This window comes from Gopherus flavomarginatus, chromosome 3 (assembly GCF_025201925.1).
Source record: "Gopherus flavomarginatus isolate rGopFla2 chromosome 3, rGopFla2.mat.asm, whole genome shotgun sequence".
NCBI classification, from domain to species: Eukaryota; Metazoa; Chordata; order Testudines; family Testudinidae; genus Gopherus; species Gopherus flavomarginatus.
In genome coordinates this window covers 172794570-173786431 of record NC_066619.1, presented here as the reverse complement: position 1 = coordinate 173786431, position 991862 = coordinate 172794570, and the positions used below count along the sequence as shown (strand labels likewise).

General features: G+C 41.1%; 6 protein-coding genes and 1 long non-coding RNA gene across 21 annotated transcripts; 2 read left to right on the top strand and 5 right to left on the bottom strand.

Annotated features, from left to right (window-relative positions):
- The first annotated feature begins 20544 nt into the window (after positions 1 to 20544).
- Positions 20545 to 685769, top strand: NPNT (nephronectin). 9 transcript variants are annotated; one of them, XR_007773242.1, is made up of 15 exons: positions 20597 to 20680; positions 23054 to 23154; positions 38589 to 38639; positions 52086 to 52178; positions 57734 to 57826; positions 68114 to 68233; positions 69075 to 69194; positions 70407 to 70541; positions 71496 to 71618; positions 77863 to 78321; positions 94118 to 94213; positions 94550 to 94648; positions 98459 to 98715; positions 100434 to 100846; positions 685759 to 685769. XR_007773242.1 is itself a non-coding variant. In XM_050944505.1 (14 exons), exons 1-14 carry the CDS (start codon positions 20607 to 20609, stop codon positions 100539 to 100541), a joined length of 1929 nt encoding a protein of 642 aa, XP_050800462.1. In that variant the 5' UTR covers positions 20545 to 20606; the 3' UTR covers positions 100542 to 101461. The 9 variants fall into 9 exon arrangements, 8 of the variants coding, with proteins under 8 accessions (XP_050800462.1, XP_050800455.1, XP_050800456.1 ...); XM_050944505.1 differs by lacking the exon at positions 685759 to 685769 and having other exon boundaries at positions 20545 to 20680; positions 100434 to 101461; XM_050944498.1 differs by lacking the exons at positions 38589 to 38639; positions 685759 to 685769 and having other exon boundaries at positions 100434 to 101461.
- LOC127046910 (uncharacterized) lies at positions 102554 to 130365 on the bottom strand. Its single transcript, XR_007773253.1, has 3 exons — positions 130300 to 130365; positions 129601 to 129716; positions 102554 to 102717 (listed from the first exon to the last, which is right to left on the bottom strand). It is a non-coding gene; the product is annotated as an uncharacterized LOC127046910 (long non-coding RNA).
- Positions 147454 to 327985, bottom strand: TBCK (TBC1 domain containing kinase). 2 transcript variants are annotated; one of them, XM_050944493.1, is made up of 26 exons: positions 327776 to 327985; positions 314821 to 315049; positions 310336 to 310408; positions 277797 to 277911; positions 275951 to 276024; positions 271121 to 271262; positions 270041 to 270101; positions 268066 to 268127; positions 267099 to 267160; positions 265540 to 265688; positions 264203 to 264341; positions 261789 to 261888; positions 259614 to 259663; positions 259072 to 259201; positions 257959 to 258057; positions 255019 to 255081; positions 253202 to 253328; positions 252452 to 252502; positions 246148 to 246231; positions 239797 to 239882; positions 229905 to 229941; positions 227478 to 227639; positions 207682 to 207857; positions 179217 to 179392; positions 169332 to 169491; positions 147454 to 149257 (listed from the first exon to the last, which is right to left on the bottom strand). In XM_050944493.1, exons 2-26 carry the CDS (start codon positions 315011 to 315013, stop codon positions 149147 to 149149), a joined length of 2682 nt encoding a protein of 893 aa, XP_050800450.1. In that variant the 5' UTR covers positions 315014 to 315049; positions 327776 to 327985; the 3' UTR covers positions 147454 to 149146. The 2 variants fall into 2 exon arrangements, with proteins under 2 accessions (XP_050800450.1, XP_050800451.1); XM_050944494.1 differs by lacking the exon at positions 246148 to 246231.
- AIMP1 (aminoacyl tRNA synthetase complex interacting multifunctional protein 1) lies at positions 328199 to 394662 on the top strand. 4 transcript variants are annotated; one of them, XM_050944535.1, is made up of 9 exons: positions 328224 to 328281; positions 356520 to 356643; positions 362991 to 363108; positions 365541 to 365674; positions 368657 to 368770; positions 373363 to 373524; positions 376282 to 376496; positions 380166 to 380334; positions 394411 to 394662. In XM_050944535.1, the coding sequence occupies exons 4-9, from the start codon at positions 365566 to 365568 to the stop codon at positions 394575 to 394577; spliced, it is 936 nt and encodes a 311-aa protein (XP_050800492.1). In that variant the 5' UTR covers positions 328224 to 328281; positions 356520 to 356643; positions 362991 to 363108; positions 365541 to 365565; the 3' UTR covers positions 394578 to 394662. The 4 variants fall into 4 exon arrangements, with proteins under 4 accessions (XP_050800491.1, XP_050800492.1, XP_050800493.1 ...); XM_050944536.1 differs by lacking the exon at positions 362991 to 363108; XM_050944537.1 differs by lacking the exon at positions 356520 to 356643 and having other exon boundaries at positions 328248 to 328281.
- On the bottom strand, positions 396503 to 408618 carry GIMD1 (GIMAP family P-loop NTPase domain containing 1). The gene is made up of 2 exons (XM_050944550.1): positions 408229 to 408618; positions 396503 to 396793 (listed from the first exon to the last, which is right to left on the bottom strand). The coding sequence occupies exons 1-2, from the start codon at positions 408616 to 408618 to the stop codon at positions 396533 to 396535; spliced, it is 651 nt and encodes a 216-aa protein (XP_050800507.1). The 3' UTR covers positions 396503 to 396532.
- Positions 603046 to 675925, bottom strand: DKK2 (dickkopf WNT signaling pathway inhibitor 2). Of its 2 annotated transcripts, XM_050944548.1 has the most exons (5): positions 675834 to 675925; positions 665468 to 665676; positions 607825 to 607975; positions 606626 to 606775; positions 603046 to 606053 (listed from the first exon to the last, which is right to left on the bottom strand). In XM_050944548.1, the coding sequence occupies exons 2-5, from the start codon at positions 665663 to 665665 to the stop codon at positions 605803 to 605805; spliced, it is 750 nt and encodes a 249-aa protein (XP_050800505.1). In that variant the 5' UTR covers positions 665666 to 665676; positions 675834 to 675925; the 3' UTR covers positions 603046 to 605802. The 2 variants fall into 2 exon arrangements, with proteins under 2 accessions (XP_050800505.1, XP_050800504.1); XM_050944547.1 differs by lacking the exon at positions 675834 to 675925 and having other exon boundaries at positions 665468 to 666573.
- Positions 685770 to 912341: 226572 nt separating the features above from the next.
- Positions 912342 to 985733, bottom strand: PAPSS1 (3'-phosphoadenosine 5'-phosphosulfate synthase 1). 2 transcript variants are annotated; one of them, XM_050944513.1, is made up of 12 exons: positions 985522 to 985733; positions 976309 to 976423; positions 967753 to 967988; positions 966053 to 966191; positions 964321 to 964439; positions 947545 to 947658; positions 945577 to 945688; positions 940852 to 941057; positions 938227 to 938362; positions 934656 to 934924; positions 922195 to 922424; positions 912342 to 913028 (listed from the first exon to the last, which is right to left on the bottom strand). In XM_050944513.1, the coding sequence occupies exons 1-12, from the start codon at positions 985579 to 985581 to the stop codon at positions 912890 to 912892; spliced, it is 1875 nt and encodes a 624-aa protein (XP_050800470.1). In that variant the 5' UTR covers positions 985582 to 985733; the 3' UTR covers positions 912342 to 912889. The 2 variants fall into 2 exon arrangements, with proteins under 2 accessions (XP_050800470.1, XP_050800471.1); XM_050944514.1 differs by lacking the exon at positions 985522 to 985733 and adding an exon at positions 985324 to 985432.
- Between the last annotated feature and the right edge of the window lie 6129 nt (positions 985734 to 991862).

The window sequence follows — 991862 nt, the reverse complement described above, 5'->3', positions numbered from 1 at the left end:
CACAGCTGGGCCACAGCCATGTGCTAATTGGGCTGCATGTGACCTATGGGCCGTGGGTTGAGAACTGCTGCTCTAGATTATCCCAAAATTGCTACTTTGAAAAGAGTGAAGGCTCCTAATAACATGTTTTACCTATTTACAAGGCTAGCTTTAAAGTGGTATTTATACAGTACATTAACAAAAAGGAGATATACAAAAACATTCCACATACAAAAACTTTCACTTAAATGATCAGTGGCTTTCATGGGTTAAATTCAGTAGCTTCTAGTAAAATCCGAAATTATACCAAAACATTAAATGAAGCTTTAGGTTTCCTAAATGAATAACTGATTAAAGTTATATGCAAAAGGTGAAGCTCAGAACTTTTTTCATTTGACTTTTAATTATGTCTCTCTAATTGAACAGATGCATGACTCCATAGTTAAAGGTGTAAAAAGCTGCCCTTTCCCACAATCTCTGGTTCCACTCAAAATAATTGAAAATGTTTGAAAATTCTCCTGGTTCAGCTCAGGCTTGAGGAAACATATTTTGGGTAAATTAAAAGTAAATCACTCAAACCATTTTTGAGTGGAAAAGTAACAGACTTCGGACTTTTGTAATATGCGTCAAATGGTTTATTTGCTAACTTGTAATTTAAAACAAACATGGGCTCAAGAATTTAAATATGTTACGTACTTTCTTACTTCCTTAGAACTAGTGGTTGAGATGAGATCATTTGGAGCAAAACTGAACAGTTTGAGGTTTTTCTGTTAACTGACTAATCAGTCAGTGATTCCAGAGATTAAATTCTTCATAGATTCTTTGGCCCTCACCCATTAGTCTGTTTCATCTACTTTTTGCACATTGTTACAAGCCCTGATTGTGAACCTCGCTAGGGCAAGGACGGTCTTTATTACTAGTTTGTACAGCCCCTACTTCAGTGTGGCCTGATGCTTGCTATGGGGTCCCTAGGTGCTACTAATACAAATACTGACTACCAGTAATATTAATTAGTGGCCATTCCAGTACTAACCTATTTAATAACTAACTTAATAAAAATAAGTTTCTAGCCATTATTCAATATTCTTTAGAAATGTAAGCCAGGCACCAGAGTTGAAAGTTTACCAAAACTCCGTCTTGTTTATCAGTCACAAGCCCTGAGTCATTAAACTCCAATACTCCTACCATACTTTCCCGCTTCCAATAGATGGCATCTTCTATCCTCCCCCCCCCCCAACCAGTACACTCCCCATATGGCTTTAGCGGCTTCCCTGCCAATATCACAGGGATAAACTGTCAGTGTCATTCCTCCCTCTGGTTTTAAGAGTTAGAACAGTACTATTCAGTATACACAATGGGTGAAATCCTGGCTGCATTGAAGTCAATGGCAAAACTCCCATTGACTTTAATGAGACCATAATTTAACCTTTTGACTTTAAACAAATGAGATGTTAAATTAACAAAGGGTTACAAAGAACACAGAATTTCCAATAAGGAGCTAAAAGGGTATGTAAATTGTTGCAAAGTGTCTTGACTAAACGGCATCACCCAGAAACCCTCTCCCCTTAAACAAATAGGTTACCAAGACTAACAGTAAAACAGCAGAAGAAAATGGCTCTGGAATGCAGCGAAACTGGGAAAAAAGGTATAAACCCAGAACAAGCTCTCAGCATTGTCACAGATGGGTGAATCTGGTAAAAAGTATGAGATACCAGAATGGAGCAGACACCGAAGCAACATGGGTCATAGCTCATACAAGCACCAAGGCTATTGTCTAACATAATGACAACATAGAGAACACAGCCAGCAATTGTGTACAGTGTGTGGCCAAAACAAATAAGACACAGGAACACAGTGGAAAGTCAATAATGTATTAACAATGGGAAAGCATTTCACAGATTGATCATAAAATAATCTAGGGGCATACATATATTAGAATGTATTGCAACTCTGTTTAACCAGATCTTCCATAGAAATCTCATAAAATAAGCATATCTACCAATTCAAGAACACAGATGCACAGTGTACAGAGCCCAACTTCAGCTCACTTTTTCTGTCGTGATGTGTGGGATTGTAAGATACTACAAGACAAGACAGTGTCATTTGCTTGTCATGTTGATCAGCTATGTATGTACACTTCCTCTGCCAGATCTGGTTCATCATGATTATCTGGCAACAAGTGATCTGAGAGCACAGAAATAATTTAATGCTGCCCCTGTCACTGCTGGTTATGCCTACTGTTGTATTTATCACATCTTCTTTTCTGTGCATTTGCCCTCTCAGAGCATGGTTAGCTCCTCATTACCACCTTGGTTGATGCACCAGGGTTACCAGTTTTGGTGCCAGTTATCCTCTTCTGATACTAAAAACGTCCACTTTGAGTTACACAGTGTGATTGGACAATCTAGCCCTATCAGGTTTTTTGTTTGGGCACTAAAACAATTTAGATAATCAGGCAGCAATACAAGTAGCTATGAAACTGAGATAAACTGATGACAAACTAAAGTCTCATAAACATAAAAGCCTTAGGATACAGTGAATAAAAAAGAAAAGATATTTCTACTTCCTAGCTATGTATATCACACTTGCTGTAACTTAAATCTAATTTCAGAAAAACTCTTTGATTGTCTTTGTTTACTGTAACATGTCAACATATATAGTTCATGTTAAAATTCCCACCAAACTACATAGGTTGTAATAAAGTGGTGGTGTCCTTTTGAATGGTGGTGATGGTGGGTTTTCTTTTCTTCTCACACTACTTGTTTTCTAATCCAAATCTCATGCCATGAATATTTTTTAAATTAACAGTTTTTAAAAGCCAGCTTTAGTTTAGGATTACATGTCAATGTACTTCTAGGGCACTGTATTTTATTTTAGAAAGTCATTGTTACTTAGCAATCAAAATCTGTAACACTTTTTAAAGTATTTGATAGTTGCTATTTGTGTATATTATTTTCAGATTATAATTAGGATTTTACTAGGAGGCTTATAGAAGACACATTTTAGAAAGAGAAGAGGATGTTATTCTCATCAGTATCTCATAACCTACCATGAACTGATACCAATCTTACACTGGGTCATATACAGGAAGTCACAATCCATAATGATTATATACTCCAAATTCCAAGTTATATCAGTAAAGCTGAAATGGAAACATCTCATAATAGACATCCTTAGGCAAATAAAAATTAACACAGAAACACTACATTATAGTATGTGAAAGACTCAAGAAACAACTAGGACAAAACATGTAAATATAAACATGTAAAATATATGTTGCAGAAAATTGCAAAAGCATTATATGTCACCCCTGGAGAGTTCTTGAGAGAAGTGATGGGACAGTAAATCCATCCCCAGTGGCAGTACTGTGACCCACTGTGTGGAAAACCCAATCCAGGCTTTCGTTCCCCACAGGGAGCACATTCAGTCCCTTGGAGGAAGGAATTAAAGAATGTGTCATACAATAGCAACTCTTCTGTACACTGAAAGAGAGGCATTGATGGGCTCTAAAGCTTCCCCAGGCCTTGGGTGAACATGTTATGGCTAAGAAATGAGGTCTTGATGTGAAATGTGTTTAAGCAAGGAGGAAATGGATGGATTTTCATGGTTAAGTAATAAATGTGGAGGAGTCTGGTATTAAAATGCCATATTTTATGGATTATGAAGAAAGTCAGAAAGCAACTGCTTTTCCATTGAAGACCATCTAACAAATGTACTGCTTACATCTTTCCATTGAAGAACATCTTACAAAGAGGTGAGGTGCTTCTTGTGTATGGATTGGAGGTGGGAGGGAGGGAAGTTGTTTGAGAGGAACACTCTTTAGCAAAGCTCAGCTATACTGATTTTCAGTGTGTGTTTAAAAACATAGCCTTCCGGCATTTGCTGGAGTATGGATCCAGTAGTGGGTTATTTATTGCTGCTGGAGTTGGAACAGTGAGAAGGGCTGCTTATGCAGTTTTATAACTAGATTTATTTAAGACCTGATTGTATTCAGCCTGTCATGCATGCAGATGCAATGGCACATTAAAGATTTTTACATAAAATGATGTATATGCATTTTAACAGCTTATATCGAATGGATCTTCTTATAGTTTTACAAAGAAAATATCCTCAAAAGATGTTCTGTGGTAACATCACCAAAATAGTGCATATCGTGGCATCATATGGAGTGAACTCAGGAGCCTGAGGTCCTAAAAAGAAGAAAAAGGTAAAGTATAAAAGAATTGTATATAGTAGTTTACATGTTTTTTAATAAAACACAGAATTAGTCTGTGGAACTCACTGCCACAAGATATCACTGGGGCTGAATTCTTGTCTCTCTCTGCCACTGACTTCCTCTGTTTCTGATAATTTTTTTAGCTTTTTTGTGCCTTAATTAATTCATACTTCATAAAGGTGTTATGAAACTTAAGGGCTTGCAAAATGCTTGTGATCCTCAACTGAAAGTGCTATGTAAATACTGCTATAAGTATTATTGTTGTTGTTATTATTGACAGTTAACCTATAGTGATCTCACTGAAAATAGTAGATATTGATTCTGATCTCTGTGAAATCATTAGTAGACTTCACTGAGTGTTGGGTTAGGCCCTAAAACCACAAGATTATGCTCTGCTCATGTAACAGTGTCCCAGGATCTCAATCATATCCCTAAATATTGACCATGAGATGGCTTATAGATTGAGCCATATTTTAGTGTCTGTTCCACTGGTCTGTATCTCTCGACAATGCTGCACTCTTGCCTTTGAGGCCTGCAGTGCAAACAGTGGTCTGAGTCCCAACATAACTCTTGAATATACAGTCATTTTGGTGCAGAGGAATCTTCAGGCTGCCATTAGAGCAACAGTGACATCAGATGAACAGACTTTATAATGGAATGGTCTACAGCTCTGTTGTTGCCCAGTAAGGGATTACAGAGTATGCAGTATCTATATCTGAATATAAAAAGTTAAGCAATATTTTTTTTAAAAGGCACATTTTCCCTGAATATGGCCCTCTGGTTGCTGACATTGAATATTGTCATTAAGTAATCTGAACAGAAGCTCCTCTTTACTTTGGGTAGGGGGAAGCTTGCAAGTAGATTTTCTGGCTGTTTTGATATACACAGCCTGTACATATAGGGATGATAGGATTTCAGGATAAATTACCTGGGGTATTGGATGCAAATGAAGACTTCCTATTTTTGCATTTGGGTATTGAGCTAATTCTTTGACTGTTACATGCAGAGATTTGGTTTAAATGTTCAGGCACAGAACACCACTACTATGGTTTTCATGAAATACGATATATCTGTTATAAAAAATGGGCTATGGAAGAGCCAGTGCAATGCAGAAAAGAGCAGTACCAAAGCTAAGAACATAAGAATGGCCATACGAGGTCAGGACAATGGTCCATCTAGCCCAGTATTCGGTCTTCCAACAGTGGCCAATGACAGGTGCTTCAGAGAAAATGAAGACAACCGGGCAATTATTGAGCGATCCATCCCTTATCATCCAGTCCTAGTTTCTGGCAGCCAGAGGTTTAGAGATGACCTTAACAAGGGGATGTGTCCCTGACCATCTTGGCTCATAGCCATTGGTGAACCTGCCCTCCATGAACTTATCTAATTCTTTTTTTTAAACCCATTTGTACTTTTGTCCTTCACAACATCCCTTGGCAAAGAGTTGACTGTGTGTTGTGTGAAGAAGTACTACTTTAGTTTTAAACCCGCTGCCTATTAATTTCATTGGGTGACCCAGAGGAAATAATACTTCCCTATTCACGTTCCTCACCCCATTCATGATTTTATAGACTTCTATCATATCCTCCCCTTAGTTGCCTCTTTTCTAAGCTGAACAGTCCCAGTCTTTTTTTTTCTCTCTCTCTCCCTCCATATGGAAGCTGTTCCCTACCCCTAATCATTTTTTGCTCTTCTCTTCCAATTCTAATACATCTTTTTTGAGATGAGGTGACCAGAACTGCCCACCATATGGGTGTACCATGGATTTATATAGTGGCATTATGATATTTTCTGTCTTATCTATCCCTTCCTACTGGTTCCCAGCATTCTGTGGCTTTTCTTTTTTTGCCTGCTGCTGCCCATTGAGTGGATGTTTTCAGAGAACTATCCAAGATGACTCCAAGATCTCTTTCTTGAGTGTAATGCTAATTTTAGACCTCATGATTTTGTATGTATAATTGGGATTATATTTTCCAATATGCATTACTTTGCATTTATCCATATTGAATTTCATCTACCATTTTGTTGCCCAGTCACCCAATTTTGTGACCAATGACCAGTTTTTGTGAGCTATTTAATAACTTCCTTTAAAGCTATTTTAAAATCTATTCAGTTGGCCTCATTGATACCTAAAACCCCTCCAAAATTCATAGCTTTTGTTAAGTAATGTAACTTTTCTGTAAACATTGTCTACTTTTCATGTGAGTGCAGGTAATTCCTTTCATTGTGGAAAATGCTCCTTTGTTTTAATGATCTTCCAGATTGTAAAGTTTATTCTCTATGCCCTCAGGCTCGACCCATCCAGAAAAGGGGCTTTTACTCTCCCTAAGGATGACTGACAAGCAAGATTAGGTAGCTGTTGTAACAAACGGATAAAACCAGGAAAATCAAAGATGAACTTGACCCCCATAAAGCTGAATGAAAGTAAACAGCAATAAGCAGCAAATAGATAAATTAGTGGCCTGAACCCTAAGGCCCCTGCCCCTCACCCCCACTTCTCCTGCCCCTGCTTTGTGCTGCTGTTATAGTGCAAAAGGGAGTGGAAAGAAGCTGGATCCCCTCAATAGGTGCTGCAAAATGTCTGAAAACTCACCTGCTTCCTGAAGCTTTTCAGCAATTCAATAGACCACTGTGGGTATGTCTACTCTGCAGTTAGACAGCTGTGGCTGGCCCATGCCTGCTGACTCAGCCTGAGCCCTGCAAGGCTAAGGGGCTGTTTAATTGTGATCTAGAGGTACAGGCTTGGGCTACAGCCTGAGCTCTGGTAACCTTCCACCTCGCAGGGTCCTAGAGCCTGGACTACAGCCCAAGCCTGAACATCTACACAATTAAACAGTATCACCCAAGTCCTGCAAGCCTGAGTCAGCTGGCACAGGCTAGCCATGGGATTGCTCATGTGAGTAAAGTTAGGTGCATGCTAAATGTTTGCAGTATTGGGGCCCAAGATCATACTTTTTTGGGGGGGGATCCAATTATTAGCATAGTTTTCCTCCTTTACAATACAAGATGCACCTCTGATGCTATATAAATAGTTTTTTGCTGATCTTTAGCTTTATTCCTACTTTTCTTATTTAAAAATCTATTTGTATTCTCCCTATAATTTCACTGCTGTTAGCCTTTTTAGAAGCAGAAACTGGAAATTTCACAAGTCTGTCATTCTAGCCTCCTGAGGAGCAGACAACATCCTCTAGCTAAACTCTAAGAGAACATAAGAACGGCCATACTGGGTCAGACCAAAGGTCCATCTAGCCCAGTATCCTGTCTTCCGACAGTGGCCAATACCAGGTGCCCTAGAGGGAATGAACAGAACAGGTAATCATCAAGTGATCCATCCTCTGTCACTCATTCCCAGATTCTGGCAAACAGAGGCTAGGGACACCACCCCTGCCCATCCTGGCTAATAGCCATTGATGGACCTATCTTCCATTAATTTATCTGGTTCTTTTTTGAACCCTGTTACAGTCTTGGCCTTCACAACATCCTCTGGCAAAGAGTTCCACAGGTTGATGTGCGTTGTGTGAAGAAATACTTCCTTTTGTTTGTTTTAAACCTGATGCCTATTAATTTCATGTGGTGCCCTCTAGTTCTTGCATTATGAGAAGGAGTAAATAACACTTCCTTCTTTACTTTCTCCACAGCAAAATGACACCTCATTGTTTGGACTCTTTCCCAGTGCCTTCAGGAGCTGACATCTTTGTTAAGTTAAAGGTTCTTTTTTCCAATTTGCACTATCTTCCCTATTCAGATTTCTGCAGTATATTTTGTGAGCTGCCTGGATAGTGGTTCTCAAACTTTTTCATATTACAGAACACTTTCTAAGGTAGAGGGAGATCTTTTCATGGGCACTTTCCCCCTTCCATCTTCCTAATCCTAAATCCACACCCTCTTTGCTATTGCTATCCTGTATGGTTACATTCAAAAGCATTAGTATTAAAGAGAAAAGAAACTCAATAAAATATGACAAGTGGCAGCGGCTTGGCTATTTCTCCCTATTATGTGTCAGTGCTCTCTATCTCCTCTCCCTTTGTGTAGTATTTTATATTAGTTAATTCCAAACCTCCTCATGCTATCTGGTATCTCTACTGCTCTATCCAGGACACTTTACAATCTGAACTTCTCTTTTATTTGCAGCTTTCCAATTTTGGTGCCATCTGCAAACTACCTTTTTTGATTTTTAAAATATTCCATGGACTTGTTCCATCTTTTCTCATAGCCCTTCCCTTTCTGCTCTTCTCACTCCCCACCTTACCACCAGCACCAACACTTGTTGTCTACTCCCAGGCATCTCCTTATCCCTCACCAGAATTCCACATTGTTGGTGAAAGACATTCTCTATTGCTCTACCTTAGAAGAGCCCCAATTCAGCCAAGGCATTTAATACGTGCCTAACTTTAAGCATGTTACTACTGAATCAGTCTCCAACTTTTCCATCTCCTCTCAAATCTCATTTTAAAGCAAATCTTTCACCCTAGCCTACACCTCTTACTTTTTTCTCTTTCAGTTTTCTAATTATGTGTGATATTTACAATAATTCTATAATTTTAAGGCAATTTTCATAAAAAAAACAGAATATAAAATAAACTTGTATCACACTATATTGTTTTAATAGAATAAAAGAGAATTGGCAGGGAGTGGTAGCTTCATATCCAAAGCTGCAGATAACCCTACAACTGCATCATTTCCATTTGTGCTGAGCACTTAAACCCACCTTAAATCTATGCCAGCTTACTGTCTCTCTTAATATATTCTAGAGACAGGAATTTTAAGAACATTTTAAAGTTCCTTAAATCCTTGCTAATGAAAACAGCAAACAAAATCTTGAGCTGCACAGTACTGTGTAAGACTCTCAAAAGGTTCTGCGATTACTGACATGATTTTCAACTTTAATCCAAACGCAAACTGATCAGATAGCATTATATGAAATTTATTGGAATATATGTGTCTAAAATCTCCATGCTTTCTGCCCTAAAATCATACATTCAGCTCCTTGGTGTAAATTTGATTTCAACAAAGCTATTCTAATTTATAACATCTGAGCATATGGCCCGTTACATTTACCCCAGGATCCTGCCAGACTGTCACAATTAAAGGAATTAGGATCAAAGTACTATTGGACAACAGCTAAAATACTTACTGGATTGCCTATCTCAAACATCTTTTTTCCCCCTAAATTAGGCATTTTATTGCACCCATCATGGTCATATATGGGTCCCTTACATACATTTTTAAAAAAACACGATAAATTCTATCTGAAAGAACTCTATGGCATGAATGCAAACAGAAGTTATCAGCTGCCCAAACTATATAATGGAAATCAGTATCCTTTAAAGAACTTCCAAAAATTAAAATAGATCTAAACAAAGGAATTGGTCATTAATCCCATAAATGGGAAACTCTCAAACAGGAAAATGAACGCCAACATTGCTCTTTCTTGCCTGCAAAGCATCTTTGACATCCCAGAGTTTAACTTGGGTTTTCTACACAATACCAAAGCTATATAGAAACAGGCAATTTAATATAATTAGACCAACTTTTTTGGAATGCTAGCCTAAATTTGCTTGACTTGGTAGCTCCAGAGGAAACTATCAAGAACGGGGGCCTGATCTTCTACTTTTGTGGCATTGACTTTACACTCGTGTATCTCCGCTGGGGCCAATGGAGTTCATCACTTTAAAGTGAATGAAAGAGAGTAGAAAATAAGGTTCCAAAGGTTTACAAATATCTTCAGGTGCAGCATTATCTCTTCGCCACAGCTCATAGCAGCTCATGTCCAGTCTGAAAACACCCCAAAAGAATCAGATTAAAGACTGGAACTAAGTGCTAGGTCACACAAAAATATGGTGTTCTGTAGGTGTCTTTCTAGGTATTTTAACCAAGTTTGTTGCTAGAAAGATACTAATGCAATTTCCATGACCAATTTAAACAAGGCATAAACATATTAGAAAATAATTTAAAAGGACAATACTATAGCTTATGCTATCATATAGCATGGTTCTGTAAATCATTTTACATTTGTCTATGCCTGCGATTAGTCAAGTATTTCTTGCTGCAAGGAATTTATATCTATTTAATGGATTATAAAGATTGGATTCATTGGGTGCTTTTGTCCAGAGAACAGATATAATGCCTCTTTGGCTGTTTTGGTCAGTTTTGCTTTCTAAGATTCTTGAGAAGCTCAAGGAGCTCTGACTTGTGAACTGGACTCATGCCCCAATGGCTTATTAAAGTCAAACTGTGCAGGATGGCTGGTATTAGGTCCATTGTTAGCTGAGTTAACATTTGGGCAGCCTGCCAGCTCCCTTCAAATGCGTTGCCATTAGGACCATGCTCAAGAACATGTCTTCATGTTGGAGATCTCACCAGTTATTGTCCCCTTGTTGTTTTAGTTAAGGAGAAGGAGTTGTGGTGCTGCAAGTTGTTTTAGTTAACTGAGAAGGAGTTGTGGTGCTGCAAGTTTGGCTTTTTCTGAGGTTCTCGTGGTTTCTTGATCCCTCACAGTCTGCCAGGTAGCTTGGATACGACAAAGAGACTTGCTATTGCTGTCGGACTTTTTATTTAAAAAAAAAAAAAATCTTCTAGTGATGGGTAGTCGACAGTGATTGGGTATCCATGAGGGGTTTTTTAAGGATCTGTCAGTAGCTTTTCGTATAGTTAAACATAAAGTTTTGGGGTTTTTCTTTACTCATCTATGGGCCCTTACTGGATTATAAATTACCAGGCAAGAGAGTGCAGTGTTGATGTTCAGGGATTTGGTATGTATGCCTCTGTTCTTCTTCGAGTGATTGCTCATATCCATTCCAGTTAGGTGTGTGCGCCGCGCGTGCACATTCGTCGGAAAACTTTTACCCTAGCAACTCAGTGGGCCGGCAGGTCACCCCCTAGAGTGGCGCCGTCATGGCGCTCGATATATACCCCTGCCAGCCCCCCCGCTCCTCAGTTCCTTCTTACCGCCCGTGTCGGTCGTTGGAACAGTGGAGCGCGGCTTAGCTGACCTCCACTTCCCTAGCTACTCGTAGTTCTCGTGTATATAGTTATGCAGTTATAATCCTTTGATATATATTTGTATAGTTATACGTTTTTCCTTTGCTAACATAGTTAGTTAGTAATAGTTAGTGGGGTTCAGGAAGTAGCCCCATCCCCGCACCCGGTGCCGGAGACCATGCCCGGCTCACCGGGTTTTAAAATGGGCTCGGCATGCCAGAAGCCGATGCTGACGGGAGATCCACACGACTCCTGTTTGAAGTGCCTCGGGGAATCACACTTGACAGCTAAGTGCCCCATTTGCAAGGCTTTTAAGCCGAGAACAAAAAGGAGCGGGACTTTCACTTACCCCTCCACCTTTGGCACCAAGCGATGATCAAGCGGCTGGCAGAAGCGCCTCCTCGGCACCGGACCCCGCCGGTACTGCCAAGGCCTTTCGGCACCGGCCATCGCCGGCATCGAAGTTGACTCGACACCGCTCCCTCCCTCCGAGGTCAAGAGAGCCTACAATTCCTTCTGGTGCCTGACGGCTCCCCGGCACGCGCCGTGGTTGAGCCCCCTGCTCCTGCTGCTTCCGTGCCACCTGCATCGCAGCCAGAGAGTCGTCTAAGTCGGATCGCCCGGCACCGGCACCTGCTGAGGCACCGACGACGTCGGCACCGTCGATCCCGGTCCCACAAGGGCCGTCGAGTCCGGTGCCTGACGGCTCCCCGGCACACGCCGTGGTTGAGCTTACTGCTCCTGCTGCTTCTGTGCCAACTGCACCGCAGCCAGAGAGCTCGTCTAAGTCGGATCGCCCGGCACCGGCACCTGCTGAGGCACCGACGACGTCGGCACCGTCGATCCCGGTCCCACAAGGGCCGTCGAGTCCGGTGCCTGACGGCTCCCCGGCACACGCCGTGGTTGAGCTTACTGCTCCTGCTGCTTCCGTGCCAACTGCACCGCAGCCAGAGAGCTCATCTAAGTCGGATCACCCGGCACCGACACCTACCGAGGCTCTGACGACCTCGGTACCGTCGATCCCGGTACCACGAGGGCCGTCGAATCCGGTGCCTGACAGCTCCCCAGTATGCACTGTGGTCGAGCCTGCTATTCCCTCCACGCCGGAGACATTACCAACGGCGAGGGATCTCATTGCCATGACAGAGTCGGTGCTGCCTGACCCCGGCACCGCTGGTGCGGGTAATACAGTCTCTTGTCAAGCCTCCCTTCATATGACCGTCCTCTGTCGGCACAGCAGAGCGGCACCGTTCTTGGTCACGGTCCCACAGACGCTCCAGGTTCCGTCGGCACACCCGACACCACTTGCAGTCCCGGTGCTGTTTTCCTCCTCGGTACTGGTCGCACTCGCCGCACCAGTCGGTATCCTGTTCGCCGACCCGCTACTATCGGCACCATTCCGCCTCCCGGCACCGCGACAGGTACCGTGACTCCCGTAGCCTCTCCCAACCTCGAGCCTCGAGATCTCGGTCGACCTCCCGGCACCGTTCTGGTTGCAGGTCTGGATCTCATTCCAGGTACCGGTACGCCTCCCGGTACCGGTCCCCGGTGCCGAGTTGGGCAAGGTCCGATAGAGTCAGAGACTCTGCCCATGCCTTTTTTTTTTAGTACCTCCATGGCCATCCAGACACGCATCCGTGTCATCCCACGTGCGCAGATCTTATGCTCAGGACCATGATTCTGATACGCCCTCCGACAACCTGAGGTGGAGGAGGGTCCGGAGGTAGAGGACCCGGTATGGTGCACTCTAAAGTGTTACGACTACTCGTCTGTCCGTCCTCCTCTCTGCTCACTAGTCGTTCAGTCCGTTAAGGAGAGGGAATGGCATGGCCAGCAGGCGCCAGCCCCGAAATCGAAGGAGGCTCGGCGAATGAACCTACTTGGCCGCCAGGTGTACTCTGCAGAGGCCCTGCAGCTCTGGGTGGCAAAGCAACAAGCCTTGCTTAGCTGCTATAATTATAGCACCTGGGTGACGGTAGTTTAGTTTATGGAGTTTCTCCCTCAAAACTCCCGCCAAGAGTTCGCTGCTGTCTTGGAGGACGGGGAAAAAGGTACCCAGAGCGTCCCTCCAGGCCTCGTTGGACGCAGCAGACTCAGCAGCCAGGACTCTGGCCTTGGGCGTTGCCATGAGGTGCATCTCATGGCTTCAGGTTTCAAACCTCCGGCCGGAGCTGCAGTATGCCATTCAGGACTTACCCTTTGTTAGTAAAGGCCTCTTCGCGGCAAAGACAGCCCCAGACTGTGAAGCCTGATGGACAACAGGGTCCTAATGCGCTCTCTCAGCATGCATATGCCAGTGACCAAACGCAGGCCTTTCTGTCCCCAGCTGCCATACTCTGTGCCTAGCCAGAGACAGGACTTTGGCAAACGGTGAGGCCAAAGTGGTCGCAGACAAACGTCAGGACCCCTAAAAAGCCAAGGTCAGGGTCCCTCGCAATTACCACTGGGACCAAAGACGAACCTTCCAAGGTGCGCCTGAGGGCGGTGTACCAGTCACAGGCCGGGATCCCAATTCCGCTTTCTCCTGGCGTGGCCCCAGTTAATTTCAGATCCCTGGGTCCTGCGCACGGTGGAGCATGGATACCACCTCTAATTTGTTCCAACCCTGTCTCCCTTCAGGGACCCCTCTCACGAGCATTTCCTCGTACAAGAGGTGCAGACGCCAACGGACGAAAGAGGCAAGGGGTTTTACTCCCGTTATGCCCTAGTCCCCCATTCGAACGGAGGTCTCAGACCTTCCTAGTCCTGCGCGGTCTCAACCAGTTTAGGATAAGGTTGGAGTTCCGCATGGTATCCCTGGGAACCATTATCCAATCCTTGCCTCCTGGGGACTGCTATGCCGCCCTCGATATGAAGGACGCGTACTTTCACATCGCCATCTTCCCTCCACACAGGAGATACCTCCGCTTTCTAGCCAACTGTCAGTACTTCTGGTTTACGGTCCTGCTGTTTGGCCTTTCTACAGCCCCACGGGTATTGTCCAAGTGTATGGCCATAGTCGCCACCTACCTTCGCTGATGTCGGATATGCGTTTTTCCATATCTGGACGATTCGCTTATCCAAGGAGACTCCGAGACACAAACCACTCAGCACGTGGTCATCATCACGGTCTTATTCACAGGTCTAGGCCTGATGATTACTATAGAGCAATCCACTCTGGTTCCCACGCAGAGGTTGGACTTCCTAGGGGCTATCCTGGTCTCCGATCTAGCTGGAGCCTGCTTACCACAGCCGCGGTTTTAGGCGATGGCAACAATCATCCGAGGTCTGCAGACTTTCCCAACGACCTCGGCTCGCACTTGTCTCAGTCTCCTGGGTCCATGGCTGCCCGCAAGTTTGTAACCAAACACGCCAAGCTCCGCCTCCGTCCTCTCCAAGTCCAGCTCACCTCGGCGTACCGCCCAGACAGGGAGCCAATGGTCATGGTAGTCACCGTTCCCTAGAGCACCTTAGGCTCCCTAGAGTGGTGGCTAACTCCCTCCCTGGTGTGGGCAGGGATCTGGTTCCATCCACCCCAGCCCTCACTGCCCCTGACGACGGACGCGTCATCTCTCTGCTCGAGTGCTCATGGTCACCTCCGAGCTTAAGGCCACATCAATGCCCCAAAAATGAGAGTAGTCCGTCTGGCGTGCCAGGGGTTCCAGCGGCAGCTGCAAGGCCATGGTATCTCAGTGTTTACAGCCAACACAACGGCCATGTGCTTCATAAATAACCAGGAAGGGACATGGTCCTCCCCCTTTTGTCAGGAGACCATCCATCTCTGGGACTTTTGCATGGCCCAATCGATGGAGCTGGTGGCGTCCTTTCTCCCAGGCGTTCGGAACGCCTTGGCGCTTTGACACAGCAGGTCTTTCCTGTCTTACGAATGGTCACTCTGCCCCATGTGAGGCATTCTGTTTTCCAGAAGTGGAGATTTTTCCTCACATAGACCTGTTCGCTCACCGCGAGAGCAGAAAATGCCAGATGTTCTGCTCCTTCCAAGGTCTCTCCTCGGGATCGATCTTGGACGCATTCCTGATGCTGTGGAAAGGCCAACTCCTTTATGCCTTCCCACTGTTCCCGCTGGTTCATTAGGTCCTGCTCAACTCCGTAGGGGCAGAGCGCGCATCATCATGATCACTCCAGCGTGGTCCAGGCAGCACTGATACAACATGTTGCTCGACCTGTCAATAACCAACCCAATTACCCTGCCACCCCACCCAGACATCATCACTCAGGGCCATGACAGGCTTCGTCACCATGCGTAACTGAGCCGGGGTGGCAGGAAGCCTTCCACCTGGTCAACGTACCTGGCCGAGTGGAAGCGTTTCTTCTACAGGTGCGATACGCTCGATCTTGCTCCTACTGAGGTCTCGATCCTCTCTATTTGGCCTGCCTCTGGCCTTCAGCGGCAGGACCTGGCGGTGTTATCACTGAGGGTACACTTGGCAGCCATCTCTACCTTCCAGCCAGGCTAAGGTGGACGTTCCGTGTTCTCACACTCTATGGGTTCGAGGTCCCTCAAGGGCTTGGAGCGCTTGCACCCTCGGGTACGCCGCCCAGCCCCAACCTGGGACCTCAACCTAATTTTAACCAGACTTATGTCTCCCCCATTCGAGCCGTTCGCGACCGGCCCTCTGCTATACCTGTCTTGGACAACAACTTTCCTCGTAGCTGTTACATCGGCCAGACGAGTCTCCGAGCTCAGAGCTCTTACGGTGGTTCCGCCGTACACTAGGTTTCACAAAGACAAGGTGCACTTACAACCACACCCGGCTTTCCTCCCTAAGGTGGTTTCGGCCTTTCGTGTTACCCACAGCTCAACGCAATGGGTGCAACAATTGCGCTCCCTGGACGTCTGTAGAGCGCTCGCATTTATATTGCGCTGACAGAACCATTTCGTAAGGTGCCCCAGCTCTGTCACGGTAGCGGACCAAAGGGAAGGCTTGCTTGTTTTCCTCTCAGAGGATCTCATCTTGGAAGATGGCGTACATCCGCACTTGTTATGATTTGGCTCATATTTCCCCAAGCCACATCACCATGCATTCTACAAGAGCTCAGGCTTCATCTGCCGCCTTCATCTGCTGGCTTGTGTACCTACCCACGAGATCTGTCGCGCAGCTCCATTGGTCCTCGGTCCATACCTTTGCTTTGCAGTATGCCCTGGTTCAACAGTCAAGAGATGCTGTAGACTCTGGCTCAGCAGTTTTCATTCTGCCACATTTCACTCCGACCCCACCGCCTACGTAAGGCTTGGGATTCACCTAACTGGAATGGATATGAGCAATCACTCGAAGAAGAAAAGACGGATACTCACCTTTGTAACTGTTGTTCTTCGAGATGTGTTGCTCATATCCATTCCACACCCGCCTTCCTTCCCCACTGTCGGAGTAGCCGGCAAGAAGGAACTGAGGAGCGGGGGGGCCGGCAGGGGTATATATCGAGCGCCATGACGGCGCCACTCTAGGGGGCGACCTGCCAGTCCACTGAGTTGCTAGGGTAAAAGTTTTCCGACGAATGTGCACGCGCGGCGCACACACCTAACTGGAATGGATATGAGCAACACATCTCGAAGAACAACAGTTACAAAGGTGAGTAACCGTCTTTTCTTACTTTACTGATAAATCACTTGGGGGCGGGGCGCGCAGTGTTGGATAATTACTCATCAGCCTTGATGGCTCCCTTGTACCAGGGTTTCAGTCTGTCACCCACTGGGGGGTGATAGTGACCTATATGAGGAATTACAATAACTTATAACCTGAAGGTTTATAAGAGCCATACAAGACTCATTACATTATGGGAACAACAGGACTCCACGATTATGCAGAAAACCTTGTTACAGAAGCATGACTAAACCATGCTCCTTAAGATACTTAGCACTACATTGATTTCATTGAACCCAGATGTTGTGGTGTGTCTGCTTTCTCAGTGCTTGGCTGAACTTGGGACTTGGATGAGAGCAAGCTGTCTGAAACTCAGTCTGGCGAAGACAGAGATGTTGGTGATGGCTTCTGGAAAGCAGTGTGTTCAGTGATGTCTATCCTCATTATTGAAAGGGTTTGCCTGTCCTTTGTTCAAAAGGTTCACAATGCAGAGGGTTCTCTGGATGCCGCCTTCTCAAATAGCATCAGTGGATGATCATGTTTTTCTAGACTTCAGTGATTGGCACCAGGAAGACCTCAGATAGATCCAATAGATCCTATTGTAGAGGACTTGCAAATCCCTTTTTGGGATTATCATTTTGGCCCCACATACAAAATACCTTTGGGACAAAGTTGGTGAGAATACAGTTAGAAAATTTTGTAAAAGAAACACACAATAAAGGTAGCTGTGGAATGAAACTGTGTGTCTTTCTGTGGGCCCCATTTCTTAATTGAAAGCTATAATTTATTTAAATAGGGAAAGAAAATGCTCAGTATTGTAATGGAATCCAGGAGACTGCTGCAGAATTATCTCTAATGACAGAGTAGTCTTTAAAGAAACTTTCATTAAATATAAAAGTCTGCTTTTAAAAAGTCTATTGCAAGTAGTTTCGGATGAAATAATTGTGGCACTGTCAACTTTTTGTACGTTTATTTCTTAGAGAAAATTTCTTAGTAGAGATGGTAACTTTTAATTTGTTGCTATCATGTCTGATAGTCATGTGGGTGGGGTAATAGTTATATTTATTAATTTTATATATAGTAACTATTAGTTTAGTTGTGAAGCAAAACTGTGGAACTCAAACTAACAGGCACATGGAAATAGCGGGGCAGTTATACAGACAGCTTGGATTTCGATTCTTTGTCTCTGCTCACCTTCATAGGGATCCATGTATGTCACAAGTATTATAGTAAGAACAATTCAGAAAATATTCACATCATTGCCTAGAAATGAAAATGAAATACATTCTACACATATGCCTGAGTGTGATTCAGTGTTTGGGGTACTCTGGCATCTGTGGTCATTTTGTGTCAACTGGATAGGGTTCAAGTGCATATGGGGAGGAAGGATGTATTTGTGATTAAAGTATGGAGTTAGAAGGCATGAGATGTAGGTTGTGTTCCCAGTTCTGTGGCAAATTTCTGATGTGATCTTGGGAGCAAGTAACTTAATCTCTCTCTGCCTCAATTTCTCTTTACGTACACTAGGGGGAGAAGACTAATAGCACCTTAAAAACAAGAAGGAGCCCAGTGGCACCTTAAGACTAAGACTAACAGATTTATTTGGGCATACGCTTTCGTGGGTAAAAAACCTCACTTCTTCCGCCCAAATAAATCTGTTAGTCTTTAAGGTGCCACCAGACTTCTTGTTATTTTTGTGGATACAGACTAACATGACTACCCCCTGATACTGTAGTACCATAATCACCTGGGTATTAGGCTTAATTCATTAATGTTTGTAAAACACTTTAAGGAAGCTGGATAGAAGTTAATGGAAGAGGCTGATTCAGCACATCCCACCAGCAGGATTTCTCTGGGTCCCAAAGCTAAATTCCTCCTGGTGTCCATGGGTGGTGGCTGTACGGTGTAATTTGCAGCTTCCAGTACCAGTGGAGGTAAATTTGACCCCCATTTTCAACTGTCACAGATAATTAATACTATTATGTATCCATCCAGCCACTTGAATTTTTACAGCTCTTCTTTGTTAATACTACAGTAAACACACCCAGCCTATTTACAGGGAATCTTCCATAAATTACTTTTTCCCTTGTGAATGGTTAGGTCCATAAAAGGATCTCTTAGAAAACAGTATTTGCGAGCTCATATTAACTTGAATTTAAGAAATAATTTTATCCAAGTACTTTAACTGTGCCCATCACAGTAATATTGAGGGATCATGGGTCCAATCCTGCTCCCACTGAAGTAAATGAGAGTTTTGCCATTAACTCTAATGGGAACAAGTCCCATATGCACAAATGAAAAATGGTACAAGTTCCATCTGAAAGGACCCATAGTCTCCATTGTTTACATAGGTCTCTTAATTGACCCAATGTCTAATAACAACTACATGCATTACTCATAGTAACATCAATTGTTTAACACTGCACTGTATTATTAATGTCAACTACTGTACTTAACTGTATACAGAATACATACTTGTGTAATCTGTATAACTATACTGGCCAAACATCAGTGTGTGCTTTCTACCAAAGTAAATAAAAAGGTGTCTGCAGGAGCCATTAAAAGAAATGGTTCATTAATATCTTTTTGCTCAGTATTCTGAAAGACTGAAATGTACCATAACCAGCACTTGGCACCTGGAATGTGTTTGATAATTAATATTTTAAAATTACAGTTTGCATTTTTAAAACTATTACTAGTGACCTCAGTTGTACACAGCTTTGCCATTTCTCTGGCCTGGATAAAAGGACTGCATTATACTGCATGCAAAGCCCTTAGAAAATTCCAGCTAGTACAGCAATACTGGCTTCCCTTAGACTATTGAGTCAAAATTCAAGATCATTCTTTATCTTCAAGGAACTCAGTGTTTTGAGCCCAGGATAGCAATACTAGCAACTAAAATTCTGGGCTGAGGCTTGTGATTGAAAACTGCAGCCTCTGGCACAATGGAACTTTCCGCCACCGGGCCGAAACATGAACAACCCTTTGGAAATCAATGTAACTTCTCCCAGGAGTAAACTAAACAAGGCTTGGGCTGTGGTACAATTTATTGATCCAGCAAGGTGCCCAGGGCACTCAGTACCTGCTGAGCACCTTGCAAAAATCAAGCCTCTTGCTCATTTTTAAAATTCTTTCATCCTGCTAAATTGCACGGGCTGAGATTCTGTGAGGCGCTTCTACCTGGTGCAGCACCGACGGGCAAAGCCTATGGAAAATGGAAGGAGTGGCGGCCGTGGCTTTAAGCCCATCCAGTTCTGGGCTGTCCCGGGGGCTGCTGCAGCCCCTGGCGGGAAGTTAAACGAAAACCTCTAGGCCTAGGTGTTTGGGTAGCGCCGTTTGGTAAGGAGGTATTTGTACAGCAGCTCTGTGTCGTGACGGCGTCGCTTTATTCGCTGCCAGGTGCAGCGTGCTAGGGAGGAGCCCTTTGCCCCGGGGCTGTTAGGGATGGCGCACGGACAGCGCGCTCAGCCCCGTGTGCACAGTGCTACCCCCGAGGCGGCAGGCGGGAAAGTGCCTCTCTCTCTCTCAGACACTCCCGGAGCAGGGCTGCGCGCAGGGGCTCGCTGGAGCTCGGGGTTTCGGCTACACGCCGCTTCGCTTCCCCGGCGCGCCCGCTCCTCTGCGCGCCGGGAGGGAGCGCGTGGGGCTCGCGGCTGCCAGAGACCTGCTGCCGCGGCCGGGCGGCTCCCACAGCAGCCGGGATTAGCAACAGCCGGGGGCCCCCGCAGTTCAGCTTTCAGCGCGGCGGGGCGGAGGGCGGCGCTGCGAGTGCCTGAGAGAGGAGCGGCGAGCAGCTGTGCTGCCCTGCATCCCGCCTCACGCCGCCGCTCGAGCAGCAGCCCCCAGACATGGATTTATTCTTCCTGAGGTTACTCGCGGTGGCCTGGCTTCACCTGGAGGCTGCGGCGGAGTTCGACGGAAGGTGAGGACGAGAGACCCCCTCGCCAGCGCTGCTCCGGCCGGGGCTCCCGGGGGAGGCAGGTCTGGGGGGAGATGGCCCTGGGGGTTTGGGTTATAACAAAATGTAACGAAAAGCACCTGCAGCCCCTGCTCTCGGGCTCGGGAGGGAGGGAGAAAGGTACAAAGCTGACAGCTTGCAGGCACTTGTACTGCGGGGATCTGAGTTGTGCAGTGGAGTTGATCGAGACACCTGTGAAGCCCAAGAGACTAGCCGTTTAGCTCTCCGACCCTTTCTGGCAGAGCCAGTCCTGAACCTTGGTATAGTCAGGAGTTTTCAGTGGAGAGATCCAAACCTATTTTCTCCCCTCTTGGTGGGACGCTAAGAAAAAGAACTAAGGCAAAGTCAACACCGATTGTCAGGTCATAAACAAGTTAGTCCCATTGTTTGTACCTGCAGTTTAGCAAATGACTGAACAGCTGCAGTTGATTGTCCTCTTTTGAAACCTTGACTTACCTAATGGCAGGATTTTATTTTTTCTAAAGAGAAGTCTATGATAGACAAAAGTGAAGAACTGAATAAACTCTTTTTACGTGTGTGGTGGAGGGATGAGATTTACATCTTTTTTTTTCTTTCCACCACTAAAAAATTGTGTGGCCACCCCAGATTTAACCTTTGTGAGTCTCTCCCGCCCTTTTGCACTCATATATATTAGTGCTAAAATAATACTGAAAAGCTATACATGTAATATTAGTGTCTTACATGAACATCTCAGCTGTAAAGAGATATGCATGCTATGACAGGTTTGAACAACTCCAGACTTCTTTTAACTTTATTATGCAGCTGATACTCCTACAGGCTATCAGTACAGCTGAAAATTCCAGCCTGTGTATTATCTATGTATAATTTATCACAACAAGTCCTGGATGATTTGATCCTTTAGAAGATCATTAAAAATGTATGTAGAAGGTCTGACTGATGCAAAGCATTCTCACTTTTGGAGAGTGGAGTTCAAACTAGGGTCAAAAACAAGTGAAGCCTTGAGGTTTTAGCCTCCAGTGGAACCCTCTCTACATTCTCTCTTCTCCACTCTTCTTCACCACTCTCCAAGCCAAAAAAAAAAAAAAAAAAGCACACCTGGCTGTCATAAACTTTATTGTGGTCTTGAAATGAATTAACTGGGAAGACTGAATTGATTTCTTGCTTCTCAAGACTTTGTTGACAGCTGTGAACTAGCTGAGGCTAGTGAGAAGTAATGCATCCTCGCACATCACTTGGCATAAAGCAATTTAAAGTGGTATGAGGCTTGGTAGCCTGTCTTTCATGGCATCTAAATTATACAAATTTTATTTATACAAAGTGTGTGTACATTTTGTATGTATATGTGCCTATAAATTAAGTGTTGTTCTTGTATATATTTTTTGGTACATCATCAAGTGCTTATGGACATATACTGCAAGATTTTTTTTAAAAAAATGCTTCCTATAACACACAAACCAAAAGTAGTGCCAAGAGGCATTTAAACAATGTACTGTACTGAAAAAAAATTGCAACTCAAGTTTAAACCTGAATCTAGATAAATGAAATGTGAAAATGAGTGTTGAGGTGAAGGAATGTGTGTAATCAGTATGGTTAAACTGTGTCAAATATGGTGAAATATTTAAACACAAATCAGGGAGTAGTTCATGTATAATGAAAGACTGAATAGGTTTCAAATGAAAACATTAACTATGCTTTACTATACATGGAAATCAATTAACATGCACATACCAAATATTTATTTTTATAATTAGTTCAAATAGTATTTTTTCTTGCTTTGTTTTACATTATTAAAATGTACTAATTTTATGACATTGCTTTCTGTATGTTTGACTCCAAATGTAATCTCTTTCATTTTATAGGGATGAGGGGAAAAAAAATGAACTCCTCACTTTCCATTATTGCCTGTTTACAAGACAGAAACTTGTCTTAATTTCTGATATCTAGGACAGGTTTCAAACTTAGCCATTAGTTCAGATTTGTGAAATCAAAGTTGAAACGCTGTTGATGACAGTTTGTTACTTATACATTTTGTAAAATTCAGATATCTAATATTGCTTATGACCATCCTGTGAGTGGCAGCAGTGAGCATGCTACAAAGTATATTAGATGCAGCTATTTCTGGTTTTAAAATGTCTCTTTGGTTAACACTCCTCCCTCCCCCCCCGCCACACACTGTCCGAGTTCTACACTAGGACAGAAATACTACATGCTAATATTAAAGCAGGTATGTTAACCAGAAAGATACTTATTTTAAAATAAGTAGCATGGATTTTCTTTAAAAAGGATTTATGAATTGTAGATAAGGGTGTTTTTTGTTTGTTTGTTCTTTGTTTTTTTTAAAACTATCTTGTGCAGGTGGCCCAGACAAATAGTCTCCTCTATGGGATTGTGTCGGTTTGGAAGTAGAGTTGATTGCTGCTGGGGCTGGGCCCGTCAGTCATGGGGGCAATGCCAACGTGAGTATCATCACTGCTGGGGCTTTTAGCCACTTAGAAGGGGTTTATACACACCTATTAATAGTTTTCACATATTCACGCACACACACACACCTCTACCTCAATATAACGCTGTCCTCGGGAGCCAAAAAATCTTACCGCGTTACAGGTGAAGCCACGTTATCTCAAACTTGCTTTGATCTGCCAGAGCGTGCAGCCCGCCCTCCTGGAGCACTGCTTTACCGCGTTATATTGAATTTATATTATATTGGGTTGCATTATATTGGGGTAGAGGTGTAATTGCAGGGTTTATGACATAAATGGGGCATATTTAAAGGACACGGTCAGGTTAAAAAAACATATTTTAGGAAGCAATTTGTGTTTTATTAATAGCAGCATAGATAATTAAAGCTGAAAGAAATATTGAACGTAATTTACTCTTTTGCTGTTAATACTGTTGGTATATTTTTTCATTAAATTTTGTTTAGGCAATGAAAATAGAGTTGTCAGTTTCTTTTTTGTTTCTCATCAATTTCAATTTCTGGCTCATGTCTTAACAGAGGGCTGCAGTATTTTGGCTTGCAAAAACTGCAGAGAGGAAATATTTACATCCCAGGGAAAACAAACAACCTATTGCTGGAATTTGAACAAAAACATCTTGGAAATGTTCCTTATTGGTGTTAGGTTAAAGCCTTCTTTTGTAACCCAATCTATGGGTTTAAATCAACCTGACGGTGTCCTTTTAATAGATCACATATTAATACAGACATATCTGAATTTTTTTGCAGTGTTATAATCCTTGTTATAACTATTGATGATAATATAAATAAGACTTCATTAAATCAATTTTAAAAATAGCATTACACTGGTAACCAGAGCAATACAAAAGTGCTGATTTTTTTTCCAGGGTGGGGGAAGGAGATCTCAATTACGTTTATAGGTTTTCATCCTGAAAACACTTAATATATACTTAACTTGTGAGTAGTTTTCCGTAGGTATTTTCAAGATCAGATCTTTGGCAACTTTTGCATTTTGATCCAGAGGCATAAGCTTGCAAAGTTAGATGAATTTCTGCTAAACAATATACAAGCAGAGCTAAGAGGTGAACATTGATTACTGCTCATTTTGCAGTGCTGTGAGAGTATAGCAGCAGGTGAAAGAAAGTGGCAGCGGAGATCCCAATCTAGTCTCTAAGCAAAGGTTTTGGTCAAATCTGTAAATAACAATAATAGTTACCCCTTATAAATGGAGAAGGTTAATATAATACAGCATTTAATGGATAATAAAAAGGTGACTAATTAAAAATAGATGTAAAGTGCTGTTGGAATATAACAAGCATGGAATTCTATTTAGCACCTCTGGGCCCACATCATCAGTCCTTTGGATTTTAGAACTGCAATTTGTAAGAGAAATAGTCATTTCCCTGATATAAATATTTTTATAGGGAAGGACTGCGCTCAGGGGTAATAGAATCTATGGCTATCTTTTTTATAACACAAATATACAAATGAAAATCAAACAGAGCATGTGTGTCATACTACAGATACTCTTAAGCAGCAAGGCATAAGTGAGTTTTACTATATTTAAATAGTATTTAGTTCTCTTGATTTCCCCTTCCCCAGCTAAGTTCTCACTTTTGTCGTGACAATGAGCTCAGCTCATCATGGTGGTAACATTCAGATTGAAACCAATCCGTATTTCATATTTGATCTTCAAGTCCCCACCACTGCCAATTCTGCTTTGATGTGCAGCCAGTATTATAGTTTCAGGAAGTGACTGGCTCATAGTGATAATGGCACAAAATACGTAACTAACAGTGGAAGGTGAACTTTTATTGCCCCATAGCAAAAAGTGATGAGCTTAATTCTTTCAGTTTTGTGTACTGTTGGCATGAAAATGTCCCTGCAGTTCTAAGAATAAAATGTGATACTGTCTTGAAAGTTAGTGTTGCTGTCATAAAGTAATTAGCAGCTATGAATTGGGAGGGTGAAAGAGTCCCTCATTCTGTCTCTTGGCAGCATGGAAGACATCACTATAAACTTCAAAGATTTCTCCCCCTTTTCCCTGTGGTCTGTATTCTCTTTAAGTATGTATGTTCCATGTTTCAGAATTATGGTAGTGTTCTGAATATGTTTCAAAGACACAATTAATAGTTTTCTAACAGAAAATAGAAGAGTATGCCATCTCTAAATCGTATTTTCATAATATTTCTTATTTAGTCACAGCAGCTGGTTTTAGTTAACCCATAAATTGTCCTTGAAAATCTGACATATATTTCAAAATCATACTGCTTAGATTTGTTTCAGGCACAGAGTCAAGTCTGAAATTATTCAAGGGCAGGGGTAGGCAACCTATGGCACGTTTGCTGAAGGTGGCACGCGAGCTGATTTTCAGTGGCACTCACGCTGCCTGGGTCCTAGCCACTGGTCCGGGGGGCTCTGCATTTTAATTTAATTTTAAATGAAGCTTCTTAAACATTTTAAAAACTGTATTTACTTTACATACAACAATAGTTTAGTTATATATTATAAACTTATAGAAAGAGACCTTCTAAAAAGGTTAAAATGTATTACTGGCACGCGAAACCTTAAATTAGAGTGAATAAATGAAGACTTGGTACACCACTTCTGAAAGGTTGCCGACCCCTGTTCTAGGGACTTCTTTTTTAAAAGGAAGTTAATAATTATCGATGAGCTTCCCTTTACTTATTTCTTAATTGATATGTCTAAGTGACTTTGTGGGCATGCTTTCAAGTCTATTTATGAAATTTTGAGAATAGCAAACAAAAGCCCATTTTTCACATATCTTCTGTTTCAAACTCTGTGGAATATTTGGTAATTTATTCCTGATATCACTGCTTTCAACAGGAATAATGAGAAAGTATGTTAAGGCTACAAAATTATTATTATTACTTATTTAACTGCAAGGAGGCATCTAATCAAAATGCTTTTAGAATTCAGTCATAGAAACAAAAGGAGTCAAATGCTTCCTACATGTGCATTTCATGAACTATGGGGAAAATGGTTATATGGTTACTGTTAGTTTTTTTTCATACACACAAGTAACCATATTATTTCAGTCTAAACTTCGTATTAGAATTTTATTTTAGATTAAGGGAAATAACAAAATGAGGAAGAACAAAAGCTAAGTGTTTATGAGATAGTACGTAGTTAGTATTGTCTCTGTAACATGCCACATCGACTATGCTTGACAAAATGGCAGCAGTTCCTACAGACCACTAGTATTCAATATTTACAGATGTAGTCCAAAGAAAACAGTTGCATAGCTAAACCCATCCTTTCTGATGTCATGGTCTCTCTTTGGTGTCTGTTCACATGATGCTACTTATTGCTTTCAGTACTGGATGGTACACCCTTCCCCTTTTGCTACTGATTCTGTTTTTGAATTATGTTAAAAGCTCAGGCCATGGCTACACTTACAGATGTAGAGCGCTTTAGGTTAAACCAGCCTTTGGAGAGCACACCAGGGAAAGGGCTCCAGTCTGTCCAAACTGACAGCTGCAAGCGCACTGCGTGGCCACGTTTACGGCACTGGAAGCAGCATTTGGAGCGGTGCATTATGGGCAGCTATCCCACAGAGCACCTCTTCCCATTCTGGCGCTGTGGCTTGTGGGAAGGGGGCATGGAGTGCGGGGCATTCTGGGTCCTGTCCCAACGTCCCGTGATGCATCGCTTCGCATCCCAGCAATCCCTGTGTTTCCATCCACATTTGGCACCATCTTTTAATGGTTTATGTGCAGAGCACACTTTGTCTTCCCTTTCTGTCTGTGGGAATGGAGCCCGAACTGCTGCGGAACATGCTGACGAGTCTCGCCAGCATGTCTCGTTTGGCAGTCGAGTTGCTGCGTAAGATCCAAAGTAACAGTGAGGAGTCCGATGATAACGAGTCGTCTGAGGCATACAACACAAAATTGCTTGTCTCATTCATGGACATGCTCTTCACCGTGGAACGCCGCTTTTGAACTTGAGAAACAAGTACTGAGTGGTGGGATCATATCGTCCTGCAAGTGTGAGATGACTATCAGTGGCTGCAGAACTTTTGGATGAGAAAAGCCACATTCATGGGACTGTGTGCTGAGCTCACCCGCACCCTGCGGCGCAAGGACACGAGACTGAGAGCTGTCCTGCCCATGGAGAAGCGGGTGGATAGTGCAGTCTGGAAACTGGCAACTCCAGACAGCTACTGATTGGTCGCTGACCAGTTTGGAGTGGGAAAATCAATGGCTGGAATTGTGTTGATGCAAGTTTTCGGGGCCATTAATTGCATCCTGCTCAGAAGAACTGTGACACCAGGTAACGTGCTTGACATTGTGGCTGGCTTTGAACAAATGGGTTTCCGTAACTGCAGAGAGGCAATAGATGGGACGCATATTCCAATTCTGGCACCAGATCACCTAGCTTCCAAGTACATTAACCGAAAGGGGTATTTCTCTATGGTTCTCCAAGCGCTTGTGGATCACCATGGTAATTTCCTTGACATTAATGCAGACTGGCCCAGAAGGGTGCATGACGCATGCATCTTTCGGAACACTAGCCTGTTCAAGAAGATGCAAGCCGGGGCTTTTTTCCCAGACCAGAGGATCACTGTAGGGGAAGTCAAAATGCCTGTTGTGATCCTTGGAGACCCCGCTTACCCTTTAATGCTGTGGCTCATGAACCCCCTACACAGGGAGCCTGGACAGCATCCAGGAATGGTTCAACTACAGGATGAGCCAGTGCCGAATGACTGTGGAGTGTGCTTTTGGCCGTTTGAAGAGCCGCTGGCGCTCTCTTTATGAGAAGATGGACATGGCCGAAGACAGCATCCCCGCCGTTATATCCGTGTGCTGTACCCTCCATAATATTTGTGAAGGGAAGGGTGAAAGCTTCACTCAGGCATGGGCCTTGGAGGTTCAGCAGGAGGCTGAATTTGCACAACCAGAGAGCAGGACTATTAGAGGGGCCCAGCGTGGGGCTGCAAGGATTAGGGATGCCTTGAGGGAGCAATTTGAGGCTGAAAACTAGCAGTAATATCTGGTTCTCTGCATGGGAGTTAAGTGCAGTGGCTGTTTGGTACACTGACTTGCAGTGCTTGTTGCTTTCCTGGGCTAAGGTATATTTTGCTTCATGCACTAATAAAGTAAGGGAAGGGTCTTCTCCTGCAATGCAGCTTCCACCTGGCCCATATGCAACTTACCTGTGTCCAGCAGTGGTTGCGCCGCCCCTCACGGCACAGTCGCACGGACACATTAGCCTGACTGGGACAAGAACCATGCTGGCTCTCCCAATAACCCTGCACAGGTGCATAGCCCACGTTCTGGCTGAGAGTTTTGAAGAGATCACCGATGCCGATTACCACGATGTGATAGACCACATCAATGCGCTATTCCATATCTAGGCATGCATGCAGCCCTTATCCTCCTCGCCCAAAGAGCCCATACCTAAAAACTTCCTTCCTGAAAAGAGAGCTGCTTACCAGGAACCTCCTCTGTTGTTTGTCCTTCCCCAAGCACCAGACACCGACTGACTGCCTTCCTCCTGGCTCAAGAAGAGCTCCTGGCTGCATGCATCCAGGGATTCCAGGGTGTCTCCCCCCACCTCAGCACCATCACTCATGCTTTCCTCCTCCTCCTCCTCCACTTGCTGTTCTGGGCTTGGACGTGTCCAGAGTGGTCGTTGCAGTGGAGGCAGGATCGCCCCCAAATATCCTGTCCAGCTCTTTGTAGAATTTGCAGGTTGTGGGGGCAGCACCAGAGCAGCCGTTTGCCTCACGGGCTTTGTGGTAGGCATTCCGCAGCTCCTTCACTTTAATTCGACACTGCACCTCATCCCAGTCATGACCGTTGTCCATCATGGCCCTTGATATGTGCCTGAAGGTATCATAATTCCTACGGCTGAAGCACAGCTGGGGCTGCACAGCTTCCTCCCCCCAAACACTGATGAGGTCCAGCACCTTGCCACTGCTCCATACTGGGGATCACCTGGTACATGGAGGCATGGCCACCTGGAAAGATGTGCTGAGAACACTCCACGCCTGGTTGAGAAAACGGGAAAGGGATTTTCAAAATTCCCAGGGAATTTAAAGGGCGGGTCTAATGCTTGGTCACTTGAGGACAGGGCAGTAGAATTCAAAAGTGATGACCAGAGTGGCTAGACCAGGCATTGTGGGACAGTTCCGGAGGTGAATCAGAGCACATTAGGTGTCCACACTGGCACTCTGGCTCCAGTGAGAACGCAACAAACGTTATTCCTCTCAGGGAGGTGGAGTACCAGGAGCGCTCCAGCCGCGGAGTCAGAGCGGTCTATGTGCCTTGCCAGTGTGGACGGGGAGTGAGGTAGAGCGCTCTTGGCGGCTTTATTGCACTATAACGCGCAAGTGTAGCCAAGGCCTCAGAAAAATTGAGTGCAGTTCTGATGCCATTATTTGGGTGGCATTATATTGTAAGGGGCGGTTCTGTTGCAGCAAGCGCATCTATACTAATCCCCACTACTTAAATCTTTCGTATTTTTTCTGTTTGGATTTTGGAATTGAATAGGGATGACATCATTCATAGTGACTGTAAGAATATATTTTTTTCAGATTCCCTTTAAAATATTTTGTAGACTAAAATGGGGGCAAAAATCCCTCCCCCTTCTCTCTGTTCTGCCATATTTCTTAAAACATAAAACTCCAAACCCATTATTTACATCTTCTTCACTCTCAAGTAACTTTTCCAAAGAGCTCAAAGATGAATTTTTCAGTGTTCCATGCCCACACTTGGGGCCACATTTTGAAAAGAGCTCAGCGCCTAGCAGCTCCCATTGAGATACTTACAGCCAAATGACTTCCAACATACTGAGCTCTTTTGAAAAACTGGCAATTCCTTTTGGTGCTTAAATGGGAGCCGAACTCTTGTGCGGGACGCGGATGACATCTGGCTGATTATGGAGTCCTTTTGAAAATTCTGTCTGTAGCTCATGATGAGAGGTTAAACTAAATGAAATTGAATCTTTCTGGTGCAGGAGGCTAAATTGCAAATCTACCCCCAGCTATCCATTTCAAGGTGGTGGTGGTTAATATGAGAGAGCAAGCTGGCATAGACACACGACCTGACCCTCCCCCTCCAGATGGGGAGGGGTGACAGATAGATCTGACCATCCCTGCCCGGCACTTTCTGTCCTCCATGCCTGGCTGGGCCCTTGGGACAGACCCTCCTCTCCCAGTACCTGGCACTGTGTCTTCCCAAGGCAACACTTGGGGGTGGGAAGGGCACGTGCAGGGTCTTCTCCCCTCTCCAGATTTCTGCCAGGGTTCACACCAGAATGTGGCCAGCAGCAGCATTTCAGCACTATGTGGGAGGGAAGGGATGGGAGCTGCTTCCAGCCATAGGGGAGGATGAAGGGGGAATGATGATCTGACCTGTGTCTTTGCAGAGCTTATCTCTTCTCCTTCAAGAGTTGTCCCTGTGGGTGCTCCACTCCAGGTCAAAGTGTGTCCCTGTGCCTTCAATCAGAGATTTTCGCAGCAGTTCTCATACAGGCCATGCACAGGTGGTGTCTGCCTCGCATGCTGTCAGTGCTTGAACAGCACGTGCATGGCCCAGACTCCTCAGTTCCTTCTCTACCATCCCTGTCCAGAGACAGAGTTTAGCAGTCTCACTAGTTTCACTCTTCATAGCCTTTGTTTAGATACAGTTCTAGTAGTTAATTAGTTTTTGTTACTTATTTAGATAAGTTTTAGTTATTACTTACCTCCTATTTTTTTGTTTTAAAAAAATTCTTTACGTCAGTGTTAGAGATTCCCAATATACCTGGTTCTCTAGGCCTCAAGAGATGCATAATATGCAGAGACGCCATCCCCATCTCTGATGGCCATTCTCAGTGTGTATGATGTTTAGGGGAATCCCATGTACCCCAAAAATGTGTGCACTATAGTAAATTTAAAGCCTGGACCTGCAAGGACACTGACCTCACACCTGCATCGGACCCAGGCCAGCAGTCTGCCTCCCAACAGAATTAAGTGCTGAAATCCTCAAAGATAAAAACCGCAACCACAAACAATGATGCCAAGCTACGAGACGAACCAACAGCTCAGCTAGCAGAGGACGTTGCACCTGACACCTCTCCAACTAATAAACACTCATCTATCTCGCCCAAGGAGGCTATTATGCCTCCGCCACCAACAACAGCTGACGATTTCACACAGTTCCAGGACTTATTTAAAAGAGTTGCCGATGAGCTCAAGATCTGAACACCAACACAAGCTTACCGAAATTTTACAACCCACCACCTCTTCCAAAATAGCATTGCCGATCAGTGGGGCCATCATGGAACCAGCTAAAACCGTATGGCAGACCCCGACCGTTATACCCCAGGAAAGCGGACCGCAAATATTACTTCCCCTCCAAAGTTTCCGTGTTTCTCTTTACACACCTGTTGCCCAATTTGTTGGTGATTGAGGAAGCCAACCAGAAAAATAAACAGCAATATTTCTGGTCTACCCCATCTGATAAGGATAGCAAGAGGATGGACTTATTTGGCTGCAAAGTGTATTCATCTTCCACCTTACAATTTAGGGTGGTGAGCTATGTGGCTCTATTAGCAAAGTATGACCACAGGAACTACACTAAATTCATGGAATTTATTAATGACATTCCTGAGGACAAGCAGCGATAATTTAAAGCTGTGATCTCTGAGGGACAGATGATATCCCATATGGCTCTTCAGGCTGCCCTTGATGCTGCCGACATGGCTGCCAGATCCACCACCACAGCCATTGTCATGTGGTGAGCCTCATGATTCGGTTCCTCTTCCATCCCACGGGAGATACAGAATGCTGTTGAATATCTTCCTTTCGATGGCGAGAAACTATTTGCAGCAAAAACGAAGAGCCCAACAATGACGCTCCTCCCACCATCCACAGCGTCTCAACCCCCTCCACTGAACAAGCAGATCTGAAGCTTTGGTCAAGGGTGTAGAAGACCTCCCACCCGCTCCAGCGCCTACTGCAACCATCCATCCTTTTGGACACCATCTGCTCCCATTCCTCACCAACTGGGAAGCTATCACTATGGCAAATGGGTCCTAGAAATCATTCCCATCAGGCTATATCATCCTCTTCCTCGCCATGCCCCCCCACTCCCTCTCCCCATCCATCTTCAGGGACCCCTCTCACGAACACTTGCTCTGTCAAGAGGTGCACCATCTTCTACGACTAGGAGCAGTGGAGTGAGTACCCACTCAATGCTGAGGGAATGGATTTTATTCCCGCTATTTCTTGACCAAAAAGAAGAGTGGAGGGATGGCGACCTAGTCTCGATCTTCAACAATTAAACAGGCTAGTCAAGAAACAAAAACTCAGGAGGGTTACAGTGTCAACAATCATTCCGACGTTGGAGCAGGGAGATTGGGGAATCGTTTTTTTTTTTCTTATATGGATGACTGTCTCAAGTCTCTCACATTGTTGGAAGCTATTCGAGTAACCTACACAACCGTAAATTGCTTCCACAGCCTTGGCCTGCAAATAAGCATAAACAAATCTACTTTACATCCTACCCAGCAATTAAACTTAATAGAAGCCCAACTCAGTTCCACCACAGGTCTCATGTCACTTCTAAAGGACAGATTTCATACACTGAGCAACCTCATTGTGAGGGTACAGAGCAGCCCGCAGGTCACTGCCCAACACTGCCTACAACTTTTAGGCCACATGGCCGCATGCACATGCGTTGTTGTGAACGCATGCCTGTGCATTCGATGCCTACAGGGCTGGCTAGCCAGTCTACAAACCCAACATGCACAGACGAAGCAGCCTTATGCCCTCAAAAGTCAAAGATTTGCTCATATGGTGGACCCTTCCTTTCTACTTGTGTTTTGGGGTCCCCTTCCATTGGGATCCTCCCTCCATTATCATCATGACAGATGCATCCCTCACTAACTGGGGAGCACACATGGACCATCTCATGACTCATGGCCTCTGGTCTTCTACAGAAACCACGCTGCATATAAACCTCCTAGAGCTCCGAGATGTCCGCAGTGCCTGCCCCCATTTTCTTCCTCTCATCAAGAACCACAAGACCAGAGTCATGACGGACAACATCTAATGTATGTTTTACATAAACAGACAAGGGGGAGCTCAATCCCACTCCCTGTGCATCCGAGGCTATAAAACTTTGGAACAAGTGCCTCCAACACAATATTCATATCTCAGTCTCGTGCCTCCCAGGTTCTCAGAACGCTTTGCTGAACATTCTCATGATACTCCCAAATCCTCCTTCCAAAACTGGCATGTTCTTTAAGGGTGCTACAACACCTGAAATAATTGAAAGAGCTCCCAAGAATTTTGGATTATGCCTCTGATGTTTTCCCAGAATCAGTTTGTGAACACAAGTGCAAATTTAAGTTAGCTATCTAAGTCCATATTGACGTTCCTGAATAAAAATAGCAAGATTTTCAAAGGCACTGAACACCTGCAGCTCCAGATGACTACAACGAGACTTGTACGTGCTCAGCACTCAGAAAATTGACCCAGTGGGATTTAGGAGCCTAATGTTAGAGACCTTTAAAAATACTGACCCTATATACCATAACAGCCAGTGAAGGATCAAACAGTGTTTCTGGGATTTATAGGTCTGATGTGAAGATTTGGCTTGTGGATTAAACCTGGCATACAAAGGCTAACTTTGAAGTGACCGAAACTTTTAAAACCAATATAATATTTTAACTGGTAGGTTTTTTTGTGTATTAATAAAAATGCAGATATTCATATATTGAGGCCCTGATCCTGCAAATTGCCCTGCACAGGCAGATCCTTGCAGTTGTTTGGAGCTCCCTTGATTTCAGTGGGCCTGTGAATGTACACAGTGATTGGTCCATGTGGAGTAATCTGTAGCATTTCAGCCTTAGTTTGCTTTTTGCATCTTTAAATTCCAAAACTGAAATTACTTCATAAATTTCCAGTTGTGCAACCCTTACTTGTGTAGTAGTATTGTGTCTGCAGCAAGTGCCAGATATGGATGCTTAAAAATATGAAGCTCGCTTGGATTTTTACATAATGCGTATTGCTGTGGTATCTAAGTGCTGCACAAAATTAAAGCCCCGTTCATGTGTTGTTTTTTTCCCCTCCTCACTTCCTGTCTTCCTCCAGAGTGTTTTGTTTACAGTATAGATAGCCATGGTACTCTTTTTTTTTTCTAATTAAATTGTATGCATTTTTACATATGTGCCTGCACGCAGTGAATGCACTTTAAAAGCATGTATGAATAACTGTAACAAGACAAGCCTGTCACTTGATTAGCTGAAGATAACTAACTGATAAATCAGCTAGGATTCAATGGTTCCCTCAGTTGTAGTAGTGCAAAGGGGACCTTCTGTGTGGAAAACTCCTGTTTTGTAACCAGCTTTGCGATGGACACGCTGTCCATTCCCAAGGCCACCTCCATGGGTCTGAAATGTGCAGCTGGGTATGGGATGAGCCAAGATAGGAAAGATTTGGGCATGCGTCATCCCACCCACTTCACTCTGTGTGTGTGTGTGTGTGTGTGTGTGTGTGTGTGTGTGTGTCTCTCTCTCTCACACACACACACACACACACACACACACACACACACACACACACACACACACACACACCTACCTACCTCCAGGCACCAGCAGAAAAGCTAGTGGAAAGTTAATGCAGCCTCAGACTGCTTGAATTGTTCAGCCTCCATATCTATGATGGGAAATTCCTGGGCAGAGGGAGATTCCTGAGGCAACAGCAGCTCAAGGGAATCCTGGCAGCCTATTTCCAATGGAGCTTCACTGCCAGTGGTCTGATGGGGCACTGAGAGTTCCAGAGCTGGTAATGAGCCTCTTTGTGACCAGCCCTGGCCTCTGTATATTCTACGATATCCACAGAGCTTGAGGGCAGTCCTTGGGTTCAGAGAATACCCTATGAAGGTACAGTAGTTGTCTTCTCACCAGGGTTGCCTCCCCTGAGTATTTCTATATGAGAGGGCAATCCAGGCCTAAACTTGCAAATGTCTCTGTTGGGCCAGATGTTGGTGTAAATCAGCAAAGCTTCACTGAAGTCCGTGAAGCTGTGCTGATTTACACTAGCTGAGGATCTGGCTCAACCATGCTGAGAAGTATGTTAACCAGCTAGATGACGCGTATAAACAATGCATCCAACGTTACTGTATACTGAAGAGGATTATTCTGGGGTTTAGCATAACAGATAGCTCAGGTACAGGATGAAAAAGATATTGTTTCAATGCAGTGCCTTATCAGTGAAATTATATGGCCCATTAAACTCTTTGATTTTTTTTCAGCATGAGTGTGGCACTTCTGTACCTACCAACAATTCAGTGTGGTTTGTTTCAGGGTACTCCCCACTCCCCATTACTTTATCTAAGCAATAATCTGAGTTCATCATGGGAACAGTGTTTCTTTGTTTGATTTATTGGTCCATTTGATTGAATTATTCACTTCTATGTTGCTAAACAAGAACCAAGATTCTCTACTTAGATTACAAATGTTTCTGTGGTTCTTTCAGTGGCCATACAAGATTGTTTCTACATGTCCATATATTTTTTATGTAAGATGCACCTGCTTTGGACTTGCCCGCATGCCTATTTGCAGCTCAGTTGTATGCCAGTTTTACAAGGTTAAGCTACACTAAACATTCATGCTGTGCATTGCCCAGAGAACATTTGTTTTCCATTTTAAAGTGTCTGAAATTGTAGCTGAAGTATAACAGCCAAGATATAAATGTATTTTAGTAAATAAAGTTTTGAGAATGAGAGACTTTATTAAGATAAAGTAGAAACTAAAATGTAAATCTTTTGAAAAAAATAGCTATAAAAATCAATTTGAAGTTTCATTTTGAATGCAGATTGGACAACTCCTTTGCCAGGGTCAGTGGTGAGAAGAAATCTTCTTCCTGCATTCAAATATGTACAAATATGAAGGCTAAATCCTCAGCTGAAATAAAATAGTAGCTATTCTGTCGGCTCCTCAGCTGGTATGAACTGGTACAGCTCCATTGCGGTCAATGGAGCTATACCAATTTATTCCACCTGAGGATTTGGCCATTTATCTTCAAATATATATTGCCATTGGACAGAAAGATAGAAGTGGCATATCAGTAGGAAGTGTTTAACTGAAATTCCTAGAGTAGATTTTATTTTTTTTAATAGTGATGTAATTTATGCCCATCAGCCATCCAACAATGGAACGCTCCTTAGCAATAACAAAGTCTCTGTGAGATGTCCTGAGAAGTCTTTAATTAAATGATAGGTGTACTTAAAATAACATCTATCTATCATCTTCCACCATTAAGGTAACTGAGCATCTTATAAAGAGATCTTAACAAAAATAGGCCAATGATCAAATTTCCTACCATCTTCCAGTGAAGTAATTGTGATTGTTTTAATGCCATAGGTGCAGGGCAGTCAAAGGAATTAAACAATTCAATATTCATCCCATTGGTAAAAGTACTGTATAAGACTACACAAACCAGCCTCAGTCATGCAGAAGTGGTTTGGTAGTTTTAGCTAAACATAGTAAAATGCAGAGCTTTTATATTACTGACACCAGGGAGTGGGGCTTTCACTAGTATACACAGAGGGTGCTAGAAATGCAGATGTAACCAAGTGCTTTGCTGGAAATTTTGCATGATGCTGCCGTCTCACAATAGCTGCGAAGAAACTATATGGTAGATGCTGCTGCTTCTGCTGCTCCTCTTCCTCCTGTCTTTATGAGATAAAATAAATATTTTTCTAAATGGTGTAATATACTGATAAACATTTTAAAGAGAACTGCAAATACAAGGGTTTATACTCTCATTGATGCCTGCATGGATGTTTTTTGTAGCTCTCATTGGCATTGATGGGAGTTACCCATATAAATCCCTTCATGCATTAATGGGAGAATAGGCCTCATTGTTTAGGATTCCTGTTTTCTGGGCATAACAATGCTTTAAATGGAAATGCAATTCTGTATGGTCTAAGATGCACTAATCTCAACTAAAAGCAAAACCATGCTTTGTGTCTCTAATAAGCCTTGGAAATACTGGGTTGAGACAAATTGGCTGTTTCCTAGAGGGCCCATTAAAATCAATAGGATTTTTGCCATTGACTTCAATGACTGCAGGGTTGAGGTCTAATTTAATCCACTATAATTCGCTAGATTTGCACATATGCAATATATTGATATATATCTATTTTATACATATCTATTTTATGTAAAGGAACAGAAGTTTTTTGTGCATCTTCACATATTCCAAAAAATAATACATTTGTATACAGAACTGCACTACTGCTTTAATATTGCTATGTAAAACAATACTGTGGTTTTGCTATTTTTATTCAGTTACATTTTTCAGTTCAAAGGCATATTGTTTTAAAATATCAGAAAATATTTTAAGTGGTGTTAAAGAAACAGTATCCTCCTCTCTCAGATTGCACCCATTCCATCCTTCAAATACAAGAATTTTGTAATCTAGCTTTTTTCAGTAGTGTGGTTTGGCTATTTAGATTTTTCTCTTGTAGCACTTAAATGTTACGCTTAGGGCCTGTTCCAAAGTTGATGGAAATCCTTCCACCGACTTCAGTGGGCTTTGGAACAGAACTTTAGGGACTTCTTCTTTTTCTCCCCTGTTCTACACTGATGTAACTAGTGTAAGTGAAATCAGAATCACATCCTGTGATGCTGGAAAATCAAGTACTGTAAGTTTCAGGCTCTTACAGTAAAATCACACAATGTCCCAATCAGTGCTACTTAATGTAACTGACAGTCCATGTTATTCGCAATTATTTGAACTGGGAAACACAAATCTGGTGTTTGCATTTTATTTTGTTTTTGGTTATATGATTACATATGTTAGTAAGAGTAGAAAAGGTTGCTAAGTATTAGCTTTAATTTAGATGACAATCAAATGACAATTTAGATGACAATTTGTATGCCAGCATCTTTATTGGTGACAACTGTTCTGGTACGTAAAGTGCACATTTTTTTTAATTACAGAAAAGTTAGTATCCGGATGCTAACTCTTTATGTTGGCTATATGGGAAAATCTATATGAGCTTGTATATTTAAATGACAGGATACTGTCTCTTTAAGAAAACCGTGTTTATGTTCTGTTATTGAAAACATTGAACTTGAACCCTGAAATAAGATGATTTTTACAGCTGGGTAAAGTGGCTATTATTCTTTGCCAAGCTCATTGACTGACTGAATAAGAATAGCATAACATCATTAACTGTAATCACTTTTATATCACATAATGTATTTTTGTTAAATCTCAGAACAAAATAGTAAGGTGTTTCCATTTTTAAATATGTTCCAGAATTTTTTTTATTTCAGAGAAGCTTTGACTGTTAAATGTGTGTAAGTCTCCAGGAACGTAGCAAGTTGATAAAAACCCAAGCCAAGTCCATCTTCCTTACAGGGGAAAAAAAAAGCTGGAATTTCTTTTTTTGGACATTTGTTTTGCAGCTTTCTACGTCTTAAGGCAGAGAATAGCCAGAATAAGGTGCCAGCTCAAAGGTTAGCTGAACATATTTCTTGAAATAATTTTGGCAAGCCTATGTCTTGGTGGCATGGTCTCAAAATCAGAAGTTTACATGAGAAGTATAAAGAAACTTTAATAGATATTAATTTTAAAATTTATTTATTTTTTATTTATTTTGATGGGGTGGGAGGAAATTTATAGAGAGATGACTGTTTTTAACTGCAAATCTAATGACTGATGTAAATTAATATTTAAATAATCATGGGCTTTTGTTCAAGGTCCAAGCAATGTTTTTCCTGTCTGGAAATCTAATGTACTTTCAATGCCACATTTACAACCAGATGAATTCAAGAGGCCTGATTCTGCTCTCACCTACATCACTGTGAATAAGGAATAACTTCACTGTTAAATTTGTGTAAATCAGATCCAAGTTCTCTAGTGCAAACATGATGGTACTCACACTAACCTGCCTTTATCAGGAATTTAAAATTCTGTGATTATTGAATCTGTGAAAAATTCAGGTAACAAATATTTCAAAACAAACATTTGTGTTGGTGAAGAGCACTTGTATAAAATATTGTTGTGAAGTGACTAAAGCCACTTAACATGTAAACTGCTAAATTTGCCCCAAAATTAAATAAATAGATGATTACTTTTACGGGGGGAAATTTTCACTTGGTTTCTAAGGAAAACACTTAAACACATACTTAACTTCAACCACATTCTTAAGTCCCATTGATTTCAGTGGGGACATTAGCATGTGCTTAAAGTTAAGTATGTGCCTAAGTGCTTTGCTGAACAGGGATTGGGGTCTGAATTTACATGTGCATTGTAGGACCCTGCAAATAGCTATAATCAAGCAAAGAGTTTATTACCACAGGTAGTCTCATTGTTCGCCATATATAATCTTGTGCAATTGCCACTTGTATGTGCAAACTGGATAGTCCTGAGTTACTTGTACAAATGTAGTAGTTGTGCATCTAACATTAGAGATTTTTAATGTTGACATTGTGCCTCCTGAATGCTATAGGTAAGTGTAAATGGTTTTTGAAAGATGTTTTGAATGAGTCTTTAGAAAAAGCATGCATATATATGTAATATTTTATATAATATGTATTAAGGAGCCAGTGGGTGGGGCCAGGGGTCGGAGAGGAGCCCTTGGCTGGCTAAGAGGAGCAAGTGGTGGGCAGGGGAGACCCAGTGGGCTGGTGGGGTCTCGGGGTGCAGTGCAAGTGGAGTCGGGGCCTCTTCTGAGCATGGGCCCAGCTCCATGGCGCCACTGGTGCCATTGTAATCCCAGTACTGCCTATAAAACGTACATTGTACGTCTAATTCTGTTGTTTAGAAAATAACATTATTCTGTAGTGAGTAATTCTGTACTGTATGTTATGGTTAGTGTATATTGGAAATGTATTCCTTGAGTAAGACATATTTTTATAATCCAGTCTATTGTATAGTAGGTTAGACATTATTTTATATACATTTGGGCAGTAAAAGTAAGAGCTGATCTGGTCCATTTTATAAAGTAGATTAACTAGGTCAAAACTGATGTGGATAAAGCAGATTGCTAAAGTTTTACTGAGTGTGTGTAAAAAAAAAAAAAAAAAAAAAAAAAAAAAAAAAGTACTGTTGTTTGTACCTGTAAATATGCTAGGAAGGTGATGGAGGCATAGTTTCCAGGCTTCAAGGAGAAGATATTGGTGGTTTTTAGAGAGAGATAAGGAGTCATTAACCAGAGGGAATAGTCAATTGGTCACAGCGTAACAGGGGTCCTGTTTCAAGGTTCTTGTATGTGAATACATTTGTTTCCTTCAGTGTAGAAGTCTGGCATTGAGGGAATGCCAGGAATGGGCAGGAGAAGGAGATTCAGGGGAAGCATTGGGAAGTATGTGGAGGATTTGAAGATTAGGAGAGAGATTTTGTTCTGTATTCTGAAGTGAACAGGCATCCAATAAAGGTATCTGAGACTGAGTGATGTATTACTATCTCCAGGCAGGTGCATATGTGAGCAGCTGCATTTGGACAAATTGAATTTAAAAAAATTGCGTTTTAGGGGGACCATAAAGGAGGAGTTTATATTACTTAAGAAGCACAGCTGAAAGCAGAGCAGTTTTGGCAGAAGAATGGTCAAGATGGTTTGTTTTTGATGTAGGTGATCTGGGAAAGGTAGAAAACAAGTTAGTTCAAGGTCAAGTTGAACATCTGATTTCTGAAGATTTGAGGTGAAGTTCAGATTTAAATGGAGGAGGCAGAGAGCAAGTGGCAGTATGGATAGAATATCTTGTGGATATAGTATATGAAGGAAGTTCTACAGAACAAGATGATGACAAGCCAAAGACACAAACCGGGAAAAGGGGGAAAACAGTGAAGAGTAATATAGATTTGAGTATATTCTGCATAAAGTGATATTCAAGGATGAATTAAAAAAGAAGTAGCTGGATACATTCAAAAAAGATCCCAAGATGCTTGGGGACACCTTAGTAGAAAAATCTGGAATTTCTATTGTCTGTCACAATATCCATCTCCTACTCCTGGGGGAATTCTGCATGTGCGCAGAATTCTTTGCTTCCTTATAGAAAAATGACTTTCTGATGGGAAACCAAAGGGAAGCCACGAGTGGTCACACTCACCTTCCCAGCAGTGTGGGTGTGCTGTTTCAGGCACTTGGAGGAGCTATTGGAGAGGTAAATCACCGTGGGTTGGGGAGGGCTGGGGACACCCTGACTGGTGCTTCCTACCCTGCAGTGGGCTCGACTGCTAGTCCTGGCTGGGCAGGGGAGGATGGATCTTCTTCCTCTGCAGGGAGTGGTTGGGACTGGGGCCAGATTAGACCCACACCTGGAAACCTCCCCTGGCTGCAGGAAGCTCCGCCTCCCCTCACTTCCTGCCCCTATCGCTCCTCAACAATGGGGGAAGGGCTCACTGTATGGGGAGCTGCTCTCCCATCTGCCCCACCACCGTGCAGCTGGATCCCCCACCATACAGAGAACCCCCGCCCCGAGCACTCTGCACCAGAACCCCCACCCTGCCAAGCCTCACCTCCTGCATCCGGAAACCCTCTGGACCCAGACCCATCATCAGCCACACACCCCCTGCATACGGACCCTGGTTGAGCCGCTCTTCCCTGCATGCAAAACCCCCTGCACCCAGGCCTCATTCCCCCTGCATCTGGACCCCCACCCTGCATCTGGATAGCTCCCCACTGAGCCCCCAAAACTTGAACCCTCACTCTGGTAAGCCCCATCTGCCCTGCACCTGGACCACCCTGATGATCCCTCCACACTTGGACTCCCACCCCTGTGAGCCCCAGCACCTGGACTCTCCCCAACCAAGCCTCCCTCTCTCAGCACTGGCCCCCCTGCTGAGCCCCCAAATCCCCTGCTGAACCCCATCGCTTCACACCCAGACACCCCTCCCGCCCTCGCTGAGCCCCAACCACCTTCACCTGGGCCTCACTGCAGAGTCTCATTCCCCTGCACCCAGAACCCCACAACAAGCCCAGATCCCTCCTGTACCTGGACCCCACACCAAGCCATCTGCACCCAGATTGCCCCACACAGAAGTCTCTTATCCCATACTGGGATTCCTCCACATTTGGATCCTGTTGGACTGAGCCTGCCTGTTCTACATTTGGGGCCAGGGCTTGGCATGCATGTGAGACTGTCACTCTCGCTATCTTGGTGAGCATGACATGGAGGTGCAGGGCCCTGGGGTGTTTCTGGAGCAGGCCTGGCCCTTGTACTGTGTCAGGTTCGGATGCAGCCTCACTTCTGAGTCCATGTTCCAAGGAGGTGGAGTGAGGAGGCTGCAGGGTGATCTCCCACCTCCATGCAGCCAGTGGCCTGTGCTCCCCACTGCCATGCTGGAGCTTCCACATTTATTTATTGACAAATAAAATATACAGATTTTAAAATGTGTGCAGAATTTTTAATTCTTTGATACAGAATTCTCTCAGGAGTAATCTCTCTTGGAGGCTAGTTTAGAATCTAATTCTGTGTGACTGCAACAATGGGTTTGCCTGAGCAGGGCCGGCTCCAGGCACCAACTTATCAAGCAGGTGCTTGGGGCAGCAACTCCGGAGCAGGACAGCACTTTGAGGTATTCAGTGGCAATTCGGCGGAGGGTCCCTCACTCCATCTGGGAGTGAAGGACCTCCTGCTGAATTGCCGCAGATCGTGATCGTGGCTTTTTTTCCCGCTGCTTGGGGCGGCAAAACCCCTGGAGCCGGCCCTGTGCCTGAGCCTATTCTACAATAGTCATGTGAATTCTTGTTCCACAAGCATTTTATGAAATCACTATGATAACCTGTTAACATTTTTAAACCAACATTTATACATAGATCTTTGGTCAAGTTAAAAGGGACAGTTAGTGCTATGCCTTTTTTCAACTGTAGTATCTGGCTAGTCAGTCACTGACGGGCTTATTTTCACTGCAAAATGGATTGATTCAGCTGTCCAAGATTTTTTCAGCCAAGTGCAAACAGGTTCAATGAATGAAGCTCAAAATAGAGAGGATAAAATTTCTTACGAAATGTGTGCAAATAATATATCCTTGCTTGTACTGTACTACCTGTTGGGATGTCAGTTTCAAAACCTGCAGAGAAGGAATTTTGGGGGAAGCAGTTGATATTGAAATTTATAGTAATAGCAACAGGTACAAAATAGAAATCCTATTAAGGAATCAGTCTACATTATAAAACTGTATTTTGTAGATGCTTTTGACTTTATGGAACAAAATTACTCTTTGGACTTAAATTTCTCATGCTGCTTTTCCACACAAAGGTGATTATAAAACATTGTTATGATTCTATATGGCAGCTTGTGAAGACTGTGGCCCTTTGGAATTCAGTTTCTCCATCTGTAACAGCCTGAATTTGTCAGCCTTCGGGTTGTGCTGCAAAGTCCACCTTTTCTCCTTGCCTTATGCAGAAATATGTGTTGAACAGTGGTGGAAATGCTATAAACTGTATGCATAGGATGGCTGAGTTACAGCTGCTGTGAGACTTCCTCTGAATTCTTTAAGAACGTGAACACACAAAAGTAATCAAAACATCATATTGAATTTCATCTACCAAGCACAACTGTATGTGGCTTAAAATACACAAAATATGTGCTAATAAACTGCGTTCTTCATGCATAGTGTTTAATGTCAAATATGGATTTCCAAACACTTGTTTCATATGTGAAATGTGCATCACATCATACTTAGTTTGTCTTGAGCATGAATGTATGTTTTGGTATTTTAGCAGTTAAAAGCAGATTTGATTTAATAACAGAACCTGCATTCCATATTTAATGTCTGACTTTCATCTTACAAATAATTTATTTGGCAGGTTTTTTTTGCATTTAAGTGTAATGACATAGTTTATGCCTTCTGTTTTCTGTGCTATGACCACATTCCAGTGCAATATCAGCTGATTGGTTGACTGACTAGCTCAATATACAGGGGCGGCTCCAGGCCCCAGCACGCCCAGTGCGTGCTTGGGGCGGCATGCCGCGGGGGGGGAGGTGTTCTGCCGGTCGCCAGGAGGTCCACTGTAGCCACGCGACCGGCAGAGCACCCCCTGCAGCATGACACCGTGCTTGGGGCGGCGAAATGTCTAGAACCGCCTCCGTCGATATCTTTCATTGTTATTGTTCGCAGTGTTGGTTCCAGGATATGAGAGACTCAAGGTGGGTGAGGTAATGTCTTTTATTCGACCAACTTCTGTGAAAGGTAATCACTCTGATTACCTTTCCAATCTGAAGAAGAGCTCTATGGAGCTTGAAAACTTGTCTCTTTCACCAACAGAAATTGTTCCAGTAAAAGATATTACCTCACCCTCCTTTCCTCTCAAGCAGGATCAAAGCAAACAACCACATGAAAACGGCAGCATTGGATGATAAAGTTACAGGACCTCTTCTCTAAGGTCTTGTCTACACAGGGATAATTAGTAAAGTTCATCCAAATAAACGTAGGGTGTGAATTTAAAGTAGATTAGTTAAACTGCATTAAGCCCCAGCGTTGGCTTTCTCATCCAGAATTAAAGTGGCCTTAATTCCATTTATCTTAATTCACTTCAGAATGCAGACTAACTAATCCAGTGGCTCCCAAACTTTCCAGGTTACTGTACTCTTTTGGGAGTCTTGCGAACCCTCAAATTTCACCTCACTTAAAAACTACTTGCTTACAGAATCAGACATAAAAATGCAAAAATGTCACACTGCACTATTTCTGAAATTGCTTACTTTCTCATTTTTACTATATAATAATAAAATTAATCAATTGGAATATATGGTAAATATTGTACTTACATTTCAGTGTATAGTACATAGATCAGTATGAAGAAGTCATTGTCCGTACGAAATTTTAGTTTATACCGACTTTGCTGGTGCTTTTTATATAGCCTGTTGTAAAACTAGGCAAATAGCTAGATGAGTTGATGTACCCCAGGTTGAGAACCACTGAACTAATCCACTTTAAAAATTCAGTCGAATTAACTTTCCTGAGTGTCCCCATGTAGACAAATACTAAGAATCAAATATTCCTTCACTAAAATATGTAAACATTTTCATGTTTGAGTTTTAACAAAGATAAAAGCCTGATTCATCTCACACTTAGAATAGTATAACTCTGCTGAATTCGTTTGTCATCCTGGTAGGCCATATCCTGAGCTAGTGTGAATTGTCAAGAGATACAGTAATGGAGGTCTGACAACTTACACCAGCTAAGGATATGGCCATAGCACTTAATATTTTTAAAAGATATGTTATCTAGAAATATCCTCCTTCAGTGCATGAATCTTCTTTCAAGATCCATTGAAATCTAATGTAAAACCTGTTTGCAGATTTTCTATTGATACTATATCAGTATATTATATCTTTCTTTTATTAAAATTTACATTAAAATGGGATCTTGGTTGCTTAGCAGTTGTCCACTCATTGCTCAACTAAAGGCACTGACCCAGTCCTGCTCCCATTAAAGTCACTTTTCCCATTGATTCTAATGGAAGGAAAATTGATCCCACAGGCCCTTTTGCTTCTTCATCACCATCACCCTTTGTTACTGGCACAAAATGATTGTGATGTCACAAACAGATGGATATGGTTAGCAACTAGAACGTAGAAGTATAAAGCAACAAAGATCCTGTTTTCATGCAAGTGTCCTTGTTAATTTAAAAAAAATAAAAAGGGAACCAAAATGCCAAAATAAATGTGATGCCAGCAGAATTGTTTCTCAGTAGAATATATTTTTATTTTTCCATGAGGTCTCAACTACTCTTTAATCAAAACATACTTTCTGCCAGTTCCCTTAGTAAGGCACTACTTTAAACAAAAATTGGCTAGGCAGATAATTGCCTTTGGGAATTTTAGAGAATTCACTTTAGGAATGTATCATGCTTCCAGGGCCGGTGCAAGGATGTTTTGCGCCCTAGGCGAAACTTCCACCTTGTGCTGCGCCCCCCTTCCCCCCCCCACGGCAGCTCCCCATCCCCCACCCTCAGCTCTGAGGCACCCTCCCACTCCAGCTCACCCCTGCTCCGCGCACGAGCATGAGCACCCCGTCGCTGCTTCACTTCTCCCTCCTCCCAGGCTTGCGGTGCCTAAGCTTACTGGCGCTGCAAGCCTGGGAGGCAGGAGAAGTGAAGCAGCCACAGCGTGCTCAGGGAGGAGGCGGGGCAGGGGTAAGCTGGGGCGCGGAGTTCCCCTGCGTGCAGCCCCCCCTTACTTGCTGCAGGTGGCCCTCCCCGCACTCCCTCTGCCTAAATGCCGCTGGCAACCGGGGTGGCCAAAGATCCGGCTGCCGCAGTCCCTGCCAAAGAAAATGGCGCCCCCCAAATCCTAGCGCCCTAGGTCGCCTAAATGGTTGCACCAGCCCTGCATGCTTCCTTTAAGGCTTGCTGGTTCGCGGATGGTATGATATTCTCTCTCTCATTTGGTGTACATTTTTCAACGCCATCACAACAATAAGCATTTTTAAACAGGAAAAAAGCTATTTAATTAAAAGATGTTGACCTAGACTAGCGTGACCAGACATCCCGATATTAGGGGCTTTGTCTTGTTACAGGCAACTATACCCCACCCAACCCCTCCAGCCGCTGGAAAAAAAAGTATCTGGATTTTTCACACTTCCTATCTGGTCACCCTGTCCTAGACTACAGAACAATCTAATTTCTGTAACTGTATTTTTTTGGATACTCTTTGGAGGAAAACATCTTGCATTTTACTAACAGCGACCCCTATGCCTTTCAAATAAAGTGGCAGCTAAAAAAAAACATTGCTACTCACATGCTCTTTGGGACAGATCTGGCAGCAAGTCAGTTACCAATCTGTCAGAGAAACCCATTAAGTGTAATGTTCTGTATCAGAAACAAATCTTAAATTGAAAGAATGTTGATCAAGGTCTTATTGCCCTCTCTGGAATGGAGAAGAAACGTCACAGGCCAGATAATGGTGGTGGTTTTTTTCTTTCTTCATTTTAAACCAAACCAGTTTCCAGGTGGTAGAGTACAAGCATTACTTGTGATTTATGGATGCAGGTAGAACAAACTCTTTCCACTCTAAATTGCTTTAGTGGGTGCAATTGTGTAAACTGCAAATTCTGTGATCTTTTAATCAGATGGCATGGGATCAGTGGCACAGGTGCAGCAAACAGCTGTAAACAGGGGAGATTGAGTGAGGGTTCTGTTGGAGGAGAACGGAGGAATAATTCGCTGGTCTTTAGGGGCAGTGAGCGAGGTTTTTGTGGGCGTGGTATGTTTTTTCTGATTTACGTGGTTTTTTTTTTCCCCTTTGTTCAGTTTGTAGATGCTGGTAGGAGGCAGTGTACTGTGAGAGAAGCAGAGTCCTGATTGAGGGCAGGTCTTCCCTGATGTAAGGTGGGCCTGTAAAGGCAACCAAACAGTCTGCTAGTGGTAAAGGTGCAGCAAACAGAGCTGTGAACAAGGGAGTTTGTAAGCAGAGTTTGGGGTGGGAATACAGTGGTTTTTTGTTTTGAGGTGTGTTTGCCCCCCCCAACACACTCCTCTTGACAGGAATTTAGGCGGGAAGGCTAATGACAGGTACAGAGGCAGCAGTGGTAGTGACCAAAGCCATGGAAGAGACAATGAAGATGACCAGATGTGGAAGCTGTGGGATGTACGTGATCCTAGGGCGGGTACCTAAAAAGAACTTTGTAAGAAGTGTAGCCTGATAGAGAAGATCTGAGGCTTGAAGATGCAGGTGGAAATTATGGTTGCTTGAACCCCCTTCGAAACTCAGATGATGGAGCAAAGGCAAGAGGAGACTGAAGGGAAAAGTCAAGACCTACAGATGCAAGCTGCACTGAAGAACTCAGCGGGGAGACTGCTGGGTGAGGAAAGTGGTCAGTGGTAGCATGTGACCAGGCAGAGGAAAAGATTGGCTGGTGAAGGAGAAATAGAGCTCAGGAACAGGTTTGCTAAGTTGGAGAATGAAGAAGGAGCACAGCAGGCTGTAACTGAAGGAGGGGAGAGCAAGGAAGAAGAGAAGATTGGTTAGTCCTATAAAAAGAGAAAAGCTGATGGAGATACCCAGAGTTCAGAGCCCCAGGAGGATACAGGATGACTTGCAGAAGATTACAAGGGAGAATAAAAAAGGATTGGCAGCCAGAAAAATCACATCACCTCCAGGAAAAAACAGGTCTGTGTGATTGGGGACTCCCTATTAAGAAGAACAGACAGAGCTGACCGCAGAACAGAAGAGTTGCTGTCTGCCAGGAGCTAAGATACAGGTATTGGACCTCAGGCTGAAGAGGATCCTAGTGGTTCAAGTGATCATGAGTAAGGCTGCGAGTTTGTCATGGAAGTCATGGATTCCATGACTTTTTGGGACCTCCGTGACTTCTGCAGCGGCTGGTGTGAGCAGCTTGGGCAGCCTCTGGGCCAGTCACACGAGCCACTGTTGGGCAGTCTTGGGCCACCGGGCCCCCCTCTCCCAGCAGGTGTGGGAGGGGACTCAGCTGGGGGTTGGGGCACAGGAGAGAACGAAGGCTCTGGGTGGCGCTTACCTCGGAGCAGGCGCTCCCTGGAAGTGGCAACATCCCTTGGCTCCTAGGTGGAGGCATGGCCAGGGGCCTCTGTGTGCACTGGCCCTGCCTCTGGGCCCTGCCCCCAGATGCTCCCATTGGCTGCAGTTCCTGGCCAATGGGAGCTGTGGAGCTGGTGCTTGGTGTGAAGCCAGAGCGCAGAGGTCACTGGCCACACCTTCACCTAGGAACAGAGGAAGGGGGATGTTGCTTCTGGGGAGGCGCAGAGCCAAGTGGGGAACATGTCAGTCCCTCTCGTTCCTCCCCAACACTAGCAGGGGTCCTGGGCCATGTGCCGCTGCTCCTGCCCAGCACCAGTGGGTGTCTCGGGCCATGCACACTTCCTACCCCCCCCCAGCACCCACGGTGCCCAAAGGCACCCCTGCCCCCGAAGATTTAGTTGGGGTAGATAGTATAAGTCATGGACAGGTCATAGGCTGTGAATTTTTATTCACTGCCCATGACCTGTCTATGACTTTTACTAAAATTACTCCTTGACTAAAAGGTAGCATTATTTATGAGTTAATTCAGTTTAAACTAAATGGAAGGATGAACAAAAATAGATCTGCTACAAGAGTTCTTGATTTCAAAAGAGCTAACTTTAATAAATTAAGAGAATTAATTAGGGAAGTGGACTGGACCGAAGAACTCAAGAATCTGAATGTGGTAGAGGCTTGAAATTACTTGAAGTCGAAGCTGCAGAAGCTGTCTGAAGCCTGCATCCCCAGCAAGGAAAAAAATGAGTAGAGAAGCTTCTATAGCCCTATAAATAAGAAAAAAAAAAGTAAAGAAGAAGTGGGACCACTAAGCATTGAGGATGGGGATAATCTGGGCATGGCCCAACACCTAAACAAATACTTTGCCTCAGTTTTTAAGGAGGCTAATGAAGACCTTAGGTATAGTGACTGATGTCCCAGACCTCCATGGTAGTGTTCTCTGAAATGCTGCCAGTTCCACGCGCCGGGCCAGTTAGACAGGCAGAACTATAGGGTCTCAATGTGTGGCTGAGACAAGGGTGTCGGGAGCAGGGGATTTAGATTTATTAGGGACTGTGGAAAAAAAGATCCGTTCAGTTACATCATGTTATGACAGGCAGCTGAAAAGTGACAAATTTTTTAAGTGCTTATATACAGATGCTAGAGGTCTAAATAAGGTGGGTGAACTAGAGTGCCTTGTATCAAATGATATTAATATAATAGGCACTACAGAAACTTGGTGGAATGAAGATAGTCAATGAGACACAGTAATACCAGGGTACAAAATATATCAAAAGGACAGAACAGGTTGTGCTGGTGGGGGAGTGGCACTATATGTGAAAGAGTAGAATCAAATGAAGTAAAAACCTTAAATAAACCAAATTGTACCATTGAATCTCTATGGATAGTAATTCCATGCTCTATTAGTAAGAATATAGCCATAGGGATTTATTACCAACCACCTGGCCAGGATGGTGATATTAACTGTGAAATGCTCAGGGAGACTAGAGAGGCTGGGTACATGTCATATCAGGATGGGATGAAGAGAGAAAGTTTCTTGACACCATAAATGACTGGTTCTTGGAGCAGCTAGTCCTGGAACCCACAAAAGGATTGGCAATTTTTGATTCAGTCCTAAGTGGAGCACAGGATCAGGTTCAAGAGGTGAATACAGCTGGACTGCTTGGTAATAGTGACCATAATATAATTAAATTTAACATGCCTGTGACAGGGAAAACACCACAGCGGTCCAACACTGTAGCATTTAATTTCAGAAGGGCAGAGCCGTAACTAGGTATTTTTGTGCCTGAGGCAAGAATATAAAATTGCGCCCTCCCCCAGGGCCGGCTCTTCGGTGGCGGGTCCCTCAGTCCCTCTCGGAGAGAAGGGCCTGCTGCCGAAGAATGAATGAAATGGCGGCAGTAGAGCCTGTGATTTTAGGGGGTCTAACTGCTTGGGCTGGTAAAGTTGCTTCCAAGATGATCTTTGGTTCCAGTCCAGTTCCAATCCAGAGAAGAACTCACAGGGGAGAAGAGGTGCTGGATATCAGCAGTGGCCACTAGGGATTAGCATGTGTCCTGAGAATGCTGGGAGTTCAGGTCTGCAGGGCAGGATCAGAGGTGTCAGGTTTGTAGAAATTTTGGTGGTGCCCAGAACTGACCCCTGCCCAAACTCCACCTGCCCAAGGCTCTGGGAGGGAGCTTGGGTGAGGGAGGTCTGGGGTGCAGGCCCTAGGCTGGGGCAGAGGGTTGAGGTGCAGGCTCTGGGAAAGAGTTTGGGGATGGGAGGTGCAGGTTCTGGGAGGGAGTTTGGGAATGGGGGGGTGCAGAAGGATGGGCTGCAGGGGTGAGTGCTGTGGGTTGTGGGTGAAGATGAGGGGTTTAGGGTGTGGGAGGGGCTCAGGGTGAGAGTACGGGTGAGGGCTCTGGGGCTGGGAGGTTTGGGGTGTGGGAGGGGCTCAGGGCCAGAGTAGGAGTGTGGAGGGTGAGGGCTCTGGTTGGGACTGGGGATAAGGTGTTTGGGGTGCTGGAGGGGCTCAGGGCAGAGGATTGAGGGTGCAGTGTGGGCGGTGAAAGCTCTGACTGGGGTGGTGGGCTCTGGGGTGGGGCAGGGCTGGGAGTGAGTTTGGGATGCAGGCAGGCTGCTCTGGGACAGGGGCCAGAGAGGAGGACTCCCCCCAGCCCTTTCCCTGCCAGCAGCAGCAAGCTCTGGGGGAGGAGCCCTCCCTTTCCTGCCCCCTCCCCAGCAGCACACTCACCCCCCCACCACTGTCACTGCATGTGCTCCTAGGGCCCCTCTCAGGTCCAGGAAGCTCCCTCCCCTCCTCCGTGGTGGGTGCCGGGGGGTGCTGCGTGCGCCTCCTCCCCTGCTGTTGCCCCTGACTGTAGCCTCACTAGGGATGAGGGATGGGGCTGCCTCCTTGCCCAGCATGGGGCAGAAGCAGTGACTGCGGGCGGGGGGATCCCCTGTGCTGGTGGAGGGTCTTATTGGAAATTGAAAGGGTCTGAGAGGGGAGGCTCAGAGTCAGTCTGCCCTGGCAGTTGAGATGGGGGGCACTAGGACCCTGCGGCAGCAGTTGCTGCAGGGAGGCAGCATGGAGCTGCAAGGGACAGACAGGGACTCTCTGCTCCCAGGCTAGGAAGGCGGCAGGGAGCAAGTCGGGGCCAAGGGAGGTGCGGGGTGGGGGGGCAAGTGGGGCCGTGCCAGTGGCTTCTCCCCCCCCCCCCCGCTGCTTTCTGGGCCCCTCGGCTTTGTGCGCCTGAGGCAAGTGACTCACTCGCCTCGCCCTGTTACGGTACTGGTCAGTCTCCTGATATTTATTTGTTTTTAGTGTTGAAAATACACTTTATGTGAGCAATGTGGTGTTAAAATACGAAGTGATGTACAGGGGCTAGGTATTAATAGTATTTGTGCTGCTTTCATTAAAGTAAAATATTATTGTTGATTAGATCAGAACAATAATATATGTTGTTCTATTTGCAGCTATATGTCAGCCTAGATGCAAACATGGTGAATGTATTGGACCAAACAAATGCAAATGTCTCCCAGGGTATACTGGAAAAACCTGCAACCAAGGTAAGAAAATAAAAGAAAATTTTTAATTAAATAATAATAAAAAAAGCCTGCACATGAGACTACAGAATAATTTTTATCCTAAAAAAGTTAAATAATGTTATGCATAACGGCTTAAATTTTCTTTTTATAAACAATTAACTGAGTATACCTGTATAGCATTCATAAAGGGAATGTACTGTATATCCTGCTCTTGCAGAATAATGGACTTCATCTTCTAGGTCTTTTACAGATGTAACGTGTAATGATAATAAGGGTTTTCTTTGCACTTGAGTCCAGTGGTCTGTGTGTATTTAATTAAAGTCCCTTTAATTTAGGCTGCCTTATACCTCATCACCAGTTGATCAGAGAAAACTGATTTTGTGTGTTAGTGCTAAGTTAGATAATTTCTTATACTTCTCTAAAGTTGTAAACAATATGATGAATATTGATATTATAAATAGTCAAATCAAGGAGTTAACAATAATACAGCGTTAAACTGATTAACTACTAAGAGAGCAATTTAAGAAGAAGAACTGGTCAAGTTATTGCATTGGCACAACAAGTAATCAAATCACAAAGCTGACACAACACAAATGATTAAATGATTTTTTAATCTCTGCTCCCCCGAGGTACAAAATGTTTCAGCCTCACACACACACACACCTCTACCTAAAAAGGCTAGGACAGTATTTTTTTTTTCCTGGCAGGCATCCTGCACAGATGTTCAAATGTCCTGTTAAGGAGACAGAAATAATAAAGTTACTTAGAAAACTAAGGGCTTGTCTACACGGGCACTTTACAGTGCTGCAACTTTCTCGCTCAGGGGTGTGAAAAAAAACACCTCTGAGCATTGCAAGTTTCAGCACTTCAAAGTGCCAGTGTACACAGTGCACCAGTGCTGGGAACCGCACTCCCAGCACTGGTAGCTATTCCCCTTGTGGAGGTCTCTCCCAGCACTGAGCCGTGACTACACAAGCCACGTTAAAGCGCTGTTGCCAGTGAAGATGTGCCCTAAGTGTGTGTTCTTTAGCTTATAGTCTTTGAAGCTTCAGAGTTAGTTAGAAACCGCAGTTTGCGGAACAGGCAGTGACTTCTGCCTCAGGTACCATCATGCTAGCGGACATGATTCTTGGGTTAGCTGGCTAGTCTGCAATGTCTTTGTCTCTGCTTTCCTTGGAAGGGAAAGTGTGAATATCAGACATAGTAGCGGTGTTGTGGTAATCTCAAGAATAGCACACTTTTTCCTTGTTTACCTGGTCTTTTGTGAGTGAAACTCAGGCTGGTATTGTCCCACTGGACTTCCTGTTGTGACCTTGTGTCTGAATCAGGGAATCTGCACTGTCCAATTCTGATTAGGTGATGTCAGTATGAATCTTGGTCCACTTTTGGGGTTCTCCTTTTAGGGTACTGTTTCTTAGTTACATCCACAAGTCTGTGCTTTTCCACAATGAGCAACATTGAGGGAATAAGAGGAGGTGAAAACTCTATTAAGATGATTTCACCCCTTTGTATTTAGGTGAACAGCCAATCTCTTGACTGTTGTCACCCATTGTCTTCCTGGTCATAACATTGTCCTTTGACTTACAAAAGTACAAAAATACAAAAGAGTTCCTTACCTGCCCATACATCCCATGCTTATGCTTCCTCAAAATGGACAAGGCCTCATAAACAAAATAAACATTTACTGAGCTGTTGCCACCTCAGGGATACTGTATCAGGGCTGAGTCAAGCTGCTTCAAAGCTACTTATTAAATATATAATCAATCAGAGTGTTTCCTTGATGTCTACAAGACTACGTCCACACTATTCTGATGCTGTTATCTGAATATGCAGAGTCACTGGCATCACTAGTGTTTTGAAGCAGGAGAAGCAATTTAGAGAACACCTATTAAAAGTAGAATATAACTTTTTTTCTCTCTCTCTCCCCCAACCTAATTTACCCTATTTTTAAGATGTTTTAGATTTCTATAATTTCCAAATTTTGAGGCCATCTCTCTAAAGTCCTGCAGTTATTGTGTGATTTCAGTTGACATTTTTCACAGGTAAAGTCCTCAGTTCAGGAAAGCATTTAAGTATGTGGGTACATTGAATTGAAGTTAATGGGATTTAGCACCTCTGTGACATACAGGGTACAATCCAGACTGATGAGTAGCTGTCTCACCCCTGCCCTGTAACCAGGGCTATCCTTTAAAATGTCTTGCTGCTCACAAACCGTCTCCAGCATGAACACACTCCCAGCTACATCTGTGTGTCTGCTTCAGCCAACCAGCCAGCCACACCTTGGTTCTCATCAGCCTTAAAAACTACCACAGGGTTACCCCAGTGCACTCCCAATCTCAGATTTCCCCCTAGAAATGTATGTCCTGTACTGCCCAACCCTCTCCTGGACAGTGCAATGTACTGAGTCCGTTATTCCTTTAAGGGAATAATATGCACACAACTTGTTGCCCCAAATGGAGTTACTCAGACACTTCATCTTGAACACAGTTGATTAGATAAAACAATAAAATGGGTTCATTAACTACAAAGAGAGATTTTAAGTGAGAAGAAGTAATAAGACATTAAAGTCAGAAATGGTTATAAGAAAAATAAAGATAACATGCTTACTGGTGCCGAACTTAATGAACTATATTAGATTCAAGCAAAGTGTGTCACCACACAGGTTATTGACCAGACTTTCAGATCAAGACCTTTTCCCCAGAGTCCAACCATTGCTTTGTCTCTTCAGGTGCTGTGAATGTGATGGACAGAGAGAAAGAGAGAGGAGTGCGTGGGTTTTTTGTCCCTTCTTTTTATAGTTTCAGTCCCTTGCTTGAAAAATATTTCTAGTTGAGAGCGAAGAGCCAAAGAATCTATGTGGAAGGATATTCCCTTCTGGGTTTTGCACTCGTTTGAACTTCCTTTGTGTTCTCTTCATGCTTGTTGGCTCTGTTTACTGCTTAAATGCAAAATAAGCAGAGCACACATTCCTTTGTTCAGGATACAGACCTGAGTAGCTGTCTCACATACCTGAGTAGCTGTCATACAGGGAAATCTTATAATTTCACATACAATGTTGCCACACATATTTTACCAGGACAGTACTGACCAGCAAATTATGAGTTTTCAAATGACATTTTACAAGGCATACTTTGAAGATTATTAGTGTACAGGGTATGAATACAGGAGTGTTTTTTGTCACAAACTTCTTAAAGTTAAGCACATACTTACGTGCTTTACTGAATCAGGTCCAAAAGATGTAGCACTTGGCCCTTTACAGAGGTAGTGAGGGAATTTAGGCACCAAGCTTAAGTTTTGATAATGGAATAGTTTTTATTTTACTGAAAAATTCTAATGCCGTGTTTTTAATTGAAATATTCTCTCCTGCAGTGTTGTTAATCCAAAACTGCCTAGAACACCCCACACAATTCATAATTAAAAGCTGAAAACAATGTTATTCCCTTCTTGCTAAATTACTGTAGCTGAAGTTTTAACTCTTCCATTGGTGTAACTGATCTCCAAAAATGCAGAGCGATTTATATAGCACAGAAAATTACACACAATTATAATACAGGACTTCTATTAACTTGTGAAGACTAAGGCGTGTATGTATGAAGTAATATGTCATACACAGTCTCAGTCATCCTCTGCAGTTGTCTAAAATGATAGAAAAATCTGTATAGCCTTTTTTCTGAAAAAGCAGATGGGGATGTTATAGGAAACACTGAGAATATCAGAGCCAGGCGGTTGTTCAGAATTATATCCCCTGATGTTTACTAATCCTTCTATGGCACACTGATTTCTAAATACATTTTTCTTTTAAAATATATTATTTTCAGATTTGCTAATCCTTTTCTGACAGACTTCTTTGGAAATAAATGCTGTGTGGCGTCCCCCCTCCCTTTCCTCTCCTGCCCTTATTTCTGCTCTTATTTTCCCTCTTTAGTGTCATCTTTACTTTTTACTCTGGTCCAACACTCATAAGGATGGCATGCTGTGATTTTACTATTCTGATGAGTATGCTGTCTTTGTCACTTTAGAGCTTTACCTAGAGTGTTCAGGACAGTTTTAGATGCACAGTAACATATATTAGCTTTACAGTATCTTATGTATGGTACACAGACCACCTCAGGTTCTGATGTCCTGAGCTAAAACAGCTTTGGACCAGAAAAACCTTCCAGAAACCCAGGGTGCTAGATGAAGTATGGCAGATGGTTTGGTGGGTGGCCATCTTAGTCAGTATTGAGCCAGTGTTCCAGCGACACATTGTTACTGGAAGTGAGGCGTAGGGTTTTCAAAAGTGCCTGCATAACTTAGGAGGACAATGGGATTTGTGCTTTTAAGTCCCTTAGGCGCTTAAGAAAATCCTACTCGATGTCTTTTGGTGGAATTGTAAACTGAAGCCCTGTTCGCAGCATTTTTCAAATAACAAGATTAGGATCATTAACACGGTGTCCTAATCAGATTGCAATTTGAGTGACTGCGTTATGCCTGAATAAAACAATTCCCCTTGTGTTTCCATTGACGGTGTGTCAATTCCCGTCCTACAATAAAAGCATTATTGTGTATTGTTGCTGGCATAGATGGTCTGATGCACTCATCTCCAGAGAAAATATATATATATATCCAGGGTATAAACCACTTTTGGATTTGTCTGGGTGAAAGTAACTATATGAATACAAGATGTTACTGCTGTTATTAGACATTATATTTAATCTATTCGGAACCCATTATATTTAATATATTTAATCTATATTAATCTACCTCTTGTGAACCAAGTAAAGGATCACCTGAAATGTCATAATGGGACGCTGAACTTCAACTGGCTGGTTACATCTGAAAGTCAATCACTCTTCCCAGGGGCACTGGAGTATAACCTTTAACTCCTGCTTTAGTTCATCAAAACTAAATTACAGTTGCCTGGCACCTTTGTATGAGTGTGTTATTAGGAGGTTAAATTGAGTTGGTAGCTAAATTGCAGTACCCTTGTACTAGCAGTAACAGAGTCCTTCCCATTGTGTAAAAATCTTATTTTGTGACCTTCAGTTTTTGTTTTTCAACCTCATTTTGCAGTTTGGGTCGGTGTTTGAGATAGATGGTAGCTGGAGACAGTTAAAGGAATGCTGAAAGTTTTAAAAAAGTTTTACCAGCTTTGTAAGCTAGTCGTAAAATGACCAGCATTTTTTGCAAAACATACTCTTCAAAAATTTGCAACTAGTTCTATAGAAGTAGCTGTTTCCCTGGCCTGTATGTGTTTGCTACTTAGTGAATTGATATGTAGCACAAGTAGTTAAAGACTCTCACAGATTTGTGTTAGCAATATAAAATGTTTGCAGTGTTTTCTGTGACAGGTGATGTATTACAGTAGACAAAGGATGACTTTCTATATCAGATTAAAGAAATATAGTAGCATGTGTTCCACAACTGGTTTTCTGAATGCTTTTGTTCCAGGACCAGCTTACAAACATAAGGTATGTCTCTCTTTCTTAACGCAGTTGGTAGGGTCTGCACTGATGGTTTTTGACATAATAAAGTAATACATCGTTACAGGGATTTGGCCTTTTGACTATTATTATGCCTTTTCCCCCTTCGTGAAGCTGAGCACCTGTATACAAGCCCAACTGATCGGCACAGTGAACCACCTCTATTTCGCCCCCTGGATCATCATGCAACAAATGTGCCTTCAAGGGGTGAGAGTCTTTTATTTCAGGTGGTGTGCTCGTTCCACCTGCATGGCTTCATATGATAATAAAAAGTTCTTGCAAATGTACTGAAGTACGATGAATTAATGGCTGCCATGTGAAAGCCAGGCCTGCAGTATCATTGGCATGCAAAGCAAATATGCAGTTACACTTCTTTGATGCTATTATTGCTGTATGCCTGTATTCTGAAAAGACTTTTGATGATCCTTTTAACTTCCTATTGTTGTTTCTTCTCTGCTTTGTTCTTTAGGATGTGCACTGCTTTTTCTAAATTCCTTTCTATACTGGCATAGCTAGGTCACTGTAGCTATGCTGCTATCGGGGCAGTCTAGCTTTTTTGCTGCCCCAAGCACGGCAGTCAGGCAGCCTTTGATGGTGCGCCTGCGGGAGGTCCCTGGTCCCGCAGATTTGGTGTACCCACCGCCGAATTGCCGCTGAATCCGCGGGACTGGTGGACCTCCCGCAGATAAGCTGCTGCCCTCGCAAGGACTGGCAGGGCGCCCCCCCGTAGCTTGCCGACCCAGGCACATGTTTGGAGCGCTGGTGCCTGGAGCCGCTGCTGGCTACTATAACACCTTAGTGTAGACACAACCTACACTTATGGAAAGAGTGTTTCTATCAATGTAGAATCCTACGTTCCCAAACATAAGCATTCTTTCGTCGACATAGCTTCATACACAGAGGGTTAGGCTGGCACAGCTATGGTGCTCGTGGTGAAAACTTTTAAGTGTAGATCAGGTGTAAACCAAGAGAAAGGAAATTGTTTATTGGGTTCAGGTGAAGATAACAGTGTGATTTATTTTCCAGCTTTGTTTCAGGGAAAGACTATTGTTAACTTCATAGTTTGACTATTATTGTGTTGTCTATTAGACAAATGGTGTGACTGCATAGACCATGTCTGAGGGTGTGCAAATCTGCTCTCTTTCTCAAGTGAAACTGATGATGTACTGAAAATGAAAACTGATCTATTTTTTATGTATAGGTGATGAAGGCTTGAATATTTTATTTGGTTTCTGGTCAGTGGCTTCCTTTTCTAGCCTAATCTAAGTAAATTCAATAGTGAATTTTTAACCTCTAACTGTGTTGCCTGGTCCAAGTTAAAAAGTAGAAAGAAAAGTTTGATTATACAAAAGTATGCTAGGCCTTTGTTGGGATTCATTGAAGGGGATAATTAAAGAAAACTAAGTAGAGTGTACAGCATAATCTTGGGGAAAGAAACATGCCTGCATACAGAAAATCAGTCTTTATCCAAGATGATGCCTCAAGAGCAATGTCTCTACACTAGTTAAACAAGTCACACCCAGATTTACCATACACCACCAGTTGTCCTTCCACTGTATTTACATTTTTCCTCTCTCCCCTTTTGAAATGTAATATTTATGCTCAGCAGCCTGCGCTTGTGTTCTGGACCTGCTTTCACAAGTTCCTCCAATACCCAACTCGCTTTTACATTTAGCACTTTTCAATATATTTCTTGCAGCTAAGAGTGCTATTTTTGTATTGACTGTATAATTACAGCATTTGAATTTAAGTGGTTTAATGGTAAAATTGTCTAGTTTGGAATAATGGATGAAGATCTTAGCAGCATAATGGGACTTGTTAAACGCCTCATTTGATGTTGATGCACTTGTATTTTTAATTCCATTATAAATTTCTTAATGAACAAAAGGAGGAGTGTTGTACATTATTTTTATTTTATATAACAAGTTTTATTTATGGAACATTCTGATTTTACCTTTCAATCTTTTAGAGGAAAATTCTGCTCTTTTCTCCCCCCTCCCCCCTTTTGATGGAGTATTTCTTCTAAGTGAGCTATCATTATAGATAGTTTGAAATGCCAAATTGATACCTCTAGATAAGTAACCTGACTTTTGTTAAAACCACCATATGTTTGCAGTATATTCAGTGTGTTGCTATACATGACCCTGTAAATGCTAACATTAGCCTGAACCTGTTTAAGAATAACATGACCATATGTAAACAACAAAAATATGAAGCATCTGAAGATGCTGGAGAACACTAATAGCAGAAGTGTTTCTGAGCGAAGAACAGGAATACAATACGTACGCATACTGGCTGATCCATTTTTTCCTGTTGCCCATATGCAAAATATCTATAAACTTTTGAGAATGACACACTTTTGAACATAGTCTGTGTGTGGTGCTATATGAAGAGAACCATCGCTATGTTAATAAAAGATTTTATGAAGAACCAAATGAACCTCCCAGTGACTGTTGACCTAAGAAATTGAATATTACATGCAGTGTAGATAGGTACAGAGTATATACCTCTCTACACTGAAATTGGGAAAGAAACTACAGTAGGGTTGGCAAAGAGGGGTTAAAATGCGACACCTGGAAAAATACAGTTGGACAGTAGATCTGTTAGTAAGCCCACAGAGCAGCACATTGTAACAAACATTTGAGCCTATTTTGAAAGCACCGGCTTTGCAGTTAGGTAATCAAGGTGATGACAAACACTTTCTTTTCCATGTAATAGTGGGAGATTTTGTAGCATGAGTTCAGACTAAAGGATTAACAACAAACTATCTCTCAATAGGAAAGCGCAAAGGCAGAGGAGAAAAACATTTTTAAATCTAATGGAGTTGTACGAAGGGTCTTATTTTGGCTCTCCCTTGATGTTGAACCATTAGGATGTCAGCCATGCTACCACTGACACAAATCTGCACCTTTGTTTAAAGACCAGGCCTCTTCCAAGTATTTGCTTCGATTTAGATCTTGATAAACATGCTGTATTCAAAAACCAATCCTGGGACTGCTTTCATTCACTTGTAGAAGTGGAATTAAGGCTTGGTCTACACTAGCAACTTATATTGGTATAACTGCCTTGCTCAGGGACGTAGAAAATCCACACCCCTGAGTGACACGGTTATACCAACGGTTGTAGCAACTTAAAGTGTAGACAGAGCTATGTCGATGGGATGGCTTCTCTCACAGCCATAGCTACTGCCTCAAGGGGAGGTGGGGTAACTACGCCAACAGGGGAAGTCCTCCCGTTGGCATAGGTAATGTCTTCACTGAAGTGCTACAGCAGTGCAGCTACATCTGTGCAGCCTTTTAAGTGCAGACAAGTCTTTAGTGAAGTTAATAGAAATAAGCAGGTTATGTTTTGGCTAAAACCAAACAAAAATAAAGGCACATGTGGAATTCAATCTTTGTATACTTTCCAGCATCTACTTTATATACTCTGGTTATTCTTAGAATGTGTTACTGATAACCATCCTTCACCATCATGGCCTTCAATTCTCTACTAAAAATATTTTATACCATGTGACAGTATATTCAAAGCCCTGTGAAGAAGTCCACTTATTTAAGAACCATAATGTAATCTACAATTTATGCAGAAAAAAATATTTTAAACTCAGATTATTAATCATTTGTTACATCATTAAAGTATGGATCCATTGTGGTGACTCCATAATTAAGATTTAAAGACACTTTTCATTATGGATAAAATTTTCATAAATGCTTAATTGACATAGGAGCTTAAGTCCAAGGACTCTCAGTAGGACTTACACTCCTAAATCGCATAGACACTTTTGAAAATTTTCCCATTATAAGTCTAGTGTTAACACTTCCCTCCCTTAACCTATATCCACTTTTATTGAAAACCCCCTGAACTTGTCATATTATTTTTATAATCATGTTAGTACTTAGTGTGTTTAGTGCAAACAACTCCTGAAGTAGGTCTGAGTTTACAATATAAATACACATACCCTCAGTACCTTTTGTTTGTATGTCTACACTGCACTAAAACACCCATAATTGGTCCATGTCAGCTCACTCAGGCTGCAGGGTTATAAAATTGCCACACAGATGTTTGGGCTCAGGCTGGAGCCCAGGCTCTGGAACCCTGTAACGGGGGAGGGTCCCAGAGCCCAGGCTGCAGCCCAAGCCTGAATGTCTCCATGGCAATGCAGCCGGAACCCCATGAGCCTGAATCAGCTGACATAGGCCAGCCATAGGTGTTTTAGTGCACTGTTTCACCTCAGACTTCACTGTGGTTTTATTTTTTAGGGAAAAAAAATCACAAAGTTCTCCTTCCACTCAATTATAACATAGGAACGGCCCTACTGGGTCAGACCAAAGGTCCATCTAGCCCAGTATCCTGTCTACTTACAGTGGCCAGTACCAGGTGCCCCAGAGGGAATGAACAGAACAGGTAATCATCAGGTAATCCATCCCTTGTCCCTCATTCCCAGCTTCTGGCAAACAGAGGCTAGAGATACCATTACTGCCCATCCTGGCTAATGGCTAATTCATTATCATTCCCTTTCACTATCCCATTTACTCAAATTACCAATAGCTAGAACTCTTACCTCAAGATCATGATTCCCCATAGCCAGAGACAAGAAGCAGTAAAATATGTACCCATCTCCTATGTAATCTACTCTATTTTTTGCTTTTGGCAGCAGTGTCAAAAAAACAATTACCACCCCCCTAGTAGCTAAGCTAAGGCAGATGCTTCACAATCCTTCCCAACCACCTTCCTATTTTGGAGCAAAGACTCAACATCTTGTCTCCTTCCCTTAACGTGCAGTCCACAGACAATATGCAACTATGGGTACGTCTACAGTACAGCATAATTTCGAATTAACTTAAACTGGTTTTATAAAACAGATATTATAAAGTCGATTTTATGCGTCCACACTAGGCACATTAATTCAGCGGTGTGCGTCCATGGTCCTAGGCTACCATCGATTTCCGGAGCGTTGCACTGTGGGTAGCTATCCCGTAGCTATCCCATAGTTCCTGCAGTCTTCCCTGACCCTTGGAATTCTGGGTTAATACCACAGTGCCTGATGGGGCAAAAATCATTGTCGCAGTTGGTTCTGGGTACACTCTCACCCCTCCCTTCCTGAAAGCAGCAGACAGCCATTTCGTGCCTTTTTTACTGGGTGAACTGAGCAAACGCCATAGCACAGCAAGCATGGACCCTGCTCAGCTCAGTAGCGCGATCGTGGACGTTGTAAACAGCTCACGCATTCTCGTGCTGTCTATGGTGAACCATGAACTGCAAACGCAGGAGAGGAGGCGGCAGCTACGGCAGCGCGTCGACGAGAGTGATGAGGACATGGACACTGATTTTTCCCTAACCGCGGGCCCCCGCGCTTTGGAGCTCCTGCTGGTAATGAGGGAGGTTCTACCCATTGCTCGCCAATTTTGGGCCCAGGAAACAAGCACAGACTGGTGGGACCGCATAGTTTTGCAGGTGTGGGACGATTCGCAGTGGCTGCAGAACTTTCGCATGCGTAAGAGCACTTTCTTTGAACTTTGTGACTTGCTTTCCCCTGCCCTGAAACGCCATAATACCAGGATGAGAGCAGCCCTCACAGTGGAGAAGCGAGTGGCAATAGCCCTCTGGAAGCTTGCAACGCCAGACAGCTACTGGTCAGTCAGGAATCAATTTGGAGTGGGAAAATCTACTATGGGGGCTGCTGTGTTGCAAGTAGCCAAAGCAATCATTAAGCTGCTGCTACGAAAGGTTGTGACTCTGGGAAACGTGCAGGTCATCGTGGATGGCTTTGCTGCAATGGGATTCCCTAACTGTGGGGGGCGATAGATGGAACCCATATTCCTATCTTGGCACCGGAGCACCAGGGCACCCAATACATAAACCGCAAGGGTTACTTTTCAATGGTGCTGCAAGCACTGGTGGATCACAAGGGATGTTTCACCAACATCCACGTGGGATGGCCAGGAAGGGTTCATGACGCTTGCGTCTTCAGAAGCACTGCTCTGTTTAAACGGCTGCAGCAAGGGACTTACTTCCCGGACCAGAAAATAACAGTTGGGGATGTTGAAATGCCTGTCGTTATCTTGGGGGACCCAGCCTACCCCTTGATGCCATGGCTCATGAAGCCATACACAGGCAGCCTGGACAGTGGTCAGGAGCTGTTCAACTACAGGCTAAGCAAGTGCAGAATGGTGTTAGAATGTGCATTTGGCTGTTTAAAAGCCCACTGGAGAATGTTACTCACTTGCTCAGACCTCAGCCAAACCAATGTCCCCTTTGCTATTGCTGCTTGCTGTGTGCTCCACAATCTCTGTGAAAGTAAGGGGGAGACCTTTATGGCGGGGTGGGAGGCTGAGGCAAATCACCTGGCCGCTGATTATGCGCAGCCAGACACCAGGGCGATTAGAAGAGCTCACCAGGAAGCAGTGCGCATCAGAGAAGCCTTGAAAACGAGTTTCATCACGGGCCAGGGTACGGTGTGACTGTTGTGTTTATTTCCTCTTCATGAACCTCCCCCCCCCTTTATTGAGTCCTCCTGTAAGCAACCCACCCTTCCCCTTCGATTACAGCTTGCTTATGGAAATAAAGTTACTATCATTTAAGAAGTATGTAATTATAAAAAGAGGCAGAGAATTAACAAGGTATCCCGGGTGTGGTTTGGGAGGAGGATAGGAGGGAAGAAAAAGGCCATTAAGGACATTTCAATGTAATGACAGCCTTTTGGTTGGACTGTCCATGAGGGTGGAGTGGGCGGGTGCAAAAAGCCTTCCCCCACGCATTCTTACATGTCTGGGTGTGGAAGATATGGAACATGGTGAGTACTGAGGGTGGTTAAACATGGGCTGGAGCGGCACTCTGTGACCCCGCTGCTCTTCCTGAAGATCCACCAGACATCGGAGGATGTCAGTTTGATCACGCAGCAGCTCCAGCGTTGCATCCCGCCACAGCTGATCTTCCTGCCTACACCTCTGATCTTCCTGCCGCCACCTCTCATCTCGAGCGTCTCTCCTATCCTCACGTTGGTCCCTCCTGTCCTCACGTTCACTGGCATCTTTCCTGTACTTTGCTACCACGTCCTTCCACTCCCCCAGATGAGCTCTTTCATTGTGGGTTACTGCCATGATTTCTGTGAACATTTCATCTCGTGTCCTCTTCTTCCTCCACCTTATCTGAGCTAGCCTTCGGGATGGAGTAGGGAGGCTTGAAAAATTTGCAGCTGCATGACTGGGGGAAAATAGTGATAGAAGGATTATAAAAGATACATTTCACAGAACAATGGTTATACTCTTTCACGGTGAACAACCCTATTCACCTTACATAGCACATGTGATTTCACTACAAGGTCGCATTTGGATTCTTTTAGTATTGAGTGCCTGCAGCTGTGGTGTAACAGATCAACACAGACGCAGGTCCGGGCATCACAATTCAGCTTGCATGCGGTCATGATAAGGCATACAAAGAGGCATACAGCTTCTCCCTGTGCTGCTTCTTTTACAAGGAGCAGCAAACGCCAAACCCTAACCCTAACACTGGAATTGCTTTACCCCTCCCTCCACCACATGGCTGGTATAATGGCAGATCACTGCTAATCACCCCCTCTTTCTCCTCCCCCCCCCCCCCACCGCGTGGCTGGTAGCTGGGAAGATTCCTGCTGGCCAAACGCTAAAAAACTCAGCGCCATTTATCCCCCTCCTCTCCCCCCGCTTGGCTACCTGCAAGGAAGGATTTCTTTTAAGCAACAGGCAAGCAGCCCAGTAGGATGGCCATCTCTGTCCCCTTAATAAAATTCCTTAATTTCAACCAGGTTACCATGAACGATATCACTTTGCTGAGGATAACAGAGCGAGATAAAGAATGGATGTTTCTTGAATGCTTGCAATCATCGGGACCATACGCAGCTAGGCTTTGTCATGCAATGATACCCGATTACTTGCTACATGTATAGCGTGGTAAAGTGTCCTACCATGGTGGACGGAACAAGGCTGCCTTGCCCAGAAACCTTCTGCAAAGGCTTTTGGAGTACCTCCAGGAGCGCTTCATGGAGATGTCCCTGGAGGATTTCCGCTCCATCCCCAGACATGTTAACAAACTGTTCCAGTAATTTTAATGCCTGCTAATGCATGCCAAACACTCATGGCAAATCAATCATTAAAAAACGCTTGCTTTTAAACTATGTTTTATATTTACAAAGGTACACTCACCAGAGGTCACTTCCATGGCTTCACTGCCTGGGCTAGTGGCTTGGGAGGGCAGGGACGGTAATTCCGTCTGGGTCACAAAAAGCTCCTGGCTGTTGGGGAGAATGGAGTGCTGTGTGCTCTCTGCAAGCTCTTCCTCCTCATCATCTTCCCCCTCCGCTGAATCCTCATCCATGGTTGAGATTACAATCCCCACCTCGGAATCCACGGACAAGGGCGGGGTAGTGGTGGCACAGGCCCCTAAAATTGCATGCAGCTCAGCGTAGAGGCGGCATGTTTTTGGCCCTGATCCGGATCTGCCGTTTGCTGCTTTGGTTTTCTGGTAGGCTTGTCTGAGCTCCTTAACTTTCACTCTGCACTGCACTGAATCCCTGGTGTGGCCTCTCTCCCTCATGGTATTGGAAATTTTTCAAAAGTTTTTTCATTTCGTCTTTTGGAACGCAGTTCTGTTAGCACTGAATCCTCTCCCCATACAGCAATAAGATCCAGTATCTCCTGTGTGGTCCATGCTGGAGCTCTTTTTCTATTCTCAGGAGACTGCATTGTTACCTGTGCTGATGAGCTCTGCATGGTCACCTGTGCTGATGAGAGCTCCACGCTGGCCAAACAGGAAATGCAATTCAAAAGTTCGCGAGGCTTTTCCTGTATACCTGGCCAGTGCATTAGAGTTCTATTACCTGTCCAGAGCGGCCACTGATGCACTGTGGGATACCGCCCGGAGGCCAATAACTTCGATTTGCGGCCACACTAACCCTAAATCGATATGCTAATATCAATTTTAGCATTACTTCTCTCGTTGGGGAGGAGTACAGAAATCGATTTTAAGAGCCCTTTAAATCGATTTAAAGTGCATTGTAGTGTGGACGGGTACAGCGTTAAATCGATTTAATGCTGTTAAAATCGATTTAACTGCGTAGTGTGGACCAGGCCTATTCCTCATCCACCATCTTATGAAGGTCCTGAAACTTCAATCTACCTCATCTACATCCCTTTTAAGCACGGGCCACCTAAGGTTTATTCTCCCAATACTGGTCAAAAATTGCAATTTCCAGATGTATTCCCGAGAGACACTTTTACCTTATCTATGTAGCCAACCCACTCTAAACAGAAACAAATATTGGTCTTAACCCTACAATACTTACTCAGATGAGTAAACCTTGTCTTCATGAGGACTTTGCTTCTGATAAATTAACAAGTTTTAAGTGGTTAAGTAAGACAATGAACCACCTGACTATTTTGAGTAACCAGGTGCTTAGCTGGTATAGAGCAGCATAGCTACATTGACTTCAACAGAACTATACCGTTTCACATCAACTGAGGATCTGGCACATAATGTACAGTACTTTAAATCAGAGAGATTTACAGGTCAGTAGCAAGCCACAATTTCAACCTGTAATTACATAATAATTTACCAACTAGATTTGTAAGTCGGTTTATGAATAACAAGGTTTTTTATTTTTATTCTTTTAAGATGTAAATTGTGGGCCATGCACTATTAGTTCTGTACTAAGTCAGTACTCCCTCCCATATCACCAGCATATCCGTGCTTTCTTACTGAATTTGAATTTTGTGGGCATTCATAGCTCAGTATTTATTTTCCATTACAAATTTTTTGTTTGCTAAAGCTACAATTGTAAGTTGAACATTTTCATAATGTGTAATTCATTAGTTCCTTGTGTAGTCCAGTTTAAACCTGAAATCCAGAATCACAGGTAATCTTTAACACATACATTAGCAATGCCAAATACCTTCTTCAATAGATAGGTAAAAACATACCTAGCTTCTTCCTCCCCACCCAGCCTTTTACATTTTACTTCTGCAGTACTCAGAAAACGTATTGGACTGACAGGTCTAGATAATCAAGTGCCAAATTTCTCCCCCAGACTGTTACAACAGTGGCAATGCCAGCTTTCCCATGCAGCCCCACTGATGTTCCTCAAGCAATATAAAGGGAATACCTCCAGAAGTGAGATGATAGGTCAGCTTCCATACACATTCAGTCAGTGTCGTTCTCTGGTGAAATTCCTGTTACTGCCAACTAATGCTAATAGTGCCAGTTAGTGCCATTTCTGAGAGTGGAATTTGTAATGTGGACATAAAGGGGAGTGGATTAACTTGTAAATGAACTGAACAACATTATTTACTTCACATGTGGTACCGAACAGTGCTCACATAGCCAAATGTGATCATAGTTGAGCTGGGCTGGATATGAAGGACTCCTCCCTTTCCCCCATCGTTTCCCAACTAGAACAATTTCAAATGCTCATCTTTTGTGTGCGTAATTTGTTTGCTTGTTCTCTCCTTTCTCTATTAATTTCAGATCTAAATGAGTGTGGATTAAAGCCTCGGCCATGCAAACATCGATGCATGAATACCTACGGTAGCTACAAATGCTATTGTCTGAATGGATACATGCTTATGCCAGATGGATCATGTTCTAGTATGTCAAGACTCCTTAGCTTTCTTTTTTTCAAACTCCAGTTAATGTGTTTTAATCCCTTGAGGTGCTCAGTAAATATCTACTGGACAAGGATGAGTGCCAAGGCAAAAGCCTCCTCATTCTGAAAATTGTGCACCAATCTGGTAAAATTAGACTCCGCCAAACAAGAATAAATAATTTGATTTTATTAGTTATTACCCATTTTTCCAATCTATTCTTCAGATGTGTAAATCACTGTTGTTCTGCCTGTGGGGATACGCACTTGCTGTGCTCTCAGCAGCAAGACGTGCAGTGCTGCTATATTATGGCCACATACATGTAAAATTGTTAAAGCAACAGATGCCTGTTGGCTCCACAGTATACCACTGTCCTGTGATCTTACTAGAGATCAGATTCCTCTCACTCCCATAAAAACAGATATTTTGAGTATATGAACAAAGAAGGAGAGAGAGACAATGACCTTTAATTAAAGATATTGAACTAGCGTCACTGCAGTCAGAAGTTGGCATTTTTAAATGAGTCCATCCATGAAGGGTTTTTAGTGCACGTTGGGGTTTATTTTCAGCATGGGAATTGTGTGCCACAACACAGCTAGCTAAAATCTGTACTCTGTGACGTAATGTCTCTTATAAATACAATCTGTGAAATGAAGAGCACAAATTTACAGCATATCTATTTGCTTTTGAAGGGCCTAACCGAACTCCTATTACAGTCAGCAGGAATCTTCCGCTGACTTTCACGGTCGCTGGACTGGACCTTAATGCTCCAAAGATTCCAGCAATTTACCTGTATGATGCTGAGTCCTTATATTTGGTCTAAATGTGCAACTGTTTCTCCCTAGATGCTCTTTCTTGTTCAATGGCAAACTGCCAGTACGGCTGTGATGTCATGAAAGGAGAAGTACGCTGCCACTGTCCTTCTCCAGGCTTGCAGCTAGGGCCTGACGGTAGAACCTGCATAGGTAAGTTATTAGTCACGGTTACTGATTTCACTGCTTTCCTCAGGATGTTTTCTTCTTCAGCCAAAACACAGTTTCCATGAATTTATCACACATATAGGGAATATGTGGTAGTGTGGTGTGTTTGGATAGCCACGCTACTCAGGTATTCTCAAACCAGTGTCAGTCATGTATTCTGTGTCTATCACATGTTACAGAAATAATACTTTTAGCAAACTTTAGAGAGTTAAAAAAATTATTGGGACTATATTTTCATATCCCTTTGCCTGTAAAATGAGATGCCGTAGCAAAACTGTGCAGGACTCAGAGGGAGCAATAAAACCTCTATAAATGACTTGAAGCAGCTTTTCTAGACATAAGAATGTCATGGATTTGAGGACCAATATTTTGAACCCTTCCCTGTTCAGTAGTATAAAGCTCTCATTTGTAGCCAGTAGGATATCAAGACATCAAGGAAGGACAGCTTCTCCACATATGTGGTGGTGTAGTTACGATGATAGCCATGTATCTCTTGAAGTTTACTGTACTTCTATAGTATAGAACAAAATATATACACACCTGTTCAAGGAGAACTGTTTCAAAACATTTTGTCTGAATGATTTTTCAAATATGTTTATTGATTCTACTTACCTGCAATTCAATGTATTATTTATAGTTTACAGCTCACTAATTAAAGGTTCCCAGTGCTTGAGAAATTAAGTACTTCTTTGGATGTTTGACTATCTGTTTGGGGCATGTCCCTAGTTTGTTTCTGCTTTACACCATCATCCTTTATGTCCAGTGTTTGAGTAACTATTTTTCTGTCCAAGGAAAACTGATTACTACACCCTTCAAAATCTGTCAGCATTTCTGGGATTCTCTCTACAACCTTGAGCCAGCTAATTTAAATCAATCAGAATAGTCAATGTAAAGTAAGGTTACTCTTGGTAATTTCTAAACTTAACTCCCACCAATCTAAGCACAATGTCTTTCTCTTTCTTGCTGTGCTTTCTGTATTGGCACAGGAGATATGGGGGATAGAGGGAGCACAACCAAAAACTGAGTTCAGGTCTTCCATATGGTAGTGCCCAAGCATTGCTATAAAGCTACCAGACTGGGGCAAAAAGAAAGTTTTTACAAGATTTTTGACCATTCAGTTTTTGAGAGTTGGAATCAATTTGAGGTAAATCATGTCTTAGCTATATTATTAAAAATACAATTAATTTGTGTTTTCAGACGTTGATGAATGTGCAACTGGGAGAGTTATCTGTCCCAGATTTAGGAAATGTGTTAATACTTTTGGAAGCTATATCTGCAAGTGTCATAAAGGCTTCGACCTGATGTACATTGGAGGCAAATACCAATGCCACGGTAATAAAATACACTTATTTCAGTGAGTCTTGCATGCATATAGCACACGTGTGTTTCCTGTAATACTAATCCAAGGTTTATTATATTGCTATATTAGCTGACTTATAGAGACTGTATTAATCACCTTTTTATGAGTTGAGAGGCTGAAAACAGATTGCTTTAGTTTATTCTATATTAATTTTGTGTGTGTTATGAAATAGAATTACATTGAATATGGAAATGAAAAAAATATACATTTAAGCCCTGATCCTGGAAGTGGCTCAGCATAGATTTTCACTGGGGCTTCTTGCAGGCAGTTGCTGGTCTGGGGCCTTAGTGAACTTCACTAATTTTTCTCAGTGCTTCAGCTGGTGATGATCATATTAAGGGAAAGTGATGTTGGAGATTAAGTTGTGTTGCTTCACATGTGGCCGTGCTCCCAGTTACTTCAATGGGAAGTCCCTGCACAGAGCACTTGCAGGTATGGGGACCTTGTTTGTGGCACTAGTAGAGTGAAATAATATAAGATATTGTAAACGGTTTCCATCCTGATGTAACAGTGGTTAAAACACAGATGTAGAGCAGGCTTAAGTGCTTTGTTGGCTCAGGGCCTTATAAATCACTAACTCAATTATTTCCCATCCTTACAGGTCACCTTTAAAAAGTGGTTACAGAGATTATAAAATTTACTTGTAGAAACTATCTGTTGCCACAGCAAAATATTAAACATGGTGATGCCAAGTTATATGCCTGTTTTATATAGGTGATCATTATAATCTCATCTTGCCTTAAAATCTATGAAAAATATTAATTTAGGATAAAATTCTCCTAGTTTCACTGGTGATACAATGGTATTGAATTTTAAAAATTAAGAATATTTTTATATGATATCTGTTTATTGTTGGGTTTTTTTGGCGGCGGGAGGCACGTTCCTTCTCCCATGTGAATGACTTTTATGTGATTTTTCTGTCACAGATATAGATGAATGCTCAATTGGCCAGTATCAGTGTGGCAGCTTTTCACGATGTTACAATACTCAGGGAACCTACAAGTGTAAATGTAAAGAAGGATACAGAGGCGATGGAATAAACTGCCTGCGTATGTAATGTGCTCCTTTTTTTTTTCTTTTGGGGCTGGAGGGATGTCATGAACTCAGAAGCCAAATGTCAAACACCAAGGCCATTTACAAGGAAAACTGAAAAACATGGTAAATTTTGAGATGCCATAGTATCAGGCTTAGTTTCACTCAGAAGTTTTTGAAAGATAATAAAGGATCAGATATTGTATTCAAAGTTTTATGAGTCTTAACATGCCTGGATAAAAATATTTTTCCTTGAGATCTTTTCGTTATTAGAAAGAAATCCAGCAAACTCTATTCACAGCTGCATTCTATAAATGACTCTGATTGTTGACAGATATAGATGATTGTTCTTGCTCTGAGCAAATGCTAGTGTGTAGTAACTGGGGTAAGGCCTGATCATATAGTAGATCTTACTCCTTCTCCGTCTGTTGTATGCACTCTGTGAGTTCCGTGCCAGTCTTGTAGCTCAGCCAGACCCCAGTGCTTAAGTGCTTAACTGAACTGGGGACTAAATTATCACTGTTTGTTGCGTGCTACTAGATGTTAAAAGATATTTAAGTAACTAGGGGAGATTTTAGCCTTTTAGTATTTGGGGGACTTTATTAATGGATAGAGCTATTTCTGGCCAATTTGCTATTTCTTTATGTGAAATCAGGCATGAAAATGGTGAATAACAAATGGACATACTCACTGTCAGATTGCAAAACCAGTGCTAAAGAAGGATAAGATTTGCAGTTTGTGTGATTTATACATACTCTTGTTGACTGTCAGGTGGCAAACATGTAAGACTTTGAAATATCTGCCAAAATAAATTAAGATTCACTGGAAACCTGGGTGCTTGGGGCAATCAATAGATGTCCTTGCTGATACTACTAAATCTTTCAACAGCTTACAGTACTGTAGATAATCAGATGGGGGTTGACTCTACTAAGGGACCAGACACTGGTGGATGGAATGCCTTTGAAATGGTTCTCTCAGACATCTCAGAGGGTTATGTTGGGCAAGAGACTGTCTCTTTTGGTGTTTCCACAGTTCCCAGCACAATGGGACCCCAACTTTCATTAGGGCCATTGAGTGATATGTAATAAAAATAAATAATGAAATAGTAAAGCATACATGACCATTATAATACTCATGGCTCTTTCTTCCCAGTCACATAAAAACTCCTCGCTTTTGGAGACCATCCAAGTTAAATTTTGTCACTCTTTCTGCATGAAGATTCTGGGGCAAACTGTGAGACAATATGGTACCATTATTAAGTACATGGCACGCTACATAATAGTGAGACTAGGTGGCTCTAGGTCTCCTCTTTGGGGGCCAAGATTAGGGTGACCATATTTCCCTATGCGGAATATGGGATACCTGGTAAAATTACTCATATTCAAGCGAGTTCAGCAGCAATCGATCAGAACTATGCAGTACAAACGTTCAAATTAATATCAAGCTGACTGAGGCCCCGTTAAGAAGAAATACTGCACAGTTGGATTCTATTTATTTACCTTCTAATCTTTAAGGCTTTAGGGTTCACACAGGGAGGGGTGACACACACATCCCTGCCTCCCCGCCCCCCTCCACACACACACAGAGGGAAAGGTGACACACAGACTCTGGACACCTTTCTCTCACGGGATGGAGGGGGGAGAGGTCACATGTCATCCCTTCCCCAGATTTCTGCCAGGGTTCACACCAAAATGTGGCCAGCAGCAGCCTTTCAGCACTGTGTGGGAGGAAGGGACAGGAGCTGCTTCCAGCCACAGGAGAGAATGAGGGGGGAAGGGGTGATGTGGCCAGTGTCTTTGCAGAACTTCTCTTCTCTTCCTTGCCCCTTCCCCACCATCGCCTGTGACTGGAAGCAGCTTGTCACTTCCTGCCTGCACAGTGTCGAAAGGCAGCCAACATCTCCAGGCTGCTGCTGGTCACTGACATAACCCAGCTGCCTCCAATCCCCTGGCTACAGCGCAGGCAGGAAGGGGTTAAGCCTTAAGAATGAATGTGCACCACGGTCTAGGGAACCTGATTGCAGGGGCTTCAGCGAACCCAGCCAGAGAGGTAGCTCCGCAGAGGAGGGTGCCTAGGGGATGGAGAAGCCCCACGCTCCCTTGGGGGCAGGACCCAGGGCGGAGGGGTAGAGAGTGAAGAGGGTGCTAAGCCCCTGCCCCACAGGCTGCTGTGGAGCCTGCAAGTTCGGGATGTGAACAGGCTTGGAATCGCTTCCCCTGCCACTCCAGGACTTAGCTGAGGGGCGTAGAGGCTTCCCTGTGCCAGCCCTGTGGGACTTTGGTACATACAGGGCTTGGCTTCTCCTGGCCAGCCTGGAAGGAGCTTGCAGGCCAGGCTGTTGGTGAGCTGAGCACTCTGACCAGGGGCTGGTTCCTGCACAGCGCTGGGAGTGGGATGCGCCCTGCTGGAGGGGATATGGAGGAACAGCTGCTCTGGGGGAGGGGCGAAAGGGCAAAGCAGGGAGAGGACATTGAGAGGTGGAGCATGTAAAGGGCTGATGGGTGGTCAGCAGAGGTGACATGTAACTGGCTGCTGCCTGGGGTGTGCCTGCACTCACCAGCCACTGCAGTGCGCAGCCAGTGCCGGCTGGAAACGGGACAGAGGGCAGGGTCTTACTGGCTGAGAGCTGGCACACAGCATGGGCTGCACTGACACAGCAGGGTGGGGGCGGCCAGCCTTGCGCATTGCATCTTCGCCCCACCACCAGCTTTGAACACCCACCCCCATCGTTGGCCACTGGATCCCCTTATTTCCTGCTGGTGGGAGGGCGGCTGGTGAATAGGGATCTGGCCAGCAGCAGGATTGGACTTGCCTGTACTGTTTTTGGAGGGGACAGAAAATATGAGATAATTTGCCCATTTTAAAGAAAAAATTAGAACACCTGCAGGAGGGCTTAAATACGGACTGTGCTTTTTAAAAATGGGACATCTAGTCATCATAGCTAAGATGACACCATCTTCTTGCTCCTCCCAGCATTTGGCAGATAGGGGATCTGGATGAAAGTGGCTTAGATTCAAGCTGTATAAAACAGAATTGATGCTGATTGGCAGGAAGAAGCGTTCTGAAGAACTGGCAAAGCCAGTAACTATTCCTCCCGTCTCTGTCCGCCCATGGTCAAATCTTGAGGAAGACTAGACTCCTCTCTTCTCCAAGGTAGCAAAATTGGCCAGAAACTCTTTTTGGGGGCTGGACAAGAGATTGAACCCTTTCTTCTTAGATGTGGACTTTTCTCTTTTGTTAACTCAAATCTAGACCTCTCCTACAGACAATAGCTGCACCAGTTTAACAAAAATCATTTTAAAAAACCCCAACAATTGTAGTTAATTCAGAGCAAACTCCTAGTATAGACACTCTTACGTTGGTTTAGCTTGCACCTCTGAATTTACTAATGCGAATTACACCAATATAAACTGGATGTAAATCAGTTAGATGTGTCTACCTAGGGTTTTTTACACCAGTTTTATTAAATCAGTTAAACATTGCAGTTTAGTATCAGAGGGGTAGCCGTGTTAGTCTGGATCTGTAAAAGCAGCAAAGAATCCTGTGGCACCTTATAGACTAACAGACGTTTTGGAGCATGAGCTTCCGTGGGTGAATACCCACTTCTTCAGATGCATGTGGTGGAAATATCCAGGGGCAGGTGTATATATGCTAGCAAGCAAGCTAGAGATAATGAGGTCAGTTCAATCAGGGAGGATGAGGCCCTGTTCTAGTAGTTGAGGTGTGAAAACCAAGAGAGGAGAAACTGGTTCTGTAGTTGGCAAGCCATTCACAGTCTTTGTTCAATCCTGAGCTGATGATGTCAAATTTGCAGATGAACTGAAGCTCAGCAGTTTCTCTTTGAAGTCTGGTCCTGAAGTTTTTTTGCTGCAGGATGGCCACCTTAAGGTCTGCTATAGTGTGGCCAGGGAGGTTGAAGTGCTCTCCTACAGGTTTTTGTATATTGCCATTCCTAATGTCTGATTTGTGTCCATTTATCCTTTTCCGTAGAGACTGTCCAGTTTGGCCGATGTACATAGCAGAGGGGCATTGCTGGCATATGATGGCATATATTACACTGGTGGATGTGCAGGTGAATGAACCAGTGATGGTGTGGCTGATCTGGTTAGGTCCACCCGCATGGCCCCACAATATGCCAATATCTTTATGGCCGACCTGGAACAACGCTTCCTCAGCTCTCGTCCACTCACGCCCCTTCTCTACCTACGCTACATTGATGACATCTTCATCATCTGGACCCATGGGAAGGAGACTCTGGAAAAATTCCACCATGATTTCAACAGCTTCCACCCCACCATCAACCTCAGCCTGGACCAATCTACACGGGAGGTCCACTTTCTGACACCACGGTGCAAATAAGTAATGGTCACATTAACACCACCCTATATCGAAAACCTACCGACCCCTATGCCTACCTTCATGCCTCCAGCTTCCATCCCGGACACATCACACGATCCATTGTCTACAGCCAAGCACTGAGGTACAACCGCATCTGCTCTAACCCCTCAGACAGAGACCAACACCTACAAAATCTCCACCAAGCATTCTCAAAACTACAATACCCGCACGAGGAAATAAGGAAACAGATCAACAGAGCCAGACGTGTACCCAGAAGCCTCCTACTGCAAGAGAAACCCAAGAAAGAAACCAACAGGACTCCACTGGCCATCACTTACAGCCCCCAGCTAAAACCCCTCCAACGCATCATCAAGGATCTACAACCCATCCTGGACAATGATCCCACACTTTCACAGGCCTTGGGTGGCAGGCCAGTCCTTGCCCACAGACAACCTGCCAACCTGAAACATATTCTCACCAGTAACTGCACACCGCACCATAATAACTCTAGCTCAGGAACCAATCCATGCAACAAACCTCGATGCCAACTCTGCCCACATATCTACACCAGCGACACCATCACAGGACCTAACCAGATCAGCCACACCATCACTGGTTCATTCACCTGCACATCCACCAATGTAATATACGCCATCATATGCCAGCAATGCCCCTCTGCTATGTACATCGGCCAAACTGGACAGTCTCTACGGAAAAGGATAAATGGACACAAATCAGACATTAGGAATGGCAATATACAAAAACCTGTAGGAGAGCACTTCAACCTCCCTGGCCACACTATAGCAGACCTTAAGGTGGCCATCCTGCAGCAAAAAAACTTCAGGACCAGACTTCAAAGAGAAACTGCTGAGCTTCAGTTCATCTGCAAATTTGACACCATCAGCTCAGGATTGAACAAAGACTGTGAATGGCTTGCCAATTACAGAACCAGTTTCTCCTCTCTTGGTTTTCACACCTCAACTACTAGAACAGGGCCTCATCCTCCCTGATTGAACTGACCTCGTTATCTCTAGCTTGCTTGCTAGCATATATATACCTGCCCCTGGATATTTCCACCACATGCATCTGAAGAAGTGGGTATTCACCCACGAAAGCTCATGCTCCAAAACGTCTGTTAGTCTATAAGGTGCCACAGGATTCTTTGCTGCTATTGCAGTTTAGTTACACCAATGCAACTTTCTGTGTAAACAAGTTCCTAGACTACTACAACATGTGGCACCTCAGACTACCTTTGAAAGCTTCTTGGAATCTAGTGTAGAATGTTTGCCCCACCTTTTTAATGGGGCAGAATGGTGTGAGTATGTTTTAGAGTCCCAGTTATCTTGAAAACTCTGTCAGTCATGACCCCCTACATTCAGCTGTAGAATACTTCAGCTATCATCCTGAGGGAGGTGTTTGCAGAGGCAGAACACTCAGTTGCCAATAACTAGCCTCTGGAATTCACTCCTGCTTGGCTGGACAGATTGCTTATGAGAGCATGCAAGTTTGGTCACTTTTAGAGCTCAACATAAGATGCATCTTTCTGACCGGGCTTTTCACTAACTGCCCCTCCTGGCTAGGTTTTGCCGTTTCTATCCCTTAAAGTTATCCATTTTGGGGTTGCAGGGGATTGAGTATAGGCTCCTATTTTGGTAATGAGTTGTCCTTAATCATTTTAACCACATAACTTGCTCTCAAGATACCATGATGATACCAAAATACCATGCCTTTATAAATGCATGTGATAATACAGCGGTATTAATACTAAAATCTTGGGGGGGGGGGGCTGTTGAGTGGAAAACTAAACAAAAGGAACTAATTTCAACAAATACTCTACATATTTTCCTGTGATGATATAACATTTTAGTTTGTGTGGAGAGATGCTCAAATACCAATTGTCTCCAATTTTCACTCTCTTTTCAGCTATTCCTAAAGTTATGATTGAACCATCTCGTCCAAATAATATATTCAAGGGCAATACTACACTACCGAAGGGCAGCAGCGGTATGACCAATAGAATTCCTGACATCGGAGGTACAAGACAGCCCCCGAGACCACCACATGTACCAGCTATTATTACAGTAAGGCCTGCACCCAAGCCAACAGTACAACCTACAACAAAACCAACAATATGGCGTACACCCAAGCCAACTACTAGGTTTGTACCAAAACCAATGACAACAAGACCACCACTGAAGCCAGCAACAAGGCCTCCAACACCTCCACAACCTACAACATCAAAACCTGCACCAACAGCAAGATCCCCAGAGTTAACAACTAAAGATTCTTCTCTTGTTCCCACTGAAACTATCTCTCCCCAAGGATTTACAGTTGACAACAGAATACAAATAGAACCTCAGAAACCACGAGGGGATGTGTTTAGTAAGTACACCTATATGTTCTTTCATGAACAGGATGTGTAAATTGCAGGTGAAAGGAAGTGTCACATTCTATTGTCTTCAGAAAATTATTTTCATAGATGGCATGTAGGATATGAAATTGCAAATAGTGACACTGTGATAGTCTTTACCACTTGAGTGCCCTATGGACCTTTGCCATTGGACATTGCATGTCACTGTGAATATAAAGCATGTTGTACCTCTTGTTATCCTATTGAAATATGGGCCATATTAAATCTACGTGGCAACAGAGATAACAGCTCACTTTAGCAATCGGGGTTAACAGGCTTTCAGTTCAGTCCCCTGGCTTAGCTTTGTTGAGGTCCATTGTTGTTCTGAATATTTTGGACAATAGGTTTAAAAGTTGAGGTGTTGAGTGACTGTAACATAGGGCATTCTTTCAGCTGCATGAATAGCACTTGACGTATGAACCAGTAAAGCTTTGTGTGTTATGTGGATTCATGTAGTAGTCTCTTTAATATTTACTGCTAACCCATAACAAAAACACATTAAATATAATACTGAGGCTTGTTTTATGGAATGTGCCTACAAAAATCAGTTCATGATACTGAAGATGCTCATAGTATGTAGAAGTGTCATTTTGAGAGCTTCCCTGAAAGAGATTGCAGTGTTTTTTGTGCAAGCTTTACTACATACCACAAATGACATTGCTGGTGCGTCTAGTTACACATGCCTGCCAAGAAATACTCAACACTCTAATTCATCTTTACCACTGTGGCTGCAGATAATTATAGAGATTGGGAGTGTGTGTTAGATCAGCCCTTTTCTTCAGCCAATAAAGCTGCTGAAGCAATATAGGAGGAAAACATTTGCTGTCTCAGAGCAGGTGACAGGCACTTGTTGGTTGTTTGTTTTGTTTGTGATTTTGGTTTCTACACGGTAGCTTCTAGGGGTGTGTTCTTTATGATTATGCAGTGAAATATTTCATCCTTTAAATAAAGGATTTGTTTTTCTGGTAATATTTTATCTGCTGCAGGCAGTTTGACTATTTTGTGGGGGAGAAAAAATGAACTAGAAAGAATAGGAAGATAAGTTGTTTCTGAATGATTCAAAGGATCTTTAAAAGTGTTTTTCAAGGATCATTTTTAAACAATCACTATAACTTGTTCAGTCTGAGAAACTGAATCTTAAATATAAATGCTTTTGTAAAAATATACTTATACATCCTATTTTAGACAGCAATAATTGTTTGTTATATTTTATTTATATTGAAGGAACTTATTTACTTTATAAGGGCCTGATCCTGCAAACATTTAAGCATGTGAGTAACTTTATTCAGATGAGTAGTCCCAAAGTGTTCAAAATAGGGCTTATGTGAGATGTAAGTGGTGCAAGAGCCTTATGCTGGCTTTTTGCACCATGATTTCACCCATTAGTATTTATCAGCATTCTTGAATTGTCACAGAATCACTGAATTTCTTAGTATGGTCTGGCATCTCTAATTTCCAATTATCTGTCTCAGGGCTTGAATCTCTTCCCACGTACACCAGTGTAAATCAGAAGTAACTACTTGGAGGTCAGCGGAATTGCACCAGCATAAACTGGTGAGAGTGAGAGGAGAATCAAGCCCTTAAGTAGTTTCTAAAACTGGAGAGTAATGCTTTTAAAATTAATATGCTACTGTAAGACTCAGCTGATACCAGCCTAAAGCTGTTGTCGTAAAATATTCTTTGCACGCTTTCTCAGTCTTTTTTCTAGGTAAAGGATAGTGTCAATTTAATATTCAGTAAGGTGATGGACCCACAAGTCAATGTTCTAATAGGTCCTTTCCATCTCTAATTGCTATGATCCTACATTACTAAAGTATTCTTTGTATTTCTGATGACTGATCCTGATCACCCACAAGAGCAAAGTCTATAGTTAGGGAACTTCTCAGCCTAGTTATGACTAGCAGAGACACACATTTAGGCTGCTACAAGCTGCAGGTAGCAAAGAGGAAACATCTTTAAAATGTTAAAAGTAATGTTATATAAAGCTGTATCTGTCACTCCTAATTTCCTCTGTGCTCTGTGTTCCTGGAGTGATAATATAGTCCTTTGTTCATGACATGTTTGCGGTTTTGTAAAGATAATGAGTATTCTGTAATAGGAAAAAGTCCCTTCAGGTAGCTTGCAGCCTTGAGAAACTAAATGACAATTCCTCTGATAGCTCCTACAAGGTTACAGTTTCTGTCAACCTTATTGAAAAGGCATATAGAATTTAATAGGGATGAAATCATTTGGTTTCTACAAAAATGGAATAGGATTCTGTAGAAATTACTCTAAAAATCTAAAGAATTCAGCAGTCAGTGATTTCCCATCTACAGGTTTTTTGAACAATCCTATAGAATTTTATAGCAGAAATACAATTTAGTAGAAAATTACCTAGGTTAGTTTAAAAAAAACTATAAAATATATCTTTTTCTACTAATTCTATAGGATTTTTCTATTTTGGGACTTGTGCTTTCATTTATATAGAGATCAGGATATAGGGATTTGAATTCTGGAAGCTGTTTAAGCTTGTTTGCTTTTTCAATGTGATCTTAAATTATTGTAGTTGCAAGGAACCAAGGAAAAGAGATTATCTGCAGAGTGTATATCATGTTTTTGTTTATGAGTGCTCAGGAGTAGCCATTAGTAGTTTGTGAAATGTATACATAGCCGGAGACAGTTATTTATCCTTCAATACGCTTCAGTACACATCAGCCTGAATCTGAGACATGCTGTGCACCTGCTACTGTCATTGACTTTAATAGGCCATATAGGTACTCAGCCACCCTCCGTATCAAATCCATAGATATGTGCTTTTTAATCTAATGTTATCCCTTCTCTTCATCCCATATTAAAGATTTATTTGATATACATAAAATCAAAGGTGTGAGCAAGATTCAAGATTCCTTTCATGCTCTAGATGTTGACAAGTTATAGGGCACTCCTGGGGTAACCTGCAGCAGGCCTGCTATGTTGTCACTTATTTTTTAAATTACTTGTATTTTGATAGCACCCAGAATGTGGTGGGCACTGTCCCCAAACTCTCACAGCAAACACACAGCCCCCGTCCCAAGGCACTTGTTAAGTGAGCATATTATAAAGTTCACTCTGGAAGTGAAACCTGGACTCACAGTTGCAAAACAGTTTCCATCACAGCTCTAGTTTTGTTGTTTGTTATTCAGTGAGCACTATCCGTGTACTCAGCACTGTGTAGCATAGAGAAAGCCACACCTGTTGGCCTCTTGTGCCCTACTGCCACACAGAGCTTTCAGGTGTGGATAAGGAACAATGTCCTTGTATTTAAGGAGAGGATAGTGTGTACATATAGGAAGGAAGCTGTTATATTCCCTCACTCAGCTCATTCAGAAAAGATGAAAATTCTTGTATTTTCTCTATACTGACTTGCTTTGTTTATGTTCCCCAATATTGTTCCAGATTGAAAACGTACATAATGGCTGCAATCATGGTTCCTATGTAGATGTTAGATTCCTACCGTAAAGAGATGTTTTTTGTCTATTTAGTGCAAAAATTACAGTTGGTGAAAACCATCCTCCCTGTCAGCCCTGAATTCTCTCCCTGTCCCTCCTAAAGTTGAAATCCCCCTCTATCCCTTTCCAGTGTTCTATTTGTATGAATAGGCTCTCCACCCTTTTCTGGGTTGCAGTGCATCACATCGCCCCATTGCACCAGCCTCATCATCCTTAGGATTAGTCAGGTCAGCACTGGAGCTCCCTTCCATAGGAGTAAAGTGCCTGTTGGACATCAGGATTTTTCCTAAGTGTGCAGTACCTGTATGTATGTATTGTTAGAATGTCAGAGAAACAGGAAGAGAAGCTATTTGTGAGGGATTACCAGAGGAAAGAGCTTCGCTGACGCATTATACATAGTACAAAGGAGCTGCCATCCTTCCTGACTTAACTAGCTCTACCCTGCTCTGCTCCTACCCCTGGCTGGTGCTGTAAATTACTGGGTAGCTTTAGAGCTTTGTTCCCACCTTCCTTTGTAATGCAAAGGCCAAGTTCAAAGGCGAGCTCAAGTTGTTCCTCCCCTACCTTTTCTGAACCTGTCTGCTCCTTATCCCCTGTATCTTGCTTCCGTCTCCCTTCCTGTGATTTTGTCATGGGTTCATTCGCCAAAGTGGAGCATATAGCAGATTGAGCACTGTAGTGGGGTCACCTAAAAGAAAGTGTTACAATCAGTTAACCACTGATTCTAAGTGTACTTCCCAAATAGGCAGCTGCCCCTGGGTTACACACCCAGGTGGAATCCTGTGTGTCACCAGATCAGATCAGACCATATTCAAATGCAACAGGCCCTGCCTGACCATATTCAAATGCAACAGGCCCTTCTTTGTTAAGTGGCCCACCCTGGTAGTGACACCTCTCCAAGGCTCACTCACAGCTGGACAAATGGGAGAGAGAGGGGGAAAGTAGATAAGGCAAGACAAGATGTGGAACAGTTGAACAAAAATCCATACAGCATACTGGGAGCAAGGAAGAGACTATGCAAATACTTCCCTTTAGCATATGCATTTTTTAATTGTTTCATGGAGCTTAGATATTATGATGACAGGTGTGTTAGAAATGCCATAGATTAGATAGAGGTTCAAAGCTGTCCAGAATTTTGAGACATGAGTGCATGAGACAGCTGTGGATATTGACATTTATTTCCTTCTTGTACAAAAGGAGAAGCAACATTCCAAAAGTGGATCAAAATCTGAATCTACTTCTAGACTGACAAATTAATCGATCAGTCAATCAAAACTCCAAGATCAGCTGAGAAGTTAACTAAAAAGTTATGGTCAGATAAGCTCTTTATAGTTTCTCTTGATTGCTAATACCATTTGAGATGGTTTATTGAACTTTCAGAGACTTATAAACATCCTAAAATGTTCTGCTAAGGCTGATTCTAACACTCCAGCAGATTTTCTGGTCAGCCACCCATGATTCACCTTGGCCAGCCCCCGTATGCTTAAGTCCTAGGGATGACAGTGATTGATACCCATGTCTGGCAACAGAAGCTGTTCCTTTTGTGGTTGGCTCGCTGCTATGTCAACAGGGAAGTGTGAATTGCACTGAGGTCCCTGTCATCCCCAGGTGGGACCTGAGGGTGCCCTGCTCCACTGACCCGACAGCAGCAATACACACATGTTGCAACCATCATTGTACACCTGGAAGGGGATGATTTGGTGGATGCTACTAAGGTCAGCCTCCTCGCTGACGGTGATGCAGGACTGAACTGAGCATAGTAAACTATTTCCAGGAACTGTGCTGGCTTTGCTAGACTAGAGTCCCCTCAGTGCATGGCTGAGGGCTCGCAATAATACAGCAGTGGGACAGTCAGAAAAAATGGGAAATGGTGAGATGTGGTACTTTGTGGCATAGACTAGGAGGCCAATCCTGTTCTGCCTTTGTCTAAAATTTAAAAGCTGCTATCAAATTTGGACCTTCAGGCTGGTTTACACCCTGGGTTGGGTAGCTATTGCTGATAGAGAGCGATTATGACTTGGCTTTCTAGTTGTGCATGCACTACATAAAGGCCTTGAGGGAGTAACTTCTTCAGTATAATGTCGTATTGTTTCCAACAGTTAGTGCTGCAGTGGAATGATAGCTTAGTGTTGCAAACATTGGGCCTTTCTGGGAGCTCAGTTGACCACCATCAATAGGTGGGTGACATTTTTGGTATATTATACTTGGATGGGAGGAATGGGCTTCAGTAGGTGGCAGGATATGGGGCACATAGTGAAGGGGAGTGATGCCTCAGCATCATTTGACTGTATCCAGCCATGAATTCACGGTGCCTCAGCATATTACTGATCAGATCAGCAAAGACAATATGCCTGATGATGGTATTCTTGTAGAAAACACACATCTCAGGGTTTATCTATTTATTTATTTTTCCTAAATATATTCTCGGCAACATCTCTGCTTCTCTGGCTTCCTGTCTCATACACTAGGTTAGGGATTCTCAAACTGGGGTTCAGGACCCCTCTGGGGGTCACGAGGTTATTAGATGGGGGGGTCCTGAGTTGTCAGCCTTCACCCCAAACCCCGCTTTGCCTCCATCATTTATAATGATGTTAAATATATAAAAATGTGTTTTTAATTTATAAGGAGGTGTCGCACCCAGAGGCTTGTTATGTGTAGGGTTACCAGTACAAAAGTTTGAGAACCACTACACTAGGTGAAATTCTCTGAAATGTCCACTGCAGAATGTCCCTGAATCTGCTGCTTAGCACTGTCATTCGGACCACAGTAATTTTCATTAGTCTGCTTAATGATTACACCGACTGGTGTAGGTTAGACCGACATTTAGATAACGTGGTCCTTTTTTGGAAAGGTTTTAGATTACTTTGGTATTTTACTCTTTTACCAGTATTTACTATAGGACTAAAAAGGACTTAAAACGGACCTTCTCACCGTCTGAAACAAAACAGACAATAGTTTGGGTTTTGTTCATGGACTTACTATTCTTGTCTTCTGAACCACTTAGGCAGATGAGGCAATGGAATCTAGCAGCAAGGATAATTTTCTCCTGATATTGACACAGCGTGAAGGAAAACTTGCTGGAACGTAATATGGGGTTAATATTCAACTATTCAGGATCTGATCCAGAGTCCATTGGAATGTGTAGGCATCTTTCCATTGACTAAAATGGACTTTGAATACGGCTCTTAATGAGCAGAATTTTAGTCTTTAAGGTTGAGATTTTCAAAACCACCTAAAAAATTTGCATGTTCAATTCCCATTTTTATAAAAAAGCTTGTTTTATGTTAATGGATTTTTGGGGTCGCTCTTAAGACTGAAAAGGCCTTAGAACAGGGGTGGGCAAACTATGGCCCAGGGGCCACATTTGGCCCTTTTAATCCGGCCCTCGAGCTCCTGCCAGGGAGCGGGGTCCAGGACTTGCCCCACTCCGCACTGCTCCCAGAACCAGCAGCATATTGCCTCTCTGGCTCCTACGGATAGGGGCAGCCAGGGCTCTCTGCACACTACCCCTGCCCCAAGCGCCATTCCTGCAGCTCCCCATTGGCTGGGAACCACGGCTGATGGGAGCTGCGGAGGCAGCACCTGCGGATGGAGGAGGGCACAGAGTCCCCTGATCACACCTCCCATGTAGGAGCCAGAGGGTGGGGACATGCCATTGCTTCCGGGAGCTGTTTGAGGTAAGCACCACCCAGAGCCTGTGCCCCTGACCCCCTCAGTGCCCCAAGTCCCTGCCCCATCCCTGATCCCCCTCCCATCTGCCAAACCCCTCGGTCCCACCCTCTTGCACCCCAGAGCCCGCACCACCAGCTGGAGTCCTCACCTCCCCAACCCGCACCGCAATCCCCCTGCCGCAGCCTGGAGCCCCCTCCTGCACCCTGAACTCATTTCTGGCCCCACACCAGAGCCTGCACCCCCTCCTGCACCTCAGACCCCAATTTTGTGAGTATTCATAGCTCACCATACAATTTCCATACCCAGATGTGGCCTTCAGGCTAAAAAGTTTGCTCACCTCTGCCTTAGAAGGTGCAGCAAGTATGGTTGTGTAATCCTTGAATCCATCAAAATGAGACAGTGCTAAAGACTATAGACCCTGAGTCACTGATGTCAGTGGAGTTACATTATTTTGGATTAGTTTGGACCAATATTCTGATACCTTTTAAAAATGAGTTTGGCTTAATGTTTTTATGAAAATAGGTGTTTCATTTGTTATGTGGCATCTGGAGCTGAGTCATAGAGCCTGAATCCTTTACGTAAAGGGTAAATCACATACTTCCAACATTCTTCCATGCAATGTTTGTACTCACACCTAATTCATTCAAGCTTGTGCTTGCTGTTTATGATGGTTTGTTTGTGTCTCATACTGATTGTATAACCATTGTTCATCTTCTAGATCTGTTTGCTGAAAGAAAAGCAGTTTCATTTTTAAAGAGATTTAATAGGACAGGTCTTGAACAATTCTACATTTATAAAAATGCACTTCAATATAAGTAACAAGGGTTAGGTTAAAGAAGTTAGTGGGCATTATACCTGCCTGAAGAATACAGAATTGGGCTCTATTGGATTAGGGCCATGTTGCCCTCTCCTATGTATAATGATACACAAGAATAGGAGAGACCGCAAGAGTTTTCCCAAAATCATCATGCTCCTCTCTCCACGCAAAAGCCTGCAGACCTTCCAGGCTCTCAAGAAATCTAACAGAAGCACAAATCTGTCCATGAAGAAACTTTGTGTCCCCCAGGTCCTTGCTAATATGCAATACAGCTGCTTTTCAGTTATGACCTATCAGTAGCTGCTACTGGAAACCCTCTGTAAAAGGGGGGGATGGGTTTCCTATGCAAAAGTTAATGGGGCCTCAGGTTGCAGAATTTTAGGCAACATACCATGGGCAGGTAGGGTGGCTTATGGTGGGGTAAGATGTACATTTTCCCCAGTCTAACCTCTCCCCTTCTCCCCCTCCACCTCAACTCCAGACACACTCCTTTCCTGCCTGGGGCAAAATAGGAAGGCACTCTCACGGTTGGTTCAGGAACCGAGGCGAGGGTCATGACCTAGTTAGCCCCTGACTGTTTAGTTTTCTAGTTTAGCTATTTCTAATATATGTGAGCACTGGAGACTTCATAACTATTCCTCTTTTTTTATTTTTTTATTTTTTGAGTAAGAGTTTAACCAAGTTTAATTTGCTTTAAGAATGGAACTTTCTTATCTATGTCTTAATTACATTTATTGATAAGAGGTAATTGCATGCATAATTGCTCCAGTATGGAATCAGCTACATTTAAACTGCATTATATTACTATTTTTGTTATTATTTTAGTATTATTAATAACAATATGAAGCTATGCTTCAGTTCTCAGTTTCTTTTTTGTTATTGGAATCGCCAAAAAACTGAGGGCCATAACCATGAATAACCCCAAAATATATTTACTATACCTCAGCTTCCCAAATTTAGCCATTGGCGAACAGGTGAAAGAAGTAACAAGACTTTTTCAAGATTAAAAGGCAGCGTGAGAATCGGTCTTAGGTAGCTGGTAAAAAAAAATAATCTCTCCCCTCTCCCATCTCTTTATGAAGAACTTTACTCAATCACTTGAGGAATGCTGTAGAATTAGTGTATTGGCTCACCCAACTATGTAGTTCTACTACACAGCCTCCTTGAGAAATACCATGCAGTGTATATAATTCATGGAATCTTCTAAGAAGAAGTCAAGTTTATATTTAACAGTCTTATCAAGCAGTTGAAATAAAGTGAAAACTATACTGATACGCTAAGTAAAGTACACACGAAAGGCTTGGAAAGCTCAGAAGAAATAATTGTGCCAAATTCTTTCTCCCACGGATCTCCACTCAGCATACTTAGCGGTCTTAGGAAAGAAGAGTACATAGGGACCATGTTAAGGCTCGTGTGTCTTATATGGTAGCTCCCTTGTTTGCTGGATATGAGTGCACATTCCTTTCATTAGAATCCAGCACTGAAAAGGGCATTTTTAAAGCATTCTCAGAGTTTGTGAAATTAACATTAGAAGGGGTCTTTTGGAAGATGTTTGGAGAAATCTTAGTGTGGGGCCCTAAATTATACATGGTTATATTAAACTTGCTATACGTGAATGTTCATGTCTATATGGTAAACAGGGACTGGAAGTGGAATTTCATCTAGTGACTTGGGGACCACTTTGTCCTGTAAAACTAGAAAGTTTCATGGCCCTTGCACAGGTTATCATCTCCCACGTGAGATTTCCTGCAATTCATTCTGCTAGTGGGGTAGGCAAAATGACAAGGGTCTCGTGTAGCAGGCAGCGAGCACAAACCTCTGGAGGCACAGAGATCTGCTAGAATGTCCTACAGCTCTCAGGGTACCTGCATAATTTAGGGACATCAGAATGGGGCCAAAATACTCCCCATTCCCTCCTATGGGAACATGGCTATTGCAGTCATACTGCCATGCACTGCTGGCCAGTCTCCCTAAACTCCTGCCGTGAGGTAAGGAAAGGAGGGGTTACGATGTATGGAAGAAAAGCTGCAAAAGATAATGCTAACAGGGTGAACTTTATGTTAAATGGTTATAGTAGATCAGAATAGGACAGGGAGTTCACCAATACTGGTCCTGGGTCCTGATAGCATGGGGTGAAGTGACACTGCATCATATTGGCTGATGGGGCAAGCTCAGGGAAGAGAATAGGAACAAGATAATAAATGTATCTGAAAGGAGACCGTTTCCCTGAACTGACCCATCGCAATTGTACCTGCTGATTGTTGGTTACATAAGATCTAGAAGTTTATAGGCAACGTACTTGTGTTCTCAAATCCCTCTTTATAGAGTGCTAGGAAAGGAGAGGGAAATTACAGGGCCATTCAGTTTCCCTTGGATTCTGGCTAGTGGAGGAAAGATGACAGGGTCATAAGAACATACTGGGTCAGACAAAATGGTCCATTTAGCCTAATATCCTGTCTTCCAAAAATGGCCAGTGCCAGATGCTTCAGAGCGAGTGAACACAGCAGGGCAATTTATCAAGTGATCCATCCTCTGTCGTTTTGGCAATTAGAGGCTGGGGTTGTGTCCCTGACCATCTTGGCTATTAGCCATAGATGGACCTACTCTGCGTGAATTTATCTAATTCTTTTTTGAACCCAGTTATACTTTGGCCTTCACAACATCCCCCTGGCAACAGTTCCACAAGTTTACTGTGCACTTCGTGAAGTACTTCCTTATAGTTGTTTTAAACCTGCTGCCTATTAATTTGTGTGACCCCTGGCTCACGTTTATGTAAGTGGATAAATACCACTTCTGTATTCACTTGCTCCACACCATTCATAATTTTATAGACCTCTACTATATTCCCCATTAGTCAGCTCTTTTTCAAGCTGAAAAGTCCCAGTCTTCTTTAATCTCTCCTCATATGGAAACTCTCATGGAAAATTTCTCTTATAAGGTGTCAGTGCTGCTCCATCCACTGGTGTGAAGCCCAATGAACTCCCAAGCCAGGCACCAGCTCCTGACTATGAATAGCACATAAAATGGGTCTCTGGTTGCCAAAGCAAATTTGCAGTTTTTATTCAATTGCATTTTCTTGAAAACTTATTTTTCACTATTCATCTAGCTCTAATTCTACAATACTTTGCCACTGGATTTTCAGAGTACTCCCTCTTTGATAGTTACTTATTCTGTTTTTTCATTTAAAAACATTGTTGTGGTATCTTTCAAACTGATTCACTTTTGTTTGTAATGCCCTGTGTAGCAATTAGAATTTTTAATCTCAATTGGCAGTCAGTTTCCCATTAAGGATTGTCAAGAATTTGTAAGCCCCTGGTTCAACAAAAATCCACCACACTAGTCACATGCTTCAAGTTAGGCATGTGCTTAAGCACCTAGCTGAAATGGATCTTAAATCTTTTTTGTGTAGGGATTACTGCTAACCTTGCCTATCTGAAAGACTGTCTCTTTCCCGGTGTCTTACTGCCACAGCTCCAGTAGGAAGAGGAGTTCAAGCTGGATCACCCTCATAAAAGAAGAGCAGGGCATTCTCAGTGAGGGCCCTAGGACTCTGAAACTTGCTCCCTTCCTTGGTCTGAAATAGCCTGTACTCAATAACACGGGCATGCTGCAAATGCCATTTGTTTGATAGGGTTTGGGGGGAAGGAGTAGGTTCTTGTGTACAACTGGGGCTCAGAGTCTTTTCTGGAGCTTTTCCATTTTGGTTTGTTGGCTTGCTCAGGTTCATAATTCTCCATTTGTATATAAGACTTACGCTAACCACGCAATAGTATACATATTAACTATTTTCAGGATATGCAGAGCTTTTATATGGGCTTTTTTGTAATGTTAACGCTAAAGAAAATTAATGTATAAGCAAAACAGATGTTGAAAATGAAATAGCAAAACTATTATTAAAAATGATGTATTGCGCTATAAATAAAAAGGCCAAATTCTAAAACTCTTACTTACACTAGACTTTGCTCTGCAAACGGGGTCACGCTGAAGTCATTGGGACTATTTGTGGAGAAGGTGCTATTCAACATGAGTGAGAGTATAAGAACATGACCTACAGTACTTTACAAATAGACAAAGACATTCCTAATGCTAAAGAGTTTACAATGGAAGAAAATAATAAGAAAAATAACTGTTCTTAAAGCTGACCAAAATATGAGGGGAAAATATCCAGTTTACTGCAGATTATTTAAATCTTTTGTTTGATTAATAGACAAGGTGGGTGAGGTATTATCTTTTATTGGACCAACTTCTGTTGGTGAGAGAGACAAGCTTTAGAGCTTACACAGAGCTCTTTTTCAGACTTGGGAAAGGTATTGGCACTGTCACAGCTAAATAGGAGGTGGAACAGATTGATTATCAGAAGGAGTTAACATGTTCCAAGTGACCATTCAAGGTGAAGAGGGCAGTTAACACTCCTGCAGTCATAGGAGAAACGTGGGTTAGTGGGTTCTAGGTATTTGTAATGAGCCATAAATCCAGTGTCTTTATTGAGTTGAAGATTTTTGGTGTCTAATAAAATTATGAATTTATGCTCCCAGGGTCATCTTTTGAAGGTGTTGTGCAGGTTTCCTTTGAAGATGAGGATTGAGAGGTCACAGATGGCATGCTCGTTTTGTGAAAAGTATTTGCCCACAAGCGATATGGTGTTTTTGTCTTATCATTTTTCTGTGTGAGTTCACTCGAGAGTGTGGTGATTGTCTCATTTCACCCACACAGTTCTTATTGGGCCATTCAGTGCACCAGATGAGGTGTTCAGTATGTGTAGAACGTATGGACCTTGAAAGGTGGGTTGGGATCAATCATCGTAATGGTGGAGATATGTCTGCAGGTTTTATGTCTGTTTTTATGGCAGGGTCTAGTGACCCTTTGAGTTGGTGGGTCTTGGTCTGTCGGGAGCTTGCTTGATTATTAACATACATGAATGTTGCATACAAAGATTAAAAATATCTTCATAACATGTAATTTGTTACCTTTAAAGCACATATTTGTGTTTGGTGAAGCTCTTATTACCTGTTTCTGTTAAAATTCCCAAAGTTGTATATATAAAATCTATTTGATCCTGATTTAAGATTCTGTTTATATTAAATCCCTGGATTTGACAAGTTAGAGTACACATTCAGCAGTGTTATTTACAAAAAAGACTCTCTGGCTAACAAGTGTGTTCTTCCTCAGTTTGGGTGTGATTTAATAGAAATAACCATATTCATTTCTGGTCAGAATCTTAAATCACTAAATTCATCTTTATTTTCAGTCATCTAAAAAAGCCTATTGGTACATTTTAGAATTTATTTTAAATGCTTCTAGTTCTTATTTTACGTTTTGATGGCGTGAATAATTAACTCAAACCATAAATATTCTAAGCACCACAGGGAGCTCTAATATATGAGGATAAATCTGAAATGCATTACTACTGTCATGAATGATGTGCTAGGTGTGTGGCTGGAAGAAGAATTTTCAAGACAGCTGTAACAGGTGCAATAATCTATTTAGCTGCAGCTTCCAGCTGTCCTTCAGACACACTATTTGTGTACTGTATCTGGAAAACTAAATTTGGCACACAGATATGGTTAGAAGAATGCTACAGAATAACTTGAGTCAAGGCAGCACTGAGAACCTTTAGTATAGTAAGGGTCCCTGGAACTGGCTGGAATTTCAAGGTCAGTGTATTTAAGTGGCAGTATAAGCAATCATTGCAGACATTCCATATTCTGCAAATATGAATCCCTCAAGGGGCTTTTTAATTTCAAGGAGTCCTGTCTTTTCCAAGTTTCATAGCCAAAGACTCGCTTATAGGCAAAGAGATTATTTCCTTTCTATGTAGTTGTTATACAGCTGAGTGCAGCAACTGGGGCACAGGGTATTATAGTGACAGCTATGATTATGGTTGAATTCCAGCTTCCATTCTAAACTCCCCTTTTAAATTGCTCATAACTTTCTCACACACATCTCTTTAGGGCTGAAATTATCAATGCTTGCTGCCCAGATATTTTTTGGAAAGTTTCAGAAAAATACTTCCAGCCATTTTTGAGTCCTTCAGACGGGGGGAAGAGGGGAAGTCAATGAGGCATTTGGCTCTAGAGCAGCGAAGAGTCAGGTAACTGGAGGAGATAGGAAAACAGTGTAGTGAAGGCAATGAGTATGGCAGGGGTTGAGATGTGCATAAAGTGAGAGAAGCAGTGGGAAATACAGGAACTGATATCCCTAGTTCCCACAATTCACACTGTAGAGACAGTTGTTACCTGACCATTGTATGTGTCTTGCCAGGTATGCAGGCTGGAGTTCCAGTCTCTCTCTTGTTCCAGCTATGCTGGAAGTTCTTAGGAAGGAAGCAGAGAGAAGCAGTGCATGTGCAGCAAAGGAGCTTCTTGCCTATCCCCTCTTCTCTCTCCCTTGTGCCTGAGGATGAGACCAGGAGACATTTTGGCTCATGCTGCCTTGCCGTGTGTGAGAAAACGGAGGCGAGTGTGACATTAAAGAGAAATGTGTGGCGCTTGGGAGGCCTGTGATTTGTATTACAGTAGAGCAGAAACTAGTGCCCCATGACAGGTACCGTACAAACACAGACTAGACTGTCCCTGCCCCCAAAGAACTTACAGTCTGGCACTTAATATTCTTTAGTGAGGCCTTGCAACATCCTTATGGGGTAGGCAAAATAAAGGGTGGAGAGGATAAGTGACTTGTCCAAGATCACACAGCAAGGCAGCAGCATTGGGGTCTGTGTTCAGAGGGGTTCTAGTGCTCCTAGGTGGAGCTTTATCCCTCTTCTCCCATGTGCACACAGTGCTTAGCTCTCAGGATTGGGAAGCACCAAATCAAGAGGCTGTGACATCAAATCCACAGTTCTTTGGAAATGCCATGTCTCCTGCATTGGAACTGAATGATGTGCAGTCTGGGGAAAAGGAGAGGAGGCTATGGGTGGGAGGAGGTGTAGGCAGCGGCACTGGGGGAGAGGGACTGGGAGCAAACTGCTATGTCACTTATTTGTCCAGTGTCCCTCAATGTCTCTTTCTTGAGCAGTACTCAGCACGTGTATTAAGTAAAGTTCTGGTAAATGGAAGACCTGGGTTCTATTATTTTGCTACATTAAGCTATATTTTTAGAATAAATTTAACCAACAGTGCCAAAGGAGGACAAAAAGCACAAAGGCAGAGGCCTGGATTTTTTGATAGACTATTACTCAACTGAAATAAGTTTAAAACAAACATCTGACCTTCCATTTTCTCCTTTGCATGCTCGATTATCTCTTCAGATTACTGTTTGACCCTCAGGCATCAGTACTGTAAACTGTATCACCTATTCCAAAATATAATCCTGATCTTCTTCATTTAGGGATTATTATCAAGTTTTATTCTAATCTGTTATACTGTGGTGTTTCTAAATGCTGGTCAGGTGCATGTGGTGGTATTGCAGATTCTGTCATGTGTGACCTCAGATTCCCATTACTGGCAGAGAAAGCTAGTAATCCAGATCCTTTGAGATGCTGACTTGGGGCAGCTCAGGCTTTAGCAGAGAGCACATTTGACTGTTTTATTTATTTGAAAATGTATTTGCGGAGAACTTTTTTTAAACGCCCTTCGTTTGCAGAGCCTTCAGAATTTTTTGAATCACCTTTTACAGAGACAAATGTTCCAGCATAAATCGCTGAGGCAGGAAGTTTATTAATCTTCATGTGAAATGTAATTAAATATATTGGATTAATCAAGAAGAGCATAAGCCTGAGGCTTTCTCTCTTTATTTCATTAAAGATAAGTAAGTAGGTCATTGACTATTTTTATCTACCTCAATCATTTCTTTAAAAATTACTTTCTCTTCCAGTACCACGACAGCCTGGAATGAGCAATAATCTGTTTGAAATATTTGAAATTGAAAGAGGGATTAGTGCAGATGAGGATGAAGCAAATGATGATCCAGGTACTTATAAAGTTTACTATTCAGGATACAGTTTTGCAGGATACCTGCATATCAGCTGTTTTTGTACATTCTTGGTTTTTAACTGTGTCCCTTCAACTAATGGGTCTCATTCTTCCTTTACAAATGTGGATTTTATTAAACACAGGTTTGTGCTCTAAATAGTATATTAAGTGATACTGTTGTTTGCCTAGTACTTGTTAATATTGCTGTAGCTTCTTTTTGTATAGCTCAATATATTGCACTTGTAAATTCTATCCAGTGAAAGGTGGTGAGTGGTTCACCAGCCTTAAGGATCAAGGACTGTTCTTATGTGTCTGTTTGGTCTGTTCTTTGCAGGTATTCTGGTGCAGAGCTGTAACTTCGATAGTGGTCTGTGTGGATGGATCAAAGATAAAGATGATGATTTGCACTGGGAACCACTTAGGGATCCATCAGGTACAATAACTTTGTCCAGTCACACCTGTTTTAGTTTAAGAACCCAAGCGTACTCCCCTTGAAGTTGGTGACAGAGCTCCCATTACATTTAATCTGAGCAGAAGGAGATTCTCAAAACTTTGCTAATTGACAGTAGGTTAAGAAACGGCCTACAACTCAATGGTTTTAGGACCTGCTCCCATTAAATGTAGTGAGGGGTTTGCTACTTCAGCGTTGATGATAACATTGAATGGAAGTACACCACTATACCTCAACTGGGGAACTGGCTCTTTGTTAGCCTGTACCTTCTAGATAGGAATGGCTATGAAGGAACAGTGAAGTGTTTTCCCTATTCAATTAAGGGAGGAAAGAATAGAACTTGAAATGTGGCCCAATTTATTTATTCCAATCTATAGTTCAAGGATATGAGGAGATATTTTTAAAATTGTGGGCAAAGCTGGAAATAATTCTGGCTCTACTGTTAAATACAAAGTTCTTTTTCTACTTTAACATTCCCAACTCAGAGCGTAGTTTACAGAAATCCAATATAAAATATTACAAAAGTATGTACACAGGAAAACTGTTTTAGTAAAAAGAGAAGGAGGGTAGATTTTTACTATATATGATTTTTCAAAATTTACAGTGTACATCTCAGGTAGCAAAAAGGGACCTTGGAATATTGAGTTAAATGGAACAAAGGCCACAAATAACAGGCTTTTTCTGGATCCCAGCTGGTATTCACTCAAGGCAGTGAACCACTCCATACTGATACACTTCAGAGAATCTGGTCTCTCCACAAAAAGAATACTCAGTTTACAAAAAAATCAAGGCTGGACACAAGTCAGTTTTTGCTGCCAAATCTGTCTCCACATAGTACTGAGAGCTCTATGGTGAAGTTCTGTTTTAAACATGCATTCCGCTTCAGCCCTCTTACCAAAGGGATGGAGATTAGACACACTCCTTTAGCTCTCTGTTAGACCCTATGGGATTACATCATAGAAAGAATGCCTCACATGACCGGATTGTAGACACTGAAAGGAAATGCATTCCCTGGTTGTAAAATACTATGACTTAAATCATATCCCCAGTGTGGGGGCGGGGAGGGTGGAGGAAGTCCTTTCCTCCAGCACAAGGACCAAGGTATTCAGCACTGATGGAGTCAGGTCAGGGCCATCCAGGACCGGCGCTAGGGTTTTGAGTGCCCTAGGCGGATGGCAATTTCGCTGCCCCGCGCGCTGGTCCCGTGGCTCTGGTGGAGCTGCTGCAGTGGTGTCTGCGGGAGGTCCACCAGAGCCGCTCGAGCAGCCGACCGTTCGCAGGCATGACTGGGGCAGCTCCACGGGAGCTGCCTGGCACCCCCTCCGGACACCCTGGGCTGCCGGCTGCTGCGGCGGCGCCCTGACCCCCCAGGGTCAGTGCGCCTCCGCGGCAGCCGGCAGCCTGGGGTTTTCCTGGGCCAGGGGACCCCCTGGGCTGCCGTGGCGGCGCCCTGACCCAGGAGACACCCTGGACTGCCGGCTGCTGCCGGCAGCTCTGACTCCCTCTCTGTCCCAGCAGCAGCGGCTGCTCAACCATTTAAAAAAAAATTGGGGGGCGCTTTTTGGCACCCTCAAATCTCGGCGCCCTAGGCAACCGCCTAGTCCGCCTAAATGGTTGCACCGGCCCTGGAGCCATCATCCTTGTACACCAAGGCTGCACTGGGGGCAGTACTGATTTAAACCTGTTCAACAGGTGTAATAAGGAGCATGATCTCCATCCTCCCTCCTCCCAGCTGTATTGGTATAGTGCCTCTAAGCACCATTGCTTTCTCGTGTGACTCAGGCTCAGAAAAGACATAAAAGTTCTGTATGTAATGCTAAATTAAGATGCTTGTGTCCTGGAACAAAGTGTGACCTACAATGAGTTTTTGATTAGGTGTACTCACTTTTATAAAGTGAATGAATTTTGTTTACTCCAGGGTTGTTTTGAAAAGCATCAGTTTCAAAAAGATCACTTGGCTAGCTGGCTGGAACTCTTTTGTACATTTTTTTCCAGTTATATTCTATGTTCCCAGCTTCTTATCCATACACTGCTGCTACTTACAAACCCCCAATCATTTCACAGATTTATTCTTTGCAGCTGGCCAATTGTTTCTTGGCTTTCAAAGCCCTGCTATTTAGGGTTTTGTTTTGTTTTTAAAGTGGTTTATCAGAAGCTACATTTTAAAGGTGCTGTGCTATTTCTTTAGGTTTACCTTGTATGTAGAAAACAGGTGAAGGTCTTTTCTTGTAGGGCTTGTCTACACACACACTATGAAGTTAATTAAATGTTTTCCTACTGATTTAGATAAATCTGTGCAGCTCTCTAGAGTGGATGCAGTTCTTCTAGTTTAAAGGTGTTTGTACTAGTATAACAAGCACCTTTATCCTGGTATAACTTTATCCATGCTAGAGAGTCATACTGAACTAAAAATTTTTTTTCTACCAATTTAGTTGTACTGTTCCAAAAACAATGTGTAGACAAAGCATAGCATATTTTTTTAAGCAGATTGCACTGCATGACACTGTTCCTGTCTGTGGAGCCAACTCAGCAATGCATTTAAGCATGTGATTGTCTCATGGAAGTCAATGGAATTCAGGCAGATGCTTTGCTGAATTGAAGACTGAGATTATGGACTTTTTTCTTTTAATTCAATTGTTTGCTTTGTCTTGGCACGTTATTTTGTTAAAATCATCATAGTTTTGCTTAGAACAAACATTTAGGCAACAATAACTATCAAATTGAACATGAAATTCAAACCTAGTTAGACTAAAACTGCGACTAACCTCAGAGTAAAAGATGAAACTATTATAATTAAGTAAATTCTGTATATCTCTGCAATATGGAAAAAGCATTTTCAGGCTCACTGACTTCAACAGCTCAGATTTCATGGAACCTTTATAACGTAATTAATACTAAGACCTTTAAAGTAAATTTTGATTTTTGACATTCTGCTGTGATATCAAGGCTTTGTTTTATGGTTAGAACATGGAGTTCTCAGTTGGATATTATTGTTTTTTAATTTTTTTTCCAGTCAGCTTAGATTTGCAAAAAATGAGTTGGGTGTCATTCCAACCTCGAAATGCTGCTCTAGCTTTAATGAGTTCCAAGTTTTTTTTAAAATCCTCTTGGTATGGTTATGGGATTTTTAGAAGACCTAAAGTCTCATTTATCATAATTTTAGCAGCCGACATAAAAAGGGTCACTAGAAGAATTTATTGAGCTTACATGTTTGATTTTGGCTTTTATAAATGTTGCCTTGCCATGAAGTCCTCTGGTTTTCACTTATATGCAGGTATCTCTCACCAAAGAGAGAGGGATATTAATGGGTTTTGAATGATGTTCACATGTACAGTAACATCTAACATAACAGAACACGCACTGGAGAGTACAACGAGACTTGGGCTACTAAATGCCTAAGTCACCTCTGAAAATGGGATTTGGGAATTTTCAAAAACTTTACTGTTTGTCCAGAATTCACATGTATTAGTGAGTGCCTAAATCTTGTCATTTCATAACTAGTATCTAGAATAATATTTAGGAGGCTTAGTTTATCATTAAGGCTTTTGAGTGAAGTTTCCTATGCAGCAGTGTTATTGAAGAGTCAGTGACTTGTAACGGAAATTTAAATCTTTGCTAATGCAGCGAAGCAACACATTTACAACAGGGATTTCAAACTCCAGGACAACTTAGAAATCACTAAGACACAGGAATTTGCAAGACTGATGGCACATTAAGTACATGTGTCTTTGTACTTGAAAGGTACTGATCATGCTTGGAAACATTTAAAAAGAGCTGCCTTTTCTTTTGCAGGTGGACAGTATATGACTATCTCTGAACCCAAAGGCAAAGAAGGAAAAGTGGCACGTCTGGTCTTGCCACTTGGCCAGTTAGCTCATTCAGGGGACTTGTGTCTGTCCTTTAGGCATAAGGTATCTGGACTACATTCTGGTCTGCTCCAAGTGTTTTTAAGAAAAAATGGTGCTCATGGACCAGCAGTTTGGGGAAGAAATGGCGGCCATGGTTGGAGACAAACTCAAATAACTTTGCAGGACTCAGGCATCAAAAGTGTAAGTATAGCTGTCTATACAGTTTTCAGTGTTTTAGTATAGGATGCTGATACTAGACCTAAGAGATGAATAGGTCATGTTTTTCCTCCGTCGTATGTAAAAACACTCTGCCTGACTGAAAACCAAACAAATATAGGAGATCACTAGAACTTGTGAACAAGATGACCGCATTTAGAGATGGATTTATAAACACCTGCTCCTTAGTCTTTTAAAAATACTCTATAGGCTCTTGGAATAAGGCCACATCATAGCTCAAAAAACAGCCCCTCTATCACAGAAAAACCAAATATAAAACACCAAGATGCATTTGCGAGAGAGCTGATATTTTAAAATATCAGCTATGATTTTCAGTACCCCAGTTTTTGGACGCCCATCTTGAGACACCTATAGGCTCTCCAACGCTTTCTGAAAAATCAGGTCTGTTTAAGGTACCTCCAGTGGGCATCAAAAACTATGTTGTTGTTTCTGAAAATTTAAGCCAATATATATGCTGTCTCTTTTCTCTAATTTCCCTCGTTAATCCGAAAAGCCTAAAGGGAATGTAAACATTATTTTACAGAATTGATGATAGATCTTTCCTTTGTATTGACTTATTTTTTACATCAGTAATAAAGTCTGATTGTAGTAAAGTACACCTCTACTTTGAGGTAACACTGTCTTCGGGAGCAAAAAAAATCTTACCGCGTTATACTGAAACTTGCTTTGATCCACTGGAGTGCACAGCCCACCCCACCCCCCCCCCCGGAGCACTGCTTTACTGTGTTATATCCAAGTTCGTGTATTGCAAAATCCTACATGAATTTATCTAAACTCTAGTATTGACAGGGTCACTGCATTCATATCCTGTTCGGGGTTGTTGTTTTTTTGGGTGGGGGGAGCATGCAGGTTCTCCTATCTAATGAGGGAATCTTGCTGGAATGTTTGATTTAATTTTCAGACCATGGACAAAACAACATTTGCTCATGTTAAAACAGTTTAGTCTTTGATTTAATCGCACCAGTGCAGGTGACTGATATGAGTGATTGTAGATGGATTAAAATAAATATAAAATGGGCTCAGCTAGAGTTTAGTACCTGTTTGGATTTAGGGAACAGTCTACAGCATATTATTCTGCCATGGTCCTCTCATCTTATATTCTCTTAGTAATCCTACTTTAAATCTGTTGAGCTCTCCCTCATTCAAACTAGGTGTATTTTAGTTATCTGTTTAAAATGCAGATACGCAGCATTTGCTACATCATGTTGTAGGAAGTCAAAGTTTAGATTAACACATTTCTCCAGAAGCTTGGAACATGTTATATAGGGGATACTATTTCTAGAGTCAGGTTACAATACATTCACTGTTGAAATTGATCAATTTTCAATGTGGATTTGGGGAGGGAAAATGTGTTCAAAATACTACAAAAAATAAAATGGCTCTTTAGAGCAATGGATAAAGTGACTACTGGGAGGAATGATTTAAATATATCTAAAGAGAGGGATCACCACCCCTGGAGACAGATTCCTCCCTCCAAGCTGAACTCTGCTTCCAGCAGCAGAGTAAGCACACTTCTAGAGATCCCTGGATGTTGGTATTTGTAATGGATAAGTCTCTAAGTTCCCTGAGGCTGGGACTGACCGTGCTCTTGCTGGAACCCTTCAGAACAGGTAGCCAGTCTTTTTTTTTTTTTTTTTTTTTTTTTCAATTTACATCTGACTGTGTCTTATTTCCTTCCCCAGGTTATTTTCAAAGGTGAAAAAGGGAAAGGCAGAACTGGGGATATTGGATTAGATGATGTGAGCTTGAGGAAAGGCCGCTGCTCTGAAGAACTTGAGCAACATCACTAGCCTGGCAAAGAATATATACAATTTCTCTTTCCTTTTAATCCTATTCCTATCAAGTTAAAAGAAACCTGTGGGCCAAAGTGGAAAATATGGACAGTGATCACCTCGTTAGCCCACTTTGTGCAAATCCCAGTGAAACTCTACTTAAAATAATGCAAATTGTCTGTAAGGATGCAAACTTCAAGCCAATATTGGGTGTTTTTACTATTATTCCTTGTCCACATACTTTGTGTGTGATAAAGGTATCTTGTACCATGCCTGAAAGATGCTCATATTAGAGGGGATGGGAGAGCCAAGTGTGGCTAAATGTCATCAGAAGAGATCTCCAGCTCACTGTGGTAGTATTAACTATTGTTCTGTGTTTTAGTGCTACCATTACGCTGATGATAATGATATGCTGTGTGATTTGTCTGACTTCATAATTTGAAGTTAACTGAGGCCTGGACCTGAACTTTGGCTATTTTACTGCTATTGACTTTTAAAGAAGGGCGTGTTACATATCAAATAGCATTTATTCTGATGTATCTATATTAACAAAAGGCAGTTATGTAGAGTAGGCGTTGCATCCCTTAATATTGCTAGTACTTTATTGTGTAAATGTGTTTGGTTACTAATGTATTTATGTTTCTTATATTTAGATTCCAGTTGCAAGGTAAATGGCAGCTGTGCTTTCAAGCTAAAATACAGTATATGAGCTCAGTGTGTTCTTTGACCCTGTGCTGGTGACCACTGATAGAAAATGTCAGGACACTGCTAATTTATCTTTTGGCCCTAAATACTAGTGTTTTTTTTTTCATGAGGTTTATGATTGAAAACAGAGGGCCAGATCCTCAGCTGATGTACAGTGGTGTGTAACTCAATGGGTTGTCAGAGTCCTAAATTAGTTTATACCAGCTGATTAGCAAGATGCTGCCTACTAACAACTCTCAGATGCTGAGCACTGCCAAGGAGGTGCTTTCGCATTCTGTAGCATTTGAGCTTGTTGAAGTCAGTGGCAGTTTTGCAACTAACAATAGGATAAGCCACTCTCTGTGCTGAAAGTAATGATTACAACCATCTAAGTGAGTCAGTTGCTCTAATGCATTGAAATATAACTGACCATTGAATCTTGCATCTGTACAAGGTCCTTGCCAGACTGCTCAGAAAACTACAACAACATTTAGAGCTAAAATGTTAGTTCTAGATGGAATTAGCATTTGTCAGACTATTGGGCTTTTTCTCTTAGTCATCCATTTTGGATGTGGTAAATGTACAACTTCACGGAGAAATGTTGAATTTCTCCACTTAGTTTGTCTAGCCTTTTTTAAATGAAAAAGTTTTAATATCAGCATTGAGGTTAGTTTTAAATTTGACAAATTTATATTTATATTAGAAGCAAATTAATAGATTGTTGTTCTAGGGAGGCAACCTTAAAATTTCAAAAAAGGTACAGCCAGATGACAAAAAGCCTTATGACCTTTTTAAAAGAATTAAATGTAAATTACTAATGTATCACTATGTATGATCTTATAAAAGTTATTTCTGGTTTCAACAAAAACCTGTGTCTAGTCCTGCACACCCTGTCCTTAAGGATGACATTGCAAGACATCAAATGCTGATTTCAAACTCTTATTGGGACATACCTTGGCTTAGCGAATCTACCATGTTTTTGGATTTAGTAGCTCATCCTAAAAGGATTAAAACATACTTTGCACTAAGATATGTTTTAACTGTCTTACCAAATCATGTTACAGCCCTTCGAGGTTCTGGTAAAATAGGGATCTAGTCCATCCACAGAAGAAAGGCCCACACAGGTTTTAATCATTCTGTAGTTAGGACTGGGCATATGGAAGTTTTGTTAGTGCAGATGGTATATTACAGCTTAGCGCATTATTTCTGCCCTTTCAACATGCATCAATAGGAGGAGTTGGGATCTCGATTAATTTCATAAGTAGTGAATGGACCACCTTTCATCAGTATTGCAGTATACAACAATATTATGCCACTGTCTATGCTTGAATGGGTTAAACAAAGAAATACTATAAACAGCTACATTTTTACTTTGTTGGTGTACAGCATGTAATGGCTCAGCTTCCAAACCACCCCTAGTCAAAGATTGCCCCTGGTAGTTCATCACTCACCTCTAAAGATTACTCTGCCTGATTTGATTGATGGAGTCTATTGAATTGTCAGCAGCCCACTGCAAAAGGTTAAAAAAAAAAAAGTATTTTAGGTGGAAGTGGGCTGAACAAGCTCAGTCATTTTGGTAGAGGAGACAACCTTTAACTTGTTGGATCATCTTTTCCCCTTTTTGCATGATTCTTAGTCCTCCTGCCAAAGTCCCTGATCTTGCAATGAGCTCTATGCAGGCTCACCCCCTGAATCCATGCAGAGAGTCACCAATGTGAGTGGGAGTTAGCAAGGACAGAGGGGTCTGCCCACATGGAATTCATTAATTGGGGATGTAACTAGTAGAGACTACCATTTCCCATACATTCCAGGCACAATTTTGGGTGTGCAGATGACTATGTAAGATCTGAATATAGCCTTAAGCCATTGTTTATAGCTACCCATTTCCTTTATTGTTCAATAACTGCATAGCTGGTTCTAAAGAAAATCCTCCTGAACAATCCAGATATTGCGCTAAACTCTAATGGAAACAGTTATCAAACGTACTGTATATCATCTTAACTGGCTTATAATTTAAGTTTTTCAAGAAATGTTAACTTTCCTCCCAAACTGACTGAAAATAAAAAGTATCTCTGTAAATTATAGGCACTGAGTATAACTGAAGTGATAGCTACCTGGTTTTGTTTTTAATTTCCACTCACATAAAAATGAAATAGGTGGGATTTTCAAAAAAAAAACCTTTGAGTTGGCCTAAGTCTGTTCCCAGTGCAGACTTTTTAGCTATTGGTAAAGCTTTAATAGGAGCAAAGGTGGGCCAATGCTGATTGCAACATTTCAAACAATTTGGATGGGATTTTTGAAAACAAAGCCTTTCTGGAGTTACCATAGTCGGGGATCCTTAAGAGATAAATCTAGACACAGGGACTGAAAATTGTGGTTAAATCATGGCATGCTGGACAGCTGATTGACTCATTTAGCTCTAACACAAAACCTTAAATCCACACACAGAAGAGAGATTTCATCAGCAGAATCTACCCCCAGACTCCATGTTCTCTCAAAGGGAGAAAACACAATAGTTTTTCCATCTACCTTTGCATCTTATCACACAAACCAAGTCCTCCAGTAGCTATGATGCTTTTGCATAGTAATGGTCTTGGCCCCATCTAAACCACACTGAAATCAATGAAAAGACTCCTATTGGCTTCAAGCCACTAGCTGATAGAGTAAACTGTTTCCGAATTGACACTATGTTTAAAGAGTTGCTAAGTACTTGCAACTTCCAGTCAATGCCTCTACAAATCAGGACAACAGGAATGCTATAATTCTTACAAATTAATTTTTAACATTAATTTTACATCAGGTACGAATCATAAGTTATATGGGGCAGCAGACTAAATACTTTAGGCTGCATGGTGCCAAGCTGATGAAGTTGACCTTGGAGCTTATAAAGTAACTAGGATGTAACAGACTTTCATTTTGGAAATGTTTGCGACTGATTAATTTCATCACTTAATGTCCCTACACTTGAACACAAACTGTTCCAAATCTTCCTTTTGTGTTTCTCAGCTATCTGAGGGGAATTTTAGTTAACAGAGGGCCAGCTGGCTTTCACCAAAACCATATGTAGCAGAAATCTCCATTTATTATTTCTGTAGTCAAGAAAACCGGACACTAGATCACTATAAAACTCCTGTGCTCATTAAATCACATTCGCCATTACACATTGTTGTTCAGCTGTGTATTGTAATCACAAGGCTTTTCACTGCAGTCTTTCCAGACCATAAACAGTCAAAATCCACTGAGCTTTGGGTTTGTTTAAATTTGCACAGGGGTAGACTGAAAAGTTGCAAGAGGAAAACAAACATGTTAGAAGTCTGCATGACAAACTAAAATGGCTATGGATCATGGAACTCGGTCCGGGTCAAGGTTTGGAATAAATTCTGGGCATATAAGTACAGCCCATACCCCAAAACAGCTGCTGTTACTGCAAGGAGGTGCAGCCTTACAAAGTGCGTAAGTACTTAAAGAACTCTCTCTCCCTGTTTGTAACACTGCTTCATGCTGTCATGGTCCTCTGAATATATATTTCATGGAGTCTAGGGGGAGATAGTGCAATAGCATTATCACAGTTAAAGGCCAGCTGCACCTCTACCCCCTTTTCAGGCCTCAGGTCAGCACCTGGGATGGAATCATGCTATTTTCCAACTGGGCTGTAGGTCCCTATATTGCAGCCATGAGTGCCTCGGTAAATCTAACTTGTGTTTGATACCTGCCATTCTCTTCTCTCAGGGAGCAACGACCGTCTGTATCCAGTAACCAAATAGCCCCAAAGAAGAGCTCTGTGTAGCTCAAAAGCTTGTGTCTTTCACCAAGTTGGTCTAATATATTACCTCACCCACCTTGTCTTAAAGCAAAGTATTTAGAACAAAAGCCTTTCACAAAAATAGATGTATGTATAGTCTGTTTTTAAGACCTGTCTTACCAGGTGTTAATCCATCTTCCACATGGAGATGTAGGTAGGTCTAAGCTTCCTATAGGCACTCCAAAATCCTCTAGGGCAGGGGTTGGCAACCTTTCAGAAGTGCTGTGCCGAGTCTTCATTTAGTCACTCTAACTTAAGGTTTCATGTGCCGGTAATACACTTTAACATTTTTAGAAGGTCTCTTTCCATAAGTCTATAATATAGAATTAAACTATTGTTGTATGTAAAGTAAACAAGATTTTTAAAATGTTTAAGAAGCTTCATTTAGAATTAAATTAAAATGCAGAGCCCCCCAGACTGGTGGCCAGGACCCGGGCAGTGTGAATGCCGCTGAAAATCCGCTCGCGTGCCACCTTTGGCACACGTGCCATAGGTTGCCTACCCCTGCTCTAGAGTCTTGGTGGCAAACTCACAACCCACTGCACTCCCCTCTGATTTATTGATAGGATCTCCCACTATCTAGATCCAGTGTGTTGCTTTCCTGCTTGTATTACCAACAGCTCCCTATTAAGCTAGATTAATGCATTGACTTGGGAAAGTCATTACCCAATATATAGTAACTTTACCTCACTGACCAGGTCCCATATAGTGTTCATAAGATTACTACAGAAGATCAATATTCTTACATTATTACATAGCAGCTCCACTCCCACAAAGAAAATATTAGTCGTGAAAAGTTATTTGCTTAATAATCTTACCCTTCACTTCTGTGGTCACTTAAGTGATCTGTAATGGACCACATACAATTTCCATTTCTGTAAGAGTTATCCTTTTTGATTTAAGTGGCTAGCCAAAGCTTAGAGCCCTGTGGCTTGTTTCAGTTATGAGGAGAAATTAATGATGGGACCATGCTCTCATTCATTGTTCCTTCTCCCTAATATCTTCTCAGATAGTCCTTATGTTAACACTGCCCTCCTCCCCCCATAAGCACTAGCACCTGTGTCCAGTATAAAAAGGGCTTCAAAATACAGGTAGGCTAAACCAGGAGCAGTCACAAGGGTCTTTTTGAACTCTGAAAATGCTAAGCCACATTCTGTTGAGGACTTACACAGATTTCTTTTTCCCCTTACAGTTTCCTTCTATAACAGCATTTACTAGTTCCACTGGTTCACTTTGTGCAACCATAGTTCCACTTTTTACTATTTGCTGCTTGTCAAACATTCAGCAAACATTCCCTGTTCTTGCTTCAGGTTCTTGCTGTCATTCTGACCTGAGGGAAAATTCCTTCTTGACTCCAACATATATAGGCTTGGAAGAATTCAAGTTATTTTTAATAATTTTGATACTATAGATGTTTATTTTAAGCATTTTTCAATTTTATCAATGTAAAATTTAATATGCAAAATTATGGGTTTAAGTTTTTTTTTCTAATCTATTTAAATTATCAAAGTTGTGGGATATTGGGGGGGGGTGTCAGATGACATGTCGAGATACAAAAGTTAAAACTTTAACCATTAACACACAGAATTGTCAACATCACATGTCAGAATATACAAAGTAAAAATCCTTAAATCAAACTCCAGTAACTTCTCAAGCAACATTCTTACTTTACCCATCTGTAAATTTCAATGAAATACTTTTTGTTGGGCTGTGTGCATATGGTAAAATTTGTTTACTGACATTTGTCAATAAATATTTAATTCTTCCAAGCCTATACATTTGGCAATCTGAGCACATGAGCAAAAACCAGTCAGCCAAGCACTTCAGAGACATAATTCTCAGTTTCATCTCCGAGTACTAGCCTACCCCATCCACTGTCTCTAGTACCTAGACCTTTTGCTTAAATTCCAGAACTCCTATTTTCAAACCCAGTTTTTGGAAAGGTGTGTATTCCCCCATCAATTTCTCCAATTAAGACCAATTATGTGGTTCATTTTGAGATCCCCTATGCCCTAATCTTGGTATAATAGCTATTATGTTTGAGCCAGTCTCTCTTATTCCTATTCATTTCACAGATCAGATTACACATTCAATATCCAGACTCTCATTAGTGTTGTTTAACTGCCACATCTAAACAAAAATTGTGGGGCTGAGCTTTGTAGTTCCAAGATTTGCCCTTTCAGCTTGGTGTTCCTTCGTTTCCTGTTAGGTTTTCATTAGACACTTGCAATGTTCTGTACTGGCCAGCCTTATATTTAAAACAGTCTTTTTTATAGCCAGCTGGGTGTACCTTGGCTTCTGTGACTCTGTCCTCTCCTAGTTCTCTCCATAGAATATTAGGGTTGGAAGAGACCTCAGGAGGTCATCTAGCCCAATCCCCTGCTCAAAGCAGGACCAACACCAACTAAATCATCCCAGCCATGGCTTTGTCAAGCCTGACCTTAAAAACCTCTAAGGATGGAGATTTCACCACCTCCCTAGGTAACCCATTCCAGTGCTTCACCACTCTCCGAGTGAAACAGTTTTTCCTAATATCCAACCTAGACCTCCCCCACTGAGACCATTGCTTCTTGTTCTGTCATCTGCCACCACTAAGAACAGCCTAGCTCCATCCTCTTAGGAACCCCCCTTCAGGTAGTTGAAGGCTGCTATCAAATCTCCCCTCACTCTTGATAGCAGCCTTCCTAACTGCTCCTTCAGGGTGTCCTTCGGAAGACTTTCCTCACCCCACTCCTTTATGGAGGCTTCTCAGGGCTCTTTCTGGTCCTCCTCTCTTCTCCCTCTACATCTTACCTCTGGGTATTCTCATCCACAAAACAGAAAATTCAACTACCATCTCCAGGAGGATGATTCACAGATGAACCTCTCTTCTCCAGACCAGTCTCCTTCTGTCCAAACTAAAATCTCAGCCTGTCTTTCTGAGATCTCCTCAACATGGCTAAAAGACAGCTCAAACTTGCTCCCAAACCCTCTCCATTACCTCCCTTCTTGATCACTGTGGACACCCCCATTATCCTGCCTGTCACTCTAGTTCATAACCTGGGCATCATCTTTGCACAGACCTTTCCTTAAGGCCTCACATCCAGGTTATGTCTGCAGATTCTTTCTGCACCACATTTCTAGAGTTACGGCCTTTTCTATCCATCCATATGGCTAAAACTCATTATCTCACATCCTGATATCATCTTTCTCTCTGGTCTTGACAAATGCAGTTTTGCCCTGCTCCTATCCATTCAGAATGCTGCTGCAAAGATCATTCTACTAGCCAGAGAGAGGGAATATGGCCATATCATCCCTTTCATTGCATCCTCCGCTGCTCCCCATTTTCTGTGACATAAACGAAGCTGCTTGTATTCACTTTCGAGGCCCTTTACAGAACCATGTGTACCATCTCTCATTCAATCTAATTGTCTACTCCCATAAATGATACCAGCCTCCATTGGCCACTTGTTAAATTTTCAAACAAATACTTTCAAGCTTTCTCTAATTCTGCCCCTCATGCTCGGGAGGAATGCCCCATAAACATCTGCAAAGCTATCTCATTATCCTTCTTCAAATCCCTCCTTAAACTCACCTTGGTGTGATGCCCACAAAAAGCTTGACAATGGTTTGACTGCCCTGGTGCTGATACCATTGCCTTGCTGACCAATATTGTTGGATTGTTTCTTTGCACTCCACCTGTGTGTATCCATCTGCTGTTGCTTGTTGTAGTTTGATTGTGGGGGCAGGACCTTGTTTTTGTTCTCTGTTTGTACAGCACCTAGCACAGTGGGATCCTAGTCCACAACTGGGGCTCCTAAGTGATACAATAATACAAATGTAACCCTTCTGCCCTTCTGAGTTGGCAGCAACAAGGGCCGGGTTCAGTATCCAGGGGTTTCGTTTCAATAACACAATGCATAACCGGCTCGAGCCCCTACCCAGTGACCTGGGACACTTACATACCACCCCTCCCCTGGTGCCTCTAGGAGGCAATACTTCCCCTCTCGCAAGCACGGAGTCTGAGTGTAGCAAAATCCTTTTAATAAAGGAGGGAAACAATACGGCATCACATTAGAGAAACACCACAAACAGGATTATAAGACAAACCATAAGCAAAAACCCACCTCCAAGTACGTTTGGCAATGTCCTTTCCCCCTTAGGGTCTTAAGTCCAATCACCCCAAAGTCCAACAACCCAAAAGTCTCTGGTCAGTGCCACCCCAGAGTTCAAAAGTTTATCTGCAGAGTTTTACCCCCTTTCAGCCTGGGTGGAAATGGAGGAGGGGCCCATACAGGGTGGTAAGGGGCACCTTATGTGGGCCAAGACCAACTGCTCCACCTCTCTGTGGAGTTCTGCTGCGGCCTTCACCATGACCAGCTACACTTCACCAGCTGTACCGCTCCTCCAGCTGACCCGTAAGCCACTCCAGCCGTCCCCGCAAACCTCTCCACCCCACTCATTGTTCCATGGGCTGCTCCAACATGCTGTAAACTGCTCGGCTCCGCCAGCCGCTTAGTGATAGGTCTTCAGGCTCCCCCGCTAGTTAGCTCAGTAATTCCAGCTCTTTAGTGATTTCAACTCTTAGCGATTTCAGCTCATAGTAGGGAAGCCCTGGTGCTGGTGCACCATTGGTCCAACATGAATTCAGCTCAGCAGCCTTTAGATGGACTCCTAATGGAATCAAAATTAGCTCTACTCTTTAACAGTGGAGAAAGGAGGATGTGCAATTGGTGTTCCAGGCCCTCAAAAGGGGCCCATACCATCAGGTACACAAATAATAATTCTCAAAGTGGTTAAAAGGACACCATGAATTTTAAAACCATGCCTCTGTTTGAAACTGTGTTACCTCCAATTATTACAAACTACACTGAAGATTACTTTAGCTGAGAGAGAGATTAGAAGTGGGAATATATTTTTTTCAGGTTACTTTATGTATTGCAATGTTTATTCTCTTCTCCTATGTCACTTTCCCGTTTGTGTGGGTCTTTCACATGGCAACAATGGAGAAGTTTTCTGTTAGATAGGAAAATCACAAAAGTTAGCAGGCAATTAGAGAACAGGTGTTATGTTTGAAAGTACTTGTAACTCATTAAAAAAAAAGATGTTAAAGTTGACAGTGTCCTTTTAATGTACAGTGAGCAGTTGGTGATGTTAATATAAAATTTCCTAACATGGAATATTTCAAAATGCCATGTTCTACAGCAGATGACTATTATTATAAATAATGTGACTATATAAAGTCTTGTCTGTGACTGGTCCCAGTGAAGCCAACTTAAGTTTTTCTATTGATTTCATCGGTACAGAATATCTTCTTCTTATTATTATTATTTCCTGAGCACCTATTGTCTTGAGTCCTGATTCTGAGATGCAACCAAGCTCAACTGGACGCAGCATATGGGGGAAAAGTGGAATTTATGCTGCATTCTAAATTATACGGCTGCTAGCATAAACTTCTGGCACAAACTAGCCTTGCCTTTAGTTTACAGTTGGCTGCAATGCTCCCAAAGTTGCCATCTGAAAGCCTGGAATAGCTGCAGTGCGGTGTATTCCACAGACCACCTTTCACTCATCGCTTGGGCACACCCCTGTCTGAGGGCTGTGTGGGAGGGCAGCTCAAGGTCATTCTTACAGGGGAAGGGGGCTTCCACAGTGGAGAGATCTAGCTGGTGTCCTGCCCTTTTTGCTGTTAGAGCAGTGTAAGGTGGGGCCAGAAGGCTACTCAGAATCAGGTCTTGGTATGCAGGCTGTTGCCTTCAGGTCAGATCCTTACAGCTTTGTACCTGCTGTTTGTTTTGAGCTTTTTGAAGTCTTAGAGATAAACTGCTCTGAAGGACTAATTAAATTCTTTCTCCTCAACTACATATTTTAAAGTTAAGGGCCCAATCTCCCACCTGGACTCAGTCCAAAAATAAGCACTGTGCCCGATATAGTTTTCAGGACCCTGCCCCAAGAATAACATTTCCCTGCCTCAGAACCCAGAGGATCCCATGAGTGTTTTTTCCGGCACTAGGGACCAATTTACCTCTGAGAAAGCTAGTAGGCAATCAGGAATTATCTGACACAAGGAACTGAGATGTCAGGATTTTTTTTCCTACTTCAGCAGTCACACCCTTCATGCATGGAATGTTAAGGGTTTGTTGTTGTTTTTAAATAATTCAAGGTATTTTTGCTAATAGCAGTGAAGGAGCAGGGCAGTCTATCAAACACACTCAGCTATTATTATGCCACCTATGCCCAAAGCAAGAAAATTAGCCAGCTGTCAAACACCAGCTCTTCTATCTGTACCTTTTATATGGTGTTTATTTTCTCTGGGCAGGGCTGGGGGACGCATGCAACAGCAGCTCAGATCTGGATCAGGGCCAACTTTCTGCTTCTACACAAAGAGATACATGTGTACAGGAACAAGTCTCACCTGACGGCACCGTTTGAATGTTGTCTGTTGCATTTTAGACCCTTAGTGTACTAAAACAATAAAAATAAAATCCATGTTTACACATGGGTGATAAAATATAGTTATGGCCCAATTATGTTAAAACAATGTTCTTGCCTGTGAGGACAGCATAAAAGCTTGTTACAACAGCCTTTTAAAGTTTTCAGGGTGAGTGAAATATCAGTAATTCTAAAAATGATCATCCCTCAACATAGTAAAGGACATGTGAGTAGACTCTGTGACTGTGCTGGCAAGTTTTAATGAAAAAAATTAAGTCCATGCATGTTAGAAAACTTATGTTTTACCAGTGTTAAAATACAGATCTCTATATGAGGATAACCAGTATTTTTCTGTGCTCACAGGCAAAACAAAATAGTTAAGTTAGTTAAGGCAGCTACAAAGAGTGGAAGAAAACAAGTATTATTATTCCCATTTTATAGATAGGGAACTGAGGCACAAGGAGATTAAGTGACTTGCCCAAGGTCGCACAGGAAGTTTTTGGCAGAGCTAGGAACAGAATGCAGATCTGCTCAGTTCCAGTCCAGTACATTAGCCATAATACCATCCCATCGTCTTGAACATATTTTAACACAGTTCAGCCACAATTATGTTTACATATTTTTGGGTACTTTTCTTTTCAGAAAAATAGTAAGTTTAATTTTCTGCAAGAAATTACAGGAAGAGTTGTAAGGAATGTCTCAAAAACAGTCTGTTTCTCCCCATGCCTTGAATATAAAGGTTATATAGAATAAGGTGACACCTCTTTTGGAATGAAATGAGTCCTATAATGCTGGTGTGTCCTCTGTTGTGACTTGTGTGTGAGGGGCTCAGTGTTTCATTATAAAAAATTAACGGATTCAATTAGTCTGGATATTTATAGGCCATGATTAATTGAAATTATTTTAAAACATGCAAATTAACTAATCTGCTCTAATTTATTCAGAAAAGATGGAATGATTAGGATCTTGACCGAGATGCCATTGCATGAGAGCCTGCACTGACGAAATATAAGTAGGTCTTTGCAAGTTATTGCTTAACAGATTTGGGATATTTCCATATATTTCACATTTTTTTCTTCTCTCTCTACACTTAGGCTCTCATTTAGAAGGTGTAACAATCTTTATGTAAATTGCTAATGACCATCAGATTAAACATATCCCAAGAATTAGTGCAAGAACCCACTTCCATTGATTTCACTGATCAAATTCTCATTAAAATTCGATGGGAGCAGGACTGGACCCTGCCTATCTTTTATTTGCAGTCAGTTTAATTCTATTGGCTCAGGCTGTATGTTTGGGCACAACACATCAGAGCAATTATTTCTCACTATTATGGCCTTGATCAACATTCTCAGGTCCAATCACGCTACACCTTTGCTCACTCTTTCTGTTCATACCTCCTCCCTTGGCTCCCAGCTTACCCTTCTTCTCTTTAAAGGAAAGAACAAAGCTGGGAATGGGACAGGGTTGTCATGTCAGTGAGGCACTGGGTGGGAGAAGGTGCCTCTCTCAGTTACCTGGCCCAAGCAATTAGACAGTTGTCTGCATCCACTCTCCGCTTAATCCCATAGTCCTCTGCCATTAGAGCTGTGCAAATAACTGATTTTTTCAGTGTGGTGATTAAAACAGTAATAAAAATTGTTTCAGGTCAACCTAAAAGGAAAATACTTCATGTTTTTCAGTGAAACTAAAAAGTTGAAAATTTCATTTGGAGTCAAACTATATATTTCTTTTGACCCAAAACATTATTTTTTCATTTGAGGGGTTTATTATTATTATTAGTTAAAAACAGAAATAAAATTCAAAGTGAAAAGTGAATAGTACTTTCAAATACAATAAATCAAAATACTGAATTTAGAAAATGTCAAATTGAAATGTTTAGACTTATTTGGATTTTTTTAAAAACCATCGAAACAAATCCATTAATTTGATAGCAACAGGGAGTGAGGACCAAACTGAACAAAGCATCTTGACCTTAACGAAATCCCGAAAGATTAAGATACAGATTTTTTTTCTTTAATTTCTGCTCAACGTTGCCTGTGGGAATTTCTGTGATGTATCTTACTTTTATTTCTCTGTCTGACCCCTCTGCTTGAACTTTGACTGCAGGAAAAATTGTGCACCATAGGCCAACAACCTTAACTGAGCTTTTATTAGCTGACGTAGCTGAGCCTGTGACCATGCTGAAACTCAACAGAGAACAAAAATTGCACAGATCTATGTAGGAAACCTACTTCCAATATCACACCCCCATCTAAAAAATGATGCAGTCATATGGGGAGCAGTAACTAAGTCAATTTACCTATTTATAAATTTAGCTAAATATGTAACTAAATAATCTTTGTGAAGTGCTGCATATGTGCAAAATATTATTAAGGCCATTCAGCAGTGACAGTGGAGTCAGAATGCAGGACCTCCAAAGTCCCAGCTCTGCGGTCTCCCATTAGCTCATATATTTTGGGGATTTTGTTTTGGTGTATGTGCAGGGAATAGGAATACCACTTTCTCCAGCAGCATGGTTTTCAAATTTCACATGTGCAAATTCTCAGCAGCTTGCCAAGTTTTCTCCCTGTTCACTATTAAAAAAAAAAGTGTTCAATCTCCTCAAATTTCTGGAGGTTTGAAACCATGTGAAATGAACCATAAACAAATTTAACATGACTGTCCATAAATGTTTTGCCCAGTTCTAACCCAGAATCATAGAAATTAGAGACTGCAAAAACCTACTAGATCATCTTGTCTATTCCTCTTTCAGTGAGTCTGCTCCAAACTATACATTCTATGCTGCTTTCTCTAATACACTTAAAAAGGACACAGACAACAGAGCTTCCACAACCTCCCTTCACAGACACTTCAAGGCCCTGCTCCTAATTGGGCTTCTGGCACTACTGAATACAAACATAATTACTCTAACAGATCTCTTTTTTAGGAAGTTTTTGCTGACATTAAGTCAAAATGTTTGTATTGGTTAACTTCAAATTACTCCTTTCCTTGAAACCATCCAAGATACCTTTATATGGTTCATATCACCCAGTAATCATCATGGGCTATGCATGAGCATTTAGTTCTTTTAATCTTTCCTCTTTAATTAATCCCTTCTGCCCCTTGACCATTTTTATTGCTTCCCTCCAATTTAGTGACAACTTCCTGGTTTTGAGGTGTCCAGAAACTGAACGTAGAATTCTAGACACCATTATAACCACAGATGGGAGCGAGTTGCTAAGGTTGTCACTGGAGAATAAAAGCAGATCTCAGACTATGATTTTTAATAGCAGAATTCAGTTAAAAACCTTCCCTGCATGACTTTGTGGCCACTAATAACTCTGCCTCCTGCAACTCACAAAGGAACGTTAGGTTTCTGACACTGTTATTTCCAGTATTGGTGCGCTATTGGTGCCATCACCAGCTGGGCACAAGTTATATATATATCTCCTCTAGTTTATGTTGGGGTCTGGGCCAGTGAACAGCTGGTCCAAAATCAGGAAAGTGCAGAGGTGTGGAACAGGAAGGAGCTGAGTCAACAGCTGCCTGTATTTTGGAAACCCACCTTTGGGATATGATGGGTTGACTACCAATCTGTAGTAGACAAAAAGACCCGGTACTGGAGCAGGCTTAATTCAGTTAGGGTCTCACTGTATGGTGACTGGAGTCTGTGTGTGCGCATCACCACAGTCAGGACCTGAACTAGAGCTCCTGCAGTTGGCAGGCACACAGTTCTAAAATGTCAATCAGCTCTCTGGTAACAGCAGCAGATACTGTGCTAAATTTGTCTGAGCTGGAAGCTGCCCGTTTATTTTGTTTATAATTCAATAGTCTGCGCATTCCTCAAGATGTCTCTATTACTCACCTAAGGGTTCACAATTCCACAGTGAGCCAAATCATACAGGCAAAATAATCTCTAACACAAAGCAGAAATTTCATATATTCAAGAAAAGCATGAATAGATTATGTGGATTTTATGCACATTGGACTCGATCCTCAGCTCATATAAACTGATGACATCTCTCTTGACTTAAACAGAGATATACTGATTTACACCAGCTGGGGATCTGGCCCATAGTGTCTTATTGAAGGCTTGCATAGGAATTACTGTGCTGGAGCAGACCAGTTAGTTCAACTAAATTCAATATCCTGTCTCCAACAATGGACCATACCAAGGAACCCCACACTGAACAATTATGGAGTAACTTGCCCAAAGGACAAATATTAGTCACTCTATCAAAAAATATAATATACTTTTTAGAACATTTTCCAAGAAAATTTATGTTTCGACTCTCATTACACCTCCTAAGTTCATGAAGCATGCAATGTTCTGCTAGATTCCACTTCCCAATCACACAGCAAGTCAATGTCAGAGCTGAACCCATGGATTTTGGTTCGATTTCTCCACTCTAACTACTAAATACCACCTCTGGAAGACAAGTAAAAAATGCTATGTACTGCAAGGGCAACATGTTGCAACTCTTACATCACAGAAATCGTTAAAGAGTCTATAGAAGTCACCAATCTTATAATTATGAGATTTTCTGGAAAGCAAATAATATATTTAGCCAACATTCAGAGAGCTCCTCAGTTAGGAGTCTACATTATCTCTCAGTTTTAAAAGAGCTTCAATACTTTTTGTTTTGCAGTAATTAAGTCTTCTTCTGAATACATTTAATAAGGAAGTTTGATCCTGCAGGGAAAAGATTTCATAAGAGTAGAAGAGTGGACCCCCTGGGCAGTTTGCTTCTCATGAGAAAGCAGACAAAACAGAAAACAATAAATGTTTAACAAAGTAGCAAGAAATATTCCAAAATCTTGACAAATCTGATGTTGTTTTGCTCTTGGGACTGACTGTCTCTCTTCTTTACAATGTACATCAAAAGATTAAAGGTGTTTCCTAATGTGGAGTAACCTCTCTCACATAGAAAGATTTTCTGCTTTTAGTAAGACTATTGCATCTCATCTCCCAACCAAATTAAACTCCATTAGATTTACTCTTATAACCTGGCTACATTATGCCTCCCGAAGTGCTTTTTTTACACAAATGCTCTTAACATCAGGGTGGTGTCTTTTTCCATCAGGAAGCACTGGCAGAACTACAATGGAAATCAACTTCTTATCACTTTCCCACCCTAACACCTCATTAAAGCAAAAGCTGAATACATCAGTCAGCCCCAAATTTGGGAAATCAGAAGGTCAGGGGTAATTCTTTTATATCCAAAGGGCTTTTAACATTCTCTCTACTTGCCAACAGAGTGCCAGGCCATTCATTGAAAGAGCATCCTTCAGTACTACACTGAGATAAAAAGAGAGAGAACATTGTTCTTGGTTGGTCAGTGCACGAATGTATATAGTAGCCTCTCTTTTTGAAAAATCGAATGTAATTAACATTATTTAAAAACAGGAAAGCTGGAAGAGGGAAATCTGGGAAAGTGGCCAGTTTGTACAGCATGATTCCTCTCATTTACTTTTGCCTCTGGTAGACTGTCAGAGGTTAAAGAGCTGTAACAGCGTGGTCCTGATTGTATCAGGGCCTGATTAACCTTTTGCGGGCCTGGGGCCAAACATTTTTGTAAACCCCCGTGGAGGCAATGGAGCATGGCGTGGGAAGGTCAGTCCCTGAAGTGAGGGGCCAGCCAGAGGCAATGGGGCATGGCATGGCAAGGGCTACAAACCAGCCGTTGCCAGATGCACAGTGGCCAGCCTGGCGCTGTGCTGCCAGTATGCCCCTTCCCCTCGGGAGCAGGCTCATGCCACACCACACAGGACCCCCCCCCCCACAGACACCCCGACGTCCTATGGCCAGAAACCCCCCCCAAACCCACCCACAAATCCACAGTGGCTTGCACACAACCACCCCTGCTCACAGCCCCACCATAACTCCCCAGCACCCCCTACAGACTCCCCCCTCTCTAGTGCCCCAACACACACAGATCTTGCCCTCCCCTTCACGGCCCAGCACCTCGTCAAGGTATTATTCCCACTTCGAACTTTAGCGTCCAGAAAGCGGGGACCTGCATATACCCTTTTAAACTTAATTCCTAGCTTAGATCTGATAGCGCTGCCATCAACCAAAAATATAGTGTTTTGGTACACTTCCTGTCCCCCAAACCCTTTCCTGGGGGACGCAAGACCCAAACCCCTTGGGTCTTAAAACAAAGAGAAATAAACCATTCCCCCTCCCAGACTTTCCCTGAGAGATCACTGTGATCCAAACTCCTTGAATCTTAAAACAGAGAGGAATTAACCTTTCCCCCTCCCTTCTTTCCCCCCACTACTCCCTGGTGAGTTCAGACCCAATCCCCTTGGGTCTTGAACAAGGAAAAAAATCAATCAGGTTCTTAAAAAAAGAGAGCTTTTAATTAAAGAAAGAAAGTAAAAATTATCTCTGTAAAACCAGGATGGAAAATGTTTACAAGGTCTTCAGCTATACATAGACTAGAGGGACTCCCTCCCCCCTAGCCTAAGTTACAAGTTACAGCAAACAGAGGTAAAATATCCATCCAGCAAAATACACATTTGCAAGGTAAGAAAACAAACATAAAACTTAATCCGCCTTTTCTAGCTAGTATTTACTATTTTGAACTTGAGACTGTTTTAGAAAGATTGAAGAAAGCTGGTTGCACATCTGGTCCCTCTTAGCCCCAAGAGCGAACAAAGAAAAAAAACACAGCACAAAGACTTCCCTCCACCAAGATTTGAAAGTATCTTGTCCCCCCATTGGTCCTCTGGTCAGGTGTCAGCCAGGTTCACTGAGCTTCTTAACTTTTACAGGTAAAAGAGACATTAACCCTTAACTATCTGTTTATGACAACCCCCCACAGACCCACTCTCCAAAGCCCTGACTCCTGGCTGCACTCACCAGCCCTTCTGGGAAGCAACTGTGCTTGCTGGGCTGAGCCGGCAGCACAGCCAGGGCTGGGAATCGCGCTGGCCCCTCGGGACTGGTGTAATCAGCCAAGCCAGGGCACATGCCTGGAGGGGCCCAACCAAGCCCTCCACACTGTCGCCCCCTCCACCCGGCTGAGATTGGCCAGGCTTCTGCACCAGTCCCAGGTAGCTCAGCTTCGGGGAGACTGGCGGGGCCCCTCAGGTGGTGGGAAGCAGAGACTGCCCGGAGCCGGAGATGCACTGGGGTCCGGCCAGGGGGCTGAGCGGAGCAGGGGGTGGGGCCAGGGAGCGGAGAGGAGCAAGTGGGGGGAGCAAGCAGGTTCTTGGGGCTCAGTGCAAGCAGAGCAGGCTAGGTCCCCTTCTAAGCATGGGCCCAGGTCCATGGAGCCACTGGAGCCATTGTAAACCCAGCACTGATACTGACCCCTTTTCAAACACATCTGCTGTGTATTATTGCTTAACTATACAGGGGATATTCTTTTTTAAATAAATTACTGGCCATTAGTCTTGGTCACAATAGGATACCTGTAACACACTATATAGATAAAATATGTATCTGATACTTTTGCTCTGTTCAGCATCTGGCTCTCCTCATTCTTCAGCTTCTCCTTTTCTACAGAAGTTATACAGTAGACTGACAGTTCATCAAGTGGGCAGGCATTGTGTCATTATGGACTGTATTATGCATATGTTACTGAGAACACTATCCATTATTACTTACTTAGAACTGGAGTATTTCATCTTGGCATATTCACGTTGTGGGACCAAGGCATCTACGCCACGAGCTTCTGGAACCTTCTAGAAATCAGTGTCCACTGGGCCCATTCTGGCGGGTTCTGAGGGTCTAAAAGGGGAAGTGGCCCCAACCAACTCTCTCTGCTCTGTTCCTTTCTAGCTGCTGACGGTGCAGCAAGTTCAGATCGCCATGTTCTTGATGCTTACCTTGTCAGTTTTTCTTTTTTCTCTCTCCCCTTTTGAGGCAAATTTTGTTGATAGTCAGGTTTTTCTTTTAAAAGATGAGAGGAGTTGCCCAGACAGCATCGGCTCTGTTTGGACCCACAGGAGGGCCACCTCATACACGGCTGCTGATGGGGGAAGCTCTTCAGGCTCAATTGATTAAGCTGGCACTGAATAAGGGCAGCACTGGCTTTGAAGGAAATCAGGAGGTGATGGTTAAAGTACATTACAAATACACACAGAACTCATCTTTTACACAAAGGCATGCAAAAACACTGGATCAGTTAGGGTTGCCAGCTTTCTAATCGCACAAAACCAAATAACCCATCCCCATCCCCAATGCCCCACCCCTGATTGCTCCATCCCTCCTCCTTTCATTGCTAGCTCTCCCCCACCCTCTCTCACTTTTACTGGGTTGGTGCAGGGGGTTGGGGTGTAGGGGGGGTGAGGGCTCCAGTTGGGGGTGCAGGCTCTGGGGTGGGGCTAGAGATGAGGGGTTTGGGGTACAGGAGGGGGCTCCAGGCTGGGGGGCTGAGTGGTTTGGAGGGTGGGAGGGAGCGCGGGCTCCAACTAGTGGTGTGGACTGTGGGTTGGGGCCAGGGAGGAGAGGGGTTTAGGGTGCAGGGGGGTGAAGACTCTGGCTGAGGGTGTGGGCTCTGGGGTGGGGCCAGGGTTGAGGGGTTTGGGTGCAAGAGGGGACTCCGGGCTGGGGCAGAAGGTAGGGGTGCGGGAGAGGGTTCAGGGTGCAGGGTCCTGGCGGCACTTACTGGAAGTGGCGGCCAGGTCCCTGCAGTGCAGCCCGTAGGTGCATGGGCAGCCAGTGCTACATGCACTGCCCTTGCATGTGCAGGCGCCACCCCCGAAGCTCCCATTGGTTGCAATTCCTGGCCAATGGGAGTTGCAGAGCCATCCCTCAAGGCAGGGGAGCGCTCAGAGCCTCCCCCTGACTGCCCATGTGCCTAGGGGTCACAAGGACCTGGCGGCTGCTTCCGGGAGCCGCATGGAGCTAGGGCAGGCAGGGAGGTTGCCTTAGCCCAGCCCCTCGCTGTGCTGCTGATCAGATTTTTAACCGCCATCTCAGTATCATCATCAATTATCTTCGAGAACTCCTTGAGGGTGGGCTAAGTCTCAGAGGACTGGAGAAGAGCAAACATAGCACCTATCTTTAAAAAGGAGAACAAAGAGAACCTGGGGAATTATAGACCAGCCAGCCTAACTTTCATACCTGCAAAAGATATTGGCACAAACTATTGATCAATCTGTAAGCACCTACAGGATAACAGGGTTATAAGGAATGGATTTGTCAAGAAGAAATCATGTCAAACCATCCTTTTTTTCTTTTTTTTAATTTGAAAGGATTACTGGCCTAATGGATGGAGGAAGCAATAGATGTGATGTATCCTGATTTTAGTAAAGCTTTTGAAACCGTTCCACATGCTAATCTCATAGGCAAACTTGGGAAATGTAATCTGGATGAAATTACTATAATAGGGGTGCACAATTGGTTGAAAGACCATACTCAAAGAATAGTTATCAATGATTCACTGTCAAACTGGGCCTCACAGGGGTCAGTCTTGGGATCAATACTAGTCAATATTTTCCTTAATGACTTGGACAATGGAGTGGACAGTATGCTTATAAAATTTGTGGATGACACCAGGCTAGGAGGGGTTGCAAGCACTCTGGATGATTAGAATTCAAAATGACCTTGACAAATAGGAGAACAGGTCTGAAATCAACAAGATGACATTCAATTAAGACAAGTGCATAAGTATTACACTTAGAAACTACCCGCTGGGGAATAACTGGCTAGGTGATAGTACTGCTGAAAAGGATCTGGAGATAACAGTGGATCACACATTGATCATGAGTCAGCACTATGATTCAGTTGAGAGACAGGCTAATATTCTGGACTGTATTAACAAGATTGTCATATGTAAGACACAGGAAGCAATTGTCCCTTTCTGCTCACCATTTGGTAAGCCTGAAATGAAGTACTGTGTCCAATTCTGACCACCAAACTTTAGGAAAGATGTGGAGAAATTGGAGCGAGCCCAGAGGAGAGCAACACAAATGATAAAAGGTTTAGAAAACCTGACTTTTGAGGAAAGATTAAAAAAACTGGGCATGCTCAGTCTTGAGAAAAAAAAATTTAAGGGGGACCTGATAACAGTCCTCAAATACGTTAAAGGCTGTTATAAAGGTGTCATAAACAGATAGCTAAGGGTTAATGTCTCTTTCACCTGAAGCACCTGACCAGAGGACCAATCAGGAAACCGGATTTTTTCAACTTTGGGTGGAGGGAATTGAGTGTCTGAGTCTTTTGTCTGTCTGCCTGCTTTCTCTGAGCTTTGGAGAAGTAGTTTCTACTTTCTAGTCTTCTGTTTCTAAGTGTAAGGACAAAGAGATCAGATAGTAAGTTATATGGTTTCTTTTCTTTGGTATTTGCATGAATATAAGTGCTGGAGTGCTTTGATTTGTATTCTTTTTGAATAAGGCTGTTTATTCAATTTTTTTTAAGCAATTGACCCTGTATTGTATCATCTTAATACAGAGAGAACATTTGTATGTATTTTTCTTTCTTTTTATATAAAGCTTTCTTTTAAGACCTGTTGGAATTCTCTCTTTACTTCAGGGAAATTGAGTCTGTACTCACCAGGGAATTGGTGGGAGGAAGAAGCGGGGAGATCTGTGTGTTGGATTTGCTAGCCTGATTTTGCATTCCCTCTGGGGGAATAGGAAAGTACTTTTTTTGTTTCCAGGACTGGAAACAGAGAGGGGGAGTCACTCTGTGTAGTTTCACAGAGCTTGTGTCTGTGTATCTCTCCAGGAGCACCTGGAGGGGGGAAGGGAAAAAGGATTATTTCCCTTTGTTGTGAGACTCAAGGGATTTGGGTCTTGGGGTCCCCAGGGAAGGTTTTTTCAGAGGGACCAGAGTGCCCCAAAACACTCTAATTTTTTGGGTGGTGGCAGCAAGTACCAGGTCCAAGCTGGTAACTAAGCTTGGAGGTTTTCATGCTAACCCCCATATTTTGGACGCTAAGGTCCAAATCTGGGACTAAGGTTATGACAAAAGGGGATGGAGATTGATTGCTCTCCATGTCCCCTAAAAGTAGAACAAAAGTAATTGGCTTAATCTGCAGGAAGGGAGATTTAGGTTAGATATTAGGGAAAACTTTCTAACTATAAGGGTAGTTAAACTCTGGAATAGGCTTCCACTAGGACCATCTATTACATTGGATTGGTGTTCCCCTAAACTATCTTTCAGGGCCTCTATAGCCATGATGAGTGTAACTATGGGGATTATATTCTGGATATACTGTATCTTATTGCTAAATGATCAACTTTTAGCTATAGACAGAGGAGCAAATAACCATCTTTAGCTAGCTTATCTGTCAGAGGGGTAGCCGTGTTAGTCTGGATATGTAAAAGCAGCAAAGAATCCTGTGGCACCTTATAGACTAACAGACGTTTTGGAGCATGAGCTTTCGTGGGTGAATACCCACTTCCTCAGATGTGTCCAGGATGGGTTGTAGATCCTTGATGATGCATTGGAGGGGTTTTAGCTGGGGGCTGTATGTTATGGCCAGTGGAGTCCTGTTGGTAATATGCCAATATCTTTATGGCCGACCTGGAACAACGCTTCCTCAGCTCTCGTCCACTCACGCCCCTTCTCTACCTATGCTACATTGATGACATCTTCATCATCTGGACCCATGGGAAGGAGACTCTGGAAAAATTCCACCACGATTTCAACAGCTTCCACCCCACCATCAACCTCAGCTTGGACCAATCTACACGGGAGGTCCACTTTCTTGACACCACGGTGCAAATAAGTGATGGTCACATTAACACCACCCTATATCGAAAACCTACTGACCGCTATGCCTACCTTCATGCCTCCGACTTCCATCCCGGACACATCACACGATCCATTGTCTACAGCCAAGCACTGAGGTACAACCGCATCTGCTCTAACCCCTCAGACAGAGACCAACACCTACAAAATCACCACCAAGCATTCTCAAAACTACAATACCCGCACGAGGAAATAAGGAAACAGATCAACAGAGCCAGACGTGTACTCAGAAGCCTGCTACTGCAAGACAAACCCAAGAAAGAAACCAACAGGACTTCACTGGCCATCACATACAACCCCCAGCTAAAACCGCTCCAACGCATCATCAAGGATCTACAACCCATCCTGGACAATGATCCCACACTTTCACAGGCCTTGGGTGGCAGGCCAGTCCTTGCCCACAGACAACCTGCCAACCTGAAACATATTCTCACCAGTAACTGCACAGCGCACCATAATAACTCTAGCTTAGGAACCAATCCATGCAACAAACCTCGATGCCAACTCTGCCCACATATCTACACCAGCGACACCATCACAGGACCTAACCAGATCAGCCATACCATCACTGGTTCATTCACCTGCACATCCACCAATGTAATATACGCCATCATATGCCAGCAATGCCCCTCTGCTATGTACATCGGCCAAACTGGACAGTCTCTACGGAAAAGGATAAATGGACACAAATCAGACATTAGGAATGGCAATATACAAAAACCTGTAGGAGAGCACTTCAACCTCCCTGGCCACACTATAGCAGACCTTAAGGTGGCCATCCTGCAGCAAAAAAACTTCAGGACCAGACTTCAAAGAGAAACTGCTGAGCTTCAGTTCATCTGCAAATTTGACACCATCAGCTCAGGATTGAACAAAGACTGTGAATGGCTTGCCAACTACAGAACCAGTTTCTCCTCTCTTGGTTTTCACACCTCAACTGCTAGAACAGGGCCTCATCCTCCCTGATTGAACTGACCTCGTTATCTCTAGCTTGCTTGCTAGCATATATATACCTGCCCCTGGAAATTTCCACTACATGCATCTGACGAAGTGGGTATTCACCCACGAAAGCTCATGCTTCAAAATGTCTGTTAGTCTATAAGGTGCCACAGGATTCTTTGCTGCCTTTACCTTATCTGCAGCATCCTACCAAATGGACTTTAAAGAGAAAGTGTGAATGTTGATAACCTGCTACTGATATTGGAACATGACATCAATCATCCCCATCCCCATCTGCAGGAGTCATTACAGTCCTACCATAAGAACGGCCGTACTGGATCAGACCAAAGGGTCCATCTAGCCCAGTATTTGTCACCGACAGCAGCCAATGCCAGGTGCCCCAGAGGGAGTGAACCTAACAGGCAATGATCAAGTGATCTCTCTCCTGCCATCCATCTCCATCCTCTGACAAACAGAGGCTAGGGACACCATTCCTTACCCCATCCTGGCTAATAGCTATTATGGACTTAACCACCATGAATTTATCCAGTTCTCTTTTAAACACTGTTATAGTCCTAGCCTTCACAACCTCCTCAGGTAAGGAGTTCCACAAGTTGACTGTGTACTGCGTGAAGAAGAACTTCCTTTTATTTGTTTTAAACCTGCTGCCTAGTAATTTCATTTGGTGACCCCTAGTTCTTGTATTATGGGAATAAGTAAATAACTTTTCCTTAGCCACTTTCTCCACATCACTCATGATTTTATATCTCTATCATACCCCCCCTTAGTCTCCTCTTTTTCATGCTGAAGAGTCCTAGCCTCTTTAATCTTTCCTCATATGGGACCCTCTCCAAATCCCTAATCATTTTAGTTGCCCTTTTCTGAACCTTTTCTAGTGCCAGTATATCTTTTTTGAGGTGAGGAGACCACATCTGTACACAGTATTTGAGATGTGGGCGTACCATGGATTTATATAAGGGCAATAATAAATTCTCAATTTTATTCTCTATCCCCTTTTTAATGATTCCTAACATCCTGTTGCTTTTTTGACCGCTTTTGCACACTGCGTGGACATCTTCAGAGAACTGTCCACGATGACTCCAAGATCTTTTTCCTGACTCGTGGTAGCTAAATTAGCCCCCATCATGTTGTATGTATAGTTGGGGTTATTTTTTCCAATGTGCATTACTTTACATTTATCCACATTAAATTTCATTTGCCATTTTGTTGCCCAGTCACTTAGTTTTGTGAGATCTTTTTGAAGAAGTTCTTCACAGTCTGCTTTGGTCTTAACTATCTTGAGCAGTTTAGTATCATCTGCAAACTTTGCCACCTCACTGTTTACCCCTTTCTCCAGATCATTAATGAATAAATTGAATAGGACTGGTCCCAAGACTGACTCTTGGGGAACACCACTAGTTACCCCTCTCCATTCTGAGAATTTACCATTAATTCCTACCCTTTGTTCCCTGTCTTTTAACCAGTTCTCAATCCATGAAAGGACCTTCCCTTTTATCCCATGACAGTTTATAGTTTACCACAAGACAGAATGCAACGGAATAACTCACTGGACAAGAGAGAGCAAATAAACTGGAGGTGGAAACTCAATAACTATTTTTAAAAAATGAATATTAAATAACTCAACATTTACTTTTGTTGTTTATTACAATAGTATCTAGAAATCCCAGTGGGTTCCATTGCATTAGGCTCTGTACAAACACACAGTAAGAGACAACCCCTGCCGCTGAGAGCTTACAGTCTAAATAGTGCATATTATCCAATGCATATAATGGAGATGGTGGGATGATTCTCATAGTTGAAATGTAAATAGAGATATAAGAAAAGAAGAAGAGGTGGAGGAATAGTGCTATTGGTCAGAAATAATTATATTTGAAAAGTTGAGGCCAATTAGGGAGGTATTGGAAGATAGAAGAAAAACAAAAAAAAATTTTTAAAAAGGAAAGACTATTATCAATGATCTATATAACAGTAAGCGTCTAACACAATATTGAAATCTGCAGATGAAATTAAGTTGGAAGAAGATTCAGATACCAATCAAGACTCGGGAATAATACTACAACAGTGCCTAAAGAGATTAAAAATCTGAGCAGGAAATAACAGAATTAGATGCAACTTCTAAAAATGAAAGGTAATTCATCTGGGTGAAAAATATTTAAAAAAAAAAACACAGTGGGGTGGGAGAAACCTGGGAAGCAACCATGCCGGAAGAGATATTTAGGCAATAGTGTACAGCACATTAGATATGAATCTACAATCCACCAAGCACTGAATGGCTGGTCCTGGGGATCTGGTCCATTAGCTCCGTCAGGTAGCTCGGATGTGCATCTCATTAATCTATTATTATGGCTGAGATTTAGGGGAAAAAAACCCTGTTCACCTGTTGTTCTGTATAAAACTCAGCTCATCATGGATGATGGGCACAAGTTAATATTTTCTGAAAAACATTAAACTAGTGTAGTACAGTTAGAATGGATACGTTTCAGGCTTACTTAAACTCGTCACTGGTTGCCGGACCAACAAAATTGCCTTGCATCACTTTTGACATTAATAGGTTACCTCTTGTTTTGTTCTTTGTGTACATGTTAAATTACTTCCATATGTTTTCCATATTTAAACAAATACACCATAGGACTCTTAATTGTCACTTTAAACTACTTGGCACATAGGAGAAAAAGTACAATTTCTATATTTTTTATTGTATGAAACATTTTGTATTGTATGGCTTGAATGCCGCCCAAACTCTCTATTTGGCTTTGCAGGACTCAACTTTTTCTTACAGGAGGAAAGGGAGTGGCCAGCATATGGGAGCTAGTACTGAGAACTGATGGAGCCTTTGCTGGAGTCACCATGGCATGGTGTGCTGCTTCTGGTGGGAATATCTAGAAAAGGTTCAGATTTGCCACCGAGAACGAACAACTGGAGCCACCTCCACTACATGGAGATATCACTACAGGGGAGAACCATTTCCACCAGATGAAGACAGTTGAAGGCACCACTGCTATTGGAGGGAGCCACCAGAGGAGTGAGAATAGGGGTAAGAGTTACATCAGGGGAAGCAGACTTACCCAATGACTCTGAGGGGATGGGCAGAAAGAGGATGAAGCTGAGACTGGGGACAAAGGAGGCTGCTCTGGAGCCACGAATGACATAGGAGATTGAGAGAGAAAGACCGAGCTGGGGACCAAATGGAGCTGCAGCCAGAAAAAGGTTGCTGAAGGAGGCAGAGGGAAGGAGTAGGCTGAGTCCTGTAAGATGCCTCAGGCAGCAGCCAAGCAGCCAAGAGGAGAAATGGAGTAAGGGAAGAGGTTGAGGAGAACTGATTTTGACTGTGGGCAAGAAAATGATCTTATTTATCTGGATGTGAGGCGATGTGAGTGAATTTGTTGGAAATAAGATCAGTGAGAAAAAGGGAAGGGGAATTAATTTTGTGTGGGTGGGAAACTGAGGACAAAGATGATGGGAGAAGGTGGGGGAAAAGAAGAAGCCAGTGTGAGTGGGAGGGCTGGCTGTCTTTGAGAAAGCCTTCCTCATAAGAGGTGGCCTGCCCTCTGAAGAGGTTTGAGAACCACTGCTCTATTTTAATCACCTGAACTTCAAAAAGAGAGGACTTGAGACTGAAAAGGAGAATTCAGCTAGCAGCAGAGTCTAGTTTTGTTTCTAAAAGCCAAATCTGGTTTTGTGGATACTGAAAATACTAATGGCCAAATTCTGTCAGCAGAAATGTATTTGATCGTAACTTTAAACTACACTTGCAGTTCTTATGGAGTGTAGAGAGGCCCAGATGGGATTCTGCAAGCCCAGGGATCTTTGGATTAAGCTGCAGTAAAGCATTCCTTCTAATTAAGTGTAATTCAGTATAATTAATCTGTCCAGAAACCATTTATTTACCATGCGATCTCAGGTTTCTCTGGAGAACAGTTTTACAGTGAACATGGCGCCTGCCTCTATCACATAAATCATCACACATTAATAAACCCAGTCTGCAAGTATAAAGGACTTCTCCCACGCTTGTTCTAATCAAAACAGATCTGCTGCCATATATACAATACATGCATGAATTCCAGCCTAAGAGAGAACCCACACACAAAATTCTGTGCACAGCCCATTTATCAGCATCACCAATATTTCTCCATTCATAACCATTCTTCCTTTCCATTAGTCAGAGGGTTGCTAGTCACATGTTCAAGCCAACTGCTCTCTAGATCTTGTGACCAGACATCCTGGTTTCCCAGGTTTGCTCCATTTGGAAGGACAGTCCTAGTGTCCTATGCTGTACTAATGAAAGTGAACTTGTGGGGGAAAAAACCTAAGACCCCATGAGGTTTGGTCCCTAGCTTAGGCTTATTTGCCCCAGCTGAAGACCTGACATCTGAATGCCCAACTAAAGCTAGAGCTGGGCAAATATATTAAAACAGTCAAAATATTTGCTGAAATAAAAAAAAATTGAATGAGCTCTGCCTATGTTCAGGCACAATGTGTGTTCACTATCCATGAATATTCATGCACATGGGTTTAGTAGCAGGAATTTCTGTGAAATAATGAATATGAAGGCATAATCTTAGACAGAAGATGATGCATTGAAAAACATGAGTATTTGCACCAGAACTGGATTCCAAAAGTCATGTCCATTCACATAGGGAAGACAAAAAGCAGTAAAAGCGGCAGGAACAGAAGCCCTGTGTTCACTCTTCACTTTGTTTGGTCTGTGTGTGCACACGTGCACCTGCATTATGAGGCACAGATGGGAAGAAAATGGAAGGAGTCAGGGGATGCAATTTGCTGTGGGAGTCTCCTCCTCCAAGCCAGTGTGGGAATTAATACTGACCTTATCAGATTTAATTCTTATGGGCCGCCCCTCCACACACATGAAGTCTCTGAGGGGGGTGAGTTACCGATAGCTGCTGCTCGGGAGACTAGGACATCATCACTCCATATGGAGCTATACTGCCATAGGTGGATGGGGAAGGTGGAGTCTGGGGAGTAGCACTGAAATACTGAGCCTCTGGCATAAATATCTGGGCTCTCAAAGGATGTTGCAACATGACAGATTAAGAGGTTTGCAATCCATTTGGAGGGGAAGCAAAACCTCAACTCCCAAGGCAGGGGAAAATGAGCGCAAGGAAACACCATGAGTTTGCAATTCAGTTTCCTGCTCTCTTCCTGCTCAGGCAGCAGTTGAGTTCAAAATGACAGCGTGAACTCAGAATATTTGTCACTTAAGGCCCACTCATATGTGACTGTGCTTGTACATGTCAATACATGGCTTTAATTAATTAATTTTTCTTTGTTTGCAGTGGCGTCCGAATGTACTAGGTGCTTTCCAAACATTCAAGAAGGGAACGCCCTGGCCCCAGGAGTTTACAATCTAAGGACAGACAGAAACATGACAGGGAAATTAAAAAACAAAGTGAGTGAGTGTGAGTGTGAATGTGTGTGAGAGTGTGTGTGAGAGAGATGGAGAGAGAGAGAAACCAAGAGTTATTGTGGTGAGATGGAAAGGCAGCTGAGGAAAGAGTCTGAGCACTCACTGCTCATAAATGATAATCTTTCTTCAAGTGATGATAGACTGACAGATCTGTATTACGCCCAATATTCCAATCTTCCGCCATACCGACTATTCTTCACTGACAGGGGCTTTCCAAGCCTAAAATAATAAATGATGAAAAGACAAATTATTTCACCTTGTCACACACACTTAAAAAAACAAGCTCAAAAAGCTATCTTTTGTACAGATATTGTTTTCTGCTTGACATTTCACAGTATAATAAGGATTATGGTTAGTTCTGGGGAGTAAACACAAAGTTACAACATATGCAGCTATAAATGAGAAATCCCATTGTTTCTGGAAATTCTGTGGTTTTCTGCAAAAAGGGCAACTTAAATTATAGGCATATTATTGTGTGTGAACTCCAGTAAGCTCGCTTATACACATAAAGTTACAGCTAACAGTTCCCATTACTTCCTCTCAAAATTCTACCAGAATCAAGCCAGTCAAAATTTAGATTTGGGGAGGGGTGACAAACACAACACTTCTGAAATGTTATTAGATTCTGACTTTTTCTGTGCTCTAACTACAGGATGATCAGTCAGGATTTAAATCTACGTTTCGTGAGAGCTCTAGATGACTCAAACCCACTGAGCCTCTCTACACTAGTAGCTTTGCTTGCACATACAAATAGCTTTTCTGCAGCTCTTGTGCTGAACTAGACTGGATAAAGATTACTTACTGTTTTACACTTTCGATTGTGATTGACAGCTTGGCAGGCTTTCAACATCAGCCTAGAAGCATTCAGCAATTACAAACTGTGTTGTATGATGGGGAACGTGCTGTGTGTACATAGAGTATTCTGGCTGCATACCGTCCCCTGGCCAAGAGCTAATGAGATTTTTTTCCCCTTGTGGTTTTCACCAAGAGTAGACACATCCTCAGCTCTGCCTCCCATTAACCTCGCTCCTGAAACAAAATATTACATAACTAAACAGCAGCTCAGCAAACAGTCATGAAGGACCCCTTCTCTCTCTGACACTAACTACACACAACTGCAATGGGCAATTTGATCATGAGAGTTGCCAGGAAATGTGTGCACATCCTCACATTGCTTGCAATGTTTTTGGCTGTTTTAATGTAAATGACATTGCTTCTGCTGACACACAGGGTTGGTGGGTGGGCTTTTGTTTTTGTTTTACTTTCCAAAAAGAGGTCAGTGCTGGCAACTGCTGCTTTTTAGCCTGATCAAAAGCTAGTGAAAATGATAAAAGTGAGAGATAGAAAGGAATAGCTCAGCTCCTTTAGCAGGCTCAAACACAAGTTGGGTTTTTGATCTTTTTCTTTAGTTCAGGGGTTCTCAAACTGGAGTTGGGACCCTTCAGGGGGTTACGAGCTGTTAACCTCCACCCCAAACCCCAATTTGCTTTCAGCATTTATAATGGTGTTAAATATATAAACAATGTTTTTAATTTATGGGGGTGGGGGGGTGGGGGGAGTCGCACTCAGAGGCTTGATATGTGAAAGAGGTCACCAGTAAAAAAAGTTGGAGAGCCACTGCTGTAGTTTGTCTCCAAGTCACTGCAGACAGAACAAGATAAAGGCCCTGATGCTGCAAGTTATTTAAACACACACCTACTTTTAGCATATGAATAGCTCCGTTGACTTCAACTTGCAATCATCCTTGGGATTACTCATGTGCTTAGCACATGCTCAAGTACTTGACTGAATCAGGGCCAAAATGTGTAAAGTTAATTTAAAGTCTCTAGTATTAGAATGTATTAAACTCCATTATTCTTAAAAGCATTACCTTGAGAGTGAAGTCTGAAGCAGATCTAAAGGGAGCAGAGCACATTTTTCAGATATCTTAAAAGGCTAATAGCAAGGTAGATGCATTAGGGCAGTGCTTCTCCAAGTGGTGGTCAGCGGACTGGTGCCGGTCCGCAAGCCGTTTGCTGCTGGTCCGCGGCGAGTTTCCTCATAAGAGTGTCGAATAGGATAATAATATGGCACCGGTCCCTGGCACATTGGAAAAAAAAATTGCTGGTTCCGCACATCAGATACCTTGAGAAGCACTGCATTAAGGGACCTCTTTTTACTTGCTCTGAGATTACGGCAAGGTCATCTTTCAGCACTGAATGGGTCATTCAGGGACCAGATTCACTCTGTTTTGCAGGCAGAACATGTAGACAACTAGAGCTGTAAAATACTAGGGAAGCAACAGGTTAGTAATGATTATTTATTGGAGTGACTGAACTGCTAGCATTTCCCATTGAAACCATTTAAAACTGGCACCCAAAAAATTCTAAGCCCTTTGAGGGCAGATTTTCATGTGCTCAGCAGTCACTATTGGGGCCAGATTTTCAAAAGACCTCAAGTCCCAGTTAGGCATTTAAATAAAAGTCAGATCTTCAAAAAGTGCTTTTTTCAAACTGGTGAGTTCATTTGAAAAATCTGGCACTTAGTGATGTCCTTTCTGCTGCAGTGTCAATTATTCTATCTTGTCAGGAAGAAATAATGAGAGAATAACTAACTCCTTGCTGCCTTCAACTGCCTCCCACCACCCCCACAGTTCTCCATCCATCATTGGGAGACTCCTCTTGTTGACTCATTATGAAAGTGATGCCTTTCAGAATGGAATTTTCCACCTCTCTCCATCCCACCCACCCCTTGTACAACAGCTGTCTCATCTCACTACTAAGCCTGATCCTAATATCACTGGTTCCAGGCATGTGCTAATAAGAAATGAATTACTCAGAGGAGGACACAGCTCAAAAGTCACACATAACCCCCCCCCCCCTCAAAACCACACATTTTCAGGGAAGGAGAGCACATAGGAAGGGGACTATAGACATGTGAAAGAGGAGAGAGAGAGGGGCCAGGAACTGCAGTAAAATCAGAGTGAAGAGGTAGGGGAGCACTAGGCAGACATTGGATTATTTAAGGGGTCAGTAGAGGAAATCTGTGGCAAGTTTTTAGTAGCACATGAACTTGCAGTGCAGACTGGCTGTGAGGAAGCAATGCAAGGTGGTCAGGAGAAATGAGAATGACCTGTGTAGGTGAAGGAGAGCATTTTAGAATAGTCAGAACTCAGGCTTATTTCAAGAGTTGGGCTCTACTCCCATCTCTGCCACTGACTCAGCTGTGTTACCAAGTCACTTCAGCTCTCTGTGGCTCAGTTTCCCCATATGTGTGAAATGTGGATAACACTTATTTGCCTCTGTAAAGCACTTTGAAATTCTTGGATGACAAAGCACTAGATAAGTGAAAAGCATTATGGGTAAATCTAAAACACTGCTGTGGAGGAATTTCTAGAGACACAACACCTTCAACTGGTACAAGGGTGCAACTCCTCACAATACTCTCCATTTGACTTGAAAGTTCTTAACCTCCTTTTCAAGAAAACTATTTGTTAGCTATATTACAGTAACGGCTACTAAAATCTCAATACTTCCTGCACCAAACACCTGCAGAAACTACGGTATCTTCCTACATTTGAACAGGATCCATAATAGTACCTTAATCAATGCAGAGTTATAACTGTAGAATTTTAACTGGTTCTGCTGTGAAAACCTGTAGCACTCAGAGTCAATAAGTTCCAACATGAACATCCAGCTCCCATTTTCATTCAATGAACTGGGGTTACAGAAACAACTTTGCTTGAAGTAGAATTCTAAAGTGCCAGAAACATAATGGGATCATTAAAGCTTCAGAGGATTAAGAGGGAGAGGTGTTCAGAGTGGGGAACAGGCCTGAGGGCAGATCAAATTATGCAATGTAATGACTGGAAAACTAAAACTTCTCAAATACCTCGCATACACTAATAGAATGTGTTCCTGAATCCCCAGACAGTTATACGTTTGTTGTTTAAAGTAATATCAACAATTACAGAGCATGATAAATCTTTTTTTCTGCTACTTTTGTGTTCAGTGATGCCAGAATTATGTATTTACCCCAGAAGCAAGATAACATTCCCCTTACAGAGATGCCTGAAAAGAGGTGTAACTATGACTCACTTTGGAGTCAGCTTGCTGTGATAATGCCAGGTGAATAAATATTAAGAACAAAAACTTGTCTTCAGACAGCTGATGGATGGAACATGTTGGGAATACCTGGAGAATTAACAGGGACCCCATCTCTGCTGCTCAAATGCATTCATTCTGTATAGCAACATAACAGTATGGAAACTAAGAAAACAGAATAGCATCTACAACTACAATAACTGCAACATATCACATACTATATTGTTTAAACAGTAAGTACCAGAGAAATAGATCCAAGTCTCAGAGTTTGGATCCAGTTCTTAACTTTCCCAAAGTTTACAAGGCATTTAGATCCTAAGTTTTGGTTCTGCTACAGCGCTGGTAAAATACAAGATTTGCTCTACACCGACTCCTGCTGTTGATACAGACATAAAGGTGAGGAGGGGAAAATAGAGATATGCACCAAAAATGTGTAGCTTCCCACTTATTAGTTATTGGTATCATAGTACCACCTACAGACCCCAGCTGAGACAAGGGCACCCTTGTGCTAGCTCCTGTACGTATACCTGGTATGCATCTCTTTCCCCCAAAATAAGATTGCAAAGGGAGAGAAAGGAACTACTATTATCCTCATTTTATAGATGGGAAACAGAGTCATTCTTTCATCAGAAAATGCCAGTTTGTCAAAATAATTCTCTGGTCCAGGATAGAATTTTTGGTCAAAACTAGAGAGCCAGAGAAACACCCACCCCAGAAGAGCCAATAGCCTGGTTAGGACACACACCTAGACTGTAGGAAACCCAGGTTCAAGTCCCTGCTCTGCCTGATTCAGAGCATAGACTTGAACTTAGGTCTCCGACATCTCAAGCAAGTGCGCTAACCACTGGGATACAAAGTCAGTTTCTCTTTCTTTCCTCTTGGAGCAGTTCCTCTTTATATAAATTATTAAATATTAACTGGGCTAGAAAAGTGAGTACCCTAACCATCAGGCTATTGAATATTCTGGAGGGTGCGTCTCCCTCTCTCTCTCGTTTTTTCATGAAAACTTTCAAAAGGTCTCATTTTCATTCCACTACAGAACAAAAACAAATTGTGAAGGCTTAAAATTTTTCATGAAACAGAATTCTTGTTTTCCAGCCAGCCTCACTAGCCACAGAACTGGAGTTAAACCATATTGGCTAGAAGCATATTTAAATGAGATTGTTGCTAGCAGGGCTCTAACACAATTTCTGAGGCCATGTTATTTATTTATTAAGGAAAACCATGATAGTAAAACAATGCTATAGGCTAGCCTCCTATATAGTATGTAGTGTGTTTTGAACATGGTTCCAAACACAATTCTCGGTGTGTACTCTGGGTTAGGGATGCCATGAGAGAACTCTGCTAGCCTTCTCCTGTGTTTCAACAAGCTCAGAGCTAGCACAGTTCTGATCCCAACGTGGACAAGCCATGACAAACCACAGTTGCTCTTTATACAGGAGCCATACAAACTTTAAAGACATTCAGATCTGCTTCTCATCTTCCACACATCACTTTCCTACAATGCAAACCACAAGGCTACTTTGAAGTCCTAAAAATGAGAGATTGGAAGGAAAATAGAACAAAAGGATAATGTTTTTTAAAAATGTACAAAGACAATTTCTGCCTTGTAGATGGTTATTGGCAAAGCTATGATCTGATTTTCTTACAGGAGAGCTAGAATGTAAAATTTTGTATTTATTTTTACAGCATGTGCTAATCTAAATTAATATTTGACACCACTGCTAATATTTTAATCAATGCAAACTGCATCATATTTCATTACTGCTTAACTGTAGCAGGAGCTATATTCACTTTTTCATATATGCACCATAAGGATGACTGAAGAATTTAGCAAGTAGACATCCACAACTCCAAACCTCACCATTGGAGAGGATTCAAAGAAAAACAATGAGAACGATTAAACGATTGGAAAACATGCCTTAAAAGTGATATACTGAAGGAGCTCAATCTGTTTAGATGAACAAAAAGAAGGTTACAGGTTGACTTGATCATGGTTTATTGGTACCTACTTGGGGAACAAAAATTTAATAGAGGGCTCTTCAATCTAGCAAACAAGGGCATAGCAATATTCAAAGGCTGGAAGCTGAAGTTAGTCTAATTCAGTCCAGAAATAAGGTTCACATTTTTAACAATGAGGGTAATTAACCTTTGGAACAATTTACTAAGTATTAGGGTAGGTTCTCCCCGACCAGAAATTTTTAAATCAAGATGGGAATTTTTCTAAAAGCTATGCTCTAGTTCAAGCACATCAGTTGGACTTGAGGCAGGAATTAATTCACAGAGTCTGATGGCCTGTGTTATGCAGGAGGTTAGACTAGATAATTACTATAATCACTTCTGGCCTTAAAAATCTATTAATCTAACCTCTCCACCACTCCAGTTTCTTCATCACAAATATGTTTTGGAATATGTTTGTGTGAATGAAAATTCAGGTCTTTTTTTCTAATTAACATCCTGTGATAAGGACTCAGTCGGGGCAGTGGAATCTACGGGGATGGGATGATCTATGTTTCTCTCGTGCATCTAGAAACACCCCTCGCTCAGCTCAGCTTCGCATCCCCTCCAACTCCACCCCATGCCACCTAGCTCCAGTTAGTGTCTCCCCATTGGCTGATTGGGAGCTGAGAGCCCAACAGATTCTGGTCTGGTCTCAATCCAGCAGCGAGAAGGGGCAAGGATCACCTTTGCTAACTGGCAGGCAGTAACTGTGGCAATTATGGAGGGTGGAGGTGAGAGCAAGAGCTGGAGAGACAGGAGCAGCTACCGTGGCACTTGGAGATCGGGTTGGAGCTGGGGTGATTGCTCCCTCATTCAAGGTACAGCTTTGCAGCCGCTGGATTCAGTAGGTGCCACTCTTCCCTCTGAGCTAGTGCTGGCCCTTGCTTAAGGTTTGCTGTTAAAGCACTGGACTACTGGAGGTGCTTTAACTTGTAGTCATCTACAATCCAATGGCACTTATGTTAAGAGCAGGGATGTAAACACTAGTGTCGACCAATTCCAGCCCTTGTAATTACAAATCTTCTCCCTATCTAAATGGTTTCCAAAGCTTGATTTAGATACAGTATTATTCACATTTGTTCCTAAACTTTTTACAGTGTTGCGTCCAGGTTTCTACCTTAGAGGTGGCTGTATTTCAACTGTGAAGTGAGACTTCTGTATATGAGTTTATGTACTCTTTTGAGCTGAAACCTAACATCAGCTCTTATAATCAATAAAGACTATGATAATCCTTCAGTACTGATGCCTTAATGTTTATTCCTTGCTGTCTGAGCAAACCTAGCTAGAGATTATGGGCATGTGAATACATAACTGACCTCTGGATGAATAATAAGGTTGACGCAAATGGTAACTTTTTCAGTACTGTGAACTTAGAGTCTCAAAAAAGTTTGTACCTCCTTGTAACCATGAACACTCAAGAAACACAAATCAACATTTACCAGATATTCCCCCTCTTGTCCCAGACTTCTGAAACCTGGAAGATTTTTTTATCGATAATCTGCTTTCTTCTACCAGTGTCTCCCACAATTCTGAGACAGCTAGGTTGCTTCTCTCCACACTGCAGCTCACAGAGGTGGTCCAAAGATGCAAAACTGTGTGCACTGGCCACCCTGGATCTTCCTTCTTGCTGCCAACTGAATCATTCCCAAACTGTGTAAAACTCACAGAAGAGTATCAGTAACTTCAGTAGGAACACTACAACTATGTATAATAATTGCCATATGGCCTGCATCTTTATGATCCAACACAAATAAAATATCTGACCCTTTGGCATAATGCCATCCAGCATGGGTAGAATCGAGGAAGTCACTGCTAGCGGAAAGGAGATTAGTGGAGAAATCTTCCATTCTGTATCCCAGCGTCTCCGCAACAGAGACATCTGAGAAGTAGTGAGCAGTGAACAGAGATTTGGAATATAAGATAGAAAAAAGGGACCCCCCCAACCTTTGTTATAAGAATTTCTCAAATGGCAACATCATTTTTGGGCAACCACCTATAGTACCTTCCTACCAAAGAAGGCCTCTGCTTTTGATAGAAAGCCAATCTAGCAGTGTTTGATGAAGATGCTGGCTGAAAACCAAGTGGCTGCTCTGCATGAGTCAGCTAGAGATATTCTGGAGTGTGCCTTGAAAACTTCCAGAGCAGGGGATTCTCATGCCTTGTAGGCCTCAACAATACAGAGCCCATTCCATCTGGTGATGGATGACTCAAACTCTGAATCCTTGGCATTTAGGCTGGAAGGACGTGAACAGGGCATCCTGACCTCCTGGTGGATTGTGTGTGCTTGATGTAGATTTTCAGTGTTCTCATGACACCTAAGGTTTGCCACTTCTTCTCCGTCAGATGTTGAAGCTTCGTACATAATGAATGGAGGATGATTTCTTAGTAAATATGGAAGGGTGAATTTACTTTAGAAAGAAGAGAGTTCTCAGTACCACCATCTTGTGGAACACACAATGAGTTCTTACATAGACAATGCCACCAGCTCTGATACCCATTTAGCAGATGTCATAGAGACCAGAAAACAAGTTTTTATGGACAGGTAAAAGACAGTCACTGAAGTGAGTGGCTAGAAGGGATGATCTATTAGATCCTTCAAAACTAGTGGCAGATCCCATTGAGCCAATCTGGCAGCTCATAGGAAGGTGGAGATTTGGGGATTCTATTGCACAAATTCCAGACACCATGGAAAGGATGCTGCTGGAAGTAGAAACTTGATGCTATGATCCTGGATTGAAGGTCCTTGTCTATGCCTTCCAGTAGAAAGTCCAAAAGGGCTGCAAACCCTGGATTCCTGGAGCCCATATCATACTCTTATCAGAGGGGTAGCCGTGTTAGTCTGGATCTGTAAAAGCAGCAAAGAATCCTGTGGCACCTTATAGACTAACAGACATTTTGGAGCATGAGCCTGGACCAGATGCAAGAGTATGTAAGGACCTGGAGACTAGAACCTCCATCTACAGAGCCTGGGGTGGCTAATACTCTAACGGTGCCCCCTGGAAGCCATGCAAAGGCACAGCCAGAGAGCCACATGGACAGTAGGCGCTGCAGGAAATACCACCATGTGACTCAGAATGACAGTATCCTATAGCCCTCTAACTGGCCAAATACCCCTACTTAACCCCAGAGGTTGCTCCAGGAAGTTGTCTGAGCAACTACACAGACTTTGGCCTGCTGCAACACCAGATTTCACCTCGTCTCCTGATCTCTAGTCCCTGACTCCAGCCTGACTATGACTCCAGTTCCTGCCTCTCAGTTCTAACCTGGTACTGCCTGTGATCTCTGATACTAGCCTGACTCTGACCCTGATTCTTCTTCATGAGACCTGGCCTTGCATTTCCTCCAACTCTGGTCCAGTGACTCCCGTCGCTGATGGGCAGACCTCAGCCCAACTGTGACCACTAGGCAAGAATGCCTATGCCTTGGTCCCTTACAGAATATGCCTTTAAAGTCACGTCTCTCCTGGAAGCTAGCAAATTCTTGATTATGTTGGAAGATAAACCCGGCTTTGATAAAGCTTTCCTTTCAATAACCAGGCTGTCAGCTGACACTGGTCTGGATCTGGATGGAGAAACTGCCTTTGCAAGATGATATCTGGTCTCCATGGTAACTGTAGTGGAGACTACTGTCAGATCTATCAGATTAGAAAACCAGGTCTCTTTGCCCAGTAGGGAGTTATTAATATGACCGTCTCCTGCTCCCATCTTATTTTCTGAATCACTTTCCCCAGGAAAGGAAACGTGGGAACACGAAGTAGGCCTGGGGGCCATCTGGGCCATGGAGTCAGAATCTGTCTTCCTGGAGAAAGTACTTTGGGTTTTTTGTATTCTTGCAGCTTGCAAACAAAATCAGCTGAAAGAATGAATGTCCTCAATAGCAGACTGAAGACCTCCTGATTCAGGCATTACTCCAGATTGCTGAGCTTGCACCTGCTGAGCCGGTCCACCTTCTGGCACAGTTCCCCTTTTATGCGCATCACTTTGAGAGATATGAGAGACTGCTCTGCCATTTCATTATTTTTATTGCTTCTACATGTAGCTTTGGGCTCCTTGTCCCTCCTTGGTGGTTTATGCACGTTACTGTAGTTGTGTTGGATGCCTGAACTGGGATGTGATTTCCCTTCAGAGAGATCCAGAACTTTCGTACAAAGGTGTACAAACTTATTTGAGAATCTTTTAAGTTCACAGTACTGAAAAAGTTACTAGCTTGACTGCTCTCAGTTATAAAAGATTTATGCTTCCTCTAAGTTCCAGGTTCCCTGGGTGGTTTGAAAACCCAGATGAGCACCCTAGCTCTCCAAGCTCGTATGAGTAGTGAGGACAAGAGGATCTGGAAGGCATAGGGGCAGGCCTTTGTGGATATTCTCATGCAACGGTTCTCTAGCAGGGGTATGCGTACCCTGGGGGTACATCAACTTATCTATATATTTGCCTAGTTTTACAACAGGCTATATAAAAAGCACTAGCGAAGTCAGTACAAACTAACATTTCATATAGACAAATGAGAAAAGAAGCAATTTTTCAGTAATAATGTGCTGTGACACTTCTGTATTTTTACGTCAGATTGTAAGCAAGTAGTCTTTAAGTGAGGTGAAACTTGGGGTACGCAAGACAAATCAGACTCCTGAAAGGGGTACAAGTCTGGAAAGGTTGAGGGAGCTGAGTGCCTGGATTGGGACTTGCATTTGGGTCTTTCATAAGTTCTGGGGAGTGATGCCAGGAGAAAGGATTGAAGGCACCTGTTGTGCAATCTTAACAATTGAGTTTGGCCTTCTGGTATCATGTATAGGAATCAAAGCTGAAGACACTGTGCTCTAGTATGACTTCCACAGATGACAAGATCCTAGATCTTCTAGAACCTTTCAAGTGACGGATAGATTTTTCTATCTATGTCCAATCCTAGGTGAGAGAGGATGGTTGAAGGAATCAGGGAGCTCTTTTTTATGTTGAAGACAAAGCCATATGCTTTCAGGAGGTCGAGAGTCTGAGCTGTGGCTTTGTGCACCTTGGCTTGGGATGGGGCTCTTATCAGCCTGTCGTTGAGACTGGGTGTACCCAGTGCCTGGCTATGATCACTACCTTACTTTTGTAAAGACCCTGGGGACCGAACAGTCCAAAAAGGTAGGTTTTGGTACTGGTAATGCTTCCTGCCATAAAGGAATCTCAGGAGTCTGCAGTGACATGACCTTACGATCCACTGATGTCAGGAAGTCTCCTTGAGATAACAAGGCACTGTCAAGGCCAAGGTTACCATTGGGAATTGTGTCCTTGTCAGCCAACTGCTGAGCCTCTTAGGTCGAGAATGGCTCTAACTCCCCCACCTCAAGCTTCTGGACCATAAAGAAGATGGAGTCAAATCATAAGAATGTTTCGTCTAAGGGCAGGCTTTCTAATACTCCTCTATCCAGAAGATGGGAAATCTTGTTCTGGATTGGCTCACATTTTTCGGGGCTGTTGGAAATGAGTGACTTGATGAAGAAAGGATAAGGTGGAGCCCTCAAGTTTGAGGGAGTACTCCTGGCTCACTGTGTCCTCCACCCATGTATCCATTGTCGATGCATACCTTCCCTCTGTGTTGTGCCTTCCTCTGAGCCTGCTCAGACACAAAGTCCAATAGCTCTTCTTTCTCTGCAGAGGAGGGGGAGGAGGAAGAGTCAGAGAGCACATTCTCCCCTTCACCCCCACCTTTTCTTTTCCTTTTTGCTCTTTGTTGGTCTCTTTGCCCTTGTAGCCTGCCTCACAGATGAAGGCGCCCTACAGTGACTCTGATGAGGTATTTTACAGATTGCCTTCCACAGAGCCTCTAGGTGCCTGAAGCCCTCTAGAGAATTCTCTGATTCCTCCCCTGCAGGGTCCCAATCCTCTAGAGCAAGGAGAAATGTTTGCTGCCCGCCTCCTCCTGCTCAGTTGGGAGCAGGAGGGCTGGTTATGGGCTCCTACCTCCAGGAAATTTAGGAGTCATTTTAAGATTTGGAGGTGAGGAGGGGAACCTGTAGCCCCACCAGACTCTCTTCTTTAGAGTCCAGGAGTACCCTGGGACATACCCCATGGCCCAGCTGGATGAGGTCCTCCCTGTCCTTCAAGCTTCTCTCTGCTCTGTTTCGTAGCTCCAGGTCCATTTTCCCTACATTGGGGTGGAGGAGTCAGGTTGTCACATGCTTCTGACTGCTTGATATGTTAGAAAAGCAAAGGACTCACTTGTTCCAAAAACGAAGTATTTACCTTATGTACCTATATGGTCCTCATCACTATAGTATCTGAGTGTACCACAATCTTTAATGTATTTCTCCTCACAGAACCCCTGAAAGATAGAGTAGTGCTATTAATCTAATTTTACAGATGGGGAACTGAGGCATAGAGAGACTAAGTGACTTGCCTAAGGTCACACAGGAAGTCTATAGAAGGGAATTGAGTACAGACCTCCTAACAGCCAAGCTAGCACCCTAAACATTGGACCTCCCAAAAAAACAAATTATGCCATATTCTTGTTCTGTAGACTTCTAAGACTTCTGTTCTAAGACTTTATTCCCCTGATTTATCAAACTGGCACCTTTCACCAGAACTAAAACCATGAAGACTTCTTTTTAAGAGTACGTTGTGCTAGATACCATATCTGGCAAAGATTTTTGGCCCCCTTCAGTTCAAGACTGTCGTAGTCAGTAATTCATAATGTAATCACTTTGAAGCTGACTCTCTAACGTCTGGCTATGCTCATCTCATTTAACATAATGATTACTGCATAAATCCATGTGTTTATGTACTTTATCTCTTCCCTCAGACAGGTTACTGTGTCCTGGGCATTGTTATGCATCAGTGCATCATGGAATATGGCTGCTAAAGTATACAATAAAATTTTAATCTAGAAATAAAATAGTTGAATTACAAGTGTGTACTATCTGAGGTCATCCTGTGGTAATAACACCAAGAGACCACAACAGTTTGATTTAGAACAAAACCATCATAATGATTTACAGTATGATTGAACAAGTTTTGGAAGGAGGCCAAAAGCTTTGCAAGCAATATATTACATTTAATCTAAACTCATCCAGTGAGTGACATCAAAAATACAGTGTAATCACTGTAAACAGATCCCTGCACTTTGCCAGTCATATTTTTTAAACTGTGCATAATAGATGTTGGATTATTTCACACTGACAGCTGGAACGGCCCCCTGCAATATTAACCTTTGTTCAGTAATGTGATTATGATGGTACTAAATGGGTTTGTTAAGATAATGAATAGACTACAGATTTAGTTGTCCTACTGATATTACAGTGATATCACTTAGGGCATTGTTCACCACAAAATTAATAGCCTAACACTTACCTGGGAGACTATCTAGACTTCTTCCAAAAACAGATAGTCATCTCTGACATCAATTTGCTTCGCAAGTTGCAAATCAAAAAGGATGATGATGCTGGCATTGGAAAGGTGGGATCAGTAAAGGAAAAAAATATGTTTTTCTAGCCAAACACACAAGCCTGATGTCAAATCTGTCTTCACAGATTAAAAGGATTGGTTCCTCCTAGATAGAAATAATCTTCTGGAAGAGACAATAGTTCATTAAGCTCTCTTAGTGGATCTGTGCAGGGTGTACCCAGGGAATAGTAGTATGGAAACACAGTATAGTGACTCAAAAGGTGTTGGGACAAGGTTTACAAGAGCAAATTAAGTTTCCAGCTTCATACAGGAGAGTGGTAGGCCTGTCTAATCCTTTTGATAGGAAAAGATATTTACAAATGTGGGGATAACAAGGGCACAGTGATTCTCACAGCTCCTGATACCAACATATGAACTCATGCCTTTGTGAAAACCAGGTAAAAGAAAATATAAACGTTCTCTGACTGAAGAAGCTTCATTAGGGCTTATACCCAGGTTGCAAATGTAGACCAAATATAATGGCATGCTTTTGTTGTACGTTATAGTCTGCATTTCTGGAGACTACACATATCATCTATTGTTTAGGCCAAGAACCCTGATCACCTCTGATCAAAGACAGGAGCTCAGTGTGTCTCACTCTATGACAATATAAGGCACAGCCTTTTGGTTGATGAAGTTGTTTTCCTGGGAAGGGATCAACTCCTTCAGTGTAAACTCCATGGCTTTAAACTCCAGCTAACAGATGCCCCGAAGAGCATCCTTCTTGTCTCACCAGTACTCATATGAGAGAGATTTGGGTGGTTGACCCTGCCATTCAAGCTCACATCCAGACACATATACAACCCATATACAACTATATAATCTGCAAAATCTAAATCTTGCATCTTTTCTCTTGCCCGAACAAAACATCACTATCCTCAGCAGCCACAGTCACTTTTCTCATTACATGGTAGAAGAAAAGTGGAGATCATACGCCTTATGCCAGTAACAACCTTAAACCATTGTGGGTCTCTGCTCTTTGTCCTGATGCAGCACACAGACTTGGCATACAAAGCTTTTACCAAATTAACAATCCTTGCTGGAATTCCTTAGTGTCTCAGGATCTTCCAGAGGACTTCTGTGAGGACACTATCAAATTATTTTGTGAAATCAAGGAAATTTAACTTCTGCTGGTATTTTAAGCCTCACTCAATGAGTATTCTCAAATGCGAAAATCTGGTCTGAACACAACTTTCTGGATTGAAATCCAGCCTATTCCTCTCTGAGTACTTTGTCAACAGAAATTTTCATCCTATTCAAAATAATACAAACCACTGTTTCTAGGCGAAGCATCATTTAATATCCATGTCAGTTTAAGTGGAAAAGTGTAAGCCCAATGCAAAGATTGCTTAGGACGCAGAGTTCAACAAAACATTCACCATTGTCATCTGTCTAGGGAATGCCACATCTGCCCGTAATGTATTCATATCGGTATTAACACCACCAACCTGTGCATTTTGATCTTCCATGAGACAATGACACATTAATGGATCTTGTAAAGGAGGCTCTGCAATCAATAGAAACTGTCTTTGAAGCATTCTTTTCTGTTGTTTGTTGGCACATACTACTGAAAAACTGACTTTTGCAAGGTTCGTCACAAAGTGAGTAGTCGTTATTCTTGAGTTTACAGGTTTCCATTCTTTCAGTGCTCTAGTAGCTTCCTTGCTCAATAATAAGCGTGCAGATTCCCAGTGTGCATCATCCTCTCTTTCAGTATATAAACAATTACACCTTCTGAGAATAATTTGTCTTATCCAGTTTACCTCCTCTTACTCCAAATATACTTAGGCCACATTTTCATTTCTCTGATAACTTGTATCAGCCTACCTGTGCTCCAAAGCGATCTAACATTCCAACACCCAATTTGTGTCTTAACCTTAATGCCATTTCAGATTAAGAACTTCCTTGCAACTTTGATTTTCCATCATGATCGTCATTTCAGCTGGATTGCTGGTTGGCCGGTATTATCTTGTCTTTTGTCCAACAGACTGTGGTTCTCCACTGTCCATGCCTGCACTGTCAAATCAGTTGCAGACTGGGCTTCTCTCTGCATTGTTTCCATACCAGAAAGTATTTCTGCATAGGTTGTTAGCCTGATTCACAACTCCTTACCAGGAGGACTGCCTTTAAACGGGCTCCTAACTCTTTGACCTGTCTGATTTGGATGGCCCTTCCAGGAATTCTGCTCCCTCCAGCACAGCTCTTAGGGTCATCAGAGCATGCAAGCCTCCCACCAACTCAAGGTGCAGTCCTGGGGAAAAAGGATTGATTGAAACCTGGCCTGCATCTGCCTTGAGCTGAGTGGCACACAATAGTCATTTGGGCAACTCCTTAGATGAGTGGGAACCACCCTGAATTGGCAACGTTTGACAGGATCATGGAGAACTTGCTCTGGAATCAGAAGAATGAGGTTGAGGAAGGGACAAAGTTATAGCCAGAAAGGAAGGGCCCTGCCAACCATAAAGGCAGGAGGGAGATCAAGGATGTGAGAACTAACTGCCTTTGCCCAAAAAACTCACTATACAAATACCTTTGGGTGCCAGAAGAACCTTTGGAAGAACATAATGAAAATATCAGAGGATAGTGCTAGGCTGGGTACTGGGGCTATAGAGAATGTACTGGCAGAACAGCAATTACATAAGGCCAAGGGGGAATGGGACTGCTAGAAGAAGGGCATAGCTGATGCCTTCTTTCTATGCTTTCATTGGACATCCTGGCAGTCTGGCATAACTCCATGCGAATAGCAGGACTTCCCAGCAGTGCCAGAACTGGTGGAATAGAGGTAGTGTGAGAATATCAGTGACCAAAACACAGGTCTACTTTTATCCTATAAACTAGATAGCATAAAAACAGAATTTTGTAGCGAGAACAAGTTACCAAACAATTGCAAGAATCTCACACTTCTAAGAGGAAAAGATAAAATCAAATTTTGTCACTGAGTGCTGCAACTGGCATAACAACAGAAACCAGACACACAGATTTTCATGCAGTGTTCTCAGACTGACAAGACCCATCGTGCGTGGTGGTACCTTTTAGTTGTAACAAAAACATATCAGAGATACACCAATAAAAATGGAGTCTAGAAATGAGGTGCAATTCCTTTCTTTAGAAGTCTGAAGTTTTCTATATCCTCATTCCCTCTATTCAGCCTTTTAAAATGTCAACAACAAAGTAATAAGTAGTGCTACACATTAGCAACTCAATCTGGTCCAGTTTAAATTATGCAAGTGTTAAGGTAAATGGCATAATACATTTCTTCACTGTAATTAGATGTTGTTCAATGCATTTCCTGGTCTTGCACATTTCTTTTTTTGTGACTCCTGTCCACGTAAAGATTTACCATAAATAAGAACTTGCAACGCAAACTATCACCCAACACCACCCCCTTAATTGATCCTCTTTTCAAAAACGTGCCCTGTCCAGAAGAGATTACAAAGGTTGTAATTATTAGTTAATTCAACTTGATCTCATTTTTAATGTAGAAAATTGTCAATAAATGTTTTACATTTCAAATACCGTAAACTAGTTGAATGAATCAACAGAAGAAAATACAGGGGCTGTGAGCTATTTCCTCAAAAAGTAATTTTCTTTCTTGTTCTAAAACTTAAGTTAACGTACCTGTAAAAACAAACAGGGAAAAATTCCTAGAGCTTAAGGTTCAGATGAGTCCTAGATGATACTAGTTGTGGAGCCCTACCTTCCAAAAGGTATTGTCTCCCCTCTGCCACCCGTCCTTCTGAGCACCTGTATAAATGGAGGGAGACACTGAGTTGCAGTAAACTCCTAGTTCACGTGGGACCAGAAAATGCACCACCACCTTGTCACATATATAAAGCACTGCCATTGTGTAGTCTCTACCATAAAATGAGAGCACTCCTCAAACAAAAGGTGTCAGAAGAATTTTTTTTCTTGACATATATTTCCAGTATGAAGAATAATGCATTCTGTAGGGCTACTAAGAACACAGTCACCTGGTGGTATCAAGAATTGCTAATGGTGTGCCATAAGTGAGCCTCTGAATCAAATTCAGAATAAAACCTGCTCATTGAGCAGTCCAGATCCAATGCTCTGGTGGAACAGCTCCCTCTAGAATGCTGATCTTCCACAGTTTTAGTGCAAGGAGTTATGAGATAATCTTGTCGGCGATCTACAGAAGAGCACATGGCCTGTGTTTAGCCTTTCTTCAAATGGCTTAATATTGGAAATTAATCTTTTATGACATAAAGAAAGAAAAATGTAAATATACTGAGCTGCTGCAATGCTCTATTTGTAAAGTTAAAACGAAATCATCACATGAATTCCCAAACTAGGGCAAGCACTAGTTTTAGTCACTTTTTCCAGAGTAAGTCCTTGTATACTAACACTGTACTTTTATTGTAAACCTTTATATTTCATGGACCACTCTAAAAAAAGGAACATTGTGTCAACTCAAATGACAAACTGCTCACACTAACAAATCTTTAATGCTTTTTATTTTACAAGCTACTTTAATATCTACAACCACATTTTAAAAGCAGATAATACCCAGAAGAATGTATAAGAGAGTTTTCTAATTTTAAAGTTAAAGGAATATTCTTAGTACCATCTCAAAGTTTTTTCCCTTTAAACATTAGCTCTCCCTCACTGGCTCTTGCTCTCAGAGCATTAGAGCACAAAACATTTATTTTAATGCCATTGATTTAGAGAGCATACAGCCTGCATCACATCTTTTTTGGATTACAAATATTATACTTTTATCAGTGATGCACAAGAAGATATAGATTATTGTATATTTTTAGAGATTTTTTTAAAAAAATTACTTAGAAAAATGAATTTTTGGAACCATAGCAAAGCTGGGGCTAAACTGGGGATAAGCTAGAACTGTGAGGTATAGAATTCAGGTATTTTTCACCATATCCAGATAGGTGAGTTTCACACAAATAAAGCCAAAACAACATAACAAAAAATAAAGTCACCCTCCCTGTTAGCTCCTTGGCAGCAGATAGACCTCATTTCCTGCTCTCTCTCTGTTTTTGACACTCTTGGCTTCTGATTGCAAGAAAAGTCATTTCCAAACTCTCTTTTCCCAAAGCCATCTCATCCCACTTGTGGTACTTGCTTTCACTCAACTGCAGCACTGGTATATATTATATTTTAGAGATATGATTGCTGTCTCAGTGTGTCAGTTTTAAAGTTCAGACTCAAGAAGTGGTCCTTCAAAAAGGGACTACACATTGGCAGGTGGAATAAAGCAGATCACCCAATACACCTTTTCCACCTTCAGTTAGAATGTACATTTCTATGAAAGGTTGGGGAGTCCTATGGTGTGAAAAAACAGAACAGCTTTTTTTCTTTATAAGTGTTTCAAATATGGACCACTATTATTATTTTTTGGCTAATTAATATTTTGTCACTTCCCAAAGTACAGTCAGAAGCCTATTTTTCTGCATATTTTAAAAATTCTCATGTTTTGGGAAATTATTTGCACAGGGTGAGGCCTACTCTGAAACAGCTACGGTAATAACAGAGTAAATTAAAGCTGAATGAACAATTCTCTAAAAGAAGGTATATGTTTGGATATATTCAGCAGTACTCTGAACAGTGATTTCCAGTTTGGGATTTATCTATTTTCATTTCCTGTCCAGATCAGAAAACAGCTGCCCAGAACAAAAGTGGACCATTAAATGTAGCATTTATTCTTTAAAGATTTGATAGGGAAAAAATGTTATTTGTAGAAAGATGTGTGTGACACAATTTCAGCCTATTACTTTCAATATTCACGCTCTAAAATATTTCTAAAAAATAATCTATTTAATGCAACTGTGATCTCTCTGGCAATGGTTTCTCCTGTTTTGCTGAAATATGTATAGACCCTAAATATAGCTACACTGCTTTTATACTGGAACTTGACAATGCTTGATGCAGATTTAATTGCTGCTGAAGGAAGTCCCTTGCAAGATTTAAAGCTTCACATTTTTCATCCAGTCCAACTGAAGTTCCATGTCAAATGATAAAATCAAAGCTCCTTCACTCCAGATCCACATGGAAAGACAGTGATCATTTGGATTTCTTGTATACCGTAGATGTCATAATGCCCTTAGGATTTATGATGCTCACAAACAGTCGACAGAACCCTCTAACTTTAAATTCTCTCAAAATTTGTAGTTGCTCATATCTGTGGAGAAGGAACTGTCAGAAGGCCAGTTGGCTTGATCTTGTTTATGCCTCCATCCAGAATGCAGACTCTTGGATATTTGATTTGCACTAGATGAGCTGCAAACTGAAACAGATACACATCGTTAGTATGCTGTGTATTGTACTCCTTTTTCTGAGCTAAGAAAGCAAAGTGAAACAGAGGATAACTTTAACAATATCCCCGTATAATATCTACATTCACCTGTGAACCCCACAAAAGAATTGCTTTCTACTAACTACTATGGCATAGCAGCCCATAATGATTTGTTTGTATGCACTGCATTGAATTTGGTGGTCGTGAAAAGTGTCACACTGGTAGCTCTGAATTCTCTTTACAGATGATGTATTGTACAGACATCTGCAGGTTCAGTTTCCTCACCCATCACTATTAGGATTCCTTAACATTTGATCCAGAGGGACCATCCTCTAGTGGTGTAAAAGAGGAGATAAAATTCTCCACAGCCATCCAATTCCCAGCATCTGTCATTACGATTAGTGTTATTTGGGAAACACACAGCCATCTCCCACCCACACACAATTTAAAAAGTCTGTACAACATTTGTTTCCTTCCTGATTTATCATCAATTACTATCCATCTGCACAACTCACAGGAAGTATAAAGTACTAAGAATTACTTCTGTGCAGCCAACTAAATTACCAACTCCAATAGGGCAATAACTTCTATTCAGGTGCTGGCACCTGAACTGAATTTGGCACACTAAACCATAGCTTGAAGAATTTTTTTGTCTACTTCCCATTTAAATGACCATGACACTACAAAAGCTACCAAGGCATAAGATGATGTGCTTCAGCGTTACCTGCTCAATCCTAAAACAGAAAGACAAAGGCATTTCCTTTAATGGTGACAAACAACAACAATTAATAGTAGCAAGGTATTAAACTTCTTCCCCAGCTGGAATTTTCACCTTGTAATGTGTTTTATGACATTTTAAATATGCACATAATTCATTTTTGTACATCTGCATGTCAAACAAAGTTATTGCATTCCTTCCCAAGTGATTCAGGTTAGACTTGAATAGGGAGTGAGAATTCAGCACATGATCTGTGATCACTGAAGACCTGTTCAGATAATATAAGAGGTCCCAGCTGATTACAGTCAGGGAATTCCTGTCTCATGGAGGTACTACCCTAGGAAAGACTTTCCTCATTAGCTTCTGTCAGCCAATGGAAGGTTCAAAGGATCAAAAAAACCCAAACAAACACATACACACACTCTACAGGCTATCGAGCAAGATGGGATATGTAACTGCCAAGTGATGCCAGCTTGCAACAGAGGAATTAAATACCATGTATCCATGGAAATCTGAACTAGAGCCGCTTCTGATATGCAGTGAACTATTACTGAGGCATATTCAGACTCCCGGGCTATCTTTACAGTCACTAACCACACACAAACACGTATATGGATGATATATGAATGTGTTTCTTTAAAAAAAAAAGAAAGAAGAAGTACTGTGCTATATTAATCAACAATATGCTGGAAAAATTACCATATGTTCTTAATGACATATATTTATTTCATGCCATATCTATACCTCATCATATACTTATCATGTTTTATGCATTCATAACTCTTCAAAAGCTACATGCAGTGTCTATTAATATTTTAAATTTTAACTATAAATAGGGATTTAGCACACATTGGTCTTAATATGACTGCCATTTCATTTGATCTAAAAAGTGAATCTGAATCACACATAATTGCTTCTCATTTAGGGTTTGTACATCATAAATCTTGTGCTACACAGTACTTTTGCCATGCCCCAGTAATCAGGGTATAGTTAGAAATGAGCTTTCGTTGCATATTTGACAAATGGCCCATGTAATTCCTGCTGGCGTGCTGAGGGAGCCTCATGGCAACCAGACTGGAGAGGCCTGTGACAACTGGGAAACAGCAGTTGGAGCGGTGAGACCATCAGAGAAACATAGAGGAAGAGAGTCTGATAGCTGGGTGTTCTGAGGAGAGGAGTGCTATTGTAGAGCGAGGAGAAGCAAGTATCCAAATAGTTAGGAGAGAGGCAGGACAGGAAAAGTAACTGTGAGATGGGGACAAAGTGGCAGAGTAAGAGCTCTTGCAAGTAAAGAGTGACAGGAATTTGAGGAGGAGGCACTGATTCTAATGAAAAATTAAGTAAGAGAGTATGTGCTTGTTCTGGGGGAGAGCCTAAAGGGTCACAGAAAGCATTTGGGAGAACTGTAGAGACCATTCATCAGGAAACACAAAGAAATCCATTGACAGGACTTATCAAAGACCACCAGGGACAAACACCTAGGATAATATCATCACAATCACAAACTGAAGCAGCTAGATCATGTCAACCACCTCACAGTCATGTGTATATTGTCAGCTGCAAGTAAGCCTGGCCAGAAAAAGGATACTCTGGTCAAAGCCTAAATCATAGCTCAGTCAGACAGGAGTAATACATGTATTAGCCTCCTACCTTCATGCAATCAAGCTCCTCATAAGTCAACCAACGGAGAACAGTTGTTCCCAGTGTAGAAAGGTGATAGTGAGGCTTTGCATTCCCTCTGCCAGAGCAAGGTACAGAATCTTTCAGGTTGGGGACTTAGACAGTGACATTCCCACACTCTGCTCTCTGCGTTTCCCTGTCCCCAATTTTCCATGTTTTGCTTGTGGAGGTTATTGCAACTCTAGGACAACAGTCATTCTTCCAGAACTGCCACAGGGGAGAGCAGAGATCATAATCCCTAAGTAGTATTTAAAGTAAAACACACACATACACAGAGTTCTGAATGACCGTGCATGTGTTTTTCAACTCCAGATATGCATAATGGGAAGTGTTTGCTCTGCTAGATTATACCATTATAGAATGGTCAACCAGGAGCTTGCTTCAGATGCTGTTCAAGCTATCTCATTTAATCTCCAACAGTCAGAGAGAACCCATCCTCTTCTTCTGGGAGACTGGAATGTATTGTCTTCCCTTGATGTAAACCCCAGCACCCGCAACGTTGTGGGTGAGAGTTGGAGGAGAGGGCACAGACATTACTATGAGGGAGCTACCTGGCTGCCATACAAGCTCCCTCTCTAATTCCTAATCCCAGCACACCAAGAGAACTCTGCAGCCCTGGGGAACATTTGTGCTGCACAGCATCAGATGGCTCCATGCTGCAGAGCTGGAGTGCGCCAGGATTTGACCCTAATTTAACAACTACCTGATCTGATTACTGGGGGGAGGGCGAGAGAGGGGAGAAAGGACACTGCCAATTTCATGTTCTGTTATTTGTATGTTGTGTCCTGAAAGGGGAAACAGCTGTAGGATTCAGCATTACATTATATTTAGGAGTGTTTTGTTGCATTATCTAAAACTTCCTTCAGTCTCCCTAATTAAAATATTAACTTTTTATATTCCTCTTGTATGCATTGGTTCCTGCTTCTTGCAGATAGGCAAGTCAGCCAGAGAGAAAAAACAGGAGCTTGCGCATCCCACATCACATGCATTATAAGACTGGAGATGGAATTGTACAGAAAAATGTTCTAATGTCACCTGGAATCTTATCCTGCTAAAGTACACTGTATGCATCGAAAAAGGTGAAAGGGTTATTTCTGGCATGTGCACTGCTTGAGGGAAAGGGAGGAAAGATTATTTCAAACATTCACATCAACTTCAAGTTTTTTTCACAACCTAACAGTTATGTACAAATATCACGTAGTAAAACTTTAAATACATGAGAAAATAAACAATACAGAGAAAATTAATGTTGCTCAAACACAGACTAAAAATGAACAGTCTAAAAAGAGTAAAATTCCAGACATACAAATACTATGAAGCAGTGTGACCTTCTGAGCCACCGAAAGATTTCTTGTATGGTGTCAGCAGCAGAAACTCTAATTTCAGAATACTAAAAATTAGTCTCCATCATGTCCTCAGACCACTGTGTCATTCTACCACATTAATCATTGTGTAGGGGCTCATGTTTTCTTTTCAAATACTTTGACAAACTATCAAACTACGGGCCTAAAGTTAGGCACCTAAACAGTTTATTTTGCAACTAAATAAAAGTGACCTGATTTACAGGGTACTGTGAGCCCAGAAGCCAAAAATTGGGTGTGGTTAGTTTGGAATAACCTGTAAAACTTTTTTTTAAAAGGCTTCTTGGAATATAAATAAATTGTGCAAGTATTATTCAGATCTCCATTCCAACCATCCTTGTAACTCGTAAAATTCTTGTGTCTCCCCTCCCCTTATAAATCTCAATCTTCACAAATGGATCGTGGTTTCCTCAAATGTATCAATTACTTAGATTTATATTTTTTATATATTATGGACAGATAAAACAGTTCTTTGCGAGAATGCACTAGTTAATATTCAAAATTAGAGTTGTGTTTATTTGTCACTGAACAACAAAAGTTGAATGGCATTGTTTTTAGTCCTTGATTGGAGAAGTGTAACTTCACGAAGAGGGCTTTAAGTCTCTCAAAGAGAGGCAGCAGATAAATAGGATTAGGGAATACTAAAATACCAGAAACTTTGAATCTCTCTCTTTTCTGGGTCACATAGGCTTTGCTCAAGACATTGTTCCAAAAATGTTGGGATGCTATGAAATTTGCTAGCTGCATGCAGAGTTCAATTTAATTTCCTCATGTCACGTTCATAGCAAATATTTGAGTGTGTGGAAGATGCACGGAGATCTTTCAATGGTTTGTTTAACCACTACTATCCCAGGTTTCTGGTGATGGACTTGGGAACTCTGCCCCTTTTCTGGGTTAAGCACCAATTAATTCCACATAAAATATGCCCTTTTCAGTGTGAACTACTGAGCCTGCAAATATTTAATATTTAAGCATTCTTGTGAATAAAACTCCTTTACTCGAATCCTCAAAAAAAGAGTCACAGGCATAGCTGAAGCAAATTCATTTTAACCTAGTGTTGGATGCCATATTTCAGCAGCTCTACATACAAATATACACAGTAGGTTTGACCCTTCTTTCCATCATTTAAGTACCATCATGTATCAGGAGCCATAATGATCTCCATGGTTTAACTGGGAACCTTAGATGCCCCTATGGATCATTTATCAAACTGTGTTTATATCAGACTACTCAAGGCAGTAAAACCACACGGCTTTCAAGGGTACCAGTTGTATTACACTAGACACATCATGATTTCAGAATGTATATAGTGAAGATTCCTGTGACAGAATGCAGTTTGAGCCATAATGTATTATAGCAGTTCCCAACTCTCTGCAGGCTGGCCATCAGGGTAATGACATTTAAATTTCTCGCTTTCACAGACATTCCTGTGGCAAGGGGAAATTAAAGGGTGCATGGGGAAGGAAGGAGGAATAGCATACTGTACCAGAATACTAAGTGAAAGAATGCTGGGACCAATCATCAGTACAAGGAAGCAAAGCCATACAAAGAATCAGAAGGCAACGAGATACTCACATTAGAGATCTCTCTCATCCAAACTTTGTACAACCCGTAGATTGTTACAAGATTCCTCAAATGTTCATTTCTTTCTATTGCTTTGTAAAAACATGTTGCAAAAGCTTCAGCTGGGGTACTGCAGGCTGTTTTACTGTAAAACAGAACCAGTAGGTTGCCCTCGATTCTAGTGAAGGACAGTAGACATGAACTAAGGAAAGAAATTATTCACTAGTATCCATGAACAAGCTTTCTCTGTTGCAGGAACTGACACTGAATCCCACTGCTTCAGAGAAGGTATTTTTAGTTCAACTACTTCTAATACTAAGGGCTTGTCTACCTGGAGACTTAGTGAGTTCAAGACAGGGTGCACATCAGCCAGTGATTTCCCTAAACACACCCCCCCAGTTTTGTGAACTAGTTACATGCCAATTTAATGACTGTTTGGAAATTTGAATTGAAATTGAAACATTAATACACACTTTAAAAACATATACAATATATGATAAAATATGTGCATCTGAAAAAGTATAATAGATTTGAAAAGTATGAACATAGACTAGCTTCCTTATACAGCTGTTTTTTATGACAATGTCAGTGCATTCATTTCGGTGATGTTGACCAACCTAATAATTTCAAATGATGATTTGTAAGCGAAGTCTAAATGAGCTCTCCCTGACAGCTAGTGATGAGCTGGGGCTCGGGGGACAGGCTTCCGGACCACATTGTATTTACATTCACACCTAATCTACCTAGGTATCTAGCAAACGGAGCTGTGCTGCCCAAGTGATAGATTTTGGCTGGGGTTCGGTTACATATCACTTGAATGTGTGCGTGTGTGTGGGGGGGGAAGGGATGAGGGGAAGGAAATGTTGTTGTTCTTATTGTATGAGTAAAGGGCAGTAGAACTGTACTTAGCCTGTGCTGATTGAGGGCATCAAGAGAGAGGGTAGGGACCTGTCCCTCTCTACTGTTTAAAGACAGAACTGACTAGGCTCCATAGATAGCCTTTTGTTCTGATAAGTGACCACTGCAGCTGAATTCACTGATAATTAGGTCTAAGTGCTTAGTCCTGCTGTGGGGACAGTGTTTCTGTGGAAGAGACAGCCCACATTGCATTAGCAGTGAGGCTCCCCCACTGACAGCTCAGCTGAAATCACTGAAAGCTGGTGGAACCTCAAGAGACCAACTCGCAGAGGTCACAGTGGCAGGTGGCAGCACGACGTGACTGAGCAGGGCCACTGGCAACAGAGCGGTGGACTGAACGGTGGCACAATGAACAGAATTGGCCAGAGTGAGCAAGGTGCCTTCTTGCCCCCGACCTGGGAGATGTGCTCATGTGAAAGCACCTCTGAAGTCTGAGTCTCCACTGACCAAGGACAACACTGCTGACTGGGGTGCAGTGGAGGGAAAAGTGAAGGACATGTTAAATAAACATTTGTTTGTTGGACTATATTTTAGTGACTTTGCTCCAGGATGCTAGATTTATGACTGGGAATGGAAACGTATATAAATATGTTTCCTAGTAGGCCAAGATTTTTAAAATGTATTATTTGCCAAGGTTGTTATCTCATATCATTGCTATCTTGAGAGGTCATTATGTTGGGGAGTTTCTGTACTAAACATTTTATTATTATAATTAATTTTCACATAAGAATGGTCATACTGGGTCAGACCAATGGTCCATATAGCCCAGTATCCTGTCTTCTGATAGTGGTTAAGGCTAGGTGCTTCAGAGGGAATGAAGAGAACACGTAATCATAAAGTGATCCATCCCGTTGCCCGTTCCCAGCTTCTGGCAAACAGGCGAGGGACACTCAGAGCATGGTGTTGCATCCCTCCTCATTCTGGCTAATAGCCACTGATGGACCTATTCTCCAGGAATTTATCTAGTTTTTTTTTTGATCCTGTTGTAGTTTTGGTCTTCATAGCATCCCCTGGCAAAGAGTCCCACAGGTTGACTTTGTGTGGTGTGAAGTAGTACTTCCTTTTGTTTTTTTAAAATCTGCTGCCTATTAATTTCATTGGATCACTGCTAGTCGGAGCCGGTGCAACCATTTATGCAAACTAGGCGGTCGCCTAGGGCGCCTAGTGGTTGGGGGCACCTAAAAGCCTGCTCAGGCGAGCAAGTGGAGTGGAGGTGAGCTGGGGAGGGGAGGGGCACGGGGATGGCCGCCCACAGTAATGGGGGAGGTGCACTGGGGAACCACTCCCCGCCCCAGATCACCTCCACTCTGCCTCCTCCGCTGAGCATGCAGCCCCCGCTCTAATTCTCCTCCAATCGGCACCACAAGCCTGGGATGGGAGGAGAATTAGAACGACGGCGGTGCTCGGCGGAGGAGGTGGAGCCGAGGTGAGCTGGGGCAGGCTCCCCAGGCAGGATTAGCTGCCGCTGGAGGGAGTCTCCCTAGGCAGGATTAGCTGCTGTAGCTGGGGGGCGGGGCGTGTCTCCCGAGGAGGGGTTAGCTGCCGCGGCAGGGGGGTAGATGCTGCAGGAGGGGGGCTCCCCAGGTGAGGGGGGGTGGCGGACTCCCCAGGTGGGGGGCTGGGTTAGCTGCTGCTGGGGGGAGGAGTGGAGCAAGGTGGAAGTTTCGCCTAGGGCGCGAAACTTCCTTGCACCAGCTCTGCTGCTAGTTTCTGTGTTATTTGAAGGATTAAATAACATGTCCTTATTCACTTTCTTCACACCAGTCAAGATTTTATAGACCTCTATCATGTCCCCCTTTAGTCGTCCCTTTTCTAAGCTGAAAATTCCCAGTCATTTTAATCTCTCCTCCTGTTTCATACCCCTAATCATTTTAGTTGCCCATCTCTGTACCCTTTCCAGTTCCAATATATCTTTTTTGGGATGGAGTGACCAGATCTGCACACAGTATTCAAGGTGTGCACGTACCATGGATTTATACAGAGGCAATATGGTATATTCTGTCTTATTATCTATCCCCTTCTTAATGATTCCAAACGTTTGCTTTTTTGACTGCCGCTGCATACTGAGTGGATGTTTTCCACAATGACTCCAAGATCTCTTTTTTGAGTGTTAACAGCTAATTCAGACTCCATCATTTTGTTTGTATAGTTGAGATTGTTTTCCAGTGTGCATTACTTTGCATTTATCAACATTGAATTTCATCTACCATTTTGTTGCCCAGCCACCCGGTTTTGTGAGATCCCTTTGTAACTCTTTGCAGTCTGCCTGGGACTCAACTATCTTGAATAGTTTTGTATCATCTGCAAATTTTGCTACCTCACTGTTTACCCATTTTTCCAGATCATTTATGAATATTTTGAACAGTAATGGTCCCAGTACTAACCCCTGAGGGATACCACTATTCATCTCTCTCCATTCTGAAAACTGGTAATTTATTCCTACCCTTTGTTTCCCATCTTTTAAGCAGTTACTGATCCATGAAAGGACTTCCCTCTTATCTCATGATGGCTTACTTTTCAAAAGTCAATTTAAATTAAATACATTTTTTTTAATTATATATTTTTTAGAAATGTAGACCTGTTATGTGTTTTGGTGTAACTTGCATTATCCTTATGTTAAATTTGCATTATCCCATCAAAATATTTACTTTATTCATATCTCCTTTATATGTTGCAGATCAAAGTGAAAATGAAAAGACAAAAAACAATACAACAATTTTTTCACTCAAAGGCCTCAAAAACTAACCAAGGTGAAGAACACATCAAGAACCAAGAATATATCAACATGTCATCTAAAGGTTCAACTGGTGTATCTACATCTGACCAGCCCGAAGCACAAATACAGCTACCTACTGAAGAAACAGTGTCTCCAAAACGTGAAGGCAGTTCCTGATCTTTGTCGGTCAAAGTGTTCCCATTTATTGAAGTTACAAAAGATGGCTACTGGTGCACCTTTTGCAAAAAAGCTTTCGAAGAAGGAAAGCTTCCCAGTGCTATAATTGGTAAAAAGTGGAGGAGATTGGTTTGCCCTGAGTGGAGGAGCTTCCCAGTTCCAAATCATAACCTGCAAGGTTACTCTTCGAGCATGGCATCTCCAGATCAAACTACTGCCCCAGCCATCTTTCATGCCTTCAAATAGGGCTCAGGGGAGCTGACGCACCAAGCTCTCTTCCCTCATGTCAGTGTTTCCTCCAGAATTCGTGGAAATTTCTGGACAGGTAAAGGTCAGGGCTCCACAACTCCCCATTAGTGCCTCCTAGAACCAGAAACACCTAAGTGTAATAAAACAGATAGACAGATCAAACTCCTCCTTAAACAACTCAAACTTTCTAATAACTGTCAGAGGCATTAACCTAATCAAGGATAAAAGAATAATACATATTTGGGGTTTCTGGGCTGGGCTGCTTTTGATTTATGAGCTGGCAAAGGAACAGCAGGAAACTTTTCCTGAATCTGTTTCTTTTTTAACTTTATTTTTTTAACCTATTTGCTAGGGGCAATGTAAGGCCTAACTAAATAATGTCTGTGTAGTACTGCAAACTGTAAGTACAAAGTAATTAAGGCCAGCTGTAGGGGTTAAATAACAACTCAGGATGACCTCCTGGCTTATAGCCCTGAATTACTCTCCTGTGATCCTGTAACCTTTGGAAGTGTAGACTGGTGATGACAGCAGCTCTCTTTCTCCACAACTTCATAAAATGTCCACTGGGAATCATATGGACTTTATTGTGTTTGCACTAGGACCATGCACATCTTATGTATTTGCCCCAGGGCCAGATTTACAAGTGTATTTAGGTGCCACAATATGCAGACAGGTGCCGATGGGTACATCTACACACTGAGCTGAAATTTACACCTCCAGCTCAAGGAGACAGCTAAAACCAGAGGAGGTGCAAGTGACATGAGGGGCCAGCCACCTTGAGTGTGTACCTAGTGCCCTGAATGGACATGTCCTCAGGGCAGCTAGTCCCTCCCTTGTCACTCACAGTGCCCGGCTACACTCTACATTTAGCATGCTAATAAGATTAGAGCTAGCGCAGATGTGTCTCTTCACGCTGGAACTGACATCTCTAGCTCAAAGTGTAGATGTATCCTAAGACAGTGGTTCTCAAACAGGGGTCGCCGCTTGTTCACGGAAAGCCCCTGGCGGGCCGGGCTGGTTTGTTTACCTGCCGCATCTGCAGGTTTGGCCCATTGCAGCTCCCAGTGGCTGCGGTTCGCTGCTCCAGGCCAATGGGAGCTGCGGGAAGCAGTGTAGGCCGAGGGATGTACTGGCCACCCTTCCCACAGCCCCCATTGGCCTGGAGCAGCGAAGCATGGCCAGTGGGAGCCGCGACTGGCCAAACCTGTGGATGAGGCAGATAAACAAACTGGCCCGGCCCGCCAGGGTCTTTCCCTGAACAAATGGTGGACTACCTTTGAGAACCACTGCCCTAAGATGCTTAGGCACTTTTGTAAATCCAGCTTGGTGCCTACCTGCATATTAAGGCACTTAAATACACGTGTCAATCAGGCTCTCAGTGTTAAAAAAAATGAAAATAAAAAAAATTGGACCCTTGGTTAATATTTCACCCATGTGAAAGTTCAGAGATTTCTGTTTGTTTTTTAATTAAGTTAGTAACGTGTGCATGTATCAAAATATGGGTTTATAAACAGGAAAGTAGCACCAACCTTTACCCTGCAGAGACTAGCCTCTTTGGCTGGGGTTTTCAAGAGAGCGTAAAGGAGTTAGGCATCAAAATCCCATTGCAATTCCTTGGAAGTTGGGAACTTAACATCCTGAGGTTCCTTTGAAAATCCTCAACCTCCATATAATCAAAACCATGAACCTTTTCAGTACAAAATTCAATACTTTAAACACGCAATGCAACATCTTTAGTGCAGTACTAAGATAATTAGGAACGAGAACATTCATTAACAACATTGGTAATTATACGCTGACTACCTTACCTGCTGACTTGAACATCGATTTAAATGTAATTTAATTATTTAAAAATAAGTATTTTAAAATTTAAATGCAACAGCTAGATGTTTATGTTTTAGACTTTGCTGATTTTCAGAAGTGTGGCAAGCAATCATCAAACAGTACTGTGCCACACTTAGTCTTCAGTCATATAAAGATGTAGCCAGCAAAAATGCACTCTGATAATTGTCTCTTAATGCCATAAAATAATCTGTTTTCAGTTGCTACCTATTACCTCCCGACCTCACTTTTTTTTTGTGTGTGTGTTTGTTTTAAGAGAAAGGAAAGGTTCCCATGTGAAAGCATCGCCATGCAAACTCAGACAATATGTCATTTTCATAAGGTAAAGGATATTTTCTTGGGCCAGGAATAGGTCATACTAAAGAGAGGTTGAACTTAAATCTTTTGTTGTGCTTTGTAAAGAGGCAAGACGACTTCATACAAAACGCAGATTGCTTGTCTTTGCTTTGGCAATAATTCATAGATCTTATCTCATAGCTACTCCTGACTGGTGAGAATTATTACTGTGGTACAACAATGTGCAATTATGGTACAACAGCGTGCAATTTAATAAATGATCTACATAACGGATTAATAATAAAGCAATGACTTTACCCGGTCAAAATAATCAATGTAACAATCAAAAGTTCAAACACCATGACGGAGGATTCACTGTACAACTATAAAAACACAGGACTGATGGTTCATTTAGTTCTGCCCCATGACTCACCAGCCATCTCTCCGCAGTGAGATCCTACACTATTCCCAGCATTCTATCAAACATTTTCCCACAGTAAGAAAAAGGCAGAGTCTAATTATTATCAACAACAGATTAAGAAAGTTACTATATGAAATCCGCCTTCTTGTTAAAGAGATTGCTTCACTGCTGAGAAATGATCGGCTGGTGATTGAAGATTACAGAGCTAGGCTAGTATAATCTGTGGATTTGTATTGCTACCAGGGGGAAAATGGTCTGAAAACATTTTTTCCAGTTAAACATTTAACTAAAAATAAGAAATGTATTAAATAATCTGGGAAAGTCAGGAAAATTTCTCCAAGAACACCAGCCCAGGTAGCAGTGTGTGTCACTATTAAGGCTAAGCCACTAATTCACTATCTGACATTGGTCAAGTCACTTGATCTCTTCTAACTTCAGTCATCCTGGCAGTAACACAGATAAAAGCAGCACTTCATTAAAAATAACACACACCTCCCTCAACAGGTAATGCATCAGAATTGATATTTTTGGATAAATGGTGCCGTCCTTCCCACAGAACTAGCCCCTCGCCACATTTCTGTGATTTACACCATTCATCCATCTTTAGCTCACTGACTTTCAAACTTGGATCAATGATTTAAATATGCATTGAAATTCCATCAGCCACAAATTAAGCAAGAGCTGCTGTTGTGCATATCCAAATATCAGCTTAACCATTATACGGTCCACTTTGGTTATCCAGTATCCATGCTGGAATTTAAGAGTCCACTTCCCATGTACAAATGTAGGGCGGGGATGTTTGGGGCATTAATTAGCATGAGAGTGTAAGGCATTGTCATTTCAGCCATTTAAAGGTTGTTTGCTCAGATTCAATTCAGACTGTTTAACTCTCTCCCATCACCCTTTTTTCCTAGTGGTTTCCTGCTGTTCCCAGATATAGACCATTATTTGGGCAGTAAGGAAGGCTCGGTATTCGCCTAGACGCTGCAAAACTCACATAAAATTACAGCCATCCTCAAGGCAACAAACATTCCAGGGGGCCAGAACCCAGTGCACTGCATTAACTACGCTCAGCTTCAACCTCAATTTCTCTCCATGCTAATAGCACATTCAGTCAGGCTCTCATATATCAGCCAACCTATTCGTTTAATCTTTAGGGCGAGTTAAATTAAGGGGTTATTGACAAGTAGGATTTAGCATGGCTTAATCCTGGCCTACGGAAGTATTTAAATAAAGCCAAAACAGAACTAGTTTCTTTACTATTGCTGTGTTCCTGCTTTTCCTGCTGAAAGCAATGTTTTTGTCTATACGGAAAGAAAGTACTTTCTGAAGCCAGTCTAAGTGTTTCATCATGGGTAAGCTACACCAAGAACAAAGGATGCAAGTAGAAAAGGAAGAATTTTCTATAAATCTATTCAGAGACAGTCAACTTTGGATGCATTGTACTTCTATAAAGCAAGATATTAATGCAAAATTAAAATGAGATCTTCCACTTTCTAATCACAGTTATTCAGACACATTGTTCAGCAGCATTTTTTCATATCCATTCCTTCTGTCCCGTATATATTTAATCAATACATCTAAACTATCTGATCATTTTAGAGCCCTTTTTGAATTAGGCACTAACAAAAACTGTAGGTGCTCACATCAAAGGATTAAACAATTAGTGGCTGATTCATTTTTACTTGGAATAGTTTGCCACTGGACACTTAAAAATTAAGAGCTTATTACAACTTTTCATTCATATTTTGTTTGGTTTTATACTTTGATTTGCTGTTTTCATATTAGTGACTTGAACATGGAACAATAAGCTAGTTAAACAACAAATTAATAGCTACTATTCTGGACAAGTCCAGTCTCATGCCCCCAATTTCAACTTGGTGAAATACATCTTCAAACATTTGTATAGAATGAAGTTGGTATTGCCATGTTTTTATAGAGAGATGCAGAAACACATGATATGGATTTATGAACCTTCTGAGCAGAGGCAATCTGATACATGTACCAGCCATAAAGAGCTAATAGGGATCTTTTTAATGAGTCTCTACAAGTGAGGTTCCAGTACTCAATTGGTTTGTGGGGAAAAAATATTGATCGGTGCAAGTATTTTATGAAAATCCTTTTCTTTGATCAGTTTCTCTGTTGCTATTAAGAACTCTTTGGGAAGCAGTAATGTTATCAAGAATCATAAAACAAAACCAATATGAACAAAGTTACATTTTTCAAAATATATGAAATAGATTATTGACAATGTTACAGATAACCACAAACACTGCGTTTCCTTAGATTGCAGAGAGCATGGCTTTGGGGATGGGGTAGCACAGATACCTTTCATGCTGGTTAGTGGGTTTAGTTCTCAGTCTACTAGGGGTGGGGTAAATTTTTCAAGCCCTGCCTAGGGCAGAGTGGACAATAAATAAAAACACGAGTTTGAAATCTGATATGGCAGCAAGAAGGCCAACGTGACTCTGGGTAGCATACAAAGTGGCATCACATCACGCAAAAAAGAAAGTACAGGATCCTTCACACAGATGACTGATGGAGAGGCAAAATCCTTAAGTCTTTACACAGTCTTTACTTAAGACAACTCCCACTGGTAGTTTGCTCAGTTTTTTTCTTTGATCTGTTTTTTAATTAGTACCTATGTTGCCTTTATATTTCAAATAAAGTGTTTCCAAAAATGATCCTTCAAGACAACTGATTTAGAAATGTGTGGGATGTCTTCAATAATGAGACTCATCATTGATACTACAGGGCATTTTTTCTCCCCTGTCCCCTTTTCCCAGGAAGTCGTTGAATGGTAAAGCTCTTATTAAGACAGATGATGATGTTTAGTGGTTTAAAATGTAATTGTTCAAAGCTGCTGCATAACCCACCATCAAATACTTAAAACGTCCATTAAATCATCTCCACTTGGCATTTAACATTTTATGCATTTTGCACTTGTTCCTCTGTGGAAGGATTTATGTATTCAGCCATTTAGTGAGCTATTGTAATTATTTAAATTGATTTTCACATTGAAATATTTATCACAGACTTACTCCATTCTAATGCACATAACTGCACATGCCAAGACACTTACTGATCTGAGACTATTCTAGATCTGCTGCATAGTCAGCCCACGTACTACCTACCTCTGTTTGGTACCATCCAAGCGAATAGATATTTATCACTGAATTTATTTTGTAAGTGACCAACACGGACATTTCTATTTATATTCCTCCTCCTTTAGGAATATAGTGAAGTGCTTCAAACAAAGCCAAAAAACTGATGCATTCTGTTGCTATTAGCCATATGAAGAGTCACTGGTAGTTCACAGCATTCTAATCTTCCCTATCAGGGCTTTAACTCACATCCTTTCTGAGGGCAGGGACTTAGAGATTTTGATGAAACTGAGTTATACTGTTTCCCAGAAAGGATTTTTGAGAGGTAAGATAATTTGTCAAAGACTAACAAAAGGAAAGTTTCCAATTTAATTTCCCTTCAGAAGAAAAATGTCCAGAGTAGCACTTCCACTCCTCACTGGCTTGTAAAGTCATTAATATCCAGCCACAGAAATAAAGAGGCAAGTCTGATCACGGCCTCCACAAGCTTAAAAACAAAAAGTTACTCACCTTTCTAACTGATGTTCTTCGAGATGTGTTGCTCATATCCGTTCCAATTAGGTGTGTGCACACTGCATGCACGGCTGTCAAAGAATTTTTATCCTAGCACCACCTGGTGGGTCGGCTGTGGAGCCCCCTGGAGTGGTGCCTTCATGGTGCTCAATATATACCCCAGCTGACCCAGCACCTCCTTCTTGCTGGCTACTCTGACAGAGAGGAAGGGGGGCGGGTTTGGAATGGATAAGAGCAACACATCTCGAAGACCAGCAGTTACAAAGGTGAGTAACCGTTTTTTCTTCTTAGAGTGTTTGCTCATATTGATTCCAATTAGGTGACTCCCAAGCCTTACCAAGGCAGTGGGGTTGGAGTGAAGCACCGTGGATTGTAGGACTGCTCTACCAAACGCTGCATCATCTCTGGCGTGCCAGACGATGACATAGTGCGAAGCAAAAGTGTATACTGAGGACCACATTGCAGCTCTGCAGATTCCGGGATCGGCACCTGGGCCAGAAAAACCACCAACGAAGCCTGGGCACTTGTGGAATGAGCAGAGAGGGGCAGGGTCAGTACACCAGCCAGATCATAGCAAGCGCAGATGCAGGATGTGATCCATGAACAGATCCACTGAGAGGAGACCGGGAGGCCTTTCATCTGGAGCACCACCACAACAAAGAGCTGGGTCATCTATCTGAACGGCTTCATACGCTCAGTTTAGAAGGCAAGGGCCCTATGGACATGGAGGGAGTGCAGCTGCTGTTCCTGGCAACTGGCGGTGCGGTTTTGGATTAAAAAACGGGAGAAAAATGTCCTGGCTGATATGAAGGCTGATACCATCTTGGGAAGAAAGGCCAGGTGAGGCCGAAGCTGTACATTATCTTTATGCAAGATCATGTAGGGTGGTTCCGAGGTAAGGGCTCTGAGCTCAGAGACACGCTGTGCCGACATGATAGCGACAAGGAGAGGTAGACGAGGGAGCAGATGGTCAGCAGCTTGAACGGGATCCCCATGAGTCTGGAGAGGACCAGGTGAAGGTCCCATGTGAGGACTGGTCCAGGCCCTTGAGGAACCTACCAACTATGGGATTGGTGAAGACAGAGCGGCCATTCACATCCGAGTGAAAAGCCAAGATGGCCACACGGTGAACTCTGACAGAGGATGCCGCCAGGCCCTGCTGTTTTAGGTCCAGGAGATATTCCAAAATGAGAGGCACAGATGCCTGGAGAGGGTGCGTGAGTGTGCTAAGTGCACCAGCATGAAAACCACTTCCACTTAGCCGTATATGTGCCCCGAGTGGAAGGCTTCCTGCTGCCCATCAGTACTTGCTGAGAAGTTCTGAAGGGTTTAGCTATGCAGCATCCATGCTGTGAGGTGGAGAGATCATAAGTCGGGATGGCAGAGGCGACCATGATCCCAAGTAATCAGGTCTAGAAGAAGAGGCAATGGGACTGGCGTGTCCACAGAGAGCTCCAATAGCGTGGTGTACCAATGCTGTCTGAGCCACGCCGGAGCTACCAGAATCAGTCGAGCCCTGTCCCTGCGCACTTTCCTCAGGACCTTGTACACAAGGGGGAATGGGGAAAAGGCGTAAAATAGTCAACCCATTCACACGAGCAGGAAGGCATCTGAGAGAGAGCCCGGAGAGCGGCCTTGGAGGGAGCAGAAAGCCAGGCATTTCCAATTGCTGTGGAAGGCAAACAGGTTGACCTGGGGAAACCCCCATCTTCGGAAGATGGGGTGGATGACATCTTGTCGAAGCAACCACTCATGGGAGTGGAAGGAGCTGCTCAGGTGGTTCGCCAGCATGTTCTGGACCCCGGGTAGAAAGGACGCCACCAGGTGAATGGAGTGGGCTATGCAGAATTCCCACAGTCGAATGGCCTCCTGACAGAGCAGAGAGGAACGGGTCCACCCTTGTTTGTTGATGTAGAACATGGCAATGGTGTTGTCTGTGAGGACCACCACACAATGACCCTGCAGCCACTCCTGGAAGGCTCGACAGGCAAGGCGCACTGCCATCAACTCCTGGACATTGATATGAAGGGAGAGCATGGACAGGGGCCATAGGCTCTGCGTCTGAATGTTTCTGAAGTGGCACCCTATCCCAGGGCTGACGCATCCATGACCAGGGACAAGGAGGGCTGTGGGCTGTGAAGAGACTCCTTCACATACCATCCAGGGATTTAGCCACCAGTAGAGGGAAGCCAGGACCTACTCCAGGATGGTGACCATCAAGTTCAGGCTAAATTAACCTGGGCAATACACTGATGCTAGCCAGGCTTGTAACGGGTGGAGTTGAAGTCTGGTGTGCCTGGTCACGAATGTGCAGAAAGCCACGTGGCTGAGAAGACTCATTGCCGATGAGGTTGGGAAGCTCTGAAGGCTCCGAATAAGGCCCACAATAGCCTGGAAACGAGCATCCAGCAGGAGGGCTTGTAGCAGCACGGAGTCCAGAACCGCCCCGATGAATTCCATTCTCTGGGTCGGTTCTAGTGTCGACTTTGCCATGTTGAGAAGGAGGCATAACCGACTAAACGCGTCCGTGACCAAGTGGAGGTGGGACTGCACCTGTTCTCCGGGGAGTCCCCAGATAAGCCAGTCATTGAGGTAAGGGTATACCTGCACCCGCCCTCGACAAAGGAAGGCCGCCACGACCGACATACATTTGGTGAACACTCCGGGGGCCGTGGAGAGACCAAAGGGAAGGGCCGTGATCTGATAATGTTTGCAGTTGACCACAAAGCAGAGGAAGCATCTGTGCGCCAGATGAATCGCTATGTGGAAATACGCATCCTTCATGTCAAGGATGGCGTACCAGTCTCCAGGATCCAGGTAAGGTATAATGGTACCCAAGGAGACCATGCAGAACTTTAACTTTACCATGAACTTGTTGAGTCTGCGCAGGTCCAGAATGGGCTGAAGCCCGCCCTTTGCCTTGGGGTTTAGGAAGTATTAGGAGTAAACCCCCCTGCCCCTTAGCTCCCTCGGAACCTCTTCGATCGCCCCCATGTAGAGGAGCATCTGAACCTCCTGAATAAGGAGTTGCTCAGGAGAAGGGTCCCTGAAGAGGGACAGGGAGAAGAAAATTGGAGAGAGTATCCCACTTCCACCATGCGGAGGACCCAGCGGTCCGTGATTATGTGAGACCAAGCATAGTGGAAACAGGATAAACGACTCAAGAAAGGTGGGGTAGGATCCTGAACGAAGTCCAATACACTGTCCTCGGGCGTCCTTTCAAAAGGCCTGTTTTGAGCCTGACGAAGACTTGGACGGGCCCTGGCTTTGACCAGACTGGGAGTTGGAGGGTTTCCTCCTGCTATTATGCCCCCACCTCCTATAGAAATCCTGCCTCAGCTGAGGAGGATAGGAGCGTTGTTGCAGCTGCTGGGGTCTGAAGGGTTTCTGCTGGGTAGCTGGTGTGTGCATGCCCAGGGACTTCATCATCAACCTTGAGTCCTTAAGGCTTTGTAGCCTTGAATCAGTCTATTTCGAAAACAGGCCCTCTCCATCAAAGGGGAGGTCCCTGCAGTGTTTGGTGAAGTTCTGGTGGCAGGACGGAGGCTTGCAGCCAGGACATACGCCTCATTGCGATCCTTGAGGACAAAGTACATGTGGCGGAGTCCACAGTGTCCAGCAAGGCCTGCAACAAGGTCTGTGCCACTGTTTTGCCATCTTCTGCCAAACCCCAAATTCTTCTCAGGACTCAGGAGATACTAATGCCTTAATCTTCAGCATGGAGTTCCAGGAGTTAAAATTGTAACAAATTAGGAGCGCCTGCTGACTAGCGATCCTGAGCTGAAGTCCCCTCGAGGAATAAACTTTGTCCCCAAACAAATCAAGGTGCTTGGCATCCTTTGATTTCGCAGCTGGGGCCTGCTGGTCATGCTGTTCTTTTTCATTCACTGACACCACCATGAGCCAACTGGGCTGTGGGTGGGTGAACAGATAATCATACCCCTTCGAGGAGACAAAGTATTTCCACTCCACTCCCTTAGCAGATGGGGGGGATGGACGCAGGTATCTGCCAGATAGTTCTGGTGATGGTTTGGATGGTCCGAATAAGGGGTAGGGTTAACCTTGATGGAGCTTCTGTGGACAGAATATTCACCACAGGGTCCTCCACCTCTATCACCTCCTCCGCCTGCAGGTTCATATTCCATGCCACCCTGTGCAGGAGGTCCTGGTGAGCATGGAGGTCTATTGGCATCAATTTGCTAAGTAACAGACAGGGATATTTATTTTTTGGTGCCTGAAACTTAACATTCAGGCCCTGGACATTATTTAAGGAAGACCATACTGGGTCAGACCAAAGGTCCATCTAACTCAGTGTCCTGTCTTCCAACAGTGGCCAATGTCAGGTGCCCTAGAGGGAATGAACAGAACAGGTTATCATCAAGTGATCTATCCCCTGCCACCCACTCCCAGACTCTGGCAAACAGAGGCTAGGGACACCATCCCTGCCCACCTTGGTTAGTAGCCACTGATGGATTTATCCTCCATAAGTGTATTTAGAGTTAATATATGTTATAGCTATAAACTTACACAAGCTGTGTTCTTCACCACATGTCCTACAATCACAACAACTCTTCCTTTGAAGCTCTGGAGTGTGGCAGTAGCAGGGCACTGGATGAGCTCTCCTTCCGCAGTGAATGCTGAGCCAAATGGAATGTTGATGCTGCCTGAAATGTGGCCACGATTAAAGCTGACGAGCAACACAGTTAAGGGAAACATGAAAAAAGAAACTGGATACATCCATACCTGCTGAACAGCAAGTAGCTCAGTGAGGCTGGGGTCTCTAAGTGCTACCACAATACAAACAAACCACCAGGAGCGAACCCAGCTCTCGGATATGTATTTACGCACCACTCCCATTCAAGTCAATGTGACTTTCAATTTTAGCACAAAATTTGGATGGTACAGTTTTAACTCATACCTGTAAATGATGAACTTTTGGGGGTATTTTTTTCCTCTCCATTGCTAATACCAATGATATATGTAAATGAAACAAACTGTCTAATGTGCAAGCAGCTGTCACAGTATAATTCCCAAATCTGGACCTTAGCGTCCAGGATACGGGTACTATCATAAAGTCCTCTAAGCTTAATTACCAGCTTAGATTCTGTAGCGCTGCCACCAATCAGGAATTTTTAGGGCCTGATACCCTCTGGTCCCCCCTAAAACCTTCCCAGGGGACCCCAAGACCCAGATTCCTTGAGTCTCACAACAAAGGGAAATAAACCATTCCCTCCCACCTCTTTACCTCCTCCCAGATCTTTCCTGCCTGGGTACACTAGGAGATACCGTGAATCAATTCCTTGAAACACAACATAGAGAGATCAAGTTTCTCTCTCCCCGTCACCCAGAGGCAATACAGATTCAAGCTGCGTGAATCTAACACAAAGAGGAAATTTACCTTTCCCTCCCTGCTTCCCCCTCACCCAGAGGCAATACAAATTCAAGCTGCGTGAATCTAACACAAAGAGGAAATTTATCCTTCCCTTCTCCCCGCCAATTCCCTGGTATATACAGACTCAATTTCTTTGAGCCTTAATTAGGAGAGAAAAATCAACAGGTCTTAAAAGCAAAACTTTTAATAAAAAAGAAAGAAAAAAAGTAAAAGGTTTATCTCTGCACTTTAGATGGTAAACAGTTACAGGGTCTTTCAACTTATAGAAAGAAACTTTCTCCAGCAGAAACACAGTTTAAGCTACTTCCAGCAAGTACATATATGCAAATGGAAAAAAACAAATTAAAAGACTATGACCGCCTTTTCTTACTTACAATTCTGAATAGATAAGAGACTGTAGCAGGGAGATTGGCAGAAACCTGGTTGCACCTCTAGCCCCATCCAGGACCCAGAGAGAACAAAGCCAAACCCCAAACCCACAAACAAAGGCTTCCCTCCACGAGATTTGAAAGTATCTTGTCTCCTGATTGGTCCTCTGGTCAGGTGTTTGCAGGTCACTGTTTGTTAACCCTTTATAGGTGAAAGAGACATTAACCCTTAGCTATCTGTTTATGACAGCAGCTCCCGCCTCCTCCCCCTTGGCTGATACGACACAGGCTACTTTGTTCTTATTGGATTAGTATATATCAAGAACCTCATTTATTGTTTACCCATATTGAAAACAACAGCTGCCACATCACAGGAAAACTAATAGCATGAAGATTTATTTGCTGTTTGAAAAGTGACAGATGGAATCATTTCAAATTTTGCAGTGGTCAATGAGTACTTAGTTTCACAGGAGAAAGCAGAGATTTATGCTCAGGGACACATCATTCTGTCTTTTTTATCAGCATGCAGCCCTTAAACAGCCATGGGGTGGGTGGGTGGGTGTGTGTGTGAGTCTTTGATACGGTGCTGTAGATGGTTTTTTCATAAAACCAATCCAGGAGTTCCATTTTGTTTTTTACTAATTCCTTTTAAAATAGGTTTTATCCATAGCTAAAGATATGAAGTATGAACAAAATCTCAGCTAACTAAAAATGGAAGAACATTTCCCAAACTGAAATTGAACTCAAAACTGAAGTTTGAAAGAGTTTGTTTTATTATTTGCTTATTCTTAAAATTTTCACAAGCATCTGCATCTCTTAGTTTCAACAGAAACTTAAGCACTGCAAGAAGTTCCAGTGACATGTAGGACTGTTCTGGGGTTAAATACACTGAACGGGAAATCAGATGACTGGGGTTCTATTCTTGGCTCCACTACTGACTCAATGAGAAGCATTTACTCTGTATACTTCAGTTTCCACATCTTTAAAATTGGGATATTACTTGCCTACTTCACAGAGGTTTTAAATTTCTTATAGGTTTTCAGACAAAGGGTGCTAGACAAATTCTTATTTACAGCCTTATGAAAATCAAGAAATTCTGTGTATCATATGGGACACCTATGAAAGGGTTAGTATGTAAAAGCCAACAACTCCTAGATGTTGTTAGGTAAAGTCTGGATGCAAAAAAGGAGCTAGGTCCCTAAGCCCCAGTTCTGGCACCACTTTGATGCACAGAACTTCTGCTGAAGCTTGCACGTGCCTACACTCAGTTGGCACCTAAGTTTTTGTAGTATAAGTTCCCTAGCCACAGACGTTCCTGTCTCTGCAGGACATGCGCACTGCTTCCTCTCTCTCAGTCTCCAGATACCTATTACCCACCTAAGCCCCAGAGTGATTCACAAACCATGGGAAGACAGGTGTTCAGCCACCTAAGTTGCCTGATATGGTAGGTACAATCTGAGCATTCCTGCCAGATCAGTCCTCTCAGGTGAGCTCATGAAAAACAGCTGGGGAGAAAAAGGAGAACCTCCCACATAAAACTTTTAGCTCATTGGTTAGGCAACTCATCTGGGATGTGGGAGAAACCTGGTTCAAGTCCCCACTTCATCTGAGAGGGAGAAGGGATTTCAATCGGGATCTTCTACCTCTCAGGTGAATGAATTCCTTAACTATTGGGCTATGGGAAATTCTAGCGCTAACAGTGAGTGGGCAACATTATGCAATATCATATATCAAGCCGCTCTCGTCACCTTGATGGGCAAAATGTCATCGAGATTGGCTTGATGAGAATGACGCAATAATTCAATAGCTACTCACTAAAAACACGAGATGTATAATCACATTTTTGTATCCTTGTAGGCAGTTTTAACACATAGGAATCTGTGTCGTAATATCCAATTTCAGCTCAGAAACATGCAAGATCAATGATGGAATGCCAAGGCAGATGAAATCCAGGGCTATGCTGACCCTCAGAAGCCCAAGGACTTCTATGCTGCTTTGATAGATGCACATAGTCCAATACAGCATTATTTTGAAGAGTGCAGATAGCCTAACATTGATGTCTGATAAAGGAGAAATCCTTCAGAGGTGGCACAAGCATTTCAGTGATCTTTTGAAAACACTGTCCAACATCACGGACGAGGCATCGATAAGAGCAATGGATCAGCCACCTTGTAATGACAACATGGATGCAGCCCCATCCCTTGACTAAGTCAGCACTGCAATCAGTACCATGAAGAACTAGAGCTCCCAGATCTGATGGCATTCCTACAGAAATATTCAAGTATGGAGGCAAAATCCAGCTGAGGTGACTACACGGACTATTTCTCAATATATGGAGCAATGAAGATTTACTGTAAGACTTCAAAGACTCTAAACTGTCACCATATACAGAAGAAAGGCGAAAAGTCTGACAATGGCAACTATCACGGTATCTCATTACTCTCTATCACTGGAAAGGTTCTGACTAGAACACTCTGATTGTCTGCTATGCAAAATAACTAAATGCATTACCAGAGTTGCAATGTGTGATGGTGTGGGACTCACCCCTGTGGCGCCTCCTGCTGGTCCTCTCAGGGAATTAGCTCTTTTCCAGCCTCGGAGAGCCCTCTACAGGCCAATGTCCCACTGCAGCTGGCCCCGTGTCCCTCCCAGACGCCGGTGCCCTTTTATCTGGGATGCTACACCCTGACAATACCCCCACACTCTCCCTCTGGGTCTCCCCTCTCTGGGAAACCCCCAACCCTCTAATCCCCACCAACCTGGCCTCAGTCTGGGCTACTGCCAGTCATCATCAAGCTCCCACTCCCTTGGGCAGACTACAGTGTAAAAGCCACTCATCATTGGCAAGGGGGTTCAGACCTGCTGCCTCCCTGGACTGCCCTCTGCAACCCCCAGTACCCGTTGGCCTTCTGCTAGGCCGCAGCCTGGGGCTTTCCAGGCTGGAGCCTCCCCAGCTCCTCTCCCTTTCCCCAGCCCTGCCCCACTCAGGTACTCTGCTCAGATCCCTACAGCCAGGTCCCTCCCTCTCAGAAGCTAGAGGGAGTCTGTGCCAGCTCCTGGTTCACTGGCCTTTTATACAGGCCAGCTGTGGCCTGAATGGAGCATGGCCCAGCTGTGGCCGCTTCCCCAATCAGTCCAGCTTAGCAACTCTCAGCTACAACCTTCTCCCAGGGCTGTTTTAAGCCCTTCAGGGCAGGAGCGGGTGACCACTCCACTACACAATGTGATTTTAGGCCAACAGATGGAATGAAAGACAAGATATTTGTAGCCCATGAGATGGAGGAGAAATGTAGAGAACAGCAACATGACCTTTACATTGTCTTTAGTGAACTGGTTAAAACATTTGACTCCGTCAATAGATGTGGCTTTGGGAATTATTACATAAGTTTGGTGAATTTTTCTGGACAAACAACATTCTGAGGCTCTTTCACGATGGAATGCTTGGAAAAGTCTGTGTAGATGGTGTTCTGTCTGACCCATTTCTTGTCACTATAGGTTTTACGCATGCTGCATAATTGGTCTACTCTTATTTAATATCTTCTACACAGCAATGCTTATTATGCTACAAGAGCCCTGAATGCTGGTATCAGGATATGTTTCCAATTCTCTGGAACAGGCTGCGATCTTCCACAAAGGTCTTCAGGCAGTTGTTCATGAGCTGCTGTGTCTCAATACCTGTGGTCTAGACAAGACACAATTGATTGTGACTGGAGCTGCAAAGTCTGCAAAAAGATATGGGCTGATATTCTGAAAAAGACAGAGGTGAGAGGCCATGTATCAACCTGCACCAGGGAAACTCTACATGAAATCAAAAATCACCATCAGAAACACACAGCTAAATGGTGTTACAGGCTTTCACTATCTTGGTAGTATACTGTAGATTTATGTTAGTATAGACAAGGAACTGACAAATCATATCAACAAAACCAGGTCATCATTCGGCTGACTATCAGGAAGAGTTTGGTGGCAACATGATATTAAACCAAGTCTGTAAATCAGTTGTGCTGTCCAACTTATTGTACGGGTGTGAGACCTGGACCCTCTACAGGCATCATATTAAGCTTCTAGATAAGATCCACTTACAACATCTGCACTCCAGACTCTGCATCAAATGGCGGGATAAAGTTACCAATAATGAAGTTCTAGAATGTAGTCACTCCACAGAGACTGAAGCCAGGCTTATCGCAACACAGTTATGCTGGGCTGGTCACGTACTGAGGATGGACAACACCAGAATGTCAAAGCAGTTGCTGTACAGCAATCACATAGGAGATGGCCAAAAGAAATGCTTCAAAAGACACACTGAAGCATAATTTGAAACAGTGCAACACTGAGACTAAGAGCTGTGAGTCATCAGCAACTGACAGACCACACTGGCAAACAGTAGTCAACGACGGGGTTACCCAGTTCAGGGTAAACTGTCGTATAGATCTTGAGGCACAGAGGCCGAGTTGTGAACAGTGGCAGATTCAGCAGGCACTGACTGTAATCCCTTCCTCGGCATCAAGCTACGTACTTCATGTGGAAAGGACTGCCACTTGCACATCCGTCTGTTTAGCTACAACTGTACAGTACTCAGAAGCCGTAATACTGTCATCAGCATCGTCTTCCATTATGAAGGACAATATGCTGTGTTCCAGTGTCTCTCTCTTTCAATCTCTTCTCTTGAAGCTATTCCACTTTGGATAAATAATCCAAGAATTATTTGAGCCAGAGAGCACAACCCAGCAATGACTTTATAGCCTGGTGGTTAGACCTTTCACCCAGGATGTAAGACACCCATTATCTAGTCCTCCTGCTCCAAAGTCACAACAACTAACTCCTTTTATACATCCAGACCTAAATGTCCTGCTCCCAAGGTATATAGTCTAGCAAGATTTTATGAACAAGTAATGAACATGAAAAAGTGTGTGAAATCTTTTGGGTACAAATTAAGAGAAAAAACACAACACTGGGCCATTCTTCCACTAGCTTGAATAAAATTATAACAGAAATGACTATTTGTGCAGGTAAGCATGGCAGACATCTTTTTTTTCCTAGTATACAGGAGGAGTAGGTTTGGGGGAGCAGAAAAGTAAAAGTAGAATTTGCTTCAAAAGCATACGAGTCACAAGTATGGAGATTAGTCACTATTTATGGCTGAACTTGTAGAAGGCTAGTAGACTGCAGGCTTTAATTATAAGAAGTTGAATTGGAAGGAGCTAAGAGTTAATCTTTTAAGATTAATACTAGCATGCCTTTCTTAAATGTGATTAGTGTGAACAGTTCAAGTTTGATGACTATCACCGTTGCATGATGGGAAAGCATTAAAAAAACCTTTTGAAAGATTAATAAGAGCGAGAACCCCAAACCACTAATTACTGTTGTTTATTCATGTCTAATTGGAAGGAAGACTCTCGCCTCCACCACAAACTGTACAAACAGTTCTTATTCACAGCTCCATTGTAAATAGTACTAAGTAAGATAAAAGTTTAAAAATAGGACCGTTCTTTTAGACAGAACATGTCTTTGCCCATATTGAGTATTCTAAGCTGCTCAATGCAACAACTGACCTAACCTTTAAATAGAATAAAATACATTTACTTAGAGTAATGACATTAGTATCTAACTATGCACACTGTGTTTTTTTTTTGTGGTTTGTATTCTTTCTAATCTTAAGTGACCATCTTAACCATTCGAGTCCTTAGCTGATTACAAAGGCAGAGATTTTGTGGAAGACTGAAAGACCATAAAGTACTTAGCTAGGACCTTCATAAAAGGAGTGGAATACTGCCAGTATTTCTGCTAACATGTTTAATGAAAAGAGGCTACAACAGAACTGCTGACTTTCTACTGCAATAGAAAATGCTCAGAGTACATTACCTTTTCATTACAAAGTTTTCTCTTGGTAAAATAATCTTGGAAGAAAAGGGTCACTAGATCTTACACTCGCAATATGTACTTCATTACAATACAGCAACTCCTTAGTATCCAAGGACAGCCTTACAATGAAGTTATGCTGGACACTGTTTAAAAAATGTCATGAACAAGAAACCTGTTGGAATTCCTCTGTTTCCCACCAAATCACATTAAAAGCTATTCTGCTCTTTCTTTCTTGTAGAACAATAAAGTTGTGCATGAAAAGGCATCATATTAGCGAAATATTAACATAAACTACAAAATGATTCTCTTATAGAGAGATTCTCTTATAACTGTGCATATTGAGATACTCTCTTATAACACTCCCAAAGCGATACAGCATTTTTCTGAAGATAGGTAATAGTAATATATAACAGGAAATACAGCAATACTATACAAACTTTTTGCATTAAGATGAAAATGTTTGAAGGCTGAGTACCTCCCATCCCTGAGTGAATATACAATAGCATAGGTGATGCATTCTTCTTAGGATTTCACCTACATGTTCAGAATACCTGACAGTCAGTCAAATTCTTATGTATAGTGTATATTCTCTGGGAGATATTGGGACATTCCCAGATAACAGGTCAACTAACTCAATGGATTATTTTATTACCAGTACAAGCTCACTTTTCAGCAAGGAGACTCCTCACTTCTTACAACCCTGGAGCCTGATGTCTGCTATTTATTCACAGAATAGGTACAGCATGAGTAACCGGCAGCTTCCCACACTAAACCGCCTATTAATATGCCTCAGACTGACCAGAAAGACAGAACAGGATCTTGGAACGGTGAGTCTGCTAACAAGAGAACTACTTAGTGAAATTCTGATGAGGATTTATTATGAGAATAATAGCTACATTCTTTATGATAAAGAGTCTATTTCCTGTATAATAGCTCAAGTTTCTGCTGGTCTTCTAAATAACATGGTAGATAGAAAAGAGGACCAAATTAAAAGTCTTTCCTACTTTGACCCTTACTATGAATATAGCTTAAAAATTAACCTTAATTCTGTGAGGGGAAAAAAGTCACTGAAGTCCAGACAATGATGAGTCAAATGATTCAGATACCTGAGCCTGTGACTAACATGAAACTCAACTGATGCATGAAATTAATAAATACAAGGAAAAAATTACACTTCCATGCTTTGATCCTCTGTTTTATCTAGACAGCAGATCATGCTGAGCATTCAAGTTCTGGCACCTTTCCAGTTATGATGTGGAATAGTCTCCCAATTCTACCATGCTCTGTTTTGCAGTAAACAGTGTCAAATATTAAATATGAGGAAAATATTTTAGTCACTGCCTCTTCCTAAGTTTACCATTCCCCTTAAAAGAAAGGATTTATCAAGCTGTAAACTCCTGAAAAAGCCAGTAACATTTTAAAAGATTAAGACATTTGATACCTATGTCAGCTCAGGGTAAAAATCATCCAAGTCACATATGAACCCTAAATAGTTAATATTGATCCGTTACTGAATGGAAACTTTGTTTAAAGAAAAATAAACATGGAACACTTTCTAGCAATCCTACTCTTCTTGAGCACCATACTGTCTTAAAAGAAAGCTTATATAGATATTCTATAGTTTAGAACAGCTCTTTTCTCAGATGCATACAGCATGGTACATTTTGCATAGTACCGAATATATGCTTGCACTATGTAATAATTCTGTGGATATCTAAACTGCAATCAAATTTGCGCTAACATTTTGTGACAACCCACGTTACTGTGATCTGGTGAACAGAAACAGGAATCTGGGACCTGACCCTTTAAGTGAGGCATCACAGCCTGTTACCCAGAAAAATTAGGTACATATCCTTCAAAAGCAATAATCTGTACCAGCTTTACTGTTATGAAAGGAAGTTTTTATAAATTGGTAAATAAGTAATTACAAATAAATAACTATACTTTAAAATGTTGCCTAGGGCATTAAGAGACTCACCTAACAATGTGTTGTGATCTATCCCACTTTTAGATGGAGACTGCTGACAGAGATATGCTCCTTGCTGAAAGAATCACATAATTGGGGGGAAAAAAAAAAAAGAAGCAAAATGAAAAAATCCTTGAAGTTGTATATGTTAAATTAAAAGCCATGTTTGAAGGATGTAATGAAAAATATACTGGGTACAATCGTCAGCTGCACTGAGAAAAAGGTGGCTGTCGGCTGCCTTTATGCCTTCTCTGATCGTGAGTCAGCAGGATATCTGAACAAGCCTCTCTGAGTAAGTTAGAGCAGCCACAGGGCTACTTTAATTCACACCAATACAATACTCTCCTTAGGAATTTTTTTTCTAGGTGGGGATTGGCAGAACACATCATATACCACCCTTTCCGCTTCCCCTCTAGCCCCCAAAAGCTCATCCCCTCTCCTGACACATCCATTGAACCAGTGGAGGAGAAGGAGTGGAGCAGAGAGCTACTGGCGGAAAACCTCCTATGTCAGCTTTACACCAGCCCAAAATTCCATCATGTCAGGAGAATCTTCAGGAGCTGCTGGCAACTTCAACGTCACTGTGTGATATCCAGTGGCACAAAATGATGTCATTGGGATCGCGGATCCAGCCCACAGCCTGAGGAGCAAGAGAGACTAACTTATAGGGCAACTTCTTTGCCCTTTTTTCCACAGAAAATGAGTTTCCACTATCAACCCTACCTTAAGACTGTCTGCTGCATATCTTAGCGCTATTTAAATTATTTATCATGTGCAATTAAAATAGACAGGAGCAGTGGTGAATGGGTCAATATGAAGGATACTCTTCGCTATTACGGATATCAACTACAAGCAGTTTTGGCTTGCTAGATTTGGTTTTCTTTGTTGGCGTTTTGAAGTGACTAGGTCCTGTCAGCTCACACAAGTCAATCAGATCTTCTGCTGAAATCCGTGGTGACACTTCCGCCTTCAGGTCATTCAACTGGATAGAGTCCCTAGACTTTAAAGAGAGAAAAATAAAATCTTTAAAATGATGTAACTATTTATTTGTGGTGTTATTGTAGCTGTTGGTTGCTGGCTGTTAGAGACACAGAGTGGGTGAGGTTAATATCTTTTATTGATCCAACTTCTGTTGGTGAAAGAGATGAGCTTTCGAGTTTACACAGACCTGAAGAAAATCTCTGTGCAAGCTCAAAAGCTTGTCTCTTTCATTAACAAAAGCTGCTCCAATAAAAGATATAAGCTCACCTAGTTTCTCACTTAACTGTTTAGGCATTATCCAGCATTCATTGCAACTTCTGCTTTATATGATCATCCTAAATATAAAAATGAAGTTTTGCATAGAAACATTCCTTTCTTATAACTACAGACAAGTTTGAGATAAGCCATATAGCACTGCATCTAGAACTTTTCAAATTATTCATTGTGGATCATTTATCTGAAAAACTTAGTTCTATTTTCTGTTTGAAAATTATCCATAAATAGATTTTTAAGAACATGTCATTTGCAATTGTTTGAGGAATAGCTTGTGAAAACAAATTTTAGCCTGTTCTTGGTTCATGAAGTGTTCACTACTGATAAGATCCTCCCCTTCACTCCAGCCACTTTATGCAAGGTAAAGGGGCCCTAAAAGCCTTGGATCTCTTCAGAGGAGGACTTCCCCAATTCAAGAACTGATGTAGACAGCCACACGAAGAGGACATGTGTCATAAACAGATAAGAAAAGTTAATAGAACAGAAGTGCTTCATATCTCTTTGCCTGGAAAGGGTTAACAAGAACAGTGAGCCTGGCTGTCACCTGACCAGAGAACCAATCAGGAGACAGGATACTTTCAAATCTTGAGGGAGGGAAGTTTTGTGCTGTGCTGTTAGTGTTTGGTGGTTGTTCACTCTGGGAGCTCAGAGGGACCAGACGTGCAACCAGGTTTCTCTCCAATCTCCCTGATACAGGCTCTTATAGATTCCAAATAGTGAGTACTAGGTAGATAAAGCGAGTTAGGCTTATGTTTGTTTTCTTTATTTGCAAATGTGTATTTGGTTGGAAGAAGTTCAAATGTGTATTTGGTTGGAAGGAGTTCAAATTGGTATTTTGCTGAAAAGATTTTAATTTGTACTTGTATACTTAGGCTGGGAGGGTGTTCCCAGTGTCTATAGCTGAAAGACCCTGTATCTATTCCATCTTAAATTTACAAAGATAATTAAAAGTTTCTTGTTTAAGAACCTGATTGTTTTTTTTTATTCTGGTGAGACCCCAGGGGACTGGGTCTGGATTCACCAGGGAATTGGTGGGGAGAAAGGAGGGAAGAGGGAGAGAGAGGCTAATTTCTCTCTGTGTTAGGATTACTGTCTCTCTCAGGGAGAATCTGGGAGGGGAAGAGAGAAGGAGGGAGGAAGGTGCATTTTCCTCTCTGTTTCAGGATTCAAGGGGTTTGAATCACACAGTGATCTTCCAGGGTAACCCAGGGAGGGGAAGGCTGGGAGAGGCAACAGTGAAGGAAAGGGTTTACTTTCCTTGTGTTAAGATCCAGAGGGTCTGGATCTTGGGGGCTCCCGGGTAAGGTTTTTGGGGGGACCAGAGTGTACCAGGCACTGGAATTCCTGGTTGGTGGCAGTGCTACAGGTTCTAAGTTGGTAATTAAGCTTAGAAGAATTCATGCTGGTACCCCATCTTTTGGACGCTAAGGTTCAGAGTGGGGAATTATACCATGACAACATGTCAGGAATCGGATGGATGAGAAGTGAGTGGGGAGGAAATTCTGGGCAGCAGCAGGGCCCATAGGTCACCTGGGAAACCCACCATAATTTAGACCGTTCCATGGAGCTGTCTAAATTATGCCAGAGGCTACACCAGTCCCCAGAGTAGCCCGGGATCAAGAGGATGCAAAGATGACCTTAACCTCCCCGATCTGTGGTTCTGGCCTTCATCTCTGAGGTGCAGCACAGAATCTCTCCCTATGCCCTTTCACTATTTATTCTTCTCCCATTGAACCACATTATTGGTCACCTAAGTCACTTGGTATAGTTTCTGGATGAGCTAAGCTGTATAAAAATTATTTGGGAACATTCAGCTAATTTATTGTGGTGCCACAGAAATACTCTATTATTTGCCCAACAGCCTTTCCACTATGAATGCTCTCACAAATATTCAGAAGCACTAGAATCTGTGATGCTTTTGCTTTTTGTTATTATTGTGAAAAAACACATGTAAATAAGCCACCCAAAAAACGAACAAAATAATGCATCCTGAAAACCAGCAAAGTGAATCAGTGCATCTTATTCCCAAATATATTTTGTGAACAATGTATATTGATAATTGCTCATGAATGCAAAACCACTAAATTACAGTAGAGTTTATGTACAGGGAATTTCAGTGAGATGATCACAAAATGCAGAAAGGTGGGCCACAAAGTGTGGTAGAGCTTTTCCAACCATAGTGTTTGTTTATAATTGCGAAATGGCTGAATTTTTAAGAAGCTAACTTTAAATCAGGTTCTCACTGTAGAAGAATCACCGCTACCCAATCCAATGAATTTCATTTAAAAAAAAAAAAAAGCCATGACAAACAAATATACTTTGCAGCATGCTCAAAAGGCCAGCAAACTCAACCTCAGTAAGAGTGATACAAGGAAATGAATTCCAGTCATGCAAACTCATTGAGAATGTCCAGTTACCAACACCATAGTGTTTAAATCTTGAGTTTGTTGAAAATCTCAGCTGATCTCATGAGGGATGGTAAAATACCCAAGGACTTAAAATAGTAGAATGCATTATGCCACCCATGTTATCTCTAAACAGGACTGAGTGGAAGTGAGTTAGATCATTTTCACCAGTAACCCCACAGCAATTTTGCATCCGCAGCTAACGGATCTCTATGGGGAAGTCTCAATACTTCAGCTTCAAATGTCACCAGCTTTAACTTTTCAAAGCATCCATACCAAAGCAAACATTATTTTTTTCTATATTTAGAAAATCCAGCACAGGACATGTGGTTCAGAGGCTTCAGTGCACCACTGCATTGCATTTTACTGTAGTCTGCAGAAGTAGCATGTACCAATCACCACTTTGTCCACTTGTCTCATTGCCTAATAATGGCATTTACAGGTATCTGATTTGCATAATATTTTAACCTATCAGTAAAGACTTAATGAAGTCAGTCACGTATGCACAAAAACTAAATTCAGCTCCATTGAGCCAAAATGTAGCCCTGCTGTATGTGACTCCAATGGAGCTTTTCTTGCTTACACCAGGGCTGAATTTGTCCCTATGCAACTGTTGTGCTCCTACTGTGTTTGAGGTCAAACATAGGTGAAATTTTATAACTTCTGAGTGTTCAGCTGTTTCCAGTGAATTATTCCAGCTTGTCTGGAGACAAATCTGTGCAGGATAGCTGGGAACTGCTAGAGTGAGCATCTTTTGGAAGCTGTTTAGACTACTGTTTTGGTGACTGTTACTGATGGAATACTTTTTTTGTGTTAATTAAAAGCTAGCTATTTTGTTTAGAAAATCCAAATGTGTGCTCTGCAATTCTCCCATACGCAACAAGGTTCTGGGGCCACTTCTCCCCAATACAGGTATTACTCCCATTAACATTACTGGACATTATATGCACATCATACAGTAAATACAGCCCAGATGTAAAATACAAAATAGAAAAATTAAAAATTTAAAAATTCCTACATTACTGGTCAACATTACTGCATTGATTTTAAGAGTTAAATATATAAAATATATAAAATACATAAATATATATGTATATAATATATATATAATATATAAATAATATATATAAAATATATATATAAAATTAAAAATCTAAAAATTGTTCCTACATTACTGGTCAACATTACTGCATTGATTTTAAGAGTTAAATATATAAAATATATAAAATATATATATATATTATATATATAAAATATATAAATATATAAAATGCTGTTTAAAAGCAGGATTATTCTAAGAGTATAGGGGGCTGAATTTTATGCTTAGAGGAAAACAGAACCATAATTCATAGAATTATCTTTGTCACCTAATCTCTTGTATATATGCATGGGTATGTTGATACCGATTCAGTACCTAGCTTGTCATTTGCTTTGCAATTTTTACTTATCAATGAGGAAACATATACATAAGGGAACAGGAGTGCTAGCAATCAGGAGACATTGACACACTTGTGATCAGAGTATTAAATAGAGCTGAGGAGAAGATGGTTTTCCCGTCCCATGAACATTTTCAAGATATCAAAACATTTTCCCATCTCAAATTGGGATGAAAAGTCAAAATCTTGACAATTTTTGCAAATCAAATCTGAAAAAAAATTTGCTCCGGGTCAATCAAAACAATTTCTAAACATTTCATTTTGGTTTTGATCTTCTCTCTTTTTTTAAGCTTTAAGTCTAAATTTAATAAACTTCAAAATAAAAAGTCATTTAAACTCAGAAAATTGAAACTTATTACCCTCCAAAATTTCAAGTCAGATTTGTCAAAACCAATCAACCAATTTGCAAACAGTTTCAGTTCCAATGAATCAACATTTTCCAGCCCTCACCCCACAAAAAAAACCACAAAAACAAAACAACAGTGCAATGAAAAATGAGTTATCAGGTCTGGTATTAATTAACTCAAGTAATTACTGCTAGTGCTAGCCCTTGCTTCAGCAGTGTGCTGCAAACATGTGCTAGGTTATATTGATACAGCAGAACCTCAAAGATACAATCACCAGAGTTACAGACTGACCTGTCAACCGGACACCATGTGAAACCGGAAGTAACTAATTAGGGAGTAGTGGGGACCAAAGAAAGAAAGAAAAAGAAATACTGTACTGTACTGCATCTTAAAAGTAGGCACATTTGGGCTGCATGTCCCAACGTATGGGGCAGCTACTTACAGCTAGGAGGTGATGACACTGGGGCTTCCAGCCCAAGGCAGCTGGAGTTGGAAGAGCAGGAGCCCACCCCACCAGCCGGGAGAAGGATGCACATTTTTTTTTCATCACTCCCCTCCTCCAGTAAGGAGGGAGACACACTGTTTTTATCCTCTCCCCCCGGCCGGGAAGAGGACAAGGTTACAAACTTAGTAAGAAAGAAGCTACCAGCGCCGAGGAGGGAGCAGAGCTGCTGCTGGAGCCTGGCCTGGAGTGTTAGCTGCTGGAGCCCAAAGCACACTGCCTAATTCAGTGCACAGTATGGATGCACACAGGGGAAGAATTAAGGTTGAACAGGCAACCTTAAATCTGGTATTTCCTATGCTTGTATAATAGAAGTCATAATCATCAACATTCTTCATTATCCCCAATGGGTAAATAGCAAACAAGTGAGCCCTAAGTAAGACTATGCCTACACTATGAGCTAGGGATGCAATATCCCTGCTCACATATACATTCTCGTGCTAGCACTCATTGAGCTACCAGGAGTATAAATACCATTGTAGCCACAGTGGCATGGGTAGCAGCAGTGGAAGCATGGCTGAGCTGTGTTCAGTACATATTCAGTGGTTTCAGGAGAGCTTGTATTCAGTCCGACTCAGCTGTGTCTCCACTGTTGCTACCTGGACTACCCTTCTATTTGTATTCATGCTAGCCTGATGAGAGCTACTCTACACAAGCAGGGAAATAATATTCCTAACTCATAGTGTAGACATAGCCTAAGAAACAATCTCCTGTTAATGGCTGAATAACCACTAACATAATTGCAACTCAATTAAAATAAATATCCTAAGTGGCATTAGCCCACCTGTAAAGTTCATTATCATCTTTCTTATGATTCCTTCTCTTCCTTTTCTGATCTAGGATACCCAATTTCCATCTGTACTGTATGATGTCCCAGAATATCAAGGTGTTTCCCATAACTTATGTGGAGTTTTGCAGGAAACAGAACTGCTGAATCAATTCCTTCATTAAAAACTGTTTTTATTAGAGTCACTTCTTCCTCCAAAGACTGTGTTAGTGAAAATACAGTTGGAAAAAGAAACAGCTCTACTCTCCATATATAAAACTGTTTTTTTTGGGGGGGGGGGGGTAGGGGGGGAGAGGGACCTACCTTTAAAAGTTTGTCTTTATCTGCTGTATCTGATAATGCCTGCATGCTTCCCATTCACAGAGGAAGATTCTTCATGGACATTCTCTAAAAAACTGTCAACATATAAAGCACTTTTCTCTACATTTATGTCTAGCATTTGATTTTAAAAAGTCACAAGGAGTCCATCGAGTCTGTTCAATTCTTCTCAGGTATTTCTGGTATATGTTTTGTATCTCTTCCACTTCTTGGGGCACTTTAGGTGTGAGAGAGCAATATGGGCACAGAGCCCTCACTCCAAAGACTTGCTCAGAGCTCAAAAATCTGTTTACTCTCAAGCTTGCTTTTCTGCTTGGGACAGTCCAATCAAAATTTTTATGCTCTTTTCTGTACATTAAATATAGTTTCACATCTTCCACAATCTGCTGTGACAGCAGTGATATTTGATATTAGCTAGAGCTCCACCTACTTATTATCATCATTTATTTGTATTACCCTAATGCCTACCTGCCTTACTCAGGGGCCAAGATCTATGTGCTCGGTTCTGTACAAACAGAACAAAAAGACAGTTCCTACTCCAAAGTGCTTATAGTTTAAGGGCATGCCTAAATGAAGCAGAAGTGTGAGTCAAGCTGTGGTGTAAATCTGCAGTGCACTTATATGCTGCACGCTATCTGTCCATGTCGATTCTGTTGCTGTGCCCTAAAGTTTGAAACAGCAGTACGCAAATCATACTGGGGAACTTTCAGGGCACAGCAGCAAGGTCCACATGGACAGTGAGTGCACAGCATGCTGGAGTACTGCAGATTTGTCACGCACTAATATGCTGTTTAGACAAATCTTAAATCTATATGAAAGAATCTTCAAGATTTAGACATAGCCTGGATATGAGGACTTGGATACCTGAGTCGAAGATGATGCCCATATTATGGGCCAGAGTGACAGGCAGAATGGTGGTGCCATCCACAGTGATTGAGAAAGAAGATGCAGAGGAGGCCTTGGAGGAAGATTAAGTGCTCGGCTATAGCCACGTTTAGCTTACGCTGACGAATAGACTTTTGGACAGAATTCTTAACTGTACCCAGTGATTGGCCTTATCACTTGTTTAGGCCTTTTGGTGGTGTCATATTTAGGCACCAGTTTCCAGCTGAGGGGGAGGGGGAGAGAGAGACGCCATTCGAAAATAGGCCTCCAAAAAGATTATTTGTCCTCTCAGCAGCACTTTGTGGCCATTTTAAATTCATTTAAAAAACCCACCAAGCTGAGAATATAAAACAGCTCCCAGTTAAGAGCCTGATTCAGCCAGGTACTTAAGCACTTGTCTAACGTTAAGCTGCAAATAGTCTCATGGAGGTCGCTGGATCTACTTACATACTTAAAGTTAAAACATACTTGCTGAATCAAAGCCTACTTAAAAAACCCTAAAACAATAGAAAGTGAGAGCTGAAAGAATCCACTAGGCTACAAACTGCAGCACTAAAGGCAATAAGGCTCATTGGCAGGCAGGTGTAAAAAAAGAAGGAGTCCAATTGACCAGGACATGTAGGAAAAAAAATTAACAAATACAGTCCAAATAGTATAGGAGAAGGCATTTATAACTTACTCTCTTCTGTTACCCTTCTGATATGACCTATTTAGGGTTTTCCATACTGCATATAGAGAAAAATTCTCTGAAAAATGATTTTTTTTAAAATAATGGAAAGTAAAATTAAGGATCCATAGCCTGAGAGCAATACCAGGGTATGCACTAAAAAGCCTCACATGCACACACACACAATAGTGGTTTATAGTTATTTAAAAAGATGGGTTTAAGGGTCAAAACTATCTGGCAGAAAACTGCAAACAAAATATATGGATGAATCAAACACTGTTGCTCAGAAAAATGAAAGACAGTAGTTAGGGAGAGAGCACTTACAGCAGCGTTCCACTCACTGTTCTTGGTAGTGACCTCACTGCCTGAGCTGGGAAACACTTGCAAGTCACTGTTTCTCCTGCCTTTTTCTTTAAAAGTCCTTTCAAATCTGCTCCTAGTTACACTGTAGTAAAATTCCTGAACTTTTATTTTCCCCTATCCTAACATCAGTGTGGAATCTCATTTTAGAAAATTCAGCTAAGAAGTTGTTCACCAGGAAAGGTTGCTTAACAGACAGCACGATTTAGAAAAAAGATTTATATGAGCTGGCATTAGAAGTCTACTCTCATCCCATGCGTTTCCTTGACTACCCCCTAAAGCCTTTAAATTAGAGCACTTGTTCTCACTCCATTAACTTTTAAACAGGACTGGGAATTACAAAGCTATATGCATTTACTGCTCTTAATACAAAGGAGGAATTAAGAATTTTAATGTTTTTAATATTAGGAATTAAAGCTACATAAATATTCTGAAATTAGAAGCTGAGCTTCAGAAAGATTAAAGAGCTCTAAGAACCGGTAGGCCACACAATCAGAGCTTCCATCTCATTTTCCATTAAGCTGTAATTTCTGATTGGCATTTCATCCTGGCTTTCACATGCAGATACACCTTTATGGAAAAGAAATTAAGTGTTTCTGATTCTGCTGGACCTGCACTTCACAGTTCCATCTGATAATAGCTCTTGCATTTAGCCGAGTTTTGGTCCAGGAGACAGAATGGTTTAAGGTGGGTTGCAGGTTTTTTTGCTTTTTGTTTTTAATGAACTTGGCATTCCTTATCACATTAAAATAAAAAAGCCTTTTTTAAACAGAGGTATTTCAGCATTGAATTAAATCAGCGGTTCTCAGCCTGCGGGTCGGGGCTTCAAAGTGGGTTGCCAGGGCTGGCATTAGACTTGCTGCAGTCCAGGGCCAAAGATGAAGCCCCACCCACCGCCCAGGGCCATAGCTGAAGCCTGATGGCTTCAGCTCTGGATGGCGAGGCTCAGGTTACAGGCTTTGGGGCAGGGCTCGGGTTTTGGTGTTGCCCCTCCCCCGCCAAGGCAGCGGGGCTCAGGCTTTGCTCCTCCCCTCTTGGGGTTGTGTAGTAATTTTTATTGTTAGAAGGCGGTCATGATGCAATGAAGTTTGAGAACCCCTGAATTAAATCAATTTCAATGTAAGCAAGCGACCAAGTATGATTTTTTTGCAAAATTTCAAATGCCTTAGGAACCATGTGTTCTGCTGAAGGTGGCATTCTACACGATCTACTTATCTGTGTCACACCTATGGTACGTGTCTAGGTTCAGAAAAGAGACACAATGACTTTTAAAGTTGAGATAAGCTTATACTATGTTTTTAGCCAAGCAGATTTCCTAGCACTTGATCTGATAATTGCTTATTATTTCACCCAGGAAACAAGAAAGCAGAAGACTACAAGGAACTACAAATATATTGTAAACTGGAAAAGACCGCTGCAGACCAATGATGACTCTTACTACAAAGATGTCACTGACTGTACCAGTTGGCTCCCTCTAATTTAACATATATAAAACCAAAGAAGGCTCTCTTACCATGCACAATGCTTTACACCTAAATGTAACAGGCTTCAAACAAGTTAGGGCCCCCACTGTACTAGGTGCTGTACAAACACATTGTATATGACATCCCCGTTTCTGGAGAGTTCAGTCTAAATAGACAAGACCTAACAGGTGGGTGAAATGATAATGAGACGGGGAGAGGGAGGATAGGGGAAAAACAAAAAAGCACAGACTAGTTATATGCACAGCAAAATGCCAATCAGCACCAGTCAGTCATCACAGTCACAATTCACCATTGTCACATAACAGAGTAGAAGTGGTGCGACCTAGTGGTCAGGAGTCTGGCCTAGCAAAACCAAATGGCAGAACCGAAGGCATGGTCAGGAGACAAGTCAAAGGCTGGAGTCAGGTGTTCTGAGGAAGGTAGGAACTAGGGCTGGAGCGCAAGCAGGCACGAGTTGGAACAAGGGCTGGTGCAGGAAGCTGGTCTGGCACAGCTGCAGGTGTGAATGCACTGAGCAGCTACCATATGGCCATTGCTGCAGTGCTTAAATGATCTGTTAGCCCTTTTCCCCCTGATTATGGTGCACAGCCATTTAGCAATGGCTTATTAGGACCAGCCAAATACACTGGGTTGCTAGGTGACTGGTCCCAAAGCCAGCTGAATTCCTGTCAACTTATCTAGATATTATCAGATAGCAGTTTTCTGTACATATCACAGATGAGGTCAGTCTTAAGGATGAAAAGGTGATAGCTTTATGGATTTTGCCTCTATCCCAAAAAGAGAGTTTTACACATTCTAAACTCTCTCCAACAACTAATTGGATGTTGCTACTCAATATTATTCAAACTGATTCAAAATTTGTAGTCTCTATAATTAGGCAGGTACAGTCTGCTAAGAACTTCTGCAAGAGGTAATGGGCCCTTATTAATATTGTCCTTTTTGTTTATAAACAAAAAACTATTAGTATTACATACTGATGGCCTCAAAAGTGTAAAGTGCTTTACCATCATGCCACCGCTGAAGACATTCATGCTTAAATCCACTATTAATGACATTAGGGAAGGGGCGGTAAGTTAAATCAGAAAAACAAGAAAAGGATGTCTGGCAGAAGGGACAAGGAGAAAGTAAATTGTTAAAGACAAGTCATAGAAAGACACTTTCATGTTATTCTTTCATATTCAATCAAGAATGCACAGATCTTATAATGTAAACACCACACACACTTTTTCACAATATACAAAGCATAAACAAACTCTTGTCATTTTGCCAGAACTGCTAGTTACTAAGCAAATCCACCTCTTCCTCCCTGGAATAACATAATTGGATGATTAAGCCGAATTTGCACAGCAGAAAGGAAAATTCTCCACTATATGCTGCTGAGTGGGCATGCCAAAGTCTCATTTACTGCTGGCTCAGTAAAAGATTAAATAACTCTCCCTACCATTGTGGGAAACCATTTTAAATTATAAAGCTTAGCTGCAGTCTAGCTGTGTCACATAAAGCACATGTTAATATAAATCAACTCAAAGGTAAACCGTGCAAGTGAAGAAACTGGAATGAAGTGACAACCTCCTCTTGCACTTTCAAACAGTGAATAATTTCTTACTTATTTGCTGGATACTGTTTCCTTTGGAAATTATAAGTAATTAGACTTATTAGCAAGTTATGTTACTTTTAGCTTTAGGAAAGAAATGTTCATGGAAGAATACTTGTTTTGTTAAGTAGTTTACAATTGTTGTTTTATACTCCCCTTACAAAAAACTGTATTAGCATGAACATAAAAATCCCCCCCTTCAGCTAGGACCAATTCCACTTGGCAGATATTGATTTTTTCTGGGGTTCTAGTAGAGTCTCTTCTATTTTATGGATAAGCATTAGCAACATCAGCAGAGCTTTGGAAAGTCTGTTAGCTGCTACTAGGGCCTGCTGAGAGACAACAATACATTGTTTGTGTCCTACATTATCACTGACAAATTTAAATACTTTTCAGTAAAGTATTTAGGATCCATATTTCATCTGTAGGATTCTCAAAGTTTAAAAACATGGTTATAATCAGCAAAGGTATTCAAAATGATATCTGTGCTCCACATTTATCCTCTTTGTGACTTAGATATATTTTCTCAATTTACAAATCAGGATCTCAATCCTATAAACTTTTACACACATGAATAGTTCCATTAATGTCAATGGGATTACAGGCATGTATAAAGTTAAGCATGTGCATAAGTATTTCCATGATTAGGACCCCAACCAAGGTTTTTCTGACTATGTTCACTGCAAGCTCAGCCTGGAATCTGAAAACCAAGCAGTGTTCTTTCTTCCACTTACACTGTCATCCAAAGTACAGAACTTTAGTTCATACTCTTGCCCAATGAGATAGAGATGAGAAAATACAGCTTCCTTTTTCACATCTTGACTTACTCTAGAATGTTCACAGCAGTAATAGCGTATTGCTAGTGTATTAAAAGGACATGAATGCAACAAGAGAGACCTCGTCTACACCACAGAAGTTTTGTAAAAACTGCCTACCGTTCTTAACACCAGCTTAACATCATTCAAAGTTAGGACCCTATAACAGACATGTTTTGGTTGCTACTGGTGTTTTAAGTCTCTTGTCATCTAGCTCTGCTTGTGGAAGTCTAATTGATAGGGTGCTTAAAAACACCAGTGGCTGCTGGTGGGAATATACTGGTATTACTATTGGCTAAAATAGGGAGAAGATTGATGCAGAAACAGTGTTACTTTCACAGCACTGCTTTTTTAATCATCACAAACGTTTAAGGCGTTGTAAATATGATGAAAATAATTTCAATCAAAACCAAAGCAGGTTAAATCATTGATACTTCAGCCACCTAAAGAGAAAGTATAAATTAAGGACAATGCAACGCTCTATTACCACATGTAATAATGTAACAATTGTAGCAATTCAAGAGTCACAATTCAATCATTAAAGAGTGCTCATTAGAGGTTTAAAGAGATAAAAGGGGTGATCCTAACATGAGAAGTATTGTTTCTCAAATTCAGAAAAAGATTTTTTTAGAACACGACAAATTAAAATTTCATGTTTGGGTAAGGGACTTTACTGTGTTGTCCCTGTCAGTTTCCTGTGGCTTGCTAGAGAAAAAAAATTATTGGCCCAATCATGGCATTACTTGTAACACAGTAACCTCCAAGCTATGGTAACAAGTGTATATCCCACAACCTCATGTTTGTATACGGCGCTAGTAAAGCCTCGAGAGTTAAGACTGTCCAACACTTTCCATTATAAGACGCTGTTTTCATTTACTTATAACAGGGGTTGGCAACCTTTCAGAATTGGTGCGCTGAGTCTTCATTTATTCCCTCTAATTTAAGGTTTTGCATGCCAGTAATACATTTTAACGTTCTTAGAAGGTCTCGCTCTATAAGCCTATAATATATAACTAAACTATTGTATGTAAATTAAATAAGGTTTTTAAAATGTTTAAGAAGTTTCATTTAAAATTAAATTAAAATGCAGAGCTCCCCAGACTGGTGGCCAGGACCCGGGCAGTGAGAGTGCCACTGAAAATCGGCATGCGTGCCACCTTTGGCATGCGTGCCATAGGTTGCCTACTCCTGATTTATAACTTAGTGAAACTTCGCCATTCAGAACAATGTTTTCCATGCTGGATGTCTACCTCAGGCTGATTTATTTTTCTTTAAATTTCAGAAAAACATGCTCAGGGGTTCCTTAGAATGAGGTTAGGAGGGAAATACATTGCTTTGCCCATGTTAAAAATTTTTTACAACCGTTTTGTTGAGAAGCTGTAATGCCTTCATGCATTTGATTACGGAGTTGAAATTTGGCAGGCGGGTTGCCCTGGTCTCGGGTGCTGGAACAATTTTCATAGCGGAGGGTGCTGCTGATGGAAACCATATATTTAGTGTTTGTTATTACTACTTCAAGCCAGGGTTGTGGCAGCCCTCACTACCCATAGTTCTAACACCACTGCCTGTTGTTGGGGATGTGCCTTTTATCCTTCCTGAGAAAATCTGCCTACATTTGGCCAAGTTGTAAGTCCCTGAAAATCTCAGTTGCCATGTGTTCAGTAGACACTGGTTAGAGATGGACAGTTACATTCTCTGAAGATTCCATCTGCACTGAGCATGCCCAATCCTGGGGATACAGTGGCTGAGCAGGACTTTCCTTGCAATTTCAGCTCTTGTCTGCGCAAGGCTAGCTGTGGCATCAAGCAAAGGAATTGAGAGCTGGTAGACTGTATCTTCCATGCTTTCAATGCTCCTCCTGCTGGCACTTACACACCAAGCAGGAGAAGGCAGAAAAAGCCTGACTCAAATGCAGATAGGCGTGAGGAGCCAGGTCCAGGACAAGGAGCCACAGGATTCTGGAAATGGGACCTGGAGTTGAGGTTGGAATGGGGGGAGGACTGGGATAAGAGGAGGGTAGAACTGAGACAAGGGGACAGGGAGGTTGCAGGGGGCACAGGAACTGAGACATGGAGCCTGGGGAAAGAGGAACGTCAAGTCAAACAGCCATCAGGGGGGTGGGGGAGGGATGAGAGAAATGAAACCTTATTGTTCTTTTAATGCAGGGTGGTTTAATTTATTTATTATATTATACATAATATCCCACATATTACACAACTTCAACTATTAGCTCCAACATACCTTTATTATGTCTTTACAACACTTGCTATATCTAGCACAGGGATCTAGGTCTTCACTAAATGATCCAAAAATCTATGATGATATGCTGCATACAAGAAAATTATTCCAGGATGATTTGGGGGTGTGAGGAAGTGGTGTGTGTGTTTGTTTTATATAGCTTTTAGGACTTCGAAAGCCATTTTCTCATGTCGCCTTACACAGAAAAAAATGTTTCTGTTAATCTCCAGTATTTTACTATGCTACACAACAGAAAGTAACAACAAATGAACCAGGTCTGTTTTTGGAATCAAACTTGGCTTACCAGAAGCAGAGCAAAGCTGAAGGCAAATTCTATAACCAATTCTAATCTTAGAGCATATTTTTAACATACCCAGTGGATTTACTCAGTGAATTATTTCTGAACTAAAACGAAACCTAATAGGCACCGTGGTGCTCTTTTCATTTTCCTTTTGTAGACACAGACTACTATTTTTATGATAAAAATATGGCCTCTTTAATCAAATATGAAACAAAACTGTCATACGCAGGAAACTGCGCCACACATACATATTAGCTGCCAAAAGATTTATTTCTAGTAGTGATGTCTCTCACAAAAATAGCCAGCATTAATGCTCAAATGTGAGAGACTTTAATTCCTTAAACAACTATGCATCCAGTTCTGAATCTGGCACTTACAACAGGTTTACACAAGTATGCTATCTGTTGGTTCCCATGGACTTATTTTCTTATGTGGTTTTCATGATACATTTCTAACTGTTCTTTTAAAACAAATGTCAGAGAAAAAAAATCACACTATTTTCAGTGCTTCATGGTTTGTTGTACAATACCTGTGGATGGAGGGTAACATGAAATAAGTTACAAACTGTAGTGCATAAAGCACTGAACAATTATTTAGTAAGTCACGACTATCAAAAGTAATGCACTTTAAAAAAATTCATTTTGTAATTAAACAATATGTCAGAATGGAGAACGTTCCCAACAGCTATTAGTGAAAGGATCACCCCGTTGAAACACCCTCCCTCCGAGCGCCACGCCGCACTGTCATGCCGAAACAGCTCCCTTGAGTGCCGCCCTGCCCCGCCGAAACACCCTCCCCTAAGTGCTGCCCTGCCGAAACACCCCCCTCCCCGAGTGCCGCTGAAACACCCCCTCGAGCGCTGTGCTGCCAAAACACTTCCCCGAGCACCGCACCGCCAAAACACTCTCCCTCGAGTGCCGCCCTTCCGAAATAACCTGTCATAAACAGACAGTTAAGGGTTAATGTCTCTTTTACCTGTAAAGGGTTACAAGCAGTGAACCTGGAACACTTGACCAGAGGACCAATCAGAAGACAAGATACTTTCAAATCTCGGTGGAGGGAAGTCTTTGTTTTGTGTTGTTCATTTGTCTGTTGTTCTCTCTGGGTTCTGAGAGTGACCAAATGTACCTACAGGCTCTCTAATTTTCTGTGTAAGTAGTAAGTAGAAGTAGAAAGGCGATTTAGTCTTTTTGATTGTTTTCTTTATTTGCAAATGTGTATTTTGCTGGAAGGATTTTAATTTGTATTTGTGCTGGGGGGAAGGCTTCTCTCTAGTGTCTATAAGCTAAAAGACCCTGTAACATTTACCATCTTAATTACAGAGACAACTTTTACTTTTTTCTTTCTTTTATTAAAAGCTTTTCTTTTTTAAGACCTGATTGAGTTTTTCCCCTTGTTGAGGCTCAAGGAAATTAAGTCTGTACTCACCAGGGAATTGGTGGGAGAAAGGGAGAGAAAAGGGAGGGAGGAAGGTGGAATTCCTCTGGTTTGAGATTCACGGAGCTTGAATCTGTATTACCTCTTGGGGAGGGGAAAAGAGGAGGGAGGAAGGTGCATTCCTCTCTGTTTTAAGATTCAAGGAGTTTAAATCACAGTAATCTTCCGGGGTAACCCAGGGAGGGAAAGCCTGGGAGAGGCAATGGAGGGGGAAAGGGTTTACTTTCCTTGTGTAAGATCCAGGGGGTCTGGGTCTTGGGGTCCTCTGGGAAGGTTTTGGGGGGATCAGAGTGTACCAGGCACTGCAAGCTTGTAATTAAGCTTAGGGGGATTCATGCTGGTACCCCATCTTTTGGACGCTAAGGTTCAGAGTGGCGGTTATACCGTGACACCCCCCTCCCCAAGCGCCGTGCCACTAAAGCACCCCCCCTCCCAGAGCGCCACTGAAACACCTCCTAAGCACCGTGCCGCCGAAACACTTCCCCGAGCACTGCACCGCCGAAACACACACCGTCGAGCGCCGCCGTGCTGAAACACGCCCTCCCGAGTGCCGCCCTGCCAAAACACCCCCCGCAAGCGTCGCAGCACGCTGCCGAAACTACAGAAAAAAACCTCGAGTCGCCCTGCCAAACCAAAAAAAAATTAAAATAAAAAGAATACCTGAGCGCCCCCTACGCTGTCCCAAGATTGGCCACCCCTTACAAGGAGCCACCTCAAGCACGTGCTTGGTTGGCTGGTGCCTGGAGCCGGCCCTGATTTCAGGACAAGAACCTTTAATTATTTTTCTTCTTAATGTGTCTCAGGTTTTAACTATGAACATTCTCAGTTCTAAGAGAAACAAGGAGAACTTATTGCTGCAAAAATAAGGGATCGATAAGAGGCATACAAAACTGTTTGGACCTTTTCAGAGAGTTATAGCATTAGAAGACGCCATCGAGAAACAATTCACTCTAACTGGCAGGTCCAGTCCAAGATATGCCACAGAATGACTTATTTAAGACAAACCTACTACTTGCTTGGTCAAGAACGCAGAAAGGAGACTCTCTTCCTTCTACCAACTCAGCTAAAACTTCTGCAGTGGTGTGCAATGAGATTCACACAGTGTCATATCACCAAGAGGGGAGCCAAGATAATTAGTCAAGCATTTGGGCACCATCTGGGAAACAGGTCATCCAGTAATTATCAGCTAGTCAAATGAGCATTAACCAAGATAGGTAGCAAAAGCCGACCCTGTCATTTAGCAAAGCTCACAAGCTAATCTATGCCTGTGACCATAATTAAAATTTAGTGTGGATGGGCATGCACTTTATTGGCCAGAGAGACTTTTCGGATTTTGGAAAGCTTTTCTAACATCCTGAAACTATATTTTATTGTACTGCATGTGGGTCAGAGACTTTCATCGCTGTGGTAACCAGCTATGACCAAATTACTCAGGAAGCTTGGAGAATGAAATAACCCATTCAGCTCAACCATGATGAATATTTTTATTTTAGCTCTTTCAATATTTGCGATCCACATTTCTTGGCTGTGCTGCATCTTGTTTAATGTATTATTACAGGCCTGATCCTTTATTTCTCCAGCATACAACTACTTCTTTCAATGAGTCCCCAGGCATGGGAAGAGAGAAAGATTAGGTCCCATATTTTTATTCTCTACTATACTAGTTACCATTTGCATTGTTTTTACTGTAAATACTCTCTACTTTTTAAAAGATCAAGTTTTTTTGATCTCTAGAGCTACAGGAGACCAAAATCCATTTTTAAACAAGTCTCCAAAACAGAAGAAAAAATTTAGCATTCCTAAAAAAGAAGGAAAGGCGAGTTTCTTCCTCTAGATCATCTGATTTTAACGCTACACACAGAAGTCTTAGAGAATTCTTAGCAGGATAAATGTTCATCAGAGGAAGTTGCATCTAACTATCTTCACTGGAACCATAGATATACTTGCTTTTTTGTTTTTATATTTGCAGATTCACGTCTATAAAACTTGTTTGTAAATCAGTCATGGAATTCTAACTGAGGGAGGTCAGAGGGGTTCAGTGTCTAGAATAGACACAGCTGTAAACTCAAATGTTGAAAAGTTGTGCAAAGAGGAACTGCTTGGACCATTAATGGATACAGAACCTGAGCCTAAGGCACAGACACTTAAGAGAATACTTTGACTGTGCAGTAATACACTGCATACTTTTGCAGGCCAATCATACTCTAAGGATTCTCACAAACTGCAAATCAGGACAAAATATGTTTTCAATTCTTAATCATCTAAATAGGAATCTGTCTGATCTAAATCTCCAGATTATTACAACATGCTCTTGTAATTCTACCTATGAAGGTGGAAACAAAGCAGATTGTTACAAATCAGTTTACATTTAATTAAAGTAAACTCAAGTTAGATTACAATTTGATAACCAACCATAACATTCTTTAGAGATTTTTAGATTACCAGTAGGGCTTTCAAGCGATTAAAAAGATTAATCGCACGGTTAAACAATGTGAGATTTCTAAAGGCAGCTACATCACTCGATCCAAGGTTTTAGAATCTGAAGTGCCTCCCAAAATCTGAGAGGGACGGAGGTGCAGAGCATACTTCCAGAAGTCTTAAAAGAGCAACACTCTGATTTGGGAAAATACAGAACCCGAACCACCAAGAAAAAAAAAATCAACCTTTCTGCTGGTGGCATCTGACTCAGATGATGAAAATAAATATGCGTCGGTCCGCACTGTTTTGGATGGTTATTGAGCAGAACCCATTATTATGAATGCATGTCCCCTGGAACAGTGGCCGAAGCATGGAGGGGCATACAAACATTTAGCATATCTGGCACATAAATACCTTGCAATGCTGGCTACAACAGTGCCATGTAAACATCTGTTCTCACTATTAAATGACCTTGTAAATAAGAAGCTGGCAGCATTATTTCCTGTAAATATAAACATACTTGTTTGCCTTAGCAATTGGCTGAACAAGAAGTAGGACTGAGTGGACTTGTGGGTTCTAAAGTTTTACACTGTTTTGGTTGTGAGTGCAGTTATGTAACAAAAAAAAATCTACATTTGTAAGTTTCATTTACACGATAAAGAGATTGCATTACAGTACTATGAGGTGAACTGAAAAATACTATTTCGTTTGCCATTTTTACAGAGCAAATATTTGTAATAAAAATAATATGAAGTGAGCACAGTCAACTTTGTATACTGTGTTGTAACTGAAATCAATATTTAAAAATGTAGAAAAACATCAAAAGCATGTAATACATTTCAATTGGTATTCTACTGTTTAACAGTGTGATTAAAACTGTGATTAATCGCAATTAATTTTTTTGAGTTAATCGCATGAGTTAATTGTGATTAATCGACAGCCTTAATCATCAGTTGTGGCTGTTATTTAATAATTTAGTATATTTCTTATTTTATTTTCTTTGGCTATTGATTTTAAAGCCTTATCTTCTGCAAGAAAAAAACCCTAAACCATAATCATTACATTCATATTTTTAAAAATTGGATAGAGTACACAAAGGACTGCAATGCTTCCTCTGGTTAATTTAAGCTTCAAATCTCCAGAGACTGCAATATCAATTTGAAACTCAACATCGTCTGCATTTCAACTATTATATATTCTGTTATGAATCAGATACAGACTTAGCAGCACTATATATCAGCATGTATGACTATAGTCCCACAGGCATGCATCCTAATAAGCCCATAACTGTCCTCACAAAAGCCACAAAAATTAGACTTAATAAAATGTCTTAAGAAAAATCACATAGCAGTTACACTGAAGGTTAGGCCAAGTTTCCAAGATTGTTTATAATGTGGACCACATCTTAAAAGATGCTGTTTCTAAATCACCTCCTCCTGTCCTATTTGTGGCCACATATCATCTTCTCTGTGCAAACAGCAACTGCTTACTTGGAAAACTGATACAAGGAAAGCATTTATGTATATTTAGCTTGTTTTAATTAAGTTTAGCAGCTAGAAACAAAGAAGAAGAGCCAGCACAGATCACAATCAAGTGCTCCACACACCACCACTGACTGGTGATTTTGGTGCCAAAAATCCTAGGTGCAATCTCCACTAGCAACCTGCAATGGAGATGACCCATACTGGGATTTGAATTTGTGCAGTCCTTAGCTGCTTGGGACAAGCTGTCATAGTTCAGGGCAACTGCACCTGTACTCCCCTCTGTGGTCCAGGAAGGGCATCATCCATTTTTAGGCTTCTGGCTTCCAGCCATTACCTTTCTTGGGTGGAGACCTGCATCTCTCTTCTTCCTGATTGGGGTTTTGCTAGGCTCACGGTGCCCTGCCTACACTGTGTTATTCCCAGCAAGCCAGACTGCTTGAACACGCCAGAGTCTGAACTTTGCTTTCCCCTTTCAGAGACTGTAAATAGCATAATTGCCCACAGGTATAAGTTGCCACACAGCAATTTCTAAGCAAGTACATTTATTCTTAAAATGAAAGCATTAAAGAGAAAACATTTAAAACAATAAAAGATCCCACATGCATGCTAAAAAGTGTAAGAGAGGTCACTCCAACCTCTGTCTCTAGCAGGCGTCAGTCTTTCCAAACCTTTCCTAAGGACTGGGACCCTACCTTGGACAGAAGATCCTGTCTGTTTACTGGATTAGAAAGAAGGGCCTGAGTAAGTTTATACTCCAGTTATTTATCCAAAAGGCCTTTAGAATCATAGAATCATAGACTATTAGGGTTGGAAGGGACCTCCGGAAGTCATCTAGTCCAACCCCCTGCTCCACGCAGGACCAATCCCCAGATTTTTACCCCAGTTCCCTTAATGGCCCCCTTTCTTTGGCTGTTGGCTCCATGAAGAGTTTAATTTGAACCACTATATGCAAGACTGCAGGTAGTGGTACTTTGCTGGAAGTGTTACAACTAAGCGAATTTTCCTAATCTCCTCCCAATGTTCTTAGTTCCTGAAGGACTGAAGTCACCTCCTCTCATAGAATTACATATAGTCTCTGGCCACCAATGATATATAAATGAAATACAGTAAGATATTAGGGGAAATTGCCATATCTGTCACATGAGTGTCCCAAGCTTTTCCCCTAACAGGAGTGTGTAACAAGGTGGCTAAATGTGCTGGACTCCATCTAGTGACTGAGCTACATACAGGATAAGAGCTTACTACTGCTATCACCCACTGGAATTATTAATGTAGCTGAAGTGGTAGATATCTGCACCTTTGTTACTGAAGATCCCTGGTTCATTTTGCAGTTTAGTAGATTGTTCTGAGTTTTTCCTACTTAAAACTCATGGCTATGACCAGACATCTTGGGTGAAATCCTGGCCCCAAAATACTCAATGGAAAAACTGCTACTGATTTCAAAGGGGCCAGGATTTCACCTCCATGTCTTGGGCCAGTAGTTTTAAAGTTTGCTTTGAGAGTGAAGGATTGGCTGCTTCAAACTAGGTTTGAGCTCATTTTTGCCTTGTAGCTCATGTGGTTATTATATTCCTTAATGGGTTTTTCCTCACAAACTTATACTAGAAGGTACTCTTTTTAAGCAGTTTTAGTATAATCAGTCAGCACAACACACCATTTAACAAGGCTGTCATAACTAACTTTCTTACTTGTGGCTAAAAGAGATCAGATTGTATAATTTTCAAAGCGCTCACTGTGTGTGTGTGTGTGTGTGTGTGTGTGTGTGTGCGCGCGTGTGCGTGTGCGCACGCGCGCATTTTAAGCCTTGCTAATGAGCAGCTGTAAAAAGCATTATGAGAGGCCCTATAATGCTCCATGTTCTCCTTCTTTTAAATGAGCACTTGTCTAGTGGGTACACCGGAGCATTGTACTGATCAGAGATTCTGAAAACTTTATAAAGCTTATCAGCACTCGCTGCAAATTTTGGAGCTCCCAATAAGTTTAAGTGTTTGCTGGCTTCTGATGTGTCATTATGACATGCCTAATTCGCCAGTTACAACACACTTTTCAACAGCTCAAATTTGTTTGCTCCCTCATGAGGAATCTAAATTTGATTTCCCTGTTTTTTTCCTAGATCTGCTTTTAAAAGATGTGCATCTGTTACACTATTAGGTATGTGAGTCTCTTTCAAACAGTGGAGGCACCTGGAATGTCCATCACTAACTGAAATGAACTCCTTGCAGGTTGCAGCTCTTCAAGCCTGGGAATCCTGACATACCATGGCAATGGCAATGACAACAGCCCCCAAGAAGAGAGGTGGGGAAGGAAGAGGTGTTTGAAGGGAAAAAAAGTCAAATAAAAGACTTATCAAACTAATAAAAAACTAAACTACACTAAAAGGCTAAGCTGTAGCTAAGCTGAAAGTCAGCATGGTAGATACTCCACCTGAGGTTCTATTGCATCCTATTGCATCTCTTTCCTTCTTGAGATTATATCTCAGTAGAGACATGTTTTATGGCTGAAAGAGTAAAAGATTAAGCTAAATATTTGGGAAGTCTAGGGAGGAGGTAGCCTTTTAATGCAGGTGCAATTAAATGTCAGTAAGAAGAAGAAGAAAGTTAAGTAATGCTAAGGGTACAAACAGGTTTAATTTTACCAAATGATAGTTTGGGGAGAAAAATACTTATCCAGGGGCAGACACTTCTAATTTTATTGGTAACCAAAGTACTGTAACATTCTGATATATACTATGCAAATATTTGGATAGTCAATAAAAAGCACTCAAGAGACAAAGTCAAGCAGCCTAAAGAAAAATACAAATACATGAGGAGACAGCCAGTGTTTAGAATTAAACACTGAAATTTTAAAAAGTCGTAAAAATACCCTCATCGTAAAGTCTATGTTTTTTCCATCAAGGCCGTCATTTTCCATTTGTTCCCACTCCTAAACATCCAACCTCAAAAGATAAATGTAACCCATCATTATGAAACTGGAGACCAGATCAGTGGAGAAAAAAAAAAAAACATACTGTAGAAGTAGTTCGCTTGTTTCAGGGAGTGGGAAAGCAGTTAGGAGGGTCTTGAGAAATGTGCCTGTAAGAGCTAGATTTGCAAGTAAGTACCTTGTATTTTCTGAAATCCACTACTGATTGTGCTGTACACTGAAGATTAGAATCTGGCCCCATTACAGACAATGGCAGCAAATTTTCCTTGGCGCAGATCTTATTATGAGAGGTAAGTGAGGAAGTCAAAGGAAAGATAGCCCTGGGATTAAGAGAACAACATTATTACTTTGTACTTACATATACCTTTCATCCAAAGAGCTCAAAGAACTTTTAGAAACTTTACTTGAAGACTAACATAATTCCTGATGGCCAGTGACATAGACTAAACTGGTTTTAGGAATCTAAACTCCGCAGGTGCCTCTTATGATCACTAGACACACTAACTTTCACATATGCATGACTGGAAGTCTGCCAGAAAACTACAGTGCATAAAAATGAACATGTTTATAGACTACACCTTCATATTGAAGAGCTCCCTCATGGTACAACTGTGCATATTATTCAGATCCTCATAATCCTTAAAACAACTGAGTATATTCATAAATCTTTACTTGTAAATTCTAACATGGTAAACTAGTATGCTGCCGTAGTACCTGGAAAGCCTGATTTTCCTTCAGTTTCAAGAAGGGATGCAGCCATCATACTGAAGCACTTCACATAAAATACAACATGTGTTAGGAGGGAGAAGGAAAAATAAAAACAACGAAAAGGAAAGCAGCTGAAACTACAATTTTTTTTTTCGTTTGTATTACGTCCCATTAACATTTGTTTAACTCCTTGGCACTGGTGGATTGGATGAGTCTATTGCTGGCTTCGGTCTACAGGGGAAATACAGCTTATGGCATAAAAAGACTTATATAAAAATAAGAGTTCCAATATAAATTTAGTATAATCCAGAGTCCTTTAGGGGTGTGAAAGGAATCGTGGAGCAACATCAAAGAGGCTTTTCTGATAAGGCCAGTACTTTGGCTCAGACAGTGAAACTTTTCTCAAGGTTAAGAAAAGTGTCTTACCCGACGATTTCATGCATGCATACTTATCTCTTACTTTTGGGTCTCCTTGGTTTTATAACCTCTTCACATCCCTCCACTGGCTTCCCTTCTCTTTTGCATCAAACACATGCAACTTGGCTTCAATTTCAAGGCTCTTCAGTGCTCATCTATCCCTATCTTACCTATCATCTCTCATTCACCACTGCTAGGCCAACTCCTGCCTTCAATTGGCCAATAATGCCAGCCTCCATCTCTCCCTTGTTACATTTTCAAACAAGCACCTTCTGGCTTTTCCCCACTACCCATCATGCTCGGGGGAACTCCTGTAACTATCCAGAAAGCTACCTCATCATTTCCTTAAAATTCCTCAACACACTGTTTTGTCATGATGCCTATAACAAGCTTGACAACAGCGAGGCTGCGAGCGTGCTTTGACCACTGCCTATCATGCTGACCAACAATGACTCATTGTTTTCTTGTACTTCCAGGTGTATCTGCATCCATCTGTTGTCTCTTATCATATATTTTGAGTGTAAGCTCTCTGGAGCTGGGACCCTTCTTGTTCCGTGTTTGTACAACATGTAGCAGAATAGAGTTCTGGTCCATGTCTGGGTAATACAAATAACGTATGCTAGATGCTACGATGATACAAATAATATTTCAATAACAAATGTGGTTCAGTGGTTTAAGCACTGGATGAGGAATCAAGTAGTCCCAATATCCGGTCGTGGCTTTAACAATGGTGTTCTCTGTGGCCTTGATCAAGTTACAAGATCTATGCCTCAGCTTCCCTTTCTGTAAAACAGAGAATGGAAAATCCCTTACACAATAATTTCCTTTCTGCTATCAGCATCTGCCACAATTCTGTTATTTCTGGGCTACTCCCCAACACAATGCAGTTTCCAGAAGCAAATCAAAGCTACAGCACAGAGTGTGCTGGCCATGTCTCCTTTGTTGCCAGGTAAGTCATTCCAAAGCTGGGTGAAACTTGTAGAAATATATTTATATCATCATCAAATGCCAACTTATTAACTATGTACAGCAGGCAATTGTCTGCATAGCAACTGTCCAAATAAAAAACTGACCCCTTGGCTACAGAGCCATCCAGGCTGGTTAGAATTGTGGGAGATGCTGCTAGCAGAAAGGAAATTATCTGGTAAGAAATATTTCATTCTGAAGCACAGCGTCTGCCACAGCTCTGTTATGTTTGGGAAGTAGCAAGCAGTGAAACAGAAGTAGGGAGGGATAAGGAAATAGTAAATAGAATGAGCTAAAAAAAGAATCTCATCCACTAAGGTTTGTCAAAAGGCAATACTGGGCCACCACTTGTAGCACCTTCCTGCCAAAAAAGATCTCTGAGAAAGACAGGAACTCCACTTTATAGTGTCTGATACAGGTGTTAGTCAATGCCCATGGGTGCTCTGCATATGTCAGTGATGGGAGCACTTGCTTGTTAATCCCATGAGGTTTCTACAGATCCCATGGAAAGTGCCTTGATTTCTTCTGGAACAGGGATGCACAGTCTGAGCCACACAGCAATGGATAGTTTGGAAGCTCCAAGTCCTTGACACTTTGGATGAAAGGAGACAAACAGTGTGCCTGACCTTCTCATGGATTCTGTATGTTTAGTGCAATTTATCAGTGCTCCTCTGATGCCCAAGTTTTGTGTCAGCTTCTTGGTCGGATGCTGTGGCCTGGGACAGAATGATGGAAGAATAATCTCCTGAGAGGCAATGAAAGAAGAGTTAACTTTGGGGAGAAGTGACTGTGGAGTTCTCAGCACCACTTCATCATTGTGGAACATGCATGGAGGACATTGCCACTCCTGACACTCACCTCACAAATGTAATGGTGACCAGAAAACAGGTTTTGTTGGAGGGATAGAATGCCGATATTGAAGTCAGAGGTCCAAAAGGGTAAGTTGTTAAGGCTTTCAACACCAATGATTAAGTGAGATATACCCAAGATCATCCTGGCAAGTGACATACACTCACACATACACTGCAGGGGAAGGCAAAAAACTCCCAAGCTCATTGCCATCTCAGAAAAAAGAAAAGGTCTGTTAGGACAACATTTCCTTTGGAGGTGCAAGTCTCTACATCCTTTATTCTTGGTAAGCAACCAGTAGTGGTTACTGAACAGAGAGCAAAAAAGAGATTGTGTCTAACAGAATAGGGAAAGGGGATCCAGGTTATTTGCACATTACTGCGTCCTGGACATTTGAGTATGTCGTGTTTTAAGACTGTTGGGCCTTAAACGTCTTTGAGATTATTCAGTCCAGTCCCTGTTTTTAAAACCCTGCTAGTTCAAGTGAGGACCACTAATATGGCCATCTTGATATTTCAGAAATAAAGAGTTACCATACTTAGGAGCTCATATATATTACAAGCAAGTGCCCAAAATACACTGATATGACTCCACAGCCAAATATTTCATGACCTGAGCAGGGGATGAATTCTTCAACTTGAAGCAGGTCTCACGACTATGATATGCTAAGCATTTGTCCATCTCAGAGCAGAGGACTGGACAAAATGCAGAAATGTGGACTTTTAAAGTAGTGCTGCCAGGCCTAGGGAAAAACCAGCTTGAAGAAACTGTAAGCCTACTGGTATTTGTACCCTAATCCCAACGGTAGCCTTAATAACTATTATGAAAAATAAGCAGCAGGAGCTTCTGTTTTTAAGTTAAGATATTACCGTGAAAGATTATAGTCCACAACAGCTAAGCCAGTGTGTAGCTCCTCTTTAGTTTTTTTTATATTTTGCTTTTCACTTTTGTAAAGAGATTATGTAAGTCTCATCCTTCATTTTTGTATTACAATGTAAAACAAAAATACTGAAATATTTGTGCTTGTCAGAGGATGATAAGGAGGTTGAAAAGCCTATTTGTCATAGTAAGGTACATTTAAGCCACCCATTTCATTGTCTTGATTTCTCAGTGTTTAAGAAGGAACAGATGGAAGCAACTCTAATGAGCTAACGTAACTTACTGAATAATAATGCACTTTGTGTAAGCATCTCTCTTGCAATTGCAATGCCAGCTCTGCAAACATTCTGATTCAAGATGGGACAGGTACAAATTATTTTAAAATCTTTTGCAAAACAAAACAGGAGATTGGAGCATTTGCTGAGGAAGGAAAGTTTAAAATAGCCCAATGTCCTTAATCTAAGGTAGCATATTTGACAATGAAATAATTATTAGGCTAGAGTAACAGAAGCTACAGGGGACATCTGGAAATTATTTTTGCCAAGCAAAATTGCTACAGAGTACAAATCTATTCTTTGTGAAAAAATTTCACTGGTAACAGAAAACACAAGGACTCATTCACATACTATTACCCAAGATCTGCTCACTTACAAGATTTGAACAACAACTGTAACACGACATGCCAGATGGAAAAAGCAATCAGAAGTGACCACAGCCTGTCTTGCATTAGTGCAAAGTTTCCTGACCCTCTCCAGCAAACTTTACTCTCTTCACTATTCTTCTTCAGTAGCAAGACCTTGCTCATAGTCCTGCAGCCAGGCCCTTGATAATCCTCTGTTACGGAAATAAAATGCTTTACAGAGCCAAAAGAGTGAAGATGGGTAGGAGGCGGTCCTGGCACAAGATAAAATAATTTTACTGGCACATTCCTTACAGCAACTTTAGGATCAAAATGGTACTGAAACAAAAATTAAAAGATCACACTGATATTAAAACCAGGGCAAAAATCAGAAGGTTCAACATGTACAGGTGGGGAGGAAGGCATTGCCTCCCTCAAGGAGCTGTTCTTTCATTCACTGCAATAAACTGTTCCTCAAAACAAAACACATCCCTCAACCTTCAACAGTTCCAGGTGTTTGGAGTAGTGGTTGCAGGCTGGACAGCCAGCCCCACAGATCTAGCACAAGAGCAGGCTGAGTGGAAGAGACTTAGGTCATATATATTGAAGACCTCAGGCTCTACTCCTAGCTCTTCTTGAAGTGAATTTGTGCAACTTCTGCATTACCATATTTGTAAAATGTGCTGGAATTACACTTGGTTGCCTTGTAGTGAAGGCCACGAGGTCTTACTCATTATGTAGGACATGAAGTACATAGAAATATAGGCAGCAGGTACGTGAGGACTTTGAAACTAAAAGCCATGATTGGGGTGAGAAAAATCACATACCAAAGGTATAAAAGCATTATTGTCAGTTGGTTAGGATAATCGGCGCAAATCATTTCTAGTTTCACTAACTCACAAGTTGTAACATTGCCAGTCTTGTATGATGAGCATAAGACCTTCATAACACACCTTTTCCAGAAAACCTATATTACAAAAATCTAAGGCATTTTAAAACATTACTGTAAATTTAAAGAGCTAACAATATACATGTTTAGTAATGAATAATAATAAAGTATTGCCCTAAAAGAAGCCAAACCTGAATTACAACATAACAACAGAGGTGTGATTTTATTAATAAAGTTTTTCTAGCATTACCCTTAACACTACACCCTTTTCTGGAGAAGACAGGAAAGCATAATCCTAAAACACTCACCAGGTCACTTTTAGGTGCATCCTGATAATCTGCTGTGAAGCAGGACATTGAATCTCTTGAGCCACTGCCGTCACTGGCTTGCTTTGGAGGCTGTGCATGTTGCCTGTATGTTGCACTCTTAGGGGTCCAGCAAAAAAGGTTGACTGATTCACGGACACAACGTTCAATGTCAATTTCTGACCAAGGATTGAAAAACAAGCAAAAACCCAGATGTGAAAGTTAGTAAAATCAGTTAAACTGGTGAAACGATTGCTGAAAAAATATCATCAATATTTAGTAACCATTTTGTTAATTCAAGAGACATCCAAGAGACTTTACAGACAAATTATGTGGAGATTCATTTTATCCACCACTGAAATGCAGCCACTTCGGGAATGTAAAGTGGCAGCAAAGTTATGTTATATAACTGTTTAAGACAGGAAGCGAAAAAATACCATAACCAACTGAAGCTATAGGGTTATTTTAGTAGATTAATTTAATTATTTATACAGTAAAGGTACTTCAGTAAAATTGTTGGCATACTGTAAACCAAAACACTCTTAAATGTAGATGTACAATGGAAAGCAAGTCAAGTAACAGCTATTTACATGATGCATGAACTTTTAGCTGGTCCAAAAATCAATGCCCTCTGTGTCATGGTTACAGTTGCTAAAAACTATTACTTCCCAGATTGAAAGAGTTCAGTGTAACAAAGTTACTGAATTTGAACTTTGTGTTGCCTGCTATTTTTGACAAAACTATATGCTGTCTGTCTACTGGAAAACAGGAAATCTCAACATTATTTTGTGCTTGACTGCACACAAAATGGATTTGTCTTAGTCTTACTTTGAATTCAATCCAAAAATGGCTGCAAGTCAGAGGACAGCATGCTGGCTGAAGTACATGACACGACATTACTGAACTTGGGAATGTTTTAAAATATAAAATAAACTATCACCAGTTGCAAATTATCAAAGAAGAATGAAGAAATGTGTAACCAAAAGTGATCCTATGACAAACATTATTTCAGAAGTGATAACATCAAGGCTATGTATATTTTGAAATCAAGGGTGTTGCAGTTCTGACCAAAGCAGTTAATAAGAATACATGGTTTCCTGAGCACAGCAAAAGGACCAGTTGATTTGTTTCATCTGACCTTCAGTTTCATAAATGGGACAAATACACAAGTGTGTAGAATTACCCTAACCTGCATCTTATGACAGTGCACAAGACATGACATAACCAGCACTGGAAGTATCAGTTCTAGATATCTCTCGGACGGATAGCAATTCATTATGACACTACCAAGTTTAGGGTGGAACGTAAGGTAGAATATTTCAGTTAGACAGGACTACTTACTTCAATTTCTTTGATGTTTAAAGAGAAAGACTTGGTCTACTCAGGAAGCCACTTAACATTTAAGCACACGCTTAAGTCCCCTTAAAGTCACTGTGCTTAAATGCTTTCTTGACAGAGGGGCTTAATGAGTACAGGCTGGGAGCTAAGAACTCCTGAGTTCTAATGACAGCTCTAGCAAGTCTCCTGCTGTGGCCATGGATAAAATCACAGCCTCCCTGCTTCCAATTCAAGGGTATTCATGCAGGATTATACTTCTCAGGCGTATTATATGTCAAGTTCTTTGACAACGAGATGAGCTCTTTTACATGATGTATTACTAGTCAATGTTATTACTAATTTTTCATTTTACAGGTGACTTGGTAAAAAGTTTCTGTTTACTAATATTTTCCAGGAAAATCTGAGACAGTGGCAAAACTAATGCAGGCTTTCTGATTTAAGCAAAGTTTGCTAAACTGCACCAATTCTATGGCTCAGAATATAGGTTCCAAGGCACTGATATTACACAGATTTGCTCACATTTTAAAAGGCTCAGTTTATTTGTACAGATATGAGAACTCCAACTAAATTCTCTGACATGTTTACAACTTCTTATTTTTCTGTAGGGAGACAGTTCCAGCCTGATACTATCATGATTTATATCCCCTACAACTGGGATTCTTGGCATATTTTACACAGCTGCTAGGAAAACTTCAGCAATACTTGTGTGTGAAGGGAGATAAAAGTAGGATGCCTTAGCAAGTTTAAAAAGGCATCTGAGCATCTCCACCTCTAACAGTGCCCAAGTAAAACTGAGAAAATTGTGGGAGGACATAACAGTCTACACATACCCCAAAGTTGTTAAAACAAGAAAGTCAAGGAAGGAGAGGAATTATCTAGGTAAGTACATGCAGACATGTGATAGGTAAAGGCAGTAATGAGGTGAAATTAAGAAAGTAAATATTTAGACAGAATATCAAGAAAGTTTTCCTGAAAATAAGATCTCACAGGCTAGCTAGTCGTTGCCATTTTTAACCCAACAGAAGGCTAACAGCAAGGTTCCCCGGTAAGACTGGTGTTTAATATTTTAACAATGTTCTAGAAAGAGTGAACAGTGAGGAGGGAAAATCAGTTGGTCAGTCAAGACTAGAGAAGACTATCAGTGGGCAGCCTGGTGGCAAATGACATTCAGTAGTGACAAACAGAAGGTAATGCACACTGGAAGGAATAATCTGAACTATACATATACCTGACGGAACTCCAGATCAATAGCAACCACTCAGGGAAAAGACATGGGTGCCCCTATAGATTGTTTGATCAAAATCTCTGCTCACTGTTTAGTGGCAATCAAAGACAATCCACAAAAATGTTTAGCTTGCTTACAGAATTGGAGATAAAATAGTATAATGCCATTATACAAATAAATGCTACACCCTCATCTGGAAAAATCTATTTAGATGTGGTCATTTTATCTTAAAAAAAGAGATAAAAAGAGAAGTGGGTCAGAAATGAGTAACAAGAATGATTAGATGCATGGAGAGACATTCATACGGAGACCAACAAAGGTGAGAAAACGGGCCATTATAACTATTTCTAAAAGAAAGTCAGGCACTTCTTTTTACCCTCTCATACAATACAAAGGGACATTCAGTGAAACTGGAAGACATCTGGTAAAAGGATGTATTTTGATAGAATACATAACTCACAAATGGAACTCAATGCCACTAGATACCCTGAGGCTGAAAAGCTTCAAAACCAGGCCTGAACATTTATATGGATACTACAAAAATTCACAGTTGTATTAGAAAAGCTAAAACAGTTCTAAGGAATATTATTTACTCTCATAGTTCAGGATATAAGCCAACTATTAGCTTACAGATGTTTTGCTTGAACCATAAACCATAACAGCGAATTTTAACTGGTTTGTAATATCAAAAATCTGAGAACAATTTACAGCCTTTCAGTCAATTCACTGGTATCCACTGGTATTTTCATGGAATAGAAAAAAAAGTGCTCTGTTCTTTTCAATTATGTGATATATAAATATTAAAATAAAGCATGCAAAAACTGATGGTAAGATGAATATTTACCACTGACATGAGACACAATAATACAGGTAGTATGAGTATTTATTTAGCTGCTTTTTAAAAAGCAATTAGGTATTTATTTCAGTACAGTAGAATTTTAAACTTTAATTTTAGGGAATTAAAAAAAGACATTAACAGTGAAATTCAGACACAGAATACTTGTTAACGATACAGTATTAATATTTATCATCTCTGAGAAACCTTCAAACCTTATTTATCCTCTGCTTTGCATTCTGTTGTTCTTAAAGGTTAACCACAGTTGTTTTCAGTCACTGTATGTATATGGCTTCACAACCTTTCCAGTTAAGTACAGTTTTGTTTGTTTGTACTGTTGTGTTCTGTTTTTTGTGCTTACACAGCAAGAGCTTGGAATTACACTGATACAGACCTGGATATTCCCTTTCCCACTCCTTTTCCAAGATTTGATGTTTTTGAAAGGCTTTTGATTTCTCTTTTAGATACTGGCCTCTCATTTTAATACTTTTACATTTTGCATAAATATACAGTTCATCACTATGGAAGTCAGAACATGTATAAAGATGCCAAATGTTTGGTGCTCCAGAGATAGTAAAATTGTTCCCACTTTTCAGTAATATTTTGTTTTAGAACTAAGAAATATTTACACCATTCTTCACATTCACACCACTTCATATGAAAAATATACTGCTAAAGCTGGCATGCCAAAAATGTGATGTACATTAGCAACTGAGTTCTGGATCATGAGCAGACACACAGAGCACTACCCAACTATGTCTGACTGCTTGGTGCTAGCAGACACACTGTGTATGTAATTTTAAAGAACCTATGCCCTTCTGAGAGCAGAACTGTTGTAAAATTGAAGGCAGAGTCACTTCCCAAGAAGTGATCAGAGATGCATAGGGAAGGCAGAGCTAGAGGGTCAGAAAAGAAGAGAGCTGTGTGCAGGTGCATGAATACTACTTGAAAATGCATGCTCACAGAAGTTTATTGGGGTTGTGTTTTATAGGATTAGTATAATTTCAAATGTGTGCTTTTTGTTTTTAAAAATGATTGCTAATGCAGTTAATGAAAACTGTTTGTAAACTTGACAACATTCCATTGTGAGGAATTTTAAACCTGCATGAAAATATTTGACATTTGGGCGGAGATTTTCAAAAGTGACAAGTGATTTTGGTTGCCTCCATATTTGGTGTACGTCTGGAGACATCTTAAAGGAGTCTGTTTATCAGAGAGTGCAAAACACCCACTCTCTTAAAACTGAGCCCCTAGAAGAAGTCTCAAAAGATGGGCATCCAAAAATTGAGGCACCCAAAAAATCACTAGTCACTTTTGGAAATCTTGGCCTAAGCAATGGCGTTCTCCTCCCTACATTTTAATTTTTTACCAAAATGCAGCAACCTTCTAGCAAAAAAACTCAACTGCACAGACTAGGTAAGCCAATACTCTACATTAAAAACTTTGTCTCCCATTACTAGAGTTTCACATTTATGAAAATAATTTGGTCATTAAAAGAGACGGAACTTTTTGTGTGCTGCTAACATTATATGACAAATGTCATTCCCACTTCCAAATATAAATGATTTAACACACACAAAAGGCTTTTTGCTATACATTAAAAAAATACTAAGCCCACAAAAATTTTACTTATTTTCCCAAACCTTATTTTACTATTTTGTTCCCCTTTTGAACCTTATATACTGAATTCTCCTCTCCAGGCATAACTACTGCCTCCTTCCTATCAACATAATCAGTCTGAAGTGAGAAGGATGCCTTGGTGTGACAAATGGGTGATATGGACACGACTAGTTTTTATGAATACGTTTTTAATGAATATTATCACAGAAAGAGCAGAGCACATTTAGGGCATTCTGTCAAAGAAAACGGATGGCTTTTTGCCTCTATCAAGATGTAAGAAAACAACGAGCAGTCTGGTGGTACCTTAAAGACTAACAGATTTAAGAATGTAAGGATGTAAGAACTTTCTTTCACAAATCAAAACATTAATCATCATATTTTTGGAGAAAAATTAAAATATAACCTCAAGCTTTCTCCCTTAGCCACTCCTCTTTAGGCTGGAAAGTTGCTAAAGGCTACTGTGTACCATTAAATATACCTAGTTAATACATTTATTTCCTGAAGGTTTAATGAGCTGGATAAACAAATCTTTTAAGTAAACACTGGCAAATTAGTTGCTATATTTTCTAACAAAGCCAATCATTAATCTCTCTAGGTTGATAAAGTCTGGAAGGCATGGATGACATGCATTGCTGCTCTAACTCAAAACCCTGTCATTAATGTAACTCTATTCAATAAGCCATATACTCTGTTCACAAACTGAAGTCTTAAATGTTTGTGAAAAATAACTGATATCAGTAATGCAACATGGACTTTATGGAATATCTGAGATTCAGTACAATACAGCAACCTTTCTAAATCCCCAACTGTCTGCATTTTGAGTGGATGTCAAAAAACACAAAGCACCAACTTAAGGTCCCAAGCATGTTCCAACTGCATTTGGAAGGTTTTTTGGTTTTAACTGTTCACAGAAAAAGTGTGCTGAATAAACGATTACTGAAGCAAATCCTGACATAAATGGTATTTATTTAGTGAAGAATTATACTGAATAGGTCTTTGTGCACAATTTAATCTCAGAAACTTTTTCCTTTGGGAAGAGAACACAGATGTCAAGAAGTAGTGTGGACAAGATCAATTGCATCTACTTATTTTGGAGAAAAGCTAAGGTTAAGATTGTGGTTTGACCTCTCTCTCGCAAGCATTCTATTACTGTCCTGCCCCCATTCCCCTCGCACACCCACAAACACCTAACACTTATGAGGCCAAGGACACCACTAGGCTGCAAGCAAAGGAGTTGAACAGGTCAGACAGCTTGATCTTGTGACCTTTCTGTAGAGATGACAGCATAGAGATAAAAGATTAAAAGCTACCTATATATGCCATACAAAAATACTAAGGTACCATGATGAAAGGGACACAATCAATTTAAAACAAAATCACATTTCTGTCTGATAATTCTTTACTCATTATTATTGCTAATAATGCTTGAGGGCTGTAACTGAAAGGCCAGAGAAAAACAAATGTCCTCTTTTTTAAAGTTTACTTTCTGCATTTAGGAACATATTGTGTAGTTGTCTGTCTCCACTGCTTTGTTAATCATCATTTGCTCTTCATCTCTCATGGCCTGGCATGATGACATAATTCTCATGCATCATAGATAAAAGTTGTCACCAGACTTACTCCTTTTTTTGTTTGTTTTCTAAATCTCTCACTCTGTAGGTGAGGATGGGATCTGAGCTTAAAGATATACTCAAATTCTTAGCTGCATATAGAATGCTCAGTTCTGGATTGTTGTGAGGGAAGAGTAATATTCTTTTTCCTTAAGGAGCCATCAGTCTTTCTGTCTATAACAACATCAGGAGAAGAGGAATTGCTTTTTTTTTTTTAAATGGGAATAGATGATTAGTTGAACTCAGAAACAACAAAGGAATTAACCATAGGATTGTGCCCCCAGCATATTATAAATTGCCCAGAAATGAACACAGTTCAAAGGCCAGTTGTGGCAAAAAAAATTATATCTGGATGTTTCTGGGTACAGACCCTTGGGAAGTGACGGCCTGATGGACTGGGAGTAGTTTCTCCGGGGGGGGGGGGGGGACCCTTTGGATTTAACTGGTGGGTGTTAGAAAAGAGTTAATAAGGATAGGCTATATCTTCATATTTAAATATTCTGACTTTTGGGAGTCTGCAGGCTCCACAGGTGCATCTCAGAAACTGCCCTCCTGCTTGGAAAGGAATGGAGAAAAAAATCCAGACTGACTGTTCTTGTGTGTGGAAATCTGTAAATTCTAAATATTAGATGAGGCTTACTTCAGCTATTAGCCATCAGGACATTCTACTTCCCCCAACTCTACCCTGCATAGAGGCCTACATCGGAATTGTGCTTGGTTTCAAAGCTCATCATGTCTATCACAAAGATCATGCCAGCCAGACATCAGGTCTCCAGCCAAAGACAAGTAGCGGCTGCAATACCACTGGTATTGGTCACCTGAGCTCTGGCATGGATCCTACATGGAGGGACAGTAGTCTTAGTGCATAATTGGGAAGAAGGCTCAGGAGAATCCAGCTGGTTGGAAGTCTTCCTAGATCAGTCCAAATCCTTGCAGGCCAAACCAATCATTGAGGCTCTGCATTTTACGGCTTATTTTTCTGGTGCGTTGTTCAGCCCGATTGCTGAATTAAAAGAAGTGAAGACGTTTAGAACCACTTCTCTCTCGGAGGCAGAAAAATAATTGAGCTAAAAAATTAGGATGCAGGGCCACCATGAGCACACCGAAATCTTCAACCTCTGATTTGTTTTGCTGCCAGATGCTATACTGAGAATAGAGATGGCAACTCAGGCATTAGGAATCAAGTTACAGATGAAAATAGTAGTCTAAAAAGTACACCATTAAAAAAGTATCTGTCACAACAGTAGCTGAAACAGATGATCATTTATTCTTTATCTATCACAATGTTATTTTAGGGTGGGTTACTAGCATATAAGTTTATGTTTATTCTTTTTCTTCCTAGCTTAACTGACTGCTGAAGTTGTTTACTAAAACTACTATAATCTTACTAGTTAGATATAATGGTTTTAGAAGGCAGTAGCTACAAAAATGTTGAGATTAGGTAGAAATCACCTTCATATTTTGAATTCTCAAAATGTTTTCCAACTAGGTACATCACATATAGCTGCAAGTTCTTATATACATGTGTGCACAATGGACAAACAAACCAAAAAAGAAGCAATCAGCACACATTTAATTGAATATAGTATAACATATGGCTATATGAACAATGTGTAAAACACTATTAATTTCAATTCAATTTTGCATGCTAACATTTTTATAACTTTTCCTTCATTACTGCCATCGTGTCAGCAGTTCCTTGAACTATTTGTATTAAGGATACAACATAAATTACTTAAACTGAAAAAAGTATGTCTAAGAGTACTAATATCACGATACAAAATACTATTTAAATGTTGGTTTTTGATCATTTAATGAATAGCATATCAAATCAGAGGGATCCATGGAGCCAACAATTATTTGATATGCTTTCAAAACATTTTAACGGCTGTGTATAATTCTTAAAATGAGAAATTAAATACCACCACCTGGCATGTTCATAGAAGAAGAAATGCAGGGCTGGAAGAGACCTTTAGAAGTTACTAACTCTAGCTTCCTGTGCTGTGGCAGCATCAAGTAAACTTAGCTCATCCTTGACAGGTGTTCGTCTAACTTGTTCTTAAAAACCTCCAATGATGGGGATTCCACAACCTCCCTTAGAAGCCTATTCCAGAGCTCAACTACCCTTATAGTTAGAAAGTTTTTCCAAATATCTAATCTAAATCTCCCTTGTTGCAGATTAAGCCCATTGCTTTTCGTTCTACCTTTGGTGCACCTGGAAAACACTTGATTACCTCCTCTTTATATTTGAATACTGTTTTCTGGTGTCCCCTAATTTTTTTTTTCTCAAGACTAAACATGCCCAGATTTTTTAACCTTTCCTCATACAGGTTTTCTTAACCTTTTATCAATTTTGTTGCTCTCCTCTCTCCAATTTGTCCACATCTTTCCTAAAGTGTGGCACCCAGAATTGGGCACAGTACTCCAGCTGAGGCCTGACCAGTGCTAAGTATGGTAGGATAATTAGCTCCTGTGTCCTATTAACATACCTCAAAATAATGGTTTGCCTTTTATGCAACTGCATTACAATGTTGACTTGTATTCAATTTGTGATCTACTATAGCCCTCAGATCTTTTTCAGCAGTATTATTGCCCAGCCAGTTATTCACCATTTTGTAATTGTTCATTTCCTTTTTAAGTGAAGTACTCTGCACTTGTCTTCACTGAATCTCTTTGTTGATTTCAGACCAATTCTCCAATTTGTCAAGGTTGTTTTGAATTCTAATCCTATGCTCCAAAGTGCTTGCAACTCCTCCAAGCTTGGTGTCATCTGCAGATTTTATAAGCACCCTCTCCAGTCTATTATCCGAATCATTAATTAAAATACTGGAATTAACTGAAATATTGGAACCAGGACTGACCCCCTGAAGGATCCCACTAAATACACCTTCCCAGTTTGATAATGAAACATTGATAACTACTCGGAGCACAGTCTTTCAACCATTTTATAGTAATTTAATCTAAACCAAATTTTCCTGGTTAGTTTATGAGACAGTCAAGTGGGATTGAATCAAAAGTCTTACTAAAAATCACAATATATCACATCTACTGGTCCCTCCCTATCCACTACACCAAGAACACTATCAAAGGAGGTAATTAGGCTGGTTTCACACAATTTGTTCTTGACTAATCCATGCTGGCTATTCCTTACAACCCTATTATCCTCCAGGTGCTTACAAATTGGTCGTTAACAATTTGTTCCAATGTCTCTCCAGGTTTCAAAAGTTAGGCTGACCGGTCTGTAATTCCCAGTGTCCTCTTTGTTCCCCTTTTTAAAGATAGGTACTATGTTTGCCCTTCTCCAGTCTCCTCACCTCTTCTCCACAAGTTCTCAAAGATAATCGCTAATGGTTCTGAGATTATTTCATCTAGTTCCTTATATACCCTGGGATGACTTTCAAAAGGCCTTGCCGACTTGAATACATCTAACTTATCTAAATATTTTTTAACCTGTTCTTCTCCTCTTTTGGCTTGCAATCCTTCTCCTTTATGGGTAATATTGTGTTGAGTATGTAAGCAACATTAACCTTTGTAGTGAAGCCTGAAGTGAAATACACATTAAAACACCTCAACTTTATTGATGTCTACATTTATTAGCTTCCTTCTCTGTTAAGTAGAGGGCTTACACCTTCCTTCATCTTTCTCTTGCTCCTGATGTATTTAAAAGGGCCTCTTTTTATTGCCTTTTATGTCCCTTGCTAGGTGTAACTCACTTTGTGCCTTAGCCTTTCTGATTTTCTCTCTACATGCTTCTGCAATTCTTTCATGCAGATCCTTCGCAATTTGTTCATGTTTCCACTTCTTGTCAGATTCCGTTTTGATTGTCAGGTAATTAAAGAGTTCCTGAAGGAGCCATATTGGCCTCTTACTACTGTTCCTTTCTTTCCTTTGCATCAGGATATTTTGTAGTTGTGCCTTTATTATTGTCTCCTTGAGAAACTGCCAACTTTCCTGAACTCCTTATTCCCTAAGGTTTTCTTCCCATGGGGATATGATAAAGGTATATACAATCATGAGTGATGTGGAGAAAGTAAATAAGGAAAAGTTATTTACTTGTTCCCATAATACAAGAACTAGGGGCCACCAAATGAAATTACTGGGCAGCAGATTTTAAACAAATAAAAGGAAGTTCTTCTTCACACAGCGCACAGTCAACTTGTGGAACTCCTTGCCTGAGGAGGTTGTGAAGGCTAGGACTATAATAATGTTTAAAAGAGAACTGGATAAATTCGTGGAGCTTAAGTCCATAAATGGCTATTAGCCAGGATGGGTAAGGAATGGTGTCCCTAGCCTCTGTCTGTCAGGGGGTGGAGATGGATGGCAGGAGAGTGATCACTTGAACATTACCTGTTAGCTTCACTCCCTTTGGGGCACCTGGCATTGGCCACTGTCAGTAGACAGGATACTGGCCTAGATGGACCTTTGGTTGTACTGGGTCAGACCATTCTTATGTACTGCTCTCTCTCTTTTTTCTTAGAATTATGAAATCTATTATTTCATGATCATTTTCAACCAAATTGCCTTCTGCTTTCTGAGTCACAACCAATTTTTCCCTGTTGCTCACAATCAAGTCTAAATTAGCTGCTCCCCTGTTTACTTCCTCCACTTTCTTAAACAAAAAGTTGCCCCAATACACTCCAAGCACTTTTTGGAAATTTTGTGTTTTGCCAGATTATTTTTCCAAAATATGTTTTGGTATTTAAAATCCCCCATTACTTCAAGGTCCTGTGTTTTGGATATTTCTGTTGTTTGTTCTAGAAATGCCTCCTCCACCTTCTCTTCCTGATTTGGCTGTCTATAGTAGACCCATACCCTGACGTCTCCCCCATTTTTACCCCTTTTATCTTTACCCAGAGACTCAATTGGTCTGCCTCTCACCCTCTGGGCCTCAGAATAAGTGTATGTTGTTGATGTATAATGCAACACTGCCTCCCTTTTTATCCTGCCTGTCCTTCCTGAACAAGCTACACCCCCACCCATTCCAATATTTAATTTGCAATAAAATGAATGAATGGCTGCCATAAACCCACAAAAGCAATGAACAGTGTCCATTTGTAAACATATTTAGTCAGAGACTTGCTATATATTTTGTTTACATCACTTTACAATTTAATCAAGGCCATCTTAGATAAGCTTGTAATCGTAAGGAAACCTCAGAATTAGTGCTGTTCATTGAGTGAAAGAGATCTAGAACAGGACTCAGATGCTGACAGAAGGCTCCAGGTTACTTGGATAAGAGTCTCAAATTCTCTAATTCCATTTATTACTTATGCCTGATATAGTGTTATGTACAAGAAAACCCATCATGTTAGAGAACTGACCTTTTTTCTTGCAGACAGAACAGGTTAAGGCTGCTGTTCTGCTTTAGTTCCTTCTATTGTGCCTAGCACTACAGCAGAATATAAATTAATACCAAATGATGTTCCAAGGCCCTTGCAATCACTAGCACAGCACTGTGCAAAAAAGGTTGAGCAGTGATGAAATAAGCAAAAATTGATTCTTTCCATCTCACAAAAATTACAGCAGACCCAGAAACATAAGAAGCAAACTCTGTTGGGTAAGTGTTCCATTACCTCTATTCCTAGGTTCCACCTGGCCCTCTGTAGGCACCTTAACATTTGGTGGAATGGTATCATATCTCCTGGAACCTTTTCACTAACGATCTGCCCACAAGCAGTTCCTCCACAAATTTATTTCAACAAAGTTGACTAAGCCCATAATGGCTGCTGGGATTTTTACACTTCTCCATCCCAGGGAATCCAATGTCTGCAAGGATACTGTTGGGGCTGGTTACTAGCAAGCATATCAATGATTTGGTGACCTGCAGAACAAGATATGAAAGGTATACAGTGGGGAGAGAGAAACTGAATAGTCTTCTCATGAGGTTTTAGGGAGGAGAGAGTTTGGTCATTTCTTTGAGTGCAGGCTTCAGTTTCACAGACTGGAAAAGTGAAGCAGAAAAGTTAAGTGACTTAGGAGGGAGTTGGTGTTAGAATTTAGAATAGAATGCAGAAGACCTTGTTTTTCAGTCCTTTGTTTAGCCTAGAGTCACAGGCTCCCTCTCACACTGCTGTGCTGCTCCCACTTTAATATTATTGTTAATTTTTTGTGACAATAGACACTCTCTCTTTATCCATGACACACAAAAAATTGCAGTGAAATACAGATATATAAATTCCAACAAGGAATATTAACATCTTAACACTACAGCTGCCAGAGCCCAAACATATATTTAGAAGGAAAAAAGACATATCTCACAATGTGAGTTAAATGTGCTTTCTATACAGTACTTTCTGGAAACACTCAACCTAGTTTCTTAGAGAAACCTCAAAGCATGTGCTTTTCAGGTTATACACAGCACCTTTCCCAAGTACTTAATCTCATTTCGTTACAGCTGTTGAGGTTAAAATCATGTCAGTAATTTCTGTTCTATTTGTGTACTAATACACAGAACTGGTGACACTGTCAATTTCATCTTCCTGACAGGATTCACTGTAGCTGTATGTTACTTTCACAGTGAGATCATTCTGACACACTTCTCAATATAGAAATATAGTACTAAAATGTCATTCAGGAGAAAAACATATGACTTCATATATTTATGTAATAAACCAACAAACATTCAGAGTAATGAAGATTTAAATAATGAACACATTATGGACCTGCTCTATTGGCACAACTCCCATGATTACAATGGAATAAGAATAGATTGCAAACACTTTAAAAAAATCACTCCAGTAAGAAACAGAACCAGGATCAATGTGCCTAAAAATTTAATGAAACAGAAAATAGAGAGAGAGGAGTAAGGGGAAGGAAGGCTTTTCTGAAATGTTTTTGTTGTCAAAATCACCTACTTTTCAGCAAAATTAACTGAAATATAAGTAATAAGAAATTTTCTTGTCTCTACCCATGCCCAGGGCTACCGATAGGTTTGACAGCTTTCACTTTCCATGTTTTGTTTGCTGTGTATATTTTGTTCCTTAGCCCTAATAAATTGATGTCACGTATCCCAGGGGTTTTCAACCTTTTTCTTTCTGACCCCCACCCTTTTCTCCCAACATGCTATAAAAATTCCATGGCCCACCTGTGCCATAACAACTGGTTTTCAGTAGTTTAAAAGCCTGGGCCGGTATTAGGGGGCAGCAAGCAGAGCAATTGCCCAGGGCCCCATGCAATAGGAGGCCCTGTGAAGCTAAGTGGCAGAGCAACTGCCTTGGCCCCAGCGAGTCTAATGCTGGCCCTGCTCTCTGGTTTATTTTGGCAGACCCCCTGAAACCTGCTGATTGCCTACCAAGGGATCCCCGGTTGAGAACCACTGATAAATTCCATTAACACATTCTTCCTTTTGCTATAAAGAAAATGCAGAGCTAGTATCAAAACAGGAGAGATGTAACCTGCTCAACAAGAGCTGCTTTTAAAAAGGCTCTAGCTATATAATGAGTTTTTCCTTGTTTACTGTCTAGCAACCTACTTTAAAATGAATACACCTTTTAGCTAGAGCTGTCTTTTAGAAAAGAGTATACATGTGATTTTTTTCTGCCAGTAATAACTACACAGTAAAAGCAGCACAAATAAAAATAAAAGAATGGATGTTTCTTTAGTGTTTTTCCTTTGCTTTTTAATCCCATCATAGTGAAAACTATAAATAGAGCTGCATGAACATCATGTAGCTACAAGTGGAAAATGTGAATAATTAAAGGAGTTGCAGCTTCAGGTAAATTTACATCAATCTTGCAGGCTTTGACACTACAGAACATCCTTGGTGAGCAGGTGTGCACTAACAAATCGCTCTGCTCCTGTACCAAAGCCAGCTCCCCACCCCATTTCTGCCAGCAAATCATAAAAAAAAATTATTGGCAGATATGCATGGTTTCTGTTTCACAAATACCATTATTTATCAGTGATGAATCTTCATAAATTGCTTTATAAACATGCCCACCACTTGCATCTCAACAAAGCCATCAAACACAAAAAAGGTACTGGGAACATGTGGGACCAAGATGTTTTCAAAAATATCAATCTGGACTGTTTCTTCTTCTTGAAATGGAAAAATAAAGAATGCAGCATTTTTTGTTGTCTTATGGTCTTATGGCTGTTGACTTTCAATCTAATTTTTTATATGAAACTACCAAAGTATAGTATTATACCATGGCTACTGCATGTGTATGTATTTGACAGAGTCCAAAACTGTTTTTTTTCTTCATAGGTAATACAGTCATTCGGTAGAGCAGGATAGCGCCACTAACTCTGAGACAATTACCTGGCAAAACGTTTTGCACAAGAGGCAAGTTTCTTGAGTTTGGGAACATTATTTCAGAGACGCCTGTCGTGACTGCATAGTTAAGGTGTGACAAGAGCGCCATTATTAAAAGACTTGTTCTAATCTTCTCTTCCCTTTGCCCCTGAATCTAAGGGAGGAATTTTTTGAAGATTTTTTAAAAATGTAGTATAAAAAGTTTAAATAAGCCCTTTTAAAAAAAAGTAAAAATACTGTCATGATTCTTCAACCCCTACTTTAAAATTAAATACTCTATAAACTTCAAACTTCTCACATATGCAGATTTCTGCACAATATACAGGCATTTATTAATATAAAACAATCTTCACTGTTATTGATTAGAGCTACACTAGCTGCTTAGAGTGTTGCATTTTAATTACCTCACAATTAAAATCTTAATTGTTATTGGGGAAATTTTCAAAAGGCAGAAAAGGAAGCTGGGCACTCATCTGCCACAAACTCAATGGGAGCTGGGCATTGGATAGCTGCAGTGATGAACTGCCAAAATCTTAACAACCGGTTCTCTATAAAAAGTTCTGATTAAGTCTGGGGGAGAGGGGGGGAGAGACATACTCGTGGGGCCAGGGGCCCCTGCAGGGCATGGGGCAAATTGGAAAAGGGGATGGCTAACAGTGAGCTTGGGATGCTGCTTGTTGGTTACAAGACAAGGAATTCTGGGAGGAAATGGATGTTCCAATGAAATGTGTTTTGATGACAAAGATGTACTGTCCTAATCAAGAATATGGCTAGCACCTACCCTTACAATAAGGCCAAATATCTGTGTGGGGACTATTTCCAACATTGTAATGTTTTCTTGTCTTGAGGTAAACATTGTAATGTTATGGGTTCCATTAGTAAGATCAGTGTTCAGATAGTTTAGCTTAGAGTATAATTGCTGTCAGATGCAGGATTCAAATCTTTAACAAACTGTGATATTACACAATACAGGCTCTCTCAGTGCTGTGGCGTCTTTATGGCTTACTATAGGTACTATTTGAGTAATGTGATATAAACTGCTTGACAGCTGCAAGAACTGAAAGCTTACAGACAAGCAAAAGAGCAATATTCATTTTTAGAATAAAATACAGAAGGATGAAACCAGACTTATTAAACCCTTTACGGGGGAACACTCCCTTCACAGTCAATTTCAAATGACTGTTAGAAAAAAACACTTCATGCATTTACAAAGATGGATTACCAAATAAAAAACTCAAACCCTAAAATGTGATTTACTGGTGGTATGTTTCCAAAATTGAAGTATTTTTAATTAGCCTGTTTCTCTCTCTGCTCAGAAAGGTTAACTTAACTTTGAAGCCATATGATCTAAATTGCATAAAATGATTAGATAACTTTGGATGAATATTCTGTCCCCTAAATTCAGTTATAAAGAGATCTCCCAAAAAAATACCAAGCACCGTCCATCACAGGAAGCAATACACAGCCAATACATCAAGAAAGTCATTGTCTTTGTAAAAAGTTTTCAGATAATTTTCAAGTATCATATATTGACGCGCTGTACCTCAAAGTATCACCCTGTAACGCCCACATCCATCATTTATACATAGGTATGATATTTCATACGAAACAAGCCATGTAAGACATCATATGAAAGGTCATGATCTGCTGAAATTAATATCCACTGGTCAGACTTCTGACCAGGGCAAGATGGTACAGTTCTGGGGTGCAAGGTTGGGAGCTTGGGAGATTTAGTTGGAGATTGGTCCTGCTTTGAGCAGGGGGTTGGACTAGATCTCCTGAGGTCCCTTCTAACCCTGATATTCCATGATTCTATGATTTGCTGGTGCCTTTTACTGCATGATTCATGAGTGGTTCAGGGAGCATTCAGGCAATTTAGCAGGGTGTGGGGCTCCACATGCTGTTGTACTGAGTGATAACAGCACCTGGAGAGGTTTGATGCTTGTCACTAGCAAAGCATGGTGAGAGACAGGTTGGAGAGTTAAGAGGGCACAGTGGAACCCCAGCTCCAGGTTGCAACCCAGGGATCCTGTCTCACACAGAGGACGGCATTACATATGCCCCTCCTTTTACTGGCATTGTTAACTTTCCCAAACAGCTATGGAAACTGCATTATTACTCACTGGCCTGGGGAAGGTGGCTTCTGCGGGGGTTAGACTAGATGGCCGTTGAGGTCCCTTCTAACCCTATGATTCTATAATTTAGATATAGAATACAACTTCAACTTCATTCATGTCTGCCCATATTTAATTTTGCCTCAAGCTGCCACGAACGCCCATGAGCCTAGTCATAGTTCACTGACTGCCAATATGGGTATGTTAATAAATCTTAATAATGACATAGCCTTGCTAAATGAAGTGTATCACATTATACCAAGCTACTTGTTAACAAAGTTTTATTATTAATTTTTCTGATGTTACTGGAGGAACCAAATTGCAGTAGCATGGTAACATGTCAGGGAACCTCTGAGAAGCATTTTAAAAGGAGGAATAGGTGATAACAAACGCAGGTTGAATTAGTTGGGGGTTTTTGTACCATAGAAAATATTGTAGGTAATAACACAGTATAGCTTAGAGTTCTGAACTGAATTCAAAACACAACCCAAATTGGCTTCTGAAAAAAAAAACCAAGATAATCATAAAGACAGACAATATCAGCATTATTTGGAAATAAAATACACCATTAGTGTAGCTAAAAACTTAAATAATCAGTATCTTCTCTTAACATGTAATGATTATAGTTATATGTCTGACTTTCCTACATAATTCTTATTTTTGGTTTTAAGAACTAGCCTCATTATGCTCTTAGTCACCTGTATGCCCCAAGCAGGGTATTCATTATTTTGATTGAAATAACCTTTATGCCATGGCTGAAATTTTTCTGAGACTTATTCATAAAACAACTTTCACCTAAAACTGGGTCACTCTGAGGAGAAAAAAATTACACTGTTTAACACATCTGAAATAATTTGAATCTAAAATCAGTTGTTACTCGGCAGCCTAAGATTCCTGAATGGCTTATCACGCTGCCAATGAAAATGACTTGCTTTCCAGTCTAAGTCTATTTTATTGCTCCTCAAAGTTGTAAGATTGTAGTGTTTTAACATTTTCTTGTTTATAATTTAAATAAAAGCTCACCGAGTTCTCAAAATCTGTATATTAATAACAAAGGGTCACATATTCTATCCAATGCACTCTTACAGGCACCTTTGAAGCACCAAGGGTTTTCAGCAACAGTTATTATTAATAGAGCTCTTCACATATTATGGTTCTAAATATGTATTTTCAATCTTCAAAAACAGGTTCAGATGTTTCATATAGTCTCTCTCTTTTTTTTTTCCAGTATATTTTATTATAAAATTAGTAAAGTTTTAAAAGTGCTTTGAACATAACATATTTATGGTTTCTGGAAATCTTGCACCACACAAAATAAATCACAATAATCCTAAATAATGTTAGGGTCATAAACCATAAAATTAGACAATATTACAGTATATAGTACTTTAAATCTTCACAAATCCTGACAATACTCCATAATTTGAAAATGGTTATCATAAAAAGAGTCATAAGCATATTTCAAGTCTACAGTACTATGAAAACTAATAACTTCTTATTCATACACAATGCTATTAGAATTACAGTACACCTATAAGAACATAAAAACAACTTATTTGGTTTAAGATTAATTGAAATATATACTTAAGATACACTCAGGGAAATAAATCAGGAGAAATGACCTGGGCAAGAAAGTAATTAAAATATTTTTGAATTGAGCTCTAGCCAAAGCATTTAGCCAAACAGCTACAGAATGGGAGAAGGAGATCCTTTGAACTGGCCCACACCTTCCCGAACTTCAAAGGATATTCTTAAAACTTTAAGAAAGGCATTTGAATTGACCAAGAATGCAGAAGGAAATTAAAATACAATATGGAACAGGATATCAAATTAAATTAAGGTTTACATAAAATCTGATTTTGTTCTTCTTTAAAAAAAAAAATTTTTATTTAACCTGCAGTTCGCTGTTTTGAGAAGTTTAGTATCTTAAAGCCCTGATCCTGTAAATACTTATGAATTTACTTAACCTTATTACTGTGAGTAGTCCCGCTGATTTCATTTACTCACAGTAGTGAAGTTTTAAGCATGTGTGTGTTTATAGGACTGGGGTATTCATGACAAAATTAATAGTTAATTAATAGTTAATAATAAAGTTTTTGCTCAGAAGTAAGGTTGAAGCCTCATGCTGGACTGTTATATTTTCAGGAGACACAAGTTGTTTGTACTGAGCTAAGTCACAGTATCCATTGAATAAGAGGGCAGAGCTGCTGACCAGTGGCTAAAGGAATCTGGAGTAGCCTGCACTTCTATGTAAACAGTCTCTTATAAGTTTTGAATTTCAAGTGCAGACTGCTTTAAACAGTGCTTCTTTATTGGCTTTTAAATTACTTTTTGTATTTCTGCTCTAGTGACTGCTTCTGTAGCAAGAAATGTACTCCTGAAGGAGGGGAGGATAGAGCTAACATCATATAATGAAATAACCACAGTAATACCATATGGAGCAAAGCTGAATGCGTAATTCATTAAGAATAAATTTGACTAATTGTACCACTTCCTGTTTGTGATATGTCAACCAGTGATTTAAATTTTTCAATTCATTAATTATTTTAAATTATTCTAAACTTGACTGAGTTCTCCATGCTTTACTGGAACCCTGATAATAGACCTTATCCAAGCACCACTGAAGACAATGGAGACTTTCTTGACTTCAGTGGGCTGTGGTCCAGGCCCCAAATACTCTATCATAGGTTCACAAAATCCTAATTTTCCAAACCTATAAAAGATTTGACATAAACATACATACATTCAACAGAATGCTTAAAAATAGGACACCAGAAAAGAAAAAAAACTGACATTTATATACCTGGTAAATCTGAAAAGAGCAAAATGCATTCATTGAATCCATTAGCCAGAAGCCGGTCCCGCAGTTGCTGCAGAATAGCCACTCCAATACAGAATGGGAAGGAAGAATTGCCAAGCAGTAATGTATCCCACAGATGAAAAATCTTGTGCAGTGGAAAGACGTCTGCAAGATGGCACAAGCAACAAAATATTGATTATAACAAACAATGTTCAGGTTTAAAAATATACATGGCTAACCTTCTATATGTTTTAATGTTGCCTCAAGGTTACTGCTTTTTAATTTGGGAACAAACAAGACTAAACTTGTTTAGCTATAGATTTGTTTTCATATGTAGATTTATTACTCCCTATGGCAATCAACACTTCATTTCAATATTAAATATCTACTTCTGTGGATTATTTTCTTTTCTGGTCCTAAGTACACACTGTAGTGATATTTTTCTCTCTTTTGGAACCATCTGTAATTATGCATGAGTACACTACTGGAGGTGGGGAGAAAGGAGAGTGAAAAACAAATGTATGCAATACTTCTTAGCTGACTGAGCTTTCAGAAGCAATTTTTCTCCTTTGAAGACATTCTGAACCCTTTCTTTCAGGAAAAAAGGACTAATGACAATCTGTGCATAAAATACTCTGGATACCTTTATCCTATCCAATATGCTTAAATAATTTTATTATTAACTATTTGTGATTAGACGAAAAATGGGTAGAATTGCTATGCTCACAAAAGGTTTAACTGAATGGACCAAAAGTAGTCAATAGACAACACGGCTTTATTTCACTGGCAATCTTTAACTCTTTGATATTTCATCAGTATATAAAACTCACATTCTTTTCCTAATAGGAAAACTGATCAATTATTTTTTTAAATAACTCCAATACCATCTGATATGAAATTGGAAAACATATCTGAGAGGGGGGGAGGAGGAAGTATATTGGATTATTCCTACTTTACAATTGAAAGAATGCATTATCTCCATACAGAATCATCTCCATCATTTAACCTTACCCAGGTACAATACTCCTTTTGTCCAATGAACAACATAAAATCATGGTAGAATAGTAACAGATCTGTGTAATAGTAAAGTACTGGTTTATACAATTAAGGTGTATTTGCATATGCTGGCCTTTAACACAACAAAGTCGCTATCATTTTCTCACTTCAAAAAACTGGCTCTTATTTTTTTTTAAATGTGTCAAATTATATATGAAAGGACTTCCTCTTTCTGTACTGATCCCTAGTTTCAGGAATAAGAAAAAGTTCTCATGGAATCTATTTAGAGCAGTGGTGAGCAAACTACGGCCCATTTTAATCCGGCCCTTGAGCTCCGGGCTGGGGAGCGGAGTCTGGGGCTTACTCCCCTCGGGTGCTCCAGTCGGATAGCGGGTATGGGGCTTCCCCACTCTGCGTGGTTCCCAGAAGCAGCGATATGTCCCTCCTCCTGCTCCTATGCATAGGAGCAGCCAGGGGGCTCCGCACACTGCCCTCACCCCAAGCACTGCCTCCACAGCTCCCATTGGCCACGCAGGCAGCACGCAGAGCCGCCTAGCCACGCCTCCGCATAGGAACCAGAAGGGAGACATGCTGCTGCTTCTGGGAGCTGCTTGAGGTAAGCACTGCCCGGAGCCTGCATCCTGACCCCTTCCCATGCCCCAAACTCCTGCCTCAGCCCTGATCCTCCTTCTGCATTCCAAACCTCTCGGTCCCAGCCTGGAGAACCCTCCTACACCCCAAACCCCTCATCTCCAGCCCCGCCCCACAGCCCATACCCCCAGCCGGAGCCCACACCACCCCCCTGCACCCTAACCCTCAATTTTGTGAGCATTAATGGCCCACCATACAATTTCCATACCCAGATGTGGCCTCAGGCCGAAAAGTTTGCCCACTCCTGATATGACACAACAGAGATCTATAAAATCAGGAATAGTATGGAGAAAGTGAATAGGGAAGTGTTACCTCTTCACATAACGCAAAACCTGATTAAATTAGTAGGCAGCAGCTTTAAAAACAAACATAAGGCAGTACTTCTTGACATACTGCAGTGGAATTCAATGCCACGGATACTGGGAAGTATAACTTGGTTCAAAAATAATTAAATAAGTTCATGGAGGATAGGTCTGTCAAATTACAACTAGGGGAAGCCTGAACATGTAACTGAGATCTCTGAAATGGGAGTTGTTTTTTCCCCTAAAGATGGAAGAGGCCGGTTTTCTCATACATGCATGGAACTGACAAGACTGGTTTTCAGTGTACAAAACCAAAGCCCCTATGGACTCCAGTTAACCTGGGGTGAAGTTGAACTAGCCATCTAGGAGTGAAGGCTCTATAGTCTTCCCTTTTAAACTGAAATGGATATTGTATGGAGAAATGGGAGAAGTTAAACATACAGTGTTTATATTTAACTGAAGGAAAAAAATATATACTCACGTGTAAACATTGTGAGAAACCAAGGAATAGCATACAGCTACGAGAGGAAGAGAAGGGATAAAAACACATTTTGTTATGAGCTGAAGGCCTTGTCAAGGTTGATTTTCTATTACATTTAAAGATATACAGCATATCAAGTTTCAGTGATAAGACCATTTTCACATAAATGTAACTTACAGATAACTTCACATTTGGGGCTGAATTTTCCTTTGCTTAAAGAGGTTTTTGTTTTTTTACAAAAGGCTGAGCAGAATCATTTCATCCACTTTTAAGTTTCATTGAAAATTAAAAAACCAAACCCTTGTTTAATTAAATGGTCAGAATTCCCATCCCACTTACACATACAGATAACTCAAAAATGACTGATCTTGCACATCTGAAAATTGGCATTCAACGAATCTTCATTGAAGAGTACATAGCCAACTATGAAAAACAAAATACTTTAGATAATGAAGTTATGAACAACAGGAAATTGTTCCATGCAGCAGAACGTTTAGCAAGATGTGGGTATTCACACTTATTGAGAAGAGCCCGGGGCATATCTGCTTTGCTTTTTTTTTTCCCTCCTCCTTCCTGTATGGACATCTATTAAATGTGATCCTAATGTACCAACTATTCATTTTTCAATGAACAGCAATAGGTACAATTCAGCCTTAAGGACTTAAAGCACTTATCAGTGTATTGTATGCTATTAGCAGTTTAGGTACTTATTCCTAAAGTTTATATCATGTGAAGGATTTGAGGTGGCGCAGGCACTTATTCTGCTATGAGGCAGCTTAAGCATTTATGCCGCCTTAAGGGCTTTCTGGGCTGTAAAAACTTTATGCTACTGTAAGGCTTTCAAACAGTTTACATTATGCATGTATGCACTGTAAATATGAAAGGCAGTTAAAAAGGTATGCCCTCTTCAGTAACTGGGAAAGTTTAGGTGCTTATGCCATTCAAGCATTTCTTAATTGTAAAGAAAATACTTACAAAATTAAAGGTAAAAATCTATGTGGATACTAAGTTGAAGTTGCTCAGAAAGTCACTGCAAGTCAGGAATGCGAAAGTTAAAATTCCAATATCAAATTTAACTCAATTGAACTGTACATATACAGTATTTTTCCATTTCTGGAGAGGTTCTTTTTAGTTAAATGTATAGCTTAGTATTTACGTCATGAAATGCAGAAGGTAGTGCTGCTAATGAACCTTCATTTTGCATTTCCTTATGTCTAGTGACTAAATGAACACACTTAATATTGTAGTAGTGTTTTTTTGTATTTAATACACTCAACTGGGTCAGTTAACTGGTGTCGTTGAACTGATGAATGTATGTACATTGCAGTACTCTTTGGATAGAGCTCTCCGAAATTTATTGTAATAGCTACTCTAGGTGCACCTTTCTTCTAATCAGCTATTCATAACAGTGGCAGAAAAGCTGAGATGACTAAACTTGCCAGTTTTTACAGGATTCGCACAGGTCTTTATGAATGGACCTTACTATATGGAAAGGTTCAGTTTCTGATGGTAAAAATTCGTTTACCATTGTTGATGTGATACACCAGCACAATCTACTTCCACACATGTATTTTTGTAAAGCATTCCATCAACAACTTCATGTTCCCCACTACCATCTGAAAAGCCTGCAACAGTGCTTGTGCCGTGCCACCACATTTGTAATAATTTGTTCACATGCAAGAATGTGCAGTATATCCACTAGAAAAGAAGCCTTCAGCTATGCTGAAGGCTCTCTCTTTAGGTATATCTACATGGAGATTAAAGCTCCGTGGCATGGACATGGCTGACCTTTGTCAGCTGACTCAGACTTGCGGGGCTTGGACTGTGGACTAAAAACAGTTGTGTAGACATTTATGCTTGGGCTGCAGCCTAAACTCTGGGACTCTCCACCCTCACGGAGTCCCGGAGCTTGGGCTCCAGCCTGATTCCGAATATCCACATAGCAATTATTCACTCCCGCAGCCCAAGCCATATGAGTCCAAGTCAACTAGCCCAGGCCAGCTGCAGATTTTTATCCCCAAGTAGACATACTTTTTGCTTTTGAGATAAAAAAAATGATCACAGCAAAATACCTGAGTCCCTCTTGTTCATAAATTATTTCATTAAGAACTGGAAGTAGATCAGTTCAGTCTCATGATTTGATTTTAAAAAAATGGTATTAGCCAAGCAGACTTGCATACATTCAAAATTACACACACAGAAATGTAAATACACACATCTACAGCTTAAGCTGTGTACACATTTTTTCAACATGCACAAGAAAATGAAATATACAAAACTATTGGGCATAACAGAAAACGCTAACATGCTGTAAATATGACAAAGAGTCAAAAACCTTATCCCTAAAACACAGACCTGGCTACAAACGTCATTCACCAATCCTGACAATTACCTAATATGTAAAAAAAAGTTAGACCAATCTTAAAGTAGCAGGTAGTTATTAGGGAAATTACAATAGGAGTTGAAGGGGAAATTATCCTTGTTATTTTCTAAAATATAATGCTACAACAAGAAGGGGTAGGGGTAAGTATAAAAATATTATGATCATTTATCTCCAGTGTTTTTATTGCAAACAAGAGAGAGGTACTGCACTGTTCAGCGTCCCTCCTTCATGTCTTCTTATTCCACTGTAGCAAGTCAAAAGTGGAAATGAAGATCCAAAAGAAGAACAACATGTATCTGGTTTAAAGTACTTGCCTCACAAACAGGAATTAAAAACAAATATGCTGCCATATTTACATAGTCAAACCAATATAGTCCACATAAAGATATTCTTAGTAAATACTGCCCCCTAGCAACAGCAGGGAAGAATAACTGCATGCTAGCACTGGCTAAAACTTTCACCGCAGTGATTTTCAACCTTTTTCCACTGGAGCTCAAACTGCAACGGATGTGGGTCTCCCTGCGTCTTCCCTTCAAATGAGTACTGCTCAGAACTTTTTAAAAAAATTATGCAGTACTCAATAAGAGCAATATTTGAACTTCATAGACACTAAGTCACATGAAAAAAAGATCAGCTGAACAACTTCCACATCAAAAGAGAATTAGTAAAAACAATGAAACAAAATATATACTTTCAATACAATGTAAAAGTAGATTTCTTTGAGAAACAGCCTGAGATCATGAGTTGCAGTCCCATAATTATCAATGTTTAATAGATAAGGTTGAGTTTAGTTGTACACATAAAAGCAGTAATACAACCACTTTTCAAAAAAAAAATCTATGAAGAATACAGCCTATCGTCCCCAAAATTAATGCAATTATCATTTGAATGCACAGTGAGTTTTCTGAGAATTTACAAAAAGTAGATTTACATGTTAGGTATCCATTTTGAGAAGGAAATTCCCAGAAAAAGCTTTGTTAAGGTAGAGTTAAGGTTGTGAGTATCTATCATAATTTAGAAGTAAAATATATTCACAGGATCATCATCCACAAAACAACTCAAGTCTGAAGACAATTTTTGTTCCGTATTTTTATTAATTGGCAAGGCAAGTCTTAAAAGAGAAAACTTAATTACTCTAACTGCCAACATGTGATATACATTTCTTTAAGTAAGTGCCAAATTCACAAACTGAACATATATACTACACATATTTAGTGTGACTTTCAAACACTCATAACTTTGGTAAATTTAAACATTTTTCCTCACAAATCAAATATTTACAGGAACTTATGAATTGACATACTAGATCAGACCCAAGATCCATTGACTCTCTGTACCCTGTCTCTTATAAAGGCTATTCCAGATGCTTCAGAAAGGACAGGAATCCTAAAGGGGACAAATGTGAGATAGTCTGCCTCCCACATTAGGTCTCCTCCTAAATGGTATAATTAGAGACTGGCTTAAATCCTGAAGCATTATGTTTAATGTCCCTTCCAAAGTTTTTATAATTGTGACAACCCTGCATATTCCTGATAGCCATATAAATGTTGAGTACTTTTCTGAATCTTAGTAAGTTTTGTCCTCACTGACTTCTTGTGACAAAGTGGAGCCAAGCACAGAGAATTAAAATTACTTGCCCCGGGTTTCCCAGCAATATTGTGGCAGAACGGCAGGACTAAAACTTTAATTTCATGCCTCCTATTTCAGTGCCCTACCCAGATACTGGTAATGAAACACTTATGCACATACTTCATTTTAATTTCTGAGGCACTGTGTAAGTGCTTAAATGAACTATTCATATGATTAAAGTTAAGCACATGCACAAGTGTTTGAAGGACAGAGTACCCATAAGCAGACAAGATAAATGTAAAGGATTAAACCTAATTCCATCCATCCCTATCTCTCATCCCAAATATGTAAATTAAAAAACAACTGCTTTCCTATTAAATGAAAATTAAAAACCAGCCATCAAACACTCATGACTGAAAAAGTGTGGAGAAAGTGAATAGGGAAGTGTTACCTCTTCACGTAACACAAAACTAGGGATATATTTCAGTAAGGACAGTTTAATTCAGGCTTCCAAGGGTAGTTATAAACAAACTGGAAAATAAAATGAACGAAAAATACGTTGGCAACAGTGTTCTTTTAATCTAATTAAATAAAGCCTTATTACAGACACCTCCTGCATATCAGTGAATCCAATTTCACGTCTGTCTATGACAGCAGCATTACCAAGATGATATTAAGTAACTACAGCCAGACCTTGTCATCTCTGTTAATGGCCAGCTGACAACTGTGTCTAGCTTCCATTATTTGCAGCTAAAAGCTATTCAGAATAATTTATGGATACAGTTTTCCTTCTAGTAATGTGGCTCATTTCCTTGTTTCTCTTCCCTTAAAAATGGATGGATTTTGATGTTAGAATTATAAGCAAAATACAGAACAGATGTTATAAAACATTATAAAAATTCATACTACAAAACAGTGAAAAATAAAAAAAAACCTGTGAAATTCACCTTACGGATATCTCTATTTACGTGTAAATCACATAGCCACTGCAATATATTTAATCCAGGCACCACATCAGCTAACAATATTCACAACTATTCAAGCTTCAGCAGCGTTCAATATTCTGAGAGCTACATGACCCAAAGTAAATGGAAGGGTGCCAGGAAACAATCCTTCCTGCAGCAGGAGCCTGCTTTTCAATGATGAAAGATTAATCAGGGTTTACTTTGATAGGATTAGTACTCAAGCACGAAACTCTGGTTCGGATCTCATTACTGAAGTGCATATCCTTCACCTTGATGGATCTGGGCTGTCCTGTTACAGGTGCAAAAACACCCCTCTCTCTTACTAATCTAAAAGGCAGAACAGGGAAAAAAATATTTTGATGTGACAGGTGATTTAGGAAGAATTGACTCCTCTTAGGAAGCGCAGTTAAGCTTTAGAAAAGTCAGGGATTGCCAATACATTTATTTGTATGATGCAAATACTTTCTTTTAACAAATGTATAGTTGTACATCATAATTGGTATATATTTTGGATTCTCTATTCTACGCCCTTCATTTGTCAATTTTCTTAGGCTTCTGGTCTCTGGGACAGGGCCTGAGTCTGCCTATGCATCTGTATAGCGACCAGCACAGTGGAGTCTTGATAGCGATTGGGATTCCTGGCTACTACCATAATACAAATAAATAAAAATATATACAAATAAATGTTGTTTAATTATTCATATCTCATCTAAAATTTGTCTGAGGGCCCGCAAGAGGCCCATGATTTGAGTCATTGTCTGAGGAGCTCTGCGGATGGGTTTCTGTACTGGATCCATGTAGGATGGTATGAATGGCAATGATAGGGATAGGCAAAAGAATGGGTCAGGGAACATACATATGTACATATTCTGTTTCTGTAGTGGATCCATGTAGGATGGTATGGATGGCAATGATAGGGATAGGCAAAAGAATGGGTCAGGGAACATACATATGTACATATTCTATGTTGCTATTCTAATTCACATGCTGAATTAATGGCCATAGTGTGTTTGCATGGCTATGCTACAGCCCTTCGCCCAGCCCCATGTTGGGAGCTTGCATTTTGTTTTTTCAAAGTCCTGTGCATTTCATCTACATAAAACCCTCATTTCTTCCCTCCTTAACACTAGCTTGAAGTGATGCATATGTAAGGTCTTTTCTACACCGGAGTAAGTTTTATCCATCTATGTGTAACCCACTACATTGGCCACTCTCTTCAGCTGACTGGGCATATTATGTTAGTCGCTATATCCTGTCTCAAGTTGGATCATTTATAAACAATCCTGTTTATCTCTCTGAAACACAGTTACCAAAAAGAAAAAAAAAACCTGTACAATAGACTTAATTTACGCTTTCCTGGTAAAACTTGATAATTACAGGCATAAGTATACTTTAAATATGAAACTCTTGATCACTTCATGAGTATACACTGTGACACACCCAGACCAGTGGGGTGCAGGAGTCTAGTAGAGGGCAAATATACTGGTCACTGGATGAGTAGTTTTCTGTTCCCTGAGTGACCAGAGCAGGGGCTGCACTAGAGTAATCAGGAACCTGCTAGAACCAATTAAGGCAGACAGGCTGATTAGAACACCTGCAGCCAATCAAGGCAGGCTAATCAGAGCACCTGGGTTTAAAAAGGAGCTCACTCCAGTCAGGGGAGGGGGAGCCAGAGGAGAGGAAGTGCGTGTGAGGAGCTGGGAGCAAGAGGCACAAGGAGCTGAGACTGAGAGGGTGTGCTGCTGGAGGACTAAGGAGTACAAGCATTATCAGATACCAGGAGGAAGGTCCTGTGGTGAGGATAAAGAAGGTGTTTGGAGGAGGCCATGGGGAAGTAGCCCAGGGAGTTGTAGCTGTCACACAGCTGCAATCCACAGCTATAGACAGCTGCAATCCACAGGGCCCTGGGCTGGAACCTGGAGGGTGGGCCTGGGTTCCCCCCAAACCTCCCAACTCCTGATCAGACACAGGAGGAGTTGATCCAGGCTGTGGGGAAGATCACTGAGGTGAGCAAATCTGCCAATAAGCACAGGACCCACCAAGGTAGAGGAGGAACTTTGTCACAACACACACTCATACAGAAGTTGTGAATGAAAAAATCAGTTTTGCAAATTTGGCCCTGTAACAGCAGGCAATTTCTGCAAAAGCATTGATTTAACTTTAACATTTTTGAAGGAACATAGTTTCTTGGTAAAATGATTATCATGACTGTTCAGAAAATACAGTCCTGAACCAAACACCCTATATTTCCCCTCTTCCGACTGAATCTGTATTCCCCAATTCCATGGTGATGATTCCCTCCTTTCTCCCCACCCACACTGATTATTAGAATGTATACTGTCATAAAGCTTGCCATCTATTTTTAATAACTGTTCTATTTATAACCTGACCAGACTTTTAAAAAGTGCTGTCCATATCAGTTAACAATGCTTCTTCTTTCAATACTTCTTACAATACTTCTTTCAATGTGTCACCTCAGTACAGGCTCAAGGTATGTCTACAACATAGAGACTGTCACCATAGCTACGCAGGCATAACCCTGTAATGTTGACATGGCCTGGTTTGATGGAAATGGTTTTTCCACTGGTGTAGGAAAACCACTTCCCTGGAATGGAAACATTTTTCCATCAACATAACTGTGTCTACAGTGGGCACCAGGTGAGCATTATTATGTCGATCAGGGGTGTGATTTTTTCCACACCTCTGACCAGTTTAGCTACATCAACCTAAGCGTAGACCCAGCATAGTGGAGTCTTGACAGTGATAGTCTGTGACAGAAGTTAGCTAAATCTATTACTGGAAACATTCAAATTATAAATCTGAATGAAATGTAACTAAATTTTCTGGACAGGCATTTTATTCAAATGACTTCAGCATTCTAGACTACTCAAAACTGCATGGTGCTCTGGACAAAGGGGAGAATATTTGAGAAGTATGGTGGCAGCTGTGACAAGGTACTATAATATCAAGAACACCTAGTTCTTCTTTTTTAATGAATACATTCCCCTATGTGTTTTTGCTATTGTGCAGTTAGAATTTTCCCATTTGAAGCGACTACTCTCCCTATGCAAATAAAATTTCTGGGTCAGACACTTTGATTTAATACATTTCCAGAAGGTTCACTGACATACATCTACTCACTAATTTGCAAGAGCTGACACCGTGCATTAAAAAGTAAGTAGTCCATGAAGTTTGTATTTAATTAACTTGCACAATTTTTTTTATTCTGTTTTCAGTTGTTTCATGGATTAAAAACATTAAATTGTCACTAAATATTCATGTTTTTTTCCAAGTCAATACTTTTTACATTTTGACCCTGACATTAAAAATAAAAATCAAAAATTTTGTTTATAATTTGCAGTGGACAGTGTATTTTATCACTTCTTCATACACTCATTCACTAACTGATTGTAAGTGCTGTCGTTACATCTTCCACGCTAAGAAAAACTGATATTTTTCTTTTAAGAAAGAAGTTGAACCAACAACAAAAAGTTTAACTCTCTCATCTTAAGTAAGGCTATGATTTTGTCTTGGAGGTCGCAGAAGTCGTGAGGTACCCCTGCTGCCTGAGGCAACGTCCCTCAAGCTGCCGGCCGCCGCAGGCAGAGGGGTACTCCAGCAGCTCCCCTGCCACTGCGGCAGGGGATACTGGCAACTCCTTTGCCACCATGGAAGGGGACAGGGGGATTTCCGCAGCCCCCTCCCCCACTAGGGAGTGGGCAGGGGGACCCTAAGGGCTCTGAGCCCCCCTGAGCTCCCAGCCACTCAGCATCTGCCCAGTCCCTTCCCATTGTATCATGGATAATTTTAGTAAAAGTCAGGGACTGGTCACGGGCTTCTGTGAATTTGTCTATATTACCCATGACCTGTCCGTGACCTTTACTAAAAATATCCATGACAAAATCTGAGTCTTAATCGTAAGCCCTTTGAGAAACGCCACCCACCAGAATCAATTGGTAGGAGCCAAGGGGCAAAAGGGGAGCAGTCCCAGTAGCAAGGGAGGGAGACACTCGCCAAGGGACAATAAATAGCTCTTACCCTGGGAGTCTCTAGCACCCATTGGCCAAGGGAAAAGGCATGTTGATTATCCAGCACTCCCTAGCTCCCAGGATTTAGCTCAAGGCAGGTACCATATGGAGCATCTTTTGGCTTAGTTCAAGCAGACCATTCTACCCACCCAAACTAGGAATGGGAACCTAGCCCGACAGATGCTGTGGGACTATCCTATTGCCTGTTCAGGAGGTTATGAAATAATTTTTTCTCCCACGGGACATCTGGAGGAGGACCATGAAGTTTTTTGCCTTCCTCGCTGCACCTGCAAGCCACAGTGGGTTAAGTAGGAACTCACTTAGTACCTAACTGAGGTACTGGGATGAAGTTGTTTATTTGCTGAAACTTGTGGCCAGTTTCCAGTGCAGTTAAGAGAATAAAATGAACAGTTCCCAGGAGGTGGAAGACCTGGGATTTTGGTGGTGGGACCTTGCGGTCTTCACTGGCTGATGTCCCCATCCTGCTGTACCCTCTGTCCCCCTCATGGTAGGGCTGAGTATTGGGGGGTAGGGTGAGGATAGCCTACCTTGTGTTATGGGTTGTATGGTAAGGAGTCCTGTAATCCTGGTGCCAGTTACAGGTTATATGGTAAGGAGTCCTGTAGCCCTCTCTCCCCCCTCCCTGACCCACTTGAGCTAAATAAATGCCTAGTATAAGAGACCATGAGTGATGGCAGGTAGTGCCCCTCCCTGGTGCTGAAATTTAATAAAAGTTACTGCCTGCCACTTAATGATATGCATGTCTCTGTCCTCATTTTGCCACTGTGTCCACATCAAACTTTCAGTGTTAGAAGTAAAGTTCTTCCGTATGCAACTTTCACTGTGTCAGCAACAATTTAGGAACACCCTATTAGAATTACCCTCTCTTCCTTTTTTCTCCTCTTTGGCTTCATTACACAGCATTTACAAGAACCCTTAACACTTACATCTGGAATAAAGCCAATTTCATTGAGATGGTTACTCAGCTCTGGGTCATGGAATGCAATCATCTGGGAGAACACTGTCAGGTATTCTGAAATGACAACGATGTTAAAGATTATTGCCAAAAAAAGAGAACAACACACAACTGCACACTTAACTCACACACAAGGAATACATGTACCTGGAACAGTATTAATTATGAAACTTGCACTTTTCTTTATACATGCAACACCATTTTAACTATTATATTATCCATTAGGATTAAATACATTTTTAAAAAGCCATTTTAAGTTTTTTCTCTGTTTATACCATGTGCATCTTCAACAGTACACAGCTTCTATCGCTTTTACTCTCAGGCTTGGTCTAACACTAGGAACTTATGCTGTTATAACTATGTCGATCGAGGTACGGAAAATCCATACCCCGAGTGATATAGTTATGCCGACCTAACCCCCAATGTAGACAGCGCTATGTTGACAGGACCACCTTCTCCTGTCAACATAGCTACCATCTCGTGAGTTCTACACATCAAGCTGAAAGGGACAGTTTAACCCAATTGCCTTAATCATCATTCACATTTAATTTTGGAGGAGCCAAAATGGAAGTTAATCCCCTTAAAGGCTTCTCTCCACTTACTCTCCCTTGCACACAATTTCATTTGCCTTCTATCTGCAAGTGGAGCCTCTCTTAGAATCAGAATCAAGAGACTTTATCCCCGCAATTTCATGACAGGTTGCATTTCTCTTTCCCTTCCACAAAGTTCTCAAATTTCCAAACAGTGCTGCTGCCTGGCACTGCATAACCCTGCCCCTATGGCAGAGATTGCCAGGTCCCTCCATCAAAGGCTCTGCTAAGGCAGCATCTTCATGCCAAGGAGTCATAGCCAGACACCTTTTAATAATAGCTTCTTAACTGAGTGGTCAGTAAGTGCTGCTATAGTGCCTCAGAAAGTCTCCAAACTGCTCCCTCCTTAATTTGCAAGCATTCCGTTCACAAATACTGGAATCAGGTCTTGTCTTTTGTCTTGAGTTATCTTCATTCAGTCAACACCCTGACTTAGCCTAGCCCCAGTGAGAGTTCTCACACTGCAAATCAACCCTTGATCTGCACAATGGATCAGCTGCACGGAATGATTGGAATAGCAATATATGGCTTGATTTCACTGATCAAAAAAAGGTGTGTTTTACTCGTGGATAATTAATGCACATCAGCTATCCCACTGTAAAACATAGTGAATACAAGGCACTTTGGTTTTTACTGTGAAGTAAACTAGATGAGGTTAATCACATGTCAGGGTGGGCACGGGAGGGGTGGAGACATAATGCTGACCTCACCGATCTACCTCATCATGAAAATTTTTATTAAAGCTAATGTTTAAAATCAAATTTACACAAATTAAGAGGGAAGGTACATCTGGGGTCAGGCTTGAGTTATGAGGGGTTACAAGTATCGGTTACAAGGTTCACAAGATGCATACATAGTACATAACCAGCACAGATCCAGATTGGGGTGTAGGAGATTTTTAAAACATCTGTGGACAAGTGGCCTGGGGTACACCACCCATAGAATGTATTTAGAATCCAAATCAGTATTGGTGTAGTGAATAAGTACACAGGTGGGGTGCATCCCTTGGTTTGTCAGGGAAGGAAGGAAGTGGTTATTGCCCACTCGATTACTCAACCTGGTACTGACGGTGTCCTGTGATGTGTTCCGTGTAGATGTCTCTGGACCACCTGATGGTGTCGGACACCATGAGCTGTCTCGCGAGCCAGGCGTAGCACCGACCAACTCTGCACACTCTCAGCACCGGCTTGTTGTGATGGTCCCATGTGCCCAGAGCTCCTACAATCAAGGTGTGAATTTGGACCTCAGAGCCCTGGGCACAAGTCCTCTGTCTCCACTTAGGATTTTGCAACAAGATAACAATCATGTGTTTGTTATCTGGCCATAAAAATCACACCTTTTTAAGCAGTGAAAACTAAGACAGCGTAGCTGCATCCTCACTGCTTTACTAGCTCCAGTGACAGATTCACTCAAGTTTGAACTCTCATTCTGACAGAACAGCTTGCTAAAGTTTAAAGTACCACTTAACTCAAGCTAGGGATTTTTATGCATGAACAGGAGTCATGTTAGGGGCAACACTCAAGTTACATCTTGAGCTAATACTGCAGTGAAGACAAGCCCCCAGTCTCATTGTATGCATGTATTATCCAAACAAGGTGGTTGGACAAGCCATGCTTAATTTAGTTTTCCCCACATTCAGTGCTCACACGAGTTAATAAAATACCCAGCAACCACGGGTAAGGTACAGGGCTTTTATACACTTCCAGTACTGCAGCAGCATAGCTGCACCCTCTGCGCTGCTGTATCGCTTAGTGAAGATACTACCGATGTCGAGGGGAGAGCTTCTCCCTGTTGACATAGCTCTGTCTACATCAGGGGTTAGGTTGGTATAATAATGTCACTCAGGGGTGTGGATAACGTAGTTATACTGACATAAGCTGGTAGTGCAGACCTAGCCATATAAGCCAGTAACCACATACATTCAGATATGTGCTGATGGAAACAGATTCACAATTAACTTCCCTAAAGCACATTTCCTTTTAAACAAAGAATTTGTGCCTACAGTGGTTCTGCACAGATACACTATAGTTTATTAAATATCATTTTTATTTGTATAGCCAGACTCAAAATAATTATTGTGTGGGATTACATGATTAATGAAGGATCTATTGAAGAGACACAATCCTTCATGAAACCATATAATTTAGGTCTTAACAAACACAGTTGCTGGAATTTTATGATATGAATTATTCTTTGTCATAATTTGATATTCTATAGCTATAAACCTTTAATTGCTCTTACATCTTACTTCATATGGGGAAATGCATCTGATAAATCTGACAAACTATGCTTTAACTGCTTAGGGCAGACACAGAAATGAGATATGCTGCACCTTTCTGCACTGGGAAAGATTTTTATTCCATTAAGGGGTGAAGTGCTAAAATTATAGTGATGTAATCAGACATGATCCATCCTGACATGTTCCTCACAGTGTTTCCAGGGAATAGGAAAAAGCTCACCAAACTAAACAAACCATCACAAAACCTTCCTTTAGAACTGAATTAATATGTTGACGTTGAACACCACCAGCTAGAAACTAACAAATCAGAACACACTCACAGTCCAGCTAGTCCAATATCCCCATACCAGATGCTGCAGTGCAAGATGTAAAGACCACAAATACATTTACTTATGCAATATCCTACCATGTTCCTATCCCCATCTGGTAATTTTTTCAGGCCTGGACACATGAAGATCAAGAACTCTCATTATATCCTAGTTAGCAACACTACAAATGATATTCTTCTACATATCACTGTCTCAACTTTTAAAAAAAATCTCACTAAGCTACTGGCCTTAAAATAGCCTAAAGCAGTTAATTCCACAGGCAAATTATTTATTGTATAAAATAACAGTTGATTTTATTCTTTAAAAATATGCTCCTTTAGTTTCATCAAGTGCCCCTTTGCCTTTATATTATGACAGAGTGCAAACAGAGTATCTCCTGACTGGCCTTCTCCATGCCATTCATTATTTCATGTGTCCCGGTCACCCCTCCCCTCTCACTTATCTCTATTCCAAACTATGCAGTCCTAATCTTTTAGCCGCTCCTCATATTACTGTCTACCCCAATCTTAATGTCTAATCATTTTTGTTGACCGTCTGAGAACTTTCCTATGTCTTTTTGGACATGAAGGGAGAAGACATACAGGGAAAGTATTGTAATAACGTTTATTTGTGGATTATAAGTGCATGTGGTGCATTTCAGCAAGATCTATTATTTGTTAAATAGGTACAAATCGTAGTAACCAATGAGAAAAAGTGAGAAGCTATCCATCATGTTTAACAACATCTACATTTTTAGCATTAATTTTCCATCTCTACTCCCCCCTGCTAGATAAATAAATAAATAAAAAAGCAAGAGAGATTTCAGAAGTATTTTCCTGTATGCTCAAACTAACGTTTCTGCGGAATAATGTTCTGTTCCTTTTCATACAGCTGCCAACTTGACTCCCAAGACAAAAAACATTGTTAGGTCAACAGAGACCATGCCCTAACCAAGCTATTAAGACACACTTCTGACTCATGAATCTATGGCTACACTTGCAGCTGTAGAGTGATTTAAGTTAAACCAGCCTTCGTGGAGTGCACTAGGGAAAGCGCTCCAGTCTGTCCACACTGAGAGCTGCAAGTGCACTGGCGTGGTTACATTTGTAGCACTTGCAGCTGCATTGGGAGCGGTGCATTATGGGCAGCTATCTGAGCATTCAAGAGGCTGCAATGTGCTTTTCAAAAGTGGGGTGTGTGGAGTGTGACAGGGAGTGTGGGGGGAGAGAGAGTGGGTTTTTGGGGTGCTGAGAGTGTGTCAGCACTCTATCTCGTAAGTTCAGATCCCCCACCCTGCTCCACCTCTCTCTCACTCACTCAGAGCAAACAGTAGCTGTTTGGTTCTTTTCCTCGAGCAGTCCGCACTCCAAATGGAGCCCCCTTGCCTCTATCTCACTCACTCAAAGGGAAACAGTAGCTGTCTGTTTTTTTCTCAGACCAGATAAGCAGCCCGTCTCAGAACCAGAGCTTTGAGAGGGCACTTCCACCTCCCAAGTTCACAACAAAGACAAGAGAGACCACTTCAGTTAAGCGGATCACGGGACGCTTCTGGAGGTCAATCAGTGCGTAATAACGTCACTCCTCATTTACACTGGAGCTGCAGCAATTCACCCAATACGCAACAGCTCTTAATCCTCTCGGGGAGGTGGAATACCAAGACCGCTCTAGCCAGGGAGTCAGAGCGCTCTCCATGCCTTGCCAGTGTGGAAGAGGAGTAAGGTAGAGCACTCTTGGAGGCTTTATTGCGCTATCAAGTGCAAGTGTAGCCAAGCCTTTACAAACAGCACAAGTTAAATCATTCAAATTAGAATAATGCTTGTCAGAATTGCTGTCAAGTGGGCATTTAAGGGCTAGTGATGGGGAAAAGGATGACAAGGAGGACATCAGAGTGGGGACTGAAGTAAAGACCCTCTATGCTTTAAATTTGTTATTCAAATAGGATGACTTCAGCAAATCTTCTCTGGGAGGCTTCCCAATCCTCCCAAATTTCTTCTCCACTTTGTCTCCATGTTAAAAGGAACTGAGAGCCCACCCCTCCACCTATTTACTTATAGGACTATTGAGCCCAAAAAATAACATCCAGGAGCTATGAAGCAGTTTCCTCAGGGCTCCGGAAGACTTGTCCTCAGCTCAGCAATACAACTGATCTACCAACTGGTCTATGTTGAAAAGTTACATCCACGTAGCTAGTTCTCTCAAGAGTATGAAAAAATCTACAGCCTTGACAGATATAGGCCATGGCTACACTACAGCTTAAGTCGAAATAAGAGATATCATTCAGTGGTGTGAATTAGCCATTTATTAACATATGCCAATTTAAGTGCCAGTGTGCATGACGCTATGCTGGCAGGACAGCTTCTCCTGCTGACAGCTACTACCGCTCATGGGCTCTGGAGTAATTAAGCTGACAGGAGAGCTCACTCCTGTCGGTGCACAGTGGCTATACTAGATTGACATTAGATGCAGCTGTGCTGCTGGAAGCTCTCTAGTGTAGCTACAGCCACAGTTAAGCCAACATAACTTCCAGAGGAGACAGGACTCGGTCAACAGAAGAATTCTTCCATACACCTGGGCCACTACCTTTCAGGAAGGTGGATTATCTACAGTGAGGGGATGATCCCTCCCGTCGTAGCAAGTGTCTTCCCTGAAACACTGCAGCTGTGCCACCACAGCACTTTAAGTGTAGGCATACGGCACTCCCCTCAGACTCCCGACCCTCTACTAAAGTAAATGTATTCTCTAAACACACTGGTATCTACTGCTCCTTTCGCCTTCTGCTCTGAAGCAGAATGGCATTCTGCAATAAAGTGGCTTTGGATTGCCTCAATGATAGAACACCATGACAGGAAGTGCAGAGGGATTCTAGGATTCTGATTTCATTATATTGATTGGTTCCTGCTTAAAACCGCTTCAGAGAGCAGCAAGCATTTTTTTTGCTGCTGCTGCTTCTGTTTGTTGGTTAGTTTTTCATCTTCACATGCTTCCCTACTTATTTTTGTTTGGTTTTGCCGTTGCTCCTTCACTTGAAGGTATAAGTAGGTATTTCTATAATGCTGAAAGGTTATGCTTCTACTTGTCAATTAAAAAGCCACTAAAGAAAAAACAAATTTACTGAAAACACAGCATTAATAACTACTCCATGAACTCTCTTATTAGAAGAAAAGGGAAAATGAACACCAACCTACCTTGAATGACATGAGAATTATCCTTCAAAAAGAAGTTATACAGGTACTTGGGAATAAAAGCAGACATGCAGGCATAGGCAAGAGCTAAAAGAGAATTAGCACAAGCAACATTAGCTAGGAAGGTAGAGCGTACAAGAAACATCTTTACACTAGAAAACATTCATTACTGAAGTAGTATTTATACCTGATTTGTTATCAGTCTGTACACATAGTAACTAACAGCGTAAAATGCATGAAAAACAACACTTTTTCTTTAAAAAAATATTTTAAAGCTACTCAAGAAATATCCTATTGCTATTGATTATGCAATGAACAATTGCAATACAACTGATCTGCTAACTGGTCTATGTCTACAGAAGCTGGTCTATGTTGAAAAGTTACACAATCCAAACAAATTCAGTTTTCCCATGTATTGGTTTTGAGGTTAAGTACAAAAATTTGGGACTTTCAGATCAGTAGTGTTCCCATATCAATTACTGTAATATAGGCATTAACCTTGTCCAAGTTCCAAAACCTGAGTGACCACATCTGCCTACCTAAAGTCTGCTTGTAGTTGCAATAGAGTTTTTTAAAAGAATTCTTTAGGAATGAAGGATAATCTTGTGGCTATGGCACTGAACTGAAACTCAAGAGATCAGAATTCAATTACAGTCTGCCACCGACTTCTTGACACTGGACAAAACACTTCATCTCAGATTTTTTCTACCTCTTCTAATTATAATTTTGATCGTTAGACTGTTTCTACTGTATAGAAATTCTTATTCCACCCTCACCACCCTAGTAGCTGAGTGCCTTCCAAAAGCACAATAAGTGATGTGACTAACATCTGCCCTGTGTGGTTTGGTCTCCCTCGCTCTCTCTAGTACATACAGGATCTAGCAAAATGGGATTCTGATCTAGATTGTGGTCTCAGGCCTTACCAGAACACAAACAACTGCCACAACAAATCTTTACTACCAGTCCTAAACTGTTTATTTTTACTATGCACTGATAAAAGTTGCTCTTGATTGGTTTCTTATGTCCTATCAACGGCAAAGAAATGACTAAGTATGTGTAATTGTACTGCTGTCTGCAAATGACAGGAAAGGTTACAACTTTTAAACTAGCAGGATATGAGAGACAGCTTTGGAATGCTGCAGTGAGTAAGAATCCAGGGGCTGGGATGGTCCACTAAGCCCCTCAAGATTGTGAACCACCAAGACAAAGGGTGTTTTGCCTGGACTGAGACTAAGCTATCTGGTTTTCATGTAGGATCTTACTTGAGCTAAGGACTTGGAAAACTAGAATCAAGAGAGTAGAAACCAGGCTCCACTACAGAACATTCACAGAAAAAGAGGCATGTATATATGTATATTACGGAAGTGCTACTGGCAGGTCTATGGGTAAAAACAAATTTTGTACCTAAAGTAGGGATTCAACCACTTTGTTACCTGAAGGATACAGTGTATTCTCCCCAAAATTTCAGCACTTTGTCTTTCAGTACAGAAATAACAGTTACTTACCGGTACAGAAACTATTGTTCAAGATATGGGTGCAGATATGTATTACCCTTAGGTGTATGCGCATGCAGTGCACCAAAGTCAGAGAACTTTGCCTAGAAGTACCATCGGAGTGGTGCTTACACCTTCTGGACACTTCTCCCCACCCTCTCCTGGCAAATTAACGGCTAAGCCCCAAACCCCCTCAGTTCCTTCACACAGAACATCAGAGTTGAGTTTTTGATTCAGAGGGGAGAGAAGGAGGGCCATGGAATACATGCCTGCACCTGCATTTCGAAGAACAGTTACTGGACAGGTAGGTCTTTTCTTCTTCGAGTTGTTGCAGACGTGTATTCCACTCAGATGACTCACAAGCAGTATCAGAAGGAGTACTTGTTATTCCCTCAGTCGTCTAGTCTGTCTATTAGTTCAGAGAGTCCATTTAATGGCAATTTTGGTTTTTCAGCCTCTGGTCCAAAGGAAATCTGTTATCTTGAACTCCATGGTAGTCAGATATTGAGAAGGATTATTTATCTCTTTCCACCAGTAAAGGAAATAATTCTCAGTGGGACCTTAACACTCAATTGACTGTCCTTATGGATCCACCATTGGAGCACTTGGTAACTCGTTTTCTCTCTCTCCTGTGCCAAAAGGCATCATTCCTGTGGCTACAACTTCTGTAAGAAGAGTTAGTGAGCTGCAGGCCCTAATGGTGAACCTTCTGAATACCCTTCAGGCCTCATCCTAAGTTTCTGTCTAAAGGTGTTTCACATTTTCATCTTAAGTAGGCAATTATTAACCTGTATATTTTCCCAAGCCTCATACAAATGTAGGCGCAGCATCTTCATTCCTTTGATATGAGGGGGTGCTTGGCATTTGACTTGGAAAGAATGAAGTCATTTATTTCATTTTCCCCACTGTGTCCCTAAGAGCATCTCTGTGCCACAATGTAAGAGGCTTATTTGTATCTAGCAGTGAGTTTCAGCTGGCCCGACCAGCTCAGTGTACCCCAACTCACTGTTATTCTAATCTGTGTCTAAAAGGTGTCATGTACAATGTCATTGGAAAATCAATAATCCACTGATCATTAATATGCTTGTGTGATGTTTGTACGTTCAACCTACAGAAGATTATACAGTAGTTAAAATATGTTTAAACCAAGCATTAAATAGGCTTTTTCAAGACAAAGGAATCCAGTAATTGAGCAAGTTGTGACCAAAAGACAAAGAAAAGCATATTTGCATGCCATGCGAACAAAGCTATCAGGAAAGCAAGTGGGGAAAAATTGATCACTTAACAGTCTTGACAGGGGATTGGAGAGTGCACCGCCAGGAACCCTTCCTGCCTCTTGAAGCAGGGCCAATGAATTCTGAGAGAGAAGATTTTCAATAGATTACAGGATGACAAAGAGAGGGGTAGAGAACCCCTAAGTTATCCTTCACTTGAAGAGACCAGGAAAGAGCTAGTCAGACATTGCTGGAAAAGGAAGATTGTTAAGGAAGCGACCTTGAACAAAGACTATACTTGTTAAGTTAGTTATTTTGTTTGTTTGTAACCTTTTCTATCTTTATCCCTTATATTTGAACTCACTTAAAATCTCTTTTTGATTGAATAAACCTGTTTTACTTTTTATTTAAAGCAAACCAGTGCTTTGATTGATTTGAAGTGTTGTTATCTCCAGTCAAGCAGCCGTTTGTCTCTTTAAAGGAGCAGTAAACTTAAAATCAGCTGTGTACGGACAGTGATAGGGCTGTGCATTGCAGCGACATCCCTGAGGAACTCTGGCGCTGGATCTGACTGTTACCTACTAGGCAAGGTTGGGGCTGGGAGAGCCCTGAGAAGTTTGCTAGCAAGGCGAAGAAGGTGGTGTGCCAGGGAGTTGGCACAGCTTAGCTACAGCAAAGCTCCTACCACTTCCTGAGGCTGAGAGGAGTAACTGTGTCTCATAGCTCTGCGTATCTCCAGCAGCTTGTCACGCTCATCGTTTTGTTTCCTTTGTGGATTAAATGAAGGGTAAAGTGGTCTCCTTGCAAACAATTTCCAGGTGGATAACATCCTATATTCCAGCGGCTTATGGGACAGTTAAGAATTGGCCACCACGGAGGTTAAGACAGGGGTGGGCAAACTTTTTGACCCGAGGGCCACATCTGATGGTGGAAATTGTATGGTGGGCCATGAATGTTCCTTCCTGCTGCCTAACAGTGAAGGATAAATGTCAGAAAAATAGATGTGAGCAATATTGCTGAAGTTGCTCTTGTCCTCCATAATGATGTCTCTTTGTGGCTAGGGTATAAAACCCAATGAATGTAAACTAAATCCTTTATGCTCGGACAGAATTCTGTAACCATGAAGCCCTTCTTACAGTCACAGCTGATGCCTTAATTCTGGAGAAAGTGTCTGACATGATCAGAGCCAGATGCAACAACATTTTGATCACCAGGTGGCCCCCTGCAATAAATGCATTAAAAACTCTTCCTTGCAGAATTTCATTAACTCGTGTGCAAATTTGGACACAGTATCCTAATGGACAAAGTCATATTTAGATAACAGCGCCTGCTGATTTGCAATACGCATCTGTAATGATGAAGTAGAGTAATTTTTTCTCCCCATCAAGTCCAGCCTATTAGACTCTTTGTCCTTAGGCGTGGACTTGCATCTCCTCAGCTGTAATCTGTTGTTCACTGCTGTTACAATGAGAGAGTTTGGGAATGAATGAGAATACAAACAATCACAGCCCTTCATTAGGAACATAATACAATTTCTCAGAATGCTTTGCGGTAGGTGGGATATTCCAAGCTTCATATAATCGGTAAAGCCATCTTCCCTGGAGTTAAGGACTCGAAAATATCTAGCAATTTATGCACATTCTCCTGCACAAACTCAGCTTGAATACACAAGGCAGAAGCCATAGGCTTCAAGAGGTCCTGGCATGGCATCTTCAGGGACAAGAGAAGAAGAGTCTAGTACCATGGAGTTAAGCGGTAAGGAAGAAGAAAGGATGAATGGAGGTTCCTGAGGGAGAACTTTGTTCCTGTATGATAGGATTGGGCTGGAGCAGCTCAGGAGGAATGACCTCAGAGCGTGTCTGAAATAGAAGTGGCTAAGGAAGACAGACTGCAGCCAGGATTGGTGACCTTGCCCCAGAAGGGGTCGAAGAACGGGATCTTGCAGACTGAGGAATGTCCCAAAAATTCAAAGAAGGCCAATGAGAATAAGGGTAAGACATTTGTAGTCACTAGGTAACTAGACCAGGAGAGTCTACCCCTGCTGCAGGAAAGGTGCAGCTTTAGTACAAATAGTGATCTGAGCATTGCTTGCAAGGTAGGGAGATGAGGAAGATGACTCTGAACTTGATCTCGATATGTGCTTGAAGTCAGACAATGCTAACAGATGAACCACCCCTAACGGAGCAAGAAAATGACCAGCCTTGTCCAAAAACTATTATAGAGATAGAATTGATATTGAGGATAGATGAGAAGTTGATGCCTTCAGTACTGAAAGAAGCATCGCACTTCCACTCAGTACCAGAGCAAACAATAATGACGGAGCAGAGGCTGGTACCAATCCCAAAACAGTGTTGGTGCCAAGATAGGGGTCCAGCAGTGCAGACACTGAGTACCAAAAAGGAGGCTGACCCCAAGTCTGCACTAAGATTTATGTGTTGTAGAAGATGTTGCTGATGAATGAGACACAATTCTGTGACCAAACCAGACAGCATCAAGGACACAGCAGAAAAAGCAGTGGCAGCCATGGCAGGTGAATGCTCCTGAATTATTGGAGAAACAGGAACAGAGAGACAGAGCAAGTCTGATGCCACCTGGTATGCCAATGGAGTGGTGAACCACGGTCAGTGGGAGCTGCGATCGGCCTAACCTGCAGACGCAGCAGGTAAACCGGCCCAGTCCACCAGGGGGCTTACCCTGGTGGACTGTATACCAAAGGTTGTCGATCCCTGTATTAGGGGAAAGGTGACCTCAAGCCTGGAGCAATGTCTCAGGTTGGTTCGAAGGGTTCTGTGGGACTGGATAAAGTGACCAGTGCTGAAGCAGGTCTATGGCCTGCTTCAGGAGGTGCTGCTTAACGAGCCCCTCACCACTTGCATTCTCTTATTTAAACGACTTGCAGACGGAGCACCTTTCATTAATGTGTCCCTCTCCTAGGCACAGTAAGCACACATAGTGGACAATGTTTAAAACCTGGTGAGGGCATCCCACCAGGCTAAAGACTGCTGCTAACTACTACTAATGAAAAACCTAAGGTGGTACTAAACCTAAGCTGCTAACTAACTATGTACAGAAAATTCCAGAAATGCTGGACAGAAAGAAAGGTGAGGTAAATACCACACAGAATGCTCTGACTCAAACGTGGAGCGTGAAAAGGAACAGAGGGAAGTCGGAGTGGCACCAATCTTAAACCGCCAGGGGAGGGACTAAGGGGCCAGAAGGCACAAGAGGCAGCCCTACGAGTACTGCTAGACAAAGTTCTCTGACTTTGGTCACTGGGAGTGCACACACTTGAGTGGAATACACATCTGCAACCACTTGAAGAAGAATAAAATGTTCTCAGTATCTGCAAGTGAATCTGGTAATTAGTTTGAGAGTTAAAATTAAAATATAAATCCTTCAAGAAAATGTAGCAGTGGGCGGCAGACCATTTGCTCCAAACAATTTTAGTAATAGAACTGAAGTTTCAAACTTCCTTTGTAGTTAAAACTCACTGAAATCTTGTTTATACCCTGTTTGTGATATATAAAGCACGTGTACATACTGTATGCGTAGGCACACGAGGCGGATGGAGATATGGTTTTATTCTAGAGAGGTACTCACCTTCATTGTTAAAATTCAAGTACAGAAATGGTGCACAAAGCGAATCAAGACCTGAGGGAAGAAAAAATGCAAATAAACTACGAAAAGCTGCTCTTTCACTATCATAACACAATATAAATGCATTCATTTAGCAGATAGACTTGCATATTTAAGGTGCATTAAGACACCTGTAATGTTACCCTTATTTTTTCTTTGTATAGTACATTATGAAATCTGCAGGCAAATAAAAATATTTTAAAATCTAGAAGTACAACACTAAGTAGATTATTTGGACTTTTTCCAGCCTTTTCACATTTTTCAGAAATGCTCCACCAAAAAATCTACCTTATTAACTATTCAGTGCACTTTTAACTTTGCACTCAGTAGCATTAGCCAACAGAACATTTTAAAAACAAAAGTGGATGAAGTTTAAGGAATGCTAAAATGCAAGATGAAAGATCAATTTTTATAAAACATAATTAGGGCAAATGTACATTACAAATAGAATGGAAAGTATAAGAACGCTAAATTTTCAGTAAGCCACAGATATATTCTCCAGACATTTCTACACTGACTGCTGTAAATGAACAATTGAATCCAAGTTTAAATTCTCCTGAACAAAAAAAAAAAAAAAAGAGAAACAGCAGAGAAAAGAAATGTGTGTGTTTGATTTTGATCTACTTAGGAAGTGTCTATATATTTTAAAGTAAATCTTCCCTTTTGTACAGATTTCCAACTGAATGGTTAAACTTACTAAGATGTTGAACGCACCTTGCCAGTACACAAGATCAGGATGAGAAACTACCCAGGCCTTCAATATCCGTCTAAACTTTGCATGACCCTCTGGCGATGACAGCAGCTCGTCATACTGATGACAACGAGGAATATCAACCTCAATCTGCAATACAGACAAGCATTAAAAAAAAAGAGAACATGGATATTAGAGGTGGCACCACAGAAATCCCATAACGTTGAAAGAACTGGAATGCAGCCAATGCATTTAGGTCAGACCACCAACATAATCCATTTTCTTCCTCATTTTCAAAAACAGAACTGGGGAAAAAGGGAGCATTCCATGAGCTGCACACACAGATTAAAAATACAAAATAATTCTTTTGAAATACAGCCCCTCCCCATAAAAATAAAAAAGAGCATTTTTTGTTGTACTGATTTCTAGCTCAACTCTCAAATTGCATCTCTCAGGATGCTCATAGACTCATAGACTCCAGGACTGGAAGAGACCTCGAGAGGTCATCGAGTCCAGTCCCCTGCCCTCATGGCAGGACCAAATATTGTCTAGACCATCCCTAATAGACATTTATCTAACCTACTCTTAAATATCTCCAGAGATGGAGATTCCACAACTTCCCTAGGCAATCTATTCCAGTGTTTAACTACCCTGACAGTTAGGAACTTTTTCCTAATGTCCAACCTAAATCTCCCTGGATGCAGTTTAAGCCCATTGCTTCTTGTTCTATCATTGGAGGCTAAGGTGAACAAGTTTTCTCCCTCCTCCTGATGACACCCTTTTAGATACCTGAAAGCTGCTATCACGTCCCCTCTCAGTCTTCTCTTTTCCAAACTAAACAAACCCAATTCCTTCAGCCTTCCTTCATAGGTCATGTTCTCAAGACCTTTAATCATTCTTGTTGCTCTTCTCTGGACCCTCTCCAATTTCTCCACATCTTTCTTGAAATGCGGTGCCCAGAACTGGACAGAATACTCCAGCTGAGGCCTGACCAGCGCAGAGTAAAGCGGAAGAATGACTTCTCGTGTCTTGTTTACAACACACCTGTTAATGCATCCCAGAATCACGTTTGCTTTTTTTGCAACAGTATCACACTGTTGACTCATATTAAGCTTGTGGTCTACTATGACCCCTAGATCTCTTTCTGCCATACTCCTTCCTAGACAGTCTCTTCCCATTCTGTATGTGTGAACTGATTGTTCCTTCCTAGGTGGAGCACTTTGCATTTATCTTTATTGAACTTCATCCTGTTTACCTCAGACCATGCTAATGTCACTTTGTTCTTTATTATAAGAAAAGGCCCAATTTGATGAAAAAAAATTCTTGGGCAAGTTGAAAAGCCATTTGGTAGGACTTTAGCCATTTACCATTTGACAGGACTTCTTGGAGAACCTAACTAAACAGGAACCCATTTCCGCCAAGTACTCCATGCCTTCAGCAACAGTTGAAGCTGATGGGATTTGGAGATGATGTGTGTCTTTCAGAATCTAATTCCAAGGTGCATAATAAGTATTGAGGGGAGAGGGACTTCTTTTTTTAAATGTTTGCTAGGTTGTTTATGACATCTTTACCTTTGGTTGTTTCAAAATACTGTTTTTGACTCAAATACAAGATTTCATTTTATGTATTTGTTAAATTTGTGTTACTATTGTTTGGTTTTGGTGGCCCTCCAATTTGCTTTCTGCTGAACAAGCATATTACAAAACTGGGAGAAAAAACTTTAACATTAAATAACAATCAGCAGCATCAGCTGCAGTAAAACAGTTGACTTACAGTTAACAGGAGGAAAACACCTTTGACATCTTAAGTGACAGTACTTGAAACTAAAAAGGAATCTTACTTGTCTATCTGTAGGAATTGGAGTGTCCTTATCAATGGCATCATATTTTGTTTGAATGGCACCCTAAAGTGTAAGAAGAACATGTTAAATAAACAAAAAGCCCTTAGAATATACAGAACTATAGAAATGTAGGACTAGAAGGGACCTCAAGAGGTCTTCTAGCCCAGACCCCTGCTTTAACAGCAGGTCTAAGTATTATCTAGATCATCCTGACAGGTGTTTGTAATCCAAAGATGGAGATTTCACAACTTCCTGAGGCAATTTATACCAGTGCTTAACCAGCCTGACAATTAGGAACATTTTGTTAATGTGCAACCTAAATCTCCCATGCTTCTTGTCCTATTCTCATAGGTTAAAGAGAACAAGTTTTCTCCCTCTTCCTTGTAACAACCTTTTATGTACTATGTATGTATATATTATGACCACCCATCAGTCTTTTCTTTTCCAGACCAAACAAACCTATTTTTTCCAATATTCCATCATACATCATGTTTTCTACACTTTTAATCATTTTTGTTGCTCTTCTCTGGACTTTCTCCAATTTGTCCATATGTTTCCTCAAATGTGACACCCAGAACTGGACACAATACTCCAGTTGAGGCCTAATCAGCGCGGAGTACAGCAGAATTACTGCTCGTGTCTTCTTTACAACACTTCCTTACAACACTCCAGAATGATGTTTGCTTTTTTTACACTGTTGTCTCATATTTAGCTTGTGACCCATTATGACCCCTAGATCACTCTCTGTAGTACTCCTTTCTAAGTAGTCATTTTCCCATTTTGTATGTGTGCAACTGATTGTTCCTTCCTAAGTGGAGTACTTCGCATTTGTTCTTACTGAATTTCATCCTATTTACTTCAGACCATTTCTTCAGTTTGCCCAGATCAGTTTAAATTTTAACCCTATCTGTCAAAGCATTTGCAACCCCTCCAAGCTTGGTATCATCCGCAAACTTTATAAAAGTACTCTCTATGCCATTCTCTAAATCACTGATGAAGATATTGAACAGAACTGGACTCAGAACTGGTCCATGCGGGACCCCATTCGATATGCCCTTCCAGCTTGATTGTTAGCCACTGATTACACTCTGGGAATGGTTTTCCATGTAGTTATGCACTCACCTTATAGTAGTTGATTCAAGATTGTATTTCCCTTGTTTATTCATGCGAGACAATATCAAAAGCATTACTAAAGTCACAATAAATCTCATCTACCACTTCCCCCCCCATCCACAAGGCTTGTTACCCTGTCAAAGAAAGCTACCAGGTTGGTTTGACACAACTTGTTCATGACAAATCCATGCTGACTGTTACTTATCACCTTATCATGTAGGTGTTTGCAAATTGATTGCTTAACTTTTTGCTCCATTATCTTTCGGGGTACTGAAGTTAAGAAGTTACAGATCTGTAATTCCTCAGGTTGTCCTCATTCCCCTTTTTATAGATTGGCACTATACTTCCCTTTTCGGAATCTATCTATGATTTTTCAAAGATAATTGCTAATGGTTCAGATATCTCCTCTCTCAGCTCCTTGAGTATTCTAGGATGTATTTCATCAGGCCCTGGTGACTTGAAGACATCTGACTTGTTTAGGTAATTTCTAACTTCTTCTTCTCCTATTTTAGCCTTTGATTCTACCTCATTTTCACTGTCATTCATTAAGTTAGATGTCCAAAGGCTACCAAATTTTTTGGTGAAAACTGAAACAAAAAGAGTCATTTAGCACTTCTGCCATTTCCACATTGTGTTATTGTTCCCCCCCCCCCCCAACCCTCAATGAATAACAGACCTACCCTACCCTTGGTCTTCCGCTTGCTTCTAATGTCTTTGTAGAAAGTTTTCTTGTTACCCTTTACATCTCTACTGGTTTAATCTCATTCTGTGCCTTTCTAATTTTGTCCCTACATACCTGTGTTATTATTTGTTTATATTCACTCTTTGTAATTTGACCTATTTTCCACTTTTTTGTAGGACTCTTTTTTCAGTTTCAGATCATTAAAGATCTCCTGGTTAAGCCAGCGTGGTCCCTTGCCATACTTCCTATCTTACACAGTGGGATAGTTTGCTTTTGTACACTTAATAACGTCTCTTTGAAAAACTGCCAACTCTCAAACTGTTTTTCTCCTTGAACTTGCTTCCCATGGGATCTTATCTTACCTTAAAAGAGCAACGGCCCTAATATATCTGGACTGTTCAGAAGAGGTTTGCACAGTGCAAAACGTGTTTTTTGGGGAAAATCCAGAACTGGGAGTACAGTGGGGTCACCCTGCAAGTAATAATCAAGACTGCTAGAAGCCAGACTGTGGCTGGTGTTTGCTGACAGGCTGCTGCGGTCAGAGCTGCTAGACCAGGACTGCAGATATACTTAGACACTCAGGATATGACCTGCATGCTGTCTGTGAATAGCCTAGGCTGGGAGCTACTGCACAGAAGCATTGAAGGCACCCCGGGTTGCACGGCAAATTGTGACAACCGTTCACTGGTCTGAACTGCACCCTGGAAGATCATAGTGGGATGGAAAGGAGATTTTTTTTCTTCCGAATCTTTATTTTTTTCTAGCCCTTGTTGATTGGACAGGGGATTGCTAAGTGTATTTGTTGGAGTTATTGTTATAATAATAATAATAATAATAATAATAATAATAATATATTGTTGTTAAATAGCAGTGGCATTTTTAAATATTGCTAACGATGCTTAGGCACTGATCTTCTTTGGAAAAGTCAAAAATGAACTGAAACCCAGGCAAGTTCAATATTCCTTGGCTTTATAGAACGGAAATCACGAAGCGAAGCAAAAATTGCCCCAACATTGTATTTATTCATATAGTTTCAAATATTATTCTCACTTCATTATTCCAAGTAGTACAAAATGTACCTATTCAATCTTCATCCCTCCCTAGTATCTGTAATTAGTGTGAATCATCCTTTCTCTTACTCTTACCTCAACCCCCAGCAGGGCAGCCCAGGTTAAACCTCTCATAAGTGGAGGAATGTCAACTCTGGCTTCCTTCCAGACTTGATTTTTTTTGTATGGATAAGCCTGCAATAAATAAATAAGTAATATACACTACTTTCTTGAAACTAACAAGATCCTTCCTTTAGGAAAAATTTCTCCACCACTGGATTCAAATACAGTAAATCTGCTTACACTGTTAATTAATGTATATAAATTTTACAATCTAAAAGAGGTGCATTCTTCTCTAAAAGACAAGGATTAAGCATTCACTTTTATTGCTTCAGATAATCCAGTCCAACACCCTTTTTACAGGAAAGAAAGTGCCTTTCATGTTTTGTTACATTTGAAAGGTTTAAATATAAGTAATGTCTGCAGTTTCTAATTTCTTCTGCATTAAGTATTTCTTTTCATAGTATATATACCTGACTTTTTAAAAAATGTCTCAGAGTTAGTGCAATACTTATTACAATGTGTAAAAAAAATCAGAATGAACCCATCACTTATCTCATGAGTACTTATGTTGTTTCTTACACACATGCCACACGAAAATGTGTACAATCATATTGCAGAGAAACTTCAAAATACCATGCCATAAAAATAAACCTCTCCCACCCCCACAGCGATATCACAGTACAGACTAGTACTGTTCGAATGTGCAAGTAGAGTGTTCAGTCAAGAATGTGCATTACAAAAGTGTTACTGACCTATCTGAGGCTACATCACTCACATTTAATTCGGTAGCTGTGTGCACTGCCTACTGCTGTTAGAAAATATATGAGATGCTTCAGTGTCCTCTCTCATATGCAACTGTCTTAATAGTAATGACTCAGATTTCATTTTTATTTATATTTTTAAGGCCTTTCTTATTGTAGGGATTTCTATAATTGCCTCTTCTTTTTGTAGTTTCTCCTAACTCCTATTTTCCCTCTTCTCTTGGATTCACTTGTGCATCTAGTTCTCTTCTATTTTCCTCTCTCCTTACTCTCTCACTTCTCTGCTTGCACTTGCAATTGCTTAGTTCTTCAGAAATCTCTAATTAATTAACTGAATCAATTAATGGATAATTGAGATTATTGCAGTACTGTTAAAAATCAATACCTTCAGTAGCCTGTCAAATAGAACAATTCTGTGTAGCTGGTACTCTGTGTCCCTCTCTCGGATGATCAGAGGAAGATTGGCTGCTGCAGATAGCTCATTATTACTGTTTGAATGGGGTAAATTTGACTGTCTGGAAGAGAGGGAGAAAAGCAGTGAAGCCTGGCTAAACAATAAATGCGATTAGATATAAAAAGAAGAATGTATACTGGAAAGTGTTTTTAAGTTAGAAAACGATTTTGAAAGGAGATCAAAATGTCAAAATCAGCATTTGTGCCCTCAGTGCTATATATTAAATACCAAAGTCCAGATTTGCAAGACCAGGTAACTAAAGCTTCTCAGTTCACATTTAGACACTTAAATAAGCAGACCTATTTTCTAAAGTGCTGAGCAGACAGCAGCTCCTGTTGACTTCAGGAGTCTAAATAGGATATAGGAGGTTAACACTGGATTTCTCTTTATGAAAACCTTGGTCCAGTTGCGTAATGTTCCACTATAATACAAACTACCACTCAAAAATAATTAATGCTATTATATATACTTACTCATCCTCAAGCAATGGATAAAATGCTTCCCCACCAACATCTTTCAGTCTCTGGAATTAAGATTAAAAAAAAAAAAAGTATTTAACATCAAAATGCTTCTCAGTACCTTAATGGGTACAGTTAGAGGAATATGAAAAGTGTTACTTATAACTAGTCACTTTTAACTGTTTGCACTAATATTTGCCTAAATATTAATTTAGTTCTGATTAAGAAGGAATGCCCACCCTTAAATGATAAGTAGCATGCAAAATGTAATATGACGACTCTTAAAAATCAATGGAAGCTACTGTGTTTACACTTTGAGCAACTATGAAAATTAATCCTGTTCACATAACCTATTAGTATGTGGGAATGTTTAATGACATCTGAGACGTTCTCGGGAGGGTTATAGGCAGGTGAGACTGGATTTAAAGTCTGAAGTTTATAGACATCTTCAGTGCGATGTGCTTAAAGTTTAATACTATCTTCCCTGCAGTGTTCTGTTATGCAGTTCAATCTCTAACTTGAGGGTATAGTGCCATCTCCCCTAGGGATTGACAGAGCAGTTCAGACTCTCAGTTCATTCATCACTGATCCTTTTTTGATTACAATCATTGTGCTCTTTTCCATGAGTTATGTTTGGAAGATTCCAAAAGATAAAGATAAAACTTTCAACTAACACTGCAAGTTTGGTTAAGAGATTAGCAAGATTCAGGCTAGTATCCTCTCAAAAATGAAAGCTCTGTATATTTATCCACTACTGCATTTGTATCTTTAGGCATGGATATTTGATTTTATGTGCCAAAAATTCACCCCACTATAGTTGCTGCATGTTGTAATAAAACATTTCTCTGGTCAGTTTTCACGTATTAATGTAAAATAGTGCAGTTTTGTTGCTTCATCAGCACATTTTTATGTAGAGTGCACAGACTTGATTACCTCATGCTTCATTTCCTGTAACACTCTAGAAATTAAAGGGATTCAAGCCAAAATGTACCAAAATTCTGAGCTATCCATTTGTAACATCCATTTAATTTTTGTATGACATCTTCCCCCAAACTAATACTTTATTATTTATTATTTATTGCTTTAAATACAAAATACCAATTGTGCAGCGTTAACATAGAACTCTACAATAAAAACCACATGTGAACGAACACGTACACTGACAATGAGAAAAAAATATATTTCAGTAAGAAATATGGTAAAACCTGGAAATAGCAGTCACTCAAAGCACCCTAACAATAATGTGATTAGTTATTGTTTAATCAGTGTGGTTTACTAATGGAGGTGAAACAGAACTATATTCAGTAATTTTGAGGGAGTCTTTGAGTGATATCTTAAAACCAGTTGCCTAATAGCTGCAGATTCATTTCAAGTTTCCAAAGACTGAGGTTAAACCATGGGAAACCCAGCAACCATAGTAAACATATTATTTTGTAAAGTTGGCTCATCTTAGATAGAAATGAAACTTCTGAAAGATGTATCTGAAGTAAAAATAGATTACACTCATTCTTTATTATTAACTTAAGCCACCACTGGATGTCACAATTACCCAGTAAAAATATGGCTAATGCAATATAATGAACTGAGTATCACAAACAAAACAAAACAAAAAAAAAAACCAAATTCAGTAATTTCTCCCAGACAAAATGGTTTCTTTTTTTATTTTATATGTAATTCAGAATCTAATTAACTTTGGCCAAGGAGTTTTCTATTGGATCCAGAGCCGGAAAGTGTCCAGTAGGGACTGCCTGAAACGGTATTTTGAAAGAACAGCAGCACTTGTTCTCTTACATTCCTTAAAATATTAATTGTTTCTGCAATTGAATTACAAGCAGCGAAGAATGTATAAAGTATTGTTTTAGCCACGTTGCTTTCAGGATATTAGAGAGAGAACACGGATGAGGTAATCTCTTTCACGGGACCAACTTCTGTTGGTGAAAGAGAGACGCTTTTGGCTCACACAGTGCACTTCTTCAGGTCTGGGAAATGTATGCAGAATGTCACAGCTAAATGTATTTAGTAAAACAGTAAAATGCATGAAGCTGTAACACTCTGAGTACGTTTCCCAGCCCTGCAGTAAAGCTCTGTAAGCTCGAAAGCTTCTCTCTCTCACCAACAGAAACTGGTCCAATAAAGGTATTACCTTTCCCACCTTGTCTCTATAGGCAGCTGGGAATACATTTTGCTTACATTTCTGAGCTGACACAGTGATAGTATCACAGTTGTGTCATCTAGGAGGGAACTTCTATCTCGTCCTCGCCCAAAGCTCTCACCATCTTCAAATAAAAAGCTTCAAAGAGAAAGACAGAACACCAATTCCTGGTTATTTTAAAGGACATAATATTGCATAGTCAAAAAAAACAGCAAAATTTTACATCAATCAGCTGTTTAACAACGAAAATAAAACACTAACTCCTAGAATTATACTGTACCGTACTCCTAACTACACTGACTGCATTCAAAAGCTAGTAATATTTAAATAATTCTGAATGAAAAAAAAATCTTACTTCTCATGTTTTCTAGATACTGAACACATATCAGAATACCATTTACAGCTCCTTCAAAGTGGAACGGAATGAGATTAACTTTCCCTTTTGTTCCTCATCTGGCACAGACCAGGATTAACAGGGGGCAATATCCCAGCTTCTTGTATTGTGAGGGAAGGGAAAAATAAACATCTCTGTCATTCAAATGGATCTCGTAAGGTGTTTATCTGTGTGGCTGTATCAGGGTAATTCTTCACTGCTATGGATACGTCCAAATGAGGATGATCCAACAGAATGAGTATTTTAGAACATACTGTACTTAGCTGATTTTCAAGAAACTAAGTTCACCTGGGTTTAGGCAGGCTATGGGCACAGGTGTAAAGCTCCCACCTTCGACACCAGAAGTCATGGGTTCAAATCCTGGGAGCACTTGGCCACGTAGTTTTTTTTCCCCCTCTGTGTTATACAGGACGTAGGTCAGACTAGATCACAATGGTCCCTTCTGGCCTTGGAAACTATGAATCTTTAAATACCAGGTTCTCTATTTGCTTCTCACTAATGAGATTAAATTAGGATCTGTCCATTGAATGAAGAAATATTTCATCTTCAGTATAGATATTAATGGGACTAATTAAACTCAGAAGCAGAAGTGTGATTGAGAATGAGAGTGTGTATGTAAGAGAGAGAGATTACAATCCAAATAATACAGAAAGTTATTTAAATAAGTGAAAAAAGTGACTAAAAAAAAAGAATGGAAGTGTGTTTTAATGGAGGCCACCTAACACACAAAATGATTTTCATCACAAAAATTCTACTGCTTAAACACACATTCCGCCCCTCCCACTCACCCCCCGAAACTCTGGAAATTAACAGATAAAGAGTTGAGTCAGTTATCTGCTGTCATATAATCACTCATAAGAACAGCCATATTGGGTCAGAACAATGGTCCATCTAGCCCAGTATCTTGTTTTCTGACAGTGGACAGTGCAAGATGCTTCAGAGGCAATGAACAGAATAGGGTGATCTTGAGTGATCCGTCTCATCATTCAGCCTCAGCTTCTGGCAAATGGAGGTTTAGGGACACCCAGAGCATGGGGTTATGTCCCTGACCATCTTGGTGGACCTATCTTCCAGGAACTTATCTAATTCATTTTTTAACCCAGTTATACTTTTGGCCTTCCCAACATTCACTTGCAACATGTACCACACACTGACTGTGCACTGTGTGAAGAAATACTTTGCATGTATAGTTGGGATTATTTTTTCTAATTTGTGTTATTTTGTACTTATTACTTTGCAATCACTAAAACTTCACCCATCTCATGCCACCAACCAACCTTAACTTTGTCATCTTCTTTTGCTCTGCAAAAATAAATATGCTGTTGGAGATACACAGTTGATTTTACATATTACTTAAATACCCAATCCTGTAATCTGATCTGCATGAACACAGGGATCCACCCACTTATATCACATTGTAGGACCAGAGCCTAAACATATAGCAAAGATTTCAACAAGGATATGGTTCCAGGGTACATTAAGTTATATCACAATTCCATAAATCCTCTACAGTAGAATATTATTTTATGAAAAGAAAAAAAAATGATTGATCTCTGGTGAAATGTGTTGACTGTATGGGATTGTAGGTCTATGTAAATGTAAACAGAACTGGCAAGTTTTTATTTTAATTTACTAAATTGCATGGCAACTAGATATGCAGCTTTTTGTACTGAGTAATGTAGCATCATTTAGTGCTATGGTATACTGGAAATGGATCATTTGATTAAGAAATGGAATCTTACAGCCTGTTGATAATTTGTACTTTGAACCTTCCATATACTATTGCAAACTTTTCAGAGGCAATAGTAAGTGTGGGTGAGTGGTATAAAATCAAGTGGGATAACAGTGAATGATAGTCGCTTATATGTGGAAGTATTGAGGCTTTTACTATTACTCAGGATGTTGTTTTCAAATTGCTCTCTGAAACTAAGTTGGAACTTCTAAAAACACCAAACTTTTTTTTTTGTGGGGGGGGGGAGGGGAAGAACGGGACATTACACTTCTCTGTCCACCCCTTTCCTCATGTTTCCATCCCCAAAAGTGTTTTCCTTTCCTTACTTGGGAAGCGTGCAGATGGGTGGTTTTGATCGAATGATTTCCTTGTTGACAAGTTCTTTCTCCAAGTCTCCTCCAGCCAAACACCAGAGATAATATACCTCTTCAATCGATCTTTCTGCTAGGTAATCACAGTCTTCATCTATTAACAGAAGCCAAATTAAAATGAATTACAGCTTTTTAAGCAGTTCACGTTTTTCACAATCATTCTAAACACATTTTAGTTAGAAAGAGATTATTAGATGTGAAAGGTCATATGGCCTACTGCAGAGTTAGAAGAAAAGCAATCTTCCCTTTGCAATATCTAATGCAAGGCTCATGGGAAGACAAAGGCAGCTGGACACACTATAGGGGTGTCGGGCATACAGAAAAAAAAGTGAAAGAATGTCTGCCATTTCATTTGGTGCCAGAAAACTGAGCAAATCAGATAAGTACACTAAGCGAAAGTGTTTTTTGCTTATTTTACCCATAATTCAAAATGTACTTCTCTTCCACAATACAAAGAGCTGAGAATAAACAGCAACGATAGAACCAGTAATCCATGTTTAAAAGCCTCAGTTTACCAAAATATTACATATGCAGCACACACATGCTGGTACTGGCTTCAGCTTTAATTTTAACAATTGTAACTTTAGCTTCACAATATTAACAAATAAGAATATCCAAAATAATAAGAAACTTCTGAGCTTATCAGGAAGGGTAATGGCAGCCCATTCACTGAAGTGGGGATTTCAAACAAGGGTAAAAGAAAATCCCATCTCTTTAGAACATACTGTAAGGTAAATGCAAATTTTTGGTATAGACTTTTATAAATGTACCCTCTCCCACACAGATTGTGCTTTACAACAACTGACAACAGCCTATGATTTCCAGTACTTCCAATACCCAGCTGCCTATGTAAATTTTAATAATGGAGCTACGGCCAATCCTCGCATGGTATATCCAAGGAGCCCTGTCTGCAAATGACCACATAGTAATATGAAAAAAAATAAATAAATCAGCACCTAAACCAGCTGAAAAACATCATAAAAACTGCAGATCAAGGACAATGAATGGGTGATTATTACAGAGGATGATGCATAAAGTGAACAAAGAACACAGATCAGAGATACCCTCCCTCCATCCTCTAGTGCCCCCACAGACACATAAGCACTTAATACTACTCTTCTCTAACCATTAGGAAACAATACGATCTTGCTACAAGAATGTAATATTAATACTTTAGCAATCTGTAAACAGAAAAAAAAAGTAAATTCCTTCATGTTCTGTACTCTACAGGCAGCATTTTATTTATTTCCCTTTTCTCTCTGCCTCACTCTATCCCTGCTACTCACTTTTACCTTTACACAGCTGAGTGATGTCCTCTGGAAGAGTTAAATTAGCACATCTCAGAGAGGAGGAGAACAGACTGGCAGGTTTGTGGAAGCATGGGTATATAGAGGCCACTTCACTGAACACATTGTCACACAGTAACTGGTCTGGAGTTGGCCTTGAGTAAAACATTTTAAAAGTGCAAAAAAGAAAAGTAAGAAAAAAAAATGTAAAGCCCTTTTTAAAAAAATCAAGCTAATATAAAAAAAATTAGAAGTGGTAAGATCGTGGACTCTCATATCACCAAAGAAATGTTCTTGTTAATCAAATCAAAATGCAAAGCTTCATATGGCAATCATTTCACTCTGAGCAATTTTATTTACAATAATTCTGTATATTCTACATCATACAGCCTATCTATGACCAACCATTCTTATTCTCAACCGAAGTTAGGCTCTTCTGTCTTTACTGAAGATATAAACTAATTAACAAAGGTAACACAATGAGACAATCCAGTGTCCTTTTGGTTATAAATAAACCTTTTTTCACCTTTAGTTAGTGAGTAGCTCTATGCTGTACTTAAAGTGTTTTTTTAAAAAAGAGAGGTCACTCATGCCAGTGCATTAGAAACTGTGAGATAGTATCATTTATTGGGCCAATTTTGGTTGGTGAGAGACACAAGCTTTCAAGTTTACACAGAGCTCTTTTTCAGGTCACCTGAAGAAGAGTTCTGTGTAAACTCGAAAGTTTGTCTCTCTCTCACCAACAGAAGTTGGCCCAGTAAAAGGTATTAACTCATCCACCTCTTCTCTCTAATATCCTGAGACCAAGAATTCTACAACACTTCAAGCAACGGCACGCAAGAATGTGTTTTGAAGTAACACCAATCATGTTGGTTATGGTACAGCTACAACAACACCTCAAATTTCCAGAGGAAATCAGTAAAACCTGTTAATTTAAGAGTGACTAAATAGTTTACTTCCAAACACCAAGATTCAATCTTGCTTGCAAAGCTGGTCTTTTATTTTTTATTAAAATAAAAATAATCCGGAGTCCTGATTCAAATAACTCATTTTTAGACATCAAGCAACATAAATGTGCATATTTCCCCAAACAGAGTTGATTAGTCTCAGTTCTGATTAATTACCCATAGTGCTTCATCTTACAACACAATTGTTCCAAATATTTTTTCTTGGAATTTAAAAAGAAACAATCATATACGGTAAACAGCTCTATTGGATGGTCATTTTTGGTACTGTTCTGTTTAGTCATGGGCTGGGAAAACACAAACCTGTTTGGGAAAAATTACAGCAACAGGTGCTATAATTCTGGTTTAATCTAACAGCATGTGTTCATTTTTTACTCACAAGATATTTTTGCAACACATATAAAAGAAATGTTAAATGATGATGGAAAGTAGTACAAAGGTAATAAATCGATGCATTACTATATAGCTGAGCATACATGGATGCACTTTTATGTAACTCGTGTCAATATTAATACAGAATGCAGTTCAGCTTCATCTAGTTAATTGCTTTAGGTCCAGCAGAATTATTCAATTTATTGTAAATCTGGATTGAATACTTACCTTTTGGAAGGTTGAAATGTAAGGAATTTCTTCAGTAGAGCAATGGCATTTTCAGGAAGTTCCTGGAACATAAAAGATAAAAATAAATTGTCAACAATTGATTACTACTACACTGATACAGCCAGCCACATAAGTATACATGAAACTTTATAAGTACATAAGTAGTTTTACTGAAGTCAACGGGACTATATATATACTTAAAGGTTTAGCTGGATCAGGGCATAAAATGTTACAGCTATTCTGGCATGAGTATAGTTTTCAGCTTGGACAAAATGTTCTAGAAGTCAGAATTAGTATATGAAAGCCAAGATTTTCAAAACTGACTAGTGGTTTTGGGTGCCCAATTTGAGAAACCTTAAAAACATGGGGCATTCTTGCCCCTGAAAAAATCATTCCACCCCTTTATAGTTTCTCACCCTGGACACCCCAAAATTGAGCCAACCACAATAATAGAATCATAGAATTCCAGAGTTGGAAGAGACCTCAGGAAATCATCTAGTCCAACCCCTTGCTCAAAGCAGGACCACTCCCCAATCACTAGCTGCTTTTGAAAATCTGGACTCAGCTGTATAATTATATACCAATAGAATTATTACAGCATCACAGATTAGCTCCCCAGTCATTACAACACCAAAAACAGATTTTAAAAATCTGCATCACTTGAAGACTGGGTCGTCTACTAGTGTATCATGAGAGTCTGAAAAGTATTGTCTACATTTTATTTGGATTGTAATTAATTTTGGGAAAGGATGGAGGTCTTCTGAATACTGATGGCCCTATGCATTTCAGCATCTAAAGTCTAAAATATCACTATAAAATATTATGAAAATCAAAGTAATCAAGTAAGTTACAAATCTTTTGGACTGACTTAACTTCAGCAAAGAAGAAAAAAGAATGAGTCCAATAAAACGTACAAAACAAGTCATTTCAGTTAAGAAAACACTGAGGAGTGGACTAATTCACCAACCTTAATAACATCGAGACAACCATGTTCTTCAGCTAATACGGTTACAATGTCATCCACACAGCCTACAAAATAGAACAGTAGGGAGAACAAAGGTATAATGAGAAAGTGTTACTGTTTAAAAAGACACAGAAAATTTTCTCCTTTCCCCCCCACCTCAATTTCTTAAAGTATTTATTTGACTGATTGGCTTTATGTCAAGTATCAGAGGGGTAGCCGTGTTAGTCTGTATCCAAAAAAATGAGGAGTCTGCTGGCAACTTAAAGACTAAAAGATTTATTTGGGCATAAGCATCTGAAGAAGCAGGTTTTTACCCACAAAAGCTTAAGCCCAAATAAATCTGTTCGTCTCTAAGGTGCCACCGGACTCCTCATTGGCTTTATGGTGACTCACCACAATAGCATCTGAGAACTTTACAATGTCTAGTTTTTTTTCCCTTTAAAAATAGGAATCCCATGAAATACCTTTGGGGACCATAACATATTAAGTTTATGGACCACTGTGGGAGATTTACCACAACTCTTCTGGGAACAATAGACAGTATGTGTATGGAAGGGTGGTTAAGGTGAATCATTTAAGCTGTAAACATCTCCAGAGAGAAACCACGTCCTGGGAAAGCTTGCATATACTGGTTCAGATTGGGTTTTCCAGAGACAAACAGGGTTTTGGCATAAAAAGGCTGTTTTTAAACTGACTCAGGGCCTTCTTTCTGATCCTACAAACCAAAAGGACCTGCTGCCCAATGCGGGCCTGGATCCTTGAGGAAGGATTGGACGGGCTTTGGCCTCCTAGAGCTCCACAAGACTGCCTGGTCCCTCCTGATATATTTAGTGTGTGTTTAAGTCTGTTTATTGTTTTTATTATGCTTTCTTTGTAATACTTTCACCTTAAGAATAAATGTGCTTATTTAGAAAGAGCTATGTGGTAACTTGTCACTGCCCACAATACGCTGTTCATAATCCTCAGGGAGAAAGCAAAGCACAGGTGCTGGCCTTTAAGCAAACTGACTTGCTGAGGATATCACAGTGTAAGGCAGGGACCTTGGCTGTCTGAAAACCCCGCTCAAAGACAGGTAAAGGCTAGAGACCTGACTAGACACTCCTGGAGTGGGCCATGGTGAGGAGGAATACAGGTACATTCTGAAACAATGACAGCTTCCATGGGTTTTATTTTGTGATCAAATAACTATTCAAAATAGTGAGAGATTTAGAAAGAAAACAATTTGCTGAAGAAAAAGGATATTTGTGTTAACGGTAGTTAACTTTACAGGTACTGCAGACAGCTTTAAACCAATTTAACATGCATCCTCAGGTCTCAATTTGAGGACCCGCCTCTTTTCCCTCACACTTGATAGTTTCCAAGTCAGTCTGTCGCAACACTCCCACTTTGCTGTAGGTCTTTCTTTTTAAAGAAGCTTGAATGGCATTTCAAAAACTATTAAGTCTTTCTACTAGCCCCATCTCATTCAAATCACACCTACACCTCCATGTCTACACACGGTCAACAAATAAAAAAAAAAAAGAAGACAAAAAAAAAAGAATCTAGAACTAGCAAGACATGCTTGTCACTGCCTGAACAGTTATCCTTCCATTCAACCCTTTAGCTGTTTAGTGTCTTGCATACTAATATCTTTGGCACAGAGACTGTGTTCTTGACTAGTTTATATCAAATAATAAATAACCATCAGAACCGGCTCCTCTCAGCAAATCCTCCTCTACCCCACCATTCAAAACTCATTCGACACACTACAAGCACAATGCTCCTTTGCTGTGCATATCTGGCACACAGTTGCTGCTGCTCCCCTATATCAGATCAAGTGAAGCTGCTAGATGCCCGTTATCTTTCCAAAACTGCATCTCCAAAATTAATCTGTCTTAGGCACATGCATCCTGAGTTTACGTATCGCCTTGGTTACAGATTTATTTGGGAACTTAGGAAGACCGGCATTGAACCCTGTAGTTACATTTAGGTCACTCACCTAATGTAAGCAGAAGTTTTAGTTTTTCAGCTATACCCAAGCTCTGGAACAGTTTTCTACCCTAAATGGAATAGAAACTTATGTCAATCCGTCACAAGTACATGCCCTGTGCAACCCTAAGTATATGTAAAGAAAGTCAGAGTCAGCACATAGATTTTAGAGCTCTCAGAAAAGTTATCTGTTAGACAGTAAGCAACTCTCAACCTTAACTATAGCAAAGCTATCATTCCACTATCATGACCATAAGATTTATTTATGTTTGTTTACCTTTTGGGGTGGTTGTTTTTTAAAACTGGAAGTAAATTCAGGGAGGTACTCCTAATGAGCTTTCTTAAATGTATCTGATTTTTTTTTTAAACTCAAAAAGAATAGGATTTTAAAACACACACATTACCATGGAAATATTGTGTAATCTTTCACATCACTGTGAACAACTATAATTTAGTTTTTAACGTCTACGACAAATAGTCATAGTTTGCTTTATATAGTGGCTTTCAACCAATGCTATTCCCATTTGACAGATGAGGAAGCCATTCAAAGAGGCTAAATAACATGTCTGAGGTCACAGAGCAAGCCTAGCAAAGCAGGAAACTGAAGCGAAGATTCCTGATTTCCAATGGCTTGTTCTAACCATTGGATTTCACCGCCCTGACCATACAATTCAGATAACTTAGATTCTGTTTAATGTAATAAGATTAAAGACAAACATTTTTACTGTCTGAATAACAGAACATTATGATCTTTGTGATAAAGAAGTCCAATTTATCATGTATAGCTGGTGAAATTTATCTGAAGTCACTGAAATTTATCTGAAGTCATGGAGCCACAGGCAACATCCTCTGTATAAATCCATGACACTATACAGGAACTCAATTCTTTGGTGACAAGATGAGTTTTCCCAGCGTTATGCTCCAATAGTAAGCATCATTGGTATCCACTGAATAGTTATTGTTAATTTAACCATTACTTGTGAAACAGCTTTTCTTGAGTTGACATAGGTATAAAGTGAAAACACGTGTACACAAAATTCTTCACTGAGTGTCATATAATCAAGCACACAAGAATTACTCAGTAACATACCACACAAAGCTCAAATAAAATAATACCAAGAGACCACACATCTGATTTAGGGCCAGAGGGCAGCAGCTTCTCACACTGAGTGTGATCACTAGGTTTGACAAATCCCTGTGCAATTACTTCAGGTGCCAGGTATGATGGGTACCTATAACAATGCAACAAGAGGTAAGAATTTGTACATTAAGACATTGTCTAAACTAGTAAAAAGAAGTTCTTGTACTGAAAAAAAAAAAAAAGGGATAAAAGCAAACTCACTAAAAGTGCACAGCAACTTAGAATGCCCCGAAAGCACAGCAGGTCAAACTTTGCAGACAGAGCCACTGTAATATCCAGTATATGAAAAATCCATTTTTTTCTTTATACAAGTGTTGTTTGTGAGCAGGAGTGAATGGTGGCAAAAATTTTTTTTTTAAAAAAAGTGTTTTACACAACAGAAAAAATGTTCATTAAACTTTACTATATGCTTGCATTTAACCTAATATTACAAGTGCTTTTTCAGTATGTGTTCTTCGTTGTTTATTTCTTTATAATGTCAACAATTATATCATTCCCAATATTTAGTACATAGCCATCAGACAACTTTTAAGTTAGTTTAGCAATAGATGGAAAATAAACCAAATAAAAAACAACAATGGCCTCAACAACTCATCTTAATTTTTCTTTCATTGAAAGCTTGTTCAGTATGAATCAGCCATAGATGGTACAATACTTAAAACGGAGAAGTCAACTTTTTTGGGGTAGAGAGGCCAGAGCTGCTGACGTTCGTCGCTTCAGAACCCAAAGGTCTGTTGTTAGTTAAAAAATGTCCCAAAGATTACAAAGCATCAAAAGAAGCCTGACTACAGGAGCCAGAAAGTTACTGAAGTGACAAAAAGAGATACATATAGAGGAAATTACTAATAAGGACTCAGGAAAAAAAACAAGGGGGCAACAGAGAATGATCCCGTAAAACTTTGAGGACCAATATAATTCAGAAGTTGAAGAAACCATTCTCTCACTTACAGGGAAGTGCAAAAGATTTTGAAACAATAGGTTCTTGGAATGTTTTGGGGTCAACTTCTTGTTTCAGAATGTGGAAAAAGCATCTGGGGGGCAGTCCTCCTCATGCAAAGAGAAAATGGTTGCAATCTGAAGGTAGAGGACAACAGACAAATTGCTAAAGATGAGTCCAAAAGAACAGGGACAGTATGTGGGGACAAAATCAGAAAAGTTAAGACAAAATGAATTACACATACCAAGGTGCATAAAAGAAGTTATATACATATATTAGAAGTAAGAGAAAGACAAAGAAAAGCAGAGGATCACTACTTATTGAGGAAGGAGAACTAATAGTGGACAATACCAAGCTATCTTTTTCTTACACATGGGCACATCAATACATGAAACATTATCCAGGAAAATGAAGTGATGAAGTAACATGCAAAACAATAAAAATGAACCAAAATAAATTTGCATATGATAAAAACATAAATTTTAGGCAAGTTAAAGGTCACTTAACTCTTAATATCTAAGGACACTTTCAGAACTAGAAATTGCGGTTTATTTAAGATGACCAACTGGTTTACAGTTGAAGTATTTGGCTAAATGGTGGTGAATTTATGTGGGATTTGCCTTGCCATCAGAGTTACTCTCTAAGGCTAAAGTTTAAAATTGTATTGTTAATTAACTTTTTTTTAAACTCTGTTTGAAAAAATGATGAAACTGTGATTGGCTGACAAAGGAGGTGCTGTTGTCATCATGAATAGGTTGGAATATGAACAAGAGGCTGCTAGGCAGCACTCCAACACCACATTCTACAAGCCATTACCCTCTGATCCCACTGAGGGTTACCAAAAGAAACTACACCATCTACTCAGGAAACTCCCTGAAAAAGTACAAGAGCAAATCCGCACAGACGCACTGCTAGAACCCCGAGCAGGAGTATTCTATCTGCCACCCAAGATCCATAAACCTGGAAATCCTGGATGCCTCATCATCTCAGGCATTGGCACCCTGGCAGGACTGTCTGGCTATGTAGACTCCCTCCTCAGGCTGCCAGCACTCCTAGCTATCTTCGAGACACCACTGACTTCCTGAGGAAACTACAATCCATTAGTGATTGTCCTGAAAACACCATCCTAGCCACTATGGATGTAGAAGACCTCTACACCAACATTCCACACTAAGATGGACAACAAGCCGTCAGGAACAGTATCCCTGATAATGTCACTGCAAATCTGGTGGCTGAACTTTGTGACTTTGTCCTCACCCATAACTATTTCATATTTCGGGGCAACGTCTACCTTCAAATCAGTGGCACTGCTATGGGTACCCACATGGCCCCACAGTATGCCAAAATTTTTATGGCTGACTTAGAACAACGCTTCCTCAGCTCTTGTCTCCTAAAACCCCTACTCTACTTGCACTACATTGATGACATCTTCACCATCTGGACCCATGGAAAAGAAGCCCTTAAGGAATTCCATCATGATTTCAACAATTTCCACCCCACCATCAAACTCAGCCTGGACCAGTCCACACAAGAGATCCACTTCCTGGGCACTACAGTATTAATAAATGATGGCCACACAAACACCACCCTATACTAGAAACCTACTGACTGCTATACTTACCTACATGCCTCCAGCGTTCATCCAGACCACACCACTCGAGCCATTGTCTACAGCCAAGCTCTACGATACAATTGTATTTGCTCCAACCCCTCAGACAGAGACAAACACCTATAAGATCTCTATCAAGCATTCTTACAACTACAATAATCATCTGCTGAAGTGAAGAAACAGATTGACAGAACCAGAAGAGTACCCAGAAGTCACCTACTACAGGACAGTCCCAATAAAGAAAGTAACAGAACGCCACTAGCCATCAGCTTCAGCCCCCAACTAAAACCTTTCCAGTGCATCATCAAGGATCTACAACCTATCCTGAAGGACAATCCATCACTCTCACAGATCTTGGGAGACAGGCCAGTCCCCATACCTGAAGCAAATACTCACCAGCAACCACACACCACACAAAAAAAAAACACTAATCCAGGAACTTATCCTTGCAACAAAACCCGTTCCCAACTCTGTCCACAAATCTATTCAGGGGATACCATCATAGGACCTAATCACATCAGCCACGACATCAGGGGCTCATTCACCTGCACATCTACCAATGTGATATATGCCATCATGTGCCAGCAATGCCCTTCTGCCATGTACATTGGCCAAACCGGACAGTCTCTATGTAAAAGAATAAATGGACACAAATCAGACGTCAAGAATAATAACATTCAAAAACCAGTTTTGGAACACTTCAATCTCTCTGGCCACTCAATTACAGACCTAGAAGTCGCAATATTACAACAAAAAAACTTCAAAAACAGACTCCAATGAGAGACTGCTGAATTGGAATTAATTTTCAAATTGGACACCATCAAATTAGGCTTGAATAAAGACTGGGAGTGGATGGGCCATTACACAAAGTAAAACTATTTCCCCATACTTATTCCCCCCACCTCCTCACATTTCCTTGTCACTTGCTGGAAATGGGCCATTTTCATTACCACTACAAACAGTTCTTTTTCTCTCCTGCTGATAATAGCTCACCTTAACTGATCACTCTCCTCATAGTGTGTATGGTAACACCCATTGTTTCATGTTCTCTGTGTGTATATACATCTTGCTACTGTATTTTCCACTACATGCATCCAATGAAGTGGGCTGTAGCCCATGAAAGCTTATGCTCAAATAAATGTGTTAGTCTCTAAGGTGCCACAAGTACTCCTGTTCTTTTTGCGGATACAGACTAACACGGCTGCTACTCTGAAATCTGCATTGTTTCTATTACAGTTAAACATCCCAACCTGATCCCGTCAGGGCATCTCAGGTTGGACACTCCAAATGAATAGATTTAAGCATGTTGCATTCAGCTATAACTTGAATGGATGTTTATAAGCGTTATTTACTTTCATTCTGTATTCATTATGTATTTGCATTTCTTGGTGTACTGTGATTATGTAAAAGTTTTGTTATTCATTTTCTACCCATCTCCTGTATCTGGCCTGCATACCAGGCTCATAATTATACTATTTGCGAGCTGAAAACAGATGTTACATTAACAACTTCTACAAAGGAATATAACAACAACTGCCACAGTGGATCAGACCAGAGGGCCACTGTGTCTGAAAGTGGCCATCAGATGTTTCAGAGGAAGGTGTGTAAGAATCCCACAGAAGGCATATGTGGTATAATCTGTCTCCACAAAAATAAATCTAAGCTCTAATAATTAGTTGTTAGGTTAAGACAAAACTCTGTATTTGTATTAATTATAACTCTGGATATTCTTGTTCTCTATATATGTACCCATTTCCTCTTTGACTTTTATTAGGTGTCACGGTTACAAGGAGAACTGCACCTTAACTCCTTTCAGTCCCTCCGAAGAGTATCCCCTCAGCTGACAGATGTGGTTTCCTGTACCTCTCATTGGATAGAACCCTGTGGTCAAACCACTCCTAGATTGGATCTCCGGGATGCAACTCCCTAGTTCCCAACCATGTTAATGCAACAGGCCCAGCCACGGTTAGCACCTCAGACTCCAGAAACCAATGACGACTGAGATGGTTAAAGTGACTCAAAAATATTTTCTTCAAAACTAATTATTCATTCACTCACCCAAAAATACAAAGCACACAGTTACAGATTAAAAAAAGTTCTACATGCATATTTCCCCTTAACTAATGTTTACTCTTTCCTTGCAAGCTTTCATACATTTCAGTGTGTGCTCCCAACAATTTACTATCAAATATATAACGCCTAAGAGGTCTATATTGCATGTATGTATCCTTACCCTATAGGAAAATCAACATCAACACCATGAGCTGTCATGTGGTATAGTCCAAACTTAGCCAATTTAATATGCCCCTGTAAAAGAAAAAATATATTACCAATGAAACTCTACATATTACATAGGACACAGAAAGAATTAAAAATATATAAATTCTTTTAAATTGTGCTAGGAATCTGAGAAATGTCAGAAAGAGATGGAGACTGAAATTTTCTATTTGTCCCAAGTGTTTTTTTAAAAATATAAAACCCAGCTTCTCAGGTCCTGATTCCTATAGGCAGTCAAAACCTTATTGGAAATTAATGAGAGTGTTTACTCGTGCGGGCAGCATAGTGGAAAATAAAATGAACACCACACTAAGAGAATATTAAGCCAAGTTTCCTTACTTTCTGTGCAGTCATTAGCAATGTTCCTTCATTTTTTTCTTCTTGCATCCAAAACATATTTTTTCCCCCAACTACTTCCACTCAGGTTTAAATATAGGAGTGCATTCTTCTTCTCTTCTCCCTCGTTCCATTTATCAATTCATTTACTCAGTCCTCTCCTTCCTCCCTTCCCATCAATTCCATACCTAACTTTCATTACCAACCTTCTCTCCGACACTAACTCATTCCTTTTCATTCATCTCCCATCCAAAATGATGTTAAAAGAACATTTGCTGCATATAACCCCTATACATTACCACAGTTGTTTCCTCTCTGAAGTCAGAGCAAGGACATCTGTGCTGCTTTAGAGAAGGTTACCTTAACACTCCGACTATAAAGCCAAGTTTTCCCGGGTTATTTAGTTATAAAGAAATAACTCTAGGCCCAAGCCTGACATACAAACTCTCATTTTACCATGGTCACATGTTAGGCTGCACCAAAATGGGTTTGATGTCTGGGTGAAGACTACAACACATCAGATTTTTAGGCAATTTAATGGGGGAGGGGTTAAATCAACCCTTTAAAAGTCCATGTAACTGCTCTCTCCAGCTTCCTGTCTCCTGTCATCTATTTTAAATCTTTAATACTATCTTAAAATCCCGAGTACTTTTGTTCCTCAGGGATTTCATTTTCTATTAACTCAGTTTTCATCAAATTGAAATACGTCATTTACCCAAAACAAGGAAACAGAACAACAGCGTTTCTGCCTGTTCTCTTTCCCACTTCATTGCAAAGGCAGGATTTGAGATGAGAGACAGTGATAGTACTATTTGGCTCATTTAAAGAGGAGTTAAAAAAAATAAAGCACAATTAGGCTCCTTAGTTTCAATGAACTGATGTGACTGCTCTGACTACATCCATTATGGTTTTTCTTGCTTTTTGTACATAGCATCTATATTCCTTTCTGCAAACTAGAAAATCTGTGACAGATAGGAGAGAACAATCAGAACTTGGGACTGTATTGATCCACTCAGATTATGAAACAAAAATACACCACCATTTAAAAAGTAAATACTAAACTCTTTTCTACCGTGTGTGTGTGTGTGTGAGAGAGAGAGAGAGAGATGAGATATAAGCAGCATTACCACAACTATGCTTAAGGGTTAAATTATCCTACAGCAGTAGTCAATGTGGCCTAGGAACAAAACAACAACAGAAGTCATAATAGCACAACTTCCTTAAAAAAAAAAGAGACAAAGGGTTAAAAACCTGGGCTGGGAGACGTGGAAAAGGGACTAACCTGTAAATACATCTGAAATTCTATACATTTTGAGAACACTTGTTGTTTTGACTATAAAAATGTCTCAGTTATAGAAAATATTTCATCCAGAAGGATCCTAAAGCCATTTCTCACTGGCCAGGCCGCAAAATGTACAATGTGTCACTGACTTTGATTGCTTAAGAGAATATTCCAGTAGCCTTACCTCTCGATCCAGGAGGATATTGTGAGGGGAGAGTGCTCGGTGGACCATTCCATGTTTGTTCATATATTGCAAACCCTGCAATACCTCATATGCTATGCGTAAAATACTTGAAAAGCTGAAAAATAGAACAACATACTGTACTCATTTCCTTTTTTAAAAAATTGCAAATAAGTATGTAAGTTATGGATACTGATGATTTGATTTCCTTTTGTTACACTGGACTCTAACTGAACTATTCCTTCTCATCTACTGATGAAGGTTGAGAGGGGAAATTTTTCCCCACCCTCCTCCAGATTTGCAAAGTTCAGGCTTCATAATGAGCTTGCAAAGCTCTTTCCCAACCTTAGGCAAAGTTTAAATAAGCAAAACCGAAATATATTTTTTCATATTGTTGAGCTATGTTTGCTGCTTCCTAGCAGTAGTTTAGTTGATGTCACCAGATTTCCTCAGAGAGTTTATTTTTTCCATCTAGCAGCAGCATTAATGCTTCACCAAAGGTTGTGGGTTTTTTTCCAGTCACCACAAAACTAGTATTCGGAACTTTCTAGAGCATATCACAAGCATTAGTGAGGGTAGAGGTAGGAGGGGAAGGTAATTAGCTGATTAGCTAGGGTGAGGAACAGAAGCAAGAGATGCAAAGCAAGTTTGCTGGGATAAAGTAGGTGATAACAGTGGGATCATGTCTGAGCTAGGGCAATTATATTGGGGGGAGAGAGAGGAGAAACAAAGAGATAATGCCAGGAGAAGACAGGTATGTAGCAGCATCCGAAAGGTCAGTTAATTACTCCATCGTGCAGCTCATTCACATATTCTATTTGCAGCTAGATTATTTCCTTAATCTTTTGCGTCTCATACACTTAATGCTCAGACTGAAGGATTTGTTCTGAATGCTCTGCACTTCCCACTCCCACTCCTGTGAACTGTTAATCACCCCTTCATATAATTGCCTTTGGCCAGAGACAGTTCCTCCTACATAGTATTACCAGCTCTACTTTAGAATTTACCTACAAAATGCACCATTGAAATAAATTCAGGTGGCTGAGAGAGGGAATTCCCCCAGGTTCAGTAGAGGCGGTACACTAGGTGTATCAAAGTGGTTAGCCTGACAAGATGGGAATAAAAAAAAGTTACTCTTTCAGTAACAGTACTAGCACACTCCTCCACCTGGACTGACATAGAGCACATTTTCTAAGCTGGTAGCACAGAGGGCAGGAAAAAACATAGTGATCACTGCAGTTGCTTGAGATGCAGATAACCAGAGTACTCCAGTTCCAGAAAGGTTATAAGGGATCAATATCGAATACTGTATGTACCTCATATATCAAGTGCCATTTATAAATCCTCAATATTCAAGGTACAAAATTCTCCATCTTGCCTTAGTCATCAATATCCCCTTAAGGAGAGGCTGACATCAATGATAAACTCTACTGAATTCTGTGCAATATACAGTATTATTCCACAAGGAACTGAAAATGAACTAGCACACTAATCTCACTTGCAACAGAATAGACTAGTGCTGCTGCCAGCCTCCCTGGCCAGATTTAATTTGAACAAATATTCTCCAGCACCCATACACTACAGTGCTGAACTTGTCAGGAATCTGCAGGATACAGCATAATTTACATGCCTATAAAACAGTATGTAGCACACTCACCTCACCTTTAAAAAATAAAAATAACTGCATTAAAACAGATCCTTGTTTTGTGCAATTTTTCTCCATGGATATAATGGTGAAACTTAGAGTAGAAGTCACTCCAACATATGCATGCGCCCCAAGAAAGTTACCAATTACTGTGACAACTTTCATAAACGTTTATTGCGTCCCCTGCACTAAAAAAGAATCTCTCTCTCACAAACACGCGCTCGCACACACAGTCCACAACTGTCTGGTCAAGAACCATGATAAACATCAGAATGATAAACAGTCCTCTTGGCTAGTCCTCTGCACAGATACTTGTTTATAAAGAGACACCATCAGAGTTAGGCCCTTAAATTTAGAGGGCAAGATCCAGATGCAAAAGTCTTCCAGATTCCCTCAATTTAATTTATTTATTTTTATTTTGAATAAATTCTCACACTATTTGGCAACTCAAACTTTCTAGACTTTAGATGAAAACATCCATCCATCCACCCACCTTTCAGGGCTAGTCCCTGATCTAAAAAAAAACAAACAAAACCAGCATGTCCAAGGCTGGCTGATTGTCAAGGTGTGCCTCTTGTTTAAGGTACACACTTAGATGTTGCTAGTAAGAGTTTTAAACCCGTGAAGTCACATAGCAGTTCTACAGCAACAGATGGACATCATAAATAAAAATTTAAAATTTCATTGCAGACAGAGTAAGAAAACACCGTGGTTTGTTAGAGACATCTTCATTAGTAACAAATGAAACAGAAAAGCACTTGCTATTTAAATTCCTTTATGTATGAATATTCTCAGTCTCCCAGGTAGTTCCAGTATAAATGTTTACCTTCACTAGGTGTGACAGGAATTGTACATTTATGAAGCCTTTAACAATTGTGCAACGGACACTTTTTTATAAAGAGACACCACCAGAGTTAGGCCCTTAAATTTAGAGGGCAAGACCTGCATGCAAAAGTCTTTCAGATTCCCTCCATTTTTTTTAAATTTTGAATAATTTATTTTTAATAATGGTGCAAGGGAGCGAATACACCAATACAGTCCTGAAAGCAATGCTACTATCTGAACACCAAGGGTGATGAGCTTGATCAATGTAATGATACCAGGTCCATCCTAGTCATTCCTGGGACAAACACAAAGAATATGACTGTACAAAAACTTAGCATTATGTAGTTGCTAGTTGAAAAAGTAGTTTCTTCACATTTTCAGTATGCTATTTGTTCCTAAGTTCTATTAGGTGTTTTTGTCCTAATCTATCTTACAAAGAGGACAAATACACCATGTACCTGAGCTACATAAATATTTTCATCCTCTGTACTGACAAACTCCTTCATAGATTTTCATCACAACTTCAACAACCACCATGCATCCATAGAACTATCTCTGGAACACTCTCATACCAGCATCAACTTCCTGGACAGCACGATCTGCTTCAGAACAACTACCCAAGAAATCTGTTATCTTCAGACAGGCACTTGGATACCACAGAATATGCTCTGATGAGAAAGTCCAGGATATACACTGTAACACATTCAAAATCGCCTTTACCAAACAAGGATGATCCACAGAGAAGTAGATCGCACCATGGAACAGGCCACCCAAATACCCTGAGAGAACCTGCTTCAATAAAAGGAATAAACATCCCTCTTCAACTGCCTACCCCTAGTTGTCACTTACTGCCCCACACTGGAACCCATACAGGGTATAATCAAACAATGACAACCCACACTCGATGGAGACCCCATCCTGAAAGAAATCTTTCCTGAACTCCCTCTTCTGACCTTCAAACAACCTCCAACCTCTCCAAGCTCATCATCAGAAACAAACTCCCCGTAGACCAGGACACACCAACTAAAAGCAGCACCAGACTATGTTAGAACAACAGATGCAAAACCTACAGACATATCTCCACTGCAACAATTATCGACACCCCACACAACACACCTTTCAAAATCAATGGCTCCTACCATGCCCATAAAAACATGTGGTTTACCTCAAACTGTGTATTAAATACCCCAACAGCAACTACATGGGTGAAACCTGACAATCATTACGCTCTCATATGAATTCACACAGGAAAATGATAAAAGACAAAAACACCATGTTACCTGTGCATGAACACCTTTTCACAAAGTGATCTCTCTATATCCGATCTATCAGTTCTCATCCTCAAAGGAAACCTGCACAACACTTTTAAAAGATGAGCCTGGACGCTTAAATTCATAACTTTGCTAGACACTAAAAATCATAGACTGAACAGACACTGGATTTACGGCTTATTACAACAATGTATATAAACCCATTAACACAACCCTTGTCCCCTCCACCAGCAGCTTCTCATTCCTTCCTTTCCTTCCTCCGATTGGGGGGTGTTAACTAACCACTTCACCTTGAATGGTCCCTTGAAAATGTATTAATTATGTACGCTAAACAATCTGTTCCATCTTGTATTTAGCTGTACTATTCAGAGTAAGTCATGCAGACGTCAAGAAGAACTCTAAAGCTTGTCTCTCTCACGAACAGAAGTTGGTCCAATAAAAAAAACAATATTACCTCACCTGCCTTCTCTCTCTTAACAGGTCATCAGACACACTGTAGGACAAAGTGGTCCTTTGAACGGAAGGGCCTTAGAATGACTGTATTTGAAATAAATTTCTTAAAATGGGTATCTGCCTGAGTAAAGCAATGCTCAATTGTTACACTAGAGGGCCTCAGCTGCACACCTATCATTTTTTAATTGAGTGACCACACAGAACGGATAAAAATGTGGCCATAAAACTACTCCAATAATGCCTGAAAATGTCTTCAGATTTTTCTGTCATTAAATATCAGTTCCAGAATGATTAAACACAGAAGTATCAGAGGGGTAGCCATCTTAGTCTGTAGCCACAAAAACAACAAGGAGTCCAGTGGCACCTTAAAGACTAACAGATTTATTTGGACATATGCTTTCATGGCTAAAAAACCCACTTCTTCAGATGCATGGATAAACATCCATAAACTCCGTGCATCTGAAGAAGTAGGTTTTTTACCCACAAAAATTTATGCCCAAATAAATCTGTTAGTCTTTAAGGTGCCACCGGACTTCACGTTGTTTTTAAACATAAAAGAAAAGGTCTGTCATCCTGATCTCTGCAGTTTCATTGACTGATAAAATGGATTAAAAATGTATATGTAAAAATACAGGCATATTTGCTTTTCATATTGATTGACCTTTCAATGGTGAAAAAAAATCAATTCAAATTCCACTGGTTCCCAGTAGCCAACAGCTATCATCATAGCATCTCAGTGCAATGGTCACTGAGAAACAGAGTCTGCACATCTTCCATAAGTAAACAAATACCCTATTACCAAAACTTTAATGCTGTGTATATCGGATACCTTTCTTTAGGAAAAAGTATTGTTTGTGGTTATTAGCACTATGATTTGAGTTTAACTGCAATTAGCCTGACAATCGTATGCAAACTTAAATGACTGCAAATGAGTGAGAAATGGGTAGAAGAGGCACTTTATGCACCAACATAGGGCCAGGCACAACAGCAGTCCTTGTGCTCCCCAAGAGAGCTGCTTCAGGCTAGCGATGCGTCTAACCTTCTCAGAATGTTTTGGGTCCTTCCAAGTCTCTACAGGTGCTAATAGAACTGTCCCAGCATTGTGGGGGTGCACATGCTGCACACTCCCAACTTACACTGCCACCTGGAGATCCCACTTACCTTGCATTACCCCTTCCATGGCACTGGGTTTTAGTCACATTTGATTCCTTAGTAAGCATTTACTTACTCCAAGTGAATAAGATGACTTAGGCTACATCAGTGTTTCTCAGGATGGGGACGGGCCTGGCAAATCTCTGACTTATCCAGAGTACCACCATTCTAAAGTCTTTAGCTATTACAGACATAGAGAAAGCTTCAAAACACGAAAGAAATGTAACTTATAAAGAGAGGTCTGCCCAAATTTGGAGGGAGTTTGAAACAATAGCTCCATGGTGTAAACTTTCCCAGGCATTTTAATGGATGCTCACTTAGCAAGTGTGATACTTTAATATCATTGTCAACCACTTCATTGCTCATCAAAGCAGGTAAGAATTAAGACGTACCATAGTATGAAGACCTATACCAGTATCTCTTAAAAGCAGTGGTTCTCAAATTTATTTGTTTGGGACTCCCTGCTTTGTGTCTGTAGTCATTTATGCCCTCCACCTCTCAAAGTACATATACTGGCACCCAGCTCTGAAAGCAGCGCCGTGTCAGCAGAAGCACAGACCTAAGGGTGGCAATGTGAAAAGTCAATATCACTTTTCACAGCAGACTTAATGCCACATTGCTGCCCTTACATCTCTGCTGCTGTTGCTCCCACTCTCGGATTGACAGCCAGAGCCCCGCCACTTGCAGATGAGTGATGGGTGGGGAGAGGAGAGAAAGGATAGCCTAAACCCCCTCCCAGTGAGGGATGGGCATAGGGGAGAGCCTGAGCCCAGGTGATGGGGCTCCAGCTGTTGGCCCCGGAACAGTGGAGTTCCAGTTGTCTCCTTTATCCCTGCCTCCCAGGTGTTCTCAGCCCTTCTGCACAAGCCCCAGTCACATGGGACTGACAGCCAGAGCTCTTTAAAAAAAGAGAAGAGCCCACACATAGCTCCTGCCTTCCTTAACATTCCCGTGGCTCCCCTGTGAGGCCCACCCCACAGTTTGAGAACCGCAGTCTTAAAGTGTGTACACACATGGGTGAAGATATATAAAGGACTAGCAAGGGGGGATGGAAGATGTATAAATTAAGATATGTAGGCCTTTAAACACCATGTGATAGGGTGTCAGGTGACAGTCACCCATGATTTCACTTTCCTAAGGGGGTAAGGAAGAGACTTTCAAAGGGGCTAATGATGTTAAGTCACTTAGAGGCTTCTGAATTTACCACCTTCTATAACCACGTAAAAATAATATTTCAGAATTAATCCAAAGTATTGTTCTTGTTTAGAAGGCTATTACAGATGTTAACACCAACAAGATAAAATTGTCAATACACAAACTACAACTAAAGTGTCTTTGGAATGCCTTAAAATTTTTTTTCACTTAGGCATCGCTCTACAAGAGAGACAAGTATGATGTTACTGAACATCCTGGCCTACTATGAAACCTTGCTTCTTGGAAGTAAAATGGATTATGGATCTTAAAAGTTGTGCTTATTTAACAATGAAATTGGTGTGTTAAAAAGATGTGTCATGCTTAGTACAGCAAAAAATAAAGAAAACTGAACTCGGTAACATCAACAGTACAGAACACCAGCAGAATGAGTTCAGGGATTAGTGGAGCTGTTCTCTCAGCAATCCTTTTTAGGAGGAGGAAAAAAATTCCCATTCTTGAGCAAGTAGCTCCAAAAATCCATACTAGCAAGCTCTTAAAAGCAATATAAATGAGCTGAATTAGAGTGGGGAAAGAAGAGTTTTTAAGACAAACACAAAAAATGATGAATACTATATTGCAGCCTTCAGAATTTATAAGCCAAAAACTACGCCTAATGATTGTGCACCACCCTCATGATTAGAAAACAAATGGATGGAATTACAGATTTATAGAGGCTATTTCCATTTTTACCCAAGAGTTAGCCTGACCTCTGATCTGATGGGTTTTTAAAACAGACTGGAGATAAGAGAACCTTTCCTGGAAGTATGCTGAACTAAACCACCAAAGCAACAGTTGCTTTGGAAGTGGTTTGCCTTTTTGGCTACTCCAAAGGAAATGATGGGGTAATCCATTTCTCAAAGCATTTGTCCTTCTCAGGTAACATTTAAGAGTACAGACCACATTCAAGATTCTTCTTTTGTCACATTTTGGGTTGAGGGAGAGATAATGCTTGATTAATGTCTAGGCTAACATTTTTCTTGGCATGAACCAAGGCACAGTTCTAAACTCTGCTGTGTCAGGATTAAAAAAAACAAACTGAAATCGAAGTATGAAATAGAATGAGAAGCGGCAGACACAGAGCGCTTATCTTTTCCTATAGGTCTTATCAATCTTAGCAAGAAGCCTGCCCCCTTGGAAAAAGAGAGAAGAATGTTACAGATTGTACACGTGGTTAGGATCTTTGCCTGGACATCTGACCTTCTACATTTCAGGACAAACAACACTGTGCATCTGTCCATTTTAGAAAGATGTTATCAAGGACCTCTTTAATTTTTCTGCATTTTCAGGCGTCATCAAAAGAAAAAAAAGGTTCTCCTAAAGACCAGAATGTCAACATCTGCTTCTCCCTAAGCTAGAGCAGAAAGCAACTCCTGTGTGAACTAACAGCAATCACCCCTTATAACAGGTCACTCACTATTCTGAGTCCTCCATGTCTCTGGCAATTGACTATACAGAGAATGACCTATTACTTTAGCTATTATCTGAAGCTATTTTCTACAGGCAGATACTGTACAAGTGTCAGCTATCATTATTACAATTTATTTTTTACTATTCAGTTTCACAACAGTAATTTGATATTACCAGCACTGTCCATTTTATTGTGTGACATTCCATTGTTCTAGCCTCCCAGAAGATATTTCAAATACCACTGTTTTTTAACAAAGAAAACAATTGCTTTGCCCAGGAGTGGGAAAAGGGATTTTGCAAAATACATTTGACAGCTGGTGGCTCAGAGGCTGAAACACAAATTCCTCAATATGTGTATTATGAATTCTTAGACCACAAGGACTAGTGATCACACAACTGGAATTCTGAGAGAGTTGGATTCAAGAGATAGACCTGTGAAGTTGTTGAAAAGAAAATGACATGAGAAAATAAATAGCCAAAGGAAGATAAAGAAAATATTTTTGCAAGCCCGAACGATAATAAGCAGGTTGTAGGTTCACACAGCACAATTAAAAAGAAAGTTAATGGCAGCCTGAATATGGAACCTGCACATTGTATCACTGAGCAAAAGCTTATTCAGAGCATTAACTGAAAAATATACCTCCTTTCTTTTTCTTATGTCCTATCATAGCTGTCTGCTCCCATATTTATGTGATGCCCCAGCATGCAAGCTGGGCTACAATAATTTTTGGGCAGTAATAATCAGAAGACATAGGCCAGTTTAAGATTCTCAGCAGCACTTCCTTTTCCTAGACAAAGCATTCACACCATTGTCAAGATAGATGAATATTGGGCGCTGCAGAACAGCCACATCTGTTGTCATAATCCTAGTGGGATTAGGAGTTGGTTGGGAAAAAACCCACATCTATATTCTTTGGCAGTGGCTAGTGCACTATGGTATAGCTAGTCAGAATGCACTGATAGACACACACTAAGGCAGTCTACTACTCATGGCTGCAAATATAAGGCTGAAACAGCAGAAAACTTGGTGTGTTGACACAACACAAATCATGTTATTTGTAATTGGTTACGATGACTTTCACTGTTACAATGTCATGACTGTTGTGACAGTTTGGGGAATAACTCTGTGTCCGATTATGAACTATATATGGTTTTATTAATGTTATTTGTAAGCATAATAGTCACTGAGGATTAGATCATCCATTTTGTTGCAGGAACTTGACACATAGTGAAGCTATGTCTGGAAAGCGGTGAAAAATCCATCAAGGGCTATTAGCATTAATTGGCTCCTTTGGCTTGAACAATGGGTTTTTGCCAGCTGGGCCTTTCCTTTGAATGACTCTTCACCAAAACCTCATTTGGGAGAAGGGAGCTGGAACGCTCTCTGATCCACTTACATAGCGGTAGGTGATGGCTAGTGGCATTCTGTTATTTTCTTAGTTTGGCCTGTCTATTAGTAGGTGACCTCTGGGTACCTTTCTAGCTCTGTCAATCTGTTTCTTCACTTCCCCAGGTGGGTACTGACATTTTAAGAACGCTTGATAGAGATCCTGTAGGTGTTTGTCTCTGTCTGAGGGACTGGAGCAAATGTGGTTGTATCTTAGGGCTTGGCTGATGACAATGGATCATGTGATGTGGTCTGGATGAAAGCTGGAGGCAGGTAAGTATGTATAGCGGTCAGTACATTTCCAGTATAGGGTGGTATTTGTGTGACCATCACTTATTAGTACTGTAGTGTCCAGGAAGTGGATCTCTTGTGTGGACTGGTCCAGGCTGAAGTTGATGGGGGGTGGAAATTGTTGAAATCCTGATGGAATTTCTCAAGGGCCTCCTTCCAATGGGTCCAGATAATAAAGATGTCATCAACGTAGTGCAAGAAGAGTAGGGGCACTAGGGGACAAGAGCTGAGGAAGTGCTGTTCTAAGTCAGACATAAAAGGAAGGAACATAAAAGGAACATAGAAGGAACATGCCTATGGAACTCTGGAGGTTGGGAGGATTGAGACACTGGTTCCAGGATCAGGTGGCAGAATTGCAGGGTTCCACAGTGTCTGCACCTAGGAAGGGCGCCTGAGTGACCTGGAGCAGGAACAGTGAGATTAACTACACCCAGATCTCAGGAGCTTAGCAGCACATGGGATCTGATCACAACAGACTTGAATCTTCTCCGAGAATAGGACAGGATGAGGCTGCGACTGTCGTAATGTGAATAAGTCCTTAATGTGACATTATTGTAGCACATGCAAAACTATAAGCAATAGGAAGGGAAGTTTGCAGTTAGCTTACAGAATACCACGCAGATAGACTACTAACTTGTTCACCTTCCGTACAGGAGTTTAGAATACAGAGTTTGTGTGGCCCAATGGTTACAGCAGCCTGGTTCTAATCCCAGCTGAGATGCTCAATCACTATGTGATCTTGAGGAAGTAATTTGACCTCCTTATGTCTTCATCAACCAAGCTGGAAAATTGGATAAAAAGCAGGACCTGGTTGAAAACCAGATGTGCATCTGACGTGAGTCTTCCTGGGTAAATAAATTACAAAAAACTCTACACGGAACAATAGAAGTTTGATGCAGGTGGGAATGCCTTTATTTAGCACTTTATTATGTATTTGATTTAAAAAGCTGCCCTGAGATTGTGATGGTAAGCATAGCTAATTTAGTTGGGAAAGCATTTATATTATCAATTATATGAACTGGAAGGGAATGTAGCAGACAGAATATAATACAAAAAATATTAAGTTTTTATTATAAATCCCTCAGGAAGCCTCTAACTTATGCATAAGGGTATTTGGTGTACCACATCTTCATCTGGCTCACACCACTTGTGATTCAAAATACTGCTGGCTTTTATTACACTTTTCAAAAGCATAAGGATGACTTTGAAGGCAATGTTTAAGTGTCTATATGAGTGAAATCACATCATAGGCTGTGAAGCATTCAGCTGGCAGACCTATCCTTCACTATTATTTCAGTGCTAACATAAATCATGAGGACAATGAACAAAGGTATCTTTAGAAAAGGAAAAGTTGTTTCCAATACATAGCATGCTGTACTTAAAGATGTTTTAATAGATGAGCTATTTTTCTTCTTCAGTGCATTGTCACTATGAATGATTTAATAGGTCTAGCTGCTTATAAAGCAGAAGTTTTAAAGTTTAACACCTTGAGTTTCTTTAGGGTCTATAGCATTCATCCTATAAAAAAGGGAAGTGAATGAATAAAGTCCTTTGGAAAACAACAGATACACCTTACAAAGAATTACCCTATTGACATCTGCAAAGCCATGTGTTTTAGTGCTTAGAGCAAAAATACCTGTGATCCACGTTCACAGTTTCTGATCCTGACTCTGCCACTGACTGACCAGGGACAAACCACTTCTCCTACGCTGTAGTCTGAGTCAGCCCAGATGTACAAGGTAAAATAAGAAGATACTTTTTATTGACCAACAAATATGATGCAACAGACAAGCTTTCAGGCCAAAAGGGTCATCAGATGGAAAAATTAGGTAAAAACAGAACTTTCTTAAAACCAGATGCTGGTCTATGCATTCCTAAGTAAAAAAATTACTAATATGACAGGATGTGAAGGTGACAATAGGGGAGATAACATTAAAATAAAATTTCCCACTAAAAAGCCATGTAATGACACCTGAACATATAACAACAAGCTAAATTTAACTAGGATTATTAACATACCTCACGCTTCACATGGACACCATTTCATTAATGGAAACGAGAGCCATACAGACCTCTCACAACCTCCTGAACTCTGTCCCTCCAAATAGAGCAAACTAGTGACAGAAGAGCAGAACTAACACCAAAGAGGGTCAGGGTTTCACCTCATTGTAGAGGTTATTTTATTATGGGCTTTAACTAAATCAAAATATAAGTACATCTACTAGGCCTGCACATTTTAGAGTTAATGTTGTTGGCATGGTCTCCATCATGATTTGATTACAACCCACAAGCAAACACAGCAATTCTCTTTAATACTTTCAATCACCAGGATAAGTTTACCAGGGAGACTGTGGTTAAAGTTTGATTTTAAAACAAGAATATCCTTATCGGAAAAATTAAACGCCACACAGATTCCCAGACTCTGAGGAGTCTCATTTGTAGTTTGTCCTGGCCCTGACAACTAGACCTATTCACCAGTGTGAAGACTATGAGGCACACTGTGCTGTAATGCACTAGCCATTTACTTATAAAGCTCAGAATTCTGAATCTCAACTGAGGTCATAAGTAAAAATAAGACTTGTGATCTCCCTTGTAGTCCCTAGTGGGCATCTGCCCACAAAACAAAACCACCAAACAACTTGATACAATCAGCAGTCTTATGAGAGGTTAATACCGGGATAGCAGAGGTTTTGAAGGACAAGCCTCAGGTTCTGTGGGGAGGGAAGCCTGTACAGAGCCTGCCTGCACCTATTAATCTTTCATTTTTACTCAATGCTAAAATTACATACACATTTGAAAATTAAGTCCAATCTGCACCTAGAAATTCCAGTGGCATTAGTGGGCTTTCTGACTGTAGATCAGTTTTCAAAAAGTCAGCGGAAGACAAAACTGACAAATGACATCAGGGAGAAAGTCATTTTCAGTTATTTTACAAATATTAGCCCTGCTCTTAAAAAGTACAATTATCAGAGTAACATGCTATTGACACAGTTTCAAACTTCAGTGCCTAATATTAGACACCTAAATCCTATGTAAGCATTTAAAAGAAGAACTGGCCCAGATTAAGCTTAAATTAACTTAATTTGGGGGGTCTTAGAAAAATAAACAAGGTTTTTGATTTTATAGCATAAGTCTTATGAGTGAAAAAATACATTCACATAATTTTGTACTGCTGGAATACAAAGCAACAGAATCACTATTGCCAATCACAAGTATTCAAAAATAATGAATCAGTCCCCTAAAATCATGAAAAATCTTATGGTTGTTAAGTCAAAAACAAACACCATTGGGTTGCCAAGGTTTTTAGGGTTCACATTTTCAAGCTTTTCTCCACAACCAAGAGAACTAGAAACTAACAAAATAAAATAAAAGCAGAGATTCTCACATGATCAAATAACTCTAGAAGCTTTTCAAAAGCACCAAATATCATGAGACTCACAGTAAGGTAGCAAGAATCGGAAATGCTGCAGACTGTAAAGTATTACTTAAAGGAATACTGGGCATTCCAGAGTGCAATTCCATCTCAAGCCATTAGTGAGATCATAAAGAATAAACAATCCCAAGCACTTGAAAGATCAGCAGAAACCAAAGTAGAATGACAAGTTTATAAGAAGTTTTGATGTATTGTATTCAGAATACACAGCCACAAATAGGTGCAAAACTGCCTATTCCCATTTTGCTGACAAGAGCTCCACCACACTATTCCCTCATTACCAAAAGAACAAAGTTCACCATCAAGAGAAGAACAGCATCATTATATTAGGACCATTGAGAAAAGAGGGTCAAGGTAGAAATAAGTCCTGTGGCCCATATGAACCCAAAGGTCTCAATGTAGGAGATAAAGACTAAGCTGATACAAATGAAACATTGAGAGATTTGGGTTTTTTTTTTTTTTTTTTTTTTTGGCAGTTTGGTAAAGTTTGGGGCAAGGAGACAAAGACCAGCATAAGAAGCAGTAAAGATGAAAAATAAGCAATCCTCACCTTCTTTTGACACTATTTTGTATATGTACAAAAATAGAGATCGTGCTTTGGAATTAGTGTGTCCTTGTGACTTCCATGCAGTTTCATAAAAGGGTTCAGGATTCTGAAGCACCCATAGTGTGTGGACATTTTCACTGCTGTTCTGACTGACCCAAAGTTACATATGGAAGAGAATGACTTTTGCTGGTACTCTCACATCTCTGCATATTAAGTTCATTTTGAGAAGGCAGTGAAAAAAAGTCAAGATCGCTGAATTTAAGGAGGGGGAAGAGAAAGAGAAGGAAGAGTCCAGATCCCAGGAGGAGCTCCCTCTGGGCCAAAATCTTGCTCTTAGTTAAATGGGTGCAAATCTCACTCAGATCAAAGTCACAGCCATGTAACAGAAGAGGTTTTGGTCTATTATTTCTATTTCACCACTGATGATAAAACTTCAAGAGTATTAAGTACACATCAGATGTCAAGTCTTACAACATCGTAAATCTAATCTAATGTATAATAGGTGAAACATCCATATAGGATTATCACAAATGACTACATTCTTCCAAGTATGAGGAGAACTATAACTGGGAGAAATACCTTACACTAACACCACCTACAAGTTTGGCTAATACCTTGCGTCAGCATCAAGTGTGGTTTATTATGTTATTTCCCAATTAAGGCAATAAAACATGATCCAGTTACCTACAACCATCACAATATTTTGTGTTACAAGTTTAAAAAGTGGTACAGTTTCCTTCTCTCTCTCCTCAAGTGAATAGCTGAGCTCAAATGATATTATAAAATACTGGCTGTCTGCATCAAGGAACAGGAATAGTAATAACTGCTCAGCATCAAGACTGGTTTGCCACAGTGAACCAATAAGGACAGTTACCAGAAACCATAACAATAAAAAAAAATACTTGTCCTTGGTTACTCTTCAGCTGAATGAATACCCAAAGACCACTCAAAAGTTTTAAATTTTAGAACTGAGATGCTACCAAGAGGAGGCCACATGCTTATTCAGCTGTGAAACTGTTAAAACAGCAAACTTTAGTATTACTTGCATTAGCCAACCGAAGTTATTACTTTTCAAAAAGATTTCCTGCCAGGAAATTGCTGATTAATTCCATCACTATTTTTTTTGCCTCCCTACAACCACCTCTTTTTTTCCTTGAGAGAAGGGGAGTGGGGAGAAAAATTATTGCATACAGTTACCAATTGCAGCCTTTGCTGCAGCCTCTTCAAGAAAAATCACCAAATCTGTTTTACTATGCCATGGTTAATTTAGCACAGCTTCTCTCTTTATACCAAGGCCAGAAGGATTATATTTACTTAATCAAAAGGAAAAGCCATGAGTAAATGAAAGAGTGCTGTCATAGAAGGCCGCCAGGGTTATGCACTGGAAGTCTTGTTTTAATGTAACACATTTTAATAGCTGAATATAATTTCAAGTTTAAACTTATTCCAATAACTTCTCTTTCAAATCCCTACTGCCTTCACAACTGCTATACCATTTAAGCTTAATTTGATGTAAGTATAAAGAAAAGGGGTACATGAATATTATATTTTTTTTCTTAAAGTGAGGAATGAACAAGAAGGAAGTCTTAGATATGTAATGATGGATGTACTTACTCCTAAGGAATTCTAAAGACAGGATTGGGGCCACAATGAGATCCTTTATAGTATGTTACCAACAACGAAGTAAATTTTTGAATACTGTAGTTCTGGCAGCATGTTTCATATGCTTCATTTGCAAAAGAATATAGAAATTCCAGTAGGACTCTGCAATCTGTGCCAATGAGACTTGAGTTCATATGCCATATTGTATTTCCTGGGCACAGTATTTATTTGATGACTTCATTAACAGTGCCTGAGTCTCTGGAGAGTTTATATTTACACTGATACCTTATTAGCACAGCTTTAAGAACAGAAGAACGGCCAACCTGGGTCAGACCAAAAGATCCATCTAGCCCAGTTTCCTATTTCTGACAGTGGCCAATGTTAGGTGCCCCAGAGCAAATGAACAGAACAGGTAATCATCAAGTGATCCATTCCCTGAAACTCATTCCCAAGCTTCTCGCAAAGAGAGGCTAAGGACATCATCCCTGCCCATCTTGGCTAATAGCCATTGAAGGACCTATCCTTCATGAATTTATCACGTTCTTTTTTTGAACCTTGTTATATTCTTAGCCTCCACAACATCCTCTGGCAAGGAGTTCCACATGTTGACTGTGTATTGTGTGAAAAAATACTTCCTTTTGTTTGTTTTAAACATGCTGCCTATTAAAAGATTTAGTGATATATGCAGAAGACTGAGACTCTACAAACTAGCTTTGAACAGCGGCAATATAGTTTTAAACCCACGGGACTTAGAGCAAACATTGGTAAAACTGAGGTTATGATAACTGAGGGAGGAGAAAATCACCATAAAAGGATATTACAGATCTAGGAGTGAAAGAATTTAAATACCTAGGATCAATGGCAGCAGTCAATGGTGTCTTCATGAGTGATGCCTGGAATTATACCAGAGCTGCTTAGTGCAAATGGCGGGAGCTGACCTCAATTCTCTGAGACAAAAAGATGCTAATAAAAGGTAGAGTGTATAAAACTGTAAGCCAACCCATCCCAATGTATAGACAGATTTTGCCAGCCACAAGAAAAGAAATCAATATGCTCTCCTCAACAGAAATGAAGATGTTGAGATGGTCAAATGATTGGACACACTGAGTTAGGGAAAAAAATGAGGCTGTGAGGGACCTAATTCGTGCTGCCCCAATTGAAAACAGGATATGCTACATTGGTATGGACATGTCTGCTGGAGACCCAAGGGTTACATTGGTAACATGGCCCTTACAATGATTGTGGATAGGAGACAACCAACAGGGAAGCCAAATATCAGATAGATAGGCCAAATATCAGCGAACCTTAGAGAGAGAGCCAGGTGTGCAGTGATGAGTTTTAGAGGAAGGCTATACAAACTGCCAACCCTGAATAGGGAAATGGCAATAATGAAAATAACAACTTAAGGAAGAAGTAAACCTATTGAAAGAAACTACCAAATATACCATTTCTAGATATGAAGTTTTTTTTCAAAATCAATAATTATAAATTAAATAAATCTACTATATTCTAAATCTGTTTAAACTACTTAACACTGTATTATTAGTGAAGTCATAAAATAAAAGCAAGTTAAGCTTAAGGCCAAAATGGTAATCTAACTCTGTGTGCATTTTTTGCCATTATAAAAACAGCTTTTGACCAGCTCCTTTAACGAACAAGTTGAGAATGGCTGGGGCTAACTTTAATTGTTTAGCATCATTTGACCAAGTTAAAAAGATAGATGCAGGGGAGAGGCTTTGGGGCAATTAATGCATAAAGGTTAGAATACAAGACCATGATACAGTTGTCCGCTCATGGATCTAAGAGAAATTTTCCATATAAAGGCATCAAATACCCATCCCCTGATAAAAAAACAACACCACATGCCTACAGCACTCATTTAAAAGCTCGTTGAATTAAAAGTTAATTCTGTAGATCTCCAGAGATCACAGATCAAAGCATATTATTTGCACTTGTATCAGATGCTTATGAAAAACAGCTATAGAACATAGACTTTTTACTTACTTTAAAAAAAAAACAAAAACCAGATAGTTTCTTTTGGAAACTACAAAAATTACCACTAGCAGACAGTCACTATATAGGACAGGGATCAGCAACCTTTGGCCAGTGGCCCACCAGGGTAAGCACCCTGGCAGGCTGGGCCGGTTAGTTTACCTGCCATGTCCACAAGTTCCGCCGATCGCGGCTCCCACTGGCTGCGGTTCGCTATACCAGGCCAAAGGGGGCTGCAGGAAGTGACGGCCAGCACCTCCCTCGGCCCGCACCGCTTCCCGCAGCCCCCATTGGCCTGAGACGGCGAACTGCAGCCAGTGGGAGCCGTGATTGACCGAACTTGCGGACACGGCAGGTAAACAAACCGGCCCAGCTCACCAGGGTGCTCACCCTGCTGGGCCGTGGGCCAAAGGTTGCCAATCCCTGATATAGGATTTCAGTCATCTAGAAAAAAAGATTGACATGCATGCCCTTCGTATTTTCGTCATAATCCACATTTATGAAGTTAAATCATGCCTGGAAGCCAAATTACTCACAGACTAAGTAAGCATTACATTATCCAGTACATCCCCTCATCTTTCAATTTCTCCCAACAGCAAAATATATGCCACTCTTTACTATGTTGAAAGAAAAATGTTCTTAACTCGTTCCTCGATATGAGGAACCCAATATTTACATTCAGACACACAGAATTAGGGCTACTAGCTCAGCATTCAAGCACTTACCTGAATTTCAAGATCATTAAAATTGTTTTGGCCACTCTCAAACTTTATATATTGGGGAAGGGAAAATTACCTATCTGTAATTCTGCTTCTTTGAAGTTCCCACGGGATTTTCACAATACTTTCAGCATAAATCTGGAGATTTTGTTTTGTTTTTCTTAATAGAAGATAAGATTCCTCCCCAGTTCAATAAATGGTGAAAGAGAATAAGCCCAAAGGATGAAAAACAAAACTATCAAAGCTTGACAAAAAGACATCATTCCCCCCTCCCACCTCCAAGAAAGGAGCAAAGATCTGAGAAGCTTCCTTAACTTTGAACCAGGTTATTTTGTACTGAGAAATAAAACTGACTCCTTGCTCCAGAATCAAACACATGGTAGCCATATCATCGTAGAAGCGAGAAATAAGATCAGATAACCACAGAGACACAGTTCTTATTATGACAGCAATAGATAGTGAACTAATGTCAAAGGAAACAAGAAAAATTACAAGTGCCTCGGATGGTCCAAAACACAACAAACAAACAACAAATACAAAAGAAAACCAACAAAATGCAAAACAAACTTGGAAGCTCCCATAGCTTTCACTCAACTCTAAGTGGCATCAGAAGACTAAAGAATGATAAAATTGTGCCAACAGTATCTTTAAAGAATGGAGAATGCATAGAGGTGTGGGAACAAATTAATCTAAAGGCACAGCACAAACTAACAGGGCTGTCACACAAGGAAAACGCTTATTTTCGCCTCTCCTGGAATAAATTATGTAAGAACTAATTTCTTTGATCAGTTTTCAGTATTTACTTTACTTTTATTCAAAGTATTTTGCAGTGAAGAAAGAAATGCACAGAGTCCTTGGAGAATTATGGCATATTATGGAATACTAGCAAACATAATTTAAAAAATCAAGGATCTACATGATAATGCCAAATGTGCAGTAGCAGATGGCAACACTTCAGCCAATGATTTGCAATGACAGCTGGAATAAGGCAAGGGTATGTCTCTACTGGTGTCTGCATTGGTCATTGAGCATGTTATGAGGAAAGTAACTACAGTAAGCAACAGAGGAATTTTATGGACAAATTAAAAAACACAATTGGATGACCTCATTGTCCTGCTTAGTTCAACACATTACTTAAAGGAAGAAAAGAAACAGCTTTTGGCAAAACCAGCAAAACAAGTTGATTTATTAATCAACAAGGCAAAAACAAAATATATGGCTATCACTGTCCCAAAAGTAACCATTAGAATAAATGAAGAAAAAGTCCTTTTGCCTATCTATGGAGTGAAATATGCAATGATCTCATGCTAGATGTTATCAATGCTAGATGTCAAGTAACAAATATCAAAAGCAGCAAACAACTTTCATAACAGATTTAGAAAAATAACATGTCTGGCACAGACATAAAGACAATTTTTAACATTGGCATAAAATCAGTCCTCCTTTATGAAGCAGAGTCAGAAATCTACAGCAGAGACTGATAAAATCAACACCTAAGAACTGTTATACTTTGCCAGACCAAAGATCTACCTAGCTCAGAATCCTGTCTGCCAACAGCAGTCTATTCCAGGTGCCCCAGTGTGAATGAACAGAACAGGTAATCATCAAGTGATCCATCCCCTATCACCCATTCCCAGCTCCTGGCAAACATGGCCTAGTGACACCATCCCTGCCCATCCTGGCTAATAGCCACTGATGGACCCCTCCTCCATTAATTTATCTAGTTCTTTTTTGAACCTTGTTATAGTCTTGGCCTTCACAATATCTTCTGACACAAAGTGCCACAGGTTGACATGCACTGTGTAAAGAAATACTTCCTTTTGTTTGTTTTAAACATGCTCCCTATTAATTTCATTTGGTGTCCCTCATTCTAAAGTAAATGCCTGCGGAAGATCTTCCAAGTCAATTGCAGGAGTTTCTTGCAATGTTAGAATTTCTAAGAAGAGCAAATCAATCTAAAGTATCAAATATGGTAAGAAGAGGATGGAGGTGATATTTAGGCTACCAACATGGCTTCCACAGCAACTGATAACAACAACACAACCCAGAAGGACGAAAAAGAGGGTGACCTAAAGAAACATTACACAAAATAGAGAAAGAAGCCATATTCCTCAACATGACCTTCAGAAGCCTGAACAGATGAGCACAAGACAAAGGAGCAGCAGAAACTGGTGGACCCCTATGCACCAGAAAGTGTGGGAGGATAAAGAAAAGAATAGAACTTTTTCCTTCACTGCCCAATTTCTTTTGTTCAGTTCTGGGGTTAAATACTAACCTTGCATTTATTACTTTTTTATATTAATGATATTTAGGAATCTAGTTTAGTATCAACTAACTGAAGGATCAAGTAGGAAGAGGAGAACAGAGAACTGAGTTACCCCTGCTTAAAATAAAAAGTCTTTTTGATGGATAGTGAGCAAAGATGACAAAGGAAATTATGAGTGAGGTGAAAGGAGCTTGGTTTAACTCTAATCAGATTGAAAAACTTCCCCCATCTAATTTCAGCACAGGAACCACACATACACACACACTTTGTGAAATGGCATGCAGGCACGACAGATGCTACTCTGTAGTTTGGACTAGTGAAACAGGAAGTCCCATGTGCTTTGGTTGAAGAACAGACTGCAAGTGCAGGTGATCAAGTGGATGCACAGTAACTTACCTACTGATTCAGATTTAAAAGGTACTCTTAAAGAATTTAATAAGGTGTCTAACAGATGAGATGTGTTAAAGAATACACCACATTGATATAGATCCCACTGTTTTGCCAAAAATACAAACAGATACACAGTGACTAAGGAGTTTGACTGCACCCAGGAAAAGTGGAGGCAAATGTGCAAATGAGAAGATCACAAATCAAGACACCATTAGAGAGGCTCATGAATATGCTAACATATCTAAATAGATTCATCCCTAATTTGTCTATTTAGTGCTCCATTTAGAATACTATTTTAGAAACATAGGTAAAGAACTGGAAGGAATACCACAAGAAACACTTTCGGGAATTAAAATGTGTTACAGAAGAACTGGGACAGACCTATTTTGAGATTCACAGAAGACTTAAGATCTGAGCTGATGTAAACTCACATGGGTTCAGGACTTCCCTACAAGCATTTACAATTAGAAGTCATGGATGGGTACAAATTCAGTGACCAAAAGTAGTATTACCAAAAGTAGTAATCTGAGGCCATCATACTGCTCCTGCTCCTCTGGTATGGGTTTTCAGAAGGTGAGGTTAGAGGGAGAAGGATAGATATGCATTAATTGAGAGGCTGTTCCCAATATGAGGGGCTACACTGCAGAAAGCACAGACAGACGAGGCAGAAGGTGACTGATATACTGCCCCTTTACTTAAAATCTCAAAATCCTGGGGCCACTTCTAGAGGGAGGTGAGAGAATGGAATGTATGTGCACCTATTTACATTTAATTTTAAACAGCAAGACACAATAGTAAAAGCAGGTTCATGAGTCAAATAAAAGAGTGGTGGCAGAGTTAAATTTCAGGTTATCAGAGGACATATTTTAAAATGCTGTCCATTAAGTTACTAAGAGATGCTAAATTTGATGGTGTTTCTGTGTGTAATGTTTTGTGATCTCACTTCTCAGGAGATACCATAGCTTGCAAGTTAATACTAGTCACCAACTTGCCACTTGCTCAAGACGACAGAAACAAAGGTAAAACATACACAATGTGTTAAGTTTAATGGATTGGTCAGTTCCTCATGCTAGATAACCCATATAGAAAAAAATATGACAAGCATTGAAAACTAATCACTTCTTGAGATCTCAAGATGAGATCCAAAGTTTATATTACCCATTAGCTCAACAAATCAAGATGAAAAACACTAACAGCTTTCTATGACATCTGTAGCTTATGGAAACCAGTAAGATTTGAACACTCACAAATCAGATGTTCATTGGTAGATTATATGTCCAGTCTGGGGATAAAATGCGCACATACTAAATGAGATTCTATGTATACCCTTAAAAAGTCTGTGGCAGAAATGTGTCAACAGGATCAAGATACCTCCCCTTAGGAGGACGGCGCTGCTCTGCTAGGATTTTTGGAGAAGGTACGGTTTAAAACTCTGTCCGCTCAAAATTTCTCACTGGAGCATAAAGTATATTTTCGTTCCTCCACATTTGAATGAATGAAAAATTGTCTCACTGATTCTGACCAACTTTTCTTCCCCAAAAATTGGGCACTGGCAGTTTCAGCACAAAAGGAATTTGTTAGAAAAAGTTATGAGGAGCTGTAACGGGGACAGGGTAAAATAGAATGAAAGCAGGAATTTAGCAACGTGTGTTACCCATGCCTACTATTATTTTACATTAGACAGATATGGTAGACATACCATGACTTTTTTTAAAGTCAAAAATACAACTATAGTATGTGTTGGCGGAAGAAAAACAGTATATTTGTATTAGTTCCTCTATCATGTGAGGAAAGAAAAACTATACCCTGAATACAAGCCTGTGTAGAGAAACCCTATAGTTCACACATAGGACATGTTTAGAATGTAAGAAAAGTGTAACTTACATGGCATTAGTAAATTGTATATGCGCACACTACACACATACTCACAGCTTGTTACTGCACCCATTGTAGAAAATGGTAAAGCATCATGACTTCTATGGGACAGGATTGGGCATGTATTCAATACCTCACATAAGCTGTTTTTGTTGTCATTATTTAACATTCTGAACATTCATAACTGTTCACATAAAAGAACAAATGCAAAATATATCTACTGTATAGAAGGAATGAATGCTACAGTTGATTATATTTTACAATCTAGCTCCAACTCCAATTTCTTTATTTACAAAAGTGTTTGATTTCTATATTAAGAAAATTAACTTTAGATAATGAATAAACAATCTTGACTAATGTTATTCTTACATCATGTTTTCACTAAAATACATTTTGTTTTGGAAATAAACCTCTGGCAAAGAATTAGAAGGAAAACTCAGAAGATAGTAAAAGCCCCAAAGTATTGTATCTTATACATGGCAAGAGAGAAACTACTTTTTAAAAGATTCTGTTAATGCTAGTGCATTTTACTACTTCATCATCCACCCTTGTTCAGTATACCTTCATTATAGCACATAGGTTTCTCATGGAAAGTTTGCGCCCACTGTCTTGATTCAAAGCAGAGTAGATGCATCCCTTGATGTCCTGGTGTCATAAACAGATAGCTAAGGGTTAATGTCTCTTTCACCAAAAGCACCTGACCAGAGGACCAATCAGGAAACCGGATTTTTTCAACTTTGGGTGGAGGGAATTGTGTGTCTGGGGTCTTTGTTTTCTGCCTGCCTGCTTTCTCTGAGCTTTGGAGAAGTAGTTCTACTTTCTAGTCTTCTGTTTCTAAGTGTAAGGACAAAGAGATCAGATAGTAAGTTCTATGGTTTCTTTTCTTTGGTATTTGCATGAATATAAGTGCTGGAGTGCTTTGATTTGTATTCTTTTTGAATAAGGCTGTTTATTCAATATTCTTTTAAGCAATCGACCCTGTATTGTATCATCTTAATACAGAGAGCCCATTTGTATTTTTCTTTCTTTTTATATAAAGCTTTCTTTTAAGACCTGTTGGAGTTTTTCTTTACTTCAGGGAAATTGAGTCTGTACTCACCAGGGAATTGGTGGGAGGAAGAAATCGGGGAGATCTGTGTGTTGGATTGCTAGCCTGATTTTGCATTCCCTCTGGGGGAATAGGAAAGTACTTTTTGTTTCCAGGATTGGGAACAGAGAGGGGGAGTCTCTCTGTGTAGTTTCACAGAACTTGTGTCTGTGTATCTCTCCAGGAGCACCTGGAGGGGGGAAGGGAAAAAGGATTATCTCCCTTTGTTGTGAGACTCAAGGGATTTGGGTCTTGGGGTCCCCAGGGAAGGTTTTTCAGGGGGACCAGAGTGCCCCAAAACACTCTAATTTTTGGGTGGTGGCAGCAGGTACCAGGTCCAAGCTGGTAACTAAGCTTGGAGGTTTTCATGCTAACCCCCATATTTTGGACGCTAAGGTCCAAATCTGGGACTAAGGTTATGTCACCTGGTCATGTGCAGCTTTTGAACTCCAACCATAGGAAAGTTTCAGGCTTTAGAAGACTTGCACCCATCTGTAAGTCTAGGTTTTTTTAAAATCCATAGCTATATGCAGAACCAGCGCTAGGGGTTTTAGCGCCCTAGGCGCATGGCAATTTAGCTGCCCCGCGCCCTAGTCCCGTGGCTCCGGTGGAGCTGCCGCAGTGGTGCCTGCGGGAGGTCCACTGGAGCCACAGACCAGCGGACCCTCCGCAGGCACCACTGCGGCAGCTCCACCAGAGCCGTCTGCCACCCCCTCCGGCAAAATGCTGCCCACCAATAATCCTGGCGCCCTAGGCGATTGCCTAGGCCGCCTAAATGGAAGCGCCAGTCCTGGCTATATGGAAGTTATCTTTTTCTCTACAGTAGCTTTCATACTGTAATTTCACTCCAAGAACTACATTCTTTCCAGAATGGAATGAAGAAATCTAATTGAGTGAGTAGACAATAGTTTCATAAAGGCAAATAATACTTACTCATCCGAGACATTCAGATCATATTTTCCACCAAGCTAGTAAGCAGCTGCAGACATAGCCTGCTTCCTATCAAAGAGTCCATGTACAACATACTATACCTCTGTATCTCTGATGGTTCGCTGGTAGTTTTTCTAAACCATAACTTTCAAAACATATGAAAGCTATTTTGTATTAAAGAAAGAAATATGCGTAGACCGCCCCAGTCACAAATTTAAGACTAATCCAGAAACACTATTGGAGGTGCCAGAAGTCTGCTAAATGTCTGAATGCTACATTTGGCATTTTTATTATTAAGAATACAAGTGCAGATCAACTTCATCAAAGAATGAAAAATAAAACCACTTCAAGCATGACACGCAAGGAAAAATACACATAGCTCATATTATAACAGCAATGAAGTGTTGCTTAAAGTTTCTTTAATATTGTCTGGAAAAATGATCCCAAAGAACTAGTTCTAAAATAGCTCCATTTTTTTTTTTAATTCCCCATCTTTCAATATCTTAACTTGCCACCTCTGGGTATCAAAGTGGTGGTAAGCAGAGAGCTACTTTACAAATCTAATAAAGCTTTAAACCACGATGAGAACGGACCTTACAGAACTTGATGGACTTTGGAATTTTATCATTCTCCCTTCAGATTTTTAAGGTATTTCGTTTAGCTCATTTTGAAGATATCTATGTATATTCACAAGAACCCTTACATACACAGGCATTGTTACAGGCAATTCACTAGATGCTTAGGGCCAAGTTTTCAGAGCCTAATCTCTGCATTTAGGATGGAAGAATGCCATGCACTGCTACAGACTACAGACCAAGTGGCTAGACAGCAGTTCTGCAGAAAAAGACCTAGGGGTTACAGTGGACGAGAAGCTGGATATGAATCAACCACGTGCCCTTGTTGCCAAGAAGGCTAATGGCATTTGTGGCTGTATAAGCAGGAGCATTGCCAGCAGATCAAGGGACGTGATCATTCCCTTCTATTCGGCATTGGTGAGGTCTCATCTGGAGTAGTGTGTCCAGTTTGGGCCCCACGCTGCAAGAAGGATGTGGAAAAACTGGAAATAGTCCAGCGGAGGGCAACTAAAATGATTAGGGGGCTGGAGCATATGACTTATGAGGAGAGGCTGAGGGAACTCGGATTATTTAGTGTGCAGAAGAAAAGAATAAAGGGGGATTTGATAGCTACTTTCAACTACCTGAAAGGGGGTTCCAAAGAGGATGGACCTAGACTGTTCTCAATGGTATCAGATGACAGAACAAGGAGTAATGGTCTCAAATTGCAGTGGGGGAGGTTTAGGCTGGATATTAGGAAAAACTTTTTCACTAGGAGGGTGGTGAAGCACTGGAATGGGTTACCTAGGGAGATGGTGGAATCTCCTTCCTTAGATGTTTTTTAGGTCAGGCTTGACAAATTCCTGGCTGGGATGATTTAGTTGGGAATTGGTCCTGTTCTGAGCAGGGGGATGGACTAGATGACCTCCTGAGGTCCCTTCCAACCCTAATATTCTATGAATCTCTGCACATACAAATCAGGAGTGCAACTATTGTGTACACAAATGCCTGGCCCTTTAAAAAAACCTGTTCCTAAGATGTCTCGTGAAGATATTTCTCAAAACTGATTTTGTGTTAGCAATTGTTAAGAAAATTAAAGCTACAGTGAGGAAAACTACACTGCAAGTTACTACGATTAGGTGAACAAGAAACTATTATCTAGATCATGCCTTCCCATACTGAGAAGCCCATGGACACTGTCCCTAGAAACTGAATAGGTTACATAGAATAATCTACTTGTACATGTCCTCTCAAGACGACAGAATTGGTGTGGCATAAAAAGGAGACATGGCTGCCCAAATGCTCCAGGATAAGAAAGTCACCAGAGACTCACACATCAATGCCTGTCACTAGCACCATTGCTGTTGCTTACCTTCCCTATGGCACTACAGTTTCAAATGGAGCTGTGCTGCTTACCAGAATCCCATGTGACTTCATCACAGCAGCCAGGAAGAGAACTCACAGGAATTAATGCTGCTTCAAATAGCATTAATTCCAGGTGAACTATACATATGAATATTTCCATGGTAAACAAAGGAGAATACTGAAGAGAGTAGATGATCTAACTCCACACCTTCCTGCACCTGGCTCCACTCCAAAAATTCCACAAAGCCTGGCCACTCCAAAGCAGCCACAGGGGAATTCTAAGAGTTCTCAAATGTGTGAAAGTGGCACTCTCTCCCGTCTCTACTCCTACCATGCAGCATGATCTTTCAGTTTTTCACCTCCTCTCCTCAGGCCATGTCTACATCTAAAATTTTGCAGCGCTGGTTGTTACAGCTGTATTAGTACAGCTGTATAGGGCCAGCGCTGCAGAGTGGCCACACTTACAGCAACCAGCGCTGCAAGTGGTGTTAGATGTGGCCACACTGCAGCGCTGTTGGGCGGCTTCAAGGGGGGTTCGGGGAACACGAGAGCAAACCGGGAAAGGAGACCAGCTTCGCCGCGGTTTGCTCTCGCGTTCCCCGAACCACCCTGCAAACCGCAGGGAAGGAGACCTGCTTGTTCGGGGAACGCGAGAGCAAACCGGGGAAGGAGACCAGCTTCGCCGCGGTTTGCTCTCGCGTTCCCCGAACCACCCTGCAAACCGCAGGGAAGGAGACCTGCTTGTTCGGGGAACGCGAGAGCAAACCGCGGCGAAGCTGGTCTCCTTTCCCGGTTTGCTCTCGCGTTCCCCGAACCACCCTGCAAACCGCAGGGAAGGAGACCTGCTTGTTCGGGGGCTCGGGGAACGAGAGAGCAAACCGGGAAAGGAGACCAGCTTTGCCGCGGTTTGCTCTCGCGTTCCCGGAACCACCCAGCAAACCTCAGGGAAGGAGACCTGCTTGCTCAGGGTTTGGGGAACGTGAGAGCAAGCCGGGGAAGGAGACCAGCTTGATTACCAGAGGCTTCCTCAGGTATGCTGGGATACCTGCTTATTCCACGGAGGTCAAGAAAAGCGCTGGTAAGTGTCTATACTTGATTACCAGCGCTGGATCACCAGCGCTGGATCCTCTACACCCGAGACAAAACGGGAGTACGGCCAGCGCTGCAAACAGGGAGTTGCAGCGCTGGTGGTGCCCTGCAGATGTGTACACCTCCTAAGTTGCAGCGCTGTAACTCCCTCACCAGCGCTGCAACTTTCTGATGTAGACAAGCCCTCAGAGCGGAAGGACCTGGACTATTACCACACAAATAAGGGTTATTTTAATTAGATTTTGAGAGAGAGCATGAGTTGCACTAATAACCCATTTTATGGATACTTAGAAGACAGGCAAGATGGATGAGGTAATATCTTTTATTGGACCAACCACTGTTGGAAGGGACAAGCCTGAGCTTCACAAAGCTCTTCTTCAGGTCTAAGAAAGGTAACCTGAGTGTCTGAGCTAAACAGAAGTTAGGACACTCACGCTAGTTAGGATATAAATTTGCAGCTCCACCTATAAATGAAAGTTCTATCAAGATTTCTGATTGTTATTTATGTTACAACAATCCCTAGAAGCCCCATCGTATAGCCACGTAGTAAAAGACAACCCATGCTGCAGAACAGACTCAAACAGAAAAGACCAAGAATGGAAAAAAGGATTATGTCTTCCATTTTACAGATGGGGAACTGAAGCAAGAGAAAGTGACTGATCTAAGCACACATTGTGTCAGTGGCTGAGCCAGGAACTGAACTCCCATCTCCCGAGTTCCAGTCATTGCTATGGAGGCCAACCTTCCCCAACAGCAGGTAAAGGCTAATCAACAGTCTGGAATAGGCTAGTTCGTGATTCAGCAGTTAACAATAATGGTGAACTAATAATGTTTTCTAGAGATGAACAACTGCTTTGGTATTTAAAATACAGCAGGCTCCCAAGACATATGACAAAGCAGAGAATATAGAAAAAACAGACAGGATGGAACAAAGTCAACCAGTGTTCTGGACCACACCTCTGCAGTCCTATAGCATAAAAGCATGGGAGTCTAACACGCAATCCCAACTCTGTGCTTCATAGGTGACAATATTGCCACGTTCCTGCCAACGTGCCCCAAGGAAACTCTTTCCCATCCACAAATTTGGAGATCAGTTTATTCATAGATTCCAAGGCCAGAAGGGACCACTGTGATCACCCAGTCTGACTTCTTGTATAACACACAGAACTTCCCCAAAATAATTCCTAGAGCATGTCTTTTAGACAAACATTCAATTTTGATTTAAAATGTGTCAGTGCTGGAGAATCCATCACTAGTTAGCCATGAGGACTCTTGACCACTTGCACCGGATTCATCTCCTAAGCCCACTCACACCTTGATCCACTGTTGGAAGTTATTTATTCTCCTCTTCTGCTAAGGGGATTCTGAAAGTTGCAAGACGTGAGGTGTTTGCCCATATATGGTAGGAAGGAAGTTCTCAGAACTTTGGCTCTGTTTCATTAGGAAGTATCTGGAACCAACGTGTGCGTGTGTGTATGGTGCACATGCGCAAACATCTGCCTGGCTTTTTCTAGTGCCTCAAGGGCCTGTGTAGCCATGCTGCCCACTTTCTACGGAAATATTGCCATAAATGCAATTTAATGTTGTTCTTTTGGGAATGCATCGATTCCTGGCACTGCCTGCACTGTTGCCCATGACTGACAACACTGAGATGGTTTTAATTTGTCTCTCAGGCATGGAAGGGATAGTTTTCTCTCTATCTCCTGACAGAGTCTGGCCTGAGCCATTATGCAGTGGTGGTACGTATCAGCAATTTGCAGGCAGCCCTGCATCATTTAAACTCTTCTTTAAAATGGGAATTAAATTTCTAATCCTCCAGGTTCTGGAAATAACTTTTTCTGTGTGAAATGGAGAGAACTGAATGAGTCCAGCAGCGTGGCCAGCCCCAGGGCCAGCAGCAGTGGCTCCATACGCCCATTTCCCAGTACAAGTAGTTATCACACTGTGCTTATCTAACAGCAGAGCAGAGCCCAGGAGTCCAAAAAACTGTTAATTCTGATGAACCCACCCATAGGTAAGAGGTTCTGGTCAAACTATGAGTATAGTTACCTTCAAACATGAAGGATGCTTTTGTTCACTTTTAAAAGAAAAAAACGTAAAACAGACTGCAAGTAATGTGTGCCATAAGTGATGCATGACTTTAGATAATTAACTGCAAATAACTACCAGACAGCTGGACAATCTGTTTTGCAATATAGAAAGCTGGACAGTCCACAATGGTATGTCTTGAATTTCAACACTAACCTAATAGATTTCCTGCTGACTTTACATCAACTTGTGGTACAGGTGCAAAGGCAAGTGTGGGAAAAACTAATCTAGAAACCGTAAGAGCAGCTTCTCAATTCCATAAACAGTTTATTAAATCAATTACAATAGCATACACATCAGCTCTGGGTATTAAACCTGCTCTGCTATCATAGACTAATGCAATAAGAATACTTGGAAAAAGTCAAACAGTTCTCTACAAAGCTAATAGACATAGACATCTCAAATAACTGGGAATTGCTCCTGTCCAAATTATTTCTGGCTATTCATGGGTCTCACAAAAGACAAGTAAAGGGGAAATAGTTGTCTTAGTCTCACTGGAAACATTGCTTGAAGAGAAGCATAGCATATGTAATAGAAGCTAAAAGATAAGTTATCAACTGCAGCAGCAGCACCTACTATACTGAGGACATAGGAATTACTTTCCATTTCATATGCTCGTTATTTCTTTAAAAATTCCTGTTTGGAAATAAGTTTCAATACCTGAACTCAGATTTATTTTAACATCTCAGTAAAAGCTTTTCAGCATTTTTGTGTTAAATGGAAAAAAATCCAAAACCCAAAATCATATTTCCTCCCCACTCAAAAAAACCAAAAACCAACCAAACAAAAAATCATCACACAACTTTCTTCCACTTTTGGGACATAGCCACAGCAAAAATGGCTGACATTCTGAATACTAATGCAGTTAGCCGTTACTGAGGATGAATAACTTTGCTTGCTGTAAAGACAAACCATACAACTGACAAAGTTAATACATCATTTTTGAAATTCCCTAAGACACCTAAGGTATCTTCAAGTACTATAAAAACGAACAGTAGTCAGGGGGCTTGAGAAATGCATTGCACAAGCAAATGAGCCAGGAGCCACTGCTGCAAAAGATATTATTTAATTAAGAAGACTTTTAGAGAAGATTGAGGCTATTTCCCTAAAAGGAGGGAAAACAGGTGGCTTTTTTTTTCTTTTTGGAGGGCTGGGAGAAAGTTGTTAGAACGACTGTTTTATCGTTGCTGGGGTTATTGTAAAATTAACTGCAAGGGCACCTTTGTACAGGCATCTTTTTATTATTTAATCCAAAACAAATAGCTATTTTATTTTAAGTGGACTTTGCTCAAAACTAGCCAAGAGGCAGTAGTCAATCTGTGCTCCCTCACATCCCACACTAAAACATACATTTTTGGGAGGACCTTGAGAAAGTGGTACAGTAGAGCAAGGTAAACGGGGGGGAGGGGGAGGGGTTCTCCTGCTTTAATTATTTCTAAAGCTTCATAGGAGTATTAAAGGGACTGATCCAAAGCCCACCAAAGTTAATGGGAAGTTTCCTATTGACTTTGATGGGCATTGGATCAGGTCCCATATGAATACACAGCATATATACAGGTATAGTATGAAAGTTAAGGTTCTGCATTCAACCTTTAACTTTGCTCCTTAAAATGCAGTCTTCAGATACTGTGTTATCTTTAGATATCATGTTATGTTACCTTACAGAGTACCAAAAACTCTATAATAATAGTTGAGAATTAGTATTTAATATGTAAATACTGTATTGTAATTCTTATTGGTATGCACAAAGGGAAAAGTTCATTCTTTACTGTCACAGATACAGAGCAGTATGGTTAACTGTGCAACCTTAGTGTTAACAATGAATTATTATGGAAATATAATACGGACACATAGTACCCACAGAAACTACTTAACTCACATAAAAAATAGAGAGGAAATTGTTAGGGAGCTACTAACATGGTCTTCATGTTGTGTATAAACCTTCTACATATACAGATAAAGACAGATTTATATGCTAAGTCTGGGGTAGGCAACCTCCTGGCACGTGTGTCGAAGGCGGCACACCAGCTGATTTTCAGTGGCACTCACACTGCCTGGATCCTGGCCACTGGTCTGGGGGGGGGGTTCTAATTTTAATTTAATTTTAAGTGAAGCTTCTTAAACATTTTAAAAAACTTATTTACTTTACATACAACTAATAGTTTAGTTATATACTATAGACTTAGAGAAAGAGACCGTCTAAAAACGTTAAAATTTATTACTGGCACGCGAAACCTTCAATTAGAGTGAATAAATGAAGACTCGGCACAGTATTTCTGAAAGGTTGCCGACCCCTGTGCTAAGTCGTAGGAACATATCTGGATAGTACCTTACCTAAAATATGCTCTTCTGAAACCACTAACAACAATATTTCTTTCCTTACAGTAATTACAACTATAAATTTGCAATAAGAGTCACAGTAATGACCATGGAATGCTTAGTACCTGCAAGGTCCAAATTTGATGGAGAACTTCACATTAGAACTGTATTGTGAGTTTTTGCACACACCTACATTTGTATTACTTGTGTAGAAATGTACTGTGAAAATTTTTGCGTTGTGTCAGAAGTGTAAACCTCAAATGCCAAATTTTTGTAAACATTGTTTTTACATTTTGATTTTTATGTAAATGCTAATCCTCTCTCTTAACTTTCTCTCTGTTCCAAACAGCACTTATTAAAATGAAAACAAGGTTTAGTGTGCAGAAAAGTATTTCTTAATTTTAAACATTTCTCTTTAAAATTCTTCACCTTTTAGAGTCTGAATATACACAAACCCTCCTAAGCAAGTGTTAAGTCTGGCAGTCTGGAAGACAGTGCTTTAAAGGGTTAAACATTAGCCAATATAAGTATTAAATTCATATGTCTTTATAAAAGTAGTTAGTTTGTTTTTGTTAAAGAAAATTTGTGTCTGCACTTTAAAAAAGTTATCTAAAGCTTTTGGTTAGTGTGTTCTCTCCCTATGTTTTTCCTGATACTGTACCTCACAGGTTTTCTCTCTCGCAGCAAATCTTCCAGACTCTTTTCACAGTGTTCAGCAGTCACCACGAGCCTCTCTGATTAAAAGAATACACCAATAGCAATTTTAGAATCTGGACACACAGCATTATCTCAACATTTCATCAGCTAGTGACAAAGAGAATGCCTATTTATTTTAGAGAACTGTAAATATCTTGGCATACACTGAATATAGCCGCATTATACATCTTTTGCAATGTATCTACTTTAGGTTGGGGAGCTGTCTGTGGCGAGGACTGGTCTGTCTCCCAAGATCTGCAAGAGTGAGGGATCATCTTTCAGGACAGGCTGTAGACCTTTGATGATGCCCTGGAGAGGTTTTAGTTGGTGGCTGAAAGTAATGGCCAGTGGTGTTCTGTTATTTTCTTTGTTGGGCCTGTCCTAGGTGACTTCTGAGTACTATTCTGGCTCTGTCAATCTGTTTTTTTCACTTCAGCAGGTGGATGTTGTAGTTTTAAGCATGCTTGATAGAGATCTTGTAGGTGTTTGTCTCTGTCTGAGGGATTGGAGCAAATGTGGTTGTATCTTAGAGCTTGGCTGTAGACAATGGATCATGTGGTGTGTCCTGGATGGAAGCTGGAAGCATGTAGGTAAGTATAGTGGTCAGTAGGTTTCCGGTATAGGGTGGTGTTTATGTGACCATCGCTTATTTAGCACAGTAGTGTCCATGAAATAGACCGCTTGTGTGCATTGGTCTAGGCTGAGGTCGATGGTGGGATGGAAATTGTTGAAATCATGGTGGAATTCCTCAAGGGCTTCTTTTCCATGGGTCCAGATGATAAAGATGTCATCAATGTAGAGCAAGTAGAGTAGGGACATTAGGGGAAAAGAGCTAAGGAAACATTGTTCTAAGTCAGCCAGAAAAAGGTTGGCATACTGTGGGGCCATGCGGGTACCCATAGCAGTGCTGCTGACCTGAAGGTATATGTTGTCCCCAAATGTGAAATAGTTGTGGGTGATACCATTAATTTGATACAATTAAACTAGATACCATTAATTTGGGCTTGAATATGGGAGTGGCTGGGTCATTACACAAATTGAATCTATTTCCCCATGTTAAGTATCCTCACACCTTTTAGTTAACTATCTGAACTGGGCCATCTTGATTATCACTACAAAAGTTTCTTTCTTCTCCTGCAGATAACAGCTCATCTTAATTAATTAGCGTCTTAGAGTTGGTACGGCAACTTCCACCTTTTCATGTTCTCTGTATGTACATATATCTTCTTACTATATATTCTATTCTATGCATCTGATGAAATGGGCTGTAGCCCACGAAAGCTTATGATCAAATAAATGCGTTAGTCTCTAAGGTGCCACAAGTACTCCTGTTCTTTTTGAGGCTACAGACTAACACAGTTGCTACTCTGATACCAGATAAATTCAAAACACCAAGAAACTGTCACTTTTAAAATTGTTACTAAAGAAACATTTTTGTGAATAGTGAAGACTACCTGTATTCTGTATTAGAGAAGCCTCCATGTTTAATTTTCACTATAACATACCTTTCTGATAGCTTTCTGTAATATGAAACACACTTTCAAAAACAAAAATACTTTCCAAGAACATACCAAAATTCACCAAACACTCATCTTGCTATTTTTAATGAGAGGAATGCTCTGCCACTGCCAGGCATATTATATAAAAATCAGAGTCAGCCTAGTCGCCATATTTTAATAGGAAAGTGTTACTTCCAAATAAACTATTACCTTAAACAGTTATAAAAGAGTTATCACAGAGCACAAACACAATACATCCCCTGTTTCTTCCTTAATAGTTAATAGTTTTAAAAATGGCTGTCAAACGATTAAAAAAACTAAACACATGATTAATCACACCATTAAACAATAATAGAATACCATTTCTTTAAATAGTTTTGGATGTTTTTCTATATTTTCTAATATATTTATTTCAATTACAACACAGTATACAAAGTAGACACTGCTCACTTTATATTATTTTTTATTACAAATATTGGCACTGTAAAAATGTCAAACAAAATAAATAGTATTTTTCAGTACACCTCATACAAGTACTGTAGTACAATCTCTTTATGGTGAAAGTGCAACTTAAAAAAGTATATATTTTTTTAACATAACTGCACTCAACAAAACAATGTAAAACTTTAGAACCTACAAGTCCACTCAGTCCTACTCCTTGTTCAGCCCATTGCTAAGACAAACAAGTTTGTTTATATTTACAGGAGATAAGGCTGCCTGCTTCTTATTTACAATGTCACCTGAAAGTGAGAACAGGCATTCATGTGGCACTTTTGTAGCTGGTGTCGCAAGGTATTTATGTGCCAGACATGCTAAACGTTCGTATGCCCGTTCATGCCACAGCCACGTTTCCAGAGGAAATGCTTCCATACTGATGATGCTCATCAAAAAAAAAAAAGTGTTAATTAAATTTGTGACTGAACTCCTTAGGGGAGAATCGTATGTCTCTTGTTCTGTTTTACCAACATTCTGCCATGTATTTCATGTTACAGAAGTCTTGGATGATGACCCAGCACATGTTCTTTTTAAGAAAACTTTCACAGCAGATTTGACAAAACACAAAGAAGGTACCAATTTGAAATTTCTAAAAATAGCGACAGCATTCGACCCAAGGTTTAAGAATCTGAAGTGCCATCCAAAATCCGAGAGGGAAAAGATGTGTGCTTTTGGAAGTTTTAAAAGAGCAACACTTACATGCGAAACCATCAAAAAAGAAAATCAACCTTCTGCTGGTGGCATTTGACTCAGATGATGAAAGTGAACACGCGCTGGTCCGCTCTGCTTTGAATCGTTATCAAACAGAACGAGTCATCAGCATGGACGCATGTCCTCTGGAATGGTGGTTGAAGCATGAAGGGACATATGAATCTTTAGCGCTGATGGCATATAAATATCCTGCGACACTGGCTACAATAGTGCCATGAGAATGCCTGTTTTCAGTTTCAGGTAAAAGCAGCAAAGAATCCTGTGGTACCTTATAGACTAAAAGACATTTTGGAGCATGAGCTTTTGTGGGTGAATATCCACTTCCTCATCTGATGAAGTGGGTATTCACCCACAAAAGCTCATGCTCCAAAATGTCTTTTAGTCTATAAGGTGCCACAGGATTCTTTGCTGCTTTTACAGATCCAGACTAACACAGCTACCCCTCTGATACTCAATTTCAGGTGACATTGTAAACAAGAAGCAAGCAGCAGTATCTCCTTCAAATTATAACCAAACTTGTTTCTCTGTGTCTGAACAAGAAATAGGACTGAGTGGACTTGTAGGCTCTAAAGTTTACATTGTTTTGTTTTTGAGTACAGTTTTTTTTTGTACATAATTCTACATTTGTAAGTTCAACTTTCATGATAAAGATATCATGAAAGTTGAACTTACAAATGTAGAATTATGTACAAAAAATTGCACTACAGTACTTGTATTAGGTGAATTGAAAATACTATTTCTTTATTTTTGATTAAAAATATTTCAACTGTAAAAAACAAAAGTGAGCACTGTACACTTTGTGTTCTCTGTTGTAATTGAAATCAATAGATTTGAAAATGTAGAAAAAATCCACAAATATTTGTGGTGCTCGTGATTAATCACTATTAATTTTTTTAATCTCGACAGCCCTAGTTTCTACTTTAAAGCCAATTTACCTTACAAAATTCACACTCCTTTTTAAGATTCAAGACATAATAGACGATTGGGAGGGAATTGCTGGGATCTCTTTCTGTAGGACATATTTCTTTCAAAGGTTAAAGGTTAAAAGAAAGGCTAAAGAAATTAAAATATACGAAAAAATTGACACAAATTGATGAATTCCAGAATCCCACACGGCAAGTGCATAGAAAAATCTGCAGATTTCAATGAAAAAAAAATGGGGGGGGGGCAGGGAGGGAGGCAGGGAAAGAAAAGAGAGAGATGAGAACTTGTTGGGCAAAAGAGTAAATACCTAAAAGTTATCACTCCGTGTTATGCGGGTAACTGGATTACAGAGACCCCTTCAGCCAAACCAACTACATCTGCTTTTATGGAGCATTACTGTAGCCATGTCAGCCCCAGAATACTAAAGAGACAAGGTGAGTGAGATAATATCTTTTTACTGGACCAACATCTGTTGCTGAAAGACACAATCTTTCGAGATACACAGAGCTCTTCTTCAGGTCTGGGAAAGGTACTAAGAGTGACACTTGTCTCTTTCACCAATAGACGTTGGTCCAATGAAAGATATTACCTCTTACATCTGCTTTTGTTATGTGTAATGACAGAGCAATAAGACTGCTAAAGAGTCAGTCCAGGTAAAGGCACACTGCTGACTTGAAAACAAAATTCACACAATTTCTCCAATGTAAGCAACAAAGGAAAAATTTTACTGGGGCAGCTATCTTCACACATCAACAAAATCATTACTGTAAAATACCTTCTTGCAAAAAAAATGCAATTTCCCTAGGAAAGAAAACACTCACCATGCTTTCCTCTAGAAATGTCCACATACTGACAAAGTCTGGGATGGGTGATTGTCTTAAGGATTTGAAAACGACCCAAAATTTTGATGGAGTTTGGCGTGAGAGGAAGACCATTGCTTCCACAGACATCATGTGGCAGAGCTGAAGCAAAGAAAGTGGAGGCACCCATCACAGCATCCTTCAAGGGAAACATTTTCCCCCCTTTAATTCTTCCAAGCAATGCACACTCCTGAAAAGAAAATGAAAGATTTTAAGTGAATTTCTAGCTATGGCAAAAAGGGTTTGCTGATTAACAAACGATTAATATTGCCAAAATTTTTAGATAGAATAGATTAAAAGTAATAAAGCCACTGAAGCATCATCCTTAGCAAAACAAAACAAAAAATACACTTGTGCATCAGTATCACAATTTGCAGCCCTGTTGCATTACAAAAGTAATGGAGCAGCTAGATAGTGTTAAGCAATGTTTAGGGATTAAAATAAATTTTAGATTTATAGTGAAGACTGTGTTAATATCAAGTTAAATAAAGCAACCAACAAAAGAAGCTAAGCAGTCTTAAAATAAAACAGCGTCTGCATTATCTTGACGGTTAAAGATGGATTTTAAATGGAATGAAAGAAAAATATATTCCTAAAACCACATCACATACTAGCAGACCACACGTTAAGTTTCTCAAAATTCAACACTATTTGTTGAGTATCTTTAGTACCTCATATAACCCTTCATTACTGGAGTATATCAACATCTCATAAGTACAGTATTCAAAAATAGAAAATAATAGTTTCTCTTCCCCTCCTACTTCTTTCCCAGCCAAATAGGAGAAACAGCTTGATTAGTTGGTAGGTTTTGTTTGTTTATGTTCATGTGTAAGAGTGGCAAGTGAGGTGTCTGTAAGTGAAAAAGTTATTGGAAATACTGATTTTAAAAAAATGAGCTTTGCTTTTAGTTCCGGAAGTGGTGAGTTCCATCATCATTCTTATCTCTTGGGGAAGCAAGTTTCCTAGTCTGGGCCAAGCATTACATGGCACTTCAATTAATTTACAGTTAAAATTTCACTAGCACTTCTTTTGAAAAATATGTAACTACTGGGCAATCCAAGAATAAAACAAAAACAAAAGTACCCTTCTCTCCCCCCGCTCTCCAAAAAATACATGTATGACAGATCAGGTTACACATACTCCCCAAAGTGGCACATGATGCCTCTTCAGCTGAATGCTAATGTCTTGAAGCGAAGGACCAAGTATCAGAATCTGATGCATCAGATTCTATGAATTTGCTTAACACATTTGCCCAGTCAGTTTTGGGCTGTGAAGCCTGGAAGCATAGGCCATCATTAGATATGACTGTCCCTGTTGCCAGGGCTTGAGAAAGAGACAGCATGTGCTTGTGCGTGCACATGGCATGTGAGAAAGACTACAAAGGTGAGTGGAAGGACAGAAAGGAAGATGGAGTAAGGAGTAAAATGAGTAACATGGAATTTTAACTTGGCATTCAGGGTGAACTTATTTAAAGGCAAGGCAATTTAAATCACCAAGTGGAATGTCTCAATTTAAATAAATAATTTTGATGAACATTTCAATAAATTTGTTAGTCTCTAAGGTGCCACAAGTACTCGTTCTTATTTCAGTTTGTAGTTCAGTTATTTTTTTTCTAAGAAAGGTACATCTTTTTTCTACTTAGAAGGCGACTCTATAAATATATACATCTATTTAAGCAACTCTATACCTTAATATTTTCAGATGCTTATTAATTGTACATTTTACTATGTTAATTAATAATTCATTTATGATTTTGTTAAACTTTTAGCTCATGATTTGTGTCAAGCCACATTACGATGGTAACTGGAATTTAATTAAACACACAAGACCACATATAATACTTATATTTATTAAACAAAACCTTAAATGTTTTGGATACATAAACTCCTATTATCAAAACATGTTTCATATTTACAACTAAAATGATTCACTAAAGAAACAGAAAGATTAACTGCAGTCAGTGAACCAAACTGATCATTTCAGGTCAGCCTGGGAAAACTTTCAAATATGCCTAAGTAAAAGTGACTAGAGCTTAAGTTCCTACTTGTTTAAGTCTCTTGAAAATGAGGTAACAGTCTCTTAAGTTACTTACTCCTTCAAACTTTTACAAATTAGTACATCGCAACCCTCCTTATTTTTATTCATACACCGGAAGAGAAAGACAAGTGTTCCTCCTTTTTCAACCCCCAATCTACTGAATTAGTCCAAATAAAGAAAATATTCTGAGCCTGCAGAAGAGGGCGCTGTCAAAAGCTGGTTTAGCACTTCAACAAACTCTGGATCCAGGTGCTTAGCTAGTGACTTCCACCAGTTGAATGGTGACTCTCTCTAAAACATCAGCAAAAATGTACTACTTGAATGGTTCACTTCCAGCCCTGAAATATATTATGGTTGGCATGATTGATGAGTGATTATTAGATTCCCATGGCATAGTAGCAGCATGTTTTTCAGCAGTTAAGCACCTTCCCTTTGTACTTTGGGTTGACAATACTGGCAAGAAAATCTGCTTCTTTACTGCCTGCAATTTAAGTTTGTTGTTGAGTATTTCTCCCATGTCTCTTGAAGTTCTTTCCAAATTTCAGCAGCAGTGGCAATACAGCAGAATTTTTTCTGAAGTTATCAAAGGCTATGGAAATATGTTTCAGTATATTCAGCATATCTTTACATTTCTCTTTAGTCCCATGTTATCTACTTTGCTTGTGATAGTTCCATCAATTTTGTCACCGTTTTGCTCACAAATTGCCATCTGAATAGGCCTGCTCTTAATAACTAGTTCAAAACACTGAATTCCATCGCACACCTTGGGGAAGAATTAATTTGGATCCTCCTGCTCTCTTCAGAAAAAAAACGAAACAAAGTGGTTGTTATAGAAATAATTTCAGCAACATTGTCCTTTATTCTTAAGTCTTTGGCTGAAAGATGCACCAAATGAGCACTGCACAGTGCTAGGTTATAAGTGTCAGGTTCCTTGCATTCTTTTTTTCTAGATTTCTTCTCATCTTTGCTACATTTGCAGCATTATCTGTGAAAAAACTGCACACTTGACATGTGAATTTTGGTTCAGTTTTAAATATTCTTCTATATAGGCCTTTCCTGATGTGTCAATTGTTTCTGAGAGATAAACAACCCCATCTTCTGTCGTCACACAAGCACATAATATTAGGTCATTGTGTACACTGAGTCTTGATCAATAGAGCCGATTCACAATCCCATCAATGTTTTTTGCACACTGTTCAATTTCCTTCTCATACACACATTCAGCAACTTTCTAGCAATGTCTTCTTTGCTAGGTGGAGAATAGCTTGGTCACAATGACTGAACTATGTCACTGAATTGTTTATTCTGAACAAGACAAAAGGAAGAATCTGTTGCATAAACAAACTGAACAATCTTTTCATCTGTGGTGGTTTGCTAGAATTTGGTGGTCCTGATTATGATCGGTGGTTTTACTGGATGATGAAGCTTTTTGTTTTTTTAAACACAAAGGTAATTTATTGTCTGACATATGTTTAGTTGGAGCACTGCTGGTGGTACAGTAGAACCTCAGAGTTACAAACACCTCACGAACATTCGTAACTCTGAACAATACATTATGGTTGTTCTTTCAAAAGTTTACAACTGAACATTGACTTAATACAGCTTTGAAATTTTACTATACAGAAAAAAAATGCTGCTTTCCTTAATTTTTTTTAAGTAGTTTATGTTTAACACAATACTGTACTGAATTTGTCTTTTTTTTCTTTTGGTCTCTGCTACTACCTAGTAGTGTACTTTCGGTTCCAAATGAGGTATGTGGTTGACTGATCATTTTGTAACTCTGGTGTTCGTAACTTTGAGGTTCTACTGTACCTGCAGATGACACTGAAGTTGTAGACACTGCAAATGATGGAGACTCACAACCTCTTATGTTAAAACTCCTAAGCTAAAAGAAAATAGGGCTGTTGATTAATTGTAGTTAACTCATACATTTAACTCAAAAAATTTAATCACGATTAAAAAAATCACAATTAATCGCAGTGTTAAACAACAGAAAACCAATTGAAATTTTGAAATGTATTAAATATTTTTGGATGTTTTTGGATATTTGCACTTTAAAAATGATAAAAAAAATTGTACAGTATTTTTCAATTCACTTCATACAAGTACTGTAATGCAATCTCTTTATCACGAAAGTACAACTTACAAATGTAGATTTTTAACACATAACTGCAAAAATAAGAGTAAAAAACAAAACAATGTAAAACTTCAGAGCCTACAAGTCTACTCAGTCCTACTTCTTGTTCAGCCAATTGCTAAGACAAACAAGTTTGTTTACATTTATGGGAGATAAGGCTGCCTGCTTCTTATTTACAATGTCACCTAACAGTGAAAACAGGAGGTCACATGGCACTTTTGTAGCCGGCATAGCAAGGTATTTACGTGCCAGATATGGTAAACATTCATATGCTCCTTCATGGTTCAGCCACCATTCTAGAGGACATGCTTCCATGCAGATGATGTTTGTAAAAAATAAACAAACACATTAATTAAATTTGTGACTGAACCGCTTGGTGTAGAATTGCATATCTGTTTTTCCTGCATCTTGCCATATATTTCATGTTATTGCAGTCTTGGATGATGACCCAGCACATGTTGGTTTTAAGAATACTGTCAATGCAGATTTCACAAAATGCAAAGGTACCAATGTGAAATTTCTAAAAATAGCTACAGCCCTCGACCCAAGGTTTAAGAATCTGAAGTGCCATCCAAAATCTGAGAGGGATGAGGTGTGGCACGTGCTTTCAGAAGTCTTAAAAGAGCAACACTTGGATGCGGAAACTACAGAACTCGACCCACCAAAAAAGAAAATCAGCCTTCTGCTGGTGGCATCTGATTCAGATAATGAAAATGAACATGTGGTCTGCTCTGCTTTAGATCGTTATCGAGAAGAACCCATCTTCAGCATGGACACGTCTTCTGGAAGGGTGGTTGAAGCATGAAGGTACATATGAATCGCTAGCGCATCTGGCACATAAATATCTTGCAATGCCTGCATGGCTCTGTTGTAGCTAACACCTGTTCTCACTTTCAGGTGACATTGTAAGCAAGCAGCAGGCAGCATTATCTCCTGCAAATTGTAACCAAATTGTAACAAATTGTTTGTCTGAACGACTGGCTGAAGCAGGACTGAATGGACTTGTAGGCTCTAAAGTTGTACATTGTTTTACTTTTGAATGCCTTTTTGTGTGTACTTAATTCTACATTTGTAAGTTGCGCTTTCATGATGAGATTGCACTACAGTACTTGTATTAGGTGAATTGAAAAATCTCTCGTTTTTTATAGTACAAATATTTGTAATAAAAATAAATATAAAGTGAGCACTGTACACTTTGTAGTCTGTGTTGTAACTGAAATCAATATATTTGAAAATGTAGAAAATAACCAAAATATTTAAATAAATGGTATTCTATTATTGTTTATCAGCATGATTAATCGCGCAATTATTTTTAATCACTTGACAGCCCTAAAAAAAAAGTCACTCTCCCTCATTGAGGGCTACTCAGTTCACCGCTTTAAAAAAAAAGGGAGGTTATAAATAATCAATTCCTCCTACTGCAGCTGTTTATATCACTTATACAATTTATTCTAAACCCAGTTTTAAAAGGAAATTAACTAACAAATAAGGATTATCTAAATCTATTTAAACCCTTATCTCTAGCACCATACCAAACAGTGAAGTTCTGGAACAGCCTTCCAAGGGGAGTAGTGGGGGCAAAAGACGTATCTGGCTTCAAGATTAAACTTGATAAGTTTATGGAAGGGATGATATGATAGGATAGATTAATTTTGGCAACTGATCTTTGATTATCAGCAGGTAAACATGCCCAGTGGTCTGTGATGGGATGTTAGATGGGATGGGATCTGAGTTACTGCGGAGAATTCTTTCCTGAGTGCTGGCTGGTGAGTCTTGCCCACGTGCTCAGGGTTTAGCTGATCACCATATTTGGGGTCGGGAAGGAATTTTCCTCCGGGGCAGATTGGCAGAGGCCCTGGAGATTTTTCGCCTTCTTCTGCAGCGTGGGGCATGGGTCACTTGCTGGAGGATTCTCTGCTGCTCGAGGTCTTCAAAGCACAATTTGAAGACTTCAATAACTCAGACATAGGTTAGGGGTTTGTTATAGAAGCGGATAGGTAGGATTCTGTGGCCTGCTTTGTGCAGGAGGTCAGACTAGATGATCACATTGGTCCCTTCTGACCCTAAAGTCTATGAGTCTAGGATTTTGGAAAAAAAAAAGTTAAAATTCATAACTTCCTAGGTGAAGATTTCCTGTTTAAAAGTAAAGTTTTATTGGGATGTTTGATTATCAATAAAATAAAATAAGTCGACTTCAGAAGTTCACCAGTAACAGTAAAAACATAACTGATAAATATTCCCATAACAAAGTAACATACCAATTATATTTTGAAAACGTTTTGAAATTCATAAGTAAAGTAATCCACCCAAAACACAAGTATAGGATAATAATTTAAATGATCATTTACTAGCATAAAATATGGCAGGCAGTCCATAGGAATGGCGCATAAATAAATTTACTAACTAGTTGATCCAGACTATTCAGGCATGTCCACATAATCATCTTTAAAATCATTACCCTCTGAAAAGCATTTTTTTATAATACTGTTTCATTCGGACAGCCAGACCTTGCATCTCTCTGTTGCACTGTTTACATTTGGCATGTGTTCCTTTTTTACCTAGCGGGACAGGAATTTCTTGAAAATATTCCCAAATAGGGTCTTTTTTTTACAATCTGCAGCCATTGCAGGTTTTTTTTGTCCAGTTCCAAGGTACTATGAAGATTGTGGTCCCTTCTTCCCAGTGTTCTGCTTTGACCTCAGCACTGCTCCTTTCTGGCTGCACCCACTGCTATTTCTCACTTTTTACATAACTCCCACCCCCACCCCAGAAAAAATCAAAAAATTCTGCAGTGCAAAAGGCATGTGGATTGTCTATCTGTTTAGAGACAGAGGGAGGTCGCTGAGAAATTAATTGTGTATGTATCTCTGTGTACATATGCAGTAAGACATTGTAAGGCCATTTACCTGAAGTGCCCAGAACCATCCAGAAATTAAGGGCTGCTAGTCACTGGGTGGATCAGTATTTATCCATGAGCAAATTCCCCTGGTAGGTGGAGTCATAAATATTCAAAATTTGAGAACTAAGCCATCAGAGCTCAGGTAAGGAGAAGCTATAAAATAGGAATATGAGCCCAGCCAGGCAGGCTCAGTGGATTATTCTGATGAGATACATGTGGGAGTCAGAAGCTGAGTTTCAATGTGTGATGACTTGGCCAGTCTCTTGCACCTAGCAGCCCAACCCAACCCCCAGTGTTCTCTACATGCCAGTCAGTTTTCCATAATCTTAAGAATGACATGAAACAACACACTTAGTAAAATAAAATTGTTTAGAAAGTACTGAGGAATCTGAATACTTGGGTTTTTTTCCCCTTTCTAGCTTAATATTGCCCTGTAGCATTACATTAAGGTAATTCTGTCACTGAGAAAGTTATCCAAGAAAAATAAAGCATGGAATACTAAAAAAATATGCTAGTCAACAGTAGCTCTTTACTGAAGGAATGCCACGTTGTTCATAGCCACCTTCTCAGCTTCCCTTTGTGAATCACTCTCCCTCTGAGTTAAAACAAAAAATTAAAATAAACATACACTGAATGTAAAAATAACTGACTGGAGTGTAAATATAACAAATATATGGGCTGTATAGTTAACGTTTAGGTAACGTGTGCTGTATTTAAGCTAACGCTGCCTAACTGTACACACTGAAATTTGATGTTTGACAAAAGAAATGGAACTTCAGATTTGACGTTTCTTCATATTTTGAAAATCCTGATTTGCAACAACAAAAATGAGACGATATTTGGCCATTTTGGTTTAAATTTTAAACAAGATTGTTGTACACAGCAAATATAATCTACAAACATATGACAGAATTAAGTATTTGTTCTGCCAAAATGAATGCATTAAAAATACTAAATTCAGAAGTAATCTCAGATATTCTGTGCCATTATGTAGTTGCTATCTTAAGAAAATAAATGAGAAACAGCATAGTCTAACTTTTTATAGTAATGCTTTATTATATTACCCAACACAGATTTTTTTTAAAGATATACTTTTTTTTTGTATTTCTTCAGTTAAGTGTACATTCATTTGACCCTGATCCTACATAGACAGACATTAGCACATCAGTGACTTCAGGGAGTGCAGGGGTCTGCCTGTATAGAGCAAGACACAATATCAACACTTTAACTGTATGTCTTCTATAAAGTAAGGCCCTGATTATGCAAACTCTTACACACACAGTCTTGTGCTTACAGTTAAACACATTCCCAAGTGCTTGCGGGACTGGAGACTTAACATATAAACCAACTCATTCACCCCATAGACACACATGCTTGTTTGGTTTTGAGTGTACACAAAGCCTTTTTGCTACAGAGAAATATAACAATTCTATAAGCTATAAGAACCCATTATGATAAGCAAAGCAATTATTATTATTATTATTTTTGCAATACAACTAGACATGAATAAAACTTTAAACAAACAACTGTAGTTTAGGGGGAAAAAGATGACTGTTTATTTGTACCTCAGCATTTTCAAAATGGCAAAAAATGAAGTAGTTGCTTCCAGTAATGATATGCTAAGTATCTGAGGTAGAAAAGACGCATGATAGGCTAACACATCCGCTAAGAAGATCTTGCGCAGAAACTTTAGTCTCAGAAGTGAACCATGCTGCATCCCATGCCTAGAACATACTCCCAATTCCATGATCTCCATTCAAATAAATCTTAAAATCCCACTTCCATTACAGGACCCACAAACACTAACCAATACCAGTAATAGCCTATTACCACCCTAATATTTTTAATAAGTTCATATGTGAGATGAACACTACTAATGGGTCTCCTGGTACCTTTTTCTTTTAAAGTCTTTCTCAGCAAATGTAGTAGGTATTAGAACTAGAATGTCCACCTCTAATTATAGGAAACAGAAATACAAATATACGTTTCTAAATTTTGCAAATATAGGTACTTTGTTTCTTATTTAAATCATGCAATTTTCCAGAATTAAAATAGACTAAAACAATCCTGCCTTTAAAGTAATAATTAAAAAAATAGGAGCAACCAAACATGTCTAATGTAGTTGATTATCTTAATCAAATCCATATCTTAAAAGAAATTATTTCATGAACCATCCTCTGTTCCATTCCCAATCCCTTAACATTCCCACTGCAACTACAGCAATTGCTAATTTAGAAAAAGTAAGATTAAGGAGAAAAAGCATTTTTAGCTGTCTTTATTAAAATGTAGCAGCTGGAAGCAAAAAACAAAAACCAGACCATGTGATCAATCAGCTATCAATGACCACGAGCAAGCACTCCACAGCGCTGAGTTTGGGAACTACTCATTTAAAACTGGTATTCATAATAAAAATATGCAAAAATAGTTAACTGGCTGGACAAAACTCAGTTTCAATAACGTAATAAAAGTACAAGAGATACAGGGGAGCCTCTTTGGACATAAAAGGCAGTGAATTAGGCTCTGGTGGTCAAATGTATCATACAAACACTTAAATTACTACCTTGACATCTTTCCACCTTTTTGTAAACTAGTTAGATATACTTACATGAAATTACACAGTGTAAACTTTAATGGAAACAATACTGCTTCACTAAACTGCTTTTACCAAAAATTTCAGAAATCTGAATGTAATTAAGTGTGAGATTCTGACCAAGAACTTCCCACTGTAAAGACTTTTCTTGAGAATGAAAATGTGATAGCTTTTAAGTATGCTTAAATAGCCTTACTTCTGTCATAAACAGATAGCTAAGGGTTAATGTCTCTTTCACCTGAAGCACCTGACCAGAGGACAATCAGGAAACTGGATTTTTTTCAACTTTGGGTGGAGGGAATTGAGTGTCTGTGTCTTTGTTTTCTGGCTGCCTGCTTTCTCTGAGCTTTGGAGAAGTAGTTTCTTTTTTTTAGTCTTCTGTTTCCAAGTGTAAGGACAAAGAGATCAGATAGTAAGTTATATGGTTTCTTTTCTTTGGTATTTGCATGAATATAAGTGCTGGAGTGCTTTGATTTGTCTTCTTTTTGAATAAGGCTGTTTATTCAATATTCTTTTAAGCAATTGACCCTGTGTTGTATCATCTAATACAGAGAGAACATTTGTATGTATTTTTCTTTCTTTTTATATAAAGCTTTCTTTAAGACCTGTTGGAGTTTTTCTTTACTTCAGGAAATTGAGTCTGTACTCACCAGGGAATTGGTGGGAGGAAGAAGTCAAGGGGAGATCTGTGTGTTGGATTGCTAGCTTCCTCTTTTAAAAAGTCCCTTGGCTACACAGATGATCTTTGAAATGAGAAGCAATCCTTCTACAAGTACAAAATAGCTATCCAAACTAGCTGAGGAACCAAATGTAACCACCTACATATTTTAATATTTAGGTAGATTTAAGAAAAAAGAAAATAAGTGGAATCAGTTTTACAGAAATATACTGGATCTGTCAAACTTATTGTACAATGACAGTAACAGATTTATTGTATCATTTATTAAGTTTAGCAGACATAAACCTTATAAGTCCTGCAACTAAATACTGTAGTCATACTTTGTTTATTTCACATTTCAGTTATATTCACTCTGCAATAAGATACCTGCCTGTAATTTTCAAGAATTCCTCTTGATTTTACTTTCAATTCTTTTTTTTTCCCCAATTCCAATTTTTGTTCATTAGATTTTGCAAAAATAATTGTTGACAAATCTCAGATGTGGTCTGTTCATTAAAGAAAAAATTATGTAAAAAGACTGTGTATTTGGTGAGTCCTTGAGGACAATCCAACAACTAGATCTCAGCTCAGACTGAACAAGAATTGAGGAAGAGGCTTATTTATACCATACAGAAGAGCTAAACATGCTCATGTCTCCTGCCCCTTCACGTCCCAGGGTGTCCATTATTTTCATTACAGAACAATGCAACTTGTAAAACAGTGAAAGCAAGAAACTACGCAGACACCATCACTCCCCAGTCTCTCTTATTGGAAGGAGGATGCAAAAGTGGGAAAAGATTAATCGGAAATTGTTTTATGTTTGTTGTATGTACGTTTTAGCCTCACTCTTTCTAACAACGAAATCCAGGCATGGAACAAAGTGAGAAAGTCTTCTAAAAGAAGTAGTTAAAGCCCCTTTTTCTATAAAGGTTAAAACTAAAACAGACTACTAGAAGATTGAGGCTTTTTGTTTTGTTTTTAAATCAAACATTTTCATATTTCAGACCATCAAGAGCCTCGTATGGACACTTATGGTCCCAATTCCTTAGTTACAACTATGGCATTTCGTTAAAAGAAAAGTAATATTTGGAAACTATTAAGAAAACAACATAAAAATAATTAATTCTAATATGTTGGATGCAGCTGCTTGATCACTTCCCTCAATTCTGAATGCACAATATTTGTTTCTTCTCTCCCAGGGCCATGGCATTCTCACTGCAGCAAGGCATGCTTTACTATCTCCAGGTTACTTTGCACTTAAAAAGTTCTGTCCTCCTTTATATTTACTACCCCTTCAATTCAGGCATCATCCACAAACATTCAGGGAATAAAAGACATGAAGCAGCTTCCCAGGGTGAAGATTTATTTTAATTAGAATTGTTGAACTGCTGCAGGAAAGCTTGCAAGTCTCAGACTGGGCGAGGACTTGATACACTTATCCGTTACCTACTAGCCAGCAGCAGATAGGAAATTTGAGAGTAGGCCCAGCAGAAGAGCCAAAGGCAGCACATCGTGAGAAAGTAGTCTCACCTCAAGAAAATGGGCAATGGAAACATTGTTTTCCCAAGACCCTGATCAGGGGGCTCTATCTTTATTTAGGTAACTGTTGGGTAATAAATTTTATGCCTCTCCCTCTCATTATAGACTGCTGGAAGGAAGACGCTCTCTGCCTTCATCCTTTCAGCAGTTAGGAATCCACTACTCTGCTACTCCCAAAACTCTCCTCTACTTCAGCTGTCATTTTGGGGGCATCCTCACCCATTAATAGTTGGACTCCATCTCGGCCCTTGCTCACAGATTACCATGCAACCACATTGACTTGACTTTTATCGGTTTTGCTATACTTTCTAGGGTTTTGAAAAGCAGAAGAGAAAGTGAAAGGAAGTCATGTAAATTTACTCTGCACCTACTTGGCAAAGCTACCAAGAGCAATAGTCTCTGTAGCTCTCTATCCGCAGACTCTAGAAAGCAGCTCACTACAAGCTTATACTCACTTCATGATAAGTTTATCTTCGTAAGGAAAATGACTTAAAACTTCTTTTCGTTAGTTTTGCAAGAAATAATGCATTGGCTTCCACACTCACCACATTGTTTTCCCCTCACCTCTAGCAGGTGGAGTTCTCAGTCCTTGAAGCAAGTAGCAAGAAGAATCACTTCTTGAAAGACTGATAAGATTTGCAGTTTGGGGGCCATACAGAAGTGCTCTAAAGGCATCATTCTGAAAAGCACTGAAACAGCAATATCTTGCAAGGAAGAATCATGCACTGGCTCTCAGGAAGAGGATGGGCTAGATACAATCCTATACATCTTCTCTTTCTCCAAGGAACAGAATTTTATTCATTTTAATTGGGGAAATGGAAAAAAGCGACCAGAACGTGGACAGCTTAGGTGAAGGGGCAGCAGAATATTGTGCACAGGGCACATGAGTCTGGCTGCAGAGACCCCACCAGGGGTACGTCGCGCGGGGCCCAGCAGGGTAGTGGCTGCAAGGACCCTCCTCCCCCGGGAGCACGGCGCGCGGGGAGCAGCAGAGCCTGGTGGGAGAGCAGCGAGTCCGCAGCGGAGTGGGGCAAGACAGGACACAAGGACGGGTACCTGCTACAGCTGCTGGGCGCGAGGCACGAGCCACCTACAAGGGCCCTCGCGCCGCCGCTGTTACTCCAAACATTGCTGCGTGTCTCCGAAACTCCCCGACCCTTTACGAGGACGTCACCGCCTCCCGAACGCGAGCGCCCACCCTCTCCGCGAACAGGTGCCGCAGAACTGACTGCCCCCTTGCATCTCTTACCTCAGCACTAAGCGCCGGCGCTAGGAAAGGACCCTGGTTTCTCTTGCGGGGAAAGAGGGTGACATCGCTGATGCCTAGCGACTGTAATTATTTATAAAGTGAGGTTCTCCCCGTGAGAATTCAGGGTACAGACGTGGGCTCTTTGCGGAGGGTATGTAGCTATTGTAAATGGCTCGTTAGGGGAGCTAAGGTTGCACAATCCATTTCAGTGGCAGGCATTCTTGAGGGCAGCCCCGAGGGGTCCTTTCTCTCGCTCCTAATCCGGGCGCCGTGGTGGAGGCGGTGGCCTGGGCTCTGGCGTTCCCCGGTTCATGTGAGTTTTTTTCGGGTCGGGCTGTGTTCTCTTGTGCTGATGCGCGGGGCCGAACGCGACGGGGCCGCCATTGTTCCTTCTCCCTTCCCCTTCCCCCCCCCCCGGTGTGCATGCGGAGCCGCGAGCCAGGTTCAGCCCCGCCCTGGACCGCGCATATCCCCCTCCCCCCGAGCAGTTTCGCCAGGGTAGTGGCCGGCTCTGCCCCCGGAGGTGACTGCACTGTGGGCATCGTGGGGCCGACAGTTACCGAGCCCGGCCCGGCCCGTTGTGACCGGTTCTGGCCTTTCCCGGTGTTCCGGGCTCTGCAGGCCACTTTCTCGGTGGCTGCGCTTCCCCGCGGCCTGCCGCGCTGTCGGTTAGGAGCGCTCCGCTCAGCAGATGCGGCGCCGGAGGGCCTGGGGTCCGGCTCCCTCCCCGCTGCGCTGGCCCGTCCGAGCTAACGGTCCTTAACGGCAGCAGGCGCCTGCTGCGGGCATTGTTGCTGGCAGAGCCTGATGTTGGCCGGGCAGGCGGCGCCAAGTCTGTCCTGCCTCCTCCTGCAGGGACCCGGGTGCTGCCGGGCAGGCTCCACAGTAGCTTCCCTTTTGTCAGACAACGCAGGCTCCGGATGAAGTGTGCAAGTCGGTCGCCGTTAGGGCAGCCCCCGTGTCGCTGTGGTGTTTGTTTCACGGTATTCAGTGATCAGCTGCGTGTCTTTGTACCAGCAGTGTCCAGCCGCATAATAGGAGTTATCTGGGGAAGCTGTAGACTTTGATGCTTTAAGCAGCTGGAGCTATATGGGACCACGTGTGAGAACTGTATAGATAAACACCTTAGGTGTATGTTTAAGGATGAGTAGTGAAATAGTTAAACGCTTACATTTATGTTATTAAACTTCACGTTTCAGGGCTAGCAATCTATCAAATGACAGTTAATGCCCCTTGAGTTACTGTTTCAGACTGTCTGCAGGCTCAGGAAGTCAGTACTGTTTTGATTAACACTTGGGTTATAGTTTTAAGGCTCTTTTTGCATTAGAGGTATTATTTTGTAAATGAAAGCTTAAATTCTGGAAGACAATTCTGTGGTAAAGGATGGATGAGTATATTCTATAGCCACAAAATACATGGGGCCTTGAATGTCATTTAGAATGCAGACATAGAAGAAATCTGCTGACTGCAGAGGCATCATTTTGTATACAAACTTTTCTGACTACAACTATGATTTTATACACTTGCACTTTTTGGCTTAATATAGTACAAATAGGAATGAATGAAGTAGCATAACAACTCGTTCACCCCACCCTCAATAGAGACATTTGAAAAGGTTAAAAATATGAATACATACATACATTTTAAATCTTAGAGTATATTTTGGATTACGTAAGTGATATGGGACTACACCGCTTTCTGCAGCCCCCATTGGTCTGGAGCAGTGAATCGTGGCCACTGGGAGCCACTATCGGCCGAACCTGCGGACGTGGCAGGTTAACAAACCATCCTGGCGTGCCAGGGGCTTTCCCTGCACAAGCGGCCGAACAAGTTTGAGAACCACTGCTGTAGATTTAAAAACAAAGAAGCAGTAATTAATATTTTAAAATAACAGTTGTTTTATCCTTACATTTCTATGGTCTAGGATTGGCATACATCTGTTGTGAAGGGAGGGTGTCTATAACTGATGTCAATTATGTTAAGGCTCTCCTTGAACTCTGTGTGGCATCTGAGGGATATTGTACCACGATCTCCTTCCTGCACCAGGGAGTTAACTTCGAGGCCCTTCTCAGCGCTTCATGTGTCTATAACTCACAATAAGGACATCCAGTTACAGCTCACCATCTGGAGTCATGCTGACTTTGCTCATCAACTTGAAACATGCAAGGTTGTCTGTCTACTCCCTCTTTCTTTTAGCCATATATTGCTCTTTGTTAGCTAACCCTCATGGCCCAGACCAAGCTGTGGACTCTGAAAAGTTCTTAACAGAAACTGTAGTTAAGATCTTACATACACATTCCTGGCTTTTGGCCCTTCAGATTCATTCCGCATCCCATGCAGTTTACTGTTTGTTGCTCTTTCAGTGGAGAGCATAAAAGGCAATTTCTTTCTACCCTTCATGAATGGTCAGATGTCATGAATGCTTTTAATAAAACTTTAATCCCCAGTGCCTTTGGTCAGAAATGACATCTTGTCTTTGTTATGCACTCTTGATGTTCTCCACCTGCTGACTGCTATCCTTAACTGAAAGGATAGTTGCATTTCAGAGGTTTAATATATATTGGATGTAAGACACGGCATAAGTATACAATTATATTATCCTTAATTGACAATTGTATCATGCTTCTTATGTTTGGAGAGCTTTATGAACCATGGGAAAGTTTTATAAACAATATTCCAATTACAGAAGTTACTAAGTGTCTGATATAGGCAAACTACCTGCTTTATAATACTCGGTAGAGAATGACAACTGCCTTGCTGTGATGTGCCAAGATCACCTTTCCCTCTCCCTCTAACATGACCTTGGAAGAATTTCATTTCACTGTCTTGCAAGTTGTAAACATGACCCTGGTCATGGCCAATAATCAGATTTTCTGTTTTATTGCTCTTCACTCTCATTTCCAATATTGTCTTATTGGCACAGTTCAGTCCACAGAATTTTCGTTATGCTTTGAGGAGGTTGGAAATTATGAAGAAAGAATTACCAGAGCCTCCATTAGGAATCAAAGGGCTTATTTACACTACCAGGCAACGATTGATCCAGCGGGGATCGATCTATACTAGACGCAATAAATTGACCACTGAGCGCTCTCCATAGACTCCACCAGAACAAGAAGCACAAGCAGAGTCGACAGGAGAGCGTCAGCTATCGATTTTCCGCAGTGAAGACACTGCGGTAAGTAGATCTAAGTACGTCGCCTTCGGCTATGCTATTCACGTACCTGAAGTTGCAGGTAATGTAGACAAGACCCTGGATTAATAGGTGATACAATTTATGTATAATCGGGCAGCCATTAGTTAGTAAAGCATGATGTGGTTAATCTTTCTTCTTCAGCTGTTATATCTAGTGTCTACAGAGACCTGTCTCATCTTAATTCAATACATGATTATTTTTCATATCTATGGTAGCTATTCTATCCATCCCCACCAAGGGTATCAGTACTTTCCATTACTTTAATTCCATATAGAAATACAGGACTTGAAGATGTCATATGCTTCATTGGTTGTTGGTAATGACAAGATTTCCTTTAAAAACTTGGAGGGAGAGTGTTTTAAATTGAAATGTAATAAGATTATGCAGCCTTTTTAAAGTGATTTGAAAATACACTTTTGAATTTGTTAGCAAAATATTAGGTGGAATATTGTATAACTCCAGTGAAGGGGCTGGTAGCATAAAATGCTCCAGTTCTGAAACAGTGAGTGGAGCTGCATGTTTAATTTTAACAGATGTAATTCAGAAAATTAGTAATGAAAATCTTAGAGCAAATCAACAGAGGCACAGTTGTTTCCTTTTTGATTTACTACCTTTACTTCATTGGGAATTACTTTGTTTCTTTTGAGAGAATAATAGGGCCCCATGGATCTTGAACTGTCTTGCACATCAGACATTGATATGTGGTGATAAATGTTCCTGTGCTGGGAAACGACATACTAGCTAGATTTCAGAGACATGGAAAAGACCTTTTTGGCTTATTCTCTATTATACATTTCTTAGTACCTTCGGTAAAAGCAATTTAAAAAAATATTTGGGATAAAATGGGAACACAAGTTTTCACTCCTAATGCTGAGACCAGGAGATAAGTTTAAAGGGACAGATTAGAAATGAAATATTTTGCTTACCCAGGAAGGAAAATAAAGATGTCTGTCATGTATGAAAATAGCAAGAGAAGCCACTGGAACTATCGGAGTCTTTTCTGACTTTTCTGTAGTTGCTTATATTCTTTATTTCAAGATTCATTGTTACAGATCATAAAACTTGAGTTGGAAATAAATTTGGGCTTAAAATGTACAAAAAATAATTAAACTTGGAAAAATAGGAGCCTTAATTGAGGTGATCCGACATGATTATAACTATAATTTTAACCTCTGACTGAACAGTGATAGTCTATGATTTGACACCTTTCATTAGATGAGAAATCTGTAGGATGGAAAAGGATGAAACAATGCATCAGTGTCTGTCCATTTTTGCAAGTTAGCGATGTTCTCCATAATAGTTTTTCTTCCAAATGTCTGTATGACTACTTAAGTCTATTTAGTTAGTTGATGTAACTGCTATGTATTTTACCTGACAGAGGTTGGAGCCACTACAGCTACAAACTTACATTGATTTCACACCCCTGAGCGATGTAGTTATAAAGCGATGCACCTGAATGATGTAGTTATACCAACCTAACACCAGTGTAGCGCTTCTCCTGTTGACGTAGATACCGCATCTCGTGCAGATGGATTATCTGCGCTGACAGGAGACATAGCATCTTCACTAAAGCACTAGAATGGCGCAGCTGCACTGGTGCAGCTTTTTAAGTGTAGACCTGCCCTAAGTTAATTGCCTAACATTATAAAGAGAAAAAACCAACCCCCTCCTGAAGCTTACCAGGCTCTTGCTAAATGCAACAAATCAATTCATGCTATCCTAAAATTCCATGTGAACTTGAGTGAAGGGGACCCCAGTGTATTAGAAGCTTTTGTGGCATCCTAGTTAGTGGTATGTCTGTGCCAGTTTTTGCTGTAAAGAAGATTTTAATATACGAAGTGGTTGATGCGACATAAAATAGGCCACAGTGCATTCCTAGCATTTTTCTGGTCATGTCCTTAATGTTTGATATCCTTGTTTTATTCATTTAATATTTTTGAAGACATCTTACCATGAAAATAACACACTTTATGCTGATTCTCAAAACTGGTAATTTTACTGATGTTGACATCCTGAAGAGTTTGAGCAACTAGTGGTGCAAGAGGGTCTTTCATTTTCTTCATAAAATCAGTGAAACCCTGCTGTTTGCAATTTTTGAATAATAAGAATTGTAATTTATTGAAGCATTCTGTAATTTTTTTAGACATGTGTTCCTCTCTCTAAGTATGCAGGCTCATCTAGTCTGTCAATCCTGGCTTTTATCCTTTTTTCTTTGATGTGTCTTGCATTTAATAATTTATTTACTCAGCAACTCATAAACAGTCTCTGCGTATATAACTCTAGTTATAATTTTCAGAAAATATTTCATTGGAGCATACTCCAATGATTCCCTGTGTTGATTTACGGCAATCTATTTTATGTATATTTTGTCCTGATGTTGACAGTTTGTGTTTTAACTGTTTATAAAGTTTTAACTTTTTGTCTTGCATTATTAAATAATTGTCTTGCCCCCCCATAATTTCATGCTATTAAAATTTATATTGATTGGTTAATTTCAACGGCTAATACAAAATAAATTCAGCTAAGCCTAGTTATAATGAAAATATGTGGCCTTCAGATATTTTTTTAAAAAGCATATCTACATTAATGGTTGTTTTCATAGCTTTTTGTCAAATATAGGGCCTCTTCATGCATTAGCAAGGTATAAAATCCACAAAATGTAGCTTAGGACCAGAGTTGAAAATCGCAAGTCTCTTGACCTTGTACTCTTTTATTGGCTGGATTTAGTTTTTCCATTGTTCTGTAATATGAGAGAAATTATCTTGGCCAAAAAATGCTGTGTGTACTTCGGCACTATCCTTCCAAGATATGTAATTGAAGGGGGGAGTGTTAAGACATAAAAGTAACCAAAAGTAAATAAACTAGGGATACTGTACTGATTATAACAGATTGAACTGAGGTGGAGGAGGAACAGTGAGAGGGCTAGGAAGATCGGTTCTTCATGAATCTGGGTTTTTGCTACATAATTCAAATCTGATGTGCAACACTGGACATGGGGCCTTGATTACAGCTCAGTGGATAATTTGCAAGGGATTCGGTTTAAACACCACACCTGCAACACAGACAATCTGTTTTTGGTATGCTAAAAAAAAGTTCTGGTTCTGGAAACGTTATGGCTTACAATGCTCTTCTGTTTTCACTATTTAATAAATAGATGTACGTTGAAATGATGTACCTTAAAGAAAATGGCAACAGTTCTTACTTGGTTTGAGCACAAGGTTACTACTATTTACAGATTGTATTGAAGAGATGAGAATGTCCAGCAACCAAAGTCTTGCAGGAAATTGAAGTTGAAGTTGTTGGGCTACAGTACATCAACCAGGCTTGGAAGGAGGGATGACAAGGTGTAAGAATGTTTTCCTGCTGAATGCTTCTGGCTTAGCCACCCAGTATCCCCAGACCATGAAAAGAAATGATAAACGTGAATACGCATCAGCAACACGAATAAGACAGGACAATGCAATTAGAGTTGAAATGTGAGACCATAATCTTATGTTATTTATACATTGTAGTCATAGCTTAAGTATCTGTTCACCAGTAGTATGTGTGGTGTTTTCCCAAGAATACAAAGAGGCCTAATCAATCAATTTCTATATAATTTAAACTTCTAAAAATGAAGCTTCTGTTCATTATATTTGCTGATGCATTGTTTTCTCCCTAATCTGCAGACAGATCTAGGGCTTCTGCTCCCTTGCCAGTCAGTAATGGAGTGAAATTAATGAGATAGTCACCAGTTTCTTTGCTGTTTAGTCTGATGTTAGTCTGATGGAAAACATCAACAATCTTGTCAGTTTCACGTTGGGCTGCTGCACTTTGAAGAAGCTCTGAGCAGCAGAACCAGATGCTGAGTTATGAGGATAAAGAAGGGAGACTTGTTCACCCATCGCAGCAGCCATGAGTAGAGGAGGAGGGCTATAGTATTGGAATCCCATCTCTCACAGCAATGGGGAGTGCCTGCAAGAAGAGAAGCATGAAGACCTGTACCTATTTCAGTAGCCAGGAGGCTCTGGGAATAGAGAAAAGACACAGCAATTGTGGGGAAGCAGGGAGGAGGATGGAGTTGAGGTTTATCAGAGACCTACTAGACAAAGAGTATTATAAAGGATGGACCCTCAGGTGGAAATCTCATTACCCTTCCCATTTCCATCATCTGTGGATAGTAAGGGATTCTGGATTTCTTGCCATGGCATTGCTTTGAATGTCTCAGGCTAGTAGTTGTCTTTATATGTTCTGATTTATTGTTTATGGTTTAATTATATATTGCAATCTCTGGCCTGTGGGATATTGATACATTTTATGTTTTAGTCATCTCATTTGTTTCAAAAGAATGTCTTTATTGGATTTTCTTCCAATATACCTGTGCATGTTTTATCTATTTTATGGACTTTTCAGTTTACCCAAACTGTTACTACTTTCCATTTTGCTTTGCCAACATTGTCCAGACAATCTTTAAAGTGGTCTTTTCTGTATTTTACATTACCTACAAATCTTTATCGCCAGGGATTAGCACTGCATTATGTTAGTTTGCTGTTGATAATGAGCTAGTTGCAGCCTTGATCTGGAATTCAGATGCAAGAAGCAGGTGATGGACTAAAGTGTCATGTTTCTGCCCGAGCCACGTGGAGGTGATTTAGGTTGTAATGCTTCAGATAAAATACTTGTTGAACTTTAAACAGCAGAGTGTCTTTTTCATGTATGTCCAGGATTACCACAGGAGTTTTAAAAACTCAAAGTAACTTTTGAGTAGGAGGAAGGTTACCAGCTCCAAAACAGCAAGATATGTTTGTGAAAATTGTTCATTTTGTGATTACTGGATTGAAGCATGAAATGGGAGTAAGACATAAAATGAGGTACTATAAGCAACAGATGTAAAAGAGAACAAGAAAAAAGTTTTTAAAGTATATTAAAAGCAAGAAAATGGCAAAGGAGAAGTGTAGCTTTCATATTTCATCGGGAAAGAAAGCAGAGGACTGAAATCCTGTAGACTTATGTTGGTATAACTACATTGCTCAGGGGTATGGAAAATCCACACCTCGGAGTGACACAGTTATATCGACTGAGCTCCCAGTGTAGACAGCGCTAGGTCGATGGGAGGGCTTCTCTTGTCAACATAGCTACCGCTTCTTGGGGTATGTCTATACTACCCGCCGATCCAGAGGGCAGTATAGAATCGATCTATCAGGGATTGATTTATCGCGTCTTGCCTAGACGCAATAAATCAATCTGCAAATCAATGCCTGTACTCCACCTCGGCAGGAGGAGTAAGCAGTGTCGACAGGGGAGCCGCGGCAGTCAGCTCACCTCCGTGAGGACAGCCAGGTAAGTCGAACTAAGATACATTGACTTCAGCTACGCGAATAGCATAGCTGAAATTGCGTATCTTAGATTGATTCCCCCCCTCCCCCCCCCCGAGTGTAGGCCAGCCCTTAAGGAAGTGGAGTACATATGCTGATGGGAGAAGCTGTCCCTTCAGTGTAAGTAATATCTTCACTAAGCACTGCAGCAAGCTCTTATTTTGCTTTAATCTTCACTAAAAGGAATAATAGCAACAAGAGGTTAAGTGTGATAACAGTTAATGAGAAATGGGAGAGGTTACAAGGCAAAATTCAGGAAGGAATGGGTTAACCATTAACTTGGTCCAGAGAGGAAGGATGTTTAAAGCAGGGAACTGGAAGTCAGCAGAGACAAAGACAGAAAGAGAAAGATTGGTATCCTGAAAGCAGTAACTTTGAATAGGATGTAGGGGTCACAGTGGACAAGAAACTGAATATGAGCTCCCAATACTTTGCTATGGTGAAAAGAGATAGTATGATCTTTAGACATGTAAACAAGGAAGTAGTGAGGAAGAGTAGATGTACAGCATTAGAATCATAGAATATCAGGGTTGGAAGGGTCCTCAGGAGGTCATCTAGTCCAACCCCCTGCTCAAAGCAGGACCAATCCCCAGATAGATTTTTCTCCCAGATCCCTAAATGACCCCCTCAAGGATTAAACTCTTAACCCTGAGTTTAGCAGGCCAGTGCTCAAACCACTGAGCTAGCATTGGTTAGACTGATGCTGAAATACTTCAGTGGCTGCAGAAAATTACTCACAGTGAGAGATTTAAAGAGCTCAATCTGTTTAGTATATGAAAACATTTGAGAGATGACTGATTACAGTGCAGAAATGCCTTCCTGGGGAGAAAATACCAAGTACTAAAGTGTTCTTTAAGGTAGCAGAGAAAAGCATAACTAGAACTAGTGGCTGGAAACTGAAGCTGTATATATTTAAATTTAGAAATAAGGCACACATTTTTAGCAGGGAGTGTGGTTAACCACTTGAACTAACTACTAAAGGGGGTGGCGGAATCTCCGTCTCTTATGTCTTCAGATCAAGACTGGATGCTTTTCTAGAAGTTACGCTTTAGCCAAACATAAGTTGTTGGATTCAATGCTGGAGTAACTGCGTGAAGTAGTATGTCCTGTGATATATAGTATGTCCGAGAAGACAATTTAATAGTCTCTTTTGGTTTTAAATCTATGGATCTATGACTACAGTCGCCTCATCCCATCCCAGTAGTAACCAAGAAGTTCTTAAGGATGGAGGGAGAAATTTAAATATATCCCTCTTCCAGCAAGAGGGTCTGGGAAGAAGGAAATTTAAAATTTCCATCGGAAACTATCCAATCAGAGGCCAATATAAAAGATGGAGCACCAAGCAGAGTCTGAACACAGCCCCCAATGTATAGATCCTAACATTCTTCCCCTTATTGCCATCTGTAAGTAGTAGTGGGGCAGGACTGAGCTTCTCACCAGGGCATTGCCCGCAGGCCTCACTAATAGAACCACTTTCCAACATTATATTGTATGCCAAAAATCTCTCTCGCACACATGTACGTATATATCTGGCAAATATGTTTAGCCTCCAAATATGGCTAGTGAGTTTCTTGTACAGCAGTTTTTCAAAACCTGTCTTAAGTATCTTAAATGAGGCTATGTATGGGCTGTTGTTTTCAGTCTTTGGAAGTAGCTAGGTATCTCAGGTATACACAAGCTCTTCTAAATTGTTAGCCCCATTCAATTCTGCAATTCCAAAGATGTAGGAAAGAGGTATAAAAGCTGCGGGGCCCTACCATAGTGGCTTACACTTGCTTACATATCTTCCCTGACAAGACATGGTTTTCACTAAGACTAAAAAGCAGTGTTAAATAACAGAACAGGCTGACTTGGGAAATATTGAGGAGGGAAAACAGCAACAAACTGACTTATCACGTAACACATTATTAGTAAACACTTATTTATTAATACATTACACCTCCATAAAAACTGAATTTCAGCCAGCATATTGTTCTAAAATGGTAAACTTTTCCATACCTTGCAGTTTAATTGTTTTCATGTGTCTCTCAGTTTCTGCAAAGCATTATACCAAGTAGATGCTTTCTCAATGAAAAGATTATGCAAATACAATTCAATCCAGCTGTTGTTATTATCTATTTGGTCAGAGCTGCAGAATTATCTAACTGATTGTGTCATCAGCACTGGATTGGCTATACATGTAATTTCTCTTATTCATTCTCACTACCATAAAATTAGCAAAGATGTTGTTTCTGAATGAGTTCACTTTCTGTTTTTCCAGCATCATGGTGTTAGATCATATTTTCCCAACCATGTAGTTGAGGATCCTTATTCTCCCTTTTGTGTTGAATACGTGGATGGAAAACTTTCTAAAATGGCAATAATACAAATCTTATTTATAAAGTATCCTCCTAGACGAGGCACGCTGAATATTGTGCAGCATAACATTTTAAAATACAATAATCTAATTAAAACCACCACCTTAAAATTCAAATAAATAAGAGAGAGGGATATAGCAGAGGAACACTTTTGGAGGGATGGTAATATGTGACTGACTCCACATATTGGTCGCACCAAAAAGACTTGTAGAAACATATTTTAAGATGCTTTTTAAAAATGAGGAGAAATTTATTAAGGTCAGTGACAAGAGAAAGAAAGTTCTATACCCTAGGGCTCATGACAGCAAAGCATAATTGCTTGCTGACCTGAGATGTGGTAGCAATCACATAACAGCTTGTGTTATGAAGTAGTCACAGAATCAATAAAGGTGTGTCCTGTACAAATTGTGTAATGAGGGAAGTGCGGGGAGAGATATCAAAACTTTGGTACCATGTCTGGTCCATGAGGCTTTCAATTGAGAGAGCATGGCTGAAACCTTAAAATAAGGACATAACATAAGAGGGAGCCTCTTATGTTGTAGGTGGACATGGGTGCTCAGAACTTCAGTTTTCTCAGGGATGTGGAAAAGGTCGTTATGGCCTATCCATCTGCCAGTATTCCTTCTGGGCCACTACTGAATTTGCAGGTTTGAAGAGGCAAGATATATAAAGTCTTGCAAGAGTTGTATACCTTCCTGAGGAGCAGTCATCACTCCAGAGCAAGGCCAGAACCCAGGCTGGAAATTATCTTGGATGTCATTGGTGTAAAGGGCATCTGAACCTGTGAATAGTCATTGCTTCCTGAAAAGGAGAGGAAAGGGGCTGAAGCTGGGCAAAATTGGCATAACTATAGCATTAGGTTAGGCTTCTGTGTGTAGCAATCATTGACTTTCCCCACTCTAAGCAAGGCACAGTGGTAATGGTAGTACAGCCACAATACTTGCTAAAAGCAGACAATAATGGTTATGTTCGGAATGATAGATAGTGGTTTTCTGGGATCCAGATGACCATGGATATCATCTTCCAAACCCATGATCAAACTCCACAAGAGGGAGATCGACCCTTTTGGTTGCAAAAGCCGGCCAGACAGCCCTATATTTGATTTCCTATCCACATACAATATAACAAACTAGTCACAGTGGTTAGCTGAAAAAAACATTAATTAGTAGATTGTGTAAATCTCCATTAATCTGATTGTGTGCTTCCTAAAGATTGTCTGGGCACTTCTTGCAGTGTCTCTGAATGAGGACAAGTAACATCTTAGCATGAGTTAAATCATGCTAAGAATTCAGGTGCCATAAAGATGACAGCTGGTTTCTTCAGAGGAAACCAGAATGCATGTGTTGCTTTCTCCAGTAACATTGTCATAGTTTTTAAAAAAAGAAGTTACTCATCTACTGTTTATCTGGAGGTAAAGGGACAGGATAAGGATCTGTGTTGGGGATTGGCTTTTAGAAGAAATATGTGTGCAGCAAAACATTCTTTCTCCCTTTCTCAGAGAGACGTTCATCTGTGTCCCAGTCTAATATAGTGAGTCATGGTTTTACTAATGCACTTGCCCCTGAGTTTTTTTAGTGAAGAACAGTTTTGCACTAGCATGGGAGTTTGTCCCCCCAATTTTCTCCTTTAAATAGGAAGTAAAGATAGAGTAAATGTTTATCTTAAATGTTTGTCTTTTGTTTGCTGCTTAGTACTTTGCAATCAGATGAGGGTAAATGTTATCTGATCACTTTTGAGATGGATATTAGAAATTTGTTCTAAGTGCTATTGGCAGATAGTATTCTGCAGTTTTTAAACACCATAGAATTGTTAAATACTTTGTTACCAAGAATGCTCTAGCTTGTAGATTGTGTAGAAATTATTTTAACCAAAAGAATTGTCAAGATACAAAATAAAAATAAAGGTTTTATCTGAACATTTTTGCTGTTAAGATTATGAAGTTTTAAAAATGCCTCTCATATATGCTTCTTACAATATTTATTTCACTATTAAGCATCTCTTCAATTTTAAGCGTGTATATATATATATATATATATATATATATATATATATATATATACACACAGTACACCTTTGTATGTATGCAGGGGAAATTACTATACATACATAGAACTAAACACAGATGTCAAATTATGAGTTTCCTGATAAATGAAGGAAGTGTTAAACTGGCTGTTTGGATTTTTACACCACCGTGGCCATGCAGGGAAAGGAAGCGGGAAATATTCTCATATAGTTTTATAGAGTTTTTTTAATTATTTGCCAAAGAATCCTAAATAAAATTGCAGGATGCCTGAATAAATTTTGAGCATCATTAAATATAAAAAATGACAGTAGAACCATTGGGCTGCTCAGGGTGAAATGCACTCCAAATACATGTAAATATTTTTTTAAAATTAGGTAGAATATGATGTTTTTAATAAGACTTTGATCTCAGTCTAAAGATCCCAAATAAAGCAAGCAGACAACCAAACTGGTCCCCCTGACACCGCTCCTTCCCCCTCAATTTTAGTCGCAGCTTTTTGGACGCTATCCTATATTCACTGTGATCTGGAAATGCACTATCCTGTATTACAATTGATCTGGAAAAAGAGGTGTAATTATCAGATCACACCAAGAAAAAGTATGGCTACTTTTAGATCTGTTATAGAATGTCCAGGAAGATTGAAGTGTTCTCCTACTGGCTTTTGTATGTTACCATTCCTGATGTTACACAACGCTTCAGTCTTTCTGGACATTCTATAACAGATTTAAAAGTAGCCATACTTGAACAAAAGAACTTCAGAAACAGACTCTAAAGAGAAACTGCAAAGAACTAAAATTCATTTGCAAATTTAACGCCATTAATTTGGGCTTGAATAGGGACTGGGCATGGCTGGCTCACTACAAAAGCAACTTTTCCTCTTCTGGAATTGATGTTCTTGGTGTGATCTGTCCATATTCATAGTCAATTTCCAAATATTTTTTGTATATGTGATCAACTAAAATATGGAATTGGATTTTCAATTGCTAAATTCACAGTAGGTATACAGCATGTTTCAAGCAGGTGTTTCCCCTTTAAATTGTAGCCTCCATGTTTCCTGTCAGCATGATGCAAAATAGCGACAGAATTGACATACAAATCAGGGAAAGCACTTATTGGAGGTAATAAAGTATTATTTTACTTGAAAGGAAGCAGCTGATCCAGATACTTCTAAATAGATTGTCAGAATAATCATTCAAATAATCCTAAACTGTTAAAAGCATATTTATTTAGACTTATAACAAGAGGCACCTGTCTGAATGCTCTCTACACTTCTGACAAATACTTTAACTTCTTTTAAGCTTTATTTTACTTTATAAAATGCAATAACTAAGCAAAACAAAAATAAACCAAATTCCTTGTTTTTTTCCTAAATATTACTGCTTCAGCAATCTGTGCAGGATCAGTAGTTCGAGGCTATTTTCAAATCTTTTGGTTTTCTCAGTGTTTTACTACAGGTTTTGTAAACCATTTTGATTGTTTTCCTGTGTGAAAGACAATGGCTTGCATAAATACCACACTTAGAAAATTCCAGTGTTAATATTTTAAATATATTAAAAATTGTAAATAAAATAACCACCAAAACAGGTCAGGATCAAGATGCAGATTAATCAGATGGGAGGGGCAGAGACCTGAAGTAGATATAGTTGATATATTTCAGTGTAAAACATTTTTATTCAGTCTAAGACATATTTAATAATGTTTGTTGCTTACAGTTTCTAAAAAAAAAATCATCTATGGTTCATTGTATAAAATATTTGTGAAATTTGGAGTTAGGTAATGTTTTTCTATGCTGAGAGCATGAGGGCTGACAAATCATACAAGCCCAAGAATAATTTTGAGACAGAGGTCATTCTGGATAACCTAGTGTTTATTTTTTTTAATGATAAACTCTCAATCTGTAAAAATATTTTTCTTCTACCCCACTTTATAGTATATCAGTTTGCAAGTTAATCAGCTGCTGCAGTCAAAAGTTTAGAGGGAGGTTGAAAATAGGACTTATATTGGATTTCTTCATACAGCCTTAATTGTGGAATTAAAACTGATGTTTCTGTAATAACCTGTTTGTTTCCATTTAAATAAAAGCAAGTGGAAAAAGTACATTTGCAAACAAAAGTTCTTCTTGTTCAGCTAGCTAGCTAATTGGAAATTATTGGTCTCTGTGTTAAAGAAAACTGGATCCATGTCATAAGTGACTCTCTGGTGTGTTTTTGCATATATATCCCAATTAGAAGAGCAGAATTGGGGGGAATGGGGGGTGGATTGCATAACACATACTGATGATCTTGAAAAAATTATTGAGCCTGTAGACTTTGTGGGGATATTTGGTACAGTTTTCTTGGCATAAATTTCCTATTACAGAAGGCTTTTCTTTCCATTTCCTTCTCTCCAGGAGCTTTCCTGACATAACCTTGATTGAGCATGAACTGATGTTTTTACAGCTTAGTCTTTTAGTTCCGGACCCTCCTCTCAGAAGCACGCCTTGGCTGTTGGCTTTCGTTTCTATTCCAGAGTGTTTCTCCATTACAGTTTAACGCACAGCTTTGTTGTGGCATCTTATTTCAGACTCAGAAGATAAGTGAGTGGATCATTCCAGCAATCTCAATTGGCTTGGACAGCAAGGGATTGCTAGTTCAGCAAGAATGTACTTCTTTGCACATAGCTGAACATAGTTCCTTTTAACAACAGCTGCTCCGGAGTTGAAGGCCATAAATTCATGTCCCTGCTCAGCTTACTGTAAAAAGGTTTGAAAACTTCTGGCTGAAATGGTCTTGTAGCTACTGGAATTTAAACAGCATGGGCATCAACATAGACAGAGGGGTATGACACTGAACTGAGAGTCTGGCGAATTGGTTTATCCCTTGCTCTTCTATTAGCCTGCTGTCTGACCTCATGCAAGGGGACAGTGATATTAAACTTACTTTTGTCAAACATTTTGGGGTTCTCAGATGAAAAGTGCAAGAGGTAATGACTGTCCTCAAAAAAGTTGCTTTCATTTTGACAGATATTACTAGTTCAAGTGGCATTCATCCATCCTGTCCATCTCCAGTGGCCAGGGAAAGAATGTTTCCCTTTGTACATACATATACGTATTCTCTGCCCAAACTACACATAAAGGAAGCCTGTCAAGTTGAAATCAGTTCAGTTTGGAAGAGTTAGTTCAAAGCACTTGCCTCCAAATGCCTTCTCTCATGCTCACTCTCACTCAAAACAGAAGAAACTTTTGATGTACAATGGATAAAAGATGCTGATTTATTTTATACTATGCTATTGTTTCCTCTAATTATGTATTCATGTTTTCCAGCAGATGTAGCTGTCCTGTAGTTAACAAAGTGCTAATAATTCAGCTAAGATGGCCCACCTTACACAGAATAAATAATAAAATTCCTTAAGGCCCAATCCTGCTAACATTTGCTGTTGGATATACTGCATAGTCCCTTTAGTGGCCAGGCAGTATGTGTTTGCAGGATCAGATCTTTAGAAGTTAGTGGAGTGAAATTCTTGGTTTAGTTCTCCTTGGACCTACACACGAAGACTTTTCATTAAGACATCCATTGAGTGTCTATAATATTAATTTAATGGGGGGAAATAATATCAAATTATAACAGTTTTTTGTAGGTAACATTACAAACAATAAACATGTTTTGATGGTGTAATGTGTGCAGGAGTATTACAAAAATTAAAAGCAGACTCTTGAAAAGGTGGTTTTATATGTGTAATCTTTGTTGCAGTTTGGAATATTAATTTTTTTTTACTTCCTCTGTTTGCCTGCGAAGGAAGATTTTCCAGCCTTTTGCCATTGTCTTCATGATTAAAACTTTAATTGCATCTTCCCTCTTTTAGATATTCAATTTTTATTGAAGGCTTTCAATTTTTATTTGGTTACTGTTTGATTTAATAGGTTACACTTAAGTGGTATGTTTCATGTGCAGGTGAACCATGATTAACCAAAAATCTGTGTTTCCCGTGGTTATAAGTGTGCTACTTGTCTATTGCAGCCCTCTTAAGTTTTACAGGAGTGGAGTTCAGCCCTGCTTTTACAAAATTTAGGACTTTTGCAGGTCTGAAACCTATCTAAGGACAGAAACCACGAAAACTGGGCTAAGCCTCTACTGCTAGGGATGCTGGCAGCTTCAGCCAGATCTGGGTCAGCTAGAGTGGCCAGGCTGTGGAATCCCAGTTTACGCGGCAGGTGAGAGTGGAGTGGTAATGGTGTAGTTTGGATGGGCCACTTTAAGACATGCTCCTGCTCAGTCACTTCTAGTCATTCTGAACAGATCAACAAAAAAATTAAGACGGGAACAGAACGATTTAGAAGGACATTGCAAAGCTTAAATAGCATGTTTTTAAAGAGAAATATTCTAACATTACTAATAAAACCTGACATTTAAAAATATTCTTTGTTTTCATAATGGAATTTGTGCTGGTTTTGTGTTTCACTCAGTTTGGACAGTTAAAATAGGCCAGTCAATATCGCTTTTGTTTCTCATCGATTCCTTGTTTGGCTCATCAGTACTAGCAAAAGGTCAAATGTTTGTATTGGAAACATTTTAAGGAGAAACGTTTAAAAATAAAAACAGATAATGAAAGCAATTTGGGTTAATTTTCATTAAAACTGTTGTAGTAACAGTTCCCCTCTAAATAAAAACTAGGAAGTCTTTCTGGCATAATAAATAATAAAGAAAAATTTGAGCATCTGATCTCTGCGTTGCAAAGATCAATTTCACTGAAAGAAAGTTTAAGTAACACACTATAGAAAAGAGGAGGGGGGGAATGTTGTTTGTGTAGTAAAGGGACAGCTTCCTATCATTAATCGTCTTGTATTCAAACCAGTATAGTTCTGAAATGTCCATGGCACAACATAGCTTTTCATTTTACAACCAATCCATATGAAAACGGGCATTTTGTTTTCAAACATCCTTAGATCTATACTTAATCCACCACATTCACGAACAAATATGTTGCTTTTGTACAGTCACGGCTTCTGAGTTCTGTAGTTTTTCTCTTCCTGCTGGAAACCAATAGATTCCATCCCAAGAAATTGAAAAACTTTTATGACAGTGCACAGGGAGTTCTGAAATGAAAAAGAGAACATGTAAAATATCTCTGAAAAACATAATATTTCAGGATGGATTTTCTAAGGGGAGGAATTTTTTGTGGTTGCTTTTTATTTGTTTTTTTCTTGAGGACCATAGCAATCATTGATTCAAGAAGCACTGTAGTCAGTTTATTTGTGGACATATTCCTTTTTAGATAATGTACTTTTTAGGCAAAAACATTACAAAATTTGGATTAATCCTGCAGATGACATTCTTGCAAAAGACTGATTTTGAAGATGATGTATCCTTCCAAAAATATGAGATGGCAGATACCACTGTAGTATGCTGTTGAAGTGAAGTGTGACTACAAATGACTGACAAGGACCAGTTGCTGTCAGCCCACATTAGCAATCAGTGTGACTTAGAAACTAGCGTAGGTTCTTCATTCCCAAACTGAATAAATAATTTGTTCTTCATTAGGTAATGTAGAAGATCACTTTTTTTCCCCTCTGTTTTGCTTTTAAGTATTGAACTGGTTTTACATTTGAGAAATTGAATTTTACTTGGACAAGTTAGTGAAAAGGGGAAGCTGAGTGTTTAATTTTTTAATTATTTTATGAATGGGACAACAAAACTGCAAGTCAGATATTTAAAATTGATTATATTTTTATAAGTGAGACTCATTGCTGCTCTTTAAAATATGTTTATTGCCATTATTTTTGGACAGATGTTTTTGCTTTCAATTCAATTTCACACAGTTCTTAAGAAACTGATTTTATGTAGAAAAACATCCAAATTAGTTATTTTAGTATATAATGGAAATGACATTGAGGCTTGATGTTGTACTTGTTCATTTTAGATGTATTATTCTACAGCTGCGTATTATTTGCTGCATGCTTTCATGAACTGATAATGGTTATTTTTAGCTCCTTGCATTTGGTATATCACAGTGATTAAGAACTACTTTTGCTTTTTACATTGCATTATCAGCTTAATGTATTTTTCTTACTGACAGATGTTAATTTGGGGAATTTAAAAAGTCAAGAAATTTGGAAATCAATATTTTTGTTTAATATTTAAGAATAAAAAATGGCAGCAGCTGGTACCAAAAATTATAGTACACAGGATGACTCTTGTGATGAGATTTCAACTTACTAGGAGTATTGTACGATCTAGTTGAAACATATACCTTATGAATTAAGTGTAAAGATGTCGTTGTGTTACTGAAGCTATATTTAATGCTGAATTGACACTTCCTTTCTGCATCTCTAATTCAGCTCTTTATAGGTAAGGGGGGCTGTCTTTGAAACATTCCTTACCTGCTGGAAAGAATTTTTAAATGTTTTAAATATAAAATAGTTATCACTGAGAATTCCTGCAGACCCAAAAGGAAACGAATACAGTTTGAGAGTTTAGAGAAGGTATTTTAAAATTAATTATTCTGTAATCAAACTCTTGTTTGTGTAACGTCTCATAGCCAAGGCAATTCTGTCTGATCACTTTAATTTTGTAGTTGTAGTTTTGTGGATGATCACATTAAATTTCTCCCTGTTCAATTTCTTTAGAATAAGGTTATGAAAAACGAACATGTTTATTTTAGTCTACTATAAAAATATGGACTATGCGTAGTCAAGAAACAGTGTATTTTAAAACATAAATCGCACTATGTACATAATACAACAGAAAAAGCCTTTCTATATACATGAAAATTCAGAAACAACTTCAATAAATAAAACTATCTCTAGTTCTCATCTATACTTATTCTGTAAGGAGTGTGACCATCAGCTTCTCACAAAAAGAAATGATGATTTGTATATAAAATTCAATTACTCTTTGTTTTCATTCTGTCAAGAACGAGAGAATTGACTAGGGACTCCAACTTTTGATTTGGTTATACACGTTTGATCCCAACTTTTTCATAGTTGTTTTTCCCCCACTTTTGCCCATTAAAAAAAACGCAGTGGTGTTTTCTTGAGATGTAATGAGACATGAAAGTTACATTTCCTGGACTGTTTTCAGCCCTGAGATGCTATCTCTATACTGGGCATCCAGAGGCAGCCACCACATCCCCAAAGAAGGCAACAGAGGAGAGGCTGTGACAAGACTGGCCAGAAGTACACTGGTTCAGCACATTTCCTGGGCAGTGGGTCTCCTACGAAAGCCCTAGCCACAGCTTAAAGTTGCCTTTCCGCAGTAGGACCCCCAAAAGGATGATAGCAGTGCAAACACTTTCTGCTCTCCTGTTGGAGTGAATCATACTGGAGCACAGTGACCTTGCAGGCACAACTGGGTGCAGTGGATCCCCTTGCTTTTGAGGACTAGATTTCTCAGTGTTAAAATGTGTGTGTATATAATTAAGAGGGGTCGCACCTCTTAAAATCAGGAACACATACAGTTAGAAATGAATATGAGAAATAAATAGTAACTAAGATTTTCAAAAGTAATGTAGCCTCCTAAGTTCTACTGATTTTTTCAATGAGATTTAGGGGGAATTTTTCAAAGGCATAAAAGTCACTTCTAAGAATGAGATTTAGGTTTCTATGTTGTTTAGGCACTTTGGAATATTTCACCCTGAAATTCATATTTCATACTTCAGTGAGAGCTATTGGATGCTCACCACCTCGTAAAAATCAGCATGCTTTTAGGTGCCTGTATTTTTTAAAACCCTTGCCCCTCAATTTTACATGGCAGCCTTTTCTTCCCAAAGACTTATTTTGTATATGGAAACCAGCTTTAAAGGACCAAGAAATAAAGAAGAGTTTTAACACTAAGGGTGTTATGTTTATTCCATTAGAGCACATATATGCCTCCTATCTGGCATGCTGGCCATGATTATCATAACATTCTGATATTACCATTTAGAAGAATAATATCTTAACCCTGGTGTGCAGGCAGCAGGAGCCACAAGTTAAGACACATTTCACAAGAAGTATTTGTACTATGTAAGTATTAACAGTATTATTTAATTTCTTATGTTCTTGGGTGATGAAATGTGCTGAACTGACAGTCCAGAAGATTTTCTGTCCCATGCTGTAGCAAACATTTTTGTATTTGTTTCAGTCTTGACCTGGGGAGAACTTTAGTGTCAGGGCCTCATCTGCATTACAGAGGTAGGTCAACGTAAGGCAGCTTTCATCAACCTAACTTTGTAAGTCTCTACACCAGTGGTCACCAGCCGGTCGATCACGATCTCTGGCGGCGCAGCAGGGCTTCCCCTAAGGCAGGCTCTCTGCTTGCCTCGTCCCCACACCACTCCAGGAAGCATCCAGCGCAGCCCCGGAGGAGGAGACAGGAGGGGGAGGGGTCTGAGCCTGCTGCTCCTGCCTGCAGGCACTGCCCCCGCAGCTCCCATTGGCTCGGAACAGGGAACTGTAGCCAATGGGAGCTGAGGGGGCAGTGCCGGCAGAGAGGTGCTGTCAGGGTTTCTTCCCCACTCTGAACTTTAGGGTACAGATGTGGGAGCCCGCATGAAGGACCCCCTAAGCTTATTTAGCAGCTTAGGTTAACAGTAAGCTACCACCATCAAGCGTGTTCCAAATCTTAGGGGAGAGCCACTTGGAACTCTGCCTTCCCCCAAATATTTCCCAAATCCCTAACCTCCCCCCCTTTCCTGGGCTGATTTGAGACTAATTCCTCCCCCCCCCCCAGTCCTTACCCCCTTTTCCTGAGTAGGCTTGAGAGTATACCCTCACCATTAATCTTGGTGAACATAGATCCAAAACCCTTGGATCTTAAAACAATGAAAAATCGATCAGGTTCTTAAAAGAAGAATTTTATTGATAGAAAAGGTTAAGTTTATCTCTGTAAAATCAGAATCGAAATAACTTTACAAGGTAATCAGATTCAAAGACCCAGGGGAACCAGTGGCGAAACCAGGTTCTAAGTGTAGGGGGAGCAAACATAAAAAAAGGCGCCCCCTTGGCTCCTCCTGGGGTCTCGCCCCCCCGCCCAGACTCCACCCCTCCTTCATGCATTGGATCCCTCCCCAAATCTCCGCCTCAGCCCCGCCCTCTCCCTGCCCCATTGGATCCCAAGCGGGGCCTGGGGAGGAAACACCACTCTGCAGCAGCCTGGGCACATGGGCCATGGCCAGCTGGGGCAGGGACCGCTGCAGTACAGCACGGAGGCTGCTCCAGCCCTGCAGCCCGCGGGGCAGCATGGTGGGTCCGGGGCCAGCGTGGAGCGGGCAGGGCCTGGGTGTGCAGCATGGCCCGGGGACGTGGGCTGCCCGCCGGAGACGTGCGGTGAAGAGGGGCTGCGAGGGTGAGACTTGTCCCAGGCGGGGTAGCCGCCAGACAGGGACAAGGAGCCGGTGGGGGTCCCCCGAACCAATAAACTTCCCCGGCGCTACCGGGGAGCCCCGCACCTCTCTCGCTTGGCTGCGCTCCAGTGGCGCCTTCCTGGTGGGGTGGCGGCCGCCCGGCCAGGAAGGAGCTGCTGGAGTGCAGCCAAGCGGGAGAGGTGCGGGGCCCCTCGCCGGCGGTGGGATGTGCCACATGTGCCCAGGGTGTACCGGGGGGCAGGAGGGCCCATGGGGAGGGCAGCGCACGTGGCCGGGACACTATGTGCGATCCCACAGCATGGCCAGGGCCTGCTAATGGTGGCTGCAGCGATGTTGGTGCTGTGCTGAGCGTGAAGCACTATGGCCAAGGAGCCGGCCCCATCGCTCCTCCGGCCGCTCCTGCTGCCCCTCCCCATTGCTCCTCTGGCCGTGTTGCCCCCAGTGCTGGCCCGGCAGGTGCCACTTTTGGAAAATGTGCTGAGGGGAAGCAACTGCTTCCCCTGCACCCCACTAGCTGCGTTGCTGAGAGGACCCCCCTTTAGCCTTAGTTTCAAAGTTACAGCAAAACAGAGATAAACCTCCCTCTACCAAAGGGACATTTACAAGTTGAGAAAACAAAGATAAAACTAACACGCCTTGCCTGGCTGTTACTTACAAGTTTGCAATATGAGAGATTTGTGCAGAAAGATTTGGAGAACATGGATTGATGTCTGGTCCCTTTTAGTCCCAAGAGCGAACACCACCAAAACAAAGAGCACAAACACAAGCATTCCACCACCACCACTCCCCTCAAGATTTGAAAGTATCTTGTCCCCTTATTGGTCCTTTGGGTCAGGTGTCAACCAGGTTACCTGAGCTTCTTAACCCTTTACAGGTAAAAGGATTTTGGTGCCTCTGGCCAGGAGGGATTTTAGAGTATTGTATACAGGAGGGTTGTTACCTTTCCCTTTATAGTTATGACAGGGGCAGTGCCCCTGCCCCCCTTCCCAGGGACCACAGGGGCACGTTGGCCCCTTCCGGGAGCGGTGTAGGGCCGGGGCAGGCAGGAAGCCTGCCTTAACCTTGATGTGCTGCCAACCAGGTGCCACCCACAGTAAGCACTGCCCATCGGGAGGCCGCACCCCAACCCCCAGCCCTGAGACACATCCCAGAGCCAGTACCCCATAGCCCCTCCTGCACCCCGAACCCCCTCCTGTACCCCAAGCTCCTGCCCCAACCCAGAGCCCCTGGGGTGGGGGGGATGGAGTGAGTAGGGTGGGGCCTCAGGGAAGGTGCAGGGTAGATCTTGGGTTGCCCTTAACTTCAAAAAGTGATCTTGGGCATAAAAAGGTTGGAGACCACTGGTCTACACTAAAATATTGCTCCCACCGGTATAACTCACCCACTACACTGACTTAATAACTCCATCTCCATGAGAGGTGTAGTGTTTAAGTCGATGTAGTTAGCTGGATGCAGTGTCAGTGTAGATGCTGTGTTGCTTACACTGACTGTAACTGTCTTTCAGAAACTCCCATAATGCTCTACACGGGCAGTTAAATCAGTGCAAGCGCAGTTGGTGACGACATGCACTGCTGACCCAAGGAGCCTAATGTGGACATGTAAAACCGATTAAATTTACTGTGGTAGCTGTGTTGATATAATTTAGATCAGTTAAATGTTGTAATATAGGTTTTCCGCAAGTCTCAGTGCCCTGTGTAGTCCTTGGCACCTCTGCTGAAGTGACTAAAAAGGGTGCAAGTTATAGTCGTGGTTTTTGTGAGGTGGACAAATGTGCAGTGGGAATTGGACTGAGATCAACAAACAGCAGAGAGGCAGTGGAAGCTTTCGGTCACACGTTACTAATCTGGCTTTTATTTGGACCAGCCTCCTAGAAGTGTGGAAGGTTGCCATCTTCTGCCTTTCATCTGAGCCATGTAGTACACTAAAGTATTATTCAGATGATAGGTGGAATTAAACTATGAATGATTACTACACTGAAGTATTTGCATATGATCCCTATACTTAAAATGGGAAATACCACAATATTTGTAGTAATTTTGTCTGCTACAGATGGTAGATGTTCAGTTTTTAATGTCTACTATATAGAGGTTTCAAAGGAAACTTTTCATTCATGTTAAGCCCTTGATAAGGCTTTAAAATCTATTCATATGTCTATACTGTACTGCATATAAACTCATTCTGTGATTTCTCTGTTGTTAGCTAATGGTTTGGCTTGGCTTGCCCTTTAGTTGCAAGTCTCCTCTTTAGAACTTGTTGGGTAAGCTCTCCTTTCAGAGAGATTTGTTTCTACATGCTGGAATATTATATTTTATTGAATTATATAGGTAATCAATATTGCTGAGTCAAAAATTTTAGGGGGAAAAAATCAAACTAAGAAAAACATAAGTTACTGTTGGTTCCTGACAACCAGTCATAATTTTAGAGTCTGTTTTCAAACTCATCTTAGGTTGGTATCAAGCTAATACTTGTCATGAGAGCATTGAGCCCAGATTCTGTTTTTTGCCATTTTGTTATTTAAAATATTTTATGTATTTTCCCTAATGTGAGAGAATATAGTGATTGTTGGGGGGGGACGTTCAATCATTTAATGTCAGGACACTACATATTTTACCTTTCCAGATGAAGGGATTTTACTTCTGTGAGAAAAAGGGTCAGTTAAGAGAAACAGAGGAGTACATGTCTGGGAAGGAGAATAACCTTCTGTCAAAGTAAATTATATTCTAAAATAAAACTTTTCCAGAAGTGGCAGACAGACTATTCAAACAAGAATGACTTGTCATATATTTCTTCAGTTAGTTAAATATTACTGTATGCATTTAGTGTTACAAAAGCATTTGTTTGTTACTGTTTTTTAAGTTACATCATGCAACTTAAAACCTGAAACCTACTTTATAGACAAAGGAAGGTACAAGGATAATCTAACAGGATTATTCTGGGGCTGGTGTGCTGATGCTTAGAAGAGTTGTTCCCAGTGTGGTTTGTGAGAGATGAAATGATCCATTGATGATCAGGTTTCTAGAATAATCAGAAAAGGAGAGGGGGAAAAGAATGGGTGAAAGCTACCAATAATTAGTAAAAACATAGTTAGGTGTTGAAGTACTTCTCTTAAAATGACAGTTGAATGCCTTATAGCCACTTTCAACCTATCTGAGTTTTTGGAGTCAACTCTTCATTCTTTAGTGTGAATTCTGAGCAGTTCCTAGAAAAGCACCTTTATTTGTGTGATGTTTCTTGTGAGGAGGTTGGTTGGCTTGTTTTTAATGTTTCCAGCTTTAAGAAATAGGGAGGGCAAGGCTCTTAGGACTAGGAAAGCAAAGTTCTGCAGCTGGGATAAAGCCTGATAATCAGGCGGAGAAGTCATTCTTCAGGCCTGACACTTTCTTGGGTTGTATTAACAATTTGGAAATTTATAAATCAATTACTGTGACTCTCATATTGCAAAAGATGTGAGTTTAACCTGTGGCAGAAGTGTACAATTATAGTTGTTTAATAATTCACTCCTTAACCCTCTTTGTTATTGCTGTTTGAACACTGATTACACAAAAACAATGAGGAGTCCGGTGGCACCTTAAAGACTAACAGATTTATTTGAAGAAGTGGGGTTTTTACCCACGAAAGCTTATGCCCAAATAAATCTGTTAGTCTTTAAGGTGCCACCGGACTCCTCATTGTTTTTTGGCATACAGACTAACACGGCTACCCTTGATAATTGACTACACAGAAGTTGATAGCTTGTGAATATTGTACTCTCACTTTAACAGAGCCACTCTTATTCTCACTCAGAGACTGGGTGTCACAATGTGACTATGTAATGATTTATTTCAAATAACAATTTCAGTATCTCAGTATTACACATTGTCTTTTTGGCTTAAAATCTAAGTGTGGTCACGAATAATGGCGCTAGTCTAGTCATCGGTTAGCGCTGCCTGAAGCTGTTCAGTTCGCACAGGCTACAGGATCAGATCCTAACTAATCATCTCATCAACTGTTAATTAGGAGGAAAAGACCTTAAAGAAGACGTATTTAAAGTATTTCAAAAGATGAATCATCATTCATTGACATAACAGAAGTTGGGACAAGTGCTAGCCACCTATTCAACTGCTTGTACTGGACTGATGGTTTGGAAAGTAGTAGTTTTGTCAAAAACAAGTATTTTCTTTCCCCCACCCTTTCTTCTATTTTTGTCATTTCTTTTTTCCTTCTTTTCTGTAGTACAGGGTGATGTGTGCGTCTTAAATTTGGTTCAGTAACTTGTCAGATCATGCATGTTCCAGAGGAAAGGACAGCAGAGTCTGGAAAACAGCTGGCATGTTTTATTATAATATATATGGTCTTCTGTAAATTTGTCTGCCAAGATGCTTTGAGTGTAGGGAGAACGACCATCCTAATAAAAGCTGTTCCCTTCCTTCCTCTAATTTGAACAAAGTATTCTTTTTAGAAGTAAAATTGGTGATAATGCAGCAATTTAAAATACTTAGAGTAAAACAGTGCATCACTGTGCAACTTGGCCAAAATGAAGAGATGCAAAAGCCCTCATGAGGAAAAAATATTGACATCTGAAACTGTTTGAGAGCTGTTTGTTACAACAAATTAAAGACAGAAAAAGTGATTATCCATATATAAGTAGTTTTATAGGTTTCCCTGTATTTTAAATTAGTGATTACATTAGTATTTGCGTTGAAGGAATTTTGTCTTCCTCATGCTCTTCTCAATGAGTTACCTGCAGAATGTAATTAGTCCCATATCTGTAATGAAACAACTGTAATGTAATAACTTTTAATGCAATCAGTGAATATCCATGGAGTGTTCTAAATGGAAGACTAAAAATGTTATTTCATTGTTTGTATGGCCTGTATTTTTCTCTGGTAATAGTTTTTAGCTTGATCCTAGGCCTATTGAGTTGCCTGTCCACGAAAGTAGCATGCACTTGGAGCAATATATTTTGTAGCAATCACCACCCCTCCTGTGGTTGCTGTCTATTCAGTGTTTGTACATGGCTATTGATTGTGAACAGGAATGGCTGTCCCATGACAACATTGAATCTCACCATGGCTAGAACAAAATAGATGTAGAAACCTAATTTCTGTGACTAACTCAGCATGAGAGCACTGAAAGTATATGGTTAAAGCACTAACTGATGGTATCTGTGTGCTAAGTCGTCATGCCAACCTGATTCTTTTATTGTGGAGAAGTGGTGTGTGTGTGAGAGAGGGGCAGCAGTAATGATGAAGGATTTCTGAGGACAAATATTAATCTAAAAATCTTGCTCTTAGCAAAGCTTCAGGCTGACAAACACAAATGGTTATGATTTGTATTGAAATAAGTAGAAAGGTTGGAGAGAAAGTTCTGTAGGAAGAGGAAGTGGGAACATTGTCTATTAATTGATGGGATTTGTATTGGTACTTCCCATATCCAGCTGAAAATAAAAGTAAAGTCATTGGTATAAACTCCAGTGCAAATATACAAAGAGAAACATATTTATGTATGGGAAATGATCCTACAGTCATGTGGAATAAGTAATGCTATTTTTGTAGTTTATATGTGATTATAGGAACTAAGCAGTCCCTGGAAAATTTGAAAAAATGTACAGTATTGGAAATTCAAGTTTTATGTTTTTTGTGTGTGTTTTGTTTTTTTTTTAAGTTTTGAGAAACCAGTTGGCTTCTAAAGCCAGTTTCTTGATGAAATGATCTCTCTCCCAAAAACAGTTTAATTGAATGCATCTCAGGATTGTGGATAGGTTCCAAAAACAGTTGATTATTTCTCAATTTTAGAACCTTAGCATTAGCTCCTCTGTATGGCAAAAGACATTTGTAACTGGCAACACTTAAAATGCTTTTCTCCCTTTTTAAAAAACATTTTTAAAGCAAGGAATTATAACAGAGTCATCTTCTTGATTGTGTTTTTCCTTTTTACTTTTCTTCTTTTTTTTTTCTTTCCTTTCCTCCTCTTTTAAGTCAGAACCACTGAGTTATATGTCAGTTCTGGTCTAAGGATGTTAGTGGGCATATTGAAATTCTCTAATAGTGTCTCCTGTGTAAATGCAAAGTATTATTTTCTTATGGAATATCTATTTTAATTTTGTCTTGTTTGAGTCCCTCCCTAATTGTCTTCTCTTTTATAAACTAGTAAATAAAATAAGCCCTTCTCTTTGCTTATGGCATATGGGACTGCCGAAGCATGCAGGGGATAGTACTTTTTGCTAAAGAATATAGGCAACTATTTAAAAAATTAGTAGTCAAGAAAATCTGCGTATAGGAAATAGAGTAGAACCTCCAGATCTTTTTTATTATTTGTCCTCCATAGTTTTTCAAAAATTGGAAATTTCTCTCATTGGGACCCTACATTCGCATTCTATATCATCTGTATTTTGGCAAAGGTTAAACCTGCTTCCCCTGGAGTGAAGCCTCTGATACTGAAAGAAGTGCAGGTAAGGATATGTTGAAAGTCTTTACTAGCCCTCTTCAATTAGTATGTTAGCAGAGTTACCTTTGATTTTCACATGAATAATCTTAGATTTAGTTTTTCTAATTTTTTTTTAAGATAAACTCGTCTTTATAGAACTGAATTAGCATCTGACTCTAAATCAGTTTTCTAATGATATCAGAATAGAAATTAAGCAGCTTCTGGATATGAGTATTGCATTTTATTATACCTACAAGACATACATGCCTTATCCAGGCACTGTCAATCATTCTTCATGTAATGAAAACAAGTGTTTCAGCCAATTCTAGATCTCTGATGTATAAATGATTTGATAGAATATCAGATATTTAAGATTAACTGAAGAACTTTAGTTAATCAAATGACTTCACTGAACACACTTAAAGTATTCTTTTATTTCTCTGCTCAGATTAGTCGTCCGATTTCCTTTCTCTGATTTGGCATCTTTTAGTTCAAAATACTCCATTTAGTAATAAAGTGGCCACAGAGTTTTTTCTACAGACACAAATTCCAAATGAAATGTTTCCCTCCCAAGGCACTGGATTTACACGAGGAATGAATTTGGCTGTAGAATTTACCTGTTTCATTTTAAAAAAACTAGAGCAGAAGGAGATACTTCTAGGTTGGAAGGGATCTTTAATGTATTTTCTTCCATGCTTCTTATTTTCCTTCTGCTGACTAGATTGATAATAATCCTCTTAACATCTTGGTAAAGACCACTAACTATAACATTAATTCCAAGACCTCTTGAGTTCTCTTATTTCTGTGTTCTATCACGAAGTGAAATTTTCCAAAGAGAGTAAACTGCTTATTCCAGTTGGGTCTTCCAGTTCTCAACCCAGTTAAAGGTTTGACATCGGTAGATTTTAATGAAAATTATTTCAGCCAATAAGGATACTCTTACACTTATTTACATAGCACCTTGAATCTTAAAATGATGTACAATTTGTGTACCCAATCCAAACTCCTTTTCGAGGCCGTGAACATTTGGCTTGCATTGAGCCATATCACTTCACAGGCTTCTTCTGTCACTATGGCAATGCAAACACCTATACGTTAGAAATAAGGCAGCAGACATGCAATAAATGTCTTTAGAAAACAGAATGATATCCATTTGAGTCAAATGGAGGAATTAAGGTGGAATTCAACAACCTTATACATTTAAATAAATGCTTTATATATTTTAACAAACAGATTTTAATTATTTGCTTCTAGGATATATTGCAGTCAAGGAATATCCCCCTCTGAAAATAACTTTCTGCTTATCTGACCTGTTCCATTTCAAATTACAAGTAGAACCATATGGATACGGTTAGGAACTCATGCTCTCAGTTTCAACTATCCATTATAAAAGAACTAAAAAAATAAATAAATTAGGACCTAACAACTATTTCTTCCCACTGGGATTTAAATACATGCCTAATAACTCTATGTCAACCTATTTTTTATATAGCTGTTTTCAAGAACCTTTGTTTGAATACACACAGGTTCTTGTGTTCTTCTGATTATTGTTATTATAGGATGAGTCTGAAGTCCGAGTATTAATTTGTAGATCTCCTTATGCTCCTTTTACTTACAGGGCATTGATCTTACGTAGCAAGGATTCATTTAGGTTTAACAGTGATTTTAACACTGGACTTATCAAAAGATATGTCTTCACAACCTTAAAATTGACTGGAGTAAACTTCATAATAAAGTTTGTAAATGGAAAATCCTTCAACAAAATTATTTAAGCAGGACAAAAGACATCAAGAAAACATACTTGATCACTTTTCTAATTGTAAAGACTTACATATTTCTTTCCGCTGCTCTGTTTCAGGCCTGGGACAGTCAGGTCTAGTTGTCGGTGCCAGAGTTAGAAACCGAGCAGGACTGATAGCAAGGCAGACACAGGAGCAATTGCAGATGCAGGCATAAATGTTGAGCAGCCTTTCACTTAGTGCTGATGCTCGGCTTAAGAGCAGGCCTGGTGATTATTCCTGACACATTCTGTGCCAAAAAAATTAAAATTCTCCACACATTATTTTAAAATTCTGCTAATTTTATTTGTCAGTAAATGTGGAGGCTCCAGTATGGCATTGGGGACCACAGGCCACTGGCTGCACAGAGGTGGGAGATCACTATGCAGCTATCCCCCTCCCCGGGACACAGACTCAGCGGTGAGGCTACACCCAACTCTGACACAGCAATGGACTAGGCCTGCCCCAGAAACACCCCAGAACCCTGCCACTCCATGCCACATGCACCAGGTCTGGGCAGGCAGGCTCAGCAAGGCAGAATCCAAATGTAGAGGGGCTTAGTGTGGGGGATCCAGGTGCGGGTTGAGAGGGTTCTGTGTGGTGCAATCTGGGGGTGGGTGCCTCAGTGGGGGATCTGGATGCACAGGAGCTTGTTGGAGGGTTCTGGATGCAACGGTAATGGGACTCTGCAGAGGTCCAAGTGAAGGTAGTTGGGGCTCAGCAGGGTGGTGTCTGGGTATGAGGGGATAGACCTCGGAAGAGGGGGTCTGGGTGTGGGATACTCAGTGGTGGGGGGGTCCAAATGCCAGAGGAATGGAGCTCAGTGGGTTGGGGATCCAGGTGCTGCTAGTTGGGGCTCAGTAGGGTGGGGATCCAGGTGCAAGTGGCTGGTTGGAGTGGTCCAGGTGCGTGAGGAGTGGGGCTCATTGTGGGGGTTCTATGTGTTTGTGTATGGGTGTGAGGTTTGGTGGGAGTGTCTGGGTATAAGAGAGTCTGGATGCATGGGAGTTGGGCGGATGTGGGAGCAGCTCCCTGAATGGTGATCCCTCCCCCTGCAGCTGAGGAGTGATGGGTGCAGGAAGGGCTGGGAAAGGGGGTAGTTTTCAGAGCTTCCTACAGCCAGGGGAGGAATCTGCGGGTGGGTCTGACATGGCCCTGGATGCCATTCGTGGAAGATGAAGTTCCGTCCTCCTCAGCCCAGCCGAAACTAGGAGCTGAGCCTGGCGCAGGGTAGGAGCCACCAGCAGGGTCCTCCCTAGTTCCTGCCCAACAGTGATTTATCTCTGTGCTGGTTGTCCTGGGCACCCGAAACATACTACTGGGGAGGTTTGCATGACCGCTCTTGTGGCTTTCCTTTGCTGATTCCTGACGCAATATAATTCTGTGTGGAACTCTGAATATATCATTTAGTAATATTAGAGAATCCTGCTGTCTTCAAAGCATGTTTTTAATGTTTTCTATGTCTACATTTTGTATAAAAGAAGGGATAGCAGCCTTTCAAATGTAGTTTTCTTAAATCCCAATGACTTGATTTTTCTGAGTGACTTTCTGGAACTTGGACACAGTTGAAGGTCAGAAGATATGTTTTCCTTTAGGCCTTGTCTTCTACCAAGTTACAGTATTTAATTTTTTTCTCCTCTTCTTATAGTCTTAGCATATTATCCAAATATTACACAGGCAGAAAAACAAGTGATAGGAAAACATGAATATACAATGCCCAGCTATTGATTGTCATAACATTAAACCACAATTTTTTTAGCCTTCAGTTAATGCTTTTAATGTTTTATATTTTACATTAAGTACACAATTTTAAACAAAGATTTACCTATAAAAAACTTCGTTTTTTATGTATATCATCTTCTTATCTCTCCATATTGGCAAGTTCTTACATTGCCAGTACTCCAGTTCATTTTGTTGTGTTGGCTCTTGGTAACAATATCGCAAATTCCTGTTTCTTCTCTGTTATAATATTAGATCTCAGGAAGTTTGACAAGTGGGAAAAGTCTATCTGGTGTAATCATGTAACTTCATTTCCCGATCCTCAGTTCATTAGCCAACTTGACTAATAACTATAAAATGTACTAGTTCTATTCACTTTGAAGTTTTAGTAGTGTTTTATTGTTGTTAGCAAACTTATTCTGTTAGTATTACACTCTCTTGAGAGAATTATAGTTTACATATTTCTCAAGGATCACTAAAGTTTAGCTAGCTACCTTGTATAAATTTAGTGTAAGATGTTACCTTTTAATGCTGTCTCAACATTTATGCCTTGTAAAATGTAAAGGAAATTCATGTCTGCAAACAATTTAAAATGACATTTAATTCACTAGTATTAAACAGGCAGGAGAATCAGAGTTTAAATTGTAACTTCATTCTTAAAGTACCCTGGCCGTGTGGATTCTGTTGTCAGCCCCAGATAGAGAGCATTATAGTTGTTCATTTTCAAAGAAATATATGTAGATTATTGTGGCAGAATAAATGGCCAAGAGAAGCAGGCTCAGTTATCTTGCCATTTGAAATGATAAAGGTGTTTCTGGTCACTGCTACAACCTAGGAGTCTAGGCATAGAATCCGAGATCACACACCTGTGGAATTGATGGACAGATTCCTTTAGCTGATGGAGCTGTCTTTTATCCTGGGAGATCTTCACAATGCTTCTCCCTGTCCACCAGTATCATCTGCTTATTTCTTTCATTATAGTTCAGCTAGCTGTAATTCATGGAAGTGCTTATTTTTTCTAGGTAGATGGGAAAAGCATAGGCTGCTGCAGAGGAGAGTGATTATATAGCTGTTTGTCACCAATATATAGCTGACATTTGAGTAGCATCTACTGTCTCTTAATGGTTAGACATACACATTGAACAGGAGAAGGGAAAGGACTAAGCCCTATTGGATTTAGCAAGTGAAGACTCTGTGAGGCAGAGCAGGGGCTCACAGATCCTCTGTACTGTGTTTGGAAGGAATTCTCTTGAGGATCCTGAGAGAGGAGGTAGAGGTGACTAGATTTAAATGTGCATAACAGCAAAGAGAAAGAGGCAATATGATATTTTCTATATAAATCCATGGTATGCCCGCATCTCAAAAAAGATGTATTGGAATTGGAAAAGGTTCAGAAAAGGGCATCAAAAATGATTAAGGGTATGGAACTGCTGCCATATGAGGAGAGATTAATAAAACTGGGACTTTTCAGCTTGGAAAAGAGGCGACTCAGGGTGGATAGGATAGAGGTCTATAAAATCATGACCAGTGTGGAGAAAGTAAATAAGGAAGTGTTATTTACTCTTTTTCATAACACAAGAACTAGTCCCTACCAAATGAAATTAATAGGCAGCAGGTTTAAAACAAACAAAAAAGTATTTTTTCACACGATGCAGAGTCAACCTGTGGAACTACTTGCCAGAGGATGTTGTAAAGGCCAGGACAATAACAGAGTTCAAAAATGGAACTAGATAAATTCATGAAAGATAGATCCATCAATGGCTATGAGCCAGGATGGGTAGGGATGGTGTCCCTAGCCTCTTGATTACCTGTTCTGTTCATTCCCTGTGGGGCACCTGGCATTGGCCACTGTCGGAAGACAAGATATTTGGCTAGATGGACCTTCGGCCTGTTCTAATATGGCCATTCTAATGTTCTTATGACTGTCGTTTTATCTTCTCTGTTTCTTTCCTGTGTCATCAACAGAGTGCTCTCAATCCCTGCCTTCAGTCAGAAGGCTGCGAGGAAATGGTGAATTCAAAATATGAACTAAAATAGCTCTGAAAGTGGAAAGAGGTGAGGGAGGGATGTGGGGGAATTTGATTCCTCCTTTTACGGTGTAGTTAGGGATAAGAATTGCCCTTAAGAGAAACAAAACAGTGATTTTCTCTTCTTTTAATGTTTATGGATAATCACAAATGTGTAATGTATCCTCTGCCTTCTACCTCCTTGACTTATGTGGGGGATTTAGAAGTTGTAAGAGGGCACTGAATGCTAAAGAAGCAATAAAGGAAGAGAAGGCTTCTGCTGTGAACAGCTAAATGAATTCTTTGCGTCAGTCTTCACTGCAGAGGATTGGGGCAGGGAGGGGAACCTCAGCTCACACCTGAGACATTCATTTTACATGACAAATCTGACGAACCGCCCCAGATTGAAGTGTCAATAGAAAACATTATGGAATAAGTTGATGAATTAAATAGTAATAAGTCACCAGCACTAGAAGGTATTGTCCCAAGGATTCTGAAGGAACTCAAATATGAAATTTCAGAACTACTGACTGTAGTATGTAACCTATTGCTTAAATTAGCCTCTGTACTAGACGACTGCAGAGTAGCTGAATGTAATTCTGATTTTTTTTTCCCTCTCTGAAAGGCCTCCAGAGGTGATCTTGGCAATTATAGGCCAGTAAGCCTAACTTCGATGCCATGCAAATTGGTTGAAACTATAATAAAGAACAAAATTATCAGACACATAGATAAACACAATACGTTGGGGAAGGGTCAACACAGCTTTTGTAAAGGGAAATCATGCCTCACCAATCTATTAAAATTATTTGAGGATATCAGCAAACATGTGGACAAAGATGACCCATGATATAGTGTATTTCACCTTTCAGAAAGCCTTTGACACGGTCCCTCACCAAAGGCTCTTGTGCAAACTGAGGAATCAGAGGATAAGAGGGAAGGTCCTCTCCTGGATTAGTAATTGATTAATTTGAAGATTAGACACAAAAGGTAGGAATAAATATTCAGTTTTCACACTGGAAAGTGGTAAATAGTGGGGTCCCCAAGGATCTGTACTGGAACCTGTGTTGTTCAACATAATCATAAATTATCTTGAAAAGGAGGTGAACAATGATGTGGTAAAATTTGCAGATGATACAAAATAGGTAAGTCCAAAGGTGACCAAAAACTGAAGAGTTGCAAAGAGTTACTGAACTGGGGCAACAAAATGGCAGATGAAATTCAATGTTGATAAGTGCAAAGTAATGCACAATGGAAAAAATAATCCCAACTACATATACAAAATGATGGAGTCTAATTAGCTGTTACCACTCGAGAAAGAGATCTTGGAGTCATTATGGATAGTTCTTTGGAAACATGCTCAATGTGCAGCTGTGGCAGATTTATGTTACCAGTCTGCCTGTGGCATCAGGTGATCAGGCTGAGGCCACAGGATTTTTAGGGGAGGAGATGACGGGGCACACCAAGTGTCTAAGTTTTAAAGCTTTATTAATAAAATAACAGTGGTGAGTGTTGGGACTGCTCCCACGTCACTCAAAGGAAGCAAGAAACCGTTACTATCCCCAGCCCTAATCCACTTTCATATTCACAAACGCACGACCCGAGCCAAGCCTGGGTGTAACGTAAGAAGAAGAGTGGGAGGGGTGGATGGGAGTTCTTGTCCCGTCCATGGGCTGTCCAGGGTCTGCTGTGATCTCCGGCTCACTTTGGCTCTCGGGAGGGTTTTTAAGTCCTGGGTTCTTTGTGGGTGTTTTTGTTCAGGGCCCTCCGTTCCTGGTGCTCTTTGTACCAGTCCTAACCGGCTTTCTGTGGCCTTCTCAGCTTTCCCAAAACACACTGGCTTCAGAGACTTTGTCTTCTCCCCCCGCTTTGGCCTTCACCATCTCAATCATTTTGCAATCTCTGCAGCCCTGCTCAGCTCAACTCTCCTTTTTTCACGGCTGGCCGGGGCTGGGTAAGATGTGAAAGCAGCTGTAAACTTTCTTGTCAAGCCCATTGGACCAGGCCAGCATTTCATCTTCAGACGGAGCTCGCTGAAGTGTCAAGTTAACTCGTTCTCTGCTCTCTTCCTCCTTCTGCTTTTGGCCTCTTGCCACCTGCAAAGGAATCTTTCACGCCATACTCACACCTTTGAGCCTCCCCCGAAATGCCTTGTGATGCTTGCAACCGTGTTAGCAACATACAATGCAAATTTGCCTCCCCGGGACTCCCTGAGGAAGGGAGTCCTTGGGCCTGTGACATACCGTCAGTCAAAAAGCTAACAATGTTAAGAACCATTAGGAAAAAGGGATAGATAGCATGACAGAAAATATAATGCCACTATATAAATCCATGCTATGCCCACACCTTGAATACTGCGTGCAGTTCTGGTCACCCTATCTCAAAAAAGGTGTATTAAAACTGGAAAAGGTACAGAGAAAGGCAGAAAAATGCTTAAGGGTATGGAACAATTTCCATTTGAGAAGACATGAACAGTCTGTCTTTTTAAGCTTATAAAAAAGACAACTAATGGAATATAATAAAGGTCCATAAATCCATGAATGTAAGGAGAGAGTGAATAGGGAAGTGTTATTTTCCCCCTTCACGTGACATAAAAACTAGAGGTCACCTGATCAAAATAATAGGCATCAGGTTTAAAACAAACATAAGTAACTCCTTCACACAATGCAGTCAACCCATTGGATGTTGTGATGTATAACTGGGTTCAAAAAAGAATTAGGTAAGTTCATGGAAGACAGATCCATCCATGCCTATTAGCCAAGATGGTCAGGGAGGCAACCCCATGCTCTGTGTGTCCCTCCAACTGCCGGAAGGTGGGACTGGACAACAGGAGATGGATCACTCTACATTGCCCTGGCTGTTCAGTCCCTCTGAAAGATCTGGCGCTGGCCACTGTCAGAAGACAGGATGCTCGTCTAGATGGACCATTGGTCCAACCCAGTTTGGCTGTTCTTATGCATTCTTACTCTTCTTAATAGAATTTTTGGTTGATAAATTTCATAAATGTTTCAGATACAAATATGAGACATGTTGTCCTTCAGTCTAAACTTGTTTCCCTTATCTTTTTCCCTCTTTGTTCCCCATTGCTCATTTAATCTGTCTCTGGATCTGCCTTTCATTCTGGGAAGGTAGGGGGTTTGGTGCTTTGCTGTGCAGCAGGAACACGTTTTCTACAGATGGGTGTTTGGATTAGGGTGGCTTTTCTTCCAAAATATTTAAATGCAGCTGGCAAACATCAGAATTTGGTTAACATTGCTTTTTGTTTGTTTGGGTTTTCATATAACGGGAGGGAGCCCAGCTTGTTCATTTTACAAATGTTCCTACTGCATCAGCAGTTGATTTTAGTGCTGATTCATGTGGCATAAGAATGTAAAATTAATTACATTAATGCATTGTTCATATTTTTCTCTTTCCTGTTTCAGGTTTTTAGCCCGTTCTTTGGTTAAGATGGCAGCCAATAATGCAGTATTGAACAGACTGGAGCAAAAGGGTGCAGAGGCAGAACAAGTCATTGAATACCTCAAACAGCAAGTTGCTCTTCTAAAGGAGAAAGCTAGTAAGAAAGTCAATGTCTTAAAGCAAATTTATTGATCAGATGGTTACTATTATACTATAATAATATATACAGGGAGCCTACCCTGGCCTCGGTGCACACTGCTGCCACCCTGGAGCTGCTCCAGGTAAGCAGCGCCAAGCCCGAGCCTGAACCCCTCCTGCATGCAAACTCCCTGCCCTGACCCCACTGCCGCACCCTGCACCCCAACCCCCTGCCCTGAGCCCCCTCTCTGCACCATTGCCCTGACCCTCCTCCCACACTGTGCACCCCCCTGCACCCCAACCCTCTTCCCTGAGCCACCTAGTACATTCCACACCCTTCCTCTGCCTCAACCCCTTACCCTGAGCCCCTTCCTGCACACTGCATCCTCTCCCACACACGACACTCCTTCCTGCACCCCAACTCCCTGCCCCAGCCATAGATTCATGGCCCTGCACGCAACTTCCCCACCCAGATGTGGCCCTCAGGCCAAAAAGTTCGCCTGCCCCTGCTGTATAGGATTCTATGAAGCTGTCAGCATACTCTCTGCCTGACTCTGATGTAAATGTTAGGCCACTTTCTGACAACGGAATACAAAACACTCCATATATGTAAATATATGCCCCAGCTTGTTTCCAGAAACCAGGATTTTTATGATCTGGGTATGTGTCCTCAGTAGTCTAATATTTAGCCATATATTCTCTGTACCTTCATGAAACAACTCCATTTCCATTTTTGAGTCAGTCATAGTTACTACACGGGTTTTCATTCTCAACAGAGTGATACATTTCAAAGTATGAAGGTGCTCCATCATAAATATCATAGAATATCAGAGTTGGAAGGTACCTCATCTAGTCCAAACCCCTGCTCAAAGCAGGACCAATCCCCAGACAGATTTGTGCTCCAGATCCTTAAATGGCCCCCTCAAGGATTGAGCTCACAGCCCTGGGGTTAGCAGGCCAATGCTCAAACTACTGAGCTATCCCTCCCCCTTGAGCTCTACTACTATTTTCAAGCTTTATTCTTAATCTTCTTTTTTTTTTCCATTTCTCTTCTTTCTACACTGTATTTGGAAACCGCATTTATTAGTCTTGCATAATCGTCTTCTGCTTATGAGCCAAACCATTATTTTCATTCATGCCTTGTTCAATTTAGCGAACACTTGACAACTCTAAAAAATTTACTTCTATCCTACTGATAATGAAATAGTCTTGTTCAACTCTTAAAGCTTTAACAAAACTTAGTGTCTAGTCAGTATCGGAGGGCCAAAGACTCCTCTTTTGCCTTGTCATCTTTACAAAGCAAAGTCTTAATATGTGCCTCCATAATTTTTTTAAATACATTTTTAAGATGTATCAACTTCAGTGCTGCCCTTCATAGTTCATTGTACATTGTTCATTGTATCATAGAAGAAATATCACTCCATAGGTGGGAATCAGCCTTCTCTCTCACATTCATTCATCACTCTGTTTTGTTAACCAAAAAAATTAGATATGTGTGCATTGGCATTATTGCAGCATGTTGGTTTAAGTTACTCTGTTGTTATCCTGTATATGAAATTCCCACAATTTCTGCTTTGGTAGATTGACTGACATTTCTTCCGGAATGCCTCACCATCAGCTGAAACATAACATGCCCAAAACTCAACTTCTTATCTTTCCTCCCAAGCCCTGTCCTTCTTCATTCTCTGTCATTCTGGCTAATAGTATAATTCTCCCTAGCACTCAGGTCCATAAACTGAGGGTTGTCTTTGACTTCTTTCCTCTCCTATGTACTACAGTCAGACCATGTTAAATCCTGCCTCTTTTTCCTCTAGCACACTTCACTTCAGAAATCCATGCCACTAAAACTTTTTCCAAGTTCTTATCAGTTCACGTCTTGATTATCATAAGCACTTCACCAACCCTCACACATACCATTTCCAGTCCATACAAAATACAGCTGCTTAATTCATCTTCCTTACCCATGTCGCTGACAGTGTCGCCTCCCCATTTGCTTTGAATCTCTCCACTGGCTCCCTGCTGTACTGAATTAAGTTCAAGTTTCTTGGTCTCTTTAATTAGTCACTCTTGTCTCTTATTGCATCGGCCTCTTCCCTTCCCTCCTCCTCTGCCCCACCCAGTCTCCACTCTGTAAGTAAAGAAAAATGGGCAGTCAAAACTCAGAAAACATTTTTCATGTTTTCTTCTATCACTTCTTCTTTTTTCATGGGGTGCCTCCTTGAACTGTTCTGTTAGTTGTCATCTTCAGAACCCACCTCACTTCTGCTATGACACCTACCAAATTCAGACATCCATTTGCATTTATTTATTATCTTTTCTGTTATGCTAATTTATGTAATACCTTGAATGCCTCACAATTATTAAGAATAATAGAACAAGCCTCTCAGCATTACCATTTCAGAATGGAGAGATGGAGGCACAAAATTGAGTGACTTGCTGAAGGTCACCCAGGATGCCTGTGAGCGCACAGGGAATAAAACCTTTTTTCCTTTGCCTAAATAAGATTGTTCTTACTTTCACAGCAGTGTAACTTCATTGTACATTCTATAGTTAGTCTGCCAAATTCAGTGATTTTTTTTTTATTGTAAATCAGGACAGAAATCTGGGTGTTTACAAATATAGGTTATGCATACAGAAAGAGAATTTTGTTGAACCTCATATGGTTGATTACAAAGTTATAGATTCAGATTGGTGCCACTGTAGGAATTTGAGAGGGGAACAAAAAGTAGCTTGATTATGATTTAGATGCAAGTCCATGAGGAATGTGTGAAAGTTAATATTTGAGAAACCACTGTCTGTATTCATTAATAAAAAGTCAGTAACTGTAATAAAATGTATGAGATCTTTTTTCTAATGATGATTTTTAAATATTTTTAAAATATTCCCTTTCTTTGCTTTTAATTTAACTAATTTTTTTCAGATATGTGACATCCAGCACTTAGCAAATGGATGTGTAATAACTGGAGCCTGTAGTTTCTAATGTAAATTGTATCAACTTTAGTCCTGCAGGCATCTCTCAGAGAAGAGAAGAAGCTCCGTGTTGAAAATGCTAAACTGAAGAAAGAAATTGAGGGACTGAAACAGGAGCTGATTCAGGCAGAAATTCGGAATGGAGGTGAGAGAGGAAGGAAGGAGAACTATATCAACACATGTGTGGGCTTAAATCCTGTCACCATCTTTGACTGCTGTTTTGATCACTTGTTTAATCCTTCCTGATTCATATTCTTGTAGTCACATCCACATCTATTTTTTGGCTGCTTTGGTGACACTTCGGAATGCCATATCTCTCGGTGGTTAACCACCTCTGTAACTTAAAGTATATGAGTTCTCTTGTAAGTTGCAGAAGTGACAGTTACATATGAAAAGTTTACTCATGGTTCGGGCCATGTCTTTTTATATGTCTGTACAGTGCCTGGCATGATAGGGATTTTGTGGCGGAATTGAGATTAGAACGTAGCTTTCCTGAGTTTTATCCCCGGGGCTTAACAACAAAGACTTTGCTATCCCACCGTTCCTCCTCTGTCAATGTCCCAGTCTGGGTCTAGCTTTTTAAGCCCGGGGCTGATATAGTCCTCGCCTTTATGAAATTTTACTTTTGAGAGAAAAGGAACAAAAAGAGGAAGCTGCAGTTCTCCAAATCCAGCATGAGTGTTTCATTTTCCGCAAACATGTCTTGAGGAATATGTTTAAAAAAAGAAAAAAAAAAAACCCAACCATTTTTAGTATATTTGTTTCACATTTCTAGTACTGGAAACCAGATAAGACACTATCCAGTAAAGCATGATTTTACTGCTTCCCATTATTGACCTGTTCCACTGTTAAATCAACATGTGCAGTCTTCAAAAGAACCACCACTTCATAAATGCAGAGGATCAACCTCCTCCTTTCACATGACTTAATTCCTTTGATATGCTAGACTCTCCATTAGTTTGTTTTTTTCCCAATGGCTGAGAACCTGCAATAGTTGATCTCAGTATTCGTTTCAGATGTGGGATAGGTAGGTGTGGGTAAGAGGTGTCTACTGATATTTCACAGAAATATTTTACAGAAAAATATCCCTATTACACATAAGGGACAAGCCTCTGTGTATACAAAGTTTCCAGGTTGTAACTGTAATATATAAAAAGGATAGAGAATTAATATCCTGTTTGACAAATGTTTTGGATAGACTTTACTACTTCATTTAAGCAATTTATGTGGATGGAGAGCAGAACTAAATGCAAGACCTTTTTCTACTGAACAGAAGAACATGTTTTATGAGTCTATTATGTATTCACACTACAAGGAACATATACATCAGCATATGGAATGATGCATCTTTTAAGAATGGAAGGGACAAGAAACCTTTCCTGTACTGGTAACCAAAGGGCAAGTTTAACTGTAACTGCAGGCTGCTTAGCCTGACAACAGTCCAAAGCAAAATAATGGAAAAGCTGATATGGGATCCAGGTGGTAAAGAATTAAAGGGTATTTATGCTAGGCTTGGATATATAAACAGGGAGTAGTGGGTTAGACTAGGGAGATGATTTTACATCTGTATACGACATTGGTGAGACCAATATTGGAATACTACATGCTTTTCAAAATGTGGATGCCAGAACTGTAGGTTGAAAAATTGGAGCTGGTGCAAAAAGAGCCACAAAAATTATTTGAGGTCTGGAAAAAAGGCCTTGCAGTGAAAGACTTAGAGATCAATCTGTTCATTTTATTGACAAGAAGATGCTGTGTAATCAAGTCACCTCTCAATAAGAGCCTTCATGGAGATAAAATACTGAGTACTAAAGGACTCCTTCTCTTTACAGAGGAAGGCATAACAAGAACCAATATCTGGAAATTTAAGCCAGACATATTTAAAGAAATAAGGCACAAATTTTTAAGTGTGGATGATTAACTACTGGAACTTACACCAGGGGAAGTGGTGAATTCTCCATCTCTTGATGTCATCAGATCAAGACTGGATGCCTTTTTTGAAGTTCATGCTTTAGCCAAACACAAGTTATTGGGCTCAGTACGTGTGTAATTGGGTGAAATTTAATGTCCTGTGATTTACAGGAAATCTGACTAGACGATCTAATGGTCTCTCTTGGCTTAAAGTCTATGAATCTAAGGAACTGATCAATAGAATGGCTTGTGATGTCTTGTCCAAGTAAAGACCAAGGGAGCTTTGACCCTTTCCTTTCATTTTGGAAGCACATGAACTACTCATGCCATTACTTTTTTATCAAATGTGCAGTGAGTACTTACAGGACCACCTGCTGTTACTTGTGAAAAGAACATCTCCTTTACTGTTGATTTTTGTAGGATGAAGTAGCCCTGTTGCACTTTCTGGATAACAGGCTTACAGATTGTAGTGATCCTGTGATAGAAAGCTGCTTTAATTTGTGGGCTGTCAGCATATTTCACTTTGCCAACCAAATAAATATTGCAAGTACCCAGTCTGAGAATAACTTAACTTTACTGATAAGATTCTGTCATGGTATTTTTAGTAAAAGTGGGGGACAGGTCACAGGCAATCAACAAATATTCATGGACGCCCACAACCTGTCCCTGACTTTTATTAAAAATATCCTGAGGGAGAATGGGAACAAACAGCACGCTGCCGGGGGCTGACTGCCACTGCCCCAGCCCCAGGGGGGCTGACTCAACCCCAACTGCCATTCTGGCAGGCCCCTGGGGTGGACTGCCAGCCGTTGCAGCAGTGACTGATCTCTGCTGCTCTAGCCCTAGGAGGCTGACCCAACCCCAGCCGCTGCTTTAATTCTGGAGCCGCAGCTGACAGCAGCTCCAGCCCTACCCCAGAAGAAGTCAGAGAGGTCCTGCAAAGTCACAGAAACTGTGACCTCCGTGACAGAATCATGTCTTACTATGACATATCCTAATATGAAATGAATATTGCTAAGATCTGAAAGAAAACTGTACTATACTTTATACATGACCACATATCTTAACTACTGCTGTAGTTACCACCCACTTCTTGTAACACATGCAAACAAGTTTAATTATCCCATGCTTTACAATATGCAAAATTTTCTGCACAACATACTTCATTACTATAACAGTGAGTCTTCTCATTTTATGCCACCGTTCCCCCCCATCTGTGGCCTTTCTTAAGGTACAAATCACGGCCTATCTAAAAATTCTGTGTTTTCAGCCTCTCAGGATAAAGGTTTCTAGAGATAGATAGTTAGTGCTTGTTTCTCAAAATTAACAATCAAATATAAACTATGGTTGTATTTAAATAAAGCAATGTTTATCTGGGAGGGGGAGAACAAAGTAAAGGTTTTTCTGAATACTTGTCTAAGAAAGGCTGCTCAAAACCTCATTAAAACAGGTTAGATGTCTTAGTTGCAAAGGCCAAAATTTAGTAACAGTAACTTTACATATCACATTACATGTGATCTCCTTTCGTTTTTTCTGTCTCCCCAGTTAACTTTTTCTTCTTCTCACAGACTCTCTCCTGTATCTCCAGCATACATCTTTTGGGGCTTGCTAGAAGTTTCTCCTTCCAGCCCTCCGTCACTAGGCGCTCTTCCTACATAGAAACCTCTAATCTTTTTCCTCAAAGTGTTATAAGAAATGTATGTGGTTAAAAGTATGACTTACCGAATATATTATTTATTAAGCACAGTGGAGCCAGTGCTGTCCAAGACACAAAATGAAGACAGCTCTTGCCTAAGATTACCTTCTATAAAACAGACATGGAGAGGATGGGACACGTTTGTCTCCATGTAACATTTGGGAATGTCTTAAATTGTCACGTTGGTACTTACCACATATCTGTGGAGAAATGTTTTTGATACCTCAAAACAACTTTTATTTTATTGATTGAAACAATGATTGTTTAAATTCTCTCTCAGGCTCCCAATCCTTTGCTCGCTTAAACCCCAAGATCATGTCTTTATCCCTCCACTTTTCCCCCACCTCAAAAATGGTTTTGGGGTTCACATTTTTTCTGTATGTAAAAAAGTGGTTTTGCAATCTCAATCAATCGTATCATTTTAGCAAAAAAAAAAAAAAGACACCCCTATGATTGCAATAGTCTCCATTATATTTTGCCTCCTACAACTTTTATATTCTTCATAACACCATTTAAAAATTATAATTATGCTATAACTGTTTTTTCAAATTATTTTTTTCCTGGTGATTTAAGCCTCGATTCTCTAAAGATTTACATTTGGGCTTAATTTTATGCACATGAGAAGCCTCACTAAAGCTAATGGAAGTAGTCACATACATAAAGTTGAGCATAGGCATACATTTTTGCTGGGGCCTTACCTTCTCATTTTCTCTTTGAGTGTGTGTTTACACAAAATTGTGTTTTGCTTTTAAGAATGTACTTAAACTTCAGATGAAATGGGGTTGAGGGAGGGAAGAAACAGGCAGGCATAGCACTGATGGAATCACCTCTCTTGCTTTGTTTCTATTTTTGTGTATTTTTAAAGTTATCCATTTTCTTTGAGGAAAAATATTAGGAGTCCAAATATAAAAACAATTATACAGTTATTTAATCAGAATAAATTTTGATGTAGGCTTGTAAAGTGACATAGAGGATATATGAAATACTTTTTATTTTGTTTTCTGAAGCACTACTTTCCTATGTTGCTTTTCTTTACATTTTCTTTTTATTTCTGATAAAATGCCTTGATTTCAAATTACCGTATTAAGGAAATTAAATAGCATTTTAACTTCCATCATGTTTAATTTTAGTGAAACATATCCCAATTCCATCCAGTGGGACCATTTCAGCAGCTTCATTTTCGAAAGACTTACCACAGCCTACGCCTGTCACATCCTCTCCTTCTGGACCCAAAGACCACATTAAAGGTGGAAGTGAAGAAAAGAAAAAAAAGGAGAGAGCAGAAAAAAAAGGTATTTTCATTTTTCAAATCCGTTAGGCATCTACAACAGTTAATTTGCAGACTTGCTGTTTACATTTTTATTGGAGAGGATAGAAAAGAGCAATCAGTAGAGCTACAGTAGGAAAATTCATACACATTAACTCTTAAACTCCTGGAGAAAGGAAGTATTTACAACTAATGAAAAAGTTTAATCAAATAGGTTTGAGGCACTTAAAATTTAAGTTGGATACTGGGCAGATTTGTGTCAATGTGGCTGAACTGTAGGTTATCTCCCCTTTCAAAATAATAAATAAAATACTGAAATGTTGAGGTGGAGTCTGCTACAGCACATGAAATTAAATAACTCTCAGATCTGAGGTTGATTGTTCAATTTTGATTCTACCATTTATACAATGCAAGCAACAGCCCATAAACTAGCTTAGAGAAATTACCATATATACTCGTTCGTTAGCCTGTTTGTTTATAAGCCGAGCCCCAAGATGGTTAGGTAAAAATAGCAAAAACTGTATGACCATTTCATAAGCTGACCCTATATTTCAGGGGTCGGCAAACTTTGGTTCCTGGCCTGTCAGGGTAAGCAGCTGGCGGGATGTTTTGTTTACTTGGAATGTCTGCAGGCATGGAGCCCCTCAGCTCCCTGTGACTGCTGTTCACTGTTCCCAGCCAATGGGAGCTGCGGGAAGTGGAGCTGAGGGGCTCCATGCCTGCAGACTCTCCAGGTGAACAAAACAACAATGTATTAGATATTCAATTATCATCAAATTTTGGTGAAGATCCATTTATAAGCCGACCCCCGCTCTTTGATGCGTCTCTTTTTTACTAAAAACATTTGGTTTATGAATAAGTATATATGGTACTCAGTAAGAAGTAGTAATGTAATATAGCACTAAAGGGTAGAACCCAATGTAGTTTGACTGTTTCTTCTGCTTCTTTTCGGAAAACTCTCTCAATCAGTGAGCTTCAACAACCTATCTAAATCCATCCATATCAACGCTAGTGGTATTATTGTTTGGGTAGAGGGGAGTATAGTGAAATCAGCTAGGCAAATAACATTTGTGGAAATTAACACTATGGGTTGGGACTTTAAATATTTTACCTGAATATATTTGATTCCATTTGATATTTATTAGCTGCCTCTAGTAACCTTCCTGTAAGAGTATTTAATGAAGAGAATAATTTAAGAAGGAAGGAAAAAAATATAATTATAAAATACTGATTACGTTTCCACAAAGGTCTGTTTGGCAACTCTGTGTATGATTAGGAAGGGTCAGTTTATGAATAGTACAATTCACCATTGATTGAAATGGATTAATTTCTGGACCTTCTTCAGAATTTTGACATCCCTATGGCAGTAAAGGGACTGAAATGGCATTTGGTTCTGTAGGTAGGTATAATAATTTTCCTTGTCTTCAGTATGCAAGACTTTTGACACAGACTAGGATCTCACTGGGATTCATAAAATTTGAAGTAGAGGCCAGATGGCATCTCTAAAGCTATAAAGTGATGCACAATTTTAGCATTTTTTAGTGGAATCTAGTGGTTACAAGGTTAATAAAGAATTTTTTATGTTATCTTTGAAAGTTCTCACTTTGTGCAGGCACAGTCCTGTACTGGAATATTTATAAACAAAAATGTATAGAAAGTTATTTACTTAAATAACAAGTGAAAAGAAAGGTGCTTCGTTGTCCCTTTTTTCCTTCCTGAAGATGATATTTCGTTGTTTGACTTTACATATCATGGTAGAAATGTTAGAAAGTTCCAGCTTCTTTAGATGAAAATACTAGCATCTGGAATACACGTCTTAATTAAGATGCTACTCCCATGGATTGTAATTCAGTAAACCGAACGTGAACATCTCATCTTCAAACCAGCAGACGTGTTCTTATGTACAAAATCATTTATTACAGCCCTGAGAGTTTACAAAATGTAAGCTGTTAATTTAAAAAAGAGAAGAATATCTGTATGAGTCCTAATATGAACTAATTCTTAAATCAATGTGAGTAACAGCTATGAATCAATTGAAATGTAAGATGCCTTTTCTGATAATTTTCCGTCAAACGCGTGTATTGATTCTTCTTTCTGCATATGGCAGACATTTGGGCAGGTCAATAATTCAGATTTTTTTAAGATAAAGGGAGCAATACCTTAAACCAGCTTTCCTGCAATAATTTGATGAGAAGTGATTAAAATATCTTTTGTATTGGTGCAAGAGAAATATCAATTTATTTTATCAATATATAACATTCTTGGAGGCTTTATTTTATTTTTTATTTTTTTTAGGCCAGGACAACTATAGGGCTCTTGCATCACTTTTTTAATTAGGTATCATACTGGGGTTCCGTTTTGCTGGTGAATTACCAGTACTAAGTTTGCTGCTGCTGCTGTGACTACTTGCAGATCATACATAACACTGTTTTCATACAAAATAGCCACAGTTAAAATCAAGATAACTTTTAACTTAAAAAATAAAATATACAGTCATTTTGTTTGTAATATTAAGTTTTAATATTTATGGGAAATAGTAACCAGTGATAGTAGTTTAGGTCTAAGAATGACATGATTTGAAATAATGGGTGCAAGTAAGAAGTTAGTCCTTCCTTTGTTTTCTTCCTTCAGAACACAAGTATCTAGTGGTGATACTAAATGAACTGAACTACTGTACTTATATGTCACACTGATATTGTAGTTTCTCTTGTCCATACAAGTTGATATATATGTATACATTCTAGGGAGTTATTACTGCATCTAATTAAACTCACTACTACAGGAGAGAAGAGGGAGAAGAAGCAGCCTCCGCCAGGAGCTGGGAGTGATGACTCCAGACCTATGGATGTTTCTCGTCTGGACCTTCGTGTCGGTTGTATCATTACTGCAAAAAATCACCCTGATGCGGATTCTCTATATGTCGAGGAGGTGGATGTTGGAGAAGCAAACCCAAGAACTGTTGTCAGTGGCTTAGTAAAGCATGTGCCTCTAGAACAGGTACAAATGAAATTACTTTTATACAGTATTTGGCTGCGTAATGTATACTGTCTTAGTCCCAAAGAATCCTGGCTAATGCTAATTCTGTTAAAGTGTCTCCTGGTTTATAGGAAACATGTTCTTCAACAGCAGTCTTAATCTTTATTTTGTTTATTAAAAATAATATTTTAACAATGGAAGGGCAGATTTTAAACTAGATGAGAAGCTGTACTTGTGCAGCTGTAAGTACTCTTGCTGTTACAAACTTTCTTGCTTTTAAAAGACGTCCGTCTCATTGAAAATGTTTGAAAGGAAATATTGATATTTCATTCAAGCGGCTAGTTTAGGGGAATAATATAGATGGGCACATAATGCCGTAAGTAAATGGTTGAGGATTGATGGATCCCTTCCAATTCTAACTTTTATGAATCTGTGATGATTATTTTTTTAATGTTTTCCATATTTTTCCTTTATTTTTATTCCTTATTTTGTTTAAATTATCATAGCAGTGTTTAAAATACATATTTATCCTAAATACAAATGTGTTTAATGAGATTAAAATTGCTAGTCTCATGAGATAGGTATATCTATATATATGTCTTATTTTGCTTCCATAAAATAATTTGTGTTTATAAGCAGTTTTATTAGAAAAATACTGACCTTCTTGGTTTTTCAGATATTTTTATATGATCACATACGCCTTTGGTCATATACTGCTGTTTATTTTAATATTTGGATCTAAAGCTGCGTAATTATTATCATATGGTTCCTACTAGGGAGAGGTCCATGATTTAAAATCTGTGTCCAATTCTGAACTTTTTTTTAACCTTGAGGTGTTGTAGAGGGATAGTTTGAATCCCAGCTTCTGGATTTGTCTGTTATAGAGATATTGCTCACCAATTTCCCATCTTCAAAGATTTCCTGGGTATTTGGATCTGAGGTTTTGTCCTGGGCCATCTAAACTATATACCAGACACAATGCCCTTTAAAATAATTAGATCTTTTCCAGAACTCACTTTTTATACTAGAATTGGAAACATCTAGCAAACACTTAAAAAAGGAATATTTTAGTTATTTAAAGTAAAAGCAAATTTTATGGTAATGCTCACTTTCAAATAATACTGTTTCTGATGTTGTAGTGAAGAACTAATGTGTTTTTTAAAAGTCTACACAGATATTTTCCAAGTTATTCTGTCATACCTGTAACATTCCAAGTTTCATTTAAGTGTAAGCTGCATAAACAACACACATGTACATGTTTAAAAAATGTGTGTTAGGCATCTTGAAGCCCTGAGATGTTAACTCAGGGGTTGGCAACCTTTCAGAAAAGGTGTGCCAAGTCTTCATTTGTGCACTCTAATTTAAGGTTTTGCGTGCTAGTAATACATTATAACCTTTTTAGAAGGTCTCTTTCTGTACGTCTATAATATATAACTAAACTATTGTTGTATGTAAAGTAAATAAGGTTTCCAAATATTTAAGAAGCTTCATTTAAAATTAAATTAAAATGCTAAGCCCCCCAGACCGGTGGCCAGGACCCAGGCAGTGTGAATGCCACCGAAAATCAGTTCACGTGCCACCTTCGGCACACATGCCATAGGTTGCCTACCCCTGTATTTACTGGAATGTGAGGCATGTAAAACAATCATCTTCTTGTGTGTATCCAGAAAATGTTTAGTTTTGTTAATGTCTTCATGCCCGTTCTTTAAAGTCCCTCTGAATGATCGTCACATGTGGTACAATATAAGGAAATAATATAATGAGAAACATTTGGGAAAGTAGAGACTTAGCCAGTCAGAAAAGGGTACTAGTTTGACTTTACTAGAAACATTAATGGAAGAAAACCATCTGGATATTTAGAGTTTACAAGTGCATACATCCTTTTCTAACCTATACCTTTGTACCTAGAAACATTATTCTTGAACTCTTCAGGATATAAATAATATTAAAGCTCTCTGATCACCCACCACAGCCACTGAGAGGGTATATGAAGAAGGTAATTCAAAACCCTTCCCATTTCCATTTTGTTTCAATCTAAATGTGCCTATACACATCCACAACATATTTCCATTTGTTTCTGCACTGCGTCACCTTCAGTGTTAAAGGCTATACTGTCTATCTCAGGATTGTTTTTGTAGTCAGTCAAAACCAAGCATGAATAAAGAGCATAAAACTATTGCAATGTCCCTTTTATTCTGTACATCTGTCTATCTCAGTTGTTATGCAGCACTCAGCACCAGGCTATCTCAGATATTTGCATTTCAAATATTTGAAACAAAATAGAACCACTGACATTTTACATCATCATATATTTTGGGGGATTTACTTTCATAATAGTGGCTTAAAATATACAACTATCACCTGCAAAATGTACTGTATGTACACAGTAAGTATATAATATCAAGAATATATTTAAATTGTCTATTTTCCGTTATTTCTTCTTGTTTTTAGGGATTTGTATCTTAATGCTAAGAAAAATTACTTTTTGTTAAATTTTCTCTTAAATATTCAGAATGTTGCACATGTGTAAATTTTACTAAATTCAAAAGGAGTCGTGATGTTGCTTTAAAAATTTGTTAATATACAAAATCTCAATCTGAGAACAATTTTTTGTGGGATAGGGCAAATTTGAAGGCGTTTGTTTTGTTTAAAAATGTTCTGCTTCAATTTTAATTCTCTAATGGGGTCTGGTTGCAGTGCTTACTCTCATTATTTACAGGTTTCAGAGTAGCAGCCGTGTTAGTCTATATCCGCAAAAAGAACAAGAGTACTTGTGGCACCTTGGAGACTAACAAATTTATTTGAGCATAAGCTTTCGTGGGCTACAGCCCACTTCTTCGAATGCATAGAATGGAACATATATTGAGGAGATATATATACCCATACAGAGAGCATGAAAAGGTGGGAATTGTCTTACCAACTCTCAGAGGCCAATTATGTAAGAAAAAAACTTTTGAAGTCATAATCAAGATAGCCCAGTACAGGCAGTTTGATTATTTATTACTTAATTAAGAAAAACACCAGTGTTGTTTTAAATGAGCAAGTTGCTATGTGCAGTACATATCGCCATTTTCAGTTGCTCAAAAAATTGTCTTTGGTATTTACATCTGTGCCATACATTCCTATTCAGCCCAATCTGCATCCTGAAATTTAAACCACCTAAACATTTTTGTTATACATTTTTTCTTTTTTATATACTAACCTTAGTTTGTAGTAGGTTGCTGTTTTTTTTTTTTAAAGAAAATTCCTCTGCTAAGAGCACTGTACTAAAGATGGCCTAAAGTTGTGACCCAAAACAACAAAAACCTGACAAATGACTAAAATATGTATTATCTGATATTTTGGCACATCAAGGCTCAACCTTAGAGGCTTTCCTATTGTACCCTGTTGTGTTTAGGTGCTGGAGGACAGCCTGGAATGTTTCATCCTTAATTGTCTGTTTCCTGGCTTTTATTGACTAATAGCCTAAAAAGGCTTATAGAGTGGTAATTATTTCTAGTGTATTATTAATGTTGTTAGCATAGTTACATGCACACAAGCAATATGCAGTCTACTGTATACATGCATATTACATGTATTAAGCTTTCTCCCTCATAATCCTCTCTTTTCTATAATAAAATAACTTCCAAAACCCTAACTTAATTTCCTTACAATTTTTTTTTAAATGAATATCTATTCTTTTTTGTGCAGATGCAGAACCGAATGGTGGTATTACTCTGTAACCTGAAGCCTGCAAAGATGAGGGGAGTGGTATCTCAAGCAATGGTGATGTGTGCCAGCTCACCAGAGAAGGTGGAGATCCTTGCTCCCCCCAGTGGGGCTGTTCCTGGAGAAAGAATCACTTTTGAAGGTTTTCCTGGTAAGCAATAAGTATTCTTGGGGAAATGGGGAAAATGCGTAGCCAGGAACTTGCATATCAGTGTCATAGTGGTCTCTCAGTTGGAGCTGATTATACAGGTATTATAAATTGAGTTAAATTTCTGATTTAAATTACAGGCATGTGAAGAATTCATGTTTTTATAAGAATACTCTAGTATTCTGTGAATACATAGCATAAAAAAGGATTAAAATATCTAACTGAAAGCCAAAAATTGAGGATTGTGAGAGAAATAATAGCTGTCATACCTAACACATTGTGCATTTTCATCCATAGCTCTCTTTATGAACGTGGTAATTTTCAATATTTCCATTTTGCGAATGGAGGCATAGACAGGCTAAGTGACTTGCCCTAGGTCACATAATAAGTCAGCACCAGACTTAGTAATAGAACCAAGGTTTCCTGACTCCCAATTCTGCATCCTTCACCTCATAAATATATGCATAATGTTTTCTGGGAAACATCTATTTCTAAGGTGAATTTTGAAGAAAAGTTTTGAATATTGCATTCTTCAAATAATCCTTGTCTCCAATAAACATGTTGTATTTGGTTATGTTTTTACGTTTTTTTAATGTTTTTTTAATTCTGAAAATGGCAGTTTGCTATGATAGAATCAAACCTGGTCTTGCTAATTTGTATCTTGATGGGGAGAAAGATCCCTCTAGCCCCCAAAAGGTAAAGTGAGTGTAGATTTTGTGAAAGGTACTGTACTGACAGCCCAGTATGGTATAGTTATTATCTTTTTGCTCACAGATAAACATCACACAGGTAGTGGTACTGAATGTTTCTCCACCCAGGTGTCTCATCACAGTTCTGTCAGACCCACCACCTGAAGATGAGGGATATTCAGTTTCCACTTCTTTTCTGGGCCTCTCTGTTGACTCTGTCAACCAAAATGCCAATTTATTGTTTGTGATGGTGGAGCTTATAACCTCCATGTCAGTGGTTCTCTTTGTGCTGGTGACCCCTTTCACATAGCAAGCCTCTGAGTGCGACCCCCCCCCCCCTTATAAATTAAAAACACTTTTTAATATATTTCACACCATTATAAATGCTGGAGGCAAAGCGGGGTTTGGGGTGGAGGCTAACAGCTTGCGACCCCCCTGTGATAACCTTGCAAATCCCTACCCCCAGTTTGAGAACCCGTGCTCCATGTCATGGGTTCAGCTTAATCCCAGACTGGCAGTGATGAGCTCCACAGTTAATTATCGATTACCGGAGCCATCCACTGTCAAGCACAAGTTGTCATCTTCTGAAAATGATCATCCAGATAGATATGTGTGTGTGTGTGTATGTGTATGTGTGTGTATATGTCAATGTTGTCTGATTCGTTCCTACAATAACTGTTGCTTAAAATTGGGTTGCTGTGTGTTTGTGTTTATCTCACATGCATGTAGCAGCCTTTTTTTAATGTAAGCTATCGTGTCTGGCACTTTTCAGCAGTGCCGTACTTGACACACTACTGAAAAGGCAGGACACACTGCTTCTTGAATGCTTATTTCCACAGAATACCTTTTATATACAAACTTCTTAATGTAATCTTCCGGGACAAAAAATATTTTGGATGGCATATCACTAAGGAAGCCAAGTCCCTGCACTAGTGCTTTTCAAGTAGATGAAATGCACATTTTGTTAAGACCTAGCTGCTGTACCTTATTGCTGTAATTCAGAATGTATTAAAAATAATATCCTGTTCAAAGAGGAAATAAGTATTGCAGCACTTTTTTGCCTCTTTAGTTTTATACATTTAAAATATACCATTTTATTGCTTAAAATATATCACATGCACTGTAGATTACCTACAATGTGAATTAAAATCCAGAAATCTCCAATAATAAAAATGACTTTTGTCTTCACAGTTTCCTTTATCTTATAGTATTGATCAGCTGCACCTCAAATCTGCTGTTCAAGTGTTTTGTGTTTGAAGGGTGAAGAATTTCTAAAGAAAATGGTTACATGGCAGTCCCAAAATATAAACAGAGCTAGTCATTACAAATATATCGTAATAGATGTGCACACTTACGTACCATGAAAAATAGTTCATAATCTTAAACCAAATTAACTCTTCAGCAAATGCCAAAACTGGAAAGAAAACAAAGTTACCATATATTAACCACTCTTTATTTTATCATCAAAATAAGCAGCCAGTGATTTTGTGAAATCAAGGGAATCCCTCAGATGAAACATCTTAAGTCACATTCTTTTTTTCAGATCTTGGATTCCTCTTGATTTGACATTTTCCCAGTGTGGTGTAGCTGACACTCTGCTGATTCATTCTGTTGGAAAACGTGCTATTTAATTATGTCAATCTATTGAATAGGCAGACTTGAAGAGTGCAAAACACTGAAATTATCTGCCTTCAAAAAAAAAAAAAAGCTGTTGTGAGAAACACATTGTTGTGAACAGAAAACATATATGTGTTCTTTATTACTCATTGTTTCCAAAAAATGTTCAAACTCCCTTATGCTATCAGTTCTAATGGACATGCAGTGGGTAGCACAAGCTGCAGAATAAGCTTTGCTATTATGAAAATCCTAGTGACAGCATCATGAGGATCAGCCTTGACTTGCTCTTTCTCTTAAGCATATTTTATGCTGAGTCCAAACCCAAAAATCGGGTGTTCATGCATATTGATATTCTATTGACATAGTCTCTTTCTGGAAAGCTGTATTATAAATTAAATAGTTCTAAACCTCGGGCCTGCAGCCTGTGATAGAAGGCTTTATATGTTTTACAACAGCTTCCTTCTGATAGGAAGCCATGTGTCTACAAAGATAGTAAGGGTTAGGGAGGCGGAAAGTTGGAAGAACCCTGCCAACCTAGTTGTAAATGGTGCTCCTTCATTGGCCTTACATCCTGCAACAGTTCTTTTGTCCTTCACTATCATCGACATTTGTTTGGTGAAAGAATGATAGATTGAACCAAAATACAAAAGTAACAATTTCTGGGGCACACAAGTATGATTCATGAGGCCTTTTTCCCGCATTCCTAATCCACCCAAATTCTACCCATGTAAATGTTTTCCATCCCCAGTGTTAAATTATAGAAATACTGGTTCACATAGTATGAATTAGAATTGTAGTTGGAAATACATTGGTGTTATGGCTGGTAATTTCTTTCACCATGGGCTACCTTGGAGCCTATCTCTAACTTTAAAGAGATTTTAAAATCATATCCTTCTAAACTTCCCCTCCTACAGATTATCCTTAGTGAGAATATGATCCTACCGATGTCCTTTGTGAGCTGCATATTAGACTGTTAGCTCTCTCTTAAGAACAGTAAACATTTAACCTGGAATTGTCCCACATTGTGTCTTCTTGCTAAAGCTACTAAAGTAGTGATTTTATTTTTTAAATGAGATGAGTGAAAAGTGTCTCCCTTGGGTTGACTCCTGCATTAGCTGCATTATCTTTATTACCCATTGTTTCCAAAAAAATTTCTAATTCCCTTATGCTTGTGGTAATCCTGCTGACAGCTTTGAGAGGTCAGCCTTGACTTTGAGGGGTCAGCTCTTTGTCATGTCATATTTTATGTTGAGTCCAAACTCATAAATCAAAAATAATTTATCAGAACTGACATTTGAAAATGAGGAAAATGATCACAGAGCTATGGAGCTCTGTTACATTGCATCCTGTCTGTTCATTCACACCAAGCCACCTGCCTAATGGGGCACTTCTGTAGCAAAACAGAATTACTTTTAAGGAAACCTTTAATCCATCACTAGATTTCCAAATGTCTTTTCCTAGTGAGAGTCAGTTATGTCTGCTTTTGTTATAAAATTGTTCCCAGGTGTTTGTGCATATTGATATTCCATTGACCATTCTGTTTCACAAAAGCTGTATTATAAATTCAATGTAGTATGAACGTTGTACTTTAGAACTAAACCTATGGCCTGCAGTCTATGATAGAGCATTTGGTATGCTTTACAACCAATTCCTTCTGATAGGAAGCCAGAGGCATCTGGGGAGCTTTGATAATGCCAAATGAAGATTTTTACAACCATTTTATTTTTAAAAAAATTGACTTCTGGAGATATACGCTTTAGCTAAAGAATATGGCAACTACTCCCTAAAGCACCAACGAGAAAAAAAAATGTTCAGAAAAACTGGTAGCTGCAAGACAAAGCCGATAACTGTTTTTGAGGATAACACCATTCATTCTTAACAGCACAGAATAGACGTTCTAGAATAGAACCAATCATTACATATGAAAACATACAAAACAGATAAATAAATATGAGGAAAGGCTAGAGCAAGCCAACTTGATATAAAAGATTCTTTTGCTAGTTGTGAAAGAAACACTTCTACATGACAGTCAGTTTTTGGCAAGAATCAAGTGTATTTATAAATCGCAATAAGGTAATTGCTATAAAGCAGCACACAAGATGGAAGGAATCATGCATTCATACAGTATAAATAAGATAAAATTTTGATAGATATTATAAATTTTATTTTTAAGCTTTTTTCTATTTTTATTGATTTTAAATTTTCAGTTTTGAAAAATTGTGGTGTAAGTTTTCAGATTTTGTCCATTTAAATTTTCACAGTTGTGGGAGATTATGAGGGATCGGGGGGGTGGGGGTCAGACAATTATTTAATGAAAGCATATGTTAAGATTTAAAAAGTTTAAGCTTTATAGCCATTAAAACACAATTTGTCTACGTATCACGTCAACAAAGTCTGTGTCCTCAAATCAAATTCAAGTTCTCAAGCAGCATTTTTCTTGCGTTGCCTACCTGTAAATTTCAAACATCATCAATGGAAATATTTTTCCTCAGGTTGTGTGTATTGTGAAATTCACATTTACTATTAAAAAATCTAAGCCTTCCAAGCCTAAGTGTAAATAATATATAGCGTGGAAGATTCGTTTTGTTGTTTAAGAGTAAATAACTTGCAAGACGTCACATAAAATTTAAATGCAGAACAAATGTAATTTAGTACATTTCACTAGGTTCATTTTTAGGGATGAGGAAGTAGGACGAGGAGAGAGTGCTGATTTAATCGCAGTAAAAAAAATACCTGTGAAACAGACACAGACAGGCATGTACATTATCCCTAGCCTTCTGCAGGACAAGTTACTTTTTCACTGATTCTGCTTGCCATGATGGAAGGTTTGTTCTGAATCATTAGGTAAGTCTGATTCAGTGTGGGCAAGTCTGCACTACAAAATTAAGTCGACCTAAGTTATGTCAACATACAGCCACTGCAGTAATTAAATCGCTTTTGCATGTTCACGCTACACTCAGTAATGAGCTCCCAAAATCCTAATAACCGGTTCCCTACCATGTCCTCTTCAGCACTTCGGCGGTGGGGGGGGGGGGGGGCCTTCACTCACTCCAGGTTTTTGGCAGCATTTCGGTGGCTGGTCCTTCACCCGGAGGGATTGAAGACCCTCTCCGCCCACCGCCTGAGTGCCACTGAAGAGCCGGTAGGGAACTGCGCGGTGAGTACAAGCCCCACATGCCTGTGTCTGTCCCCGCCCCTCCCCCGAGTATCCCTCTCAGAACCCGCAACCCATCAACCCCCCCCGCTCCTTGTCCCCTGACCACCCCCTCCCAAGACCCCGCACCCTAACTGCCCCCCAGGACCTCACCCCCTACCCAACTCGCCCTGTCCCCTGACTGCCCCAACCCCATCCACCACCACCCAAAAGACCCCCGGAACTCCCACGCCTACCCAACTCCTCCTCCCAGCCCCAGCCTGGCCCCCTTACCATGCTACTTAAAGCGGCAGGCTCACTGGGGCTCTGTGAGCGGGGTAGGGGGTGGGGAGCCTCCCCAGCTGGGCGCTTAGGTGGGCTGGACAGGACGGTCACCCGCTGGCCCCTTTAATAACTGGTTCTACACCGGCTTCTAAATTTAACAACCGGTTCTTGTGAACCGGCTCCTGCTCACCACTGACTACACTCCTTGTGTTGTTAGTATCCTCCCCAGGAGCGCTTTCTCTGATTTAACTGTCAGTGTGGGACAATGTGGGATGGCTTCTGAAAGGCCACAACAATCGATGTAAGCAGCACGGTGTCTAAACTGACGCTGCATCAGCCTAACTACATCCACCTAATTGCTTCCCCGCTTGCAGAGGTGAAGTTATTAAGTCAGTGTAGTGGGCCAGTGACATAAGTGGGAGCTACGTTTTAGTGTAGATGCTAGAGTTAGGTCAACATAAGCAGCCTTACATTGACTTAACTCTGTAATGTAGACCAGGCCTGAGAGCCTGACATTACCATACCAGCTTTTCTTTCCTCATTGTCTTTAGCCACCAAAGTTTTAATCTGCTAGAACCCTGATGACTGGTGAACAGTCTTATCAGAGTAGTTTCTAATGGCCCATTGACTGAGCAGTGGCTAAACAAATTACCAGATGTTGGAGGCTAATTATTCATACTGTCATATATTTGTGCATACAGTTTTGACTACCTCTTTTGTGCTAAAACAGGGATCAGCAACCTTTGGCCTGCGACCCGCCAGGGTAAGCTCCCTGGTGGACTAGGCCGGTTTGTTTACCTGCTGCATCCGCAGGTTCTGCCTATCACGGCTCCCACTAGCTGCAGTTCGCCGCTCCAAGCCACTGGGGGCTAAAGGAAGTGGCGCAGGCCGAGGGATGTGCTGGCCACCACTTCCTGCAGCCCCCATTGGCCTGGAACGGTGAACCACAGCCAGTGGGAACCACAATAGGCTGAACCTGTGGACGCAGCAGGTAAACAAACCGGCCCGGCCCGCCAGGGGGTTTACCCTACCAAGCCATGTGCCAAACGTTGCCGATCCCTGTGCTAAAAAATTCAGTCAGGTTCAACCATTACTAGATTTTAATTTCTCAAGCAGTGAAGGGCTGGTCCTTTGAGTTCTCTGGTCCAGTGGCTCTGAACCTTTCCAGACTACTGTACCTATTACAGGAGTCTGATTTGTCTTGCGTACCCAAGTTTCACTTAACTTAAAAATGACTTGCTTACAAAATTTAGCACAACCCTGTGCTAAAACAGGGTTGCTGATCCCTGTTTTAGCACAAAAGAGGCAGTCAAAACTGTATGCACAAATATATGATAGTATGAATAATTAGCCTCTAACATCTGGTAATTTGTTTAGCCACTGCTCAGTCAATGGGCCATTAGAATACAAAATGTCACAGCACACTGTTATTGAAAAATTGCTTACTTTGTCATGTTTACCATATAATTATAAAATAAATCAGTTGGAATATAAATATTGTACTTACATTTCAGTGCATAGTATATGAACAGTATAAACAAGTCATATGAAATTTTAGTTTATACTGACTTCACTAGTGCTTTTTATGTAGCCTTTTATAAAACTAGACAAATATCTAGATGAGTTGATGTACCCCCTGGAAGACCTCTACGTATCCCTAGGAGTACATGTACGTGTGATTTGAGAATCACTACTCTGGTCATTAGAAGATTGCTTACATTGTGTTTGGTTATTCTTATGCAATGTTCAATCTTTGATCATTCTAAATGAGTGCTGGGGATTATTCAACAGTTGATTGCTTTGTCTTTATCAACATGATAGTTGCTTGTACGTGTGTGGCTGTTTCAGACATCAATTAATTCCTGATGGATTTTACTACTTTTAAGAAGGTTCCCTAACGCAGTGTCATCTTGCATTATTGATACAATCAGCACTGAATTCTTTGCTGTTTTAAATTCATTGTCTAATGGCAATAATTAGTAGCTGTTCAAAACTGTAATTTACACACAATGTATGTGCTGAACCTAAATTTTAAAGACTGTCTTTATAACCTAAAATGTGGAGGTTGCCAATTGTTAGTCACTCGGATTAAAAAAAAAGATCCAAGTTGATATAACTTATCTCCTTATTTATGTCCAAGCAATTAAGTGGACATAAATTGCAGATTTTCTTGTACTCTTTTTCAAACCTCAACTGTTTTTAAAATGAAATATCTTGATTTTGGAAAGAATTTTTTGTTGAGATATTCAAAAGCTGACTAGGAGGGTTAAATTCAGTTCTCATTAAAATTAATGGGAGATGTGTTTCCTACTTGGCTTTTGTATACCAAAATCTCAAGGTTGGCTTAGTTGCTGCTTTCTTAAAAGCAAAGCTAACCAAGCAGTTCAACAATAGCAGTATCAGGAATATGGAACTCACGTTATTTACTTCAAATTCAGTTTAATTTCCAAGACTAGTAATAATAATTGTAAACACTGATAGATTTTAAGTGAGTAATTTAAACCACGAACATTCAGTTTGAGTCACTGAAATTAAAATAGAAAGGACAGCTGGGTCTGATTTTAATTTGAAGACTGAAAGCTTGTGTAGCAGCAGCGGCAGCAACAAAAAAGCAACCCCAAAGCAGACCCAGCTGTCCCAAGTCAAGCAGAGTGTTTAAAAATAAGCCTGATACTGTATATGGTGAAGGGGAGTTTTTTGGGATGGCACTGGGTAACTTTCCATGTTCATTTTAGTTGTCATGAACATTAGCCTTTTCCAATATAACAACATTTACAACTTACAATTTTTTTTCCCTGCAGAAATTGGAGAAGTTCCTCAAATTCCCCCCTTTCTGTATTTTTAGAGAATATCTTGCTAAGGGACATTGGGCTATTCAGTTGCTATTAACAACTGTAATTAAATTTTACTTCACAAAAATGAGAAAGTAGTCTTACACCTTTCATACCCAAAACCATAAGAAATTGCAACTTTGAAAGGGGTCTTTTTCGTATTAAGAACTTCATAAAGTTTACATTCTACTTTAGTGAAATCACCTGCTTGATAAAGGTCATAGCCAATGATTCCACACACATACAGACACACCCTTCTCCACCCCACTTCACACACACAGCCATTTTTAATAGTTACACAATTTGCAGTAAAATCCTCCCTTCTCTGTAATAATACAATAGAAGCTTTAAAAAAAATATAGAGTAGAGAAATGCTGCAGCAATCACAAATTTTTCATTTGAGATTTATGGTTAAAATACTAATTTTGGTCTAAAACGGTTCATGTTTCAGTTGATGGTTAACCAGTTACAAGAGAAATTCAGATTATTCTAAACCTGCTGTGCAGTAGATAGTCTGTATAAACAACTTCCTTTAATCAAAACTTTGGTGTTTGGATGCTTTCCACTTTTTGCTCAGTTACCTCTCCCAGTGATAAGAAACTAACACCATTGTTGTAAGCTCTATCTTCAGTCCTACATTTTTTTTCCCAGTGGTAAATTAATGTATATTTCTGTTAAATTGCTTTGAGATACTGAATCACATTTTCCTTACCTTCTTTGTACCTAGGTGCTGTGATGATGGCAGCATTGTAAAACCCTAAGATAGATTTTAATGCAAATCACTGAGCTGTGGTGAGGTGGAAAGAACTATCTACCACAATTACAGTGCATGGCCAACTGGCTTTTTTTTTGTGGTAGTGTTGCCTAGTGAACAGAACACTCAACTGGCAATCAGAAGCCCTGGATTTTGTTCCTGGCTCTGCCACTTGCTGCTGGGTGATCTTGGGCAAGTTAAATTCATTTTATGTGCCTCAGTTTCCCTATCTCTAAATTGGGGATAATGATACAGACTGCTTTCTAAAGAACAGTAGGTGGCATTATTATTTTTATCTTAGGTTTTTAATACTTTGATAGCACTTGTACAGTTTGATACATTTCATTTGGTTCTTTGGCAGATTCAGCATGTTTCACATCCATGAGAAGAGGGTGGGAAAATCATTGTGGCCATAATTTTACTCCATTTAATTTTTAGATATCCTTTCAGAGGATTGTTTGTCTTATGAGAGAAAGGGATGCAAAGCAGCAGGGTACAGGAGAGGCTCTGGTAATGTTTAAAAATGGTGCCTATGCTAATCTAATACAAGCTCACCACAGATCCCAGGAGAGCTCAACTTGGGATTCCAAAGATACCCTTAATAAGATCCAGAAAGTGTTTGTGTAATAAAGTCAGATTTTAGTTTATCTTTGAAAAATTCATTTGCTTGTTGTAATATTTGGGGAAGAGGGGAACAAGGTAGATTTAACCTTCTGAACAGTACAGTTGTTTAGCAGCTATTCTGCTTAATAACTATTGGTATATATCCATTTTGGTATAAAGGAATGACTTTTTTGTGAATTTAGTACAGGATAGTGTTCTAAATTTTTTTTTTAAAGCATACAATTAGTTCTGTAAGTGTTAAGACATTGATGTAATTAAGCACTCCATTTGTGAGAAATAATTTCTGACTGATGCATTGAATCTTGGCACTGTCATAGGCCAGCCTATTCAACAGAGAAGTTGGCCTGCACTGGAAGCCCATTTAAAAAAAAAAAAAAAAAGCAGCTATGGAAGTTACAGAGTCAGAGCCAGGCTGAAGTAACTTTTCTTTATAACTAGCAACAAGGGTACACGAGCTGAGCACCCAGTCTTCTGAAGTGTCTAAACGAGAAAAATTAGCTGGCAGAGTTGGAATGGCAGGTGTCCACTCATCCATCTGAGGACAATGGCTTGTTTTTTCCCTTCCTTATGCATTTTGGGGCCCTCTGTTGTTATTCTCTTGCTTAATGAATGTTCCTCATATAAGCCAGTAAGAACCTTGTGGCACATGCAAGATTATTGTGTTTACCTTTATCTCACCATCACAACTAAGTAGTATGTAGCTGTTATTGGCTAATGTTAAGAATAGACCTGTTGTTAACCAGTCAGGGAAGAGAACCTCATTGCATTAGGCGACAAAGAGTCCTGTGGCACCTTATAGACTAACAGAAGTATTGGAGCATAAGCTTTGATGGATGAATACCCAGATACGTCTGACGAAGTGGGTATTCACCCACGAAAGCTTATGCTCCAATGCTTCTGTTAGTCTATAACAGAGGTTCGCAACCTTTCAGAAGTGGTGTGCCAAGTCTTCATTTATTCACTTAAGGTTTTGTGTGGCAGTAATACATTTTAACATTTTTTTAGAAGGTCTCTCTGTAGGTCTATATATAACTAAACTACTATTGTATGTAAAGTAAACAAGGTTTTCAAAATGTTTAAGAAGCTTCATTTAAAATTAAATTAAAATGCTGATCTTATGCCACCAGCCCGCTCAGCCCTCCTGCTGGTCTGGGGTTCCGTTCACCTAGGCCAGCAGCGGGCTGAGCGGGGCCTGCGGCCGGGACCCCAGCTGGCAAGGGTCTGGCAGCCAGAACCCCAAACCGGCAGTGGCATGAGCAGGGCCTACGGCCAGAACCCCAGACTGGTGGCGAGCTAGGTGGGGCCAGCAGCCAAGACCCCAGAGCAGCAGCAGGCTGAGCGGCTCAGCCTGCTGCCGGTCTGGGGTTCCATCCACTGGCTCCTGCCGGCCCCACTCTGCCCGCTGCCAGTCTAGGGTCCCAGCCCAGCCCACATAGAGTGGGTACTTACCTTCTTCCTGGTTCTGGCCCATTCTCTTTCTCTCTCTCTCTCTCTGCACTGAGCTGAGGGTGGGGGTGAAGGAGCAGGCTGGGGGTTAGGATGCAGGGTCTGGCCAGGAGCTAGAATGTGGGAGGGGGCTCAGGGTTGGGGCAGGAGGTTTGGGTGTAGAGCACTTACCTGGGCAGTTCCCATTTGGTGCGAGGCGTGCAGGTGGGAATGTGGGGCGAGGAAGCTGCAGGAGCTCCTGTTTGGTGCTCAAGGTGGGGGGCGGGGATGTGGGGGGTGCAAGAGTCGGGGCATGTGATGTGGGGGGGGTTGGGTATGTGTCAAGAGTGCAGGAGTCGGCATGGTGTGTGTGAGGAGGGTGCAAGAGTCACGGCAGAGGGCTGGGGACATGCAGGAGTCAGGGCATGGGGTGTCGGGGGGCTGGGTATGTGTGGGGAGTGCAGGAGTCAGGGCAGGTCCAGGGGTCAGGGCTGGGGAGTGGGCTGAGATTGGGGGTGTGCTCCCAGCCCCCTGAACTAAGCAGCTTACAGCAGGGGGCTGGAGGGATATACCCTGATTCCACCCCCCTTCCCCAAGGCCCCGTCCTCGCCTCTTCTCCGCCTCCTTCCCAGTCTGAGCAGCAAGGGCACTGGGGCTCCTCTTCTCCCCTCCCTCGCAAGGGCCATCGATGGCAGGAAGTGAGAGGAGGCAGGGCATGACGCAGCACGTTGGGGAAAGAGGCGGGGGAGGCGGAAGCTTGGCTGCCGGCAGAGCCTGCCCTACAGCAGCAGCTGGCAAGACCAAGCTTGCTTCTGCCCCCCTGCCCCTGCCAGAGAGAGCGGTAGATGGGGGGCGGAGAAGAGCGGGCGGGGACAGGCAGGATTTTTAATGGCACACTGTTGCCTGCCACAGTCCCGGCCATCAGTCCCGCTTAACCCGCTGCTGGCGTTGGGCGGCGGGCTGAACGGGGCCAGCGGCGGCCGCCGCATGCCATTAAAAATTGGCTCGCATGCCGTCTTTGGCACGCATGCCATAGGTTGTCAACCTCTGGTCTTAAGGTGCCACAGGATTCTTTACTGCTTTTTACAGCTCCAAACTAACACGGCTACCCCTCTGATCACTGCATTAGGACACCTTCCTGACTGAATTTGCTGAAGTCTTTCTCAAGAGCATGATTCCCCACCTCCCACCCTAAAGGCTTCTTCCTGGGCTGGCAAGGACTGAGTAGAGGGGGTGGAATGAGAACATGAGAATTCTTGTCACTGAAGTATGCTACCAGGGAGAGCACAGCTTGTTGATGAGTCGTGTTGGTTCCTAGCACATTAGCTATTGTGCTACCTTTTGGGGATATAATTTTTTCCCCATAAAGTATATATGTGCTGTGAATTTTGAAACATAACATTTGAATTGTATGTGCAATAATTGGGCTGAATTGAGTCTCTTAGCAAGTTGAAATATTGACAGTGAAACAGCATTAATTCCCCTGGAGGCTATCTATTATTGAACTGGGGCCTAACCCAGTGGAAGTGTTTATAATTTCCCTTGTGCTCGTCAGTCTAGTAACATGAATCTCATCAAAAGGGTTAAAAACACCCCAAGGCATTGTGGCTAAATGACGGAGTCTTGTTTTACTTTAGGAGATCTGAAATCCATTTGGTCTTTGCAAAGGAAAATAAATGGTACGACGAATTGATTTTTATGCTTTATTTATATCATGAAAGATGATGTTGGCACGCAGCAGTTCATTCAGTATAGATCGTCTTTAAACTGGCAACAGAGGAATTTATTCAGGTTAATTTTTTGGTTTCCTTGTCATTTTTTAAAATTGTCAGGCAAGAAATGCGAACAGGAGAAATATTTTGGAACAGATATAACATTTATTTTTTTTGTTCCACTGTTCATCCTTTAGCTTTTTGCAGCATTTCCACAAAAGTAGTTGAAAAAAGCTAGTTAGGTACTTGCATGGCCCCCTTTATTTCACAATCTATAATTATTTATCCTCACAACACCTATGTGGGAGTACTGTTTCCCCATTTTACAGATGGGGAGATGAGACATAAAGATGTGACTTGTCCAAAGACACACAGGAAGTCTGTAGTAGAGAAGTGAATTGAACATAGGTCTCTTAAGTCCCAGGGTAGCACTCTAATTACAGGACCATCTTTCTCTCACCCTCCACAGTTGTAGATTATCTGGGTGCCTTTCACATTTACTCAGCACAAATTTCATATGCCTACACTGTCTAAAACAAATATATAAAACTTCACTGCCCAGTGCTGTAGATGAGCCTGAGCCTGCCTGGACAATGTGTTACTATGTTCAATATTTACTTTGTGTTTCTGACATATCTCAAAATCATTAAATAAAAACTTTTTTCCCATTTTTCCTTTGTAATCCCAAATGCTAACACAATGTTACCTCCTTGTGATAATTTTATATAGCTAACTATAATACATATTTTTCTCTAGGGACCTACAGTACTGTCAAGTAAGGATCAGAAAGTACCCAACCCAAAAAATACAATTAAGATTTATGATCTTGACAAGTTTCACTCTGAGGCTTGATGAAGTGACAATTTTTTGGCAGCCAATATCACTTTGAGTAAATTCTCAAAGGAAAATGTTACTACACTCTCTCTCACGTATATACTGCCCATACTCTTCCTTTTGTTTCATGTCTGCTGTTTATATTATTTTATTTTATTTTATTTTATTTAAACAGGAGAACCTGAGAAGGAACTTAATCCCAAGAAGAAGATGTGGGAGCAGATTCAACCTGACCTTCATACTAATGACCAATGCATTGCTACATACAAAGGAGTTCCATTTGAAGTGAAGGGGAAGGGGGTCTGCAGGGCTCAGACCATGGCCAGCAGTGGAATCAAATAAATAAAACTAATTACTGAGAAACTGTTCAGAGGCTTAAATGGAAAGCAGTGCAAGCACAATAAAGACATGAATATAAACCCCCCAAGGCATGACTGATTCATTTTTCTTTTATCTCTTCTTCTCCAAAAGTATGAATGCGTGACTGACATTTTCAAAATGCACTCATTCACCTTGTTCGCTTTGCGGATTAGACAAATTAAATAATAAGCACAGTTATTAACTAGGTATATTAAATGCTTGAGCCTATTTCAATGGAATACGGGGTGCAGATTCTGAGGATATTTGAACTTAGTTTAGAAAGGGATGGAAAAGTACTCTGCATTCTAAACCAGTGGTTCTCAACCTGCGGCCCGTGGTCCGCTTGTGGCCCAGTCAGCATTGAGCGGCGGCCCATGTGACATCCTCCAGGCCATACAAGTAGTATTGGATGCGGCCCACAATGGTAAATAGGTTGAGAACCACTGTGACCCACAGAGTTACTCAAGAAGCAGGGGCCCTCATGGAGAAAGGTCCTTAATGCCAGGTATTCAGGTAGTGTAGAGTTAGTGATCTGACAGTGGGTAAGTGGAACTCATGTCATAGTCCTCTGCCCATGTAGTTTTGGGCTGCTCCTAAGCAGAGACTTCTAATTTAACTGAAGTGAATGTGGTGGATCATACCCGTAAATCATCACTGAAGAATAGATTCTGACCAACAAAATTAATTTAATTCAATTTTAGTGGTGCACTGATGCATGAAACAAAAATCAAGTGAATCCATTTTTGTATTGTAACTTCTACATGAAATTTCTTCAGACACACATTGTAAACAGAATCACATACTTTGCTGAAACAGGAACAGCTAATTTAATTTTTACACTTTAAAATAAGTTATTTTACTGCATCACATGTTAAAAGGAAGTAGCCACGATTAATATAAAGTCATGAGCTGACAATGGCCGCAATATATCAATTCACAACTAACCTTTTCAAATCCCCAATAACTGTTTAAATATACTTCCAAGTGTTTGTGTTTCATTTACTGTCCATCTATTGTCTAACCACTGAAATAATAAAATACATTTCTCAGTCTTTTGAATTTTCCAGAATTCAAACGTCATTCAGTAAGCTGGGAAAACAATAAAATGACAATGATATAATATTAAGGGAGACAGGCACAAAGGGAAGATGAATACAAATGTTTTTAAATGTGCTTTGTATATATACCCCCACAGTACTAATTTTGCATGCATCTGGGAACTAGCAGTAATAATTAGTTCTTCCAAATACTCTGAATAATCTTCAGAACATGGGAGCTATTTAAACTGCCTTATAATCTACTCAGCCAATGAGGTCTGATATTCTTTAAGATGTTAAAACTGTTTAAATTAGGATTCATTATGAAGCAAGGTGGGAAAATAGATTACAGTATGAGACTTTCAAACTGTAAGATCTGAAAGGTCTTTGCAAACTATGTGCTTTTATCTTACTAAAGACTGTAGAATCAAGTGCAAAAAATAAGAATCTGAAGGGCAGCCAATTCAGGCAGGCTGTGGTAGCTATTCAATAATGCACAGCAACACTACAATGGTTTTGAGCATACGTATTCTTATTTTCTACTCAGTAACCTGCTCTTTGTGAGCTACAATATAAAATGTGATGATCTGTGGTGTAATATTTGTAAACACAGTAATAGGGACACTGTCCAGAATTCAGCCTGAATCCGTGATCTGGTGTGATAATGGCTGTTGTTAGAGTGATAGGCATACTATACATGTTTATGGTAACTAATTTTGTAGTCTAAACAGTTTATCTATTTTGTAATAAGTGAAATGCAAATGTTGATTTGGGCATGAATACCCCAAGCACTTAGTGCTGACTTCTAGAGTCCTCGTCTCTGCATGTCATTTTATCCCAAAGTAGAAAAGAAGATGGCTGTTGGTAACTGAGAGATAATTTGTATTTGTCACCATCCATTTATTTAACTAGAAGCACCTGGTAACTATTTTGTCTTATAAATTCCATGATTTTTCTTAAGATTGTTTTTCTTTCCTCTTGGAGTGTGTTTGCCTGGTTGTCTACAAAAATGTATCTCTGTTGTATTGAGCTCAAAAGGTTTAACAGGGTATCAGAGGCAATATGCAAGTATTCGTCTCCATTTAATCCTGCCTCTTTTACCTTGTCTGCATGTGTAAATAGAATTGCAGTGAAGTTTTTCCATGTGGGACCCAGAAGTTCCTGTAATGAAAAACAAATCTCCAATAGTTATCATTTCTTGTTCCCATCTCCCCCCCCCATACACCAAAATAGATTGTGTATGTATGAATTGACAGACCAATATTCTCTGAATAGAAAGCCAGATCATAACAGTTTGAATTGCAAGAAAATGGCTATGATTCCTTGACCTTCGAAGGTGTTAATACCATTTATAATTAAGATAGGTGGTCAAGAGACTTCATTTTGGTCACTATAAAGCAGATTGTATAAAGCTCTCATATGGAATTTGTATCCCACTCCATCCAAAAGAAAAAAATAACTTCATCTCTTGGTCCCACAAAGGCTTCTGAAATACAGGAACAGTGATCTTTTCCTACTAAGAGATGAAAGTTGATTATGTAAGACATCCATACTGTGTTTGTGAAAACAATCTGATGCCAAGCAATACTAAAAATACAGTTGAGAACTGTTAATATTGCATGATGGACTTGTATCTGTAAATGGAGCATTCCTATCTATTTTTTTTTTAAATATATAGTCATGGATGAGGGGAGAAAAAACAGGTTTCCCTGGTAGGGCTGCTAACTGATGCTTATGTTCCCTCTTTTAATGAAGCTCAGTTGGGTCTGTTTTTATGAAAGCTTTTAAAGCTTGTTGGCTATAAAATTAGTTTCAAGATTCCTTTTTTTGTTTTTGGTTTGTATTTCATTGTTTTACAGTAAATTGTATTTAGTGTGTACATTTTGTTTGAAAGTACACTCAAGAATCAGACTCAAAATGTGACTCCTTTATTTTCTTATCTGTTCAGCATATCATTATAATTCTTTGTATGCTTTTGCTGCTTTGTTGCTCTTTCATCAAAGAAAAGAAAATCTCCCTCTCCCCCCTGCATCTGTTAGCAACCCTTTTACTGTATGCATGCGAACATGGGTGACACTACAAGAAAAACACTATTCAGTTTTAATCTTCCAGGAGTTACTGGTAAATAAAGGAAAATTTTTGAAAAAAAGATCTGACAATATTCTTTCAAATCAGTAAGCAAAGTGGGTGATGCAAAAGCAAATTTATGCTTGTAGCATACAGTATTCATTTGGATTTTTATTTCAAAAGCATCTGATACTAAAATGCAATTTAAGAAAAAGTAACTGGGGACGTGCAAGGCCGTATCTTGCATCAACATCTTTTTGCCATTGTAGAGACCTGTTGATCTCAGTGGTGCTCTGTACAAACTCTGGGGGTTATGCTTGCAGATAAGAAAAAAATATGATGTATAGCCAAAACTGAGGGAACGTAAGGAATTCTAGTCCACCATTATTTTTCCATAGAACCCAGGCATCAATTTCTGCTGTAAGAGCTTAAATCTAAAAGATTTAAGGCCCAATGCTTTACAGAATCCAGTCTTTAATTTCTTATATTTTGAGAACTCTTAATGTTTTAGTATTTTAAAAATAAATAGTCTGTCATCATGAAACAGGTAAGACTAATACAGTTTTTATTCTTAAAAATCCAAACCTGAATGTTCCAATAGGGTTTTATAAAATAACTTAATAGCTTAGGTTATCTTAGAAATGAGAGGTAGAAAACATTTTCACATCATGCAGTATTGCTCCTTGAAGGTATGTTTGAGAACCCAGCCTGTTCCTGAAGTGGGATTGGTATGTACATCTTCAGAGAAGACTAATTTGAATTTACATGGTTAAAAACTGTCACTCTGAATCTTGGTATTGGTGCCTGAAAGGAACTCAATGTTATACACAGTTGATATAGAAGAATTCCTTCACTCACCATGGAAATGCAGCCACTTCTCCAGGTGGTGTGATATACATGGGTGGTTTAACTTCACACAGCAACAATGTACAATATATTGGCACAAAATGAGGAATATCATATTCAATAGGGAGTATTTAGGTATGTGCAGAACATGAACTATACCAGCCAAATTGCATCAAGTGTTCTAATATTGTGTAAATACTGAGAGTTACCAGTTTTAAATCAGATTAAAGTGCTGTAATAATTAGGTTGATTAGTCAATTTAGTTTCCAAAAATCAGTGAGGCCTGAATTCTTAATACATAGTGTCCTTAGAAATATAAAGGTCTTTCTTGTATACATCGTTCCTATCTACCCCATGTTTCTTAAATATGTATGATTAACAGTGTCAAGCACCATCTACAGCTAGAGACCATAACACCATTTATGATAGTCAAATTAATTCTGTTCTTCTGGGACAAAGTCCCCCAAAGCCCAGAACAGGACACAGAAGAGTTGATTATAAGGAATGTTTGGTCATGGGAATCTGTTTGTGGAAAGAGCATTAGAATCAGAAGATTAGGATTGGAAGAGACCTCAGAGGTCATCTAGGAAACCCCCTGCTCAAAGCAGGACCAACTGCAACTAAATCATCCTAGCCAGAGGTTTCTAAGGGCCAACTTGACAAAGCCCTAAAGATGGAGATTCCACCACCTCCCCAGGTAACCTATTTCTGTGCTTCACCACCCTCCTAGTGAAATAGTTTTTCCTAATATCCAACCTAAACCTCCTCCACTGCAACTTGAGACCATTGCTTCTTGTTCTATGATTTGCCACCGCTAAGAGCAGCTGAGCTCCATCCTCTTTGGAACTCCCTTTCAGATACTTGAAGGCTGCTATCAAATCCCCCCCACTCTCCTGCAGACTAAATAAGCCCAGTTTCCTCAGCCTCTCCTTGTAAGTTATATACCACAGCCCACTAATAATTTTTGTTGCCCTCTGCTGGCCTCTAGTTTGTCAACATCCTTTCTGTAATGGGGGGCTCAAAACTGGATGAAATACAGTGCCAAATAGAGGGAAATAATCACTTCCCTTGATCTGCTGGCATATTGGGCTGCATTAGTAGGAGTGTTGCCATTAACCTTCTTGGCAACAGGGGCACACAGCTGACTCATACCCAGCTTCTCATCCACTGTAATCCCCAGCTCCTTTTCTGCAGAACTGCTGCTTAGCCAGTTGGTCACTAGCCTGTAACGGTGCATGGGATTCTTCCATCCTGAGTGCAGGACTCTGCACTTGGTCTTACTGAACCTCATCAGATTTCTTTTGGCCCAATCCTCCAATTTGTCTAGGTCACTCTGGACCCTATCCCTATCCTCCAGCTTATCTACCGCTCCCCCCATCTTAGTGTCATCTGTGAACTTGCTGAGGATGCAATCCATCCCATCATCCAGATTATTAATGAAGATGTTGAACAAAACTGCCTCCAGGTCTGACCCCTGGGGTGTGGGATGGGGTTGGGCAACCCCTTCATGTTTTGCCCCCCTGGTAAGGGTAGCCTCCCCCAGGTACGGGTTAGCTTCCCCCTGGTAAGGGTAGCATCCCCCAGGTATCCACTGCCAACTAGACTAGCCAGCTTTCTATCCACCTTATAGTCCATTCATCCAATCCATATTTTTTTTTTAACTTGCTGGTATGAATAGTGTGGGAGACTGTATCAAAAGCTTTACTAAAGTTAAGACGCATCACGTCCATTGCTTTACCCACATCCACAGAGCCATTTATCTCATCATATCTCCTCAGCATTCAGGAACATTGAATCCAAGCCAGAGTCTGATACCTTTTAGATCATACTGCAGAAGCTTTCTCTCTGATTAAGCTTTTCCACCACAGCCATAACATCATTTACAACAGTTGCCACTCCCATCTTGCAAAATAAAACCTATTGCAAACAGTTTTCTATATCCTGAGAAAGGAAAAGAGCAAAAGACTTCATGAAATCTCCTAAGGATCATGCAATGCCAATCTCATTTTCCTGGGAGGTGCTTACAGCCTGGTAGGGAGGGAAATGGAGGGGCAGTACAAAATCTTAGGTCAATATGAAATACTTGATTGTGTCAGCCACGTTCCCTCTTTTTAGAGTTGACTCCTTTTCAGTGCAGTTGGACTATTCACTTTATGAATTTTGATATTTTGTGTATGCAGAAAACACGTAACATGAAATGTGAATGTAAAATTAATGAATTCCAAATACTGTGTTTTTAAAGTAAATTTATGCCTCAGACCATGCCTTCTTATTAACCCTTCATATTGTCTTATGTACTCATTGAGCATCTGGATAAACGAGATGGATGTCTGAAAAGTATAATGAATGACAGCTCTTGGTGCTGATGAGCAATTGCTCCAATATACTGGGAAATGTTCAGCAAGAGCATATGATCATAGTCAAACTAGCACCAATTTGCAAGCAACAGCGTTGAGAGCAGCTGTCAGATGTAATTTGAATATAGACTCTCTATATTCATCAGTTGCCCAGAAAGGACAATCTACAGGGCAGTCTCTGCAATACCCAGGTCTGAACCTAAATTGCAGCCTATAAACCTTAACTCCCAGTTATTTCTCTGAAGCCATCTGGTAAGATAATTAACATAACTGAAACCAGTTGAGGTGAGAGACTGCAAGAAAAATATCAGAAGCGGGAGGAGCTGGGAAAAACAATAGACCAGACCCTCTATTCCAGTGGTGCTCAACCTATGGTCCCTGGACTATGTCTAAGGGGTTCGGGAAAGGCTTAAACTGAAAAGTGACTGAACAGAATTCATATATATATATATATATATATGAAATGCACATATATACATACACGGACAGTAGATTTGAAAAGGGTCCATGCCTCCATTTGAAATTATTTAGGGGTCCACAAATGAACAAATGTTGGAGGCCACTGTTCTGTTCTACAGTTTGAACCACAATTTACCAGTGTTAACTTGGATTTGGTTACCTTGCTACAGGGAACTTGGACTGAGCTATAGTTCTTGATGTAGGTGACTGGGCAGCTGTTAGGTAACTACTAGCAACGCAAGCAGCTTCAAGCCATTCCAATTATAATCTAAATCAGCCGTTCCAAACTGTAGGGCATACCCCCTGGGGGGTGGGATTTGGAAAAGGTGGGGGACAGGGCATGGCCCGCTCTGCCTCCAGCTCTGCCGCACCCCCGGCCCCAGTCTTGGCCCCAGACCATGGCTTCTGCTCCTGGCCTCAGCCTCTGTCCCTAGCCACAGCTCAGTTCCTGGCCCCAGATCCGCACCCAGCTGTAGCCGCAGCCTTGTCCCCCTTACCCTGTCTGTGCCCCCCTCCCCTCCCCCTTGACAGAGAGAGGGGCTGTGGAAAGTTTGGGGACCACTGAGCTAAATGATGAGATACTGTGGTGAGGGGCACATATACAAATACCAAACAGAGACAGGCATGTATGACAGTGTAAGGTCTAGTACCGTGATCTCTTAGGTAATTGCATATAAGATCATGAGCTTAACTCGGATCAATTAACCAGTAACAGTGAGGATTGTTGCCAGCTGGTGGCAATGGTGCTAATGAGGTAATTAGCTCAACAAAGGGAAGATATAAAGCTTCTGATATTTTTCTGATATAAAGTTGGTAGGCAGTAAGTAGAGAGAGCTTGGAGAAGAAGTTTGATGTGGTAAATAAAGCTGGATTGAAAGCTTCTGCTAGATGGCTGAGTTATCTTCCCCAGTGCTTGGAATCTAAAGATTGAAGGTAGGAGGCAGACTGTATATTGTGAATAAGAGGCTGTGCAAATGAGCTAGGTAGTAGGGAGGCATGGGGGGGGGAGGATCTGATGGGTGGGTGCTCAGCACCCACCTTTTTTCCCCTCCCCTGTCCCCCTCAGCCCTGGAGCACCCACTGAGTCAGTGCCTATGCATTTAGCCCACTATCCTATCTTCCAACAGTGGCTGGTGCCAGATGTTTGAGAGAGAGAATGAACAGAACAGGGCTGTTATTGAGTGATCCATTCCTTGTCAGTTGGAAGTTTAGGGACACCCAAAGCATTGGGTTGCATGCCTGATCATCTTTACCAGTAGCCATTGATGGACCTGTCCTCCATTTAGGTTATATAATTCTTTTCTGAACCAACTTGTACTTCTAGCCTTCACAACATCCTCTAGCAATGAGTTCTACAGGTTGGCTGTGCATTGTGTGAACAAGTACTTCCTTCTGTTTGTTTTAAAGCAGCTGCCTATTAATGCTGTTAGTTAAGTGGCTTGCTCAGGATCAGGCAAGTGAGCATTAAAGTCAATACTAGAATTTGGGGATTTCTGGCCCTGAGTCCTGTGCTCAATTCACAAGACCACACCAATAAATGAAAATGCAGAAAGCTGTAAATATATTCTAGGTGGCTTATCAATATACTACCCCTAATATGTAGAGGATTGCTGTGACTTATGAAGAATTGTTGCTGATTGCTAAAAGGTTTTCATGGTCCCAGTGTCCTTTTAGGACAGTTAGTTAAAGTATAAGCACTATTGTTCAGAATATACATACTTTTTCCAAGATCTGGCTAGCTGCCCTGCCTTGTTTGGTTGATGATCTCATAACATCTGGGCTTTTAGAAATAGACAACCATTCTATCAACTGTGAACCATAATTATAACAGAAACATGAAACAAAAGTAGTAGGTTTCAATTCAAAGGGGGTGGGGGAGAGACAGGATCATCTCCCATTTGCTTATCTCCTAACATCTTTCATCTCTTTTCCAACAGAGAAATTTAGTTGGCCAATAACATATGGAAAGGCCAATACAAAGAATTCTGATTGAATTCTCCTTTTCCTTGCCTGTGGGCCTTATCCCAAAAGCACCTTGTAATAGGAGCTTGGTTTTTCTCTACTAGGTCAGAGTAACATTATGTAGCTCTTTAGAAAGTTCATCCCTATAGTGCTCAGCATAGACACTGAAAATGATAATCAACATTCCCCCTGCTGGCTGACTTTTTCAAAGAAGCTCAGTCATACGAGAAGTATTTGAGAAATTTTCAATGGAAAAGTTCAAGAGAGAGGATTTTCTTCTCTCTCCACAACCTACCCCACCCCCATATGCCACCCCCCCAAACATCACCAAAACTCTTTCTCCCCCCGCAGCAGACATCCAGAAAGACATAATTTTCAGTTGTTTGTGAGGAACAGAAAAGAATTTAGCTTTTAGCAGGGTTTAACTCCCCCGCACCCTCCCGCCCAAAAAAAAAAGTTAGTCCTGCCTGAGCAGGAATTACTGTAGTCAAAGCAAATATATGGTGACTAACAGTTTTCTATTGTGGTTTATTTTAAATTAAATTAGATTTAGATTAAAGCATGGAATTGAGAACGAAGTGTTCCGAATTCTTGCCCCAAGTCTGCCAATGTCATTTTTTTTATATATAATAATTTTTGAGGCAGTCATTCTGTGCCTTGTTGCTCTCATTTTAAAAAATGAGAAGCCCACTGTGTTGGTGTGTGGGACAGTCACCCCCAGCCCCAAATAGCAACAGTGCTGTGAAAACCTGCTTCTGCAGCTCTGATTCGTGGAGTCAATGAGCATGCAGGCAACACTGGTTGAATGGAGAGAATGCAGGAAATCCTGCCCTGTTGCAAGCCCTCCTGGCAAGAAGTGGCAGCCGGCACAGTGATAGATGTGTGCTGCACTGTGCATCTGGTAATATAAGGCAGCCTGAGATCCAGCAACTGCTAGAGGAACCAGGATCCAGAGTCAGAGCTCTGGACTGGGGTACCATAAGCTAGCATCAAACCCTCCATAGGAATCAGCCAGAGCTCATTGGTAAACAGATTCCCTTGATCATTGACTGATGGACTCTGGGAAGACATGTTGCTGATTAAGGTGACTGTCACTGATAAAATAGGTGGTTCTTTGAGTAGTGGTTCATGTCAATTCCAATCAGGTGTGTGCATGGCAGCCAGAAAACTTTTCCCTTAGCACCATCCATCAGATCGGCCTGGTGTCCCCTGGAGTTGTGCCTTCATGGTGCTCAATATAGAACCCTGCCAACCCACCACCCCCTTAGTTCCTTCTTACCACCAGTGACAGGTGGAATAACTTGTTGCTCTTGCTTTGGAAGCATGTTTGGGCAGTGTCCACTCTTCGAGTTTATAGTTTGTTTTCAGTTTACAAGTGTTAGTTTAGTATTAGTAGTTAGGTCATAAGTTTCCTTTTGGGGGTCCCCCACCAATGTTTACCTCCCCCACAGCACTGGGGTATGCCCTGGTCCTCAGTGTTCAAACTCTGAGAGTATTATGGAAAATGTGTTCCAAAGAGTGACCTGCACTCTTTCTATCTGTAGTGTCTCAGGGAGAGCCACCAGAACGAGAGGTGCAGAATTTGCAAAGGATTTTGCCCTAGGACCTTAAAAGACCGGGAGCAAAGGCTCAAAATCCTTCTCTTGGAGGCAGCATCCCAGCCACAATCTGACCTGGGGTCAACAGAACCCATGCCCAGCACCTCCTCATTGGTGCACAGTGCTTCGACACCAACAATGCATGAGTCGGTGCTAGGAAAGGACCCCAAGGAGTCACTGTACCACCACAGCTCCACCCATACATAATCTTCTCTGAGGCCCTGGTCTCAGTCCCCGATGCCCCAGAAAAAGAGAACCCCAGAGAGGGGTTGCTGTCCCCCTTCCAAGCCCAAGGAGCCTGCATCAGGGAGACCCAAACTGGGCCATGTCACCTTGGCCCCTGTGCCTCCCAGGGTCTCATTGACTCCTGCCCCCTCGGGAGTCCAGTCGAGTCTGAACCCTCACTACGCTCCAGACTGGCATGGTGGAGAGCTCCATCTCTCCTCTATACTAGAGGCATTTGTGGCACCTCAGGACCTTGTGCACCTCGTGACACTGTCCTCCCGACAGATGCAAGACAAGTTGCCCATGACTGCTCAGCCCCCAATTCTGTCAAGGGGCAAGCCAGCTATGATGGTGCACCGATATCCATCTCCAGCGTGCCTTTCCTCAGCACAGTCCACCCATGTGGGGGAACTGCACTGGTCCTCCAGTTCCCGGCACTGCTCGCTGGCACCACAGAACACCACTCCTCCATGTAACAGAGGGGTAGCCCTGTTTGTCTGGATCTGTAAAAGCAGCAAAGAGTCCTGTGGCACCTTATAGACTAACAGACGTTTTGGAGCACGAGCTTTCGTGGGTGAATACCCGCTTCATCAGATGCATCTGACAAAGTGGGTATTCACCCACGAAAGCTCGTGCTCCAAAACGTCTGTTAGTCTATAAGGTGCCACAGGACACTCCTCCGTGGTCGTCCTCAGAGTCAGAATCCTACCACTCCAATAGGACCAGGAACAGAAGGTTCAAGTCCTGGCGTGACTGCCAGCCCTATCCAGTGCCATGGCCACTGCAGTGGCAACTCCCGACTCTGGCCCTTCTGGACACCCTGGACATATCATCAGGGCCAGGGACAGAACCAGGGCTCAAGGTCCAGATCCATGTCCTTCATCTCTCCACAGGCACTGCTGGCACCACCAGCAGCAGTGCCACTGAGACCCTTCCCTTCACTCTCACTGGCGACCTCAGTGCCAACAATGTCAATTCCAGCGGTCCCAGCACTGCAGGTGGCTGATGTGGGAGCATAGCAATACTGGGTGCCATGTGACCCTTTGGGTGCTGAGGGGAGTGAGCAGGGCCCATTGTCAGGGTTCTCCTCCTCATTCTCTCCAGATCAGACTGTGGCAGGGACATTGATAGCCCTGGCCCTGGAAGACAATAGGGTCCTACAACAGCTGCTGCAACGGATGACCTAGAACTTGGGGATCCGGGCAGAGGAGGTGGGAGAGGATGCTGACCCTATGGTTGACATCCTTGGTGCTCCATGCACTATGCAATCACCCCACAGGCCAGAGATGATGCAGCCTTTGGAAGAGCAGTGCTCCAATCAGTGGATGACTCAGACCTTGCCTCCTGAACTTGGGGGTTGTGAGTCACCTGATTTGGAGTTGACATGAACAAGCACTTGAAGGAAAAAACAGTTACTCCCCTTCTTGTAACTGTTCTTTGAGATGGGTATTGGAATGGACATGAACACCACACCCTCCTACCCCTCTGTCAGAGTAGCTGGCTAGAAGGACCTGAGAGGGTGGTGGGTCAGCAGTGCGCTATATTGAGCACCATGTAGGTGCGACTCTGGGGGTGCCTAGGCCAACCCGATGGATGCTGCTAGGGGAAAAGTTTTCCAGCTGCCATGCATGCGTGCAACTGTTTGGAATGGACATGAACAATACTTATGAGAAAGTGAGTGACCATTTTTGTTGTTGTTGCTAAGTGTCAGAGCAATTTTTGGGTGAATTTCAGCCACCTGCTAAGGCTGTGGGAGGAGTCTCCACCCCAACACAAGGAGAGGGAGATTAAAACACTCATTTGTTATAGTGAATCTCTACCACAGGAAAGTTGCTAAAGAAACGTAAAGTATATTACTCCCTGCTTAGCTTTGAACACTATTGGTACTATAAGAGAGGTAGATGATCTGAGCTATACTTAAAGGTACCTGTGTGGCCACGGGCAATTCACTTAATATCTCCACCAGTGGTTTCCTTATCTGGTAAATGGGAATAACCTCTACCTCACAGGGGAGCTTTGACAAACTTTTTTTATTTGTAAAGTGCTTTGAGATGATCCAAAGACAACTGCTGTGAAAAAGCAGAATAGTACAGTAGAACCTCAGAGTTATGAATAATCTCCATTCCCGAGGTGTTCATAACTCTGAAATGTTCGTAACTCGGAACATGGTGGTTTATTGAAACATTTACAACTGAACATTGATCTAATACAGCTTTGAAACTGTACTATGCAGAAGGAAAATTCTGCTTTTAAGCATCTTAATTTAAAGATAAAACCAAGTTTTTTACCTCGTCACTTTTTTATAACTTTCCCTTTATTTTTAATACTTTATGCTTAACATGGTACTGTATTGCTTTTTTGTTGCTGCTTCTTGATTGCATACTTCTGGTTCCAAATGAGGTATGTGATTGACCAGTCAGTTGGTAACTCTGGTATTTGTAACTCTGAGGTTCTAGTGGCTTTGATCAAATGTTCCTCTTGTTTATATAATAACTGGTAGCTAAAACATCTGCAAACTTAACATTCACCAAGTACAATTCTTGGAAAATGCATGTGTTTTAGGGGGCAGAGTTAAGGTTCTGGTGGAAATTTTTTAATTTTTGATGTTCCTCTGGGTTTTGTGGAATTCAGAACGCCTTAATTCATCCTACATTTAATATAGTTTGTTTTAGTGTCTATCTGCAAATGAGTAAAGTAGCATTTCTTCTCAACAGGTCTGGGTCCTTGATGATAAACCTCAATACATGTAAATCCTATTATGGGGGCAGGAGAGGGGAGAAAAACATTCTTAATGGGTAAACCAGACTCACAGGCCCGTTTCTGCTCTCCTATAATTGATAACAGTGAATAATACTTGCCCACCTATTCTGTGTGTTAACTTTCTTCCATCAAATTTAACATGAAAAGTTTGTCTGCAGCACAGAAATGCCACTGAGTTTTAGCTAGAACAAGCTTGGACTGTGAAAGGGAGAGGGGTGTGTGTAAACTGCACCTACCTGTCTCCTTTCTACCTCAGCTGATGCTGTTTTGAGGGTTCTTAGTTCTGAATACGATAGTTGCCAGTATGTACAGAATTTTTTACCTGGACTAGCTGAATTGTGTGACTTTCTTCCTCACAAAGAGGCAAGTCAGCTCTCAGGACCAAGAGTGCTAGGTGAAGGCCCTCATCTCCAAAGTGCTGTGCCAGAGCTGCCTTCACCACTTGCTGCACCTCTTCTTTGCTCAGGCTGCTGTGAGGATACCCTGGAGTGTCCATCACGTGAACCCGCAGGGCTAGCTCATGGCCATTTCGGCGTGTGAAGCCTGAGATGCGGCAGCTGCATCCAAGACTGCAGCCTGTGGTCACGGATCTTGGGGATAGATGGCTGTCAAAGTCAAAGCTGCCCAGAAGGCTATTCCCAGAAGCACTTTTTCCACTTTGCGTCCTTCCAACCAAGAGAAGATTGATGGTCATCTCATCAGTATCAGACATTGTATCTGCCTTTGTCCACACACCTGTTTCAGCAAATCCATAATAAATATTAACAGCTGTTTTAGCTGGGTGATACCTAAGCAACTTTCAGAAATAATCAGTAAACCATAAAAACTGCCCCTTGCAGCACTTTGACCTGCTCTGACTGAAGCACTTTGGCACTTGACTTTGCACACTGCCCATCAGAGAAGTACCTGTGGCTGACTCCAAGGAGCATTCCTCTGTATCCACTGTCCACCCTCGCTATCCACAAATAAAGAACCCCGATTTGAGGTGCCATAGCAATTGTCCCACATCAGCAGATCTCCCATATCAAGAGAATTCAGAGAATCAAGAAGAACCAAGAGGGAGTAGAGTAACTAAGGAGGACAACTGTCCAATGTAGGGGAAACAATCCAGCTAAGGAGAGAACAATGGGGGAGGAGGTGGGAGAGCCCCTACAGAGGAGAAGAATAGGTTCTGTAAGTCCCAAATGGCTGTGTTTTGTGAGTTAAGCTTACATCTAGCCCTAGAAATCTGATGGCATGATGGAAGCAGCTCAAACCCCTCAAAACATGGAGGACAATTTGGGGAGCCTGTCCTTTACCACATGGGTAGCTCACATGCTGTTCCAGCAGCCACCCTCCAATTTCTGGGCTCTGTCTTCACCTTAGTCTCCCCTCTGTCAAACAGCTGTTGGAATTACTCACTTGAGCAGTACCACAGGTCAGTGTTGTCTCAAAATTGTCTCAAAGCTGTCAATAGAAGGGGATTCAGAAGGGGTTCCTGTTCCAGAACAAACAATCCAGAACACGTGCTGTCTGCCCCTTTCCAAGGTGATGCTGGCATAGCAACATCTGCCGTGGCCAACATTCTAGGCTTTTCAGGTTGGAACTCCAGAAATTTGTCTAATCCAGTTTAGTGAGGCAACGTAGGTAAGGTAATATCTTTTATTGGACCAACTCTGTTGGTGAGAGACAAGCGGGTTTTTTTTTTCCTCCCTCTTTCCTTTGCTGGTGTTGGTATGTTCCAGAGTTTTTAATGTATGGGTGGTGATGGTCGAAGTTTTTCATGTTAACAGGCTACTTCATCTTGAATGGTCCCTTGAAATGTGTTAACTACAGTAACTCCTCCTTGTAATTATGTTCCTGAAAAATGTTACTTTTATAGGAAAATTGATTTCACTTAGAATTAATGTAAATAGGGGAGCTTAGGTTTCAGGGAAATCTTTTTTTTCACTAGACAAGACGTCATATACCTAAGCAGTATAAGTTTGTTAAATTTAACATTGTAATCACAAATGATGATTGTGAAGCTTGATTGAGGCAGGGGCATAGTGGGGTTGGAGCTTGAAGACTTGACTCGCTTCGCCTGCCCGGCGCTCCTGCTGAGGAGTGGAGTCGAGGGCTTGTCCACTCCCCGGCTGGAATGCTGGGCGGGCAGAGTGGGGTGTGAGCCAAACAACCTTATAACAGAACATTGGATGACTTTAAACAAATATGTTCTAATAGATCAGCAACCTAATAACAAAACAGTGTTAACCGGGACGACTTTAAGTGAGGAGTTACTGTATTTATGGTAAACAATGTGTTCCACCTGTGACACTCTAAGCACGTCTACACAGCAAAGAGAAACCCATGGCTGGCACAGGCCAGTTGTTTTGGGCTGTGGGGCTGTTTCATTGCTGTGTAGGCTTATGAGTTCCAGGAGCCCAGAAGTCTACACAGCTATTCAATAGCACCATAGAGTGGGCACAGTGAACCAGAGGATATCTAGTTTCTGTGTAGACTTACCCTTTGAGTACATTTCCCAGATCTGAGGAAGAGCTCTGTGTATGCTCAAAAGCTTTTGTCTCTCTCCAACAGGAGTTTCCAGTAAAAGATATTAACTCATCCACCTTGCGTCTCTAATATCCTGGTACCAACACTGCTACAACCACACTGCATGATACATTGGTGCTATACAAATCTAAAATCACTGTAGGACCTAGGGAAGGGAAAGATGATGATTGATGGTGATAGAAAGGACAGACAACTAATTTATTTTCAATGTATACATACACAAATATAACAACTAAAAAGAGAGCTCCTCTTTATAGTGCCTATTCATTTAAAGTAATGTAGTATCTTAAGAGCCTTTACTACCTGGATCCAGACTATTGATTGTCTCAAATAGACTTTACATAAATTTTATAGTTAAAATAATTAGGATTTCAGGGATATGTCAAAAAAGACAGTACCCATATTTGTGAATAAAGTGTTGCTCTAGGTAAGCAGTGACACTAGAAACTTCACAAGCATTGTTTAAAGGATTGTGATATTCAGTGTGCATATTCCTAGAAGTCATATTCAGTGAATATTTTTAGAATGTTCATCACCCAGTATTGCATATTTATTTAGGCTCTGTTGTACCTGTTAAAGAGATGATTTTAACTAGCCCTCATTACAGAAGACATACTAGATCTTACATGTAGCAATAGTGCTTAACAAACTCATGAATCCGTCCGCTGACTATTGAGGTAGAGAAATTGAACTTTCTAAGACATATTAATGAGGTGGGGGAATAGCTGTCTAATCATTATGGAAAAAGCTAGGAAAACAGGCACTTTATTAACTTCACCGAAAATGAACAGAGAAAATTGAGAGTTGAATTAATAATCTCCCCTTACCCACTTCAGATTCATTAAACTTGTTTAGGAAAGTGTTTAAAAATAAACACCAACTGCTGTCCCTATTACCAGGGACTCTCTTTGTCACCCTGAGCTGGATTTTCAGAAGTGCCAAACATCCCCACCGCCAGCTGAAGTCAAAGGGAGCTGTACGTGCTCAGAACCTTAGAAAATCAAACACAGGGATGCAGATCAGCATAGGAAAATCGCAGCAAGATGGCTGCATACACTTCTGTACAATATTAAGTATTGCTTTTTATCACTGATTTTTGCTGCTTCCCCCCCCCCATTCCTAAATTCATAACTTGTCTGTTTCAGTGCGTCACTTACCTCACTTTCCCATAAGTCTTCCTCTACCAAGACTTCATTCAGATTCTGCTGGTTTTCAGTGTGAACTTTGAAACTAACAACAGCTGTCTACCACACAGAGACTGATACGCACTGATACTCTAGTTAATCTATTACTGAGAAATCCTCATTTATACCTGATAAGTCTGTCCAATAATCAGCATCACCCATTAACTTCCTTTTAGTTGCCTGCAGTTTTGAGTTCTGATTTCCCTAGGGACCACTTGAAAATAGCTTCCATAAATATACCTTCATTTTTACCAACTGTTTGAACTAGAACTCTTTTTTGGGGGTAGTGAGGAGGGTTTTAGTGATATTCACCTCCCTATATTTTTAAACCATGCATAATAATGCCAGAGAGATGTGGGTGTACAAAGCAAACATTTTCTTGTATTTTTAGGATGACCTTATTAAACTTCCATTTTGTAGTACCTACCAATATTTCACAGCATGATTTAAAATAAATGACCCTGAAACCTATTCAATCTATACAAATGCACTAAGATGGTTTCATGGCACTAGAGACTAAGGCCTGGATCCTCTAAGATATTTAGCCACCTGACTCACTACAATCAATTGGAGTTAAGTACCTAAAATATGTTTGAGGATCTGAACTTAAACCCCTCCATTTAGACAGAGTAGTCATAGTATGAGACCAAGCTTCCCCATCCTGCCAATATGCTCCATCCTTGCTATGGAGGAACCATGGCTAGAAGTGAAAGAATCATTCAATCTCCACTAAGTTCATCAGACTATAGCATTGTGAAAACCAAACCCTAGCCTAGTTTGTTCCTGAGCTCTCAATAAGGCTTCTTTAAAATACAGCCAGCTCTCCTGGACTCCTTTTCCCCTCAATCAGTTTCCCAGGGGATCCTGCCCATCAGTTCCCTAAGGGAGTCAGTCTGCTTCTCTGAAGTCCAGGGTCTGTATTTTCAGTTGCACCTGTGAACTATGCATCTACTATCTCTGTCTGAAAGCATGAATCCTACACTGATCTCTAATTTTGTGATGAGCATCACAAACAGAACATGGCTGATCCTGCAGTACTTCATGAGCTGTGGATCTGATGACACTGTGGTGTTGGCCTGCTATGTGCCATGGAAAGAAACAATTCAAGATTACTGCTGGCATTCACAGAAAGCTACATGCAGTGGATCATCAGTACCGGGCTTTGGAAGCAAGCACTCAGTGGTGGGATCACATCGTGATGCACCTATGGGATAACCAGCAGTGACTGCAGAACTTTTGGATGTGCAAAGCCACCTTCCTGGAACTGTGTGTGAGGTTCACTTATACCCTCCAGCGCAAGGACACCAAAATAAGAGCTGTCCTAATGGTGGAAAAGTGAATGGCAATAGCTGTGTGGAAGCTGGCAATTCCAGACTGCTAACAATCCTTGTGAATCAGTTTGGAGTTGGGAAGTCCACTATGGGGGTTGCACTGATGTGAGTGTGCAGGGCCATTAATCCCCTTCTGCTATGAAAGACTGAGACTCTAGGCAATGTGAAGGAAATAGTGGATGGCTTTGTAGTAATGGGATTCTCTAACTGCATCATGGCAATACATGGCATACACATCCCATTTTGATCCTGACTGCCTTGCAATGGAGTACATCAACAGAAAGGCCTACTTTTCTATGGTATTGCAGAGTGCTGGTGCATCACCTGGGTTGTTTCACAGACCTCAACATGGGGTGGTCAGGGAAGGTGCATGACGCACACATCTTCAGGAACACTGTGTAGAAAGCTGCAAGCAGGGACTTTCTTTCCAGGCCAGAAGATTGTAACTGGGGATGTGGAAATGCCAATTGTGATCCTTGGAAACCCAGCCAACACCTTGCTCCTGTGGCTCATGAAGCCTTAGATTGGAAACCTTGACAGCAGGAAGGAGTGCTTTAACAAGCTGAGCAGGTGCAGAATGACCATTGAATGTGCCTTTGGCAGATTAAAGGGTTGCAGTACTCCTTTTTTGCCAAGCTAGACCTCAGTGAGGAAAATATTCCCATGGTCATAGCAGCCTGCTGTGCTCTGCATAACGTGTGTGAAAGTAAGGGAGGAAAGCTTCTGCAGTGGTGGAGCCTTGAGGTGGCTGGTGGTGGCTTTTGAGCAGCCAGTTACACGGCTGTTAGTGGGGCTATTCCAATGAGGGAGTGTTTTGATGGGGCTCATTGTCAAAATGCTCTAGTAATGTCTTTGTATAAAGCATTGAGCTAGGCATTGTTTTCTTGCACTGTAGTATGGCCTGTAGTGATTGGTATGTGTGCATTAATTGTACTCGGCAAATGCTCTGATTGCCACTGTGTATGAATTTCAGCAGCAACCACTGGGGATTGAAGATCGATAAAGATTCATTGTTTTTCTATAAGTTCATTTATATTTTTATTTGACAGCTATACAAACCTTTCTATTACCTACAAGGGACATGACAATGAAGAGTACTTCTTAATGAGGTTCTCACAGCTGGGTGTATGTCCAACTGTCATTGTGAAACATGTCCTAGAGGTGGAGTGCGTGGGATACTGTAGTATACAAGAAATGTGTGTAGGAAGTTTGGAGAGAGCCTGGAAGGCAGTTCAGAATGGGCTGCAAGGGGAGGTGAGCATCAATGTGTTCCACCTACAGCACAGTCAGGGACTTTGTGTGTGTTTGCTCCTCAACCAGCTGTATCCTACCTGTTTCCTCTCTTGGCTATCCATTCTCAGTTTTTCATTGATAGCCTCTCTCCAAGGTCTGCTCATTATCAGCAGCATCAAAAGATTGCAGCACTTCTCTGAACAAGCTGTCCTGACTCCTCTGGTTCATCTCCTTATCAGCCGGAGCCGCTTGGTCAGTATGCAGGAGCAGACTCAAGGCTGCATCTGCAGAAGCTGAAGAAACGATAGACCGAGGCACTATTGGGAATGCCCTCATAGCCTTGATTCATAAGTTACATACACCACTTTCCCTTGGCAGGCACACAGCATGCCAAGAGCCCTAACCATGGTGAATTGGGCACAAGGGGGAGGGGGTAAGATGAGACAAAGGGCAGGGGAGTGTCAGAGGGGGATCATTATGAGTGCCTTGGGACACTATGCTGAATACTGGCACAGTTTTCCACAGGCAGGGGTGATGGAAGCTGATGCCATCAGGAGCCAGACAACCACAGCTCCTGCATGGGTGTGACTGTAAACTGGGTCTGTATACTGCTTGCCTGTGTGCTGCTTTGGTGCCTGCAGATGTAATTGCTGATTGGCACAGCAAAGTTTCCTTCTATGGGAGAAGGAACAAGGCAGCCCTCCCAAGGAAACTTCAGTAGAGGATTGCAGAGTACTTCCATGAACATTTCTCTATGAAGGATTCCTGGGACATCCCAGTGTGCATCAACAAACTTTTCTGCAGATCCCCCTCTGTTTAGCAACACAGAGGAATGAGAAGCAGATGCATACAGTGCTACTATCCCTTTTCTACCCTGTGGGGCCTGAGCGGGGGAAGCTCTACTTCATTTCTCCCTGCAGTATCGAAGCACAACAAGTACTTACTGGAGTGCCCCTCTCCTCCATCAGGCATGCCATAGGAGGAGTGCTAGGACTGGCTAGACCCCTCTGGAGTTAAAAACAGGTCCTGGCTCACCATGCCACTGGACTGTCCTATTGGCTGTCCTCCATTCTCCTCCAACTCCACTTTCTAGTCCATCACTTCATCCTTAGGGTTCACTCCATGGCTGCTGCCTTCAGCCCCCCTTCCCTGAAGTATCCACAGGACTCTTGGTGGTGGAGCTGGCCTCCCTTGCCTTCTGATATGCCTGCCTCAGTTCCTAGATCTTGGCACAGCACTGCTGTGTCTCCCTCTTGTACCCCTTGAGCAATCTGCTCAGCCTTTTCTCCCTGCAGATCCAACAACTCCAGTGTACTCCAGGAAGGAGTGTCTTGCTGCAGGGAGCTGCCATGGTCAGCTGGGAAGATGCTATGTGAGCTGTCCATGTTGAGCAAACAGGAAGAGGAATTTCAAAAATTCCCAGGGCTTTAAAAAGAGAGGGATACATGCCTGTGTACCTGGCTGTAGGGTGGTGGAGTTCAAAATGGTGATCAAAGCTATCATGATGAGCATTGTGGAACACCTCTTGGAGGCCAATTAGAGTGACATAAGCAATGCAGTGTCTACACTGACACTGTGTCACATATAACTGCATCTCATCCAGGTGGTTTTATTAGCAGGAGAGTTAAATTGGTGGGAGGAGCATTGCTGTGTGTACACTTCCACTGTCTTATTGACAAAACTATGTAGTGTAGATGTGGCCTCAAAGTTAAGCTACAAGAAGAGGTTGAGTTTGCATGCTAATTCAAGGTCCGGGCACCCTGTCAAAGACTGAGTAGGATCTCAATCCACTTGTGGTCATCTTGTTAGCAATACTAAACAGCAATGTTGAAGTAAAACAAACACTGTTAAATTAATCTAAAATGTAACTCTACTTTTTGCCACCACAAAGGCATTTCTTTACAGTATATATCCTAATGCCCACTGAACTGGGAGCCATCTGAAAAATCTTGAGTGCATGGGTAGAGAGATTTAAGAAGTCCTCTTCTTGTGGGTATATGACTGGGAAAACATGAAATCGATTTATATGACAAATACTCAAAATCCTTGAACTATGTGGAAAGAATCTTCCCCAAGGTGGCAGTATCAGCCTGTTTCACAGGTACTGTGAAAGTAAGCAGGTCTTCCATTTCTCCAAAGATCCTTCACTGAAATAAAATATCAGATGTAAGGGTGCAAAAATGCAGGATAATTATTACAGGAATTTTCAAAGAGCTGCTGAAATAAAAGAATCCTACAAGTAAATCTCTCACCTTCACAATACGTTTTTTTTACATAATTTTAAAGAAAATATACGTTTTATTAAGCTTTGAGCAACATGATGAAAAACAAAAATATTTTATTTTAAAGGCACTAGTTACTAACCTCACTGCTTTTGTAAGTTTCTTTAGAAATCCTTATGCTCCCATTCCATGCTAGAGATCTCTGTTCTGAGCAGCTATTTACTTGCCACATTTAGAGTGGAGCTTCAAAGCTGAGATTCTCAACCAGATTGTCATTCTCACAGCACAAATTTTACAGAGAACTAACCAATGTGTTTTCCTGTACAACAAAGGTGTTTTCTTGTTTTTCAGAGTGTTCAGTACTGTTGGCTGTCAGCGGGGTAAACTATTGTTTAGTTTTGTAACTTGCTGGGTGTGTAGAGCTCTGAATGGTTGACCCTTTCTGTTTATTATTATTAGAGAAATTCAAATAATAAAAGCTAAAATTTTCAAAAGAGCCTGTGGTGAACTAGGAAATACCATATTAATAAAATACACTACACTGTGTGTGTGTGAGAGAGGTGCTATGGGGTTACATCAGAAGGATATTCTAGAAGAAGCATTCAGGAAAGGTAAAACAAGGGTCTGGATAAGCATACAAATCAACCCTCAAACTCAATAGCCATGTTTATATCCACAAAAACACAACTTCTTGGCCCTCACCTACATAACAAGGCTGTTTTACCAAGGCAGATGCCAAGAGAGCATGCCGCAAGCAGGACTTTCTGTTTATCCTAGCCACAGAGGAGATATAGCTGGACTGAGTTGAACGTACACAATCTGGCAAGGAGAGTGGGTGTAAGTAAGGCCCGTGCATATAGGCCTGTTGTTTTTACTCTCTCTTTTGTGCTTTTGTACCTTTTTGTGTGTGGGGAGAGGAGAGAAATGAATACTTAATGCTTAGTTTTGAAGAAGCTGTTCTTTAGTCACTCTAACCACCTCACGGGTCCCTGGTGAAAAAGGGCTCATAGGTACTATATAAATTGGGCCTGTCTGATTAACACGGTTAGAAAATAGAAGGCTGTAGCCAAGATAGGGTTAGACCATGTGGTTCTACGCAGAGTGAGGTGCAGGGAGCCAGGCATGACAATTAAAGGGTACGCTCTAGAGGAACTGAAGGAGTGAACCTCACTGTTGCCTATGCCTGGTCCACACTACGCTTTTAAACCGATTTTAACAGTGTTAAATTGATTTAATGCTGCACCCGTCCACACTACACTGCTCTTTATATTGATTTAAAGGGCTCTTTAAATTGATTTCTGTACTCCTACAAAACAAGAGGAGTAACGCTAAAATCGATATTACTATATCGATTTAGGGTTAGTGTGGACACAAATCGACGTTATTGGCCTCATTCTTTTACAGTAGCTACCCACAGTGCACCGCTCCAGAAATCGACGCTAGCCTCGGACCACGGACGCACACCACCGAATTAATGTGCCTAGTGTGGATGCGCACAATCGACTTTATAATATCTGTTTAATAAAACCGGTTTAAGTTAGTTCGAAATTATCCTGTAGTGTGGATGTACCCCTAAAGAACATCTGCTCCAAATCCCATTAAAGAAATCAGTGGAGATTGGGAGCTTGAACCCTTCAGGCTCCTTTGAAAATCCTAGGCAAAACAAATACAATCAAATCTACAGGTGGAAACTGTAGTATAGTATTAACTATAGTATTAACTTACTGTATTACAGTAACATGACAAATGTATTATAATCAGCTGTTTTGTTGTTCTTGGGTTCATCTGATCAGTTTGCAAGTAACTTAATAGTGTGCAATGCAATTTTTTACATAAATGAAATATTCCATATTTTTGTAACCTATGGTCTGTCCAGATGGATGGTGTCTCTCACCACTCTTTTACTTTCAGTTCCCACACGTTCCCATCCCTTACAACTTTATTCCATATATGCACTCTCATTATTTTAAGATAATGCCACAATAAATAATTGAAGATGTGAATTGGTGAACTCTCGCTTATGGGAAACCAAGTGAGGCTATTTGATGGATTACCGCACACAGATGTAGGCTCCCACCCTTCTCTGAAATCACAAGAAACTCAGGGAGCTGTACACTGTCCTGTATAAATAGAATGGAGTCCAACTACTCTATGTAGAAAGAATTATAGATTCAATTGTGTTACACAATAAGAAATCCAGGCAAGTCTCAGTTTAGTGAGTAAGAGATAAAATGGTCTCTCGCTACTCCCTGTTCTAGAAGACCATATTATAATTAGATTATATATACCACTCTTCTTCTGTACCAATATGAAAGGAAAACAAATATACCAACACTACATTTCAGCAGAATTTTTTTCTTTTCCTAAGTCTAGTCATATCTATCAACGATTGGTGATGAATCACAGCCTCATAAATCTCTGACATGGTCCTGAACATAGTTTCTCCTGTGGAAAGGTGCCTGTATGAATGGTCTGTAAACACACAGCATAGATTCTAGAGATGGAAAGGACCTACTGATTCATCTTGTCCCACAGTTCTTAGGATGATTATTTTGAGTGTGATTTAAAAGAGGCAATTGCTCACAATAGCTCATATGCCGTTGCATCTGCGTAAGTGTGGTGCTGTTGAGTTGGAGTTAGGAAGGATGGCTGCTAGTACGCACTTAATCCAGAGAAAGTGCCACTTCAAAACACAGTAGAGCAAACTCCCCAGCCTCTTGCAGCAGCAGTTCTTAATAGCTGGGTTTGGGGTAGGCGTGCAGAGAACAGGCAATCGGAGGAGCTGCCTCAGGAGCATATGCAGCAACAGTGATAAGAGAGGGGAAGAGAAAACAAACCGCTGCTTGTCTTTCCTTTCTACACTGCAGCCAAGTTGTGATTCCCAGCCTGGAAAACCCAGTAGTATGTAAATTGGAGCCACCTTCACCCACATTCCCTGTTACTTGTTCCCTTCAAACCTGCATTATGTGAGAGGTTGTTGATGTGGTTGCTGGACAGATTTGATTGTAGGACCATCTTTTGCCTGCTAGTCATGTATGATATGCTGCCTTTGTTTGCTAACAGATATGAGTCACCACACTAAAAATAGCAATGTGGATGTTTGTGGAACAGGCAGTGGCTTGGGTAGCCAGCTGAGGCCTATCTCAACCAGCACTGAGCCACTGCCTGTACCGCAAGCTGCCATGCTCTTATTTTTGCTTGAGCAGAGTTAGCGTGTGTCTGTCTAGCTAGGCTGAAAATCACACCTGCAAGATGCAGTGTAGACATACAAGTAGTGACCATGGGACTCCACTCCTTCACTCCCACCCCAACATCCCTTTTCAATGGGTGGTTTCCAATCTAGGTCATGATCCACTGGCTGAGACATGCTAATCTGAGTTAGCCTCCCGGCCACTAAAGTATTTCCCTACTGTCAAGGGCTGAATTATGTAGCAGGAGTGCCAGCATTATTCAGCACCTACCCTCAAACTTTGACCACCTCAATACCTGCGCAGGCTTCATAGCAAGCTAGCAAGCTGAGTACCTGCCTAGGGTCCATGGTGGCCTTGTACTAGCTGTGCTGTCAGCTACATTGTGCTGTCTTCACTGCTGTTGTTACTCCTGCTAGCTGGATTCAAACTAGCTGCAGTAAACTACCCCTTTTACTGTGTAGACACATCCATAGTTCTACTCTGAAAAGGATGATGTAAAAATAATACCTTTTTATTCAACAGCTTGGCTCTGTGTGTCATTGGAGGCAGAACTGTTTGCTTCTGTGACAAAAACAAATGTTTATGACTTTTTATTTGTTAGTCCTGCAAACAGGGGTGGCTCCAGAACCCAGCATGCCAAGCGCGTGCTTGGGGCAGCATGCCGCGGGAGGCGCTCTTCCGGTCACCAGAAGGGTGGCAGGCAGGGCTCCGGTGGACCTCCCGCAGGCGTGCCTGTGGAGGGTTCGCTGGTCCTATGGCTTCGGTGGAGCCAGGGGACCAGAGGACCCTCTGCAGGCACCCCTGTGGGAGGACAATCAGAGCTGCCGGACCTTCGACCGGCAGAGCACCCCCTGCGGCATGCTGCCATGGGGTGGCAAAATGTCTAGAGTCGCCCCTGCCTGCAAAGCAAACATTGCTATAGAGAAGGAGGTAGAAACACAGCTATCTGTTGTGGTGGCTTTAGTGTTCTGGCGACAAACGAGAACACACACAACCAAGTGTCTTCACTAGGCGAATACAAAGCATCCAAACATTTAAAGAGAAGGACATCACAATGAAGGAGCTGAATTCTTTCCACTTTGTGCATTTACCTGATGTTTACAGTTCCAGTCAGCTGTATGCTGCAGATTTGCATATTGCTCATAAAGGAGAAGGAAACTATCTAGCTTGACTCTCAGATTCCAAGTTGAGTTTGCAGGGCTGGCAGTGAACTAAAACATTTTTATTTATAAACTGAGCAAGTCTGATCATTGTGAAAGGATACACATGGAAGGTATTTAGGCACCTAGGGATGCAGTCAGTCACTTAGTCCCTTCATAAATAATAGTTAATACTTTCTGCTTCCTCAGGATTTTAAAGCTTTGATGAGAACTCTTCAGTTTTTTCTAGCTTGTTTCCCCCAACTTTGGGGGAAGTTTTTGTGGCCTGTGTCATACAGTAGGTCAGACTAGGTGATCACAGTGGTCCCTTCTGGCCTTGGAATCTAAAAATCTATGAACTATCTACTCTGTGTGCCTGACTCTTTCTGGCCTGGGAAAGCCGAAAACCTGGATGCAGCTTCTTCTGGATCCTATTCCCACTGTTGCTTAGTTGACCAATGTGTTTCCCTTTTCCTTCACCAGACACATACTGTCATAGTGTGATTTGCTGCTAGGATCAGAGCTGAAAAGCACTGCCCAGCCTGGGATCATTTATGCAAATGATACACTCTCTAGCTGACCCGTACAGTAGGTGATGAATGTTGGCTGATGATTACAGAGCCTTACTGAGGGCCTGATGCAACACACAGTGAACTCTGTAGAGCCGAAGAGGGTAGGTTAGAGTGCATCCTGATACAATTTTTTTATGGAGATACTGTAATTATGGTATAGCTGGACATAATTGCCATCTGGCCCCTCATAATAAGCCTCCTCAATTTCCCTCCCAGAGACTTTCTCATGCTAATCGCCTTTTACCAAAGATTTAGAAATCAATTATGCACAAGTTTGTTTTTATTTCAGTTTGGCTTTGGTGTAATACACAGAATTACAAAGTCACATACATGTAATTTAATAGAGTTAATGGAAACAAGCCCTATGGAAAGCCCTGAGCCACAACTTCTCTTCAGTTCTTGTCCCTTCCTTATGTAGGCAACTAACGGTTTTATCCACCTAGTTAAATACGCAATGTACATACTGAACAATAAGAAGCATTAAACCATATGAGTTTAAATCATGGTTTAATACAGACTGGCTTTTGTGGGAGAGATGAGTGGATTCCATTTTAGTGCATGTAAATTTAATATGACTGTTGGAAATTTAGCTATAAATTATTGCCACACAATATTTAGTAGGTCTTCTTTTATCAGAACCCAGACATAGAGGAGATAGCCCTACACAGTCACATGGCTGGAACGCCACATGCTGATGTCCCAGGAAAGCTAACTGCAAAAGCAGGCAATGCAGGGACTGCAGGACTGGGGCGAAGGAGTAAGTAAAATTGGACCTAGTCAGGACTACTCCTTCTGAAGTATCCCCAACTCTGAAGACACTGGAACCTTTTGTAGGGCCACCCCTCCCCCTGCCACATGGCTTTCAGGGGAAAAGCTGCAGATTTTTTTTTACCTCTTCTGCTCTGCCCTGTCCCTCTGCCTCATCTCCTTCAATGTCCCCTCTCCCTTTGCTTTTCTTTCCATTGAGCGAATCCATCCCCCCCCCCCCCACAAAGGGTGCATATTCACTGAGGCAAGCAATAGTATTCTTAGTGGCCAAGTGGCATTCTCGGGGATCACTGAATTTGGTTAGCAGGTAGTTCTCAACAACATGTATCACTCTCTGATCTGTGCCGCAGCTGCAGCTTGGATTGTCTTGTAGACCCCAACAGTGCTGGCTGGCTGCACAGAGGCCTTGCCCAGTCTAGAATCGGTTAAGAAAGGCCCACTGACAACACAGCGGGTCGAAGCTGGGTGGGCCAGCTGGCAGTAGAGTCTGTGACGAAGAACTGATTGGTGGTTGACGTTAAGCACCAGTCTTCCTGCCACAGGGACTCCAGTGTCATATATCTTGGTGTGGCAGTCTTGACCAAAATGGGTTGTGAGGGAAGATGTGTAGCTGGTGGACTAGAAAGGTTGTTGAACAAGGGCAAGCTTGGGCTGGTGTACCTTCTCAAGCAACTTGCTAGCTGCAGTCTCCCTCCCGTTGTAAGGGGGAGCAATGTGACTCAGAACTAGAAGCTATGGAAGATGTCAGTAGCCATAATAAACATGATTAATAATAGAAAAGATGCTGAAAAGTCAACCAAAGAATATAATTCCCCTAACATTTCATGTAAACCAATGAATATATAATGTTTTCAAATGCAGTTTAGTTTTGCAATGAGCATAAATTCATTATGTAGAGAATTTTATTTTTTTTGCACTGGTTTCTCTACAGCTCATGTTTTCAGTGGTTCTTTCTCCATGTTGTTAGTGAAATTTTCTCAGAAAGTTTTCAGTGTTTTTCATTGAAGGGGGAAAATCCTTCTGCCCCTCTAAGTTGGCAGCAACAAGGGCCGGGTTCAGTATCCAGGGGTTCTGTTTCAATAACACAATGCAAAACCGGCTTGAGCCCTCACCCAGTGACCTGGGACAATTACATACCACGCCCCCGGCACCTCTAGGAGGCAATACTTCCCCACTCGCAAGCACGGAGTCTGAGTGTAGCAAAATCCTTTTAATAAAGGAGGGAAACAATGCAGCATCACATTGGAGAAACGCCACAAACAGGATTATAACACAAACCATAAGCAAAAACCCACCTCCAAGTACATTTGGCAATATCCTTTCCCCCTTAGGGTCTTAAGTCCAATCACCCCAAAGTCCAACAACCCAAAAGTCTCTGGTCAGTGCCAGCCGAGAGTTCAAAAGTTTATCTGCAGAGTTTTACACCCCCAGACTGGGTAGAAATGGGGGGGCACACATAGGGTGTTAAGGGGCACCTTACATGGGCCAGAGCCAACTGCTCTGCCTCTCCATGGAGTTCTGCTGCAGCCTTAACCGTAACCAGCTCCACTACACCAACTATGGTGCCACTCCAGCCGTCCCCGCAAACCGCTCCGCTCCGCTCACTGTTCCATGGGCTGCTCCAACATACTGCAAACTGCTCCGCTTTGCCAGCCGCTTAGCAATAGATCTTCAGGCTCCCCCACTAGTTAACACAGCATTCAGTGATCTCAGCTCAGTAAGCTTAGCTCTTTCAGTGATTTAAGCTCATAGTAGGGGAGCCCTGGTGCTGGTGCACCATTGGCCCAACTGTGAATTCAGCTCAGCAGCCTCTAGATGGACTCCTAATGGAATCAAAATTAGCTCTGCTCTTTAACAGTGGAGAGAGGAGGATGTGCAATTGGTGTTTCATGCCCTCAAAAGCAGCCCATACCATCAGGTACACATACCAACCCCCAACCTCTCTCATTTCAATGGGCTTTGGCACCCTTGTCTAGCAAGTGCTACTTAATTGATATCGAGACATCTCTATCATAAAGCAGTCTCATAGTTCCTCATTCACTTAATCAGGGTGACAACACTTTATTCCTCCTGCCCCAATAACAAAGAAATTGGGGATCCCAGAGCTGTCGAAATAACCATCCCAGGCTGCCATGGGCTATGCTAGGTGGGGAGGGTGTGCCAATGTAAATACCTAAAATTCCTTTCCACGCTCCCCATAATTCACCACCAGATGTCAGGGTAGAGCTCCTTCTGACTCTGCTTACACTAGCATTCTGATGTTTGCAGCCACACCCATAGCTGTTGCTCTGGAAACCATATTTGTCCTGAATGGAAGTACTGGTAGGGAGAAAACAAACAAACAAAAAAACACTGTAATGTGGTAACACAAACTTATTGCAAGCAACATTTTCCATTACCTCACAGGACTCATTTTAATTTGTCATCTTGCTGTAAGGAGAGGAAAAAAGTGGTGTTTTTGTTTTTTCTTTTCTGTTTCAAATTTGAATAATTGAATGATCAAAGCAATATATTTTCACTGCTTGTGAAGAAAATCTGTCATCTTCCTAGTTAAGATACTGGCACATGACTTCCTCCTAAATTATATTCTGCTGTGCCCATGTTTTGTCTGTTCTACTATTTCTTGTAAATCAACCTATTTTTATACTTAAAATGTACATGTTCTTTGATTCTCATTGTAGCATAGAGTAAATAGGCCCTGATTCAGGAATAACATTTAGGATAGCATTCAAACACACATGCTTAAGTTCCAATAAACATATGTTAAAGAGCTGTTCTGAACAAGGATGGACTTAAGCATATGCTTAGGTGCTGTACTGAACTGAGGCCTTAAAGTATAAATCAGCACCTAGGCTATTTGGAGTTATTCTGTAAAGCTAAATATCTTCCAGCAGATGTATAGTAAGTAGAGTCCATTGTAACTAGCAGATAATAGTAAAGATTCTGACCACTGTACACTGATTGCAGAGTGCAAGTGTAGAGTTACTACAGCCTCTGCTCTGTCTGTCAAGCGATAACCTCATTGTGAAAGAATGATCAGTTTCTCAAACACATCCAGGCCCAGGAAATTGCTACTTAGAGCTGCAGTTCTTAACCCACCATTGGGACCAGGAATCCAAACAAAGTATAAGGGACTGACATACTATACATTAATGCATCAGGAAATCCATCCCGTCTCCAACTGATTAGCAAAGTATCTCCCTATATACACTGAAAATTAATGAGTCCATTACATGAAAGGAAAAAATAACACCCATATTAGCAGAATGGAGCTTGAATGTTTACAGGAAGCAGCAGACAACACTATTCAGTTGTTAGTATTTCTTTCACAATATTTGGCACTCTATTCCACTCCCCCCGATAATTCACTATTATGAAGAACTCTTGGCTAGTGGGACTTGGCACTGGTAGGGAGGCGAAAGGCTATGCAAATGAATCCATGGTTTTGAATTTCTGACTTTGGAGAACACTACAAAAGTGCTAGCATATCAGTTTTTTAAAATTGTACTGGCATGTATGCTTTTTCTGACCCAATATGTCCATGCTTATTCATGGAACACCAAAGGAATCCTATTAGCTTAAAAGGAACACCTTTTTGTTTTCTGAATTCAAATGGCATGGCAGAACATTTTTGTAGATGTTAACAGAGTGAATGCAAAACTGAATGTCCAAAATGCAATAAACCAACCCACTTTTTCAAACTGTATTTAAATCTAATAATCTGCCATTCTGTTAGCTGGCTGGCCATGGATAGTATCTTGTTGATGATCACATCCTGTACAATTAATATGATGATAATGAGGGCTATTGGGGGGGAAAAAAGAGACAAAAATGCCCATATTTCATTTGACACACAGAATCTGGAGAAGCAATTCAGATTTTATTTATAGAGGGTGAAATTAACCATTGTGCATGGGTGTAGCACGTTGGCTATACATCACCTTAACTTGGCTTAAGTGGAACTCACTGGCACGTGGGCCTTATGCCCACCCTTTGCACAGCAGTGAATTTCACCATGTTCCTTTTCTTCAAGGGATTCCAAGCACACAGAGTTATTTAAAAACATGATATATTGCTATATGGTGGTTGCACAACTGACAGGTTGAAAAACCATACTCAAAAAGTAGTTATCAATGATACATCCTCTAAGTTTGACAGTGAATCTAGGGGGGCCTTCCAGGGATCTGTTTTGGGTATACAGCTAGTCAAAATGTACATTAATGACTTGGATGATAGAGTAGAGGGAACACATATAAAATTTGCAAATGGCAATAAACTGGAAGGGTTTGCAAGCACTTAGAAGCCAAATTTTAGACTTCTCTTGAAATCCTTGGCCTCAGTCTAAACTGGACATAGACAACACAGTGCAGACACAGTCTCTCTGATATGCCAGCTGAAGTTCCTTTATAATATATATATGATAAATATAATTGGAGATATACCAATCTCCTAGAACTGGAAGGGACCTTGAAGGGTCATTGAGCCCAGCACCCTGCCTTCACTAGCAGGACCAATTTTTGCCCCAGATCCTTAAGTGGCCCCCTCAAGGATTGAACTCTCAACCCTGGGTTTAGCAGGCTAATGCCCACCCCTCTTTAAATCACAGAGATTTTATTATTATTTCATTCTATTGAAAGGCTTTGTGGAAGAAGTGTGTTTTTAAAGAAGTGATTTGATTCAAGAGTGAAAGCTCTTTTGGTGTACAAGGAGCCTGATCCTACTCCCCTTGGAGTTGATGGCAGTTTTACCACTAACTTCAGCAGGGATATTATTGTACTTGTAAAAGAGGAGGGAGTTTTAGGCCTGGCATGAATCTGAAAATGGATAATGGGCCTTTACTACATCAAACGTGGAAAGAAAGTTGTGCAGGGCCTTGAAGGTGAGAAGCTTAACCTTGAAGAATGAGCACATAATGTGAGCATCTTGAACTGAGCAATTGAAAATAACTATGCTAAGGCAACATTATGATTGCTATGATTTTCCATGCACAAAATTCTGGGATCTGGAAATTATGCTTCCAACAGAAATAATAACATGGCCCTCCTTGTGCACACATGAGGCTAAATGCTCCTCTGGTGTAAATCAGAGTAACTCTGGCTTCAACAGCTTTAGCTACAGCATAGCTCTATTGACTGTTTTCAAATCATTGGACTTACACTGGTGTAAAACTGAAGTAACATGGTAGTAAATCAGACCTTTCATTTCAAATTGAGATCACAAAATACCATCAACCTCCCATATGGCACAGACTGGCTTGATAGGGCATGCTAATGGACTAAATAAACATTGGGGAATATATCGTGCAGCTCTTTGTAAGACTATATCCTTTCACTTCTTATTTGCAAGTGTCCATACTGACTAACACCATTCAAAAAAGACATGGATTTTTGTTTTTCTTGCAAGTTGCAGTCTCATTTCTCCCACTCTCATGAGGAATGTTACCTTAGAAATGCTAAAATAGGAAACATGTGCTTTGGGGCTAACAGTGTTGCTGCTCTGTAAGGTCAGTTCCAAAGACTCAATGTAAAGGCTTTGCTAATTTAAAATGAAATAAAAGCAGCTGCCATAAAGAATGTGATATATAAATTCTCATTTAAAGTTGTATTATATTTCTTTTATTATTTTGAATAGCCTGAAGTGTGTGTGAGAGAATATTTATTAAAGGGATAAAATGCAGCCTATTCCTTGTCCTTTTCTTGAGGACCTTATTTTGTACCGGTGGGGAAACACAATCTTGAATAATTCTTTACAGGGATGCCTTATTACCTCAAATAATCTAGTACCTTAACTAATTCATTTTGGTTCACTGCATGCAAGATGATACTAAAGATGGATGATAAATTTTAGGAATGGGCAGACAAGATAGAGATGTGTAAGTCTTTTGCAGGCTCATGGAGGAATATTTGTTATTTCTCAGTGAGTTATCTTTCCATTGCTCCCAATTCAAGGTTTAATTTAAGTTGATGTAGTGGACTGGGATACTCCTATGCATGCATGTATTTATTTATTTAATGGATGTTAACCAACCAAGCCTTGTTGTTCTCAATGAGACCTCAGTGCTAGCACTGTTGAGTACTGGCACATATCTGGCTTCAAATCAAGCCCTTTCTCTTTCCCTTCCCTTCATCTATTTTCTAGTTACTCCTCTGTTCTCTACCTCATGTCCCATTATAATTAATGTAGCTGATGAGGTTGAAGTATCCTTTGTTATAAATGGTCATACAGTCGTATTGGAACAACTTTAGACACTACACACTGAGACCAAAGGATATCACTCATCTTACAGAGGTTGGTAATACATTAGAGAAGGTGCTGGTCAAGTGCCTTTACAGGATGACTGCTTGCTGAGTTCCTTGACAGATAGTGGTCACTGCACATGAAATGTCACCTTGTTGTTTCTTTATACCTCCATTAGTACTAGCACAGCTCCGAAAACTCACAATATTTTGATAATCCAAAGGTGTCCACAGTAAAAATCTTTTGAAAACATTTCCAACAAGGATAAACTTAACACAGTTTCTGTGTGTATTATTACTGTCTCTGAAAAAGTGTCTCATGATGAAATGATTAAAAAACTAAATACGTTAAAGGCCAAACTTCCTTTTCAAGGCCTCAGCAAGTGCCTAAGCAAATGTTCTGTGTGCATCATTAGTGGTCACAAATGAGTATTTGCATGTATAAAGTGAGAATTTGCACATCTATCCAGTTTGGGCATACAAAAGTGGAATTTGAATGTGAAGTTTTGAAAGGCAGTGTAATGCTGGTTTGAAAATGTGCCCCTAAAAGTATAAGAGTGAATGGTAGTAATTTTGAGGAAATTTAAAGGAAAGATTACTCTCTGTTTATCATGTTTTCTGGTCCTCCATGAGCTAAAGGCTAGATAGATTTATTTTACAAGTCATGTATTTTGGAATAGATGCGAAAAAAGAAAATGTATTAAATTGTATTTACAATGTATGTAATGTTTTTTTTAATTTTTTTCTCTTAATCTAATTAGGTTTTGTTGAGTTTTATGTTAGTTTGCTAGTGTACCACTGATAATTTGAGCAGTCTTTGATAGTCTAGGCACTCCTAAATTAGTGAATACTGAAGACATTCTGCAAGAGCAAAATAAAAGCAAGAACAAAAGAAACTTTGCTCATAAGTGGAAAATTTAACAATACACTTTTTTAGGTTTTGTGAAGAATATGAATTTCCTCTGCCTTTGTATTAATACTTGATGCAGGATCACAAAATACAATGGCTAACAGCCAAATCCTGTTGTAAGTATAGAAAGAAATGGCAGTATTTCACACCACTGTATAGTTGGTAAATGTTGAGTTTTTAATGAAGACTGACCCAGTTTACGATGAGCCTTGAACTATGGGACAGAATGATGTGATCGAAAACAGCAAATTGTGGGGTTTGTTGACTGAGGTGGCATTTCTAGGACAAGACTCAGTGATGCTACAGACAATAACAGAGAAGCTAAAGTGAGATAGGGTGAAGGGGAATAAGAGCTGAAAAATCAAACCAATGGAAGTGCAGAGGCTTGGTGTATGGAGTCTTTCTAGTATTTGGGCAGCTACATAACAAATAAAACTGATAAGGACCTATATGAAAGCTACATAGTGCTTTTTACGAGCTCTTAAAGCATGCACGATAATTAATATACCTCTTAAATGAGACAGTCAGAGACCAGGGTAAACTACTTTTTTTTTCTCCCCCATTCCTGTCAGCTGTCTGCCTGGATACCAGCCACCAACTTCAGAAATGGCTTCATTTTATTAGTGGATGAAATAATTTTTATATGCCAGGAGCTGATAAAAGCACTTTGAGGTCATTCAGGATGGAAATCATATTTATGTTTATCTATTAAATTATTATTAGAGTGGGTCAGAAATCATTTATTTATTCCCCCTGAAAAATTTTGAGTTTTCAGGAAAAAAATCAAGTACTGGAAATTTTTACCTAATCCCCTGCTCTTCTTCTCCCCCGCTACTCCCCCCAAAAAATGTTGTTTAGAAACTGTCTGAGGGTTGTAGTTTGGGAACATCATGTCCTTATTCTCCTTTATGGGCAAGGCTCCCTGGCCACACTACATCTCCTCGTATGCACCACAGACACTTCTTGCTGAGTTGCCATGATGCATGTACTCCAGGCAGGGAGCCTGCCCTAAAAAGGAGAATGTGGGCACACAATGCACTTGAACTACATCTCCCATGAGGCACTACAGCAGCATTTCCAAATCAATTTTAGTCAAATTTTAGTCCAATCCAAAACAGAAGTCAAAACGTTCTGTAGGAAGCAGACCCTTTTCACAAAACACTTCCTTCATTGTCTGAGTGTGCCAAAAGGAGACACTTGATAAGGATTTTAATCAGGCTGCCACTTTATTATATAGATGTCTGTGACTACCTGGCAGATAAAGTGTATAGTGCAGGCAAATCCATGCTTATTCAAATTATAAGCCAGGGCTTCCACCAGCCCCCCTTCATTTTCCATTCAGGTCCCCCAGCCAACCTATGGCTTGGATCTTACCATCCACTCCCCTTATAGGAGAATAGGCGAGATGGGGTTGGGTTGGCTCCTTGCCATACCTCTAAGGAAGGGAGGGTGGGTGCTGCCTTGCCTGCTGTGTGGAAAAAGGAGTTTCCAATGCCCAGGGCTTGCACCTTTATAGCCTTCAGACCTCATGTTCCTAGGGGGTAAGTCAGCGCTGCAGACCTGACCACTGTTCACCTTCTGCAGCGGTTTCTGACCTCGTCCCCCTCCTCCCCCACGCCGCCGTAAAGCACAGCTGCCTTCCCTTGGCAAGCCCAGACAACATTCCACCTGCTATAGGTGCGGTGCGGTCATTGAAAACCCAACTCCACCACCCTCCCCCCCCCGAAAAAATGTGTGTTGATGGAAAATTTTCACCCATCCTTAATCATTATATTGATAATCCATTAATACATACATTAAGAGAGAGCAAATGGATTCAGAGGAAACTCGTTTCTTTGCTTGCTACCTAAAGGAACAGAGCTGCTACAGCAGGCAGAGAGAATTTATTAGCAAGGAATGTCTCCTAGCGATAGTAACTTCACACAGCTGTTCACGCACACATTAATTTATGAAACGCTACATTTTCTTTAAAGGGCAAAGTCATGAAACTAAAAGTTGCCAGGCGAGGAACAACTAGGGAATTCCACTTGTCAGTAACTGGTGGGCCTACAGTACAAGGGGGTCCTGGTTCAAGACTAGAACTCCTAGAGGCTGCAGTAATACAAATAAAAAGCTGTAAAATAGAGATCACTTCTTCAGTGAGACATATAAGAGACTACTGGATAACATGTCAGAGCAAGTGGAAATAGATGGGAAATTGGCTGGCACTCACTACAGAAGACAAAAGGCAAATGAAAATTGTTATCTGGAATTGTTTTCTGAAACCCAAGAAGTAGATTGTGCAATCTAATTTTAGTCAAGTTTAATTTCCTGGACTCTTCTGCTTCCAGGATTTACTTTATTAAAGTACAGTAAAAACTGTACTAGAGATGGACAATTCACTTCTTGCTGCCTCCTCCAAGTTTCTCTATGCATTATAGGCAATGTATAGTATTGCCAGTGGTATTGGGAACTCAGATTAACTCTGGATAAGGCCTCCTAGGCGTTTGGGAACTCAAACCATGCAGAAGCTCCAGGCACAAGCTTTGTGAGTCAAACGGTTAATCCAGCCATGATATCATCAATCTTGCATAAAACTCCTAGTTTTATTTAGTCAGAACTCATTTCCAGTTCTATCAAGACACTTTTACGAAGAAAAGCTGTAGAAATTTAAATGTATTTACAGTGCTTTCTAGTTTTTAGTCTGGTATAGGAGGAATGCATTAAAATGATGGCATCAGTCAGAACCCCACATTTTATGGAGATTAAGTGTGCATTGTCCAAGTGTTAAACTGAATGAGAGAATATACCTCCACTGTAGCGAAATTATATGTTCGGATATGCTGTACAGAGATAGTTGGTCTTACAAAGTAATTTAATCTGTTCCTAAAAAGAAAAACAAAGAGAATATAAACTGAATGTCAAATCCAAAAGAAACAAGAGAATAATATCATCCACTCCCACCAAAATATTGGAACTATATGTTGAAGCTAAATATACACTCCTAGGTTTTTACACTTGCAGGGAAATGTTTTGGTGGTCAAAATAAAATTATATCTGAATGATTAAACAAGTAACAATATATTAGATATTTCTGTAAGACTCTATTATTAAGCATTTAAATTCTAAACTTATCAGGTTTCACCCTGTTCCAGATAAAGTGCCAGTTGTAATTAAATGACTTCCTAAAAATAACTCAGTGCTATAGTCATATAGCTGAAGTTTTAAGAGGAGACTGAATTCTAGGTTATGCCTACTGCAGACCCTTCTTTGAAAAGGTTAATATAGATTTGTAATGAAGTTTCACAAATTATTCTAAAGACATATAGGGCCAGATTTTCAGCTGGTGCATATTGGTATAATTTCACTGAAGCTGAGGATCTGGTCCCATACAACAATGAAAGCTTCACAGTTAAATGTGATTCCAAGAGTATCCAGCTCAATTTGTACACATTTGTATTCTGTGTTTAAGGCTTTTGATGTGTATGCTACTGATCTACAGTCACACATTTCCTTTTGGAGGACTCCCACACACAAACTATTCTTTGAGGTATGGAAAGTTTTGCAAGGCAGGAATCATCAAACTGTGGGGGCACAGGTGAGTAATCTTGCCAGTTTATTGGATCTAGTTTTCATTCTCCTAAACCCATTTCCATTTCACAGCCTAGACTAGCAATCTTTATTCTTTGTTTTACTATATAGGCAACATTTTGGTGTCTACCAAGTGCATTACAATACAGTCTTTAATCACATACTATTTCCAAATAATAAAATATCATGCATTTCTTTTCCACATGGCGTCTTATATTATTTTTCATTCCTGTATAATTATACCCTGACTTTTACTTGATAAATTCTGTTTTCCTTGTGCGTTTTAGGAAATATTATGCAATATTCTTTTTTTGTCTTCCAACCTGATTTTTATTTTTGAACCAGACACATCAGCCTCAGAACTGGATGTACTATCTATTTTGGTTTTTTTTTTGCCCACATTGTTTTAAAAAGGGTTGAAATTATGATTATTATTATTATTTTAACTTGGTAAAATAAATTGTATGCACTTTCAGCTTGGAGTGAATTAGCCAAGCTATTAAGAGTGAGTATTCAGAATAGGATCACACTAATTGTAAGGGAGAGGCTGTTATTATTTGATAGTGGTGTAAGGCAGAAGAATTACAAATTAGGGTTTGAAATTGAAACTTTTTGCATCAGTGGATCATACTAATTATGGGAAGCAAAGAATCAGCTGGTATCAGTTAACAGTCAAAAACTATGCCTCTATCTGGATTGCTGCCTGGCACACACCTGTGCAAAAACAGAAGCCAGATGGGGGTTAGGAATACATGAGAAGACAATTTGATTCAGAATCACACAGACAACTAAGCAGATTTTTAGAGGTAAGCATAGAGTAAGTTACCAAAGTATTTCTCTTTTCCATGTATTTTTCAGGCCCTGACTTTATAGTAAATTATTCTGTGTTTGCTGCTTTAAAGAAATACCTACTCATTGTGATCCACTAAACATCCTGAAATTCTTGAAGTTTAAATTTCAGGTAACACATGAATGTGGTTAGGCCTGCTCTACAGAGCACACAGAGTTTGTCTGCAAAGAAAAAAAAATCACAGCAGTGAGTCTTAGAGCCCAGATCTGCTGATGTGGGCTTATGCTGCGGGGTTAAAAATAGTTGTGTAGACATTCCTGCTCAGGCTGGAGCCTAGACTCTGAAACCTGATGAAGAGGGAGAGCCTCAGAGCTTGGGCTCCAGCTCGAACCCAGATATCTACCCTGTTTTTTAGCCTCTCCGTGCAAGTCCGAGTCAATTGACACGAGCTCTGTGACTTATTGCTGCAGGGTTTCTTTTTCTTCTGTCAACGTAGTGACTGGCTTTTGTACCAATATGATTGTTTTGTTTAAAAAAAGAAGTTATACTGGTGCATCTACTCAGTTGTATTAGTATCAAGGTGCTTTAGAGCTGCATAGATTATTCTTTCTGTACAGGAATAAGCATTACTGGTGTAAGGCACTGCCATCACACTAGGGAGGTTGTATTGCTTTCTTTAACCATACTGGTATAGTTAGTGGCACAACTTTTGTTTGTAGACTACAGTTAATCATGTTTATTACAATAGTACCTGCAAGCCCACCAAGAATGGGGCCCCATTGTGCTAGGCACTCTAGAGTCAGAGTAGTAGACAGTCCCGGCCTGAAGAGCTTATAATCTAAATAGACAAGACAGACACAGGCTGGGAAAAGGGTTAGAACGCACAAGCATAACGAACAGTGTGATGGAAGCAAACATCATGTTAGCTCCATGAATTTGGTTTGTGGTGTGTGGTGTTTCTTTGGGATGTGTGTGTGTGAATTTAGTTAGGAGGGTATAAGCTGGATAGGATGGGATGGGGAGAATGAGGGGAAGGTGTGGAGTGAAGCTAGGGTGACCAGACAGCAAGTGTGAAAAATCGGGACAGGGGGTGGGGGGGTAATAGGAGCCTATATAAGAGAGAGACCCAAAAATTGAGATTGTCCCTATAAAATCAGGACATCTGGTCACCATAAGTGAAGCTGAGGTGAAGAGACCAGGGGTGGGATATGGGGAGGGTTGGCTCAATCAGCATAGTCAGAGAAAGTCTAGTCAAAACTCTACAAAGTTCTTTGAATATCCAAAGATTGCTGCTTTGGTTGTTTTTGCTCTGACCAGCTGGAGTCTCTGGATGACTCCTGTCTGCAGTTTCCCCAAGGCCACATTGTGGAAGGAAGCATCATCTGGTTCTAATCAGGGGCAGCTCCAGGCCCCAGCATGCCAAGCATGTGCTTGGGGTTGCATGCCGCGGGGGGCACTCTGCCGGTCGCCAGGAGGGCAGCAGGCAGGGTGCCTTCGGCGGCATGCCTGCGGAGGGTCCGCTGGTCCCGCGGCTCCGGCGACTGGCAGAGTGCCCCCTGAGGCATGCCGCCATGCTTGGGGCGGCGAAATGTCTAGAGCCGCCCCTGGTTCCAATAGAGAGTGATGGTCTTAGACAAGGCCTTACCTTCTTAAAAATTGATCTTAGCTGTTTAACTTGTTCAGTGGTTGTCTCATACATCACAGTAAAGAACTACTATTACGTTCAGTGAGGGTTTTGTTCATTGGTTGACAACCACTTTAATTCCATATAAAGTAACATGCTAAAACAATGTTAATTGTGAGATTGTAACCTTGCAAAACTCAGGAAATTAAAGTTAGTTATTCTGTTCTGAATACTGACTTTGTAAAATATGCTTCCAATGTGTACTAAGGATTACCGGCTTATTGAATTGTCATAGAAATTTCATTGTTACTCCTGAACAGCCAAACACAAATGTGGGGGAGTGAGCTTGATTTTATACTTGCTCACATATTAACAAGAGTTGTTAATATATTCAGAACTACAGAGCTCACTTCTGCTGTCAGTTACACAAGGGGATTGCACCAGTATAGGGAAGACACTTAAAACAGTTGGCCAGTAAGATGTATTATTAACATAGGTGCTGGAACTAGGAGTGCTGGGGCTACTGCATCCCCTGGCTTGAAATGGTTTCCATTATATACAGGATCTATAGATGGGTTCAATGAGTCTATAAAAATTGTTCCAGCACCCCCTGTTTATTAGGCTCTTGCATCAAATTCATGTCTATTTCCTAATGATATGTAATTATCTAGGAGAAGCAAATGTAGTGAGTGGAGGGCTTATTTAATCAGGTTGATGATAGTAGCTTGTTTTTGGCTGATCTATATTCTACAAAATGTAGATATTTTAAGGTAGCAATTAAGTACTGCCACAGAATTTTCAAAAGCCATAGATGACTGTTGCCTTTGACTAAACAGTTTATTACATGCCCTTGGTTTGACTTCTGACAAAAATTGTGAATTCTTACAGGGATGATCAGACTCAAGATGATGGTGTGAAACACCAAACATAAACAAAAGAAACACAATGTTTCATTGATCTAGATCTCTTCCCAGAAATAACACTGAGAATTTGTGGAATGTAACTACTTTCCAGTAAAAACATCACAGTAATTGTATTAAATGAATGATTCACATTCACATAATCTCTTAAATATGGCAATATTGATTTTTGTTGGACTGACTGATTTGACTGTTGTGGCATAGACTCCATTCTTTACAAATAACTCCTAATAATAATTCTACTACCTCATGCAGGGATCCTGTCTGATCTCACAAACTAAGCATAGCCAGGCCAGATTAGTACTCTAACAGGAAATCTAACATGGAACACACAGGATGCTGTAGAGAGGGATGCTGGTGTTTCAGCAGGTGGCATTTTCCCTGCAGGCTCTAGCATGCTGTGCTGCTGGAAGTGTTTTCTTTCAGAAGAGATGTAAAACCAAGGTTCTGACAATTTGTGGACACTAATGACCTGTGGCCCCTTTCTTAAAAGAAAAAGTGCTAGGGAAGTTGACTGACATAAATTCCACCTCAAGTAATTGCTGTACATTCTCCCTACCTAAAATCCATTCAACTTCAATTGATACAGTATTCCATATTCCTATCCTAAATGGTTGTGTAGTGTTGCTGTGTGCTGTTAAAAGGTTGCCTTGTTCCACCCCAAGTATGGTTGCATTTCAATACTGAAGCAATCTCCACATATTTGTTACTTCAGAGGACTTGTGTGAAGTTATAGCTAAATGTGTGTAAGTATTTTGAGGCCTATTGAATAAAAGGTACCATAGAAGTACAAAGTATTAGCTATTAAGAGTTCCACTTACTGAGTCACTACTAAAATTTTCTGTGGCAACTAGGTTTTCCTGGGAGGTCTCCTATCTGCGATTACTGACTAGTCATGACTCTGCTTAAGGAAGCTTTGAGAAGATCATAACATAAAGTGTTAAGATTTATTTAAAAGCTCTTTAGCTTTTATGCTAACACTCTCTCTTCCTGTAAAGCTGTAATGATTAACCTGTTAGTACAGGCATTCACTTCAGACTTCCATTTGCACTCAGTGTGATCCACTAGAAGTCAGATATAAAAGGATATCTGTAGCAGCTCTTCAGTGTGAATGCATAAATGTCTGGTCAGCCTATGTAATAACTTGCATTGTGAACTGAGGGTAATAAACAGTAGAATAAAAGTTATAGGGCAGAGATAGTATAGCTGTATGGGTAGCCATAAGACAAACTGCTTCACACGTACAATGTCCTAGGAAGAACAGAGGACACTGCAGGATTTGGCACCTGGCTAATCATGAGCTGAGAGTACAGTGGTCCAAAGAAGACAAACTCATAACTGTATCTCAGTGCTACATCCTAAGCAGTGGTTTTTTTCTGCCTTTTTTTGTTGAGAATGTTGTTAATATTACAAAATTTTTAATCACAAAAGCAATGTCTGCAATTGAAATATTTTAGTCTATTAGGTTCCTAAATACCTTAAAGGATCCGGGCCTATCTGCCTCTTTAGTATCCCAACTTCACCATTTAGGTACCGCTGATCTTTTCAGAACTGTCATTGAGCTGCCTCCTAACCCTCTGGGCACCTAAGTTTCTGCTGGTCAGCATTTGAAAAGCTGCCCAAGCACTAATGCCACCCACAGCTAACAAGGTACTTGGAGCCTTAGCTCAGGTTGACGTTTCCAGAGGCTCCAAAGGAGGATTCTCAGATTAGACAAGGGAACACCTATCTTGTCAGCTGGCCCTAATACCAGTGGCTAAATTCTGTCATACCCTGTGGCAGGAGGATTGGATGCAGGCCATCAATGTTGGGGAACAGCAGAGCACCTGCACAAAAGGGCACAGAGAAGAGAAGGACGAGTGTGAGAGGAGTATTGAGCATGAGTGGGGAGGAGATATTGTGTGTTGGTTGCTAGGTCATGGGCTACCTAAATGGTTGACCTGGCCTACATGCCTAATTTGGGGGCATGGTTCAGGACACAGGATCCCAAGTGGAGGGAGGCACCTATTTCTGACCCATCAGCCACATGCACCGGGTCAGCAGCAAATGTCTACAATGCAATTTCACAGCCCCACTAACCTGAGTCACCTGTTCTGGGTCAGCTGTGAATGTTTAATTGCTGTATAGACATACTCAGAGGGGTTAGGCATTGCAACACTGCGTGGAGGAATGCCAAAGTTCCTCTGAGGATCTGTGCCCTAGTATTTAGCACAAATTTATAATGGCAATGCATTGCACATAAAGCTCTCTAGCAGTGCCTCACCTGACTCATTCAGCAAAAGAGTAAAACAGTATTGGTGACAAAATCAAGATGCTCGTCAACAGAAGTGGGAGGGATTCAAAATTGGATATCTAATAGGAATTTTGCGCAAAAAAAAAAGGTGATCTGGTAAGTATTGATGTATTAATGTAAAATTAAATAAAAAGTTTCTCCTCCACGCATTAAACTGGAGGCACACAAGATAATTAGAAAACAATTGCAATGGAATATAGTTATGTAAGATAAAATAAGAATCCCGGTTGGGATATAGGTGTGTACGATACCTGGACTTCCCTTTCTTTACAGGGGGATGTAAGAAACAAAATATCACCAGTAAACTCCCAAATCTGAGAGACTATGGATTTTTTTTCATGACTTTCAACAGCAGAATTGGGCCCTAAAACAACATCCATTCCTATACTATATAAGCATGGAGAAGAAGAGTGAGCTATTATAGGTTGATGTTGCTATTAAAACTTACGGGTTTTTTTTCTTCCTTCCATTTCATTTTCATGTCCTTTCTGGATCACATTTTGGATCTGGAAACTACAATAAGAGTTTCCTGTGTTCATCTCCTTTAGAGTTATTTTTAGTGCAAGTTTCGATTTGCATTAGCTTGATCACTGCTTAGGTTTTTGAAAGTTAATTATGAAGCGCCATTAGTTGAGTGGAATGTGGAACTTAATGATGTCCTGAGATGTCAGAAAGAGCTCTTTAATTTCATCTTGGTCTGTTTTTTCTAACCAGAAATGGATAACAATAATAAACAAAACAATACTGGCTTGTTGGGCTGAGGGGAAATGTAAAGAATGAGAAACTACAACCTTAGCCAATCAAAGAGCTAGAATCATACAGATCAGAATAAAAACAAACTTCCCTCTTTTAATACATATTTTTGTTCCTGTTATAGCCTCCTTCACCCACTGTGATTCCTATGTTTATTGATGTGCAAGCCGTAGCAAATGACTGAACTGAAGACTTGGCTTTTTTTTTTTTCCCCGCATGTGGAATGAGAGAAACCAGAAGGGTCTAATAAAGAATATAGGTCACTTGCGGCATGGCTTCACGGAGCTCTTTCTTCATACAGGAGGATCTTATTTTGGGGAGCAAAGCTGAGGTTATACCTTAGGTGCAAATTTCTTATTGCACAGCTTCACTGCCAATGGCCTTATGTATACGGAACCCAATTATTAAGCATATGGAAATGATCTATTTTCCAGTTCAGCCACAGATACGTAAAACACAGTACCACTGTTACTCTTGTAAATTAGTTGTTTCTAAGTCTTAATTACTCCCCCAAAATCAGTATAATTACTCTAATCACCTAAGATGAAGTACAATGTAAAACCATACTTATCTGTGACTATTATTTTAATCTTTATCTAGAACACTTTGAAAGACCACGAACACCAGCCTAACCTGGATATCTGGAAATATGCTGAATAAATTATTGAACGATGAATTTGTTCAAATCTACAGAATAATAAGGTAGCAAGTAATAGCCAACATGGATTTCTCAAACCAATCTAATTTCCTTCTCTAACATATTAAATTCCAGACACATTAGGCTAGTTAGTAAGGCTTTTAACACAGTCCTCCATGATATATTCATTAGAAAACTAGGAAATATAGTCTAGATGAAACAATTGTAATTATGGTTTTTCAACCACCTTAAAGAGTAATTATCAATGGTTTGCTGTCAAACTGTGAGGATGTATCTAGTGGGAATCTGTAGGGGTTTGTTCTGGGTTGGTAATAGTAATATTTTATTTAATGACTTGAAATATAGAGTAGAGATTACACTTAAAATCTGTGTACACCACCATGCTGGGAGGGGTTGCAAGTACTTGAAGGACAGGATTAGAGTTCACAGTGGTCTTGATAAATTTAAGAATTGGTCTGAAATCAATAAATTAAAGAGAAATGTAAAGCAATGAGCTTACAAAGAAAAAATCAATTGCATAAATACAAAATGGAGAACAACTGGATAGGCAGCCGTACTGCAGAAAAGGGCCTGGAAGTTATAGTGGATCACAAATTGAATATGAATAATAGTGTAATACTTTTGCAAAAAAGGCAAATGTAATTCTGGGATGTTTCAATAGGAGTGTCGTAAAAAGGGACAGTAATGCTTCCTTTCTTCCACTCTTCATTTGTCTTATTTATTTAGAATGTAAACTCTTTTGGGGAGGGATTTTCTATTTGTATTTATTACAACAATATGAAAATATGCATAAATTAAGTAAGAAAGGAGTATAAACAAAACTCATGATGGTATGATGAAGTACACGTATTTTAAAGACACTTGTTTGGGAAGGCTGTATAAATTAATAAGTGGTTCACCGCTTGTGAATAATAGGATAATCCCAAACTCATTTCAACCACATTGCCAACCCCAAGCATACTAAAATCATGAATTAGGTCCCAGAAATAATGAAGTTATCCTAAGAACCATGAGATTTTAAAAACAACATCATGGGTTCTTTTTGCCTTCTGTTTTTTCAACAATTAGGATTCTCATTTCTAAACTTCTTGTGTGTGCACATGCACACACATACATGAGGGCCAGAGACTTACTTTCTCTTATAAAATGAAAGCTCAGATTCTCATATAATCACATTACTCCAGGAGCTGAGGTTTTAACAAACAAAAAAAAATCCCCAAACAAAACATGAACATGGCAACACTTTGTCACATCAACATTATTTGTATAAGCCACACCGTCATGTATTCTACATTTCTGTACCACTGCTTGTGTTCTGCTTTACAAATGGAATACTACACATTCCCTTCCTTGAAGAGCATGCAGTGTAGCAGTTAGACACCTAGGATGTGCATTAGCTGGCTCCTATTGCATGCTGCCAATGTAGGTGATGCTCTCTTGGAGGACCATAGAAATAGTAGAATTGTAGGGCTGGAAGTAATCTTCTGAGGCCATCCAGTCCATTGTCCCCGTACTGAGGCAGGATAAGATACCATCGTAGACCATCTAACATGTAGGTTTTTAAGAACTATGATGGGGATTCCACAGCCTCCCTAGGTAACCTGTTCCAGTGTTTAACTAGCTTTCCAGTTAGAAATCTCTCTCGCTGAAGATTAAGGCAATTTCTTCCTGTCCTACTCTCAGTGAATATGAAGAACAGTTGATCATTGTCCTTTTTTATAACTTTTTTTACATATTTGAAAACTGTTTTTTCCTCTCTCCCGACTTAGCTGCCTCTTCTCTAGACTAAACATGCCCAATTCTTTCAACCTTTCCTCATAGCTCATGTTTTCTAAACCACTTCCTTTTTGTTGCTGTACTCTGTCCAGTTAGTCCACAACTTCTGTAAAGTGTGGTGCCCAAAGCTGGATAAATTACTACAGCAGGAGCCTCACCAGTGCTGACTAGAGTGGAACAATTATCTTCCATGTCTTACGATGCTCCTGTGTGTGTGAAGTCCTTAAAATTGTGCCTACATATTAAAAATGACACTGGTTCTAGTAAAAAGTACTTAATTTCATATTTTTCCCAATATAATCTCAGTGTTGTGGGTTAAAAAAATAAGGGGGCAGTTCATGGAAGCATTCTCCATCTCCCTCTTAAAGATAAGGTTGGCTGCTACTTGCTCCATTTTATGCAAATTAGAGTTCCTCTAGTTCCTGGGCAGTCTTAGGTGGAGAAAAGTTTGGGCACTCTAACAAACCACTTTGCCTTTCCTTGCGCACGGATCACGTTTAAAATATAACATGAGTCTTGAAGCCATGAGAAATAGCTGCTAACCTGAAATATTTTTGGCGCCAGCACATACGTCTTTCAAAACAATTCATGAGTATTTCCTTAGGAAAGAAGCATCAGGCCATTCGAAGTTCTCAGGCTCCTCCATTCAGCTTTTGTGCTCCCACTAGAACACTGTCATTAAGTTTACGAAAGCAATTTATTTAGATATTCATCAGCACGGAAAGATTTTTCCAATTCCTTAAGTTGTTTCTGCACCCTATTAACATAGATGGAATGTTTTGGATGGTATTAATTGTTTTTCCTTGGATTTTCATAGCCTGGCTAAGCAGCTATTAGCAGCAGCAGCAGCCTGAGGGCTCGCTGCATGTTCATTATGTGGAAATTAATTTAACCTCTTTTCCAGTTAGAAAAAAAGAGAGCGCATATCTGATTTCTCCCAAATTAGCCAGGAAACTGCTGGAACCAGAAGACTGCCTCTGACATCCTAATCCAGCCAACTTTCTCACTAACTGTCCTTTTTTGGGGACAGTTAGTGAGAAAGTTGGCTGGGTTAGGATTTCAGAGGCACTCTTCTGGTTCAAGACAGAGCACAAAACTACCATCTGCCGTATAGTGTTAGGCAACTTTTTCCTGCAGAAGGTTGTATTAATAGTACTCATCAATCAATAATAGACTTAAGCTCTCTCCTCTGGCTTTTTATGGCAAAGCTGATTTTTGCGTCTAGTTCAGTAAAAATTGCCCAAACATCAGAACATCCATCAGCGACGTGGAAGGAAATCCAAACAGAAAAGAGGTCCCTTTTCTCACTTCCTCTCCCCACCCCCCAACACTATTCTCCATGCCAGAGGGGACTAGACTTTGCAAGCGCTATGTCAGAGGAACAGGATAACAGTTGTCATCTCCAGGCTTCCCTATTGCAATACACACTATGTTGGGCTACTTTTGTGGAAAAAAAGCTACTGATCATCCCTGCCTTTTAAGTGAATTAGGCAGATACGCTGATAAATGTCCAGTGAGGGTGAGCTGTCACCAATAGGCAGAGGCTGTCCATATACTGAGTTGGTAAATACACCTTGCAGTAAAGTTGTGTTGACATTTGACTCTTTTACAACCTATAGGGAAGGAGAAGGAAGAACAGAGAGAATGAGTCCTTTGCTTTTCTTATTGAAACTTTCCTCTGAGAATCTCCACACAGTTAATGAATTAAGCCTCCCACTACCATTGCACTGTACTATGTGGCATACTGGAATGTTCAGATGATGTTTAATCTCCCACTCTGTTAGGTTCTCCAGATGCCACTATGCAGAGGCACCATTATAATCTTTACAATTACTATTTGCAAGTTATTAGCATTACTACAGTATGTAACTTAGAAATATTTCACCTGTAACATTACTAGACCGAAGACAAAACAGTAAACATTTTAATGGTAACCACTGTTACACGCACATGCATACTTTGCCTGTATGTGCCGCAAACATGCCTCTCAACATTGTGTTATCAGGTACCATAGTGATGTGCAGAGCATACTTTTTTTTTATAAATAGATTACTAGAATAAATCCACCCAATTAAACACAAAACAGGCAACCTGAGATGAAAAAAATGCAGCAACTCTCTCACAGTTGTACACTGATCTGTGAATCAGCAGTAGGAGAAAGGGAGATCAAATGTGGGGCAGGAGAACACTAAGTGAAAACAAAGCTAACTCCAATATATTCTGCAAACGTGGGTAACTAAGAGTACCCAGATTAATTTCCAACAGTCTTCCAGGGCCATGAGCTCTCTTGTGTTGCTTCTGCTGCTGCGAGGGGCTAACCAGAGGAATTGAAAAATCAGAGTTGAAAGCAACTTTAACATCAGCTGAAATGTTATTTATTTGAATAACACAGAGAAACAACACTAGGAATGTAAAGAAAAACGTTATTGCTTATAAACAAAAGATTGTGTTTAAAATTAGAATGCAGGAACTGACTGTGATTGCAATCCATAAGAAGATATGGGTGGCACTGGTGCCTTTTATGATCCTGGATGCTTAAACCTAAACATTGGGTTATTCAAAATTTAATAGCACATGTTCTGAAGACAAGAAGCTCATAAGCTGCAGGTGAGGTGGAAAGAAGACCTTGAGATGTCAACAGCATTGCAGGCTACATGCTATAGTTAGTACCTTCTGGTTTACTCACGTGACGGACTTCACAGTGTACATGTCTCAAACACACTGCTGTCAAATAGATGTGAGTCTTGGGAGGTTTGTCTGAGTAAAGATTACAGTTTTGTTCTCCGAGTGCTTAGAATATTTTGTATTACTACGCCTCTATCCTGATATAATGCATTCAGATATAACGCAGTAAAGCAGTGCTCTGGGAGGGCAGAGCTGCACGCTCCGGTGGATCAAAGCAAGTTCGAGATAACGTGGTTTCACCTATAATGCAGTAAGACTTTTTTGTTTTTTGGCTCCTGAGGACAGCATTATATCGAGGGGTAGAGGTGTATAAACCAGGAAAAGCAAGACCTCTATTTGATCAGATTAATTTTTAAATGGTTTAAATAAAGCTTTTGGAGATTTAGTATACCCCTTTAGGGTTTTCAGCAAAAGCTCTGCACCATCCAAGGTACATCCATCAGTAGTATTTACACAACAGATGCTTAAAGACTATACTCCCGTCTTCCAATGCATTACAAAGGTCTCAGACTGGTGCTTGAAGTTTAGTACAGCATCTGCTACAACCAAGAAATAGGAGGATGAATTGAGACTAGAGTGCCAGAAACACCTTTGAATTCCTTTGCTTTTGTTGATTTGTATCACAACTAAATCTGTGCAAATGACTGATTTTTTTTTTTCAGTTTGCCGGCAATTCCCAAATACCAAATAAAAATTAATTTTATCAACCCAAAACTGACATTTTTTTGAAAATGTTGGTAAATTAAAGGAGAAAAAATATTTGTTTTGATTTTGAGCTTTATTTACATTTTTATTTTTTATATAAAACTGAAGGAACTTTCAAAACCAAAATGAATAATATCAAAATGTTTCATTTTGGACAATCTTGAAAGAAAACATTTTGACTTTTAATTCTAGGTTTCCAATGTAGAGAAACTGATAGAATTCAGCCAAATGTTTTGGTGTCACTGCATCTGCATTGCAGAAAAATTTCTCAGCTCTAATCATAATATTAACATGACATTAAAAACTATGCACTGAATGCTAACAAAGTGTGACAGCTAGAAACAGACCCATGTATTATGTGTCATGACAAAAAGTAAGGAAATTAAAGACGTCAGAAGTAACTAAAAGCTCAAGATAACTTTTTATGAAATTGCCAATTGTGGCTCCATAGTTAAGGTTGAGTTGAGTTTTTTGTTAAGTCTGGGTAACCAGGTTAAGAATGGAGTTGCAGAGGTGTGACGGGACTGAATTTGACTGCAGAATCTTCAGCATTGGCACATGAGAATTAAAGAACTCAGCTCCATTTTTTTATTCCAAGCTGAGTTGCAGGGCTTGGCAGTTAGGAAATACAAGTTTTATTTCATAAATGAGCAAATTGGATCTGGAAATCAATAGACAGTAAATCTGGACCTCCTCAATGCCATTTTTTTAGCCACTTCCTGGAATATAACTTCACCTTAAGTGTTTGTGACCTAACCACTATGTAGACTGTGGCCTTTAAATGATAAAGGAAATATGGCTTCTGTTCTGATTTATGTCTACTGTTCTTAAAGACAAAGGGCCACATTCTCCTCTGGTGTTGCTCTACTGACTTCAACAGAGTTACACCAACAGAATTGGGCTCAGAGAGAGAATGGCAGGATCCTGAAAGCAGCAATGTGCAGTAACCAAAGCAAAGGAGGAGACGTGATGTCAGAGCAAGAGCGCCACAGTTGCAGTCTAAAAGGTTAGAACCTGCCTCTAGTGAAAGATTAAGATACAGTCTGTTGCCTTTTATAGCAGAGCTTACAATTTGATTCCTGTCCTTTGGGCTCTGACATTTAAAAAGTCAGCCCTTGAGAGATTCATTCAGTTATTTCAGCCAAGTATCTATTTCTGAAAGCACTCCTGAGTGAGAAGAGGCAAAAGATCAAAGATACTTGCCAAAGAAACGGTAAATAAGATAGCTTTCATCTGGAATTGTAATATGCATGTATGCTATGTAAGAGAATGTTAAGATAACATGGTTCAGCACTCAAAAATCAGAACATGCCAAAGCAGAGATTATCCCTTGTGCATAGGGTGACCAGATGTCCCGATTTTATAGGGACAGTCCGATATTCAGGGCTTTGTCTTATGAAGGCACCTATTTTCCCCCACCTCTGTCTCGATTTTTCACACTTGCTATCTGGTCACTCTACTTGTGCATGTGCATTATGATAGTCTTTAATTACCTGATCACATGCTATATGTATTAGTATTACACACCATTTGATAACCTTAGATGAATATGTAGCATTTTATAATTTCATATTTTTAACTTGTACTAATTCATAATGATCAATTTAGGGGGAGATACTGAAAGCCATGACTTTTAATGGGAATTAAACTGCACCTCATGCCTTGAAAATTTCTGACTTTGATACGATAGGGTATCTTCTCTCTGAGGTACGTATTTTATTTAAGTTTGTAGGAAGAATAGTGTGCTCTATTTTATCTGAGAAAATGTGTGGTCAAGAATGAATCACAATGCAAATACACAATTAGCAGTGATAAGACTTCATGTGCAACTTTGACTGGGCATCTCCTAATTTTTGAGTGTTTAAAAGGAAATTCCATAGGGAAAAAAGACTGGAGACTTCGCTCTCCTGGACTTCAAAACTCTGCTGGCATGCAAACCATTGTCAGTGACATGTAAATTCCATAGTCTGGAAAAAAATTTGACTGGACACCACTGAAAATCCTGGAGGTCCTAGGTGGGAGCCCTATTCCTGGGAACATTAGGAGCCATATAGCTGGAGAGATGCATCAGAGCTTGGTTCCCTCCTACTCCCTTCCAAATTGCACAGCAACCCTCCCTAAACCCTTTATACAAGCCCCACAAAGGCCATTCCATTTTTGTGAATCTTAGACCTTGACCATGTGCAGCAGCCCAGACTCCTAAACTTTCTTCATGCAGGATGCCGGAGCTGAAACAAGACTTTTTTGGCTGCCAGGACCAGCTCCAGCATTTTTGCCGCCCCAAGCGGTGCGGGGGGGGGGGGGAGCCACGATTGGCGACACTTCAGCAGCAGGGAGTGAGGGACCCACTGCTGAAGAGCTGGACGTGACGCCCCTTTCCGTTGGCTGCCCCAAGCACCTGCTTGCTGCGCTGGTGCCTGGAGCCGGCCCTGTTGGCCATGCAAGCCCTCTCTCCCTTTTCACCATGCAGCTTAATTAGTCAAGCACTGCAGCGTGCAGTGAAGTTTTCCTTTAGGTGTGCAAGTTTAGTGAAAAAAACTCTAAATGCAAGAGCAATGTGCAATTTTCAACTGAATCAAATCCAAACTAACTTTCACTGGAAGAGAGACGCATTCATCTTCTGTGTAGACTATTTCTATTTCCAATCCAGAGCTGAAGTATTTTTTTTATAATGGCAATTGCTAGGGGTATTACGCTTCTGAAAACAAGGTCACTGATTTAGGGGCCAAAATATAGACTTAAAAGCCTAACGTTACATATCCATTTTTAAAAATGTCCTTTGTTTACGTAAGGCCTGAAGGATTGGGTCCTGCAATCTAGTTTTTAATAGTATCTGTAGTTTATTTTGTGTGTTTATAGTATTCATTCTCCCTGCCATACTATCAATAAGGTGGATGGGATGAGAAAACTGTTACCTCAATGACTTCACTATTCTACACACAACTAACCTTTAAGTCTTGTTGAACTAAAATCATACTAAATCACTGAAGACCACTTTGCTATATTTTTAACATTAAAACCAGGAATCAAATGCTTTACTTGTTTTATGGGTTTGTATTCTTTTTGAATTTGAAAACTTTTGCAGTGAATATTTTAAATTGATCAGAGATCCTGTAAACCGTGTCAGGAGTCAAGAGACAGTTTAAAGCAAAAGCTGGGTTCTTTAGGCATGTGATTTATTTCTTGCTGATCAAATCCCCATTTTGTCTGTTAATGTGAAATAGCTCAGTGGCCCATTAAAAGCAAACAAAAATGTCATACTCAAAAAGAGAGGAAATGATTTTGGAGAAAAGTCCAAAAGTAACACAGAAATAGAAAAGTGATGAATTATCTGACAACTGCAGATACCTGATGACTGCAAGATGATAGAGGGAGAGATTAACAAAATAGAAGAGTAAGCTACAAATTTAATCAAATGTCAGGACATAATTGCAACAACTGGGAAGATAAATGCTGTATGCATAGAGTTGTGCCAAATGTAGTTCACAAATGTCTCAATCAATTGGTCTCTATGGATAGATAACCAGTTAAACTGACTTCAGAGAACTCCTGATGGCTCAATTGGTGCAAACTAGCTTACTATGCGTGTCAGAGATGGAGAGGTTTTTATGGATATTCTGAATGTGGGAAATCACACTGTTTCCATAGTGATGGTAGCTATTGACAGCATGATGGCACAGAAAGGATACAGAAAAATGGTACCTAGTGTAGAATGAAGGGATGTGAAAAATCCAATTGAGAACAATGGGATTTACAGTGTGCTGAACTATCTTGAAAATCTGGTCCTTCGAGTCTTGGTTACGATTCCCACAGTAACTATAACTAGGACCACTTGTGCATATATAATATTTTATATTGTTGCGTATGCTATTTAACATATGTGCTCTGGGGACATACTATGGTGCTATTGGAATTATAACTTTCATTTTTCCTGCCTGTTTTCTTTGCACTAAATTCTTATGTTAATTGACTTCTGAAAATTGAATTTACTTCTTTGTTTTACTAAACAAGCAATAGAGAGGGGAAAGTGAGTGAATTCACAGTGAAACACTGATATCCATAGTATTTCAATGTATGTGATGAGATTCAAGGGAATACAAAGAAAATGGAGAGATGCTGGCATAACCTGAGCCCTGTGCTCCCAGCACCCTGGGCAATTTCTCAAGCAGCCACAGCCTGTACTGCCACAGCCTCACTGCTATCATTGAGTGAGCTAGCTTTGATCTAGCTAGATCTTGCTGCTTTTGCCCTTTCTGGTTGCAGTGTAGTCATATCCTTTGTCTGAGTGTATCCTTGTATGATTGCTAAAATCTAGTTTCATGTGTGCTGAGCTTGTTTGTGCAGGGTACAGCATTATTTAAAAAGCCGATACAAAATCTGAAATGGAGGGTGGAGAGATTGGGGAAGGAGTTAGAATGAGCAGATTAAGCCATGCAATGCATCTTTTTTGTGCTTTGGTAACTCAAATAGAATTTTACTTGGGCTGAAAGCAAGCATGGTGAACTTCAGCCTACAGGATTCAAGCAGTTCAAAATATAAGCTGAACTAGAACATAATTACCATCACTCTATACTGTAATGCTAACAGTTAAACTAAGAGGAACCTTATATTTATATACATTGGGATAGCAGGGCAATGCATGTACACCACAGAGTGTTCCCTGAGAATTTTCATTCACAGAAGATTAAAATGTTATTTCCAAGTCTTGTAAAGCTATTTGCTATAGATATAATAATAAAAATGTGTTTTCACACGTACAGATATTACTATGACCACTTTTGTTAGCGAACATTTCAATAACTTTTTTAGAAAATGTAAGTTACTATAAGATCCTTTTTTGTGGTGGTCTTTTTACCTTTTCCTTCCATTGACATTCCCATCCCCCTCACATTGTCTTCTGCATCACAAAAATCTATCCTCCCTACCAAATTAATTGGCTACCTTCCCCTTAATTTCCCTTCCAGTTCATGCACCTCTTCATGAGTTCATCTCCCATTCAAAGCACTCTGGCCAGGTTTGCCTCTCTCTTGCTGCTGGTGAAGCCAAACCTGTCAGGGTGTCTGCTTCCAATTCTGGAGTGAGGCCACAAGGGAGATGAGCTAGATGATGGGAAACCCCTTGCAGACCAAGAAGGAGAAGACTCTTTCTAGCTGCCCCCCACTTTTAAAATCATATCTGCCATCCTGTAGGCTCTTGGGGACTAGAGAGGGATCCAACTCAGCTGGAGAGAAAGCCAAAGATGCCAGGAAGTGGGCTGGTAACTAGGGTGATCTGGTGTCACACACAGGGTGACCAGATGTCCTGATTTTAAATGGACAGTCTGAATATTCAGGGCTTTGTCTTATATAGGTGCCTATTACCCCCCTATCCTGGTCCTGATTTTTCACACCTGATTTTTCACACACTAGTCACATGAGATGCAGCGATAGAGTCCCTAGCACAGTGGTCATGCATGTGGTCACCCTAGTCCCCACCCTGCTTTCTGCAGAGGGGTCTCTCTCACAGATGCTAAAGGCCACAATTGAATCCTTGGGTGACCCAGTGCAGAGGCAATAGGATCCTCTGCTATATGGATACACTATACACTGTGAATAAAAAGTGTGGATGGGTTGTGGTACTTATTTCAGGCCTTAACCTGGAGGAGGGAGGTGGGACTGGGGAGTGTGTGTGTGTGTGTGTGTCCCTTTCCATTGACTTCAATAGGCTCGGACCAAGCCCTAAGTGATCTACAGTTTTAGAAGATTTATTTGCTGCTTTACTTTTCGCTGATCTTCCTTTTAACTTTTGGGTTGTGGTTGTAGATTTATAGCTATAAATTTGGGCCTGAGTACTGCAGTCGTCATGTAGGCAAAATTCCTATTGCCTTCATCAATAGGCGTGACATGATCATGCCCACAGATAACTAGGAGTCTTGCAACATAATGAAAATTATAAAATTCAAACCAGTCATGTTTTGCTCCAAAAGAACTTGTAAAGTTGAATATGGGGCCTGGGAAACACACACATGTTCCTTTTAATGTTTTTATGAGGCTATCTTAAGGTTTAAAAAAAAAAGAGAAAGGATCCATTTCTGTACAAGTGGTTTAATCCCACTTAGTGTGGTTATAATCCAGATGACACTCTCGAGGGATAGGGAGGAGCATTGCCAATGTTCCTTGTGTTGAAAGGTTCACAAAGGAGAAACAGATCATATTCAGTGGTTTGATAAATGGCTTAACATCCATAGCCAGAAGAAAGAACATTACTATAAAGCTATTTTGTTTTCTTTTGAGGAAAAATAAAAGATGGTGTCCCCACTATTACCTTTCAACTGAAGATCTTCAAACAGAAAAATCTTATTAATTTCAAAAGGTAATTTACAAGCATTTATTGGAATTATCAGACCAAATCCTCTGATATCGGGCAGTTCGTTTTCATTTAACAACATAACTCAAGATTTTTATTAAATTATTTTACCAAGACAAATGTTTTGGGTTTGAAGAAGCTGAATCAGAGCCCAAAGCTGCTATTTCCGAAGTTCCATAGTGGATAACATCTCCCTTCTTGTAATAAAAAGAATCATGATTTTATCCAACCCAAGTGGAACAGGAATTCCAGTTATTAGCAGTGTGTGCACAGCCATCTCACTATTGGAGAAGACATTACTAGGCTAGTCCCACCAGCTGATAAAGGCAATATAATCACAACTACACAGTCTGATTTAACACAAACAGTGTATCTGTGTCCATTTGCTCTGCCAGATTCTCCTTCTGTTTCCTTGCAGTAGGACAAAAAAAAAAAAATGGGCCGAATAGGTATTTAAATAGAGTAATCTGTGAAGTGTTACAATTTACTTTGTTAATGAATATTCTCTGTCCCAAAGAGCTTAAATCTCAGAGCCTGCTGATGCAAACAGATTTGGGTCATATATGATCAATCAGTGTTCAGCTAATGGAAACTTTAGTTTCACATTTTACTTCTTTGGCAATTTCCAGTTTGTACCAGTGATAGTATCATGGTATTTCCTCATCCTACTGAAAAGTGTAATACTAGACAATTCAAGCCTAAAGATCAGAGCAATCAGACAATAATCTTTAAAGTTTCATTCACCTTCTCCTCTGCCCTCCCCACAGTTATACATTACTCTGGAAAGATCACATTTCTGCAAACTTCTGTTGGCCGCAGTCACATGGAAGTAATCACAAAAACGGTAGTCATCTTACACGGATGATGTTGTTTCTTTATAGCCGGTGGGCTTTTGACTTCCATGTTGAATTTTACTGTTGCATGGTAGAAGTGCTGTTCTATTCCAAGTATTGTATATATCACTTTATGCTGTCAAGAACCTTGGTTCACAAGGTTCTTGACAGCATAATGTGCTGTGACAATGGGTCCCTGCACAAGTTGAAAGGACAGGAATATAGCATTAGCATACCTGAAAGTTTGAAAGTGAAAATTATAAAAAAATGAGTGTTTTTGTCTCTACTGCAGGGCCCAATCCTGCACCACTGAAGTGTATGAGAGTTTTTCTTGAAGTGGGAGCAGGATGAAGCCTATCTACAACAAAAATAAAGTTTGCAAAGCTTAAAGTTTAAATGTAGAATGATTGTACATTGCTGAAATGTTCCTTTTTTCTGATTTATGTCACTTGGCTTCACAAAACATTAAGCCTAGAGATAAAACACAATTTTTACATCATGGTTTTCAGCTTACTTCAAAAAAGCCCATTTTAACAAAAATACAGAATTTATACCAAAATACAGGCCATTTCTTGTGACTGAAACTTTTAGAAGTCATGAACTCGATTCTTATCTTGTAAACTGTTGAAATAACACTGAAATGACTAGAGCTACTCTTATTTACACTAAGTGAGGATCTGGCCCTATCTGACTTAAGACAAAAATCAAAGCATTCTACTAGATAAAACAAAATCATTTAATACAATATTTTGTAAAATCTAATACAACTGAACTAAAGTCTACTGAAGTCCCTGCGAGTCTTCCAATTCACTTAAATAGGCTTTGATTCAGGCCCTAAACTTCCTAAACAATTGCAATGTATCTGTTATTTTATAGATTTTTTTTTCTTGTGTATAATTTGAGATAGGCCTGAACACATCCAAACTTTAGGAAAGTGAATCTGAATCCAAATCTGATTTTCACAATTGGCTCCTTTTTGTATATTGGACTGAAACATAACCCATCCATATATCTCACAAACTTTTTGGCCAATTTCGGATAGCTTTACCCATCCTGGGTAAGTAGCACTTTACTCTGAGAATAGATCCAATGACTTCAGCGGTACCATTCATAGAGTCAAAGTACTATTCAGTATGACTATGGTGTTCATAATCTGAACCTAGGAAAGTTCACATCTGGAGTATAGTGAACCAAATCTGGAGTATAGTGAATCATATAGTCACTACTGCCATTTTAGTAGAGAAAATATGAACTCATACTTGGAAGACTATAGATATTTAATTTCATTCTGGCATTAACTTGCAACTGCTTATGGAATATTTTGAAGAACACTTTTTGGATTGCTAAATTGCAACTAATGCTGCAAAGTAATGAGTGCTTTTTGGCAGACTGAAAAATTCCCAAAGGGGAAAAAGAGAGCAGACTTTAGGAAAAAGTAGTAGTATAACAGTAAGGTCAATTAGATAATGGAATAATTTGTGGGAAATTTTCATTAAAGCCTCAACAGTAGAGATGGTCTTTACTGGACTAGATAATATACTATTGAGCGTAGTGTAGACTAAAATCCTTTCCTACTGAAAGGGAAGGAACAGAAAGTTCTGATAATCCCTATTGTTTATCATTCAAAGCGCCAGTTATTTACACATATGTTGTCTTGCATTCTTTCATTTTCTCTGTTGGTATTTTTAAATTATTCACTTAGTTTTCCAATCTTAACGAAAAAGGTTGCTACTTTAAGGTCCCAGATACCTTAAAAACATACTCATGAGCTGAAATTTTCTGTTGTTGGCCATTGCTTAAATATGATATGGGTTTAGTTTTGGTTGTTTCTTTGGTGTGTCAAAGTACAAGGAAAATCTTTTATCATTTTTGTCTTATGTTTATGACTGAGCACTTCCAACTGTAAAAAAACAAACAAACAAAAAAAAACCTCACATTTTTTCCCCTCGCATAAGCATATAGGAATTGCCAACTGCATGAGACTCATGGTCTGTTTATTTTAGTATTCTCTCTCAAACAATGGGCAGCATCTGACGTTTCAGAGGAAGATGCAAAAATCCCTGCTGCAGGAATACGTAGAATAATCTGCCAACATGAAGATCTCATCCTAATCCCAAATAGTTAGAGATTTTTCTAAAATTCTGAAGCATGAGATTTTATAACCTTTCCAATATTTTTGTTAGCATTAACTATTTTTAAGGCTATGTTTCTATATCACCATACACAAGAATAGAGTGGGGATACTGAAAGGTAAGGCCACGGGCGAAGAGTTGGAGATCGATCGCACCCCTCACTCACCACACAGTAATGACTCCTGTCCCAAGGGGGATGGACCCAGCTCACTACTTTGGGTGTTGCAATTTGGCACATGTGATCACAATCCTCGTAGATGGAGACAGAAGGGCAGACAGGCTAAACCCGAGTGGCATTGCAACCCTGTGCATAAGTGGAAATGCCATTTGGTTTGGGGCCTAATCAAATGTGCCTTTACAGCCTTTTCTAAGATTTCATTGACTATTCAAATTTACAATTTCTGTGACCATCATGACCTCAGTGACAAAAATTATGGCCCTAACTATTATAGGTGTCCATGTCCTCTTTGAATCTGGTTAAATTCTTGGTGTCAATGACATCCTGTAGCAATGAATTTCCCAGTCTAATAATGTATTATATTTCTTTTTATCAGTTTTGAATTTGCCACCTTTCAATTACATTGAATGTCCTCTTGATTTTGTGTTTAACATTCATTTTAATTACCTTAGATAGGAAATGAGTAAGAGGGGGAGGGCATGATAAAAGTAAACCGTTCTAATCTTTTCAGTCTCTCTTCATACAAGAATTTTCCCATGTCCCTAATAATTTTCATCATTCTTCTCTACATCAACTCTAATTCTGTAATATTCCCTTTGACCAGTGTTTCAGATGTGTTTGTACTATCGCTGTATATAATCACATTACAATTAAAATGCAGTTTAACTTAAGTTGTAAATAGTCCTCATTAAGGGGTACCATATATCTAATACCAAAACAGAAAGAAAACTGGAAAGATAATGAGAGTTGAGCCCTTCAAGGTTCAGAGCACTCTAGTTACAAGTGGGAGCTAAGGGCACTCAGCACCTTGAAGGATATGGCCAGAAGATGTGGAAAAATTGGAGAAAGTCCAGAGAAGAGCAACAAAAATGATTAAATGTCTAAAAAACATGACATATGAGGAAGATTAAAAATATTGAGTTTGCTTAGTCTGGAGAAGAGAAGACTGAACGCGGACATAATAGTTTTCAAGTAAATAAAGGCAGGAGGAGAAGGGAGAAAAATTGTTCTGCTTAACCTCTAAGGATAGGACAAGAAGCAATGGGCTTAAATTGCAGCAAGGGAGGTTTAGGTTGTACATTAGAAAAAACTTTCTAAATGACAGGGAAGTTAAGCACTGGAATAAATTGTCCAGGGAGGTCGTGGAATCTCCATCACTGGAGATTTTTAAGAGCAAGTTAGATGAACATCTCTCAGAGATGGTCTAGACAATACTGGACTAGATGACTCTTGAGATCCCTTCCAGTCCTACTATTCTTTGATAATATGAAAAGTAATGGACATTTGAAAATTATATACTGAACATGTCCAGGACAACCTTTCACTATTTGAGAGTCTGCACTTCTAGAGAGAGACGCCATTCATGTGTGCATTTATTCCTAATTGTATATCTTTGTGTTTTCTAAATTGCTGGTGCTGGTGCCTCTTAGTTAGATCACTGTGGACTTTGCTAAGGATCTGAGCAATTGGCCAATGACATGCCTAACTCTGCCAATGAACGTTTTCTCTGGATTTTGTTAGCTTTTTAGTTCCCTTTTCCACCTTTTGTGTCTCCATTTTACTTTAAAAATTACCCTAAAAAATAAAATTCAAAACACTCTATCTTGAGACTGTTAAAACTGCATAGATAAAAATTGGAAAAAGGTGAGAAAATACCCAATTCCCAAAGGAATCTGAAGATTGCATTTATTTAAGCTGAGGTTTTGCATGCTATATATTAGATTTCAGTTAAGGTATTAAACTTCTAATTATAATTTTGCTCCTTACTAGATGAGCAGAAGTAAGGGGCCCTATGTAAGCTAGAATTTTCTTTGTAGATGTGGAACCCACAAAATATCTGAGAGTCTGCGTCACTACCGCTGCACAGGCTGTATAGTATTCTGAAGGTCTCTTTTCCCCCTACAATGGTGCCTGCTGAGTCAGAAAAATTCATTAGCATATGAAAGAGGTAGTAACTTTATATTTAATAATAAATAATATCAGTGATACAGGTAGTACAGAACTGCCAGAGTGATCAAATGGAATTAAAAGGAGAAGAAAAAATGTGACGTCTGAACAAGAAAGATTTTGGTGATGGCTGATATTCATTACTTTGTCCAAAGTGTAGACAGGATGAACAACTGATGATATACTGGAGGAAGATGCTATCTGTAGATGAAGCAATAGATAATGAGGAATTTAATATCAAAATTACATGAGGATTCATCCAGCGTAAAAGATCATCTGCCCATGACAACAAGCAGTGACCGAATGTGCATCCCAACCCAAGAACACATGGAAGAAAAGCAGAAAGCAAATTGTCAAAGAGAGACTCTGAAAGGTTACATAGAAATCAATGCATGAACAGTGGTGGAGAGAGAGAGAATCCACTAATGACTAAAGGTTAACAAACTCATGGCTTGAAGAAGAATATCTCAGAAGAGAGACAGACAGCCTCTTTCTGAGGGCATGAGTCCTTTCTGAGTCCTTATGGCTTAATGATGTTAGAAACAAAACTGACTAACAGAACTGCTCCCTGAACTGTGTTCCAAAAAGGAAGAGACCGTGGAGCACGTGTTCAGCACCTGCAGGAGCCTGGCTGGGAGAGAATATCTGTCTGTTCATAATGAGGTCTGCATCGGAGCCTTTGGCAAGTATAGATTTAAACGAGGCATGTAGTATTTCAACTACCAAATTGAAAGTGCTCTAGAGCATGAAGAGGCTTATGGGATCTGGCCATTGTCATGGTCCAAATGATGCAGGCAAACAGGCCTGATGTAGATGTTGTAGAAGAGAAGACAGACAAGGCAATATTAATTGATTTTGCCATACCAACAGACAAACATAGAAGAAAAACAATGAGAAGACAGTGAAGTATGAGGAATTCTACCATGAAATGGAACAATTATTGAAAACTAGAACAAGGATGACCGCAGTGATTATTGGAGCACTTAGAGTGCACAATGAGCAGCTCAAGAAAACATTAGGAGTGCAAGACATCCTGACTGGTGACTTCCAGAAGACAGCGTTCATGAAGTCATGAATTGGAGCCCAGGGTCGGAGCTGGGTTGCCTAGAGAGAGGCAAAGCAGAAGCAAGGCTGAGCCCAGGGCTGGGTCCAAGGCAGGAACAGGGCTGGAAAAAAGCAGCTATCACAGCCACGGGGAAATGCTTTGAGCAGCCAAAAAAACTGCTGCTGCTGGGCTTAAGACCTGATCTGTTGACTCTTCCCTCCAGTCAGGTGGTGATGCCAATAGGAAGCCTACTACAGGCCAGCTTACTTGTTAGATTGTGGAGATGGGCTTTTCTGCAGGCCCTGATTCTTGATGGGTTTAGCAAAACTCCTGACCACCCAAACCTACAGAGTTGGTTCATGGTCAGGATTTATTGGTGACTCATGGTGATAAATTTTAGACAGTAGCTTTCCCCTTTGTACACTTAAAGATCTTGTAGGCTATTTTTATTTAATTAATTAATTTTATTTTATTTAATCTTTGAAATTTCATATACATACATGCACACACACCTTTTTGTATTGATCCTGGTTAAGTGACTTGTTTATTTCCTGGCCCAATCTCTTACCAGCACTACTATGTGTCACACATTCATTACACCTCCTTAGAGATGGAGACTGTCTCTCAGTGTTGACATTGCTGCCAATAAAACATCCCAGCACAATTCTTCCTCAGATGATTGTCGAGCCTTTGGGGAAGGTTCTTAATGGGCCATTTCCTTTAAAAAAGTATCTCCTGACTGACAGTTCCATTAAGAGGCTGCAACTGTCAGCCAGGGAGTGAAGAGGAGGCCATACTCAGGCCAAAGAGTCCTGAGAGGAAAGATTGTTGTTTTTTTTTTTTTTTTTTCTTTGTGTTCATTGCAGTTTTTTCAGTTAGGTTCCGCACAACCCGCCCCGCCCCCTCCGTGGTCCCTGCTTAGTTCATGTTATAACCTTAACCTTCAAACTTTAATAAGGTAACAATGATAGAGATTTACATTCTCTACTAGTGTGAGTGACTTATAAAACCTCACCTGACTGACAGGTGAAGCAAAATCTGTTCGAGCAAAAGAGAATATTGAACTCTGTGAGATAAATGTAGGAAATTTACTTCCATAGTACAAATTAATATAGGATGTGCTTTAAAGTTAAAGGAAAATTAAGCAAGACTGCATTTAGCAGAATAAAGACAGGGTGGATGGGAAAGCACAGATAAAATCACATTATATTGTAGTTGTACATTGGCCAAGGTTCTTGATATAGTTCTTCACATGGAAAAAATGTTTCCCATGGGGAATCTATTTTATTATGACTTTTTTTTCTGTTTTGATGAAAAAAGTAATGATATGAAGTGGAAAATGTCAAGAAAAATTAGTCTAAATATTGGCACTGTAAACCACAATAGAAAACACATTTTGCTGTGTGTTGTTGCTATTCACTGAAGACCTACAATACAGGTGTGCCAAGCTGTTGGAATACTGATAGATTTTTCCTCTGCAAGAAAATACTGTGGTCTTTAGGATCCAGTCTCCTCTTACTTTTCTTTTCTGAATTAGGAAATATCCCTATTCAGAACAGCATTTATACATGTCTAGGGATACTTTCCTATCTATTTAAAATACTTATGCGGGCCCTCATTATTGTAATATCTGAGCACCTCAGTCTTTTAATGTCTTTATTATCACAATACCCTTGCGAGTGAAATGCTATTATCTCTCATTTACAGCTGCAGAACAAAAGCACAAAGAGACTAAATGATACAAGGTTGCATAGGAAATCCTTGATGGAGCAGGGAATTGAATCCACGTTTCCAGTCACAGGCTGATGTCCTAAATACTAGATCAGGGGTCAGCAACCTTTCAGAAGTGGTGTGCTGAGTCTTCATTTATTCACTCTAATTTAATGTTTTGCACTCCAGTATTACATTTTAATGTTTTTAGAAGGTCTTTCTATAAGTCTATAGTATATATCGTATATACTCATTCATTAGCCCATTCGTTTATATGCTGACCCCCGAAAATGGATAAGTAAAAACAGCAAAAACTGTCTGACACTTTCATAAGCTGATCCTATATTTCAGAGGTTGAAAAACTTTGGCTCCCGGCCCGTCAGGGTAAGCTGGTGGCAGGTTGGGACATTTTGTTTACTTGGAGCATTCACACACATGGAGCCCCTCAGCTCCTAACGGCCATGGTTTGCCGCTCCCAGCCCGTGGGAGCTGAGGGAAGTGGTGTCACTGGGAGCTGAGGGGCTCCATGCCCGCAGATGCTCCAAGTAAACAAAACGACAATGTATTAGATATTCAATTCCATAGAGTTTAAAATCATCAAATTTTGGTGTAGACTTGTTAGCCGCTCTTTGAGGCGGTGCTTTTTTTACCAAAAATATTCAGCTTATGAACGCCTATATATGGAAACTAAACTATTGTATGTAAAGTAAATAAGGTTTTTTAAATGTTTAAGAACCTTAATTTAAAATAAAATTAAAATGCAGAGCCCCCTGGACTGGAGGCCAGGACTTGGGCAGCATGAGTGCCACTGAAAATCAGCTTGCGTGACGCCTTCGGCACACGTGCCATAGGTTGCCTACCCCTGTACTAGACCATCATTCTCAGGGCCGCCTCCTTGAATCAGAGCTTCAATGCTCATATGTAATTTTAGGGAACAATACAATAGATTTGTAAGCATATTGAGAGGTGACCTACTGACACCTTAATTTTTCACATTCTAACCTAAGATGTTTTGGAGTATTAGTTTCTTGGTTTAAACCAGGATTTTTGTCCTAAAGATCAAATATCACAAATGAAACTTTGCAGAGTAGAAGTTGGATAATTCACAATCAGAATATGTTTATATGAAAATGTTAGTCAGCCTGGTTTAAAAACACTTCCTGTTAGATAATGCCGATATTTTATAAACATTCCCTTATTTGGTGGAACCATATTAGCCCATGTTGTTTGCAGTTGTCACTTAGCAATGTTTGTTGTTTTTTGCTACATTGGAACCTGCTTGTCTTGTTTAAAATCATGATCACTCTGCGTAAAAAGCACAGATTCACAAATTCAGGATAACAAGGAACCGCAGACATTTAAAAACTAAAAAGAATATTATGGCCACTGGACTTAATTCTTTCAGGGTAAGAGGAGACCATACTTTCTGTCATAGATTTCTCTCCCATCTCTGCTAAACACATGCATTTATGAGACAGCCTGTAATCTCTGACAGACACCTTGTGGCGTGAATACCTGACTTATACTGAGCACACAACAAGCAGTCCACTTAAATACAAACCAACTTCTGTTTCTCAACTGTTGAGAACCAACAGATTTTCCAACCATAAATATATTTTATAAATGTGCCTTCAAGAGGCACAGTGAGACTAAATGCCAGTTAAGCCAACAAGAGATTTTAAAAAATCAATTTAATTTTTAGGAGGTGGGAAAAAAAGAAACAGAAGAGAAAGCAGATGGGAAAATAAGAAAAAAAATTAGTTGAAAGGAAAGAAGGAAGTTGCTGAAGTAGGTTTTCTCTTAAGTGAGCATTCCAAATTACACACTCTCTTGTTTTGTTCTTTTGTTAAAATAATTAACTAAAGAACACCATTTGTGTACAAATCTGCATGCCTTCTGAGTTTACAGTTGGGTAAATTTGTACAGAGGTGCAAGGTTCCAATCATGCTGTACCCATTGCAACATGGAAAGAGTCAGAATTTTTCCAGTTTTTACAAATAAGTGACTGAGCAGGCAGCAGCAAAATTAAGTTAGCATTCAGTTAGTTCAAGTACCCCAAGACATAAGCTTTTGGAATATTGGGGGCCAAAAAGCCAGTGATTATTTTTCTAGTGTGAGACAAAACAAGTGAACACTAAGGAGGTAATTCTGGAGATGAATGGCATTTCTTGTGAATATAACAGTCCCTTTTAAAAAAGTATTTGCTTAAGTAAACTGATTCAGAAGTGATGAGTGGGAATTGCTGGTTACTCAGCACTTCTGAAATTCAGGCCACAGGTGTGTAGCTTTGGATATAGGATGTTAACTTTAGGCATCCATTTTGGAAAATCCTGGCCCCTACCTTTTAAAGCACTTTTAGAAGCATTAGGTTAAGGCTCCAATCTAAGAAAGCACTTAAGCATGGGTCTAAGGCTCAGATCCATAAAGTAATGTGTCTAAATCCCATTGAAATTAATGGGAGTAAGGCACCTAAATACCTTTGAGAAGCTGGGCCTAGATGACTTGCTCAAAGATAGTGGCAGTGTCTGAATCAAGACAAAAGATCAGAAATCAGGAGTTTCTGCTTCATCATACTGTATTCTGAGCAATTTGACATTTCTCTCTCTCTCTGTAAATTAAACTGTTCTGTCCCTTTCCCCCTCTATGGGTCCTTTCCATTTTATATTGAGAACCCTTTTATAGTTTGCCTTTCCCCAGTATTTGCATGCTGTCATTGGGGAAGGATTTCAGAATGGCAAATAGTGGAAAGTTGGACTCCTGATTCTGATTTAAACTTAAATAGACAGGAAATACCCTATTTTAGGCTTAGTGGGTGCATACAAACTTTAAGAAAAGGACTTTAAGTCTTTAATATGGTCCATATTAAAAATATCCTACTAAATTAATCAGCTGTTTCCCATATGGTCTTAAAACCTTTTCCAATAAGGTAAATATGAGCAAACATGATTTTTTAAAAAATTGAACAGATTATTTAATGTTTTCGTACATTATATCTTTTAGAATGTTAGATGGTTATCTGAAAATGAAAAAGCTTCTAATTCTAAGTGACATTCTCAGGTTCAAATAACATGTATTGCTTTTGATGTATTATTCAGTGATGTAATATTTAAGGCTATTCACTAGCTTCAGCTGCAGTGAAGGTGGTGGTAGTGGTGACTTCAATGGAAATTTTCCTTTAGAAAAGACTTTAAGATTTGGTCTTTTATTGAAAACAAAAGCCATAATACAATTTGGATAGATCAAGCTTCTATTACTTGCAAGTGAGACATTTCAAGGGTTTCAGGAGTCCTACTTTATTAGGTTCAAAATATTCAGCGTTGAGAAAAATGTATCAAATTTCCCAAATTTCCTTTTTTTCATAGAGATGTCAGAAATGCGGAGCTTTAAAAATCTTTCAAGAATCTCAAAGCAAATAAGTTTCAGTAAATATTATTACCACTTTGTAGATGAGGAAGCTGAGACCTATGACTTCAAGGTATGTGATTGCCTTCATACAGCCAATCAATGGCCAAATCAGACCCAGATCTCCTGAATCTGAGATCCCGATAGACCATACTATCTCTCATGTCATCCCAAGTATAACTGGGAAAGAGCCTTTAACATTGCAGATGCAATCTCTGCCTAGTCATTTCTTCGGGTGAACTTCTTAAAAGTGCTAGAGATGGGAGGAGTGGGGTGGGAGAACTGAACCAATTCAGGTTACTGCATTGTTTTATTGAGTACCATGTACCAAGCACAATTTCGGCCTAATGCTGGTGCCTAATGGAATACAAATGGCAATTATGTACCTGTGTTCTGAGATTGTTCATAATTAGCATAATTTTGGGACAATAATAGTCTATAGAACACAGATTTAATTTTGATTGCTTATTTCTGTTACTCATGGCCCTGACCATGCCTGAGTCAATAAAGCTGGCTGGAGTCTTTTATATGGCTCCCGTTACCATAGAATCTGAGCACCTCACAATCTTTAATGTCACAACCCCTGTGTGGTAGGGAAGTGCTCTTATCCCCATTTTACAGATGGGGAACTGTGACACATGAAGACTAAATGATTTGCCAAAGATTGCACAGGAAGGCTGTGCCAGAGTAGGGGAATAAATGTGTGTGTCAAGTCCTAAGCTATCATGCTGGGCACTGGACCATCCTTCCTGTCATGGGCAGTATACTGCACGCCCCTGAGAAGGTGTAGAAGCAGTGCGATCTATTCTGTATGCACAGAGCTCAAGGAGGATTTCTACCTCCCTGAGTCAACTTCCCTTCTGGAACTACACCCATAACGGCGTTCCCAGCATGAAGCTGTGCTTCAGGGGCCTGATCCTGCAAAGTCTCCTGTGTTGTACAGAGGGCCATTGAATTTAGTGAAAACTAACAATGATGAGCACATTGCAAAAGGTATTCAGCAATTTACAGGATCAAGTCCTAAACGTTCAAATTAACCCACGATGAGTTGCTTGGAGAGACATAAAGAAAAGTATTAGTATATTGGTAATCAAAGTGATGGCTTAAGTAAAGCTGATTGAACTCCAGAAACAACCATTATGTTGAATAATTTATTTGATGAATAGATTTAACCAACTACAGAGCTGAAAACTGGTGAGCCATTTCAGCCTGAAAGCAGCTTTTTTTAAAAAAGAGAGGTGTGTGTGTGTGTGTGTGTGTGTGTGTGTGTGTGTGTGTGTGTGAGAGAGAGAGAGAGAGAATACAAAATAGGTTTATACTGGAAAAGCAGGCAAACCTTAACTGTGGAGGAAGTGCCATGCCTCCTATTCTACCATACACTTAAGTGTTTGTAATCTGTTTACTACGTTGCTTTGCTCTGTTTTTGCTGTGCGGGTCCTATTAATGTCCATGAAATATTTGGTTTGAGATATCAATATCTGCCTATGGGATTGGAAAATTAATGGAAATTGCGAAGGAGTCCAAATCACTTGGCAGTTTTGAAAATCCAACTCTCTTAATATTTCTAAATTGGAGTAGTTCATTTTCTAAACTGCATTGAAAGGCCCTAGTGATGGATGCTTAAGGACCTAAGACAGACAGATGCATTATCATTTGTGTAACTTTTCTATGTGCAATACGTTGGCCTATTTCTGGAATTGTGTTTAATATGTGATGAGGTAAAATCCAGTATCCCAGAATCCTCTTTGCTCATGGCATAGAACAGCAAGTTGTAATTTAACAGACTGAGACAAATGACTGTTCCTGGGACATTCGAGCCCTATGATCTGTCCTGTGCTGATCATGTGTTTGAAGAACCCTATCATGCTGAGAATGATTAATGAGTGTTTTTAAACGGGCTCCTCTTTATGAGCAGCATCAAGCTGGCATTGGATGGCAGCTTCCTTTATGTGAAACATTTCACAGATTTACTCATGAAATCTGAAACGTTTTTGCTTCCTCTTGGCACTTGTATATAGTAACCTGAGTACATAAATACCTAATTCACAGCTCTGTTTCCCCTTTTGGGAGTTCTCTGTCTCTTCAGGCAAGCAGCATGTGGAGAATCATTCACCAGGAAAACTGACTTTCTAAGACAGCTGAGGGCTAGTTCTGGAGGTACAGGAGCGAGAGACTCAATATAATTTGTGTAATGTCAGTGATGCACATTCCTTTCAGAGACCTAGGAACTAGGGGTGTTGAGGGTGCTTCCGCACCCCCTGGCTTGAAGCAGTAACAACAAACACCAAATGCATGATTTTCATCATCAGCATCTCCACTATAAAAAATTGTTCAGCACCCCCAGAGAAGCACTGGGGATGCTTGAAGGTCAATGACTGTGACAGGGCATTGCCCAGAGTCTGAGAGATGCAGAAATAAACAGCCACTGAATTTTATGGCCACAAATAAGGATAATTGAGGAGTCTCTTTTTAGAAAAAGAGGTCCATATGCTCGTCTCTATTATGCAGCACAGAGAGAATAGGTGGAGGCAATTTAAAGAGCAAATGCCATGTGGAAAGGAGATGTGACTAGAGGTTACTATTGTTGTTGTTTATATTATGGTTGCACCTAGAGGCCTGAACTGAGATCAGAGCTCCATTGTGCTAGGCACTGTACAAACACATTGTGAAAGACAATCCCTGTCCCCAGAAGCTTACAATCAGAAGAGACAAGTCAGACAAATGGTGGGATGGACATAACCTCATACCATTCTATGAGGTCAGCCACAATCAGAGTTCCCCTGGATCTTATATGTGTCTGGGGAGAACCATGTTAAAGTGTGAGGGGAGGGGGTTGGGAAGAGGGTGGCTTCAGGAGGGAAGAAGGGATCAGTGAATAGCTGTTACAAGGGGCATCTTCTCAAAGATTCTTAAGATTCTTAAGATTCAGCTGGATTCCTTGTGTAGCCAAGTCATTCCTGTTTGTGTATGGTAGTGAGAGAGAATGAGTGGTTGTACATGTAGGCAATGAATTAAAGCAAAACAGAGCCTCAAGAGAGAGCAGAATGAGGATTACATGAGGAAACAAATACCAGAAAAAGCCTGTACTTAGTGGTTAATCCTGAGGCAGATGCACACTCACATACCAAAATACACAGCAAGGCTGAAGGAAGGAATGTTCAGCCCCAACACGTACATTAATGCCAGAGCATGTGTGTGACTGGCCTGTACAGATCACTGCTGGGTATGTAGATGAGCAGTTGATGTGCCCCACTGCATCTCCCATTAATGGAATTTGGCCACGTAGTGTCTGGACCTGCTGACTAGACCCAATAGAGAAAGAGGCCACCTCACTGTCAGAGAGGCTGTAAAATCTCCTCTGAGGCTTCTTCATGATCTGGTCCCTGCACAATGGAAATCAATCATTTTCATTGCATTAGGCCTTTTTCTGCTTGTGTCAACATCTTGAGGATTGCATCCTAAAGATCAAAATAAAACCCATAAGCTCAAAATATCACAGAAATTACAGCTGAAAAACAAAGTGATTTTAAAAAAAATCAAAATAAACACTGTAAAAACTTTGTGGAAAAACAGCAGCTCAATAGACCACTTTGTCATGAAGGTTTATATAGAATTCTGCATTTTTCCTTGAATTTTTTTATTGTTGCATTTTATTTATAAGTAACTATAGTTCATGGCAGGAAACAATATTTTGCTATCACTGTGAAGAGGTGGTTGCTGGGCCAGGTTTAATGGCCATTTGGAATGCAGGAGACCATGTTTGTGACAATTAGGACAACACTATGTAAATGTTACCTTTCACATACAAGTTGTTTATGCTTGTAAAATGTTCATGGAGGGTTGAGATGGTTAGAGGAGAGAAATCTTTAAAGTTCCAGAACAGTAAGCATAAGCTATTTCTTTATTTACCTATAAAATGAAGCTAACATAGGCCCTTTCCAGGGGCAGGAAAATACTATGTGTTTTTTAAGGATGTCCTTTTTTTCTTTTCCCCAGACCGAATAGAGATGGCAAGTCCTAGCCTTCACAACCTCCTCAGGCAAGGAGTTCTGCAGGTTGACTGTGCGCTGCGAGAAGAACTTCCTTTTATTTGTTTTAAACCTGCTGCCCATTAATTTCATTTGGTGGCCCCTAGTTCTTATATTATAGGAACAAATAAATAACTTTTTTCCTTTATTCACTTTTTCTACACCACTCATGATTTTATATACCTCTGTCATATCCTCCCTTAGCGCACGTCCAGACTAACCCGCGGCATCGGCGGGTTAAAATCGATTGCTCGGGGATCGATATATCGCGTCTAGTCTGGACGCGATGTATCGATCCCCGAGCGCGCTTACATCGATTCCGGAACTCCATCAATCCGAACGGAGTTCCGGAATCGACACGGAGAGCCGCGGACATCGATGCCGCGCCGTCCAGACGGGTGAGTACCTCGATTTTAGAAATTCGACTTCAGCTACGTTATTCCCGTAGCTGAAGTTGCGTATCTAAAATCGATTTTAATACCTAGTCTGGACGTGGCCTCAGTCTCCTCTCTTCCAAGCTGAAAAGCCCTAGCCTCTTTAATATCTCCTCATATGGGACCTGTTCCAAACCCCTAATCATTTTAGTTGCCCTTCTCTGAATCTTTTCTAATGCTAGTATATTTTTTGGAGATGAGGAGACCACATCTGTATGCATTATTCAAGATGTGGACGTACCATGGATTTATATAAGGGCAATAAGATATTCTCCATCTTATTCTCTATCCCTCTTTAAATGATTCCTAACATCTTGTTTGCTTTTTTGACTGTCGCTGCATACTGCATGGACATCTTCAGAGAACTGTCCACGATGACTCCAAGATCTCTTTCTGGATTAGTTGTAGCTAAATTAGCCCCCATCATATTGTATGTATAGTTGGGGTTATTTTTTCCAATGTGCCTTACTTTACCTTTATCCACATTAAATTTCATTTGCCATTTTGTTGCCCAATCACTTAGTTTTGTGAGATCTTTTGGAAGTTCTTCACAGTCTGCTTTGGTCTTAACTATCTTGAGCAGTTTAGTATCATCTGCAAATTTTGCCACCTCACTGTTTACCCCTTTCTCCAGTTCATTTATGAATAAGTTGAATAGGATTGGTCCTAGGACTGACCCTTGGGGAACACCACTAGTTACCCCTCTCCATTCTGAAAATTTACCATTTATTCCTACCCTTTGTTCCCTGTCTTTTAACCAGCTTTCAATCCATGAAAAGATCTTCCATCTTATCCCATGACAACTTAATTTACGTAAGAGCCTTTGGTGAGATCCCTCACCAAATTTTCTGGAAATCTAAGTACACTATGTCCACTGTATCCCCCTTGTCCACATGGTTGTTGGTCCCTTCAAAGAACTCTAATAGATTAGTAAGACATGATTTCCCTCTACAGAAACCATGTTGACTTTTGCCCAACAATTTATGTTCTTCTATGTGTCTGACAATTTTATTCTTTAATATTGTTTCAACTAATTTGCCTGGTACTGATGTTAGACTTACCAGTCTGTAATTGCCAGGATCACCTCTAGAGCCCTTTTTAAATATTGGTATTACATTAGCTATCTTTCAGTCATTACTACATCTCTCCAATGTAGTAAACTGGCTGCGTGATATACAGTCACATCAGATTTTATTCACAAAAGGAAATAAACATTTGTGGGGTTTTTGGGTCATTGACATCTCCATAAGCATACACATTTGCCCATGTATTGCTGTGGATGAATGGTAGTAACCGTTACGTTACTGAGCAATTCAAGAAAAAGTGGTGTTAAAAATATTAGAATTTTTAAGGAATGGTACAATACAGAAGATTATTATCAGTAAATCATGGTCTCCTATTACACTGTGAAAAATGTTAGAGAAACATATTCACAGACTCAGGGAGACTAGCAGATTGTGCAGTCAGCACAGTTTAGAATGACATGCAGCATTTTTAAAGGTCAGAGATTCCATATTCATAGTGATGAACCTACAGTCCTATATTTGTTCTACTCTGTTCTAAATTTTCCAGATGATCTACTTTAAATTGGGTCTGGGAAAGATTCAAAAGTTTACATTTATAGTGCCTTAAGAATCTACCTTCTTATATAGCCAACACTTTTGATTTTTTTAAAAATATTTTTTGTATTTTAGCCTATATGAAGCAAGGGAAAAATCTTTTTATCTTCAAATGGAGCTATTGGGTGCTCAGCACTTCTGAAAATCAAGTAGTTATCTATAGATAGTATTTGGAATCCAAGTGTTTGAAAATCTTGGTTTTAGAAACCCAATCTTAGACCCTCACATTTAAAACTTTTGCCCTTAATCTTTCAAGTAGCATTGTTATATGAAGTCTTTGTTATTTTATTGAATACTGTCCTTGCATATGGCTCACTGAAAAGTATTTATTTAAAAGATCTGTTTTTCTATCAAGTCAATTTACTATTTATTGCCTTTTACCTTTTGGCACAGTGGAAGCTTATTCTTGTAACTAGGCTACTTCTTTATCAGGCCTTTATTTTAAAGGGCGTCACTGTATTCCTCTATATACAACATTTTTCCTGAGGCCTCTGCAAATTATTTAAACTGTTCCCCTCCCTCCCACACCCGCGCTTCATATGTCTCTCATTGTTTATATGGGTTCTCCTGAGTCAAACAGCTTACTGAAGAAGATGAGCATTTTTATTATCTGTAGATAAACTGAGGAAGTGTATATTTTTTATTTTATTTTACTTGTAATGAGAGTTTGAGGGGGCTGGAGTCATTCTAAACTCACTGGGTGCAGCTGGCAAGATAATTTATAACAGATGCAAGTGCTGATCTCCAGCTGATATAATTTAAAAAATGTTTTTTTTGTGAAGGAAATAACATTTATATGTTAATGTTCCAAAGCTTGTAGGCTCCATTATTTCTTTATGAACAGCTTGTCAACATTCAGATGTGATGAAATGGATGGCAATGTCGCCATTTTAAGTAAGTACATGCATATGAGCAGTGGGAGGGTGAGAAAAAGATTAAGGTTAAAAAAGTCTAAGGTGTAATAGCAAAAGCTAAACTGCCTTTGATAGAGACTGCTTGTAAGCAGGGAAGGAAGGAAGTCCTGCCTAGTGGTTAGTCTCTGAACACAACCTTACCTAGTGGTTGGGGATAAGGCAGGGGTGGGCAAACTACGGCCCGTGGGCCACATCCTGCTGCGGGACCATCCTGCTCAGCCCCCGAGCTCCTGGCCCAGGAGGCTAGCCCCCAGCCCCTCCCCTGCTGTCCTCCCTCCCCTGCAGCCTCAGCTCGCTCGCTCTGCTGCTGGCACAATGCTCTGGGCGGTGTGGCTGTGAGCTCCTGGGGCAGTGGAGCTACAGGGGTGGTTGGATGGGTCAGGGAGCCATCAGGAATAAGAGGAGAGTTGGATGGGAGCAGGGGATGGAGGTGTGGGGGTAGTCAGGGGACAGGGAGTCAGTGTGTGTGGATGGGGCAGGGGTCCCAGAGGGGCCGTCAGGGTATGGGGGGTTGGATAGGAGTGGGGGGCTGGGCCATGACGCCCTCCCCTAACCGGCCCTCCCTACAATTTACAAAACGAGTCTTGCAGGGAAGTTGGTAGGCAGTCAAATCAGATGACCATACCCCCTTAAAAAGCATTGAAGAAGCATTTGAGAGTGATACATGTTGAGTTAGAAAATGGATGTCTCCACTTGAGTAGAATTTGTACCATTTGATAATTTTATTCACTCAGAGATGCTTCATTTGAATAGTGTCTGACATCTTTTCAATCTTTATAGTGGGAGGCCATGTTTCAGTCCCACATGTCAGAACACTAACCACTAAAGCATTACGTACCCTCAGCTTTGAATCGTTACTTAACAGGATTTGGTTTGACAAAGATGTTCTTGATGATGTGCCCCATTCCTGAATTATTCTTTTTCAGTTCAAGCTTCAAGTTCTTTCTTGACACTACCAATGTAACTGACAATAGAGCTGAGGTAGGGGAAATCACTGACAATCTCAGCTGGAGTGCCACATGCAGCATGGGCCCGCAGTATGTTTAAAATTGCTGACTGGGAGAATTGCTCAGCTTGCAGCATTGAAGAGTTCTGGGACAGCAGTGCATCCTTGTCGAATATCCAACCTAATTCAGAAGAAGGCAGTTCTTTTTCCCACTTATGAGAACACAGAATGAGGAGTCATCAACAGACCCCTAACAGACAGAACATTCTACAGAGCTTGTCAGGCAGGCTTGTGAGTTTCAAGATACAACAAAGTCAGACAAACGTGGCCTTGATTCTTAGAATGCAATTCTTCTTAGTATGCAATCCCCAATGATATAGACCTGTCCTTTTCTGATGTTGATTATGAATCTGTCTTTCATTCTCTCTCACAATCCCCCTGTACATCCTCCTCCTCCTCCTCCCTTTGGCTCTGGTCCTTGGTTGTCTCCATTATCTCTCCCTCTCTTCTGCAGTGACTGGCTTTCTTTTTTTATTTCCTTGCCACCCCATCTCCTGCCCGTTTTATTTCCTTGTTCCACAAGGCAGCAAACCTTTACTTAACTCCTAATTTATCTTCATTACCTCTCCTCTGCCTTCTCCGTGGTCACATTCTTCCATGGGTCACCACCTCTTCTAGCAGTCTGCGTTCCAGGTCCTTTTGTTTGACAGGTCTCTGCAAACACTGTTCTGTCTGCATCATCAATTCTCCTCTCCATCACTGTCTTCAGCTTTATCTCTAATCATTAGAGGTGATGTCGGAGAAGATCTATCAGGTGGCATTTCTTGCATAAGTAGATACTCAGATACTCAAGGGTAATATATGTCCCACAACTTCTGCTTCCAACCATCTTTGTCTCCTCTCCTCTGAGTCAATTCTAGCGCTGCCTCAGTAGCCACCATCATCTTCTCTTCCTAGTTCCTACTTCTAGACCTAAGTTTTCCTTTGTTTTGCCTTCCTCTGAGCATTGATAGGAGTATTCTTGAAGATGGATTCCTGAAGCATTCAGAGCTATTCCTGTGCTATGTGTCTCAAAAATACATGGAAGTTGAGATGATACATGTTTATAGCCGAGCTCCAGGAGAGTCCCTTTGTTTGGCTATAGATATTCTGCAATGGGAAAAAAATTAAAACATTCAGAAAAACTAGAACATGAGCAGGGCTAAATCGAACCTTGGTTCTTAATAGAGTAGTAAAGTAGTAAAAATAGTCTCCTGGCAGAATTGTTAGCATAAACCACATAATTTTAGCAAATATTAGAGAGTGAAAAGTGAATTTTTAATTTAATAAATGTCACCATTTGTACCATAAACCTGACCCTAAGTTAGAGTGACCAGATAGCAAGTATGAAAAATCGTGACAGGAGCCTATATAAGAAAAAGACCCAAAAATCAGGACTGTCCCTGTAAAATTGGGACATCTGGTCATCCTATTCTAAGTGTTTATGTTCATCCAGTCAGGAAGCAAAGAAACACCATATAACCTATGAATTGGTGCTGGGTGACAAATAAATGTCTGCAATAATAATGTTGATTGAAAACTAGAAGTTCAAACATAAAATACTTATAATGTACTACTTACAAATGATCTACAGACCAGGAATTTTTCAACAGAATTCTTCATCATAACATTTGTTATTCAAATGCTATTTGAAAAAGATGTAACACTGTAGACAATTTGCTGACAGAAAAAGAGGTAAAATTCACCAGATAAATTCTTCACTCCAAATTCTTCATGCAGCTCTAGCTAAGAATATAAAATATCATTGCTTGTTAAGTGAAAAGGGATAAAACTAGTAGGGAAATGTTTTAGTATCTAATCCTAACAGGAGTTTAGGATTAGGCGTATAGAGGTATTATAAACAATGGAGAATTTATTTTGTCACTAAAGTTTGCCCATAATGTGTAGCTGACCTCTGTTTAAGAACTTAAATTAATTTAGAACATTTTAGTAATAGAAGCAACAGTTGTTGTTGCTACTTGCATTTCAATAGCATCTAGAGGTCCCAGCTGAAATCAGGGCACTGTACAAAATATATGTACAAATGCAAAGTAAAAGACAGTTCCTACCCTGAAGAGTTTAAACAGACATGACAGACAAAGGGTGGAAGAAAGAAAATACTATTATCCTTATTTTAGAGGTAAGGAACTGAGTCATAGAGAGATTAAGAACCAGATAATGATAGCAAACCACAGTCCACATTTAGTTCCATTGGCACCAATGGAACTATTTGTGGATTAAAGCACTCTTCAATATGAACAGGAGGATCACAGTTTATATTCAGATTCTTTGTTTCTATTCTCTAATACTCATTTAAATGTTACTGCTTTCATGAACATTCCTGCCAGTAAACCTGTTTGCTATAGTAACTGTAGAAAAGGAATATAAAAAGCACAAACACAAAGTAAATTTACTTTTAAAAATTCAGTTGTTCACAGGATTTTTTGCCCAGTTGTCCAATAGTCTCATAATTTGTTTCTTTTAAAACATTGTAAGACCATACCCAAAATTACAATACAACTGTGAATATGCAGTGGTCACAATTTAAAGGTCAGTATTCATCTAGAGTTATTACCCAATGATATCTGAGATACCACCTTTATTTACGGATACTTGGGGAAATATTCTGTGTTCTATGTAAGGAAATGCTGTGGTATCTCAGACACAGATGCAGGGAAGCATTGATTTTTAATGGCACTCCCTATATTATAATGTGAAGAAACTGAGCATGGTTTTTCAATAAACCCTACCACTAGGGAGTTCTCCTAATTGTCTAAATGGGTCTCAGTGCATGAACAGGTCAGCAGAAATCAATTCAAATCCTTTCTTGCCTGTAGTATGGATGTTGCTGTTTGTCTCTGGCGGAGGAGTGGTTTCCACATCTGCACTGCTCAAATATATTGTGCCAAATCCTGCACACTTTACTCATGTGAGTTGACACACTGACCTCAACTGGATGACTCCTATGAGTAAATGAGCAAAAAAAAACTTTGGCCCATTGTCAGTGTGAAAACAAATAATAACCCTATATCTGGACTCAGATTTAAGTTTGTGTTGTTGGTTCATGGTGTCTCGTTCTAGCTGCCAAACACAGACTGTCAGTCCAATTGGAACTAAAGTTATCTGAAACACATTTATCTTATTGCTGGAAGGCCAAGAACCAGATAATCCAAAAAACTGTTGCACTATGGTTTATCTCAGAAATTATTTTTGTGAAAATATTCTGTATCATACAAAGGCCAAAGATCATATGACTTCTGTTCTCAGCTCTCTTTCAAATACTATTTACCGTCACCAGAAGGTTAGATTGCTGAAGGAAGCAGTGGGGGTTATAGCTTGCAGTCATATGTTTTATGCATCTCGCTAAAATAAAAGTCATGTGGCACACCTCATTTTCTGTTGTGGTACACCACATAGTGTGTGATATAACTATTTATCTTGTGGTAGAAAACAGCTGAATATCAGATGTGTGACATGCTTGCCATTTCACTGACATGTAAGCCAAATGCCACAGAATTCTGCAATCTCCTCTTAAATACTAGAAAAGTGATTTCCATTCTAGCCTTTCATATACAGGGCTGAATTTTCAAAGATTTAAGCGTAGGATACTTGTATGAAAATGGCATGTAGGCACCATGGCCTTGATTTCCTCAAAGCACTTTAAGTAGGCAAGTAGTCCCATTGACCCCTGTAGACTACTTACATGCTTAAATGCTTGGCTGAATAAGGTCCTATCAGTATCTTACATGTCCTCTGGCTGCCCAAACACGATTTCCATAAGGGAGTGCCTAACAGTGAGATTTTCCAAGAGACCTGGATCTGACTGTCAAAACTCAGGAGTGAATTGAGGGCATATTTTAAAATATCAAGGTTGGAAGGGACCACAGGAGGTCATCTAGTCGAATCCCCTGCTCAAAGCAGGACCAATCCCCAGACAGATTTTTACCCCAGTTCCCTAAATGGCCCCCTCAAGGATTGAGCTCACAACCCTGGGTTTAGCAGGCCAATGCTCAAACCACTGAGCTATCCCAATCCCAAAGCATCTTAGTGGGGAAAAAACAACAATTTTTGGTTTTATTGCATTTTATATGTATTTTAAAAACCCAGTTTAAGGCATTCATTGAATGTTAAAATGAAATATTAAAAGTAATTCCATTTGCATGAAGCAGCTTTGCTTTTGCACAGATAATAATCTTTGGAGGCCTAACAAACTTTAAAAAATTTGTTCTTTCCTACTAGAGAGGAAATTTACCAAAGAGGTAAATTGTTTCTGCCCAAATGACTATTTACAGTGACATACATAGCAAGTATATTCTAGATACCTAACTGGGGTATCAAATATTCTAGATGAGAAAATTGATGGAGCAGGATGGATTATAAAATGGCTATGAATCTGAATCATTGAAATTCAGCTTAATCTGGAGCTATCTACAATCACATTTTTAATAGCTTGGCAGTTAAACGTCTGCAATTGTTCATTTTCCGTACACATGCTTAGGCAAGTAACTAAGCCAACTATGTTAGTTTATGCTTTAGGTATCACACCTGCTGTTCTGGGGCTTAAGTGAAGCAGTTTCCATAGAAACCTACAAACACCACCTGGGGAAATTGAAATAAAAATGTTGGTTTGATAATTCTGAACAAGGAGTCTATTAGGAGGCTATAGAGAAGAAAGGCACCATAAGATCCCAAAAGTTTGGGTAACCTGAATGCCTGAAATGTAGAGAACTAGAGATGGCCAACTCAGAGAAGGGGAGGAGGAGTTACTGATCCAGGAGCCAGACATGCCACCCACAAGTCCAGAAAAGTATGTATGTACAATCCCTGATGAGTGCATTTTGTGGGCAAGAGATGGGAGTTGTCTTCCAGCATCAGGAGGAGATATAGCTCACTGGATGCCCTTTACCAGCTGAAATAATATCAGATAGGCAAAACCCATTTGCATCTCAGTGAAAAGCCCAGCTGATGCAAAACACTTAGTGTCATAGAAGGGCTGTCTGACATTTTCATACATGAAATCTATATAAAATACTAGACTTCTGGGGTGATCAGAATGGGAGAACTTTCTTTTTAGTTATTTCAAAACAAATTGCTCCAAAATGAGCTCACTGTACACATCACCTGGCTTTATTAGGGTTGCACAAGATGCATTTCAGTGCAGAATTTGCCCTACTGAGTCCGATGTCCAAAGATACCATTTTGGATGACTTATATACATCCTGGATTCAGTGCAAAGCACACCCAAAGATACACCCAATAATATCACTTCGGTGAGGGCTCCACAGCCAGAAGAACAGTTTGGATACTGAAGGACTGGATGAGCAGATTAAAAGGTGCTTTGCCTTATTGCCTGTAATTGCCAAGCTTTAGTTGTTTTGCCCAATGGGAAAATAGTAACCCAACCTGTTAGCTGAAGGGAAACAGCTGAGATTATATAGTGAGGGGAGCTATAGAAAAACCTAGGATAGCTAGGGAAGAGGAATATGGGATGGGAAGGAGGAGATAAGTGACAAAAATCACAGCAGCACAAAGATTCTAGTTCTGGGTCTTTTTTTTTTTTTTTTTTTAAATCATAACAAACCTGAACCTTTTGGGTACTTCCAAGAACAAAGAAAATCACTCAGCTTACATACAGATGGTTATCCTTCTAGGTACCATAGGACATGTTTTAGTGTAATTTATTACTAAAGAGTTAAGGATGTTGTATTTGACAGAAAACAGACAGAATAAAGAATTAACATCCTAACTGAGAGAAACATGCTCCCGCTTAATAAGGGTCCCGCTGGTATCAGGCTACTGCACTTTGGCTGTCAACTCCATATACTCCCCCTCGCCCCGTTTCTAGCATGCCCTTGGCTACATAACACAGAAAACACTTGGCTCTCAAAACCCACTTATGATGAACAAGGAAATGGAGCAGGCTTTTTGTACTTTCTGTAATGTGGTTCCAACATCCTGTCCTACAACTGACCTTAAAAGCCTGAAGTTTTAGTGTGTAATGCTCTCTTCTGGCAAAGAACTTTGTATAAAGAATGGCCAGGTGATTTTCTTGCCATCACATTACACCTGCTTAAGCCAAAAATCTTAACTGAAGACACAGAGCAATCTGAAGTGACTTTTCATTATGGTGTCTTTACTTTTCTACTATGTAATCAGTCTATCCAGACCGCAGTAATTTTGCTTGTGTGTGTCAGTTCAATGCACAGTTCTATTTTTTTCCATGAGAAACAGATGGTTGATCATCAGTTTATTGCAAGCAACCATGGGTGGTTTTTTTTTTTTTAAATTTGTGGTGTTCTGTTTTGTTTCAGTGAATAGACAGATTATTCAGGTTCGCAGGCTCTTCAGGATGTGATTTGGTTTCAGATAGCTAATCTGAAGAAATAATGTTTTTGTAGAACAGAAGATCCAATCAAAATGTAAGGGTGTTTTTTCCAATAACTTCAATCAGAGCAGGATTGAGGTGAGAGAATTATTTTAGTATTTGAAGTTAGACAATGAGATGAAAGATAAGGAGGGGTGGGCATGAGGATGCAGGTGATCTAGGTGCCTGTAACACTGTAGACTCAAAGACTGTTTTGGTGGAAGAAAGTTGGACCAAAGTGTAATGATTTGTGAAAGTGTGGATGGAACTCTCGGGTTGCTACTTTACAAAGGTCCTACATATGTCCTTCTCAAAGATTGTGCTCTAGTGGACTGGATCTTCACTGTCCAACCAGGGAAAGGAGTTGTGCCAACTGTCAGCAAAGAAGAGCACAGTCAGAAGTCCATGTAGAGAGTCTCTGAACAGATATTGCTTGTCCTTGTGCTCACTCTGCTATAGCAACAAATACTCAAGGTGATTTTTCTAAACAGTTTTAGGATAGACAAATGCCAATGTTTGTCTGACGTAGAGAGAAAGAGGTCTTTCTCCTTATTGGAGGCATGAAGTTTTGGGAAGAATACCAGTAAGTGAATTCATTTGTTTATGTGGAACTCAGAAATTACCTTTTGAGATGAATTTTGGGTGGAGGTGAAAGGATACCATTTTTTATGAAATGTAGCATACGGCAGGTTGGCCATGAGGGTCCCCAGCTCACCCACCCTTCTGGCTGATATAATGATGACTAGGAAGGTGACCTTCATAGATAAGTGACCAAGTAAATGTGGAAAGTATGAGACTGAGGTCCCAATGTGACATTGGCTTCATTACTGGCGGAAAGGTCTTAGTCAAACCCTTAGGAATCTGGTTGATACCAAATGAGTAAAAATATAATGGTTATCTATTGAAGGATGGCATGAATTGATCGTTGCTTGGTGGACCTACAGCAAGCTAATGGAAAGACCTGACATCTTGAGAATGAGGAGGTAGTTTAAGATAGCAGACATACCTGCTGACCCTGATAAGTGGTTCTGTTGCACCCAAATAGGAAAATGCTTCCAGTTGGCTAGATAAAACTTTCTAGTAGAATTTCTCCTGCTGTGATTAAGAGTAGTTTGTTCGGCCTCAGAACATTAACAGCCAAAGCGTGATGCACGCCCACATACCAAGCCATGAGGTAAAGACAGCCCAGGTTGGGATGTCTGGTCTTGCCATTGTCCTTCATTAGCTTGGAGTTTGTGAGTGACTTGATTGATCAGACTGCTCATGGATTGGAATCTGTTCCAAGGGAGGTAAGCCTTGCTGTGGTTGAATTCAAGGTCACTCTTATAAAGTCTATGATCTGTGTGGGAGTCAGAGTAGAGTCTGCCATGTTTACGCAGATTCCCAAGAATGCAAAGAGGTGGAACAAGGTCCTGTTGCCAACTGAACTTCTAGATGGGTATTTGCCTGTTAAAAGCCAATCTTAACATATGGGAAGATGGTGTAGACATTTTGTCTTATCTGTGCTGCTGTCACTAAGAAGACCTTCATAAAGACCTGGGGTGCTGCTGCCGCCAGCCCCAGGCAGTGGAGAAAGAGGAACTCGATGGTGTAGCCAAAGTGGATGATATCTGTTATATGTCTCCAGGCACAGAATGCTGGATGGCCCCAAAACAGACTTCAGAAACAGGTGGGGTTGGCATAATTGTTCTGTCACAACTTCCAAGAGTCCTGTCAAAAGTAACCTTTAGCTGGAAGATGACATTCAGATTGGGGTGCATGGGGCTGCATACTTTGTTCTCTGTGCCCTTTGATGCTAGTGTGGCAGTCTATATGGTGGTTGGTGGTAGAAGCCGTGTGGAAGAGGTCATGACTTTTATACCTGTTTATGGTGCTTCCTCTTCAAGGCCAGAGCTTATATGACCGGTAAGGTGAGGGTTGTCCTGAAGCCTTTTAACAAGGGCAAAGACTCATCCATTTTCTTGTTGAAGAGATTGGTTTTATCAAAGGGCAAGTCCTCAGGGGAGTTCTAAACCTCCCCGGGGAACTCTGAAGCGTGAAACCACAACACTTGCTATAGATCCTGATGCAGAAATGGCTGCAGCCACGTGTACCTGGTTAAATTTAAAATGACGATATACAAAGGATTCAGAAAGCTTTTATATATGAAATATCATTATTGTGCCTTAGTCCATAAGGCCCCAAATCATCAGGCCTCTTAAACATGTGCCCAGGTTTAAGCACATGAGTTTAATGAGTCTACTCATGTCTTTAAAGGTAAGCATATGTTTAGGGTACCTAGGGGATTTGAAACCAAACACAGCAATAGTTTCTGAAGCAAAAATTACTGGTCACCAAGGAAGAAAGTTGACACACACTTTCAACAACTGGATTGCATTTGTGAAACCAACAAATAAAGTACATCTAACAGAACTCATGTATTTTATAAATATATATATATTAATACCAAATCTGAATTCTGATTAATTCAATCAAGGGGGCCCATGTTGGACTTCGAAATTCTTGAGGGCCCAGAATTTTTTATGGTGGTCCTGATGATGTAGCTGTGGTTGTTTCCCTGCTTTTTTTTGTAAAGTGCCGTTAGGCTTTTCATACATTGTAAACATTTGTGAAACATAAGATTGCTTGCAAGACCATCCGTCTTCTGCTTGCTTGTGATTGCAATGCCTGACAAATAGTCTTTGTTTTCTTTTGCAGTGTCTCTTCTTTCACAGGCCCCACCAGCAATGTTCCAAAATTTCATAATGTTTTTTTCTAATGTTTATTTATGGTTTATGGGAATCAATGCAAACCTTATGTTTCAGAAGGGCCGTGTGACAGTATTTTCTTCTTTTAACAAAACCACCAAATTTCCAATTTAAACACACTTCCATAGCTAATGATTTATTTAAACCTGTGTTGTTCTCTATACTTTTTAAATCCCTGTAAAAAACTCAAGAAAGACAGGATCTCTGTCTAGTCATAGCGCTGGTGCAAGCAGTGAAATGTGAATCCCTCATTCATGTAACCCTGACCTGGGAAGAAGACCAACTCTAGGGGTAGGAGATAATTTAATTTCCATGCATGTCAAGTTCTATTTTGCTTATTCAGAGAGACAGCAGAAAAGTGTCGAATTCTGCAAAATAAGGTGTTCTGGTCTGGTGATGCAGAATAACCTCCTCTATGGGGCTGAGCTTAAATCACCAAGTTTAATTCTCTTCAGACCCTGGGGTGGGCCTGACACTAGACTGTGAAGTTTTAAAAAAAATTCTTGTAAATTATTTAGTTCCCAACATAATGGTTTTTATTTTGTTATATTTTATATTAATGAAAGAATCGGCCAAAGGAACTTTGAGAGTGGGAAGTGAGGGTCACAGTTCAAACATTTGGATTTGCTATTTCACAGTTCTCAGAACAAAGGAAGTGGTTAAAAACATTAATCTGGAGCTCTGATATTTTGTAACTGGAACTCAAGATGAGACTAAAACAAACAAGGTACCTGGATTTGTTCATTTTCCCCAGGGCACAAATCATTTTATCATGTGGGGTTTTAAAAAAAATTCTTTTGGTTCTAGGGATGGGCAAACCTTGTGGAATTCAAGGTGTTATGAACCTCTCAAAGGAATTTTTCGGCTCATGAAGTGATTATTTCTCCCCCTTCTGTTCCCCACCTCTATAATTCAAACCTATGTTGTTGGGTTTGTCCTTGAGTAATGATTGAGTTGCTTTATCTTTTTTCTAACTAAGAGGAAATCTGTTGAATGTTTTAGGAGTAGACGCCTTCCCCCATAAAAACCTATTCATGTACAGTTGGGTGTCTGAGTACATTAAAATCTTTATAGATGCCTTGGCAAGTAATTAATTTTCCCACGGCAGTCAATATTTCTTATACAAATACGGGGCTCAACCCTGCAAATTACTGAGCTCTTTAGCCATGATCCAGTAAGGCAAGGGTTCTACTCGTATGCGTAAAGTTAAGCACATACTTAAACACTTTGCTTATTGCAGCCAGAATGCTCAACACCTTGCAGGATCAAGACTACAGAGCATGTTGCTTTAACATTATATACCGGTAAAGGCAAAATGGTAAAGCTTTTAATGGTAGCGTTTGCAGAGTACATCTATTGTGTCTGTTTCTTCATTCCTATTTTTCTCTTATTCCCTTTCTGTTCCATTTTTCATTATGAGGCAGTTCCTCCACTGACTTCAATGGAGCTATGACAATTTATACCAGCTGAGGATTTGATTCTATAAATTTTATATGAATATAGTTCTTCCTTGTGCCTCCCTTGAAGATGTGTGATAAGTGTAATATGAACCAGCAAGTTTCAAATCTGTGATTTCACAGTGGATCCCAAATTAGGCCAAAAAAAGTTTGACCATCCCTAAGCACACATCATTTTGCTTTTATCTGACTTAGACACCATTAAATTGAAAAGCACAACTCCACTTGGAAATTATGTCCTTGATATTATTATTATTTATTATTAGGTAACCAACAGAAAAGTAGAAAGAATATTCCTTTTTTTAACCTAGTCTATAGAAGGTTTCATTGTTTTGCCAGTAGTGCACACCCTTCCTGAGACTCTGCAAGAAGGTGTTTAATGGTGACTGCAGCAGCAATGGTGAAACTAGAGATGCAGTCAATGGGAATGTGCACTGTGAGAAAAGACAGTGGGAAGGAAAGGAAGCCTAGGTATATTCAGTGGTAGCATTCTCTGATTTGCCCAGAGACCTGTTTAAACATTGAAGGAAGAAGAAAATCCTCTGATTAAAATAAATAAAAGAAATACAATTACTATATAAAGCTTGCTCTATCGGAAAACTGATTAAAAAAAAATTAATCAAAAAAATTCAGTGTCCCTTGTTCTTTGAATCTGTTAGCAGTAGCTACAGTCTTAGGGTAAAATTGAAGTCAGTGGCAAAATTCTTGTTGACTTCAATGGTGCCATCCCTGGGGTATATAATTTCACCTGCAACAGAGCTCAATATTATTCAAAGGAATTCACTGTTCAGGTAAAGAAATATGCAGCAATACAGAGATGTTAAGACTCAAGGACTTATGTTGTTCATTAGAAGGGAATCTTATGCCTTTTAGTAACCGTGGTTTCCAAAGAACCCTAGCTCTTTATACATAAGTAGAATAGAGTATGTACATTATGTAGGCTATAAAATTGATCCTTCAGTGACATCTCATGCCAAATTCTGTTTTCAGTTACACCAGTGCAAGCCCACTGACCTTAGCAAGAATGCCCCAGAGAAACTAAACAGAATTTGGTCTTATGTTTGCAAGGTATGCAGAAAGTCACTTCCAGCTGAGACAAGATTAGCAGTTCCTACTGGGCTGGCCAGAGGAAGTCATCTCCTGTTTGCCTCACATGGTAGAAATGCTGTATAAAATCCAGGAAGATTCTGGTAAAAAGAAGGGCTGCAATAGCATTCAGCATGCACAGATATTGAATCTAGCTATGGGTGTGGATGGGGATGCTCCACTAATTGAGCAAGTGTGCTGTATTTTCTGACCACCAATTGGCTTGCATAATGTGCCTGGCAGCTCTAAAAAACATTTACATTGGGCTTCTTTGTTATTTAATGTAATCAGTGTGGGATAGCCAAATGCAGATGTATTCAGTCATTCTGTCTTTCCTAATTTTATTTTGTAAAGAAAGCCAGCAGGAACTGTAAACTGCTTCTACCTGCTGTGGATTTCTTTTAAAGAAAATGCATTTAGAAATGACACTCAAAACGACATATAATTGAATATTTCATATTCTTCTGATGTGAGGCTCTATCTCTCTATACATCCATCCCCATAGGTGCGTTAGGTGCTTAAAATGATAAAAGACAGGTTCTTGCCCCAAAGGTTTTACAACTGAAGGACCAAATTCTGCCACCTTTACTAACACTGAGTAGTGGTATTTCATGTAAGCAGTTCCACGGAATTCAGTGGCTACTTACGTGAGTGAGTAATATTCATTGTCAGTCATGGTGGGAGAATCTAGACAAAGACTCTTAAGGGGTATCAAAGAAAAGCAGGATAGAGTATTAGAAGAATGAGACTTGCAGTAAACAATTCTTATGGTATGCTTTTGTTGAATAAAGGAACCCACAAAAGGTGTATATAATAACATATACGGGTAGTTTGTTTGGTACCTATGAACCTATCTTAAATGATCCAATCCAGCTGTTTTTTTCTTTTATCAATAGAAGTTTATGGTTTAGTGAGTGTTTTAGGTTTTTTCTTTGTTGTAACTGAATTATGGTTTGTGTGCACAACATAAGGCCCTGAGTCAGCAAGGTGCTTCAAGGTCAATGGGACTGCTTACATACTGGTGAGCTGAGGCTTCAGGCAGTAGGACTAGGGGTACGTCTACACTACGAGATTATTCCGATTTTACATAAACCGGTTTTATAAAACAGATTGTATAAAGTCGAGTGCACGCAGCCACACTAAGCACATTAATTTAGTGGTGTGCGTCTATGGTCCGAGGCTAGTGTCGATTTCCGGAGCGTTGCACTGTGGGTAGCTATTCCGTAGCTATCCCATAGTTCCCGCAGTCTCCCCTGCCCCTTAGAATTCTGGGTTGAAAGTCCAGTGGCTGATGGGGCAAAAATCATTGTTGCGGGTGGTTCTGGGTAAATGTCATCAGTCATTCCTTCCTCCAGGAAAGCAACAGCAGACAATCATTTCATGCCCTTTTTCCCTGGATTGCCCTGGCAGACGCCATAGCACGGCAACCATGGAGCCCATTCAGCTTTTTTTTTTTTTTTTTTTACAGTCACCGTATGTGTACTGGATGCCGTGGACAGAGACGATACTTCAGCACTACACAGCAGCATTCATTTGCTTTTGCATGATAGCAGAGACGGTTACCAGTCATTCTGTACTGTCTGCTGCCGGTGTAAATTGGCAATGAGATGATGGTTATCTGTCCTTCTGTACTGTCTGCTGCTGTCGTGGGTGCCCCGGCTGAGATCGGCTGGGGGCGCAAAGGCAAAACTGGGAATGACTCCCCAAGTCAATCCCTCCTTTATGGTTTCTAAAAATAGTCAGTCCTGCCTAGAATATGGGGCAAGTGTACTAGAGAAGCAGTGTATCAGAGAGCACAGCTGCTCTGTGTCAGATCCCGCAGAAATGATGAGCTACATGCCATTCACGGGGGGTGCCCCTGCAACAACCCCACCCATTGCTTCCCTCCTCCTCCAACCTTCCTGGGCTACCGTGGCAGTGTCCCCCCCATTTGTGTCATGAAGTTATAAAGAATGCAGGAATAAGAAACAATGACTTGTTATTGAGATAAAATGAGGGGGAGGCAGCCTCCCGGTGCTATGATAGTCCAGGCAGGACATTAAGCGGTGTGGGGCAGAGGAGCCCAGCATGCCGCTGCTATGATAGTCCAGGCAGGACAGAATCTTTTCTTTACACAGGAAAGGGAGGGGGCTGATGGAGCTCAGCCCCCAGTTGCTATGATGAGGACAGTTACCAGCCGTTCTGTACCATCTACTGGGAATGACCGAGTATCATACCTATTTTCACTCAGGTGCCCCCAGCCAGCCTCATCTGAAGCCAGCCAGGAGCACTCATGGGTTGATAACAAGGACGGTTACCAGTCCTACTGCACCGTCTGCCACTGGGCAGGGGAGAGGAGTGGATACTGCTCTTCACTGCTGCAGCATCGCGTCTACCAGCAGCATTCAGTAGACATAGGGTGACATTGAAAGAAGTCAAGAAATGATTTCTTTCCCTTTTCTTTCATGGGGGGTGGGTGGGAGGGGAGTAAATTGATGAGCTATTCCCTGAACCACGCCGGACAATGTGTTTGAACCTACAGGCACTGGGAGCTCAGCCACGAATGCAAATACTTTTTGGAGACTGCTGGGGACTGTGGGATAGCTGGAGTCCTCAGTACCCCCTCCCTCCCTCCATGAGCTTCCATTTGAGTCTCTGGCTTCCCATTACGCTTGTCATGCTGCGCTGTGTAGCCTGTAGATTTATTTTTCAAACGCTTTGGCACTTTGTCTTTTGTAACGGAGCTTTGATAGAACAGATTTGTTTCCCTGTACAGTGATCAGATCCAGTTTCTCCCGTACGGTCCATGCTGGAGCTCTTTTTGGATTTGGGACTGCATTGCCACCCGTGCTGATCAGAGCTCCTCGCTGGGCAAACAGGAAATGAAAATCAAAATTTCGCGGGGCTTTTCCTGTTTACCTGGCCACTGCATCTGAGTTCAGATTGCTGTCCAGAGCGGTCACAGTGGTGCACTGTGGGATACCACCCAGAGGCCAATACCGTCAATTTGTGGCCACACTAATCCTAATCCGACATGGTAATACCGATTTTAGCGCTACTCCTCTCGTTGGGGAGGAGTACAGAAACCGATTTAAAGAGCCCTTTATATCGATATAAAGGGCCTCGTAGTGTGGACGGGTACAGCATTAAATCGGCTTAAAGCTGCTAAAATCGGTTTAAATGTGTAGTGTAGACCAAGCCTTTGCTACCTTTGTAGTATTTTTCTTTTTAACTAGAACAAGCAACTTCACCAGTCAAGTATTTCCAAGGTGACTGTGCTCCTTTTGTAATTGTCTCCTGTGTGCTGTGTTTAGCTATATGGAGTTTCTTGTGAAAGAAGTAAATTAAATTGATTTGATTGCCTAGAATACAATATATACCAATAGGCTGGCCATAATTGATTTTGTTAGTGTTATATGACTTTCACCAGTCTACATAAATTCATAAATGGCAAAAGCACGTGTATGATATAGAAGCTCTGATATTGTCTTGCAAGTGTTGACCTTTCCCCTGCTTCCCCTGCATTTGCTGTTTGTGGTAAGTGTAATGATATTGTAAGGGGTTTATGAACTTGATGTTTTGCTTATTAGTGGGGAAGTAGGTGAACGTAAATAATTGGATTATAAGGCTTGCTATGTTAAGGATTTGTTGTATTAGTATGAGGCCTATTGGAGTTTATGCTAAAGGCTGGGTTTTAGCTAACCTAGTACAGTCCAGAAGGTCCTAATTTTCAAATTTCATTCAGAGAAGGTAAACAAGAGACCATAGAAGGGACAATGCACTGTAAAATTCTGTAATAGGGGAGTTTGGGAGTGGGGGGTTGCAGTTTGGTTGCTAGGCAATAGGTAAGTAGTTAGACTACACTGACATGCATAGGAATTATTAGGGAAAGATTGGACACAGAATGCCACAGATGGAATAGGGACAGGCATTATGATGACTGGGTACTAGAACAAACACGGATATTCATCTGTGATATCTGCATGATGTGGGGTATAAGACACCACGCTTCGTTCCCTTTTCTTCATTTCTTTCTGGCTCTGAATTGAAGTCAACTGGATCTGGGGCCTTCTGAGTTTCTCTACTTACTGCTATTTCACTCCTGTATTTTCCTCGTCTATTCAAGTGTAAGTGTGAAATGTGTGTGTTAGCCATATTTGGTGCATAGGTTTCTTATTTGGTTAGATTTACTCTATTTAATGATTATACATAGTACATCTTTGTAAGGTTATTATTGAATCTGTACTGCTCTACCACCAATCACTTCAATCATCTCAGAGAGAAAGAGAGGAGTTTAAGGGAAAATTGTGTATAGGTCATTTGGGGAAAGAATCTGTGACTGATTATTCATAATACACATACCAGTAAGTGTGGCAAATAAGTTGTCAATATTTGTAAGGGCTACAAGAGAAATTTTCAGTTTAATAATCAGATAATATAAAAGGAAGTACAATCTTAAAAGTGACATCTTGGTTTTCCATGTCTACTAAGGGCTGGATAGGCAAGTGTTTCACCATTTCATGAACTTTGTTGTTCAATTAAACTGTGCCCTGTCCTATGTTCAGACAATGTTGTTTCCCCATAGTCTTGCGAGTTCTTTTTCTGATTGTGCAAGAATGCTTTTATATTTTGAAGAAAATGCTGTGGTGTTAGTTTTCTATTACAATTTCTTTGGGGAAGCTGTGGCGAGCAGTAAGGGAGTTGTCTCTGCTTTAATCTCCCTAATGAGAATAAATTATTGAGGCTCTCGATACGTCTTCACTACCAGCCGTATCGGCGGGTAGCAATAGATTTCTCGGGGATCGATATATCGCGTCTCATCTAGATGTGATATATCGATCCCCAAATGCACTCCTGTCGACTCCGGAACTCCACCAACATGAACGGCAGTAGCGGAGTCGACGGGGGAGCCGCGGACGTCAATCCCGCGCTTGAGGATGGTAGGTAACTCGATCTAAGATACTTTGACTTCAGCTACACTATTCAAGTAGCTGAAGTTGCGTATCTTAGATCCATCCCCTCCCTAGTGTAGACCAGCCCAGAGTTGCTGCTTGGGAATCAACCATTACTCCTGGAAGGAGAGTTCTTCCTGTGTACCATGCTGGAACAGGAGAGATCACAGCCAGATGTATATGTGTAAATACCACAGGTTAAACAGAGGGGCAACAACTGTGTGAATTGGTTTTGGATTTTGGCAGATATCTGAGCATTGGTTGGACCTATTAGGGATATTTGACATAAACCTAAAGGCCTAAGTAAATACAGTAGGTTGCCTTTTGTCAAAGTTATAGCTAACTGAACAAACTGCCACCCTTGGAGCTGAAAATATACATGTGTGGTCTGTGCCTCAGGATGAATTTTTTGAAAGTTTGAACAAAAATGGGTCAGCCATTATCTAAAAAAGAGGGGGAATCTTTGCTATTATAAATATATATACATGGCCTTTGTGTTCTAGTTCCTCAGCCGTTTGTGGAAGAAGCCTCACAGTTAGACTATGTACGTGCAAAGGCTATTTGTCCAGTCCTTCTGAGTTACTGTTGAGCCAAAAAAAACCCTCTTTCAGTGCTGAAACAATATTTATTTGGTTTTCTTTATTTTCCCCTCACTCTAGAACAGCTCAGAGATGTCTGGTTGGGATTTTCCTCTAAGACTTCTGAAATAATTCAACTGAGATGAAGCATGGACAGTTTTTAGATTCTAAGGAGAATTTTCACAAACTTCTAAACATGTGAAAACAGGAGTTTAAGATTAAAGTCCTGTAATAATGTCTTGTATAGTTTATCATTTTGGGGAGCACTATTTTCAGTTTTTTGTGGGTGTTAAACAATGGTTTTGTTTTCTCCATTTGCAAGGGTAATTTCCCTCAGCATTGTTTAAATAAACAGTGCCCTAAGGTGCCATTAGCATGCAAAATGGTGACTGTATTCAATCCTTTACCTTTAGTAGGGCAAGCAAGGTGTCATAAACTAGTACAATACATGATAAGCTTAATGGAGTGGTTAGCTGACGCACCAAAAAAAGCCTCTCTTACAAACTAGTTTCTCCGAGACTTTATTTTCCTCTTGATTGTCAGGTTTCATTGATTATAAGGCAAGAAAGAGGAGGGTTTTATATAAACAAGGAATCAAACAGAAATGACACAGCATATTCTACAGCCTGGCAAAATTCTAGGAACTGGATATGAAGTTCTCACTCCTCAGAGACCCATCTTCCCTCTCCATCAACCACTCCAAGCAGCTGTTCTGATGGTTTCTTGCGTGCCATATGTGTGTAGGAAGGGGTAGGGTGTGGGGAAGGAGAGTGAATTTTATTTCCTACCGAAAGTACTGCATTCCAATTTTTTGTTGTTTTTTTCCCATTCTGGTTCAGCGAACAGCCCATGTGATTCAAGGCAGGGATGTTGTATATCATGGCAGGCACATTTTAAGGCTTATTTAATTAGGTTTGTGACAAATGCAAAGAACAAACCAAAACAACTACACACACACAAGTAATGACACATGTCTTGATTCATCCTCACACAAAGCTGTTTTGCCCAAGACAGGAGTTTCCCCGGAGGGTGGGTGGGCAGTGTTTTAAACTGAGTCAGAGCTTCAACAGAAAAAACAAAGCAAAATACCTTAATGAGTGCATCCCCTGGCAATGCCCCTCTGTTGACTTTCGGGGCTGGCCTAACTGGCTCTGAGCCCCTCATAGAGTGGGATTTGCAGGCAACTTTTGCAGACAGACCTTCTGTCCATGGAGTTACTTCAAGCATTAGAGAGGATATCAGGCTGAGTACATTCAGTCCTGCATACTTCATTTAAAGAGATCAAAATGGCTACTTGTTGATGATAGTGTTAGGTTTCAGTTCTGAACATAAAATAGGCTGCTTTAAAGGTTGTTTTTTGTTTGTTTGTTTGTTTTTTTAATCTTACAGACCTCTATGATAGGAGACCCTCACCATCTCAAAATCTGTGAGTAGTATGCAGTCATCTTCAATGGGATCAGAGCCAACATTACATTACTTCTAAATTTGAAATGTGGGAGGATTTAATAGTGTACCATTTTCTTTTATTTCCTGGGGGCACCATTTCTTAAGGCGACTGGCAATCAGGCCTTTTATTAAAATGCAGCTGGAGATGTACATCTACAGTAACTGCACCCCTGTGTGATACAATCACACACACATGCAGACGTGATCACACAGGGAGCACTAGCTTGTCATCCTGGGAACTTATGGACAGAATGAGATCAGGAGCACAATGTGCCTTTTTCAAACCTCTAGCTCCACCTGAGCTGGAGCACACATGAGGGCATAATCCAACCATGCTCACTAATGCCTACAGGATAGAACTGAGAGTCCAGTGTTGTATAAGAGTGGAGGGAGTCCTATAGATTCTCCCGTATAATCATTAAACAGGCATAACACTACTCTACAGCCAAAATGCTTCTGAAATAAATGTAGTCCAACTTTACTAATTCTGGGTCACTGAGAACAAAAATGACGCTTAAAATTGTTGATTGGCTCTAGTTTTCAAGATATGCTATTGGGTCAGTATATACGACCCTTGACTTGGGAATGGCGGAGGATAAGTGAGTTATAAAGGGAAGGGATCTCAATTTAAACCAGAAATGACTAAAATACATCTTTGACTGGATCTATGAATAAATCTATGACTGAGTTTGGACAGTACTTGCTTTTTAGGTAAAACAATGAATGATGCAATCTGCAGCTGGTATTGTGTCATACATGATATGAATTGCATCATGTTATTCCTAGAAGTCGTGGATGATGCAATCATAACGAAGCTTACATCACTCTGCTGAACAAATTGCCCTATATCAGCTCTAGAAATCATACAGTGTTGTTCTCCCTTATTTGTCAGTGTTTGATTTTGCAAAGGGACACATTTCTGTTTAGCCAAAGTGAGCAGAGATGCCTCGTACTTGTGTGAACAGTGCAGATAACTTCTGCTATGTTTGTGGTGAAGTGACTTTTGCATCACAAAAGCGCAGTATAACCACTATGGTTAAGAAAGCCTATCACCTTTCTTTTGGCTGCTAAATTGGAGATCAGGACAAGAGGTGGGCCCCACACATATGCTGCAACAGTTGTGCAACAAATCTTCACCAGTGGTTGAACAGGAAAAGGAAATCTATGCCTTTTGCAGTGCCAGTGATTTGGAGAGAGCCAACAGATCATACCAGCAATTGTTACCTCTGCATTGTGCCTCCAGTTGGGAAAGGTGTGTCAAAGAAGAAAAAGTGGACGGTGCATTATCCAAACATTCCATCAGCTATACGCCCAGTACCCCACGGAGAAGGACTGCCGGTTCCTGATGCACCAGAATCATTCTCACTTGAGTCAGACGAGGAAGAGGAAGAGGATGAAACTTCTGGTCCTGAACCATCAATGTCACAGGACCCACATTTTCTCCCATCCTCCTCCTCTGAACCACACCTCATAACACAAGGTGAACTGAATGACTTTGTCAGGGATTTGGAACTACCTAAGAGTAAGGCAGAGCTGTTGGGCTCCAGACTACAGCAATGGAATCTCCTGGCAGGCTATCAGGGCAAATGGAGCCCATCAATGCTTGCAGACTATTGCTGGACAGTGACAAGAGATGCTCCATTTAATGAACACAAGAGACAAGCCAAGAAGTGCTGAGTAGACACTGAATAGGACTAAACTATGTACATAATAGTTTTTTGCCTTTTGTTTCATAATAAATTTTATTTATATAACCCTTTTGCTGATTTTTAAAGTGTTACATAAACAGGACAGGTGAAATATTATCATGTAAAGCAACCATAAACACATGAAAAGACCTAGGTTTACAATTATGATTAAAACTCTATCTACACAATATACATAGAGATAAAATGTAAAAACTTAAATATCTTAGAAACAGTAGCCAATCTGTTGTTTTAATTGTCATATTTGAATTGAGCACATCAAAATACATAATAAATATCACATTTTATCTCTGAAGCAGACGACTTCTCAAAAATTGTAGACCAGTGTAATAAGTATGATTTTGTTAGATTGTTCAGAGCACTGAACATTTGTGTAGCAGAATAACCATCCATTGCAGCAGTGAAATAGAATTGTGGGAAAACTCCTTGCAATTGATTTGGCTTTTTGTCTTTCCATACCTGTTCCGATGCTTTTTAGGCAGGATTGATATTAAGTCTCATTACACAGCTTTTTTTTCCTAGAGGCAGATTTCTCATGAAAATTTGAGTCACTCTTCTTTTTTCTGTTGAAATGTATTCAAATAATAAAATCCTGGGATGTTTTCATCCAAAACATTATACTTTTTACTGTTGTCTAAGGACTGCAAGCTAATACTAGGTAGTTACTTTATTAGCCTTTTGATAGTCCTTAGAGAAGACATAACTGTTGTGTTTCATATCAAGGTTAGATGAATATTGAAATCATCAGCTTGGTAGCTCTGATTGTTTAAATTTGAGAAGAATAAAATGGATGTTTCTATAAACTCAGAAGAATGTTGGTAAACATATTGGGCTAAATTCTGCTCTCATTTACACCAGTGTAAATCTAGAATAATTATTGTAGTCAGGACAGTCAAATGGGATGGCAGAAGTCAGTACAAACAGCAGTCTTGATAACAGCCCTCCTGAATTCATGTGCTCCATACTTTACCTTGTTACAATCTTGCAACACCCTTCACAATGCTTTATTATTGTTATTGGGGATAGAGAATAAGACTGAGAATATATTATTGCCCTTACATAAATCAATGGTACGCTCACATCTCGCATACTGAGTACAGATGTGGTCTCATCTCAAAAAAGATGTACTCACACTAGAAAAGGTTCAGAAAAGGGCAACTAAAATGATTAGGGGTCTGGAGAGGGTCCCATATGAGGAAAGATTAAAGAGGCTAGGACTCTTCAGCTTGAAAAAGAGGAGACTAAGGGGGGATATGATAGAGGTATATAAAATCATGAGTGATGTGGAGAAAGTGTCTAAGGAAAAGTTATTTACTTATTCCCATAATACAAGAACTAGGGGTCACCAAATGAAATTAATAAGCAGCAGGTTTAAAACAAATAAAAGGAAGTTCTTCTTCATGCAGCACACAGTCAACCTGTGGAACTTCTTACCTGAGGAGGTTGTGAAGGCTAGGACTATAAAAGAGAACTGGATAAATTCATGGTGGTTAAGTCCATAAATGGCTAAGGAATGGTGTCCCTAGCCTCTGTTTGTCAGATGATGGAGATGGATGGCAAGAGAGAGAGATCACTTGATCATTGCCTGTTAGGTTCACTCCCTCTGGGGCACCTGGCATTGGCCACTGTCGGTAGACAGGATACTGGGCTAGATGGACCTTTGGTCTGACCTGGTACTGCTGTTCTTATGTTCACTCTTTCAAAAGGCTCAGGGCAGATGCATGGACACAGATTCAGTGCTGGTGGCAGCACAGGGGCTGAGGGGAAAGGGGCTTATGCCTCCCCTATTCAGAGTTTGCTGAAGACCAGGGCAGCCTTAAGAATAGAGTGAAGAAACTCTCTACAGAATCTGGCCTCTTTTCACACTAAATAGACTGATCATAGCCTGAATTCATCAGAGCTTCTCTTGGGTTTACAGAAATGTTTCTTTTAGGGGTGGTGGCACTGACATTTTATACAAACTTTGATTAGAGTAGAGCATACAGTGTTCCCTCAACTTTATGAATTCCTCTGTGAATTAGATAAAAATCCTGATCAATCTACATGTTTTATACACGCTTCCTGATTTGAACATCTGATACCTTTAGAAGAAAGCTATAGTGTATTGGAATGTTGCTGTCATTTTATCACTGCATTAGTTTCATAGAAGATTAAGGTTGGAAGAGACCTCAGGTCATCTAGTCCAACCGCAAAGCCCTGGCTGGCAGGCCATAAAAACCTCCTAAGAATGAAGATTCCATCACCTCCCTAGGTAACCCATTCCAGTGCTTCACCACCTTCCTAGTGAAACAGTGTTTCCTAATATCCAACCTACACCTCCCCCACTGCAACTTGAGACCATAGAAGAAAGTGCATATTATCACTTTTGCTTTGTTTGTGTGTTAACTCTGCCTTCCTTGAAAGAGTCATTTATCTAAATGTTGAACAGATACACATTTTATTGAAGGAAATGCTTGTGCAAATGGCCAGTGGACCTGTAGAGTAAGGAGAAAAGTGACCTGCACACATCCTATATGAACATGAGGAGCCCCCCTAATCCCAACTTCTGACTAAAGGGGACACCGATTAAAGGACGTTCCTGGAGCCTTTCCTTGGTGAATTGTCTCCAGATCTAATAATGGCTGGTGCTAGCTGCCACTGTCTCATTTGTTTGAAGGACTGAAGCTTAACTTAACAAAGAAGGAATTAACCCCATTTAGTTGAATACATACGTTTATATTTCCTACCCACCCAATGCGCACGTTGGGCTGGAATTGAAGAGTGAACTGTTTTGATGGAGCCTCAACACTACTTGGAGTAAGCAGTAGCAAAACTGATTCCTAGAAGAGAACCTACCTTAAAAGAACTTCATTTGAAATATGAGAGTGATATTTTTATTATAGTAGAGATTTTTAGTCAGATTATAAACAGAAATGAACAAGGAGTTATAAGGTGGTAATGGAAAGCTGCTGAGATTTGGTCAACTTTAATAAGAGTGCTGAACATTTGAGGCAGTACTAGATGGGGAGGGGGAAAAGCTCTCCTCTCTCCCTCAATCCCCAAGGTGGGCAAAAGATACACCTACTCTATCGTTCTAATTGGCGTTGTTCATGACTAAGAACTTCAGGCTTAGGTGCTAAAATAGTTTATATGAATCCTGTTTTAAAACTGTGGTATTTATTTGTTTTCAGTATTCTTGAATACTAATTTGTGCTTTTGAACACAAAATAATTGTTGATTATCGACGTGACTGATAAGTACTCTGTCTTAATATAGGTCAGAGCACGAAAGAGAAGACCTCCTTCTACCACAGTTCATTCTGGAAGCAGAATCAGAAAGAAAGCAAGGACGTGGCACTAGAAGATAGATGCTGAATACTTCAGCTTCCATCAAGGATGGTCTCTTGAAGATAGTGAACGTACTATCACTGTAGAAGACAAAAGAAGTCAGTGTTGCAAGCTTTGCTTTGCACCTAGCAGAAATTAAAGGCCCTGTTGTCAATCTACCTCCCAGCTGCCTTTCTACTCCAGACAGGATGAACCCTTTGCCCACCCCACACCTGGTGTGGAGTACATTTCCCATTGAGGAGTAGAGCCAAGTTCCACCCACTCTGTGCCTTACGTGTGAGGGGAGACATAGGTTCCATGGTGGTTGCTTTCCTCTCCAACCTTAGGCAATATGAGTACCTGGTGCTGGGGCTAAGGACATCCTGCACCCCAGGCATTATCTGGTTTTAACTGAGTTTCTCATATTCCACTGTGTTCTGTTTTGTGTAAAATTATAGGAGGGTGCACATTTTTAGCTCAGACATAACTGGGCCTCTCGTTTGTTTGGCATCTGAATTCCTTTTTGTACTCAGTTAAGGTCACTTGGATTTCTAGCTCCTTATTGCCCACTTGAATCAAGTCCTTTGTGGCTGAAATTAACTTTGATATCAAATAGATTGCACTTATCTGTGATTTGCAGTTTACTGGTGTGAAAATAGAGACTAGCTTTACAAAATCTGGCTCTTCACTTACAAGGAAATGATAGGCATTTATTCAAAGAGTTGAATTGATCCTGATAGCTTTTTAGTGTTCTGTGGAAAAAAAATTTTTTTCCCCTTTCATAACAATAGGTGTTCATGTTTTTATACCTAAGCTCTCTCCAGCAACAAAAGTATAAATTGTTTTTAAATTTATAATGCTGCAACCATAAATAAGGGTGTGCTGGCCATTCTTTTCTTAGAGGCACAAGAGCTGGGCTGTTAGGCTAAAGATTTTGAAGTTTATTTTTAGGATATGTTACAGTATTATAATGCATGACCACTGACCCACAGACAGCATGGTTTTCAGGTTACTGCATACATAATAGAGCTCAAACTTTAGCTCAATTCAAATCTGTCTCTTGAGCATAAGGAAAATCTCATTCTCCACCAGAGCAGAGCTTTTATATATCTTTTGGCCAGCTGCTAGAGGGTGGGACAACCATGAAATGATAAACATTTGAGCAGGTCCATCTAATAGACAGAGGAGAGAAGGCAGAATATTACAATATTATATTTATCAGATCAGCCATGGTTATGCTCTTGATCTGGGGTGGAGAGGGAATAATGTGAGAAAGTTAAAAAAGAAAAACTAGTGATTGGTCTAAACAATACAAACATATTGCAGCCAGCCAGAAATGCAAGATTGAAAAATGAACTCAAGCCGACATGGAGGAAAAAAAATGACTCTCAGATGACATGCAGGCATAATCGTTTCTGACTGAAGAGTGTAAACTCAGTTTCTCCACTGATTCATCAGAAACCTTATCCTGGAAGGAGATGTAATACACATTTTTCTCCCTAAAACAGGATAAAACTGCTAGAATACCTTCAGCAGTTCACTTCCTCAAACCACCACCGCCTGAATGGAAAATAGAGAGAACTGATCTGAAAGCTGGCCACCACCTATGCTGGTAATACCAAAAGACATAAAGACCATTAACTGTCTTCCTTTTTCAAACCAGAAGGGAGCCCATTTTGTGTTCCTTGAACAAAGAATATATCCATACCATTGTCATGCAGTCTGGAGTGCCAAATTCAGAACAGACTGTCAAAAAACAGGGCAGAAAGCCTAAACAGGGTTTTATGTTCTATAATTAGGTTTCACCAACTCACTAATAAGTGTCAACTCCTAAAGCACTCTGTCTTACGATAGAGTTAGACTAGAATGCCCCAGGGACTGTTTATCTTGACACCCAGGCACGCTGGACTATATAAATAGATGGTCACTTACACCAAAAAAATTACAATACTCAACTTACTTCTAATGGACCAGCCACTTACTGCAGGTCAACTGTACTCACATCAACCCAAACAATACCTGTAATAAATTTTTAGTTTGTAAATAACATTTATTTTTGTAGCTAACACAAATGAGTTATAGTAGCTTATTACCTTATAAATCTGACTGTAATAAGCAACTCTATATATCCTTTAAGGCTGACCTGTGCCAAGCAGCATGGGAATCTCTTGCTTATGTTTAGGCACTTTTGCCCCTCAGAGTTCCGATAGTATAAAGGTCCCAGTTTCTCCTTGTCAGGGATTTTTATCCCCTTTAGCCCAGAATCCAAGATGAGGAGATGAGTTCATGCACAAGTCTCCCCTTCCTTGAGGGAGGTAGGAATGCAGTCTATAAGGTCTCTGTCCTTCGATGCTACACGATGCCTCTTTTCAGGATGAGCACTTTCACCAAACAGGAAAAGATGCATTAAATGAGGTAATCACACAATTAGAATGCAAACATTCACTAAACTTCATACCATGGGATACAGATATTAAAAATGCTTCATGTATTAATCCTACTTATAATGTCTATATACATTGTTGTTATACTAAGAGCTATTTTAACTATACACACCCCACAGGTAAGCCAGACTGGTTTCCAGCTATGCATTTGTTAGTATTCAGTGAGGCTCTGGGCCATTGGCATGAGCTGACACCTGGCCTGCCAACATCACAACCATCATAGGTATTGAAAATTTAAAGGAAATGACCAAACTACAACTGGGACATGAGTAACTGCAGTTGCAGCTGGTGTTCATGATCAAATGAATTCTGAGAAGTGTCACTTACTTGTTCCTTTTAGATAATGACCCAATTATTTTCTCCACAGTAGGTACATAATTAACAAAGTCACAAAATCAGGTTCCTGTAATTCAGGGGTTCTCAGACTTTTACACTGGTGACCCCTTTCACACAGCAAGCCTCTGAGTGTGACCCCCACTTAAATATATTTAAGTGTTTTTAATGTATAACACCATTATAAATGCTGGAGGCAAAACGGGGCTTGGGGTGGAGGTTGACAGCTTGCGACCCCCCCCCATGTAATAAGCTTGTGTCCCCCAGTTTGTCCTTCAGTTACAGCAGGGGTTCTCAGACTATACTCAGCCTTTGTTAAAACAGCCATGAGTGAGCTAAAGCAGTGCTGTTGTTAAAAGGAGTTCTAGAGCAGGGATCAGCAACCTTTAGTACATGGCTCCACAGGTTTGGTCGATGGCAGCTCCCAGTGGCTGTGATTCACTGCTCCAGGCTAATGGGGGCTGTAGGATGTGCTGGCTGCCTGGCGCAGCAAACCATGGCCAGCGGGAGCCATGATTGGCTGACCCTTGCTGACACAGCAAGTAAACAAACCACCCGGACTGCCAAGGGGCTTACCCTGGCGAGCCGTGTGCCAAAGGTTGCTGATCCCTGTTCTAGAGATTAAGACAGAAGAGACTGCCAGATCTAGTCTGACCTCCTGCATCCCACAAGCCAACACCAGCACCTGAACATTAAGCCCAATATTAGACCAAAGTATTACAGCTCAGAGGAGACTAAACTATTTAGCCCAACTGATTAAGACTTTAGTCTGGGAGAAGAGTTCTCCTGTTCTGTTACTATGCCCCTCTGATCAGTACCAGAAATTAGAAATGATTTGGTATTTGGAAGGTCCTGCATTTGAAGACTTACAGTTAAACTAACAATAGAAGTCATATTCTGAGGTTATAAACAAGGGAAGATATGGTGAAAATTTGATTTTATATTTTTGTTGAATCTCAGTTGAGTTGGGTGATAATAATTTGGAAGTTAATGTACAGTTAAAATCAATTCTATTTCTGTGGTCAAGCGAAAGAATTCCTCCACACTAATGATAAATTTGGCTTGATTAATTAAGTTTATCTAACCATTGTTTCTTAAAACATTATTATTCTTACTCCATCCAAGTATTCTCTGGAAAGCTATACAGTGAGAACTTGTTTGTAACACTCCTCTGGCTACATCTCTCCAAATAAACTGTTAGAGCATACGTGAGAAGGTATCTGAATACTCACAGGTCAATAGGTCAAGTACCATAAGTCAGGGACTTTGGGTTTGTTTGATAATTCACAGGTTGCATTCCAAAGGATTCTTTGTGGATTCTGCTATGGTATTTATGACATAATCTCTTCTCATCACAGTCAGATAACTGAAAGTGTCCATCAATAAGTGAAGAGGAGAAACACTTGCATGTGTTATTTCATGAGGGAGGTAAGTCAACCATCACATGTCGAAGAATCTCAGCCAAATAACACACATTAAACCTGAGTGTCTCAGTGCTATCCCAGGAGGAGCTGTATGCAGATGTTACTAGGGCATTTACAATACAAAATCCCTTCTTAGAGAACTAAATCAAAGCTGCACCACTGAGACCCATGAAGCTCAAGTTCTTTGTGGCACAGTTTCCTTGAGCAATTTTTATAAACACTTCCTAAACACTTTGAGTTATGAAAACAGTTGGGGAAACTGTGCAGCCACGTAAAGGTCACATGCTAAGTACATTCCTGGAAAACGTTCAGTAAGAGTTGGGAACCAGCAGAACTCTGACAAATGTTATAGACCTAAGACAAGCTTCTACATTCATGCTGCATTTTGTTTAACCATTTATAATAATTCTAATGCCTGTATTAGAATTTATAATTTAATGTATGCTTCTATAGTAAATGAGTTTCACTCACTTAATTTGGTTCTATAAATCAAGCTACAGGAAAAGGCAGCTGACATATACTCCACCACATCTTTTTGCCACTCTTGTGTCTGTCTAGATTATGGGCTAATTGTTTGTAAATATAATTCATTAAATAAATGCCATTTTTTGCACTAGCTGACTTATGTTTGCAATTTCTGTAAATGCCATTAGTTGTATCATGGCCTCTTGCTCTTAAATTGCTGGGTTCTGCTAACTTGTTTTGGATTGTGTATGAGTGCTCATTGATGCAGCTATCTGAGAGTGATGACATAACATAACAGCAGATAAGGTGTCCAATACCCTGTAGTCTACCTGAGCTCAAATATTAACTGGGCTGATTACACTTCAGAGAGGACCCAATCCTGCAAGGCTATGAGCATCTCTGGCAAGGTGCTGAGTGCCCTTGGCTTTCACTGAGGTTAGTGGTAGTTAAAAGCATTTAGCATCTCACAGGAAGCACTTAAACATAAGGCAGGATTGGGCCTAGATTTAGGGCTACACTTGACTTCAAATGTTGTTGTTTCTGACCCAGATCCCTGTTTTTTTCATTATTATAGTCCTCCTTTTATTGGTGGCCTTGCCACCCATGAGAAGAATATGCTATTCTTTACACAAGTCAGTGACATGGACATATCTCTGTAGGTTGCATTAGGAACACCCAAGTACAGCACAACAGAGAGTACTTACAGGAATACGAGTGGTGACTCAGTTATCTTCAGACTCTCTTATCCAGCTGGTCTTCATTGGTCAGCTGAATGACTTGCATGCTGGAAGGAATGGGAGAATATGGTTAATAATGGTTATGGGTCAAGGGTTGTGTGGTTCTGAGACTAAAATCTGTTTAACAGATCAGAACATAGAATGGATAAAAAAAGTAAGCAATGGGAAGGTACTTAAAACGCACTGGATTAATTTGAATACTAACTCAGTGACCAACCTCTAGTTTCAGAAGCATGGGTGAGAGAGGGTAATTCCCAGCAAAAGGTGTGAACAGCTAGCTAAAGAAACATAAATAGTGCTGTTGTTTAACCAATACTTAAGTGAGTTGGGGGAAAACAGAAGTAGTAGATATAAAAATAATTTTTACTCCAAACTTGCAACTTCTATGACCCTGCAAAGAAATATGCGATGAGGTAGAATACTGTAGGTTTAATAACCCTACCTCTCAAACTGAAAACCATTTAAAACACTTCATGAGTAATAGAGATGTTTATCTATACAGTATTGTGAGAAATATAGCTAATGTAGCAACCTTAGAATAAACCAATAAAATCGCAAAGATCCTAGAAATTTTTCAATCTTGATTTTCTGTTCAAGTCTAGGGGACTACTCACATGCTTAAAGTTAAGCACTTGCTTAAGCACTTTGCAAGGTCTGGGCTAGAGTGCTCAGCAACGTCCCATACTAATTAGGAGGTAGCTCTCTTAGGAACTGATTTTAAATGTATAGGGAAGAATTTTGAAAAGCACTTACGTGACTTAGATTCCCAAATCCCATTGACTTTCAATTGGACTTGTGCTCTTAAGTCACTAAGTTGTGTTAGAAAATCCCACTCATGAATTATATCACAACAGTGAACCTTTAGACATGGGACATGCAATTTTCATATGTTTGTTTTTTCTCAGTACAAGCTGAGTAAACTGGCAATGTACTGATTTTCATTGAGAATCTGTTCTCTGTGAAACTGAAAACTGCATTCTGTTTTTACTGTCATGGGCACTAACTCTAATGCTAAGTTTCCTTAATTTTGTCGTGTTTTGGTCAAATTCCTCATCTGACTTTTTTCTGCATACAAAAAGTAAATGAGGCCACTGAGCTCATGGCAATAAATCCGTCCCTACTCTAGAATGCTAACTGCTTAGTAATAATTCTATCCAAAAGTTGCATTATAAATCTGAGTTTCTTGGCTGATTATTAATTTTTTTTAAACAAAGGGGTCAGTCAACTGAACAGCCAATATGCTAATCATCCCCTTTTTCCTAAAGGAAGAAAAGAGATTCAACTGCCAAATTAATTGAAAACAACACATCCCCATGTACTGGCAGTTTCAATCAAGTATTTTAGGGGTGTTTCAGGAGAACTCTTTCCCACACATTTCTAAAGTTGTGGCAGAAATTTACTACCATGAAGCTTCCTATGGATGAAATTCACTTCCTCCCACATACAGGCTATGTGATCTGACTTTTTGCAAGGTTTGGGTGGGTAAAGACCTTCCCACCAACCTGTGGGCAGGTGTGCTTCAGGGCTGCCACGTAGTGCCTCTGTAGCTGTTACCCTATCTGCGCTGGAATAGCAGACCCAGCACCTCTTCATCTACATATCATGGGTCTGGACTACTAGCATCATGTCAGTGAAAATCTAGTAGCCTACAGATCCCAAATACCTGTGCTAGTCTGTTGGTGGCTAGAACGGAGCCTTGCTTTGCAGAACTGAGGAGCAGTACAAAGCTACATTGCAAAGCTGTTCCACCTCCCAGTCAATGTGGTGCCCAACTGGTGTAGAGGGTAGCCCTACAGGATCTTTCACTGAAGTTTACATCACGATAAACAAACAAAATTTGGGAAAAAATCAACACATTATATAATCTAATTCATTGATAAAATATTGTCAAATGCTTGGAAGTTGCTATTCAGGAAGTAACACATCCAGATCACCTGGGTTTCCTAAAGCATTAAGCGCAAATAGCGCTAAACTTTTTCATTATAGGATAAACCTGTAGAAAAGCAGCCTTCTTCCTCATAGCTAGATTAACACTAGACAGTGAAAATACCTTTGATCATTTCCGTGGATATGGATTAATTTTGGCTAGTTTTTTATTGATTGAATTTAGATTTTCTATACAAATCCATCTGTGGGAAGACATATTTATAACAGAAAAACAGTAATATATTGGAGCGGTTTCTTTTGCAAATTTCAGAATTATTAGCTCTTAAGGCAACTTCCAGCTAATGTAAAATCTTACAAACCACATCTATGGAGATACTTCACCACTAATGGCTAGTGAAGTGCAAGGGCTTGAGTGGATTCAAACTCTGTTCACATAAGCCCACGAAGGTTTGGGTGCTTTTCCAAGCCTTTGTGGTCTGGAGATTTTGGAGTTCCAGTGCTTCTTGATTTTGGCAAGCCAGAAATACCAAATAGAGCACAAGAAAGTCTGCCTTATCTATATTTCTGCTTCTAGGAAAACAAAGATGTGCAGAGGTGTACAAACACTTGTTTTTATTTTATTCTGACTAGCAGGCACCATGACAATATGCTTATAAGGCAGTCTACACAAGTTTCCATGAGAAGTATACTTAAGTGGCAATGCTTTATGGCTCTTTAGAGCATTTCTTGGTGTAAATTAAGGTTATAAATGTTTTACATTTACAACTCATTTTATTGGGTATTAGAGACTTGTAAAGCAATTTATCTGACGGCATAGGTAACAAAATATTACTTACCATTAACTCTCTTTTTCTTGCCCTGTTCTTCTTTGCCAGAAAAAGTCATAGCCTAATTGCCTTGCATACTGTAGAAATCAGTAGCTACAGAGAGATGTTTCTATTCCTTGGCTCAGTCAATGGATTCTGTATGGCTTTTTTTCTCTAAAGGTTCTGCTGTTCAAAAGTGATACATTTTCAATTCTCTTCTGGGTTTCTTTCAGTAATAGAATAGAGATGACATAAATTCAGTCTCCCTTGACTTGGATACGCAGTCCACACATTGTGAGAAAACCAGTTAGGGCAGCACATCTAGTTGCTAAATATGTTAAGTCCAGTCCTCTACGCAGGCAAACGGGAGGTCCTCCACCATCTCTGCTGTGCTAGTTTTATAAGTCATGAGGGGAGCATGTAAAAGTCACTGTCCTTGGTAGTCTGAAAGATTCAGAGACCTTGGGATTGCCCAAAATGGTGGCATACAAAAGACTTAGTGGAGTCAAACAACATACAGTAGTTTGCCAAAAATATATGGGATGATCTCTATTCATGGAACACCCCCTGGACTACCTGTCTTCTCCTTTCCCACCTTCAGTCTTTTTTCATTTCCAGCGAACAGTATCTCCAGCTACACCAAATACAAATGTTTAATTGAAAAAGAGACAGTACAATTAATTGGTTCCTGTTGTTTTTACAATGAAATAGACGCTTTATAATGCACACTGAATACAGAACAGTTATAAGTGAGCGCCTTCAAACAACTCCTTGTAGGATCAGACCTCTACACTTAGCAAAGTCTCCAGTGTCATACTACTCCCTTATAGTACAATATCAGATGCTTTCTAAAATGTTTGCTTAAAAAGAAAAGGAATTTGTACATAGTATAAAGTTTTGAAAAAAGCAGACTTCATCTGCAGTTGCAAATCTAAGTGAAGCAAACTAACAAAAGCAGTCTATCTAGGAATTTATATATCTGAGCACCTCACAATTTTTAATTTATCCTCACAACACCTATGTCAGGATAGGAAGTGATATCATCATATCATACCTGGGGAACTGAGGCACAGAGAAATGAAGTGATTTGCCTGAGGTCAGACAGGAAGCCTGGGGAAGATCAGGGACTAGAACTAGGATGTCCTAAGGCCTACGTTAGCACTCTAACCACAGAACCATATTCCCTCACTGCTGTTTTCTTTATGAAAGAAACCTTATGGGAGAATGGATGGTAATGAAGACTTGTCTTGACTATTGATAGAGAGAGCTCACCCCTCTCTGTTCTTCATTCAATCTTACTTACATTGGTAAAGCTGGAGTAATTCCACTGGAATTTATGGCATTTGCACAAATATAAACCTAATGTGAGAGCAGATGCTGAAGTTCACACCGATTCAAGCAAAATGAGAAAATGCTTTAAAAAAGTTAATTTAAAACTGCACAGTAGAGGCAAGGTTCAAATCTATTTTTATTTTTTTCAAAGTGAAATGATGACCTCACTCTCATATAGATCATACGTATTTACGGAGTTGAAATATTGCTGATGTGATTCCCCAAAAAATGGACTGAAATAAATTCTTCCTGCACTTGGTAAAATGTTGAGCAATCCCTCTAAAACTTCCCTCTCAACTGAAATTCTGTCATTTTAACTGCTGCTGAGCCTTTCAAAAAGAATGAGAGAGAGGAAATTCTGTAACACGAGTGGCTGTTTCATGGAAATAGTTCAGGAAGATAAGCAGTCAGAAAGGACAATGATGAAAATCTACGAAGACATTGGTACAGATGTTCAGGGTACAGACTGCACATTGTTTCCACTTTGTTATCTACCTCTGAGACCATCCTTAGTTACAGCTAGTCCATTAAAAGCTATATCTATCACTGCAAATACTCAAGGGTAAATCTGAATAAAACTATAGGAAGGAAATTCTGCAGATTAAGGTTTTGGCAAAATGCCTTGTGAAGAAGGTATTAGCGGAAATATTAATCTATAGAATTTCCTTTCTCCAGTTGTGTTCAGTCCATTAAAGGTCGCTGCTAAGAGACTATCCAACCAGAGTGTGCTGGTATGGATTGCAGTAAGAAAGAGTCAATTCATGAGACCTAGATGGTTTAGTTGACTGAGGAAGGAAAGTGTGCAGACTGCTGGGGTTCTTTGATGAACTAAAAGAAAAAAGGAGCATCACATTTGTTTGTCCAAAAGAAAACGGAACGCAAAAAGCTGCCTAATAACTGAAACCAAAAGGAAAGCTGAGAAGTTTGAATTAAGATAAAAAAAAAAAAGTCTATTCAATTTTCTAACATCAAGGTGCAAAAATAGCCACTGGAATCTAACCCATATAATCTGACTGGGGCTTGGAAATAAAGCCCTGTTACTTACTACAATTTTTGTGCATCAGACTCCTATTATTTAAAGCAGCCACGTGCTGACCGTTAACTTCTATACCTACGGTTTATTTGCTAATTGTGCCTCACCTAAAGTTTCCTTTTTTTAGCTATTGCAATACATGCAAAACACTACCAAAAATGAAGTATTAAGAAATCATCATGAAAATATTTTCACACACACAGGGCCCAAGTTTTCATCTACCTGCCACATGGATACAGTGTATTATGTTTTATCTGGGTACAATGTGTAATCAGTGATCATCAGGATCCTTCTATGCTCCCAAATAGGATTTATTCCAGATGGGTATCATTTCCACTTTGGGGCAAGTGGATTTCAAAGCGATCTGGCAGAGAGGGATTATTGAAAGAAACAGTCATTAGATTGAACCTGACAGACTGGTTCACAGCACATTCTTGCTTTTAGGTGGAATAATTGATATGGAGCAACTTCTCCAAATTACACTGTCTAGAGGAGATATATATTAATAAAGTCCTAGGATGTATATGAATCCTAGAACACGGGTTTATAAGCCAACATTAGCTCCAAAGTTAGTATATGACATTGGTTCTGAAAACACAATTTTTTTATTTAAAAAAAGATAGCACGCTGGAACAGATATTGTACTAATTTCACATTTCATTCCTTCTAAAAACTACCATTTTCTTAAGATAGGCACACTAAATTTTCAAAAGATAATGAGCACACAGCAGCAAGAATAAATTCAGGAATACATATCCATTTGAAATTATTTTTTGAAATGTCAGAGTCAATGGAGTATAACTCTCTCCTAATTATTTGAACATTTTCTGTGAAATGACAGAACATACTAAGAGGCAGTACAGCTAAAAATTCAATAAACTTTGTGACATGTTAAATACATATCAGTAAACTGACTTTTGCAGTATGTCACACCTCTACTTTTGTCTGCTGGGTGCTACAGGTTGTACCATGCCACAAGTTAGCAGGGACATGGCATAATTTAGGTATAAACATAAAAAGCAGGTCTGACATCTGCCACTTCATTGAAATACCTGCAACAAAATACTGATACCCTTACTGATTTATTATGGCGGATAACTTTGTGGTGACAACAAACATGATTTAATGGGATATCTCCAGTACAGGAGTTGCATGATTTTTCGCTGTTGTGTGAGACACAAACTGTAATGGATACATTAAATACCAGGGGCAAGATCCTCAGCTGCTGTAAAACAGTGTAATTCCACTAAAGTCAGTGGAGTTTCACCAACTGAGGATTGGACCCAGAGCAATATACTATCAGAGCAAGATTTAAAGCACTCCACTTCGGGTTATTTTAAAATGTCCTTGTGTGTTTTTATTGCATCTGCAGCCCACAAAATGGGATCTCTCAAGAGAAAAATGACATGACTAACATATATATATATTGTGACAAAGTTCCTCCTCTACCTTGGTGGGTCCTGCGCTTATTGGCAGATTTGCTCACCTCAGTGATCTTCCCCACAGTCTGAGTGAACTTCTCTTGAAGTTCTCTCAGGAGTTGGGAGGAACCCAGGCCCGTCCTCTACTCCGGGTTCCAGCCCAGGGTCCTGTGGATTGCAGCTGTCTATAGTGCCTCCTGTAACAGCTGCATGACAGCTATACCTCCCTGGGCTACTTCCCCATGGCCTCCTCCAAACACCTTCTTTATCCTCACCACAGGACCTTCCTCCTGGTGTCTGATAACGCTTGTACTCCTTGGTCCTCCAGCAGCACACCCTCTCAGTCTCAGCCTCTTGTGCCTCTTGCTCCCAGCTCCTCACACACACTTCCTCTCCTCTGGCTCCCCCTCCCCTGACTGGAGTGAGCTCCTTTTTAAACCCAGGTGCCCTTATTAGCCTGCCTTGACTGGTTGCAGGTGTTCTAATCAGCCTGTCTGCCTTAATTGGTTCTAGCAGGTTCCTGACTACTCTAGTGCAGCCCCTGCTCTGGTCACTCAGGGAACAAAAAACTACTCATCCAGCAACCAGTATATTTGCCCTCTACCAGGCTCCTGTAGCCCACTGGTTTGGATCTGTCACAATATATATAATCACACCCTAAAATCATACCAGGACTGTGGTTACATGACTGTCTGAATAACTACATGGACATGAGGCATTCTCTCTGCACTCACTCCAGGTGCAGCACTCCTGCTCCCGGGAGAATCTGGTCCAGAGGTTTGTTCCTCCTTGAGACTTTACATTCAAGTGAGAGGTAGGGAGGAAGAGATTAAAATTGCTCCATTTTCCCATAAGGCTCTTCCTTAAAGGTACTATGTCCAAAAACCTTTACATGTCAAACTTAGGCTTTTCAAATATTTTGCTAGGTTCTTCCTGAGCAAGCTTACAGTAAGGAAGGACCTCTGTTATTATATATAGTATTAATACATCAGAAATTATATAAATATAATGAACTGGGAAGGGAATTTCACCTGTCACTGTGGATAACTGACAGAGCAATCAGTAAATTTCTGCTCTCCAGAAGTTGGACTTCGTACAGAATAGACTTCACGGCTTCCGTAGTGAAAGAATTTCAGCAGGAGCTCAGCATCCTCCACACACAAAAGACCTTTCATCTCTTTTAGGATCTGAAAACAAATAAACAAATGAACCATTTGTCTCAGGCTGGGATAGGAACTGGTATAGAGGGAAAAAATATCTTCTCAGTGAAAGAAAGTTAAAACACCAGCTCCTCCATGCCCCGTACACTATAATATCACCCCTTTTGTTCCCAGGTGACTGGATTTCCTAGAGACCTATGAACCCACACTGATCTCTGTTATTTTCCCTCCCCCCTTTTTTAATATGGAAATTATTAAATGAGAAGCTTTTCTTTAGAGTGCCCTCTCTGGTCAGGTGCCCTTGTTTTTGACAGGACATGCAATGAAGGGGAGAAGACTACACTCGCCAAAGATTATAAGAATATAGGACAGAAGAAACGTTACTTAAATCCATTAGTCTGAAAAGTGAAACCTAAACTTTGGTGAGTCCATTAATCACTCAGCTCCACAGCTACGGGCCTTGGAGCAAAACTGGTCTCTATCTACTAATGCCCTAATTTATAAACTATTTTGTATGGGTGCCAGCATCGAACACTTTATAGGTTTGGGGTGTAAAATGTTCAGGTGATAGGAACTTCCAGAATCAGAACTGGCTAAACAACAGAAACAAATCTCTGAGATTTTTTTAAAGTGATTAAATGTGTATGGACTTGGGAATATTTATGTCACTTGGGCAATACCCTTCCCCATGACCGATAGTATTCATAGTTGAGAATCTGTCACATTATATTATTTTCTCATGAAGTAGAGAAAATTCACCATCAGATTTTTATGGTGTCTGTATTACTAAATACAAAAGCATCCCAAAACAGTTTGAGGTTAAAAGAGTCATCATATTGCTACAATATTTATCCATTCATCACCTTAAAACGTTATTAAAAGCTAGACATGAACAACAATGCACAGTACATGAACTCAGAAGTGATTTAAAAACTCTAGAGGTCCCTGTGTCAAATTACAGCTGGGATGGATTTTTTACTATTGTAGAAATATCAAATGAGGATAATCTTTCATTGGACTATTAATCATTTGGTTACTTTCCTACATCATGAACTGCAAAACCTTATTTATTCTAACTCACTTAATGCATTCTTTCCAGGATACATTTATTCTATGTATCTGTCATTTTGATATGTATTAGATAATGTTAGCACTTCCTTTCAAATGTGCTAACAGGTGGACAGTTGAAAAGTTGAACACTTAAAGAGGGCTGATGTTTCTGGAAAAGGGCGCTCACCATACGCCTGATCCAGCAAAAGTTTTACATGGCTTTCTGAACTACACAAATCCCTGAAGGCTGCAGATGCTGGCCCCAGGGCCAGACAAACTATGAAAAAGAAAGGTCAGCCTGCTGCACAAGCCATGCCTCCCCCATAACGTCTCACCCCAGCTCTGCAGGCCAAACAACAGAGCTGCCTGTGCTGTACTGCTCTCAACTTTCAATTCTCCAGCCTCCCTGTGGTAGGGCTGAGCAGCTTAAAGCACTGGCCTGCCTAGACCAGCAGTGTATTTTCTCTTTTTCTCACTTTCAGATTTATTCTGGTGGTGGTGAATAGTCTATTTTATAACATTACGTCCTATACTTCTCAGTGTTGGTTTTAGTTTACCTGTATTTCTTGATAGTTCAATCACTCTTGCCAATCCAAGGCATTAAAAAAAGTCAAACCCCCAAAGGTCATGAGATTTGCTTACAAACCATAAATATCTGTTGGATTATTTATTTGCCTTCTTGTTTAAGATGGAGGGCTAGAAACTTACTTTAAGACAAACAAAAAAAGACTCATTTATTTCCATGAATCCAGAAGCTGAGGCTTTAAGAAGAGATCCAAATATTTTAACACTGAAAATAAAATTATGTGAACTGACAACACTGGGTTAATACAAATATTGTATAAAACCTCTCCATACATAGTTGCACCATATTTGCTGAATAACATATAACATTGCCCCACACAATCTCCTATTATCCATTATTTAAAACTGGAAGGCATGTATGATACTGTAATTTAGAAGACAAAGTTAGATCTGGATAAATGAGAGATCTGAGAAGAGAGAATTAGCGTACCTTTAAGAAGGACAGTTGCAAATTAGTTCCCATTGGGAATATTACCTTAAATTCTAGCAAAGAGGCTGAAGACTGAATGTGAATGGAACCTGAACTATCCCCTCACATCTACAGGTGGCTTCTTCACAACAGGCTTGAGGCACTTGAATACGGTAGTATGGGAAGCTTGTATTTCTATTGTGCCTGCTTTACCTGTTTTATCTGCGCTCTCCCCTGCTGCTAACTCCTCTGCTTCCTGCCTGTCCCTATTCTCCCTGCACACCCATACTTCTCTCCCCTTCCTTCCCTTTGTTCCTAATTTCTCCCCCAGCCCCGCATCTTCTGTACCACTCTGCTCCCGCCCATATGCCCCCTCCACCTGGTCTTGCATCTCTTCCCCCTCCCATCACTCCCCACCTGTTCAATCAGAGAATCATAGAACATCAGGGCTGGAAGAGATCTCAGGATGTCATCTAGTCCAACCCCCTGCTCAAAGCAGGACCAACACCAACTTAATCATCCCAGCCAGGGCTTTGTCAAGCCTGACCTTAAAAACCTCTAAGGAAGGAGATTCCACCACCTCCCTAGGTAACCCATTCCTGTGCTATTCCTCAACCCTTCGCATTAGAGTTAGACTGCTTTCTGTTCCACACTGCTTTGGCATCAGCGGAGGGAGCACTGAGACCACAGGAGAGAGTCTCCCTGCTCTAACTCCCAGTGCCTGGTGTCACAGTGGCTCACAGCAATGAGAATAATAATTACAAGTGAAAGTCCTGGGCAGCTCCTGCAGTCATAGGAATGGAACACGTATTTAGTCCAGTTGGCACACTAGCATTTGTGATGCAAGGGATCATGTTCACTGTAGATGGAATTTTCACAGAATTTAGCTTCTAACTTGTAACAAGTGTCCACTGAATATGTGCAAACCAAGATTATTTTTTTTTGGAGGCTCATAACTTGGCCAAATTTTCATGCAGACAGGAAATGGGACCTCCCTGCCACCCGGCTGCCAGCCCTGCCAAATTTGAAACCCCAGTTCCAAAACATAGAAGCGCTAGTGCTTCTCAACAAAACGTGTGCAAGAGTTTTTTAACTTGGGCAGTATTTTTCTCTAATCTCATTCTTGCAAAGGGCTAAACCATTTTAGCTGAAACTACGTCAATCTTAGACAGAAACCCACCATGGAAAATTCCAGCTCAAACAGTTTAAGTTTGTCAAAGTGATAACCAACTGAAAATAGGCTGCTATAAGGGAAAGTGTAACTACCTGCACTAGTACATACTTCTGGATTCTTTAATATTTGCTGTGTTTCTGCTGTGACTGTTGGTCATTTGTCTATCACTATATATTAGCAAACAAAAGTTAAGTTTAGTGGCAGTTAAGACACACTTCATCACACCCAAAACCTTAAAACAATGGAAATAAGTTGTGTTAAGGGGAAATATTTGTGCATTCCTTTACATCTTCATATGGCCCACCATGCTCTCAGTTTTATAGTCTGGTTTTCTGCCATTTCAATGAGATTTTTACAAAGATTTAAAGCCCTTTTTAATACTGAACTCTGTAATACAACCATAACTACGATTCAGCTACTGGTGCTCCATAGGAAAGCACTGTAATACTGACGTGTAAGTACTCCTTCAGTCTATGGAGGTCTGGAACACTCCATGCTACCCTCCAACTCTCATGGAGAGACTAGATACAGTGCCACCTCCCTCACGACCCCCCTACTAGCAGAAGGCAAGTGTGACTACTGTAACAGCAGGACTTGGGTTAGCATGCACCTAATGGACAAAGAGGGGGATGGAGTGTCTAGCATCTGCATGACTCCATAGTGATAGAGTCAAGCATTTAGGGGAATGCAGCATCTACCATTGTGACTAGCTCCTGCATCCTCTGATTCTTCTCATCCCCCTCCTACCTGCTTGCACGCATCCGAATGTAGCGCTACATGCTTATAGAACATTTATAGTGTTATTTATGCCTTTATTTGGCTGTTTCATCATGCACACCTTTATCATCCTATTTGATAGCAGTGCTCTGGGCACCTTTTGGTCAGAGCATAGCTGAGCCAATTTGGACTCTGCGTTGCTATTAAATACAGCCAATAAAACTGCTCCTCAGTCAGGCACTGGCAGATGTTTCTGCTCCCCCCACCCCACCAGTGGGAATTCCATGGATCTCTTCTCCTGTTTTCTATGTACAAATGCCAGAACAGTTGAAATCTGGAAAGTTATGACTCAGTGTGAGGAACTGACTGGTCAAGCGTGCTTGAACCTAAAGAAGAGCTGTCAGGAATAGAGAGTCTGACAGACTAACACGAGGCATATGCCAACTTGGATTTCACGTCTGAAACGGCTTTATAATCTTTTACAGCAGTTGAGGAGTACTTTATCTTCAACAGCTGTCTTCCAATCACTTATTCAATATCTGTAACAAGTGTGAGAGGAGAACTTTCCCCCTCCCCTTCCCAATATCTGTAACACGTGCATTAGCCTAGCAAGGCAAATTTAAAGTGACCTCTTATTTTTCACTTTTATTGTTTACATGTGGTAGTTTCATTTTGAAGCTTGAAATATATAATTCTGAAGTCACATAGGTATCCTTTCCAAGAATATCTTATTGCCATTAATACTTCTGCCCACATATTTTAAGTCTCAGGATATTTTCATAATATATTAATTAATGCTGTACTACAATGTGACACTTCTGGCATATATCACCAATCTTCCCTCTCCCCAACATTTTGTGTAAATCTCTGTGTTTTATAACTAGAGAGAATTAAATCTGCTATCAAAACAGATTTTCATTCATCCTAGGAGTGCCATAAAATTGTAATGTCTTTATTATTTAGTGTGCTATATATGTCAGGAACAATTTTATGTTTTCACAACACTGAGCAATTTCTTCAGTGCTGCAGGATGCATATTCCCTATGGTTTCCCCATATTGCCTAAATAAAGTGATTCTATATCAGACAGAGCTAGAAAGCTATTCTTTGAGAGGTTACACATAATATTTTATGATTTTTTGGTGTTGTCAAATCAGTGGATGGTTAATATCTAGGATACTTTCTTTACTTATAATTTACTATTAACACATACATATTAATTTTATCATAATATGAACTTAGAATTCACCACCATTAGCCAACTTCTCTTCTCTACAGCTCTGGCCATTTGTGTCTCTCTACATCAAATTACTATTTGTGAACTTTCACATCTCTTTTTAGAACATGTGGACATATGTTTTCAAGCCCTGTCTGCCTAAAGTTAGATACCTTTTGTGGATGTTCAGGCAGCTAAATAAAAGTTCCATGATTTTCAGAGGTAAGGCACTCTCTAAGCTCATTTTGAACTCACAAACCTCTTAGGCTAGTGTGACCGAATGCTCCACTGTATTCACTCCCTACACACGATTGTAATAATCATTGTACAAAATATACTCTGTGAGGAATCATTTGAAAATTAATAACTCATTGGTCAATATCATCATAGTGGAGTGTATATAGCAACGTTGTGTGTAAGGTTATGAGCCTCCCTTCCCCGATGGTGTCAAAGGCACATGTTCAAACTCACATAGCCTCAGTTTGGTAGAACTGGTCATGGAGGTCTCCATTTCCATAAAAGCTGTAGACAGAGTTCAAAGACAGAGAGAGCAAAGAAAGACAAAAAGACTATCAGCATTTCAGCATACAGAGGTAAAAAGAAACAACATAACATCTCTTTCCAACTAGGTTCCATGTCTCCTTGCTCTCAGCTGGATAGAACTTTATCTAGGGGTCACTCCGTCTCAAGAAAATGCATTTTAAAGGGCAACAACTATAAACATAGGGGCAAAAATGCCAAGTTATGTCTCCCTAGCCGTCTCTCTTGAATCATAGATGACAAAAGAATCCAGCTCTTTGACTCTGGAAAGGATCCTGACCTGAGCATAGGTCAGTAATGCTGTTGGAAGCATGTGGTAAGAATTTTACCTCAAACCAAGCCGAGTTTTAGTATACCTTTACCCCACTATAACGTGACCCGATATAACATGGGTTCACATATAGTGTGGTAGCAGCGGGGCTCCGGCAGTGCTTTAAAGGGCCCGGGGCTCTGGCTGCTGTGGAGCGCCCCGGGCCCTTTAAATCCCACTGGAGCCCTGCTGCCGCTACCCCAGGGTTGCGGCAGTGGGGCTTGGCAAGCAATTTAAAGGGCTGGGGCTCCCCGCAGTGGCCGGAGCCCAGCACCCTTTAAATCACTGCTGGAGCCCCACCACCACTACCCCTGGGCTGTGGCAGTGAGGCTTGCCTGCAATTTAAAGGGCCTGGGGCTCTGCCTGCTTCAGGGAGCCCTGGGCCCTTTAAATCATTGCTGGAGCCCTGTCGCCACTACCCCGGAGCTGCGGCGGCAGGGCTCCACCGGTCATTTAAAGAGCCTAGAGCTCCCCACAATGGCTGGAGCCCAGAGCTCTTTAAATCACTGCCAGAGCCCTGCCGCCTCTACCCCAATATAACTTGGTTTCAGCTATAACGCAGTAAGGATTTTTGGTTCCCCATGACCATGTTATAGCGGGGCAGAGGTGTATCAGGAAGCATTTTATCTTTCTTTCTCTTATAACCATTTCTGGTTTTAAGGCCTATACTTGTACTCACTCAAAACTCTACCTTCTTTTATTAAATACGCATATTTTATTCTTTAATCAAAACTAATCCAGTGTTGTGATTAAACCGAGCTGTGTGGTAACTCCATTTAAAAAGGAACAAGTTGCTTTATATTGTTTCCTTTCAGTATAACAGACCTAAAATATCTGAACTAATATTTTGGGGGGGAAATTCAGTACTGTCTGCTCCCAGTTGAAATCTGCTGAAGTATGTATGGCCTGCTCTGATCTTGTGCTCTATCTTGTCTTGTCTGAGGCTAATTGTGCTATGTAAAGATGTCTTCATTGATTACAGGCCAAGCTGAAGAAAAGAGAGCCTAGATAATCTGCTTTTCCTGATTTGATCAGAGCTCTAGATAAATTCCTTTCTTCAGAGTTTCAGTTACGTAAAAAGCGTGATGGACGATTAAAGAATACCAAATCTCTCACATACTGAGGAAAATACTGGAGGGAAAGGTAAGCATACAGAGTTGAGAAAACAAATATTTTTAAAAGTACTTCACATGAATTATTCTGAGGAAAGACAGACTCTGAAAGAAAGAGGGGTAAAGAAAGAAAGAAAAGGTGGTTTAGAGGCACAGAAAGAAAAAGGAAAACAAGAGCCATTAAAAATATACTGAACAACTAGGAATTCCCCTGGCTAATCAAGAACTAACTTTCTACAGTGAATGCATCTCACACAATCTGGCATTCTGGATCTGTAATTGTTCCCTGGTGCAGGAACACTGGTGGAATCTTACCACTTCCTTCACCCTGTCTACACTACAGTTTCCACTATTGCTACAGCCAGTGGAGCTGCACTGGTGGTGATTTACACACCTGATTTTTCCTGGCATAGACAAAGTGCTGTGTGAGACATTTGCCTTTTCACTTGGATGCCACTAGAACCCAGTCATTTTAAAGCACTCCTCTTCCTCTGCCTCTTTTTTGGAAATTTATTGAGCATCCATCTTATTTGAATCTTCTCCAATATAAAAACTACTTAGAGGACTTTATTGGTTCTCCTTTGTGGGTACAATCATGAACTGGTCTGGTTCATCAAAAGTTTTACATTTATTTTCCAACAGAGAGGATCACTCTTTTTATTCTCTATTTGAGTTTCTTAGGAAAAAAACAATACAGTTTGAAGCCTTCTTTGTATTTTAGAATCATATTTAGGCCCTATTCAGTAAAAGCACTTAAACATGTTCTTAAATTCATCATCATTCAGTAAAGTGGTTATGGTTAAGTATGTGACTAAGCTGCGGCCTCACATAAGGTAATTGACCATGCACTTCGAAATATCAAGAGCTATTTTTCACCATGGTCATGCTAAAATACATAAATCCCAAGCACCCGGAGCCGATGAAACTTATTTCAGAACACATCCAGCACTGTTTCCTTCTACTCTCTAGCCCCACCTACAGGGCCTACTGTTTCAAAACCTTGATCTCTCTGAGATTACTCCTGTTCAGTGCACAGACAGGAAATTTCAACAGCTATAATGCTTTTTGAAGTGATGTCCTGGGACCTGAAGAGGCACAGGCCCAGATTCACAAAGGTACTTCAGCACTGAGTGTCACAATGCCTAACTTTTAGGTGCCTAGACAATCACATGAATACGCGGCAATCCACAATGCCTGTACAATGAACAGAGAGATGGGCACCTTAGAATGTGATTCTAGGCAGAGAGTCACCTAAGGTAGCCAAAGGGAAATACTGAGAAGGGGTTTGTGTCCCAAGCTCCACCCCTTTCACAGTTAGATGCTTAAGACCAGGCTGCAGGGAGGCACCGATCTCTAGTAGTGATTCACAAATAGGAACTACTCTCCTGGAGTCAGGCGGTTTAGGCACCTAAGGAGCTTCTTGTGAGAATGAGCTAGGCAGCTCTTCTGCTTCCTAACACAGCCAGCAGCTAAGCTTTCATCTATGTCTTTCCTACCTGACTCTTCAGGACCCGAACAAAAGGGATTCACACTAGTTGAGGAACCAAAAGAAAGAAAAAGGCTCTGCACCAGGTTTACCTTCCCCAAGGCAGCTCTAACATTTGGGATTTTCCAGCTGATCCTTCCTGCAAGGCATTTTCAGAGTAGTTTGTAACTAGGCTCTAGCCCCAGCCAGAAAGCTACCTAAAGAGATTTACTCCCTCTCCCTCAGCCACCAGGGAGCTAGGCTTTCCCTTTTTCATCTCCTCCCTCCAGGCCTGATACCTACTTCAGGTGTAGCAGGGCAAGGCTGATTGCATCCACAAGTTCTGTCTAACCCCTTCAGGGCCAGTGTGGGGTTGGTATACCCCATCACAGCACCTACGTAACTTTGTGAATCTGGGCCACAGTCAGTATGCCACTTCCTCAGGACGGAATTAAAACTTGTTTGTACATGCTTGAGTTGCAATTATAATATTAACCAAGAGACTTTACTCTCTTGCTTCCAACATATACCCTGGACTCCCCCTCAGTGACTAATAGTTTTCACAAGTTGTATGTAAATGTCTGTTTTCCTCATGGTGGCTATAATTTTATCATATTATAGCATTCACATTCTTGGACCATTCCTTTTGCAGGATTTGAACTTCACTGGATCATAATGCTTTTGAGATGGAATGCTGGACATTTCTGTGCGAATTTGGGGTAGGAATGTAAGAAGAAACAAAAAGAGTGAGAAATTATAAAACTGCTGGGTCTGCACCTTCCCTGGTGGGACTATTTGGGGTGAGAGTGGGGAAGGAAAGATTTTCATTAAGGATTTAATATGAGCTTATTTTTTAATTATATTATATATTTCTAAGTGCAGTGAATTCAGTTATCAATGCAATTAAGAATGAAATGTATACTTAAAGATGCATAAAAGCACACTGGATTGACTTAAGATTTAAATTCTAAAGATTTACAGAACAAGTTATCATCACAAATATTGTTATGCATGTGTATTTCAGTAGTGCCTAGGGTTCCCAGTGAGATCAGGGATCCACTGCACTAGGCCCTGTACAGACACTTTGTAAGAGACAGCCCCTGTCCTGAAATGTTAGCAGCATAAACAAACAAAAGAAGCGAGGGGGAGAGAGAGACCATGAGATTAAATTATTTACCCAAAGAAGGGCAACAGCAAAACCAGGAACTGGACTCAGGTCTCCTAAGTCTCAAGGCAGTAATTGAACCACTGAACCACACTACTTCTCACTCAGATGCTTTTAAAACAAAACTCCTGTGTTTAGATTGACATGGTTTGGTGTCAATCACAGGACTCTATTACCACTTCCACATCTGCATATTTCCAGCTCATCTCAGTCTGGAGTTAGTAGGGTTGGGTGAGGGCCCAAAGGTCTGCTTTCATGGTGCAGCTCACAGGGTTGGAACTTAACTCATTTCAGCTGCTGTAGACTTTCATTCACAGCATGTCCATGTTTCTATCATTTGGTTTATTTTTTTACTTTAAAAAAATGGCAACTGTCCTTCCTCACTTATTTTTTTTCTATCTAAGCAAAAAATAAAATCAAATGATTGTTCTTAACAAAACAGAACATTCACTATCAATATCAGTTATATGTTTAAACTGTTTGAATAGGCAGAGTTTGACAAGTACATAATATGGGCCTAATCCTTTACACTCTCCCACGAGTACTCCTGTTGAAACCAGTGGGATGACCATCCACTTGAATAAGAATTTACAGTGCTGAGTTCTCTAAAGGCATTTGGGTATTGCTTTCCAATAATATGAATGTAGGCTCTGGCAGTGCTGACTGTTTGCTGGATCAGTTTTTCTAAATATATAATTAGTATTATTATTAGTAACTCATATTATGATAGCACCATGGACCAGGATCCATTGTGTGTATCACAGTACAAACAGAGAATAACAAGAGTTTATAATCTAAGTATGAGACAAGAGATGGATACACACAGGCAGATAGGGAAACACAAGGAACCAATGAGACAATATTGGCCAGCCTGGTAGGTACCGGTCTCAGCATGCCAGCAGCCTAACTGTTGTCAAGTTTGTCATAAACAGATAGCTAAGGGTTAATGTCTCTTTCACCTGAAGCACCTGACCAGAGGACCAATCAGAAAACCGGATTTTTTCAACTCTGGGTGGAGGGAAGTTTGTGTCTGAGTCTTTTGTCTGTCTGCCTGCTTTCTCTGAGCTTTGGAGAAGTAGTTTCTACTTTCTAGTCTTCTGTTTCTAAGTGTAAGGACAAAGAGATCAGATAGTAAGTTATATGGTTTCTTTTCTTTGGTATTTGCATGAATATAAGTGCTGGAGTGTTTTGATTTGTATTCTTTTTGAATAAGGCTGTTTATTCAATATTCTTTTAAGCAATCGACCCTGTATTTTATCACCTTAATACAGAGAGACCATTTGTATGTATTTTTCTTTCTTTTTATATAAAGCTTTCTTTTAAGACCTGTTGGAGTTTCTTCTTTACTTCAGGGAAATTGAGTCTGTACTCACCAGGGAATTGGTGGGAGGAAGAAATCAGGGGGTGATCTGTGTGTTGGATTTGCTAGCCTGATTTTGCATTCCCTCTGGGGGAAGAGGAAAATACTTTTTGTTTCCAGGACTGGGAACAGAGAGGGGGAGTCACTCTGTGTAGTTTCACAGAGCTTGTGTCTGTGTATCTCTCCAGGAGCACCTGGAGGGGGGAAGGGAAAAAGGAGTATTTCCCTTTGTTGTGAGACTCAAGGGATTTGGGTCTTGGGGTCCCCAGGGAAGGTTTTTCAGGGGGACCAGAGTGCCCCAAAACACTCTAATTTTTTGAGTGGTAGCAGCAGGTACCAGGTCCAAGCTGGTAACTAAGCTTGGAGATTTTCATGCTAACCCCCATATTTTGGACGCTAAGGTCCAAATCTGGGACTAAGGTTATGACAAAGTTTTCTGTAGGAATCATGACCAAAAAAAAAGTATTAAGGCAGGTTTTGAAGGAGGATAATGAAGTAGCTTTAGAGACGTTTACATGGAGTGCCTGCCATGTGTGAGGGGCAGCATGGGAGAAAGAGGATGTTCTCTGAAAATTTAACAAGTAGGCTATGATGGCTGGCAATATCTTGATAGTGAATCAGAGATGATTTGTAAGGTGGGGATAGGCCATGAAGGGCCTTGAATGTGATGACAAGTAGCTTGCAATCTGAGACAATTCAGAAAGCGGTGATGTGATCAAAATGATGGGTTAGGGAAAAGATCTTTGCAGTAGCATTTTGAATGAGTGGGACAAACGCCACTTGTCAAAGCCAGAAAAGAAGATATTGCAGAGTTGACACATGAGATGCTGAGAGCATGGATAAGAGTTTTAGCTGCGTGGCTAGACAGGAAAGGCCATATCTTAGACATGTTATGCAGAAAGAATCAGGAAGATTTAGACATAGTCTGGATGTAAGCACCCAGAGAGAGGGCTGAGTTGAGGATGATGCCCAGGTTACAGGACTGAGTGACAGGGAACATGGTGGTGTTGTCTATAGAAAGAGAGGGAGATGAGGAGGGCTTTTGGGGAAAGATTAGGAGTTCTGTTTTGGCCATGTTGAGTTTAAGCTGACATCCATGAGAAGTTGTCAGTGAGACAGGACAAGATTTGAGTTTGGACAGGAGACAGGTCTGGAGCACAGAGTTCTCAGAGGCATCTGCATAGAGATGGTAGTTCAGTTGTGTTTGTGGAGCAGATTACCCAGAGACCAGGTGTAGAGGGAGAAGAAAGGGGGGCCAAAGCAGAGTCCCGTGGAATTCCCACAGAAAGCTGGAAGGGGGAGGGTAGGGGTGAGGGTGAGGAGTATCCTCCCCCAAGGACACTCTGAAGAAGCAATTAGAGGGGGAGAACCAGAGGACAGAGCCACAAAAGACAAGGAAGTACAAGATATTAAGACGAGGAGCAAGGTGAATGGTGTCAGTTGCAGATGGGGATGCAGTATTGGTGCCAAGTTTTGTCAGGACGTGGTCATTAGAGGCTTTGGTCAGAGCCTTTTCAGCGGAGTGCAAGAGGAGGAAGCTGGATAAGAGAGGGTCTAGGATGGAATTGGAGGAGAGGAACTCTAGGCAGCAATTGTAGACAGCATGTTCAATGAGCTTAGAGAGGACAGGGAGATGGGGAATTTTTGGAGAGGCAAGTGGCGTCAGAAGGCTTGTATTGTGAGGGGAGAGCACCAGAGATGGGTGATTAGGGAGAAGGGTAAATGGGTAGGATGGGGTCACTGGAGCAAGTGGAGGGGTTAGAAAAGTAGAGAAGATGAGAAACTTCTGCATCCAGGATAGGAGAGAAGAACAAGAGAGCTGTAGGAAGGGGAAGAAGGGAAAATGAGTAGAGGGGAGAGGGAAGGTCACGTTGTACTTTGTCAGGTTCCTCCTTGAAGAAATCAGTGAAATCCTGTGCATAGAAAGAAGTGGAATATCCTAAGATATTGGGCCCCTTGGGACAGAATCACTGAGATCCAGCAAACACTTTTGTTTTCTCTCTCTGGAAAGCACCTAACACATTGTGAATACAACAGTAAAGAAATGATAAACAACAACAATTACTATGGTAGCCCCAAGACCACTAGCTATGTGAACAACTTGATGCTTTTGAATAATCTAAAAGGGTCTAAAACATTTAAATACAAATATTTGAAAGGTGTAAGCATTAAGGAGGGACAGCACACGCTAAGGAGCTATGGGTTGATATTAATAAAGAAAAATGTAGGCTGTCAAGTAAAAATATTCTACCATTAGGCTATGGAATTATCTCCAAAGAGCAGTAATGGAAGCTCCATCAGTTGAGTCATCTCAAACTGAACTAGATAAAGCTGTAGACAGCAGAATATTGGGAGCAATCTTTCATTGGCAGGTGACCTAATAGCACTTTCCCACCTTTACTGTTATGAGTCTTATCTCAACGGTTTAATAAATTTCTAATTTGTGAACCCCTAATTTCTTATAAGGTGAAGGAACTAATATTCAAATTGGACATTTTTACAAGAAAAGCTAATAAAAAAGCAGAGCTTCAAACTTTACCATGTGTCCGGAGGTTTAACCAAAACTATTATTACATGAAAGAATGGAGGAAATTGAGAACAGAGTCTTGTAGAATGTTAACAGAATACCAGCCACGTACATACAACATTTAGATTGTCAAATGACAGAAGGAATCTCTTTGGTAATTCCTTATTGTCTAATTAATTGTGTCAGGAGTTTGAAAACAATTAGGTACTAAAAAGGGTAAAAAGAGTCTTACCTCATTCCTCTGCACATCTTAAACACTTCCATGCTGTGTGGTGGTGATCCTCCACATTTAAAAGGACAGTAATGCTAACTCTATAGGTGCAATACAGAATCTTATTCTTAATTCCTGAAAAATAGTGAGAAAAATCAATAATTCAGTACAGTGTGCATACTACTTAATTTACAGAGAGCTGTAGAGATGAAGTTATTGCAGAGGTTAGATGATATCATTCAATGGGATATATATTTTTTAAAATATCTGCTGTTGGGTGCAATTTGGGCCAATTCTAAGGCAAAATGTTGCTCTTCAGAAATGTTTTTATGAGCGCCAGGATTTCCATCACTGGTAGAGAGCGCTTAATTATATCCTGAGAGAGGGCTACTCCAGCACTGGTTGTATTCTTTGTTTTTAAACACATCCGTATTACTTGAAAGTCATAAAATACCATGTATCAGAGGGGTAGCCGTGTTAGTCTGGATCTGCAAAAGCAGCAAAGAATCCTGTGGCACCTTATAGACTAATGCTTCAAAACGTCTGTTAGTCTATAAGGTGCCACAGGATTCTTTGATAAAATACCATAAATACCTGAAGCCATTGTTTTTGTGTGTGGCAATCTTGCCCATATAACCTGCACATTAAAAAAAATACTTTGTTTGCTGTGACAAATCTCTGTGCCTATTATATGATTTGTTGGTTTAAAGTAAGAAAAGGCTTAACAGTCTCATAATTTGTGATGACTGGCTAGAATAAAACATGCTATCGGTGATTTAATGGTAAGTATATGAGACAAGAACAAGTAACTTCTGTATGCACCAACTGTGTGGAGCTGGAAGAGAGATAAAGAGTACACATTGCCCAAGATTTTCAAAAGTGACCATTAATTTTCAGTGCTTCAATTTTTAGTGCCCAATTTGACATACTTTAAAATGGCCTGATTTCCTGAAAGTACAGAATAGCCAACTTCTGAAAATCAGGACTCTTTTAGGTGTTTCAAGTGGGCGTCCATAAACTGAGGAATCCAAATCTGCCCACACAATTCCAGTTGCAGGATTGTGGCACAAGTCATCCTTAAAAGAATCTATAACACTTTGTTCTTATTGTATAATTGCAGGGGTAGCTTAATCCACTAAAACCTATTTTGTACTGTTGGATTAAAAAAACTTGAGTATTTATTTTCATTAAGAAAAACCTGTGTGGTGCATAACAGTCCAGCACATGGTCTTTATCTGAGGCAAAAGGAAACACTGGCATACCATTAGAAATAACGCTATCTTTCAACAATACTTCAGCTTTTCTTAGAGCATTAAGTAAATGCTTTTAGCTTGCCCAGCATATGTTTGACTGTTTGTTGATTAAATATTGTGTTTGGTTGTTATCCTAGGCTATTAGTACTTTGCTAATTTGTGTGCCCCTGGCAGGATATTGACAGGCAGGATGGGGGGAATTTTTCTGTGCACAATTATGAAAACAAAAAGTCTAGCAGTGACATCAATCAGTAATATAAAAATTGAAGTATAAGATGGTGGCAATAAAACTTGTTGAGAGTGCGTTGAGTAATTTCTGTATTTTGATTTTTTTGTTGTTGTTGTGTTAAATATGCCTTGCTGTTACAATGAGGGGCCACATAAGTACTTCTGGCGTCACTCATAGTGCCAAAAAGGGGCTCAGCACCCTAAACATCTCTGCTTAAACAGGATGAAAAGAGTAAAGTTTCACCCTACTTTAATCATCATCTCTGCTTAGGTTCCAAGAACATGGCTGCTACTATTATTTATTATATGCATTAATGTACAGACATAGGATAAGTGCATTCCATGTCCTGAGAGCTTACAATCTAAATAGACAAAACAAGCACAAGCTGAGGGAAAGGGATAGTACGTACAAGCACCAACTTTCCAATGTGCCGAGGGTGCTCACTGCTCAACCCCCAGCTCTGCCACAGGCCCTGCCCCCACTCCACCCCTTCCCGCCCCCTCCCCTGAGCCTGTCATGCCCTCACTCCTCCCCCTCTCCCCCAGAGCCTCCTGCACACCACAAAACAGCTGATCAGGAGGGAGGGGGAGGTGCTGATCAGTAGGGCTGCTGGTGGGCGGGAGGTGCTGGGACCAGGGAGGGGGAGCGGATGGGGGGCTGCTGACATATTACTGTGGCTCTTTGGCAATGTACATTGGTAAATTCTGGCTCCTTCTCAGGCTCAGGTTGGCCACCCCTGTGATAGTGGGAAGGATGATGGCAGACAGGTGAGGTGAGGCTGATGTGAGGAAACTGTGAAGGAGGGGGGTAGTTGGAGCAAACAACCAGTCAGCAGAGGAGTAAGAATGGTTCTTCAAGATTTCTGCTTTCCTGACTAGTGTAGAACTTTCTTCACCCTAAGTACAGAAGATGACAATTTCTAAGGGAAATCATCATTTTCATAGAATATCAGGCTTGGAAGGGACCTCAGGAGGTCATTTAGTCCAACCCCTTGCTCAAATCAGGACCAATCCTCAACTAAATCATCCCAGCCAGGGCTTTGTCAAACCTGACCTTAAAAACCTCTAAGGAAGGAGATTCCATCACCTCCCTAGGTAAAACATTCCAGTGCTTCACCATCCTCCTAGTGAAAAAGTTTTTCCTAATATCCGACCTAGACCTTCTCCACTGCAACTTGAGACCATTAGCCGCCAAGTTAAACCCTTTGTCAGAGTCACTCGCTAACTGAAGCTTTTGCTGTAAAGAATTCTCCAATCATATAACCCACAATCTCCAGATCATTGATTTTTGCATCCATCCTCTTTTCTAGATTAGCAAATGGGGTTGACATATGGCAATTTTTGAAAGAAATATCCACAGTCAGATGTCTGCAATTGAAAACTCCTTAGAGGAGTTACAGGGCAGGAGAGCATGTGTGCAGCTGAGTCAGAAACTCTGCAAGCTGCTACTGCATCTCTCAATAAGCCATAGTTAGAGACTCAAGAAAACAGCTATTTGTCCTGCTGTTGAGCTTTAGCTGAGATTTTATTCTTCCCTCTTCCAGTTGATGTTAATTTACAAGCTAAGAAAACAACCCTTTCCCCCTCCCCAAAAAAGAAAGAGATAGGAAAATGTCAGATATAATAATCTTGTCACCTCAGCACTGGAGACTGTAACGTGCTGTAAGTGGGATACACCCTCAAAGTCTATTCAGAAACTTCAGCTATTGGTCTACTTGCACAGCATCATTTCCAGCAGGGTGCTTGTTATACCTTGGCTCTGAGATCTTCACTGGTTGCCAATTCACTTCTGGATGCAATTTAAGGTGCTGGTTTTAATTTATAAAACCCTAAATGGTTTGTATCTTGCCTAACAGAGATGCCACAAGTCTCCTTGTGCGATATGTCAGAGGCTGAGGTCAGAGTCCATGCAGTTTAATGGGAACAGCTTCTAGAGGCAGAAACAGATTCCCCTCCCAATATTTCCATTGCGGAGGTGGTAGCCCCCATTGCCCTCTTCTCTCCCCCACCCCTGAGTTAACAAAACAAATAGGAAAACCCTATAGTTTATGCTTTGAAACAGCATGCAAACATCTTGGCAATAATTACCAGAGAATAGCAGCTAAAGTCCCTCACCACTTTTGCTCCTGCTTAGTTATACAGCAAGGAAATCAGTGACTGAGTTCCAGTTCTGCTTTGTGTAGAATTTCCCAGAAGAACTTATGTGATGTTACCAATCTGCTACATTCTGGGTTGAGGGTGGCTACTTGATGTGTACAAGGCATCTCCTTTGATCTCCCTTTTCCAAAAGGCTTCTTGTCAGGGTTCCTGGAAAATCTCCAGCTCCAGTGACCATATTCAGTAAAGCATATGCCTCCAAAATAAAAAAACAGAACTTACAGATGTGCAACATCCACCATCATTTACAGTGTATTGCATCTGAATTTGCCTGTCTACTTGCCACAGAAGTAACTGTGAAACCAAGTCAACAATAACACTTTGCTGCAAAATTAAGTGTGGGGAGCAGATGTCCTGTGAGCAAGAAAACCTTTTTCTAAAGAGAAATAACTTTAGTTGAATGGCAATGATGACATTAAATAATGTGAAGTGTGACTCAGGATCTGGTTAAAAAGTTCCTGCTCTTCTAAGGGCAGGTAAGTCCCAAAGGTCTTGTCCTAGGATGGCAGAGTTCAGGTGATGTCTAGCCAAATAATTTCACTATGGCCTTTGAAACTTTATTTGCAGTTTTTTACATTTAATTTATTTACTTATTTATTTTGAAAACCAGCAGCTCTTGGATGTCATGAGGAATGAAATTTTCTTTTGAGTTTGTCCATTTTATCCTTTTTCCCCACTAGGGAATTAAATGTACACATCTACATTAATATAATGTTAAACAGTGATGGGAAGATATGCAAAAGTTAAAGTTGAATGTACTCCCTTAACTCAACCCTTTTGTGTTCTTCATTATAGAGTCTCAATTTTAGGACCATGTTACATTTTCAAATAATTCAACATAATTGAGTTGTCCTACAACCTTAGATAGACATATATTCCACTTATAGTTTTATGTACTATTTTCTGTATACCAAAGAGAGTTCAGGACAGTTATCTATATGACAAGTATATAGTAAATTATACTTGCACCACATACTACAACTTAAACTGATTTGTCTTTTCCTGACTTTTGAGTGGCTCACCGAAAACTTGATATTAAATTAATGTAGTTCTTTATACAGAGACATCTGCACCATTCATATCTGTGGAAAAATTAAAAGAGCAACAATACTGAACTTCTGAAATATTGTTTTGAAAATTCTTAGATTATTCTTATATAGTTATCTATTGATAGTATTTTCTGTTACTAGTCACTGATTTTTTCCTTACAGTTCTTTTTATTGCTCTTTTATAAATCAATATATAAATTGCCATTAGGATGAAACCACCACCAAAGTAACCATAGCAGCATCATTGGTGATTTCCTGGTCTTTTCTAACACTCTGTACTTCAGGATTATCATTTCCCCCGCAGCATGCCTTTCAGGTGGCTGACCCTTTAAATTTGGCAGAGCCAAGCAGTTACAATCTTCAAGTGGCCATTTTGCAATTGACAGGTCTGTCACATTCAGCTACTAGGTGGCTGTTGTGTTTTCTCTTTATTAATTATTTTAGTAAGAGAATGGCACATTTTTAGTCACTATAAAAGTACATAAATAAAACAATGGACCAGATACTCCAAAAAAGGAAGTCAGTAGAACTATACTGATTTTCACCAGCTGAGAATTTAGCCCATCTTTTTCCCCTATAACTGAGAATATCTTCAAGCTTTCACTGTAATAAAGGTTAAAAATGTGAGAAATTTAACACATTTGCCTCTATACATAGTGCAAAAGAATACCTTTTCTCATCTGTACCATACAGTGATCTTATATCAAGCGTATCATTGACATCTCTTGTATTTCAAAGCTATCATAGGAATCTTTGGGGGGTTTTTGTTTTGTTTTTGCTTATATCCAAAAACAAAAAAACCATCAACTTTCCTTCCCAAACTATCAGTTGTTCTTCTTCTGATCTTAATGCTTCAGACCAATTGATTAAAGTACCTTGGAAAAAATGATAATTTAATTGTTATGGCCTGGCCTTAGATTGAATACAGAAATCGTATTTATTGTATGAATTCCTAGATTTGACTCTTCAAAGCTTTTAAAGTACTTGCCAAATCACCTTGGAAAAATACCAACAAGAAAGAACTCTCTGACTCTCTAACTACAGCAGCAACGACTGACAGCTATGGGTCAAGAAGTTGAAGAACATCCGGGATCAATTACTGATGTCTGAATTTGATTGTAATCATCTTTGCATGTGAACATGGACTAATTTCTTTGTCCTCGATACAGATGTTTTAGTTGGCTGCCAAACTAGACTGTTTTGTTTGATTTAAAATAAAGGTCACAACAAGTTGTTACAAAAAGGTTGTGAGATGTTTGTGCAAATAATAGATCCAAAATCCTATTCCTTTATAGAATCCTGTTCCTATTATATTTCATCCTATTCCTATTTCCTGGGAAAGGTGGATAATTTGCATCTGAAAAAAAAGTTGGTGTAAAAAGAATTCACAGATGTTTGACAATGTGTGTTGTGAAAAATCTGTCTGCTTCTTATTTCTCATAATGGAATTCAGACAATTTAAATGTATACACTTAGGCCTCTGCTGACTGGTGTGTGGGCTTTGGAAAGGAAAAAGAATCTGAGCGACACACACAAAAATATGTAAGTCTCAACTATCAGATCCTAAAACTATATACAAGACGTTCCCCAACTTCTTAATCACCAGTATTTCTTACAAATGGACATTAAGTAAGATTTGGCTAAGCTCCATATTGGAAAACTTTGAGATATATTTTCCCTCTACATCCACATAAATTGATAATTTCTAAGAACATGGATTGGATACGTGCCCAGTAAGAAGTAGAATGTAAAAGTTTTATGTACATTGCTCATTAATGAGAAAATTCTCTTCTGCGGTCAGCACCCTCAATCTCTATTGCCAATTTCAAACTCTGAGGAGAACGTCCACAGCCACGAAGGGATGTTCTGTGCAGATAACTCTGCAGTGTGAATTGGATAGGAAAAGTTGCCCTTTGTCGGGAAACTGAAATCAGCTATCATGTAAATGTAAGCAGAGAAAGGATGAGCTCTACCTTGACATCTGGTGGTGAATTGTGGCGAGTTGTGGAAAAGAACTTCAGGGGCTGAGCTTGTTTGCATAGGCACACCCACCCTGCTTAGCATGAGCCCAAATGGTCACTTTGGCTGCTGTGGGATCCCAGTGAATTCAGAGAGGCTGGGGACAGGTATTTGTACCTGATGGTATGGGCCCCTTTTGAGGGCCTAAAACACCAATTGCACCTCCTCTTCTCTCTACTGTGGAATATCAGCACTAATTTTAATTCCATTAGGAGTCTAGTTACAGGCTGTGGAGCTGAATTCACTTTGGGCCAATGGTGCACCAGCACTGAGGCTCCCCTACTACAAGCTGAAATCACTGAGTGCTGTGGAGGGGTCTGAAGATATGTTGCTGAGCAGCTGGCAGGGCAGAGCAGAGCACAGCAGTTCGCGAAATGGTTGGAGCGGCTCACGGGACGGCTGGTGGAGTGGCTTGCGGTGAAAGCTGCAGCAGAATCCCATGGAGAGGTGGGGCAGTCGGCCTCAGACCACATGAAGTGCCCCTTAACACCACCGCAACCCCCTCTCCTGGACTGGGAGGTAAAACTCTACAGCTAAACTTTTGAACTCTGGGGCTGCACTGACCAGGGACAGAGACTTTTGGGGTGTTGGACTTTGGGTGATTTTTTTGGGTTAAGACCCTGAGGGGAAAAGGATACTGGCAAACTTACTTGGGGGTGTGGGTCTTTTGGCTATAGTTTGTATTATGAATCCTGTTTGTGGTGTTTCCCCAACATAATGCCGCATGCTTCCCTCCTATATTAAAATGATTTTGCTACACTCAGACTCTGTGCTTGCGAGAGGGGAAGTATTGCCTCTTAGAGGCACTCGGGGGGTGGTATGTAATTGTCCCAGGTCACTGGGTGGGGGCTCGAGCCAGTTTTGCATTGTGTTATTGAAACGGAACCCCTAGATACTGAACCCAGCCCTTGTTGCTGCCAACTCAGACAGGAAAAAGGGCTACATAGATATTATGAAAATTATTTTAGACATCAAACCAGCCTGCTAACACTTTGTCACATATTCATGCAGAAAATGAAGCAAGCAAAAAAGAGTTAAGGCTACTAGTCCTAATAAGCTTTGTGAGCAATATGAAATGTATTTTAAAAGCACAAATACCATTAAGTAACAGCATGGGTTGGTTGCAAAGGGTCATATACCTAAATATCTGTGAAATGGGAACTTAGAGTTAAGTTACCAATGGCACATTTAGGCATCTAAACAATAAGTGGCCTGGTTTGAAATCTAATGAAAGCTACTTCCTTAGTCTACTTTAAAAGTCTTTGATGCTAAGAAAAGAGTAGGCGGTATTGCACAATTTTGCTAGTAGCTTATTCATTAAAAAAAATAATCAAAGTTTCCATTAGAATAGGGGACAGCATATTAGGAATGCACTATTGGACTCAGATCTTAGCTGGTTGCCAAAACTGTCTTGCTCACCATACTGGTCTGTGTAATTATTTCATCAAAAACTTTTATATACAGTATATCAGCATGTAACATATCAGGGTACAGTCCAGAGTAATGAGCAGCTGTGCCACTCTTGCCCTGCAACCTTGGGTGCCTTACAATGCTTTGCTGAAGTAGCTCTGAAACAGGTTGCTCACAAACAGCCTTCCAGCAGGCAAGCCACACCCTGAGTGTTTGGGTATAACTGCAGCCTGCCAGCCACATTTGGGTTACACTCTGAGCCTCACTAGCCTTGGTTATACAGCAGGGTAACCCCAACACAGCTCCAGTCTTAGATTTTCTTCCCAAAATATGTCTGTTCTGCCCAGCACTCTCCTGGACAGTACAAGTTATATAAAATCCATTATTTCTTTAAAAGAAATAACATGCACACAACTTGTTACTCCAAATGGAGTTTCCCAGACACTTCAATTTAAACACACTGGAGTAGATAAAACAAGTTTACCAAGTACAAAGAGAGAGATTTTAAATGAGTACAAGTAATAAGGCATAAAAGTTACAAGAAAAATAAAGATAAAACTGGTGCCTAACAACTATATTAAATTTAAAACAAAGTTCTCACCGTATGCTCTCAACAGTCTTGCTGACCAAACTTTTTAGGTTAGGCCCCGCTCACCCAGAGTCCAACAAAGGCTTCCTTTGTTGTTTCAGGTGCAGTTAATGTGATGGGCACAGAGACACAGAGGGTGCCTTAGGGGTTTGTCCCTCCTCTTTATAGTTTGTCCTCCTCTTGAAAAAATGTCCAAGAGACAAAGGGTACATCCACACTACCTGCCAGATTGGTGGGTAGCGATCAATCTATTGGGGATCAATTTATTGCATCTCATCTAGATGCAATAAATCGATCCCCGAATGCTTGCTATCGACTCAAGAATTCCACCAGGGCGAGAGGCAGAAGCGGAGTCAACAGGGGAGCCGTGGCCTTTAATCCTGCGCCATGAGGACGGGAGGTAAGTTGATCTAAGATATGCAACTTCAGCTATGAAAATAGCGTAGCTAAAGTCGATGTATCTTAGATCAATCCCCTCCTCCCGTTAGTGTAGACCAGGCCAAAATGTCTATGTGGACGGAGGTGCCTGCAAGTCTTTCCTCACCTGTTTGAGCTTCCTTTGTTTCCCTTTCTGTTTCACAATTCTGTTTATCACTTAAATGCAAATTGAGCGGAGCACATATTGCTTTGTTTTTAGACAGACCTGCTTGCCAACCTCAGTTTGGAACAAAGTGGAATCTTATAACTTTACATACAAAGCTGCCATACATTCTGTCAGAATGATACTGATCAGAAAATTAGGAGTTTTCAAATGATACTTTACAACGCATATTTTGTACAAAGTTTATTACGGTAGTGAGTAGGGTGGGAATAATGGGGTACATTCTGTCAAAGTGCTTTGGATAGTTCTTTTTAGTTACTGGCAAACCTGTGAGAGCCATTTTGTTGACTTTCCTGTTCAGATTTGTAGGTAGAGTATTTTGTTTCCATGTCTTTGTCTTCTATTGAGCAGCCTAGTCCCCTATTGAATTATAGCATAAAATATGAATGTCACGTATTTCTGAAAAATGAGACAATTAATCAAATTTAATATGAAGAATAATCCCAACAATGTGTATTTTGGAACTGCTACATAAATTTTATTCTAGCAGTTCTGAGGAGGAAAAATCCATAGAAATCGATATGTTCTTTGTTGCTTTTGGTTTACAAGATGAACAAGAGAGAAGTTCAAACAGCAGCTGCTAAGCAATTCTACTTCCTTTGCACATATATTTCTGCAAAATCACAAATCATTTCTTTTGGGGGGATTTATACTGCCACTGAGTATCTTTATTGAAGCTGCATTACGCAGTATCTTGTTTTTCTTTGGCAGACTTGCAGTACTCAGGCTGTTGAACTGATGTTAGATCAAAACAATGTAACTGCCTCCTAGAAAATTGCTTCTCCAATGGATAAAATCTCTTGTTCTGCAAAAATCATCAAGTAATCCATTTATTTTTCCATTTTTGGAGAGCACTAGGCAGCTCCTAATCAAGTCAGTGCCCAAATTACCTTTGACTTCAGAAGAAGCAGAGATGGGCCCTAGATTTGCAATAAGTTTTACTAGGAATCATAGATCATTTTTCAGTATGTGTGGGGAGAAGCCCAAAAACATCTCCATATTTATGGATTCAATTTCTTTATTGTTCCTGACTGTTAAATAAGTCTAAGCAGAACACATTCCACTGAGCTTGAAGCTTTTCAATCTGGTGTGCTCAAAGAATCAAGAATGAAATCCTGGTCCCAGTGACGTCAATTGCAAAACTCTCATTGACTTCAATGGGGCCAGGCTTTGACTCCAGGGTATCAGGTTTAGTTATTGTTAAGATCTGTTGCAGACAATTTTTAGGGTGCTGTATGTATCCTTATGCAGCTAGTGCTGTTGAATGCCTAACTCACTCTAGGGGAATTTGGGGGATGGATGAAATATAACTGGCTAAAGCGCAATCTGAATAAGACAGATGTGATGCTGGAAATTGTAGGAAGCAACCAAAAAATACAAACAAGTGTGATCTCTCCCTCTAACTGAAACTGAGACTGTCATTTGTGGAATAAGTGTGCAAGCTGCTGGTGATTAGTTGATTACATTGCAGCAGAGCATAGGAATATTTTTTTTCCAATCTGCATCTGGTCAGGAGATTTTCGTCTCTCTCTCAGATGCGGCTTTTGCTGCCCTGATCATCTTACCTCAAGATAGGACCTGACAGTGTTCTTTACATGGGGCTACTCCCTACACTGCTCTGAAAAATTAAGCTGGCAGCAGCATGCTTATTAAGCAAAATATGTTGCCAGTGCTCTGTGATCCGCATTGGCTACCCACTGATTTCCGGGTGGGGTTTGAGCTGTTGATTTTGACTTACAAATCTCTAAATGGGTGGAACCTGCCATCTTGAAAGACCTCCTCTCCCCATGTCATATGGCCTCAGTTCTCATCAGCAGAGGTCCTGGAACACAGATCACCCTATTTTAAAAGGAAAGGAACGGCTGGCAGGTTCCCTGTAAGGGTCCCTTTCTTTTATAATGCTCTGCCACCACTTCAGCCTCCCACCCCCACCCGGCAACATGGGTGAGAAGTAGCTTGAATTTGCTGACTTTCTAAGCATTCTGCAAAGTCTGTCTGTTTGAACAGGCATTAGCAGAGGGCTGAGGCAATGGAGAGTGGGAAAGCATAATGGGAATGCACATGACTGCTGATCAAATGTTGTTTGGAGGGTGAGAGGAAGGAACTCTGCAGTTTTGATTGATGTTATTACTTTGTATCTCCTGTGTACTTCTGAGTATAAATGTATATAAAGGTATAGAGACATGGATGGGTGCCCACTGGTGTGAAGTTTGCCTAAGACTGAAATCTAAATACAAATCTAAACAATAAAATTGTAGGAAACTGGGCTAGCCAGATGTGGAATATTTGAAATGGATTCAGCTGCTATACAAGCAGTGACCAAAAGAACCTGAGATGGCTGTAAATTGCTGAAAGTCTGTATGACCTTTCTGGAAAGCTACTATACCGCCTCTTTTATTTCTTTAAGATTGTTATTTTCTACCAGACAATACTGATGCCATTTAAAGTCATGCCTAACCACTTAACATTTATAGTAGGAAAGTGACAAATACGCTCATTTGGATTCAAAGGACACTAGGTTCTAGCTGTTGTTTCTGGCTGAATAGTCAGTAAAGATGTGGCTCAACAGTGATGACATAATCTTACTTTGCCAAAAACTAGCTCATGATTCTGAAGCATATGAAACAAAAAGATACACTAAAGCATATGATACAGCTTAACTGTCAAGGATCTTCCCTGGTGCTTTGGAGGCTGGCACAAGGCATCTTGTTTTTCCCATTAGAGACTCCATAAAACAGATGGAATCCTATTAGTCTTCTTATTTTCCTGTAATAAAAATGCAGATTTTAAGCTATTCTTCATGCTGAATGGCATTTGGTCCTATGTAGAGAGCCATTACAAGGCCTATGCAATACTTCAGTTCTATTTTGAGGGGCTAAGTACAACTTACATGCTTCATAACCTTTGCACTGACCATCTACAGAGATGTAAATCTCACGTCATGGGAGTATCGCTGATGGCCGCTATTTCCCCAGGAACAGTGGCCTACACAGTGAGTGTGAGAATCTATAGCTTTTCAGCTACTGATTGAACCAGCGGAATCTGGCCACAAGAGAGAGCATGAGAAGCTGAATGCACCAAACCATGTCTGAATCAAGACTAGGTAGATTTTTCAAGCACTGCTGAGCAGGCCTTGCAAGTTAGGGTGCATCTGAAGAACTCCTTTCCTCCTAAAGATTGCAAAGGGAGTGGTGCAAAAGGCAAACATGAAGATGGTAGAAATAATTCATTGAAGAAAAGCTTGGGGGCTCAAGAACCACTTGTGTGTGCTGGGACCTCCTCCAAACTAACTAGAAAACTGGAAGGAAGATGCCAAGGGAACCACTATAACGGCAAAGATATGTGCACAACAGGACTTTTGGGGGAGAGTTTAAAGAAAAAAAAATCTCCTAAAGACTGCAGGGTCACTCCTGAGCTAGCACAGAGTAATGATTACAAAGAAGGGGTATAAGTTATAGCGCATATTGCACTGAATCCTGAAATTTTTTTTTTAAAAAAGGACTATCGTTATCAAACTGTGCTATAGACAATATGGTTGTATGACAGTATGCATAGTCTGACCAGCATTGTTCTCAGAAAAAAGCCACCTGTCCATAATGCTCAGGGAAATGTTAGCAACTATGGTTTCCATTGATTAAACAAGGTGGTTTCCAGCACAACTTCAGCCAGAATTTGGATGACCCAGAGTTATACCAGCTGGTAGTTTACAATTTGAGAAGAAAGCAGCAGCAAGAGAGGAAGGATGATTCAGTCGTTAGGGCTCTACCTGGGACTCAGGAGACCTGGATTTAATTCACAGCTCTACTATAGATTTCCTGTGTGACTTTACACAAGTCAATTAGTCATTCTGTGCATACATAATAAATAAATACAGCAAAGACAGTGACATATTCAGGTACTATGGTAATGAGAACAATACAAGGACAGAAGAGTCCAGTAGTATCAGTAGGTTGCTCTCTCCTTTCTGAAACAAAATATCACTTTTCAACACTTAGTAAAACTTTCTCTTTATCAAGTCGTCATATTGATTGAGTTATACCAATACTTTGGCTCACTAAAGGAGAACCTAATATGATAGTGTGGTTCAGAATACATCACGAAATCCCAGATATGGAATTCATCACCATTAAATTATGATCCTCTCAAGAAATACTTAGAGAAATGTGGGAACTGATTAGGCCATTGTTTAATGAAGCAAATCAAAGATGATGAGTTCTATAAGCAATATTGAGCATCATGTCAGCAATAATTAGATTCAGATGAGATTGTCTTCTTTAATGTCTCTTGACTATTCTCAGATGAGCTGGAACACATGATGAAAGTATAATTATACTCTTTGATATTTTGGTGGATGTCTCAACGCTTCCTGGAAGTTGTCCAACAGGTTGTTTGGCCAAGTGATTTATGGACTAGTCATTTGCCTATAGAAAGTAAAAAGAGAAAAGAGGAAAGGATTGAGTTAATTATTCAAGGGATAAGATGATTCCCTACAAGTAATAAACTGTATGTTATTTGAAATCGTTCTGCTAGCTATGGGAAAAGGTTATCTGACTGAAATAACAAATGTTTACTGTCCACATGTATTGTAATGGTGTTATTTGTACATTTTCTGTATTCTAAAAAGAGACAAGAAAGAATACATTAGTTTAAAAATGCTTAAAATATTTAAACCCACTGAAATGAAAATATTTAGTAAGACCACAGTCCGTGGGCTTGATTTTGATCACACTTATAATCATGTCATTCTGTTGACTTAACTGTTGTTACTCTGAAATTATAGTGTGTTCATAAGATGAAAATCAGGCCCTAAATCTCTTTGCAATACTGACATGGAAAATTTCAGCTTGCATGGTTAAAGTTATAAGTAACTGAAAACTGGGCCTTACAATGGAAAGTGTTAGGTAACCCTAACTATATGAAGCACTACCATCTCCAACTTTAATAAAAATATAAACATGGTATAAATTGGGACAGGTTAACTGGAGTCATGAGTGGAGAGAAGACAGGAGTTGTAGGGGCAGGGAAAGAAAGGAACATGTATCTCCCAGAGTAATATCAAGATGCTGGAAGTAGTGCCACAGAGGCTTGGTCTACACTACGCATTTAAATCGATTTTAGCAGCGATAAACCGATTTAATGCTGTACTCATCCACACTACGAGGCCCTTTAAATCGATATAAAGGGCTCTTTAAATCAGTTTCTGTACTCCTCCCCAATGAGAGGAGTAGCGCTAAAATCGGTATTACCATATCGGATTAGGGTTGGTGTGGCCGCAAATCGATGATATTGGCCTCCGAGCGGTATCCCACAGTGCACCACTGTGACCGCTCTGGACAGCAATCTCAACTTGGATGCAGTGGCCAGGTAAACAGGAAAAGCCCCGCGAAATTTTGATTTTCATTTCCTGTTTGCCCAGCGTGGAGCTCTGATCAGCACGGGTGGCAATACAGTCCCAAATCCAAAAAGAGCTCCAGCATGGACCGTACGGGAGATACTGGATCTGATTGCTGTATGGGGAAACAAATCTGTTCTATCAGAGCTCAGTTACAGAAGACGAAATGCCAAAGCGTTTGGAAAAAAAAATCTACAGGCTACACAGTGCTGCGTCAGAAGCATAATGGGAAGCCAGAGACTCAAATGCACGCTCATGGAGGGAGGGAGGGGGTACTGAGGACTCCAGCTATCCCACAGTCCCCAGCAGTCTCTGAAAAGTATTTGCACTCTTGGCTGAGCTCCCAATGCCTGTAGGTTCAAACACATTGTCCGGCGTGGTTCAGGGAATAGCTCGTCAATTTACTCCCCCCCCCACGTGAAAGAAAAGGGAAAGAAATCGTTTCTTGACTTCTTTCAATGTCACCCTGTGTGTACTGAATGCTGCTGGTAGACGCGATGCTGCAGCAGTGAAGAGCAGTATCTGTTCCTCTCCCCGGTGGTAGACAGTACAATATGACTGATATCCGTCGTCACCATCAGCCCGTGAGTGCTCCTGCTTGCCTCAGGTGAGGTCGGCCGGGGGCGCCTGGGTAAAAATAAGAATGATTCCTGGTCATTCCCAGTAGATGGGACAGAACGGCTGGTAACTGTCCTCATCATTGCAACTGGGGGCTGAGCTCCATCAGCCCTCTCCCTTTCCTGTGTAAAGAAAAGATTCTGTACTGCCTGGACTAACATAGCAGCGGGATGCTGGGCTCCTCTCCTCCGCACCGCTTAATGTCCTGCCTGGACTGTCATAGCACTGGGAGGCTGCCTCCCCCTCATTTTATCTCACTAACAAGTCACTGTTTGTTATTTCTGCATTCTTTATAACTTCATGACACAAAGGGGGGGGACACTGCCACGGTAGCCCAGGAAGGTTGGGGGAGGAGGGAAGCAATGGGTGGGGTTGTTGCAGGGGCACCCCCTGTGAATGGCGTGTAGCTCATCATTTCTGCAGGATCTGACACGGAGCAGCTGTGCTTTCTGATACACTGGTTCTCTAGTACACTTGCCCCATATTCTAGGCAGGACTGACTCTATTTTTAGAAACCATAAAGGAGGGATTGACTCGGGGAGTCATTCCCAGTTTTGCCTTTGCGCCCCCGGCCGATCTCAGCCAGGGGCACCCATGATAGTAGCAGACAGTACAGAAGGACAGATAACCGTCATCTCATTGCCAATTTACACCGGCAGCAGACGGTACAGAACGACTGGTAACCGTCTCTGCTATCATGCAAAAGCAAATGAATGCTGCTGTGTAGTGCTGGAGTATCGCCTCTGTCCGCGGCATCCAGTACAGACACAGTGACTGTAAAAAAAAAAAAAAAAAAAAAAGCTGAAAGGACTCCATGGTTGCCGTGCTATGGCATCTGCCAGGGCAATCTAGGGAAAAAGGGTGCAAAATGATTTTCTGCCGTTGCTTTCCCGGAGGAAGGAATGACTGACGACATTTACCCAGAACCACCCACGACAATGATTTTCGCCCCATCAGCCACTGGGCTCTCAACCCAGAATTCTAATGGGCGGGGGAAACTGCGGGAACTATGGGATAGCTACGGAATAGCTACCCACAGTGCAATGCTCCAGAAATCGACGCTCGCCTCGGACCATGGATGCACAGCGCCGAATTAATGTGCTTAGTGTGGCCGCGTGCACTCGACTTCATACAATCTGTTTTATAAAACCGGTTTATGTAAAATCGGAATAATCCCGTAGTGTAGATGTACCCAGAGAGTCTCCAGTCAGAAGGCAACTGAGAGGTGAGACCTAGAAGGAAGTCCATAGCCTGAAATAGCATAAACATGGCTCAGAGAGACACCAGAGAAAACCGCAAATCTGTAACAGCATGAACTGGCAGAGGAGTGGGGACAGGATCTAGCCTTTGGTTGGGCACAATATAAAATAGCTAGACAGAGGGCTGGAGAATACCTCAAGGCAAGAATAAAAAGTAAGACAACTGGGAAGTAAAGGACAGTGATCTGACCCTCCTCATAGACAAGTCAAAACATCAAGTGACTTCTTCCCCAGAGCTGCTTCAGTCATACCTTCCTCATGTCTCAGTGAGCAACTGGGGAGAGGCTCACTGAGACATGAGGAAGGTATGAGCAGATTTAAAGTTTTAACAGATCCTGGATACAAATAGTCTGAGTCCATGAGGCCTCATGGAGAAAGAGAAGAGAAGGGTAAGCATACTCAGAACTAGACTCCAGGCAGCAGCCTCTCTCACCTAGGCTCCCGTGCCACTGACGCTGCAGCCTGACAGAAGCAGCACATCTACGGGGTCAGTGAACACTGCTTGATGGAATTCTGTTTGGCTACAGTAATAAAGAATTGATAGCTATGTTTTAAACCATTCTGGAAAGTATTGCAGACAAATATGAAAGGCACATACCTCCAGTCTCATTACCCTCCACCCCTTTGATGCACAGAGATTTGAGTATGACAAGGAATAGTAGAATTAAGTAAAACACGCAAACTATCTACCAGAGTCCTCCCATTGGCCTTGCTCTACTGTGGCTGAGATCATGTGCTCAGGAGCTGACGGGTTCTGCATAGCTGGGGAAATGTCACCTCTGCTGTCAGGGACAGAATTCTTTGACTTTTCTGGCTGCCTTACACACCGAGATGACCACTGTTGAAATACAGCGGGCAGATAAAGGAACATACTTCTACAAATATTCCCAGTTGTACTGTCTATATGTATTTCCACACCCAGCTCTCTATGATTGTTTTCTTATGTTTGTGCCATTTTATGCAAATCAGGTTAAATCACAAATTAGTACCAAAAAGTGTTTTTGAAAAAAAAAATCAGAGAACAATTGCTTTGGGCCAGCCTGGTGGAGCACTGGTACTATTGCTGGATACTGGGACAGGCAGGTCCAGACTTGCCAAAAGCTAGATGCAATCCCACTCAGCTGAGGGGGAGGAGCCATTGGATCCAGGTTGCAACTGAATAGAGTGGACAATAAATTAAAAAAACAGGATCAGGAATGAATATTAAAGGTTTCAAATCAGGTTGAACTCCCAACAGCATCCACTGCTCCTCAGAGATGTCTAAAGAGTCATGCACATGGCCAGAGGAACTCTGTCTGGAGGCATGATTGGATAAAGGGCTGGAAATAGGCCCTATAGTCACAGAGCACCTCCTCCATCCAGCTTTCTCCTCCTGATATGATGGATGGCCATCTTGACTAGTGCCAGGCGCCAGGGAGAGGCCTTGTGACTTTGGGGGGCCACAGATGGGGTGTGCATAAATGAGCAAGTGTGGGGAGAAGTGCAGACAGAACCTCAGTAAGAGATTCTGGAGGAGACAGAAGAGGAGCTGCAACCTGATGCACCTTACATAGATGTGCACCAGTGTCTCCCTCTTGCTGCAGAAAAGAGGTGTCAGGGGAGTTTGTGAACCTGCCAGGTAAATGTCTGCTTATAGCTCCATGGAGGAGCCACCAACTAATATCCTCCATGGGCCATGGAACCAGAGTGGAGTACACACTGGCCCACTGGAGTTCCTGGCCCTTCTCAGGTGGCAGCAGGTCCCGCTACTTGGTGTCAAGGTGGGATACAAGGGAGAGGAAGTGGATGGTATGAAGCACAGGCAGGTACAGATGTTGTCTGAGTGCAATTTGGAGGCAGACCGGCTAGATATCATGCAGCCAGCTCAGGCGGTGAGTCAGGGGACAGCCAAGGAGGCTCACAGGGGCCTGGGCCACAATGACAAGTTTTGGAGGGCTGGGGAGGAGGGAAGTGGGGCATATCTTCCCATGGGACCCTCTCAAGAAAAGCAAGAGAAGCAGAAGGCAAGACTTCCCTCACCTCTTGGAGCACACAACAGGGGACATGCAGAGTGGGCAGCCCCATGCACTTGTTGAGCACTGCAGGGTCTACCCAGTCCCTCCAACTGTAGTCCAGGTTTCCAATTCTGGTGGCACCAACCAGGACCATTCTCTAGCGAACCTGGGGGGACTCCATCATCTGCACACCAAGGTGTGGGTTGTATATAACAGGGCTTCTGCACTGTAGATGTTCTAGAACATATGGTGGGACTCTATGGTTAATCTGCTGATGCCCGGAAATTTGTTGGTAGGCATGAGATGGAAGACTTCCAAGAACTCAGCCAAAGTGAGAGGTTACTCTAACTGGTCCGTCACCCACAGCAACCATAGGGAGTTCTTCCCACAGGACCTCGTAGGCATCAGCTTTGGTCGGATCTGGGGAAGAAGAGGCTGGCATAGAAAGCCCTGAACTTTCCCCACATCTCCATTGGATCCCTATAAAGAATGCCTGGTGGAGTAGTGGTGACACTCTAGCTTGTGTTATTGGAAGCAACCGTTACATTTTTGATACTGTGTTCTTAATACCTGGGCAAGAAGCATTATAAAAGCAGCTTGCTCAAATAGATGTGGGTGAAGTGCCTTGTGTTGATCAGGCACCTCTAGCCGATTAAGGCCTGAGCAACATTCCTGCAACGAACTCTACCGGACATACTCTTCTCCTCCCCTTCCAAAGCCGTATTTACTTCACTGAGGTTCTGCAAAGTCATTGGGATCTGCCCACAGACCTCACTGCACAATCAGGATGTAAAAAAGCCAGTTTGACCAGTCTGAAGGGAGCTACATCCAGACTTTCTTCAAATACAAGCTTAATGGCTGCTCCATGGAGCCTCCAGAGTAGGTGCAGGAGTTAAGTGGATGGGAGAATGAATTTTTATGAGGTACATTGAAGGTACCTGCCAAAGCTGGCTGTAAAGAATGGGTTTCCTTATTATTTACAATCACTAATATAGGTGGCAGACATTTTACAATAGTACAAAAAGAAATACCTCACATTTCTAATATTTTTTTGTACTGGGCTCTCAGAGTAGTTCACCATAATTAATCAGACTTAATTCATTAATACTTACCTACTTTGTGTAGAGGAGTTCTACATGGAACCTGCCACCCAATTTCAGTGGCCTAATAGGTCTTTTTCCATCTCTTCTTTCCAGAAATCCATGATATTGACATGTGACCACTATCCAATATCTCAGGAACCTGCACCTGCCCTGTATGAGACCACTGCATTGTAGCTTTGAACTCATGATTCTGCTGACATCATTAAACAAGTGGCAAGAAAGACAACTATGAAAAACTTGTATTTGTTGTGTACATTCTTGAAAGTGATTAGTCATGAAATAAAAGTTTTGTTAAAAGTCATATGAGCCTTAGATGTGTTGGGGCAGGAAGGGGTGTGGTTTTGAGGGTAGCAGCACTAAAGGCGTTAGTGCCAACATAGGCCCAGATCCAGCAAAGTACTTGAGGACGTGCCAACTTTAAGTATTTAAGTAATTCAGTTGAAACCAGTGAGGCATGTGCTTAAGTACCTTGCTGGATCAGAACCGTATAGTGCAGTTTTCTGCTCTCAGTTACAACAATTTACATATGGAGTAACTCCATTTATATCAGTGCAATTATTATGGGTTCAAACAGTTGTTACTGAGAGCAGCAACTAGCCCCTAATGTTATGGGCTAAATCCCTTCATGGATATAAGCACCTAACTGCCGATGTTGGCTTCTAAGTCCAAAATGTAGATCCTCAAAACCCCAGTTCAGCTGCCGCCTAACCCTGTAGATGCCTACGTTTCTGCTGATAAAGTCCCCTGTGTGCCTAAAAATCTGCTTGTGGGCATGTGTGCTATAGACTCTAGTTATTTGCTAGCTTAGGCAAAAGTTAAGAAAGTAAAGCAATGACTACTGACCTGCAGATCTGAGACCTGTAAGACAATAGCTAAGCTAAACAAGCCATAAGGCCTCAGTATAAGCAGCTAACAAAGAGTAAACCTAGATCATATGATATCACAAGATACAATCCTGTAAGGACTAAACTGTTGACAGGTAACCCCAAGATGCTAGTTTACACCAGCCTGGGATATTTGAAGTTAGGAACATCAGCAGATGTGTGGCCACAAAAATGCTATGGCAACTAATTGACGTCCATTCTAAAGAACTTCAGGCAAAAGGCTTATAGGAGAAGAGCACCACAACATTAGTAGAGAGAGTAAATACAAATAACCCCCTACTGAATATGCAGTAGGCATAGTACTGTCAGCATAACACATTATAGAAGTTTATTGCAGTCTGCACGTCTTGAGAGATCTAACTCTTGGGAGAAACCAAGATGGCAACCAAGGGATGGTGACAAAGACAATGACGATGATGAAGATAATGACTAACACTTTAGGTCATTATGCATGGAGTGGTGTGAGTATATGGGTGCTCAGGTGCCAGTTATGTGTTCTCTATCTACCTTGCTATGTTGGAGTGCTTATAAAACTTTGTTAACGGTGTTAATAAAACTATTACAAATACAGAAGATTTTTCCTAAGTGTGAGTGTTGCAACCATGTATGTCCCAGCTGAACAGTGATTTTAAAAATACTGGGTTTGATCTTAAAAGAGGAATCTACCAAGCCTCAGAGTTTTAACTGGGAATTCTTCAGTAAGCAATATAATTAATATACAGTCATAGAGCAGGCAATAGCACAGCCACATAAGTCCTGATACCTGGGCATCTAGCTCATGCCTAAGCCACAGTGGGCTCCTCTGACTAGGCTTTGTCCCACATATCTTGCTTGATAGGCCCAATCCACCAGGTGTGTTTTAATGCTTTACAATCACTGGACCAGAGAAAGGATGAGAATGACTCTACAGACTAGCTGTTAGGGCACTCACCTGGCATGTAGGTGAGTCGAGTTGTCCTTGTTCTTGTCCCAGTGATTATTTATATAAAGTGGAACAGCTTCAACAGGAGAAACTGTAAGAGCCTCAGCCTAGATTATCCCAGAGACTAATGATTAGGGCACCTCCCAGAGAGGTAGAAGAACTGTGTTCAAATCCATGCTCCACAGCAAGCAGAGGGAAGATTTGAACCTGTAGTCTCCCCCAGCCTGAGCGCACTCTAACCACATGGACAATAGTTATAAAGCAGCCTCCGCAGGTGACTTTTTTTTTTTGAGGCGGGGGGGGGGAGGGAGGGAGAAAGGGCTCCCGTGCCTAATTCCAGGCAAGGGTTTACAGCTGTGACTCCTGAGCAACTCCTCCGTCCAGCTGGATTTAGATGCCAAAGTCCCTTTGAGGGGCAGAGTATAGGCCACACCTGTCTCTTCAACATTTCCCATTGGCTTCCCATTCAGCTTGCTTGCTTTTGTGGCTCCATTTCTTTAGTGCCCAACTCTCCCTATGTATAGGGAGCCAGGCATCTAACTTGGGGCTGTGGATTCCACAAGGCTGCTGGGCATTAAATGTTACGTGTTGAAACACTAATTCTAAGTCTCCATTGTGGATCTAGCTCTAGATTAAATTCTGGAGGCACTTCAGAAAGATCTTTTGTATTGGGATATTTGACACAATTTGTCTCTGTCAGTTTAAGCAAAACAATTGAATGACCTCACAGGGACAGGGAGAACTATCCATTTCTTAGGTTTCCATTTGAAGTTGGACCTTTGCAATTTCAGGACTACATGCCATGGCTCTGTGGTCAATGGCAATGATTGTTTCCATTACAAAAATCATGAAATTATCCAGGTACCTTTGTTACGAGGGTAGGTCCAGGGTGGGTCTGCTAACACTCGCTACGTTAATCTCTTCAAGGTTTCTGGTGCATTTCAAAAGCTAAATGACACTACTTTCACTAGCAAGTAGGCTTGTTACTTCTAATAATTGCAGTTTTTTCTTTGCCGCTGGGAAATTTACATAAAAATTATATTTCATGTGGATTTAAGCTCTAGTACACTGGAAAGTCTTTCAGTATCACTCAGCACATGAAACCCGACCATCTGTTATGCAACTGCAGCTTCAGTCTAGTGAATTGTCTGTGGATTCAAACCATCCCCAGTTAATCAAAATTACCACTTTTAGCTAAAAATGCACTTTTTTTTCCCCTTCTGACTATCCTGTTTCAAATAAGTTTCAGCTACAATATTTTGGAAAATCTTCTGGCTACATTAAGCACCCGTCTTTGAAATAAATTAATCTGGGATTCACTGTCTCCACTAAATTAAAATAACCCACTTATCTTAAACAGATCTTAAATTAAAATCCTCTTTTTCTGAGCGGGTGGTGATAAATGAAATACAAAAGCATCCAGGTGAGGTACTGAGTATGGTTGGACAATTTAAGATTCAGTTGTTAGTATATCAAGATAGACTTAGAAAACATGTTACTGTTGTGGTATCAAAGCCATTTATTTGTTCCATTCAGAAGAAAATAATAAAAAAAAAAGCCTGTTTTCCAGCATTGCCTTGTGATCAATGTTTTTTAACATTTTGATTAATCACTGTTTGTGGTAAACATCTTTGCTGTTTAAAAAAGGAGCTTTTTGCCAAATTGCTACTTTTTTTTCTTTAGGAGTCTGAATGTGGCCTGATTTGCAAGGCCTGGATTTTAAAACAGATCATGGCCAGTTGAGGACAAAAATGCAAGTGCACAATTGGGTATCTAAGAGTTACTATGGTTGCATGCACAGTATCAGGTTAGCATATAACTATCCATTCACATGACCAAGTGTCAATTTGTTTGCTCACTCAGAATAGCTGCCAATGCAAACTAGGAGCACTACTTAACTGTGCACATGCAGTTTTAAAAATCAGGCTGTAACAGCTATAAGTGGCATATGTATGGATTTACAACAGCCCAGCCCTTATTTAAAGAAAATCAATATGACTATTCATCATTAATAATATTCATTAGGAATTCATCCATTTATGGGATTAGAGAACTAATCCCGATTTCCTTTGACTGTGCTTTTTTTTGTTGGCCAATTCACTTAGACACAATTAAAGAATACAGGTTTGTTGGTGAACTGTTCACCTGTTTGCTCTTTGTAAGCTGTGCTTCCTCAAATGTTCTTGTTTCAGCTCCTTGATAGGATCACTTAAATGCTTTCAGCAGGAGACAAGTGAATAATGTGTAACATACGCGTGGGATACATTTCTGGATAAATAAGTATTTGTGATATTATTTATGCTGCTTAGAGATTCCCAACTATTTCTATGTATACCTGGAAGTTGTGCAAATGGTCCTCAATACCAGTACCTCAGGCCACAAACTGATAGTGAACCAGGAGTGTTTTCTACTTCACCAACACCATTCCACAGCAGTGGTCCAACCCTTCTCTACCTTACCATAGTGCTGCTTTAGTGCTGTAGTATTATTTCTCTTGGAAGACCTGTTTAAAACACAAGCAACTAAAATCGGAGTGATTGCTGGTTTTAGTCATTGGTGGCTTGATTAAGTGCCTTTCAAGGGACGTTTATGCCTTCTGATAACTTTCATATTTTATGGATTATGATTTACCCTCTGATGTTCTGCTATCCCACATATTCTGGCTATGTGCAGTCTAACTCATTCTAGCCACAGCTATGGTTTTTTAGATGAATTGGACATGTCTAGGACTTCTTCTGCCCACAGGTGGCCAACACATTGACAAGAAGTGTCCAGCCACATTGCTGTACTCAGTTAGGACCCCTTCAAAGCTGACTGACCAGTCTCTCAGATACACTCAACCTGTGTGCCTTCAAAGTGTTAACGTGTGCTAACACTGCTCACACTGTCACCCTCATTACACCATGCTGCTTCATGGGGCTAGCAGCAGCACTATGAGAATGGAGAGCTTCATCCAACCTGTAAAATCAAGGACCACAATTTTATTTCTTTGCATCTGTTTCTTTTATTCTCCATGGACTGAATGACAATTTACCACCCAAAGAGATGAAGGGGGACATCCCATGCCTCTTGTGTTTGGATACCAGCAAAAAAATAAGATGGTCTGTGGTGAAGCATTTGAGGTTTAGGAAACTCTACCGCCTATTTTATTTTTCCAGCATTGCTAACCAAAGAAAGAAAATTATTTTCTATTTATTTTCTGTAACCAGCATCATTTTCATTTACTCTCAAGCATTCTTTAAAAATTTGTCGCTTCGTGTGGTCTGCTGCTACTCAGTCACCCTGTAAGGAGCAGGGAACTGCATTAGTTTAGAGCGGTATTATTACCGCTAGCAACCCCTCATTCTTGTGTAGATTCATCACAGCTGTCTTGTGGTACAACATCAGCCTTCATTCAAACACTGAAGTTGAAAGCATGCCCTGAGCAACCCACAGGCAACCAGCCCATCAAGATACTTCTGCTAGGGTTGTGGCTTTTGATTGCTGATCTATTGCCGCAAAGGTAAAGACATAACTTTTGGCTTCTGTGGAACAGGTTAGTAGGAGGTTAAATCCCTTTCCAGTGAGAAATCTGATAATTTGTCCCCTGAATTCGGGCTTCAGTAATATCATTAGTGTAACTCTGACAATTTCTCCACTAAACCACCTCTGCTGCTTATAGCTTTGTCCAGACTGCAGTTATGGAGAATGGAGGGAGTCATGTAATTATTTTAATAAATATCACACACCCATGTTGTTTCCTATGTGATATTCTCCTGCCTGAATGCAGAGAGCTAAATCAAAGGAAGCTGTAAGAGAGAAACTGACAGGAAATGAAACAACGGCAAAGATAAAGTGCTATGATACGGTATAGGAAGAGTCCATGAGGAAACAATGGGGAAACCATTAATTGGGGGGGAATACCCCCTGCCTGGCTCCAGCTAGTCTGGTGAAACATTCTTCCCAGACCAAAAATCCACGATCAAAGGGACTATTAAAGCCTTAAAGATGCCGGGCTAAAGAAGAAGGGGGGGAGGGAGGAGAAAGGGCTGTAAGAAGATTGAGGCTGACACCCAGACTGAGACACATAAGGACAGAAAGTACTGCAAGGAGGACAGTCTGATCCTCCCATCCAGAGATGAGGGTTAGCCGAGCTGAGAGGAATTTACAAATACTGGCAAGGAAGGATTAATGTATAAATAATGGAGAAATATGCATATAGGACTCTTTGTTGTCTTAACCCTCTGTGTGCTATGTACCTTTGGGTGAAATAATAAATAATGATTTGTTATGAAAAAACGGTTTTGAGTCACTAATCAGCCACTGTCTGAGGCTCCTGCTTACAGGTGCCAAACTCAGTAGGGTCTGTCATAACAACATTGCTGGGAACAGGGAGGCTGCAGCCCAGAGATCCAGTTTGGTACTGGTTGTACCACTGAGTGGTGCAGGAAGCCAGGCCTGTCAACTGAGCGGGTGCACTTAAGAGGGACAAAAAGGGGATTGTTGCAGTTTCCCTGGTAAACATGAGGACAGGTATGACCAACACCATTGCAGCACACCACCATGCCTGCAGCACATCATCATTTGCCATTATGCACAAATGCTCCCATCACCCTTGTGACTGCAGCTGCTGTGGGCAAAGCTAAGGAGCATATGGCCCACCACTGGGTCACTCTGTACTGTGCCATGCCAGCGTAAACAGCAAGTGCTGATCAGCTGCAGTGGTGCAGTTACTCCTCTGTGTGCAATCAACAATATTCCTGCCTAACCTTCAGTTTCATCTTGGAGCACTAGCTTGCTCACATGTGAAGTCATTCCCTTAGTGACTGCTTGCATAATACTCAGGTGCCTTTGGCTATGACCGGTCACTCACAAAAGAAAAAAAAAGGTAATACTAGTTCTTGCCATTTCCCCTACAAGTCTGTGTCATTCAGGGAAAAAGGGCTGAAGGTAATATCCTTTATGTCACTGAACATTATTATTTTTTTGTAACTAAGCAACCAAACCATTCTACAAACAAGTAGTTTTGATGCGCTTGTGCCTTTGGAACAATCTAATGTTGTGGAACAATCTCCCATAAGAACTAAAGGCTTTAAGTGTAAGGCAGACTTCTTCAACCTGCCCCCTCTCATATAAAAACGTGGCATTATATGCATGCACAAAAAATCCCCAACCCCTACTGAAACAAGAGTATACTGCAAACATTCTGTCCCTGGGGTGAGGACAAAAGAACAAACATGACATATGTGAGTCATATTGATTAATGCACTAGTATATCTGATTACCTGCCACAAGGATGAGGATGGTATAAGAACCTATACAGAATAGGACAGAATTATACATTGATATGGTCCCATTGCAGTCAACAGGACTGCTTCCCTAAATAAAGACAGCAGGATTTGACACTCAGAAAAGAGGCAGTAGGAGAATCAAAGTAGCAGCAACAGCATGTCCACTAGCGAAGGATAAAGCTCAATGTTTTGCAGTCATATTTGGAAGAGATGCCAAGGATTTGGATGCTAATCTCTAGGCTTCCCATCCTCTTATTCCTCACTCCTCATCCTCAGCTGCCAAAAGACTCACTTTTTCCCACCTCCACACCCTCTTCCATTTCCTTTCCCCAACATGCGTATGAGCTTCCTTCTCCTCAAAACTCTCTTCCTCCACTTTTGGACCTATTTTGACCTTGCGGAATTTGGAATCGTGCAACTACACACTTTTGTTCTATAAAGACCATAATTTTTGTTTCGATTGTAAGGGCTTTAGGGTAGGGACTGTCTTTTTTTTGTGTTTGTACCGCACCTACCACAATGGGGTACTGGTCCATGACCGAGGTTTCAAGGAGCTCCAGTAGTATAAATAGCAAATAATTTATCAGTTTGTTTTGTCATGGGTGCAGATTGTCTAACAGGCAAAAAGAGTGATAAGTGCACTATTTTGAGCCTTTGAATTGGGTCTGACTTGTAATAAGTGTTATCTGGCAAAGGAACTTTAACAAAACTGAATCTGTGGAAGTCATCTGGCTGCTACTACAATTAGCCCAAGAGAAGCCACCATAGTGGAACCACCATGGATAGAGCATGTGCCTAATGTCACAATGGTTTGTAATATCTGTGTGTTATCTGAGGATGCTAACACTGACTTCTTCTATCATATTTAACCTCTGAATGATATCCTTTAATAAATCATCCTCACTACACAGCTACATAAAAATGCCTAGAACTGCAAAATCATTTGTCCTTGGCACATTTATCATATGCAAGTACAGCATAATGAGGTTATATAAAACAGTGATGGGCCAGATTCACCAGCATTCTCCAGCTACTTTGCACCAAAGTAGCTGGATTTTGATGATGCAAAACAACCAAGTGCTCTTAGCTGGCTAGTTAAACCAGGTTTATAGCTGGTTTGTAGTCTCAGAATATTGCAAAGCAGGCAGAGGATACTCAGTGAGTCTGACCCAAAAATCAGAAAAATGAACACAATAGCTTTTTACCTACCAAGATGTGAGCACATTATTTTCTGCTTTTCATCTAAAAGTTGATAGCATCATTAGCACCTAAAGCAGTGTACGGAGTTTCATTTTTTTTTCCACAGATGGTATTAGCTGTTGAAGCAGCAGCGGAGAAGACTGAATTCAGATCTTGACAAGTAAAATAAAAATGAAATAATTTAAAATTATTTGGTTTTAATTATATATATATGTACATGCTAAGACTTCACATATATTCTGGTATCGATGTGGAATTTTAATCAAGTTGCCTAAAGCAGTTAATCAGTGAAGTAGAAATGCCTATCAATAATAGTTTTCATTACACAGTCTTAAACCTTTCACCTCTGAGCCACTATTATCTTGAGTTATTTTCATTTTAAAACCCACTTTTCATCTTATATACTCCAATAAGCTGTAACCAGCCCACTAATAGTTCTGAAGATGTCAAAATGTCAATGACTTAACAGACAATATCAGTGGGTAATATTGTCCTATCATTCAACATGCAAGACTCTCATCGACTCCACTGGAAGTTCCACCCATGGAACAATGGCAGTTTATTTTGGCGAGTCTCACTGTACTATAAAAGTTCATGAGCAATGAAATTCAGATTCCAGTGAAAATCTGGGTTGCAAAAGCCTGCAAGCCTAAGGGTATGTTTATGCTGCAAGTTGTACCGCAGTACAGCTCATACAGAGGGTTTTCTAGGCTTATACACAGATGAGCGTTTTTGTTTATTGGTTTGGGGTTTTTTTTGTTTTGTTTTGGTTTTTTTTGGGGGGGGAGGTTTGAGAAAAGAAAACCAGAACTGCTGTACATCACTGAACATATGGATAAATTGTGGATATATGCTACTGGCCATGTTGATCTTGGCTGACCAGGTGCCAGCTCATGCCAAAGCCCTGGGGACTCACTGACAAATGCATAGGTGGAAACTAGTCTGGCTCACCTGTGTCTTAGTACTGTTAAAATAGATATTAGACTTATAAGACATGTTTAGACTTAAAATCCTTATAGGATGCTGCATGTATTAATCTTACTGATAACATGGGATAAAATATTATCTTTATGATATTGGTAAGTGTTTGCTCTGTAACTATAAAAGTGTTTCCTAAAACTGTAAAACCCCACAGTCAGAAGATAAGCATTACCAAGTGTGAAATACTAGTTTACCACAAGAGGTTGTCATCTCCTCCCCAGCAAGAGAAGGCCTACAGACATCAGACAAGCCTTTGAAGAACATCAATGGACAAAACACTTTGTTGATTTCTCTCTCCATACCCATGGACTGGAGATGTGCACAAACAAATCCTTGTCCCATGAGCTTGTGCTCTTGGGGGAAGGGGATAAAAATTCCTGTCAAGAAAATCATCACTATGCTGCTTGGAATATGGGAAGGGCAATATTTCTAAGCATAAGCAAGGGATTCCCCAGGCTGCTTAGCTTAGGTTAGTCCTTAAGGACAGACATAGCTTGCATATTATAGCAGCTACTATTAGTCTTAGGTTCCAAAAGGTATCTCATTTGTGTATGTTTACACGCATTAATCTTGTAAATAACTCATCTCTTTTACTTAGTATTATAGGATCGGCTAAAAGTTTTGTCTCTGGTTTGAGATCTGAAGTACAATTGACCTGGGTTAAGTGACTGGTCCTTTGGGACTGGGAGTAACCTGAATATTGTGATTTTTGGTGCAAAGGGCCATCTATCACAAAGGCAGGCTTGCCTGGGTGGCAAGATAGACTGGAGTGCCCAAGGGGACTGCCTCCGATTCCATGTTAAGGCTGTCATCGTGCTTTAGGAGTTCACGTTACTTGGTGGGTGAAATCTAATTAAAGAACAGGCAGCCAGTTTGGAGTTTGCACCCTGTTCCTTGACAGTCTGCCATGAGGTTGGCACTCTAGCTCATGAATTACTCTAAGCAGCCTGATAGCCGCATAGTGAAGATGTGGAGGAGGAGCTATGCTGCAGCAGGATAACTCATACAGCATTCCTCTAAGCTGGAGCTCCAACACCCTTTTGCATAGTGAGGTGTACATTCCCTGTCATGCCAGGACAAAGGCAGTGGCAGTACTAAGACAGAGGGTATGTCTACACTACAAGATTATTCCGATTTTACATAAACTGGTTTTGTAAAACATTATATAAAGTCGAGTGCACGCGGCCACACAAAGCACAATAATTCGGTGGTGTGCGTCCATGTATTGAGGCTACCGGCGATTTCTGGAGTGTTGCACTGTGGGTAGCTATCCCATAGCTATCCCATAGTTCCCGCAGTCTCCCCTGCCCATTGGAATTCTGGGTTGAGATCCCAATGCATGATGGTGCAAAAACAGTGTTGTGGGTGATTCTGGGTAAATGTCATCACTCAATCCTTCCTCCATGAAAGCAATGGCAGACAATCATTTCGTGACTTTTTTCCCTGGATTGCCCCGGCAGACGCCATAGCATGGCAACCATGGAGCCTGTTTTGCCTTTTGTCACTGTCACCGTATGTGTACTGGATGCCGCTGACAGAGGCGGTACTGCAGTGCTACACAGTAGCATTCATTTGCCTTTGCAAGGTAGCAGAGATGGTTACCAACCCTATTGCACCATCTGCCATTGTAATTTGGCGATGAGATGATGGTTTTCAATCAATCATTTTGTACTGTTTGCAATTGGGAATAGGTGATGACAGTTATCAAGCACTTTGTACCGTCTGCTGCTGTCAAGGGTGCTCCTGGCTGGCCTTGCTGAGGTCAGCCGGGGGCACATGGACAAAAACGGGAATGACTCCCCGGGTCATCCCCTTCTTTATGTTTTGTCTAAAAATAGAGTAATTCCTGCCTAGAATATGGGGCAAGTCTACTAGAGAGCCAGAGAGCACAGCCGCTCTGGGTCAGAGCCCCAGAGATCCCACAGAAATGATGAGCTGCATGCCATTCTAGGGGGTGCCCCGGCAACAACCCCATCCATTGCTTCCCTCCTCGGCTACCGTGGCAGTGTCTCCCCATTTGAGTGATGATCTAATAAAGAATGCAGGAATATAAGAAACACTGACTTTTTAGCAAGATAAAGTGAGGGGGAGGCAGCCTCCAGCTGCTATGATAGTCCAGAGAGTACAGAATCTTTTCTTTAGACATGAAAAAGGGAGGGCTGATAGATCTCAGCCTCCAGTTGCTATGATCAGGATGGTTACCAGCCATTCTGTACCATCTGCCAGAAATGACCGGGAGTCATTCCCATTTTTACCCAAGTGCCCCCGGTTGACCTCACTGAGGCCAGCCAGGAGCACTCATGAGATGATGATGAGGACAGCTATCAGTCAGTCATTTTGTACTGTACCATCTGCCACCGGAGAAGGGAGGGGAGAGGATGCTGCTGTTTAGCGCTGCAGCACCCCATCTAATAGCAGCATCTAGTAGACATACGGTGACACTGAAAAGTGGCGAGAAACGATTTTTTTCCCTTTCCTTTGAGGAGGGGAGGGGGGGTAAATTGACGATATATTCCCTGAACTACTGGTGACAATGTTTTCGAACCTTCAGGCACTGGGAGCTCAGTCAAGAATGCAAATACTTTTCGGAGACTGCAGGAACTGTGGGATAGCTGTAGTCCTCAGTCCCCCCTCCCTCCCTCCATGACCGTCCATTTGATTCTTTGGCTTTCCATTATGCTTGTCACACAGCACTGTGCTGTGGACTCTGTATCATAGCCTGGAGATTTTTTTCAAATTCTTTGTCATTTTGTCTTCTGTAACGGAGCTCTGATAGAACAGATTTGTCTCCCCATACAGCGATCTGATCCAGTATCTCCCGTATGGTCCATGCTGGAGCTCTTTTTGGATTTTGAACCGCATCGCCACCTGTGCTGATCACAGCTCCACGCTGGGCAAACAGGAAATGAAATTCAAAAGTTTGCGGGGCTTTTTCTGTCTACCTGGCCAGTGCATCCGAGTACAGATTGCTTTCCAGAGCGGTCACAATGGTGCACTGTGGGATACCGCCCGGAGGCCAATACCGTCAATTTGTGGCCACACTAACCCTAATCCAACATGGCAATACCGATTTCAGTGCTACTCCTCTTGTCGGGGAGGAGTACAGAAACTGGTTTAAAGAGCCCTTTATATCGATATAAAGGGCCTCGTTGTGTGGACAGGTACAGGGTTAAATCGGTTTAACGCTGCTAAATTCGGTTTAAACGCGTAGTGTAGACCAAGCCTAACAGAGTGCTTATGTTAGTGACATTAAAGTCCGAAGGAGGTGAGCGAGAGCCTTGTTCCATACTCTCCCCTACTTGTGCAGCACTAGGCACAATCTGGCCTATAGGAAGCAAACAAAATAAGAGGGGTGAAAAATGGGTGCTCATTTCCTTCCTCCACTTTTCAAAAGGTATTCATGGTAATTATTAGTTTGTTACCAACAGAATTCTCAGGACTGTGTAAGAAATGAAGGTCTAAGACCCTGATGCTGCAAACACCTTATATAAATTTCTTCCCTGAGTATTCCCACTGATTTCAAATCACACGCTTGCTCAAGTGTTTGCAGGCTCTGACTCCAGGTGTACAACAAAGATGGCTATACAAATGGATGAGAGATCCAGAACATTGTGCTACTAAAAGCCCCAGCGCTGCATTAAAGTAAATAGGATTCCACAAGAGTGCAGAGATATTCCACAAAATTGAACAAGAGAGTTCGCAGATTCTGATGCAGGATCAGGACCAAGAGCTGGGAAAATTACATCAGAAAAAGTGTATAAATATTAACTGAAGTGTATTAGTGAGTTATCTTCAGCCCTCCTCACACCTATTTCACGTTGGCTGTCTGTAAACACATATACAATGGAGATTTCTGACAGGGATGAGTGTGAAAATGACATTTCAAAGCACCATGCACAAATATGTGTGCGCTTATCCAGTCAAGGTATAGAAGAAAGTACCAATATATAATTGATTAGATATAAGCTGCAAGATGATACAAAGTGTCTGTCAAGGGACAGAGTTATGTCTCTTAAGTATGTGCAGTTCGCTGCTGCTCAATGGATTGGGGCTGCATTTGGGAAAAACCCAATAAGAGAGAGAAATCAAGGTGGAAAAATTGGAGGAAAATAATTTCAGCAAAGCATTAGACATTTCTAAACTTTAACAGTTGGTTGCACTTATTCAACAGTACACTCTTATACTAAGTAAATATCTTATTGGATATTCTTGGCTAGGGAGCGTGTTTATTCATTTAGTTTTGAACACTATTTCACCCATGTTATACACCAAAGAAGGGAAATGCCGGAACTCCTTTGAACACCTAGGGACTTACTTTCAAAAAGATGTGGTTGTTCCACTTTGGTTCACTCAATAGATTTCATACAAATAAATGGACTCTATACAAATTATGCATCAAAGTAGTGGTTATATTCTATCATCACAACAAACGAAATATAGCATAACAGGACAACAGAATATCTCCATAAGTGTAAACATCTTTACACTATCCTGCTAATGATACTGCATTTCCACAGAGTTTTATTTCACAAAATGTCAATAATTCCTCCTCTCTCCCCCCATAGCACTTTTGCTGGTGCCTGGGAATCATTTGTGATGATTCTTCCTTAGCTGATGTAAATTAGCATAGGTCCATTTGCTTCAATGGAGTTACCCTGATTTATAGCACCATAGGATCTGGGCCTTATTTCTTAATCCAGAATGAATGTACAGTGTAATAATTTCAAGTTGTTGAATCCCTTTTCAAGGAAACTATGTCAGACTTTCCTACAACTTTCCAAGTAAATCAAATTTGAGTAACTTTATTTTAATTTTTTTATAGAAAAATGTTAATGATCTGTACAGAAAACCAAGAACGGATGGTGATGCACTTTTTTCCTCCCAAGAACAGCACTAAGCACTGTGTGTGCAGCAGCTTCAACAATGGGAAAATGGAAAGTTGAGTGCAACTCTATTTGGCTTTTACAAAAAGGTTTCCCTCTACACAGACCTCTTGAGTTTCAGAAGCTTGACATCTGTTTTGGTTCCTTGACCAAGCATGGTTTAGATAAAGAATAAAACAAAAACAGTCAACTCCTAAAGATAGTTTGCTGAGTGGAAAAGTAGATATATGTGTATATGGGAGTAAGTGCCAGGACAATACCATATCCAAACAGAGAACCATCAAATATGGGGACTGGCTGAGATCCTCAGGGGGTGGGCCTGTGTTTCCGAGGCTATGTAGTGTGTGTGTGAGGGAGAGATGGGGGAAAAAAATGTTCTTCTCTGGACAGGTTACTTACCAGATGTTTCTTACTACATCAGATGACATCTGGCCATTTAAACATTTTTATATGGTTGCATGATTTATTTAGAGAGCATGGCTGAAACTAGTGTGTAGAAATTTTTTTTTATTTAAAAAGCTTTTACTAGCATCTCAGTAAAGATAATAAGCCATGGAATTTAAAATTTGATGAGTGCTGTGCTTGCTTATAGGATTGTTTAAAGACCATTACATTTAAGCAACCTTCTATTCACATTTGCTATTTTGTTATTTTTGCTTAGAGTCAGGGGACCTAAATAAACCTGGAGTCTCTATGGGTTACAGTTATGTACTGTTTTATACAGACTGGAGAGCCATATGCCTGCAAGCTGAGATAACTGCATAATAAATGTATGTTTTGTGAAAAAATACCTTTAACATGTGTTATTAAAACCACCACCACCACCAGGGAAGTCTGTTCACTACTATGTCTGCCACCCTAAAGCTCTATCAAAGATAGATTTTGAAGACCACCAATAATGGTCTTCATTTTGGAATGGAGATTGGTATTGGATTAAGTTTGCTTTTAAACGAAGAAAGAATATTTTAAAAAGCAAGGAGTACATTTCAATATATTCAGTCCTTTTAAGGACAACTCTTTCCATAATCAGAGTGTCTAGCATTTTTGCTTTCTGTGAAACCAAACTGTTGGTGAGCTGACACTTTAAACAGGAACACATGGGGGACAGGAAAGGGAAAAAAAAGTCCTGTAGCCTGTAAGATCTTTCTGTCATATCTGCCTACCATAAATAATGAATTACTATATCCAATCAAATTTGATTATATATGGTTCTGATTTATTAAAAATACTCCCATCATAATTTGGGGGCATGTGTACAATGTAAAATGCCAATTAAAGCAAAGAAATACCAGAAAGTCAGTTCAATGGCCCTTTGTAGCCTACAAATAAAATTCCACTATTCAAGATGCTAGCTTTAGGCAAAAGCCTTTCAGGATGGCTGATAGGCTTGGGCTTTGGCGGATCACTGGAAATCATCTCCTTCACTGAGCAAGCCTAGCTTCGGGTCCCACACTGTTCATTTCTGAGTACTGTTAGCAAAACATCCCAATGGATGTTGATGATCAGGACAATGCATATGGAGACAACAGGGCTCTCAGTCTGCAGAGAGATGAATGGAAAAGTTCAGACCTCTCAGAGTTGTTTGAAGCTCTCTACAAATACTGCCAGACATCAATACACGATTTTATACTCAGTTCCTGGTTTTAAGATTCCCCTCCCGCAACCATAATGGCTGGAGAGAGAAGGGGAAACACTGGAGAAGATGGCAGTTCTTCTCTTACTTGTTATTGGTTGTAACATTTGGTACTTCCCCGTTCCCATGTAAACTTTCTCTTTATTAAAAACAAAACTCATCAATTATGCAGTAGGCTTCCTTTCTAGCAGATTCAATTCCACTGAGTAATTTTGAATTTCTATGAAAAAAGTGGCAGCCCCTTCCTTCAGAAATGGTGAAATGTTAAGGCTCTAGATCTAAACCAAAACGTTGAATTACAACCAGTAACATACTGGCAGATAATGAAGTCTATGGAAAACAGGTGTAAAATCATTCAAGCTGGTCAGAAAATGAAGTTTACGTTGTACAGAAAGATTCAACTTTTGGCAAAAAAATGAAATATTTTGGCCCAAAACTGAAATATTCTTATTCTGAAATGCTGTGTTGGTGCCTTAGAGCAGCAGTTTTGTGTTTCATGCGCCTGTTCCCCTTCATCGGCTGAGCTTAATAGGTGGACTACATCTTCCATGATGCACCATGCTCTTGCCTCTTAATGAGACTTTTTGGTTTTCAGATGAGCAATTCTCTCCCCTCCCCGCCACAATACCAATCAACATTTTCTGCACACAAAAGCAGATCTAGCAAAAAAAAAAAAAAAAAAAAAAAAAAAAAAAAAAAGGCAGCACTTGGCAAAGAAGGCCATTTAATTGAAAACCCAATGTTGTTGCTGAAAACCAGTTTCAATGGAAATTTTTTAACCAAACCTAAAAATGATGCACCTGCGAAGCAAAGGTAAGTGGGTAGCCACATTTTACACTAATTTTTTATGACATTCAAGGGTAGCCATAGTTAGAGCATGAGTCTATAACCCATTGTAAAGGTAATGAAGGCATAGACAATGACTGCAGCATTGTTCATAGCTATAAAAAATGCTTCTTGACAGATGCAGCTGAATAAAAGCATGCCCAGCTATTGCTACGCCTTGGGAATCCAGAAGAGTCCTCAAGTTGTGAACTTCATTAGCAAAAGGCAGAAACACCCCTTCGATGAAGGCAAGTGATATTATTGCTGCCATTTGGCATGGTGTCTGCCCCCACCCTACCTGAGCATTAGCCAAACCTTTATCTCAGTCAGAGACAAGGACAAAGACAATATATTGTCTCGGCCACGTCTACGAAAGCAGGCCTCCTTTGAATGAAAAAGACAAAAATGTCATCTGACCAATGATGGCTCTGCTTTCTCTATACTGCTGTAAGCTTTTGCTCTTTCATTTTGGATGAAAACAAGGGGCTTCTGAAAATACGATATAACTGAATTATATGTATATCTCAATTTAAGCAATTTGTACTGCTCCTTTATATTCCTACACAGAAAGTAAATCTGTTTCCAGTTGTTAATGTTTGAAACAGAAGTGGAAGAAGAAAAAAGGACTCTGGTTGTAAAGCACAGATAGCCATATTTCTACATTATATCAAAAAAGAGAGAGAGAGACATTGCCTGTGCTGAACAAAACATTAGCATTTTAATAGTCCTCCGCATGAAACCTTGAGCTCACTTGTCATGCATCACTGAGGTGAATGTGGTAGGCAAGAGTAAGTCCCTTTACTGCAGGGAGTGTGACTTGAGAATGTTTCCTGCAAATCTGAGCCGAAGTGCAGCTGCACATCTGTTTACATTTTGCATGCAATGATATTTGACCTTTTTTGTTACTGAAATTAGTTGTCCATGTTTACAATACGTCAGCTATATTACAATGCTTTTAATCAAAACATTTTGGTAATGCAATGTGAAGGCAGTCAGGGGTTGCAAAAGTTAAGGTTCCAAACGCTGTTCTTGTTGTTGTTTCGCTTATGATCATACCCATGATGTGGTAGGTGCTTTCCACTTAAAAAGGATAGCCCTTGCCCCAGGGCTTCAGTGTTAATTTTGCTCATTACCTATAAAATACTTAACATTTTCTGTTTCTTTTTCTCTGGATAAAAATGTAGCTTAATAAGTTGTTCATTATATGACAAACAGTAAAGTATACAGCTCTATAACATAGTAGTTAATTTTTCTTAACTTTAGGATTTCTTGGCTGTTTTCTGATTTTAAGTGTACAACCTTAATGGTCCTTTAACATTATTCAATTTGAATGTACACTTTCATTATTTTGTGTTAGCTGATCAGCCTTAATTTCTGTTAAAACATGTATCTTGAAGTACAAGACCTGAGATCTCTGTGCACACAATACTGAGACAGCCACGGCTTCACAAAAAGTCGTACATAATTATATGGCCTTTTGATAGATGTTTTAATTTAAGTGTGGGAGGCTACTTTATTCTTTATATATTATGAACTGGGAATATGGACAAAATATAGTAAAAGAAAACAACCAAAATATTTCACATCTCCTTTAACTGATAGTTTCAGCAGCTCTCTTTTGTACCGTATATTGCAGCCTGGGATAGCAAGCATTGCATGATCATATTGCATGGTTAGCAGTATGGGCTACATGATTACTAAAAACGAGGGTTGTCAATTAATCGCAGTTAACTCACATGATTAACTGAAAAATTGAGATAAAAAAATTAATCGCGATTAATCAGTTTTAATCACACTTAAACAATACCAATTGAAATTTATTAAATATGTTGGATGTTGTTCTACATTTTCATATATTGTATTCTGTTTTGTAATTGAAAGCAAAGTGTACATTTTTATTACAAATATTTACACTGTAAAAATAAAAAATAGTATTTTTCAATTTACCTCATACAAGTACTGTAGTGCAATCTCTGTGTCATGAAAGTGCAACTTACAAATGTAGATTTTTTTTTGTTAGTGCATCTAGTATGTAAATATCTTGCAATGCCTATTACTACAATGCCACGAGAACACCTGTTCTCACTTTCAGGTGACATTGTAAACAAGAAGTGGGCAGCATTATCTTCTGCAAATGTAAACAAACTTGTTTGAGTGATTGGCTGAATAAGAAGTAGGACTGAGTGGACTTGCAGGCACTAAAATTTTACATTGTTTTGTTTTTAGTGCAGTTATGTAACAAAAAAATCTACATTTGTAAGTTTCACTTTCACAATAAAGAGATTGCACTACAGTACTTGCATTAGGTGAATTGAAAAATACTATTTTGTTTTTTTACAGAGCAAATATTTTAATCAAAAATATAAAATGAGCACTGTACACTTTGTATTCTGTGTTGTAATTTAAATCAATATTTGAAAATGTAGAAAACATCCAAAAATATTTAAATAAATGGTATTCTATTATTAACAGTGTGATTAATCACACAATACATTTTTTAATTGTGGGATTAATCATAATATTTTTTCATTGCTTGATAGCCCTACTAAAAACTGTATTTTCCCAGTGTATCACAATTAGAAACATATACTCATTAATTTCATGCTGATCTGCTGTGCAGATCTTGTATAACTACCAGGGCAAAACTTTTAAGTGTAGACCTGGCCTCAAAACATCTATTTACCTGCCCTAGATACACAAAAACTTGGACACTCAAATTTAGCCTGAGAACGTGTGACCCAAAAGATATTAAACCAGTGGATGTAAATGGCTTTGGAGATGTTAAATGCTAAGCAGTATTAAGATGTTCTAAATATTATTATAGTACATACTGCACATCACTGCTATTTGTACAACATTGGAGAAATTAAAGTGATTATTTCATTCATTTTATTTAGATTTACTGTGTGTGTGTGTGTGTGTGCGTGTGTGTTTTGGACACTAATGCTAAACATCATGGTGTCTGTAGACATGAACACAATTAAAATAGTCCATTAGTTTCAGTTTGTAATCACCTGCTTGCGCCCTTGACATTTCCAGTGAACAGAGGATTGGGATATTATCACTGACTAGTGAGGATGAAAGAAAATAGTCCACCTCAGCTGTGGAGTAACCAGCATCTGTTACATTTTAGCTGTTATCTTTGGCCAGGAACTATAACTGATCTCACAATTGAGAGAGAGCAATCATATGCATGAGAAACACATTAACCCTCATGTAGCCAGTGGGTCAGGAGCTTTTACTGTACTTGTTATTGAGAGATGCATTCACAGTCTCAGCACAAAATGCCACCTCGCAGGTATCAAAGGGTTAATGCTTAAATACTTCCTCCTGTGTTTCTGATGATGCAGAAGCAGATGCTTGCTTTGTGACTACAGAACAAGTAATGTGACCAGAAGATCTCATTTCAATTAATCACATAGATTGCACGCTTAATGTAGAGTTTCCACCTACCTCTTTCCAGCCGTTTTTGGGTTTGCCTACTGTTTTATTGATTCAGTGAAATTTATGTGCAAGAATATCAAAATGATTTGACCCTATTTTAACAAAGTTTGCATGAAAAGCAATGCATTAATTTTAATGCTACAAGAATTACACTTATGAATGAATAGGCTGATGACATATTTAAGGTTGACAAATTGATGATTGAAGTGTTTTAAAGATTAAAAAAATCATATGGAGAACTCATTAAACCCATAATAATGTTACTAGATTCAGGATACTGATTTGTGAATCACAATTATATCCAGACTTCTAATAATTTGTGATGATTTTTCAAATTTTTAGAAACAAATTAATAATGTTTTTATACTCACATTAAGTACTTAATCATTTCCAATATATCAACATGGAAATTATAAAAACAAAAACAAAAAAACCCCTTGGACTCGCCTTGTAACGGTCAATCAAAAAAGGGCAGTTTTTAACTTAGCTTTTTAATTTGTAGCTGGGGCAATAAATCCAAACATACTATAGAAGCTCCCTGGAATTGATTCTAAACATAAATAAATAAATAAACAAACAAACAAACTGAAATTTCTTGACAAGACATACCTAATTATCATTGGTGTTACACTCTTTTTCCATTGCCATTTAAACCCAGCATCTTATGCTGTCTTGAGGTGACTCCATAGAAGCTTCTCTTAGATTGTCAGGGAAAAATATAAACAAAAACGAAATACAGGCCAAAGTAAATATTAATTTTTAAACTATGAACTGAAGTCCAAAATGAAGTAATTCTTTTGGCAAACACCTGCAGTTTCGATAAACTGTCTACACTTATAGTAACTGTGGAGCGAGAGTGATTTTATAATAGGGATGAGAAATGTGGCTATAAAATACAATATGGAAAAGTCTATGAAATGTTTCATGTTTACTGAATTTGAAATTAAACTTATTACATTTTCAGGTGTATGACACATTCTTTCTCCCCAACAAACTGACTTCATTCTGCAATCCTGACTCATACAAAAACTGATTTCAGGATCAGGTCTCATAGTTTAGAAGTTTGGAGGCCTTCACTAGATGATGTAGCTTGAAGAAAAAAAGTGTAATGATAATGGGTGATATTGCCTGACCCAGGATATTAATACAGGATATCTTCAGTGATTCCTTTATATGTTATTAGAAATTTTGCATGAACACTTAACTCTATACTCCAGGTGTGTGAAAGTGATGCCAGGTATGTGTCATGTTTAAGTTACTAAATGATTTAAGTATTCAGTTAACACAATGAGAACATGTTTTTCAGGTGTGTTCCTTGGGATGACCATGGGTTAAAACACAGTCATCGCAAGAGACATATCTGAAAAAGAAGTTGCCATGCCACATAACCTGCTGCTACTAATCAAAATGAGTCCCCCCCGCCCAACTCCCAGAATCTGTAAATAGTCAGTCAACTCAAATCTCTGCCCACACATTGCAGAAAGACTCCATCCTCCTGAGGTTCCCTATGCAATGTCTGCTGCTTGGGCTTAGATTAGAATTTTCACATTCAATTGTTATTTTGACATGCTGCCAAAATGTTGCTGATACGTTAGCAACAGAAGAGCAAAGGGAATTTAAAAAAGTTTATATCTCAGCCAAATCTGTATGGAATTTCACGGGACAAAGAAAAGTAATTTCATCGGGCTTTTTCCCTACCAAATTTCAAAGGCCTTCTGCAAACAATGGAGAAAAATTAAGCTTATTACATTTTCAAGTACACGACTGACATTCTCTCTCCAATCTGCAATCCTTACTCATACAAAAAAAGGAGTTCAGGATAATGGAAAATGTTAATTGACCTAAATATATGGGCGACTACCAGCATTCCCTATTACATTCATAATAGGTGGAGTTGTAGCACCTTAATTTCCTAACTTTTAAAGTTGTAAAGTTAAGTGCTGTACTTTCTTTTAATATAGTTTTTTGGACAGACAAGTGAATGCTGTTGTGAAGACTCTCTAGTTAATTTTGAGTTGAGCTTCGCTATTACCAAGAATTCAACTTTGTTATGCATTAAAAATACAGTGTATCCTTTCTAAAATTATCTAATTGTTTTGAGTATTTACTAATAGAGGGCAAGTTGATTGCTCAGATCATTGAAAAAATTACAGCTTAACAAAACAAAATATTTTAGATTCTTTAAAAGAAATTGTCTTAAACATAAAAACAACAAAGCCAAATTCTGCCTTCTGATGAAGTCAATGGGAGGCACATGCTTATCCAATGTGAAGCATAAGTTATGGACAGTTTTGTACAGAGAACAATCTCTGTGCATGATCTCATGAATTCCAATAGACTGATTTTGCTCCCAACAGTCACTGGCATCATTCCCATTGACTTCAGTTGTGCAAGATCAAGTCCAGTGTAAGAATGGAGGGGATAATATACACAATTGTGAAATTTGCTGAATTGGGGCCACTTGTTCATAACTTTGGATGGGACTTGAATGACTGAAAGCTAAGAAAAACCACACCTGCATCTACTAGCATTCATGCACAGGATTAAACTCATTTTTCAAGTGGGTGCAAATGTTGATGGTTACTTGCATGTGTGCACTTTTAGTTCAGTGAAAAAATGGTGGAGGCATCAGTATGACAAAGTTTTGCAAACTTCTGCCACCACATTGTCAGGATTGAGACAGTCAATTTAAACAAACAATGGACATCGTAGACACTGCATAAAACACTACGTGTTTATGGTCCTGCGGGTTGTGTGTCTGGAATGCATCCAAAGAACAATCAAAAAACTAGTTCCAGATCATTCTATGAGAAAATAATTTGGACATTTGGTATTCTTAGTCTTGTTTATTCCTTTTACCTTTGCATTTGTTTTTTCTCATGTCAATAAAAAGCTGCCATAGACTTTAACACGTAAAATATCCATGGTACTGATTGACAGAATTATAAATTATACTATATGACCCAGCCATTCATAATTTCCCTGTCATATGCTAGAGGGAGTATGTATTTGCCAAATCTGTATTAAAGAAAATGAAAAATAAATATTCCCAAAATACAAAAAACAAAAATTAAAAATCTTATTTCTTCTTTTAGAGGATTTCTGTTAAAATGATGTGCGTAAGGTGGTTTTAGAAAACACTGATTTAAAAAATACTACACTTTTCAGATTTTCATTTTTATCTCACTGAAGGAATGCTCAGGACTTTATATCTTTGCAATCTTCACAACAACCCCCGTGAGGCAGATGACTAGGTATTTCTATGCCCATTTCACAGATGGCTACACTGAAATTTGGAGATTAAATGGTTTGTCCAAGGCCATGCAGCAAGTAGGTGTCAGTTAAATAACTGAAATTTAGGGATTTTGTTTTTAATCTTATGCTTAAAAAAAAAAGGTAGACCATGCTCCTTCCAGTCTATCTTAGTGTGTATCTGTGTTAGTTATCTGTCAAAACACACAATGGTGTGGTATAAATATTTGTATCAGTTTGACTGTGGAATGACCATAGTATATGATTGTAACTCATGGATTTGCCAGTCAAAGGTTGCTCTCAAACAAGTGTCATTAATATGCAGAATACCTGATATAGTAACAGAAAAAGTACTGTGGAAATGGTTTTAAAAGAGTTCATAATATTTATATGCAACTTTTGTCCTTATATATCCCCATCTACAATTCTAGGTAGATTAATTACCATGAATCCAACTTTATTTTATTCTTTCAGAAGTCTATAAATACAATATAACTAATAGCCATTTTAGCATGTTTTAAAATGTTAATTTTTATCTACATAAACATGTCACAGCTTTAGAATCTGAAACCTTGCTTCTAGCCCTGGTAGGAAGCAAGTGCTGCATCTGCATGTACTTTTGGGAATCTCCCTTTGCAGTGGCAAAGAGTCCCTATTTCTGAGCCTTCAAGATTTTGGGACCTCATCTGTCACTGGTGCAGGACTGAATATTGGCCTTAAACCAGTATAGTTTTAGAGTGTGTGTGTGTGTATATATATATATATATATATATATATTAAGTGGGGTTAGAGGTGGGAATTTCACATTTGGGTCAAAAATGTGAAAAATGACTTATGATTTTGGGTAATTCAGTTTGTGCATCTTAGAGAGATCTGATATTCAATACCTGAGTTATCAGCACTGTCTGAAAACCAGGCCCTTTTTACTACAACTCAGGCTGGACACCCAAAGTCAATGTAGAACATTTTGACCTTTGAGGAGAAATGTTCTCTGGCAGGATATTAAAAATGGCAACTGACTGAAGCTCTTCAGAGGTGCGGAATGGATATGAGTATGAAAAAGTGGGCAGAATGGAGTTGTGAGTCAATCAAAGGTGTGTGAAATTGCACTCTATCACATGGCTCTGCAATTTATCAAACAGATCTCATTACCCTCTTTTTGTATATCTAATTATCGTAAACAGAGAATATATAGGAATGAACAGCTTTTGTAGATGTTAGACTGGTGTGAGACACCATTTAAAAAAAACAAAAAAAACCTACACACCTGATTCTGCCTGGTTCTCGAATGGATAACGGAGGTTTCCTGGGGATGGATGGGAGCACAAACTCAATTGGCAAGACTGTGTAGAATCATTTCAGGAAGCAATAATTTCTCCTGACTGTAGAACAAACTGGTTTCTTTTTGTAATTTAGTCTATTGTCAGTGAAACTATTCCACTAGAGGGCATTCAAACTGGAGTGTCATGCAACCTAACTAGGTTTCTTGTTTTTCTTAACCCCCATGCAGAAATATTTAATTGCATAGTTAATTATGATGGATGCACAATTTGAAGAGAAGAATGAAAGAACCAATGAATGAAAAAGTAGTGAGAATGAAGTGAGCTAACATAACTTCTAAACAGGTAATTATTGTTTTTCACAGCACACAAAGATTAGATAAAAATATAAATTAATAATCTTTCTGGAAGGTTTCAAAGTAACACTATTTCTTAGAATTCAGAACATAAGAACCCCAAAACAGAAAGAAACAAAACAGGCTGCTCTGTAAAACACCCCACTTTGCTTTAAGCTGGGTCTTTTCAGATGGACTCCAATCACACACTTTGCTACAGAGCCCACTAGCCTGCAGGCAGGACCAGTAAAGCACCTCACTCTGAAGCAATAACTTTCAATTCCAACATAGTCCTCAACACACCACAGTTACGCTTTTGAGATTAGTTGCTAAATATATTAGCTGAAATAAGTACACAGTGAAATAACATATTGTGACCTTGACAAGCCCAAAACAAGCTCTCATCAAAATAATTTAAACCTCCTGCAGCTTGACAAACTTTTAGCCAGATAAAACAGTAATTAATACTTTGCACTTGTACAGCACCTCCTACCCAAGGATGTGGAAATTCTATGGTATCAGGAAGAGATGAAGCCTCAAAAAGTCCCATGAGGTGTGACTATACTGGTATTATTTCCATTTTGCAGATAGTTGATTTGACTAAGGTCACACAGGGCTAGACTCCAACCTTACAATCTCTGTTCAGTTAGGGGTAATTAGCAGGGGCGGCTCTAGACACTTTGGAGTCCCAAGCACGGCGGCATACCGCAGGGGGCGCTCTGCCGGTCGCTGGTCCTGGCTACGGTGGACCTCCTGCAGACATGCCTGTGGAGAGTCCACTGGTCTCGAGGCTCCACCAAAGCCGCGGGACCAGCGGACCCTCTGCAGGCATGCCGCCGAAGGCTGCCTGCCTGCCTGCCACTTTCCCGGCGACCAGCAGAGTGCCCCCCGCGGCATGCCGCCCCAAGCACACGCTTGGCGTGCTGGGGCCTAGAGCCGCCCCTGGTAATTAGCATTTGCACTTCTCCAAGAGCAGACCAGAGAATGGACTGTGACTCAGTCAGAATACCTCCCCAGATACTTTGGTTGGGGAGTAAATCATTTCACTTTTTGTAGAGCAGCTGACTCCTTGCTGTATGCTCTACCAGCTAGTCTGACAAACAAAATGGGGAAATGAAGCCAGGGTTCCTTCACTCCCTGCCCACTTGCGTCTAGGTGGGAGCATTGGGCAAGTATCCCTGCTTTCCTCCCCCTGGCTAGTCACAAGCAGGGGACCAAGGGGAGCAAGACCTTACGGTCCCATGGAACTTAGTAAAAGAGCTGTGACAATCTAGTCCATATTTAGTGGCAGACTAGAACCAGATCTTTGCTCCAGAATTGCAGTCTATGGCAATGGGCTGGTAAGAGGGGACTTTAGGCGCCATAAATCAGAAGATGAAAACACTGCGTCTTCAGTGAAGATTTAATAAAATAGCAATATGGCATTATGAAATTAAATTGTTACTGAAGATTCCCAAAATGCACAGAGAAACAAGACAAAGCCTGAAAATTTCTCACAGGCTACAGCCTAACCTATCTCAAGCGGCATCCCTTCTCAGATGGCAGCAAAGTATTTTTACAGGGGTCTTTGCCTTTTCCTCAACCTCCTAATTACACCTTAAACATTTAAAAAAAAAAGACTTTCAGAACACAGTGAATATGCTTATCTAATATTTGAGTTGATTTTATGAAGGTGGGTACCATGATTTCTTCTTTACAATCAGAGAAACTAAAATGGCTGCTATGGAAGTATCAAGTTACTTCTTTAAAGTCAGTTTCTTAGTTCTTCCGGACCAGTGGCAGCTATTAGGCAGATACCATATTGCATAAAAAGCGTGAGTGTTTATTTATAGACACATGAGAGTCTGATTCTCCGCTCAGTTATGCCTGTGTAAAACAGAAGTAGTCCCACTGAAGTCAGTAGAATTATATTAGACTATTGGAAAACTGGTGTAAATCTGAGGAGAATCAGGCCCTCAGCTTTGGATGGGTCCATGCACAAAATCACTTTTGGTATAAGAGTCATTGGAGCTGCACCAGTTTACATCAGGAGAGACTTTGGCCCTTAAAGTCTTCAGAAAAAAACTCCCATAACAGAAGTTCTTTTGGTTCACGGGGTTCCTTTCTCATCTCTTCGAGCCTCAGTCTGCCCAGTGCTCAGGCATTGGCTCAGAGTCCTGAGAGAAACTCATTCTCAGAACATGCGCACAGTGCAGTAATCTCACTGAGAACGTTACCATATGGTGTCAGCAGCATTTTTGGTCCTAACTTTTGGACCGATTCAAATTTTCCAGAGACTTGGGTGGTGGGATTTTCTGTAGCTCATCGACCCCTCCCCTGCCCTTTAAATGCTCATTTTTCATTGTAGGCCTCATGGGCAGTGGGCTGTCCAGCCAGAGTACGTAAAGATGGAAAAGGGCTTTTCCATCAGCACAGCTTTTACAATAGATGCCTATTATTCAAAATAAGGAAGGCAGTTTTATAAGGCCTGCGAGTACACATTTCCCAGTCTGCTGCTTCTTAAATTACCAGGAATGCAAAAATAACCAATAGTCTGACCTCTTAAATCACAAATTGGATAGGCTTACCATTAAAATACACTGTAAATGTGTTTCCCATTATTTCGCTAATTTAGCATATTCAGCAGTGAGCATTCGGATGTTTTGTATAGTTTTTCCACAGAAGGCATTTGAGGATTTTCCAAGCCATGGGGCTGTTTAAAGGACTAAAGTACAAGTGGCCTAATGTTAATAGGTCATCATAAGCCATATGGATGCAGAATAAGGGAGACTGAAGATGCCATCTCCAATCACTTTGTTTATACTGAAGGTTTCGGTGGTGAGGAACTCTTAACATGTTCAGTATAAAAAAAGTCAGTGTTCATACATATAGTGTATACATTGATGTGTAATATTTGTACTTATTTAATGGGGATGAAGTTTATAATGGGTAAAATTGCCTCATGAATTGAAAACTGTGTCCAAAATTGAGATATCAGTATATCAGATACATATTTTCTATCAGAGTGGAAATAATTTTCGTTGTAAACCTTGCTGTGTGGGATTTTCAAAGCACTTAGACCAACATTAACTCTGCTCCCATTTTGCTCTATGGTAATGATCGACTCGACTCTTTTGAAAATCCTATCATAAGCAATTGGATAGGTTTCTCTTTTATTGCACCCTAGAAGATTCCTGTTTGTCTTCGAGTGCTACATCTGCACTTTCTCCTTTGCTCTAGGTTTTTTGCTTTTGAAGACGTTGGCAGCTTGTGAATCTATCTCAGCAAGAAGCAGAGGTCCAGGCGCAGGTTGGGCTGGAGCTTGGGCTCTCCAGGCCGCTCCCGCCCCAAGCTCTGGCTATACTGCATACAGCTATTTTTAGCATGCTGGCGTAAACCCGGCATGCTTCCAGATGCAGTGAAGATATATCCTTAGAAGCCATGCTATTGTCATTCGCCTGACCCACATACAACCTCCCTCCCCCCACACACCATGTTTCTGTCGAGAATGCCCTTTTGAAATGACATTCAGTGGGCCAAGGAGTCCCTCTATAGTCTCTCTGCTTCTCATTCCACCATTCAAAAATGGTCCCCTGGCAGTAGTTCCTCTGAGGTTTTGGATTTCCATGGGCATAGAATAAGTATGACGTACTGATATGTATTTGTACACGGATGGTACAATTACTACCTAGATTAGCTAGAAGGGCAACATAGAAAACTATTTCAAGTCATATGATGTCTTAGCCCACTGGGCTATGTTTGATATTGTAGGAAAGTCAGCCCTGATTTCAAAGAAAAATAGTTTCACCTCCTCCCCTCCCCCAACCTACCCCCCCATCTGGGGTTGGGGGGAGAATGAAAGAAAGCCTACAGGAATCCAGAGGAAATGAAAGAGGGATGAGATCTAGACAATGTCAAGTGCAGGTGGTTTAACTGTCTTTGTGATACAAATTTTGCCCTTGATTTCTTGAAGGGAAATATGTAAATACGTAATATATGTTATATGAAGGGAAATATGAAACCTCTATTTTATTTCAATATATAAAGGTAATAATTTTTTTTTTTAATATTTACATGACTAGAATATGGACTAGTGAAATGTGATGAGCGGTCTGTGACCAGATAAAATCATCTCTAATTGTTTAGATATATGCAGTACAATCCTCATTTTTAAAGTCTTACCAGTAAAGAATTAGGCTTACTGATGACAATGTAACAGAACACTGTTCTAACAGGACTTTGTGAGCAGAATGAAAGGCATGACCAGAAATAGATAATTCTAAACTATGCAGCTGTTTTTAATGGAGATGTTTGGCAAAACTTGAACAATGCTGCTAAAACTTTAATTGACAGTTTCTTTTAAAAAGCTAACATTTATCTGCAGCACAGTTTCTATAACTTTAAAGTTTAACTTCAAGAATTCAATGTTTTAAAGATATCCACAGCATTTAATATGCTACTGACACCTCAAGAAAAACTTCAAAAAATTATGAGCCAAATTCTGAGACCTTTGCAGCATTCTAATCCATTAATAGTCCCATGAAGCCCTACAGGGGCTATGATGTTACTGAATGCTAATAAAGTATTAAACCCCAGGCCCAAGTATTTAATTTCCAGTTGATCATTTGCAGGAGCTAGTTTTGCATGCACACCCATCATTCAATGCAAAATTCCCATTTTAACAACAAATCAGGTAATTTCATGTCCAAACACCTAACAATACACATGAGCAACGGCCCAGCGCCAGACAAAGAAAACTGGATGGTTTGCTGCCTTCTTGGTTCTAGGGCTAATTATATCACAATAAGATTGCTAGATCTCCCAGTGAATCCTGTAGATTTCCCATTGATAATAGCTTACACTGGAACAAATGACAACAGTAAAAGGAGTAGAAATTAACAAGGGATGAGAACATTGCAGCTGCAGTCAAGAACAGAGAAGAATGATACTGGATATACTAAATGATGAATATAGAGGGCAAGATAGGTGACTTATGGGAGGGACACAAAGTTACCTCCACACGTGACTCATCAGGTGACCCATACCCGCCTTGCTCCCAGCCTGGGCCCCCAAGCTCTCCCCGTCCCCTCCCCACGTTAGCTGGAGGGGAGCCTCTCTCTTCATGCTGAACCAAATACTGATTTCAGGCAAAAGGAGGGCGGCCCCATGACAGCAGCTCCTCCGGTGCGTCTGTACTGGCCCCCGCCCTTCCATGCAGCTGCTTTTTCTGGGGTCTACACAGCCCTGCCTGAGAACAGGGCTGGTGGCGGTTCTGGTACAGTGCTGCTGGAGGACAGGGCTGGGGCCAGTACAGCCCCGCCGGAGGAGGAGCTGCTGAATGTGCCCATCCTCCAAGATATCTGGAAAGGGGCATGTGACCCTTCTTGACCCTCCTAGGCACCGCCGCAAGTTCATGAGAAGTGGAATGTCTTGAAGAGGATGGCCTAGTTGAACTGGATTATCTCCACTTAAACTGAAGGGGTATTGACTGCCTAGAACTTGTCTTATACGGAGATTGTGTGGCAAACTGTGGGGTAAATCTACAGTGCTCTGGCCTGCTGCATGACTCTGTGGACCCTACTGCTGTGCACTAAAAGTTCCCTAGTACAGTGGTTCTCAATCTTTCCAGACCACTGTACCCCTTTCAGGAGTCTGATTTGTCTTCATATCCCAAGTTTCACCTCACTACTTGCTTACAAAATCAGAAAAATACACAAAAAAGTGGCACAGCACACTATTATGGAAAAAATTGCTTACCTTCTCATTTTTACCATATAAATATATAGTACATCAAATGAAATATAAATATTGTACTGGCATTTCAGTGTATAGGATATAAAGCAGTATAAACAAGTCCATTGTCTGTATGAAATTTCAGTTAGTATCGACTTTGCTAGTACCATTTACGTAGCCTGTTGTAAAACTAGGCAAATAGCTAGATGAATTGATGTACCCCTTGGAAGACCTGTGTGTACCTCAAGGGGTAGGTGTACCCCTCATTGAGAACCACTGCCCTAGTATACATTGACCTAAGCTGTTTCAAACTAGCAAGCCATATTGGGTGAAGAGGGAAAAGAAACACTTTCTCCTTACTCAAGTGATCTGGGGCCAGATTTACAAAGATGTTCACATTGGTTCAGTTAGAGTTAGGCATCTAACCTGCTTCAGTGCTTTTGAAAAAAACCTTACCTGCCTTTCTGCATCTTCAGCTGCCTAAATACCTTTGAAAATCTGCCCCCCAGTGTATATTTAGAACACTGAAAGCAAGGCAGGAGAAATCGTTCTAAAGCAAAGATGAAGGCTAAGAGTATCAACCAGGGCCCTGGGCACCGACAAGCTGTTTTGTAACACAGAAGAGCTGAATTCTACTACAATCAGGAAATGTTACAGAAGTGTCAGATAGATGTAAATCCAGAGGATTTTAATCTATATAATATGAAAATGAATGAGTTCAATATTCCTTGCTGTGGCTATTGTGTACATTAAATTCAGTACAAATCTCTGTTTTGGATTCTCTCCCCTCCCCACCCCACCCCCATTTCCTCCAATATATTGTGCCAGAGGATATTCTATTTGGCCCTAATAGGTTTATGCCATGTTCGTTACAGTAATATCTGACAATGCGTAACTGCAATATAGAAACAACAGGGAAAAGCTGAAGCTGAGCAAGGGTCAGTTAAGGCTTCTCCATGCAGAAAGGGACAGATCATTTTGCACCCAGGAGGCAGGAAAGGCAGAGGAGGGGATACAAAGCTGACTTTCCTCATATTTAACAGGACTTTCACATGGACCAATACCAAAAGTTGTATTGGCATAGTGGTGTCTGGTGCTTTCTGAAGACACATGCTCTCTATATCATTTTGGGGAACACTTATTGCCACTGTCAAGCTGTGTACATCCAAACACCTGTTAATGGCCATTGCTTTCTCATTCTCTCTGGCTCTATAGACTAAATATTCCCATATTATCGTCAATAGAAATGGGAGTCCACGTCTTTCAGTGTATTGAAGGGGTGAGGCAGTGCACTCCAGTAAGTAGGGCGCAAGGCTCAAAATTAACCCTGATCTATTCTAGTCACAGCTCTGACACTGGCTTCCTCTGAAATTTTAGGCAAGTCACTTAAATTCTGTTTATTATTGTGTTACTGTAGTGCTAGGAGCCCCAATCATGGACAACTAGGCATTGTACACAACTAGAAAAAGAGATGGTCTCTGTCTTGAAGAATTTCCAGTGTAAGTGGTTGGCTGCACAGAGTTCTATTATTATTAAAGATCAAATGGACTTAATCTGGTTTTTAAAATGTTTGCAAACACATGATGCAATCCATTACTTTGTATTAACTCTGCATCTCTTACAAACTCTGGAGTCCTCCTTCAGAGTGGACTAGGGTTGCTTCAGAAATGGAAGCAGTTCAGTTTTTTGTGTGTGCGCATGCAATTGCTGTGCACCACTTTTTGCATGCTTCCCATGGTTATCTCCCAGTATTTTGCAGGTTGATCATTACTGACCTATTTTCTTGTGTGACCTCCATGCCCTGATGTCAAGTTTCCAGGATAACGCCTTCTCCCCTTTAAAAGATGGTGCAGAGCCAGATTTCATTTATTGCTCCTGCATCCCAGTGTATTGTTATTCTGGCAATACCACCACCACCACAACACTCCAGAAGCACCCCCACCATTTCTCACCAGTTGCATGGAGCTATGCTGAGACCTTGGTTAAGGAAGCTCTTTTGGCTAGCCGCAAGAATGAAGACCTTTTCATGGACATTGCAAAGCAGGTGTGCACAAGGGGTCATAACTAGGACACTGACCAGGGGAGATAAAGAGTCAGCAGCTCTGGAGAAAGGACACTGAGATGAGGGATAAAAGGAGACTATCCAATAGGGGACATGTGATTGGTCAACATTATGACATGGACAGAATTCTACACAATTATAGTACAGCCTCAGGTTGCCGTCCCAGACACCATGCAGGCAACAGAGGCTCTGCACTCTCCTCCTTGAGGACAATTGACTAAATCAAGGGTCGGCACCCATGGTGGCATGCGAGCAATTTTTGATGGCATGTAGTAGCAGTGTCTGGTCAGGACACATCTGCGCAGTTGCTGTCTTGCAGCATCTTTGGAGACTGTTCAGCACACGCACATCCTGACCTCCTCGGATCCTTCTCTACCGCAGAGTCCTCTGAATCAAACTCCAAAGTAGAAGGGAGGAGGGTGGGTAGTGAAGCACCCACAGGGACACACATCTTGAAGAACCTCAATTACTGCACAAGGTAAGTAACCTTCTCTTCTTCTTCGAGCGCTGACCCTGTGGGTAGTCCACTCCAGGTGAATGTAAAGCAATACCCTCTATGGTTGGGGGCAGATTTTGGAGTTGTATTTTCAGTAGTAGCAGACAGTACTGTATGGCCTACTGTGGCATCCGCACTGGACTCTTGTGTAATGGTGTAGTATTTGGCAAATGTATGGTCTAATGCCCATGTAGCAGCTTTGCCTATGTCAATAATAGGTAAATCGTGAAGGAATGCTACAGATGTAGACCCAGTTCGAGTAGAGTGTATTCGATGCCCCCAGGGGATTCAATATCCTGGATCTGGTAGCATGACCTGATACAGTAATATATCCACTTGAAAAGCCACTGTTTTGAAATAGCAGTCACCATCCTCCACTTTTCTTAGAACACAGAGGGAAGGACTGGCTTCTGGATTCTATATTTCCCATAAACGCTGCCACCATGTCATAAAATAGTCCCAGATTTGGACCTTAGCATCCAAAATATGGGGGTTAGCATGAAAACCTCCAAGCTTAGTTACCAGCTTGGACCTGGTACGGCTGCCACCACCCAAAAAATTAGAGTGTTTTGGGGCACTCTGGTCCCCACAAAAACCTTCCCTGGGGACCCCAAGACCCAAATCCCTTGAGTCTCACAACAAAGGGAAATAATCCTTTTTCCCTTCCCCCCTCCAGGTGCTCCTGGAGAGATACACAGACACAAGCTCTGTGAATCTAAACAGAGGGACGCCCCCCTCCCCGTTCCCAGTCCTGGAGAACAGAATTACCGAGAGTTAATCTCTCTTTCCCCCCTCACCCAGAGGGTATGCAAAGTCAGGCGAATAAATCTAACACACACAGATCTCCCTCTGACTTCTTCCTCCCACCAATTCCCTGGTGAGTACAGACTCAATTTCCCTGAAGTTCCCCACTAAAGAAAAACTCCAACAGGTCTTAAAAGAAAGCTTTATATAAAAAAAGAGAGAAAAATACATACAAATGGTCTCTCTGTATTAAGGTGACAAATACAGGGTCAATTGCTTAAAAGAATATTGAATAAACAGCCTTATTCAAAAAGAATACAATTCAAAGCACTCCAGCAACTATAGGCATGTAAATACAAAAGGAAAAAACAATAACCCTTATTGCTTTTATGATCTCTGTACTCACAACTTGGAAACAGAAGATTAGAGAGCAGAAAATAGAAATCACTCCTCAAAGCTGAAAGAGAGGCAGGTAGACAGAAAACAAAGAACTCAGACACAACCTTCCCTCCACCCAGAGTTGAAAAAATCCGGTTTCCTGATTGGCCCTCTGGTCAGGTGGTTCAGATTACTTCTTTCCAGGTAAGAGAGACATTAACCCTTAGCTATCTGTTTATGACAAAGGGGTTTTACTCCCACTGTTGGAACTGCTTCCACTGCACCTTAACTGTAGAAGGTGAGTTATCACTGTTCGTAGTAGGTGCTTGTGAGATGGCTTCCTGAAGAGGAACAGGGAAGGGGGAATGGTAGAAGGGCATGAAATAAAGGGGATGGAGTAGCCTGACTGTACTATTTCCAGGACCCAGCATTGGTTGCCAAGCATAGTGGAAGCATTGGAGGTTATGGCCAAATAGGCAGGTAGGCATTGGTATTAAGGACTGTCGCTCAGACCCTCGACCAAGCCTTCAAAATTGTGGCTTGTTCCCCGATGGTTGGAATGTGGCTTGTTCCAGCTGGTTTTGTCTGCGTCTAGCAGGTCTGCTTCAGTTCCTCCCAATCTCGTACAGCCTGGACTGTGGGTGGTTGTATTGTTGCAAGCGAGGCCTCTGGTAGGGCTGGTGCTTCTCATGGAAGGGGGAGTGTATATTCACAGTGTGCGCAAAGTGGCCCTGAAATCTTTCATTCTGTGAAGGACTCCATTGTTTTTTGCCAAGAAGAGTCTTTATCAAAAGGTAGCTCCTCGACTTTGATCTGCAACTCTTTAGGGATGCCAGATGAAAGCCGTGAGGATTATGTAGTTTACTCCCAGATGATACTCCATCATGCAAGATACTTTAGGCAGCAGAAAAAAATCAAACTGCTCTGGAGACATACTGAATATATTAGTTAGAAATAAAGATGCCACAAAACTCTGCTCTTTAGGGTGTTGACCACATACATATGAAAAGCAAGCAACTGGACAAATATAATCAAAACAATAATAATGAAAAAAAATCAGTGGTAATACATACCTAAAAGATGGCTGAAGTTAGAAAGTGAAGGAAAGAACTCCTGCCCCCAAAAGAGCAAAACAAATATATAGAAATAAGGCCACAAATGCCCAAGGAACACAAGCATTCAAAGCAATCCAAAAAGCAGCAGTGATATGAGAAAATGGAAAGAAAAGCAGATTGAGGATGATATGCTGATTTAGCATGTTACCCAGGCAGCTTCCACTGATAGGAGTCTATGATGAACACTTGATGTGTTTTAAAGTTTCATTGTACCACTTCAAACCCCAAGAGTATAGAAGTGGCATGTAACACCAACTACTTTCTCTTGGGGTGAAATATCCCAAGGTGTGGGGGACAAGGCTGGCAAAAGGAGGTTTAATTTACACCTGTGTCCCTCGATACAAATACCAATACAGGCAATCTTGCCAATCCCTGTGGGTATGAGCTAATGGCAAGTATTCTGATGCTTTTCGGAATTTGTTGGGGGTTGGTGGGAGTTGGGTTTTTTTAAGAACCTACTCAACAATTTCCTTTATAGCCAAACACATTAATGCATAGAGTAATAGTGTAATCTAATACTTCCATGAGACAGAGGAAAGCAATGCTTTTTTCCTAGGAATTTATCAGAATCCAGTAATCACACTGATATACACTAGGCTCAGACTTTCTCCCAGAGAGAGAAAAGACAGGGGACTAATAACAGATGCTAGGTTGGGTATCAGCCTCTTGTGATAATAAAAACAACATTGAAAGTTTCAAGTGGGGAAGGTCTAAATACAGAAAGTGTTGGAAGATCTGGCTGAAGATTACTATTAAACCTCATGTGGGGGAAAAGGAGGTGAACTCTTCCATAAATCATCTAGATACTTAATTCGATATCAGACATGAACCTTAACATGTGTCAAATAATCTGGTTTAATACACCTGGGTCTTATTAAAGTTGTGAGAGCCAAAGATTACAATGATTTAAACAAGTTTAAACAAGTCCTTTGCAAGGCAGGAAAACATATCTTAAGTAATTGCGCTCTCAATTAGAAATTGTTTTACAAGTACGAAAGTTTCTACCAGTTCTACTATGGGTGCCCATTACTGTCAATGGAAAGACTCCCATTGACTTAAATGGGTTTTGGATTAGGCCCTAAATGTACAGAAAAATCTTTCAAAAAGGGTAAAAATTTTCAAAACATTTTAAGCTCTAGCAAGAGTGAGCACATAGTGAGGAAAAGAGGGCCTTGTTGTCCAAAATAGAGCATGAAATCTAAAGTTCCCAGTTCAAAACAGCATTACACAAATAAGTGTAAAAGATTCTGTTAATCCAAGTATATCTAATATACCATCAAGGTGAAGGTGAAAAGAAAAATCTGATTAAAATGCACAACATAAAGCAAGAAAAGCTAGATTTCTTGAAAGCACAAATGTGTCTGAACCCTCAAGTAATGAACAGGCCTTAGATAAGCAGGCAGGAGAACCAGAAGACTGCGAAACAGAGGGAACTGTACAAGAAATTTTATCCACAACTATACAACTGGGGCCAAATTCTTTACATCACTCACTCCATTGTCTTCTGTGGAATTGCTCCTGATTTAAGTAGTATAAGTTAGATTAGAATCAGGCCCTGCATGTCCTCCATGTTCTCCTTAATCAAAAATTGAAAGTGCACTTAGGAAGCTTAATAAGCTGATGAAGCATGTAAATAGTCATGAGAAACATTGATAAGTAGATGAGAAGACTCAAAACGAGAGGAGAGGGTGAAACAATCCAGCAACAAGCAAATTATACAAATATTTTTAAAGTAATCAAATCATAGAATAGTCTAGAACAGCTTGAAAATTAAGTGAAAATAAGGATCATTACCTTTTGAGGCATCTAGTGAGGTGTTCTTAAATTATTCCCACCCATCACTCACATTTTTTATTAAATTCTTCCTCCCAGCTGATTTGGGTCAATTCTTTTTAGCTTGTGAAATTGGTTCTATTAAAGAACCAGTATTTGTATTATTGGTCAGGACTGTTCACTTGTACCTAAGCTACTATCACTTGTACCTAAGCTACTATCAACTTTTAGTTCTGTGATCAGTTGTACTCTATCTGTTAGGAAAAGGTGCAATAGAGGATTCCTCTGTATTGGCTGCAACACTTTGTCTTAGGAGAGGTCACCTATAATGTTTAGAAATTCCAAGGATGTTTTACTGGCAGCATGAGACCTCCAACAGGTGTCACTCAAACTGAAGTCCCCCATGATCACACATTTTTTCCTACACTAGATAGGTGTGTAAAGAAGCAGCCAGCTTGTTTCCTAGTGTGATTTGGTGGTGTGTAGCAGACACCAACCAGTACCCAATCTTGTGCTTTTACAATAGATGTGTAGGTTGACTTTTGGACTACAGCTGACAGTTACAGCACTTGTGGTAGCTGGTGCCACAGGCTGTTCCAATTCAGAGAAATTCTGTATTGCCCTGTGTAGTATGCTATACCTTTTAGCAGCCCTTTGGGGAGAAGGTAGGTGCTGCTCCTGTCTCAGAATCTGAGACACAACCCTCCAGCTGTGATGTTCAAGGCATCCGCCACCTTACAGGGGGAGTTAAAACAGTCCAAACCAATGAATCAGTATGTCTACAAAAAGAAGCATTTTAAGGAAGCTAGCTTCAGGAAGCTAGAGAAAAAGTACCAGCACTTCTCCTTTCTAAGGGAGCCTGAATGGCCAAGGCTCTCAAGCTGTTTCACCAGTCAGCAACCCCTTCTTCCGGTGGCCCGGGAATTCTGAGTTGCAATTCTGCACCTTCAGAGTACTGCCCTGCATTGAGTAGTGATCCTCCTTTAAGGACCTGTCCATCTCCAGGTTTCGCAGGCCTGCTGGGTTGGGCTTGATTGTTACCAGAGGAGATCTTTAACACCTTCCTGACTGAGATGTGGGATCTGCCCTAACACACTCTGATTCAGCAAAGCATATAGGCACAGCGCCCATTGAATATCGAATACTGGGTCAGTTCTCTTATGCACATAGCTTTAGAAAGGGTGACTACAGAACATTGCCATATCAAAGAGAAAGTAAAGGGGTGATTTGATCCCCATGCATGAATATTTAATAATGGGATCTTCAATCTTGCAGACAAAAAGGTAAAACAAGATACAGTGGCTGGAAGTTGAAGCTAGATAAAAAGGTACAACTTTTTTCCAGTATGAATTTAACACGAAGGATTAGCCAGTGAGGCAATTTAAAAAAAATTGCAATTGGGTGTTTTTTTCTAAAGGATATGCTCTACTTCAAAAATTCAGGGAAATTCTATGGTTTGGTTATACAGGAGGTCAGACTTGGTGATCACAATGATCCTTCTGGCTGTGGAATCTATGATTAACTTTAAACATGTTTAGTTCTGTTCACTTCAGAGGGAATGCTTAACTTTAAGCATGTAAGTAAACACTTAAGTGCTCTGGTGAATTAAAGTCTATGGGCCATGATTGGATATACTCTGAAATCAGTTTTCTTGCCACAAATTTATCCATTTCATTGTAGTATTGAGAAGCTCATTTCTGCACCAAAGGAGTTTAACAATTCTACACAATTTCCTTTCAATTATGTCTTTAAACAGCATATAGAACACAATGTCTTATTTTAGAAGTTAAGAATAAATCACAGGATAAGCTAGAGTGTAAGTATAATTAGCAAACATTTGAGATTCAAGATTATTCAGTACACTGAACAGGGTATATTAGATAAACAGCTTCATAAAATATATTTGTGAGTAACTAAGGTTTGAAAGAAACACTATACAAAACACAATCAAGTACATACTTCCTAAGACATTAATGACAGCATATAAAATAACCCTCAAAGAAAACTCTTGTTTATATTGATCATGTTGAAACTGATCTTTAAATATGAACCACCAACAGAGCTGGAGGATTTATAATTGGTTGTTGCGCCAAGAATAGGTAGAAACTTTTTGTTGCAGATTACAAGGTCAAATCCTTACTGAGGTCAGAGCTATGTTGGTTTATAACAGCGGAGGATCTGATCCATCATTTTTGTTCTACAGTTGCAGTTTCTGTTTAAGGCATGGCATTGGGAGGTAGGAAGCTCTGACCCTCCCCCTTCCTACCCCCCCCCAAAAAGTTTCCTGTGTGGATTTGGACAAGTAACTTTTTATCTCAGATTCTCAACTTGCAAAATGAGGCGGATAATACGTATCAACATCCCAGATGTATCAAAACTTTGATGATTAGGTATTTCTATAAACTGTTGTTCTTCTATTGAATGGTGTTGTATTAGAACATGATTGAATCACCACCTAAGTCGATCTTACATTTGGGCTATTAGCTCTGTTAGCCACTTCTACTGAACGTACTTTCTCACAAAACTTACATGTGTTTATGCGCTTTTTGTTAAAGCATAACTGAAACTTGAGACAATTATCCATTGGCTTAGAGCATCAGGTCATATCACAGGATACAGATCCAAAACAAGCTCTCTATTCAGTAATCTTGATAGTTCAGTGATAAATATTTGTTCCCCAAGCGGCTGCTTTAGATGGCATTTGTAAATTTGAAACCCAAGATCTTCTATAGGATTTGATCCAAACAGATTATAAATGGCTTTACATTTTAAAAGCAACATTTAATAGTGTTACCAAGATGGAAAAAGAGCCTCAGTGAAACCTGTTTTAGCCTCCTCTCATATATCATTAGATATTTCCAGTTCAAAATCTCTCCATTAATATTATTTATGGAGTATTCAAGGTAATATGTTATGTTTTGGGAAATAAAACTTTGGGGATTAAACATTTTACTTGTCAGTGTTCATTCCAGTGACTGTACTTTTCCTCCAGCTAAATCCCCAGGTTCTTGAGATAATAGCTTTTACTTGTAAATACTTATTTCTGTAGACCTGATCTTTCCCCATCAAAAATGAGATAATTGTATTCACAAATAGGTCAGCCAGGGAAGTCCCTCACGCTGCCTCACCAATATACCTCTATTCTGACTTGGGGCTTGACTTCACTACAATATGTTATTGAATTAGAATATAACTCTGCAGAATTGAGCTAGCTATCATGATAGTGGCCATGGCTTTGTGACCAATATATAAATCGTGTCCAGTTTCATGTCAGTTACTTTTGATTAAACTATACCAGGAATTCTGTTCTGCTCTGGACAGCTCAGAATGTTAACCACCACTTGTCTGGGTCCTTGATATTTTTGTAATTAAGGCAACACTTCTTGTAGGGGACATCTCTAGGAATTATTTCATTCTCCAAGACCGTTCAGTTACTGACTGCTCTAAGTCAAGTCTTCTTTAGAAGATAAATTTAATGATAATTTTGCTGGTGACCTGATGTATCTACATGTCCACCAAGAAATACAGAAAACATCATCTCCTAAAGGTCACCAAACTTCCAGATTTTTTTGGTAACTACCAACCTAGAGGGGAGCATGATACATGTGCTAGCCACATAAAACTATAGAGAAAATAGTGAAAATGTACTAAACAATTACGGCAAGGTGTAAATTTGGAAGAGTCATGAAAATTTGTTGACATGTTAACACCTTTGATCTACAACCCAGGCTCTAGAATAATTTGTCTGGTTGAGACAAATTAATTTTTTTTAAATGGCTTGTGAACCTAATGAGCCAAAATGAAGAGTCTTTGTATTTACAACAGACAAAGCCTATGAAGGAAGAGAATAGTTGAAATATTCATGAATGATTAAAGTTATGGGAATGAGGTCTGGAAGAGAGAAGATCTACACCACTCATGGTTATTTTGTATTCTTAGCACTTAGAGGAAGGCTCTCAAATAATTTAAATCTAGGTATGTGAGGAGCAAAGTAGCTGGAGCTAGGTTTCAGTAGAAAAATATCATTACATTCTATTTCTGAAGACACTGATTAGAGGAACATGCCTTTGACACTGATTAATTTCACATTTCTTTTGCAATGGAGAAAGGTCTGGAGCCAGCAGCACTTCTGAAAAGACAGACTATGCTGGGTCTGGCAATTTGCAGAGAATGTAGGATTGCATAGCAGTCCTGTCAGCTACAGCTTGTGTGAAACACACCAGTGAAAGTGAGCAAAAACTGTAAAAGGAAAATCAAATAATGTAGTCCCAAATTGGGCCGAATGTCTGATCAACAGTCCTGTACTGGAAATATCTTCTAAGGAATGAGTGATATTTCAGATTGCATTAGACAGCTCACTAAACAGAGGTAGTGCAATCAGGACAAAAGCCCATTTCCAGAAATTCACTCTCCCTGCCTCCTTTTGGGAATAAAATTCAGTTAGTAGTGTCTGTTCTAAATATACTGCTTCCAAGCCCTTTGATCCTAAACTGGAACACAAAATAGATCTACAGTTTCAAGCATAGTTTCTTGCCTACTCTGAAGCACTGAACAGGACCCTCCCAAGCCACATATATAAGGGGGAAAAGAACAGTTTCTCATTCTGCACAGGACAAGCAGTACAAAAAAATTCACAAATCAAAAGCCAACAATCATCTTGGTTACTGTATGGAAGCATTCTAAATCTGACAATGCAATGTGCTCACACAGGCAGTGCTAGCATGATTTTACAGCATGCAGATTACTGTGGGGAAAAAGCTTAGTAGAGCTGGACAAAGATTTTATTCTTTAAAGTTGTCATGTTTCAACCTTTGCCCCCTACATGCACTGAATGTATTTTGCATCATGACATAATAGTTTTGTGTTGCTATGGAAGTGCATAATGTTGTTTTAGTTGTCCTAGGAAACACAGAAACAGCGTCTGATAGTGGCGGTCATGCTATAGCTCAAGACAGACAATTGTATTTTCTGCTGTTCAACAAAAAGTCTTCAACTTCAGCATTTTGCCCTCCTCTCACTTTTGGGCCTGCAATTGTAGAGAATTGTTTGTGACTATTTGTGCTGTACTCTGACACCAACCAAAATATTCCAACTCCACACCTTGAATATACAATCTCTGTCCTAGGGAGTTCTGTCTATGGCACCAACTCAGCAAATCACTTAATCCCATGAGCAGTCCCATTGGCTTCAGTTGGACTATTTACACATTAAAGTTAAACTACATGCTTAAATCCTTTTCTGAACTGGGGGCCTAAGTGAAGTAAATTAATGTTGTTGTCAGTTGTAAGTGAGGATTTGTGAATTTAATTTGGAGAGTTTGTTACTATCACTTGTGTTTTAAAAATGGAAAAGGATGTATTAGCTTTTGGTGATCCCCGTACCACTCACAACTCAACTGAGTGAAATTATTTTAAAAAAGGAGAAGGAAGGAAGAGATTCCTTAGGTAGTGTCATGGAACTGAATGCCAGCTACTGCTGAAGTGTGTATGTAGGCTGAAGCATAGGTCCAGTATAATCAGAAGTTAAACATGTATGCCTTTAACCCAGCCAGTGTGGTTAGAACTATTAATGGCATTATTGTGAACCCATTTTACTGATACCGTTGACTAGCTACTCCCAGTAGTTCTGTTGACTCTATGAAACTGCTTGTGAGAATGACTGCTCATTATTGTGAGTTAGGGGTTCACAAATTAGCCTTCACAATAGGCCAGTGGGAAAGTAGTGAGACATAGTAGTTGTGTATGCAGAAGCTATTTCCTTTAGTATTTGAAATGATTGCTTTAAGATTCTTGTCCCAGCAACTCATTGGTTTGTCTTAGTCTGGGACAAGCAATATGTGAAGTGTCAGACAGAATAAATGGTAGTCCAACTAGAACACTTCAAAAACATTTTAAGAAGCCTCTGTGAAATTGGATTTTTTAAATTAACAACAGTTTAAGGGTTTTGTTATTCAGGTAAACTGGCACCTAAGAGAGAAAGTACAAACCGGGGAAAGCAATAACAAGACCGGTTAATTTTTTTTAAGTGTGTGTTTAGTGGGGAGTGGGTACAGTTCTGGTCTAATTCTCGAGAGAGACTTCTGGGTGTGGACGACATTTCTGGCTGTAGTTCTCTATGGACGCAGCACTGGGTGTCAATAGCACACAGCACATCTGCATTTTCTGGCCTAAGATAGTTCATTTCATTACTACATCCTTTTTTTTTTGGAATTAGAAAGAGTGAATTTGCTCTTTTGGGGAGGAATCCAGTGAAACTATTGTGCCAAATTGAGTTGTTTTATGTTCAATGCATAACTGCACAACATTCAAACCATATCAGTGAGGACGGACTTCAATTTATTGACCCATTGTGGCTCTAACACATATTTAGGTTCTTTTCACAGAATATTTTAAATGTAGGTGGTATGATAAAGCAATATTTGATGAGACATTTGATAACTGAGGTTCTGATACCCAGTTGCTTTCATAACCATTTAAAGAAGTGTTTTGAAGATGTGTTTTTTTTTTCAAATTATAGGCTTGTTTTTTTAAATCAGTTGGAAGTTATTCTAATGTAAAATCAGCATAGCAAGATCAGAATCAGGCCCAGTATTTGGAAGTGCTTAATCACAGCAGTCAGCTGTTTAGGTACAACTTGTTATTGGACTTACAATATACAGACATAGCATGAAATTCTAGCAAAATGACAATTGACTTCAATGGGCCGAGAATTTCACCCATAATATACAAATTGTGTGTTTAGGGCTTTATCCAAATCTCACCAAAGTTAATGAATACTTCCATTGGTATCAATGGATTTGGGATCATGCCCTTAAAGAATATGCTCACGCCCTCCTCTCTCACAACCTTCCTCCATATAACTACTCTTTTCTCACCCAAGTGTTAGTATGCCATCCCATGTTTAGAATTCCCTCCCATTTCTTATGAGTCAAGAGAAATCTTTTTCCTCCTGGATAACCCTCTTGCATGTGCAACCCTTCCCGACACACATCTTATCTCCAGTTCCATGTTATCCTCCTACAAATTTCTTCTTAAAACCCTCCTTTGCCATGATGCTTACCAAAAAAAAACCAAAAAACCTTGGCAACAGTTAGCCTGCCGGTGGGCTCAGACCACTGCCAATCAGGATGACCAATATAGTCTCATTGTTTCCTCTACTCTTCTCATCTGCCTATCAGTAGTTATTTGTCTGATACTTAGATTGTAAGCTTTTTGGGGCAGGGACCTCCTTTGTTCTTGTCTTTGGACAGTACCTAGCACAGTGGGGTCCTAGTCCTTGACTAAGACTCCTAGATGCTACAGTAATGGAAATAATGGTGTCTGCACCCCTTTGCTTTTTTGAACATCTACCACGTATATGGTATGACTAATTTAGATTGTAATCTTTTGGGGCAAGTGCTGCATCTTATATTTTTCTACTGTTACTACTAATGCCTGGTTTTTGCTCTAAGTTTTCATTACTGAATTTTGAAGAGCCATTAGGAGAGATTCATGGTGAAAATTTAACATGCTTTCAGTTAAATCAATTAATGGAACTCCCTTTCCAGAATAGGATTGACTCTTATTTGTGGTTAGCGAGAATTACTCCTATAATGCATGAGGAAGAATCAGATCCAAGAATATTTATACAATCATGTTTTCCTTACTGTTTTCTGTTCATTTCTGGACACTTCTAGAAAGATTGACAAGTTAGAATGAGTTTAATGAGGAACATTCAAAATGTTTTGTGGGGCAGTAGGAAGTGACTTACTACATGAGGAGAGATTAAAAGAATTAGATGTAGACTGGTTCAGTGATAACTGTGTGTGACAACCTACAAATATTTGATAGGTACTAATATCACCAAGGAGAGGAAATATTTCGAGAATATAAAAGGATGGGAGTGAGAACAGAATAAAATTAATAACATCTGAGTACCAGGAAAAACTACCTCCCATTGATTTATAAGCTCATGGGATATTCTCCTAAATAAAGGGTTAGAAACTCCCTCCAAGTAACACATTTAAACCTAGACTGGACAGAACACTAGTAGAAGTATTATGAGAAACAGAGATGGGATGACCCAAGGAGTTGTTCTCCAACTCGAAATGAAATCATGCAGCCACCTTGGAGATGTATGTTTATCCCAACAAAGCAATTGTATAAACATTGTCTTTTTTTGCCCTCCCAATGATTTCACTTCATTCCTCTGAATTACAAGCTACTAACTTGGCCTTGCCATTGCAATTTGTTTCAGTTTTGTGAAGTCCCCTCTCCCTTCTCCCACTGCCTATTGGTGGGGTGGGGAGGAGAATCACACTTATCCATAACCCCAGAGTAACTTCCAGGATAGAGGCATTAGTTTTTAACTTCATAGCTCTTTAAAAAGAGAAAAAGTAATCCTCAATATTTTTGAAAATTTCATTAATGGGTGCCCCCTCGTGGTCAAATACTACCCTAAAATCATCATAACCAGAGACTACATAGTGCATAAAGTCTCTGCCCCTTTATTTTAAAGGAATTTTAAATGACCAAATGGAAGAGTGTTTTAAACATCCCAAAATGCTACATTTAATTAAAACTATTTAAAGATTGAGTTGTTGTTCAATGAGCAAACACTGAGTTTGCATCTCACTACATTTAGGATAAGGATAGTTTGAGACTAGCATTTTGTTTACCAGTAATTCTGTGTATCCACATCATACATATATACACATCAATATTTTCTTGCCTTTGTCACTGTGTTTCCCTTCCACTAATAGAAATGAATAGCCTTTCTTCGGTGGCTCATTTTAGCTGTACAGTTTCTCATCATTTTTATTGCTGTTGAGTTCTTATTCAATATTTAGTCCTTTCTTCCCAAAAACTGACAAGAGGTCTGCAAAAGCAGCAAAGAGTCCTGTGGCACCTTATAGACTAACAGACGTACTGGAGCATGAGCTTTCATGGGTGAATACCCACTTCGTGGGATGCATAATATATTCACCCACGAAAGGTCATGCTCTAATACATCTGTTAGTCTACAAGGTATCACAGGACTCTTTGCTGCTTTTACAGATCCAGACTAACATGGCTACCCCTCTGATACTTGACAAGAGGTCGTATTTCAGGCAGGATGTCTTATATCTGTCTCTAGCTCTCTTGTCTTTTTTTTCCTGTGTATTGTTCTCTGATTTTGTCCCCTTATCCTTCCATTTCCTGTCACCCTTCATTTCCTTCACCATTTTCTCTTTGCTCAGCCCTTATTAGCCATCTTGCTTTCCACTGTCTTTTTGTCACCTCCTGGACTCCACCCTACACATCTCGGTCCTCTGACAACTGCCACTGGGTTCAGTATCTTACCTCTTGTCAGGCAAGGAAAGCATTGTTTGCACCATGCGGCAGGAGATACATGTGAGCTATTCCATCATGGCTAACTAACAGAATAGGCAGGTTTTCATTTTCATTCTGCTCATAAGTATCCACTATCACTACTGTCAAGGCAGGATCAATCTCAGGTTCACACGTTGACTACATTTTTGGGACACTCATCCCCCTGAATTCCACCACATATAAGGAGGATATCATGGGCCAGACTGACAGCTGGTTTAAATCCACTGATGTCAATGGAGCTACACTGATTTATATCAGCTTAGGCTCTGGCCCTGTGTACTAAAAAAAGAGATAGGTGATTGTATCGAGATAAAAGCCTGAATATGAGAGGATGTAGGCATCTGCAGCAACACTGGATATTTACATTTCCCTCCTCCCCAAGGGTTTAATTGTTTGAACGTAATTAAGCACAATTCACTGAAGGAAGTGGAATTGCTGTACATTTTTATACAGAGAAAGAATATGTTATGATTTCTACATAGAAAAATAACCCAGTATGATGGATGATCTGAGGATGCGAAAGAAGCTTGAGAAGAGTTCTGCTTCTGAGAGAATGTTAAACAGACCACGACAACAGTATCAAATCTGCTACTGACAGAAGAGGCATAGATTGGCTTGAAGTTTCCTCTGGCTGTCTTTATTCTTTTTGCAAGTTCCAGTCTTCGTCTAGTCTCCCTAGAAAGTGTTACATCACTTTAGGGAGAAGAAACTTGAGATAATCTGAAATGAAGGGAAGGACCCCAGTGAATTAATAGTGACGAGTTGAACGCATAGTGCCTACAGATGAGTTTTACAGTTGGGCCACTTAGCAGCACAGGATGCATATTTATGACAATGCAACTGTCATTTATGACAATGAAAGCCTTGAAATTTAATGGGATTCAGTAATGGAAGTTTGCACTGACAATAAGTTGGCCTGGATCATGCATTTGACTTGCAGCTAATATAGATTGTCACAGGGCTAACTTATTAGAATGACAATGGCCAAGCCTACTATGTCAAGGAAGTTCAGAATATAGCAAAGATCTTGACAGCACAGTCTACCATCCTGCCAATCTCAGGACATGTTGCTCAAATGTCATATTGTGGTAACACAACATGTTGCAGATCCCTGAATCCAGTTCAGCTTTGCTCAGCTTAATAGCCAGGAATCAGCTATTAACTTATCCTCATAACTAAATTTAATATGAGATAAGTCCCCCAGCATCTTGTTTAATCTTATCGGTCTTCCAGATGCAGGGGGTGAAGAAAATATAGGAATAACTGCATGCCCCAAAATATCCATATTCTGATGGCCACAATCCAAGTCCTGACTAATGGTTTCGAAATGCTGAGTACGGTAGTTAAACAGGCATCTAGATCTTTCACTAGGGAGCCCTCGATCAATATGTGGGGGGGGCAAAAGTGAGAGAAGCTCTGAAACCTGAAGCAAGACAAGAGATTAAAACCCATAGCGTCTGTGAATATTGCAGATAACATCAAAAGGGCTGTGTCCATATGAAGGACAAAGAAACAGTCCAAGGAAGGATAAATCAAGAAACCCGAAGACTGAGAATGTTAAATTGAATGGACTTACAAAAGAGGATTCTACTACAAGGTTTTATTAGTGGCTGAGAAATGGTGCAGTGTTTCAATAGCAGAAAGGATATGCACAGAGATTTCCTGATACAACCAGAAGTCTTGGTCTTTGATGCACAGGAACTTATGGAAGAATGATGGTTGGTGCAAGTGAGAGTCCTGAAAAGCTGTAAGTGAGCGATAAGAACTTATGGGTAAGATCACTGGGAAAATATTGCAAAACTTGGTAAATGCTGTTAGGAATTTTGATTTTTAAAATGAATTATGGGGAATATTCCCATGCTTCCAGAATATGGCAGAGACACTTCAGACTACCTAGTAAGTTTTTTAAAAAATGCATAGTGGTAAATTATACTAACTAATTGCAGGTCAGTCAGAAGCATGCAGAAAGGTCTGGCAAATTCTGCAGATGGTTTCACCAAAGATCTGCAGAATTTGGGTGATTTTTGACTTTACATCACATTTTAAGGAATGAGTCACTGACTCATAACAGACATGCATTTAAATGAAGATATCTGTAACGCGTTACAAGTCCAAGATCCATCACTATAGTCACATTATCAAGAGTGTCTAACCATTTATGGAACAATTCAGTTTAAACAACATTAAACAGCAAAAAATAAAGAGATTCTATCCAAGTCTGGACTCTGTCTTCCACATGCTATGTCTGTAAGAGATTGAATATTGCCACTGCACTTCCTGAATTTCTAGGAGATGCAAATCAAAGAATTTTAGACATTAGAAATGGAAACAACTTATTAGGTCATCTAGTTCCCTACCAATGAAGGACTATACTCTGCTATTTGTACAGCTTTGTCCAGTCTTATTTTAAGTGGCTGAAGATATGAGATTTGCACCACTGATCTTGTGAGACTGTTGTACTTTTAATAGATTTCACCATGATTAGATCATCCCTCCCACAGAAAGTCCCGGGGGAGGCAGCCCATTGAAAGGAAGCCCTTCATGAGTTTCTTCATGCAGTTTTTCCTCTGACAGATAATTGGAAGGCATGTTATTTGTTGTAGTGCCAATGGACCAACCAATATTGTGGTCCCATTGTGCTAGTCCTGTACAAACACTAGTAACAGAGTCCCTACTTGAAAAGCTTACATTCTAAATAGACAAAAACAGGCAGGGAGTAGGGGAAAAGGATAAGAACACACAAGCAGAGCTATCAATGTGATGGTGACAACTGGCACATTAATTCTGCCATTTTTGAGGGTGGGAGAGTGGATTTGTCAGGAGATTAGCTACACAGAAAGACAAGGAAAAGGAAAGAAGTGACGGGTTAGAGCAGGGGTGAAGAGGAAGGTCTGAGTGGCAGGCAAATGTGGAGTGAGATTGAGGTGAAGAGATTGTGACAGGGGCAGTATGGGATTGGCGCAAACCACCAGTCAGCACAGGGCAGAGACAATCCAGTCAAAATTATGGAAAACCTTATTAGGGCCATCAGTCCCCGCTTTATATGCTTCTCTGCTGGCTTTGGCTTCTGGCTGGTGCGTCCTTGCAGTTTCTTTTCTTAAAGCCACATGGCAGGGGACAGAGGAGGGTTTTGCACATTTCTGGTTCTGGGGGATGCTGCAGGGAGAGGGTTGGCCACAACAGGATCTCATTTGACCTCTCCCTTCCTAGTGCAGCAGTCCCTAAATAAGCTGCTCCTACAGCTGCTCTGCCAGCTTGAATATTTGGCATACAATACATGCCAAGTTGTACTTCAATGAATTTGTGATGTAGTATAAAGGATTTATGGGCATAAGTATGAGATGGCCTCATTACCAGGGGGTAGTCAAGCTACAAGTTCGTGCTTTATCATAGGGACCTCCAATTTGTATTATCTTTCTTTTCAATTACTGTAGTTTGTTTTTATTGTTTGGTCCAAAGCCTTTTGGACTCCCATTGACTGTAATAGCCTTTAGATTAAGCCATTCATTTGTTGTTTTTATTCCTTGTTTCCTGTATCACCTGCTAGTAGATTGCTTTTGAAACCCAGTGTGATAGTGTGTGACATTCTGTTTTGTTTTTCTTATCCATTTTACATATTACATTTTGTTAAGTCTGCTTGTATGCATTGGCAACTCATGCCTTTATCATAAGATAAATGAGCATTTTTTAAAGTTAGATGGATGGCTTTGTTTACCCAGTACATTAGTATATAGGCCTTTAGACAAATTCAAAACAGTTACAAAAAGTCTCTATCATGGACAACCACAATCAATTACAGGGGTATCTTGTTTAATAAAATGACTGAATCGCCTTATAAAAGGGAAAGAATAAAAGCTTAAAGGCCAGATTTTCAGAAAAGCTCAGCTCCAGACAGATCTCATTTAAAGCCCTAAATCAAATGGCTAGAGTCACATTGTCATTCAGAGTGCATGGCATTTTTGGAGCAGGAGCTGAGCATGTCTGAAAATCTGGCCCTACATTAAATTGTGTCTGTTAAAACAGCTCATTTTGCAGCAAAGGAGCATTAATATTTTAAATCAGGTTGCTCTGGAGAAGTTTCTGTTCCTAGAATTCCAAATTCAAATAGGTCAACATCTTATTCATATACCATTCAAATACATATGGAAAGCTAGTTAATTTAAGTTATGGGAGAAATTGGGGACATAACCCTTGTTATCTTATATAAAAGCTCTGTTTCATTTGAATTTGTTAAAAGTGTTTGTGCTGTGCTATTTGTTGGAGGATATTTTGAACCACATCATCTACTTGGAAGGTACTGTGGATCTGTTTCTTCTGTAGGCATCTCCAGCATATTGAAGGAGATGAAAGGTACATGCAAGCCCTGGAAACTAGCAAACTATTTCAGAGATCTCTTTTTATTCCATTTTACTACCAGTCATTCTAGAATGTATTTATTTTTACTAGACAAGACCTCCCCAAAATCAAACTGATTACAAAATAGGTTAAATTACATTCTTTGATCAAGCACCACTTATGGAATTCCTCCTTTGATCTCCCTAAACCACGTTTACAGACATGATTAGTGAATAGTATTCTACTGCAGGACAAAAATGTGATGCAAGAAATGATAACTGTTCTTTATGGGTAAAAGTACTATGGGGTAAATTTATATCTATGTCTTCATGGTGGAAGCTGTGGCAAACTGAAACTGTGCAACGTCAGATGAGTCTTTGGAAAGAGCAACATAAAGATTATCCTTACAAATCTTGTTTTAAAGATCGCATTTAACAAGGGATACCTGCTTGTTAGAAGTTAATTAAAAAAAATTGAATTTAGATTTACTAAAGGATTTTGTGGGGGAAAGTTCTCTCATTATCACTGACAGCAAGTTGGCATGGCTGATTAAAAACAAAGAATGCCAGAACTAGATCTGATCCTGGGAAATTATAGATTTTAATAGGTATTTAAAAGTATTTCAGAAATTGTTACCGGGGGTGGGGTGTGACAGAAATTGAATCCCTCCCCCCAATTTGGAAGATTTGGTTAATCCACTGAATAAACAGAAGCCCTCTAAACTAGATTGTACACACAGGACAAAGGGTAGGTCTACACTGCAGCTGAGCGGTGTGATATCCTGCTCAGGTAGACATACATGCACCAGCTCTGCTTGAAGTTGTGAACTAAAAAATAGTAATATCGTTATGGTGGCATGGACTGTACTTGGGTAGCTAGCCTGAGCCACCAGCCACACTACTAACTTTATGTGTAGATATCTACCTGAGCTGAGAATCACATCTCCCAACTGCAGTGTAGACATATCCATAGACCAGTGGCTCTCAACCTTTCCAGACTACCGTACCCCTTTCAGGAGTCTGATTTGTCTTGCTTACCCTCAGGTTTCACCTCACTTAAAAACTACTTGCTTACACAATCAGACATAAAAATACAAGTGTCACAGCACACTGTTAGTGAAAAATTGCTCACTTTCTCCTTTTTACCATATAATTATGAAGTAAATAGACTGGAATATAAATATTGTACTTACATTTCAGTGTATAGTATATAGAACAGTATAAACATGTAATTGTATGAAATTTTAGTTTGTACTGACTGTGCAAGTGCTTTTTATGTAGCCTATTGTAAAACTAGGCAAATATCTAGATGAGTTGCTGAACTCCCGGAAGACCTCTGTGTTCTCCCAGGGGTACATGTACCCACGGTTGAGAACCCGTGCTATAGACAACTGCATGGAGTGCCATGAAACTGCCTGTGCATAACAGGGAGTGGAGTTTGTCCCAAAGTGCAGATCTTGAAGAAATACAAGGAGGAGAGTTGGCAAATTGGCTTTATACTGCAAGAATGACGCTCATACACCAGACTTCCCCTTCAGCCCCAAGCCAACCAACAAGAAAAGAAATTACCGCAAGACAAATCAATCTGAAAAAAGTAAATTAATAAAATTAAAACCATATTCCCAAGCAGAGATTTTACTTCAAAAAGGAAAAATGCTAGAAAGTGCATAAAGTCTTGTAGCGACTGCACTATTGCTATCAGTTCTCTGTGGAAGGCACTCAGATATTACAGTGATGGGCTGAAGTGAAGTGATTGATAGAAATAGCACCTCTGGAAATGTATGACCCCAGCCTAGGCTCAGAGGCCATAATGCAACATGCTCTGAATTTGTGTGTACCAAATGGAGGTTAATTTTGAAAATCTCACTCAAATATTTCATAGCATTTAGTGATTTCCTTAGTTGCAAACCTTAGTGAAAGAAACAGCAGTAGACACTTTCTTTCATAGCCACAATGAGCACAAGGGTCAGTTACTACTGTAAATCTTCAGCCTGGCATGCAGGGTATCAAATGTGAGAGTTGGTTTAGCATTAACAGGATCCTGCGCATCAAGCTTCTAGGGCATTGTGCTGAAATTGTATCATCATGGGTTAGAGGATATTACAGCAGGCTGTATGGAAACATGCAGATGCATAATTTCTAACACTAGAACAGTTCACTCTTCCCACATATGAAAAGTTAACAGGTCTGCTGAACAGAATATCTCAGCTTATTTATCACATCTCCTTGTGGACTGAGTTGTGGTGGCCACAAATGAAATCATTCTGCTTCACCAGGTGATAAATGTTGTGTTTCCGAAAGCTTGTTTTAAGCTTTGATAAGGCTAAAGTGTCAATCCTCCTCCTGTCACAGGTCAAGTGGAGTGCAGAACACTACAGGCTTCCCCACACACCTTACCACCATGTATCTTGCCACTTTACTTGGGTGTGATCCTGCTCCTATTGAGGTCAATGACAAAGCTCTCATTAACTTCACTGGTATGTTACCAGGCCCTTTGAGAGCCTACGTGTCAGTAGGAAAAAAAAAAAAGTTCTCTTTGGTTTATTTCCACATGGGGCCTCTTTTTGAGAGAGCAAATACTGCCAGTTGGACCAAAGTTGATTTGTGCTAGAAGCTCTAGTTCTTTAGGACTGAAGCCAATACTGCCAAACTCAGCACATGTAGAAAATGTTACTATCACATCATCAGAATAAGTTCCAGTCCCTTTGGTTGATGCTGGATTCAAAACAGGGTGCTTCAGGTGGAAGGTCAGTGTCTGAAAATTAAGTTGACAGAGAGCTATATTCCTTCTCCCTTCTTTATTAAGAAAGAAATCTAGGCAGATTAATTAACTCCTGCTCCACACTTGGCCAGCCAGCCAAGTATGCATCTGTCCCCACCCCCCTTGTGACAGACAATTTTTAATTCACATCCTCATGGTCTCCATTCAGCAGGTCTGAGTTAGACTGCTGCATTTCCCACGCAATAAATTAAAACTTGAAACCGAAAAACATCTTTAGCATATGACTGTCATGAATCATTTATTTTAAAAAAATGCTGACTGAGATCCCTGTCTACTGCATATTCACCTCGCCTGTCTGCAAAATGTAATTTAAATTACCATATTGCTTTAGGAGCGTTTTGTAATCCTAGCTATATTAAAGGCACTGGTTTCTCAGGATAGGAATGGCAACTAGTAGGATTTCTGTTAACTGACAGTTAACTGCTGTCAATTGAGACTGTGGGGGACACCTAAAAATGTTACTGTTAAGGCTACATATAACCAAAAAAAAGTAGTCAGTGGTTCTACCAGTTGATGTTTTGCCTCCTTTACTGTTTGATTGAAGGATTATCACTATCTCTCTACTTCATTTTCCCATTGTGTGGTTTGTAAGATATTTAAGGCTTCAATGGGTTATCTAAGTTAAGTTAATGGACAAAGTCTTTCTATTGACCTCAGTGGGCTGTGGATCAGGCCCTAATTTAAACCGGAAGTGTGAGGTTCTCCTGCTCTTTGTTTTACTAGGAGACAAGGACACAGGCCCAGCTCCTCAGAGGTATTTAGGTGCTACCGACATTTTCAAAAAGCTGTCACTCTGCTTCTGCCTAATCACGTAGGTTCCTAAGTCACCATAGGGACCAAAGTTTCTGCCAGATGGCAATTGCCAGCTCAACAGCTACTGAGCTGTTTGGAATCCTAACTCAAACCAAAGCCTCAGAGGGCCTGAAGTGGGATTCTCAAACTAGGTGCAGGGACACTGATCTCACCACTGGGGCCCAATCCTGTAGATATTCTCTGAGCATAGCTCAGACCTGAGACCTGTCAGTCCCTACAGCAGGAGGGCTGGATGCAAGCCACTAGTAGAAGGGGGTGTGGGGGTAGCACAGCACAGCACAGCACACACACAAGAGATATCTGAGGTCACAGGGAAATGTAGCATGACAGAGAAAAGTATTGAACAGCAGCAGGAGAAAATTTTAGGGCACAGGCAAACTTATGTGGATGACCTGGTTTAGGTGCCCAATTCCAGACGAGGGTTTGTGGCTGAGGTGCCTCTCTCAGGCCTGTCAACCTGGCATACTAGCTCAGCCACTTAGTGACTAAGCCTCTCTCCTGGTGGCTTAGCTGGCTCCCTGCCCAGCTTGTTGGCTTTGAGGATCCCTTTTTTAGGCTCCTAACTATCCCCATGAATTAGAGATCCTGATTGCCTAGCTCTGGGATGAGGATTGCACTAACTGGCATGCCACCTAGGGGAAAAATATTGCAGTCCTGAGCAGAGCAGCACTTAAGTACCTTGAGGATCTGGCCACTGTGTCTTAGTGAAGAGTTTAATTGAATAATACCATTTCACACGTAGCAGAGTCTGCCTTGTGTTTGTTATTACAACTTATTTGCATCACAGTGCTGTTATTCCTGCATAATATTTCTCAATTTCCTGCTCATGCCAGCTTCCATGATGCCTCCTATACTTAGAGTCATAGACTTTAAGGTCAGATGGGACCAATATGATCTTCTAGTCTGACCTCCTGCTCAACGCAGGCCACAGAATCTCACCCACCCACTCCCCCAACCTAACCTAACCAAATCCCTAACCTATGTCTGAGCCATTCAAGTCCTCAAATCATGGTTTAAAGAATTCAAGGTCCAGAGAATCCTCCAGCAAGTGACCCATGCCCCACGCTACAGAGGAAGGCAAAAAACCCTCAGGGCCCCTGCCAATGTGCCCTGGAGGAAAATTCCTTCCCAACCCCAGATATGGTGATCAGCTAAATCTTGAGCATGTGGACAAGACTCACCAGCCAGACACCTAGGAAAGAATCCTCAATAGTAAAGCAGATCCCACCCCATCTAACATCTTGTCACAGGCCATTGGGTATATTTACCGCTAATAGTCAATTAATTGCCAAAATTAGGCTATCCTATCATACTATCCCCTCCATAAACTTATCAAGCTTAGTCTTGAAGCCAGATATGTCTTTTGCCCCCACTACTCCCCTTGGAAGGCTATTCCAGAACTTCACTCCTCTGATGGTTAGAAACCTTCATCTAATTTCAAGTCTAAACTTTCTAATGGCCAGTTTATATCCATTTGTTCTTGTGTCCACATTGGTACTGAGCTTAAATAATTCCTCTCCCTTCCTGGTATTTATCCCTCTGATATATTTATAGAGAGCAATCATATCTCCCCTCAGCCTTCTTTTGGTTAGGCTAAACAAGCCGAGCTCTTTGAGTCTCCTTTCATATGACAGGTTTTCCATTCCTCGGATCATCCTAGTAGCCCTTCTCTGTACCTGTTCTAGTTTGAATTCATCCTTCTTAAACATGGGAGACCAGAACTGCACACAGTATTCCAGATGAGGTCTCACCAATGCCTTGTATAACACCTCTTTATCGCTACTGGAAATGCCTCACCTAATGCATCCCAAGACCACATTAGCTTTTTTCATGACCATATCACATTGGAGGCTCATAATCATCCTGGGATCAACCAATACTCTGAGGTCCTTCTCCTCCTCTTTTACTTGTAACTGATGAGTCCCCAGCTTATAACAGAAATTCTTGTTATTAATCCTAAATTCATGACCTTGCACTTTTCACTATTAAATTTCATCTCTCTGTGCATCTATCTTTTCCTTCTGCTCCCTCACAAAAAATATTCATGTCATGAAACATTTGAAAAATAACTACCGTAACATTGCAGTACAAACTTCAACTCCTAGTAGCACTAAGTGTAATATATAGACACCATGTATTTTTTTCCTCTAGAATTCCATTCATAGCAGCAGAGTTATGCTTCAGAACCTAGTTTTTTTGTTTTTAAAAGTGGTTTCCAGTGCTTGTCACGGTAACCTTGAAAATATGAAACAAAGTATAAACCAACGTTACCTCCCTAAGTCTGCATGTAGTCTGAAACAATAGTTTTGAATACAGCTGGAGGAAACTTCCAGAATTTCAAAATTTTCAATCAATTTTTTGTCCAAAACCTCTATCTTGACCAAAAACAAATAAAAACCAGAGGTGGACCCAAAGAATTTTTAATTTAAAATGTATTTTTCAACCAAGAGGGCTGGTTAAAATTTAAATAAAAATTAAAGCCTATGAAATATTTTTAAAAATAAACTATTTTTTAAAAGATACCTGCAAAATAGTCCCTGTTTTTTAAGTAGCTTTAGTTCTGAGAGAGCTGTGAACTACAGCATTCAACTCACTGTCTCAACAGTGAATTTAAATGTCAACAATGCTAACATGAGTATTTCATTGCTGATCACTTTAGCATTGAATGTGTTTGGCCCAAACTCCCAAAGATGTGAGCAGATCAGAACATTCTCTACACTGCTTTCAAAACTTTCTGCTCCCCTTCTATCAATTTGTATAACATGGAGTCCTACTCACCACCAGAAACCCTCATTTTGTAGGCACAGCTGGGGAGTAGGTCAGTCAGTCTGATGCCCCTTCCTGCAGGTGCTCACTCTGTCTCTTTCCCTCACAAGGCTCAGCCCCAGTTTTCATGGCTCAGCCTTGCTTCCAGCTAGGTCACTGCAGTTTTCCCCTTCTGGGGTGTAGGTTTGTGTACCAAAGTCTTTCTGAACCAGCCATTCCAGACAGGCTTCCAATTCACTGCCTCTTAATGGTGCTACTTCTCCATTAGCTGTTAGGGGATCCTGGGCCCACCCTCTTCTCCAAGTTCCACCTCAGGGACCCCACAACCAGCAGCTAAGGTCTGCACTATCCTCCTCCTCCTCCTCCTCTTGTTGTTGTTGTTGTTGTTGTGGCTGTTTGTTTCCCTGGACTGCTTCCTGCACCTACTCTCCCTAGCCACAGAAAGAGTAATTGCAGATCTCTCCCCACAGCCCCTGTTTGTGCTCAGCTATTTGTTTTTTATAAGTGCTGCCTGTTCCTGCCCAGTTGAGCTTAATCCTTTAATTAGTTGCTCCCTGGCTCTTCCTCCAGGTGCAGTTTAAGTCGTTAATGGGCCCACCTAGCCACATTTAACCCCTTAAGGGGTGGGTGTGGGGCACCCCATACAGTGCTTACACGTTCTAGTTGAAAAAAATCTGACACAGTGAAAACTGGAGGGCATTGTAGTATAACTGGAATGTAATATGAAAATAAATAACAATTGATAGGTACTACTTGTATCATTCCTTTTCATGTTTAATTCAATAAACCCAAAGCCATCATCACATTTTCAGTTTGCTGCACTAAGGTGAAAGAAAAACCAGGGGATATTGCTCTAGGACAGGGTTGGCCAAACTTACTGACCCTCCGAGCCATATACAATAATCGTCAGAAGTTCAAGAGCTGGGTGCGCCAGCTGGGTCTCGGGACTTCTGCTCTGTGGCAAGGCACTGGGGCTCAGGGATTCTGCCCTGAGGGGAGCTGGGTCTCTGGGTTTCAACCCCGCTCCTACTGAAGTCCCCAGCCCCAGCAGGTGCACTCTGAGTCCTGGCAGGTGCCTCCCCTGGGGCTGAAGCTCCATCACTCCGCTGTAGGGCAGAAGCCCCAAGCTCTCCACGACACAGTCTGGTAGGTGGAGAATGGGGGGAGGGGCATGCAGAGCTCCTTGACCTGCACTTTAACTGTGAAAGAGCCAGGTGAGGCTCAGGAGCCACAATTAGGCCACCCTGTTCTATAATTTAGAACCTTCCAGCTTGCCACAGAGTACATGGGAACATACAAATTGCCATATTGGGTCAGACACAAGTTCCATCTAGTCCGGTATCCTCTTTCTCTGTGGCCAGCACCAAATGCGTCAGAAGAACATGAAAGAAACCCTACAGTATGCAGTTGCGGGATAATTTGCCTTCTATGAATCTTAACACCTTATATTGGATTGGCTGAAGCCTTGAAGCATGAGTTTTAATAATCCTTCAAAAAACATTTTTAAGCCTAAATTAAAATCTATTATTAATGTATTTAAATATTTGTATGTACCAAAAAATCTCTTCACTAAGAGTCTCCTTCTGTTTGCTTGTTCAAATAAATTATTTCCCCGATGGTGGTAACAAAACCATTCCTGGCACAGAAATTATGACATCACAAACACAGATTTATGGTGTCATGAGATGAACTGCCTCTTTGCAAACATTTTTCTTCAAGAAAGAGTCACACCCCCACAAACACACAAAAGGCAAAGTGCATTACTTGTAGCTGACAAATGGTATACTACAGTACAGCATATATACAGATGCCATTGGAATGTTTGTGCAAGTCTAGGCTTCACTCAAGAACTTGGTTAGGTTGTGCTAGAGTTGTGCCTGTTTACAACAGGAGTATATTTTTTTTCCTTGAATGGGTACATTATGCACTGACTGTGAAAACAATACTAGTTCACCTTGCCAAATGGCTGCATGTCAATTCTAACTTTTACTACCAGCATTATATATTTTTTAACTTTCAGGTTTTGGAGGCATTCTATGCTGCATATATAATCAAAATTGTATAACAATGCATATCGTGTTGAGGCTTAGTGATAGGTGAACCTCAAAAGGTTTGACAGTAGGAGTTTGATTTGGATAAATACCCAGAATTCTGGATACTTCTTTAAAGTATCTGAACCTTCTGTATGAAAATTTTGAGCTGGAAATCTGAAAACAGGCTTGCCAATGGGAATCCTTGTACTAAGATTCTACTTCCTGTCAGTGCTATGAGAACAGCTTTGCTCATGCTATTTTGGTGCTCCCATTTTCAACCCTGGACAAAACAAGAAAGTCCAGGAGTGTGTTGAAATTAAAAACAAACAACCTGACAAATCCATAGGTCAAGACTGTCAGTATGATGCATGCTGTGGTCACTCAGAACTTTATGGCAGTAGGGGGACGGAAATCAGATTTTCCTGTTCCAAAGATACAGGCTGCTACCTAAGGAAAACCTCTGTTAGAGCACATATGCTCATTTCATTGTCCACTAAATTACACCAAAAAAAATTGTGTAATTTCATTGTCTTTAGTGAAGTTATAGGATTTATTGTCTTGATATCACTTTTTGTATGAACACCCATCTCCACCTAGTTTAAAGGCAGGGCCATTTCATTCAGTAGTAATGGTAATCAGCACTGACTTTCAAACAATAATAACTTTTAAATGGCTTAAACCACTAGTTTATTGGACCATGCAAAGCAACTTTTCCTCTGTGACAACTGGCTAGCTGCATGCCATATTTGAAAGGTTAAAATTCAGCCACTTTTCATCTTCCCCCCAACAAACTGACTGAACACATTTTGAAAGCACATACATTGAATTTTTTTTATTCCATCTTAAATATAACTATATTACTACAATAGCTAGAACTGCTCAGATAATGAGGAAAAGAGGTTTAAACATATTTGCAACTAGATGGCTTGATCTGAATTTGCTGCCACTCATGGGGTTGTTATTTCCAAATATTTGACCAGTCATTGGCATTCGTGAATGTATTTGTGTTGTGTGTTCAGTGTGTTATTCATGACTGTTTACATTTGTTATTCTCTTGTGAAAATGTCAGTCACTCAGTTAGGAAGTGGAACCAGTACCAGGCTATTCCCAATTTGTGATTTCTGGTTAGTTGTCATGAACAGTTACTAATCAGTTTGCAAACCATCCACAGTCTAAAAATCATTAGTCCAAACTAGTCAGCAAATATGGATGAAAAACATAGGCAGTCTCAAAAAGGCTTTGTGAATTGATCACTGGAAAACAAAGGGGGCCTAAATTCATAACATTTTTGGTTTGTTAATTACCGTTTGAGCAGCTTTGACAATAGGAAAGGGGAATGTGTGTCCCAGGTGTACCTGGGAGCCCAGGGCTAACATTTGTAATCTGCCTATCATTTTGAAAAGTATTTTTATGTTAATTGTGGGGTAGGGTGTTTTTTTGCTAGCATCTACGTTTCTAAATTGTATTTTTCTTTAAAAATGATCTTGGTATATTTCAAAATGTTAATTTCTACATGAAGATTCATTCCTCCGCTTTAGGAAATGCATCATGCACCAAATTACTTTTAAACAGTCTAAGAGCAAGCTGGTACTGTACAAAACAAAGATTTTATTTGTACCAGACATTTGTAAATAAGTCATTGACACTTGTGCAATAACAACAGCAGCTCCAAAAATAACACAGAACTGCCAGCATAAACAAGTTTCCAGTGAGATCCACTCTATGTTGCAGATCCATCAAGGTCAGTCACAGCAGTGGTGCTCAGAGTAATAGCTAAGGGAACAGATGGAGTTCTGCAGTACAGCAGCAGCCACCTCTTGCTTTCTTCTCTTCCTTCCTTTGCAGCTGCCTTTCAGCAGAAGGAGGTGGACTGGGAATCCTAGGCCACCAACAGGCTGTTGTCTATGCTAACTCTGCCCAAACTAAGTGTTTTTCTCAAAAGTTTGGACACATCCAAAACCTGTAGAAACACTGAGGTTTGACTAGGCAAGAAAGCAATGCCTGGTGCTGCCAGGGGAAATAGCAGAGTTGATGACATTTTTTAAAAGAATTTTTCCTAGTTTGTGCCTCTCACCCAAGAAATTCTAGTTCCCCGCTCTAGGCTTTACTTCCATCCCACTCCATTCTTACTGTATTATAAACCCTTAAGGATGATCTGCATGAATCTCACACAGCAGATTCTCTTCTGCATATTCTTTGCAACAGCTCCCTTTCTCCCCTGTCCTTAGGCCTTTGTGTAGGGAGGAAGTGTCAGCAGAGGAATCCATACCCCAAGCACCTGATCACCTCAGTCTTGTCCCTCCTTCCTTCAATCACTCCCTATGCCTCTCTCATCTCCTACCACCCTGCACTGAGCAGGTAAGCAGCTGACTGGCAGAGCAGTGAGAGGGCACGAGAAGGATGAGAGGAAATACACCGCTTAGCAACTCTGACAATGGCCGTTAATACAAAGAGCAAAACTGTTGAAGAAAATTTTTTCCCTTCTCCCAGCCTCATCTGCTGACTAGAGCTGGTTAAAAAAAAATATCCAACAAAATTTTTTGATGGAAAATGGGTTTTTTTGGCTGAAACAGAAGTTTCCTTGGTAAATGTCAGTTTTCTTTACTTTTTTTCTCACAGGTTTTCAAGAATAATCATGCTGTGATTAATATCAATATGCCATATTGTTTGAGTACAATCTCTGGCTATTTCTATCTGTGTTCTCTTACCACAGTGATCACTGGGTATCTGACCAGCTATTCTGTTTGATTTCCTAGACTCTGAATATTATATGCATGCAGATGGGGATATTTTTATTTAAAAAGTAGTTATTCTTGATAGCCTATGGGGCAAATTCACCTCTCAGTTGCATATATACCACATATCAGTGAACAGATACCATTAATTGAAAAGTGGAAATAGCTCCTTCTTGAATGAGCAGCTAAAATAATTTTTTTTTTGTTCTGGAGGCATGTGTATTAAAGTAAATGGCAAAACTCCTATTGACTTCAGCATCCAGCCTGTATAGTATACAGTGTTGCCAACTCTTTTATGGAAAGTTTCATAATATTTGGTAGGCTTTTTTTATTATTATTTTTTTAACTGTGGCAGTCAAGAGACTGCCTGAAAACCTCAGCTTTAAAAAAAAGTTTCTAACCCTCTCAGTGCTGTAAAAAATATGAAAATATGAAACAAATGCACCCTATAAATCCAGAAACCAGATGACAACTCAAAAGAATCCCAATTTTTAAAAATATCTAATGATTTTTTAAGCCAATCTACTTATTTTGGGGCCTTACTCATGAGGTTTTGGCAATACTGAGTATATCTTCCAATCCACCCTATTCAATAAAGACCTACACTAAAACAGCAGGCAAGGAATGTGGGTAAATATTTTTGGGAAAAAGGATATTTAATATATTTCATCTTATTATACATTATTTTTCTAAATTACAAAGTCATCAGGCAGCATATATATTCTGCTACAAAGCTTTTTGTAAGAAATATCTCTATAAGAAAATATATCTCATTAAACATTTCCTGTAAATAAATTAGTCCAAATACTACGTTTTGTGCGGAGAAGGGGAGGTTATGCAGAAGTCAGAACGTAAGATGCAAATCACTAGGGGGGACAATTCTTCAACTCCCTACTCACATGGAGTAGACACACTGAAGTCAGTGAGACTGATCTTATATGCATGTGCTGTTATGGTGTACAAAAGGGTTTCGGAATTGACCTCTATATTTCAGTTGTTCTGCTGAAATGATTCACTTTCCAGACTTTATTTCTGTTCTCAGTTGCACTGAAGTAACTCCATTGAAGTCACTGGAGTTGCAGTAATGTAGCACTTGTGACAGTGAGACTGGAATCGGATCATCACTTTTTAAGGAATAAGAGAGCCTATCTCTACAGACCATTCCCTTTTTAACAATAAAAAGTGGCTTGCATATGAAATATATTATCCTATAAATCATTCTCTTTAATCCGGTATATATGTTGGAATTTAGATTCTTATCAGAGATACAGGAAGCGTAGTTCAGATATGATTTCCAGTAAGAAAGTTTGAGTCAGAAGATGTATATGAACCATTATTTGCACAAAAGGCACTGGTACAGAAATGCAAGGGAGGGGAAAGGTGCCATAAAGAGGGAGAGGGGGGAAGTCAAAAGTTGGTCTTCACAATTAAAGTGAACTACTCTGCTGTACACAAGCTGTTTGGAACTGATTAACCAAAGGGGACAGCCATTGTCTTATAAAATGCGGAAACAAATATTTCAGTAAGTTAATTATATAATCTGCTATTTTTAAAAGAAATTCCAGTCTCTTTACTTATGTTTACACAGATAACATTCCTTAAAATAAGTGAGCAAAGTAAGAGGAGATGCAAAGACATTAAGAGAGAAGTCAGATGGTGGACATCCTTCGTTTTAGCCAGTTCACGAACAGGGTAGTTATGTTAACAGATTTCTTTATCCACTGTAGTCAATGTGAATCCACTGTTCACAACAATATCCAAACTGTTAACATGCATTCAACCGGAACCTATTCTCTTTTCAGTCTGAGCTGTTGTGTCACATCACATGACGGCTCGCAGCATGTCATAGATGACAGCATCACATGTTACTGTCTGTTCTTTAGGAGAGAGGATGAGATGCTTGCAAAAGTCAACTTTTTAATTTTTTGCTGACTGTGAAAGGTGAATCCAATCCATTTTAGCTTCTCCAAATCATGGAAGAACCAGATTTACACTAACAGCCTATTGTTACTGTTATAGTATAAAACATGTAATTTATTAGCATACAATCTAATTGTAGAAGATGCAGGCAGCATCTCATATAGTTAAGGTTGCAAAACAATTTATGTTACAACCTTCCATATTCAGGTGTTCATAACTTTTCAAAATATTACCTTTATGGAACTATCCATAATGCAAGCATGTTCTGACAAGAAAACTATATTTAGTAGGTCTACGAGCAACTGAATGGGTATCATTCTGGACGCATCATGCACATATTTTGTTTTATCTGCTCAGCCCATGTATGCTAGCAGTATACCGAGACAAATACAAGCTATTAATTATAGTAACTGAAGATGAACCGATTAAGGCATTTCAGTTTAAATATTTATAGAATTATATATATATTTTAAACAAAAAAAAACCCTGTTTAAATGCCTCTGATCAGAAGAACTGCCACTGGTGTTTTGAAATCACTGTGTGGTGAGATTTTGCCACTCCCACTGGGGCCTGCAAAATCCAGCACTCTTGCCCTGCAGGAGTGTTTTCCTTTTTCAAGTGACAGCCCTGATTAACAAGGTGTATGGACATTCACAGTAACTTTTATTCCCATCTCTAACACCTGCGATTTATCACTAATATTTTAGTAGCCAATAATGTGTTGACAGAAAGTCTTTCTGTAAAGCACTGCTTTGTGTTGGAATATGCTGTATACAATTTATTTAACAGTCTATTACCATGGTGGAAACCTATCCCACCCCTAACACTGAACTCTTGAAAAGTCATGGGACCATGCAGCTTGATAAATGTCAATAATTTCCATTGTGCTTTTTTATAATAGTTTTTTTCCACAAACTGTCGAAATTATTTACACAAAGAAGTTGCATAATGGAAAAACTCCAGCTGCCATCGCATTCACTTCCAGTTCAAAACAAATGCAGTTTGGGGTGATTTCTATTCCTACCACAATCATTACTTTAACCATTCTGTGTTTATTTACAATCCTCATTTCCGACCATGTTGCAATGCAAATACACAAATTCACAGTCTATTAGTAACATTTTTCCAATCCTCATTCAGATTTTCTGACATACATGAAGTCTTGATTTAGAAGAATAAGTGGCATCTTTCCATACTTTGCAAGACAGCCCTTTAGCACAGTCACATCGCTGGAAAATCTCCAAGCCGTGAGAGCCTTTCTTGCGCTGTTTGGTACACACCTCCCCCTGATGCAACACAGGTTTGCAAATTTTGGTCCAGAAATGGCGAGCACAGCAGTACCCCTCAGTGCAGTCTGATGATCGTAAGCAGGGGTCTCCTTCATGCCCTAAGAAAAGCCAACAAAATATTTCAGTGTCTGAGGCAGAACGTATAGATTCAGAACAGTCTGGTTCAATGTTGACTAAGAAACAGAGGATATGATACTCATCAGCAGGTATTTGAAGTACATAAACGCCAAGGCCTGAGGGGAGTTAGAGAGGTGCAAGGAGGATACCAATACAATCGACTGTAAGGCCTGATAAGGAGAAAGTCAATTAATGAAGCCTCATGGTCACAAAGGCATGTGTTATATATTGCATGATCATCACAAGAGAAGCAAGGTGCGGCCTGCACAGATTGCGCAACTGGAAAATACACTTTCCCACCACATCTGACACATGGCTTACAGTAAAGGAACAAATGCTATTCCGAGCACAGAGGCTATGACTGACATATACAAGCAAATTGGTATAATATCGTTTGTGGTCTGTGAATTCCTGAAATATACAGATGATGACAATCCCAGACCTCCCAGCATTTCATAGCAGATCACTGTAAATCAGTCTAGTCTGCGTTGCTGTAGCTTGTCTTTCTACAGTGAGGTGAATGAACTGGACTATATTGCAAAAGCAATCCTACCTTTTATGTGTGACAGCTTGGACTGTGGTCTCCCTAGATTCTGCCATCCCAAGTCCTTGCTAGAATAAATACCATTTTTCTTGTGGCGTGGTCCTTCCAGAGCGGGGATGTGTGGAGTAAGGATGCTTTCAGTTACTGGTATGCAAATACCTATGGGAATGAGATGTTAGAAATGGGAAGGCCTATTAGAAGGCTGTGGTAGAGGCTGAGAGGGAGTGTTGTCAGTCAATAGGGCACTGAACTGAAATTCAGGAGGCCTGGGTTCTATTCACAGCTCTGCTAGTAACCTTGAGCAAATCACTTCACCTCTCTGTGCCTGTGTATTTCCCCTCCCACCGTATGTCTGTCTTATTTGGATTCCAGGCATTTTGGAGCAGGGACTCCAAAACCTCATACCACAGGATCTTCAATCTCAGGTGGGGCATCAGCAATATAAACAATAACAAGAATATAACTTCCAAGGCATCGTTTTAGTGGAGTAACACCACGGATGAATTTGCTTCTTTCCATTTACTGAAAAAGAATGATTATCCAGTTTGCTATTGAATCAGTGAATTAATCCATATTTTAAGTAATCTGTCAGCCACCCATAGTTTAGTCACGAAATATAGGTTTTGTTAAAAAAAATAAACATCTAAAAGGACAGGGGGTCAGAGAGGTGGTTCGCAATACCTTAAATGAATAGAAATGTACTATGACATTACAGAAAATTTAATGAAAAGGAGGATTTAAAAAAAATAGTAAACATTCCCCTGCTGTGTTTGACATTGTATTAGCGTTGCATTAACACAAGAGTCGTGAATCTGACCAGACACTGAACGACTACACTCTAAATGGCTAGTTATGCATCGAACTTCCTACTGCCACATACAAATACAGTTTGAGCATGCAATCAAAATAACTGCACCCTCAAATAAGGCATACAGTTGCCTAACAATCATGTGTTAGGTTTCTTACTAGCAGAGCAAAATCACAGAATCTCTTCTAATCACAAGGTAGAAAGCATAGGACATATTTATACAAGCCCTGTGTTGTTATAAGTTTTTTGACATGTTTCCTATTGGTCTGAAGAAGGAATTGTGGTAACTCAAACAGAACTACTGCTACACATGTCCTCTGCTTACATATGTTCTCAATATATGCCATTAAACCAGTCACTGTCATATATAAAAGGAAAACAAGAAGAGCTGCTTAAGTACCATTGTTACAACGGTTCCCAGGGCAGCACATGCCGTCTCTGTGGCAACGCTTCTTTTTCCTTCTGCAGATCATGCAGGCAGATGTAGCTTGATGAGGGCTATGGCAGTACCTCCCAACTTCACATTCTTTATCATTAGTGCAAGGGTATGCCTGGTCAAGAAAAAAGAAGGATTTAAAATAATGTAGTAATGCACAATAATTCTTAATTCATATAGTTCAAATCACATTAGCAAAACGAAAGCAAGAAAAACTAAATGTGAGAGGTATATTCGGGGGGAGGTGGAAGGGGGAAGAATTTATCAGATCCAAGAAGGTGCTACAAGGGGGTGAAATGAAAGTGTGCTTCTCTATGGCAATTTACAGCTGGCATATGGTCATTTAGGGACTACAGCCAGCTTTTATAAGTCAGAGCAGCCCACAGGCTGCTCTAGCTGATGTTGGAGCTGTGGCAGGAAGCCATAACCAGGGAATCAGGAAGCCATAACCAGCTCCTTGATAGCCTTATTCCTTCTTAGACCAAGCATATCTTGGTGCAAGATAGAATCTGGCCTGTGTTTTTAATGCATTCCAAGTTATTGAGGCCTGTAATTAATTCATAAAACCTCAGTAATCCAAAGTAAGGAATGAACAGTTTTATCTTTGGTGGAGATCCACCTGGAAGATAGTAAAACTCCCAAAGTGTCCTCTGCACTGGATCTTGTCTAAAATCTGGGCTAAATACTTAGGTGGCATCTTTACTTTGAAAGGTTCCAAAGTCATGGTCAAGAACATAGACGAAGAGACCTTTCCCATAAGCTCATGATATTTACACTGAATACTCTCACACTGGCACAAATTCTTCTTTTGCATGCACACTGCTCCCACTGACACCTATCAGTGGGATACTTTGAAAGCAAATAGTATCAACATGCTCCTAGCCTGACAGCCACTAAGAAAGGAACACATGGAACACTCCTGTACTCATCAAAACCATAATTCTCTTCCACTAAGACCTCTCTTTGACCCTTTTTCATGTAAGAACAGTGGAATATGGCCCTAAGGAGAGAGAAGAAGAAGCTTTGTCCTTTCAGGTCCAACATAATGCTTCCATGAGACCCAAACAAGGACCCCAGCCCATTCCAGAAATCCTACCACTGGCTCCCAAGCAGCTGTCATTGTGCATCACTGCTGTATTTGATTGAAAGGATAATTTAATATGCGCTACTTACACAAGCAAATATATATCGTTGTTGTTATCTCACATTAATTAATTCAAGACTTTCCACACATGTGCTTTAAAACTATATTCAATATTTTATTTAGTTTTCTATTTAACTTTTTGGATTTGGGATATTAACATGTCTCTCAGAACTAGTGCTGAGAGAAAAATTAGTTTCCCAACAACTGTCAAAAAATGTTGAGGAATTTTTGAAATAATTTCCCCAAAATTTTTTTTACTGAAAATAGTTAAAATGATTAATGCAATTATTTGTTTACCACATTATTTGCTGGGCTTGTACAGCCTATGCACTGAAGCCTGTGCTGCAGTCTTCATTGCTATTTTTAGCCATACTAACTAGATTACAGCTAGCTCAATTATGCCTACCTGAGCTGCAAATCACACCTTTGATTTCAATGTAGACATCCCCAAAGCCCGTTTCCCAACCAAAGAATTCGCTCCCTGCACAATGTGCAGTATTTAAAAAGGCCATTTTCTCACATATGAACATGTAGTAATAACGAATAAACACTTGGCTATTTTTCAAAATTTGAATTTACCAGATTTCACTCAGTGGCATTTACTCTTTCTCCTTTGTAGCCGCCTCAGAAGCTGACACTGCTGCTTCATGGATAGTGGAGGGAGAAAAGGTGCTTGGAGGGCTGACTGGAATTTGGTAATTTAAATGAGGGGGATGCATTTAACCAGGAGCTTCCTCATCCTACTCCTTACTGTATGGGGTATCTACATCTGATTTCCCTAAACCAACCTGGCTTGACTTTCAGTGCATACCCAGGAATCTCAGGGAGCACAATCCCTCTCTGAGCTCCCAGGATGCAGGAGAAGTATGCAGCCTATGCTGCAATAAGCATATCTAGCTCTACAAGTTGCTGCAACGAGGGGATGGAGCCATGGCCCCCTTCTTATCTCCAAGCACTTGTTTTCAGGGATATATGAGGAAAGCAATCTCTGGGCTTACTGGATATAATCCAGTGCCTATTAAGTCATGGAAAACTCCAACTTGACCTCACTGGATTCTGGATCATGCTTCTTGAGCACAGGAACTGCAACTGTCCGTTGCCTTTCCATGGGAATTGCAGAGGAAAGTAAAGGGATCCTGTATGTCCACTTTCCTACTCAAGGACCAGAGAAAATCTGTCCTTTGGTGTTTACCCTCTTCCGTATTTGTAGACAGTTACGTTCCCTTTAGTCATTGCGTAATCACACTATAAATCTCCCATAAATCAGCCCTCCACCAAGCAGTGTCATGATTTGGTTTGGCAAAACTTAATAAAGTATAAGTACTTATCTGAAGTTATCCCAGCCCCTTTGACCTAGGAATTTGGCTAGAAAGCCCTAAAGAGCTAACTGGCTTTCCTGTGAGATTTCCAGTAGGGTACTTCCTGATTTCAGTTAAGCAGGAAATGCCACTACAGAGTGTGAAGGTAATCCAAACAGTATCTTTTAAATTAAAAAGTTAACCAAAACTTTTTGCATCTCATTTTTTGTTTGTTTGTTGTTGTTTTTTTTTTTAAATATAAGAGTGAGGGAAATTAACAGAGCATCAGCCTCAGCTTTCAGTTTCCTGGGTTCTGTTGGTTTGCATCACTTCACAGCCTTATCCTTTTTTATGGGTTGAGTTTTGTCTTCATTGTAACACTCTGCCTGGAGACACTGGTTTTGAGAGAGTCAGCTGTTTGTCAGTGATGTGTCAAATGAGTGGAAATAATTTAAAGCCTGAGATGGAATTTTTCGTCGTGTTACGAAATGTACCATTATCAACAGTGGCTGATCCAGTTTATAAATAAAACTTCAAACCATCGAATTATACAAATCATGGAAAATGTATTTTTTCACACAATGGTAAATTAGCACAGCTGTTCTACTGTCCTGTGCTGAGTTCATTTGTTGTGGAAAATGTAAAGGCTGAAACTTATTCAAGTAGTGACCTTGATCATGGTTCACTACATTGACTGCTGGGGTTGGGTAATCAGGTAACTGTTCAGGGATAAATTGCCTGTGCCTGTACTTGTGTGGGTATGCAGGGGGCAGACAGCCAGGATCCTTCCACCCCACACAAGGACAGGGGATGAGCACAGCTCTTGCATTTGGGGAACTGCAGGGACTGCTTCCTCCATGCATCCCTGGGGGCGCAAATTAACCCAAAAAGGGCAGGGAAGAGGCAGGGCCATAATTCACCCTGCAAGTCTTCCTTCCCCAACCAGGCCAGCAGAGATAGGCCCGCTGCACAAAGAGCAGCATGCTCACCATAGCTCTTGCGACTCCCCAGCTATGGGGCACCATGTCGCTCTCAATGGTTCTAAGTGTTCATCCACTCAGCACAGCTCTGATTATATAGGAACCTCAATGAAACTGATAGATAATATTTAGCACTCGCTGCAGCTTCATTTAGATACACTCATTTCATGTTTTCAGCCCAAAATTAGACTTGGTCATTCGAATAAAACCACAGAATAAAGCAGATTGGATCTACGACAGGAAGTTGGAAGCTCAAATTGCATTAGTAAATCTAATAACAGATGCTTTGTTTTTACAGGGTTTGCTGCTCTCCTCCTCTCCACCCCTGCTCACAGTTTCAGTCTGTTGTGAGCCTATTCATAATGGATATTGCTGATTTGGTGGCAAGAAACCACATTTCAAAGACTTCTTTGAACTACAGCTGGAGTAGAGGACCCTGCAACCAGAGAGTTTGAATGTTGCTTTCCAAGGGGTGTCTCTGGAAGTGCATCTCTCCATTTGTGTTATGGCATTCAGGTGGATCAGTCCTCAAAGACTATCCTGTTTCAGCCATGGATATTAACTCTAAAAAAAGACCCCCTGAAACAGTGATTCTGCTGCATTCATAATACCAAGGGCTGTGAATGAGTCATGGGAATATTCAGGGGAAATCACAAAGGGGCCATGGAAAAAACCTCAAAAGTGAATTATTTTTAGTTTTGAAAACATCAGCAGTATTGGCTGAAAACATCAGGACATAGTTTGTGGTAAAACTAATCCTTATTTTTCCACTTTTGGTACAAGCTGTGATAGGGCAATGTCCTTCTCTTGTCTTCTGCTCTGTCTACACAGACTCCGAGACCTTCACTTGTTAAACATCCCACAACCTTACTGATCCATACACCATAGGCATTTACAGTTTCAATCTTTTCTCAGTTCTCTGCCAAGGAGAGGAGAGGGAAAAGATCACTCTCTACCCAGAGATCCTGCCTAGCTCTGGTTCTACTAGCTTGCCTCTCTTCTCTGCACTTCCCTACTGAGACTTCTTATACCGCCTTCATTAACGGGGCAATTTGCTCACCAGTGCTCCCCTAGTCCATTCTAATCCACTAATTAGGCCTGGTGAGGTCCAGCCTGAGGGGAATTAATTGGTGTTAAAGTGACAAGAGTACTGACTTAGTTGTTGGTTCCCAGTTCTCTGTCACTGATCTCCCCTTCTTGCTGCAGGTCCTGTTTTTTTATTTTCCTTGGGTCTTCCTTCCTTGCCTGAGGTGTTACTCTGCTGGAGTCTCTCCTCACTCCCCGGATGGTCATCTGGGGGTCCCCTTGTGGAGTCCATCCATTCTTCACCCACAGAAATTGCATTTGATGGGAAGAGGTCACCCCCACAATTCTGCTTCTGCCCATAGGTCCTCATATCATGGGCAAACTATGGGATCAGTCTCCCTATCCTAAACCCCTTTACTTTGTGGTAGGTAGGGCCTAGGGCCTACCTTCCTCCACCTGGTTGCTCAGGGTCGCTGTTTCTCCCAGCCCTCCAAACGATATCTGGGCTCTGTCCTTCCGGTGTATGGGTGGAGGGGGAGACCTGATGACCTCTCAACCCTGGCTACCAGGCTTGGGGTATTTGTTTCTTCTGCCTCTATTTCCATATTTTTCTTATCTTTCCCCGTTTCTCAGGAGACCTCACTTTCTTTCCCTTCCTGATGGTTTGCTGTCCTAGGTCCAGTGTTTACCAATCCATATCCTTCCAGTTTCAGTATTCCCCCCGCCCCCAACTCAGGTTTTATTTCTTCCAGCGTGGGTTACATTTTCCACTGCTTGGGCCCCCTGGCACCATACCGCATCTCAAATGGAAATGGGCTCCAATCTGTGCCCAATGGAACAAGTTGGGGCCATCTGTCTACTATCCTGGTTCGATCCTATAGTCAGCCATCTTTCCTGGGGAGGTCCACCTCTATGAATTCTTCTTTCAGTTTAACAGCCATGTCCACTGTGGTAGGCTGATGTTATCTGACCCATACTTGAGTGTTCTTGGGGAGGCGCTGTAGAATCTGTTCAAGGATCAAAGTGTCCGTAATTTCCCTCAGCCAATGGGTGGTCCAGTCCCTCAGCCTCTGGGCAAAAGGATGTGGACTCCCACATCCAACTCGTAGTTCAAAATTTCTATATTTTTCAATGGGTTGGCCCACCCTATCCAGGATGGCCACCTTTACCAATTCAGTCTCTCACTTGCACATTTGTTAAAGCCATATAGGCCACCTTTGCCTTCCCAGTCAAATAGGGCACTAGACATTGGGCCCAGATCTCCTTGTCCCAGCCCGCATCCAGAGCTACCCTCTCAAAAGCTGCCTACAAATGCATGTGGATCATCCACAGGGCCCTTCTTATGTGTTCCCTGTGGCTGGTGACCGGTTTCCTGTCACAGGACTCACCATACTTGGGAGCAGCTGCTCCTTCATGTGCAATTTCTCCTTTATAAAGCCTTGCAGGCTCTTACATTGCTCTGCCAGTCAGGTGAGCAAAGACTATCTTTCCAGATGGTGGGCCTATATGGATAATTGGCCTACCTGCCACCTTAACCTCTTCAGAACTGATATGGGGTGAACACTGCATCAGACAAGCAATAAGAAATACCTTAGAGGACATACATTTTTCTGAACATTTTTGCCCTGAACTGCCCCCTTTCTGCCCAACTCCTTCCTTACCCCTAAATTAATTTGAGTTCCTGTGTGTGAAGGAAGCTCAAACAAGTGGCAAACAAGCAACCACTCTGCCCCTGTCAAGTTCTAGCTGTTGTCTTTCTAGGAATGAATGGAGCATTGCAGATAGGACTATTGTGTGGCTACATGCTGCTCATAGGGTAGTCCAGCATATCATATGTGGAATCCCACTATGTCACTATTTGCTGCTTCCTCTGAGGGCAGTAAGTAGATTCTCCACTTGCAGTTCCTTAAGAAAACTGTCTGAGGCTAGCTGAAGTGGCCAGCACGGGGTGCGAGCATTTTCACTGTTGTGGAATAACTATTGCTAACACCAGTGCTTAATTTGTGCCGGGGCCAAGCCCTGGCACCTCTAGGCTTGGCAGTTCATTGCCCTGGCACCTCTAGGTTTGCTGCGTCAGTTATAAACGTAAAAAATTGCTTGCCTGGCACCTCTTTCATTTCAATTTAAGCATTGGCTAACAGGCTGGGGCTGTATGAGAAATGGGATATGAGTGGGAAATGGCTATTATATACCACTTTCCTTAGTGCTGCCTGTTATCTGAGGCCACAAAATCTGTGGATGAGAGGGGAGCTTGTTACAACTCTTCATTGCCTACGCAGCTTCTTCACTGTACTGCCAACTCTCAACTTCACATAAGCACAGTTGCTCGTGAACAATGCTATAGCTGACGCTTCTGCTAAAGTGAGCATTGTGTGCAAGCAGACAGGCAATCAGCTCCTCCACTGCGGAAATCATGATTTGCTCTCAGATGTTTGCAAGAAGAAAATGAGGCTAATTCCTTTAAGAAAACTATTGGCCGCAAATCATTTGTTCAGCTCTCATTTTCTTCCTTAATTTGATAGTGAGAGAAAGAGAGAAGCCATGGGTTCAGTGAGAGGCTGGGGTTAGCCAGGAATTCCTTGAGTGCTAATCTTGGCTGTGGAATTGGCTGTTCCTGCTCTCACTGAAGCAGAATACCCACTGACTTCAGATTGGGCCCTTGGTGAGTAGTCACAAGCTCAGCCACGTAGCCTCTCTCCCCAGTCTGTAAAATGGTGTAATAACACTTACCCACCTCTCTGCAGTGTTGTGAGGATTAAGAGATGGGCCACATTCAGTCTGTGCCAGCAGAAGCAAGCCCCCTTCAGCCAAGGGGGTTGACTGCTACGCCACAAAGGGGGGCACTGACTCTCATTCTTTTCCTGCACCAATAACTCCCTTAACTTTTCAGCTTGCCCTCTCTGCAGCTGTTTATAACGCTGTGAAGATGGCAGTACAGCCAACACAGGGCCAGATTGCGTGTGTTGGTGTATCCCTGAGTGAGGGCAAGTGCTGCCCCCAACCTGTAACCCCACAAGCCTTGTGCCACACAGACAACAATCTAAGTCACAGTTCCTCCCTGTTCCCCCATCCCATTGCTGTGCCAGAATATTCCACCACTTCCCCACCCTCCACGCTGTGTTGGACAGTGTGCTGAGGGGTGCAGCCAAGACTCTCCTTATTTCTCATCCCTGCCCACCTACTCCCTGTCCATCCATTCTGGGTGCAGGTCCATGTAGCCCATGTAGGAGAATAAGTGGGTTCTTATTCCCTTCCTATACCCTTACTCGCCTTCATGAGCACATAGTAACTGGTTGCGAACTTGATCTACTATCTAGGATTTCTTTTAGATACAAGAATGAAAAATAATGCCCCCCCCCCGGCGCCAGTAACTGTGCACAAGTTGCTAGCAGCTGTGAAAATGATGGTACTGTCTGCACCCTCCGATTTCATTCACAACAATTTCTCACTCTGTTCTGGAAAAGGGTACCATATCTGCAAATAAGCCAGTTTTAGGAGAAGTGAGCTAGCAGGATATAATTCTTCCCCATCTGTCTATGTTTTGCAGGGACTCTCTTCCTGTCAGACAATACAGTCAACAAGCAATGCAGCATTTGTTTCCACCATACTAGTCCACTTTTATCTCCTTTTCCCTTCAGTGTTCTGCTTTCCAGGCTCCTTGCTATGACATTAGTATAGAAGGCGAGCCCCAAAAGTCATTCAAGCAAACTGCCTTTGTAGCCAAGCTTTTTTTATACCAAGCAAGTTGGATTGCCCCTATATATTCTCAAGTCTTGCTCATGGACTGGTGCAAATTTTGACTCTGTTCTGTCTTCAATATTGCAGGAAAGAATCCTAAAAGGCTAAGCATTCCTGGTGTTTTTTTCCCCCACTCCAACTACTGTGCTGTCATGCTGATTTCAAGTGACACACCACAGCAGGTCCATACCAGAGCATTCAATAGTAGTAGCACAGCAACTGGCTCTTTCCTGGATTCACTCCTAATAAGAAATAAATAGCAAGTTACAAGGTAGGAGGGGCTAGTTTATGGTAGCTGAATCCCAAACTGGCACATACCAGTAACTAATTACCCAGACTACAGGTTACCCCTCTCTCTGTTATTTGTGTGAATGTTTCTATTGACTGCACTGTAAAATTAGCAGTTTGATTGTCCTTGAAGACATTTTCATTATAGATAATTATATATGAGTAAGTCTACTGGAGTTTGAAGTTTTTCAAACTTTTCAAATTATTCTCTGGGTTCACAAAATTAGTTCAATGTCCTCAACCCATATTTTACCTGTAATGTAAATTATTAGGGCTAGGTTTGGACTTTAGCAAGGTACTCTGAATAAGTTGCAGTGACTCAAGAATAGTTGTCAGCAGACATTGTGTTTCAGAGACAGCCCACTGAGGCACAATTCCCCCCTGGCTTTCTCCTTGCCCCAAGGAGTAGTAATTTACTTCTGTCTTATTCTGATAGCAAATAATGGTACCTCCTGTATTGGCTGATGTGATGGGGGGCTGGAGTCAAGTCTCCACTAATCCACCATCCCTCCTCACTCACCTGCTTCAGGGGAGAGCTGTGCACCTTCTTAATTCTATGACCCAGATTCCAATGTTCAGGTAGCCCCCACACAAGCGTGATTGTTCTTACCCCCTCACACTCCCGCAAGTGGCTGTGCAGTCCAGTCACAGTCTAGTCTTTATTTTCATGGTTAATTAAAAACAAGAACGCCTATGCTTTTTTTTTTTTTGACTAAAGGGAAGCCTGTGCTACCCAGTGTATCCAAGATAGCATCTTTATAGTTATTCTTTTCTGCTCCTTTTTTCACTGCCTTTTCTAAGCAGAACATGAGCACAATAATATTTGGCTTTGAGTTGAACTTTCAAGAGCACAAATTTGCCCATCCTTAAAGAGAATCTTAACAAACTAACAAATTGCATGCTATGCATAGACAGAGCTGTATGCAGGTGTTGCACTAGGGCTTCAGCTCTGGAGACCAGGGTTAAAATCTTGATTCGGTCACAAGTGAAAATGAGTTTGATGATCTCAGCTTAATCCCTGGACATTTGTCCATATCACAAGACACCAGAGTATCTGATAAACTACAGTCATTTCCTGTTCTACCTATAGGGAAAAATCACATTCCTGCTGTGTTGGTGAATGGAAATCACTGTAGTTGTTTAATTATCATTAGCATTAAATGGGACTTACATGAATGTATCTATTTCTGTGGGTGAATAGCTTCCTGATGATAAGGTTGATGATCATAAATTAGAAAAAAAAATTGCTCCAAATTGGGGAAGGGAAAGTTACATGAAACCTCTAGAATGTTTCAAAAAAAGTTTTGGGTTTCATGAAACTTATTGAGTTACATAAAACCTTCTTTCCCTTAATTTAAAGCATAGTTTATCCCAGGGAAACAATTTTAAAAAACATGTATTTCTTACTAAATAAAAACCTGTGTTAAGCAGAAAATAAATATTCATGTTTGAGAGTAATTCTCAGCTTATTTCTAGGACTACCAGGGGAATAAAAATTTTAAAATATGCAGCAGTCCAGACCTCATGCTTTCCCAGAGCCAAATAAAACTCGGACCATAAAAGTTTTGAGCTCTCTTTGGAATCTAGAGTATATAAGTATTCAATGGATTCTGAATTTGACAAACCAGGTTTTCCCAGTTCTTACTAAAATGCTATGGGCAACACTACATGTGAGTTGTAGTAGAAGTGTGTAGCCAATACCATTCAGGTGAGGTATTGGAGGCACTGTGTCTCAGTGAGGCCTTGGGAACAAGAAGGGGTGGTATCAATTACACTACCAAGAATTGGGTGCAGTGTGCATCCACCATGCATAGAGACAGCCATTGTGAACAGTCCCTGCTTTGTTTTAGCAGAATGGGCTCCTAGTGCTTTCTCCCTTTGCATACCCACTCATTTTCTGACCCTAGGTTAGGTGTCATGTTTCAACTGGCACGTTAGGGTTTCGATTACACATCCATCTAGAGGTGTAAAAGAGGATACGGACCCTCCTTAGGTAACTCTCTGGACCTTTGGGCAGGGTGGATAAGAGTAAGCAGACCAGACACACACACACACACACACACACACACACACACACACACGCTTACTCTTTCCCTGGAGTAAGTGGATGAGGAGTGGATAGGAGGGGCAGGGAATGGATGGAGCCTTGTTTTCAGCCTGAGAAGCCAGTGCATCTGAGCCAGTATGCAGGGTGGAAGGTAACAATTTTATGCTGGTACTATAGGCCAGCCATAAAATACTATGCTGGGGAGCAGGGAAGGAACTGTGGCTCCCAGTGGAAGGCCAGTGTGTCCTTGTGACAAATTCTAGCCATTAGCCTATAATTAGTCTCTTTTAACAATTCTGCATTTTTAACCTGAGTTTATACAGATTATATATACATGATACCTCCAAGGGAAAAAAAGACACTTTCTGAAAAGCTTCAGTGCTAAATTGGTGTATTAGTAGCTAAATGCATCCAGTGGGCTCCAGATCAAATCTAACTAAAGGGTGCACATAACAAAAGCACTTTGTGGCATTCCTGGCTCCACCTTGCCTGGTGGACCCCAGCACTATATGGCATTGCCTCCCTTTCAAAATTTGGGGTGTAAATTTTGTGGGTCCATGGTCCCCTCCAAGCTCAGGGCCTGGATCTGTGAATCCCTGGATCCAGGCTTAATTTATGTCTATCAATTTTTAATGCGGGTCACTAATTCCACTTTAAAATTGATATCTTTGATGAGACAGGTTAAAAACGTTCCAAGATTGGGGAGCAGTCAGAATGACCCAACCTTTACTGGCTTTGACTCATGCCAAGTGGCTCCTATTGGTTGATGAACTACCAGTAGCAGCATTATAATGGAGGGCACCAAAGTAACATTAAGTAATTTTTGAAAGCAGCCATACAGAATTAAATCAGGTGTGACAAAAAGCCTCCATCTTTTGAAGGCCTCACCAAAGACTTCTTGAAAGATGAAGGTTTGTTACTATGTACTTTGTTCCATATCCTGTCTTTTCAACAGTCTGTTTTTCCTTTTACCTCTGCTTTCTTCTCACCCATTTCTGCTGGTTTTACTTTTCAATTTGGTTTCTAATTGGCTATTTATCATGTGTTCCAGAATAAGATCGTTGTGGATTTTTGATCAGCACATTAACTGCTATGGCTGAACAGTAGGTTGCCAAAAACAATTTTCATACATGATTATTAATGCTGGAAGTATGCATTTTTATTTACGAATACTATCCAAATGGAAACAGCTAGCAGAGTCTATGGTGTACAAAGCACCAGGAATTAAACCTCAGGTAGGTACTCACACATTATGGTAAGGAGTTTATTAATGTAGACAGGAAACTGGGAAGAAGTTAATGTTTCAACACATTTAAGGATGAAAGTTTTTGGAAAATCATCTGACTGGAAGGGACCTCAAGAGGTCATCTAGTTCAGTCCTCTGCACTCACGGCAGGACTAAGTATTATCTAAATCTTTACTCCCCATGTAGAGAAAGTCAAAAATCAGGGAGAAAATGTTGCAGAAAATATTCCCCTCTCTCTTTTTTTTAAAGTCAAAATTGGAAATTTCTATGAAAATTTTGAAATTTGGAACATTTTTGACCAGTGGTTACTCCTGTGTCAGTGTCTATTTGAGGTGAATATGCAAGAGTGAAATCACTGCCACTTTATCTTTTAGATGGATTTGTGGAAGCTTGGTGTCACGGTCCTGAACTATCTCATGTGTAATTTGTGACAACATCTTCAGTCTGGAGGCATCCCCCTTGTGAATGATTAATGAGGGAGTGGTACTGGTACCAGCCCTGAATAGATCTGGTCATTTCTTGCAATATTTAATTTATTCTGTCTAAACAGAATATCTGAGTGGTAGAAATGGGCCTAAGTCACAATGGTTGGATCCAGATCTGAACTTTCCTGAAGTAAGAGGGTATTTTGATCTGGGGTTTTGATCTGACCCCATCTCTACATAATAGTCATCAGCAGTCACGACCAGGAGAAATTACAAATGCACCAAGAGCATGGAAATAAGAAGAGGTTATAGCCTTTCCCTGTGGGTTCAAACTGCTGCTCAAGAAATGAACCTACTTTGTAATAAGAAGGCCACAAAAAGGTAGAGAAAGCAATTAATTAATAGGGTGAAATCCTGGCTCTGCTGAAGTCATTGGTACACCTCCCATTGATTCCAATGAAGCCAGGATTTCACCTATAGAGAATGCTGCACAGTTATAAAAATATGTGCAAGGCTCCACATACTCAGCAATTCCATGTCTGTGGACTTGACCATGGAAGCCATCCCTTCCCTACAAATTGCTGCAGAACTATGCTACTGCATCTATAATTTCTTTTTTTAAAAAAAAATACATGTTTCTAGCCCTCATGTTTACATGTTTCATACATGTTTCTTAAAAGTGTGAACTGAGTGTCTGTAGCAAAGTGAAGACTCGCCGGTGCAACACCTCCTGCTGGTCATTTGGGTATTAGCTCATCTATCACTCAGAGCACCTCCTGGTGGCCAGTATCTCAGCTGCTTCAGGCCCCTGTGTCCCTCCCAGACCCCAGTGCCTCCTTACCCTGGGGTTCTGCCCCCACAGCAGTCTCCACACTCTGAGTCTCCCCTCCCAGGGGAACTCCCACTCCTCTACACCCACCTTGCCTCAGTTGCTACTGCCAGTCATCATCTAGCCCCCTCTCACTAGAGCAACCTGCAGTCTGTCGTGGCCACTCATCATTGACAAGGGGGTCAGAGCAGCTGCCTCTGCCTATCCCCAGGCTACACTTTAGCCCCAGTACTTGCCTTTGGCCTTTATCAAGACCTGCAGCCCGGGAAATTGCCAGGCTGGAGCTCCCCAGCTCCTCTTGCCTTTGCCCAGCCCTGCTCTGCTTCAGGTACCCTATTCTCAGGCAGCTAGGTCCTTCTCCCTCCAGCACTAGAGAGAGACTAACCCAGCTCTTGGCTCACAGCCCTTTTATATAGGGCCAGCTGTGGCCTGATTGGGCATGGCCCCAGCTATGCCTGCTTCCCCAGTCAGCCTAGCTTTCCACCCGAGCAGGGTAGCTGCCCTGCTACAGTGTCAAACTGAGACAGCCAGAAACAATAGCACTGAGAGGTATGACCTGCACTATTCATCTCAATTGACTGTTAACTCTGAAACATACAGATGGCAATATATGGAAGCATTGTTATTTACTTCCCTGCTGAACATTTTAGCAGGAACAGCTGACTAACATGCTTACATCACAATCCCAAACTGCTTTCCCGAGTGTCAAAGGCCACAACTGTCATCACCCAAAACCCTTCACCATCTCTGTTACATTCGACTTTACAGTGCAAAATCTATTATGTGAAATCTGTACTATTCCCCTGGCTAGAGAGCTGGCAGGGACTGAATCTCAGATATCATTCTCCAAAGCACAGATGTGTATCCAAAACTGAAAACACTGGACAGCATGAATCAGTCTGATTTTAATATCAAAATAAATAAAATAGGGCACCTGCACAGACTGTATTAATAATTTTCATGTTTATGATTATTAAAATGCCCATTTTTATATTTAAAGCAAGATATCACAGAATTTAGTTTGTTGCACAATGGCACTGCAGAATTCAGGATCTAGACATAAATGGGGACTTGAATATATGTTAAAACAGATCCCACTTTTGCAATCCTTACAAGTGAGTCAGTGTTGGTAGCATGAGTAAGGGTTGCAAAATGGGACTCAAAATTAAGTCACTGAATGCAACTCTGGGCTTTCATCTTTATTACTATAGTGTGAAATATAATATTGGGGCCCAATGCAGAAATTCTTTCGCATAGATAGTCCCATTGATGTCAAACAGGACTACCTGCATGAAGAAGGACTATATGTACGTAAGAGTTGAAGGCAGAGGTCCTTGAAATGTCACATGATGGGATCACCTGGGTCTTTGGTTGATTCATCACTAACAACAGTAAAGTCCATGTTACAATACTAGACAATAATCAATCTCTACCTAAGGCCAATTAAGACTAAAAGGGCACTATGCGAAATAACCTGGACTCTTCACAGCAACACAAAAAAACACAATGATGGTGTTGTATGACTAACCTAAATTGTTCTTATTTAGTTTTGCATAAACAAGAAAACAAAAATAATACAGCAAGGCAAAAATGTGAATAAAAACAGATGAACACTAATATATTTATATGGTATATTGCAGACTTATAGACTCAGGCAAACCTTGGACCTGATTCTGAGCTGCACCTCTCAGGATGTGCTCTGGCCATACTCTCTTCTCCCTCTGACAGGTCCTCTCCCACTTCTGGGCTTGTCCTGGCATCCCCCTACACCAGACTCTAAAGGAGAAGGGATGAACAGTCCTACATCCTTTCACTAGATTCTCTCTGGTGTGTTTAATGCCACAGGAATGGTCAAAAGGGACCAGAATGCAAACCAGACCCAGAGTCTGTAACTCCGGAAAGAGCCTTGCAAAAGGGGAGAGAGAAACCATATGCATTTGGGAAGCCAAGCAAGCGCTCTGTTCTAATCCAATGACTGTTGTTGTGCAAACACATAGAAAGCTGCCCTTTTACACAACAGTGACATTACTGTACCTATACTAGATGACGACTCACCCTTAAGTCAAGTTCTGCTGCTGATACTTCTCTCTATCCTTTTCCCTGACATATTTTACAATATTCATTTGATCCATTTTTACAACCTGTCTGAAAACAATAAGAGTGGGGGGTGTCATTTCTTGCATTTCACAATCCTGCTAGAGAAAACTGTGCTACGGTCTATACAGTATGTTCTAATAATGTGTTAGCTGTCCCCACACCATGCTGTAATTGTTAAAACTTGAATAGCTAGAAATCCTAATGTTGACAAGACTTTATACAAGTAATTTTAATTGCTCTTAAAAATAAAATATTTTTTCCATATATGCAAAAAGGAAATATGTATTTTTCAATAAGCGCCCAATCCACCAAAGCACATAAATATTTGACTGCAATGGGACTATTTGCATGCTTAAAGTTACACATGTACTTACATACTCGATCATAACATAAATCTGTTCACAATCTTTTATTATAGTTACATTGTGCTCTGCCTTTTGCAGAGATGGACTATTTCCCCATAATTACATTGTAAGGGGGCAAAGAAAGAGGACAGATAGGGACTGAACTGACATTACCCCGTCAGTGAGGAGCAGTGAAGCAATGAAAGATGTCTTTCCTCATCTATCAGAATGATATTTCTCCATCTCAACCAGTTCTCTTTCTTATATGTACCCATCAAATAGCCCAGGTGAATACAAAAACCACAGGAAAATTTGCACTCAAGCAAATAGAGTATTACAAAAAGGATACAAAAAACCTTTGCGTGAATCTAGCATAGAAAATGTCACACAGCAGGTACAGTGTATGCTCCTGCAAGCCTAAACTACCATATATAGCAACACAGTCCTAGCATCATACCGCCAAACCTGTGTGTGGAAGGGGTCCTCTGGTCATGACTTTCTCTGCCTCTCCCACCCCATATGAGAGTGTCAATGAAATCAATGGAAGTTAGAGCCAAACTTTCTTGGGCATTTTTGAATATCCCACTAAGCAGCTACCTGCATATTAGTGGCCTAAAAACCTTGGAAAATCTGGTCAGAAATCCCCACCTGAAAAATGCAGAGAAAATATCCCCTACATGGGCCACTCGGTTCTGACATAGGCAAAATTCCCATTGACAACTAGAAGATTTTCCTGATTGGAGAGTCCAGCTTCAGGCCATAGCATTTATGTTCCATATGCAGAAGAATTAAAATGATAAATGGTTTTATAAATAAGATGTATGCCCTTACCAACAAGCCTAAAGATTTAATGGACTCACAATGTGAACTGCTTCTTGCCTGTCGGAGAAGAAGCAGTGTGGGGAAGCTAATTCTCCTGCTAACCATGCTGTACCTATTCTACAGAAGGAGAAGTTTCCAAACTTTTTTGATCGCGCACCCCTATCAGTAACAAAATTTTGAGCATGCACCCCCTGACGCACTGCAGGGCCGGCTCTACCATTTTTGCTGCCCCAAGCAAAAAAAAAAAAAATAGGTGCACCCCACTATGGAGATCACTGCCATAGATGCATACAGAACTTCAGTCTCAAAGGTGTAATTTAAAAAGTCCTCACATGATTAAAGTGAAAAGAATCTTAATGGCAATGCAGGCCCATGGGCCAATCTCCTACCAGCGCTCCCATGTATCTTACTTTTGTTACAGGGGAGGCCCTGGGTACAAGGCATGTACAGCGCTTTTCTGATATAATTGAACATGAATTGAGTTGTTTCATAGGAATCCTGGGGACACATTAATATTTCACCCTTAGTCGTGACAGCACAAATTCAGACTGTAACCTACTTTGTGCTAATTCTGCATCCTATGAATATACATAAAGTCCAAAGGAAGCAGAAATATTCCCCCCTTGTGATGCCTCCATGAAAGAGAAGAGTTCCTACAAAATCAGACTTCCTAATGAAGGAAGCTGCTGCTGAGAATAGTGTTACAAATCCTTTTTCTTATACCATATTCCATTGCTAATTATTATTATTACAAAACACTTATATTGTATCATACATTCACATGGTGCATTACAAACGCTGATCTTGATCCTGCAAACCCTTACCCACATGAGCTGTACTTACTCAAGTCAGAGTAGCATTGAGGATGCCCAGGTTGTCTAGTTTGAAAATACCGGATAAAGTCCCCAGAAGATGACATATTAGATATTAAACTGTGATACTATCTTTGATATTGGTCTTCAGACATAGAGGAATTTTAGACCATTAAATCAATCGAATCTGAAATCCCGAAGATGGCAAAATACTGATTTTTAAAAGAAGCTGCAAATAGCTATTTGTCTTAGTTCACAGACAACTGAATTTAACAGCTCTATGTTATGTTAATTTTTTTGCCAGATGGACACATGAATCTTGCATACTAATCTGTATGAAATTTGATTGTATGAACAGAAAAGCAAGGACTTGATTCCATGCTGCCCTTCACCTTGTGTAGTCATTAGCGCAAAGGGGATGCAAAACACTACCAGATCAGGATGGTAGCATGTGAATAGACCTAAGTGACTACTCAAGTTGCAAGGTAGTGGAGAGTCAGGTCTGAATTTTCTAAAGGCATACACAGAGTAATACTTTACTCTGTGAGGATTCACATTGAAATCAGTGGGACTTTTCACAGCATGGGATAATACAGAGTGAATAAGGGTAACAGAATCTGGCCTTAAATGAAATAACTTAATTTTATGTTTCTCCAGAAATCCTAAAAGCATTAGTTGACATTATAGACTAGCAAAGGCTGGCATAGGAAAGACAATAGAAAGGTAAAACCAAAGGCCTGAAAAGCAGTAACCTGAATATTATTTCCCCTGCTGGCTGTATTTTTAGGACCTAGTAGTGCTATATCACACCAAGAATACTGACCTACTATGTAGAATAATGGGACTAAGGATATGGTGGTCTGGTAACAAAACAGAAATGACTGGATGCATGTCTGTGATTCTTTCTATCCTGGCTCAATTGAAAATCAATGGGAGTTTTGCCACTGACTTCAGTGGCGCCAGGATTTCACTCCTGGTTTTCATGTTCTCACTTAATATCTAGTCTATATGTACAAACACAAACCTCATGTGTTTTCTCTTTTTTCTCCTATCAGTGGCGAAACCTTGTATTTAAAATTGTAACAGAGAGGAGCCTGAGCCACAATATTTAAGGACCTATCCATTTACTTCAAATGCCCCCACACACACACACGAGACAGACACCCCCAGCTGTATGTTATAGATTTACTGAGAAATGTGCAGTAGTGCCCTTTTCAGTTATATCAGATGTAACTCAAGGAAGGCTTTTGAAAGGTTCAAAAGAAGAGCAACAAAATTGTTTTAATGAGAATCCATTAGACTTAAACTTTGGTCATAAGTCTTCCAGATCATTGTTTTGTTTATTGTGCTTTATGAATAATAGTAAAGTTATTCACTACTTAATGACTGGATAAATGCTGAAACTCTTGGAAGATGGTTTATTTTAGATGTTATATCCAGCACTACAGTTATCCGTCCTGTTTGGAGAAAATTGATATAAATGAATGGAAATTTTGTGGCTGCTCAGCTGTCCCAGGGTGGGTTCCCCCTTCCCACGTGTTTCACTGTGCAAGTAGTCCTCATGCACTCCCGCGTAGGCTCAACATAGTGTGCTTTATTCACAATGTCTTCGACAAGTTCGTGTCCCCCCAGCATAAAGCTTTCCCCAAGTTTTAACCTACTCCCTAAGCACCGGGTGGGAGAAATCTCACCTCTTTGAGCTCCTAGACTTCTTTGCCCTTCCTTCTAGACTCCCCCTCTCCATTCCTGCAGAGAGCAGTGAGTCATCCTTAGGCTAATCCTACTCTATCAGGCCAATAAAGGAATTTCCCCAGCCAAAATCAGAACAAAAATATGAATTAATTTTGAAAATAAAAAGGCTCAAGGCAATTCTTGCAATCCCTTACTCATGTGAGTTGCTCTAACTGATGTAAAGAATCCCACCGGCTTCAATGGGAGTCTCAATGGATTTACTCAGTAAAGATCTTTCACATGAGCAAAGGTTTGTAGCGTAGATTATGCTGTAACATAAGAATGCCAGGAAATGTAACCTTATTTACTGGTTGGAATGGTTCAGTTCTAAGGAGTTATTTCAGAACAGCAGATGACTCATGGAAAACATTGAAAAAACATTCTCTTTAGAAGCAATTCTGTGTACAGGAGAACTTGCTCCTACCTATTAATTTCTCAGAAATAGCACTTCCACTAATCTTTGCAAAAGGGTCGGGTCCTACTGCATACAGCAGGGGAAGCTACAGAGCTGTCATTCAGAATCTGACACTATCGGAGCAAGCCCATCTCCTCCATCCAAAATAAACCTTCCAGAGCTAAAAAAAGCAGTCACTTCTGTAACTCAACTGGGTTTATAAACATTTAAGGACTAATATTTATAACTTTACACATGTTTTTTAAAGTGTGATTGCATTCAGGAAAGTCACTCTCCGAACGGCACTTTCAGACTCACTGGATGTGCTCCACATGTATATTAAGCATAGATCTACCTTAATTTCAAGTGTAAGCAAGTGTTCCGATTTTTCTCCTATCTAGTACTGTGAAGTAAACGTACGTGACAAAGTTACTCCTCTACCTTGGTGGGTCCTGCGCTTATTGACAGATTTGCTCACCTCAGTGATCTCCCCCACAGTCTGGTTCAACTCCTCCTGTGTCTGATCAGGAGTTGGGAGGTTTGGGAGGAACCCAGGCCCGCCCTCTACTCCGGGTTCCAGCCCAAGGCCTTATGGATTTGCAGCTGTCTATAGTGCCTCTTGTAACAGCTGTGTGACAGCTACACCTCCCTGGGCTACTTCCCCAAGGCCTCCTCCAAACACCTTCTTTATCCTCACCACAGGACCTTCCTCCTGGTGTCTGATAACGCTTGTACTCCTCAGTCCTCCAGCAGCACACCCTCTCAGTCTCAGCTCCTTGTGTCTCTTGCTCCCAGCTCCTCACACACACTTCCTCTCCTCTGGCTCCTCCCCATCTGACTGGAGAGAGCTCCTTTTAAAACCCAGGTGCCCTGATTAGCCTGCCTTGATTGGCTGCAGGTGTTCTAATCAGCCTGTCTGCCTTAATTGGTTCTAGCAAGTTCCTGACTACTCTAGTGCAGCCCCTGCTCTGGTCACTCAGGGAACAGAAAACTACTCACCCAGTGACCAGTATATTAGCCCTCTACCAGACTCCTGCACCCCACTGGCCTGGGTCTGTCACATATCCCTCCCCCCTGCTCAACACCAAGGGGTTGGGCAGCTTGGGAAGCCAGACAGTGCACACGTGACAAGCCATCAGCATTGCCGTGACGGCTCCCTGCTCTGTGTTGCACACGGAACTGGAAAGGTTGGAGGGATAAGAACCACCTGGTCACCCTTGTGTTCTTCTCCTTGTTCCGCTGCATCCATTGGAGAGGGGCATGGTCGGTCACGAGGACAAATCTGCACCCGAGCAAGTAATAGCGCAATGCTTCCATGGCCCATTTTACGACAAGGCACTCCCTCTCCACCACTGCATATTTTTGTTCCCTCGGAAGGAGTTTCCTACTGAGGTAGAGAATTGGGTGTTCCTCCTCCCCGAACATCTGTGATAGAATGGCCCCCAACCCTACTTCCGATGCATCCGTCTGCAGGATAAATTCCTTGGAGAAATCAGGGGCTATTAGGACAGGGTTACTGCAGAGGGCAGTCCTTAGGTCTGTGAATGCTTCCTCTGCTGCGTCAAACCACCTCACCAGATCAGGTCCATGGGCTTTTACTAGGTCAGTCAGAGGGCTTGCCCTTCTGGCAAAGTGGGGGATAAATCGTCGGTAATACCCCACTACACCTAGGAATGCCTGGACTTGTTTCGTGTGACGTGGTCACAGCCAATTTTGGATGGCCTCCAACTTGTTCACTTGGGGTTTTACCAGACCTTTTCCCACAATGTAGCCAAGATATTTGGCCTCCGTAAACCCTACAGCACACTTGGCAGGGTTTGCTGTAAGGCCAGCTCGCCTGAAGGTATCAAGGACTGCCTCCACCTTCTCTAGGTGACTTTCGCAGTCTGGGGTATGAATGACCACATCGTCCAAGTAGGCAGCAGCATAACTGTTATGTGGGCGTAATAGCTTATCCATGAGGCCCTGGAAAGTAGCTGGGGCCCCATGTAGTCCAAAAGAGAGGACAGTATATTGAAAAAGACCCTCTGGTGTAGAGAACGCAGTCTTTTCCTTTGCGTCTTCTGCAAGGGGAATCTGCCAGTACCCCTTTGTCAAGTCTAGAGTAGTCAAGTACTGGGCATTCCCCAGACGGTCCACTAGCTCATCTATGCAAGGTGTGGGGTACGCGTCAAACTGGGATACTTCATTTAGTCACCAGAAGTCGTTGCAAAACCTTGTGGTGCCATCAGGTTTGGGCACCAGCACGATTGGGCTGGACCACTGACTGTGGGATTCTTCGATGATCCCCAACTCCAGCATTTTTTTTATTTCTGCTTTTATTTCCTCCCTTTTGGCCGCTGGCACCCGATAGGGCCTCATTGTTATTCTGGCCCCAGGGTTCGTGACAATGTGGTGATACGTCTCGGTTGTTCGACCCGGTTTTGTTGAGAACACATCTTGGTTCTGGAAGATCATCTCAGACACCTCATTCTTCTGGTCTGGAGTTAAATCAGGAGACACTCTCACCTGTTTGGAAGGCTTGTTTTCCTGGGTTAGGTCTTTTTGGACAGTTATGCAAGCCTCTTGTGCATGCCAGGGTTTCAGAAGGTTGATGTGATAAATCTGTTCTTGTTTTCGGTGTCCTGGCTGCCGCATCTTGTAGATTACTTCTCCCATGGGTTCAACCACCTCATAGGGCCCCTGCCATTGGGCCAGAAGCTTGCTTTCTGTCGTGGGTACCAACACCATCACCCGATCCCCTGGTTGGAACTGTTGGACTTTTGCCTGGTGATTGTAATAGGTTCTCTGGGCCTCCTGAGCCTTTTCCAAATGTTCCCTTACAATAGGAGTGACACGGGCTATGCGGTCTCGCATCTGTATTACATGTTCTATTATATTTCTCCCCTCATTGGGTTCCTCTTTCCAGATCTCTTTGGTGAAGTCTAGTATGCCACCAGGGTGACGCCCGTATAATAACTCGAAGGGGGAAAACCCAGTTGAGGCCTGAGGTACCTCCCGGATAGCGAACATAAAGTAGGGTAGTAGGGCATCCCAATCCTTCCCGTCCCGACTTACCACCTTCCTTATCATAGCCTTGAGGGTTCGGTTAAACCTTTCTACCAATCCATCAGTCTGCAGATGGTAGACTGAAGTTCTCAGGGTATGTATATGGAGCAGCGTACAGAGGTCCTTCATTAGTTTTGACATAAATGGGGTTCCTTGGTCTGTTAATACCTCCTTTGGTAGCCCCACTCGGGCAAAGATCCCCACCAGCTCTTTGACTATCGTTTTAGAGGCTGTGGTCCGCAGGGGGACGGTTTCTGGGTAGCGAGTAGCATAGTCCAAAAAAACAAGTATATATTGGTGGCCTCGAGCCGTCTTCTCCAGGGGTCCCACTAGGTCCATGGCTATTCGCTCAAAGGGGACCTCTATGATGGGAAGGGGTACTAAAGGTGCCCTCAGGTGGGGACAGGGACTGTGCAGCTGACACTCTGGGCAGGACGCACAGTACCTCCGTACTTCTTCGTGTACTCCGGGCCAGAAGAACCATCGTAGGACTCGTGCCAGGGTCTTCTCTACCCCAAAATGCCCCCTAAAAAGGTGACTATGAGCAAGACTTAATACAGCATTCTGGTGTTTGTGAGGTACGAGGATCTGCTGTATCTTCTGCCCCTGTACTGGTGCAACCCGGTATAAGAGATTCTTCTTCATTATGAAGTAGGGTCCTGGTCCCTGGGTTTTCCCTTCCACAGGGACCCCATCTATTTCAGTCACCTCCTTCCTAATGTTGTTGTACCTTGGGTCTTTGGCCTGTCTTGTTCAAAATTTCCTCTTCCGGGACTAATCTGCCCAAGATCTAGGGGCCCAGTCTCTGTTGCCTCTACTGGTTCAGAAACGCTAGGGTGGGGGTCAGACTCGGGTGCTTCTCCCTCCGGGGTGTCCTCCTTTTCAATTGCTCGGGTCTGCCTGCCTACGAGAGCAACCCTCTGGCTTTGAGTCAGTATTCGGGTTCCCATATACTAAGCTGCCCTCCTTTCCCTTTTTGACTTTCTGCCATGTCTGGGAGTGGAAAATAAATCTGGGGATATTTCAGAGAAAACTGGGGGTTGACAGTCTACTATGGAGGCCTCACTAACTTCAGGGTTCCCCTTTTCCTCCAGTCCTCCTACTGGGAGTAAGTCTCCAAACCATGGGAAGACCCTCCCCATGAGCACCGGGTATGAGAGTTTAGGGCGACACCTGCTGCTACCTCAGTAGTGTTCCCCTGAATCTCAATTTTTACTGGGATGGTGGGGTAATAACCAACTGTCCCATGGACGCATGTTATCCCCGTATGCTTAGTCTGCAGCAGCTAACTACACTTCACAAGCTTCCCCGAGACAAGCGTGATAGCACTCCCCGAATCAACCAGTGCTGTGGTCTCTACCCCATTTAGCTTTACTGGTCTGGTATACATATGCGGGGTTAGTGAGACCCCTACAAGGTGGATTAGGGAGCATGGGTCTGCCCAGTTCCCCAGGTTACACTGCATCGTCTCCTCAGCATTGGGACATTGTGCAGCTATATGTCCCCATTCCCCGCAGGCATAACATCTATATGGAGCCCTAGACATTCCCCGGTCTCTTGGTTTGGGCAGTCCAACCTCATGATCCTCTTCTCTCTCAGTTCTCTGACTCTTCGTGGCTTCTGGTGAGCCTTCAGCCCCTCTCTTTTTCCACCTGGGCTCCCCTGGTGGCCCCATCACTCGAGCTCTAGGGCTTAGTGCTGCTAGTTTAACCCGGGGTGCTTCTTCCTTAACTGGTCGGGTCAGCTCCCTTGCTGTCCTTCGCCTCTCTACCAGTGCAACACCTCATCATAGGTGGAGGGTTCTTTCTGGCTTACCCAGGTATGAAGGTCTGTCGGTAGTCCCCTCATGTATAGGTCAATGACCAGAACTTCTAGTATCTCTTCTGGACTCCGGGACTCCGTTTGCAACCACTTTCGTGTGAGATGGATGAGGTCATACAGTTGGGACCGCGGGGTTTTATTTTCCTGGTAACTCCACTCATGATACCGATGGGCCCGCACTGCAGTTATTACCCCAGATCTGGCCAGGATCTCTGCTTTCAGATGGGGGTAGTCTGCTGCAGCCTCTTCAGGCAGATCATAGTAAGCCTTCTGGGCCTCTCCACGCAGGAATGGGGCAAGGATGCCAGACCACTGATCTCGAGGCCAGGCCTCCCGTAGGGCTGTCCTCTCAAAGGCCAGAAGGTATGCCTCTACATCATCCTCCCGCGTCATTTTCTGTAGCCAATAGCTGGCCCGTATGAACTGCGTCCTATCATGGCCATGGTTCAGCTCTGTAAGGGTCTTTACCTGGTTTACCAGTTCTCGCAACATAGCTCGGTCTTGAGAAGCCTGATCCATCAGCAGGCGATTAGTCTCTTGCTGCAGCTGCACTGCCTCCTGTTGGGCAGCTACCTGGACATGGGTAGCCTCCTGCTGAGCCACTGTAGCTTGTATCAATGCCCGCACTAAGTCTTCCATTGTGGCGAAAAAAAAATAAACTCTCTACCTTTTTTTTTTAAATCATTATCCTTCTTCTGCTGCACTGTGCACACCAAGATCCCACTTCTGACACCAGTTGTGACAAAGTTCCTCCTCTACCTTGGTGGGTCCTGAGCTTATTGGCAGATTTGCTCACCTCAGTGATCTCCTCCACAGTCTGGATCGACTCCTCCTGTGTCTGATCAGGACTTGGGAGGTTTGGGGGGAACCCAGGCCCGCCCTCTACTCCGGGTTCCAGCCCAGGGCCTTATGGATTTGCAGCTGTCTATAGTGCCTCTTGTAACAGCTGTGTGACAGCTACATCTCCCTGGGCTGCTTCCCCAAGGCCTCCTCCAAACACCTTCTTTATCCTCACCATAGGACCTTCCTCCTAGTGTCTGATAACGCTTGTACTCCTTAGTCCTCCAGCAGCATACCCTCTCAGTCTCAGCTCCTTGTGTCTCTTGCTCCCAGCTCCTCACACTCACTTTCTCTCCTCTGGCTCCTCTCCATCTGACTGGAGAGAGCTCCTTTTAAAACCCAGGTGCCCTGATTAGCCTGCTTTGATTGGCTGCAGGTGTTCTAATCAGCCTGTCTGCCTTAATTGGTTCTAGCAAGTTCCTGACTACTCTAGTGCAGCCCCTGCTCTGGTCACTCAGGGAACAGAAAACTATTCACCCAGTGACCAGTATATTTGCCCTCTATCAGACTCCTGCACTCCACTGGCTTGAGTCTGTCATGTATAATTGAGAGTGAGATGGAGCAATTTCGGATCAAGCATCATCAACTGAATCGTTAACGATATTCTCATCCCTAAATCTTTTTATTGTGGGGTATTTGTGGCCAACATTTTCAAAAAAGGGTGCTTAAGGTTAGCTTCCAAATCCATATTTAGGCATTATGACAGGGGTGGGCAAACTGCAGTCCACCAGCCATTTTAAGCCAGTCCTCGAGCTTCCGCTGGGGAGCGGGGTCTGGGGCTTGCCCCATTCCAGCGCTCCAGCCGGGGAGTGGGGTTGGGGGCCGCTCCACACTGCTTCTGGAAGCAGCAGCATGGCCCTGCCCCGGCTCCTATGTGTAGGGGCAGCCAAGGGGTTCTGCTCTGCACGCTGCTCCCACTCCAAGTGGCCGCCCCCGCAGCTCCCATTGGCCAGGAACTGAGAATGGGGCAGCATGCAAAGCCTCAGTCCGGAGCCCCCTCCACACCCTGAATGCCTCATTTCTGGCCTCACCCAGAGCCCACACCCCCAGCCAGAGCCCACACCCCCGCCCGCACCCCAACCCCCAATTTTGTGAGCATTCATGGCCTGCCATACAATTTCCATATCCAGATGTGGCCCTCGGGCCAAAAAGTTTGACCACCCCGTGTAAGATTAAACCAAGTCTTATGTGTAGTGTATACAGATGTGCAGTACATACAGATCCCCTGCTGGAATAACTGAATTTTCAGCCTGATGCACTGACATATCCCAGAAAGACCTTGGTTGGACCAAGTTCATATCTGTGTAAATCCACTGTAATCAATGTACTTCTATATCAGAAATGGATGTGACCTCTTCAGGCACTTAATGGAAAATACAAAATACATGTTTGTACAATGCCCAGAACAATGCAGCCCTCTTCTATCCTGGGGCTCTTAGATTAAAAGAGAAATACTAATAAGAGAAATACTAATAGAATCATAAAACTACTTAGAAACAAATCTATCCTTATAATATATTGTTTTTATGATTATTTGTTATTTATAATATGCCAGTACAGCGTAGCATGTTTATATGAAACTTTAGTATAAAACAATGGTAAAAGTAACAAGGTGGAAGGAATTTTTAATATCATGGTAAGAGTCTGTATTGTTTTCAGTGTCCCCCTACTTACATACACAATCTGTAGGAGCTCAATTTTCAGATATGGGCACAAAGAGCATGCCCAGAAAAATAAATCACTATGTTACTCTGTGACATTTTGAGGTTCACGCAGACTAGTAAGGAGTTTGGTCAACATGTGCCTTGCAACTCTGGGCGTCTGGTGGCTATGAAGCTTTGCCTCATCCTAGCTTTGCCCAACTCGGATAGTCCTTGCAGGCTGCCCTTAGTACCCTTCCAGTCCCTATCACTGGACCCTCTCAGAAAAAGTATTAGGTTCACTGCCTATGTAGAAACAGCATAACATTGTAACATGTTAGCTTACTAGAAGCACACGCTTTACTGAACTTATCCGCCTCTGATAAATTACCATGAAAGCAAAACAAGGTTATTAACAAAAGAGTGAGGATTAAGTCATACCAAGTAAAAGATATAAAGGTAGCAATGGTTACAAGCAAATAAAAAGTGAAAACATGCATCTAAAAGTCTAGAACTTAATCTATCAAGATGCAGTCTTTGTTCCAGATGGTTTTTCTCTCTCCAACAGTTTTCTTTCCAACTTTTTACTGTCCAGCTTGGATCCCAGAAATCAAATTATTTGGTTTCTTTGTCTTCTTAAGGTAAAGGATAACTTAGGAGTCCACTTCCCTTATCTTTACAGTTCAGTGAACCTTTGAATATATTCTTCTGAAGGGTACCCCTAGATAAAGTTCATTAGTTCATTCTCAATTAATGATCCATGAGGTTTGAAAGATAAGGATCCCTGATGGTTCCTCCTCTGCTGGTAGTTGCTACTATGCAAATTATCTCTTCCTTCTGGAACCTATGATGGCAAGTAAATAGCCCATTTAATTTGGGCCACATCATGTTTGAGGTGTTGTCCTCTTTTATTTGTCTGAAGAAAACCTTTTATCAACTCCCCCTGACATGCCCAGTTTAAACATCTTTTAGTCACAGGGCTAGTCTACACTAGAAAGCTACAGCAGTGCAGCTGCACCGCTGTAACGTGTCTGGCGAAGACACTCTAACTCAATGGAAGAGTGCTCTCCCGACAACGTAATTACTCCACCTCTGTGAGAGATGGTAGCTATGTCAGTGGGAAAAGCTCTCCTGCCAACATAGTGCTGTCCACATTGGTGCTTAGGTCGGTGTAATTTACGTCACTCAAGGGTGTGGATTATTAGCATTCCTGAGTGATGTATATTATACCAAAGAAAGTGGTAGTGTAGACAAGCCCACAGACTTTAAAACATAATATTAGCGAGTGTCCATAATTTAACATATAGTGTTTTTACACATAGTTTACAATGATATTATTGTCCAGTGTGGTGTTAGTTTTCAGATGATCCCTCACAAGGCATATTGTGGCCCTATTGTGAGAGCCTCACTCACGTTGAATAGCACGTTCCTCAGCGAGTAATCCCAGTGTGGTCAATGGGACCACTCATGGATTAAGACTTTACTAAACATGATACAAGAGGTAACAGAATCTGGGTGTAATTGTATTTCCTGTTTTTCCTTCCCTCAATATATTATCACTAGGGCTGGTTCTACTGTGACATACCACAACACACTTGTCAGACTCTCAGTCTGTGAGTAATGCTGTTTATTAGTTGTATCTGGGACAAGCACTGCAGCTTCTGTTATTTTTTGTCAAGAAAACACAGCACAAAAAAGTAGTCATCCCAAAAAATGTTAATAAAATAAGAAGTATTGATACTTCCTAAAACATACTGAAATCTTGAGCATTGAAAATGAAAAGAAAATAATAGTCTTCCTAATAAATTCATTAAAATGAAATGCCCATTCCCCCATCACTCCCAATACTCAACTACACAAAGACAAACAAACAAAGTCTGCCGAATTGTAATGACGTTATTTATCTTTATCAGCCCCCGTCTGTTTTGCAAAGCATTCGGGATGGTATGTTAGTGATGTGCCTCATTAAGGTGACCATATGATAGGCCACAAAGAACCCCAGCATTGTGAACATTTAGTTTTGTCAGTGAGTTGTTGAGGTATGGAGTGTGCAACTAGAGCTCTGCTATTAACATCCAGGTTTTTTCTGGCTCACATTTATGGCCTGACTGTCAAAAATGCTGAGTTCCCAATATCTCCTATTTCGGGTCCAGATCCCTTAAAGCACATAAGCACATGAATAGTATATACTTAAAGTATACTTAAAGTATACTTCATATACTTAAAGCTAAGTATGTGCCTAAGTTCTTTAGTAGCATAGGTCATAGTGCAGGAGTGGGCAAATTTTTGGCCTGAGGGCCACATCTGGGAATAGAAATTGTATGGCAGGCCATGAATGCTCACAAAATTGGGGTTGAGGTGTGGGAGGGGGTAAGGGCTCTGGCTGGGGGTGTGGGCTCCAAGCTGGGGCCAGAAATGAGGAGTTCAGGGTGCGGGAGGGGGCTCCAGGCTGGGGCGGGGAAGTAGGTTGTGGGGTGAGGGTGAGGGTTGGGGGGTGAAGGAGGTTGCTCCAGACTGGGATGGGTTCAGCAGGTGGAAGGGGGATCAGGGCTGGGGCAGAGTGTTGGGGGGCAGGAGAGGGGCAAGGGTGCAGGGTCTGGGCAGCGCTTACCTCAAGCAGCTCCCAGAAGCAGCAGCAGCATGTCCCCTCCACAACTCCTACGTGAAGGTGCGGCCACAGATCCTGCCCCTGCAGCTCCCATTGGCCACGGTTCCTGCTTGAGGTGAGGAGAGCGTGCGGAGCCCCCTGGCTGCCCCTCTGTGTAGGAGCTGGGGAGGGGAGAACATGCCACTGCTTCAGGGAGCTGCACGGAGTGAGGCAAGCCCCAGACCCTGCTCCCCAGCAGGAGCTCGAGGGCCAGATTAAAACGTCTGGAGGGCCGGATGTGGTCCCTGGGCCGTAGTTTGCCCACCCCTGATCTAACATGTTTAGTTAGGAAACTTGTCATTTTATTTGCTTCTCTCTTTTGAAAACAGCTTATATATATATATATATTTCTCTTTTATGGTCCACCAAATCACATATGACCAAATGTACCTATTTAGTGAAAATGGGTTCCATTAGTTTGTAATCTTATCCAAGCATTGTTTTCTTCTGAAGAAAAATAATGGAGAACAGGTGGAGATGCTTAGCATCAGGCTCCTGTTTCTAGAATTACAATCTGCTGGGAGCCACCAGCAATCTCTGAAAGCTGTCAAAAGTGCTCAAAAAAAAGTATGATCCAGAGCACACTCAATACATTAAAAAACCTTTTTGAAAATTTAAGTAGGTGCGACAGGAGAAAACTAGCAAATGGTGTAGGGATTTTAAAATATCCCTGTAAAAGGTCATGATTTCCTTCTGTGTCCCACAATAACTCAAGCTGTCCTCCATTTCCACAGAAGAAATTAGCCATTTTTTTCTCCAGATCTCTACCATATGCACTATAATTTACACTGTTTTATTCTCCAAATATAGTAGGATTCGCATGACTGGAAAACAGGGTCTTCGATTTCCCCTGGAAGAATATTTCCCCACAGTTGTTCATCAAATTATTCTAGTGTCACAAAAGATGCTGTACAGATGACTATCTCACTGAATGGTTTTTTTAAAATGCATGTGATATTCTGCATAGATTTGGTCATTTGGTTACAACAACATACAATGAATGACCATGAAGAAACAAAAAGATAAGTGTAAGCCTAGACACTTTTCTGTAACTATTAGACTGTTGGCATCCTTATCTGACTGAATAGGAGGATGACTAGGAAGAGGTATTGGAATTGAGGGCCATATTTTCAATCATGGGGCCTTTGCACTCACAAATTTAGTAGCAGGTTAGGCTGAGATGTACACATGTGTTTTTATATGCACATCCATTATATCCTGATTTTAAAATTTGGGTCCAAAGTTTTTTTGTGGCAGCATATATAAGGCAAATTTTGACAGACCTCCACCTCCAATTTTATTAAACTAGTCACTGAAGCTTGGTGGGTACCACTGATTACAATTATGTGTCTATCTATCTATTTGTACAGCCTTATAAAGAGAGGGTCTGATTCGAAGCCCATTGAAGTCAGTGGGCATCTTTCCATTGTACAGCCTAAACTCTGTACTATCGGAGGGCCTATGATGCTCTAGGATAATGGATATTTTATTGAGTTTTTAAATTTAAAACAGCTTAGATGGGCTGGGGTTGTGATAGAGTAGTTCATTTTTTAATTTAAGCTGGGGAGCAAGAAGGGAAGTTAAAGTTAGATATTTAGGGCCAGATACTCCACTGGTGGAAATTGGCAAAGTGCCGCTGACTTCAGTAGAACTATGCCAAATTACACCCGCTGAGTATCTTGCCCTAAGAGTTAAGCTGTAGTGTTTATAGTTATATAAGCTTAAAGTTCTATTTATTATATTATTATTAATTATTATTTCTCTTTTGGAGCCTAATGCAAAGTCCATTGAAGTCAATGGAAAGACTCCCACTGACTTCAACAGGCTTTGAATCAGACCCTCTCTGTGCCTTGGTGGTTATTTCTGTCTTATATGTACTAGTCTTGCTCCTCTGAAGTAGACAGCCTGCTGAGCTACAGGTACCATAACAGGCATATTCAGTCTCATCATTGTCCCAAGATCTTCTTTTTCTGCTTCTGCTGTTCTTCAAAGGAGACTAAATGGCAGCAGCACCTCTGACTCCTGAAGATACTGGTATAAGTGGCACTTTATATGAAAACCTCTTGCTGCTCTCAAAGAAAATCCTGGGATGCCTCATAGCTTTGAAGATGCTACTTCGGACTCAGCAAAAATTCCACTTTGTACAAACAGTTCAGCCCAAATCCAATGGAAGAGCCAGCAAAAGAGGAAACTATTTGCTAAAGGGAGGTGTTTTACTTCACTCTTGGGTTTGAAAGAGGGATGATAAGAACAGGAGTTTTCAATTTAAAGGAAAAACTATTGCCTCATGAGTTGAAAAAGTAGTTGCTAAAAATTTTTCAACCTAAGGCGCAACTGTTATCTGCTACACAGACTTCAGTACTATTCAGTCTGTCTATCTGAAACTGTGGATTACTGAGACAAGTGATTATATAGAAGTGTCAGATGCATACTCAATAGATCTGCTCCCTGTCTGTGTCTGGAGTCATATGGATTCTGGACTTTTCTGACTAAAATAAATGTTTTACTACTTTTTACTCCTGTTAGCTCTGCAGAGCCAATACAGCTGGATACAGATAGAGTGAAACTGGATTCTCTTCTGACTTGTGCATCATCAACAGAATTGTTGTCCAAATTCCAACTGTAGAATCTTTATTACTGGTGATGATGTGTGAGCCAAAATGAACACAGCTTGACTTTCTGCTCCCAGAGTGCAGCTCCAGCAGTTAGATTTAGCATCTCTTTATTTGTAAACTGAGCACATTTTATATGGAGTGACTGAAAGACAATAAACATGAAAGTCCATGACGCAATTTTTACAAAGTCCCTATTCAGAATATAGTTGCATTTTAATACTGAGGTTCTAAATTCCCTTCCAAAGACATTTTGAAATAAAATATTAAAAGTGCAACATATTGATGAGTGAAATATGTCTGAAAGGGAGCTCAGACAAATTTCTTAATCACTTTGTAAGCCAATTAAAAACAAACAGTGTAGATCTACTTACATGCTATGATTACCGTTGTGTAAGACAGATAAAATGTAAATTCTTTAGATGAAATTACAGTGTGTCATTATTAATATAAAAAAATGTATATTAAAAAATGGTGAGTTACTGTAGTGGGAAAATTCTCCCCTCACACCTACTTTTAAGTTATTTGCTCCCTCTTCATAAACATTGAATAATTTTATAGTCAGGAATTTATTTATCTCCTCTTCTAGCTATCATTTTGCATTTTAAATGAACATTTGCTAAATCTATTTCAACATGTAATTCACCTCAGTCTGAAGCAACAAGGCTTGGGTTCAGTTCCTAAGAATTTCACTCATTGCAATTGTATATTTGTTTGCACATATTCAACCATTTTTCACTTGCACCTCTATCCCGATACAACAAAACCCGATATAACACGAATTCGGATATAATGCAGTAAAGCAGTGCTCCGGGGGTGGGGGAGGCTGCGCACTCCAGTGGATCAAAGCAAATTTGATAAAACACAGTTTCACCTATAACACGGTAAGATTTTTTGGCTCCCGAGGACAGCGTTGTATCGAGGTAGAAGTGTATGTAGCATAAACTGAGAATTACGCTTTTGAATCAGGTCCTTGGATTTTCAATAATGTAACTTATTTTCTTTGTGATTTAGATATATGGATACATAGCTTTAAAATAGATATGTGTGCATGAACGTTGTTCCTGCACCTGGTTTACCATTGTTTTTTAATTGTTTATTAGCCACTACATTTGGTTTTACAGTTGTAAAAGAACACTCTACATTTCCTTCCTTTCCTCTAGACTGGATACTATGCCAGGAATAATAATTAGTATAAAGGAGTTTAGATTCATTTTAGAAGCAAATGCTTTTCAACACAAAAATTCAATTTACAAGAAATAAAACAGTGAATTTCGTGAAGCAAAAGTGATGTTAGAATAAAAGATAAACAGGGAACAGAATGTCTGATTTTATAAAAATCTCATTGCGTGATTAATTTTATGCACTTGGTACATAATGACTTTTCCATCTTTCTTCAAAGAAAAGAAATAGTCAATTTCAAAACCATGTGTTGCCAAATAAATCTGTCCTGAATTATATCATTCTGAACTAGCTGGAAGACACTATATTATTTTGTTCATAATACCACAATTTTGATATACAAACAAATTGCTTAATTTTTTTCAGGACTGCATTGCTGCATATGCAGAACACTAAGTATCACCTTGTGACAATGCAGCTTGCAGACCTAGAGTGCTGCCCCTGCATTTGACACAGTTGCTCACCCTTCTCAGTATGCAAAATCTGGATCCAATTTTTAAATGAAAGATCCTTGGCTGAACATTTATTTGACTGTGGAATGACTTTACCAATGTTTGGTGTATAGACTCTTTTCAACCTTGGAGGTTATTTATTTAGATTTTTATTCTCTTCAAAAAGTTGATGGAAAATATTTGTCTGCTAGAGGGGGATCACATGCTTCTGATTTAAAGGTTGAGTGACTTATACTGCCAAAAAAGCAACTGGTCAGCAAATATGTGTGTCTTTATGGACGTTAAGGCAAGAATGAAGGTAAAATTTTCTAAAGTGACTTGTGAGCCTAACTTCCATTCTGAAAAGGGAGTTAGGCACTTGGGAATATACCGTAAGTCTAACTGAAAGTCAGCATGATTTAGATTCCTACGTGCCTACCTCACTTTTGAAAACAGAACTTGAGTGCTTTTGAAAACGTTAGGTGGAGTTCCTTGCTCAGGCGTAGTACTCTAGTGAAGGGCTATGTAGAGGTTGTAACTAGATTTACTTCTCAGAAAGCAATACAAGGTCCCACATAGTTTCTCAATTTTCTGGTTCATTCCAATGCATCCTGTGACAGAGGAGTCCTGAATTTGATTCCCAGTCCTGGGGTGACACAGGCTTGAAAGCTGTGGAGTCAAAAATCCACTCAGGCGCTAGCGGAAAAGAAGTGCCTTGTGTCACTGAACATCAGTCTGTCCTAGTGCTGTATTGTCAATGGGATGCAAAGAATATCTTGTTTAGTGAGACAGTGGTAACCAAACCGGGGGAGAGTGTTAATGTGAGGAACTGGGGTTAAAATGAAAAAATCTTAAGACTTGAAGGGTTGTACGACATGCACATCTCTGCAGACAAGGGAAAACTAACAAACTCCTTGTTTGCCTATTAAATCATGTGTCATGCTTTTTTTTTTTAAAGGAACAATAGCCATAGCATTGAATTAAACTATCCCCTAAAACCTAAAATATAAGTTAATTGAAATTAGCACCAACAGCTGCCTTATAATTGCATTTTTTTTTAAAATGGTGCTTTGTACAAGGGACAGAACTTCCCTCCATACAATAAAATTATAACAGTGTGATAGCATAGCACTACAATAATATAAAGGTTGAGACTAGCTTATTGTTTAAATCCACATACTTATTCAGATTATCTCGAAAATCGCTGTACTTACTGGGGCCCAGGGTAGGGTTAGGGTCCAAATTTGAGGTCTAAGCACAGGGTTCCTGAGATAAAGCCCCCATCTAAAAATATCACGTGATATGAAAATTTTATAATGTGTTTTGCACACATAGGGCTCAAACTATGGCTCTGATGCTCCTCAAATTGATGCTCACCTGCTTTGGGTTAATCACAGCTACTGCATGGATATTTCAAAAATTATTCAGAATAAATGTTGGATTCTCATCCAACATGTTGACCCAAATTGACAAGACAGAGAATGTCAATTGTGCATGTACAGCAGGACTAGGGTATTGATTAGAAAGTAACTATAAAATGATTCTCTTTCTACAAAATTTTTAATCCATTGTATACCACATAGTTAACAGAGAAGAATGACATTCCTCCTACAGAATTCTATAGGCTGATTTACAAGGCTATAGAAAGCAGAGAAGGGCAAAAGTTTTTCATCAAAACATGTTGTTCATGAAAATGGCTTTGAATTACATTTGTGTGGAAATTTTCCTTTTTGGTTGAATTTTTCTAATCTGAAAACTGAAATTTTCAGTAAAATTTTTCAGTTACAACCTTTTGTTTTTTCTGTTTACTTTTTGGTTAAACTACTGGGGTTTTGGTATTCCAAAACTAAAACTTTGTATTAAAAATGAGGGTGGGGATTTTTTTTTTTTTTTTTACAAAAATGAGTTCCAAAATTGAAAATATATTTGGTTTTTTTTCCCCATAGAAAAATCCCCAAATATAAATTGATCATTTAGGAAAAATCTCACTTTTAAAAAAAATCCATAAAAATAATTTTCAAACAGCTAATTTTCTGTATATTTTTTCACTTGGACTCTCTCTGATTCTACTCCAGTCTTTTCCTATATCCCTCCAGATTGATCTTCTCTTCTATAATCCTCCTAATATTTATTGCATTCCAAAAAAAAAAAAATCACATAATCGTTATGCAGAAAAAAATTGTAATCATAATACACTACCTGTCTGGAAATGTCAAAATCATTATTATAGAGCATCATCTCCCTATATCTCTAGAATCCAGAGGAAAGATGGTCTTGTGATTAAAACACTGGACTAGAACTTAAGAAATGTGGTTTATCTCCTGGCTTTGCTACCAATTTCCTATGTAACCTCGGGTAAATCACTTAATATTTCTGCGCCTCAGTTCCCCATGGGTAAAATGATGATAATACTTCCTTTCTCTCACTCTTTGTCTGTCTAGTTTATTTGGGCCTTATCCAGAACCCATTGAAATCAATGGAAAGAGTCTCAAATTCTTCAGTGGGCTTTGGAATGTATACTCTTCATGGCACAATAGGGCCCCAACCTAAGTGGAGGCCTCTAGGCACCACCGTGAGAACAAGAAGATTGCTTACAATACTATAATATATATAATACACATGGGACATATGTACTAACTATATTGCAATATAAGTTATAGTATAATATGTATAGTGTTACAGTACATGCAATCTTACTGTGTGATAATTGTTTGTGTTGTTGAAGAACATCAGGTCCAGATAACAGCCAATTACTGGAATTAATATGGTAAAATCTATCTTAATAACTCACCTAAGAGACCAGCAAACATTAAATGCCTAGTCAAGTGGTCTTTAGTTAAAGGTCAAATAAATTGCTACTTTTAAAATGATCACTTAAAACAGGACCTTGGTGCAAGTTTCACTTTATTAGACATAACTAAATGAGACCTTTTTAAGAAAGCCACATTTAAAAAAACAAATAATTTCTATTTCCTTTGCTCACTGCAGTTGGAATTGTGTTTACTTTCTTCATGTATACCCCCATGCAAATTGCCATATTGGGGTGTTCAAACCCATCTCTGATCCACACAAAATCCTGAAAATTCAAACCAACTCCATCATTTTAATTTGCTAACTAGTGCAAAGAAGAAGAAAGGTTTGAAGTAGGACAATGGATTAAACAGGCCTGTCACTGGGGCTATTTCTCTTGAATGCCTCAGCTCCTGACTGCCATTCCTTGGCCCTGGTCAGTGAAAATAGCCAGCAGACTAATTTTGTAATTTATTTGGCAGCAATTGTTACTTAAAAAAAAATACAGGGCCATATTCATCCGTAGCCTAACACCACTGAAGACAGTGGAGTTACAAAGGGATGGATTTAGGCCACTCTTCTTATTTGGCATTGTACATTTATAGATCTATAGATTAAAAAATCTATTGAGAGAGCAAGCGAGAAATCCCTTCGAAAATGAGAAATGACCCACACAGCTAACTGGAGTTATTTAAGGCTAAATGGAACCTGAATCCATAAGAATCCTGGTTCCCACCCCTGACAGATGTCGCTTCCGAGCTACTCCCACATCTCTGAGATGGACTCTTGTCTTCCTCCCACTTCTGAGTCCTTGATCTTTCTCCCAGGCAGCCCAGCCGGCAGCCGACCAGCAACAATCAGCTATGGGCTGAACTACTGCCTGCTACTGACTCTCACTCTCAGTTCCACCTGGATGGTTTCGGGCTGGGCTGCACAGTCAGATAAGATAGAGCTTTGATAAGCCTCTGCAGCTAACAGTGTCCCACCTTACTGTGGAGATAATGTGATGTCCTTAGTATTTTACAGTTAGAACTCTCATGCCTCCAAGCCATTCTGTAGCTCAGTTTAGTATAACTCATCACAAGAAAAGAACTTAGTAAATGTTGCTTCTGAGGCTCTCATGGTGAGTGTTGATGTATGGCTGAGAATTTGAACACAGGTGCCTGAAGTTAGGCTTTGTCTACACTAGTACTTTTGTCAGTAAAACTTTTGTTGGTCTGGGGGTGATAAAAAACACCCCCTGACCGACATAAAAGTTTTCACCAACAAAAACACCGCCGTGGACAGTGGTATTTTGGTGGAAGATGCTCTCCTGACAACATAGCTACCGCCACTTGTTGTGAATAGTGGTTTAATTATGGCAGCAGTGAGAGAGCACTCTCGCATCACCATAGAGCAGCTACATGGGAGACCTTACAGCAGCGCAGCTGCAGTGTTAGTTAGAGCTATGCCACTGCAAGATCTGTAGGGTAGACATAGCCTTAGGCTCATAAGTCCTCAGGTTTTAGCCCACGAAAGCTTATGCTCAAATAAATTAGTCAGTCTCTAAGATGCCACAAGGACTCCTCATTTTTTTGAAGAAACACTGAAGTCACTGGAAGCTGCAGGGAGCTCATTTTGAAAATCAGGCCACTTATTCAGTTGCCCCAATATGGACTTAGGAACCTAAACTTAGGCACCCATTTTGTTAAATCTTAATATGTGTACGGTATGGCATGCCAGTGAAAAGGAAGGCTCGGGGAGTGGGGGGAGTTAAGCTATGATCATCAATACATTTAATGAAAAAGCAGCAAAAATCATACCTACTCACACCATTTGTCAGTGTTTCAGCACATGCTAAAATAAAGGCTGCTAAGAGCCATTCACTAGACAGTCCAGCTCTGTAGACAAGCTCCTTTAAATCTATGCCATAGAGAAGACTGTATATATGTTTCTATCACTTTTTATCAAGAATCATGGGTTATTCTGAGAGCCTTCTAATAATCACCAGGTAAATCACCAAGTCACAGAGTGTTCGATGTGCTCTGGAGCACAGCCCCGACAAGATGGCTGGTTGGTCTGCTAAGCCAGCTGGCATGCTCTTCACTGTGTTGTAGGGGCGGGGAACCCAGAGCTTAATGTCTTCAAAGCAAGCCAGATGGGGGTGACAGACATCATGGATTTTGATCAAACAACCTAGAAGTCATGGGTTTTGTCACAATTGTCAGAGCCTGTGACAAAAATACAGCCTGACTCATTATAGGATTACTTTCAAATCAGTTTTCCCATTACACTTGCACCCAGTTTAAACTGCTTCATCAGGCTCCATTTGACTCATTGTCTTCATCATTTTTCATGGCTGGTTTATTTTGGAAGCAGTTAGAAGCAGTGTGAGGAAGCAATGGCAGTCAACTTGGGAGAAGCACTGTTACAGTTTGGATTTCTCAGGGAAGTATTTTTGCAATCTAAGGGCTGAGAAACTGCCATTGGGCTGGAAAACTGCAGCTTGGAGGTAGAAGATGGGAAAAGAAGATTATTTTTTGTTTTGTTTTAAATATTTTAAACATATGCATTCATAATAGCTCCAAACAAGGTGGGAGTTTACAGCTGGAAGGGAAGGGCAAAGGGGAGAAATATTTTTATTATTAAATATATTTATTAAATAACTTGTATCAGGAAACTGCAGCTGGGGGAGCACACGAAGGGAACGCAATATTTTTCAGATCACATGCAAATTCTTGCATGCACACAGTAAGTAAGGGAACTTACCTGAGTCAACATCAAAATGGGCAAAGACCTCATTTAAAATACAAAGTAACTTTTATTAGGTTCCCTCAGTCCCTCATCTAGTAAACTTAACATGGGTCTGAAAGAAAGCCCTCTTGAGTTCTATTCCTGACTCTGATACTGAATTTCTATCTGGCCTCTGTTCTCTGTGTCTCTTTTCTTCCCTCTGAAAAATGGGGATAATGAACCAAATTCATCTCCATTTAAGTGGGTGCAATGCCCATGGAGTATCTAGGTAAAATTAAACAGTGACTTAAACAATGGTGTAACCTTTATATTGGGCACAAACTGATTGCAAAAGAGAAGTGGTAAAGAAACATAATTTGCACTAATATGATAGTGAGTGAATGTGTGAATGAAATATGTACTATTTTACAAACATTTTCTCAAAAATGTTTCACGTTTTATAGCTATAACTGGTTGGGTCATCAAAAACAGGGAAAAGTGCTGACCACCTCTACCATTTACTTATGAGAAAACTATGCTTAGTCTGCTGTAAGGCCTGATTTTTCCAGCCATTGTCCGTGGAGAACTCTAAATGACATCAAAGGGAGTTATGTGCATATCAGGGCTGCAAGAGCCGCACAAAAAATGTGAAATCTTTTCTGGGGGCAAAAATGGCTTAATAGCTGCATCTTGGAGCAACAAATAATTTACTGTGCATGCTCGGTGTGAAAGTTACAGAACTTGTTTATGATTTTTTATTTTGTGAAAGTTTATTCATCCTCACCTGTAATCAGAAATTTTGGGAGGAAGAGCTTCACTACTGACAGTGAACAGCACAGGAAGTTGCAGGGAGAGTTTTTTAAAAGACTTCAGCTCCCATCGTTGAGTGACTTGAAAACCTGAGTCTTCTGAAAATCTTACCATGGCCTTTAACTACCTAAACAGGAGCAGAACTCTTCTGAAGACCCAGTGCCAGCTGTGTGTGCTGTACACTTCTGCAAATTTGGCCCTAAACCTATTACTCTCTCTCTCTTTCCACTAATTTTTTTTTTAGAGCCACATTCATTTTTCCCCATACCCTGCAGTAATCTTCTCTTTGGAAAAGTTAACAATCTCATTTAGAAGCTAAGCAGCCTCTTTGGACAATGAGCCTATACTGAAGTCCATGAGAGGTTTGTTATTGATTTCAATGAAAGAGAGAGCAGACCCTTGATGGACTTGATATCAAAATATTCATAACAGGATACCAACATCCTAGGCTTCAGTTCAGCAAAGTACTTGAGCACATACCTAACTCCAAGCACATGAATATTCCCACTGAAGTAAGTGGGACTATGGTCATGTTTAAATGTAGGCAGATGCTTAACTTTACCCTTGCTAAATTAGGGCCCTCATTATTAGTTTCAGCATTTGCATTCTGGTTCCATTCACATTAGTATTTTGTAGAATTGTGGCAAACAGTTTGCCAGAGATAAAAATGTTTTGGTTCACTGTGGTTATAATCTGCCATTTGCAGGGTCATCTTTCTTGCCAGACTTAATGATCCCTTTAGGTTTATGATTAAGGATAAACCTTAAAAACACTGCTATGTAGGGCACTTGAGACAGATAGGAAGGAAGAGGGAAATGTCTGGGTTATTTTGCTCTGCCAAATATTTGTGGTGAAACATATTGTGAAAGTAAACTGTAATCAGGGTGAACTTATCCGAAATTCTTCAAGTATCTGAAATTTACCTTAATTTCCTGCCTTTTACGTTTATTTTTTGGGGGGAAATCAAGTAAAAGCAGTATCATATTTTACTGAACAAGGGCTGAGTTTTTTCACTTTACAAACACAAAGACTCCAGTGAAGGCAATGGGAATACTTGTGTGAATAAGGTAAGTGGTATTAGGTCCCCCATTGATATGATCACACATAGTAATCAAGAGTAGTAGGACATACTGTCATCATGACAGCACAGAAGTGTGTTATGCAATGAGAGTCTGATGAGCAACTACAAATTCATGTTTTATCTCTTCTGCTCTTGCTGTGTATTCTAAGCATTTGAGGATCCACCATGAGAATGGAGCACTTTATTAGAAACAGAGTGGATCATCTTGACCAAAATTCACCCCTATGCAAAGGTAGTAGATGGGCCTTCTGCAGGCCCAAAACCCCACTTAAGTTCTCAAAATAGGCCTCATGCCATCACTCCATACAGGTATGAACTTAAAATTAATAGGCTTCATTCTAATTATTTTGCTCACAACTCAACATTTCAATGCTGTCCCTGTAAACCCCCCCCCCCCCACACACACACACACCATCAAGCACACATATACAATATACCAAATACTGAAAGGTGACCAGAAAAGGCATTTGAGATAGTACGCAGGGAAAGAGAGGAAATCAAAACCAGAAATTTGGCCTTAGCCCCTGTTGTTCATACTACACCTCTACCCTGATAGAACACTGTCCTCAGGAGCCAAAAAATCGTACCTTGTTATAGGTGAAACTGTGTTATATCAAACTTGCCACACCCCCCTGTAGTGCTGCTTTACCGTGTTATATCCGAACGCGTGTTATATCAGGTGGCGTTATATCGGGGTAGAGCTGTATTCTCACAGACTCAACTAAATCTGATTTAGAGAGCCCTTCCTCAGTCACTACTGCTGCTACCGCTATAGCCATGGTCACTGGGAGACACTTCTCTGAAGAAGAGTATGGTACCAGTGCTTCAGCAAAGCCAAAATTAAAACACTCATGTTTCAGATACTTGTATATGTACCAGTGCTTCTGCAGAACTCATTAGGTGTCAATTATTTTAGACAGGATAGGTCAGGAAGGGATCTCCTTGCAGCTCTGCCTGCAACATCCCTGCATCCGAATCCAATTTTTCACTGAAAATGTTAGCTCATTTTAGGGAAAGCAGATTAAGGGTTAATTTTTAGGGCTGTTGAAAACTATCTGGTGCAAGTGTGCCAGATGAATGGTGTCTCATTCAGCAGCTCTCCTTCATGGCATCATTTGAATGTTGTCCTGGTGCAGGGTTTCTCAAACAGGGGTTGCCGCTTGTGTAGGGAAAGCCCCTGGCGGACCGGGCCTGTGTGTTTACCTGCCCCTTTCGCAGGTCCAGCTGATTGTGGCTCCTACTGGCTGCGGATCGCTGCTCCAGCCCAATGGGAGCTGCTGGAAGCGGTGTGGCGGCCAGACCTGTGGATGGGGCAGGTAAACACACTGGCCCGGCCTACCAGGGGCTTTCCCTACACAAGTGGCAACCCCTGTTTGAGAAACCCTGCCCTGGTGGCTCCCAGATTATATATATAACCCAAAGGGCCAAATTCTGACTTCCCTGCAGGGCAGCTAAGGAAGAAAGAAGTTGCTTGGAGTCCCTCCAATTCCCCCTTGCCTGACCCAGGAGGCAGACACAATTTAGCTACTTGCTCTCCCTGCCTGAAATTCACCCCTGTGCAGAGGGGACCAAGAGCTTAATCAGGATTAGAATGATGCATAGTTTTTGTGTCAGCTCTGTACATTGGGTGAATTTCACTCATGGGTCACACAAAGGAACACAAAGAACTGTTTCCAGCCCTGGGAAGCCGGAAGGGGTATCTGGGTAGTGTGAGATTGTGTCCATGGTCAACTTCCCCTGTGCATCAGATAAGAAGAAGTGCTGAGAGTGTGCTTCTACAGGTGTTCTACATCGCTTCTACAGGTGAGCCTCAGTATGCCTGGAAGCATTATGTCTGCTTCTGCCTTGTAACTACAGCTATCATGCAAGAGAAGGCATCTACTTCTCCTTGTTTTCCCAACTCTCTGTAGTGCAATTATGGCTTCTTAAGTCTTAAAAGAGGCCAAATGTCAGGGGTGAAATCGTGGCCCCATTGAAGTCAATGGCAAAATTCCCATTGACTTCAATGTGGCCAGGGTTTCACCCCCCATTTATATATATATATATATATATATATGTGTGTGTGTGTGTGTGTGTGTGTGTGTGTGTGCGCACACATATGTGTGCGTGTGCGTATATATACACACACTTTAGAAGGGTTAGGACAGCATTATCTTACACTATCTCCCTGTTTATTTCAATGGGAATGGGAATGTTACGAGTAACTGCTTCAGTTCAGACAACAGCCTGAATGACTTAGTGGATACTCCAGTGTCCAATGGTATCTAAACTATTTTGACCTCTCTCTAGTACATGCCTGTTTAGAATAATAAAGGACTTTCTTAATGACAATCCCTGTTACACAGACAATCTGCAGCTCATTTGCTATTCCCTTTTCACTTTATTTTTAATGGGCCCTTAAAACATATTTCCCCTTAAAATTACAACATCCTTCTCAGCCTTTTTGTTCATAGGACTTGTGTGCTCATAAACAGTTTGAGCATTCCCTTCACACCTGCAACGCACATGTCCGCCTCTGTTAAAGACTCTCCTATCTAGCCCTCACTGATAACTAATGAGAACAGTGTTTATACAAAGGCACTGGTCCTTTTCACTGTAATATCATAAGAGCATTATTTTTAAAGCAAACATGTTGCAAGTAGAGATGGGCCTGAGCTGCAAAGTTTGGATAGGGATAAAAACTTCCCCACTGTTCATGGGAATCTCTAGTTTTGAATTATGTTGTGTAAACTCCTCTTTAGCTGTATTCAATAAAGCAATTAATGTAAATTTTAAAATAAGATTTTCTACTTACAAGTTGCCTTTCCCATGAGTCTCTACAAGCACATTACAAATATTAATTAAGCCTTACAACATCGCTGCAAAGTTAAAAATGATTATATCCATTTTACAGAGGAGTAAACTGAGACAAAGGAAGATTTCCTGATGTACCTACAGTTTCACAGCAAAACAGAGCTGAGTGGGAAAAAGAACTCAGGAGCCTTACTTACAGATTCATTTTTTAACCACCAGATACTGTCTGCCCCTCAGCATTCCAGTTTGTTTCTCCTATTTTTGAACTGTAATCCAGTGATAAAGAAAATGCTTATATTGTTCTATATTTATGTTAAAGCAGCAAAGGGTCCTGTGGCACCTTATAGACTAACAGACGTTTTGGAGCATGAGCTTTCGTGGGTGAATACCCACTTCGTCGGAACATATATTTATGTTGTCTTTTAATTTAGGATTGTATATTTTATTTTAAAGTGTGAAACAGGTTTAGGTATATAAAATTTAGGTTTCCTTCATATACAGCTCTGCCAGTTAAATTCTGACCTGCAACACCTGTGCAGCAATTTGAGGGTTTATTCCTGGCTTTGCTCCTGACACGTGAAGGATGGTATCTAGACCAACAGTTTCAAACATGGGTGCCTAATGTTAGACACTTATGTGGATTTAGGCAACCAAATCAGTAGTTTTGAGAGTTTTACATATCCACAGCTCCAACTGAAACCATAATAATGCTTTGTCCTATGTGGCACCTTTCATGCATTTGAGCAACTCAAATGTTTACAGTTCATATGGTCCCTGGGTCTAGCAAGCGCTCTTCTCCCCCACCCCTTTGTTCACTCGGTGCAAGGGCCAAGTCAATCACATGCCTTAGGGAAGCACAGGGACTGTTCCCTCCTTGTGACTCATACATGTAAATTGCTCCAAAATTGGGAGGGGAGGTAGCAGGGAGGAGAAGCAGGCTCTGCCGTGGCTCTGTCCACATACCAAGTGATAGAACTGCCTGGGAGCCCCGGGGAATCAGCCTGTATAAATACAAGTTTCTCTGCAGTATTTTCTTGAGTTCCCCTGGGGAAATGTGACACAGCGATGAATAGAAGGATCTAAATGCCAGTATCTAGTCCTCATAAATTTACTCTCACAACATCCCTGGGAGCAAACTAAGTACAGATGGGGAAACTGAGGGTCAGCAAGATTAAGGCTTTCCCCCATCTGCATAATGGGAACAATGGGGGTTACCCCTCTCACAGGCATTTGGGAGGCTTAATTAGCTTGTGTCAGCAAAGTGTTCTGGGAGGCTCAAAAGGAAGAAAATTTCCATGTAAGTATTATAACAGAGCAACACGAAGACAAGGTATAAAACTTTTGTATGGGATCCTGGAAAAAGTATTCTGAAAATGCTTCCCATTTAATGCAGTTTGGTATCCCAAAGGCAAAAGGGTTGTTTTACAGAGGCATCTTGCTCTTATAATTATCCCTGGCAGGGATGGTTCAGCAGTAGGGAGCTGAACAATAGCCAGTTTTTTGTTTAGTTTCCTTACTCTGGGAATGTTTGTGCCACCCTTACTCATGAGGAGTTGTACCTTACCTCTCAGACAGCCCCCGCCCCTCCAAAATGGATGGAAATACTCAAGGAATAAGATGCTGCACCAGCATGAGTATGGGTATTGGAATCTGGCCCTCGGAAAGGCGCTCAGATGCCACAGTAATTGATGGCCACGATATAAGAACCTAAATCAAACAGAACCAAATAAGATTAGTGTCATGAATATTTCCTCAGGCACCTTCAATTCAAGCACTGGTATAAGGGCTTGGAAATATTTATTTTTGTGCAGAAAGTTTGATTTTCTGGTTAGACAATTAATTCAGCATAGCACAAAACATTGCTCAACAAATAAGTTATAATACAAATATTTGTTTGGTCACCTATCATTTTAACAATGAGAACCAACTGATACTAAAGTTCAGTTGCAATTTCTTGCAGCTGCTGTGGCAAGGACCCCCTTGGAAATGTAATTTCAAGAGGATTCTTCTTGTTAAAAAGCCATTTCCTTGTGAAGGGGGTTCTGGAAGATAGCAATAGGGAGAGGGAAAAAAAAAAAAAGCAAGCACAGAAATTTACAAGCATTCCTGAAGAGCATTTTGAAAGCCCTGTATTAATTTAAACAATTGCAGATACATTTTTACCAAGTTAAACAGTTTAACCCTTCCACTAAAACGTTATATTAAAAGTGGATTTTTAAACATAAGTTTTGACAGAACTTTGGCCTCAGTGAACACATTGTCTCTAACAAGATGCACATGATGTTGTGTACACCATCAGGCTCTGCTTTGGAATTTGTTGGGAGAGAGAATAGCAGCCCACCTTTTTTCCTGGCCCCTTCCAGAGACATCAGGATCCGCTGTTTCCATACAGATACAACTGCCATGTGTTGCCCAGTCCTGGCTCCCTCATAGGAGCTAGCTGAGTTATATCATGGTGAATAATATTCTTTGAGTCATTCATAAACTGATCCTGATTTTTACTAATTCGTTTGTTAATCATAAGTATTCATTCAGTAGTCTGGATGAACAATTTCAGCTCCATTAGCTGATCACAAACGGTTTACTTCACTCTTTGCGCTATATGTTTGGTTACTTAAAGCACATGGTATCATTCCTGCGCCTGACTGGGTGACAAACTGAAGAGAAGGAATGACAAAACTCCAATATGAGAGAGAGAGACTAGATGGGCGAGGTAATATATTTTATTGGACCAACTTCTGTTGGTGAGAGAGAGAGAGACAAGCTTTCAAGTTTACACAGGCCTGAAGAACAGCTCTGTGTAAGCTTGAGAGCTTGTCTCTCTCACCAACAGAAGTTGGTCCAACAAAAAATTAGCTCTCACCATGTCTCTCTAATATCTTGGGACCCATATGGCTTCACAAACACTGCATACCACTCCAATATGGCTTTTCAGACTGTCTGTGCTAAAATGTGGAAATGTATAGGATTCCAGAATAATTGCTACCTCTACTTAGTGGCATCTATATATTCACAACTATGTTATATGACCTCATGTACAGCAGTACAAGGAAGTTGGTCTGTTTATTTCTGAATGACCTTGTTCAATATTATTTAACTATCTCTATCTACCAATACCATCTTCTTTCTCCTGCAAGAGGCGTGCCTCCCATGTATGTCACCCTATAACCATGCCCCAGATACATAATTGAGGTGAATGTAGTCTCTGTCGGGGATCAGAGAATTCTTCCACTGGTGAAGGATACAGCTCCCATGTGGGTTACCTCCTTTGCAATGCACAATTTACTCTTCCCTCTCTAAGTCACTTCAGTGTGCTCCCTTCCGTCCATGAGACAAGCATCCTTCCTTGCAGATCCCCCATCCAAGAGACAACGCTCTCCTCATCCCATGAGCTATCATCTCTCCTCAGAGATGGATGAGGCACCGTCTCTTCATCTGATTTCTTCCAGTGAAGGAAATACATGTGAATGACCTCCCAGAATCTAGCCCCTTTGCCCCATTGGAAAGAAGGCAGAATCCTCTATCTGATCATTTACACTTCCACTAGAAGAACCGGTAGCAAAGTAAACTCATAGTCCTGTCCTCAGAGCCACTCCCCCTGAGGAAGACAGGAATGACACCAGATTCTCTCTCCACCTGATCCTACTCTCTCACGAAAAATAGCAGTTTGTAGGGAGGTGAGTGAGGAGGGAACAGCAGATTCACCAAGCCTAATTCTACCCATTAAGAAGAGAGGAAAGAAGATGATCTTGGCTCAACATTTACTCCATGGAGCCCTTCTCCCACATGAAGAGAAGTGGGAGGGAAACTAGCTTTTCTAAGAACACTAGTCTTTCACCACTCTGTCAAAAGAAAGTGTGAGAGCCTCATTTCCCTATCTCCATAATGAAGAGCAGCTGGATAGAAACTGGCATGTTCTCCCCAATCTTCAACCCAGAAGAGGAGAAGCCAAGTAGCAGATGGGATTTGTGCAGTCCATTCTATCCTTACTGGAACAGAGGCTTGTAAAACAGCTTCATTTAGCCTGATCTGCAGCCTCTTCTGAAGGAGAAATTGAGGGAAACGATCTCCTAAACTCATCTTTGCTTCTCTGTTGTAAAAGAAACAATGTTTTTTAAACATCAATCTGTAAATATTTTTGGACTGAGCTCAGATAACAAAACAGAACAAATAAAAACCCCAACGTATTCTACATGAATACATATGAGATAAAAAAACTATGAGAGAAAGTAGCCAGATCATACCTGTTGCTCTAGAAGAATGAAATGGATACAATTTTCAAAAGCATCTGAATTATTTAGGAACCGAAGCCTCATTTTCAGAAGTGATTTAGCACTTAGGAGCTTAAGCCTCACTGGCAATCATTTGAAAATGGGACTTTGGCTTCCAAGACACTTAGGCACTTTTGAAAATGTTTCCATTGCAGCTATCCAAACTGTACCCATCTAGATTAGCTTTGACATATGGTTTCAGACTAGTTGTGTTATGCATATTTTTAGTTTGTTTTAATATGATTTTTCTCATTCTCTTTCTAATGAATCTTATTTTACTGAAACCCATGTAGTTTTAGGCTCTTTGGGAATTTCATTAAACTGAACAGAATGGGGGGGAACCTTCAAAGTCTAACATGATGTAATAAAAGAAGAGTGGCTCGAGACTACCCTGTTCAGAATTCCTCATCTAAAAGTGTATCATCTAAGGAATCTTTTCCCATAAGGTTTGTGACTTCCAGGGCTGTGATCCTAATGATATACAGAAAACGTCATGGATGAATATGAGGTTTTAGGGATGTAAGCTGGCTACTGCAGTGCAGAGTATATACACACCATTGCTTGTATTCTTTATCATTCCATTTAAAAATAACCCTACTTTAAAAAAAAAAGAGTCAAAATTTCAGTTCGGCAGTCACAAGTCCTGCAGACCACTGGCTCATTCAACGGAAATTATAAAATGCATAGATCTGAAGCCTATCTTTTCATTCACTGGACTAATGGGTCTACTTTTAAAAGCATACACAGCCTGGTTAACACCTACATTATGTGGAGAGAATGAGGCAGAGTTCCTGTGAAGTTGAGCAACATCTCATACCTTGAGCATTTGCAGAACAGTCCACCTTTGTCATTACTAGAATGTATTAAAAATTGTACTATTTGCATTACATATGCGCAAAGAGCAGTTTTCAAAGATTCATAACTGTCATATGAACACTGTGTCATATCAAAGACTGTAAGTAAGTTCCATGGGACTGAAGCAAGTGCTTAAGTGATTTCTTGACAAAAGGGCTTAAAAAACGTTATTTTCCTTTCCTCCATTCTTTACTCATAGAAAGTCCAAAGCAGTTGTTAAATGAGGAAGCTTTTTATTTTCATTAATGATTTTAGATATGCTCATTTCAGAATCAATGACTTTGTGTCTATATGCCCAAAGGAACTAATAAATCATAGATGGGTATGGGGACTGCCACAAGAACAAATATTGTGAGAACCATAACTATGATGGGAAGAAAAGGGAAAGCACTGTTGATTTGTACTTCGGCCATTTGGTATAATTGTATGTGTCCATTTATGTCTCCTTCCCCAAGGCAGAATGTAAGGATACATTATGTATTTGTAACATGATTTTTATAGCTAGTTCTAGAGCTGTGTGAAATTTTCACTAAGAAGTTGAAAAACTGAAATTCCATTGTTTTTAAGTTTCATTTTGAAATTGAAAACTGCTCTATTTTCATGAAATTTAAAGGGAAAATTGATCTTCATTTGCAGCAAAGATAACATTTAGGGCTGTCAAGCGATTAAAAAAATTAATTGTGATTAATTGTGCTGTTAAACAATAGAATACCATTTATTTAAATATTTTTGATGTTTTCTACATTTTCAAATATAGTAATTTCAATTACAACACAATACAAAATGTACAGTACTCACTTTACATTTATTTTTATTACAAATATTTACACTGTAAAAAAAACAAATGAAAGTTGAATTTACAAATGTAGAATTATGTACAAAAAACAACTGCATTCAAAAATAAAACTATGTAAAAACTTTAGAACCTAGAAGTCCACTCACTCCTACTTTAGCCAGTCAGACAAACAAATTTGGTTACAATTTGCAGGAGATAATGATGCCCACGTCTTGTTTACAATGTCACCTGAAAGTGAGAACAGGTAACCCACATCGCAAAATATTTACGTGACTGATGCACTAAAGATTCATATGTCCCTTCATGCTTCAGCCACCATTCCAGGACACTTGCGTCCATGCCGACGACGGGTTCTGCTCGATCATGATCCAAAGCAGAGTGGACTGACACATGTTCATTTTCGCCAGACACCACCAGCAGAAGGTTGATTTTGTTTTTTGGTGGTTCGGGTTCTGTAGTTTCCACATCAGAGTGTTTCTCTTTTAAAATATCTGAAAGCATTCTCCATACCTTGTCTCTCTAAAATTGTGGAAAACATTTCAAATTCTTAAGCCTTGGGTCAAGTGCTGTATCTATCCTTAGAAATCTCACATTGGTACCTTCTTTGCATTTTGTCAAATCTGCTGCGAAAGTGTCCTTAAGATGAACATGTGGTGGGTCATCATCTGAGACTGCTATAATATGAAGTATATGGCAGAATGCGGGTAAAACAGGAGACTACAATTCTCCCCCAGAGAGTTCAGTCACAAAAGGAATTAATAATTTATTTATGGAAGCATGTCCTCTGGAATAGTGGCTGAAGCATGAAGGGATATATGAATGTTTAGCATATCTGGCACGTAAATACCTTGCAACGCCGGCTACAAAAGTGCCATGCGAATGCCCGTTCTTACTTTCAGGTGACGTTGCAAATAAGAAGCAGTCAGCAGTATCTCTTGTAAATGTAAACAAACTTGTTTGTCTTAGCAAGTGGCTGAACAAGAAGTAGGACAGGGTGGACTTGTAGGCTCTAAAGTTTTACATTGTTTTGTTCTTGAGTGCAGTTATGTAATAAAAAAATCTACATTTGTAAGTTATACTTTCACGATAAAGAGATTGCACTACCGTACTTGTATGAGGTGAATTGAAAAATACTATTTATTTTGTTTATCATTTTTACAGTGCAAATATTTGTAATAAAATAATAATATAAAGTGAGCACTGTACACTTTGTATTCATGTTGTCATAGAAATCAATATATTTGAAAATGTAGAAAAACATCAAAAAATATTTAATAAATTTCAGTTGGTATTCTATTATTTAACAGTGCAATTAATTGTGATTAATTTTTTTAATCGCAGTTAATGTTTTAGAGTTAATCGCATAAGTAAACTGATTAATCAACAGCCCTAATAAAATTTCATTCAAAGAGGGTGTCAATGAGGGCCTCTTTTTGATCAAGGATGGATCTGCAATGAAGACACGAACATTCGCGTTTTCACTGTAAAAATTAAAGGAGAATTTTGCAGACAAAACATCACCTGGAACCAAACTATGAAAGTTTTCCTCCTAAAGACTTTGGCAGTTGTGTGGGACTCTCCATGTCACTAGAGTCAAAGCTCAGGGAAGTTAGTTTCAATCTGGTGCCAAAGGCACAATCTAGCCCTCAAAAAATTTTCAAAGGACCCCCTGAGGCTCTTCTAAGATCAACAGCCTAACTGTACGCGGGACCTTACTTTCTTTGATAGTTCCTTTAATGCTTAAAGATCCTTAGACAATTTACAATCTTTACACATCTGACACTTCTGCCATGGACATGACACACGCTATTAAGCATGGAAAGCATCAACCAAATGGCACACTTACTGTGGGGTTGAGGAAAGTTTGGTGAAGGTCACCAAGGCAAAGCCTACTTCTTATAAAAAGTCCCCTGGGATCTGGCCACAGCTCTTTAATGCCCACACAGAGGAGGCCAGGCCTCTGCCTTTAAAAACAAATCTTTTGAATAAAACCTTAATTCTTGATGTGGCAAATTTTAAAATAGTAAAGGGACACATGAAAAAACAAACTCAGGAACTGGTTTCAAGGGGCCCCAGCTGGGCAGAATTAAATCCACTGTACTATATGTCCTGGGAAACATAGTTGTAAAGCAGTCAGGAATAAGACCCAGAATGTTTACTCAACTTACAGAATATGATAGAGATGTAGCATGCTGTCAACAGATACAAATGCTCAGTTTTAGCTACAATTAAAACTGTATCTCATTTGCACATACAAAGCTTCAGCTTAATTGAACTCAGGCAGGTGCTAAAAAAAAAACATTTACAGAGGGAAAAAATGTTATCAAATTCTTTCTCCACCATTTGTCTGTGTAGTCTATTGAGACTGTTAGATCTTCAGAATATGGACAGTCTTTTGATATGTGTTTATACAGCTTCTAGCACAGTGACACTCCAATCTCAGCTGAAGGCCTTTAGATGTCACTGTTATATGAACAGTCATAAATTGTAATAAATAAATATAATACTATTTTATGGGAGATCTTCCTCCAAATTAAGATATTAACAAAACATTAAAGGGGACTCAAAGTGAGACACAGAAAGGAAATAATTCCTGCCCAGTTCTCCCACAGAGAAAGAAAGAGTTTTCTCGGCCGCTTAACAAGATTGCTAACAGTCAGCCAGTTAAGTGTCCAGATTCCAGACAGCTAAAGATGAGGGCAAAGAATAATTTCTTTGGCGGCCTTTATGGATGCTAGCAATTCTGGTTACTTACATAAAATTATTGTGGCTGGATATAGTTCTGGATACTGTAGTTAAATTATTCTTGATCCTGTGGTTAAATAATTGGCGCTGTCTTGGTTGTTAGCAATTCAAGATACTGTGGTTACATTTTTGGTGTCTTTGGTACCTTTTATTGCTGTGTTCTCAGGATACTGTGGTCAATTACTGAGTCTCATGCTGTTTTACTTGCCTGCTACTAAGAAATCTCATCTTAGCATTTTCTAGGATGTCACAGTGTTCATGCTGGTAATTATGTCCAGTTGAGAAACACTAGTATGTAAATGAGCTGGTGAATATTAGAGCTGTGCAAAGCTCTGCCATTTTGATTCAGCTCACAAAGTTTATAGTAAAAAAAAACAAAGAAAAAAACAAAAAAACCCATCTGAACCCACAAAGGTTTGCTGGTTTCAACCTCTTATCTCCTCCATTTTCCTCACTCTGTTTCTCCCTTAACTAGCCTTTTTTACTCACTCAATTTCTCACTTGCTCTTTCCTCTAACCTCTTAACCCCTCGTTCTTCTCTCGCCCAGCTCAAAGCTATTGTCCACTCTCTCAACAACGCCCAGAACCACCACGAAACGGTAGGCCCATTGAGGAGTGGAGATCCAGTTCAGCTACTCAGCATCTGCTCTTTTGGCCAGCGGCAGTGGAAGAAGGGACTGGACTTGGCAGAGGTAGGAAGAAAGAAGGGGCCTGTAGCTGGAGTTAGGGAAAAGTGTGTGGAGGGGGCTACTAGGACCCATGCATTAGTAAAGGAAAGTAGTTGCAGCTAGTAGGTGGATAGAGCACAGCTGAGAGGATGGAGTTAGAAGACGGGAGGAACCTATACCTACATTAGTGAGTGCTACTTGGGAAGGCTGAAGCACAGAGAGTGGAGAGTCTCTAGGAAACAGAAGGGTAAATGCAAATTGTGGTGAAGTGAGGTACGGAGACAGCATACAAATACAGTCTCACTGAAGTCAAGGGAATCTTCATTACTTTCAACCAGGAGTAAGAATTTTGCCCATTAAATTGATCGTTTCAGAACAGTGGTGGATGGCATGGGAAAGCTTGCCCTGCCACAGTGTAAACTATACATAAGTGATTAGAAAAATTCAATTCGCAGTACTGCTAATCTGGCATGTTTCATTAACCTTACATTATTTTTTTAAAAGGTTATAAGTCCATAATCATACTCTCAAGAACCCAAAATGGTAGCTGTTCCCAGAGTTCACACATCTAAATCAAAATTAAAAAGAAAAGTGAGAAGCGGTGATGGCATGTCACCAGGCCCTCTTAGAATAGCACATTCTTACACTGTTCCTGCTCACTTGATTCAGGAAAAGAAGCCATTGATTTCACTGAGCCTCATGGAGCAGCAACTAACCTGGGGCCTGATTCTGCCACCTTTCCTTGTAGGATTACTCATGTGAGTTAGTAACACAGAATCAGGTCCTTACTGAGTAAATGGAGGCGCATATGGCCCCATATGTCTATATAATTTCCTTAGCGTGACTGCTTGTACATTTTACACTTTTGTGAAAGTGGATAAACAACCATAAAATGAGCAGATGAGTGACAGGAATGAAGAGACAGCCAAATCCAAATAATTCAGCAATTCTATGATCTCTCACTCTCTGCAATTGAAAAACTGCTAAATTATGTTACGGCTATTTTTAAAGAAATAATGCTTACTGTATAGGCATAATTGTGTTCAAGAATTATTCAAAAATTGTATTCCTCCTGATTGCCCCATATGTGTATGTCTACATTGGAATAAAAGACCTGAGGCATGCCCATGGTTAGCTGACTTCGGCTCTCAGGGCTTCGCCTTGCAGGATAAAAATTGCTGTGGGGTCTCAGGCTGCAGCCCGGGCTCTGGGATTCTCCTCTCTCATTGGGTCCAGAGCTAGAGATCTGATGTGAGCCTGAACATCTACACCGCAATTTTACAGCCCCGCAGCCCAAGCCCTGTGAGCCCGGGTCAGCGGAGCCAGGCCAGCCACAGGTATTTAATTGCTGCGTAGATATAATCTGAAACCAGATGCTGCTTGCCTTACTCATACGAATATTCCCATTGACTTCAATAGGAGCTTTGCCTGAGAAAGAAGAGCAAGATCATCCATTTCTAAGTGAAAGCATTAAGTGTCAATCGCTAGAGGAAACATCAATATTTCAGAGAAATCAAGGACTATTAACACATTCATTTCTTTAATTGATTAAATTAGAGTCAATCCTAATCTTGATGTCGCAGATCATCATAAGATGTAAATAAATGTAAGAAATGCACCAAACGCATAGTGGTCTAACCGAAAAAACAAACACACGCACACCCCAACAACTATTGGGGTGTTAGCTATTGTTCTCTTGTTCAGCGTGAACCAAATTCTTTGCTGGAAGAGTTCTGTTGACTTCAGTTGAGCTTTGCCAGTTTACATGAGCAAATAACTGAGCCCATACTCTGCAGCTGTCGTAATACCAAAAACTAAATTTTATTAGTTTTGCTTTGCACTTTATGCCCTAATTATTAAAAAAACCATTTTCTATTTCTACATAAAATCAAAGTCTCAACATTTTAATACCAAGGAAATAAAAGGTACTGCTGTTTTTAATCACACTATCAATCCCGCTATGGATAAAAACATTAGCGAGAAAAATGTAGGAAGCGCTGCTCCTTTAACATACATATCAAGTTCCCACAACGATGTCCGAAAGTCTAAACAAATCAAGGAAGAGTACTAATTTAATAAAGCTCTATTTTAAGAAAATTATTAAAATGTCATGTGTTAATTGGTTTGTGATATATGATACCACTGTTTAGAAATTCAGCAGCTTACCAACTCTGAAACCATAAATGTCAACAAAAAAATTAACTATCAGCACAAGATTTGTTGTTGTTTTTTACTGAAGTGTTGTGTTAATTATCTTCAAGAATGAGAGAAAGAAATAATGTCTAAGAATTACTGGTTGTAAATCTCAGCAATTTTCATGGCTATCCAACCCCACACCTGATGATGTAGCCACAAATGAGGATGAAGCTTCATTAATGAGAAAATATGATGAATACATTACCCTCTCAACAGGAGCCAAGCCTTTATTCCTTGATCAGGATAAACAGCCATTAATTCTAATGGGAGTTTTTCCTGAGTAAAGAGTGCAGGAATGGGGCTCCTTGAGCTAAATCTTGTTTGCCTTTCTCAGCCATGTAATCCATTGAAATATTGACACTATTCACATGAGTAAATTGAGCAGGATTTTAGCTGAAGCGATACATTTGTAGTCCAAATTATACAAAAACAGGATCTGTAAACTAAGTGGCATCTTTATACCACTAAGGACATTTATATTTCTATATAGATGTCTCAGAGTGCTTTGCAGTAGAGCATCACTAATTTGTGCAAGTGATTCAGAGCCAATATACATGGACAAATAGTCAAATTAGCAAGCAAATAAGGGCCCAGTCCTGCAAATCTTACTCCTGAGCAGTTCCAGTGACTTCACTGGGAATAGGTGAATAGTATCAACATGTCTTCAGCGCTAAAGACATCTTATCCTGAATAAGGGTGACCATGTTAATACCAAATAGCCAGATCCTGTCTTCTATACTCTTGTACGTTACTGTGGGAGCAGCAGCACAGAAACTAAGGGTCTGCTCAGAGAGCAAGATATTATGGGGTGTGAGAATGGGTGGCAAAACCTGCCTCTTGGTGATTAAACACAGTGAAGAAAGCAAGAAGAATGAATAATAAAAATGTACAGTGCTCCTTTATTTTGTCAATGGCGAGTTATAATAAGTCATACTCCATTGTTTCCTAGTAAATGTAAAAGTAGTAAAAGAATGCAATAATCTTAGTAATATGAGACTTCGCTACAGCACCTGCTATTAACTTTTGCTCAGGGATAAGGAATTCCGTGTGAATTGTAGAACATTGTGGGGTCTGAGAAGGGAAGCTAGAGAGATTAAAAAATCATGTAATTAGCTTAAAATAAAACCCTAATCACATATTGCTAGTTTTGCATGCACTCCTAACAAAATAGCTATATCCAGTTATTAAGAAGCTGCAGTGAAATAATTCAGTGAATTCAGTGAATCACTTGAATTTGTAGCTTCTTCCTTGCTTTAAAGAAAGATGTGAACAGGACAGGGACCCTTTAGGCACACAGTATGTTTCCTCTCCAGTGCTGAATGTTGGCAGCTCCCTTGCCGCAACACTCTGTTGCTTATGAAAAGCAGCTGTATCTGGAGGTGCTACTAGTGTCTGATTGTATGAAAACCAGTATTTTCCAAAGCAAAATAATGCATGCTCTATCTATGCCATTTATACAATCACTATAATGTGCCATTCAAGTGGCGACCTAAAAGACAATAGAGGGCTGATGACTTAAAATGCTACTTTATCATTTGCCATCCAGGAAACACAAATGCAGAAATGTTTCAGTCAGTTTTGAGTATATCCAAAGCAGGCGGAAGAAGGAGTTGTTGTTCACAGACAAATAGGGTTCCCATTCTACTTCTGTAACTGTAACTCCTTTTTATTTCAGCTCAGCTTTGCCCTCCCCATCCTGAGGGCTGTCATTCTGTCCCCAGCCTACTGTGGTCATGACCAAAGAAAACATCTGCAAACATTGTGGGGTGTCCCAGAGTGAAATATGCAAATCTTTTCCTACCTCACCCTAAACACATAACTATGCACAAGAATTTTGCTAAAATATTAGACTAGAAAGCCTTCTGACCCTCATTAGTACACTTTCACGCAAGATGATTTCTCCTGCTCTATCTCCCACTTGTGATTTTTATGAAGGGTTTCATTTTATCACTAGCAACATCGTTTTCACTTTGAGCTCTAATTTGACATCATCTGCTCAAACTTGACTTACTAAAATAAATAGCAAACAACTACATCCTTAATTATTAATTATTATTATGATTATTAACGGTTTTATTTCCAGCTGTCTTTATGAGCAATTCCAGCAGAGAAATGCTCAAGACAATCATTTAAGATTACTGACTCCCTTAGACAATTGATACTTAAGAAAAATAAAAGGTTTAAAACCTTATAAATCTCCCTCTTACATCTACTCCTCTAAAAACAATGTTGTATTTGACTGTCTTGGAGAAGTTAATTCATTTCATTTTGGAAGGAAAGCTCTATCAAGAAGGGAGGGACTACAAATCTGACTTTTTAAAAAATATAATAAAGTTGAATGTTAGACCTACGTGAAGTAGGGAGAGAGGGAGAGAGATCACATATAAAAATAATCATTTACACATTAGTGAGAGAAAGAGGAAGATGTGTATATGAATTGTGTCCTACCTCTCCTTGCCGATGATGGTGCTTTGGAGGTTTTCCCATCTGCCCTAGGATTTTGCCCTTCTTACTGCTCCCAAGTGCCAGTCCCTGGTGGATGCCTGCAGATTTGTTGGTTGCCTGCGTTGGAGCCTCCCCCATCAGAGTGGATTTGATCGAGTTCACCTTGGAGCTGGAGCTGTCTAGCTGGGAGCTCTCCACCATCAGGATCACGGCTAGTAAGAGGAGACAGCAGGAGCACTTATTCCATATCAGCAGCATCATCTCCCCCTCCCCACCAAAAAAGGATTTAAAAAACAGCAGAGGGATAAAAGAAAAAAATCTCCCGAAGTTTGTTAACAAAACAACTCAATAGATTTCAATGCCACACGCTCAGAAAACCGCTGTCCTGGGAGAGATAGGAAAAAGAATCCCCTAAAAAAAAAGTACAGTCTATAGGAAATGAGCAACACTCAGATCAAGTGAAGTGACGGCTTTTTCCTCCAGATTCTTGAGAAGTTCAGGAATTTTTTTAGTGACTGGAAGCAATAAACTATGAGGCAATTGCACCCAGGAAAGCTTCCCACCAGTGGAGTCACCCCGCAGGTTTGCTCAAACTTCAGACGAAGAGTCAGTTACTTATTTCCCCCCACTCCTCCTCTCTTGCTACACAAGTCAGCAGGGAGAAAACTCAAACCAGATCCAATCCAAGCAGCACCGTCAAGGGCTGGGATTAGTTTTGTTTCTCTCTCCCTCCTTTTTATTCCCCTCCCGTCTTCTTTTTCTTTCTTTTGCCTCAGCCTCTGTAGCCAGTGTTTGTGAAAAGGACACGTTCTCCTCCTACAGACTAGCTGGTGCTGGGGTCAGGGGCTCCAGGCATCCGGCAGACAAGCAGACAGGGTGAGTCCTGGGGACTGAAGCCCTGGAGTCAGGATCACACAGGCAGAAACAGACAGACATCTAGACAAACTCTCTGACAAAGTCCTTAGCACAGATCTCTACACACAGTCACTGTTCTCTGACAGTCTCTCACTTTGCTCTGTCTCCCACTGCCCCCTTTACTTTTTATAGCTTTCCACAATGGATTTCTCTTTCCTCCGCCCCCAGTTCAGAACGACAAAGAGTGAAACTGACTTCTCATCCACCCCTTGCACCCTGCACCCACCTTCCCAACAGCAGATCTTTCTTCCCATTTTGGCTGGGAGACAGAAGTATCCCCCCTTCTTTAGGAACACAGGGGGCTGTATCTGTCTGTGTCCCCCTGAGCAACTAGCACACCTCCTGAACACAAGTACATACACATAGTGTTTCAGCGGTCAGCATACTCAAGGACACATATCCCTTTGCACTGGACTATCTGTAAGGCTAAGATTTTGGCACTAAGGCATGGTGTTCAGAATAAATCAGGAATTTCAATAAAGCCCATGATGAGTTTGTGCTGCAGTGGTGGCTCCCTCCTGCAGGTTTGGGCCCAGCTCCATAGGCACTGGAGACAGAGGTGAAGGGGGCAAAGTGCTATGCCCCCGACGTTTAAAAACCTGGACAAGAAAAAATGTGCTGCTGCAGCACGGCCCAGTCAGCCCACCTGCCCCCAGGTCCTGCTCTGAGTCATGCTGTGTGTAAAATGTCGGCCAGCTCCTGCTCTGCACTGTGCAGTAGAACTGCCGGCTGCTGGAACTGCAGCGGTAGCTCCTCTTGGCTCCAGGGACTGGCCAGGTAGGGATACAGGGTGGACCAGTCATTTGAGGTCTTGTTCTTGCCGGTAAGGAGCTGTCGGGAAGATGGTATAGGGCTCCAGCAGGGTCAGGCTGGTGAGAGAGGCTTCCTTAAGGGCTCTGGGAGGGTCATTGGGTGACCTTTCTGTGACTTCCTCCCCCCCATCTCTGCTGTGAAATTTGCTAAAAAAAATGGTGCCAAAATTGTAGCCTTAATTATCTGAGATGCGAGTAAAAGTTGGATCCTGCCAGAAAATGCTGCATTCTGCTAGATCCTGCCAATGTTTATACCCAGGCCTACAAAATTCCACTGTCTAAATAAAAAATGTCCAATCATTAGCAGTGTGCAGAAAAATTCCACAATATGAGACATTTCAGCACTAGCTCCATAAAAACACGGATCCAAGACATGAATCCTTCTGTATCCTGCCAATTTTTGTGCCCAAGCCTCTAAATTCCATTATCCAAATAAAGAACACATTCAACTATTATCAGTGCACCAAAAAATTCCTGAATACAGCACATCTTGGTGCTGCAGTGCCACAAACTTCTGGATCTGGGACATGGATTCCGGTAATTTGGGCATGCCGGTTATCCAAATCCCACCTAAGAACCCATCCAACTGCTACTAGTGTGCTAAAAAAATTGAATGTATGGCACATTTCTGCATCGCAGCACTGCAAACAACCAGAGACAGGCAATGGAACTGGGGACTTGGGTGCAAAAATCAGCAGAATCTGGCAGGATCTGTCTAGATCCAGCTTTTACCTTTTTCCCATTAACCGAAAGGGACTCACTGCAAAATGTTCACCTTCTGTACTGCTGTGGAGTAGTTACAAACCCTTGATTCCTTAGTGAGTGTGTGTATGTATAGTGAGTGGCAGGAGGGGAGAGAACAGTTTTTCTTGTAAGTTGCTTATTTACACACTTAAGTGTAAGCAGTAACATTTTGGGAGGTGAGGGGAGTTCAGTAACTGGGTTTTCACAGGTTCTTTTCCTTCCACAGGGCTATTAATCTGAAATAGAATCAATCATTTCCACTTATTATAGCCCTTTACATGGGTAGGGGGGAGGAATAAATGAAATTTCATTTCCCTTCTCTCTGTTAAATCAGCAGTTGTGTGAGAGGAAATCACTAAGGCATGCAAGGAGGAGGGAGGGCAGAGAGGGGAAAGCCCCCTGAACCAACATCCTTTATTCTTGTGATTCTGTGAACTCTCTTGCCTGGCTGGGAAGCTGTGGTTAGATCCTTTTGAAGGAGATAAGGAGCTGTGTCTCCAACAATGACCTCATGTGAAACAATGCCTTGTGCAGGCTTTTAAAAGAACACAGAGGGCTGTTTCTGCCAACGTGTCCCAATTTTAGGCTTTGTGGTAGTCTAGAAGGAGCTCCTGGTAATGACAAAGTGAACCTATAAAAACTTCAACTCAAGCCTTTGATATTTTTTTAAACCCAATTTTACATGGAGGAATTTTTTTAAATCTTTTTTCTTATCCAAAGAGGTTATCAGCTCCAGTACTCATTTTTAGTATGGATGGATTTAAAATTAGTTTCATTTCTCAGAAGCGGCAGATCAACTATAGAGCTTGGATCTTAAATCCACAGGGTCCTAAAATAAATTGTGTTGTGTAGTTTAGAGTCTGATTCCAGGTTCAGATAAGTCCTTGTTTTGCACTTTAAAGATTAAATGGACTTTATTATGGTCAGTGCAAAGGTTTATAAGTTTCACATTTTCCCTATCTTAGCCTTTGAGTGGGGAGGGAATGAAGGTGAACTGAAACTTCATTAACAATCTGACAGAGTTTTTCTTGCTAACAGCATTTGTCTTTTGCCCCTTTGTGGAGCCATGGATAAGGTTAGGAAATAAAGGGTGATTTTTGCATTTGCATCCGTGTATAATCATGGAAGGCATTTCTATAGGAAAGTTCCTAGCAGGGAAGGAGGGAAGTGCTTTGAAATTTCCGTAGGAAGGAGAAAAGAATTTTTCCCTCACCTCTGTTTTGTTCACACACCTTTCCCTAATGTGATCTAGTTCATCGGAAACCTGTGAGAGAAAGCAAGGGCAATCATCTACCAGGGCAAAAGCAAAAGGCTATGTCTCATCAGGGGATTCATTCAGTTTGTATATGAATGAGCCTCTTTTTCATTTATAACACCGTGAGTCTGATTGGAAACTGGGTGGCAATTTAATATGTTGAAAAGATCCTTCTCTGTAATAAAAATTTTAAAGCATTTGAAAGAAACTTGAATTTCACAGAAAACTAGTGAAATGAGATCTGAACAGATTCCACAAAGAAAGATCCCTACAACACTGCCAGATAGAAACACCCGATCAGCTCTGATACCCCTGGAGGCACACACACAGGCACACTAGCCCTCCATTCAAACATAAATCGCACTGAGATGGACAGACACACAGCTCACTGGTTTATCACTGCAATGAGAGATGTCCTGCATTTCTTTCCTGCAGTCAGAAGAGTTCTCAAATGGGTGTGCCAGGAGCTGAGATACTACAGAGAACAACTACCATGGAAGTCACACCTTTCCAGTCTTCACAGTGGATTTCACAAAGCAGCCTTCCCTTAGCCTCAGAGTTCACTGCCTTGTGAAAAAGGAGCAGAAGGATAAAGTGGCGAGGTTTTGCGGGATCTGCTTCCCATCTCAGTTATCACTCCCCCATGGTATATAAGATCAGTTTAGAACTCTACTTAAGTAAACAAACCTTCTCCCCCGACACCTTACTTAAATTGATGGCATAACGTCTACCAGATTTGTGGCTTATTGATCAGAAAGCTGTGAATGATTATATTAGAGAGCCATGTGAGATGGAAAATGTGATCCTTTATTGACAGTTTAATTATTTCATAAGTACCTTGTGGGACAGACAGTGTCTTCCTCTATGCTTTGTATAACTAGGAACACACTGTAAGCACTCAATAAGAGTCCGAACCTTCTCCCATTGAAGTACATGTGAGTTTGCCTATTAACTTCAGATGTAAGAGAATAGGGCCATAAGGGAATTAATTTATTGGGACTGTGGATCTGGTTCTGTTGTCCTCAATTAGGAAACATTTCCACTGACTTCAACTTGATTTTTGCCTAGCAAGGGTTGCAGGATCAAACCCCATATTAGCACTCACTAGTATTTATGTTTCAAAAAATACATATTCTATTTATTTTAATTAAAATCAGAAATAGACAAACCAATGATGAACACGTTTGTTTGGAATATTGCCTCTTATGGGATTATAAAACAGTGGCTGAGAGAGAAAGACAAATACAGAGAGAGAGTCCATGAAAATAAAACCTACAATCTAATTACCTGTTCCAAGTAACCACAGCTTTCACTGAAATCAGCGGCAATTGAGGATGCTAAACATCTCAGAGGAGGCCCTGAGCACCTAGCTGGATTGCACTCTAAATATAACGATTTATCTTTAAATTAAAAAATGCATATATCATGTATGTAGTCTGAACATGAACCAAATGACAAGATTCTCATTAGCTTCTATGCCCCTGGGTATAGGGTCAAAGAAAAGAGAAAAATGTGGGGTTCCAAAGGTGGTATAATAGATAGCCAAATATATCCTATTACCATTCTACTGAGTTAGGTGGCGGGATGAATCAGAAATAAATGTGACTTAGGATAAGCATTGTTCAGAGGACGGGGGAAACCAACTGAGAATCCAGCAGTCCAAAAGGCTAGGACCTATTTTATGGTATGTTTCTTACATGAGTGTCTTTGGAGTGAGGATTGCCTTGCAGCATCTCACAGGATTTGGAGAAAAGGTCTGCACTGTCTCTCCTTGACAATTCATTTTCTCCATGAGGACTGAAGATGCAAGTTCTGGGTTTCTCTCTAAGTGCAGGAGGGCTAAGGGGTACTCCACTTGTTCAGGGTGCAGCTTCTGCTCCTATTACACTCCCATCCCTTCCCATAGCTCCTGTCCCCCTCTCTCTGCTTCTATCCACCTCTCTGTCCTGGGTCCTTTCTCCCTCCCCTCTGCTCCTATTCAACCCCACCAGCTCCTGCTTCACTTGCCATATGCACCTATTTACCATCTCCCGCCGCCTCTGCTTCCATCTATCACACATACAGTCTCCTGCCCTCCCCCTGACCACTGCTGCCCCCTCACCTGCTGTCTCCCTCATCCTCTGGCTCCTGCATTGCCCTCTTCTCCCCACTTCTTTCCTTCCCCCACTGCATTCAGTTGCTGCAGAAGTGCAGCAGAGGGGGTGGGGAGGCTGCAGTCTCATTGCTCAATTCCAGAGTCTGTTGCCACAGCAGACAGGAGGAGCAACTGCAGGGAAAGCTCTGTTCAGCCCCCGCATGCAGAAGATAGAGCATGCTCACTCACTCTTTGGGGATGGCACATGCACAGTCCAGTCAGCACCAGGAACTGCGAGAGGATGGTGCACGCTCAATGGGAATGGAATCTTCAGATAATTTAGAAGCCAGATTAAGATTGTCTCTACTGAGCATGTGCAAAACAATTTTTCAAAAGCTCATACCTTTGCCAGATTTGAGGAAATTTTTACAGGGACAGCAAAAGGAACACTTCTGACCTGCCCCTTCCCACATACCCCTGCTAAAGCTTCTCAATGAAACAGTTGTACTTTATGTTTTAAAAACATGGGGGAAACAATGTATTTTTTAAATAACAGTTGAACTGATTTATCTTACACTCCTACCCCTCCCCGACAAAAAACTAAATCAGCATGCAGCAAACACCTGTCATGGAAAATTTCTGCCCAAATGGGAATAGTCTGGCAAAGTTATAAGCAATTGAAATAGTGTTTTATAATGGGAAGTGTTGGGAGAATATGAAGTACTGTATAGGTGGCACTACCGGCTCAGCCTATAATACTAAGAATATTGCTCTCTACAAAGAAACAGCTGAAAACTCAAATACAGTAGTGAATCCCCGCAAGATGCTAGCTAGGCTAAGGGCTAACAATAGGGCTGGTCAAAAATTTTCCAAAGCTATTTTTGACAGTAAATTGGGTTTTCAATTAAATAATTTTTTTCTGTTTCTATTTTCCACAGAAAATTTGGAGTTCCCTAACAATCAGGATATGGAGTCATTCTCACTTTCTCTCCCACCCAGTGAAGGTTCTTGTTTCACCGAGAAAGCAAAAACACTTTGCTTTGGGCTGATCTGAAACAGAAACAAGTTTTGCTTTTTGATTCAGCCAGTGAACCTTAAAAACAAACAAACACACACACACACGATTAGAGAGGGAAAAGTAAGCTTCCATTTTCCCCTTCAGGAAGAGGACAGCTTCAGAAGTTGAAATGTGATTAACTAAAGCTCTCTTATTTCTAAAAATGTATGCAGATATCTCCTTGATGGATTTATCCCTCAAGTTTGTCTCTGGACCTTAATGTTTGCAACTTTAACTGAGCCTCTCTTTTGTTCTCTGGGTACTAGGAAACCATTTTAGTTGTATGAATGCTTTTAACCATACTGTTGCACATAAATACTTTTTTAGACTTGTTCTAGAAATATATCAGGGTGTTTGCTTTAATTACAGCTGGTCATGTATTTTTCATCCAACCATCAAATGGACTTTTTTTTAAACTAGATACTTTTGGGAAAATTTTCCAGTTTTATGATTTTTTTTTTACTACTCTCCCTCCTACCAAAACTTCAAATAAATTAATTTTCAACATTATGTATTTTAAAATGGTAGTTTTTCATAATTTTGACTTTCCCCCTCCTTCTCCCTCTTTGTGCCACAGAATGCGTTCATTATGGCCAATTTGTTTGTCCACTTTTTCATGTCTTTCCTCTTCATTTTTCCTTTTGTTACTCTCATCTCTTAAAAAGTTTCAGAATGTTCTGAAAAAGTTAGACTGGCAGAAGAAAAACTGGAAAGAAGGAAGGAAAATTAAAAAAAATTCTGGAAATCATTTTACTCAATGACAAAAAGGAAAAGAAATTTTTAAACACACTTTTTGCTTAGTTACAGGTATTAAAATTTGGTCCATATTTTGACAGCTGATGTAGTCTTTTCTGATTATATATATTAGTTCAAAAGTGGGAAATAGCCCTTTTTCAAGGGAGTTACAAACTTTGAGTGAAAGGATCTCAAAGAGCCTTTAACTGGCTAAGGTGACAACCTATATGTGAAAAATATTACAGGACAGATTCTAATCTCACAGATTTTACACTAGTTACACCATAACTCAATTGACTTCAGTTAAGCTATTCCTGATTTATACTAGCTTGAGTTCAGTTTCCGGTCCTATGTTTTTATTCCCCTTAAACAAAATTACCTGTTCTAATCTGCTTTTAATTCTGTGTAAAGCATTGTGGGATACAGATTATATGAAAGACATTATATAAAATAAAGGTGTATTGTTTGTGCTTTTTTTTTTTTAGGTTTTCCAGCTGCATTGAATTTCCACCACTCCATGCAACAGCTCTCGCAGCCCAGATATAGCCAGTGCCTCCCTTAGCGCTCCCACTAGGGCCAACTCAGCAGTTTAATTTCTTATTGAAAAACACAATCAAGGTCATAAAGCAGTTCCCAGTTTTGTTTGGGCTCACTGAAGAGTGTTAAGGGAGAGGTAACACTTCAATAACTAAAAGGAAGGAAAATAAACTGACATCCAAATGCCCCTGCTGCATAGTACCTTTGCTGCCTCACAGCATTTCACACTTGAACATAGCTGTGCACTTTCACTTTCTATATTAACGCCAATGGAAATTCTCATGACACACGAGCATGAAGGGTCTGATCCAAAGTCCACTGAAGTCAATGGAAAGTTTCCCACCATCTTCAGTAGGCTTTGAATTGGGCCCTCAGTGCTTACAGAACTGGGGCTCAGATCCACAGAAGGGACACAGGCACCTAAATCCCAGATTTAGGCACCACTACAATTCACAAAATCCGTGCTTGGTTGTTACCTAATCCTATAGGCATCTAGCATTACTCTGCAGCTTAAGTGTTGCTGTAAATGTCCTTTAAGCGCCTAAGTTTCTGCTTGGACATAATAGGAGTCTGGAGACCTATTACAGGATTGCCCTTCAGAGTAGAGCTGTCAGTTTTGATTGGACATATTCCTGGAGACTCCAGACCAACCCTATGCCAGAGGAATCCTCAAACTAGGTGAAGGGAGGTGGGGGTAATACCTATCTTGCCTCTGGGGCCCAATCGAATAGGTGTGCTTAGCGCATGCCTACTAGATCACAGCCTATTCAAAAGGCAACAGAAGAAGGAGGTGGTGAATCCTGCCTTTTAACTTTTAGCCCTGTAGTAAGAGCACACACATGGGTTGTGGGAGATCCTAGTTCCATTCCCCCCGTGCCACAATAGTTCCCTAGCTACAGAATGTTTATCCCAGAAAGGGACCAGGAGATGTTATGTTCTGATAGTTTTGTCTAATTTCTAGCACCTCATTCCATATAGGAAGGGAGGGAAAGGATGCAGTAATTTATAAAATGGGTTAAAAGTCCATGTTGACTTATTCAAACAGGTGTGTATTGAATTTTATTCTTGTTGCTCATTACATGCATTCACCTCCTTGATTAAAAACAGTACAGAACAGTGTAGTATTAACTAACTGCATGGTAGCATGATTGGCTTGGCCAATTACAATTCAGGATTTACATAGCTCATTTGTTAATAGTTGTTAACCTTTCAGGGTTGGGAATCAGAACTTCCCTGGGGCAAAAATTGTTGGCCAGGAATATGCCAGAAACAGGGTGTGTTAATGTCCACCCTGTGGCTATCATTGATCTTTTCCAGGACAAGCATTACTCACACATGGAAACTATTTAAGATTTGGCATTTTGATCAGCCTAAGATGAACTTGGTCAGTAGAAGTTTATTATTTACATGAAAGGAAGATCAGGACAATTAAGCCAGTCATGGAGTATTATCATTCCTGGTCACTAAACATGAATCTATGACTAATCACAAGGAAATGTTTCTAACTATACCCCATCCCACACACAAAATAAATAATCAGTATTGACAAATATCGCTTTCAGAAACTAAAATTGGGTTTCTAATGAATTTAAATAAAATTATCCCAAAACATTCTTAAATATACCTTCACCCATTCATTGAATTAAAAGTGGAATCCAAATTGTATTGATTACCCTTTCCACTACTCTGTTTATCTCAGATCCTATCAGAGAGAAAGAGGAACCAAAAGGAAAAATTTTGGTACAGAACTAGCTAGTTCTTTTCCATTGATGGGGATGAAAAACTGAAATGGTCTTACTTACTCCAACAGTAATCATTAGGTACCAGAGAGGAAAGCAGCAGATAAAATGGTATAGAAAGATTTAGTCACTTTTATTTAGTGACATAACCTGTCAGAGAAAAAAGTTTCTATTCCCTGTAAGTTACTGTACTATATGGCAAAGAAAACTATGCTATGGTAATTAAATTTAAAGACCAGACAATATTGCTACATGTTGAATAAGTACAACAGCGCTGAAGTCCATGGAGCTACATCAAGGATTAATTTGATGCATAAAATGTATTTCTCACTATTAAAGGACTAGCTTTTTTGCTTTACATTGCACCAGTGATGGAAAGTAGCCATATGGAGGTCAGCTAATCACAGTCGTGCTTTCTGGTCTGGAAAAGAAATCTATGTATCTTTAAATCTGGCTTAATTGATCAGTCAAACGTGTTTACAGCTGCTTGGCATTGCTCACCTGGTGGCAGCTGGAGGATGTTGATGGATCCAGCCCAAATACTTGGAATGAAATCCTGGCTCTACAGAGCAAATGGCAAAACTCCTATTGACTTCAGTGGGGTCAGAAATTCAACCTTGGTCTCTTGGAATCACCATAGAGTGGATTCTTTCATCTACCTCTACTGGAGAGAGAAGAAAGAGGCAACAGACTAGAACCAGGAACAGAAACGAAGATGCAGTGGTTCTGTGGCATGTTCTGCTCCTCCCCTGACCTTACAGATACCCCCTGCAGGACTATGGCTGAACACATGCTTTTCTGAGCACAGAGAATGCCTGAGCAGCACTTTATCAGCAAAATATGCTGTATATGTGCCACATGTAGTTTTCAAAGATCATAACACAGTCAAACTAAAGCTTAATTTTGCTGTAACACTCAAAGCCTTACTAAAGGCTGTTTCCTTACCAAAATTTGACTGTCTATTCCCAGCTGCAAGAGCTGCAGAGTTGCTAAAAAAAGTTTGAATAATTATTTATAGTTGGGAAAGTCTGTATACCCCAACTTCCCTTATACTCAAGCAGCTAAATCATTTTCTCTCAAACTTCCCCCAAGAAAAATAACCTTAAATAAAACTCAAACGTCAAGGATGAAAGCTTCAGAAAGTTATGAGGGGTGGAAAACGGGTTAGAAGGAAACTAGCTATAATACATACTAAGAAAACTGTTATTTTCACACTTTTTTCTGATATATGTGGACTCACATCTGAACATTTTTACATGAAGTAAATTCATATGGTCATTATGTTTTCTGCCTAAAACTAGATGGGGCAATTTTGGGATTCAAATGCAAAATGTGAAAATAGAAAAAAATTAACAGTGAAAATAAATAGTCCAATATTTTTCACAGAATTACTGAATGCAGTAGATGTTAAGTCAGTTTCAAGAACAAATCCAGGAGCCAGAACTTGGAGGAGGGGAGGGAGAGGAGTTCAGGCAGGATTAACATTTCCGAGCAAATAGGAAAGTAGGACTGTCCAGGGCACATCCGAATAATTGGCTTAAAAGTTGTGCTGTCATCTCAAAAAGGTTCTGAAAAATGTGTAAATGCATAATTACACCTAACCAGACTGTCCTGAGTTCTCCAAAACAAGGCTATGAGAATAGGTTCTCCTATGATGTTTCCACTATTTCTTGCACTCATAAGGCCAACAACACTGTAAGGACAGCCATTCTCACAGGGATAAACTTGCTGCTGTGCAGAAAGCCAACACAAGGCCTATCTATGCACCATTTAAGTTCTATTTTAATTTCTTATAGGGTGACCAGATGTCCCAATTTTATAGGGACAGTCCTGATATTTTGGGCTTTTTCTTATATAGGCTCCCATTACCCCCCACCCTCTGTCCCGATTTTTCACACCCTGGTTGGTCACCCTAAGTTCTTAGGACTTAAGGAGGGATTTCTTGGGAGGAGGGGTTAGATAGATAATGTCATCCTTAGGATTTTGGGCTTTTCCACATCCTCTCCAAGCTGAAACTAGGAAATATAAAATGAATGAAAAATACTGGGTTAAAAGCCCAGCATTCAAAACTCTGAAAAGGCTTTGAAATATATTGCAGGGGTTTCTGGATGTAGTACATTATATCTACAGTGTTTAATCTGGAAACATCTCAGGTATAGAGATCTAGCACTGTCTCTTTTTTGCCACAGAGTTCTCTCATCTTTCTGTATGATCATGCTCAATTCTGTTTCCTATTTTTCTTTAAGGATTGGACTAAATTGATATTGTAGTGAGATTAACCATCTAGAATGTGCTAAACATGTTGTCACATTAAGTATATTTTCATGAAATCAAAAGCAAAGTGCCAAAATTCCTTGGTGAGTAGATACTACAATCATGAGCACGTTGAATAGATAAAATAGGTTTAATCCATCCATCCCATGCAGATATTTAATCTCTATACCACATTTGCTAAAACTACTTGTTATTTATAATTTCTTGTTAGACTGCCTTGTGAGACCCATTTAGGTGTAGATCAGGTCACTGTGGAGGAACTTGTTTGATGTGAATGAGGGAAAGGAAACATAATAATTGCACATAATGAAACCAAGAAAAATGAAAGTACAAACAATGGCTCAGTTTGGGCTTGGTTCAAGATTGTAGAGAAGGTTCAAGCTGGTTCTCATTCAACACAAAAACTTTCTTCATCCTTGCTTGAAAGTCAGCTAGATGGGCAGTTACAAGAGGGCACCAGACAGGAGTGTCAAACTATATATTTTAAGAGATTTACATGCAGTCTCCAGATGAAGCAAGTACAAGAGGTCCAAAAATTCTGACTTTGATCTTACTTTAGATTGTTTTTGTTTTTATCTTCTAGGCAGAGGGTGCAAATACAGGATACCAACACAATGAGCTATTCATGCTATATTCCCACTTACCACAGCTACTTTCTTCTGTCTGTATCACCCCATGATTGTGGGTGGGAGGTCAGTAAGGAGAAGAGCTTGTTTTTCAAACAGAGTCAGCTAATGCCCAGCTAGTCTAGGAGGTGGGGGAGGGTGCAATTGCTATATCACATCTGATTTGTTTATCCAGTCCCTTCTCTCCTTCACACCCTCCCACATCCACTGCTCAGTTTCCTTCTCTCCTAGGGTCACTCAATGGAAGAACCCTTCCAAATTCATCCCTGGAGAATTCCACTAAAATCAGTGGAATTATAACAGGGTGCATTTGGCCCCTTGCATTTTTCACTAATATCCACCATGGGCAGCTCCATGTTTCTGCATAACAAGTACCAGAATACTGAAATATTACAGCTGCCAAGAAATGCAGAACAAACAGATTTACATGTTTTTCCCTTTATTTCCACCATTTGACCCTTGTTTTTTTTTAGTACTAGGAGAAACTGCAACTATATTTACATGTTTCATCTAGAAGAAATGTTAACTTTTGTTTAGATGGCTATGGAAACTTTGATCTTTGACTTTGATTTTCTGTTTTTTTTTAAAGCAAAACATAATGTATTAATGAAAACATTGAAATTCTTGGGTTTTTAAGACTATTTCCAGTTCATGTTTTTTATTCTTTCAGCTCCTGCTAGATCTTCTTTGGCTTCCCTGAAGTTTTGGAACTTTAGTTCAAAGCCCAGAAAATGTAACTTGTATCCCAACAGGGTAGGCACTCAAATCACTCAAATCACCCAATTCATTTCAACCCTGGTTGATTCTGAATCAGAACAGAAATTTCTGTTAAGTATCAGCAAGGAGTTAGAGCTTTGTTACTACCTAAACAATTCTGAAGCCCCAAGAATGGAGAGAGGAAATCTGGGGAGCAAGAAATTAAGGGTTTTGAAGAAAGAATATGCATCAAGATGTACAAGATAAAAACAGGACAGGAAAAAAAGAAAAATAAGAATTTGGGGGGGTTGTTTCTTTTATAATAGAAGTTTTGAATCTATTATTTAATTATCTATTAGGCTTTACAATTAAAAAACCCAGACAAAACCATGAACATTTTCACAAGCCAGATCTGATCCCTTTTAGATGCTAAATATTACCGAGGGTTGGTTGGCTGTTTTTTTTAAATGTTGATAGGGATGCAGCTCACTATTCAAACTGAGTCCGGTCTGCCAATATATGAAGAGCATTTAGTACCTTCATTTTTTACATATACATACATATACACACACACACACACCCTGAACCATAGAATCCACCCAATGTTTTATAGACTATGGGCAGAGATGAAAGTGGGCCAGTATGGTGTACCGGTAACATCGCTGCCCCAGTCAAGGAGAGGGAAGGGGCAGCTGCCTCGGTGCTGGCGATTTAAAAGAGCCTGGGGCTCCAGGCCACCGCTACTGTGGCAGGAGCCCCAAGCCCTTTTAAATCACCGCTGGATCCCCGAGCAGCATGGACCAGACAGCGTGAATAGGCTGGCTGGGGTAGGCTGACCCCCCTGTCCCACCCCTTCCACCCAAGGCCCCGCCCCTTCCAAGGTCCTGTTCTGGGCCCCCATACCGGTAAGAATTTTATATTACTTTCACCCCTAACTATACGTAAATAAATTGTTGGTGATATACCATTAGAATGGTCTTTAATGCTTCTTCTGCCATTAACTCAAAGAATTTCTTGCAGATTGAGGATAAATGGTCACTGATACTGAACTATTGCAAAAAAGAAAAGATTGAGTGTTTTCTATTAGACAAATGATGTTTGATGGTAATTTTGCAATCCTGTGTAAATTACACCAAATCTTTGTAATGGGATTGCACTCACATCTTGCGAGTGCCCCCTGGCCGAGTGCATGTGCCTACACACACTCTCCACCTGTTTGCGGAGGGTCTTTGCTGGCTCACTCCTGTGGCCAAGTCACACACAGTCTGTATATGAAATAAAAACAAAGCAAACCCCTTCTGGGTACAAGTACAGCTGGGCCTATCGCAATAATGTCTCTTGATCTATAGCCCTATCTTTGGGCTCGTTCCTCAATCAGTCCAGCGGGGCCTAGCACGGTACCCTGATTTGAACTGTCTCAGCCCCTTCTGGGCTCTCTCAGGGCCCAGTCCAGCCTGTCAGAGTCTTGTACAGATGTATCATCCTTAACTATCACAGATGTGAATTGTTCCATTTTAACTGTATTGCATTACCTGAAAGAGACTTAAGTTTTTCTACATTGGCCCTAAAGGAAATAAAAAGGATGTTTACTGCTCTAAAATTTGCTTACCAGTATTTGTCTTCTTTTTACAGAAGCTATTCATCAAATTGTATATGCCCTTTCCCCTAGATACTCCTTTCTTTCTCAACATCCCCACTAATTTACAGATGACTATCAACTGTTGAGAGGAAAGGAAAGGAGAGTTTTCATGGTGGTGGACTGCTGAAGATTTGATTGACTTCACGACATGGAGTTTTTTGTGAAGCTATTTGTGGCTGTAGTGAAGACAAAGAGAGGTTTATTTTCTTCTGCTATTGCATCTCACCAGTAAACTCTTGTGAGTGGTGTACCATCCAGGGCCGCCTAGAGGAGGGGGCAAGAGGAGCAATTTGCCCCAGGACCCCACGAGAGTTTTTCAGGGCACCTGGAGCAGGGTTCTTCACTCGCTCTGGGAGCCCTGGAAAACTCTCACGGGGCCCAGGACCCTGGAGCTTCTTCCACTCCGGGTTGTCATCGTCAATTCGGTGGCAGGGGGTTCTTCCACCCCAGAACCCGCCGCCGAAGTGCTGGGTCTTCAGCCGCCGAAGGCCCCCGGCCCCCTGAATCCTCTGGGTGGCCCTGGTACCATTTATCACAAGATTCCAGAGCTGAGTGTAAAAATTGAAGAAGAAGAAAAAAAAGAGGAGACTGGTGAGATTTGGAAAAAATCTCACTGGAGCAACGGAGGCAACACCACCACAGAAAAGAACAAATGCACCCTCCTCCTTGGCTAACTTTTGTGCAGTTTCACAGTTGCCCAATGATTCTATATGCACAGGGAAATTTCTATGCAGGTATTGAAGAGGTAGAGCTCAGCTTCTTGTAGTTAAAGCCATTGGATACTGTCTGCATTCATTATTAAAGGAGATCAAAAGTGTCTCCTTGAGGGAAGGCCAAGAGTCAAGACCCTCGGGGGGAGGGAAGTAATGACTGTCTTTTTTCATAAGTTCGAAGACCAGAGTGACACTCGTGATCATCTAGGCTGACTTCCTATATAATAGGCTATAGAAAATGCTTGACTTTAATAACTTAATTACATTGCTACTCAGTTTTTAACTGTACCATTTTGGGGGATGATCACTGAGAAATTGGTGGCTAGTTAATTACAACATCTGGTATTCTCAAACGTTTATGTTCCAGTCACTCAGATTTCAATCAGGCTCTCATATGGAAGATGCATTATCTTAGTGGTTGTTGACATACTCAAGAAAATGCATAGAGATCAGACATCTAGGCTGATATTGCTACATCTATCTGCAATCTTCAGTGCCCTGGACCATGAGTTGTTACTTACTTGACAGCAGTGGGTTAGAAAGAGTTGCCTTAAAGTGTTTTCTCCCATTCCTTCTAGAAAGGTCACAAAGTAGTGTTATGCAACTACTATTCCTTCCTAATGCCTCCCAGTTATTAAGTACTATATACTATGGTAACCCATATCTTTGACATCTCAAGGCTTAACTACTGCAGCCTGATTCATTCATAGCTAAATTCGAAAGCCAGCCAAAAGCTCCATCTGGTACAGAATGCGGCAGCCCGTTTAGACAGAGCAGAACAGAAGTAAATTACCGTATTCTGTACTGGAATATAGGAATAACTACTCAATCCAGATTACAATTACCTCTGCATAGCACTCTCTCCCACCCACCCAATTTTATGTATTGCACTACTGTTCTTTTTAATATATAGGAAAAAGATGAATGTTTCTGGAAGGCAAGAATGATAGCTCGGAATATTGTACAGCAGTTTGAGTTCAACTGTATGGAGTTCATAGAAATTAACTTGTCCTTTCAGGATGCTCTTGAGATTATCAAAACTTCACTCTCAACAGCAGATCTCTGGGAAGAATGTAAACTGGGAGAAAACACAGTACATTCCTCATTGTCAGAGCTCCAAAGGATCTTTAATATAACTCCTGTCAGTTTGACAGACCTTGAACTTCCCAAGACAAATTAAACATCCAAGTAACAAAACTTTTAAAGCAAGAATACATGTATCCTGTTTTGGACTAGATCAGGGATCGGCAACCTTTGGCACATGGCCCATCAGGGAAATCCGCTGGCGGGCTGGGATGGTTTGTTTACTTGCATCGTCCACAGGTTCGGCCGATCGCAGCTCCCACTGGCCACGGTTTGCCATTCCAGGCCAATGGGGGCAGAGGGCATGGACCGAAGGATGTGCTGGCTGCTGCTTCCCGCAGCCCCCATTGGCCTGGAACCACGAACCATGGCCAGTGGGAGGTGCAATCAGCCAAACCTGTGGACGCTGCAGGTAAACAAACTATCCTGGCCTGCCAGCAGATTTTCCTGACAGGCCATGTGCCAAAGATTGCCGATCCCTGGTCTAGATGATCTCCTGAGGTCTCTTCCAACCCTAATCTTCTATAATTCTGCTATGTTACCACTTAAAACAATATATCGTGCTGTTTGTTCAATTTCAGATTTGCTAAACACTGGGTTTGCTTTCAAAGAATAATCTTGTGCAGTGTATGCAGATACTGGCTCTAAAGCTGGGAAAGAAAGTTAAGAATGTGTGGGTTTTGGCTTCAAAATTAGCCATGCTTTAGTAATCTAGCACACTAAACTGTTTCTTATTACTAGATCATGCAAGTACTCTCCCATCCCCTCACAAGTCTGACACTTTTCCAACATATCAATAACAAATGTTCTGTGAAATGTGACTTTCTGATGAAGCCCACCCTGACTTTTATTGTGGTCTTAAGCCACCAAACTTGAATATCAGATGTATTTTTAAATAAAGAAAACAATCTAAAAAATTCTTGTTAGTTCAATACCCCAAGTTTGATTTTCTTCTGTAGAAGGCAGTCTGTCTGCTTAATCCAGATTGAACAGATTTCAGTTTGTTGGCTTTATCAAGTGATTTAAGGAGAAGGTTGGTGTCGTGTCCCTCAATGTAATTGTTTGCCATAGAATATGGTTTTGAAGGGTTTCAGCTTTAAAAACAGCTGTTTTCCTTTTCAAAACAAGGAAGGCTTGTCAAAGGAATTTTTTCAAAGCGTTTAACTTAGTGAATGAATTTTATAAACACTTCTGAGATGTGGCCTAACAAAAATCTTTGTCTTCTATGTCAGATTATTTGATATTAATATTGCCATGGTGTCCATAAGTCTCAGTTAGGACTGGGACCCCCTTGCGGTAGGCACATACAGAAACACAGTTTCTTCCCCAAGGAGCTTACAAGTTTAAAAAGACAAATGACACATGAAAGATGGGGGAGAGGGATACAATCGTATATAGTCAGTTTTCTTATTCATTTTCAGTTTTTTAAATGATAGTAAACAGACAAAGTATCATTTATCCCAATCTGCCTCTAAAGCTCACCCTCATTAATCATCTGATTTTTATAGGTATTGTGGCAGAAGTGAGTCTTGGGGAGAGATTTAAAGGAGAAGAGGGTAATGGCCCTACAGATATCAGTTCAGGGAAGGAAATTCCTGTATATGAGGACGCACAGAAGAAAGCACAGAGAAGGTTGTGTGAGAAGCCATCAAATGGATAAGACTGGCACCACTGGTGGAATAGAGGAGGTGGGGTGTGGGAGACACAGAAAGAGATATGAGCAGAAAAGTCGGAGGGAGGGAGGCAAAGCAAAGGACCTTGGAGGTCCAGATAAGGAGTTTGAACTTGATGTGGTGTAACTTGGGAGTGGAAAGATTCAATGTGGGCAGTGAAGACAGAGAGACAAGCAAGGATGATGACCTTAGCAGCTGTTTCAACTGGATTAGAGGGGGAATGTGCTTGTGAAGGATGCTAGAGAGGAAGAGGTTATCTTAATCAAGATGGGAAACAATGAGTGTCTGGACAAGAATTTTGACTCCTCATAGAGAAAATAAAAGGATAGCTCATAGAAATGTTACAGAGAAAGAAGTGGAAAGATTTAGATACAGCCTGGATACATGGAACAAAAGAGAGGAAGGAATCAAAAGTGAATCCTAGTTAACATGCCTGAGAGAAGATTCTGTTTTCATAAGTGACAGAGATTGGGGGAGCAAAAAGCATGTTAGAGGAAAGAACAGGAGACCAAAGACAAATTTTGGACTTCCAGCCCCAGCTGCAAGTGCCATGAGTAAAGACAATTGTAGATTACTGTGCACTGGTTTTAGCTTTACACCTCACATATCTTCTTGATTACAAGAATCTACAAGTTCTCAAAATCTTTAAGTCCAAGATGGCACAGCTGCCGCCATCAGATCTTGTCATAGGCTAAGAACTCCCAGGTGTTGAGGTCAACATTGAAAAACTGGTGACTGGCCTTGAGAGCGTCTTTGTAATGTTTTCTTGATCTGCCCCTAATGCAACTCCAATCTCCAATTCTCTGTAAAAAGAGACAACCTTTGGTATGCTACTCTCAGACATACAGACCACATGACTACACCCTCTCAGCTGCGCTCTCACTATAGAGGTGTCAGTGCCTGTGATGGTGCATCGCTCAAGGACCACTGTGTTTGGAACAAAATCTTGCTATTTAATTCCCATTATCCACCATAGATGGAATTGGTCCAAGTGTTTTATGTGGCATGGATCAGTTGTCCACATATCACTGTCTTAGAGGAGTGTGGTTACAACAATGGCATGGTAAACATCATAGAATATCAGGGTTGGAAGGGACCTCAGGACCTCATCTAGTCCAACCCCCTGCTCAAAGCAGGACCAATCCCCAGACAAATTTTTGCCCCAGATCCCTAAGAGGCCCCCTCAAGGATTGAGCTCACAACCCTGGGTTTAGCAGGAAAATGCTCAAACCACTGAGCTATCCCTCCCCCTGCCAATTTTTGGTTTCAGTCTGTTTCTGGAACACTGTGTCAATGCTGAAGTTCTCCAGAGCCATTGCTGGCTGCACCAATGTGTTTCATAATGTTGTCATCAATCATTGCATTTAAGGTTTGAGTCTCTAGTAAGACGTTCAGGAAGAGATGCCAGAAAGTTAAGCTGACATGAAAGATTGGATGGAGAGAACGGATGCAGGATGGAGGTCAAGAATGGAGAGGTAGATTTGTGGGTCATGGGAGTAGAAATGTTAGATGAGATCACCCAGAAAGAGGTTGTAAAGGAAGAAATGGAAGGAGGTAAGTAAGGACTCAAGGAGAGAGTCAGTATCTAAATAGGAGAGAGGAGGAAAAGGAATGATTGATAGAGATGCAGAGGTAGCAATGACAGGAGTAGGAAGAGAGACAGGAGAGGATGGAGTCACAAAAGCCAAGAAAAGACAATATTTTAAGGAGTGTGTGATTGAGATCATCAGAAGAAGTCAAGGAGGAGTAGGATGGAGTAGAGACCCTTGGATCTGGCTATTTATCATAAAGGTCCACTATGATAACACTCTTAAAAATATATGAACCTTTAATATATTAATCTTTAAACAGATAAAAAGAGTTGTGGTTTTGAACAGATATTCCTTGGGTACTCAAAACTCCCATTGAGATGTTAGTGGACGTTTTAAGTAGGCAAGGACTGCAAGATCAGGCTTTGTGTCTCCAAGATGAGCAACTGTGAACTAAAAGTAGGTAGGTAGTAAAGGTTTACAATCTATACATTTGCCTTTGTAAATTTAACACAGTTAGTTCTGATCTAGCAATGCAGCATAGAAGCACAGTAATTTCCAGACTGGATCAGACCCAAGGTCCATCTAGTCTAGTATCCTGTCTCCCACAGTGGCCAGCACCAGATGCTTCAGAGAAATATGCAAGAAATCCCTTTTTAGGCAGATGTGGGGTGTTCTTGAGGAGGCACTTACATTATAAGCTCTTTTATAAAAACTATGCCTAAGATGTTTTCCAGTACTCCAAAAAAATTATTCTTTGATATATCAATATTTGAAAAATTTGTGCTCCTACTTATTTAGGTATTTGTCAAACTTGTTATTATTTATTTATTGGTGGTGCTTGGATAATATAAAAATATCATGACTCACTGGCCACTCATCCATCATGGACAACTTCACTTACAGTCATTTCACTCCATGCCTCTTTACAAACTAAGAAGAGATGTTACATCTGTGGCCAGCAGCAAGGCATCAAGTCCCTCTGCATGGGTTCTACACTGCCTAATCCAAAAGTACACTAGCAACACAGAATTTCCATTGTGGCTGGAGCTGCCATGGAGTTGCAAGGTTTTCCAGCACGGTATTTTAGATGAAACTGGAGGAACTAGAATATAATTAAGACTGGCCTCAACATATATTATGACAGTGATTTTAAAAGCTAAAATACCAAAGCTTGGGTAAATCCTATTAACATCAATAAAAGTTTGGATTAAACAACAAATAAGTATCACCTCTTCATTTGACCCAGAACTTTCGAATCAAGGAAATCTGGAATCTTTGATTCTATTCCATTCTCTCCTTTTTATACTGTACCAACCATGATAGTATCTGAGTGCTCTTGTTAGAGGTTATATTAGGATGTTAGATATTTATAAATGACTGATGCATTCTGGCATAGTATGAGAAAATGCAACAGAAAACTGGAAAAAGAAATCCATGCTGATATTTAAATTGAGATGGAAAATTTTTTAATCCCAAAAGTTTTTGGCAACGAAAGTGGAGAAAATACTTTAAACGCAGAGAATTTCTTGCTTTTTTCTTGATCAGGTGAAGACAGTAGCATTAGACAAACATATGCACCTGTATGTTTTAAAGCACTAAAGAATTGGAATAGTTTATATATTAAAACCAAACAAGTTCTCTAGGCTCTGTTGCCAATGGAAAATTGAAATCTAAAATAACTGTTCAAGAACCTGACTTCCTTTAACATGTGTACAAGATTAAGTGGTTACAAATAGAAATGCTTGATATTTCATAATATCTGGGCTGCTTGTTTTGGCAGCTTTCATAGGGAAGGGGATCGGTATGGCATCTGTTTTGTTTTGAAAGATCTCAGAAATGTTAAGAAAAACTGATGTGCAATGAAGAACTGGAGGAAATGAATTCAGAACGAATTACAAAGAATACCTCTCTACCTAACCCATGAGTTTGGGCTGAAGCTCCCTTCCACTGTATGGTATGCCAAGTGAGTGAGTTAGGATCATAAACAGTGTAATTCTAACATTTCTCGATTACAATGCAGCTACATCTGCCTTCTCTGCTGCATTCACTTTAGCTAGACCTTCCCCAGCTTTAGCTACAAGACAGTCAAATGCCCTCTCGTGACCAACTAGCAATTGCATCTTGTCATATGAAGAATTTAAACACATTTCTAAAATTGAAGAGGTGCATATTTACAAAGTAAAATTTCCTTTCTTTACTCTGACAGATGGTTTTCTTTCATGCACGTTGAGCACAAGTCCTGTGCACCACTTAAATCCCAAGAAAGCTTTATTGTGCAGGTTTAAGTTAAATGATCATATGTTCTGGTCCATACATTCAGTAGAATGAGTGTTCAGTGCGATGAACCGTGTTTGGAGTGAAGAGAAACACTGAGACTATGAAAGTTACTCTGCTATTCAAAGTAAACATCAATGGCGCTTGTTCAATATTTTGTGATAAACTCATTCAAAATGCTACATTACTGGAAAAAAATACCCACTCAGGGAAATGTGCCCCTCTGTTGAGTCAGAAGCAGGCAATAGTGACACCAGCACACATTTTAAAAGTGCATTTTTGTCATTTGTATGTGTATTTCATGACCCTAAAAATGATGCCTAAAAATGATGCCTCAATTTGTAATTTAAAAAACATGCTCCCCATAACCTCACTTAAACAGGACTTAAGCAATCCATGGTACTTGTGCAGTTTATCTGCACAATGGGGAACTCCACCTACAAGGATGTGAGGCACAGTTCTCTAACCACGTAAGCCAGCTAAGCTACTGAATGTAAACATAGGGTAATAACTCACCAGAATAAAGCTGTTTCCTCAGGGCTGGATTGGCACATTGCAATCCAGCCTGAGTAAGGGGCACAGCAATGGCCAAATTTTAATTCAGATTCGTAGTTAACTCGCTGCTTCCCTCTTACTCCAGGGGGAAAAGATATTTGGCACAGATTGCTACCTCTGTTTCCACCACCCAGATATGGTGCAGTGGCTGCATATGGAGTGAGAGGGGATGATGCCATAGTTTAATCCTATGCACTCCCCACCTGTCCACACCACCACCACCTGAGCGGGAGGTGGAGTAGCATCCCAGATGAAGTTTCAACTTCTAAATATGGAGAATTTTCATTTTATGATGAATATTTCTGTATATAAAGAATCAACAAATGCATTCTTAGTAAATTGAAAGCAACAAACAATATATCAGACTCATATCACCTTCTGACAGCCAGGTTACAAATTAAATTAGGACTCTGTCTCATATGAAAACACATGAAATGCCTTCCTGAACTGTTAATTGAAATGTTTGTGACAAATGAGTAAATATTGCATCCAAGATATGGAGTCTAAGTGATTATCATAGCATTTATATTATTTTACAATACCAGCTTTACAGATATATGCCACACATGGTGGGCCGGCCCCCCGCTGGCCTTGCAGCCACCAGCGGGCCGGCCCCCAGATCTTTTGAAAAAGGAAAATTTAAAATACATACATTTTTAAAATCTCAAAATCAAAATGAAATGTTTAGTTTTGGATTGAACTGAATGTTACAGCAGCTCAAGAGGATGATTGACATCAAAACCTTGATTTTCTGGATATCCCAAACCTTTATGGGGCATATTTCTCTGATCACTAGAGAAGATGGCCCTGGATAACAGAGATGGATCACTCAATAAATTGCTCTGTTCTGTTCATTCCCTCTGAAGCATCTTGCACTGGCCACTATTGGAAGACAGGATACTTGGCTAGAGGGACCATATATATGATTTTTTACAAACTTTGGAGACTTCCTTTGTAACATTTCTTTTTATAAGACATAGGTATTTTTGTAAAGTTAGTTCTCAAAAGCTGAACATTTGTTGAGCTGTTTTCAATTATAATATTAATAGTCCAACAATTTAAAGCCAAGACTTTTAATTTACAACAGGGCTTGTTAATTTACAACACTGAACTTGTAATGTTTAAGTAAACACTACACTTCTGGATGACAGATAGCTAAACAATGAAATAAAACTTCAGAAACATCCCTACTCCTAGAGCTTTCAAAGAGCTTCCAGTGCTGTAAAAACAAACAGCATTCAGCTGGCCAGCAGTCACTTACGGTTATGTCTCCTGTACCGCTAATGTGGGGGAAAACCAACAGCTTAAAATTTCTCATTCAGAAGATTCTTTTATAATTTCATACTTAAAAGGAAAATGCTGCCTTTGTCTTTCCCCTCTCGCCCCCCACCCCATTGTGGCAGGAGAAAGGGAAAGAATTCTAAGGCTAGCCAACCTATTTGTATTATACGGTAGCCAGCTCAAACCTCAGATCTTTCTCTAAATCAAACCTTCCTAAGGACCAGTTTGGTCAAGGAGAACCTGCCTGTGTTCCAGCCTTCTATCATGTGACTTCTAAACGTGCTGAGGGTTTCTTACCACAACAACCCAGCCCCAAGCCTCCTTCCCTAGAGAACAAAAAGTTCTTCTCATCTACACTGTGGGTTGCTTCTCCATCAAACAATCCCTCTAACATGCCAGCTATCTTCTTCCGCCACAGCTTTGGGGGATTTGGGGAAGGGGGTCAGAAAATGTGGAGGACAGGGACATATGCAGGACATACCAACTTTTTGGTAACATATTGAAAACTGAAATATTTTGTCTCAAAACCAAGATATTTCATTTAAAAACTAAAAGATTTTGGCTGGAAACCTTTTCCTTTTTCAGGTGTTTGCTTTTTCAGCAAAATCTTCTACAGACAGCAAACACTTTTAGTGAAAAATTTCATTCAGACGAAAACCCAATTTTCTATCAAACAGTTTAGATGGCAAAATTCTGACCAGGACTACCTAAAGCTTGTAGCTTCTATACTTGAGGATCCTCCTGCCTCCTTCCTTTTTCCTGTCCTTTCAGACTCCCAACAGCCAGTGCTCCCAGTTCTAATAATTACAAGCACATCTAAACACTACAACCAAATACTGCACATGATCTCATGAATCTGCTATGTTTTTCTCATGTTTTAAAATGAAGTGGAAAACCATTCCTCTTCAGAGCTATACTGCAACAAATCCCCAGATTTAGACCCATTATTTAAAGTTAAGTATGCATTTAAGTGCCTGGCTGAAGTGGAGCCACAGTGATATTGTTCTTGGGAAGTCCATTAAAATCTGTATTAAGAGGGTTCCTCAGTATTTAAGGTGGGTTCCAGCTGAAGACCTCTGACAAACACAAATGTGCCTGCATCTAGTCATGAGTGATGCCACCTACACTGTTACATGTTTACATATATTGAAAAGCCATCACTCCTGCTGTATTATTTATCTACATTAAAAAGTAAGTATTTACTGACAGTGAGCATGACATAGCAACTAAGGCACCCTTGTTATTTCTTATTGTATGTATAGATACTTCTTCATCTCAGACTCCACTGAAGCAGAAGGATCTAGAATTATTCTAAAAACTGGAATTGCTTGTTTAAGTAGAAAAGAAGGAAAATGGGAGCTTTCACTTCACTCAAAACTAATGCATGCTTCCAACATACTAAATTAGATACAACACAGCCGCATCTGAAACAAAAGACAAAGAATAGGAAGAGTATTAATTTACTGCAGTGTTTGTACATTAAAGAAAGGAGCAAAGGACAAACACCAAAAGCTAGAATTAATGGAGAGTATAAACTACTGGGCATAACACAGAGGTTGATTCTTATAAATAGAAATGTCAGTACATGATAGGTGTTAATAAAGCTAGCTAGAAAGAGAGAACATGCATATGTGTTTGTATGTGTGTGTATTTGTGCATATGTATGTGAGTTTACCCTGGGAGTAGAGAAGGATAGACAAAGAAGGAATGGGAGCACAAGAGGGTCCTGGGAAGAAAAGGGCAAGAATTAAGGTAAATTGCTAAATTGTCCAGCTATGTGACAGTTATAATAAGCAAAATAATAATAATCAAACCTGGGTAGCACCTTTCATCCCATGGCACTCATCCGATTGACATTCAAGTACTGCCACAGTCAGCAAAATAAGAGATACAAATTTTATAACAACCTGATTTTCAAAGGCACTGGGTACCTCAGCTCCCATTGAGGTCAATAGTCAATACCTCTGCAACTCAGACAGTCATAAAATCTGTTTCTGCTGTTTTGCCAGCCATAAAGGGTTATGATTACAAAGCACAACTTGAATTATCCTTTGGCAAAAATGGAAATCTTTGGGCTTTGCAGTGTCATATAACTGATGTAATTGAAATGATTGGCTAGAATAATATTTAAGAAGCTTAAAATTACCAGTAAGAAAATGTGATAATACAATGAGGCTTTAACCAAGATTAGATGAAAGCTATGCTCACAGTTAAAATGAACATACCTAGAACTAGCCCTAAACTGATGTGATATTTGCTCTATTTTTATTATTTATTAAAAGCATGATATCTTCAAATCCCGGTTGTCTCAAGGTCATTTGAAAGATGTGAGCATTAACTTATGGTTAGGAACAGATGATTTAATATCATGCCGTGATGCCACTGACAGAACTGTGAGGAGTCCCAGCATGAAAGTGTGGCGTGAAGTAAATTCCATTCCTACTTCCCACAGGGAGCAGAGATTCCATCACTCCAGCTTCTCTCTCCATTTGCCCTCTCCTCCAATGAGCACAGGAAATCCTGTCAGATTTCACATTCTACATTCCTCTGTGGTATCAAAGAGATATTAATACATTCCTAGCATGGCATTTGGGAAAAATATGCTGGAGAGGTACAATCATCTCTTTCAGCTCTCTCAAAATGAAAATTCCTGCTTGAAGACATGGGTAACACTCACTTGGGGGTATAAGGACAATATTTCTGAAGCATGGAACATGAACTTAGCTTGGTTTCTTTAGATTTGCATCTGGATCTCGCAATGACCTTCATGCTGGCGGACTGCTGCACCTGTGTGGTGTCCTATGTACCTCAATGGGCAACTGAACAGACACAGGGTATGCCTAGGCAGAGCCAGCATGCTGAAAGCTAAACTCATACTTAAGTGCTTTGCTCAGTTGAGACCAGAGTGCTCCACACTTTGCAGGACCGAGCTGGTACAAAACATTAACTTAGGATAAATGATTTCTGTCTCCTGATTTTCCAGTATCACAAAATGCCTTCCATGTGACTTAATGGATAATTATGTAATCAAGCACTGGATTTAGGACTCTATTCAGCATTGAGAGCTAAGTGGTGTGACAGACCCAGGCCAGTGGGGTGCAGGAGTCTGGTACAGGGCAAATATACTGGTCACTAGGTGAGTAGTTTCTGTTCCCTGAGTGACCAGAGCAGGGGCTGCACTAGAGTAGAGTAGTCAGGAACTTGCTAGAACCAATTAAGGCAGACAGGCTGGTTAGAACACCTGCAGCCAATCAAGGCAGGCTAATCAGGGCACCTGGATTTTAAAAGGCGCTCTCTCCAGTCAGATGGGGAGGAGCCAGAGGAGAGGAAGTGCGTGTGAGGAGCTGGAAGCAAGAGACACAAGGAGCTGAGACTGAGAGGGTGTGCGGCTGGAGGACTAAGGAGTACAAGCATTATCAGACATCAGGAGGAAGGTCCTGTGGTGAGGATAAAGAAGGTGTTTGGAGGAGGCCTTGGGGAAGTAGCCCAGGGAGGTGTAGCTGTCACACAGCTGTTACAAGAGGCACTATAGACAGCTGCAAATCCATAAGGCCCTGGGCTGGAACCCGGAATAGAGGGCGGGCCCAGGTTCCCCCCAAACCTCCCAACTCCTGATCAGACACAGGAGGAGTTGATCTAGACTGTGGGGGAGATCACTGAGGTGAGCAAATCTGCCAATAAGCACAGGACCCACCAAGGTAGAGGAGGAACTTTGTCACAGTGGGCACAGGGATATGTCAGCAGAGTTCTCAATGCAAGATCAAATCCTAAGTCTTCACTATCACTAAACAGTGCTGCAGGGCCGGCGCTACCATTTAGGCAGCCTAGGCAATCGCCTAGGGCACCAGAATAATTGGTGGGCGCCGTTTTGCTGGAGGGGGCTGCAGGCGGCTCCGGTGGAGTTGCCGCAGTAGTGCCTGCGGAGGGTCTGGTGCTCCGCGGCTCCAGTGGAGCTGCCGCAGTCGTGCCTGCGGACGGTCGGCTGCTCATGCGGCTCCGGTGGACCTCCCACAGGCATGACTGTGGCAGCTCCACCGGAGCCACGGAGCACCGGACCCTCCACAGGCACCTCTGCGGCAGCTCCAGCGGAGCCGTAAGACCAGCCCGCGGGATGGCGAAATTGCCGTCCGCCTAAGGCGCTCAACCCCCTAGCACCGGTCCTGCAGTGCTGTACTCTATTTATTAGAGTTCCCTGACTCATTATACCTTTGTCAAAATGGAGCCAGCAAAAGAACATACCCACAGGGCCAGTGCAAGGATGTTTCGCACCCTAGGCGAAACTTCCACCTTGCGCCCTCCCCCGTCCGAGCCCCTGCCCTGAGGCGCCCCCCCCCCTTTCGGCAGCTCCTCACCCTCCACTCTCAGGCACCCCCCCCCAGCTCATCCCTGCTCCGACTCTACCCTGAGCACACAGTCGCTGTTTCATTTCTCCCGCCTCCCAGGCTTGCGGCACCAATCAGCTTAGGCTCCACAAGCCTGGGAGGCGGGAGAAGTGAAGCAGCCACAGCATGCTCGGGGAGGAGGTGGGGCAGGAGTGAGCTGAGGTGGGGAGTTGCCCTGTGTGCCACCCCCGACCCCCTTACTTGCTGCAGGTGGCCCTCCCTACGCTCCCCTGCCCCAGCTCCTGAAGATCCATCCGCCGCAGTCGCTGCCGAAGAAAATGGCGCCCCTCAAATCCTAGCGCCCTAGGCGACTGCCTAGGTCGCCTAAATGGTTGCACCGGCCCTGCATACCCAGTACACATTATGCTGCATAACAAAATTCATTCAGCTACTCACACTATAAATATTTGCTTTTCATTCATAAACTTTCATAGCACCACATACAGGCCTCAAATCACATCCAGATAGATGGGTAAAATCTGGCTTAATATAAAGTGTTTGTCTATAGAATTAATTGTAATACGACCCTGATCCCTTTCTGCTAAAGCCAATGGGAGTTTTGCCATTGCGTAGAGAGTGTGAATATAGCATCTGGGCATAAATGAACAAACTTGCTGCTATCGACAGTCATTCTAATTCTCTGCAACACCTGTTAAATGCTGATATCTGAGGAATGGGACTAAGAATACCTTTGCTTGACATTCATCGAGAAAATATTTGGCAGGCCATATTCTCCCCATTCTCTGTCACTGTGATTTGTTGATCAGAAACTATTGGACCCATTGATTGTCAGTTCAAAGATAGATTTCAGAGCACGTGATGTGACTGGGGGCTTCGCTACACTTGCAGCTGTGCAGCGCTGGGAGTTACAGCTGTCTTCGTACAGCTGTGTAGGGAAAGTGCTGGAGTGTGGCCACACTGACAGCTACCAGCGCTGCAGTGTGGCCATATTTGCAGTGCTGTTGGGAGTGGTGCATTATGGGCAGCTATCCCACAGAGCACCTCATCCCATTTTGGCACCGTGAGTTGTGGGAAGGAAACGGAAGGGTGCGGGTCATTCTGCTTCCTGTCCCAATGCCCCGCGATGCATTGCTTCACATCCCAGCAGTCCCTGTTTTTCCGTCCACGTTCGGCGCCATTGTGACTCTCCCAATGGTTTCTGTGCAGCACAATTTCTGTGGGAAATGGAGCCCGAACTGCTGAGGAATACGCTGAGGAATATGCTGATGAGTCTCGCCAGCACATCACGTTTGGCAGTTGAGTTATTCTTTAAGCTCCAAAGTGTTGAGGAGTCTGACGATGATAGCGAGTCGCCTGATGCGTACGACATGACATTGCTTGTGGCATTCATGGAAATGCTCAGTACCGTGGAACGCCGCTTTTGGGCTAGGGAAACAAGCACTGAGTGGTGGGATCACATCGTCATGGAAGTCTGGGATGACGAGCAGTGGCTGCAGAACTTTCGGATGAGAAAAGCCACTTTCATGGAACTGTGTGCTGAGCTCGCTCCCACCCTGCGGCGCAAGGACACGAGATTGAGAGCTGCCCTGCCGGTGGAGAAGCGGGTGGCTATTGCAATCTGAAAGCTGGCAACTCCAGACAGCTACCGATCAGTCGGGAACCAGTTTGGAGTGGGAAAGTCGACAGTTGGGATCGTTTTGATACAAGTTTGCAGGGCCATTAATCGCATCCTGCTAAGAAGAACCATGATTCTGGGGAACATGCAGGACATTGTGGGTGGCTTTGCACAAATGGATTTCCCTAACTGTGGAGGGGCGATAGATGGGACGCATATTCCTATTCTAGCACCACCCCACCTAGCATCCGAGTACGTCAATCGGAAGGGGTATTTCTCTATGGTTCTCCAGGCGCTTGTGGCTCACCATGGGCGTTTCATTGACATTAACACAGGCTGACCTGGAAAGGTACATGATGCATGCATCTTTCGGAACACTGGCCTGTTCCGGAAGCTGCAGGCAGGGACTTTCCCAGACCGGAAGATCACATAGGGGACATTGAAATGCCCATTGTGATCCTTGGAGACCCCGCTTACCCGTTAATGCCTTGGCTCATGAAACCGTATACAGGGAAGCTTGACAGGAACAAGGACCGGTTCAACTACAGGATGAGCTGGTGCTGAATGACTGTGGAGTGTGCTTTTGGCCGTTTAAAAGGGCCCTGGCGATCTCTGTATGAGAAGCTAGACTTGGGGGAAAGCAGCATCCCTGCAGTTATATCCGCGTGCTGTACCCTCCATAATATTTGTGAAGGGAAGGGTGAAACATTCAGTCAGGCATGGACCTCAGAGGTTCAACGCCCTGGGGGCTGAATTTGCACAGCCAGAGAGTTGGGCTACTAAGAGGCCCAGCACAGGGCTTCAAGGATTAGGGATGCCTCGAGGGAGGAATCTGAGGCTGAAAACCAACAGTAATGGTTGGTGCCTTACATGGGAGTGAAGTGCAGTGGTTACAATGTTAGTAGGAATCTGTTTTTCCTAAGCTGATTTGCAGTGCCTTTTTCTTTCCTGAGCTACAGTATCTTTGACTTTCTGCAATAACAAAGACTGTTTTCAAAGCCAAAAATTCATTTATTGAAAAGAAAATAACTTTGACAGACACGCAACATTTTGGGAACCTAAAAGGGCAGGGAGGTGTGGTGGGGAACGGTACAGTCACAGGTTTGAATATGTCCTGTCTGGAGTGCTGTGCAATGACTGCTGCACTTCAGGATGCCTATACTGCATGGTGATGGGGGTTGAGCACAGAGGGTAAGGGTCGTAGTTCTCAGGGCTGCTTGGTGAATGTACAGGTGTTGGAGGTAGCTGGTGGAGGTAAGAACCTGGATGCTGTGGAAGTGGGTTTGGAGCTGACATTGGGGCACAAGGGAAAGAGCTTTGGGACTGGAGGGGGCCAGCGCGGTAGTGCTCTGCCTGCATGATTACGAGCGCCTGGATAGAGTCCGCTTGGCGCACCAGGATGCTTATCAGCTGCTTTGTGCTTTTCTTCCTGGCCGCTGCGTTTCTCTGGTGGATCCTGCTTTTTCTTTCCCTTGAGTCCTGCAGTTTTTTATTCTCTCTGGCAGAGTGATCCATAACTGCTTTCAGCAGGTCGTCTTTGCTTTTTCGCGGCTTCTTCCACAGGTTTTGAAGTCTTTGAGCCGTTAATAACACGGGCAGCTGAGAAGTCAAGGTCACTTGTGGAAAGGCAAAAAAGGCAACAGTTAACAGAGGCAGCATTGTTTATATCTCAGACAGTTATTCCCACACAGTGAAGGAGTTTACAGTCTTCACTTTAGCATAATTTTCCAATACCAAAGAGAACGCACATAACCCACAGGAGCCCCGAAATGGTGAGTAAGGGGGACTGATTGCTTCAGGGCTGTGCTGGGGTTTCTGTGCATTGAGGAAAGCAAACAGCTGCAGGGGGCACCTACACTGAACACTCTCCCAACATTTTCCACAAGAGTTAATCCTGGAAGATCTCGCTGCTGGGGTCACCTGGGAAGAGCAGGACGGTCTTCTACAGTAATGCAGATTCTGCCCTGGCCCCTATGCAGCTTGCCTGTGTACAGCAATGGTCCCCCCACCCCTCGCGGCACAGTGGTGTGGACGCGTTAGCCTGACTGGGACAAGGACCACAGTGTCTCTCCCTATAAACTTGCGCAAGCGCATTGCCCACGCTCTGGCTGAAACTTTTGAAGAGATTACCGAGGCCGATTACCGCGATGTGATAGACCACATCAATGGGCTATTCCACATCTAGGCATGCATGCATGCAGCCCTAACCCTCCCTGCTCTCCCAAAACATTTCCATCCTGAAAATAAAAGCCACTTACCAGGAACCCGCTCCTCCGCTTGTCCTTCACCAAGTACCGGCTGCTGCGACTGGCTACCTTCCTCCTGGCTTGAGAACAGCTCCTGGCTTCATGCCTCCTGGGACTCCGGGGTATCTCCCCCCAGCTCCAGTACCCTCACTCTCGGTTTCCTCCTCCCTCTCCCCTGCTCTGAAGTGTCCATCATGGTCCTCGGATTGGCGATGGGGTCACCCCCAAGTATCGCGTCCAGCTACTTGTAAAAATGGCAGGTCATGGGGGCAGCGCCGGAGCGGCGGTTTCCCTCGTGGGCTTTGCAATAGGCACTCTGCAGCTCCTTTACTTTAACCCTGCACTGCACCGCGTCCCGGTCATGGCCCCTTTCCAGCATGGCCCTTGATATCTGCCCATAGGTATCATAATTCCTATGGCTGGAATGCAGCTGGGACTGCACAGCTTCCTCCCCCCAAAGACTGATGAGGTCCAGCAACTCGCCATTGCTCATGCTGGGGCTTGTTTGGTGCGTGGAGGCATGGTCACCTGGAAAGATTCACTGATTGCACTCCACACCTGGCTGAGCAAACAGGAAGGGGATTTTTAAAATTCCCGGGGCATTTAAAGGGTGGGTCACCTGAGGCCAGGGCAGTAGAGTTCGAACTGATGAGCAAAGTGGCTGAACAAGCATTCTGGGATACCTCCGAATACCTCTGGAGGCCAACAACAGCGCTTTTGGTGGCCACACTAGCGGAGCAGCACTGCATCACTAGTGCTGCAATTGTTATTCCCCAGGCAGAGGTGTATGTGCCTTGCAAGTGTGGATGGTGAGTAAGTTGCAGCGCTGTAAAGCCACCACCAGTGCTGCAACTCTCCAGTGTAGCCAAGCCCTGAGATGCCAGCCAAGCATCCCCTATATATTTCTGCAACAAAACTTATCCATACAGCAATAACCTTATTTTTAACTGTATTTTTACAAGACACAATACAGAGACTAGCTCACAAGGTTCAACATATAAACACTATGATTTAATATAAATGATGCAGCTATATTAGTCAAACTTCATATGAAGTTCCATTAATAAATGGTTTATAAATTAATAATTAATTATCAACAGCTGTTTTAAGCATGTTATGGACATGAGTAGTATGTATTACAGATGGTTAGAAGTAGATCAGTTAAAGGTGCTATAGATCAGTGGTTCTCAACCAGGGTATGCATACACCTGGGGGTACACAGAGGTCTTTCATGAGGTATGTCAACTCATCTAGATATTTGTTTAGTTTTACAACAGGCTACATGAAAAGCACTAGTGAAATCAGTACAAACTAAAATTGCATACAGACAATGACATGTTTATACTGCTGTACCAGTGTTTCTCAATCTGTGGGGCGGAGGTCATGATTTATTTTATTATACGACTAAAATGAGAAAGTAAGCAATTTCTCAGTAATAGTGAGCTGTGACACTTTTGTATTTTTATATCTGATTTTGTAAGCACGTTGTTTAAGTGAGGTGAAACTTGGGGCATGCAAGACATATCAGCCTCCTGAAAGGGGTACAGTAGTCTGGAAAGGTTGAGAACCACTGCTATAGATGATTATAAGCTATGGTTATAAACAATCTATTGACTTGCTGGAACCTATAACGATTAACCATTTATAAATCCTTTATAAACTGTTTATACATGGAACCTTAAGATAAAATGTGACCAATAAAGCTATATATCTATATCTATATATTTAGAAACAAAATGCCACATCTAGTTATATTTCATGTGTTTCAGCTCAATATCAAGGAGGAAATGGTGAAGCCAGACAAAGGCATATAGGGCTAATGGAGGATATTTGTATGTGTAAAATAACATGTCTATAAGCAAAACTGCCACTCGTTCCTTAGGACTTATGGGATACACAAGAAAAAAGTCGTCTTAGGGCTTGTTTACACATCAGGTTACTGTCAGTGCATGACAAGCCAGAGTTTAACTGTACAGTGCACTAGCTTGCCATACGCTAACTCAACATGTGGACACTGCTACAGTGCATTAAAAATTCTGTAGTGCACTTTGATGTACTCCGGTTTCAAGTAGCACACCAGCTTGCTGCACTGAATCACTGTGGAGACAAGCCCTTAGGTTTGGGCAGGGAGAGAACATGCATACCACTACAAACCTTCTGATGAAGACGTTTTTAGGACAAAAACTGAGAGATTTCCTGTATTATGGAAATAGAAGTGTATTTATTTCATTTTATAAATGTGTGTCCAGTTCGGGCTCTGAGTGTATTCACTATAAATATAAATTATAGTTACATCCAATTGTAACAAATGGAACCCTCTCAAATCTACCACATCTCCACATTCAAAATGTAACTATGTTTTTCCTTCCAGGAAAAGCTTTGGAGAACAAATTGGCCTTGCAGTGACCCAAAGGACAACATGGGCTTTGACAAAATGATGAATGATGTAATTTCCGCAACTAAAGGCTCCTCACTGAGTATGACCTGCTTCAAGCCCCATCCTGATTAGCTCAGCACTGGAGATGATCTCAGACTTCCTCATTATCAAACAAAGTGTTGCTATTCATATTAAGGCAGGAAGACCTTGTATTTAGCACTTAAATTACTTTTATTTAAATATTATATAACATAACAGCAAACAGAGCCTGGTGTTGACTTCAGCCTACAGCTCCCTCTAGTCTAGAGCCCACCTTCCAAAATGGAGGATAGTCTTTGGTCTTTTCAGCCACACCTTCATCCTTACATTACAATAGCAGCTACTTCACTCAAGGAATGAGGTGGCTTCTGAGGTAACCAAGTCTCAACATATTCAAGGCTGGTCCATAAAACGAGTTTGCACTGAAATATCTAAATCAGTTTTCATCGACATCTTTTGTTATCTTATTGCAAGTGTCCAGTTATTTCCAAAAAAAAGTGTCCAGTTTCAATAAGCAAAATCAAATGGGGCTTGTACCAAAAGCACCTTTTTACTTTCTCCCAGAGGGGCTGACATAAGAAAAAGCACTAAGATGCTTGTGGGTGATCAAGGCGGATATCATTGGCAGAGTTAATCCAGGGGGCCACTTCACAATAAGAAATTAGTTTTGATGTGTAGAGAAAAGCTAAATAAAATCTTAAAAATTCTCATAAATTAACAGAAGGAGGAGCAATGTAAATTTGTCCATATTGGAATCATTCTCCAGACTCAGTCAGCCTATACACACTGCTAACAAAATCACTGACAGGTTGATTTAAGCAGTTTTATAGCATTTTTTTTTCTATTCGTTTCAAAAAGATAGCATGTGCTACTGTTAATTGGATTTGGCCCAAATAAATAGAGATGGGTCCAAATTTAAACCCTACATCAAGTGGTCTACATCTGAACCTGCAACAGGTTCAAAGTTTGCCTATGGGCTTTTTATGAGGCAGAATCAAAATTCCAGATCCAAACATTTAAGACTAGAATGAAATTCAGAGTATTAGTAATTTGTACGTTGACACTGTGGCTAAACAGTACAATTAATAGTAAGCTAGGTGATCAACCTAATGTAATTTATGTAGGTGGTACTTGTTAGTAACAGAAATATTAAATTGTCTTAAACATTAACCATCACTCCATTATACAAGCAATGTGTCTTTCATTAGGAAAGAACTTCATGCACAACATTCTATCACTCTCCTTTTATCCTTTAAGTTTCTATAAGACTTAATTCAGAAATTTAGCTATTTTGGTATTCTTAATTTTGGAAAAGATATCTTTAAATTTAGGTTTAAGTCAATGGGCTAACATGTCTGACAGTTGGAAAAACAATACCCATTACAATATGCGAATCTGTCTGATCAAATTAGCTCTCTGCAGAGCAAAAATCCCATTCTCTAAATTGGTCTGTTTTATTTGAACAACATGCTGTCTCTAACAGAGCTAAAGATGGAACAGTACTTGAACGTTTAAAAAATGCTTTAAAAAACCCATCTCAACAGTCTGCATGCCTTAAGTCTTGCTTAGTCTGCATAAACTATGAGCTGAAGGGCAAAAGAGTTTACAGTAGCATTTTTATGTGGTCCTGAAAAACTATTCAGCCATACGGTAGGCTAAGAAATAAGTAAGTACAGCAAGAGGTGGGTGACTAAATGCACTTGTAATGATGTTTTGGAAACAAACTCAATTAAGATACTTAAAATAATAAGCCTGCACTGAAATTCTTATCAGAAGAAAGCTGATAGATTTGTCAAACTGATGATCACTAAAGGATCAATAATTCAATATGGGCTAGAGTCAAAAATAGAATACATGTAATTATTATTAGTATTACTGTAGTACCTAGAGACTCCAGTCAAGGTCAGGACCTCATTGCATGAGGCCCTGAACAAACTATACAAATAAGATATAAATCATGCCCTGAAGAACTTGCAGTTTAGACATGAGAGAGAAAGAGACATAGTGACTTGCCCAACCTCACACAGCAGGAAGGAAATAGCACCCAGACTTGTAATCTGTTATTGTCCTATTGGCAGCTAACATCTGGTACCTCCGAAAATTAATTGCCTGAAAATGATTGGCTGGGATTTGACAAAGTGAAATAAATGGTCTCATCAGCATTCAGTACCACCTCCAAATGACAACAAAAGAGAAGAGAAATAAAGATGAAGGAAGAATTAAAAAACCCTAATAACATCAAATGTTGACTGAACTGTATACTCTCTCTTTATTTGATCCCCTTTCCATAACTAATCTGAGCTGGCACAAGATGTTACATGATATTTCATGCTGTGGTAATTAGAAGCTATTGTTTTCAGTAGAAATAATAAAGACTGAAACGAGTAACGTGCATCAGCAGTTTCAGACCATAACAACATGGCCGATTAAGAATGTGCATCTTTAGCAGTGCCATGCCTGTCTATCTTGCCTCTTCTACAGTGTCCATCACAATTGTATTGGAACATCAACGGTGGGTTCCTTTAAAGTGTCTACCTTCTGTAGAGCTCTGTGATTTTACTGGTTCTAATACTATGCTCCGTTATAGGTGTGACACTGAGCCAGCAGGCTAAGTGATCCAAAATCAACCTTTAAAGACATATTAGAGAAGTATTGAAATGGTAAACAGGGCCATTTCTAGTAGATAGTTATTGAAGCCATATTAAGTACACTACAGTCTTTGAAATATAAACCTGTATTGTCAGAGAATATCAAGTAGATACTAACTGTATTGTCTGTGTTTACCTATATCTGTTAGATCATAAATGTCTGTTCCTGTTTGTTACTATATTCTATTGATTCAGAGATCAAAAGGGAATATTAACATCTAGATGAAACTTGGGGTGTAATATGATTGTCTATTTTTCTCTTTGGAGTTTGTAGTAAACTATCTATGAACTGTTTGAATGGTTAATTACCTTATGCTAATGAATGCAGCTAGTTACTGTTGTGTGCCTAGGACATAGAGACTTACTTCAAAGCAACAATGTTACCTATTCTTCATCCAAGTAATGCCTGCTTTGCTGTCTGCTGTCAAGAGGCTAGCATAGCTTGCTAGAGAACTATAAAAGAACTCTAGGGCCTGATCCTTTTTTATCTCAGATTGCTTAAATTTGTCAGGGGAAGTTCAAGCTGCAAGACTGAGGTCTGCAGGTCCATGTGGATTATTCCTGCGATTTCTCGTGGAAGAATTTGAATAAACTCTGCACATGGACTATACCCTGTTTAACTGATTCTGGAGGAACTTTTATAAAATCAGTAGTTCACCATCTCTGTTAGGAACAGATCCAAGAACATTATTCATACCTGTATGTATAATGATCTTTTAACCATAGTAACTTTTTTTAAAATAAATCTTAGATTAGCTAATAAGAATTAGCTGTAAGTGTGTATTCAGTAAGATCTGAAATATTCATTGATCTGGTGGGTAATGTGTCTGATCTCTTGAGATTGGTAGAACTATACATGATGAATATTATAAGCAATCCTCAATATATTAGACTGGCTGTCTGGATGGTAGCCAAAGGCTTAAGGGGAACTGTATTTTAGCTTTTCAGTAACAAGTAAGGTATTATAGAAGCTGTTTTGTTACTGGATTGATGAATCTAATTATACAATAAGCCACCTGTTTTGGGGATCATCTGCCCTATTCTTTGCAGTATGCCCTGATTGGGCATTCTCAGCATGGCATCTCCCAGCAACCATGGTCACAATAGACAAAAGTGTAATTTAACCTCTGGACCAGGTAGGAGCAATGAAGAGGCTAATGTGTACGGGAACTGTGTAGGCTATACGATCCTTTAAGATGTGATTTATGGTAGTCCTTAAATAAGGTTCCCATGCATATTTCAGTGGTTATAATTGTTATCCATTAAATAATTACATTTTAACATTAGACAGATGTATTAGTATCTTTCCTCTTCAGTTAAGGATGGGTTAATCAGAGTTATATGAACAAATCGTTTATTATTTAATTATTGCTAACAATTTATATCAGGAAGAGAGCCAAACTTTTGACACTCAAAGAGCCTCAGAGAGATTTTCAACAAAGGTTAAGGGTAAGATGGATTCTTATTTTATCCAAACATTTTATCTATTCCTACTTACTACCCTACTTGGATTGGACCCTAAATGAATCACATATATGTTGGTTAGAAGCGGCTAAGGCAAACTCTGCAACATGACAGTCTTCCACTAAGAAATAACAAATTATAGAGATGAGAGAACAAAAATAACAGAGTTCAATTTCAAATGTTTTTATTACAAGTGTGAACTGTAACTAAATTAAATGCATATTAAAATGGAATGTATCATTTAATTTACGGAGCGCTCAAAAGTAAAAAGAATAAACTGTTCCTGATCTTTTGAATCTCATGATAATCATTACTTTATTCCCAGTTTTAATTACTCACAACAGTGTTAAGAAATGCATCAGAATTTTCAGTTTTCTCCTTTTACTCATTAGCTTTCATCAAATGGCTTACAGAATTCAAACCAAATGTTGGCATGATTCATATGTTAACTAATTCAAGGGAGATCTAAGGACATCCTCCTTATAAGATTTTGCAACTAATTAAAATTGATTCAATATGGTATTTAAAAATGGAAGAGGGAAAAGATTTATTTTTATATTTAAAGTATCTTGGGGATTTTGAAATTAAAGCAAATAAAAATATTCCACTTCTATTTAAAAAAAGATTGTAGGCCAAATTTTCAAGGCAGCTTTAGCCAGCCTTCTAAATTTGCCAGTATATGTTCTACATTGTTTTTGAAAAGTTTTTCCCACAAACCCCCAACCCTCTAAACCTACCTTGCCTCACTGGCTACTGCCAATCATTATCTAGCTCCCACTCCCTGGGGCAGACTGCAGTCTGTAAACCACTCATCATTGGCAAGAGGATTTGGGACCAGCTGCCTCTGCCTATCTCTGGACTGTCCCTCTGCAGCCCCGTTACCTTTTGTAGGCACTTAGCTAGGCCTGCAGCCTAGGGCTTTGCTAGGCTGTAGTTCCCCAGCTCCCTTTGCCCTTCCCCAGCACTGCTCCCCCGTAGGTACCCTCCTCAGTTTCCCAGGCAGCCAGGTCCTTCTCTCCCAAGAAAGCTAGAGTGTCTTCCAGTCTCTGGCCCTCAGCCCTCTTATAGGGCCAGCCGTGGCCTGATTGGGGCATGGCCAGAGGTGAAAGTAATGCCGGGACAGGCTGGTATGGAGGACCGGTAAGAAAAGGAGACTGGTTGAGGGGGAGAGAAGCCTGCCCCCTGCATAAGAATAGTTTAAACTCAGCTGCTCTCTGTGTGGTTCAGCCCTCAGAGTTAGGAGCGGTTTCTGGCATCCTTGTTAATTTCACTCACAGTAGCTGAGGGGAGTGAGGAGGGTGTGTTTGACCATGGCAGGGGCAGTCCTTGTCTGCCCCCAGGGATGAGGGGATCTCTCTCCAATACTGATATACACAACAAATACAAGCATTTGGCTGCACAGCTTAAATCCAGAGCTAATAAAAGCAGGTGGAAGGAGAAAACTCACTGTCACATTGGTTTCTCATCTCCTCCCTCCCCGTCCTCCAGCCAGGCTGCAGACAAGGCTCTGCATTCCTTCCCCTCAAGCAGGGGTTCTCCTCTAGGCTGTAGCTTGCAGTAGGGTTACTGGCTGAGATGCCTGCTGCTGCTGCCTGCATAAAAACAATTTAAACTCAGCTGTTCCCGGCGCAGTTCAGCCCCCAGCGTTAGGAGCCGTTTCTGGCATCCTTGTTAATTTCATTCCCAGTTGTTGTTGTTGGGGGGGTGACAATGGCAGGGACAGTTCTTTTCTGCCCCCAGGATGAGGGTATCTCCTATACACAAAAAACACAATCAAAATCAGGAACCATTTCCAAGTTCAAATCTATCCCATTCCCACCCCAGTGGAGGATCATGGTTGTGATGTCCAAACTGCTTGCAGATCCTCTTTGAAAAGTTACTGAACCGTGCAGGGAACAGCTGAGTTTAAACTGTTCTTATGCAGGAGGCAGGCTTCTCCCTCTCTCAGCTAGTCTCCCTACTCCCTGCTGCAAGCTAGAGGGAAGCCCCTGCAGCTGCTGCTCAGTGCCAGGCAGGGAGAAAGCATGGATCCTAGTGTACGCAGCCTGGCTGGAGGCGGAGGAAAGACATGGAGAAAAATGTGACTGAGTTTTCACTTTTTCAGGCTTATTCCAATAGTAAAGTTTTATTACAGACAGTACTGATAGTAGTAACAGTAGCTTTATTTTCTCTATCTATGTCATGCAATGGGAGGGATCCATGAAATATGTAGGAGAGGTGGGTTGCTTGAGATTGGACCACATGGGTAAGAAATGTAAATTACTTTCACCCCTGCCCAAACCCCAGGGCTCCCAGAAGCCTCTGCAGCTGCTAGCTCTGGGGGTGTTTTAAAGGGCCCAACCCCTAGCTTCAGCTGAATCCCTGAGCCCTTTAAATCCTGATTTAAAAGCCCTGGGATTTAAAGGCCCCATCTCTTCCAGTAGAGGCCACGCCTCTTTTGGTTGAGGCCCCTCCTTCTCCGCAGGACTCTGGAGTACCGGCAAGTCCTTTAAATTACTTTCACCCCTGGGCATGGCCCCATCTGTGGCTGCTTCCCCAATCAGCCTGGCTTTTCCACCACCCCTGCCCTTTCCCAGGGCTGTCTTAAGCAGCAGGGTGATCATCCTGCTACAGGGAGCTAAAATGATAATTGTATTGAAAAATGCACACATATAACTTACAGTTCACATAAACCAAAGGGGGCTTCTCCCTGTGAAATATAAACTATGTCACCAAGTGCAAAATGGGCATTAATAAACCCTTAATGGTTTATACCAGGAAACGAATGGTAAAAAAATAAAATGAGCTATGGTACAGACTCTGTGGTGAAGTCAACAGTATCTAGTGTTTCATGATCAGACATACAAATAAAACATTTTATGTTTTAGTTTCCTTTTTGGAAAAAATACAAAAATTCCCAGAGTAAGAACTTTAAGATATTTAAGAAGTTTTTGCATAGATTTCTGGTTAAACATTTTAGTTAAAACAAAAATATATATAAAAAAATAAAAACGTTAACAATTGTATTTTAAAATCACCTACTAAATGTTAGTCTGTAAATACTCCATTTGGGTAATGTGTTCCCAGTCTAGCCTATACACAGTTAGTCTTTGAGTCCTCTTTAGGGATGAGTCAGTCTCAAATGAGATGACTTCCACTGGACTTGTTTTTACTAAGTGATTCATTCCACCTCAATTTCAGATTTTTCTTCAATCAAAGAGCATTCATGGAATTGAATCTCTTTATTTTCCAACAGAATATTGTCACTCTGTAATCTTTCTAGAATCATTGCAGATTTTGTCTCCAGACATTTACAGACTGAGTTAAACAAGAATAAGTGATAGGCCAGTACATTTGCTAGAGCTTCAATACTCAACCTGTTGACTGTAGAGCTGGGAAAAGCAGAAGGAAGCTAGGAGGAGTAGGAAAGATGGGGGAGAGAGGGTGGGAGATATTGTCCCCAACCTAGAGCTACAAAACAGTCATGGCACAACTTCGTAACATTAGCTACCTAAACATCTTGAGATATTTCAAAGGCTTTGCCCCTTTACTATCTGCATTCTGGTGCTTAGGTCTCAATCAGCATGAGACAATATTGAGTTGTTGCTGATGCAACACCACAGTACTAACCACCACTGAGTCATGATGACATAATGTGACTAATTTGATGACGTGGATCTGCAGTTTTTCAAGTGAGGAATAACAGGGTAGGGAGATTTATGTTCACCTTGCATGCATCACAGAGGATGCTACTCTGACACAAAGCACTGCCATAAGGTCTGATCTTGATCACCACGAAAGTATCAAATTCTTACCACAGACTAAAAATGAATTAATTGAACTTTAATATTTCAGATGATTTCTTTAAGAGTTCATTTTTTACTGCCAGACAATAGCCTTTAATACATTTGTATCTGTGTACAGTAAACACTGACATCCAGTGGTAGGTTAGGTGAATCACCACTGTATATATTTGGAGCTGTCCCAAGGAATATACCAGGTTGATACTGATTTAAAGATGAACCTGAGCTCATCAGATAAGCAAATCTATAACTGGATAGATTTATGCTCTATTGTTGGAGCATGACTAGCTGTGATGATAATCCATTTATATTTCTACCATGCAGAATCAGTTCAACTAGTGCCTAGTGAAAATCTGATTTAAATAGTTTAATTGACCTCCACGGAAAAAATTCTAAAGATAGTAAGGATGGCCTAGATGTCTGCATGCTGAAATCCCCATTCTGGAATCTGGACAGGGTGACCACATGTCCCAATTTTAGAGGGACAGTCCTGATTTTGGGGACTCTCTTTTATATAGGCTCCTATTACCCCCCCACCCCCATCCCAATTTTTCACACTTGCTGTCTGGTCACCCTAAATCTGGATGATGATACTTCAATTTGTCTCACATTAATCTTGCATACCAAAACCAAGTTACTCGACTGAGTTCATTTCAGCAATATAGCACTATTTTGTTTACACAGATGTAGATAGTAAACAAAAGCTTACAGATTAGCACACACATTTTTAATGTATTCCTATCCCAGTCCTTAAAGCAACCACTTTTTCTCTTTCAGATCTGTTGCTGTCCTAGGGCACAGTTTGCAAGCTGCTGTATGCCCTCAATCTCTCCTGATGTCAATGAAAGTTGAGGTGATTTAACCACATCTAGGGCAAGGACCTTAATTTTTTCTATAAAAAGAGGATGTGTGTGTGACTTTAGACATCAATATATTTATTTTTCTCCCATAATATTTTCCATTGCCATATACCTCTCCCCTGAAGCATCATAAATTTTATGTTAAAAAAATCTGTTCACTTGAGCATTTCTAGTGCAATTTTCCAGACTTAAAATGGAAAGTTTGGATAAGGTTGATTAAGAAACCAGACTTTGGGTTCTTATCCAAATTAAATTTTTGAACATTCTGAGGCTTGATAGGGTGCTACCATTTTAGAAAGGTTGCTGCTTCAGATTAGGCAGAATGGCTCCAATTCAGAAAAGCACTTAAATATACTTAAGTGTTGAAAAACTGAAAAGGGTTAAGAGTAGAGCGACAAGAAATTTTCAAGGTCAGGAAGTGCAGCCTTACCACTGGAAATTTAAAACGCTTAATCTATTTACTTTATCCAAAAAAGATTAGAGATGTTTTAATCCTGGTTTATAAATACCTACATGGTGAAATGAGTTCTGATAGAATAGGTCTGTTTAATCTAGCAGACGACAGCATAACAAGATTCAGTGACTGGAAGCTGAAGATAGACAAATTCAGACTAGATATAAGATGCCAAATTTTTAACAGTGAGGGTTAACCAACACAACTATTCTAAGGATGTGATGGATTGGAAATCTTCTTTAAAGATACGGTCTGCCTCAACAAGAGCTATGAGTTAAATACAAGAATTAATGGATGAAATTTTATGGTCTGCATTATGCAAAAAATTAGACTAGATCATTATAATAGTTTCCTCTGGCCTCGAAATCTAGGAATATAGATGTCCATTCACTAATTTCAGTACCTTAAATGGGGCAATTCAGGTGCTCAGAGTTGAGCCTGTGTTTAAATGTTTTGCTGAGATGTGACCTAAACCAAGATCTATAGGGAGCTACCAATTTTTGGTGTCTGCCCAGGTAAAGCTGAACAAAGTGGAAGTTAAAGATCTAGTGATATATTTCAAGTAGGGGATAATTTCAATGTCTCCACCAACATTCTCTTTCTCAAAAAAGCTGTCTCTGATACAGGGCGAGCTCCACAGTTTTTGCCACCCCAAGCAGCGAGAAAAAAAAAAGCAGCGATTGGCACTTCTACCACCACCGCTTCATTCTTCGGCGTCGATTTGGCGGGAGGGACTGTCATACACAGATAGTTAAGGGTTAATGTCTTTCACCTGTAAAGGGTTAACAAACAGTGAACCTGGAACACCTGACCAGAGGACCAATCAGGAGACAAGATACTTTCAAATCTCCGTGGAAGGAAGTCTTTGTTTGTGTGTTCTTTCTTTGTCTGTGTTCTCTCTGGATCTGAGAGTAACCAGACATACCTACAGGCTCTCTAATTTTCTGTTCAAATAGTGAGTATTAAGTACAAGGGTGGTTTAGTCTTTTTGATTGTTTTCTTTATTTGCAAATGTGTATTTTGCTGGAATGATTTTAATGTGTATTTGTGCTGGGGGGAAGGCTCCTCTCTAGTGTCTATAAGCTGAAAGACTCTAACATTTACCATCTAAATTACAGTGACAACTTACTTTTTTTCTCTCTTTTATTAAAAGTTTTTTTTTTTAAGACCTGATTGATTTTTCCCCTTGTTGAGGCTCAAGGGAATTGAGTCTGTACTCACCAGGGAATTGGTGGAAGACAGGGAGAGAGAGAAGGGAGGGGGGAAAGGTGGAATCCCTTTGTTTTAGATTCACGGAGCTTGAATCTGTATTACCTCTTGGGGAGGGGGAAAGAGGAGGGGGCAAGGTGCACTCCTCTCTGTTTTAGATTCAAGGAGTTTGAATCACAGTGATCTTCCAGGGTACTCCAGGGAGGGAAAGCTTGGGAGAGGCAATGGTGGGGGGAAAAGGATTTACTTTCCTTGTGTAAGATCCCAGGGTCTGGGTCTTGGGGTCCTCTGAGAAGGTTTTGGGGGACCAGAGTATACCAGGCACTGCAAGTCCTGGTTGGTGGCAGCACTACAAGATCTAAACTGGTAATTAAGCTTAGGGGGATTCATGCTGGTACCCCATCTAAGGTTCAGAGTGGGGGTTATACCATGACAGGGACTTGCCACCAAAGAGCCGGATGTGCTGCCCCTTTCCGTTGCCCGCCCCAAGCACTTGCTTGCTGCTCTGGTGCCTGGAGCCGGCCCTGCTCTGATATCCTGATGTTTAAGAGCTATGACTGGTCACATACTCTTACCAGAACCTACAGTAATGAAGCACTTCATATTACTTTGAAAGCACAAAGGTGATATTTAAATCTAAATTCTAATTCCATTTCATTGATTTGCTTCCAATACTGTGGTGCCAAGACACTTCAATTGGGTTATATTCAGCACCTATATTGAGCCCAGTAATATTGGGTAGGAGGCCAATAATTTTTGCCCTAATGCAACATCAGTGATGGTTACACAAACAAGACAGACCTCTTCATGAACAAGCTACAGTTTCAAAATTTGTACTGTGCTGCTTGCAGTCTCTTTTCTTCTTTCCAAGAATAGAAAGTAATTCTTTGTCCTGCCACTTAAATCCTCCATCAAGGGGTTAAGGGAGTGTGGAGGACCTTTCACAGGCTGTCTGCACTGCCATGAACTTCACCCATAGGGAGAAGCTACAGTGTCAAGGCTGGATTCCAAGTATTGTATTTGTATTTTAGCCCAGTTCTTATTGCTAAGTTCTTCATCATGAGCTTTTTTCTGCATACAGTACAATATATGGAATTAGCTGTGCTTTCAGCATAGGACAAAATGACCTTATGGTAACATGTAAAATAGGGAGCCTATTAATTGCTTACTGCACATCACCACATCTGGGAAAAATCTGTTCTTTCCAATAGCACAAAAGACATTACACAACATGCTTATTTTCCATATTGAGAATCAGACAACCCACAGTATGTTAAAAAAAAGATTAAAAACCACTGTTTGCATAGTTTTGCCTCTTAAATTTTTAACATTGTAGATGGTGATAGTACAGTGTTAAAAAATCCCAGGTGTCAGCAGTCCAAGATTTAACTGGGTTTTTCAGCTAAAAATCAGGGATAAATTTAGTTTCCTCAAAAATATGAAAATTTCTGATATTTATTGGAAATCTAATTGTAGTACTTTTGAGCTCTTTCATTGACTGTAACCATTTAATCTCTGCTCAAATTTGCATCTGAATTTATCCAAATTCAAGCTTTGCATAGACAAGATTGCCCAAGTGGTTCCTCCTTGTTTAGTTCGAAATTAACTCCTTCCATTGCCATTCTTACCATGTCTCAAGGTTTGCCTCACAATATGCTTTTATGTATGTCCTTTTACCCAGACACATAAGGTTTGATTGTGCCTTGACTGTGCACAGCCCTGAGGAATTGCTGGTGCATAAGCTGCGTTGACTCTGGAGTAGCCTTTGGAGGCATTGTGACTTAGAGACTCCCATCTAAGGCACAAATCTTCCCCTCCTCTTCTCTTGCTCTGACAGGTATGGGAAGTAGGACTAAGTTATTGCAGACACCCACCTAACATCAACAGAAGAGAAGTGGGCCTCTAATCCTTCCCTGAAAGAAAGTAACAAGAGAGAAGGGATGATGGGGAGTGGATTTTGCCGGCCTATTGGATGGAAAGAGCTTCTCTAATCCCTGTGATATCCACAGATTGGTTCTGCCCTCAACATAGGTTAGAGGAACTCCAGGGCTGTTCTAAAGTTTGTCAGTTGTCAGCCTCAAAGGGCCATTATGTAAATTCTGAGAGCTGGAGCACAGTAGTGATCCCGTCATACTACTCCCTCATGCTTAACTTCTTCCCCAGCTGTGGTGTAGTGGTTTAAAACAAAATTGGGTAAACTAACCTAAATTCCGTATTCCCCATATCAGAAGTGGTTAAACTCAGTTTACCCTAAACTATAGAATTCCCCAGTCATGTAGAGCTGGATATCCTAGCCCTATGTCAGTCAGGGAATGCCAGCAGAGGAATCAACAGCAGCCACTCAGGGCAGTTTAATGCCCCTTTGTGCTACAGGAGCAAGCTACTACACTACCTCACTCCTCATGGAGCTCTAGTTTTATCAGCTCTTCAAGGATATTCTTTACATAGCTCTTTTAAGTTATCATGAATGAGGAGCACAATTCTTTATGCATTTAAGTTCAAAATTTCAAAAGTGGCCAATTTCTTAGGTGATACAAGAATGTGTTTTAAAATTTGCAGTTTCTGGGGGACTGTGACTGTTTAGCAAAAGGAACTCAAAGAAAAAAAGTGATAAAAATGGGGCCACACTTAAAAATGGGAATATGTTCAAATGTTTCCTCTGAAAAAAGTTAGAAAATTCTTTACTAAAGATCAGAGGGGTAGCCGTGTTAGTCTGGATCTGTAAAAAGCGACAAAGAGTACTGTGGCACCGTATAGACTAACAGATGTATTGGAGCATAAGTTTTCATGGGTGAATACCCACTTTGTCAGAAGCATATAAGGTGCCACAGGACTCTATCGCTTTGCTAAAGAGTTATAGCGAAAATTCAGTTTACCTATAAAGAATGATTGTACCAAATGTGGGAGCTAAATTTTGTCATCAAAATGTGAAACAGGAATTTTAATCCTGCTTTAAGATTGCTTTTATATTATATTAATTATATGTATATAATATGCTTATAAATATTTATGCATATAATTGATACAAAGGATGAATTTTTATAAAATATATTATAGAGTCATTCCTGACACCTCAGCAAGATTACACACACTAGGTACATATTGACAGACTGGAATGATAGAGTTATGATTGAGTTGTATTTTGTACTTAAAGCACAAATTCATCCTTTATATCAATTATATGTGTAAATATTTATAAGCATGTGTAATCTGTGTCTAGTTCATGCGTACATGGATGATTCAGCTTAATTTTTTTCTCATAGGGCTCAGTCCAAAGCCCATTACGTCAGGCCCAAACACAATCACCAGGAGACAGTCTGAGTTCTGGAATTATGCTGCTTCAAGTGGTTTCCAAGATGCACAAAAATCGTGTATTTTTAGTGATCACAGAGCCTTCTGAACCTTTTGGGGAAGCCTTTGAACTTCCATTAAATGGTGATCTGGTTAATGTTTGGGTATGAAGGAGGGGGAGAAAGTTGGTTAAACTAAGATAATGTTAATACAACCTCATTCCAACACCTTAGCATTTCAATCACGTAACCTTGAGAACCACTATAGAGAATTATTGAATTAGACATTCAAAGAGGTTGCTGACAGATAGAAATAAGGGAAACAAAGATAAGCTCTTCTTTCTCTAGGCACCAGGAATGATGCAGCCTTAAAACAAAGCAAATTTGTGTGTGAAACTGCCTACTGTAAATGTTAAACTTTTCATGGGAAGACTTCGAATCCTGCCTGACATATCTTTGGATTGAAAAACTCCTGGCTAAATATTTCTTAGTTTTGTCTTGGTCTAGGAAAAGAGGTAATTTTTTTTTATTAAAATACCATTAAATGAGCCACCTACAGCATAGTAACCTGCCGTATCCATTTAGTAACAATAGAACAGATGTCAATTTTCAGTTTTATCAGAAGCCACAGGTCTAAAAGTATTACTGGCGCCTACTGAATTTTATCCGGGGACATAACAGAAAACATCTGTTCTGTTATTTAAACAGACAATCAATAGATTAAATCAAAGTTTTCTTTTCTTCTTTCTTCTGTCCATTAGATGCATAGGTTGTCCCCTTCATTTTTCTTCTATTTCTATTTATAATGTCTTTCTCCGAGTAAGTCAAATTCTGATATAATACAGAGCTTTCTATGACTCTGTCTGGGCTTACTTGGGGCGACATGTATCTATAGCTTAATATAAAGCAAGCAGAGAACTATTTTTGAAACACATACTTGCGAGAGTTTGATTAGATATATCTAATATCTGCACTGAAGGCAAACAACCCATTTAAAAAATAAAATTCAAAACTGAACAATTTTTTACAGCAAAGCTTACTACAGAAACTAATAAAATGAAAAGAATTGGCTGAAGCTGAAATTATTTTTAAGAGTAATATCTACTGCAAGAATATGTATAATACTATGATAAATGCATGAAAAGAAAACGTATAAGAGAAAATCTGGGAAGAATATTACCATATGCTGAAGTTTATGGTAAGGATTTTTAACCATTAGGAGAAAGAAATCATTACTTGATCTAGACCCCAAGAATTACATTAGCGTAGGTAATTATACAGTGTTATTGTACTACGGAATAGTTATAGACTGTTGTATAAAACACGAGGCTGTAAGAATAGTAGTACATTGTGCACCCACATAAAATGTTTTGGGCCAAATCCTTCCCCCTGCTACATTCATCTAACCCCATTGATTTAACAATGGGGGCAACTGAGAGCACAATTTGGCCCTATGACTTTGAAATGCTCAGTCTACACATTATATCACATCATTTGAGAGGTTCCATCATCTTAAATCATGCCATTAAAGCCATGCTACCTTCACTAAAACCTAACCGTAAACTAATATTAGCAAGATACATCCTTCCATGGCTGAATGGAGAGTCTTCACTGTGGAAAAGAAAGGTAAGATTGGAACTGCCAGTAACAGAATGTGGGGCTGAGTCAGAGAGAGAAAGAAATAAAGAGAATGTCCTGAAAGGTGAGGAGGAACGAAAGAGAGAGAGACAGGGGCAGCTCCAGGCCCCAGCACGCCAAGCGTGTGCTTGGGGCAGTAAGCCACGGGGGGCGCTCTGCTGGTCACTGCGAGGGCAGCAGGCAGGCTGTCCTCAGCGGCTTGCCTGCGGAGGGTCCGCTGGTCCCACGGCTTCGGAGGACCTCCTGCAGGTGTCCCTGCAGAGGGTCCACTGGTCCCGTGACTTTGGAGGACCTCCTGCAGGCACGGGAGCAGCGGACCCTCCGCAGGGACGCCACTGTGCTTGGGGCGGAAAAATCCCTAGAGCCGCCCCTGGAGAGAGATATAGATATCACACAGAACACTGAGAATTGGGTCCCAAGAGAAAATGACCAGAGGCTCTTGAAGAGAAAGGGCATGATCGCTGAAGAACATTCACTAAATAAACCAAATTTGGGATGTCCATACAAAAGAGGCATACATTTGCGATAAATTGTTATGTTATGAGACTTAGAGAAATAACACCAGTCTAAAATATGTGGTTTTATCTCATTCTGTGCCATTTCTCATGCTTTTTCATAGAAGACACCTCTTTGTTACCTATTAAAACAAGGATGCCTCACTTGTTACTGAACAAAAATAATTAGAAATGGGAAGACAAAATGCATAAAGAAAATTCAGCCTCAGTTCTACCTAAATACTGACATCAAATGTGTAAAAGTCATTGATAGTTCACATCTCATTGTGGGGAAAAAATATTGATGAACATCTGTGTTCAGTGTTTCATGGCACACTATCATTTCCACGGCATTCCCGTTAAATTGCATAACAGCTCATATACTGCAGTACTTTTGTAGATGATTGAGATTAAAAGAGGGATTATCCTTTTAGATTTTTAGGTTCAGATGAATCTTTTTTAATCCTTGAAGCAAGAGGGTGGTGAGGGAGGGAGTTTCACAGCCACATTGTAGAAAATATATTCAGATTCATACTGTACTCAAAAATCTAAATTATTCTTCTCTAACCGTTCCTACATTTTAAATGTGCATTACTATCCACAATACAGCAGGAGTGCAGGAAAGAAAAACCCCTCCCCCCCAAAAAAAATCTACTAAAATTATTGACTGTCTAGAATCCCTATGTATGAACAGGGTTCTCTGAGATATATATTTTCAATGCATTAAATTAACTAATACTACTATAAAAAAGTAGGTAATATGAATACTCTTAACCATAGGAAAAAATAACTGATATTTAAATATTAGAAAATTTTGTAGCATATGAAGTTTGTGAAATGTCTAGGAACACAATAGAGGTCCCCAATTCTAGTCTTAAGCATATGTCTAACTTTAAGCATCTGAGTACCCCCATTGAAGTCAAGGAGACTAGTCATATGCTTAAAGTTAGGCAAATTCTTTTAAGTATCTTGTTCAATTGGAACCAAGTTCTGTACTCAAACGATTTTGCTTGAGGTTGCTTTTTTTTTTTTTAAACAAAGCTGAATTAGACATTATGAAATGAATAGCTCTATGATTCCAGGATGTAGCAAAAGGCAGCATCTGAGTGTGTATGCACAGGAGAACAGACTGATCTAAAAAACTATGTTTCTAAATAACTGGTCTCAAAATGTAAGCCCAGAGAGATTTCTATGAAAAGTAGCAATACACTACACTGAGCTGAAGAGAATGCTTTCCAAAATCTGCAATGGGTAATTTAGTTTAAACCACCATGTGAAGTGTGGATAATAAAAACAGGAAACCTGGGACTTCAGTGGAACTACTCTCTCTAAAATAGCAATAGTTTTGGAAACTAAAAAAAGTAAAACCACTTGACCATGTTATTTATTCCATGCAAATATTTTCAGAAAAATGCACATGTATATACATCTAGGCCATGAGTTTATAAGGTTCTTTTCTGTTCAACAAAATGTGGGTGTTGCAACCTGAATTAGACATATCAAGACTTTTCTTTCCATATTCGTTTGCTATGCCTGTTGCAGTTGTTATTATCTCCTTACTATTATTTTGTTTTACCAGCTAATGTAGAGAGGTGGTTCTCAACCAGGCGTATGCAGACCCCGGGGGGGGGCATCAACTCAGCTAGATATTTACCTAGTTTTACAACAGGCTACATAAAAAGCACTAGTAAATTCAGTATGAAACTAAAATTTCATATAGACAATGGCTTGTTTATACTGCTCTATATGCTATACACTGAAACATAAGTACAATATTTATATGCCACATGATTTATCTTATTATATGGTAAAAAGGAGAAAGTAAGCAATTTTTCAGTAATAGTGGGCTGAGACACTTTTGTATTTTTATGTCTGATTTTGTAAGCAAGTAGTTTTTAAGTGAAGTGTAACATGGGGCTATGCAAAACAAATCAGACTCCGGAAAAGTGTACAGTAGTCTGGAAAGGTTGATAGCCAATGATATAGAGGTTTTCTGTCTGCAGAAACAAACAAGTTTATTTCTGAAACAGTTTTAGGAAATACACTAAACTTAGTAACTAACATTTTCAGTGATAAGCAGTAAGCAATTTCAGCGCCAGTGAGGGAAAGAGAAAAAGATACCAAAGTCATCAGTAATGTATTCATGTCTGAACCTGGACTATTTTTCCATTTGGTTACTTGATTTGGGAACTATTCATATTATATTTATGATCTTCATCACAACATTATAGCTACTATACATTTCATTTTCTTGAGCCAAGCAAACATAAGTCACTTCATAGGAAGCAATGAAAGATGATGCTCAGCAATGCAGTATGGCATATTTGTTGGACTACACTACTCCTCTGAAGACATACAGCTTCTTTTAAACCATTTCACTGCTACTGAACACACCAGATTACAGATTACTATGGTTGCATTTTGGAAAACTGTCACTTATGCCTGCAATTTTGTGCATATTTGTGCCCACAAAAAGCAAAAATTGCACACGCATCAACTACTATTCTGACAAGCTAATTGACTAAAATAGATTCTTGATCTGCTGGTGCATTTTTTAAAATGCTGTTTCCATGCAAAATATATGACCCACAACTTCCCCTGCATTGAGATCACTTTGCAAGGTGCTGCTAGTGCCAGGTAGCTAGAAAGCTTAGGTAACTGTCCACATGAGCACAAAGGGACCTTTTAAGGATTTAATGCCAGCAAAGCAGCTTCCATGTGAATGCCTCTCCCTGCTGCTTTAGTGATGGGGATAAGGAAATATGACCAGGGCTTTCCCACTTCCCAGAAATCTTCAGAACCTACAATGGCCCTTTTGGCAACAAGATGGAATCTAGTGGCACATGAGAATGTGACTGGACTAGGAGAGCTGTAATCCAATATTACTTGTTAGGATATCTCAGAAAGGAAAAGTAACTGCCTGAAAAGTATTCTCACTTACTCCCATCTAGATCACTATAAGTCAACACCACCTCATGACCTACAGTAACAAAGTCAGCACATAGAGCTAACACTTACAGCACAGATATCTGATTATCCATTGGCAGGAAGCATCTCTCAAGCACCACAAGAAGTGCAGTCTGTGTGAGTTACGCAAACCTGAACCCAGATTGACAAGGGTTGAGGATTCCAAGGTATCCAAATATTGAGGAAGCTGTCTTGCCTCATCTTTCTCTATCATTGTAGCCAAAAATATAATACAGTATTAGAGATAGGGCAAAAATTGGACAACTTATTAACTGCAACTACTCTCCTTCAAACAGGCATTGGCAGAAAAGGAATCGAGAACTATTCCTTACCTCTTTACACAGCATAAATCCTCAAGAAATCACTGTGCTACCATCAATCAGCTTTAATACAAAATTTCAGCTACCTACTATCCAGCCATCTTTCTGCTTGCTTCAGCTGCCATAGGTCATCTGTGAATCAGGCTGAACTGTGAAGACTATGTCAGGGGGAAAAGCTGCATAAGCCATAAACCTTTATGGACTACTCACATACTTAACTGGACTACTCACATACAAGATAAACACAAGACAGACACACTATTAGATCTATCTTTGGGGCAGGAGCCACATGGCCTCTATGTATCATGCTGCACAAATACCCGGCTGGGGCAATGGTGCCAAAATTCATACCATAGTGCCATCCAGCTAGATCTTGGTTATATCTGCAGAATTTGGGGTCTTGCCTTTAAATAAAATCATGGTTAAATAAAATTAACCAGTGACCTTACATTTACCAACACAGACCAAAGACCAGATATCTTGTCCACTAACATCTCACCCTCCTGAGAGAAACCAGGCGACTTCATACCTGAGACCTCATCTGTATAGTCTCCTTTGTCATACTGACTAGATATTTACTTTTCTTGTATTTAGTCTTTGCTTTATGTCTCCCAGTTTCTATTTCTAATTTATGTGCCTCTCAGTTTCTGTATTTCTTTAGAACCTTAATTTTGCATATTTCACTCTGGTCAGTAGTCTGCTAATATGATAGTTCTGCACAAGGATCTGTAGCAGTATACTCGTTAATGTTTTTGATTAGTTCTTCCAAGTGATTCATATATTGCTATTTTAGGTAATAGTCCGGCTTCTTTGGCATCTTTTTAGTTTGACTGTTTGCTCCACTGATTAGGTGTATGAGTTGAGCCTAGAAACCAATGATAGATAACAGTTGGTTTTGTTTTCATTTAGATTTAGTTTTTGATACTATAGTGCTTTGCAGTGGACAGTGTTTGATGCGTTGGCTGAGGTGGCAAAAAAATTAAATATTGTTTTCTATATGTTAATTAGCAGCAGAAATTGCCCAAACTCTGCTTTGTGGTCTTTATTGCAGGAGTTCCTGTGTACAGGTGAAACCAGTGTAATCACAATGCAATATCTGAGTCTTCATTTATGCTTCACACAATTTCTTCCTGCTTTCTCTCTTCATCTTTATTACCCCAGAGATTGCAGTCCTCATAACCAATTGTAATCCATGCTTCCATATACCAGTGCATGGCAGCTCTGTTCTACCATCTAAGCCCTACTGAGATAGCTATTAAAGAGCCACAGATGCTGCAGCTGGGCTCTCAAATAAGGATCTCAAGGCAAACTACAAAAACCATATCTAGTAGTATATTTCCTCACTCATAATACCAAGCAAAAAGAACCCCTCTCACTTTACAATCCCTCACTAACCTTCAGTTATTTCACATCCCATTTACTTTTCTCTGTGAGGAAGTATTGCCCGTGCTCTTCAGAATCACTAAGTCCTGTAGCTGAGCACACTTACCAAAGAAGTCACTGTGCATTGAAAAAATTAGATATCTTTAGGCCAATGCTAAGCACCTTACATACATGCCTACTATCACCACATAAGTACATGACTCCTAACCCTCTCCCAACTCCACCCAGTGGGATATCCACTATGGCTGCTGAGCAACCCTGTACTCATGTGTAGTAGTAAGCAATGGCAAGTCTTGCTCAGCATGGTGCACCTAGTTGCATACCACACTGAGTGTTTGTTTGAGCCAATGTTGGTGCTCCTTTCACCTCTGTGCTGCTGTACACTCTACTCTGCATCTTATCTTGCAGGATTGACCCCTTTCACTGTTTGATTCTATTCACATTTTGTTTCTCTGCATAGCCCTCTTTCCCTATGGAAGCAGGTGTCAACTTCTTTGATGCATGAATATTTATAGCAATGATCTCCTGGGTGGGCTTTTTGCTGCTGACATGGGAAAAGCCCAAAGACTAGCTCCATATAGGTCAGTGCTTGCACGGACAGTGAGACAGCGGAAATGGAGTAATACTGCAATTGAACAAGAAGATTGTTTTTCTCCCTAAGCATGTGTTCTACACATGTTCAACAGATCCTTTTTATCTCCAGCTTTTTATGCTTTTTATGTCCAGCAATACTGAAGTGAGCCCAAGTTCCCCAGGGAACAATGGGGTGCAAGAGAAGTTGGCATAAAGATTTGTGCTGAGAGGGAAAAAAAAGATAGCCTGTCACACTGAACTTCTTTGAAATTTGCTTTTACATGGAGAGCCGTGTAGGACTGTGAGATGTTTGTAACCCTAACTTACATTTACTGCTTCTGATTGAATATATTCACTGAAATATATACCGAGAAATATACTCAGTGTCTATTTGTACTTGTAATAGTTGTGGCTAACGAAACCACCCATCCTTTTTGTAGCTAACAGAACTATGAGAAACTCATCACAAGGGTTCAGGCAAACCTAGTTTTTCATTAGTTCTGAGTCTTCACTTATGTATGTAATCCTGATTAATCCAAAATATTGAATTTCACTTGGTCTGATGCCAATACCACAGGAAAGTGTGAATTTAGTCTATTTTATGTAAAACCATAAAGTTTGCCCAGGAACTTTAGAAAAGTTAGTTTGAGGTTTGAGTTTGTAATTAAAAACAAATTCAGGGTGACTCTAGCCTGGTTTCAAACTTCATTATGAATAATTTACTCAACTCTTGTAACTAATCTTACATAGAGGAAGTAATTCTCCCACCCTCCCCAGAATTTTGTTATATTGTTATTTAAACCAGCTTCTTTGTCAGTTCTTTAGCTACGATGAAGTCGTGCTTAAAAAGACATATCCCCTAACTAAAGTACTTCAAGTGAAATCCTCAAAAAAGCCAAGAAAACAGACAGAATGTGCATTGCTTTTTAAAAATTATGGCTTACATTTTCAAAAGTATTCTACTAATTTTGGGTACACACCTATAGATCTCAAGTTGTGCACTCAAAAACCAAGGCACCTAAATTAGTGGATGTAAACAATTGAGTCCATGTAATGCAATAGTAGGGCACTTACTACCTGTCCTATGTGCTTCTTTGAGAGAAGTTTAAACATCCAGGAAAAAGGAAAAACAATTTCATATCCCATAAGAGCGGTTGCTAAAATATCCTTATATTTTCAAGCAATTTTTTATTCAGATATAAAATAAGTGATCAGTCAATGTCAGGAAAATCTCTCTGAGGACAGCAGATATCTTAAAAGGCATCAAATATGGTAAGATGTTTATGGATACCGTACTGCTCAGACACCAACAAGATACTCCCATTTACATTTTTTTAGATTCACCACTGTTCTGGTAGATCAAAATAAATGTATGTGTCAAACAATAATGGCATGACTGCCACTGATTCCAATGGACTTCAGTCCAGGATCTAAGAGACCTGCAAAACTGAAAGTACACATGATAAAACATAATGATATACTTCAAATTCCTAGCTGATAGGAACATAATGAATATCCCCACAAACAATGGATGGCTTAAACAATGATTTCAGGGCAGCCAGATCTTTAGCCAAACAGGTTCAGTACAGTACATGCCCCTCCCACATACCTTGAACTGAAGGGACTACCTCTTGGAGACACAAGATAGCTGTGTGTAGGTCAATTTAATCCTTAGCCTCTTACTGAAATTTCAGTCAAAGAGTCTGATTCATCAACTCCCATTAACTTCAAAGAATTGGTGCCAATTAGTGTTTTTTCTAATGTGGACTTTTGTTCACTGGAAACAGGACTGAGATTAATCTCTTTGCACATAAGCCACCCAATCACATTTAAACAGTAAAAGCTTTTGGTTACTACTCGCCTGAACTAGATTTTAAAAGGTGAACTATATGCTCTATATCCTATTATGAATCCCCTGTGCTGCCTAGTCCCACAGGCTATATTATTTTTGTATTTCTTGCTGAGCATGATCTTTTGATACTGTGCACAATGAAAATTTTCTTTGGTTTTCTGGAACTCATTACAAGTTTAGTCCATTCCTATCCTATTGAAAAGCATTCAACAATAGAGGGGGCCTTCCAACTGTCACCTTGGATTTGTTATGAAATATTGAATATTATGGAAAATTGTATGAGGTAAAATATAATTTAAAGTGGTAAAATATACAAAATACTTCATCACACGTAACTTGACCTCAGGTGTCTCTCAATGCCATTTCACTGTCATCGGTCAGTGATTTAGCGTTAGCTGCAGTAATCCTGTCAAATGAATGTAAAGCGTTATTCAGGTTCAAAACCACCATGAATGAAAAAGCCCAAACAATTTTGATATCTTTACAGTGTGATAAAAATATGTTTTAGTAGAAGGAAATAGATGCAGCCAATACCTAGCCCTCAGTGAATCTTGTAAGACACATTAGAGTGGACAGTTGCCAGGTAGGAGAGCTATTGAACTGCATCAACTCATTTCTGAGATATGAACTTGTTGCAAACTATCAATCAGATCGGCACAGTGGAATCCCTCAAACATTTTATGCCTTATATGCAAAAGCCTAATATATTTCAGCTACGGTAATACCAATTTTGCTGTGTGACTGAAAATTGAAACACAACCATTGGCTTTTAAAGTACATCATAGATTTTGCTGAAATTTACATTTGTGTGCTAGTTTGAGTACTTTCTTTTGTGTTTTAATAAAGTGACTATGAATTGGCAGAAACCTGATACGGAATTTGACGGCTACTGAGCTACTAGAATCACTGCAACAATTTTGTAAGTGAGGTCAACTGGACAAACTTTCAAATACAGTAGCTATAACCACCCCTCGGCCCCACCCCAACCTCATAATAGATTCAGTGTCTATGCCTAACACAGTTATTATTTTTGTCAAAAAAGAAAGAAAAATATGTGATTCCTCAGACCATATATGTCTCAATTTTCTAATGAAAGGAGGCAGTATATTAAAAGCCCTCAGACATAGCCAAGGCCAATCAGAGAGGGTCCAGGAGAGCCATTTGGCCTGGGCCTCAAGCTCAAAGGGGGCATCAGATTTAGACACTTTAATTTTTTGGCATTTGATAAGTTTCGCAACTTGTTTTTATGTGCATCTCTATCGGACCAAAATGTGACACTCCCTCAGCTTAGAGCTGCAAATTTAAGCAAATAAGAGATGTGATTTGGTAAAAAAGAATTTTTGCTATCTGATATAGATTGTCATATTAAAGAGTTAAAAATGTTCATAAATATTAATAAAAATATATTGATTCTGATGGCACAAGATTAGACCCTGATGAATGTTTCCTTTCAGATCAGCTGATTATATAAACAATCCACTACTTGTGGCTGGTGCTAGATCAAATGTGTGTTGAAAGGTAGAGAATTGTTACATTTTAGTGTCTTTATAGTTTTACATCTAGTTGACTAAAGAATTACTTATGTGTGAGAATTCCTCATTATTATTTTCATATGGTAGCTTAAAGAGGTGATTGGTTGGTTGAGCCCTAGCTTGGTAGCCTGGCCATCATCATAGGCTTTTGTAGTCTATAGGCCCAGATTCATGGTGAAAATTTTTTAGGACAATCTTGTACAGTGAGTTTTGTGAGGACATGTGTTTGAAATTTTTGATAGTATCCTTCTGTCTGTAACTGTGTTTATAGATATATATATATATAGATAGGTCATCACTTTGTCTTCAGCTCAGCCTGTTATGTTATACCTTGTGTGCTTGAGTTTTGATTCAGTGACAAGGATAACAACATGTCTAACTGTTTCATTTTATGTTCTTAATTAGTATTCCTTCATTTTAAGTCTTTTCAGCATTTGTGTACCATTCAGCATTTGTGTACATGTTTATACAGTAGATGATTTGAAGTGTAGATAAGCTACTTACTTACAGAAGAATATTTCAAGTGTGAATAGGCTACATATTGAGCAGATAGATCACTATGAAGAGGAGATTTGAAAGTGATGCAAGCAAGAGATAGTGAAAACAACTGAGTGAAGCAGCAGCTAAGAGCTCAAAGCCAATAACTTCATTTCTCAAACCACTGGAAAACACACCTTACCCAACAAACAACGCTACAGATAATGAAAACTCCACAAGTGCAACACATGATATTTCAATGCCAATACCTGAACATGAGGACAGTAGTCAATAGCAACAGGAAGATGCAGCATGAGCAATTTGTTAGTACTACAGGTTTGACTGTGAATGACATTGGAATTATTGACAAGAGCAATGCTGCCCAAATGTAATCTTTTCTTCAAATTAGTTGTTTTGAAATTCCAAGTGACATTCCATGAGATGCTGATAATCATGCTTTCCCTACTCGTCTGCTGACAAAAACTCTTCCAAATGGTGAGAATTTTGAACCCTTCATAGTAGCAGAAAAATTACAAACTGAAAGCCTTTGGGCCTCAATAGTCCTCATGTGTTATTCAACTAGGGATGAAATCATGGCCCCCTTGAAATCTATGGCAAAACTCCCAATGGAGTCAGGATGTCATCTCTAATAACTATAGTTTGGTGGTAAAACAGCACAACCATGAAACCATTCAGGGCTAAACCAAAGGTGATGGCAAGCCTACACCAATCCATTAGCATATCAGATCAAACTTGAAGTGCTAATAACTTTGTGTCATGTGTCCAGTTGTTAAATGAATGGATGCCTTTGTTTAGTGGTACCCTGTCCAGAGATGCCGAAGTCTAAAGTGGTGAATCTCAGCCAGATGCAAGCTAAGCCAAGTGGTAAATGAAGATGTTAAAGCATCCTTATAAGAAATATACTAAACAACTTTCAGTTCTGAACAATGGCATTTCAGTATGGATGGCACAAAATGACAGTTACTGGAACATGTTGTGTATTTTAATTACAGCATAGAAACGCAGAACATAGGATTATTACAAACCTGAAGCCAGGGTCACCAAGAGCTCTACAAACCTAAGTTAAATTTTAGATATTTCCAGGTCTTGTTTTCAGTGTTGACAACCCCAAGCATTTTAAAATCATGAGTCAAGCCCCCATAAAATTATGAGATTGTCTAAAATTATCACCAGATTTACAAAATAATGCTCAAAGATTTACACAATACATTTTGGGTTCTTTTTCTTTATCTTCTGGTTTTTGAGTCTGTAACGTACACAGGTCATGTTTTCAATTTTCACCACAACCAAAGATTGAAACTTTTCTCTAAATGGGAACTAGAAACCCCTTTTTTGGGGGGGGCGGGGGGGAAGGGAAGTGCAGGAGCTGAAGCTTTTAAAAAAATAAACTCTCATCCCCACACACACTAAATATGACCAGACTTGTGTTAAAAAAAATCACAAGAATTGGCAAAACACTGTGTTTTAAGGGAATTCAGGATTTGTGATTTTGCATTGGGATCTGGAGCTTCTGCATGGTCCCAAACCAAAGCAAGCAGAGTATAAATTTCTGCTGAGTATAATTTAAATTAATTTGAAACCAAAATTCAAAGCAAAAACTTAGGGGGTAAAACAAACAAACAAAGATCACAGCACACATTCCAGATCTAAACCACTATTTTTTACATAGCTCTAGTTAACATCTGTCTGTCTGCTTTGCCTCATAGTAGAATCTATCTGGGGACACAGCTGTCTGTGTACAATATGCCAATCACTACCATGGTATCTAGGGCTAGTCTAGTTAAAAAAACCCACCAAGCTGTTGATATCCTTAACAACCACAAGTTAGGGCAATGGCTATTTTTCATAAAAAAGGAAGCACCTCTGATAGCGGGATGTATTTTAGCAGCATGCTGGAACACAGGTTGAACGCTAATAAAGGGAAGAGTGCCACCTACTGATTCACCAAGAACATTTCCTGCAGTACTTGGGTTTTCCTTGATGTTCTTCCATCTGAGTATTGACCATGTTTGATTCTGTTTGGCTAACAAGATGTGATGGGATAATACAATGAAGTGGTATGCCTGCAGGCCTGTGATATAATACGCAGAGTAAAGATGTATTTGAATTGATAGATTCTTTTCTACATAAGCCAAACTACCAGATCAGATCACTGATTGCACAGTACATTAACAAGTGACAGGATATTTTCTGAATACTTCCCCACAGAAACAACGTGACACTCCATTGGATACCATCTGGTAACATTACAGTACAACAGTACTTCCGGATAATGAGGTCTATCAATCATTTGTATGACCACTGTATATGAAAGAGATGCATGTTGCCTGTAAAATAATATGTAGCCAGGTTATTTTACAGGCAACACGCATTTGCTTATTACTGGAGTTTTCATTCTGACTAGGACAAATGTATATCTGCAGAGCAGCCGCTATAACAATACAAAGTATCTTTCTTGAATGGATTAATCTGCAAAGACTAGCAAATAGAGGATAAAGAGAATAGCTAACCAAAGAAAAAAAAGCCATAAGTACAAAAATAAATAATCAAACACTGAGTATGACTCCAACAAGTGTCCAAAATAATAATAATAATAAAAAAAATCAGAGACACACCACTTAATAGAAGTGATATACACAGCGTTATTTTACTGTGTCTCCATATAAATTAGACAATGAAGGGGTGTGGTAAAAGGAATGTGTTACATAGAGGAAAAATGAAGAAAGAATTAGAACTGGACAAAACAGGTTGATTTTTTTTTTAAATATTGTTGGTGGTTGTCACAGGTCATGCACACCTCATCCCCTTTTGGGGAGGGCCTGGGCCAAGTCTGCATGACCCCTCTGAGTCTTGGAGCCAGTGGCCTAACAGCCAAAGTCAATCTACATGCCACCCTCTCTGTTAGGGCAGAGTGATCCAACAGTCAGAATCCCTATCGCCGCCCTCTCTTTCAGGGCTGTGAAGCCTAGCGGCCAGAGTTAGTAGGGCCACCCTCCCAATCAGGGCTGTGTGGCCAAGTGGCCAATCAGTAGAGCTGATGAGGCAGGCCACTGCCCCAGGGTGGGCAGCAACCAGCATGTGGGACCTGGGCCCTCCCTCTCCACTGGGTCCCAACCCAGAGCCCTGTTGGTGGTAGGGTTGCCCACTACCAGCATGGCAGGGATCCAGCCAAAACACACCAAGCTAATTTCCCATTCTTCAACCAACTCCCCACAAAGACTCCCTGGGTTACTTCCTACCTGCTTCTCCGCAGTGTGCGGTCTCATAGTCCCCCCGGTCCCTTCTCCCTCTGTGGTGTCCAGAGCCTGTGGGTCGTTGCATCTGGCTGGCCTCCACATCATGAAGTACCAGAAGTCCTTCAGCAGGAGCCTATAACACATCTCCTTCCTCTCCAGCAGTCAGCCCAGACTAAGATGCGCCACTCCCTCTTATACTACACTTGGAGCATGCCCAGTAGGCACATGTGGGTGTGGCTTCCTCAGCCCACAGTGAGGAGTTAATCCTTGCAGTTCCAGTGTGAGGCATGCATGACCCCATCACAGTGGTGTTATGATTTTGGAAAACCAAACCATGAGTGGTTTGTGTCTAGGTCCCATCGGATTTGTAATGATTTATTCTCCTTATTCATCATAAACTAACTGAGCTCTGCAAAGACAAGCAGACCAAACTGTCAAGTTCTGCTAGCCACTTCCATTCCCAGAGCTGCCCAGCCTGGGTCCCCAATTCCCCAACTATGCATAAACTCCTACCACCACAGTGCTGGAAGATGAGGAAAGCAGGCAGGTAGGAGGAAGCCAGGGCAGGTGGGTATTAGGAAGCATGTGGAATGGGGTATTAAAGAGGGAAGCAAGAATGTAGGAAGGAAGATAGGGGAAGAAGAGGAGCCATGTAGAGAAGATAGGGGAAATAGCTAGGCTGTGCAGTGAAAAGTTATGGTTGGGAGGTTTGCAGGGCAGAAGCCTTATGCAGGGTGCTAACTCCTGCTAAGAAGAGGGGTCAGCAGGAGACCCCTGCATTGTTGTGGGGATGATAATCCCTGCCATCATGTTACAGCACTATAGTAAGAGCTATTAGCTTATTCTGGCACTTTGTTATGAGTTATATAGCACCATGAATGTTACTGACACTTTAAACAACATTTTAAAGGCCATATAACAGGTACCTAGAGTTTTTAAAAATGGAAATGAATAAATCAAGGCAAAGCTGGCCCCAGGTTGCAGGACAGGTGTGAGTGGGCTACACCCTTAGCTGGCATTATAGTGAATACCACCCAAAGGTCACCTTCTCTAGCTAAAAGAGCTGCTGTTGGCTAGAAGCTCTGGGATTGACAAATACTGGGATTGGTCATCAGGTGGTGGGAAGCTGCCCATATAAGGGACCGCTGGGTAGAAGCAGATCTCTTCCTGCTTTGCACTCCCGTAGAAGGTGGTAGGGTATACGGAGAGGCCTACAGTCCTGTGGAAGACTCAATAACTGCCCTATACAGTAGTTTGAATGGATAGGAAGGACGGCTGGTTACAGTGCAAGGCATCTGTTGGCAACAGTGCAAGAAAAGGGGTAGAGTCAACACCACAGGTCTTTAGGAGTTATTTTGTTTGAAACTGAAATTTAAGATTTAATGAAATTGCAGCAACTTGGCCAGAATATTCTAGTTTTGACCTGTCACTTTTGGCAATGGATACATAAATAACATGTCCAAGTTAATATTCCTACCTGAACCTTTCCTATTTTCCATGCCCTTAACACCACATTAACAAAACCTTCTGTATTTTAGATTTATATACACAATACCTGAAGTGCACTTTTGTTTATCCATGCATATAGAAAGTTTTCCTTTTGAAGTCCATGTAGCAACAGTACTCTTGAATCGCTCTTCCCAAGCTCTCTGGAAAGCCTGCTCTTTCCCCTATAATACAGATTTTGCAATGCTCATTTATGTCAGCTCCAGGCTAGACTATTATAATTCATGTATAAATGGGTTTCACTTTAAATTGATCTAACGGCTGCAGAAATTGCAAAATGCATTTACCATTTTCTCATTTGCACAGGAGGGAAATTAATAACACCTTCCCTCAGCATTTTGTGCTGGTTTTCAGTTAGCTGAAATGTTCACACCTATGTGCCTAAGTTAGGCACCCAAATCCACAACTAGCCATCTAATTAATGGTCTGACTTCCAAAGGTGTTGAGTACTTGCAGCTCCCAGTAAGGCGATTTATTTAGGTCTGTAACTTTAAGCATGTCTGAAAATGTTGGTCTTAGTAATTTAGAACCAAAATATGAGTGACCTCCTCTCCCCTAATGTTCTTCCAAAGTAAAGGAAATAAACTGACTTTTTCTTGCTCTCTGGCTAAGGTTCCATTTAAATAGAGTCTGGGATAATTCAGTTCTGAAACCCTGTGTATGTTCAGCAAGGCCTTCTAGTATTTGGTCAGGGAGGTACTGATCCATTTTGGCTTCCCTTTTCTCACCACCTTTTCCTTTTATAGATTACTTTCTTTTGCACCTTTTTGTTTCAAGAGTTACTGATTTCTCTGGGAATTAAGTCTGGCTGTGGTTTAACTTTGTTTAAATCTTGTGCAGATCTGAACTCATGACCAAGCAATAACAGAAGCAGCTTTGGAGTGGAAAAAAGTTAGAGGTGGAGCAAAAAAGCTGAAAGTTCCCCTCTCCTGCAAAGCATCAACCTGTCATTTCAGCAGCAGTTTGTAGCACTCCATCCTCTTCAGTATTTCCAGTTGACTTGTCTTTGCTTTTTAAGAAAGAAGCTGAAGAAAATGACATTGAACATAGCAAGGTATTACTTACTATCACAGAACAATGGAAAGATGGAGCAGTACAGTCAGGGAAAAAAGAATAAACTTAATTAGCATACAGTGGAGCCAATGAGTTATTTCAGTTAGCATAGTTGAGAAAAGATGGCCTGGTTGCCAAATTTTGTCTGGCTTTACCGCATTTGATTCAAGTAAGCTTTTCTGTGGCCAGTATATTCCACATTGTACTATATTAGCTCCCCAGAGTGAGGAAACCCAAATTAGGGCTAGATGGTGGTCCATGTTGTGTGCCTGTGCAGAGGAGTAAGATATACTCTTCTCTAGGGCAGAGTGTATGTGATGGGTGCACCAAGGAACTGGACTGAGTCTAAGGATTATCAAAAGAACAGGAAAATTGGTAGGTAGTTTGCGTTTTAGAAAATCACCATTGGTTTTCTGGGCTGCTCCTGGGCGGTGAAAGAACGTATTGCATACAAGGCTCATGGACTGAAATCTGAGTTTTTATAAAGCCATTAGTAGTGGCCTTTCTGTAGCCTACCTTTTTGGCTGTAGGGAATCCCCTTTTTATCTTATCCAGAAGAGCCTTTGGATTAAAGGGATTGTGGTTTGAGCCTTGGCTGAGGCACTGCTGAGGACACACGCACACAGAGTCCAATCACCAGACGGGGACTCGGCTAATCAGTTCACCCTGCTCTAGTGCCTGGCCACCAATGGGCAAACAATAGGGATAATCAGGTTTGCAGGAGAAGAGCTGGTAATAAATCTGCTTCTCAACAGAGTCATCTTTTGTACATGTACGTGAAGCATCCAGAAATATTCTTCTCCTACTCGCTGCCTGGAAAGCAGCTATTTATAAAGAAAGAGGCAAACTGGGCTCAGTTTTTACATTCAGTGAAAGATTCCCAAGGTTTGACAGCTAAAAGGGATGAATGCTGAGCCCAATGCCAGATGAAATATTGTTTTCTCAGAACTCAGATAAATGCGGAAAATGTTCTTTTGCCAAACAAATATATAAAAGGAAGACAGACAGCCTAATTATACCAACTGCTCTAAATTTTTTTCCCCAAAAATACATATTGGCCTTATCTGGAGTGGAAAGAAAAATCAGAAAAAGCATCAGAGGTGTTTGAGTTTAGCTTGGCATGAGAAGTGAAATTATAGGAATGGTTGCTAACTATGGCAAATGCAGCTGCCTCTAAAAGACATAGTTTGAGGGTCCTATGTAAAGCCATAAAATCCCAGAGCGACGTGTTAAGAGCTGGCAAGGCTTCATTTGAATCTGAGAACAGAATTTGTTTTTTTTAGAGCCAGTTGGATTCTATTATAACAGAGGTCAAGGCAACAAGCACCAAAACAGCAGCAAAAAGGCAGTTATCAACCACTCTAGAGCCTCATCATGTTCAGGGCTAGGCTATCTAAAATTCTCATTAACTGACACTGATCTGAAGGTTTCATGTGGCCCATCAGCTACGGCCAGTAGCAAAAATCCCTGACTGCTGGAGATGGGACACTGGAAGGGGAGGGCTCTGAGTTACTACAGAGAATTCTTTCCCAGATATATGCCCGGCAGGTCTTGCCCACATATCAGATCACCATATTTGGGACCGGGAAGAAATTTTCCCCATAGTCAGATTTAGATATTTTCCCCATAGTCAGATAGCAAATGTGAAAAATCACGACAGGGGGGTGGGGGGTAATAGGAGCCTTTATACGAAAAAGATCCAAAAATCGGGACTATCCCTATAAAATCAGGACATCTGGTCACCCTAGTCAGATTGTCAGAAACAGGGGGGGGGTTCCTTCACTGCTCCGCCCCCCCTCTGCAGTTTTGTTTTTTTTTGCTTGGGGCGGGCAAAAAAGCCAGAGCCAGCCCTGTGTAGAAGGAAGAATGGAATGGTGAATCTACAAACAGAGAATTTTTCATTCTCCTTTTTGTTCTTTTCAATGGGACATTATTTAAAAACCAAACAGGAACTAAAATAACATTCTAATCAGGAGATATTTTAGTCTTTTGTGATGCTGAACCTCTATTTAAAACAAACACATAGACAAACAAAGAAAGTTGTAGTCAAGGCAGCTGTTAACAGGTGGGGTATGTTATATTCGTAGCTGGATTTTGACCCCTTGAATTATTAGCTGGTTTTCTTTTGATAGAAAGTTTTATTGTAGTCACTAACAACAAAGTCCTGGATCTTCTGAGCTGTGTTAAAGCTAAAGTTTTTATAGCCATACTGAAGATGTGATTTATCTGAAATGCCCTTATATATAAAATCTTTGTTGAGACACATCATTAAGGTCCTAGAAGTTGTTCAATTTACTACAAAGCCTTACATGCTTTAGAATTTCACTAGGGAAGACAAAATTGGTTTGGACTGGGACAACCCCATGCCTCACCCCTATCTGAAACCAAACCTTTGTCAAGTTCAGAAAATTCCAGTTAGCTATTCCCCCATTTTTCCACAACCTCACAATATTTCTCAACTGATAGGAAAGCAGAAAGTCAGTTATGAGATTTCCATTCCAGTTTTGCAGATCTACCTGCTGAAAATATTAACAGATAAGCATCTGAACTTCTGAGTGCCTGTAAGTGAAACTGATTTTTTTTTGAAGTTCATCCATCACTAGTTTTTACACATTCCAAATCTGCTGTGAAACATTCCATTCCATCTTGCTATGAAACTTGCAGTGGAAATTTGGTCTCTGGCAGAGCAATAAGGGTCACAGCTTTAGAGTTTAAGATCTTCCACTGAAAATGCCCTCTCCTGACCCTCAAAGACACTAACTCAAGCATGTTAACTTAGAGATCTCTTAGTAAAATTATCACACTACATGAGTGGGGTTGTTTCTGAGTAACCAGGAACTAAATCATTTAGAGCTATAAATCTTAAAACAACTCAGATTGGATTGTACCAAAAAGCAAATCTCTGGGCACAAGGGAGTAATGTTCTCCTTGTGACAAGTGCCACTAGGCAAAATGAATGCTCATGTTCTGTACAACTAGAGTTTCCAATTGTATTTAAGAAGTGGTCACATTTTGATACAAAACCTTTTCAAACTGGGAATTTCTCTTTCTAATAAGAGATACTTGTATTCTCTTATCAGATGTTTTTGAAAAAAGACACAGTAAATCTTCATCTATGATGATGTGTGACCAAGAAAAAAATTCTTATAGAACTTTATTCTAAAGACCATGTTCTATGAAGTCAATGGGAGTCTTTCCATTGGCTTCAATGGGCTTATTTTAAGAAAGTCTTCAATATAAACTTGTTGATTTCATTATTCTATTCTACAGAAATACAAAGTTGCATATAGCGGCCAAGTGTACAATTTGAATTATGAAGAATATATAATTTGAATGACTATTAATAAATTGAGATGAGGAAAATGTGTGGTTTATTTTGAGACTGTCCCTTTAATCACAAAGATTGTGATTAACGGGTATTTCAACTCCTACACTAGTCTACTTTAAATCAGCTACCTAATTTTCTTCCGCTAGCAAGTGTATGATTTTCCTCTTCAATTTTATTTGCTCAGATAGAGCATAAGTAGTCTACCTATATTTTATGCTAAATCTGAATCCCCAAGTCACTTACCCTATTTTCAGCCTATTGATTGGGGACTTAACCCTTTCCGGTTTTTCTTCATAATCATTAACAAATAATTGTTCTTAAAATGATGGTAACGATAACCAATTTCTCAAGCTCTGCCGAAATGATATAGGTCTGCAATTTCCTATTTTCTGGGTCTCTTTTTTCTCCTGTCTTTCCTGCTGCTTTCCCCCCACATCTTTCCAAAACTTCAGCATCAGCTTTCTTCACTGCTTTGTTTCACTGTTGGTTCTCTGCCAAGATTCATCATTTCCTGCTTACACAGCGATCGAAACCAGACCTTCTAAGCAGATTCTGTATTGTAAATCCTTCTCCTTTGCACTTCTACCTAAGGCTCAGGAGCACTAAGAGTTGGAAAACTAGTGGTTTATTTTAATTTTCTTCTGACATTTGCCCTCTTCCTTTTACAAATTCACACATGGTTTTAAAAAGTGATATATATGCATGATGATACAGGGATTGATTCTCATCTCACCCCATTTTTTACACCAACTAACTTCTTTTACTTCAGTGGAGGTACCCCTGATTTACAACAGTATGGTTGAGATTAGAGTTAAACCCATGCATTATAGAGGTAACCTATCAATTAGAAGGTCAAAACCAAAAGACCAAAACATTGTTTTGCTTTATCAGAAATGGAGGAAAATTATTTAAAAAGCGAGAAGCAAAAAGTAAAAAACCTGAGAATTAATTTTACACAATAAAATTTTTGTGCCTTAATAAGTGATCTAAACGTTTCTCATAATTATTGCCCATACTTATGGGCTACACACTCAGTTACAATAAAGTGAAGTTTTGGGTCCCCCCCATAATTATTATACCTTTCAAGTTAAGAAAAGCTTCCAAAGTTTTGAAGTTATTTCAGTATTGCACAAAGAGAGTGAAATGAAATGTAAGATTTCTAGTCCAGAATCCAGTTTGGGGTCATGTTTGGTCTCTAAGTCTTTCAAAAAGAGAAATTCTGTCAAAAAATTGCTGGACTAGAGTAATTTGTGCATTTGTCTGTTTCTAGACTAGAAGAATGTATCACCTTCATTCAATCTGCAACAATTCAAAAGAAAAATAAAACAAAAACCCTTTGGCTAGAATAAGAACTACCCAAATTCATATTGGAGCTAGTGAAACAATCCCTCTCTTTCATTGGAGATAGTCCTGTCTTAACTTATCAAGGCTTAGAAAGTTTTCATAAACTATCAGTATACCATTTTTATGATTAATACAACACAAATCCTAGTTAGAGAACCTCTGGCAAAACAACAATAAAAGAGATGTTCCTTACCATTCAAATACTGATGCATCTCTCATCAATATAATAGTAATGATAGTCTTAAAATCTACCTAATAGTAGGATGTTAGTCCACTAATTTGTAATCTTTTTTATTCAATGCAATGACTAATATAGCATTAAACACAATATGCTGTGAAGGAATTCACATCCTTCATCTTTTACATGTTAATATGAGCAACTCCCTGAAGTTTACTAACGTCCGAAAAATTAGCAGCAACTTTAATCAAACTCTAATGTTTTAGCTACATTGGTGACTGAAAGGCTTAGAAAATTGGCTACAGCTCACAGAGCCTTTCATCTCCAATTCAAAGACAGCCTAGATTGTTAGTCACAGAAAGCCATTCCCATTTGAAAACTTCTTGTGACATGGTTTGAAACATGGTTTTGAAACTAAAAACATAGAGGTTGCTGTATAGGACTGTATCGATGATTCCTTTGGTCTAGTAGCCTATCTCTGACAGTTGCCAGTACCTGATCCTTCAGAAGGAAGAGTAAAAAAATCCTACAATGGACAATTACAGAATAACCTGTCCATTAGGGAAAGTTTCTTTTTAACTCTAGGCCATCAAATGTTGGCTAATGTCATAAACTATGAGGTCATTTTTATGCTATCTAATATAACTGTGGATGTTCTTTTTACCTATGTCAATGTTCAGTTCTTTTTTAAAAATTCTGCTAAGCTGTTGGCCTCAATATCTTGTGGCAGTGAATTTCACAGATTAAATTTTTTTAAAGATTGGAACACAATATCAGAAGACAAGCAAAGGACGGAATGGACCTGGAGACTAAATGGACCTTTCATGAATGGACCTTTCATCCTTCTAGCTCAGAGCTGAGGAACACTGGTGGGGTATGGGGGTGAATCTATTTAAATGGAGTACAACTGATGGCTAGATCACCGATCACTGAGGGCTCTATAGAGAATTTCCAGGGCTACCTTTCACCAGCATGGAATTCACTTGAAATTTTAAAAATAAGAAATCCTTGAGTAACCTTGAATACATTGCACATTTGCAAAGTTATTTTTTCAGCTCTCCAAGAAGGAACACAAACACAACAACTGCCCATTTTCAAAACTTATTAGATTGAATCCTTTCATTGTGTGCGTCTGAATAAGCAGTAATGTTGCAGCTTAGCATCTCATTCCTACACTCTACCCCTGTTGAATGCTATTTGAACTATGACTTTCTTGTTCACAATAGATTTTTGGGGGAGGGGTACGGGGACCACAGAAATAATAACCTTAGGTTCATTCCTAGCGTTTTCCCACAGTTTATCAGAAGTCAGCATTTTAAACAAGCCACGTTTTTATGGCTTATTGTGGAAACTTTCTGACTTCTAGCATCTGACCTTCTAGTACAATAAGATACAATAGGCAGTGAGTAACTAGAGGGTTGTGAGAAACATGAGGCCAAAAGCAGAACTTCAGTCATGGGAGAGTCAATGCAATAATCCCTGCATAATACACTGCCTAGAGTATTTAATTACTATTGTGAAATAATATAAAAGAAAAATAGAGCCCAAGAAAAAAAATGCTTATGTTCCTGCAGTTACTGAGGGTTATTGAAACAGATATGACATCACTAGCAGCCAATTGGCAGCACTAGCTTTGTATGACATGCTAACGCTATTGATGCAAAATGGGGTAGTATATTGGCAAGTATAAAAATCTATCAATTGCGTTGGTAGCAATTGGTAGAGCTCTGCTTCAGTGTGCATAGTTCCTTGCCCTTTTAGCCACACATAAATCAAAATTGCTTTAGCTCCTCTGCTGAAGAATTGCTTAAGACAGGAATGAAACTACTCCAATTCCAAAATATGGCTTTCCCCTCATCTTAAAGATAATGAATGTTTCTCCCCTTCAACGCTACTATTTTTGTAAGGAGTTAGCATACAGCTCTTTTATCCACACACGTGATTCTGATTAGACCACTATCAAGTAGTAAGACTAGGCAAGAAGGATATTTCATTTTTAAGTTTAATACTCTGCTGTCAGCATCAGCTGGGGCAGACAGAAGGAATGCCCTTTTCAGCAGCAATTTCAGATTTTTTCCCACAGTTTCTTACTATCAATTATTACACGTTTCTAGAATTCTGTGGGCTTCCACTGATAAAATGCTTGAGAAATATTAAACTGTTCTATAAGCAGAAAATGGAATTTTAATATTCTCAAGATCATGTCAAATTATGTTGCATTTCAATTGGCTCAAAAACAGTCGGAGGTGGGGAAGAGGGAGAGGAAAAAGTGGGAACCGTCACTGACTTTCCAGGACTGATCCTAAAGCAAACATCATCAGATTACACACTTGTATAGAATGGGATTTTCAGAAACAAATCATTGTACAGTTAGTCATTGGTCTAACTGTACTACCATTGCAGTCACTAACCATTGACAATGTTGAGCATTATTGAAGATCCCACTCCAGTGTTAATCTAATTTCTGTATAATAAACACAACAAATATGGTTTATTCTTTTACAGTATGTGCTACACCTTATAATGTGAAGTATAACAGGGAAGGATTCACATGTTAAATCAAACACATTTCAGTCTCTCTTCAGCGTTCATGTTTGACAGTTTAGGGAAAGGACTGAAAGATTCCATATAGAGATAGGCCTGAACTCAAAGTCCTCAACTGAACATCACTTAACTTGGGGAAAGTTTGGAACTGGTCCCAATTTTTCAGTTCAGGTCCAATTCTAATTCCACGCAACTCCTTCAAATCACAGTGATGCTAGGGGTGGCTAATCCCTTGAGTTTGAGGAGTACTCGTGCTACCAAAATCCATGACAGTACAGGTCTTCTAAAGATGGTAGGAAGGACATTTCACCCAATACCACAGAAAAATGAGGGGTGAAATCCTGACCGCACTGAAGTAATTGGGAGTTTTGCCATTAACTTCAAGGGAGGCAGGACTTTTGCCAAGGTGAAGAGAATTAGCCTAGCATCCACAAAGATCAGACAGCATCAGAAAAAGGATGAGGCCAAGCTGACCTTGAGTAAGTCAATTAACATCTCTGCCCTAGTAGCTGCATCTATAAAATAGAAATAGCAATGCCTGATCACTCTTGAAAAACCCTATGACATCTATTGATAGGAAGTGCTATTTAAGTGTTTATTAGCCGTATTATGGTTATTATAGCAAGGAGAGGGACACTATAGGCCCCTGGAAGCAAAAGGTACTAATCATATTTTCTGTATGTACCATCCCCTCTGTTTTATTAGGAACATTCCTTTATCTTTTTAACAGTTCATCAAGTCCAGCAGCTTATATATCATTTGAGGCAAAAATCCTCTCCCTCTCCTTCAGAGTTCCTTATGCTGTCACTAACAGAACATTATAACTCCTAGGGAGAAACAAACAACAGCAACTGATGAATGCTTAGGTAAAAAAAATCCTGTTTCCATCTGAGTGTTCCTTTACAAATATCCAAGGTAAGAGAAATACCCAAAAATATTACATATGCAGTATATCTACAAATAGAATGCTTTTCAGTTTGCCCATAAGGTAAAGAAGTCTTTAAAGTGCTTTGAATTTTTTTAATAGACTACCACACATTGATTGAGGGTACCGTGCCCAAGGTTAGAAATATTTAGGACAGACTAAAAAGGTCTAAAAAGGGAACTAAGATATCAGAAGTAGGGGAGAACTTACTGATAAGGCCGGTTCTGCTCTTCATTAAAATAGCATCAGAAGCTACCCAATGATGAAAAATTGCAAGAGCTCACAAGGCTTGGACAAGGCAAAAGATTTAGAAAAGCACCTTGAGTGAGGTATTCTATATTATGAAGAATACAGCTGGACAAACACTGCTAAGAATACTCAAAAACATTTTAATAAAAACTGCAAATTCGTATCAATTATATTAGTGTCTATTTTTGTTCATTTCTCCAAACATTCATGCCACTAATTTTTTGTTTGCATACATGTTCATGGAAGTAAATGCGTGTTTGTGGGAAAGCTCATCCTGGAAATATTTCCATTGCCAGCTGAAAATCTCCTTGAGTCATTCCTAGTGTTTATGGAAGTTTTAGCCATTCAGCCAGGTAACAACATCAATACCATCTCACTTAGGTGACCAACAACATACCATGAACAACGAACAGAGAAAGACAAAGTGAATAGTTTGCAAACAATTCGTAGGCCAAAATACACTTACATAAAGTGTTCACTAAACAATTTTAAGCAATGAACAAATTTATAAAAATCGAAGTCTGCATTTGGATAAATTGCAAACAGAAAAGAGAGCAACGTTTGGATGTATTAGTTTTTAATAAGATTTCCCAGCTCTTAATGAAGAATTTGAAGGGCTTAATGTAAACTGATTGATCCTTTCTTTCCATCATCTCCTATTTTCAGAATCAGAGACATGTAGGCCTGAAATGGACCTAGATAAATCATCTAATCCAGCCCCCTGTACTGAGGCTGAACTGAGTGTACTTAGACTATCCCTGACAGCTGTTTGTTTAACCTGTTTTTAAAACCCCCCAGCGATGGGGATTCCACAACTTCCCCTGGAAGCCTATTCCACAGCTTAAGTAACCTTCTAGTTAGAAAGTAGTTTCTAATATCGAAACAAATTCTCCCTTGCTGAAGATTAATCCCATTATTTCTTCTCTTACCTTCAGTGGACATGGAGAACAATTGATCACTGTCCTCACTATAATAGTCCTTAAAACATTTGAAAACTATTATCAGGTACCCTCTCAGTCTTCTTTTCCAAAGACTAAATATATCCAATTTTTTAACCTTTCATCATAGGACAGGTTATTTAAACCTTTTGTCTTTTTGGTTTCTCTGCTGTGGACTCTCTCCAATATGTCCACATCTTTCTTCAAGTGTGGCATCCAAAACTGGACACGGTACTCTAGCTGAGGCCTCACCAGTGCCACGTAGAGCAGGACAGTTACCTCCTTTTGTCTTACATATGACACTCCAGTTAATACAGCCTAGAATGATATCCTTTTTCATAACTGCATCACATTGTTGGCTCATATTCAATTTGTGATCCATTATAACCCTCAGCTACTCTTATGTAGTGCTACTGCCTAGCCAGTTATTCTCTCTGTTATGATTGTGCATTTGATTTTTCCTTCCTAAATGTAATACTTTGCACTTCTCTTATTTAAATTTATATTGTTGAATTCAGATCAGTTCTCCTATTTGACAAAAATTCTAATTCTGTCCTCCAAAGTGCTTGCATTCTCTCCCAGATTTTAGAGACATATTCTCCACATCACTATCCAACTGATTAATGAAAATATTGAATAGGTTCAAACCCAGGACAGACCCCTGCAAACTAGATACATAATCCCAGTTTGACAGTGAATATTGATAACTATTCTTTCAACATGTTTTGCACCCACTTTATAGTAATCTCACCTAAACCACATTCCCTGAGTTTGCTTACAAGAATGTCATGTAGGAGTGTGTTGAAAGCCTTACTAAAATCAAGATATACCACATCTACCACTTTCCCCTTATCTACTAGGCCAGTGGCCTTGTAAAAGAAAAAAATTAGGTTAGTTTGTGTGATGGGGCAAGGCCAGATGCCTACAGTAAAGTACTGAGAAACAGGTATGTTAGCCCCAGGCTAAACAAATCCCTAGGACCCTGGTAACCAAATGGCAGTTGCTCCAGGTTAATCAAGGCACCTGGGGCTAATTAAGATCTTTCTAGAAGGCAGTGGAGATAGCTACTTTAATTAGAACACCTACAGCCAATCAAGGCAGGCTAATCAGGGCACCTGGGTTTAAAAAGGAGCTCACTCCAGTCAGGCAGGGAGGAACTAGGGGAGAAGGAGTGTGTGTGTGTGAGGAGTTGGGAGCAAGAGGGCAAGGAGCTGTGAGTGAGAGAGAGTATACTGCTGGAGGATTGAGGAGGACAAGCATTATCAGACACCAGGAGGAAGGTCCTGTGGTGAGGATAAAGAAGGTGTTTGGAGGAGGCCATGGGGAAGTAACCCAGGGAGCTGTAGCTGTCATGCAGCTGTTACAGGAGGCACTATAGACTGCTGCGATCCACAGGGCCCTGGGCTGGAACCAGGAGTGGAGGGTCAGCCTGGGTTCCCCCGCTAAACCTCCCAACTCCTGATCAGACACAGGAAAAGCTGACCCAGACTGTGGGTTCCACAAGAGGGGAAGATCACTGAGGTGAGCAAATCCGCCAATAAGCGCAGGACCCACCAAGGTAGAGGAGGAACTTTGTCACATTTGGCATTATTTGTTTTCGACAAATCCATGTTGGCTACTATTTATCACCCTATTATCCTCTAGGTCCTTACCAAATGACTTTAATAATTTGTTTCAGTCTGTTTCAATGTATCAAAGTTAGGCTGACTTGTTTATGATTCCCATAATCTTCTTTTTTCTCCTTTTTAAAGATAGGTACTATGTTTGCACTTGTCCAGCCCTCTGGGACCACACCTGTCATCTTTGAGTTCTCAAAGATAATCACTAATGATTCCTTCAGCTAGTTCTTTAAGTACCTAAGGGTATATTTCATCAGGCCTTACCGACTTGAATAAACGAACTTATCTAAAAAATCTTCAACCTGTTCTTTCCCTCTTCTGGCTTGCGTTCTTCCCCACTTTGTTAATATGAATTGTGTTAAGCATCTTAACCTTTTTTTTTGAAGACTGAAGCAAAATAGGCATTAAATGTGTCAGCCTTCTTGACATTATCCATTATTAACTCTCCTTCCTCACGAAACAGTAGACCTACACTTTCCTTCATCTTGCTCTGATGTATTTACAGAACCTCTTTTTATTGCCTTTTATGTCCCATGCTAGGTGTCCGTTCTGTATTGAGAAACTGCCAGTTTCTGCTGAACTCCTTTTTCCCTCAAATCTTCTTCCTATGGAAATTTACCTACCTGATCTGAGTTTATTAAAGTCTGCTTTTTTGAAGCACATTGTTCTTATTCTGCTGGTCTCACTCCTTCCTTTCCTTAGACTCACAAAATCTATCATTTCACAAACACTTTCACCCAAATTGCCCTCAGCATTCTGTTTGTCAGAATCAAGTCTAAAACGGCTGCCCTCCTGGTTACTTACTCCACCTTCTGAAAGAAGAAGTTGTTCCCAATACATTCGCAGAACCTATTGGAGGTATTAGTATTAGTATTTTACAAAACAGGGGAACATTTGATGGGAATCAATGTAGGGGCCAGATTTCCACAAGGAGGATGAAAAGAGACAGTATGAGAACAAAAAAATAAACTTATGCCTACGGAACATTTTCAGGTCAAAATACTTAGCAGAACCTAAGCAGACAGACCAATTTCTGCATGCACCCACCTGTGCTTGTTCCATGTGGGATACCTAATTAGATCTATGCACCTCAACCTCAGTTTCAGAGCAGCATGGCTATAGCGTACAGCTAAATTAGGCATATGCCTCCAGCCAGGGCACTGGAATGTGGACAGTGACATAGGCAGGAGCACACATGAGAAAAAATGGTGGGGGCTAAGTACTCACTCGCAGCCAGTCCCCCACCCCCACTCCCCAATGCCTCCTGCCTGATCAGCACTTTCCCCTCCCTTCCAGAGCCTCCCACCTGCCGCTGGAGATGGAACAGGGTGTGAAGAGGTGGAGTGGAGGTGGAGCGGAGCAGGGCAGGAGCAGAGCCGGGGACACACACAACATACCCCACATATTAGAAAGTTGGTGCCACTGGACAATGATGAACTCTGCTGCACATGGTGTTAGGTCAGCCTCCAAAAATGCATGTGGAAGAAACAAGTATTAGTTATGTTATATATTACTGGGGTGTGTTAAAAACATACTTCCAACATTTACAATACTATTATAAAACTGTCATCTCTAAATAATCTGAATCATACTAAATGGAATATGCAATTCTTATAGCAAGAGACATACATTTGATATAGTTTATCAATAACTTCTTTATACCTATAGAAAGAGACATAATAATGAAATTGAGTGGGATTTCCAAGAGCATAAGAGAGTTAGACACCCAAATCCCTTTGAATTTCAAAGGGCATTTGGTGCCTGACTCCCTTAAAGCTCCTTAAAACCCCAGCCACAATTAATATAGTAACAAAATATTTTCATTCAACACAGCCCTACTCCCACTATAGTCAGTGACAAAATCCTACTGATTTCAATGGAAGCAAGCTTGGTCCCAACACCATAACATACATATGTATGTAATAAAACTGAAAAATGGGGAATATATATACTCTATTGTCAATTAATAGCTTACATAGGTTCTGAATATTGCAACTGCAATTGACAAACCTCATGTCTACACATGTATATTTTCATTACCTCCCAAATAGTTTGGATATTATACAAAGGTGTTTTATAATTTAGTATTAAATGTAACTATTGAAACAATTTCCATGTGTTTTCAAAAACCCATTACAAATATATGAATACATTATTGTTTTTCCATATGGGAGAGAAATGCAGCCTCAGAGGCTGGATACATATGTTATTTCTGGAAACAGAGGGATAGCAACTTGAAACAAAAGAGGAAATGTTCAGCCCTCTTGTATAAAGGCTAATGAAAGCGCAGAGAGTAAAGTGTGAAACACGTGAGTTGCTTTGTAGGCAACACAGGGTTGACAGAGGAATAGGTGTTCCAGGAATATAAATTTGACAGACAAACCATCATCTCTGCGAGGAATTTAAAGAGAGCTTGGAGAGTCAAACAGTGTAATCCCAGTAATAAGCAAGATCACTAGGGTCATGGAATTTGACCTATGAAACATAGATAAGGAACAGCTGACAATACCAAAAGTTGACTTCACTAGGTCAAACTCAGGTGAGCCCCTACCTCTATGAAGAGCTGGCTGGTGGGAGGGATGGGGGGGTGTGACACAAAAATAAAAACAAAAAGTCTAAATAATTCTGATTTTCTTTAACCCAACTGATTTTGTGTTTTTGAATTTTGGTAGAACTTTTGTTTAATGTATATATTAATATTTCATATGCATATTAGTAATTCATATTTTATATTAGTATTTTTCAAAACTGATTCTTTTTCAGTTTTCCAAAATATCTTACACTGTGTTTTAGCTGAACAATCTGAAGAGGCAATGCAAAAAACAAAAGCCACAAATGAAAAGTGAAATTTATAATCCACGCAGGCCAGCCAGTTCCTCTGGGCCATCAGAGCTATCTGAAGCTTCTGGATCACAATCCACTCTGATCACATGGTACCCATGATTCTCCCAGATCTGATGAGAAATGACAATGGCACACACAGAAGGATGATGACAATAGAACATAAAGAAGGCAGAAGACAGCAACCAGTGACAGAACACACAGAAATGAACATGGAGAAGATTACCAAAAATGAAGATGAAGATTAACAAAAACAGAAAACCAACAGGCTAAATTATTTTTTTTTCTGGTCACATATTAAAGAGCAAAACACTTTTCATTTTTGAAAAATGCCATTTTTACACTAAAATATTAAAGCTATACTGGGTCTAACTTTACACATATCATATCCACAAATTCCAGGCATTCTGTATCATGCTTTAAACTTAGGATGTACTTTTTTCACTCTGTTTCTAGTAGAACTGGTGATCAGTTAGGAATTATGAAATTTGAACCCAGATTTTGGGCATATACTTATTCACATTAATTAAAATCAATCTACTCCTTTGCCCTTTTTGTTGTCTGCTTCTGCACCCTACTTGCACAAGGCTAAACTGGGTGTTAAAAAAAACCAGGCACCTAAATCTGTATTTAGGTACTTAACTAACTGGGTGTTTATAGGTTTTTTTAAGAAAAATAACTTTTTATATATTGTATTTGAGTTTTCTATATAAATAGGTTTGTGAGATTATGTGTTATCATACATAACTGTGTTCCTGTTACATCATTGTATCAATTACACTATGTCAATGCAATTTTGCACTTAAACAGTGTTGACAGAAATTTATACTGCAGCCCTGAGGCTGCAAAAATGTGCAAACTCCCAGTTGGAGATTTTATTTTATCCACATTGCTTTTGACAAATCTGCTGTTTGGTTCTTTTTGTTATCTGCCTCTACCCCCTACTTGCATTTAATTTTGTCTCACATAACAGAGTCCCATAATGCCACAAATTGGAAGTATATGATGAATGCAAGGGGGAAAGCAGTTTGCACAGAAAAGATCTTATATTGTTATGGAAATATTTAACTGTAAATTTTTAAGGCTCATATCCATACCCTAGAATAGCATAAAGCCGGCTCTTTAAAAACAACTTTGAATTCCTAGAAATGAATAATAGGAAAGCTGCAATATATTTCAGAATTTTGTTTATATTTTTCATTTTTGTCACTACCCCAACCAAGATGAAGAAAAGCTATCATACACATATGCATTCAACCAACTCTATGCAATAACCTCTTACACATTTCAATGGGGTTTGGGATTAATATTTTCCTTTGTTTCTAATTTTAGGGCCTGATGTAACTCCCATTGAAAGCAAAGAAAAATTCCCATCAACTTCAGTTGGGGAATGGTGGTGGGGGGGGTTGTATCAGGTTCTATCAGAGACTACACCTTGTTTTAATCTAGATTAAAAGGACAAAAGTTGCTTTTGAATTTTAAAAGCAGTATTTCACAGTGCCCATATTTCAGTAGAAAATTAACAGGTTAAAATTAGAGGTTACCTCAACATATTTATACTGAGCTTTAATATATTTAATGGGAATGGGATCATAGGAATTGCCAAACCGGATCAGACCCAAGGTCCATCTGGTATACTATCATATGCTTCAGAGGAAGGTAAGAAGCCTGCAGAAGGCAGATGTGAAATAGTCTTCCCTTACATATGTCTCATCCTGGTCTCTAATACTGGTTTAAGTCTTGAAGCATGAGGTTTAATAACTGTTCCATAATTTTTGTTGTTGTACATTATAATAATTCTGGATATTCATAATATACATATAAACATCTAATCCTTTTTGAATCTTGCTAAATTCTTGGCCTCAGTGACTTCTGTAACAATTAGTTTCACATTCTAATTATACATTGTGGAGGGAAATGTTTTCTTTTTTCTGTTTTGAATTGGCTACCTTTTAATTTCAATGAATATCCATTTGTCCTTGTGTTATGAGCAGGAGAGGCAGTGATGAGCTGCAAAAATATTAGCAACCAGTTCCCTCCTCCTCACCCCAGGAGGGGGTCATGTCCCCCACAGGACTCCTGCTCCATCCAACCCCTCACATTCCTTGACAGCCCCCTCCCCGGACCCGTGCACCATCCACCTCCCTTCCTTGTCCCCTGACTGCCCCCTGCCATGCCATCCAGCTCCTGATCCTTCCTGACTGCCCCCCCAGGACTCTTACCCACATTCAGTCCCCCCTGTTCCCTGCCCTCTGACTGACCTGATACTAATCCACCCCTCAAACTCCCTTGCCCACTATCAAACAGCCCCTCCATGCTCCCTGCCCCCTTACTGCGCTGCCTGGAGATGGGGGCCGGGTCAGGCCGGGGCCGGAGCCGGGCTGGGCCGCTCGGCCAGGGTTGGGGCCAGGCCGGAGCTGTGCCAACCGGGCCCAGGGGCTGGGCAAGAGCAGAGCCGCCCAGCCGGCCGAGACCGGGCTGGAGCTGCTCCGCCCTGGCTGGCAGCGGTCTGGACTGGGCCAGAGCCGCGCCACCCAGGGATGGGGTTGGGGGCCAGGCCAGAGCTGTGCGGCGCCTGGAGCCCTCTTCGCACCCCCACCCCCCTGCCCCAGCAAACCTGGGAGAAGCCGCTGATTCCTTCTAAGCTCTCCCAGGCTTCCCGCGAGAACAGCTGATTCATGGGAAGCCGGGGAGGGGGAGGAGAAGACTCGGGAGCATTCAGGAGAGGTGGCAGAGGTGGAGTTAGGTGAGCTGGGGCCAGAGGAAGGGCAGAGAGCTGTTGAGGCTTTTCTTAAATTTTAAAACCACTTTTCGAACTGGTGGGAACCGGCTACAGCTCACCACTGCCTATGGATAGGGAACTTGGAGCTAGGGTTAGGGTTCCCATGGGTAGGGCACCCCACCCTAGGGTTAGAGTTCCTATGGGTAGGGCACTTGGAGCTAGGATTAGGGATCCTATGGGTAGGGCTTCCCGCCCTAGGGTTAGGGTTCCTAAGTGTAGGGGACTTGGAGCTACTGTTAGCGATACTACGGTAGAGATTCCTGCCCTAGGATTAGGGTTCCAAAGCGTAGGCCACTTGGAACTAGGGTTAGGGTTCCTACGGATAGGGCTTCCCACCATAGTGTTCCTAAGGGTAGGACACTTGGAGCTAGGGTTCGTGTTCCAAAGGGTAGGGCACCCGGCCCTAGGGTTAAGGTTCATAGGGGTAGGGCACTTGGAGCTAGAGTTACGGTTCCTATGGGTAGGGCTTCCTGCCCTAGTGTTAGGGTTCCTAAGGGTAGAGCACGTGGAGCTAGGGTTAGGCTTCCTATGAGTAGGGCTTCCCACCCTAGGGTTACGGTTCCTAAGAGTAGGGCACTTGGAGCAAGGGTTAGGGTTTCTAAGGGTAGGGATTCCTGCCCTACCGTTAGGGTTCTTAAGAATAGGGCACTTGGAGCTAGGATTATGGTTCCAATGGGTAGGGCACTTGGAGCTAGGGTTAGGGTTCCAATGGGTAGGGCACCCCGTACTAGGATTAGGGTTCCTATGGGTAGGACACTTGGAGCTAGAGTTAAGGTTACTAAGTCTAGGACACTTGGACCTATGGTTAGAATTTCTATGGGGAGGGCGCCCATCCGTAGGGTTATGGTTCCTATGGGTAGGGCACTTGAAGCTAGGGTTAGGGTTCCAATGGGTAGGGCTTCCCGACCTAGGGTTAGGGTTCCTAAATAAGACACTTGGAGCTAGCATTAGGGTTCCTATAGGTAGGGCTTCCTGCCCTAGGGTTAGAGATCCTATGGGTAGGGCACTTGATGCTAGGGTTAGGGTTCCAATGTGTAGGGCACTTGAAGCTAGGATTAAGGTTCCAATGGGTAGGGCTTCCTGACCTAGGGTTAGAGCTCCTAAGGGTAGAGGACTTGGAGCTAGGATTAGAGTTCCTAAGGGTAGGCCAAGAGGTGCTAGGGTTAGGGTTCCTAAGTGTAGGGCACTTGGAGCTAGAGGTAGGGTTCCTATGGGTAGGGCTTCCCGCCCTACGGTTAGGGTTCCTAAGGGTAGGCCAATTAGAGCAAGGGTTAGGGTTCCTATAGGTAGGGCACTTGAAGCTAGGTTCAGGTTTGCTAAGGGTAGGGCATTTGGAGCTAGGGTTATGGTTCCTAATGGTAGGACACTTGGAGCCAGGGTTAGGGTTTCTATGGGTAGTGCTTCCGGCCCTCGCGTTACTGTTCCTAAGGGTAGGGCACTTGGAGATAGGGTTAGGGTTCTTATGGGTAGGACTTCCCGCCATAGTGTTAGGGTTCCAAAGGATAGGGCACTTGGAGCTAGGGTTAGGGTTCCAAAGGGTAGGGCATTTGGAGCTAGGGTTAGGGTTCCTATGGGTAGGGCTTCCCGCCCTAGAGTTAGGGTTCCTAAGGATAGGGCACTTAGTGCTAGGTTTAGGGTTCCTATGGGGAGTGCGTCCTGCCCTAGGGTTAGGGTTCCTATGGATAGGGCACTTGGAGATAGGGTTGGGGATCCAATGGGTAGGGCTTCCCACCCTAGGGTTATAGTTCCCATAGGTAGGGCACTTGGAGCTAGGGTGACGTTTCCAATGTGTAGGGCACTTGGAGCTAGGGTGACGATTCCAATGTGTAGGGCACTTGGAGCTAGGGTTAGGGTTCCTATGGGTAGGGATTCCGGCCCTCGCGTTACTGTTCCTAAGGGTAGGGCACTTGGAGCTAGGATTAGGGTTCCTATAGGTAGGGCTTCCTGCCCTAGGGTTAGGATTCCTAAGGGTAGAGCACTCGTAGCTAGGTTTAGGGTTACTATGGGTAGGGCACTTAGAGCTAGGGTTACGGTTCCAATGTGTAGGGCACTTCGAGCTAGGCTTACCATTCCTATGAGTAGGTCTTCCTACCCTAGGTGAGGGTTCCTCACGGTAGGGCACCTGTAACTACGGTTAGGGTTCCAATGGGTAGGGAACTTGAAGATAGGTTAGGGTTCCTAAGGGTAGGGCATTTGGAGATAAGATTAGAGTTCCTATTGGTAGAGTTTCTCGCCCTAGGGTTAGAGTTCCAAGGGTAGTGAACTTGGAGCTAAGGTTAGTTTTCCTATCGGTAGGTCTTCCCGCCGTAGAGTTAGGATTCCTAAGGGTACGGCACATGGAGCTAGGGTTAGGGTTCTTATGGTTGGGCTTCCCATCTTAGGGTTAGGGTTCCAAAGGTAAGGACACTTGGAGCTAGGGTTTGGGTTCCTCTGAGTAGGGCATTTGAGCTAGGGTTAGGGTTCCAATGGGTAGGGCTTCTCAACCTAGGGTTAAGGTTTCTAAGGGTAGGACACTTGGAGATAGGGTTAGGGTTCCTATGAGTAGGGCACTTGGAGCTAGGGTTAGGGTTATGATTGGTAGGGCACTTGGAGCTAGGGTTAGGGTTCCTATGGGTAGGGCTTCCTACCCTAGGGTTAAGATTCCCAAGGGTAGGGCACTTGGAGTTATGGTTAGGGTTCCTATTGGTAGGGCACTTGGAGCTAGGGTTAATTTTCATATGGGTAGGGCTTCCTGCCGTAGGATTAAGGTTCCTAAGCGTGAGGCATTTGGAGCTAGGGTTAGGCTTCCTATTGGTAGGGCACTTGGAGATACGGTTAGGGTTCCTATGGGTAGGGTTTCTCACCCTAGGGTTAAGGTTCCTAAGGGTAGGGCACTTGGAGCTAGGGTTATGGTTTCTATGGTCACTTGGATCTAGGGTTAGGGTTCTTACTGGTAGGGCACTTGGAGCTAGGGTTAGGGATCCTATGGGTAGGGCTTCCCGCCCTAGGGTTAGGGTTCCTAAGGGTAGGAAACTTGGAGCTAGGGTTAAGGTTCCTAAGGGTAGAGCACTTGCAGCTAGGGTTAGGGTTTCTAAGGTTAGGAAACTTGGACTAGGGTTAGTGTTCCTATTGGTTCGGCACTTGAAGCTAGGGTTAGGGCTTCTATGGGTAAGGATTCCCACCCTAGGTTTAGGGTTCCTAAGGGTAGTGCACTTCGAGCTTGGGTTAGGGTTCCTATGGGGACGGCATTCCGCCCTAGTGTTAGGGTTTCCAAGGGTAGGTCAGTTGGAGTTAGGGTCAGGGTTCCAACACGTAGGACTTTCAGCCATAGGATTAGGGTTCATAAGGGTAGGGCACTTGGAACTAGGGTCAGTTTTCTCATTAGGGTGGGAAGCCCTACTACTGTTAGGGTTCCTAAGGGTAGGGTAGTTGGAGCAAGGGTCAGGGATCCAACACATACGGCTTCCAGCCATAGGATTAGGGTTCATAAGGGTAGGGCACTTGGAGCTAGGTCCAGGGTTCCTATCAGTAGGGCATCCCGCCCCAGTGTTAGAGTTCCTAAGAATAGGGTACTTTGAGCTAGGGTAAGAGTTCCTAAGGGGAAGAAACTTGGAGCTAGCATTAGGGTTCCTATGAGTAGGGCACTTGGAGCTAGAGTTAGGGTTCCTATGGGTAGGGCTTTCCGCCCTAGGGTTTGGGTTTCTCTGGGTAGGGCACTTGGAGCTAGGGATAGGGTTCCTATTGGTAGGGCTTCCCGCCCTAGGGTTAGGATTCCTAACATTAGGGCACTTGTAGCTAGGGTTAGGGTTCCGAAGTGTCGGGCACATGGAGATAGGGTTAGGGTTCCTAATGTTAGGGCACTTGGAGGCAAGGCTAGGGTTCCTATTGGTAGGACGATTGGAGCTGGGGTTAGGGTTCCTATGGGTAAGGCTTCGCGACCTAGGGATAGAGTACCTAGGGGTAGGTCACTTGAAGCTAGGATTAGGGTTCATATGGGTAGGGCACTTGGAGCTAGGGTTAGGCTTCATATGGGTAGGCCTTCTCCCCTTAGGTTTAGGGTTCCTAAGGGTAGGGCAGTTGGAGCTAGGGTTAGGGTTCCTATTGTTAGGGCACTTGGAGATAGGGTTAGGGTTCCTATGGGTAAGACTTCCTGCCCTAGGGATCAGATTCCTAAGGGAGGGCACTTAGAGGTACATTTAGGGTTCCTATGAGTAGAGCTTCTCGCCCTAGGGTTAGGGTTCCTAAGGTTATGGCATTTGGAGCTAGGGTTAGAGTTCCTATAGGTAGTGCACTTGGAGCAAGGGTTAGGGTTCCTAATTTTAGGGCACTTGGAGGAAGGGTTAGGGTTCCTACGGGTAGGGCTTCCACTCTAGGGTTAGTGTTAAGGTTCCTAAGGGGAAGATACTTGAAGCTAGGATTAGGGTTCCTATGGGTAGGGCACTTGGAGCTAGGGTTAGGTTTCATATGGGAAGGGTACTTTGAGCTAAGGTTAGGGTTCCTAAGGTCAGAGCACTTGGAGCTAGTTTAAGCGTTCCTATGGGTAGAGCTTCCCAACCTAGGGTTAAGGTTCCTAAGGGAAGGGCACTTGAAGCTAGGTTTAGGGTTCCTATGAGTAGTGCTTCCCACCCTAGTGTTAGGGTTCCTAAGGGAAGGGTACTTGGAGCTAAAGTTAGGGTTCATAAGGGGAAGGTGTTTGGAACTAGATTAGGGTTCCTATGGGTAGGGTACTTGAAGCTAGGGTTAGCGTTCCTATGGGTAGGACACCTGGAGCTAGGGTTAGGGTTCTTATGGGTGGGGCAGCCGGCCACAGGATTAGGTTTCCTAAGGGTAGGGCACTTGGAGCTAGGCTTAGGGTTCCTATGGGTAAGGCTTCCCTTCCTAGGGTTAATGTTCCTAAGGGCAGGGAACTTGGAGCTAGGCTTAGGAATCCTATAAGTAGGGCTTCAAGCCCTAGGGTTAAGGTTCCTAAGGGTAGGGCAATTGTAACTAGGATTAGGATTCCTATGGGTAGGGCTTCCCGCCCTAAAGTTTAGGTTCTTAAGGGTAAGGCACTTGGAGCTAGGGTTAGGGTTCCTATGTGTAGGGCACTTTGAGCTAGGGTTAAGTTTCCTAGGAGAAGGGCTTCCCGCCCAAGAGTTAGGGTTCCTATGGGTAGGGCACTTGGAGCTAGTGTTAGGGTTCCTATTGGTAGGGCACTTGCAGCAAGGGTTAGGGTTCCTATGGTTAGGGCTTCTCGTCCTAGGGTTAGGGTTCCTATGGGTAGGGGACTTGGAACTCGGTTACAGGTTCCTATGGGTATGGCTTCCCGCCCTAGGGTTAGGGTTCCTAAAGGTGGGGCACTTGAAGCTAGGATAAGGGTTCCTAGGGGTAGGGCTTCCCGCCCTAGGGTTAGGGTTCCTAAGTTTAGGACTCTTGGAAATAGGGTTAGGGTTCCTATGGGTAAGGCACTTGGAGCTAGGGTTAGGGTTGCTATGGGAAGGGCACTTGGAGCTAGGGTTAAAGTTTCTAAGAGAAGGGCACTTGGATCGAGGGTTAGGGTTCCTATTTGTAGGGCACTTGGAGCTAGGGTTAAGGTTCCCATGGGAAGGTTCCCCACCTAGGGTTAGGGTTCCTATGGGTAGGGCACTTGGCGCTAAGGATAGGCTTCATATGGATAGGGCTTCCCCCCTAGGGTTAGCATTCCTATGGGTAGCGCACTTGGAAGTAGGGTTAGGGTTCCAATAGGTAGGGCTTCTCGCCCCAGGGTTAGGGTTCCTAAGTGTAGGGCACTTGCAGCCAGGGTTAGAGTTCCTATGGGTAGTGCACTTGGAGCAAGGGTTAGGGTTCCTATGGCTAGGGCACTTGGAGCTATGATTAAGGATCCTAATTTTAGGGCACTTGAAGCTAGGGTTATGTTTCCAGTAGGTAGGACACTTGGAGCAAGGGTTAGGGTTCCTATGGGTAGGGCTTCCACTCTAGGGTTAGTGTTAAGGTTCCTAAGGGAAAGGCACTTGAAGCTAGGATTAGGGTTCCTATGGATAGGGCACTTGGAGCTACGGTAAGGGTTCCTATGGGTAGGGCTTCCGCCTTAGGGTTAGGGTTCCTATGGGTACTGCACATGGAGCTATGGTTAGGTTTCATATGGGAAGGGCACTTGGAACTAGGGTTAGGGTTCCTAAGGGGAGGGAACTAGGAGCAAGGTTTAGAGTTCCTAAGGTAGGGCACTTGGGCTAGGGTTAGGGTTCGTATAGGTAGGGCACTTCAAACCAGGGTTGGGGTTCCTAAGTGTAGGGCACTTGAAGCTAGGGTTAGGATTCCTATTGGTAGTGCACTTGGAGCAAGGGTTAGGATTCCTATGGGTAGGGCTTCCTGCCCTAGGGTTAAGGCTCCTAAGGGTAGGGTACTTGGAGCTAGGTTTAGGGTTCTTATGAATAGTGCTTCCTACCATAGTGTTAGGGTTCCTAAGGGTAGGGTACTTGGAGCTAAGGTTAGGGTTCATAAATGAAAGGTGTTTGGAACTAGATTAGGGTTCCTATGTGTAGGGCACTTGGAGCGAGGCTTAGCGTTCCTATGGGAAGGGCACTTGGAGCAAGGGTTAGGGTTCCTATGGCTAGGGCACTTGGAGCGAGGCTTAGCGTTCCTATGGGTAGGGCACTTGGAGGTAGGGTTAGGGTTCCAATAGGTAGGGCTTCTCGCCCCAGGGTTAGGGTTCCTAAGTGTAGGGCACTTGGAGCTAGGGTTAGAGTTCCTATGGGTAGTGCACTTGGAGCAAGGGTTAGGGTTCCTATGGCTAGGGCACTTGGAGCTAGGGTTAGGGATCCTAATTTTAGGGCACTTGAGGCTAGGGTTATGTTTCCAGTAGGTAGGACACTTGGAGCAAGGGTTAGGGTTCCTATGGGTAGGGCTTCCACTCTAGGGTTAGTGTTAAGGTTCCTAAGGGGAAGGCACTTGAAGCTAGGATTAGGATTAGGGTTCGTATGAATAGTGCTTCCTACCATAGTGTTAGGGTTCCTATGGGTAGGGTACTTAGAACTAAGGTTAGGGTTCATAAGTGGAAGGTGTTTGGAACTAGATTAGGGTTCCTATGGGTAGGACACTTGAAGCTAGGGTTAGCGTTCCTATGGGTAGGGCTTCCACCCTAGGGTTAGTGTTAAGGTTCCTAAGGGGAGGGCATTTGGAGCTAGAGTTAGGGTTCCTATGCGTAAAGCTCTTGGAACTAGGGTCAGTTTCCCTATTAGTAGGGCTTCCCACCCTAGTATTAGGGTTCCTATGGGTAGGGTACATGGAGCTAGGGTTAGGGTTCTTATGGGTGGGGCAGCCGGCCACGGGGTTAGGTTACCTAAGGATGGGGCACTTGAGCTAGAGTTAGGGTTCCAATGGGTAAGGCACATGGAGCTAGGGTTGGGTTTCCTAAGGGTAGGGCACTTGGAGCTAGGCTTAGCGTTCCTATGGGCAGGGCTTCCCTTCCTAGGGTTAGGGTTCCTAAGGTTAGGAAACTTGAAGTTGGGGTTAGGGTTCCTATGGGTAGGGCACTTGGGCTAGGGTTAGGGTTCCTAATGGTAGGGAACTTGGAGTTACGGTTAGAGTTCCTATTGGTAGGGCTTCCTTCCTTAGAGTTAGGGTTCCTAAAGTTAGGGCACTTGGATCTATGGTTAGAGTTCCTATGGGTAGGGCACTTGGAGCTAGGGTTAGGGTTGCTATGGGGAGGGCACTTGGATCTAGGGCTAGGGTTCCTATGGGTTGGGCACTTGGAGGGAGGGTTAGGGTTCCAATAGGTAGGGCTTCTCGCCCTAGTGTTAGGGTTCCTAAGTGTAGGGCACTTGGAGCTAAGGTTAGAGTTCCTGTGGGTAGTGCACTTGGAGGTAGGGTTAGGGTTCCAACAGGTAGGGCTTCTCGCCCCAGGGTTAGGGTTCCTAAGTGTAGGGCACTTGGAGCTAGGGTTAGGGTTCCTATGGCTAGGGCATTTGGAGCTAGGGTTAGGGTTCCTATAGGTAGGGCTTCCCAGCCTAGTGTTAAGGTTCCTAAGGGTAGGGTTCTTGGAGGTAGGGTTAGGGTTCCTATTGATACAGCTTCCTGCCCTAGGGTTTGGGTTCCTAATGGTAGGGCACTTGGAGAGAGAGTTAGGGTTCCTACGGGTATGGGTTCCCGCCCTAGGGTTAGGGTTCCTATGGGTAGGGCACTTGGAGCTAGGATTAGTGTTCCTAGGGGTAGGGCATTTGGAGTTAGGGTTATAGTTCTTGTGGATTTTGGCTTCCAGCCCTATGGTTAGGGTTTCTAAGGATTGTGCCTTTGCAGCTAGGGCTAGGGTTCCTATGGGTAGGGCATATCGAGCTAGGGTTAGGTTTACTACAGTGTAGAGCACTTGGATATAGGGTGAGAGTTCCTATGGGTAGGATATTTGAAGCTAGGGTTAGGGTTCCTATGACTAGGGCACTTGGAGTTTGGGATACGGTTCGTAAGGGTAGGGCACTTCGAGTTATGGTTAAGATTCCTTAGGGTAGGGCACTTGAAGCTTAGGGTTAGGGTTCCTAAAGGTGGGGTACTTGGAGCTAGGGTTAGGGTTCCTATGGGTAGGGCACTTGGAACTAGGGTTAGGTTTTCCATGGGTAGGGCATTTGTAGCTAAGGTTAGCATTCCTATTGGTATGGCACTTGGAACTTGGGTTATTGTTGCTATGAGTACGGCTACTTGCCCTATTGTTAAGGTTCCTAAGGGTAGGGCACTTGGAGCTAGAGTTAGGGTTCATATGGGTAGATGCCCCACCCTAGGGTCAGGTTAGGGTTCCCATGGGTAGAGCACTTGGAGCTGGGTTAGGGTTCCTATGGGTAGGGCACCTCGCCCTAGGGTTAGCTTTCCTAAGGGTAGGGCACTTGGAGCTAGGCTTAGGGTTCCTATGGTTAGCGCACTTGGAGGTAGGGTTAGCGTTCCTCTTGGTACGCCACTTGGAGCTTGGATTAGGATTCCTGTGGGTAGGGCATGTGGAGCTAGAATTAGGCCCTACCCTAGGGTTAGGGTTTCTATGGGTATGACATTTGGTGCTAAGGTTAGGGTTCCTATGGGTAGGGCACGTGGATCTAGGATTGGTTTCCTATGGGTAGGGCATCCCGCCCTAGGGTTAGGTTTCCTAAGGGTAGGGCACTTGGAGCTAGAATAAGTGTTACTATGGGTAGGGCTTCCCGCCCTAGTGTTGGGGTTCCTAAGGCTAGGGTACTTGGAGCTAGAGTTAGGGTTCCTACAGGCAGGGCTTCCTGTCCTTGGGTTAGGGTTCCTATGTATAGTGCACTTGGAGCTAGGGTTAGCGTTCCTATGGGCAGGGCTTCCCGCCCTAGGGTTAGGGTTCCCATGGGTAGTGCTTCCCGCTTAAGGGTTATGATTCCTAAGGGTAGGGCACTTGGAGATTAGGTTAGGGTTCCTATGGGTAGGGCACTTGGAGCTAGGCTTAGGCTTCCTATGGGTAGGGCTTCCAGCCGTAGTGTTAGGTTTCATAAGGGTAGAGCACTTGGAGCTAGGTTTAGGGTTGCTATGGGTAGGGCTTTTGAAGCTAGGTTTAGGGTTCTTATTGGTAAGGCACTTGGAACTAAGGTTATTGTTCCTATGAGTAGGGCTTACCGCCCTAGTGTTAGGGTTTCTAGAGTTAGGCCACTTGGAGCTAGAGTTGGGGTTCCTATAGTTAGGGCACCCTGCACTACGGTTAGGTTTCGTTAGAATAGAGCACTTGAATCTAGGGTTATGGTTCCTATGGGTATGTCTTCCCACCCTAGGGTTAGGGTTCCTATAGTTAGGGTACTTGGAGCTAGGTTTAGGGTTCCTATTTGGAGGGCACTTGGAGCTAGGGTTAGGGTTCCTATGTATAGGGCTTACCACCCTAGGGTTAAGGTTCCTAGGGGTAGTGCACTTGGAGCTAAGGTTACGGTTCCTATGGGTAGGGCACCCTGCCCTGGTGTTAGGGTTCCTATTGGTAGGGTACTTGGATCTAGGGTTAGGGTTTCTATGGGTAGGGCTTCCCGCCCTAAGGTTCGGGTTCTTAAGGGTAGGGCACTTGGAGCTAGGGTTAGGGTTCCTGTGGGTAGGGCTTTCCGCCCTAGGGTTAGAGTTCCTAAGTATAGGGCTCTTGGAGCTAGGGTTAGGGTTCCTATAGGTAGGGCTTTCCGCCCTAGGGTTAGAGTTCCTAAGTATAGGGCTCTTGGAGCTAGGGTTAAGGTTCCCATGGGTAGGGCTTCCAGCCCTAGTTTTAGGTTTCCTAAGGGTAGTGCACTTAGAACTAGGGTTAGGGTTCCTACAGTTAGGGTTTCCCGCCCTAGGGTTAGGGTTCCTATGAGTAGGGAACTTAGAGCTAGGGTTAGGGTTTCTATGGGTAGGATTTCCTGCCCGTAGGGTTAGGGTTCCGAAGGGTAGGGCACTTGGAGCTAGGGTTAAGGTTCCTATGGGCAGTGATGAGCTGCCAAAATATTAACAACCGGTTCCCTCATCCTCACCCTATGAGTGGTTCATGCCCCCCCCATCCAACCCCCCACGTTCGTTGAGAGCCCGCCCCAGACCCATACTCTATCCACCCTCGTTCCCTGTCCCCTGACTACCCCCTGCTGCTCCATCCAAGCCCTGTTCCTTTCTGACTGCCTCCCCAGGACCCTTGTCCCCATTCAATCTCCCTGTTCCCTGCACTCTTGACTGCCCCGACACTAATCCACCCCCTCAACTCCCCTGCCGTGTATCCAACACCCCCTCCATGCTCCCTGCCCTCTTACCGTGCTTCCTGGAGATGGGGTCCTGGCCGGGCCGGGGCCGGGCTGGGCTGCTCAACCGGAGTTGGGACCAGAGCCAGGGTGCTCAGCCAGGGCCAGAGTTGGGGTGCCCAGCTGGCTGGGTCCAGGTTTGAGCTGTGCTTCAGCTCACCACTGGAGGGAGGGAACAGAAGACTCTGATATACTTTCTCTAGACCATTCATTACTGTATATACTTGACTTGTATTCCCTTTTATTCATCTCCTATCTAAGGTGAACAATCCTATTCTTATCCATCTTTCATGGTATAACAGATTTTCCATGTGATGACCATACAGCACACAGTATTCTATATGATGCTACACTGTTGATTTACACAGAGGCATTATAATATTTTCTATATTATCCTCAATCTCAATCCTTACGTATCCTTGCATTTTTTTTTAACAACCACAACTTGACATTGAGCAGGGGGCTTCATTGTACTATCTACAATGACATCTAGATCCCCAAACTTATGTATGACAAATATTTCTATTCAATGGACCGAATCCAATAGAGGGCTCTTCAGATGTTAGGAATTAATGAAATATTTTATAAAATTAATTTATGAAGTCATTTACTCCTGGGTTATCAACATATTCAATCTACTTTTACTTCTGTTCTGTCTGTTTCTCTCTGCTTTCAATAATTCTTTACTGCTGCTATCCTTAACCCAAAAGTTTTAGTTGTGAAAGGATGTCAACTTACTTCTGTTTAAGATAATTTCTTTTTTGTGGGGGTAGGGTTGTGAGTGAGAGGGACAATATGGTTATTTAATCCTCTATGTTCCTGTTATATATTTAATCCATAGCAAATTTCTGCTTTTAATCAAGAAGTTGTTGCAGCAGACAGGAATAGCTGAATCACAGAAGCAATAGAACTATGCCCCCCTTTCTCTTGAAACTTACCCTGCACTAAGGGCCTGGAAAAGAGGTGCAGAGATCTGTTGCATACACCAGCTGGCTGTATGTCACTCAAGGATTTTTCCCTATACCAGCAAAATTCCCTAGGAGTTGGTGCACTTGAATTTCCAGTCCTTTTTCACCCACAGAGCTAAAACTAGACAATTGGACCCATACAATATGTAAAAATTACCATACTGAGAATGAATGTACAAAGATATGAAAATACTTCTGCATAGGAAGGAAATTGGCAAACAGAAGAAGTTGTTAGTATAAACAGACAAGAAAGGCTGGCATATATTAGCAAAGTTCCATTGAAGAGAGGTCCTGGACTAGTATCTGCAAGAGGTATACTGAAGTTGTATTTGTAGCATTTAACCATCTTAAAACAAAACTAAATTTAGGAAATATTTGTAGTGAAGGCATCAAATCAGAAGCAAAACAGTCAAGAAAGATATCATTAGAAGCTTACATATTCATGATCAAGAGAACTGCTAACTTGTTGAAAAAATTATGGGAAAGATATGCAAGAAAAGAGTATATAATCAAGCGGCATAGTTGACAGAATTATAAAGCTAGGGTAAAAACCTCAAACAGCTGTACTTCAAAACACTTCATTGTTTGCTTTGGACACCAAAGAGAGCAATCAGACAGAATGGGATTAAGCAATAGTAGGAATTGTTAAAAATACTTTATGTAGCTAGATTCTTAGAGATGGTGTAGTGGGGTAGTCACCCCACTCCTGCCTGGAGGGCTTAAAGGCAGTCCTGGAGAGGGCTGTGGCTGGGGAAAGGCTGATTGGGGAAGCAGCCACAGCTGAGGCCACACCCCAATCAGGCCACAGCTGGCCCTATCAAAGGGCTAAGAGCCAGGAGCTCAAGAGACACTCTCTCTAGCTTCAGAGAGAGAAGGACCTGGCTGCTTGAGAAGCAGAGAAAGGTATCTAGGGTGGAGCAGTGCTGGAGAAGGGCAGAGGGAGCTGGTGAGCTCCAGCCTAGCTAAGCCCCAGGCTGAGTTAAGGGCTCCCAAGAGTACTAGGGCTGCAGAGGGGCAGTCCAGAGATAGGCAGAGACAGCTGGTTTAACCTCCCCTTCCTGATGATGACTGGTTTATAGACTGCAGTCTGCCCCAGGGAATGGGGGCTAAATGATGAGTTGCAATAGCCACTGAGGCAAAGTGGGGATAGAGGATTGGGGGCTCCCCTGGGTGGGGAGACCCAGAGACTGGGGGTACTACAGAGGGCAGAACACCAAGAGAAAGGGCATCAGAATCCAGGAGGGACATAGGCACCAGTGGCAGGTGAGGCACTAGCCTGCAGAGGGTTGGAAGAGCTAATTCCCAGGATGACCAGCAGGAGGTGCCATGCCAGTGAGTTGTGACTCTGCCCATGTTGAAAGTAAGGACTGTTGTTTCTTCTATGTACAGTTAATTACATGAAATACAAACATTATATTTTACACAATAAACAAGTAAAATGACAAGACAGTCTGGGCTGGAAAACTCAGGAACTAGAAATGGGCTGAAGTGGATATATTTGGTTATGTAAAATCTAATCCATTGGGTTCAGGTTTTACAAAACCTGATGAGGTTCAGATCTGGATTCCATTTTATCTGAAACCTCAAAGTCTGGGGAGGCATTCAGATAAAAGGTTAGCTTTGTCCCAAAGCATTATGCCAAATTCTCTTACGAGAGGGTTTCTTTATTCTTCTCCACCTGTAGTATCTCAGCTTTTAAGAGGTCCTGAGAAACCAGCAGCTCCATTTGAAGTCAGTGCAAGTTGTTGGGTGCTCAGCAGTCTTGAAAACCAGAGCATTTATTTTAAGCCTAACTATGACCTTTGAATTCTAACTTTAAACACCCATTTTTGTGGATTAGAGATTGGCCCAAGCTGCAAAGGCTGTAGCCAGATCTGAATTCCCTCCAAGGTCAGGGCTGTTTGTATATGAGGTTTAGATTCAGTCCTATCTCTAATAGTTCTGAACATTCTGTAACAAATATTCTATCTTGAAATAGGATTGCCTGCCAGTTATTTATGATGCTGCTGTGGCTCTGACACCATGCTACAAATTCCAAAACAACCTAAAAATGCATTGGCTTTGCACAAATATCATCAGTCCATAAAAATCAAATGTGTGAATCTCACGAGTGTCCAATGAAAAAACAAATAAATGATTAACATTTTTTCTCTATTCTTCACATTATCAAACAGGGTGAAGAAGCAGTATGAAGCATCTACTGAAGCAAGGAAGGACATGCCTCATCTGTATCAGACATGTTGATATAATACTGTCCAACTGATCACTGGAGGCAAAAAAGTAATGTCATTTAACCAGCTTAGTTAAATTAGTTTCAAGCTATTTTCTCAAAATCAGTACACATAATGTCCATTGGGAGTTGCATGAACCTGTCCAAAGACAGAATTTGATCTTTTAGTTTGCAAACCATTCAAGTACTATCCATGTGAGTAACTCATCCTGTATGACTTACTCAAACAAATCTCCCACTGACTTCAATGTGAAGTTTACATGTGTAAGGAGTGTGGGAAACTGGCCTATAGTGTACATGGCACCTATCAAGAGTTAATGTGGAAAAGCCAGAAGTCCTCAGGGTATCACTAACCAATGAAACTTTGTTCTGAGGAGTTAATTTATCTTGCTAGGGAACTTGACTGGGTAAAATGTCTCTGGAATTGCTCACAAGTGGAGCTAGCCTCCACTTGCTGATACAGCTTCAACTGAATTAACCCCTTTTATTTTTTTTAAGTCAGTTATTAGTCTAATTTGTCTCAGGATTCTTTCTTCCAAATAAAACACTCAATATAATATCTACTGAAACTAATAAATACCTAGTGAAAATAATGGCACACCCTGTAGCATGGCTAGTGTAGACAGTCTGTGTCGTGCTTACAGTGGAGGTGACCGACCAGTTTGCTTACAGATGGTTCAAGTCTCTTGAATAGACAAAGTTTGAAGCAAAGGTGAATATTGATTTGGAGGGCCATACCTTGAGATATGTTAGAGGCACCTGATTTTCAGAGGGCAAGTGCTGAGCACTCTCTCAAAATCAAACCCATAGAAGGTGTCTAAAGTTTGGCCATCCAAAAACTGAGATACCCGAAGTCATCAATCACTTCTGAAATCTTGGCCTAATTAGTCTCCTTGTGCCATGCGATATTACAGAAAAATTCTGCAGCCTGAGTGTTCTACACTGCAAGGTGCTGAGCACCATTTGCTAGGTCCTGAGGGAGGAAAGGATGGTAGCACCTATGGGGAGCTACAAGATCAGGCCCTAATTATGGGCATGTGATGCACATTTCCATTAACTAAGAAATTACACTTAGATGGCTTGTTTACTGTATTTACGTTCTCATATCTACCATTTCAAAAAGGATTGTCTCCTTGTTGCCTTTCAACTGGTTGAGTGCTCTATATTCACTATTAATGCAGCCCTGAGTGTTTCCTTGCTTTACATATTAAGAAAATAATGCTGACTTCCCCCCTAGAAAACACAAGAGATTATATATCCTATCCAATGGTTTTGATGGAGTAGCAAACAATTTGTCTTTCAAGCTAAAGCTCCTATCCAAAATCATATTTTGGTTAGATTGTTGGAAAAATCAATTTGCAAATGAAAAACTTATTAAAAGGAAACAAAATGAATAAAATTGTTATAACTATCAAAATGTTAACTCCACCACCTATTACTCAGTCTCCAGGTGTTCTTTCCCCTTCCTACTGAGACAAAAATGTCAGTGTCAGACACCTGACTTAACTTGGTTACACAGAATATTCAGTGGCCAAATACATCTTTCTGTCCATGTGTTTTCAATTCTTTATGCTATTTCTCTGTAGATTATTCTAAAATAGCTAAGGAAATGTATTGCTGTCCATGACCCAACTCTGGTATACTTTGCAAACAATTGCCTGGGTAGGCAATACATGACAAATCCATGTTTTCAAATTGGCATTTCCAGCTCTGCCGATCCCTTCCTGCCCTCCTGCACTCTTAATATTTGAGTCCTGGTTTTCTCTTGGATGGAGTAGCTATTGTGCCAAATTTTACACCAATTTAGTGACAAGAAAAAGTTGAGACCATCAAATTCTCTTTGACATATGATGGAATTGGAACTCCACTTTCACATGGGTGAAAGGAGACTGTAGCTGTATCTCAATATGACAAAGTTTAGCATCCAAATACTTTTGCAATAGGTGCATTGTAAATACTGCAGTACTATAGACAGTGTCTATTTCTTTCTCTTCCTCTGTCTAATTGGCTGCACCACTTAGGTCCCCATTTCTGGCATTATTTTTCCTTAATAGAACACAGTAAGGGCCTGATTCACCACTTCCATGCCACTCTCTTTCAGTGGAATTATGCTGGGTAAAATTGGAAGAACACAATGGTGGATCAAAGCCTAAATATTTAAATAGTAAAATTATATACATAGTTTAGCAAATAGTACACATGTATCTTATATACACATATATGAGAAACTACAATGTATAAACATACACATATGGATGGATTTGAATCTGAGGATTTACCCGTTTAGCAGACTGCTTTCTCCCTTTCCTGTTAGCACAGAGAATGAAGCCCCAGCTTGGGTAATTAGAGATATTGTTGAAACACACAAACTCTTTATATAAATCTAAATGAATCAAGTGATATAGCCAAAGATTTGGAGTTTCAGATACACTCTATAGATCATTTGACAAAAATGCAGTGAAGCAAAGTCCAGACCTAAATTTTGTACATGTCTATCAAAAACAAAAACCGTCAAAAACCTTGTCTGGTCTCAGATGAAATATGGACTGTGAATGCTAGAACAACTGCTTAGATGAAGCTCTGCAGAAAGTATTCAAGGTTATTAGCACAAGGTGGCTGGGACAGCATACTTGCAGCCCCACCTCACTTTGAGTGGGAGTTCTCAGTTGTCGGTGGGATTTGTTTAGAGGCACTGGGATGGTGATTCCTAAGGTATTACATAAAAATATCTTTAAAAGGAAATATGAAGATCATTTACAGATTAAAAAAAATTAAGAGAAACAGACATTTTATGCTGGCATTAAATGAACAGTTACATTAAGGAAACTGTCAAGGCTTGTTGCATTTGCCAAAAATACAGAACAAGTCACACAAAAGAGCCTGTTTCATGGCACAGGAAAAACTGGGTGTAGATTTGCTTACGCTTGCTGGGGGGGGCGGGAAATACTTGCCTTAGACTATTATTCTCACTTCTCTGAGACAGCCTTACTAGAAGATACTACAGCAAACCAGCTAATTGTGCATATCAAATCTATTTTTGCTAGACATGTATCAGAGGAGTAGCCGTGTTAGTCTGGATCTGTAAAAGCAGCAAAGAGTCCTGTGGCACCTTATAGACTAACAGACGTTTTGGAGCATGAGCTTTCGTGGGTGACATGCATCCGATGAAGTGGGTATTCATCCACGAAAGCTCATGCTCCAAAACGTCTGTTAGTCTATAAGGTGCCACAGGATTCTTTGCAGCTTTTGCTAGACATGGTATACTTGACACACAAAAATATCTAACAATGGGCTATAGCGTATTTGGCCTGAGTTTAAGCAGTTTGCACTGAAGTACAGGTCTAGACATGTAACCACTTCTCTCCATTATTCAACATGTTGGTGGGAAGCAGTGTCAAAATAAGAAAGCTTGTACTGAAAAAGACTGTTGAGTCAGACTTTTATCTATATTTAGCACTGTTAAATTGCAAAATGGCACCGATGAGGCATGGGTTTTCACCTGATGACATTTTGTTCAACAGAAAACTGAACACAAAATTGCCTGTTAGAAACTGAGGTTGCTGGGGACTTGCACATGTGTAAAGAGACAGACACAGCAAAACAAACACTCAATATGATTTGGAGTACTCAGAGCTGCCACCAGTTCAAGAAAATGTCACTGTGTGTTTCTATGATGAGAAACAGCAGGGTGTCACAAAAGGTTATCATCACAGACAGACATACTAGCAAGGAATAGGTTACACCAAAATACAGAAGGGAAGGAGATAAGAAGCACTGAGTCTGCTGTTTTGCCCAGAAGGGTCTTGGGCAGGCAATAACCACAACAGCTTGAAAATAACAGGTCCCCAGATCATGAAACAACCAGAACATAGGGATTTGCTGCCTCCTGATGGCAGCAGTGTTGATGTTCTAGGGGGGTCCTCTGCTGGTCCAAATGAGAGCAGGTCACCTCAAAGACTAATTGAAAATTGTTTGCAAGTTTAGTTATTGGGTTTGTTTATAAGTATTTGTTATTGCCAGGAATGAAGAACTGCAGCTGAGCCTGAGACTAGTAGACTAATGAACACATGTGAGCCTCAGCAGAACCATCTGATTGGCTGTGGGGAACCGCAGATGTGCTCAGGGCTGCTCAATGTTTAGCCCACAACTATGATTGCACCTATGCCTGCCTTGTCCACAGCCTTGCTCCAGCCCAGCTCAGTTTCTGACTCTGGCTTTGACCCTTGGCTCTGACCACTAGCCATGACTGCCCACACCTCAGTTGTTGACAATAATTGCATGTTATATTAATGTTGTTTTTTTATTAGTTATCAAGTTTTGACTTGGAAAGGAAAATATGGTATTGGGGACTGTGCCTTTAGGGGATGTGCCTTTCCGGACAGAGTCTGGGTGGGGCACTATGAAACTCTTGTTGTTATACACAGACAAGAAGAACATGCACACTGAATGTAACAGATCTCCTGCAAGACCCTTAAGCTCTGAGTGATCACTGAACACCACAAAGGCAAATGTCTGTGAGGAATGCCACATCTTCAAGGTTAATTTCAATAACTAGAAAATAGCAGAAAGTGAAAACTACATTATACAGGTAGAACAATTCCACTTAGCTCACAAAAATATCAACTATGAATTCCCGTATGCAAACCAGGACAACACAGCTTATATTGTTCAAATTATCAGCGTTTTATGGGTCGTCTCATTTTTCTTTTATAACCTGTGTCTTGTTGTTGAATTTTCCAGTTTCCAAAGTCCTCTAGTCCATGAATCATGCATTTCTTCTCAGCCTCCAAACCTGGAGATTTGAGAGCAAACTTTGCACTGAGTTAGACAGATGTAAATCCAGACTAAGTCCATTGAAGTTGATGAAATTCCCTGAGTTTACACTAATGTAACTGAAACCAGAATTTGAAACTGAGGAGGGCATATGGTTTTTAGTAACAAACACAATAGATGCTGAGTGGAATGCTATGTACTATATATGCCTCACAAAATGCTTTCAAAGGTGTGGGAGAGCCTTTCAATGGAAAAACTCAGGCATAAAGGGGGAAATCTCACTCTATACTCTGTCTTAGTGGAACTATTGAGGTTCAACATCATAGAGCCAAGGGCAGGATATGGGTGCTTCCTGCATAGAGTGGAACTGAGATTCTGGATGGTTTATTGTGCTTGACCATTGAGATTTTGGAGAGGGACCAATCAGGAGGCCAGTGGACACATCATTGTAGGGATCTACTGAATATGTGCCTCAGCCTAGCCAGGAAGCACAACCTGAGGCGCTCTAGTACTATGATGGGTACCCTGGAAATACCAGTTTCATTAAAGAGATTTTTACTGAGCATATAGAAAGTCCAGTATTTATGCTGAGAAGTCTGTGTTTGACTGGTAGCAGTATGCTCCAGCTTGTACTCCTAAGCCCCTGATGTCACAACTACACCACTTGGTCGCTTTGGGCACCTGATCCTCTCTCTCCAGTTCCACTCATCACACTGCAACATGTGGAGTAAAACAGACAGAAACTAGTGATTCTGATGCCATTTCACAGCCTCCCTCCCCTGCAAATCTCCCTGGTGCCAAGACTAGCACGTGGGGAAGGGTTTTGCCTCAAAGGAACAGCTCCAGCACAGAATACTTGGGCATCTGGAACCTATTCACAGAAGTAGTCCCAAACCCATGAGGCACTAAGGAACCCACTACACTTACAACAGTCTTCCAGGAGTAATGACAAACAACCCAGCCCTTTACGAGATAAATAACACCGAGTTTATATATGTTGCTGAACAATTACTCTTGCAATAACCATATAGAACAAAGGAGAATTGTAAGTAATAATATTTTGAGTCCCATGAGAGAAAGAGAAGGAAAAGATCAGACAAATGTGTCTGACTTTTTCTGTACTCCATGATGCGTCCACATTTGCTTGTTCGCTATTTACCCTGTAGCAATTGCCTACTTGTTTGTGATGTATACTTGGACAGGTTTTTTAAATGAATACAACATGGAAAGATAAAAATATAGATTATCATATGCAGTGTTGTTGTATCCATTTAGGTCCCAGGATATTACAGAAACAAGGTGGGTGAGATAATATATATTTTACTGGAAGAGACTCAAAAGCTTCTCTGTCTCTCACCAACTGAAGTTGGTCCAATAAAAGATACAATACCTCACTCACCCACCTTGTCTCTCTAATAGGTTATTATACATATTCTAAGTAAATAAGGTGTCATTCCTTGTTAAGTCTTGAAGGGGCATACTTATAAGAAAGTTCTTGTTAGAGAAAGTGAAACAGATCAAACTAACAGCTGCATGTGCAATGAAATAATGTTGGAGTTAATCTATTGCTATGTCTTTATTTTGATGGGTTGTTATTATTTTTAACTGGCACTGCTGTTCTGTGGTCTATCACTGAATACCAGAAGTTCTAAAGTATAGGTAAGGTGTATACTGCATGTAATCTGCCTGATCTGGATGCATGAAGCTACTAAAACATGCCAGAATGTGATCATTGTGGTGCTGGAATAGGTTAAGAAATGATTTGTAATTAATAGGAGATTGCTCTAAATCTGAGCCGGGGTTACATTTTGTCATCAACCCAGCCTCCATTGTGATACCTGCCAATTCACACAATAATGTACATTAGTGGAAGCAGCACATCAAAAGGTTGCATTTGGACAATTATGACTAGGTGAAGATTCGAGTCCCTTATTTTGTCCTGTTTATTCATCCCTGCAGGCAGCAGAATAAGTAAATTGTTAACCAAGGGCCAATTCAACCAAAAATGTACAACACACCTGGTCTCCCTCTGCTGCAGAAGCTAAATAATTGAACTGGGCTCATAAAAACACAAGTGGTTTCTCTTCATCCCATGAGATGATGTAATATTATTAGAATTTGGATTTTTAAAACTAATAAATTCTTAAATTGTAAAAGAAAAGACTGTGGTATTCTTTTATTATAAAGATTTTCCCTGCATGCTGTTCTTATTTTGGGTCTGATATTTTAATTTGCACACATACAATTGAAAATATAAAAATTCATATACAAAAGTTACATTATGTGCATATGCAAATGGACAATTAGGCAAACAATTTTCATACACAGCTATCCAGTCTGAAAAAAATATTTGTCCAATAAAGTCTAAAAAAGTAACTTCATGCAATTTGCAACCAAGTTATGGATATTTGACAAACAACTGGTTATTTATGACAGATTATTAGTTGTGAATTATTTGTCCAGGTCTAGTTTGTAGTGACATAGAACACAAGAATATGTCAGGCATCTTTCCAAAGCTGACACAGGCTTTCATAGTGTCTGCAACACTAAATCCTGCAAATTGGCTCCGTTTGGGCAAGTAAAGTGCTCTTTAATGCACAAAGTACTGAAGATGCAAAGTTTTATATATAACCATTCACCAGAAATGCCATTCCAATGATTAGCAAGTCAGCCAATGTTTGCAAGTTATGCCAGCTATAAAGTTAACTTTGGAACCATTAGAAAAGAAAAAGAACAAAGTAAAAAAAGGCAATTAAACCATAATCTGCTATAAATTCAGATACCTCCCATCATGTGTTTAAACTCCCTTTCTGGTACAGTTTCAGTTCCAGCAGAGAGAGAAAAGGATCAGAAACAGTAAAACAGACGACCACCACCCTGAAAGCTGGAACTGGATGAAAGACATATCCAAACTTTGTAAAGACCAGCAGCTTTTGGGTCAGTCACTACAACAGTGGCAGTTTCATCTTCTTTTTCACCTTTCTCATGGACTCCGCTCCTCTTTTTCTTTCTCCTCCTGCTCTTTAGAAAAGCCCCCAGAGCAGGTATTATGATCTCCATGGGCACAAAATAATGCAAGTCCATTATAACAAGGTGGTATTGTCATCAAATTTGAAATAGTTGTGTGTGAGGATAAAGGCACAGAGCTCAGCAGCCAGTTGTGCTGTGGCATCATCAGGGATACTGTTCCTGACAGCTTGTATTCCACCTGTGTGTGGAATGTTCATGTAGAGAGCCTCTACGTCCACAAACCCGGAAATCCTGGACGCCCCATCATCTCGGGCATTGGCACTCTCACTGAAGGACTGTCTGGATATGTGGACTCTCTACTCAGACCCTATGCCATCAGCACTCCCAGCTATCTCCGTGACATCACTGATTTCCTGAGGAAACTACAATGCATTGGTGACCTTCCAGAAAACACCATCCTAGCCACCATGGATGTAGAGGCTCTCTACATGAACATCCCACACACAGATGGAATACAAGCTGTCAGGAACAGTATCCCTGATGATGCCACAGCACAACTGGCTGCTAAGCTCTGTGCCTTTATCCTCACACACAACTATTTCAAATTTGATGACAATATATATCTCCAGATCAATGGCACCGCTATGGGCACCCGCATGGCCCCACAATATGCCAATATTTTTATGGTCGACCTGGAACAACGCTTCCTCAGCTCTCGTCCACTCACGGCCCTTCTCTACCTACGCTACATTGATGACATCTTCATCATCTGGACCCATGGGAAGGAGACTCTGGAAAAATTCCACCATGATTTCAACAGCTTCCACACCACCATCAACCTCAGCCTGGACCAATCTACACGGGAGGTCCACTTCCTGGACACCACGGTGCAAATAACTGATGGTCACATTAACACCACCCTATACCGAAAACCTACCAACCGCTATGCCTACCTTCATGCCTCCAGCTTCCATCCCGGGCACATCACACGATCCATTGTCTACAGCCAAGCACTGAGGTACAATCGCATCTGCTCTAACCCCTCAGACAGAGACCAACACCTACAAAATCTCCACCAAGCATTCTCAAGACTACAGTACCCGCACGAGGAAATAAGGAAACAGATCAACAGAGCCAGACGTGTACCCAGAAGCCTCCTACTGCAAGACAAACCCAAGAAAGAAACCAACAGGACTCCACTGGCCATCACATACAGTCCCCAGCTAAAACCCCTCCAACGCATCATCAGGGATCTACAACCCATCCTGGACAACGATCCCACACTTTCACAGGCCTTGGGTGGCAGGCCAGTCCTCGCATACAGGCAACCTGCCAACCTGAAACATATTCTCACCAGTAACTGCACACCGCACCATAGGAACTCTAGCTCAGGAACCAATCCATGCAACAAACCTCGATGCCAACTCTGTCCACATATCTACACCAGCGACACCATCACAGGACCTAACCAGATCAGCCATACCATCACCGGTTCATTCACCTGCACGTCCACCAATGTAATATATGCCATCATATGCCAGCAATGCCCCTCTGCTATGTATATCGGCCAAACTGGACAGTCGCTACAGAAAAGGATAAATGGACACAAATCAGATATTAGGAATGGCAATATACAAAAACCTGTAGGAGAACACTTCAACCTCCCTGGCCACACTATAGCAGACCTTAAGGTGGCCATCCTGCAGCAAAAAAACTTCAGGACCAGATTTCAAAGAGAAATTGCTGAGCTTCAGTTCATCTGCAAATTTGACACCATGAGCTCAGGATTAAACAAAGACTGTGAATGGCTTGCCAACTACAAAACCAGTTTCTCCTCCCTTGGTTTTCACACCACAACTGCTAGAACAGGGCTTCATCCTCCCTGATTGAACTAACCTCATTTTCTCTAGCTTGCCTGCATATATATACCTGCCCCTGGACATTTCCACTACATGCATCTGACGAAGTGGGTATTCACCCACGAAAGCTCATGCTCCAAAACGTCTGTTAGTCTATAAGGTGCCACAGGATTCTTTGCTGCTTTTACAGACAATTTAATATAGACACTCAGGGTGGGATTTTCTAAAGCACTTCAAACTGACCTCTCTCTGCTCCCATTGAAGTCAATGTGAGAGATACCATTGAGTTCAACGATAGCAGAATAAAGCCAGCACTAAGTGATTTTGAAAATATCCACCCTAAAAATATGATGGAATACGTGCAATTCTACCATTTACCCATTCCCTCTCTGAAAGACTTTTTGGGACTCTTAGGAGAGAGAGATCCGTACTGATGACAATTATGTGATTTAGAAGAGACGAAGAATAGTCCAAGGGTAGGGCACTAGCCTAGGACTCGGGGAACCTAGTTCCTGCTCCACTACGGACTTCCTCTGTGACCTGGGCCAAGTCACTCTGTGCTTCAGTTTCTCATCTGTAACATGAGGACAATAGTACTTCCCTACCTCATGCAGGTGTTCTGAGAATAAATACATTAGAGATTGTGAGACACTGAGATAGTAATGTGGGGCATGTAAGTATTTAAGATAGATACTTTGCATTTTATAACATTGGGCCACATTTTAGAGAGATCATTTCTTACCCCAAGCAGATTGTTTAAAAAGGACAGATCCAATGATAGATGTTAGAATGGAGGTAGCTGCAGTTGAAATCTTATTCATATTTGATGTAATCACCTAAATTCCAATCTTCTCTGGAGAGGAGGAGCTGAGTAGGTTTATTTACTAACAGTGAACATTTATTGCTCAACCTAACATTGTCATTGTTAGATGGGGAGAGCAACCTTGCCAAAAAGCCTCACTTAAATTCCTCCTTTTTAGCAGCCCACATAGCAGTTGCTACACAGTGGCTATAAGTGGAGTAAAGTTTGGGAAATACTAATAGAGAAAATAAGTACTTTATGAATAGACCAGCAGTTCTTAAACTGTGGGTCGGTACCTCACAGTGGGTCGGGACCCCATTTTAATGGGGTTGCCAGACCTGGCTTAGACTTGATGGGGCTGAAGCTGAAGCCTGAGGGATTCAGACCTAGGCAGCGGGGCTCAGGTTACAGGTCCCCTGGCTGGGGCTGGAGCTCTTGGGCTTCGGCTTTGACCCCTACTCCACGCAGAGCAGTGGGGCTTGAGCTTTGCTTTTGGCTCCCCTACCCGAGGCAGTGGGAATCAGGTGGACTCAGGGTTCGGTCCCCCCTCCTGGGGTCGTGTAGTAATTTTTTCGTGGTGCAATGAAGTTTGAGAACCTGTGGAACAGACATATCTAAATTTGTGGCTCACCTACACTTAAAAGGATTGATACAGAATATTTTTGCCATTGTCAAAAATTCTAAGTACACTGAACTTAAGACTTTTTTTAAAAAGCAATTTGCCATTGCAGGATTTTGAAGACAAAAAGGGAACAGGGTAGCCAGAAATGGCCAGATTTATAAATAGCACGTGTTGTGCAGAACTGCCCCACCTCTGACTCACCATGCTGGGTTTCTTTGGTGCACATGTAATTTTTGTTGTTGTTTTTACTGAAGCAGTGGTTGGAGAAAGGGTTCATGCCTGGAGCAGTTCCTAAGCTATACCTAAGAAATTAACATCTCGTTGAGGTGACTGGATCCTGATTTCAGAAGTTCAGACAATGCAACTCCATACCTGCTGCAATGCTCCAAAATGGCATGAGTTATCCCCTAAAGCCTAACAGCAACTCACAACTTACGTCATGGCCAATTTTTTCAGTATATGGACAGCTCAGAGTATAAATTGATTGCTTTATTATAAAGATGGCTAAAACTGTCATTGCGCCATGACACACTGATAGCATTTTTATTTATAAAATGCTTTTCAACTGGACCACACCAGGAATTTACATAGTTACGTGTCCCAGGGCTATGAAAAATCCACACCCTTGAGAGACATAGCTATACCAACCTAACCCCCAGTGTAGACAATGCTAGGCCAATTGAAGAATTCTTCTGTCAACCTAGCTACTGCGTCTCAGGCAGATGGCTTGCCTACGCCAATGGGAAAAACCTTCTTATTTGTTGTTATAGGTAGTGTCTACACTGCGCAGCTGTGCCACTGAAGCCATTAAGTGTAGACATACTGTGAGGCTTTCAAACATAAGCTATGCCCCACCCCACCTCACCTCAGATGAGATGTAACAAAATAGAAGAATATCAATAACTTTATATACATATTGGTGTCATCTCGTAGTACCAAATGACTGAAGTATTTATACAGAAAACTATAGCCCAACTTTTTGTACCAGCCACTTTTGGTATATCAATTTCTATCAATTATGTAAAGTTTTGTACTACTCAAGTCGTAGATGAGTTATGGTTCCTTCCTAGATTTCACTGCTCTCTAGGCTCAACTTCAAGAGGGGTCCAAAATTCACTTTCCAAGAAATCCAGAGAGTAGCTTGAATAAAGATAGTCAATCTGGGGTAGAGATTAGAATGTGTTTTATTCTATTCTTCTTATTGTACATGAAATCAGAGAACAGACTCCCAGTCTTGGAGCAATCCAGTCTTGTGGTTTTGGCATTTTGACTGCTTAGGGAATATAGCATAACATGGCTGACCCATCAAAAGAACCATAGATTGTGGATACAAGTTTTGTTTTTATGATTATATCCATTTCTCTTATGCTTATTGCCATGGCAGCTATTTATATTTCATTTATTTTCCTGAGCCAAGTTGTTAGGAAGATCTTACAAAGCATATACAATACAGTCTTTTAACTGCAAGTAAGTAACTATTTTAATTGAAATATAGCATTTTTTTAATTGAAATGGGAGCCTATAAGACACCATTTAGGCACCATTATAAAGTAGCTGGATTGGGTGCATATTTGGTACAAAGCTGTGTTGAAAATCTGACTCAGAGCCTAAGCCAGAGACCCTGAAGTCAATGTAAAGACTCCCATAGATTTCTATAAGTTTAGGATTATGCCCATGTTTCCTAATAATTTAATACCAGATTTTAAACAAATTCTTCAGGTGAAAGTCTTTTGGTAATGAATAATGAGGAGTCTGGTGGCACCTTAAAGACTAACGGATTTATTTGCACATAAGTTTTCATGGGTAAAAAACCTGAAGAAGTGGGTTTTTTACCCATGAAAGCTTATGTCCAAATAAATCTGTTAGTCTTTAAGGTGCCCCTGGACTCCTCGTTATTTTTGTGGATACAGACTAACACGGCTACCCCCGATACTTGACAATGAATGCTGACTCAACTATAACATTTAGGTAAGCATAATTAGTGCACTCCCATACACTAAATTTAACTTTAAACAGTTGCCAAAATTGTGAGGTGTTCATACACTAGAACGTATCCACTGGGAGAATAATGGCAATGAGTGAAAAATGGAGAGGCCAGGTTTCTTTGCATGATAAACTAGGGGGGAACTTGTCCAACAGCACATTTTTCAGACAATTTAGCCCCTTGACAAAGAAGAAGATTGATGGTCGTTAAAAACTTAGGAAAGTTGAGTCTTCTTGGTTGTTCTGAAAAGAGGCCTCATTTCAGGCATTGCAAGCAAAGAGTGAAACTTTTATGCAAAAACTTCGAGCATTAGCCCCTCTGGAAAAAAATAAAGAGTGCAGCACTTAATTTAGTTTAAAGGGAAAAAATATCCAGTGGGGACCAGACATACAGACCATGATGCTCAAAAACAGTAGGTGTATGGCACTGCTGGTGTCTTTGCAGTCTGAGGCCCAGACCCTGCAACCTGCTCTGTGTGGACAGACACAAGGGACCATTTAAATGGAGCCCCTTGCAAGACTAGCACCTAATCCTTGATATTTTATTTTTTATCAGAACTGACTCAAAATCCATTATATCACATACACACAGTTTTATACACAAAAATCCTGGGGAAATGCTTAAAAGATGGCCATTGTGATAGAATCAAATTATAGTATTTTGTGATGGGTTCTTCATTTGCTGTGTCCAGTCTGAGAAGGGATGCCAACTAGTCCAAATCAGTGCACTGATGTAATTAAACTGATCAAATTACGAGGCAAGCATTATAAGTATGCATTGCATAGATTATAAGCAATTTGGGCCAGGGACTGTCTTTTTGGTCTATGTTTGCACAGTGTCTAGCTCACTGGTCCATGAGTGGGGCACCTAAGAACAACAATAATACAAATAAAATAATAGCATTTTATTGAATTGATATTTTATACTCTTATTCTAAACTCCAAAGCTACATGGAATTCAGGTCATCTTGCCTGTCTCATCGATAATGCAAGATATATATCTATATATATATATATAGATATATATCCAAGTACTTGTACTAGTTTAGTTTTAAATCACTCAAGTGGACTTCTATAAAATCCCATGCGAAATCCTATGATCTAAGAGACCTCACTGTTAGGTATTTTCCAGATGTTCAAGCTAGATTTTCCTTTGTCTAATTTTATCCCATTACTCCATATTGCATCTCCTTTGTTCCAAGCCTAAACAATCCCCCTCCCTCCTTGGAATTTACACTCCACAGATAAAAGGTCCTCATATTTCCCCCCTGCCCCTCTCAGAAATTGTTTGGACAAGCTTAACATATTTAATTGTTTTTATCTTTCCTCCAAAATCTATTCCTCCAGCCCCTGAAACACACTTAGCTCCTAATGGGCTGCATTTGAAATAAAAAGACTGAAAAAGTGCAAGGAAGCAGAGACTAAGAAGATAATGTCAGACTTGTTCCAGCTAACTTTTTAACTAGACATTATTGAAAAACTGTACAAGAGGAATATTTTTCATGGACAAGAGAGTATTAGTTATGAAGAATGAAAAATAACTTGATTACAGGGCTCCTTTTTCCTTCTAATTGGAAACCTTTTAACATGTAATTTCCAGTTGGCTGACATCTAGGAAATTGGCATCTTGAGAGCTGCAAGCAGGTTCTATGTAATTGGTGGCTTCAACAGCTGACAGAGGGCACAGCTTCATTCAGTGGGGAAGAAAAGTGTTGGTATCTTCAGGGCTGTCCCTAGCTATTCTAGGGCCTTATGCAGGCCCCCCCCCATGGAGGGGACAGGCCTCTGTGGTGGGTGGCAGGCAAAGAGCAGGCCCCAGGCCTCTGTGACGGGGAGCAGGCCCCAGGCCTCCATGTGGGGGGGAGCTTGGGGGGCAGGATGAAACCACCCCCCATGTGGCTGGGGCTGGGTCGCTGCCCTCCCACTACCAGTGAGTGCAGCCCCGACCCTGCTGCAGAGCTCAAGGGAGTGGGGGTGGGGCACAGAAGGGGCAGGGCAGGGGCAGAGCAGGGGCAGGGGCCCTGGGGAAGAGCTGGAGCAGAGGCTGGAGCAGCACGCAGCTGCGCAGGGCACCAGGAAATTTGGTGCCCCAAATTTCCTGGTGCCCTGTGCAGCTGTGTACTTTGCATATGGGTAAGGATGGCCCTGGGTATCTTGAAGGCTGGTCAGATGAGAGGAGAAACCGGCAACTGGGAGGCAGAGTGGGCGACTTGCTGAAAGTTGAACAGAGGGATTAGCTCTTGAAGAGGAGTTCATTTGGGTCCCATTTTTCCAAAGTTTGGGGTAGTATTCAGGGGTCTGAGGTTCCAGTTTGTGACTATCACAGACATAAGCCTCAGCAGGAAGTTAAGATCCTAATCAGACTCCAAATATTTTATTCAAATGGAGAAACAAAAAATGGAAATATATTTACCTCAAAGGTAGGGGAACTGTTCTTGTTGTTAGTTTTACATTATATAAAAGTTAGGAGAAATGCTCATGAGCTCCAGATGTGTTCTATTTCAGACCCAGTCCTGGACTCCAGTAAATGTTTTGCCATAAATCTCAGTGGGAGTAGGCTGGGCCCTCCATGCATCACAAATCTTCTAAATATAAAGGGACGCTGTACTTTTAGAAGCAGACTGTGTCTGTGTGAACAGGGAGGAGATGAGGACACAAGAAACTTCTCCCCAGTGAATGTCCTCTGAAAGCAGGAAGTGTACTCTGTTTATACCTGTTGGGCTAAAGACACCCCAAAAGGACAGTAAGGACAGTGGAAAAGCAGTGGCAGGCACACAGTGATGAGTATGCTGCACTCCTACTCCCCTGATTGCCAGATCACTCTAGAAGGATATCTATTGCAAGGAGCCAGAATTCCTTTCTGGCCATCCTGTGTGGTAAGCTGACGCTCCACGACCCCCAAGGCTGGCCACTGTTTGTCCTTCTATGGCTGAGCTCTTAATTTGTAGGATGAATGTGTTTGAGTTGAGAAATTGGTTATATGGAGCAATCATTCTTTCTCCACACAACCTGCAATCATCATCAAAAAATAATCAGTGTATAGTGGTCTTAAAATTTTATTTTGTTTTATGTTTTCAACTGAGATAAGAGCTGGACTGTATCTAACAGTACAGTAAGTTCTCTGTATGTCTCATACAGTAAGTTCCTTTGGATGGTTTCCATCTAAAATTCCAAGCTCTTCGGGTGCCAACCACAAAGACTCAGCAATATGCAGACAAATCATAATTCTTCCCCAAGTGCTGGCACTGTGAACGGCAGAATTTGACCTAAATCTCCACCACCACTCATGTGATAATGACTTACTGTATCGCTCTATGATGTTATATTGCACAATACCACTACAGAACATATTTTTGCCATATGCCAAGCAAGGGTATAATTCTCTGTTAGACCAGGTGAAGGCTTTAATACTAAAACTTTGGTCTTATTTACATCACTCTCTGTAGATGATCTAGAATAAATATGAAGGTACATTCACTATTCTTTTTTCTGATGTGCAACAAGGTGTTGTTGAACAATACAGTATTTCTGAAGACACTGGGTGCCTAACATTGCAACATAGCAAAAACAAAAACCTTGCTATGGGGCATAATGTCTCTGAGTGGAGAGATACACCCTGGGCCACCATATTATAAAATAGGAAAGAGTCCTGTGGCACCTTATAGACTAACAGATGTTTTGGAGCATAAGCTTTCACGGGTGAATACCCGCTTCGTCGGTATGCATCCGACGAAGTGGGTATTCACCCACGAAAGCTCATGCTCCAAAATTTCTGTTAGTCTGTAAGGTGCCACAGGACTCTTTGCTGCTTTTACAGATCCAGACTAACACAGCTACCCCTCTGATACATGTTATAAAATAGCCAGCTCCAAAGAACCTGGATTTGACCCACATTAAATCAGGAAATGAGGTTATCCATGCTGGAGATGTAACATGCTCCTTCACAGGATCATCTCAGGGGTTAGACTAGCACAGAACTCTATCTCTTGAGCTAAAGAAGAAACTCCAATAGCTGGAGTTACAAGAGTACTAGAGGGCTGTTATTGTCTATACAGTCTACATACTGTGGGAGGGGGAGACACATTTACAAGCATGTTACATACTCTCTTCTTAAGGGAAGTTCATCTTTAGTGTCGAAAATCCACAGGAGTTCAAGTCCCTCTTTGAGCATCAGTTATGTAATGGCCCCCACCATTCAATACCTATCTAGGCACAGGGCCGGCTTTAGGCCGATTCAGCCGATTCCCAGGAATCGGGTCCCGCGCCTAAGAGGGCCCCACTCCAAGAGACGGAGCCCCAGCCGGAGCACGGCAAGCAGCCCCGCTCTCCCAGCTGGAGCCCCAGACGAAGCGCGGCAAGCCGCCCCGCGGCCCCGCTCTCCTGGCTGGAGCCGCGGCCAGAGCAAGGCAAGCAGCCCCGCAACCCCGCTCTCCCGGCTGGAGCCGCGGCCGGAGCGAGACAAGCAGCCCCGCAGCCCCGCTCTCCCGGCTGGAGCCCTGGCCGGAGCGTGGTAAGCAGCCCCGCAGCCCAGCTCTCCCTGCTGGAGCTCCGGGCCCTTTAAATAGCTCCCATAGCCCTGGGATAGCGGGGGGATCCGGGGGCTATTTAAAGGGCAGGGGCTCCAGCTGCCTCTGCCACCCTGTCCTTTAAATAGCCGCCGGAGCCCCGCCGCCCCCATGTATTCTCCAGGGCTCTAGCCACTATTTAAAAGGTCCGGGGCTGGGTAGAAGCAGGGGAGCCCTGGGCCCTTTAAATAACCCCCAGAGCCCTGGGATAGCAGGAGGCTTGGGGGCTATTTAAAGGGCCGGGGCTCCAGCTGCCTCTGCTGCACCCTCTGCTCTGCCCCCAGCCAGCTCTGCCCCCAGCCAGCTCTGCACTCTGTGCCCACAGCCAGCCCCTGCCAAACCCCTGCCCTGTCCCCAGCCACCCCCGCTGCACTCCCCTGCCTGAAACCAGCCAGTTCTGCACTCCTCTGTCTCCAGCCCTCCCCTGCAGCCCTGCCTGAAGCCAACCCACCCCACACCCCTGTCTCCAGCCAGCCCTGCACCCCTTTCCCTGCCTGCAGCTAGACCCTACCTCCAGTCAGCCCCTGCCCTGCCTCCAAGCAGCCCTATGTCCACTGCTGCCCTGAAGTTCCCAGGGCAGTAACCCTGCACACCTGCTTCAACGAGGGGGGCAGGGAGCAGGTGGGACCCACACATGTGCACACCCGCAGGGAGTGGCAGGGACCCACACATGTGAAATGGCGGTCATTAATAAGCAATCAACAGCATATATGATGCAATGTACATAATATATAATTGTATTATTTATATAGTTATGGAAAGTAAATAATACATGGAAGAAATAAAAAGCTTTTTTTAACACTTTTTTTTTTTAGTCATCCCTGCCGAGGCCCCGCCGAAAATGTTTGAATTGGGCCCGGCACTTCCTAAAGACGGCCCTGTCTATGCATTTGTGCAGTGGAAGTCGTGGGGGATGAAATCTTTGCCCAAGTGAAGTTATTGGAAGTTTTACCACTGATTTCTGTGGGTGTCAGGATTTCACCCTAGATATTTCCAAGACAAGCCCATAAAAGGTTCAGAGTAAAAGTTCAGACTAAACACAAGACATTCTATGTGCATTGTACAATGCTTCTGAGCATGTCTGACATTTTTCTATTGTGTCTTTGTATAATTAGTAAAGAGAGCTCCCATATAGAAAGCCTAACATGAATTCTTTATAAATACCAGTACCTGAATTCCTTATAAATACATCTGTATTCATTAATGATTACTAGCATCTTACTTGCAATTCATCTACACATAAATTGTGAAGAGAGTGCATGTATATATTTGTGAATTCAATGTTTTCCTCAAACTAAGTAGTTGGAATTATAAACTATATATACACAGGATAATAGAAAAAAGTATTCTAGTAACACATTCTTAACTTGTGATTCTGCAAAGCTGTGGAAACACGTTCCTGCAACGTCCTTTCAGTCACTGCAATTACAAAGCAACCTAGACCTTGCCAATTGTAATAATGCCAAACTGGGATCAACAGCAGAGATGTAAGGGATCTCAAATTAGGAATATAGTTTAGAACAGGAAAAAATCCAGTAGAGGAGTAAAACAGAAACTGGTGAAGGTTAGTGGGCTTTCAAACGTAGGAGAGACATTTACCAAGAACTAAAGAAACACTTGAGAAGGAATCTTATCTTTTGAAATGAGCCAAATGACCATGGAAAGTCATGGGGCTGCTCTGACTTATGACATCTGGCTATAGTCCCTAAGGAGCCATAAGCAAGCTTAGAAACCTCATTCTGCCATCCCCACCTGCTCTCCACCTTCAGCGTGCCTCCTATGCCAGGAACAGAGGGGCTGTTCCTGCTGTCATAACCTTAATCCCAGATTTGGACCTTAGCGTCCAAAATATGGGGGTTAGCATGAAAACCTCCAAGCTTAGTTACCAGCTTGGACCTGGTACCTGCTGCCACCACCCAAAAAATTAGAGTGTTTTGGGGCACTCTGGTCCCCCTGAAACCTTCCCTGGGGACCCCAATACCCAAATCCCTTGAGTCTCACAACAAAGGGAAATAATCCTTTTTCCCTTCCCCCCTCCAGGTGCTCCTGGAGAGATACACAGACACAAGCTCTGTGAATCCAAACAGAGTGACTCCCCCTCTCTGTTCCCAATCCTGGAAACAAAAAGTACTTTCCTATTCCCCCAGAGAGAATGCAAAATCAGGCTAGCAAATCCAACACACAGATCTCCCCTGATTTCTTCCTCCCACCAATTCCCTGGTGAGTACAGACTCAATTTCCCTGAAGTAAAGAAAAACTCCAACAGGTCTTAAAAGAAAGCTTTATATAAAAAGAAAGAAAAATACATACAAATGGTCTCTCTGTGTTAAGATGATACAATACAGGGTCAATTGCTTAAAAGAATATTGAATAAACAGCCTTATTCAAAAAGAATACAAATCAAAGCACTCCAGCACTTATATTCATGCAAATACCAAAGAAAAGAAACCATAGAACTTACTATCTGATCTCTTTGTCCTTACACTTAGAAACAGAAGACTAGAAAGTAGAAACTACTTCTCCAAAGCTCAGAGAAAGCAGGCAGACAGACAAAAGACTCAGACACAAACTTCCCTCCACCCAGAGTTGAAAAAATCCGGTTTCCTGATTGGTCCTCTGGTCAGGTGCTTCAGGTGAAAGAGACATTAACCCTTAGCTATCTGTTTATGACACCTGCAGAGGGAGGTTCCACTGCCTTTATACCTCTTGGGAGTTCTCTTCCCTCTCACTCTCACCCACTCCCAACCAGAACTCTCAGCTGCCTAGCTGCAAGCAGATTCCATTTTCTTTGTGCTGCCTGAGCAGTGTAAAGGAATAAGAAACTAGTCTTAGGGCTTGTCTACACTGGCAAGTTTTGTCACCAAAAACTGCCCTTTGGCGACAAAACATACACACTACAATGGGACTTTTGTCACGAAAAACACCCAGTTTTGGCGACAAAAAACTTCCACCCCTGCGAGAGACTTTTGTCTTTTTCTTTCCCTTTACTGTTGACAAAGAGCCAGTGTAGACACTGCTGACTATTTTGTCGTCAGAACTGGCTTCTGCCAGTCTCCCACAATGCCTGCCCTGATTGCTTTGCTCAGTGTTTTGATCTCTGCTGTCTTGCAGGCATGTGCCCCTCTGCTTTCAAAGCTCCTGGAAGTATCTGTGTGCTGCTCCATTTGGGAACCAAACAAATCACTGGAATGCTCCTGTTCTGTGCTGCATTAGGAACACAGTGGCAGGCAGACTGCTGCTGCAGAGGGAGAGGGACAGACTGCTGTGCTGTTTTGCCATTCCTCAGCACGAGAACTCACAGAGCTACCCATGATGCTGCTCTCAGCACCTGAGGGGGTGGTGGGAGAACTGGGAGAGAATCCCAAGATGTGCAGTGATCAGCTCTTCCTTCCCACAACAATGCACTGTGGGATACATACCCACGGTGCATTGCTCACCCTGTGATGATGGTGTCCCCAACATGGACATGATCTGTCAACAGAGGGAGCAAGTGTGAACACTCTTTGGCAATTTTTGTTTTGTTAAGTTTTGGGTGTCAACATAAGTTTTGTCAACAACATTTGGTAGTGTAGACAAGCCCTTATATATCAAGGTGGATACTAGAAATAAATCCAAACCAGAATCCCAGAGCTGATTACCCCTGAAGTTTGGGTCCAAACATTAATCTGAACTTCTCAGCTCAGGCCTAGCTCTAATACAAACCTTAGGTACATTTTGTGTAGTCTGCAATCTGAATGGCTACAGGTTAAACTGAAGGCCCAGCCCTGGAAACCCATCATAGATTATTTGAATGTGACTATGGGCAGAAATAGAGTTTTGCAGAATCTGACCCTGAGTTTAAGAAAGTCTCCACAATTCTATAGAATGCTTGCATCAGTTGTGCACAAGTCAGGGGGTGGGGAAAATATGGAGGTGTAGCTGAAGAGGTGTATTAACTAACAGCTATGGGTTAGGTTGCCAACTTTCTAATTGCACAAAACAGAACTTCCTAGCCCCACCCCTTTCTCTGAGGCCCTGCCCCCGCTCACTCCATTCTCCCTTTCTCTGTTGCTCGCTCTCCCTCACCCTCACTCACTTTCAATGGGCTGGGGCAAGGGGTTGGGGTGCGGAAGAGGGTGAGGGCTCCAGCTGGGGGTGCAGACTCTGGGATAGGGCCAGAAATGAGGGGTTCAGGGTGTAGGAGGGGGCTCCAGGCTGGGGAGAGGGCTCCAGCTAGGGGTAAGGGCTCTGGGGTGGGGACAGGGACAAGGGGTTCAGAATGTGGGAGGGGGCTCTGGGCTGGGCCAAGGGATTGAGGCATGAGCGGGGCAGTCGGCGTGCAGGATCCAGACAGCGCTTACCTCAGGCAGCTGCCGAGAAGCAGTTATATATTCCTTCACCTCCTAGGTGGAGGTGCAGCCAGGTGGATCCATGAACTCCCCCACTGCAGGCGCTAGCCCCACGGTTCCATTGGCTGTGGTTCCCGGCCAATGGAAGCTGTGTAGCCGGTGCTCAGGGCAGTGGCAGCGCACGGAGACACCTGGCCATGCCTCCACCTAGGTGGTGGAGGGATATGCCATTGCTTCCCAGCAGCTGTGCGGTGCCAGGCAGGGAGCCTGCCAGGCCTGCACCAACAGGACTTTTAATGGCCAAGTCAGCGGTGCTGACCAGACCCGCCAGGGTCCCTTTTCGACTGGATGTTCCAGTTGAAAACCGAACACCTGGCAACCCAAATTATGGGCCTTATTCTGATCTCACACAGACCTGATTCTTTTCTATACAAAGGCCTCTTTACACAGCTCTGGTAGTAAAAGTACCTTAAAATGGGCACAATATAAGTTTATGCCCACTTTAAGACCCCTTTATGCTGCCAGAGTGATATGTAAATATGCTTAGTGTAGGTGAAAAATCAGGCACACATCAGTTTCACACTGATAATGCCACTGAAGGTCAGTGGAGTTACTCCTGATTTACACGTGTGAGTGAGGTAAGTCAGACCTTATGGAAAGTTCTTTTGAAACTTTCTTGATCTGTCTTGGTGGAGCCAAAGTAAAGCTACCTGCTTCAATATCTGAAGCTACCTTATGGAGTGCCACTGTTAGCCAAAATAACACAGATAGTTTTGATCTTTGGCCTGTCTTCTATATCTGCCAAGAGCTTACACTTTAGGAAAAACCAAAAAAGGAAAAAATAATCACTGTTGAATTTATCAGAAAGAAAGTGCAAGCTGAAGCCTCTGGGTCATGTGCACACACAGGAAACAGCAGCAAAGATGATTTTTAGAAAGATAGTCCTTTCTTGCAGTCAAATTGAAGCTGGGGACTGGCTAGTGTACTGTCATAGTTAAATGTTAAAGACTTTAATATAATCATTTCTGTGTTAATGAGATCCAGCTCAATTCAATAAAACATTTTTTTTTAAATGTGACTTTGATCAAAGCAATTGAGGAAAAGAACACTGTGGTTTCTTAAGCTATTTAATTTAACCAAATGTGGACAGATCCTGCTGATAAAGGAATGATTTCACTGAAATAAATTTCTATAATCAAAAATAAACTAGACAAGTGAGATCCAGACCAATCTGAATGAAAGAGAACTTGAAAAAGTCTGTATTTATTGCAACGCAGTTAAGTATTAACATATCCTCTTTAAACTCCCTCCAGTCAATTAGTTAAAAAATACATGGTTTTAAAAAGAAAATAAAAATGTATAGTCTGGGCTACAATTTGCTCTCCTTTACACCCAAACACTAGTGAAGTGAGAGGATTTGCGTTGATATAACTGGGTAGAAAATGATCATTTGGAAGTTGTTAAAATCTACCATAACTTCAAGGGTGCATCATCTACTTCTGGAACTATTCATTGTATTATACAGTCTGGAGCAACTCTAAGTACATCCTGATAATTCTGTTCCCTAGTGGGAAGAGCTGGATGTGGAGTCTAGTTGGTTTGTAGCTATTGTGGGGGGGAGATAATACAAGACGATGAAAAATAAAAAATACTAACCCCGTTCATGTATAAAAACTCATGGTCTTGTGAGAAAAGAGAAAAGAACTCCTGCTGCAATATAGTCATCAGAAAACTAAGCCTATATTTACAAATTTTGCTCTTATGGTGACTATGAAAGCCTTCCAATATGTTCTGAGTGCAAACCGATAAGGTGATGTCTGCCTGAGTTGGCAAACTATCTGAAACAATAAATCTAAGAGAGGTGTGATCGACCACATTCCGTAGTTAGCTGTTTCACTGCTGATCATTTCAGAGATGTTAATTTGCTTTATCCCCCAATTCTAAGTCACTTCCACACCTTCCCAGGTACCAAAAGCCCCTGCTGTTCCCTACTCAGCATGCAAAACCTCCAGTTTCAAACACTACCCCAACTGCAGTGCAGTTATGCATTCTCTATACAGAACTGTCTATAACAAAAATCATGCATAACTTTAACTAAAAAGTATTTTTCTTCACATATAACTGGCACATGAGAAAATTAATCTAAATTGAAAGTCTGAACAAACAACAACAAACCATTTTTTACCTGGAGGAAGACAAATGTGAGACAAAAGTTTAAGTTCAGATCAGGGTAATATAAAAATATTTTCCTTTGGTTCCTGAGTAAATGTGGCAATTTTTGAGCCAAACCAATTTTCCAGGCCATAGTTATAGAGGATAGCTGACATAAAGCTTTACAATGGGAATGAGTTACAGCCTAATTATAGAGAAGCTCCTTCCTCTCCATAATCCCCACAAATTTAGTTGATTTACAGTTAAGATTACTGTAAACACAACCCTGATTCAAAATACATAACAAGAACATCAAAAACAATTTTTAAGTATAAAAAGTGTGGAAAAAGTCTTATCCTTACAGTTCCTACATTTGTTTACCAATAAAATAGACAAGAAAAGTCACCTTGACAGCCTTAACTCTTACTGAGTGACTAAAACATATCAAAGCAATTTAAAATCTTATAAAGACATTTACCAAGCATTTCACATCCATCCTTTAACATATACATCACTAAGATACTCTACATATTAAAGGTATGTTACCAACACCTTAGTGTTTGTTCATTTATTCTCCTTATACAACTACATTTTATATGAATTGCTGAACAACTATATTACATAAATTAGCATTTGGGACTACCTCATCTTTCAGATCAGACCAAGATAGTATATTCTTGTGTGTGAATTCCACTTGCTTAAAATAAAACAAAACATATTCCATTACAAATATCGGTTCTGGCAAAGGATTAGAAGTGAAGGTGTTACATGAATGTGTAATGTGAATTTTCTTATATCTATATTATTGGAAAGGATGTATATGCTGTAATAGTAATAAAATATATCTGTAAATTACTATCTCTGGTCAGTTTCATACTTTTTCAACTTTTAGTAACTTTATTTATTGTAGTAGCCTTAACTGTAAGTTGTTACAAAATGTGTGAAATATTCTTTTGAAAAAGGTAATATCAGGAGCCATGAAAAAGAAAACTGATAATGGCTGGAAAATTGTACATGGCAGAAACATACTTTCTTCCACACCATAGTTCCCAATGAAATGTTTATGCATCAGGCACATACAATTTTCATTTTCTTAATGGATCCCAGTCAGGATCCCTTCTATCATGTCTGCTCCCATCATCCTCCAGGAAACCTTTGACCCTTGTTCTCTGTGCTCCTCGGACTATTGTGGCACAAACTGACCTGTTTCTACAGAGTACATTGTGAATACTTGTTGGCTTTTTAAGGCTACCAAAAAGGAGCACCACTACTCTACTCTGGGAGATGCAGAGGAGAGGAGCTCAGCTTCCTAAGATCTTAGATGTGCAACTGGAAAGATGCCTGCATTGACTGTCAGGTGATTCTGGTTTTCCAGATATTGCAGCTCCACTGAATCCCTTCTGTATGCCACCTCTCCCTGCTGCCTGCCAGAACCTTTCTGGCCATCATTAAAACCATAGCCTACTTCTCCTGTTTCTACCTCACAAGATTAGAATGAAACCTCTCTGAGGTGTCTGTCACTAACTATCCTAGTTATGGTTCCCATGTCTCAGTTCAGGTGGTCTTGTCAATTGTACAGAAATAGAGAGGGAGGGAAATCAAACAATAGAAGTAAAAAAAATAAATATGCCAAAATGAATACTACCAAAGGCATTGCTCCCCTGTCAATAACCCTTGGTACAGAACATTGAAACATTACCTGCAGTATGACAGAAAAACTTGTTCTCTTCTTTTACAGCGTAAAGTAGTCTGTTTCAGCCTGTTAGTACACTATTCAGCCTCACATCCAGTGCCCATTTGTAACCAACAAAACTTCTTTATCCTGAAGCCCTTCTTGGCTTTGTAGTTTCACGTCAAGTCTCAATTAACATTTGGGATGACTTCATCTTCCAGATCAGACCAAGATACTTATTTTCTTTGTGTGAAATCCACTCAACAACAAAACAAAAGCACATTCCTTTTCAAACACCATTTCTGCCAAACCAATGGTTCTTCCTGTCGCCAAACATGCACTAATATTTAAGCAATATTCTCTTTAAGCACTCACTTCCAATAATGCCTTTTCAGATATATAATTGCTCATCAAAGTATGGTTAATTCTCTTCTTCTCTATGTCTCATATACAAAGTCATCAGTCAGCCTTCATGTTTCTTCAAATAACTTTTCTGAGGCAAACTTTTGTGACCACATACATTAATCATGGGTTCCCTGCCAGCTCAGTTTCCTGGGATAATAGTACAAAGTTATTTAATTGCAAATTTAGATAAGATAAATCACATAGGATTAAAACTGGAGTGATGTCCAGTTAAAATTCACATATGACAATGTTGTATATCTCTTTCTCAGCAACACTTTGCCTAAGACACACGAAGAAATATTTTACTAAGTTAATAGGAGATTCTACTGTTGTTCCAAGTGGGATAATAAGTAGCATTCTTACCCCCTTGTCATATCCCTAAAAGATTTTTTAATCATGTACTTTCAGGATGCTTTATTAATTAAGACTTCACAATCTGTAATTTCCTTTCCTGTTTTGAAATACTTTTTACAATCACAAATAGTTTCTTTTTGGGATTTTTGAATTGTTGATGTGTGTATTCTGGGTAGTATTTTGTTCTGGATAGTACAGAACATTCCTTTTACAGTGTGTGCAAATGTTACATCAAATCTAGCAACCCTTAAACTTACTTACCTAAATGTTTGTAGTCTTTTTGTAGGGTCAGTATATTATATAGTACATATAAGATATACTCAGTATAATATAGTTTAACTTCTGTGGTTTCTAAACGATGTTTGGAAGCCCCATAAACTATGTAGCCTTATGTTTCATATGTTAATTTACCTCTATAATTCTCACTTTTATATACTCTGCATACATATTTATGAATATGGACATATGTGCACATATATAGATGATATGCAGCACTGTAAGTACCGATGTATACACTATGCATACATGTGCAAATAAATATTTCCACATAATAAGCATAGTTCCAGGGACACTATCAATTTGAAAACTAGTAATTTTTTTCATGGGTTAAAATTAGTTTCAGATACTATATCCATCCCAAGTCAGCAAGACAATTTACCTTGTTGTTGTACAATCGGTTTCCTGTTTTTAAAAATGTTTTTTTCTTACCTGCTAATGTATGAAAGACCTAAACCAACAACAAGGAAAACTGACTGACTACCAGTATACAGATTATAGACAAAACAGTGAATCTGACTGCATACAAAGAAGCTAGATTGCCCCTGGAATTACGCAGCCACAGAGGAGTTTAAGAGGTTGCTTCAATACCGCTTCATACTTCAGTGCTGTGGCAAAGCCAAGATCTAGCCCTTAGATTGCTATTGTAAAACTGTAGATACAAAAATTCAGACAGAAGTGTGGTTTTTAAGTTAACAGTAACCCTTGAAACATGAGATATCAAAAAAAATTTCACAGATAAATGATTTAAGAAGTTTTTAAAATGTAGCATATGATACTCATACAATAGTTGGATAGTTTTAAGAATTAATATTATTTGTCAGAGACTGAACTAGTGCAGACCTTTGGAGAAATAGGTAGTTAGGGGAGTTTGGCACGCTATCCAAATGTTTAATGTATCTAAATGCATGTTAAAAGTTAGGAATGTTAATGGAAGGAAAAAAAGCAAAGTTCATATACTTATAGCAATCTGTAACTAATAAATAGCAGACTCATTAGACTTATGTTTATAACTAGAAAATAATATTGTAGTATTTTGCTTTGAAGTTCATTGTTCTTACAAGAGATATAGTGGAAACATAAGATGTAACTTAGTATTTTTATAAATTTTATATGGCTTTTATCTGCTATGTCCTTTCATTGTGCTTTAAATATTCCATTTATGCTGGAAGTCCTATAGTATTCTATTGCCCACAAGGGGAAAGAATGACAAAATCTGTGCCAGAAAAGACATTTTATACAAGTTGATCATTAAAGTACACTTCTCGCCACCATAAAAAGGATAATTTGAAATAAAAACTTATGGGAGAAAAAAATTTAAGAAAAAATTGTTGTCACCGGTTATGTTTGTGTTAAGTTTAAATTGGACTGAAAATTGTAGTTAATCATCATTTTCCTTTAAACTTGCATAAAATGGCTTTGAACTGAAGGCCCATTCATGTTTTCTGTTAATCATTTAGTCTCCTTTTCCTCCTCTGCACACACAAAATCCATCTGCTGGCTGGGCTAACTAGCAAATACAGTTTTCAATAGAAACAGCTGGGTGCTCAGCACTTTAGAAAATCAGACCATTTATTTAGGTCTTGATTCTGCAACAACTTATGTATATGCTTAACTTTAGGCACTAATTGTCCCATTGAAACTCTTTTGAAAACCTGGGCTGATACAGCTTTTATATGTTGTATAATTACATATGTATGTAATTATCTCAGAACACCCCCACAAAATAATTATTTGATATAGGTTAATTTGAGAGGAAGGGATCAGGGTGAAAAGAGAGAGAGAGAGAAGGATATCAGAAGACTTTTAAATACAAACGTATTATCAATTGCTACTCTGTCCTTCTCTTATATCCCCTTTCCTTATGTTTATGTTCTTATCTCATTTCAGGCGTTTGTGGTTTTGAATGTTGATGAGAATTCATACATCCAGTATGTTTAACTGTATTGTTAATTGCCTGGGCTTAGGTTTGCCTGTTTGATAACAAAATAGAAAAGGAACAACTGTATTTTTCCATTAATCTGATATGTTTTGTTATATGTTACAGTAAAAATGTTCTGAAAAGATTGATTTCATATGAATCAAGCCCTTTGCTTCCTTTTGTGCTGATATTTCAGTGAATGGTTCATTGAAGTCAAGATGTATCCTGAATGTATCCACAAGCTTCAGCTGCAGTCAAGTAGATTTTAAAAAGGAGTACGATTTGGAACAAGTAAGGCTGACTTTTTACATCTGGTTAAGTCCCATGATGAAAACCTCTAACCCTGTAAATCACAAGGGACTTGACTTTTCTGGACCTTAGAAACAAAAAGTCTGTTCCTCTCAGTTTTCCAGACCTTACCCATTATCTTAACAGGGCCCTAGCAAAAAACTTTTTGAGGGAGATTTTTTTTTGTTTTTTATTATAAGTTCACTAAAATAGCTTGATATTAACCCAATTTTACAGTATGAAAAAAGGAAAGAATCTCCTCTAATAGAAAATCAACAAAACATGGAGATTCAATTTTCTATTATTTCATTCTATAGCGATTATATACTAATAAGATCTTTAACAGCAAAAGCTATGCAGTCAATAAGGTGCCTGTGAAGAAAAAGAGAGAGAACAGGCGTTCCCAGAGCATGACAAATTCACTCTTAGTTTCCTTAATAAAGAATAGTATTGAGTTATATAAATGAAGATAAATGATTTGCCTCTCATTTACACCAATTTTACAGAAGCACAGCCCCACTGAGGTCGGTGGCGTTACTCCCTGGTTCACACCAATTAAAAAAGGGACTCAGCCCCAGTAAGTACTAAGTTTCTCCTGTTCAACTTTGAAAGCAAAATACTAATCTGAACACCCTGAGGCTTTGCAGCAGTTGGATCCAGGTCTGAATTACATGGCTTGATCACCTCTCTATTTTCTACTGTTGCTTTTCAGTTCTATACTTTGACTTCCAAAACACTTTGTTGCACTGAGCACCTTTGCTAGTGCTCTTAAAAGCCGAGGGTGACACAAGTGTTGAAAAAGACGCAGAGTAACTGTTGAAACTGACTACTGAGACCCATTTCTTGAGTAGAAAGAGTTATCACTATCCTCGACCTAGAAGAGCGAGTTGCATGTGTCTTACAATATCCTGGAGGGTTGTGAAGAGGAATCTCATCAGCTGATGTATTTCTAGAATAGGAAGAAACCTGTGTATCCACAACCAGAAACCAAATGGATTAGTTACTGCTGGCTCTGAGAAGATAAGAGAAAGCATCCATCACTAACTCAAAAGGAAGAGTAGTTATAATATTTATATATATTTTTCACCAAAGCACTTTACAAAATTAAGTATAATTTTACAGATATGCGGTTTTGTGGTTAAGACACTATCTTAACAGACAGGAGATCTAAGTTAACCTCCCAGTTTTGCTACAGACTTCCATTGTGATCAAGGGCAAATCGCTTAAACTTTCTGTGCCTGAGTTCCCCCCCTGTGAAATGGGGAGAATACTTCCTTTATGTTGCTTGTGTATTTAGATTGCAAGCCCTTCAGGGCAAGGATTGTTATTATGTGTTTGTATTATGCCTAGCAAGAATATAGATAGGGAAAATGAAGTATAGGAAGATTAAGTGTCTTGCTCAAGAAGGCCATTGGCAGAAGTAGGACTAGTACCTCATGGCTATTGGGCCTGTGCCCTAGTCACTGAACCTTGCTACATCCCAAAGGGACTTCGGGACATCCAAGATCAAGTAGGTAGAACACAGAGGTTGAAGAATGACTTCCAAGAAGGCACAGAAAACTTCAGTGTTTCATTGTATGGGCTTTTTAAGGTCTAGACCTAGTAGGCCTAAAAGAAACAGGACTCTCAGATACTTCTGATCATGGAATAAGTCCTTCTTGATGATATAACAACAGTAATCAGACTTAACCAGGATCATTCAGTCTCTCTAAGGTCAAAAGAACACTAGCAGGAATGAGGCAGATACCAGCATGTCACACCAGGAGGCCCTCTAACTTCATTTTAATGGGATTACTCTTTATTTTTTGCATTCATAGCTTTCTCAAAACTACATACAAGTTTGCTCCATTAAACGAAGGCAAGGGCTGAATATCAGTTTACGTGGGTTACAGGAAACAGATGTGCAGCGTTTAATCATGGATACTGGCATTAGACTCCATTAACCAGGAGTTAATGGCTCCTTAGGACTCAGATCTCTCAGAAAGCCTTCTTTCCCATTGCACCCATGCCCAGCCCATCCTTGAGGCACTACTTTTACTTTTATTTTTGGGGATTGGTAGCCTTAATCCATCATCTCAGGGCAGGGATGAAAGTAGAATTAGGGATTCACCGGTACGGGGCTGGGTTGGGGCTGGCTTTGGCCCCTGGAAGGGGTGGGGCCTCTGGTGGAAGGAGTGGGATGCTGGGGAGTCAGAGCCAGCCCCAGCCCACTCTGTGCCCTCCCCCTCCCCCACTGGGGTAGCAGCAGCAGCCGGGGGCCCCAGCAGCAGTTTAAAGGGCCCAGGGCTCGGTCACTGCTATGGCCCTGGCCCTTTAAACCGCTGCCAGAGCCCCCGGCTGCCACTGCTACCTCAGGGCTCTGCAGGCTCTGGGGGCTATTTAAAGGGCCTGGGGCTCCCCTGCTCCTACTGCCCCAGGCCCTTTAAATAGCCACCGGAGCCTGCTGGAGCCCTGCGGTAGCACTGGCAGCCAGGTGCTCCAGCAGAGGTTTAAAGGGCTGGAGCCATAGAGACAGCAGGAGCCCCAGGCCCTTTAAATAGCCCCCGGAGCCCTGCTGCTACTCCAGGGCTCTGGGGGCTATTTAAAGGGCCCAGGACTCCCCTGCTTCTACCACCCCATCCTTTAAATAGCCCCCAGAACCCTGGGGTAGTGGCAGTGAGGTTCCAGTGGCTATTTAAAGGGCCCAGGGCAGTAGAGGCAGCAGGAACCCCACCCTTTAAATAACCCCAGAGCCCTGCTGCCGCTACCCTAGGCCTCCAGCAGCAGGGCTCTGGTGGCAATTTAAAGGGTCCAGGGCTCCAGCCGCTGCTGAGAGCCCCAGGCCCTTTAAATTGTCGCCTGGGGAAGCCAGGCTGCCCCGGGACAGTGCACCAGCTCTTGCCAGTACACCGAACCAGGGTGTACCGGCTTACTTTCACCTCTGTCTCAGAGTGACAAAGTTTAGGGGACCAGTAAACAATGAGAAGGACAGGTTACTATTGCAACATGATCTGAAGAATCTGATTAAATGGTGACAGTCCAACAAAATGTGTTTTAATACAGCCAAATGCAAGGTAGTGCATTTGGGTTCCCCTACTGGATGGGTGACTCAGAGTGATTCATAGAGGGACTAAGGGCTCAGAAATAATCCCTTCAACAACAAAAAAGAAGAAATATATAACAAATGGAAGAAAGAAGAAGCTAATAGTAATTAATATAAATCAGAGGTAAGAATTGTAGAAAATAGATAAGAGAAGCAAAAGACCCAAGGAGAAATATATGGCTAGAAGAGTTAAGGGCAATAAGGAGAATTTTTAAATATATTAGGAACAAAAAGATTCCTAACAAAGGTATTGTTCCATTACTATATGGAAATGGTAGTATTGTCAATAATAATGCAGAAAGAGCAGACACATATAAGTAAATATTATTGTTCTGCATTTTGATAAGAGCCAGATGGGGTAGCTGTATTATATGATGAGCACTTTCCATTCCACTGGTACCTCACGATCATGTGAAATAGCAGCTACTTAAATTAGACATTTTAAAATCAGCACATCCAGATAACTTATAAAAGACCTGACCAAGAAGCTCGCTGGATCATTAATGTTGATTTTCAATAACTCTTGCAACACTGGCTATGTTTCAGAAGACTGGAAGGAAAGTTAATGTTGTGCCAAAATATAAAAAGGGTAACTGATAAAGACTCATCTGGATCTCTTGGTGACCTGGGGGAAAGCAAACACAGTGACCTAGTCTGACCTCTGTGATAAACCCACGCCAGCTGGGTACAGCAGAGTAGTAGAAGGCAGATATACTGGCCACTGGATAAGCAGTTTTCTGTTCCCTGAGTGACCAGAGCTGGGGCTGCGCTAGAGCAATCAGGAACCTGTGCTAGAACCAATTAAGACAGGCAAGCTAATTAAGACACCTAGAGCCAATTAAGAACATACTAGAATCAACTATGGCAGGCAGACTAATCAGGACATCTGGTTTAAAAAGGACCTCCCATCAGTTAGTGGAGCATGTGCAAGGAGTGAGAAGGTGTGCTGCTGGAGGACTGAGGAGTACAAATGTGATCAGGCTTCAAGTGGAAAATCCTGCAGTGAGGATAAAGAAGTTGCTGGGGGAAGGCCATGGGGAAGTAGCCCAGGGAGTTGTAGCTGTCACGCAGCTGATACAGGGGGCATTGTAGACAGCTGCTATTTACAGGGCCTGGGCTGGAATCCGGCGTAGAGGGTGGGCCCGGGGTCCCCCATCCCCTCAACTCCTGATCAGACACAGGAGGAGTTGACCTGGTCTGTGAGCAACACCAGAAGGGAAGGTCTAATTTGGAAAGGGATCTAGCCTGTCCCCGACTCACAAGGTGCGACACAGAGACTGCAGGGATTATTCTCTGTTCCCCCCATGCTGGCCAGTGATGAGGTTACCTGAGTGAACCGCAGGTTTGAGCCTCTAGCAGAAGCGGCTACATTGAGAGCTGCCGTGAATCTCTAAGGCAAGCAGATCTGCCAAAAAGTACAGGACCCACCAAGGCAGAAGAGGAACTTTATCACACCTCCTGTATACCACAGATGATCTGATGGTACCAACTGATCGCAAACTCTATGAAATCTATGCTATTTAATAAAGAAATGACCTTAGGTGCTAGGTCCTCCTAATTTCCTTCTTCAAGGAAGCTGGCACATTGGGCTGCTGCCCACTCAACCCATAGTGTTTATGGACTCTGCTAACCATCGTAGGAAACACCAGCCCCAAACAAACAACTTGAGGTGCTACCAGACAAAAGTAGGTAGCAGGAAGAAAAGGACAAGGCCACTAACCACTCAAAGAATACAAATAAAGTTTGGGGTAAAAAGTGTGAAGTCAGCTTGGAATGTGGGCTATGTACATGCCAGCTGTGCTGAGTATTTGTGGCCCTAGCTGATTTGGTAGCTTTAAGGCTCCAGATGAACCTTTTGCATAGCTATGATGAAGCAAATCTTAATAGGAAACTGCCTGGATAAAAGACCAACTCAGCTGCTTAATCTCTGTCATCCTAGTTTCCCAAACTCTTTTCCAGTGGAACAAACAACTATAGTACCACTTTCTCAAATTAGAGCAAGAATCAGTCATTATACCATGAAACAGTGTAATGAAATTGCCTTGGAATTTAAATTGATGTGCAGGCTGAGTTTCAAAATGTTGCCTGGAGAAATCATTATCTAGAACATAGTGTCAGTTATTTAAAGGATTGTGGAGAGACCAAGCATCTAAACAAGAACCAAAACTTGACAAAACAATTGGAAAAGACTGGTGAAGCAAAGTATAGCCAGGCCCAATCATTTGAATTTTACTAGAATCCTTAAGGATTCTGATGGCTTGACAGCATAGACGTTGTTGTCTCGTTATGGACTTGATTGGTGGGCAGGTGAACAGATCCAGGGCTGGTCCCAATAACATAAGATCCATAAAGATCTATCACAATTCTGATGGGCTTGCAAATGTTTGATCCTTAATTATGGAGTCATTTGGTTGAATAATGTTCATGATATTCTGTACACTGAACAAGCACGCCATTCCTTTGCTACAGAAAACCTCCAAACCCTCTAAAAAGGGATCATCATCCTAGATTCTCATATGTACTTGGGAAATGTAAGAGAGAAAAAAAAAAGCATAGAGAATGTCTTGAATGCTTACCGGCTAGGGTGATACATGTCTAGTACATCTCCTAAACATACTTCCCTCTTCAGATTTACAGTCACTAACAACACAGAGCAGTTTTGATCAAAAGAAGTAGCAGCAGCTGCAAGGGAAAAGTGTCCGTTTCTGATTGCCTCATCTGGCCTGGCGGAGGGTAACAGCATAACTTTATTATACCAGATGCAGTGGAGGACTTTATTTCATTTATCTGGAGAGAAAAGGAATTTGTCACACAGAGAAGAAAATAATCTTTGCTTTTCTCACCACCATCCATGCATGATGGTTATTGGCTGCATCCACAGAAGAAGTTGGAGTTTACGATGAGCTATTTACTAACTTTTTCCTGCATGATTGTCCTCAGGAGGTTGGTATTTTGCTTAGCCCAAGAGACTTCTGTTGAGAAGTTATTTTTGTTTGGTATTTGCGGGAATGTGTTCATTTAGAAAATGCATGCTTCTGGGACTTGCAGTAGACTTGAAATTTCAGTTGTGCATCAAAATATACTATGTATTACTTGGTAAGAAGGTTATATTTATTTTGAGATTTATTAACTTTTATTTTAAGAATCTGTGTGCTATAGTTGGTCTGAGCTATGAATGTATATTGTAGATATTTTGATAACAGAGAGGGGGCCGCAAATGGGATTTTTGGCAGCTATTGCCTTTCAGGGATGGTGTGGGGCTTGAGGGACATTTGCCAGTCCTATTTTCATTAAATTCACTGGCAGCCCTCACTGGGGTTATTTTATTTGTTTGGTTTGGATTTGTTGGTCTTTCACTCCTGAAGCATTTACTTTTTTGTAACATATGTTAATTCAATATTATAGTTCACATTGACACCTTTCTGTGGAGTATGAGCTGCCTTCAGAACCCTATTAAAAGTAAATGGGCCTTATTTATCATTGTCTGATGCTTCACATCTACACCTATGGTACGTACATGTAAAATGCTGCCATTTAGACATGTTAATGTTTTATACTCACTTGGTACAGTTGTAAGTGACTAGATCAGTTGCAAGGGTGGTGAAAGCCCATTATCTACATATTTGTTTTTCCATTCTGAAGAAGGAGGTCCTGATATAGCAGCACTTTCTGGAGCATGGAAAGGCAGAAGACAATTACTCCTCTCCCCCTGCAAGGAGGGCTGGTAGGTTGTAGCTTCTTTTCCATGGGTAGGAGGAAATGGGGAAAGGATTTTTTTTAAATAATTTGAGATATACCTATCTCACAGAGCTGGAAGGGACCCTGAAAGGTCATTGAGTCCAGCCCCCTGTCTTCATGAGCAGGACCAAGTACTGATTTTGCCCTAGATTCCTAAGTGGCCCCCTCAAGGACTGAGCTCACCACCCTGTATTTAGCAGGCCAATGCTCAAACCACTGAGCTATCCCTCCCCCTACAATTCATTGATGTGTGGTTTGACTCTTAATACAGACATGAGACAACCAGACTTCCTGCACTGGATTGCATCCATTTCAAATCCTCCTATAGTATTACAGGGCCAGTCTTCAGTTAGGCATGGAGGGTTAATTGTGTGCCCCTAGCATGTGAATATCCATACCAGACATCCAAAGGTAAATCAGGTTTTTGTACATGTGCACAGCCAGCTGGACACCCCTTTCAAAATCTGGTGTTCATGAAAATAAGCATAGTCCCTACTAGGTTTAGGAGACACAAATACAGTTATTAGGCTGTGGAGGAACATAGTTTAAGCAGCCAGGCAGTCAGCACAGGCTGGGACAATTGCTAAGTGTGAGGCCTGCTTCTCACTGCTCTTAAAATTCAGAATATATTCCCCATAAGTTATGACTCCCCACTTCTGGTTCCCAACATTACAACCATCAGGCAAGAAGCCAGAGTTTGGGAAGTTGCCCAAGAGGCTATAACCAGGGATCAGGAAATATACTCACCCTTTGTGACCTAAGGGCTAATGGGTACAGACAAAAATACTTGGGTTTATCTCAAACAAATGTAGTCTAAGAAGAATTCCTTTGAAGCATCTCCATTTATAACTGGGTTTACAGGGAACAGCCCATCCACGTTTACCATTAGTTATATCAGTGCTCAGTACAAGAGTCCATTTGTAATGATATTTAATAATAGGGGCTAGATCTTCATTTAAAGTGTGTTTGTAATACCTAGCCATAGGACTTTTCCAGTCTCAGTAGGCTCCATGGCCACAGGGGTAAAATATTATCCTGAAGGTCGTAAGAAACAATAGAATAAAATCCCCAGCAGAAGTTTCTTCTGGAATGTGGCAGTTGGTCTAATAAGGGTCTAGGACCCATTAAGAGTTTATTTCACCATTTTAAATCATTTGCTCTATTTGAAAATTAGTGTAATTAATTTTTAGCAACTGTATTTGAGGTTTATTAAATGTAGATGTGTATATGCCACAAGGAGATCTTATTTCCCCTTCCAGTGTTATTGAAAGTAATAACAGAAATGACCTAAGAGGAGTAAAATTAACTTTCTATCTCTAGCTGTCACTGAATATTTTAAATAACTGTAAAATGTCTTTAGAAATACATACTAAAATATGGTGGAAGGAATTGCTAGGCACTGAGAGAGGGTAAATATAAGCCCACAGAATAGGAAGTTCATGGAAGTGTACTTCTGCCAAGCTTCTGAAACCTGAACCATGACACATTATTCAGTGTATGTTCAATCATTACTAAAATCACCAGGTCCCATTAGTTAGGATATTGCCCTATTAGATTAAATTAACAAGCAAGAACTTCACTATTAACTGAAATTCTACTGTGCTTTCCTGTAACTGGTTTGAAATGCCTTCCCTACAACGCTTAAAAGAAGGTCATTGAGTTATAGTGTTGGCTTTTGGATAATGGAAAAACTGGCCATTTCCACTCCCATGTGGAATAAGTACTTATAGACTCATAGACTTTAAGGTCAGAAGGGACCATTATGACCATCTGCCATTAAACTTAATTTCATTAATTGTGATAGATAGATAGATAGATAGATAGATAGATAGATAGATAGATAGATAGATAGATAGATAGATAGATAGAAAATTGAGTAATTAGGTCCCAAACCAGGAAAACATAACTATTCAAGATAGCACATAAGCCTTTAAGGACAGTATTTAAAGTGTTTTCCTGAATCAACACCTTTTAGGGAAATAAAGGGAGGGTATTAACTATTGTTCTATTCAGTTTCGTTTATAGCTTCCGAGAACTAAAACATTAGGAATAAGTTCTATTTTTGATGAGTTGTGATCATCCTTGCTTTGAGCCACATGTGTTAGAACTACTATATTCTTACCACCAAGGCAATAGTCTCTCAAGTATGCACTTTATACACAAACTTGAATTTAAAATCAATACTAGAGTTTGCATTTCAGGTTCTCAGGCGCCACCTGCTGGAACAAAGAAGCAATAAATATTTATTGAAGTAAAATGTCATGCCTTTCCAAAGTAGAGGAGTTCAGGATTTTGGAACACGAGCTTCCTTTGTGTATCTGAAGATAGTACAAAATAAAGATACAAATAAAGCAACTACTGCTACTGTTCCAGTATTGTTCTTCTATGAAAAATAACATGTTTCAATGATTCTAGAGCAAATTTATTCAACTGTCAAATTAAAATTTTGTGTATGTGTGTGTGTGTTTCCTAGCCCAACACTTCTGCAAACCCACCTGGGATCCAACAGTCAAGCTATGTTCTCACTCTTGAACCATCACAAAAAATGAAGATTTCACACTTAGCAGACCATTCTTTTGATGATGCATGAGCTAGGAAAAGGTATAGATATCTGCCAGACATTACTGCCCTACTAAACACCACTCTAAATATAGACTCAAGGAACTTCCTGGATTTGAATCTCTGACAATTATGCCCCTTGGTATACAGTTTTCTGAGAGAACACAACAACCTTGTGAAGATGAGAGGACTCTTCTACTCATCTGAGGCATGAGAGCTATTCTAGACATGGGGCCCACAGTTCTCTCAAGGACCTGATGAATTGCTCCCAGCCTCCCACACGGAAGAAGTCTTGTAGCACTAGCAGCGGCGTAGGTCATTCATTATACATTCAGAAACGAAATGCCTCCAGAAGGGGTACAGTTACTAGCGGCAATTTGATATAGGCCTGGTTTAGGAGATACAGCGTACTGTAGCTTTCCCATTACTAGGCACCTCGCAACTGCAAGTGGGCAATTAAGGACAGTTGAGCACATGTTAGAGACTAGGGCTGGTGAGCATGTTTTCCTTGTAGAGGATGACAATGACCTACCAGAATCTGGAGAGGAGGCTTATTCTGCAGAAGCGTCTTTCACTTTTCATATAGATAAAGAGGAGGATGCCAACACAGGGCCCACGCATGGAGTATCACCAACCAGAAAGTAGTGGCAAAGAAGAACAACAGGGTAAACTCCTTGCCTAGTAGTAGCCATGTAGAATCATAGAATATTAGGGTTGGAAGAGACCTCAGGAGGTCCTCTAGTCCAATCCCCTCTCAAAGCAAGACCAACACCAAGTAAATCATCCCAGCCAGGGCTTTGTCAAGCTGGGCCTTAAAAACCTCTAAGGATGGAGATTCCACCACCTCCCTAGGTAACCCATTCCAGTGTTTCACCCACCCTCCTAGTGAAATAGTGTTTCCTAATATCCAGCCTAGACCTCCCCCACTGCAACTTGAGACTATTGCTTCTTGTTCTGTCATCTTCCACCACTGAGAACAGCCTAGCTCCATCCTCTTTGGAACTCCCCTTCAGGTAGCTGAAGGCTGCTACCACATCCCGCCTCACTCTTCTCTTCCGCAGACTAAATAACCCCAGTTCCTTCAGCCTCTCCTTGTAAGTTATGTGCCCCAGCCCACAATCATTTTTGTTGCCCTCTGCTAGACTGTCTCCAATTTGTTCACATCCCTTTTGTAGTGGGGGGACCAAAACTGGACAGAATGCTCCAGATATGGCCTCTCCAGTGCCAAATAGAGGGCAATAATCACTTCCCTCAATCTACTGGCAATGATCCTACTAATACAGCCCAATATGCTGTTGGCCTTCTTGACAAGGGCACACTGCTGACTCATATCCAGCTTCTCGTCCACTGTAATCCTCAGGTCCTTTTCTGCAGAACAGCTGCTTAGCCAGTCGGTCCTCAGCCTGTAGTGGTGCATGGGATTCTTCCTTCCTAAATGCAGGACTCTGCACTTGTCCTTGTTGAACCTCATCAGATTTCTTTTGACCCAATACTCCAGTTTGTCTATGTCACTCTGGACCCTACCCCTACACTCCAGTGTCATCTGCGAATTTGCTGAGGGTGCAATTCATTCCATCATCCAGATTATTAATAAAGATGTTGCACAAAACCGGCCCCAGGACCGACTCCTGGGGCACTCTGCTTGATACAGGCTGCCAACTATACATCGAGCTATTGATCGCTACCCATTGAGCCTGACAATCTAGCCAGCTTTCTAGCCACCTTATAGTCCATTCATTCAATCCATACTTCTTTAATTTGCTGGCAAGAATACTGGGGGAGACCATATCAAAAGCTTTGCTAAAGTCAAGATATATCACATCCACCACTTTCCCCATATCCGCAGAACCAGTTATCTCATCATAGAAGGCAATCAGGTTGGTCAGGCATGACTTGCCCTTGGTGAATCCATGTTGACTGTTCCTGATCACCTTCCCCTCCTTGAAGTGCTTCAAAAAGGATTCCTTGAGGACGTGCTCCATGATTTTGCCAGGGACTGAAGTGAGGCTGATCGGTCTGTAGTTCCCCTGGTTCTCTTTCTTCCCTTTTTTAAATATGGGCACTATATTTGCCTTTTTCCAATCGTCCGGGACCTCCCCTAATCAAAACAGATTTTCAAAGATAATGGCCAATGGCTCTGCAATCACATCAGCCAACTCCCTCAGCACCCTTGGATGCATTAGATCTGGACCCATGGACTTGTGCATGTCCAGCTTTTCTAAATAGTACTTAACCTGTTCTTTCACCACTGAGGGCTGCTCACCTCCTCCCCATACTGTGTGCAGCAGTCTGGGAGCTGAACTTGTCTGTGAAGACCGAGGCAAAAAAAGCATTGAATACTTCAGCTATCTCCACATCATCTGTTATTATGTTGCCTCCCCCATTCAGTAAGGGTCCCATATTTTCCCTGACTATCTTCTTGTTGCTAACATACCTGTAGAAACCCTTCTTGTTACCCTTTATATCCCTTGCTAGCTGGAACTCTAATTGTGCCTTGGCCTTCCTGATTACACCCCTGCATGCTCTAGCAATATTTTATACTCCTCCCTAGTCATCTGTCCAAATTTCCACTTCTTGTAAGCTTCCTTTTTGAGTTTAAGTTCACCGAAGATTTCACTATTAAGCCAAGCTGGTCGCCTGCCTTATTTGCTATTCTTTCTGCACATCGGGATGGTTTATTCCTGAGCCTTCAATAAGGCTTCTTTAAAATACAGCCAGCTTCCCTGGACTCCTTTACCCCTCATATTAGCCTCCCAAGGGATCCTTCCCATCAGTTCCCTAAGGAAGTCTAAGTCTGCTTTTCTGAAGTCCAGGGTCCATATTTTGCTACTCTCCTTTCTTCCTTTTGTCAGGATCCTGAACTCAGCCATCTCATAATCACTGCTGCCCAGGTTGCCACCCACTTCTACTTCAATTCAACAGGCAATTTTTCGTAATAATGTGCTGTGATACGTTTGTATTTTTATGTCTGATTTTGTAAGTAGTTTTTAAGTGAGGTGAAACTTGGGGTACGCAAGACAAATCAAACTGCTGAAAGGTGTACAGTAGTCTGGAAAGGTTGAGATACAGGAGGTGAGACTACATCTGTGTATCACAGACAATCAACACCACCCGGCCACCACATACTAAACCCAAGAACCAAAAGTAGACCCAAGTATTACAACCACAGTAGATTAGACTTATGTGCTACAGAAATAATTTTTGGTGATACCATTTGAGTGGTTCATTAAGCCTATGAGGAAAATGGTTATATTGTTTACATTAATATTGTATTAATATTAGTATTGATTTACAGCAGTGTTTTGCTCATGTAAGCCTCAGTCCTGCAAGGTGCTGAGCACTCTGCTCCCAGTCCAGCAGGGCACTTAAGCATATGTTTAATTTTAAGCATTTGAGTAATCCAGTTGAAGTCAATTTAAAATTAAGCATGCACTAAAGCTTATGTGCTCAGTACCTTCCACAATGAGCCCAAACACTGCCTCATTTCTGCAACAAGTATGCATTGTATCTGACTGCTCTGTGCTGAGAAGCAATGAAAGGGATTATTAAAATAATCGCTATTATATAAAGGAATCAAGGGTTGCCATTAATGGCAATTCCTGGATTGCAGATCTGTAAGCCTTAGCACAGTCCTGAGGAAAAAACTATTAAAGAAAATCATTCAAGAGAGTTATAAAATACATAATGCAGATGACAAGTTAATTTCTGAATGGATAGTATATTTTTCTAAAGGACAATTAATTACTCAGACAAACAACTGAAGTAGGAAAGAATAATGGACCCATAAAGGAACCAGACAAGTTCTTGGACAGAAATGGCAGGAGACAAATCCTCCACCTAGAGCCCAGCCCCAGTAGCCAGGCTGCGTGCTGGTTGAATGCATAGTGAATGTAGGAGAAGAATACAGTGCCTCAAGCCAGAGGGGTGCTGCAGAGCATGACCATTCCCTCCCTGCTCTGCCCTCCTGCTGCACAGAATTCCCTCGTGGATTCCCACTAAATCCTCCCTCATCACATCTCATGCAGTGGAACCACATGGAAGCTGCAGCCATCAAGACAGATGCAGAATTTGCCCAAAGAAGTAAAACTCAGCCCTGTGCATTGGGCCAGCACAGCGCCTGTAAACAACTTAAGACCTCAGAATAGGGCTTTAAATGAGATTTAAGTGGTACATACACCTTGTTCCAGTCCTCTGCACAGGGCTGGATTTCATCCTTAGTTAGCAGACAAATGAGTAAACCAGACAAAGTCCAGCAATGTTTTCCTTGTGTCCTGTGAATGCACACAATTGTGGAAGCTACATTCACAGCTGTTTGTCCTTCCCTTAGGCTACAAGGAAAATACCTATTTGGCTGACTACTTACTCCTGTGTCCATTGAGGTACATTAATGATTCTCAGTGGGTCAACAGTAGTGACTCCGGCTAACCATAGCAGTGCTGAGGAGAAGCTGACTTACCTGCTGATGAGCTCATCCAACACGCTACTCAGGGCTCTGAACAGATGTTAGAACTTTAGCCGCATTTCTTCTCCCATAACAGAAGCAAATTCACACACAGTTGAAGCCTGAAAAAACCATGTGGCACCAATACAGTAAGAGTGCACAGGACACGGAGAAAGACATCCGCAGACCTGCTACTGTACTACTTACCCTCAGTCATACTAGCATTGTACACTAAGTGACTTTGCTACAATGATATATTGCACCGCTGGCATATTGAAGCAACAAGGAAGAGAAACAAATATGTTTGCTGAATAACATGCTGTCTGCTTCTTTTTGGTTGATTTAACTAGGGAACTGAATCAGTTATTGCAGATGTTATTTAAACTTTATGAAAATATTTTAAATCTTTAGAATTTGAGTTTTTTGTGCCAATGAGTTACAAGAGTATCCTTAAAAGCCTCATGCAGCATTGCAGAGAGGAAAGAAGCCTAAAATCATTGATCCTTAGTCCTAGATCTGGGAGAACACAGCTAAAAAGTTGCCACTAATGAATTTTTAAACAAAAATTTGTTTCAATTGGGCTCATGTTCCTGTTACTTTCACTTTCCACAAATATTCTAGCAAATGAGTTTGATGAACTAGATGGTCACTGAAACAATGAATTCTAAACAAAAAATGCAAAAAAAATGTGGAGACTGAATTTTGAATGTATAATGCCATAGATTCTAGAAACTGATTCTAAGAATTATACTCTTCAAGGCCTGACCCAACTGAAGTCAATGGGAGTCTTTCTATTGACTTCAATGGGCTTAGGAACATACCATGTGTCTTACAGCATTAATTATTTGTATTATTACTATTTATTTGTATTGTGATAGTACCCAGTCATGGATCAGGACTCTAGTGTGTTAGACACGGTGTATTTTGAATACTCATGACAAATTACTTCTGAGCAAACTACAAGCCCATAACTCCTGCAGAATTTGGTGAATTCTGAATAATGAATAAATTCTAGAAAATTGCAGACAGGAAAGACACAAAAGTCACAGAATAAATATAGTTATGAATTATTCCCCCATTTATACTCAATAGGTACTTCAGGGTCAACTTGCTTTTGATGAGGTTGCTTTATTTGGTTAATAAGTGTCTCTTCACATATTAAGGAACTAGTAAAATAAAATACAAGTCTCTCTAGTACAATAAAAACATTTTTACACCTAATAAGAAGCTAAAATTGATAATTTTAGCGCTTCAAATACAAAAATGTTTTTAGTAATCATGTTTCCATAGCATATCTTTTAATAGAAGCAGTTCCATCTTCAAATTATTTTTTAAATAAAATGAGATAGATATCTAATGTGCAACAGCTGCAAAAAGAACAATTCATGTATTTCCCTAATACTGTAAGAGGTCAGTACCTTCAGGGCTTTCGTCATGATACAAAACATACTACACGTCAGCTAAGCGTGATACAGAAGTTAAGCCATAAATCCAATGCAAAGGGATGCTTTAGTATTGAAGGCATTCCTAGCTGTATTGTCAAAGGTTCCAAAGCAAACCTCACCATTGTCATCTCAAAATTTTATAATTTCAAGCGTTCCTTTTAAAAATAAGGTAGGACATTACCGATCAACTAAACAGACACTGTCATTTTTAAACCAAAACATATTTAGGGGGAAAATTAAATGGAAACTAATTTACTACATATGTTTTATACATGCAATACATAAGGGGTTTTCTACAACAACATATGGAAAGTATCTGAACTAGTAAGACAATGACCTTCATAAATCACTCTGGGCTCCAGCTCCAAATTATGTCTTGTTCCCCCACTCGTGGGATATTCACTGTATCTCATACAAATTCATTGTGTGCGCTCAGTAATCCATTTCTACCTTTATGAGGAATGATGTCATAAAAACACTCCGAGGGTAAGTAAAGTGAAAATTAAACAGTTTTTACATGACTTCTAGCAGAAGGACCCCCTCCCCTTTTATCACTTCCCTTTAGTTTATGGGGATTTCACAAACACCCTTTTAGAAAGTTTTTTTTCTAGCTTTTATTTAGGCAATGGATGGCTGTATGCTGTGGTATCATGCTGTACAAAAATCTTGATTAACTAGATAAATCTAATTTCTATTAGAAATACAGTGTGTACCAGCAAGTTTAAAGGTGTACGCTACAGAGGCATAACACACACACACACACACAAAGGATTAGGGCCCATCTAAAGCTAGAATGTTGCCCTGTATAAAGATACGGAAGATTTATGGGCTGTGAGCAAAGTGAATTGCAACTCATTTTAGGGAACTGCTGTGTGCTGAATTTACCAGCACAATTGCAATCTATACAGTTAGCCTTTTGTTTCTCAGCATTTACAGATACCCAAAAGCATGGAGACTCTTCTCTTAAAAACCAGTAAATATAATGTAACAGTGGGCATTCTGATCCTGTGTCCTCCTTCTCTAGCACAGCCATTCCCATACCTTCCTGCACTCTCAAATAATGACCTTAAACCAATATGACTTTGCCTAATGTCTTAAAGCTAATTACACTTTGAAAGTGAAAGCTCCTCTTGGTGCTTTTAAAGATTCCATTATGTAAATTCTCCACATAGATGCTCTCCTCTTTATCAAAATCCCCTCGAATCTGAAATATTACCAATAACTTAAAAAAACTGAAGCAACAGAACCTTTTATTTTAGGACTTACCTAATTTCCACTTACAGAAAAGAGCTATATAATTAAAGAGATAATGATCATCTTTCTACAGTTTTTTTAAAATAAAAAAATAGAGAAAGAAAATATTCCCTATTAAAGTTTGTAGGGTTTCAGAGTAATTTCTGTAGAATACTATTCAATATTTGCAGTGCTCTATTGGTTTAGTCCCTATTAAATTCCATAAGATTTTTCTATACATGATTTTGACTGTTTTAATACAGTCACTAATGTTGCCTTTTACTAAAAGCACAAAGTCTTACTAAACAGCCAATCAGAAATTAGTTTCAGTTCAGCAAATACTAGAATCTAGGGGCCAAACTGGAGATGCAAGCTCTGTATTTTAATTAAGATATAACAGATAGTAGTATTCATGGTACTAGTTTTTGCCACCCCTGTTGGTATTTGCAAACCTGTCCAGTTTCTCTCCAGTTTAAAACTGCTTATTTCCAGTCAATAAACATAAACTCAAGCTAGTTTGTTTTTCTTTAGTGCTCTCTTCCTCTCTCTAAAGAGCTGTATGGAACTGGCCATTCCTGTACCTAACACTAAAATTAGGGCTGTCAATGAATCGCAGTTAACTCATGCCATTAATTTTAAAAAATTAATCACAATTAATTGCACTGTTAAACAATAGAATATCAATGGAAATTTATTAAATATTTTGGATGTTTTTCTACATTTTCAAATATATTGATTTCTTTTACAACACAGAATACTAAGTGTATAGTGCTCATTATTTTTTATTATAAATATTTGCACTGTAAAAGAAATTAACAAAAGAAATAGTATTTTTCAATTCACCTCATACAAGTACTGTAGTGTAATCTCTTCATTGTGAAAGTGTAACTTACAAATGTAGATGTTTTGTTACATAACTGCATTCAAAAACAAAACAATTTAAAACTTCAGACCCTACAAGTCCACTCAGTCCTACATCTTGTTCAGCCAATCGCTAAGATAAACAAGTTTGTTTACATTTATGGGAGATACTGCTACCAGCTTCTTATTTACAGTGTCACCTGTAATTGAGAACAGGCATTCGCATGGCAGTTTTGTAGCCAGCATTGCAAGATATTTATATGCCAGATATGCTAAACATTCGTATGCCCCTTAATGCTTCGGTCACCATTCCAGAGGCCATGCTTCCATGCTGATGATGCTCATTAAAAAAAAAAATGCATTAATTAAATTTGTGACTGAACTCCTTGGTGGAGAATTGTAGTCTCCTATTCTGTTTTACCTGCATTCTGCCATATATTTCATGTTATAGCAGTCTTGGATGATGACCCAGCACATGTTCATTTTAAGAATACTTTCACAGCAGACTTGACAAACTGCAAAGAAGATACCAATGTGAGATTTCTAAAAATAGCTACAGCACTCGACCCAAGGTTTAAGAATCTGAAGTGCCATTCAAAATCTGAGAGGGACAATGTGTGGAGCATGCTTTCAGAAGTCTTAAAAAAGCAACACTCAGATGTGGAAAATACAGAACTCAAATCAACAAAAAAAAAAAACAAAAACCCAAGCTTCTGGTGGCATCTGATTCAGATGATGAAAATGAACATGCATTGGTCTGTTCTGCTTTGGATCGTTATCGAGCAGAAGCCATCATCAGCATGGACTCATGTTCTCTGGAATGGTGATTGAAGCATGAAGGGACATATGAATCTTTAGCACATCTGGCATGTAAATATCTTCCAACGCTGATGACAACAGTGCCATGAGAACAGTGCTGGTTCTCACTTTCAGGTAACATTGTAAACAAGAGGCTGGCAGCATTATCTCCTGCAAATGTAAACAAATTTGTTTGTCAGAGCAATTGGCTGAAGTAAGACTGAGTGGACTTGTAGGCTGTAAAGTTTTACATGGTTTTATTTTTGAATGTGGTTATTTTTTGTGCATAATTCCAGGGGTGAAGTAACTTAAGGAACTTCCCAATATGCAGGGCCAGGGTCCTAAGCAAGGGGGGGTGGCCTCGGGTGCAAGGGGCAAGGCCTCAGGCAGAAGGGGCGGGGCCTTTAAATTCCTGGGCCCTTTAAATCGCTGCCACTACCCCGGGGCACCGTCAGCGATTTAAAGGGTCCGGGGCTTCAGCTGCTGCAGGGAGCCCAGGGCCCTTTTAAATTGCCAGCCTGGGGAAGCTGCCCCCTGCTGGTACAGTCAGCTGTGTACCAGCTCTTGCTGGTTCAATGGACCAGCTTACTTTCACCTTTGCATAATTCTACATTTGTAAATTCAACTTTCATGCTAAAGAGATTACACTACAGTACTTGTATTAGGTGAATTGAAAAATACTACATTGCTACCTCGATATAACCCCACCCGATATAACACAAATTCGGGTATAACGCGGTAAAGCGGTGCTCCGGGGGAACAGGGCTGCGCACTCCGGTGGATCAAAGCAAGTTCAATATAACACAGTTTCACCTATAATGTGGTAGGATTTTTTGGCTCCCAAGGAGAGCATTATATCGAGGTAGAGGTGCATTTCTTTTGTTTTTTACAGTGCAAATATTTGTAATAAAAAAATAAAGTGAGCACTGTACATTTTGTATTGTGTTGGAATTGAAATCAATTTAAAAATGTAGAAACCATCCAAAAATATTTAAATAAATGGTATTCTATTATTGTTTAACAGCATGATTAATCATGCGATTAATTTTTGTAATTGCTTGACAGCCCTAACTAAAACCATGACGGACATGCCTTTAAGAGAATAGAAGTAGTCCAGAAAAAAGGATGGAGAACTATAGAAAATTTAAGAAGACAAACTACTGTATTGTTATTTTTTCTATCCCAATAGCACCCACAAAGACATTATGCAAACATATATGAAGACAATGTGTGCATCTCAAAGACCTTCAAAGAAAATCTGTTTTAACCTTATTGGAGGATTTACCTATCAGTTCTTGAAGAGCCCAATCCAAAGTCAATGGAAGTCTTTTTGTCGACTTCAATGGGCTTTGGATCAGGCCTAAAATGCATCTACTCAGAAAAGTAATTATGTACAGATGGCACCTATGTATTCAACAGATCTGTTCCATATGTGGGTTCAAATCAGACCTACCTCCAGTAGTGGCAAATATAAATTTTCAGTACTCTGTCCCTATTAGCTTTGCAAATCCAATACAGCTAAGAGAGTGAACTGAATTCTCTTTTGTTTCATGGATCATCAAGCGCCAATTACAATGTTCAATTTTGCACTCACGAAAAACACTTTCGAAAGCAAATGGTGCTGCAGATATAGTCAAGTTCAGAATTTTAAGGCAATGGTGATGAACATATGTAATTGAGGACAGTATCTGGCCTGCATGAACTACATTACTGATAGAGTATCAGAGGGTAGCCGTGTTAGTCTGGATCTGTAAAAGCAGCAAAGAATCCTGTGGCACCTTATAGACTAACAGAGGTTTTGGAGCATGAGCTTTCGTGGGTGAATACCCACTTCCTTGCATCTGAGGAAGTGGGTATTCACCCACGAAAGCTCATGCTCCAAAACCTCTGTTAGTCTATAAGGTGCCACAGGATTCTTTGCTGCTATTACTGATAGAGGTGAAAGAAAATAATTTCATCAGAAGGGTGATTTTGTATGGCTCACAGTTTGAAAACTCATCTTTTTACTAGTAAATTGAGCAAATTTGCTCTGGAATCCCCACAATACCATTTTAAAAATCACCTTTCAGAGCAGAATCACACCTGAAGCAATGGAATTCATATAACCATCAACACAGCTTGATTTAAGCACTCTCCTTAAATATAGAAGAGATGTACTCTTGTGTAGGTTGTTTGCAATGACTATACAAAATAATAATTTCACTTTACAGTTCGCTAACATTGGTTGCTTAAACATTCAAATATTACAAGGTTCAAAGTCTGCTTTAGACCTAGGCACCAGCGTCACTAATGGATCATATAAAGTGATTAGAATACGACCCCATGAGTTGCAGTTACAGATGGTGGCAGGTAGTGTGAAAACTCCCAACAAAATTCCTCCCAAAACTCACTATCATATCACAAAATGGCCTTTGGAGGATTTTTGTTTGATAGATAGGGCAATCAAGTCACTGAGTAATTTAAGTTTTTGTGAGATGTTAGTTTTTCATCTTTCAGTGGTCCAGTTTTGATTTCTGGTCTTAATTTAGGATAGTTAAAAAAAATTGAAGAACTTATCCTAAATAGTTATGGAGAATCAACCTGGAGTAGAGGATAATTATTGTTTCTCCTTTAATACCAAACGTTCTCATAAACTAACATATGCAACAACCAAATAACATTCCAGCCAAGTTTGAAAAACTGCATACAAATGCCAAACAAAATGCACCTACAAAGCAATCTAAAAGAGTCTGTGTAATACTTAATTCAATGTTGTATTATGGAATTACGTGTAATTTATGGAGCATATGTAATGTACAATTGAATAAAACCAAAGGAATTACCAACAAAAAATTATGTCGGCAATGCTGAAGAGCACGTCAAACAAACATAAGTAAAACTGTTAGGGAACATGCAATAAATCAAACAGAGCTGTAATGGAGTGCTCTACTCACCTCTAGGATGGCGCCTGCTCCTGGGGATTAGCTTTGTGAGGTCAGCGCTCCTTCACACAGTTGCACACTGTCTCTCCATCCTTTCCCTCACAGTCTGCAGCCTCTCATGCTCCACGAGCTGCCTCTTTATGACTCAGCCTTCCAGTCAGATCACTATACACATTTCCCCCTTCCAGGGTATCAAAGTCTTTCTTCAACAATCTTAGGCAGTCTTCTCAGTCACTGTTCCATGGTGCCATGTTCCCAGTGGCTGGCAAGGGAACACAGCCCCATCCTTTACTCCAGGTTCTGGCTCAGGGACCCCAGCCAGCAGTCAGTCTGTTCCCTTCTAGACCTTACTGCAGTGGTTCCCAAACTTGTGAGGTCATCCCCCCACCCCCAATCTCCATTGCCCCCACCCGAAGCAGGATTGGACACAGGGCCATGGCTCAGGGGGAGTGGAAGACACTGACAGAGTAAGAGGCCCAAGGCTGGGACCGCAGCTGGGGGTGGGTCTGGGACCGTTATGGGGCTGGGAGCATGGCCAGGGGCTGGGGGGGAGGAGGGCAGAGCTGCAACAGGGCAGTGGTGGGAGCCAGCAGCCAGGCCCACAGCCAGGTGTAGCTCTGCTCCCAGCCCTGTCCCCAGTCTTGGCCCCCGGCTGGGAATGGAGCTGTGGCCAGCAGCCGAGGCTGGGAGCAGGGATGGGGTCAGTAGCAGAGCTGCACCAATGTTGGGAACGGGGCCAGGCATGGGACCTGGGATATGGCTGGGGGATGGGACCAGAGCAGAGCAAAGCTGGAGGCAGGGAGGAGCTAGGTGGTGTTCCCTCCCCACCCACTGTGGGGGCTGGTCCAGGCCTCACCACACCCCCCCGAACATTCATCTGTGCTCCTTAAGGGGGCACACCTCACAGTTTGGGGACCTCTGCCTTACTACCTTTCCCTGAGCCCTTTCTTATCATCTGGGTTTGCCAGCCTCCTAACTCCTTCCTGCCAGGGTGTGACTGCCGACTTTCACAGCCAACACTTCTGCTGCCAATTTCCAGCTTTACAAATCTAGACCAGCTTGTTCCTCCTCAGTGGGATCCCTCAGTCAGTAGATTACCTAGCCACCTGATTCCCCTCAGCAGTGGCCTATCTGGTTAATTAGACCCCTTCTCACTTTACTTTAATTCCTGCCAGGCAAGTGTGGGATGAACACCTCTCACAAGTGCCCACTTCTGCTGACCACACTCATGATAAATAGCATCTAGTCCTAATGACTTTATTCACCATGAGCTAGGATTGCAGAATCAGGTTTTAAGCAATGTCCATGAGTTTTTCTGAGCTAATGAGAACAAATTTTAAGTGGCAGATTTTCAGCTGTTACAGCAAGTACACATAGATATTATGATGACACAAAGATTGGGTATTTGTACATGCAAACAACCAGTTAACTGTATGATGATCATTAGTGCATACAAATACTTGACTATGTATGCACATTTATGGTCTTTCCATTCACATCTTTGAAATACAGGTCTCAGGTCACTCTCTGTAAATATATGGACAAATTCAGTCATATAGAGAGAGCAGGAATAGCTCCCATTGGTTTCAGTAAGATTGTACCGTGTATGCCTTATTTGAGAGACAAAATCTAACCCAACTGAACTGAACTTTCCTATATGTATTATCACTCAGTTAAATTAATTAATTGGTAGTTGGACTATATTAGTTGGGTTTGCATTTTGAAAGGGCATATTGACATTTAAAATACATTTAAGGAAATGGAACTAAAGCCCTCAGAATCAAATCTGAGATTCATCATGGGTTATATCAAGCAGTTCTGGTTTTCTGGGGTCTGTTTCCCTTCAGTGAGATGAGTCATATGAACATTCCAAGACTGTCATAATTTTTGCAATGTCTCATTTGCATCCTTTGTGTTCTGTACATATGCCAGAATGACCAGATCAGGACTTTCCCCACCAACTTCTATATTGCAGCCACCAGTTTTTATGAACTAGATCGTTCCCTCTGATGAATTACAGAAAAGAAAATTATTGAACTTCACATCCCTGGACCACACATTATTATGAAGTCATGATAATGACTCCATAATCAGAGCAGTGAAACAGTGCCCAATATAAGGTGATCCTGAATCCATGTAATAGAGAAAAGAGGTTCCTTTCCACATAAAATGCCTCATGTCTAGACTATGCTCAGATGACAATGTTTAGTGTGAAGTAATCAGACAAGCCATTTTTGAAGTTGAATGAGACTTTTTCAAAAAATAAAATACCATCACATTTTTCAATTTCTCATTATTGGTCACTTAACTCAAAAAGTGTCTTGAGGTAAAAGAAAACTTGCTACATGCACTAACTCAGTGAGCACCAACCAAGTTGGGGTGTGAGCATTTGTGGTTTTTACAGGTGATTGTCACAGGTATTATAGCTTGCCTGACAGATCTGGTGAATGCTACAGGCTTTGCCCCACCTCATCAAAGCTTTCATTTTTTTAAAATAAAACTTAATTTAGTCTCCAAAGCCATATTCAGGCACTTAAATAGAAGTGGTCTGATTTGTAGAGTTGATCAGCAACCCCAGCTCCACCTGAGCATTTGGATGTTCAGTGCCTTTCGAAAAATCAGGCGACTTCTATTTGGGTACCTACATATGGGTTTAGTGCCTAACTTTGGGCCCCTGGATTTGTTAACTGTTTATTTTCTATCCCTTTCTTCACGGTCGTCAGGAGGTCTTCATATGACCCAGTGCATTGGGTGATGATGTTGCAGATCTCTTCATGAGTGATGTCATCGAAGTAGGAGATGCCTGGGATTTTACAGAAGCATCTCATCTCTACTATCTGTATTTTCCATTCAATTTCTGCTGTAAGGGTCCATGTCTCACACGCATACAGAAAAATGGAGATGTATGCTGCAGTTTCAGTTTGGTTTCCAGGAAGATGTTCTTATTCCTCCAAAATGGCTTTAGCTTTGCCACTGCTGCTGCTGTTTGCACAGTTCTTGCCCGAATTTCTGCCTTGGATCCTTCATCAGTGAGGATTGTCCCCAAATACTTGAACTGTTCCACTGTCTCCAGCTCTTGTCTAAGTAGCTAGTCTGAAATACAAGTAGGCTGGAGAGGTGAAATGCATCTCCCAACCTGAGGCCCAGGCATAGGGCTGCAGCATTGTCTAAGACCTCCACAAATGCCCCCATCCAGGGCTGTGGGGCGCCAGGCCTCCACGGGGGGGACTGACCCCAGGCCTCTGGGGGGGGGCTGTGTGGGGCCCCACCCCAGGCCTCTGCGGGGAGGCGTGGTGGGGGCTGACCCCAGGTCTTCATTGGAGGAAGCAAGGGAGGCTGCCCCAGGCCACCATGGGGGACAGGGGCTGGTCACTTCCTGCGGGAAGTGGAATGACCCAGCCCCAGCCTGCTCTGCTCCCCTGGCTCCCAGAATTGGAGGGAGAGGGGAACTGCCCCCACCACCAGCACTTGCCGGCGGCGTGGCTGGGAGCTAGAGGAGCAGAGCAGGCTGGGGCCGGGTCACTCTACTTACCAGTGAGTGCAAGCCTGACCGCTTCTGGAGTCCTCAGGGCAGTGGGGGCAGGGTGGGGGGCGGGGAAGAGGAGGGGCAGGTTGGAGCAGGGACCCTGGGGAAGAGCCGGAGCAGGGGCTGGGCACCAGGAAATTTGGTGCCCCAAATTTCCTAGTGCCCTATGAAGCTGCATACTTTGAGTATGGGTAAGGACAGCCCTGCTCCCATCCTCTACAAGCTCAAATGATGGCTACAGCACTCTCCACGCTACAGTACTTGAATAGTGTGTGTGGAGAAAGTTACTCAATCCATGTGAACACAGTCCCATGGCCTCTTCCTGTAATTAGCATCAGCCTTTAGCACCATCAGCCTCCACACTGATCATACAGGGCTGCTGAGGAGAATGTTTTCCCAGAGCGTGGGCGTGGGTGTGGATGCTATTGCCTATAGAGTCCTGCTTCCATGCGCCCTCAGTGCAAAGTGACATGCAGGGCTCGGACAGACCCTCTATACTATGGATCAATTTCACCCCATGACTTTTTAGTAAAGAAAAATAATTGGTTTTCCCAACCTCCAAATGTAAGAGTATAGAAATAAACAATTACAGGAAAGAGAAGATTAAAATACTGTTGCAGTCAATGCAATCTCTCCAATAAACGTCAAAGTAAGATATCACATTGCATATTCCAAAAATAATATCAACTCCACCCTGTATCTCTGTCCAGCCTCAAGCTATTGACCAGAAACACTCACAAGCCACCGCTCACCAATAGCATCTGGCAATTTTAAAAGTTGTATAACAAAAAAAAAAGTGAGGAGGAAGGCAGGGGTTGGGGTTGATCAATTTACTTGACACTTCAAAAATAAATCCCAAATGGCCTGAGATAAGCCACAGAAAATTACTGAAGCCAAAAGAATATTTCTATTCAAACTTAGGAGCAAAGGACAAAAGTTAGATTTATAATGGATTCCTGGTTGGAATCTCAATTAGAAAGAGATTGCCTTATCTTCATAATACAGTGTCTTGGGGAGCGAAGAATCAAAAGGGGCCTCTTCAGTGATTGTTTCTGAGGCTCTGGGGTTCTGAGCCACATGTAGTCTTTTTTTTTTTTAAAGCCTTTTTAAACCCTGGGCTCTGCCAGAAAGTCATAAGCCTCATTAGTTAGGCATGAAATGTGAGCCTTGCAGCAGTTACAAGCACCACAGGCTGTGCCAGCAAAGCTTATAATTTCTGAGAGGCCTCCAATATTGTTCTGCTCATGATGGTTATCAATTTGTCTGAGAACTATATATGATGCTTCACGGGAATTCTAAATTCTGACAGGATAGCTTGCAGCGCTTGTAAGTCTCAAGAGAATTACCAATAAAATACAGATCTCATTCCTGCTAGAAGCACAAGCCATTCACTCATTTTTGTCACTTGAATAAAGCTCAGGTAATTTTCAAATAAAATGTTTAGATAAAACACAGTTAAGGCTGAGAATATATTAAAACACTTTAAAACACATAAATGACAGTTTTAAATAAATAAATAAATAAACTTAAATTCCTGAAACACAAGAAATTTGCACTTAAGGTTCTAAACCAACTTTAACTCTGCCCCTGTGTCCCAGGCCCCATTAGTCCATGTTTCTTTGTTACATGGGCAACAGACCACCATTATTCCCATTAGTATCCACTGTACACACTGACAGGCAAATCTCCCACTCACTACATTCAGATTTTCCAGAAGGCAGATTATGTGCAGGTTATTGTTGCACCTGGTGAGGATTGAGGAAATGGGGACAGAGTTAAGGTTAGTGTTGGAACCTTATCTATGAGTTTCCTAAAATGCCAGCCTAAAGTGAGGATTTAGAAGGCTCAGGAGTATAGGGTAGGAAAGGGGGAGAATAAAACTTTTCTCAAACTTCTTGTATGTATGGATCTAACAGGAGATTCCAGGGGGCCATAATAAAATAGACAAATTCTCTTCGTAGCTTTTTCATTTCTCTCAATGTTGAATACTGCCCTTTGGTAACACCTGCTTGGGTGCTGGTCCATCCAGCTCAAAATAAAATCTTTCACTGACCAGAGATCCTGTAAAAGACCCTTCTCTTCTGAGATCCTCTGCCCAGCTTGGAAGATCCAATAGGTCCAGCTCAGCAGCATCAGCACTTTTTTTATGCTATCCAAACTAGACCAAAACTGAATGATTTTGAGATTCACCAGTGGAAGTGATACATATCATACAGTCTATAGTTATGGATAATACAATAATGCAAAGTACAATATAGAGAATTCAGGTGCGCTCACTTTAGTACTACGTATTTGGACAGCTTTGACAGATTGCCTGAACTTTGAATTAAATCAAAATGCAGGTGGGCGGAAAGAAGTTTGACCTTTCTTTCTTTCATGGTCAGAAGCTCCCCTTCTGGGTGTTTTGTCTATCAAGACTTTGCAAGGATGACAACATCACCTTCTCACTCATCATACTCCCAACAGCTGAACAATGACTCATGTCACATTGTAACCAGCAGTTTTATAGAAACAAGGTGACCCCTTGGCCTAGGAGTAACACCCCATTTACCTGAGGTTTCTCAGCTATAAAAATTAAATGCCAGAGAACAACAGCAGTCTTTGTCCTCTATTACTTTCCTATAGTGTGAACAGTATTCTGGCTAACATATGGGTCTAGATATTGTACAGCTTAGGTGTGGAATGTTGCACTTATAAACACAAGGTAAAAAGTAATGAGTAGACAGGAATTACAGGGCTTTCTCCTGCCTAGTAGCCAGAATATGGCATAAGAGGGGAATGCGTAGCTAAGATCCTCATCAGCATGATGACATGCCATTCTTCACCTACTACCCACTACATTTTTACTCTGTGCTCTTGAGAAGAATGCAACAGGAAGTCAAAAGGGCTGGATAAGACTGCTCACTGTGAAAAACTGTGATTAGCGCTTAACCGTACGTATGCACAAAAATAGCTTCCCCTCACAAATCTATTTGCTGCAATCTTGCTCCGTAATAAACAAAAGTTTTAAAGATCAACAAAACAGCACACTGCTAAAAGCATACAGCTAGATCATGACTTTAAGGCATAGAACATTCCCTCCAGGAGTGCCCTCATCCATGTAGGCAGTATGGTGTGCATCCTTTAGGATGGTGTGGTGTACATCCTATTTCACAATGCAGGGCAGGACATTAACTCTACTTCCTCCTCACAATTGGAGCAATCCCTGTGCTTGCCTGAGTGCAGCAACTGCAATCGTGATGGGCCTAGATGTGATTCACACAAGTGTGTATTGAGGAAAAGTCCCTTGCAATCTTTCCCTCGTTGAACATCCATGTAAGGACCAGCCACAATTTGAAGAAGACTCTCAGTGAAAAATATAGTGCTTATAGCTATTTTTATGAATATTGTGGGGGGCATGGATCAGCATTCAAGTTTCACTCCTCATCAGTACCCAGCCCAGGCCAGGGAAGCTAATGATCCAACCAGTGGACCAAATTTGGTGATGAATCCTGGTCACATGCCATCTGAGGCATGTTGCACATATGCTAGGATGACTATTGTGTTATATATAGAAAACAACGACCTGAAGATCTGAACCTATATTTCTTAAAAATCATTTGAGAGACAGACTTACATATCTTCCTCCAATTTTCCTCCTCAAACTACTGTATAATTTAAGGTCTTACCAGTGTTGGATTTGTCATTCTTTGCAGTTCCTAAACCATTTGATAAAATTGACCCTTGTTCCAGAGACAGTCTTCACAATAAAAAAAAAATACACAAATGAAAATGGCTTTTTAAAAAGCCTTTATAAAAACAAAATAAGTGTTTTTTAATCCTTTAAAGTGTTCATTGTTCAGAAATTGACATATTTTATGTGTTGGCATATTGGATCAGACATGAAGGCTTTTGTTAAAGAAGTAGAAACAGATTGTATGAGAGAATGTTGTAACTGCAGATGCAGAGACGGACATTTCACTCTCACCTAAGTATGTAGCACTAAGCCGTTTGACTCTGGGGTGTTACATGTACTGTAAAAGTGGACCTGGGGCAGCTGAAACTCTGGTTTAGAACCTGAGAAACTTAGGAAATGTTCATTGAACCATTAAAAAAAATAGACAACTAGCAAACTAAACCACCAGTGAAAGGAAAGCAACAACTTTTGTTATCCCAGACTAGCTTCATGCAAATCAGATGAAAACTCCTGTTAAAGACCATTTATGAATAAGTTTCATGCTAGCCTTAACCTAAATCTTCTGAAATATAAGATGTGCATTTTCCTTTATGTGACGTGTGTATTATTGTGCAAAGCTTCCTACTAAGTGCTTTTGAGATAGGCAATCTCCAGAAACTTCGCTCTGTAAAAGCAAAATTCAATGATTACCTGGCTTGGTGTAGGTTCCTCAAATGAGGAGTAAAAAGTAAACTTACCCTCCCCTTTCCCTCCCCAAACAAAAAAAGAAGTGAAAGCATTACATTAGCATCTCCTTGTAATGACTGGTGCATGAGTGGCCTTGCCTAATAGGGCAGGAGGCTAAATTAATGGTTGGAACAGAGGTAGCCAGGCCTACTGGTCAAGTCAGGAGTAATCAAGTCTAGGGAGTAAGACAGAGCTAAGAGCCAGAATATAGGAGCCAACAGTCAGAACTGTTATCAGAAGATAAATACCAAGTCCAAGAAGCAAGCTAGAGATAGGAGCCGGGAGTCAGCGCCAGAATACCAGCCAGAACAGGGGCAGGAGCCAAGAGCAGGGACCCAGAACTCAAATCAGGGACAAGAAGCAGAAGCAGGGATCCAGAGCAAGGACTAGGAGCAATAAGGGAGCTGCGAGCAGGACCAGAAACACTACTGAGGCATGGAACACTATTGAGTAGTCAGGGACCTATGACTGCTGCAGGGTTTAAGACTGCTTGCTGGATTCTTCAGCCAATCAGGAAGTCGGCTTCATTATCTGAGCCAGCTGAAGGCAATGAGCAAGGTCTCAGTTCAGCTGTGGGCCCCTGGCACTCCTGAACATGGTGGTGGGTGAGAAACTCCGGGAGATCTCTCTAAACTTTCATTCTCAAAACTGGTGCATCAATAGCACTGTTGTGGTTGTCATAAATTATTTTGCCTTGAACTGGCTTTAATAAAAATAGATCTCCTCCCATGTTTACTGTGGTTAGTGTGAAGAAAAAGCATCATTGTGCTACAAGATTTAGTAAGCTTTAATGAAGAAAATCAAACCTCAATAAAGTAGTGAAGATGCTTCACATATTTGTCAGACAAAGTTTTGTTATAAGGATGAAATATTGACATTCCAGTCTGGAACTGTTTGCTCAAGAACACTGGAAAAATACTTACTTTTCATGTGTATCTTCCCTGACTTATTTTGCTGTAGCACTGAGGGTGGATCACCCTTGTATATTAACTTTCATTGACTATAGGAGCCAGAGAATATTAAGTCATAAGTGTGATTTCATGGTACCAACAAACTACAGAAATGAAAACAGGAGATTAAGAAAAATGCAGAGTGCAGATGAATTCTTGGCCCTAATCCTGCTTGCTTTACTCACCTACACTTGTGGGAGTAAAGTGGGCAGGATTTGGTTTCTAAAGTATTGCGAACAATTCCACATATTCTCTGCTGAATCCTACTCTATGCTCACCAAAACAACAAAAATCAGGTTGCAGGTCCTGTATTTGCTAGCTGAAATAGTCAATAATCCAATTTTGGGGTGCAGCTCAAATTCACCCACCACTCTTTCACAGAAAGTGAATCCACCTTCTCTGGCACTAACTAATAATATTCTGTATCTGCTCTACAACAGGCTTCATGATAAAGCCAGAGCTATTATTTTCACTCGTGTCTTTCCCATCTATCCCAGTTTCACATTCTTGGATATGATCCACAGTTGGGCTGGATTTAGGTGAGTATCACCTGTTGCAAGCCCTTTGGTTCTTAATGGTAGTCTTGTCCTCGCCTTCATATTTCTGCACAACTCTGACTCGCCTACAGCTTTCATTTCCATCTACTTCTCACCTCAACCTCTTACTACATACACTCCACCCTGCCTCCTTTATGACCCCTTCACAGCTTTTCCCCATAGTCATCTTTGCACCTAATTTTGTGTTTATGCTTCTATTTCCATTTCTCCTTTTCTGTAACACATGAAGACACTCTCTTCATTGAAGTCACTCCATAAAACAAGTGTCAGCAAAGCCTACCAATAAAAGTCCTAGAGCTGCATGGAAAAAGGTTTCCCCGTCCTGTGAAAAATCTTGAGATTTTAAAAATTATCTGGTTCCTCATTGGAGCAAAACCAAGACCTTCTGAAATTCACAAAAAGCAAACTAGACTAAGCTGTACTTTGGAACAGCCAATAGTTAAGACACTCACCTGGGATGTACAGGACCAAGTTCAAGTCCCTCTACTACCTGATTCAGTTGGCCCATAGCTTCTAGAGGTATGTCAAACTTGCCCCTGGAAACAGAACAAGAATGATCTTTTGGCATTTGAGTCTTTTTCAGATATTAGCTACTCTAGGTACTTAATTTAATATATTTTAAAGGGTAATTTAAAAAAAAAGCTAGCAGCCAAGAAAGCAACAAATTACTTTACTGTTGTATTGAGAATAATTAAACCACTGTGTGCAGAGCAGTAACAGCAATGTCAGTGACTTTTACTGAACGATCTCATTCTTAGTACAAAACAAGCCATAGTCATTTAATAAAAATGCCTCAAGCAGACAGCTTCCAAACACACAAATGCCAGAAGAGAAGGGTCTCTTTGTTTTTACCTTTCAGTATCTGGGATCTGGTTCCTTTCCTGGGAGAATGACTGGCTCCTGCCTGTATGCTTGCCAGTATCTGTGCTGATTTCCTTTTGGCCCAAGGAGTTAAAAGACATAGGCATCAACCTAGTAAGGTTTCAACTCTGTTGCTCTGAGATTTTCTCCTTCCAGGCCTTCCAAGCCAAATGCACATTGAATTCATAGGAGCTAGAAGAATGTTTGTGTTTCCATCAGTATAACATTCACCAAGGACATGATGCTAGTGGAATCATTTCTGAGAATATCCCACAGCACAGCCAGTTGCATACAATGCTACCGTATTGCTTGTCTGTCAGGAGCACACAAATTGCCCATATTGCACGTGCTTGTTGGAGAAACTAGGCTGCTTATTCTCAATTCTTGTAATGATAAAATGCTTATAGGGAGAGAGACTACAACATGAAAAAATAACAACAGCTAACTGGACAATGCCAATTGAGAATGGAGGCAGTTCTATGAAGTGGGCAGCCTAGGGTCTCAAAGCCCTGATGCAGAAACGATGCAAATGATGCCAGCTGCTAAAGTAGCATTAAAGCCTTTTTATACATATGTATGTTAAAATGAACAGCAAAGGATCACTGGAAGGGGAGAACAGGCTGTAGAACTGGTGACAGATTAGTTGAATTCAACTAACTGACAAAGCAATAGTTGAGGTAGCTACGCAGTGACCCAGGGTGGCTCAACTAGAAACTCCAGCTAGAAGTGTGCCGGAGGCACTAGAGATTGCCTAGGTTCCACTAAAGCCAACAACTTTGGTAAGCTCTACCTTGGCCTCATGTAAGTGCAAGGTCCAAAAGGTGGATATGTGACTCTTTAGAAATCCCAGTAGGTCTTCACCAGTTTCCCATATACAATCTCTATTTTTCTTAGGTTTAATTTCCATCACATTATTTCTAGTTATACCCCCAGGTCCCACTCTAAATAATTCCTCCCTGTCTCTGGTGTTTACACTCTTCACATGCTTGTAAAAAGTTATTACACATCACATAGTCACTGCTTAGCCATGCTACACGGATACAGATCTTTCAGTCTTTCCTCTGAAATCAAGAGTAGAAACACCCTTAACCTGATTCTCTTCTCTGAGCTCTTTCTATATATTTATGTAATTCTTGCATTGAGGTGCTTCAAATTGAACATAATAGTCCAGATGCCATCTTGTCATAATCATATACGGAGAGACAAGGGCTTGATCCTTGTAGTCCCTGTGGCCCAAAATGTCTGTCCATACACAATCCAAAATTAGTCTTTTTTAGCTGCCATATCACATTGCAAATTCATGTCTAATTTGTTGCTCTTTAACACCTCCTATGCACTGTTTTTTAGGTTTCTCCCTCCCTATGAACATTTATGTTTCAGTTTATTTTTCCCAATGTTTACTAACCTACATTATTGTAAGGTGAATCTGTTATTTCTGGTCTAAAGTTTTCACCTCTGTAGGTCCCTATCTTTCTCTGTCCCTACTGATATTCCCATCTCTTCCTAATTTAGTCCCATTTGCAAATTCTATTAATGTGATTAATTATTTACTTCTATCATCTAGGTCATTAATAAATCTAGGTCACTATTGAAGCCACAACAAACTAACAACATTGATACCAGCTGCATCCCTTTCAATTTCTCCCCCAACTCAGTATACTGCCATTTAACATTCTTTATCCTTTCTTTGTAGTCAATGAGCCACTTTGTAGAGCACATGAAAGTGTTCCAATCCAAGCCAATATTGAAATAATTTAGTGAGAGAGATTTTCTGAGACACAGTATGAAATGTTGTACTAAAATCCAGATATATTGCATCTGCAGTATTACATTCCCTTCATCCAATAAGCTTGTAAATCTGTCCCCACCCCCAAGCAATCAAGTTTGTCTGGCATGATTTGTATTTCATAAACCCATGCCACTCTCAGCTCTTGGTTCAGTAATCTTCTAGATGTTCACAAATCTGCCAAATTCAGTCCTGGGTAAATAAATGCGACTTCCATTGATTTCAATGGGACTTAAATCAGAGGTCACTTTTGTTCTTTTTCTCTAAATATTTGTTCCATTATTTTACTACAGAATTAAGTTGCAGACCTGCCAAACAATAAATGTCAAGATCACATTTATATTTCCCAGTAGTGGCCACACAGGCAAGTCACTCCCTTATTCAGAGCTGTCCAGATCAGATGTATGACATCATGTATTCATGGCAGATCTGACAGATAACATGAGATTATTCTGCATGATTAAAACAGAAAATAGTTTCACAAGAGACTTGGAACCCCTGATTTTGCTTGCTATATCAAGCTGGGTGAGCAGCAAGCCCTAGCACTGACCTCGTACAGATTTTGGCTGCCTGAATAAAAGAGTTGTAGTTATTTATCATCCACTCTGCTTTTTATTTTCAATCGAGGTTTTTTGACTGGAAGACATTTAAGGAGTTTTTCAAGTCCACATAGTGTAATTTATTTTCAGATTCTTCCCCATATTTCACACACAGTTATATTTTTAGTACTGTATTAACCTCTTCTTCATGGATTTTATATTACATTTGGTGTGCTGCCCACATCCTATTAACATTCCATTGTAAGCAATTTTTCACCAATCAGAACCCCTTCTGGCCACTCTCAACTGACTGACAGAGTTTTGAAGTTCAGAGGAAAAAGAAAATGGGGAGAATGGAGATAAAAAGGAGGGGGAGTATGGAAAAGTGAGAAATAGATTTAAGGGTTGTGTGGGGCAGAGGGAAAAGAGGGAGAGATTTGTAATGAGGGAGAAGAGAGAAAGTAAAGAGGGAGAGATTGGTGTGGATGAAATTGCACCCTCTCCCTTTTTCTTTTTTCCCCAATTAAAATGCTGCATACATCATTAAAATCCACTCATCATTTGTCCCCTTTCATAGACATTCTCTCTCCTTTCTTCTCCTTCACTTTATCATAGGAAGGATGGTAAGTTTAAAAGAACAAAGAACAGAAGAGAGCACCCAAACCCACATCGATGGGGTGGTGAAAGAGCTGGGAAAGAGCTAGCTCAGTGGTTTGAGCATTGGCCTGCTAAACCCAAGGTTGTGAGGGCCACTTAGGGATATGGGGCAAAAATCAGTACTTGGTCCTGCTAGTGAAGGCAGGGGACTGGACTCAATGACCTTTCAGGGTCCCTTCCAATTCTAGGAGATAGGTATATCTCCTATTATTATAAACTCCTTTGTACCAGCAGGACCTTTCACACCACACCTTACCTCAAGCCAATGAGAGAGGAGCGGGTATATGTTTCCTGCGATGCACCTTTGTCCATACACATCCAGGGAAAGGGAGGTGGAAGCCTCCACATAATCATCAAATGTTTTAATACCAGAACTGCTTGCTGCACCAGTAATCCATCTTTTCCTACCTAACTAATTTCTGGCTAGGTATTAGTAATATACTCCCCACCTTGGTGTATGAGCACAAGCAATGCAAGATTTGTTCAGAAAGCTTTTGCACAGGAGTCATAAATGCTTGAATATGTGTCAGAGGGTTGAAAACGAGCTGATCCTGAGGCAGTCTGACACTTCTGATCCATTGCCCTAATAATAAATAAATAAATAAATAAGAAGAAAGAAAGAAAGAAAGAAAGCACATGATGCTGTATACAGAATTGGGTGCTGTTGTTCCAGTGTAGTGACTCCTAAATTCCACTTGCTGGAAGATTAACCACTGCTCATATTAGGGATTACAGCTGCCTAATTACTATGAAGAAAGTAGCAAAGGACCATCTTGGCCATGCCAGGAGCCACACAGAGAATTCCCAATCTATCTGAGATGAATACTTTTGATTATGTGATCTCTAGTCTGTTAGAAAACATGCCACTTCTTGTAAGTATATCCATTGGATGGGGGTGAAGAGTACATAGCTAATCACCATGTAGATCTGTGTTCTGTGATAGGCCATATGCTTGTTAGCACTGTTGTGGAACTTGTGCTATACTGCATCTTCTGTTACATCTGCGTTTGTATCTTCTGGATGTACATTGTATTTGAGGTAAAGGCCTGTCTGCTAATATATTTTGGTACCATTTTGCAAGAGGCCTCTGATACGTTTATAATTTTCTCATTAGCTGTAAGTATTTTTTACCTATTATCTTATGTTCCCCTTTTACTATTAAGTTAAGACCTTCTGAACCCAAGAATCAATGTGGAGAAGACTTAACTATATCACAACTAGTACATATGGACTGCATTTACACCATGATCAAATATTGTCCCTCTTCTATTCCTTGGATTGTGCCTTTGTTAAGGCTGGGGATGCTGGTGCTCTGAAGGTGGCAAGGAAACATCCAAATCTGATTAGTTTAAATTAGACTTGATCTTGTATAAAGGCGATAGTCTTAGGGTATGTCTATATACTGCAATCAGAGGTGTGATTGCAGCTCATGTAGTCAGCTAGCAGTGAAGACATGGTGGCATAGGTTTCAATGCTGCCTGTACAAACTCATCCGGGGATGCTGGATATGTACTTACGTTGCTAGCCCACACTGAAGCCCAAGCTGCCATATTTTCACTGCTATTTTTAGCATGCTAGCAGTATTAAAACTAGCATAGGTATGTCAATATGAGCTGAAAATCACACCTTCAATTGCAGCATAGACCATTCGAATTTTTACCCTATCTACCCACCTTACTTACACCTTGGTTAAAATTCCAACAACCATTACTATTACTTGTGTACAATATTTCTACAACTTCCTTCTTCTCACAGACCTAAATCCTTTCCAGTGTGCTCTGCCTTTTCTCTCACACAATCATTTATAAAAATTAAATAACATGGCCCTAAAGTGACAGAACATACACCAGTCATAAACACTGAATTATCCAAACATATCTTTTGCATTAATGACTAATTTTGTCTCATTCATACTGTAAATCTTCCCACCATCAGCAAAAGATTATTCATGAAAACTTATAGCTTGAACTGGGACCAAGCAAAATACAATAAAGATGTAGTATTTCATGTAAACACCGCCCACAAATGCTTTGGTGGTACAGTAAATAATAAACTGAGAACTGAATAAAGTTATAAGATAGTGGAACAAGAGAAAAAATACAGGCGAGGAAGGAAAAAACAAAATATCTTCAATTAAGATTTGAAAATAGAGGACTATGAAGATGGAGAGAAATTACAGATTATAATTTTCTAACTCAAAAGGTATTGTACTCAACATGAGATAACCGTATTTTGGACATTATGATGGATAAAGATTAATTGATTACTGGACTGGAAGATGGGTTGTTTCCTAGACAGACTGGAGTAATATTGTGCCGATATTCAAAAAGGGTAATTACAGGCCATTTAGCTAGACATCGATTCAGGCAAAATAATGAAAAAACTGACATAGGAATCAGTTAATAAAGCATAAAGTATAAAAATACAATTAATGCCAGCCAAAAAGATTTTATAGAAAATAGGTCTTGTCAAACAAACATGCTTCCTTTCTTTGACGAGGTAACAAGATTGGTTGATATAGATAACTATATGGATGTAATAAACTTGTGTAAGGCATTTGGGACATAGTATTACACCCCATTTCTGATTAAAAATTAGCACTATATAATATTAAAAAAGCACAGGTTACATCGATTAGGAACTGGTTAACTGACAGATCTCAAAAAGTAGTCATCACTGGAAAATTGAATGGGGGTGTTTCTAATAGGATTCTGCAAAGGTCGGTACAAGGTCTGACACTATTCAATATTTTCATCAATGGTTTGGAAGTAAATAAAAAAAATCGCTATTGATAAAATTTACAAACAACAGAAAGATTGGCAGAATGGTAAATAATGTTAAGGACTGGACATTTCTATAGAGCAATCTAGATCACATGGTAAGCTGGGCCCATTCAAACAAAATGAGTTTTAATGCAGCCAAATGCAACGTTATACAACTAGGAACAAAGAATGCAGGCCATACTTACAACATGGAGAACTGCATCCTGGAAAGCAGGGCTCTGAAAAGGATTTGGGAGTCATAATGAATAAGCAACTCAACATGAGCTCCCAGTGCAATGCTCTGGCAATAAGAGCTAGCATGATCCTTAGATGGATAAATAGGGAATAGTGAGTAGGAGCAGAATGGTGATTTTTACTTTTGGTTATGGCATTGGTGAGAGCAATACTGGAGTGCTGCATACAATTCTGTTGTCCACTCTTTAAAAAGAATGTTGAAAAATTGAAGAGGGTATGGAAAAGATCCACAAAAGTAATTTGGGGGCTGGAGAAGATGCATTTCAATTAAAGACATAAAGATCTCCATCTGTTCAGTTTATTAGAAAGATGATCGTGAGGTGATTTGATTACATTGTTCAGAAAAGTTCACATGGAGACAATACAGGATACTGCAGGGCTCTTGCATGTGATTAAACATTGGAACAAGCTATCAAGAAAAACTGTAGATTCTCCATCTCTTGGTGTCTTCATATCAAGACTGAATGCCTTTTGGGAAGATATGCTTAAGTCAAACACGAGTCATTGGGCTCCACACAAGGGTAACTAGGTGAAATGTAATGGCCTGTGATATACAAGATGTTAGACTAGATCAGTGATTCTCAAACTTTTGTACTGGTGACCCCTTTCACATAACAGGCCTCTGAGTGCAACCCCCCTTATAAATTAAAAACACTTTTTATATGTTTAATACCATTAGAAATGCTGAAGGCAAAGCAGGATTTGGAGTGGAGGCTGATAGCTCACCACCCCCCCCCCCCCCCATGTAATAACCTCACAATCCCCTGAGGTGTCCCGACCCCCAGTTTGAGAATCCCTGGACTAGATGATGTAATGGGTCCTTCTGTCCTTTAACTCTGTGAATCTCTGAAGAGAAGCAAAGATACATGAAGGCTGTTCCAAGAGGTGGGAGTTACAGAGAAGAAGGTAGTTGTACCAACAGTGGTGAGATAATGTGGAATAGGAATGGGAGGAGAGGCCTAGGGGTTCAAAAATACTGAAGGCTGCCATAAGCCATTGGAGGATTTTTTTAAAATATGACAATTTTTTAATTGAATACTGAAATGAATGTGGATCTGGTAGAGTTTAAGGTTTAGGAAAGATGTGGTCACATTTAGCATGTAATCAAACTGAATTCTTCTAGGCATGGGGAAGGAAAATGAGTTTGACAAATAAAGAAAAAGTCAGCTCTGTCTAAATGCTAAGCTCCCAAATAGCCACCATTAACTCAATGTCCACCTCACTGTCATATTTTTCCTATAGGAGACCACCATTACACATCTGTTTGATAAATAAAGTAGCATCTTGCACGAATTTAACAGCAATGATCTTTTTACAGCAAACAAAATTGTCACCAGGTGACTGCCTGTAATCTAGCACATTTAGGTCCCAATTCAGCAAAGCACTTCAGTGTGTACATTACTTTAAACGTGCCTAAATCATGAGAGTTTCAACTAGGCTTCAGTAGACCTTTCCTGGCAGGCTTCAAGTATTTTTATCACCTTAGCTCTTGACTTTCAAAATGGTTCCTCTATCAGCTCCACTTCTTGAAGTCCCCCTCCCATTCATCTCAATACTTCAAACATCAGCTCCCATGGAATCAAGTCATATGCTTTCTCAGGATCAATAAATGCTACATAGAAGTTATGCTTTCCATTTATCATTCTTTTAGAGTTCTGTCTCGCTGCAAATATTGTGTCTATAGTACTCATTCCCTTCCTAAAACCATGTTGCTCCTCTCCTCTATTTTCCTCCACCTTGTACATCAACTTTGCTTCCAGAACTCTTTCAAGACTCTGAGAGGCTGATTTAACAGGGTAATGCCTTGATAGGTATTTGGATCATTTGCATCACCTTTACCTCTCCAAAGAGGCACAATTAATTCCACACTTCAGTCATTTAGTATCCTTTCCTGATCCCCACAAACACATAGTAACACCATTGGCCAGTTATACTAGCGCACTGCATTGCTACCACAAGTGGAGCAGAATGGAGATAGTCACATAGCGTGAGAGTTTCACAAAAACCTGTGTAGACACAAGGCTTAGTTTCAGTGTGAACTGTAATACCTGAGACAGTGCAGTGATGGCTGCATGGACACCAAGCCAGTCTGAGCTTCCCCTTGACACAGCTTTGGTCTTTATGACTGCTTTTCAGGATGGAGGCTGGCACAACTGATTTAAAGAGCTTTAAACTAGGAATTGGGAGGAGACGGTTGGGAGACATCCAGGTAATCTCCATGTCGGATTTTAACATTGAGAGGGAAGAAAACAAAGCAAGAAAGGATACTTTGCCTCAGTCTTTAATGAGGCTAATGAGAAGCTTAGGGATAATGGTAGGATGACAAATAGGAAGGCGGATATGAGGTAGATATTACCACATCCGAGGTAGAAGCCAAACTCGAACAGCTTAATGGGATGAAATAAGGAGGCCCAGATAATCTTCATCCAAGAATATTAAAGGAACTGGCACATGAAATTGCAAGTCCATTAGCAAGAATTTTTAATGAATCTGCAAACTCAGGGGTTGTACCGTGTGACTGGAGAATTGCTAACATAGTTCCTATCTTTAAGAAAGCGAAAAAAAGTGATCCGGGCAACTACAGGCCTGTCAGTTTGACATCTGTAGTATGCAAGGTCTTGGAAAAAATTTTGAAGGAAAAAGTAGTCAAGGACATTGAGTTCAATGGTAATTGGGACAAAATACAACATGGTTTTACAAAAGGTAGATCATGCCAAACAACCTGATCTCCTTCTCTGAGATGATAACGGATCTTTTAGACAAAGGAAATGCAGTGGATCTAATTTACCTCGATTTCAGTAAGGCATTTGCTACAGTTCCACATGGGGAATTATTAGCTAAATTGGAAAAGATGGGGATCGATATGAAAATTGAAAGGTGGATAAGGAACTGGTTAAAGGGGAGACTAGAAAGGGTCGTACTGAAAGGTAAACTGTCAGTCTGGAGGGAGGTTACTAGTGGAGTTCCTCAGGGATCGGTTTTGGGACCAATCTCATTTAATTTTTTTATTACTGACCTTGGCACAAAAAGTGGGAATGTGCTAATAAAGTTTGCAGATGACACAAAGCTGGGAGGTATTGCCAATACAGAGATGGACTGGGATATCATACAGGAAGATCTGGATGACCTTGTAAACTGGAGTAATAGTAACAGGATGAAATTTAATAGTGAAAAGTGCAAGGTCATGCATTTAGGAATTAATAAACAGAACTATTGTTATAAGCTCGGGAGGCATCAGTTGGAAGTAACGGAGGAGAAGAACCTTGGAGTATTAGTTGATTACAGGATGACTATGAGCCGCCAATGTGATATGGCTGTGAAAAAAGCTAATGCGGTCTCCCATGTTTAAGAAGGATGAATTCAGACTTGAACAGCTACAGAGAAGGGCTACTAGGATGATCCGAGGAATGGAAAACCTGTCATATGAAAGAAGACTCAAAGAGCTTGGCTTGTTTAGCCTAACCAAAAGAAGGCTGAGGGGAGATATGATTGCTCTCTATAAATATATCAGAGGAATAAATACCAGGGAGGGAGAGGAATTATTTAAGCTCAGTACCAACGTGGACACAAAAACAAATGGATATAAACTGGCTATCAGGAAGTTTAGACTTGAAATCAGACAAAGGTTTCTAAACATCAGAGGAGTGAAGTTCTGGAACAGCCTTCCAAGAGGAGTAGTGGGGGCAAAAGACATATCTGGCTTCAAGACTAAGCTTGATAAGTTTATGGAGGGGATGGTATAATGGGATAGCCTAATTTTGGCAATTAATTCATCTTTGACTACTAGCGGTAAATATGCCCAATGGCTTGTGATGGGATGTTAGATGGGGTGGGATCAAAGTTACTACAGAGAATTCTTTCCTGGGTGTCTGGCTGGTGAGTCTTGCTCACATGCTCAGGGTTTAGCTGATCGCCATATTTTGGGTCAGGAAGCAGGGCCGGCTCTAGGTTTTTTGCCACCCCAAGCAAAAAAAAAAATTTGGCTGCCCTCCCCCCCCTTTTTTTTTGTCTTTTACACATGTTTTACACACGTCGGCACCAGAAAGCCGTTTTCATTTTTGTCCCCACATTTTAGCCCTATAACCACTGGCACCGATGCGACACGGAAATTGGCGTGAATGGCGCTGATAGGGTGGCACAGTACACACAAGTAATCATTTACACACATTCATGAGTGACTGTGTCACACAACGTGACACAATATTTTTCACGTCATGCTCCTATCACTCCTATCGCACTACTGTACTTGGCCGTAGGTAAGGCACCAGTCATTGGGGCGAGAGAGCTCCCCACAAACTGGGACACACACTGGACCCAGCCCTGCCTGGCGTTTTCCTAGAGCTGAGGCCACACAGCTGGGAGCCCGAAGGGCATGTAATGGAGAGAGCTCCAGGGCTGGACTTCGGCCAAGGAAGAGGCTGGCTAGACAGATGCTGCCCCTCTCTGCCTGGTCGCTTGCCCCCTGCAGAGGGGAGGCAGGAGGACACCCCACGCACTGGAGCGCTGTGCAGAGCTGTAGAGGGATGCGGCAGCCTCTGGGGCTCCAGCAGGCAGAAGCTCTCCAGATGTCCGGTGGCCGTCCCGCCCGGCCTGGCTCTTACGTTGCTGCAGATCTGGCCCGAGGACTCGTCTCCCGCTGCTCCCACTGCCGGGGGTTGGGGCTGCTGCTGGATCCCAGCCCCTGTCATCCTCGCCTTGTCCCTGGCATGAGTTCAACTCAGCCCAGGCTGCCACTCCCCTCCCCTCCCCAGGCAGAAGGCACTGCAGCAGGGAGAAGGCGGCAGCAGGGATAAGCTGAGGAGAAGCCCTCAGCCAACGCTGGAGGAGCGGTCTACCCAGCCACTATGTTCCGCCGCCACCCTCTGCACTCTGCAGCTGGGGCAGGGCTGTCCTACCAGCTTCCGCCTGAGCAGGGGTGGCCTCTGCCCCTGGGAGAGTGGTGGGGACACGCTCCCCACTGAGCCGGCTCCCCCTGCTCCACCGTACAGCCCCAGCGGCACCCAGTCAGAGCAATGGGTGGTCGGGGCAGTCAGGATCCAGCCCACGATGCTGCCTCATTTTGGAGTTGGGGCCCCAGCATTATGCTGCCCCTGGTAATTTGTCGCCCCAAGCACCTGCTTGTTTTGCTGGTGCCTAAAGCCACCCCTGTTAGGAAGGAATTTTCCTCCAGGGCAGATTGGCAGAAGCCCTGGGGGTTTTTCGCCTTTCTCTGCAGCGTGAGGCACTTGCTGGAAGGTACTCTGCACCTTGAAGTCTTTAAACCATGATTTGAGGACTTCAATGGCTCAGACACAGGTTTGATACAGGAGTGGGCAGGTGAGATTCTGTGGCCTCCATTGTGCAGGAGGTCAGACTAGATGATCATAATGGTCCCTTTTGACCTTAAAATCTATGATTCTATGATTCTAAGGCACTTTACTCGAGTATCTCCAAGGGCTTTGATCATATCAACACTTATCTCATCTTCACCGGCTGCTTTACCATTCTTCATCTTATTCAGTGCTGCTTCTACTTCCTCTAAAGAAATCAATACTTTTTGAGGTTTCCCCATAATTGTTAGTGATGCTTGCACTCACAACTTTCTCTTCTTATTTAACAGCTTTTTCCATACCTCTATTACTTCTTTAGGGTTAGTCAGCACCGTTTCCATCCTTCATACACAAAGATTTCCTACCATCATCATTCAGCAAATTTCTGTATATTTCCTCTTCAGCCCCCATTCTTGTCTTAACAAATTCCTTTTTAGCCTTTCTCCCCCTCCCTTTTTTGTATGCATTTTTGATTGTCTCATTGTCATGACCTGCTTCCTCAAACTCTCTGTGATAAGGTGTCTACACTATACATGCCTCGAGTGGGTTAATGTGGGCCAGAAGCAGCCAATTACCCTTACATGCCACATCTGGAGGGAAGCCACGGCTTGATAAGCATTAACTGCACAGGAAGCACAGTGGGGAGGAGTATAAAGCTAAGAAGTACAAGTAGGAAGGGGTGCAGGGAAGGGGCCTGCAGTCACTCTCTTGAAAGAAAGAGAATTGGTTAGGGACAATGAGAAGGTCCAGTGAGAGAGTAAGCCCTGGGACCTTTTCTGGTTTAGAAAACCCAGCAAGAGGCTGAGAAGGGTGAAGTAGCCATGAGGAGCAGAGGAAGCTCCAGTGATAAATCCAGAGATAGGCAAAGAGATAGAGAGGTAGGGTAGGAAAGAGCCCAGGTAAACAGCAACAGGGTGTGAGACTGAGCAGACCTACGTTGCTAGTCATAGAGTCCCTGAGCTGGAACCTGGAGTAGTGGGTAGTCCTGGGTTCCCCTACCAACCACCAGCAAAGTGGTATGGGACCTGGAGTCAGAACAGAAGACTGCCTGAGATGGCATATAGACAGCTTGTCTGGTAGAACCTTGTTACCCTGCAGGTGGGGGGCGGGTTGGACCTGGCAGAGGGCTGAGTCACAGAAAGGGAGAGCCACCACAGTAAAAACAACTGATGGAAGGGGGCACTAGATGGGGCAAAGGCTAATTATTAGACTCAGCCACAAGGAGGCACATCTGTGGTGAATGGACCCACACTCTCTCTAAATAATTCTTTCTTTCTAACCTCTCTTGTGTATCAGACTTCCACCACCAGCTTGTTCTCTGAAAACACCCCATCTTACCACTTGTTCTGCCACATGTTGCCTTCAATGCCTTAATGAAACATTCTTTAAATTTCCTCCATTCTTACTCCACTGACTTCATTGTTGTTGGCAAAGCATGAAAGCCCTCCTTTGCTTTTTGGCAGAACTCTTCCATTCTTTTCCCCCTACATAACCACCACTGCAATTTCTTTCTCTATTTCATCTTCTTTCCTGTTTTCTCAGGTTGCAGTTGGATTTTTATATTAATACCTCATGTTGTTCTGCCACAAATTCACTCAACATAACCTTTACATCTTTCACCATTTTCATATGCTCTGTTCTTATCAAAATACAGTCTACCTGGGCTTTACTTCTTCTACTGTATGATGTCACCCTGTGGAATTCTCTTCCCCCCTCCCCCAAACCATGTATTCACCTCTGAAAACCCATTGAACAACCATACTCAACCAATCTCTCTCCTTCTGCATTTCTTTTAACAAAGCCAAATTTACTCACCACTCCTTCTACAGGGTCCCTTCCTTCCCTTCTCCCTTGGCAGTTTAAATACCACTAACAAGGTATTACTCTCAACCATAACCATCAACTCTGCCAACTCATTTCTAAAGCTCTCATTCTCTTCCATAAGTCTAACCTGTTGCAGAGCATATGCTGCCATCACACATATAAAGCTACTCTCTATCATCAGCCATACTACTGTCAATCAGTCTCCTTTCTACACTCCTGACACCCTCAGCAATCTCTTGGCTCATGATGACAGCTACCCAATTCATATTCTTTCTTGCTCCAGACCAAAACATTTTAAATCCATCTTTCAAGATTTTTCCTTTTGCCTCTATACCATGTAGTTTCCTCCAGATATAATCTATGGATTTTCCTTCTAGCCATTGCCTCAACCACCTCTCTTGATCTACCTGTAAGTGAACGTACATTCCAGGCTGCAACACCCAGGTCTTTGCCATTTTTTTTTGCTGTTGTCTGGAAGACAGCACATCAGTTACTCTGGAAGAAGAACCATGTTTTAAATTACTCAAATATCAAGGCTGTATGATACACGAAGAACCTCAGAGACAAGTAGCCCACTGGTGCTGTCTACTTTGTGACCCTGCAGCAGTTTTCATTTGTAATTTATCCAGATCAACTGCTATCCACACCTTCTGAGCCTGATCCACACAAATTTGAGCCATTTGCTGCTCTCAGAGCAGAGGTTGCCCTACCCAAAATGCTCCTCTGCCCAGTTAGTTGTTGGCATTTTTTAAGGCTGATTCCTTATACCAATGAATGCTCAGTCCCCAGAGCTGTACTTGCCATTCAATTAATGTTACCATGATCTACCACATGGTTAGGATTTTCCCTTCGTGGGAGCTGAAGCCATAGTGGCATTACTGAAAGTCTTCCAGTACTTTCGGGGAGACTAACTGTCTGCAATATTTTGAGAACAAAATGGCCACTCTGTCTATAAACAGGTATAAACTAAAACGGTAAAGGTGGGTACCAGTTACATCGTTACAGGTCCTTGACCTTAGGTAATGGAGTTAGATTATCTAAGAATTTTACATCAGAACATCCTCAGCACAATTAATATGTTTTGTTTCCTGTAGCTTTCTTCACTTCTGACTTCTTCAGTGCAGGCTAACCACAAGTTAAGCAATCACAGGTTAGTCAACATGTGGTAGCCTAATGCACTAGAGTGCAACTATAGTGTCTGTCATCCCCAGTGTCTGCACTGACACTGTATCTGGTCATGAGAGACAATACAGATATCTGGGTATCTACACGACAGATATCTGGGTATCTACAGGACAGGCACAAAAAGGAAAATAACAGAACACCATGGGGCATCACGTACAGCCCCCAGTTAAAACCTCTCCAACACATCATCAACGATCTACAACCTATCCTGGAAAACAATCCCTTACTCTCACAGACCTTGGGAGGCAGGCCAATCCTCGCTTGCAGATGGCCCCCCAACCTGAAGCAAATACTCACCAGCAACTGTACACCACATCAAAAAAACACTAACCCAGGAACCAATCCCTGTAACAAACCCCATTGCCTACTCTGTCCCCATATCTACTCTAGTGACACCATCAGAGGACCCAACCACATCAGCCATGCCATCAGGGGCTCACTCACCTGCACATCTACTAATGTAATATATGGCATCATGTGACAGCAGTGCCCCCCTGCCATGTACATTGGCCAAACTGGACAGTCTCTACATAAAAGAATAAATGGACACAAATCGGACATCAGGAATGGTAAGATAGAAAAGCCAGCAGGAGAACACTTCAATCTCCCTGGACATTCAATAACAGATTTAAAAGTAGCCATCCTTCAACAAAAAAACTTCAGAAACAGACTTCAAAGAGAAACTGCAGAGTTACAATTCATTTGCAAACTTAACACAATTAATTTGGCCTTGAATAGGGACTGGGAGTGTCTGGCTCACTACAAAAGCAATTTTCCTTCTATTGGTATTGACACCTTATCATCAATTATTGGGAGTAGACCACACCCACCCTGACTGAATTGGCCTTGTCAACACTGGTACTCCACTTGTAAGGTAACTCCCTTCTCTTCATGTGCTAGTATATTTATGCCTGTATCTGTAATTTTCACTCCATGCATCTGAAGAAGTGGGGGTGGGGTTTACCCACAAAACCTTATGCCCAAATAGATCTTTAAATTAATCTTAGACTTTAAGGTGCCACCAGACCCCTCATTGGTTTTGTGGATACAGACTAACATGGCTATCCCTCTGATACCTGGGTATGTATCCTATTGCTCATAGAACCACAATCCTATGTGCCACTCTCAGGGTGTTGTAGAACAGCTTGTCTGATCACTCTGGGCATTGTGGGAGGAATGGCCTGGGTCTAGGCAGGGCTGTCCTTAGCCATAGGCAGAATAGGCAGCCGCCTAGGGCACCACTAGGTCTGGGGGCACTGCTCTGCCGGGAGCCCGGACAAACAGGAAGCAGTGGAGCATGTAAGAGCAGGGCTGCTGGGTCCTAGAGACAGCTGAATGCAGCACAGTCTGAGGTGGGGGTTGGCTGCTGGGGTCTCTGGGAAGGGGTGGGGGAAGGAACTCACCTGTAGGTTGACCAGATGTCCCGATTTTATAGGGACAGTCCTGATTTTTGGGTCTTTTTCTTATATAGGCTCCTATTCGCCCCCACCCCTGTCCCATTTTTTCACACTTGCTGTCTGGTCACTCTAGGTGGGGGTAATTGGTACCTAGTTAAGACAAAACCCCAAATATCGGGACTGGCCCTATAAAATCAGGACATCTGGATCTGGTCACCCTAGCTGGGGAGCGCGTCTCTCCCCTGGACTGGCAGTGATCCATCTCATCGGGGAGCTGCACAGGGCCGGATGAGCTGCTGTGGCTCCATGGGTGCCCCGTCCCTGAGATCAGATGCTGTGCTAACTTCCGTTGGGCTGGTGGTGGTGCCCATTAGCTTGTGATCGGAGCTGAGGGTTTGCTGCTGCTGTTGCCACTCTGTGCCCCAACAGGTGGATTTTGGGGTCCTGCAGTTTTCCACCCATCTCCTCCTCTACTGCAGCTGTTGGACCAGCAGGCTAGGGGGTGAGCCAAGCATGGAAGCAGTACTGTGTTGCCATTTAGATTGTCATTTAACAAATTTGTTCGCCAAAAATGCTTGCTAACAATCTTGAATTCAATTTCAATATTTTTTTAAAAAAAAACAGAAAAAACAGAAAATTAAGTTGTTGACAATTATTTGTGACAAGTTTGGTATGGGGAAGAGAGTGGGCCAGTTTTCATCAGAGAAACAAAAACGGTTGACTGACTTTCCTATAGCCCTGTTACTGCTAAATAGAGCCCTCCAACAACTGTAATATGCTCATCTTCTTACTAGCGTATAGAGCAGGGGTCAGCAACCTACGACACATGTGCCAAAGGTGGCACGCAAGTTGATTTTTGATGACATGCGGCTGTGGGCTGAGCAGTTCAGCCCGCTGCTGCTCTGAGGTTCCGGCTGCTGCCCCATTGCCACCTGGGGTCCCGGCCGCCAGCCCCCCTCAGCACTCGCTGCTGGTCTGGGGACCCCCAAGGAACCCCAGGCTGGCAGTGGGCTGAGCAGGCTGGCAGCTGATACCATGGCTGAGCCACTCAACCTGCTATCGGCCTGGGGTTCCATTCACTCAGCCGGTAGCGGGCTGAGCAGGACTAAATTCAATGAAATAGGAAAATAAGAGCAATTAATGACAAAGTGCAAGAACATAGAGCAGTGGTCCCTAACCTTTTTCATCTGGCAGTCACCAAACTAAGGACCGTGGCAGTGGACGAGCATCCGCCGAAATGCCGCCGAAATTCGGCAGCATTTCAGTGGCGACGCCTCTGGATGATGCTGCTTATCAGCAGTAAGCAGTGTCATCCAGAGGTGTCACCACCGAAATGCTGCCGAATTTCAGCGGCATTTCAGCGGATGCTTGTCCGCCGGCCAGTACGCAGGTGCACTGAGAGGCCCCTGTGGGCACCATGGCACCCTTGGGCACCGCGTTGGGGACCCCTGATCTAGAAAGCCTCCTGAAGCACAGCGATCATTTTGATTTAAATGGACTTGAACTGTATGAAGAATTGAGTACACTGTCATCAATGTTGCCCCATGCAAAATCGATGATGGACATTGTACAGTTTACTCATACCAGCAAACTTGTTGACATATATCCTAATGTGTACATTGCCACTCGTATTCTACTGACAATTCCTGTAACAGTAGCATCAGGAGAACGGAGTTTCTCAAAACTAAAGCTCATTAACTATCTCCGCTCTACAAGGAGTCAGGAACACTTGACTGGTCTTGCTATTCTTGCAATCAAACAAGACATCACTTTGCAGCCAAAAAAGCCAGAAAGATTGCTTTTAATTATAAACAAATCCTTGTTTCAATACCTCTTCACAGAAATTTCCAATAAAATGTTGACAAATTAAAAAAAATGGTATTATTTGCATCCTTCTGTCAAATCAGAATTTTTTCTATAGTGCTACTTCTTTAGTGCTAGTCCATCTGCATTACAGTGTGCTTCATTAAGTTAAACTGGTTTTAATAACATGCATGTGGCAAGTTTTCCAATAGTGTAAGCTTATGTTTGTGTTACTAAGAGCAAGACAGGCACAGGGGCATCAGTTTAATAATCCTGCCTAGGGCACCATAAACCCTAAGGACGGCCGTGGGCCTAGAGCTGTTGCCTCCGAGATGTAGAGAAACTGGCCATTGGCCACCACCACCAACAAAAACTGGCCACTCCTATTACCCCTCACCCACCATAAAAAAGAGTCTCTTGTGCCAACTATAACTAATTATTACTAAAATGTTTTAGAGAACTATTTTATACACACACACACACACACATAACCCAATATGTATTTTTATGTTATTTTATCATTTTTCTTATCTTTCCCTAACGTGGTGCCGTAGCCTGGACTACAGGGGCGTACACTGTAGAGTGCTTTAATGTGTCCCAAGTGGGGAGAGGGGGAGAAACTGGCACACTAAGTCTTTTAAATGGCAAAAGCAATTTAAAAAACCCGGCCAAGCCAGTTAAAAACCCTTTCCAAACCCAGGATATTCATTTTCTGGCAAGACCCAAGCTGGTGTGGCAGTGTGCTAGTGCTGAGGGTATGGAGCCTACTCATCCTAATAACAGGGGCCAACAGCTGCTGTTTCTTTGCAATGTTTCTTGGCTTGTCTCAGCAGAAGCTGCTGCCAAGAGATGGTCACAGGCTTTTCATAGATGCCCAGACAGGAAGTAGGCATCAGCTTGCAGTTACCAGCAGAAGCCACCAACAACACAGGGTCATGTGAACATGGAGGCATGGATCAAGCAAATGCTTTATTTCATATGATAAAAGCATCAACTTTTATCTTTAAAAAAAATGCCATTTCCTTTGCTGATCCTCTAGCCAAGCAACCCGCTGGCTGGTCTGAAGCTTTGTAAAGGACTATTTCCAGTAAAATAAATGCTGAATTAATTAATTACCTTCCAACTCTCCAAGACACTTCTTTTGGAGGGGGTGGGATGGATTAGGGGAGGCGAGGAGGAAGACTTTCCAGGCTGCTGCAGATCCCAGAGTGGAAGAAAGAGTAGTTATTCCAGGTCTTGGGAAGGAGACCATCCAGCTATGCAATAAAAATCTTTCTGCATCTTGTGACAGATGAAGTGATAAATGATGAAAATGGCTTGCCAGTTGTAATGGGGGCAGTGGGAGGCCTTTCCATACCAAGAAATCAGAGACCACCTGGAGCGTTTACTGAAGGGAAAATTCTATTTTGTTACAATCCAAGAATGGAGCAAAATAAGATCAGCAATAAACCACTTGTGGGATGGGGCCTTAACAGGCTGAACTGTTTTGCTGGTAGTGCCTTCAAGGACTGTGTTATGGCAAGCCACACTTTGCTTTCAACTTCTAAGTCTTTAACATCCACAGAATGCTTTTCCAATAATTAAAATACTACTATGGGGGAGGGATAGCTCAGTGGTTTGAGCATTGGCCTGCTAAACCCAGGGTTGTGAGTTCAATCCTTGAGGAGGCCACTTAGAGATCTGAGGCAAAAATCAGTACTTGATCCTGCTAGTGAAGGCAGGGGGCTGGACTCAATGACTCTCTGAGGTCCCTTCCAGTTCTAGGAGATAGGTATATTTCCAATATAAAAATATACTGGCCCTAGAAAAGGGCAACTGAAATGATTAGGGGTTTGGAGAAGGTCCCATATGAGGAAAAATTAAAGAGGCTGGGACTCTTCAGCTTGGAAAAGAGGAGACTAAAGGGAGGATATTATAGAGGTATATAAAATCATGAGGGAGGTGGATAAGGAAAAGTTATTTACTTATTCCCATAATACAAGAACTAGGGGTCACCAAATGAAATTACTAGGCAGCAGGTTTAAAACAAATAAAAGGAAGTTCTTCTTTGTGCAGCGCACTGTCAACTTGTGAAACTCCTTACCTGAGGAGATTGTGAAGGCTAGGACTATAACAGTGTTTAAAAGGGAACTGGATAAATTCATGGTGGTTAGGTCCATAAATGGCTATTAGCCAGGATGGGTAAGGAATAGTGTCCCTAGTCTCTGTTTGTCAGAGGATGGAGATGGACGGCAGGAGATAGATCACTTGACCATTGCCTGTTAGGTTTCACTCCCCCTGGGGCACCTGGCATTGGCCACTGTCGGTAGACAGATACTGGGCTAGACAGACCTTTGGTCTGACCCGGTACAGCTGTTTTTATATACTGTAAGCTGCTGGTTTCAGTGTTTTCTTCTCCACTTGTCTGCCATTTTGCACGGCATGATTAAGAGAGAGGGAGGAGGGTTTTGGGAACAAGGGGGAAAAGCATAATGGTGCTTCATCCACCCACAAATGAATTGTTAGCTGGGATTACAAGATAAATATTTCTTAATGTCCTTTTTAATAACAACAAAGATGACTGCACCCATCTTGCCTCACTAAGATGCTGTGTCCTCCCCTAGTTCTGCAAGCCAGGTGACTGCACACTGATCCATGGGCTTCTTACCAGGCTTTCTTCTTGCTACCATACTGCTGACCAGAGATAACTAAAGCAGGAGAAACTGCAAGCAGCAAGGGACCAAGGACGCTAAGCAGTGGGATATGAAGGTAGGCCTCTTCCAGTCAGGGATCAGAGCACAGACAGATGGCAAGATACTACACAGGATTGAGTGCCCAGGGAGCTTGAGAGACAAAATTGACTGCTGTGATTGGCTATGCATTTTCACTGCTATTATGCTGGGTTAGCGGTAAGCTAACTCACGGTCTGCGATATACCTGAGGATGTGGCAGCTGCCTCACCACATGGCATGACTATGGCATAGCTGAGGCATGTTGGTGTGTGAATGTGGAGCATGTTATGGAGAAAATTCACGATGAACCTAAGCTAAATCTCCAGTGAAGATAAACCCATAGTATCTTAGTGCCCTGCATTACCACAAGTGAGAAACAGGTGTCAAGAACTACCAGAGAGAGTACTTGGGAACAACATTTTTATATCTCCAGAAGCGGGCAAAGTTTAGGTGAGTTATGGTTGCCCTAGCATCCCGTCACCACGAGGCACTGAGTACAGCCTCAGAAGAGACCATCTGTCCTTTGAACTGTAATATAATTTTTCATACATAGCTGTTAAAATGTGGATTGTGGTGGGATAACTTCTAAGATGAAAGAAAGATAGTCCTACAGAAGGTCCAGTGTGGAAACCCCCTCAATCTCACTAGAATCCTGAGTTAGTGAGTCACTGCTTCCTGGAGGTGAGATCCTCTTGATATACAACCCTGGTTGAGAGGGTAAGAAAGAGCCAAACTCATGCGTGTTCTGATGCCTTGGGCACTGTGACACTTAGAACATTTTAGAGGACCCCTCCCCTAAACCCTAGCATCTGGTTTTGCTCTCAAAGTTGGTCAGGAATTCCAGAAACTGAAATAAGAAAGTAATTCAAAATGCTTGGTTTTCATCTGACTTACTGAGCTTTACAACATATGTCAAAAGCATGTGGGGAGACCTCACCTCCCACCCACCAAGTAAAGGACTATTTCAGACAGTTAAAAGAAGAAAAAAAGTCACATTATTTTCCAAAGGCAAACAAGAAATAATAAATGCATACACCAGCAGTACAGTATATGATCTCATTTGCTCTACTTTATAGAATACATGTCCAGAGAGTGTAGTATAAGGATATATGGGGCAGGTTGGTAATTTGGCATCTTATCAGCAAAAGCCAAACATGGGTGCACCCATGCATACCAATCCAGCTACCCACAATAATAATAAGCATTTCTACCAGTGATTAAAATGTAATATTTTCTTCAGGCTCATAAGAGGCCAGAGCCTGCCACAGGACTTGCTTTTTGCATGTACTTCTCCAAAAAGGACTGACTTCAAATAGCAACATAAAAGAATAATGAAAATAGAAACATAGGTGCTAAGCAAACCTATTAAGAAACATTTACTTGTTTTGGTTTCAGCACAGAGTTCTCTCTCTTCTAGGCTCATTTTAGCCTGGAGGGAGCATGTTAATTGTTCAAATGAAAAAAGGTTGGGGGTAATTGGCAGCTAGCAGATGGGATGTATTGGCTGTAATAGTTTCTTTGTCCTGTGACATGACCTGCATGGGTACATGGCCTTTGGCAAGCATTATAGTTAAACAATAGTTCAAAAGGTTCTTGCCTTTTTCCTGAACTTTGCTGATATTCCTCCCAGACCACTATGTTTTTGTTTTGTTTTTAATTTCCTAAATAGTATCAGAGAAAGATATGAAAAGCAGAGATCTTATTGGTGGTCCTACAGAGAATGCATATTGCAGTGTATAGAGTATAGAACAAATATTTATATGAGAATTTTCTATAGAAATTATCAGACTGTTTTATCAATAAAGGAAAACTAAGAGAATGTGGTACTTGTTTTTCCTTTCTGGACTCAAAAAGGGGAACCAATAGTTACTCGCAGTCTTGCTCTTGGGTTCTGTTTTATTTGGCAGTTCAACTCCTGGTGTATAAAGCAGGCTGTTAACTATTACAATCTCCACCTGAAATATCAAGGATACTGTACCCTATTTAAATAATGCAATATATTTAGTTATTAATATAAAATGGTGTTATAAGGTAGAACTTAATCTACCAGGTCTACATCAGATCATTTAAGTAGAGATAGACCCACACAATAAAGTTCAGATCTGGATCTTAATCAAAACGTTTCCAAAGTTCAGATCTCAGGTTTTAGTTTGGATCCATCTGTTATTTTATAGAAAGTGACCTCAACTGAGTAACAATGCTATACCTTTTTCATACAGATGACTTTTTTTTTTTTTTTAAAGAATCCATAGAAAATGGAACTACAAAGTCTCCTGGTTTGTGAAATATATCTGGGTAGCATGAAAGCAGGAAAAATGGTGAGCAGGCAGAGAAAAATGGTACTGTAGAAATTTACTAATAAAACTATTTCATTGATCTATACCTGCCTTCCTCATATGGTTTAGATTCAGTGCTTAAAGTGTAGCTCTGAGTGGAAAAATTTCTCTGTAAAAATGTTGTGTTATTGCAGTTGATGTCTTATCACTATTATCTGCAATTACTGACATAATCAGAGCCACTGTGCCATTAGCGGCAAAGAGCAAACTCCATTCCATCTTCTGTCCTAATTGACAACTAAGTCTGATTCCAGAATTTTTATTCTTGCTCATACTGAATAAAAGAGACATAGCTTGATGTATTGTCAACTGATCTGTGGGACAGATCTTACTCCCACAAATGACTATAGTTATTTATCTGTTGATTTCAGTGGGACTCTGGTTGGGTTCTGATTTTGTAATGTTGGCACTTATTCTAATTTTAGGACCAATTCTTAGATTTGTTGAAGAAACTGAGGACCAAATTTTCAAACTTGGGCATGACTGTAAGTGTTGCAGTCAATGGATACCGACTTCTGCCCTGTGAGGTCCTTGGTACGTTACGAGTAAAAAGGGAATTCTAAGCATAAGTGGTCTTGAGATTTCTTGAAATATGTAACTTCTGTTGTAAATCAGAAGCAGGGACAAATAGGCTGAAAGAGATATGTAAGCATAGCTATAGTAAAAAGCAGGTAACAGAATAACTGGGAAAACTTGAATGCACAGAAATCAGGATATCCAGATGAGATACATCCAAGGTTGCTAAAGAAATAAGCTATTTTATGAAACCATTAACATTTTTTCTAAAAAGTCATGGAGAACTGGAGAAGTACCAGAGGATACAGAAAAGCTAATGTGGAACTGATATATTATAAAAAGAATGATCCTGGCAATTACTTTCAAGAGCAAAAAACCGTAAGCATCTAGGGTGAACTTAATCCCAGTGCAGAGGGACAGACCAAGGTCCTGTACATCACTTCAGTCCTATTTTAACTTTTAACATGGGGCTAACATGAAACTTAAGAGGGATATGTATAAGACTTTATGATAGTCCTCTGAACAGGAAAGAATTTCTTCTTTAGACAATGACAAAATCATGACAACTAACCAGCACTGGTTTATGAAGAGTAAATCTTATTGGATAACTTGATTATTTTTTATACAAGTTATGAAATTAGCAGAGGAAGGAAATGCATTAGAAATAATATATTTGGAATTTTGTATCTGAATTTTAGTGAAACATTTTATAGTTGGCTTGGATTTAAATATTATCACATGGATTGAAAATTTATTGAAGGAATCTAAACAAAAGGTAATAATAATGCATTATATTGAGAGAGGAGTTTAGTGTGGTGTTGAAAAGACAGGTTTTAGGTCTGAACTTATTTATTATTTTCATTAATTAACTAAACAGTTAAGAGAAAGTTAATGACATTTGTAGATTATGTAAACCTGGGATATGTTGTGAATCCCAATAAGGACCCAGAGAGGTTGCAAATAGGAGTATAAATGAGATTCTTCCTGGGAAGATGGAAGTCAATACAATATATCCAGGGAAAATTAATTGAAAAGAGAGATATTCAATTAGAGCAAGAAACTTGAAAAGTAGTAATGTCAAGAGATATGTTAATGTTATTTATTTTTATTGTATTACCTAAAAGCCCCAATCAAAATCAGAATTCCACTCTGTTGGGCACTATGCAAACAGAAGTATATCAGGTCCCTTCCCTGAAGAGTTTATAATCTAAGAAAGGTAAATTAACAAATCAGGTAAGTGTGATTTAAGGCTATACATGAAGGAGCATCACATCACAGACTAGACAGCTAATAATTCTTTTCTATTATTTATTAGATGGCTAGATCACAACTGCTAACAATGCCTTCAGTTCTGTGGCCATCACAGATTACATTATTCAAAAAATATTTTAAAATTGGAGGTAGACTCAGAGAAAAGAAACAAAAAATGCTTAGGAGACTGCTGAGCCTGATTTATTCAGGAAAAAAAGTAAAAGAACTAAATATTGGAGGTGGCACCTGAATCAAAAATTGGACCAGTCACTTCTAAAAGTTTGGAATCTTTGGAATCTGACCCCAACCCAAATACTGTAACATAGCTGTAAAAATGAAAACAAGTGATGCATTATTAACATGAGCATAATGATCTGCCTCATATGCAAGTCCATATGATATATATTTACCCTAAATCAATAATATTAAATATTTTTCATATTAAGCTATATATACAATGGACTACAAGCTGTCAGGAAGAGTATCCTTGATGAGGCCATGGCACATCTGGTGGCTGAGCTTTGTGACTTTGTCCTCACTCACAACCATTTCAGATTTGGGGACAACTGCTATGGATACCTGCATGGCCCCACAGCATGCCAACATTTTTATGGCTGACTTAGAACAATGATTCCTCAGCTCTCATCCCCTAGAGCCCCTCCTCTACTTGTGCTACATTGATGACATCTTCATCATATGGACCCACCGGAAGGAGGCTCTTGAAGAATTCCTCCTGGATTTCAGCAATTTCCACCCCATCATCAATCTCAGCCTGGACCAGTCCACACAAGAGGTCCACTTCCTGGACACTACAGTGAAAATAAGTCATAAACACCACCCTATACCGGAAATCTACTGACCGTTATACTTACCTACATGCCTCCAGCTTCCATCCAGGACACATCACACAATCCATTGTTTACAACCAAGCCCTGAGATACAGCCGCATTTGCTCCAAGCCCTCAGACAGAGGCAAACACCTACAAGATCTTTATCAAGCATTCTTAAAACTACAATACCTACCTGGGGAAGTGAGGAAACAGACTGACAGAGCGCAAGAGATTCGCAGAAGTCACCTACTACAGGGCAGGCTCAACAAGGAAAATAACAGAACACCACGGGGCATCATGTAAAGCCCCCAGTTAAAAGCTCTCCAGCACATTATCAACGATCTACAACCTATCCTGGAAAACGATCCCTCACTCTCGCAGATCTTGGAAGGTAGATCAGTCCTCACTTACAGACACCCCCTCAACCTAAAGCAAATACTCACCAGCAACTGCATACCACACCACAAAACACTAACCCAGGAACCAATCCCTGTAACAAACCCCATAACTATTCTGGTGACACCATCAGAGGACCCAGCCACATCAGCCACACTGGCAGGGGCTCATTAACCTGCACATCTACAAATGTTATATATGCCATCATGTGACAGCAATGCCCCTCTGCCATGTACATTGGCCAAACTGGACAGTCTCTACATAACAGAATAAATGGACACAAATAGGACATCAGGAATGGTAAAATAGAAAAGCCAGCAGGAGAACACTTCAGTCTCCCTGGACATTCAATAACAGATTTAAAAGTAGCCATCCTTCAATGAAAAAAAAATTCAAAAACAGACTTCAAAGAGAAACTGCAGAGTTACAATTCATTTGCAAACTTAACACCATTAATTTGGGCTTGAATAGGAACTGGGAGTGTCTGGCTCACTACAAATCAATTTTCCTGCTATTGGATTGACACCTCGTCATCAATTATTCGGAGTAGACTGATGTGTATTTGGTTGCCATGGTTTTTGTTCCTATGGCAACTGAGTTAGATTATTAGGGGATAGCCCAGCAAGGTTCAGGTCAGCTGGACAAGTGAGCTCTGTGTTTGTAAATAAATGGTAGCTTTGTTAGCTGTCTGCTCTCTGGCCTCAAGTAATTTCTTCCTAAACCGGCTGCCCCCAAGGATATAACAAGTGGTAATGAGGGTGGGATACTGGTGCTGCCCCAGCAACAGAAGGAAGTAGAAGTCAAGGTAAAGAACAAAGAAACAAACAAAAACTGCTTGTTTGCACTGACTGTGAAAATGAAACTAAAATCATGGCTACTCTGACCAGGCCACTGGAACCTTTTGATGAGACTATAGTGCAATGGCATGTGTATACTGAGAGTTTTGAGCTTTTTGTTATTGCAAATGACATTACAGAAGTGAAGAAGGTGCCAATATTCTTAGGTGTTGTAGGGGCTGAAACCTATTCCCTGCTATGCAGCTTACTACACCCTGTTAAGCCTCAGACTAAATCTTATAGTGACATTGTGGAAATCCTGGGGTCCCATTTTTCCCCAAAACCACTGGTAATTGCTGAAAGATATCGGTTCCACAAAAGAGACCAAAAAGAAGATGAAACAGTTGTACAATTTGTAGCAATTTTAAAAAAGCTAGCAGAACACTGTGAATTTAAGGAGATGTTAAATGATGCCCTGCGTGACAGGTTAGTGTGTGGCCTCTACAGTGAAGCTATATGGAAGCGCCTACTAACAGAGGCTCAGCTTACCTTACAGAAGGCTGTTGATATTGCTGTCTCCATGGAACTGGCTACAAGGGAGGCGCAATACATCGGTGCATCCCCTAGGGTGCAAAAAGTGTCACAAGAACCTACCCACAAAACTGCAGAGTCAGGAATGTTACTGCTGTGGTAAGCTGGGTCACCAGGCATCAGAATGCTGGTATAAGGACCTGGTGTGTTGACACTGTGGCAAAAAGGGACACATTGAGCATGCCTGTAAACAAAAGAAAAAGAGGCCTGTGGTCTGGCCGACAAAAAGGGGAACCCTGCATACCCTAGAGCAGATCCAGAATGATCAAGGTGACACCTCATCACAAAAGGAAGTGCTACTGCATGTTTTGTCTTTGGCAGTGGGCTCACATGAATATTGGGTAACCCCGTTGTTGGACGGCAAACCTATGCGCATGGAACTGGACACCGGTGCAGCCGTCTCACTGGTCTCCGAAACTGTGTATAAAGAAAAGCTACAGCATCTTCCACTTAAGGCAACAAATACTGTTCTGAAGACATATACAGGAGAAGCTGTGCCCATGTTGGGAACTGTTGATGTTAAGGTGGAGCTCAATGGACAGGCTGCTAAATTGCCACTGTTTGTAGTGAGAGGTAATTACCCAGCCTTAATGGGTAGGTCTTGGCTTGGGAAGATTCAGCTGAACTGGGCAGAAGTGCACCGAATGACTGAAGAAGAAACCAAGAGGTAGAGAATACACCCATCACTGCTACTCAGATAAAGAAGGCAACTCGCATTGACCCAGTATTGTCCCAAGTTATGGACCTGGTGATGCACGGAAAATCTCTACGAACCTCTCCGGTCTCACTCTATCTTGTTACTTACATGTCCAGGAGGACAGAGTTATCAGTCCAATCTGGTTGTTTGTTGTAGGGGAGACGTGTCATTATTCCACCACCACTGAGATCACAGATGTTAGAACAGCTATATTCCGGTCACTGTGAAATAGTGGGCATGAAGGAAATTGCACGAAGCTATTTTTGATGGCCTGGATTGGACGGTGCTATTGAAGAGAAGACAAAAGCTTGTATGTCATGTCAGGGTGTGAGGAATGCACCCCAGTGGGCACCCCTGCACCCATGGGACTGGCCTGAAAACCCATGGCAACGTATTCACATTGACTTCGCTGGCTCCCTTGAAGGAAGCATGTTCTTGGTGGCAGTAGATGCCCATTCTAAATGGCCAGAAGTCGCTATAATGCAGTCCACTACTGCAGAGAGTACTATCCAAAAACTGCGGGGACTCTTTAGTCGTTTCGGTCGGCCAGAACAACTTGTGAGTGACAACGGACCACAGTTCGTCTCTCAGTAGTTTCAAAATTTTATTAAGGCAAATGGGATACACCACATCACTTCAGCACCATATCATCCATCCACCAATGGATTAGCTGAAAGACTTGTGCAGACAATGAAACACGCTTTGAAATCAGCAAGGGGACAACACTCCATTCAAAAGCATCTGGATATCTTCTTACTTTCCTACAGAAACACACCTCATGCTATGACCAAGGCATCCCCGGCCTTTCTAATGATGGGACGACAGCTGCGCATTTGCTTTGATCTGCTGAAACCTTCTGAACCCCGACAAATTGTGCAATGTCAGCAGCAATATCAAGTCATCAGACGGGCACCCAGAGCAAAAGACCAAACCTTTAGCTCAGGACAGCCAGTTTTGGCTCGGAATTATACTTCTGGCACTAAATGGGTCCCTGCCACGATCATCACTCAAACAGGGCCTGTTTCCTACACAGTCCGGACTGCAGAGAATCTTACCTGGCGGCAACATGTAGATCAGCTGTTGCCAGGTCATACCAGTCCTCAGGATACATCTGCAGTTGAGTGGTCTAACTTCCAGTCTTCTGGTGAGACACCGAATCAAGAATCACCTGTTCCTGACTGTTCTCCTCCATTACTGCCAGCGGCTGAGATACCACTTTGCGCAGCACAAGCTGATATCATCTCCTCACCCGTTCATGCTTCGGACCCTGAGCCCACTGTCAGGCCTGAGCCCATGGTACTTTCGGGTGCAACAACACCAGAAGTTCTCCATAATCCACCTAGAGATAGAAGGCCTCCTCATCGGCTGGATCTTTAGCTAGGGCGAAACCATGGTTATGGGGCAAAATAATCCCCAGGGTTTAGCCGGAAATGGAGGCGGTCTACCCTCCTTCTCTAGTCTAGTGTGTGTTTTATTTAGGGGATGTTCTTATTAGGGGGGAGGAATATGTTGTGTATTTGGTTGCCATGGTTTTTGTTCCTATGCCAACTGAGTTAGATTATTAGGGGATAGCCCAGCCAAGTTCAGGTCAGCTGGACAGGTGAGCTCCGTGTTTGTAAATAAATGGTAGCTTTGTTAGCTGGCTGCTTTCTGGCCTCAAGTGATTTCTTCCTAAACCGGCTGCCCCCAAAGATATAACATAGACCACGTCCACCATGTCTGAAATTGGCCTTGTCAGCACTGGTTCTCCACTTGTAAGGTAACTCCATCCTCTTCATGTGCCAGTATATTCATGCCTGTATCTGTAATTTTCACTCCATGCATCTGAAGAAGTGGGTTTTTTTACCCACAAAAACTTATGCCCAAATAAATCTATTAGTCTTTAAGGTGCCACCGAACTCCTCGTTGTTTTTGTAAATAGGTCACTTAGTAACCTTAACTTGCTTTCTAAATAAAGATTTTTAGTTTTAAAATTTTGCTGAGCCTAGATTCACTAAGCGGTTTCAGAAGGATGCTTTCTATGAATTTTATTGCAGTATTTTCTCTTCTTTTTAATCTGGGCCCCATTTGTTCAATCAAACAGTATGGCTACCTGCTAACTAACAGAACCTGTATCATCACTATTGACTTCCAAAATGGCTATGGCAAATACACACTGGAGGGTAATTAAACTGACAAGATTCCATTGACTGGAAAACTTGCTTATCTTGTACTTGTCAGCATGTACATGCACAGCTTTCTTCTCTGCCAGGAGCCCCTAAAGCTCTGCAAAATTGGAACCTCCTGTTTTATCTGGCAAATTGTTCTCATGCTACAGTTGAGCAGGATTTTTCGGGCTGAAGATATTTTTTTTATGTTAATCTTTTAGAAAAGTACAGTTCTGTCACATTATTAACTAGTTAAGGGCCTTAATTCAGTGCCCATTTCACTTAGTGAAAAGATTGCCATTGACTTCAGCAGGTTTTGGATCAGGGCCTAAATGAATACTGAAAACATTATATGGATTTCTATTTATATCTAATGTTTCAAAACAAAAGTTCCAGTCACTATTTCAATAATCTCCATAACTGTGAATGTTCCTGTTGTCTCTCAGTAGGAACTGCCATTTTACTGAATGAAATTTACTCTGTTAATTGGGCCTGACTGTACTCCCATTGAAATTAGTGACAAAGGCTAGAGATTCAGTTATTTCAAAATAAATCCTATTATTTACTAGAAATACTTGTGTAGAAACGTAGAAAGAATTGAAGTCCTTAATCAGGTGAAATTCTCATGGATTCCAGTGGCAGCTTTACTTGAGAAAGAATGCTAGGATTTGGCCTGTTGTTGTTAGCCACTGACACGTCAAGGTCATGCTGGCAGGGACAGAGCACTGGGCTCTGCAAAATTGTCCTGCCTGATGATACCAGACAAAATCACTCCCAGTGCCAGCTAGGGACAAACCTTTCCAAAACAGGACTTTCCAGTTTACAACTGAACAAATGGCCAGGCTAATTATTGTTTGTATTGAATTAACATGTTAATTTAACAAGTGATGAGCATCATGTCTTTTATCTCAAACGGAGGACACAATTATGCAGCATTCTAGAGAAGCAAGATCATTAAGTCTGCACACAAACACCATGGTGGCTTTTTGACTTCTTTAGTAACTTTTTATTTAATTTAGTGTAACAATCTTATGTCAGTGATGAGTTTAAAGCGATGGATTGGGAGTCAAGAGACCTAGGCTCTATTCCTCACTCTGCCATTGAGCTGCTCTGTGACTTTGGGCAAGACACTTCACCTTTCTCTGCCTTTGTCTATCTCAGTGACTCAAATTGTAAGCTCTTTGGGTTAGAGATCATCTCTTGCTAAGTGTTTGTACAGTGGCTAGTACAATGAGGCCTTTGTCTGTATCTCTGTGTGTCATACAGATTCTGTTGATTTTTGTTTACATTTTTTGCAACTAGATGTTGCGATTCATGAAGTTTTCAAATAAATTGCACTTTTTACTTCCAATTGTGTGAAAAGTGAGGCAAATTCAATGGTGACAAACTTATGGCTAACATAAAACCTTACACCACTACTTAAACCACTACTGAATTTGGCTACTGATATCCGTGGAAGTTGTATTTGCTTAAATTAAGTCTAAATGTGACTCCAATGTGTGTATTATAGTATGATACTAAAGGACCTATATGGGTTTAGGATGGTTCTAAGCCTCTGCATTTAGGAATTTACATTTGATTGCAGACTGATATTTTTCAGGGGATTCTCCGGGTATTTACACATGTAAGTATCTGAAGCATTACAAACAGTGAAATATACAGAACTGAGTTTGATCACAATTCCTATGAATGACAATATTCTAATAAATGCACACAGTGAAATTTAATGCAAATATTGTAATGCTCAGTAATTACAATAACAAGGTATGAAAGTAGATGGGGACAGTGAACAATGAGAAATATGAAAGATCACATGTTTTGAAATGTGGTGAAATAACAGCATGCTACAGTCTTGGTTTAGTGGGTATTGTGTTGCTAAGTAAGTAGTGATTTACATTGACCAACAATATCTGAGATCACTGAAATATCATCGAACTATTACTTTGACAATAACATTCTACACACCACAGCCTATTATCCTTTTGGTGCAGACTGACTGCCATTGTGTTGTCATCATTGTCAGGTAGCTTCTACCACATTAAACCATTTGGAAATCAACTGTACTGTTGTAGTACTACTTAGGGCTTGTCTACACTTAAAGTGCTACAGTGCCAGAGCTGCAGTGCCACAGCTGCACCACTGTAGCATTTCAGTGTAGACACTACCTATGCTGACAGGAGGAGTTCTTCTGTTGGCATTGGTAATCCACCTCCCTGAGAGATAGTAGCTAGATTAATGGAAGAATATGTCCATCGACCTAGTGCTGTCTACACCAGGGATTACATCAGCATAGCTAAAACTCTCCGGGGAATGGATTTTTCACACACTTGAGAAAGCAATAACAACGATGATATAAGATCCCAGTGTAGACCAGCCCTTACTCTGAGTAAGGGTAACAGAGTATTTTGCTAAGTGAGCAGCTAATCTCTAGAAGTCTTTCCATTGACTTCAGAGGTTTTTAAAAGAGGCCTTAACCTCCACTGCAAAAAAAAAAAAAAAAAAGGAGCTATGTTTCACCCCCACCTTTCTTGAGTTCATCATGGAGTAGAGCGGGTGTTTCTATTTACCAGACTCTGCCTGAAGTCCTTATTAACTTCATTTCATGACCTTTTCATTTGGAATTATTTATTGTCTCTGACTCAAACAGCTTGTTGACATCAATCTGTTCCTTACCTCTCAGGAAATTATTTATTTCTTTAACTTCCCCTTTTCTCCCAGACTTCTTTCCTTTAAGCTATATTGGAAAGTTTATCAGCATAACTCATATGTTTAAAACCTCTTGCCTCCTGTCCCCAGAAAATCATTTTGGTTGCCACCTGCTGCACATTTTCAGTATCTGTAATTTCCTCTCAGTAAAATGGTGACTAGAATTGCTTGCAACAATATTCCAAATGTGTCCTCATTGGTGCTTTATTTAATGTCACAATAACTGATATCTGATGTGCTATATTCTCAGTATCTACACAGGGAGAGGACCTTGCTTTACCTTGTTTTTCTGTTCCCAAATCCTGTGCAGATGGTTTCAGAGTATCTACAATCTGCCTGGAGTCTCTCTCCCTAGTCAGTTGTCTACGTGATGCCCTCTTGAGATTAGTTTTCCCATGACATTTCTTAGTGCTTTCCTATATTGATCTGCTTGAGCTGCTTATTTATGGCCTGATCTAAGGGCCACCTCAACGTGCATTAGATCTGGCCCTGAGCCTCCAATATTCCAATCATTGTGAAACTGTTTGTTTAGTTCCATGGAATTTCCAGCCCACCATGTTCATATCACCAGCAACATTAGCTCATTTTACTGTTAACTGATTGCTAGTTTGTTTTCAAGAGGACACCTTGGTTATCTCAATATTTACAATATTTTCAAATATTCCCTACTTTAAGGAAATATTGATCTTGCCAAAGTTGACAAGTTTTTAAGAGAAACATCAGCACATATATTAACAAGTAAGCCCAATAACAGCCCTCAGGCACCCCATTGGTTTTATGTCATCAATTACTATGATTCCCTTTCTTTGCACATCTTCCACTTCTGGTCAAGTTATGATCTGTTTCAATGGCTGTCCTCTGCCACATACCAATTTTAGACCTAGAGTGAAATCCAGGCCTCAGTGGAGGCAATGGGAGTTTTCCCATCATATCAGTGGATTCAGAATTTCACCCCCAATCTAGAAGAAAACTGCCTTCTGGTCATGCGGACCTTGTGTTTTCACAAGTGCCCTCTTGAGTGTCAATTTGCAACACAAATGCAGAAGACCCCTCCAAATCCCTTAAACATACTAACTCCACACCAAGGAGTTGTGGAAATATTCAGAAAGAGAAAGATAATTCTTAGCTGCTAGTTTAAATTCTCAACATTTTATAAGGAGAAAGTTCAAATTCCAGCAGATGGACACAGAAAAATCAAAAGCTTCCTAGACTAGAACCAGGCCCTCAATTCCACAGTGACAACCCACCTCATCACAATATAAACCCTGACATATGCAGAAGATGTAGAACTGTGTCAAATAATTGCTTGTTAAAAAACCCTTTTTCCCTCTAAAACTCAAGAGTCAAGCTGATTGATATAGATGACCAGAATTCTCATGCTGAACAGGTAAAAGTTAATGCTAAGATACTGCGAGAAAGGAAGCCAAAGAAAGTGATCTAGAGATTGGCTCCCAGAGCTGCTGAGTCTACTTGGAACTCTTGAGAGGTCCTTGTATTTGGCCTTGCAATTTTCTGAGGTACTTCAGCAGGTACTCTATCATGTGCCTAACTTTAAGTATATGAACATTCTACAGTGACTCATAAGCTTAAAGTTAGTCACATAATGAAATACTTGGTGAACTTGGGCTATAAAGACTTTGCTTGTCAGAGGAAAAGTGTTTACCAGGACAATCCCCCAGGAAAGAGAGAGACCATCCACTCTGTGGGCTGTTGGATCCTGGAATATGAAAAAGAAAACGACCACATCCCTGTTTGAGTCAGGGGCCAGCAGGTCCACTCAGGGAAACCCTTTTCTATAGCAATACAGAAGATATGATGAATGTTCCATTCCCATTTCCGAAAATGAATCTGTTTCCAGCTCCGTTGGTCGTCTGTGGAGTTCAGATTCTTGACAATATGAATGTTTTAAAGAAAGGAAATTCCTGTCTGACAACAGGAATTCATCTGAATTCTCACTGCCTTCCCTCAACCCCTGAGTGAAGTGGTGGATGCTGTGTGAAAAAGTCCTTTGTTTTAGCCTGTTGATTCGGAGATCCCTACCTACTTAAGCCACCACTGCAGACTAAAATCCCTCCCAACCAAACCAGATGTGCATTTGTCATGACAATCATCAAAATCAGTGGTTCTTTAGAGAATCACTATTGAGTGCTTTTGTTCTGCAACCAGCAGATGAGGGAAGACTTCTGATCCCAAAGTAGGTAAAAGCAAACTAGACAGAGATAGGAATGAGGAGGTCAGAGGCTGAGGAACCAGAGCTGGAGGGGAGACATATTAAATTGGACTCATAGAGGCTGGACCAGACGGGTAATTATGATAAGATCAATACATTTAGAGTAATGATGTGAGCCCTTAGTTTAACAATTCTTAGCTCCAGAAAAAAACATTTCTCAAATAGTATCTCAAATACTATTAGGATAAACTTATAGAAATGAAATGGCTCTGAGCTATTTCTGTGACCTGGTAATGAAATTATTGTTCATACCGAGTATCTATCCACATTTTTAGGCTCTGTTTCTATATTCTCTGATGAATTAAGATTCATTATTTATCCATTTCCTGAACAATGATCTTTGAAGTGGTCCTGGGTTTAGTTCTACTATTTAGAATGATTGAATGGACAGTATGAAGTTGTTTGCTTTCTTTTGATCTTTACCCACCTACTTGAGGGTATATTTGTGTGATATATCTCTTGAGCTAAGGATTAACTTTTTTTATTTATTGCACAGAAGAAAATAGATATATAAGGTAAGATGATGAGCAGTACTGTACATTTCCTGTACATGATCAACATGTGAATTTTATTATTTTGATGCTAAGATTATTACAATGGATTTCAAAGGAATTAATAAAAGTTCATAATTTTAGTCTTAATTCAGTAATGACCCAACCTGCACAGTACTCAAAAAAGAGCAGGTTTCACATCAGTTATTCTATCTAACCCAAAATGCAATGTTTCTGAGTGTGTGGAATAAACATTATTTTAAGAGGTCAGATAAATTCACATTTTAAAAATCAGATTCATATAGTTCATAGTATTACTTTGTTTTCCTATCTGAATGTTTTTCAAGTTCTCATTTTAAAAATTAGATTAATATAGTTCTTGGTATTTTTAATCATTTTTCTATGTGAATGTTTTCTGGTATTTGCCCAGTGTCAGTGTCTGAGAATGATGTTGAAAGAATGCAGGAGAGGGTACTTTCATGCTATTTCCAGCTCCCATCTGGGTTCTGGCATGTGATACATGCTGCTGTTTGTGAGACCAGGAGGAGAGGGTAGCTGGCAGTGAAAAAGACATGCATATGACAACAGTTGTTCAAAATGAGCCCAACAGGCTGGCAAACTGAGACACTTAAAGCAATAGAAATAATAAGGGGAAAAGAAAATGCTTCATATGACCCAGGGAGGCTGTGAGAGAATGAGATTTTTTTCTGTTTTTATTTATTTTTTTGTTCTGTAATGTGAAGCAGTTCAAATTGGCCAGAAGGATATCAAGAATCTGGGCCTTTGTTTGCATTTCAGGCCCACTCAACTCATGAAGTGACATTACCAAACCACACCAATTGAGGGTCTTCATTAGTCTGATATTGTGCTGTACTGAGTGCCTTCAACTCCACTGACTTCAGTGGAAATTGAAAGTATTCAGCACCTTGCAGTATCAGGCCCTATTAGTCAGAGTAGGTGAACTGCATCCCCAAGGGCTGGATTTTCATTCTGAGTAGTTTGTTTAGCACCATTATTGTGTAACCATCCACTGATGGTTTCTAGCTGCATCATAAGAAAGAGTGCAGAACTGACATAGAATGGAGGTGTCTGGAGAAAGAGATATAAAACACAGGAGGGTCAGATTATCATAAGAGAGACCATTGGAAGAGGAAAATATTAAAACAACATACACAAACTGGGTCATGTCATCAGACTCTGATATAAGAAAAGTTAAGCATCTGGTAGTCAACTTTTCCCTTGAGAAGGCAGGAAAGTTGGGAGAAGTTGCCAGTGACCTATTTTTTTCCCTTTCTGGATAGCGCAAGATTATAAAGGAAGTTGAATAATGGACCACTCCCTCCTACTTCCAGAGACACCATAACTGAGAAACTCACAGCACAAACATCCACCACCAAGATTTCTCCTACTTTCAGGGCAAAGTCATCCTCAAATTCAGTCTTATTTCCCTCTGGTATAGAGCCTCCAGAAAGGAAACATTCATGTCTACAGTGGCTTTACTTACAGAGTGAGGTAACATTAGGATGCCTCTTTTTTTCCCTTTACATAATATTTTTAGTTCATTGACTATATGGCCCTTTCAGAGCATCTAAGAGAACAATCTTCAGAAAGAGAAAATCCATATTAAGGAGGCCAAGATGAGTTTGGGGACTATGTCCTCTAAGGGGCTGGACATGTGTCTGACTCTCCTCCTAAACCCCCTTCTCCCATATAATATAATATTGCAAGGGAGTACTTTTTCCTCCTTGGAGGATAATGAAGATTAAAAGAATGATGAAAGGGCTGTCAGGCATGCTATTTTTACCTCAACCTCTTAGCTTCTTCTTCTGTCTGCTTCTTCTAAGGCCTTTCAGGAGAAGGTAACTCGTAGAGGAATGGGCTCTTAATATTCTCTTTCTATAGGCTGGAAGAGATATACTGCGTTTGGTAAAAAGAGGAAGGGTTGCTTTGCCCGTTAAGTCACTTAACTGGCAAAAAGCGTTTGGTCACATCCCGCTATAGTTACAACCACCACCAAAAACAAACACTTTCATCCAGTCCCAAAACAAGATTATCTGATTTTCTTCTACTATCCAATTCTAACATCTGACTATGTACTCATCTTTCATCAAGGTGACCAGTCTTTTTTCTGTCCCTGAACAAGTTGCCCCTTCAGAGCTTAAGTCCCAACCCAGAAAGGCACTTAAGCGTGTGCATATTTTAAGCACTAGTAGTCCCAGTGCTTTGCTGTATGAGGGCTTTAGGACGTCAAATCTCAGGTCTCCAGCAAAAGAATAACAGAAGAAGAACTGGAAAATGCAATCAAGTATCTTATTTGCAAAGATACATAAACACAGATTCAGTAACAGAAGTTTATACATTTTTCAAAATTACAAACTTCATAACTGAATTGAATCTCCAATAGTGCAACAGTTTATCACATTATGAGTATTGTAAGTGGTTATCCTATTGAAAACTGATGTGTTAAAATAATAAATCATGTATATTTAATTCCAGGTATGCTGTCAGGTCCTGATATTCTGAGTTTTACGGAAGAATGAACTGGCTCAACATGAATAACAAATAAGAGCAATACTTGTATTTGTTTGATTTATTAATAACTTTGGGTTGAAACCAAACTATTCAAATGTTATTTAAAAATGTCAACTACATAATATTTATTATAGCCCAGGCACACATTAACTTACATAATACGAAGACTCAAGAGATATTTATGAAGAAATGCTTTTAGAAATAAGGGCTTTGGGGGGAAAGGATTAAGCTGTCTACTTCATTTAAAAACGAAAATCACTATTATTCATTAAAAGATTTAAGATTGTTTGAGAATAAAGATTTAATTACTTGCAATTTCGTCACTGGAAAGTACAGCATGTTTTGTTTGTTTATTTTTTGCTGCAATTGTGTTACAAATGTGTTTGTTGCCTTTAGTGTTGTGAATTAATTAATGACTTATAGTTTAAAAAATAAAACAATGAATCCATCTGGTGTTCATGTGAATTGCTGATTTACCCTCACCAACCTCTAACTTTTATGATTATTAATCAATGAACCCCTCAGGCCTTGTTCTCAGAAGAAATACTGCACTCCAAGAGGAGGACTATATAGAATTTAGGAAATCCTACAGCTGTGGGAATAGGACACCAAGGAAAGGTACCAAAATTATAGTGTTGTGGTCTGTTCTTCTCTCATATGGGCTGCATGTCTCTCCTTTATCGACACACTCCCTTGTTCTACAATTGGCTTCTAGTATTGAGACATAGAAGCTGTCAGCTGCTCAGTGTCAGGTTTCATTTTTAGTATTATTATTGTAGTGCATAGATGCCCTATTCGGGGATTATAATCCCACCGTTCTAGGTGCTCTATGAGACAGTCCCTGTCCTAAAGAGTTTGCATTCTAGGTTAATGACAAAATACAATATGTGGATGAGACACACAGGTAGGAGGTGCTTTTAGTGCATTGAGAACTACAGATGGAAAGGGCTATATAAGAGCTAGGTATCATTATTCTATTGCTGCTCCTGTATTCCTTATACTGATTTGTGGCCTACTGGTAAGAGACCAAATTGAACAGGGCAGTAAAGTATATATATTTTCAGTATCAAGATGGCACATTTCTAGAATTCCTGGTTCACTTCAAACCCAGTGCCAATAAACGAAAAGGAACAGGATGGTCTTAATACTAAAATGCACTCATCCCCAAAATAAAAACCAATTGGGTACAATTAGGCCCTAACTCAAAGTTTATTGATGTAAATGGAACTCTTTCCACTGACCTCAGTGTGTTTTGGATCAGACCCAAAGTCAGATCTAGCATTCTAAAGCTCAGGATTGAAGACTGAAATAGCCAATTGTACAGCTGTTCAGATCTGAGGAGCATTGGCAGTGCTCTGTCAGTGGCAAAGCAGAGAGTAGAGCAAGTCAGGATTGAAGTGTATTGACAGAGCTGTCTGTGGGAAGTTTGTTGAATATGTGTCTGAACTACACCTGGCTTTGGTCTGTCCATCAGTTCTACATTTTTCTGAGTACCAAAATTTACCTTTAAAATTGTAAATAAAACTACAGATCTTTATTATGTGATTTACTATTCATTTTGAAATAGAAGTCCAGCAATGTTGTCAATACATGGGAGGCAGAAGTTATGGAATGTATTTAATTTATTGAACAGAGAAAGAGCAAATTTCTGCCACTATTAAAAGCAATTAGTTCTCAAAATGGCACTATTTTCTGGATTATCAAGTTCTAATGTTTCCCCAGTGTGGCTAGGGGAACATGCATTTTCTTAAGGAAGAATTTATAAATATTGATTCTAGTGGAGCAATTTGTTTCCCTGCCAAATTTTGGCTAATGTTGAAAGGTAAACTATATATATACATATATACTTACTGTTTATGACAGCATGAGATATTTTCAGTTTGAAAGTAAGTTGTTTTATCAGTCTCTATGAAACAAACAGATAAGACAAAGATTTAGAATTTACCTCGAGTTCAGATAAATAGGCATTTGTACTGAGAGTTTTGAAGATCCATGAATTTTGGATGAAACTGGAAATCTTTATCTGATGATACCACAATTTGATATCTGATGATCCATGTAAAGTAGTGCAAATAACCATGATGATTTTGTAGTTTTGTAGGGTTTTTAGGATCTCCTTTATTGAATGCATTGTACATACATCTGACTGGTTAGATCTGGATTCAACTCAATGGAACACAAGCAAAGTAATGTTAGTTCAATGAAGAAGCCACAACTTTATTAATTAACAGTTAACTCAACCTTAAAAACACTCTAAACCAATAGTCCCCAAACTATGGGGACCAAGGAATTTCCAGGGGGCATGGTAGGCAGGGACAGAGTACCACCCAGCCCTGCTCTGCTCCCAGTTCCTTTCCTCCCCTGGCTCCAGCCCCAGCTCCCCTCCTGGCCACAGCTCCCAACCACAGACCTCCAGCCACAGCTTAGGGTTGCCAAGTGCCCAGTTTTTGACCAGAAAGTCAAGTCAGAAAGGGAACCTGGCAGTCTCCAGTCAGCACTGCTGACCAGACACTAAAAGTCCAATTACCCACAGAAACCGGGGTGTGTATGGTTGGGGGGGGGAGAGAATAAAGTCCTTTTTTAAACCTTTGTTAATATTCTACCTGTCTATCAAAGTGTCATAGTGGCTCAGTTTGTACAGCTGCACAATGGAGTGACAGAAGCATATGGTGCCCCTTTATTTTGGCTCCCCATAACATGGTTAGCAGCATGGGAGGGGAAGCAAAATCCACAGAGCTGTTGTGTCCTCCCAACCCACAAATGGAGGTCTATGAAGGGGCAGAACCACGGGTCCACCCCTCCACCCCCCAAAGCACCAGCCTATATATTTGTGCCTGGGGAAGTATGCTATACCAAACATAGACCGGAATACTTCCTCCCTGGAGTAGCAAGGAGATCGGGAGGATCAATGTGACTCTGAGTCACAAACTCTCTCTCAGGCTTCTCCAGGGGCAGCCTTACACAGCGCAATCATAAAGAGACAACATAGCCCTTAGTGTTTTCTATAGCACCCACCACCATTATTATAAATGAGATAGTTTTCCTTATATTATATTAAGATTTCCAAATGTCATTTTGAGGTATAAATTAAAAAGCATGGATGTATTTAATAGTAGACTTGAGAAGGAAGAGAAAGGAGAAGGTTATGTTCTTATATGCATGTCATAAGTCCTACAATAGCTTGCGTGTGTGTAAGTCTGCCCCATATTCTAGCACTCTGTATTTCTAAAATGACATAAGGTCTTAAATGCTAAACAATAAGTAATTTTTTTCATCCTTCTACAATGTAGTCTGACAAATGTAGTCATGCAGGCCAATCGTGCAGTGTAGTGTAGTCAGTGTGGTCCAGGTGGAAGAGACTACAGGAAGTGATAATGTGACAGACATGCGTTTGATCTGAGTGGTAACGTAACATAACACACATTTGATTTTCCTCAGATTCCATGTCCCTTCCTGATTTGCTTATTGGGAACATATTTTGTAACAATTAGCTCAGTATCCTACTGGAGTTTCAGACACAGGAAGCATCAGGAACAAAATGATTAAAAAGTGGATTGTCCCCTGAAGGTCGGTTACAAATATATTCACAATTTCCAGTATTTATGGTATCATTCTTTCTGCTGAATGAGCTTACATGTATGCCCTTTGCCTCCCTTTTCTGATCTCAGTCTTGTACTTTCCTTCTAGCACACTCTCCAAAGTTTTATCTGTAACCTAGTAATCATGCAAAGACATTTCAGGAAACTCCTTCAACTTCATTCCACACCTAAGTACCACATATCTACTGTATTAATTAAGATGGACTATAGAGGCCAAAGGTTTAATATAACTTAGTCACTATCTAGTATTAAATAAGGTTCAGGATTTGGTATACAGAGACCTCTGCCTGCTTAGCATCATGGCAAACACACCATTAAAATTCCTTTTAATCTTTTATTAGATAAAGAAAAGAAGGAAAAACAGTTAAAACTTTTGAAATGTAAAGTATTGAATAAGACTTTCATTTTAACAAGATTTTTCTGTTTCCTTTCCTTTTAGCTGGAGAGGTTTTTGAAAGAAAAATTCCTTGTTTGGCAGTCTCTTTGATGGTATCAAAGATGTACTAACTGTCCTTTTGTCGGGAAAGAGAAGAAGTTAGTTGAGTTAGGCTGGAGATATCGCTGCTGTTGTTATTGTTGAAGTCCAATCTTAGAAGGAAAAGCCCCCTTGTTTGACAGTCTCTGAGGCCTGGTCTATACTACATGGTTAGGTTGATAAAACAGAGCTTGCGTTGACTTGGTTGTGCATGTGTCTACACTCAATTTGGTCTCCCATCACATTAAACGCCTGGTTATACTGACATAGTAATACCACCTCCCAGAGCGGCACTGAGCCATGATTGATGTATTGATGTCTGCGCAGTGGGAGTGCAGACACTGCATTAGTTAGGTTGATTTTAACTGTCCTCCAGCAGCTGTCCCACGATGCCCCACATTGACTGCTCTGATCACCATTGTGAACTCCACTGAGCCACGGTCACAGAGACTGGAAGCTCTCCTGCCCTTTAAAGCCTTGTGAATGTTTGAAATTCCTTTTCCTGATTGCCCAGCTTGGCAAGCACACTTAGCAGCTCTCCATTGTTGAGTGCAACTGTTCAGCTAGCTATGCTAGCTACACACTCCAGACAAGCTCCTGCCTGGAGTAGACAGGTTATATTGGATCTCATGGACCCATGGAGAGAAGAGACTGTGTAGGCACAGCTCCGATCCAGCTGTAAACTCATCAACACGTCTGAGCATATTGCAGGAGAAGGGCTATGATAGGGACTGAAAGAAAGCCAAGGAACTGCGGCAGGCATACCAGAAGGCCAGGGAGGCCAACAATCGATCTGGTGCCAAGCTGCAGACTTGCTATTTTTACAAAGAGATGCATGCCATACTTGGCGGAGACCTCATCCCCACCCCCAACGGCACCATGGAGACCTCCGAGGAGCCTGGGTCACAAGCACCTGCCATGACCAGTGAGGAGGTGGACAAGGAGGAGGAGGAGGAGGAGGAGTATAGGAGACAGGCAACCAGGGGATCCAGCTGCACAGTGAGGCAGGACCTGTTTTTAATGCCACTGCAGTCCAGCCAGTGCCACCAGTCAAACACGATGAGCTTGATGCAGGGCAAAGAACCTGAGGTAAGTGTATAGATACATTTTCAATTACAGGGATGGCATCCCCAAAGCAGCAGGACACATTTTTTTGACCTTTCACTAATTTACTAGACGAGGTAGTGGTTCAACTAAGAGAGGTAGCGTTGCTATCTGCTTTTCATTCCCTTCTAGAGTTAGGTGGGGGGACCATGCAGAGCCGTTTCTTTATGTACACAGGCATGTCCCTTGAATCCTCCTGAGAGGTCTCAATGAAACTTTCATGAAGGTGCCCTCAGGGCCGGCCTTAGGATTTATGGTGCCCTAGGTGAGATTATTAAACTGGTGCCCCTGTGCCTGATCTGCTCTTAGCAACACAATCATAAGCTTATAGTATTGGAAAACTTGCCACATTCACATTATTAAAACCAGTTTAACTTAATTAAGCACACTGTAATGCTGATGGACTAGCATTAAAGAAGCAGCACTATAGAAAAAATTCTGATATGACAGAATGATGCAAATAATATTTTTTTTTAATTTATCAAAATTTTATTTTATGAAGAGGTATTGAAACAAAGATTTGTTTTTAATTAAAAGCAATCTTTCTGGCTTTTTTGGCTGCAAAATCAGTAATAATGTCATCGTATGACAAAGACAAAGTCGTGTCTTGTTCGATCGCAAGAATAGCAAGACCAGTCAAGCGTTCCTGACTCATTGTAGAGCGGAGATAGTTTTTAATGAGCTTTAGTTTTGAGAAACTCCGTTCTCCTGATGCTACTGTTACAGGAATTGTCAGTAGAATGACAAGTGGCAATGTACACATTAGGATATATGTCAACTAGTTTGCGGGTATGAATAAACTGTACAATGTCCACCACCGATTTTGCATGTGGCAACATTGATGACAGTGTACTCAATTCTTCGTACAGTTCAAGTCCATTTAAATCAAAAGTATCACCGTGCTTCAGGAGGCTCTCTAGATTCTTGCACTTTGTCATTAGTTGCTCTTGTTTTCCTATTTCGTTGAATTTAGTTATGTCATACAAAAATCCAAACTGTTCATGGTGTACTTGCAAGGTATTAAACCTTTCATCAACAGCAGATACTGCTTTATCCATCACAACATTAAAAAATTCAACCTCAAATTTCTTTTCTGGATAGTCTATGGGCATGATCTGCTGTACAGATTCTTCATAAAGAAGTGTTCCTGGCCTTTTTAACTCATATTAACTATGTATTTACTTTATGAAAGTTGGAGAAAACATTGTGAAAACGTAAAACATTGGCTGCCCAACTTCTGGTCTGGCAAAAGTTATACTGACTCACAGGGAAAAAAAAAAAGCAGGAGAATCTTAGTACAACATATGGTCACTCTATACCAGGGGTCGGCAACCTTTCAGAAGTGGTGTGCCAAGTTCACTGTAATTTAAGGTTTCTCGTGCCAGTAATACATTTTAATGTTTGTAGAAGGTTTCTCTCTATGTCTATATTATATAAATAAACTATTGTTATTATCTGAGGTCTTGGCCACCGGTCCTGCTCAGGCCACTGCCAGCTGAGTAAATGAAACCCCAAACCGGAAGCGGGCTGATGGCTGGAACCCTAGACAAGGATCCCAGGCCCTGCTCAGCCCGCTGCTGGTCTGGGGTTCTGACCACCAACTCCTGCCAGCCAGGATCCCGGCCACCAACCCCCACTCAGCCCGCTACCAGCCTGGGATTCTGCTCACCCAGGCTGGCAGGAGGAAGAGTGGGGCTGGCGGCTGAGCTCCTGACTGACAAGGGGCCGGCAGCCGGAACCCCGGAGTAGCAGTAGGCTGAGTGCTGCTGGCACCCGAGACTGGCAGCAGACTGAGCCACTCAACCCCCCACCAGCCCTGCTCAGCCTGCCACCAGCCCGCTCAGCCCACCACCAGCCCACTCAGCCTGCTGCCTGCTGAGTGAATGGAACCCCAGGCTGACAGCAGGTTGAGTGGTTCAGCTGGCCTGCTCAGCCCACTGCCAGCCTGGGGTTCCTTGGGGGTCCCGAGGCCAGCAGTAGGTGCTGAGTGGGGCCGATGGCTGGTATTCCAGCTGGCAATAGGGCAGCAGCCGGAACCCCAGAGCAGTGATGGGCTGAGCCGCTCAGCCTGCTGCTGCATACCATCAAAAATCAGCTCACCTGCCACCTTTGACACGTGTGCCGTAGGTTGCCGACCCCTGCTTTATACACTAGTATGGAGATGAGCGTATTACAGTTGTTGGAGGGCTCTTATCAGGAGTAATAGGCTATAAGAAAGTCAGTCAACATTTTTTGCTTCTCTGATGAAAACTGACCCACTCCCTGCCTCAAACCAAACCTGTCACTAATAATTGTCAACAACTTAATGTTCTGTTTTTGGCTAAGATATTGATTTTAAAAAAAAAAATATTGAAATTGGATTCAGGATTGTTAGCAAGAATTTTTGGCAAACAAAGTTGTTAAATGACAATCTAAATGGCAACACAGTACTGCTTTCATGCTTGGCTCACTCCCCAGCCTGCTGGTCCAACAGCTGCAGTAGAGGAGGAGATAGGTGGAAAACTGCAGGACCCCAAAATCCACCTCTTGGGGTGCAGAGTGGCAACAGCAGCAGCAAACCCTCAGGTCCAATCACACGCCAATGGGCACCGCCGCCAGCTCAACAGACCATGGTGAAGTTAGCACAGCATCTGATCTCAGGGACGGGGCACCCATGGAGCCACAGCAGCTCATCCCGCCCTGTGCAGCTCCCCCCGGATGAGATGGCTCGCTGGCAGCTGCCAGCCCGGGGGAGAGGCGCTCCCCAGCTAGGGTGGCCAGATCTAGATGTCCTGATTTTATAGGGCCAGTCCTGATATTTGGGGCTTTGTCTTATATAGGCACCAATTACCCCCACCTACAGTGACCAAACAGAAAGTGTGTAAAATCAGGACAGGGATAGGTAGGGGGGTAAAAGGAGCCTATATAAGAAAAAGACCCCAAAATTGGGACTGTCCCTATAAAATAGGGATATCTGCTCACCCCACCCCAAGTCCTGATTTTTCACACATCTGGCTAACCCCAGTCAAGCCCTGTGTGACATTCCAATCCTGGCTCGCTGCCCAGGAAGTGAGTTACTTTCACTTTCATTCCTCAGCACGCAGCCAGCCAGCCTCCCCTCCCCCCCAGCACCTCACTCAACCCAGCCCTGACGGAGGGGAGGGAGGAGAGAGAGAGGGGTGCTCCTGGGGAGGAGGGAGAAAGGAGGGGGTGCTCCATGGGGCGGAGGGGAGGGGAGCTCCTTTCCCAACCCCTACCCCCACCCCTTCCCAGAGACCCCAGCAGCCAATCCCATTCTTCAGACTGTGCTGCATTCGGCTCTCTCTAGGACCCAGCAGCCCTGCTTCTACACTGTCTGGGCTGCCTGGAGAGTGGTGCCCCCAGGGAGAGTGAGGCCCTACGCGGCTGCCTATTCTGCCTATGCCTAAGGACGGCCCTGGGTGCCCTGCAATCCTCTGCCAAAGTTTTCTAGGGATGGCAGCCTTATTTCTTCCTGCACAGTCGGACACTTTCCCACACCATTCGGTGATAACTACCACAGGCATCAGTGCAGTATACAGGCTAGCAGCATAGAGGCTCAGGCTTTAGGACACCAGCAACACCTGTGCTCTCTCGGCCTTTGTCACCCTCAGGAATGAGATACCAGATAAAATCACCACTGCCTGTGGAACACAGTGCCAATATTCAATGACATTGCCCTTTACTACTAGAATCATGGAACCAAGCAATTCCCTCCTCATTCCCTCAACCCTCAGCAGGGTTTCTGTTGCAAGTGGGTTTTTTTAATTGGCAGCTGCTGCCACTGAAGTCTCCAAGTGCCAGAAAAATGTAAGGTTTTGGCTGCTTTCTAAATATTAAAAAAAAAAAAAAAAGCCAGGATCAGGATAGGCAGCTGCTATTCCAAATTTCAGTTGGATATAATGAGAAATGGGTCTAATGTAAGCATCTAAGAATTGGAGTGTATGAATGCTTTATGAATGCTTAGCAAAAAATGAGATAATTATGCATATCAGTATTTCTGGAGTAAAAGTTTTTAAGTCTTTAGCTACATACCTATGGAGTTCTGTTTCCATAACAAATATCTCAACTTATTTTTTGTCTGATGTATCTATAAATGCCTTTTCCACATGAAGGACTAATTGTCTTGATGCAATTTTGATTTTTACATTAAGTCCTTAGCTAAAATTGGTGTTTAGCAGAACAGTTACATTAAAAGCAAATGACCTTCTCACAAGTGCTGAACACTCACAAATCCTACTGAAGTCAATGGGAATGGCAGGTGCTCAGCAGCTTTGAAAACCAAGCCTTAACAAAGGTCTCATTTAAGAGGAGCACCCATAATTGCCACTGGAAGTCACTGAAGGTGGCAGATGATCACAACCCCCGGGGCCAGAGTGGAATATTAGAACCAGACAAATACACAGACTTAGCATTCACCAAATGGAAAGGACAAAATTGGTTAGGGAAAGAAGTGACATTCCCAGCTTTTAAGAGGTCATTACCAACAATGGAGAGTAAACAAAAAATTCAAACTGCTTTTTGAAACAAGTGTAAAAGGGCTAAAATTTAAAAAAAATGTAATTAGAGTCTTTACTAGGCCTGTCTGCCTGCCAAAATACTCTTGGTGCTCCCAAGTACTGAGTGATTGCTACTGCTTGTGATTTGGTGATGTTCATGCCTTCTCTAATCCCAAAGAATTTTCCTGAAATTAAGTTCTTGTTAGTGCTTGCCACAAAACATCACAGACATTTACTCTGTTCAACTATCAGCTAGATAGAGATTGGAATATCCACTCAGTAACAACCTTCATGATACATGAAACATTCCTGGACAGTTCCAGGAATGGGAATTTCAAAAGCAAGTAAACATTGGCCTGACTCAGCTCCTGTTGACTTTAATGGCAGAAGATTCTGATTAGTGCTGAGTGCTTTTGAAATTCCTACCCCTTTTTTGTACAAAAGCTCTTCTCGTAGCCTAAACAAGAGTTCTCAGACATTTTCACAGTGTGGGTTGAATCTTTGTAGAGAGATTATCTTGTGAATTGCCTCTCTCCCATTCAGGAGTGGGGCTCTAGCTTTTTTGCCGCCCCAAGTATGGCAGTCAGGTAACCTTCGGCAGCGCACCTGCGGGAGGTCCGCCAGCCCCACAGCTTTGGCGTACCCACCGCTGAATTGCCACCAAATCCGCAGGACTGGCGGACCTCTTGCAGGCAAGCCACCAACGGCTGCCTGGCTGTCACTCTTGCAGGGACAGGTAGGATGCCCCCCACAGCTTGCCAACCCAGGCACATGCTTGGAGCACTGGTGCTTGGAGTCGCCGCTGCTCCTGTTGCAGACCTCCTTCCCTTTCATTGCAAATACATAAAATAGATTCATAGGGTTTCAGGCCAGAAGAGACCGCTAGATCATCTTGTCTGACCTTCTCGTAAGACTGGGCAGTGAATGTAATAGGTGAAATTAGAAACTTCTGCCTTTTGAGATTTATCAGTTAGCCAGTTCTTAATCCATTTAACATGCATTTTACGATAGCTATTTTACCTATTTTATCAGAAGATCTCTGTGCCAACTACAGCATGGAAAAGCAATGTTTTTTAAAAAGTATTTCTTTTTAGCTATCTTAAGTGTGATGAAAGTTTTGCCCTTGTTAAATATACTCACACTTTCTGCTTTCGCTTTTCATTGTGAACTTTGACTCTTGGTTCCAAATGAGAATTCTGCCAAAATCATTGTTTAGCTGCAAATAAAATAAAATTATTGTTTACAGGATGAATATAAAACCCACAGTAAGATATTTAACCTACCTTTGTTAAGGTGCTTGAGATCTGTGAATGTAGGCTGCAATTTTCAGAGGAGCCTATAGGAGTTACAGAAAGTGCATAAATTCTGCCTAGTTCACCTGGCCCCCCTTGAAAATTCAAGCTGAAAAAGCACAGTTTGAGCCTGATCCGAAGCCCACTGAAGTCAATGGAAAAACTCCCATCAATTTCAGTCAGGTCTGGATCACTATTAGACCTAAGTATCATTATGTTATGATGGGGACAATAATTTTTTATAGACAATTTGCACTATTGCCCAATTAGAACATAGCCCGATTTGAACTCTAGCTATTGGTAGAAGGAAACAACCAGTTCACTGAAGCACCACAGCAATTTTCACATTATTCACAAATAGATATGAGCAGAGCCTTAAGAAAGATGTGAAGAAAGTTTGCTGCTGGGAGACACAGTTCAGTTTGCCCAGTCTGTTGAGCTTAGTAGATTTTAGTGTTGAAACACTATAAAAAGAGGGTGGGTGTTCTCTATCCAAGTCAGATGTATTGATTTGTTGCCACTCTTATCTGCCCCTCCCCACATTCCTCTCTGGGAAAGATTGCGCTCGGAGATCCCTTGCCATGCTCCCTATCTGTGGAAAGGAAGATGTTCCCTGTCCCTCTGCCTGGGGATGAGAACATGAGGCCTGCTGATCAGTCCCTATGTCAGTCCAGCTCCTCCTCCCCAACTCTCAGTGCTTCCCTGGCTTCTCAGAGAGGTTTCACTGAGCAGGGTTTGTATTGAGTGGTCCTGCTGATAGTGGCTGCTGCACCTGTCAGAGCATTTGGATGAAAATATCCCTCAAGTCCAGAACCCGATCCTTGCCCAACACTTTCTGTTCCACTCTCTTTGTAGAGAGGAGGGAGTGACACTGGGACTTTGACTTACACAGTGGTATTGCAATAAATCAGATGCCTCCCTGAAAATTAGCAACCTTCACTTTTCTGTTCAATCTTCTAATGCTGTTACCCCTTTTTGGTTCTGCAATGTGTCACTGCTCTCTGTAAGAGAAAGGGACTCACTCAAGTACTGTTGAACTATACTAAATAGAAAGGTGTGAAAATGTAACCAAGGGCTATAAATACCTGCCTCATGTTACAGGGCCCGGTGCTATGACATTAAACTAAGTTATACGACAGCCACCTTTAGTGGCTCACTTTATGGATTACATTTGGATTACTGGTTATGAAAATACTTCCAATAGGCACCAAATATGAGAGGGAAACTTCCCTTGTAAAATTGACATGCTGTACGTGACAAGAAAACAAATGACACTAATGGCCCTTTTAAAAACTGCAGTTCTCAGATTCCCACTCCCCATGGTGATCAGTGGTAAGAATAGAATTAATACCTGCTAATCAGTCCAGCATTCTGTTGCCTTGAGCGGTACAGGTGCCCTAGATCTAGATCAAATGCAGAAATCATGCATGCTTTCAGAGGTTGTGGGTCCTCCCTCCCCACAGTAATCTATAATACTCCAGGCTATAAATTGTTCCTTCCTAGCAACCACATGTTATGATTTCACTGGCTATTTTTATTCATTAATACCACCTGCTTAGCAATGCCTGAAGGTAACAGAAAAATATGCATAGATATTTTTACCATATGGTTTGTTAAAAGATGATGAAGCCCTTTCATGTTAGGGTGGGTTTGTCCATTCACACTTGGTTAAATTTACTCCTGTGCAGAGTATTAAGCACAAGACCTATTCAGCATTTGAGCCCTTGGTGGTTTACGATATTGTGTGCCAGACCCTCAGCAGGTGTAAACTGGCATAGCTCCATTGATTTCAATAGAGCTCAATTTACATCAGCTGAGAATTTTGCCATTAAGAGGTGCATTGGTCTTGTGCTGGCCCTCTGCACAAGAGCAAATTTCACCCACTGAGTTTGCAGAAGAAAACTTATCAAAGCTAGTGAGGGATCATGCTGCAAAGTGACAAGTTCTTTTTGCCACTTTTAATTAATGGTAGTTTTTGTACCACAGCAATGAAGATGCCTACACTGTTTCAATGCCACAATAAGCTTTGCTTTGAAATCACCCAACACATTATATGGAGACAAAGTGAAAATATGATGAGCTATTTTCTATGTTAAATATTTGAGTGAAGCTTGTTTTAACTTTGTAAAAGATTCTTTACACTTAAGATTTTGTCTTGGTTACCACTTTAAAAAAACAATATGGTTTAACTAAAGCTTTTTGCATTTTTTTAAAATCGATTACTTATTAAATGTTTTCAATCTTTTTTTCTTATAACAAACTAAACAAATTCTAGGTGCCCACATATACAACAAAGTACAGAAGTAAGAATACAGAGAAGACCAAATAATGACACAATATTTGGATTTCCCATGTATTCCCAGCACATGGACTTCTACGGCATATATCAAAAACAAACAAACAAAATTAAGGAAACTGAGTCAAGAGGAGAAGGCGTTGGGGGGAGAGGGGGAAAGGGCCACAAAGAAGAGAGGGGATGGGGAATAGAGTGTGTGGATTTATCTTCTGTCATCTAGGCCTCCTACAGGGATCTTTAGCTGGCCAGTTTTAGGCAACTGATCCAAATGGATTCAAATATTTTTGGGGTTTGCTGTCTACTGAATATGGTCCTTTTGTTCACAGTCAGATCAGCCAGCCCAGTTTTTTAATTATTTTGAAAGTATTTCTACTGCATGACATAAAATCCCTTCTATTCACATGAGGCATTAAAAAAAGAGAGAGAAAACCTTGTGAGTTACTCACTCACCTCACTCCCCCTTTTTTCCCTCCCACTCCCTTCAGTTTTAAAAATGCTGCTTACTAATATGTCCAGCTATCTTGAACATTCATTCGCATTGTATCTTAATAATAAAAATCATCATAAACAAAAATATTGGGGGGAGGTGCGGGAAATCGGGGAGTAATACCTTCAAATTTCCCACTGGTTCAACTTGAGAAAAACTAACTTTAAGGGTGGAGTGCACATCAGTACTACTTGCAGCTAAGTTTTCACATAAGTCTTTACTAATGTCAAGAGGTAAATTCTACTCTATGTGGCACCAATTTCAGTTCTGCCAAGGGACTTAAATTCTATAAATACAGAAGAGTTAATTATGAACATTTTTTTAGTATATTCTGCATAAATATGAAGCTAATTCAAACCATGAGTTTTCTGTATTACATATTACTGAAGGAAAGAAATTAAAAGCCTTTTTGAATTTAAAACAGGCTTTGTGAAAGCTGGAACAGTAATAAAAGCTTACTGCAATTAAAAGTTCTTTATCTTTGAGCTTACCTAGAAATCTTTGCTTAATCACAATTCTCCAGTATTAACTACTCTGTCTTTGCAGTTGGATACACACACAGTTTTTCCAAGAAAAATCAATTAAAGTGAAGTATTGCAAAGCAGTATGTGCGGCTCTAGCTAGAGTGGACATTATGAAGAGTTCTAAGAAGCTTCTCCTGACAGTTTTATTAAGACAAATCAACCGGAAAAGAACAATAATTCTGTAGGTTGATGCAAGCCCATGAAAAACGTTGCTTTTCATTAACAACTCCTTATGTAATTACCAAATACAAGAATTAAAATATGCAGCATCCTGTAGATATAGATCACATTTCCTGTAATGCTTTGTGCACCATCCTTGTGGTCCTTTACATATAATTACAAGTGTGGAATGAGGAAAAGAAGAGAAGAACACGGAAAAGGAGGGAGAAAGAACTTCTATCTTCAAAGATGTTGATTCTCAAACTACTGGTGCCATGAGAAAGTTAATTCTAGTTCAAGTTAAACGATGAAGATTTACGTCTACAAGCACATGAAAGCAACAAGCTTTTTTTTACATTTACTTCTTCTTGTGTACTTCAGGCTACACTGGCACTTTACAGCGCTGCAACTTTCGCGCTCAGGGGTGTGAAAAAACACCCCCCACGAGCGCTGCAAGATACAGCGCTGTAAAGCCTCAGTGTAATCAGTGCCGCAGCGCTGGGCGCGCGGCTCCCAGTGCTGCAAGCTACACCCGTAAGGGATGTGGTTGACCTGCAGCACTGGGAGAGCTCTCTCCCAGCGCTGGCGCTCCGACTACACTCACGCTTCAAAGTGCTGCCGCGGCAGCGCTTTGAAATTTCAAGTGTAGCCATACCCTTTAAAAAGTCTGACATACAACACAGGCCCCCATTAAATCTCAACCAAGGAGCCAACCCTGAAAAAGTGCCATTTCACCTTATGGAGGTTTTCTATGTTCGTTTTATTTTATAAAATAAAATATTTTATTTTATTTTTGTAATTGCTAGCACAGTAAACACAACCTGAGATCTGAAAAATCAGGTTGTGTTCTTTCTGCTTATAAAGACTACACAATCAGAACGTAGCTGGCTGTTCGGTTGATAATATAGAATGGAACGTAGCTGGCTGTTCCGGAGCTGTATTGATCTGCGATGCCAACAGGAATAAACACTTGGTTTTGTTGCTAAAGAAAGGAGATCAGACTCTAAGGATGCACATTTCTTTGGGTAAGCAGATGCCATTAGACTAAATTAAAATGTCAGTAAAGGACAGATTCAAATCTGATATGAATTTTACATCACTGGTGCTCTGTCTTAAATGGTGTTGCACCCAATTTACCCAGGCATGAAATCAGAATCAAGCCTCAATTTTATTTGCCTACTCTTCTGATGCTGATAAATCTAATGTTTTACTATTTTAGTCATCGCATAGAATCAGAGAACTGGAAGGGACCTCGAGAGGTCATCTAGTCCAGTCCCCTGCACTTGTGGCAGGACTAAGGCCACGTCCAGACTAGGAATTAAAATCGATTTTAGATACGCAACTTCAGCTACGTGAATAACGTAGCTGAAGTCGAATTTCTAAAATCGAGGTACTCACCAGTCTGGACGGCGCGGCATCGATGTCCGCGGCTCTCCGCGTCGATTCCGGAACTCCGTTCGGATTGATGGAGTTCCGGAATCGATGTAAGCGCGCTCGGGGATCGATACACCGCGTCCAGACTAGACGCGATATATCGATCCCCGAGCAATCGATTTTAACCCGCCGATGCCGCGGGTTAGTCTGGACGAGGGCTAAGTATTATCTAGACCAGTGCTTCTCAAAGTGGTGGTCAGCGAGCCATTGGCTGCTGGTCCACGGCAAGTTTCCTCATAAGACCGTCAAATAGGATAATAATATGGCACCAGTCCCTGGCACACTGGAAAAAAAAAATTGCCGGTCCCCCACATCAGATAGCTTGAGAAGCACTGATAGGTGTTTGTCTAACCTGCACTTAAAAATCTCAAATGATGGAGATTCCACAACCTCTCTAGGCAATTTATTCCAGTGCTTAACCACCTTGACAGTTAGGAAGTTTTTCCTAATGTGCAACCTAAATCTCCCTTGCTGCAATTTAAGCCCATTGCTTCTTGTTCCATCCTCAGAGGTTAAGAAACACAATTTTTCTTCCTCCTCCTTGTAACGACCTTTTACATACTTGAAAACTATGTCCCCTCTCAGTCTTCTCTTTTCCAGACAAAACAAGCCCAATTTTTTCAATCTTCCCTCACAGGTAATGTATTCATTCAAGCAGGTATGTGGAATTTTGAAAATTTAGCTATGACTTATGATAGTTCATATGAGCTGAGCTCTTGAAGAGAAAACTATATAAATTATTTTTATTACAGTAATACCTAGACACCCTGATCAAGTTCAGAATCCTATTGTGCTAGGTAAAGTACAAACAGAAGCAGTCATAGCTTCTTCCCCCTACGATTTACAATCTAAGGAGTGGTAACTTTTATTCTAATTATTACAGGTATATTTTGATTTCTTTTATTATTGCACCATGCTATGGACGTCACACAGAAAAAAATCAATGTTAGGAGCTTGGTCTTCAAGAGAAGCTGGATGACAGAAAAGGAGAATATTTTAAATGCTTTATTTAATGTGCAATCTATAACTATCTGCATAAAAAGAAAACCCTAATTGCCCTGTAATCCTATTCAGTTCCTGCATTCTGATTTGGGCAAAAGATCAAAGTGAATGGAAATAAGTGTGTCACATATGAGTAGAAGGTCTGCTTGGCGTGCAATTATTTGAAAGATATTACAGTCCTGCTTGTTCAGCACAAAACTGTGTGGAGAAACGTTTATTCTTCCATGTAATATCATTTATAGAGCATTTTACAGTTTTACAAAAGCTACACAGATAATATGGCAAAGAAAAATCCAGTAAGATAAAAAATGAAGACATTTCTGAGACTTTCAGGCAATATTCCAGCCTCATAGTCAACTCATTCCAATTTAGAAGAAAATAAAGCTTGTTTGGAAAAAGGTCAAGGATTGACTGTGCCATCGGGACATTTTCCTCACAATTACACATAGTAGCTTTTCCAGGGCAGGGGGCTAGAGTCAGCTGACTTCTGCCAACAAAGACTCCAGTAGAAGACTCAAATAGCCCAAAATCCCAGAGGGGAGAGTTTGTGGCAGTTGCCGAGATTGTGGGAGGTCTGTAGGGAACAAATAAAACCCCAAAAATGTGAAGTGCTGACAGAGAAGGGGCATGGCTAGGTAGCTAGAGAATGCACTGATGCAGCTATCAACAGAGCAACTTCTTTCTATCAAGTACTGGGACTCATTAAAGCTGAACATATCAAATTAATGCCTGGGGAAGGTATGGAAGATCAGGCTGGTTCATGGGAAATTGACCCTGCCCAGAAATGTCAGCAGGATTAGAGAAATATAGAGGGGTGCTTTATACCACCTTTGTATATACACCTATAAATCCAACCCTAAATTTTCAGAGCAGGTTTAACACACTAGTTGTAGCGTAACACACCTTACTGCAAAATGTTCTACAGTTTTAGCCTGATATAAAAACAAAAGGTAATTCAAAACAAAACCTTGGCAAAGAAGTTCTCAGCCAAAACATGATTTGATTTGATTTACAGACTTAAGCATAGAGGTGGAAGGAGAGAGGGGGACACACACACACACACACACACAGTTTGGCTATTTTTAAGTAATACAAACATTTAAAAAAGAAAAACCCATTAGAAGTTTACCAGTTTCAGATGCTTCCTCCCCCAGCCACACACACTCATAAATTAAAAAATTGTGTTCATTTAAGAAATTAAATTTGACAGTGCTTAGACTAGAAGTGAAAGCTAGTTTTAGAACAAGAAGTGGCAACACTCGCTATAAAAAAACAGCAACAGACCTGATCATGCAGTCCTAATGTATGCAAAGTCTCAGTGGCAGTTTTGTCGGCATGAGGCCCAATATTAGTAAAATAATTTAATTTATTTTCTCTTTTATTGCATCTGGTTTCAAATAGCCTTTAAGAAATTTTCAAAATATTTTGCCCCTCTTACTGACTTGGTATGTTCTCTGTCTGGAGCACATCAAGATTTCTCCTTCCCTCTGTGTTTCTAATGGAGCTTGAAATGAAGATGGCTTTTTGATTACTTCCTGGTTTGTGCATCAGTATCATGGATGATGTTAGAGCAGCTCTGGGAACATTTTGTCAGTGAAGTGATGCTAGCAGGAGAAGAAGTGTATGACACGTTGCTAATCTAGAGGATTTTCCCCAGCACCATTATTATTTATACTACAATATAGCCTTGAAGCCCCAAATCAAGGCTCAGAGCTGCATTAGACTAGCACGGTACCAATAGGTAACAATGAAAATGGGCTCTGAACCAGAGAGCTCATTATCTAGGTATCAGACAGGACACAGTAGGGAGATGGTGGGGATGAGCTGGGAGGATGCGGCAACAATAAAATGAACAGAATTTAGTAGGAAAGCAAAAGTTACAGCTAATCACTTGCCTAACAAAAACACCAGCGAGATATGTTTAAAATAGGCCTAGTTTAGAACTTCATCTGCTTCTGTGTCCCTTAGACTTAGAAAAGCTGGTGATGCTTTTCCTCAGCAAATCAAAGTTTTGAGGCCCACAGGAACCTTTCTGATTTTGCGAACCAATAAATGGCAAAGCTGCATGCCAAGGTAGGAAGAAATAAAAGGACTTCTGCATTCTAATTCCAGCTCAGGCACCAACTCCTTCCTTGGACTACATTATTTAATGTTTAGATTACAAAAGTGCCCAGAAGTCCCATTCAGGATCACGGCTTTATAGAGGTAGGGGCTTCACAACCAGAGGTGGCCAAATGCTCTGCTTTGAAGAACTCACAATCTAAGATAAACACATGAAAGGCTGGGCAGAAGGAGGCAGACAGATGTATCCCATTTTTATACACTTACGCTGGTTTTACATAAATATTAACTAAATTGCTCCCCAAACTCTCAACCCACCCATACTATAGTGATGGGTGTCATTGTATGAACCTGGGCAGAAAAGCCATCGTATGTTACCTGTTTCTTGTAGATGTAGGAGAAGAAAAGGAGTTTGGGTTAAACAGAATTGTGTAATTAGCTGATGGATACTGCTTACTTCATCCACCTTCTATCCTTCTTTATCTTTAATATTTCCCCCTCTTTTTCTCTCTGTTTTTATTTCTTCTACTGCACCATTTCCCTTCCCTAATTTTATATAAAAAAGAACTCATGAACTATTATTTAATAATAATCTAGATGCCTCCACCAAGATTAGAGCTGCATTGTACTAAGTGTTCTACCTGCACATAGTAAGAGACACTCCTTGACCCTAAGAGCTTAAGATCTAAATAGACAAGACTGCGAAAAGATGAAAGAAGGGAAATATTATCCCTGATTTACAGATAGGGAACTGCAGCATCAGAAGATGAAGCAATTTGCCCAAAGTCAATCTATGGTTGAGCTGGGAACTGAACATAGATCTCATGAATCCCAGTTTAGAGTCTTAACCATGAAACCATCCTTCCTTTCATGAACTCGTCTCTTACCATTACCAACATTATTTTAATTCCCCTCTCCTAGGGTATGCCTACACTGCAATTAGATACCCATGGCTGGCCTATGTCAGCTGACTCAGGCTCACGGGGCTCAGTCTAAGGGGCTGTTTAAGTGTAGTGTAGCTGTTTGGGCTCAGCTGCAGCCTGATCTCTGGGACCCTCCCACCATGCAGGGTTCTAGAGCCCAGGCTAGAGCCTGAGCCCAAATATCTAAACCACAGTTAAACAGCCCCTTAGCTGAGCCTCACAAGCCTGTTTCAGCTGGCATGGGCTCATCATGGGTATTTAAATGCAGTGTAGCCATACCCATACACTACATTTCCCCTATCTCTGTAAACTGGGGAAATGTAGAGTAAGAGAGGAAAGTAGTCCCTTCCCTTCTCAGGCATTTTAAACTGTGCAGACTGTCTCTGTTTCCACTCACAATTGGGTTTGATAATTACGTGGCTTTTTACAAGTTGTGAATCCATGATGAGAGAGACATAATTTGGTTGAGTTTTTCATAGTTTACATGATAAAACTCTAAACTGTGGTATTTTTCTTGCAGATATGTCCAAATTCAAGACAAACTTTCAGCCTGAAACAATAAAGGACTCTTTTATGAGAAAAGGAAGAGAGGATACAGAAGTGGAATGCCCCATGGGCACGTGTTTTATTAAAATAGCACATGGAGGTTGAATAAATATTAAATATCCCACAGCAACCATAAAATGCACAGTAAATGTGTACAGTGTGGAGTCATCTTCAAAACAGGAATCCTTTACATTAAATGCAACTCCCCTGAGGAAACAAAGGCACAAAGAATTGTGGGATATGATGGGCAATAGGACACATTTTTGTTCATTTTGTGGGTCGTGGACCCAAACATTTTAAAAACCTAAAGTAAACGTTATAGAATCTTCACTTAGCTATTTAAACCAAGTTCATCACAATGAAGTTCCAAGCAAGCTTGTTACAGTTCACTTGGTGGCTTTTTCCATTTCCTGTCATGTTTATAGCCCACTTTCAGTCACGTAAGAAGAGAACTAGCTCATTTGAGATGTTTTGCAGAGACACTCAGTGAGTCAGAATCACAGTTTGTCCACAGCCAGCTAAGTTTTTCTTTAAGCTGCCATTTTAAAGACTGAAGATATCTGGCTGACTTCTTTCAAACTGTGCTTCCTAAAACTGATGTGAGAAGACTTCCTGAGCATCAGTGTAAAAATCTGTGCTCCAAACATGTGACACTGAATGCAAGATTTGAAAGTAGCTTGGGAAGAGGGAGAGAGATTACTACTGGTGGAGAGGCATGTGGATGTTGCAGGATGAGAAAGGCAATGACTACCTGCATAAGTAGACCAGAGACATTCATGCATTTCTCTCCTTTGGTTGCTTTTAAACTCACAAGTGAAACACACAACAGAGTATTTGAGTGAAATGAGCAGTTTTTGGTTTGATCAAAGAGCTGTTGCAAGTGATGTCCATAGGTCAGTTCAGTGAAAATGTTCAGCAAATTCTCTCACTGATGATGATTCAACAGTTAGATGAGAGAAACAATAGAAGCCAGTAGCATCAAGGCTCATGTCCAAATATAGCACAAGAGAGACCTGATCATTCTAGTCTCAGTTATATGACTATTTTATGGGCTCTATAAAACATATCTTTTGTTGGGAAAAATGTGTTCTCCAGAGAATACTCAAAGGATTAAAAGGAAGATTTTTCTATCCAAATGACCAAAGGACTTTCATTCTCCCTTTTTTTCCTGTTCAGTTAGAGATTGCTTTAAATCTAGAAATATGTATTTGTTTTGCCCTTGAAAATAAAAATCCTCCACAGGTAATTAAAACAGTGAGCTATAAACTATTCTTTATGAAGATATAGCAAAAATCTTCTGCATTACATGAGGTGATCATTTCTTTAATTTATAATAGATCCAGTGTTTCACTGATCCGGTTTGAGGGTTTCATCCTCCCACCACACTGGCTTTAAACAAAGCCAAAATCTTATCTCCAGCTTTTAGAGCTGGTGTTTCACAAGAAGCAACTGCAACACAGAAAGTAAGGACACAGAGGGCACTGAGCTGAATACTTGTGTAAGAAGGAAATAATCAGACCACAATGGTTGACTGGTGGCTTCCATTATAACAGTTTTCTGTATGCAAGCTAGCGATTCTCTGAATAAGATAGATATAAAATGATAAAACAAATGTAAAATGTGACCCAAGATGGATGTTTAGCAATTGGCAACGAAAAATCTTAAATTGGTGCTATTGTTCACAAGAGCCTATTAATTTAGAGTTTAAGAATTAGCTACAAAAACTGTACAGTTAGAAAACCTTGCAGCAGAACAGTAAATGAGAGAGCTGAAAATAAAAGACGGTTACTCACCTTTGTAACTGTTGTTCTTCGAGATGTGTTGCTCATATCCATTCCAGTTAGGTGTGTGCGCCGCGCGTGCACATTCGTCGGAAAACATTTACCCTAGCAACTCGGTGGGCCGGCAGGTCGCCCCCTAGAGTGGCGCCATCATGGCGCTTGATATATACTCCTGCCGGCCCACCCGCTCCTCAGTTCCTTCTTGCCGGCTACTCCGACAGTGGGGAAGGAGGGCGGGTGTGGAATGGATATGAGCAACACATCTCGAAGAACAACAGTTACAAAGGTGAGTAACCGTCTTTTCTTCTTCGAGTGATTGCTCATATCCATTCCAGTTAGGTGAATCCCAAGCCTTACGTAGGCGGTGGGGTCGGAGTGAAATGTGGCAGAATGAAAACTGCTGAGCCAGAGGCTACAGCATCTCTTGACTGTTGAACCAGGGCATACTGCGAAGCAAAGGTATGGACCGAGGACCAACGGAGCTGCGCGACAGATCTCGTGGGTAAGAACATGAGCCAGCAAGGCGGCAGATGAAGCCTGAGCCCTGGTAGACAGTACGATGATGTGGCTTGGGGAAATATGAGCCAAATCATAACAAGTGCGGATGTACGCCATCACCCAAGATGAGATCCTTTGAGAGGAAAACAAGCAAGCCCTCCCTTTGGCCCGCTACCATGACCGAGCTGGGGCACCTTACGAAATGGTTCTGGCAGCGCAATATAAATGCGAGCACTCCACAGATGTCCAAGGAGTGCAATGGTTGTGCCCATTGCGTTGAGCTGTGGGTAACATGAAAGGCCGAAACCACCTTAGGGAGGAAAGCCGGGTGCGGTCATAACTGCACCTTGTCTTTGTGAAACCTAGTGTACGGCGGAACCACCGTAAGAGCTCTGAGCTCGGAGACCCGTCTGGCCGATGTAACAGCTACGAGGAAAGTTGTCGTCCAAGACAGGTATAGCAGAGGGCCAGTCGTGAACGGCTCGACTGGGGGAGACATAAGTCTGGTTAAAACTAGGTTGAGGTCCCAGGTTGGGGCTGGGCGGCGCACCCGAGGGTGCAAGCTCTCCAAGCCCTTGAGGGATCTCGAACCCATAGAGCGTGAGAACACGGAACGTCCACCTTAGCCTGGCTGGAAGGTAGAGATGGCTGCCGAGTGTATCCTCAGCGATGATACCGCCAGGTCCTGCCGCTGAAGGCCAGAGGCAGGCCAAATAGAGGGGATCGAGACCTCAGCAGGAGCAAGATCGAGCGTATTGCAGCTGTAGAAGAAACGCTTCCACCTGGCCCGGTACGTTGACCAGGTGGAGGGCTTCCTGTCACCCCGGCTCAGTTACGCAGCAGCCACACCGTGAGGCGAAGAGGCTGCAGGTCCGAGTGACGAAGCCTGTCGTTGCCCTGAGTGATGAGGTCTGGGTGGGGTGGCAGGGTAATTGGGTCTGTTATTGACAGGCCGAGCAACGTGGTATATCAGTGCTGCCTGGACCACTCTGGAGTGATCATGATGATGCGCGCTCCGCCCCTGCGGAGTTTGAGCAGGACCTAATGAACCAGTGGGAACAGTGGGAAGGCATAATGGAGTTGGCCTTTCCACGGCATCAGGAATGCGTCCAAGATCGATCCCGAGGAGAGACCTTGGAAGGAGCAGAACATCTGGCATTTTCTGCTCTCGCGGTGAGCGAACAGGTCTATGTGAGGAAACCTCTCCGCTTCTGGAAAGCAGAACGCCTCACATGGGGCAGAGAGATCACTCGTAAGACAGGAAAGACCTGCTGAGTCAAAGCGCCAAGACGTTCCGAACGCCTGGGAGAAAGGACGTCACCAGCTCCATCGAGTGGGCCATGCAAAAGTCCCGGAAATGGATGGCCTCCTGACAAAAGGGGGGGAGGACCATGTCCCTCCCTGGATATTTATGAAGCACATGGCCGCTGTTTTGGCTGTAAACACCGAGATACAACGGCCTCGCAGCTGCCGCTGGAACCCCTGGCACGCCAGGCGGACTACTCTCATTTTTGGGGCATTGATGTGGAATGCCAGCTCCCGAGAAGACCAAAGGCCTTAAGCTCGGAGGTGACCATGAGCACTTGAGCAGAGAGATGACGCGTCCGTCGTCAGGGGCAGTGAGGGCTGGGGCGGATGAAACCGCATCCCTGCCCACACCAGGGAGGGAGTTAGCCACCACTCTAGGGAGCCTAAGGTGCTCGAGGGAACGGTGACTACCATGACCATTGGCTCCCTGTCCGGGTGGTACGCCGAGGTGAGCCGGACTTGGAGAGGACGGAGGCGGAGCTTGGCGTGTTTGGTTACAAACTTGCGGGCAACCATGGACCCAGGAGACTGAGACAAGTACGAGCCGAGGTCGTTGGGAAAGCCTGCAGACCTCAGATGAATGTTGCCATCGCCTAAAACCGCAGTTGTGATAAGCAGGCTCCGGCTAGGTAGGAGACCAGGATAGCCCCTAGGAAGTCCAACCTCTGCGTGGGAACCAGAGTGGATTGCTCTATAGTAATCATCAGGCCTTGACCTGTGAATAAGACCGTGACAATGCCTACGCGCTGAGTGGTTTGTGTCTCAGAGTCTCCTCGGATAAGCGAATCGTCCAGATACGGAAAAAACGCATATCCGACATCAGCGAAGGTAGGCGGCGACTATGGCCGTAAACCAGAAGTACTGACAGTTGACTAGAAAGCGGAGGTATGATGGCGTTGCGAAAGTACGCGTCCTTCATATCCAGGGCTGCATAGTAGCCCCCAGGAGGCAAGGATGGAATAATGGTTCCCAGGGATACCGTGCGGAACTTCAACCTTATCCTAAACCGGTTGAGTCCGTGCAGGACTAGGAAGGTCTGAGACCTGCGTTCGAGTGGGGGACTAGGGCATAACGGGAGTAAAACCCCTTGCCCCTTTCGTCCATCGGCGTCTGCACCTCTTGTACGAGGAATTGCTCGTGAGAGGGGTCCCTGAAGGGGGACAGGGCTGGAACAAATTAAAGGTGGTACCTATGCTCCACCGTGCGCAGGATCCAGCGATCTGAAATTAACTGGGGCCACGCCAGGAGAAAGCGGGATTGGGATCCCGGCCTGTGACTGGTACACCGCCCTCAGGCGCACCTTGGAAGGTTCGTCTTTGGTCCCAGTGGTAATTGCGAGGGACCTTGACCTTGGCTCTTTAGGGGTCCTGACGTTCGTCTGCGACCACCTTGGCCTCGCCGTTTGCCAAAGTCCTGTCTCTGGCTAGGCACAGAGTATGGCGGCTGGGGACAGAAAGGCGTGCGTTTGGTCGCTGGCATATGCATGCTGAGAGAGCGCATTAGGACCCTATTGTCCATCAGGCTTGGCAGCCTGGGGCTGTCTTTGCCACAAAAGGCCTTTACCAACAAAGGGTAAATCCTGAATGGCATACTGCAGCTCCGGCCGGAGGTTTGAAACCTGAAGCCATGAGATGCACCTCATGGCGACACCAAAGGCCAGAGTCCTGGCTGCAGAGTCTGCTGCGTCCAACGAGGCCTGGAGGGACGCTCTGGGTACCTTTTTTCCCCCGTCCTCCAAGACGGCAGCGAACTCTTGGCGGGAGTTTTGAGGGAGAAACTCCATAAACTAAACTACCTTCACTCAGGTGCTATAATTATCGCAGCTAAGCAAGGCTTGTTGCTTTGCTACCCAGAGCTGCAGGGCCTCTGCAGAGTACACCTGGCGGCCAAACAGGTTCATTCGCCAAGCCTCTTTCGGTTTCGGGGCTGGCGCCTGCTGGCCATCATATCAGAATCGTGGTCCTGAGCATAAGATCTGCGCATGTGGGATGACACGGATGCGTGTCCAGATGGCCATGGAGGTACTAAAAGAAGGCACAGGCAGAGTATCTGACTCTATCGGACCTTGCCCAACTCGGCACCGGGAACCGGCACCGGGAGGCGTACCGGTACCTGGAACGAGATCCAGACCCGCAACCAGAACGGTGCCGGGAGGTCGACTGAGATCTCGAGGCTCGGGGAGAGGCTACAGGAGTCAAGGTACCTGTCGCGGTGCCGGGAGTTGGAACGGTGCCGATAGCGGGTCGGCGAACGGGATACCGACCGGTGCAGTGAGTGCGACCAGTACCGATGAGGAAAACAGCACCGGGACTGTAAGCGATGTCGGGCGTGCCGACAGGATCTGGAGTGTCTGCGGGACCGTGATCATGAACGGTGCCGCTCTGCTGTGCTGACAGAGGACGGTCACATGAAGAGACTGTATTACCCGCACCGGCGGTGCCGGGGTCAGGCAGCATCGACTCTGTCATGGCAATGAGATCCCTCGCCGTTGGTAATGTCTCCGGCGTGGAGGGAACAGCAGGCTCAACCACAGTGCATACTGGGGAGCTGTCAGGCACCGGATTCAACGGCCCTCGTGGGACCGGGATCGACGGTACCGAGGCCGTCAGAGCTTCGGTAGGTGTCGGTGCCGGGCGATCCGAGTTAGATGAGCTGTCTGGCTGCGGTGCCGTCGGCACGGAAGCAGCAGGAGCAATAAGCTCAACCACGGCGCGCGCCGGGGAGCCGTCAGGCACCGGATTCTACGGCCCTTGTGGGACTGGAATCGACGGTGCCGACGTTGTCGGTGCCTCAGAGGTGTCGGTGCCAGGCAATCCGACTTAGACGAGCTCTCTGGCTGCGGTGCCGTTGGCATGGAAGCAGCAGGAGCAGTAGCTCAACCACGGCGCGTGCCGGGGAGCCGTCAGGCACCGGATTCTACGGCCCTTGTGGGACCGGGATCGACGGTGCCGACGTCGTCGGTGCCGCAGCAGGTGTCGGTGCCGGGCGATCCGACTTAGACGAGCTCTCTGGCTGCGGTGCCGTTGGCACGGAAGCAGCAGGAGCAGTAGCTCAACCACGGCGCGTGCCGGGGAGCCGTCAGGCACCGGATTCTACGGCCCTTGTGGGACCGGGATCGACGGTGCCGACGTCATCGGTGCCGCAGCAGGTGTCGGTGCCAGGTGATCAGACTTAGACGAGCTCTCTGGCTGCGGTGCCGTTGGCACGGAAGCAGCAGGAGCAGTAGCTCAACCACGGCGCGTGCCGGGGAGCCGTCAGGCACCGGATTCTACGGCCCTTGTGGGACCGGGATCGACGGTGCCGACGTTGTCAGTGCCTCAGCAGGTGTCGGTGCCGGGCAATCCGACTTAGACGAGCTCTCTGGCTGCGATGCAGGTGGCACGGAAGCAGCAGGAGCAGGGGGCTCAACCACGGCGTGTGCCGGGGAGCCGTCAGGCACCAGCAGGAATCGTAGGCTCTCTCGACCTCGGAGGAAGGGAGCGGTGCCGAGTCGACTTCGGTGCCGGCGACGGCCGGTGCCGAAAGGCCTTGGCAGTACCGGCGGGGTCCGGTGCCGAGGAGGCGCTTCTGCCAGCCACTTGATCATCGCTCGGCGCTCCTTTTTGTTCTCGGCTTAAAAGCCTTGCAAATGGGGCACTTAGCTGTCAAGTGCACTTCAAACAGGAGTCGTGTGGATCTCCCTTCGGCATCGGCTTCTGGCAGGCCGAGCCCATTTTAAAACCCGGTGAGCCGTGCATGGGCTCCGGCACCGGGTTCATGGAAGGGGCTACTTCCTGAACCCCGCTAACAATTACTAAACTAACTATGTTAGCAAAGAAAAAACGTATAACTATGCAAATATATATATAAAAGGATTATAACTGCATAACTATATACGAGAACTACGAGTAGCTAGGGAAGTGGAGGTCAGCTAAGCCGCGCTCCACTGTTCCAACGACCGACACGGGCGGTAAGAAGGAACTGAGGAGCGGGTGGGCCGGCAGGAGTATATATCAAGCGCCATGATGGCGCCACTCTAGGGGGCGACCTGCCGGCCCACCGAGTTGCTAGGGTAAAAGTTTTCCGACGAATGTGCACGCGCGGCGCACACACCTAACTGGAATGGATATGAGCAATCACTCGAAGAAGAACTAGTAGTTAATTGTTACTCAATGTATCTTTAACTGTCAAGTAGATTAGGAGACTTCTGACTCAAGCATCTGTGCTTGTGGTTTACAGAAATAACCGATAAAGCAATAGTAAGGGTACGTCTACACTACGGGATTATTCTGATTTTACATAAACTGGTTTTGTAAAACAGATTGTATAAAGTCAAGTGCACACGGCCACACTAACCACATTAATTCAACGGTGTGCGTCCATAGTCCGAGACTAGCGTCGATTTCTGGAGCTTTGCACTGTGGGTAGCTATTCCGTAGCTATCCCATAGTTCTTGCAGTCTCCCTCACCCCTTGGAATTCTGGTTGAGAGCCCAGTGCCTGATGGGGCAAAAATCATTGTCGTGGGTGGTTCTGGGTACAACTTCACCCCTCCCTTTGTGAAAGCAGCAGACAACCATTTCGCGCCTTTTTTCCTGAGTGAACTGTGCAAACGCCATATCACAGCAAGCATGGACCCTGCTCAGATCAATACCACAATCGTGGACGTTGTAAACACCTCGCGCATTCTCGTGCAGTCTATGCTGAACCGGGACCTGCAAAGCCAGGCAAGGAGGAGGCAGCGGCTAAGGCAGCACGGCGACGAGAGTGATGAGGACATGGACATAGAATTATCTCAAACCGCAGGCCCCTGCTCTTTGGAGATCCTGCTGGTAATGGGGCAGGTTCTAGCCATTGAACACCGATTTTGGGCCCGGGAAACAAGCACAGACTGGCGGGACCGCATAGTGTGGCAGGTGTGGGACGATTCCCAGCGGCTGCGAAACTTTCGCATGCGTAAGGGCACTTTCTTGGAACTTTGTGACTTGCTTTCCCCTGCCCTGAAACGCCAGAATACCAAGATGAGAGCAGCCCTCACAGTGGAGAAGCGAGTGGCAATAGCCCTCTGGAAGCTTGCAACGCCAGACAGCTACCGGTCAGTTGGGAATCAATTTGGAGTGGGAAAATCTACTGTGGGGGCTGCTGTGATGCAAGTAGCCAAAGCAATCATTAAGCTGCTGCTACGAAAGGTTGTGACTTTGAGAAACGTGCAGGTCATAGTGGATGGCTTTGCTGCAATGGGATTCCCTAACCTTGGGGGGGTGCGATAGATGGAACCCATATCCCTACCTTGGCACCTGAGCACCAGGGCACCCAGTACGTAAACCGCAAGGGGTACTTTTCAATGGTGCTGCAAGCACTGGTGGATCACAAGGGATGTTTCACCAACATCCACGTGGGATGGCCAGGAAGGGTTCATGACACTCGTGTCTTCAGAAGCACTGCTCTGTTTAAACTGCTGCAGCAAGGGAATTACTTCCCAGACCAGAAAACAACAGTTGAGGATGTTGAAATGCCTATAGTTATCCTGGGTGATCCAGCCTACCCCTTGATGCCATGCCTCATGAAGCCTTACACAGGCAGCCTGGACAGTGGTCAGGAGCTGTTCAACTACAGGCTGAGCAAGTGCAAGATGGTAGTAGAATGTGCATTTGGCCATTTAAGGGCAAGCTGGTGCACATTACTGACTCACTCAGACCTCAGCCAAACCAATGTCCCCTTTGTTATTGCTGCTTGCTGTGTGCTCCACAATCTCTGTGAGAGTAAGGGGGAGACCTTTATGGCGGGGTGGGAGGCTGAGGCAAATCACCTGGCCACTGATTACGTGCAGCCAGACACCAGGGCGATTAGAAGAGCACACCAGGAAGCGGTGCGCATCAGAGAAGCTTTGAAAACGAGTTTCATCACGGGCCAGGGTATGGTGTGACTGTTGTGTTTGTTTCCCCTTCATGAACCTCCCCCCCTTTATTGACTCCTTCTCTGTAAGCAACCCACCCTCCCCATTCAATTACAGCTTGCTTAAGGAAATAAAGTCACTATCATTTAAAAATCATATATTATTAAAAAGTCATTATAAAAAGAGGGAGAGAACTGACAAGGTATCCCGGGTGTGGTTTGGGAGGAGGATAGGAGGGAAGGAAAAGGCCATTAAACACATTTCAGTGTAATGACAGCCTTTTGGTTGGCCTGTCCACGGGGGTGGAGTGGGCAGGTGCAGAAGGCCTTCCCCCATGCGTTCTTACAGATCTGGGTGAGGAAGATATGGAACATGGTGAGTAGTGGAGGTGGTTACACAGAGGCTGCAGCAGCACTCTGTGACCCCGCTGCTCTTCCTGAAGATCCACCAGACGTCAGAGGATATCATTTTGATCAAGCCGCAGCTCCAGTGTTGCGTCCCGCCACCGCTGATCTTCCTGCCTATACCTCTGATCTTCCTGCCGCCACCTCTCATCTTGAGCGTCTCTCCTATCCTCACGTTCATCCCTCCTATCCTCATGTTGGTCCCTCCTATCCTCATGTTCACTGGCATCTTTCCTGTACTTTGCTACCACGTACTTCCACTCATTCAGATGAGCTCTTTCATTGTGGGTTACTTCCATGATTTCCAAGAACATTTCGTCTCGCGTCTTCTTTTTCCTCCGCCTTATCTGAGCTAGTCTTCGGGTTGGAGTAGGGATGCTTGAAAAATTTGCAGCTGCATGAGGGAGGAAAAAAAGGGAGAGAAGTATTTAAAAAGATACATTTTACAGAACAATGGTTATACTCTTTCACAGTGAACAGCACTATTCACCTTACATAGCATATGTGATTTCACTACAAGGTCGCATTTTGCATCTTAATATTGAGTGCCTGCGGCTCTGGTGTTACAGATCTCACAGACGCAGGTCCGAGCATCAGAATTCAGCTTGCATGCGGCCATGGTAAACCATTGTCTTTCGGCTTCTCCAGCCTTCATATACACAGTGCCCTCTGAGGCTTCTTTCCTGTTAACTTGCAGCAGCAGAAGCCAACCCCCCCAATCCAATTCTCTAGGATGATTGCTTTACCCCTCCCCCCACTGCATGGCTGGTATCATGGAAGATCATTGCTAATCACCCCCCTTCCCCTCCCCACCGTGTGGCTGGTAGCTGGGAAGATTCCTGCTAGCCAAACGCAAAAAAGCTCAGCGCTATCCTTCCTCCCCTCCCCCCTCTTGGCTACATGCAAGGAAGGATTTCTTTTAAGTAACAGCCCAGTAGGAAAATGGCCATCTCTGTCCCCTTAATTAAATTCCTGAATTTCAGCCAGGTTACCATGAATGATATCACTCTGCTGAGGATAACAGAGCGAGATAAAGAACGGATGTTTCTTGAATGCCAGCAATCACCGGGACCATACGCAGCTATGCTTTGTCATGCAATGATACCTGATTACTTGCTACATGCATGGCGTGGTAAAGTGTCCTACCATGGTGGACGGAACAAGGCTGTCTTGCCCAGAAACCTTCTGCAAAGGCTTTTGGAGTACCTCCAGGAGTGCTTCATGGAGATGTCCCTGGAGGATTTCCGCTCCATTCCCAGATATGTTAACAAATTTTTCCAGTAACTTTACTGGCCACGAATGCATCCCAAGCCCTCATGGCAAATCAATCATTAAAAAACGCTTGCTTTTAAACCATGTTTTATATTTACAAAGGTACACTCACCAGAGGTGGCTTCCATGGCTTCACTGTCTGGGCTAGTGGCTTGGGAGGGCTAGGAGGGTAATTCCGTCTGGGTCACAAAAAGCTCCTGGCTGTTGGGGCTAACGAAGTGATGTGTGCTCTCTGCAAGGTCGTCCTCCTCTTCATCTTCCCCCTCCTCAGAATCCTCAACCATGATTGAGATTACAACCCCCACCTCGGAATCCACGGACAGGGGTGAGGTAGTGGTGGCGCAGCCCCCTAAAATTGTATGCAGCTCAGCTTAGAAACGGTATGTTTTTGGCCCTGACCCGGACCTTCCGTTTGCTTCTTTGGTTTTCTGGTAGGCTTATCTGAGCTCCTTAACTTTCACTCTGCACTGCACTGAGTCCCTGGTGTGGCCTTTTTCCATCATAGCCTTGGAAATTTTTTCAAATATTTTTTCATATCGTCTTTTGGAACGGAGTTCTGTTAGCACTGAATCCTCTCCCCATATAGCGATCAGATCCAGTACCTCCCATGCGGTCCATGCTGGAGCTCTTTTTCGATTCTCAGGAGACTGCATTGCTACCTGTGCTGATGAGCTCTGCGTGGTCACCTGTGCTGATCAGTGCTCCACTCTGGCCAAACAGGAAATGAAATTCAAAAGTTCGCGGGGCTTTTCCTGTATACCTGGCCAGTGCATCCGAATTCAGATTCCTGTCCAGAGCGGTCACAGTGGTGCACTGTGGGATACCACCCGGAGGCCAATACCATCGATTTGCAGCCACACTAACCCTAATCCGATATGGTAATACCGATTTTAGCACTACTCCTCTCGTCGGGGAGGAGTACAGAAACCGATGTAAAGAACCCTTTATATCGATATAAAGGGCCTCGTAGTGTGGACGGGTGCAGCGTTAAATCAGTTTAACGCTGCTAAAATCAGTTTAAACGCATAGTGTAGACCAGGCCTAATAGAAGTTACTCATAAAGGCCACTAAATAATTAGCAGTGATCATACAGAGCTCATTTATAGTGCTTTTCATGTTGGCACTGATGGCATGTTCCACCAAAGGTGCCTCACTTCTGCCCTGCTAGCGCTCTCAGCTAGTAAGTCAGGGAAGCTCCAGCTACAGAAGAGTGCACAACTGAACAACAGGCTCCTTCAGCTGTGGTCGTGGGTAAAAACTACAGACTTGCATTCTTGCCTGGAAAGTAGGACTGAGTTGTATCTGGTCTATGTTTCATGCAGCCAAGTATTGCTCAATTTCACAGCCTTCAAACTTCCACCTGGATGCCTTTTGGAGAGTAACATTTGCCCAACCTGACATTCACCCAGAAATTGTGCCTTAAAAGTAAACTACAGACTTTGGGTGCTTAAGTTTCTGGGTGCTCAAAACTGACACATTTAATGGGGCCTCATTTCACAGTCATTTCTCAGAAATCAGGCCTTTTTAGAGTGTCTCACATTAGGCACCAAAAAGCTGAGTCACCCAAAATCACTAGTCAATGAGGCTGTCTCCACTCTGAGCTAGGGGTGTGATTCCCAGCTCACATACGCATATTGGAGCTAGCTCAATGATAGCTAGCATGAGGATAAAAGTAGTGTAGCCTCAGTGGCACAGGTAACAGCAGCACAGCTTAGCCATGCCAAGTACATATCCACAGGGTTCAGGTAGGTTTGTATTCACTATGGCTAAACTATGCTTCCACTGCTCATGCTACCATGGCTACACTACTATTTATATTTACACCAGCTCTCTCTGAGCTAGCACAAGTATGTGCACTGTAAGCTGAGAATCACACCCATCGCTCTTAACGTAGTGTGACAAAGTTCCTCCTCTACCTTGGTGGGTCCTGCGCTTATTGGCGGATTTGCTCACCTCAGGGATCTTCCCCTCTGGTGGGACCCACAGTCTGGGTCAGCTCCTCCTGTGTCTGATCAGGAGTTGGGAGGTTTCGGGGGGAACCCAGGCCCGCCCTCTACTCCGGGTTCCAGTCCAGGGTTCTGTGGATCGCAGCTGTCTATAATGCCTCCTGTAACAGCTGCATGACAGGTACAACTCCCTGGGCTACTTCCCCATGGCCTCCTCCAAACACCTTCTTTATCCTCACCACAGGATCTTCCTCCTGGTATCTGATAATGCTTGTACTCCTCAATCCTCCAGCAGCACACCCACACCTCCTTGCATCTCTTGCTCCCAGCTCCACGCAAGCACGCCTCACTGACTAACTGGGAGGCTTAACTAGTTCCAACCAGCCCTTGATTGGCTTCAGGTGTCCCAATCAATGTAGCTATCTCCACTGCCTTCTAGAAAGATCTTAATTGGCCCCAGGTGTCTTGATTAACCTGCAGCAACTGCCATTTGGTTACCATGGCACCAGGAATTTGTTTAGCCTGGGGCTAACATACCTGTTTCTCACTACATTACTGTAGCCATCTGGCCTTGCCCCATCACACTAGAAAGCGGAAAAGATTTTCACAAATCTTGGAGGGCAGATTCTGTTCACAGCTATTCTAGTACAAAGTAGTTCCTTTAGTGCATTAACTCCAGATTTACATCACTCAATGTTTTGGATCAGCATCTGATGGTGTTTTCAAGTCATTCCATGGAGTAAATGTCAATGTATGGAATAAAATTCACATTCCTAAAATCTATGCCCGTTTTACAGTGAACTACTATTGCATGGTGCTCAGCACAGAGATTTCTGGCACTAAAACTATTAAAACCATTACCTCCTTCTCAAGGCACCTGATCCACAACCCATTTGAAGTCACTGGGAGTGTTTTCATTTGACTCAAATGGGCTCCAGTTCAGACTAAAAAAAGACAAGGAAAGTTTAGTGAGCAAGTCCTGGAAGGCTTTATAGAGGAAGTTGTTAACAAATTATAAAATTAAATTAAATAGAAAGTTTTAGGGATCCTGGTCCAGGACTAGGGCTCTTAGGCTCTATGGTAATACAAATAAAATAATTATATATAGCAGAGTTCTCCTAATTTTTTGTAGTGGGGATCACATTTTAACACAGTTAATGTACACATCACTCCATTTGTGATTACATTTCATCTTTGTTGCAACAGCAGCAGATCCTTAGGTGGAAGAGTACTTACTGGATTCAGCAGCTAGAAATGAGGCAGAAAAGCCAACACCATGTGCCCAGCCATCTCTCAGCAGGAAACAAAGAAGTGCTTTATGTGCCACCAGACCTCCAGCCTATTTATAATGCAATAATGGATTTATGCAGCACATTATACACCGACTTCACAATTCTCATCTGATATTTTAAGACTCCATGGCTTGCTCTCATTAAAGCCAATGGTTTTTTTGCCATTGGCATCAATTGGTCATAAAACCTTTGTGCTATTCACTTTCTCCATACCATTCATGAAGTTATGGATCTCGATCATATCCCCCGACCTTAGTCATCACTCTTCTAAATTGAACAGTCCCAGTCTGTTTAATCTGTCCTTGTATGGAAGCTGTTCCATACCCCTAATCATTTTCATTGCCCTTTTCTGTGCCTTTTCCACTTCTAAGATATCTTTTTTGAGATGGGGCAATCAAAACTACACATAGTACTCTTGGTGTGAGCTTATCATGGATTTATATAGTGGCATTATAATATTTTCTATTTAAATTAACATCTATTTCTTTCCTAATATTTCCTAACTTTGTTAGCTTTTTTGACTGCCACTGTAGATTGAGCAGATGTTTTCAGAGAACCATCCACATTGACTCCAAGAATCTTTCTTGAGTGGTAACAGCTAATTCAGACCCTGTCATTTTGTATGTATAGCTGGGATTATTTTTTCCATTGTGCATTACTCTGCACTTATCAACATTGAATTTCATCTGCCATTTTGTTGCCCAGTCACCCAGTTTTCTTGAGTTCTTTTTGTAACTCTTGGCAGGCAGCTTTGGCCCTAACTATCTGAAGTAATTCCATATTGTCTGCAATCTTTGCCACTTCATTGTTTACCCCCTTCCCCGGATCATTTATGAATATATTGAACAGCACAGGTCCCAGTACAGATTCTTGAGGGACTCCACTATTTACCTCTCTTCATTGTGAAAACTGACCATTTATTCCTACTCTTTGTTTGCTATTTTTAACCAGTTACTGCTCCATGAGAGGACCCTCTCATCCCATAACTGCTTACTTTGCTTAAGAACCTTTGGTGCGCAACTCTATCAATGGCTTTCTGAAAGTCCAAGTATGTTACATCAACTATATCACCCTTGTTCACATGCTTGTTGACCCCCTCAAAGAATTCTAATAGATTGGTATGGCATGATTTCCCTTTACATAAATCACGTTGATCCTTCCCCAACATATAGTGTTAATCTACGTCTGATAATTCTGTTCTTTACTATAGTTTCAATGAATTAATCTCAGCCAACCAGCAACCCTCAGGAAATGGCCCAGCAAGATGTTACAACTGCTGTTCTAAGATGAAACGGGAAGAGTGAAATAAGAGTAAATAATGAGAGAAGAAATTTCAAGTGGGATGTTTAGGATACGATCCCTTGAGTGCAGAGGAATAGCACAAGGCCTATGCACCACTTACGTCCCACTGGGATTTACGTTGAATAAGATACCATTTTATATACAGGTAGCCTTCTGACTACAACCACTCTGCATATAAATACTTTGAAAGAGGGAATCCTTTGACTGAATCAAAGTCTTACAGAATTTTATGGCACACCTCTGTGCTCCGTTTTAACTTGGAGCTATTTATTGTCTTTAAGAATTCCAGATGTACTTTAAAGCACTGATGTAGTTTTCAGTGATGATGCCTTCCCCTTTCAGCTTCAAAATGATATCAAGATGGTGTTTCTAGAGCACTCAGCTCTGGTAATATCACAAGAATGATACTGGTGCATGTGCACACACACTCCTACCTGCCCTCTCTATAATGGAGCAAAATGTAACATTTTCATAAAAGCTAAATAATGAAAGAGATACATGTAAAAACCCCAAAAATCAGAAGGGTGGGTATGAGGTTTGCAAGAGACTCAGAAACCTCATCTCCACTTTGAAGAGTATATAAAAGTCCAACTTGTTTCATAATCAAAACAAAGTTTATTATGAAAGTAGAAAGCAAATTTAAGAGAGGCCCTGCTATTTCAACCCTCAGGCTTTCTTCAAGGTAAAACAACACAGCTGTGCAGAAACTCTTACATGTTCCTCTCTCAAATCACGAGTTGACTAACAGCTGCTGCATTGTCAAGAGCTCTGTGGTACCTAGCAGGCATACTGACCATAGGGTAGGCTTACACTTTTAAAATTGTATGATACAGTCTATTGACTTTTTTTTAACATTATACATTGGAAGGAAAAGAGGAAAATACCAAATATCAAACTCATCTTTTAAAGCTCTCAGACTGAAAAACAAACAACCCACCCCCAATTCTGAGTAACGTCCAAGAGCCAATTCTTGTGCCAGGACAAAGTACTAGTTTTGAGCCAGCAGTTGCTCTCTCTTTCAAGCATCCATTAGTCAACGCACTCATGATCTTAAAGTGCATCACTTTCAGATTGGAATTTCTAGCAGCCTTATAGTTTTAGTAAGATATTTTATTCCACTTATGAGTAGGTTGAACTCAATGAAGACACAGTGACCTTATTTGCACACATCTTAGGAAGAGCAGACACCAGAGAAGGGTAATTTATGCTTGAACTAGGGAGGACGCAATGTCCTCTGTGGCTTTTCAGCTAAACGTTGACCAGTGACTCTAAGGCTAGGTCTACATTTGCAAGCATATTTGGGTAGTTGATTATGTACATGATCGCCCATATGCCCCACATATGTGCAGAGTGTCCACATATGCTATGCTGGACATGGGTATATGCTGTCTCTATTTGGTATGCTATATTAGCACTACCATTCTGGGGACAGTATTCCCGGGTTATAGAAGACACTCTAGGACGGGGTGGGCAAACTACAGCCTGTGAGCCAGATGTGGCCCGCGGGACCATCCTGCCCAACCCTTGAGCTCCTGGCCCAGGACACTGTCCTACCTCCCCTGCAGCCTCAGCTCGCTTGCTCTGCCACCGGCACAATGCTCTGGTTGTGAGCTCCTGGGGCAGCGCAGCTGCAGAGCCCAGCCTGAGCTGGTGCTCTGTGCTGTGGCGGTGTGGCCCAGCTCCAGCTCGGCGGCGTGACTGTAGCACTGCCAGCCACCAGTGCTCCAGGCAACATGGTAAAGGGGCATGGAGCAGGGGAGATTGGATAGAAGGCAGGGGAGTTTGGGTGTGGTAGTCAGGGGGTGGGGGTGTGGATGGGGTCGGAGCAGTCACGGGGGAATAGGAGGTTGAATGGGGTCAGGGGTCCCAGGAGGGAAGTCAGGAAGGAGGGGGGGTAGGATGGGGCAGCAGGGAGCAGTCAGGGGCAGGCGTTCTGGGGGCAGTCAGGGGACAGGGAGAAGAGATGTTTGAAGGGGGCAGAGGTCCCAGGGGGCAGTCAGGATTGAGAGGAGGGTTTGGATGGGGCGGCGGGGGTCCGAGGGCAGTCAGGGGACAGGAAGTGGGGGGATGGATGGGGCAGGAGTCTGGGGGGGTGTCAGGGAACGGGGGGGGGTTGGATGGGGCAGGAGTCTGGGAAGGGGACAGACAGGTGGTGGAGGTCGGGCCACAATCCCCTCCTCTAACCGGCCCTCCATATAATTTCCAAAACCCGATGCAGCCCTCAGGCCAAAAATTTTGCCTGACCCTGCTCTAGGAACTGTCTTGCAGAATGTAGTTGGTACTTTCCACCACCTTCTCTCACTTGCCCATGGCAGTTCCCACTCACCTCTCTCTTCTGCCAAACTTGGAGGAAGACATGGAACAAGTGAATGATGATGTGGTTCTGCTCCTGCTCTATCTCATGGCGCAAAAGTTTCTGCAGTGCAGTAGTCACTGAGATAATGGATAGAATTAGGCCAGAACTTTCTGACATGCCAAAGAGGGCTGACTGAGAGGGTAACTGACTATCCACTAAAGTCTCATGGAACAGATATGGGGACTGCCAGTGTTGCCACTGATGCAGGAGAACCAGCCTGGTATGGTAGGATCACATTGTTTTGGAAACCTGGGACGATGAGCAGTGGCTGCAAGGCAATCAATACTATCATCTACACATGGGTGGTTGCTATAACCCAGACATTCTGGCTGGATTTTAGAGGATGGGGTTTTCTGAAGAGTGCAGGGACCATCAATGGCACCAACATCCCAATACTTTGCCCATCAAAAGGGGCATGTGAGTTTGTGAATCAAAAAGGTTACTAATTCATTTGTTCTGCAAGGCTTAGTATACCACAGAGGATGATTCACGATTACCAAGACTGGAAACACAGGAAATGTTCCTGATGGCAGAGTGCTGAGGAGATTGGAATTGTACTTCAGGGGTGGAGATGGGAATTTATTTCCCAAACATGACATGGTTTTCTATGGAAGTCTGTGACAACGGTTATTTTGGGGGACTAGACACACAAGCTCCTAATTTGGATCACAAAATGGTACCCCAACATTCATGATCCAGGAAAAAGTGATTTCAGCTACAAACTGAGTAGCTGCAGAATGGTCATGGAGTGGGGAACTGAAGGCTCATTGGCATCCAGACAGGTGTGTAGGCCTCGCGAACGTGGCCAACACAATTTGCATAATCATGACCTGCTGTGCCCGCCACAACATATGCAATGCTTAAGAGGAGTATTTCTGCACAGAGTGGGCACAAAATGGGATTCGTTTGCAAAGCCTTTTCAGATAGCCAGATCCCACCCATGTGCACACTGGTGCTGATTCCCAGCAGACAAGGAAAATCTTGGATGCTATATTTGCACACATCCTGGAACAGCAGGAAGATATTGGGTGACGACTGCCTGTGCCAGCTGACACCATCACACCATAAGCAGCTGCTGGAACAGCACAAGAGAGAACATTGATACATAGCATGCCAACATACCTTTGAGGGTTTTGTTCCCCTCTAGCCGACGTTTCTATAACGATGTTGTCATAACATTTTTCCCAGATCTGGACCTTAGCATCCAAAATATGAGTGTTAGCATGAAAACCTCCAAGCTTAGTTAGCAGCTTGGACCTGGTAAAGCTGCCACCAGCCAGGAATCTATACAGTGCCTGGCACACTGTGGTCTCCCCAAAACCTTCCCTGGGGGACCCCCAGACTCAGATTCCTTGAGTCTCACAACAAAGGGGAATAAACCATTTCCCTTCCCCCCTCCAGGTGTTCCCTCCCTGGGTTCCTGGAGAGATACACAGAAGCAAGCTCCGTGAATCTAAACAGAGGGACTCCACCCTCCCTGTTTCCAGTCCTGGAAAACACAAGTACTTCCCCCCCTCACCCAGAGGGTATGCAAAGTCAGGCTTAGTAAATCTAACACAAAGAGATTTTCCCCCTGACTTCTTCCTCCCACCAATTCCCTGGTGAGCTGCAGACTCAATTCCCTGGAGTCCCCACTAAAGAAAAACTCCAACAGGTCTTAAAAAGAAAGCTTTATATAAAAAGAAAGAAAAGGACATAAAAATGGTCTCTCTGTATTAAGGTGACAAATACAGGGTCATTTGCTTAAAAGAAAAAAATGAATAAACAGCCTTATCCAAAAAGAATATAATTTAACACATTCCAGCAACTACACACATGTAAATACAAAAGAAAACAATATAAACCTTATTGTCTTACTATCTTTGTACTTACAACTTGGAAACAGAAGATTAGAAAGCTGGAGATAGAAAAATCACTCTCATAGCCGAGAGGGTCAGACCCAAGACAAAGAACAAAGAACTCACACTCAAAACTTCCCTCCACCCAGATTTGAAAAAGTCTTGTTTCCTGATTGGTCCTCTGGTCAGGTGTTTCAGGTTACTCCTTTCCAGGTGAAAGAGACATTAACCCTTAGCTATCTGTTTATGACAGATGTAATTAGCCATTCATTTCTGTAACTATTGACTCCTGGTAGGGTACCTCCACAGGGTTAACACCTCAGAGGTTGGCTTTTGTGCTGCTGAGGGTGTTGACTCAGTTCTATTGGGATCACTGCGGAATACTTTTGTGTCAACTTCAAACAAATGTTAACATTAACAATTTCAGGAGCACTCAATCAGTTCAAAGATGAAAATGTTCTTTAAGGGTCCAGAAGAACTTCAGAAATTCTCTTTTCACACTTGACTGAGTGTGGTGATAACAGCACTCATCAGCTATTATGCATGACTACACCCAAAATTGAAACAGGTCAAATTTTGGTGGAGATGAGGGGCCGTTTAATCACTGTTCAGTGCCTGATGTCTTTACTGTTACATTCATTTAATTGTGTTTCCTTGTTCTGTATGTAACTTCTGCCAGGTTGAGTCATCAGCCATGAGGGCCAGGTTCAATATCTAGGGGGTTCCTCTTAATAATACAAAACAGAATTGGCTTGAGCCTCCAATAACTAATCTGGGAAAATTAAACACCACCCCAGGGTGCCTCTAAGAGGCAATACTTCCCTTCTCGCAAAGACTGAGTCTGTATGTAGCAAAGAAAACTTTTAATAAAAAGAAAAAAAGGAAGCCAGCATTAATTTGGGAAAACACCACAACTATGATTCAAAAGCATATAGCATGAGAAAAACACCCACCCCAGAGTACATTGGGTAGTGTTCTTTGTCTCAGTTTCTCATCTTGCGGTGCAAAAGTCCAACAAACAAATATTCCTTTAACACACCACTCTCTTCCCCTCCACTGCACCCCACTCACCCCACAGTTGCTGTCCTTGGTCAGCAAAGACTCAGAATTCAGAGGAGCATTCACATGTGTGCCTCACCTCCCACCCCGGTGAGGGGGGAAGGCATCCATCAAGACCTCATCTGTTGTGGCCACCGCTGCAACTGTCTCACAGTTGCTACTGTTCACTTTGCATTGCTGCCCAACGCTGCCACCATTGCCTGCTGAACTGTCATACACTATGCTGCACCTGCCTCTCTGCTGCACCCTCTGTGACACCACATCTTGAGGTCCCACCACTTAACCAAGCTCTCCATGATTTCACCAGTTAGTGGGGAACCTCACTGCTAGAGTGCAGGCTGTGCAGTGTCTTTCACTAAAACGTCCCACACCAGGTCTAAAGCTTAGCTCTCAGACCTAGTTATCAGTGATTTCAGTTCTAATAATCACTAAACAAAGGAAGGTCTGGCAATTGAGTCTAATTAGCTCAATCTTTAAACAATGAAGAAAGAGAGAGTTAAATAGTGCCTAGGCCATGTTAGGCAGAACCTACACCACCGGTCGGAACACCTGTCCCACCCTCTCTCTTTCACTGGGATTTGGCATCTCAACCACCTGTTTAGCAAGTGAGGTTCAGTTGAGGTGACCCATTCAATCAGGGCAAACTAAGTACAGTTCTGCTGCCCGTTACTCAGACAATCAGGATAATATTTCATTACACCAGCAAAATTGATCACTGACAAAGCAGTTCCCTCTGCTGAATTCCTACGCAGAGTAGGTATGTTTATGTAAATGCGATCTGTTCCTGAAATCTTTTCCCCCAGCTCATCACTAGATGTCAAGGGAGTGGGGCGGGAAAGGTCATTCAAATCCTACTTACATGTACACCTCTACCCGAATATGGCGCAACCCGATATAACATGAATTCGGATATAGTGCAGTAAAGCGGCGCTCCAGGGGGATGGGGATGGGGCTGCGCACTGTGGCAGATCAAAGCAAGTTCGATATAACGTGGTTTTCACCTATAACCCAGTAAGATTTTTTGGCTCCCAAGGACAGAGTTATAGAGGTGTATATGAACCAAGCCATAAATAAGTTTATTTAACCTTTCTCTGTTTTGTGACTTCTGCTCATGTTAAAACTACCTATGCATTATGAGCACATCTTACTTTCCCCATTCTTCTGGTATATTCTTTGGAATTTGGATATTTATGGGGGCGTGAAGTGGGTGTGGAAGGGAAAAATAATTCTTTGCTATGTGCTGACTCCACAGAGTGCTACACAAATCAAAGTAATGAGATTTGAATTGGGGGCTGTCATAAACAGATGGTTAAGGGTTAATGCCTCTTTTACTTGTAAAGGGTTAAAAAGTTCACCTAGCCTAGCTAACACCTGACCAGAGGAACCAATGGGGGAACAAGATGTTTCAAAAGGAAGGAGGGAAGTTTTTCCTTTGTTTAGAGTTTCAGTGGGAGTGAAAAAGATCAAGGAACCAGCCTCTTATCAGAGTAGTAAGTTTTAAAAAGGAATAAATAGGTTTATGTTTATTTCTTTGTAATCTGTCATGCAATTAGAGGTAGAATTAAACTGGGTATTTTTTTCTGTAATTAAATTTGTGCCCAGGGGAACATCCTCTGTGTTTGGAATCTGTTGTCTTTCTGTGAGAGTAGCTGGTATGCTAATCTCTCCCAGAGGGTTCTCTTTTACATCTCTTTTCTTTAATTAAAAGCCTTTTTCTTAATACCTGATTGATTTTTCCTTGTTTTTAGATCCAAGGGGATTGGATCTGGACTCACCAGGGATTGGTGGGAGAAAGGAGGGAGGATGGTTAATTTCTCCTTGTTTTAAGATCCAAGGGATTGGATCTGGACTCACCAGGGAATTGGTGAAGGAGTCTCTCAAGGCTACCCAGGGAGAGGAAGGTTTTGGGGGGAAAGGGAGTGATCCAGACACTGAAAATTCTGGACGGTGGCAGCAATACCAGATCTAAGCTAGTAATTAAGCTTAGAAGTGTCCACGCAGGTCCCCACATCTGTACCCTAAAGTTCAGAGTGGGGAAGGAACCTTGACAGGGGCTCTATACCAAACCAGAAGAAATGTCCCATTCAGGCAGGAGGATCCACACACAAGTCAAGGAAACTGTAACATTTATTAAAAGTGACACATTTATCATAAAAGTAAAAAACTTTTTAAAGAGGAACTGCATGTCAAAACACAATGGGTATCTCACTCCCTGAGCACCATACATTCATTATCATGTGAACTTGTCTCCTTATCAGGGCTGGCTCCAGGCACTAGTGAAGGAAGCAGGTGGTTGGGGCAGCCAATGGAAAGGTGTGGCACATCCAGATCTTCGGCAGCAATTCGGCGGTGGGTCCTCCAGTCCTCTTTGAGCTGCCGCCAAAGTGCCGCCGATCAACTTTATCTTTTTTTTTTTTTTGCTTCGCCACTTGGGGCGGCAAAAAAGCTGGAGCCAGCTCTGTTCCTTACCCTCCCACTCCCGTTTCCTTTGACAAGAGGGGAAATGGCTACAGAAAACAGTTCAGGGTGGGGGGAAGGAGAGTAGAGAACAACGGGGATTCTCCTGGATAGGGTCGCCAACTTTCTAATTTCTGAAAACCGAACACCCTTGCTCTGCCTCTTCTCTTGAGGCCCAGCCCCCTGCTCAGTCCTCACCCCCCCGGCCCCCGCATCCCTCGCTCACTCCCTCCTCTCCCAGGACTCACCTGCAGCCTGCAGAGTCAGACTGGCAGAAGCTGACTGGAGCCTGCCCATCTGCTCAATTGGGGCACCGTGGGGGGTTGGTCCCTGGAGCAAGGGATTAGGGCAGGGAGGGGTTGGACTGTTCTGAGGCCCAGAAGCTGCTCCCTGCCCAGAGTCTTTCAGCCCGAGCCTTGTGAACGGAGCCCATCGACTGCATGGTTTGGTCATTGTGTCATGCCATAGCGTTGCCATGGAGATGGGCCTAATCCTGTGCTCTGGAGGTACCTGGAGCCACCGGCCCAGCCTTGAGCATGCCCTGCCGCCTGTCTGTGAGAAGGGTGAAAAACAGAACCCCACAGAGGGGAGTTGTTAACTCCTAGTCTGCTGGCATTCTATCAGCTGGGTAGTGAACACTGGGCTGGGACTAGCCTTAGAAGGGCGGAGGGAAGGAGGGAGGGACCTGACAGAAAGGGAGAGAGATCATTCATTCACAGACAGAGGCATTACATACACACACACACAATTTTTGGCTCAATTGTGTGTGCAAAAAAAGGCACACTCACAATTATGGTAGTTGTATGTTCAAATAATCAATCTGCATTTTGGCCATGATAATTGCAATTGAAATATTGCAGATGCTTTTTGTATTATTATTATCGCATATGCAGTTCTGCACTTAGCACTTGAAAGAGCAGACCAAGGGTGTGTGAAAATAGGTAGGGAGAGCGTGTGCGTGCTCTCGCCTCTCTTTCATCTGCAAGTAGAAAGCCACCATCCTTGCTGTTTAGCTCTGAGCATTGCAGACTGAGTGATGCAAGCATTGGGCTGACTACTACCTGGAGCTCAGAACTGCAGTCAACTGCAACCAGAAAACTTGGGTTCTTGCAGGATGAGGCATGAGTGAGGTGCCCAGAGCCACCTCTGACTGTGAGGAGAAGGTGAGGAGCAGCTGCAGCCCGGAAGCAGGGCCCAGGGAGGAACGGGGTTGCCTGAGTAGTTTGTCCCGCCGTGGAGGGAGCTGCTGCATGCAGGTGCTGGGATGGGACGGAGTTGACAGCTACTGTGGCTGACCGGATGCTGCCAGCTTTATGAGGGCTTTCAGGTGCTGATGGAGGGGTGTTTGTATCAAGAGTCATGCAGGCTCCTCCCAGTCACTCAGGAGGGTTGGGTCCTCCACCACAGCAGCACCTTATTAGACTGCAGCTGTGCCAGTTCCCACAGAGGAGCAGTGCCCATGGCAGCAGGCAGGCCCCAAATTCTTTCAGCCACCAGTTGTATGAGTGACCACCAGGGCATGCTCCCATTTTTGGGGGGGCAAGCACTCATTCCCTGTGGCGTGCATCGTGCTCCAGGAACTGGTTCATCAGTACCTCCTCCTGCTAAAGAGACTGATCCTCCTGTGCTCTGAGGAACTGAAACTGCTCCTGGCTCCTTGTCTCCATATCAATGAGCAAGTCCTCCAAGGTCCTCCATCTGCCTCGGAATGGTTTCCCTCTCTGCAGCTCAAAGTCCTACAATTTCAAAAGACAAGAATAGCAATTTATTTTAAGTTATTTTGTACAAAACTAAACCCCCTCTTCCCCCCCAACCCCCAGCACATAACTTTGCTGTTGAAGGCCACAACATCAATACTTTTAGCATTTCAGGAATGCAACTGTTAAACTATCCTTGCTTCTCAGACAACTTTTGCAGTCCCTAAGGAGCAGAGGCTAATAATGGTAAGACACATATAGCAATGCTTTTAAAAAATAATTCTTAGTGTCTCAAGTGGGCAGTTGGGATGGAGTTCAGGTCCTTCAAGGGGCTATATTACCAATTGCTAATTTCTTCTGTAAAGGCTGGCCAGCATTTGGAGAACATAGTAGTTTTCAAGGTACCAGAACGAGAGGGCGAGAGAGAGAGATGTGGCTTTTCAGTCCCATGGAGATGATTCATCAATCAATGCCAGAGAGATGTTTCTGTTAATGATTAACCCTCTACATATTGCTGAATGGAGAGTTTTAGTCAGCTATGGAGGTGAACCACATTTGCACTGCTGCTGAACCTCAAGAACCAGCTGGAATTTCTGCTACCCTAGAAATTTGCTGAAATATGCTTATGGATGTGGGAGGCAATTTGAGAGGAAATTGATTATATTCTATGCTAGCAGATGGCGTTTCCATGGAAGGAGAGAAGCAAACCACTAAGAACATTCACCCATCCTCAACTGCCCCTGCATCACCAGAAAAATCCAGCCCGTGTCCAGCAAACAGCAGTGAAAGGGGCAGGGAAGGAAAGAGACAACACCACTTTATTTTGTTCCCTGAACTTTGTGATCAACACTGCAAGCTACTCACCTGTCCACTGCAAAGGAACACTGCATTGTGTTGTCGCAACTGCTGAAGCGGATACTGTACCCACCCCAAACCTCTCCTGGCTTCTTAACATGGCTAGGAGCAGGGAGATGCCAGACACCAGGGCCTGGGAATGGTTAAAAAACCCTATCAATCTTCAAAGGGAGAAAGGACTGCTGTGACATTCCTTGGACAACCAAAGGATTCCCTTTCCCTTCTCATATCTAACCAACCATTACTCCCTCAGGCCCCCTAGTTTCACGCAACTTTCATTTGTAAGATGACAGTAAGACAGGGTGAGGAGAAAGGGTTAATTCAGGTAAATCATTCAAACTTTTTTGTAATCGTCAAAGGAGACAAAGACAACTGTAATTGTGGACAACCGTAAGTTTTTGACAACTATCCTATCCCCAACCAGGCATTTTCCAAACCCATCCCTTCCCTTGGTCTGCTTGGCCCCAGGACTATCGCTGACAGCACGCTGGCCAAGAAATGCACAGACACAAGGGCACAATGATAGCCCACTAATAATTTGTTTTATAGCTTCAGGTCAGGAGCTAACCAACAGGAGCAGCAAAAAGGGGAGTTTTGTGAGGGAGTTCTCCAGGTAAAGGAGGAGAGACTATGTGACCCTTGGGGAGACTTTGTTTGTTAATTTGTTTGTTTGCTACATGCAAACTACAGTGCAGTCTCTTCTGGGGGCTGTGTGCAGAGCCAAAGGGCCAGCAAGGCTAAGCTGAGAGCTCACTAATGAGGCTCTAGTCTGCCGTCTTGCTAGGATGACCAGATCTCCAGATTTTATAGGGACAGTCCCAATTTGGGGGTCTTTTTCTTATATAGGCTCCTATTACCTCCCACTCCATCCAGGTTTTTCACATTTGCTGTTGAGTCACCCTATGTCCTGCAATCCCTTGACTGAGGGGGGGAGGGTAACTCAGTAGAACAGCAGTTTAAAAAGCCAGGAGCAGCAAACGGGGGAGTTTTGCAAGGGAGTGTGAGAGGCAAATACACCTAACAAACATGCTCTAAACTTAGGTTAATAAACCCACCCTCGCCCCCCAAAAGAACTGCAGGAGTACAAATAAAGCAGGCAGAAGTCCAGCAGCAGAGTGAGGGCTATCCACTTCATTGCACTAAACGCAGCAAGTGCAATTATCCGCATTCTGCAATTCTGAACAGGTGGCATGGGTGTGCATGCAGTACAAGCAGCTCGTGGCCCTCTGACAGTACAGGCTCTTGAGGACAGAGTTGCTGAACTGGAGGAGCTAAGGGAGACAGAGAGGTACATAAAGGAGACTTTAAGGGACACAATAAAGCAGTCTCACCACCAGCTTGACAGCCTCTATGCTGTTAAAGCGAATGAAAGTCTTGGAGAAAGATAACATCAAGCTGTAATAGAAGGAAACAATCCTTCCAGAAGATGTCACATAGTATCCTCTCACACTGAGGATACTCCTCCTAGGGAGGGAACCCCAGTTACTAGGAAGAGCCAGGCAACAGTAATGGGTTTGTGACAATCAGGAGAACTGCATGGTAAATTGTCGGCTGGGTGCAAAGGCTGCAGATCTCACAAAACATCTAGACAGACATATACAGTGCTGGAGAGGAGTGGTCATGGTACATGTAGGTACCAAAGACATAGGGAAAGATAGGAGAAAGGTCCTGAAAGCCAAATTTACACTGTTAAGTAAGAGATTAAAGTCCAGGATCTTCATGGTAGCATTTTCCAAAATGCTTCCAGTTCCACACACAGGGTCAACCAGGCAGAACTGCAGTTTTAATGCAGTGAATGGGGCAGATAATGGTGCAGGGAACAGGGTTTTAGGTGTATTAGGAACTGAGGAACCTTTTGGGAAAGAAGCCTATGCAGGAAAGATGCATGTATATAAAATCACGTTCTGCCAAACACATAATAGTGCTTCATGGGAATTCAGTAAAATCATTGATTTACAGCCATGTCTTGCTTAGGGACCATTCTGAAGTAGAGTTGAGCAGGGGCTGGGCTTAAAATCAGATCTAGCACCAGAGCATGAGGGGATATTGGCAGGGAAGAGGCAGAGTGGGTCTATTAGAACTTACTAGCCTTCGGTATTATTTTTGCCTTGGCTCAGAGTCCTCCCCAGGCTCATCTGTGGGGGCTTGCTCAGCTGTCTCCTCTAGGAGCAAAGTGACACGCTCTTCTCCCTGTGGGACTTCTGGGGCTTCCTCCACAGTCTCTGTTGCCTCCTTACCCTGGCCCTCATTGGTATCCCGATAGATGACAAAGCTGTTGGGGTCAAGGTGGGGGGGGGGTCATTAGCCACTCCAGGCTCTGCACGGGGGACCTTAGATTCACCCAGTCCAGTTTATCATAGAATGGGCATGTATGATCATCCCTCCTGGAGTGACTGTTTTGGTCTCCAGTACAGGTACCTCAGGTGTTCCTGACACTGGGACAGAGTACAACAAATGCCCACCTCCTGCAGCCTCTGTGAAGTTTCCCAGTATAGATGAAAGTTCCTGCAGCTCTGGGAGAAATCATGGAGGACAGTGTATTCCAACCACACATTGACCAGCACCCATGTGTGCTTGGTGGACTAGGCAGCTGCTCTCAGAACATGATCCATGTTCACCTATATCGATCAAGAGTGTGGCGGAAAACGCATTCTCAATTGGTCAGTGCAGTTCACTACCCCCTAGTGACAAGGGGCAGTCAGGGATCTTTATAGACTGGATCACCAAGGGGTCACTACATTGTAGAAGTGGGGCTGGAGAATACTGAAATTTGGCACCTGGTATTGGCCCACGCCCTCACCCGTACTGCCCCATAGGATGGATATGTGACTGTGCTAGTGCGAGGTGTGTATATACACACACTCAAATGTGTTGGCTTACATGCCCTGTATTCATCTTCAGACATAGGCTTCAAGGGATCTAGATGTGGGGAAGAAGGCACAACTATGAGCATGGACATGTGTAGAGTTGTTAGTGCAGATGTACCTTAATTCACATTCCATCGGGAATAGGAATAGGAGGGCCAGGACCTTCCTGGTTTGCATTTCCTGAGTTACAAACACTATGGCCCAAGGTATATTTTTCTTGTAGATCATTAATAGTCATTGGGCCTGATCCGGCAAGAGGCTCCACTCACGGAACTCTCACTGAAGGCAATGAATTAGGGCAAGACTGAAGTCCAGATAGAAAGCACATGGAGGACTGGCCCACAGCAATTAAGATCCACTTTAAGATCTATGATCACTCAAGTCCTTTTATTCCCCATCCAAAACATTGAGTATATTTGATTCTTGCTGATTTTTATTGAAGAATTATTCCAGATGTAGAAGTTTGGGTTATCTCCAGGCTTTTGCCTTAATAGTTTATGCAACCTATTCCACATTTTCCATGTCTGGAATATTACTGAGTTGTTAGTGTTTAGATCCATTACTGAAAAATATAGATAAGAGCCAGTATCCTCAGTCTTTGTTACCCTGGTTTGTGATGGAAAAGCAGCTATCTGATTTGGAACATTACCCCACACAACTTACACTCACAAGCAGTTTGGTGTGACCTTAAAATAGGCAGCCTGGAGTCTCCATTCTATGCTTCCTGGTAACTCCACAGGAAAGCTCAATACAATTTTTTCAAGTTGCTCAATGCATGTTGCTGGAATTGGCATCATCTGGAATAAATAATGTCACTGAGGAGCTGTAATCATTTTGTAACACTTATTCAACCCCAAAGACCAGGACTTGGTACACTCTATCCACCTCATTAACTCTTGCATTTTGGAAAGCTGGGTCCAGTTTGTCCCTGCATCATTGATGCAGGGTTTTAAAATCAGCAGGAAAGGGGTTTAGTTTTTTGGTGTTTTATTACTTTAAGCCATTATACTCAATATGTCAGAATGATTTGATAGTGGCGAGTAAGAGTTCCAGGGCTCTGCAAAAAGTATGGGAGAACAGCCATATGGTCCCCCTGTGTAAGATCAGAAGAGGAGGTCTCTGCCCATTTGTAAGAATTTTAGCCAGAGAGTGAAAAAAAAAAAAAAGAAGTCACCTTGAAATGTGTGTCTAATCCAAATTCTTTGAGTCAGAATCAACTCTGGTCGGTTCTACTTTAAGAAGATGATCTTCAAAAAGAAGAACTTTGGATGGGTACTCTTTTATCGTTAAATAAATACATCTTTATCTTTTTGCAATTCAGAGCTACATCAGTATTTCCAAAAGTTGTTAATTTCTCTTGTTCCTGAGATACATAATTCCTGTTAGCCTTTAACACCCTGGTCAGTCTTCAGTTACATCAAGTGCCAAAAGCTATGTGGATAGGTTTGGGATAAATTTGCCTCTCTAATTCATTAGTCCTGCTACTACCTGTGTAAGGCACTTATTGCTACTTTCTTCATAAGGCTCTCAAAGTTATGGCCCCCTGGTAGGTAGCACCCACTGTAAAGAAAAGGATGCCAGCGCCAGACAGTAAAGGACACTGAAAAGTGCCTCTAGTTAAGCTGCAGAGCAGCTACAGAAAAGGTTCTGAATCACTGTATAGGCATGAATGAGACACCACAGAGGAGTCTGTGGCAAGGAGCAGCATTTCTGTTGTATGCCTCTTTACACAGAAAAAGCCTTTTGAAGAGACAGTTTGTCTACAGAGGAGAAGCAGAATTAATCACTCAGTTTCACTACTGGGAGAGGGAGAAAAAGAAGAAGATTAAGGTACAGCCAAAGCACATGGCGAGCAGAGAGCTGCTGCACTAAGATCCAGTGCTGCCCGTACAGACTAGTCTCTCCACTCCTAGCTAAGCCTTATGAGCCTGCAAAGGACAGTGGGGATGGTATGGGCTGTTTATTTAAAACAAGAATAAAGTTGAATGCTTGTTAATAGAGAGGCTGGTTAGGAGAGATATCCAGAACTAACAATATAACAGAGTTTCAGCCTCAAAGCGGCCCAAGTGTGGAATCTAGAGTTGCCCATTACCCTTTTCATATTCTGGTCTCTACATTCAACAACGTGAGGGGGGGCCGGTCACATTCTTGAGCCTGCCTACCTGTTCACACTGGATTTCTGACTTTTACATCATACAGTGGAAACTGTATTTTTACAGTATCAATTCTTAAGCTGAGCTCTTATGCCTCTGTGTTTGCATCTCTACACTATCTGTCAAAGTATTGTAATTATATGACATTATAGCTAATGGAGTAAGCAAATGCAACAACTGGAGGCCAAGCTCCAACTTTCATTGTAATCCACATTTCAGCTGCTGCTAACATTAGCTCACCCAGATGTTACAACTGGAAACTTTGCATGTGCAACTTAAAGGAAGTGCTGAGCTAATTTTGTTCATACTTCTCAAGTGTTGTAGATCTTGCCGAGATCTGAAAAGAAAGCAAAGTTTGAAGAAAATCTGTACAGCAAAGTTAAAGTGATAAGCTTGTACAATTTTCCCCCTCACTCAGACATTAGTTAGAAGCTGCTGATGTGCACAGGTGCAATCAGTGTTCCCTCTTTGCTCTCTGCGATAGCACTGTGCTCTCCGTAAATGGGGATAACTTGATGGAATCCCAACAGCTCCGTTTTATTTTATACTGAAAAAGACTTGAGAGTCAGAAAGTAAGTGGTTGTATTTCACTCTTCTGAGAATTTGCTTTTTGTAATTTTTGCAATAAATATTGATTTGGTTGCTGAATTAAACTAGTTAAAGATTTTTACTGAACCTTGAAATGTGTGTTGGCTTCACCGTTTACATAAACTAAGAAGTTCTAGGGAAAAAAAGGCTAGATTTTACTTTGCATCAAGAACTCTTGAAAAGATGGAAATAGGGAGTTCAAATGTTGGGCTAAATTCTCTCATGAGACATGTATTTATATTGCAATAGTAGCCAAGACTTGAAGATTTTTTTGGTGAGAATGAATGTTGCCTAAGAACATACGCAGAAATAGAAGTAACTAGAAAAATGGATGCATGGTTTCCCACAATTTTTTTTTTATAGTATTGGGGTCATGAGACAATAATTGGCACCAAATACTGGGAACACTTAAAATCCAACTAGATAAAATATTCACACTAAGTACATATTACACCACTGGCAACATGCAAATAAAAGAAATCCAACCACTACCCTACACCTCTGGGATAAGCATTTCATATAATTAATAGTAAAGCCTGTATTTTTTTCTACTCACGAGTTATGCATTTTCTCTCACTTTGCTGCTCCAATGCAGAAGAGAAGTACAAAATAAAATAAACACCAAAATGTAATACAGAAAGCAAAAAAGTTTAATTGAGCTGCATAAAGAAGTTCTCTCTGAGATTACATATAACAAGAGCTTAAAGTTACAATGTTTCTGTGATCACTAGTTGACAGAAAATGTATTGAGTTTAGTTTTAAAATATTTCATTTACTTCCATAGTTCTAATCATTACATGTATCCTGCAAACAACGAAATCAAAATCTACTAGACTGCTTAAATAGTGTATGAAAATGTTTTTGCATCAATGTAATAGTTGCAGAGTTCATAGGACAGAGGCATAAAAATAATATAAAAAAGACAAGAGTTAAAAATCCTACTGCAAGAGTATTGACTGTAATAAAAGAAGACATTAAAACCAGCAGTTTGTTAGGTGCCAATACATAATAGAACCCATAAGACAGGCAACAAATGATGCTAAATTCAGGAGAAAGAGTCTGTTTCCAGGGAAGAACTTCCTGACAGACACCACAACAAAGAAGCATGAACGGTGACTGTGTGGTCCCCTTCTTGGTAATAAATCAAGCGTCAAAGATTGATCTGCAGTTAATAAGAGGCCTAAGCCTTCTCCAAGGATTTGTAGTACTCTGTCAGCACAGTCCAGGCTTTGGGAGCCATGAAACCTTCAGGAGGGTTTTGTCCTTCCCGAGCCAACTTGCGCATGCGGGTTCCTGATATAAACTCAAAGTCTTCATGGCTAAAAATGTAAATAAAAAGAGTATGTAAATTTAAAAGGTGGAAGTTATAGCTGAGACTGATCTTACCTCCTCCTTTTTTCGATAATGACTTTATATTACTTTCATAAAACCCCACCTTGGAGTGTGATATTTGAGAACACAACTGTGGTTTCAGACATGCTGCTAATGAAGAGTACCAGAAAATCCTGAAAATACATACACCCTATAGAATATACATATATATTCTTAAGATAAATAAGGGATGTGTGTGTATGTCTGCACATGCTCAAGATAAGATAGTTTCATCCTGGTCCACCGCCTATCTTCCTACAGCTATAATTCCTAAAGATAAATTTCAGCAGGAGAGATGGAAAATTGAGAGCAATCAGGATTATCTATCATCATCTATTACTCAAGATCAACATCCTACAGGATTTTAAACACCAAAGGCAATAGTAACCCAGTCAGAGTGGGCGACAACAGTTCTAACCAGATAAACTACTTTCTCTTCATCAGAGTTAAACACAGTCAAAACAAAGACACAGTGTCAGAAAATCCACCAAGTGTTCCTAAGCAAAAGTGATTTATTGTTAAATTAAACACAGCAATTTTACTTACTTCATTTGTTCAATTTGCAACATGTATTTGTTACTCATTCTTCCCTGGTCTGTTTGAAATAAAAGCCAAATACTGACCTCACATGCACATGGTTCAGACTGAAACAAATGAGAACCAAGTGTGTGCATCAGAGGGCAGAGTTTAGCTTTAAGTGCTAAACCATGCTTAGTAATGAGCTGGAGGTTAGCAAGGTACAGAAAGCATTCCACAGTCCCCTTTCACAATGCATACCATACAAGCTGTTAGCAGCATAACTTTTTGATCTGAATTGTAGTCTGGTGGAGAACAGTATGATCTTCCTGCTCTCAGTAGTGCTGATGCCCAGATTGTGGAAACACAGGAGAAATATATTTATATAAATGTACTTCAACTACACAGAACATATAACGCACATCAGATAAGAAAACTTAACTGAACTATTTTTTTAAAGGGAGGGTACTGGAACGGAGAAAAGCTGTGCTCTGAATTAGACTGAAAAATAGGGAACATTTATCAAGTTTCTATCTACACAAGCAGCTGTCTTCTACAGTAGTTTGCAGGAGGAGGCACCCAGGTTAACGTCCTAGTGTGAAGAAGACAGTGCAGCGTTCACAGATTAAGTCAGCTGTAGGGGAATGGACTCCCCACATTCTACTCTGTGGGGTGTTAATTCTGAAGCTTGCATACAATTTATATGCCAACACTTAGCTGTTTATAGGCAGGGAATGGGGTGGGAATTTGAACAGAAGCTCAAGTTCCCAGAAGGGATCAGAAGAGAGTACCAGCCTTTGGACTTAAAGAGACTCAGATATGCTATTTAAGTGCATTTCAATAAAGCCATGGTCTATTTGACCTCTTCCTGGCCCTGTTTGAACAGCAGCACCCTTAAGGAGCAGCCAAATAGAGCACAGACCTGAAGACTTCGAGCAAGATATGTCAGATGGCTAAGAGCCTCTGATTAGAGAATGATAAGGAATATTATAAAGTCACCTAGGGGTCCATTGCTGCATTAAAAAGTTTTAATTTTTTAGGAAACTGGAAGAAGTTTTAATATCTAAAAAAGATTTACACAAATTTTCATAAAATTAAAATTTTGGTTTGGTCAAGGAGTTATTCCTCTCCTTCCTCACTTTTCTTTTTTACTCCAGCAAACATTTTCTTTTATAATGCATGGCTTTCCTTAAATCCAGTGAGCCAGATTCTTAGCAGCCGGCATAAATAAGTTTAACTAAACTGACAAATGAAACTATTCCGATTTAAACCTGCTACTGACCTCATCCAATAATGTTTGCTTAGTCCCTGCATAGGCTTTGGTTTGAAGTAGTATGTGTTGCCAGAAAGTTTTCCATTTTAAAACTGAAAATATTATAAAAGTAGCTTTAATTGTTCAACCACTCATGATCTGACATAACAATAAAGATCAGATCTTCATCAGAGTATTAGCAATGGAGGATGTAACTACCAAGAAAAGGAAGCCTTGTCCAATAATACCATTACTGAAACTATGATTCAATAAGACCCAGCATTCTTTTTAAATAAAACATATTGGTAAAGGTAATTTGCTTCCAGATGAAAAGGTGCTACTTGAGAAAAACAAAATATCTTAAACAACACAGATCAAGGAGGATTGCTAAGGAGGACTCCTGGATGAGTTAGGAATTCTTGGCTTATTACTCTATAGAATGGGAAATTGGGCAGGAATAAAATGGGATGAGGAAAGGGAGAGAAAGACACCTTTACCATCAGAGTAATGTTGATGTTGGGTTGACACTTCAAGGGCACCTAAGTCTGATTTCCAAAAAAGACTTAGGCACTTAGAAACTTAAATCTCATTTAAATTAAGGGAATTTAGACTCCTAAGTACTTAAATCACTTTTGAAAATAGGACTTAGGCACGTCTGAAAATTATATCTATAGGATGGAATTAGCTTTGACTGAGCCAAGTTATATTACAATATATGCTTCCACAAGTTATTTACAATTATTTTCCTGCCAGTTGTGTTTCAGACTGTAGCACTGATGTGATGGAGTACCTTTTACAAGAATAAAGGTTACCCACAGCCTTTTAGAAGAGGCCAACAACAAAAGACAGTGTGTGTCCTTAGTTTATTTCCCCCTTAGCCTGGTAACATTTAAACTATTTTTGTGTTGGGGAGCAGCTATATGGATTGGTTGGTATAGCAGAGAATTTCATGAAGGATCTGCACAAGGATTAACATCTCCACTTACATTTACAATTTGTGGAGCAACAGCAATTAAACACACATTCCAAAACGACAAGAATAAATCAGCTATGAAAACTGTCAACATGGCGTGGGAAACAGAAAACTTGATCTTCAAAATATGCACCAGAGATGATGAAAGTTTCTCCAAAGCATACTGTACTGGAGCTCTGTTATACTGAAGCTGTAAAATCACTCCATGAGAGCGCTATGAAATATGTTTTGTGAGCGGGCATTAGAGTTTGGGTATATTACTCTATTATACCCATAGCGGGGGTGGGGATGAGGGAGGGAGGAAGAAAAAGCTCCATAGTATTCCTCATGCCTCCACTGTAGCTGAAAGGGCATTTGAAGGTCAACAATGCCCCAGATTTATAGCCTGGGGTAAGCCTGAGACTCAAAAACAAGTACAGTCTGTTGCAGTTCAGTTCTAAAGAGCTAGACAGTTGAATAAGGGGGAAATGGCAATAAGTCAATTAAAAAGACAAGATGAATAGAGAGAGAAAGGGCATTTTACATGTGGAAACCTATATTCTATTAGGATGCAAGCAGAGAACAATTTGGTGCTGTCCTCTTGGTCTTCACATTACTCATGTTGTATATCAGTAACACAACAGGACTATACCAATAATCACTATATAAAAATCAGTCAAAGTATGTGATAATTGACAAACCAGACAAAACAGATTAACAGTTCATTATCTCCTTTCATTTTTCAAGACCAGAGTTCTTATCACTCCGGTAAAATAGGCTTCTCTCTCTCTTTAAAGATCACAAGTTTAACCATTCAAGATTTTTTTTGCGTTAGAGTAGCATCAAGAGGCCCCAGCAGAGATCAGGGTTAATGTTGTGCCCTGCTATGAGCTTTATATACAAAAAATACGAAGACAGTCACTAACCCAAATAACTTACAGTCCACATAGGCAAGACAAAGCGTAGGACAAAGGAAATATTACCTCTGTTTTGAGATGGGGAATTGAGGCACAGATATTAAGGGACTTGGCCAAGATCACATAGGAAGTCTGTGGCACAGGCAGGAACTGAACCCAGCTTTCCAGAGTCTCAGTCTCTGTCTGGTGCCTTAACCTCCAGGAAAGTGTCTGCTCATAGCAGAATGATAGCAGGCTACTGAGAAAATGCAATGTTTAGTTTAAACAAATTGAAGTTTCCCCCCACACTTTTAAAATAAGTGTTTAACATTTTAAGTTTCCCATTTTCCATTGGGAGCACCAAAAACCATTATCAGGGCCAACGGAGTAGGATAGCATCCTAGTTCATCAGCAGAACAGTTGAGAACAAAATAATACTTGCATATGTAGATGCACTAGCTTCATGCACATTTTAGAGAGAGGACAAACAGCCTGCTCTGGTAGTTGTATTTATGGGCTTCCTACGGCTAAGAGTTCTGTGTTAAGATAGAATTATTAATTTTTCCAAAAATAGCTGTGGTTTCTTTTGACTGTTAAACAAATCAGCTGCCTTTTCATCGTTACCATCATAGCATATTTTTGGCTAGCAAGCAGATTTTGCACCCACTTAGTGCACTGTTATGATTACAATTCATTTTGAAGGTTTCTCCAAACGTCTTGGTTGTATTAATGTTAAATGATTCAGTTATCAGTGAGTAAGTATGATAAAATTTTACATTAAAGGTTAGGGTTAGCACAGGACCATAGTGTTGTACCATCTTGGTTTCTGCATGCAGTAATTCACTGAAGTAGAATGTACTTTTGTGGGGAAATTCTACAAAACTTCAGCAAAAATGCTTAAGTTTTCCTGCAGAAAGGTAGGCAAGATCAGCTATCTGGAAACGCAAAGAAATGGTAACACACCATGCTAGACAATTCTGCTTTGATCATTTGACAAAAGGAACAGCACAGAACCCATTTAAGTCTGTTTTCCGTTTAGCAATGCCAAGCTCTCTGAGCCCCCAGGTGGTTGGCTTGTATTCCCTTTGTAAAAGGATTTAAAACTCAGCTTCCTAAGCACCTCTTTTTCTGAGGCCTTGTCTACACCACAAAGTTGCAGCGCTGGTGAGGGGGTTACAGCGTTGCAACTTAGGAGGTGTACACATCTGCAGGACATTACCAGCGCTGCAACTCCCTGTTTGCAGCGCTGGCCGTACACCCGGTCGAACCTCGGGTGTAGAGGATCCAGCGCTGGTGATCCAGCGCTGGTCATCAGGTGTAGACACTCACCAGCGTTTTTCTTGACTTCCGTGGAATAAGCAGGTATCCCAACATACCTGAGGAAGCCTCTCTGGTAATCAAGCAGGTATCCTTCCCCACGGTGTGCTCTCGCATTCCCCGAACCCCCCCTGCAAGCAGGTCTCCTTCCCCGCGGTGTGCTCTCACGTTCCCCGAACCCCCCTGCAAGCAGGTCTCCTTCCCCGCGGTTTGCTCTCGCGTTCCCTGAACCACCCTGCAAACCGCGGGGAAGGAGACCTGCTTGCAGGGGGGGTCGGGGAACGCGAGAGCAAACCGCGGGGAAGGAGACCTGCTTGCAGGGGGGGTCGGGGAACGCGAGAGCACACCGCGGGGAAGGAGACATGCTTCCCCGCGGTGTGCTCTCGCGTTCCCCGAACCCCCCTGCAAGCAGGTCTCCTTCCCCGCGGTGTGCTCTCGCGTTCCCTGAACCCCCCTGCAAGCCGCCCAACAGCGCTGCAGTGTGGCCACATCTAACACCACTTGCAGCGCTGGTTGCTGTAAGCGTGGCCACTCTGCAGCGCTGGCCCTATACAGCTGTACTAATACAGCTGTAACAACCAGCGCTGCAAAATTGTAGATGTAGACATACCCTGAGAGTGCTTCACCATACAAAGGGGAATTCTGTTGTTACATTTCAGTTTTGCTGTCAGTTGCTGGTTCCCTTTCACGACAACTAAAGAAAACATTTCTCAGTTGCTTAATTCTCTAGTTCCCAGCCCCACATTTGTAGTTTTTACTCTTTACGTTATCCTTTCCATGAAGACTCCTCTTGACTTGCCCAATGTTTGGTTGGATATAATACTCAATGTTAATTGCTACTGTATCTATTCCAAGGACCCTTAAATAGTAGGTTAATCTACTGGCCATGCCTGCATATTTATTCAATGCACTAGCAGTGACAGTACATATATATTATCAGTATAATATATGGATAGTCTCCCCATGCACTATTCCATGTTACAAGTGGGTAGACTCAATGATTTAACTTTCTTGCCACTGCTAACATTGCTGATTTAGGACCACATGGCACATGATATCACTATATTCTGACATCTTCAAGTAACAATATATTAACATCATCAGTTTGACATTACTATAAAAGCTTGTAGTTTATTTTTTATAAATACAGAAACATTTAGGTGCTGTTAGTAACTTTTAAATATTAAGTAGTTCTACTGCTCTCAGTTATTATAAACAGCACCAGTCCAAACTATGTACGTAATCCCTGTCCCTAATCCAATGTTAGCTTTTAAATTTAAGCCTTTTTAAAAAATAAACTGGGGTAAAATTTACAAGAGGGACTAAGTCCCACGTTCAAAAATCACTTAGACACTTAGGGCTTGGCTACATTTGCGAGTTACAGTGCAATAAAGGAGCCCTGGGCACCATAGCTCATTCCCCGTCCATACTGGCAAGGCACGTAGAGCGCTCTGATTCCACCGCTACAGCACTGCTGGCATTCCACCTTGGAGAGAGGAATAACGTGTGCTCCGCCTTGGATACAACACACAAGTGTCAGTGTGAATGAGGTGCTGGGTTACTGTGCTCTGATCAGCCTCCGGAAACGTCCCACTTAAGTCAAGTGGCTACTCTTGTCATCGTTTTGAACTCCTGTAGGAATGCGGAAATGCCCTTTCAAAGCTCCTGTTTCAGACAGCCAGCATGCAAGCCATTAGTGTGGAATGCTGTGTGTGAGAGAGAGAGAGGTAGGGGGTTCCTGCTGTCTGAACTTACAAGATAACATGCTGACATGCTCTCAGCCCCCTAAAACCCCACTCTCTCTCCCCACACATACACACAACACACTCCCTGTCACACTCCACCCCCATTTGAAAAGCACGTTGCAGTCACTTGCATGCTGGGATAGCTGCCCATAATGCTCCACTCCCAATGCCGCCGCAAGGGCCGCAAACGTGGCCGTATCAGTGCGCTTGCAGCTGTCGGTGTGGAGAGACTGCAGCGCTTCCCCTATTGCGCTCTATGAAGGCGGTTTTCACTCACAGAGCTCTACATCTGCAAGTGTAGCCATGCCCTAAGGCGTCTAAGTGTTGTAAACACTTACTACAGCGACCGAATTGGGTTCTTTCATCCACTTCTCTCAGAGCCAGTAGGTAGGTCGATGGAAGCATTCTTCCATCAACCTAAAGTTGTCTACATTGGGGCTTAAACTGGTTTAATCACATCGCACAGGGCATGGCATTTTTCCCAGCACTGAGCGATGTAAGTAAGTATGCTTAACTCTGCAGCATACACCAGCCCTTAGTCTCACTGAAACTCAATGAGACTTGGGCGCCTTAGCACCTACAGCACTTTTGAAAATTACTCCAGCTCAATAGACACTCAAAACTACTTAACCATCCCAAATTGTTAGTTAAGCATCACACAGGGCCCAGATACAACATGGTTATATGAGCTGTCCAAATGCCTGCATAATTTCCCTCTGTAAATTTGCATTTTAATCCTTGTCGGCACTGCTGCGAGGCTGAACATAGCAGGTCAGTCCACCTTTTTCTCTTCCCCACCCCCAATCAGCCAGCTAATGTGAAGGAGATGGGAACACCTGCTCAGCTCTATAAGAGTGAAAGCCATGGTCCTATGGAGTTATTTAGCTCCTGAAAACACAAAGCTTCAGTCACTTTCAATCTTGCAGAGTTTAGGAGTTCTTCAGAATATCATCTTAAATCCTCCCTACTTCCATCTGCCCTCACTCCTCTAGTAAAAAAACAAACAAAATAAAAACAGAGAACATTTAACCTCTCTCTTGTCTTAGCAATTGCCTGGGCTTGCAAGCACTAGACTCAAACAAAGGATAGGAGAAAAAAAGCACTGGCTCTCTTATATGACCCTTATCACCATGGGATCTGGATGCCTCAAATCACCAACTGATTTTATCTTCACAATATACCCCTGGAAGGTAGGGAAGTATTATTCCCATTTTACAGAAGGGGAGATGAGGCACAAGGTAGATTGAGTGATTTGCCCAAGGTCACACAGGAAATTCATGGCTGAGCTAGTAATTGAACTCAGGTTCTAGAGTCCTAGCCCACTGCCCTTTTCACTAGACCACTCTTCCTACCCTATAGAAAAATTCTGAGGGAGGGATCCTGAAACTACAGCAATATGTGCATAGTGGTCACATGTGAAGGCCCTGCAGGTCAGCCACATTTTTTCTATTCCCTGAACTGGAAGGCAACAAGAATTAGGCCTTGGCTACACTGGCGCTTTACAGCACTGCAACTTTTTTCACACCCCTGAGCAAGAGAGAAACACACCCCTGAGAGCAGCAAGTTACAGCGCTGCAAAGCACCAGTGTAAACAGTGCCCCAGCGCTGCAAGCTAATCCTCACGGGGAGGTATAGTATGTGCAGCGCTGGCAGAGAGCTCTCCCAATACTGGTGCTGCGACCACACTCGCACTTCACAGCGCTGCTGTGGGAGCGTTCCCGCGGCAGCGCTCTGGAGTTTCGAGTGTAGCCAAGCCCTTAGGGATGTGTGTGTACACAGAAAAAAAAAGTTAGAACCACTCATAGACCAGGTCAGTATCCAGAAGGGATAGGAAGCTCTCACAGAGGCTAGCCACTGGAGGGAAAAAAAGAAATGCCACACAACACCCCTCAGCAGGCCACGTGATCAGGGCAAGCTAACTGCCTGTATAATTGAGACCTGATACACTACATAGCATACAGATGTAGTATAAGGTAGATGTATGCTATAGAAATAATGTACCTAATTTACGCTGTCTTTTTAAAAAGACATCTACCCTGACTGCTTGTGGCGATATCAACTATCATCAAATGAAAACAGCTGTGTTTTAAACTCCTGAAGAAAGTGGGTTGAAATGAAATGGCAAATGATCTCCACCTACAGTGGCACTGCACTGGTAGGCACAACAGTAATATATATACAGAAACTGTTCTTAGACACACAGAGGGAAGAACAACCTCAAAAGAGGTGGAGGTTAAAATAATTTCGTCTATACGAAGATCGTAAAACAAGTTAAGAAGTGTGAATTGAGACTGTGTTCCCAAACCAAGCTGTCTTATCTCTGAGAAGCTTCTATTTATTCAAAAACTAGGTATAAATGCTGAAAGACTATGCAAAAAAAAATAAAAAATTGTTTTTTACTCAGAATTCTTTAGTTTTAAAATTAAAACAACTTACTGTTCAGAGTCATAATAATCCATGCCCTTCTTTTTCTTATTGTAAGCTGCAACTCTGAAGGGTACAATTTCCAATGTTTTGAGGCCTGGCGCCATAGTCAGCACTTTTGCACCATGGGTTGGTTCATAGAGATCCTTTCCGGTCTCAGGGTGTGGCATGCCTGCTGGATCCCGTCCCACGATGTAGAAGTTAGCTCCTGCTACCATCCGTGACCTGCAATGCCACTGAACCTGGAATACAATTTGGGAAAAATAAAAGAACAGGAGACAGAGCAGCTGTGGGGAGGCAAGGGGGATGACCAACAATGCTATCGCTACTGCTAAACTAACACTATTGCCTATGATGCAGAACTATGCTCTGGTGTCTCATGCGTCCCAAGAAAATAAATAAGATGTGCATCACTGTATATATTTTTGTTGCTATTCTATAGTCAAAATATAAAACAAGAGTTTGCATGAAAGCAATATTACATCCCAGTTTGCTAAGCAGTTCTCAAGCCATAAATCAGTGAGGATTCAACAGAGCACTTGCTATTAAGTTCATGAAGACCTGACTGGTCTCAGTGCTGGTTTTCGCATTGCCAGCTCATAAGTTTCATTAAAAGACAGTCAGGCTACAATGAATACTTCCTGCTTACTTTCCCATGTAAGTGATTGCTGTAGCTGCCCTAGGGATGTCAGGTTAAGATGAAGGGAGAAGCTTCTGTAGGAGATTAATAGGACTACATAGCTTGGAAAGAATATGTTGACATGACAGATGAATGGAATGAATAACGAATGGAATGGTCAGCCGGGACCTCTAAATTTAAAGGCACTAAATTAAAAAAATCTATAAGGGCAAACACTAAGTAATTTAATTAGCCTATGCAACTCCCTTGTGTAGATAGCGTGGAAGTAAACAGCTCAATCGGATTCAAAACAGATTAGCTGTTCGTGTGCATAAGAATATCTGTAGTTGTATTAACAACAATGAAGTTAAAAGAGGTGTCATGTTTCAGCCTTCTAAACATAAGCTTATCAGCTAGGGAAGAAAGTTTCCCCTTGAGGTGAAAAATTAGAGTGTTAATGTAGATATATTTCAGAGATTTTTTACACCTTCCTCTGAAACATGTGGTATTGCCCACTATAAAAGACAAGAGACTACAACAGAGAGACCTAATGTGTAAATCACTATGTTTTTAATGTTTAACAGCAGCGTCAAAATTAACCTGCCTGTAGAGAGCAATGCAGAAGTGCTGTTTGGATAAGCCTACAAAAATCAAGAAATGTAACTGAACTAACGTGCCATGTCAGAAGAGTGTCTCTCGCCCTTCAAACAGTGGATGACCATAGGCAGGTAGCCTCGATTGATAATATAGAAATGACTTTCACATCCTAATCTAAATACACACAAGTTTTTCCTCAAATATTTAAACATGTAAATACAAGTCTTCATCTAGACCTAGCCTAAAATTAAATCAGTTATCTGCATCATTTTTATATGTATTGCTCATAAGCAGTGCTTCATCTCCAGGCAATCCAAGGGCATCTAAAATTGCTCTGGGTCTTTTACACATTTAAAATACAGTAATTTAGCATAGTGTTTGGAACACTGATCTGAGACAAGAGGGAGCACATATCCTGGAGTATTCTTGAGGGTAATAAAAAACTAAAATAAACTACATTAATAGTTTAGGCCCAAGCACACACTATTTCTCCATTCCATAATATTACAATTTCTAGGAGTAATCCTCAATACTCCCCCCAAAATTTAATAGTTTATCTGATGGACTAAAATGCATTTCCCTACAAGGATTATGCATTCTCTCACAACGTTGCTTTTCATCAGCAAAACTTGGAAATGCATATTTAAAAATGCACCAGTGTTCAATTAACTATGCTTCTTATTTTGTACTAAAAAGGAAAAAAAAATGGTCCATGAGCTGAACATATAATGTCCCAACAAACTGTTAAAAAGCAGGTACGGTTGCTCAACTGCACATATCACCAATACAACAATAAAGAAAATAAAAAGGAAATAAAAAGCCACCACAAGAAATCCCTAACTCAATGCTCGCCCATCCACCATAGTTTTGCCATACGTATATTACCTCATCCACCATAATACATGTCTTTCCTCTTCATCTCAGCATAAAATGTGCAACATTTATCTCCAATCATAAACGCCAATTACTGGAAAAATAGTTTCGTATAAAACACCACGTCACTTACGTAACACAGACAAACAATAATTTCCCAGATTAATACACTGCAACCTATTGTTACTTTAAAAAACTCCCTTCATTAACAAATCACCCAATATAACACACTGAAACATAAACCATTAATTAAAATCTACAGGATTCACACATTAGCCATCTACGTCAATATATCAGTTCAACACTCCAACCAGTAAGAAGGAGGCTATTTCTAACCACACAGTTGGGGTAAACATTACTCTGTTTTGCATGGAAGTAGGGAACTCGTAGTGCACAGATGGCTCAAGCACTCTGCACCCTGGGCACTCCTGCTTTGTCTCTCAGCGAACCAAGCAAGAGTGGAGGTGGCTATGAGCACCTCTAATGAGATTCTGGGCTCCCTGCTATCAACACCTCTGCATATCACTGCTAAATTCAAAGCTCCCAAAAGCCTCTCTCACTCAGAAATCCTGCTCGGATGTTTTTGAAAATCCCATTACGTGCCTATCTGCATCTCCCAGCACATAAACATCTTTGGAAATTGGGTCCTTAGGCACTTTTGAAAATCCCACCTGCAAATCCTAATAGATTATATTATTATTATTATTTTGGGGGCGGGGGGGACTGAGGTGGAGAAAAGGGTTGTTCGTTTGTGTTTAACACAGTTGGGAAGAAAAATTAAGCAATCTAATTTTTTTGTTATCCTTTTTGGGAACACTCAGTAGTTTCTCTGAACTTGTTTTATTTTGGAGTAATTTATTGGCCTATAGTATAATGACATTTTAATACAAAGGAAGTCTTTCCATCAATGAAATGTGATCTGGCTCCACATTTCCATTTTAAAAAGAAATACATTCCTCCTCTAAACGACATGCAGCCCAGTATTTCGCTGCCAAAAATCCCATCAGAGCAATAAAAAAATTACATATATAAACATTTTAATTGCAAGCATTACTATGGGTTAATCAGTACTATGAAATAAGCATTTATCCACTTTCAGCAGTTTTACTTCAGCCAAACTGAAGTCAAACTAAAAACAACTCTCCATCTGCGTTTCCCTGGCCTTTCAAACTGCACTGGGTGGCCGTAGTAGATCAGGAGGCATCTGGCATCTTGAAGACAGTTTAATCAATTAGCAAGTTCTGCAAGATGGCAAGAGACTAAAAAGACTGCTGGAAGGCAGAGTGCCAAAGGACTGCATATTCCCCACTGTCCTTTTCTTTTATCATAAGGAGTTTTCGCAGTAGAATAAGTCAGCAAATTACAAGAACTGAGCAATTAAATAGAAAAACGTTAACTTCTGATGAATGACTTTTAGGTCATAATCAAAGTTATACTGGAATGAGCGATTTCTTACCTGATAATTTTCAGTTAACAGCTTCTCTCCTCATGCATCACTACTGGGTTAATACCATTTACCTAAGAAATTTGGAGGCAATCTAATGTTGCTGTAGGCTCCAGCACTAAGCCCCACCTTGCAGCAGCTCAGGCCACCAGAAGAGTCTTCCAAAACTGTAAAAATCCTCCAGCAATGGATTAGCATTAAAATAATAACTTGATTTATATATAATAACCTTAAAGCAATTAAGTGTTCAAGTCTTCTTTAGAGAAAAATTCCAATTTGTTACAAATTGCATTCTAGTCATTTACCAGACCACCAGGGTAGGTTGAATAAGGAGAGAATCTGCTAACAAAGAGAATTACCAGGTCACAAATTTCTCATTCTGTCAAACAGCTTTTCTCCTCTTTCATCACTGATAGGAAGTAGTGTACCACAGAACCACTGAGTGAAAGGATAAGCAGAGTTTTAATTACTGTAATAGAATTACAGGCAAAAACAGACATTCCCCCATATATTGCAAGAGATTTGTAATTTAAAGGAATTATTTGGGAACCAACCCAGCAGCACTTCCTACGAGTAGATACAGCTGCAGAGGAATGGAAACCTACTTTGCAAATCTTCCTCAGATGAGGTTTCCTGCAAGGCCACTAGGAACACTGCGGGAGCTGTGAATCTTTCTTCATAAATAGTTTTTCGGATGCCTAGCATTCCAACTGGTCCAACATCTTGCCTGCAGCAACTTTGAAGACCTAGGCTGTGCCATTTTGGATAGAATGAAATAAAAGTGGTACAACTGGCATGTGTACTTCATATGCTTGAAATATATCTTTACAGCTCTAGGATGAACAAAGAGGTGCTAAGGATTGGAACAAGATGATGCGAGAATTATTTCCCATTAACTGTGGAAAGAAGAATTCATTTTGGGTCTAAGAGATCCTGGAGCTGTAAGAATAATCTTTTCCTTACAACGACAGTGTGGTTCTTCTGTGGATAAAACAACTAATTCTAAACCCTACCTTTTGGAGGTAATGGCACCTGAAAAGGCCAGCCACAGGCTTGTCTAATCTGTCATTCTGATGATACTCAGATTCTCTGATGTGTCTGCATAAAGAATGCCATTAGGGCTGTTACGCACTTAGATTGGATTCCTACAACCAAGCACCATAGCAACCGGCTTGGAGAAACTTGAGCGTAGCCAGGATCCCCCAAACTTTATGATTATTTGTCTCTAGATGCTACAATAATAGAAGGGCCCCACCATGCTGGGAAGTATACAAATAAAGAGAGAATCCCTTTCCCAGATCACTTTCTGTTTCCTCTCATACCAGAAACGTGATTCCATCCAATCAATAAATAAAATTTCCTTGTTACATTTTGTCTGGATACCCCCAAAATACCGATGAAACTAATGGAGAATCTCTATTGAACTTCACTTCTCTTCCCATGACTAGGCTGTTAGCTGTAGGTCAACCAGCTTCAAATGAAGGAATTCTTGTTTCAAAAGATCTGGAGTTTTCTAAAAGTGCAATAGAGGTAACTGTCTATCAAGTCTAAAATACCTTTTGGGCTAGTGGAGGAGGAGAACTTCAGTTTTCCCACTTCCTTTAGTCTGCACCTTTTACGTGAACTATCATGAAAAACAGCAGATTCTTCTCTTTCCAGAACACTACTTCCATTGACACAGAGAGGCTTTGACCTCTGGTTACTCCTTGGTTTTGTAAGGCCTGGTCTACACTGAGGGGGGGGAAATCGATCTAAGATACACAACTTCAGCTACGAGAATAGTGTAGCTGAAGTTGACATATCTTAGATTGACTTACCTCCCATCCTCACGGCACGGGATGGATGGCTGCGGCTCCCCCGTCAACTCTGATTCTGCCTCTTGCCCTGATGGAGTTCCGGAGTTGACGGGGAGTACATTCGGGGATCGATCGCTACCAACTACTCTCATGCTTCAATCATAAGCAAAACAACCTCTAACAAAAAGAGAAAGGAAACCTCCCCTGTGAGCCCCATAACTGCCCACTACATGGTTTCTTATACACTTCTCTGAAGTAAATGCTACTGGCCATGGTCACAGATGTGACAGTGGACTTGACAGACCACTGTCTGAACCAGTGTGGCTGTGGCTGTATGCTTTTGTTCAGACACACCACTGACAGTTGTCAATGTGAACTAAAAGGATGTGTACTCTAAGATTCTGGAAGTTTGTTTTTCAACTATGCTGTCCTACCTACAAGGCTTGCTTCTGCAATAAGTCTAAAGGAAAAACTGGACTGCCTGTCAGCATATTGTTTGTATTTATCCTCCCACAAAGCGACATTCAGATATGATCTGAGCATGACACTTGATTTTCCACTCCATCCAGCGAGTTGTTCCATGTCCTCAGAAAAAATTCCTGGGGATGAAGCTGATACATGGCACCAGCAATCCTAGCTGCTGGAGACAACTGGCTATGGATGACCACTGCCAGGAAGTGACTGATAGCATGAAGTTTTGGATCTTTGCAGACCTTTATCACAATGGTAAAATTATGTCCATAGCAATGTCTATTTTGACCTCTGGGTGAATAATTCTCTGCATTAGATTTTTAAAAGTTTTGATTTTGAATATCTGATAGGTATGAATCCTTTCCAGCACTGTGAAAGTGTGTCTGGGAGGAAAAAAGCCCCAGCAAACACATCCCTCAGGATGGGAAGTCAGACAAAGGGTTTAAACCCCACCTGCTCATTAACAGTATGAATTATTGCATTATGAAGGGAGTTCTGCTATTGTTTTTTTGAAAGGCTGTCTCTGGAGTTCACAACTTAGCTCCTCACAGCCTGCTGAGGGGCTTTCTTCATGAAAATTCTCATGCTCCTGGTTCAGCCTCCCATATTCGAGCCTCAACCCTGCCCACACACCTGTCTGGGTCAAAGCCCCATGTCCTGGCAGGGTGAGGATGGGTGCTTTACAGCTGCTGGGCACAATTTGCCTTCCTAAATCTGTACCCTAGCAAAGTGAGGGTCTATCGTTTATGGTAGCAGGGCAGCTCGCCCCCTAAGGGTCCCAAAAAGCTGCCTACAGCACATCTTGGACTTGGCTCAGTGGTTGCAAGGCTGCTCTGCTGTGTTTGGGGTGAGGGGAGGTTAGAGGAAAGGAAGGGGGGCCAGGTGCCATATCAGAGAAGTTGAAATAAAGTCACTACTGCACAAAAACAAATACAACTTAAAGTTAAGACAAAATGGTCAAGAGAAACTAAACCACTATTTTGTTATAGCACTGGATGCAGAAGATCTGGTGGCCAGAGCTGAAGGGCAAAGCTTTGTCTTGGAGACTCCAGCAGTAACACTGGTCCACATCCAAATTCCACAGGTAACATTACCCATTAATGATGAAGGAGGAGAGTAGCTCTGCAGCAGAAAAAGATGAAATCTCAACTTCCTAATAGCTAATCTGTCTTCAGCTCTGGAATGAGAGACTTTCATGGGGCCAGATTACCCCATGTCAACCTATCAAGCAGTTGCTTGCAGCTTTCTGGAACCATCCACTGATGGAGATAGGATACTGAACTAGATAAACCTTGGGTCTGATCCCATACAGCTACTCCTGTGGGAAAGAGCAGTTCTCACCAAGAACTACTTCAAGATATACAGAAGACCCAAACTGACAAACACAGGAAATGAAGTTTTTCCTTTTGGCATGCATGTTGCCTATACTGGAATTGGAAAACGTTCAGAAAAGGGCAACAAAAATTATTAGGGGTATGGAATGGCTTTCATAAGAGGAGAGATTAATAAGACTGGGAAGTTTCAGCTTGGAAAAGAGACAACTAAGGTAGAATATGATTGAGGTCTATAAAATCATGACTGGTGTAGAGAAAATAGATAAGGAAGTGTTGTTTACTACTTCTCAAAAACACAAGAACTAGAGGTCACCAAATGAAATTAAATAGGCAGCAGGTTTAAAACAAACAAAAGGAAGTCTTCCTTAACATAATGCACAGTCAACCTCTGGAACTCTACAAATCCTTTGCCAGAGGATGTTGTGAAGGCCAAAAACTATAAGAGGTTCAAAAAGGAACTAGATAAATTCATGGAGGATACATCCATTAATGGCTACTAGCCACAATGGGCAGGGATGGTGTACTTAGTCTTGGTTTGCCAGAAGCTGGGAATGAGCGACAGGGAATGGATCACTTGATGATTACCTGTTCGGTTCATTCCTTCAGGGGCAGCTGGCATTGGCCACTGTCAGAAGACAGAATACTGGACTAGATGGACCATTGGTCTGACCCATTATGGCTGTTCTTATAAAGATCCAGAAGATGTAGGGACACCATTTCTGAAGTGGTGAAGTGCCCACTCAAAATTGGGGCTATTTGTTCTATGAGCTCAGCACCTATTTAGGTACCTCAATGAAGTAGCAAGATTTTCAAGAGAGTGTCCAGTACCCAGCAGCTCCCATTAGTCTCAACAGATGCTGAGCACAAATGAAAAATCTGTCCACTTTGTTTAGGTGTTTAAACAGGAGCTATTGCATGCTGAGCTCTTTTGAAAATCTATTCCTTAGAGTCTTGGAAGATGGGTATTCCCCATTTCACATACACGAGAAATACTGTACCTTTGTCTATTTCCAAAGTCACTGCTATTTCTGTTAGCAATATATTCAGGCAGACAATGTTGTCAAGAGAAAGATTCAGGAACTTAAAAGAATATAACTTTACTACAATTACTTCGCCTACATCAAGAGAAATAGTCTTAAAACTGCAAATCTTAACAGTCAGAAAATGTGAAAGTTACAGTTCCCACAGCAATTTTAAACACAGCCATACTGCATTTGTGCTCTATTTCTGATTACTTGTTAGATTGAAATATATCCTGAATTAAAAACGGAGGAAATAACACTTATTCGAAACTTTACCTTTGCATTTCCTGACTTTTTGTTAAAATTTCAATCTTAAAGCAGCATTGACATATTAAAACATATTTCGGGGTTGGTTTGTTTTTAATATGCACTTATATACAGTCACACATTTTAAAAACTGACATAACTTTTTTTTCCTACATTACTTTTTGTAAAGTTCATAGTTACAAGTGTTTCACTCATTCCATCAGCTCGACTTTGCCACATTTTTCCCCCTATAGCTAAGCTATTTATTGAAGGCAGAAATTTTTTTTCTTTAAAAAGCAAATTCTGTGTATAGGCTATGCCACATTAAACAGAACTGACATTCCTCTACAGCCAAACACAGAACTGTTTTCAGAGAACTGAGGAACTCATTTAACTTTTGTCTGTAGAAAATCCTCATTAACATAATAGGTGGATAGCAGATTGCAAGTAATACTTACCAGATTCCAAAGTGTAACATATCGTGTGATTCCATGTAAGTTTTAGATATTTTTCCTAGTATTCAAAATAAGCCTAAGGGATTTGGGCATCCAAATCCCATTGAATTTCACTGCAAGTTGAGCACCTAATTCCCTCACCTTTGATATCCCAATCTAAGTGCGCTATGAGTAAAACCACTTGGCGTCTTTTTATGATGTAATCTCTGATAGGACAAAGTAACACCTATCAATTAAATATCTTTGCTTCTTACAGAACTAGATTTTTTTGTAACCAAGTAGCAGTTCTGTGGCTTCTAGGATAACCAGTTATACCATCAGATCTTAAGCAAATTTTCTTGTTTCATTGTTGGTTGTAATTTTTCAGTGTGTGGCTTAGCTGTACAGTATAAAGTAAGTAATTGACTGAAAATGATAGAGAAGTTCAGCGGATATCAATTTATCTCCTTAACGGGAAATATTCTCATGTTTGTCAACCTTGGCACTTTAATCAGAACATCTTTTTGATGTGCACATGTGGGGGAAAATTAAATACAGCTTAACAAGTACGGCACATTGTGCATGTGCACACTTTTGTTCAGTGTACAATCCTGATGCCTTAAAATTCAACCTATCTTGAGGAAAGGTGTGTCTTTTATAGGAAATCAGTAGAATTCATCCTGCAAGTTAGAAAATTCCCTGCAGGGCAAGTGACTTTTTAAGACTCCAAGAGTGTAGCTTACAGAATTTTGCACTTGATAATGTGAAGACAAAATTTAAAAAATAACTATAAACTAACATACATAACATAAAATAGACACACTGAGTTAGACAGTAATTAAAATGTCTTAAAAGAAAAATGCCAGGCAACCACTGAGAAAAAGTAATACAGAAGATCCATCATAGAGTGAGACTGTTATGTTACTGTGACATTATAAATATGCAAGTTTAGAAATAATTAATTGTGACAGCAAAAAGTTAGGTTTAACAGACTGCTGCAGACACCTATAATCATCTTCCTACTCCAAACATTTACATGCAAAAATGTAAATTCACATTTTTACAGTTTTAAGAGTCAAGAGCCTGCTTCTGCAGCTGCTTCATACTCAGATATCCTATTGAAAGATGAATATCCTGTGTGTTAGTTACTATGCATGACATTGTATGCCACATTAAATTATACTGCAAGTGTTAACAGGGCAAGAAACATAGGATTTAACATTTAAGAGGGGAGCTCATATAGTATCTAAGTACTGTGCAAATACTGGAACCAGTAACTAATTACTGAATTACCACTGTACAACTGGTATGAATTTTCACCTTGATCACAGCTAGACAGCACACGTACCGGATTCCATTGCTGATGAGGGCTATGGGTGCAAAGAAAGCATCTGAAGACTGTTAGGCATGCCTGTTGTTTTACACGTTTGCCCCACAAACACACCATCACTTACACAAGCAACATGCAGATGGGCCAGTACAGCTGGTGGCCTTTTCCTGATCTCTAAAGGAAAATTTTGTTTTCCACTATCATACTAAGAGCTAATATTGTCTAACAGCAACCAAGAAATCTCAGCCACAATGAGACCTGGTGGAGGATACCACTGGTGTTTCATTAGAATAATTTCAAAAAGCTTTAGAATCATATAAAATGTAAGTGTGAGAGGCAAGAAAATAATCAGCAGCTATTGTCCAAGTGTGATGCATTTGTATTCCTTGGCACAGGGCCGGCTCCAGGCACCAGTGAACGAAGCAGGTGCTTGAAGCTGCCAATGGGAAGGGGCAGCACGTCTGGATCTTCGGCGGCAGGTCCCTCAGTCCCTCTTGGAGTGAAGGACCTGCCACCAAATTGACGTCAAGGAATGAAGCGGCGCGGCTGAGCTGCCGCCAACGTGCCGCCGACTGTGGCTTCTTCCTCCCTTCCCCCGGCCCCTTCACTGCTTGGGGCAGTAAAAAAGCCTGAGCCAGCCCTACCTTGGCATGTGCTCATGTTCCCCAGTGGGTGAAGCAGTTAAGGTTTTTATATGGCATTTGCCCTTTTTGGAATTGATTCTTTTCCTTCAGAGATAACTGTCAGGACTGCAAATATAGTTTCCTAGCTGGTTACCCAACACACCATAAAAAGAGGTTTTTAAAAGTACAAAAATGCTAAATTGAGGCCTACAAAACATGCCCATTAAATCTTTACAGACTGGAAAACCATGTACATCCTGTTGATAACCATATTGGCTTAACAGCTGCCTGTTGTTCTGTAAATCATTTGCACTAAAGAAACAAATCTGGTAACAATGTCTTCTAAATGACCTAGAGAAAATGATTAAAAGAAGAGTCTTTTTTTTTTTTCTTCTTTCTTTCCCCCTGACTGGTTACAACACATTACTGGCAGGCGGCTTTCTGAGGTCATTGGAAATGCCGCATAAAATAGGAGATGTTTCTTATTTTATTCAATATCACGACTGAAGGCTGTGGGCAGTTTTGTTCAAATCCCTCTTACACACTCAAGATTTGCACTTGGAAAACATGGAAACAGGGACATTGTATTCATAAGCAACTTAATTTACGGTTGTTTGGTTTCTTAAACCACAACACAGTACAACAAGCAGACAAAAGCAAAAATATTGTTAATTTCAAAAAGGAGAATTTTTTTAAAATACTGCACGAGTCTAGTTTTAGTGAAAGGTGGCAACACATCCACCACAAGCAACAGCTCAAGCTTCCCACGGTGCCTGGCTAACAAGACAACTGTGATCTGGGGCTCCCTTTCTCTGTGGGCCAAAAGGCAGTTCAGTCTCCATAACTACCTTGCCTGCCAACAATGAGAGGTAACTGAACATTAAATGTGACTGCTGATTTTTGCTACGTGGACTCCCTGTCTACGTTAACTAGACTAAGTCCATCAAAATACCATCCGATGGTTAATTTTCAGTTATTGTGACCCTAGCCAGGCTCTGAACTTCCCATGGCCCGAAGAAAAAAAAAAATCATAATGAGATATAGAACCAATGTCCCCCGAGTCAAATAATCTCCCCCAAATGTCAAGATTTAATTCTCTTCACTGCATCCCACAACCTCTAGCGGGTTCAATTTGAATGCAAACCTCTAAATAAAATCTTGTCAAAAGTTATTTCATAGTCATTTTATGTAATGCTGTAAAGCAATTCTCCCTAGATTACGTTTGCCAAAGACAAACACCCATCCACCCACCTCACTGTCCTATTTTTAATTGGGACATAAAACTGTGATTTCTAAAATCCTGTTTTTTGGCAATTATTCAATATGTTAAAAGACTTCATAACTTCATCTAAAAAGAAAAAGGCGAAGAAATAATACATCATCATGTCTTTTTAACTGTAAAAAAGGAAACAGCATCTAAAAATTTGACACTGTTCTGTCTCCCATCTCCCACTTTAAACTCTCTAAAACAAACAGGAATTACTGCATAGAAACATGGATATTTGCCTGAATAGGAAAGGGATTTTTGTGGTGCTGTTTGCTAAGGAAGAGAAGATTATTATTAAAGGCTTAACTGCTAGTTTAAAAAAAAATACAAACCACAGCACAATAATACACAGAGCAATAATACAAAACATTACAGAGTAACACTGGAATTGTTTTTATACTCTCAGAATTTATCTACCTCCGTTGGTCCAGCATACATCATGGGAGATGGAAATATGGCCACCACTGTTGTTTCTGGATTCAATATTCCTTCCTCCAGTACTGCCGCATGTTGCTTCATACGCCACATCAGAGGAACATCATCTTCTTTTGTCCATCCACCAAGTGGATGCAAGAGCAGAACTGGACGCCGATAGCCCCGTTCTAGAAGCTGCTTATGGGTATCCTGCATTAACAGAGCATGGCCATTGTGCACTGGGTTGCGCAACTGGAATGCAAAGACAGCATCTATGGGAAGAAAAAAAGGGCCAAAATGGTTAGAGTTACTATTTGCGAAGTTCAGACCATGAGCAATGGGCTGCAAGATCCAACAATGTTAAATTGTGATCACTGCTCTATGTATTTTAATCAGCATTTTGGAACTAGCCAAACAACATGGAGTCACACCTTACTCACAGGGCAGAGGCAAAAAATAAGTCCAGGTTTTGGTTATCAAGTTGTGTCAATAATGGATTACCTATACAGTTAATTAATCACTCAAATCAGACTACTGCAATGAGCTCTACATAGAGCTACCCCCTCTTAAATGTATTCAGAAAAACAGACTAAAAAACAAGTCTGCTTATTGAGTGGGAAATCTCTTCAAGAGCATATTGCAGCTGTGATCCATGATCTTCACTGGTTACCAAGAGGTTCTCAAATCATGGTCCACAGAAAGATAGTTGGTCCCATGGTCCCTTCCATGCAGTGGTCTGCATTTCCCGTCTGGGAGCGTGACCAGGGACAGCTGCTGGTGAACCTGGTGCATGCCCCAGTGGGTAGGGCTAGGGGCTGTACAGCCATGCCGAAGAGCTGCCCGGGATGGCTCCCGCCTGACCTGCGATGCTTTTGCTGCTGCAGTTCCTGGCACGGTTGCTGGCCACGGCCCTGCTGGTCTTGCTCATTTACAGGTATCTCCGCAGATATCCATGGATATAAATTTTGTATCTACTCAAGGCTCTACCTATTGGATTCTGGATGAAATTGAAGATATTGGTTTTGTTTTAGGAATACATAATATCCACAGAAGAAAATGTTATCTAGAATACGCAAACTTTTCTCTATACGCAACAGCAATGGCATTTGCTGAATATAAAGCTGCCAGAGTGATCCAAATCCAGTAGCTTGCTGCTGAACTCTACCAAACAGGCATCACATTATCAGTGATCCCAGAACATGAAAGGTCTTTGGACACAGAGGTCTTAATGAACTAGCCTACAAAATAACCGGACCATAAACTTTAGGAAGCACACAGTCTTCAGAACATCGGAGATGCCAATAAAATTCTTCTAATATCCCACCTTGCTTCCTGCCCCTTCCCTCCCCTTCCTCCAGCCCCCACTATAAAAGGAATGTAACCTACCTTTTACAAAGGGATTTGACACAACCTAATACACCTCTTCCACCTTTAATTATCATAGTGGAGTTTATGCAGTGCAAGCAGCTGACACAGGTAGACTAGAGTTAATATTACCTTAAAGTCATTTCAACAATACATCAAACCAAAAAAACCCGGTGTTTCTCCTTCCACTGAAAATCAATGAGGGACATGAGGATAACGCATGACTGCACAGTAGCATCACCACCTTGTTATAAGGAAATAATGAATAACAGGATAACAGGTTTTTCAGGTGTCAGACAACTGTCTGCTCACTGGATAACTAAGAGTTAAAGTAAGGATTCTACATCTCAAACTCTGTATATATGGGAAAACTTAATTTAATTTATTACAAAACAGAACCCAGGCCTTAGCTGATTTGGGTTCCATCTTTCACCTCTCTCTCCCACACCTTATAGTGCTTTCTTAGCAGCCTGTTTGTTGCTGCTCTGCTACAAGAGCAAAGAACAAACAATTTTACTGCCAAGCCATTACCACTTGGTCTGTTACTTATTTATCTAACACGAACCTCTAAAAACGGAAAACAAATAAAACAACAACACTCAGTGGTTACTTTTCTCTGATGTGAAGCTAGTAATTGGACCCCAAATACTTTCAAAAGAGTTCTAATACCTTTTGTTAGGCTAGTTTCCTTGCAAGGCTCATGTGTTTTGTTCCCAAAGAGCAGCATGGAATAGATTTAATTAAAAAGAGTGTAACAGGCAATGAAGATAATACGTAAGGAAAAACACTAAAGGCATTTCAAAGAATTAAACACACAGAACACCAATAATATTTGGCTCGTTTAAAGGGCAGTCATCAAAGGTGACTTTTGCGTTTTTGGTTTCTTTATGATGTACAAAGGAGGTCTGAAAGATTTTATTTTCAAGAAAGGGTTAATTTTTTGCTATTCAAGCCATTAGAAATACCAATTGTCTTCCCTGTTTTTGCTGGAGGACTTCTTTGAAGACTAGGAACTGAAGTGGGAGCGTTCTTGGCATTCAATTGAAAGATCAGGCATGTCAAATCTTTCACAGAAAAAAGCCATGTACCCACCCTCCATCCCATCAAGAGTTTGTCAGGAGTCTGAGTCTCATAGGTATTATCAGACCCACACAGTTTTAGACAGCCTGACAAAAAAAAAAAGCTTCCTCTCCAACTAGTTTAGATTTCAGTCTTTAGTTAGTCAAGCTAACCCAGTCCTCTAACTCTGTGTGTGTGTGTGTGTGTGTGTGTGTGTGTGTGTGTGTGTGTGTGTGTGTGTGTGTGTGTGTGTGTGTGTGTGTGTGTGTGTACACATACACATTATTTCTAACAAACAAAAGCAGAGAGTTTTGAAAACAGTCAGGCTCTCTTTATACATCTGGAAGGAGAAAAAAGGCACTTTGTTTTTGAAGATTATCTTTTTGGCTCAGTATTGCAATGGCTTAGTGAATTCTTTCTGAAGAACTGAATTAAAACAAACAAACAAAAAAATCAGACTTGCACTCTTTTATCCAGCTGGGAACATAGGACTATAACAGCATTTAAAAGAGAACTGGATAAATTCATGGTGGTTCAGTCCATAAATAGCTATTAGCCAGGATGGGTAAGGAATGGTGTCCCTAGCCTCTGTTTGTCAGAGGATGGAGATGAATGGCAGGAGAGAGATCACTTGATCATTGCCTGTTAGGTTCACTCCCTCTGGGGCACCTGGCATTGGACACTGTCGGTAGACAGATACTGGGCTAGATGGATCTTTGGTCTGACCTGGTACGGCCGTTCTTATGTAACATACTGGGGAGAGATTTAGTGTACATCTACCTTATGATTATTTAAAATCATGCTGCACCACAATCTAGTGTTACCTTCTTGTCTTGAGTTGTGGAATGTAGTTGTGGAGCATCTGTCTAGTGGTTTCTGAAGGGTTCTGGGAAGACAGGACTTCAGTGGTCACTGACTTGCTATGATGCCTTAGGCAAGTCACAGCTCACCCAAATTTTAAAAAATATGTCTGTCCATTTTCCATTTGGAAGATAGAATTTCAAGTTTCCAAGATACTGAAAGCATTTTCAAAATACGTGTCCCACAAATGATGTTTGTTCCTACTAGGGAAGAAGCCCATTCAGTTTTGCAGCAGTAAACTTCTGACTAATACAGAGAATACTAGGATACAGTTACAAAAGTGACTCACCAGCATTCATTTCTTTGAACTTCTGCTTTAGTTCAGCAGGAGAGAGACGGTATTGATCAAGACCATCATTCCAATAAATACGGTCAAGGACTTGTAGATCTCCACCAATAAGCCAGTCCCCTTGCTCCATCACCATCTAGGAGAAAAAGCAGAAGAGGTTTTGTCAGCATATAAAATTAGAACAAAAACACTTCAGTTACAGAAGACAGTTGCCAGCTGTCCTGAGCATCCCATCCAAAGGATTTCACTTCAGTGCAATTACCAAAATCTGTTTTGAGTTAATTCTATTTTATAGAGACTCTCTGAGACTAAGTGGTCATTTTTAAAATCACTGAAACGTGATCTGAATCAGTTATAGTGTAGGGCAACGAAGGTGAGAATAACTAATCCGTAACTGACACATGTATTTCTCTTCAAAATACTGCACAATGCATTGCTGCATAGAAATGAAAAGTAGCTAACATCTTAACCAGTGTAATAACGCAACATCCACAGCCAAAAGATGTGGATCCCTGGGAAGCTTCCTACTTCAAGTCAGATGCCATTTAACTGTTGTTCAAACTTCTCACTCTCAGTATTGGACTGAAGCCTACAAAAACTCTGGTCAACACAAAAATCAATAAGTAACAAGAATTTAGTAGCAAAGAAGGAAATAAAGTTTTGGTTGACTATTCATCCATTACAATGATTTACATTTGTGAACAGAACTGGAATTTTAGGGAACTTATAAGTTTTTAGATTTCTTTTGCCTTGACTTTTATTGATCTGTGTCGTAACAGGTATTTACTTATTTCTAACTTTTAAGAAGTATTCTATTAGTGTCATCTCATCCTTTATCAGCAAATATTAATTTATGGCAAATTTTAAGTAGACAGAGAAGTAGTGTATGTGTGGAAATCAAGTAAGAAATTCATATTCTTGAAAGGCTAGAGCTGCCTTTCTGCAAGGATACACAAAAGAGCAACTGAGCCAGTAACTGCCCAGTTGTACAGAAGAGCAATTGTGTGCACAAATTTATCATTAAATTCCAGCATTATGGAATTTGAAGAATACAAAATTTGTGCCACACCTGCATGCAAAATGTTACAATAAGGCAGTAATATGGGAAAGGGTTTTGTTTTTTGTTGTTTTTTTTTTTTAACTGCACAAATCAGGATATTGAAGTAACAAAGCCTAGAATATCTGCTCCAGCCAAGTTGCACCTGTTGGCAAATCTAACTTATATTGGGCTTCCAGTTCTCCAAAGGGACTATTCCAACAGCTAGGGATCACTGCAGTTTAAGAATGCCAAAACGATTCCCTTTTCTGCAAAAAAAAGACTGCTGAAATGAAGGTCCCAGGGCAGAAAAAAGGGGGCATGTGGAAAACAAATAGGAACTACTACACCAGCTCTATGATACCTAGACAGACCCCTTAACTAAGGGGAATTCTAAGGGGTCAGATCTACTGCTCTGGGCTGACAATGTGGTGCAAAGCTGCAAAGCAGACATGAGAAGAGGGTCCATATTTTCCACATCAATCTTAACCAAGTCATATTGTGATTGGTGGCATACTATAAGGTGGCATTCACCTGTTGTATGCATTCCATTGTCTTGAATTTCTTTAACCGATATAATTGTCAGCTTTCACTGAACTTGCAATCTCACCATCAATCTGTCATATCCACAGGACCTGTCATTGTACAGGACGGAATGCATGATCATTGAAATAATTTTAGCTTCAGCTAAATATGCAATATTCTAGATATAGTCATATTCCCGCAAGAATGTCCAATGGCGCTATGTTATTAAAAAGGCTAAAGTAAAGTAGGGCAGTGTGCAGTTTTCAAATTTGTGTAAGTATTAGTTGTATAGATTATTTTTAAACATATCAATAACTTTTCCTTTTTTAAGACAAACTCACAGTTAGTCTGAGTTTTTTAAAAAATAAGCTGGTTTTCAGTTATCAGCATGCCAACAAGACTATTCAAAAAATATCTCCATTAGGGATAACCCAGGTAATCTTTAATACAGTATCCACATAGAGCTAATAAATCCTAACACACAGATGTGTGTTACAAACCTTACACAGCTTACAAACCTTAAGACACAGTCATGAAGACTACTCAATGATCAGAACATGCATTGTGGTAGGCAGAGTGCAATGAAACAGGAAAAATAATTATCGCTATGGGAGGGGAGACAATGTTTCAACACTTTCAAACCACCCGCTATATATTCAGAAAGGATAATAGATACACTCCATATGCACCATGTTCATCTGCTGCTTGAGTAGTTTTGATGACCCATCTGGGCCCACCTTGAACAGAAGGTTGCATTTCCTAAGTGTACCCAAGGAGAAAGCTCTCTTCTCTGATCTATTGCCGATTCTATGTCACATTCTATACGTTTCACATGCAGATCATCCACTGATGTTAGAATGCCACACTAACAAGTGAAGAGTATGCAACAGAGATCAGCTGCATCAAACAGAAAAAGTTGTACTTTTGTCTAAAAATTAAACAGAAGAGCAAAGAATTTTGGGTCAAGGTAACAGTTCCTGGTGTCAATTCTACTCCACTTGCAACTATAACTCTACAAACAGGATAGCTTTAATTAAAGCTAGATAACACAGCTTTCAAACAACCTTGATATAGGGATGTTCCTTGCATACTGTTCCCCACTGTCTGGCGCAGCGTTCCTCTTTCCTGTGTTCATAAAACTCTGGGTTACGAAGAATGGCCACACGACGCCCCTCATACACCAATGCAAGAGCTGTACATCCATCCAGTCTCTCTTTATCTTCCTGGCTAGCTGTCAGCACTATAGGCACGGACAGGTTAATCACTCCCCCTGTAGGATAAAGAATACATACTTAACAAATGGTTACCAAAAGGCATATGCAAACCCAATCTTCTCTTTCTAACAAGTTATAATACAAGCTACATATTCCATGACACATGGTTCACGTAATTACACTTTACTCATGCTAAACGGGCAAATTTTAGAATAAAAAAACTTGAGATTGTGCTCATCTATGAGATACAAGGTTGCTATACAGTAATCTAGGCACCAAGTCTTAGAGAAAGAAGCAGCATGTTTAAAAATTGGTTGTGACACAATCAACATCTGCACTAATAAAAAAGCTACCAAAACCGTCTAATCTACACAGACAGAACTGTCTGTCAAAAAATTGACGCTAGACACAAATACTTGGAGTCTAAAGATAGTCCATGTTTTATGGCTGCCGGAAGAGCCTTACATACTAGGATATGTGGTTCCAGAACTGACGTTCAGAGAGTAAAAGGTGGCTCTTCGCTTCTTGTTCAATGTTGCCTTTTAAATCAGAAGATCATCTAAAAATCACTTCGACCCAAATCTGCATTTTAACCTCTGGTTCCCACTAACATTTTTGTTAGTTGTATGTCAGATGCTTGGGAAAGTTCAATGTGATGGAAGGTGGTCAAAAACATCAAAACACCTAGTGTACATTATTCAATTAATTCAAAAGTTAAGTTTTACTACTATAATATTTAGAGAACCAACATATGGGTTCAAGTAGTTCAGTCAGAAAATATGTTTCAAAACAGATTAACAACTGAGTTGGTCAGACATTTAGCATATGTTTGTTTAGTTACAATCTTATCAACTGTCAACTTCCCACAAAACTAGCCTACAGCATGACAATACTAAAGCTACATGTGCTCTTAATTTTTAAAGATTTACTTCATTACTACATGTTGGGAGTCTTATTTTTCTTGACAACAATAAGGGAGTTAGGTTATGAGAGACTAGTGGACTAGTTATTGTAAATTAACTGCAAAAGCTTGAAGTCTTAATGTCACATTTACCATAAGAATGAGAAACTCCAGGGTATTCACCTAGGGCAAAATCCTGTTCCCACTGAAGTCAATGGGAATCTGGCCAATGAATTCAGTGGGGTTAGGAATTCACCTTATGCTAAACTCGCATCTATGGACAATACATTTTAGAAACCTTTCAAACCTACCCCTAGAGTCAGGAAGTTAAAAATGATGAGGTTGGCTGGAAAAGATTAAGAGAAAATGCAGTATTTTTTTATTCCCAATCTCTCATATAATGTGAAATGAAAGGTGTGCTGCATAGTTGCACTCAGAATTTAGTCTCAGAGTATGGCTACACTCAAAACTTCAGAGCGCTGCCGCGGCAGCACTTTGAAGTGTGAGTGTAGTCGCAGCGCCAGCGCTGGGAGAGAGCTCTCCCAGCGCTGCAGGTACTCCACCTCCTCATGGGGATTAGCTTGCTGCGGCACTGTTTACACTGGCGCTTTACAGCGCTGTATCTTGCAGCGCTCAGGGGGCTGTTTTTTTCACACCCCTGAGTAAGAAAGTTGCAGCGCTGTAAAGCGCCAGTGTAGCCATGGTCTCAGTATCCAGATTCTTTGTTTTCCAAAGCAATCGAAGGATAAAGCAGCACTTATCAAGCACTTAGCTGTACAGAAGAGAAACGTTTACTGTGTTGCAAAAGTGTCAAACCTTTTATCAGCCAGAGTCTACTTGCCCACCGCTAAGGTTTCGTTGAAAAAGAAAAAAAATCAATGTTACATAATTAATATTGCACTTGACAGTCAAAAATTGCTAACCCTGGTTTACTACAGTTTTGTAAAATTGCATTAATAAATGCATACAAACACCCTAGAAGTTAAGTAGCCTTATGACATAGGTGAGAAAATTAAAGCAGGGTTGGTGTCCAACTAGACACCTCTTAAAAAAGGACCTGATTTTAGACACCCACCCACTGGAAAAAATAAGGCCCCACTCAGATTCTCAAAAATTGAGGCACCCATGATCATGGGTCATTTCTGAAAATTTAAGCTGATTTTTGCACTTTTCCCTATTTTTCAAATGACAATCTAAAAATAATCATCAGCCAGACAAAAAAACTTGTAACATAATTAACACAATTTCTTTGATGTTAAACTTATCAACCTAAGAGTCTCACATGCAGCTCACTTTGTGCATTGGAATGCACTTTGAGCAGAATCAGTTTCACTCCATAGTTTCGGCCCTTCACTCAGCAATGGTAGAGAGAATTTTTTTAATTGGAAGATGTGAGTGTAAAAACCACACATGTCGCAGAGGGGACTCAGTCATGTGCAGTATATGGGGAAAAAAAATATTTCCCCCACCTCCTTGTTTTTTAAGAGTCCCTTTAAAGACAGCTGATTTCAGGTTGCATCAACTTTATTAAAACCTTAGGTGTGCAAGTACGGAGAATGAGGGAGATATCTGTATTGTGTTGACTAGAATATATACTTCGGTTTACCTGCTTGATATTATTCAGTCTGATTACACAGAATTAAATCAAAGGAGCTGTTAGCAACAGCAAACAGAAAGTGAAATAACAATAGAAACACCACCACTTGGCTAAACAACTTCAAGGAGGTTAAGATAACAGTGGCTAAGCCATTAATTGGAAAGATGTTGCTTCCAGGCACCAGCCAAGTTACAAAGCAGTTTTGCCAAAGCCAGAGCCTAGAGATCAAAATGAGCATCAGTTAAAAAACCCTGCCTAAAGAAGGAAGAATGGGGAGGAGTGGGAGGCAGCAGAAGAGATGAAGTGGGAGAGACAGAGAAAAAAAATGCAGTGTGTCTCTCCCAGCCTGGAAGTCAGGGTACCTAGGCTGAATGAATCTTCCCAGAACTTTCAAGGAAAGGACAAGGTTTAGGTAAGATTCAGACATGTAGGTGTTGTGTGGTTTTAACTCACATCTCTGAATGTTATGTATCTTTAGGTGAACAAATTATGCTTCCCAGACAGAAGTTTCATGCAGGTGTTCAACACAATTGGGGCCTGTCATATATTAATATTGTTCAGGACCAGTGCGGGCTGCAACCCTGAGATCTAGTGCAGCAGTGATTGAACCATGCGGTTCCACCTAGAGAGGTGAAGGCAGCATATCCTATTGCCTGAGGTGTATACTCAAGAGGAACTGTAAAGGGGTCTAAAGCACAATTTGCTTTATAACTGTGACAGCACGTCTAGGGCTGCAAACTAAAGCCACAAAGGAAAAAATTGGAGGCTATGCACTTTGAAACTGCATTGTGCTGAAGTAAACTTTATTCGCACAAAGAATGGGGAAAACAGGGGAATGCATTTTGTTGTTTGTTCAAAATTATTTTAGCTTGTAATTAACTGGTAATACACAAAGAGAAAAATGTAAGGAAAAGAACAGGTGAACAGAAGAAGTGAATTGGGACAAAAGCATGTTTCAAAATGAATACCACCAAACTAACACTACCAAATGGCTGCTATCACCTCCTTAGGCATATTTCCTCTCTACCTTCAGTCTGAAAATTGAAGTTTCTTTTCTACCTCACTGAAGGACCTGCCTTCAAATGGCAATCTGTGAAACGACAGGCCTCTGAAATGTTGAAAAATCTGTGATCAAAGGATAGACTGTACATGTACTGACAGGGGTGCAGCTGTTTCTACCCCTCACCCCAACATCTTTCTTCTCACATGTTCCCTACAGTGCTACTCTCTCCATGTGTCTGACCTAAATAAGAATCAAAGGAAGAAATGGAGGCAATACTGAAAGCTGTTGCATTTACAGATACAGCCACCAAAATAACAGAATTGCAAGGCAGCTATGCACAGACAGAGATACATTCTGTTTCAAAAACAGTAACCAGATATTTTTCCAAAGAATCTTAAAATACTCCACCATTTTAAAACTCTTTTCACTAAACTTTTTATCTGCATTTATAGTTCCACTATAAAAGGATGTCTATTTTGTTAAACAACAGTACATTCAGTCATGTACAAGATGCAGAAAGAAGCTGAAGTCTCTATATGAATGAGCTTTACAGGGCAGAGACACAAAGAAATTGAATGGTCTAGAAAGAGAAGTCTCAGAGGGTGGTGCAAATGAAGAGTATGAAATAATGATGGCATTTTATTATACAGGTTAGCATTGAGAGATTTGTAAAAGAAATAAGGGGATTTAAAGAGGCATTTGTATGTACTCCTGTCTTATCCCAATGTTCCAGATATCTATTCTCTTTTCACACAAATTAACAAGACTGGAGAAGGACAAAGTTTTTCAAAAGTGAATAGGAAAGTTTGAAAAACATATATATTGCTGGAGATAATTATTAATTGTGGAAGGGTTTTCATTTATAAAACTAATCCAGTCACAAGGCAGGAGCTAAAAGCAAGGTATTATTTCATACTAAGTTTAAACATTTGCAAGTTCTGATTCTCTGTCCTCAGGAGAGGATACACATCTAATGCAGTTTTCTCCCATGACAAATTAATGTGCCACAAAAAAGCTACAGAGCTGGGTACTTCAATTGGTTTTAAAAGGTATTTTTAAACTGAAATGCCTTACCATCCAGAAGACAGTCAAAATGAAGGCACTGCAAGTATTCTCTCTCTCTCATAAAGCCATTAAGTGGTGTTGCCCAACCCTCTGCCAGTACTTGTACCCATTGCATATCCACCTGGTAAAGAGACAGAGACACATACATGCTAACACACCAGTGAACTCCATGCACTGAGCCAAGTAACCTTTGAGAATTTTTTTCAGAATACAGATATATCCTCCATACTAAACCTAATGTGTGTGTAAGTACAGCTCGGCTTTTAATAGAGAGCATTAATCATCAGTAGTATAGAGCTCAAAGTCTCTTCATTCAGAAAAAAATGCCTTTTTCCTCCTCACAATTTATAAATATGTGCTACTTTTCACATTTCCAGCATATCATTAGCTGAATTTCCAATGCTATGCTAGAAATAAATGAATTGCAGTTTACAGGGAATTTCCTCCCTTAACACGTAGTAAAGGCCACACAGTGAGATGTATCACAATCGTTTTATTATTTCTGCATGTACATAAATGAGACTGAGTCAAGAGCTTTTCACAAGGAAGAGTTTGCTGAGCTTGTACAGGTCCATTGTGCAAGAGCGCATGTAATACAAGTACATGACTAATATTTACTACTTTGTTTACCTCATGTTGAGACAATTAGGATGCAGATTTCTCCCACAGCTTGTGCTGTATACTTGTTTGGTACTTAGTAACAAACAAAAAAAAAAAAGGAGGGGGGAATTATTTTTCTAGATAGATTTATTTCTTACCAATAGAGAGGAAGCAATTTACAATAAGAGACTAAGGAAGCTTGATACTAGTGACCAATAAGCTACTTTAATTCAGAAAAGCAACAGATTACTTCACAGAAGGCAGCAGAGCAAGGAATCCAGTAAACTACAGTGAGGGGAAGTGTTAAAATCCACAGGTGTGGAAAAAATGACTGGAAATCGTAAGACATCCTTCCAAGACAGATTGAGATCTTGATCCCACAAAGCACCTAAAGTTAAGCATATGCTTAAGCACTAGTAACCTCATTAAAAAGTTAATAGGAAAACTCATGTGCTTATAGTTAAGTCTGTGTTTAAGTGCTTTGCTGGCTCATGGCCCGATTCCTCTGAAAAAAGAAGAATACAAGGAACAAAAAGCAGCCAGTCTGTTTTTTCAAAAGACTGGCTCAAATCTGAACTGGAAGAGCAGTAAATTAATCAAAGAAGAACAGAGTAGGTTAAGGCATCCAGCAGAGAAGCCAAGAGGAGTGAAAAAGCAGCATGAGGTCATGATAGCCAAAGGCATAAAAGAAAAATAAGTGACAGGAAAAAATTATCTAACTCAGTTAATAAAAAGAAAAGTATGAAATTACTAAGAGTCACCTTCTATAGTATCAAGTATCAGAGGGGTAGCCATGTTAGTCTGGATCTGTAAAAGCAGCGAAGAATCCTGTGGCACCTTATAGACTAACAGACGTTTTGGAGCATGAGCTTTTGTGGGCGAATACCCACTTACATCTGACAAAGTAGGTATTCACCCACGAAAGCTCATGCTCCAAAAACGTCTGTTAGTCCATAAGGTGCCACAGGATTCTTTGCTGCCTCTATAGTATAAATATGTTTTTAAGAAAAATAAAAAAGCCTGGACATTTGTAAAATAATTAAGACCTTATACAAAAAGCTATCAATAAAAGGCAGGCAGAAGACTGCCTTGCTTAGGAAACTAGAAAACATATACCATCCAGACCATCTGACTCATATGTCATAGAGATGTTAAGGGAATTAACTAAAATTTATTTTAAATGCTAACAATTAGTTTTGAGGTCATAGAGACTCAAAGATACTGAAAGAACAGAAAAGCAAATGTTGTAACAATCTTTAAAAGGTTACAGTTTGTAACTAGTTTAGGTACTATGCTATACCTCCTGAATGACAGATTAGGCTCTGGCTTCAGCTTCAGAAATCATATCACTGAAACACAATACCATTACTCCTCTACCTTATTTATTTCCAGCGTTTGCAGAGTCTCTGCATCACTTTTGGCTAATTTGAGCTTGTTTTCTGGCACATACAGCTCTTTCACCTCATAAGAGGCATCCACCGGTACAATGTCCTACATAAAAAAAAAAAAGGAATCATAATTCAATACTCACTCAAAATGCTTTTCAGCTGCTGAACATATGGTCAAGGTAATATTTTATTGTTGCAGAATCTCTCTACTGCGCAGTATACATCTTAAATCATTTTTATTCAGTTGAAAACCAAATGTATTCTAAAATTTTGATATATTGCTAGCTAAGTTGTTGGCTAGAAGTATTAATTTTTCCAGAGGTGAAGTGCCCTGATAAGAAACCTTTTTTCTGAACTCTTATAATTATAGAGTAACTATTTATCACTGAACTGAATACAATTTTTCATTAGTACTGTATTTGTCATTTACCAAATTAGCTAGTGTCAGGGCATATAATTTTTTTTTAAAACTTTATTTACTTACGCAGAAAGAGAACATTCATTTTGAAATTTAAGCAATTAATTGCACAGGAGACTTTAGCAAGCGTAACAAAGCAAGTGCAAAGTATGCTTCTTAAGCAAATTTGATTACTGGCACAAATTTAAATATTAAATGTAAATAGTGGGATAATACAAGTGCACCAATCCAAACACTAACATGAGTAGTTTCACGCAAGAAGTTTTACTGAGTTCAATGGAAACAAACACTCTATGCATAAATTTACACATGTAAATAAGTGTTTGTAGGATTAGATTTGAACTAAAGTCTTGACAAGAGAAAACTACACAGATGAAGAAATTTCAAGCTTCCTCCTCTGTTTCTTGGTATACTATTGTCATCCTCAGTGTCTCTCTAGCCCTTAACCTCCCAAGTTCAAGATGTATGACATGGCAGTCAGACAGCAACAATAAAAGTACTATGATAGACTTCTGCTATAACCCAAAATCCAAATCTACATCATATAATGTCTAAAATAAAAATTAAATGTCTATTTCGTGTCTATTTTAAAAATGTATACTGTATTGTGTAACAGATTCCACGAGATGTACAGGACACACACAAGTGTCCATTCACCATCTTAGAGAAAAATGATAAATATTTGAAGCAGGGAAAGGAGGAATACCATATAATTTCACCAGAAAATTAATTCATCTCCAATGATGGCTAGTTTCAGAATCCAACCAAGTGTTCCAGCCGTATTAGTAACTAAAGTCAGTGAAACATTCGTTAGTCAGCTACTGTAATTTTTAGATTATGACGTTCGTTTTTGCAAATCTTTTAATTGTGCTTTGTTTTTGATGCAGGAAAAAGAAAACTGGTCCAGACAGCATTAAAATAAATCATTTGCAAAAGCATAGCATAAATATAAATCTATTCCTAAATTCTTCCATTTCCTGCAACTAACATACAGATTGGTGCTTTTGTAATTCGCTGAAAGTTTGTTCTCTGTGTTGCAAAAAGGAATGTTTTCTGCAACTGGCATCATTTGAGTAGAGAGCATGACAGATAATGGGTATCATTTGCAGAAATCAAGGTGGGAAGTGATAAAGCACCTGTAATTATGGGGTGGGGGGGAAAGAGGACTCGCTGGCCAATTATTAGACAAGTAACAAATAAATCTCCATAGACAAGAATGAAAATAATGCCATCTCTTAGAGCTAGTTTATGTGAAAAGAAAGCTCCAACAAACGTACATGGCACAAAAGCAGTTGGTTTTATTAGTTGTTCATTAAGAGTTGCACAATACATGCCACTGCAGGAAAGAAGGCAAAATGAGCATTCTACTCCTCCACAAACAACACAGCAGACTCATGGCTATGAGAGCTATTTTGCACACTAAACCATCTTCTCAACCCAGACTGCACATCCTATGCACCAGACTCAAGCATCGACTGATGTGAAGAGCAGTCTGCATATTTTGCTGACAAGGTCAACTGAATACATATGGGGCTACCTGAAAAAGAAGATTCCAGCACTGACCAGATAGTATTATCCATTCCACTGCACCTGACTGAGTTTGGCCCCATCTCACATGCCAAAGTTCAAGAAGCCCTAAAGAATACTCTAAGACAATGTCTCCACATTCCACTGAAGATACACAGCCGCCATTCATCAATGTGGTAGAAAGCCTCAGGACACTTTCTGACCCCTCAGTAAGCTTGAATGAAGAGGAAACATCAGTTTCTAAAAAATGTCATCTTTCACCTCCAGCTCACTAGGAAACTTCATCCCTTCTTCCTGAGTCACATAATCTGGTCACAAGGGTCCATGAATTTGTCACATCTAGGCTAGATTACAGCTGAATGTGAAGCCTATGCAAAAACTTTAGATTTTCCAGAAAGCATCTGCCAACCTTCCCCATGGCTTAGGCCACTGTGAGCATATCAGGCCCATGATCAAATCTCTCACCTGGCATTCAATCATCTTCTGATGGTCAGCAGTATAAAATGCTGAGGTATATAAGATTTAAAAGGCATATGTTGACATTAGAAATACTGTTATCTTCCACTTTCACATAAAGAACCATTTTAGACAATTTTGCTAAACCAGGAGTCATTGACTAACCGAGGAACATAGCAGTAGTGATCTATCCTTCCAGGCAAAACTAAAGGAGGGTTCTCAAAGAGCTCTACATAGTGATTCAATTTGAGAGCGATACTGGCAAGCAGAACCCAAGAGACCATCATCTAGACCTTCTCATAAGAATGTTGCTTGGCTTGCAACAGGGAGGATTCTAGAGGTAAAAGCTGCAGAGATGAATAGTCCACTAGAGAAAGAGCAAAAAGTGTATCATTAATAATATTTAGGCTGTCAGTATGTTCCCTTAAGTATTTTGGGAAGAATTCAATTTATTTATCCCTAACACAAAGAAAATATCAATTCTAGACAGTTCCAGTTGAGCAAGATAGATCCTGGAGATTTCTTAGGTACTATCTGCTAATCCTTACAGTTTCTAAACAAGATTACAAGTGATAATAATCTGTTCATGGGAACAGTCTAGAAGTTATTCTGTTACAAGCCTGATGTTTGTACACATGAAAAAAATTAAATATTACATTATTTTTAAGAAAAATCTTAAACTCTACAGTGCAGCTTTTCAAAATCCATACATTTTTCTACCATAAAGATTTTAGTAAAAAATTTTTTTTAAAAGTTGATCTACTGCAGAGGCAGAATGCAAAACAAAAATGAAGATATTCAATTTTAATAATTATGAATATAATGAGAAAATACAGAATCAATTATATTCATAATTAAATGGAAAAAGTTACATAAGATCCATCTAAGAATATGTCAATGATATGTATCTATTATTGCTGCCAGATCTCTCATTTTTAAAAATAAAATTTTGCAATGTTTATTTGGTCATCTTTCATACATCTTAATGCTTAGCCTCTGTTTTTATTTTAACTTCCATCACATGGCTATGAGAAAATTACAGCTTCAACTCATGATAGAATCAAACCATTGCTCCCTCCCCCCCACCAAAAAAAATAAAAATAAAAAAAAAATCAAGAAACAAAAAGAAAAAAAGCACAACTTTAAGTTTGCTCCACAAGCGTCAAAGAGAGGTGAAAGACTCTTTTCCTTAAATGTAAAAGCATTTTTGTATATTGTTTATAAAACATTGTGCTCTCACATAACAGTATGACATCCCCCCCCATTTTCTGCACCAAATTTCTCTTTGAAAGTTAAACTTAGTCATATTTTATGTCTATTAAAATCTCTGTCTGAACTGTATAATGTGTATATTACACATACACTCCCCTGTCCAAGGAGGTGAACACTACTCAATGATATATTTGACAGCACGTTAAAACTCGTTTGCGAAACCTGTTTTTTATGTGCAGTGTAAAACTCACTTTGGAACTTTAAACCATTTCACAAAGAGACAGACATTTAAGTAACTTATAGCATTAGTAAATCTAGTGTTTCTGGTAGATATAAAAACAGTATTTAAAATATCACTTTAGATTAAAAACAGCAGCAAGAAGAATCCATATGTCTTCAAACCATATGAAATTTCAGTAAAAAGGCTATGCTAGCAGGCCATCTAGTGACCACTTTAGGTTGACAAAGTTGCACTGAACATCCCTCAATGCTTATAAGCATTTCCCTTTTTTTTTTTGGTACATTTATATAATTATATGCCAATTACATGCCAAATCAATACAAAAATAAAAACTAGGCATTTCAAGAGAATACATACTGTATTTAAAAAGCTATTAAGCACATCGGATAGTAGCGGAAAACACAGACTAGTAGAGGAAGGAACAGTCAGTTTTCAGCTAATTTACACTAATTGATATTCACTTGTAACACCATTCATTCAGCTAACATGGAGTTAAGCCCACAAAAAACAGATATTAAAAATGAAGTAGAACAGACACTTGCTGTACTGCAATTACCATTAAAGTTTTGACACTTTCAGCTTAGAATACCATTTGCTGCAGCAGTCCAAGTACAGTCTCAGACTGTCAAGATCTTAATGGTGACCACTGTATAGTCAAATTAGTCACAAGTATTTTACAGTATTAAAAAGACCTCAGTGTTCATTGGGAATTTTAAATGTTTTGGTGGCCGACAGGTAGCAAATTGGGTACATGACACTGATGATATTTTCTGCTTTAAATAGCCTTGGTGAAAACAAGTGCACTTAGAGCCCGCTCCAATTATGGATCAACATTTTAAATACACTTTGTGTTTTAGTGTGAAAATTAATGTTTAGATAAACAGTAAATATATTTTAGGCCAAAGCTGCAAACACAGTTAAAACCACAATACACGCATATGTATGTATATTTTATGCATGCACAAATGGTTTTAAAGATGTAATTATTTGTTTAAATACACTGTGGGTTCAAACTAGGCACCTATGTTTTCAAAGTTACCCCATAGTCTGTAAAACAAAGCAACTTAAGAGGAAGCGGGGCAGAGGGGAAGTTTCACTCCTACATCTTTTCTTTATTAGCAAATCAGTCCTCCCCGATCCTTGTTTCTAGAAGTTATAGACAACATGACATACACTGAGAGAACGTAGCATTGGATAAAATAGAAACCACAGCAGAACCTCATTAATGACTGGGAGATTCAGTGCAAGTTTGTAAATCAGCAAATTAACTAACTCAAACCAATTATACCTGTATTTTATTCATTTGATCAACTACAGTTTTGTTTTATTTTTATACCAAATAGCATACCCCATCAACACACTGTAGTATATTTGGTAAAGAAAAAGAAAACTTATGCAACATAAATACCATATATGATGTTCAATTTTGCAAAGAGCTATGGGAAGAGATCAACTTTGTGTGCTGACAATATGGTGTAAAGATTAGTGAAGTTTAATGTATATAGAAATTCTTCATCATACTTAATATTACAAGCACTTTTTATGATGATGCAGGCTTTTCTCTGCCCACAGTGGTGTGGAACATATTTACAATGTGCTGTGTGTTCAAATCTTCAAATTTAGAAGTATAAAAATAATCATATGTTTTAGGAATTAGATAGAAGTCTCTTTAAACCAATTCACCGGTGTTTTTCCCCTCATTTGTGTCAAAATACAGCTGTCATTCTTATGTTGCAAAACAATGTATTTCATTAAGACCACTGTGTTAAGTCATTCTCTCCCCCTCTTACTACTGAACTTGACTGCCAATCTTATTCTTACATACCTACAAATCTCCTCAAGGTAACACCAACAATGAACTTTTCTCCATTAGCTTATCTTTTGATATCCCAGAGTTTGCAGTGCTGGCACACACTGAAGATTTAGAAAAAAAGCTGCTCAGTAGATTTCTTCCTATGCATTACATTTTATCCGGTAAGTCCTTCCCACACCATAAGAAATCTATAACTCAGTTAAGTTACTTTATACTCAGCACTTTTTCTTATGACTTCAAAGAAGTCCCACCCAATCATCCTCTGTGATAGATAGATAGCTAAGAAAAGGTCTCAAGGATTCAATGGGGGACTGCCTAGGAATACAATTGGCTACTGGGGACATCTGGGGGAGAGCATGAGACAGGAAAGAAGGTTTTACATGAAATAATTATTCAAAATTTACTAAAAAATGGGTATAATCAATTGTGTGTCAAATGCACTCTACTGCTTCCCTAACTGATATTAAAATGATGAAAATGCAATGGATTCAAGATTATATATGCATGCTTTATGTTGATATTGAAAATATTAGGCTCCTATGCTCGAAATGGCCTAAGTTTCTCAATAAAAGAATATTGAAAGATGTGTGTGGGCCTGTAATAATTCAATTTTATGACACAGGGGGACCTCCAGAGTGTCCTTTACTCTTATTTTTGAATATCAAAGTATAGACATTAGATCACTAGCTCCAGAACATTCTGTGCTACACATACCAGATTCTATTTCTGTTCCACTAAACAGACAGGTACAAATCAAAAATATATCACAGATAATACAGAATTTCTGTATATGTTTACGCATATTTACAACTGTATATTTTCCAGAAGCCATGTGAGAGACAGAGAGCCTTATCCTTCAGTTCCAGCAAAGTATTCCTACAGACCTCACTAAGGGCTTTCTGCACATAAAGACTGGCTTTCAGGTTCCTATTTTCTTTATAAAGAAAGCCATCCTGGGCGATGCCCACTTATGACAAACTAATATCTTGTACTGAACCAACTTCTGTTGGTGGAAGGTACACGCTTTCAAGCTACAAAAAGCTCCTCTTCAGTAGGTCTAATAAAAGATATTGCCTCACCTACCTTGTCTATCTCTTATCCTAGGACTAACATGATTATAACAACATTGCAAACAACTACGTTTCACTGGTTTAATACATACTAGCCAGTAAATTTTGCACCAGTCAGTACAATAAATTCTATTTGTTAATATCTCTTTGGGGCTCCATGAGAGCAATAGTCATTTCAACCAAGAATTCATTAAAAACCTGCCTGGTCCCAGACAGAGGATGGTCTTCCAATAGCAGACTTCTAATAAGATAGAGACATCCAAAAATCCAAACACACAGATAGCAGCCATCGGGTCTGTTGTCTACTGTTTCCAAATTCAATGAGATCTATCAGTTCACCAAACTGATTTTAAGATAAGATATATATCTGGGTGCAGCAGCAACCCTGCTAATCTGGCTTCTTGGTGTTCATATCCCCCATAGTTCACAGTCCACAGAGACAGGAAAGTTTGCTCTGCCCAGAACTGAAGAATCCCCTTCATAATAGCAGTGCAGAAAACTCTTTCAGACACACCGACTATCGTGATCAGAACAAGTCTGTTATTCATGGAAGGAGCAGTGCTCAGAGACTTCAATTAATCACTGTGTTCCAGAGGGTGGATGCTGGGCTGAATTGGGTAGATTCCTTCAAAAAATCTGCTTCTAGGGGGTTAGGTGGTTGTAGGAATCAGGTGCATATCAGGCAAAGACTGAAATTGCTCAGTTTCATGAGCAGGGGCTCCAGGATGCAGATTAACCCCTGTGACAGGAAGACAGAGGAAGAGTTGCCAGGAACAGGGAAACTCTGGCAAAAGGAAAGGTAGCTGTTTGACTATGCTGAACTGTTTTATTTTGAGGTTTGCTGAAAGTTATCAATGCAATGAATAAGGGGGGCCCTGAAGAAAAGGCCTGAACAGACTGGGCACAGTGTTTAACCCTAGACTCCCTATACAATGAACGGGTACAGACAGGCACCTAAGAATGGGAACCACAAAAACCAGCGCAATAGGCAGGGAGACACCTAAGGTAGCCTGTAGCGGATGCCAAGGAAAGGGGTGTGTCCGAAGATCTGCCCTTTTCTGGGAGTTAGACACCTGAGTCCAAGTTGTAGGTAGGTGCCTCCCTCTGCTTGGGATCCACAAGTTGGATCCAGGTGCCTCCTGGAGTTAGTCACGTAAGCAGTTTTTTGCAAGAAATGCCAGAGGAGGTGGTGGTGATGCCTCCTTCATTACTTAGAGTGCTCACTCAGAAGGTGAGATGCCCAGGTTCCGTGCCTCCCTTGGCTGTAATGAGAGAGGGTTTGAACAGGTGTCTCCCACTTCTCAGGACAGTGTGAGTGCAAGACTACAGCCTGGTCGTTAGGAGGCTTTCCTGAGAGGTGAGGTCCAGCTGTCCTGCTCCAAACGGCTAATTAACTAGCCAACGTAGAACAACTTTAACAGGGGAGAGCAAGAGACCCACAGCAGAATACCCCATAGCTCAGTTTTAGGGCACTCTCCCGATTGGTGGGAGACAAGTTCAAACACTCCTTCCCCATCAGGCAGTGGGGAGACTTGAGACACAGGGAACACACACAAGATCAAACAGTAAATGATCTAAGCTGTGAGAAGAAAGAGGCGGTCATTCAGCTGCAAAACAGAATTGTCTGAGGACAGAAAAAATGGGAATGCTTTAAAGGTAAGCCTTCATTATGAGTTTTAGATGTTTCAGTGTCCTACTCTGCTAGTCCCTGGTTCTGAGCCTAGAAATAGGATGGGAAGCAGATCACAATGCTCCAATCTGAAGTAAATGACAGATGCCTTCATTTGTGTTGTGGCCTTCTGGTGGGCTGTAGAGACTAGGAATAGGCCAACATTGCTCCTGAAGTTCTTTCACAGCTCTGCACCGTAGCACTCAAGACAGCATCCAGGGACCTCAGATGACCAAAGCTATAGGTAATCCTTTTTCTCCCAAACGGAGAGAGCCGGCACTAAGTGAGGATCTAACTCCAGCTAGGGTGAGTTAAAAGATCTGTAGATAGCGCTGAGGCAAAAGAGAGCAACTTCTGACCCTGATCTAGAAACTTGATCTAGTAACCACGTGCAGAGGTATTTTCTCCTGTTGTACTTCAGACTACTTCAAAAAATCCCTTTCTAGAACTGGCAGGTGTCAGGATTTTAAGAAGACTTTTCTAATGACTTAATAATCTCAGCTCTCCATAAAGTTTCCTATTGCATAGCACCAAGACAACTCAGAACTGATTGTCTGAGCACCTGACTTCACGGACCAAAGCTCCATACATCTGCCTAAAATAGATCTGAATCCCATTCCCTACAACCAGCCAGACAGAAGCCCTTTGATTATGTGATTTTTAGGATGAGAGAGAGAGAGAGAGACCATACTTGCAATACGGTCCGCCCATGTTCACGCTGCTTGTGAAACCATGTTGAGGCACATATTGTCAGAGGACAGTTATTAATTTTTTTCGTTTAACTGATGCTACCTGCGATTTTATGCTCAATGAAAGGACTGAAAGAATGCCTGCCTGGACTTAGCTGTCTACAAAAGGGGCTTTATAATGAGATGGTAAAAATCTCCCTCCCCCCCAGATAGAAGATATCAAGTCCCTGACCACCATGGAAAATAGCCACATTTATCTTTATTACAGATACCAGGTTAAGTTTTGACTTCAGGCACAGGAATTTTCTGGCCTTATACAATGGAGAAAAGAAATGGTACGCAGAAAGGAAAGGGGAATTAAGGGGACAATCTCTTCAAGAACCTAATGTAGCCCCGGACAAAGCCCTGGATATATTGACCTGAAATGTTAGTTTGAAAATTGGAAATGAAGTTTGGAATGGTCCTCAATAATGCTCTGCAACAAGGTCTTGCTAAGCCATCGGCTGCTGCAGAGACAGATAAAATGGTAGGTTATTTCAGAAAGTGGGACATTCTCCTGTTGCCAGTAACTGACAGGTCTGGTTCTGCCCCCAGGCTGCAGTACCATTGTAATGAATCTGTGGACCTCAGCATGAAGGAAAATAGCTTTCAACCCATCTTAATATTGGTCTATCACAAAACAATACTTCATTTTATCATGTTAAACCATTTCTTCTTCCAAATAAATCCAGCAGCAAGGTGGACACTGATCTATTATCCCTACATGAATACCCCAGGTGACTTTCCATGGCTAATGTGTGACTAGAATTCCACATCAAGTTAACAGAACACATTGTTCAGTATTTCAGCAACATCACAGGCTAAACACAGTGACACAAGGCAACTGTTTTTGTAGTACAACTTAAACATGGTGTTCTATCCTGTAATCATCATCCTTTTCCTGTATTTTTCTACCCCACACTGTGCATTCACAGTGACAGATTAGGACACTCCAAAATAAATATTAATATGAGTCAATACTGTTAAACAGTCTGTTTAGTTGTTTCACATTTGTATTTATGCTATAGAAGTCAGTGCCGTGCACATTCATATGCTATGTTTGTTGCAGTTTATTTGAGCAATTTTTAAAATGTATCTCTTTGCAGCTTTACCTTAAGAGGTATATAGCTCTACTAACTCCTTTTATGTAAAGTTATAACATGCTGTACAGCATTAATAATTGCTTTGAATAAAAGCATTAGCTAAAATATTTAGTGGTGGTGGTGGTGATGATTAATAAATAAATAAATAAATAATAAAAAAAGCAACATTTTGCTCAGTTAGAATGTTGGATGGTTCTGTTCCATGTTTAATATGTTTAAAGTCTAAAGAAGTTACTTATGGTAAATGAGATGTTTCTCAATTGTATAAAAAAAAAAAGATGGTTTCTAAAACAAGTTGATTTCATCCACACTTTGCAATTCCCATTGTAAAAATCAACCACTTAAGAATTGAATCATCTGGGATGTATGTGATTCTTCTAAAAGGAGTGCACTGTATGAGAACAGAACCAACATTAATTTGAACTCTAAGAGTTCACCCAGAGGTTTCCTTGGCCTTTGTTTCAATTTCCATATTAAACCTCCTGTCAACTATTTCTTAATACCACTATATTACTGTCTAACTAAAAATAAATGAAATTACATATTCTTTAATCAAAATTAACTCCTGGAAATCCACACATAGCCCTCGTCCAGACTAACCTGCGGCATCGGCGGGTTAAAATCGATTGCTCGGGGATCGATATATCGCGTCTAGTCTGGACGCGGTGTATCGATCCCCGAGCGTGCTTACATCGATTCCGGAACTCCATCAATCCGAACGGAGTTCCGGAATCGACGCGGAGAGCCGCGGACATCGATGCCGCGCCGTCCAGACTGGTGAGTACCTCGATTTTAGAAATTCGACTTCAGCTACGTTATTCTCGTAGCTGAAGTTGCGTATCTAAAATCGATTTTAATTCCTAGTCTGGACGTGGCCATAGTTGTCCTTTATTTTGCTGAAAGAGGTGGTCACTGCCTCGAGTGCGGCCTAATATCATTCTTTCCCAATAGAAGACTCAGTGACACCACTGCAATTTAAACTTGTATTTTATACATTTTATATACCTGCAGATTACTGGTTATCGTTCATAGGATGGGCACTGTATCTCCTGCATGGTATTGCTGACCCAGAGGAGGTGAAACTATGATCAATAAGAAATTTGAGGGAGACCAAGAACCCTAATGACAAATAGCTTCTTCTTAGAAACATCACTGAGAAAGTGGCTGATGAGCAGCAAATGAGGTTCTAGGCACCACAGCTTGTGTAAATTATAAAACTAACTAACTACACCTCTACCTCGATACAATGCTGTCCTTGGGAGCCAAAAAAAATCTTACTGCGTTATAGGTGAAACCGTGTTATATCGAACTTGCTTTGATCCACCAGAGTGCGCAGTACCCCCCCCCACCCGAGCTCTCCTTTACCGTGTTATATCCGAATTTTTGTTATATCGGGTCGCATTATATCGAGCTAGAGGTGTATCATCAAAACTAGAGAAAAAACAGAAAAGCAACGAAGACAAGACTATTTTGCCAAAAGACAAAAAAAAGCCAGAAGATATAGGTCCAAATTCTGCTCTGTTACAACTCTACCGACCAGGAGCCAATCCAGTAAATTTAATGAAGTCACTCTAATTTTACAGTTATGTGATAAAACCAAATTTAGATTATAGGAGATGCAAAGCCATTTTTTAAACCTTCCCAAGGATGTTGCTAAAGACAGAAGCTTTTCCTCGTTTGCTGAATAAACAACCATAAATGCATGTCTTTCAGACACTGAAGCTGTATTTCTATAAAACATTATTTCAGGTTACGCAAAATCAGAGCTCATTTCAAGTGTGTGACGGCACTTTATCAATGATGAATACAGGAAGAGAGGAATTGTTCCTACTTATAGCCAATACAAAGAAAGCAATCTGTTGGCATGTATACTGACTTACACATTTGTGTTTAAAGGAGACTCAGACGCAAGTATCTTGCTGAGCTTTTGACACTCAAGTGGATTGGAGAGTATGAGGCTTTGAGTTCTGAAGGCTCTTGTGGGTTAGACTCTGCCCATATCTTGGTTTCCTTAGTTCTCAGTTATTGTAATATCCGGAACCTCACAGCTACCATAAGTTTGTTTTTTTGTTTTGTTTTGTTGGGGGGGGGGGGTTTGAAGGCGGGGGAAGGGGTGTTTTTTTAAAATAAAGGCTAATACCTTTTTTGTTTGTCAAGGCTTTTGGCATACTGCTGAGATTGTGCTTGGATCTTATTTGATTGATTTTGTCTTAATAGCTGTTCTTTGTTGTGAAATGTATAAAACACTACAGGGGACAGTGTTTCAAACAATGTGTTTTTTAAGACTGACAGAATCTAGGATGTCACATCCTGGAAAGTGTGCCAGCTAGGAGAATTTCCTCAGAACAGATTATGGGACCATGTGTAACTAAGCAAATGAAGAGAATGGAAAAGAATTAGCCCTAAACAATAAACAAAAGAAAAACAGCTAGCAACAATATCGCTGGTAAAATTAAGCACCCTTCAGGTATGTCTACACTACAATTAAAAACACGCAGCTAGCCCATGGTACCTGACTCAGGCTCGGGCTCAGGGACTATTTAATTGTGGTGTACACGTTCGGACTCTGGCTGGAGCCTGGGCTCTAGGACCCAGATCTCGGATGGAAGCCTGAGCTGGAACATCTAAACCACAGTTAAATAGCCCCTTAGCCTGAGCCCTACAAGCCTGAGTCAGCTGGCACAGGCCAACCACAGGTGTCTAATTGCAGTGTAGACATACTCTTAGAGAACAATTCATTATTTCTAGCTGTTCACATCACACACAGGCCAGTTCCCCTCCTGGTTTAACAATGAGAACATTAGTCTCTCAGCCATAGACAAAGAAGTTTGAGCATTATGCTTTTTACTGATTGTTAAACCTGTATTACAGCAGAATGGATATTGGTAAAGGGAGAGCATATTATATGCTAGTTTGTCATTCAGGTTTCTTAATTTTAATACGTGGGGCAGCGGTGAGAAGGTTCTCTCTTTACAGGGTGCTTGAGGTTTTTCAGCCACCAAACCAACTATAACCAAAAGAAACTCAAATTCTTACATTTCATCTATGTTCTAAGTCCTTTCTTTCCCTCCTCTCTTCTGATTTCCAGTAAGGTTTCTTCAAAACCTCCTTTGATTTCTCACTTCTCTCCCGTACTTCCTTATTCTCTAGTCTCCCTCACACCTTTTCTCCCAGGAGCCCCTGGAGATGTATTTTGTATCTTCTTCCCCCTCTACATGCACACAGTCTCATTTCAGAGTCAATTTCTCATCAACTCTCCTTCCCGAATCCCACTGATGCTATTTCTTCAGTTGTATCACCAAAGAGCATATGAACCAAACCCAGCAAGAACTAATATCTTCTGCTATTTCACTACTACCTTCCATCTTTTTGTATATCTCCACGATTCAACTCTTAGTCTGAAACTCCCCACTGAAACTCATCTTCTCCTTCTACTATTTGTGGCTCTCCATGCCCCCTAGTGGAGGACTGTATCTGTACAGTAACTCCTTGCTTAACACTGTAGTTATGTTCCTGAAAAATGAGACTTTAAGCAAAGTGATATTAAGTGAATCCAATTTCCCCATAAGAATTCATGTAAATGGAGGGGTTAGGTTCCAGGGAATTTGTTTTCGCTGTACAAAAGAGGTGTGTGTGTGAAGCTTGGTTGACGTGGTGGAGTCAAGAGAATTATGTATGCATTTAGCACAGATTTCAGGAAGACATCAAAGTTGCCTGTTTCCATTCAAAAAATTGATCATCTGAAATTCAAGAAATACTAATATTTTGCATAAGGATTGCTCCATAGCTATTTTAAACAAAATCAAAAATTTTAATCCTTCTTCCCTCTGTTGCTTTTCCTCTGCTAGTCTTAATGGATTGCTAAAGAAAATCCACATGCTTATTATAGGTAAAATACCACTCCTAATAGATTCTTAAAGCATACATAATTCACTTGAGACTAAGGCTATGTCTACACTACAAATTACTCTGATATAACTTACATCACTCATGGGTATGGAAAATCCACACCCCTGAGTGACGTACATTATACTGACCTAAGCACCGGTGTAGACAGCGCTATGTGAATGGGAGAAGCTCCTCTGCCAACATAGCTACCGCCTCTCGTGGAGGCAGGAGTTAAGCCGATGGGAGAGTTCTGTCCCATCAGCTTAGAGGGTCTTCACCAGAAGCACTACTGCTGCGTCACTGTAAATGATGTAGTGTAGATGGTCTCCGGCACAGTAACACTATTCAGGGAAGGGCGTGGGAGATGTTCTTGCCATTTCTCCCCTGAAGGACAAAGAGGGTGAATCCCTTATGGATTCACCCTCTTCACCCTTCAGGGGAGAAATGGCAAGAACATCTCCCACACCCTTCCCTGAATAGTTATTCATTCTTGCTCTTCTTAGTAAGTGCTAAAGTATGCCCTAAGCTAGGGGCAGGGTAAACCTGTTTAATTGGGACAAATGTCAAATCCTATTCAGCATAGCAGACCCAGTGCACTAAGCAAAGAACTGGAGGCTCGTTACATGGGCTCACATGCTGCTAGTCTCTTGAATTATGAAGTTTTAGAACAAAGACGGCTTTTCCTACTAGGAAGTGCAAGAGAGCCTGTGATCCAGTTATTATTAGCATCCTATATATGCAGGGCCAACGCTTCCATTAGGCAACCCTAGGCGGTTGCCTAGGGTGCCAGGATTCAGGGGGCGGCATTTTGTGCGCTCCCCACGGGGCGCACAGGAGCTTCCGGTTCAGCTCCCGTCACACCGCCGAAGAAGGACCTTCTGCCAACGTGCTGCAGAAAACAGCGGCAGGCAATTGAGCACCTCAATGACTGCCACTGTGGCCTGCGGCGTTTCGGCAGAGGGTCCTTCTTCAGCGGCGCGATGGGAGTGGAACCAGAAGCCCCCCGAATTCTGCCTAGGGCGCCAGAAACTCTGGTGCCGCTCCTGTATATATGGCAAGTAACACTTCCCTGTATGAGAATATTCAGAACATGATGGCCTATGGTTAGGGTGCCACCCTGACACTCTGGGGACCTAGGTTTAATTCCTTGCTCTGCCACAGTCACTTGGGGATCTGACACAGAGACTCTGTAAAATACAGATAATCGTACTGCCCCTACCTTACAGAGGTGCTGCAAGGATAAAGACATTAAACACGGTGAGGTGCTCAGACGCTATAATGACAGGGGTTATGTGACATACTGGGGTAAAATTCAGACCAGTGAGGGGCTGTGTCACCCTTGCTCTGTGACTATGGGTGCCTTAGAATGGCTTCCTGAAGTAGCACCTTGGTCAATCAAACACAGCAAGTCAGTGTGTGTGTGTGTGTGTGTGTGTGTGTGTGTGTGTGTGTGTGTGTGTGTGTGTGTGTGTGTGTGTGTGTGTGTGTGTGTGTGTGTGTGTGTGTGTGTGTGTGTGTGTGTGTGTGCGCGCGCGTTACACTCTGGCTCTCACCATCCTTGGTTATACTGCAGGGTAACCACATCACATCCTCAGTCCCAGATTCCCCTTCCCTGAAATGTATGTCTCTTGGACTGTTCAAATGTATTAAGTCAATTATTCTTTTAAGGGAATAATGTACCAGCTTATTATCTTAAATAGTTACCAAGACACTCAACTTAAACACACTGGAATAGATAAAACAAGAATATTAACTACAAAGACAGAGATTTTAAGTGAGTACAAGTAATGAGGCATAAAAGTCAGAAATGGTTACATGAAACATCAAGATAAAACGCTTACTGGTGCCTAACAAAGTATATTAGATTCAAGCAAAAATTTCTCAAATGCTTCCAGCAAGATTAGTTACCAAACTCTTCAGGTCAGGACCCACACCCCCTCCCAACCTCTCCAGAGTCCAATGGCTGTTTTCCTCTGTCTTCTCAGGTGCTATGCCAGAGGCAGATGGGGGGCGGGGGGATCCTTTGGGGTGTTTGCCCCTGGTCCTCTTTTACAAGCTTTTCCAATTGGAAACTAGGAGACTGCCCAGCCTCAGGAGGAAAAAATCTCCATGCTGTTTCTGTGCGAAGATGCAAATCTTTGTCCTTGCTCCTCTTTTTTGTAAATAATGGCCACTTGGTAGGTAATGGTTCATTAGCTTTGTTGACACTTGCCCTTTGTCTTTGAGAAACTGGTTTAACCACTCCCCAGACTTAACTGGGAGATACTCTTCAGCCATGATTTCAGGTTATGTTCATAACTATATATAATGTTGCTATATGCACCTTACCATGATATTACTGATGAACAAGTTGTGAGGCATCAGAGCGCCTCACTTTTTGTGTCTCTCAGCTTGGACAATGAAAATGGATTAAGTTTCATTTTTGTTAACAGTGTATTTCCATTTTCATGTTTTTACTGCTACGATGTTTCTTTTTAAGACTCTGCAGGGTGTTTTTAAAGACAAATCTTTACAGCTTTTTTTTTTATTGTGGAAAAAGTTTTTATTGCTCTTTAGTTTTATAAAAATTTATTTTTAAAATAATTCAAATTTGGAGATAAATTTAAATCAATATCAGAAGACACCACCATATCTCCTTACCCGTTCTTGAAGAAGTTCCACTACTTGTTGAATGCAATCATTCACATCACAGGAATCAGTTTTCAGCACCAGTTCTGGCGCCTCAGGCTTTTCATACTCGGAGTCAATGCCAGTAAAACCTGCATGACAGAAAACCGAACAGAAAATTCCTCCATACTTCAGACTAGTTCTTGTATTATTCGACTGTGGCTGCCCGGTTGTAGGCACACACATAGTATGGCAGAGTACATGGTTTTAATGTCTTTGATGCTATTTTGTACGGTGACTGACTTTTCTTTTTTTTTTAAAATGAGGCCCTTTATTATCACTGCCTGATCTTTCTAAATGCAACCTTCTACAGTAAATAACAGAATATAGCATGGATGAGGAAGAAGGAAGCAAAAGCACAATGTGCAACAATCCTGAGTTACTAGTTAGACAACCTTTTGGCTGTCCTTACTGTAATTGCTTTGATATGGAATGCATTGTTAAATAATCTTTTTACATATTTTGCTTATCTGCACGCAAGACTGGTTAACAAGTTTTTGATTCAACAGGCAGAACTCTAAAGGGCAAAACATCACAGTGGTTTTTCTGGCACGCTGGTATGGCTAATAGAGCTGAAGTAGTTAAGTGAGCTAATAAAGCCTGCTATACATGGCTATTACACTCCTAAAGACTGTATTTACATCCCAAATCAGACACCATATAATTTTCTCTGCCATCTCTACTTAACATGCTACCCTGAAACAGAGGCACTTCTAATCAATCATGCCTCTCATCCAGGGAGACAATCTCATAATAACCCCCACGGAAATCCAGATATGCATTAAGCAGCCTTTGATTCCATAGCTTCATCTTCTCTAGAGAAAAAGATGGTGGATTCTCTGTAACTTGAAGTCTTTAAATAAAGATTTCAGTAACTCAGCAAGAGGTTATGGGCCTATTGCAGGTTTTGTGGCCTGCAACGTGCAGGTCAGACTAGACGATCTTGATGGTCCCTTCTGCCCGTAAAGTCTATGAGACTGAGTAGCTGAAGCAGATACTATACAACACCGTTTTGCTTCCAAATAAAGGCAGAATGACTATTGCTAACCACTACAAGTTGCAGGACTACTATCCAGCAAAAAGGCACTTCTACGAGGTTATCCTTAAACAAAATTGCTGACTGATTCCAATCTATTAGGATACTATTTCCAGCTTTTCAGTTTTTTTCTAGTGGGGCTTATTTGTGGTATTAAAATGCAACAGGGCATCAGCACACAATCATAGCTGCGTCAGCACCACAAAAATAAATTTGTAAAAGCGTTCTTCATGACGCAGTTTTACAGAAGGAAGGATTGTGAATGTACTTTTTTTCCCACTACTTTTTTGGCAGGCCATTAAGAGCATTACAGTAGTGTCTGCACGTGGAAACTAGATCAGGGCCACACGGTGGTTGGCACTGTACAAACAGAGTGGAGAAACTGTTCTTGCTCCAAGGAGCCTATAATGTAAATAGAGAACACAGGTAAAGGGTGGGAGGGGAAACAGTCGCAGAGAGACAAAACAACTTGCTCAAGGTTACACAGCAGGCTTACAGCAGAGCAGGGAATAGAAATCAGATTTTTTGAGTCCAAGCCCAATGTCTATCCACTGGACCATAATGCATCTTAACGAAATGTGCCATTTATTTATTTGTCCACAGAGCCAATCATCATTACAACATCATCAAAGTTTAGCACGGAAAAGATGTGACTTTACTTAGATTCACCTTTAATTTCTCCAGCCCGAGCTTTTTTGTAGAGTCCTTTGACATCTCTCTTTTCACAGACATGCAGTGGAGCATCCACAAATACTTCAAAAAAAGGCAAACTTGCACTTTCATGAATCTGCCTGGCATTGCTCCGATCCTGAACGGGGAGGGTGGAAGGGGGAAAAGAAACAACAGATTTTAAATAGAATTTTGAATCAGAAAAAATAAATTAATGAAGAATATTTGAAGGACATTAGCTTATTTAAGATTGTGATCACAAAATAGGGGGAAGGGGGAAATAGATATGTTCCTTTCATAAAGTACAAACTACATATGATTAGTTGGCCTGCTGCTTTCTGCATAGTAAAATGGACACCAAATTCAGTGGTAGTTTATACAGAACTGGATTTATATACCCAAGTCATACGTATAATGGGATATTCTATTTTCTATTCTCCCCCCGCCCCCCAAAATATTAGGAGTTACCTCCCATTGAGAGTAATACATCTATCCCATCTCACTGAAGCCATGAAGGGATGTCGCTTACTGTCCATAAATCCTCCAACTCTTCTCAATCCCCCACCCCCTTTTTTTTGGCTTTCCACTGAACACCAACTTTCCTTCTACACGCATCAATCTGACTAGGCTTGTGCCATCCCAAATACCACATACACATTTTACAAACATGGTCCTGCTCAGAGCATATTATTAGTCACAAAATTCCCAATCATTAGCCATCATTAACAAAGCAATTCATTAAAATATTAAATCTAGATTTCTTGATCCCTAAACAAATACATAACAGTGCATATCCAACAAGTGTATTTTTCTCATCTCTAGAACTTCTGGCCTGCCACAGTATCCTGAACTCTCCACCACAATACCCTGAGAAATACTGAGGTAATTCTCACGTTGAAACTGTCACACTATAGACCTCATGCATAAACACTATTTCGAGATGCTCCCTGGTGTCCATTCGCCAGCTCGCTCTCCTTCATTCCCTGAGCAGTAATCTCCAAAGACACAATGACAAATTCTTAACAGTATAAAATGTACACACGCATTTAGGCTATATTTCCAAAAAAAACCATCTAAATACACATGCAAAACTGCATACAACAACAAACTGAACAAGTTGAACACAGCTACCCATTTCGCAAGCTCCACTGCATATTTTTCTTGCACAACTTAGGCACAATTTAGAAAAGTAAAGACCAAGCATATTCTCCACCTTCTTGGTATTTAAAAAGCAAGGAAATCCAGATGACTCTAAGCTGGACAAGTGAAAAAAACCCTGAAATTGTGGTTTGTCTTTTCTCCTTTTCCCCCTTCTCCTAATACCAAATTGGTATCTCTCAGCTGTGACAAAATTACACTGAAAGGCAGCTACCATTTTAAATTTAGTAGAAGGATGGACTGCACTAATACTGAAAAAAGTTCAACTTGTCTAGGAAATTCACGAGATGTCACCTACAGTTGTATCTCTAAGGCAACTCAAATGAAATTCAAGCTTACATACTAAAATTTTAAATTATATTTATCAACTGGAGAGAGGCTAAATGGAGGATGCCAAGAGCTCAAAAATTTTCCATGAGTGACACTGACTTATATTTTGCATGTGTTTTCTCCATGAGACTGGTGATATGAACATATTCGTGGCACAGCAAAATTACTGCATCCTGTAGCACCATAAATATGTATCAAGGCAGTATGCTTACCTGCGTATAAGGAGAGATAAAACTAGTGATGCACACCAGACCAGCATCTGCAAACAACTTAGCAACCTCAGCAATACGTCGGACATTTTCTTCCCTGTCTTCCGGACTGAAGCCCAGATTCTTATTAAGGCCTTGGCGAATATTGTCACCATCCAATGTGTAGCATGGAATATCATGGCACACTAAATACTCCTCCAATGCCATGCTAACTGTGGTCTTTCCAGCCCCAGATAGCCCTAAACAAATCAAAACCAAAAAAATTTTAGACCAATTCACGGTTCAACGTACACCACTTTAAGAAATGAGAGAAAAATTATGTTAAACTCCATCAGTGTCCTCTATTTATATTCAGTCACTCTCTCATACTCCCCTCAAATATTTTTAAGCAGATGAAGGAAAACTGAGCCAGAGAGGCCATATGAATAGAAGCTCCACAGTCTACAATAAGAAGCTGTTTACTGCACTGCTACTTTCTTGTTCCAGACTTCGGCTACCGGTTAGTAGGAGTCAGCGGACAGAACCCCAGACTGACAGCGGGCTGAGCGGCCTGGGGTTCCGACCGCTGGCCGGGCTCAGCCCACTGCAGGGCCTGGATAGATGGAACCCTGAGTCGACAGCTGCCGCTGGCCCACTCAGCCTGCTGCCAGTCTGGGGTTCCATCCGCCGGCCTCTGGAATCATTAAAATGTATTACTGATACGCTAAACCTTAAATTACAGTGAATAAACTAAGACTCGGCATACCACTTCTGAAAGGTTGCCGACCCCTGATCTATTGGATCCAACAAGAATTAGGTTTCCATTGTGCTGTCCAAAAAAGTAAAACAGAGGGAGCGCATCATCTGCAGAACTCTCTGACATCCTCTAGACCAGTTTTTAAATCACGTATTGTTTTGTGCACAGAGATAGCCTTAAACTTTTTTGCATCTCTTATAGACTTTTAGTAAGATTTTGAAAAGCAATGATGCACCATAGGAGCAAGTCCCATGGAGAGTCTTGTGGTCCTAAGTCACTTGCCACTTTTGAAAATCCCATCCTTTTGCAGTGCAGCTTCCAGGTTTTTCTGAAACAGCCCTTCCAACTCTCTGCCTGGAGTCTAGACTGGCAATAAGGGGCCAATTTCATCCTGTGAATCCTGACAGAAATCAGTTCTTTTACTTCTAGTTTTCCTCTAAGTCTGTTTACCTAGGTTCTTAGAATTTGCCATATTTATATTTGGAACAAGCAGTGAGATCTGAATCAATCCTGGTGGCGTATTTCTAGTCCTAAATCAGCAGAGAGATCAGTCCATCATCTTGAGACACATGACTTCCCCTAATAGTCTTCTAGCATTCTGTTCCCATAGATCTTAATCCTCCTACTCTGTCCTTTATCTCACCTCTTCCTCAACAACAAAACTGAGGGACAAAGATTTCATTATTGAGGCAGCTTCCTGGAAAGGTAGTCACCATAGGCAGCTAAGAATAAGTCCTTACTGCAACGGTCTGGAAAAGCTGTTTATGTCTAGAAAAGCTGTTACTGGGAGTCAGAGAAATGGTCTGCAAACTATAACAATTTAAAACGAATTCTTGCCTGGTTTAGTGAGTGTGTGTTACGATGAAGTTGTACTACAACTATAACAAGTTATATTAAAAAAGTTATTTGACAAGTTTTTGACTTGCATATTGTATTTAAAAATTAAAAAAAACTTTCCCCTCTCATTTCCAATTTTTGTCAGAGGGACTGGCAATTAAAAACTTATCCTGGATCATTTATATGACTAAAGCAGCATAACAATGTGACTTTCACACTTGCAAGATAATATCAAAAACATTAGACTAATCCAGGTCATGTCTATGAAATACTTGGTGCTCTCAGCAGACATAACATGCAATTCACCCAGCAGACAAAAAAGAAGTCTGAAGATTACCACTAAGGCTGATCAAGACTGGTGCATAGTGGTGCAGAGATGTGGAGAGCAAGGGCATCAACTTCTTACTACCCAAAGAGTGAACATGATATAACAGGCTGAATTCCAAATGTGCTGCTTGACTGGGCTCCCTGGTTGACGTTTTTTCTACCTTTGTCATTATCAAACCTTTCACACAAGCTTTATTTATGCTAGGGAAATTTCCCATAACTACAGTTTGTTCCCCATAAAACTATAACGCCACATCTTGTGTCCGCATCCAAGAGTGATGCAAACCGTTTGCAAGTAGGGTAAATTACTGTTTCATTTACTTTTTTCAATTTAAGCCTTTAAGAACTCCACATCAGAGTTCACATTGATACATAGATATTTAAATAAATTAAACAAATAAAATAACCAACCACCACAGGAGTTAGGAAATGCAGTCATTCAAAGAAGCAGCACCTCTCCTGCCTCCCACAATTTCTTTTATCCCTGGTCATCTGACCAATACAGACAGCATGACAGCATTTTCCCACTAAACAGAAATTCCACTGGGTCAGCATTCAGCCAATGCCCATTCAAACAGATGGGCTTTGCATTGCACCTGGAACGCCTACAGATTCAGGCTGTCCTGGCCCTGAGAGACGTGGGGGTGAGAATATACCAAAGAAAAAGGGCCCTGACAGACAATGCTTTGCCAGTAGTCTCCTCCCGCTCCGGGCACATCTACACTTGCAAAGCGCCAGAGCCAGCAGTTACAGCGCTGCTCAGAGAGCGCCAAAGGAAAAACACTGTTTTGTGTTCACACTGACAGCTGCCTGCGCAATAGCAAGCTCACACTTGCAGCGCTATTTGGAGCGGTGCACTCTGGGCAGCTATCCCACAGAGCACCTCTTTCTCTTTTGCCGCTAAGACTTAGGGGGAAGGCAGAAGGGGCTGCGGGGCATCCTGGGTTTTGTCCCAATGCCTCGTGATGCATTGCTTCGCATCCCAGCAATCCCTGTGCTTCCGTCCACAATTGGCGCCATCTTTCAATGGTTTGTGTACTGCACGCCCTGCCTTGCCTCTTTTGGGCTGCAGGAATGGAACCCGAGCTGTGGACTAGTATGCTGCTCGCATTGACCAACACGTCATGAGTGGGCGTGGAGTTATTCCTTAAACTACACAGGCAAGAGGAGTGTGACATTGATCTCACCACGCATACTAGCTATGACAAGATTACTTGTGGCATTTGTGGAGGTGCTGATCACAGTGGAACGTCACTTTGGGGCTCAGGAAACAAGAACAGAGTGATGGGATCACATCATGATGCATGTCTGAGATGATGAGCAGTGACTGCAGAACTTTCACATGAGGAAAGACACATTCATGGGACTGTGATATGAGCTTGCCCCAGCCCTGCAGCACAAGTACATGAGAACGAGAAATGCCCTGCCGATGGAGAAGTGCGTGGCAATTGCACGGTGGAAGCTGGCTACTCCAGACTGTTACCGATCGGTCGCGAACCAATTTGGAGTGGGAAAGTCAACTGTAGGGAGTCATGTTGATAGAAGTGTGCAGGGCCATTAATCGCATCCTGCTCCGAAAGACCGTGACTCTGGGCAATGTGCAGGATATTGTGATGACTTTGCACAAATGGGCTTCCCTAAATGCAGAGGGGTGATCGATGGCATGCACATTCCAATTCTGGCACCAGACCACTTAGCCACTGAATACATTAATCGCAAGGGGTATCTCTCAATGGTTTTCCAAATGCGTGTGGATCACTGTGGGCATTTCGCAGACATTAACACAGGCTGGTCTGGAAAGGTGCATGACAGGCATCTTTCGGAACACTGGCCTGTTCAAGAAGCTGCAAGCAAGGGCTTTCTTCCCTGACCAGAAGATCACTGTAGGGGAAGTCAAAATGTCCATTGTGACCCTGGGAGACACCCTCCTACCCCTTAATGCCATGGCTCATGAAGCTGTACACAGGGCAACTTGACAGCAGCAAGCAGAAGTTCAACAACAAGCTTAGCAAGTGCAGAATGACTGTGGAGTGTGCATTTGGCTGTTTAAAAGCCCGCTGGCAATGCCTGTATGGGAAGCTGGACATGACCGATAACAATATTCCTATGCTTATAGCTGCAGTGCTGTATGCTCCATAATATTTGTGAAAGGAAGGGTGAAAGCTTCACTCAGGGCTGGACTGCAGAGGCAGGGCACCTGGAGGCTGAGTTTGAACAGCCAGAGACCAGGGCTATTAAAGGGGCACAGCACGGGGCCATAAGGATCAGGGATACTTTGAGTCAGCAATTTGAAGCCGAAAGCCTCTAATATTTGTTGCTATGCTCATGACTGCAGTGCTTGTAATGCTAGAAGATGACTGGATCACATGATGCAATAAGGGTCTTTAACATAATTGTATGTTGCTTTGCAGTGCTCTTTTTGCTTTCACTTAATAGAATAAAGATTGCTTTCAAACAAACACAATTCTTTTATTGAAAGACAAGCACCAGAGGAGAGAGAGTCAAACAAAAATCATCAGCAGGGAGGGTGATGGGGGGAAGGGAAGGTCTCAAGAGAAGGAGGGGTCCCAGGACAGCTACAGATTTGTGCATGTCCACAGATCATACCTAACCTTCTCCTTTGGAGTACTATGCAGCAGGTGCTGGACTTCAGCAGGGCCAAACTGCAGAGGGATGGGTGTTGAGTGCAGTGGGTAGTGGAAGTTCACAGTGCTGAACTGTGAGGAGGGAGGAGTGGAATGCTGTGGGTAGAGGGCAGAGCCAGGAGGTTGATAACAGTGTGTTGGCAGTGGGGGGGAGGGGGGCGGTGCGCATGGGAAAGTTTTGCGACAGGGGAGAGAGTAGGCATGGAATTGTTCGCTTTGAAGAGCTAGTATCGCCTGGAGTATGTCCGCTTGGCACTCCATAACTGTTAAGAGCCACTCTGTGGCTTCTTTCTGGTGTGCCTTTCAGTCCCTCTTCTCGCTGTCCCACCACTCCTTCAATTCTTTTTTGTTGGCGTCAGAGTGCATCATAAGCTCACGCATAAAGTCCTCCTTAGTTGTTCTTGGCCCCTTTCTAATTCTGCACAGACATTCTGCCGCCAATAACAAAGAGGGAGGCTGTGCTCCCAAGGTGATCTCTGTGAAGTTTAAATGCAACATTTTACAGAAGCAGTTTTGTTTGCAACACAGATACTGTTTCAGTGCTTTAAAACACAGCCAGTACTCACACACCTGTTACTAACTGGCTGATCCCAGGCAAGCACATGAGCCACAAAACCCTCAAAATGGTCAGTAGCTGCAGGGCCAGACCCTGACCCTGCTGTACACTGGGCATGTGGCACTTGGGGAGAGCTAGCACGGTAGGGGGGGCCTGATAATCATTCCTGTCCCTACACTTTCCACAGGATGTGATCATTATGGAAGACATCTTGCTGCTGAGGGTGAGCAGGAAATCAAGGGAGGATCTTCTCCAAGCCTGCAGCTTCCACCCTGGCACCTATGCAGCTAGCCTGTGTGCAGCAATGGTCCCCTCACTCATCACAGCAAAGTGTCATAGGAAAGTTATCATTAATGGGGCAAGAAACAAAGCAGCTCTGCCGAGGAACCTGTGGCAGCGGATTGCCTAATATCTCCACGAGAGTTTCCTGAAGATCTCTAAGGGAGATTCCTGTGAAGTGAGAGAGTCAATCAACAGCCTGTTCCGCTCAGATTAGGCATGAGTGGGAGACAAACCTGCTTTCTGCAACCCTTCTGCCCCCAACAACTTGCTTCAGCAATTCCCAAAATCAGAGCCACTTACTAGAGGCCTCCTCTCCTGTTTGTGCTTCACCAAGATCTGACTGCTGTGACTGGCTAGGCTACTCCAGAGTAGAAAAGAGCTCCTGGGTGCATGCATCTCTGACCTCCAAGTCATCCTCTGCCTTTGGGTCTCCTTCCCCTCCCCCCTTCTTCATCAAGATTTCCTCCTCCTAGCTCGGTCCACTCTTGATTGGCACGAGAGCCAACGAAATATCCACAGGGTTCTTCACCGGGGGGGGGGTGGGAGGTGTTGGGAGAGAGGAGGTTGCCGGGAGAGAGGAGGTTGCCACCGAGTATCACATCCAGCTCTCTGTAGAACTGGCAGTTTGTGGGCGCAGCACTGGATCGGCAGTCTGCCTCCCGCACCCCGTGGTAGACATTCAGTAGCTCCCTCTCTTTGACCCTGCACTGAAATGTATCCTGGTCATGGCCCCTTTCTATCATGCATCATGAAATCTGTCCATAGGTATCATAATCTCAACGGCTGGAGCGCAGCTGGGACTGCACTGCCTCCTCTCTCCAAATGCTGATGAGGTTCAGCAGCTCGGCATTGCTCCAAGCAGGGGACTGTCTGGTGCACGAAGCAGGCGTGGCCACCTGGAAAGATGCACTGAGACCACTGCATGCATCACCGAGCAAACAGGAAGGGGACTTTCAAATTTGCAAAGGAATGTATGGGGTGGGGCTGACTGTTGGTCACCTGACAGCAGGGCAGTAGAGTTCAAACCAATGGCCAGAGAGGTGAGAACAGGCATTGTGGGACACCTCCTGGAGGCCAATCACAAAACTATAATCACCCTGCATATCTACACTGGCACTGCAACGCTGTAGCCCCGGCGCAGAAAGCTTTGCGCCTCTCGTCTGGGTGGTTTTTTAGAGTGCTGCATCTGTGCCGTTTCGGCACACTAAGTGGCTTGGCAATGTGTATACCTTGGGAGTTACAGCGCAGAAAGCTGCTTTACTGTGCAGAAACTTGCCAGTGTAGAGTGGCCTTCTCCGTCTTTGCTTATTTTTAAACAGAGGATCGAGTTCAATGACCTTAGCTGATTGCAGCTTTGGAACCAAGAGCCCACATCTCTCCATACCATAAATAGGCAAGAACGAAGCCAAGCCATTTAGGACTTTATAGGTCAAAAGCCAACACCTTGAACTTCACTCTAAATCCAATGGGCAGCCAGTGCAGTTCCCACAGCAATGGTAACTCTCAAGAAGCTCCACTTAACACTCCACTGGATACTTCAGCAGGTTATATTTGCAGCTGGATTCAGTGCCAGCGTTAATGCTGTCTAGCTGAAATTGTTCAACTAGTCCTCCCACAACAGTGATGTAATATACTGGTAGCCTTTTAAAACTCCCATAATGCACTGCTTCTGGAAGTTGTGCTGAGAAATGAGGGACAGGATTAGGTACTGTGATGGGGCAAGGCCAGATGGCTACAGTAAAGTACTGAGAAACAGGATGTTAGCCCCAGGCTAACCAAATGGCAGTTGCTCCAGGTTAATCAAGGCACCTGGGGCCAATTAAGATCTTTGTAGAAGGCACTGGAGATAGCTACTTTAATTAGAACACCTGCAGCCAATCAAGGCAGGCTAATCAGGGCACCTGGTTTTAAAAAGGAGCTCACTTCAGTCAGGCAGGGAGGAGCCAGAGGAGAAGGAGCATGTGAGCGGAGCTGGGAGCAAGAAGCTGAGAGTGAATGAGTGCTGCAGGAGGATTGAGGAGGACAAGCATTATCAGACACCAGGAGGAAGGTCCTGTGGTGAGGATAAAGAAGGTGTTTGGAGGAGGCCATGGGGAAATAGCCTAGGGAGTTGTGGCTGTCATGCAGCTGTTACAGGAGGCACTATAGACAGCTGTGATCCACAGGGCCCTGGGCTGGAACCTGAGTAAAGGGTGGGCCTGGGTTCCCTCCCAAACCTCCCAACTCCTGATCAGACACAGGAGGAGCTGACCCAGACTGTGGGTTCCACAAGAGGGGAAGATCACTAAGGTGAGCAAATCTGCCAATAAGTGCAGGAACCACCAAGGTAGAGGAGGAACTTTGTCACAGTACCTAGACAAATCTGCAACTGAAGCAGTTTAAAACAGTGTTAAGTGTGAACATAAAGCAAAGATGTAGGGGTATAAACACTGATCCCTTTTGGTTTAAACCACTGCAGTACAAGGGGTTAATTTACACATAGTTCAACTCTGGTGTAGAAAATGCCCCAGCAGCACAAGTAATATGCTGTTTTAATAATGAGTCTGATATCTGGGAAAGTGGGGTTGTTTTTTGCCTTTTTAAAAAAAAAAGACAGAAATCCAAAGCCACAGTAAAGGAAAAATTTTGAAATAAAGTTAAGGGACATTACAAAAGTGAAAGAGAATGACAACAATGCTGTTTAAAATGGTATTTTGAAGAAAATTCTTGATCCTGGCATAGTGCTGTCTTGTTTACACAAATGTAAGCTATTTGGCCTACTTGAAATCATGTTAAAAGCAGAAAGACCATTTTACTGTCTGTCCTACAGTAAATTCCTGCAAGCCTCACCAGGATCCCACTACACAGATTTATAGAGAAATGTTTGCTGTCCTACACAAACTTTTTGTATTTTGTGAGACCTGTGATTCTACAGAACACTTCCCTTCCAAGAACCTCTCTTCGAAAGAAAAGGGACTGCATATCTCCTTTTACAGCTAACACTCCGCTCTCTCTAGGACATAAGCAAACTTTTCCCTACTCTGACTGTGAAGTCAATAAACTAGCAGTAGCCCCTTTGTTTTAATCTAAGCCTCATACCTACATTTAGCAAGAAAAAGCTGAAAAGAAAAAAGATACAATGGGCAAACAAAAATGAAGAAAAGCTTCATAAATCCATGCAGAGGGTTTGACTGTACCTGTTAACCACACTGTGCAGCCGCGAAAGCCACCTCTCGTCCCCACCACTTGGCCTCTCTTGTTTCTGCTGACATGATGGGCTTGATAAGTGACATTGGTAGCTCTCTGCATTCCCTGTAGATAGGACAGTTGATTAGGTTAATTATTCATGCACACAAAGGGAGACTGACAGGCAAACTAATAAAAGCAAAGATAACATTAAATTGATCCTCAGCAGCATAAAGCCAAAGGGCACAAAGGAAGTTAAACAGACCACCTGTGTGGGCTACGTATATTGAACTCCCCACTTTCCACCATAGGGATGGCTGGGCTAGTCAATTATTGCATGCAAATTTGACTGGCTAAAAATATGAGGTCAGATTCTAAAACACCCTTATTTAGGTAATTAGAAAACCAGTTAGATTTTTTTCAGTAGTACTGTAAATTCTTTAGATTAAGGAGAAACTATTCTCACAGGACTGTAACAAGGTTCCCATTACAAGGCTTAATCTTGGCTCCTTTCTAAATTCCCCAGAAAGGGTCCTTTTCCCTGCAAATTGTGCACGAGTGATCTGATTTCCACCTAGATCACTCTGTCTTTAGGAAAATCATCTTTCAACCTCTAACATGCCTTCCACTATCACTAAATGTAGCACTTTGCCTACGGTCTTATAGCTATATGGTCTTCTGCCATGAGACATTCAAACCCAAAGTGCTGGCGGTGTCCTGGAGACTTTGAAGGCCAGGGATGAAATTCTCTGCCTTCTCCACAAGCAAGGCAATGTCGGTGGCATAGTCTTGATTAGTGGACGCTTCTTGGCCAGCCTTGATGGAGCGGCAAGTCCTAACATCCAGTCAGCTGCTCTACAGAAGAGTGCTAGGGTTAGAATGCATCCCTGCTGCAAACCTGAAAGTGTGCTGAAATGCAGCAAAAGCCATGACTTAAAGTGCACTCCTCACACTAGTACTGGTGTGAAGATTGCGTGCCAGGTTTAACAAAACATCTAGAATGCCAACTCCTTTCAGTCTGAGCCCAAGTGTTGACCTGTCAACCAAACTGAACACCGCTTTGATACCAATAAATGCCATGTGAAGCAGGAGGTTAAATTCTCAGCACAGCTCAGCCAGGAGCCGGAGGATAGGGACAGCATCCAGTGTCAATCACTCATAAGTGAAACCTGATTGCTGTGGATGACAATGTCTGTCATGCAGCAGCTGCATCCTACTAAACAGAATGAGACCAAAGACCTTTCCAGCCACTGATAACAATGAGATCAGCCTATAGTTCCTAGACTCCGTGCGAGATTCTTAGCCCTTGCTCAGGACACTATTGGTGATGTCAATTTTCTATTCTGGTAGTAATTTGTCTGAAGCCTGCACTTTTAAGAACAGTCGATGCAAGCCGATGCTCACTGATTCCAAGGCACTTTTGAGTAGCTCAGATGGAATACCATCAGGTCCAGCAGCACTTCCATTCTGCACCTTTGGGAAGGTCTTTCGTACTTCCTCAAGTGACAGAGGATCAGTGTTTTCCCCATGCGGTGTTAGGATATAGATATTTAGGCCTGTCTGCAAAGGCCTATACTTTAAGAATTTTAAGTGTATTCTTATCACTTACCTAGTTATAGAGATATAAAAGAAAATCAAAAATCACTGTCTGTGTAGTGGCCTTCTCTTACTGTAAAAGCAGCAAAGAATCCTGTGGCACCTTATAGACTAACAGACGTTTTGGAGCATGGGCTTTCGTGGGTGAATACTCACTTCGGTATTCACCCACGAAAGCTCATGCTCCAAAACGTCTGTTAGTTTATAAGGTACCACAGGATTCTTTGCTGCTTTTACAGATCCAGACTAACATGGCTACCCCTCTGATACTTCTCTTACTGTGGCAATCTGAGGCCTGGCTCTTTAGCAGCCATAAACTGGGAAATGTATGGTCACGTCCTCACATTCCAAACTAGTCATATTAAAATAAGGCAATCTGGGGCTGTTAGGAAGGTGATTTGATCTATCACCTCCAGAGAAAGGAAAGAGCCTAGAAATTTAGTTTGACAGTTTTCTTATCAATGGACACAGCTGAGAACCCTTATATCCCTATAGATGTAGTTGTGAAATCCTCACTTCTGTATTGTTTTGTATGTTTATTTGCATGGTCTCTGTCTGGTTCTGTGATTGTTTCTGACTGCTGTATAATTAATTTTGCTAGGTGTAAACTAATTAAAGGGGTGGGATCTAATTGGTTAGCTAATCATGTTACAATATGTTAGGATTGGTTAGGTAAACTTTAGTAGAATGATTGGTTAAGGTATAGCTGAAAATATTACTATATAAATTAGGGGCAAACAGGAAGTAAGTTGGGATTCAAAAATAAGGAAAAGAAACTTGAATTTAAGCTTGCTGGAAGTTCACCCCAATAAACATCGAATTGTTTGCACCTTCGGACTTCAGGTATTGTTGCTCTCTATTCATGCGAGAAGGACCAGAGAAGGGTGAGAGTGAAGGAATAAGGTTGCTAACATGCGGTTTACCAGATCACATAGCTCTGGACAGTTGTCAGCAGGTGTGTGGTTCAACACACTTTCATAATATGTTTTCCATCTGTCCAGGACATCATTTGATGAGAAAGGATTACGGGGAGAGGGATTAATAGATTTGGCCAAGACGTTTTATAAAGAACTATTTTATAATATAAATAACCTACTTATATAGCACTGTAAGCATGTGTGACATAATCTAGTCAAAAAAAAAAATCATTCCTGTCAAGGTGACCTTACAATCTAAGGCCCTAAACCAGCAGAGTGATCAGCATGGGCGGTCCCTTAAATTCAGTGGGATTTCATAAAGGCATAGAGGGCTGCTCATGTGAATCACTGCAAGACTGAGGCCTAAATTAGGTAATCAGACAACAGATCATAAGAGATATGACAAAGGAGAAAAACACAAAGCATCTTAGAAAAGGATTCTCAAAAAACGCTGAACTTGCTTAACTAAACACACTGACATTACTAAATTCACTTTCTGGATTCAGCAATTTGTTAGTTTTAAAGTGAGGTTTATGAGGGACAGGTTTGATGGAGTCCAAAGTGAGATGCCTAATTAGGATAAATTCAGAGAAAGAATACTAAAAAATGTGCACTGCAGAAACAATAATGGGAAAATACCAGCCACTCATATTTAGTATGTTCATCACCACTTCGCTCTTTGACCATGTCTACACTTACCGGTAGATCGGCACTGCTGTGATCGATGCAGCAGGTGTCAATTTAGCAGGTCTGGTGAAAACAAGCTAAGTCAATGGCAGAGCGCTCTCCCCGCAACTTCTATCCTCCACCTCCCCAAGAAGCATAAGGTAAGTCGGTGGGAGAGCATCTCCCATCAACACAGCGTGGTGTAGACACCATTCTAAGTCAACCTAAGCTATGTCAACTTCAGTTACGTTACTCACCTAACTGGAGCAGCATAACTTAGGTCAACTTACCGCGGAAGTATAGACAAGGCCTTACTTTTGCTTCAGATATCTTCAATGGCACAGGAAACCTTATTCCCCCTGCCACACAAATCTCGCACAGTCTCAACTTGGGCGGGGGGAGGGAAGACAGTCAGTGGGAAGCAACACACCAGCACCTCCTTTAACAATAACCTCAAGTATTTAAAAAAATAAGCATTTTCCCCCAGTTGTATGTACAGAAAGACCCTGTTTAATCTAGTAAAAGAAGCATTCATCCATCATCACTATTTCCAGTGGCAGGCACAATGCCATCCTCGTTCTCGTTTCCCCTATCCCTCGACACACTGTGTCAAAGATACCTTTCAAAACTAGAACCCAGGGCACACTATTCCAGTGCTTCTGCTGCTGGCTCTCCCAAGCTGCAGCAGCAGAAGTCACATCAGTTTTCCCTGGTGTTCTAGAGAAAGCTGTAGGCAGCAATGAAAGTGACAAAGATCAGATCACTATCGTTCTGCTGCGGCTTGAAAGAACTGTGAGCTACAGCAGAAAAAGGCGGTGGAGTCATTCGCTAGGGAGGAAGACTCAGAATCAGAGTCTGAGTCTGGCCAAGGATAAACAAGCAGAAACACTTCAGAAGCAGAAAGCTGAGGGAGTGGAGAAGAGATACACACACCCAGCAAAGCAGCCAGCAGGTGTGTACACCTCTACCTCAATATAACACTGTCTTCGGGAGCCAAAAAAATCTTACTGCGTTATAGGCGAAACCGTGTTATATCAAACTTGCTTTGATCCACCGGAGTGCGCAGCCCCGCCTCTCCGGAGCAATGCTTTACCATGTTATATCTGAATTTGTGTTCTATCGGGTCGCGTTATATCGAGGTAGGAGTGTAGTCATGGCTGGTACCCAACAAGCTGTATCCCAGGTCCTGGTCCCAAGAGTAGCCAATGTGTAGAATTCAACCTCAGGAGAGAGAAAGGCCTGACATCTGTGTTGGGGTATACTTCTTGGGGTCTCACTGAGGAACAGCAGTGCATAAGCCCAGTAACAGCGGCAGTGTTGCATTTATGGCCTTTAGGCTGTTAAAAATCTTACAGTATAAAAGTGCTGTTGAATTTGGCCAACAAGAATGGCTCATTTATATAAATCTAATTATATCCCTTCAGCGTTGATTCACATCTGTAGATAAACCGTATTATATTGGCACCATTCATTCTGATATACATAAAGGCTTTCTCAGCATTTATATTGTAAAATATAAATCCTTGAATAAATCAACTGTTCGCTTCTTCCAACTGAAATTAGATGTACATAAACTTATTGCCAGGAAATACTGTATTCAAGTAGAGCCAAGAAAACAAAACAAAACTGTCTTTAGACTTTGTGTAATTATTATTTTAGCATTTTTTGGTCTTTTTGCAATCTTTCAGACTATAATTTGAAATTTTACATTTAAAATCAACTTAATATTTTGGAATACTGCACATTGAGTGATCATTGTTAATTTTTCATAACATTTAAGTGTCATGCAAAATTAAAACTATTGCATATTGTGGATTGGTGAAACAGTACAATATTGTGCAATATTGATTTGTCACTTTAAGATCCCCAAAGTGGGATTTGCAAAAGCACCCAAATGACTTAAGAACACAAGTCTTATGAACTCCAGTGACTTACATGCTTTAGAAAATCCCACTTTAAATAAATAATGTGTAAGTGTTATGAGTATGTTTACCTAAGATAGTAAGTGTATGTTACATGCTTTCCTGAAATTTTTTCCTTATAAAAGAATTATTTTGAAGTAATAAGACTGGGACGTCCTTGTTTTCTTGTCCTTGTAATGAATGAATGTAATAATCCTGGGTTGTTGTTTAGTTATTTTTGTATCAAAGGTATATAGACTTTTTTTTCTGGAAAAATCAGTATTTCTAGTGTGTGTCTATTGGAACATTTACTCTTTCACAAGTGAATGGCTTATTTCTGTTAAACGCGACTGGGTGGGCAGGACTGAATGGATACTCTTGTTCTCCTCTACTGCAGGGCCACCTGTTCCAAATATATATTTTTTCTTCTTTGAAATCAGGAAGAGAGACTAGCCAATCAGCTTTCTGCAGTATCTCCAATTTATTATATGTACCTGAACTAGTTTATTTCTTGAATCTATTCCAAAGTTGTCTGGCTACTGAATTAATACATTGGTTGTAGCTTTATAAAAGCCTCCTTGTTAACTTCCACAGGCAGATAGAGCAAGAACTGGGAAACCCGCTTGCTTACTGTTCAAGTGGGAATCTTACAAGGAAACTGAAGAAGTCTGAACCATTAGTCAACTTTTATTGAAAAAAAATTTCAAAAGGTACATTGGTGCACTATTGTTATCTTTAATTAGAAAGGACAACAGCCCTAGTGTTCCTGCGGCTGCTCTTAGTTTTGCTAGCACAGTAAAATTGACTGGATACTTTTGCATTTCTGTGCAACCCTATGGGCAGTATTAAAACTGTCAGGAATCATAACAATTTTGCTCAACTTTCCCAAGCAGCTGATCCTAAGCCCTAGAGCTGTTGCTGTGGATCAGGCTGGTAGCCATTGCCTCACATCTTACTCCCCTCTCTTTTTTTTGTGCTGTTACCTAGCTGGTTGGTTTATACCTCTGACTCATATGATTGGTAAATTTCTGGAGCCCTGAGGTCAGCTGGAAAACATACCCACAGAATTATTGAAAAACCCTTTTGTTCTGGACATATTTAAGTGTTCAAATGTTGAAAATTCTTCACCAAAAATCAAGCTGAACACAGAGGTCTATGTCAGCTCTCCCTACCCTTCCCTTCTCCAGCCAAAAATACTAGAGAATCATAGTTTGTCAAACATAATGCAACATGCCCAAGTATAGACTGCAAAATAAACAAGCTAAGGTTAAGATGTGATACAGAAACTGAGGTAATTTTCCATTATTTAGGGCAGTGGTGCTAGAGCTACTGAGGCTACTGTGAATCATTCATTATTAATAATCCAGTTTTCTGTAGCACCGGCTGCATAATTTGGTGGTAGGCTGTCTAGACAAGGAAAATTTGTATTGCATCAAAACTGGCTTAATTTCCTAAATATGTTCAATTGAGAACAAATTAACAAAGTCATTAAATCTTAAAGCTGCTCTCAAGAGATTTAGTCCAGATTTAGCTTTCATTTGAAGTTATGGGGGGTTTTGTCATTTACTTGAAAAGGAATAGTATTGAGCCCTTTGGTTTTAAAGGTGAGCTCCAAAATGAAAAATTAGTTGTGTTGTTAGGAAAGGGGTGTATTCTGGGATTCATAACCTTTGGAACCTTTTTATCATTTCCTGACTCATAGCTGCCATCCGGTAGGTTGACACTGAAAGCACACCTCTACCCTGCTATAACTCGACCCAACATAACACAGGTTCACATATAGGGTGGTAGCAGCGGGGCTCCAGCGGCGCTTTAAAGGGTCCAGACTCCCCCCGCAGCGGCCGGAGCCCGGAGCTCTTTAAATCACTGCTGGAGCCCTGCCACCCCTACCCCGATATAACAGGGTTTCAGCTATAACGCGGTGGGAGGGATTTTTGGCTCCCCACAACCGCGTTACAGCAGGGTAGAGGTGTATCATGCCGACTTCCACAGTAGCCTCACTTTGGGGAACATCCAGCACATATTGGTGAAGTTAATAGCATTTGGTACTTTACCTTTGCAGGTTACTCACATCACCACAGTTAAGTATTACACAGTACTAGTGAAAACTCAATGTACATGGACTAGTGACATTAGCTGTCTTAATGAATAAAAACATTGCTAAAATTAAGTGACACTGCTGAGGTAAATTTGCCCCTGACAATTTAGATTTGGTAAGCAAGTGAGTTTATACAATCCTAAAACCAACAGCCATGGGGAAGGAGGGTGTTAAAATTCCAGATGAGACCAAAACAAAAACTTCCCCTGCAGTGTTTATAACTCAGGCAATGAACTAACCCAGGAAATAGTGTCTATAAAACAAAGATAAGAGTGACTAGCCTTACGTATCTTTTCAGTTAAATAAAAGACCAGCAGGAACAGTGACCTAGCAGGTGTTTTTAAAAATGTTTTTAAAACATATGGAGTTGCTAGTAACTTGTTTTGTTTTTCAAAATATCTGATTTTAACCAGTACTCCCTTAATGCCAACTGCCCAGAATGTCATAAAATACTAGGTTTCAGAGGGGTAGCTGTGTTAGTCTCTACAGTGCCACAAGGGCTGATACAGACTAACAAAATTTATTTGGGTACAAGCTCTTGTGGACTAAAACCCACTATGAAGTGGGTTTTAGCCCACAAAAGCTTATGCCCAAATAAATTTTGTTAGTCTCTACAGTGCCACAAGGACTCCTCAAAAATACTAGGTGAAGACAATGAACAAAATCCATTCTTATATAAACCCATTGTAGTCAATTACAACAATGATTTTGGATCAGAGGGTTCTCCTACACTAGAAGCCAGAATAACTGAACACAAACAGTTAAAGATTAAAAATGTCACGTGTTCCTCATTCTTGACACAGAATTAAGAACTTCCAACAATTTGATACAATAAGTTAGCATGGAAACAACTTACAGGCACATGTTCTGACCAACAGTATTATCTCTAAATAATACTGAAGTAAAGAGTTGAACACCAAACAATTTAGGAACAGAGATCCCACCTGTTTTGTCTAACATTCATGTGGTCCTACATCAAAACATACTAGTTTTTGAAGTTTACTTACCAAAGGAATTTGTAGGAAACTACAGAGCAATACTTTGACACTAGCTGCTTAATTATGTCTACAATATTAATGGTATAGTAAGAAATATTAATTATGGCAAGGAATAGAGGCCAATCTTTCCAAATCACATCTGCTTAAATATAGCATTATTTTCAAACTCCCAATCATTTTCACACATGGTATCAAAAATAATATGTGTTCTCAGGGAAGGCTTCTTCTTTCTCCCTGGTTTGCTAGTCTTTGGCCTGCACTGTAAATTGATCTGCCCAGACGACCACACCTCTATGAATAAGAACCATAGTTTTCAATGTTTGGCTTAAATCTTACTTTGACAGTTTTCCATTTAGCCACCATATTACAAAGAACCTCAGTCTTAAGCTGCCCCAGATTTATGAATGGTTACATTGTACATTGAATCCTTCATCTTTCCCTCTGCCAACATATTTGAAGCAGAGGAACCAAGGTGCAAAAGACAGGAGTGAAAGCCTGAAATCTGCATTTTTCCCTGTGCAAACCCCCCTTCCTACCTTTCACCCGGAGCCCAACTTTCAAAACATAAAGAACGGCCCCTGAAGGCAGAGCCCCAGTGAATGAAGAGATGCGCTGGTACCCAGACTCATTCGCCTGGGGGAGGCAGGCTTTCACGGGTATGTTCATTTTAAGGAAACATTTACATTCTCTGGGTAGGGAGATCCTGACGTTTCAATGAGGCATTTACAATCCGATTGCACCGCCACACCCTAACCCATCCAAGTGCCAAGGATTCAAGTCACCGTCGCTCGAAACACACACACACACCCGTGTGCAAACGGCACGCACATCCTCCCTCGCCGCCCCTCACCTTTTGCAAACTGCAGACCCAGCCCGTGCAATGGGGACCGCGAGCCGGGGACACAGGCTGCTGCCTCTCTCGAGCTAGCAACCCGGTCTGCAGCCGAGCAATGCCACATCAGCACAGGCAGAGAGCCACCAGTTTCCCAATTTCTCGCCCTCCTCCCCCCGCCCCTGCGCTACCGATGCAGCTCCCCAAGCCGCTCACCCAGCTTTGCACCGCGTTGCTCAGCTTGACTTTCTTGCTCTGAGTCCCAGGCCGCTCCATCGCCAGGAGAAGGGCGCGCGCGGAGCGAGGGGGGGGAGGGCTTCCAAACGGGGTGAGTGGCGGAGAAGAGACTCTTCGAATGCTGCCGGCTCGCGCTGAGATATCAGTTGCTCGTGCGCGAGCGCCAGCTGCGGGAGGGCGGGGCGGGCACGCGCCGAATCGCAAGGACGGCAGAAGGGACCTATAGGAGGAGCAGCTGCCCGCGCCCCAGCTTCCCGCTACGCACAGGGAAGAGAGCGCGCGCGCGCGCCACTCGGTTATGACGCGCGAGAAGCCGGCTGTACCACGCACACACACACGAAAGGGAAGGGCAGGGATGGGTTTGGGCTCTTCCGGTGTTGCCGCTCTAGCCCCGCGACCGTTTGCTCTTTTGTCTCCTAGAGCCGGGCAGGGGGGAGGCGGTGGGAGGCGCCAGGCCCGGGGGCAGAGGGAGGGAGTGCGATGGGTGGTTGATGTGCTACTGGTAGCCCAGGCCCAGCCTCGTGCACATCCTCGGGGCAGCTGGCTGGGTCCTTCCAGCTCCCCCCAAAGCAGCCTGGCTTGGGGGGGCTGCCTAGAAATCCCTGCATAGGGAGCAGCCCCCTTGTCCTCCCAAGCCCCTGGCCTCAGGTGTGACCATGGCCCCAGACTGGGACCAGGGCATGGGGTGCCAGCTCAGTGAAGCACTCCCCATCAGCATACAGCATCACAGCTTAATGATTTAGTTGTTCAAGTTGTATTGCGGTACTGCCAACAACCATCAAGGCCCTGTCCATGCACCCAGTAAGAGACAAGGCCTGCACTGAGCTATGTACAATCAAAATAGATAAGACAAATCTGGGAAGGGAACCAGAGGCAGAAAGGGGAAGTGAAGATATGTTGCCGTAACACCGACTGTTGAACCACAACATTGTCACACCACATCAAGGATTTTTTGACACACATTGCTTCACATCATCACCATGTTACATCATAACATGATGAAAACTTGTCACGACACATTGCACCATTGTCACATTACATTGTGACACCTCACAGTGCATTGTGACATCATTTTGTTGTGGCACAATGTGTGATTCTGCTACATTGTCAGGTTGTAGAATGACAGCAAGCTATATCCTGATAGGATGATATTTTAATATACCACCATCACTTTGCAATGCATTGTGCCAATGCAATGTTAGGAATTTGTAACACATAAATTTGCCTCTTAAGACTGATTTACAAAATCAGCCCTATTTTGATTGTGCCCAAAAGAAGAAAAATGTTTTAAAAATGCATCTTAAAATGTTTATTCATGATATCAACTGACATACCATTAAAAGCTGGGGTTATAGAGAATCTGAGGGCAGTGAATTCACTGATGCCTATAATCAGAGGTCCAGCTTATGTAATTTGTGCACCAATTAGAACGATGCATGCGCCCAGCTATAGCTGGCCACCACTGCAAACAGGTGAAGAGGGAGTGCTGTGGCCAAGGGAACGCACAAAACAGGGAATGAAGAAAAGCAAAAACATAACAAAAAGAACATTAAAATAAAAGCAATCCCTGAAGTGTTCCAATGATAATATTATACTCTCAAAGTGCCTGATCTTACTGAAGTCAAGATCCCATTGGATCCCTGCTTTTCTGTTATTTTATATTCTAGGAATCTTTTCTTAATGGAAGTTGGAAAGAGAGAACTCACAGGTCCCTAAGCAACTGCTTTATCACTTGTGCTAAATGTAAGAGAAATGATAGTGACAATCTGTATTTTGAATCACTGATATGTATTATATTTACTATATACATTAGACATTTTACAGATGTCTGTACATTGTATGTTATCTGACAAAGGCCCTGTTCTAAGGAGAATGTTTCACTCACAACCACAAGTTAGAAAGATACCTTCTCAGAGGTATCAACTTGCTAGGTTTATGTAGTCATCTAAAGTTTAAATCACTTACAAAAGTTTGAGAGTTCTTTGAAATGGGAAAATTGTTGGAAATGTGCCCAGATAAATTATTAGCAAGTCAGAAATAAACAAACAATTAGCAAGTCAGTATTAATGAATTTATGGAATTAGGAAATACATTTATTGTAGTTGTGCATTGAGGTCTGAAGTGAATGATAAGGTAACATTCAGCCTGCTAATGAAGAACTTAACACTTGGTATGGTGTAGGTGGAAGCTTTCCAAGAACTATAAACAGATGATCCCTTGTTACCTAGGGACACACTGACCATGATGGAGATTGACAGTCACAGTCCTTGGATAAATGAGTCATCTCACAAAGTCTTCCATAGATTAACAGAGAAAGAACATCCAGCTGCAGAACTAAAACTTAAAAAATGTCCTTCTATTTTACCACTAGGTTAAATTAGGTCAGGCCTAGTTAACTGTTTCCCACACTGTAAGTCTAGCTACTATATTCAGCTTAATTTTTGTTTGAGATTTTCTGTTTATTTTCAGTTGCATGCTGTGATGCTTCCACGGCGTACCCAGGGTTGTGAGGTGCCTCGCTACCAGCTGCCCGTAGCATGAGAAAGCCTTGCCTTTGCCTGCCATGGGTCAGCAACCTGATTCCGCTGGCCATGAGCAATGCAAACACTTTTCTCTTGACCTACAGAAGCTCTGCTGTCCCTCTGCAAGTTAGCAATAACCATGCTCCAACCCTGGAGACCTCTGAGCAACCCACTGGCGCAGGGATAGGCAACCTAAGGCACGGGTGCCAAAGGCGGCATGCGAGCTTGTCAATAACCTAGTCCCAGATTTGGACCTTAGCGTCCAAAATATGGGGGTTAGCATGGAAACTTCCAAGCTTAGTTACCAGCTTGGACCTGGTAAGCTGCCACCACCCAAAAAATTAGAGTGTTTTGGGGCACTCTGGTCCCCCCAAAAACCTTCCCTGGGGACCCCAAGACCCAAATCCCTTGAGTCTCACAACAAAGGGAAATAAACCTTTTCCCTCCCCCCCCCCAGGTGTTCCTGGAGAGAGACACCGAAGCAAGCTCTGTGAATCTAAACAGAGGGACTCCACCCTCCCCGTTCCCAGTCCTGGAAAACAGAATTACTTCCCTCTTCACCCAGAGGGAATGCAAAGTCAGGCTAGTAAATCTAACACACACAGATTTCCTCCTGACTTCTTCCTCCCACCAATTCCCTGGTGAGTACAGACTCAATTCCCTGGAGTTCCCCCACTAAAGAAAAACTCCAACAGGTCTTAAAAATAAAGCTTTATATAAAAAGAAAGAAAAAGTACATAAAAATGGTCTCTCTGTATTAAGGTGACAAATACAGGGTCAATTGCTTAAAAGAAATATGAATAAACAGCCTTATTTCAAAAAAAGAATACAATTCAAAGCACTCCAGCAACTATAAACATGTAAATACAAAAGAACATATAAATCCCTATCTGATCTTTGGTACTTACAACTGGGGAAACAGAAGATTAGAAAGCAGGAAACAGAAATCACTTCTCATCCGAGAGAGCATACAGGCAGAAGACAAGAACAAAGGACTCACTCACAAAATTCCCTCCACCCAGAGTTGAAAAAATCCTGTTTCCTGATTGGCCCTCTGGTCAGGTGCTTCAGATACTTATTTCCAGGTGAAAGAGACGTTAACCCTTAGCTATCTGTTTATGACAGAGCTGCTTTTCAGTGGCACTCACACTGCTCAGGTCCTGGCCACCAGTCTAGGGGGCTCTGCATTTTAATTTAATTTTAAATAAAGCCTCTCAAACATTTTAAAAATCTTATTTACTTTACATACAACAATAGTTTAATTATATATTATAGACTTATAGAAAGAGACCTTCTAAAAACGTTAAAATGTATTACTGGCACTTGAAACCTTAAATAAGAGTGAATAAATTAAGATTCAGCACACCACTTCTGAAAGGTTGCCGACCTCTGCCTTGGAGTGTCCAGTCCTTGGTCTCCTGAACCCTCTCAGAATTCACAGATTTGCTGCTCCCAAGGAATAGTACCCCTCAGTTTGCCAGTTACACCTCAGATCACAGCTCTGCTTAACACACATCATTTTAATATGTTGATAGTGAAAAAAGCAAAAGTTTATTTAACAAAGAGCAGAGCTTCAAAAGATAAGAATTATTGAGAACAAATTATTACATATAAAATAAAAATATAACACACATTTTAGAGCCTAGACTTACTTAATTAGTTTACTAGAGATACAAGGTGGGTTAGGTAATATTTTTTTATTGGGCCAACTTCTGTTGGTGAGAAAGACAAGCTTTTGAGCTGCACAGAGTTCTTCTTCAGGTCTGGGAAAGGAACTCCCAGCATCACAGTAAAATGCAAAGTGGAACAGGTTGTGTAGCATAAGTAGGTAGCACCCATTGTAAGGGACAATTCAAGGCAGAGTGGCCCATTAACACCTCTACAGTTACATCTCTTACAAAACTGAGTGACTGGGCAACAAAATGGCAGATGAAATTCAGTGTTGATAAATGTACATTGGAAAACATAATCCCAGCTATACACATAAAATGATGGGGTCTAAATTAGCTGTTACTACTCAAGAAAGAGATTTTGGAGTCATTGTGGCTAGTTCTCTGAAAACATCCACTCAATGTGCAGCGGCAGTCAAAAAAGCAAACAGAACGTTAGAATCATTAAGAAAGGGATAGATAATAGGACAGAAAGTATCATATTGCCTCTATATAAATCCATGGTAGGCCCAAATCTTAAATGCTGTGTGCAGATGTGGTTGCTCCAACTCAAAAAAGATATATTGGAATTGGAAAAGGTTCAGAAAAAGGCAACAAAAATGATTAGGGGTATGGAACAGTTTCCGTATGAGGAGAGATTAATAAGACTGGGACTTTTCAGGTTGCAGAAGAGACAACTAAGGAGGGATATGATAGAGGTCTATAAAATCATGACTGGTGTGAAGAAAGTAAATAAAGAAGTGTTATTTATTCCTTCTCATAACACAAGAACTAGGCAGTCACCAAATGAAATTAATAGGCAGCAGATTTAAAACAAAAAAGTATTTTCTCATACAATGCACAGTCAACCTATGGAACTCCTTGCCAGATGATGTTGTGAAGACCAAGACTATAACAGGGTTCAAAAAAGTACTAGATAAGTTCATGGAGGATAGGTCCATTAGCCAGGATGGGCAGGAATGTTGTCCCTAGCCTCTCTTTGCCAGAAGCTGGGAATGGGCGAGGGGATGGATCACTTGATGATTACCTGTTCTGTTCATTCCCCGTGGGTGACCTGGCATTGGCCACAGGATACTGGGCTAGATGGACCTTTGGTCTGACCCAGTATGGCCATTCTTATGTAAAGTCAAAGGTCAAAAAGTAGGGGTTAGTAGGTTACAGATTGTTGTAATAAACCATAAATGCAATGTCTCTGGACACCAAAAATCATGGACTGAACAGAGACACTGGATTTAACATTTATTACAATAAACCATAAATTATCCCAAATCTCTATGGTATATCCATTTATAGTATGAGATTATTAAACAACTTTTAACTGTTGATGTCTTCAGAGAATGATGGCCCATAGTGGAGACATGAGACTAGAATTGGGGTATGCTGAATTTGTCAGGCCAGTGGAAACTCCCTACCCGGTACCAGGGAGATCCTTGCCCTCTTGCATTAGGATGCTGTTAGAATCAGAGAATGCTACTTTATTTCTATTTTAAATACTTTGGAGATGCTCAGATATCATATCATGAAGATGGGAGCCATATAAGTACCTCACAACAGGACCTTCCAGGCACTAAAACACTACATAAACTTGTACTGAAACCGGGCTATCAAGACCTGTTTAAATAATCTGTACTTTGATTTCTGCACTAATAAAATCTGCTAGTGTTGCTGATTGTCCACTCTATCTAATCTCTCTCTCTCTCCCTCCTATATATTGCCTTTTATGATCAGGTTTACAGTATTCTTGCCAGCAAGTTAAAGAAGTATGGATTGGGATAGAAAGCTAGCTAGATTGTCAGGCTCAATGGGTAGTGATCAACAGCTCTATGTCTAGTTTGCAGCCAGTATCAAGCGGAGTGCCCCAAGGGTTGTTCCTGGGGTCAGTTTTGTTCATCATCTTTATTAATGATCTGGGTGATGGGATTAATTGCACCCTCAGCAAGTTCGCATATGACACTAAGCTAGGGGAGAGGTACATATGCTGGAGGGTAGGGGTAGGGTCCAGAGTGACCTAGATAAATTGGAGGATTGGGCCAAAAGAAATCTGATGAGGTTCAACAAGGACAAGTGCAGAGTCCTGCTCTTAGGAAGGAAAAATCCCATGCACTGCTGCAGTCTGGGGACCGACTAG

Excerpts from the sequence above, each read along its gene's own strand:
- NPNT (XM_050944505.1), top strand. The coding sequence starts at position 20,607 with ATGGATTTATTCTTCCTGAGGTTACTCGCGGTGGCCTGGCTTCACCTG. Across the intron at positions 94,649-98,458 it reads ACCACTTAGGGATCCATCAG|GTGGACAGTATATGACTATC; the intron begins GTACAATAACTT and ends TTTCTTTTGCAG. Across the intron at positions 98,716-100,433 it reads AGGACTCAGGCATCAAAAGT|GTTATTTTCAAAGGTGAAAA; the intron begins GTAAGTATAGCT and ends TTCCTTCCCCAG.
- GIMD1 (XM_050944550.1), bottom strand. The coding sequence starts at position 408,618 with ATGTCTGATACTGATGAGATGACCATCAATCTTCTCTTGGTTGGAAGG. Across the intron at positions 396,794-408,228 it reads ACACAATTCAGCTAGTCCAG|GAACTTCTGGGTCCCACATG; the intron begins GTAAAAAATTCT and ends TTTTCATTACAG.
- TBCK (XM_050944493.1), bottom strand. The coding sequence starts at position 315,013 with ATGTTTCCCTTGAAGGATGCTGTGATGGGTGCCTCCACTTTCTTTGCT. Across the intron at positions 246,232-252,451 it reads CTTGAATTTTAACAATGAAG|CTCTTGCCTATGCCTGCATG; the intron begins GTGAGTACCTCT and ends ATTCTCTTTTAG. Across the intron at positions 169,492-179,216 it reads GATATCCGTAATAGCGAAGA|CTTTAATCGTGGCCACATTT; the intron begins GTATCCTTCATA and ends GTTGCTCGTCAG.
- DKK2 (XM_050944547.1), bottom strand. The coding sequence starts at position 665,725 with ATGATGCTGCTGATATGGAATAAGTGCTCCTGCTGTCTCCTCTTACTA. Across the intron at positions 606,776-607,824 it reads TGGGAACCGTTGTAACAATG|GTATTTGCATACCAGTAACT; the intron begins GTACTTAAGCAG and ends TCATTCCCATAG. Across the intron at positions 606,054-606,625 it reads CAAGCTGTCACACATAAAAG|GGCATGAAGGAGACCCCTGC; the intron begins GTAGGATTGCTT and ends GGCTTTTCTTAG.
- PAPSS1 (XM_050944513.1), bottom strand. The coding sequence starts at position 985,581 with ATGGAGCGGCCTGGGACTCAGAGCAAGAAAGTCAAGCTGAGCAACGCG. Across the intron at positions 964,440-966,052 it reads TCGGGCTGGAGAAATTAAAG|GTTTTACTGGCATTGACTCC; the intron begins GTGAATCTAAGT and ends TCTGTCATGCAG. Across the intron at positions 913,029-922,194 it reads GATTATTATGACTCTGAACA|CCATGAAGACTTTGAGTTTA; the intron begins GTAAGTTGTTTT and ends TTACATTTTTAG.
- AIMP1 (XM_050944534.1), top strand. Across the intron at positions 368,771-373,362 it reads GGCAGAAATTCGGAATGGAG|TGAAACATATCCCAATTCCA; the intron begins GTGAGAGAGGAA and ends GTTTAATTTTAG. Across the intron at positions 376,497-380,165 it reads AGCATGTGCCTCTAGAACAG|ATGCAGAACCGAATGGTGGT; the intron begins GTACAAATGAAA and ends TTTTTTGTGCAG.